Below are 1,114,909 nucleotides of genomic sequence, written 5' to 3' on the forward strand. Positions count from 1 at the left end.
CCTACTGAACCTTTCTCTGTCTGTTCAGTTGAAACATGGAGGTAATAATTGTATCGACATCATAGGATTGTTTGAGAACTAAAGGCGTAGCATACTGTAAGTACTCAATATATGTCAGCAATTATTATTATCTCATTTAAGGCATGCAGATAATTTAACGAGGCGCCCATATTCTCCCATTTTTTGGTGGCAATACGAAGCACGTAAGGTTAGGTTACTTGACCAGGGTTAACCACCTGGGTCAGGCTCCGCTCTGTTGAATTCTCAAGGCCTATACGTTTAATAACTACAATATACTATATTGCCAAATAACACTGGGCACCTCAAATCCTTTTTGCACTTGGGCAGAGTACAAACAGTTAAGTTGTATATGCCTGAAATTAGCAATGTAAGAGTCCTTGGGTTGTCATCACGGTTGCTAAATTCACTTCTGATGGACCCGTAGAGAATAAGATTCCATCCCACAAGCATTTCCAGTTCATAATCTCAATCAATCATGGGAAGAACTTAAAAAACACAGTTATGTACATTTTGAAACCTAGCAGTTAAACAACAAAACACTCAGTGTATCTCTTTATAAAAGCCAATGTCTGTAGTTAATTCCCCTTTCCCTCCTTTTTTCTTGGTAGGTGCAACTGATTCATATGGCTACAAGAGACAAATGTTGTTGGCCCTGTAAATTCATGCATGCTGTACGATCAGGTTTTGCAGTTAAGAAGTTGAGTTCATGAAGGTCAATCTGTATGGACTGGGGATATTTAGCTTATAGCCAGGATTATGTTTTTGACTACTTGGTACAATGCTGGGGTATGCTGTCAGAGCACAGAACATAATAAATAATAACCACAATAAATGTGCTAGGAAACTGGTATAGAAGTTGCCTAGATTGATGGATCTCATTTGCTACCCTCTATTATTCACCTCCAATGGAAATTACAATTTGCTTGTAAAGATCTCTCATTTATTTAACTTCAATCTTTAAAAAAAATTTTCTTTCCCTCTTAGTTATTTATATGTGTTTATCAAGTTTGTTTTTCTTTTTTAAAATAATATTCCTTTGAGGGGGAGTTAAAAGAGTCAGCTTTGCCTAGCAGCATGCCAAGTAGAAAAACCACTACCATCAATTTTCTTTCCAATAAAAGATGATGCTCAGTGGTAGACTTAAATTCCCATTCTAACCTCACTGGGAGTGGACGAGGTTCTCAAAGGCTACTAAAGGGAGCAGGGTCTACACCAGGAAGGAAGGAATTTTTATTAGTAATAAGAGTGAAAATTAAACCATCATATATGGTGATAGCCAAATAGGGAGGAAAGAGAAGTGTAAAATCAAAACAAAACGATTATTTAAGGGCACATCTCCATAAAGTGGAGGGGGGGGTGGGTGGCTCTTTTCCGAATATGTCAAGGGGAAAAGAAATAGTCCATGAACTTCTCCTCTCCCAAATGCATGTACCTGAGGAGTTTGAGAACCATTTGGAAAAGGATTAAGAAGCAACTCAAGTAGTTACCTCATTCAATTTTTCTTAAACATTCTTTTTAAATGATTGACACAGCCCTTCAAGAATCTGCTGAAAATAACAAATCTTCTGCCTATAAAAATATGTGAGCACAAAATTTCATACAATTTCAGGATCCTTGAAACACATCCGTAGATCCAGGGACCCCGAGATTAAGAACCACATGAGCCTCAGGAGAATGCTTTATGCTTTATAGGGTATAGATCAGAACGCTGGCCAAGTTAAATCAGCACTCCTACTGCAATAGAACTGTTAAAGACACTGACCACTTTATATAGCTTTATAAACTTCTAAATGCTTTCTCATATATGAGTTATTTGATATATTAGCCTAAGAGTAGACATCTAGGTACTCAGCTCAATAGATTAGGTAATAAAAAGGGTAATACTGAATACCTAATCTGTGCCCTGCTGCTTACCAATGTCTGATATTCTATTAGGATTAGATTTTGTATAAATAAAATGTTCCCTTATGAAACATAAATACCCTTGGTTGGTGAACACTGAAGTGCTGAGCTTCTAATACCTTAGAATGAATATTTATCAGGTTTTTTTCCAACAAGAAACAAAATACTTAGATTTTTGAAGGTGTTAAGATAGACACCTAGATGAACAGCTCTCAAAATTTTATCTGAGGACCCTGGGGAGGTACATGACATCCTCTCTTTGCCAATTATCAATACATATCTTTGTGAATCTGGATTTTCTTCATATACTTCAACCAACACCACATATTGTAACCGACTGGATGCAGAAGCAGATATGAGAATCCAACTGTCTTCTATTAAGCCAGACATTAAGATTTACAAAGATGAAAGCAATGCCACACATTTCACTGTTTTTTTTTTTTTGTTTTGGAAAATAGAGATAACCTGTAATGCATTTTTTTATTTTAAATAAATTTACACATATTTTAAAATTGTTTTAATTTCTAAATGATAAATATCAGTAGCTATGATTCACATAAACAAAAGCTCTTTGGAGTCCTCACCAAATTTTAAGTGTTTTTAAAGGGCCCCTGAGACCAAAAGGTTTGAGAACTCGGTAAGTCTCAGAAGACAGGTCTGGGTGGATGAGCAAGTGCAAGGGTGAGAGGGTTGTGAATACAACAGTCAAGGGACAGAGGACAGCAATGTGCCTCTTGTCTTGGGACTGGGGTTCCTTGACTGGTACTAAAAGTGGAGAGAGGAAGATGCCGTGCAGTCTCTCTTCATTTTGTTTGTGACCTGTTCTAAACACAGTGGTCATGGCAGCGCAATTTCTGGAAACAGATCTCAAGAATCAAGCAAGTAGAATCTCAAATCCTAAAATTAGTACAGACAACTGTTGATTGTTAAATGAAGTACACTGAAGCTCCTCCTTTTTCTCCAGCGAGGGTACAAAACATTTTTGGAGCTCTCGATTTTGTTTGTTTTGCCAAATGATACAAGATTTGTTATTATTGGGTTTTGCATTGTTTGTTAATAATTTTTTCACCGTTTGTAATACCATTTCCTGGGGGAAAAATCTAAAAGGGGACAAATTGGTAGCGGATAGACGGAAAGACTAAATGTACCTTCAAAGAAATTCATCTTAAATTTTAATATTTACCTACTACGCACTAAGCATTGTGCTAGAGTACACTAGAGTAGAGAGGAAACAGCCTTGAATTTGGAATAAGAAAAATTGTTTCAAACTATTCATTTGTTACACTATCTTGGGTAATTTAACTTGTCTCGTTTTCTTATCTATAAAATATGGATAATAATATTTATCTCACAAGGTTGTTAGAGATGAAAAAGAGATAACCTGTGTCAATTGGACAGCATAGTGCATTGTAGGTCTTCCTTGAATAGCCCGGAGAGTGCATGTAAAGGTCAATGATAATCTAGTAGGGGAGATGAGACGTGTCGACAAACACTTTACAAATACAAGGCGGAAGATCTGACGTGCCAGTGTCACTACAATTGTATTTAGGAAGTGCTACGGAGAGGTAAGGGAAGGAGGAATCACACTTCTTGGGATGGAGAAAGATGTTTATAGAGAAATCACGGGTCGCTGAGTGAACCCCTCTCTCACTTCCCGACCCCCGAGGTGTCTCCAGCCCCCCCGGGGGATGTCAGAGCCACCTCCACGCCAGACTGGAAGTGCTCCGCACTCCAACCTTGTCCGGCTCATCGCGGGCACCTTGAGGGTGGGCGTCCAGCCCCAGCTCCCCAGCAGGCATTCCCAGCGACCAGCGGCCGGGGTCTCGGCACTAACCTGCGCCCACCCACTCCGAGCTCCGCGCGGGTTAAGTGGAGGAAGGGAGGAAGGGGTAGGGGAGAGTAACTCCCAAGTTCCCAGCCTCCGAACACCCACTCTCCTCGCTCGCGCAGCCACTCTCCGCCACCCAACACGTCCTCATACAACCCGCAGGGGCAGCCCCGAGACCGCTGACTGCAGCGAAGCGCCGAAGCCGGCCCCCACTCCCCAGCCCGGGGTAACCCATCGACCCGCGTTCTCTCGCTCGCTCATCTATTAGCACTGCCTTGCTCCTCCGGCCTCTGTCACGGGGAAAGCGGCCCTGAGACTTAGAAAGTCCAGCGGAGCGCGGGCTGGGAACCAAGGCAGGCGGGCCAGGGGATTGCCGATCGCACGGATGGGCGCGGGTGCCGGCTAGCGCTGTCTGGCGGGTGGCGGCGCCGACTAGCCTATGCGGCGCGTGGCTGGAGCCGCGCGTCCGCCGCCCCCTCACCGCGTACCGGCGCTGGCTACCCCGGCTCCCGGGAGAGCCGTCCCGTGGAGGACTCTCGCGCCGCCCCGGGTGGGAGCCGGCGAGCTGCTGAGGGGGGTCCGGAGGGAGGCAGAAAGAGGGAGGGAGCGCGCGCGGGCGGCGGCGGCGACGGCGGCCCCTCCCCCTCCCGCCGCCGCGGAGAGCGCAGGGAGCAGCCGGGGGCTCGGTGGCGGCGGCGTCTGGCCCCAGCTCCTCCTCCGCCTCCGCCTCCACCTCCGCCTCCTCCATCTCCTTCTCGCTCGCTCCATCTGCCGTGGTTATGGCCCGTCGCTGGAGCACAAAAGAGTCTCCGCGGTGGAGGTCTGCGCTGGTCTTGCTTTTCTTCGCCGGGGTGTACGGTAAGTGTCCTGGACCTCGCGCCCCGCTGACTGAACAAAGCTGGGGCGACCCCGGGCCCCGAGGCCTCCAGGACAGGGGGCTCCCCGAGGAACCGGCAGAGACCCCGGCCGCCGGCGGGACAAAGACCCGGCGAGGGTTGGATGTAGCGGAGGGGGTGTCCACACACGAAGATGCTTTGGTCCATTCGTCTGTCTCCAGACCCTCGGGGTTTTGGTGGGTGTTTGGGCGTCCCGGACCCGGGGAGCCCCCTGGGAGCTAGAGGGTGGCGGATGGACTTCCCGACCTGGGCTGGAGGGTCACGGTGGCCGGCTGGTTCCTCGGGGACTCGTAGCCCCTTGAATAACACACACACACAAAGATGTAGGACTGTGGGAGAAAGAAAGGGAGGTCGCCCCCCGCCGCTGGCCGGGACCGTCCTGCCACCCCCAACCCCCCCACCCTGGGCCAGGAAGTTCACTCCTCAGTGGAATTCACACCGCACCGATCCCTCACCTTCCCCACTCCCTGGCAAAGCAGCCCGCTATTTTCTTCCCATCCCTGCACTTCGGGGGCTCTGCTGATCCCGGGCATGCAGGATCCTGCCCCTTGCTCTGGAGCAGCACGCGGGAGAAGGCCAGAAAATAGTTTCCAGCCCCACCTCAGTCTCTCCCTCTTAGGGCGTACATGTCTGCCCTGACTCCCAGTTCGTTTGGCATTTCATCCATCATTGTCCGCTAATGTTGTCACTGTTGCTTTATTCCAGTCTGTGGGTTGTATTACATATATTCCTTTGAGGTTAAGAGATGGCTGAGGCTATGAGTAAGGACCAAGCTTTACGTAGTACACAGGGGTCAGAACAAGAGCTAAACGGAATTAATTGGAAAGAACATTCATTGCTTGAGAGACTTTGAGTTCCACTTCTGGCTTGACTGTTTTTAGTCATCAGTTTAAAACATTGTATAGTTGTTTCAGAGAACACAGTTAACCTTTACTTTTGGGAGTGGTGCTTTGATTTCTTCAGAAGAAAATAATTAGAAGTTATCATTCTTTGGTAAATTTTACTTCTGAAAAGTCTAAGTCATTTGCCACAAACACTTAATTCCACTAATGGTGGTGGGGATGAAGTTCAGTCAACATGTAATTTACGAGCAAGTATTATCTCTTTTGAAAGCATTTATCTATGGAATTGAATGTCACGGTAACTTTTAAAACCTGAGAAATTACACGAAATGAAGAATTTAATGAACTGAGATCGACATTTACTGCCAACCAAGAAATAGTAGTTTTTCTGTGTGGTTCAGAATGTATTGCTCCCTGACCTGATTAATATATTTTTATTTTTGTTTGGGAGGAGTTGGTCCACATTTGATGTGGTAATTGCCAGTGGTGTGCTTATTTGAACAGAAAACCCAGTGCATGACTTCTGATTGTTAGTTGCATCAAGTGGCTGTGATCCCTACTTGCTTGGTGACTTGTGGGTTTGGGTCTGCACCAGAGATCAGTAAGCTATTATGTGTTTCTTCTAGCCTGAAGGTGGGTGTAGCTCTGCTCTAGGTTTGGTGTAATGGCCCAGGAGAGAGCAGAAAGCTAGAGGCATCTTTAATCTAGGGTGATTAAGAGTGTCCAGCTTTGTCCTCTACTATAATCAGAGTTGAGTCTTAGTGATGTGTGATCAGATTGGATAAATAAACAGGTTCTTTTAGCTCTGCTTTCATTAAGAGCTATGTCATTAGTGTTTGAACTAAAATTCTTTTTGCCTCTAGGGATAAGAGGCTGTGAACCCCCGAATTTGTCCTGGTGCATCCTTTTGTACTTGTACACAAAATGACTTTCTGGTAGATGTTTATCAGATATTTATGTTTTGGGAATTTGTGTTTAGTGAGGAATTGTTAGTAGGCAAAGACTGAAGCTCCTTTTTCCAACAGTGTGGGGTCACATTATAAAACTAGCAAGTGATTATGCTAAGGGTTGACATCTCAAGCCACACAGCAAGTTTTAAAGTATAAAGAAAACGGAGGTAGTGAGCCAGGCGGGACACTAAACTGTGAGCAGAGATTAAAGGAACCCTTCGCTCTGCATTTGGGGAAATTCTCTTTATTGCTGCACTTTTTGTCCTCTTCTGTCCTGTGTGGATTTATATTAGAGAAGAAGCAGCTATAATAATAGTGTGTGTGTGGCGGGGGTGTGTGTGCTTTCATAACAATAGTGGGGTTGTTTTACTTGAATATGCAGTAGTTGTGATGAGTGGATGCGTCCTGAGAAGTACCCATCACCTGTTCTGAGCCTTTAGAAAAACTATACACTGTAATTTATGAAACTGTCCCTTATACAGCAAAATGTGTGTTTTTTTCAAAGTGGCTTCAAAACTAATGAGAAACCTTTGTTAATGCAACTGAATATTCAGAGTAACCCTTAACTTAGACCCAGTGAAAAAAATGCAGGTTGATTGGCTGATATTTGGGCAGTTCCAATACCAACCCTTCACAGAGTGACTCTTTCTTATCTATTAAACTGTAATATTAAATGGCTCCAGGTTGTGCCTTGAATCTTTGAAACATTTCAAATACCTTAAAAGTAATCTTTTTATTTTGGTACTTAGTTTCTTCACATGACCATTTTAGTGGACTGTGTGACTAATAAATGTGACTGTTTTAGTGGAATAGTATGACTGTTTTACTTCCAAGTTACTTTTCTGAATGCCAAAGCCTTATTTGAAACTCTAGATTATGATATGGAATACAGTTAATGTTTTCTAGGAGTAGTTGTTCAAAGACCAACAATTATCTTTCAGGAGCTGCTGTAGCTTAACTGCACCGAATGTTCCTGAGAGTTAGGAGAAGGTAAAGGTTGACCTCTGCCATTGGAAGTTTGAAGGGATAAGAACAGTTAGTGGGGGCAGCTGTGACCTTGCTGGCATGTGTTAGGCCTGCTGTAAGAGGAGAAGGTGCTTCTTCATATCTCACACGGGGATATCTGGCTGTTAAAATGTGTGGAGGTTTTCCAAACCATCTCCTCGTCAGTAGAAGCTGTTAGTCTTGCTCACCTCCCAAGCCATAATTTGATAATTATGGCAGTTCCATTGCTTTATCCTTTTCCACTCTGTTTGTCTCCCAAATCAGTGTTTTCTAATCTTTTTTATTTTTATTTATTGATTTATTTATTTTGCGGTACGCCGGCCTCTCACTGCTGTGGCCTCTCCCGTTGCGGAGCACAGGCTCCGGACGGAAGCGCAGGCTCAGCGGCCATGGCTCACGGGCCCAGCCGCTCCGCGGCATGTGGGATCTTCCCGGACCGGGGCACGAACCCGTGTCCCCTGCATCGGCAGCCGGCCTCTCAACCACTGCGTCACCAGGGAAGCCCTCAAATCTTTTTTAGAAGATTAAAATACCTAAAATACATTTTATATTACTCCCAGTATACAGAACAAAACAAAATTCATGAAATAATCCTTGCTGGTACTACCTGTGATGTACTCTGATGTTTTTTAACCTATTTCACCTCCCTTCTCTCCTGCTTCCTTTCTTCGTGTACTGGTTTGGACTCAATAAAGTAATTTTGGACCCACTTATAGAATACAGTTGTTAGTTTGTAAAAGCACTGCCCTAGATGAAGCCTTAAAATGTAATTTTAAATGTTTGTTGTATTTGTATATCATTTTACAGCAGCCTTGAAGAGTTGTAGGTGGTAAGGTCTTCGGTTACTTGCTGCTAGAGCTTTTGGGAGCAGTAAGAACTCTCCCTGACATGTACTGACTGAACTTATGACAAAAATGTATCTTTAAAGTGGTTTTCAGCTTATTATAGTCAAAAATTCTTTCTGTACACACTGCTGTTCTAGATGTTGTGGAAGCATAGCATGTTCTTTTTACTCTTGCATCTTATGTCTAATGAGTGAGTCTTTCTCTGTGAATTTTATGGAACTTTCAGCAGGATTTTATAAATTTCCAGTTTAAGGATAGGCTAGAAGTTCCAATTTTAGAAAGGTTGTAGAAATAACTAGAACATGAGAAAAAAAATCTAAACCAGATTCCAATTACTTCTAAAAAAGTCAGCCTTGATTACATAAAATATGTTGAGTAAAACTGAATTAATTGCTTAATATAAACCCTTCCTTGGGTTTAGAATCTAAATTATATCCATATCGTAGGGAGAATATAAAGGCATGCAGCACATTCCACAAAATTCTAGGCGGTTACCAGGCAGAAAGTATTAAATGACCACTCTCAGAGGGGTACCTGTGTTCCAGGGAGAATGTGGAGGAGATCTGAATGATGTATGGTAAATGATTTAGAACGTTCCTAGAAAGTATAATCTCTGAAGAAAACATAAAAATGATGTCAGGCTGAAAAGTGAGCAGCAGTTTAAAAAAATGTTTGGGAAAAAAGGACTTAATTTTTGTGGTTAGAAAATTTAAAGCTTATCAAGAAATTAAGGCAACAATGAGAACTTTTTGTTTTTCTGATGTGAGGCGTTTTTGTATTTGGAGGGTTTTTGTTGTGTTTTTTTTACATCTTATCAATGAAATTACAGTTTAAAGAATGAAAGGTAAAAAGGAGGTAAATACCTTTAATATAGGTGAGATGTATGTAGATTTAAGCAAATAGAAAATGTTTTATTTCAGAATTTCGGAATGAGTACTAATCCTGTTCCTGCTACAGGTCTTTATAGGTAAATGAAGGTTGTTCTAAACTTAGGAATTGAGGTTGAATTAATGATTTCTAATTTCTCAGGTTATCTTTCCCTCCCATTTCTTGGTTTCTCTTCATTTTCTCCTCACTCCACCCTGTCCTTTGTGGGAGGGGTGAGTAAGATGTATACTACTTATTCTCCATTTTCTAAGGTGTAGGATTGGATTAGATCCTACAAATACAAGTTACCAATTTGTCTGTTCAGATGCATGTCATTAGTCCTTTTAAGTAGATGCAACAGTAGATGTGTATATAGATAGATAGGTCTGTCTGTCTGTCTATCTATCTCTAGTTTCAATATGAAATTAGCTTAGGGAATTCTGTCTAAACTATAGAAGGAAGGGAAGGAAACTAACATTTACTCAATTAAGTTCAGATACTGTGGTTGGTCTTCATTCATAGTCTGTTAATATTCATTAGGTCTTATTTAGAAATCCTACAAGGTATTTATTCCTTTTTTTATGGAAGAGAAAAATTGAAGCTCAGAGAAGTTGTCACTTATCTAAGATCAAAGCACTAGGAAGTAGTACAGCCAGGACCACAACCTAATCCTGTCTCTCTCTTCACTCTTTCATTCATTTAGCAAATATTTGTCGAGCGCTTGCTTACGTCTGGCACTATGTAAGGCACGACAGCCTGGTGGAGGTGGTTTCTGCCCTCGTGAAACTTCCAGTCTAGTGAATAACTTGTAGTAAGTGCTTTAACAAAAAACAAACAGGAGACAGCAAAGTGAATACCAGGCACAGAGTAGTTAGAGGAAGCCTTCCTTGTAGAGGAGAATGAAAGACCTGAAGGACAGCTAACCATGTTATGACTGGGATAAGAGGGCCTTGCACATGGGAGCAACATGTGAAAGACCCAGAATTAGGAAAAAGCTGATGTGGAAGAGCTGGTGTGTTGCAGGTAAACAAATAAAATCAGTAGCCGGAGCACAGTGGTCATAAGAGTGACAAGGTGAGGCTAGAATCTTAGGCAGGGACTCAGGGCTTTGGAAACTATGGTAAAGAGTTTGGGTTTAAGTGTAATTGTTGACACAGTTTAAATGCTGTAGTGTGATCTTTGTTTTGAAACAGTCGCTTTTGCCCCTGTGTGGATTGTTGAGAAGTAGGCAAGAGCAGAGGTGGGATGATAGGTTTCGGCTGTAATGCAGGTGAGAGACACTGAGGTGGCAGCAGTGGAGGTGGAAAGAAGAGTATGGATTGCCCCTTTGATAGGGAAGGAAGGGGTGCTTCCTCTCTCGTCACAAGAGGTTAAGGAGGAAAATATTAGTTCAAGTGGACTTAGGTCTGTAGGTTTTGTAGTAGGATGATGGAGAATTCTCAAAGTGATATGAGATCATCAGGTGAGAGTGAAGAAAAGGGCTGAGAGGTTGCGGGTGATTTCTGTTTTCATAATTCAGTAAATCAGTTTAGACCCTTAGGAAGTTAAGTTTCTGTTTATTTTAATCTAGAAAAGAGAAGCTTAAGAATACTCAGTTCAAGAAGGGATATTGTGTGTGAATAGTTGTATAGCATATGACACTAAGGAGTGGGGATTTAAGTTACAAGGGGGGAGGCTTAAGAAGGGTTCTGTGGAGAACTCAGTTCTAAGGACTGTTCATTTTTGTGGATGAAATAAGTACAGAACAAAACTTTCTACAGTGTTTTAAGAGTATTTAAGGCAAAAAGGAAAGGGTGGAATAAAAGTTAGATTTCAAGGACTTTTTGCCCAAGTTAAATGCTTTCTACTAAGTGATCAATTAAAGATTGCTCTATGTCTTAGAAGAGTCAAGAATGCATTGGCGGGGTTTCCCTGGTGGCGCAGTGGTTGAGGGTCCGCCTGCCACAGCAGTGAGAGGCCCGCGTACCGCAAAAAAAAAAAAAAAAAAAAGAATGCATTGGCAGATTAGAGAACTTCAAACATTTTTGGAAAAATAAAGTGACCTTTTACCTTTCTTCCCTGGATTGAATAGTTTATTTACAGAATATATAACTTTAGAAGGTCCCAAAACTTCAAAGTAAATGAAGCCAACTGAACAGTTTTCTAGTTCTCTCAAATACTTTATAACTCACTGCCCTGCCCTGCTAGTATCAGTTTGGTGAAGAAGTGAAATCGTTTTACATTCATGTTTTTACCATTGAATGAGAGTAACTTCATACTTACCTTTAATTCACTTGAATTTCAGTTTTTAGAGATGGGATTTGGTGTTAATCTTTTCATATCGAGGTTAAATGGAGCACAGTGGGATGTGTCGTAGTTGGAATTTACCGTTCAGATGTAATTATCTGACTTAATTTCATTGATTGTTAAAGTATCTTATAGGTTTGAATAAGTTGGAGAAGACATGAATCTTTTATCTGGCATATTCTGAAATAGAATTCAGTTTCTTGGAATTATTATTGCCTGTTCTAGTGATACTAAAATCTTTTACCAAGAGTTAGAATACAGAACTCCTTTACAAAAAGATGCTTTTCTTAAATCCTCAAAATAACTCTGAGGTAGGTATTATTAGAAGAAACTGAAGCTTTGAGAGTAGTGATTTTGCCTAAGGTTTGCGTCTCTCTGCTGCTGTTCTCTTCATGTAAAGGCTCGTTAGTTTTTAATTTGTGTTATTGTAACAGCCCCAACTTGACTCTAGTCCTTATTCACTCACATCACACAGAGGAGCAGCAGAGTGACTCTTCTAAAGTGAGGATATGATTATGTAACTTTCTTGCTTAAAACCAATAGTTCCCTATTCTTAAAATAGAAGCATCACTAGGCCCTTCACGATGTAGCTAGTTTTTCCCTTTCTTGTCTCTTGTCACTCCCTCCACCATGCCCTTCCCCTCCACCGTGTTTGTGCCATACTGAACACGTTTCTCTTGTCTCCTGGCCTTTGCACACACTGTTCTCCCTGCCTGGTTTTACCTTCCTCCACCACTTTCTTCACTAGGCTAACTCCTGCCATCCTTCAGCTTTCCTTTACATATTACCTCCTTTGGGAAGTCTTTTCTGGTTCTTCAAAACTAGGTGCCTGTCTCCTAAGCATCTCAGACTGTTCTTAGTATGCACACTTGGTATTTTCCTGTTTTACCTCTCTATATTCCCCCCGGAGCATCGCTGCCTACCAGATACATATTGTGAGCCTCAAATGTAAGTCATATACATAGTTTTAAATTTTGTAGTAGCCGAATTAAAAATTTTAAAAAAGCAGGTGAGATTAATGTTAGTAATGTATTTAACCTGATATATCTAAGATATTATCATTTTGACATGTAACCAATACAAAATTATTAATGAAATATTCTGCATTATGTTTTTCATACTAAGTCTTCAAAATCCAGTGTAAATTTTTTTTTTTTTTTTTTTGGCTGCCTTGGGTCTTTGTTGCTGTGCACGGGCTTTCTCTAGTTGCGGTGAGTGGGGGCTACTCCTCGTTGCGGTGCGCGGGCTTCTCACTGCGGTGGCTTCTCTTGTTGCAGAGCACGGGCTCTAGGCGCCCAGGCTACAGGAGTTGTGGCTCGCAGGCTCTGGAGCGCAGGCTCAGTAGTTGTGGCTCACGGGCTTAGTTGCTCTGCGGCATGTGGGATCTTCCCGGACCAGGGCTCAAACCCGTGTCCCCTGCATTGGCAGGTGGATTCCTAAACACTGCGCCACCAGGGAAGCCCTCTAGTGTAGGTTTTATTCTTACAGCTCATCTCAGTTAGACTAACCACATTTCAAATGCTTAATAGCCACTTTGAAAACAGTCAGTATCTATTAAGGCTGAGTGTAAACATGCCCTGTGATCCAGCAGTTCTGCTCCTGGTATAAACTCAACAGAAGTGGGGACGTCACGTGCGTCAGAAGACACGTACAAGGATATTCATAGCATCCTTGCTTGTTTTAATTCCAGATTAGAAAGAGCCCATATGTCCATCAGCGATAGAATAGATGAATAAATTATGGTATATGGTATATTCACATAAGGGAAAACCGTACAGCAGCAGTTCTCAAACTTTTGGGACGCAGGGCTCCACAGTTCTTGGGGGATCCAAAGAATGTTTTTTGTGTGACAGATATATATGTTTTTAAATATGGTAAATTAAAGTTGACAGATTGTTAAAATATTTATTAACCCATTTAAAATGACAAGAAACCAACCCCATTACGTGTGACCTTAAGTAGCATACGTTTTAAAAATATGTAAAATGACCACTAAAATTTCCAAAAAAAAAAGTTTCGTAAGAAGGATGGCGTTGCTATACATTTTTGCAAATCACTGTAATGTCTGGCTTAATAGAAGACAGCTGATTTCTCATGTCTGCTTCTGCAGTCAGTCTGCTGTGACATGTTTTGCTTGAAGTATAAGAAAGAAATCTGGCTTCACATAGATAATTGTAAAGGGAGAAGAATTTTAGTAGCCTTTTCAGATAAATGTGAATATTCTTTGATGCTACACCAGAACTTGACAAGTAGTTTTTTAAAGTTTAGTTGCAATGTGGAATCTGAAATCAGTGAGCTTTCTGTATTCTATTAAACTCTGAAAGGGTGTTGGGAATTCCCAAGAGCCCACTGACCACATTTTGAGAACAAGGTGCTCTCATTACAAGGTAATGGAAAAGAACAAATTTTAAAAAAATAAGGAAAAAAACCCCAAAGTACCGCTGCAGGTAGGGTGGGTAAATTTCACATGTTGATCAAAAAATGTTAGGCACACAATTATAGCTACCGTATGAGTACAGTGTTAGAAGTTAGACTAATGTAGGAGAGCAGTTGCCTCTTGGGGTTGGGCGGGGGTGGGGGTAGTGATTGAGATGGGTACCATGGAAGCTTCTGGACTGCTGGTCAAATCTATATCTTGACCTAAGCGGTGGTTTACACAGATATGGGTTTTGGGGGTGATAACTCATGGAACTATAAACTTGCAATTAGTGCATTTTTGTATGTATATTTCAAATAAAAGTTTTTAAGTAATAACTTTTGAAAAAAAAGAATAGAATAATGTTGAATAATAGTATCCATAGAAGGTTTTCTGATAACGTAGATTCTCTCTAGTGTTTGCATTTAGTTTTTGTTCTTTTTTGCTTGATTTTTTGCCATTGTGTTTGATAATTAAAAACAATTTTAAAACTTTGTACTTTGGAAATTTCAAGCATATTCAAAAGTAGAGACACTAGTACAATTAACCTGATATACCCAACATCCAGCTTCAACAAGTGATCGTTATATGGCCAGCCTTGTTTTATCCACTCCTCCACCCACTCCCTAAACGCAAATGATTTTGAAACAAATCCCAAGTACCTAATCTAATAATATTTCAGTATGTATCTCTAAGATGTGAAGACTTCAAAAAACAAACCTTAAGTCCAATACCACTATCACACTTAAAAAGTTAACAGTTCCTAATTATCATTACATATCTAGCCATATACACATTGCCCTGGCTGTCATATAAACATGAAGTTTTAGAAACTCTTTGGATCAGGATCCAGATAAGGTCCATACTCTGCAGTCGATATCTGTCAAGCCTTTAGTTTTAATGGTTCCCATCCCCTTTTTTTCAAAATTTTAAGTGTGATGTTTGCTATAGGTTTCTGATATTCTTAATCAAATTGGAGCTATTACATGAGTTCCTGTATAAAATAAGTTTTTGAGATTAGATATTTAATTTTGACACATAAGTGTTTTCATTTCTAAGATGATCGTAAGTTATCTATGAGGGCCAGAATTATGTGAGGGAATCATACCTAGCATCATGCCAGACAGTATTTGTTGAATAAATGAATTCGTTTATCCACGAATGGAGTAAATTACATTCATATGATTCCTCATGTTGAACTACTTTTGCATTTATGGGATAGACCACAACAAGTTGGTAACGATATATATATATTATCTTTTTTTCTTTTTTTTTTTTTTTTTTGTGGTAGGCGGGCCTCTCACTGTTGTGGCCTCTCCCATTGCAGAGCACAGGCTCTGGACGCACAGACTCAGCGGCCATGGCTCACGGGCCCAGCCGCTCCGCGGCATGTGGGATCCTCCCAGACCGGGGCACGAACCAGTGTCCCCTGCATCGGCAGGTGGACTCTCAACAACTGCGCCACCAGGGAAGCCCACGATATATTATCTTTTAATCTGCTGGAATACATTGACTAATTTTCTTAAGACTTTGTGTTTGTATCTATGAAATCAGTCTGTAGTTACTGCCAGCTTTCTAACTCCCTGCACCCCTTTTCTTTCTCTCTCCTGTGACCTGATTTCCTCCCTCCTCTTCCCAATTTTCATATCTGTTGATCTGTTCTTTTAGACACACTTATAATCCATACACCTTTTAAAATTGATTTCAGTGGTCAAGAACAGTGCAAAAAAATTTACTGTTCCAGTTGTGATTATTTTGCCTTTTCAGGTTAGGGAAGGAGACCTGTATAGCTACAGTTACAATAAGAAAGCAAAAATAAACAACCTTGTCCCGCTGACAGGAGAAATGTTTTCATTCCTAGTGAGGATAAATTTTGTTTCACTAAGCAAGGTAATACAGATGAGCCTGTCAGAAGTAAATCCCTTCTTATGAATGGGCCTTATAACCAAAGAAGCATATAAGATACCTTAGTGGAAATGGACTGGTTGTATGAGAAGTAGAATTCTTGTCTGAAGGAGGCATCTGTGGAGTAAAATGGAGATGCTAAATGAAGACTGAGCTCAAGTCCAGGGGAAGGACCACTGTGTTCTGCCAGATGGGCACTTCTAGTCTGTTGGGGGTGATTATACTTTAAGACCACACTTATTTGCTCAAAAGGTAGCAGCCATAGCGTTAACCAAAATATGGCCCCAGTACTATGGAAGGTATGACCTTGTGTTTCCACTGACATGATTACTTGTACGTAAGACTATTCACGCTGTTAAAGAGGGTAGGAGATAGAGGGGGAGCCTCCTATTTGTGCAGCTGGAGTGGAATCACTACACACAGTTTAGGTTCTGATGTCAGTGAGTAAGGCTAAAGTATAGTTCTTTTAAAACTCTCTGAAATCATCTTCAAGTACAGTGTACATGTTTTACAATATTCAGTGCTGAACAGCATACTTTCATTAAGTACAAAACATCCAGTTTTCTCTCTAGCGTTGGTACAGAAGTTTTTTGAGCACCAGATAAAATGGTTGTATTTAGGGGCCATATGAAAACTATGAGTGAGCACAGATAAAATTGCATAAATTCAGTATGAATAGGATTCAACTCCACATTACTTCTTCCACTGCATTACAGTAAGGAACTGAGTGCTGGATTTGATTGAAGTATGTGGGTGTTACAGAGAATTCGAATTAGGATACATGATTTATCCCCGCTTTTTATTTTGTGTATTTTTTAAAAATTTATTCTTTTGTTCCCTGACCTAAGTAGGGGGCTTGCCACAACAAAATTTAAAATAATAGAAGTTACGGTTTTTTATAGGTTTTTTAGAACTCTACCCTGCAACTATAAGGGCATGGTACTTTTGGGGAATAACTTTATCTTTTCAATTTCTACCTCTTTGAGCCAATTTTGTTAAAAATACTAAGTCATATTTTCCTAGAATATTGTAATTTCATTTCTATTTCCACATTTGCTTTAAAGTTGTAAGTAATGTGCTCTCAAAAATATTTTCTACATGTGATTATATCACGTTTGTCATTCCTAATACCTGTCTGTCATTCTTTTCTTGAACACACTTATCACAGTTTTCTCTATTTTAGGTTTTCTTAAAGAATCAGCTCTTGGTTTTATGGTCTACTAATTTTCTTGTTTTCTATTTGATTAATTTCTTTGCACTTTTTTTTGTTTATTTTGTTGTTTTTCTAGCTTTTAAGATGATTGTTTAGTTTGTTAATCTTTTAATTTTTATTTTTAAAGATATACAGTAGAATTAATTCTTTTTCCCTTTGGTGTTCAGGTCTGTGAATGTTAACACATTACAGATTTGTGTAGCTACCGTGCAAATCAGGATACATCACCCGAAAAAACTCACTCCTGCTATCTTTTATAGTCACATCCTCTCCCCACCCATAATCTCAGATAACCACCCATCTATTTTTCATTACTATAGTTTTGTCTTTTTCAAATAAATAGAAGTGTACAGTGTGTAACCTTTTGAGACTGGCTTCCCTTGCTCAGCTTAGTCTTTGCGATCATCCACACTGTTGCACAGGACAACAGTTTATTATTGCTGATCAATATGCCATTTTGTATGGATGCACCACAGTCGGTCACTTCACCTGGTGAAGGACATTTGAGTTGTTAACACCTTTTGGCTATTTAATTAATTATCTGTGAACATTCCTATATGGGTTTTTGTGGAGATATGCTTTATTTCTCTAGGATAAATAATTAGGAGTAGGGTTGCTGGGTCATAAGTTATACACATATGCTTAACTTTATAAGAAACTGCCAAACCATTTTCCACAGTGGCTGTACCAGTTTGCATTCTCACTGGCAACGTGTGCAAGTTCCAGTGGCTCTGCATCCTTGCTAGCACTTAGTGTTGTCAGTATTTTCTGTTTTTGTCATTCTGTTAGGTAAATAGCAGTATCTCATCTGATGTGAATTTGCATTTTTTAAAATGACTAATGATGACATCTTTTCATATACTTTTTTTTGCCATCTTTGTATCCCCTTGGATGAAGTATTTAAGTCCATTGCACATTTTTGGCTTGGTTGTTTATTTTTTAACTGTTAAATTTTGAGAGTTTTTATATCTATATAGATATCAATACACACACAAACACACCCACACACACCCAGCTGTATAGCTTGTCTTTTTATTCTCTTGACAGTGGCCTTGGCAAAACAGAAGTTTTTTTAATTGATAAAATTCAATTTATCAATTTTTTATTTTATAAATTATATTTTTGGTATCAAGAAAACCCCACAACCCAATCAAAATATGGGCAGAGCACCTAAATAAACATTTCTCCAAAGAAAACATACAGATGGCCAACAGGCACATGAAAAGATGCTCAGTGTTGCTAATTATTAGAGAAATGCAAATCAAAACTACAATGAGGTATCTGCCACCTTACTCCACTCAGAATGGCCATCATCAAAAAGTCTACAAACAATAAATGCTGGACAGGGTGTGAAGAAACGGGAACCCTCCTACACTGTTGGTGGGAATGTAAATTGGTGCAGCCACTGGAGGACAGCCTGGAGGTCCTTAAAAAACTAAAAACAGAGTTACCATATGATCCAGCAATCCTACTCCTGGGCATATTTCCAGAAAAGACAAAAACTCTAATTTGAAAAGATACATGCACCCCAGTATTCATAGCAGCACTATTTACAATATACACGACATGGAAACAGCCTAAATGTCCATCAACAGATGAATGGATAAAGAAGATGTGGGGTGTGTGTGTGTGTGTGTGTGTGTGTGTGTGTGTGTGTGTGCGTGCGTGTATTTATAATGGAATATTACTCGGCCATAAAAAAGAATGAAATAATGCCATTTACAGCAACATGGATGGACCTAGAGATTATCATACTAAGTGAAGCAAATCAGGCAGAGAAAGACAAATATCATATGATATCACTTATATGTGGAATCTAAAAAAATGATACAAGTGAACTTATTTACAGACCATATATACACACAGACATAGAAAACAAAAAAGATGTTAAAATACTTCCCCCAATTAATTACAGTAAAATTTGCATCCTCATTCTCAGCAATTATTTTGATTCCTTAAGTTTTATTCTCCCTCTCCCTTATCATTTTCTTTGTCCCATGACAGTTTTCTTGAAGTCTTTAATTGGATTGATATTTCTATTTTGCTGAAGTACATTCTTGTATATTATCCCCCCCTTAAGAAATATGTAGTGGTTGTATGTATTCTTAGGTGTGCACAGTTGAAATTGTTTCTTTATTTTGCCATTACACTTGAACAATGGTTTGGCTGGGTATAGAATTCCAGGTTCCAATATTTTCTGTTCAGAATTCTGTGTATGTTACTTTATCATCTTGTAACTTTAAGTTCCCATTTTGATTGTAATTCCTTTGTTCCTTTGGAAGCTTATCATGAATTTCTTTTTATCTTTGGAGTTTACCATTTTCACCCCTGTGTATCTTCAGTCATTGTTAGTATCTTCAGTCATTGTTACTGTTTGGTATTTGGTGGGCATTTTATCTGAACATATCTAGTTGTATGTTCTAAAGATACTTTTCTAAAATACATGTGCATGTACATATATGTGTGTGAATATATGCACATAGGTATATATATATATATATATCGTGTGTATGTGTGTATATGTATGTATACCTACGTATATGTATTTTAAATGCCTTTTATCCTATGTTCTCTACTTTTAAAACTCCCGTTAAGTGAATAGTAGATATCCTGGCCGTATCTTTTTTCTCTCTTAGTTTTATATCCTTGTCTTTTTATTCTAGAATTTAAAGATTCTTCAATTTGGTCTTCTAAGTTGTAATTTTCTACAATATAATTGTCTATAATATAGAATTGTCTCATTCTTCAGCTTAGTCTTATAAGTTATAATTGTTGTACATATGTAAAATAGTTGCCTTTACAAATACTTTTTCCTTTTTATAATGACAGTTTTTTTTCATTTAGCAGCGGAACTGATTTGTGTCTTTGTTACCTCTCCCACAAATTCTCTTACTCTCTACCTGCCCTTTCCCTACTTGCTCCCCCGCTCGTGAGAATATGGTAAGAACTGTACGTAGGTCCTTTCCTTAGAAACTAATCTACATATGCACAGTCACAGAAAATGTTGTATGTGATAATGTGTGATTCCAGAACTCCTTAAAACTCATTCATGATCCCTCATAGTGCTGTTCTTGAACCAGCTGCATTGGTACTACCTAAGAAGCTTGTTAGAAATGCAGACTCTCAGACCCTGCCCCAGATACTGAATTAGACTCTCCATTTTAACAAGATCCCCAGGTGATTTCTTTCATATTCAAGTTTGAGAAGGACTGCTGTGGGAGGTTAGAAACCTTTGTAGTTGTGGTGTATATGATCTATATTGATTGCTTTATTTTCTGTATCTGTGAGCTTGGAAATATATATACACACACACATATATATATATTTAGATTCCACATATGAGAGATATCATATGGTATTTGTCTTTCTCTGTCTGACCTCTCTCACTTAGCATAATGCCCCCAGGTCCATCCATGTCACAAAAGGCAAGATTTCATTTTTTATGGCTGAATATTATTCTGTCATATATATGTAATATATATACTACAATTTCTTTATCCATTTATTCATTGATAGACATTTAGTTGTTTCCATATCTTGAATATTGTAAATGCTGCAGTGAACATGGGAGTGAGTGTATCTTTTAGTGTTAGTGTTTTCATTTTCTTCAGATAAATGCCCAGAAGTGGAATTGAATAGATCATATGGTAGTTCTAATTTTAATCTTTTGAGGAACCTCCATACTGTTTTCCATAGTGGCTGCACCAATTTACATTCCCACCAACAGCACACAAGGGTTCCCTTTCTCCACATTCTCACCAACACTTATTTCTAGTCTTTTTGATGAGAGCCATTCTGACAGGTTTGAGGTGATATCTCATTGTGGTTTTTAATTTGCATTTCCCTGATGATTAATGAGGTTGAGCATCTTGTCATGTACCTGTTGGCCATCTGTATGTCTTCTTTGAAAAAATGTCTATTCAGATGCTCTGCCCATTTTGTAATCTGAGTGTTTGGTTTGTTTTGCTATTGAGTTGTTTGAGTTTTTTATATATTTTGGATATTGGCCCCTTATCAAATATATGATTTGCAAATATTTTCTCCCATTTAATAGACTGCCTTTTCATTCTATTGATGATTTCCTTTGCTGTATGGAAACTTTTTAGTTTGATATAGTCCTGCTTCTTTATTTTTGCTTTTGTTGCTTTTGCTTTTGTTGCCAAATTCAAAAATTGTCACCAAGACCTGTGTCAGGGAGCTTACTGCCTGTGTTGTCTTTTAGGAGTTTTATGGTTTCAGGTCTTATGTTCAAGTCTTTAATTCATTTTGAGTTAATTTTTGTGTATGGTGTAAAGATAGAGGTCCATTTTCATTTTTTTGCTTGTGGCTATTCAGTTTTCCAAACACCATTTATTGAGGAGACTATCCTTTACTCATTGTATATTCTTGGCTCCTTTGTTGTAAATTAATTGACCGTACATGTGTGGGTTTATTTCTGGCTATTTTGTTCCATTGATGTATGTGTCTGTTTTTATGCCAATACCACACTGTTTTAATTACTATAGCTTTGTAATATAGTTTGAAATCAAGGTGCATGATGCCTCCAGCTTTGTTGTTCTTTCTTGAGATTGCTTTATCGTTTGTTTGTTTGTTTTTAGGATATTATGTCTGGCATCAGAGGCACTTTAAAAAGAATCGTGTCATCAGAGGCACTTTAAAAAGAAGTGTCATCAGAGGCACTTTAAAAAGAATCGTACCTTGATCACCCAAATTGTGCATAGCTAATTAAAGTAGGAATATTTTGAAATAGTCACAAAACAATACAGTATTTGAATAATAAACTGTGCTTTACAAAGTAGTAGGAGACAAGGAGGGATCAACTTATAAACTCATTTTTGTAACAATAGCAAACATACAGCAGTTACTATGTATTAGGCAGTGTTCTAATCACTGTGTGTTTGTGTATGTATATATACACACACACACTCATTTACTTCTCATAGCAACCCTGTCAACTTAGATACTATTATTATTTCCACTTTACATATAAGGAATCAGAGACACAGAGAAGTTAAGTATTTTAGCAAAGGTCACATAATTAGTAAGTGGAAGAGCTTGTATTTGAACCCACAAAGAATTGGTGCTCTTAACCATTACACTATGCTGCTTTGTAGTTTTACCCTGAGACTTCCCTAAACTCAATGCAGCTTATATGCAAACTGATTAATTCCTGATATATTTGCTTTTTTAAATTCATTACTAGAACTCATCTGCTTGTGATGCTGATAGATGAGCCACAGATGCCAGATCATTAGTGTTTTCTGAATTAATTTTGGTTTGCTATTAATTGAGATTTCTAAATGGCAAGATGCTGGATTATTTGATTTTATGCTGTGTACCCTCAAGGTTTGTTGTGAGCATTTTGAATAACTTATGCAAATACTTTCTATATAGAATGTTAATTTTCTTTCTTTCTCAGTAGATAGACAAAAGATAATTTATAGAAATAGTAATTGGATAGCTAATAAAATTAGAAACAAAAATTAACTTCACAAAGAAATGCAAATAGATACCACATACTAATTTAGTAAATATGTAAAAGTCAAACTGTTCTGTTAAATGTTCAAAATGTTCAATAAAGGCATACAAATCAAAATGTGGTTAGGGCGCAATGAAATAAGCGTTCATACTTGACTAGTAGAAATGGTATCTTTGGCTGATGGGTTTATTAGTATTACTTGACATATATCTTGGGCATTTTTCCATATCACTTTTTCTTCATAAACTGTTTCCCTAATGGTGACCGTTAGATGTTTACAGTTTTGTTCACATTTATAAATACTGTAATTGACATGCTTTCGTTAATTTTTATCTTAACTTTTAAATTATTTTCCTTATGGTTAAGTCATAAAAGTGGAGTTACTGGGTCAGAGATTGGAGTATTTTCAAAGCTCTCAATAAAAATAGTACCTGATTGTTATCGAGTGCTTACCGTATGCTAATCATTGCTTTTAATGCCATATATATGTAAATTCATTTAATCTTTATATTAAAACTGTGAGATGGACGCTGTTTTAATTCCAGTTTACAGAAAACTCAGCCATAGAGGAATTTAAATAATTTCTTAAGGTCACACAGTTAGAGTTAGGGTTTGTTTTCCAGAAAGAGTATACTACTTTACTTCTGCCCATGAATTCAAGACTATATATATATATATTTTTTAATTAATTAATTAATTTTTGGCTGCTTTGGGTCTTCGTCACTGCACGCGGGCGTTCTCTAGTTGCGGCGAGCGGGGGCTACTCTTTGTTGCCGTGTGCTGGCTTCTCATTGCAGTGGCTTCTTTTGTTGCGGAGCATGGGCTCGAGGTGCATGGGCTTCAGTAGTTGTGGCTCGCGGGCTCTAGAGCTCAGGCTCAGTAGTTGTGGAGCACGGGCTTAGTTGCTCTGCAGCATGTGGGATCTTCGTGGACCAGGGCTCGATCCTGTGTCCCGTGCATAGCCAGGCGGATTCTTAACCACTCCGCCACCAGGGAAGTCCCAAGATTATATATTTTTTATACCCTCATCAGTGACATGTTGTAATAACAGCACAATAGCGTTGAGCACAGCTGGAACTCTGTCATCGTAAATACCATTTCTCATTGAAAGGATCCAAGGGTCATGGGTGAATGACTGATTTCAGTCTGGGCCAGAAAATACCAAAAGATGAGCCTGGGACATTCTGTTGTATCAAAAAGCAAGGAACTCTCAAAGATTAGTTAGTGGTGCATGCCAAAAGGACACAGGGACCAATATAAAGAGGCTCCCATTGGCCAAAGATGAGAGAACTTAAGTATCAGAAAGAGTAATAAAGATAGCTGGTTGAATATAGAAAACTCCTTGGTTCGTAACAACAGACTTGTAATAAGAAACACACACACACACACACACACATCACTTCAACAAGTTACCAGATAGCAGTGGTAACAAATAGGGCATTAACTCCTACTCTGAAAATAAACAATTATAAGGAAAGAATTAAGCATTTATCCTCCCTTTTTTCTGTATGAACTGTGTTTCAGGGTAAGTAAATAACATTTATTGAGGGAGAGTTCTTTGCAGAAGTTTAGCTAATGAATGTATAAAGAATGGCAGGATTAGAAAATTATTTTTCCACCCCTAATGAGATAATTTATTCAGGCTATGATCATCAATAAGTGAAACTATTAGACAAATGGTTGTGTGGGAAGTTACAGTAAAGGGATCAGACTGCCCTATCTGGACCTATTGATTAATCTCAGACTTATAAAAAGTAGGGCAAGCAGATAGTGAGCCTGCAGGGATACATATACAGCAGACAGCACCAGCTCTGAAGAAGAATTCCAGCCAAAAATGTTGAACCTGCATGAAATCAAGCTTCTGCAGCAGGAGCTGGCAAACTATGGCCTTTGAGCCAAATCCAGCCCACTGCATGTTTTTTGTTTTGTCTTGTTCATAATGTTTTATTGAAACACAGCCACTCCGATGCATTTAAGTCTTTTTTTAAAATTTATTTATTTAATTAATTTATTTTTGGCTGCGTTGGGTCTTCGTTGCTGTGCATGGGCTTTCTCTAGTTGCGGTGAGCGGGGGCTACTCTTCTTTGCGGTGCCCGGGCTTCTCATTGCGGTGGCTTCTCTTGTTGCAGGCTTCAGTAGTTGTGGCACGCGGGCTCTAGAGCGCAGCTCCGTAGTTGTGGCGCACGGGCTTAGTTGCTCCGCGGCATGTGGGATCTTCCTGGACCAGGGCTCTGCATTGTGTCCCCTGCATTGGCAGGTGGATTCTTAACCATTGCGCCACCAGGGAAGCCCCTGCATTTAAGTCTTGTCTATGGCTCCTTTCACGTTACAGTGACAGAGCTGAGTAGTTGTGACAGAGACCATATGGCCCACAAAGCCTAAAATATTTATTATCTGGCCTTTTACAGAAAAAGTTTGCTGACCCTTGAGCTAGATGAACAAAGTTAAGTGACACCAAAAGGAAGTGACACCACAGAATATGGGCTTCTTACAGGACAACTGATCTGGTTTCTGTAACAAGTCAGTGGCATGGAAAATAAGGGAGTATCACTGTGGGTTAAGAGAGACTTAAATACTCTCCCCAAAGGAAATGTGGAGACATTGTATCCTGCTTCAAACAAGCCAATTGTAAAAAGTCATTTATGGGATGACCAGGGAAACCTGATTATGACCTGGCTATATTAAATGATATCAAGAATTACTATTAATTTTGTTAAAATAGGAGCATTGTAGTTGGTAAGAGAATGTTTATATTTTTAGAGATGCATATTGAAGTTTATAGAGGTGAAATGACATGTGGCATGTACTTTAACATGCTTCACAAAAAGAAAAAAAGAAAGTAAGTAAATACCAAAAGCAGGAGTCAAACTCAAGACTCTGATGTCAAGGCTCATATACTTTCCACCATGTCATCATGCTGTCGTATACTATCTATAATAGATTTTAGTATGGTCTTCTGGGTTGCTTTTAACAACTACTGACCTATCTTTTTAAACTTCACTCATCTCTTGGAATCCTTGTCAATCTAAGTACAAATCTTGGTTTTCTTCTGTTCCACTGTATCTAGACATCATTAACAGAGGAGCAGCTATTAAGGTTAGCTCTGCACCTTTTGGCCTTGGTAGCAGGAGATCTGGTGTTCCATTCTTGACTGAACTCTCAATAACTGAGATTTAGTCCTATCGATTTAACTGCTGAGTCTCAACTTCCTGGGTCTTAATATGGGAATATCAATTACTCTTGGAATTGTTTTAGAATTAAAAGATACGTATTAGGAAGGTGTTTTGCAAATGATAAAATCATTATTCAAAATATGACCCATTTATATTTCGGAAAGTACAGTGAAGGAATTAAATGCATGATCTGTGTAATGATACAGACCTAAGTTTGGATACTGTTTCTTAGACGTTTCACCTTGGGCAAGTAGTTTACTATTTCTAAAGTTTAGTTTTTTCATCTGTAAACTGGAGACAATACCTACCTCAAATATTTGTTCTGATGATGAAGTAAATTAAAGTTTTTGAAAGTTCATAGTATAGCAAGCAGCAAATACACGCCAGGTAAATAAATGTTTTTCTCTTTTTTCACTTGAGGAAACATACCTATATAGCAAGGATAGGTACACTTACATTGAATAATTGTTTAAAGATATGTGAAAAGGATAATCCTCAACTTCATATATGATACTTCTATAGGAAAATGCTTAGTTGACAGGATAAACTGCAAGATACAGTTTTAAGATTCTGTGAAAGAACAGGTAAGTTATGAGATGAGCTTCAGTAGAGGTAGGTGAAAAGCTAGCTACCTGCTCAGAGAAAAAAAAGGGAATTCTTTACATATATTTATTAGATTGATGGGCTATAAGCTATTAAGAACCCAGGAGTCATTGAAGATCAAAAATGGTAAAAGCATCTTGCCTTTGGCTTGGTGTCCTCTCTTGTCCACCAGCAAGTTGCTAAAGCTAATGCAGAGTAGCGTCCCTTACAGTATAAAGACGGAAGCTACTCAAGAGCTCTGAATAGTCATTTACCAATATTTTACACTTCGAAGGACAGCGATCAGAAATAGCTCTCTAAAGCCTGTTGTCCAAGTGGACAGTTGGATCTAAAGTCTCTCTTTCCCCTCGTGGCTTTTTAACTTCATTCACTAATGAAAGAATGCCTATCTTCCTCTTTATATTTCTTCATCCTTTTCCTTCTTTCCTCTTACCCTCTGAGCAAACTATAACATGAGAACCAAATGGCTAATTGTATGGAGGATGTTCCATGCTTAATCTTAAAATCTGGTAATTTTGATTCTTTAACTCAACAGTTACTGAAGTTTCACTCTGTGTCAGAAACTGGGATGTGGTTGCTGGGCACTAGGAAGGCAGAGAGAAAGAGAGTGAAAAAGAAAGAAAAAGAGAAAAAAGGAAAGGAGGGGCAAGACTTTCTTTGCTCTTAGGACACTCAAAATTTGCTGTGGAAGATGGTCAGTTAAATTAATAACCCAAAACAGGATGATAAGGACTGTGGTAATGATGATATGCTTATAGCTCAGTACCAGTGTGATGTCCTGTGGGACCATCAAGGAGGACTCCTAACTCATCCTGAGATGGATGGAGGTCTGTTTCCTGAGCTGAGTTGAAGGAGTTCAGCGGGTAACTGGTGGCAGTGTGCTAGACTGTTCCAGGCAGAGACAACATCATGTTCAAAAACATCACAGTTTCAGAAACTGTATATACTTTAGCTGTGTTGAAACCAGAATATATGTGTTTGAGGTAAACGCAGACAAGGAGTATTAAATTTAGGGGCGAGGAGATACAGAAGAGCCAGATTATAGTGGGTCTCAGAGGCTCTTAATACGTATAAGGAGTTGAACTAGTTACAGATTTATAAGCTGAAGATTCCTATCAGATATGCCTTTTACAAAGATCTCTAGTAGCGCTATGAAGAATGGATCAGAGAGCTGCAAGACCAAAGGTACAAAGCTTGCAAGCTAATTCATTTATTCATTCATACATTCAGCAAATATTTATCAAATGTCTGCTGTGAACCAAACGTTATTCTACACTTCTGTCCTCGTGGAACTTAACGTTTAATGCAATAAAACTGAAATATCAGTGACATGAAGGAAGGAAATAGCAGGTTTGGAAGGAATCAAGAGAACTGACTATATAGTGCGAAGGGGAAGATGGGGATGGTAAAGAATGACTTCCAGGTTTCTCTATGGACAAGTGGGAGATGTTGGTGTCATTCACCCAGGTAAGGAATACCAGAGGAGGAGCAGATTGAGGGTAGATAAAAGGAGTTGCATCTCACACGTAGTGAGTTTGAGACAGCTAGGTAATGTTAAGGTAATACCGAATTCCTGTTCAGTAGGAACTTAAAAGACAACTTTTAGGATGGAAATAATAATAGCAGCTCCTTCGTAGGGTGATTATGAAGATTAAATGTGCTGAAGCGTGGAAATTGCTTAGACCATCATCTGGCACATGTTCCAAACTCATTAGTCGCTGCTCTTGTTATTTTGAGAGTAAGAACTTTGAGCTAGACAGATTTGCGTAAATCCTAGCAGTGCCACTTACCAGTTGTGTGGCTTTGAGCAGGTCTTTCAACTTTAACCTCTTTTGAGTCTAAATTTCTCTGCATGTAAAGGGGCGGTAGTATCTATTTTACAGTGATGCTGTAAAGGTCAGTAAATAGTATATGAAAAGCACCAACCACAGTGACTGGCACAAGATAAGTGCCCAGTGAATGTTGGGGGAGGTGGGTGTCAAGTAAGAATTTGCACCTCAGGAGAAAGATTCTCATTATGGGTAAAAATTTGAGAGATATCAACGCGGAGGACTCAAACCTTTAAACTCGCATATGTGCTGAAGAGTTTCTAGAAAGGGAGGGGATAATATGCCAGAAGACCTCTGAGTGGTTGGCAAGGGAGATAATTTACTAAGTATTGGTCAAGGAAGTGGTTTGGAGGCTCAAAGGACTAATGTAGTTTTTGAGGGAGTTGGAGTTAGAGCTGAATAAGGCTGTATTAAAAGGTTATACTCCAGTAATAAATATCCAGATAAGATGAAACCATGAATTTATCATGACACAGTTCCACATAGTTACATGATTTTCTCCTATATCAGGAAACTGGATTCAGAGTTGATGTTTTGGGGGACTGGGTTTGATAGGTAGGTCTTTGGTAATCTTTGCCCCATGAGTTTCAGAAATGCACTGGGGGCAAAAGTTCAGGAGCAAATGATAGGTAAGGAAGCTCCATTAGTGAGTGTAGATTCTTTCAAAGAGTTTTTGGCTGAGAAAGTAAAGACCAGGATAGGCAAGCAGAAACAGGGAGGTATACTGGCAAAAACGATTTTACTTTATGGGTGAGAAAGACCTTAATATGTCAAGAGAAAACAAAGGAACCAGAGAGAGGAAAGATCTTAAAGGGAAGGAAAGAGAGGGGCTAATGAGACTGCAGGATCCAAAGTGCTTTTAGACTTACAGTTTTTGGGTCCCATGATAGAGCCTCTGATAAACTTGAGAACAGTCTTCTCTACCAACAAAATACCTAACCATTCACAATGTCATGTTCTCTGGACATTACTAGAAGTAGAAACAAATCACCTATCTCATCCTTCATAAATAATAAAGGTAGGAAAAACACAACAGTGTGGACATTTAATGCAAAAAAAGACAACAGGGTGAATGTCAAGAAAAACATAAGTCTACAAATGGTATTGAAAATGATTTTAAGTTTAGTGATTTCTTTTAAATGTTGTTAAAAGTATACTTTAAAAATTTCGATGTTTACTGGTTTTAAAATTATGCTTTCTTTATAATTTTACCTTTAAAAAGCTCTTTTCCTTCAGTCTAATACAAATACATTAAGAATCATTTATCTTTGTTATTATTGCAGAAGCAACACTGTTTCTATTTGTGTGCTTTAGTCTGTGCCTAAATGCCATGGTGTTATTAGTGACATCAGCAAGAATACGAAAGTTGCAGCCACAAATTGGTCTTCTCATCATTGGATCTCATGATCTCATGTATACGAATATTTTTTAAAGTGACCTGCTGCTATACAAGATGGCAATGAATGTTTTAGTATTTATATTAAGTGATAGTTCTTGTACCATTTTGTCAATAATATTAAGAAAAAAGATATCATCTGTAATCACTTTTAATTATTATAAAGAAAAACTTGAAACTGTAGCTATAGAATTTTATGTTGTGTTAATTTTTTTTCAGAAGGTAACATTTTAGTTCATAATATCAATCCACGTGAGTTAATTTACAGAAGTAATACATACTTTAATAAAGTCAAACACTGTAGAAATGTATCAAGAATGAAAGCTAAGCATTTCTGTCTCCCCTTCTTCCTACCTTGAGGATGGGGTTAAGGGAGTAGGGTAAACATTTTTAGCAGGGTTTTTTGTATCCTTTCATATATTTTCCTACACATATAACTTGGACTCAGAAAGTACACCGCAGATCACAATTTCAAGTATTGACAAAGACCAGGAAAGTGGCAGAAATGAGCTAAGAGGGCGTTGGCTCAGTGCCAGAATGACCATAGAAGGTAATGGGGCTGTTGGGCACCTAAAAATATGCATACTTCTCCTAAAGGAAGCAAACTCAGTAGATGTGTGTAGACAAATACTTGTAGACAGTTACAAAAATTTTTTCAAGGGAAGTCAAGAAATTCCGTATCTTTTAATTAAAACTCAATTTTTAACATTGGAATTAGGTAGATCTGGATTTGAGCCTGTCCCTAACCGTTTACTAGCTTGCATGATTTACTTGGTCTGAGTCAGTTTCCTCATCCATATTGTGGGGATAACTATCTATTCTTAAGACTTTAGGAGGAGGATTAAATAGTATATCATGGGTTCAATGTAATGCCTAATGCTGATAAATGATGACTGCCTATGACCATTAGTTGTCTGGTTTTAGGAGTATGGGAAGGGGATTGACTGCAAAGGGACCCAGAGAGCTTGTTTGGGTGCTGGAAATGTATGTCTTGATTGTAGTAGTGATTGCAGTACCACACGTGCTTGTTAGAACCCATCAAACTGTACATTTTGGAATTAGTGAACTTTTTGCATGTAAATTATACATCAACAAAGGTAACTGCCTTTTTTTAAAGGCAGTTTTTAAAAAGGTAACTGCCTTTCCCTTCTCTCTGTACTTCAGCTTCATCAACTATTAAAACAGAGTTGAGGGCTTCCCTGGTGGCGCAGTGGTTGAGAGTCCTCCTGCTGATGCAGGGGACACGGGTTCGTGCCCCGGTCCGGGAAGATCCCACGTGCCGCCGCAGAGCGGCTGCGCCCGTGAGCCATGGCCGCTGGGCCTGCGCATCCGGAGCCTGTGCTCCACAACGGGAGAGGCCACAACAGTGAGAGGCCCGCGTACTGCAAAAATAATAATAATAATAAATAAAATAGAGTTGATATAAAAAAATCCAACATTTTTTATCATCTGGCTTCTCCTACTGTCTCTCCCAACCCCAGTCACAGACCACCCATACACTGCAAAAGATTTTGCCTGTTGGGAAACCAAGGAAGAAAGAAATGAAAACCACCTTTATTTGTTACACTTTGTTCCTGTACTAAGCTGACCATGTAGGTACTGTGCCTGATACATCATTTGAGTAAAACAGGTCACTAGTCACTTTCCAGAAATGTTATAATGTAATCAGCAAACTAATAACCTACAGTTCAGTAATAAACTATGAAATTTAATCAACCAAGAAGAAAATTAGAAGCAAAAGCAACATACTTGGTATTTCCGTAAATGAGAGTAAAATACATAAGTAGCAGCACAGTGTGTGTGTGTGTGTGTGTGTGTGTGTGTATGGATGGATATATATACTTCACAGACTCACCCCAAGTCATCCTTTGAGGCCAGTACTACCCTGATACCAGAAAAAGAAAACTACAGACCACCTTCCCTTACTTATGTAGATGCAAAAATCCTCTTAACAAAATACTGGTGAACCAAATCCAGCAGTATATAAATAGGATTGTAAACTATGACCAAATGGAATTCTTCCTAGGAATGTAAGGTTCAACATAGGACAGTCAGTGTGATACGCCATATTGATAGAATAAAGGACAAAAATCACAGGGTAGACACAAACATTTGACAATAGCCAATAACATTTCATAATAAAAACACTCAATAAAAGAGAACTTCGTCAACCTCATAAAGAGCACCTGCGAAAAACCCACAGCTAACATACTTAATGGTAAAAGACTGCAAGCTTTCTCTCTAAGACCAGTAGCAAGACAAGGATGTCCGTCTGCTCTCGCTACTTCTATTCACCATTGTATTGGAGGGTCTAGGCAGGGCAAATAGACAAGGAAAAAAGGCATCTTAATTGGAAGGGAAGAAGTAAAACTATCTCTGTTTATAAACATGACATGTATATAAAAAATCCTAAGAAATTCATAAATACCTATGAGAGCTAATAAATTCAGCAAGGTTGCAGAATACAAGAAAAAATGTATTCTTATATACTAGCAATGAACAACTGAAAATCAAGTTAAGAAAACAATTCCATTAACAATAGCATCAAAAAGAATAAAATGAATAAATATAATAAAATGTGAAACTACTACTCAGAAACTATAAAATATTGTGAGAAAATTTAAAGAATACCTAATAAATGGAAAGGCATTGCATCATATTTATGTATCTGAAGAATTAATATTGTTAAGAATTAGTATTGTTTATACCCCCCAAGTTGATCTACAGATTCATCACAATCCAAATCAGAATTTCAGCTGTCGTTGCAGAAATGGACAAGCTGATTTTAAAATTCGTTTAGAGGGAATTCCCTGGTGGTCCAGTGGTTAGGACTCCGCGCTTTCACTGCCGAGGGCCTGGGTTCAGTCCCTGGTCGGGGAACTAAGATCCTGCAAGCCGTGTGGCATGGCCAAAAAATAGATAAATAAAATAAAATAAAATTCGTTTAGAAATTGAAGTGATTCAGAATAGCCAAAATAATATCAAAAAAGAAGAACAAACTTGGAGTACTCATACTTCCCAATTTCTGAAGCTACAATATCAATATCAGTATGATATTAAGCTCTAGTAATCAAGAGTGTGTGGTACTAGCATAAGGATACACATTATAGATCAATGGTGTAGAATTGAAAGTCCAGAAAGAATACATTTATGATCAATTGATTTTCAGAAAAGTGTGAGGATAATTCAGTGGGGAAAAATAATCTTTTCATCAAATTGTGGTGAGACAACTGGTTATCCACATGTGAAGGAGTGAATTTGACCCTTATCTCACTCTGTACACAGCAATTAACTCAAAATGGCCAGAGACCAAATGTAAGTGCTAAAACTATAAAACTCTTAGAAGAAAACATAGAGGTAACTTTGTGACCTTGGATTAGGAAATGGATTCTTAGATATGACACCAAAGTATAAGCAACAACAACAAAAATAGGTTAATTGAATTGTCTCAAAATCAAACAACACCTGTATCTCAAACACTTATTTCAACATCAGAAAACACCTTTACATCAAGAAGTGAACAATTAAACTACAGAATGGGAGAAAATATTTGTGAATCATATATCTGATAAGTTTTTACAATATGTAAAAACTCACAACTCAACAACAACAAAAAGGCAATTCAACCAATTAAGAAATGGGCAAAGTATTTGAATAGATATTTCTCCAAAGAATATACATAAGTTCCCAATAAACACACGAAAGGAACCTCAACATCGTTACTCGTTAGGGGAATGTAAATAAAACCACAGTGAGATACTACTTCACACCCACTAGCTGTAATAAAAAGGTGGACAGTAACATGTTGGTGAGGATATGGGGAAATTGGAACACTTACACATGGCTGTTGGAAATGTAGAATTGTACAGCCATTTGAAAGACAGTTTGGCATTTGCTCAGAAAGATAAGCATAGCGTTATCAAAAGGCCCAGCAATTCCACTCTATGAGTATCCTCAAGAGAATTGAAAATATGTCCACACAAAAACTTGTATACACAGATATTCATAGCAGTATTCGCAAAAAAGTGGAAACAACCCAGATGTCTGTCAGCTGATGAATGGATAAACAAAAGGTGGTTTATCCATACAATGGAATACTATTTGTCCATGAAAAGGAGTGAAGTACTGATTCGTGGTACAACATGGATGAACCATGTAAACATTATGCAAGGCAAAAGAAGCCAGACACATAAGATCGGATATTGTATGATTCCATTTATATGAAATGTCCAGAATAGGAAAACCCCATAGAGACAGAAACTAGATTAGTTGTTGCTAGGGGCTGGAGGAGAACAAAAAGAGGAATAACTGCTAATAGGTACACTTTTTGGGGGCGGGTGGTGAAAGCATTCAGGCACGAGATAGTGACAATGGTTGCACAACTTTCTGAACATACTAAAAAACTGGATTGCACACTTTAAAAGGTGAGTTTTATGTGTGAAGTATATGTCAGTAAATCTCACTGGAAATATAGGAATGTAATTCTGTTTTTTTCTGGATTTCTGAATCCCTTCAAACCTTCATACTTACTCTTGTGAACCACCGAAGTCACAGGTAGGAACCTTTGAACCCAAATAGTCTTTAACTGAGCCCCTTTCTAGTTTGTTTTGTGGGTTCTTACATCAGTGATTCACACTGTTTTAGAATAAAGAAAATTATTTCCATCTGCATGAACATTGTCACTGAGATACTCACCAGTGGGATTCATAACTGTCTTGCATGTCCTTTCAGGGATATGATGCATTCTCTGAATACTGGGAACTTGTGTTTGTTTAGTATTTGTACTTTGACTAATAGTTCATTGTCATCATGCCCTTATTTGAAGACATTTCCAATGTAAAATCTTACTAACATAATTTAGGAAGTCTAAACATAAGAACATTGAACTCCCAAATGTCTTTTAAGAATGTGGTTTGGGCTTCCCTGGTGGCGCAGTGGTTGAGAGTCCACCTGCCGATGCAGGGGACACGGGTTCGTGCCCCGGTCCGGGAGGATCCCACATGCCACGGAGTGGCTGGGCCCGTGACCATGGCCACTGAGCCTGCGCGTCCAGAGCCTGTGCTCCGCAATGGGAGAGGCCACAGCGGTGAGAGGCCCGCGTACCGCAGGGGGAAAAAAAAAAAAGTAGAATGTGGTTTGAAAATTAGAATGTTTATTTCCATAAAAAGTAAGGTTGTAAATGATCATTATTATTTTAAGTGGCAGGTGGGTTCAGGCCAGTTCATAAAAGTCTATTAAATCCAAAATGAATACCTGCAGTTAAAAAGCTGTGGAAGTAATACTTTTAGAATACCAGTAATTAAATAAAGTAGAAAATAAACTCTGTCTCCAAGGGACTTCTTAACCTTTCTTTGCACGAAACGTCTCATTATAGGTATTTGTTAGACACTATGAAGCCTGTTTTCAGAAGTATGTACTGAATTTTTCATACACTCTCAAGGCATTTGCAGACATCTTATTAGTTCAGCTATGACCTGGGGAAGGTGTGTACATTAGTCTGCTTGGGCTGCCATAACAAAATACCACAGACTGGGTGGCTTAAACAACATAAATTTATTTTTTGCAGTTCTGGAGGCTAGAAGTCCAAGGTCAGGGTGCTGTCAGGGTTGGTTTCTGATGAGGTTCCTCTTCCTGGCTTGCAGTGTCCTTCTCACTGTGTCCTCACATGGCCTATTCTCTATGTGCAGATGGAGAGAGAGATATCTGATATCTCTTCTTAAGGAAACCAGTCTTATCGGATTAGGTCCTCACCCTTATGACTTCCTTTAATGTTAATTATCCCCTTGAAGGCCCTATCTTCAAGTATAGTCACATTGGGCATTTGGGCTTCAACATATTAATTTTGGGTGACAATTCAGTCCCTAACAGTGTACTACTCTATACCTTATTTGACCAGGTAGAAATAACTATATTATAATCACTTTTAAAAAAATGAGATTGGGCACAATCAGAGCTTAAGACCTATAGATTCTATGTAAGCTGATATAGCCACCATGGAGAACAGTATGGAGGTTCCTTAAAAAACTCAAAATAGAACTACCATATGACGCAGCAATCCCACTACTGGGCATATACCCTGAGAAAACCATAATCAAAAAAAAAACATGTACCACAGTGTTCATTGCTGCTCTATTTGCAATAGCCAGGACATGGAAGCAACCTAAGTGTCCATCAACAAATGAATGGATAAAGAAGATGTGGCACGTGTATACAATGGAATATTACTCAGCCATAAAAAGAAATGAAAGTTATTTGTAGTGAGGTGGATGGACCTAGAGTCTGTCATACAGAGTGAAGTAAGTCAGAAAGAAAAACAAATACTGTATGCTAACACATATATATGGAATCTAATGGTTCTGATGAGCCTAGGGGCAGGACAGGAATAAAGGTGCAGACAGATGTAGAGAATGGACTTGAGGACGTGGGGAGGGGGAAGGGTAAGCTGGGACAAAGTGAGAGAGTGGCATGGACATATATACACTCTACCAAATGTAAAATAGATGGCTAGTGGGAAGCAGCTGCATAGCACAGGGAGATCAGCTTGGTGCTTTGTGACCACCTAGAAGGGTGGGATAGGGAGGGTGGGAGGGAGGCGCAAGAGGGAGGGGATATGGGGATAGATGTATACATATAGCTGATTCACTTTGTTATACAGCAGAAACTAACACACCATTGTAAAGCAATTATACTCCAATAAAGATATTTTAAAAACCCTATAGATTCTAAAGTAATTTAGAAAAAAAATTAATATGCCTCCACAACATGAAAATTTGGAAAGTCCAGGGATGGTATTAAGTTCTCAAAAATGACTTCTGGTTATTAAAATCACAAACAATCCCAAAAAGGAATGAATGGCAAAAAAATCTAAGGAAATTAGTGGTTCCTCAATGACTTCAGACTAATTAAGAACATATCCCCAAGATAAAAAGGATATTTAACCAAGAATAAATTATAAGTATTACTAATATAGAGAAGATGCAAGATTGAGTTCAGCAAAAATACCAAGGGCAACAAAATGGTCTTATAAACATGTCTTTGTAAAATAAAGAATAACAAATGTTTATAGGGCTGTTGCTTGGGCAGATGGTGTAACACTGGTGATGTTTATGTCCCCTCTGTCAAATATGCTCTTCAAACCGAAAGGGTAAGAGTAACTATATCTGAAAACCTTCTTGAAGGCCATATGTGCAAAGATTATAGGAGTTCATTCAGGTATTCTAAATAACTTAAAGAGTTCTGACTTAGGTGCTAAGACTTCCAAGGAATGAGAGAAGGAAAGAAAGATCAGATGACTGGAAACAGGAAATGCAATTTTGATTTTCCAAACTGGGGCAGGAGGGATGAGAATCCCACAAACCAGCAATTAGTGATAATCGCTCTAGGGAAGATTATACAAAAGAGAAGAAATGGTTTATGAATACCTAGGAAAGGAAATAAATGTACAAGCCATATGAATTTGGTTAGAACAATGTTAGCAAACCTTATTTCCTTTACAGATTGATAGTAGAAATGTCAGAGGCAAATGCTTAGTAGCTTCTACAGGGGTCTAACAAATTCTCTTATACCCTTTGCACAATTTAGAAAAATTTGGTCTGCATACTAGAACAACATCTAATACAATAACCATCCTAACCAGAAATGACTACTTTTTAAAATTCCTGTGGTCAGCATTTTGCATCCTTTAATGAATAACACACACAAAAAAGGAATTTGAATGAAAAGGAATGAAGATAGTTTAAGGGACTTATGGGACAACATCAAGCGGACAGCTGTATGCATTATAATTAAATTATAAAAAGTTAAAGAGAGAATCTTAAAAGTGGCCAGAGAAAACTTGTTACATGCAAGGGAATCCCCATAAGCCTATTAGCAGATTTTTTAGCAGAAACTTTGTAGGCCAAAAGGGAGTTGCATGATACATTCAAAGTGCTGAAAGAAAAAAACTGCCAACCAAGAATAGTTTACCCAGCAAAATTGTCCTTCGGAATTGAAGGAGGGATAAAGAGTTTTCCCGACAAGCAAAAGATGAAGGAGTTCACCACCATACCGCCTCACAAGAAATGTTAAAAGGACTTCAAGTTGAAATGAAAGGGTGCTAATTAGTAACAAGAAAACATAAAGTATAAATCTCACTGGAAAAGGTAAATGTATAGTTAAATTCAGAATACTCTAATGTGTTGGGGGTGAGTAAATCACTTGTAAGTCTAGTATGAAGGTTAAAAGATAAAAGTATTAAAAGTAACTGTGACTACATTTGTTACAAATACTCAGGGTGAAAAGATATAAATTGTGACATCAAAAACATAAAATGGGGGGGCTTAAAAAGGTAGAGCTTTAGTATGCATTCAATGTTAACAGCTTAAAATAGACTGTTATAAACATAAGATATTTAAGCCTCATGAGAACCACAAAGCAAAAATTTATAGTAGATACACAAAAGAGAGAAAGAAATCTCATCAGACCACCACAGAAGATCATCAAATCACAAACGAAGAGAGCAAGAGAAGAAAAAAGGAACAAAGGAATTATAAAAAAGCCAGAAAACAATGAACAAAATGGCAACAGTAAGTCCACTGTGGATTTCTTTCTATTCTTCTTGGTTAGGACTGCCTGTTGTCCTGTGTCTGAATTTTTTTTTTTAACATGTTTTTTCCCACTTTTTCAGACACGGGACAACAGGCAGTGTAAGACTGTGATCTCTGAGAAAAGGGAAACAAATCAGAATGAGTTCTTTTATTGCACTAGCTTTCTACCTGGAGAAAGCTGGTCCATTACCCATTGTTCCCTCATGACCATCAGCAGGAGTTCTGTGTTTGAGTTTTTAAAAATCTTTTTGTTGCTACTAAGAATTGTGTCTTCTGTATCTTCTGACTGGCCATTGTTTGTATTTACAAAGGCTTTTGATTTTTTGTATGCTTATTTTATATCCTGGTACTTTACTAATTTTCATATTGTTTATAACTTTTTCTTTTGACTGTCTTGGGTTTTTTAAATAGATACACAATCATATCATCTACAGATAGATGTAGTTTTACCTCTTCTTTTTTTACCTCTTCTTTTTCAATCCTTATGCCTATAATTGTCTTTTCTTATCTAATTGCCCTGGCTAATACCATGGTGGGCACTCCCATCTTCCATTCCCATTTTTAGTAGAAAAGCCTCCTACTTGAGTAAGAAGCTTGCTAATTTTAGTTTGGTTTTATATTGTTTGCTTCTGCTCCAGATGTTTTAAATTATTTTCTCAATAGATTACCAGCTCTTTGGTGGCAGGGACTATGCCTCTTACTTATGTATCAACCTACCATTCATTCATGTGTTTGAGCAGGTATGGAGTATCTTCTCTCCTAGTCACTGGGTTACAAAACAAAACAAACCCAGCTATGTCCCAGCCCCACATCACACTTCTCCACCCCACCTTGCCCCACCAAGATTAAGATCTGGTGGGGAATATAGACTTTACACAGATAACAGAAGTGTGATAAATTTTCAAAAAGTGATAGTATTAGATACTCTAGGAACCTACAACAGAATGACGTAACCTAGTATGGGGGAATCAGGAGATGCCTTCCTAAATAAAGAATATATTAAAGAAAGGTCCAAAGGCAAGAGAGACAGCTGACCCTTTTCAGAAAGAAATCTAATATTTCTGGAGAGGAAAATAGAGTGGGAAAGTGAATCACAAAAGATGAAGCTTTTGGAGTAGTTGGGAAGACTCGAAGGGTGGAGAGTTTGGTAAGCCTTATTAGGATTTTGGACTTTTTCTTTAAGTAAAGTAAAATAGGAACGATGTTGGGGGTGTATATATGTGTGTACATATTTTGATGTTTGATACCTGTTCTTATTGCACAGTGAAAATGAGATTGTAGGATGCTGAGCATATAAGTTACTTGTAACTGCTGCTCATTAACTTTTAAACCAGGTCTTCCCCCATAACAAACTGGAATAGCTGGTGGCAGGTGGGTTTTAACTCTGAAAGTTAAGTACTGTTTCTTTTACAAGCAAGAAGTATATTCACGTCTAAATTCTTTTTTTAAAAAAAGTAAGGAACACAAATTTCTTAGTGAATTTGAATTTTTAATCCATCCAATTACTAGCTCTTTGAAAAACTTACTACGTTGCTATAAGCTGTTTTTCTCACCTGTAAAGTGAACTGTTGTTTTAAGGATGAGCTGAGGAAAGCCTTGTGAGGCACTTAGGATTTGGCTGGCACGTATCTATCACATCTTAGCTGTATTTATCAGCTCTTCTTTAAGAACTTTAGTTCTTAAATAAAAAGAACAACAATAAACAAAGAAAGATACAAAGCAACAGGGATGCAGAGACCATAGATTTAGACATCCTGTTAATGATGATGTTCTGATTATGCAGGTGAGCAAACTAAATCTTAGGAGAAATCATTCAGTTAAGACTCATGACTAACTAAACAGTAGAGCTGAGGTTTGATTCCACAGAGTCTGGTTCCAGAGCTCAAACTCACTACCCTATGGCCTCTTTTCCTAAAACAGCACATATCTCTTTTAGAAGATTCTCTCTTGTATTGCAGTAAAAAAACTACAAAACCATGTTTCAGCTTGGCAAGAAGAATAATAAATGGGGACAATTGATTACCTTTGGTATTTGGTTAGTAGGATTAAAAAAAGAGTTAAGTCGTAAAAAATTATTTCCTGATTTAGGTGATACTGAAACTTTTTCTTGTTTTCTAGGAGTGCTAGTTAATTAGCTGGTGTACTAACTAGTCAGCTGCTAATGCATAGTTATAGAAGTAATGTTTTATCAGACTATATTTTTCCAGTATATGGCATCTTTAAAGGGGGACTTCTATGAGAATGTCTAGCATGGCTGCAATGTAGTTAAAGTCAGGAGGTGATGTGTGTACGTCCTCGTATGTGTGGGGTTTTCTTCTCTCAGGAGTTCGGGGTGGGACATTAGGGAAAATATAGTGAGCTTTATATCAACAAAGCAGTTTGGGGCGGTGCTCTCTGATTATAACATAGAAATAATTGTATTTTGTAAGTGGCATTTTTGTAAAAATGGCAGAACACCTAAATTAAGTAGCCCACTTACTTCATGTGATACTTAGAATAAGAAATATCTAATAATGTAATCTCAAAGAAAGGAATAGTTATTTGATGTTATTAGAAATTATCATTGATTTCTTAACTTCTAAATCGGATTGTTTTTAAATAGAGTAAATGTGTGGGAAATTAGCAATAGTATCGTGTTTTATGTCTTAAAGTACTGTTATTTCATTTTTTTAAATCATCAATAATACTTATGAAATTATAATATTTTATTTCACACAGTATTTATCAGACCTCTTTATTTAGAATGACAGGGAATGAACTATAGTCTCTTTGCCTGTTTTTTTTGATAATATGAATAAATCTTTTAAAGAACTCTGTGCCTGTTGTAGCAAATTCGGTCGGTGCTGGAGTATACAAAGGAGGACTTCCTCTCTAATTTCAGTTTGTATACACCGTTAGACTCTTCTGTGTGTGTGTGTGTGTGTGCAAATGCATGTACATACATATATCATATGCCTATGTAACATGTGCACAGTAACTATACAGACATCACTTAAAAGTTAAAGTTAGAGCATATGCTAATGTTACTCTGAAACATACTTAACTCAATGTGCATATCTTTCCAAGTGAGTACATATAGAATTACTTAATTCAGTTTTTTGAATATTTTATTGTAAGGCTGTTTTTAGTTTATTCATTTACATGCTGACGGAGATGTAGATTAAGTTCTATTTTTTTCTATTATAAAGAATTCTACTAAGCCTTATAAGATAGGTATTATCTGCTCTGTTTTTGAGATGAAAGTAAGACACAAAGAGGTTATGTAACTTGCCCTAAATTGCACAGCAAGTAAGAAGTGAAGCTGGTGTTAGAATCCTAGCAATCTAGTCCAGAATCCACAGTCTTAGATACTGCATTATGTTATTGTTTTCCTTCTGCCTATCTTTACTCTGTTTACTGAATTAGAATAAAAATTTAATGTATAAAATATATCTAATATTAAAACTCTCCTGAGGATAATTTAATATGCTGCCTTAAGGATATTGGAAACCTTAGGGTCACAAATTACACAGCTTTAATTTGGAGTTGTATCTACTATAGAAGTAAGAAGGTTTAAGCCATTGGCTCGCAAATGTTAATGTGCATACAAATCACTGGGAGTGGGGGATGATCTTGTTAAAATGTAAATTCTGATTCAGTAATCTGGGGTAAGGCCTGAGACTCTGCATTTCTAATAAGCTCCCAGTAATGCCAGTACTACTGATATACTTGTAAGTAGCAAAGGTTTAGGCAACTTATACTGACCTTTGGCAAATCTTGTTAGTTGTTTTATTGAATCAGTTTCTTATACCATTTTGTTTAGGATACCAATTTTCATAGGTTGTACACATTAAAGAAATAATGTGGGAGCTTTCTAGTAGTTTCATTTCTATGTCTGTAGCATTTAACATTGTTAGGAAAAATAAGTTGTGGCTTCTGTGGTACTAATGCACAGTACTTAAATAAATAACTGTAATCAGATTTATTTGTGTAATAAATATAGCTTACACACCTTTGTTACCATTTCCACTGTATCATTTTTAATGGAGGGAAACATAACATTTCTTTTCATTTTGAAGGCTGTAGCTGTAGTTGAACTACGAAGGTTGTTTTATCACTTATTTTATTCTTTAGTAATAGTAAAAATATATTTTACACAGTTACAAAAATGAATTCCTCTTCAGTGCTGTCTGTCAGGCACTACATCAAGTGCTTAATTGGCATGATTTCATTTAATCATCATGAACTCCCTCATTTATTCATCATTTGTTAGCTCTTTGAGCACCTGCTCTGTTCTAGGAACCGTGCATACAGTGATGCGGCAAGTTTACACAGATTCTGCTGTCCTAGAACTTAGCGCATTGGGGGATGCTATACAGTAATCAAGCAACCATAGAAGTGTGATGGTTGTAAAAGATAAGTTATTAATTATAATATTTGCTATTGTCTCTACTCTTTGAACCATCAAGAGAATTCTGCTTTTGCCATCTAAGTTTCTCCCACCTGGCTTCCTCCTCTGCCCCACTCCAGGGAGAATTCTTTCTCTGTCAGCTGGATTCCTGAACTGTTTTGTTGCCAAATTGACCTAATGCATAGAGAGAGAGAAAACTTTAGAAGTAAAGATGAGCAGCTTTGTAGAAAGAAAAAGAACAGAGGTAGATGGAAATAATTTATAATAAAACTAAATTAAAATTTTAAAAACAGCTGAGGGACACTTTACTAATTTAAAGGAGTAAATAATCTCTACTTTAAATGGGAGTCTTTTTAAAACCACTTTTATTTTACTAGGTGACACTTAGTAACTCATTTCAGTAAGTTACTTGAATGCTTCCATTTGCCCAACTTTGTGGTAGGAGGTGTAGAAAATCAGGGGCTACCAAAATAGGGTATAATCATGTCCCTACTCTAAAGACTGTTAGAGTTGTTGATGAGAAGATGTTGAAGGATTTAGAAGGTAATGCAGAACATAGGACATGGGACACCATGTGTGACCCCAGCAGTAAGCACATTCTGGGCTAATTAAGCATGCTTTTAGAGGAATGCTGTTTTTAAAAAGTATGTGATTGTCTCTTTTCTGGTAATAGTACTAAGTTATCTTTTCACTATTAACTTGATAGAAAATTCTTTCTGGTATTAATTAGATCTATATATTTGGCCTTTATATTACACTACATTGTTGTGATTTCCAAAACATTTTGATTTCCCTACTACTATTATAATTTTGAGCTGCATAGTACTGTTTTGAAGATTATTGTAAGAGACTTTAATTTCATTTCTGGATATTACAAGTAGCTCTATGTACCTGTTTTTCTATTAGAGGGAGAATCTGAAATTTTTTTTTTAATTTTATCTTGGAAATTAGTTTATTCATTATGTTTAATTTTAGGAAATGGTGCTCTTGCAGAACATTCTGAAAATGTGCATATTTCAGGAGTGTCAACTGGTAAGTCATTTTTTGTAATGTTTAAATTTCATGCATGACTTCTGTGGTAAATATTGACAGCCACCTGGTATCTTATGAAGTGATATTTGGCTATAAAAATTATTACTGCTTTTTGCAGCATGTAATAAGGAATGAAGTAACTGGAACATGGAGAAATTCTCATAAGATAAAATTGATACTTGCATGCCCATGGATTGATTATATTTTTCCAAACGGACTGCATAATTATTTTTCCATACAAACACTGAGCCAAGAGAAAAGTTAGCTCAAGTTGAATTAGTGTTTTCTTTACATACAAAGTTATATGAAATGAAATTTATTAAAATGTAATTTTGAATGCTATTCCTAGCATTAGAGCCTTAGAAATTAAGCATTTTGCTTGATTTTTTAGATTAAAAATACTACTATGCATAAAACTGTAGTACTTGAGTGCACAATTTATATGTTATTAAAAAGCAACCCAACAACATATTTGTGTGCATGAAATTCAGAAACTTGTTGAGGTAAATGCATTTTTTCCACTCATCTAAGCTTTTATAACTTAATAATGATTTAAGGGCCCATAACTGTTAAAATGTTCATTCTTAAATATGTAAAATAAAAAACAAGGAACTACTATATAGCATGGGGAAATATATTCAATATCTTGTAATAAACTGTAATGGAAAAGAATCTGAAAAAGAATATATATACATGTATACACACACACACACACACACACACACACATAATTGAATCACTTTGCTGTGTACCTGAAACTAACAAAACATTTTAAATCAACTACACTTCAATAAAAAAAAATTTTTTTTTCATTCTTGGGCGACTTCCACAACTTTGATACCAATTTTGCATTATCAACTACAATTACTAGGAGAGCAGAATCTTGAATTTTTTGCCTATATGGAAATTGAGTTTCTTACTATTATTTTATTATTTCCCTATATTCTTGATAAGTTTTGTGTGATTAAAATAATTGTACTTGGTATATTTGTCAATTTATTGATTGATTTCTTCATGTCTTCTTGGAATTTTTTGGTTATTTTTTTCTCATGAAGGAAAACTGAATGTTTTTCTCTTTTGTTTTATGTCTCATTTTATATTCAGAAAGTGAATAGACTTAACAAGTACTCTAAGAGTTAGTCTGTGCTAGGCCAAACAGATTGACGATCCTGGTTTCCTGAAAATGAAAAGCAGGCGCTTTTGCAGCCTGCGTTAATTCTTTTACAGTGTGTTTCCCCATTTTCATATGCTTTCAAATGGCATACAGTTGTGTACGTCAAGTTAAAAAAGGTTCGTTTAGAGTTGATCTTAATTTTCTCCCTTTTTCTACTTTGGATAGCTAATGAAAATTATGATTACTTTTCCAAGTTGTAATTATGAAGTAAGAAGTTGTGTAGAAACATTTAATTTACACAGCTGAATAGTTACTGTCTAATTCAGTGATTTTCAGATTCTTTGTTCTCAGGACCCCTTTTAAGCTTTTAACAATATCAGGGACTGCTCAGGCTGCCATAACAAAATACCAAAGTCTGAGTGGCTTAAATAATAGATATTTATTTTCTCACAGTTCTAGAGGCTAGACCTCCAAGGTCAAGGCGCTGGTGGGATTGGTTTCTGGTCTGAAGACCTTTCTTCCTGACTCGCAGATGGTGCCTTCTCGCTGTGTCCTCACATGACCTTTCCTCTATGTGCACTCAGGGAGAGAGGCCTGTGGTGTCTCTTCCTCTTCTTGTAAGGACCCCAGTCCTACAGGAGTAGGGCCCCATCCTTATGAGTTACCTCCTTAAAGTCCCTAGCTTCCAAATACAGTCACATTGAGGGTTAGGCCTTCAACAAATGAGTGTGGGGAGGACACAATTCAGCTCCTAACAAGGACTTCAAAGAGTTTTTGTTTATGTAGGTTATAGCTACTGATAATTACTGTATTAGAAATTAAAACTGAGAAGTTGTTTAAAAACTTCTTAATTCATTTGCTAATGAAAGTAGTGTCTATTGCATGCGTACATCAATAACATAATTTTATTAAAAATGTATTTTCCAAAACAAAAACATCAATAAGAAGAATGGTATTGTTTTATAATTTTGCAAACCTTTTAAAGATTGGCTTAAAAGGAGATACCTGGATTCTCACATCTGTTTCTACACTCAGCCTTTTGTAACATATTGCTTTGTTTGACAATATGAAGACAATTCAGCCTCACACGGTTGTGTAATTTGAAAAGAGAGGAGTATTTCCATAGCCATTTTCAGATAATTGTGAATATTCTTCTTTGATACTGTACCAAAGCTCAGCAAGTGGTGGTTTCTTAAAGGTTAGTTGCAAGTAGGATCTGAAACCATATCAGTGAACATTTTGTTCTCTGGTTTACAAAAATCCAGTGGCCTTTCTTGCCCTTTAAATGGGTATTTTTTTCACCATGCATCATTTCATAATATGAATTAGTTATTTGAAAATATTGGTTTGCTGAATTACGTGGATTTACAGGTTTATTTTCTCATAGTTCTGGAGGCTAGGAGTCTAAGATCAGGGTGTTAGCAGGGTTGGTTTCTTCTGAGGCACCTTTCTTTGGCTTGTAGATGGCAGTCTTCTACCTGTTATCTTCACATGGTCTTCCCTCTGTGTGTATCTGCGTCCTGATCTCTCCTCATTAGGACACCAGGCGTATTGGATTAGAGCTCACCTATATGACCTCACTGTAATTTAGTTAGCTCTTTAAAGATCCTGTCTCCAAATCCAGTCACATTCTGAGGTACTGGCAGTTAGGACTTTAACATAGGAGTATTGGGGTTGACACAGTTCAGCCCGTAACAAAATGAGTGTTTTAATTAAATGTATTTATGTGTCAATAAATTACTTAATTTCAGAGCTCAGTTAAACCTTATTTATGCCTTACTGTTTTTCTGAAGGTTGGTCTTATAAAATCTTTCTTCTGTGGAGAGAGAAGAATAACATGAAGTCTATTCCAGTCGTACCATTAAAAATATAAATGAATGCTCTCTCAAAAGGTGCTTTTGGATATACAGATTCATTGCAATTTTTCTTTATTTAGTCAATGTGGAACTGTAGAAGGTGCAATGCTTGATACAGTATAAGCCTTCTGAATTCCTTGCATCCCCAGTTGAAATGAGAGAGTCCTTTCAGTGCTAGTATAAATGGAAAATTAGCTTTTGGAAGAATCTCTAAACGTAGGACTTGCTTTCTCTTGAGACCAGCGAGCAACACGAGTGCCTCTGCTACTTTATTTGACAGTGCTCAGTGCCTTAGCTCATTCATTCTTTGCATTCTGGAAATTTTAATGACATTTTAGAAAGAATTTTAACTTACATGCAGTAGTATTTTCAGATAATTTGTGGTCCAAATCAGGACATTTTGAAAGCAAAAGGGTATACTGTTTTTAGTAATGCTGATACCACAGGCAAAACCAGAGCTATCCTGGACAGTTTGGGAGGCAGAGCCACCCTATCTGTAGCAAATTAAATTCATTCAGCATGTATTAAACACCTGATGTGAACCTTGTGCCAAGAAGGGTGGGAGTTAGCAGTAAGTAAAATAGTACTGCCACAGGAACTTACCATTTAATGGAGAAAGTAGACATGTGAAAAGTGCCCCTGTAATGTGGCCTTAATGTAGTAAATCGTATGGTAAATAATGGCCACGTTAAGTTGGATCATGAATTTATTTAAAAGGCCTCGTTACAATGTCTGGTGTGTAGTAAATGACTTCGTATTTTTCTTACTTTATTTAATTGTGAGTAGTACTAAGTACTTAGTTTTGTTTATTCATGTAATTTTTATGGGAATTAACAATTTTTGCTCGATAGTATAGTTTGGGTTCTTACGCTTAGGGTAATATGTTTCTATTTCTAACGTTCTAGTCATTTTCATCCTCCTCCTCAAATCTTTGCTTAGAGATATGTTTTTGTCCTTTTGCTGGTTCTTATGCTATAGGAATTGTCATAAGACAATGTAAATTATCAAAAAGTATACATCTAGTGGTTGTATAATGGAAAAGAATGATTGGATAAAGTATTCTTTTTTATATATTTTTTCTTTAGAACTTTTCATGGTTTGGAAATTAAAATCTGCTTTCATTTATAAAATAGAGAAAGGAGAAAAGACAAATGGTATTTTTGTAAATCTAATAATATGTGAAAATCATGAAATTATATCATAGAAACTGCAAGTAATATAATTGTATATATGAGACAATAGGAAGGCTATTTTAATGTTCTTTTTAAAAATGTCTAGATTAAATGCCTCATGTTCTTTGTTAAATGTCTAAATATGTAAAATAGCTAATGTATTGCTCATCTGCTATATAGAGTGAAACTTTTTTAGATCAGACATTGAACAAATATTTTTGATTTTTAATATGTATCCACTTTAATTGAATTTTCTCTATAATCTATATTTGGGTCAGAGTAATTCTAGATGTAATAACCTATAATGGAAAAGAATCTGAAAAAGAATAGATATATTCATATATACACATGTATAACTGAATCACTCTGCTGGATACCTGAAACTAACACAACATTGTAAATCAGCTATACTTCAATTTTTTTAAAAAAGTGTAATTCTAGGGCTTCCCTGGTGGCGCAGTGGTTGAGAGTCTGCCTGCCGATGCAGGGGACACGGGTTCGTGCCTCGGTCCGGGAAGATCCCACATGCCGCGGAGCGGCTGGGTCCGTGAGCCATGGCCGCTGAGCCTGCGCGTCCGGAGCCTGTGCTCCGCAACGGGAGAGGCCACAACAGTGAGAGGCCTGTGTACCGCAAAAAAAAAAAAAAAAAGTGTAATTCTAGATATAATTTGATTATTTCCTCATTACTCTTGATTACTTCCAAATCAGTTTTTTACTTGTTTTTACAGATTCTGTTTATGCATTATACAAGTTTCATTAAATGTTTAGAAAAATTGGAAAAAGAGCAAAAAGATTACGAAAATCACCCATTAACCCTGCATTCTTAGTATAATTAATAATATTATAATTACTTCATTTGTACTTTTTCTGTGCATACCTTAAAGGTAATTGTATATGCATTTGGATTGTAACTAATTTTATCTCCTGCCTTTTCTACTTAACATTTTATAGAATATATTTTTTACATAGTTATTTTAATGCCTGTATAAAATTTCCATCCTGTGGCTATATTGTAATGTTCTTAAATGTATCAATGGATTCTTTTCCAATGGGTTCTCCCTAGTCTGGATCATGTTGCAAGGAACATATTAATATATATTTAGCCCTTTTTTAATTTCTGAGATTATAGCCCTTTTTTAATCTCTGAGATTATTTCTTTAGCATAGATTTCTAGAATTGGAATTACTGTATCAAACGTCATAAATAATGTAGTGACTCTAGAAACCTTTTGTCAAATTGCCTTCAAAAAGGATTGTATTGATCTACACAGCTATCTGCAAGGTATGAGAGCACTTACACTGCATATAATCATGTTTTTCCGGTTTAACTGTTTCCTTACTATGTTTCTATTAAAGTCCCAACCATTTATTTTCCCCAGACTGTTCAGAAATGTAACTGTTTATTTCTCTTTTTGATTCATGGCCTGGAGTTGTGACATTGCAAAGAATAAAAGAATAGGATTGGCTTTCATGGTTAGGCAAAAACTACCCTGAAATTTAAAAAAGATTTTCTGGTTGCTAGTAGGAACAGGTGTTGGGGCATGTGCTTTCTCGACTAGAAAGTGTTTATGTGTGAAGTTTAACACATTATTCCCAATTCACCAGTGATACAGCTGCTAAATGTTCGTACCTCATAACATCCGCAGCTAAAAGCTCTACCTGAGGTTAGCCTGATCTTGAGTCTACTTTACATTTGACTTCAAATCTTTTGTCAGGCAAGGCTGAAATTTCTGAGTGTGGAGAAAGAGAGTTATCTGCTTGGGAAGTTTCTTTCTTAATCCTTGTTCGTATTAACTGAATTAACAGAGTATAGAAAATAGTAGTTGTTAGGCGTTGTTCTTCCTATGTTCTGTCAGAATTTTTATTTCATCAAAATCACCCTTTCTTGCTTTTGCGTTTTTTCATTTTATAGTTCCTATTCTAGTACTCAAAGGCCTAGCACACTGCTGGTCCTATAAGCCTTTCTAAACTAATAATTTAGTTGTGGCCTTTTAAAGTAGGAGATATTATTTTCTAAATTGCAGTAGTTTGCTTACAGATTGTTTAGCAACATTTTACGGAAGTGTGGAGCACTATAGTAAAATGGCTTTTGTTTTAACCACAGTTAAATAATTGTACGGTCATTTGAACTTTCTGTGGAAGAACATCTAGTCTGGTAATACTTTTATTATCCTAGAATTTTCAGATCTTCCAAACAAAAAGTCTGAAAGGAAATGAAGCTTAAACTATAATTATTTGATAGCAGTTTACAGCTTTTTTTTAATATAGAAAAGTTGCATGAATAAAGCAGCAGGTGCAAGTGGCCCTTTGTACCTTTCCTGTTATTTTAATGTTATTTTCAATTATTCAGTTAAATACCTGGACCTCTTGCTACGCTTATGAAAAAGAATTTCACCAGTTCTTTTGTCCAATACAGTGTCTTTTATCCATGTTTCAAATGGAGAGAAAAAAAAGAAAGCTTATATGTTTTAGGGTTTTTAGGATTTTAGAATATAAAAATAGAACTTATTGTGAACCCAAGAAACTGTCCTTCAAATGAAGAAAGTGAGTGGAGAATACAAGACAGTACATTTTTTTAAGAAACCAGCAACACATTAGTTTAGGGAACTATTAACTTTTAAAGGCATTGCCTGCCTTCAGAGTTTATTTTTGAGACACTTCAGCTTTTGGAGTAAAGCATTCCCTGTAATTTTTAGAAAAGAAAGTAATGGTAGTATTATATAGTACTATAGTATATAGTATTATAATGTTTATATATTATAAATGTTTGTTATGTATTATACTTTTATATGTAACATTATATGCTATATAATTAAATATTGTTTATAACATTTTATTATACAATAATATATTTTATGTGAAGCATTTACATAGCCATAACATTTCATATGTTGTCACATATTTACTGAACAATTACATATTTATAGCAAGATTGTTATATCTTATAATTGTTTATTACTATAATAAACAATAAATAAACCCAACAGCAGAACATTAAATGTACCAGGACCATAGACAGAACAGGTTGTAATGTGACAGAAGTGTGCGATGCTTAGATGGTAGAAGTGAAGTTTATCTGCTCAAGTGAGTGGGCCAGATCCATTGAAGGTAAAAAACAAGTTGCATTCAAACATTTGACATTTTCTTTTCCATTCTTTAACTTCGAGAATAAACCTTTTTTCACTTTGAGAATAATTCTTCAGTGTGAGATCATGTTAATTTTTTGTACTTTTGCTAAGGCATAGATTTAAAGATACTATGCATCTATTGTGCAAAAGCCAGTCACTTAGCAGGTAGGCAAACTGAAGTTTGGTTTTCAAGTTGACTAACAGACCAGTACAGGTTAGGGGGTGATTTGATCTTAAGCTGCAGTGATAGAGATACAGTATCCAGAACAAAGTCCATCATAGTTCTTTACTCCTCCCTAACACAGTCTGATATTAGGTTTGTTTCTGGGTATCACTCTTGACAGAAGACACCAAGACTGGAACACTCTCAGAAGAAGATGTGAGTATACCAAAAACTATATCAAGGCTGATAGAAATGACTGAGAAAACTGTGAACTCCAAGGCCAATTTATCTTTGCTCATGTGCTGATTCTGCCTTACTATGTTTCCAGCAAGAATCACAGTAAACTTCAGAAATTAATAGTTTTTCCCATTCAGGAGATAGAAGTCGTAGTTTGCTTAGCATTTCGTTCACCTGGAGTGCTTAAATTTAGAAAATGTAAGTAACATATCAATCGTTTTTATGCTCTTCCAGGAAAAAAATTGCCCTTTTATGTCCTTTTAAAAAAAGATAGAAAAGGTTGAATCTTCTGTATTCATTTTATCTTATGCTTTGCTAGCAAAATTCAAAATTATTCTTGCCCTTAGAAATTTTAGGATAAAGCTAGTTAGCTAGTTCCACTAAGAGTACTCTTCTGATCTTACTCATATTGTGCTGTGACCCTGTTAGAACTAAAACTGTTTTTTCTATTTTTCCTTCTATCTTTTTCCATATTTTGTACCTATCTTGACTTTTTAAAATATATATTATTTTACTGCCAGGTAGCCTCTGATTATTATTTGTTTGTTCTGGACATTAGTGAGCTTTAAGAAAGCAAGGAATTACCTGCCTTGAATAGAGTTGAGGACCAAGTGAATATTTTGGTCCTTAAAAAAATCACTAAAAATAATAGGAATAAAGATATTGCTGTGTTCATTCTTAAGTATCTGTACTAATACAGAGGAATGAATATCCATTTAATATTCATTCTGGATATAGGATTTCCTGGATATAGGATATCCTGCTTGCCATAGAAATGTATGATTTCTGCAAGTCTGCAAGTAATGAAAGAGTCTGCAGAGTGTGAATGATAAATTAATATAAAGTTTTCTGCTTGCACTGATTTTTAACTTTTATTTAGTTTTTAATTTAAAAAAATTTTTTAACATATTTATTGGAGTATAATTGCTTTACAATGGTGTGTTAGTTTCTGCTGTATAACAAAGTGAATCAGCTATACATATACATACATCCCCATATCTCCTCCCTCTTGCGTCTCCCTCCCACCCTCCCTATCCCACCCCTCTAGGTGGTCACAAAGCACCGAGCTGATCTCCCTGTGCTATGCGGCTGCTTCCTACTAGCTATCTGTTTTACGTTTGGTAGTGTATATATGTCCATGTCACTCACTTCGTCCCAGCTGACCCTTCCCCTCCCCGTGTCCTCAAGTCCATTCTCTACGTCTGTGTCTTTATTCCTGTCCTGCCCCTAGGTTCTTCAGAACCATTTTTTTTTTATATTCCATATATATGTGTTAGCATATGGTATTTGTTTTTCTCTTTCTGACTAACTTCACTATGTATGACAAATTCCATCCACCTCACTACAAATAACTCAATTTCGTTTCTTTTTATGGCTGAGTAATATTCCATTGTATATATGTGCCACATCTTCTTTATCCATTCATCTGTCGATGGACACTTACCTTGCTTCCATGTCCTGGCTATTGTAAATAGAGCTGCAATGAACATTGTGGTACATGACTCTTTTTGAATTATGGTTTTCTCAAGATATATACCCGGTAGTGGGATTGCTGGGTCGTATGGTAGTTCTATTTTTAGTTTTCTGAAGAACCGCCATACTGTTCATAGTGGCTGTATCAATTTACCTTCAACACCAACAGTGCAAGAGGGTTCCCTCTTTTCCACACGCTCTCCAACATTTATTGTTTGTAGTTTTTTTTTTTTTTTTTTGCGGTATGCGGGCCTCTCACTGTTGCGGCCTCTCCCATTGCAGAGCACAGGCTCCGGACGCGCAGACTTAGTGGCCATGGCTCACGGGCCCAGCCGCTCCGTGGCATATGGGATCTTCCTGGACCGGGGCACGAACCCGTGTCCCCTGCATCGGCAGGTGGACTCTCAACCACTGCGCCACCAGGGAAGCTCTGTAGTTTCCTTGATGATGGCCATTCTGACTGATGTGAGGTGATACCTCATTGTGGTTTTGATTTGCATTTCTTTAATGATTACTGATGTTGAGCATCCTTTCATGTGTTTGCTGGCAATCTGTATATCTTTGGAGAAATGTCTGTTTAGGTCTTCTGCCCTTTTTTGGATTGGGCTGTTTGTTTTTTTGATATTGAGCTGCATGAGCTGCTTGTATATTTTGGAGATTAATCCTTTGTCACTTGCTTTGTTTGCAAATATTTTCTCCCATTCTGAGGGTTGTCTTTTTGCTTCCCTGGTGGTGCAGTGGTTAAGAATCCGCCTGCCAATGCAGGGGACACGGGTTTGAGCCCTGGTCTGGGAAGATCCCACATGCTGTGGAGCAACTAAGCCTGGGCGCCACAGCTACTGAGGCTGCGCTCTAGAGACTGCGAGCCACAATTACTGAGCCTGTGTGCCACAACTACTGAAGCCCGCGCACCTAGAACCTGTACTCTGCAACAAAGAGAAGCCACTGCCATGAGAAGCCCGCACACCTCAACGAAGAGTAAACCCTGCTCGTCACAAGTAGAGAGAGCCCACGTGCAGCCAAAAATAAAAATAAATAAAATAAATAATTTAAAAAAATACTGTATATGCTTTCCTTTGCTGTGCAAAAGCTTTGAAGTTTCATTAGGTCCCGTTTGTTTATTTTTGTTTTTATTTCCATTTCTCTAGGAGGTGGGTCAAAAAGGATCTTGCTGTGATTTATGTCATATAGTGTTCTGCGTATGTTTTCCTCTAAGAGTTCTATACTGTCTGGACTGACATTTAGGTCTTTAATCCATTTTGAGTTTATTTTTATGTATGGTGTTAGGGAGTGTTCTAATTTCATTCTTTTACATGTAGCTGTCCAGTTTTCCCAGCACCACTTATTGAAGAGGCTGTCCTTTCTCCACTGTACATTCCTGCCTCCTTTATCAAAGATAAGGTGACCATATTTGCGTGGGTTTATCTTTGGGCTTTCTGTCCTGTTCCATTGATCTATATTTCTGTTTTTGTGCCAGTACCATATTGTCTTGATTACTGTAGCTTTGTAGTATAGTCTGAAGTCAGAGAGCCTGATTCCTCCAGCTCCATTTTTCTTTCTCAAGATTGCTTTGGCTATTTGGGGGCTTTTGTGTTTCCATACAAAATGTGAAATTTTTTGTTCTAGATCTGTGAAAAATGCCATTGGTGGTTTGATAGGGATTGCATTGAATCTGTAGATCGTTTTGGGTAGTATAATGATTTTCACAGTGTTGATTCTTCCAATCCAAGAACGTGGATCTCTCCATCTGTTTGTATCATCTTTAATTTCTTTCATCAGTGTCTTATAGCTTTCTGCATACTGGTCTTTTGGCTCCTCAGGTAGGTTTATACCTAGGTATTTTATTCTTTTTGTTACAGTGGTAAATGGGAGTGTGTCCATAATTTCTCTTTCAGATTTTTCATCATTAGTGTATAGGAATGCAAGAGATTTCTGTGCATTAATTTTGTGTCCTGAAACTTTACCAAATTCATTGATTAGCTCTAGTTTTCTGGTAGCATCTTTAGGATTCTCTATGTGTAGTATCATGTCATCTGCAAACAGTGACAATTTTACTTCTTCTTTTCCGATTTGGATTCCTTTTATTTCTTTTTCTTCTCTGCTATGGCTAAAACTTCCAAAACTATGTTGAGTAATAGTGGTGAGAGTGGGCAACCTTGTCTTTTTCCTGGTCTTAGTGGAATTGCTTTCAGTTTTTCACCATTGAGAATGATGCTGGCTGTGGGTTTCTCATATATGGCCTTTATTATGTTGAGGTAAGTTCCCTCTGTGCCTACTTTCTGGAGGGTTTTTATCATAAATGGGTGTTGAATATTGTCGAAAGCTTTTTCTGCATCTTTTGAGATGATCATATGGTTTTTCTCCTTCAATTTGTTAATATGGTTTATCACATTAATTTATCACATTGATCACATTGCATATATTGAAGAATCCTTGCATTCCTGGGATAAACCCCACTTAATCATGGTATATGATCCTTTTAATATGCTGTTGAATTCTGTTTGCTAGTATTTTGTTGAGGATTTTTGCATCTATGTTCATCAGTGATATTGGCCTGTAGTTTTCTTTTTTTGTGGCATCTTTGTCTGGTTTTGGTATCAGGGTGATGGTGGCCTCATAGAATGAGTTTGGGAGTGTTCCCCCCTCTGCTATATTTTGGAAGAGTTTGAGAAGGATAGGCGTTAGCTCTTCTCTAAATGTTTGATAGAATTGGCCTGTGAGGCCATCTGTTCCTGGGCTTTTGTTTGTTGGAAGAGTTTTAATCACAGTTTCAGTTTCAGTGCTTGTGATTGGTCTGTTTATATTTTCTGTTTCTTCCTGGTTCAGTCTCGGAAGGTTGTGCTTTTCTAAGAATTTGTCCATTTCTTCCAGGTTGTCCACCATTTTATTGGCATAGAGTTGCTTGTAGTAATCTCTTATGACCCTTTGTATTTCTGCATTGTAAGTTGTTACTTCTCCTTTTTCATTTCTAATTCTATTGATTGGAGTCTTCCTTTTTTTCTTGATGAGTCTGGCTAATGGTTTATCAATTTTGTTTATCTTCTCAAAGAACCAGCTTTTAGTTTTATTGATCTTTGCTCTCATTTCCTTCATTTCTTTTTATTTCTGATCAGATCTTTATGATTTCTTTCCTTCTGCTAACTTTGGGGTTTTTTAAATTCTTTCTCTAATTGCTTTTAGTGTAAGATTAGGTTGTTTATTTGAGATATGTCTTGTTTCTTGAGGTACGATTGTATTGCTGTAAACTTCCCTCTTAGAACTGCTTTTGCTGCAATCCCATAGTTTTTTGGGTCGTCATGTTTTCATTGTCATTTGTTTCTAGTATTTTTTTATTTCCTCTTTGATATCTTCAGTGATCTCTTGGTTATTTAGTAGTGTATTGTTTAGCCTCCATGTGTTTGTATTTTTTACAGATCTTTTCCTGTAATTGATATCTAGTCTCATAGCGTTGTGGTCAGAAAAGATACTTGATACAATTTCAGTTTTCTTAAATTTACCAAGGCTTGATTTGTGACCCAAGGTATGATCTATCCTGGAGAATGTTCCATGAGCGCTTGAGAAGAAAGTGTTATCTGCTGTTTTTGGATGGAATGTCCTATAAATATCAATTAAGTCCATCTTGTTTAGTGTATCATTTAAAGCTTGTGTTTCCTTATTTATTTTCATTTTGGATGATCTGTCCATCATCCATCCATGAAAGTGGGTGTTAAAGTCCCCTACTGTGATTGTGTTGCTGTCGATTTCCCCTTTTATGTCTGTTAGCATTTGCCTTATGTATTGAGGTGCTCCTATGTTGGGTGCATAAATATTTACAATTGTTATATCTTCTTCTTGGATTGATCCCTTGATCATTACGTAGTGTCCTTCTTTGTCTCTTGTAATAGTCTTTATTTTAAAGTCTGCTTTGTCTGATATGAGAATTGAGAATTGCTATTCCTGCTTTCTTTTGATTTCCATTTGCATGGAATATCTTTTTCCATCCCCTCACTTTCAGTCCATATGTGTCCCTAGGTCTGAAGTGGGTCTCTTGTAGACACCATATGTACAGGTCTTGTTTTTTATCCATTCAGCCAGTCTGTGTCTTTTGGTGGGAGCATTTAGTCCATTTACATTAAAGGTAGTTATCGATATGTATGTACCTATTACCATTTTCTTAATTGTTCTGGGTTTGTTATTGTAAGTCTTTCCCTTCTCTAGTGTTTCCTGCCTTGAGAAGTTCCTTTAGCATTTGTTGTAGAGCTGGTTTGTTGGTGCTGAATTATCTTAGCTTTTGCATATCTGTAAAGGTTTTAATTTCTCCATCAAATCTGAATGAGATCCTTGCTGGGTAGAGTAATCTTGGTTGTAGGTTTTTCCCTTTCATCACTTTAAAATATGTCCTGCCACTCCCTTCTGGCTTGCAGAGTTTCTGCTGAAAGATCAGCTGTTAACCTTATCTGGATTCACTTGTATGTTAATTGTTGCTTTCCCTTGCTGCTTTTAATATTTTTTCTGTGTATTTAATTTTTGACAGTTTGATTAATATGTGTCTTGGCATTTCTCCTTGGATTTATCCTGTATGGGACTCTCTGTGCTTCCTGGAGTTGATTATTTCCTTTCCCATATTAGGGAAGTTTTCAACTATAATCTCTTCAAATATTTTCTCAGTCCCTTTTTTTTTCTTTTCTCCTGGGACCCCTATAATTCGAATGTTGGTGTGTTTAATGTTGTCCCAGAGGTCTCTGAGATTGTCCTCAATTCTTTTCATTCTTTTTTCTTTATTCTGCTCTGTGGTAGTTATTTCCACTATTTTATCTTCCAGGTCACTTATCTGTTCTTCTGCCTCATTTTTTCTGCTATTGATTCCTTCTAGAGAGTTTTAAATTTCATTAATTGTGTTGTTCATCATTGTTTGTTTCATCTTTAGTTCTTCTAGGTCCTTGTGAAACGTTTCTTGTATTTTCTCCATTCTATTTCAAAGATTTTGGATCATCTTTACTATCATTACTGTGAATTCTTTTTCAGGTAGACTGCCTATTTCATCTTCATTTGTTTGGTCTGGTTGGTTTTTACCTTGCTCCTTCATCTGCTGTGTATTTCTCCGACTTCTCATTTTGCTTAACTTACTGTGTTTGGGGTCTCCTTTTTGCAGGCTGCAGGTTCGTAGTTCCCATTGTTTTTGTTGTCTGTCCCCAGTGGCTAAGGTTGGTTCAGTGGGTTGTGTAGGCTTCCTGGTGGAGGGGACTGATGCCTGTGTTCTGGTGGATGAGGCTGGGTCTTGTCTTTCTGGTGGGCAGGTCCACGTCTGGTGGTGTGTTTTGGGGTGTCTGTGACCTTATTATGATTTTAGGCAGCCTCTCTGCTAAGGGTGGGGTTGCGTTCCTGTCTTGCTAGTTGTTTGGCATAGGGTGTCCAGCACTGTAGCTTGCTGGTCGTTGAGTGGAGCTGGGTCTTAGCATTGAGATGCAGATCTCTGGGAGAGCTTTTGCCATTTGATGTGGAGCCGGGAGGTCTCTGGTGGACCAATGTCCAGCACTCGGCTCTCCCACCTCAGAGGCTCAGGTCTGACACCCAGCCAGAGCATCAAGACCCTGTCAGCCACACAACTCAGAAGAAAAGGGAGAAAAAGAAAGAAAGAAAGAATAAAATACAGTTATTAAAATAGAAAAAAATTAGTAAAAAGAAAAAAGTAATTAAAAAAAGATAAAGAAGAGAGCAGCGAAACCAAAAAGCAGATCCACCAATGATAACAAATGCTAAAAACTACACTAAAAAAAAAACAACGGACAGTCAGTACCCTAGGACAAATGGCAAAAGCATAGCTGTACAGACAAAATCACACAAAGAAGTGTGCACATACACACTCACAAAAAGAGAAAAAGGAAGAAAAAGTATATAAATATAAAATTAAAAGAAGAGAGCAACCAAATCAATAAACAAATCTACCAATGCTAATAAGCTCTAAATACTAAACTAAGATAGACGTAAAACCAGAAACAAATTAGATACAGAAAGCAAACCCCAAGTCTACAGTTGCTCCCAAAGTCCACTGCCTCAATTTTGGGATGATTCGTTGTCTATTCATGTATTCCACAGATGCAGGGTACATCAAGTTGATTGTGGAGATTTTATCCACTGCTCCTGAGGCTGAGAGATTTCCCTTTCTCTTCTTTGAGATTTCCCTTTCTCTTCTTTGCTCGCACAGCTCCTGGGGTTCAGCTGTGGATTTGGACCCGCCTCTGTGTGTAGGTCGCCTGAGGGCATCTGTTCCCGCCCAGACAGGACGGGGTTACAGGAGCAGCTGATTAAGGGCCTCTGGCTCACTCAGGCCGCAGGGGAGGAAGGGGTATGGAATGCGGGGCAGAGGCTGGTGTGACGTTGCAGCAGCCTGAGTGCAGTTAGTTCTCCCAGGGAAGCTGTCCCTGGATCCCGGGACCCTGGCAGTGGCGGGCTGCACAGGCTCTCGGGAGGGGAGGTGTGGATAGTGACCTGTGCTTGCACACAGGCTTCTTGGTGGCTGCAGCAGCAGCCTTAGCGTCTCATGCCTGTCTCTGGGGTCCACGCTGAAAGCTGTGGCTTGCACCCATCTCTGGAGCTCGTTTAGGCGGTGCTCTGAATCCCCTCTCCTCGAGCACCCCAAAACAATGGTCTCTTGCCTCTTAGCCTGGTCCAGACTTTTTCCTGGACTCCCTCCCGGCTAGCCGTGGCGCAGTAACCCCCTTCAGGCTGTGTTCACGCTACCAACTCCAGTCCTCTCCCTGGGATCCAACCGAAGCCCGAGCCTCAGCTCCCAGCCCCTGCCCACCCCGGTGGGTGAGCAGACAAGCCTCTCGGGCTGGTGAGTGCCGGTCGGCACCGATCCTCTGTGCAGGAATCTCTCCACTTTGCCCTCCGCACCCCTGTTGCTGTGCTCTCCTCCGTGGCTCCAAAGTTTACGCCCCCCCGCCACCGCCCATGAAGGGGCTTCCTAGTGTGTGGAAACTTTTCCTACTTCACAGCTCCCTCTCAGAGGTGCAGGTCTCATCCCTATTCTTTTGTCTCTCTTTTTCCTTTTCTCTTTTGCCCTACCCAGGTACGTGGGGAGTTTCTTGCCTTTTGGGAGGTCTGAGGTCTTCTGTCAGTGTTCAGTAGGTTTCAGTAGGAGTTGTTCCACATGTAGGTGTAGTTTTGATGTGTTTGTGGGGAGGAAGGTGATCTCCACGTCTTACTCCTCCGCCATCTTGAAGGTGCCCCCTGATTCTTACCTTTTAAATGATAATTAAAAGCTTTCTCATCTTAGACTAGTAAATATTGCTGTTAGAGTGCTACTACTTATTTCCCTAAAAAGAAAAGTTCAGTTTGCTGACTTCTTGAAAAAATTAGAATGAAATTTGGAGTAATTCTCAGGGATAGTATCACGTCCAACCTCTCTCTCCTTCCGGCTCAGTCCATCCTTAGTGTGTTGACTGTTCTGACATTTCCATTATGACAGCTCAGCTATTAAAGGAGTCAAAGAAATCAAGATGCTAAGTGCGAGCAACAAACCCAGTCAAGGGCTTCCCTGGTGGCGCAGTGGTTGAGAGTCCGCCTGCCGATGCAGGGGACGTGGGTTCGTGCCCGGGTCCGGGAAGATCCCACATGCCGCGGAGCGGCTGGGCCCATGAGCCATGGCCGCTGAGCCTGCGCGTCCGGAGCCTGTGCTCTGCAACGGGAGAGGCCACAACAGTGAGAGGCCCGCATACCGCCAAAAAAAAAAAAAAAGCCCAGTCAAGTTGCAAGAAGGGGATTTTCAAACTGAAGAAGTTTCTTCCTGGCCAGGACTTCTTTGGTTCCCTGTTGAGTTGAGGGCTGAGCTGTGTCATACGGGGCACAGCCTGCCAAAGGACCACTCTTGTACTTCCACGTCATTCATCTTGCAGATTCTGATACTCACTTGGTACTTGCCCTGTGTTGTCAGTGACCCACGGCCTTCATACTAAGTATGCTTGCTTTGTAAACTCTGACCAATCTGTCCAGTATTAAGTATCTTTAAGAACACAACCACTTTTCATTAATCACCCAGCCTTCTGTACTTTCCTCTTCTCTGTTTCTCTTTCCTTTGAAATAGCTCCCTCAGCATTCACTGCATACCCTTATTGCTTCTATTCTGCCCCATTCCCTAATCAGCTAACCTATAGTTAATGTATATATGTACGTTTTATTATTAAAAAGTTCTAGAATCCTGTTTACAAAGTCATTTTTTTAATTCCAAAGAGACTAAGAAGCAGTTTCTTCCTGCCTGCAGTCCCCATATAGATTTGTAGCAAATAGGAATCAGTCTTTAGAAGCTTTAAATCTAAGGATACCCTCTTTCTCTGTGTTATCATAGATCCTATACCTTTTCTCTCCACATTAATATAGGACCAAGACATTTTTTACCAAAACAGACCGTTTTTATCTTTGTTGAAATTCTGTTGAGGCAGCTTTCCGCCCACCCCCTGATAATTATTCCAGGTGTCATAGGGAGCTCCCTAGTGGGCAGTAGTGTGTCTTAGTGGTTAAGAGTGCAGCTCTGAAGCCTACTGCCTGTGGTCCAATCCCAGCTGTGACACTTTTCTGACCTTAGGAACATAACTTCTCTGTGCCTCCATTTTTTCCTCATTGGTTAAATAGGACTAATAATAATAAGAATTAAATGCGAAAAGACACAAGAAAAGGAAGTGCCTGATAGGCAATAACATTATCATCAGCCATGGGACCCACAGACCTGACCACACACGCCTCATTTTGAGTATACTCATGGGCCTTGAACTTGTGAACCATAAGCTTCTGACTTGCAACAAAAATCTCATCTTCAGCACTGTGCACCATACTTAGCCATAAGTTTTCAAACTGGTGCCCTTCTAAATTGGTGTCTGCTTTCCATACTAATCATCTAACTATACATTTTAATTTTCCCATGTCTCGGTGCCTTTTATTGCTTACATAGGCACAGCATTTGCCATTTATTGCTCGATTCACTTATTACCCTCAGACTCATTCGTACTCTCATCCCACATGGCTGTCCAACAGTCACCATTTGCTCACTAATTTATTATTTTGAAGATGGTATTTTATTAATTTCATTTATTTCCGTTGGAATCAAACCCTTCTTATTCGTATTTTCAGCATGTGGAATTGCTTTTGTATTTAACAGCCAAAATGGAGTTAGTATTTATAAAACACTCTATACTCTGAAAAACGAGATGGCCAAATGATAGTGACCACGGTTGACTATAAATGCTGTCCTTCGCTTGTGAACAGGGTGAGCGTGCTTTTGTTTCATACTGAAACTGTCATAAAGTAAAATTTTACAAGTAGTGGAGCTTCTGTATTTGCTTCTTAGCTGATCTCTTTGCCTCACCAGTTTCCCTTCCCACAGGTTACAGTTCAGCAAAGTAATCTTCACAGAATATTTGTATCATATCACTTCTTTTAGCAGTAGCCTATCTTGCCTTAACTGGTATCTATAGAATTGAGTCATTAAATTCTTTTAATTTGGAATGTGCTCTTTTTACTTCTTTTCAATGAAGGAAATACTATGTTAAAAGTCGAGTAAACTTGACTTACATAATGCAGGCCCAAATGTAGGACTTATTTTTTCTGTTTAATAATACCCCATGCCCTATGATGCATTGCTTTAAATTACTTTATGCATTATATCATTTAGGATCATATTGTCTTGTATGTTCTCATACCTGTTTATGTTTCTTGGATTCAGTTAGTAAGCATAAATCATTTTTACGAAACTTCAATGTCCATGAGAGCATTAATTTTCTTCATTCTCTTCTTTTGTGCCCTTTTTTTTTTTTTTTTTTTTTTTTTGCGATACGCAGGCCTCTCACTGCTGTGGCCTCTCCCGTTGCGGAGCACAGGCTCCGGACACGCAGGCTCAGCGGCCATGGTTCACGGGCCCAGCCACTCCGCAGCATGTGGGATCTTCCTGGACCGGGGCACAAACCCGTGTCCCCTGCATCGGCAGGCGGACTCTCAACCACTGCACCACCAGGGAAGCCCCTCTTAGCCCCTCTTTTGTGCTTTTCGTATTGTATCTTATGTACTTAAGGTGGTCAGTAAACATAGCTGATTTTTACTTACATTTCAGTTTTGTGGTTTGTTAAAACCAAAGGCACAAAGATTTCAGGTCCCTTTTAGCCATAAAGTGCCAACAACCCTTGTCGGTTTTGAAAAGAAACCCAATTCTTCATGTGTGGAACAGGAAATTGTACTTTTTCTTTTAAAAGTAGCTCATTTCTAACCATAAATTTCCTTGCGTGCCTCTTTTTTTCAAGCTTTAAAAACCATGAAATCTCAAATTGAAGGGCAGTTTATTCGACGTTACTTTGAAGTTACCCTCTTCTCTCCCATGTAGCCTCTAAAGGAGAGGTCGTTGGACCAGTTTATATTTTTTAAATGGTTGCTTTAAAGATAATAGGTATGATGGACTAATCTAGTTTTAAAACCATAGTTATTTGCTTTTCTGTGGGACTATTGCACAAGTATCAGAATAAACATGAAGAAGTCTTGAGTGTTTCTCAATCAGTTTTATCCTATTTTCTAAACTATACAGTGGGATCTTTGTGTTTTAAACCCGGAAATTGTCAAAATCTTATTAAGAACTCCATCAGAGAATCTCTACCTATTTATTCTTCAGTTAATTCTCCTTTTCTTCATTGAGAACATACATGGTAAATTTAAAACTGTATATATTTAGTTTAGCTTTTTAGTGCATTTTAACCAGTAGCATTGTAATGATGGCATTTTCTTTTATTTTTCATTCCAAATGTCCTGTACACTAGATTCACTACAAATGAAATAGGCTTTTGGGGACTAATCAGATAACCTAATCACTGCATTCTCCTGTGAAGAAGTCTCTATCCAAGTTGAAAGTTGCTACCTTTTTTGAATGAATGTTTAGAACTCTTTTAATTTGGGAGCTTCTGTTTCTGGAGTTATGGGAAATTTATCAAAAGTAGAGTTACATATCATCATCATCATCCAAAATACATGAGCATTTGTTTATATCGAAAGATACTGACTAAAGTAAATTAAATAGATTTTTTTTTGGTAGATATTTGTGTTCTGAGAACAAAAAGTTGATACTGGTTATTAAGTGATATATTAAGGAAGCAAAATGAACAAAGACTAAAATATAGTCATTCCTGCCATAATGCCATGTGTGTGTTCCTGGAAAATCTCACATTCTGCAAAAGTGAACACTAAACTAACAGGGCTTATGAGAAAGGTAGTGTTGGTACAGATTGCTTCCAGCTGTGTAACTTTTTAAGTATAGCCCTACCAAGTAAAATATCGATCCAGATGGCAGCACAGATATCTTCTGACGTTTACACCTAGACCCAGTCCATACTTTGCAGCCATGTACTCTGGAGTTCATACTTCCTCCTTGAAGATATTTGCTTCTAGTGGAGACCAGTTTAATCAAAACTAAAAACATAATTCGGAGATACCCTTCATCAATTAAGGTGTTTTATTTTATTTTGATAGTGGGGAAAGGTGTTCACATCTCCGTCTATACTTGCAGCCTCCCAAGATAGCTTAATATAAAGGAAAGTCAAGTAATTCTTTAAACCAGTAAAAGTAACCACTTCTTGCAGTAAAGGAAGGTGCTTCTGTAGGGGTTTTCTCCTGCCCCTGGTTACTTCAAATCATTAATATGCTGGGAATAAGATCTTTCACAACTTTGCATTATACTGAGAAGATTCCTCTATTTGCCAATTACATATAAACTAACTCTATTGAAGAAATAACCAGACAGTAGCTATTGATAAAATAACTATGTGTAAACAATAGAGAAGATACGGCTAGAATAAATGGAGGTAAGAGAAGGTCAGGTTTGGTACATCCTAAATTGGAGTATAGTCAAAATCTAGAAAGATGAGGTTCAAACTAGCAGAACCAAATAAAAATTTTCTTTAGAGCAAAAAGAAATTCATTCCATAAAGCAATGTTTTGTGAGTATGTATCCCAACCCATGTCAGATAACCAGTTAATTGTGGCATAATTTCCCATTCTTTCAAGAGTGTAATGGTGCCCAGCACATATTAAATGAACAATCACTGCCCTCTTTCCCATTTAGCCTGAACACTGCCTTAGCAATCATCTCAGTACCTCATTCCAGGCATTACTGCCAACCAATCTGATTTGGCATATCTTGTGACGTTATTTATTAACAACTTGCTGTAATCCAAGCAGTGTGCTAATTCCTTTACCAAAATAATTGTATTTAATTCTTGCAGCACTCTATGTGGTAGGCAGTTTTTTGAGGAAGTGGATGCTTAAGTATTATCAAACTGATTGCGGGGCTTCCCTGGTGGCGCAGTGGTTGAGAGTCCCCCTGCCGATGCAGGGGACACGGGTTCGTGCCCCGGTCCAGGAAGATCCCACATGCCGCGGAGCAGCTAGGCCCGTGAGCCGTGGCCGCTGAGCCTGCGCGTCTGGAGCCTGTGCTCTGCAACGGGAGAGGCCACAACAGTGAGAGACCCATGTACCGCAAAAAAACAAAAAAAACTGATTGCAATAATAAGTCACCTCAAATCCTTTATGGAAAAGGGTATAATATGAAATGAATAATAGTATAAATATAACAAAATAAGAAAACAGTGAAATTACAGTTGATGGTAGATACTTAAGCTGAAGTGTTGTTATAAGTTGGGAATGGGAAATCATTATGAGATACTGAAATAATGGAAAAGTAGAGGACTCAGAAAGCCAGTTGGAAGATTGGGGCAGATATATAGGAGAAAAAGCAAGCCTTGATTTAAGAGGTGGTGAAGGCAGCCTCAGGTTCTGACTTCGAGATTTCTAGTTTTAGCTGCTGTGAGCTTTATTTCCTGTGCTTAAAAAATCCTTGAGATTGCTTGTGGTATTCTTAAAGTAAGTTTCCTTTTTACTTGAATTAGGTGAAATGACTATTCCTTTTGCCAAATATGATGGCTAAGATAATAACGGTTCAGAATATAGAATAAAGAGAAGGATTTGAGAAACACGCAGTTCTGATCATGTTGAATTTGAGGTTGGAATGTCCAGTGGGCCCTTGATTGTGCAAAATCTCTGGGTTAAAGATTTTTCAATTCATGAACTATAGATCATAGTGGAAATGTAGGAGTGAATGAGATCTTCCATAGAGAGTGAGAAGAGTAGAAGGCTTGGGCATGAACCATGTACACCAGTACATCAGGAGCTCTCTGAAGAAGAAGGATCTAGTGCTAGAGAACTAACACTGAGTAGTCTGAGTTAGAAGAACCAGAAGAGTGATGTCAGCAAAGTCAAGGTAGTACAGTATCAAGAGGAAAAAATTCACTGCCAGGTGCTCTGGAGAGATCAGGTACCATTGGGAGTGAGGGTACATTTGATTTGGTGGTGAGCTCAGTGATGGCCTTTGCTTGCTAACACAGTTCTTAAGGGGTAAAGGTAAGAATTGGAAGTGTGATCTCAGTGGATCAAAGAGAAAATGCAAAGTGATGAAATGCGAAAAAAATGTATCAGTGCTTCCTGATAAGTATCAGAAATCTAGTGGAAATATATTATGATGATGAGGGGGGCCATAATTTAGGGCTGAAATAGACCTTAGAGATATCCAAACAGCAACTCCTTATTTTAACACATGAGGAAACCAAGTCTTAAAAAGATTTAGTCGTTTATTCTGTGGCAAAGCTAATAGTGGCAGATAGAACAGATGGCATCTAGGTCTCCTGATTCCAAATCTGCCAGTATATGTAGGCAAACTCTAAGCTCAAAAGGGAGGGAAATTTTTTTATGATTTTTAATGTTGATCACACTGAGCATTTGGATTTATTCTTTCTCATATATAAAAGGGAATAAGTTATGGTTCTGCTAGAGTATATTAATCTACATGCCCAATGTATTAATATTGTACGTATAAAAATGTTGATAAAAAGCCACTGGCTGGATCTAAAACAAACTGCCAAACTCAGTCATGTTGCAAAATTTAAGCAAAATATGTATTCATAACCCATTAAGAGAAAATAATTTTGTTTTTGATTGGTGAGAATCATTAATATTTTTAAATAATGTTATAAAAGTACTAAGTGAATTAGAAATGTAAAATACTGAATCTTAAAATAACCACTCTTTTTTACGAGTGGTATGTCTTATCCTTTGGCAATTGTGTGAAAATATTCACAACAGTATTTTTGAGCATCCAAACCAGATCATAATTTCTTTAGTCTTTGGTATAAGAGCACCACCTATGGGTTTCTCAGATGTTTGGGGAAAAAAAATTTAAGCAAAACATAATAAAATTATTTCTAGTTTTTCCCTATAATTAGTCTCTCCATCTCCATTTATTTAAAGGTTAAGAGTTGTTTGCTTTGTCATAGATTATTCCCACCCAGTTTTTGGATGTGTCTCACTGCTGTTAGATCAGCTAATAAGTATTTCAGTACTTATATGCCATTTACAGTGTTATACTTGTAAGTTAAACAGTTTAACTCAAAATTGTATTATTCTCTTTAATGTAAATGAATCTTTTAATGAAAATGAACAGTGTTTTACATCCTGGGGGAGAGACGATAATAGTTTTTGCCAGTTTATTTGTATGTTTGTATCTTCATGAACTTAAGAATTTGTTCAGTATGCTGCTACAAAATGGCAAGAGGAGGTAAAGAAAGAAAAAAGGTCTTATAAATGATTTAGGCATCTTTTCATTAATTATTGTGATAATAACTCATTAGAACAAGGTTGGAAGCAAAACTCTGGCACTTCAGTGTTAATAAGCCCAAAATAGAATCACATTTGGATAAATTTAGTCTTTTTCTAAAGTATCAAATTACACTTTTTTGTAAGGGAAATTTTACTCTTAATGAAATTTAACAAAAAAAAAATTGGAAGCTTTGTGTGTGGGCAATAAGATGTATGCTTAGGCTCTTGATATATTATATCCTTGTGTTTTATGCCATGAATCTCTGTGTCTGAAAAGTGATTAAAATCAAGATCCCTTTGGCGGTATACCCTGATTCCAGACTAGACACATTTTAGACGTGAGCCTGCAGAGGTTTAAAACCTCGACTGCATGTTTTTTTTCAGGGAGTGGGTTATTCTATAGAAGTAAGTGTTGACTCTTTGAGCAATATAGCTTGCTTTTATTTTGATCATTACGGATACAAACTTTGTAAAATCACTTCCTAGCATAATTACCCTAAGTTGAGCAGACTGTAACCTCTATTACACGCGCGCGCGCGCGCACACACACACACACACACACACACACACACACACACACACACACAGTGGTCGTTTAGGCAGCTGCTCTCCCCACTTCTAATTTGCTCCTTCTAATCTGCTCTTACTTTAAAAATAAGCTAATCCAGTTTGTCAAAATTGTATCAGACAAGAGGTTCCAAGATTTTACATTTTCCTGAAGGTTTAAACATTCATTGCATTTTCTTGTAACCAGTGACTCTTTTACAAATTAAGGGAGAATAAATTGTCAGATTATCAGCAGAATTCTGGATTGGTAAAATGTGAACTGTGAGAGTTCAAGATAATGAAAGGAGAAGAATACAGGGAAAGTGTTGGTAGTAGTTTAAATTTATTCTCTGTTCTAGGATATTTAGATATCTAACCACATCATGCTACTTTAATCACTGACTATTTCAAGCCTTTATTTTTAAAATAATTTAGGAATCATTTATGACCCTGTAATAAAGTTTCGAAGTATTCATGGAATGAATTAAAGAACTGCTTTGAAGTAATTTTGAAGTAATGTTTTGCTGCCTTTATCCAATCATCCACTAACTTCTTAACAACCCAGCATCTTACTGTTATGTTTATATGTGCTTTCCTTTAATTATTGTGTTCAGAATACTATTTATCTGATTTTTTTAAATTTAAAGTGTCCAAAAAGTAGTTCAGTAAAGTTGAACTTTAGCTGGTTTATAATAAAATAAATTTAAAAGTGAATTTTGAAAAAAGATAGATGGATCAACTGATCTCCATGGCTAACGCTAGCAACTTAACAATTTTAATGTTATTCAGAGATCCAATTTGAAAACTTCCACACCTCCCTAAAACGTTGTATTTAATTAGAATAAGATACTTTGACTAAAAGGGAAGAAAATAAAATAATTTCATTAGAATAATAAAAGCTTTTTAAGGTCGGCAATACTATATTTTATTGTATATGATTTGATGTCTGAAGTTTTCTTTTTAAATAAATACTGATTTACTTAATGCTTTGTTTTAAAGTATAATAATTAGCTAAGATTGCTTTGACTATCTTCCAGCTTGTGGAGAAACGCCAGAACAAATTCAAGTACCAAGTGGTATAATCACGAGCCCAGGCTGGCCTTCTGAATATCCTGCCAAAATCAACTGTAGCTGGTTCATAAGGGCAAACCCAGGGGAAATTATTACTATAAGGTAATTCAGATACCTTCCTGTATTATTGTATGATATTTTATTACAAAGTATAAATTCAGTTTCCAAGTATCATTGCTCAACATGCAGTAATATAAAAAGATGATTTTTCAGAAAATATAGTAAATTATATTTATCAGTACCATCTTGAGGGTAGGAATAGCAACCCGTTCTTCCTCTTTTATTAGGGCATGTGTTTTGAATATTTTCTAATGGCGGTAATGAATTTGCACTGAGCCATCCGTATTCTTCTAGGCAATTTTTTAACAAAAGGTACACATTTGCAAAACAGCTTATTAAGATCAACAGTGTAATCTTTGGCCATGAGACAAATAAACAGGACTCAGTAATCCACTTGGAGATCTAACCCATAATCTTGGTCTTGTTAGTAGAGTCCTCTACCATAAGGAGTTAAAACATGATTGTAGGCTACGTCTGTGTATAAAACTTGAAATAAGCTGATGATGGATAAATACTGTGTCTAGAAAAATCTTTCTTTCATAGCACTGAGACAATAGAACATTTGTTAAGAATACAAAATGAAAGATACTCCTAGGGGAAATAACCATAAGTTTAAGATCCTAAGAATAAGTATGATATAAATCAGGAAAATTAAGATTATTTTACAGACATTTAAAATTGCAGAGAAAAACTGTGGGAGTAAGATGTTAAGGAGGAAACATTCAGTGGAACTAGATATTGCTTGCTTAAGGAAATTATATCAAAGCTATTAGGGAAAAAAAAAAATTTGCCTGAAGGGGAGAAAAAAAAATAGTGTACCTAAACAAAGAACCATGACACAGTTAAGAATGCCATTCCTGTCACAGACAGTGCAAAGGCATCTTTGACATTCTTTCATTAATTACATTTTTATAGGTAAGGATCATGGAATTTTAGATTTGGAAGAGACCTTGCAGATCATAGACATATCCCTTAGTTTCACAATTTTTTACAAATGAGATTGTAAATTTAGCCTATTTTTGAATCTTTCCATGCTCCTTTTTTATATTCATTAACTAATGAGAAAACCAGTCTCTTGAGGAACACAACTGTAGTCTATCCCCTTTTTTCTGTGGCAGCCGTAAAACAGGGACATATGGTATGTTTTTCTTTGGTTCCTCTCTGCCCCAGGCCACATCTTTTGGAACACTGGAGCTGAGCTTATGTGGAAGCTGTAACACTCCTCTGTGGGAAGTATGATCCCTTGCTTGATGGATGGGTAGGATGTACCATTAAGGTTATCCTTCAGCAGTACCAGTGTTGGAATCTGAACAATATGCCTATTTTCTGTTACTTATAACATGACTAAGCACAAATGTGTTTACAAAGTAATATTTTACCATAAGGATTCCAAATATTTTTTAAACATAAAACTAGACTTTTTGAAGATTTTTTTTCTTTTAACCTAAAAATCCAACCCCAAATTAAATTTGCAGCCTACCAGCTCAGTTATGTAAAACTTGGAAATTCTTGCCAGCACAAAGGAGGTGACATGGAATCCTGCCATCTGGTTCTGATCATGTGTTGGATCCTTGAGATTTCACAAAGCTACGCTAAAAACCAAGCAAAATAGTGAAATGCAGAACAATATTGGAGGTGAGCTCCACATCTAAGGGAAGAGTTCCTAAATTCTGGATGGAGTTAACAAATTTGGATTTACACAGCTAGCCTCATAAAATCAGAAAGTAATTTTAGTAATCGTCCTAGTTCTTATTGAAACCATTAACTTGGTAATACCAAATTTTAAAAAGATGACACATCCACATAATACACAAAGAAAGTCAGGTTTCACTTGTGAACATGGGTGTAATATCTTAAATATATTGTTCAAAAGAAATTTATACCATAATCAAATTCAGCTCATTTAGACACACAATTGCGTCAATATTAGGAAATATTAATTTACCATATTAACAAGTCACAGAAAAGGTATATGATTACCTAGACTAGACAGATGTTTTAAAACTTTTTGGTAAAAACAAAATCAAGATTCATTCCTGAGTTTAAAATAATGAAAATCTAGATAAAAGAGAGAAACTAAAATTACCGACTATGAACAAACAATATTTAGACCTCTCCGTATAAAACTGGTTAAAGATGGTGATATATAAACATTTTTATCCCTTCCCTTTAAATCTTCCCAAATCCACAAAGGCCACCTTATCCACAGGAGGTAGAGGATTGGATTCTGGTTCCCTGCTTGAAGCCAAGGAGTAGGGTCAGGATATTTTGCTCAAGAAAGGAGGCTGAAAAAAACTTCTACTAACCACTGCTTGAACTTTCATGGGGCTGAGAGCTTAGAAAGGTAGGAGACATACCATAATAAGTAGGAATTTAACTAAGTCCCCACTGACTCTGTAACCGGGTCTACACTACTACTCTGAACCACCATCTTAGGACTGGTTTTGGGATGGAGACCTAAGTGGAGGTAGCTACAAAACATGCCGTGGGGGAACGTAGGAGAAGATAAAATTTTAAAAACAAAACAAAAACAGCACCAAAAATCTTTCACAAAAGTGTGCAACCCAAATTTCTAGAATGTTTGAAAAACTTTAATACTAACCAAAACAGCCAACAAAATCAAGTTGGAACAGATTTACTACAGGTGTGGTACAGTTTAATATATTGGGGTTTTTTTCTTAACCTTTTTTATGCCATGAACACTTTGGTAGTTTGGTGAAACCTATAGATCCTTTCTCAGAATGTTTTCAAATTTATAAAACAAAACACATAGCATTACAAAGGGAACCAATTATTCCTGAAGTATAGCTATCAGGTATTTTTACAAATTTATAATATGATAGTACATATATGCTTATTTATTAACATATTAGTGAGCAAGCCATGCTTTTAACAATTATAATTTCAAAGTGGTTTTGAGTGTAAATATTCTAGATCTCTATTAAAACTGAAATATAAGATGAAATTATCTGTGATTTCTATTGGTGACAGTGTGAGAGGTACTATAAAAACTATTCATGGGACTTCCCTGGTGGTGCAGTGGTAAGAACCCACCTGCCAATGCAGGGGACACGGGTTCGATCCCTGGTCCAGGAAGATCCCACATGCTGCGGAGCAACTAAGCCCGTGCGCCACAACTACTGAGCCTGCGCTCTAGAGCCTGAGAACCACAACTGCTGAGCCCATGTGCCACAACTACTGAAGCCCACATGCCTAGAGCCCATTTTCTGCAACAAGAAGCCACCGCAATAAGAAGCCCGCGCACCACAATGAAGGGTAGCCCCCCCTCACCGCAAGTAGAGAAAGCCCACATGCAGCAACAAAGACCCAATGCAGCCAAAAATAAATAAATAAATTTATTAAAAAAAAAAAAACTATTCATGGTTTGTTGTTCATATTCATAAGTGAAGGAAATGTTAAATTTCAGTTACAGATGGGTGAAAATAAAGTTGTAAATTTTTCTACTGAATTTGAGAATTTGAGAGAATAGAAACACTGAATACTCTTACTTGGACTTTATTAAACCAAAGCAGAGGGAAAGAAACTTTTTTAAAAAACCTTCAAAAACCTATTAATACAGAAGAATACAGGAAAGGAGGAAAATGAGAACCCCACTCCCCACCCCAAAGAGAAAAGCTATTCAATCAAAAAAACTCACTTAACCTTTAAAAGATAGACTATCCAATCAGGTTTATTGGTTGGTTGATTGATATGATTCCTCTCCGATGGGCTTAATAAGAACATACCTAAAACAGCACCAACAGAAAGTCTAAAACATGAAGATAGGAGGGCTTCCCTGGCGGCACAGTGGTTGAGAGTCCGCCTGCCGATGCAGGGGACGCGGGTTCGTGCCCCGGTCCGGGAAGATCCCACATTCCGCGGAGCCTGCGCTTCCGGAGCCTGTGCTCTGCAACGGGAGAGGCCACAACAGTGAGAGGCCCGCATACCGCAAAAAAAAAAAAAAATGAGGATAGGAAAAGATAAGCTATGGAAGTACATATCAGGAGAGAGCTAGTGCAGGAAGGTTAACATCAGTCGTAATTAACCTTAAGACACAAAGTATTAGTAACAAATGGAATAATCCACTAGGAAGATAAAATCCTGGTTCAACATTGTGTACCTAATAACACAGCATAAAACATAAGCAAAGCAGGCTGTGGGGGGAGTTACCAAGTTTGACCAGGTTTGACTAGTGCACAATTCAGTGGAAGTTTCTAAACATATGTTTTAATCTGAAGTTAATACATTAAACAGGAAAACAGTAAAAATGGAGAAGATTTGATAAAACTAACAAACTTGATTCAGTAACGCATGTATTACATAGGTGTGTAATGTTTATACCTATTTCAGTGAATAGAGAATGCACATTCCTTTCAAAGACATATGTGACGTTTATTTAAAAATTGATTATGTATTAAATAAAGGAATTCTGAATGTATTTCCAGACTTTACATCATTCAGATTTCCTCTGATCATAATGCAGTTAAATTAGAAACCAACAATTTAAAAAACCCCGTGTGTTCAGAAACGTATTCCTAAATAACTTCTGCATTAAAGATGGAAATCACAATGAAACTCAAAATATTTTTAAGTAGCCATAATGAAAGTATTAGATATTAAAACTGTTGGAATACATTGAAAGAGTACTTAGAAAATTTTACAGCTTTAATGCATTGATTTAAAAATTAGTAAGATGGAAAATAAATAAGCTCAGCATTTTCTCAAGAGTTTAGAAGAAAAACTACAGGGTAAATCTTTAGTAGAAAAAATAAAGTTAAGATCAGAAAATAATTAAATAGAAAAAATAACCAAAAACTGGTTTTCTGAAAGAGTGAGGAAAATAGACAAAGACAGATCTCAAGGCAAGAGTGAAGAAAAAAGAGGAAAGGTACAAATAAAAATTTTTTTAAAAAGTGTCTATAGTTATAAATACAATAATAGAGACTTTAGAAGTCGTAAAGGAATATCATGAATGGTTTATACTGATACTTTTATACAATTAGAAGAAATGAATCATTTTCTACGTGTGTTACCAAAATTGATTCAAGAAGAATTAGAAAACTAATGAATGCAATAGCTATTAAAGAAATTAAATCAACACTCAAAATAAGATTCTACACCCAGATAGTTTTACAGGCAAGTTTTGCCAAATGAATAGAGAAGCAATTTCCTTAACCTGATAAGTTATCTGTTTAAAAAATTTAAAAATCAAACAATATTGAAGTTAATTTTAGCACTAAGGACCAAGACAAGGATACATGCTTTCACTGCTTGTACTTGAACCTCAGTCAATACAACGTTCCCACAAATAGAGGTTAGTGGTATAAAAAAATGAAAAGGAAGAGGTGAAACTTTCCTTATTTGCCAATACTACACTTACCTACATAGAAAATCCAAACAAATTTAAAGACCACAGATATGAAAATTTAACCAGTTGTATGAAAGTACTATGTAAAGCTTTGCAATGATAAATTTTACTTTCAAGATAAAATGATAATTTCTAAGAAAACTTAAATTATCAAAACTGACTTAATGAGTTTAGGAAAGCTGATTAAACCAAAAAGCATGAAGAAATTGAAAATCTCTACCCTAAATCATCTGTACTCTGAAGAGGCACAAGGGCACAGGTTTGTAAACAGTGTCTTTGTTACATAAACTATTCTGAAGCATAAAAAAAGAAAAACTGAAAACTACTTTCACTTGTATTTTAATGTATTTTTATGTATTTTATGTATTTTAATGTATTTTATGTATTTAATGTATTTAATGTATTTTAAACATCCTAAATGAATATTAGCAAACCAAACCCCTAGTAGTGTATATGTGAAGAGGTATTTATTGATTATTTCTTTTGTTCTGGATCAGGTCCCTGATTTCATGAATCTTAGTTGATTAAAAGTTGGGAGTTCCCTGGTGGCCTAGTGGTTAGGATTCTGGGCTTTCACTGGCATGGCCCTGTTTCAGTCCCTGGTCAGGGAACTGTGATCCCACAAAGGCAAAAGGTGCAGCGAAAAAAAAAAAAAAAAGTATATTAAAGGACACTTTGATTACTTCCATATTTTGGCTATTGTAAATAATGCTGCAGTGAAATTTGGGGTGCATGTATCTTTTCTAATTAGTGTTTTTTTCTTCCAGTAAATAGCTAGGAGTGGAATTGCTGGATCATATGGTAGTCCTATTTTTAATTTTTTGAGGAATCTCCATACTGTTTTCCATAGTGGCTACACCGGTTTACGTCTCCACCAACAGTGCACAAAGGTTCCCTTTTCTCCACATCCTTGCCAACATGGCTTTGACAATAACCATTCTGACAGATGTAAGGTGATGTCTCATTGTGGTTTTGAGTTGTATTTCCCTGATGATTAGCAATGCTGAGCATCTTTTCATGTGCCTTTTGGCATCTGTGTGTCTTCTTTGGAAGAGTGTTAGATCCTCTGTGCATGTTTTAATTGGGATGTTTGTTTTTTTGATATTGAATTGTATGAGTTCTTTATATATTTTGGATTATTAACCCCTTATTGGACCTATCATTTGCAAATATATTCTCCCGTTCAGCACAGCCACTATGGAAAACAGTATGCAAGTTCCTCAAAAAATTAAAAATAGAATTACCAGACGATCCAGCAGTTCCACTCTTCATATCCAAAGAAAATTTAAAAAAATAATTTGAAAAGATATATGCATCCCAGTGTTCATAGCAGCATTACGTATAGTAGCCAAGACATGAAAGCAACCTTAGTATCCATCAACAGATAAGTGGGTAAAGAAGCTGTGATATAATGTAATATTTCTCAGCTATAAAAGAGTGAAATTTTGCCATTTGCAACAACATGGATGGACCTACACGTTATTACGCTTAGTGAAATAAGTCAGACAGAGAAAGGCAAATACTGTATGTTTTCAGTTTATATGGAATCTGAAAAATAAAATACATTAACGAATATAACAAAACAGAAACAGACTCACAGATACAGACATCAAGGAGAGGGACAAGATAGGTGAGGGGTATTAAGAGGTACAGACTACTATGTATAAAATAAATAAGTTACAAGGATGTAATGTGCAGCACAGGGGAATGTAGCCAATATGTAATAATAACTTTATATGGTGTATAAGGTGTAAAAATATCGAATCACTGTGTTGTACACCTGAAACTAATATAATATTGTAAGTCAGCTATACTTCAAAAAAAAAAAACTCCTCAGTAAAAGATACCATTAAGAAAACTGACAGCACCAGCTGTTGGAGAGAATGAGGGTTTGAGTGGATCTACGTATATCTTGCGTAACATACATGCCCCAAATAGATACATGCTTATACTATATGAAGAGCTCTTAAATAAGAACAAATTGTAAGGTATGAAGGATATAACAAGGTGATTCACAGAAATAGAAATAGCTAATAAACATAGGAAAAAGTGTTTCAATTTCAGTAAATAAGGAAATGCAAACTAGAACAATGATAAATCTATTTTATCCACCTAGCTGGCAACAAATCTTTAGAAGTAAAATGTTTCATTTTGCCAGAGTTGTGGGGTATAAGGTGCTTTTTCATACACACTTGGTGGAATTGAGTTGGTATAAACATTTTTCTCAGTGTTGCTATCAAATTTAAAGTGGAATTGTGTCTTTTGACCTAGCAGTTCTACTTGTAGAAAAATTTGTCCTAGAGAAATACTTACTCATGTGTGTGTGGAGAGAACATGTATAAGGATTCCAGCCTTGTTCATAATAGTGAAAAACTGGAAGCAGTCAAATTGTCAGCCTTTGTTGTAGTTACCCAGAATATTTAAAGAGGAAATACCCTGGTATAATAATCCCTGGATAATTAACTTTATCATCACTTGGCGTAAGGCAGGAATCTCACTTTTTGGTGAGACGTGTTAGTAGAAAATGCTGTTTTGTTTTTTCTTCTTTCATAGCAGTGGCTAATTTTGTGTGTGGTCCTTATTTGACTTTTCTGCCCTTTATTCATGCCCGTATTTTATGAACTACAAGATAACATTTGGTTATAAACCATTTATGTAGAAAAGTATTCCCAAACTCAGGGGCTTTTCACTGAAGAAGTTTTTTGTTTGTTCATTTTTAACTTTTTTACTTGGCTCAGGTTTGTGCTGTTTGCTCTCCTGAAATGGGAGCTATAAACTCATTAAGCAAGCAGATGAACCAGTCTAATCTAGAGAAGGCAGACTTCCTCTGTGTCCTTCAGTTCATCGAATTATGGAGTCGTTCAAACAGAACAACTTAGGGTGCTAAGAATTAGAAGTGGTCCTTCCTAAACACACACAGGGAGAAGAAAAAGAAAAAAGGTGCCAACTGTCTCCTGTTTTTTAGCGTTATCTTGGAATTTTGTGTTACTTATGAAGAAGTATTGTTCTGGAATCTGGGAAAGAGATATAAATGTTAGGAACACAGAAGCAGTATTATTATTTGCTGATGATATAGTTGTGGGCCTAGAAGATCCAGGAGAATCATTGAATATATGGAGGCTTGTAATAAATTCCCCAGTTACTTTGTGTTATTAATGAAATTTTTTTCCAAAATTTCCTTTTCAGTAGGCTTTTCTGACTTTTTATTTGTAGTTTTCAGGATTTTGATATTCAAGGATCCAGAAGATGCAGTTTGGACTGGTTGACGATAGAAACATACAAGAATATTGAAAGCTACAGAGCCTGTGGTTCTACAATCCCACCACCATATATTTCTTCACAAGACCACGTCTGGATCAGGTTCCATTCCGATGACAGTATCTCTAGGAAGGGTTTCAGACTGGCATACTTTTCAGGTGTGTTTTTAAATAAGAAGAAGGATATGGAACAGAATTCTATAGTATTTACTGCTCAGTCACTTTGGGACTCGCCTTCTAAACAATGTCCATTTAATTGTGACTCAATCCTCAAGGCAGCTGAGATTGAGGAGTTAGAGGCTAAAGGTTCAGGTACCATAGATCCGGGTCTCCAAAAGGCATTTTGTATAATCCTAATAAAATGATTAATTTTACAAACTAAGGTCAGTTTTCTTTTTAAATATTTTGAATACGTTTATTTTAAAAGGAACTTTTTCCCCTCAAGTGTTTACCAGTATCCTGCAAGTTACTTCAGAATGTATTTTTGTGTGTGTGCATTACCCTTGTCTTTACACCTTCAAAGAAAAGACATAATCAATTTCACTTTCGTAGTTTGTAGTATCAGAAGTCTTCTTTTGCTAGTTCTTAAACTTTATCCAAAAAGAGTGAGCAGATCATACAAATATGAAGAACTCAGAGCATTAGAGTTATGTAAATTTTTGCTGAAAATCATTCTACATTTTCTGAAATGACGTGGTCTCCTTTAGCAACATATGCTGCTTTTTCTCTTTTTTATTAAAAGCACAGTCTTCGTAATATTCACTTAGGTTCTGAAGCACATTTTCTGTCACCTATTTGCCAGTAAATAAAAGTTGTTAATGGAGAGGTAAGCACTGGCCGACATCATCAGCGTGGACTGTAGGAATCTAATGTTTGGTTTTCTTTCCCTACGTCATTGTTATATATTTAAGATAGTCCACTAAAATAATCAGAATTCTATAAACATTTCCATTCTTTTCTCTCTTCTTCCCCTTACTGTTTTGTTGAGTAAATGTATACCTTTAGCTCAGATGCATAAAATATTTTGCAGTTGTATTAAAACAGTTATAAAATGGAAGTACCATGTTGTGGTTACATGAAATGTTAGAAATAGAATAAAGTTAACATGATAATCTTAGCAAAAATTTGAGTCTAAATAATGGGCTTGCAAAATATGCTATGATACACATAGCAAAATATTGTGTGTATGTGTTTGTATATATATATATAATATATATATAAACAAATCAAAAAGAATACTAAAACTGGATTTGAAAAAGTGATTATTATAGAGGAGTTTTTCTTCATTGCAAAATGTTTATACAATAGAGTATTTGAAATTCTTAGGCAATACATCCTACTGACTTACGTATCTTACATCACTTTACTAAATGTTCTGCAGTAAAATAGCTTCTGCAAAAACAGGATTGGTCTTTTCTCTTGTAGCTGTAGAGATCTTCATGGAACAAATCATAAATGTTTAATAAATAGTTGAGTAATCAGTAAGCCAATATTAATTTGCCATTAGAGTTTAACCTATTTTTTGATCAAGCCCAACTATCATTTGGGCTAATCAACATTTACGATAAAAATGCCACTTGCTGTTATATACCCTTTAAAGAGTATGTTGTTTTCCTCCTTATCTCTCCATCTCCGTCCTCCCAATGTCCTCCCAGGGAAATCTGAGGAACCAAACTGTGCTTGTGACCAGTTTCGTTGTGGTAATGGAAAGTGTATACCAGCAGCCTGGAAATGCAATAACATGGACGAATGTGGAGATAGTTCTGATGAAGAGATCTGTGCCAAAGAAGTGAATCCTCCAACATCTGCCTCTTTCCAACCCTGTGCTTACAACCAGTTCCAGTGTCTATCTCGGTTTACCAAAGTTTACACTTGCCTCCCCGAATCTTTAAAATGTGATGGGAACATTGACTGCCTTGACCTTGGAGATGAGATAGACTGTGATGTGCCAACCTGTGGGCAGTGGTTAAAATATTTTTATGGTACTTTTAATTCTCCCAATTATCCAGACTTTTATCCTCCCGGAAGCAATTGCACCTGGTTAATAGACACTGGTGATCATCGTAAAGTCATCTTACGCTTCACTGACTTTAAACTTGATGGTACTGGTTATGGTGATTATGTCAAAATATACGATGGATTAGAGGAGAATCCACACAAGCTTTTGCGTGTGTTAACTGCTTTTGATTCTCATGCGCCTCTCACTGTCGTGTCTTCTTCTGGACAGATAAGGGTACATTTCTGTGCCGATAAAGTCAACGCTGCCAGGGGATTTAATGCTACTTACCAAGTAGACGGCTTCTGTTTGCCATGGGAAATACCCTGCGGAGGGAACTGGGGGTGTTATACGGAGCAGCAGCGCTGTGATGGGTATTGGCATTGCCCAAACGGAAGGGATGAAATCAATTGTACCATGTGCCAAAAGGAAGAGTTCCCATGTTCCCGGAACGGCGTCTGTTACCCTCGTTCTGATCGCTGCAACTACCAGAATCATTGCCCAAATGGCTCCGATGAAAAAAACTGCTTTTTTTGCCAGCCAGGAAATTTTCATTGCAAAAACAATCGTTGTGTGTTTGAAAGCTGGGTGTGTGACTCTCAGGACGACTGTGGCGATGGCAGCGATGAGGAGAATTGCCCGGTAATCGTGCCTACCCGAGTCATAACTGCAGCCGTCATAGGGAGCCTCATCTGTGGCCTGTTACTGGTCATCGCCTTGGGATGTACTTGTAAGCTCTATTCTCTGAGAATGTTTGAACGAAGGTCAGTATCAAGACAAAACTATATTGCTTATGCTCTCTACAGTAAAAGCATGGCCCAAATATTTACAACACATTTCTTAATGAGATTAGCAATATATTTTTGTTATATTGTTGAGAAATAAATACTTCTTATGATTTATAAAATGACTGTGAAAAGCCTATGACTCAAAAGCCTAATAAGAATATTAAAAAACAAATAAATACTAAGAGTTATGAGGTGAAAAAAGCCAATCTGTGTTTATCAGTTCCTGTTTTCAGGTTAATCTGTCTTACAGGAATTTTGCAAGCTGTAATTCTCGGTTGTTGCTCTTTAACCTCGGTTTTTATAAATATTAATTCAACAATTCCAGATAATTTGAGAACCTTCTATGTTGAAAGCATTATACAGGTGAATAGAGAAATGAGTAGGAGTAATCTCATGGGCAGTTTACAGTTAGAAGGGAGGAATTGGTGGGTAGAATTAGATGGCAAAAAATATAAATGTTGTAAGAGCTATAAAATAAAGTGGTATAAAAGTCGAAGGATCTCAGTTAAGTAAGAAGTGGTTCAGCGTTAAAGAGTGGCCTTCAGGGAGAGCTGTCTTTCGTGTGGTAGAGGAGAGACTGGACCTGGGAGAAGTTGATGGCAGAGAGGCCTTCTAGAAAGCGCCTGTGGAGACCATGACCGTCAGTCCCAGGAGAATTACAAATGATAGATACAACAAAGAAGTCACATACCAGACAGCTAAGAATAGATGCACAGTATCACAATAACCAAGTGCATCTTATCTTTGGTTCAGTATAAATGGCCAGAAAATGTTTTACTACATTGCAACATAAGAGTACAATGAAGACCAGAGGCCTTGAGTTTAAGAACAAGTTATTCCAGAAAGGGTTTTGGTGACTCATTTCACTCTTTTCCTTACCTGAAAAGTAAATGTGTTGGACTTGCTGAATAAAGTGTCTTCTAAGAATTTTCAAATACTTTCACCTAAAGTCTCAAGCCCCTATGTTCTTAGGGGTTTAAAGATCTAGTACTTTTATCTTTTACGGGGATATCTAACTTATTAAAACTTAGTGATCCAGGCCCCTAGTGTAAAACCGCATGAGGCTAAACTGTCTGCTTCATCTTTGTGTTCTCAGTGTAGGAATGCTGGCTAAGTAAGCTTTATACAAATGAGCAAGTATATTAAAATTCAAATTGTTTTAATTGTTGATAATTTTAAAATTACTGTTTTGGCTTGCCTTTTTTTTTAACCCTTTTCATCCCCCTGTTTCTCTCAAAGATCATTTGAAACACAGTTGTCCAGAGTGGAAGCAGAATTGTTAAGAAGAGAAGCTCCTCCCTCTTATGGACAGTTGATTGCTCAGGGTTTAATTCCACCAGTTGAAGATTTTCCTGTTTGTCCACCTAACCAAGTATGTTACAATTTATTATTTCTCTTTCCGTACCTCTTAAAATGAAATCTATACTTGTATATAATGGTAAAGTATCCTTGACTGGGTCAGAATTTTTGCAGTCACGTTAAGAATTAAATATATGGAGGATTTGAAATTATACAGTTGACCCCTGAACAACGAGGGGGCTAGGGACACCCACCCTCTGTGCAGTTGAAAATTCACATGTAACTTTATAGTCGGGCCTCTGTGTCTGGGGCTCAACATCCATAAATTCAACCAACCATGTATCATGTAGTACTATAGAATTTGCTGTTGAAAAAAATCCACGTATAAGTGGTCCCGTGCATTTCAAGCCCATGTTGTTCAAGGGTCAACTCTGATTGTTTCATTGTATTTTAACAAATTCAGAAGTATACTTTTCACTCTTTACTTCTGATTTGGTTAGGTGATTCTTAAGCATTTTACTGTTTAGGATAATTTAATGTGTTAAAATTCAAAAGTAAAGTTTGACAACTTATTTTCTACTTGAACTATTTCAAGGATTTAAAAAGAAATACTAAAGTTGATGTGCTTAGTAATAGATTAGTAACATGCTAGATTAAAATAAAAGTTGTTGAAATTAAGTTAACATTTCTACCTGACTTGAGAGAAAACTTCTTCACAGCTGGATTTTACAGCGCTTAAAAATTCATATCATTTTCTTTAAATAGTAACTCATTCTTTATTAATGTTTCTGAATTCTTTAAATTTTTGTGAGCAATTTTCTACTTCAAGTGTACAGTAAAGTGATCCAGTTATACATATATATATATATTCTTTTTCAGATTCTTTTCCATAATAGATTATTATAAGATACTGAATATAGTTCCCTGCAATTTCTTTTTAAATTTCTTTTTCAATGCTTACAGTTGTGCCAGGGTTCTTAAGGGCATTAAGGTTTCTACATTTAGAATGTAAATTTATCCAGAAACATTTCTAAAAATTGTTCCCAGTATCAGAATTAAGAAAAATTGATGAACATTGTTTTCCCAGTAATTTAATTCTGTTCAAGATGAAAGACCATTTCCTTTTTGGTAAATAGGTTTCCAATTACAGTCGGTCATCTTATTCGAGTCTTTTAGGAAATCTTTGTGAGAATTTGATGTAATTTGCTAAGTAAGTAATTCAGAACTTCCACTGGTTGGAATTTTGTCTGCAACATAGGAAAACCCTACATTGTGGTTTTTATGTATTGTAGTCCCTGCCATGGGGAAGGGTTCTTTTTAGGTAGGAATTCAGAGGATGGTTAATTCCATCCACCCACTCCACCATCTATCACCCCACCTCTGTACCCTGAGGCTACCTTCAAGAGGTTAGTCAACTGTGAAGTTCGAGGGAGCACAGTCCACACAAGACAGCCCTTACTTCTAAAACCAATTTTAAGTTCAGGGGCTCCCAAACCATCCTCAGGTTTGATAATTCACTGGAAGGACTGAGAACTCATTGAAAGCTGTTTTACTTAATAGTATAATCTGGTGTAACTATTATTGCTGGGAAAGGATCCAGATTAAATCAGCCAAAGGAAGAGACGCGTAGGACAGGGTTCAGCAGGGTACCAAACACGACCCTTCCAATTGTCTTCTCTCCATAAAGTCAGGACAGTGTTATTCTCTCGACACGGGTGTGTGACAATATGCACAAAACATTGCCAACTAGGGACGCTCACCCAAACTCGGTGTCCAGGGTTTTTATTGGAGCTCCATCACATAGGCATGATTAATGGCACACGTGGCTGATCCCAGTCTCCAGCCTCTCCAGAGGTTGACTGATTCTGCTGACTCAGCACTCCCACGCTACATCACATTGGTGTGGCTCAGAGCCTCCACCTAAAACGCAGTGCTACTCTCTGGCTGGCCCAAGTCTCCACGCAATGACACTCCTGTCAAAGATGACATTCCAAGGTCTGAGGTCTCATCCCAGAAATAAAGGGCAAAGGTCAGACCTCACTTTGGGTAAGGTTTCAATTCTTTACTACCTAGTACAGCATTTTTGTAGGGTTATAATTTACCCTTGTGAGGGAATTCTGCTTCAACAAAGTTTTAAAATAAAGTATGTTTGTAAATGGGAAACCAGATTTTATTCAGTTAATGAGATTACACTCTTATGTTTGAAACTTTTGGTAATAAATTATCAAATTTCCTTATTTGTTTTTAAAAAGAAAAATAGGGCTTCCCTGGTGGCGCAGTGGTTGAGAGTCCGCCTTCCGATGCAGGGGACACGGGTTCGTGCCCCAGTCCGGAAAGATACCACATGCCACGGAGCTGCTGGGTCCGTGAGCCATGGCCGCTGAGCCTGCGCGTCCGGAGCTTGTGCTCCGCAATGGGACAGGCCACAGCAGTGAGAGGCCCGCGTACCGCAAAAAAAAAAAAAAAAAAAGAAAAATAACCTTCTGATTACCAACTCATTCAAAATAGCAATCCTTTCTGAAGAATGCTTTTCTTCTGCTTCATAAACTGAAGAAGTACATAAAATTATTCTTAAAACAATCATGAGATCCCCTTGTAGAATCTAATGTTAAATTGGCAATCATTTAATTAAACAGACTTTGAAGCCAGTAGAGAGCTTCATCTCACTGACAGACTGTACTGTTAAAGATGGCTTTGAAGTGTGCTGAAGGCGTGGTGGGTGGCAGCTGCATAAGAGGGGAGGATATCTGAAGAGCCTTGTATTCATTTCTGGATTTAATGACAGTGCTCACACAAAGCCTTAGAACGTGAATGCCAAATGAGGAGGACCAAATCTATGGAGTTCAAAGAGATGTGAGCCACTTTTTTTTTTTTTTTTCAGTTAGTTTATAGTTACATTCCCAATTGGTGAAAAACCTTACTCATTCATATAGTAAATTTTATGTGCTGATATTCAGATTTCTTATTGACAATCTGTTATTTACTAAGGCTAGACTATGAAAGATTCCTGTGATAGTAGCTTCTTAGCTTTCTGTGAGTTATATTCCAGGGATTGTGTTCAAAGGGTGTATATGGAAATCACAAATCTATATGGAAAACCTGAGGCTAGCTGTACGGTATCAGCTTGGATTTACTTCAATACCAGTCATAAACAGAGATGGAAAACATATGTTATCACATCTTCTTATTCTCTTCCCTTCTTTTTTTCTGTGGGGGGAAAGGCAAGAGCCATTCATTTGGCAGAGGGAAACTGTATCACCGTTTGAAAGGGAGTATATCAATTCACCATTGTTTCTTGGAAATACTGTATTTTAAATACTAAATGCCAGATTGATGAAAGCTGTGTTTGGTCCAAGTTTGATTACTCCTTTTTATAACCACTAGGTGGAGCTTAAAGACTGTTTTTGTAAATACTGTAGTGTTTTGTTTTGTTTTTTTAAATCCAGTAGTCATTCCTAGAAAAAAGAAAATCTAGATGATTTTTCTTTCAGTTGGGCAATATGGTCACTTCCCATATGCACTAATTAAAAATCACCAATTTTCAAAGAATAAGGTTATAATTTATGTTTAACATGAAGCTGTAGAAAATAAGACTTAAATCTTTAAGATTGAGAAGGAACCCAAATGTCTCAGATGCCATTGAATAGTGCTATAAACAAATTAATTTCTTTGACTTTTTGTTTCCTGTGCTGCATTACAAATACAGTAATTCCTTTGTTTATGACAATGTAAATAAATCCTCAATACCCACTCATTCAACAAATCCTTGAGAACCAACTGTGAGATATAATTTTTACATGTTTTGGAAGGTTTCAACCTTGTAGATCAAGTCTAACTTGTTCTGTGTTAAAACAAAAAAACAAACAAACAGCCTGGTTTTCACACTCCTTTAGGTCATTTGGAGAATTATTGTAGAGATTCCTCTATCCTCCGAGCTAAAGAAGTATCATATAATTTTATTTTCCGTCTTTGGTGCATTTCTAGGATTGGATTACCATGTGAAGTTTTGAAACAAAATTGCAGTTGTAATTGGCATTAAACATCATTTTAAAGTTCATATATAAAATGAGGTATCAAGAAAATCTTAAACACAGTGAACAGTGGTTCAAGTTATAGGTTAGATTCTGGAGTGAGGTGAACCTGTATCGAGAGAATTTAATTCATCCTCCATAGACCATAAAATGAGTAATAGAACTTTCATCCACAACACATGCTGAATAGAAGGGTGTTTTCCATCTTAATACCTTGTTGTTAGCTGTCTTAAGATCTTTTCTTTCTTTCTTTTTTTTTTTTTTTTTTTGCAGGCTTCTGTTTTGGAAAACCTGAGGCTAGCTGTACGGTCTCAGCTCGGATTTACTTCAATCAGACTTCCTATGGCAGGCAGATCCAGCAACATCTGGAATCGTATTTTTAATTTTGCAAGATCACGCCATTCAGGGTCATTGGCTCTGGTCTCAGCAGATGGGGATGAGGTTGCCCCTAGTCAGAGTACCAGCAGAGAACCTGAAAGAAATCATACTCACAGAAGTTTGTTTTCTGTGGAATCTGACGACACAGACACAGAAAATGAGAGAAGAGATACGGTAGGAGCATCTGGCGGGGTTGCAGCTCCTTTGCCTCAAAAAGTCCCTCCCACGACAGCTGTAGAAGCAACAGTGGGAGCAAGTGGAAGTTCCTCCACTCAGAATACCCGAGGTGGTCACACAGAGACCGGACGGGATGTGACAAGCGCGGAACCCCCAAGTGTGAGTCCGGCGCGTCACCAGCTCACGAGTGCGCTAAGTCGTATGACTCAGGGGCTACGTTGGGTACGTTTTACATTAGGGCGATCAAGCTCCATAAGTCAGAACCAGAGCCCTTTGAGACAACTTGATAATGGGGTAAGTGGAAGAGAAGAAGATGATGATGTCGAAATGCTAATTCCAGTTTCTGAAGGAGCTTCAGACTTTGATGTGAATGATTGCTCCAGACCTCTTCTTGATCTTGCCTCCGATCAAGGGCAAAGGTTCAGACAACCATATAGTGCAGCAGACCCTGGAGTAAGACCAAGTAATCGCGATGGCCCCTGTGAGCGCTGCGGTATTGTCCACACTGCCCAGATACCAGACTCTTGCTTAGAAGCAACGCTGAAAAATGAAACAAGTGATGATGAAGCTTTGTTACTTTGTTAGGTACAAGAATCCCATCAGGGAGATTGGATACAAGTTGGAGCAATATCCATTCATTGTTTTGTAACTTTACAATTAAACTAGTTTTAATTTAAAAAGAGAAAAGATGCAGGGTGATTTCTTACTATCATATGTTAGCCTGCATGGTTAAATTAAACACCTGTAACTCTATAAACGTTAGAGTTTACTATTTTAGCAGCTAAAAATGCATTATGTATTCAGATTGTTCAGTAATGTTCTTCCATTTGTTTCTAATTGTTTTCATCCCGGTACTGTAGTTCGCAGTAGAGATATGGCTGCTGAAACTCATTTGACTGTCAGTTTCTATCTATCCTATGTTAAAACGTTTCTTTGTTCAAAATAATACCTTCTTTTAATTGAACCCTTTATGCTTTTGCCAATACATCTTGTAACTTAATATACTAGATGTTAAGGTTGTTAATATAAAAAGAGAAAAAGTCCTTATTCTCACCTGTTTTTATTTGTATAACATCTGTCTAAACATTATTAGATTTCATAATATGAGCTTGTCAAAGGGAAAAAACCTTTGTCTAAAATTTTTTCTCTTATGTTTAACATGCAATGATGTGAAATTTAGATAGCGTTAGATAAATTAATGGCAAAAACAAAACTCTTTTATAAATTTTCTAATGTTGACTTTAATACTATAATATGGTACAAACCAAATGGTAAAAAGCCCAAGTCATTTCTTTTTTTATCTCTATTTAAGGACAGAATTAAGCGGATGAAGATATTCTACTATGCATTAAATCTTGAACTTTATAAAATATGTACAAAAATTGTACAAGATAAGTTTCAACTGGTAATGTCTTTCCCTAATACAGGGTTATGCTTGTATTGGACCCTAGGGATTTGCACTAAAATCATATCAAGGTCTCAGATGAGTTTAGTGCAGAAGCACTATCACTTTAAATACTATTATTTGCTATCATAATGACTATATATTTCCATAGCTTACAGGGGGAGCGTGAGGGGGCATTTTTATTACAACTTGAGGTTGCTTTGCTGGTTTTATATTTATTTGTTGTATTTAAAAACTGCATTATAGTAAGAAAGTGATTTTTTCAATATATTTTATTCATAAGGGGAGGATCATGCTACATGTTGAAAAGCAAATTAAGAAATCATTCAGATCACCTCCCTTTTTTAAGTAAAGTGAATTGCAAAACCCCGCGTATTTTTTTATTGTCAGTTCCCGTTTATTTATTCTTTAGCTGTCTGTTCAGTAGCTTAATGTTTGAGTATGAAAAATGTATTTGTGTGCGATTATTGCTATTTATTACATTTTAAATACTTTGCTGAATGTCATTTTAAAGCATGTTTGAGGTCTTGTGTATTTGTCGTGTTATGCTGTCAGGAAGAACTGACTGAAATGTTTTAATATGTATCAAATTAAAATGACTTCTTTTTTTTGTATTGCCTTGAGGTACTTTTGTATTTTTTGTATTGCCTTGAGGTACTTTTGTATTGCCTTGAGGTACTTGAAATCAAAGTTTCTCTTTATTTTTGTTCATTTGGTGCATATACAGATTCAGGCCATGAAATATGCAGTGTGTCTGGAAGAAAAATTAAAGAGGGGATGTCTTTCTTAACTCCCTTATAGTAAAGTAGTAGCTTACACCAGTTCTCAAGCGTAAAGAAATCCCTAAGGACCTGGACATTATTTTGCCTTTGAAAAACCTGCCTTTTAATTGATGTGTCTTATAAGAGTCAGTAACTCTATCAGTTCTCTTTTTATATTATTTTCAGATACATTTTAGACCCCTATACAATATTTTACTGGCAGAATTTGGGTTACCAAATTAACCTTGTTTAGATCCTACTAATTATATACTATTATGTATAGGTTTTTTGTTTTGTTTTCTGGCATATATTTTAATTTCTTTGTTTAATTAACTAATACATCTTCTTGATTCAAATGGTAAAAAAATTAAGTCTCTCTCCTATCCCTGACAGCCATCTTCTAGTTCCCTTTCAAAGAAATAGGTACCAAGACCAAATTCTTGTATACCCTCCAGAAATACCATATAGATACATAAATGTATCTATATGTATAAATGCTATATGATGTAATACAAATTGTAACATACTATGCATTCCTTTTCTGCACTTTTTTTCAAGGGAAAAAGTGTATCTGCTACTGGTTGAATGTTAAAAGTACAGTTGGGTATTTCTGTTATTTGACTTTTCACATTTAAAAATTTGATCTATCCTGAATTTAAGGCTCCAGTTTTTCTTCCTAGGTAACTACCTAGTTCCTGCAAGGCTGTTTATTAAATCTGTCCTTTCCTTGCTATTGGAAATGGCCCTTTTATCATATTGCAGATTTTCATATTATGTGGATATATTTCTAGACTCTAATTCCATTCTGTTCAATTGACTTGCCTTTCTTATTTTGTACCAGTCCTACACTGTTTTAATAACAGTAATTTTTAAATGTTCAAATATTCTTGCTTATTTTTCCATTTGAACTTTAGTATCAACCCTTTGTGTTCCACAAAACAAATCCATTGTACATTTTTTTTTTTTGGACAGTTTTACTTTTATAGGTCAACTTGGGGAAATTTGACATCATTATCATGTTAAAGCTTCTATCTAAACCATGGTGCCCTATCCAAAAATGATTCCCAATTTGTTCAAGTCTTTTTTGTTGTTTCCTTCACAGATGCTTTGCATTTTACTTTACAGAGATCTTGTACATGTTTTTCAAGAGTTCTTAGAAATTTTATTATTTTTGTTACCATTATTAAGGAAGTCCTTTCTGTTTATAATTTAGTCTGATTTTAGTATATATGAAAGCTAATGACTTATTTATGTTAGTTTTCTACCCAGCTACCAGACTCTCATTTTCTTATGGTATGTAGTAGTACTTCAGTTAATTCTTTTGTGTTTTCCAGTTATACAGTCATGTCTTCCAATTTGCATACCTCTTTATGTCTTGATTGCATTGTCTAGTACTTCTAGAATAATGTTAAAATATATTGGCTATAATGAACTGGGTTGAGATCTATACATTTAATCACGTTAAGGAGTATCCATTGATCCCTATTTTAAAATAAATTAGTCAAGAATGCATGTTGAATTTTATCACATGCCTTTTCATTTTCTATGGAGATGATCATACAATTTTTCTCCTTTGACCTTTTAATATATTTTGTCATTTTGAACCATCCTTGCGTTCCTGAAATAAACTCTACTTGACCATATGTATTATTCTTTTAATATATTTCCAGATTATGTTTCCTATTTTATTTAATATATTTGTATCTGTATTCATCAGTGCAGTTAGTCGTGTGTGTGTGTGTGTTCACGTGCACGCTATCTTTAAGAAGTTTTGTTATTAATTTTATGCTGGTAAATTGGAAATGTTTTTCCTTTTCCTGAGTTCTGGAACAGTTTGCACAGCATTGGAATTTTCTCTTCCTTAAAATTTCAGTGAAATTATCTGGTGTTGGTGGATGTTCAGCAATAGCTCTTTGACAGCTCTTTTAGTATCTGTTACGGTAATTGGTCTGTAGTTTTTATGTCTTAGCTAGGATCATCAACCATCCATTTTGTCCATGTTTTCAGGTTCATTTGCCTAGAGGTGAGCAAAGTTACCCTCCTCTTTTCTGCCTATGGCTCTTTCCCCCTTATTATGTATTATGCTTGCTCCCTTGTTTTCTTAATTAAGATAGCTAATGGTTGACCTATTTTGTTGTTGTTTGCTTGTTTCCCCCAAGTGGTATGCTTTGAACATCTCTTCTGTTATTTTTCTGTTTTCCAATTAATTGATTTCCTTAAATTTCCTACTTTTTGCTTTTTTTAGTCTATTCTGTTGTTTTTTTCTAACTCCGTGAGTTAGCATTCAGTTTAATCATTTTTATTTTTCTTAATTATTAATATGAGATTTAAGGTGTGGACTTGAGTACTGCTTAAGCTGAATCACTTAGGTGAACTAGTGTTGTCATTACTATTATATTCTAGGTGTTCTGAAGTTTCAGTTTTTATTTCCTCCTTAACCAACAAGTTGTATGAAAGAAGGCTTTTTCCCTTTTTCTTTGCTGTTTTTTTTCCCCCAGATAATGGCAGTTTGGTGTGGGTAGTGGTTTTGTTTTCCGATTCTTTTATTAGTTGTTATGTTTTAGCATCAGGATCAGAGAATGTTATGTGTATTATATTTACTGTGGGGAGTTTATTGTCTTTTCTTAATTTTAAAATCTTCCAGGATCACTTTAAAAAAGTATATTCTCTGTTTACAGGATATAGATTTTAATAGATATTACTCAGATTTATCATGTGTCATTTAGATCTTCCCTCCTGTACTTTGTCTTGTCTTATCCGTCTGTCTGTCAGACCTCCAGTGTTGGTATAAAGGAAGTGGGGGGAACCAAGGGGCTGTGTCAGATGAGCTCTGGGGGCAACAACCCTGCCTCAGCTCGTGTCACTCGCTAGGACTGAGAACATAAGCACGTGATGAGGAGAGTCTTCCAACAAGCTGTTGGGGTTTTGGCTGCCACTACTGCTTACCACCGGCATCCACCGTTAAGCTGGAAATAAATGCATACGACAGGTTAAAAGAATAAAGGAAGAACGAGCAGATTGAATTCACAAGGTGTTTATCGAGTCCCTATCACAGACCCAGTAATGCTGACAGCGGTGACCTGCCTGCTGCTCTCCATTCAAGCTGCTTGGCCATTCCCTCTCACCCTGCTGAATTCCAGGCAGAAGATGACAGCAACTTGATGGGACTCATTTTACTCAAGTGGGCCCTTGTTTAAAAATTGATAGACATCTCTGCAGAAGCTTCTTACGAGCTAGTCTCCGAAGGCCCAAAATGTCACTTATGCCACGTTCTGTTGGTCAAACGAATCACTAAGGCCAACCCAGATTCCACAGAAAGAGAAACAGACTCCACTCTCCATGGTAGATGGAGCAAAGAATTTGTGACATCTGTAATCGACCCCAGGACAGTACCTGATATATAAGAAACACCAAGTTGCCAGAATTAATATTTTAAGCAGAAAAACAGTGCTACAGTCCCAGTAAGAAGCTCATTTGCTAAAAGGTTATCAAATTAGCTCCTCTGTCACGTCACGTACATTAATTGTTCATATCTTAGTTGATTAGAAATACAATAGTGTAACAATTTGCCGTAGCATATTTGAATGAGAAATCATAGCATTGATGCAAATTTAGATAAGCATGTTTAGGCATTTGATGAATGTTAACAATTAGCAGTTATTTTTCAACTAAGTTTATTTCAACATGTTATCATAACCTGTAAATTTTTTTTTTTTTTTTCGGTACGCGGGCCTCTCACTGTTGTGGCCTCTCCCGCTGTGGAGCACAGGCTCCGGACACGCAGGCTCAGCGGCCATGGCTCACGGGTCCGGCCGCTCCGTGGCATGTGGGATCCTCCCGGACCGGGGCACGAACCTGTGTCCCCTGCATCGACAGGCGGACTCTCAACCACTGTGCCACCAGAGAAGCCCACCTGTAAAATATTTTTTAATTTATTGGAGGCAACATCGTGGATAAAAACAATGGAGCCACATTGCCTGTCCTGCTTCTTCCTATCATGCAGTCTTCAACAAGTCCCTTAATCACTTTGTACTTAAGTTCTTCATCTATAAATGGGGATAATAGGGCTGTTGGAAGATTAAATTAATGCATGTAAAGCTCTTGGAGCAGTGCCTGGCTCATTGTAAGGACTACATCTTTGCTATTATTGTCATTGTCTGAATGTTAAACAGAGAACATCTCTGAAGCTTGAATTAAATCAGATCTTGTATGTGAAAAGTCCAAAATGATTCATGGTTTCCAAAGATCATGAAGATGTGCTTCCCAGGTGCTTCTGAATGCGGCCACTTCCCCTTGGATCATCATGGAAGTGAACCGGCAGCTCAAAGCCAAAAGGGGAGCAAGAAAAGGGGGAGAAAAAACAGTAGCAGCCCACTTGTGATGAGCTGAAGGGAGCTCCAAGACCCAGGAAACAAGATCGTGCTGCGCTTGGGGCCTGAGGAAATTACCACAGTGACTGAATCTGGAGAAAGTCTTCACGGGTCTCCTAGAACCTAGTAATTTTTAGATCACTTAGTTCTTCCATTGTAGCAAATGTGCATCCTCAACATCCAGAGGGAGAGAAGCCTCATTTTAAGGGTTTGAGGAAAGGATAAAAGAAGCCTGATGTCTCTGAGCAACTGCACCAGACTTGGCCTGGCACCCTCAACTTCCCAGTTCCACGAAGCAAGGGTGGTAGGCTTCTCCGTCACCCACGGAGTAAGACATGCCTAACTCATGGGCGGGTTCTTAGGTTGGGAATAACAACAGTGGTTGGGAGGATTAAATGAGAGTTAATGAGGATTAGTGAGTTAACATAGTGACAGTTAAGTGCAGCGTGAGCGCTCGGTAAACCATAAATGTGGCTACAGTTGATGATGGTCAGGTTATCAATGCACTGCTCACCCTTCTCTCTTCCAGCAGCAACTCGGTTTATGTCTTGGGCTTTCCTATAAGATTTCATTTGAACAAAGGGTTTTGAGAGTTAGTAAAATTTAGAAACCAGTGCTAGAACATGACAAGACTAAGTTGCCCTGTGCTAATCTAGGGCACATATGGTTTACTGATCATGAAGTACCTTGAAAAGAATTCACAGGGTGATTTCAAGTAACGATACCGAGATGTCAATTGGAGTGGATTTTCCCACATGCTGGAGGGAGGCTAAAGCCCCAAGAAGCTTAATATCCTCCAGAAAAGGGACATGTAAGCTTTACTACGGAGAAATAACAGAGTGTGGTGGGAAAGCATGGACTTTGAAGTCAGACACATCACAGTTTGACTCCTGGCTCTGCTACTTTAGGAGTTTTATAACAATAAATCACTTGATCTCACTAAGCCTTGTTGTGTCATCTGAAAAATGGGCTAACATCCAGGCTTAAGGGTTACTGTAAGGATTAAACTAAAGAAAGAAAGAAGAGGTTGAAATAAATTTTAATTGTGATTATTACAGACTCATTTTCAAATAAAAATGACCTTTTTTCCGAGCTCCCCTCCGCTGAGTGTTATGCATTTTGTATATTAGTAGAGCTTTAAGAGCATATTTCTTATAGTAATCATTGTCCTGTTTTCTTGATTACAGGGCAACTTGTGGCTGTATCTCAATGAAAAGTAGATTCACTAAACCAAGGTAGAGTGGCATCTTGGCACAGACGTCTTTATTTTATTATAAAAAGGCCAAAATTGTGAACTTCCATAGCGCCCCAGACCAAGAAAGATGTGGCTACACGCTATGGACTTCGTAACGTATGTTGAGCGAGTATAAATAAAAGAAATACAGAGAAGTTATTTCTATTAAAAAATTAGAGTAACATAAACAATATTCAAAAACTTTTCTCAATTTCACTACAGTATCAAATTTCACTTGAATATCTATATTTCTCTCATCTGCTGAGCTCTGATTTCAAGAACATAGAAATTCCTTAACTAATTTGGCTTTTAGATTTAGTCTTTACTTACCTTAAATATAGACTTTGTTATTGTGCATTGTGTGAATTTCAACGTCACTGGGTTCTTATGACTTTCCTTGGGTTGGAACTTACATCATTGCTGTTTTCAATGGAGATTTCACCATACAACATAACTTCCATTTCTCTAGCTCATGAGTTGCCATGAGAGATGTTAGCCAAGTGCACAAAGCAATTCTTCGTAACCTTTTCCTAGATTTGGAGTGAAAAGAAACATCCATGTTTTGAGTACTTCCTGAGAACCGACCACAGTACTAGATATATCACACTTTGTTTACCCATTTATCAAATGATGTATGTTTGAGTTATTTCTACTTTCTGACTATTAAGAATAATGCTACTACAAACATTCATGTACAAGTTTCTGGGTATATACCTAGGAGTAGAATTTCTGGGTCATAGGGTAACTCTATTTAACTTTTGAGGCACTGCCAAACCAATTTCCACTGTAACTGCACCATTTCATTCCTACCAGCAATGTATGAGGGTTTCAATCTCTCCACATCCTTGCAATGTGAAAATATAATACAGCAAAGAGTCATACTGCTTCCAATTCCAATGAGAAAGGCACTTCCTGAAGCTTCTGCTGATGTTTGAGAGGATAAGACCTACCCCACAGATTTGTCCTGAGGATTAGAAATGAAGTACATCAGATACACAGTGACCTCTTCTTAGACGTCACCATGGCCTGTGATAGGTCTTTGAATACAAAAATAAATACCATGCAGTTTTCATTTTCCAGAAGCTCACAGATTAGTGCCCTTAAGTACAATTACACAACAGACGGGTAGTTGGAATTATCCTTGACCTTAAATCACATTTTCACTGTACTTGCCTTGTCTAATACTAAATACCTCTCACAGCAAGCAGAACAGTAAGTTTCTCCCAAGACGTATTTGTTTAAGATGAACAAAAGTTTTAATAAAGAAGGAAGATATACAAATCTAGTCCCCTCCAGTTATATTAGAGAAATAAAGTGTAAAATGAGATGGCACAGACAGTGCAGAGACAGAAAGGTTCTAATTCAGAGGGTGTGGGCCCGGGTGGGACAAGTGCAGGTAAAAGGGGCAGCACCTTGACTACTGTCTCTCTGTATCTTACGGTCTTCCTTTTACACTGATGCCTCCAACATCTGGGGCATCAGTCTCGACACTGTCCTGTCTACATAACTGTAAACAGTGTCATGAGGGCTCCAGAACAGGCACCTGCTGTCTCTGCTTCAGCCCCAACTGTGGTCACGCCCAGGACCTCCCAGGATTCCTGGAAAAGTTGAGGTAAATCCTAATAAGGTCCGCCTCTGAATCTTTTTAGCTTTAGACCTTGACAGCATCAACAGCAGGGCGTAGGAAGAGTTTTACTAAGTTGTAGAACCGAAGTTGAACTCTCCAGAAGATACCCTGCAACTTACTTTGTTTCCATGTCTCAGGTCAACAAAATACAAAAGTAGATCAGTGATTGCCAGGGGCCAGGGCTGGGGGAAGAGGACTGACTGCCAAGGGGCACCCGGAAACTTTTCAGAGTGATGGAAATATTTCCTATCTTGATTGTGGTGGTGGTCACATGACTGCATGTTTCTGTCAGAATTCATGGTACTGTGTACGCTTGAAAAGATGGATTTTGCTCTATGTGCTTTACTTTTTTTGTTGTTTGTTTTTTAAAGAAGATGTTGGGGGTAGGAGTTTATTAATTTATTTATTTTTGCTGTGTTGGGTCTTCGTTTCTGTGCGAGGGCTTTCCCGAGTTGTGGCAAGCGGGGGCCCCTCTTCATCGCAGTGCGCGGGCCTCTCACTATCGCGGCCTCTCTTGTTGCGGAGCACAGGCTCCAGACGCACAGGCTCAGTAGTTGTGGCTCACGGGCCCAGTTGCTCCGTGGCATGTGGGATCCTCCCAGACCAGGGCTCGAACCCGTGTTCCCTGCATTGGCAGGCAGATTCTCAACCACTGCGCCACCAGGGAAGCCCTATGTGCTTTACTTTTTGTTAAGAATTTAAATATATAAAATGCATATTCAAACCCTCTTTGGTCTACGTAGCAAAGTCCAAGTAATTTTTTTTAATGATTTACTCTTGACTCTTAAAAAAATAAAACTTTCTCAAAATGAAATCTCAGAGATGGTGGTTTCTGCACTCTCATGTTCATTGCAGCATTGTTTCCAATAGCCAAGACATAAAAGTGTCCATTAACACATGAATGGATAAAAATGTGGCATATATATATATATATATATATATATATATAGTGTGTGTGTGTGTGTGTGTATTAATAAACAGAAACCTCAATCAAATAGAGCTGGGAAACGAGAGGAGGAGCTCTCACCTCCTGCACCCATAGCAGAGCCCCGCAGGAATAATGACTCCCCCTCATTCCTGGCAAGGACTCAGCCAATGAAAAGCCATGGACTCTGTTTACTGTAGCCCTCGCAGCTTCTTTTTCCCTCTATTAAAGCCTGCTCCTTCCCTTGCCCTGTGGCTTGCCATGGCTGGAGACCCCAAATTGCAATCCTTTGCTGATCCCAAATAAACCCATCTTTGCTGGAGAAATATCTGGCAGTCTATTTGTTTCAGGTCAACAAATGGAATATTATTCAGAAAAAAAGAAGGAAATCCTGCCATTTGCAACAACATGGATGGACGGTGAGGATATTATTATGCTCATAGTGAAATAGGTCAGAGAAAGACAAATACCACATGATCTCACTCACATGTGGAATCTAACAAAACCAGACTCAGAAACAGAACAGATTAGTGATTGTCATGGGCAGGGCTGTAAATGAGTGAAGGTGGTCAAAAGGTACAAACTTCCAATTATAAGATGAATAAGTTCTGGGGACTTAATGTACAGCTTGGTGACTAGAGTTAACAATACTGTGTTGCGTACTTGAAAGTTGCTGAAAGAGTAAATTTTAAATATTCTCACCACACACACGTACACAAAGTTGTAACTATGCGAGGTGATGGATGTGTTAACTCACCTTATTGTGGTAAACGTTTCACAATATATGCATATATCAAATTGTTACATGTACCCCTTAAACTTACACAGTGTTATATGTCAATTACATCTCCATAAAGCTGGAAAAAATTCTTCTCAAGATCAGTAAAATAATTTCATAAGCTTGTGGATCTTACATTTTAAAAAGTGAAACTATTAATAAGAAGAAAATGCTAGAATAGAGAAATGAAACAGTTGGTTTTGCTAAAAATAATATCTAACAAGCACTATGCTATGGGCTTTACATGAATTATCTCATTTAAAGTGTACAGCTCTTAATGGGTTGCTACCACTATTCAAAAAACGAACGACAAAACAAAACAGACAAAAGAAAACAACAAACCCAAAAAAAAAAAAAAACAACTAAGAGGCTTAGAACCATTAAGAAACTTAACCAAAAATCCACAGATGTGGACTTCCCTGGTGGCGCAGAGGTTAAGAATCCGCCTGCCAATGCAGAGGACATGGGTTCAATCCCTGGGCCAGGAACATCCCACATGCTGCAGAGCAACTAAGCCCACGCACCACAACTACTGAGCCCACGCACCACAACTACTGAAGCCTGCGTGCTCTAGGGCCTGCATGCCGCAACTTCTGAGCCCGCGTGCTGCAACTACTGAAGCCCACACACCTAGAGCCCGTGCTCCACAACAAGAGAAGCCACCGCAATGAGAAGCCCATGCACTGCGACGAAGAGTAGCCCCGACTCACCGCAACTAGAGAAAGCCTGCGCACAGCAACGAAAACCCAACACAGCCAAAAAAAAAAAAAAAAAAGAATCCACAGATGATAGGTGATAAAATCTGGCTCCAAAGTACAAGCTTTTTAATTTTACTTTATTACCTTCTTTCTAATCAAGAGGGTACTTCCTCTGTTTCCTTAAGTATTACTTTACTGCTGAAATATATTTTGCTAGGAAAGTTCAAAAGAACTTGGAAACCGTGGCACAGTACGAATGAGGTCAAGGGGCAAGAGAGTTTCTGGAAGCATACGTTAGTGCTGCTGACAGGGCAGAAGAAACCTCTGAGCCGAGCCTGGTGCTCCTAGGCCATCCCTTGAGAAAGCAGCATCTTTTTGTTCAAGGGGGACAATGATAGGCACTGTCATAGGCTGAGTTACGGGGCCCGAAGATACCCAGATATTTTTCTAGTCCCTGGGACCTGGGAATGTTACCTTACATGGCAAAAGGGACTTTGCAGATGTGGCAAAGTTAAGGATTTATGAAGAGATCATCCTGGATTATCTAGGTGGCATGTCCTGAAAGTTTTCCCCCAAGGCAGGTCAGTATTGGTATGTTAGATCTGGACTCACTAAATTTGTTAATTTGTTACAGGATGGAGCACTTTTTTTAAACCCTCATGACATTAGTTATCTGAGCAAACACATAGACCAGCTCCCCAATATTTAGATAACAATCTGAAGCAGCTTTGCAGCCCCATGTCAGAAGTGCTAGAGGTATAAAGCGTGATGGATGTAGGAGCTCATTCTGGGATTATGCTCATCCATTTACGTAACCTGAGGTCCAAATGCAGCCAGGATTTGAACCTGGCTTTAGAGTTTGGACTCACATAATGCGTAAATTACAGGTTCCAGAGTGAAAGGCTTACCTCCAGCGTTTACTGTTAGGTGACCTTGAGCAGGTCATTTCACCTCAAAAGGCTCATCTGTTAAACAGGGAAATAGTATTTAGCTCAAAGCGGTGTTGTGGAGGACGAAGTAAAGTAAGGCATGTGAAGCATTTGGCCCAGTACTGACTTGATTCAAGTACTCAATAAACCTTAGCTCCCGCTGCTGGTATTGTTATTCAGGGCTATTATTTCCTCGTTCTGCCTGGGAGGTTCAGGGAAGACTGCCCTCTGGAGTTGTGCAGTGGCCAGCTTTCTCTCTCTGGTCCTACAGAGACCACTTCCGGCTGCCAGAGAGAAAGATGTTGTCCCTGCTCATGAACGAAAGGTCCCACCGAGCTTCATCCCCCAATGACCTACATCTGGATTTACACTCTGTGCTTGCCACCCTTTCCAAGCACGTCCCCTCTGCCTCAGTGGAGGGACCAGAAATAAAAGAGCCCCAAATCTAGAAGGCAAGTCCTTCTTGGTCTCCAGTCCACTTATCTAGACCTGAGAAGAGTTTAACTCTAGGACTATGCCAGGCACTCTGTGGATGGGCGTCTTGTCCCTGTTCACAGAATCACAAGACTTTTAAAAGTGCAAAGGCTGGGTCTTACAAGCTCTTGTCAACTTAGCTCCTCGTTTTTCAGTTGAGATAAGAGGCCCTAAGAGTAAGTGCCTTGCCCGGACTCACAGCAGAAGTTTTGCACCAGAGCCGGGATTAGACTCCTAATTCCCATCCATGCTGCCTACCCGCCTCTTCTATTGCTGATTCAGGTATAAACTCATCCCAGCGAGGGCCAGAGGACTGGGCCTGCCCACGGCCCCCAGCTGGGGCGTATTGGAGACGCCCGGCCCTGCCGCCTCTCTCCTTGCTCCCTCTGGCTCACACACCCTCGTTGTCTGCTCTTTCTGCCTCACGGACAGCTTTTCCTCCAGGGGAAACAATACCCTGAAATCCCCTCATAGCCACAGGGGCCTAGAGTAGGAGTAGGGGTGTGTTTGGAGAGTAGGGAAAGCAAACTCAGTGACTCCAGGGCTGCGGAGGACTTAAATACACCTGGGCCTGGTGGATTTGTTTCCCCAAAACCCTGAGCCGCTCAGTGAAGGAAGTTACCCTTTTCTGCTCTGCCTTTCTATCCCTTTACACCATCAGTCAGGGCTGGGAAGGCCTTCCTTTCGAATTGCTCTCACCTACACTTCAAAGTAGGTATGTTTCTGTGGGTTAAGCTTTCACAACCTTTGTAGGCCTCCTTTAAAAAGAGTCCTCTAGGGCTTCCCTGATGGCTCAGTGGTTGAGAGCCCGCCTGCCGATGCAGGGGACACGGGTTCATGCCCCAGTCCGGGAAGATCCTACATGCTGCAGAGCGGCTGGGCCCGTGAGCCATGGCTGCTGAGCCTGCGCGTCCGGAGCCTGTGCTCCGCAACGGGAGAGGCCACAGTAGTGAGAGGCCCTCGTACCAGAAAAAAAAAAAAAAAAAAAAAAAGAGTCCTCTAAGGAGTAATGGGTCCTCAGACACACTTTGGTATGTTAGTCAATCAAACTGATTCTTTCTCCAGCAAGAAGAAGGCAAAACAGCAGGAGTCTTGCTTCCTGCCTCCAGTGCCAAGATCATCGTGTCTGGGATTACTTGTTTCACGCCCACTGAGGGCGCGTGTGTCTAGGTACAGAGGTGGCTGAGTAGGGCAGAGTAAAGGGAGGTGAGGGGTTTCTGAGGACAAGCTTCCCCTCTGAGCACGTTTGCTCGCCTCCCACCCGGCAAGCTGGTGGATGACATCCGGCATCTAGACATGCCTGGCGTCTGGACAGTGGTGGCCAGAGAGGGGGAAGACACCTTCTGCGAAGCTGGCTTTTCTCCTTAAACTTACCCAACACTCTCTTCTGTGCGGTCAGTGAATCTCGATGAGCTATTTCCTCCTGCTTCAGTGACATTCTACAAATCCCCTTTTCTGATCAAGTTTGAGTTAAACGTGGAGAGTTTACGCTGCATTGTGTTACAGGGCTTTTTGTGATATAAAGTGTCTGAGATTAAAAAAACCTTTGAAATCATCATCTGAGCTTCAGAAAGGATGTCACAGCCACCCTGAGACCCAATCTTACTTTCCTAGAGGGCTGTTATGTGTGGAGCTCGGCGGAGTTGCATATGTATTAGTATTCTTTTCACCTTTACGCAATGGTCTTTTGACAATAATTGCATAACCTTCCTGGGCTTCTTGTTCCTGGCTTGACAGCCAAATCTATGGCACTTTATTGATGTTTCCTAATTTTTAATCATTTTGAGGTTTGTGTGATCTGAGACTTGAGGAAATTTGATAATAATAACACCTTGCATTCCACTATTAAAAATGTCATCTCTCCGAGGTCACATGTGACCACCTACTCCCCAAACTCGAAGTACCTTCCCATCCTCTGTCAGTTGACGGTTGAAAATGACAAAAGAACCAGAGTAAACCAGCTGAAGCAAACACTGGGGAGTCTGAAAGAGGGGACATCAGGCATGGTTGGTTTCAGGAGCACCAACGGTGTCATGAGAACGCAGTCCCTCTCCATCTCTCCTTCCTGTTCTCTGTGTTGGCTCTGTTCACAGGACTATTCCCTTGTTGTCTTTTACTCCCTCCAGGATTCAAGTCCAGCAGGAAGGAGAAAGCTCTTCATCTGCTCAACCTAACACAAGTTAGCATCAGCTCTCACTGAGCACGGTTAGTCTTCTTGGGACCCGTGTCATCCCTGAACACATCACCGTGGCCGTGAGGACTTCCTGCTGTGACTGGCAGTGCTTAGATAAGCAGATCGGTCCCAGAGCCGGAGGTCCCATCAGTTCCACCGAGGTGAGTGTTCTGAGAATGCACGGGGAGGATTTCCTGCCAGAGAAACTCCAGTGACTGTTGGCAGAATGAGGATGAGAATAGACGATGGAACAGCACACGTCCACCACACTCCCCACCCTTCCTATGGCATTCGATCTTGGTGCTCCTGAAACCCCGCACTGCTGTCGTCCCTCACGCAGGGCTCCCCGAGCTCCCTTCTCTCTCACTGCTCTGTCTACTCTTCATCCTTCTCTCCTGGGAGGAAAGGGGTGGTCCACAACTGTCCAACCCTATCCCCTCAGCTTAACCACGTGGAGGTCACACTCAACTTGCCATCACCTTCTCTGTGCCTTTATCCAGCCTGTTCCCTCGCCCAGAACATCATCCCTCTTCCCAGCCCTTATCTCTCCATGTCCATGTCCTCTTTGTCCTAGTTCAAATACCTCTTTGTGAATCTTCCATATCTGATTTCCTTCAAGGCAGAAATAAACTCCCCCTTTCTTCTAAACTCGTATCTTTAGCCTCTCTCGAAGGCAGAATTTTCTGGTTTATATATTGTTATCCATTGAAATATGTATGTGTGTCACTGTTGGCTCTTAGCTCCTTGAGGACGAGAATGTCATTTATCTTTGCTCCTCGCACAGTTAAGAATATTTAAAAGGAAATCCAGATCAAGTGGTTCTTCGGGGCGTGGGTGTTTTCATTGTTGCTGGTGGTGTCTGTCTGTCTGTCTCCCTCCCTTCCTCTCTCTCTCTGCCTGTCTCTCTGCGTTTTGGTACAGACACACTCTTTATAAAGGGAAGAAATGAGGTAGATTTTTTCCCCAAAGTGCCTTTTCTTAGAAAGGAAAACAAACGTCCCTCGTCTTTAAAACTACCTCCAAGACTTTTCCCTTCCAATGACTGGAAGGGAAAAATCTCGGTGTACATCTAGGGTCTGGACGTACACCTGGATTCAAGGCGGCAGAACTTTCAGGTCTGAAGCCCGCTGACCTCGGGGTCCGCCCCAGCCTTTCACGCAGGCCCAGCCCCCCGGGGGTGGAGCCTCTCCTCCCCCGCCCCCTCGCAGCGGGTCCTTGATAAACCCGGAGCCCGGCCCGGGCGTCCTCCCTGTGCCCCCGGAAGGAGGGCGGCCCGCAGCGCGTGCGACGCTCGCCATGGCGGCGCCGTCGCGACTCCTGATACGCGGGGGGCGCGTGGTCAACGACGACTCCTCGCAGGTGGCCGACGTGCTGGTGGAGGACGGCGTGGTGCGGGCGCTGGGGCGCGACCTGCTGCCGCCCGGGGGCGCGCCGGCCGGGCTGCGGGTCGTAGACGCCGCCGGCAAGCTGGTCTTGCCCGGCGGCATCGACACGCACACGCACATGCAGTTCCCCTTCATGGGCTCGCGGTCCGTGGACGACTTCTACCAGGGCACCAAGGTACACGCCTCGCTGCGCCCTGCACGCCGGGACGCCCGCCGAGCCCTCGGCCGCCTCTGAGGCTGCGCCCCCGGGGCCTGGCTGGGCGGGCTCGCGCCGCGCGGGGGTTTGAGGGGGCGTGAGCGAGCCGCGGAGGGTCAAGGCGCCCACACTGAGCTTCCTTCTTCTAGGTGGCCCTCCTCGGTGGCATCAGCCAAAGCCGCCCCCTTCTCTCTTTGGGTAATTGGCAGGTTTATGGCAGCCTATTCCCGCACCCTCGTTTCTCTGCACCCCTCCCCCAGAACCTCTCTTTTTCACTGGGTGTTCTGTGGAAGTCCACAAGGCCTCCATAAAATCGATAGACTCTTTTAAGTCGACACTCCCAGCCGTTTGTCCCCATCATCCATCCCCAGCCCAAACCGAGTGAAAAATCCACTCACCTAGAAGTTACTGGCGTCACTCACACGTTGGCAGTGCGCGGAGGGTGATAGTGAAGAGCCCACGCGTCCACAGTCTTTGCCTCCACCCCCCAGCCGAAAAAGTACGACGTGGACAAGGGTTTCCAAGAGAACTGTTGCAGAAATGGTCTCCCAGCACTCACACTTGACCTGTCCCCACCACTTCTCCGACGTGCTTGCCCCAGGGACATTAAACACAGACCCTGATTCTTGCTGTTTGAGCACCTGCATCTTTACTGATGGTGTAGGAGGATCAGATCACAGGTCCCCAGGTGAGGGAGGCTTGGGTTTCTCTAGACACAAAGGCTTGGAGGCTCAGTCTATGAACAGAACCTTAAACGGATCTTCAGAGCTCCCGAAACCAAAGGAGATGCACAGGGCAGCCTTACAGGAACATAAAGTTAAAACTGCCCGCAGCACTTTGGCTGGAGCCAAACCTACACCCTCCTTGAGGCTTGCGTTTGGGGATGTGGTGGGAGAAACGGCTCCTTGCAAAGTGGAAGTATCGATATCCTTAAGGTCTAAGCTGTCACTCACGGATGCGCGGGTTTTTCCTGGTGGGCCACGCCCTGGTGTGTGTGAAACAGATCGGTCTGTTTAGTGCAGGTACAGGCTGCAAACACTTTCAGAGCAGTTTTGAGGATATATCCGTTACCCAACCGATTTCTAACAGTTTCACTCTCCCTACACCTCTCTCCCTCCACGTTCCCCAGTCCTCTAGGATAGACCAGAATGTTTCACACAAAAAAGAACCATCTGACCCAGAGAGAGGGGTCTGGGGCAGGCTGCTGGCGCCAATATTTGCAAAGCGTCCTCCTAGTTACTAATTATCAACCTTTACCATCAGGACAATGGTCAAAGTCGTTTGTAGGAAGGATTGTTATCTGTTGTGAAGAGTATTCATTTTTCTCTCTTGCTAAAACGTGAAATTTGCTAAATTTCAATGAATTTATGTCGACATTTAAAATACGTTTTTTAGATATCCAAGCTATACACGATTATAGACAATTGGAAAAAAATAATAAGAAAGTAGAAAGAGGAAAAGTATTACCCATAATTCCCACTCAGTGACAACCAGTGTTTCGGTGTATTGTCTTTATGGTTTTCATGTGCTTTATTTTACATAATTGAGGTTGTATTGTGCATGTGTGTATGAATGTGTGTACCTGTATTATAAAAGTTTTGTAACCTGTTGTATTCAGTTATAGTACATGCACTTTCTGTTATCACAGACTCGTCATTCACTAAGTGCATTGCTGATGGCAGGGGACCTGCTGCTGTGGCTGACCATCAGTCAGCAGGCCCACTAGCATTATTCCCCCTCATTATTTCCCTTTCTCTGATCAGGGTTCTAGATCAGAAACAGCCAAGAAGCGGGGTTAGAGTGTTGCCAGGGCAGGACATTCCTTCTCATTCTCAAGCTTATCTGTGCGTGCCCCAAGACCCTGGGAGGGGATTCTTAGTTTTCTATCTGTTCTCGGCCATTCTGGGATTCCAGTGTGGAGAGATTTACGAATCCATACTTAGAAGGCAGGCTTTTGTAGCGTATTATGTATAGTCTGTTCTCACCATCTGAAAGAACTTACCAGTTGATTCTCTAGGCGTTTCTGTACTTAAAGGTTGTCAAAACATTAAAGGAAAACATGTTTTTCATGAGCTTAGGATCACAAGCAGAAAATGATATGGTCCGAGATAAGGTCAAAGATTTAGCAAAGACTAAATTCACGTGGAACATGAAACAGTACTCACAAAAGGGCAAAGTTGCAAAAGTCTACTGCAGAATTGGTTGGTTGAATCCCAGGACATCCCCATGCCACAAACAGATGAGGCTCCCTAAAATGGAACCAGCCAGGTAAATACAGATAGACATGAGCGTTAAAGTATTGGCCTGAGTTCTGAAAGAAGGGCATTGTGGAGTTCTTTTGTCCTCTTTTCTAGAGTCTTCACGATAATTCCCAAGGCAATGTTGATGGAGTTTCTGGTTTGGGGAAACAGGGACACAGAAGTGTTTTGTAAATGCTCCTCATAAGATGAAAAGCATCTTATGAATACTGTTAAGTAACATTTACTTTATCAAGTCCGTGCTATGTACTAGACACTGTGCTAAGCTGTGCATTGTCTTCCAACAATCCCAGGTGCCATTGTCTACTCTTTGCAGTTGAAGAAACTGAAACTTAAGTCACTTGCCCAAGGTCGCACACCTGGTAAGTGGCAGAGTGGCTCTTCAAATTCAGGACTGCCTGCCATCCCTAGAGCTCTTACCTACTAGGTTCTCTTCCTTTCTGAAATGATGATTGAAAAAAAGTCTAATGTTTAGATTCGTCAGAATGGCAGTAGGTAGATGAAAAAGCTGTGAATGTAAGGTGTGTGTTACTGTGAGATGTCTTTTGTCAAAGACAGAGCAAAGTCATCTTTCAGAAATACACTAGCCCTTCTTTACCTTCCCAACACTGTAGGCAGTTAAGTTTGTCAAAATAAATACACATCTCACCGTGTGGGTTTGTGAGACATTTATACATGCATTTATAGCCACATCATCCCTAAGGCTACAGAAATGGGTACCTTAAGTACGGAAAGCTATAAAGTAAGAACGATATATCATGCTTTCAGGAGATGGGCCCCAAAAGGTTAGACCAACAGCTGTGTGCTTCCTGCAAGCATAATGCTAACCATTTATAATATCTGACAAACACAAGGGATACTATTTGTGGTGTTCTATGTATTGATCACTAGATTGTGATGGACCCCAGTTTTAAAAATGAAATATAGTTCAACCAAAGGTTACATATTTTGGAAATCTAATTCATGTCAGAGGTAGGTTTAAAGCTTATAATTGATTTATTAATTACAGGTAAAAGCTTTCCATCTGATGTAAGTAATGGAAATAGCATTCTGCTTTAAAGAAATCATATTTCATTTTGTTGGTCTAGACTAGATGTACAGTGGTCTTCCAGTAATTCAGTATCCATTGTGAAAGACAATGGGATTTTTTTATTCAAATGGGTATTGGAAATGAGATAAACTTGAAGGAAATATGACTTTGCTTTTACTACATCCTGTGATAAGAGAATGAATTAAAAGAACTTGGCCAGTCTTCAAATATATGTATTTGTATTCAGACATAGATACAGCTTGGAGTGGGTGGACTCACATTAAAAATTTGACAGCATCAGTAGCTGGCAAAAGGATCTTTTTTTTTTTTTTTTAATTGAGAAAATGCAGAACACTTTTTTTGTGAAGGACAAAAAATCTTCAAAATTATCAAGAGAGAAGATTATACTTTGCTGTGGAACATTTTGGTAAAATGCCATGGAGGTGATTACTTACAATAAGTCAGTGGAAGGTATATGATTAAGCACATATTTATGGCTGTATTTATAGAGCTTCCTCACCTGGTAGAAGAGCTGTGATTCAGAGAGCTTGGTTACAAACCAAATCCCTTTTTCCGTTTCTTGCTGGAGCTCCAGGATGGTTTTCAGAAGCTGTGCTTGCTGACTGCATGACCTTGGGCAAGTCACTTCCTCTACTGGTATTGTCAGCATTTCCATATCTGTAAAACAAGGCAATAGTTAGAACATCTCGGATTAAATTTTTTTTTAAGTAATGAAAAATACATATATTTATCATTCAGGAAAATGCTGGAGCATTATATTCACTTATCATACATAGTTGAATGAAGACACTGCTTTTTTTTTTTTTTAAAAAAAGGAAAATACAGAAGAGTATAAAGAAAAATAATATCTAAATCATCTATAATTTCAACATTTTGCTTTTAACATTTTCCTTTCAGATTTTTCTTTTTGGGGGCACGTATAAACATTTTTCCTTCTACTAAATGGTGCATACACTTTGGAATCAGCCTTGTTCGTTAAACCTTTCACCCACGGCCTTCACTGCTGTCAGAGAACGTGATTTCTGTGGCCTGTTGACTTCTCCGAGGCTGAGTCCCAGATCTTTCTCTCTGGTCTTGTATCTCTTCCGCGTCAGGCTTCCATTTCTGCCCATCTGACAATGAATGTCCCACAGGCGACTCAAACTTCAGGTGCCCAAGCTTATCCTTCTCTTCAAGTGCTCGACCCATTTTTTCATCCTCTGTTTCCCCAACTGTTAACAGCTCCACTCCCATCTTGTTCGTGTTGGACATTTTGGTGGCTTCCAGCTTTTTTGGCTTGTGCATAACAATGTTGTGACGTAATTTATCACTCAGATTCCTCATGATTGACGTAGAAATCACCTCTCAGGGTGCAATGCCTGGGCCAGTGAGTGTTCGATCCATCCTAAAGGAGTCTAACGCATACATCCAGATTGCCCTTCAATTTATGCCCCCCTCCCAGCAATACATCCTAATTCCCATCTCACTGCGTCCTAGCTAATTGTGGATATTTACTTTTTAAAAATCTATGCAAATTTAGTAGGAAAAACATAGAATTTCTTAATGTTTTTAAACAAGCATTTCTTTAATTGCTTGTAAGGCTGAGCTTTGAACATTCTTGTGTTAATAAGTTCCATGTTCCAGCTGTAAGAGTGTATAATTCTGTGATTTCCTTCAGTGGCTATTTACTGATTACAAAGTTACTCTTTGCACTAATCAGAGGAAGAAAATAAAACCATCTCAAAGATTAATTTGAAACCACTTGATACTAAATAGGGCTTTGGCCCTATTGAAGGTAGTGTGTGTTAGGAATCCTTTCACTGAATTTTACAGAATCTGGGACTTGCCTTCTTTCAGTTTTCATACTTGAGTTTTGCATGCTTTCCACTTCCACTGCTTGTTTTCTCCCTCACTTATCTGGACTGCATGCCTTCAGTGTCTGACAGAGGTGGTCAGGATTCAAGGTTTCTTTGACGTTGCTGTCGGGAAAGAAAAATTTTTCCTCTAACCTCTTATGTTTAGTTTTTGGGGGCCCACAAATTAAACTGACGAAAGACAGATTCACAAGAGAAAAGACAGATTTTTAAAATTCATATACATTCAGTGCAAGTTCACAGAAAAATGTGCTTCAAGGAGGCGGTTAGAATTTGGGACTTCTATATCACCTTAACAAGGGAAGGGGAGGGGAAGAAGGGCACCTATGGAAAAACAAATGACTTTTAGGAAAGACCAGTGGGTTCTTAGGGGAATAGCTGGAGATACGATAGTTCATGACGAGGTCTATTTAGGTGCAGTGCAGGCTTCTAGTCTCAGGTGGTAAGAGTCATCTTCCTGGAGAGGCATTTATGACAATTCAGTTCTTTTGAAAAGCTCTGCTTTTAGGCAGGTAAGGGAGTTCAGGAAAAAAAGCCTATTCCCAAATGCCTGCAGCTCAAAATGATTTTTATGCCACAGTGGCACATTCTGGACCTTGTCACTGCCGTCTAATATGGAATAACCTTAAGCCAAGGAATTTTCAAGTTGATAGTTACGTTCCATGAATTCAGTCAACAAATCGTTCTTGGAAACCCACTGCGTGCCAGGCATTATGGTTGGGGTTATAGAGATGCAAACTGTGGTCTTTGCTCGCAATGGCAGACAGACTGGAGGTATATGGGGTTCTAATTTATCTTGGCTTTAATAATAAATTATATACAGTGGACTTTTGGACTTGTAGACTTAACTTGGACAATTTGTGACTATTTTTGAGTAAACAGGTTTTGACCTGGCGTTTTCCCTTGTGCTTGGTCACCATTCCTAATTGCTGGCATCGCTGGGCTGCATTTCCAATAAGTGAGCCTCTGCCACTCCCCAGAGCCTTCTCCTCAACACCGTCTTGTGCTTTTATTCAGATGTCACGTAACAGTTGAGGGAGGACACTGCAATTTTTCTGTTATGTTTCATTGCATCTAATAGAGGAATTTCACGTTATAGTGATAGTCATGAGTTCCTGAGCCCTGAGGATCTGTTCACACGTAAAAGCTTAAAATAAAACAAACCATAGTCTTTTCTTAAAAACAGGAAATTATTGGAGGCATAGATGTAGAAATAGACTGTAATTCTGTTTTGTTAAAAGTCCTGGTTAACGCTGATTAGGTAATGGGCTTGGGACAAAACTGAGCGTTCAGCTTTCAAGTGTGCTCAGAGTCTACATTCTACAGTAACATTTTCATAGAAGGATTTTAGAAACCACACAGCCAGATGAAAGTTCCCTAGACCATGCCAGTGTGCAGCCACGGTTAAGAGTCACTGGACTAGGTAGAGAGGGGACAGGGAGAGAAGAGTATGGGTGACTCGTCTCTCTGAGGTGGAAAGGAACTCAGATCGTGCAGGGCTTTATGGGCTGTGTAATAATTGTTTTCTTCATCCTGAGAGCAGAGGGAAGTCAATAACAGCTTGGAAGTGGCCCAGACTAGCTGGTCTAGTCTAGTCAGAAGATGAGGGTGGCACAGGGCAACGGAGGTGCAGATGCAGGAAGTATGGAGACTCATGGAGTATGTAGGGGAGGGGATAGGTTGCTGATGGATTGGATTTGGGGATGTAGGGAAGGGAACAGGTAGACGTCAAGGGTGCCTCTTGAGTCTGTGGTTTGCACAGTGGGATGGGTGACGGTGTGATTAATGTTTCACATTTGGGGCGGCAAGGAGTGTGGAGAGGCACTGTGGAGGACATCTTTACAAAGCTGGATATGCTTCTAGAGTTGGAGCGTAAACTGGGATCATGAAGTTTGTTTTCATAAGTCTTAGTGACTATGAGAAATCTGAAAATTCAGCCACTTGTTTTTCTCCCTAAGGCTCAAATGTACTGCTGGATTTCTTTTTGTTTTATTTGGGTCGAGCAGGTCCTCTGATAAATTTTAGTGAAACAAAGTTACTTGTTTGTTCTAGGATGAGCTTAGAAATGAAAATTCAGTGACACCATAAAAGGAAAGAAAATCTTTGGGATGCTTTCAATAATGATTTACAACCTAATACAGTCTTAAATAAAATCTTGTGTTCTGTCATATTATGACCCCACTTTTGGTTAAGAGTTTATCCCAATTTATGTTCTATCACGTTTCCACCTAAGACAGCACATGCTCTTTTCCTCTCAAGAGAAGGTTTTAGATAGATTGGAAGATTTTCAAGGGAGAACAGCCAAAGTAATTAGGAGCCGAAAGAACTGATTTATGAGCCAAGATTAGAAAAGGCAAACACATTTTGTTTGGCTGACTGACAAATAAAGGAGAAGTCAGTCAGCAATAAATACAAAGGAAACAATTAGGTTTTGTATAAGAATATGAAAGAAATTTTCACCCTTTACTGGTTCCCCCTCCCGTAAACTCTCTTCATTCTTCAGACGTTGACCCTGGTGAACATTTTGTGAAGTGGATCTAGAAGCATCTGATGTTAAAAGCAATTCAATGAATACTGAAAATATCCAAGGTGGGCTAGGAATGAGATGTTCGGATGAGTTGGTTTGCTGGGTAAAGTTAATTATCCCACGGCTAACAAGTGTGTGAAGGCCAAGAAGCACTAATATGGGCCTTTCCTTGTAATAACTCTTTTAGGGGCGCATTATTTCAATGGCAGTTGTCGCAGTGATGAACATCACGTGAGCTTAATACAGTTGTGTCTCATTTGTGAATTTACAATTTATAATTTGATGGGACTTGTTTTGTCTTGGTATGGCTTTGGGTTTCCTAAATGCTTGATTCATTTTACCAACTTATGCCTTTCTCCAAGTAATGATTCACTGATGACCCGGGGCAACAGGCTGGAAGTCAGATCACACTAAGTGGAAGATCGGATAAGGGGGAATGGCCTGCCTAGGGTTGAGGCCCAGAGTAGGCTGAATGTAAGAGCTCCTGCTCAAAGCTGTGTCCTCCTCCATGTTCCCAGTGAGAATTCACCAGCTGTGTGACCCTGGAGAGTCATTTGACCTCTCTGAGCCTCAGTATCCTCAACTGTAAAATAAGAAAAGCAATTTTACCTCTCCGGACCATAGCAAGGCTTCATTCAATGAGCTAATGTGTGTAAGATGCTTAACCCAGGACCGGGCGTTTGAACAAGCTCTTCTTTCAAGAGGCAGATACTTCCCGGGAGGGGCAGGTCTCCTTCACAAACCTCCTGGTGTCCCCTCTAAGTGGGATTACAGAACTGCAGCTCTGGCACGTGGCTCCCCGGATCCAGTGGAAAGAAGGGAACATTTCAGACCTTGAAGTAATAGTCAGGGGTTTGAGATAACTTTGGGCAGCCAAGGGACCCTGGGTAACCAGAGAGAACCGAAGAGGCAGGAGGAAGAAAGAGGTTCAAAGGAGACTGGGGCGCTGACAGTGCCCGACCACTGTTTGCCAGGTCCCAGGGTAGCAGCCAGGATCCCTGCGGCAGGTGGATGGATAAAGCCCCAGGGGTTTGGAAAAAGACAGGTTCCGTTATCAATCCACTGCCTAGGATTGGCCCAGGCTGTCCTGTCCCAGGCACTATAGTTTTTCTAGATCTGTTCCCATTTTGGGGTGAGAAGAAGGAGGAAATTAGGGAGGAGAAACAGAACGAGAAGAAACCAAAGAAGACGAGTGGCTGCTCCTTTTCTGTTCATTAGGGAGACAGAGCAGCTGGGATAAATCCTTATTTATGGGCTTTTAAATGATAGCCCCAGGAATTTCAATTTGCTGTAGTTAAAAAAAAAAGTGGCCATTTGACCGTCACATCTTCAGTCTCATAAGAGACCCATCGAAGTTGAGCTACTTAGTTTATATGACATATACATGCATACCTGGATTTGTATCACATATATGTAAAATCTTTATTTTTTCTTCTTTTGAAAGTTAGGCTTTGTTATAGAAAATGTAGCAACTATTGAAGAGAAAATGTAACTAGAGGAAAATTAAAAGGATCCGTAGTCACTCCACCCAGACACAGCCAGTGGCTCAGACCTGTTTTGTTTTCTTGCTAAGGGTTGGTATGTTCTGGAGCATGTCGCCGTGGCTTCTCTCTCTCCGGTTATTTCCCCTGACCTTGGGACCCCTCTGGCATCCTCTGCAAGGTGACTGCCACGTCCTCCTCCTGCGTTTGAGTGTTCGTCAGCATCAGGGCTGCGTTTCTCTGTCTGTAAACACACAGAGTGGACATGTGCCCGAGCACCTCATGCTCAGGGTGTCCACAGAATTCATGCTCCCTCCAAAGACCAGATCGGCTGCCCTCCTCTGGCCCCTCGTCTGCCACCTCTCAGTCACTGCAGTCAAAATCAGCTCCTGGACTCCCGTCACCCCCTTAGACAGCCAGCCACTGCCTTGCCTTCTTCTGGGAACCATTGCTTCACACATCCCAGTCATCTGTTTTTAAAGTACAGTTGGTGTACGGTAGTACGTTGGTTTCAGGTGTACAGCACAGTGAGTCAGTGTTTTTGCAGATTATACTCCATTATAGGCTATTACAAGATAATGGGTATAATTCCCTGGGCTGTACAGTGTATCCTTGTTGCTTATCTGTTCTATACATAGTTGTTTGTATCTCTTAATCCCATACTTCTAATTTGTCCCTCCCCATCTTCCTTCTCTCCTTTGATAACCACAAGTTTGTGTTCTCTACCTGTGAGTCTGTTTCTCTTTTGCGTGTACATTCTGCCCTTTACCACTCTTCTGCTGATGCTTCCTCACGGACCCTTTTCTCAGAGTTTCCCCCCTGCTGTCAACTGTTACTGAAAGCACTGGCTCTGGAGCCCAATGACCTGGGTCCAGTCTTGCCTTTGTTGTTCTCTAGCTGTGAGAGGTGGGGAGTTACTTCACGGTGCTGTTCTCAGTTTCCTCAACTCTAAAAAGGAGTTAACAGTGCGACCTGCTGCAGAGCTCATGAGATGGTGAAAGCACTTAGAACATCAGTATAGTTCCTGGCACATAATAAGCGCTCACTACAAGTTAGATACTATTACCCTTATTGGCAACTGCACATTTATGTCCTAATGCTAATTCAAATCCCAGCTTCCTCTGAATTCCCAGGAGTCTTTTCCTCTTCTAGGGAGCTTATCAATTTTAACTTCCCTTTAGCAATTCCTATATCACATTTACTATGGAAGTGTACTTGCTACCTATTAATACCATCTGATTATTTTATTATAGTTGTTTGTGCCTGTTTCTGTCTCCCCCTCTAGATGGTCTGATTATTTGTGTGTGTCTGATTATTAGTGTGTCACATGGTGGAGTGACCAGGTGAACCACTGGGGGGTCCAGTTTCTTCCATTTAGTCCCTTAGTCCTTGCTCTGTACAAGATCAAGAAATGGGCAGATCAAGAAATGGGCAGTGTCAAAACACAAGAAACTGGTGATGTTGGTTGCTTCCTGGAAGTCAGAATTGGAGGGAAGACTTTTCATTGCATTGTGTGTAACAGCCCACTCACTCCCTGTAATGGCTTACTTGGGTAGACAGTTTTTTGGTAATAATTTTATTAAGATGTAATTGATATACAATACCAGTTAGCCATTGAGAGTGTACAGTTTAACGTTCTTTCGTATGTTCACAGAGCTGTGCAACCATCACCACAATCAATTTTGGAACATTTTTATCTCCCCAGAAAGAAGCCCATACCCTTTAGATAGCACCCCAACTTTCCCCAAGCCCCCTGGCTCCAGGCAACCACTATTCTACTTACTGTCTCTATGGATTTATCTCTTCTGGACATTTCATATAAACGGAATCATATGATATGTGATCTTTTGTGACTGGATTCTTTCACTTAGCATCATGTTTTCAAGGTTCATCCAAGTTGTAGCAAGTGCATCAGAACCTCACTCTTTTGTATGGCCAAATAGTACTCCATTGTATGAATATACCACGTTTTGTTTATCCATTCGTCAGTAGATGGGCATTTGGGTTGTTGCCACTTTTTGATTATTATGGATAATGCTGCTCTGAATATTTGTGTACAAGTTTTTGTGTGGACATGTTTTCATTTCTTTTGAGTATATACTTAGGAGTGGAATTGATGGGTCATATGGTAACTCTATGAGGAACTGCCAAACTATTTTCCACAGTGGCTGCATCATTTTATTTATATTTCTACCAGCACTGTATTTAGTTTCCCCACATCCTGCATGTGATAGACATTTAATATGGAAAGAATTGCTCTTTAAGCTTGATTTTTCTAGTTCAGTAGACACTAAAAAAGTACTTTCTTCCGACACTTTAATTAACAGCACTCTTAGCAAAATGCCCTTCAGCCTCAAGGGGTACCTGTGAGAAGACATTTTAGAAGGGGGAAAGTGAGAAGGTTAATCTGCATTCAAATAAAAATATAGAGCCTAAGGAATTTTTTCTGGAATTGTCATTATACCAATAGGGATTTCTTAAGAAATGCAACTATGTATTGTTTTGCCATGCATAAGGCAATTGTTATCTAAAGATAAGGTACAGGATCCTGTATAAATAGTGAGATTTTTGAGAGCAAAAAGAGTTGGAGTGGGACCAAGTGACTTAAGGAAAAATAAAAATCCATTGCAGTAAGCAAGAACAAGGAGATAGAATGGAGCTAATGTAGCAGCTGGGACCTTGGGAGCACTCGGCATGTCTGGGGGGCCGTGAGTGGGGGGGGAGGGTGACAGGGGTGCAGACCTGGGAGGGAAGCTGGTGGCACTCCCTTCTTTGTTGTAACATGACCATGTTTCTGGTGGTGAGATGAGTCAATGTATGAAAAGCGGGGAAATGCCTGATTCTAGAGCAGTGGTGCAAAGGCTCATCACTCCTTGTGGGCTGAAGCCTATGAAGCACTTACCATGAGTCAGACACTGTATTAAGCACTTTATATACGTCACGCCAATTCAATCCTCCCAACAACCCTATGGTTCAGGTACAATTACTGTCCTCACTTTACAGGTTAGGAATCAAAGGCACACAGAGGTTAAGAAATTGCTGTCTACACTCGCATGTTCATTGCAGGATTATTCACAATAGTCTAGATATAGATAAGTTAACGTGTCCATCTGTGAATGAGTGGATAAAGGAAATATGGTGTATGTCTACACTGGAATATTATCCAGAAAGAGGGAAGTCCTGCCATTTGTGACAAAGTGGATGGACCTTGAGGACATTGTGCTAAGTGAAGTAAGTCAGACAGAGAAACACAGATATTATATGATCTCACTTATATGTGGAATCTAAAAAAGCCAGACTCAGAGAAACCAAGAGTAGAATGGTGGTTGCCAGGGGCTGGGGCGCATGGGGGGAATGGGGAGCTGTTGATCAAAGGACACAGCCTTCCAGTTATAAGATGAATAAGTTCTGGGGATCAAATGTGCAGAATGTACAGAACAGTACTGTACAAGGAAAGAAGGAAGGAACGAATTAAGGAAGGAAGGGAAGGAGGAAGGAGGGAAGGAAGGGAGGAAGGAGGGAAGGAAGCGGTTAAGGAATTGCTCAGAGTACCATAGCTGACAAGTGCTGAATCTGAGCTGTGCCCTGGAACCAATAAGCCTCTTTGGTCGGCGCCCTTAACCAGTGCACTACTATATCCCTGCCTATGTTTTTTTTTTTTTTCACCTACATTGTCTGAACACAGCAGTTAAAAACACATTTAACCATCTTTTAATCTTAGTTTAAATGAAATCAAAGTCAGTAATTAGTCAATGATTTAATAACTTAATAGTTTTTAATCCAGTTGTAATGTAACATAGTGTAATATGCCAGGGGAAATAGAAGCTTCGAGGCAGATCGTGCAAGGCCTTGTAGATCATGTTAAAAAGATTCCATGCTATTCCAGGGGCAGTGAGAAGCATTCAGTTTTAAGTCTTGGAGTCAAGGGGTCACGTCTGTGCTTTGGAATTTCCCCCTAATTGCAAAAGGGGTTTGCATTGGAGGAAGTAAGAGCAAAACTGGGGACATAAAGATCAAGCTGAGGGGTGACATTAAGACCAGAGCATTGGAGATGGATTAGAGGGGACAGTTGAGAATTAAGGAAAGATTAAGGAGTCACCAGTTGGTTGTGGGGAATGAGGGTCAGGTGGGAATCACGTGAGTCTCCCAGGATTCTGTGTGGAACACAGTGTAGTTAGAGATACAGTTCACCAAGATTGATTCTAATGAAGTGGATTGTACAATGATGTTTTCTTGAGAAGAAAAATGTTTGAATCTTCTCCGTTTTTCCATTTTGGTTTTACTTTACAGCCTTCACTATTTTCTTTGGTCAAAGCCGTTTTCATTTCATCAGACGTGTCATTCATTTTGCAGAAGCAATTCTAGCTCTTTTAATACTTCAGACTTTAATTTATGGAACATCTATTCATGTCTCTCTAGATCTTTTAAACAGGCAGCATCTTTGTGCAATTTCCCGGACCCATCAAGTTTGCCCAAGTGCTTGCGAATGCCTGTTGTTCAAGGGGATAAATGACTCAGCTAGAAAACTGATGGCTAACCTGTTGAAACTCTTTTGTGATTGCAGGCTGCCCTGGCAGGCGGCACCACCATGATCATTGATTTTGCCATTCCTCACAAAGGCCACTCCCTCATCGAGGCCTTCGAGACCTGGCGAAGCTGGGCTGATCCCAAAGTCTGCTGTGACTACAGCCTTCATGTGGCGGTGACATGGTGGAGCGAGCAGGTGAACCACTGGGGATCCAGTTTCTTCCATTTAGTCCTTTAGTCCTTGTTCTGTGCGAAGGTCAAGGAACAGGCAATGTCAAAACGTAAGAAACTGGTGATGTTGGTGGCTTCCTGGAAGTCAGAGTTGGAGGGAAGACTTTTCACTGCATACTCTTTTGTACTGTTTGAATTTTAAATCATGTGAGGTATTATCAACTTAGAAAACTAAAAAAAAATTTAAGGCGTATGAAAGTGGTAGGATAAATCCCTTATACTCATTCACAAAAGACTTTCCTAATATTTAATTCATGAATTGTAAATACTTTAAATGTAATTTTTTTTTAAGTACTGGACTTCTCAACTTAACAATACAGGACACTTTTAAGCAGTGTTTTCCCAGAGATCGAAACTTTAGTTACAAATGTTTTTAATATCTGGGAAAAAACCAAGGAAGGGACAGACTGGGAATGTGTTCAAGGCCTTCTCCTAGCTGTGCACTAACCTGGTGCTCTGCTAACATCAACACCTGGTCAAAGCATTTCAAAACAGCTTACACAACCTTCCGTATCTGCTAATGATTTAGGTCATGGCGGAAATGATAACATGATTCAGACAGAAAAGACAGTTTTGAGAGATGTTAAAATGTTTATTTTTTTCCCGTGAAAACATGTATGTGTACTTTGGAAGGAACTTTGACTTGTGGTTTAAATCAATAACATGTTTTTCCACATTGAACTTAATTCAGAACTCGTTTTGCCAGAAAGGGCTCATGGGATGGCTTTATTTGAAGTTACCATGTAACTTATGTCCCTCCTTCCTCCCAAAATTTGGACTGTAGACACCAAGTTAATATAAAACAAGTAATCAGTCTTTAACAGATAGTTCAGCAAACGTAATAGCAAGGTTTATAGTCCAGAGAAAAAGTTAATTTTTCCCCAGAAACGCCATTCTAAATGAGGCATCTGATCTCTTTCGTGCTTTTAGGGTCTTCCTACCTTCCTACCTTCCTTCTTCCCTCCCTCCCTCCCGTCCTTCCTCTCTATCTCCCTTCCTCCTTTCCCTTCTCCCTTCCTCCTTTCCTCCCTCTCTTGTTTTATAAGATAGAGCAAAGGTGAAGATGTTTGCCCTTACCAGTGTTCCTCACACTTTAATATGCAAATGATTACCTGGTGAATATTGTTAAAACACAGATTATGTTCAGTAAGTGTATTAGTTTGCTAGGGCAGCTGCAACAAAGAACTACAAACTGGGTGGCTGAAACAGCAGAAGTGTACTGTCTCACAGTTCCGGAGGCTAAAAGTCTGAGATCAAGGTGTTGGCAGTGTTGATTCCTTCCGAGGGCTGTAAGGAAGAATCTCTTTCATGCCTCTCACCAGCTTCTGGTGGTTTCCTGACAATCTCTGGTATTCTTTGATTTGAAGGAGCATCACCTGAATTTCTGCCATCATCTTTACATGATGTTCTCTGTGTGTGTGTGTGTGTGTGTGTGTGTGTGTGTCTGTGTCTAAATTTCCCCTTTTAACAAAGACACCAATCTTATTGGATTATGGTCCACCCTGCTGACCTCATCTTAATTACATCTGCAATGCCCCTATTTCCAAATGTTGACCTGAAACAAACAGACTGCTGGGTATTTCTCCAGCAAAGATGGGTTTATTTGGAATCAGCAGAGAATTGCAGTTCAGGGTCTGCAAGCTTGGCGAGCCACGTGCAAGTCCCCGCAGGGCAAGGGAAGGAGCAGGCTTTCCTCGAGGGGGAAAGGAAGCTGGGGGGGGGGGGGGGCTGTAGTAAACAAAGAGTCCGTGACGTTTCATTGGCTGAGTCCTTGCCAAGAAAGGAGTCTTTTTTTTTTTTTCCCTGTGTTGACATGCAGGTGTGAGAGCTCCCCCTTCTGGTCTCCCGACATCCGCTTAATTGAGGTTTCTATTTATTAATTTTTTACACAAGCGAGGTCACATTTGGTACTGGGGGTTAGGACTTCAACATATGAATCTGGGGGGGACACAGTCAACCCATCACAGTAGGTCTGGGGCAGGGCCTGAGGTTCTGCATTTCTAACAAGCTCCCAGGTGATGCTGATGGTGCGAGAGCGATACAGTCTAGTGAGACTTACCCGTGGATACGGATGTGGATGGCAGGGATGTTTAACGAGGCCACCTTCAGAAAGGCTCTTCTACTCAGGGAGTAATAGGTATTTCATCTGAGCAATGCAGATCATAACTCCCTTTGGGAACCCCATCGCGTGAATATTCCAACAACGTTTAAAGCAATTTTTTTCTGACTATAAAAGTAATAGACTCATGGTAGAAAATATGAACTTATAAAGAAGCTTAAAAAAATGAGGCACACTATCGCAAGTCCTGCCCTTTCTGTCGTCGCTTAATGGATCTTGGAACCCATTCCATCATTTCAGTGATGCCATTCTCAGCATTTTGGTGTTTGCCGTTCCTTTTCATGCATTTATTCATCCAACAAAAAGCTACTGAGTGGCCACTATGGACCAGGCACTATTCTAGGATATAGCAATGGACAAACTGTACAAAGGCCCTGCTCTTACGGGGTGGAAATTCTAGAGGAGGAGGCAGGCCATCAACAGATAACTATATTATATGCCAGGTGATAAAGCGCTATGGAGGAAAGTAAGGAAAATTAGTAAAGGAATAAATAGTGGTGGAAGTGAGTAACTTAACATGTGATATTGTCATTTTTAAAACTTTGCTGATTCAGTAGGGAAAAATTGCGTTGTTTTATTTTGTACTTTTTTTTAATAAATTTATTTGTTTATTTATGGTTGCGTTGGGTCTTTGTTGCTACACGCGGGCTTTCTCTACTTCTGGTGAGCGGGGGCTACTCTTCATTGCTGTGTGTGGGCTTCTCATTGCAGTGGCTTCTCCCGTTGTGGAGCACAGACTCTAGGCACGTGGGCTTCGGTAGTTGTGGCTCGCAGGCTCAGTAGTTGTGGCTCGTGGGCTCTAGAGCACAGGCTCAGCAGTTGTGGCGCACGGGCTTAGTTGCTCCGTGGCATGTGGGATCTTCCCGGATCGAGCCCATGTCCCCCGCATTGGCAGGTGGATTCCTAACCACTGTGCCACCAGGGAAGTCCCTATTTTATACTTTTTAATCAGTAGGAAAGTTAACGTTTTTTCCATGTTTATTAGTCATTTGTATTTACTGTTTGAACTGTAACATTTTTTTACCTAAAATGTTAGGGTTTTTCTTATCAAGTAGAAAAAGCAATAACTCTTCTTAAATTTTTTATTAACTAAGAGCTATAATCCTGTCTGTTATATATTTTTATGTTTTGTCATATATTTCTGTTTTATATTTTATGTTATATATATGTATGTGTTTGTGTGGTTTTTTTTTTAACATGTAGAAATTCAAGCAATTTTATTTGATCGTCTTCTGACTTTTCCTTTGAAGTTTTTAGTCTTTGTTGAGACTAGAATTGGACCTGCAAGGGCAATTACTAAGCTAGTTTTGATCTTAACTTGTCCCTTACCGTTGGTGTGATGTTGCGATTTATAATAAGAAATGCATATCTGGTCTCCGTCCCTATTTCTGGCACAGAGCTCCTAAAACCCTTGGAATTTCCTAAGTGATGACAGCAACAAAGGTGTCTTTTATTATGGTAAAGAGGTGATTTTTAGACCCCACCTAAAGATGGGGACTGATTGCCCCAGGAGCCAACTGTATTATTAGAGGGTTGAAAATTTCAGTCCCACCCAGCTGACCTGGAGGGGAGGGGAGAGGGGCTGGAGGCTGGATCAGTCGCCAGTGGCCAATGCTTTAATCAGTCATGACTGTGTAATTGAGCCTCCGCCACAACCTAAAAGGATAGGATTTGGAGAGCTTCCAGGATGCTGGGCAATTGGAGATTTGGGGAGAGTGGCGCTCTCAGAGAGGGCATTCAAGCCCCATGCCCTTTCCCCATTCCTTGCCCTAGGACATACCTCTTCCATCCAGATGTTCATCTATATCCTTTATCGTATCCTTTTATCATAAGCTGGTGATCCAGTAAGTAAAATGTTTCTCTGAGTTCTGTGAACCGCTTTAGCAAATTAATTGAATCCGAGGAGGGGGTTGTGGGAAGCTCTCACTTATAGCCAGTTGGTCAGAAGTGCAGGTGACAACCTGGACACCCCATAGCACTGAACCCTTAACTTGCGGAACACAGTGCAGTCTACCTGGTGCAGGTAGATAGTGTAAAATTGAGTTTAATTGTGGGATACCCCCCAGCTGGTGTCTGGAGAGCCGCTTGGTGAGGGTGGGGAACCTCCCCACCTCCACACATCGGAATCGGTGATCAGAACCTTTTAGTTGGCAACCCAGAAGGCTCCTGAGGCTTCTGACAGCTCCAGAGTCACTCAACTCCCAGGAGCTGCCAGTGGCTCAGTCTGCATCTTCCACTACCTGCATCTCTGAACTCATCCTGTAGGTTTCAGATTTGACCCCAAACCCTTACTTCACATTAGCTCTGATTCCTTCTAGAGACAAAATTGCCTCTGTTGCTGCCAGTGGCTTCGTTTTCATGTTCTAGAATAATTTCTTCTCATCAGGAGATAGATGCTGAGAATTTCATAAAGTTTAACAGTGAAGTATTTGGGGGAAATACTATTAACTGTTTCATGACTTAAAGTATTGTAGGGACTTACTTCCCTGGTGGTCCAATGGCTAAGACTCTGCACTCCCAATGCAGGGAGCCTGGGTTCGATCCCTGGTCAGGGAACTAGATCCCACATGCCGCAACTAAAGATCCCGCCTGCCGCAACTAAGACCCAGAGCAGCCAAAATAAATAAATAATGTTTAAAAATAAAAGTATCGTAACAACAGCAATTCATCAGATGAAATGAGGTCTAACCTAGGGGAAAGATCAAGACCTTCATTACATTTTTCTGGAGTCCAACTGATGTCCTTATTTTACTTCACTTTCTTCTGAATGCAAGAATTTGGAGAATGCTGATATCTTTAAATTAAAGAGTGACATTCTGCTGTGGGTTTTGTGCCCTTTTAGGTTAAAGAAGAAATGAAAATCCTTACCCAGGATAAAGGTGTGAACTCCTTCAAGGTGTTTATGGCCTATAGAGATCTGTACATGCTGAGAGATGTGGAGCTGTACAAGGTCTTCTCCTGGTGCAAGGAAATTGGAGCCATTGCTGAAGTTCATGCAGAAAATGGAGACCTAATTGCAGAGGTAAGTAACTGCCTTCCTAGCTTCCACAGAAATGAAAATGGCCGTAACTTAAGGTGAGGACGACTGGCCCCAGGTAGGTAAATTCCTTTAATGGATTGGAAGAAAGGAAATTCAGAAACTGATTTTATGTGGCTTGGAAACACTTGACTTGAATTACTTGCTGTCCGGCTCTGAGTTTTTTGCAGGTGGCATATGTATTGGAATGAGGAGTTCCCTTTTTCAGATCAGTTATTAGATCTCAGACAAGGTTTATTCTAAAAACACAAATATTTTTCTTTGTGTCCCCAGCATTTTTTTTTTTTTTTAGGTAGCTCAAGCTGCTGGTTCAAAATGCCAAAGTGTGGACATCGGTGAAATCTGATGACTAAAGCAGTGCATTAGGTAGCTGTTTAAAGCCCCATTCTTTTCAGAAACTGGGTATTAAAATGTGCTGCGGAGGAATCTAGATGATATTTCTCATGTTAATTCTGTTATTAATGCCCAAAGGGTACACCATCTGCAAGATTTAAAGAGCTGTCTCTTACCCTTTATATTAGCTGATCTTTCTGTCTCCCTGGGCTCAGTTCCCATTAAAGTCAGTGAGATGGAGGCCCCGTGGCCAGGATGGGGGGTGGGCGGTGGGCAGGGGGGTTGATAAGAGGAAAACGTGAGCTGTAAGCTCAAACACACCAGGTTTAAACTGGACTCTTCCGCCTCCTAGCTGTGTGACACCAGGTGAGTCATTTTGACACTCTGAGTCTTGACTTCTGGACTTTTTTGTAAGGAAGGAATAACCCTTTTGGAGAGAGGAAATACTGGTCTAATACTGGTCTAATCCACTCCGTGGATCGGGGAAGAAGGCAATGAAGAGAATGAATCAGTAAAACATAGAACTAACTACGTAATCGCATGAGTCGCTTCATCAAGGATATAATATGGGGGACTAGAATACTTTGTTTTATTATATTTTGTTCTGAACCAATAAAAAGTCTTAAATATGGACACTACTTTTCAAAGACTGTGATTAGAACAGACCTCATATCTTTGTCACCTTTTCAATCAAAATAATTTGATTGTGAAATATGTATATGAAAAATTAACATATGCTTTGAGAGTAGTAGATTATTTTTACCCAAAACACACACAGTCTACGCACACATTCACACACACCTATACCTAATAGATCTAAAATAAAAGCCTGGCAGTGCATTCGTTTCACAACAAAATTGTAGGAGTTGTCGTTAGTAAACCTTTCTCACCGGTGTGTATGTTCCTGCTGCCTTTTTTAGGGAGCAAAGAAGATGTTGGCTTTGGGGATAACGGGTCCTGAGGGCCATGAGCTGGGCCGCCCAGAAGCGGTGGAGGCAGAAGCCACGCTGAGAGCCATCACCATAGCTGGCGCCGTGAACTGCCCTCTGTGCGTCGTGCACGTGATGAGCAAGTCCGCAGCAAGGGTGATAGCAGATGCCAGGAGGGATGGTAATTCCTGAACTGTAGCCTCGCTTACAACTAGTACTGTTAGCTAAAGTGTAAGGTAAAATAATGCCAACCTCTGCTTTTGCTTATCAGAAAGTTGCCCATGAATTCCCACAACTTTTCTTTCTTTTTTATTTTGAATTTTATTTTTTTATACAGAAGGTTCCTATTATGTTTTATACATATTGGTGTATATATGTCAATCCCAATCCCAACGTTTCTTCCTCCCTTTTTATTAGCATCCTTTCTGTGTTCTCGCAGCCTTACATGTCTGTCTGTTTCTGCCCTCTTCAGCCGCAAGCCCCGCCCTTCACACCACTAACTGCCAACTCTCCAGTGAACTTTATAGAAGCTTCCCTGGCTTTTAGGCACCTCCACTAGCCCTTCCAGTACCTGAATCAGGGTCAGGCAGGGCACACAGTAGGTGCTCCACAAATTCCTTTTGAATCGAATTGATTCATCTCACAGCAACTTGATTGTTGGCGCGATTGAAGCAATTATCCAAATAGTGTTTTTATGACAATTATTATAAGATTTTTAAAGCAAAGTTATGTTTACTCCAAATTGCTTAATTGCCTCACTTCGATAGTGTAATTTTATGTGTAAACAGTCATCTTAAAAGGAGAAAATCTCCTATTTTTGATAAGAATTGAACATGGAAATAATTTTATTCATTAGCCTGTACTGGGAAAGGAAGAATGAAAGACAAATAAGGTGTGTTTTAGTCAATAGTTTAGACCCTCCTGGGATGTGGTAGTCGTTTCTATCTCTCACTTTTAGGAACCCGGATAATCAGAAGTAGTTGTGTAAATCATCCTGGCTGTTTGTTTTTTTAACCTGAAACTGGCTGCATTTTTATAACATCGATCTTAAAAACTATGAAAATAGATTTGGCATGTCTATAATTGACACTAAAATAATTTTTTTCAAAATTGCTTCTTGTTGCTTGAGTTTCAATAAGGATTTTGTGCAAGCTAAATGCATTTTTAAATGTAATATATCAGTATCATGTATTGAGTCACCTCAGTTTCACACAGGAGTTAATAAGGTCTTACTACCAGCCATTTCTGGTTGCTTTTTTCCCCCACATATAGTATAATTTCAGTATAAAAGAGCACACCACTTCAAAAAGAATCTGTACTTCAATTTTAAGTTATAGCTTCAGGTTTTGCCACCAGATGGCGCTGTTGCTAGCTCTGTGAAATTGGTTTTCTCTATTTGCTTTGCAAGTGGTGTACCGTGTCCCATAGCCTGTCAGTCAGGTCCGTAACGTCAGAATATGGTTTAACAAACAGCAAAATCAGCAGAAATGGTCAATCTTAACCCACCAGCAATCTGTGATTTTGCCAGTTCTGTCAGGAAACAGTTTCTCGATTTGAGTATTTATTTTGCATTGGGATAGAATTCCATTAGCAGCGGAGTAAGTCTAGGGAAGGTTTTAGAATGTAAATCGTAGGCAGAAAACTATTAAAATTAAATATGAATATTTTAATTTTATTTTAAATTATTTTTAAATATAATTTTATATTTTGAATATGGAAAACACTTACCTGGCCCAAAAGTCAAAGTGATATATTAAAAGATATATTCTCAAAAAAAATAAATAAAAAAATAAAAGATATATTCTCAGAGATATCTTGCTTCCTTCCCTAGCTTCTTCATCACATACCCATAAGTAATTATTTTTATTAATTTATTTCTGGCCTACCCTGTAGTGTTTCTCTTTATGAAAAAGGAACATATGTATATTCTTATTTCTCTTTCTTTCCTACTTGAAAGGTAAAATCCATAGTGTGCTGTATCTTGTTTTTTCCTACTTGAAAATATGTGCTAAAGGTCAGCTCATATTAGGTATAGAGAGCTTCCTCATTCTTGTTTACAGGTGCAGAGGATGCCACTGTATTTGTTCAACTAGTCTCTAATTATGGACATTTGGGTCGTTTCCAGTCTTTAGCTGTTACAAATAAAACCACAGTGATGTCCTTTGCCTATGCTATTTCATATTTGTGGAAGGTGTATTAGTCTCCTATTACTGCTGTAACAAATTACAGCAAACCTAATGGCTTAAAGCAACACAAATTTATTATCTTACAGCTCTGGAGGTCGGAAGTCTGCAGTCGGTCACACTGGGCTGAAACCAAGGTGTTAGCAGAGCTGTGTTCCTTCTGGAGGCTCTAGGGGGTATGCCCTTCCTTGCCTTCTCTAGCTTCTAGAGACCACCTACATTCCTTGCTTCCTGTCTCCCTTCCTCCATTTTCACAGCCAGCAATGGTGGATGGAGAACATTGCATTATCCTGATCTCTCTTCTACTTTAAGGGTCCTTGGATGACATTGAACCCACCTAATTAATTCAGGATAATCTCCCTATCTCAAGATCCTTAATTTACTCACATCGGTGAAGTCCCTTCTGCCAAGTAGGGTTAACATATTCACAGGTTATGGGGACATCTTTGGGGTGCCATTATTCTGTCTCCCACAAAAGCGTAGCCTCAGGGAAGAGTCCTAGAAATGAGAACCTGGAAATGGTTCAAAGGGCACGTGCATATCTACTTTTTGGACGTTGCTAAATCCCTTTGCAAAGGGGTTGTAAACATGAAATACTTAAAACGTCAGCCCAGATGCTCTAGTTGAGTCAGATTTACCGTAATAACACTTGTGAAAATACTCTAATGTGCAATCGTCAGAGGCAGCAGAGGTCCAGAATAAATTAGCACGAGAGATTGTTCCATCGCTGGCATGTGACCTCTCACAGGTGGTCAAGCAGTGTCAGTCCATTCACATGGTGACTGCATCAGCTAATCCAAGGGCAGGTCCACGGGGAGTACAGAGTGACAAGAGCTGGTGGACACACTGAGCTTTTACAGAAGATTACTCTGTATGCATTTATTTTTTTATTTTTATTTTTTTAAAGTTATTTTTTAAATTTATTATTTATTTATTTATTTAGGCTGCAGTGGGTCTTCGCTGCGGTGCGCAGGCTTCTCATTGTGGTGGCTTCTCATTGTGGCGCACGGGCTCTAGGCACAGGGGCTTCAGTAGTTGCAGCACTCTGGCTCAGCAGCTGTGGCATGCAGGCCCTAGAGAGTGTGGGCTTCAGTAGTTGTGGCTCGTGGGCTCTAGAGCACAGGCTCAATAGTTGTGGCACACAGGCTTAGTTGCTCCGTGGCATGTGGGATATTCCCGGACCAGGGATCGAACCTGTGTCCCCTGCATTGGCAGGTGGATTCTTAACCATTGCACCACCAAGGAAGTCCCATGTACGCATTTATTATCTAATGTAATTTCTGAACATAAAAGAGCAAGATACATCGATTCATTGTTATCTTGTTTAAAGAAGAAAAAATTCAGCCTTATAGATTTGTAATATGAACATCTGTAAATACCTTTGCCAGCCCATTCCATCATCTAGGGCCTTGCCACTCAGAGTGTGGTCCCTGGAACACAGTGCTGACATCCCATGAGAGCTCGTTAGCAATGCAGGTCCTTGGACCCCATCCCAGATGCACTGAATCAGAATGTCCCCTTATAACTAGAACCCCAGGTGATTCCTATGCGTATTGAATTTGAGGCTCACTGCCCAAGGAGGCACAAAAGATACCCAATTAGTAATTGTCTCTATTGTAGTTGCCTAGCAATTCAATGCTCTTATTACCTTGGATTTTATTGTTGAATTGCCAACTATATACCCTTCAGAGATAGCGACCTGAGGGTTAATGATTATAACAACTAACTTTGTTGAGTGCTTAATATGTGCTTGGCACATATTTTAGTATATCTTTTATCTCATTTCAAGTTTTGTTATATATTATCTCACCACTGCATTGTAATATACAATATTTTTTTAAATTGTCATAACAATGCTTCAAGCTAAATTTTATCACTGTTTTGTGACTGATGAAACTGAGGCTTGGGAAAGTTTGGTAAATTAAGCCCAAGATCACTTTACTAGTACGTCCTAAACCTGAAATTCAAGTCTATCCAACTCCAAAGCCCATATTTTTTATTACCCTCCACTCTGTTCCAGAAGAAATCAGTTTACAGAGTTGGGAAATGCAGATACCAAGTTATTTAATTGGTTTTGTTTATTGGCCTTACATTTTTAACAAATTTATTTAAAATATTGCCATCATTTTGTTATTTTTTTATCATTGTTAAAAGAAGAAAACATTCCAGAAATGGAAATGATCAAGAATGTATTAAGTGAAGAGTAAACATCTTCTATCTCTCTCAGCTCAGTCCTTGGAACTAGCAATTTTTAACCATGTCTATTTTTTTGGTGGTTTCCTTCAAATTTCTAAACCATAAATTTGTAAGCAATGACATAAATTTTTGACAGTATCACTTGACTCTGAGTGATGAAAAAAGAACAGTCTAGCCTACATAAATCTTACCTCTCACCTCCTGAGTTTTGTTAGTAGTAAATGTTCACTTCAGGTAATATTACTTAAATTTATGTGTTTTGGCTATTGTTTTGTGTGTGGTATCTCTTTATTCTCTACTAGGCTGAAAAGGAATTGAGAGGCCCAGCATCACCCTCTCTGCCCCCTCCTGACTTCTTTCAGCTGTATTATTATCTTTACATGGACAGGAGTTACAGCATTTTCAGTTGGCTCTAGGACTAGAATCAGGTCTTCCAAGCTTTGTCTATAGGTTAGGTCTAAAATTTAGAACTTATAAAGTAAGATTGTGGAAATACTCTTCTTGGTAGAAACAATTCAGGAGAAGAGAACCTCAGAGGAATTTATATCACTAACTTGAGAGTGAAAGCTAATGTCATTTATCTCTTGGAGAGGCCAGGTGTCAAGGTGAAGCGGGTTTCCTTTCCTACACTCCCATAAGATTAACGGCATGCCTTATTTTAGTTTGCCACGTATTTAGACCATTATTGTCTTGTCTTTTTTTTGGCTTGGAATTTTTCCAATTAGCTCTTCTTAATATAGGTTCAGAAAAGAAACATGTACACTTCCTTTACTATATCATGAAGATTTTCCAGCTTCTACCTCATACCTTCTATTGAATGGAATCAGCTTCTGTTGAAATGAATCAGCTCTTCTTGCAGAGATATTTTTTTCTTTTTTTTTTTTTTTGCAGTATGCGGGCCCCTCACTGTTGTGGTCTCTCCTGCTGCGGAGCACAGGCTCCAGACGCGCAGGCCCAGCGGCCATGGCCCACGGGCCCAGCCGCTCCGCGGCACGTGGGATCCTCCCGGACCGGGGCACGAACCCGCGCCCCCTGCATCGGCAGGCGGACTCCCAACCACTGCGCCACCAGGGAAGCCCCAGAGATATTTTTTTAAGAGGAGAATCTTTTGGCTTTCTGCTTTATTTTTATACTTTCCAAGCTGTAGAGATGCCATCCTTGGATTTCTTTTCACAGAATCCTAGGTTGGATATACTGTTTCTTGGTTCCCATCTCTCCCCTTTTCTTGAATCACTGTGAAGATTCTCATGTGATTTTTTAAAAAAACATTTATTTAGTTAGTTATTTCGCTGCATCAGGTCTTAGTTGCTGTGGCACACGGGCTCCAGAGTGCTCGGGCTTAGTTGCCCCGCAGCATGTGGGATCTTAGTTCCCTGTGTCCCCTGCCTTGGAAGGCAGATACTTAACCACTGGGCCACCAGGGAAGTCCCTCTCATGTGAGTTTTAAAGGAAGAGTGTTAGAAGGTAAATTTTCTGATTCTTTGTCCTCAAGCTTGTTTGCAACTTGAACGGACATAGAATTCTAGGTTCAGAATGATTTCCTTGTGAATTATAAGGGCACCATTTCATTCCCTTCTGGCGTCTAGTGTTACTGATACGTAGACAAATGCCAATAAAATTCACGTCCTTTGGTCACTCTTTTCACCATCTGGAAGATTTTTATATTTTCTCTTCATTTTAGACTTCCAGAATTTATATTAAGACTACGTTTAGCGGTAGGATTTTAAAAATTCACCTTCATGTTCAGATGTCTGTTTAATCTGAAGGCTGATCTTTGATTCTGAACATTTTTCTTCTATTATTTCCTTCATATTAATTTTCTCTGTTCCTCTCTTGGAACTCCACTAGAAGACCTCTTGAACTAAGCCTCCATGTCCTTTAACTACTTTCACCTTTAAAAAAGCCTGATTTTTGCTCTATATTTTAGGAAAGGATTTTGTTTACTTCTTCTTTCCTTCTAATAAACTTTCATTTTGGTAATCATATATTTATTTCCAAGAAAACACTTTTCCTTCAATGGATGAGATCTTTTTGACCTCATTAGAATACTAACAGAGTTTTTTTTTTTTTTAATTCTGTTTTCTGGATCTTCTTGTTTCTTGCTGAGTCAATTTTTCAGTTTTTTTTTTTAAACATCTTGGCCCTTCTTTTTATGTTGTTTGTTTTTTCTTTAAGTGTCTGGTGATCTTGGGCTGTCTGTATTCATGACTGGACAGTTCAGGTGATTAGAGGAGGGAGCTGGTGTGGATCCCCCTCTGCTGGTGAGTAGGCCCCGCCCCCAAATGAGAGCACCAACAGTGAGACTGTGAACATTGTGAATGTAAATGGGGCGTGGTTACTGGTGAGCTTCGGTTGTCAGGTGAGCTTCACTCTGTAGCATCAGCAGCACCTTAGAAAGCTTTATTCCCCAGGCAGAGGGCGGGATGAGGGCTAACTGCCCCAGCTCATCCCCTTCCCCGCAGCAGGAGGAATGTCTGTCATGACCCTTCTGCTCGTTTGAGTTCAAGCTGTAGCTGCCTCTACTTTCCTTAATAAGCATCGCCATCCCATCTGCTTTCTGTCTTCCTACAATCTATCATGACCTCTGGTCGGCCATGGTTCCTCTTTTATTCTCAGCACCGTTTTGGATTTTGTTCATCTGTTGTACATCTTCACCGGGGTTTGATGTGAACTGGAAAGCCAGAGACGGGAATGCATGTTCAGTCCATCAGCTTTCTTTCAAAGCCTGTGGTTTCCCTACCATGATATTTCCTTTTAGCGTTCAGCACCTGCAATAAAAAGTGAAAAGCAGGTTACAGGGAAAAGAAGAAAGCTTTCACGTGCAAGCCATGGAGAGCTGAGTTGCCTTTGACCGTTTGCAAGGAATTTCAATTTCATGCTTATTTCAAGTCTCAGTTAATCTAAGTTGAGTAACTAGGTTAGTTCCCATCTTTACTGTGAGAAGCCACTTTTGCAAAAATGAGGCAAGTGAATCAGAAGGCTGTCCCTAGAGTGTTATCCTTTTCTTCCAGAAGCAGAATCCCCCCTCCCTTGCTCCATACCCCCAGTATAAAGTTGGACAAACCAGCTGAAATTGTATCTCATATAGAAGTTCCCACCTACCACTCTTAGACCTCTCTCACTCACTGTACTCTAGTCTTTGTGCAAATAGTATATGTGGCCATATATGTCATTTGTTTCAGTGACAGAGGTACTTTTTACTTTGGTTTGAATAGCTTTGGGTATCGATGTGCCTTTTCTGCCGTGTATTGACATATGGAATTAATAGTGTTTAAAAAGACATATTGTTCACCTCTCCTTCCCACCTCCCAGTAAAACTTGCATGCACGTGGATTCATTATTTTTCTGGTGCTTTGCTTAGAGTGGTGGCAGTTTCTCCCAGCAGCTTACTTGCTGCTCTCTTTGGTGTATATCTGTTATAATAAATTTGTTTACCAATTAATGACTGAAATTTTCAATACTGTTTTTTAGTTCCCTGTTTAACTTGTTTTAATTTACCTTAATAAAACTCATTCTATTTTACATCCATATTCGTGTCTTCAGGGTATAAATATGACTGTCACTTGAACTTATTAATAAAATGTTTTCTTTATGCTTTTCATAAAAAACCAAGTTATTGGACACCTAATATGTGCTTGGCACTGTGCTTTTGGCATTGGATTTGCAAAAATGATTAAGATAACTGTGGTTCTCAGGTAGCTTCCAGTGAACTGGGCTACATGATGGTTGGGGTTTTTTTGTTTGCTTTGCTTTGCTTTGCTTTGCTTTTGGTTTTCCATGTTGTAGAAAGCTTTATTTTCCAGGCTTATTGCTGTAAAATATAAACTTCTCTTACAGGGAGGTTTAGATGTCCTATTTTCCATTTTATTTAAACTCTGCCCCCCGCCCCCCCAGCGTATTTCTCTTGTATTTGGGGACTAACAGGGAGAAAGGGCCACACAGAGGCCACTCTGCCCATGTGGTCACACTGCCCCCTGCTTGTTGGTGCTGAATAGAGAAAACCAAATCTCACACAAGTACGATGAGCTGATGCTTGGTAACCAGTACTTTTCCTAAGAAAGGGTTGATATGTGCCCGAGTTAAGGTGGATTTGAATCTCAGGCTTCCTTTTTCTTTCTTGTGCATGAACATCCGAACATCCCTTGTCCTTTAAATTTAGAACAAGATGATTTACCTTATGTCCAACTGCAAAGCAGTTCAAGACTGCCCATTTTAAAAGATTAAAAAAAAAAGAAGAAGAAGAATTGTGTAACCATAAGGAAACTAACATTTGTAGAATGTATTTGTTTGCTGCTCTAACAAAGTACCACAGACTGGGTGGCTTAAAACAATGGAAATTAATTTTCTCACAGTCCTGGAGGATAGAAGTTCAAGACCTAAGTGTTGGCAGCATTGGTTTACCTGTGGGCACTGAAGGAAGGATGCGTGCGCTCCAGACCTCTCTCCTTGGCTTGGAAGGGCTGTCTCCTCCTTGTGTCTTCACATTGTCTTCCCTCTGTGTGTGTGTGTGTGTGTGTGTGTGTGTGTGTGTGTGTGTCCAGATTTCCTCTCCTTATAAGGACCCCAGTTGTATTGAATGAAGGCTCACTTCTAATGACCTTATTTTAACCTAATTACCTCTTTTAAGGACCCCAGTCGTATTAAATGAGGGCTCACTTCTAATGACCTCATTTCAACCTAATTACCTCTTTAAAGCGCCCTATCTCCAAATACAATCACATTCTGAGATCCTGGGGGTTAGGACTTTAACATGTGAATTTTGACAAGGGACACAATTCAGCTCATAACATGAAGTGACTCCAGGATCCCAGGAAGATGCTAGATATTTTCATATATGTTAAGTTGTTTGATCCTCACAAAATTGCCACACTAGAGGGACGTTACGATCCCATTTCATAGATGAGAAAAACTGAGACCAAGAGCAATGACTCATCATGCACAAGGTCACCAACTAAAAGCAAAATCGGGATTTGAACCTGAATCTGTGTGATCTACTTTATTATGCTGCTTCTACGTATTTTTCTTCTCAATTATTTTCTTTCGTTGTAAGTGTAATATTTTGAACCCAGACGAAGCCCAGGAAGGTTATACTTTATCCTTCTAGCCGGGAGAAATTATTTTTATAAAAGCGTTTGGCCTTCTGTTTGGCAGCCGGTGCTTCCACTCTGGGGCACCTGTGCCAGCTTCTCTGCATCTTTCAACCTTTTCTAAAAGATCCCATGACTTGATTAAATGCTGCTCCCAAATTCAGACAAGATGTTAACATCTGCTCTATCACTTTCATCTAATAAACAATGGGCTGTCTGGTCAGGGATGGGGGGTAGTTTTGGTTGGTTGGACATGTTTCACTATTTGGAAATTGTAACAATCTCTCAGATAGCAGAACTCCTTTAACTGGGAGATTGCATCATAAGTGAAGGGTTTTTTTTGGTTTTGAGCTAAATGATGGAGAAAGAAGGAGAGAACATGTATGGGGAGACAGGATACAACATAATGTGAAACTGGCTGAGACAGCGGGAGGATATTAATGATGGATATGTACTATCTTCCAGGAGTTGCTGAAATCGTCTGGTCTCGAATGTAATCAGGAGAGTATCAGGCTAGGACAGATCTAGGACTTTTCATTACTAACCTGTTAAATGTAGTAAATCAAACCAGTAAGTGAAATTGGAAAATTGCTTAACCACATCCACAGATCTTATGGTTGACTTTTAAAAATAACATGCTCTTTACCAAGAAATGAAAAATGATACTTTTCCTACTAACATACTGCATATGTATGGTATGTTATCAGTATACTAGGATTCTAATTCTAATGTACCACTCACTACCCCTGTGTCATAGACAAATTAGTCTTATTGAGTGTCAGTTTCTTTGTCTGTCAAACCAGTGTTTGGGTTGCCATGAAGGTCAAGTAAGATATATGACCTTCAAGCTGTATTTGCAAACTCTAGAGTGCTATACATACATTAGATGTGTTTATTACTACTTTATTTCTGGCCCAAATCTAACAGAACCCACCGTTATGCTGAATTAATCTAGTTTGATTCTTCAATTTATGTATTATCCAGGCCCCTTGTTTTCTTTTTACAGTTTGCATGCTGTTTAGTCCTTTGAAAAATGTCTTAGAACCATTGTGAAATACAGGGAAGAATAGTTAGGAATTTTTACTTTTTTATTTTTTCATTTTTTTAAGTACTTACAGATAAATTAATGGGGAGACAGTTGAAAATAACCCTGTTAACAAAGAGCTTGTTGTATATACCAAAAAAGTGGCACGTCATATTGTAAAGGTGCTAAACGCTTCCAAGGAAATTACCTGTCATCTGGTTTCAGAACAGTCCTGGCAGACTCCTGGTAGATGCTGACACTTTTAATTTTTCCTGAGAGCTATTAAAATTGTAGAAATTTTGGAACTGTATTCCCATACCACCTTGATGGGCCAAATGATTGAACAGAACATGTGATAAGACTCTTTCCTGTGTAATGAAGTACCAGGAAAAATCCTGAGTTGGCAACTTGTAAAGTGATTGCAGATCAAGAATCTGAGTTTTTCATTGTCCAAGCATCTGTAAGAAGTTCTCTTGGAAAAGGAAGGTCTCTTTGTACCTGCAGATGAAATACCATGCCCGTCCTGTTATCTCTCCAGTAAATAGTGCATTACCTCTTAGTTCATGTTAAAAGTGATTGCTTCTTGTTCGGTACACCAGAAGGAGATACTCACGGCATTTCCTCTTTTCTGGGAAGAGGACAGTAAGAAATGGGGTGGGATTCATCTAGTGTGTGTATATCATGAAAGTGAAGGATATTAGCCGTGGCTCACTTCTTGGAGGATAACTTTTATTAACAATAGTTTGATGCTAGGTTACATAAGAGGCAAAGTTGGTTAGGCTTCAAGCAGCCTTGCTTTCACGGTTTTTCAAATCCCTAGGCTCACTGGAGGAAGATGGCTCATTTGGGGGAGAAATGATCTGTGAGGTAATAGGGTGCTACGTTCCAGTTCGATATGACTCAGGCAGCTGGTGGCCATCCACTGTCAGGACTCTGAGGAAATCAGTGCATTTCAGTTGTATATCAGGATTTTAACTCAAGTCTCTGGCGTCTGGTTAACCAGAGTGAAGTAATCGGGATGCCAGCTTCTCCTTTCTGTGCACTCTCCTTCATGACTGCTTGGATATGAGCAGGTGGATGCCAAAGAATCTATTATGCTGACAAATGCTAATCAGAGATAGGCTCCTGATTTTAAATTCAAATTCACTACACGCTATTAACTTTTCTAACACTGTGTGCTTTTGATGGCCTCATTTGCATGATTTTATAAATATGCAGTTCTGGCTACAGTTTTATTATCTGAGTGTTATTTTATTTAACATAAGTTTTTAGAGGAGGTTTATACCTTAAGGGTGTGCAAAGATGATCGGTCTACTTGCAACAGAGATATAGTGTGGTTGGACTCTGTATGACCATAAGATCATTGTCATCAGGATAGTAGAGTGTAGAGGTTAGGACCACTCAAGTCAAAATGCCTGGATTCAGACCCTACCTTCTCCACCTCGTCTATGCTGAGTGCGTGTAATTTAACTGTACAAAAGTTACTTAATCCTATAAGCCTTAACCTCATCTTTTATAAAAGTTTTATCTTTATTTATTTATTTTATTGAAACATAGTTGATTTATAATGCTGTGTTAGTTTCAGGTGTACCGCAAAGTGATTCAGTTATACACATATATACATATATATATATATATTCTTTTTCAGATTCTTTTCCCTTACAGATTATTACAAAATATTAAATATAGTTCCCTGTGCTATACAGTAGGTCCTCGTTGTTTATCTATTTTACATATAGTAGTGTGTATTTGTTAATCCCAGACTCCTAATTTATCCCTCCCTCCCTTCCCCTTTGGTAACCATAAGTTTGTTTTCTGTGTCTGTGGGTCTATTTCTGTTTTGTAAATAAGTTCATTTGTATCATTGTTTTTTAGATTCCACATATAAGTGATATCATGTGATATTTCTCTTTCTCTGTCTGGCTTACTTCACTTAGTATATGATAATCTCTAGGTCCATCCATGTTGCTGCAGATGGCATTATTCCATTCTTTTTTATGGCTGAGTAATATTCCATTGTATATATGTACCACATCCTCTTTATCCATTCACCTGTTGATGGATATTTAGGTTGCTTCCATGTCTTCCATTTAGGTTGCTATTGTAAATAGTGCTGCAGTGAACATCGGGGTGCATGTATCTTTTTGAATTATAGTTTTCTCTAGATATTTGCCCAGGACTCATACTTTAATGGAGATAATAATAGCTTTTCCCAGATAGGGTTTTTGAGAAGATTCCATTAGAATGGCACATATTTCAGCCAGCTTTTGCTAGGTTATGCTACAGTGACAAATTAACCGAAAATATCAGTGGCTTACAATGGCAGAGATTTATTTCTTATTCGTACTCATATCCATCATCGGTTGGCTCTGCCTCTGCTCTATAGTCTCTTCATTCTGAGACACACCTGAAGAAGCAGCTTCTACTGGTCTCATGACAGAGGGAGAACTCATTGTGGCTCTAACAGGTTCTGCTTGGAAGCAGCACATGTTACTTCTATTCATATATAATTGGCCAAAGGAAGCCATGAGGCCAAGCCTAATATCAGCGAGTGGGTACAATCATCTACCACAGCATGCAGTGCACACTGACTGGAGCATAGGAAAGGCTCGGTAAACAGTAGATTTTACTTTTCAGTCCTGATCAGAGAGGTAAATTGTAGTTTAGGTAGGACAGAGAAGACTAATATTTATGTGTTTGTCAAATGGCTCTCTTAAGAGCAAATCGAGGTGCTGAATGCCTCCCTTTGAACTTTCCAGGGAAGGTGGTCTATGGAGAAGCCATCGCAGCAGGTCTCGGCACAGATGGCACTCACTACTGGAATAGAGAATGGCCCCATGCAGCCCATCACGTTATGGGTCCACCCCTACGACCGGACCCTTCAACGCCTGACTTCCTCATGAATCTGTTGGCTAAGTAATAGTTTAGTAGATGATTGTAAGGTGTTTTGCCAAAAGAAGATGTTTTGCTGGTCCCAAATCTTGAGTGTTTTGAGTGTAGGAGATCTTGTCCTACCATCTGGACCTTCCATTGACCTCCCAGTCTTCTGTCCTACTTGACCTCACAGGCCCTGGGGAATCCTTCATCTGGAGACCCAAAAGCATTGGCTTAATTGTGTTATGATGTGGTATAAAATCTCTCCTGGCCACAGAGAAATCAGATCATTTTTACTGAAATTTTCCTCTGCTCTGATGTTTTCATTGTCTTTTCTATCTTTTGCTGCCTAGGACCTGGTCTCTTCAATATGCCCTATTTTTATCATACAGAATAGTCTTGAGTATTTTTCTATGCTGATACAACCCAGGAACCAGATGTGCTTGTTGTATAGATACAAGAGATGATGATCTAGGGCAGAGCCACTGGAGAGGTGAAAGGCAAAATCCTACCCTCTGAGCAGGTTATCCCCATGAAAGGCCATCCAAACTATTTTCAGATGCTGTTTTGGGAGACATTTTGATCATTTATTCTTGAGAAATACACCATTCATGGACATTCAGACATTCCCCATTCACAGATACTCAGATCCAAGTTAACAAAGAACTTTTCACCACAGACTGTCCAAGAGTTCACTTGCCACTTCCTTTCAGGCTCCTACCTCCTTCAGCCTTCTACATCCCCAAGGTGACTCACAGGTCAAAGCACAATTCCTGTTGCTCGTGACCTCAACATCCTCAGCCAGTGTCCCACCTCTGCTCATCACAACATTGCCATGTGGCCAGGGGTTGCCTCTGTTCATGTGGATCACCCTGGTTCACCTTTGTGTAGTTCTGTACTCACAAGAAATTTTCACTTATGTTATTGCCAGTGACCCTGAATAATTGTCATCAAGTATATATAATTACCAATTTCTAGATGAGAAACTGAGCACTGGACAAACTCATAGTCACATAGCCAGTAGGTGATGGAGCCTAGAACCCACTTTTTCTGACCCAAGCACGATCCTTCATCATACTTCATGTAAGAGTATTATTCTCCCAAAGTGTTTCCTGGAATAGAGACAGGCATGGGTGAAATATGTACTTGAAAAAGCTGCCCATTCTCCATTGCAGTTTTCTGACTGTCAGTTGAGAATGGGGTCCAGAGACCAGGGAAGGTTATGGTAGCTTCCTCCTGACATATTCTATCTACTCACCCCTATTGCTCTTGTGTGTTTCTCTTTTACAGTGGTGATCTAACCATAACAGGGTCTGACCACTGCACTTTCAACACCTGCCAGAAAGCTCTTGGGAAGGATGATTTTACTAAGATTCCCAATGGAGTGAATGGTGTTGAGGACCGGATGTTAGTAATATGGGAAAAAGGCGTGGTGAGTTTCACAGGATTCAGTCTGTTTTGCCTGATTTTTCAGCCAGAATCTGGCCCATTTTAGGACCAGAGTGGCAAAAGCCTTCATAGAGAAGTTTTTTGATTGTTTTCACTAGAGTGGAAACTGGGAATACAACAGTATCACCACCACCATGCCATCCCCCAAAATAATAATGAAAAACAATTTTCTTCTCTGCATGGTTTAGAGGATGCTTTGCACCATGATGCAGACATTAGGGTATAAATTTAGATTGGATACCTAGAGGATTATTCTTGAAATCTTTGAAATGTAATAGCACTTCTACTTGATTTCCATGTTTTTGAATCCTAGTTCCTCATGTGTCACTGATATAAATACTTGGAATGATTGAAAGGACATCAAGAATTTTTATTACGTTCATACCTCCTTTTCATATAAAAATGTAGATATCGCTTTTAAAGAACTTTTGGATATTATGTTTTAAAAACTGCTATATGAGGTTACATAAATAATAATCCAAAATATAGAAAGAGATTTTTTAATTTCATGATTTAAAAATTTCTACCTGAGGATGAAGAAGAATCAAATGGCTAAATGTTCATATGTTAGCCTATCCAGCCAGCTGGCAGGTGTAGTTGTAAAGATCAGCAGTGGAGACTTGCCTGGTAAGACCTGAGGTCCCCATTGTCATGCCATTCTCACCCATCTCTCAGAACCCCTCCCTTCAATGGCACATTAATCACATCTCACACCACAGAATCCCTTACACATACCCCTCACTTCTAGCTCTAATATTTTACCAGGTCTTGTCAATTTTGTTTCCAAAATGCCTCCTTATTTCCACCATCATGTCCACCATTCTACTTTGAGGCCCATGTCTTGTTTGGACCATTGCAGTAGTCTCACAGCTGGTGCCCCTGCCTCCACTCTCTGCCTTGCTACAATCTATCCCATACTCTAAGACCAGAGTTGCCTTTCAAACACCAGGGTCTGTTCATGCTACTTTCCTCTCTAAAATCCTTTAATTTTCAGCATTACTTATTGGATGACATTTGAACAGTTAATTTACATGCAAGGACCTTCAAAACATCTCTACAGCCCTATCTTCTACCAATTGTCCTCTCCACCCCCTGCTACCTCTACCCTAATTCTAAGCATCCCAGATGACTTTTATTTTCTCTTTGCTTAGACTTTTTTTTTTTTTTTTTTAGGAGACTCTAAACATATTTATTTGCCAAAGTTAACTTTCCTTTCTCATCTTTGTAATCTGGAAGTGTGGTCTAGAAAAGGCATGTGTTATTATTTCCATGTTTTCCATAACTAGATGAGGTTAAAATTCATTCTCTGTCTTATTTATTTATACTTTCTTTAAAACATCTTTATTGGAGTATAATTGCTTTACAATGGTATGTTAGTTTCTGCTTTACAACAAAATGAATCAGTTATATATATACATAAGTTCCCATATCTCTTCCCTCTTGCGTCTCCCTCCCTCCCACCCTCCCTATCCCACCCCTCTAGGTGGTCACAAAGCACCGAGCTGATCGCCCTGTGCTATGCGGCTGCTTCCCACTAGCTATCTACCTTACGTTTGGTAGTGTATATATGTCCATGCCTCTCTCTCTCTTTGTCACAGCTTACCCTTCCCCCTCCCCATATCCTTAAGTCCATTCTCTAGTAGGTCTGTGTCTTTATTCCTGTCTTACCCCTAGGTTCTTCATGACATTATTTTTTTCTTAAATTCCATATATATGTGTTAGCATACGGTATTTGTCTCTCTCTTTCTGACTTACTTCACTCTGTATGACAGACTCTAGGTCTATCCACCTCATTACAAATAGCTCAATTTCATTTCTTTTTATGGCTGAGTAATATTCCATTGTATATATGTGCCACATCTTCTTTATCCATTCATCCCATGATGGACATTTAGGTTGTTTCCATCTCCGGGCTATTGTAAATAGAGCTGCAATGAACAGTTTGGTACATGACTCTTTTTGAATTATGGTTTTCTCAGGGTATATGCCCAGTAGTGGGATTGCTGGGTCATATGGTAGTTCTATTTGTAGTTTTTTAAGGAACCTCCATACTGTTCTCCACAGTGGCTGTATCAATTTACATTCCCACCAACAGTGCAAGAGTGTTCCCTTTTCTCCACACCCTCTCCAGCATTTATTGTTTCTAGATTTTTTGATGATGGCCATTCTGACTGGTGTGAGATGATATCTCATTGTAGTTTTGATTTGCATTTCTCTAATGATTACTGATGTTGAGCATTCTTTCATGTGTTTGTTGGCAGTCTGTATATCTTCTTTGGAGAAATGTCTATTTAGGTCTTCTGCCCATTTTTGCATTGGGTTGTTTATTTTTTTGTTACTAAGCTGCATGAGCTGCTTATAAATTTTGGAGATTAATCCTTTGTCAGTTGCTTCATGTGCAAATATTTTCTCCCATTCTGAGGGTTGTCTTTTCGTCTTGTTTATGGTTTCCTTTGCTGTGCAAAAGCTTTGAAGTTTCTTTAGGTCCCATTTGTTTATTTTTGTTTTTATTTCCATTTCTCTAGGAGGTGGGTCAAAAAGGATCTTGCTGTGATTTATGTCATAGAGTGTTCTGCCTATGTTTTTCTCTAAGAGTTTGATAGTTTCTGGCCTTACATTTAGGTCTTTAATCCATTTTGAGTTTATTTTTGTGTATGGTGTTAGGGAGTGATCTAATCTCATACTTTTACATGTACCTGTCCAGTTTTCCCAGCACCACTTATTGAAGAGGCTGTCCTTTCTCCACTGTACATTCCTGCCTCCTTTATCAAAGATAAGGTGACCATATGTGCGTGGGTTTATCTCTGGGCTTTCTCTCCTGTTCCATTGATTTATCTTTACGTTTTTGTTCCAGTACCATACTGTCTTGATTACTGTAGCTTTGTAGCATAGCCTGAAGTCAGGGAGCCTGATTCCTCCAGCTCCATTTTTCGTTCTCAAGATTGCTTTGGCTATTTGGGGTCTTTTGTGTTTCCATACAAATTGTGAAATTTTTTGTTCTAGCTCTGTGAAAAGTGCCAGTGGTAGTTTGATAGGGATTGCATTGAATCGGTAGATTGCTTTGGGTAGTAGAGTTATTTTCACAATGTTAATTCTTCCAAGCCAAGAACATGGTATATCTCTCCATCTATTTGTATCATCTTTAATTTCTTTCATCAGTGTCTTATAATTTTCTGCATACAGGTCTTTTGTCTCCTTAGGTAGGTTTATTCCTAGGTATTTTATTCTTTTTGTTGCAGTGGTAAATGGGAGTGTTTTCTTGATTTCACTTTCAGATTTTTCATCATTAGTATATAGGAATGCCAGAGACTTCTGTGCATTAATTTTGTATCCTGCTACTTCACCAAATTCATTGATTAGCTCTAGTAGTTTTCTGGTAGCATCTTTAGGATCTCTATGTATAGTAACATGTCATCTGCAAACAGTGACAGCTTTACTTCTTCTTTTCCGATTTGGATTCCTTTTATTTCCTTTTCTTCTCTGATTGCTGTGGCTAAAACTTCCAAAACTATGTTGAATAAGGGTGGTGAGAGTGGGCAACCTTGTGTTGTTCCTGATCTTAGTGGAAATGCTTTCAGTTTTTCACCATTGAGGACGATGTTGGTTGTGGGTTTGTCATATATGGCCTTTATTATGTTGAGGAAAGTTCCCTCTATGCCTACTTTCTGGAGGGTTTTTATCATAAATGGGTGTTGAATTTTGTCAAAAGCTTTCTCTGCATCTATTGAGATGATCATATGGTTTTTCTCCTTCAGTTTGTTAATATGGTGTATCACGTTGATTGATTTGCGTATGTTGAAGAATCCTTGCATTCCTGGAATAAACCCCACTTGATCATGGTGTATGATCCTTTTAATGTGCTGTTGGATTCTGTTTGCTAGTATTTTGTTGAGGATTTTTGCATCTATGTGCATCAGTGATATTGGCCTGTAGTTTTCTTTCTTTGTGACATCCTTGTCTGGTTTTGGTATCAGGGTGATGGTGGCCTCGTAGAATGAGTTTGGGAGTGTTCCTCCCTCTGCTATATTTTGGAAGAGTTTGAGAAGGATAGGTGTTAGCTCTTCTCTAAATGTTTGATAGAATTCGCCTGTGAAGCCATCTGGTCCTACGATTTTGTTTGTTGGAAGATTTTTAATCACAGTTTCAATTTCAGTGCTTGTGATTGGTCTGTTCATATTTTCTATTTCTTTCTGATTCAGTCTTGGCATGTTGTACATTTCTAAGAATTTGTCCATTTCTCCCACGTTGTCTATTTTATTGGCATAGAGTTGCTTGTAGTAATCTCTCATGATCTTTTGTATTTCTGCAGCGTCAGTTGTTACTTCTCCTTTTTCATTTCTAATTCTATTGATTTGAGTCTTCTCCTTTTTTTTCTTGATGAGTCTGGCTAATGGTTTATCAATTTTGTTTATCTTCTCAAAGAACCAGCTTTTAGTTTTATTGATCTTTGCTATTGTTTCCTTCATTTCTTTTTCATTTATTTCTGATCTGATTTTTATGATTTCTTTCCTTCTGCTAACTTTGGGGTTTTTTTGTTCTTTCTCTAATTGATTTAGGTGCAAGTTTAGGTTGTTTATTCGAGATGTTTTCTGTTTCTTAAGGTAGGATTGTATTGCTATAACTTCCCTCTTAGAACTGCTTTTGCTGCATCCCATAGATTTTGGGTCGTCGTGTCTCCATTGTCATTTGTTTCTAGGTATTTTTTGATTTCCTCTTTGATTTTTTTAGTGATCACTTTGTTATTAAGTAGTGTATTGTTTAGCTTCCATGTGTTTGTATTTTTTACAGATCTTTTCCTGTAATTGATATCTAATCTCATAGCATGGTGGTCGGAAAAGATACTTGATACAATTTCAATTTTCTTAAATTTACCAAGGCTTGATTTGTGACCCAAGATATGATCTATCCTGGAGAATGTTCCATGAGCACTTGAGAAAAATGTGTATCCTGTTGTTTTTGGATGGAATGTCCTATAAATATCAATTAAGTCCATCTTGTTTAATGTATCATTTAAAGCTTGTGTTTCCTTATTTATTTTCATTTTGGACGATCTGTCCATTGGTGAAAGTGGGGTGTTAAAGTCCCCTACTATGAATGTGTTACTGTCGATTTCCCCTTTTATGGCTCTTAGTATTTGCCTTATGTATTGAGGTGCTTCTATGTTGGGTGCATAAATATTCACAATTGTTATATCTTCTTCTTGGATCGATCCCTTGATCATTATGTAGTGTCCTTCTTTGTCTCTTGTAATAGTCTTTATTTTAAAGTCTATTTTGTCTGATATAAGAATTGCTACTCCAGCTTTCTTTTGGTTTCATTTGCATGAAATGTCTTTTTCCATCCCCTTACTTTCAGTCTGTATGTGCCTCTAGGTCTGAAGTGGGTCTCTTGTAGACAGCAAATATATGGGTCTTATTTTTGTATCCATTCAGCCGATCTGTCTCTCTTGGTGGGAGCATTTAGTCCATTTACATTTAAGGTAATTATCAATATGTATGTTCCTATTCCCATTTTCTTAATTGTTTTGGGTTAGTTATTGTAGGTCTTTTCCTTCTCTTGTGTTTCTTGCCTAGAGAAGTTCCTTTAGCAGTTGTTGTAGAGTTGGTTCGGTGGTGCTGAACTCTCTCAGCTTTTGCTTGTCTGTAAAGGTTTTAATTTCTCCATCAAATCTGAATGATATCCTTGCTGGGTAGAGTAATCTTGGTTGCAGGTTTTTCTCCTTCATCACTTTAAATATGTCCTGTCAGTCCCTTCTGGCTTTTAGAGTTTCTGCTGAAAGATCAGCTGTTAAGCTTATGGGGATTCCCTTATGTGTTATTTGTTGTTTTTCCCTTGCTGCTTTTAATATGTTTTCTTTGTATTTAATTTTTGACAGTTTGATTAATATGTGTCTTGGCGTATTTCTCCTTGAATTTATCCTTTATGGGACTCTCTGTGCTTCCTGGACTTGACTAACTATTTCCTTTCCCATATTAGGGAAGTTTTCAACTATAATCTCTTCAAATATTTTCTCAGTCCCTTTCTTTTTCTCTTCTTCTTCTGGAACCCCTATAATTCGAATGTTGGTGCGTTTATTGTTGTCCCATAGGTCTCTGAGACTGTCCTCAGTTCTTTTCATTCTTTTTTCTTTATTCTGCTCTGCAGTAGTTATTTCCAATATCTTATCTTCCAGGTCACTTATCCGTTCTTCTGCCTCAGTTATTCTGCTATTGATCCCATCTAGAATATTTTTAATTTCATTTATTGTGTTGTTCATCGTTGTTTGTTTCATCTTTAGTTCTTCTAGGTACTTGTTAAATGTTTCTTGCATTTTGTCTATTGTATCTCCAAGATTTTGGATCATCTTTACTATCATTATTCTGAATTCTTTTTCAGGTAGACTGCCTATTTCCTCTTCATTTGTTAGGTCTGGTGGGTTTTTATCTTGCTCCTTCATCTGCTGTGTGTTTCTCTGTCTTCTCATTTTGCTTATCTTACTGTGTTTGGGGTCTCCTTTTTGCAGGCTGCAGGTTCGTAGTTCCCGTTGTTTTTGGTGTCTGTCCCCAGTGGCTAAGGTTGGTTCAGTGGGTTGTGTAGGCTTCCTGGTGGAGGGGACTAGTGCCTGTGTTCTGGTGGATGAGGCTGGATCTTGTCTTTCTGGTGGGCAGGTCCATGTCTGGTGGTGTGTTTTGGAGTGTCTGTGGACTTATTATGGTTTTAGGCAGCCTCTCTGCTAATGGGTGGGGTTATGTCCCTGTCTTGCTAGTTATTTGGCATAGGATGTCCAGCACTGTAGCTTGCTGGTCGTTGAGTGAAGCTGGGTGCTGGTGTTGAGATGGAGATCTCTGGGAGATTTTCACCGTTTGATATTACGTGGAGCTGGGAGGTCTCTTGTGGACCAGTGTCCTGAAGTTGGCTCTCCAAACTCAGAGGCACAGCACTGACTCCTGGCTGCAGCACCAAGAGCCTTTCATCCACACAGCTCAGAATAAAAGGGAGAAAAAGTAGAAAGAAAGAATTAGAAGTAGAAAGAAAGAAAGAAAGAAAGGAGGGAGGGAGGGAGGAAGGAAGGAAGGAGGGAAGGAAGGAAAAAAAGAAAGAAGATAAAGTAAAATAAAATTAAGATAAAATATAATAAAGTTAAAATAAAAAATAATTATTAAGAGGAAAAAAAAAAACGGACGGATAGAACCCTGGGACAAATGGTGGAAGCAAAGCTATACAGACAAAATCTCACACAGAAGTATACACATACACACTCACAAAAAGAGGAAAAGGGGAAAATATAAATCTTGCTCTCAAAGTTCACCTCCTTAATTTGGGATGATTCCTTGTCTATTCATGTATTCCACAGATGCAGGGTACATCAAGTTGATTGTGGAGCTTTAATCCCCTGTTTCTGAGGCTGCTGGGAGAGATTTCCCTTTCTCTTTTTTGTTCTCACAGCTCCCAGGGTCTCAGCTTTGGATTTGGCCCCGCCTCTGCTTGTAGGTCGCCGGAAGGCGTCTGTTCTTCGCTCAGACAGGACAGGGTTAAAGGAGCCGCTGATTCGTGGGCTCTGGCTCACTCAGGCCGGGGCGGGGGTGGGGGGGGGGGAGGGAGGGGCACGGAGGGCGGGGCGAGCCTGCGGCGGCAGAGGCCGGCGTGACGTTGCACCAGCGTGAGGCGCGCCGTGCGTTCTTCCGGGTAAGTTGTCCCTGGATCACGGGACCCTGGCAGCGGCTGGCTGCACAGGCTCCCCGGAAGGGGGTGTGGATAGTGACCTGTGCTCGCACACAGTTTTCTTGGTGGCGGCAGCAGCAGCCTTAGCGTCTCATGCCCGTCTCTGGGGTCCGCGCTTTTAGCCGCGGCTCGCGCCCGTCTCTGGAACTCCTTTAAGCAGCGTTCTTAATCCCCTCTCCTCGTGCATCAGGAAACAAAGAGGGAAGAAAAAGTCTCTTGCCTCTTCAGCAGCTCCAGACCTTTTCCCGGACTCCCTCCCGGCTAGCCGTGGCGCACTAACCCCCTGCAGGCTGTGTTCACGCCGCCAACCCCAGTCCTCTCCCTGTGACTGAAGCCCGAGCCTCAGCTCCCAGTCTCGTCAGCCCCGGCGGGGGGGCAGACAAGCTTCTGGGGCTGGTGAGTGCCGGTCGGCACCGATCCTCTGTGCGGGAATCTCTCTGCTTTGCCCTCCGCACCCTTGTTGCTGTGCTCTCCTCCGCGGCTCCGAAGCTTTCCCCCTCCGCCACCCGCAGTCTCCGCCCGCGAAGGGGCTTCCTAGTGTGTGAAAACCTTTCCTCCTTCACAGCTCCCTCCCACTGGTGCAGGTCCCATCCCTATCCTTTTGTCTCTGTTTATTCTTTTTTCTTTTGCCCTACCCAGGTACATGGGGGGGTTTCTTGCCTTTTGGGAGGTCTGAGGTCTTATGCCAGCGTTCAGTAGATGTTCTGTAGGCGTTGTTCCACGTGTAGATGTATTTCTGGTGTATCTGTGGGGAGGAAGGTGATCTCCGCGTCTTACTCTTACGCCATCTTCCTGGAAGCCTAGACGTTCTTGATAACAGCCCAACCTTTCACTTTGAACTTGTGTGAATTACAATGAGTACCTTCATTACAGCAGATTTTCATAATATATAAAGTGTATAAATGACTTTAAAGTGATCGGATACTTCTTCATAATATACAGGAGCCTATGTTATTTTCTGAAACATTCAGATGGTTTATTTAGGGGAAAATTACTTTCAGGACATGGTTCTTAATGTTTTTATGAGATGAGGACTCTTTGATAATTAAATAAACCTTAAGGATGCTCTTGCCATGTAAATGTACATAGGGATGAATTCTCAACATTTAAAAACAAATCATTTTAGAGGGATCACATCCCACTGAAGTTTGTCCATATTAAAATCTCTTACAGCAGACAGTCCATGCCTGTTGGTTCATGTAAATTTCAGTAGGACAGAATTGAACAAAATGGAATCTTAGTTGATTTCTAAAAGGGTAGTCACCTGAATTATAGGTCTGTCTTATTTTAACTCTGTAATATTCCACATAATGTCTACATGATCATCTCATAAATCTTAGGCCTAGATTATAAATGTAGTAGGTGGTGATAGTAAACTTTAAACAAGAATTGGAAATATTGTTACCAATATTTAGCTCTTGTCTGTGATTTTGGAAAGAATGGGAAAAATTAATGGGGCTGTTTTGTTAAGCTGGTAGGTTTCTGAAAACTTATCTTCAGGCTTCCATATATAACCCCATTCATCCCCATCATTATCATTATGATTGTTTAAGATTTATCAGTATTCACAGGTGTGTTTGGCTTCACGATATAAGAAATTAGGTGCAATTTTATTTGGTTCTAAGAGATAAAATTCTTGTACTTTGATTGACAGGAGATTTTTAGTGTTTTATCATTTATCAGAAAAAGAAATGTATTTTCTTCCTTGAATTGTTTTACAGCACAGTGGCAAAATGGATGAAAACTGGTTTGTGGCAGTTACCAGCACAAATGCAGCTAAAATCTTTAATCTGTATCCAAGAAAAGGAAAAATAGCTGTGGGCTCAGATGCTGACATTGTGATTTGGGACCCAAAAGCCACAAGGTAAGTCTAAGTTTTTGTATTGGCTTCTCCATGGAGAAAAAGCACTAACTTGCAAAGAAATTTTCATTGGCCTTAATCAGCCATTTCTTATTAGGTGATTTATTTAGCCAGGCTCAGGTATTTTGAGCCTATGCACAAGATAAAGGTTTTGATGTACAAACATTCTTTTGTTTTCCTTGGCATAGAGAATGCAAAAGTTGTGTTGCTTCCCATTCCCTGGAAATGCATGTGTGTATAAAGCCAGTATGAATTTCCCACTTTAGTGCTTGGCAAACGCCTGAGTTCACATGGAGGAAAGATGCAGAGCAATGAAGAAAAGGAAAGGCTTAGTTTGAAAAGGGCTGCATTGAAAACTCGAAATAATTACAGCCTTTTTACAGCTTCCAGATAGAAAAATTCCAGCACAAAGGATGTCACTTTTAGTTAGCCAAATTTTCCAGCTGAGTTCATCTTGAGCCTGTCATTCCCAGTAGACTCCGGCTTTTTGTTTCCAATTTCCATAATTCTATGTGAGTATCGCAGGTTTGGCTGATTCCACCAATTCAGAAAAGTATTCAATAGAAGCTGAAGCTTTGTTAATTTCTCCTTATAGGATGTTGGCACAGACAACACCTGCATCCTGATTTCTGTTTTTCATAAACTCTGCAGCTGTAATGGAGAAAATCCCACATACTTTAACGTTGCGTGTGTGTGTGTGTGCATGCACGCGTGTGTGTGCATGCACGCGTGTGTGTGCAAACAGGGATACGATAAGACCTTCTACCTTTACCGAATATGCATTTATTCAAAGTCTATTAAGGGTTATGTTGTAGTAAACAGACGTCTATGTAGGCATACCTTATTGCACTTCACAGATACCATGTTTTTAACTAACTGAGGGTTTGTGGCAAACCTGCATGGAGCAAGTCTATCAGCACCAGTTTTCCAATAGCATTTGCTCGGTTTGTGTCTCTGCATCATATTTTGGTAATTCTTGCAGTACTTGAAGCTTTTTCATTATTATTACATTGGTTGTGGTGATCAGTGATCTTTGATGTTACTACTGTAATTGTTTGGGGACGAACTGAGCCCCTGTAAGACAGTGAACTTGTGTGTGTTCTCACTACTCCACCAAACGGCTGTTCCCCCATCTCTCTCCCTCTTCTTGGGCCTCCCTGTTCCCTGAAACACAACAGTATTGAAATTCGGCCAGTTAAGAACCCTACAGTGGCCTCTAAGTGTTCAAGCGAAAGGAACAGTTTCATGTCTCTCACTTTAAATCAAAAGCTAGAAATGATTAAGGCAAATTGAAAGCCGAGATAGGCTGAAAGTTAGGCCTCTTGCACCAAACACTTAGCCAAGTTGTGAATGCAAAAGAAAAGTTACTGAAGGAAATTAAAGGTGCTACTCCAGTGAACACACGAATGAATGATGAGAAAGTGAAACAGCCTTCTTGCTGATACAGAGAAAGTTTTAGTAGTCTGGATAGAGGATCCAACCAGCCACAGCATTCCCTTAAACCAAAGCCTAATCCAGAGCTTTAACTCTCTTCCATTCTATGAAGGCTGAGAGAGGTGAGGAAACTGCAGAAGAAGAGTTTGAAGTTAGCAGAGGTTGGCTTATGAGGTTTCAGGAAAGAAGTCATCTCCGTAACATAAAAGCACAAGGCAACGCAGCAAGTGACCCAGAAGATCTAGCTAAGATCATTAATGAAGGTGGCTACACTGCACCACAGATTTTCAGTGTAGATGAAATAGCCTTATATCGGTAGAAGATGCCATCTAGGACTTGCACAGCTAGAGAGGAAAAGTCAATGCCTGGCTTCAAAGCTTCAAAGGACAGGCTGACTCTCTTGTTAGGGGCTAATGTACCTGATGACTTGAAATTGAAGCCAATGCTCATTTACCATTCTGAAAATCCTAGGGCCCTTAAGAATTATGCTAAATCTACTCTGACTGTGCTCTCTAAATGGAACAACAAAGCCTGGATGACAGCACATCTGTGGATATTGCTGAATATTTTAAGCCCCACTGATGAGAGCAACTTCTCAGAAAAAAAGATTCCTTTTGAAATATGACTGCTCAGTGACTATGCACTTGGTGACCCAAGAGCTCTGATGGAGATGCACAACAAGATTCATATTGTTTTCATGCCTGAAGATCCAACACCCATTCTACAGCTCATGAATCAGGAGTAATTGCAACTTTTAAGTCTTATTATTTAAGAAATACATTTCATAAGGCTATAGCTGCCATAGATAGTGATTCCTCTGATGGATCTGGGCAAAGTCAGTTGAAAACCTTCTGGAAATGATTCACCATTCTAGATGCCATTAAGAACATTCGTGATTCATGGGAAGAGGTCAAAATATCAACATTCACAGGAGTTTGGAAGAAGTTGGTTCCAACCCTCATGGATGACTTTGAGGGGTTCAAGACTTCAGTGGAGGAAGTAACTGCAGATGTGGTGGAAATAGCAAGAGAACTAGAAATAGAAGTGGGGCCTGAGGTTGTGAATGAATTGTTGCAATCTCATAATAAAACTTTCATGGATGAGAAGTTGCTTCTCATGTGTGAGCAAAGAAAGTAGTTTCTTGAGATGAAATCTACTCATGATGAAGGTGCTGTGAAGGTGTTGAAATGACAAAAAAGGAATTAGAATATTCTGTAAACTTAGTTGCTAAAACAGAGGCAGGGTTTGAGAGGATTACCTCCGCTTTTGAAAGAAGTTCTGCTGTAGGTAAAATGCTATCAAACAGTACTTCACGCTACAGAGAATTTTTTCATCAAAGGAAGAGTCAATCAATGTGGCAAACTTTATTGTTGTCTTATTTTAAGAAATTGCTACTGCCACCTCAATCTTCAGCAGTCACCCCTCTGATCAGTCAGCAGCCATTAACATTCAGGCAAGACCCTCCACCAGCAAAAACATTAGGACTTTGCCGAAGGCTCAGATGATGGTTAGCATTTTTTAGCAATAAAATAATTTTTCATTAAGGTATGTGTATTGTTTCTTTAGACACAATGCTACTGCACACTTAATAGACACAGTATAGTATAAACATAAGTTTTATATGCCCTGGGAAAACAAAAAATTCATGTGACTGGCTCTGTTGTCATACTCAGTTTATTACAGTGCTCTGGAACCAAACCTGCACTGTCTCCGAGGTATGCCTGTGTTCTTCCAGATTCATTATTCTAGGGAGGCTCCTCTTAACCACCCCTTCTATCCCATTTCTCACATTCTGCAGTTTTCGCACTGAAAAAGATGAAGGAGGATAGTGCAAAAAATTCTGACAGTGGCTTAGAGAAAATTCTTAAAGGGTTGCAGAAGCAAGATATAAGTCAAAGAAATCCAAAGAGGGCTAGATCATTTCAACACATGCTCCCAAGCAAAGATAATATTTCTCCGTATTTCAAAAGGACATTAAAACAAGAAAAGAAAAACAAAAAGGTCTCCAGTTTTTTAAAAGTCTCCGAGAGTCAGAGAAATAGAATCCTGTGGTTCATCTGCCTCCAGCCAAACTAGATAAATATAAAGTAACCTTAGTAATTTCTGAGATTACAAAACATTTTTGCATTTCTCATGAGATTATAACAAAAGCCTTCTGAAGTAGGCATAAAAATTATTAATATCTCATCTTACAGATGAGAGAGTGGACAGACATTCAGAGACCTTAAATGACATGCCTGGGTTCTCCAGCTTGGCACTGATGAGCTGGGAACAGGATCTACACATCAGGCTCTTGGGCTGTGCTGGTTTTCTTTATGCTTATTGCTTAGTTATACACAATAAGCAGACATCAATAGAGAAGACTCAGCACCAGTAATCACATGCCAATATGTATCATTTTCTTAAAAGACACATATAAAAATGTAAATATTTAATTTTCTGATATCATTACTGTTACAAAGTGAAGGACAGATATTATATAAGAAATACTAGAGAACCGATGAGCGAAAGTGATAGAAACTTAAAAGCACAGAGGCTTTTTAGCTTGACCTTAAGTTAGTTATTCTTAGGCTAGAAATGAAGGAAATTAAGCAGGTAATATGTAGATCTTAAAAAAGAATAAGAACTAAACATCTGGATCATTAAGGGCTATTCTGAAACAACTGACTAGGAAAAGGAGGACGAAGAATGTTATAGAAATCAGTAGCTAACACTGGTGAGAGAGTGGTCTAAATTTATATAGTCTGAAGACATGACTCAAAGAGACATAATCACAGCCTATACATATCCTCCAAGCAACAATATATGTGGTAAGTAAAGGAAGTGAATTATTCACAACCTTGAGTTCAGGTCATTTTTCTTTGTCCAGTTGTCTAAGGAAGACAATGCTTTACACCTGAGCTGGTGTTGTCCTCAGACTTTACAACAGCGGAGGAGACTAAGGCTGGTACTGCTGGAGATACCCAGATGTAGGGTTAAAAAGAAGGTCCACAGGGAATGGCCTTCCCATGGCTCTCCACCTTGCTAGGAATTAGACCGGACAGTTTGAGTGTTCTCATTTCTCCCTCACCTTTGAAAAGGAATACATATTTGAAGAAGGAGAAAGTGCATTTATCATAGTTCATATCAAAAGAGAGAATTTGACAGAAACTGAATGCTGATCCCTTATCCAGGTCGATCATAGCACCAGCCTTCTCTACTCTTGGCCCGCTTGTTAGGAGAAAGTTGCTCATCTGAGCTGGCTGTTCCTGACCAAAATTTATGCTGATGACCTCAAGGAGGACCTGTCTGGTGCGAGATAGTATTTTAAGCCTTTGCTAACTGTCCGCAAGTCACCCATAGCTTCCCCCTGTCTCCAGCCACTACCCCACCGGTCGTGACGGTCTGCCTCTCCTCGCCTCGCAGACTGCGTTCTCTGGAATGCCGCACGCCTACCGACCGTGCTGCGTCACAGCCTTTATTCGCTGTCTTTCTCCCTCGTTAACATTCTTGAAGTCTAATTCCATTTTTTTTTTTTTTTTTTGCGGTACGCGGGCCTCTCACTGTTGTGGCCTCTCCCGTTGCGGAGCACAGGCTCCGGACACGCAGGCTCCGCGGCCATGGCTCACGGGCCCAGCCGCTCTGCGGCATGTGGGATCCTCCTGGACCGGGGCACGAACCCGTGTCCCCAGATCAGCAGGCGGACTCTCAACCACTGCGCCACCAGGGAAGCCCTTTTTTTTTTTTTTAAATTCCATTTTTTAAAATAAACGTGTTGTTTCAGAATAGTTTTAGATTTACAGAAAAGTTGCAGAGTTAGCACAGAGACTCCCAAATGCCCCACAGTGGGTTGCCGTTATGATTATCTTACATTACTCTGATACATTTGCTACAATGAATGAACCAGTTTTGATATGATATTAACTGGAGTTCATACATTGAGACTTTCTTAGTTTTTGCCTAATATTCTTTTTCCATTCCAGGATCTCATCCAGGACACCATATGGCATTTAGTCATCATGTTTCCTTAGGCTCCTTTGGTCTCTGAGAATTTTTCAGACTTTATTTTCTTATTTTTATTGAAGTACAGTTGATGTACAATGTTGTGTTAATTTCTGCTGTACAGCAAAGTGATTCAGTTATACACACACACATATATATATATGTTCTTCTTCATATTGTTTTCCATTATGGTTTATCACAGGATACTGAATATAGTTCCCTGTGCTGCACAGTAGGACCTCGTTGTTTACCCATTCTGTATATAACACTTGGCATCTGCTAATCCCAGCCTCCCACTCCATCCCTCCCTCTTGACAACCACAAGTCTGTTCTATATGTTTCTGACTTTATTTTTGATGACCTTGACAGTTTTGAGGAATTCTGGTCAAGTATTTTGCAGAATGTCTATTTCCTTTTTTTTTTTTTTGATGTTATTAGCCTGGGGTTACGGGTTTGGGGAGGAAGACCGTAGAGGCAAAGTACTATTTTCATCACAACCTTTCAAGGGTACCTACTATCAACGTGACTTCTCACTGTCGTCGTTGACCTGGATCAGCTGCGACTGTTTTCTCCACTGTACAATTAGTCGTTTCTTCCCCTTTCCATATTGTACTTTTTAGAAGGAAGTCACTATGCACAGCCCACACTTAAGGAGTGGGGAATTATGCTCTAGTTTTATGTTTTAACTGATTCTACAACCCCAGAGTCTGACCCAGTTCAGCACAGAGTAGAAACACAATAAATGTTGAAGGGGTGAGTGAGAAGGATACAGGTTCCACACTGTATGGAAGATTGATGTGATTAAGACATGGCATAAACTCTATTATATACTTGAAAGTTGCTAAGAGAGTAGATCTTAAATGTTCTAACCACAAAAAAGAAATGGTAATTATGTGACATGATGGAGGTGCTTTGGCAGTAATCATTTTGCAATATGTAAGTGTGTATCAAATCAACATGTTAGGGACTTCCCTGGTGGCGCAGTGGTTAAGAGTCCACCTGCCAATGCAGTGGACACGGGTTTGATCCCACTTGCCGCGGAGCAACTAAGCCCGTGCGCCACATCTACTGAAGCCTGCACACCTAGAGCCCGTGCTCCGCAACAAGAGAAGCCACTGCAATGAGAAGCCCGCGCACCGCAACCAAGAGTAGCCCCCGCTCTCTGCAACTAGAGAAAAAGCCCGCACGCAGCAACGAAGATCCAACACAGCCATAAATAAATTATTTTTTTAAATCAACACGTTAAACTCACACAATGCTACATGTCAATTACAGTTCAATAAAGCTGAGGAAAAGTAATGACATAAAGGAAAATTGGAAAGATTTTATTCAGCAACAATTATAGTGAGAGGAAAAGTAAGAAGAATAGCATTTCCTCACTTTTTAGTTTTTTATTAATTAATTAATTTTTGCTGTGTTGCATCTTCGTTTCTGTGTGAGGGCTTTCTCTAGTTGTGGCAAGCGGGGGCCACTCTTCATCGCGTTGCGCGGGCCTCTCACTATGGCGGCCTTTCTTGTTGTCGAGCACAGGCTCCAGACGCGCAGGCTCAGTAGTTGTGGCTCACGGGCCTAGTTGCTCCGCGGCATGTGGGATCCTCCCAGACCAGGGCTCGAAGCCGTGTCCCCTGCATTAGCAGGCAGATTCTCAACCACTGCGCCACCAGGGAAGCCCTTCCTCACGCTTTTAACGTATTGCAGGTTATCAATAATTGTTGAAATGAATGAAGATGAATAAAGGAGAAAGGATTCTCTAAGGAAAGAAGAAAGAACTGCTTCACGGGTCTTCTTTTCCTTGTGTCCCCTTCATTTTTGAGGTTGGGGTGCAATTAGCTTTTTAAGCAGCTCTTGTAATAAATAAGAGAAGAAAATGAAGTTAACAGAGAGCTATCTTCCTGGTTCTTTCATTCAGTCAGCAAGGAGCATCGCTGAGAGCCAGGCATGAGGGTCAAGGTTGTACAAGAGCCAGGCCCTGCCTTTGGGAAGCTGACAGTCTATGCAGAGGAGATAAGAGATAAAGTCAAAGGGTCTCAGCCTCAGGAGGAATGTGTTAAGGATATCACGTGGGAGGCAGAAACAAGGTGCTGCGGAAGCCCAGGGAGGAAAGATCATTCTTGCACTAGTGCAGTCATTGGCATAGGACCTAGGGTCACGTTAGAGAGGAGAGGAAATGAGGCTTCTGACCCTGAGAGTCAAGGCTAAACATGGAGGTGAGGTAGACTGAGGCATTGGTCGCAGGGTCTGGGTGGAGGCAGTTAAGGCCAGGGATTACAAGCAGAAAGAACAGGTTCAGGCTGTGGAAAGGGACTGGAGGATGAAGAGGTCGTGGGCTGCCTATCTCCAGTTTTAATCTTGTTCGTTACAGACACAGGCAATTTTAAAGAGAGCTCATCTAGTGAAGAAGCATTATTTAATCAAATGAACAAATAGATATATCTGTAGGGTTTTTTTTTCTTGCAAGATACTCCTTTTGATTTGACCTATCTAATTTTAATATTAGCTAAAGGCTGGTGATGTGAAGGCTTTCTGTCTGACCACAACATTAGAGTTTGAACAGAATTTTCCTTCGAAATTTCCTGAAAGGTTTTTAGCAAAAGCAATTAATTGCCCTGCTGACTAGTTAGTATGTCAAATGACAGCAATGTGCATTTCACCCCAGAGCCTGAAGGGGGCGCCCACAGCCCACATTGAGCCAAGGGACCCAACCAGGGCATTCAGGCTTCTGGTTATGCAAGAAAAAGCCAGCCTCTGGAGGATGGATGAGTTTGCTAATGATATTTGGCTTCATGGAACACAGAAGTTTTCCCTTTTTTTTTTTTAATTCTCATTACTTATTAATGGCATGTAGAAGTATGCTTGCAACACAATCTGTAACCTTAAAAATGGACTGCATTAAAGTTGCTGAAGGAGATCAAGGGAAAGACAGGCAGTGCAGCCATGTTTCTTCTTCTTTATAGAAAGCCGATGATTCCAGGGTGAGGTATCTGACACGTGGTGCTGGATGCTGAGAGAGGATTGAGAGTGGGCGTCTGTAGAGAAGGTTTGGACACCCTGTTGAAAGGTTACCTAAGACGTTACTAGCCTGTAAAAAGTTCCTGCAGAAATCAGCTGCAATAGCTCTTCTGTGTCATTGCACAATCAAAACAAACTGCGTTTGGTGCATGTGGAGCATTCACCTGTTTTGGAAGTAAAAAGAGTCTGCCGTATTGAGTGTGACGGCCCTTTGAGCCAGTGCCTATTGCTTGTGACAGAGCTGTGTGCCCTAACACATCACTGCTTGGGTCAGAGCTTGAAATTTAAGGACACATTGCCTATGCAGATGTTTGGCCCATTTCTGTAGGATATCTTGGAGCTTAGAGCCAGGAGGACGAAATCAGGATTATGATTTTCATGTAGTGTCAAGACAGAATCTTGTGGTATCATGTGGTAAATACAGAGACCAGTCAAATTGGCCAACTTGTTAAAAACCTTATTAGAGAAGATGGCATGTGAGTTACTTGCAAGCCTATAGCAGCAGCAATAACTCATGTTCTGGCAATTTAAGACTATCCTATGAGCTTCCGCTCTTCTGCATTCATTAAATAGCAGTTAGTTACCATGGCAACTGTCCCTTTTCAGTATTTATGAGCGGTAGGGTATCTCACAGAATCTCAAGCACACTAACACACTGTGTGCACTGGAACATTTAATGAAGACTTCTAGGCTGGACTGTATTTTGCAAAGCAGGCATACTTTCCTCACAGTTATTTTCGTTTATTATTTTTAACTCAATTATGGCAGACTTTCGACCTTGAATACACCATTCTTGAAGGCATTGTGCTGTCTTTCCTGCTTAATTTCCTTCCCTTTCTCATTGAAGATAGAGATAAATGAATTTAACTATATTCAGAGAAGAGTAATGACTTGCAGCTTAATGAAAGTGCCCCCCTGAGTTCTAGAGAGGGCCTTGTGTGTGAAGAGGAGAAGAATGACTGTTTCATCCTTGGCTAGTGGGGAGTGTGGGATGTAGGGAAAAAGAAGAAATAGGGAGTAAGTTGCCCTTTGGTGAATAGTGGTGACGACTGTGGCTGATTATTGCAGCTATGTTATCAGTGACTATTTCACGGAAGCTACTAAGCATTTTCCCTTGAAGTTGCACATCGTGTATCATTTAACTAATTTGTACACTATCATCTTCCTTCTCAAAAGAAGCATTTGCACACACACATGCTAGCACGCACTCACACACAGGCACATAAACACAACTACCGTGTCTCTGCTTGTAAATGTTGGTCAGCCTGAAAACTCTGCTTTTAATGCCTGTTTCTAAGACTGTTTATAACTCACTCCTCTCCCAGTCCCCAAACCCACACCATCGCATCATGTGGGAGGAGGGGAGAGAGACCCAGGCCTTGTACCATGTGCGTGGCTGGACATGAAGACGATTTATGCCATGCTTTTTCACCGTGTTGTCTTGCAGACGTTCATGGGGGCAGCCTGGCGTCAGGTGAAGGTTGACCAAGGCTCTGCTTTTGCACAGCTATCCGGGGACCCGCCACATAGTAGTTACCATAGATTTATAGAGTAATTTTGACAATTTTCTGGCAAATGATAGCAAAGTTTCTTGAGGAATAAATGACTTTTGCTAATCCACACAAAATCCAGCCCACCTTCTCAGCTGCTGGGGGCAGGAGCAGAACCAGAGCGTAAAGAGAAAGGCTTTGGGGTTCAATTCCTACTCTGTCTGCCACATACTAACTGGATGCGACCTTGGGAATGTTATTTAATTTTTCTGAATTTCAGCCTGTTTATTTGTAAGATAGGGATGATGATGATGGTTGACGTTTATCTGATAGCATTGTTGTGTTTAAGATAGTGTACGTAAAATGCTTGGTATAATAAATGAAATAAAAAACAAAATATCCGAAATGCATGGTACATAATTAATGTTCAGTAGTGCCTGGCGTGCAGCAGGTGCTCAGTAGTAGTAGGTGGTCAATTGATCAAGTAAGTGGGAGCTCTTATTAACTATAATAGTGATTCAAAAGCAGTAATGACTTACTTCAGACCAAACAGGACTAAAATTATATTTCATGTGAAAGCTCCATCTCTTGTGTTTCTTACACACCTGCAACTTGCAGCAAGAATGACTAAAATTAAGGAGCTTAGTGGGTTCTTTAGGCTAAGATAACCTGCTTAAATCAGAACTCATGTGCCCCCAGAGCTGACTCCTTTGAAAAGTTATTTGCAGTGAAACAGTTTCAACAAACCACCTAAGATCCATTTTGTGACCTTCGGAAGACATTTGCTTTTAAAAAAAAGTTTTGGACTATGCATGAAAAAAGCTAGCTTGCTGATTACATACGGGTGAAATTTTAACCACTATTTATTCCAGGTTGTTTATTTAAACATGTTCTTATGCAGCTGAACCTTTCAAGTGAACTAGAAATGATTTCCAAGGACTTCACTACTAATAGCTGCAATTTTCTTCAAATGATACAGGAAAAGCGGCTTAGGGACAGACCACAGTAACCCATATTCTGTCGTTGATGATTTGCTTTTGCCAGAGTAAGCATAGTTTATTTTAAGCATTAGGATTTGGGTAACAAATAAGCACCAAGGGATGGTGGTTGTATGAAAGGCATAGGCTTTTCTAACCTGCTGTATTTTTCTTCCTACCTGACATATGTTATAAATTTTTCTGTCTTTGGCATTTGCCTGTCTTATTTACAGCTGTATCCCTAGGTACCAAAACAGTGCCAGGAATATATAGCAGCTCAATAATTATTTACTGAGTGACTAAACCAGATATTAATTGTCTCGGGCCAGTGTCTTGGGCCAGTGAACAAATGCGATTTTAAAATTTTGGTTGGACTTTGTTTATCTGCTTCGGAAACACGTTCAAGATCCAGGTTTTACATTTTTCCCTCTGAGTTGAAAAAAAAAAAAAGAATTCTTGGCACTTCTTCCTTCTCCTTCCCCAAAGCAGTACTTGACAAGGATACGTTCCAGAGTCAGTGGCTGGTAACATTGCCAGACCTGGCCTGGCCATGAATGTGGCTTAAGCCAGGTTGGATCCTTTTGTGGGTTAAACGACTGTGTTTTGGTCCCAGACTCATTTCTAATTCTGGCCAGTTATCTTAAAAACATGGGCCCTTGGTTATGGAGGGTTCAGAAGATGGAATGAAAATGGATGGAGGGAAATTTAGTATCAGTACCTGAAAAGAATCCCAGTGTCCTTATATTCTTTTTTTTTTTTTTTTTTGTGGTACGCGGGCCTCTCACTGTTGTGGCCCCTCCCGTTGCGGAGCACAGGCTCCGGACGCGCAGGCTCAGCGGCCATGGCTCACGGGCCCCTCCGCTCCGCGGCATGTGGGATCCTCCCGGACCGGGGCACGAACCCACGTCCCCTGCATCGGCAGGCGGACTCTCAACCACTGCGCCACCAGGGAAGCCCCGTCCTTATATTCTTAAAGCACAGCAAAGAGCATGGCTTCCTACAAAGGCCTTTGGAGAATGCATCAGTTACTATACATTGTTCTCTTTAGAAGACGATGACAATTGGAAGTCTATTTGGAGGCAGTGAGTAATTTAGGGAAGCACAGTCTTTTCTAATGGCCTGAACAAAGCTCAAAAAACAAAACAAAAAACCTTAATGTAAGCTAATTTACCTTTTTTCTTTTTTTAAGAACAGGGGTTCTTGGGACTTCCCTGGCAGTCCGGTGGTTAAGAGTCCTCACTCCCAATGCAGGGGGCACGGGTTCAATCCTTTATCGGGGAACTAAGGTCCCGCATGCTGCACAGTGCGGCCAAAAAAAAAAGAAAAGGGGGGGGTTCTCAAAGTGTGGTCCCTGGACCAGTAGCATCAGCATCAGCTGGGAATTTATTAGAAATGCTAATTCTCAGGCACCTCCCGGAGCCTGCTGTCTCAGAAACTCTGAGGGTAGAGCCCAGCAATCTGTGTTTTCACAAGCCCCCCAGGGGATTCTGTTCCTCACTCAGGCTTAAGAAGCACTGGTTCTCATAGCGTGAGAGAAGACTTTGGAACTCAAAGTCCAATTAACTCCCCAAACAGAGTTCTCTATAGCCCTGCTTGATTAGTACTAGTTTTAGGAAACTTACTACCTAACCAAACTGTTCAGTCCTTCCTGGGATGGTTGTAATTGTTAGGATGTTCTTACTTTGGTTGCATTAAAAATCCCCTCCTTCCAGCTGCTAACATGTTTGGCCTCTGAAGCTATGAAGAATGTATCTACATTCTCAGATAATAGTTCATTCATTCATTCAATCAAACATTTAAAGAAAGACACTGGCGCCAATAAGTTACCCCATCACCAGATAAGCATCCTCAGATCCCTCAGTGGATCCTTAGGTCCGTGATTAGCAGAATCCCCATGTCCTGACCACACTTCTGCTCACCATTCTCTTGACACACACTTGTCCACATCCTACAAAGATACAAGTCCCAGAACTGGATCCGATTCTGCTTGTAATACCACGAGAGCAGGAACATGTGAGGCTGATTAGTTTTATAGCTAAATGCAGAACTTTGCATTTCCCTTATGACGTTTTCTTCTGTGATGTACCTTATGAAATTGCCATTTGTAGGTTAAAAATGTGAAATGTGAGCAATTGCGTGGAGTTCTAATATCTTATCACATTTATTCAGTCAATAACATAAAAACTTATATTGGGCCTTCTCTGGTGTTTATGTTAAAATAACAGGTTTATGCTAAATGGTTTTTGTTTGTTTGTTTGTTTCACACTTTTAAGTCCATTTGAGCAGATAGTAATTTACAGTGTCCATAATTCTTCAAAGATGCAATATTTAATATAAACAAAAGTCACAAAGAATAATGCAGTTAACATTTGTGTATTAACCTTCCCAAGCCCATCTCCTCCCCTCCCCCCAATAAATACCTTGGATCCTGGATTTGATGTTTATTACTCCCATGCATTTCTTCCTATTTGTACTATATATATATATATATATATATATGCATTCCCAAGCACAATATATACACAATAAATATATTTTGTGTATTTTTGTGTATAATAGATTGTATTGTACCATATATATTATTGTGCAACTTTCTCAATGTCATGTTTATTGGCACCTAACCATGTCGAAATGTGTGTAGGTGTTTCATTCCTTTCTACTGCTGTATCGTATTCTATTTTATGAATATAGCATGATTAATTATATATCTTCCTATGCTGGTGGACATTTAGGTTGTTTCTAGTCTTTCACTGTTTCAGACAGTGTGTACATCCTTGTATACATGTGTGAGAGTTTCTGTAGGACATCTGTCTAGTCCCTGATTTGTTTTACATCAAATGCTGTCAAATTTTTGCCTGTAGAAAGATATAAAATTGCTCAATTCTTTGTAAGTAAATGCAGAACTTTCCGTTCTGGAGTCGCGTTAAACCTGTCGCCTAATTACCTCTTATCTTGTCACACATTCATTTCTTCAGTTATTAAGAACCATATATTGGACCCCTGCCATGTGTCAAAGACCACAGTAGGCAGCTGAAGACAAAAGTGAGGCATAATCTCACTCCTTACTTGGGTGGCAGGGGCAGCGTTAGTGGAGAGGTGGTGGCTTTTGCTTTTTGGCTGCAGTCATTGTTTTGTGAGCTGCGAGTCTGACATTCCAGGGATCAGCTGTCACTAACAGAGTGGGATGGAATGTGGAGATGGGGTGTGGGTGGTAGGAAGTGGGGTTAGACAACTTGGGCTTATGATCCCTTCCTGTCCCCCGAGGTTACACGGCAAATATCCACCTGTAGACCTGGCTTTGCACCTATTTTGTTATTCTAACTGCATCCCTAACCCCTGAAATACAGAATATTAGCATCAAACAAAGACACACGAACACAGACATATAGCGGTTTCGTATTCATCAGGGCCCCTGGTTACAGCCTCACGTATTTTGCATAAACATACATGTTGGCCCTGATTTCCCCACTTTATCATGTATAAACTGAGATTAAGTTCATATGTCCATATATACACATCTATATATGTGTATATATATATATAGGTTCATGCAGAGTGGAGAGCTGGGGGTGCTGAGCAGGGCACCCCTGAATCCAAGGTCAGAGCTTCCTCGCTGGGCTGCAGGGCAGCAGACTGCGTGCTCTGTCCTTGGTGACAAGTGCGCACGTGGCATATAGGTCCCTGCAAATCTGCCAGTACTCGGGGATCTCACTTCCCAGCACATCCTGCTGGCTGGGGGATTCTTTGGACACCAGAGGACAGTGGACATTTTCCATTTCAAAGATGTCCTGTGCCTGCAGAACACCTACTCGGTGCCCTCCCAGAAGAGCGGGCTGTGCAAAGCAGAGAGCTGGGGAAGGAGAGTGAAGGTACATTAAGCTGATTTTGCAGCTGCAGCTGGAGTCGCGTTAAACCTATTGCCTAATTTCCTTTGTCTAACTTGATTTATTTTTGGCTGGAAGGGAAATGGATCAGCATTGCTTTTTATGCCGAGATTATGTTGCCTGAAGGAAATTTTCCATCATTCCATGTGCCTCTGGCCTCAGTCCTGTAATTGGGGCTGGGCAGCGACCTCCCCGGCGGCCTTCTGGAGGGGGGAACACAGGCTGCCCCTTCACACAGAGCTTGGCGTTTGTGCCAGGCCTTTCTGTAGGTTTCTCTGGCCATACTCTAACATAGACAGCTTCATTTTATTTATTTATTTTCTGTGAAACCCTTTTCTCCCTACCTTTGCTCTATCTCTTTTCCTGTATTTGGAATGCTCTCTGTCTCTCCAGAATTTCTTAAAGGTGGTTTCTTTACATTTCTGATACAATATTTCCTTCCTGTCTCCCCTCCTCCCACCCCACCCCAATGTGATTCTGCCCCCCCCTTTTTTTTTTTAATCACCAAGGAGGGACGTGTTTATACTTTGCTCTTGGTTCTATTCCCCTACCCAAGCATTTAAGGAAAGCTAAGAATCTGGAGGCAGAAAAATAAAAAGGCAGTTTAGCCACACACAGAAAATAGGAGCATATATCTGTGTGGAAGGGTTGCTGAGTTCCTCGCATGGTGGGGATGGGAGGAGAAAGTATTAACCGGTTACCTACAAACACGTATTTATTGCATGCTCACTCTGTATAAGAAATAGTGTTGCTAAGTGCTGTGAGGGACATAAATGTAAGATGTAACACCTGCCATCAAAGAGGCTGCATTCTGGTTGGACAGACGAGATATAAACACGGGAAAGGATAAGATAACTCTTGGAAGGGGAAAATTAGAAGCGCTCAACACATCAGTTCAAGAAGTGGGGAGGGTCTCATGTGCTTGACTCCTACCAATGAGTGGTCCAAATAATTGTCCTGAGTTGAGGTCATCAAGCCTTCACAGAAGACTGGGTTAGGCTTGGGAAAGGGCTTTGACCTAGCTGAATCCTTGGGGACGGTTCTGGATAAGTAGGCAGGGGGCAGTAAAGCCCTCCAGATGGAGAAGTCAGGGATAAATGAGGGAAAATGGAAAAGATAATTCAGTGGGCAATCAGGAGACCCAGGAGGCTGGGCAGAGGGGTCAAGGTGGCAGGCAGCTGGAGACAAGATTAGTCCTGGCCAAACTGCCAAGGGCTTTGAATGGTAGTCTGAGTACAGAAGATTTTCTCTTAGGCAGCACGAGCTATTGAATGTCTTTGTGTGAGGATTTGAATTGATCTAAATCTGTACCTCCCTATTTTTACATGGCATAAGCAGAAAATAGTTATTTGTAGAGTACACGGCACTAAAGAGAAAGGGATTTGGAGACTGGGAGGAGAATATAGCAAAACCAACTTGTCCTGGTTTGCCTGGAACCTTCCCAGTTTTCCCATAGCACTGAAAGTCTCATGTCCAGACAAATCGTCAACCTCAGCCTACACCAGGACTGCTTGTCACCTGGGAGAATACTTTTGGTCAAAGGTGACTAGCCTATGAGCTCTGCCCACGCCTGGTCACCCTGGGATCCCAGAGTTTCAATCTTGCATCTGGGCTCATCCGTTGGGAAACCTTGATTAAATAGTATTTTAGGGTTATGAGTGGGCAGGATGGGTTGGAGTCTGGAAGAATGGTCAGGAGGCTATTGGTGGAGTCTGGCTTGAGGGGATAAGGCCTCAAACAAGATGATGGCAAGGAAAATGGGGGAAAACATTTTTGATTTAAGACATTTTTCCCCCCGGGAGGAGAAATTCTCCTGACAACCAGGAGAAAGATTGAACATTGAATGAGGTAAAGGAGTCAGAAATGACTTCAAAACAACTGCAGCTTTGTTCATTTATGACCCAAGCATTTATTGAGTGCCAACTGGGTGCAAAATATCATACTCAAAGTTGAGTGAGAAATGTGTTCCCCTTATATAACTTAGGACCTAATTAGATTAAATAAAATTTAAAAAAACTCTTCAAATAACTATAATATAAGGTAAAAGGTCAGGGTGTGTGGCACAGTAGTTAAGGGGCGTGGGATTCAGAGCAGAAGCGGGTCACTAGATTCAAATCTCAAATACTAGCTGCATGACCTTGGACAAGTTACCTTTTCAATTCTCAGTCTCCTCTCAGACGCACAGTAATGTAGATATGCTAGTCATAGTGCCAAGCTCTGGGCCTTGTTGGAAGGAGATAATACCTTCAGCATGGTGCATGGCATATAGTAAAACTTTAAGCAACATTAATATCATTATCATTATCACATACAAAGTGGTAAGACATGAGAGATTTACTACCTAGCAGGGAGGTGTCAAAGTAAATGACTTTTATAAATTGAGGGCCTATAGAAAAAAAAAAAAAGCTTAGATGAATCAACAGTAGTTCCAGAATTCCAGTTTGTTTTGTCAATCATAGTTTCACTCCTGTGTATGCATATCCACTTCCTCACATTTAGTTTGTGATTGGCGTGTCAGTGGGGTGCAGTTGCACCTGCAGTTTAGGTAAGATGCCCCTTAGATGTCACGTTGTAAAGGGCCATTAATCAGTGTTGGATGTCTGACCCTGTGGGGCAGTGGTCTCCAGAGAATCTCTATATTATTTCTTTATTTTAGTTATAACTTGGATTACTTTTTACAGTTTAAAACATTTTTTTTCTTTTGCTATTTTAAATCCAAATTTTTGATTATTTCTATTGGATGAGTTACTAAGAGCAGAATTACTATATCAAAGGGTATGTGCATTTAAGGGTTCTCTGCATATGTGGTTACATCCTCATGGTTCCTCACCAACTCTGGGTACAATCTTTTTTTTTTTTTCCCTTTGAGTTTTGTTACTTTCGCAGGTAAAAATTTTTACCTTTCAGCTACAAATTGCGTATATTTGAGCACTAAGGAAGTTGAATATTTTTCCATGTTTATTAGTCATTGGATTTTTTTCCTTATGAAGAAATATCTGTTCATGCCCTTTGTTCATTTTTCATTTGGTAACGTGTTATTATTTGTCTCTTCATTTAAAGGGGTCTGTCTTATTTCTTGCAAACTCCCCAGGTTCTTTTGAGAAATAAATGCTATAGTTACATGAAAGTGTTTTGCATAAACTGTAAGGACCTATATGCATGTTATTATTATTGAAAAATTGACCTTGTTCGTATGTTAGAGTCATATTTATAACAAAGAGGTCCTTGCAAATTCAGAAATAGGCTTGACTAGAGTGTGAGCTCAGTTCCCGTCAGGATTTTTGTCTGTTTTATTCACGGCTGCATCCCCAGTGCCTAGAACAGTGTGTGGCATGGAGTAGTGATCAATAAATACATGTTAAATGAATGGAATATGGGATAAACACATAGATGGATAGAGATTTTCTACAATGTTCCACCAAGTTGACTTCATTTCATTTGCTTTTTTGCCTCAAGCTGGAAGCAAATAGAGTTGTGTATGGCTGGTAGGTCAGAGCTGTGAAATAGTGTTCTTATCATTCTGGACTTAGGAAACTCATTTCTTAGAACCTAACTTTCTTTATGGTAACATTGTAAGCCTAATTAGTAATTCTGCCTCATTTATTTAAGTGATAAACCAGAGACAAGAAGAGTTTAGTGACCCAAGCATGGCATTCAGCAGTATGATAGAAGACCCAAGTTGTTGTTCTAGTTTCATATAAGAGCATTTCTAATTCCTAAATATATGACAAGCCTCCTAGTCTTTCCATGCCTCACTTGTGGTTTCTGGCAATTATGAGAATAAATTGTACACAAAGTCTAAAAGAAAACATGACAGTATGCCTTAAAATTGATTCATTCTTTGGTTGCCTATTTTGCGGGAAAGGTTTTGCATAGAAATTTATGCTAATGAGTTTAATCTCCTGTATAGACTTAAATTCAACTACCCACAGGTGCCTGGTACCAACTTCTTTTCTAGAGTTTCTCTGCTCTGTTTTTATCACTAATTAACCTACCTCACATTATGTTTCCCTTTTAAGGTGCTTTAGTGTTTCTGGAAGAAGATGGGGTAAAATTTCATATAAATGTGCATTTTGCTCCAGACTTGTGTTCTGGATGGATCACTTACAGTGGGAGGCAATACATGGTGGTTTGTTTGTTTTCGTTTTTTTTTTTTGTGTGTGGTACGTGGGCCTCTCACTGTTGTGGCCTCTCCCGTTGTGGAGCACAGGCTCCGGATATGCAGGCTCAGTGGCCATGGCTCACGGGCCCAGCCGCTCCGCGGCATGTGGGATCCTCCCGGACTGGGGCACGAACCCATGTCCCCTACATCGGCAGGCGGACTCTCAACCACTGCGCCACTAGGGAAGCCCATGGTGGTTTTTTGAGGCACATAGACTCTTATTTATGATCTTAGGTGAGTTACTCAGCTTCCCTGAGCCTCAATTTCTTCATTTATAAAATAGGTATTTAAAAAGCCCTGCTTCCATTGGATTGTAAGGATTAAATAAAATAATGTGTGAAAAGATGTTAGCATAGGGTTTGGCAAATAAGCAAGCAGGAAATAGAGGCTGCAACTGAATATTATTATTGTCATGTTCATCATAGATGGCTTGGCCATGGCTCTTAGCCACTGAGGTGCTATTAGCAAATGTAAGAAAAGCAAGTGAAAATGTCAAAGCAAGAGACAAGGAAAGAGAGATAGATGCCTGCAAGAAACAATCCCAGAAGCAACCCATCCAGGATATATCAGGGTTCAAACAGAGAAGTGGAACCACCTGGAGATACAGATACAGATACAGATACAGATGTGTACACACATGCACCCATGCATATATACATATGTGTGTGTGTAGATATATGTGCACATGTATATATACATAGATGTACACATACATATATGTGTATATGATTTGACCTTTCACAACTGTAGGAGCTGGTTGATCAGTGTCTGCAAGGCTGCTGTCTTTGCATCTGATGCTGGAGCTTGAAGTCCAGTGGTTAGGCCATCGGGAGGGGAAGATGGAGGTCAAGCGGGAAGTGCGGAGACAAGGTGGAACCACAAGCGCAAGCTGGGCCCCACAGGGAGGACGGAGTGACACCAGTGCCTGTTCTTGTTGCCTCTGCCCTTGCTGGTGTGGCGTGGATGTCAAACTTTGGTCATGGGGCCAAACACACACTGGGCGCAGGGGTCAGAGCCGCTGATGGAGGATCCAGAGGAAGGAGAAGCAGGCTCAGCCCCGGTGGCCTCTCACACCAGATGAGCCCACAGATAATCTGAGCTGCAGATTGGTCGCTGCTTCACTTCCCCCCTCTGAGGCCTAGATGTCATTATCAATGTGGTTGTCTGTTTCTTTTTGGTTTTTTTGTTTTTTTACATCTTTATTGGAGTATAATTGCTTTACAATGGTGTGTTAGTTTCTGCTTTATAACAAAGTGAATCAGCTGTACATATGCATATATCCCCATATCTCTTCCCTCTTGCGTCTCCCTCCCTCCCACCCTCCCTATCCCACACCTCCAGGTGGTCACAAAGCACCGAGCTGATCTCCCTGTGCTATGCGGCTGCTTCCCACTAGCTGTCTATTTTATGTTTGGTGGTGTGGTTGTCTGCTTTAAGGTGAAGACACTAATGGGTACAGAGAGGTTATTCATTTGCTTCAAATCACACAGCTGCAAAGGGCAGAGCTGGGCTTCAGAGCAGGCCTGGTTGACTTGTGTCTGACCTCTTAAACACTGCAAAGTTACAGCTGCCCAAAAAGGCAGGGAAGGAAGGCATACCTACCGCACAGAGGTTAGCGTGTGGTCTCTGGAGTTTGTAATCTGGCCTCTCCACTCACTGACAGCGTAACCTGGGGCAGGTTACTGAACCTTGGCTTGCTTCCATTTGCTCATCTGTCAAATGGGCCTGATTATAACGCCCACGTCACAGGCTGTATGTAGAGCATTAATACACGTGGATTCTCTGCCACAGTGCCGAGGGCCGTAAGCACCCCATGAGCGTTGGCGGTTACTACCCCAGGTTGCTCAAGTCAGCGGGTTTCTGCACGTCTCTCCGCAGTGGCAGGTAGCTTGTCAGGCCCTCCTCGGGTGTCGCTCCCTTTCCGTGCTTCATTACAGATGAGTTGCCCTGAGGCTGGCTCGGTGGTGTAGCAAAGTCAGTTTCACCGGCTGCATTTCCGCATCAGCACCTTGGATTTTGAGCCTCATGCCCACTCAAGGCAGACAGAGGTGATGTTGCAGTGACCCCGTTTAACCCCGGCCCTGCCTCTGTGACCCGACAGTGCTTCCTCGAGGCAGCTGCCTTTGGGTCCAGTCAAGTTTGAACTAGACAACCGTATCGCTAATTGGGACTTTGGGGCTGTGCTAACTCTGGCAGAGCCTCCAAAGTGCTCTGTTTTCCGAGGGTCGATGAAGTGCTGCAGTGCGCCAGGATGGAAATAGATGATTAGGTGTCACCAGAGCTCTTGCCCAGATGGAAAGCAGATACTCACTATTACAATTCCAAGTGTTCTGGTAACCTTTTTAATGAGTGAAGAATGTAGTGCTTTCATCGTTGGAGCAGGGGGTGCTCACGGATGGTGGAGCATGGTGAAGGAGGGTGGAATGGGGGGTCAGCCTGCCTGTGTTTATTTCCTCCCAACCGCGTACTTCCTGTGTAACTCGGACAATTTACTCAGCCCCTCTCAGTCTCCATTTCCTCGTCTGTTAAATGGAGATAATGAGTTCTTGAGAGATTAGGTGAGGCAGTGCACATGGAAGAACCTAGAATATAGCTTAATGGACATTGACCACACCTGGAACCTGCTGGGCCCCTAATTGAAGTGACTTGGAAATAGAATCATGTGATGTCCTGTTTGCCTCATCACTTTCTCGGGAATGCTGGAGGCCAGGGCTCTGTTCTTAGGATTGCAGAGCCGGAAATTGTCTCTGACTTTTGAGAGGTGCTGTAGCCCATCCTGGTGGATTTCACACAGTTCACTGGCCGCCTGTGTCCACGGATCTCTCTCCTGGCCACAGACTTTGCTCTCGTTCTTCACTAACACACCTCACTCCCAGCTGTCACGAAGTTATTTTCCAGTGTCAAACTACATTTCATCTGCCAGCGTTTCTGCTTACTACCTCTTTTTATTTTCCTCAGCAGGGATGGAGGGAAAATAGGTCATCTTTTTCCTTTCAAAAAAAAGAGTAAAGTTTAGAAGTGCCCCAGACATTTCTGTTATCCAGCGTTCTCTTTTCCATCCCTTTATTGAGAACCCCACTGACTTCCCTTTATATTCCAGGAAGTCTTCTTTCTTCCTAAAATATGGTATTAGAGCTGAACATAATCATAAATACCTGGCCAACTCTGGTGTACAAGAAGGATATTGTGTGAATTTTACCCAGTGTATTCCTGTGTAGAAAACCCACATCTTTTTCTGCCCAAGTTGTGCCCCTAGATAGTCTGTCAAACAATGTCATCTTGCCAAGGGCAAGGCATCCTCCCAGGAAGGGTGACAATGTAATTACAAGACCAAGTCCACACCCCACCCCAGAAAGTTATTTCTAACTCTTACCAATATGTTAGGCCAACAGCCTCACCTTCCAAAAGTTGATAATCATACCTCACCTATAAGCACTTACCTGTTTAATATTCATAAGACATACATCCTAGTATCATGCTAGCTTTTGCTGATTCACATTCAGCTCCTTATTTTTTTGTGTGTGGTACGCGGGCCTCTCACTGCTGTGGCCTCTCCCGTTGCGGAGCACAGGCTCCCGACGCGCAGGCTCAACGGCCATGGCTCACGGGCCCTGCCGCTCCGCGGCATGTGGGATCTTCCCGGACCAGGGCAAGAACCCGTGTCCCCTGCATCAGCAGGCGGACTCTCAACTTCTGTGCCACCAGGGAAGCCCTCAGCTCCTCTTCCTTCAAGACACTAAATTATTTTTAATTCCCCACTTTCTGAAAACTAGTATATAGAACATGAAATATTTATGTTAAGTAGTAATGTCAAAATTTGCTAATAACTTATTTTTAGATAAACAAATATGTGTCTAAAATGCCTTCTATTTGCTCAGTGCTGTGCAGGGCACAAGGGGTGAAAGATGTGGGACCTACTTCCAAGGTCAACTTTCTAGAATCTAAATCCAGTTTATCTAACCATGGTCTGCACCACCATCCATGACCTGGATGACATAACTCCAAGGACAAAATAGCCGGCTTGCCTGGTCAGTTTATTTCTTTAAGCCAATGTTTGGGCAGCATTATTATGAATCTGTATTGTTTTGTCGTCCATGTAGCACCAATAGAGTTCCAAGTTATTGTCCGATTTAGATTTAATAATGTGGCTGAAGCAATTCCCATTTTCTCTTCTGTGGGAGGTGGTGCAGAAGTCTGCAGAGAGGATGGAAGATTGATGGGTGCAGTGAGCAGCAACTTTGCTTAATAATGAGAATGTACTTGAAGTAGCACCGCTTAGCATTTCCAGAGATGTGGTTGCTTTGCTCCCCATTTATATAACTTGTCACGTCCAAGAAATTCACAGAAGAACGAGTCTGAAATAGACAGTTGGAACACACGTCAAAAAAATATTTTCCATCATGATCACGTGGAGAATGACCAATTTCAGTTTAAGGAATTTTTAATAGCATCCTAAATCCCTTGCCCCTAAACAAAAAACAGACTAAGAAACACTAGGAAGTAAGGAACGAGTTGCTTCCCATTTGTTTTCTGGTGGATGAAGAATGTTTTCACTGACTGCATGCTTTCCCAGTAGCTTCTCATAGAGCTTTCAAGGGGCAACACTGTCTAGTGGTTAAGAGCCCAACCTTTTATCTCACCTGAGCTGCATGAACTTACTAGCTGTGTAACATGGGGTGAGTTATTCACCTTTTTGTATCTCATCATCCTTGTCTATTGCACGGTGCTATTGGGAAGCTTTAAATGGTTACTATTCCTTCATGTTGAATATACAAGATGTCATATAACACATGTAGAGAGATGAGGTATATTTTTAAAGAAGCCACTAATAGACCTGATAATGATTCTTTCAAACTTTTTTTTTCTTTTTTGGTTCTCATGGCAACCTGGTAAGGATCCATCCATGCCATGGACAGAGTGGCTGAGTTGGAGGAAATATAACAAAATACCTAAACAAGTCATTTCTCTGGGGTCAGGAAGACCCACATTGTTTTAAGAAATCCTCTTCCTTTCCCCAGTGTTCTCTTTGAATGCACACGGGCAGTCTCCCGCAGGCTTTTTTGCTTCACTGATTTTCTCATCTGTAGGAGCATGCAGCTCTTTGATAGGAAGCTATTTGCAAAGGGACAGAATGTTTTTCTGCAGCTGTGATGTGAGTGGTATCAAAGTTGTAGACAAAGTTGAAAAATAGCTTAATGTTATCTTCAAGGCTTCTGCTTTCCTGTCGGCTTGAGCCTTGGAGATGTGTATAATTGGGACTCAGTAAGACAACCTTGACACCCCTCTGCAGAGAGATGTGCCCGTTTGATACAGGCTCAAAGCGAGTTTGACAAAGAGCAGCTTTTCCCTTGGGGCAGGGTGATCACGGAGAATCTGCTAATGAAGAGTTAATGGCCCAGGAACCCCAGCTTCACTTATCAGATGGGAAGGTTTTAATCATTCCTATCCTTCCTGTTACCACCAGGACGGGCCAACAGCCTAGCGATCCAGTCAGTAATTAGAGAGAAGGTATTTCTCTACTCTCCTGACCTGACTATCATATTGTTAAATTTGAAAGATATTTGATGATGAATTTTACAGCTCTTTGGTTTTACTTATGAGTGGAATCAGAGCACCGCCCCACATTTGCATCTGTTCTGTGGACAGATTTGGTGGAAAATAGTTTCTGGTTTCTTTTTGAGTCACAAACCTTTTGAACTGTGCCTCAGAGACATCCATGGGCTCTTCATTACAGGAATTACTCTCCAAAGGACAAGGTCTTTATCAGTCAGGGCCTTTGGTTGCAAACCATAGTAACTAACTTACACGCAGATGAGCAAAAACACACTCTGTGGGAAGGCCATGGGGTGCTCACAGACCAAAAGAATAGTCAGTGCTCCAGACTTTGAAAGAACAGAGTCCAAGGCAGCCCTGGACAGCCTGCAGCAGGAATTGCTCTGTGTTCAGGGATGCACCCTCCAATCACTTAAAAAAAATTTTTTTTGTCATTCTACCAAAGATTCAAATTCTTGGGAAACAATGCAGTTCCCCCTCTCTTGGCTAGGGAAGAAAAGGGCGCCATGCCTAACCATCTTGCCAGATATCTCCAATGGGGGAGAGATGTTTCTTTTTTTCTTTTGCGGTTCGCGGGCCTCTCACTGTTGTGGCCTCTCCCGTTGCGGAGCACAGGCTCCGGACGCGCAGGCTCAGCGGCCATGGCTCACGGGCCCAGCCGCTCCGCGGCACGTTGGGATCTTCCCGGACCAGGGCACGAACCTGTGTCCCCTGCATCGGCAGGCGGACTCTCAATCACTGCACCACCAGGGAAGCCCGGAGGGATGTTTCTTAAAGAAAAACTGGGGGAATGCTGAAACCAGAGGAAGGGAGAATGTATGCCAGGGGATGGGACCACAGTGCTTGCTACACTGCGTTTCTCAGAATAGGATCACGTGTGTGGCTGAAATGCACTGCAAAGCTCCATGTCACCTGCTCCAGTTTAACACAGTGTCGCTGAACCTTAGGACGATAACATGTTAGCCCATTGACTGAATCCCTTTTAGTTAGAGCCCAGACGTGTGTTTCTGCTTTCTTCTAAGATGGTTGAAAGAAAAAGGTGGATCAGGCAGGGTTTTTAGCTGCAACCGAGAGAAATGTATGCTAGGTGCTTAAACAGAAGAAGAATGTATTAAAAGAACTGGGAAATCTACGCTAGGTGCTTAAACAGAAGAAGAATGTATTCAAAGAACTGGGCGGCTCAAGAGAATCTCCAGGAGGACCAGAAGGCCAGGCTGAGAGGCTGTGTAGCCAGGACCAATGCCCCAGGCCTACCATAGGACAGTGGAGAGCCCCAGTGTTGCCCCTGGGCTCAGTTGCCATGAATCGCTTCACTGAGGCAGGGCTTGGACCCTAGTGCTAAACCCCTGTCACAACTGGCCTGAAAAACAGGATTGAGCCATCTCTCCCTTCACCAACATGGATCCTGCAGCACCTGCTTCCTGAGTCACCAGCTTGCCATGCAAAGTATGGTGCTGGGGCACCATTTTGGAGGAGGCCAGGTCACATGACTGGGCCCCAGCTGCAAAGGGGCCTGGGAAAGCATGTTCTGGCTTCTGCCTTAGAACAGAAGGCCTCTGCCTTGGAGGAAGCATGTTCAAAGGAAAAACAAGTGTCCTTAGAAAGGCAATTGTGTGACTTTGAACTTGTGTTCATTCCACTAATGGACCACGTCTCCCATACCACACTAGTAATGAATAGATTTTAAATACATTTTGTGGGCTTCCCTGGTGGCGCAGTGGTTGGGAGTCTGCCTGCCAATGCAGGGGACGTGGGTTCGCGCCCTAACTGGGCCCGTGAGCCATAATTACTGAGCCTGCGCGTCTGGAGCCTGTGCTCTGCAACAAGAGAGGCTGCGATAGTGAGAGGCCCGCGCACCACAATGAAGAGTGGACCCCGCTTGCCACAACTAGAGAAAGCCCTCGCACAGAAACGAAGACCCAACACCATAAATAAATAAATAAATAAATTTTAAAAAAAGTTTAAATACATTTTGTAATAATTTTATAAACCTTATGATGATATTGCATTCTATTTTTTGTTGAAAACAAATATTGAAAACGTACCACGATTTTTTTAATCTTCTTATGACAGGGTTACAGATACACCAGTATGCTCAAAAAGTGGCAGTGATTCCAACCTCTCAGAGGTTCCTTCAATATCAAGCTGTATGAACCTTGGGCAAACTCTTACACAGCTGTATTTCAGCATTACCATCCAGGACATGGTGTAATAGTACTTAGCTGCGGACTTAATCGTGTTGATAATATTGGTATTGCTAAGTACTTTTAGGTATCAAACAAATGTTTCATCTAACTGGATAAGATACAACTAAGAATGATAATTATAACAATGTTCCTTTATTTATTTCTTACTAATGAGCTTGTACAGTTCACCAGAAATGCTAAGTAACAACAGAACTTTAGGATTGGATGTTTACATTCCATGTAAGTCAGTGTTCTGTTATTTCCAAAACACTGTAATTATCAAGAGATCATTACAGTTGATTCAGATAATGCTGCAACACAGAGGAAAATGCAAGGTTTTGCCATGGGTTGTCAGGGTCAGCTTCTAGGAACCAGAAGCTGGTCCTTCCCTTCTCTTCCCTTCCCTTCCCTTCCCTTTTGTTTCTGTTTCCTTTCTTTTCTCTTCTATTTTCTTCTCTTCTTCTCTTTTCCAGCTTTATTGAGATATGATTGACATGGGACCAGGATTTTTGAGCAGAGTCTTGGGGCAGGGAGGGGTCAGATCTGAGCAGTGAGACGGGCACCCAGGGAAAAGGAAGACTCAGAAGTGTGGAAGTTCCTAAAAAACTGGAGACTTGCAGCTCTGGCTGGAAGGAAAAAGTTGGGTGAGGAATGACACCCTGTCAGACACCTTCCAATGTGAAAGTGGAAGCACATTCTTTTTGCTGCTGGTGATAATGCCGAGAATTTACATTTTGTGTTAATTTGACCTCATTGACATGATGCCTTATTATAGAGAATCACTTAGATGTCGCCTAATTGCCTTCTTTCTCTTGCTAACCCCAACGCTGAGAAAGTCAAAAAAATGACCTTTGTTTTGGCTGCGGCAGAGAAATCTGATTTGATATTTTGTTGTCACAGATCTTTTGCTTTCATATTTGTTTGTTTTTTCCTAGGCCACACAAGCACTTTAATTTGTATATTTCCTTTTGCATTTGTCCACATGCATATGTATTTTCCCATGCTTTCTGTAACTTGTTTTCCATTTAAATTATATAATTATCATTTTCTTTGCTTCCCCAGTGTATTCTTATTTCTAGTCTTTCACAGAAGCCCAATATTCCATTGAGTAATCATTGGAAAATTGTTATGCTTCAGTTTTTCAATAGTTTAGATATCGTAATGGCAATTTTTGTGTATAGAACTTATTTCTTCTGTTAGATTATTTTCCTAACAGCATCTGTAACTCTTAACTTCCTCCTTGGAAAAATAAAGTTTTATGTCTTAGGGTTTTCCCTTTTTTGCCTCCCATTCTTGTATATAACCATTTCATCATGAATTATTATGCATTTTACTTTCTCTGTATGGCAACCTTACTAATCCATCTGTCCAGACATGCTTATATAACATTGTACAGTATAAGCCCAAGAGCTTCTGCCGTCAGTGTAACTGTGATATGCAGGAAAGCAGTAGCCCAGACTATGGAAGTATCGCAGAGAGATTGTGATGGTCATAAAACGACACTCTAGCCTGAAGGTCTAAATCTCCTCTATGTTGTTTCCTAGATTTATTTTCTTTAAGTTTGTATCTTTCATCACCAACTCATAACTTATCATAACTCATTCTATACCTAGTAACCCTTTAACCATTTTCTTACTTTAATGACATTACTTACTATTTGATCAGTACTCTTCCCTCCTTCTTAGTGTTTGAAATTATTGTTGTTGTATTTGTACCTACCTCCTATTCATTAACCTTTTAAATGTTTCTCTCTACCAGTAAGTTGGTTCCTAAGGATACTGGAAGCTCTTTTTGTGCCGCATACACTGGCCATAGGACCCAGTGATGCCACTCATGGGCCCTTACACTAAGAAAAGCGTTCACACCTAACATGTACATGAATCTTTATAATATCTGTATTCATAATCATCAAAAACTGGAAACAACCCAAATGTCCTTCAGTAGGTGAATGGATAAACACTCTATGGGGTATTCATACATTGGAATACTACTCAGCAATTAAAAAGGAATGAACTATTGATACACACAACAACTTGGATAAATCTCAAAATAGTTATGCCAAATGAAAGAAGTCAGCTTCAAAAGGTTACATACTCTGTGATTCCATTTACATGACATTCTTGAAAAGAGACAGCTCAAGAGATAGAGAACAGATCAAGGATCTCCAGGAGTTACGCATGGGGGGAGGTTGCGACCACACAGGGATGGTATGAGTTTTGGGGGGCGATGGAACTGTTTGTGTCCTGAATGTTGTGAGGATAACAAATCTATCCAGGTGTCAACATTCATAGAACTAACACTAAAAATGTAAATTTTATTGTATGTTAACTTAAAAAATATGAAAAGATTCCCGTTTCATCAAAGTAGTCATAGGTCCTTTGACAAGTTATGTAACCTCTCTAAATCTCACTTTATTTACTCGTCAAGTGTAGACAATACTCTCTGCCTTGAAGAGGTGTTATAAAGGTGAAATAGAATGTCATAAAATATCCACCTGACATACAGGAACATCTTTTTCTTTTCCATGCTGATATTTCTCATTGGGAGCAGATTCTTTTTCATGATTATTATTATCTGGGCTTTTCTACAGTTATTTGTGTCTTGGGGAACAGACTGGAGGGTTTCAAGCAGAAAAGTGACCTGATCTGATGTTCATTTTTAAAATATGATTTGAGCATCTTTGTGGGGGGATGGTAAGGAGTGTAGGAGGGTAAGAATGGAAACATGGAGGCCAGTAAGAGGTGTTGGGGGTTGTCCAGATGAGAGATGATGGTGGCGTGGACTCGGTGGGAGCCATGGAGGGGGAGAGAAATGGGCAGGTTTGGGATTTATTCTTTTTTTTGGAGGTAGAACCAACAGGCTTGATGATGGTTTGAGGAGTGAGGAAAGGTGGCTGGGGGTGTCATTTACTGAGATGAGAAACTCAAGGGAGGAGCAAACTCCAGGGTATGGGCTGGAGTCATCATGGAAAATCAAGAATTCTGTTTGGATGTGTTAAGGAGTGGAAGCCAAACAGATAATTGGGTACAGGATTCTGGAACCCAGGACCAGGTCAGCGTCGCGTCGTTCATTTCCACTGGAGGTGGCACTGTGAGTCTCCCAGCTCCGCCCCTCCAGATTAGGGTTGCAGGGGAGCTTTTAGCTGCTATTCCTTTGACCTAGCCTTGGGAGTTTTAGCAAAGCACTTTTCTTTAATCCATTCCTGAGAGCAAGCACTTGTAGAAACTTCAGATTACCCTTGGATGATCCACTGCTGCCAGATTTTCTTTTTCCTTTTCCATTTAATGTGATTTAGGGAAAGGCGAACACCCAGTATTTCCAAATATCCAGCTTAGAAGTCATTAGTCATATTGTGTAAGATTGAAAAGTATTAATAAAATGCTGATGAATATGCAGATGCATGACAAAATATGCTGAGATTATGTTCAACATATTTTGTTATTTTTATTGTCCTCAAATTTCCAGTTTTGCCACAGACAAGGGAAAGAAATTCAAGATATAATTTTCCTTTTCAAGGTATAATTTTTTCTATGTTGAATTTTTTTAAGTTTTATTTATTTTTTTATACAGCAGGTTCTTATTAGTTATTATACATATTAGTGTATATATGTCAATCCCAATCTCCCAATTCATCCCACCACCACCACCCCTCCCACCCCCACTTTCTCCCCTTGGCGTCCACACGTTTGTTCTCTGCACCTGTGTCTCTATTTCTGCCTTGCAAACCGGTTCATCTGTACCATTTTTCTAGATTCCACATATATGCGTTAATATATGATATTTGTTTTTCTCTTTCTGACTTACTTCACTCTGTATAACAGTCTCTAGGGTCTCTACAAATGACCCAATTTCATTCCTTTTTATGGCTGAGTAATATTCCATTGTATATATGTAACACATCTTCTTTATCGTCTGTCAGTGGGCATTTAGGCTGCTTCCATGACCTGGCTATTGTAAATAGTGCTGCAGTGAACACTGGGGTGCATGTGTCTTTTTGAATTATGGTTTTCTCTGGGTATATGCCCGGTAGTGGGATAAGCGTCATAAGAGACTACTACAAGCAACTCTATGCCAATAAAATGGACACCTGGAAGAAATGGACAAATTCTTAGAAAGGTATAACCTTCCAAGACTGAACCAGGAAGAAATAGAAAATATGAACAGACCAATCACAAGTAACGAAATTGAAACTGATTAAAAATCTTCCAATAAACAAAAGTCCAGGACCAGATGACTTCACAGGTGAATTCTGTCAAACATTTAGAGAAGAGCTAACACCCATCCTTCTCAAACTCTTCCAAAAAATTGCAGAGGAAAGAACACTCCCAAACTCATTCTACAAGACCACCATCACCCTGATACCAAAACCAGACAAAGATACTACAAAAAAAAGAAAATTACAGACCAATATCACTGATGAATATACATGCAAAAATCCTCAACAAAATAGTAGCAAACAGAATCCAACAACACCTTAAAAGGATCATACACCATGATCAAGTGGGATTTATCCCAGGGATGCAAGGATTCTTCAATATATGCAAATCGGTCAATGTAATACACCACATTAACAAATTGAAGAATAAATACCATGTGATCATCTCAATAGATGAGCAGAAAAAGCTTTCGACAAAATTCAATACCTATTTATGATAAAAAACTCTCCAGAAAGTGGGCATAGAGGGAACCTACTTCAACATAATAAAGGCCATATAAGATAAATACCAATTAATGATTGCCTCTGGGAAGGGAGGGACAGGGATGGAATTTGAGGGACAGGGAGGTATTGAGGAAACCTCGACTGTGTTTGCAAAACGTTAAAATTCTGTAGAGTGGGGTATTGAGTCAGTGTGTTCATCATACTCATCTATGTTTGAAATATTTTACAATTAATATTTTGTTCTTTAAACATATACATAAAAATAACTTAAAATTATAAACACTAGAGACAATGCCCTTCTTCCACTCACTCCATCCTCATTAATCACCGCAAAGAGTGACCTACTGGGTTTTTCTCTCAGAAAATGTAATTACTTTGCAATAAAATGTTAATGCTATGTTCTATTCTTAAAGTCACTTGTTCCAGTGATAAAGCTGTGGCTTAATAGAGTTGCTAAATTTTCTTCTAAGTCATTCTTTTAATATTTCATATTTGTCATATGAGCTGGTAATGATCGGGAACATCTTTGTTTTTACATCAGGACCATTTCGGCAAAAACTCATCATCAGGCTGTTAACTTCAACATCTTCGAGGGCATGGTGTGCCATGGGGTGCCCCTGGTGACTATTTCAAGAGGCAAAGTGGTGTATGAAGCTGGAGTTTTCAATGTCACAGCAGGAGACGGGAAGTTTATTCCTCGTAAACCATTTGCTGAATATATTTACAAACGGATCAAGCAGCAGGACCAGGTGAGTTGGGGCTAAGTGGGCTGTTAACACGGGCTGGATTGTCACTTGCTCCTGGATGCTGGTGACGGCGTTGTCACATACAATTGGTTAACATATTCACGGGGTGTTAGAAGAGGTTATGAACAAATACAGCTTTCAAAGAAAAAAGTCATTATTGGATGGATGCAGTTTCTTTTGAAGATTGGTGTCTATCGGGTTTCCTAATGGACCAAGTCAGGTTTTCCCAGGCAAGTGTAGGGCCCCTGTGGGCCTTTTGACAATTGCTGTTAGTCAGGGTCCTCTGAGAAGCAGCCACCCAGATGGATAAAGGTGTGAGTTTTTTAAACACCTGGGAGAGAAAATGGGTGGGAGCCCGGGAGAGGCTGGGAGAGCCCTCAGCCTGCAATTCAAGCCTGGCCCCAGTGAAGGAGAGAGGGAGAAAAACAAGTGGTGGAAACATCCTAGACTACTATGCAGACCAAGAAAGGTTGAGCAAGGCCTGCAAGCAGCCCTTGAGCCGTCTCCTGCATCTAGCCACGTGGCGTGCCGTCATTGGCTGAGAACGGCAGTGGGAGGCATGTCCTCCGACAAACAAAAGGATGGAGTTCAAACTCAACTACTGTCCCTTGAAACATCAAGCTCCCTGTAGTTGAAGGTCTGCAAGGTGTATTCTAATGACCACCAGAGCAATGGCGAAGTTTGAGGTCAAGGTAAATATGAATTCTACCTTGGCTTCCCTTTTCCTAGCTGTGTGGCCGAGAGTAAGTGTCTCTATCATCCTTGGTCTGTTTCCTCATCTGGAAAATGACAACAGTGTTTTCTCCCCAACAGATTGCAAGAGTCAAATGAGATTTTAAAACGTAAGGCACTAGTAGGAGGTCAATAAACATTAGTTCAGTCCCTTTGCTTTCCCCCTTTGATGACCGAATTTATAATAGAGGCCTCCAAGTCTTTGTTATAATCCAGCTGTTAAAAAAGAGGTGTTTGTCCTTTTAATATGTCTTGGATTTTCCAATGTTTGTTTAGCTCATGCAGTGTTTTAAACAGTTTTAAAAATTCACTTCACTACACACAGTAATATATCAGAATTTTCAGACTAAAACCATCTAAATTGCTGGGTTTGGAGTGATGTGGGGCACCGTGTACCCCCAATCCCACATGGTAAGAGCAGGCCGGAGCTGGATGGCCAAGCCCCACAGAGGCAGCCTTTCTGATTTTCACCTACAGGCTTCACTCATTAATGTTCCCAACTTGGCCGTGTAGCCCTTAGAATTTGTAACCCTTGGGTTAGTTCTAAGGCTTCTATGTCTTCTTTCCATTTTAAAATATACTTCTCTTTTTCCAAAGTTCTCTGGCTGTTTTCCGATTCATTTCGTTTGGGTCTTGTAGTCTCTTTGATTTCTCCTCTAAAGTCTTGTGAAAATTTTTTGCTTGTGGATTCTCAGAGTTTGTTAGATAAGATTCATCCTTTTTTTTTTTTTTAACCACTTCCTAAAGCTTTGATTAAGTAAACAAGTGCTCTAGAATGCTTTAAATTCTCAGGATGCTACAATTTTTTTTTTTTAAGATCTTTATTGGGGTTTAATTGCTTTACAATGGTGTGTTAGTTTCTGCTTTATAACAAAGTGAATCAGTTATACATATACATATGTCCCCATATCTCTTCCCTCTTGCATCTCCCTCCCTCCCACCCTCCCTATCCCACCCTTCTAGCTGGTCACAAAGCACCGAGCTGATACCCCTGTGCTATGCGGCTGCTTCCCACTAGCTATCTACCTTACATTTGTTAGTGTATATATGTCCATGCCTCTCTCTCGCTTTGTCACAGCTCACCCTTCCCCCTCCCCATATCCTCAAGTCCGTTCTCCAGTAGGTCTGTGTCTTTATTCCTGTCTTACCCCTAGGTTCTTCATGACATTTCTTTATATACTGTATTTCAGTTAAAATATTTAAGGTTGCAATTTATTTTGCTGGGAGTTAATTTGTACATATTGACACTGACAGGTGACAGGTAGGTAGAGACTATAAGGTTTCCATGTATTTCTAAACATCACATGGTAAATAACAGCAATACTAACATTTACTGAGCTTTTACTGAAGGCAAGGCACAATGCTAGGGGCTCTGTCACTGTAACAACCCTGTGAGCGAGGGAGTATTATTTTCCCCACTTTATTTATTTATTTACTTTTGGCTGCATTGGGTCTTCGTTGCTGCGCGTGTGGCATCTTCCCAGACCAGGGCTCGAACCCATGTTCCCTACATTGGCAGGCGGATTCTTAACCACTGCGCCACCAGGGAAGCCCCCCCACTTTAAATATTAGGAAACTGAAGCTTCAGGAAATTAAGAAACTTGGTCATGTCACACAGCTAGTATATGGCAGGACCAAAACATAAACTCTGGTTATCTGACTACAAAAGCTATATACTTAAGCAATAAACCATATAACGTAAACCATAAAGATTGAGTTAAATGAGTTAATGGGAGATAAATTATTCTAGGTTTGGGGAAAAAATCTAAATGAGAGGCCTCGATGACAGCTAGTTCATTCATGACACTTGTAGTAGTAATCCAAGGGATGAACAGATAAACAGATAAGCGTTGACTTAGGAGAGATAGTACTGACAGCACTGGGTGATGGATCCTGTGACGCTTGAAGTGGATCCAGGACGAGCCTGCTCCTCGCTGTCAGTACCAGTTGCCCACCAGCAGGGACACTAGACTAACTGGGAAGCCCTGACAGACTGTATTTAAAGGACTGACTTTGCCTAAGTCTTCCTCTTGTAGGGAAAACATTCCGAGATCACTGAATGACTGGCTTCATCAGTTCTCCTTTTCAAATCGTTGTTGGGTATTTTATTGGCAAAATTAATGCTAACATCGTTTTTTAGGAGTTCACTCTCAATTTTGTGAGTTATTTTAGTTTCTCAATATTTTCTTCTGATACCAGCTTTTTAGGTATTCTAGTGCATTATTGTTTTTACAATAGCAGTAAGTAATAGTTGTATTATAATATATTGTTCTGAGCACTTACTATCTGCCAGGCAGTGTATTTGGTGTAATTTATATTTATTATTTTACCTAACCTGCACAACAAGCCATGTGGGAGATATTATCATCCCCATTTTACAGAATAGAAAACTGACTCTCAGCAAGATTAAGTCTTTCCCTGGGCTGAGCGGTAAGTAAACGTAAGAGCCAGGGTGTGTGATAAGGCCTTTCTGATTCCTGCTGTACATGAGACCTCTGTAGAGCAAGAAAAGAGAAGAAAATGATTGTGAAACTCAAATCATGGGGAATGCATTATTTTAAAAAGTGTTGATGTGGAAAAAGTATCAAATAAAATGAATAAAATGAGGTTTGGGGACTGTATGGAGATGTTTCAGACCTTTTTTCTCTCCATCAGGCAAAGATAATTTTATAGAAGAAAAATATTACGTTAAAGTTAAGAAAAAGAGTTGTTAGGAATCCTAGATTTTAAATTCACATGAGGTAATTAGAGCTCTTACTTTGGTTTTCATTTGAAACATTCAGATTTCTTTGTAAGTGAGGATAAGAGTTTGAAGGCAAGCAGGAAAGGCCCATACCATTTCTCCTGCTATCCTGTTATTCTTCCCAAGAAAATAATCACTTACCACTCTGGACTCCAAAGCACAGATTGTAGAGACATGCCAGTGTTTGTCAGTCCCAGAACTCAGCTGGTCTCCTGGCTAGAACGTTAGTTCTTCGAGGAACTTATTTTTTATTCCCAGTACTTCCTATGTAGTAGGCGTTTGATAAATAAACAAATTGCAAATGGAAGGAGCAAAGACTATAGTTTCAGAGGTCATAGAAAGGACTTGAAATAAATTTACACAGAAGATTGCCTCTTGCCTCGTCCCAAACAGTGGGGTTGTCTGTGAACTTGATTCTTATCCACGATTTTATTACTTAGTGAGACTTGGCATCATGCTGTGCAGCTATCACTGTTAACGAATATTGTGAGGAATTTCAAGGGAGAGAAATGACATTTTAATGCAATTTGACAGCTTCAGGGAATTGTTACTTTATTTTAATATTTAAACAGGGAATCATTAAGGGGAAAAATTTAAATCAGAAGATGAAACATCAAAATTTATTTGATATATGTTACATAATAAAATACATATTTCAATTCAATATAAAAAGTCACTTAAGGAAGCGTGTTGGGGGATTTAGGAAAGAAAAATATAAGAGGAAGGAAAAACAGTACATGGTCCCTCGGTATCCATAGGGTTAGGTGCTCAGTATGTGCAGATACCAAAATCCACAGCTGCTCAAGTCCCTTATACCGTTGGCCCTCTCTATCCGTGTGTTCACCCAACTGTGCACATGGAGGGCCACTGTAACAGCAACTTGGGTGTTCAAGTACATTTTGAAAGAAGAAAATTAACTTACATACTGTTCCTTCTTTACCAAAAACAACAAAAACAAAACCTTTTTAAACTCAAATGGTTTATTATTCCTAGAATTTTTGTGTGTTTAGAGTATTATAATTTTTAACCAAAATTTGGAAGCATAGACATTCTTCAAGTCATCCCTTTTTCTCTTTTTTCAGTAATAAGCAACCCAATCTATTTTGGGAAATTAGGGTCACATTGCATCTTCTAGAGAAGCAGGGATAGCTTCATGGAGTAATGAATGCATGGTTTCAGAATACTGCGCCAAAGCTTTTAAACTGGCTTGTGCGTTTGCAACCATAAGCATAATTTGCCTTTTAGATAAGATAAAATTAAATGGATGGCTGATCTAGTCCTTGAAATGGGTGTTCTCCATTTCCGAAATAACAGTTTATCAATGTCTTTCTCAATGTGGTAGCCCAGAGAAAATACTTTCATACCACCAGCTGCCACATAATTCTGATTTCCTCGGATTGCTTGCTAGTAATTGCAAAAGGCCATGCATATACTGGAGCCAGCTCATTTTGGCTATGAGAGACCCTTGTATGTATCCCTTCCCGACCCCTCATTCAGTGATGTCAGTAGCTTGAGATCAGCCATGGTGAGAGCATTTACACAACAGAAATAGGCAAGTGCTATAAATCAGGGCTTTAGGAGTGATGAGAAAAGGGGAAGGTGGGTTGTCAACACTTACCAGTACATCACTGTATACAGGGACTTTGTAAGTACTCTCTTTCCATGTTTTATCTAACCATTCAGGGTTCATCCAGTAAATACTTATTGATGACCAAACTATGTGCTCACATTGTTCTTGAGAAATAGCTCGCAGGGTATTTTGAGGACTAAATGGAAACATTTGGTGGATTGTAAAACATCAAAATGCAGATTTTCATTGTTATAGATCACCTCTGTTGAATCTAGTGATTCATAGTCCGCTGGAGAGCTCAGTCCCGTGAGGACCTCTAAGAACCTTGAAGTTCACCAGGTACTGAACACCTACCTGTAAATTCACCAGCCAGGCATGGATTTCGTTCTCAGGGAGTCGCTGCTCATTTGGACTGTTTGGTGTTACGTCAGTGTCTGCTGTTTGGTATTTGGAAGTTCTGTTGTCTTTATCGCTATTTTAGTATCTTAGCCTCCATGATCAACATTGTATTAGTAACTTCTTGGGGTTCAGGATTCTTGTCTATGGTCTTAAAAATCTCAGAAAAATCTAGCATCCTAGCATTTTACTCTCTGCAGACAATACAGGTAAATTTTCTATCAATTTTAAGCTTCCTCTTTTCCCTGATCAGCTAACCAAAAACATTTCTGCAATCATGTGGGTATAGTGATTGCAATTAATATTTAGTCATAGCAGTTCATATTGCGATATAATTCCCATTTTTGTCTATGAACTCATCACAGTGACAATCATCGTTAAATACTATGAACTCAAATTGAACTCCCATCTACCTAAGTAAACCACCAGCACGCTGCTGGCTGAGGTGCTATCCATGTTTCCCGTATTACTTAGGATAGCCCCTCACAGTGTTTTACCCTCAAACCTTTCTATTTGATTGTAAACCCATCAAGATGGGAAGAACTGCTGGTGGGGTGTGATCATCTAATTTTGGCCAGCCTGTACTGGGGGAAAAAAATGTCACCACCCAGATCAGTCTTCCGAAGGTGTGCGCTCAGGATCCTAGTCTCTTTTAGGTGCTCCTTAAAAAAGCTTTCAAGTGATCTTAGATAATGCTACCCTCAGGTGATTCTGTTGCCCAATATCATCTAAAAAGTTCTAAAAAGTCCTACGGTCAAGAAATCTTTCATTTAACAAATGTTTGTTAAGCACCAGATACAATTCCATATTCCCGGTGCCGGGGGTACAGGTGTAACTAAAACAGCAGTCCCTGGGCTCAAAGAGTTTTAATCCTACTTCTCTTTCAACTATAGTTTGTGGTGCTTAAGTTCTAGTTCTGTTTGAGATGCTAATTATACCTCCCTGTGAAGAGGTCAGTTAGCCACTTGGATAAAGGAGTCCGGAAATTGGGAGGCATTGGGGCTGGACATAAAATTTAAGATTCCTGGCATCTACATTTATTTAAAAACACAAGTCTGAGGCCACCAGAGAGACTGTAGACAGAGAAGAAAGGGGACTTGAGAAAGAGCTCTGGGGCTGCCAACCTTCAGAGGCTGAGGGGAGGAGCCAGCAAAGGAGCCTGAGAAAGCTGACCAGTGAGATCAGACGAAAACTAGAACACGAAGAAGAGAAGAGCCCTGCTTACTTTGTTCAACCCAGAACCCTCTGATACTTCATCCTGGTCTTTCTGTGAGCTTTATGCTGCATTAATGTCTTCTAAGAAGTAGGTATACAGGGACTTCCCTGGTGGCGCAGTGGTTAGGAATCCACCTGCCAATGCAGGGGACACGGCTTCGAGCCCTGGTCCGGGAAGATCCCACATGCTGCGGAGCAACTAAGCCCATGCGCCACAACTGCTGAACCTGCACTCTAGAGCCCATGAGCCACAACTACTGAAGCCCACGTGCCACAACTACTGAAGCCTGCGCACCTAGAGCCCGTGCTCCTCAACAAGAGAAGCCACCGCACCAAAACGAAGAACAGCCCCCGCTCGCCGCAGCTAGAGAAGCCCGCACGCAGCAACGAAGACCCAACGTAGCCAAAAATAAATAAATAAGTAAAAAAAAAAAAAAGAAATAGGTATGCATTTAGTTGGGAGACTCAGGATGGTGTCCCTGTCATCACTGTACTCATCCTGGATACCTGGGAAAGAAGCCCACTTTGGACCCAACCACTAGGATAACCTCTGAGCATTATGCACTGGTTGTACCAGATGCTGATGCCCATGTCAGGGCTGGGCACGTCACACTTGAGATGGAGATTTTCCATTTGCCACTAGAGAGAAGCCACGTGACTACTTTTCCTGAGAGCTGCAGCGTTAAGTCTGCTTAGAAAACATGTGCAGCCGAACTCTGGAATAATGCAGGGAAGGCTTAACATTCTGCGGAACGAGTGCCATCACCTTTCCATTTCGTCACAGTGAACATCTATTGAGGTTCTAAAATGTATATAGAGTACAATGCCAGGGGCAATAGACAGTACAAAGATGGACAAGACCTGGGTCTAGCGTTAAAGAACTTACGTAACCACGTCTAAGGATAAGAGAAGATTAAAAGGTTGAAAGTACTGCAAGGCTTGAGACCAGAACTTAAATTGTCTTTGATTCCTGTCAACTTGTCTATAAAGGGGAAGACTGTGAAGTGTGGGGCAGCAGAAGCCTCCCCAGAGAGGGCCAGTCTGTCTGAGGTTGCGGTGTGGGCAGGAGTGGTTGACAGCCCATAGCCATCCTGGCGGGAAATCGGTCCCTGCCTGTCCCGAGCCTCAGCAGCAGATGAAGAGGCAGGCTGTGTGCACGTGAGACCTGGCCAGTCAGGTCAGAGACATTTGACGGTCAGTGTGACCAGAGTGACCAGCCAGGCTAAGAGGGGCCTCGTGGCATTGCTAGTACAGTGACTGAGCAGCCGCAAGGGGATTCTTAGACAAAGTGCAAAGTGCAGGTATTTATTCAGGATATAATATTCCTGAATATTTCCTGAAGTGCAACCTGGGGAGCAGATCAGTGGTGATGCAGAACAAAAGAGGATGAGGGAAACTGAGCTCTGGCCAGGATAACTGACACAAAGAGGAGAGGAGCTCAACTAGGGATCTCCTTCCCACCAACATCCTTCCCTTTACACTCTCAGAAGTGTGTCAGTTTGGATGATGAATTATATGGTCACCGTAGGTTTAAGTACATACATATAGTTGGGCTTGAAAAATAAACCAGGAGAAGAAAAAACATGGAGACTAAAGACCTGAAACGGGGGATGTGGTCAGAGAGTGGGGTATTAAATTAATTTAAAGTTTCAGGTGTGGATTGGCTCCAGGTAACTACAATGTCCAGGGACTGGGTGGCAGCCACGGGAAGTTGGTGCTTCATTACCCCATGTCGGTGTTCAAGGTGATGGCAGGATCCAGGGTCAAGGAAAAGACTGAGTCGATAGCGAGCCAAGATGCAAGTCCAGCAAAGCATCCAACCAGACACAGAAAGTGGACAGAGGCTTGGACTTGTGCACAGAGGGCAGGGGTCTTCCTAGTCACTAAGTGATCAGTGTGCTTCAAATTCCACTGTAGGGACACGGTCTCTGTCTTGTTCTCTGCTTTATCCTCTGCAAAATATCTGGGGCTTGTGTGTGCTCAGTAAATATCTACTGGATGAAGGAAGGAAATGCTTTGTATCTGGGAAATCTCATGTGCCTGTGAGGTAGGTTTTATTCCTTGCATTTCATACATGAGTGAGTAGGCTCAGAGGATCTTATTAACTTGCCAGTTTCCTACAGCCAGTAAATGGCAAAGCTAGAATTCAGACTCAGACCTACCTTTCTCCAAAGCCCACACGGTTGATCACTACAATACATTAGTTTTGGTGGTCAAAATAAGACATGTACACAAACGTACACACACACATATTTATTTTTTAAGAGGTTTTATATGCTAGGCATTGTTCTAAATGCTTTACATATATTTAATCCTCACAACCCCCCTACAAATTAGGAGCTATTACGATCCCCAGTTTACAGCTGAAGCACAGTTTTAAGTAACATGCCCAGGCAAGCTGGTTCCAGAGCCCATGCCCTTAATCACTGTGGTTTACAATTACTTGACTTGCCAGTGAATTTGTGTCCACATTGACAAACAGTAGGATTTAGTTCTTATGAATCCCTTTGTTTAGAAAGTCCTGATTTCGAAAGTCTGCTCAAGCACTGAATTAACTCTAGCTGAATCCAGGGTTCTGCTACACAGTTGGCCACCAAAGGGGTATAGTCCCAGATGGGAGATTCTGTGGAAGGCTTGTTACAAGCGGGGACTATCAGGAAAATGAGGAAACACACACACAGACTGCTAGAATCTGAAGCAAAAAGCTGAAAGTCTTAGGAGACGTACAACAAAACACTCTGGGAATATAGACATCTAGAATTGAAACTACAAGAAGAGGTAGAATGTTGGAAAAGCCTGGAGGTGGTTCTAGAACAGAATGTGTGAGGATATGGCAGAGGCCCCAGTGAAAGTTGCGGTGGAAGGAATGACTCTTAGGAAGTGTTCCCTCGGCCTTTGTCTGATGCAGATCAACCCCAGTGAAAGAGTGGGGCAATGCGGGTACTCGAGGTCGCCGGGAATTTCTGTGAAAGGGCAGGGCGTGGGAGGCACGTGATAAATTCACAAGGTTCATTTTTGGTCTCACAGTTCACTTAGGGAGCAGAACTTAGCTTTGAATTCAAGAAGTCAACAAGCCACAAGAGAAAAATGAAATGTTCTGTTTCAGACTTGCACGCCTACCCCCGTGGAGCGTGAACCCTATAAGGGAGAAGTCATCACACTGAAATCCAGAGGGACAAAAGAAGACGCCACACATGGGACCAGGAAACAGGCCCACTCCTGAATCAGGTGCTGTCAGTAAGGGATAGTGGGCAGAGAAAGTTTCCCTCCCTGACAGCATATGAAATTAGCATTATCTCTTTCTTCCTTAGTGTTTAAAGAGTCCACGGTCAAGGTCAAAGACTTCAAAGTGACCTAAGACTCAAGGACAGTTCAGCCAAAGGGCAGGCTAATAAAAGACCTCTTGACGCAGAACACTTGGATGAGGCCTCCAGGTTGAAGAAGGCCTTGGGCTAGCTGGAGGTTTATTCTCTGAGACGTTAGGAAACATTGCACAGAGGCCTAGAGAATCAAATATGAGTGAGAGGCTGGTAACACAGAGAGAGGCTGTTATTGAGGAAGGCTGGCACTACTTAAAACTGAGAGTGCAAGTTTATAGTCAAAATTTATAAACCGATTAGGACTTTATCTGGAAGAAATGCATCTATGTATTGTAAAGGCAACCATATTCTAGAACTTAGAATGGAATGAAAAATGAATCATGTTGCTTTGGGTATAATTTTTCACGAAAATGATTTGATAGCTTATTTCACACAGTTTTAGAATAATATAGATGTGGTCATTTAAAAAACATTTGAGTGCTTCCTCTGTTTTCTCTTTTGACATTCAAGTCTTTCTTTTTGAAGCACGTATTATCATCATCCTTGTCAATTTTCTTTTTCTTTTTCTGGGTTTTTTTTTTTTTTTTCCCCAGTTGTTTTCTGGTCCTGCTCTGCCAGGTACCTATTTCACCATGGCTTTCCTGTGATTTAAACATTTCTCTAACATCGTTTCCACTGACTCCATGAAATCTACATGTTTTGCCAGTTTTGCAATTTCACTAGCCTCTATGGCTTTGTTTTTTCTTTTTAAGGTGTGATACATTTTCAGATGTTTCAGCAGGTAGCAATCAGCAAAAGATTACAGAGGAGGTTGACAAGATGGACAGGGAGAGATGTTTGTGTTAATTAGGGACGCTGTCTGTCAAAGGACTCGTTTTATACAAACCCAGTTAGGCATTGCAGGTTTTTACATTATGATAACCTATGCTTCCTTACGTAAACCCTGAGCCTTGTATAATGGGGCCCTGTGTACTCCCAGCTGTGTTCTCTTTCATTAGTGAATGCTGTTAAGTTTTTAGTAATGCCGGACAGCCAGCAGTTGCAGCTTGGTTGTCATTTCCTGACTATTGGAACTATTTTTCCAATCCAGGAAGGTTGTGTTAAAAATCCAGAGGAAGATTAGCAAGAGGAAGACATTTTATTGAATGCTGTAACATGCTATTACCAGCGTTTGTAGGAGCGGGATTCATGTTTACTTTGATTATAGGATTTCTTGGGGGTCAGGCTTGGGTTCTGCATCTCTTTGTGAGGGAGAATGTTACACTGGGTTCCTTTCATTCTGTTCAAAGGTAAAATCAGAGAAAAGGATGCTGCTGTTCCCATCCCAGTTAAACGTTGTCAGCCCGTGGAGAAGCGGGCCTTATTTCAACTCCCCAAGATCCTTTTGAAAAAATAATCGCTCTAGGCTTCTTTGATTTCCCTTCAGAAGCAATTGCCGTCTTTCTTACTGTGACTTTGTTGCTGTGTAAGATTGAAGATATAAGTGAATATTACTGTGATGGAAAGTCTGTGTGAAAATTCACTGATGATACTTTAAAATGTCATCTTTGCTTACACCAGATTTCTTACTTTGAATTTTTAAAAATCACTTTCTTGTTTAAAGTTTTTTAATGGCTACATTTGTTTAAAAATAGCGAACTCTGTGATTTTTACATTCTATTGTAATTTGTAAACATTTAGATCTTTATTGTAATTAATAAACATTTAGATCTTCATTTTATATCCTGTTATCTGAGTTATGTGTGTCTTCTTTTAACTAGTGGGACTGGGGAGTCTGGGAGGTTGGTTTTGATTCAGAATTTCCCGAGAGACATCTGCTTCCGCAACTCCTGGAAATCCGGTCGCTCAGCAAACCCCATGTAATCAAACTGGATACTCAACCTTAGAATAACTCCAAAGCAAATAATCCAATTACACTGATGAATGCAGGATTTGAGGGAATTCAATGGAGTCAACGTGGCTGAAAGGTGCTGCAGTGATACCTTCCGGCCCCTATGCTTCCTGGTCTGTGCTCTGATCCTTCTGTGTGTGCAGAGAAGCTGAGTTTATATTCCTTCTCCTGGGTAACTAGGCCAAGAGGGATTTTAAAAACATGCAGTAAAATCAGGGCAATTATGTTCTCACTGCAGACACATCTGCCCCAACTTACTCACTTAGATCTGGGGTGTAGTCACACTTTTGACAAAGGATGGTAGGAATCTAGTTTACTCAGTTGTGATTCGTTTTGAACACACAGTAAAAAGGATGATGAAATACATCTATGGAAGAATCACAGGTCTCTTTTCTCAGGTAAGAGATACCTTAAAATATGACTTTTCTCCTCCACTTTGGTTGATGAAAAAATTCAACAATAAGATGACTGAATCCTCTGAAAAGAAGAATGAAATTGCTTTTTTAACTAGAAGCCAATTTTCACTCAATATTTAGAATTCAGCTTAAATATCACCCTCACTCAGAGGCTTCCCCAGACCCAACACCATAGGGTTAAGTCCCACTTTCTGTTCCTCCATATCAAGGCCACCATATACCCCGTCACAGCACCACACCCCACTGTACTATATCTACCTGCTTTACTTGTTGACCTCCTCCAGGAAACTGAAAGCTCGTTCAGGGCAGGGCTGTCTGGTCCACTGTTATTTCCCCAGCATCTACCAGAGCACCAACTGATGGGCATTCAATGGATAATTATCAGAGGACATGAAGGAGTTCCTGCTAAGTTCCTGAATTGATACTGATGAACTAAGTGAGAACTTTCAACAAAATAAGGATAAATTTTGTGGAGTATTTTAGTGTAAAGGGGCTTTAAATGAAGAAACGGATTCGTTGTCTAGTATTTGGTGGATCTCTTTGGGAGAATGAAATAGCCTCAGGATTCTACATTAACAAAATCATTTGAAATGAATGTGGGGATCCCTACGTTGCTTTCCTTAGGCTTTGTCATGAAAATGTTTGTAGAAACATAGTTCTAAATAAGTGACCTAAGGCAATGGAAAAACATGATTCAAGCTATTAATATTTAATAGCTTGTTTTTCAGGATTGCCTCTGGTATACAAAGTAAGGGTCCCTTTGTCACTAAACAATTGCATTCTCAAGGTCTGTGCAAAGACTAGATGGAATTAGTAGCTTTTTTTTTTTTTTTTTTGGTAAATATTCACTCCTTACTCTGATGGGCAGTATGATGTACTGGGAAACAAAAAAGTGTGGGATCTAAACTTCTATTTCCTATTTGTGAGGCCTTAAACAATTCTTAAAATTAAAAAACAATTCTTAAAATTAAAATACATTATGAATTTATCAAAACATACCAAAAGCAAAAAAGTTAACATAATCACACTTATATACCTATTATCCTGTTTAAGAAAGAAAACTTTACCAGTACAGCTGAAGAGCCCTGTGTGCTTCTTTATTCATTTTCCTTTCCTCCCCCAAGGTAACCAGTGTCTGGAATCTGGTGTTTTATTCCCATGTACAATGCATCTTTTATATATTTGCTATATGTGTACATATCTCTAAGCATTGTTTCGTAGTGGTTAAATCTCATAAAAGCATTATATAGTATGTGTTGGTTTTTTCTTTGTTTGTTGGTATGTATTCTTTGGTTTCTGCTTTTTTGCAGTCAACATGTTTGGGAGTTATTTGTGTTGCTAGATCTAGCTCTAGTTATCCATTTTATCGCTATACAGTGTTTCCTTGTATGACCACACCATAATCTATTTACCCATGTTCCTGTTGATAGACATTTAGGTTGTTTCCATTATCATAAACAACACTGCCATAAGCGTTTTTGTACCTATTTCCTTGTGCTCACTGAGTGCTTCCCTAACATATATGCCTTGAGTGAAGGGGGGTGGAACTGACGGGTCCGAAGGTGGGCGCATTCTCCCCTTAGATACTGGCAAATTCTCCTCCAAAGTGGAAACGTACGCCCCCCCATAACAGAGTGTAAGAGTTTCTGTTGCTCCAGATTCTCACCAACATTAGATATTGTCCAACTTACTGACTTTGCTAATTTGATTCTTGTCAAAGTTATCGGAGTTTCAATTTGCATTTTCTTGAGCGCTAATGAAGTTGAGCTCCTTTTTATTATGCAGTTTAATTGATCTTACTAAGCGTCAGCATCTTCATTTATAAGATGAGAATAATGGTATCTTCCTAATGCACAAGGGTGCTGTGAGGGTTACAAAGCCCATACTGCGTGGTCAGCACGGGCTAGCTAGGATTACTACTAATAGTGTCATGATGAAATAATAAACAGCGTGCTGCCCAGAGACTGCCGAAGTCTTGACTTCTCCTTCTGTGGGAAAGCTCACCAGGCTTGGTAATGCCAGCTCCCTTGGCAGCTGGAGGAGCATGGAAGCCAAGACCGGAAGGGCGGAGTGAGAGAAGGGACAGGGTGAGGGACTAGCACAGGCCTGGGGAGGGCTCAGTGGGCATGGTGGCCCTGGGTCCTGGCACATGTGAGCAGTCAGCAGGGGCACAAGCAGAAATATGGGGGATGCGCAGAGCCTGGCTCTCAAGTGACACCTGTGGATCCAGCAGGTCCCAATGTCAGCATCTGCCGGCTACACCTGGGACCCTCTTCTCTCAGTGTTTTCTCTCCCCTCTGCCTGCCCACTGGAGAGGAGACAGCGTCTTGTGGGGGAAAGAGTGTCGGCCTGCCACTGCCTTTAAAGTCACAAGGCTGGATTTGAACCAGATGATCTAGATGCTTGACCTTCCTGAGCCTGTTTCCCCATTGCTAAGGTGGGAACAATTCATAATACTTCCTTGGCAGGGAAGAGGCGAAAGGATTAACTGAGATGGTATGGAAGGTCAGATTCATCCTCTCCTCGTGGCCCCTCCCCTACACCTGCTTTTACTCTTTTTTTAGCCTTCTTTCTCACTTACCTACTATCGAACCCCCTGAAGGCACCAATAGATTCATGAGATTTCTTTGTGTCAAACCCACTCTCTCCCTTTCCTTCTTTTTGGAGAATATCTGCGGACAAGTTAAAAGGAAATAAAGGCAGTGGATCTATCATTTATTAAACACCTACTGTTTATAGAACACAAACCAAACCCCTCAGTTTTGGCTGCCACTGTCCCTCAACAGTCCAGTGAGTAACACAAAGAAGTGCTCAATGAATTCATCTTGGGAAGAGAAGACAAGATTATGGTGATGGAGGAAGAAGAGAGAAATAATTCACGAATGAAAATCAACACTACAGCAAACCATTATTTGTGTTCAGGGGTCAGGACGGCATTTATCTCAGGAGCTATCCGTAGCGTGTCAGGGGAGTTTGTAAAAATCTAAATGGCCAGTTGTGAAATATATTTGCCCACCTTTTAACTTGGCCTATACACTAATCTAACACGATAAAATAACTCTGTTATATTTGTCATACAAAATATTTGCAACTGCATTATGATTGTAAGTTCCTTGAGGGCAGGGACAGTTTCTTAACAGCTTGTGCCCCAAACAACACCAGCACAATGATTTACACAGGGCAGACCTTCACGATGGGCTTGGTGAATTGAAATTAATGTACTGTGGCCGAGGGGATTTAAAGGAAAGCGTCTGAATTTGGAAAGGCTCGCTGAAAGAAAAGGATTTAAAATCCTATTGATGAAGACAGTCACACCTGGCAGAGGAGAGGAGGAAGTATATTCTAGGAAAAGGAACAGTGCAGCAGAAGCAGAGGTTGGCTCAGCCAGGGCCATCAGCCAATGGAGGTTCACTGGGGACTGGCCATTGTGGTTCTAGGGGCCAACAGAGTTTTCCATGACAAGCTGTTGGGGTAAGGAAGTATTCTCAGGGCTTTTTCAAGCATTGCTTTTTGCCTTAGAGTAGGATGTAGTCTCCACAAGAACATAGAACCTTTGGCATTTTCTTTCTTAAGATTTCTATAAATGTGCTCAATGGATCATTAATATAACGTTTTTTAGGCCCTTATTGAAACAGAGCAGGACCCAATGGGGCTCCTGGACACGGAAGCCTTTCAGTGTCCCCTGTTTCTTGTTTGTAGGGAATAGACTCCAGCCTCCATGACCTTCCAAAGGGCAGGTTTGAACAGTTGCTAATCAGGGAAGGGAGGGGATGCAGAGACAAGGGAGGAGACCACCTGAGGCCAGATTAAAGGAGTGCAGGCCCTGCACACACCCTGATCCTTAGCAGCAGCTCTGCCCCTGAATCATTGCTATAAAAACTCCTCACCAAATCCTCCCAGTTTGGGACACATGGTTTTTGAGGCCTGAGCCTGCGATATCCCCTTTTGCCTGGCAAAGCAGTAAAACTGTTCTTTTCTACTTCACCCAAAACTCTGTCTCCAGGATGCGCTTAGGCACCGGTGCACAGAGGCTGAGCTTTCACCCCTCTGCAGGCAGACATTTGGGAATTATTTATTCCCACTCCCCCTCCTCCCAAGGCCTGCATTCTTTTCGTAAGTGGTTTACAATACTCAGAGTTGCTTTACACCTTAGATGCAACTCGCTCTAAAGACTTCTCTTGTCTGGGGAATTCTAGTAACAAGACTTGCTTTCTCTTTTCTAAAAGAACATGGCACGGCCCCTCCAATCAATATTTACTGGCTCTAGGTCTGCTGAGAGGGAGAGAGGTTTACATTAAGAAGATGTAGACACAGCCCTCAGGGAGCTCATAATAAAAATGTTACGGGGAGAGGAGTCAAAAAATTACTAATATTCTTAGGAGTGGAACTATGCCGGCAGTGGTGGGATTTCAAGGGAGTTCCTGAAAAAAGGATTTTCTTGTTGTGGTTTTTGTGTTGTTTTTTCCTTCTCCTCCTCCCCCTCCCCCCCCCCCCCCCCCCGCTCCTCCTTCCTGTAGGCAAAGAAGGAAAAAAATGAAGGTTTCTGAATCTTAGTTGTAGGATCCTAGAATCTACCTTTATGCCATGGAGCTAATGAAAGAGGGGAAATTGAAGGCGTGAGTTGGTATTTCTCTTTACTGAAATTCTTTGGAGGACAATGGTATAACACTAAGAAGGAAAGATTCTTAGAATAAGATGGGAGGGGTGTGGGCAAAGACTCAGAGCCCCAAAAGTTATGCTTCATGCACCAGAGGACACATGACATGGGCAAGGAGCCTGGGATTTGGAATGAGAAGGTGGTTTTCATCACTTCTCAACGTGTGGCTTGGGGAAAGTCACTTAACCTCTCTGAACCTCAATTTCTTTTTTTATTTTGGGGGTAGGAGTTTATTAATTAATTTATTTATTTTTGCTGTGTTGGGTTTTCGTTTCTGTGCGAGGGCTTTCTCTAGTTGTGGCAAGCGGAGGCCACTCTTCATCACGGTGCACAGGCCTCTCACTATCGCAGCCTCTCTTGTTGTGGAGCACAGGCTCCAGACGCACAGGCTCAGTAGTTGTGGCTCACGGGCCCAGTTGCTCCCGGCATGTGGGATCCTCCCAGACCAGGGCTCGAACCCGTGTCCTCTGCATTATCAGGCAGATTCTCAACCACTGTGCCACCAGGGAAACCCCTGAACCTCAATTTCTTGATCCATGAAATGGAAATGATAATACCTGCCCTGCTGACTTTACTGCTTTGAACTGAATGAAGTTTGTGGACAATAAAACATTATGAGTGTTATGAGTATAATATGATGATAATATCAATGCCAGGCTCAAAAAGTCAGTTACTCTGGAAAGCTGGTTTGTAGTAAAAAGAAGATTCAGAATGAGAGAGATTCTAAAGGCCATGGGAGATTTTAAAATAGCCTGGTGAGATCACTGTAATTACAGAAGGACGCTTTTAAGGGGAGGGTGACAAGAAAAGGATTAAATAACTGAGAACTGAACAAGAAGTTTAACAGGGGCCACAGAGAAGGAGGAGGTGTGCTGGGTCCCACTGGAGGAAGCTGGAGGTTTTGTTCACTGATATATAGAGGAATGGGGTTGGGGAAGAGCTTATAATGTGAGCATTTACTGTGAGTCACTGTACCATCCCTATTGAGTGTCACATGTAAAAGCTAGAGCCAAGAACAGGCATGCCAAGTGAAGGCTAGGACTGCATTCAAGAACCCATGGAGAAGATGCACTGAGCTGGGAGGACCAAGATGTTGAAAGGAGTTGGACACTCCAGGCGAGTTCTGAAACAGCTCAGCAGGAGGCAGTGGGAGGAGTTCAGAACGAGCGCACGGATATCTGGGCAGAGAAGGCTGCCAGGAGGTGTAAGGACCTGCCGTGGGGTTGGGTTGGAAGCCAAGAAGGTCAGTTCAGGAGGAGCTGGAATCCTAGGCAGGGTGGCAAGGATGCTACCTCGTCAGGAAGGAGACTTGGCAGACACCCTAGATTCGGACCAGAGCTACAGGGCAGAGAGAAGCTTGATTCCCAAGAGCGGGACATGAGGCCAGTGTTTAGGTCTTGCCCATCCAGAGAGCAGTCAAGGACAGCAGGCTGCTTGTGACCTGGAACTATGTCTCATTGCTCTCCGTAGCCTCACTACCTAGCACAGTGCCTGGTGTTCAGAAAGCACTTGATCAATGTTCGTTGGAATGAACCAAAAAATGAATGACAAAAGAATAAGGCCAAGTTCAAAATACCCAATAAGCTTTGAATTTTATTCCTCCCTCTGGTGGCTTTTGACAGCCTTTGGCTTTCTTTCTAGGGCCAGATAGTTCATGTGGAACCACCCTCACGGTCCCTCCTGAGAACTCTTGGCTACCCAGTGTGTCTCCTTCCCTGCTCTTTACGTGGTAGGTGTGCTCGATACGGCCACATTCCACTTAGCGGCTTGTTTCCATGGCAACTTGCTTCTTCATTATGCCACACTCACCCTGCCTCTCATTACGAGGCATTGCCGTATCTTATTCAGATTTCTAACCCTGTCAGTTCCCAGCCGTGTTTATATCCTGTCTGATATAGAATGTCTTACATTAAGGGAACATTGTCTTCTCAGAAAATTAACTTTAAAAATTGCATTTAAACACATTATGGCATGATTTATTTTCCAACTAGAAATATCAATTTTCTCCACAACTTCCTTGCCAAGAAACAAGTTCCCTTGTCAGCCATTTTCACTGACTCTTTTCAAAACTTTTTTCTCCATGCATATTTTAAAGCCCTGGACAGAGTCTCCAGAAGAAGCATCTGGCTCCTGAAGTAATGTATGGCTCTCAAACTTACACCTACATCTGCGGACTCTGCCCCCTGGTGGTCACTGCCATGGTCAGACCACCAGCAATCTCTCCCTTGGTACTGAAGATCTATCTGAACACCATCCCAAGAAAATGTAGGCACAAGAGTCGCAGGGCACACTTCATTTCATTTTATTGTGTCACTTTTATTAGACCAGTCCATTTGTGTTTTAAGGCTCCCGACATGGTTTTCGTCACTTTAATGAAGAAAGATCTAGCTAATCTGTTCTTAGAATCCATCTTGGTCAACTTACAGAGTGTGTCTTGACCTTAGTCTCTTTCTCAGCTGTCAGCTATTTTAAGAAACACTCAGATGGGACCCACTAATGCCGGTTCAGGATCACCTCGTCTTTTCTTTTCAAGGCAGATTTTCACATCTGCTGGAAGAACTGTCTGCCACACACCTGCCACTTGTAGCCAGTGTGGATAGGCTTGTCCTTGGTCCAGCAGCTCATTCTGTTCCTCAGTTGGGGCCTTTCACCATTCCTTACCTTCCCATAAAGCACCAAATGGATTCCTACATTTGGTGTCTCTCACTTATAAGGTCCCTCATGGCTCAGCTCAGTGTATTGCTGGGATCCTTCAGTTAGGTCTTTGCCTCAATGCTCAGTGAGCCTCTATGTAGCAGAACATTTATTTATTGTGGCTAAGATATACTTCCAAGTTCCATAGAACAACTTTCCTCTGGCTGTGCAGGGGAAAAAAAAAATTCAGTTCTGAAGGACCTACTATATAGCACAAGGAACTACACTCAATATTTTGTAATAGCCAATATGAGAAGAGAATCTGAAAAAGAATATATATATAACTGAATCACTTGCTGTGTACCAGAAACTAACACAACATTGTAAATCTACTATACTTCAATTTAAAAAAAAGGAAAAAAAATTAATTCTGATTTCTCCTGCCCTTTTCACACCTGCATTTAGAGTTAGAATGCATCAGAGGATGTGTAAAGTTCATCCTAACCGTGCAGCTATGCTATAACCCAGTAGAAGATATTTTCTGAAGAGTTGGTTACGCATACCAGACATACTGTACAAGGGTGATTTTTTTTTTTTTTTTTTTGCGGTACGCGGGCCTCTCACTGTTGTGGTCTCTCCCGTTGTGGAGCACAGGCTCCGGACATGCAGGCTCAGCGGCCATGGCTCACAGGCCCAGCCACTCCGTGGCATGTGGGATCCTCCCGGACCGGGGCACGAACCCGTGTCCCCTGCATCAGCAGGCGGACTCTCAACCACTGCACCACCAGGGAAGCCCCAAGGGGTGATTCTTGTAGGGGAAAGTCTTTGCTGGTTGTTTACTGTACTGGGTTGAATTGTGTCCCCCACAAAAATACCTTCAGGTCCTAATACCCATTATCCGTGAATATGACCTTATTTGGAGACACGGTCTTTGCAAATGTAGTCAAATTAAGATGAGGTTATACTGGATTAGGTTTGGTCCGAATACGACTGCTGTTCTTAAAAGAAGAGAGAATATTGGACACAGAAGGATGAAGGTCACGTGAAGACAGAGGCAGAAATTGGACTTGTGTTGCCATAAGCCAAAGGATGTGAAGAATTTTCAATAACCACCAGAAGGCAGAAGAGACAAGGGAAGATTCTCTCCTAGAAACTTTGGAGGAAGCATGGCCCTGCCAATGCCTTGAATTCAGCTTCCAGGCTCCAGAACTATGAGCGCATACATTTCTGTTGTTTTAAGGCCTCCAATTTGTCATTTGTTACAGCACCCTAGGAAACCAATACATTCACCACTGGAAAACTAAATAAAGGTAAGGAGTTTGAGGGGCTTCCCTGGTGGCGCAGTGGTTGAGAGTCCGCCTGCTGATGCAGGGGACACGGGTTCGTGCCCCGGTTCGGGAGGATCCCACATGCCGCGGAGCGGCTAGGCCCGTGAGCCATGGCCGCTGAGCCTGCGCGTCCGGAGCCTGTGCTCCGCAACAGGAGCGGCCACAACAGTGACAGGTCCGCGTACCGCAAAAAAAAAAAAAAAAAAAAAAAGAAGTTTGAAACTTGGGAATTTTGTCCTGCCTCCAACGTTCAAATCCCCAAGGATAAATGGGAATTTGCCCAGTTTGTTTCTTGGATATGAGAAAAAAACAGAGACATTTTTTCCTCCCCTGACATTGGTATCATTGTTAGCCGTAATATATTAGACTATCATATTTGAGCTACTGCCTAAATATTTACAGCTCCTCCTGGAGTATGAATGCCTAACATCCTGATAAGAGGCTGCTTGAGAGACACACCCCTGACCATGATGCACAGCTTTGCACCCTCCCTCCATGCCCAGCTAGTGAATTAAACATGACTGCTTGAGTTGACTCCTTAATCTGCAAGGGCAGCAGGCAACTTGGGGGTTGGATGTGATAAGTAATGGGGATTACAAATGACCATTGTAAATTCTCATCCGAGGAAAAGCTCCGCACAAATTGCTTTTTAGATTATTTTTTTGTTTGTTGTTTTGGGAGAAAGAGTTCTAGAGCTGAGGCTTGATGGAGAAGCTGGAGTAGGGATGGGAGCAAATGCAATGGTTTGGTAAGGAAATGATAGTGGCAGTTAACACTGGAAAAAAAAAGGAGATTCAAGAGATGTGCAGCAAGGGAATTGGTTGGGTGCTGGATAGAAGCAGAGTTACAAATGAAACTGACTCCTAAGCTGAGAAAATCTGGAAAATATTTGGGTCACTGATTGTGATGGGGAATTGATGTTTGAGACTAAGAAGGGCAAGAAAGAGGGTGATGAGGTTGGGGATCTAGCAGCCTCATGAGCTAATAGAGCTCGTAGGGCTCTCAAAGTCATTGACTCCAGGGGTCACCCTGAGGCCCACAGAGGGGAAACTACTCAACCAAAATCCTACGGCCAGCGACAGACAGAGCCCAAGTCAGAATCCAGGACTCCTATCACCGTCCTGTATTCTTTCCAAATTAGAAGACTGGAAGAAAGTGGGAAGCTTTAGGCGGAAGCATGCAGATTTTGTAGAACCCCGCTTTATAGCTGGTAACAAACACGGTTCCCAAAAAAGAATGTATGAGCAGAGGCCGCAAACCACCAGCTCATGGATTGACCTCGACTCTATTTTTTTAAATTAATTTTTGAATTGATTACTGGGAATTCCCTGGTGGTCCAGTGGTTAGGATTTGGTGCTTTCACTGCTGTGGCCTGGGAACTAAGATCCCACAAGCTACCCGGCGCAGCCAAAAAACATTTTTTTAATCGATTACTAACAGTTAAAAAGTAAGCAATATATGTGGAATCTAGAAAATGGTACAGATGAACTTAGTGGCAAAGCAGAAACAGAGACACAGATGGAGAGAACAAACGTATGGATACCAAGGGGGGAAGGGAGGGTGGGATGAACTGGGAGATTGGGATTGATATATATACAATACTATGTATAAAATAGATAACTAATGAGAACCTACTGTACAGCACACGGAACTCTACTCAATGCTCTGTGGTGACCTAAATGGGAAGGAAATCTACAAAAGAGGGGATATATGTATACCTAGAGCTGATTCACTTTGCTGTGTAGCAGAAACAAACACAACATTGTAAAGCAACTATACTCCAATAAAAATTAATAAAAACTTAAATTAATTAATTAAAAAATAATAAAAGGCCTTAAAAAAAAAAAGAGTAAGCGAGCTCCTCTAAAACTCTGGCTGTCTAGCTATTCTGGGAAAAGCCAGTGGATCTAGGAGAAAGGAGGAAGAGCTGCCCTCTGTTTAGATGAGGCAGGCAGGCACAGGCTGGTGTGCCCATCTACCTGGCCGGCTTCGCTAACTTATATTCTCTACCTGGCCCCTGCGGGCCCTGGAGTCTGCCAGCCCTGGGAGGGGAGGAAAGGCAGAGGCCCTGAGCCCGAGGCCGAAGCCAGAGTTGGGACTGTTAATGGCAGGGGTGAAAACAACCTGGCAAAGAAACCCAGGGGCTAGAAGGACTAGAGAGCCTAGGTCACAGAAGCTAAGGTCTTGTCCAAAAAGTCAGGGACAGACAGTTCATCTATTTTTAGATAAAGCAACAGGATGTGGAAACCAAAAATGTGGTCAGTTCTCCCATACTGCGCAATGGTGATGACTTATGCAAAACATCCTCTTTTCCTATTTTTAACTAGATCACAGAAGCTGCATCAAAGGACTGGCTGCTGACTAATCCTGTTGAGACGCCTTTCTCTGAGTTGCATAAATGTCATCTACACGAGCTAGAGAACATTTGAGAAGGAAAAAAAAAACCCTGTTAAGACTCCTGCACATAGGGCATTCTTAAAAATAGTCTTCTGAGTGGTATCAAGGTGTTCTGGGCCACAGCTTTCTGGAACTTATCTAGGATTTCATGGCTGAATGGTGCAGATATTCAAAGAGAAATCATTCATTTATTAAAGATGAATTAATGATCCATGACTTTTTTGGACTCTAAAGTACAGTGATGACAGTTTTTCAGTAGATCACCTGGAGAATTATGCTGATTTTTTCAGCAAAACTATTATCTAGTTGTATAAATATCCCTGCACCAGGAACAGACATTTTATTGGAGAAAAGGAATCAGGAATGAAAGCAAAGGATTGTCAATGCATTATGGACGAGAACCACATCATGACAATGGCAGGCCTTGGACGTCAGCAGAGAGCTCAGCCATCATGGAGGGCAACCTTCTCACTTTACTGAGGGGGGAGATGGAGCTGTTACAGGTGGTGTGGAGGCCCTGCCCCTCCCCCCCGGCCCCCCCCCAGGCCTCACCACTTCTGTGTGTTCCCACTGTCCAGTGGCCAGACTCTGAAATCTCTTTGCCTGGGGGCTTTTTTCATAACTGAGGAAAGCCAGATGTGCCAGGGAATAAATACCACCGAGAAGCAGCAGCGGCCCACAATCAGGGACTGGTAGGACTTGGTGTCTAAATACCCCAGGCCCTCACCCCTCAGTGGGGCGTGAGCTCTACAAGCTGCTAACACAGAGAGAGTAGGCTGCAGGCTTTAGCAGGCAAGTATCTTGCTAGAGTTAATGTAATAATGTTGTTTTGTTTTCAATGTGTATGTCTGTGTGTGTGGTATGTATAGTTTATATATGTATATTTAAGATGTATATATTGTGTATATTAATGTATATATGTAAATATGGGTATATAATAAATAATGTATATATGATGTTTATATAAGTTACTTTCTATTTATGGAAGGTGATACTGTTTTTCCATTTACAGTGGTGTTATAAAGTTTCCTTTTATTTTTTAAAAATTTATTTTATTGAAGAATAGGTGATTTACAATGTTGTGTTAATTTCTACTGTATAGCAAATGATTCAGTTATACATATATATACATCCTTTTTCATATTCTTTTCCACTATGGTTTATCACAGGATGTCGAATATAGTTCCCTGAGCTACACAGGAGGACCTTGTTGTTTATCCATTCTGTATATAATAGTTGCCTCTGCTAGTCCCAAACTCCCAATCCTTCCCTTCCCCACACCCTGTCAGGTCATCAGCCTCTGTTTCAAGCACGGCACCTCTGTCTTTGTTGGGTTAAGAACTGGTGATATAAAGAAGGAATTAGAGATACAAACTACTAGACATAAAATAGATAAACAACAAGGATTTACTGCATAGCACAGGGAATTATATTTAATATCTTGTAATAACCTATAATGAAATATAATCTGAAAACAAAAGCTGGATCACTTTGCTGTACACCTGAAACTAACACAACATGGAAAATCAACTATACTTCTATTTAAAAAATACATTGTAGGCTTTGAACTGTACATTTAAAAATTGTTAAAATGGCAAATTTTATGTTACATATATTTTACCATAATAAAAAATACAAAATAAAAATATATAGGTTTAAAAAAAGGTGACTTAGAGGAAGGGGGCTTTACTGCTTAAAAGAATAGTAGTTGATACGTTTGCAAATTTCAAATGGAGTACAACACTCAATCGATCACGAAATTGAGGCCCAGAGAGATTAAATGACATTTCCCAGTTCCCACACAGAGTCTGTGACAAAGCCAGGACAAGGCCCCATTCCCTTAACTCCCATCCATGCTCTTTCCACAGTACTCACTTCCTGAGGAGGCGGGACTTGAAGAATGGGAGGAAGTGAATGGGGAGAGAAGATTGGAGCGTGCAATGAGGAGGTCCAAGAGAGCAAAGGTGTGAAGGGGGAATGCAGGCGACTCTCCCCAAGCCAGGTGGGAAGAGCTTTTTGACTAAAGGGAGGGTTGGGGCAGAAGCGGGGTCAGATTGGAGGGGAGTGTGAATGACCGATGGGAAGAATGTTAACTCCCCAGGACCTATGATGCAAATCTCTGAGCTGGGAAACGATAGGTCAAAACCGTGCTGTAGGAGGCAGCATGGTAGAAGGTAACTATGTTCAAATACTGTTTCCAGGACACAGTGCAGACAAGTTACTTAGCCTCTCTGTGCCTTGGTTTCTTCACCTACAAGACAACAACAGCGTCAGAACTCCCCTCATGAAATTTTGGTGAGGATTAATGGAACTAATACACCAGAAACAATATCTAGTATCTAGTAAGGGCTCAATAAATCATACCAATTATGATTTCTAAGGACTGAATTGACTCAAGAGACAGAAGTGCCTTGGCTGAGCTAGTTAATAGCAGAGCCAGAATTAGGAGTCAGCTCCTATAATTTCTAATTCAACCTTTTTCTTTCATTGTATCATATTTTAAAACAACGAATTATTTATTTTCTGGTATGTATTAGCATTTCGACTTGCAAGACATAGCACTCATTCTTTGTGTACAATCACTACAATGGTTTCCTTTTGGAAAAAGAATTTTGATCAATTTTCTTTCACTCTCTAATTAATATATCACATTTAGAGTGAGTGCACTGTGTGCTTTGAAAAAGAAAGACTTTCAATTTTCAGGTCTTCAGGCAACTGACATTGCAGCCTGACTTTCAACCATAAGAAATTACATATGACATTTAGAATATAATAACTATTCCGATTGCTTCTTTGTGTCTGTGGAGAAAACATTTATTTTTACCAAATGTTATCTTTTCCCGCTTTCATCAAATGAATCATACTTAGGACCCAAGAGCATCTGTTGTTCTTTATGATTCATTGATCAACCATGAAAGAACAAACAAATCAAATACTGAAACTTGGGTGGCACTTTATTGGTGATTATCTAAAGGAGACTGATCTCCCGAAGAATCATAGACCTTAAGAGATGGCAACTTCCTTGGAGATTCCGTATCCCTGCTCCTTCATCTTTATAGACGAGAAAATTCGGTTCAGAAAGGTGAAGTGACTTTTGCAAAGTCATCCAGCTAGTTGATGGAACAGAGGGATTTTGATCCCATTTTTTTTTCTAACTTTGAAAAAGAAAGAGGGATTTTGATCCCCCGCCCCTTTTTTTTCTGACATTGCATCATGTCCTGCATCAACTCATGGATTTCTGAAAAGTCTTCCTGCATTTCAGGTAGGCCAGATCCAGTTTGCTGCCTCTTTGTGCAAGTAAAGTTTTATTGAAACACAGCCATGCTCATTCCTTTACTGACTGTCTATGGCTGCTTTCTCACTACAGTGGCAGAGGTGAGGGGGTTGTACCAGACCCACATGACTGCAAAGCCTGAAAGACTTACTATCAGTCCCTTCACAAAAAAAGTGTGCCAGTTTCCATTGTATATCAAGCGTAGTTGAAATTCTGTTTTTTGTTTTTATTCTTTTTGTATCAGACCCTAATGTCAATGTTGAGTAAAGTGGGCTTGGGCAGGGAAGAATGGGAAAGAAGAAAGAGAAAGGAAAGAGCTAACATTTATTTGTCTCATTGGGGGAGACTTTTTATGTGTCACCCCATTTAATTCTCAAAAAGATGCTATCAGATTGCTCTTTTAAGCCCCATTTTATAAATAAGAAAACTGAGGCTAAGAGAGAGAAAAGCCGAGTTGCCTAAGTTCATGTCACTAATAATTAGCAGGACTAAGGTTTGAATCCAGCCTTCCCCATTCTAAAACTCTCTGTTCTTTCTTCTGTACCATGTGACTGTCATAGTCAAGGTTACCTTCTATTTTTAAAATGTGATATATCATCCCTTAAATTGAAAGAGTTGAATTAAAAAATAATATTGGATACCAAATCATATTTGATAAATAGTTAAATACTAGTTACAATTGTCTAATTCATGATGCCATCATGGGTTTTATTTTCCTCTGGGTGCTCATTTATACAAGTGGGTGAGTTGGACTGCAGAACATAATAGTACATTTTTTGACAATTAGCATTTTGCATTATTGGCTAAACTTGATGGATTTAATAGCTCCTGCAGCAACTTGTAGAATGGAGGTCTTGTGTGTATGTCCACACAACTAATTACATAGATACCACATAGATGTGTTTTTATTTAATCAACAATTCCTCCTCTCCAAAGTTGGCTACACTTCTCTAAAGCAGTGTTTACCAGTTTGCCTCATCATCTGAATTGCCCGTGAAGACCCTTAGAAGACAGATTCCCAGGACCCTTCCAGGTCTCTCTAGTTAGTATATCTGGGTTTAGGTTCGGGAATCCATAATTTTACATTATTTTGTAACCTCGGAAGGTAATTCTGATGATTAATCAGCTCTGGGAACCACTTCTCTGTAAGGTCATGAAGGGATGGATGTCCATATCTTTGTCTCAGTCCTTCCTGGTCTTCCCTTACATCCTCTAACCTGTCCTCTTCCTGAGTCCCATTCGGTGATCAGTGGGTACATTGTTCCTTGTCTTTGCTGAATGAGGCTGGGGGCGAGGGCATCTCACACACCACACTATGTATTTCCTCAGTGTCCAGTAAAGCAGTGCAGACACTTTCTGCCTTAATCGTAGTTACTGTGTTTAGTTATGCTTTTATTTCTCTCATTGCTTTTTTTGCTTTTCATTTGCATTTGCAAAATTTCCTCAGATACAAATCTGACTAACTTCTGCTTTTTGACTAAAAAGTGAGGTTCACAGACACCCAAAATTTAGATCATAAAAGTCTATTATCCCCTGTACCCTGTTATTCATCTCCCTGTCATTTCCAGCTTTTAAAAATGTCACTGCAACCATTAGCAATTAAAATCAAAAGGTACTTTGTACCCTGAAAGTTTGGTAGTCTCAGACACGCATTAATTTAAATCTTTCCTCCCCACTGTACAGGGTTTACATTAGCCTAATATAACAGGCTTTTAAATATACATATATAACCACACTCAACACACATTCACTTTATTAACCAGTTCCTCTACCATAGTATAAATTAAATAAAATAATTATATATAGTAGGGTGTATATGTTAATCCCAAACTCCTAATTTATCCCTCCCCCTCCCAACATTTCCCCTTTGGTAACCATAGTTTCTTTTCTATGTCTGTGAGTCTGTTTCTGTTTTGTAAATAAGTTCATTTGTGCCAGTTTTTAGATTCCACATATAAGCGATACTGTATGATATTTGTCTTTCTCTGTCTGATTTCCTTCACTTAATATTATAATCACTAGGTCCATCCATGTTACTGCAAGTGGCATTATTTCATTCTTTTTTATGGTTGAGTAGTATTCCATTGTATATATGTACCGCATCTTCTTTCTCCATTCCTTTGTCAATGGACATTTATGTTGCTTCCATGTCTTGGCTATTGCACATAGTGCTGCAATGAACATTGGGGTGCATTCTTCTTTCGAATTACGGTTTTCTCTAGATATATGCCCAGAAGTGGGATTGCTGGGTCATATGGTAGCTCTATTTTTAGTTTTTTAAGAAACCTCCAGACTGTTCTCTACAGTGGTTGTGCCAATTTACATTCCCACCAACAGTGTAGGAGGGTTCCCTTTTCTCCACACTCACTCCAGCATTTATTATATGTAGACTTCTTAATGATGGCCATTCTGACCAGTGTGAGGTGATACCTCACTGTAGTTTTGATTTTCACTTCTCTGGTAATTAGTGATGCTGAGCATCTTTTCATGTGCTTTTTGGCCATGTGTATGTCTTCTTTGGAGAAACGTCTATTTAGATCTTCTGTCCATTTTTTGATTGGGTTGTTTGTTTTTTTGATGTTGAGCTGAATGAGCTTTTTATATATTTATAGAATAAATAATCAACAAGGACCTACTGTATGGCACAGGGAACTCTACTCAATATTCTGTAATAACCTATGTGGAAAAAGAATGGACATATGTGTATACATAACTGATTCGCTTTGCTGTACACCTGAAACTAATACAACATTGTAAATCAACTATACTCCAAAAAAAAAAAAAGTCAATCAGGACTGTTAAGAAAAATAAAAGACATTTACAAGCTTCCCATTCAAGATGGGGACCTAAAAGGACACTGAACTCACCTCCTGCCACAGACACACCAAGTTTACAACTACACATGGAACAGTTTCCTCTGGAAAAAAACCTAAAAACTGGCTGAGGCACTCCTAGCATCCAGCGAACGAGAGAAGGTCTACATGGAAGCCCCCGGTAGGAGAGGCTGGGATACAGTCTCGCCAGAAACCCCACTTCCTCCTCCTTTTCCTCCTCCTCTTTGACCCCTTGACCCCTGAGAACCCGCAGCTTCTCACTGAGGAGCAAAAGCTTTAAACCCCACATTGGGCACCTCCCACTTTTAAGATCTGCACCTGAGAGACGGGCCTCCAAAACATCTAGCTTTGAAAATTAACGGGGGCTCTGTCCACAAGCACCACAAGGCTCTACGGAACGGGGCTCTTAAAGGGTTCGCACTGGGATGCACCAGCCCCAAAGCTCAGGGCAAAGCGTGGATGCAGGGTGCCAGGACTTGTAGGGGGAGAGGCCCATGTGCTGGTCTTGGAGTTGGCCTGGGCTCAGGCATCTGATCAGACAGGCATTTGCTGGCGCTCTGGGGGCGGGACGGGGGGGCGGGTGGCTGCCATCTTGGCTCTCCGTCCGCAGCCTCCAGGGGCTAGGGTCCCCTGAGCGGAGCTTTTATGTGTGTCTGGCTGCCGCCCAGGAGCCACTCCTTGATTGCCTGGCTCTGCTGGCCAATGGGGCTTGCGTCCTTAGGTCCCCTGGGAGTATGGTAATCTGCAAGATGGTTCTTAGTCTGCCACCTGGGGCAGTGCACAGACAGCCGTCTGAGGCACCCTCCCCAGGCTCTCTGCGAGTGCAGCCTCTTTGCTGGTCCTGGACCTCCGGTTGGAGGTGCAGGCCCACCTATAGGGCTCTATGGACGTGGATGTGCTCTCAGGGAAGGTAGGCTAGTGTAAGGCATCTTTGCGCTCTCCCTCTGCCTTGCTATAGCTCACAGACAGGAGTTTGTACACTCCTCTGGAGTCCCAATTTGCGGGACTGCTTCCCCAGGGGACACCTCGAGATGGTGGCCAGCGAGGCATACACTTGCAGTCCCATAGGATTTGTATATACCTGCATACTTTAAAAGCCGCTGCCTGAAGGTCTGGCTTCTTAATCACATACCACAATATAGCACATTAGAAAACTCTAAATATGAAAAATAATCTTCCACAATCTCACCAGCCACCATTGACTTTTTCATTCATGCCACCTTCTAGTCGCTGTCCAGCTCATTTTCAGAATCTGTATTGACTTTTTTCTTCCTGTATTGTGATTTTAAAATACAATATTTGTTTAACCAAAAAAAAAAAACACCTCTTAAAGAGCTATGCATAAGCTTTACCAAGCACAGCATTGATTTCTAATGTGTATGTGAGTAATAAATTTACGAATATCATGGGTTACCCTCCTTGTGTTTCTTGTGCTCTCCTGCAATAGTTCATGGACTGGCTTTGCGAATCGGTGCTGTCCAAATAGATATTTTATATTCATCTCTTCAATTCTTGCTTACTAAACTTCACAGATATAGTGGTTCCCCATGATATATTATTAAGAACAAACAATTAACTTGTCATTTTATTTAAAAGAACAAAGTTCTCATTTCAAAAGCTCTGCATGCATTTACCATAATTATATGGGAATCTTTTCAAAGCTGCTTTTTCATCTTTTGAGGTTCCCCCTCTAACTTTGCCAAATATAGTTATTAATAAATCTCTACAATAATTAATTTTAAACAAATTTGATTACAATTTAAAACAAGTTTGGAATGTTTTATTTATGTAAGCACTTTTGTAAATGCAAAAAGATGTTGGGCATCCTTGAAAGTAATATTGGGTTGGCCAAAAATTTCGTTTGGTTAATGAATACATTGTTCAATAAAGTTCTTAGTGAAAATGAAAAATGTCTTTTATTTTTACTTAAAACTGAACGAACTTTTTGGCCAACCCAATATTTAAAAAACCTGACCTTATAAATTCTCTGATGTATGAACTTTGTATTAATACTTATATAAATGCATACCACCACTTCTTCCATTACCATAAGGCTTAATGATTATGGTCTTAGGGTAATATTAAAGATTTCTTTTAAATAAGTAGTACCCAACATCTTTTTGAGAACATTTAACTTTTTTTACTTGGAGGCAGTGTGAGGGATTGGTGAATCTAATCATTTACATCAGATTCAATCTAGTGTGTATCCTCCCTTAAAGTAAATGAGTTAACCTTATCATTAAACCTTACTTTGTTTTAAATACAAGAATAATAATAGGGCTTCCCTGGTGGCATAGTGGTTGGGGGTCCGCCTGCTGATGCAGGGGACGCGGGTTCGTGCCCCGGTCCGGGAGGATCCCACGTGGCGCGGAGCGGCTGCGCCCATGGGCAGTGGCCGCTGGGCCTGCGCATCCGGAGCCTGGGCTCCACAGCAGGAGAGGCCACAGCAGTGAGAGGCCCGTGTACCGCAAAAAATAATAATGATAATAATAATAATAATAAAATAATTGACCTCAATGGTCTTTGTCAGTATTAGTGACTTTGGGTGAAAAAGTTAGTTCTTACTCACTCAGAAATAAGACATTTTGATCCACCAGAGGGCAGACAGAAGAAGCAAGAAGAACTACAATCCTGAAGCCTGTGGAACAAAAACCACATTCACAGAAAGATAGACAAGATGAAAAGGCAGAGGGCTACATACCAGATGAAGGAACAAGATAAAACCCCAGAAAAACAACTAAATGAAGTGGAGATAGGCAACCTTCCAGAAAAAGAATTCACAATAATGATGGAGAAGATGATCCAGGACCTCGGAAAAAGAATGGAGGCAAAGATCGAGAATATGCAAGAAATGTTTAACAAAGACCTAGAAGGATTAAAGAACAAACAAACAGAGATGAACAATACAATAACTGAAATGAAAACTAGACTAGAAGGAATCAATAGCAGAATAACTGACGCAGAAGAACGGATAATTGACCTGGAAGACAGAATGGTGGAATTCACTGCTGTGGAACAGAATAAAGAAAAGAGAATGCAAAGAAATGAAGACAGCCTAAGAGACCTCTGGGACAACATTAAACGCAACAACATTCGCATTATAGGGGCCCCAGAAGGAGAAGACAGAGAGAAAGGACCAGAGAAAATATTTGAAGAGGTTATAGTGGAAAACTTCCCTAACATGGGAAAGGAAATAGCCACCCAAGTCCAGGAAGCACAGCGAGTCGTATACAGGATAAACCCAAGGAGAAACATGCCAAGACACATAGTAATCAAATTAGCAAAAATTAAAGACAAAGAAAAATTATTGAAAGCAGCAAGGGAAAAATGACAAATAATATACAAGGGAACTCCCATAAGGTTAACAGCTGATTTCTCAGCAGAAACTCTAAAAGCCAGAAGGGAGTGGCATAATATACTTAAAGTGATGAAAGGGAAGAACCTACAACCAAGATTACTCTACCTGGCAAGTGTCTCATTCAGATTCGATGGAGAAATCAAAAGCTTTACAGACAAACAAAAGCTAAGAGAATTCAGCACCACCAAACCTGCTTTACAACAAATGCTAAAGGAGCTTCTCTAAGTGGGAAACACAAGAGAAGAAAAGGACCTACAAAAATAAACCCAAAACAATTAAGAAAACGGTCATAGGAACATACATATCGATAATTACCTTAAACGTGAATGGACTAAATACTCCAGCCAAAAAACACAGGCTTGCTGAATGGATACAAAAACAAGACCCATCTATCTGCTGTCTACAAGAGACCTACTTCAGACCTAGGGACACATACAGACTGAAAGTGAGGGGATGGAAAAAGATATTCCATGCAAATGGAAAACAAAAGAAAGCTGGAGTAGCAATACTCATATCAGATAAAATGGACTTTAAAATAAGGAATGTTACAAGACACAAGGAAGGACACTACATAATGATCAAGGGATCAATCCAAGAAGAAGATATAACAATTATAAATATATATGCACCCAACATAGGAGCAGCTCAATACATAAGGCAACTGCTAACAGCTATAAAAGAGGAAATTGACAGTAACACAATAATACTGGGGGACTTTAACACCTCACTTACACCAATGGACAGATCATCCAAAATGAAAATAAATAAGGAAACAGAAGCTTTAAATGACACAATAGACCGGATAGATTTAACTGATACTTATAGGACATTCCATCCAGAAACAGCAGATTACATTTTCTTCTCAAGTGCGCATAGAATATTCTCCAGGATAGATCACATCTTGGGTCACAAATCAAGCCTCAGTAAATTTAAGAAAATTGAAATCATATCAAGCATCTTTTCTGACCACAATGCTATGAGATTAGAAATGAATTACAGGGGAAAAAATGTAAAAAACACGAACACATGGAGGCTAAACAATACGTTACTAAATAAGCAAGACATCACTGAAGAAATCAAAGAGGAAATCAAAAATACCTAGAAACAAATAACAATGAAAACACGACGATCTAAAACCTATGGGATGCAGCAAAAGCTGTTCTAAGAGGGAAGTTTATAGCTATACAAGCCTACCTCAAGAAACAAGAAAAATCTCAAATAAACAATCTAACCTTACACCTAAAGGAACTAGAGAAAGAAGAACAAAAATAACCCAAAGTTAGCAGAAGGAAAGAAATCATAAAGATCAGAGAAGAAATAAATGAAATAGAAACAAAACAATAGCAAAGATCAATAAAACTAAAAGGTGGTTCTTTGAGAAGATAAACAAAATTGATAAACCATTAGCCAGACTCATCAAGAAAAAGAGGGAGATGACTCTAATCAGTAAAATTAGAAATGAAAAAGGAGAAGTTACAACAGACACCGCAGAAATACAAGGCATCCTAAGAGACTACACTCTATGCCAATAAAATGGACAACCTGGAAGAAATGGACAAATTCTTAAAAAGGTATAACCTTCCAAGACTGAACCAGGAAGAAATAGAAAATATGAACAGACCAATCACAAGTAACGAAATGGAAACTGTGATTAAAAATCTTCCAACAATCAAAAGTCCAGGACAAGATGGCTTCACAGGTAAATTCTGTCAAATATTTAGAGAAGAGCTAACACCCATCTTTCTCAAACTCTTCCAAAAAACTGCAGAGGAAGGAACACTCCCTAACTCATTTTATGAGGCCACCATCACCCTGATACCAAAACCAGACAAAGATACTACAAAAAAAGAAAATTACAGACCAATAACACTGATGAATATAGATGCAAAAATTCTCAACAAAATACTAGCTAACAGAATCCAACAACAAATTAAAAGGATCATACCCCACGATCAAGTGGGATTTATCCCAGGGATGCAAGGATTCTTTAATATATGCAAAACAATCAATGTGATACACCATATTAACAAATTGAAGAATAAATACCATATGATCATCTCAATAGATGCAGAAAAAACTTTTGACAATATTCAACACCGATTTATGATAAAAACTCTCCAGAAAGGGGGCATAGAGGCAACCTACATCAACATAATAAAGGCCATATACGACAAACCCACAGCAAACATCATTCTCAATGGTGAAACACTGAAAGCATTTTCTCTAAGATCAGGAACAAGACAAGGATGTCCACTCTCACCACTATTATTCAACATAGTTTTGGAAGTCCTAGCCACAGCAATAGGAGAAGAAAAAGAAATAAAAGGAATACAGATTGGAAAAGAAGAAGTAAAACTGTCACTGTTTGCAGTTGACATGATACTATACATAGAGAATCCTAAAACTGCCACCAGAAAACGACTAGAGCTAATCAATGAATTTGGTAAAGTTGCAGGATACAAAATTTATGCACAGAAATCTCTTGCATTCCTATACACTAATGGTGAAAAATCTGAAAGAGAAATTAGGAAACACTCCCATTTACCACTGCAACAAAAAGAATAAAATACCTAGGAATAAACCTACCTAGGGAGACAAAAGACCTGTATGCAGAAAACTGTAAGACACTGATGAAAGAAATTAAAGATGATACCAACAGATGGAAAGATATACCATGTTCTTGGATTGGAAGAATCAATATAGTGAAAATGACTACACTACCCAAAGCAATGTACAGATTCAATGCAATCCCTATCAAATTACCAATGGCGTTTTTACAGAACTAGAACAAAAAATCTTAAAATTTGTATGGAGACAGAAAAGACCTCGAATAGCCAAAGCAGTCTTGAGGGAAAAATGCAGAGCTGGAGGAATCAGACTCCCTGACTTCAGACTATGCTACAAAGCTACAGTAATCAAGATAATATGGTACTGGCACAAAAAGAGAAATATAGATCAATGGAACAGGATAGAAAGCCCAGAGATAGACGCACGCACCTATGGTCAGCTAATCTATGACAAAGGAGGCAAGGATATACAATGGAGAAAAGACAGTCTCTTCAATAAGTGCTGCTGGGAAAACTGGATAGTTACATGTAAAAGAATGAAATTGGAACATTCCCTAACACCATACACAAAAATAAACTCAAAATGAATTCGAGACCTAAATGTAACATCGGACACTATAAAACTCTTAGAGGAAAACATAAGAAGAACACTCTTTGACATAAATCACAGCAAGATCTTTTTGAATCCACCTCCTAGAGTAATGGAAATAAAAACAAAAATAAACAAATGGGACCTAATGAAACTTCAAAGCTTTTGCACAGTAAAGGAAACCATAAACAAGACAAAAAGACAACCCTTAGAATGGGAGAAAATATTTGCAAATGAATCAATGGACAACGGATTAATCTCCAAAATATATACACAGCTCATGCAGCTCAATATTAAAGAAACAAACATCCGAATCCAAAAATGGGCAGAAGACCTAGACATTTCTCCAAGAAGACATACAGATGGCCAGAAGCACATGAAAAGCTGCTCAACATCACTAATTATTAGAGAAATGCAAATCAAAACTACAATGAGGTGTCACCTCACACCGGTTAGAATGGGCGTCATCAGAAAATCTACAAACAACAAATGTTGGAGAGGGTGTGGAGAAAAGGGAACCCTCTTGCACTGTTGGTGGGAATGTAAATTGATACAGCCCCTATAGAGAACAGTATGAAGGTTCCTTAAAAAACTAAAAATAGAATTACCGTATGATCCAGCAATCCCACTACTGGGCATATACCCAGAGAAAACCATAATTCAAAAAGACACATGCACCCCAGTGTTCACGGCAGCACTATTTACAATAGCCAGGTCAGAAGCAACCTAAATGCCCATCTACAGACGAATGGATAAAGAAGATGTGGTACATATATACAATGGAATATTACACAGCCAAAAAAGGAACGAAATTGAGTCATTTGTTGAGATGTGGATGGATCTACAGACTGCCATACAGAGTGAAGTAAGTCAGAAAAAGAAGAACAAATACCGCATATTAACGCATGTATGTGGAACCTAGAAAAATGGTACAGATGAACCGGTTTGCAGGGCAGAAGTTGAGACACAGATATAGAGAACAAACGTATGGACACCAAGGGGGGAAAGCCGCGGAGGAGTGGGGATGGTGGTGTGATGAATTGGGCGATTGGGATTCACATGTATACACTGATGTATATAAAATTGATGACTAATAACCTGCTGTATAAAAAAATAAAATAAAATTCAAAAAAAAAAAATAAGTTTTTTTTTTTTTTTTTTTTTTTTGCGGTACACGGGCCTCTCACTGTTGTGGCCTCTCCTGTTGCAGAGCACAGGCTCTGGACGTGCAGGCTCAGTGGCCATGGCTCACGGGCCCAGCCGCTCCGCGGCATGTGGGATCTTCCCGGACTGGGGCATGAACCCGTGTCCCCTGCATCGGCAGGCGGACTCTCAACCACTGCGCCACCAGGGAAGCCCGAAATAAGATATTTTAATTTCTTTCTCTTAGGTTAATTAAGACAAAAATATATGATGTGTGAAGATGTCAACATATCCCATATTATAATTAGGATTGATTAGGTTCTAAAGCAGCAGATATAGGATCTAAGAGGAAGGCCAAGGTTTTACTTCCTGAGTAGAATAGTAAAAGAGATCTATTACTATGAAGGTGTTTAGAATTACTGTATCTTACTGTCAAAGAGAAACATAACTGACAACAAATATGGAGTCAATGAGGACATCATAATGACGCTTATAACAAAATACAGCCACCAAGCTGAGATTCGTTAGGTGAGAAATAGTGACTTAGACCATAATGTGATACTCTTTTATAAGCCATTAACATTAGAGATGAAAAGGAAGTTCTATTAAATTACCTGGGGCAATATCTTTCTTCCTCTACAAGATTAACAAAGCACACTTGACAATAGATGTCTCAAGAAATTTAACTAACCATTTGTTTAAATCTAACATGGATAAGCTGCAATTAAATAAGCATTTTATGCCCTACGTTAGATTGGCCCTAATGAGCAAGTCTAAATCTTGTTTTCAAGATCAAAATTGCCTTTTGTGACAGCACCTCTTTGCCAGTCTGTCCTTCCAATAGGGACAAGCACTTCAGAGTAAGGGCAAGCATGCCTAACAGATAGAGACAGCCGGTCACTCTCCAGAAGTCGCAAGAACTGTTCAAAGTCACGGTCCATTAGAAACAACAGAGACTGTGCTACTTCAGAAAGGTAGTTTGGTTTCAAGAAAATTAAGACCCTTTTCCCAACCCCTCCAGTGCCCTTGTCATAGAGAAGAGGGGTAAACTGGGCATTCGTAATAGATGAGGGCAGAGAAACTGGCCATGATTCCCTAAAGGCACTGCCTGCCCGGTGCCCTTGGCACTTACCAAAAGCTACCACATATTGTTATTTTTTGTCTAAGCATCTGTCTGTCTTCCTGACTAGATCGGAAGCATCCCAAAGGCTGGGACCAAGGAGAGCTGTCTGGGTATCACCAGCACCTTCTGTGTGCCCTGTTCAAGTGTTTGCTGTAGATATTGGTGATATTTTTAGGTAAATAAGTAAGTTAGTTAATTAGTAGAATTTCAAAAGGCCAAAGGATCCAATTTTCTCTAAAACTTGAGCAGTTGATTTAAAAAAAATTTTTATTGAAGTATAGTTGATTTATAATGTATTTCTGCTGCACAGCAAAGTGCTTCAGTTATACATATATATACACATTCTTTTTTAAAATATTCCTCTCCTTTATGGTTCATCATAGGATATTGAATATACTTCTCTGGGCTATACAATAGGACCTTGTTGTTTATCCATTCTATACATAATAGCTTACATCTGCTAACCCCAACCTCTCACTCCATCCTTCCCCCAACTCCCTCTCCCTTGGCAGCCACCAGTCTGTTCTCTACGTCCGTGAGTCTGTTTCTGTTTCACAGATAGGTAGGTTCACTTGTGTCATAATTTAGATTCCACATATAAGTGATATCAAATGATATTTGTCTTTCTCTTTCTGACTAACTTCACTTAATATGATAACCTCTAGTTGCATCCATGTTGCTGCAAATGGCATTATTTCATTCTTTTTTATGGCTGAGTAGTATTCCATTGTATATATGTACCACACCTTTATCCATTCATCTGTTGATGGACATTTAGGTTGTTTCCATGTCTTGGCTATTGTAAATAGTGCTACTATGAACACAGGGGTGCATGTATCTTTTTGAATTATAGTTTTGTCTGGATATATGCCCAGGAGTAGGATTGCTGGATCATATGGTAATTCTATTTTTAGTTTTCTGAGGAACTTCCATACTATTTTCCATAGCAGCTGCACCGACTTATATTCCCACCAACAGTGTAGGAGGGTTCCATTTTCTCCACACCCTCTCCAGCATTTGTTATTTGTAGACTTTTTAATGATGGCCATTCTGACCAGTGTGAGGTGGTACTTCATTGTAGTTTAGATTTGCATTTCTCTAAAAATTAATGATGTTGAGCATCTTTTCATGTGTCTATTGGCTATCCGTATTTCTTTGGAGAAATGTCTGTTTAGGTCTTCTGCCCATTTTTGGATTGGGTTGTTTGTTTTTTTGTTGTTGAGTTGTATGAGCTGTTTGTAAATCAAGCCCCTGTCATTTGCAAATATTTTCTCCCATTCTGTAGTTTGTGTTCTTGTTTTGTTTATGGGTTCCTGTGCTATGCAAAAGCTTGTAAGTTTGATTAGGTCCCATTTGTTTATTTTTGTTTTTATTTCTATTGCTTTGGGAGACTGACCTAAGAAAACATTGGTACAATTTATGTCAGAGAATATTTTGCCTATGATCTCTTCTAGGAGTTTTATGGTGTCACATCTTATGTTTAAGTCTTTAAGCCATTTAGAGTTTATTTTTGTGTGTGGTGAGAGTATGCATTCTAACTTGAGCAGTTGATTCTTTGCCTAGTTAATGTGGGGCAGATCCCTTCTCTGTAGGAGGAATAAATGCAAAATGAGTAAAAAAAAATCACATATTGTATTAGTTTATTAATATATAATTTTAATAAACACAGTTTTGTTTTCTTTAGAAAACACAGTAAAGCATAAAATCATCAGAATATTTAAATAAGCCAAAACTGGGGCTTCCCTGGTGGCGCAGTGGTTGAGAGTCCGCCTGCCGATGCAGGGGAAATGGGTTCGTGCCCCGGTCCGGGAAGATCCCACATGCCGCAGAGCGGCTGGGCCTGTGAGCCATGGCTGCTGAGCCTGCGTGTCCGGAGCCTGTGCTCTGCAACAGGAGAGGCCACAACAGTGAGAGGCCCGTGTACCGCAAAAAAAAAATAAAATAAATAAAAATAAAAGCCAAAACTTCAAATTCATCTTCACCTTCTCAGATCTTTTTTGGTTGAAAGTTATGCCAACTATATCAGTATCAGGGCTGTAGAACTGGTCCTATGTGCTGTTAACAGTTATTACAGGTAAAATTGTTCCATGGTTTAATAATTTGAGAAAATTTTGGGTGAAACGGGTTAAATGAGATTTCTTTATTATAGGGTTTCTCAAAGTTTTAAAATTATGCCAACATGCATTATGAATCTTCAAGGTTGGAAGGCAGATTGTGTGGATTTATTGACATCATATAACTCTTTTACGGAACAACTAAGGGATTAGTGGTCTGAGGAACACACTGGGAAATGCTGACTAAGATTTCTAATGTAGGCTCCTTCTGCTAGAGAAATTTCACCATTGAAGACCTGTGTTGAAAGACCTGCGATTCAGTACAACTTCCTGGAATGATGGTTCTCAGTGCTGGCCAACTATTAGAATCACCTGAGAGCTTTAAACATGCCAGTGCCCAGGCCCCAGCCCAGGCCAGCTAAGTCAGGGTCTTTGAGGGTGAGTTTTCCCATCTATAAAATAGAAATAATACTACCTACCTCACAGGATTGTCATGAAACATAAATGAGACCTATGTGTAAAATGCCTACTCTGGTGCCCAAAACAAAATATGGTCTTCGAAAAAATGTTTCATTCTGGGGAGAGTGTAGAATTTCAATTTTAAAGTGTAGAAGATATTATTAAAATAGAAAATCAATATTTGGCTGGCCCAGTTTTGCCTCCATGGATGCTAAAATTAGAGGGTAAATGTATGATGAGAAACAGGATGTTTGCATAGTCTGAAGGTATTTCCCACAATATACTTATTCGTTCCAAAAGTAAAATAGTAACTTCAACGGTGGAAGAATCTGCGGACCCCATCTTAACTAAGTGAAGCAAGGTAACCTCACCAGTAATGAGACATATTAACATCACACACCCCTGATCTCATGCATTGAGAAGAGCATGCCAGCGCTTCTGTACTATTGTTGCCCAAAAATACATTACCTGGGTTTACTTATAAGGAAACATCAGACAAACCCAAAGCAAAGGACATTTTACAAAATAACTGGCAGCACTCCTCAGAAATGTCAAGGTCATGAAAGAAAAAGAAAGACAGACTGAGGAACTGTCCCTGACTGGACGAGACTAAGGAACCATGACAGCCAAATGCGATGCATGAGCCTGGATTGGATCAAGCACTAGTCCTTGGGACATTAGCAGGATATTAGTGGGACAGTTGGTGACAATCCAATGAGTTTTGTAGAGTATGCATTTTTCAGTGTTATTTACCTGGTTTTGACAATTGTGCTGTGGTAATGTAAGATGTTAATGTTCGGGGATGAGGGGTGATGGGTAAATGGAACGCTGTACTTAGTATTTTGCAACTTTTTTGTAAGGCTGAAACATTTTCAAGATGAAAAGCTAAAAAGTTGTTTTAAAATTTTAATGTTTCTTCATTTCTTCCCATTCTGGCACTTTAGACATAATAGAATCAGTATTTTTCCCTCTTAGGTATTTTGAATATAGGGGAAATAGGCCCCTGTACTGCAGCGTGTACATTGATTATAGTGAAAAAGAGGCCCAAGATGCACATTGTAGGAAGCCTCTCATATGACTTTAATAAATGTGTTCTCTAAATAAATGTGGCTGGAGGCTTTGGTAGAAGAGGAAAAACAAAAGAGATCCAGGAAAGTAGAGGATAGGAGCAGAGGAGGTGGTGAGAAGAAATTAGAAGCTGCTGGAGATGGGTTTTGGAAAGAGTTCTTGAGTAAGGGGGCAGGGGGAGGACAGACAGCTGTGGGTAGGAAATAGCTATGAAGGATATTAAGAAGGGCAGAGAAGGGATAGAAGCATTTAAAGATATTTTGCTCGCATCATACATGTATGCCCTCCTTGATATTTGTTTGTGAGCCTGCAGTAGAGATTTTGATTTTTTCCAATTTTTTTCTGTTTTTTTCTATGAATACTACTCTATGCTGAGACTCTCCTCGAAGGGCCTGGTTATAGTGCTGTTACAGTGAGATACAGTCCAGATCGTGTGCCTTGTTTGCGAGACAGACAACACAACAATTTATCTGGTAGCCCTTTGGCCCTTATGGAAAAAGGGAGTTTGGCCCTGCAACCTCAAACCGCTGAAGGACCATGCAGTGTAGTTCTCTGTTGCTGGGCATGAGTAAGGGTCACGATCGGTAGACTTAAGGAGAATTGCTGGAACAGTGTGGCTGAGGAGCTGCACGGGGCCTCTCACGGGTTGTCTTCACTGGCAGTGTCCATTTGTTTCTTCCCAATCATTTTCAGGACTGGAAGCCAGAAATGAATCTGAAAAGACACGAAGCTGGATGAATGAGCATTAGGGTCATTTCAAATGCCACTGACACAAACTTTTCACAAGACTTTGAAATGGCCGGGAAAGCTTATCCTTAGGGATTATTTCGGTCTTTCATTGTCCATGAACTATTTTCCAGTTCTGTAAGCTGTAGATAGCTGATGGCAACAATGCAAATGATTCTTGTCCATGCACATGCAAATGAATTTCACCCTGCAGAGTACAATTGACCCTCCCATCCTCCCTTGTGGAAGAAGCCAGTTTTGTATCTATTAAACAAATTCATTTTGGTATTCAAGATGGCCTGTATGTATGTGTGATTTAAATTGTTCTTTGAATTGGTTGGAGTTTCTTACTGTTCTGTGTTTAATATGTTGAATGAAATCTTTGACAAGTGTTCATTTTATATGTGTATGAAAGTCATTATGTTATCATATATATGTATAAATATATACATATATATATATATCTCATCATATATATATATATATTTTTTTTTTTTTTTTTTGCGGTACGCGGGCCTCTCACTGTCGTGGCCTCTCCCGTTGCGGAGCACAGGCTCCGGACGCGCAGGCTCAGCGGCCATGGCTCACGGGCCCAGCTGCTCTGCGGCATGTGGGATCTTCCCGGACCGGGGCACGAACCCGTGTCCCCTGCGTCGGCAGGCGGACTCTCAACCACTGCGCCACCAGGGAAGCCCTCATCATATATATTTTGTAATACTGGAGAATGAGCAAATTCTTTGGAGTTTACCAAGCTGTAGTAGATACTTCCCTTCTGTTATTTATTTATCCCGGTAAAGTAACTCTGACTGGGTATTGTTCTTTAACAGCCATTAGAGAGGGCCTTCCCGGTAGCTTTTCTACAATATGACTGAATGTACTCACTTGAAATCAGTGTTTTGAAGGCTATCTGATAGAATTCTCTGGACCGGCATTGCTGCAGAGTCTTCTGGACTTAGTCATGTACATCTGTTCCCTGTCACTGTTCACCTACCCCCACCCCCACCCCGAAAGTGTCCTATCTGTTGCCGGGGATATAAGCCCTAATGTAAAGTTGAAGAGTGCTTTAAAATTCCATTTGCCCTTCAAAATCAAAATTTCCCTAATTACAGGTTATAACCCTATTTTGGCTTTACCTTTGTAAAGTACAGACTCAGCTTCCTTTTTACTTCTCCCACTGGCTGCTTTGATCTTTTCTTCAGTAGCTTTGCATGTAGGTATTGGATGCGCTCCCTCTGCACACTTGGGTAGAAGGATGCTGACACCAGGATTTTAAGTTGCATCAGGATGGAGGACAGCAGTCCTAGCATCACTAGTATCACAAGAATAAAACTGAGAGGAATCCAGGTCTCAGACAGAAGTAGCTTTGGTTTAGGGAGGCAGCTGGGTTCAAACAGAGATACATTAAATGAAGAATCATGGATGATGTCTTGAGCTTCTTGTTTCTAAAACGAAAGAATAAAATCATCAAGATCCATGCCATTTTCATACTCTGTCCTTGTCTTTCTCAATACTGCCCCGTAGCACGTAACATTTATCTTAAAATATGCAGGGAGCTTTGGCTGAAGGGGCTATCCCAGCTCCTTTTATGTGCTATGACTGGAATAAAGGAGAAGGGACGAATTTTAGTTGTAGCCATTGCAGAGTTTTCCAAAGTGGGATTGTGGAAATACAGATTTCCTTGAGAGAAGGATATCAGATAAGTTTGTTTGCTCTGTCCTTTCTTTAGAGAGTCACGATGGCCATGAGACTGTTGAGGGTGCTGAGAAGAAAGCAGAGAAATTTGCTTAAATTCAGCCAATGATTCTCCTATTAATTTTGACCGCATGACTTATTTTTATGGAACACCCGTTTCTACACTTCAGAGCATGTGGGACTAACGAAAGATGGTTTTTGCTCAACTGGGGGAGAAGTTTTTTTTGTAGCAGAGCCCCTCAAGACCCAGTCATAGCCTCTCCATCTCGACAAACACCTCGTCAGCAGACCACAAGGTCATAAAGATGTGGAGGCATTAAATTATGTTCTAAGTCATCCTTCTAGAGCTTGAGGTGGCGGGGAGGGGGGTGGGGGGTGGAATTATTCTTGATGCAAGAATACAAAGAAGAGTATATTTACTCAGAGTGTCTCTAAAATCCTATTTATAGAGGTCTCAAAATAGGACATTTTCACATCTCTCTTAGACGATAGGAGGGGTGCATTCCTCCCCGCTTGAAGGCAAGAGAATAAGCCAGTTGCCCTCAACAAACTGACCCAGAGGGCAGATGACATTGAGCCACCCAGCCAAGCCACCAGCAGGAGACGCGTGTGCTGATTCAGCTCTTACTTTTCCCTGACCTGAGAAAGCCACATAGTCTCTTGGTGGATTTGTTTTCCAGTTTGGTAAAACAGGAATTAATGGACCAGATCCTGCCCACGAATAAACGACTCCCAGTGTAAATTAAGCACCTTGGGGATGGAGCATTAACGTTACAGACTGGAGTACTTAGTAAGTTATTATCACTCTAACACCCTAGAGCCCTGGGGCGCAGAGGAGGAAAATGACTTCTGAAAAGAACCCAATCACACCCAGAGAACACCACGCACCTTCGATTTACCCCAATACCTGTGAAAAATCTGGAAACCCCCAAACCTGGGACTTCTACACAAATGTCAAGTCAGATCTGCAATTTCCCCAGCACTGTGGCTAAGCAGTAGAAAGCATTTGTGTTGCCTCTGCTTTTCTCTTATTAAAAAGACAGTTCACCTACGATTAAATAGAGAGATTTCAGTCCCCAGAGCAGAGGCATGCATTCTTTTCAATACTGTTGAAGAAACAAACACATTGATTGAGTAAGTGATGAGAAATCCTGCAATAAGAAAGCAGCGGGTGTCCGGTCTGGGAAGAAGTTATTTAGTCTAGGAATCTAACCGGGGATTTTGCAGCTGGGAGTCAGGGCTTCAGAAAGGTTGTCAACAGTCTTGTACGGGCTTGGTGGAGGGTAACAAACTCTCAAAATACCGAGCAATGTACTAAATGGTACCCCAATGTTTTAAAATGTGTTTGCCTCTCTCAAGTAAACAATTTGCCAAGGTGGTATTGAGTAACGGATGGAAGATTCACTCTGGTATCAGACAGTCCTGAAAAGTTAATGCAGACCATTGCTGGGCACATAGTAGGTGCTCAATAAGTAGCGACTGTAGCTTTATTTATTTATTATTATTATTTTTTTGAGGTACACGGGCCTCTCACTGTTGTGGCCTCTCCCGTTGCAGAGCACAGGCTCCGGACGCGCAGGCTCAGCGGCCATGGCTCACGGGCCCAGCCGCTCTGCGGCATGTGGGATCCTCCCAGACAGGGGCACGAACCCGTGTCTCCTGCATCGGCAGGTGGACTCTCAACCACTGCGCCACCAGGGAAGCCCGACTGTAGCTATTTTTACTTACAGCGTCCACCTATCCAGCCAGGTCTATTCACGTCATTTCCCACTTTTCTTCTTTATTTAAAATTGTATAAAAGTGGGAGAGGGGCTTCCCTGGTGGCGCAGTGGTTGAGAGTCTGCCTGCTAATGCAGGGGACACGGGTTCGAGCCCTGGTCTGGGAGGATCCCACATGCCGCGGAGCAACTGGGCCCGTGAGCCACAACTACTGAGCCTGCGCGTCTGGAGCCTGTGCTCCGCAACAAGAGAGGCCGCGATCGTGAGAGGCCCACGCACCGCGATGAAGAGTGGCCCCCACTTGCCACAACTAGAGAAGGCCCTCGCACAGAAACGAAGACCCAACACAGCATAAATAAATTCATAAAACTCCTATCCCAACATCTTCTAAAAAAAAAAAAGTTTAAAACAAAAAAAGTGGGAGATACCTTGAGCCAATGTTTCTTTTCTTGCTTGACTTCTCCTTTGCAAATCTGCTGCAATGGAGAGACCAGGAACCTCCAAGGTCATCGTGGGATAAGGGCAGGGCACTGCCAGTTACGTGGAAGCCAGCTGCTGGTGGCACAGCCTCCCAGGCTCGGCAGGAGAGTTTGAGACAAGCTCCCACAGCAGTCTTGTGCTCGCATCTGTTCTGCGCCCACCACCCTGCTGTCATTGTGAGTGTACGTGGTGGTCTCCCCCGCCAGGACGTGAGCCCTTCGATGGCAGCCATCACGGTCTAGACAACTTTGCATCCCAGGACCCAGCAAGACCCCAAAATGTATTTGCCAGGACATTGTCATTGGAAAGCTTCTGGGCCTTTTTTGGAAGGCAGACTTGCTTTTCTCCCCCCGTCTATCTAAAACAGTGAGAATTCACAAAACAGGCATGGGTTTTGGCTCAGAGAGAAATAGATGAGAGAGGAGCAAAAAGATGAAGGAGAGGGAAGAACTGAGAGGGGAAGATCAAAAAAGGGACTAAGGAGGGGAATGGACTATGGGGGAGAGGAGGAGAGAAGCCCTTCTACTAGCCGCCGCCCCGGATCAAGCCTGGCGGAAAACCTTGTTTGGCTTTCATTTGAAACACTGCTTCCATTATCCACCCTGCTCCAGATATGTAGAGCAACAGGGTTCTTGTAATTAACTGAAGACTTCAGAGGAAACAGAGGACTCAGAGTGATCAACTCCGAGAAGCAGCCCAGGATTAGGCGGGGCAGGGGCCAGACAGTGCCTGCTGAGCCAGGAGAAAAGGGGAGGGAGAGTGTGGATGCAGCAGGAGGAAATGGGCTTTCAAAGGAGGGTTTCCAGGCCCCTTTCTGCCCTTCCCCTCTGAGATTTCCCCAGTAGAGGCACAATCTATTGTAGCTCGATAAAGAGGAGGGAAAATCAGACATATTGGAAACAGTAGATGGTGTGTTCACCAGCCCAGGCTAGTGCACACCACCCAGCATGCATGACATTCACACACACACGCACACGTGCACATGTACACACAACTACACGCGCTACATGTGCACATGCACACAGGCACACACGTGTGCACGTTCCACGTAGCGCAGAATGCTAGGTTTAAAAACAAATAAGACAAGTATCTGACAGTATCCAGATCCTCTGAAATGTCTACATAATCATCAATTTCCACAGGGAAAAATGGAAAAGAGAAAAGATGGGATGAACAAAAAGCATGGTCTCCTCTGTTGTGGTACGGCTGCCACAGGAAACTAATACAGCGATCAAAAATGTTCAGAATGTTCTCATACTCTAACATTGGGGTTTCAACTCAATCTAACCAGCATTTTGGGTGTTCTTCCTACACGCCAGGCTCCGTGCCAGGCACTGAGGATCCAGAGGGGAATAAGACACTGCCCTGCCTTGGGAAGTTCACGATCTTTTGCAAACACACAGCAAACAGCTGGGATACACAGTGAGACGGGCCTGTGAGCACCTACCTCTCTGTGCAGCTTCAAGTGAACCTCAAGCCCTGGCAAGCTTTGGAAATGTTTGCTGATGGAGAAAATGAGCCAATATAGCAGATAATCTATGGCTGCAAACAACACCCAGATGTAGAGATGGGTAAGTACCGGGAGGAAAAACAGCCCCAGGTTTTTCCTGTCTTTAGGAGTCAGCCAGAAAGATGGGATGACGACATACTTCTTCCTTTCCTGCTTATTCAGCGGGAGGACGCAGGGCCTCTGTTCATGCCTCTCCCTCTCGTCAAACTGAACAAATTGTCTGGTGATGTAGATGTTCTCAAACTTCCAACCACAGGAGCCCAAAAATCGCCTCATGAAGAGGCCAGTGCCAAGTAGCACCAGCAGAAGCCCCGTGAGGGCAACTAGCTGCCGCCCCAGGGAAGACAGCACCTCTGTCGCTGTCACCACCTGGTACAAGACACGCAGGGCTTTGTATGTAGTGTCATTGAGCTGTGCCTCCAGGGCTTGGCTGGGACTAAAAAGAGAGACCTCCAGTGTTTGGTTCCAAGAAACAAGGTCATCAAATAGACTTAGGTGAGTGGCAAGGCCGTATATCCACTGAATGGCTTCAGTATATTTTTTCAAAAGTGGAAAATGGATGGAAAAGCTCTTTGCCCTTAGGTTGCAAGTCATACTGTCCAGGAGACCTTTAAAGTTGTGAAAAATATTTTCCACGTGTCCAAAGATGACTATCCCTGTGCCAGCAGTGATCAAAGCGTTCCTGCCTTCACGCAGGCCACACGAGAGGAAGAAGAGCAGAAGGAAACACCGTGCGTGCTTGGAACAGCACAGCAGAGCACACGTGACCATCCAGGAGGTGGTGAAGACTATGAACGAGGACAGAAACCAGTAGAAGGCCCCAGAGAGGAGGCCAACAGAAATGAAAGCAACAAAACAACAAGTGCCCAAATGTCGGGTGAAGTCCGTCCATCCAAGCCTCCTTGGAGACACATACGTCCTCCAAAGACTGAGGAAGATATTGGTGCCTGAGGTCCAGACACCCATGCTCCCTGTGTCCCTGGAAATGAAAGAGAAACAGGGTCAGATGTTGCTTTTAAATGTCCTCTTTGTAAAGGGCACTATGATAGATTGATTGCAAAAAATGGCCGTAATTTTTTACCCTTCTCAGTCTCTACACTATTACTAAACCAAACTTGGGCCCACTCGCTGCCAATCCACTGACACTGGATTGTGGTGAAGGGAAGTGCAGAGTTTATTGCAAGGTGCCCAGTGCAGGACCAAGCAAGGAGAATGGGCAGCTTGTGTTCAAAAGACCTGAACTTGATATAAATGAGTTTATTTACAAAACAGAAGTAGATTCACAGACATAGAAAACAGACTCACGGTTACCAGAGGGGATAATGGGATGGGGAGGTGCAGGGGAGCTAAATTAAAACTTTGGGATCAACTGCTATGTATAAAATAGGTAAACAACAAGGACCTACTGTACAGCACAGGGAACTATATTCAGTGTCTTGTAGTAACCTATAATGGAAAAGAATCTGAAAAAGAATATATATACAAATGTTTATGCATAACTGAATCACTTTGCTATACACCTGAAGCTAACACAACACTGTAAATTAACTATACTTCAATTAAAAAAACACGGTTTAAAAAACAGATCTGGGCTTCCCTGGTGGCGCAGTGGTTGAGAGTCTGCGTGCCGATGCAGGGGACACGGGTTCGTGCCCCGGTCCGGGAGGATCCCACATGCCATGGAGTGGCTAGGCCCGTGAGCCATGGCCGCTGAGCCTGCGCATCCGGAGCCTGTGCTCCGCAACGGGAGAGGCCACAACAGTGAGAGGCCCGCGTACCGCAGAAAAAAAAAAAAAAAAAAAAGAGAGAGAGACTTGAGCTCCGCAGTGGCTTTCGGGGAAGAGTTGTTAAAGGCAAGGTGAGGGAGAGGGTTGCAGGGTGCTTGATCAGCTTGGTACATCCTTCTAATTGTGGGTGGTGAGGTAACAGCGTGATGTTTCGGGAATTAACATCATCAACCTCTGGTTCCAACCCCTCTGGGGTCTACATGCTTATCGTCACGGGCAGGTAACTTCTGCCACCTGGTGGGGGGTTTTAATGTCTGCAAAACACCTCAAGGATATGGTTCAGGTTATTATCTACAGCCTTGAGGAAGCACTAAAAGTCCTTGACTTTGTGTTATGGCTAAACTCTTATTATTTTGTCTTACTTGACTGTTTTCCTTTGTTTCTGCATTTTCTCACTTTTCTCATTAAATTTGCTCTTTGGACTTGGGGGGAGGTCTATGAGGTTAAAGCTTTACTACAAACAAGAGGTGGGGGACACGGGGTGTGTCCCTGGGGAGGCCCTGCAGGGTCCTGCTCAGTTTCTACACCTCCTTGCAAAGTGACATTACAGCTTCTCCCATCAAGAAGTGAGAGAGGGCTTCCCTGGTGGCGCAGTGGTTGAGAGTCCGCCTGCCAATGCAGGGGACACGGGTTCGTGCCCCGGTCTGGGAGGATCCCACGTGCCGCGGAGCGGCTGGGCCCGTGAGCCATGGCCGCTGAGCCTGCGTGTACAGAGCCTGTGCTCCGCAACAGGAGAAGCCACAATGGTGAGAGGCCCACGTAACGCAAAAAAAGAAAAAAAAAAAAAAAAGAAGTGAGAGAAATAGAATTACATGGTGGGGTTTATTTCTCCAGCCCTTGACTTTGGGATGGCCTTGTGACACCATCGGCCAATGGAATGTGGCAGAAGTAATAGTATGCCTATCCCGAGTCTGTGATTCCCTCCTGCCTCTCTTGGAACCCTACTACTAACTTGTTGACAAGTCCAGGTATTTTAGCTTCTATGGCTGCTGTAGCAAATTTCCACAGACTTAGTGGCTTATAGAAACACATATTTATTCTCTCACAATTCTAGAGGTCAGAAGTCTAAAACTGGTCCAGAGGGCTGCAGAGGGCTGGAGGTTCTAGGGGAAAATCCATTTGCTTGCCTTTTCCAGCTTCTAAAGGCCACCTCTATTCCTTGGCTTGTGGACTCTCCTCCATCTCAAAGAGAGCAATGTTGCATCTTCTTTTCTTTCTGACCTCTGCTTCCATCCTTATATCTTCTCTCATGACTCTGATCCTCCTGCCTCCCTCTTCAAAGGACCCCTGTGACTATACTGGGGCCACCCAAGGAATCCAGGATAATCTCTCCATCTCAAGGTCCTTAACTCAAGCACATATATAGAGTTCCTTTTACCATGAAAGGTAACATAGTCATAGGTTCTGGGCATTAGGACATGGACATCTTTGGCTGGGGCTAGGGGGGGTGGGGTCATTCATCCTGTCATACCAGGTTGGGCTGCTGAATGACAAGAGGAACATGACCAGTCTATTCCATCAACTCAGCCAATAGCTAGTCAACTGCCATATATGTGAAATAGGGCATCCTAGACCAGCCGGTCCCCAGCCACCAGCTGATCACAGATACTTGAGCAATAAGAAACGCTTATTCACTTTGAGCCCCTGAATTATGTGCTGCTTTTTTTGCACAGTGATTGTTCACTGATAAAAGCAGCAATCCTGTGCCATGGGTCTTATTAACTGAAACAGACCTTAGGTTGATGGACAGGCTGAAATTTCAATGAACTGCATTATATAAGATCACTTTCTGACAGTCATCTATTTTCTTGTGCTCTAAGTTTACAGACAAGAAAGCAAACCAAAGGCATCCAAACTTAAACGTGGCATTGGCCTGAGGCCATTGTATTCAGCTCTGTAACCATTGTGCCTTCCCTCCCTCGTTCCTAACCTCTGAGTGCAGTTCTCTCCTGAGAATCTTACAAGGAAAATGAGAATAATCTGTCACCGAGTTAGTCATCTTTTCTTTTTTCCTGGATCTAAAATGAAGGTGCTATGGGGCTGCTACTGCCCTGTCAGTCATGCAGATTTAGGCGTGTGATGCACTCAGAGAGCCTTGGGTTCATTTGGGATGATACAAAATAAATTTGAGCTATCTTAATTGACATGAAAATATCTAATGAGCATTATACCTTATGTATGGAATTTTAACGAAGACATTGATCAGTTTTTAAACACTCAAATAAATCCCTTCTCACATCAAATATTTTGGGGCTGGATTTATGGAGTAGCTTAATACCGTTTGAGCCAGTGAATTACACTGGTAATGTGAGAAAGGTATCCAGTCACTGGCGGGAGGGCATGAACTGAGCAAGCTGAAGGGAAGAAATGGCTCTCTTTTCGGGTTCGGGCGGAATGGGGTTAATGTAGGACAGAAATGAGATGGGGAAATAGGCAGGTTAGGAACAAACCTGTGGAAATGTCTTCAGCAATAATATAGAGGGCTTGCAGCTGCTGCACGTAATCTGAATGGGAAAGTTCAGTGCAGAGAAGAGATACGAGGAGACGTCGTGTTGAAGAAGGGTCATTACCATGTGGGACTGGCCTTATAGAAGATTCAAGATCCTCCCTAAGAAGGTGGTTTTACTCCATCCGGAGGAAAGGAAATTGGAAGAAATGGACTTTAGAATGGGGACCAGCAAAAGAACAGAGTTCTTTTTTCCTGCAAGCTTGCTTCCTTTCAGAACTGGAGGTTGATTTGGAGGTTGGCAGTACTCCTGTGCACCAACTCCACTCCTGTGCCTCTCTGAGCCCCAGGAATCACTGATAGCCCCTGTGCTCCTAAACTGTCCCCAGCCTTGCCAGTGCGAGTCAGCCCTGCTTCCTTGCCTGGGTCGGAGGACTTGATCAGTCAGCGGAGAGCAGGCAGACACTGGGCAGGACAGCCAGCACCACAGCAAACTGGGAGGTGCTGCCTCTCCTCCTAGGTGTGTCCCCATTTGCTTTCTTCGGTATGGCTTTGGATTTGACCCCAAACCATTATCTGAGTAATTGGTACACTAATAGATAATAATTGTCTATTATGTCCTAGGAGCACTTTATATGTAGCATCTCCCTGCATCCTCCCTAAAGCCTCTGGAGGTTGCTTTTCACACAGTGGACACTGGGGCTCAGGGTGCTTGCTGAAATGTGTCAGCGATCACACGGGGAGTAGGTGGCGTAGCAGAATTCAGACCAGGTCTCCCTGCCCCCTGAGCCATGCCCAGATTCCACGGCTCTGCGTCATGTGACAGGGTGCTCAGCCCACTGTGTCTGCTGGAAACACATCACACTTTCTGCCAGTGACTGTTTAAGAGCTGATTTGTAGATCACAAACCCATTTCTATCTGCTCATTTCTTTTTGCATCAAAATAGTTTACCCTGTAAGAATGTTTCTCAAATCAGCAGATTTTTCTCTACAGCAAATCAAAAATCCCAGCTGTCTTATTTTTTTCTAATATCCTTTATGAGGTACCATGTTGCTTGCTTTCTAAAAAATTAATAATGCGTATTTTAGATTCATTTTTCCCTCCTTTTGCCTTCATCCTTGTACAGTGTGTTCTTTATAAAGAGATTTCTCTGCAAGTGAGAAACAGATTTATGGATACATTAAAATTTTAGCCTTCGGCAATAAAATCTAATAACAATTAAATAAGATATATTACTGCCATTTTGTCTTGTAAGAGGCACATATTTTCTTAACAAGCAAAAGATCTAATATTATTCCCCTTTGTTTTGGTGCTGAAAACAGCATGTCACCAAAAGACATCAAAACTTTCTGCAGCAAGAGGACCAAATGCCTTCTCTCCTATCTTATAGCTCAAGCCACAGAGGCGAGTTTGGACCACAAGCTCAGGGCTGGTGTTCCAGTCTGTTGAATGTGGCCTTGACTTCCTGTCGCTGTTGAATGTGGCCTTGATTTCTTCACCAATCTCTGTTCCTCATTTTCCCTACTTGAATAAAAGACCTGCCTGAGCTCCTTCCTGGTGATGTTTAAGGAGGGAAGCTTTGGCAAGCACGTTAAGATGCCCTGGAGATAAGGTGCCTAGGAAATGCAACCCATTTCTTCTTGTTTCTTTGCTGCCACAGCAAATTGAGAATGTCCCTTCTCTGAAGCTCTTTAGGCAAGGCTTCAATGTCCCAACGATGAGAGGCTCAGAGGCAGGAGGTGGATTGCACCACCTTCCCAGCACTGATATTTGACGCGTTGCCTTTAGATGTCTGTTGATTGCTATCCTCTTGCTCCTGCAGAGGTGCAGTCATTCTGCTGAACTTTCTTTCTTCAGATGGCCCCAGTTCTTTCCTTTTAGAAAAATCAGGGAATCAGGATTTGGACAAGCTGGTTACTTATTCCTTTCTCAAAGACTTTTTCGGGCAGATACCCAGATTCTTAAATTTTGCTTCTAGAGCTGGAAGAAATATTATAGGTCAGAGCTTCTTAAACTTGAGTATGTTATCACTGGGGGAGTCTTGTCAAAATGCAGATTTTGGTTTCAAAGCTCTAGACTGGCCCCTGAGAGTCTGCGTTCCTAACAAGTCCCAGGTGGTACTGAGGCTGCTCGTCTGAGAACCAGGCACTGCGTAGCAATCTCTAGAATTCAGGACTGTCTGATAGCACTTTCAGCGGTGATGGAAACGTTCTGTATCTGTGCTGTTTAACATGGTCAGCACTAGCCTGATGTGACAATTGAGCACTTAGGGCTGGTGCAACTGAGGAGTTGAATTTTTAACTTTATTTAGTTTTAATTAATTTAAATTTAAACAGTCACATGTGGCTGGTGTCTATCTACTGAACAGCACAGTTCTAGATGAGCAACACCTGGCCGGCTGGTTTCCACAGATGAGGAAACGAAAATCCAAGGGGGCTACTGGGCTGGCCGAGGCTGTCCTGGACTAGAGGCAGAAGTGGGAGGGAGACCCCAGTTTTCTCCCACAATGTGACACATTTCCCATCACATCAACATCTCATTTCTGACTTTTCATGAAACCTGTTTTAAAATTCCTACCAGAGTTCCTAAGCAACGGAGTTAAAATTTCCCACATACCAAATTTGCCTTCAGGCATCATAAAATAAATAATTAGAAAAGTGGACAAGCAAAATAGTAATAATGATAGATAATAGTTACCAAGTTGTCACCAAGCGTCTGGCCACTGTTAACGGCATCCAAAATACATTATTCCTAATTTTCACAGTAGCTCTGTATGATTATATAGTTATATTTTAGATGATGAAACTGAGGCTCAGAGAAGTTCAACTTGCCCAAAGTCACACAGCGAGTAAGTAGAAGAGCCAGGATTCTAACCCGTGTTTACGTGGCACTGAGGGTTCAGGATAGGCAAGTTTCTCAGACTCTCTTTACCATGATCCTCAAAGAGTAGCTTCTAAATTTGGTTGAAATGTATTCCCAGGATCCCAATCATACGCGAATCCTGAAATGCCATTCAACACTCTAGGTATAAACTCTCCTTGCGTTGTCATGTGCATGGGGCGTCCTCCACCTCCTCTGTCAGCACAGCCTAACTGAACCCTCCAGAGCTGACTCTAGATCTCCATCGGTGTCAGGCCCGTCCTGGTCTGAGGTCTAGGCTGCAGGGCATTCGTTCTCAACTGAACCGTCTCATCCCAGGGGATGAGAGCAGCATTCAGTGTTGGTCCCCACCTTCTCTGCTGAGCTGGGGGTTAGGGTCGGGGCTTTCCCTTTGCTGGTAAATTAGGGCAGTGTGGGCAGCACTGAGCCTTTACACGCCTGCAGGGGTCAGACAGGCACTGTAAAGAGTGAAGAAAATCAGGAGGTACAGAGACTTCCTGGGGGGCAGGGGTGTGGGCAGTGGGTCCTGGGGGGCTGGGAGCCCATGTCCCAGCTGAAGTTGCAGGAGCAGTAGCTCCAGCCCAGCAGATTTTCTTCGAGGCTGTACACAGACCCAGTGTTGCCAGATTTTCTGATTTTTTTTTTTTTAAGAAAAGCCAGAAATCTAATTTTCTTTGGGTAGCATCTCTGATTAAAAAAAAAGGTTGGCTCAAGTTATTTTTAAATAGTCTGACACTGATTTTGGCTACTGGTTGTCAGTTTGCAACCCTTGGTGTTTGGGGAAATCCTCACGTGACTTCCCCCTCTTCTCTCTGCCCGGCCGTCCTCCTCTCCTTCTCCTTCTCCAGTCATCTGAGTTACCCTCTTTTTATTCCCTGGTACCTTTTAAAATCATGCTGTAGGCCAGAGTCCAGTCTCATGCATAAAGGTTTTTCTCTATGCCTTGGGAATATTTTTTCCCCAAAGATCTCTAGCTCTATTTTATTCCCTTCTCTTGCTCTCCTGGATTGAGCCCTTCCCTCTCTCTCCATCGCTTCTTCCAGCAGCAGCTGAAAGGCTCACCTGATCGCTTTAACCTGCAGTTTCTCTTTACGGTGCCTCCATTATCAACAATGTTTATCTCAACATCAGTGTCTCTCCAGGACCGTGTACCTGCTTTTTTGCTTTTATCAACGGCAATATCCCAAGAATAATTACCACTCTTCTGCCTTTATCCCTAAACTCTAGTTCGTGCCACAACCCGGGGCCAGGAAACCACAGCTGCAGTTCACAGGAGAATATCACCAAGGACCCAAATCTCTTTCACGGGATGAAAGGGATGTTTGTGTGGCTGGGTGGGAGGGGACAAGTTAAGGAACGGGGGCAGTGATGAGAAGCTCCTGGTCCAAGTCCGGAGCCAGGCAGAACTGTGCGGTCTGTGTATCCAGCCTGAGCCCACACATCTGCTTTCACGCAGAGCTGAGCTGTTGCCATGGGAAACAGAAGCGGCCAGGCTTCTCCATCAACCTGCGCACACCAGCAAACGCCGGCTGTGAGGTGCATACGCAGTGGATTTGATTGTTTTCCCCGGGGGGTATTAAACGTCAGTGGCAGCAGCAAAAGCCCTGGCACGGAGGACACAGGCTCCCAGCCCCCAGCCCCAGCCCCAGAGCCCTGTTCGCCCACTTTGTTGGGGAGTCAGGGCGATGAGCATTCCTGTGTTGTTCTGTGATTCCTTTGAGCACAGATTAACTCTCAAGGTGCAAAGAACGCATCCTTGCTTCAGATAACAAGGCCCAGTCAGCAGCTGTGACAATAATAACTAGAGCCTCCAAAGTGGCCCACCCTGGGCGCCTTCAAGATTGAGGGGATATTGAAGAAGCACATCACCAGTGTCGCTCTGGCGCTGGCAGACAGAAACCCACAGGATCACAGCTTTTGCAGTTGCAGGAGAAACCAGTGCAGCCTTCTTTGGGGAAGGACCCAGAGGACAAGGAACTCAGTGCGGCCCTATTGCTCCCCTCCTTCCCCAAGTGGGTAGCACTCGCCTTGTCGGACATCCTGAGATTTCCAGTAAGTGAGACCAGCTCCTTCTGACCATGCTCCCCATGCAGAAGCCAATGGCTTATGCTCAACAAGCCCAGGTATAGTCTGCAGACACCCTGGGGAAAAATAAACCCGACTGCCGACGTTCTATCTCCGCTCCTCCAACCGGCTCTGCTAATCCCCTGTGGGAACCTTGTCTGAACACATCAGCCTCTCATTGACCTCAGGACTTGATGGGAATCTCATTTTAAAGGGAATTTGGAGAAAGGTCAGAGTGAGATAGAAAAAGACCACGGGGCAGGGAGACAGGAGACCTGGGGTCTGGCCTGCATGTGACCTTGGATAAGTCACTTCACCTCTGGGGACCACAGCTCCCTTGGGTCCTGCCAGCCCACAGTCTCTGAAATAAAGGCAAAGGAGAGTGGCTGAGCCCACTCTGGGCACTGGCATTTTGCAGAAGCCCAGCACCCGTAAGGGGGACAAAAGGAGGACAGAGCGTTTCTTGTCCTTTTCTCTTTTTCTTTCTTTCTTTTTTTAAAACTCTTGCAAACTTATAAATTGGTCGGGAACGCAGTGTTCTCTGAGCCTGCCAGAGTAGCTCAAGCAGCGCCAAGAGGTGAAATGAATTCCTCATAATTTTGTTTTCCTCGTTCTTGCCTTGGGAAAGCCAGTGAACGCCTTCCTCTCTGAAAGCACCCTTCACACAAGGAAGGAAAGATTAATGAAAGCTACTGGGTAAACAGAGGAGTGTCTACGGAACAATTCAGCCCAGCATGGCACTGTGTGTGAGGCCTGGCAGCCTTTCCGGGCCAGCCCTGCTCCTCTCTGTGACCCGAGGCCTGGCTAACAGATCAGTTCTTCAGAAGCCAGGGATGGCCCACGTCCACACAGCTGTTCTGTTAAGAAGATGCTCAGGCTGCAGTCCTCCCTGAGATGAGGGATTCAGATCCCTCAGACCCATGTTAACAGAGACTTTCTGAGATTTCTGTACATAGGTAAACTGTCGGGGATAGAGGCAGAGGTTTAAAGTTTCCTCTAGTCTCAACAGTTTATTCCAATTTACTAATACTTAATTTTTTCTTATTAAAAAAAAGCAATTTCAAAATCAAGATTATTCTGAAAGTTTACTTACAGGCTCCTCTCAGGTTCTTCTCTGAGTGCAAAAAGGCCCTTCCCTAGGGCTCTAAGTGTTGATATAGAACAAGGAAAAAGGAACCAGAAGTGACAAGAGGGTCACATAGCCATGAATCAACCTCTTTAATTCCCCAGAGAAGTGACTAAGTCGTTTAATATTGACAAAGGGGATAACTGGTGCAAAGAAACATGTTCCTTTCTAATATTTTTCTCGGAATAGATGTTGCAGAAATCAATCCTAGAAAATAATGAAATAGGGTATTTTCAAACGTCAGAGAGTGAGTTACGAAAACTTGGGTGGTCTCTCGCCCTCTTCCTCTTCCTTGATTCATACTCCCCACCCCCATCCCTACCCCCAGAGGTGGGACCAAACGTTCACCATCTCCACTCCCAACCTCAGATGAAGAGACAAATGGCATGAAGGAGCCACCTCTGCCTTGATGACTCAAGAGAGGCGTAGTAATCTGTGTCATGCGTCTCAATCTCTTTTTTTTTTTTTTTTTTGTAATATGTATTTATTTATTTGGCTGCACTGGGTCTTAGTTGTGGCACGCGGGATCTTTGTTGTGGCAGACGGAATCTTTAGTTGCAGCATGCAGGCTCTTAGGTGCAGCATACGGGAACCTAGTTCCCCAGCCAGAGATCAAACCCAGGCCCCCTGCATTGGGAGCATGGAGTGTTAACCACTGGACCACCAGGGAAGTCCCACGCATCTCAATCTTGCTGGGACCTTCCATCTTAGAAATTTAACTTCAAGTCAAGAGGACCAGCTTGCGTGGTGGCAGGGAATTAGGAAAGCTCAAAACCCTTCCACAAAACTGCTCTTCACCTTTTGATTGGGACTGCAAGAGCTTTTATCTTAAAAATTCACACATTCTTGTAAATTGGTGCAGCCACTATGGAGAACAGTATGGAGGTTCCTTAAGAAACTAAAAATAGAGTTGCCACATGATCCTGCAATCCTACTCTCGGATAAATTTGGAGAAAAACATGGCCCGAAAGGATACTTGTACCCCAATATTCATCACAGCACTATTTACAATAGACAAGACGTGGAGGCAACATAAATGTCCATCGACAGATGAATGGATAAAGAGATGTGGTACATATATACAATGGAATATTACACCGCCATTAAAAAGAATGGAATAATGCCATTTGCAGCAACATGGATGGACCTAGAGATTGTCATACTGAGTGAAGTAAGTCAGACGGCAAAAGAGAAATATCATAATATATTGCTTATATGTGGAATTCTGAAAGAAAATGATGGAAATGAACGTATTTATAAAACAGAATCTGACTCACAGACTTAGAGAATGAACTAAAGGTTATCAGGGGGGAGGGAAGGGGGAGGGATAGTTAGGGAGTTTGAGTTTGATATGTACACACTGCTATATTTAAAATGGATAACAAACAAGGACCTACTGTATAGCACAGGGAACTCTGCTCAATAGTCTGTAACAACCTAATTGGGAAAAGAATTTGAAAAAGAATAGGTACATGAATATGTATAACTGAATCACTTTGTTGTACACCTGAAACTAACACAATATTGTTAATCAACTATACTCCAATAAAAATAAAAAGTTAAAAAAAAATTTCACACATTCCTGCCAAAATGCAAACATCCCTGAGAAGGGTCAGTGTAAAGTAAAATCTAAAACAAGTAACTGTATAGACGAGACACTGAAAACTCATGTCAAATTGGTGAAGATACGCAAACATCTGATGTTTGGGAAACACAGCCATTCATTGATAAACAGTAGGGCTCCAGCAAATTTTGTGAGCAAATTAACATTACAAAAAAAATCAGCGAGCATCATTGGAGTGGGCTGGAGGGGAGTGAACGCAGGAACAGGGAGCCGAGTTAGGAGGTAGAACAGTGTATTAGTCAGGGTTCTCCAGAAAACCAGAAGCAATAGGGTGTGTGTGTGGAGAGAAAGAGGTTTATTTTAAGGAACTGATTCACATGATTGATTGTAGAGGCAGCTCATCTAAAATCTGCGGGGTGGGCCGGCAGCTGGAGACCCAGGGAAGGGTTCATGTTGCAGCTGGAGTCCAAAGGTGGATTGCAGGTGGAATTCCCTCTTCCTCGGAGGACCTCAGTCTTTTTTCTCTTAAGGCCTTCACCTTAAGGCCCACCCACATTTGAGAGGATAATCTGCTTTCCTCAAAGTCTGCTGACTTAAATGTTCATCTCATCTTAAATACACCTTCAGAGTAACGTCTAGGTTCATGTTTGACCAAATGGGTTCTGTGGCCTAGCCAAACTGACACAGAAAATGAACCGTCACAACCAGATTGAGTACTAGAAAGGAAAGACAAAGCATAGGGCTTGCTTTGTTTTGCTTGTTTGTCTGTTTAGGCTGTGAAGGGCGAATGGACAGAATTTGGTAGCTGGGGGAGAAAGAGGAAAGCAATCAGTGCTGATCAGAACTTTCCATCCTGCGAACAGGCAGGAACATGGGTCTGGCCTTAGGAGAGGACATGAGGTATAAAGGCAGAGAGCTGAGAATTAGCCCAACGTGTGCTTGCAGGGTAGCATCCAAGCATTTCTGCTGAATTGAGCTGCAAGCTGAAACTGTGAGATGGAAAGGATTTTCAGAGGGAGCCAGTGTGGAAGCAGAAGACTGAGGATCTCTGTTTGTTGCGTACCGGGCTGCAGGGTACCTTCCTGGCGCTCAAAGGGCTGAGGCTGCTGCCGAGTCACTAAGCGCATAGAACACATTCAGGAAAAGCATTAGGAGCACGGCTTCCCCCACTGAGGGGGAGAGGCGAGTGGTGGTGGGAAGAGAGGTATTCCAGACAGAGGAAACAGCACCTGCAAGCTTATGGAAACCAATGAGAGGGCTACAAAAATCTGGATGTGACTGAAGTATAAGGGGCTAGGGACAAGCGGTCACAAGTGATGCAGGCAAGCCTGCCGGGGCCACATCTGTGACAACCCATCATGTCAGGGGGCTGATTTAGTCCAGAAGGTAACGAGAGCCCTTGAAGCAAGATGTTTTCATTCAAACAAGAAGGTCCAGAGTGCAGTGCGGTTGGCTGATTGGGTCATCGGAAGCAATGCTGGGGGTCCAAGACAGGGAAGAGTCAGGGAAGGAGAGTCGGAAGCAGGCTGGTGACCGTGAGGGCAGGAAAAAGAACAAAGTCCTGGAAATGGCCCTAGACTTTGGTGACCAGGAGGTCACTGGTGCTCTGGGAGGAGCCATTTCAGTAGAGGGGTGGGGGAAGGAAACAGGAGGAGGCGAGGCGCAAGCCAAAGGTTACTGTGTAGCTGTGTTGAGGACGGAAACGGAGAGGGGAAGGCAAGTCCTAGAGAGGCAGTGATTTTGGTTTTCGGAAGAACAGAGAAAACTTAACATATCAAGCTCACAAAGGAGATCAGATGAGGAGAAAAGGAAGAAAGCTGGTGAGGATGGTCTCAACCCTCTTGGGGAAAGAGAAGAGGGGGCCTTCTGCTCAAAGAGAAGGGAAGGAGACAGAGGTTGCTGGGTCCAGGAGAGCAACTCTGGGAGCAGCTGCTGGAAGAAGTACTGGGATGGGGGAAGGACCCCAGACCCCAGGGCCCATCACGGGCAGCCAGGGGTTTGGAGAGCCGCCTGGCAATGCCCAAGCTGGGAGTGGGAGGAAATGGCCAATTGGGTTTAGACCTTAGAGACACCTAGAACTGGGTGCAGCTTAAGACTGGGGGGCTGGGATGCAGGTGAATGAGATTCAGCTATTGCTGCAAGATTTCTTTCCGGTGCTTCCAGTGAACTTAGAGAATAGAAAAGCTATGCCCAGCGGAGAATCTCAACCCGATTCAGCTCAAATGTTCCTTAAAGACTCTGAGTCTGCAATTAGTGGGCTGGACCCTTTAGAGAGCGTCTGTACGCCGCAGATAAACGGCTTCAGAACAGCAATGGTCCTGATATGCAGGAACCATCCTGATTCCAATGGTAGGGCCTGCTGGCCACCAGCCAACTAAGACTGGGGCCCGAACTTCCAGGGCGTCTCTGGAATTCTGCCTGGGATGGCCGGCAAGGAAGAGTCAGTCACTGCTGCAATGACTGTACAATCCTGGGGCCAGGAGCATCTCCTGTTCTTTCTCCTGCTATCAGGAATCTCTGCCCCACAGAGGTGATTTTCGATCTGATGAGCCATGAAGCATGGATAATCTGAGGCTCACTTCAGACGCACGTGATTCATCCAGCCCAAAGATACCTCTGGAGAACTGAGATCGGGAGAGGGTGTTTTGTGAGGTTGCAGGGTCTGGCATTAACAAGGGAGGTCACTTTGTCCATTTAGTAGCTTTTAACCTCTTAAAAATTGTTGTAGTCTTCCCTGAACGACCTCTTCGAGATAATAAGTTCCATATGTTGAATGAACAGAGAATTCTGTCCCATGAGGCCAGCTGTGCCACCTCTGTTCTAAAACTCTCTCCTTTTAATTTCAGAGCGATATTCCCAGGTCTATTTTTTCTGAGGTCATCCAAGTGATGTCCTTTGTCATTCTAGATCTTGATCATTTCTGCTGCTTCAGTACTGAAGTCTTCCAGTGTTTAGTACTCGCTTCTGTACTGACACCGCTCCTAGCCTACTGCCTCCCACCTCCCACCTTTGCCTTGTGTCCTCTCCGGGACCTCTTCTAGCTCCATCGGCTTTTCTTCCTATTCAAGTTCACTTTTTCAGGCATAACTGGGCTAGGTCCCGGGACACCCCTAATGAAAGAGAAGTGGTTCTAGAAGCTCATGTCTGGCCGTTAAGACATGTGCCCGCATAAGGCAGTCTAGACAGAAGGACAATGAAGTTATATAGAAAGGCCTGTGGGAACCCCAGTGAGCATCACTGAACCCTCTGGGGTAGAGGGTGGAGGAAGGGAGCGCCAGAGAGAACAGAATTTTATAGATGGAACCATACAGGGGAGACACAGCCCAAAGATGGGAAGCATCTGTGTCCTCAGTAGCATCTGTAGCACCTGAACAAACCCTTGACCCCCTCTGCCCCCAGAGCCCTGATAAGAGAGACAAAACATATTCAATGGTTCAAGCCAGTTTTTTAAAACAAAACATTACTTTTTAGAGCAGTATTAGGTTCGCAGCAAAGTTGAGCAGCCAGTACAGCGATTTCTCCTGTACACCCTGTCCCACACATGCACAAGCCACCCTCACCATCGACATCCCACACCAGAGCGGAACATTTGTCACCACTGATGAATCTACATTGACACGTCATAACCACCCAAAGTCCATAGGTTATATTACAAATCACTCTTGGTGTTGTAAATTCAATGGGTTTGGACAAATGTGTCCACCATTATAGTGGATACTCAGTCGGACAGAATAATTTCACTGCCTTAAAAATCCTCTGGGCTCTGCCTGTCGATCCTTCTCTCCCCACCAACCTTTGGCAACCACTGATCTTTTTATGGCCTCCATTGGTTTTGCCTTTTCCAGAATGTCATATAGTTGGAATAATAGAGCATGTAACCTTTTCAGATTGGCTTCTTTCACTTAGTGTTATGTATTTAAGTGTCTTCCATCTCTTTCCAAGATCAAGCCATTTTCAAGTACCACTTTATTAAGGTATAATTGACATACAACAAACTGTACATAATTTGATGAGTTTCAATGTCTGTGTACACCTGTGAGACCATCATCACAAGCAAGATAGTAAACATACCCACCCCTTCTGAAGTTTCCCTGTGCACCACTGTGACCCCTCCCTCTCTCCCCTCCCCACTCCACCCTATCCGCAGGCCACCACTGGTCTGCTTTCTGCCTCTATAGATTAGTTTGTATTTTCTAGAATTTTATAGATGGAACCATACAGTATGTAGTCTTTTTTTTTTCCTTTGGTCTGTCTTTTTTCATGCAGTGTAATTATTCTGACATCTCTCCATGTTGTTGCAGATATCAATGGTTCATTCTTTTTTACTGCTGAGTAGCATTCCACTGTATGGATATACTACAATTTGTTTATCCAGAAACCTGTTGATGAACAGGTTGTTTCCACTTCGGGGCTATTAAAAATAAAACTGCTATAAACGTTCGCATATAAGTCTTTGTATGGGCACATGCTTTCATTTCTTTGGGGACAATACCTAGGAGTGGTACGGCTGCATCATATGGTAGGTGTTTGCTTATCTTTCAAGTTTTCTAATGCGGTTGCACCCTTTTACATCCTCTCCAGCAGAGTGTGAGAGCTCCAGTGGCTTCATGTCTTCGTTAGCACTTGATATGGTCCGTCTTTTTAATTTAACCCACTCTAATAGGTGTGCAGTGGTGTATCAATGTAGTTTTAATTTGCATTTGTCTAGTGACTAATGATGTGGAGCGTCTTTTCGTACACTTATTTGCCATCCCTGTATCTTCTTTGGTGAAGTGCCCATACTTGTCTCTCATTCATTTTCAATACAACTGCCACAGTAACAATTTCTTTCTGTTGAAATATGTATCTTCTTTACAAAAAAAAAAGAAAGCACATTCATTGTAGAAAATCACCCTTAACTTTACCATTCAAGATGATTCTCTGTTCATTTTATACATTTCAAATATTTTTCCAGTTTGTAACTTGCATGATAATTTCATTTATAGGTTTATTTTTAATATATAGAGGTTTTTACAAATGCTTTCACTCTGTCTTTGAAGCCATAATTATAAGATCTACTCTCCCCACAAGTTTTGTTTGCTTGGTATTCCTATTTAAATATTTAATCTAATATTTATTTGATAAGTTATAAACTGGGAACTCATATTAGTTTTCTATAGATGTAACAAATGGTCACAAACTTAGTGGCTTAAAACAACACAGATTTATTCCCTTATTATCCTGGAGGTCAGAAGTCTGCAATGGGTCTTAAGGGATTAAAATCAAGGGGTCAGTAGGGCTGTTTCTCTTTCTGGAGGTCCCAGAGAAGAATCTGTGTCCTTGCTTTTTGCAGCTTCTAGAGGCTGCCTACATTCTTTGGCTAGTAGACCCCTGGATCTTTATCTATTCCACTGTCTCTGAAAAGATACACAAGAAACAGATTAACTGTGGTTGCTCCTGAGGAGAGGAGGGAGACCTGGGCGGCTGAAAGACAAAGGTTGAGGTGGGGGACTTTTCACTGCATTCCTCTGGTATGTTTTGAATTTTGAATTGCATGCACTACTGCCTATTCGAAAAATAAATAAAACCTCAACAGTAATAATAAAAATAGTCATTAACTATAAAATAATTTAATATATTGCATAATTTTACAAATATATTAAAGTTCTATATATAAAACAATATGTCAGTAACTTACTATAGTATTAATATTGGAAAAATAAGTAAACAATAAAGCAGATGGACTGCATTTGAAGCCAGTTACTAGCTGTGTGGTCTTGGACAAGTCACTTACCCTTTCTGAGCCTCTGTTTTGCTCTGAGCACAGTGACGTCTGTTACTGGGCAAATTAGAGTCAGGTGGATAGTGGGAGCGAGGGCTGGCACTGCGCACGCGCGGGGAGCTGGTGCCTGGGGTGTGGATCGGCTCTGGGAAGTGGGAGGTGCTGGGCAGAGGACTGGAGGGTAACAGAGCAGGGCCTTCGTGGGGAGGGTGAAGCAGCCTTGGGCCAGCAGTCCCTCCTCTGGGAAGCAGTCACTCTGGTTCCAAAGGCAACTCTAGCCCGAAAGCCTGCAGCGCTGGTCCCACAGTGGGACTTTCTTAGTCCCTGGCCTCTTCTTGGCCTCTTTCCTTTCAGCCACCAACAGGATAAACGCTTTGAGTTTATACGGCCCCAGACGCCTGCCCAGGCCGAGTCCCTGATTGCTTCCTGGCTGGGGCCGGAGGATAACTGAGAAGCCAGAAGGGCTGCCGAGGCCCCTTCCCCGCGGCCCAGTTACTCCTGAATTTCTCCTCCTTCCCGCAGTCGGGCGTCCCCCCCCTGCCGGCGCGCGGGCCGTCAGCGCCTTCCCGGCAGTTCTTTATTCTCCGGAAGGAGAGGAGTCAGGAATCAACTAGTGGGTCATGAGTTAGGGAAGTGGCTTCTTCCTTACCTCGTTTTGGTCGTGGGTAAAACTGAAGCACCAAAAGTTTGAGTCACAAGAGCAGGGCAGGGAGGCTGGGCTGCCGGGAAGTCCAGCCCCCGACCCACCGGGCTCAAGCTGCGCTGTCCTTTCACCTCCTAACCCACTTTAAAAATCAAATTAGCTCACAGAGAGAACAAGCTAGTGATTACCGGGGCGGGGGACAAACTGGGGTGGGGTAGTGAGGGTAAGGTAGGCTCAAGGATGTATTGTACAACTGTGGGAATATAGCCAATATTCTGTAATAACTGTAAGTAGAAAGTAACATTTAAAACTGTATTAAAATTTTTTTTAATTAAAAAAATTAAATTCTGTAAAGGGAAATCAAAGATGGCTTGTTTTCATCTGGTCTCTGTAGTCCCCTCCCCCCAGCCCCATACAGTTGTTCAGTTGTAACCAACAGATTTATTTGTTCATAAATAAGCAGTGGGAAAATGGAAATGTCTTAATTCTTCCTTCTCTGTAGCATCCCTGACTCACTCAGACTGGCCTCCTGTAGCGCCTTGAAGAGAGCTAGATTTAGAAGAAATATTGCTTCAGCTCCCAGGATGGCAAAAGATCTAGCCAGGAGGCAGAGACTCTGGAAAAGTGCTAATAAATTGTTACTGCCTGCTATTAAAAGGATCGATAAGGTAAGGCCAGAAATAACTGATGGGAGGGACTTGGGAAGTGGCACCTGGCGGCTCAGAACACCTCTGGCTGGGGCAGGACCCACCTTCTTCGGCAGAACCTTGGGCAGCTTCATTCATTGCTTTGGAGATCAGTAGTTACTGATGCTGGTTATGAAGAATTAAATCAGATGTCATGTGGGGCAGTTCAGGTATCAGGGAAATTGCCTAATTTATGTCTGTAGCCTTGAAAATGCACCAACATACCTCTTCTGTGATTGTATTCGGGATGCTCTCATGGGACAGAATTGGGGTATGGGGTGCTGTTTCCTTGTGAGGCTTCCCCAGGACAGGAAGGAGCCCAGGTGTGCTGCTGGCTTCTGCACGCCTGCCCAGCTCGTGCATCTTGTTCCTTGAGACTTCCCTGCCTTTCTGTATGCAGGCAGCCCCCAGGGGAGGCAGTATGGGCCCCACAGCCAGACGGACACGTGGTGGGCCGGGCTCTCCTGTGGGACTAACCTTTCTTCCAGTCAGCACACCTCCCAAGATCCAAGAGGACCAATCCATGCATCCAACAGCCTGAACTTTTTTTTTTTTTTTTTTTTTGGTGATGTGTGGGCCTCTTACTGTCGTGGCCTCTCCTGTTGCGGAGCACAGGCTCCGGACGCGCAGACTCAGCAGCCATGGCTCACAGGCCCAGCCGCTCCATGGCATGTGGGATCTTCCCAGACCGGGGCATGAACCCGTGTCCCCTGCATCGGCAGGCAGACTCTCAACCACTGCGCCACCGGGGAAGCCCTAACAGCCTGATCTTTCAGTCACACACATCTCTGTCCATCTGCTCACTTTTTTTCCTGGTCAACTGTGCCAGCAGAGAGGCCTGTGGTGGGATTCCAAAGTGCCCCAGGAGGCTTGTTAGCTGGAAGTCCTGCCTGTCCACCTCCTCCAATTCTTGCATAGAACTCCCAATCTTTAGAACCTCCAGAATGCCTTGAGCAGACCACATGTTTCTATCGACCATCCTCCCAACACAGAGAAGTGTTTGCAGTCTCAAGGATCAGCGCTGGGAATCAGCTGTCCCTGCAAAGAGCAAGACCATGAAACAACGGGATATGAATGAGGTGCAAAGTGAGGGGCTGGGTCTATGGAGGGTGGCTGGGCAGGAAACTCCAGAATCTGGAAGTTGCCTGAGGATGTACGAAAAGGCAAAATAGGCCAGTTATGTGTGGCGCCCTTGCTATCTCCTCTTCACTTTCTTTTGCACATGCCCTTCAATGCTTAGCTCTTCTGCTCAGGGAAGCTCTGGATTTTGTTGCTACCTCTTTCCGGAGGCGGCCAGGTTCAAGGCCATTCCTTTCCCTTTCTCCCAGACAAGCGCAGCCTGCTTTCAGCAGGAGCCCAAGCTCACCAGCAGCCTGGGTGTCATAGGCTTACTGGGAAACCGTTTCACAGGCATCTGAGGAACACTGAGTGTGCACAGTGGCCTGGGCTGCCCACATAATGACAGTTAGTGGAGCTACCACTCTCCTTACTGTGTGGGGAGCATTCTGAGTGCTAGAATTATCCCTTGCCCAGAGCTACTCAACATCCCAGTCCTGGAGCCCAGATCTGGCCCAAAAGCCAGGCTCTGTCCTCGACACTTCACCCCTCCTGTTCTGTAGGGGCCTCAGGAAGATGGATCTCTTAACAGGGGCAGTGAAGGCTCTAGACTGACAAGGGAATGCCTTAGGGGCCCAGATCCTTGACCTTTGCTGATAATGGTACATAAAGATCACAGGAAAGCCAGGACCTGAGGAGGTTATGGCTGGGAAGTGACCAAAGACACTGGCAGCTCCTTAGATCACCCTGGGGCTGCCTGGCCTGCTGGGAACAAAGCTGGAATACTCTTGATCTAGGGAAATACAGCCTAAAACAGCCGTTCCCCAGGTGATATAACCAGAGCCTGAACAGGGAGAGAATCACAGGCAGGCAAAGGGCCTGGCCTCTTTGAAGGGGGAGTCCAGCACGGAAGGCCCTGGGCAGGGGCGGGGGGATGGGGGTGGGGCAGGTTGCAGACATGGAGGTCTGACCACGCCAAGGCCGAGAACAGCCCTCAGGAGATCCACACTCCTGGGGTTCGCTGGACCCTGCCCGGCTTGCTGGAGGCCCAGTGCAGCCTGGAGCTCTGATGTGCCCGTGGACTTCCAGTTGGCATTTCTACACTTTGTAGCAGCCAACTTGTGCAGTTGGCAGCGTGCCACAAAACAAGTTAGGAAATTGCAGAGGGGTGGCTGACAGAGACAGCTGCCCATCCTCCTGCCCGGAAGCTCATTTGGTGGGAGCCGAGGGTTCATCCACACGTGCCCGGAAGGGAGGGCCCTTGGGCAGCAGGGAGCAGGCCCTGGTTTGATACTGGCGGCCCTTGCCAGCAGGCAGGGGCACAGATTGGTGAGGCTTTGGGTCCCATAAGGGTGGAACTGGTGGCCAGGCATTTCAGGCTCTGTCCTCCACTCGGCCTGCAGGTGACAGCTCACCCTGTGTCTGGAGAGGCTGGGCGCTTCTTTCGGTGAGGCCTTCAAAGACGGCCAGCTTCTCCCTCCTGGGGAGTCTCGAACCAGAGCCTGTCTCCAGCCTTTGGAGGCTATGAAACAGCCTCACTTCTGTTTTCAGAGATTCACTGCTGGAACCGTTCATACCACTCACCACTCCACAGCGTGGAATGACACAGAGTGGCCCCTGGCCAAAGGGTCATCACCCCAAGGGGCCTCGTAGGCAAGTGCGCCCCTGGGAGTCAAGCCAGTGTGCGTGTGAGCTCCTGCAATGCCACGTACTAGTTGAGTGGCCTTGGCCTAGGGACTGAATCCCTCTGAGGATGAGAATCAGAATTCCTGATTTCCTCCCTGCCTGCCTGTCCTCCTCAAAGAAGTCACATTCCAGGAGTCCCCAGGCCAGGTGGGTTGGAGGAATAACATGGAGGCTGTGAAGGGATGGAAGCACCCATTGATCCAGGAGAATCCAGTGTGTGAGTACCAAGCAGTTAGCATCCGGTGGACCCAGCAGGGATGGCCACCCCTTCACACCCTGCCCCGCTGAGATGCAGGGCACATCCTGCTGGGCACTCAGCTCCCGCCTCTGCAGCCAGGCCAGCCCCAGAAGGGACTAATAACAGTAATAGTGATTATAGCCACCACCCGCTGACCCTGACTCTGTGCCCGACACTCTTACAGGCAATTTATATCTATTACAAACTCATTTAATGCTAACAACAATGGTAACTCTTTTAATGCCCTGTACTGTTGGTATCCAATTTATAGATGGTGAAACTGAGAAGTTAAAGGACTTGTCCAAAGTCACATAGTTGATAAGTGGCAGTTCTTAGATTCAAACCAAAGCAATCCAGCTTGACTCAAGAGAGTGCTTTTAAGGACTAAGCTGAGGTGTCTCTAAAGGATATCGTCAGCACCGCTGTCAACAGAGGCCAAGTGCAGAATCATGGAGGAGCAGGTTCTGGGGACCCAAGTCTGTTCCATGTACAGAGCACAGGGCTCTGTCGCCTTACCACCAGTGTAGAATAGATGCTCTGGAGCCAGGTGGCAGCCAGCAGAGCTAAAGGACAGCCTCCCTCTGGGGCTGGGAAGAAAGAATCCATGGAGAGCTCCTTCCCTGGGTGTTGGGCCCCTCCTGAGCCCCTCCATTGACACTGAGCTCGGTAATTCTGCTCCGAACCCTGAAATGGAACAGCACAGGCCCTGACAAAACAGCAAACCCTGGGGAGAATAGCAGCAAAATTAGAGTAACAAATGCCTAACTCTGCGGCGGGAGCTACATAAGCATTAGAATGGAAATTAACCTGGAGAAGAGAAAGCTCGAATGGACTTTAGGGACTGGTTTTTGTTTTTTTTCCATTCCATAGATTGCCTTTCAGAGAGAAAATTAAACACTAAACAGAAAGCAAATGTTCCAGGGAAGAGGGACTCTGCTTTCCCGTTGGTAGCCCGAATGCTCAGGCTGGGCTTGCCTCTGAGGTCCCCATCAGACCCGAAGCCTGGTGCCATGGCCTACGTGTCCCGGCCACCTTCTGCATATACTGTGGATGTCGGGGGTGATGAGGGCCTATCTCTATATAACTAACCTTCAGTAAAGGGAGCTGAGGCGGGACAGCCATAACGCATCAGCTGAAACTATTAGAGCCACTACTTGCTGCCTGGGATGATCCCAGCTCTAAGGGGAGCTTTTATGAAGCTGCAGAATTCCCAGGGAGTCTGCAGGACTGGGGCATCCCAGCAGAGAAGCAGCAGCCATTACACTAGTCACAACGCCCTCAGCCTGCCGTCTCTCCCCACTCCTCCCCCACCTCCATTCAGTTCCCGGCCTCTGCACCCTAATTATTCGTGGGCTGGGGGGTGGAACACGCAGAGGCCCGACTCTCATAATTATATTAAGAGCTTTTGACAGGACCAAGATTTCTGGCTTCTATTTCTGTCTTGTTGAAATTCTACTGTGCTGAAATAAATGTGAGGGGAAGGATCCGTCAACCCTTTCTGGAAAACAGGGGAGACAGCAGAGTTTATTGTGCGCCCAGCACTCCCATCCACAGGGAGATTTATGGCTTGTCCTCTTGACTAACAGGAAGATTGCCCAGACTGAGGTCAGGTGGGAGGTGGGAATGTCTCAGAGTTAAATGTATTGCATTCAGTTTTATGCCAATATCAAATCATAGGGCTGAAAGTGACCTCCAGGGGCTCTCTGGCCTACCCCTGTTCCTATCTCATGGGCTGGCTCTCTCCTTGCACCCCTGTTCTTGTCTTGACCTGACACGTGGTAGTTTGCCTTGTCAGGTATAAAAAAGGTTAGCGCTGGCAAAGTCAAGGCCATTGGCCAGGACCTTCAACTGGCATGTTGGCCAAGGTCCTGACTGCCTTCCATCCCCAGCCACCTGCTTCTCTGACCTCAAGGGAGTTAGCAGGGTAAGAGCATAATGGCTGACACTGCAGGACTCCTGCAGGGAACAGTGGAGGTGGAGGCATGAGGGTAAAAGGTCAAGAAAAGCCCCCTGGACAAATAGTCACCTGCTCTCCCTGAAGACCCGCACAATAACCAACATTATTGATTATATACCATATGCCAAGTCCTGAGTTCAGCACATAGCATGGTGCATCTAATTTAAGCCTCATGACAATGCTATGAACTAAGCATTATTAGCCCGTTTTGGAGATGAAGAAGTAGAGGCTCAGAGAGTTTAAGTAACTCATCCAGTGTCATACGGAGAGTTTCATGATTGGAACTGTATTTATAACTCAAGTTTTGAACCCAGACAATCGCGGGTCCTCAGACCAGCTCATTTTATTATTATTTTGCTTTATTCATTAGCAAGTTTTGCACCCGTGCATGAGTAAGTCACATCATGAGAATCTGTGTCTCATTTTCTTCATCTGGGGCCACATGAGCACAGACTGTGGACTCGGACCTGCGTCTCCGCCACTACTTGCTCTGTGACCTTGGCACCTCACAGGGTCTGCTTTCTGTCATCCAAATAGAGCTAGTACCTCCCACATGATAATGTTGCCAAGCACATAATAGATGCTCAATAAATGGTGTCGTTTACCGTTATTATCAATAATAATATCTTTATTTCAGTCTTATTTAATCGTCCAGCTCCAACAAGAGGGATGACGCTCTTGTACTTTATGCATTTATTTAAATGGATCTGTTTAACCATTAGATGGTGGCTTCATTTGAATGGAAGCCTCTAGAGTCAGGGGCTCTCATAATTTTCTGTGAAGCCCACTCTCTCCCATTTCCTCATCTTCATAGCACCCGCCTTGTAATATTTATCAGTTGGGCCCAGATTAGGTCACAGAAGGGCTGCAACTACTGACAAGCATGCGTAGGAATGCAGTCAGTCCAAACAAATATCCACAAGGAAACCCACCAAAAGGTGAATTCATTCCAACAACTTTCGAGTAGGAGAAAAAAACAAAGAAAGGGTTGGAAAGACGAGGCCCACTGGCTTTGACTAAATGCTTCACTTTGGCCTGGATGTTTTGTCCTCAGGCAAAGCCCGCAAACACCTCTGGCTGAATCTCTGCACTTCCTGGGTTCTGCAGCTATGTCCTACGAAAAGGAAATGGTTTCTCCGAAAACCCAATAACCCGCCTCCCGCTGTCCTGCCTGTAGGTATCAGGCAAGCACCTATTTAGGCAGGAAGGGAGACAGCAAGCAGAAATGAAGACGTTCCTCTTTAAGTGTATGAGGTCAGGTGTAGCTCCTAGAAAATCAAAATCAGGTCTTTGGAAGAAACCTCATTCCAGCACAGATGGGCTTGACTGACAAGCCCAGCCAGCCTTTAGAGTGAGAGTTGAGACAAAGCTAAAGTAACAGGACTTTCCAGCAAGGTAAGAGGTTGTATTTCAAGGGGAAAAGATGTTTTAAACCTGCATATTCATACTCAAATCCCTGGGCTCCCTTTGCCTTTCTTTTTTTCTTCTATTAGATTCATTTTTCTAAGGTCTACAGCAATTATCTTGAAAGGGAAATTTTAAAACACTGCACCTTGCTCATGGTCAGGTGGCAGTGATTTTTTTTTTTTTTTTTTCTAAATTGGATCACCCATTTTGTATTTATTCATCCCTCTTGCCTCCACGTCTCTCTCTCCCCAGCTCTGGGACAGGCCCAGAGACATCACTCCCACGAGGAGCCATCTTTGAGTCAGCATCACTCTCTAGCTCCATCCCATTCTCATCCCTCTATGTCAGTGCTGGTGGGGAGATCTCAGGGCTGATACCCAAAGGCTGGAAGGCACAGGGTGCACTCACATGCCTGGGTTTGTATCCTGGCTCCCCGCTTAGAGCTGTTTGAGCTTGGGCAAGTTACTTAACGTCTCTGGGCTTCAGTTTCCTCATTGGTAAAATGAGGAATGAGAACTAGGGCAATTAAGACAAAGTGTGCTTCCAACAGTGCCCAGCATGTGAGAAGTACTGGGTGAGTGGCATCTATTATTAATAGCCATTATTAGCCATAGATTCATAATATAATCTCATAGATCTCTCTACTCACATCATCCCAAAGACTATCTGTGGTCATCTGGGATGATACCCTTTGGGCATAAGAGCTGGGCATTGCACACCACACCATGTGTACACACCACACAGTGTGTGCACACCACAGAGAGGGGTTTCCTGAGGCCCAGAGAGGCACCTTTGCTCAACCAAGTGAGGGCCAGGACTGGAGATCAGGTGGCCTCATCCTCGGGCTGAAAGTTACTAGTCAGCCTAAGATTTAAAAACTTTGGCAGAAGAAGAATCACTCTCGAGACTCAAATCACATGAAGCTGAGCCTGGGTACGTGTGTTGTGCTCAAATGAAGCAGCTTATGATGTGGGTATTCAATTGCTATAATCTGTTCTAAATTTAAGCATGCAAAACGTCAAGTTATCTCACTATTTTGCTTCAGTTAAAAAAAAAAAAGATTTAGATTTATGACTGGATGTTACAAGAACTGCTGCTTCATTTCAAATCCTGGCAGGTCCCTCCAAAGAAGCAATTGACTAAGAAGTCACTTCCTGAGCTGAAGGTCAGTGTGTTGGCCCTGGAATGAACATCGGTGCACCAGCGATAAGAGCCAAGTGCTCTCTCCTGCCATTTTCGGGTGAGGTTGGGGGGAGGCCTTGAGGCTCCAGCTGCTCCTGGCACCACCTATGCTCCCCATATGGCCCCCAGCCCCCTCCGCTGTGCCCCTCCCACAGAGTGCTGCCACAGAGCTCCACGGGGCATGTCTGTAAGACCTGGGATGCTGCATGCCCTTGCCCTCAGACCCTTGGCAAAAGTGTACCCATCTGAAAGGGCTCCCCTGGACTTAGTGCTGGGGCCTAAGGGACAGTGCCTGGCTTTGGGATCCCGAGTCACTTTTAAATGTCCTTTCAATGTCTGGGAATTCAAGAAGGTACCAGGGTAGGTTAAATATATTTCTCCTGGTTTATGTGTTCTTGGGTAACAACCTTTCAAAACATCCCTTTTCCTTATCAAATGTCTGATAAGAAAACTTCCAGATGGCTAAAAATCCCCTTTAAATAGACAAAGGAAATGGGACCTGGGAGCATTTTTTATTCACTTTCTAACCAGGTCTGGTTACCCCCTCTGTCTGGTATAGATAAGCAAACATTTACTTGTTTGTAACTTAGAGCCAGGAGGGCAGAACTCTGTTGTGTATCTGGTGCTTTCACAGCTCGAGTAAGAGTACTGTCGATCATAAATTGTCAACGGCTCCCCAACCCCAAGAGCTGCTCCAAAGACCACCTGATCTAAAGTCATCCCTGATCAATTGCCATTTCATCTCCCCATCTTAATTCTCAGCACGACTCCCCCAAAGTTTTCTTGTTTGTTTGTTTATCTACGGTCTCCAGAGCACAAGAATGTAAACTCCTGACGTCAACCTTGACCACAGCTATGTCCACGGAGCCCAGAACAGTGAGTTGTTCAACACTCAAGGCTCTTTACTGTGTTAACCCTTGTTATGCAGGAGAGGCCAGGAAACAAGTGGAGAACCAGAAGAGGAAGGAAAGACCCATGGGGTAGGGGAACATCTGGATATCCACCAAGTAAAGGAAGCTGTTTCCAGGAGAAATCCAAGGAAGGAAAAATCCAGAGCCTGATGACAACGTGGGGGTAGAAGAGGCTAGAAGGGCCGGCTTCCTTCCTTCTGCATTGCTGGACCTACAGGAATAAACAAGAGTTTCAAGCCTCAACGGAGCTTTTCAGTCACGCTTCTCCTTCAGCAAGCTGCCTAATGTTCACGTGATCCTCTTTCACATCCTCTGAGCCCATAAATAGTCTCAAAGCAGCTGCTGGAATCCCTCCTTCCGTCTGCTCCCATCGCCCCTCATCATAGCCACAGGGGCTGTGGCATCAAAGGTCACACTGGACAGTGTTGGGAGCGTAACCCTGTGGGTGGCCATGCCACCTACCTAAGCTGAGAAGATGGCTGCATGGACCTCACACACTGAGATGTAAGTCAAGGAAGAGCCCACAGAGTGGGGGAGGGAGTTAGGCCTGGGGACAGTGCTCAGGAGCATTGCCAGATGCAGCCAGGAGGGGCTTTGAGCAGTGGATTGGTCAGCTCAGGCTGCAGAACAAAATACCGTAGACTCGGTGGCTTAAACAACAGAAATTTATTTCTCAGCTCTGGAGGAAGGAAGTCCAAGGTCAGGTGCCAACAGGTTTGGCTTCTTCTGAGACCTCTGTCCTTGGCTCACAGATGGCCACCTTCTCACTGTGTCCTCACAAGGTCTTTCCTCTGTGCATCTCTCTGGTGTTTCTCTGTGTGTCCAAGTTTCCTTATTTTATAAGGACATCAGTCATATTGGATTATAGCCCATCCTACTGGCCTCATTTTAACTTAATCACCTCTCTAAAGGCTCTATCTCCAATCACATTCAGAAGTACTGAGGGTTAGGATTCAACATATGAATTTAGGGAGGACACAAATTAGCCCATAATAAGCAGTGTAGGAGCATGGAACCATGGGCACCACTGGCTTTGGAGGTTTGAAAGGGAGGGAGGTGGAAAAGAAAGAGGCAGTAGCAACTAGAACCAAGGGTGAAGTCCGGAGTTTAAAACCACCAGTTAGAATTGGGATTGTGTTACGGGTTGACTTGTTCCCCCTCCCTCCCCCAAATATCTTGAAATCCTATCCTCTAGAACCCAAGAATGTGGCCTTATTTGAACGTAGTGTCTTTACACAGGTAATCAAGTTAAAATGAGGTTATTAGGGTGGGTCCTAATCAAATGTGACCGATGTCCTTATAAAAAGGGGAAATTTGGACACAGAGAGACACACAGAGAAGGAAGATGACGTGAACATGGAGGACTAGAAGGAGCAATCTACGAGCCAAGGAATGCCAAAAATTGCCCGCAAACTACCAGAAGCCGTGTAGACAAGTAAGGATTTCCCTACAGTTTTCAAGGGGAGCATTGTTTTTTGACCTCATAATCTAGATATTATTTTTTTATAACATCATTGTAAGATTTTTCCAAATTCAGAATTTAAAAAAAATTTTACCTACCCTTCTTTCTTGTATCTCAGACCTATTGAGGATTCTTTTTTTTTTCCTCTTTCTCTTTCTGTCTCTCTTTATAGTATAGACTTTAGAATTTCAATTAGTAAGCGTTTGGAGATCAACGTCCTCAGTGTTTATCTGAAAATGTCTTTATTTTGCCTTTGTTCTTGAGAAGTAGTTCTGCTAAGTATTTCTGTCTAGCTTGACAACTATCTTATCTGAGCATACTGAAGATATTGTCTTACAATTTTCTGACTTCCATTGTTGCTGCTAAGTCAGCTGTCAGTCTAATTATCACTTGTTTGTGGTTATCTTTCCTTTCTCACTGGCTGTCTTAAAGATGTCATTGCCTCTGATTTCTGCAGTTTTGCTATGATGTGTCTAAGTACGTTCTTTTGTCTACCTTCCTCTTAGTTATTCTGCTTGGAAGTCATAGGGCTTCCTGACTGAAGATTTGTGTCTTTCATAGTATTTGGAAAATTTCTCTCTCTCTCTCTCTCTCTCTCTCTCTCTCTCTGGGAGAGGAGATATGCTAATCAACTTTTTATTTTAAAACAATTTTAGGTTTACAGAAGCACAAAGATAGTGTAAAGATAGAAGGTAGTACATATACCCCACACCCAATTTCCCCTATTATTAACATTTTACATTAGTAAGGGGCAGTCTCATTTGCTTTAAAATTCTGCTTCTTACCAGTTCTCTTTGTCCTCTTCTTCTATAACTCTCATTAGATGTATATTGGCATTTTTACTCTATCTTAAATGTTTGTTAACCATTCTTTCATATTTTCTATCTCTTTTGACACCTCTTCTTCCATGTAATTTATTTAGACCTATCTTCTAGTTCACCAATTCTCTCTTCAGCTGTGTCCAAACTGCTGTTTAACCCATTGATTAGTATTTTATATTTCATTTATGATAGTCTTTACTTCTATAAGTTCTACTTGGATATTTTTCAAATTTCATCTGAACATTATCACTTTGATACCTGCTGCTCCTTACTAGTGTCTTTAATTCCTACTTTGTTTCTTTCAACAGGTTGTATTCTATATTTTATAATCCCAATATCTGAAGTCTTTGTAGTTCTGGTCTTTATTTTTTATTCTGACTCTTATTCATGAAATATTGTTTCATTTTCTCTTTTGTGATTTTTTTTGTAAATGCATATTTGTTGCAACTCTATCAGTGAAAATTAAGGCCTGGCTTGAGAGCATGACTAGTGTTTGCTTATGCCAAATGGGGGAACAACAGCCAAGAGTCACCTAAGTGACAGTTCTTGGGTTGGGAGAGGGGGTTACTTGTCTAAGGTCAAGACAGACAGTTGTCCCTGTTGTTTGTCTCTGAGTGCCATAATGGTTCCTGCGTTTCTAATTTCCCTTTCCTCTGTGGGTGTAACTCTTTCTAAAACCTATAAATACTTGTGGTGGCCTTTGATCTGCCTCCCCCCTTTGAATCCATCCCCCTGGGCACTAATATTCTAGACCAGTGGGCTGCACACAATGCCCCCAGGGTTTACTTGCTTCTGTATTGTGCTGACTTACCTTCCTGGATTCCTGCAGCTGTTCTGCACCAGGTCACCACCACAATGCTCTCTAAACCACACATAATGTGTATACTTTATATTACAAAACACACCCTAAAATATATAATCATGTACATATTTAAATAACATATATTATATATACATGTTTATGAATATAAACAACTGAGCAGTTATTATTATGCTGAAGAAGACATGGAAGGAGTAGGAAAGAAGGATGAGTTCATTCATACTAGGGCAGCAACAGCAAAATAAGACAGACAAGGATTTGCCCAATATATTTACACTCATGAAGTAGGAGCATGAGTGGGATACCTGTTTTAGTATCTGACACCTTGTTAAGGTAAATAAGAAAAGTTTCATTAAGAATTCCAGGGCTTCCCTGGTGGCGCAGTTGTTGAGAGTCCGCCTGCCGATGCAGGGCCCTGGTCCGTGAGGATCCCACATGCCGCGGAGCGGCTGGGCCCGTGGGCCATGGCCACTGGGCCTGCGCGTCTGGAGCCTGTGCTCCGTGGTGGGAGAGGCCACAACAGTGAGAGGCCCGCGAACTGCAAAAAAAAAAAAAAAAAAAAGAAAGAAAAATAAGAATTCCAGACATGCCAGCAATAATTTTTGGATGTCATGGTTTCCACACAAGGGAGGGAAGAGGAAGGCTGGGAGGATGACAGGGCAGCTTCCCTGTGCTACTGACTTTGCCAGCACTTGAGCCCTGGCAGGGAGTTAGAAAAAGCTGATGTTAGCAACCTCAGGCATATGACTAACAAACATTCCCAACCCTTCTTGATCCACTTCTTAGTTCTCTTTCCAATCACACTCAGCAAAGTTGCACTTTTACCTTCATAGCTCATTATCTGAGTTACCATTGTTCCTGTTTCTCTCAAAGTCGGTTTCCAATTCTCAGAATCTCTCTTCTCAGCTCTCCTGACAGCCCTTTTCATAGGTATATAAATATATTTCTCCTAGTTCTTCTTTAGCTCTGTGTGCCCGGGTGACCAAGGCAACACACGGCTATGGAAGTGACTATCCCTGAAATGGGGTCAGATAATGAGAAAGTGAGTGTGTTTAGGCCTCTGATGCCCGGGGATACAATGGCATCCTATCTTTATGTGTGATTTGAAGTCAGCTTGCCTTTGAATGAGACAGGTCTGAACCATCACTGGTGCCAAAATAAACTCTTTGTTTACTCCAAGCCACTAAGGAGCACACTTTTAGCTCATCTCTGTTGAGAATGCTGGATCCCTGTGACAGTCAAAGAGGCTTCACTTTTGGCAATGAATAGGAGGCGCTGCCATGGTGATGATGCTCCCCGACTTTTATTTTCCATTTGTGGCTTCTCAAAGCTGAGGCCCTGGTGAACTTTTCCTCTCTTTTCTAGGTCATGAAGAGGAAACCTGGATTCTAGGTGACTGCAAAGAGGTAAAATATCTCCAAAAGATAAAATTCTTTCCAAAAGATCTTAATAACAGAATGGTGCTATATTTTGTGAAATCATATTACAAAATGAATTTCACTATGATGGAAACAAAAACAGACTAACAGCAATAAAAGCATAGCTTACCTTAAGAGACAAAAATAAAGGTATCCTGTATTGGCCATTTGTAAACTTTTATAAATTCTCTGTTTATGTCATTTTAAAATCCTTTTTTTCTTTTAGATTATCTTTTTTTAAAAAATTCACCTTTCTTACTGATCTCCATCTGTGCGGATAATAGTCTCCAACTTGGTGGCTTAAAAAAAAAAAAAGACTTTTTTCTTTCTTTACTAGAGAAGTTTTGAATTTTATAAGCTCAAATCTGTCAATCTTTTTTTTTATGCCTCCTGAATTTTTTGGGTTTTGTTTTGTCTTGTTTAGGAAGGCCTTTCTTATCTCAAGATTACAAAGAGATATTCTAATTATCTAGGTTTTCCTTTTACATCTTGATCTTTAATCTACCTGGAATTTATTTTTGTGTATGATATGGGATAAGGATCCCACTTAATTTTTTTCCTTTTATGAGTAGCCCTCATTGCTCCTTACTGGCCTGTTTGGCTGCCTTGAAAAGATAAGCCTGGAAATAATCAGCCTGCAAGGTATTCCTGAGATCAGCAGCAGGATTCTGTTCTAACTGCGTAAGTGGTAGGGTTATTTTCAAGCGGAAAAAGTGCAAGTGAAACCAACCATGAATGCTTAGTTGTAACAAACATGAATAACTTGCTGGTTTTCTTCCAGAAGATGCTCTGACCATAGGGCTCTACCACCTCAAATTCATTTCCTTTCAATTTTAAAAGGAATTATTATACATTTGCTTTATACCCTGAACACTGGGAATGATCGTACAACATACATCCCCTATGCTCAAAATGCTTAGTCTTATGGGAAAACCAATTATATATCAATATCTATATCTATGTAATATAAATATATACACATGCAGCTGAGTTGAATAAACACTCTAAGGCAGTGTATATTAATGCACTATGATGCGGTAATGAATTCCTATCTCCCCTCCAAGTCCTCGAGAGGGTAGGATGGTGTCACTGTCGTTTTCATTGGCCTGGAACAAAGTAGGAGATTGGTAAACGTAGGCTGAATGGAATTGAAATAGCAGGTAGCATCGGAACTGAGAGAAGAGAGAAATCTTCATAGTTAATAAAGGTCAGAGGATGTTTCCTAGAGGCGACACTGTGCTGGCCCTAAGGATCTGGAGAGATAGAAAAGAGGAGGGAGGGGCTGCCAGGGTCATCTGACCCTGAGTATTGTCTCCCTGGGAACCAATTTTCTCTGTTCTCACATATCAGTTCAGGTTGTCTAGGGGGGAATCGAAAATGTGCAAACATGGTGTTGATCTCTCTCAATCATCAAATGCTCCCAGAGCCCCGTAGCTTTTCAAACCCGTGGAAATAGATTCTCTGGGACCAACGTCCCTACTGACGCTCCTCTCTGCAGGAGCGACCAGCCGAGCGTGAGTCGCACGCGGGAATCCATCTGACACAGGGCTTTAGCGCTGTGAGTACACACTGTGCTCACAGAGCAGAAGATACAAAACACCCTTGGCCGTCTCGTCAGAAGCCCGAGTCTGACGTCTCCTCCCACAGCCAGTGGTAGTGTCAGTCACCAAACAGCAGCGGGTTTTTGCCCAAGAACAGGAGCGACACAGCTGGCCCTGGAGATGCTGAGCCTTCAGGTCAGCCCTGAGGAGGACAAGGAAAAGAGACTGAAGACAAAAGAATGGACCCGGGCTTCCCTGGTGGCGCAGTGGTTGAGAATCTGCCTGCTAATGCAGGGGACACGGGTTCGAGCCCTGGTCTGGGAGGATCCCGCATGGCACGGAGCAACTGGGCCCGTGAGCCACAGCTACTGAGCCTGCACGTCTGGAGCCTGTGCTCCGCAACAAGAGAGGCCGCCATAGTGAGAGGCCCGCGCACCGCAATGAAGAGTGGCCCCCGCTTGCCACAACTACAGAAAGCCCTCGCACAGAAACGAAGACCCAACACAGCAAAAATAAATAAATTACACAACATTACACCTACCCACAACATCTTCAAAAAAAAAAGAATGGACCCAAGCCCACACCCTAAGTCAGAGCCCCCTGAATTTGCCTGGCACATTTCCTGGGACCCCAGGACACTGGGAGAAGGGGGCACGTGGCTGTGACCTAGGCCAGGAGAATACAGGTTCATGCAGACCAAGCTCCTCTGCACCCTTCTCTGCTAACGAGGACCCTGTGCCCAGCCTGTTGGAGCAGAAAGGTGGAAAATCAGACACCCTCCTGGCCTCCCACGGGCGAGAGGATGCTTCACGGAAGGCCCGGGGAATGATGAGCTTTTCTCTCTCTTGAAGGGTGCTATTGACCCCGCCCAGCTCTGCAAGGAAAGGGTCTCATTTCCAAAATGACCGTTGGTGATTTTTCTGTTTTAAATTAGATTTAGCAGAGTGGCTTTGGGCATTCACTTACCCTCTTCTGTTTTCCTTCTCTCCTACTGGAAATGTGGGACTGAACCGGGATTGTGAACACAGCATGGCTACACAGGGGCTGGGGTTCTCTGACCCGCACCTTTGCTGCCCTTGCTGAGCTCTGCTTGAAGCCAACTTCCCGCCATCAACGCATGTACTGAAAGCAGAATTTGTCTTCTGAAACCTCCTGGGCCAAGATTTCCCCAAATTGCTGGCATATTAAAACGAAGCCACCATGTGAAATACCAAGCGGGGATCCAAGGCCACAGTCAAGTTTACCTGCCCCACCTGTCTCTAAGCCATGCCCCTGGCCTCCACACTCATCACTGGGGGCGACCTCCCTGTTCTGGGGTGAGTCTTCACAGCTCCGAGATCATGCTCACGACCCTTCTGTGAGTCCTTGACTACGGTGGCTCTAGCCCTTCCTCTCCAGGCCACACTAGCCACCACCAGCTCCAGGTTCAACCATCCTCCAAACTGCAGTCCCCTTGCCTACAAAATGGAGATTGCACTTATACCTGCCTCCAGGGTGGTCTTGAGACTTGGGTGACAAAATGACTGGAAAGCCCTTACACTCTGCCCCATACCCAAAGCATGTGAGGAAAAAGTACATGTGGCCTGTGGCCACGTTCCCCACCCTCTCATCCCATTTTGGCCTTTAAGATATCTTTTGGAAGTTTTGAATTTATGTAAATCAGAAGAGTACATTCTAGCCCTCTCGCCTCAGAATGCAGTAGGGACGCCTCCTCCTTGGCAATCTGCAAGAGACACCCTCTATCCCTGGTGCTCAAAGACTCAGGGAAGGTCTGATCCTGTCGCCATGACCCTGTCCTCACACCTCTGTCCCCCTTGATCTCCAGCCTGCTGTTCTGAGCAGAGGCTTTTCTCTGCATGTTGGGAGTAGGGCTTTCGAGGTGGACAGAACACCTCACTCAGGAACTTGGCTACCTTCTGGCACTAGCCCAAGAAAAACCTTCCTTCCTGCCAGGGTCCCACAACAAAGAGAAGAAACACGAATTCACCCAGTACTTACTGAGTATCTCCCCTGTGCCTGGCACTGTCTAGGAACTGAGGAAACATCAGTGCACAAAACACACAGATATTTCTGCCGTTGTAGAACTTATGTTATAGCAGGGGAGGGCAGTGGGGACAATAAACAAATATTATGAATAAACAGAAAAAAGTTAACGCAAATTAATCTTTTAGCAGATCATCCCACCACACTGGCATACCCCAATTTAAAATATATGTACTTTTTTCCAGTGGTGGTTTAATTCAGATCATAATGGCCGTGATGACTGCCCTCCTAAGACCAGTGGGGCTGGTCATAGAGCTCAGCAGAGATTTGTTTAAGCTTCTCTTTTTAAAAAATCCATGAGCAGGCCCAGGAAAACCTTCCCTATACCCACAGTCACATGTGAGAAAGGTCGACCTTATACAAACGTTTGAGTAAAATTTGCAAGACTGAAACTGGAGAGAATGCAAGTACCAATATAAAAGGCATTTTCATGAGAAGCCTGGTTCAAAAGCTTTAAAAAGAAACGTTCTGCACAATATAATACACCAAGCAAAAGAATCTGCCTCAGCAGATCTCTACCCTGCAGCAATTTTCCCCAAGCAACTGAAGTAGGTTCTGTGGTAGGTTGCCTGAAGGAGAAGGCGTGTCCTTCTAAACCAATGAATCCTGTGCATTGAGAGGCAAATTTCTTCTAGACCTTCATTTGCTGTAAGTATTTACACGCAAACACACACACACAACCAGCTAGCTAAAATGTTTCTTCTTCTTTTTTAATTTTTTTTAACAGATTTTTTTGATGTGGACCATTTTTAAAGTCTTTACTGAATTTGTTACAATATTGCTTCTGTTTTATGTTTTGGTTTTTTGGCCAGGAGGCCTGTGGGATCTTAGCTGCCTGACCGGGGATCGAATCCACACCCCCTGCATTGGAAGGCAACGTCTTCACCATTGGACCGCCAGGGAAGTCCCTTAAAATGTTTCTTCTAATCCCCATTTTTTATGAGAACTTGATCTTTCCTTCAGAGATTCTGCCTGCTGTGGAACACTGTTTCCAAATCTGTCCTTAGCTGATGTTTCTTGTCCTTTAGGAGGCAACATGCTAAAGGATGCTATCCTTTAGCATCCCCTCCTGAGATGCTACCCCTCCTCAGATGCCTTTCCTGACTAGTCTAGGACATACCCTTCAGGCCATACTCCCCACCCACCCTGTGACTCCCTTCTAGAAGGGAAGGCAGAACTAAATATAATTTATTTAGTTTTATCAGAACTAAATATAATTGGAAATGATCTCTTTCACTCATTGATTCCTTTGCTCACTTGTTTATTGTATGTCTGCTTCCACTAGAAGATAAGCTTCAGGGGAACAGAAAGCTTATCTTGCTCACTCCCCAGCTCCTAAAACAGTGTTTGGCAAGAGTAAATGTTCAATAAACATGTGCTGAATGAACACATAAAAACCTGCCAGACTTCATTTAGCAAAGCAGCTTTGATTTTGCTGCTACCTCAAGCGGGCATCTTATTTCCTTTCCTTTTTTCAGCAGTCCAGTGTTCTGTCTCCACTTTCGATCACTCCTTCCTCAGTCTGGCTTCATATCTGACCCCATCGCCTCCATGAAGCAGATCTCTTGAAGGTCAGCCATGTCTCCTTCAAGGTCAGACTCAGTGGTCTTTCCTTGGCCTTGGATGTTGTTGACTCATCTCCAGATTTGGTAGTGAGGAACCTTCCTGAGATGCTTCTTGTGAATGTGGCCCTAGTAAACTGAGCCCTTTGCTTTTCTATGCATTTTTATTTAGCCTCTGTAAGTATGTGTTCTTCCTATGTATTCCTCAAGTTTCTGTCCTTAGAGTTTTGCTTTCCACTCTCTGTCCTCTTTACATCAAAGGCGGTATCTACTGCTCTGTCTTCATCAAGGGTCTCAGTCTTAGATGATGCATATGGGAGTCAGAACAGCAGTTGCACAGATGGTAGTTCTTCTGCCCTAGGCACATATAGGATTATTTATCCACATTCTCCTGATCTCAAGGATGATCACATGACCTGCTTTTTCCAATTACATGTGAGGGGAAAAGAGGCACGTGACATTTCCGGGCAGCAGTTTTTTTTTTTTTTTTTTTTTTTTAATTGGTAATATTTGTATTTGAAAGTTCCCCATTGATACATGAGGTCTGGATTACAACTTATATACAATAAGTGATTTCCAAAAAAGTAAAGAAAGAGGAGGGAAGGAAAGAAGGAAAGAAAGGAGGGAAGGAAGGAGGGAGGGAGGGTAGAAAAGGAAACCTATATTCATAGACATCGTAATATGGGATGTTTATTTCCGAGAGAGATACTACTGCTGCTATCGTGCACGAGAAGCAGCACAAATTAACACTAGATTAAAATTTGCTCAGCTTTCTAACTGGCTCCTGGTTGTCCATGTTCCCCTTGCCCAGTCTCCATGATCACTGAGAACACACTGAAATGGATCCTCCATGAAACTGCATCCCTGATGAGCAGGGTCTCCTTGCGGAATTGCGGTGGCCACGGTGTGTGAGTTATAAATAAGCACGACTGTTTCAAGTCACTAGGATTTTTAGTGCTGCTTGTTATGGCAGCATAAGCTGGCCTATTCTGACTTTCTTTTGAAGCTCAGTCCCCACTTCTCCAGCTGCTTTTAAGATTTCCATCTGGTTTTACTTACAGAAGTATAAGCCTAACATATCTATACTTACATTTATCATTTTCTTCCCCAACTCCACAACATACCAGTCCCCCTGACTTTTCTAGTTTGGTTAATGGTACCAACACTCTTCTCAAAACCTAAACTTTATACAATCGGTTACCATATTTTGTCTCTCCTTTATTTATACCCCCCTTTTTTGTTCCCATGGGTGCCTCCTGGGTCTTGCCTGGATTAGTACACTCCTGGGTCAGTCCTATACTAATACACCTCTTGAGTCATCTCACTGCTTCCATTAACTCTTCTTCCTTTGTCATTGGCCATTCATGAATGTGATAAAGGTAAATTCCAGATCATATTATTCCTTTGTTCAAAAATGTCAATGTGCCGCCCTTGTCTACTGAATCAACTCTCAATCCTTGACCTAGCATTTACACCCCCTTTTTTCTCATCTCTAATCTCCTCTCCCACTACTCCTTTGCATGGATCTTACATGAGCAATGAACTACTTAACTCACTATAAATGGGATATACTCTGAGCTAGTTTGCCTCTGGTGCACTTAGAATTAATTCCCTGTCCTTGCTTTTCTTCCCATATGCCTGTCAAAACCCAAGTCCACCTTTGAAATCCTGCTGAGTTACCACTTTCTTCATAGAACCTTCTCTGATCACTCCAACCAAAAAGTGACTCCACTCTCTTCTGAGTCCTCAGCTACTTGCTCTGCTCCACTTCTTGCTGTCACAGTAATTTCTGCAGAAGTCTCATCTCCTCCACAGTAACCTTTTCTCCTTGAAGTCACCATATCCTGAACACCTTTGGCTTCCCCACAGAGCACAGGTCCTAACTTTTGTTGTTTTTCCATAAACATTAGTTGAGTGAAGAAGCACCAGGACGTGGACTCAATTCACAGAAAAGTTGTGTGACTAAGCAAAGTGAATGCATGTGGGAATTTCACAATTTGACAAAATGGAGAGCTATATCAAGTCTAGGCAATAATTAGTGTTATTGTTGTTTTTTTGGTTTTGCATCTATTAAAAAATGGGCCATCACTGGGCTGTGAAATTTCATTTGATGTGAATTAGAGATGTACTGCTGGTGATAATGACCACCTAAATATTAGAAACATCTGTGGCCCACCATCATTAGCTTTTCCCAGTGTAGTTTATTAAAGAAATACTGTCAGATCCCAACTGTATACTTAAGACTGTTTATTTATAGCACAGTAAGTACTGGAAAAGTAACTGGAAACCCTCAAATCTCCCTGCTATCATTTTTTTTTTCCAGGAAAAATCCTTATTACTGAAATGGCTCCGTTATAACCTCCTTGGTCTTGGATATCAGCTTCTCATCATCTAACTCTGGGAATACAGATGACATAGTGTTGTAAAGTAATGAGTGACCACAGAGCTGATGACTCTCTAAAGATGAGAAACATAAATACAGACCAACATAAACATGAACTTGCTCTGAGAACTTTCCACATCAGTAGTTCTTAAAAGTGTAGTCCACAGACCAGCAGCACCAGTAGCACCTGGACCCTTTTTGGAAATGCAAATTCTTGAGCCCTTTCTCAGACCTACCAAATCAGAAACTCTGGCAATAAGGCCTAGACATTTGCATTTTAACAAGGTCTTCTTGGTGATTCTGATGGGCGCTGAAGTTTGAGAACCACTGCTCAATATCATCTGTTAAGACAAAAGGTCAAGAGAACTGAGTAAATTCTATTGGGTGGGCCAAAAATTGCCTTCATTTTTAAAGTAAAAAAACCAAAAGACACATTTTTCATTTTCACCAAGAACTTTATTGAACAATGTATTCACTGTTTTGTTCCACTACTTTCTGCCATTTTTCAGGCAACTTCATAATTCCATCTTCCCAAAACTTTTTATCTTTTTCAGCAAAGAACTGTTCCAGGTGCCTTATATGGTCTTCCAGGGAATTGACATTTTTTCCATTAAGAGAATTTTGTAAAGACCAAAATAAATGGAAATCCGAAGGTGCAATGTCTGGTGAATACGGAGGATGAATCAGAACTTCCCAGCCCAGCTGTAACAGTTTTTGCCTGGTCGTCAAAGAAACATGTGGTCTTGTGTTATCCTGATGGAAGATCATGGGTTGACTAATTCGGGATGCTTTTCATCGAGTGCTGCTTTCAGTTGGGCTAATTGGGAGCAGTACTTGTTGGAATTAATCGTTTGGTTTTCCAGAAGGAGCTCATAATAGAGGACTCCCTTCCAATTCCACCATATACACAACATCACCTTCTTTGGATGAAGACCAGCCTTTGGTGTGGTAGGTGGTTTTTCATTTCGCTTGCCCCACGATCTCTTCTGTTCCACATTATTGTACACTATCCACTTTTCATCACCTGTCACAACTTGTTTTAAAAATGGAACATTTTCATGACGTTTAAGTAGAAGATTGCATGCGGAAAGAAAGTGTTTTTCACTTAACTTAGGTGGAACCCAAACATCAAAGTAATTAACAAACCAAGCTGGTGCAAATGATTTTCAACACTTGATTTGGGTATTTTGAGTATGTCAGCGATCTCCTGCGTGGTATAACGTTGATTGCTCTCAATTAATGCCTTGATTTGATTGCTATCAACTTCAACTGGTCTACCCGACCGTGGAGCATCGTCCAGTGAGAAATCTCCAGCATGAAACTTCGCAAACCACTTTTGACATGTTCGATCAGTCACAGCACCTTCTCCATACACTGCACAAATTTTTTTTGCATTTCTGTTGCATTTTTACCTTTTTTAAAATCATAAAGCATAATATGCCAAAAATGTTGCTTTTTTCTCCCATCTTCAATATTAAAATGGCTACACAAAAATTCACCAATTTTTATAAGTTTTTTTAAAATGCACATGGATATGACAGCTGTCACATACAATCTAACAAAATTGTTTTGAATGATGTTAAAGACAATTAAGTGCTACTAAAGCCATCTTATGGAAAAAAATGTGTCTCTAGCTTTTAGATTGCTCATCTGTTCTTAATATATTAGGCCTATTCCTGCACTGACACAGAGTGTGTGTGTGTGTGTGTGTGTGTGTATTTAATGAAAATATTGGTATGAACATTTTTGATAAAATATTGATGTCATGGCTTGACAAATATTCTGAATTATACATTATGTTACAGTTTTAGCTTTTCTCTTAGGTTAAATAGAGACTCATTCAAAGCAGCTTAAATTGCGGGGAGGGGGGGTTAATGTGAGGAATCAGGTGAAGTGATTAGGAGACCCCTTGGATATCTAAGAAGAGGAGATCTCAAAGAGGGTGGAGGCTCACACAGTCTGTAGCTGACAGATGGTTCTGAATTCAAGACTGGTCAAAGCATCCTGGCAAAGCTATAATGCTACACCATGATTGTGATGCAATTACAGTCTTATATGTCTGCTTGTTTAAAAATCCTACTATCAATTAACTTCCTCTATTTAATCATGCTTTTTGTGATCCACAATTTTGGGTTGTAGGGCTAATTCTTTCAATGTTTTTCTTTTGAGAGTAAGAGTATGATAAGTTCAACTTATCTTTTGGGTGCCACATTACTGGTTATTTTTGGTGAGAGTCAAATACTTAATAACTAATACAAGGCAGACCTCAACCAATCTGAATGGAGAATCAACCTACTAGAAGAGGGTGCCAACCAATTAGAATGGGCCCTGACTGAACACACCTGGCATGGCCTTATGAATGCATACCTGCTGAATAACAGGCTGAAAAATAGCTGTTTAGATTTGTCCCTTTTGCACAGGCCCCGGACGTGCAGGCCCAGCGGCCATGGCTCACGGGCCCAGCCACTCCGCGGCATGTGGGATCTTCCCGGACCGGGGCACGAACCCGTGTCCCCTGCATCGGCAGGCGGACTCTCAACCACTGCGCCACCAGGGAAGCCCTATTTTTATTTTTGTTTGGTTAGTTTCATTTACTGTATTACAAGCAACTTACATAAGCTTCATGGCTGTTAGCACACAGATCAAGAATGAACTAGGCAACATGCACCTTTCCCCACATTTTTTCAATAGTTCTCCAGCAAGAGCTTGAAATTTGCTCGGAAAAGCTTATGATTGCCTAACAGACAGTTTCTTGTTACCATGCTGTTCATCTTTCCCAGGTAGGGCCTGAGTCATCCATCAGTGGTTCAGGGTTTGTGTACCCCAGCATATTGTCAGGGCCAGGCCCTGCTGTCCTTGAGTGGAAACCCAAGAAGTGTGTTGTCCCTGGCAGCCTACCAGCCAGACCTATGACAGAGGGGAGCCCAGACTCTGGAGGTGAGACCCAGAAAAGAGCCTGACCTATTTCTTGCTTAGGAAACATCCGGAGAAGCTGCATGATCAGAATGCAAGGATCTGCCTACGAGGATTCTGAGGTCGCCCTGCTTCCATCTAGTGTTTTCTTCCAGGAGACGGGACTTCCCCTCCCATTTCCAATGCTCCAGGACACACAGAGCCAGCCCATATGGAGTGAACTCTCCCAGGGTATTTTTAAAGTCCTAGGTTTTGGAGAACTGCTCAGCTCTGTCTGCCCAGCTGCTCCCTTCTGAGAAGGCCCTGAGCTGCCTTCCTTCTTGAGATTCCTCACTGGGGTCTTTCTTGTATGCAGCTCTGACTGTGGGCTGCTGAATCCATTGGGGGTATCTTCATCTCCAGGGGAGATTAGGCGAGGTCTGCTATTAGGGAACTCAGCAGACCCACCTCCAAATCCAGCAGCTGGTGCCCTGAATGTACAGAGGAAACTATTTGTTTCCTTAGAAGTGCTTGTACCTTCGATGAGACAGACCAACAAAGAATGAAACCGTTTTCAGGACATTCTAATTAATTGCTTATGCTCATAATAGTTGGCATTTGCAAGCACTTATTTTATACCTTCATGATGCTGTGGGTTCTACATAATCTCATTTAATCCTCCTGAGAACCCAATGCATTGGATAGTTTTACTATTCCTATTTTGCTGCTGTAGGTAGTGAGACTCAGAATATAAATGATATTGTCAAGGCTGAACCCTAAGTGGCAGAGCCAGGGACCAGCCAATAGAGTGTAATTCTAAAACAAACAAACAAACAAAAACCCCCAAACTGGTTTGTTAAGTAGAAGTTAGTCATTTACACTCTTGGGAGTAAGTCACTATTTCATTTTATATTTATCACAGTGAGGAAAGAAGATACTGGTCATCATCAGACATGTGTCCTAGAGCTTTTACTGGCGTGTTGAAAAATGCAGAGGATATAAGGATGATTCCCTGGCGGGAGTGGTAATGGCCAAAGAGGCATGCAAAAATCTAGGGAAAACAAATCATCCTAATATTCCAACAAGAGAAAAGGGAAAGGCAGACAAAACAGAAATACATAAAGCAAACATATAAACGAAAAGTCTAATTACAGAGAGGCTCCACTGATGAGCTCTGATGAGAAAAGGAGGATATCCTCACTTTATCCCATAAGTGAGGATAAATAGCACCTACGCATGTACCTGTCGGAAGAGTGTTATGATGGGGAAGAGTTTCCATGATAAGGAAAAGAACTGCCATTGGTGAGTACCCACTTTATGCCAAGACCATATCCATGTTCTAGTCAAATCCAAATAATAACTCAGAGAAGTAGGTATGATTATAACCAGCAACTGCTTCCTCCCGCCCCACCTCCCCCTCCCCCCCCCCGCCCTGTGCTTTGTTGGCACCTTGCAGTAGGAGGAAAATATAATAAAGGTAGTAAATCTGTATTTCAGTAAGTCATTTGAGAAAGGTCCTATGGATTGCCTAAGGATAAAGAGGGAAAATGCATGGTGGATGACGTAAGGTGGAGTGGTCTCATAATTGATCGAACAACTCAGTTTGTTGTCAGAGGACCCTGGCTTGCATCTGGATATACCACTTCTCAGATGGGAGACGTTGCTCACGTTATGTAAACTCTCTGAACTACAGATTTCTTATGTGTAAAATAAAGATAATAACACTATTTACTTCATAAGGATTAAGTTAGAGTATGTATATTAAAGGCACCTTATAAACTATAATGGTATTACATGACAATAACTATTAATATCCAGCAATATTACCAGTAGAGGATTACAAAGCTTTGATCTTGACCCTATTTTAGTCAACATTTTATCAAAGACATGGATGAAGACAGGAAACACCAGAGCTGGCAATGGAAGCTGATACATTTGATGTCTTAATAATTCAGAGTTGATGCTAGAGTTAGGACAGTCATAGTGATTTTAGCAGGCTGGAATATTCGACAAACCCAATAAGAAAAAAATTTATCAAGAATGAACTTTTATATCTGTGCTTGGCCAGAAACAAAATTCCACAAGGACAGAATGAGGAAGCAGTTCACTGAACGAGGGTCAGGGAGATTTGGTTAACCTTGAGCCCAGTCTGAAAGAGCTACGTGAGGTAGCTATGTGAGGTGGCTGCAGAAAAAAGCAACGGAATTTTAGGCTGTGTTTATAGAAGTAGGGGCCGTAGTCTAGTACTCTTCATGGGCCAGTACCCGTCTGGAGTCCTTTGTTTAATTCTGGAGACGATATTAAAGTACAAGCAAGATGACCGGGTTTCTAGTAAATGACAAATGGTTGAAGGGATTAGAAGTGCAGGGGTGAGAGAAGAGTCAATAGTGGTAGTAATAAGTGTAAGGACAGCAGGTCCGGGGAAGGGCCCAGGGAGCCAGACCGAACCCCCCCGCCAAGGAGGCTGATGCAATCGACTGGTCTTCCCGCTCCCCGAGGGGCGGAACCAACGGCTCTGAGGCTGATGTAACCAACACCTGACATTGCCACAACACCCGAGAGATTACCAAAAAAGGGCTGCTTCACACAGCAAGCACCTCCCTTGCGTCCACCCCTATAAATTTTGTTCGCGGCCCGCACCCAGGCGCGACTTCTCTGGCCCCTTTCTCTCGGACCAGTGAACCTCGCCCGGGAGCGTTCCCAAATAAAGCTTGTTTAAGCTCTCCTCCGTTTTTGGTGCCTTTTCTTACAATAAGTATAATCACCATCACTACAGCAATGGTTTATACTTACTGAGTACTTACATGTCTAGAATTAATATCTGTTATCTCACTTAATCCTCTCAAAAACCTTGGGAGATAGGTACCATTGTTATCCCTCTTCCCCATTTCATAGATGATAAAGCCGACTTAGAGAGGCTAGTGGCTCACTCAAGTTTACACAGCTAGTAAATGAAGGAGCACATTTTTGAACTCAAGTATTCTTATCTAGAACTGGTACTTTTAGCTAACTTGCTCTGCTGCTTTCTTAGAGCTGGGGAAAGTAAACAGCTAACAAAATATTTGAATTACTATCATGTGGAATAGAGATCAGCCCTTTTTTATACAGTTCTAGAAGGTAGTGCTAATGTAATAGGGGAGAACTTTTGTATTCCATTACAAGTTCATCACTAAAGGGATGTTGCCTATAAGCTTAATTTATACAAAATGGCCCATCTCTGGGAACCCTGCCTCCTAGGTAATGAGCATTAAGCTAAAAAACCTTTGTTTAGCTCTTAGGAAACATCCTGACCAGGCCCACCTGTGAATGACTGCGGGCAGGAAGAAATTAACACATCCCCTCTGGAGGCGGGCTGGAACCAGGAAGTGTTTGACTTTACTCCCTCCCCTTTTAGTATAAAAGAAGCCGAAGTTCTAACTCAGGTAAGATGGCTCTTTGGGGTGTGAGTTCGCCGTCTTCTCAGTCCCCTGGCTTTCTGAGTAAAGCCGCTATTCCTTTCCCCAACAAGTTGGTCTGTCGTGTGATGAGCAGAATGAGCTTGGACTGGCGGTAACAGTCGGTAACACTGAGTCTAGGAAATGTAAAATTCCAGAAGTGAGATTTAGGCTAGGCGTTAGCAAGGAGAGTCTGTTAGAGACTATGGAATGGGCTGCATTGCCGAGTTTCTCTCTCCAGCCTCTTGCCAGGCAGAGGTTGGGTGGCCGGCCCCAGTTGGAAAATTTTCAGATAAGGCCGTAGCATCTGCCGGGACCACTTGTACCGAGGATCTTCCCTTCAGAATTCTCTGAAGTAGCAGTGCCTACCCCAGCGCTTGGCAGTTGGAACAAGGGATCGGCATTCGGGAGCTGGCGAGCTCAATACAGTAGGGTAAGTCACTCCAGTGTGAGCAGCTGGGAACTTTAGTTTCTCTCCGTTTGGGGCTTTTTCTCTGGAATAAGCCAATTTGTTTTGCATTTGAGTGGGGTACACTGTTGGAGAGAGGAAAGAGTTGTTGGACTTCTCCCCGATTTGTGAACTGATTCATTTGTGTTTGGATGCTGGCATTTGTGTGTGAAGTTTGTGTTTTGTTTGTCTTGAATTTGTCTTTAAAAATGGGGAACATTTCAACAATCCCTGAAGTCCTCTGAGGCACATTTTGGTTAAGTGATCTGATTACAACTATGAACACATGGGTGAGAGGAACATGATATTTTATTGTAAAAATGTGTGGCCAGAGTACCTATTAGGATCTCCACAAGGTGTTTAGGCAGGGTTATCTTGGGACTCTGCACCATGTACTGCTATCCTTGCTGTGTTAATTACGCTGTTTATGATCGCCTGTGTCATTGGTATATGTAAAACCCCAAGACCAAACTTGAGGGTTTATTTAGGATTTTCTGTTTGTCCTTTGGGTTTTTCATTTTGTTTTGTTCGGTACTGTTTCTCCATTTACAGCCAAATCAGTTGTGATATTTAAAACTTTTGCTGATGTCAAATGTAGGAAAGGAACAGGAAAAATAAATAAATAAATAAACCTGTCTGTTCTTCTCCAAGAGTGGGACATTCCCCGGAAGAAGAGAAAGGTTCCACTTGGTTCCTAAAATCACCAAAGGCTACGAATAGAAGTAGCCTTTTCCATAAATATTAGTAAAAAGGGTTTAGTCATCTAGACAGGTGGCCTTGATTTGTCCCATCTGCCAGAAACCCAGTTTGAATCCAACCTCTTTTGTAACTGGTAGGTTTTACATTGTTGTACCTGATTCATGGCTGAAACTTTGGAATGGGAACTATGAGGTCCCTGTGCTTTTTTGTTTTTATTTGTTACTATACTTCTTATGGTTCATAACATATAAGCAGACTAGTTCGTTGGCAAAAATAGATTAATACAACTCTTTGCGTCAATGTATCATGCCTTGCATTTCCCTTGACATTCAATGTCAAATCATAAATGAACTTCTTTTAAAAAAACTTTGCCCCCTTATATAACAAAATAACTTTTAAAATGTTTATATCTATTATGAAAATAACAATATATAGATGGCAAACAATAAAATATAGAAAAATAACAGACATGAATATATATTTATACGATATAAAATATCTTCTATTTGGTATACAGTTAGTTGTGCTGTATTAAAAAATTGCTATTAATTTATATCAGTCATATATCTCACTTTTTACAATTTGAACTTTTCTTGAACTCCAATTTTTTTTTCCAGTAGAAATGGGGAAAATATTTTTCCTAACTAATGGACTATTCTTTAAAACATTGAAGTAATCTTTATATGTTCTTAATTACGAAAGCATATTTAGTATTTCCCCTTTGACCTCCTTCCCCAGCATATTGACTAAAGCATCATCAGAATAGTAGTTTCCTATGGTGCATTTTGTGCACTGATGTTCCCCCAAGAGACTGCATTTCTGACCTCCTCATTCTAAGTCTCTTCACATCTAGAGGATACATTTTCTCAATGCAAACATGTTTAAAAAGAAAATAGTCAACGTTAGCCCATTTTATGAAGTCCAGATCCATTTGCTTTCATATTCATACAGAAATATTATGAGAACTGTCCAATACACAACTAACAAAAAGGGTAATCATAATATCAATGATCCTAGAGCACTAACAGAGCAGAAAACCTGAATTTCAACGATCGTCCTTGTCTCCATTTTGTCATCTGTAAAATGAGAGGTTATAGATCTTTCTGTCTCTCTGCTTGTCTCTCTCCCTCTAATTCTTTCTCTCTCTCTGCAGCCAACATCTTTAGAGAAACCCTTCTCACATTAACAGGTGAGCATGCTCAAAGAGGATTCCATAAACTCACTCCAGACTCCTTTGCTGTTAGGAAAAGGCCTGTCTCATAGGCTCTGTCACATATGCATAAAAGAAAAATACAGGGAAGAACCTAATAAAATTTAGACACTCGTCTTGTAGCACAACACTTGTGGCAATCAACTCACGTTTATATATTTACTACTGGTCTTATCACATTTCCAAAATGCCCAAATTTTGGTACCTTCTTGGAGGCAACCTGAAGGGCTTGGAATAAATGATCTACATCAATAAAAAGTCTATAGTGACATTTTTTCAAGAGTTAAAATGTGTGCATTTGGAAAAGAAAGTGAAGAAGTATAAATTATACCTCTATTACAACTTCTGATCCATTCATAGAATTTTTGTTCTTCATTGCAGCAGTCTGGGCTCTACTTTTTGTAGGATTTTTTTTTCTTTCTTCCCTTCTTTTTTTACCTTGGCAGTAATTGCTGTTATATATTTTTTTTAATTTTCATTTTATATTGGAGTATATTTGATTTACAATGTTGTGTTAGTTTCAGGTGTAAAGCAAAGTGATTCAGTTATACATATATCTATTTTTCAGATTCTTTTCCCATATAGGTTATTACAGAGTATTGCGTAGAATTCCCTGTGCTATATGGTAGATCCTTGTTGATTATGTATTTTATATATAGTAATGTGAATATGTTAATTCCAAATTCCTAATTTATCCTTCCCCCCACCTTTCCCCTTTAGTAACCAAAAGTTTGTATTCTAAGTCTGTGAGTCTGTTTCTGTCTTGTAAATAAGTTCATCTGTATCTTTTTTTAGATTCCACATATAAGTGATAATCATACAATATTTGTCTTTGTCTGACTTACTTCACTTAGTGTGGTAATCTCGAGGTCCATCCATGTTGCTGCAAAGGGCACTATTTCATTCTTTTTTACGGCTGAGTAGTATTCCATTGTGTATATGTACCACATCTACTTTCTCCATTCCTCTGTCAATGGACATTTAGGTTGCTTCCATGTCTTGGCTATTGTAAACAGTGCTGCAATGAACATTGGGGTGCATGTATGTTTTCAAATTATGATTTTCTCTGAACATATGCCCAGGAGTGGGATTGCTAGATCATATGGTAGCTTATTTTTTAGTTTTTTAAGGAACCTTCATACTATTCTCCATTGTGGCTCTATCAATTTACATTCCCACATATATACATTCCCACATATATTGAGGGGCTATCAATAAAGGATGTGTCAGGGTGTTCCCTTTTCTCCACACCCTCTCCAGCATTTGTTATTTGTAGACTTTTTAATGATGGCCATTCTGACCAGTGTGAGGTGTTACCTCATCCTAGTTTTTTTTTTTTTAATATTTATTTAATTTATTTATTTGGCTGCACTGGGTCTCAGTTGTGGCACATGGGATCTTTTAGTTGTGGCATGTGGGATCTAACTCCCTGACCAGGGATCAAACCCAGGCCCCCTGCATTGGGAGTGCAGAGTCTTAGCCACTAGACCACCAGGGAAGTCCCCTTCATTGTAGTTTTGATTTGCATTTCTTTAATAATTAGTTGGGCATCTTTTCATGTGCCTATTGGCCATCTGTATGTCTTCTTTGGAGAAATGTCTATTTAAGTCTTCTGCCCATTTTTTTTATTGGATTATTTGGTTTTTTGTTGTTGAGTTGTATGAGATGTTTGTATATTTTAGAAATTAAGCCCTGGTCTGTTGCATCATTTACAAATATTTTTCCCATTCTGTAGGTCTCTTCAGTTTTATAAATGGTTTCCTTTGCTGTGCAAAAGCTTGTAAGTTTGATTAGGCCTCATTTGCTTACTTTTGCTTTTATTTCTATTGCCTTGGGAGACTGACCTAAGAAACAATTAGTACGACTTATGTCAGAGAATGTTTTCCTTATGATCTCTTCTAGCTTTATGGTGTCTTGTCTTATATTTAAGTCTTTTAGCCATTTTGAGTTTATTTTTGTGCATGGTGTGAAGGCATGTTCTTCACTGATTTACATGCAGCTGTCCAACTTCCCCAGCACCACTTGCAAAACAGACTGTCTTTTCCCATTTTATATTCTTGAGTCCTTTGTCTAATATTAATTGACCATAGTTGTGTGGGTTTATTTCTGGGCTCTCTGTTCTGTTGCATTGATCCATATGTCTTTTTTTGTGTGCCAATACCACACTGCTTTGATTACTGTAGCTTTGTAGTATTGTCTGAAGTCTGGGAGCGCTATGCCTCCTGCTTTGTTCTTTTTCCTCAGGATTGCTTTGGCAATCCTGGGTCTTTTATGATTCCATATAAATTTTAGGATTATTTGTTTTAGTTCTGTGAAAAATGTCATGGGTATTTTGATAGGGATTGCATTAAATCTGTGTATTGCTTTGGGTAGTATGGTCATTTTAACAATTTTATTTCTTCTAATCCAAGAGCATGGGATATCTTTCCATTTGTTTAAATCATCTTTAGTTTCTTTAGTTAATGTTTTGTAGTTCTCAGCATATAAGTCTTTCACCGTCTTGATCAGGTTTATTCCTAATTTTTTTTTCTGGGGTGCTTTATTAAAAAATACTTTTTTTTTTTTTTTTTTACTTTCTGCTATTGCATTGTTAGAGTAAAGAAATGCAACCAATTTCTGTATGTTAACCTTGTATTCTGCTACCTTGCTAAATTCATTTATCAGTTCTAGTAGTTTTTGTGTGCCAGTCTTTAGGATTTTCTGTATACAGTATCATGTCATCTGCATATAGAGACAATTTTACCTCTTCCCTTCCAATTTGGAAACATTTTATTTCTTTTTCTTGCCTGATTTCTGTGGCTAGGACTTCCAATACTATGTTGAATAGAAATTGAGAGTGGGCATCCTTGCCTTGTGCCAGATATTAGTGGGAAGGCTTTCAGCTTTTCACTGTTGAGTATTATATTGGCTGTGGGTTGTCATAAATAGCTTTTACTATGTTGAGATGTGTTTCCTCTATACCCACTTTGGTAAGAGTTTTTATCATTAATCGCAGTTGAATTTTGTCAAATGCTTTTTCTGCATCTATCGAGATAATCATGTGAGTTTTTTCCTTTCTTTTGTTGATATGGTGTATCACATTGATTTGCATACGTTGAACCATCCTTGTGAAGAATCCCAATTGGTTGTGGTGTATGATGTTTTTTGTGTGATGTTGGACTTGGTTTGCTAGTATTTTGTTAAGAATTTTTGCATCTATATTAATCAAAGATACTGGCCTATAATTTTCTTTTTTGGTGGTATCTTTATCTGGTTTTGGTATCAACGTGATGGCAGCTTCATAGAACGTCTTTGGGAGTGTTCCCTCTTCAAACTTTTGGAAGAGTTGGAGAAGGATCAGTAAAATTCTTCGTTGTATGTTGGTAGAAGTTGCCTCTGAAGCCATCTGGTCCTAGACATTTTTTGTAGGGAGTTGTTTTTTTTGTTGTTGTTTGTTTGTTTTATTACAGATTCTATTTCACTCTCGTGATCAGTCTGTTCAAATTATTTCTTCTTGATTCAGTTTTGGTGCACTGTATGTTTCTAGAAAGTTGTCCATTTCTTCTAGGTCGTTGAATTGGTTGGCATATAATTGTTCATAGTATTCTTTTATGGCTTTGTGTATTTCTGTGGTATCAGTTGATATTTCTCCTTTTTCATTTCTTATTTTGTTTATTTGGGTGCGTTCTCTTTTCTTCTTGGTGAACCAGGCCTGAGGTTTCTCAGTTTAATTTATCTTTTCAAAGAACCAGCTCTTGTTTTTTTTTTGTTGTTGTTGTTGTTTGTTTTTTTATACTGCAGGTTCTTATTAGTGATCAATTTTATACACATCAGTGTATACATGTCAATCCCAATTGCCCAATTCAGCACATCACCATCCCCACCCCACCATGGTTTTCCCCATTTGGTGTCCATACGTTTGTTCTCTACATCTGTGTCTCAACTTCTGCCCTGCAAACCAGTCATCTGTACCATTTTTCTAGGTTCCACACACATGCGTTAATATACGATATTTGTTTTTCTCTTTCTGACTTACTTCACTCTGTATGACAGTCTCTAGATCCATCCATGTCTCAACAAATGACTCAGTTTCGTTCCTTTCTTGGCTGAGTAATATTCCATTGTATATATGTACCACATCTTCTTTATCCATTCGTCTGTCGATGGGCATTTAGGTTGCTTCCATGACCTGACTATTGTAAATAGTGCTGCCATGAACATTGGGGTGCATGTGCTTTTTGAATTATGGTTTTCTCTGGGTGTATGACGAGTGGTGGGATTGCTGGATCATATGGTAATTCTATTTTTAGTTTTTTAAGGAACCTCCATACTGTTCTCCATAGGGGCTGTATCAATTTACATTCCCACCAACAGTGCAAGAGGGTTCCCTTTTCTCCACACCCTCTCAAGCATTTGTTGTTTGTAGATTTTCTGATGATGCCCATTCTAACTGGTGTGAGGTGATACCTCATTGTAGTTTTGATTTGCATTTCTCTAATAATTAGTGATGTTGAGCAGCTTTTCATGTGCTTCTGGCCATCTGTATGTCTTCTTGGAGAAATGTCTATTTAGGTCTTCTGCCCATTTTTGGATTCGGATGTTTGTTTCTTTAATATTGAGCTGCATGAGCTGTTTACATATTTTGGAGATGAATCCTTTATCCGTTGATTCATTTGCAAACATTTTCTCCCATTCTGAAGGTTGTCTTTTCATCTTCTTTATGGTTTCCTTTGCTGTGAAAAAGCTTTGAAGTTTCATTAGGTCCCATTTGTTTATTTTTGGTTTTATTTCCATTACTCTAGCAGGTGGACCAAAAAAGATATTGCTGTGATTTATGTCAAAGAGTGTTCTTCCTATGTTTCCTTCTAAGAGTTTTATAGTGTCTGGTGTTACATTTAGGTCTCGAATCCATTTTGAGTTTATTTTTGTATATGGTGTTATGGAGTGTTCTAATTTCATTCTTTTACATGTAGCTGTCCAGTTTTCCCAGCAGCACTTATTGAAGAGACTGTCTTTTCTCCATTGTATATCTTTGCCTACTTTGTCATAGATTAGTTGACCGTGGGTGCGTGGGCTTATCTCTGGGCTTTCTATCTAGAGGCTTTCTATCTTGTTGCATTGATCTATGTTTCTGTTTTTGTGCCAGTTCCATATCATCTTGATTACTATACCTTTGTAGTATAGTCTGAAGTCAAGGAGTCTGATTCCTCCGGCTCCATTTTTTTTTCCCTCAAGAGTACTTTGGCGATTTGGGGTCTTTTGTGTCTCCATACAAATTTTAAGTTGATTTGTTCTAGTTCTGTAAAAAAATGCCATTGGTATATTTGATAGGGATTGCACTGAATCTGTAGATTGCTTTGGGTACTATTGTTATTTTCACGATATTGATTCTTCCAATCCAAGAACATGGTATATCTCTCCATCGGTTGGTATCATCTTAAATTTCTTTCATCAGTGTCTTATAGTTTTCTGCATACAGGTCTTTTGTCTCCCTAGATAGATTTATGCCTAGGTATTTTATTCTTATTGTTGCAATGGTAAATGGGAGTGTTTCCATAATTTCTCTAGATTTTTCACCATTAGTGTATAGGAATGCAAGAGATTTCTGTGCATGAATTTTGTATCCTGCAACTTTATCAAATTCATTGATTAGCTCTAGTTTTCTGGTGGCATTTTTAGTATTCTCTATGTATAGTATCAGGTCAGCTGCAAACAGTGACAGTTTTACTTCTTCTTTTCCAATCTGTATTTCTTTTATTGCTTTTTCTTCTCTGATTGCCATGGATAGGACTTCCAAAACTATGTTGAATAATAGTGGTGAGAGTGGACATCCTTGTCTCCTTTCTGATCTTAGAGGAAATGCTTTCAGTTTTTCACCATTGAGAATGATGTTGGCTGTGGATTTCTCCTATATGGCCTTTATTATGTTGAGGTAGGTTGCCTCTATGCCCCCTTTCTGGAGAGTTTTTATCATAAATCGGTGTTGAATTTTGTCAAAAGCTTTTTCTGCATCTATTGAGATGATCATATGGTTTTCACTCTTTAATTTGTTAATACGGTGTATCACATTGATTTGCATATATTGAAGAATACTTGCATCCCTGGGGTAAATCCCACTTGATTGTGGGGTATGATCCTTTTAATGTGTTGTTGGATTCTGTTTGCTAGTATTTTGTTGAGGATTTTTGCATCTATATTGATCAGTGATATTGGTCTCTAATTTTCGTTTATTGTAGTATCTTTGGTTTTGGTATCAGGGTGATTGTGGCCTCATAGAATGAGTTTGGGATTGTTCTTTCTTCTGCAATTGTTTGGAAGAGTTTGAGAAGGATAGGTGTTAGTTCTTCTCTAAATGTTTGATAGAATTCACCTGTGAAGCCATCTGGTCCTGGACTTTTGTTTGTTGGAAGATGTTTTTTTTAACATTTTTATTGGCGCATAATTGCTTTACAATTGTGTGTTAGTTTCTGCTCTACAACACAGTGAATCAGTCATACACATACACATGTTTCCATATCTCTTCCCTCTTACGTCTCCCTCCATCCCACACTCCCTATCCCACCCCTCCAGGGGGTCACAAGGCACCGAGCTGATCTCCCTGTGCTATGCAGCTGCTTCCCACTGGCTATCTATTTTACATTTGGTAGTGTATATATGTCCATGCCACTCTCTCACTTTGTCACAACGTACCCTTCCCCCCCCCCCCCGTATCCTAAGTCCATTCTCTAGTAGGTATGTGTCTTTATTCCCATCTTACCCCTAGGTACTTCATGACAATTTATTTTTTCTTAGATTCCATGTATATGTGGTAGCATACAGTATTTGTCTTTCTGTTTCTGACTTACTTCACTCTGTACGGCAGACTCTAGGTCCATCCACCTCACTACAACTAACTCAATTTCGTTTCTTTTTATGGCTGAGTAATATTCCATTGTATATATGTGCCACATCTTCTTTATCCATTCATCCGATGATGGACAGTTAGGTTGCTTCCATCTCCTGGCTATTGTAAATAGAACTGCAATGAACATTTTGGTACATGACTCTTTTTGAATTATGGTTTTCTAAGGGTATATGCCCAGCAGTGGGATTGCTGGGTCATATGGTAGTTCTATTTGTAGTATTTTAAGGAATCTCCATACTGTTCTCCATAGTGGCTGTACCAATTCACATTCCCACCAGCAGTGCAAGAGTGTTCCCTTTTCTCCACACCCTCTCCAGCATTTATTGTTTCTAGATTTTTTGATGATGGCCATTCTGACCGGTGTGAGATGATATCTCATTGTAGCTTTGACTTGCATTTCTCTAATGATTAATGATATTGAGCATTCTTTCATGTGTTTGTTGGCAATCTGTATATCTTCTTTGGAGAAATGTCTATTAGGTCTTCTGCCCATTTTTGGATTGGGTTGTTTGTTTTTTTGTTGTTCAGCTGCATGAGCTGCTTGCAAATTTTGGAGATGAATCCTTTGTCAGTTGCTTCATTTGCAAATATTTTCTCACATTCTGAGGGTTGTCTTTTTGTCTTGTTTATGGTTTCCTTTGCTGTGCAAAAGCTTTTAAATTTCATAACATCTCATTTGTTTACTTTTTTCTTTCCATTTCTCTAGGAGGCGGGTCAAAAAGTATCTTGCCGTGATTTATGTCATAGAGTATTCTGCCTATGTTTTCTGCTATGAGTTTGATAGTTTCTGGCTTTACATTTAGGTCTTTAATCCATTTTGATCTTATTTTTGTGTATGGTGTTAGGGACTGTTCTAAACTCATACTTTTACATGTACCTGTCCAGTTTTCCCAGTACCACTTATTGAAGAGGCTGTGCTTTCTCCACTGTACCTTCCTGCCTCCTTTATCAAAGATAAGGTGACCATATGTGTGTGGGTTTATCTCTGGGCTTTCTATCCTATTCCATTGATCTATATTTCTGTTTTTGTGTGAGTACCATACTGTCTTGATTACTGTAGCTTTGTAGTATAGTCTGAAGTCAGGGAGCCTGATTCCTCCAGCTGTGTTTTTCATTATCAAGATTGCTTTGGCTATTTGGGGTCTTTTGTGTTTCCATACAAATTGTGAAATATTTTCTTCTAGTTCTCTGAAAAATGCCAGTGGTAGTTTGCTTGAGATTGCATTGAATCTGTAGATTACTTTGGGTAGTAGAGTCATTTTCACAATGTTGATTCTTCCAAGCCAAGAACATGGTATATCTCTCCATCTATTTGTATCATCTTTAATTTCTTTCATCAGTGTCTTACAATTTTCTGCCTTCAGGTCTTTGGTCTCCTTAGGTAGGTTTATTCCTAGATATTTTATTCATTTTGTTGCAATGGTAAATGGGAGTGTTTTCTTGATTTCACTTTTAGATTTTTCATCATTAGTGTATAGGAATGCCAGAGACTTCTGTGCATTAGTTTTGTATCCTGCTACTTTACCAAATTCATTGATTAGCTCTAGTAGTTTTCTGGTAGCATCTTTAGCATTCTGTATGTATAGTATCATGTCAGCTGAAAGCAGTGACAGCTTTACTTCTTCTTTTCTGATTTGGATTCCTTTCACTTAGTCTTCTTCTCTGATTGCTGTGGGTAAAACTTCCAAAACTATGTTGAATAAGAGTGGTGAGTGTGGGCAACCTTGCCTTGTTCCTGATCTTAGAGGAAATGCTTTCAGTTTTTCACCATTGAGGATGATGTTGGCTGTGGGTTTGTCATATATGGCGTTTATTATGTTGAGGAAAGTTCCTTCTATGCCTACTTTCTGAAGGGTTTTAACCATAAACGGTGTTGAGTTTTGTCGATTGCTTTCTCTGCATCTATTGAGATGATCATATGGTTTTTCCACTTCAATGTGTTAATATGGTGTGTCACGTTGATTGATTTGCGTATGTTGAAGAATCCTTGCATTCCTGGAATAAACCCCACTTGATCATGGTGTATGATCCTTTTAATGTGCTGTTGGATTCTGTTTGCTAGTATTTTGTTGAGGATTTTTGCATCTATGTTCATCAGTGATATTGGCCTGCAGTTTTCTTTCTTTGTGACATCCTTGTCTGGTTTTGGTATCAGGGTGATGGTGGCCTCGTAGAATGAGTTTGGGAGTGTTCCTCCCTCTGCTATATTTTGGAAGAGTTTGAGAAGGATAGGTGTTCCCTCTTCTCTAAATGTTTGATAGAATTCGCCTGTGAAGCCATCTGGTCCTAGGCTTTTGTTTGTTGGAAAATTTTGAATCACAGTTTCAGTTTCAGTGCTTGTGATTGGTCTGTTCATATTTTCTATTTCTTCCTGATTCAGTCTTGGCAGGTTGTGCATTTCTAAGAATTTGTCCATTTCTTCCAGGTTGTACATTTTATTGGCATAGTGTTGCTTGTAGTAATCTCTCATGACCTTTTGTATTTCTGCAGTGTCAGTTGTTACTTCTCCTTTTTCATTTCTAATTCTATTGATTTAAGTCTTCTCTCTTTTTTTACTTGCTGAGTCTGGCTAATGGTTTTTCAATTTTGTTAATCTTCTCAAAGAACCAGCTTTTAGTTTTATTGATCTTTGCTATCGTTTCCTTCATTTCTTTTTCATTCATTTCTGACCTGATTTTTATGATTTCTTTCCTTCTGCTAACTTTGGGTTTTTTTGTTCTTCTTTCTCTAATTGCCTTAGGTGCAGGGTTAAGTTGTTTATTCGAGATGTTTCCTGTTTCTTAAGGTAGGATTGTATTGCTATAAACTTCCCTCTTAGAACTGCTTTTGCTGCATCCCATAGGTTTTGGGTCGTCATGTCTCCATCATCATTTGTTTCTAGGTATCTTTTGATTTCTCTCTTTGATTTCTTCAGTGAACACTTCGCTTAAGTAGTGTATAGTTTAGCCTCCATGTGTTTGTATTTTTCACAGATCATTTCCTGTAATTGATATCTAGTCTCACAGCATTGTGGTCAGAAAAGATACTTAATACAATTTCAATTTTTTTAAATTTACCAAGGCTAGATTTGTGACCCAAGATATGATCTATCCTGGAGAATGTTCCATGAGCACTTGAGAAAAATGTGTATCCTGTTGTTTTTGGATGGAATGTCCTATAAATATCAATTAAGTCCATCTTGTTTAATGTATCATTTAAAGCTTGTGTTTCCTCATTTATTTTCATTTTGGATGTTCTGTCCATTGGTGAAAGTGGGGTGTTAAAGTCCCCTACTATGAAAGTGTTACTGTTGATTTCCCCTTTTATGTCTGTTAGTATTTGCCTTATGTATTGAGGTGCTCCTATGTTGGGTGCATAAATATTTACAATTGTTATATCTTCTTCTTGGATCAATCCCTTGATCCTTATGTAGTGTCCTTTTTGTCTCTTATAATAGTCTTTATTTTAAAGTCTATTTTGTCTGATAAGAGAATTGCTACTCCAGCTTTCTTTTGGTTTCCATTTGCATGGAATATCTATTTCCATCCCCTTACTTTCAGTCTGTATGTGTCCCTAGGTCTGAAGTGGGTCTCTTGTAGACAGCATATATATGGGTCTTGGTTTTTTTTTTTTTACATCTTTATTGGGAGTATAATTGCTTTACAATGGTGTATTAGTTTCTGCTTTATTACAAAGTGATTCAGTTATACATATACATATGTTCCCATATCTCTTCCCTCTGGTGTCTCCCTCCCTCCCCCCCTCCCTATCCCACCCATCCAGGTGGTCACAAAGCACCGAGCTGATCTCCCTGTGCTATGGGGCTGCTTTCCACTAGCTATCTATTTTACGTTTGGTATTGTATATATGTCCATGGCACTCTCTCACTTTGTCACAGCTTACCTTTCCCCCTCCCCATATCCTCAAGTCCATTCTCTAATTGGTCTAATAGATGGAGAGATACACCATGTTCATAGTTTGGAGGAATCAACATTGTGAAAATGGCTCTACTACCCAGAGCAATCTACAGATTCAATGCAATCCCTATCAAACTACCACTGGCATTTTTCACAGAACTAGAACAAAAAATTTCACAATTTGTATGGAAACACAAAAGACCCTGAATAGCCAGAGCAATCTTGAGAATGAAAAATGGAGCTGGAGTAATCAGGCTCCCTGACTTCAGACTATACTACAAAGGTACAGTAATCAAGACCGTATGGTACTGGTACAAAAACAGAAAGATAGATCAATGGAACAGGATAGAAAGCCCAGAGATAGACCCAGGCTTATATGGTCACCTTATCTTTGATATAGAAGGCAGGAATATACAGCGGAGAAAGGACAGCCTCTTCAATAAGTGGTGCTGGGAAAACTGGACAGGTACATGTAAATGTATGAGATTAGATCAGTCCCTAACACCATACAAAAAAATAAGCTCAAAATGGATTAAAGACCTAAATATAAGGCCAGAAACTATCAAACTCTTAGAGGAAAACATAGGCAGAACACTCTATGACATAAATCACAGCAAGGTCCTTTTTGACCCACCTCCTAGAGAAATGGAAATAACAAATGGGACCTAATGAAACTTCAAAGCTTTTGCACAGCAAAGGAAACCATAAACAAGACCAAAAGACAACCCTCAGAATGGGAGAAAATATTTGCAAATGAAGCAACTGACAAAGGATTAATCTCCAAAATTTGCAAGCAGCTCATGCAGCTCAATAACAAAAAAATAAACAACCCAATCCCAAAATGGCCAGAAAGCCTAAATAGACATTTCTCCAAAGAAAATATAGAGACTGCCAACAAACACATGAAAGAATGCTCAACATCATTAATCATTAGAGAAATGCAAGTCAAAACTACTATGAGATATCGTCTCACACCAGTCAGAATGGTGATCATCAAAAAATCTAGAAACAATAAATGCTGGAGAGGGTGTGGAGAAAAGGGAACACTCTTGCACTGCTGGTGGGAATGTGAATTGGTACAGCCACTATGGAGAACAGTATGGAGGTTCCTTAAAATACTACAAATAGAACTACCATATGACCCAGCAATCCCACTACTGGGCATATACCCTGAGAAAACCATAATTCAAAGGAGTCATGTACCAAAATGTTCATTGCAGCTCTATTTACAATAGCCAGGAGATGGAAACAACCTAAGTGTCCATCATCAGATGAATGGATAAAGAAGATGTGGCACATATATACAATGGAATATTACTCAGCCATAAAAAGAAACGAAATTGAGTTAGTTGTAGTGAGGTGGATGGACCTAGAGTCTGCCGTACAGAGTGAAGTAAGTCAGAAAGAGAAAGACAAATACCATATGCTAACACATATACATGGAATTTAAGAAAAAAAACGTCATGAAGAACCTAGGGGTAACACAGGAATAAAGACACAGACCTACTAGAGAATGGACTTGAGGATATGGGGAGGGGGAAGGGTAAGCTGTGACAAAGCAAGAGAGAGGCATGGACATATATACACTACTAAACGTAAGGTCGATAGCTAGTGGGAAGCAGCCGCATAGCACAGGGAGATCAGATCCCTCACCTAGAGGGGTGGGACAGGGAGGGTCGGAGGGAGGGAGACGCAAGAGGGAAGAGATATGGGAACATATGTATATGTATAACTGATTCACTTTGTTATAAAGCAGAAACTAACACACCATTGTTAAGCAATTATACTCTAATAAAAATGTTTAAAAAAAAAAAGAAAAACAAGAGACCTGGATCTGATTTAGCCTCCAGATACAACCGTTAAATTTTAGGCAATACAGCGGATAGAAGAATATGTTAATTGACATATCAGGATTATAATCAGCAAATCAGGACTATGGGAAACTTGAAAGACAGCTGGGTTTCTTCAACACATATCCTGCAACAAAAGAGAAAAAGGAAAACATGGATTAAAAGGTTTAATAGATATCAACTCTTTTCTGTGTTTGGACTTTATTTGGGTGCTTGAGGTAGTTCAGGACGTTTAAACATTGATAGATATTTGATATAAAATGATTTGGGGGTTTGATGTGAGGTAGTATTGTGGTTATTTTAAAATAGCACTTATATTTTAGAGATACAGAAATATTCAAGATAAAGTGATATGATGTCTGGAATTTGCTTCAGAATAACCTGGGAAGGAAAAGTGGGTGAGAGGGGGTCTAGATGAAATCATGTTGAAGATAGGTAGAAGTTAACCAAGATGGGTAAAAATTGTGACAAATGGGGACTGGGATTAAGGACATATTGAGTGGAGACCAGAACGTTAGTTAAGACCTCTTTGAATTGGCACAGACTGTGAAGGTATTTGTGTCCCATGTGAATGCCCACCAAAGGCCATCAACTGCACAAGAGGCTCTTAATGATGAGGTGGACAAAGTACCTCGCTATGGACGTGAGTCAGCTTCTTTCCCCAGCACTGCAGTGCTAGTTCAATAGACCCCTAAACAAAGAGGCTGAGGTGGCAAGGATGGAGGTTATGTATGGATTCAACAACATGTCATTTCCCTTACTAAGGCTGGCCCGGCCAGTGCTTCTGCTGAGTGCCTAATGGACCAACAGAGAGTCCAGCCTGGAGTCTCTAATATGGCATCATTCCCAGGGGGACAAGCCAGTCACCTAGTGGCAGGCTGATTACCCTGGACTTCTATCATGGAGGGGCAGAGATCTGTTCTCATGGAAATAGACCTATATTCTGGATACAGATTTTTCTTCCCTGCCCTTAATGCTTCTGCTAGCACTACCATTCATGGACTCACAAGAATGCCTTATCCACCACCTTACATTCTAAACAGGATTGTTTCTTTTATATATGTGTGTGTATATATATATATATATATATATATATATATATATATATTTTTTTTTTTTTTGGCTGTGCTGGTTCTTAGTTGCAGCATGTGGGATCTTCATTGCCGCGTGCGGGATCTTTAGTTGTGACATGCAGGATCTAGTTCCCTGACCAGGGATTGAACCCAGGTCCCCCTGCATTGGGATCACGGAGTCTTAACTGTTGGACCACCAGGTAAGTCTCTAAACAGCATTGTTTCTGATCAAGAAACTTCATGTCACAGCGAAGAAGTGCAGCGATAGGGCTTGTCCCATGGAATTAACTCGTCTTTCCACATCCTCCATCACCTGGAAGTGACTGGCCTAAATGAGAGGGGAAATGGTTACTGAGGACTCATTGATGGTACCCGTTGGTAGACAACATCCTGAAAGAATGGGGTTCTGTCTTACAGGTGCAGTATATGCTCTGGGTCAGAAAGCATTACATGGTGTTCTTGCTCCTATAGCCAGAATACAAGTGGCAGAAGTGCAAGTGGCTTCTCTCACTATTACATCTTATAACCCATTTGCAGATTTTTGCTTCTTGTCCTGACAACTTTGAGCTCTGCTGGTTTGGATATCTAAGTATCTAATAAGGGAATGCTTCTGCCAGGGGATACAACAATGTTTCCACCGAATTGGAAGATGAGACTATGTGTTTAAAATAACAGAAATGTCTTTATCCCCTGGTTTCTGTGGGTCAAGGATCTAGGCACAGGTGAGCTGACTCCTCTGCTCAGGGTGTCACCGTGCTGAAATCAAAGTGCTGGCTGAGGCTGCAATCTCACCTGGGGCTCAGGGTCCTCTGCACAGGTCATGTGGTCGTTAGCAGAACTCGGTGCCTTGCAGCTGCCTGATTAACGTCCCTGTTCTCTTGCTGTCAGCTGGGGATGGCTCTCAGCACCTGGTGGTCGTTCTCAGGGCCTTGCCACGCGGCCCCTCCTATCTAAACATGGCTGTTTTGCTTCCAGAGTAGCAAGAGAACTCTTCTGCTTTTTTAGTGTTCTGAAACATGTTTTTATCTTTCATTTAACATTAAGAACATCTTTTTTGTTGTTGTTGTTGTTTTGTGGGATTTTTTTTGTTTTTTTGTCTTTTTTTTCCCCACTAGTGCAGCATGCAGGATCTTAGCTCCCCGACCAGGGATCAAACCCGTTCCCCTCTGCAGTGGAAGCACAGAGTCTTAACCACTGGATCACCAGGGAAGTCCCAAGAATGTCTTTTCATGTAGACAAATGTATGTTTACCTCATCCTCGTAAACAGCTGCACAGCATTCCATTGTGGTAATAGATCATCATTTATTTAGCTAGACCCTAGTGACTGACTGACTTAACATTGCTTTCTATTCCCGCTGTTTCAAACAATGCTGCAGTGAAATTTCCTTGCACACACAGTATGTCCTGGGGCATTTCTGCAAGAGTGCCTGTCGGGCAAATTATCCCTGGGTCCAAGAGGAAGCATGTTTCAAATTTTGATATATCACTGACTTACCCTCAATTATTATGACAATTTTCACTCCTGCCAATAGTGTTGGAGAATTTCTGTTCTCCCTACCCTAGCCAGCATGGGATCTTATGAAACTTTTTTTTCCTTCCAGTTTCCTTGAGATATAACTGACATACAGCACTGTATAAGTTTAAGGTGCATGGCATAATGATTTGGCTTAAGTACATCTTGAAATGATTATCACAATAAGTTTAGTGAACCTCCATCATCTCATATAGATACGAAATAAAAGAAATAGAAAAAAAAATTTTCTCCTTCTGATGAGAACTTAGAACTTACTTTCTTAACAGCCTCCACAGATAACATACAGCAGTGTCAATTACATTTATCATGTACATTACATCCCTAGTACTTATTTCTATAACTGGAAGTTTGTACCTTTTGACTATTTTCATCCACTTCCCCCTCCCCTCAGTCCCCACCTCTAGTAACCACAAATCTGATCTCTTTTTCCATAAGTTTGCCTGTTTCTTTTTGAAACCTCATTGACCTACAACGCTATGTTAGTTCCTTTTGTGCAATATAGTGATTCGATATTTCTATACATTTCAAAATAATCGCCATGATAAGTCTGGTTGGCAACCAGCTGTTTGTTTTCTGAATCTATGACTCTGTTTCTGTTTTGTTGTGCTTGTTCATTTGTTTTGTTTTTTAGATTCCACATATAAGTGAAACCACACAATATTTGTCTTTGTAAATATCTTCTTTCATTCAGTAGGTGGCCTTTTTAGTGTGTGTGTGAATAGACGTTGAATTTTGTCAAAAGATTTTTCTTCATCTATTGAGCTGATCATATGATTTCTAGTCTTCAGTTTGTTAATGTGTGTCACACTGATGGGTTGGTAGATATTGAATCTCTTTCATCCCTGGAATAAATCCCACTTGATCATGGTGTATGATCCTCTTAATGTGTTGTTGAATTCAGTTTGCTAATATTTTGTTGAGGATTTTTTCATCTGTGTTCATCAGTGATATTGGCCGTAATTTTGTTTTCTTGTGTTCTGTTTGTCTAGTTTTGGTATCAGGGTGATGCTGGCCTCGTAGAATAAGTTCGGAAGAGTTCCTTCCTCCGCAATCTTTTGAACTAGTTTGAGAAGGGTAGATGTTAACTCTTCTTTAAATGTTTGGTAGGATTCACCTGTGAAGCCATCTGGTCTGGGATTTTTTGTTTGTTGGGAGATTGTTTACTACAGACTTAATTTTATTCCTGGTCATTCATCTGTTCATATTTTATACTTCTTCCTGATTCAGTCAGGAGATTGTACCTTTATTGGAATTTGTCCTCTTCTTCTAGTTTGTCCACTTTATTGACATATAGTTGTTCATTATAATCTCTTATGATCCTTTGTATTTCTGTAGTGTTTGTTGTAACTGCCCCTTTTTGTTTCATTTTATTTTGGGGGGCCTTCTCTTTTTTTCTTGATGAGTCTGGCTAAAGGTTTATCGATTTTGTTTATCTTTTCAAAGAACCAGGTCTTAATTTCATTGATCTTTTCTATTTTTTTGTTTAGTCACTATTTCATTTATTTCTGCTCTGATCTTGGTATCTTTCCTTAACTAACTTTGGGTATTGTGTGTTGTTCCTTTAGATGTAAGGTTAGATTGTTGATTTGATATTTTTCTTGCTTTCTGAGGTAGACTTGTATCACTATAAAATTCTCTCTTAGAACAGCTTTTGCTGCATTCCATAGATTTTGGATTGTGTTTTCATTTTCATTTGTCTCCAGGTATTTTCTTATTTCCTCTTTGATGTCTTCAATGGCCGATTGGTTGTTTAGTAGCATATTGTTTAGCTTCCACGTGTTTGTGTTTTGGGTAGTTTTTTCCTTGTCGTTGATTTCTAGTCTCATAGCACTGGGTCAGAAAAGATGCTTGCTATGATGTATGGTCAGGCCCTCAAGATGGCTGTTCTCTTGCTCTCTGTACCTCCCCTCATCAACCAGTCCCTGCTTTACTCACATGACTCTCTAATCCTCTTAATTATAGGGCTTAATTAGTAACTGCCTACCTCCTTGCCCCCTGTGGCAGCTGCTGGTTTCCCTGGTAACTGATGAGCTAATCTGGCATCAATTCACCCTATAAATGGTAGCCGCCTTCTCCCGGGAGTGGTGGAGACTGCTGCCGTGTCCTGCCTGCTGTCTGCCACGCACAGTGAGCTGTTGCTCCAGGACCTTGCTTCATGTGTAAGTTTCTCTTGTCCAATAAATCCCTGATGTCTCTGTTGCTGTCTCTGGGTGAGAAAACTCCTGGGAGCTGAGATGTCAGGACATAAGGACAGGAAACAGAAAGTTGTGGAGGTGATCGGGAGGAGGCCATCTACTAGCATGTGGGGCCTTGTGGTAGCTGTGTACCATGAGAGATGTCTTTTTCTTCCATTATGTTGATGATATCCTGTTAACCTCAGTCTTTTCCCAGTTTAAAAGTAGGAGCCCAGTGCTCCTCATTCATCTGACTGCACGGGGGTGGCTGGTGAATAGAGACAAAACTCAAGGACCTGGATTATCTACAAAATACAAGCATACCCCTGACCTACCACCCCTAAACAATTAGAGACACAGGCTTTAGGGATATGAGTTCAGAGACAGACTTGTGAATTAGCATAGCCTGTTACCCGGGAGTGTTTTGTTGAGATCTGTGGCAACAGCAACATAATAAGAGTGCCCTTGGGCTTCTGGTCCCAACTATGGAAGGGGGCAGAGCAATGATAGAGTGTGATGGAACAACAGCTATATGCAGTCTGCGATACATCACAACAGGTGGAAGACATTACAAAAAACCTACCCGATCCTTTGAGCATGCAGACAACCACTATTCATTTGTATGCAACATATAGGATCCCCATGGACATCGATAGTGACCAAGGAATCTACTTTATTGGCCATGAAGTTCAGGAATGGGCCGATACAAAGGACGTACAGGGGCATTTCCACCTGCCTTACAACCCCACTGCTGCCGGGCTATGAAGAGACTACTTAAACAACAGTTGAGGTGGGAAACTCACTCTTAACACGTGGACACATCCCAGGAGCAGTTATCCCAGTGCCGATGCCATGTTAACCTGGAGGTAACTAGTCAACACTGTTCGAGTTCAACTGCTGACCACCGAAGGACTGTTGCCAACTACAGGTCAGGACAGCAACTCATTTTGCCCTTCACAGGATCTATCCCCAGGGGAACATATTATAAATAGCCCTGAGGACTGGCAGGTAAGTCCTCAGTGGTTTGGGTTTGCTGTCCCATTGGGGAATAGGATCAGAAAGGGATTTACAGATTTCACCTGTCTTCTCCCCAGCCCCACCTCAGATTACTAAGGTAATGAATCCAGGCCTCTACTGTAGAGGCACCATTATACTAACCCTGTGTACTGTTACACCACCTCTCCAGTATTCGGCACTGGCTGTGGAGACTGAGGGTGGGCAGGTGGTATGGTATTGCAGGCCAGGACAAAACACGTGGACAGGGGTGGCATTACCTCAGAATGATGTTACTGCTTGTGTTTTGCTTAATGGTCATGATCTTCCCTATATTGTGCCTGTTAGACATCTTGCAGCTTGTCCTGCTCTGAGTGAAGGGAATCTGTTTGTGGACTGGGTGACAATGGTGGCCTCACTGAGAAATGAGTTTGATTGGTGGCTGTACAGCGAAATGCCATTGTCAACCTCTGAGAGTCCATGAAAAATTGACTTGATAAGCTCCTGGTTCCAAAGCCCACCTGTTGGACTGTCTGTATCGCATTTGTGGTGTTTGGTTGCAGTTGTACTTCTACCTACCTGTCCTCGGGGATATAGCAGAAGAAGTATGGGCCAAGATTATAGAGGTCGTACAGGGTATGTGAGGGTGGAGTGTTTGACCACGCCATTCAAGATGACTGTCCTCTTGCTCTGTGTATCCCCTGTTCAGCCAGTACCTGCTTCACTCACATGACTATCCAATCTTCTTAATTATAGGGCTTAATTAGTAACTGCCTATGTGCTTGCTTCCTGCCCCAGCTGCTGGTCTCTCTGGTGATTTATGAGCCAACCTGACCGTTAATTCCCCCTATAAATGGTAGCCTCCTCCTCCCCAGGGTAGCAAAGACTGCTGCCATGTCCTGCTTGCTGTCTGCCATAAACCCGTGAGGTGTTGCTCCAGGACCTTGCTTCAGGTGTGTAAGATCCCTTGTCCAATAAGTCACTGATGTCTCTGTTGCTGTCTCTAGGCTCTTTCTTCAGTCTTGAGGCTGGCAACTACAAGCCTTGCAGGCCTGTGGGGTGCAGCCCAACATACGATTTTAATCTTCAATTTACTGTGACTTGTCTTGTGGCCTAGCATGTGATCTATCCTGGAGAATAGAACTTTTGCTTTTAAAAGACTTGCCTGATTAGATAGGTTGGACCCACCCAGGATAATCTCCCTTTGAATTATAGTCAGCTGATTAGGGACCCTAATTTCATCTGCAAAATTCCTTTTGCCATATTGTTGTATAATCATGAAGGTGATATCCAATGGTATTTACAGGTCCCTACAGTGCTCAAAGGAAATTACACTGGTATTTACCCCAGGGGGCAGGAATTGTGGGATCCATCTTAGAATTCTGCCTACCACAGACTGCCCCCTGGCCATCTTACACTCCTTATACCACTGAACCAACAGGTGAAAAAGGTTAATCTACTGGTGTTATGATCTCAGTTACTGCAGGAAATTGGTTGCCTTTATAATGGAAGCAAGGAGGATTTTTTCTGGAACCCAGGAGATTTTCTGAGGTTCCCTTCAATACTTCCATGCCAACAGTAAAGATCAATGGAAAGCTACAGGAACTGGAAAAAGGCAGGACAATTGAGGATTCAGACCATTCAGAAGGGAAGGATTGAATCTTTCTACCAGTAAAGAATCTGGATGGAGCTGTGGGTTCTGGCTGTGGGCAAGGAAAACAGGGAATAAGTGGGTGAAGGCGGAAGCTATAGACGTCAACTCTGACCTCGTGAATAACTACAGAAACCAGGGCTGGTAGCTTTGCATATTTTCTGCTATATGTATGTGTTTATTCTAACTTCTCCTTCCCATTTTAATTTTATATAACTTTAGGTGGAGGTCAACTTTACAGTGTAGTCTTTAGTGGGACCTAAGACTGAAATTGAGGCCTAATTAATATAGGCAGCAATGGATTCAATGACCGTTGGGGTTTGTGTTTTACCAGGGGGAAGGGCAAGAACTTCACTTATCAGAGGGTTAGCTGTTTCTTGCTAAAATGTAGTTTCTTTGCTGGGTAGGCGTTGAAATGTGTGTAGAATGGTGCATATGAAAGCTGAGAAGTCAAAGGGGTCGACTGAGCTGCTTATGAACTTATTGCTTCCCAGCTCCAAATTCATTCTCCAATTGCACACCCAGAGTGCTCAGTCCTTTGACTACTTTGTAGCCCCAGCCCAGGAGCCTTGGTGATCACCTTGCTGCGGTCTTAAGAGGCACACCGCGTGCTTCTGGCTTCATGCTGTAGCAGCCCACAGCCCTCACCACGCACACTCCCAAGCATGACCAGGCCTGACTTTCCTGCCCCCTGCAGGGCTGTTCCTGAGACCTTTCCAAGGTGGGCAATGTCCGCTCTGGCTTGGCTTCGCAGAAACCTCCCAGCTGTCTCAGCAACGTGCTTAGATGCCTTGGCTTGCCTTGGCTTGCCTGTGTCCTAGGTGATTGTTTCCTGTTTATCAGATGACCCTAAACCAGTTCTGGCACAGGCAACCCAGCAAACTTTCTCACCAGCCAGTGGTTGTCTGCAACCGCACCTTCTCCAAAATTCAATTAACTATGAAGTTAAGAAAAAGGGAATTCCGTTGGAGCCAAACTGAGTATTATAACGTGGGAAGCAGATTCTCAGAAAGCACTGAGAACTCTTCCACCTGTTAGAAGTTGAAGGCATAGACTTATCCTTTTTTATCTTTAATTGATTCTATTTTTTACATAAAAAGTTCAGTAAAAATTGGATAAAGTAAAGTGATTTTTTTTTTTTTTTTTTGCGGTACACGGGCCTCTCACTGTTGTGGCCTCTCCCGTTGCGGAGCACAGGCTCCGGACGCGCAGGCTCAGCGGCCATGGCTCACAGGCCCAGCCGCTCCGCAGCATGTGGGATCTTCCCGGACTGGGGCACGAACCCGCGTCCCCTGCACTGGCAGGTGGACTCTCAACCACTGCACCACCAGGGAAGCCCAAGTAAAGTGATTTTAAGCAGTAAATCAATCTTATCAACATAGCACAAGGCTGACCGAAACCACAAGGCAGCCTGCTCTGGAATATTTACATGATAACACATTAAACCTTGCAGGAGAACTTAAACCATCCTTACAAAGTCTTCTGTGATCCTAGCACACAGAGGCTTAAAAGCAAAACAAAAGCCAAAAACCAGGAAAGACAAATTATTTTCAATATATTCACATAGACATTAAAATATAATAGAGATCGTCAGGGTAAGGGGTCGTGGGTGGGGATGCGCATGAGTCTGTGCGCTGACAGCACCGCCAAGGAGGAGGCCCAGCCTTGAGAGTGGGGTCAGGCCTGGCCGGGGTCTCAGAAGGGAAGGTCTCAAGGGCCTAAACCCTTGCCTCAGATGGCCTCTACCAACAGCTCACAACCAGGGACCGCTTGTTGTAGATGGAGCTCATTTTTGTGAGCTCATTCTGCAGGTTTGAATTCCCCAGGGTGATGTGTCATCAGTAGCACAGCCCTGACAGTGGGGTGGGGAGAGAGGGCCCACGGGATTTCTGCTTCCCAGAGTCTCTCCTACCAGCTTGCCCGTCCTCCCACCCTGGCCCTGAAGGTCACTCTAATTCAGTGTCCCGTTTGGGTGTGTAAACAGCCCCAAACTTCTGCATGTGCTTCTTAATGTACTCCTTGGTTTTGTGTCTCACATTCTCATTGCACTCCAGGTCCTCGGGGTTCTTACAGTACTTCAGCTCCTTATTCGTAACGCCGTGAGTCAGCTTGCGAGCTAGGTGTTTGAAATCTTCAGTTGTGGTAATTCTTCCCACTTTGCAGTCAGGTTTCCAGTAAGGGTTCAGGCACTGGACGATGAACTGGGACATCTCTTTTCTGAATACTTGTTTGCTTTTCTTAGCCAGTTCACTGGAGGCGTCTGCTTCTGCTGTCTTAGGCTTTTTTGAGGTCTTCATGGGATTTTCATCATATGTTGGGGTTCCCAGGTCCATCTCAGCTTCATGCTCAAGGCTGGCATCATCTCCTGGGCTTTCCCAAGTAGGAGGATCCCACTGAGTCTGCCTTGTGATCACATGGGAGTAGTAAATCTTCCCTTCTGGGTCTCGGGCTGTCTTCCAGTTGGGAGGTAAGACAATGGTTTTTGGTTTGGGAGGAGATGGGGGTGGTTAGTCCAAGAGGTTATTTGTCACAACCATTTCAGGTGGCTGGAAGGGCTGAGGCTGCCCTGGTGCAACTATTGTAGTCACGGCTGTGGCTGGCTGTACCACCACTCCTCGTGGGTGAGCTGTGAGAATCTGCTGTCCCTGGATGTACTGAAGACTTGGCTGGGCATAACCCTGTACAATTGGTGGAGTTGTCTGTGAATAGGGTGACGTCACACCACAGACAGTTGGAGCAGCCTGTCCTTGATAATATAAGGTTGCTTGAGACTGTGCAGGAGAGTACTGCTGCTGTACACTCACGGACTGTTGGTTTGAATCCCAAACACCATAATTCTGTCCCTGGACTGGGCCTGGGGCTGGCAGTGGCAGGACGGTGACCCTGGAGTCTTGGTGTACCACACCATCACTTTGGGCCACATACTGTGAACTGGAAACTTCCACAGGGGCTGCCACATGTGGCACCATGGGCACAGGTGGAGGGGCAGCAAGGGGTTCTGTAGAATGTCCCACCAAGGGCTGAGAATAATCATAAGGGGAAGGAGAACACACAGGATCCATGCTGGGTGTGGGGAGGAGCACCCTTCCAGCATTAAGATTGCTGGGATCCACATAGGCCTGCCTGGGGTAACCTGGTAGGTAGCCAGCAAAGGGGTGATGAGGGGCATGGTAGCCAAGAGAGTCACAGGGCAGTGGAGACGCCATTCCCAGGTTCTGCAGCTGCTGCTGTTGTTTTTGAGCCTCCCGCTGAGCTACCTCCTGCTCAAACAACTTTCGACGCTCCTCTGTAGAAAGTTGATTGCGATCTTGAATTCGTACTTTCTTTTTAGAAGTTGGTGTAGCATATCTGCCACCTGGCCTTTTTGTTCCCTGCTCATAGGCAGAAGGTGGTGGTGAGAGGGAGCCCCTTCGTTTCATTTTCTCTTTATTATGAGTTTGTCTGGGTCTCTCTCTCTTGACCTGTTAGGAGTCTTTGGGGCAACTGTTTGATTTTTGAAGCCAACAGCATCCCTTCCTCGTTTGGTTATTGTGCTCTCCTTTTCAGTTTGCCTTTTCTTTGGAATTCGATATACCTCCTTTAGGTCTTTCCAACTGTCCAGGAGCTTGGTGGCCACATCACTTATATCTACTGTTTTATGTGGCTGTTCCTGTCTCCTCTCACTCTCCACATCAGATACACCCTCCTCTTCATCTTGGGATGGTATTTCCTCAGCAATAGGTTCGTCTAGTTTTGTGCCATTGCTCTCTTAGGCTCTATTTCAGTGTCAGCCTCTGGTTCAGATGTGGGTAGCTTAATGGCCTCCACAGCAATGTCACTATCAACTTTAGATTCAGGTAGCTGTTGTGTGAGTAGCTGTTGTTCCTCTTCTTCTATAGGGACGTTTTCTAACTGGTCGAGGTCCTCTTTGCCATCCTTGCCTTCTAGCTCGCTGGTAGCATCAGAAATCGCACTGTCCATGCCATTTTCACTTATAATTTTAAGTCTGCGAAACATTAGCTTCTTGGGGGTGTCTGTGTCAGCTTCTATGCTCAGCTTGGTGGAAGGATCAGATGTGTTGAGTGGTGTGTGAGCACGTGATGTATTCTCGCTAGAATACCCATCTCCTTCGCTCAGCTGAGGGACAGCAGTCTTGATTTGAGACCAACGTTGAATAATAGGAAGCACTTTGCTTTCCTCCAACATATTTTTAGTAGGAATGGGTAGATGTTCCAAAGTCTTTATAATCTCTTCCTGAAGCTTCTGGTTACTTTCCCGGCCATCACGTAGCTCTGCCATCCAGATCCACAACAAAGGCAGCCCCTGACATTCCAGAAAGGACTTCAGGCAAGACTGTGAATGTGTGTTCTGTATGAGCTTGAGACAGGTAAGTTTCTGTTCCAAAGTTTCAATTCTAACCGTTAGCCAGGATAAGCTGAGCACTTGGTTTTTATCAGAGAGACACTCACCATTCTCCATCAGAGCTTCTAGCTCTCCATCCACCGAATCCTTCTTCCGAGATCGTTCTTTCTTCATTTTCCCTCCTGCTGCTCTGAGGCTGACTCTGTTCTCTCCTCCCAGGTAACCCCGGCAATTAGCCGACCCACAGAAACATCTCTGTGCTTCCTTGCCATATCTCTGGAACTGATAGTCAAATGTTAACTCTGAGCCTGAAGGAACCAGTTTGGTGGTAAAAATCCCAACTCTCAGTTGTCCGTTCACAGTCCATTTTTGAGCCTCACAGTTTGGTTCACAGCTGTGATTCATGAACCGGGAGCAGTTTCCTTTCTGAGTGGCATCTATTATCTCATCATTCTTCAGGGCCATGAAATAGTAGTGGATGTTTCTGTTTTGTGCATACTCCTTTACCCGGGCCTTAAACTCTTTATGATCAGGTACCTCTCCACAATATTCCAGGACAAAGGTGTTCGAAGGAAGATCTTTAGCAGCTCTCAAGCCCCAGCCTTTCTTTTCTGTGAGTATGACTTCCACATCTGCATGCTGTTTTCTTTGGAACCGTCTATTGGAACAATAATCCCCATTTGGACAACGAGACGAACATTCAATCATGAGGAGACGATTAAGACAATCTTCCCCACATGCTATTTCACCTTGAGCTCTTTCATGTTTAGAAAGAGGTGTACACTCACACTGCATTCGCTTAAAATCCCGATGGGATTTATTCTTCTTTCTTTCTGTTAAATAAACATTTTCTTCGATCAGATCAAAATAAGAAGGCATCTTCCCTTGTTTGGCACATTCCTTCCACCGCTCTGGGTCCCTGAAGTCCTCCATGACACACGAAGGCCCAACCAATGCTGAGCCTAGAGGCACTGCTGTCTCTCCCTGCTCTACCTCCACTCTGACTTTCTTTCTGTCCTGAAGCTCACCGTCACTTTCAGAATCACTCTCCAACTCCTGTCTCCTTTTTTTAAGAGGCCCTTTATCTTTCCTATCATTTTGTTCTAAGTTTTCCGAAAGATCTTTCTTCTCATTCACAGCTAAAGAGTCCTTAATGGAATTGCTGCTTATTTCAGGTGCTTGCACTGACCCCTTGTCCTTCTGAAGGGACAGAAAAAATTTATTGGACTGGCCTGAAAAGTGAGATCCTCCACGTTGATCCCAATTTTCCTCCTCTTCACGGTCATCTGTTAAGGAATCTGGTACCTGCCCTTGAATTCGATCATACACAACCCCAGTTCCAGGCAGTCTACCTGCTGATCTTGGGTCCCAGTAGCCATTGCCTTGCCAGTAATTATGTGTCCCACTATACTGTTCTGTACTTTGCTGATACTTGTGTCCACCACAGGCTCCATAGCTGCTGTCAGGTTGCTGATATGTGGTAGTAGGCTTTTCTTGTTGAGAGAAGTCCCACCCTAGATTTCTGAGCTCTTCCGATGATGAACGGAAACCATCCACTCGGGAGATCTCACAAGAAGAAAAATTTGACTGTTTTTCCCAGTCTGCTATCTGGCCTGTTAGGGAAAGTGGTCTGTTGCCGAGACTTAACTTGAGACATCTTCAGAATCATCAGAAGAATAAACTGGCAGCTCTTCTTGCTGCCGAGAAGTTATTTTGGCTTTCGCTGCTTCCTCAGAATTTGGATGACCTAGAGGGTCAGATTTTGTGTCTGTATGACTTGTACTATCAACCCCATCTCTCTGAGGATGAGCAATTTCAGACAGGTGATTATCTATCTGTTTTCGGCTGGGCTGTGTAAGAGAGATTTCTGAATTCTTCTCTGTTGCTTTGTGAAAGAACTTCTCAGTTTGAGGACAGGCTTTACTTGCTATACTCTCAAATTTTTCCTCATATGAATGCCTCCTTGGCTCCAATCGCTCATCTTCCCAGTGGTCAGAATAGTGTCTGTAACTTTGACTGCTCCGAGAAGAAGAAGGACTTGTTTCTTCCATGGGCAAAGTAGAATTCTTTGGCACAACCACAACAGACTGAAGACGGTTTCTTGGAATACTGCTATCATCAAAATCTGTATCTTCTGAATCACTTTCATCACTTGAACTTTTGGAAGAACCAGAATAATCTTCATGGACAGTGGATACAATCTCTGAGGCATGACCACTACTGTCACATTTTAAGGTATATGTTACACCATCACTGTCCTCCATGATTAAATTCAAATCACAAGAAGAAAATACAACTTCTGAGTCATCAGAAGTATGTGTATGTCCTCTTCCACCTTCTTCACCTAAAGAGATTTCTGGTCTTCCTCTTCTATCAGGCAGTATGGAGTTCCCTTCTTCTTGAGCCTCTTGCACACATTTCCCAGATAGTCCATTATTATGCCTGTTTTCCCAGGAAGCAAATCCTCTTCCTGAATCAGGAAGGCCACCGGCTACTTCTATTATTTCTTTCTCTGCATGCTTTAAAAACTCTGAGCTTTTACTCTTCAGCACATCATCCAAAACTGGAGATGTATTCTCTCCACATTGCAAGAGAGTTAAACTGTCTACGTTTGTCCCTGCTGGAAGACTCTGAAGAGATGAAGCAATACATGAGCTCCCTGTAGGTGGATATAAATCAACAAAATGATTAACAGAAGCTGAACTAGTACTACCAACACTCTGCTTATATTCTCCACATGCAAATTTTGAGTGCTGGTCTGTCAGACTTCCATTATCACATATAACTGTTTTTGATTTCAAATGCACATTCATAAAGCTATTTGAAGAAATCTTCGTTACTAAAGGCTCAGTATTTTCAGCTCCGGAATGACACAAAGAAGGGCAGTTGTCGTTTGAAGTACAGTATATATCTGAATCTTTGGTTTTACAGCAAGAAACTCTCACATCAACTGGTTCTTTAACTATTGTTTTGGAATAATCTATAGTCATAACTGGCAAAGGTATTAGTTGATCCTGGTGTGGCGACACTGGAGGTTCTGTTTCTCTAAATGGGCTTTCTGACTTACTATGCTGCATGCGAGTATCGTCCATGTCTTTTTCTTTACATCTATTAATGTTTTGAAATCCAGTTGATGAAAGCATGCACGTTTTGACCAAAGGGGATACCTCTGATCCAGTCACACTATCATCAGAAGACATCAAAACAGTGTCACGTTTAGAAGTGCAAAATGTTGCCAAATCAGATTCTGCCCCAGGAGATCCGTTTATATTAAATTCGGTGGGACAAGAACTTCTTAATTGATCATTCTTCACTTTACATAAAGAGTCTAATTCCTTAATACTATCGTGACTATCATGTCCTATAAATTCAGACTTAAAAACAGGTGATTCATCTAGCTTTTTAAAAGTAGGTGAATCATTTAATCGATTTGATGGGGATGGAGACCCAATCTTCTCTCTTTCAGGAACTTCACTAATCACTCTTAATTCACTACCTTTAGAACAAGGAGTCTGTAAACTAAAAGAATGAGGCTGTTTGATTTCCTCATTCAATTCTGTACAACAGAAAGAATTTTTAAATTGATCAGACTTGGGTGCAGGTTTTGAAGGGGCAGCTTTATAACGGGAAGCACTCTGACCGTGCTTAGAATATGATGACCCGCGTCGGAATCCCTGGTCATTAGTGGGAGAATAACATCTTTTCATTGCTTCATTTTCTGAAGTCCTTTTGGATTCTCCTTCTAATTTTGAAGAATCCTTTCCTCTTTTTTCCATCTCTAAGTAAGAGGACTCAGTTTTACAGTATCCATCAGTCTTGCCCTGTTATTGGTATATGGCCGAGACTAGCGTGCCCTCTCTCGATAAGGGGAGCTCCTACGGTAACGACCATCATAATGAGAGTCATCATAATGGGACCGTTCTGACCGAGAATAGGATGAAGTAGTTCTAGAACCTCTGTCAGATTTAAACGAGACCTGCTCCGCCTTCGCGCGCTCTCTGATCTACAGCGAGAAGATATATAACGAGTATCGCTTTCAAGTTTTGAGTAGCTAAAATATTTATCATCTCTCTCTGTTTTAGATCGTGAAGATTTCAGGAGCTCTGCTTAATGTGTAATGCAGATGCACACTGGGCATTAGGGAGGGAGAAGGCCCAAACAGAATTCTGTGTTTATTTTTTTTGTACTGCCTTTAAATTTTATTCCATCAGAGGTATGAATGCCAGAGGGGGATCCTCTTCCAAGCTTGCCTTTCCTTGGGTACTCTCCTCTGCCCTAGGGTACTGTTAAGAGTTCTCAACACGCAGTCCTCCCTCAGCATGAGCAAGGAATTTGTCCTAAGTCTCCCCCTGCCCGCCCAGTCCCCTGTGATTGCTGAAGTCTCTTATATAAAATGGAGTAGTACAGTCTGCCCTCAGTACCCCGGGGCTCCACATTGGAGGATTCTGCATCCGAGGATTCAATCTACTGCAATTCAATTTACGGTTGGTTGAATCCGGGGTGCAGAACCCGTGGATACAGAGGGGTAATTGTATTTATTTCACTCTATTATAGCTTAACAATTCTGGTTAAATTTACCGTGTTCTGTCTCCTGGTTGGACCTAGATTGGTAGAGGTGTGATGACTTGCTTGAGTTTGGGACAAAGAAGTGAGCATGAGTAGCACTTTCTCCCCTCTCTTTGGGAATAAGCTGCTCACAGAAAGCATGTATTGGACCCCATTTCTCCATCAGTCTTACAAGGGCAGGCGGCAAAATAGTCTGGGTCCAGTGCTGTCTGTGGCTGGATGCGTATGTCTGTATCATTATGGGGCTCCGTGTAAGGAAGCCCTCTTTTACACAGATATAAGGCTGAAATTAGAGAATGAGGGTTATTAGTAATAAAGATAATACATCATGTTCCACATACCTCTTGTCTACTTATGAATTACTTTAGAACCTGGGTGGGGAAGAGGTTAACAAGCTTCACTTAAGGGAAGAAGCTTATTACTATTTCTTTTGACAAGTTGAGTGTGAATTGGATTTATCACTTTCTAGGCTTGTTCTATTCATAATTAACATATTGAAACTTACATTAATATAAACAAACAATTCTGCAATATTTGCTGTCAGAAAATAGATAAGGGACAACCTTCAAATCCAACTTTTGTGTAGTTGGGCCTTCAACTATTAGCAGGTTTTAGTTATTTTTCTAAGTCTCTTATGCTTTTCATGGTGAGTTGAATATCTTTATTATAAGAAAAAAGTTTCTCTGTAAAACTGAACGTTTTAAAGAACCTATACAACATACATAAGGGTCCCAAAATGCTCACTTTTCATAAAAATGACATCTGTTTCCATAGACGAGTTCACCAACATCCTGACAGCTGATGGAAAAGTGACACATAGGCTTTAGGGTCTAGGTCACAGATTCTGTCACCTAGGAAGCTTTCAAGTACAGCAACTAATAGAAAAACCCAACTGAGAATGGCTTACATAGAGCGAACCAATTAACTTCCTTTGAAACTACAGAGATACATGTTGCTAGGAGTGAGACTAGAAGCTCACATAATGTGACTTAGAACCTAGTTTCTTTCAGTTTTTAACTGTCACTTCCCTGGTGTTGATCGTTTTTGGACAAACTCCTCCCTCCCGCCCACCCCCCATTTGATAATCCTAAACTGACTTTGAGGAACTGTAAGAATTACATGAATCCTTTTTGTGAAACAGAGAATCTATATCATATATTCAGCGAAAGTGTCTAAGAGTCACTGATTGGACCAACTTAGGTAATCATGCCAGTTCCAAAACATTCAGAGATGGCACGTTCAGATTGGCTCTATGAGTCAGGGCCTTTCTCTGGGGCAGGTGAGGCCCATTTTCCATCTAAATCACAACGGTGAGAATGGAGGGACGGGGTAGGTGCTGAAAAGAAATTCAGGCTATTACTCCAAGAAGGAAGAAAAATAGACACTGGGCAGCCATATAACAGGTGTTCACTATAGGTACTTCCAGAGTCTATTTCCTATTTACTCAAAGAAATTCAAGACTCTAGGTAACCCCGAAATTCACATATTTTCTGCATGTTACCTAACACATTTTTAGAAAATAAAAAGGTAAAATAATATGAAACGATTTAATTTCTATAAGTGATCTTATAATCAAAGAGACCTTGCTACAAAAGTAAAACTTTATCTAGAGGATTTTATATTCAGTAAAGTGTTCACATTCAAGAGCAAATTCTCATTCTGATGATTCATGAAGTCACTTGTGATATTCCTTCTTTAGTGTGGTGTTTATATAAAAACATGCGTCTCTACAATTGCCATGGCAAAAACACATATTGAAGCTTGATAGCCTTCTTTTCACAAAGCATGGTTTCCATCATTGCCTTGGATCACACTGTACCTTATGTTCATTCTCTGGTACAGAGCTCCAGCAGCTTTTCTTTTTGTTTTTTCTCTTGCCCTGTATCTTAATCTTCAGGCATTCTCCTACAGTCATGTTCTGGTTTTCCCTTTGTCAGCCTCCGCCACTTCCACTCCCTCCTAGACTCCTAGTACTTTTTTCAAGCTAAAGTTCTTTACCTGTATCTGCTGAAATCCAAGAAAGAGCCTGTAGTGAAATGAAGACTTGCAGTTTTCCCCACCTGCTTATTTGCTTGCAATCTGTCTTCAGCAGCTACAATTTGAATCTGCCTCAAGTTATCAGTGGCATTAATCTTCATCCTACCAAAATATTTACATGGTCGATAACCCCTTTTTCTTTGATCCTCTTATCTGACTGGTCTTCCTCTGTCACTCCTAAGACATAGCCATGTCTTTCTGGTCTATTAATTTCTCTCACTGCTCTTTTATGCATCAAATAAACAGGTTAAGTAAGGCTCTGAAAGTACTCATCTTTCAGGTCTCAACCTTTCAACTTCCTCTTCCATTTCTTGTTCCATTGCCACATTGACTATTCACTGCTCAAGACATGTCATCTGGGCTTTTTTCCAAGGTTCCCTTGGAAATATCTTCCTTCAAGGCTCAGCTTAGATATTTTCCCTCCATGAACCCTGCTCTAGTTTCCTCCAAACTTGAACTACCTCTAACTCCGTTAACCAGGTCCATGCTCTATCACCAGCTCTTGACCGAATATTTGCGAAAGCTCTCTAGCTAGTATCCCTGCTTCTTGCCTGTCTTCTACTTGTTTCTCCATACTACCACTAGAACTGTCTCTCATACAATCTGAACCCCTCATCATGGCCTATAAGATCTGGCTCCTGCTAATGTCTATTGGCCCAGGAACTGTGCTAAGAACTTTACTTGAATTAATCAATTTAATCCTATGAGCTACATACACTTTTAAATTTTTACATCTTTATTGGGGTATAATTGCTTTACAATGTTGCTTTAGTTTCTGCTATATAACAAAGTGAATCAGCTATATGTATACATATATCCCCATATCCCTTCCCTCTTAAGCCTCCCTCCCCTCCCTATCCCACCCTTCTAGGTGGTCACAAAGCACTGAGCTGATCTCCCTGTGCTACGCAGCTGCATCCCACTAGCTATCTATTTTACATTTGGTAGTGTATTTATGTCCATGCCATTCTCTCACTTCGTCCCAGCTTCCCCTTCCCCCTCCCCGTGTCCTCAAGTCCATTCTCTATGTCTGCGTATTTACTCCTGTCCTGCCCCTAGGTTCATCAGAACCTTTTTTTTTTTTTTAAGATTCCATATATATGTGTTAGCATATGGTATTTGTTTTTCTCTTTCTGACTTACTTCGCTCTCTATGACAGACTCTAGGTCCATCCACCTCACTACAAATAACTCAATTTTGTTTCTTTTTATGGCTATAATATTCCATTGTATATATGTGCTACATGTTCTTTATCCATTCATCTGTCGATGGGCACTTAGGTTGCTTCCATGTCCTGGCTATAGTAAATAGTGCGGCAGTGAACATTGTGGTACATGACTCTTTTTGAATTATGGTTTCCTTAGGGTATATGCCCAGTAGTGGGATTGCTGGGTCGTATGATAGTTCTATTTTTAGATTTTTAAGGAACCTCCATACTCTTCTCCATAGTGGTTGTATCAATTTACATTGCCACCAACAGTGCAAGAAGGTTCCCTTTTCTCCACAACCCCTCCAGCATTTACTGTTTGTAGATTTTTTTGATGAGGGCCATTCTGACTGGTGTGACGTGATACCTCATTGTGGTTTCGATTGGCCTTTCTCTAGTGATTAGTGATGTTGAGTATCCTTTCATGGGTTTGTTGGCCATCTGTATGTCTTCCTTGGTGAAATGCCTATTTAAATCTTCCACCCATTTTTGGATTGGGTTGTTTGTTTTTCTGATATTGAGCTGGATGAGCTGCTTGTATATATATATTTTAACATCTTTATTGGAGTATAATTGCTTTACAATGGTGTGTTAATTTCTGATTTATAACAAAGTGAATCAGTTATACATATACATATATTTCCATATCTCTTCCCTCTTGCGTCTCCCGCCCTCCCACCCTCCCTATCCCACCCCTCTAGGTGGTCACAAAGCACCGAGCTGATCTCCCTGTGCTATGGGGCTGCTTCCCACTAGCTAGCTATTTTACGTTTGGTAGTGTATATATGTCCATGCCACTCTCTCACTTTGCCACAGCTTAGCTTTCCCCCGCCCCATATCCGCAAGTCCATTCTCTAATAGGTCCAAGTCTTTATTCCCGTCTTATCCCTAGGTTCTTCATGACATTTTTTTCCCCTCGATTTCATATATATGTGTTAGCATACGGTAGTTGTCTTTCTCTTTCTGACTTACTTCACTCTGTATGACAGACGCTATGTCCATCCACCTCACTACAAATAACTCAATGTCGTTTCTTTTTATGGCTGAGTAATATTCCATTGTCTATATGTACCACATCTTCTTTATCCATTCATCCGATGATGGACACTTAGGTTGTTTCCATGTCCTGGCTATTGTAAATAGAGCTGCAATGAATATTTTGGTACATGACTCTTTTTGAATTATGGTTTTCTCTGGGTATATGCCCAGTAGTGGGACTGCTGGGTCATATGGTAGTTCTATTTGTAGTTTTTAAGGAACTTCCATACTGTTCTCCATAGTGGCTGTACCAATTCAGATTCCCACCAGCAGTGCAAGAGTGTTCCCTTTTCTCCACACCCTCTCCAGCATTTATTGTTTCTAGATTTTTTGAGGATGGCCATTCTGACTGATGTGAGATGATATCTCATTGTAGTTTACATTTGCATTTCTCTAATGATGATGTTGAGCATTCTTTCGTGTGTTTGTTGGCAATCTGTATATCTTCTTTGGAGAAATGTCTGTTTAGGTGTTCTGCCCATTTTTGGATTGGGTTGTTTTTTTTTGTTATTGAGCTGCATGAGCTGCTTGTAAATTTTGGAGATTAATCCTTTGTCAGTTCCTTCATTTGCAAATATTTTCTCCCATTCTGAGGGTTGTCTTTTCGTCTTGTTTAAGGTTTCCTTTGCTGTGCAAAAGCTTTGAAGTTTCATTAGGTCCCATTTGTTTATTTTTGTTTTTATTTCCATTTCTCTAGGAGGTGGGTCAAAAAGGATCTTGCTGTGATTTATGTCATAGAGTGTTCTGCCTATGTTTTTCTCTAAGAGTTTGATAGTTTCTGGCCTTAGATTTAGGTCTTTAATGCATTTTGATCTAATCTTTGTGTATGGTCTTCAGGAGTGTTCTAATCTCATACTTTTACATGCACCACTCCAGTTTTCCCAGCACCACTTACTGAAGAGGCTGTCCTTTCACCACTGTACATTCCTGCCTCCTTTATCAAAGATAAGGTGACCATATGTGCATGGGTGTATCTCTGGGCTTTCTCTCCTGTTCCATTGATGTATATTCCGTTATTCTGCCAGTACCATACTGTCTTGATTACTGTAGCTTCGTAGTATAGTCTGAAGTCAGGAAGCCTGATTCCTCCAGCTCTGTTTTTCATTCTCAAGATTGCTTTGGCTATTTGGGGTCTTTTGAGTTTCCATACAAATTGTGAATTTTTTTGTACTAGTTCTGTGAAAAATGCCAGTGGTAGTTTGATAGGGATTGCATTGAATCGATAGATTGCTTTGGGTAGTAGAGTCATTTTCACAATGTTGATTCTTCCAAGCCAAGCACATGGTATATCTCTCCATCTATTTGTATCATCTTTAATTCCTTTTATCAGTGTCTTATAATTTTCTGCATACAGGTCTTTTGTCTCCTTAGGTAGGTTTATTCCTAGATATTTTATGCTTTTTGTTTCAGTGGTAAATGGGAGTGTTTTCTTGATTTCACTTTCAGATTTTTCATCATTAGTGTATAGGAATGCCAGAGATTTCTGTGCATTAATTTTGTATCCTGCTACTTTATCAAATTCATTGATTAGCTCTGGTAGTTTTCTGGTAGCATCTTTAGGATTCTCTCTGTATAGTATCATATCATCTGCAAACAGTGACAGCTTTTTCTTCCTTTCCGATTTGGATTACTTTTACTTAGTCTTCTTCTCTGATTGCTGTGTCTAAAACTTCCAAAACTATGTTGAATAAGAGTGGTGAGAGTGGGCAACCTAGTCTTGTGCCTGATCTTAGTGGAAAAGCTTTCAGTTTTTCCACCATTGAGGACGATGTTGGATGTGGGTTTGTCATATATGGCCTTTATTATGTTGAGGAGAGTTCCCTCTATGCCTACTTTTTGAAGCATTTTTCTCATAAATGGGTGTTGAATTTTGTCGGTTGCTTTCTCTGCATCTATTGAGATGATCATATGGTTTTTCCCCTTCAGTGTGTTAATATGGTGTATCACATTGATTGATTTGCTTATATTGAAGAGTCCTTGCATTCCTGGAATAAACCCCAGTTGATCATGGTGTGTGATCCGTTTAATGTGCTGTTGGATTCTGTTTGCTAGTATTTTGTTGAGGATCTTTGCATCTATGTTCATCAGTGATATTGGCCTGTAGTTTTCTTTCTTTGTGACATCCTTGTCTGGTTTTGGTATCAGGGTGATGGTGGCCTCGTAGAATGAGTTTGGGAGCGTTCTTCCCTCTGCTATATTTTGGAAGAGTTTGAGAAGGATAGGCATTAGCCCTTCTCTAAATGTTTGATAAAATTCGCCTGTGAAGCCATCTGGTCCTGGGCTTTTGTTTGTTGGAAGATTTTTAATCACAGCTTCAATTTCAGTGCTTGTGATTGGTCTGTTCATATTTTCTGTTTCTTCCTGATTCAGTCTTGGCAGGTTGTGCATTTCTAAGAATTTGTGCATTTCTTCCAGGTTGTCCATTTTATTGGCACAGAGTTGCTTGTAGTAATCTCTCATGATCCTTTGTATTTCTACAGTGTCATTTGTTACTTCTCCTTTTTCGTTTCTAATTTTATTGATTTGAGTCTTCTCTCTATTTTTCTTGATGAGTCTGGCTAACGGTTTTTCAATTTTGTTTATCTTCTCAAAGAACCAGCTTTTAGTTTTATTGATCTTTGCTATCGTTTCCTTCATTTCTTTCTCATTTGTTTCTGAACTGATCTTTATGATTTCTTTCCTTCTGCTAACTTTGGCGTTTTTTTGTTCATCTTTCTCTAATTGCTTTAGGTGCAGGGTTAAGTTGTTTATTCGAGATGTTTCCTGTTTCTTAAGGTAGTATTGTACTGCTATAAACTTCCCTCTTAGAACTGCTTTTGCTGATCCCATAGGTTTTGGGTCGTCGTGTCTCCATTGTCATTTGTTTCTAGGTATTTTTTGATTTCCTCTCTTTGATTTCTTCAGTGATCGCTTCGTTATTAAGTAGTGTATAGTTTAGCCTCTATGTGTTTGAATTTTTTACCGATCTTTTCCTGTAATTGATATCTAGTCTCATAGCGTTGTGGTCAGAAAAGATACTTGATACAATTTCAATTTTCTTAAATTTACCAAAGCTTGATTTGTGACCCAAGGTATGATCTATCCTGGAGAATGTTCCATGAGCACTTGAGATAAATTTTTATCCTGTTGTTTTTGGATGGAATGTCCTATAAATATCAATTAAGTCCATCTTGTTTAATGTATCATTTAAAGCCTGTGTTTCCTCATTTATTTTCATTTTGGATGATCTGTCCATTGGTGAAAGTGGGGTGTTAAAGTCCCCTAGTATGAAAGTGTTACTGTCTATTTCTCTTTTTATGCTTGTTAGTATTTGCCTTATGTATTGAGGTGCTCCTATGTTGGGTGCATAAATATTTACAATTGTTATGTCATCTTCTTGGATCAATCCCTTAATCCTACGTAGTGTCCTTTTTTGTCTCTTGTAATAGTCATTATTTTAAAGCCTATTTTGTCTGTTATGAGAATAGCTACTCCAGCTTTCTTTTGGTTTTCATTTGCATGGAATATCTTTTTCCATCCCCTTACTTTCAGTCTGTTTGTGTCCCTAGGTCTGAAGTGGGTCTCTTGTAGACAGCATATATATGGGTCTTGGTTTTTTTTTTGTTTGTTGGCTTTTTACATCTTTATTGGAGTATAATTGCTTTACAATGGTTTTTCAGTTTCTGCTTTATAACAAAGTGAAGCAGTTATACATATGTTCCCATATCTCTTCCCTCTTGTGTCTCCCTCCCTCCCACCCCCCCCATCCCACCCATCCAGGTGGTCACAAAGCACCGAGCTGATCTCCCTGTGCTACGGGGCTGCTTCCCACTAGCTATCTATTTTACGTTTGGTAGTGTATATATGTCCATGCCACTCTCTCACTTTTTCACAGCTTAGTTTTCCCACTTCCCATATCCTGAAGTGCATTCTCTAATAGGTCCGTGTCTTTATTCCCATCTTACCCCTGGGTTCTTCATGACATTTTTTCCCCCTAGATTTCATATATATGTGTTAGCATACGGTAGTTGTCGTTTTCTTTCTGACTTACTTCACTCTGTATGACAGACGCTAGGTCCATCCACCTCACTACAAAGAAGTCAATGTCATTTCTTTTTATGGCTGAGTAATATTCCATTGTATATATGTGCCACATCTTCTTTATCCATTCATCCCATGATGGACACTTAGGTTGTTTCCATGTCCTGGCTATTGTAAATAGAGCTGCAATGAATATTTTGGTACATGACTCTTTTTGAATTATGGTTTTCTCTGGGTATATGCCCAGTAGTGGGATTGCTGGTCATATGGTAGTTTTATCTGTAGTTTTTAAGGAACCTCCATACTGTTCTCCATAGTGGCTGTACCAATTCAGATTCCCACCAGCAGTGCAAGAGTGTTCCCTTTTCTCCACACCCTCTCCAGCATTTATTGTTTCTAGATTTTTTGAGGATGGCCATTCTGACCGGTGTGAGATGACATCTCATTGTAGTTTACATTTGTATTTCTCTAATGATTAATGATGTTGAGAATTCTTTTGTGTGTTTGTTGGCAATCTGTATATCTTCTTTGGAGAAATGTCTGTTTAGGTCTTCTGCCCATTTTTGGATTGGGTTTTTTTTTTTTTGTTATTGAGCTGCTTGTAAATTTTGGGGATTAATCCTTTGTCAGTTGCTTCATTTGCAAATATTTTCTCCCATTCTGAGGGTTGTCTTTTCGTCTTGTTTATAGTTTCCTTTGCTGTGCAAAAGCTTTGAAGTTTCATTAGGTCCCATTTGTTTATTTTTGTTTTTCTTTCCATTTTTCTAGGAGGTGGGTCAAAAAGGATCTTGCTGTGATTTATGTCATAGAGTGTTCTGCCTATGTTTTCCTCTAAGAGTTTGATAGTTTCTGGCCTTAGATTTAGGTCTTTAATGCATTTTGATCTTATTTTTGTATGTGGTCTTAGGGAGAGTTCTTATCTCATGCTTTTATATGTACCGCTCCAGTTTTCCCAGCACCACTTACTGAAGAGGCTGTCCTTTCACCACTGTACATTCCTGCCTCCTTTATCACAGATAAGGTGAACGTATGTGCGTGGGTTTATCTATGGGCTTTCTCTCCTGTTCCATTGATGTATATTCCGTTATTCTGCCAGTACCATACTGTCTTGATTACTGTAGCTTCGTAGTATAGTCTGAAGTCAGGAAGCCTGATTCCTCCAGCTCTGTTTTTCATTCTCAAGATTGCTTTGGCTATTTTGGGTCTTTTGAGTTTCCATACAAATTGTGAATTTTTTTGTACTAGTTCTGTGAAAAATGCCAGTGGTAGTTTGATAGGGATTGCATTGAATCGGTAGATTGCTTTGGGTAGTAGAGTCATTTTCACAATGTTGATTCTTCCAAGCCAAGCACATGGTATATCTCTCCATCTATTTGTATCATCTTTAATTCCTTTTATCAGTGTCTTATAATTTTCTGCATACAGGTCTTTTGTCTCCTTAGGTAGGTTTATTCCTAGATATTTTATGCTTTTTGTTGCAATGGGAAATGGGAGTGTTTTCTTGATTTCACTTTCAGATTTTTCATCATTAGTGTATAGGAATGCCAGAGATTTCTGTGCATTAAATTTGTATCCTGCTACTTTACCAAATTCATTGATTAGCTCTAGTAGTTTTCTGGTAGCATCTTTAGGATTCTCTCTGTATAGTATCATGTCATCTGCAAACAGTGACAGCTTTTTCTTCCTTTCTGATTTGGATTCCTTTTATTTAGTCTTCTTCTCTGATTGCTGTGTCTAAAACTTCCAAAACTATGTTGAATAAGAGTGGTGAGAGTGGGCAACCTAGTCTTGTGCCTGATCTTAGTGGAAATGCTTTCAATTTTTCACCATTGAGGATGATGTTGGCTGTGGTTTTGTCATATATGGCCTTTATTATGTTGAGGAGAGTTCCCTCTATGCCTACTTTCTGAAGCGTTTTTCCCATAAATGGGTGTTGAATTTTGTCGGTTGCTTTCTCTGCATCTATTGAGATGATCATATGGTTTTTCCCCTTCAATATGTTAATATGGTGTATCACGTTGATTGATTTGCTTATGTTGAAGAATCCTTGCATTCCAGGAATAAAGCCCACTTGATCATGGTGTATGATCATTTTAATGTGCTGTTGGATTCTGTTTGCTAGTATTTTGTTGAGGATTTTTTCATCTATGTTCATCAGTGATTTTGGCGTGTAGTTTTCATTCTTTGTGACATCCTTGTCTGGTTTTGGTATCAGGGTGATGGCCTCGTAGAATGAGTTTGGGAGTTTTCCTCCCTCTACTATATTTTGGAAGAGTTTGAGAAGGATAGGCGTTAGCGCTTCTCTAAATGTTTGATAGAATTCGCCTGTGAAGCCATGTGTTCCTGGGCTTTTGTTTGTTGGAAGATTTTTAATCACAGTTTCAATTTCAGTGCTTGTAATTAGTCTGTTTATATTTTCTGTTTCTTCCTGGTTCAGCCTTGGAAGGTTATACCTTTCTAAGAATTTGTCCATTTCTTCCAGGTTGTCCATTTTATTGGCATATAGTTGCTTGCAGTAATCTCTTAGGATGCTTTGTATTTCTGCAGTGTCTGTTGTAACTTCTCCTTTTCCCTTTCTAATCTTATTTATTTGAGTCCTCTCCCTCTTTTTCTTGATGAGTCTGGCTAATGGTTTATCAATTTTTTTTATCTTCTCAAAGAACCAGCTTTTAGTTTTATTGATCTTTGTTATTGTTTTCTTTTTTCTATTTCAGTTATTTCTCCTCTGATCTTTATGATTTCTTCCCTTCTGCTAACTTTGGGTTTTGTTTGTTCTTCTTTCTCTAGTTCCTTTAGGTGTAAGTTTAGATTGTTTATTTTCGATTTTTCTTGTTTCTTGAGATAGGCCTGTATAGCTCTAAACTTCCCTCTTAGAACTGCTTTTGCTGCATCCCATAGGTTTTGGATCATCGTATTTTCATTGTCATTTTTCTCTACGTATTTTTAATTTCCTCTTTGATATCTTCAGTGATCTCTTGGTTATTTAGTAACGTATTGTTTAGCCTCTACGTGTTTGTGTGTTTTACGTTTTTCCCCTGTAATTCATTTTTAATCTCATAGTGTTGTTGTCATAAAAGATGCTTGATATGATTTCAGTTTTCTTAAATTTACTGAGGCTTGATTTGTGACCCAAAATATGATCTATCCTGGAGAATGTTCCATGCGCACTTGAGAAGAAAGTGTAATCTGTTGTTTTTGGATGGAATGTCCTATAAATATCAATTAAGTCTATCTGGTATTGTGTCATTTAAAGCTTCTATTTCCTAATTAATGTTCCTTTTGGATGATCTGTCCATTGGTGTAAGTGAGGTGTTAAAGTCCTCCACTGTTATTGTGTTACTGTCAATTTCCTCTTTTATAGCTGTTGGCAATTGCCTTATGTATTGAGGTGCTCCTATCTTGGGTGCATATATATTTATAATTGTTATATCTTCTTCTTGGATTGAGCCCTTGATCGTTATGTAGTGTCCTTCCTTGTCTCTTGTAACATTCTTTAAAAGTCTATTTTATCTGATATGAGTATAGCTACTCCAGCTTTCTTTTGATTTCCATTTGCATGGAATATCTTTTTCCATCCCCTCACTTTCAGTCTGTATGTGTCCCTAGGTCTGAAGTGGGTCTCTTGTAGACAGCATATATATGGGTCTTGTTTTTGTATCCATTCAGCAAGCCTGTGTCTTCTGGTTCGAGCATTTAATCCATTCACATTTAAGGTAATTATCGATATGTATGTTCCTATGACCATTTTCTTAATTGTTTTGGGTTTGGTTTTGTAGGTCCTTTTCTTTTCCTGTGTTTCACACTTAGAGAAGTTCCTTTAACATTTTTTGTAGAGCTGGTTTGGTGGTGCTGAGGTCTCTTAGGTTTTGCTTGTCTGTAAAGCTTTTGATTTCTCCATTGAATCTGAATGAGATCCTTGCCAGGTAGAGGCATCTTGGTTGTAGGTTCTTCCCTTTCATCACTTTAAGTATATCATGCCAATTCCTTCTGGCTTTTAGAGTTTCTGCTGAGAAATCAGCTGTTAACCTTATGGGAGGTCCCTTGTATGTTATTTGTCATTTTTCCCTTGCTGCTTTCAATAATTTTTCTTTGTCTTTAATTTTTGTCAATTTGATTACTATGTGTCTTGGTGTGTTTTTCCTTGGGTTTATCCTGTATGGGACTCACTGCGCTTCCTGGACTTTGGTGGATATTTCCTTTCACATGTTAGGGAAGTTTTCCACTATAACCTCTTCAAATATTTTCTCTGGTCCTTTCTCTCTGTCTTCTCCTTCTGGGACCCCTATAATGCAAATGTTGTTGCGTTTAATGTTGTCCCAGAAGTCTCTTAGGGTCTCTTCATTTCTTTTCATTCTTTTTTCTTTATTCTGTTTCACAGCAGTGAATTCCACCATTCTGTCTTCCAGCTCACTTATCCATTCTTCTGCCTCAGTTATTCTGCTATTGATTCCTTCTATTGTATTTTTCATTTCAGTTATTGTATTGTTCATCTCTGTTTGTTTGTTCTTTAATTCTTCTAGGTTTTTGTTTAACATTTCTTGCATCTTTTCAGTCTTTGCCTCCATTGTTTTTCCAAGATCCTGGATCATCTTCACTATCATTATTCTGAATTCTTTTTCTGGAAGGTTGCCTATCTCCACTTCATTTAGTTGTTTTTCTGGGGTTTTATCTTGTTCCTTCATCTGGTATATAGCCCTCTGCCTTTTCATGTTGTCTGTGTTTCTGTGTATGTGGTTTTTGTTCCACAGTCTGCAGGATTGTAGTTCTTCTTGCTTCTGCTGTCTACCCTCTGGTGTGTGGGGCTATCTAAGAGGCTTGATGGGAGGGACTGGTGGTGGGTAGAGCTGACTGTTGCTCTTGTGGGCAGAGCTCAGTAAAACTTTAATCCACTTGACTGTTGATGGGTGGGGCTGGGTTCCCTCCCTGTTGGTTATTTGGCCTGAGGCAACCCAACACTGGAGCCTACCTGGGCTCTTTTGTGGGGCTAATGAGAGACTCTTGGAGGGCTCACGTCAAGGAGTACGTCCCAGAACTTCTGCTGCCAGTGTCCTTTTCCACATGGTGAAACAGAGCCACCCCCCCACCTCTGCAGGAGACCCTCCAACACTAGCAGGTTGGTCTGGTTCAGTCTTTTTCAGGGTCACTGCTCCTTCCCCTGGGTCCAGATGCGCACACTACTTTGTGTGTGCCCTCCAAGAGTGGAATCTCTGTTTCCCCCACTCCTGTCGAAGTCCTGCAGTCAATTCCCACTAGGCTTCAAAGTTTGATTCTCTAGGAATTCCTCCTCCCATTGCCAGACCGCCAGGTTGGGAAGCCTGACTTGGGGCTCAGAACGTTCACTCCAGTGTGTAGACTTCTGTGGTATAAGTGTTCACCAGTCTGTGGGTCACCCACCCACCAGTTATGGGCTTTGATTTTTACTGTGATTGCACCCCTCGTACCATCTCATTGTGGCTTGTCCTTTGTCTTTGGATGTGGAGTATCTTTTTTGGTGAGTTCCAGTGTCTTCCTTTCGATGATTGTCCATCAGCTAGTTGTGACTATGGTGTTCTCGCAAGAGGGCATGAGAGCACATCCTTCTATTCCGCCATCTTGGTTCCTCCTCCCCAGCTCTTGGTTTTATTGATTTTTTTTCTATTTTTTTAAAAAATCTCTATTTTATTTATTTCTTTCCTTCAGCTGTCTTTAGGTTTTGTTTGTTTGCTCTTCTTTTTGTAATTCTATTAGGTGGTAGGTTAAGATATTTATTTGAGATTTTTCTTGTTTTTTGAGGAAGGCCTGTATCACTATGAACTTCCCTCTAAGAACTGCTTTTGCTGCATCCCATAAATTTTATATGGTTGCGTTTTCATTGTCATTTGCCTCAAGATATTTTAAAATTTCTTCTTTGATTTCATCGTTGATCTATTTGATTTTTAGTAGCATGTTGTTTAGTCTCCATGTGAGTGGGGTTTTTTTCTCATTTCTTTTTCAGTGGTTGATTTCTTGTTTAATACCATTGTGATTAGAAAAGATGCTTGAAATAATTTCTACACTCTTAATTTTTTTGAGGCTTGTTTTGTGGCCTAGTATGTGGTCGATCCTAGAGAATGTTCCATGTGTACTTGAAAAGAATGTGTATTCTGTTTTTTTTGGATGTACTGTCCTGAAAATATAAAGTCTAACTATTCTATTGTATCATTTAGGATCTCTGTTGCCTTACTGATTTTTGCCTCAAAGATCTGTCCATTGATGTGAGTGGGGTGTTAAAGTCTCCTACTATTATTGTCTTCCCATCAGTTTCTCCGTTTATGTCTGTTAGTATTTGTTTTATGTATTTCAGTGCTCCTATATTAAGTGCATATATGTTGACGAGTGTAAAATTCTCTTCTTGTATTGATCCTTTTAGCATTATATAGTGTCCTTCTTTATCTTTCTTTATGCCCTTTGTTTTAAAGTCTATTTTTTCTGATGTGAGTATTGCAACCCCTGCTTTCTCCTCATTTCTGTTTGCATGAAATATCTTTTTCCATCCCCTCACTTTCAATTGATGCGTGTCCTTTGCCCTAAAGTGGGTCTCTTGGAGCAGCATATTGTCGGCTCTTGTTTTTTTAACCAATCTGTCACTGTGTGTCTTTGGATTGGAGCATTTAGTCTATTAACATTTAGGGTAATTATTGATAGATATGTATTTATTGCCATTTTAAACCTTGTTTACCCATTGATTTTGTATTTCTTCTTTTTTCCTTTTGTGGTTTGATGATTTTCTTTTGTATTATGCCTATGTTCTCTTCTTTTTGTTTTTTTGGAATCTATTATATGTTTTTGATTTATGGTTGCCTTGTTTTCTCAAGTATATTAACCCCTTTCTGTATCTACTTGCTTTAGACTGATAGTCATATAGCCTCAAACACATTATAGAAAAAAAAAATTCTACAATTTTTTTTTTTTTTTTTACTCTTCTTCCCCACATTTTGTGACTTTGTTCCCTTTATATCTTCATGTTCATCCTTTTGCTGCTCATTGTGGTTATCATCTCACAGATTTTTAAAAAAATCTCTCTACTGGCTTATTTAAGTAATTTACTTTCCAATTGTGATTTTCTGTTTCCTATAGATTCTTACTTCTTTCCTTTTTAGAGAAGACCTTTAATATTTCCTTTAGGATATGTTTTTTATTGCTGTATTCTTTTAATTTTTGCTTGTCTGAGAAATTCTTTCTGTCTCCTTCTAAATGAAGATCTTGCTGGGTAGAATATTCTAGGTTGCAGATTTTTCCCTCAGGACTTTGAATATGTCTTGCTACTCCCTTCAGGCCTGCAACGTTTCTATAGAGAGATCAGCTGATTGCCTTATAGGGGTTCCCTTGTAATTAACTCTTTGTTTTTCTCTTGCTGCCTTTAGAATCCTCTCTTTAATATTTGCCAACTTAATTATACTATGTCTTGGTGTAGGTAAAGGAACCCTCTGTGCTTCCTGTACCTGGATATCTGTTTCCTTCTTTAGGTTTGGGATGTTTTAGCCATAATTTCTTCAAATACATTTTCAATCCCCTTTTGTCTTCTCCTTCTGGGATTCCTATTATGCATAGATTGGCATGCTTTGTATTATCCCATAGGTCTCCTGTGTTCTTTCATTTTTTTTTTTCATTTGGGTATCTGTCTGCTGTTCTAATTGGGTGATTTTCATTATTCTGTCTTCCAGATCATTTATTCGTTCTGCATTATTCATCATGCTATTCATTGCCTTTAGGTCAGCTTTTGTCTCTGCGAATGAATTTTCTAATTTTTCTTGGCTCCTCTATATTGTTTCTAGTTTGTTTGTTTGTTTTTACAGTAATCTGCATTTCTGTCAATAGCCTTTCTTAATTCCTTCAGTATTTTCATTACCTCCTTTGTGAACTCGGTGTCTATTAGACTGAAGAGGTTTGTTTCACTGTTTGTTCCTTCAGGGAAATTCTCTTGATCTTTCAATTGAGAGTGGTTCCTCTGCTTCTTCATTTTTTCCCCTTATATTTCTCCTACTCTGTGAGTTTAGGAGAAATAATTAACTACTGTGGTCTTGGAGGGTTATTTTTATGTGGGAGCATCCCTGTGTAGCCTGCGTGAGTTTAATATTTTTTGGTGCGAGGGCTGTTTTTAGTATGGATGCCTGCTGCCCCTTTCCTCAGTGTATGCTGGCCATTATCCCCTTAATAGGAGGTGTGACTGGTATTTTGGTGACCAGAACCTGCACTGGATATTGAGTGGGGCCTCCTCTTTGCTCTGTGGTTGTCACTGCCCTGTCACTGTCACTGCCCTGTCAGGGGCAGGGTCTGCTCCCTAGTTGTTGGAGTAGAAGCCCCCAATCCATTTCTGAGCCGTGTTTCTGAGCTTCAGTATGAGATAGGCAGGACTGGAGTGTACCCACTGGAAAGGAGCCCCTGGGTATTCCTCCGCTGGAGCTGTTGACCAGTGAGTGTGCGCTGTTGTGTCACCGTCTTATCTGTTGTGCAGGCTCACCAAGTACATTGTTGTTTGCACTGCCCTTGGCCCCACCCTCAACCTTGGGAATGCCAGCACTCGGCCCTAGCGTCCCTCAGGCGTCGTTTTCACAAGGCCGCCAGCACAGATCCACTGAAGTCAGGCTTTAGGACCACAGCAGTTGCGCGCCTGGACCCAATGTGGAAGGCTATGGAGGCAGCCCAGACCCTGGCCAAGCCCCCATGTGCACGTGCCCGCACAGTCCAGCCCACGGCTGCTAAGGCCAGACCTGTCCCAGTGGCAGAAGCACCCGTTGTGCGTTTGGATGTCCCACAGGCGCTGAATTTACAAAGCTGGTGGCACAGGTGTAAAACTGTGGCTCACGCAGTCGCTGGGAGAGATTTCAGCCCTGTTTCCTAAGTCACGTGACCCCTGGCACTCAGCTGTGGGTGCTGCTTTTAAAGTGTTCAACAGGGAGAAACAAGAAAGATGATGCAAAACGAAATGCCATGTTTTGGCTGTGGCATTGGATTCCAGGAAAGCGAGTAACCCGAAGGGAGGTAAGCCACGACAGTAAGGAGCAAGGTACTTACTGTAAGGAGGAAGAACATTGGAAAACAGATTGCCCTAGGCTGAATCATGAGAAGAAACACAGTAAGACGAGAGCCTCTCACATGGTAGAAAGAGAGGAACACTCTGATGAATGGAGAGGCCTGGGGCTCCCTTGGACTTGGTGCCTAATTCCCCACACCCGGAGCCCTGGGTAGAATTGCCAGTGGGGAATGAGCTGCAAGTTTGCTGGGATGAAGGAGAAGACTGATCATTATTCTGGGAAAAAGCTGGAAGATGGCCCCAAATTCTTGTGATGTTGATATGGTTCCTGGCAAGTCCACTGTGTTGAGACCTTCTCTGACTACCCTGCTGTGGACCACTTTGCTGGTGGTGACATGAGACAGACGGTTGCTATAGGTGTTATCAAAGCAGTGGACAAGAAGGCAGTTGGAGCTGGCAAGGTCACCAAGTCTGCCCAGAAAGCTCAGAAGGTTAAATGAATATTATATCCGCCACCCCAGTCTTAATCAGTGGTCAAAGATGGTCTCAGAACAGTTGGTCTCAACTGGCCATTTAAGTTTCATAGTAAAAGACTAGTTAATAACAACAATTCATCATAAAACCTTCAGAAAAAGGAGAATTTTTTGTGGACCATTTGTTTTGTGTGTGGCAGTTTTAAGTTATTAGTTTTTAAAATCAGTATCTTTTAATTGGTTAAGGCCCTCCTTAAGGAAATTATCCCCTGATTTGGATTAAGGCATTGGAATTACATTCATCCTGGAGACCACAATAGGAAAAACTGAGAAAATGGATACTAATTTAACTTGAGATAAGGCCTTGCCAGTTGCCCTGCTATGAATCAGTGGCTCCCAGTAGCAGGCTTAAATTAAGTCCCTTTGAAACACTGAATGGTAGGCCATTCCAGGTGTCTGCCCAGGTGATAGAATGTATAGATGCTTTAAAAGACCTAGCAGTTGCCAATGATGTTGAAACTTTGGGCACTATACTAATCTCTGTTCATGAGTTTGCCTCCAACAGGTCTGCCTATCTAACTGAAGTAGATGGGAATTTCATTGTAGCTGGAGAAGGGTCAACCAAGTTGTTTATTTTTGTCTAAATAAATAGCACAGGAATTTAGTATATGTACTAAGAACTGGAACCAAAACACCCAAGTTCAATTACAAATTAGACAACAAAGTGCTAACGGGCTTCATCAGGTTCAGATAGTTGTAGATATATAAAAGGACAGACTAAATATTCTAAGGAATGTTTGTCACCTCCGGAAGTAGCCAGAGTGGTCCTCGTCCTTTTCGCACAAGTTGGTGGAGTGGACATTGGCAGTCAGGAATTGTAATAGGAAAGAACCTTTGTATTCTATTACAAGTTAATCACTATAAGTATGTTGCCTATAAGCTTAGGTTATACATAGTGGCCCATCTCTGGGAACCCTGTCTCCCAGGTAATGAGCATTAAGCTAAAATAAACCTTTGTTTAGCTCACAGGAAACATCCTGACCAGGCCCACCTGTGAATGCCTGCAGGCAGGAAGAAATTAACACATCCCCTATGGAGGTGGACCAGAACCAGGAAATGTTTGACTTTACTCCCTCCTCTTTTAGTATAAAAGAAGCCTGAGTTCTAACTCAGGCACGATGGTTCTTTGGGGCACAAGTTCACCATCTTCTTGGTCTGCCAGCTTTTCGCTATTCCTTGCCCCAACAACTCATCTCTTGATTTCTTGGCCTGTTGTGTGGTGAGCAGTATGAGCTTGGACTTGGTAACACTGAGCCCAGGAAGTGCAAAATTCCAGAAGGGAGATTTAGGTTAGGTGCTAGAAAGGAGAGTCTGCTAGAGACCATGGAACGAGCTATATTCCCGAATTTATCTCTCCAGCCACTTGCAAGCAGAGGTTTGATGGCCACCTTTTAGGGTTTCTCTTAACGCTATGAGATTGTCCTAGGTAACCTCAAAGGCTCCTTCAAGGTTCTATGATTCCATCAGCCTTGTCCTTGGCCAAATGTATTAATTAGGACTTGTGACTTCATATAGCAGGCACCCAACTAACCAGAGCTTGAATGTATGGGCTCTCTTGGAAGAGCAGAGATGCAGCCGATCCTCAGTCGTAACGGAACCAGGAACGTGAAACCTGCAGGACTCTCTTCAGTTCATGCCTCCACTTTGGCTTTGCTGACTTTCTTCTCTTTCTTAATCCAATTTCCATCATATATCAGAAAACATAGCCACTGACAGCTCCTGGCCTTTTTTTTTCCCCCCATCTAATAGTTTCTGTCACTGGAGATGAACTGCCTCTTTGGTATCAAGGCAAAAAATAACACATCTTCACAGGCAAGGGTACAGACTGACCCATTTTAGGAGTCTGCACCCCCTATACCACCATCAGTTGAAGCCAGAAGCATGGGACTAGTTAGAAAATGGCAGGTCTCTTGGGAACACTATGGATAGATCAGAAAAGGAAGCATACTAAACAAAATAGTCCCCTACCGCAAAGCAAAATGACAGGAAGCTGGTGCTCGGGCATTAAGAACACCACAGGTTTAAAGTGTTTCTAACTGCACCGTATACAAACTATGAACATAAATTTTAGGACTCGGGAATCTTCCAAGTTGATAACCACAATCTTTCCGAGAATATCTGAAAGGGATATTCACTGTTAGTCTGTGTATTCGGCAACTGTAATGTGCTTAGTGCTGAGCTAGGTGCTATGCTGGGTACAGAGCTATAGACCATGGTTCCTATGTTCAAAGATCTAACAATTGAATGGGATTAGGACTGAGGAGCATTCTGAGAACCATTTTAAATATAATAGAGGATTATCCCTCACCAATGACTATTTATGAATAGTTCTCGCATCAAGTTTAAGTTAAAACTATCTTCTCAAGGAAAACCTCAATGGTTCAGAAATAGCTTAGGCTACAGAAATCTGTATTGTTTATTCATTTGTTCACTCATAAACACTTCGTATGAACTCATCTTTGCTTTAGACACGCTACTAAGTGGTAGAGTTACAGTTCCCTACCCTCAAATTTCTCAGCTGCTGTTCTCTCCGCCTGGAATATTCTTCACCTAACTCCCATCTCCCATTGCCACCATCACCTTGTATTTAACTCCTGTTCATTTTTATAGATATTAGCCTTCCTCGACTCTCTTGACTGGGTTAAAACACTGCTGTATATTCCCATAGCTTTTATCCCCTTTGGAAAGTTATCTTACTTGTAATTTTTTACCCAATGTGTGTCTTCCTTAGCAGAATGAAAGTCCCATGGGGATAGGGCCATGCTTTTTCTGTTCACTACAATGCCTAAAATAGTGTCTCAAAATAGCAAGGACTAAATATTCATTAATTTGGCAGGTATTTATGGAACGTCTATGTGTCCAGCATTGTTCTTATCACTGAGGATACAAAAGGGGGGAAAAACCCATATATGGTCCCTTCCTTGAAGGAGCTTATCAGTTAGTCAAAGTGTCGATTTAATGATGGAAGAATGTTTAACTCAAACTCCTCATTTCCCAGGTGAAGAAATGATTGCCAGAGAGACTAAGTGACTTAAGTCATATGAAGAATTTGAGTGCCGTAAGTTGTTTTTTTTGTTTTTTTATTCCCTCTTACACACTGCTTCTCAATACACATTTCACAAACCAAAGGTGGATGTATGAACTTCTGTTCATTCAGTCCATGGATGCTAGAGGATATTGAGGCATCATGAGCTGTGTGAGTGGAGACAAACATGCAGAGAATGTGATTTTTATGCCAAGAATGTTAAAGGTTAAGTCAGTACAGACAGCTTTCGTGATTTCTTGGCCAGTTCGCCCACAGCCCCCATGATAGTGACCATCATGTCCTTCATCTTTGCTTGTGGACCCTGGGTGTCTGGAGTTCCTGGGAAAGTGAAGGTGTTGGTGTCGATGCAGCCATGTGGTTAGGGTTTAGTCAGGAACTGCTACAGGAGAGCTCAGTCCTGAGCCAGGAATTGCAGGAAGGGACTAACATGGATCACTTCTGAGAAAGTGGAAGGGCTTTTCAGGAGAGGGCATATAAAAAAGGCAAGGAGATTTTTAGGAGTGTATGAACAGCAAATAGCTTGCTAGAGCAGAGAGTATATATTAAATCGTGAAAATATGGGATAGATATGGGGGACTGGGCTGGAATCGAGTCCTTGGAAATGAAAGAAAGGGCTGGTTCAAGGAATGGAGAGAGAACTAGGTTTGGATTTCAGTTGGATTTCTAATTAATCAAACTCGCTCTTAAATTTAGAGCCGGGGAGGACTTCCACTGGAACTCTGCTGGGGTTCCTTCTCGCAGTTTGAGGAACCACCCTAGAAGGGTATGGAGAGACCGTCTCCTCCACTCATACTCACGCGACAGAAGCCAGTCTCTGGACAGGGTGTTATATATCAGTTGCTCCATGTCAGGTTACCACGTGTGTGTCCCCAACTGAAAATGCACCCCACCCCAGTCCCCCACAAAGTTGAACTGACACATCAGTGGAAACACATAGCATAGTGCCAACTGTCACCCTCGCCATCTCCAAACAGGGAATGGCAGAGCCTGTGCGTGATTCTCTTTGACTGCTGTCAGTGGAGGTCACACTGACTCAGAAATCTCACTCGTTTAAATCTGAGTTGCTGAGTCATTTCGTCAGAAAGCACCTCAATTCTGCAATAATCTTTTTAAAAAGCAACCAATTTTAATGATGTGAGCCGAAATCCTTTGGCATTTAAAGTGCTCTACTGAGGGCTCTCTGCTGAGACTAGCGGTTTGCTTCTGTTATGGAGAGGCGGAAAAGATGATTTCATTGTCTTTAAATCACGTGCGGGCTCAGGGAATGAGCTGTAGCAGGCTTGGGAATGTGTGGGAAGAAGTCAGAAGGCCATGCATACAACGTCTGCAAAGAAAATGTTTTATTTAAAGTGTTAAATACCATCACGAGAATGAATTTGAGTTTTACATTAGTTGGTGTTCATTACAGGACTAATCTGCCCTTTTTTTTTTCCAGCTGGAATTCCCTTTACTTTTAAAACGTACTATGTACAGGGCAGCAATGGTCACTGGAATAGTGCTATTTACATGACTAAACCACAAGTCGAGGTGCAGACATGTGAAAATTAAAAAAAAAAAATACACCAACATTAAAATAAATACTGCATAATGACAGGTATGTACAAATATTCCATACAGTCATGTCCTTCTTATTAAAATTAGAAATAATTTATATAGGAATATGCACAAAAGATTATGTGACTGCGTCTTAGTATCAGGAAAATGGTAAACGTTTATTCTAAGGGAGAGTATAGACACTATAGGTCTAGTAAGTCAATTGTTGCTGGTACACAAGTGTCTAAATTATTTCCGTAAAGTTTTATTCGTTCTTTTCAACTTTACCTGGGTCCATCGTAGGTCTCAGAATGTCAAGACACAGTCTCGGTGTATTTCGTATTGCACCACATAAAGAGAAGGCATTTTTAGTGATACTCATTTTTAACTTTTGCACCGTATCAAGCATGATAGTTTTGAATGGTCAACACTGAACTTAAAAAGGAACACAAGAGAGCAATTTTTGTGCGTGGCCTTAAACAAATGGTATGTACGTGGATTTCAAAAGTTGTTGCAAGAAGTTAAAATCCATCTATAAGAATGTGTTATCAAAGTGCACAGAAAGAAACAAAGAAATATGGGTGGTTTATTACATTACTCGGTGACTTTTCTCCTAAGTCGGGGAACTTAAGAGAAATTTGACCTTGCAGCACCACCCAATGGTAATAACTGTCTGTAAAACCAAAGGCAGGGGTTTGATTTTGGGGATTCAGGTGTAGACTTTTGGTGATGGCATCAAAGAACTGCAAATAGGCAGACTGACTTTCTTTGAGTCACCTAAAAATTGGAGCTTTAAAATTATCTGTTGCAAATTTATGTTTGCTATATTTCTTTAGAAATATAATTTGTGAAAAATTGAATTTTACTATGGATAAATGAATTAATAAACAGTCTTGTGTTTCAGGGCTTCAAATTGTTAGCGTTTCTATTCACATAGTAAATGGAAATTGGCTAAAGGAATTGCTTCATGCTTTAATTAATTAGAAAACAAAACACAAAACCTAAGACCTTCTAAAAATAATACTTTAACCCCTGTATGAATAATGCTGGTGCTAAAAACAAATTTATTAGACATTACAATGGCCACATGATTTTAGGATTTTCCTGTAAACTGAACTTTGAAGATGAAAATAAAATTACCATGCACTGTACAATAAATTGCAAAAGTTCAAATATCTTCTTTATCAAATACATGCTGACTTGCTCTAATGTACTCCCAAGTCATGTTGCAAAATCCTTTTCAACATGCTTGAAATAAAGAAAGCTCTTAGTTTTTTCCCCGCCTTGAGAAACTCAGAGATTCAGAAGCATCTACAGCTCTGAATCAAACATGGGGTATAAGAGAGTATCAGGTCAAAAACTTGTAATTTTTTAGCATAATGTTCACTCTGGTAGGGAGAAAGAAAATAAAAGCTTAAAAGAGAGAGAGGAAGAAAAGTGAGATAGAGGAAGAAAGATGTGAACAATTTGCACATATTGAACTTTAATATTTGTATATTTAACATGGAAATAAATTGAATATGTTATACTTATTTGTCACATGAATTTTAAGTATTTTCTAGAAAGTATTTTCTTCTGTAATGTCTGCCAAAACACAGACTATGATTACTTTAAAGAATAAACATGGTGTGTCTTTGTATCACCCTGTTGCATTCTCTCCCTTTTTTAAAACCATGCACTAGTGAAATTTATTTTTAAAAATAATATAAATTGTTGAAAATGGCTGATTTTTATTTTTATTTTTTGCAAGTTGCAGCCCCAAGAAAATAATTTAAGTATTCAGCTAATCTGTGTCCATGCAAAAAAAAGTTTAATTTCATTCAGTACAGTGGAGCCACAGAATTTTGTTTTTCAGAGTCCAACTCATCTTGGCATTAGTGGGTACCATGCCTGCTGGAGCTCTGAAGTCTGCCACTGTTCACGCTGTCACACGACTGGCTGCTCCCGTCCAGAGGAGCGCTGACGTTTTCGTCCTGGACCAAGTCTTTGGTCTCCTGCTTTTCACCTGATGCTTCCTAGGACTTCATGCCTTGACTTGTAACATGGCTTAATGGCTGGATAGCTCCATTTCTGTGGCATCACAGGACTTTGGGGTCAGAGAAATGAAGAAAAAGGAATGATAAAAATATAAAGGTGCCATTGAAAAGGGCTTTTGTTGCATGAAACTGACTCTTTGAGATTAATCCATGGCTTCAGATTGGACCAAAACGTGAGTGTTATTGAACTCCAAACCTGATAGTTCGTCATAGCTCCGCTCTTTCACCTGAGGGCCTTCTTTAGGGCACAATGTGTGCAACTTCCTCTGAGAACACAGGATCGCTTTGTATCCCTAGAAACAGGCTCAGAAGACACAACATTAAGCATGCAGTGTTACCAGGGTTTGCGACCTGTGGGGTTTTTTTCTTTTTTTGTAACGCTGGTTGCTATGACAACAGTTTTACAGCTGCTATGAACGAGAGTAAGAAGGTCCAGTTGAACTTTCCAGAGATGATTGGGAAGCTCTTCTTGTCAGAGGGGCCAAGGTTGGATCTACTAGGGAGGAAGTGGGGAAAAGTTTGAACCAGCCAATCACCATATTGGACAGCTCCAGTTCATCTAAAAGTATCTGGGCCACTCCCATAAAGGATTTGTGATCCATGCGGCCATAGTCTCCCCAGACTATGATCTGTTGACAAAATTAAAAGAGCAATGTCAGTATAATCATGTATGTAAAAGCTTGTCAACTAAAATACATTCAGTTAGTGTGCTGACATCAAACATCAAGTTATGCAGTTGTATTTAATTACTGGGATAGTTGTCTTTGCTAGAATCCGAAGGTACGTTAGGAAAACTTTACAGGAGTGTTCAGATCATGAGCAATCAGGGAAGATGGGAGCTTATGTGTGATGGGGGTTTACGAGTCTACAGTCACTTTAAAGGAAACAACAGTGTGTATAGCTTTTTTTTTTCTTTCTCATATTCATTTCCATTATGGTTTATTACAGGATATTGAATATATCGATAGTTCCCTAGTGTGTATAGCTTTATAGCACTGGCCACTACTTTGAAGTTTCCCAAGAATTTCAGCTGTGAGGAGTGGAAAAGGATGTGATAAGAAAAGATGTTGGATACAAAGTCTGACTCCATGAAGACACTTTCTTAGGTAAGGAATATATAATTCAGTAAATACCTGTAAAACCTTTCCTTGGGGACTTTCTTCAAAAGATAATAGTTGCTGGTAGAGGGGTTCCAGCGTCTTTCTTGCCACTTTTGTTTTCCTTTTGGCTATGCAGACTCCATTATCTAATAGATATACCTTTACATATGGTGCTTGGGAAAGAAAACACAGAGGAGAGTTGGGAAAGAAAACACAGAGGAGAGTTAAGTGATGAGCTATGGTTACGGAACACCCAGCTTACAGGTAACATCTGCCACAACTTAATCTTAGGCTGGAAGAGCCAGCGGTCAAAAATCACTGGCCTTTCCACATTACGTCAAAATCATTAGCTAAACAATAGATAACTATCAGCCATTCAGGTAGTTTTAGGCAATGTTAACATAGCATCTGAGTTGATTACTATTTTGCCATCAACTGGTTATATGGATTTGAACAACCGCGTTAAAAAAAGGAGAAATGCTTCCAGTCCCTAACAATTTCAAGAAAGAGGTCTCGCTCAGTTTTTCATGTGTCTATACTTAAATCTAATTAAACGTGCTTGAAATTAGATTGTTTTACTCACCCATCCCCACAAATCATTGATCACTCAAAAGGGTTTATTTATTGATGGTGTGGGTACACAACAGGGGTGGGGTTTGATGTAATATGTTCAAATTAGCCAGAAAGAGGCAACTAATTATGACTACCACGGGTTCAAGTTTTTCTGACAGACTCTTCATAACATCTTCGTGCATGTACAAACTGCAGGATTCTTTCTAGCAGAGTCAGTTGACTAAGCGCCAAGACGTTTATGAACACAACCGTCTTAATCACCACCGCAAGGTTGTACAATAGTTAACAACATACGTTACAATTTGGAATTTCTGCAGGGACAGGGAAGCTAGAGATTCAAAATTACAGTTCAGTCAGTGGAGGTGCTGAGGTGAGAAACCAAGTTTCAGAATTGTTCTATACGTCAGATCCAGTGTTCTCTACATCTCTGCATCAGACATCTGGAATCTGTGGCATTCCCCATGGCTCGAAGCACCTTAGATTATGACATTTCGGTATGAAATATGTGACATCACAATAAAAACTTATAATGGTGCCTCTCTATATATTACAGGAAGTAAGAATCTTAGACTGTCTTTCACATATGGGCTTATGCTACTTTGGGAACCTGTAACTATTTTTATTCTAATTCCAGGACTCTAAGGATTCTTAAGGAGAATTTAGAAGCTCCAGATAAACTGAAGAATAACACAGAACACTAGCTAACAAGAACTTCTTATGTACGTGTCATACAAAATGAATGTGATAGGTTTTGTTTTGCAGTGGTTTCTACCATATATGTGTTTATCTTAACGACTTGTCTTATCCCCATCTGGCCACTCTCACTGGGTGCTCACTCAGGACAAACACACAAACTACCACTTAACTGTCTCATTTATTAGTATCCTTGATCATTTAAGAGCAAAGCTTCCAGTATCATTTATTAGTATCCTTGATCATTTAAGAGCAAAGCTTCCAGTATCTAATCAAAAACAGTCTCTGAATTGAAAAGTGTGGATTATGAACAATAATAGAAGAATCTCTTCTGTTCTTACCTGGCAGTGTCTTGGAACCTGGTTTTACAACAAGGCCACGGGCCCGAATGATTTCCACCTCCAGCTGTCCCTTTTTGTCCATCATGCCTACCTGAATGTCACCTAATGGCGTGTGAGGAAGAAACAAACAGTGAGAGAAATGTCTGTGCCAAAGACCTTGGTTTAATTGTTTCATCATTTCCTACATCTTTTCCTAAATTCAAATATATTTAAAAATTTATCAATGATACTTTACTTTAAAAAGCATACAAATTAAAATGGAAAAATTTAGTCAAAGTTTTTTGTTTAAATCTAAGATACTCATTCCTGATAATACTGTTAAAGATCCTATGAAATTAAAGAATGTGATTTTCAATAATCTAAAAGAAAAACAATGAATCACGTGACAAATTCTTACCCATGGCAGGTGTGGCCAGAGTCTGGCGCCCCACTAGCTGGGCAGGGCCAAGGCCATCCAGAAAATCACTGAATTGGCTATCAGAGGCCAAGCGGACACCAGGGAAAATCAGACTAAAAGTAAAATAACACACAGGATTAAACCCTCCACTCCTGTTTCCATCTAGCCCCCTTTCCGTGGCAGGAGCAGCTGGTCCCACTATTTTGCCACTTACATTAATTGGATCCCAACCTCCCCACTGCACCTCCATGGCTCTCCCTCCTTATCCTCTAGCAGCCCTCGTCCTGTATTGCAAGCCTCTGTTTATGTGCCTTTCTTTTCCTTGTCTGGAGGGCATGAACTGTGATTTCTATGTATAGCACTCAGTACACTTTGAGCACTTATTCCATGACAGGCATTAGCATACTGAATCTCTTAGCTGCACTATGACAGAGGTTCTATTATTTAACCCATTTTATCGATGAAGAAAGTCTTCAGATCAGATCATTCCCATCAACACCCAAACACTGCTATTTCTTCCACCTTAAAAAAATCCCTTTCCTAACCTTCTTCCCTCCCCAGCTACCACCCCGTTTCTCTCCTTGAAATCTTCAATTCCTTTCCTCTCATTCTCCTTTGAAAATCGAATCCGTTTTTCCTTGCTCTCTTCCTCAGTTTTTCTCCACTCCACCAAAATTTCTCTGATCAAGGTTACCTAACAGCCACAGTGGTAAATCCGACCGTTAATACTCCAGACTTGTCTAATTGAACATATTAGCCTCATTTGACCCAACTGATCCCTCCCTCTTCCTTGAAATACTTTCTCCACGTTGCTTCCTGGACTCTCTAGCCTCCTGGTTTTCCTCTTTGGCTATTCTTCCTCAGTCTCCTTTGCTAATTTTGCCACTAAATATAGGAGGCGCCATCTTTTGACTTCTTCTCTTCAAGCCATCATTTTCTCTTTCTGTATTGCTGCGACAGCCTTCTGAATGATCTCCCCATTGCCACCTTTCTCTCCACTCCCACAGCAATCAGAGTGATCTGTTAAAACTGAAGCCAGATAATGTCAGGCCTCTGCTCACAATCCTCCATTGGTTTCTCATCTCGATCTGGGTAAAAGCAAAGTCCTTGCAATGATGTATAAAGACAATACAGCCTGTCCACCCCTGCCCCCCATATCTTAATTCCTAGTTTTTTACTACTCCTGCCCTCATTCCCTGGTGCCGCCATTCCCACTACTGATGCCAGGTAAGCTCCAGCCTCAGCGTTGCTTCAGCCTGAAATGCTCTTCCTTCAGACATTCATGTGTTCACTAACTTCCTTCAGATTTTAAATCAAATGTGCCCTTTTCCCTGTCTAACCTACATAAAACCCTACCCTTAACCTCTGCCATCTCTTCTCTCACCTTTTTCTCCTTAGCACTTATACCACCTAATCTATTATATATTAAATATTATATATTTTCCTAATTTTTCTTTTATTTGAACAATTTTTCAAGTTTATTGTCCATCTTATCTGTTAGACTGTAAGTTTGATGAGGGTAGGGTTTTTTTATTTGTTCACTGATATATATCCAGCACTAGAACCATGCCTGAAATACTGTAAGTACTTGTTAAAATCAATCAATTAAAATGAATCTTAAAAAAATTACATAACTTGCCCAAGTTTCTATAGCACCAAAAAACAGATTAGAATTTAAGCCTATATGATTCTAAAGCCTATGGTCTAACCACCAACTGATTTTTGCTTCCTTGTATGACATATATCCCCAACTCATAGCAAAGTGCCTAGAACACTAGAAGGTATGGAAATATCTGTCAAATGAATTTATGAGTTTTCATCCCATTTCTCCAATAAGACTATAAACACCTGGAGCACAGGGGTCATAGTTTGAACATTTTTATATCCCTAACAGTGTCTAACGCAGTGCTTTGCAGTGATGAGTGCTCACTGCACATTTCTTTTTTACTTGATTCTCCATCTCTTTTAAGACTTCCTTGATTAACGTCAACTCTATTTCGTCCCCCAAGCTTAATTAATTCCCAAATATACAGTTAATCCGAACATTTTTAATGCTTGCATAAATATCCCATATAACCTTACTTATAAATGTATGGAAACCATATATATCTCATATTCATATAATTGTGTTAGACAAATGATCCCTAGGGCAAGTCATCAGCACTCTGCCAGCTGCTCCTGTGGCCTCACGTCTGTGAACTGACGACACATGTTTGCCTAAGCATCTGATGCTGCCATGGTGATGACAGATGAGGTCAGTAAACCCCACTTTCCTCTATTAATGTCCTTTACACACCCATCTACGATCTGCAGTTGCTAATTATTGTTAATTTGTTGGTGACAGGGCTGTACAATCTTGACAAATGCTTTAAAAATATCTCAGACACAGTGGAGTCAAGGGAAAGCTACATGATAACTACATAAAGGAAAGGCTCACCAACTTTGTGGCATTTCATTTTGGCTGTTACATTTATCTGAACTGTTTGTTCCTGGATGGAACTAAGTATGTATCGATATTCTATATTTTTTAGTAATAACTCTTAGAGCAAAGATTTAAAAAATTAGCATCGTACATGTGGCATAGGCACAAGTGCTTATTATTTCTGTGCTTTTATGTATTATTTCAAGGTAGGGCAAACTTCTATTTGTGACAGTCACATTTTAGCATCTTGCCCTTAAATTGAAACACTTTATCCCCAAACCTATTTCCATTGATATACAAAGCCAGATATGTCACATTTCTCAGTGGCAGGGAAGCAAAAGTTTTCTTCACAGCAAATCAGCCAGTGAAAGTTAAAATGGTGCTATAGGGCATGTGAGTTAGCTTTGGTGAAAGCACAGAGAGTGAGGTAGAGAAGAAGGTCTCCAGCAAGGCATGGAGACCACGGCCCAGCCAGCCATCACTCACTTTCCTTCTGAGCTATAGCTGTTCATGCTGCCATCTGTAGATTCTCGGCTTGCCTGTCGAGTCATCCAGTTCCTCATTTCCACAGCCAAGCCTGTTTCTGTACTTCTCTGCACGGTGCTCCGTAGCTTTTTACCACTGGCTTCTGCACGGACAGAAAATAAAAGGGGTGATAGTTTTGTCATCATCATCTGGTAACAAAGAATAGCAGCCAATGCTTTGAGGTCCTCAGATGAAGAACCTGCATAAATACAAAATGCTTTTATGAAGGAGACAGAGAGAAAAGGTATTCCAAATCACGTCTTGTTGAGGGATGAAAACTTTCTAAAAAATCTTCAAGAAGCACAAAATACCATTGTTTTATTTTCCTTTAAAACAGTGTTCAAATTGGTAACAAAAGGAACAAAGAGGTTCAAGCTATGTAAAATAAGCTTTATTTTCATTGTAATATTTAAATCAAGATTAATTTACGCCTTTTTCTTTTTTCTTTCTTTTTGTCATAGTCAAAGAAGTAGGCCTTCACATTATTTCCAAAGAATAGGTGGTGAGTAATCCTCAATTCTAGCTTTAACTTTCACACAAAAACCTGTTTTTCCAGGGTGATCAGTATTAGAAAGCAAAGAAAGCTACACTAAGGAGATAGCCTCGCCTGGTAACACTTTCACATCTGTTCGTCACTTTCAGAGAGGTTCTCATAAGGAATGCAAAACCCAGCAATGCCATGTGAAAAAAGAGCTTTTAAATTTTTGGTCATGGATAGTCATGTTCTTAAGGATCTTCAACAGTCTGAATAGGAGGTTTGCTTATGGAAGCCAATTAGAAGACCAAACAGGAAACTGAGTCAAGTACCACGGAGGTGACAGAGGTGCGAAGTGCCATCTGCAGAGGTCAGGGAGGAAGAGCATCACAGAGGGAGCTGGGACGTGAGCTGGGCTTGAAAAATGGGCAGATGGGGATCCAAGAAACAGCCCCAGTTATCAAAGGCCTTGCATGTTGGAATGTGGAGCTGAGAGATGACTGAAGCTGCAGCAACAGGGGGATGGTTCAAATTACTTGTATTAATTTACTTCCTGTCAGGTCTAAATATTTATCCACATTGACTATTCATATCATTAGTATTCTGGGATATGGTAAGCTCTTGTAGTGTCTGGTATTAATAATTTCATTTTAGATCAATAAATATTTGGTGATATTGACAGTAACTTGTGGAAATCCTTTCCATCAAACCTCTTATAATATCTGCTCACCATTTTGAAACACTGCTTTAAATTTCATCTCTTCTCCACTTCCAACTTTAATGTACATCAAAATGCTTTAAAAAGTATATATAAAATATGTTATCACTGATCTACAACTCAGTTCCCTAATCTGAGCCTATTTTAGATAATTGATAGTAAAACATGTTGTACTGATATGAACTACTGAGAGGAGCTAAAGCATCCCCCACTGATGACGGAAGGCTCTTCCTTCCAGAGAAATGGTTAGTTAATACATGTAAAAAGTGAGAAAACTTTAAAATTACCAATTGGCAACCTCCAGTGGAATAAGTGATTCAAATAAGGCACATCAACGGATGCTAATGCCATTAGATAAAAGGATATTCATATGAGCCAAAAAAAATCATCCCACAAATTAGTTCTAATTGTTAAAGGAAAACACGTACTTTACTACTGGGAAACCTGGCTATTGCCATCTTAATCAGGTGAGCAAACTTAGCACTAATAGTGGGGCAATCACCGTAGCACCTATCAAGTTGTTCTAGACAAAAGTACACAACCTGTTTCTAATCAGGTGTTTGCAACCAACTTCTAAGTTGGTTTCTAAAAACATTTCTAACAAGTTTCTAAAACTTTTGTAAGGTTTCAAAAATAGAGAGGATAGAATAACAAGATAAAGGATACACACACACAAAATCAGACAAACCCAGAGTATGGGATTTTGTTCAAGAGAATTGACCTAGTCTCTTAAAGTTAATATCATGAAAACAAACTAACAAGGTGGGGGAATTGTTCCAGCTTTAAAAATATCACAGGGATGTAACTATTAAATGCTTTAAGTATACTTTGACTGGTTTCTTTTCAAGAAAAATAACAACAAAAAAAGAAACCCTAAAAGCAAAACACTAAAAGCAATGTTAGGACAAGTAGGGAAAACATGAATATGAATTGAGTATTAGATGGGATAAGAAAATTGTTAATTTCCTTAGGTAGATAGTGGCATATGTTATAAAAAATTTCCTTATCATTAGGAGATACATACGCTGAAGTATTTAGACAGGAAATGTTATATTGTTTGCAACTTACTTTCGAACAGTATAGCAAAAAATACACATATACTTAAAGAGGATGAAATAACAACAACAATAACAAAAAGGATGGGGATGAAGAGTAGACCTTGATAGCCATACATTCAATATTTATGATTTCATTTGAGAGTGATCCCCAAATGGCCACATTAAACTGAATGAAGTAAGTCAGACAGAGAAAAACAAATATCATATGATATCGCTTATATGTGGAATCTAAAAAAATGGTACAAATGAACTTAGTTACAAAACAGAAATAGAGTCACTGATGTAGAAAACAAACTTATGGTTACCAGGGAATAAAGGGTGGGGGAGGGATAAATTGGGAGATTGGGAATGACATATAGACACTACTATGTATAAAATGGGTAACTAATAAGAACCTACTGTATAGCACAGGGTACTCTACTCAGTACTCTAATGATCTATATGGAAAATAAATCTAAAAAAGAGTGGATATATGTATATGTATAACTGATTCACTTTGCTGTACAGCAGAAACTAACACAACATTGTAAATCAACTATACTCCAAAAAAAATTAATAAAAAAAAAAGTAGTAAAATTTTGTCCAGGTGTGAGCTGGAATCATGAAAGGTGCTGGGCTGGTGTGAGGGAGCCAGGCCAATGGCTGAGTCCAGGCCTCTCCGTGTAGCTTTACCGTTCGCTTCCTGTGAAGAGTGCCTATGAAGCATGAAAAACCACCACCAAGTGAGATACACAACTTCAGTAACGTTTGAAAATGCAGAATGAGGATAAGTACAGAAAACATGACTTCCTAAAGGTCTCAGGACATGGCCTTTGCAGTGTCAAAAATCTACTGGTTTTCATTTAATGCCTGACTCTTTATCACAGCAAAAGTGACTTGAAAATCTGCTATTACAGGCTGATGAGAACTAGTGACCATTTGGCAAAGAATAACAATACAACGAGCATGTAATCCTTTTGTTTACAGATTGCTTTTTACATGTGTCCTCTACAGAACAACTCTCCTAATCCCCATTTTACAGATCCAGTATCCAAGGGCCCCAGCGGGTTACACAATTCCCTGAAGCCAAACAAAAAATGACAGAACCAGAGTTTATACACAGTTCCCCGACTCCAAGTTCTCTGCTATTCACTATTTTGTTGTCAGAATATAACCAATGGGTAGCTTGGACAGCTGTCCATGGAGATGATACTAAGCTAACTCTATGAGTACATGTGGAAGGCCCTGCTAGAAGCAGCTGGTGGGGTGGAAAGAGCAGAGAATAGTGAAGAGGTCAGGCCCTGGTGTCCAACTGTTTCTCTTAGAATCCCTACTCTATCATGTACTAGCTGGGTGACATGAAGCACGTTACCTTCTCTGTGACTCAGCTTTCTCAGACTGTGAAATGGCAATGATAATAGTAATGCCTACCTGATATAATTTTTGTGACAGTTAAGGAAAATAATATATTTAAAGTGCTTAGGATAGTGCCTGCTATATAGAAAATCTTCAATTAATGGTACTGTTATTTCTACCAGAAAGGAAATCAGAAAACATGTATTCTAGGCCGATCTTTATCACTGACTAGCTGGCTCTATGGCCTTCTCTGAGTCATATCCCTCTCCGAGTTTCAGGTTCCTCATTTATGGAAAAAAACAAAGGAGGGGGCTTCCCTGGTGGCGCAGTGGTTGAGAGTCCTCCTGCCGATGCAGGGGACACGGGTTCGTGCCCCGGTCCGGGAAGATCCCACATGCCGCGGAGTGGCTGGGCCCGTGAGCCATGGCCGCTGAGCCTGCGCATCCGGAGCCTGTGCCCCGCAACGGGAGAGGCCACAACAGTGAGAGGCCCGCATACCGCAAAAACAAACAAACAAACAAAAGAACAAAGGAGGGGGAGGGTGCCAGAAGATCTCTGATCTCTTTTAGCTCTAAAGTCTATGAGTTTGTGTCATTAATGAATGACCAAGACCATGATTAATAGCATATATTGAGGAGATAAGGCTACTCCCTGTCATCTGATGGAATCAAAGAATTCTAGGCATATGCTGAGCATTTATAATAGATTTTTTTTTTTTTCCGGTACGCGGGCCTCTCACTGTTGTGACCTCTCCCATTGCGGAGCACAGGCTCCGGACGCGCAGGCTCAGTGGCCATGGCTCACGGGCCCAGCCGCTCCGCGGCATGTGGAATCTTCCCGGACCAGGGCACGAACCCGTGTCCCCTGCATCGGCAGGCGCACTCTCAACCACTGTGCCACCAGGGAAGCACTATAATAGCTTTTTAAAATATGTCTTTTAAATATACTTTTATCTGATATATTTATAGACTTATTTAAAAAGTATGTATTTTTCTTTTTTTTTAACATCTTTATTGGAGTACAATTGCTTTACAATGGTGTGTTAGTTTCTGCTTTATAACAAAGTGAATCAGCTCTACGTATACATACATCCCCATATCTCCTCCCTCTTGCATCTCCTTCCCACCCTCCCTATCCCACCCCTCTAGGTGGACACAAAGCACGGAGCTGATCTCCCTATGCTATGTGGCTGCTTCCCACTAGCTATCTATTTTGAAGTATGTATTTTTCAATACCACAAATCCTTTGCATCACATTCACAATAAAAGTAATTTAACCTAAACAGAATTCATTATGGTGATTCACATTTAATGTTTTGAATGCTGTCATGTTATTCAACCTAAAAACTGAATCTATATAACAGAATGCCTATATAAAGTATAGTAGGCAGAATTCTAAGATGGCCCCCATGACTATGTTACTTTACATGGCAAGAGGGATTTTGCAAACATAATTAAGGTTACTAACCAGTTGACCTAAAGAGAGAAAGATTATCTCGGTGGGCCTAACACATCCACATGAAAACTTTAAAAGCAGAGTGCTTTCTCTGGCTGGTTCCAGAAAAGTCAATCAGGGAGATCTGAAACACAAGAAGGATTTGGTGTACCTTTCCTGGCTTGAAGATGGAGGGGACCATGTGGGAAGGACCTGAGAGCAGCCGTCAGCAATGCCTAGTTGACAGGCAGCAAAAAACTGGATTCTTCCAACAGCCTGAATGATCCTGGAAGCTGACTTTCCCCCAGAGCCTCCGGACAAGAACTCAGCCCAGCCTACACCCTGATTTCAGCCATGCAATACCCTAAGGAGGATCCCAGTCATGGCCTGTCAGACATGTGTCCTACAGAACTGTGAACTAATAAATGGGTGTTGTTTTAAGCTGGTAAAAATTTGTGATAATTATCAAGCAACAACAGGTAATTCTTTAGATTATTTTTTTAATGGGAGATCTATAAAAATAACCTGTTGTGACCACAGGAGTAGAACAACTGAAATTATCTGTAAGAACTCAACAGCGATGATAAGAAAAAGTATATATTTTAAAAAGTATATATACCTATATACACTACATACATATCATATATTTATATATATGATATGTGTGTGTGTATAAAGATGTTTAAAAATACTCAGGTAGCAAACGACAAAACTAAGGCCCAGATTACGTTGTTGCAGAGTTCTTAAACCACTCATTCTGGTGTGGTATTTTAAGCCGAAGTATATTTGGAGAAGGTGCCTGTAGGTAAAAATCAACTTTTGAATTACAAAAGGTCACAAGCATAAAGCAACACAGGAGGTGTCCTTGTTATTCTGCTCTACTTAGTCTGATGACTCATTTGCTTGGCACCCTCTAAATTCAAAGAAAGCCACTTGAGTAAATAAACAACCAAAGTGTCAGTTTCCCGTAACAATGCTGAAAACCACAAAACCCTCTGAGTGACTTGACAGCAAAAATCAAAAAGTCCTCCAAATGTAAAATAGATAGCTAGTGGGAAGCAGCCGCACAGCACAGGGAGATCAGCTCGGTGCTTTGTGACCACCTAGAGGGGTGGGGTAGGGAGGGTGGGAGGGAGGGAGATGCAAGAGGGAAGAGATATGGGAACATATTTATATGTATAACTGATTCACTTTGTTATAAAGCAGAAACTAACACACCATTGTAAAGCAATTATACTCCAATAAAGAGGTTAAAAAAAAAAGGTCCTCTCTGCTACTGATTGGAAAACTCTCCTAAGCCCCAAGGTGAGACTCACAATTAAATGCCTAACTTAATGTCAGGGCGACCTCTTTCCAAATCTTGGGTCCACAGAGCCCATTCCCGCTTGCTCTCACCTGGAAAGTCTCATCCCCTTTTGCAGACAGACTCACTTTAGACTCAAGATTTTCTTGATGTTAATATGGGAAGTGATTTATGGAAACAGGCTGAAGACAGGTTGGTAGATTCTGAAAAATGACTTCCCATCAGCAGATATTACATCTGGACATAAAGAGGTTGGTTTATTTACCTATTTGGTCCTGCAAGACCTCAATATGGGGACACTCATGAGTAGATTACTGTAGTTGTGTATAAAAGCTTGTGCACTTATGTTTGTCGGGGCTTCTTACTATAATAAACATAATTCAAATCTCAGAAAGTTTAAACAAAATACGGACAAATATCTGACAATTTCTTTTGGGCTAATCCAGGATTGGCATTTACAATTAAAATAAATAGAAATTAACAGTTGATTTCCAAAATTGTTTCAGAGTTTAACACAAATCCATTCATTCCAACAGCTTTGTCACAGCTATTATGAAGTAGTAAGTGAGCTACAAGGAGAGGTCACAATTATGGTAGACATTAGGGCTGTCTAAATATATTCACATTTCCCTCATTTATGAAGTTCAGTGCGGTCATGTGACTTGCTTGGCCAATGAAATGTGAGCAAAACTGGTCTGTGTAACTTTAGGGTAGAAGCTTCAAATCCAACAATGTGTAAAAAGAATTACACACCATGATGAAATGGGATTTATCCCAGTTATACAATGCTGTTTCAACTTTCAAAAGTCAACTAATGTAATGCATCACATCAACAGGCTAGAAAAGAAAAATCACATGATGGTATCAACAGGTGCAGAAAAAGCATTCAACAAAATCCAACACCTATTCATCATATAAACGCTCAGTAAAGTAGGAATAGAGAAGGGCTTCCTCAACTTGATAAAGAATATCTACAAAAAACTTACAGCTAACATCATACTTAATAGTGAGAAACTTGAAGCTTTCCCACCAAGATCAGATACAAAGCAAGAATTTTCCTTTTTTACCACTCCTTTTAACATCATACCGAAAGTTCTAGCTAATGCAATAAAACAATAAAAGGAAATAAAAGGTATAGAGATTGAGAAGAAAGAAAGAAAACTCTCTTTGTTCACGGGCAGCATGATTGTCTATGTAGAAAATCTGAAAGAATCGACATAAAAACTCCTGGAACTAGTAAGTGATTACAGCAAGGTTGCCAAATAGAAGGTTAATATACAAAAGTCAATTGCTTTCCTATATGCCAGCATGAACAGGTGGAATTTGAAATTAAAAACACAATATCATTTACATTAGCATCCAAAATATGAACTACTTAGGTATAAATCTAACAAAATATGTACAAGACCTATATGAGGAAAACTACAAAACTCTGATGAATAAAATCAAAGAAGAACTAAATAAATGGAGAGCTATTCCATATTCATGGATAGGAAGACTCAATATTGTTGATATGTCAGGTCTTCCCAACTTGATCTATAGATTCAATGCAATCCCGATCAAAATGCCAGCAAGTTATTTTGTAGATATTGACAAACTGATTATAAAGTTTAAATGGAGAGGCAAAAGACCCAGAATCACCAACACAATATTGAAGGAGAAGAATAAAGTTGGAAGATTGATACTACCCAACTTCAAGAGTTACTATAAAGCTACAGTAATCAGGACAGTGGTACTGGTGAAAGAATAGACAAGTAGATCAATGGAACAGAAATACAGAACCCAGAAATAGACCCACATAAAAATAGTCAACTGATATTTGACAAAGGAGCAAAGGCAATACAATGGAGCAGAGACAGTCTCTTCAACAAATGGTGCTGGAACAACTGGATATTCACATGCAAAAAAAAAAAAAGAAAGAAAGAAAAAAAAGAATCTAGATACAGACCTTAAACCCTTCACAAAAATTAACTCAAAATGAATCACAGACCTAAATGTAAAATGTAAAACTATAACACTCCTGGAAAATCTAGATGACCTTGAGTATGGTGATGACTTTTTAGATACAACACCAACAGCATGATCCATGAAATACAGAATCGATAAGCTGGGCTTCATTAAAATTAAGAAGTTCTGCCCTGCAAAAAATCCTGCCAGGAGAATGAGAAGATAAGCCACAGGCTGGAAGAAAATATTTGCAAAAGACATATCCAATAATGGACTGTTATCCAAAATATACAAAGAACTCTTAAAACTCAACAATAAGAAAACAGACAACCTGATTATAAGATGGGCCAAACACCCTAACAGGTACCTCACCAAATAAGATAGTACATAGGTGGCAAATAATCATATGAAAAGGTGCTCTACATCATATGTCATCAGGGAAATGCAAATTAAAACAATGGGATACCAGTACACACCTATGAGAATGGTCAAAATTTAGAACACTGACAACACCAAATGCCGGTGAGGATGTGGAGCAACAGGAACTCTCATTCAGTGCAAACTGGTACAGCCACTCTGGAAAACAATTTGGTGGCTCCTTACAAGAGAAAGAGACTACCTCAGAGAATCAGAACACTCTGCTCCTGTTGTTATTACTTGTTACTATTGTTAATAATTATTAATCCTTATTTTAGCAAGAAATAAAACCAAGCTTATGACTCTTTTGCAGTAAGACCATTCTAATATTTTTCCATAAAAGTTGAGGCTTATCATTTTGGTGTTTTTTTGTTTTTAATAACAAACCACCCCAAACTTAGTGACTTTATTTATTTTTGGCCACACTGCATAGCATGCGGGATCTTAGTTCCCCGACCAGGGATTGAACCTACACCCCCTGCAGTGGAAGTGTGGAGTCTTAACCACTGGACCACCAGGGAAGTCCCTCATCTTGGTATTCTTAACACATTTAAATATAAGAAATTATAGCTCTCACTGTACTCTTTTGGGGGTTGTCTTTTTTATGGTACTTTTTTGTTCCTACTACCTGACGTTGCTATTATGGCAAATGAAATTATTTAGAAAATTGTTCCCCCTGCTTTTTGGCTTTTTTTTTTTTTTAACTGACATCTGTCCTTGGTCACGCACCAGCCCACTGATATTTGTGCCTGTTTCTCTCTCAAAAATGGACATGAAATATCACGAACCTCTTCTTAACTCTCAAGTTAGCTATTTTGAGGCAGTATTTTTGTGGTGAGAAGAGCATGCCATTTTAGAATCAGATGATATGAGTTCAAGTCTTTATTTGATCATTAGCAAACTCTGGGCAGGTAACTCCCTTTCCAAAGCTCAGAGTTCTTTTGTGCAAACTTGAGGTTAGACTTAGCCTATGTCATAGAATATATGAAATGTAGTGGTATTTAATGAGTAGTGATAAATAAGGACCAGATACTGTAAGCTCTGTGAAAAAGTTTTGAAAACTGTAAAATGCTATACAAATCCTTCTTTGAAAAATGATTGGAATAATGTGAAATTATCCTAAACTTGCAGGAAGAAAACTATATATAAAAAAGTGAGGGGCTTCCCTGGTGGCGCAGTGGTTGAGTCCGCCTGCCGATGCAGGGGACGCGGGTTTGTGTCCCCGTCCGGGAAGATCCCACATGCCACGGAGCGGCTGGGCCCGTGAGCCATGGCTGCTGAGCCTGCGCGTCCGGAGCCTGTGCTCCATAACGGGGGAGGCCACAAAGTGAGAGGCCCGCGTACCGCAAAAGAAAAAAAAAAAAGTGGGGCCTTGCCATAGAAATGGGGAGAGCCTGCTGGCCAAACTGGATTAAGGGGTTGCCTTCCCACACAAACCCACAGATTTCAGATGATATCAAGGTGGTTGCCACTGAGAACAAAGGGAGTAGGCAGGGCACAGAGGGTGGAAACTAAAAGAACAGAATCTCGAGGCTTAAAATCTTTGTCCAATGAGGTGTTTGGTTGGAGTCACTCACACTTGAAACTGACTGGAATCAAACAGCCTCCTGAATTTTTGAACGATCTGTATAGAAAAAAATAATTACTAGCCCATTTACAAAAGCCTGTTTAGGAATTCCCTGGCTGTCCAGTGGTTAGAACTCCAGGCTTTCATTGCTGTGGGCCTGGGTTCAATCCCTGGTTGGGGAGCTGTGCAGCATGGCCAAAAAATTAAAAATTAAAAAAAAAAGCCTGTTCAACCCCTAAGGTAACTCCTACTTTTTTCCTAATCTGCACTAGGAAGAAGTGGGCTATGAAAGCTATGAAACCCCCTCTTCTATGCAAACCTTTGTGGCCATAAAGAATAAAGGACAAAGAAACACTTTCCAGAAAACAGAACCCAGAGTCCCAGATGAGTAAACCAAGAGATGTATTCTACTCTCAATCTTCGCCATTCCCTCCAAGTGGGAAGATTCCTGTGGACGAAAATTTTTATTTTGGTTATCCTGCTGCTGCTTTACCACTTAAATTGGATGTACTGGAGGCAGATACTGTGTCTTTAGGTTTACAGGTCACTATAACCTGAAAAGCCACATGTGGATATGAAGGAGAGGACCATACATCACTCAAAGATCCTAGATTTCAACCTGCATGGTATATGGATGACATTTTAAGGTGTCTTTCTGGGGGAGGGATTGACTATGTTCTATATGCAAAATAAAAATGTCCACAGATATTTTGGGTGGCCAAATCTGCAGGAAAAGTTAAAATTAAGAGAGCCACATATACTTTACCTTATTGAGCAAAGACCAAATAGCAAGCCAGTATTTTTAAAGACTTAAAAATAGGTAATTAGGCTGAGCTTAACGTTTCCCCCCCGCAATGGTAATTATATAATTAGATGGATATTTGTTAGGGTTTTTGGGTCACCAGCATTTGAACCCTCTTCCTATGTATGAGAAATAACCCATCCTTTAACTGTAGAAGCTAAAATTGTCAGCTGTCATTTTTCCAATCTGCCTGGCAATTACGACGTGAGTAAATGGCTGAGGTTCTGCTGATCAGACACCACTGCCCCAAACTTTGAATCTAAAGCTACTGAATTTAGAGATAAAGCACAAAAAAGCTTAGTTCTACTGATTCACTGGGCTCCTAAAGGGCTTTGGAAGGTAGGGAAGCTAAACTGAATGTAAGAACCAGATTGTGAAAGACTTTGAATGTTAGGCTAAAGGTTTTATTTAGTAGGAGATGGGAATCTACTGAAATTTTTGGAGAGACAGTAATGTCAAGATCAAGATGATGGGGACTTCCCTGGTGGCGCAGTGGTTAAGAATCTGCATGCCAATGCAGGGGACACAGGTTTGATCCCTGGTCTGGGAAGATCCCACATGCTGTGGAGCAACTAAGCCCATATGGTACAACTACGGAGCCTGCGCTCTAGAGCTCACGAGCCACAACTACTGAGCCTGCGTGTTGCAACTACTGAAGCCCGCACGCCTAGATCCCATGTTCCTCAACAAGAGAAGCCACAGCAATAAGAAGCCCATGCACCGCAACGAAGAGTAGCCCCCACTCGCCGCAACTGCAGAAAGCCCGTGCACAGCAACGAAGACCGAACGCAGCCAAAAATAAAAAAATTAATAAAATTTAAAAAAATGATACTTTAAAAGTAGAACTGATAGTATCTTTTTTTTTTTTTTTTTTTTTGCAGTACGCAGGCCTCTCACTGTTGTGGCCTCTCCAATTGCGGAGCATAGGCTCCGGACGCACAGGCTCAGCGGCCATGGCTGACGGGCCCAGCCGCTCCGTGGCATGTGGGATCTTCCCGGACCGGGGCACGAACCTGTGTCCCCTGCATCGGCAGGCGGACTCTCAACCACTGCGCCACCTGGGAAGCCCTGATATTATCATTTTTGTGTTAGCTTTTTCTTCAACTGAAAATGATTTCAAAGATGGACTAATTCAGTTCTAAATTATCAAGGACTAATGATATCAAGGTGATAATGAGGATGGGAAGGAAGAAAAAGAACTGAAAAAATCTGGGAAGGAACCATTTCCTTGGCAGAAGGTGCCAACTGGTGGCACACATTTAAGCCACACTTGGTCAATAGGTATGTGGGTTCAATTAATAGTGTTTAAAGTTTTTCACTTAGGCACTAACATTTTAAAATTTAAAGGCTTTAAGTAAACATTCAGATTTATAGCTTCTCTTAGGGAAAAGAGAAGAATAAATTTGCCAACCCCGGGCTGATATTCAATTTGGCATCAATTAGCTAGAACTGAGGATTCACCATTCCTTTTTGGATGGACAAGCTTTCTCCAGATTTTCAGAGTTCCTGCATTTTCCCTTTTGTATTATATCTGGCCTACTTCACTGATGTATGTTACTTTCCTGGCCCTCGGCTTACAGGAATAATAAGAGAACAACTGATCACTGGAATAGCTAAAATAAATGACCCTTTCATTTCAGTCTCATTAGGCAAAATCTAAACCTTAAGAAATGATACTGCAGGGACCTCCCTGGTGGTGCAGTGGTTAAGAATCCGCCTGCCAATGCAGGGGACACAGGTTTGGGCCTTGGTCCGGGAAGATCCCACATGCTGTGGAGCAACTAAGCCTGTGCGCCACAACTACTGAGCCTGCGCTCTAGAACCCGTAAGTCACAACTACTGAGCTCGCATGCTGCAACTGCTGAAGCCTGGATGCCTGGAACCTGTGCTCCACAACAAGAGAAGCCACCACAACGAGAAGCCCGCGCACGGCAACAAAGAGTAGCCCCCGCTCACCGCAACTAGAGAAAGCCTGCGCACAGCAACGAGGACCTAACGCAGCCAAAAATAAATAGATTAATTAATTTAAGAAAAAAAGAACTGATACTTTAAAAGTAGAACTTATCATTTTTGTGTTAGCTTTTCTTCAAGTGGTCAAATAGTATTGTATATACATGGAATTAGGTAAATCCCCTCCTCTCCAATCAAATACCATTACAATAAGAGATAGAACAAATATACAGAACCATCTTTTCTGGTCAATAATAATGGTCTATGAAGACCAGCAGAGAGCACTTAACCATAGTCCTTGGCAGCAACTGGAAGCTGCCATTACAGCTAGTGAAACTTACTAGTGGGTTTCTTTTATGTCATTATACACAAGATGTCTTCATAGGAAAGTTTGTCCCCATTTCTAGTTTTTTGAATTTAGTGAACCTGCTGAAGGATGATAGCAAATTGGGGTTTAACTTGACTTTTGTATTAAATTTAAATTACTTTAAGGGTATATTTGGACACTTGGCAGTGAAAGATTCTGAATCTTAGATTAAAAATGTAATAACTGATAAGCATTCTGAGTGGAATTGTTCTTTGATTTATCCTTTTAAATTCCAAAATCTTTTGCTTCACTTTATCGACCTAGAATCTAATATAAAAATTGTGCTATTGTTGAATATGATGTGGACTCATATAAGAAATGATTTATTATACATAACCAATCATAATCTAGGAAAAATAATATCCCCTAAGAAAAGACACGTATTTGGACTATTATTGTCTATCCATGTCCTGTCCCCAATATTGGCATTGTGAAAATGTACAAAAACTATGATCACTGAATTTTAGTAAGTCTAGATCACATGCTATAATTTTAAAATAGTATAAATATGATGGCTAGCAGTCAGTTACATTGATATTCAGCTTGAAAAGAATGGTAGAACTATATACTGTTATTCTTTTACTGTTGTTATTAATAGACACTTACTGAATACCTACTGTGCTAGACATGATGTCTGTACTTAGGAGGATTATATTTAAGTGTATGGAGAATTTTTTATTCCAGTGGAGCATGGGCAAAGTGTTAAGCTCCATTTTAATCAAATGGGACTATTAAGAATTAAGTGCACAGGGAGCTATATTCAATATCCTGTGATAAACCATAATGGGAAAAATATAAAAAAGAATGTATATGTATAACTGAACCACTTTGCTGTACAGCAGAAATTAATACAACATTGTAAATCAACTATACTTCAATAAAAAATAAAAATTAAATTAAAAGAGAATTAAGTGTATTATTTACAAAAGGATTAGAATAAGATAACGTAGTAGCCTCTTAAGGAGTGGGGGATAGTTAACTAGGTCTTCCAGTAACAGTCTGTTTAGTTCCTTTTATATTAATTCCTCATAGCTTCACTATCACCTGTAAAGATACTTTCCTCAGTTTTTCTGGTGATTTTTAAACAATTCTTATTCCTTAGATGATTTTCCTGTAACTTAATTTTCAAGATAGTGGCACGTAAAAGAAATTAAATAAGTTAATTTATTCAGTTAAATAACCTTAAGATGATAGGATGTCTTCTTCTGTATAATTGCCAAGCCATATTTTAAACAAAGAAGGAAGGCCATCAAATCAAGCAAATCAAATTCATCACATATTATATGTACATTACTGAACAAGAATCACTAGCCCAGAAACACAAGTCACTTTAAGATAGCTTGAGAAACCAGATCTACAAATATTAGGATGTGTGCAATTTCCCTACATTATATGACCATACCATTCGCCCTTGGATCTGTCGGTGGGAGGCTTGCTCCTCCTGCTAAGAATGGTAACCATTTCAATGGTTCCTTCTCTCTTAGAATTATCTGTCATGTTTAAAAATTCTACATACAGTAATATTCTATATTAGGGAGGTGGATTCAATGTTGGGGCCAAGTACTTTATATAGTGAAGCTAATACTTATCTCAGAGGGCTCAATGATAAATAAACATAATTTATAAACAGTTAAAGAACATGTAGGTGCTATTATCCTTACTTCTACTTGAAAAAAAAAATTACCCAGAGATTTGGAGGACAGTTATCTGGAATATATCCCGAGATAAAGAACAAAAAGTAAAGTAAAATAAAAAAGAACTACAAGCAAACAAAAGAGATGCTACAAAGACCAGTCAATAATCTTAACTTATTTTGCTTATACGAATGTCCCTTTCCTCCTCGCTTAAGTCAGCCCCACTGAGATTATAACCTGTGGCCAAGTTGTTTAATTTCTCTAAATCTCAGTTTTCGCATATATAAAATGAAAATGATAATCTCCTTGAAGAATCATCATGAAATCAAAGGTATACAGCACAGAGAAGGTGCTCAATAAATGGTAACTATTATTATTGTACTTGATTTGCAAAACACAGCATATTACAAGAAAATGCAGTATAATAACGAAGAAACAATACACAGAGTAGTTGGGATTTTAAACTTTGGAGCCAGATTATGGGTTTTGATCTCAGCTCCCCCACTTACTGGCCGTGGACTCTGGGCAAATTGCTTTCAAAAGTGTGCAGGAGGCAATGAGAGCTATCACTGTTTAACCCTCACTGTCTCAGGGTACCTACCCTTCTCTAACTCCTCAATTAGGTTTTTGTATCATCTCTTATTGCGCTCTGTACTTCACCCTCCTAAGCCTTGTCACAGTTTTAATTACATAGTTATTCCTATTAATATCTATCTCCATTAGACTGTGAGCTCTAAGAAGGTAGGGAGCATATTCAGCTAATTCAGGGACTAGCATAGCGACTGACACATCTCAGAGCCTCAATAAATATTTCTGAATGAATGAATGAATGAGTGAAAAGAATATGGTCTCTCAATAAATTTCTCAGCACTTCTTGTGTAGAATGGTAATGCCTGGATGTGCTGTCCAAGAATAAAATGAGAATATGGAACTGGAAGGCAGAGTACATTTGAGATTAGTTAGCTATTGCACTATATCTGAAAAGACAAAAAAAAAAAAAAAAAAGAGAGAGAGAGAGAGTGTGTGAGAGTGAGAGAGAGAAGCTGTAAAATGAGATTGACTTACTGAACTGATCAGTTACTTCAGTCAAATCACACTGGTTGGTAGACCACTGCTCTCTTTAGAAAAGCTGTTCTCAACCAGTGTGACAATCATCTGTTGTGATGGGTTTTCTTTATAAATTAGGATGGGTTTCACAGTTACGACTATAATAACATAGTCCTGAGTAAGCTTATGAGAGTATGTTATCCACATGAACTTTATGTGTCCTGTGTGGGTGTCTCAAGAGAAAATAATTGCAGAGAAGCACTGCTCCAGGCCAGTGATTTCTAACTTTTATAACTCTGCAGGGTATGTTGAAATACCCTCAAAAATCTCAGGATTTTTGGTAGGAGTATAGCAAAATCAAAGAAGAAAGTTAGGATTTCTTCTCTTGGCTGTAAAATGACTACACCCCAGTGGAAAGACCTCTATTTTATGGGGAATGCCTCCTCTCTAGTTACTTACTTTGGCTTCATTTTGTCTTGGCGACTCAAGAAACCATATTATAGGACAGAAATCTGTTCCAATTTCCCATGTGTAGATGTAGGAATTTCCTTTGGGATTAGTCTGTATGAGCCAAGGTTAAGTCAATGTACTTTAAATTTTGAAAAAATTTCACATTTACATAAGTTTTTCTTGTCTCAAAAAGGCTTTTAGGATGGCATTTTGTAAATCCAATTAACTCTAGCTACAACTTAAGAAAGAATGATGGTAGTTCAACTGAAGCAAAGTCAGGGCTGAAGACTTGGTGTAAAAACTAAAAATTGAGAAATGAGTGTATAATAATGTGTTTTATCTAAATATGTATTTTTAGGCACACCTGGCTTTGAGTTCTAGTTTCACCACTTACTAGGTATGTGACTGTGGCCAAGTATATGCAAATAATAAATATAGCTTGGGTTGGGTGCACAGATTGTGTTGTTGACTGCCTGGGTTCATACGCTAACTCTATTACCTACTATCTTGGGGACCTTGAGCAAGTTTCTGAATTTCTCTGCCTCAGTTTCCTCCTTTGTTAACTGGAGATAATAAAAGCACTGTCTCGTAAGGTTGTTATGGGCCTAAAAGACTAAGTGCATGTCAGGTTCTTAGAATAGTGCCTGGATAATAGCTGATACTGAAAGTTTTAGCTACAATTATGATCATTCATTTACCCAATTTGATTTTCTAATATCTTGACTTGCTTACATTTCCTGAAATGTTAAACATTTAATAGTAGAAAACGAGCAAACTGTAAATGTACAAACAAGAACAGCAAAAGATTAGTATGAAAATTAAAAGTCACATTTATATAGAGAAGTACCCTACCATTAAACCTGTACTGATCTAGTGCAAACTGATATTGCAACAATAAGCTAGAAGAAACCTGGATAGCTCTAACTAGTGAATTATCTTAAAGAACACTTTTCAGACATATTATTAATCAGCCATCTTCCTCCTCCCTGCCTTCCACTGGGAAAAATAGGGGAAAAAAATATTTCTACCTCTTCTCAGAGCAGGTAGTTTCTTCTAAATCAGGGGTCACTACAGATTTCCTAGCAAGAGGTCATTGATTGTCACAGAATAAAAGCAAAATAAATCCTATTCTATACAATGATATATACAATAATAGAGGTAACATGATGATGATAACCAACCCACTCTGGATATATGTGCGTGCAAAGATGAACACAGTTTGCAACTAGCTTATCAATAAATTAATAAACAGCATTTCAAACGTTGGGATGCTATTATTTAGCAGTCAATTCTTACTTTGATTTACAAATTATGTTTTTAGCATTAGTTGTTAAATCTTATAGGAAAGTTCTTCACAAAGAAAACGTAATGTTTTGAAAACTTTATAAAGGACTTGAAGTCTCTTGGTGAAAAGTTTGAGTCCCCTTTGCCGTTTTTCTCATTAGCTTAATTATAATGACATCACTCAAACACCAGAGACAAACAACCAATGGTGAGATTCAAAGTGTGCCTGCCAACGAAGTTCCAAAGGCCCACAGCACAAACCAGCCTCCTTTAGTACTATCAACCTTTGACCTGCCCATTGTATCACTCTTTCCCCTCATTTGGACCTTAAGTGTTCACAGGCGGGGATTCCTGTTTCAAAGTTTTGCTGCTGCTTTTCCCTTTAAGTTTTGATTATTTCTGTCCTCGAAATCATATGCGAATACCAAGACTGCGGGAGTAAACGAAAACAAAACAGTTGGGTGCACCCAACGGGGCCGCCTTGCCTCCCACCTGTCTCCATCCTCATCCAACTGCCAAGCACTGTTTAACTCAACTTCATTAGGAAAGCCTCTTCCCAGTCAGCGCCTGTGGAGTTCCCCAAATCACCAATCAACAGAACTTCTCCTAGGCTCAGCTGGCGCTCTGGGGGGTCTCCTGCTCCACAGTCCCCCAGAGACGAGGGGGTAGGGACACTGCTACCTGGAGTTCTCCAACCCTGTCAACCCTCCAACCACCGACTTTCCGAGATGCGAGATGTACACAGACAGACACAATAACTACAGGCTCACCTCCTTCTTCCTCTTCCAGGGAGTTCATGCAGGGAAAGTAGCCGGCCAGCGCCTCGAAGGAGGCGGAGAGGCTGCTCCGGCTCTGGGAGCGCTGCATGGAGCGCCCCGCGGCGCCGGCGCCCCCCAAGCCCTGCCGGCCCATCTTGGACGAAGACCCGCTTTTCCCGCGGTACAAGATACGAGGCGTCTTGGCGGCTGAGGCGCGGCGACCGCAGCGCTTCGGGGGCCGGGGTGCTGCCGCGGGACCCTGGGGTACTGGCCCCTGCCTCCCTAACCCGGTCCGGACCAGTCGTGGCCTTCCTGGCTGCCGGGGCCTCCACTCTTCTGGGGAGGGGTACGAGGTGGGGATCCGGGCGGTGGCGAGCGGGGACGCGGCTGCTCGCTGTGGAAGTCCGAGGTCTCGCCAGGAGGGAGCTGAGGTGCCCGGAGGCTGCGGCTGCGAGTCGGTCTGGCCGCCCTCCCCTCGCAGGGAGATGTTGCTGATGCTGAGGTCCCCGCCAATCAGCAGCCGGACGGGGAGGCGGGCTGGCAGCTCCGGAGCGCGCTCCTCAGGCTCTGGGCAACTCTGAGCCCCGAGGAGCTCCTGCTGTTTCCGTTTTTTCCCTTTCCTCGCGTGATTAACACCAGGGAATGGTCGTTAATGAGACGCAATACGTTAGGCATCACAGATGGGAACTATCTCAGGCAAATTTTGGTAGTCACTTAGTCTCGCTTAAAATTTGTTAACGTTCCTCAAGCATAGATAGGAAATAATTTTCTCCAAATCATAAAACAAAGCCTCCCCAATTTTTAACAGGTCCCATGAAAACCTAGAATTAAAGCGTTCTCGTTTACCTTCTTTTTTAAAAAGATTAAAAAGTCAACGGAAGGTAAAAAAGATTTAAAAAATATCAAGAGCCTGAAAAAGAACCAACACTAAAAAAGTACTGTGATGTTTATCAATTTTGCTTTAATCTGGTGAATTTTTAATGCTTTTTTTTTCCTCCTGATTAGATAATCTGCTACCTATTGTTGCTAAGAATGACAATGAACACTGTAAGGCTTTAGCATCTAAATAACAGGTAACATCCTCTTAACATAAATTTGGAAGCAACACAGACATACCACAAACAAAACAGTTTATAAGTGAAATAGCATCACATTCTGCAAACTGCAAATCTCTATCCCAGAACATAAAGCAACCGTAAGTCTATTTTAGCATAAGTCAGAAGACTGTCCTACTTTTTGTAACTTTAGACAAGTCACTAGACCTCTCAATTTCCCTATCTAGGCAGGTGGGAAGGTAGGGCACAATGATTCCAGTCCTAACCATGTCATAGCTTGATTGTTGGCTGTGTGTTTTAGGGGATTTCAAAAGTGTTCTGTAAAATGTAAATTATACAATCTAAAATGGTCCTTTCATACAATAAATATTTACTGAGTACTATATATGAACAAGTTCTTTGCTTGATGTACTGGGAAATACAAATATTCATTCAATTAATAGTAATTGAGCTCCCAGTGTATGTCAGGTACCTTTGTAAACACCTAGGACATATAGTGATCAAAGCAGATAAAAATCTCTGCTCTCATGGAACTTACATTCTAGTAGGGGGAGAAAGACACAGTAAATCAGTAAATTATATAGTGTTAAAAGGGAGATAAATGAAAATGGCAAAAAATAAAGTTAAGGGGTATGGGACAGTCTGCGATTTAAACAAGAGCTGTCAGGGTAGGTATCATTGACAAGGCAACATCTGAATAGATGTATGAAGAAGTTGAGGAAGTAAGCCATTCGGATATGTGAGGAAGAGAGTTAGTTTGAGGCAAAGAGAGCCTGCAGTGCAAAGGCCCTAAGATATGATGTCCTGGTGTGTCCCTGGAACAGCAAAGAGGCCAGGGTAGCTGGAGTGGAGTGAGTAGGAAGGAAAGGAGGTCAGAGAGATAAGAGGCAGAGAAGGGGACAGATCACACAGAGCCTTCTAGGTATGTTAACAGCTTTGGCCATAGCACATCACAATTTAGGAAGTACAAAACAACGCACTCAAGTAATAATCCTCCCAAATCTTTCTAAAAATTAGGAAACTTTCGAATAAGAGTGCTCTAACATAATAACAGCTTTTGGTTGCTTAGACTTAGGATCATCCAGGTTTCTCGCTTCTGTTTTTCTGATAGGCTTTTGTCATTTCTCATTAATATTCCTACAATTCTCTCTTAGTTCAATTTCCTATTCATTATTCACCTTCCTAAAATACCCGCATTTCAATAGACACTGATAAAACCAGGAACTCTATGAGTAATTTTTCATACCATATTGCTTTTATTCAGAGAATAGAAATGTTTTCATTAAATGAAACTTTCATTCTAAGAATAAAGAGAATCATAGAATTTTGGAAACTGAAAGGACTATTGTAAGTCATCTAAGTCATCTGATGTATTTTTTATAACTGTGGGTCACAAATTTTTAGTGAGTCACGAAAATAACTTATCATTAGTATGATCAGCATTCTAAAAAATAAAATGAAATAAAATATTAGAGTGAAGCCCGTGTAGTTATTGTATCAATTGCAGTATTGTTTCATGAATATGTATGCACCCCTGCGTGTCTGTGTATGTTCACATGTGTGTACTAAGTTGTGATCAAGAGAAACGTTTCAAGGAAGAGGGACTAAGTGGGAAAATCCTAGGAAAATAAATTGGTCAAGGGTGGAAAAGTTTGATTTTGGCACCCAGGGACATCATAATGATAGTTGAAAGTCACTTAGGAAGGGAATTATCTTGGGTTTCTACTAGTGACTGCATGGGGACAGGGAATCTGAGAACTCAATCAGCGGTCACACTCAAGTTGCTTGGGCCCTGCCTTCTCTATGTTAATAACCTGACTTTATGCACCAGGAAGAGGTTAGTCTGGAATAGCCCAGATGCATCTGTTTCTTCATGAGCATCACTTCTCTCTTGCAGTTTCAGAACAAAGTTGTCCTGGGAAGCTTTTTGATATTTTTTCCTAGAGCTGGGATTTGAGAGTTATAGATAAGTGATAAAATAATGACACAAAGAGAAACAGGAAGTACTAAAGAGGAAAATCACCTTATTTCAGGGAAGAAAGCTTCAAAGAAAAAGAAGACTATTGGCACACAGGTATCAGAGAGACAAACCACAGTAATGGCCAAGAGACTTCTAGTCTTGAATGATAACCTGTGGAATATACTGAATTTACTGAGAAAACATAAAATTCCACTGTTTTTGGTCCTATGCTCAATTGTTTTCCTATATAATAAATATTATATAAATAATATTTCTGGTTTACATATATTTTAAAAGTTGATTTACTATTCCTTATCCCATTCTGATACATGAACTACCAACCCTAAAGGAATTTAAAAATTTATATAAAAAAGAAACTACTGATAAAAGATAGGAAATGTCATTTCCTCCATACCAGAAAGTACATTCAAATGGCTTTGGATGTAGTTTTCAAATGATGGGCTACTATATAGTTTCATTATATAAAACACAGTGTAATTCCAGAACAATTATAGTCTAGTATTCAAATTATTTATATTTATAACTTTCTTACTCATCCAAAATAATCAGAAAAAGTGACTCACAAATATACACACTAATCGCTTTCTAAATGCAAATTCTGGCCTTGAAACAAGATTCCACTACTGTACAGGAAAATCATATTTTTGAAGAAAAGATATATAGATTGATATAACTTGCATTAAAAAATCATAGCATTCTATTTGATGAATATGAAACATATCACACCAATTATGCCACTTAATTCTTACATCAATCCTGAGAGTGTCATCATTATTTCTTCTTTACAGATGAGCTAATAAAGACTCAATAATATTAAATGACTTGTTTAATTAGAAAGTGGCAGAGCCACTGATTTCCTGATTTCAGGTTCAGTGCCCTATACACTGTATCACAGGTGTCTCATACCATATACATAAGCACAGATGAAACACATGCAAAACATAGATGATAGATATAATATGAACTATGTAGTAAATTATTTGGTTCAAAATAAAATAAATATTGAAAAAATATATTTAAAAGCCATAATGTTTATTCTAACTATATACCAATGTTAAATCCATATTTGCCCTTTTAATCAAAACATTAATATTACATAGCCATATATGTATTTCAGTTCATCAATTCTTAACAGGGCTAGAAAGTTACATGTCATTTATGTATCAGTTTTTGTAATAGTTTCCTCGCCAAAGTAAATCACCAAAATTTTAAAGTATGTTAAATTAGTTTATTCTTGAAATAGAGGCTTGGTCACTGATGTGAATGCATAAAAAGGTTATTTTGTGAAGTAGTTACGTAGTGTCTAGACCATGGATTAGTTCAGCTGGGAACATACTCATGCCTTTGGCAGCCTTGCCCTTTTCTATGCTAGAAATGATGTAGGTGATGATGATGAGAATGCAAACTACTACTAATAAAGAGAAGGAAAGACGAAGTAAGTCCTTTTGGGAAGTATTGGAACAAACAAATAATAAGGCCTAGAAGTGGATATGCAAAAAAGAGATAGAAAAAGGACTCTTATTGCTACTCCATTGTCACTATTTAGTGTATCCAGTCAACCCAGAAATGGCTGGTTGCTAAAAGAGATAGGAATTGCTCAGGATAGGCTATAAAGCCACACTGCAAACTGAATTAACCTCTTTCTTCTTGATACACATTTGCTCTTGATAATATAGGAATTCACCTCTACCTCAGTCTTCACAATTGATGTCAATTACCTTTGCCACTTTGGATTATTCCGCCCTACAGCAAATAATTCTATACTAAATAGAAATATTTGTGGATATATTTTGGTTTGTTTTATTCAAAACCAACTCTCAAAATACTTGCAAACAATGTGACCAACAAGGGATTAATCTCCAAAATATACAAACAGCTCATGCAGTTCAATATCAAAAAACCAAACAACACAATCAAAAAATAGGCAGAAGATCTAAATAGACACTTCTCTAAAGAAGACATACAGATGGCCAAAAAGCACATGAAAAGATGATCAGCATTGCTAAATATTAGAGAAATGCAAATCAAAACTACAGTGAGGTATCACTACCTCACACCAGTCAGAATGGCCATCGTCAAAAAGTCTACAAGTAATAAATGCTGGAGAGGGTGTGGAGAAAGGGAACCCTCCAACACTGTTAGTGGCAATGTAAATTGGTGCAGCCACTACGGAGAACAGTCTGGAGGTTCCTTAAAAAACTAAAAATAGAGCTATCATATGACCCAGCAATCCCACTCCTGGGCATATATTTGGAGAAAACCATAATTCAAAGATATATGCACCCCAATGTTCATTGCAGCACTATTTACAATAGCCAAGACATAGGAGCGACCTAAATGTTCATTGACAGAGGAATGGATAGATGTGGTACATATACACAATGGAATATTGCTCAGCCATAAAAAAGAATGAAATAATGCCATTTGCAGCAGCATGGATGGACCTAGAGATTATCATACTAAGTGAAGTAAGTCAGACAGAGAAAGATAAATATCATATGATATCAGTTATATGTGGAATCTAAAAAGTGATACAAATGAACTTATTTACAAAACAGAAACAGACTCATGGACTTAGAAAACCAATTCAGTGTTACCAAAGGGGAAAGGTTGGGGGAGGGATAAATTAGGAGGTTAGGATTAACCTATACATACTATTATATAAAATAGGTAGTCAACAAGGATCTATTGTATAGCTCAGCGAACTCTAGTCAATACTCTGAAATAACCTATATGGGACAAGAATTTGAAAAGAATAGATATATATGTATATGTATAACTGAATCACTTTGCTGTACACCTGAAACTAACACAACATTGTAAATCAACTAGGCTCCAATATAAAATAAAAATAAAATAAAAATAAATAATAATAAATAAAAATTAAATTAAAAAACCCAACTCTCAGAGTCCTTTAGGACAGTGATCATGGCAAGGATGGTTTCCAAGTTTGAGAAACTTCCGGCTCCAATATTCTCTTCCACTATTCCAGCCAGTGCTCTGGCTTTGTGATAAATTTACACAGTCTTCATAGTAACATTCTCAAACATTTGAGAGAAAAGAAGAAACATCTCTTCTATTTATAAATGCCTTGGGATTCTAGATGAACATCACCTAGCAACTTCTCATATCACTATGAGATCAATAGCATCACAATTTTGTGAGTGTAAACATTCTGCCCAAATACACAGCAAGGTTTAAAAATTAGATATACATTTCAGGTACCAATGCCAGTAACTATACAATAGTTATAAAAAGTGCGTTCATTTAAACTGCTTTATTCATTCATTATTAATTTATTCATTCACTACTCATTTACTCATTACTCATTTATTCCTTACACCACAGTGTGATGAGAATAATATTAGGTTTGCATGGAAAATAGAGGGATTCTCTTAATTACAATTAAGTCTAATTCCTACTTGTCACTGTTTCTTCTTTTTCTTTACTGGCTAAAGCTTCATGTATTCACTTCAACATACACAGCATAAAAGACTTCTGATTACCATTTAGTTTAACTGAATCATATGTTTGTTGTATATAAATGGTTATACACTGTTTAAACTGCTTGATACCATGCTGATATAAAAATAGAAAACAACATTTTTCACAGAAATTTGGCTTAATTGTCTGGCTGACTTTTAAATTGCAGGCACCTTAATTATTTTTCATTATATATCAAGGCATAAAATTTATAACAAAGTTATTTAAAGTTGTTAAAAATCAAAGGCAGTAAAAAAGAATGAGGATTCTCTCAAAGCATTAAAAATTGCAGGATTTTAAATAGTATATTGAAAAAATAAAAAGCCCAGGAAAAACATTCATGGTATACAGATCCAGGTCAAACATCACCTAGATTGGGCATAAGTGAATTGCTGACTGAAGGAAGTTCTATTCAGAGCTCAGTACCTTTGGTAAACAGTTAAGATTGTGTGCAAAGTGGCCGACTTAGGAACCAAACTAAGCAACTCATTATCAGCTGACACCCACTTAAGGTACTCTGTGTTAAAGACGCCTTTAAAGTAACAGTTCATCTGTCGTGTTGATATGAAACTTCATAATAGGAAACAGCAATACAGATTAAACATGTTTCCCTCCTAAAATTCAATTCAAAATGGTTCCATCTAATATACTTTATTTATCCTCCCACAATAAGATGAGAAGCTCAGGTCTAAGAAGACAGAGGTTTATTTCCCAGAGAAAACAGTCTCAGTAAGAGGTAAATTTGTGGTGTCATACAAAAAATCTCTAAGAAACGCAAGTAATTATAAAAAGGCAAATCAGTATGTGTTCTAGTTATGGGGATATTCTGTAATGCTTCTCCCCGACCACTGCTTTATAACTTGGATTCTTCTGCTTGGCAACTCCTTCTGCAACTCAGCCTAACAGAGTAGTGTTTCAAATCCCAGCCTCCTTTCCCATACTTGACACCAAACTGGGAAAAGACATTTAGGGAGGAGCCAGAAGTCTCGATTCACAGCCTAAAAAATAACTAAATATGCAACTGTATATATATACATACTTAAATTTGGCCACACCATTCAAAAAGCTTTTCCAGAAATGTTTATTTGCAGTGTAGCCAGCATTTGGACAGAGAAAAACTGTGGTGTAGAATTTCTGAGTTCCTTTATTTTTGGTTCTGTTACTTATTTTTTTGTGATTATCTGGCATTTGATCTAACACCTAGAAGAAAGTCATTGCTTCACAACTCACTGTTATAAACTATTAATTTCATTTCAAATAATAGTGTATTTCACACTATGAAGGCAGCATTTCAGGGGTTCTCTGGGTGAGGCAAAAATACAAACTTTATATCTTAATAAATCTTGTACTGCAACTGAATAAACACTGAAAGACACTTTACAAGGACAGTGACCTTAAAAAATGTAATTGTTACATATTTTATCACAATTCAAGGTGACTGCAATTTTAAACCAATGTAACATTTTTGGTTCTATTTCTAATTTCATTTATTAAAATGAATGAAACATTTTTATTAACATTTTTATTCTCAATTTCAGATTATAGGCTAAGATCAGCTGACAAAGGGTACGTTTTCTGGTTTCTACAGCCACTTAGAAGGTGCTTGTCAGAGAGCACTAGAGTTCAGGAGTCAATGAGAAGTCATAGCACGAGTGAACAAGCCCCTTGTCAACCTTGTAAGACACAGTTTGCCCCCATCCTTGCAGAACTAGAGCTCCACTCACCTTCTTACTCTTAGATCTGAGTCCCACCTCCATCCACAGTCTTATCCCAACTTTACTCTCAACCTCGTTCATTATTACTCGGATCCCGTGATTACCCCAGATTTACCAAACCACCATGTCTCCTTTGCTTACACCACTCTGTGGTTGAACTTTTGACCTAGATGATGGGATGGAAATGTCCCCCTATAACTGAAGTTCCTCTTTGTGTCCATACATTACAGTACTCCTTTTAATACAAGTTTTTGTGAGGAAGATCATAGTTTTTTTCCATAGTGGAGTCCATTAAGAAAAATGTAAAACAGCACTGGAGACTAAATAACTCTATGAGAATCTATTATCAACATGGATTTCTCACTATAATGATCACAATAACTATAAGAAAAATTCTCCAAATTATATTTTCTATAATGTTCTGTGTGTGTGCCAGTTTTAAAAAAATAATGCCAACGAAACAAGTATTGACAGTTATGTCAACAATATTATAAGAATCTCTATAAAAACTTTTCCTGGGCTTCCCTGGTGGCGCAGTGGTTAAGAGTCCGCCTGCCAATGGAGGGGACACGGGTTCGTGCCCCGGTCTGGGAAGATCCCACATGCCGCGGAGTGGCTGGGCCCGTGAGCCATGGCCGCTGAGCCTGCGCGTCCGGAACCTGTGCTCCGCAACGGGAGAGGCCACAACAGTGAGAAGCCCGCGTACCGCAAAAAAAAAAACTTCTCCTGTAAATTTCTTATCTGTACCGGCCTCCATTCATTGTTTGTCTTGCATTTGTGGACCACTGCTTAGAATTTTAATGTTTCACGTTAAACACCTATTAGAATTCATTCTTTCAGAGTCATTCTAGAGGGAGCAAGCCCTTACACACTCCTTGAGCTTACTAACATCTTCTACTACAATTGAAAATAATTTATTCCAATTTTAAGGGACAGTCCAAGAAACAGAAAACAATTACATTGGTCTACTGAAAACTCCACATACAGTTCCAAACGCTCAGCTTCTGACATTTATTTCCCGTGGTTTAGTTTTTCCCATGTTTTTAGATATTATGTCAGTCTAATGCATAATACTTTTGTTTTATACAATGACTTTCTCTCAAGTATTTTTTCAAAATCTCTACATTCATGTCTAAAACATCTCTATGTAACCTGTCAGTGCTATTCCCCATTTCTTACGTGCTAAAGTATAAGGAAGATAAAAGGTTACACATCCATTAGTGATAGGATCTGATGAAGCCTAGACAGTTAAACTATGGGTTTAAACCTTTTTTACATTTCTGCACATTGAAAAATTGTTCACGAAAAATATATGTAAAGGGTCAATGAATATATTCCCATCAAAAGGTAATCTACTGAAAGTGTTTAACAAAGACAACTGATTGTTAGCCTAGTAGAACTAATTGACCATCCAAACATTTGTTATTGAACAATATTAAATAAATATTTACTGAATGCCACCATGTCCACGCACAGTGCTAAGCAGCAGAAGTAGTAAATTGTATCATTTACTAATTAACTGACCATCGATTAAATCTATTACTTTTACTCATTTATTACTATTTCAACTGATAAATAGAGAAAAGCTAAGGAAACAGATCAAGTAATGCTATGTAATTAAAAATAAAGAGATAATGTGCACTAGCATGTATTTGGAACATGTGTATGCAGCTCAAAAGCATTTAAAATATGAGCACCAAAGCAAAACAAAGACAGCTTAAGTATTCCTGTTTGGATTATAATAATGCCACACTTTCAAGATCATGAGACATTAATTTTAAAAATTATAGGACTAACATTTCTAAAATACAAGTTTGGAAAAGCACAGTATTCAACAGGAAAATAGAACTAAAGGGGAAATCTGAAGAAAAATTACTTTGGTTATTACACACACACTCAGAGAGGCATTAAATTGTAGAGGCATAAAATGACTCAGAAAGAATAAACCAACAAAAATATAATAAATTGAAAATAAATCTGCTCTTTAGAAGGTCCAAAATGACCACCATGTTGTCATGTCCAGTGGGACTTTCAAGTCCTCATCTTACTGGCTCCCTGAGCAGCATTCTACAGAGTTGACCACTCTCTGGTCTGAAAGCATTATCTTCTCTTGCCTTCCATTGGATCACATTCTTAGAGTTTTCCTCCCATTTCTCTGGCATCTCTTCATCAACCCCTGTGGCTGACTTCATCTCTTCTATCAAATTTCTACCTTTAACATCTTTAACACAACCTGGACCACCTTCTCTCATTATACTTTCCCCCTATATGATCAGCTCCATTTCCAGTTTTAAAAACCATTTGAATTCACTCAAATTTATTATTGAGTGCAGACCTCTTATTTGAGTTTCAGAGCTGATAACCATCTATTTGACATCACCACCAGAATATCTCACAGACCTCTCAAACTACACTCTTGATTTCTTTCCCACAGAAATCTACTTCTTTTCTTATCTTTTCTCTTAATAAATGACATCATCAGCCAAATGGTTGCTCAAACCAGGAATTTGAACAACCTCTTTTATTCCTTATTTTTCCATACTGTATGCCTCTCTCATCCAATCATCATCAGACTCTATTGATTCTACTTCTAAAATAGATCTCATATCTATCCATTTCTCTAACCCTATTCCAAGCTGCTTTCACTCTTACCCTCAAGATATTATTCATAAAGCAGCCAGAATTATCTTTTAAAAATATATATGGGATCATGTTACTACCCTGCTATCACTGCAATTACATAAAACACAAACACACAGCATGACCTCCCTCTAAGATTATATTTACTTCTTTATATTAAATGGATTTCCTTATTACCCATTAAGACTTCTGTGTGGTGTCCAGTTTCTCTTATTTACTCTAAAAATCACTGAGCATCTTTCTCCATTGTGGTTTTTCTTGTTTTGCCATAGTGATATCCACTACAGAAAGTATTCTGCAATTTTAAATAGATCCTTTCCTCCTTGCTTCTCATATTGCAGTTTAAAGAGAACTATGTAAAGGTTAGTCAATTCCTACCAAACGTGTTTTTCCAGGTCTCATGAAAGGTACTGCATCTCTGGCCAGGAATCCTTCACAGCTGTATCTCAACTTGGAGATTATTTAACACAACAATCACTTGCTACAAGAGGGCTTTAAAACTTAACACCTGCTTCCCTGAAGAACCTGTGACTCATTTATGCAGTGAGCTGCTATTACTGATGAGAAAGTATCACATTCTTACGATGAAAAACAGTGGTGGTAGGCTCAGAACCTCAGAACCATGATACAGGCTGTCAAATATTGTATATTATTATTAGTTAACATTTCATAATTTAATAATATTATTATATTATTTGATCCCATCTACATAACTATTTGCACAGTGGTTAATGGTGTGAACTCTGGAATTAGGCTTGGATATATATCCTAGCTCTTCCACTTCCTAGCTGTATGACCTTGGGCAACTACTTAAACACTCCGTGCCTCAGTTTTCTCATCTGTAAATGGGACATAATAATAGTAATGACCTTGTAGGTTGTTGTGAGAATGATCTCATTTAACAGTGAGCGTGAAGCTCAGAAATTCCAAATCATCAGCTCCATATTTCTCCTCTTCCAATTAAGACTTCTACTCTTGAAGCACTGCTACCTTCAGGCCGGTTTTAAGATTAACATGAACTGGTGAAATGGATTCATCTTTCAGACATATTTACATTTTCAAACAATATCCTTAACTAATTGGTGAAATTTCAGGCAGTGCTAAGTGATTTTTAAAAATACCTAGGCAAATTTAGGGAAGAACTGGTACATTTTCTCACATATAAACAAGGCTCTCCTGAGATTTTTCTCTGAGCTCAGTTCTCCTGAGAACCAGCTCTGTTACAGCTTTTCTCTGTCCTCTAAAAATGAACAAAGGCCAAATAATTTCTTTTAAAAATCAGGTGTTCTAGAGGTGTTCTACAGGTGGAGGTTGAGGGGTTGGGGCCCGCTTTTCAGACAGGCATTCGTATGTTAAAGAATTATCTGTGCATATATTTTTAACATATTCAAATTTCATTAATACTATATAAGAAATTTAACACCAGCCTCTGTGAAACACTCCTTTGAGGCAGAGGGAGAACACCACACACAAATATTACACATTAACCTAACAGCATTACGTTGGACAAGACAGGTTCTTGATTAAACCAAGCCTGACAAAGCAGCCACCTCAAGGTGATTCATTCCACTTTCAGGACATAAGTTTATCAGGTAGTTTGCATTACTTCATGACTATGATGTGAACATCACAAAGATTATTAAAGTGTCACATGCATTTACAGAAGTTCAGAATTTCCCCTAACATTGTATACGTACATAAACAGGTCCACAATGTGGAATACTGTACAGTACATTTATTTATATTTTAATGTAAGTCCATATGTGAATAACTGCTCACAGATTTTATTTTATTCAAGTGGCCAGATGGATTCAGGATAAATTTATGTCCCCAAATGATTTTGCTATGTTTTATCTAGCATTTTCACGTGGGTGGAGTGGAAGGCGGAGGGTCTTGCTGCATCGACTACTCCTGCCACATTGACTGTAGAACAACTTTGAAGATGTGGAAAGTGTCAATTTAAAATATTCAAACTATTGGTTTTGCCTCTTCCCTTACTCAGTGAGAAGTAGCTATAGCCATTCTCTACATAAATCATCAAAGCAAAAAGGCAAAGTTTGAACTGAATGCTTCAGAAGTAGTTCCTAGTGGATGAATTCTTTCAATCATTTCATATAGTGTAATTTTTAAAATTATAGCTTCTAGTTGCATGAAAAATAACTTTTAAAACTTGTGTTGAAAATTCAATTGGTTTTATATGGTCCTAAGTTGCTCTCTTAACTTAGAGCCCATCTGATCATTTATTTTATTTATTATTATTTTTTTTGACCACGCCTTGTGGCATGGTATCTTAGATCCCGGACCAGGGATTGAACCCGTGTCCCGTGCATTGGAAGTGCAGAGTCTTAACCACTGGACTGCCAGGGAAGTGCTGAGCCCACCTGATCATTTAAATAGGTTTCTGCATTTGGGTCATAATATATTTATGAGACATGATAACAGTTTAAGAAATTTACTATTTAAAAAAACCCTCTCACACATCTTTTCTAATGTAATTCTTTTTTGAATATAATAATAGACATACATTACATAATGAAATTTTGTGGTATTAAAAATTATATGTAACTTTCTATTCTCAAAATTAATTTGTTTCTGGTAAAAGAACTGGATAATTATATTGTGTGTTACTACCACAAATTTTTTGTAGTTTCTAGGCCTGATAAATCATTTTGTATTTGGGGGATTAGGAAGAATGACAATAACTTTAAGATCTGAAAATGTCTTGAGAATATACTGGTATAATTTCTGTCTATAAGTACAACTTTACATGAAGTCAATCAATTATACTTCTCTTCTAAATATTTGGAAAGATGCTTCCTAACCTCCTGTACTTCCAGGGTCATGGAAGTCTTAGAGACACAACCCTTTACATTTCATTCCATCCTTGGTCCTAGTAAATTGAAGAAAATGTATCGTGATTTGTATCTCTTATATATAATGCCACTTCACAGGTGTTATGGCTGAATTGTGTTCTCTCAAAATTCATGTGTCGAAGTCCCAACCCCTAGCATGTCAGCATGTGATTGCATTTGGAGATAAGGTATTTAAAGAAGTGATTAAGTTAAAATGAAGCTGTATGAAGCGTTCAAACCTAATCCAATGTGACTGGTGTTCTCATAAGAAGAAATTTGGGCACACAAACTGACACCAGGGATGTGTGTGCACCAAGAAAAAACCATGTGAACAGGCAGCAAGAGGGTGCCCTCTACAAGTCAAGGAGAAAGGACTTCCAGCCTCCAGAACTGCGAGAAAATAACGTCTGTTGTTTAAGCCATGCAGTCGGTAGTATTTTATTATGGCAGCCCTAGCTGCCTATCCTTTGGGATAGATTAAGTCCCCTATAATCTTTCTCTTTACAGTGCTTTCAAAAGCTTTCATTTTTTTCCCTAAAAGTTTAAGAAGTTTACTTAGCATATTTAGATCTATTCTAATTTTTTTTAAACACCCTGTACAATTTTGATTTCCCAATAAACCAGGTCTTTTTGTATCATAAAAGTTTAGCTGTAAAGTGAATTTCCATAAATCAAATGGTATTTTCTAATTACTTTTGCTGTTTTAACAGCTGGTGTTTCTATGCCAATGGTGGATATTATGTTTCCAGTTTAAAAAAAGGTAAATTATTTACATAGTCTCTTAAAAAAACACACGTGCCAGAAAAACCCCAGACTTTTCACTACATTTTTATATACATAAGACTAAGTTTCTTAAGTGCAGAAATTGTACTTTATTGATGATATTATTTGCATTCCCAGAGCCTACCACCATGATCGGGGCCTAGTTCACTGATTTGCTTCTAAGGACACTATTTTACCTAAATAAGTTCTGATAAAGGAGCTGTTCGTTACCAACAGGCATACTCAAATTCTCATTTCATTATTCTGCTAAAGAAAAGGGTTAAAATGAAAACTGCTCATACCAGCTTCTGTGGTGAATGTGAATGAATCATCTGACTACTATTATCGTGGATGTGGCTCTTGAAATTGATTTTTCTGCATTAGCATTCCAAAACATTACTTACAATTACATGTTTTTTGATATTTAAAAGGCTCTACCGAATGCAGTTCTAACTTACCCAATTCAGCAAAGTAAATGGATGCCCTGAACACATCTTTTATTACCTCCACTTATCAGGAAGCAAATCAAAAGTAAACATATGTTTCTTACTTTCATCATATGAAGTGTTCAGTACTAGAAGCCAAGCTAATTTTTTAAACACTGAATACATTAAAAATTAACTGTGTCATTTTCTACCTAATTAAATATAATAGAAATGTAAAATCTTGTATTTCTAGTTTGTCTTAATCCAATATCATCATTTAAACCTGTGATGCTGAATTCTTATACCCCTCAAATTGTTCATTTGCTTTCATGATCATCTCCTTCTCCTAGACATCATTAATGCCACATATCAAACTGAAGTGAGTTAAAGTTTATTTTGTGAATATTTTGAAAATTTTGTGATAGTTCTGAAAGAATATAGAAAACTGAAGTGTTGTTACTAAATTAGTGTTGGAATGCACTGATCCACCTAGCAGTTTTCAATTCCCATAAATTTAAGTATGTATTTATGATCCTAAACCTATGTCATTCACACACACACAGACACACACACACACGGACAAAGCAAATATATCTAATTATGTTCTTGAAATTATTTCAAAGATCAATTCTTATGCTAGGATTAAAACTTCGTTTCAGTGCACATTGGCATAGTTTTAAGATAAAAATAACTACTGATGCTGGTACCAACGCAGATTTACAAACTGATATGATAAATATTTCTTCTTTTCAGCTTCCAGTCCCCATGCCCTGGCCCCAGACTTCTTTATTGGTGTCTGGATTCTTTCACAACCCACTCATTGGCATTCCTGCCTCCAGTCCCTCCCTTTTAATCTATTCTGGACATTTTTGCCAGGTACATTTTCGTAGAATAGATTTATTATCAAGTCTCTTTCTAAGAAAAATAACAAACAAACCTTCAGCGAGTTGAGAGCACAAAATCTATTCCACCCATCTTGGAATTCAGGGCTTCAGACAAAAAGAACTTTCCAATGTCACTCCTACTTTTCAAACACATACAGCTTTAATCAAACTTTGCTACTCTATTCACTGCCCCCCACGCACCTTTTTGCTTCACATTTCTTATTTTCTTTCACGTGAGCCCATTATTAGGGTGGGGAATTCGTCTTCTTGTCCAAAGCCTCCTGTCTGCTGCGCCAGAGCTAAGTGCAACCCTGACTCTTCCTTTATCCTGGAGCTGGAAGCTATTGGATTCCTCATACCCTCAGCCTCTAGACCCTCAGCATCACTGACAGAGCTTCTAGTCTGACTCTGAATATTGCCACTTCTAGGCAGTTTCTCTTGTCACCTTGCCCCTCCCCACTTCCTTTCAAGTGGGTCCCAGTTTCATCACGTCTCTCTTTACAGCACACTTCAGACTGTGAGTCAGGACGCTAAGGAAGAGGGTCCTGCTCTATAGCATCTCCATCACCATCCAGTTCAACTTTCCTTCCTCCCAATCCTAGGCTTATGAATTCAAGGTCCCAGGGGCCTTGTAAATACAGAGCCTGTTACAGACACGAATGCGTGCTGGCCAGAATGCTCTCCTGCATCCCTGCTTATATACAGTGCCTGTCCTTCAAGATTCAGTTTCATCCCACCAGCTCTCTGAATCCCCTGGCCCATAGTGATGCCTTCCTACTCTGAAATCCCTTTATCTCGTTCGCTCTTTGGGTACTTATCATAGTCTACCTGCATTATTACTGAACTTTTCTTTTTCAACTGCCTACTGTACATCTTTAGTTGAAAGTTCTAGAGATATAAACCTCTCAAAATATCCCCAAATGCCTCATCCTCTGCCAAACTTGCTCCTAATTCTGTACTCCCTCTCTTAGCAAGTGACAGTACCATTCATTCACTCAGTCCCTCAGGCAGAAAACTGGGGTCATTTTTGACTTCTCCCTCTTCTTCACACCCCCATCCATATCTAATCGATCATCAAGTCCTAATTCACACCTTCTAAATATCTATGAAACTGATTCTTCTTCATCCCAAGTTCAAGGCCCCACAACCTCTCACTTCTGTTATATAAGACTCCTAATTTGTTGCTCTATCTTTAATCCAAGTACTTTTCAATCTATTTTTCATGAAGCCAGATGATCTTTTTTTTTTTTTTGCAGTACGCGGGCCACTCACTGTTGTGGCCTCTCCCGTTGCGGAGCGTGGCCCCTGCATCGGCAGGAGAACTCTCAACCATTGCGCCACCAGGGAAGCCCCAGATGATCTATTTAAATAGCAAGTTAGCCCATGTCACATTGCTATGCTTAAAAATTTTGCAGTGGTTTTCCTTCTCTTGGCCTAAAAGGCATGCCTCCTATCCTTCTTTCTCTCTTGCTTCTTCCTGCCTCTCACTCCCAGCTCTAGCAATACTGGATTGTGTGAGCTGCCATGCACCTTCCGGGCTACTACTTACCTCCCACATGTATTTGAAGGTGGGATACCTGGAATGCCTTCCTCCCTCCTTTTCTCTTTACCTAGACATTTTCTACTTATATGTTCAGGTATCTTCCAGGGAACAAGTTCTAATCTCCTGAGGAAGTAAATGCTCCTTCTCTGAGATTCCACAGTATCTGGAGTCTGTCTCTACTACACAGTATTAAAAGCTATGTCATAATTATGTTCATTCATTCATTCATTCATTCAAGTACTTATTGAATACCTATGACAGGAAACTTTTTGTGCCATGTAATAGACATTCAATAAATGATTTTTGCTAATGAATGAGTGAATATGTCCAACTGAACTTTAAGAGTAACACTGTTATATTTTATTTATTTGAATTTATTTCCATTCACCCTCATGCCCTTACTCTATGTCTAACATAGTATTTTATATGTAGTAATAGCTCAAAACACACTTTGTTTGATTTCTTTTTACATTTAGTCTTGACATTAAGATGTTTTTGAGAAAAAAATTATCATTGATTACAAAACTATGAAAATTTAAAAAATTATATGATCATACAGTATAAATAATGCACAATAACATTTGTAAACTCTGAAATCTTAAATGCTCATCATTCTGGTAAACTATTGGCAGAAAGCTTGCTTCCTCCAAAAGATGAATTTTGGAGTCACAGCATCTGAAGGTTACAGAGTAATCATATGCAACAAAGAATCAAATACAAAAGTGGAATATAGGAGCATTTTGGTAACATTGAAAAAAGAAAACTCTCATAATATTGATGTTTTCTATGGGAATTTACTCTAAGCAGTCTGGAAAATATTGCAGCTACTGTGAGAAAGACCATTTAAAGATCCTCACAGGGTCTAGGCACTATGCCTACACTACCTAATGGTTAAGAGTCTAGTTTGAGGGATTCTGGATTCTTCCAGATTTTACCCCACCACGTTCATAATGAAAAAATAACCTTCCAGATGATAGATTTGGAAACATTTTCTGTAATATCTCAAACCAAAGAATGAATTAATATCAGAAACTGTTGAAAACCAAAATGATGAAGATAGCAGTCCCCACCAAAAAAAAAATGAGCAAGTTAGAAACAGGCAATTCACATAAGAGCAAACAAAAAGATTGATGGGTATTTCTAACTTATTAGTTATTAGAGAAAAGCAAGTTAATACAACAATGAGAAATCACTCATTGCTAATATCACTCATGCTAATTATCCCTCATATGATCAGAAATACTTGTATTAGATATTAAAAATTAGGAAGTAATGCCAATTGCTGGCATGGATGCTGGGATATAGAGACTCTTACGCACTGCTGTTTGGATAGTAGACTAGAGCAGGAGATCTGGTGAAAGGCTGACAGAACTTGGCCAAATTAATTAAACACACACTGAACAGCTCGATAAATCTAGTTCTGGGTATATATAGATATATGTAAAAGAAATTCTCACCCAGGCTCATAGGGAGACATAAATGAGGATATTCATCTCAGTGTTATTTGTGGTGGCAGGAGTTGGAGTCTATCTGGATGTCCAGCATTGGAAGAACAGAGAGGAAAAATGTGGTAAATGCATACCATGGAGCATACTACACAGCAGTTAGAAATATAGGAATAAATGTACACACAGATGCTCTGAAAACAAAATGCTCAATAAGAAAAATAAAAAGGGAATGTAACTTTAAAATGCACAAACACATATATGTATACATAAAACAATAATGCACATTTTATAAGAGCACATAGATATACTGAAGGTACACATTAAACATATTAAAATAACCATCTTAACAGATGGAGGGAGGAAAATAGGGATTAAAGGGGATTCAGTAAAGAGGGAGACAGAAGCAGAGAGAAAGGAAGAGAGAGATGGAGAGAGAAACTCTTCTCTCAGTGTGGACCTGTGTGACCCCTCTTCACCCTGTTTCCCTAAGTGTTTCCTTGTGCTAACTCCTTTCAACCACTCCACAGTGTGATTATAGGTTAAATGTCTCTACAGCCAGGTCTTAATTCACATGATGATGGGTACCATGTGTCTGTCTCATTCACTGCTGTATCCTCAGTACCTGGTACTATGCTTGCACACAGTAGGTATTCAAGGAATATTTGTTGAAGGAATGAATGAATGCACAATTTTACATTGGCTGACCCATGCTAACAGAAAGAAAACGAAAAGCTGAACTTAAGATCTTGAAAAAAAATTTCACATGGATCTTTTCAGTGTAAATTCCAGGTTTCATCTCAAGAAAGGTAAGTTCTTAGGTTTCATTCAAGTGAAGCAGATAGAGCAGCAATTCTGTTTTCAATGATACTCACATGTGGCACTGGTTGAACCCCTTTTGTATTAGGTTCTACATTTAAAATGGAGAGAATAAAGATTTTTATCTTCAGCTTTTTTTTGTTAGCAAGATAAAGAGATACTACTGTTCAAATGGCAAGAAATGCTTTTCTCTTTTAAAATTTAAAGTGTGCATATTCTAATTTTCCTATCGAAATAGGATTATTATGCTCTCTTATATTGGAATGTCTGAGTCACAAAAGCTCTCAGTGAGTTTTCCTTCAGCATGTAATGTAACATTACAACATGATTCAGAATAGCATTTGACCTACAGTTTCACAAAGTATGCATTTACAACGTATTTCACTTAGAACCAAATTATGTACTGCCAAAGAGATATATACAGTATGGAACAAATGACCCTATCTATTCTTTCAGTGCAGATACTGTTGATCCTTGATTTTTCCACCAGAATTCATAAATGCCCATTCACTACTGCCTGCAATTGAAAGAACCCTTACCTATGAATAAACTTCCCAAACGAAGGATCTTTTAATTGCTTTAGCATCCTAGCTTCTCTTTTACAGTAAAACTACATTTTTTTGTTCATACATATTACAGTGAAAATTTTCATTAGACTTAATTCTTCTGGGAATGAACATTTTTCTAGGATAACTGCTCTTCTTGGGAAATGAACTTATTTTTCAGGACATAAGATAATTTACTTAAATAGAATTCTGCCATAGGGCTCTGCTGATCAGCTCTAAACTAACAAGTCTGCATTGTACCATTTGATTGCTTACTATTAACAGATTAGAAATAGTCAAATATTTTAGGGTTAAATACTAATTAATGCAAGATAATTTGCACTTAGACAATAGTTTCTTTGGAACTGCTAAAGCTTCTAAATAATCTCTTCTGGCTTTTAATCATGTGTTACTTTCAATACATTTCCTTCCAAACCTCTTTCTATATTGGTCTTGAGCTCAATTATTTCTTGGAAAAGCACAGAAGTCACTCTAGTATGCATAGTGCCTCACTTTACTAAATCAGATCTTTACTGATTTGAAAAACCAGGGTCCTGAGACACACACACACACACACACACATATATATAATAGGTAATTAGAAGTTTATTTCACCACAAAATACCTATTAGGTAGAGTGTGCTGATTCATAAAAATGGAAATTTACAAACAGCTATATTCTTTGCAGGAGCCTATTCATTTCCTAGAAGCCATGGCACAATCTTTACAAAAATAAGGCTTGAAATGATAGGCTTGATTCTCACTGTCTTGAGAAGCCCACCATAAATCCCACAGGAATACAGACTACGTTTCACTTCACAGATTAATTTTTTTTTAGTAGCCAATAATGAAAATTAGATCCTGCTAATAGAGAGACTCCAAAAAAGCAGAACACTTTAGGTAACGAACTCTTTGTCTCTTCTGGTTTTTAGAAATGATCACTAAGAACTGACTGGATATTTTTGCTTGATTCTATGTATTACCAAATTTCCCTACTCTTTCCCACCCCAGAAAAGAAGGAGATTAAAACACACTCACAAACAGAAAAGAGAAAGATTAAATGTAACATTCCTCAAATGTTTGAGAAAACATTAAAAGCACAGGCTTTTAAAATAGTTGCAACCCCTCTACAACAACGCAAAACCTGACAGCAGTTAACTGCATCTTTCTTATTTTTGATGGTTTGAAATTATCTGTGAAATGGTAGTGCTGTTAACTAGTTTTCCCAAAAGTCAGGGTGCTCTTAGGCTGCCAAAATAGATGAATACTTTCAAATCTATAGGAAAGGAGGTGACAGTCCATTTTGCGTCGATGTAGTTAGTCACTGCACACTCAGAACCTTACTCACTTTTCAGTGCCAAACTTAAGGAGAAATACAGGCAAACTTGAATACATTTGGAAGAGTAGAATAAAAGCATTTGGAGACTTGGATAGTAAAGACAAAAAGGGTAAATACTAAAAAGGAAACTCAGGCAGGACATCAGAACTGTCTTTGAAAATATGGAAAAATGTCATATGAGTTACACGAGTCCAACAAGTAGAACTAGACCAATGATTGGAAGTCATACCAAGTTAGATACAAATCATAATCAAAGCTCTTGGAAAGACGAAGTAAGTATCCTTATCTTTAAGTAGTGAGTTCCCTGTCACTGGAGGTGGTTAGCATAGGACAATGACCCTGGAAGGTGATATGACAAGATTCAAGCAACAAATGGGTAGTTGGATTAGATGGTCCCTTCCAGTTCTGGCATTCTATGATCTCTGAAGCAAAGTGATGAATGAGTTTTTATTTGTCTTCAGAGATTCATATTAAAATTGGCTTGTTTCATAAGTTAATAATGAATAAAAATATACCACCTGAAATTATAATTTTGCAGCCATTATTCAGCATTAATTGCATATATATATTATACATATATATATATATTTGAAACATATATACATGTGGAGCATATATTTCTTGCTTTCCATATTGACATTTAGCCAGGACTTTCCAGAGTTTATGCTAGATATCAAATAATGCTACTATTTCATTCTTTTGGACCTCTAGAGAAACAATAGGTTCAGTTCAACAGTAAGAGGGTATCAGAGGTAAAGGGAGCACCTAAGAGGGTGCACAGTTCTGTGCCATCCCCAGGTCTGGAAGATGGACCAATGACCTCGCGACAAAAGCCTAACGATTTGTCCTCCATCAGAGACCTAAGCATGTACCTTCTGGAATGTTTCTTTATGCCAAGAGCTTTATAAGTCTTAAGGAGATAGAAGATATTCTTTTCCAGTTCCTTCTCATTTCTTCTTTTGGAAACACACTGGAGGCTTCCTTTTCTTTCTCTGATTTTCATAGAAACAGCTATACTGTAGGATAACTTATGGAAAATTCTGGCTATTTACTGGTCTTAAAATAACTATTAAGAAGTTGACTCACAATTTATTTTTTAAAACACAAAAATATAATTTTATTTATAAAGCAATTAAAGTTAAGGAAGATTGAGCAACTTGTGGACATGGGCAAACCAATAGAGGAATACTTAGGAAAGCTCAATATTTGTAATTCTCAAGACTAGTCATGCTCACTAGCAGTGCTATACAACTGCTATTTTTATTTCTTTTAAGAATATAAAAGAATGTATAATTTTTTTTTTTTTTTTCGGTACGCGGGCCTCTCACTGTTGTGGCCTCTCCCGTTGCGGAGCACAGGCTCCGGATGCACAGGCTCAGCGGCCATGGCTCACGGGCCCAGACGCTCCGCGGCATGTGGGATCTTCCCAGACCGGGGCACGAACCCGCGTCCCCTGCATCGGCAGGCGGACTCTCAACCACTGCGCCACCAGGGAAGCCCAAGAATGTATAATTTTTAAATATGATTGGTTTATTGTAGAAAACCTGGAAAATACTGAAAAGTCTAATGAAAAAAATAAACTTTATACTTCCACTACCTGAATGAAGGAAACTATATTTTGGTGTATTTATTATCTGTAATTAAATTTAATTAAAACTGAATCATACCCTATAATTTTGTGTCCTTTTAAAAAATTTACTCATTGTGAGTCTTTTCCCATGCAAACATTGCAAATGCTCATTTGGATACCACAGTTCTCCACAATATCCACTAAAATGTTAATTATTTCACACCTCTCAGATGGGGCACACATTATATCTGACTTATTTGATAGATTTTGAGTGTTTCATGCATAGGAAATATATAAATTTTATTTATATTTGACTATCTAGGAGTTCTATAATGCCTCGCACATAATGGACACTAGATATGTTTATTATTTACTCTTTGTGAATTGAATACAAGATTATCCTGAAGTGAATACTGGGAATCTTGAGGAGTTTTTAGTTCAGGATAGCTCTAGGTAAAAAATTAGATAGATCAACTATATACTTTGATGATTTTATATATACACACAGACATATACCCTCTCTATTTAAACAACTCAAAGTCCTACTTCTTTCATAAAACCTTACGGTACCCAAGCTGAACTCCCCTTTCTGTAACTTTCATTACCAGCCAGTAAGCACTGTTCTATTGAACAGATGTGTTAGGCTCCATCAATTCCCATCTTATAAACTATCATTTTTTGATGACTCTTAGATTTCCTATTCTGTCTATGCAGCCCAACCCAATCCCCCAATTGGTGTATCAGCTGCCTCCTAGCTTTTTCCATAGGAATGTCAAAACTCATCATTCCTAAGATGGAAATAGTATTTCTCTCCTTGCCTTCATTCATTTCTTGATAAATGCTTCTACCATCACTATGGACTAAATTGTGTCCCTCTCTTAGATTCATATGTTGCAGCACCAACCCTCCAATGTGAAGGTATTTTGAGATGGGGACTTTGAGAGGTAATTAGGTTTAGATGAGAGTGGGGCCCTCATGATGGAATTAGTGCCCTCATAAGAAGAGACACCAGAAAGCTTGCTTTCTCTCTCTCTCCCAGGCATTAGAGGACATAGTGAGAAGGTAGCTGTCTGCAAGCCAGGAAGTGAGCCCTCACTGGAGAACCAAATTAGCTGGCACCTTGATCTTGGACTTCTCAGCCTCCAGAACTGTGAGAAACAAAGTCCTCTTGTTTAAGCCACCCAGTCTATGGTATTCTGTTATAGCAGCCTGAGCAAACTACAATAGCTACTAAATCAATCATATATCTCAAGTATGGAAAACTTTCTAGATTCCCTCTCACATTCATTTATCACATCTAATGTCTGTAGTTTAGTCAACATTATTGTACCGATTTAGATTTCCTGGTTTTGATATTATACTATATCTATTGAAGATATTACTACCAGGGGAAGCTGGCTGAAGGATACACGAGACACTATGCATTATTTTTGAAACTTCCATAATTATTTCACAATAAAAAAGTTATTAAAAACCCCTTTCGTATTATTTCAACCTCTAGTAACAAGAATTTACGACAAAGAAGTGTGTGATGTTTGAAGATATTCACTGTTAAGAGAAGCATGTTGGATTCAAGCCTGATAAATTTTATCAAAATTAAGACTTAAAGGGTCTGGCTGGTCTTACCCTCTACAGAATATCACGATTTCTAAGTAGTAAATAATATACTTGAAATATGATTATGTTTTACTTCCTTAATTATTCATAAAATCATTTAAAATAATTCAATAAAAATATAAGAATAAAAGAAAAACCTTCAGCCAAACAAAATGGATTTCATGCCTCAAAATAAAACTTTAAGGGCTTCCCTGGTGGCGCAGTGGTTGAGAATCTGCCTGCTAATGCAGGGGACACGGGTTCGAGCCCTGGTCTGGGAGGATCCCACATGCCACGGAGCAACTAGGCCCGTGAGCCACAGCTACTGAGCCTGCACGTCTGGAGCCTGTGCTCCGCAACAAGAGGGGCCACGATAGCGAGAGGCCCGTGCACCGCGATGAAGAGTGGCCCCCGCTTGCCACAACTAGAGAAAGCCCTCGCACAGAAATGAAGACCCAACACAGCATTAATTAATTAATTAATTAATTAACTCCTACCCCCAACATCTAAAAAAAAAATAAATAAAAGAAAATAAAACTTTAAGAAGCACACAATGTTTCGCTTTTTATGTTGAAAGCAAGAGATTTAGTTTTCAAGTAGGTACATAGCTAAATAAAAATAAAGTTACATTCCTATGGTCGATCTAAACATAGTGATAGAACAAAAGACTCTTGCTTTGAAATGTTTCAGTTTCACCTACAGATTTATTTCCTAAGGCTATTTTAACTCTGCATTGATATTTCACTAGCAGCAGGAAATTATTTGCCTGTCACATCACTATGTTCCTTGAGATTTATTCTTAAACACACTATAGATTATCATTGTTATATTGTTCACATTAGAATCACTGAATAGAAATTCTCACAGTGAAGAGGAACGACAAACCACAGAACCATGTGCCTACATTTTGAATTCTTTTGGAATTTATAAGAACATATATTTTCCACACTTAAATTTCTGTGGAGTGGGCCTCATGAAATCTATGGAGGAAAAGCAAGAGTCATATAACGACTTTTGCATGGATTATCTTTGCTCCAAAGGCAACCATTTGACTTCTTGTAACAGAAAGCATATTAAAATCACATAACTTGAGACTTAAGACTAATTGTGGCTTTGTTCTACTTCTCAGTCTGTCAGTACTGTCTCCTCATCCTTTCTTTCTTTTTCTCAGACCTCCCTGCGGAAATAGGTTCTTCCCTCTATTTTTCTTTGAATCATATTCTTTCCCGCACTTTGGAAAAACCAGTTGATTACTAGAGTCAAGCAAGGGGTATGGCCTTTTTTTGGCCAGAAGAGCTTTGGATTTTTTTGGATCCTGAGTTGGTCCTTGAATAAGTAAAAGGACAAGGAGATGGAATATCAAATATTCTCTAATACAGATGCTGGAAACTATCTGACTTTATGTGGAGAAGCTTTCTACATTGCAGCTCAGCAATCTATGAGTAGGTGAGGCCTAAAAGAACAAAAGGATGTAGCTGGTGGAAGGCATTAACACAGAAGGCCAGAGGCCTGACTATTAACATGAAAGGCCATTCTCAGCTCTTGGAGTTCTGAGAATGTAGTAACATTGGTAGTCAGCCCTATAGACAAAGAGAATTATTAATTCCCCAACTTTTTCTGCCTCCCCACTTTCTACCCTGGCAATGCTAGAAGTCAGAGCTCTGAGAGTAAAGAGTGGTAGAAATATAATTAAGGAGATCTTTAGTGAGGGAGAAAACCATGAATTTATGTTTAACCTTTAGATCTTGATTACATTTGGAGTTTTAATGATGAATCTTTTTAATGTCTATTTATATCTCTTAGCTGAAGGCTCTCTTTAAATATAATTTTACTATTTGCATTAGTGAATTTGGTCAGGATTTTGGGCTACAGATAACACTGATCAGGCAAACCTAAAAAGAATGAATGGCCTTAGGCCTTTTGGAAATAACACCTATATATTATTTAGACATGTCGAATGACATTTCCTTCTAATCAGAAAATAAAAGAACACTTAAAATGACAGCTTTGAAAGGTTACAGAGATCAGGGATACTTAAAAATTTATGTATAACCTGCTATCACCAGGAAGGAAAAACATAAAAGTTTAATAAATCATTTTTGTTTGCAATGAAATATAATTAATTACTGGCTTAAGCAAGATCTTATGCTTTATTCTCAGGGGTTACTGAGCTGAAATTAAGTTACTGGGATAAAATGTAAATGTTAACTGTAGAAATTTAAACACATTTTCATTTATTCATATGCATAAAAATAAATAAATAAATCTTCACTTATTCATATGTGTAAAAATAAATATTTAAGGCAATTATACTTCACACAAACCAGGGTTAATGCTGAAAATACTTTACAATTTACCAGTCGGAACAGATGCTAACTAGTACTATTGGTATATGCAAAACAGCAGAAGTGAAGCAAAAAACTATTCCATAGTCCATGAATTTTCTTTTTTTCTTCTCTATTATAAACTTTTGCTAGAATCTTACTTTCTTACCATGGTATGTATGTACATATATCTAAACTAAAAGGTTTCCTAAACACAGTACTTTTCAAAGGAGGTAGATGAGTCTTAAATGACTTGTTCTTGATTACTTCCAAAATCAATCTTTGTGTTACTAACAATTTCTAGGAAGTACATCACTTTATTTTATCTTAATTTTTCACTGAATATTTTAGGATTAACCAAAATAAAATAAAATAAAAAGTCATTCAATAGCAACTACAAGAACACTGAAAACTTCCTTGATCTATTTGGAAACAGTTCCAAACCTAGACATTGAAGAGAAATCATAGAGACTTAGGACCATAGTCAGTGAGCGCTTTTATCCTGATACTCTAAGAAAGAGTATTTATGACCAATCAAGAAAGACATACCTGTCACACTATCCAATAAAAATACTGGTTTAGACATCACAAGATAGGTAAAAGAGTTAGAGTAAATGGCGTTTTCTCTCTAGTAGTTTTTTAATCTAGCTGAGTGACTAGTAACTCAAATTACATAAAAAATAAAATACATAAGGTTGAGTGTAGATGCTTTAAGAATAATAGTTTCTAAAGAAGATAAAATCTTTGTGTTTGAGAAGCATATAATCTAATTCAGTATGAGCAATCTAAGGAGAGTGTAGACATGATAACCTTGAGAAAATAAATACAGGGCATCAGAAATAGCGTCTGTCTAAATTTCATGTCACAGAATTGCTATCTTTTTTGTCTCTGGTGCATAGATGACCTGTTTTTAAAAAATCACGTTATATACCGTCTTCTACATAATGAGGTAGAGTACAAGTTATGACATAGACAGCTCACAGTTTATTTCTCTTTTTCCTTTCTCCCTTCCTTCCTTCCTTCCTCCCTTCCTTCCTTCCTTCCTCCCTTCCTTCCTTCCTCCCTTCCTTCCTTCCTTCCTCCCTTCCCCCTGTCCTTCCTCCCTCCCTCCCTTCCTTCCCTCCTTCCGGGAACCTTTCCATGTTTTCATAATCTTTATAGATGAACCCATACTAAAAGCAAGATTCTTCAATGTTAACTGAAAAAAACAATAGTTTTCTCCTTGTAGATCCCCAAAACGTAAGACTACTATTGAGTGTTATAGGAAGTTTTACCAAAAGTATGTTGCTTTCATAGTTTTTAACTCTAGTGCAGAATTCAGAAGTTATCTATATCTGCAGAACTTAGACTACTTACTGCTTTCCCCAAAAGTCCTCTAATGATAAAAATATATATAATTAATGGGACTATCAAATATAGACTATAGATTTAATTCTATTACACATCATTAAACTTAGTTATGGTAAAAGCAGTGGCTCTCACCTTCAACAAAATCATATTCTTTTATATTCTGATGACTGTCCAGAATTTAATTTTTTAAAGGATTATCTATAGCATTTCCTAAATTTCAGTTCTATATTTTTTGATAACTTAGCTTTTTCTTTTTGTAAAAAAGTCAAAGTTTATTTTCAAAATCATGTTCTTTTTTTTCATGGTATTCTGGAACTTTTGCATTCTGGTGTGAATAATATTTTAGTATTCAGAATTCTCTAATTAATGTCTATCCTGTTAACTTTAAAAATCTGTAAAATTTGTATTTATTTACATTTCTGGTTTTACAAAATATACGAGTTTACTTAAGAAGGATAAGTGGAAAAAATAATGGTAAAATAAAGTAGAAAAAAAGAATGAAAAATAGCAAAATATAAACAAGTAGAAATATACTGCTATAAAGTCCCACTTAATTGTTATAATTAAACTTCATATTTAACTTTGAACTTCTTGGTAGACAAAGCAATAAGGAGTACAGAATTAAATATTTAGACAGAAAAAAAATCCAATTCTTCCATAGAAAACCAACTTTTTCCTAACTTAATTCTTTCGAAGACTAGTACGTGAAAGGGTTTATCTTGTTTAGCTGTACTCCATCAGAAAGAATAGAACACAGAGCAGCAATACAACTTTCAATATGGGGTGAAAGTTGTAGTTGCTTCTATATTTTCATGGATTCATTTTCAACACCTTTATTTATTTCATTTTTTCTGAGGCTTAAAGGAAGAATGTGCTTTTAGTTGCATCTCTGGAACAACTGCAACTGCAACATGACATACTATAAAAATCATCAATATTAGTAAACAACTGACAAAATACCTTCACATACATTTTATAATTTGATTCTTATAGTAACCCATTGAAATGGATATTATTTCCATTGTACAGATGAGGAAGCCAAAGCTCAAGAATATGCACATCTACAAAGGGGAGGAGTCTGAACTTGCGCTGTCCAAGACAGCAGGCACAAGCCACACATGGCAAATGGGCACTTGAAATGTGTCTGGTCTGAATTGAGATGTGCTATAAATATAAAATGCATACCAGGTTTCAAATACATGGTACCAAAAATTGAATGTAAAATATCTCATTAACAATTTTTATTGATTATACAATGAAACTATAGTGGGTTAAATAAAATATATTAAAATTAATGTCACTTGTTTCCTTTTACTTTTTCAATAGTGTTACTAGAAAATGTAAATTTATAGATGTAGCTGACATTCTATTTCTTTTGGACACACTTCTCTAAACTAAATCTCAGAGCCCTATTTGACACTTTCCCAATATACTCTGCCCTTAATATTCACATTAATAATTCTATTTTATAAATAAATAATCCTTTTTGTAAAAATTTCTCAATTGTTGCCTTTGGTAGTTGTAGCTTTCATCATTTGTGGTATAAATCTTACTCTATGTCCCTCAAGGTTATCCCCAGATTCTACATACACAACATTAAGGACATTTAAAAATAATTACAATATTCATAGTATGTTTTATCACCACAATGTATTTCAAAGCTACACGTCCCATTAATGCCAAAGGTACCACTTAAGATTAGACCAAATCATTTCCAGCTAGATCACTGTACCTGTATTTCACCTGATTCCTTTTCTCTATCATTGCATCCTTCTTCTTCCCACTACACCTCTCATCTCACTTATTACCAATGCTGCTCATTCTGAGTGGTCTCTTTATGATTCAGTGAAAGAATGGGGAAGAGACACATAAATCAGCTAAGAAGGCCATTTTAGTCCTTAGTCAATCCATTTAATGTAAAATGTAACTAGAGATATGCAACTAGATAATCGAAGAAAAGTTTGTCATCTACTTCTAACTCTATGTTTTCTTAAAAACATATGCTGCAGGGCTTCCCTGGTGGCGCAGTGGTTGAGAGTCCGCCTGCCGATGCAGGGGACGCCGGTTTGTGCCCCGGTCCGGGAAGATCCCACATGCCGCGGAGCGGCTAGGCCCGTGAGCCATGGCCGCTGAGCCTGCGCGTCCGGAGCCTGTGCTCCGTAACGGGAGAGGCCACAACAGTGAGAGGCCCGCGTACCGCAAAAAAAAAAACCACCCAAAGAACATATGCTGCAATTTAAATTTAAGGATGTTTAGGTGTTTTCCAAGGATATTAATTCCAAGATATGCTTCACAGACAAAGGGTTAGTCAAAGTGAGTCAGGGAGAAGTTACATATTCTAACTTTCTTTCGAAAAGTCAAAAAGTACATAAACATAGCAAAGGACTTTATTATGAAGTCCTGCAATTACAGAAAACACATGTTAAAACTGTTTAACCCACATTTTCTATACTTATTTGACCATGAGCCCTATTTTTCTGCTTAACATCTGTTGGCATCCAGAGACCTATTGTTCTGAGGTATACTTTTCAAGAAATGATACCTTAGGTGAAAACTTTTCCATTTTCACGCCTGATATTGTCCATTTTTAACGAGTAACAAATTTAAATGAGGAAAGTTAGAATGCCACAGGCATAGAAGCCTTTATTAAGCATGCTTCTTTCTGATTACTTTTGCCCTTGTTCCTGTCACTTTGTTAATTCATTTTTAAAATTTACTTTTCATGCCTTTGAAAACACTGATAGCTGGAAATAGATCTTATATTGGCAAAAGGCCCAATGTCATATCAATACATTAAATAGTGCAATGACTTTAAAAAGCAATAAATCACAGATAAAAGTTTATGCTTCCAAGAACTACACAGGATACACTACAAAGGAAAACAATTTTGCTTTCTTTTTTGACAACATGACATATAATGCAGAGTTGGGGTTGGGAAGGAAAAAATATTGCTTTTTCTACTCCCTCCCTTTTTTAAAAAGCAGAGAGTCATATTGATCCATTTTCTAGAGTAGCAGGGAACAAATGCAAAATAATTTCTGAACATATCTCAAGTCAATGCTCCAATTAATCTGTGATAGACCTGGGCGGATGCACCTTGAAAGTACACTTGGAGGAAGAGAGAAAATTATTTTCAGAAGATCTGAGGTTGTATTTGGGAAATCTAAAGAAAAAACTAGTAGAATTAAATATTAACTAAGAATTAAGTATATGAGAAAAAAGTATTAACTAATCAGAGTTCAGGTAGGTGGTACAAGATTTAAAGCACTATTTAAATCAATAATTTTAACAGATGAATACCAAAAATAACCAGTTAGAAAATGTAATAGAAAAAAAAAAACATGGTATTTACAATAGTAGTATACATTACAAAATACCTGGGAATAATATTAACAAGTTATGTTTAGAAGATATATGATGAAAATTATGTAATGTTACGGAAGGACTTAAAAGAAGGCCTGAATCAATGGAAAGACATACTATGAGTCTAAATAGGAAGAATCAACATTATAAATATGCCAATTGTCCCCAAATTAGTCTAAATTTTAATGCAATTTTAACTTTACAGTTTACCAAGTAAAGAAAATATAGGAGTTTAGACAAGAGAATTTTGAAGATGAATAATAATGGTAGTCTTGCCCGCAAGTTGGTAAACTGAATTATAAAGATAGATTAGTATTTAAAACATTATGGTACTGCTTTAACTCCTAAAATTGATAGAACAGAATAGAAAATAATCCAGGAACAATAAAAAATAAGGACAATTTGATACATATAAAGGATGGGATTTTATGAAAAAAAAGTTTGGGTTATTCAATTAATTACCTAGGGCCAGCTATCTATATGGAAAAAATAAACTTAGATTTCTAATTTTCATCATCTATAAAAGCAATTCCAGCTGCATCAAAGATCTAAACTCATAAAAACTTTATAGACACATCTGAGAATAAAATATAATAATATTTTTATAGCATTGGAGAGGAAAAGTGTTTACTAAATATGATGGCACAGAACTAGGAAAAACTATGAACTAGTATTTCACAGGAATAAAGAAATAAAAATGCTTAATAAACCAATAAGTACATTGAAATATTTGTTACCCCACCAATAATCAAAGAACGCATTGTTTGTTAAATACTGAATTAAATGAAAATTTGTGCTAAACTAGCAAAAACAGAAAAAATAAACACTAGTATGGCCAAGAGTGGGCAAAAATGAGTTCTCTCATATTCTCTTGGAGAGGATGTAAATAGTACAATGCTTCTGGACAGCAATTTGCAATATTTTTCAAAATTTAAAATGAGCACACCCTTTTACCTATTCTATTTGCAGGAATTACTCTACAAATAAGTCAGACATACACTAGGATCAGTATAAGGATGTTCACTGTAGCATTAAATAGAAAAGCCTAAATGTCGTTCAATAGAGCATTATGTTAAATCTATGAGGTAAAAGAGTAGTCAATAGAATTCCCTGAAAGATGAGATAAATCTATACATACTGACATATAAAGATGCCAAAATACATTTTGAAGTGAAAAACCCAAAGCAAATTGCGATAGAACATGTGGAGAGTGTATACTGAAAGGTGCATAGATGAAAGTTTGGATGATTAGCTTCTGCAACAAAATGTTAACAGTGGTTATCTCTGGGAGGTGATATCAAAGGGGAGGAGGTGGGTAAGTGAGGAAGCAACTTTTATTTTCTATTATAGGTGTTTGTATTATTTCGTTTCTTAAAAAAGAAAAGCAAATATTGTTTTTTTAAAATAGAAACACAGAAAAGCAAATATTTTTGATGCACGTTTTCCTGGACAGGCAAGGTGATGATTACACTTAGTAGATGCATATTCATCGGAGATTTACAATTTGAAAATAAAGTGCTATTATTTTATTACATTTTCCTTAGTCAATCCACTTACTTCAGTGGCTCAGTTTACTTAACAACAAAATAGATATACAAATTCTAAAGGAGAAAATTTGTTGTAGTAAGTAATTAGTGGTTACATAAAATTCTGAATAAAATACCATATTTTAGTTTATGAAGCAAAAACTGACTCTCCTGTGCATTATTATTAATAAAGGCTAGTCAGAGTATAGGAGAAATCAAAATTTTCAGTACAAATCCAGAAAAGATCTTCTTAGAATCCAATTCAATAAAATAATAAACATGAGCATGAAGAACTGAGTGATTACCAGAAGCTTATCATTATAGAAATCCAATTATCCCATTGCACTGATATTTCATACATAGTCACTATTACCGAACTATTACAATGTATGTCTGTTGTCCTTGAAATAAGAAGATAACCAAAAAGATTCTGATTCTTAATTAGTAGGAGACATCTACTTTGGGTTTTTATAGATTAACCTGAGCTATTCTTCTTATTATACCCAGTCTTCCTATGTCTAATGACACAAATGTCAGCAAAAACCTGAAGGCCACTAGTCATACCAGGACTATGGTCCAACAGTTAAGAAACTCAATTCAAACAACAAATAAACCAATTAAAAGGAAACTATTAAAGACTGTATTTTAAATTAAAAAAAATCAATTCAGGTAAACATCTAATAATTACCATTTATCATGGTTATTCCCTAGCAACTGCAAAGATACTCATGTCCTTAATAAAATAAAATCCCAGTTTTCTCAAGCCAGCAATATCGTAAGAATTTCTACATGGAGAAGCACATTTTGAGCACAGTTTCTCTTACTATTCAAGAAAGTCTTTGAGGTTTTCCTGCTAACTGCTGTTGCCACCACCACACTGATCCTCCTCCAATGCTGTTTTAAGTATGTGTGGTTGAGTGTCCAACTTTTTCCTTAATTTCACTGAGACATAGTAGAGAGATGATTGGAACAGTTAAATATGACTTCACAAATGCTTGTAATATCAACAACAAATAAATGTTAATTTTTAACTGAAACTAGATAATCTCATTTATAAAATATAGCTTACTGTTTCTAGGGTCCTGTGGTAGGCAGAATTCCAAAGATGTCCCACTAAGATTCCTATCCTGTGGTTACTTAATCAAATACTAATCTAGGTGCTGATGTTAAAATTAGGAGATTGTCCTGGATTATCCACATGAGCCCACTGTAATTAAGTGAGCCCTTGAAAGCAGAAGAGGAAGGCAGAAGAGTCATTTATAGAGTTGTATTAAAAGAGGAAACTGGATCCACCAGAGGGCAGACAGCAGAAGCAAGAAGAACTACAATCCTATAGCCTGTGGAACGAAAACCACATTCACAGGAAGACAGACAAACTGAAAAGGCAGAGGGCTATGTACCAGATGAGCTCTTGGCTCTGTTTCATTTGGCTTAAGAGGGAAAGCATTTTCTCAATGAATTTGACGGTAAATAAACAGATCTCAAGAAGATGATATATTAACATTATTCCTAAACTTTTTTTTTTTTAGCCCTATGGGCCTTTTTAAGTTCAAATTTTTTCAACTTGCCATTTAACCTTCATCCCCAAGAAAAGATTTCAGGAACCTATTAACAACTCTCACAAGGGCCTGCTTTAAATTTCACTTATTCGATTCCTTTTTGTCAAACATTTTTAGTAATGGCTAAAATGTTCCCTTTGACGTTACACATTATCTGTAACAGATAATGCATAACTTAAGAGTCCTAGAATCAGATTCAATTACAAAAAGTCACAAAAGCTACAGCAGTAAATATTTTAAGAAAGCAATAGCTTATACTTTTTTCTTCTGTATAAAACAGACTTTTGTTTCATAACAATATAGAAGCTCATGACTAAATTCACAGTAAAACACACTGACTATTACTTCAGTAACATAACCTGATGTTTATTAAAATAAATAGCATTCAACGTTAATTACACAATTATCCACAAAGAACAGAACTTGCTAAACTACACACATCTGGAAGAAGCATGGCTTAACTGCTATGATCGTGTCATTTTTCTCAAAGACTGCCAAAATCCAGAGATAAAAATTCTAGGTTACAGGGTAAGAAACAAGGATCTTCCAATAGCATTCTGGACAAAGTGGAGAAATGATAAGGAACACTGCAAATAATTTTTTCTTTTAACGTGTACTGAGTTTGTTATACTTGTTTAACAATCTTAAATGCTTATGCTATATTAATCCGAAAAACAAAATGAGAAGATCAAAAGTGAGAGGAAGCATTGTTCAGTGAACCAAAGGCAGAGGTGGTAAGCAGGACAGCTGTCGTTTTATGCAGAGCGTATGACAAATGTGCTAGATGGCAAATGTATGGACACTGATAAAATTTCGAGGTTATTTTAGTGGAAAACCCCACTCTCTCACAGCAAGGGAGCAACACTTCCTGACTGGATACTCCTGGAGTGATCAGCTTTGCCAGGGTAGAGAACTCCTTTTGGAGTTTGAAAGAACTAAAAATTAAGCAGGAGGTGGAAAGCTGGCTGGACTAAGTGACATTTAAAGTCTTTTTATATTTGAGATTTTTAAATTATCCAATAAAAATGTTTGGGAGTCTCTTTCTACACTTAGTCATTTCCTCTCTTATCTTCAATTAATCCCTTCCCTATAAGTGCAATCATAAAAAGATTTTTCTCATCTTGGAGGATAAAATCATGTTTGGATCCCCACCTGCAACAAACTAGACAAGGGCTTGGCCAACTTTCCCTGTAAAGGGCCAGATGATAAATACTACTGGCTTTTTGGATCACATTATTTTCTCTGGCAACCACTCAGCTGAGCTGCTATAGCACAAAAGTAACCATGGACAACATGTAAATAAATGGACTTGGTTGTTTTCCAATAAAACTTTATCAAATGAAAACATTATTTATCGAGAAAAAAGCAGCATGGCCAAATTTGACCTTTGATCCATAGGTTGCCAGCCCCTGAACTAGAGCTTCTCTACAGCAGGGACCTGCAGATTCTACCACCCATTTCCTCCTTAAAGCCCTGATGATCTGGCTTTCTTCCATCTTAAAAGCTAGTATTTATTCAGGATTAAATTAGGTAATACATTAAAGATAATTAATAGATAATGCATTGAAGACAGTGTATATGAAACTCTTAGCACAGTGCCTGGCAAATAGTAAGTACTAATACAGATTTATATTCATCAAAGTAACCTCAGTGGTTCTCATTGCCTATCTCAATAAATAGCAAAACAACTGTCTACCCAGTTGCTCAAGCCAGACTTTCAGAAATTGGCTTTGATTCCTCTCACTGCCTCACCTCTACCATCTACTCCTATTAATTCTTTCTAACCACACCCATTCACATCCTCCCTCCCCCCATTATTACCTGGTGGTCCAGGCCATTACCTCCCTTGAAAAATCACTGCAAAGCTCTCCAGCAGCTTCTCCCTACCTCTAGTCTCCCTTTAGCAAAACTGTCAATAGTTTTAGGTTAAAATTCAATTTCCTGAACATGACTTTTAAGATATTCCATGATCTGTCCTCTGCCCAGCTCTCCATCCTCACATCTCAACCCTATCTCTTGTACTCTATGCTTTGGGTACCCTGAACATAGATTAGTTCCTTGAACATGCCATACTCCCCTCTGAACACCCTTACAGATTATACTGTCTGGCTCTTCCAAATATTAAAAGGTCTCCAACTGCTTAGAAAAAAGTTTGAAAACCAACACTTGAGTCAAATTAGATCACTGATATTTCTCTGATGCATACTCTATGTTTTCCTAAACTTATAATACTAAAGTTTTCTATGCTTGACATGCACTCCTATATCATTTCATTAATCTTAAAATTCTGGCTACTTAATCTTCAAATTCTAGCTCAAATCATAAACCTTCCAAGAAGTCATCCAAAATTTCATTCCAGTCAGAAGTGATCTTTCTGAAATCTTACAGTATTTTCAGTTACTGAAATGCTATCTAACACATCTTCCCTAATAGATTTTAAGCTTTTTGAAGATGTGTCTGTGATTTGTATAATTTTTGTATAATTTGTATAATTTTTTAGTAGTCCATAGTACTTGCACAGCACTCTTACTTTATTAGAAACACAGTTAATCATATTGACTGAATATTTTAAATGTGTAATACTTTTAAAAAGTCAAAGTTCAGTGCTAGTTTAATAGTCTATTTAAAATTTTAAGCAATAGTTAAATGCAATGGAATTTTAACTGACCTTAATATATTAAAATATCTCATTGGAAACAAAATGAAACTAAATGGGGACTCTTACAAGAACAAAAATCAAATTACACCAAGAATAGATAAAGAATTAGCAACCATAAAAGACCAAAAAGATAAAACAGATTAAAACTAAATGAACTCATACAGGTCTCTTATTCAAAATGAAGCAAAGAGCCATCATAAGATTTTACTGACACACAAATATTCCATGAAAAAATCAGGATGTTTATATAACATTTGTACAATATTTTCCAGTTCAAGTTTCTACTCATTAAGATAAATGCAGAATAAATACACATCCAGGGAATACTGAATATGATTGAAAGGATTAAAAAGAGGAATAGTCCATTATAAAGTCAGTGAGGAAATTTTATTGAAGTTGAGATTATGTAACTCAGAATAAGATGGCTAATTCATATCTAAATATGTGAAATATTATTCAACTATACAGAGAATGTGAACCACTTGGCCTTCATCACTTAAAATATAAAACAAAAAACGATTTGATTGTAAGTTGGATTAAATTCTAGAATATGATTCAAAGAGAGGACCCTAAGTAGGCTTAAAATTGTGCATGTGCTGTATGATTTGGAAGAAGAAATATTATACTTCCTTGAGGAAGGAAATAAACTTCAGTTTTCCATTTCAGTTGGAAATAAGAAATGAACTTTCAAACATAGAGTTATAGGTATTTAGTTATATGGTATGCCATCTCTCTCATTGTTCAGTACATTTACTATTTTGTTTCTAAAACACAGGTATTTTCATTTGTGCAAAATAATTTTTAATGTCCTTATTTTGGGGGGAAAACTTTCAAAATGAAAGAAGTCAAATGAACGCAGATTCTTAAATAGAATTTGTATTTTTTTTTTTTTTCGGTACACGGGCCTCTCACTGTTGTGCCCTCTCCCGTTGCGGAGCACAGGCTCCGGACGCGCAGGCTCAGCGGCCATGGCTCACGGGCCCAGCCGCTCCACGGCACGTGGGATCTTCCCGGACCGGGGCACGAACCCGTGTCCCCTGCATCGGCAGGCGGACTCTCAACCACTGCGCCACCAGGGAAGCCCTCATTTGTATTTTTTAAAGGAATCTATTTTAACAATTGAAGTAGAACTAACAAATTGTCGTTTCCTGAAAGATAATTTTACAACTGACTGGTTAAAAGAAGAATTCAGCCTGGTTGCGAGGAAGTAAGAAACCTCTGGTCACACATCTTCCCTTTGACACAGATAGCTCTAATTCAGGATAAATTAGCTCTGGCAGAGGAAGGAGGAAGACACAAGAGGAGGCTGGTGGCCATTGTTCTCCTACATTTTGCTACTATCTTTCCCTTAGAAAGGAGGGTTTGGATGAAAGGTGCTGAACTAGGAATGACTCAGTTATGAGCACATACCCCTGCAGGTTCTCTGTGGTTTTCTGCAATTATTTCCCTGTCTCTACACATTTCTATTTTTTCTTACTTCTGCATTCCATGCTGCCTCACCATCAATTGCCTCATCAGTATATTCCCCCACCTCATCTCATACTTCACTATCAGCTATTGTCCCAATCTCATTTTGTAAGCCATCATGAAGCTTCAAGTAAAAAGCAATGGATTCCTCACATACTAGAACAAAATAAAAACCCAAACCCAAACCAAACCAAACTATTCTTTGGACTAAAAGGTACAGAAATTACATTCTCATGTCAGTACCAAACTTTAATGTGTAAGAGAATTATACTGGATCCACTTTCTCACTGATTCAATCAAGCACATATCTAGGTTAAACTGGTATCTATTGCCTCTCTCCCTCAGAATATACATAGTATACACATTCAGATCCTGTACAGTTGAATTTAAATCCCTTTTCAAAAGGTCATTTGGCTTTCAACTGTTTTTAACAGAAACGCACACAGATGCCACAGGGAGATTATTTGTGGACCATATTCATAAACGTGGAGATTGCTGAATAAACCATACATAAAGACAGAAGGGCACTGTACGTATGTGCATATCATTCAATAGGCATTTGTTGAAACCCAACTATGTGCAAGAGCCGGGGTGGATGTAAAGATGAGCCAGACTAAGTTAGCATCTCCTGTGATATGCTTTCATGCTACGTGGTACATTTCCATCAAGTCAAACTTTGTAATTTTGACTAATTATTACTTTATTTATTTGTTAAGGCCTGTCTTTCCCACGGGAACATAAATACCATATGAAGAGGATCCCACTTAATATATACCATGGTGTCTGCCACAGAGTAGAATTTCAATAAATATTTATTAAATAACAATATGGGGACTTCCCTGGTGGCGAAGTGGTTAAGAGTCCACCTGCCAACCCGTGCAGTAGACACAGGTTCAAGCCCTGGTCCAGGAAGATCCCACATGCCGCGGAGCAACTAAGCCCGTGCGCCACAACTACTGAGCTGGTGCTCTAGAGCCTGCCAGCCACAACTACTGAGCCCACGTGCCACGGCTACTGAAGCCCACGTACCTAGAGCCCATGCTCCTCAACAAAGAGAAGCCACCACAATGAGAAGCCCGTACACCACAACAAAGAGTAGCCCCTGTTTGCCGCAACTAGAGAAAGCCCATGCGCAGCTACAAAGACCTAATACAACCATAAATAAATAAATAAATAAATAAAAAAAACCAATATGTTAAGATGTTATAAGGTAGTGAATAGGAATGTCAGTTTTTTTAAAAAAGTCATACAATAAAAAGTTAGAAGGATTTGTCTACTTAGAGCAGCATCAGAGAGGAAAGATAGATTCTGCCTTAGTGTTTTTCATTCTATAAAGTCTGTGATACCAAAGAGGTTTCAAAGCCCAAGGGGCAATGAGCCAACACTCCTACCTTCTTCCATATGTTGAAAAAACAAATTATGATTACTCCTAGTAGAATTTTACATTGCTTAGCTAGGGCTTTATTACATTTCCAACAAATACCTGCAACTGTCTCTTTGGAAGTCTTCCTAGTGGGTAAGAGAAAAAGGACTCATCAAATAAAAAGCATCTAGTAGCTCCATATACCTATTCAGAGTATATGGGAATTTCATTAAAAATGGCCTTTAACTTAAAATTAGATTTTTATGCTCTGTTTATACTCTGTGCTCAAAAACCTTAAAGCACTTAATTTTAATAAAATTAAAAGACTTCTTTTAATATGTGCTGCTTAGCTTACAATTAAACTCATTATGGTTTAGTTATTTATTGGGCCTTTACTGATAACTAGGATGTACAATCTAATCCTCTGGCTATTTACATCTTAAAATTATGTCCAATTACATTAAATAAAACCTACATTAAATTAAAAGTAGTTCCCTGAGAAACTTTTATTTTGAAGAGAATGTTTTTTTCCTCTTAATGATATGAAAAGAACTAATTATTAAAACATTCTGTTTGCAGCAGTGGGGTCACATAAAGAGTACCAGCTTTGAGTATATCTGCCCACCATACAAATTCTAAGTCTCAGTTTTCTAATATGTGAAATGAGGATGATAAATTATATATCTCAGTTTATGAAAATTAAAATGAACAAACTCATGCTATTGTTAATTATGTCTTTTTAATGACTGACAAGTTATTTTCTTAATTTTATATTAGAATAAAAGCTTATATCTTAATAACTGGTATGTGTTCTTTGGTCAGATAGTGTAAATTGTGAAAGTTAACTTTTATTTCCATTTTGCATTGACTCCCAGGAAGCATACAGGATGTAAATGATACATTAAAAAATATATCTACAATATTTCTTGAATCTCCCCACTTTTCCATCTCTATCCACTATCATCATTTGTGATAGGCAGAATTGTCCCTAAAGATGTCCATGCACTATTCTCTGGAATCTATAAATACGTTACATTATATTGCAAAAGGCACTTTGCAGATGTAATTACGGTTAAGGAGCTTAAAACAGAGAGATACCCTGGATCATCTGAGTGGGCCCAATCTAATTACATGAGCCCTTAAAAGCAGAGAGCTTCCTCTGGCTAGAGAGATGCAGCCGAATGGGTACTCAGAGAGATTAGAAGCACAAGAAAGATTCAATGTGACATTGTCGGCTTGAAGATGAAGGGGGTCATGTGTCAAAGAAAATGGAAACCTTAGTCCTATGAAGGAAAGGAACAGAATTCTGCCAACAATCTGAATGAACTTAGAGAAAGAGTCTTCTCTTGAGCCTTCAAATAAAAGCCCAATACTGATGACACCTTGATTTTGGTCCTGTAAGACACAGAGAAGAGAAACCAGCCAAGATCACCTAGACTTCGGACAGAGTGGTAGATTTCCACTGTTTTAGGTAACTAAGTTTGTTTTTGGTAATTTCTTATGGCAGTAACAGAAAACTAATACACCATTGATTAGGCCTGCATCATCTCTGCTCTAAACTAATAAAACTGTCTCTTATTTTTGATCTCAAGCCTTTATTGACAAAATCTTTCCAGCTCTGATTGTCATGACCCTGCTCCAAATCCTGCAATAGCTCCCTACTGCCAACTCTACGGTCTGAACTATTTGGCCTGACATTAAGTTTTTTGTAATCGTGCCCCAACCTATATTGCTCGTGTCATCTCCCACTAAGTGTCAACTACTCTTTGCTCTGCTCATACAAAAACTGCATTTCCATGTCTCTGGGTCTAATATTGCCCATGTCTGAAATATCCATGCCTATTCCCGGCATCTTCACAAGTTTAAACAACATTTAAAATTCAAGGCTCAGATCAACTGTCACCTTGGCATCAGTGTTGAAAGTAATCATTTCCACTGCTATACTAATGATAATATAATAATATTAACAATAACAGTTAAACTGTTAATGATATTAACAGTCGCAGCCACCATTTATTGAGAACTGTTGGACAACGTTTTACATGCTTTCATAAGTGCGCATAACAACCTCATGAGGTAGGAAGACAGATTCCATTATTTATACAGCTGAGAATGGAGGTTTAGAGAGGTTAAGTAACATGCCCATGTAGCAGAGATGGGCTCTAGTATCTAAAACTCTAAAATCTCTTTTCTCCATTCTGTTACACTCCCTTATAGAATATTCTTTTTACCTCTTGCTTGCCCTCATCATGTTCCAATTTGCTTTATATTTACTCAAGCCTACAACTCATCTCTTCTAGTAGATTTTAAGATTGAGTATAACAGCTATGAGAGAGTGGGGACTCCATTTTGTTAAGTTTTGTCTTCCACAGCACCCACTAAGATGCCTTCCTTGCAAAGAGTGATAAAAATGTTTACTTAATGAGATGAATAAATGCATGGTAATGTCTGTGCTTTAGGGAAATTATTAAAATACCATAAGAATTCATTAGCAAATTTTTAATAATTTGATTAAGAGTATAATATTTAGGCTTGAGAAGGGATAATGAAAGATAATTTGTAGATGTAAGTGGATACTTCCATAACAATATCTTTCAAGAGCTCTGTTATTCTTTCCATAAAAAATAATAACAAAACACTAGAATATGAGATGAGAAATAAGAAATATTTGACATATATTTATATGATCATTTATAGCTTTTAAAACTCCAGTGTAGCAGTTTAACATCTGGAGGAATATAGTTTTTTTTCTTGTCTAGAACAAAGATGCACTGAATTGTTCATTCATTCATTCAAAAAAATATTGAGTATTTAGTAGATACCAGCTATCATTAGGTACCATAGATATAAAAATGAATGAGATATAGTTCTTTCCATCAAGGATTTGAAGTCCAATGGGATTCAGACAAATTCAAATAAGTTATATATAAAATGTTAATACACAGATGACCCTTAAGAATCTAAAAAACAGGTTTATATTTTTTTGCCATAAAAAATATTTTTCAACTCAACAACAACAAAATAAAGTCCAATTAGAAATTGGGTTTCTATACACTAATAATGAACTAACAGGAAGGAAAAATTAAGAAAGCAATCCCATTTACAATTGCATCAAAAAGAATAAATTACCTAGGAATAAATTTAACAAAAGAGGTTAAAGGCCTGTGCATTGAAAACTATTAGACGTTGGTGAAAGAAACTGAGGAAGACACAAATAGATGGAAAGATATTCTGTGCTCATTGACTGGAAGAATTAATATTGTTAAGATGTCCATACTACCCAAAGCAATCTACAGATTCAATGCAATCTCTATCAAAATTCCAATGGCATTTTTCACAGAAATAAACAATCCTAAAATTTGTATGGAACCACAAAAGGCCCTTCAAATAGCCAAAGCAAACTTGAGAAAGAAGAACAAAGTTGGAGGCATCACACTCTCTGACTTCAAATTATATTACAAAGCAATAGTAATCAAAATAGTATAATACTGGCATAAAGACAGACACATAGATCAGTGGCACAGAATAGAGAGCCAAGGAACAAACCCATGCATTTTTGTCAATTAATTTACAACAAAGGAGCCAAGAATATACAATGGGGAAAGCACAGTCTCTTCAATAAATAGTGTTGGGAAAACTGGACAGCCACATGCAAAAGAACGAAACTGACCACCATCTTACACCATACACAAAAATTAACTCAAAGTGGATTAAAGACTTGAAGGTAAGACCTGAAACCATAAAACTCTTAGAAGAAAACACAGTAAGCCCCTTGACATCCATATTAGCAATGATTTTTTGAATTTGATACCAAAAGCAAAGGCAATAAAAGCAAAAATACACAAGTGGGACTACATAAAACTAAAAAGCTTCTGCACAGCAGAGGAACCGTCAACAAAATGAAAAAGCAACCTATTGAATGGGAGAAAATATTTGCAAATAATATATCTGATAAGGGGTTAATATCCAAAATACATAAAGAACTCTGAGAACTAGTAATAAAAACCCCAAACAATTCAATTTAAAAATGGGTAAAGGATCCGAAGAGACATTTTTTCAAAAGGACATACAGATGGCCAACAGGTACATTAAAACATGCTCAACATCACTAATTGTCAGGGAAATGCAAATCAAACCCACAATGAGAATATCACCTCATACCTGGTAGAATGGCTATTATCAAAAAGACAAGAAATAACAAGTGTTGGTGAGGATGTGGAGGAAAGGAAACCTTCATACACTGCTGGTGGGAATGTAAATTGCTGCAGCACCTAAAGAAAACAGTATGGAGGTTGCTCAAAAAATTAAAAAGTAGAGCTACCATATAATCCAGCAATTCTACCTCTGGGTGTTTATCTGAAGAAAATGAAAACCCTAACTTGAAAAGGTATTTGTACTCCATGTTCACTGCAGCATTATTTATAATAGCCAAGATAGGGAAACAACCTAAGTTATCAACTGATGGATGAATGGATAAAGAAAATGTGATACACACACACACACACACACACACTATTCAACCATAGAAAAGAATGAAATCTTGTCATCTGTGAGAACATGGATGGACCTTCAGGCTTATGCCAAGTAAAATAAGTCAGACAGAGAAAGACAAATATCATTCTGTTTGATATACATATGGAATCTTAAAAAAAAACAGAAAGCACTAAGCTCATAGATACAGGGAACAGATTGGTGGTTGCTAGAGGCCAGGCGGGGGTATTGGTAAAATGGGTGAAGGGATTCAAAAGGTACAAACTCCCAGTTGTAAAATAAACAAGTCATGGGAATGTAATGTACAGCATGGTGACTAATAATGTTGTAATAATAATACTGTATTGCATATTTGAAAATTATTAAGAGATTAGATCTTAAAAGTTCTCATCCCAAGAAAAAAAATCCTGTAACTATATAAGGTGATAGGTGTTAACTAGACTTATTGTAGTGATCATCTCACAACATATACAAATACTGAATCATCATGTTGTGCACCTGAAACTAATATAATGTTGTATGTCAGTTATACTTCAATTAAAAAAAAAGAAAATGGGCAAAGGACTCAAATATACATTTCTACAAAGAAGATACACAAACAGCCAATAAGCTCATGAAAAGATGCTCAATATCACTAATCATTAGGGAAATACAAATCTGAACTACACTGAGCGACCACCTCCATTTCAGTAAAAAGAAAATTATAAATTATGTATTTACTTTTAGAAAACATAAAATACATACAAATATTTTAAAAGATTAAAATGCAATAAATATTTGCAAATCATTATTTCAAGTGGTAAAATAAGGCTTTATGCTCTCAAGAAAAATGTTTGAAGTAATGTACATTATAATTTTTAAAAATATTGGTTTGCTTACAAAACTGCTTCCTCTTTTTCCTGAGCACTCCCTAGACTACATTTCCCAACCTCCCATTCTCTAGCATCAGCCTTGTGACTGAGTTGTAGCCAATGAAATAAAGGCAGAAGTGACTTCATTATTTCCAAATCTTGCCCATAAAAACTTCCCATGTGCTGGCTGAATACAGAGGGCCCCAAGGCCCTAGAAGACGGTAGAGCCACGAGATGAAAAGAGCCTCAAACTCTGAATGACCAGAGGGCAGGCCACCGGCCCACTGGGAATAACTGCATTGGACTGATATTTGCTCAATGAATGAACTTCTTTTGTATTAAGTTTTCAAGGTTTATATTTTATTGCAGCTGGTACTATGTCAGCTACTAAATAGAGCAACTCGAAGGTGTGCTTCCAAATTCAGTTTTCTCATACTTAGCTTTAATAATGTCATAGTTGAAAAAGAAACTTCATAACAAAAACACCATAGATCATATAAAGTATAAATGTAGGGTAAAGTTCATTGTTAATAATAGTGGATATAAATCTGTATTTTATTAATTTTCCTGAGAACTTAGGATTTTTTAGTGACTTCTTGTCAGATCTTAGAGTGTCACTTTGTTTATTTCATCAGTGGCTAACGAAAAGCCTGACTAGGAGTAGAAGTTTCAGGACTACATTTTTGTGTAGTTGCAGTATTAGTATCACACTTAATCCAGTTTCATTGCAGGAATCTCTGTGAGCCTCTTGCCCATTTTCTTGTGGTTAAGGAAACTAACACCTCCAGAAAGGCATGCAACACCTGACTGACATCCAGACCAACTGAGAAAACTAGGGTGAAGCCATACATTAAATATGGTAGTGCTTAATTTCTTTTTTGTCTTTTAGATTAAAAGGAAAAATAAGTTCTACCATTTTCGTTCCATCCTCCAGAGAACTTCATCATGAACCCCAAAGGAGTACATGGGCCTTTCATCGGAGATCACTATATTTGATACTATACCAGACACTGAGAAGGATGTACAAAATAAGAAAAAACAGTCTAGCCAAGAGATAGACAAATACATAAATGATTACAGTTACTCAGTATTATAATTAGAGGAAGTATAAAGTACTGGGTGAGCTTAGAAATTACTACAAGATGAAAAGAGCAGAGATTCCTGAGTGGCCACAGGTTATAACAGCTGATCTCTACTTAAGCTCTGGATCCGAAGCTCTCTCACTCACTCAGTTGTCCCCACAAGTATCCCCTCTCATTAAAAAACCAAAACTCTTCTTTGATCTATTTCTTCCAAGCTATAGTCCTATTTTTTTTATTTCCCTTTTTATCAAAAATCCTAGAAATTGTTTTTATTTGCACACAGTAGTCACTAATCATATGTGCCTACTTAAAATTATATAAATTAAAAATGTAAAAAAATTTAAAATTCAGTTACTCAGTCACACAAGCCACACTTCAAGTGCTCAATAGCCACATGTTGGTTGTATGGTAGCCACATGTTGGCTACCATATTGTATTGGATAATGCAGATATAGAGCAATGCCAACACTGCTAAAAGTTCTATTGGACAGTGCTGGTCTAGACTATAACAGAATAATTAAGAACGAAGTCTCCAGATCTATACTGCCTGGATTTAAATCCCAACTTCGACCCTTAACTAGTTAAGTAAACTTGGGGAAGTTACTCCCCTTCTGCCTACTTTGATTCCCTCATCTATAAAATGAGGGTAATAGTAATTAATTCTTGCTCCATAACATTGTAAGATTTAAATGATTTACATGTAAAGTGCTTAAAACAGTGCCTAGCACATGAAAGTGCTCAATAAGTATTAGGTGTTCTAATTTTTATTCTTGAAATTATTCTCAGGGACTCTACTTCACCTCCCATTTTTGTTAACCTGCTCCAATCAGGCTTTGTCCACCATTGCAAGGTTTGTCAAGGTTTACCAAATTCCTCCATCTTGTGAAATCCAATGGTCAACTCCCAATCTTCATCTTATCTGAACTACCAGAAGCACTTGACAGAGATGATCAGCTTTCTTAAAATATTTTCTTCCTTTGGTTTCCAAGATACCATATTCTTCTTTTTCATTTTCTTTAATGGCTGCTCTCTCTTAAGTTTTCTTTAATGGACTCTCTTCCTGATATCTAAATGTTGGCATATACCAGGGCTCTGTCTTTAGTTTTCCTCTTGATTCAAGTTACACAAAGTAATATTATCTAGTGCCATGGCTTTAAATATTACCTGCTGATTACTCCCAAATTACATGCTTAGCCTTGACCTAATATGGATGCATATCCAACTAACCATATAATGACTGTCCTTAGACGTCTCATGGGCATCTCAAAATTGACATGTCTAAAATAGAATTCCTGATTCCCCATGAGGCTGAATTTGCTATTTATAGCTTACATCTATAAAATGATTTTTAAGTTCTGAAAGCATTTTCTTATACATTTAAAGTATTATCTTTATAAAAACTCTGTTAGGACAGCAGGTGTTAAATACAACTGTCAGATGAACATTCTATGACTCAGATATGTTGGGCAGGTTTTTTTTGTTTGTTTGTTTGTTTTTTTTTTTGCGGTACGCGGGCCTGTCACTGTTGTGGCCTCTCCCGTTGCGGAGCACAGGCTCCGGACGCGCTGGCTCAGTGGCCATGGCTCACGGGCCCAGCCGCTCCGCGGCATGTGGGATCCTCCCGGATCGGGGCACGAGCCCGTGTCTCCTGCATCGGCAGGCGGACTCTCAACCACTGCGCCACCAGGGAAGCCCCTGGGCAGGTTTTCTTAAGCGGCCATATTTGATATCTTATATAACCCAGAGTAAGCAATAGCATCCAAGTCTCCTTATTCACCCTATGTGCTTTCTATAAGGTTGTGATGTTTAGCAAGATATATTTAAGCTTTAAAAATGGTGAGTTTCCACTCAACAGTCAAAGAAGGATACAAAATAGCCTGGGAAAAGAAGAGAGATATGACTTAGCTACTATGTGTATTAACCAACATATCTTTATAAATGGTTTCCCCTTCATCAATTATTGTTTATGTATGATTACTGATCCTACATAATCATAATCCAGAATAATTTCGACATTCTTTAGAAAGATACCATTTTGCTGAGTTTTCTACTCTTCAGAAGTCAAGTAAGCAGTCTTTATCTGGTCTTGAAATCCATACTGGTAAAATGATATTTACTTTTACAATGAGTATCATTTTAAGAAGTTGAAGATATTATGGTATATCATTAATTAAATGATAACTATAAATTAATTACATGCAGATCTCCATGCAAAGGCCAGAAAAATCAAAACAAAGGATCTACTGTAAGATGCAACATCATAAATCCATTCATTGTTTTAGATAATGTTATCATATGATCAAAGAGTTTAGGTATTAAATTTGAAGATTTCAGTTTTAAACACTGTTAGAGCTTGTTACTGCATTTTTAAGAAAAGAAAACATAAAAACCTTACGTGAGACATATACACAGAAATACAGAATTTAGAAACCCACTGGAAGTTTGGAGTCCAGTAATTACAAAACAATCTCTGTTGGCTATTCTACAGTTAATCTCTGGCTTTAAAATGAGAGATATTCTGAATTCTATTGTCAATGTAGGTCGAAGCTATACGTTGTGTACGTAGGAATGCAACTGCACATTTTAAGAGTGATCAAAAATTTAACAATTATAATGTTACTGAATATAAATGTAGACAACAACAAAAAGGAACACGTTATTTTCTGCTATGCTATATACATAAGAAGGGGCTATATGATATAACAAAGAACTAAACTACATTTCTTAAATCTGCTAACATCACAGTGTTTTTGACAATAAAAACCAAATCAGTGTATGGTCAACAGATCTCTATTTTTAAATAAAAATATTGTCAAAGAAAGATATATGGGATATTAATGCCAAAACTATGAAGACATGAAACTGATCATTGAGAAATATTGACCATCTTCTTCAAACGTTCTATACTCTTAGCTTCTGTGATACTACTCTCTCAGAGTGTTTGTCCTTTCTTCATGATAATTTCTTCTTGGTCTTCATTGGCTCCTGTTCCTCTGTCCAATTCTAAAAGGTTAATCTTCCACAGAGCACTGCCTTCACCTACTGCTCTTTTATCTGCAGTGTTCTTCTTGGGCAGTCTCACTCATGTTCATGGTTTCAAGCAACCTCTAAACGTTATAACTCCCAGATTTATGTCTCTGGTTCTGACACGAGCTTTAGAAGAGTTTATTTAAATATGTTCTAGACATTTCTACTTGGATGTTCCATAGATATCTCAGATTCAAAGTATCCTAAATTGACACCTCTCCTTCTCCCAACCTATTCATTCTTTTATACTTCCAATATCCATTAATAGCACCACAACCATCCATCCAGGGATGTTAAGCCAGAAATATGGGGATTACCTTAGAATCTTCTCTCCTTCACCTCCCCACATCCGACCCATGAATAAATCGGGTGACTGACTACTAATTTTGCTTGTTAACAATCCCTTGAACTTATCAACCCCTCTCTATCTTTATTATAACTGACGACTCACTTAGTTCAGGATCTTATCTCTTATCTGAAATATTGTACTATTCTGCTAATTCATCCTAACATCCTCTTTACCAGATGCTGACTTAGGTTTACTTCTTTATTGCAGCTCCACTAGATATAAGCTCCAAGAGAAGGATCTCGTCTTGTCCATGTTTTCTTTAAAATACAGCATATGGTAGATGCTCAAAAAATATTTGTTAGATAAGTAAATGGCTGCCTGAATGGCCTACAAAATATATATTATGCGAATCTATCCATATCAATTCTCTACTGAAAACCCTTTAAAACTTCCTATCACCTACAAATTAATATGATCTATGAGACTCTCCATGACCTATCGACCTTGCCTCTAGCCACATTCAGTCCAAAATTTTTTGTTAAAATCACATCTATTTCCTATCATTCCTGTATATGTAATACTTCCATTCCTTTGTCATTACGGTTTCTATCTGGAACACCTTTCTAATTGTCCTTTACCTGGTTAGCAATCACTCTTTTTTCAGGCCTTGGATCAGGCAACATCTCCTCCAGGTATTCACTCCTGGAATTCAAACAATCCTCCTCTGAGCGCTCAGCACACTTTCTATGTAATTCTAGTTTTACCACTGACATAGGATCTTGAAGCAATCTGTTGAAGTATCTATCTTCTACTAGAGTATAAGCAACTCAGGTTATAAATGATTTCTTATTCATCTGTGTTCTCCATGTGCCTGGCACATAGTAAGTGCTCAAACCCCTGCATGCATAGAATTATTTATTTCATTTAACACCACATATTCTCTAACTTGTAGTTTTATCAGTGCCTATTTTAGATTCTTCATTTTTTAGATTAATAGACTTTTTTTAGAGCAGTTTTGGGTTTACAAATGTTTGTAAGTTTTAAAGAGAAAAATGCAATAAATAAAGTTGTAACTGCGAGAGAAAAAAACCTCTCAATTTCAAAAGGCCAACATCTATCATTTTAGCACAACACAGTTAATTATGTGTAAATGCTAGCAATTTAAAAAATCCTTTAAATACGATCTCTATGTCCATAAATTAAATTTCTAATTCTATATTAAAATGCAAAGTAACATTTTAAAACACCAAGTGAAAAATTACTCTAACATAATCACATGAAATATAGTAAGTTACAACCAGGATATAAGGAATGCCATCAAATAATTATTTCAAAATAATACTATTATATAAGGCTCAAATTCCAGAGTCACTGTTACAGTTTGTAAAACCAAGGTTAGCCGGGTCCAGGAATGAACATATCCTTAAATTCTTTTGTGCTGTAGATTTACGCCCTGGCTTCTCTGTACCAGAACCCTAGTATTCAGACACAAATGAGATTTAATCCATTTGCCTATAATTTATTTGCTGTAAAAGAAACACCATATTATATGCTTTCGTTTGTGTGTTAAGTAGAAGATATGCTATTATTTCCAAGATACCAGGGACTTAATGCTTAATTATCAACACCCATTTGAAAAAAGCCATTGCTTTGACTCACAAATTTCTTAATTACTAACAGTGGCTTTTCTGAGTAGGAGTGTGGTATCTAATTTATTTTTGCAGATGTGATTCGAGACTGAATTTTAAAGTAGCAAAGCTTTGAGTATCTTCCCTGTCAGCAGAAAATTCCTCCATCCCTGCTGCTGGAGAATATTGCTGCTTGAAGTGTTAACAGGGAAATAAAAACTGCAGTGAGAAAATTGATACAACTGGTAAATGCTGCTTACAGACTGAAAAAGAAGTTAGGCTGTCAGCAATAAATGAAGTATATTATTCACACAAAATACGTGGCGTCATCTTCATCACGGTAACTTGCTGGGAGTGGAAATTAACTTGGCTGGTTCCAACTTGAGGAACCTAAAGAAAAGTAAATATCTCACAGATCAGAGTACCTTTACAGAGGACCAGCAACTGACAATCAGGAGGACCACAGCTTAACTCCTCTCTGAGGAGAAAAGACGTTAAGTGCATTTCAAGAACAGTAACCAAGGTTCACTGAGAAGCAGGTTCACTGATCACTGAAAAACAAAGTCATTGTTATATTTTCGGAAAAGTTAACTAGTTTAAAATATGCCCCTTTCCTTCTGGAACATGTCATCATCTACACATTACTGAGAATAAATAAGAGAAAAGAATATGTATTTTAATTAATTACAACTCAATTAGGAAGTCAAAAGAGTAACATAAAAATGCCTACCCGTTTGGCTGAGCTGAGAAGCACTGCGGCTTTTCCGGGAGAGACCAACAATAGCTACCATTTTGGCCCCAATGCTAGAGCGCCGCTTTTTGCTGCCGGTGCCCAAGGCGCCCACTGCAGTGTCAGACTGGCTGCCATCATTCTTCTCCAGCGAGCACATGTCTCCGCTGATGCTGGTGCTTTTAGTCATGTTCTTCCCTGAGATGCCCATTTGTCTGCTTTGCATTTTGGACGTAAAGACACTGTAGGCCGACGGATCATTAAAAGTGAGGACAAGAGTAAAAAGGAAAAGACAGAAAAGGTATTTTAGATGAAATATCTGGAGTATAATTCAATTATATCATTAGTGGGACATATTTTTAGGACTCAAAAATTTTCAAATACCATGGTCTTGAATGGGTTTTACTATTCAGGGCCAACCTTAACGTAACTATCCAAGATCAGACATGATTTCCTTTCTGCTTTCAAAGAAGGCACTGGTTTGCGTGGTCACAGGAAAAAAATATTTGCGAAAAATCAGTGGGCTCATTTAAGAGAATATGCTGTCCTGCAAGAGGAATACACTTTGAGGCAGCCATATAACATATGAAAGAAGTTTCCAAAGCATTCTTCTCGAATTTGCTTTACTATAGCTTTCAAAGAGAAATTTGATGAGTGGGGAAATTTTACAAAAAATGGCAAAAATTACAGCTTCTATTGCCAAGAGTGGCTCTTTCAGTTTTCTCATTTTATTAATAAGATTTTTCTAACAGCTGTTAAATTTTCTAACAGGGATTGACGTTTTCATTAGTTTTGAATTAAAAATAATTTATTTCACTTTACACTTTCATATACTGAGATAAGTTTATATTCCAAAAATGAAGAAAAGATTTTCCTCTTGCATTCATTTGAAAGAAAGAAACATTACCAGTTTTCTAGACAATATGGTCAGAAGGCAATAATCTTTTAAACATTTTAAAATGTTTAAAATATTTTTTCCCCTCTATCCTAGAGTAAAACCTACTGAAAGGTTAGGACCAGGGATCAAACCTGGGCCCCCGGCAGTGGAAGCATGGAGTCCTAACCACTGGACCACCAGGGAATTCTCAACACATGTTACCTTTATTAACCTATGTTCGTTTCCTCAGTATGAAATTTTTAAGAAAGACAGTAAATTGTACTATTCACATTACTTCACATTAGTTTTAAGAAGAAATGAGGCATAAATAAACAAGAGAGAAAGAGAGGAGACAGTGTATAACACTTCCACAATGCCCCAAATCAATCATTTCCAAGCTTGTTTAATTTTGCTATTCTTCAATAAGCAACTATAGAGTAAAGTAGAAAGAGTTTTGGAGGCAACAGATGGGGGCTTAAATCCCAGATTTGCCGCTACTTAACTGACTTCCTTTAGAAACGTTAATTGCTCTACTTGACTCTCAGGTTCCTCATTTATAAGAGAATATCTTATTGTACTTTATTATATTAAAGAATAGGGATAATATGTCTAAAGTAAAAATTCAGTAAATAAAAATTAATATTAGGGAATATGGACAATAGATAAAATAAGGTTAAAGCCCTTCAACATGTATTATATATGTAAATACTTAACAGCATCAATAGAAGTGATATTTATAATTATAAATTTTAAAACTTCTGAGATTCAAATGTCTAAACTGGTTTTTCATATAGCCAGCACTATGTAATGGAGAGTGGACTATACTGGGAGCCAGGAAATCTGGGTTTGATCTTTGGCTTTACTGACTGATCTTGGGAGAGTTGTTTCCCTTTCTGAAACTTAACTTCCTCATTTAATAAATGAAAAAACCTAAGTAAAGCACTAAGCGGAATGGGAAACACTTAAGAGCTCCCAAAATTATTCTCTTCCTCCTTCTCCTTATTATCACCACCACCACCAGCACCATCATCACCCATTAAGCATCCATTAAACATGCTGAACTGGAATATCCATAAGGTCTCTTTTAACTACGAAACATTTTGCTCCCCAAGTATCTCTTGTTTCATGGATTCTGGGCAAATGAACATAAAAATGCAACATATGACTTTTATGGTATGCTATCGTCAGAAAAGGCATGGCATAGTCTAGGAAAGTCAAAGTCTAGTTGAGACTAAGACTTTCAAAATAATATGTTCCATAGTCTCAATAACTAGTACTCCTGTTATGTAGGAATTTTTACCCCAAACATACTTTTCTAAAAGAACCGCCTAATCTACTACCTACCAAGGAAGTCAAAGATAGACTCTCAAAATATTGTACCTTGTGATTTTTGCATTTTAATTCTCATGGTTGGATATAAGGGCATAAAGAACTTGGCCAAAATTAAGCAGGATATAATAAAATACTAACTGAATGGATAAATCAGATTATAGATAAGTATTTTAATGACCATTTGGTTTTAAAGAAGTATACTTCTCTTCAACCTAACAAGTTTGATAATGCATTATCTACAAAAAAGGTTACTAAAAGTTTTGTAAAATGGTTCTACTTCTCATCTCCTTGAAGCTTAGAGATCACCAGGGATGAGTTTACGAGTAGTTGCTCTCCAGTGCTGTGTTTTGAAGAGAGGGAGACTGAGGCTAGGCTATCACTACTGGTTTCCTTTACTTTCCTCACTTGGACATCACCTAAAACTATAAGCAAACAATACTGCAAGCAAACAAGCTATCAACCAACATTTTAATAGTTTTGTGACTCTTTATTTAAGGAATACTTTGTAGTAAAGAATCTGTAAACATGGGCGATCATTTGGAATGCTTAGTGTGGTTAAGAAAGCACAGACCCATTCATTACATTATCAATTACTTTAAAAGAGAAATTTTGTAAGGGTCTGGTAATATGGTAACTTTCCAATACTGCTGGTGGTAGTACCAATGACAGATTTCTGAAGGGCAATATGGCAATATGTATCAAAAGCATTTAAAAAACATGCCTACCCTTTAACCTATCAATACTACTTTTAGGACTTATCCTAAGGGAAAACGGCAACGTTCATAGATTTAGCAAGAATGGTATTTACTGCAGAACTGATTACAATAGTAAAACACATACATACACATGGTAAAACTCCATAAATGTCCAACAGTAGAGGGTGTTTAAGTAAGTTATGTTCATCAATAAAATAGAATGTACCTTTGAAAATGCTGTTGTAAATAAATATTTATTGACGTAAAATATGTTCTTGATATGGGAGAAAGGGTAAGAGGAAGCAGGTACCTGCAACTTAGCTTTGGCTGGCACACATACCAAATAGGGATTTACCCTACTACTAGGGGACACAGGTAAATTCAAATCCCAGAGTGACACACTGTCACAAACAAACAAACGAAAAGAAATTCATATACAAAGAAATGAACATCTCTTGATAAACTGGGTAGTTCAGGAAACCTGGATTCATAGATGATCTACTAGTTATCTGCACAAGAGGGGAATTAAGGGAATATAAAGAAAAATAAAATATGTTCAGGATGTTTATGTTCTTTGGGAAAAAAAGTGTCATAGCAAGAAATCTAAAGGATGCACTGTGAACAGCAAGCTAAAAGTAAATAGTTTTAATTTTCTCTGGTTGGTAGTTATGCTTTTTATTTCTATTTTGTTTTTTCCAAAATGAACATAAAAGGTATTGGTAACAAGAAAAAAATTAAAACAATCAGACAAATGAAAAGAGCAATCAAGGACGAAAACAGGCCAAATAATTCAATTTGCATAGTTCATTCCATGGGCTAAATGTGTACCATGGCTTTCAAGCTAATTCTAAGCGATTACTACACAATAATACTGGGCATTGATATAGGATGCTCAATTCCAGAAAGAAACACAGTGTTTCCACATTTCTAAATATTGTTTTATGCATGTTTTCTAATTTTTGGCATTAGAAAAATAATGAAGAACTTTATATATTTAGTATTCTTGAAATGTGTAAAATTGCCAATACAAGTGATTTATTCTATGACATGATTGTAGTTGTTGAAAGTTGTACCCCAAAATATTTTTTAAAGGGCAAATCTAGTATCACCTATCATTGGGAGAAAGGTAATGAAAGGCAGGTAAAATATTTGTAAATATTCTCCAAAGACTTAAATAGCATATTTACGGGATTATAGGAGCTATGTGATTAAGCTAAATGAAGTTTACAGGCCAAAAGTATTTTTAATAGGTTTGAATGAATAGAACTGAGTAGTCTAGCTGTTAAGATAAACAGCAAACACAGGACAAACTCTGAGTTTGTGAGAGTATGAGCATAAGAGTAACACTGTAAATAAAATATACAGTCATGAAAAAATATTTCATCTTATTGAGAGCTGGGAAGGTGGTTACGAGAGAACCTGCCCAAGGAATTAGAGACTAGAGTGACACAGAATTTTATGAATAAAGTATAGAGGGCCCAGCAGCTCATACAATGGAGTATGAGAACTGCAGCACAGGGGCAGAAAAGACACTTGAGTAGGACCATTTATAACATCTTAGGCTAGTAAGTGGTGCTAGAGAGGGCTTAGAGGGCTTAAAAGTTAGAAGACAATAGGAATAATGACAGAGGAGGAAAAAACCCAGTGAGACTGGCCAAGTTCACAAACATTATGCCACCTTGAAAGACTTAATTCCCTTTCCTTCCCATTCCTGTGTTTCTGGAGGCAGATGCCAAGAGCTCACTGAATACCTATCACTATGATCACTCAGATTCGATTGCACCAGTTGCCAGCATTGAGTGGAGGTCTGGATTTCGAGTGCGATTCCTTGAATTCTGGCATATTCCTTATGGGAGGGGGGAAGGGAGGGTAACAAACCCTGCTCCCATCTAAAGTTCACCTCACTAAACATTTTCTCTACATTAAATGTTATTTCTTTCCTAAAATGTGGAGTTTGAAATTATGATGATTCTATATTACAATTTAATAAGCTATATTTCCATTTACTCAAATGACCATCTACAGGTTTCGGCTAGTAAAGTAGTAACCATTTATTCAAATGTTTATTGAATATATATCCCCACAAATATAGGGATACAAAAATGGTATGACACAGTCCCTTTTAATTAATGTACTGGCAAATATATCAGCATGTAAAATGCAAATATAGCTGCATAAGAATGTGGTTTTAGCTTATAACTGAAATTCCAATGACCAGCTCTAACGTCAAGAAACCCTAATTAAGTTAAACATTCAAGAAAACATCTCTCTCTGAAGAGTATATAAAAACTGAGTTTCTCATGCTAATTCTTTGATTGCCGGAGATGACGCGAATTTGAAATTTAGTATTTTTAACATTACTGCAGGTACTGTATATAAATGCATTCTATTAACATACTATAATGTATTATCTTAGTATCTAAATGTGTTGGAGGGTATGTGCGTGTATGTCTATGTCACAAAGTTGATGTCCAGAGTTAGGGAAGAATATTCAGCTAATCAATAAATTATTTTTTGTCAAAAACATCTGCCTTGATTATAGTTATTAGTAATGAAACTGTTTAAATGTTCCTTAGTCTTGGGTCTCATGATAGGAAGCAGCGCTTTGCTGGTTACAGAGCAGGTCACTACACACTTAGGATAGTTTAAGGAGCACCAAGAAGGCTGGTCATCTCCAAAACTCCTTTCCCAACAGCTGGCTAATGCCTAAAATGCCACTATATTACAGATTTCTTTAAGAAAAAAAGTTATTTCTTATTTTTAGGTTTGCTCCCTTTAACGATCAACTCCCAGGATTTGATCGTTCATTTAAAAGATATTTGCTTTGTACCTACTATGTGGCAGGCACTGTTCTTGGAGTTAGATATACAACAGAGAAAAAAAGAGAATGTCCCTGCCTTCATGGAGCTTTCCTTCCTATTGTTGTAGGGAAAGAAAATAATTAAGTAAATAAATGCCAACTTCAGATAGTGATAAGTGATCTGAAGAAAATAAGATAGAATACAGTGGTAACAAGGGACAGGAAGTTGGGGGAGGGACAACATTAAATGGGGTGGTCAAGGAAGGCCTCTGGGCAGAGAAGACAATTGAGCTGAGTATTGAATATGAAGCCAGTCACGCTGAGAAGAGTATTCGAAACTGAAAGGGGGGCAACTGCACACACCAAGGGGTAGAAGGAAGCTTGGCTGTTGGAGGAAATTTATAAAACCAGTGTTAACTGAATGGGGTGAAGGTGAGGATACTAATATAAGGGGAGGTCAAGACAGGATAAGGCCTGAATGTGTTGGAATAAATACATGTCCAGTACTGCTTACCCTTATTTAACTGCCTATTCAGATACTATAGCAGAGCGGCCCAAGTCTGAGAACATTGCATAGTTGGTTGCACCAAGAGCCCTGGGATCCAGCCCAATATTTTACCTCTAAATATATCATTAATGGACATTTTGGAGACAACATAATTACCTTCTTTAAACAGTGACAAATTTATAAAGGCTAGATCATTAAAGGAATAGGAAGATTGCTTTATTAATTGAGCATTCATAAATCCATTTAAACTCTTAGGTCTACCTATCTATCTATCTATCTACCTACCTATCTATCTATCCATCTATCTACCTACCTACCTACCTATCTATCTATCTTTACTATCTCTTGAATTTATAAGTTCTCCATCAAATAATTGAATAACAGATCCCATCCCTGCCATGAGTTTGAAGAAACTTACTTTAAGGAAAAATTTTAAACTTTATAGATCAAAAGTGTATGTTTCTCTCTCTGCCTATCACACAGTGATTGGGTTTTTGACTTGTTGAGACAAATGAAATGTTAGTGGAAGTGAGTCCTAGCACTTCTGCGGAGAAGCATTTAATCGGTGGTGTTCAACTCCAACTTCTCTTTCCCTCTGCCCCTGGGACTGTGAAAGACAGGGCCTCTATCAGACTAAGCCCCTGAGTGACTATAATGGACAGAAATGAACTTTTGTTGATTATGTATCTAAGAATTCAGGGTTGTTTATCACAGCAGCACAATTTAATATGTCTTGAGTAACAAAGTCAGGAGAGACTGGCTATGGAAAAATCAATTAGGAGTTTATAGCAATAATACTGGGAAAGTAAATAAGAACTTAGGCTACTGTACTGCTATTACTAATAGAAAGCAAAGATTAGTGTAAAAGTTATCTGGAAGGAACCTTCTATACAGCTTAGTATCTGGACCTGGGAATAAGATATAATCATAGTTCAAATTAGTAAGCATTTACCATATTCCAGAGGCTATTTCAAGTGCTTTATATGAATTAACTCATGTAATCCTCACAACAACTCTTAAAGAAAACTGAGATCCTTAGAGAGTATAGTGTTCGCACAGGTGGTACTGATTCAGGAAATGATCAACACCGGAACCAGTGGAATTTCCTGATGGAAAGGCTGAGTAAGAGGAGGCTGTACACTCAGGCCAAGTGTTCAAGGGAATAGTCAGGGCTCAACAGATGGAGTCAATAAGTATTTGTTGAACAGGAGAGGACAGATGAAGCTAGGATGGCCTCAGTAGGCAAGCCAAGAGTGTAAAGAGAGAGAAATGAAAAAGGTTGAGAAGACAGTCCAAGAAATACTTATATTTTAAGATTAGGAAAAAGAAGAGTGACTGAGGTGAATAGAGATGCATTCTCAGAAATAAGAAAAATAGAATAGGGTTAAATTCCACAGAAGACAAGAGAAGAACGAGCTTCAAGAAAGTTGAACCTTTCAAATGATGCAGAGTTAATTAGCAGGAACATTTAAGAAAAGCTATGGATTTAGAGGTTTAGAGGGCACAATTTACCTTTAAGAAAGCAGCTATTGAAATAGAGAAATTCCTACTGAAATAGAGAAATTCCTTCGAGATGGAGAAAACGTTTTTTAAAAACTCAAGTGAAAGAGTTTGATTTAAAACATTAAATTTTTATGCTGTGAGGAATTTTATTAAAGGGGAATAGAAGGAACCCATCTGTATATCTGTTTAATAAAACTGTCTTATCACAATTTCTAGATCCAAAACTACACGGGTAATGGTTTACCAGAAAAGTTTCTTTTACTCATTGGTCCTCCTTTTCCTAACTTAGCAAATGAGGAGGTTAAAGATCATTGTTAAGGTACTTTTAACCTCCAAATTTTTATGACTATAATACCCCCGTTAACGTGGTTTTTAAAATTAATCTCTTTGAAATTTTAAGGTTTCTCCCGTTGCGGAGCATAAGCTCCAGACACGCAGGCTCAGCGGCCACGGCTCATGGGACCAGCCGCTCCGCGGCATGTGGGATCTTCCCCCACCGGGGCACGAATCCGTGTCCCCTGCATCGGCAGGCGGACTCTCAACCACTGCGCCACCATGGAAGCCCTCTTTTTCTTTTTAATTCAGCTTTGCCTATTGTTCCCCACGATTTCCCTTGATATATGTATTTTAAGCAATAACATGTCTCCCTTCACAAGTTTCCAGAATTCCATAATTCTAACCCATCAATTCAATGTGTGTATAATCTCCTTAAATTTTTCTATTGTTTCACCTGTACTTTTCAACTAACCTCACTATTTCTATATGTAAATATTTTAGGCAGAAATAGACTTCCCTCTAATTCATTTTCATGTCAGCTTTTCTGATTTTATCACATGATTACATAGTACTTTCAATAACATGAAAAAGTACATGACAAATTATCAGAAGGTATGTTCACTGGCCTATTACTTCAAGGATCAGTTTACACTTTTCACCATTCTTACTAATATCAAAGGAACACTAATTGTTAAAATTTGGTGGGAAAAAAAACCCCAAAAACTGAGAACTTGATTTATTCTTGCTAATCATCCAGCACTATAATCAGAGTACCAAGTTTTGTAGAGTATTTAACAAATAATGAATATTCTGCACTATTGAAATGATTACACTACATAAAAATTCACATTATGCTGCTAAAAATAACACTGAAAGCTAAACTATGATACGAAAATATTATTGGACTGTAACTTTAACCTAAATAAAATCACTACATGTTGAGTTTCAAAATGTATAAATGGCTATAGATTAAGGATATTAATTCCTCAGACTCTAAAGTACAAAGTACATTAGTTCCATATTTTGAAAACTAGTGGATACTCAGATTTTTTTTCAAAAACTTGATTACAAATCAAATCCAAGTTAAAAAAAAAATCTCTACTTTGTGTAATCACATTGCATCATTTGTAATCACATTGCATCAAACATACTTTAAACTTATAAATCTTGATTAAATTTAATTATTATCTATAAAACTCCCATATCTAATTAAAATCAATCTTTCAAATTCATATAGAAGGATCTACCAGAATTTCTGGAGTCCCAAAGGATTAACAAAACCAAAAACTCGTTCTAGAATTTTTTTCAAGAGGCCAAATATATATTATCCATACATTATTCCTTTATATTTAGAAACAAGGTTGCTTTATTGAAGTTGTCAATGTTTTCCTTATACTTGCCTGACAATAACTGAGCAAAAAGAAGTTGTTTCTTGCCCTTTTATCTTTCTTAGCATGTGTGGGAGTCAGGTAAAATAATTTGTAGAGAACCACAAATAACTTCCACTGTTCCAAGTTCTTAGAATTTGTGGCATCATGTCACCTGACACATTATTCTTTTAGTGAGCTTTGCATTATTGCTATAGTAAAGCCTTTGTTATCAGAAAAGATAGCCATTTTTACCATCTGTCCTCTTTAACAGATAGCAGGGCTCAGGAGACTGGGCCATAGGATGTGGAACTGTCAATGAAGAAGAGCACATTGTGCTTTCTGAGACAGTGTTGTTATCAGTTACCAGGTCCTTGTTTGCTCGGGAGAAAATGAGGGTTCTGGGCTTAGAGATAAAAAGCCAAGAAGGAGCTCTTTCATCAATAGCACATACTGACAGGCCAATGATTACAGATATTTAAAAATATCTAAACAACAAAGCTCCAAGTGAAAATTTTTTGTATTTCTTAATTCAATTTTAGTGGGTATTAAAAAATTAATGTCTAAAAGTGTGTGTGTCAAAAATAAACTCAAAATGGATTAAAGACCTAAATGTAAGGCCAGACACTATCAAACTCTTAAGGAAAACATAGGCAGAACACTCTATGACATAAATCACAGCAAGATCCTTTTTGACCCACCTCCTAAAGAAATGGAAAGAAAAACAAAAATAAACAAATGGGACCTAATGAAACTTCAAAGCTTTTGCACAGCAAAGGAAACCATAAACAAAAGACGAAAAGACAACCCTCAGAATGGGAGAAAATACTTGCAAATGAAGCAACTGACAAAGGATTAACCTCCAAAATTTACAAGCAGCCCATGCAGGTCAATATCAAAAAAACAAACAACCCAATCCAAAAATGGGCAGAAGACCTAAATAGACATTTCTCCAAAGAAGATATACAGATTGCCAACAAACACACGAAAGAATGCTCAACATCATTAATCATTAGAGAAATGCAAACCAAAACTACAATGCGGAATCATCTCACACCGGTCAGAATGGCCATCATCAAAAAATCTACAAACAATAAATGCTGGAGAGGGTGTGGAGAAAAGGAAACCCTCATACACTGTTGGTGGGAATGTAAACTGATACAGCCACTATGGAGAACAGTATGGAGGTTCCTTAAAAAACTAAAAATAGAACTACCATACCACCCAGCAATCCCACTACTGGGCATATACCCTGAGAAAACCATAATTCAAAAAGACTCATGTACCACAATGTTCACTGCAGCTCTATTTACAATAGCCAGGACATGGAAGTAACCTAAGTGTCCATCGACAGATGAATGGATAAAGAAGATGTGGCACATATATACAATGGAATATTACTCAGCCATAAAAGGGAACGAAATTGAGTTATTTGTAATGAGGTGGATGGACCCAGAGTCTGTCATACCAAATGAAGTCAGAAAGAGAAAAACAAATACCGTATGCTAACACATATATATGGAATCTAAAAAAAAAAAAAAAAAAATCATGAAGAACCTAGGGGCAAGACGGGAATAAAGACACAGACCTACTAGAAAATGGACTTGAGGACACGGGGAGGGGGAAAGGTAAGCTGGGACGAAGTGAGAGAGTGGCATGGACATATATACACTACCAAATGTAAAATAGATAGCTAGTGGGAAGCATTCGCATAGCACAGGGAGATCAGCTCCTTGCTTTGTGACCAGCTAGAAGGGTGGGATAGGGAGGGTGAGAGGGAGGGAGATGCAAGAGGGAATAGATATGGGGATATATGTATATGTATAATTGATTCCTTCGTTATAAAGCAGAAAGTAACACACCATTGTAAAGCAATTATACTCCAAAAAAAACATTTAAAATAAAGTGTGCGTGCGTGCGTGTGCATGCACGTGTATGTGTACTGATTATATTTTTTATTTTCAAGATATTATGATGTTTTGCCAATTTAAAAACCTTCCTGGCTGGGGAGAGATCACCCCTTCAGGTGCAAGCCAATTCTTAGAGACAGTAAAGGGCTCAGCCTGGAGCATGCCTTTGATATGCAAATTAGCCAAATCCAGAGACAAACCTCTTCTATCTGGCCCATTTACACCAAAACAATATTTCCCTGCCCTAAATCATTCCAGGGTCTGGTACAAAGCAACTAGAGACCACCCCTATAACCCAAAGCCCAGCCTGCAGAAATTATTCAAACTAGCTAATCTTCAACTGTTTACTCTGCCCTAGCTTGTCTTTTTTTGCCCCCCCAATAAAGGTCTGTCCTTGACTTTTCTCTCACTCCTGCCCCTTCTGCCTCCTGACCTACCCTGCTGCTTTCCCACATGGCTCTGCTTGGAGTGGCATGCCTCCTGTTTCTTGGGACAAAGTTTATTATAAACTTTGTTTTCCTGAGCCCCTTCTGTGTCTCCTCTTGTGGCCATATCTGTCCGACCATCACGGGCCCAGTAAAATAACAATACTTCTTGTCAAGAACCACGGTTACTGGTATTCAGTATTACTGAATACTGGTAATTTCTCTTTGATTAAATGCAGTGTTGATAAACCGAATGTCTTCAAATTCCCGACATTATCTCTTTGTTCACCCTAAGGAAAATGTTATTATTCTCTCATGTAAAAATGTGCAAATACATGATTTAATTTAGTATATTTGCTTAGCTTGTATTTATGCATGTAGATAATGTTCCAGTCATCATTAACCAAGTATAAGCTTGCTTTACATGTCACTCAGAAATCATCAAGAACAGAAAGATTATAATCTCCTTCACTGATTACAATGACAGTAATATGACAAGATGTCCTTGGTCATATACACTGAATCTTCCTTGGAACCATTTAGAGGAAAGCCTTCAGCTTCTTAGAAATCTAAACTTATTTTTTCCCTTTAGATTCCAAGTCAATCAGTTCTACAAAGATTGTGAATTTCTGTTCTGGAACCATGTCTCGGTACACACAATGCTAGTCTTTTAAGGTTAGAAAATCCACTGGAATTGGGGCTAACATAGAGAAGTTAGGTGGACATTTTTTAGTTTCGTGCATGGTTTTTGAAGTTTTCCTACAATTATTATAAAACTGAAAGACAAAGAACAACATGGTAAAACCATGCAGTGTAAAAAAAAAAGAAGCATTACTAAATTTTTCTGAGCTAAAGTATGCTTTCTTTAATATTTAGAATTTCTGACATAAATGTGAGGTATTAAGTATTGCATCTTTGCCCTCATTAAACAAACAAAGCAAAATATACAGTGTGAATGTCAAGAATAAATCTATGCTTCTCTAAGTGTCAGTATTTTATACACTTTCTTCAGTTGGAGTAATCAACAAAATGATTTTTTAGGTGTTTTACATTTTGCTTGCCAAAAAATAAGGTATTTTAAGAGAGTTACTGTTCAACATGCTTCAAAGAAAAGCAAATTAGATTTGAAATGGGCCTAATTCTTTATATTGGGGTAAGGAGGTAGTTCTTCTACTTTTCAGAGTCTCTTAAGCTTAGGTCATGGTCCCTCAAAGGAAAAGTTTTATATTTGATTCTTAGGTAGATATGTACTTCAACAATATCAGTGATCTATTCAAGGCAACAAAATGTGGCAATTTCATTAAGAGGTGAAATGTAAGTTTAGGTTCACAGTCAGTCAGACATGGGTTTCTATCCTATTTCTATCATTTAAGAGTTCATGACTTTGAGCATACTTCTTAACCTGTTCTGAACTTTAGTTTTCTCATCTTTTTATTTTATGCCTTTCCACCTGAAGCTGTATGGGGCAAGAACTTTATCTCTTTTGTCCACTGCTAGAGTCCAGGTTTTAAAATAATGCCTGGGGTCTCCACTGTAACCTGGGCCATTTGTGGCAAAAGTGCTCACATGAAACACTAAAGTATTATTTTCTCAAGTGTGTGTTGAAAACTAACAACAAAAATGAATTCAAGGATATTATTACCTCCACTGCACTTAGCTACTTTATGAAACGAATACACTTTCATTTTCAAATGAACTTTGAGAAGCCAAAGCCTAGAAAATAACGTAGATAATATCTATTCACCAAAATGAAATAATAAAGATAAATAGAATTTAAGCAATTTGTAAATGTCGTGTTTCAAACATACTTCTCCTGCAGTTTATTTATTGGCTACTTCTGCTTTCATGGATATTTATCTAGTATTAAGTTCTTTTCTTTAATGAACATAACCTGCCACTTCAACTCATGTTTGAATAAGTGAATAATGAATTGCACGCACAAAGGAGAATACAAAGTATTTTTTTTCACCTTGACATTTCTTACAGTATTCAGTTATAAGCATATATATATACATATATAAATATATATATATTTATATATACATATATAAAAACAGATGTGTTTATATTATATTTCATGTTACACTGAATATTTATTTTATTATAGGATTTTGAATTTATATGTTGAAACCAATAATGTTGCTAACTGTCATTAAGTGGAAACCCTAAATTTTAAATGTAAAAATATAAATTTAAAATGTAACATTTATTACATTCTACAGGATTAAATCCTTATACTTAAAAATTCTTATGTTCCATAAATGGAAATTATAAATCCTCAGAACTTTTGAATGATTACATTATAGATTAATACACCATGAAACTATTAAATTGCCCAAGATTTATCATTAGTCATTTAGAGTCAAATTTATCTAAATAAACACAATTATGCCATATATACATATTTTTGCAAGTATGCATATATAAAAAGTTTAATGAAAAAAATTATGGTAAAGAGGATTTACCAATAAAGTTGTTCTAAAAGGGACCAGAAATTTGTAGCAATTTGAAAGTCTATTTATTTAAAACAGAACTATTTTTCTTTCTTCTAACAAATATGTATCTTTCCTTACCAAGATTTCTTAAACCATGCTTTTGTCCGGAGAAATAGACACAGAGCTTGACTTTGTATTACTTTGCTTGATTATACTTTTTGAAGGCTCTAGATCTCACTGCCCAGTACTATGGGCACTAGCAACATGTGGCTTATGAACACTTGAAATGTGCCTCCTCCAAACTGAGGCGTGCTGTGTCATATACACACTGTTTAGATATATTATACACTGTAATATACACAAGGCTTAGAAGTGTTAGTAAACCCCCAAGAGAATAAAATGTGTTCATCTTTTTATATAAATTAAAATTTGAAATGAGAATATTTTGGGTATTTTAGATTAAATAAAAAATATTATTAAATTCATTTCACCTGCTCGTTTTAATTTTTTTAATGTGTCTACTCAAATATCTGAACTTACAAATTTGGCTCACATTATATTTTTATTGGATGCTGCAGCTCTAGATAACTGGTTTAAAATGGCATAGATAGATTTCAGCAAAAATATTTGATATGAAGTGTAGTTTCCTATGTAAATTATCATTTCCCTTTGATATTAATTATGAAATTACTGCTGTGCTGTGAATAAAATGGACTAGTGCAAAAACCTTATAAAGTCAATCAAATGCTATCACTGACAAAATATTAAGCTTAATACTAAAAATAACAACTATAATACGACACTCAAAAGGTAAAATAAATACATTGAAAGTGAAAATATAAAGCAGTAAAAGAATATTCAGCAAACAGTTATTACAAAGATGAGGCTGACACATGCACTAAAATGAACAATCTATTTTTCTATTTTGATACTTATTTAGACATATGTATTTCAACTCTATTAAGGGCAAGGATTCCTAGTCTTGAACAAAGAATATCTATGATTTGCATATCTAGGAAGAAAAATAATTATCTACTGGGAAGCCAATTGAATTTAACCAGGAGACTCACATTTAAGATGTAGTGTACGACTCACGCTATAACTGCGTAATCAAAGTAGTTTGTGTCTCAGCTGCCCTATTATGTAAAATGGGGAAAATAATATCCCAACTTTATTCAGAAATTTGCTATGAGGCTTTTCTATCTCCTTTCTTTCTAGCTCATTTCATCAGGTATTCTCACTTTTCAGTATTACGAGAGCTTTAATTTCTTCACTTTTTCGCCAATTATCAGCCCCCTCATCTTTACTTACATTTAACTAGCTTAGACTCTATAGCCTATCATTTCAATCACTCTTTTGCAAATTCCCTCAACTTTTTCAGTATCCCTCTTTATATGGCATCCAACCGGCAGAACCTTTTGATGAAGGCTACGATGTATTTCTTCTATGCCTACATCTCAACGCTTGAGCATTGCTGAGAAAACAAAATTCAGTAGGACACACTGGTTCCATTATAATTCACTGTCATCAGCCACAAAGGTTACTCTTCACACCTGCTCCCCACTCTCCACAATAACCACCGCACTCCTTCCTGCTACTCAAACCCTTTTGCTTTGCTCTTAGCAGAAACCTTTTCCTAACACTTCATAGAGAAAATGAAACTATCAGAAGAAATTATCTTACCTTAAAAATAATATATATACACAAATATTTACACCTATATATAAACACACATACATACACAAACATATATATGTATATATGCCAAACATCTCTAAGCTTAAGTTAGCTAACTAAGCTACTTTTCTGAACTCCAGCACTATCTACCCAATCACCTACTTGTCACACAGGATATCACAAATTTGATGTGTCCCAAACTGAACTTAATCTTTTTTATCAAATATATTCCTCCTTCAGTCTTCCCTGTTTCAGTAAAGAGTATAACTATTCACCAAGTTGCTTAAGTTGGAAAGTCAAGGGTGCACATCATTTCATGAACCAACATTACATTTGACATCATGGACTTTCGGATGCCAATTATAGTGTTTTCTCAGGGTTTTATTATATTTCCATTATATAAATTATATTGAAATTGTTTGCTCTAATGGAACTCAGATAGTTCATTTTTCAGTGTATTTCAGCAGCCCAGTACCTGATACTTGGCACTAAATAGATCTAAAGAAAGAATTCATTGAATAAGTGAATTCAATAAATTCATTATATGAATGAATGCTCCTAGTAATGTAGGGATAATTAAATCCTAATGTAGGGATAATTAAATCCTAATCCTAGTAAGTTCCATAAATCATTTTGGTGCTCAGTAAATATTTGCTGATGATAAAGAAAACAAAACTTCCTAATAAATGTTTTAGAAATAGATAGATGTCAATTAATTTATTTTTATACACACTACGTACAAGACACTGGAGTCAATACTATGCCAATTATAAAGAAATATAAGACACGGCATTTGTTCTAAAACCACTTATAACTCAGTTTGCTAAATGAAGCATAAAGACAACATATAACCCTGGGCAAAACATGGTAAGTGTCAAGTAAATGCTAAAGACACCAAATAATAAAGAATTGCAGATAATACATTAAGAATGCTACTCATCTCCTCTGTCCATCTGTACACTTCACAACAGTCCTCCATCCCATGCAGACCATGCTGTTACCGGACACTGCACTCATTTTTGCTTCTATGCTGATACTGAAAGCATTTCACTAATCTGGAGCAGATTCCTTCTTTCTTCCACTTAAACTAATCCTTTTATCTTCCATTATATTTAGCTTACATCTTCAACGATGTGCGGATAGTTAAAGCATACAGTGAGATGTCGGCAAATATTTTTATTTACTTGTTATACAATCTTGTTCTTAAGTCTCAGTTCTGTCTCTACATAAACCAGCCTAGTCTAGAATGTATCATTTTGTTGTTCAGTTGTTTTTTAAAGTAGGGATGTAAGACATAACTTAAGGAAGAAATTGTATTTGGATCTAGAATGGAGTAACATTCAGGAATTGCTACATCAGATCACATTTTAGCCCGTGTAGCCTAAGATTTTATAAAAAAAAATACATTTTTTTCTTTTACAAATTGAAGACATTTAGCCATGCTATTTAAAACAGGTGAAAACACTCTATTTTAAGATGTTTTGCCACTCTAAATTTAGCCTAGCATATCAAATAAACAAAAATTTTAATGAAATAGGGCACAGCTGACTAAATAGTACCACTTATTCTGTTATGTCAGAGAAAGATTATTTTTATATCTTAATTCCTCAAAGATTAGAAGATAAAATGACCTATTACTTGACTATTTAAAATGTAGCATTTTGGTAACATTTTGAAAAGCAATTACCCTTGGAAAGGCCCTTGGAAATTGTTTGATACTCAAATATCCAACTCACCAGCACAGAGGAACTTCTAAACACCCTCCTCAAAACTGGATAAACACATTCTTGCCCGGGTTAGCTGTATGACCTTCTGATCAGATGGTAACTGGGGAGAATGGAAATTTCGTGCTAGATCATTCCCACTCCTAAAATTGGCGCATCTGGGCATCTTCCCAGGTACAACCAATGAGCTGTCATTTCATCAGACTCAGAAGACCCTCCCTGTTTCACCTGTTTTAACTAAGCTAAATACCTTTTCAATTTGTAAGAGAGAATATTTACTGTTGCTTATGGAATCTTGGGCTAGGTGGGCTAAGATGTGATCTGATGTAGCAATGTGTGAGTGTTACTATAGACTGTATTCAGACACCCTCCCCCTTTTCCTAGGTCACCAACCTGTGAAGGAAAGGCCTGCATATGAGATATATGGGCAGAGTCAGTATCAGTTGGCTACAATTGAGTTACCAAGCTAGTCTTCATTCCTAGAAATTTTAAATTAGTAGTACATGACTTTAAAGTGTTGGCATTTCATGTATAAGTTTTACCTTTAAAATTACAGTTAATATTTCTTTTTTATTCTATTTTAGCAAATAATTACCAGTGCTTACTATGTGTCACTGTTATAAATGGTTTGTTAATTTTCATTTACATAATCCTCAAACAATCCAGTGAGGAAACCGTTAATACCATCACAATTTTACTGATGAGAAAACTGGGCACTGAGAGGCTAAGTAACTTGTCCAAGGTCTGTGCACAGACAAGATAGTACGTAGAAGAGCCAGGATTCATACCCAACTGTCTGGTCCCAGAGCCTTCACTCTTAAAATAATGCTATATCCTACACACATTACTCTTTCATTCGTTTACTCATTCATCCATTCTTTCTAACATTTAGTAAGCATTTACTATATATACCAGCATTGGGCATTGAGTAAGATACTCAGAAGATTTTTGTTGAATTAATGGTTTTACTTCAACTTTATTCCATTTTTGTAAATCCTTAGGTCACTTCTGAAGTAATTATAATTTAAATTAAAGCAAGTACAACCTTAAGAGGCAATATTTTAGAATAGCCAAGAGTAGACATATTCATGGAAATAATTAGCCTGAAAGAAGTGAATGTTCTAGACAGTTAACAGAACTGAAATTTAACATATATATGGTATATATTTTCCTACCTTTTACAAAAGCCACTGAAATCATTTAACTTTTTCTTGATGACTAGGATAATTATAAATATCATTTATTATTCTAAGTTTCAGATAATTTGGAACTTAGGGCTGAATGGGCACTAGCTTCACAGTGGCCATGATGGAAATAGGCTTGAAAACTTGTACTTTCTCTTTGACCCTTTATCTCTGGAGGCAAGTGTTGCTATATAAAATCGAAGACCAAAGCAACTTTATCAAAGGATATTTCTTGCCTTAAAAAAAATCTTATTTTCACTAATGTCATCAACATGCTTTGGATTTTCAGTTGCATTCAAAATATCTTTCTCATACTGCTTCAAAAACAACAGCTTCTAACGTTGTCAAACATATTGAATGCTCACTGCATGCTAGCCATGTGTTAACCGCCTCACATATATTTTATCTCGTTTCACATTCATAACAAACTTTAAGGTGGGTAATTATCTCCATTTTGCTGATAAAGGAACTTGACTATTTGGGAAGTAACTTGTTCACTCTGACAAGCTGACGAGTAGTTTTGATTTAAATCCAGGTTTACCTGGTTCTAGAGACCATTTGCTGAAGCACTGTACTCTACTGCACGTCTGATGCATCCACTAATAAAACCTCATGTGTTCTTTCTAAAATCAGTTTATACCCATCACTTGACTTCACTGACACTATTTGATATCTAGCCATCGAAGAGTTTTGATACCCTCAAGTGAGTTTGGAAATTATGTTTCACTGAAGTTGCAAAAAGGTAGAAGAACCAGTACAACATTATTTTCCATTTATGCATTAGCTTACCTTATTTTGGTTGGGTCAATCTTTTATTTTGCTTTTTTTTTAAAAGATTTTTTTGATGTGGACCATTTTTCAAGTCTTTATTGAGTTTGTCACAATACCACTTCTGTTTTATGTTTTGGTTTTTTGGTGCCGAGGCATCTGGGATCTTAGCTCCCCAACCAGGGATCAAACACGCACCCCCTGCATTGGAAGGCGAAGTCTTAACCACTGGAGTGCCAGGGAAGTCCCTTATTTTGCATTTTGATAGTAATTTCTCAACTTCCATACTTCTATTACTTTTCAGTAAGTAAAGTTCGAGTGGACTTGCTTTTTATCAGTCATAGTTAAGACATAAGGAAAATAGTAAAAAATTGACCAAAATTCCGATTTCTCCCTACTAGGGAGGGAGGAGTCTTTGGATCTGGGGAGTTAGGAGGATACAGAAATTTTTTTTTTTTTTTTTTGGTTGTGCCACATGGCTTGCAGGATCTTAGTTCCCCAACCAGGGATTGAACCTGGGCCATGGCAGTGAATGCACCGAGTCCTAACCACTGGACAGCCAGGGAACTCCCCACAAGTTGGTTTTTATTAGGAAAATACTAGTGTTACAGCACTGAAATAAATTTCACTAGTCTACTTCCTAATTTCAAGCACAGGAGCACTAAACCTTGCTTGTGAGGAGATGAAACTTTTCAATACCAAGAAAGACCAGCAAAGATGAGCCTATTACAACTTCATTTCTCACAAATTTGGAAGAGACCCTCAAGATCAACAGCCATTCATTTATTCATCAAATATTCTGGAGTTGTGAATGCTTTTCCCCACAGAAAATATTTACCTTGCATTTTTAAGTGGTTAAATATGTGACCTTTTGAAAGGTCTAGGATAATAATTTTCTGACACCAGATTAACATACATTTAAGAAAAGATGGTCAATTCTTGTTTGTTTTCAAACTGGAGACACCCGATTTACTGACGTGTGACATGGTGGAAGCGGGCCGTCCTTATATATTTTATTAGCTCGCTAAGATTGTTCAGGAGACTCCTGTGTCAATGGATGCCTTATTTGCAATGCCACGACATCCTTCCAGAGCTTTAGGATTGCTGTCATTCTACTCAAGTTATGTAATTTTGTCTCTTAGTTTGAATAATAATAATGATAACAGCAACCACTTATGTGCTAGGCACTGTTCTGTTTTATGTATATCAACTAATTTAAACCTCTTAAAGAATCTACGATGTTAAGTACTATTTTTATCTCAATGAAAGACAAGAAGACTTGAGGAAGGTGTAGAATCAGGGCTCAAACAAAGTCAGTATGACCCTAGAGCTCGTGCTGCCTCTCTTGAAGTGATGAAGCGCACCTTCTTAAAATACACATCTCTCAATCAATTGGCATTTAGAAGTATTTAGACTTTCAACTTGACCAGAAGTAGAGACGCTTCCTTTCCTTTCAACGTCAATCACTCAGAGGTGATTGGTCGAGATGTCTTGATTTATATGTGTTCATAACACGGTCCTCTATCACGGGGAGCACAACTCAATTCTATGGATTGTTTGGATTTCAGTCTTTCCTCTGCTGCTGATGCTCTCCTCTGAGTGTCTGCTGCTGACCCCCTCCACTGCCTCTGCACTGCTCTTCCAACTGCTCACCACTAGCTATCTTTTAATACAATCTCTTTTCCTGTCACTTCTTATTTTTCATATTCAGTGGCAAAACCTTTATAGACATGACCAGTAAGTCAAAGTGTGCCTTGTTCTCCATGGGGCAAACTGACAAATCACAGAATGCTGACTGTAATCTCTTCAGCTTCTCTTACTGCAGGTTGGACAAATCTGCTTCTCTATCGGCAAAGCTTTTGGGGATAATTCCAGAAACTTGAAGATTCCTCAAGTGAGCTGGGCAATGAGCCAAGCAGTAAATTTTGTTCTTGAATTATAAATATTGTGCAGTTGGAAGAGTATATGAAGTACACAGTTTCCGGATGAATTAGAAGAGTAGTTCTTAAGTTTTAGTGTTTGCCAGAATCACCCAAAGAGCTTTTCAAGCTTACAGTCTGCAGCCTAGTCTTGGGGATTCTAATATGCTATTTCTGGCATGAGAGCCAGAAATTTGCATTTTAAAGTTTCTCTGGTGATTCTAATGCAAGTGACCATACAAAAACCACTAAGAAACTCTGGTGTAGGAGAATAAGGAGTGACCTTATTAAAATATCTTAGTTAGTTTTGCCTTTTAGCTTAGATAGAATCTTATGGTTAAATTCCTAAGTCTATTAGCAAGCAGATATTACTGGATTTCTCCAGCCCCAGTTACACATATTTTTAGAACCATCTAACTAAAGGATGATCTGCATTATCTTTAATTAGTTCTTCATACACCTGGAGTCATGTTAGATGCTTCTTCGTGTTATTCTAATTCGCATACACTTAAGAATGATTTTGATAAAAAGTGTTTGTTTTTCCCTCATGTATAGATATGATTGTATATCATTAAATATTTTTACACTGGTTGATTTTAAATTTTGAGAAAAATAAAATAGTATTTTTGGTACAGCAGTTGGTATGATTTTACAGGTTCACTTTGGTTGATAATTCCACACATAAGAAAATCAACTTTGGGATTTTTTTCATGTATTTATATATAAAAATTTTATTTGGAAATTAGCTAATTTTACTTTATGTATTCTGTGTCTTATTAAATTTCTGACCTTACTAGTCTCTTATTTTCCTGGAGTTGAAATAATTTTTGACCACAGAAGGCTTTAAACATTTGACCATTTGTATTTTGAGCTTTGAAAATAATTTTAAATCACTATGAAGCAAACTTAGACCTATATATTAAAATTGGTTAAAAAAATACAAGTTAACCATCATTTGCAATTTTTTTTTGTAATCTACCAATGTTTTACATTTGGCTATATCCTATTCCTACATGGAATGTACTTAAGAAATAACAGAAAGATCCAGTTTGCATATCAAATATGTTATTTAAAAAAAATCATCTACTATATTATGCCTCAGCTTACTGTCCTCCTTTCATTCCCATAATAAGAAATTTAGTGTAAATAATACTTGTCATACTCTTCAATTCTTAAGTACTATTTTTATAACTAGTGTAAAACTTTATTCTTAGAGGTTTTTATTTTTTAAATGGGAGAAACGTTGCCTAAGTAGAATGATCTGGGGCATTCCATACTAAACTGAAGGATACAAATGATTTTTCTGTGACTCAGACTTTCCAGAATTATTGCTTATAATAATTAGAATAAAAACTTTTTAGAGTTGTAGAAACATCATAAGCCCTCTTCATTTCCTATGATCCTAGATTAAGTAAAATCAAGAAATATACAAATCGAATGAAGGTTAGCGTTATAAAATAAACGTATTCTATAAAAGGTAATTAAATATATTTTTTTCAGATGGCAAAAATCTAGTTACTCCCATATTCAAATGCAATATTTTCTTTGCTTAAAAATGTCATTCCACTTCACTCTCTAATTTATTGAACATTTTTTGTGAGATTACATTATACAAAAATAACATGACAACAATGCAAAGACCTTAGCAAACTGAAAATTAAGATATCAAAATATAGTGTCATTTGGTAAATCATATATTCTTTCCTTTATTCCGCAGTACAAGAAACTTTCTTTAGATTCATGTTTCTTGGCATTCTGAAAGGAAAAGAATAATTTTTTGATAGTCAAGCACTCTATTCAGGAAGTATATAGGGTAATAGGAAATTTAAATGTCTGCAGAGGAAACAGTTTAAAATAGTCTGAAAGTGGTATAATTAATGACTTATTTTTATTACCATAGCTTTAAAAACTAAAGTTAAACATGAAGTTAATATCTATTTCAGTAACAATAACATGGATGGTTTCTTGTTTCCTTTTAACAGATTATACATGTGAATCTAAACAGAAATGATGCAAATCCACTCTCCGATTAGCTTCAGGACAATTTCATGCCTTACTTTTAAAAATTCAAAAACTTGAAAATCTTTTACTCTTCATCTGCTCAAAATTACTAACCCTTTAAACTTCCCAACTTTTCTTTCAACAGTCATAGTTACCAAATATAGGAATACTGAGGTTTTCCACCTCTCCCTTTCCCTTTGCTCCCTACATTGAGGACAAGAGGGAACACCAAGCATCAGTGGCTACGTGTAAGATCACCCCTCCAACACCACAGGCTTGAGGGAAGTGGGCCCTGGAACTCTGTGTGCTCCTGCTGAGAAACCCCAACTCCAGCAAACAGCCTCACCCCTGCTATCAGGACTAATCTCACTATCGATTCCCTTCATCCCTGTTGATTTCAGTCACCACACAAAGCTCAGAATCCTCAAACCTGCACTAACTTTCTGGATTCAGATCTTCCCCTGTTCTCTGGGCAGTGAGGCAACGTTTCCATCTCCTTTACTCTAGCGCACTACTGTCCTCCTCGCCTCTCATCATCTCACATCCAGTATATTTACTTCTTTGTCAGTCTCCTCCATCAGAATACAAGCTCCATGATGGTGGGAATTTTGTCTGTTAGTTCACTACTGTATCCCAAGCATATAGGGCCTGGCACTTAATAAGCACTCAATAAATATTTGCTGAATAAATGAATGAAGTAATCCAATCAATCATCAAACCCTATTGACTAATTTTTTGTAATAGTCTTGGATTTTTCCCTTTCTTGGCCCTTCTTGCTATCTCTCCAGTCCAGCACCTTATTAAAACCAAACTAACTCCATTTTCAGATTAATTGGAATAGTAATACTCTGAGGTAATAAAGCAAATGCTGAAATATGGTAAAACTGGGAATGGGCATTTGCTCTTTAGAACTTGACTGGTGTGTCTTCCCTTTATACTTCCTTACATAAGGAAAAGGAGGAATCATTGATTATTTAATATGTGTAACTGTATAATATTTAATATATGTAACTATGAAATATTCAATTATTGAATACATCTTTATAATAGCAGTTATAATAGTGTGTTGTAGTTATTCAAGTGTCCACGTCCTCCACTAGCTTTGACTTCCTCAAATTAAGAACTGTTTTCATACATCTCAGTACGTCTCCAGGAATTATCACAATTGCCAAAATGTAGCAACTGAAAAAATGGCTGGAGAAACAAAAGGAGGGAAAGAGAGAAAGAGAGGAGGATGTGGGAAGAAAGAAGGCAAGAAAGAAGGAAGTTAATTAGTCCATTCGCCTGTCAAATACTGCTAAGGAGAGGGGCCACTTAGTTAATCTACATGTTCATCTTTCTACATTTCAGTGGTGACTAGAGGGAAAGGACTGGATCCTTCATGTTCCTATATGCAGCGATATTTCCCCCACAACGCAATGGAATTCATTATGTCTGGACACTTTAAAATGTGATATTTTTTAGGTCTTTTCCTTTTTTCCTCCTCCTCCTTTCTGTATTTTAGTTTTACAGAACTGTTGCTGCCTATTGTAAGATTAATATCCCAATGTTTTTCCCTAGAAAACTTGTTTAAAAAGTTTTAAATAAAAATCAGTGCTTAATTTGATTATACATTCTGTGTTATAAAATGAACCAAAAGAGTGAATAATAATAGCCTTTAACTTTTTTAGTTAATAAGTTATTTATTTAATCTAAGGCAATACACAGTTCTCAATGAGAATGAATTACTATTTTTGGTTGATGGATACAGTAATGACTAATACATTGTCTTCACTCTCATGAACAGCACAGTCTAGAAACACATCTCAAAATTATAAAATGGGGAAGAAAACACAGATGAAAAAGTTACTAGATACTTTTTCAAGAAATTATCAATAACTAATTGAGTTATTAAATGGCTCATTCAAATTATAATATAAATATGCTTTATATTGTTGGGTAAAAGCAAAAAATATTCATTTTTCAAAGTTATAAATTATGATCTAGCTCATATTCTTTGGAGTTTAGATTGTTAAATGCTTACATTAATTGTTACTTAAAAGTTAAAATTATGATAAAAATCTGAGTTCAGTAGGTGAAAGAGACTTGAAGATCACCTGGTTGGCTCTCTATATGACTGCAAAAACTGAGAAATGAAAATACTTGCCCCAGGTTTCACAGAGTACCAATAGCCAGATGGAATTAGAATCTATCCAATTGAATGCTGTTTTACTACAACATATGGAAATGTGCTAGGAAAATTATTGGACATTAACTCTGCTTATCACAATGTGCTCCACATTTGTTAAAAATACAAGAGCTTTACTATGCTTAAGTAAAAATAGAGTTCCAAAATAATCTTTTATTAAACATGACAGAATATTAATCTCAATCAAAATTTCTGTCCATATATGCACTTGCTTTTGCTGTTCAATCAAAAGATAAGGGTGTGCCACTTTTGCGGGCTCTAGGTCACTGCAATTTTTCAGTCACCATTGGTTTTATTTTGAGTAAGACTGCAGCAATATGACAGGCAAGAATGATTAAATTGCCCTTATTCAGCTTCAACCTGGGAGCACTTGATTCAGACACCAATCAAGTAGAAGCTGGCGGCCAGAACAGACACGCTTTATTTGTGCTGTAAATTTTGTTTCAGAGAGAACACTGGGAAATGGAATTTAGAAGTCAGCAAAAATGAATAACATACCATAATTTTTTAATTTAAAAATATTTTTTAAAAATTAACATTTAGACAATCTTACCCTAATGAATAAGTGAACACTGGGGCATTTTGAACTTATTTGAAAATTTTACTCTTCAAACTTATGGGTAAAGTATATTTTGCTAAGCATTTTTCTTTAACTGCTATATATATATATATATATATATATATATATATATATATATATATATATACATACACACACATAGCATGCCTAAAATACTATAAGCATATACAAAGTTCTGGTTCTATACAATAATTTTTAAAAATATGTTTTATGTACATTAACCATGAAACTTTAACCTAGGAATTTATAATTATCAACTGGAAATAGAGTGACTCTTCTTATCAAGTTTTTTCCTATGACATTCTCATAAACTTCTTCCTTATAAAGTTCTTTCTTCAGAGTAACACGTATCTCTCATACTACATAAAGAATTCTAAAATTTAAAAATTTCTTATCTATCATAATAAACAGATAAAATAGAGTTAAGAAAAGGAAACTCCTCTATCATTGGGATAGGTTTCTTAGTCACTGGAAGTATTTTTACTCTCTTCTCATAATTCATTTCTTCTACTGAAATCTTCAGTAGTCAATGCCAATAGAAGTTCATGGCATATTCTGTCCAGAACTGCAATCCATTTCTACTATGCTCTTCACATGATTCTAAACAATCTACGTAATCATAATATAAATGTCCCAGTAGGAAATCAATTCAAAAACTTAAGAATTCCCTTAAATTATACATTTAGATATTTAAGTGTGTACAGATATTGAGCAGCCTGAGTGGAACCAGAAATTTGATAAGGCTATGTAGAGATCTCAGAATTCAGTATAAGAGAGAAGACAAAATTTCCCAAATACTTATCTTAAGATATTGGGTTTTGTTGATTAAAGCAGAAGATAATACTCTGCATAACCAATCAATAGAAAATGTAAATATTATTTTGCACATAGTTACATTGTCTGGAAATTCTCAAAGACAAGTTTTCTTTCAAAGGTATATATTCCTACAAAAATTTAGAGTTCCATTACCCTAAAACTGTAAACCTGTTTGAATGTACTAGATTATATCCATGAAATAAAGAAAATATGCCAATATACACACTGTATGCTCATATATATCATTTATATAATTTAAATATTAACATGTACAGTGTGATGAATTTTGGACAAAGCTGTATTAAACTTGCATAAATAAATTTCTGAGTTACTAGATCAAAAAAAAAAAAAAAAAAGATGGCAAAGCTGTGACCAGATTACCAAAGCACAGTTATTGATGTTATTCAGTTACTGAATTACTCCAAATTCATGCAATATTTTATTATACTTAGAGTGATTAAGAAAAGGCCTTTATCATTTAAAAAATGAATCTGAGAAGTATATTATGAGAGATATACTGTTTATACTTGTTAGAACAATAGAAAAATTGGTCTTTTTTTTTAAAGGAATCTTATTTATCTTTATAAATAATAACAATTACTACATTGTAATATGCCATGCCTATTTGGTTTTAGACACACATTTGATCAGAGTTAAAAACAAAATGGAAACCATTCTCTTTCATGGTAAATTAAACAGTATCTCCTAAATTCCAAAACTACTAGCTAAAAGTATCAAATTCAGTTTATCTCACTGTATACCATATGAACCCTAAATCAATCAAGAATAGTTATTGAATTTTGCATTTTAAAGAGCTGCTTTTATTAAAACAATTTTTAGAATTTAACTGTTTTTATTTTCTAACAATCTCAATAAAGCTTAATTTAATTTCCCCTTAATCTAGGTAGTCATATTATAAAATATAGAAAACACAGTTTTTCACATGGGCAGCATCATTTATTTATACTTATTTAGCATTTCTATAATTAGCTCCATTCCTATACACTTAAAATCCATTACAGAACTTCCTTTTGTATCTGTTAAGGACTTTACAGTATTATACACAATAATTCCATATAACATCCTATTATTTTGCTTGTTATCAGAGAAAAATGAGTTTAATTTGTTTATAACATCTCTCTCTCTACCTACTTACCTACCTATCAACTTACCTATCTAGATAATCATTAACATGAATATTTTAGAAATGCAATATTCTGATTAATCTGTATATACATTACTAAAGAATGTTCTAAAACACATGAGCAGTTTTCTAAGAACAATATGAAGGATGTAATTTATTCCTTTTTTGACCATTTGGAACTTTTAGTAACTCATGGTCATTATTTTAACAATAATTACTATTTCAGCTGCAAACTCATGGCCCATCCAGCAGATCTGGCCCACTGATGTACACCTTCTTTGTCCAGCAGAGTGGTTTACAAAGTTAATGTAAGAATTAGGGGTCTTGGTTTCCTGAAACATGAGATCTGGCAATACCGCCTGCACGCCTGTGTGCCAACAACTGGCTGAAGCCGAGCAGCAATTTCCCCCTTCAAAGGGAGCATGCGCTTTCCAGTTGGCCAGAGTACCAACACTACCTCGTCCTTAAATCTGATTTTAATCACGCATATTACCTACTTGGTCCTGTTAAGCCTTTTGACTTTAAGATCCCCAGACTAGTATTAGAACACTATAACTGTAGGAGTCACAGAAATTACACTTAATAAGTCTGCAGAAAATTCTGTGAAGGTTGCCTTTAGAAGAAATCGCAGTTATCCTGGTGTAGGTAGTTTTTATGTTACTTTCCTATTTCTGGTAAAGCATGAGAGTAAATTGTAACTAATTACAATTCTAGGTAGTTTGTTTCTAGTTTGGCAATACCAGAAACACTGAGCAATTGTTTCTACATTGTCAGGAGGAAAAGTGAAAGACTTTGTCCCAATAAAAGTAATCTAAATTGGAAAGGAAGACGTAAAACTTGTCACTGTTCGCAGATGACATAATATTTTACACAGAAAATCCTAAAAATGCCACCAGAAAACTACTGGAGTTCATCAATGAATCTGGTAAAGTTGTAGGATAAAAAATTAATATACAGAAATCTGTTGCATTTCTATACACTAACAACGAACTATCAGAAAGAGAAATAAACAAAACAATCCCATTTGCCACTGCATCAAAAGAATAAAATACCTAGGAATAAATCTACCTATGGAGGTAAAAGACCTGTACTTGGAAAACTATGACACTGATGAAAGAAACTGAAGATGACACAAACAGATGAAAAGATATATCATGTTCTTGGATTGGAAGAATTAATATTGTTAAAATGACCATACTACCCAAGGCAATCTACAAATTCAGTGCAATCCTTATCAAAATACCAATGGCATTTTTCATAGAACTAGAGCAAATAATTTTAAAATTTGTATGGAAACACAAAAGACCTCAAATAGCCAAAACAATCTTGAGAAGAAAAACAGAGCTGGAGAAATCACGCTCCCTGACTTCAGGCTATTACTAAAAAGCTATAGTAATCAACACAATGGTACCAGCACAAAAACAGACACATAGATTAATGGGGCTGAATAGAGAGCCCAGAAATAAACCCACACATTTATGGTTAATTAATCTGTGACAAAGGAGGCAAGAATGTACAATGGAGAAAAGATAGTCTCTTCAATAGGTGGTGCTGGGAAAACTGGACAGCTACATGTAAACTAATGAAATTAGAACATTCTCTAACACCATATACAAAAATAAACTCAAAATGGATTAAAGACCTAAATGTAAGACTGGAAACCATAAAACTCCTAGAGGAAAACAAAGAACACTTTTGACAAAAATTGTAGCAATATATCTTTGGATCCATCTCCTAAAGCAACTAAAATCAAAAATAAATAAGTGAGACCTAACTAAACTTAAAAGCTTTTGCACAGCAAAGGAAACCATTGACAAAATGAAAAGACAACCTACGGAATATGGGAGAAGATATTTGCAAATGATATGACTGATAAGGGATTCATAGCCAATATACATAAACAGCTCATACAACTCAACATAAAAAAAAAAAAAACCTTGATTAAAAAATGGGCAGAAGACCCGAACAGACATTTTTACAAAGAGAAAATGCAGATGCCCAACAGGCATATGAAAAGATGTTCACCATCGCTAATCGTCAGGGAAATGTGAATCAAAACCACAATGAGATATCTCCTCACACCTGTTAGAATGGCTATCATCAAAAAGAACACAAGGGCTTCCCTGGTGACGCAGTGGTTGGGAGTCCACCTGCTGATGCAAGGAAACGGGTTCGTGCCCCGGTCCGGGAAGATCCCACATGCCGCGGAGCGGCTGGGCCCGTGAGCCATGGCCACTGAGCCTGCGCGTCCGAAGCCTGTGCTCCGCAACGGGAGAGGCCACAACAGTGAGAGGCCAGCGTACCACAAAAAAAAAAAAAAAAAAAAAATTGCAATCCTTCAATACAAACTTAAAAAGCTATCAGAGTCTAAATATTTTGCTTAGAAATTTATGTAAATGAAAAATTTAAATAAGTTAAAAAAGAAAAAAACAAAATTGAACAATAAAAGCATTGTAGGAATATTGAATTTTTAGTCTATTATTCTCCAAAGCAACTCTCCTGATGATTAAGGCATGGATATCTAATCCATCACTTCAGAAAAATGGAACTCTCAGATTTTTCAAAGTAAAGGAGTTGGTTCTGGAGTCTTACTTTGACTAACAGAAATATTAGATATTAACATTTATGAGCAGATTTCTAAAGGCTTAAATACTACTAATGACTAGATTTGACTTTACACAAAAGACTAGTTTAAACGTTTTATAGCACAATTTATATATTTCTTAAATAAAATATATTAACTAATTCTTTCAATGTCTTTCATATCAGAGATGAACACCTGTGAGTCCTCTTTCATCTTCACATTCCTGTTTTTTTTTTTAAAAATCATTGTTACAAACTTTTAATGTTTTAAAATTGTGCTAAAGAGGTAAATTTTCACATTTTGAAGTTATTTTCAACCTTTCAATACAAGATGTATGATATATTGATTTAATATTAAATTGTGCAATAACCTCAAATGGAGAAACAATTTGTTCATAGTGAATGAAATGCAGATATAAATGTAATAGAGATAAATGGAACATGGCAAACATTTATCCTGGGAAAAAAAACCATTTAAAATGCCCAAACAGAATTTCACTTAGGTATGTGCTGTTTTTGTTTTAAAGGTAAATAATAATTTTAAAACAACAGTAAGAATATTTTTAACACACTTGGAGAACATGAAAATTACTTTCCATGTAGAAATAAAATTTGACATAAACTAGGAATTCTAATATCAGAACAATGTATTTGTTAGAGACAAATTTAGGTTTATTAACTTAACTACACAAGCTGCATAACAATGTATCTACCAAACAGATCATGATTTGACATTTCCCTTATTTGTGGTTAGTTTATTTTTTTTAAATAAAGGAGCTATTATTTCATTATCCTATTTTATACTGTGGTAAAAGACTAAAAACTGTGGATTTTAAAAAAAATCAATGAATTGCTTAAACATCTTTTAGTAGCCCTCAATAAAATTTGATAGTGGGAATAGTTTGTTGTATTGAAAAAAAAAACCCACATAATTTGAGATCAGCAGTCTAGGGTTGGAGCATAAAAGATTTATAAAAAACATGAAGAACTGCACCAAAGAAGAATTATCATATGCATATATATTTATATACAACGCTGGTTGTATATATCCTACTGGTTGTAGATTATATTTATACATTCTATTATTAGATTATATTTATATATTCATATATATATATATAGTGTATCTATATATAAAACCAGTGGATTAAATATAACTTGGTTCATTTCTGAGATGATAATCCCTGACACAACTCCCTCTTCTAATCCTGTTTTCATGTTCTTAAAGTTGTGAAATACAAATACAAAGGAGTGCATAAGACATATGTTTGATTAAAGAATAATTATAAAGTAAATACTTTTATAATCACTCTCCAAATTAAGACATTGAACATTTTTTTAAAGTTAGAGGCAGGTAGGTTTTGGCTCAATTAAGGAAAGTCTTTCTGGTAGTTACAGATGTCTAAGAATATAATGCTGCCTTATAAGGTTAGATAGTTCTGAATTCTTCAGGCAGATTAGATAATCAACCATTAATGATATTGTATAGGGTTACTGGTCATCACATCTAGATATACTGGAATAGAATGCTCATGTCAAGGGTACAGAATTGTGTTTTTAAAAAGCTCTCCTAGTGATATGTTTATGAGCTTGGTTTGGGAACCACGGATACAGGAGGATTCCTTCCTAAGTTCAGAGTACTAGATAACTTCTAAAGTCTTTTCCAATAATGATGTGTGGCTTTCTGTGTATTATAGTCCAGCTATGAAAGAGAAGCTCTACATTAAGATTTTGTGAATCACTAATAAGAAAAATTGTAATTAAGCAGAGGAATATGATGATTATAATATTTCATAGTGGTTAAAGGAATAGTGGGAAAAGGCACTTAATTTTATCTAATTATTTGATATTTTAAAATATTCTTTAGAATTGTCTTTCTTATTCATTGTCTTTCAGCTGTTTTAACAAAAAACACATTTTAAAAAAATACTGAAATAATTAGGCATTCGTTGATCCATTCATCCTTCAACAAGTATTTGCTGAGGGCCTACACTAGGGACTGGGGACTGGGGATACAGCACTGCCAGAACAGATGGAGACACTGCTCCCATGAAGCTAAAATTTCAATACCGCCTAAATATCTGAGAGCAGCACGCCTAAATCAAAGTTTCCTTTCATTTTTATAGTGATAACCACTTGTACAGATTGAGCCCAAATTTTAAATTTATTTTATTAGAGCAGATCAGAACCTTAAACCAGGAGAATCCTCATCTCAAAATGTAAAGAGTAAAAACCTCTCTGTCAACCTCTCAAGTTTACTGTTAAAATCTCATCCTATATACATATGTATATATGATATATAAATAATGTGTACATAACATATAAATAATGTATACATATAATATTAAAGTATATAATGCATCAATATACTATATTATATACTTATATATATCATATTTGGATATATGTATGATATATAAAATCAGTTTTTAACCAATAAAGCACTCTACAAATATGATACTAACATTATTATTTGTTAAAACAATATAACAATAAAGTGGTGGAGACTTCGAAAGTATACTAGCACAATGAAGTAGCTATAATTAAATTAACGAGTACATAAATATGTCCCTTATAGTATTTACTGATTATTATATTGATAGACCTTGATGAATATTTTATATATCCTTAAACATAAAGAGAAGGTTGTTGTTTATTCTATATAATGTATAGGCTTAATTCTTTTAATGAAGAGTATGTATACCAATTAATGGCAGAAATACTAAAGCTTAATGACGTGCTAAAATACTGGATATGGGAATCATGCACTACATGACCATTAAATAACAATGTAAAACCAACTCTGGGAGTCTAGAAAATTAGAACTAAGAAGGCATCAAGTTAGAGTAAGATGAAGTAATTCATATAGAGGGAAATTGGGAGACTTTTACTAAGTGTGTGCTAGATTAGAGCATGGCATGTAGACACACATACACACCCACATACATATATATACACACATGCGTATATATGACATAAATAAAGCTCTACACCTGTAATCTCCTTTCCTCTCTGAAAATAATGGTTCCAAGCAAATGTGTTATTGCAAGTATAGAAAAGGATAAAAAAGATATAAAATGGGCCACTCATCAACTCCATCTCTTTACATTGCCGCTTAAGTGCTTTATTTGAAGTGATTCCCTAAACAATAGAGTGAATTAAACTTTAAAATATACATGAAAAGTCAGCAAAATGATCAATGTTCATGATATTTGCTGAAATATATAAGCTATTTCTATGTATCCCCTCTCTTATTGCCATTACTTGAAAGATAAATCTTATCCATATTCCTTGGATAGTACTTCTCCTTTTTGTTGGATTTGCTAATTCCTATTTGATTTTACAATCCTTTTCCTAGTCCCACCTGTCTGCTTCTTTAGGGACAAGATCAATCCTTATAGTAAGTTTTCGCAGCTCCAAGGATCTCTTCTGGGCAATCCCAAGTTTTGTACCATAATTCTATGCTTAAGCTCAGCAAAAATAAAAATATTTATTTCACGGAGAGAATGAAAGCCAAAGTTAGAAATGAAAAATTAAAGCATGTCATTGAGATCAAAGCACACTTCCCAAATACATTTTGAAAACATTACATTAAAATAGTCCATCATAAAGTTTGGGGAATGCTGGCTTAAACACAACTTTTTTGCAGAACTTCTCAGAATGCTGATGTATACTATGAATCTCGAAGATAAGGACAGCATGTGTAGTACAAATTTATTGACCTTAAAACCAGTTATTTTTAATCATCAGTTCATGGGAATTTCTGGAAATACACTTGGAAAGCATTGATTCAAAAGATTTGTTTTTATATTTCTAAGTATTCACACTTCATATTCGTACATTGCTGACTGATTTTAGCTAGAGACAGACCCTTTCAGATTTACATAGCAGGAAGATTAAAAAACAAACAACTAAGGAGGAGAACCTAGGAGACTCAAGTGAAAAATAATATATAATGTTTTAATTATTGTATTTTTTAAAAGATTTTTAAAAAGCCTTATGCTTGGTTTGCATCGGAGCTAAGACAACTATTTGACAAACTTCAAATATGTTCTTAAGCTATTAATTCAGAAAGACTTTGAATGGTTAGTGGCTTATAAGAAATTGTGGATTTTCTTCTGACATTGTTTTCCTATCCTGGATAATGCTGAAAGAATCACTTGTCTCTTCCTGCCTCAGTTCACTTATTCTAAATGTTTTACTAAAGGTAAGCATTATCAAATCACATATTAAAATTCTCTATCTCCCCTCTGGACTTTAAGCTCTTTGAGGGAAGGAATTAGGTCTTGTTAGCCAGTATTTTAGCACAGAATCTGGCATATAGAAGATGTTCAAAAATATTGGCTGAATAAACGAAGGCAATTTAGGAATAAAATCATTTTAACTCCAAAACCATTAAAGGTCCATCACTTCAAACTATGAAACACATCCCATAAAAATTTTCCAGAATCTCTACTATATTTATTACTTTGTAAAATGATCTTATAATAAAATCTTTTTTTGCATTTCAGAAATTATTTTCTCTTGTACAAAACATATGAAGGATCTGTCTTATTCTGAATTGTCATCTAGCAAAGTGTTATAGGAAAGTTTCTATGAAATATGCAGATCTAAAAGCTTAAAAAAGTGAGAATTTCATAAATGTATTTTCCATCTCCTCTCCTTTTCTTTCTTTATCAACCCCTATTATATATCAAATGCTTGTCATGTGCCAGGAATGATGTTAGAAGCTTTCAGGATATAATCTTATTAAATGGCAACCCTGCAAGAATATTATTATTATTACCCCCAATATATAGGTGAAGAAAGTGTTTTTTATTTGCCCAAGTTTATATTGTTAGGAACTGGCAGAACTAGGATTCAACCCAGTTTTGTCTGAATCCAGAGCTAAGTTTTAGCGGTCATGCTATATATCTCTCATGTATATTTTCGGAGGACTTAGGTATTACTTATAATACTAAAAATAAATTCTGGATGAGGATAAGTGACATTATGCTTACTATGAGTCAGTGTAACATGGCATGAAGTTCTTATTCACAACTTTGCACAGCAAGCCAGCTCAATCCCCAACGTGCCAGACTGGAAGGCTAAGTCTCTGCACATGACAGGTGCATCATGGAAGGTAGTAATTCATGCTCCATGATAAACAGAAATAGTAAAATTAAGTTGGTTAATACTTAGTGTCCTGAAAATATGCAGTTGTCTTCAGATAACTTCAGTATTAAATGCTACATATCATCTATTCAAAATATTTTGATAGAAAGTCTCAGAAGACTAATCTACAAAGTTTCTTATTTTTGCCATCCCCAAATGAAGTCATTTCTCTCATCTTTGCACCTTTCAATAGGATTTTAGAATTCATTTTACACCGTTCTTTTGGGACACATTAGACTGGTATGAGTTCGTCTAATCTTCAAATACTGTCTAATGAACCCTTTGCTATCTTTTCTTGTCTGTTTTTCTCCCATTCTTATTAGACTTTATACAGGATTTTTATCTATAAAATAATGATTATCATTCATCATATATCAAATCAGTAAACCAACCAACCAACTAAATCTTTTCTGACTGGAATACATATGTGTCATAAAACAAACTCCTCTGAAGTAAATTCCACTGACTTCTGAAATAAATAGGTTTCTTTCCATTGGGGAAAAAAGTGACCTCTTGGTCATTGTTGTCAGAGAAGATTGAGATGAGCATGTTGGGTACTGCACTATGTCAGAAGCTCTTCACACCTCTAAACTTCCACTGCTTTATTATGATCTCACTGATTCACACATTCATGCACAAACTTTTATTGAGTGCCTACTATGTGTGAGGTATTGTAGATATTGAGAGGTAAGACAACAAAAAGATAAAAATGATAAATACATATCCTCAAAAGGCTAACTAATGGTCAACAATGGAAGATTAAATGCATACATAATTAACTATATCACAGGGGAGGAAAATGAGCACCACAGGAGAAACTGTTACTGTAAAAGAATATTAGATAAATTACGGAGGAAGAGCAGAGGAGGTGTCTCTTGGATGAATTTGTATTTGACTTGAATATTGAAGGATGGGCAGATACTTTACTCATAAAGAGAAAGAAAGAAACTATGCTTTAGACACCAGAAGCAACATGAGCATATACACAAAGGAATAAAAGCAAGAGCCTGTGAGGAAAAGGGCCAGTAAATGTGAAAGACTGAAATCAAGATAAGGTTAAAAATTAAAGATTGGAATTATGTCATTACGGTTCTAAAGTCTCAGGATGGGTGTTTGTGGATTTTCTTTTTTTGACTTTTGATCACTTAAGATTAGACTCCCCCTTTCCATATGGAGAATCAGCATTTGAAAATGAAGCCACACCATACAGTACCGCACTGTACTGATATACTGGTATCTAACACAATAATACTCATGCGCGGGAATCCTTTGACTTCAAACTTGGTATTATTTTTATTATTTCTATAAAAATCAAACTTCTATATGTTAAATTTGTTCATCCTGAGGGATACCTGTAGTTCTATTAGGAGTCACTGTCAGAATATTGCATGTAGTCTAGAATAACAGTTGTGAATTAATCGTCCTTTTTGGCTTGTAAAAATAAATATTGAATATGATGGAAACTACTGCAGCAGTTTTTTCTACTGCTATTATTTTGTATGGTAGAAGTCATTCCAATTTAATTATTTCTCTACTTTCACACTAAATTTATTTTACTCTCTAACATACAGCCAGTGGGGAAAATGTTAGAAATAAACGTTAACAATGTTATAAATAAAAATGAATTGTATCCATTATAGCAGATAGGTAAATAGAAACATTATTTACCTATAGGTTAATCAGTAGTGGTAATGCTAGAAAACAAAAGTTTAATATGTAAATGAATGTTAATGGACATTTTAAATGTATATAATCCTAAATTGCTATTCTAACCAGAATGCAATTAATTAATCAGTAAAAATGAATCTGGGTAGGCATCTCTGAATAAGATTTCCTGTGTGATAACAGGATAGAATAACCAGTCACCACAGAAATACAAATTAACAGAATTGCTAATAACGATTACACTACAAAGTCAATTAAATTGAATAGGTCTCTTTCAATTATTCTTTGAATAAGTCTATTAATTTATGTAAGATGTGGGAGTAAATTTTAATTAACACTGATCTCCGATTTCATATCAAAGAATAGAGATGTGGTATTGAAGTATAAATATTATGAGTTAGCTGTAAAGACCGCTCTGAAAATGTGGTGACACCAGCAGCAAAGCAACGCCAGGTGGCGCTGTTACAAAGCTATCCCCTGACCACTCATTCCTAACCCTTTTTACTACCATCTTAACTAAGACCTGGTGCTTTCTTGAACACACTGCTTCCCCATGAACATTTTAAGGAAAGGTGGCTCTTAAGAAGTATTGGAATAGAAAAAAAAGACATGCTTGACAAACTTAACCTTAAACAAAATATCATCTGCATTTTATCACCACTACACTCATAATAGTTACTGAAGAAGCAACACCAATTACAGATTTTTTTTTTTTTTTTTTGCAGAGAACTTCTGAGCATTTTAAAAGATATATTCACATCCCATAAAATTCATCTTTTAAAAGTACACAATTCACAAAGGAACAACTTCAGAAAAACTGACTACTCATGTTTTTATGCTATTAGCATAACGAGTTCAGATTTAAGGGCTATTATTTTTAAAAGACAAGATTTTCCTACTAAACTAATCTATGAAACTAAACTACTAAACTAATCTCCATAAGAGATAATAGCTTAAATTATAGAAGTAGATATAGGGTTAGGGAGAAATGGAATACTTCAGAGATAATTAAGCATTAAGATTAATAAGACTTGATTGGAGGGAGGGAATCATGCTCAGTGGAGAAGAACTAGTCGAGTGACGCCTAGGTTCCTGGTTTGGGCAAATGGGAGGGTGCCAGTGCCACCCACCGAGAAAGAGAGCACAAAAGGAGGAGTGGGTTATTAAATGTAGTTGCCTGTTCTGTGACAGTATGATGAATTTAATTTTACATGCTGAGTTTGGTACGCCCCCAGGACAGACAAGAAGATGGCAAGGACAGGACTGGATAGATCTGGCAGATGGTTAAGGAAGAAACCTGGGCTGGAAATACAGTTTTGGAAGCCATCAATACACAGATGCTACTGGAAGCCACGGAATAGAAGGCAGCATCAAGATAGAACACGTAAAGAAAAGAAGGCCTAGTATGGGATTCTGGAAAATGTCAACATGGAAGGGGCAGAGAGAATGCTCCCAGAGAAGACAGAGGTGATCAGAGAGATGGTTAGAGAACTAAAGGAATGTACAATCACAAGAGCTCAGAGAAAAGAGCATTTCAAGAAGAGAATGTAAAGGTGTTGAATTCTAAAGGTTGGCAGGATACTATATGAAAACTGTTCCGAGTTAGCAGCATATACAATTTGAGGCAGTTTTTTAAAAAAGTTACATAACACAATTGTAATAAAATAGAGGTAAAGGAGCAAAGCCTCAGAAAAGAGGCAAAAATAAAAATATCAATTATTATATATAATATAATGATTATAATATAATGTAGTTCAAGAAATTGAATGGAATTATCATGTCTTTTGGCTATGAACTTGAACTTCCTGATAGACTAGATAAAGAGAACATACAATGGATTACATTGTTTTGTTTTCAGTGAAGTAGATACATCTATTCTTTAAGAGAGCTGCTCACAAAATTTTAAAAGAAAGTTTCATATAGACTATTCTAAAATGGATGAGTGGCACAGGAGACATCCTCAAAAATGCTTTTAGACCTAATGCAAAGTAATTCTACTAGGCTGTTTCTTTTAAGAACTTTCCATGAGCATTTCTATTTAACATTGTAGTGATGGTTTTAGCCAGGTCAATTAGGCAAGACAAAGAAATAAAAAGGCATTCAGATCAGAAAGGAGGAAGTAATCAAGTAATCTTGTTTCACAGATGACATGATCTCATATAGAATATCCTAAAGAATTAACTAAAAACTTTTAGAGCTAATAAATGAATACAGCACAGTTGCAGGTTTCAAGATCAATTTATAAAAATAAATTGTGTTTCTATATACTAGCAATGATCAGTCTCAAAATGAAATTAATAAAATAATTCCACTTAAAATAGCACCAAAAATAAAATACTTGGAATAAATTTCAAAAAAAGAAGTATATGTTCCCTGAAAACTATGAAACATCATCCAGAGAAAGTAAACATAAGTAAATGGAACACCTTGTGCTCATGGATTGGAAGACAACATTTTTTAAGATGGCAATAATCCCCAAATTGATCTAATTAAACACAATCCCAGTCAAAAAGCGCAGCTGCCTTTTTCCCCCCAAATTGACAAGCTGACCGTAGTATTCATTAGGAAATATAAGCAACCCAAAAGAGAGGAAGGACAGCGTCATAACCACTTGGGGGGGGTGGGTTGTTTTTAAAATGCAAATTCCTGGGTCCTTACATGATCAAAATTCTAAGAGTGATATTTGGTGTTTTTTTAAAAAGTCCCCTTTTTATGCACAATCATAAAACAGAGGAGGTCTATAACATAGGAGTAAATATGCGGTACGCGTCGTTATATTACATAGTCAGGAAAATGTATTATCACATTTTAACTCTGATCTGTAACTCTGATCTATAAGTTAGCAGTAATAAATATTTCATTAACAATTATTCTGCTTGCCCTTTTAAAGACTATAAGAACTTTTTGCTAGATAATTTAGATGGCTTAAGTCTTAAAAACAGCTATTCATGAACATTTGAACTGATGCCATCTTTTTCCTTTAAAACATTTTCCTATCTCAAGAACGTTTTCTTTAAAAACATAATTCCATACCGTTTATAGACATGCCTGAGAACTAAATTTTTTTTTGATTTTTGAAACTTTTTATTTATATTTTGGCCTTACAAATAATCATTTTTAAATTGACTCTTCTGTAAGAATGTAAAGCACAAAAATTTGCTAAATATCAGATCCACACAAATCCTCAAAAGGTTTTCTGTGTAGTCTTCATTAATGCAAATCTTTGTGTGAATATTTCACTCTTAGCGTAGATCTTGAACCTGTTTTACAATAATGAAGCCATAAAGTTTTTAGGCAGTGCATTCATTATAAACTGTAACATTTCCATTAAAAGGAAAGCTGGGTAATACAAAAATATGAGAGGACCTGAGAAGCAGGCAATCTGTTGAGGCTCGGTATATCTTATTTGGTTATCTATGAAAATTTATAGATAATGAGTTTCTTGAATTATTTTTTCTTTTTCTTATATGCCCAGAACAGAACCTGGGGGAATGGATGAGTAATCTGATCACAAAGCTACCAAATGTTGTTGGTTTTGACAATACTATACTGTTCAATATTTGTTTTTCTATCTTCCACTGCAGATTTACTTAAGATCTCCACTTCTTGTGCCAAATTCTTCCATCAAATATCCTTGTGAATTAGTTTAGGTTTCTTGATGAAATTTTCTGGATATGGATCTATCCTTAAACATCCATCTACACAAGTCTAAGAAACTGCTTCACCCTCAGGCTTAGAAGTTTAGAAATGCTTAATTTCACCTCTATCCCCCAGTTCATAGTATATATTGCCTGACAAATTTTCTGAATAAATATTGTTTGAACGAATGATTTCTCCTTACATCTGAACACTTTTTTTCTGGGCCAGCCTACCACATATATATGGTATGTAATCAGCAAATGTAGATAGATATAATGTAGACAGATACCTATGTACAGAGAGTGAGAAAAATATTTTTTTTTTTTTTTGAGAAAAATATTTTAAATGGTAAATATAATTTTGGATTTTCTAGAAATGATTACCAAATAATCATTAATGGTAGGGGGGCATTTAACCAGGCTAATATACATGTGTGGAAATATAAATAGCTAAATGTGAATGTATTATTTATTAATCAACTTTGAAAACATATTATATTCAAATATTTAATGGACCTTTTTTGAATTTACTTTTTGCTATTCATTTCCTACTAGTACATTCAGAAGACTTACTTTAATAGACTTACTATAACACAAACAACATAATTCTGTATCACACAATGAGATACAATTACTGTAATGAAAATAGCAACTAAAATGGATTTGGTTCATTGTAGTCACTGTGTTAATTTTAAGTATACCAGCATTGCTATAGATACTTAAACCCTGAAGTCAGAAAAAGTTTTTTCCTTTACAAAATTTGGATTACAAGTAAATGTCAATGATGCATTATAGAATAAGATTATTTCCAATAATGTTGTATAAGCACGTAAGTTGTTTTTGGCATTTAAACAATCTATGATTCTGTTCATCAACTACCAAAACGAAATGTTACTGGCAGTACTCAGACATAGCTTCTCTTGGAATAAAGACTGTTCATTTTATTCTGAGAAATGAAAGCAAATTCAAGATCCTATGCTGCAATAATTAATTAGCAACACCAGCATTTTCTCACAAATAATTGCAGTTGACACTTTTTGCCATCATATGGAATATATGTTCCCTAGAGACATCAGCCTGGCCCCCTAAGGTTTACAGTTGCGAAAGTATTATAGTTACTTAAGCAGAGTACAATGCCTTGATGACTCATTGCTAGGAATATACCATCTTTCCCTTTCCTGTGTAAAATAATGTGGTCTTTTCAAGAAGAAAATGGTGAAGAAAGTAATATTAAAAAATCGAGAACTCAAGGTTATAATCTTCTTCAAACTTTTCCCCACCAAGCCAGATATGCTAACATAGGCTTTTGGCTCCAGGCAGACACCAAGGGGCTCATGTGTTCTCCTTTACACAGTTTATAGAATGGAAAACACATTAGAGGCTCACATTTTGCTCTGCTTTTGGAAGAAAGGAAACTCTGTGTCTCTTTCCAAGGAAATCTTGGAAAGTTTTCTCTGTGAATTAATGATGAAATGACCCAATGCCAAATAAACCAGAAAAATGCTCTTCATTAATAAGGTAATGTAATTATCAAAAGTTAGATAAACAACGAAATAGACTTGAAATTACTAGTTTAGACTCGAATCACAAAATATGCCTAATTTAAGATTTACTTTTAGGTTTTGTGTCTGTTACATAGAAACCTTCATAGATCACAGATATAGTTAAATATACCAATCTGAGACAGAAGGTGAAGTGTCACAGAATTAGACCACTGAATTGTATACCCAGGGGGTAAACATTTATTCCAATTATCTTTCTCTTTAAGTCCGGGTAAAGCACAAACTGAGATTGGATTTAGATACAATAAAGCAAAATTTGGCTTACAATCGGGGTGAGTATTATGCCATGTGCATTCTAGCACAAAATCAAGGTCTGGATGGATTACTAGAAAACCAAATTCCTCCAAATTGCACATGATTTGCAATTCTCAGTCTCAGAGAAATGTAACTAGACAGGTCTCATCTCCTCAGGCAGAAGGATGGAGTCTACTGCGGACTTGTGCCGACATGACTTTCAGTACAGCACTGTAAAGATGGTTTCATATTTACTTAGTGCATTGTGTTATGAAAATGAAAACATAGTTGTTGTTATGCCTTGCTGATTATGTTTCTTCCCTTTTCCCCTGTTCAAAGCTCCTTCTCTGGCAGTTTCTCTAGCTGAATGAATTTCTAGAGGGGGCTAAGTCAACATGTCTGCCTTCTAATAAGCCCTAAGGCCTCTATCTTCTCAGAGTATCAAAGACCACTGTTCCTACTCCACAATCTTCCTCAGGAATCAGAACTGCACTAGACCCCACCAGATAACTATGACAGGCAAAGGACTTGCTTTTTTCTTTATTCAGAGACAGAATAAAGTTTACTTTTTGCTACCTATTTTGCCATTCATTTTAAAAGTTCTAGTATATAGTATTTCTTATAGTGCAGGCTACATTTTTTCAGCCCCTTCAGAACCTCATTTTAAAGGTTTGACCCTACAAATGAGGAAGATATACAGTAATTCATGCTAAAAAAACTAAAGGGAAATTTACCTTTGATCCACCTAGTCAAAAAGAACTTAAAAACCCAATTAAATCAGACTCTCAGAGCTATGGTATACAAATTAAAGACTGTTTAATAAATCAATCTGTTAGGTAATAATTTGCTAATATTAATTAGTTGCATTAGAAGCTAAATAGATAAAACACAAGAAAATAAACCAAATGTAAATGGCAAAATAGTTTTTAAGAGTAGGAGAAAGGACATTACTAATGGGAAATGTCTACGAAAATGAGCAAATTTTACCTGTCATCATCTTGCGAGAATTGCTTTTGCAAATCCTCTTTATTCCACTGTTCTTTTTCTTTCCCTTGTTCAGGTATATCTTGTGTTTTTTCCTCGTCTCCTGATTCTCTGTTTTTCTCCTTATTACATGTTTTTGTAATCTCTTTCCCTTTCTCATTCTCATTAATTCTTTCTTCCTTTACCTCTTCTTCCTCATGAACTATCTCTTCATGCTTATCCCCTTCTTTCCCTCCCTCTTCTATTCCCTTTGGCCTTTTGAAAGCAAAATAAATTGAAGGCATGCAAATAAACACAAAACAGAAAGAAAAAGTCAAGAAAAAGTGCATACAAAATTAAATAGAAAAGTAATGATAACTACTAAAACATAAATAAAAATGACATCTTTTAAGCATTGAAAACTTTTTCTCCAGTGTACACCAGAGAAGCACTGTGTAAGCAACATTTAAATCATAATTGTTTTTCAATCATATTGTCCTGTTACAAAGTTGCATGGAAAAAATTGTGGTCTCTCCATTACTGTTTTGTTTTGATCCAATAGGAGTAAAAAAAGACTAATTTAGCTCAAGTGTCCATAAAGTCTATAGGTTGGGTGACAAATGAAAATTACACTAAAAAACATACATTACATTTATAAATTTTCTTGAGAAACTGAGAATTTTTTCCATGCATTTATAAAAAGTTTCAAGAGGATGGGAGAGCACCTTACTAAAAAAGTAATGTTCTTGTGTTTTCTGAATTACTAAAATGTATTCAGCTAGGAAAAATCCCCTCTAAAATATGATTTTTCATATTCCTTAGAATATTAAAAAATTCAGGTCTTCACTTAACCATCACTTTAATTTCAGTAAAGATATAATAAAAGAATTACTTTTTAAATAACAAACATGAAAAAATACCTAATGATATTATTTCAAATAATCTAGTAAGAAGATAGCTATAAGTTCTGTAAAACTTTTCTGTGCAAGAAGTTTGAAATGGAGACCAAAATATAATTAAAAGTAATCTGTACAGAAGTTCTTATTGTCTTAATGATATATATTAACCTTTTAGAAGTAAAAGATTTTACATTTATCCAAAGAAAAATAAAGATCTTCTAAAATATATTTAGAGGAACTTCCTGCTTAAAGTCCCCTTACTCACCTGATTTTCTTATTTCCTCTTGGCCGTTCTGATTGGACAGACATGTAGCTTGTGCTGCTGAAACGAGAAGCACTACTAGTCCTTGAAACCGCAGATATATCACTTACATCACTGTCCGAAGATTTAGTGGAAATATTATCTGCCCCTCTATGAGGATCCCATCCTGATCGATACTGTTAACACAGATTGACAAACACGCAGAAGTTGTCAGTATTACCACACAAAGCAATTATTCGCTTCTCCTATTTCAGCACTTTAATTGTCCACAGAGGATACTGCAAAACCCCACTCAGTTGCATATAAAACAAAAGTGAATGGCAATTATCCTAAAAGAAAAGTTCAGTTTATATGAAACCCTTGTTTTTAGCAATGACAATTAGAGAATTTTTACCACACCCCAATGAAGACCATTAAAACAGTTTCACAACAGGAATGGCCTCAGGGAAGAACATTTAGGTAAAATCTGGGAAATAAACATTTGGCTTAATATTAGGAAGAAAAATTTTTTTTATTTCTGAATTTGAAAAAAAAGTATGATGAAGTTGCCATTGTAACTTATAAAAACCAATTTTAGTAGCATCAATTTTCTCTTTAATCCATTATGCTTCACTGAAAACCTAGAGATAATATAAAATCTAATTATTAAAACACTAACTTTTTAAAGAAAAGCCAAGAGAAAAGAGCAAGTTTAATTTCTGAATGGTTGCTGGAATTTTGATGAATCCTAGAAGTACTAGAAAAAATCATTATTATTTACAATAGTTCAAACTTTCTGGAACTGAAATAATCAGATGGTCATCTGCCAGGGTGCAGGGTGTTCTGGGTGTTCAAATATTCTGATAAATTGAAAACCTTCATAAATGCTTTATGTTAATGACATGTGGAATGTAAAAAAGAATAGGTTTTGAAGTCTGAAAAATGTGGAGTAAGGAAAACTTGCTAGCTGGGTAAACTTGAGCAAATTATTTCACCTTTAAAACACTGTTTATAAAATAATAGGGAAAATAATATCTTCCTTGCAGGGATGTTTGGAAAATTAGAAATAATACATGTGTGGTGTCTGGTATAATATAAAATAATGCAGCCAGTATTATTACTGTATGATTACTACCTGATGGCTATTACTAGGTTAAGAGACTAGTTTTTTTTTGTAAATATGCTCTTAAACATAATGGTGAAAAATCCTTACTTCGTCAATTTCACAATGGAGATCTTTTAAATCATAGATACTGGCAAATTTCATAAAGCATTAGAAAGATGATTATCTTATATAAACCATTTACTGTGACTTGAATAATCATTACCCTAATAAATAGTTCTGTATGAACAACAATTCACTGAAAATATTAGCTAGATATAAACATTTTGGTAAGACAAGTTGAATGGCAGTAGGGTGTAGCGTAAACATTAGATCAGATTCAAATGAGCTGGGGTTTTTTCCCCCAGGATCCCTCAGTATCTTGTTGTATATTTTTGAGTTAATAACTGGTCATTTTCTTTAAATGTAAAATATAAGAATTATTTTGAAGGCTACACAAAATTTTAATAATCAAATCCTTAACCTAGAAATATATATTTATATTAGGTGAGATATGGCCTTTCTTAATCCACTCTAACTTTCGACTTTGTTGGAATTCTAAATTATCAAAAAAAAATACAGTTAGGGCTTCCCTGGTGGCGCAGTGGTTGAGAGTCTGCCTGCCGATGCAGGAGACACGGGTTCGTGCCCCGGTCCGGGAGGATCCCACATGCCGCGGAGCGGCTGGGCCCGTGAGCCATGGTCGCTGAGCCTGCACGTCCGGAGCCTGTGCTCCGCAACGGGAGAGGCCACAACAGTGAGAGGCCAGCGCACCGCAAAGAAAAAAAAAAAAAAATCAAAACAATTTACTTTAAATGACAATGTCTTCAGCCATTGCCTAGAACAGCATTTCAGTGGTTGGATCCAATATTATCTATGTTAACCATTATATTTAAAAAATATATATATATAATATATACACATATATAGCCAGTATATACTGTCTAGCATAGATAACGTTGGATATATGTATATATGTATTTTTTCCATGATATTTATTAAAAGTAAATTTGATCTCAAGTTGAGACACAAATGGAAGTAATTTCCATTTTTGAACATTTCATATATATATGAAAAATGGATGTTTCAAGAAATTTTTCAAAATTATTAAATTGTTCCCAATACTACACTGCATTGGGAGAACTTTATCTTACTCATTCTTAGAATTTATAATAAAAAGGAGAAGCATATTGCTATTTATGCCTTTAAAAATAATTTATCATTGAATAGAAAAGCAGTTTTGGTATTACATTTTTTTCTTTGCTTTTGCTCATGGGATTACTACATCATCTAAATGCAAATGAAAAGCCACAACTTTTAACTTCAGGAAGTACTAAGGGTAAATGTAATCATGAAAAGCACATGCTCTGCAGTGAGACTGAATCATTGGTATGAATCTTGGCTACATAAGTTATTAGGTTTGTGATCCTGAGTTCCAGTTTTTTATCTGTTAAAATGTGGACAACAATCATACCCATCTCCTAGGTTTGCTGCAAGGATTAAATAAAACAATGTACATAAAGCACTTAGCACAATATTGGACACATAAGAAGTGTTTAATAAATGACAAATGATGACAATGATGATCATGATGATTAGATAGTAGCTGAATACTGGCTTAGTATCAATTCCAGGAATATATTTACCAAAAGAAATATTAGGTAAAATACCCAAGAGTAAATTTATTATTTTAAGACTGCTCTAAGCTATAATAAAATGTACCTATTTCTATATATATCTAAGAGACACATTTCAGAAAATATATTTATAAAGCAAAATAAAATATTAAATCAAACTTTCCCCCTAGTATGTTCTCAGGCCTCACCTGCCCGTTTGGACAGGTTCATTCATATTCCATCGCTTCATAGGGAACTACTAATTCTCAACTGCAGGATAAGGAATAGCTTTATCTCAGCAGGAAATAAATGACACTTCTTGGCTGACATAGAAGATGCCTCATTTTTAATATTTGCTTCTGGTACTTTATCCTAATATCCAAAGCCACCTGGTACCTGTGTATCCCATGTCTTCCTGATTGGTTCTTTTCTGATTTTCTTTGCCTTCATTTCTGAATCCTAACTGCTTTTTGACTTTTGTATTTCAGTAGTTGGTATTCTGACTTTGCATATTCTAGCCTTTGTCTTTTCAGGTCATCATGACTTTTGATCCTGTTGCTATGATTCACAGGTACATACAGGTTAGCCTAAGGCTTAAGAATTTTTTTTTTTTAAACACACATGGTATATATACATTGCACATATCTTTGGCTAAGACCTCTCACATAATCTAGTTTGCTGAGCTAAAATTTTGGATATGCAAAATTTAAGGAAAGATAAGATTCCACATACTATAGTTTTAAGCCTTTATATAATTCATCACATGCTACCTCTTGTTATAGGTGTGTGTGTGTGTGTGTCTGTGTGTGGGTGTGAGTGTATTCATATTTATTGGTAGTTTTCAAACCTTCTATTAGAATAAAAGCTCCAAAAAGCCAGAACAATATCTTCCTTATCTTTGTAAGTCTCTTAGCACCTAAGAGTCAAAGATTTAATTTAATTTAAACTCAGAGGTTTAGCTTTTGTACCAGTAAGATAAGGATAAATTTCATTTTAAGGATTCTTGTGAGGAGTAAGAGAAATAATATATTCAAAATACCCAATCGTGTGCTTAGCGCATAGCAGCTGCTCATTTCCAACACCGAAAGCAGCGGGTCATAAATAAAAAGACACCGAACGGAATAGTTTAAATAAAGGAAAACTACAAATTAGCTAAAAGCTCTAGTTTGATGATGATTTTGTTGTCTACCTAAGGCTTGTACCAAATGCATTTTTCTGTCTATTTCTAACATGTTTACCTTTGGGATATAGCTCAGGCTTCCATTAAAAACAGACACATGATCAACAGAATGAGAAATTTGGAAAGTGAGAAATAATGGGAAAAAGTTTTAAAAGTAAAACTTCAGAGGAACGTATTTTGGATACATTTAGATTATAGCATCTTTAAGTATATAATTCACAAAAAACCCAAATCGAAGTTATAAATGACCTACTATGGGAGTTTACTTTTAAAATGGTTCATTCTTTTTGCTTTTCCTAAAGTATGAAAAACAAAAGTTATATAATTTAAGTGAGACAGAAGCAGCTAAATTATTATTATACCAAGGTAATGAGTTACGAATGTGAATAAGTTCATTTATTTAGGAAATGGTTGGTATTGTTTTGGCACTATACAATAAATGCTTTAAACAATTAGCATCTATTAGTTTCCAGCTGACATGAACAATGGATGATGTGCTCATCATTATCTTTAATGAAACAAACAAAGAAGGTTTACTGCATAGGATTACAGGATCTCAGCTGAAAATTGTGCTGACTGGAGATCATTAAAGTCTTGGACGACAGTGAGGGAGCTTTTCCCGACAACATTTTGATGTTTTGTACATTACTATTAAGCAGATCATGAAGCAGAAAAATTTACGGGAAATTATTGTTCTCCGGGATGTTCCAGACCCTACAGTTCTTAAGTGGCCTGGAAAAGTTAATGTTCTCCCTATTTATCTAACATTAGTGGAAAGCAACAGTACATCAGCAGAGCTCTACTGCAAGGGAAGTTATTATCAAAATTTTATAATAATATTCCTGAGAAAAAAGTAAACTCAGATTTCTAAAATAAAATTTTCATTTTCTCCTATATACTCATTTCAAGTTCTTAGATTAAGTAATTTCCTAGTTTGAGTTCTCTACAGCATCTCAGCAACTCAGGTCATTTGAGCTTTGTACGTGAACCTCTACGAGACGTCCTTAAGCATTGCTTGTCTTCAATTTATTGAATCTCACCATAAAACTGCGATTTATTGTCTAAAACTCTAGTCCAAGAATTGGTTATGGCAAAATACTGGGAAGCAAGAAAGCTCACGTTTGAAGAAAAAAAATTTAGGCCATCAAGAAGTACTTGGAGGAATATTTACATCACATTCAGAGAGAAAACATGACTAGATCGAAAGTAGGAAAAAATTGAGGCAAACATAAGCTTTGGAAGATAAGAGGGGGGCTGAATTTCTGGGCAGGGCTCTTGATATCAGTCTGGCGGGTCTAGAGGAGAAAAGAACAGAGCAGAGGGAGTCCTGGCACTGTGGTAAATGAAACAATCATAAGAGCAAGAAGATGCTCTCATTTGCATCATCTTATTTTTATTCCATATAATAATTCAAAGAGAGTAGAAGTTGTGTTTTGTTAGTAGCACAACTGTAGGTACTTGCTTTTTGAGGAGCTATTTCCAGATGATTTTTTCTCTGTCCTAGCCAAAGTTCTTATCATTGTCTGATTTGAATGCTGACTGTGTAAAAATCTGCCTGTAAATAGATAATTTTCTTTAGATAGGACTCCTAAAGAAGGTATTTTGTGTTAAGTTCTCTACTTTGGAGGGAGAAGACAGTGAGAAAAGGCCACAGAAAACTGAGGGTTAGTTTAAGATTTAGTTTTGTAAACAGTATCCTGCAAATGAAATCCCAGCTAGAAAACTCTTTAATTCCTTCAAAGAGAATTAATCACTGCCTTGAGTATTCCTAAACTAATTTATGCCTTTCTTATACCTTTATCATGTCTCTCTGTCTCAGTCTCTGTCTCTCTTATCTATCTATCATCTGTCATCTATCTATCTATCTATCTATCATCTATTTATCTACCATCTATCTATCCTGCTAGATTATAAATTCCTTGAGGATAATTACTGTCATATTTATTTTAGTATTCTCATTATCTAGATCAGTAGTGCCTGACTAGAAACTCAATGGATGTTTAATGAATAGAAATGAGTGGAATGGTTGTTTTATCTGGGCTATATACTGAGGTATTATCTCCAGTATGAAGTACCAAATCAGAGTATAAACTACTGTAATGATAGCTGAATAGAGTTGAGTCACTTAATCCTTTCATTCTCTGTGATGGGTACAGATAGGAAGTGGTGTGCTTATACGTATTTAACAACCAGCTATTCAAAAGGAAAAAGTTCTGATTTACAGAGTCGGCTCATTTCTGAAGGCTAAATACTCCCACTGTGGCTGATTTCAAGTTACCAGATGGTCACTGAATGCAGAGTTGGTGCATACCACCAGGGGCGGGGGCTTAGAAATAAATGCATTATTTGTAGGACTCACAAAGACTTGTTAGGAGAAAAGATGTACGGGACAAGATATCATACCTGCAAACTACTCATCTTGTGAAAGATGGAACAATAACAGCTTAAGATAAAGAAACACAATTGCAGACAGAGTAGCCATTAGCTTGGAGGCAAAGACTTACTAAAGAGCCACTGTCCCTTGGTCTGAAGGAAATTTGTAAGTTTCCTGGAGAATTTGTAGAGGAGGAATTAATGCTAGTAGTCAATGATGACTTTCTCAAAGGTTTGGCTCTGTGGGAACTCTGTGTCTCTTAGTAATTAGCTGTTCAAGGAACCTCATCCTTTATTTACTTCCATTGATTCCTCACAATTTTCAGAGATGGGAAGGCCAGTTCTGCGATGAAATCCCAGGTTTAGAAATCTCAGGTAGCTGCAGAGCTTGTGCTTTTGCCTTTAACAAATGCATTTACTATTTTCCTTCTCAGAATCCTTAACTCTTCCCCCATTCTAATCTGTCATTTACTAGAACTGTTCTCAAAAAACAAACAAACAAATACCAAAAATGTCCTAATTTATCAGCCAGCAGTGTCTTCTTTCTTGATTTTGCTATTATATCTAATATTGTTGAAGTCCTCTCTTTTCCTGAAACTTTTCCATAATGGCTTCTCAGATAATGTCACTCATGGTTTCTCCCCTATCTCTCTAACTATTTATTCTTTTTTAAAATTTTATTTATTTAATTTATTTATTTTTGGCTGCATTGGGTCTTTGTTGCTGCGTGTGCGGGCTTTCTCCAGTTGCAGTGAGCGGGGGCTACTCTTCGTTGCAGTGCTTGGGCTTCTCGTCGCGGTGGCTTCTCTTATTGCGGAGCACAGGCTCTAGGCATGTGGTCTTCAGTAGTTGTGGCATGCGGGCTCAGTAGTTGTGGCTCGTGGGCTCTAGAGCGCAGCCTCGGTAGCTGTGGCACACGGATTTAGTTGCTCCGCGGCCTGTGGGATCTTCCCAGACCAGGGCTCGAACCCGTGTCCCCTGCATTGGCAGGCGGATTCTTAACCACCGCGCCACCAGGGAAGGCCTCTGTTTATTCTTAATCTCCTTTGCTAGCGTCACTTTCTCTAACCTGATTTTAAATTAGATTCTCCCCAAATTTCAATCTTTAGCCTTCTTTTCTTTTCACTACACGAATTCCCACAGAATGATCTAATCCATTATCTACCCATGTAATGACTAAAAAATCCTTATCTTTCCCCCTCACTTCTCTCCCAAGCTTCAGACCTGTATTTCCAGGACATCTAACAGGACATCTCCCATATGTTGTTTTGTAGGTACATCGATTTCAATGTGGTCCAAATCAAATTTATTCTCTTTCACTCCAAACCAGCTGTTCTTGTATCTCTTATATTCTCTCCGTTATTTAATAGGCTTAATAACCAACTAAAACCTAGAAAACTTGTGAGTTATCTTTGACTTCTCTCTCTCCAATATTCTCCATTCTAATCAGTTAAGAAGTATCACTCATTTTATGCAAACCAATATCTTGATAATAAGCTACTTGGGACTTATGAATGGGTCCTTGGTCTTTCACATTCATAGAGTTTGTTATACCTACTTATTTGTCTCACTTGCTGTTGACTGTCTACCAATATTCTTTCTTCCCCTTTGTTCTTTACTAAAAGAATCAGATTTATTTTGGTGGTCTAACAGCAACAACAAAAAAAGAAAAGAACTTCATTTTTTAGGATCCCTTGTAGCTAGGGTGATCCTTTCACTTGAGTCTGGCCTCTGAGGTATAAGCAGGAACTTAGGGGGCACAGTTTGGAGAGAACTATTACTTTTCTGATTACAGTGGGCTGGCTTAGCTGTTATGGTCTTTGCCCTTCCCTCTTGGCTTTTCTTTCTGATTGGAGTTTACATATGAGCCTACGTTAGTAGTCATTTTGTGACAATGGGGATGAATGCCTTCCTGTAAGAATAGGGAGCAGAAAGACAAGTTCTAAGAACAGAGAGCTTGGCTTTTGAAACAGCAGTACCAGCCCTGAACTGCTGCTTGAATTTCTTGTTTATGGAAAAAAAAGAATCCTTATTTACTCAGATGACTTTATCTATTTGTTATGAACATCTGAATGCTAACCCAAATGGTATATCACGCATCCTGTTCTGTGCCTGTTCTGACCTCATGGTAAAAAGGTACACTCTTGGGCTTCCCTGGTGGCACAGTGGTTGAGAGTCCGCCTGCCGATGCAGGGGACGCGGGTTCGTGCCCCGGTCCGGGAAGATCCCACATGCCGCGGAGCGGCTGGGCCCGTGAGCCATGGCCGCGAAGCCTGCGCGTCCGGAGCCTGTGCTCCGCAGCAGGAGAGGCCACAACAGTGAGAGGCTCACGTAGTGCAAAAAAAAAAAAAAAAAAAAAAAGGCATTGTCCTTTGACACGAGATTGGCTCATTTACTTAGGGTAGGATAACATTAAACCTGACTTGGAAACTGATGTTTTTTCATTCTTGAAACAGTTAACCTGGGTTGATTTTTTGTTTTTGTTTTTTTCGGTACACGGGCCTCTCACTGTTGGGGCCTCTCCCGTTGCGGAGCACAGGCTCCGGACGCGTAGGCTCAGTGGCCATGGCTCACGGGCCCAGCCGCTCCGCGGCATGTGGGATCTTCCCGGACCGGGGCACGAACCCGTGTCCCCTGCATCGGCAGGCGGACTCTCAACCACTGAGCCACCAGGTAAGCCCCCTGGGTTGGTTTTTATAATTATGCTTATACTTGGCATCAAGGAAAGTTAAACTAAAGAACATAACAATCCATGAACATAACACTAATAATTACTAAAATGTGAATAATTTAAATGGTTTACAAACAACTTTCATATATTTTATATATTATTTTCTTTTCCCCAACATCTGACAGCTATTACTTTTTAAATTTACAGATAATATGTATTACTACTTAGCCATTTATTATTTTAGATGTATCCACATAAGGTAAATAATTTTCTTTTTCCACAGCTTTACTGAGTCTTAGATTTATTTTTATGCCATTTATTTTTCAGTAATATCTCAAACAAATGTCATCTGAAATTTCTGCCTCAATCAAGAAGTCTGTTCTTCCCAGACCCTTAAATGTATTAATAACAATATCTCATTCTGATATATGTAACATTTCATTTACATCCAAGCTCAGAGAGAGTAGAACAGAATGCCTGCTGCTAGTGAAAAACCAATGAGTCCATTATTCTTCCACAAAAGGAGTTACTATTAAAGCAATTATACCATTATTATGATTAAATGCTTCTCCAAGTCCTCGGATTATAGACTTGTAAGATCCAGCTAGAATTAGGAAATATCATAAATAAACTCTCCTTAGTCATAAAATTCCTGACATTTAGTTCTTTGTAAACATCTTTAACTATTATCTGGCTTATTATGTAATTTTTTAGAGAATATTTATATCTTTTATTAGGACATAGGGTGGTGATATTATAGATATTAAGTAGCAGGCTAGCATCCCAAAAGTTGTAATGGAAATAAGACATGAGAACATAGCAGTAGGATCATGGTCCTGGGAATCTATAACGGGCAAAAATACAAGAAAAATTAATGGATTGAGGATATGAAGTGGTGTTCCCTTTCAAATATTAATACCTTAGAAAGTAATAAAGTAACTCAAGGTACTTGCATCTAAGAGAATCAGAGCTAAATAACAGCCTGAAAAACAACATATTATTGAAGAAACTAAAAGGGCCTGAGAATTGCCCTGATGGATCAAATTCAAGCACAGGGCAGATATAATTACATTCTGTTGAAAATCTGGAAGAGGCCCACTACCCTTACTCCTTGTGTGAGAAGGTAGGGTAGGATCGGTTGGATTTGCATGAAGACCATTTGGGGTGGAGTCAACAGTCAAACATGGCAAGGAACGACAATTATGTCTTGCTCAGACTCTAGCAGTAGCATCTGAATAGGACTCCTTGTCTTTAACATCCTTTTCAAATTCATCTGAAGTATATCATTAGAGTATCTTCTAAAAGCACAGATTTGTAGATACTGGTGACTTAAAAAAATCTTCAAAGCTTATGATTTTAAAGAAGAACATTCTGGATTTTTAACGGAGTGATCTAAAGCCCTCCACAATCTGGTCCCAGACAACTTTTCCATTCTTACCTCTTAATACGTATCCCAATTTGTTAAATGTTTCTATTCTAAAGAACTACTAGCTGTTCCTTAAAACATAGCTTGTGCTCATATGCTTTTATAACTCTGCTTAAGCTCTCCCTCTGCCTGTTATGTCCTTCACATTATGTCTTATTCTACAGTGTATTCCCAGATTTCTTCAAGCCAAATGAATATTTCTCATTTTATTTTTCCTTTGCATGATTTACTTGTATTGTACTACTTAACACGGCCTACTTTGTACGACCACTACTTTTTGTGCATGTGTTTCCCTAATTCAATTATGAATTCTTAGACTGGAAGGATTATGCCTGCCTGCTTCCTCCTTTCCTCCCTCCCTCCTCTTTCTTTTTTGCATTTCTTCCTGCCTTTATCCCTTTCTTCCTTTATTCCTTCCTCATTCACTTAGTCCTCCATTTTATTATTATTTATTTGATTGTTTATCTGGTAATTTTTCTTCTTTTAATGTTGCAGAACCAGAATCCAGACTTAAAGCTGATCAGCTTCAGAGATACCTGTGGTATGCAGTTCTGAGTAGCAGGAAAGAAAACATTACTAAATGTTCCCCGAGATAACAAAATACGTTCAGATATTTAAAAGGGAGGACTCATATAACCATCCTTTAAGAAAAAAAGCCCAGGAAAATTATTTGGCACTGAAACATACTTTTAGTTATTCACTCGTCACTGAGTCATTCAAAAAAAATCACAGTATTTTAAAGCTGAAAGTGACTTCAGAGAGGATGTAATCTACCTTCCTCATTTTATGGATGAGAAAATTGAGAGAAATGAGTTAAATGAATTAACTAAGCTTATACAACTAACTTGTCAATATTAAAGTCATTCTATTTCTTTTCATCAAAATAAATTGTGAACCATAAATTCATGTTTAATGGGATACTACGCAGCATATTTAGAACCTAAGCCATTTCTTTTTAAAATATTCACATATAGTTTTCTTCTTTAAAATAAAGATTTTCTTCCTTTTCTGAAATTTGAAAACTATATAAAATGACATGTATAATCAGAATACAAAACCAGCATGGAAATAACACTACTATACTACTTATAACTATATGTGGATGAATTTTAAACAAGTAAGATATTTAAATAATAAAAAAAATACAAACTAACCTGAATAAAAAGACATTTTATGTCATTTTGAAATAACACCTTCGTATTCCATCTAAAACTCCGATGATTTTTCTTTTTGGCAGAGAGTGAAAATGGGCTTGAGAAGTAACATGTTCTTACATGACTGACCCTGAAGACTGTTAGCCTTGAAGTGAGTATTCCTAGTCATGAAAATGACCTAAGAAGGGTCACTCATAAAATCATAGCCATTTCTTTGTTAGTCAGAAAGCTATATTGAATGGTGGGTTTTGGTTCATCTATCAGAATTGAGTTCAACTGTAAAGTTTTTGTTACTCCTACCTCACTTGTTATAATAAATAATAAAAACAGCTACCATTACCGGGCTTTCCCATGTGCCAAGCTGAGTTCTGTACTCTTTTACATACAATATTTCTACCTCCTTAAATTATCACCAGCCAAAAGTTCCTTCTCTCATAAGAGATATATTCCAAGGTTAGCTATATTATTTCCAGTCTGGAGTATTATCTTATAATTTTCAAAATTGATGATCTAGAAATAATCAAAATTCCATGTTTAGGAAGATATTAGTAAATTAATTTTGCTAATAAATAATATCTGTAATCCTTCCAACTGAAGAAAAGTTACAACTAGTTTTTGTGCTCATGAGCAAAGCTATTACATAATAAAATTGTAGATATGTTCAAATTATAATTAGCCAATAAATTGAAATTACAGATGTGGGACACTCTATGCTGCCCTCCTAGTTGACTGATTGCCTTAATTGACTAAAGGTTTTGACTTAAGTCTCAATTCAAACTTAGTTATCAACTATTTAATGTGAAGTATGAAGCAAAAACATTATACACATACATTTATTCTATAAATCATAATTATTATGCCATAAGTTAATTATAAAATCTGTAGATTCAATCATTTGTGAGAATACATTGAGTAGAGAGCCTGACACTGATCAGAGATTACTGAATCAATAATGAGACAACACTAGATAAAGGAAATGAAATACAGAAGATCTAGTTCAAACCTAATTTTAAAGATTAAGCTACAAGATTAAATGATTTGCTTAATTAATGATGAGGCTGCCTAAAACCCAAGTGTTAATATATAATGATGTTTTTCAACATGGCCTCCAAACTACCATATATTTGGGTAGCACTTTATAGATAACACAGAATTTGTACACAGAAAAAGGTTGGGTTGTGAAGAACTATTGGGCAATGTATCCAAAGTCTTATAAATGGCAGAATCAAAATTAGAACCTAAGTCTTCCAATTCTTTCTGAGTATTCTTTCTATTATGATTAACTCTAGACAGAAACCAATAATCATATGTCCATTAGAAAATTTGTTTTAGACTCTTGGGTAATAACCTACCCATACCCTCTCCATAACTTCATATCTTGTCCTTACTTGCCCCTGGAGAGACTACAAAGATGAATAAACTATATCCCCATTCTCAAGAAGTGTGAAGTTTAACAAAAAGGTAAGAAACAAGCAAATAAGCACCACATAAGACAGATTATATGTATTTTAGGAAGTGATAATGTCATGGTTAGTTCAGAGGGTTTATATGTTTTCATATCTCTGTTGTCTTGAATATTCTTATATTTGTAATTTTTTATATGGCTATACTTAATCCTTTTAAATTACATGAAATTTGAGTTGGAAAGAATGTTTCTGCATTATTTATCACATTTTCTTCCTTCCTTATTCCTCTTATCCTCCTTGATTCTATAAAGCAAGATCTCTCACCCTTCGGTGACCCATATCATTCATTCCTTGTATCCCCCCAAAGGGCACTCTAGTTGTCAGCAAACCAGCAACCCTGGAGGCTTGATGAAAGCAAAGGTGAATGCATACATTTCTATTTTTGCTGGAGGTAAAAGAAAAATGTTTCCCTTGTGTGTTCTTAGGAAATATATAGGAAGGGATTATGCTCTTGGCAATAGCAGCTATTGTCCATAGACTGACCCTTTTACCAGAGAGTAGCTAGATGCAATTTATTTAAAGATCTTTCTTTTGTTAGTTTTCAGCAACATTATATTTACTAAAAAGAGAGAAATTACAATTTCTTCCGTAATTTTATAGTGTTCTACAACATGTAAGTTGCTGTCCCAATCATTTCAAATGACTTCTTCATAATTAAAAATATCTTTTTTATATTTCCTGACCTGACATGTGGTTTTCCTGGCCTGATATGTGATTATACAGTATGAGGTAGCAATTCACAAATATAATGTAAAGAAAGAAGACACATGCTTGAATGTCTGGCTAAGAAAAACATATTTAAATTTAAATGTGGTTTTATAACTATGAAAAATAATTTTTAAAATGAACTTGCAAATACAAAAATATTTCATCTCCTAGGATGTGAGAAGGTAGTTGGAGAAATAGAGAAAGTAAACACAATTTTAAAAAATCAAAAAGTTTGAAACAAAATAGCTATAGTTAGTTGTCTAAAAATACATATTTACATTACAATCAAATATGCTTTCGTAATGCATTAAGGTGATAAACTAAAAGACCATTAACTACTTTGTATAGATATGTTATAGCTGAACTGTATATCCCCCAAATTCATATGTTGTAGTGCTAACTTCTACTACCTCAGAATGTGACTGTTTCGGAGATAAGGACTTTAAAGAAGTAATTAAGGTAAAATGAGGTCACACTGGTGGGCCTTAATCTAATATGACTGGTGTCCTTACAAGAAGAGGAAATTGGAACATAGACACACACAGACGGATGACCCTTTGAGGCCACAGCAAGAGGGTGGCCAACTCCAAGCCAAGGAGAGAGGTCTCAGAAGAAACCAAACCTGCCAACAATTGATCTTGGAATTCTAGCCTCCAGACTGTGAGAAAATTAATTTCTGTTGTTTAAGCAACCTAATCTGTGGCATTTTGTTATGACAGCCCTAGCAAATGTTAAGAAAAAAGAAACCTAAAGTTAGAAACTTTTATATTCAAAGATTAGTCACAAACTATAGAATTTCTAAAATTCCATTAAAATTATCTATTATTAAGTTTGTAACTGTGGGTCTGTTACATAAAGTGAGGTATGTTTGTACATGTGAGACAAGGAAGAAATAAATAGTTGTTGCTTCCATCAGCTAAAATATGGAGGAGAGGAATTCTCCTTTGGCTCAGAGCTTTAGGATATGTGTGTGTGCATATCATAGATTTAGATAAATTATGTGTAAATTTAATTTTCTCTCTCTCTATGTTTAAGTTAAATTTGAAGTACATTCCAGCTGGCTAAAGAGTAGAAATGGCAAGAATGATAATTTGTGGTAGATAAAAATTTGACTAACCTGATAAAAATGAGACAACCCAAATCACTTTTTAACTTTTTAGATTATCATTAGTTTTTACACTTTTCCTCCCTTTTCACCCACCTATTTTTTAGGATTACCTTAAAGATATACTAATCTGTATCTAGCAGATTGTTGCTGGCAACAGAAATAGACCTGGTAAGAGCAGGGTATCTGTTGAAAATAATTTCTCTTTTTCTCTTTCTTCCCCATCATCATCATCATCATCATCACCATCACCACCCCACCATCATCATACGACAGCTCACATTTACTTATTCCTTATTATATTCCAAACTCTGTTTGAGTTATACATAACATATAAATAGACTTAGTCTTGAAAACTATCCTATGAGGTAGGTACTATTATTAGCACACTGCTAATTTTGCTAAAGAACGTGAAGCTATCTTATTGCAGGGTTATACAGAAATGAACACAACAGAGAAAATTGACAAAGTAGAATAGACGTTTAGAGAAATGGCAGGTTTCAGTGAAGAAATCCAGGTGCAGCCATTGGCATTCTCCCTGGCATCTTCATCAGTAAGTGATTAGATTTCTTGACTAGTTTGGGATGGAAACTATGAGGAGGTGATCTTAATTCTGATTTTTAAAAAATGAAACCATTCTGCTGGATATCTGGCTAGACTTAAGCCTAGCAGGAATTTTTTTGAAAACCGGAATCCTGCTTCTGTTCATAAAGCAGTTGAACTGCTTATGCCAAGAAACGATGCTTCATTACTTCCCACAGGACTTCTTAACCTACTCCTTGAGGACCCTGCAGGGTAGAGATCGGGTTACTAAGATCACTCCTATTAGAATTCTCTTGCTCTATGTATCACATGGTTCCATCTAACACTGGCACAATGGTGTCTGTTTCATGAGAATACCAGGTTCTCTGGGTAGCTTGAGAGTCAATGATGGAGCAGCTCTTCCTCCAGCGGGCACCAGGCCCAGCTCAACTGTACTATTATTGGGCTGTGTTACATGCTACCAGAAACTCAACTTTTCTGCTTATCCAAAAAGAAAATCTCCTAGCATTTTATATCAATCACTGTTATAAAATTATACCTTGCACTTCTTCACTTTCAATAAATACATGTATTTCCACGTATCATCTTAGTGATTTGTATAAGGCCACCTAATGTACATTTTAAAATTCACTTTTTATAAATTTAGTTTTTCAGTTTTCAGATCCATTTATGTCACTGCTGTTAAAGAGTATTTCTTTTTAAATACCCATACCCATAGCCATATGCCTACCTGTTAATCAGCTTGCCAAGAGCCACGCTCATGGAATGTCAACCTTGATAACATCATTTCTTAATTTCAGTAATTTAGCTTGTAATTCTCATCATATGTTATGTTCCAGGCTCTTTTTATTTTTTTATCTCCATATTTTTTCAAGATTCATAAATTCTTTCCCCCTAAATTTGATCTCTGCTGCTTCAGTCTCTTTATTTGAGAGTAAAGGGAACATTCAATGATATTTGAGTTACACTAAAATCCTTTTCATCAGCTCAGTTATTTCTTTACCATTTCTTTTCAACCTTGTTGTATTCATTTCTGGTGCCTATGGCACATTTGCTGTTGTTATAAAAAAATAATAACAAATATCAGCCCCATTTATTAAGCATTTTACTAAATGCTAAACCATGTATATATATTATCTCATTTCCCCCTAATCATCGCTGTATGAAATAGATCTCAAAGCCCTTTTTAATAAAGAAACTGAGAGTAAGAGGTTAACCTACCGAAAGTCACCCAGGTGGAGTTTGCTTGTCTCCAGGCTGTGTTCTCATCTCCTACACTGTACTCAAGTACTGCTGCCATATTTTGGTGATATTAGAGTCTTAAAGTACTCCTGACTCACAAACACCAAACTTATAAGCAGCCCATAGATGCCACTCCTCACCAGCCCCAGCCTGTCTCCCCTCTTCTGGTCCCTATTGCTTGTGTTTTGAAAGTCAATTTAAAACACTTAAGGCTGGCCTTAAATGTGTATTCTCAGTGTTGAGAAGAGAGTAAGCTCTAATTAAGGGAACAGCCTAGTTAACAATGGTGATCTACCTGCCAAAAATACTTTGCCTTTAAAAGTCTGATTTTTTTTTATATTGATACTGCCTACAGCTCCATCGTGTGAGGTTTATTTGTATTTACAGACCTTTTTTTTTTTTTTTAAACTATCTCTGTGTTGTGTAGTTCATATTATAATGTAAGTTACTTTAGTGGGATTGCTTTCTTCCTAATATGTCTCTTTGACATCAGTGAATGGATCCTTACAAGACAAGAAGCCTGGAAGAAAAGGTGACAAATGCCCAGGATCAGGTATGTACAAAGAATGGAGAAAAACTCTTTTTTTCCCTTTCTTTTGCTGTGTTGTGCTCCACTCCCAGAACACTGACTCAGTCTATTAGATTGCAGGTTAAATGGATTAATATGAACTTCTGGTCCACATTTGAAAAGTTCTGCAAAATTTATGGGCTATCTTGCTTAATTCTAGAGTGATAAATAAGAAAACAGAAGATTATAAGTGCTACAATAGGGGTAAAATATTTTTGTGATAATTTTGTGGGAACATTACCACCAAAAAGGAACATGTTTTTCTACAGAGAAATAAGCTTTGATTTCCAAATAAACACGGTATCAATAAACTGTGTAGCTTCTCTGTTGAAATCTGATGGACTACCCTTTTAAAAAATATCCTCCAAGTTCATTTAAAAACATTAAATATGGCTAATTTAAAAAGCAAACATCATATACTTACATAAATATTATCAAATTCTCCATATTAATTTTCAGATATACCTACATTGTTTATCAATTATTGCTAATTATTGTAATTATGTAACTCATAGAAGGGTAGTTGGTCTATGCTGAATTATAATTCACATTGTTAAATGTAATAAACAAATCATGTTTTTCTGAACCAATGAAGAGCAGAGAACATTGGTTTTAAGTTGATTCTTAAATTATGTTGAGAGTAGAATAGATGAATCACATGTAAACTGGGATAAAGACAATGCAATAGGCATGAAAGGGTGCATTGGCCACATAGTTAAATTCTGTTTTGAGGGGAAAAGCCCTGAGAAATCATCCACTGGTTAAATAGGAATCATGTCTGCATGTGGTTTTGATGCTTTTATTAAATATAGGCTGTCTGCTTACAAATTTCCTCATATACTTAAAATATGTTTAGAAAGACAGTAACTTAATAGGCATTGCTCTGCAGGTACTTTCAAAGTGAATTACTAAGGAGATATTTTATAAATTAGTAAGAATTGTTTACAACTGTCAGTGCAGAATGCTTGAAAAATTCAGGGAAGCAATGCCATTTAAAATGTGGAATGTGTAGTTTAAAAAAAAAATTCGCTAACAATTATATTCCATGAAAGCTTTTAATAGCTTCACTAGAATTTCAGGAATATAGCTCATAAGTATAGCATATGCTCCACAGGCTTTGGATTTAATCTCAGTTATCTCAAAATTGAAAACCAGATTAGCTACAAATAATACTTTCCATGATTTGATGTGAACTTGGGTAGATTACTTAACCTTTCTATGGCTTAGTTCCCTTACCAATTAAATGATCTTTTCACGAATTAGAGTTAATGTATTAAAGTGCATAGCTCAATAGCAAGTATTTAATTGGCACTTGTTCTCAAACAAGGAAGAAAAGAATGGAAATATAAGGTGAATATCCCTAGTTAAAAAGAGAGGGGATGTAGTTGAAAATTTTAATCTAAATAATTGTTAGTATGGAAATGAATAATAACTAAATCTATACATGTGCTTGACTGAAAAGAATCCTCTGTAATTTTCTCTTTGATCCATGAGAGAGTTAGATCGAGGTAGGGATGATAGGCAGATAGACGACCCAGCAAAGATAGTTCCACATCAGGAAATTCGTAGTGGAACAAAATGGAGTCGTGCTTTGGATCCTTTTCAAAAGTTGTACCTTAATGACTTGATTGCATTTTTGGTTAGGCTGAGTGCACAACTCCAGCAATAGTAAACAGAATTCTATGTACTTGACATTCATAGGATTTGTTAGATACTAGGAGAGGCCTTGTAAAGGAGTCAGATCACTTATTCTCAGAAGAAAGTGTTCATTTTTAAATGACATCATCCATCATCCATCACTGGCTTCTGGCTAAAACCCTAAAAAGAGGAAGTCAACTCATTCAGTTACCTGGAAGTAAATTTTACATGCAGCCCACCTTAGAGCAGTGGTTCTCAAACTGTAGTCCACATCTCAATCACCTGGGAGGCTTTTTAAATCCAGGAACATCACCCCTAGAGTTTTGATTAAGTAGGTCTGGAGGGGGTCAGAGAATTGCATTTCCAAAAGTCCTTGGGTGATGTTGAGGCTATTGGTCTGGGTCTACACTTTGAAAACCACTGCCTTAGAGAATACCTAGGAAATTATTTGCTTAGCATAATAAGTCCTTTGCCAAGACTTAAATTTTTTCTAACCTAAAATAATTGGTGTCAAAGTTATAAAACTTTGAAGCCTCAGGCATTCTTTAGTATTCCTTTGGTCCATCCCCTTGTAATGAATTTCTGCCAGGTATCCATAACAAGAATCATTGGCATTGCTTCTAAGGAACTTGTTTTTATTGTATGAACAATGTAAATCATATGAATGACCCAGTTTCCTTTTCTGCCTTTGCTGCTTGTGAAGAAGCTCACAGTCAAAATATAAGCCCCACATGTAGCAGGTGTATAAGATCTCACACTATGCATTTTGTTCACAAGCTTTACTTCTGGCGTTACCTTGTTTTTTATTGACCTCATTTTCCCTTGATACTCATTTCTTCACTGACGATATTATTGAGAGTATTTTATGTATTTTTAAGAATCATCTACATTCCTTCCTGAAGTATAGTGGGATATAAACAAATAAAACAAATATGTGTTATCTTATGCTTATGGAAGCTTTAATATCCTATTTTATCAGGACTTCATGCCTTGGTCTTTGGATTATATAATATGAATAAATGAGAGATTAGAGCATAGCAGATGCCACAAAAGATCAGGTCTTTCTTCCTATTTAGCCCTAGGCAGAAATATTTTTAAAAGTACCTGGAAAGGCGCAGATATCATTTCTGATACCAAGTTCAAAAGGTTAGAGATGTATCTGAAATATACTATCACTGCAAATCTGTTCTCTGTGAAATTCACTGAACCTATTTGAAGTTATTCATATTTTCATTTTAGAATAAAATTTCTAGAAGTTAAAACCTGCTAAGTAAAGGCAAGGCTATTTTTTGTTTGTTTTAAATTTACCTTTCTTTTGGCATTAGGCCTGTGCCATTTCCAGGACAGCAGAACAATCCTGTATTCACCACATCAGTCAACATTCATACACTCTGGGGAAGAGATTGGTGGCTTGGAAGGTGATGCTGAGGTAAGAATATCTGCCTCCTCTAGGTTGTATAATGGAGAAACTGAAACCTATGCTACCTACAACATACGCACATCCAGGATAGCCAGTTGTGCTTTACTTCGTAAGTCTTATCTTTACTGAAGAATGGGCTATAATTGAGAGAAACTGAAGGTAAGGATAAAATAGACCTAACTGTATAAAAATCCAAATTGCTTTTCTCTAATACACAGATAACAGACCACAAATATTACATGACTGCAATGATTAGACCACATAATAATGAAATGTTAGGAATAAGTTTTGCTATTTTCATTCTTTTGTTAAATCTTAAATAGGTACCTCAGAGTAAAGTCTTTGAATGAATAATATGATGAGCCTAAAAATGTTTTGAAAATATAAAGGCAATGAAGGGCAAGAGCAATGAAATAATACTTTTTTTCCTACACTGGTAGACTTCACACCTCAATTTATTACCAAAAGGTGGTTCAAAAAGATTCTCACTAAAAAACTTTTTGAATTCTTTATAACACCTCATGAGTATGTATTTTGTTCCAATAACTTATTAATAAATCAGATTGAATTAAAATGCTATAAAGTAAAAAAATTCTATATGTAGGAAAACCATAAGATGATAATAGAAGTTCTTCCTAAACATTTTTGAGGGTGTTAGGGCCTTTATAGGTTTTATAAAATGAAAAATTCTAAAAGCTTTGTTCTTCAGATCATTTATGAGTTTCATTTCCTTAATCTCCTATATTATATAATGATTTTTCTAAATATTAAGGCAAGTCTACACCTAAAAGTTGGTATACAAACACATCATAAATTTTAGCATTTAATAATATCATGGGGCCATTGCATTATATGTTTGTGTCTGACTAATCTGCATTCAGCAGTTTGAGAATCTAACAGTTTCATATGATTAACTGATTATTTTACAACTTTTAAAAAGAAAAATGTCTTGCCTTTGATTGGTAATCTTGTTCCAGTCTGGGATCTGATCCGGCTACCTGTTTGTATTTGTTAATTTTCATTTGGCGATTTCTCTCCTCTATATCCATAGCACCTATCGAGTAGAAAAAAACCCATAAAATTAATGTTCAGTTCTTATTTCTGAGCCCAACTTACAGGATGTATAAAAGAAGAAATGCTAGGCTGATATATTACTTTCATTCAAGGTAGTATGTACAAATTAAATGTCATTTTTTAGATTTATTTAAGTATGCAAGTTGGTGAATAAAAGCATGATTATTAAATATGTGAAATAATTTAAATCTGAATAAAATGTAAACAAATGTAAATAGAAGACAACAAATCTTCATTAGATAGAAAACACCTTCTGGTACATATATGTCCAGGAGAATATATTTGACAGCACATAAATATGACAATAGTAATATTATAAGAATTTTGGCTTGTAACGAATTCATCAAGGTTCGAATTATTTACTGGAAAGAGGTTGTAAGTCTCATTGGTTTCAAATACAATTTTACAATTGCATTTAGAATTATCATAAAATCGTCCCATGTATTAAAGCAGGTTGCTCCAACATACGTGTGGATGCAGTTATCAAGATCTTTTGAACTTGAATTTTCTAGAACTAGGATGAAGAAAGAGGCACTTGGAATAATACTCCTGAAAACATACCATGCCTATAAAGGCACAAAGTATTACTGAAATCATTCTAGGGGAAGAAAAGAATGTAAGGAGGTGAGAAACTGAGATAGTAAGCCTATTATAAGATGAGATTAATGCTGTCTATAACAGGTGCTTCCTCAAAACACATCAACTATAGATATCAAGAGGGTCTTTAAGAACTTTGGTAAGAATAAGAACTAAATTCGGTAAGAAAACCTTAGCAAACATGAAAAAGTGCTTTAAAATTATATTTATGATTTTTATTAAAGAGATTTTATAGAGAAATTCCATTTCTCATTAATAGGCATAATGGAAAAACAAAATCTCAATTGTATGCTACAAACCTACAAACTGGGAAAAATAATCATAGCTTAGTAGGTTCAGTGGGTTTCTACAATAAAATGTCGTCATGTAAATCCACAAACACTGGGTCTAGGTAAGAATGTAAACATACGCACACATACCCCTGGCTTAAGATCATAACTTTAAAACTGCAGTAAAGACATATAGACAGAAGTGTGCCCACTCAAAAATAGGTATTTTAATACTCATCCTGAGAAAAACCTCACTGTATATTTGATAACTGCTAGTAAAAAAATTTTAAGTAAAATTTGATAATTAAAATAAGATACAAAGGGAAGAAAAAGTTTCAAAAAGGACTAAGAAAATCTTGACTAAAAGAATGTATAAAGAGTTTAGACTATATGACATCTAAGTAAAAGAGCAAATTTAAATCAACTAAACAGTTTGAGTCAAATTTTAATAATGATTTGATTAATTGATTCTGTGCCAAATTATAAAATGGGGAATAGAAATAAAATGTTAATACCAGTTGAATGATACACAAAATCAAGTGAGTGATTCCATGATATAAGTGTGAAATATGGTCAAGTATAAATGTCTATCACTCTATTAAAATACAATATTGGAATTGTTTGTACCTCAAGAGATATTCTCAGATAAATATGTTTATTTTCTCCAAGGGCAAGGGAACAAAAAAGCCATCCCAGCTTCAAAAAATTATGTATGCTGAAAAAAATATTAGCTAAATTAAGTGTTTGGGAAGTTTCTTTTAAAAAGTTTAATTTTGATATTATAGTAGCAAAACAGTATTTTAAATATAAATAGCACCAATAGACAAAGTTTAAACACATTTTACATATACATAAATAAATATACATATACATATAGACATATACACATACATACGTACATACATATATACATTTTCTAATGTTGAGACTATTTCCTGGACATCGACCTCCTATGACACTACATTAAATTCTTCCTGATTATTAGATAATAATGTGTAATATTCAAATTGCCTCAAATTCTTTTTGGTATAAGGTAAATTATTAATCGAGTAAACTAAGAAAATATGATTTCTTATTTCATTAATATCTTAATATGATTCCTTATTTCATTAATATCTTAATAACATAAGCCATTTAAGAGGTTTACCTGTTTTTAAACCAATAAACTAATTGTGGTTATTTTGAACCTGAAAAAGACTACTTAATATGTCCAAAAAGTTAAAAAGTCATATTTATTGTGTTGGTATGGCAATCAAGTAAAAAAAAAAAAAGTTAAGTTATAGGTAGATTTTGTAATCAGAGATGCAATTGAAAATGGCCATATTAACCAACAGTAAGACAGTGGTTGCTTAGGTTTCTACATTTACACTACGAAGATCATCAGTACACCTTCAGTGATTTCTGTAGTGCACTTCAAGCAATAGTTTTAAGTTTGCTTTTCCAAACACACACAAACACACACACTCTTGGGGTCCCAAAGCAGCTTCACACACCACACTTCTTTGAAATAGGGACATAGGTCTGGCAATAATGCAATTCATAATGAAGCTAAACAGTGATCAGAATATTGTAGGATTGCTGACTCAGTGACCCCATCTTGTGATCTTAAGCAAAATGCTCAAATCTGGGGATCTTAAGAGGGAAAAATCTCAAGTCCAACGGCAAAGCTCAAAGAAAGAACACCAAAATTCAGAAAACAAATTAGAGAATCTATGATTACAACATCAGGGAAGTTTAAGACTATTAACCTTATCTAAATCCAGAAACTGCATTGGTTAGTATCCCAAATTTTTGTGGCTAATTTAATGATTTTTCTCTTTTCTCCACCCTATCCTTTTCTTCTATCGATATATAAATATTTGGCTTCAGGTTTAAAAAAGTCTTCCTTTAATTGAGATTAAAAAGTTTCATTTCACTAAGTGGCTATCTGTTTCATGAGGGTTTCTGATGAAAATAATCACATCTGTAATTCCTTTTTTCTTTGATTATTATATGTCTTCAAAAAATTTAAGATGTGCCTTTAAATAATCTGAGATTAGAAAACAAATTACATTGTTAAAAATTTTACAAAATAATACATCAAGAATTTGTGGAGTGATCATTAAAAATTTACATTTTATAATTGGATTTCTTCTAAATTTTATCCTTGTAAAGGTACATGTTAAATTTGCTTTCCAGTTAAATTTAAGAATTAAAGACATTTGTGCAATGTCTTAACCAAATTTTTATTAATAGTGAGAGATTTCCAACAAAAACTATTCCTTGTTAAAACTATCTAAATAATTGATGACAATGTAAATAAAATGTATTTGCACAAAATACATACAGAGGTATCATAAATGTAGTCTGAACATAAATCAAAATATTATCTGAGGCCTTTTTCTGATTGAAGCTAAAGAAGTATATTACTTACCTATTAGAAATCTATTTATAAAATTAACTATATTTTGCCAAATCATCAAAGAAAGGAAAAAAATATTTTTGATAACTATCCTATTGAATCCTAGTTTACAAACTTTTCTTCTAAAAAAATACAAACACTGTGGAAGAGGCACAACAAAACAAAAGATGATTATGGACAATAATGATGACAGTGACAGAAATAACATATTCCAAATGGACAAAGTTTAAAAGGGCAAATTCATGTACTCTTTAAACGCTACAGTCACCAGTTAGGCATGTACCAAATTAAGTATAATAAAAAAGGTATAATCAGTGTATGCAGCTGTTTTCTCACTTTGAAGTAACAATTACACAAGAAAAAGCATAGCTATTTGTGTGCTTATTTTCTAGATTCAGTAGGATAGAGTATAAAACAGTTTACTGATGTCTTTCAAAAGTCAAAGGAATAGGAATAGGAATTGTTAAAATGCATCGAGATAAGAATATGTAATACTTTGTTATAATATTATTTTCAAGGGCAGTACAATTCAAAAAGAAGATACTGTCTTTGGTTTTATTTTACCTGCTCTTTCAAGAGTCTAATAACTGCAAAAACACTTTTCAGAGTGACAGTAATAAACTAGCTGTTGACAAAAAAATTAATGGTCATTTATATGAAAGTTTTCCAAAGTAACTGATGTACAAATATTAAAAGAAAATTATTTAAAAATAAAACATATTCGGTACTGTGTATTAAAAGGCTTTACAATGGTCATATTTTTGACCCTGGAATTGCACTTCCCAGGATCTTTCCTAAAGAAATAAATCAATGTGCAAAGATGTACATACATATTCATTACACCATTGTTTGATAATTGCAAACGCCAGGGAAAAGAAACTCCAAATGTCCAAAATAGGGGATTAGTTAACGGCATTTATGGTGTATCTACAGAATATTATACACTCACAAAAAATGATGAGAACAGTGTGCATGTGCATTCACATATATAAATTATATAAAATAAAGACACTGCAATTAGTAATTATAAAACACTAAATGGTGGATATGGTACTATAGTTTGTAGTTTAAAAAACCATATATATTCATAAAAACATATATGCACAAAATTGACAAAAAAGACAAAGACATGGAGTGAAAAACATTTAAGATTTACACACCAGAGTAGTTATCAGTTATCACTGGTTATTAGAAGTTAGTATAAGTGCTTTTGGTTTTTTATTTGGGTTAATACATAGTTTATAAAGTATCCACAATGATTATACATTATACAGAAAAAACATTTTAAAAACACACAAAATATAATGTTTATGTGAACAAGGACAAATTATCCAGTTTGAAAACCTTGTATTTTTGTAATGATTTGATAGAATGCTTTGGAAATAAACGTTAAATAATTTTTAAGATGCAAATATGCAATCATTCATTATTTAATTTATCTTAGGGACAAATATTTGTTAAATAAAAGCTGTGGGTGTATTGATTAAAAGTGGTACAAAATAAGAAATACTGCCAAATGCAATAAAGTGCAGATCTTTCCAATTTTTATGAATGTTAATACAAAAAATGATCTGACATGTTTTTAAATTTTCCATATTAGTTTTTTCAAGTGTAGGACTTAAGAAACTATGCAACAAAAATTAAAGAAGTTACTTTAAAATGATTTCTTCACAGTCACTTGCCTATAATGAATTTTCTCATATTTTTAGACAAAAACTTTATCATATACTAGAACCACATAAAAAGTACACTTTTGTTAGCTAAATTATTTGTTAAAAGAGATGTATTGCAGGGAATAACAAATATTGGAACACATTAAATTGAGAAAAAATATGGAAATAAATATTGTGAAAAAATTAAAAATTATGCACCAGATTATTTTGTATTACTACTAGGGCAAATAGAAGCATTTTCTTTTAAAGTGTAAATAAACTTAGTCTTAACTGTGCAACTAAGATACACGAATTTTGAGGAATAATTATTTCAAAATCAATCAACTTTGAGGATTTTTCTACTGCTGTCACTAGGAAATAACACATTTGGAATGAAAGAAAATATAATTTATTTTTCTTATAATGTGTTTACTTATTTGCTCCTAGGAATGCAGGAAAACTGAACTTCATAGTTGCCTAAGTAAAATGTGGAATTAAATGAAACATAAGAGTTCTAGAAACTTATAAACTGTGTCCTACTGTGAGGTTCATAGTTATGCACTATAGTCTTTTGAATTATGTTCTAAACCTTTATGATCTGTTTTAGATACTTAGGTTACCTGTGTATCTGTTTCTCTGTTAACTCTCTGCCATATTCATTAAATAATACTTCAAAGGAGATGTTATAGATAAATTTCAGACTCCTTTCACTATAGTCAAAAGAAACTAATATGCAAGCTACTTTAGGACATAAGTTATAAGGAGTGATCTACTGATCTCAGGAAACAGAGTATGTCTACTTTTGACATCTACATTCAGTGAACAGACTTACTGAGATTTTATTATTCAGAGGACTTGGATTTTAGCACCATTTTAGGTTTCAACATGTAAAATCAGGATGTACTTGGGATCACGGTGGAAGATCAGGGTTTTGTCCATGGAGAGTGCAGAGGAGGTAATCATCACAGAGTTGATAGGGCTTTGGAATTGCCCAGATTTAGGGTAATGAGTATATTTATGATACATAGGATTGAATAAAATCTTAAAAACAGCACTGGTTTAGAAGGTGAGAGTCAAGACTTGGGCTCAAGTCTTAATTTCATGAGCCCTATAACTGCAAGCACTTCATTTCACCCTTCTGAGCATAAAGTTCATCATCTGTAAAATGAATAATTTTGGATCAGACACTCATTATGATTCCTTCTGCTCTACAACTCTCTGGTTAGTTAATTCTGAAGGCAAATGATGTTTGTTTGTTCTTTTGTATTGTAATACCTACTTCATCAATATAGATAATGTAAAGTGTACTAGAAATTCTTGCTCTATTTGCCCTGGTATTGCATTCTTTAAAGTTTCCTTTATAGAATGTGTGTATGCATGTGTGTGTGTGTGTGTGTGTGTGTGTGTGTGTGTGTGTGTGTGTGTGTGTGTGTGTGTGTGTGTGTGTACAGAGGCAGGGAGAGGAATGGGATGAAGGAAGGGAGGGAAGGAGAAAGACAAACAAAGAGGAAGGGAGGGAAAGAGAAAATTGAAAAGCTCATTAAACCAGGAAATTTGCCCAGGAAAAAAATCATAAAGGTGATCTAATCTAGAAGCATCTTTTAGACTAGCTAAAGTGTAACTGTTTCACCTACATATTGATACATTTGTTGCAGGGTGTACAGTGACATCTTTAGAAGAAAATGTTTAGCAACCTTCTAATAACTTAATTATTTTAAACTTGTTAGTCACAATTCCTATATCTTTAAAATAACCTTTAGTTCAGAGGATAAACTAAATCCTAAAATGAAAGGCCTTAAAGAAGGAATGCAATGATTATCATTAAAATTGCTTCTAAAAAAAAAAATGCAATAACCATTGATAAAAGATAAAAACATGAGTCAGATTCATCAGGTTAATAAACTATTTCTCATATGTGTTCAGCACTTTGGAATGTTCTGACTTTTCCCTGATAGCTAAAATCTACATTAAGGAAGAGATAATCCACAGAGTAGCACGTATTATTACCATGAGTATGACTTGTCTCCTACTGTGTTTTGGTATGACACAATTATCACAGACCACTGTGTCCCACATCTGGGGCCTAATTAACATATCCTTAAGATATATTTCAACTACATCCACTCTTTACACACATCAAAAGATTGCACAGAAGATATGAAAGGAGCATAATAAAGAAATTTAAATGCATCTTTACATTTGTTTGTTTAGAAAAAAATAGAAATTTAAATATACTTAGAAATATTGACAGTTAATTTAAAAATCATGAAAAAATAAAAATATCCATCATATAAAAACTGGGATGAGACCTATGCTGGAAAAGAGACCCGTATAATTTTTCTTATGTATATTAGTGTGGTAATTAATAATAAATCTATATATACCCTTGAATGAAGGATTTAGATATATGGCTTTCAAATAGTACTTGTGCTTGGACATCAAGCTGTATTTCTTTCTCCAAGGATACTAATATTGATTACTATTGGTCAATGGTACAAGAATCAGTATATGGAGCAACTAATGTTACACAGTATACAACTCCCTCAGAATTCAAAGAAATGCATCCTAAATATTTCATGAATAGGGACATGTTACAAAACATTCCTGTTCAATACTGAGAAGAAAGAGGAATAAAATTTAGATGAGATCACTCAGAGAAAGAAGGATGAGGATTAGATGAAGAGGCATCAGGAGAGACTAACCTAAGTTAGAGACTGAAATGAATTTCATTCAACTTTCCAAATACCCACATGGTAATATCAGTTGCACTGAGGATCCTTAAATAAAACTGCAAATTGGATTGAGTGGTCTCCACTGACATTAGTGTTCCCTTTCTGAATTCCTCTCTTCCTGCTCTCCTCTTCCTAGACCTCTAGTATTGTTCTTTCATGTTGTTCGCAGTAAAATGTCCCCTCTTGCATTCTCCACCTTGTCACAGATAAAATGCCCATTTCCTGAGGTTAAGGGCATGGATTCTGGCACCAAATCTGATTCCTTCAGTTTAAATTCCAGCTTTAAATGACTGGAGTAAGTTATTTAACTGATCCGTATCTGAATTTTTCAATTTATAAACTAGAATTAAAAATAGTATTTACAAAGGGTGGGAAACTCAGTTATGGATTAAAATAATTTATACTACAGTGACTTAAAATTATCCAAAATGTTGACAGCATTTCTGAAATCTGTGATTGAGGAAATGCAAAGTTCAAGTTGGTTTTGATCACTGAGTCCTAGTTTTGCAACTACTCCAAGCCCAAACCCTCCCAATCGCCTTGTTTGAGCTAGTTCTTACACTGGGTCTCCCAAGAGTAAAATCTATAGTATGTGGAATTAACTTCCAAGTCATCAATTATTCATCACCATTCCAAGTTTGGTAAGTGGGGCCCACCGTATCTAGTATAAAAACAATGGATTTTTACATGATGTGAGCATTTGTGCCTGTATAAGTGAGCCTTATATATTTGCGCTATAAAGTTAGAATACCAAATGTAGAGAGCCTCTTACTGTATCTCCAATACTGAGTCAAGTGCAATATGTTATCTGGTTACTGCTGGTTCCCTCTTATTTCATGGTGACTTTACTCAAAGAAAAACTTTATCACTGAGTACTGTAGTTAAGTCTGATATTATGAAACTTATGTCTCAAAGGTTCCCCCAAATGTCATATTTGCCAAACCCAGTGATCCTTCCTCAGAACCATTCTACTGGCCCTCACTGCAGCATTGGATATAATTACTACACTATCCTTGACATTCTCTCCTTCAACTGTTTGGCCGTGCACTTTAATGCCACTCCTTTAGTTCACTCTTTACAGACATTGTGTTGGCCCATCTTTCTCAGTCCATCTTTCAAATACATACATTTCCTAAAGTTTTATTCTATCCCTGAGTGATTCTGTCTAAATCCACAGCTTCAACTGTCACTTCCATGATGAGGGTTCCTACCTTCACCTTTCCTCTAACCCTAAGATTCACATTTCTGGTTATCTCCTAAATGCACCTAAAATCCCCATCAGCACCTAAAACTCAGCTTGTCCCAAACAAGTTAAAGTTACTTCTCATGTCTGCTCTTCCTTTAGTTATCAGTAAATGTCTAAAATATCCAGAATCTATTTCTTTGGTAATTGCCTTGCTTGTTCTTGATCTTTCTTGGTTAACTGACCACTGCTTTAGACTCAAAGCTTTAGTCCTTTCTTGGTTTCCCAGCTCATCCGCTATAGTCATCTTTTCTCTCTGAAGCTGTAGGTCAACCCTATCCATTACCATGCTCTGTGTTGGGGTGGGACTTGGCTCTTAATTGCTTGAGTTGTGTTAGATTAAGTAAGTTTTTCTATTAGCATATATTTAGTACTGTTTGAGTAACATATTAAAATTCATTTTAACTTTGTATATTTTCAATAATTTTTAAAGTCAGATTTATTACGGCATAATTTACAAAAATTAATATTCACACTACTTAGGTACAAAGGTCTATGACATTTGATAAATATATATAGTCATGCAGCCTCGCTGCAAGCTACAGAGTATTTCTGTCACCCTAACGTGTTCCCTGGTGTAGCTTTGCTGTCAGTCCTCTCTCTGCCAGCTCGGATAACCACTGATCAGATTTTGATCTAGCTTTTAATTTTTCTTCAATAATGTTTTTACACTAAAATTTTATTTGAACAAGGCATAGCAAATGAAACGTAACAACGCTTTTAAAAATACACAGTTAAAATCTTGCATTCTAGAACTTGATACTAATGTTCTGGCACAATTAAGTTCTTAACAATGATAGTAATACTCTGTACATGCCAGGAATTGTGCTAAGAGCTTTGCATGTGTTATAATTATGTTACTCAATCAGCACAGCTGTTTGTGGTAGGACTTATTATTTTTTCAATTTTACTCATTAGAAAATTTGTAAGGTGGCTGACATTGGTCTGTTCTCCAAAACTTATAATCTGAAATATTTAGTCATGAAATGACTCTCTCTCAACACACCACTCTCAACTCTTGTTTAATTCTTTTTTCTTCCCAACGTTCTCCCTTTTAAAACTTCCCTTTTTCGTTTCTAGCTGAATCTCCTCTTTGACTAATTTTCTTTTTTGGTAATGTTTCTTCAACTTATTTCCCTATGAGCCCAATCTTAACCTGTGATATAGTCATTTTTAATCTGTAATCTTCCTTTTAGAGATTCCTTCTGATTCTCATCCCTTACTTTGAATTGGTCAATCAACTTCCTTCACACTCTGCATGACCTTATAATCTATGACTAGGTTCTTCCCATCAGTTGCATCATGTAATTAATTAATGCAATACTTCTATTTATTGTCTTTCATTTTCCGTTAAACTTTGCTTTTCCCATTATTAGTTCCCTTCCTCATCCCTACCCTCACATCCCACACCCCATCGCCTCAAGCCTTCAAGCAGGCTGATAAAAGAAACCACCATCTGTCAAGTCACATCTTTCTCTTCAGCTAAATTATAACCTAATTTACATTCCCTTGGCAATTATCTCCAATATATTCATGCCAACTTACCCTTTTTTATATTAAACCTATTTGTTGCTCATGCCAACCCATTTGTATTACAATATTTTTATAGATATTAAAATATAGACCTTTAAACAAGCAAAGAGGAAGAAAGTGATCTGAAAACAATCATGATGTGCTTTTACCATGATTTATGAATATTCAGCAAGTATTGTGTATATGTTAATACTTATTAAATAACTTGCTTACTAACTTGGCTTAACAATATGTACACTTTCCTTTCAACTGAAATAATTTAAAAAATATATTTTAACCATAACTACCATCCAGAGCTATACTTTTTTTTTGCGGTACGCGGGCCTCTCAGTGTTGTGGCCTCTCCCGTGGCGGAGCACAGGCTCCAGACGCGCAGGCTCAGCGGCCATGGCTCACGGGCCCAGCCGCTCCGCGACATGTGGGATCTTCCCGGACCGGGGCACGAACCCGTGTTCCCTACATCGGCAGGCGGACTCTCAACCACTGCGCCACCAGGGAAAGCCCACTGTAAAATATTTTTCTGAAAAGGCATTTAAGTGTCAGTGGCAGATGAGTTTTAAATATTTCAGATTTCCAGACAGATGAGTAAAGAAAGTATAGCTCTGGGGTTTCCCAGGTGGAGCAGTGGTTGAGAGTCCGCCTGCCGATGCAGGGGACACGTCTTCGTGCCCCGGTCCGGGAAGATCCCACATGCCGCGGAGCGGCTGGGCCCGTGAGCCATGGCCGCTGAGCCTGCGCGTCCGGAGCCTGTGCTCCCAACGGGAGAGGCCACAACACTGAGAGGCCCGCGTACCGCAAAAAAAAAAAAAAAAAAAAAATTTTACAGCAAAAATAATTCTTCTCCTGAAATTTAAATGCCCTTATTTTACCTTTTGTTTATTGATCTTAATTACGTATGTATCTCCTGGCTCCTTTACATAGTTGGGTTCTTCTTATTCTTCTGGTTTAGTTCAGATATTACTTCTTCAGACAAGACTTCCTGGATCACTCCATTTAAAATAACTTCTTCCTCATTCCAGTTGCAATAGGTTACATAAGTGTTTTTAATAGCACTTATAACTATCTAAACTTACCGAATTTAGTGGCCATTAACCCTCCCAAAAATATAATTTTCACAACGGGAGAGACCTTGTCTGCTGTTGTCATTGTTATATCACCAGCACCTAGAATAACACCTGACATATAATAAATATTCAGTAGATATTTGTTGAACAATGAATTTTCAGGCTGTGAAATACCTTTGTATCACTGGAATAAGAATTTCAGAAATACCTCTCTTTTAATTCAGCCAATTGTGATATATGATAGTTTAATATGCCATTATGATACCTATAGAATTATGCATCTGGCATAGTCAAACTTGCAGATTGTGTATTTCATAAAGGTATCTTAATAACCTCTGCTTTGGATATTTCTTCCTCTCTTAATAAAGACTATCATTATTTACACAGCAAACCTAGAATTAACTATAATTCTGAGTAGAAAATATATACATTGGTGTTCAAAAAACACTGAGAAGGAATTTGAATAGTTTGAACAATTCATGACATATGTATTAAAAGTAACTTTTTAGCTACCTGCCAGACACTTTATGAAAAATTTATCTAATCTTTAAAACAATCTTTCACTCCTATATAAGAAAAATGGTAGCTCACAGTTTTTTTTGTTTATTTTTCCTTTTTTGGCATTCATTTGCTTACTGTTGAAATAGAAATTTTTTCATTTTGGCTTGTCATTTGTTTTTATTCTTCTGAGGATTGAAAGTATATGCATAGGCACACACACACACACACACACAAATTATCAACTCTCTTTTACTAAAGACGAAGCTGGAACTTGGAGAGATTATGATGCCTAAGATCACAGAGGCCTTCAAATCTCACACTTTACTGCTACATCAGCATTCATGCTTCCTTAATAGGACAATAGAGGATAAAACATTACTTGTTTGACTGTCCTTTAAGTAAAGCATATTTGTTTTTTAAAAATATCTAGAATTAAGTAGTTTGTCTTGTTTTTCGTGCTACAGATGGACAACCAAACTGGTCAATAAGCACAGTCCAATGCCCAGCTCTACTATTAAAATATTTTTCTCTCCATTTTTAAACAATCCTAGAAGTGGGTATATTATCTGAACTCCTTACTCATTCATTGTTTACGTAGATTATTGATATATTAAATTTACATTCAAAACGCTATTGCAAAACCCGTGATTTTGCTAATAACAAACATAAATCATAAGTGAAGAGCTAAATAAGTATATCTTTCTGAAAAAATAACCTTTGGTATAATTTTTTTTAGTAGTAATAATTTAAAAGAACTACCATTTTTTGATTATCTAGTATGGACAAAACTCCATGACAAGTTCTTTACAAGTATTACTACTTTCAATTTTTTTCAAATTACAAAAAGTATAGAAATAATTGTTTCTCATTTCTATGTCAATAAAATTATTCAGTTAGATGGCTGGATATATATCATAATTTATTTACCCATTCCTCCATTACTTAACATTCACGGTAGCATCCTTTTTGTTGCTACAAATAATGCTTTAGTGAAACTTGTACATACAATTTTATCTGAATCTCTATTTGCACCATATCAGAATCTGCAAATATTTTTAAGGCCCTTGGTGTATATTAAAAAAATTGCTTTTTAGAAATATTAAATTATGCTGCCACTATTTTACCATACTCTCCCCAGCATTAAAATGCTGTTTTTTAACTAGGTAAAACATAGTATCTTTAAAAAAAAAAAAGTCACCTATATGGTTATGAAAAAAATAAAGTATTTTTTATATATTTACTGACCACTGAATTTCTTGTTTAGTGAAATGTCTGTATATGTCTTTTGCCATTTTTCTATTAGAGTTTTATAGAATATATAATTTGTTCAACAAAGTGATTCAGGTGTTAAGGCTTTTAATACTCTGAGTTGCTGCAAATAATGTTTCACAATTTGTTGTTTGCCTTTTAACTTGTTTATGCTGATTTTGATATTTTGAAGTTTATACCTGAGACACTGTAGTCAGATCTCTCTTTTTAAATTTACTTCACTGCTTTTATTCTTAGAAAGGCTTTCTCCCTCCAGAGAAAAGCTCTTTTATGCTTTCATTAAACATAATTAACTCAATCTCACCACAGTTCATTCTGTTTAATAGGAAGCTGCCCAAAGTCTCGTCCCTAGCGGGTGACAAAACTTGGTTTAGAATTCAGACCTAAATGGGTTCAATGTTCTTGCTGTTTCTATCCAACTCTCTTGCCTCAGAAATGATAACGTTCATTTCTGGTGTAGCAGTCCTGATGCACAACTTTGTACGACAACTAGCTCCTAAACTGGTAGCCACAAACTAGTATAAGATATGTGTAATGCATAAAACAAAATAAACTAATTTTATCTTTCTATCATATCATTGAAAGAATGCTTACACATCAAAATGCATTGGCTTCAATACAGCGGATTCAAAATAAAAACTGTTTTTTAATATGTTTTATACAATAATAAAATAATAGTTTCACTTGTATAGTGCTTACTATGTGCCAGACACTGTTTTTAGGTGCTTTACATATTAAATATTAACTGATTTCATCCTTAAAAAAGCAGTTTGACGTAGCAGTATTCAGTTGGCCAAAAAGTTCGTTTGGTTATTTCCGTAAGATGGCTCTAGTAGCACTTAGTTGTCTTTAACTTCATTCGAAACAATTTTGTTAGATTTTATTGTGACAGCTGTCATATCAACATGCATTTTTAAAAAACTTACCAAAATTGGTGAATTTTTGTGTAGCCATTTTAATATTGAAGATGGAAGAAAAAGAGCAACATTTTCCGCGTATTACGCTTTATGATTTCAAGAAAGGTAAAAACACAACAGAAACACAAAAACGATTTGTGTACTGTCCAGAATTAGTCAACAGAAAATGCATAATCTTCCATCAGTATAATGCAAGACCGCATGTTTCTTTGACGACCAGGCAATAACTGTTACAGCTTGGCTGGGAAGTTCTGATTCATCCACTGTATTCACCAGACATTGCATCTTCAGATTTCCATTTATTTAGGTCTTTACAAAATTCTCTAATGGAAAAAATGTCAATTCCCTGGAAGACTATAAAAGGCACCTGTAACAGTTCTTTGCTCAAAAAGATAAAAAGTTTTGGGAAGATGGAATTATGAAGTTGCCTGAAAAATGGCAGAAGGTAGTGGAACAAAACAGTAAATACATTGTTCAATAAAGTTCTTGGTGAAAATGAAAAATGTGTCTTTTATTTTTACTTAAAAACCGAAGGAACTGTTTGGCCAACCCAATATTATTATCTCCATTTTACAGGTGAGGAATCTGAGGCAGAGAGAGCAACTTTCTCAGAATCACACAGCAAGTAAGTGGTGAGACTGACCAGGGAGTCTAGCTGTATAGTCTGTGCTCTAATACTGCTTCTCAGACTGTTTCTTACCAGAACAATACTTCCTCCAACACAGATATTCTTATGAAAGAGAGTTAAACTGGACAATTGGCCTAGGTAAAATTGAATGTCATAGTATTAACAGGGCATGAATAATATTTTGAGAATTTAGCAGTAACATTTTACAATCAGGATTAAGTTCTTAATGCACAGTTCACTAGCAAGATTAGGGCTAAAACTAGATCTCCTGACTTCTAATAATCTTTCCAATTTCCTCCACACCACTCCACACAAGGAAGAAATGCTCAAAACCACTTTTATTTCATGTTTGGGTATTCCTATTATTTCAAGATCCATGAACTTTCTTAACTCTCTTCTCTTATATTTGAGTATTTATAGGCTTTAAAGAATTAAGTATTACACTTTATCAATAGTAGCTTTCATATATGATGTGATGTTTTTAGATATATGTACATATACATATTTCATTTGAGCCTTTTTGGTTAAAAGATCACAATATTACTTAATAAAATGTTAAGCTTAAACTTATATAAAAAATTTCTCGAATCTACTGTGTCTCTCATAACATCTAAGCTATCTAACACAGTATTGAACATAGAGTTGACATTATGTGCCTCCTTATAAACTGAGTGATTTTCATTTTCTGATAAGATTTCAGTGTACTAGGGTTATGGTTTTCATGACTGAGCAATCTTGTACCTTTTTTTTTTTTTTTGGCCATGCTGTGTGTCTTGCGGGATCTTAGGTCTCTGACCAGGGATGGAACCCTCATCCTCGGCAGTGAAAGAGCGAAGTCCTAACCACTGGACTGCCAGGGAACTCCCCATGACTGAGCAATCTTGAGTACCTGTGTCTTAGACTTTTGTTAATAATATTAAGTCCATTAAATATAGGATGTAATGAAGAACAGAGAATATCTATAAAATAAATAGAATATGTAATGAGAAGTTTGGTAGTAAATCAATAATTGAAAATTTGGAGAAATTTCGGTTAACAGTTTATATGTGCATTTATATGTATACACATATACACTTATGTTAAACTTTCCCTACAATGAATGTTACTTCTCTTTACCTTTTAGAACATAATGCAAGTAGAACAAAATGGCAAATGAAAGCTCACAGCACTCAAAATATCGTATAGATGCCAAGCAAATATAATAAGAATTGAAGTGAAAATTTGAAATACATACCAATGGACAATATTCAGAACAGTCAAAGAAACAAAACAAAAAAGGGAATCATTTTCATGCTAAAAAGAATACTGTGATTGCAATAATTTAGCCCAGACTTCTCTCCAGAGTTCCAGGCCCATACATCCAATGAATGCTATTAGATATTTACACTTAAATGTTCCAAAGGAACCTCAAACTAACCCATCCCCAAACTGAAGTCTTTATTTTGCACTTAAATATTTGTTCAACCCATATTCCCTGTAAGATAAAATATACCACCGTATATCCAAACATTTCAGTCACGCAAGATTATCTTATTCTTCCTTTTCCTTTCATCAGTAATATCCAATCGATAACTGTCTTATAGATTCTACATCTTTAAATAACTTCTCATGTATCTACTGCCTCTGTTGATTCAGCCCATTATGATCTCTTAACTGATTTATGCAATATCCTTATAAATGATCTTTCTGCTTATATAGCTCCGCTCCATTTTTCACCTAGTTTCCAAAGTAGTCTTTCTAGAAACAAATATCTGATCATGTCTCTCTCTTGCTTTACATACCTCAATAACTTACACAATCTTCAGAAACCCTCACCTGCCTTTTTTTTTTTTTTGGAAAAGAAACAACTAGGCTTTAATTTTTAAAATTCTTTTTTTTTTTTTACATCTTTATTGGAGTATAATTGCTTTACAATGGTGTGTTAGTTTCTGCTTCATACAGAAACATACATATGTTCCCATATCTCTTCCCTCTTGCGTCTCCCTCCCTCCCACCCTCCCTATCCCACCCCTCCAGGCGGTCACAAAGCACCGAGCTGATCTCCCTGTGCTATTCGGCTGCTTCCCACTAGCTATCTACCTTACGTTTGGTAGTGTATATATGTCCATGCCTCTCTCTTGCTTTGTCACAGCTTACCCTTCCCGCTCCCCATATCCTCAAGTCCATTCTCTAGTAGGTCTGTGTCTTTATTCCTGTCTTACCCCTAGGTTCTTCATGACATTTTTTTTCCTTAAATTCCATATATATGTGTTAGCATACGGTATTTGTCTTTCTCTTTCTGACTTACTTCACTCTGTATGACAGACTCTAGGTCTATCCACCTCATTGCAAATAGATTTCGTTTCTTTTTATGGTTGAGTAATATTCCATTGTATATATGTGCCAGAGTTAGCAGAAGGAAAGAAATCATAAAAATCAGATCAGAAATAAATGAAAAAGAAATGGAGGAAACAATAGCAAAGATCCCCTGCCTTCTTCTGTCTAAACTTGTTTGAAGCCATTTTACCACATTGTTCCCTCTGCCTGTCATATTCTCTACACACAAGGCCAACATATTTCTGGTTTTTAACGTTCAACTCAAGGATTATTGCTTCTGTGAAGTCTTTCTTGAACTAATATCCATACTGCTCAGGTGGAAATAATAACCCCATCCTTTGTGATTCCATTGTAGTCTATATATACATAAATCATGTATATATAGATTTCTCATAGCACCTATAATATTATTGAGTTTACTTGTTAAACTCACACTAGAAAAAGCCCATGAGGATGGGGGCCATTTTGTGTGTCCTGTTATTTCCAGCACCTGGAACAGTACCACACAGCATGTGCTTAATAAATGTGTCGAATGAATGTTCAAATTTTAGTCCAAGTGTTACTTCTTTCATGAAGCTTTGTCTGGCCATCTATTTGAAGCAAATTTTATTTGACTTTATACCTTTGTAGAATATATTGTTAGAGTCATCCACATTAGCACATGAACACAGCATGTTACCCACATACTTTAACTCCTCTGTGATACTGATAGCTTGTTTAGGGCATATATTAGGTCTTTAGTATTTTCCATAATCTAGCACATTGCTGAACTCAAGATAAAAATAAAATACTTTTAGAATTATGTATTAAAAAGCTGAAAACAAGTTTTAAGCCTAAAATAAACTGAAGTACAAGTTATGATTAATTTATTAATTTAATCTACCCGACTATATATAAATATACATATATGTGAATCTGGAGTTAGTTACCCAGTTATGGAAAAAATGCATATACACCTATGACATAAAATTAATCATTTTATTTTTATCCATCTAATTGGAGCAGTTGCTGTTAAAAGTTGAATATACAACTATCTAAAATAAAAATGCCTGCAGATTTAACATTTTGTTAATATAGGAAGAGAATGAAAAATTATAAAATAAGTAAAAAACAGTAAAAGATTTCTAAGGCAAGTTAGATAAATGAAAAATAACAAAGAAAAGCAGTAGAAGAGACAGACCTGCATGTCTTCTCCTTGTGGAGTCCACTTCTTCTGTGATCACATCGTGTAATGGACAGACATAGACAAAGGAGATGGATGTGAGTGGATGTACTCAAAAGGTAAAAAGTGACACTGAAGGAAAGGGCCTCAAATCATTTTGAGAAAAGATCCTGTGCACAGTTGTAGGGAAGATATAATCATATACATACCATATTAAAAGAAAAAAAATATGGAAGAACTGATGGTGAACTGGTTAAGCCACTATGGGTTAGCAGGATCAGAAAAATAAAGTTAGTGTAGAAATAAAGAGGATTCAAAAGTTTACAATTATTTATGGACAGCCAATCCTGAACAGTGATGCTGAAGAAAGATACCATTAGTAAAAACAACATTACTTGTATGACCATATTGTTTAAGACATTACTGAGTCCATTTAAGATCTGTGAAAATGCTTTTAGAACTTTTACTTATCATTGAAAGGAAAGAACTTAATTGAATCATCTTAAAAAGAGCAATAAAAATAGCTTGATCAGACTTCTGTGCCTTTTAAGTTTCCTAAATTGATGAGTATATACATGAAAATAAGTATGACCATTAGGCCAATAATTCATTGAGTTACTTCAGTACAGCAAAATATTATTATAAAAATATTCTAGAGAGTAACAAATATAATAAAACTCATTATAAAAAAGAGTAGCTGAAATATATGGCTTAAGTTAAATATTAAAGATTCAAGTTAATCTTCAATTTAGACAAATTTTCTTTGATCATATTCCCTTATGAGGTTTACTTATTCAGAAAATTCTTACAGACACCACATAACAGATCATTGATGTTTCCATTTAAATTTGCCCATCCAAGTCCAACATCTACTATAACAGATACAGCACATATTTTGGAAACACTTCTTTACCCATTGGTAGTGGAGAAGTTCAGAAGACATTTTATACAGTGATTAAGCAGGAAATGTCTGCTCAACTGAGCATTCTAAGAAAACTTTTTTCCAAAAGATATTAATGAGTTAGTATTAGTGTGACTGATACAGATAAACAATATAACACAAAACCAAAATGTCCTATTTTAATTACCTTCTTAGCTTCAAATTAGGTATTACAAAGTTCTTAATTCAAAACACCACATTCATTTCTGCAATACTTGTATCATAGTTTCTGAGCGATTTATAGAAAAACATGTTATACTAAAATATATTTGGAATATTGATATATTGAAATGATAACTCTTGAGAGAAATCTTTCCAATAACAAATTTATCTCTTTCTCTGAATAGTGAGAAAATGAAAATTTTCCACTAGGAAAGAAGGGCTGAGATATCCAAAACTTTTTTTCTAAGAGAAAAGAGAAATCCTATTATAGAGAACTGAAAAAAAATGACCATTTTGAAACTTAACAATGTCATTTTGATTATTATGTGAGCACACCTTTGACCTGTTCAAAATTAGACAGTAAATCTCATCACGATTATATTACAAACTAGACTTTGCCAATAGGATTGACCACTGGAAAAGTATTATCCTCCTGAAATGTACTCCTACATTAACATGTTATATGCCATATTTTCTTTTGCATCCCCAGTCCACCCATTTCTCAAAGAAGATAAAATAGAAAAATCTGAGCTATATTAACATCATAGGTTAATGCTGAATTGTATCATATTTTGCATTATGTTTTATAGGCAAAATTTCCCTATATACACATTTACCACACTACTAACGAAGTTTCCACACATGCTAAATTGAAATTGGTATGAACTGGATGAAATAACTGCTTAAGTATATTCTACCTCTAAGAAAACATTTTATTTTTTTGCAGAAAACATAAAAACAACATAAATAAATATCCTTTCACTACGTAGTATTTTCCCGTACCTTGACTATTTTATAATGGCATTGAGGTAATATTTTTCATGTTGTATGGATTCAAAACATTCAAATTTCTTTCCAACCCATTTATTAGTTTATTATAGAGAATAACTGAAGCACATAGAGTTCAAGTGACTTACCCAAGGTCATAAAACAAGTTCAATGGCAGAACCAGAAATAGAACAGAGGTCTCCTGATTACCAGGTCAAATTTCTTTCTACTAGATGCTATATGACCGAATAAAAACATGTGAAATAAAAAGTCTAGTAAGGGAAAAAAATCTTTTTATGTTGATACCTGAACTGGACATTTTATTACATAGTATTAATTAGAATGTTTTTAAAAAGAGGTACATGGTACAACTATGCAAGTAATTCACCAATACTTTTTACTCTTGTGAGGAATATGTAACTTAGCACCAACAATTTAATTGTTTTTAGAAAATAATACAAAATTTATATTTTAGAAAAGGATGAAAATGAAAGATTTTGACCAGGATCTCACTATTAACTGAAAGTGCCCATTAAATCATTTTTCCATCACTATGTGAATATGATCCATTAATAAATAGATCATAATTAATCTTACATAAAAAATCACTTAACTTTAATTAGCAGATAGAGTACTAATTTAAATCATAAAATTTCAATGTATAACTTTCAATTATACCAAATATATTTAAAAAATTTTTGACTTTCTTTTCTTCTTCGTGGCTACAGTTTTTAATATATACTATTTGTATTAAACCAGCCACATTTAAAAAGAGAAACTATATCCTTTAAATATCTAGGTCTTATTTAAATGGCAATAAACTATAAAAACTTATTTCATATATATTATTGTAATGAATTTCAGACTTCAGTGAACCTTGAAGGAGGTAAGAGTACCCCCTTCACTCTTCCTATCTCCCTAATTCTCCTTTAATTGTTACTTTGCCACAGTCAAACATTCTACTTTCAGTGCTGTTAATGGCAGTTCTAATGAGAAATCTTTCCAACACTTCATTTAACCAATAAGCAGTTAGAGTGATTAAAGATAGTAAAAGTATACCCTCTCTTAGGTCACAACTATGTCACAACTATGGCTGGATCTTAGTTTCAGATACAGAAAATATAAAAACTGTAATAAGAGTGTACAGTATTTGGGGGAGGTTCATTACATCACATGAGCTAACAAAAGAGAAATAAAATATATTCATATACTATACTAAAAGACATTAATAAAATATAATGAATAACTCATAAATACCATTTATGGTAATTATTTTGGAAAAATACTTTTAAATTTAAAGTACCATCAATGTGCAAACTGTAAAAAGAATGGTCCTTAATCAAGCAAAGTAGTAATTATATATATATATACATATATATATATATACACACACACACACACAATAAACCTGTATTGGTTGGTCCTTAAAGTTATAAAAATCTACTGAAGATAAACAGATATATAATAAAATACTCATTTTCATTAAATTATATGGTGTAAAAGTAAGTTTATGAGGATGAATATAATAGCAGCTTTTATGTAAAATTTTGTGCAAACCAAAATTTCCCTTGCCAATATAGTGTATTAACTACCATTATATTTCAAATGAACACATCTCAAGTTCAAACAGAAATAATAATCTGTAATCAACTTAATTTAAAAAGGCATAGACATGAGGCCTGTTTACGTATAAATGCAGTTTTTAACAAGGGTATATGATATTTATTTGAAAATCTGTTGACTAACAGCAGACATAATATTGGTTCTATTATCAGATTTAATTGTACTTGAGTAAATATCAATATATATTGTATAGAAGGAAGTATTCTCTTAGAAAGATTCCAGACAAAGAAACAGAAGCCTCAAGACTTTAAGTGTATATTACAACTTGCACGTAATTAAAAGTTAATCATAATTATGAGGGCTTTTTAAAGGTCATAGGAGCCTTAGAATGTTTCCTTTTAGAGAAGGCAAGATACCTTTCAAAATAAAGCCTAAAAAAGCATCTACTTAGTAGGCGCCTCAATGATACAAAGATCAAGACAGACCTAGAACATAAAAACAAAATATTTACCAAAGTTTAAAGATTTCAAACTAAAACTTCTCCACTGTGACAAAAATCTTGTAGAAAAATTCCTCAATCTAAGTTATTTGAATTTATTTTCTAAACTAATTATTACTTTCCATAATTTTGCCAACAACCATAAAATTATTGAACATTTACAAAAGCATCTACCTACCTATTGAAATGAGCAAAGTACAACCTTTTAAAATATTAAGCTATTTTTAAAGCTAACAAAAATGTTTCTTTTTTAAATGTTTTGTTTCCTAGTTCTAGCTGTGCCAGTTTTTTTTCTGATTCTATCCTTAGAGTCTGACATGTAATGCAATTTTTTTTTTGTAATGCAATTTTAAATGCAGAAGAAAGACATACTTAGAGTATTTGTTGAGGGTGTTTAAAATAATTGATTTTTAAACTATAGGATGCTATATCATAAAAAAGAAAGTCACTTAAGTACAGGCTTGGCCTTATAAACTTATCTGTATGTTTAGAGGAAACTGACCTAACTTTAAATGAGCAACTAAATTCATAAATCATGAAATCTCACTTTATTCCAGGAGAACATCCTTGTTAACAAACAATGCTGTATTTACATCTGAGGGTGTTAGTAGTACTTAATGCCAAAATTCCGTCAGTTGATTTGTGTTCTATAAGATATTTACTTAGCTTGTTTTACGTCACTTTCTTCTGCCAAAAATAAAGTACATTCATTCTACAACAATCCAGAAATAATCAGAAATTACCAACCTGCTAATATTGACCAAGAACACAACCTCGATTATTTTTACCAGATTAGATGAATTAGACTAGCATCTAATTTGAAGACTAAATTAGAATATTGAGTTAGACTGAAATAAATTGCTTCTACTTTAAAAAAAGTGTCAAATTATTCAATAATGAAAGGAAGCAAGAGTTCACAACACCAAAACAGTCAAGAAAAAATTTAAATATAAAATTTACCCACAAAGTACACCTTTAAATATTTACTTTTCCTGATGATAAATTTTATAAAGCATAATTCCAAAGGTTGAACTAAGTAAAAGAAAATCCCTACCTTCACCATAGTTACAAATACATAAAGAATACAATATGTAAATGCCCATGTTGGAAAAAATTAAAGGTTAATACATTAAATCATAACAATGCTAAAACTAGGGGCTTATGCACACAAAAGCAAGTAGTAAAACACAGCTTGTTACTTTGAATATTTTCAATTTCCAAAATACTGTATAATCATACAGTAACCCAGCAAAGTGTTTCATTGCCCTCACTTTTCCAGAAAAACACAAGGATTTATTTTCCAGATAAGATACAGGAAGGTGAGTAGCATTGTCATGATTCAGGATATTTAGGGAAAAAGTAGCTAAGTCAATTCTAGATTTTCCTAGATATAGCATACCTTCTACTTAGAAAATGACAAATCAAGGTGGGCAATCTTTTTATGAATAGTATCAAGTAATCATCAAACATATCAGAAATCATTTATAATTACATCTCAAAGTAGATTCTGAACTATTTAAGTCCAAGACTTTTTTATTTTGGAGAAACTAAGGAACTATATTAGTTCTAAAACATTCATTTAGTCTAACTGAAGTTAGCTTTCTCACCACACTACTTTTGAGTTTATGTAAAATATGAGATAAAATATTTTATGTAAAAAATATGCTCTTTTCCCAGATACTGTCCTAATTACTAGAAGAACAGATAAACTCACAAAGCGAAAATAATAAATTTCAACAGATTAAACTTTGTTTTCAATGTTTAATAACACTGCATTACTGTAGGCCATAGTGTTCTCATCTAGAATCAGATTGCTCATTGAGAAAATAAACAACAGATTTTCCATGCTCATATGTCCTTGATTTGCATTAAGAATGTTTTGTTAACTTCACAGCCTAAACAAAATCTAATCCACATTCTAAATGAGGAAGACATTTAGCGATTTACTCTGAACATCATCCATAAAATCTGGGTTTTAAAATCATTTGTAGAATTCTTATATTGTATGATCACATCAAAAATACTAATATGATAAACATCATTCTCTTTACCAGGGATTTTCATCTACATTGCTGTCAGTTAAGTTAGAAATACTGGAAAAAAAATCACCCATTTTGCTCATAATTCTCTCAGAACAGCCTAGTTCAGAGATGTATTTTTCTTAAAAGAAGCAGATACTAATGCATATTACTTAAAGTTCATCTAAGTATTTGTTAACCCATTTTCTAGACTATATAATGCCATTTAGTCCTCCAGTTCCGTAGTCATATATTTAAAATAAAAATTTCAAGTGATGCTTTGTTAGTATACATCCTTAAAATGGCAAAATTCCCAGGTATTGTTCTTGCATAGATTTTCATAAAACACCAAAAGGAAAAGATAACGATATATGTTATTGATACATAGCTAACTTTGCATCTTGGGTTTGGGTTCGAGTCCTTACAAACTTTTTCTAATGCCACAAGTTTACTACAATAATCCTCTGATGAAGAATCCTTGACTATTAATGGAAGATGATCTCAGATTTTAGTGAATAAAAATTATGTTTTAAACCCTGATTACAATTACTAAATTATTAATATGGTAGATGTATCTAAATATAAAACAAAGAATGAATCCAAACATGTCTTCTGTAAAGCCCAGGCTCATAAACATGTTACTGAAATGCAATTAGCCCCACCTGATATCCCACTATTTTCCTCCCATTCTATCACTCCAAAGTCTCAATAATTAAAAATATTCTCAACATATCCTACCTCACTTTTAGAAACAAACAAATAAAAATATTTACGAACACTAAAATTGAACAAAGCATACGGCCTTAGCATATTGCATACTTACTCACGACATTTAGGATTTGAATTTCCAGGAATTTCCCAGTATATAGGAAAATGCATAACTGCCAAGATTGAAAATCTATAAGCAATTTAAACCATGACATTAAGGCACTCTAATTACATTAATTTTCCTCTACTGCGCACATAGTTTATATTCAGTTAGAAGGCTTAAGTGATAAAAAAATGCAATATATGAGAATACACAAATTAATAATATCTAAAGGAAATTTTAAAAAATTTTGTTTGTGAGATTTAAAAATATGTTTAGCAAATATTGCATTCTTTCATGACTTTAATACTCAATGTAATTTATTTACCATAGATATATATGGCCACAAACATATTCATGTAATCAGAAATGATGGCAAACAAGACAAATAAATAATAATTTATGACCAAGGATAACCTACATCACACAACACAGCAAGGAGACACTTTGAGAGTAATAGTTTTTGTTGTATAAATCATAACATAAAACCCATTTTATACTTTGTTTACTTTTTAAAATCCTCTGAAATATATTAAGCTAATTATTATTTTCCAAATAAGCTAAGTGATTCTTAATTGAAGATTTGAAAAAACAGGTAAGATATTTTTCTTACAACTGCATGAATATGTTTAAATTTGCAATGTGAATTCCAGTTTATTTACTTATTTTCAGTATGTAACTGTTTCACTAAAAGAGAATTCACAGATTAAGCCATTTGCACTATGGCATTTTTCCTTGCTCTCCAGACTTATGTAACATAATACTTTTTCTCAAAACATCCTATTATCCTTAATAGCACTATCACAATTATAATAACTAAATCTTTAGTTATAATTATTTTTAACTTACATATTTTTGCCAGAATGTAAGCTCTATGAGGGCAATTGCGGCATCGTTCTCGTCTACCGCAGTAACTAAGTGCCTACCATAATGCCTGGCATACTACACGATAGCAATGAATACTTGTTAATAAATCAGTTTAATTTATATATTGACATATTTTAAACTACATGTTTCAGAGATTTAACATGAACCAAGTTACCACATAAAAATACATTAACCCTATTACTATAGACTCAGCCATTTAATGATGATAGTGTTATAAAAAAATCCATCTGTATTCTAAAATTTTGAATGAAATTTTCATTGTACTCTCATCCAATTACTGATTAAAAGTAGTACTGATTATTAAGTTGATTGGTTATCTCTGCATTTTGCTTCTCTTCCTTTTACTCCTGGTTCAAGTTTTTGTCCTCTGCTTAATTAATCTTATCTCCCCCAAAAAAAGAGAAGAAAGAGAGAGAAAATAAAATCACTTCATTTCAATTTATTGGTAGAATTAATGGTTTGAAGAGGCTCTTTATTGAATTAGAATACTATGCTATCATTCCATCTTGGTTTTGTTGTAATATTTTTAGCTCCAGAATTTGTAAATAAATCATTACCAATTGGTAAGATATCTCGATAGCATTTGCAATTAAAAATAAGGAACAGCCTACGAAGACAAACTTTAAAAAAAATTATATTGAGTTTTCTATAGTACTTTTTTAGGGACGTAAGCACCTCTCATGAGGGTAGTTTAATTTGGATCAAAATAACCAAATATATAAGTTAAGTTATCATTTGTGCTTAAGTGAGTCATTTTTTTTCTTAAAGAAATAATCTTAATAATAAAATAATTGTTATTTTCCCAAAAATATGTGTAATTAGTTTTCTAAACAAATCTTGAAATAAAGTTTTCACCACTTTAATCTAAACAGACTCTACACAGTCTAAAGTTCACACCAAAGTGAGAAAAATGAGGTACAACAAGCACACACATATTTAAAAAGCATGAAATGCAATGCTTATCGCCTCATGCTTTCAGGGGCTTTCCAAATCCTGACAAACCTGGCTCAGATTCGTGTTTCTTTTGCAGCAATGGTTTGTCATCACTTAATGTACCATTCACATTTTTCTGCTGGTCTTCCCATGTAACTTCTAGTATAAATCAAAAAAAATAATCAGAGTTTGTCAGAAACATTAGATAATTTGTGTAATAAGAGCCTAAAATTACTTCAGGGATATAATTATTTTTTAATATTTTTCCCCTAAATTCTCTCATAAGCTTTCAGTAGTACGTAGTTAATGTTTTAAATATAGAAATGTGACACTTAAAATTGTTTTATAGATTTCAAAATCCAAAGCATTTAAGTTTGCTTCCAGGAAATTCTAAAATCTATTTGCAATAAAAGAATTTTTGAAGATATGAAGAAAACGATGATTTAAATGATGTCAAATAAAGTTTTCTTCTTAGTTGATATTAAATAATTTTATTTTAGAAATAAACATTTTGCTAAACATTACTTTAATGTGGTGAAATGAAATGTTTATATGGAACTAAAATGCAGAGATTTTCATATATATCAAGAGAAAATCTGTAACATTTTAGTATATGATAAGATGGCTATTTATTTTACTACCATATTTGGTACTTTCGTTAAACAACAGAAAAATGTATGTGCTATGGGATATTATTTCAATAAAAACTATTAACAGTTTGGTATCACTGAATATGAGTTACCTGGCTTATCTAAAATCATTTGGAGTTATCTGTAGCATAATATAATATTCATTCATTCAACAAATATATATTCAGCACCTACTATAACCCAGGCATATCTAGGCACTGGGGATACAACAGCAAAAAAAAAAAAATAGACAAAAACCTATGCTTTCATAAAATTTATATTCTAGTGGGAGAAATAAATTATAAACAAGATAAATGAGTAAAATATTTTGTGACAGATATTGATAAGTACTAAGAAGACAAACATGAAGTAGGTAAGAAGTAAATAAAATGTGCAGGGTGTGATGAAAATTTGAATAGACTAGTCATGGAAATCCTCATTAAGAAGGAAGGTTTTGAGTGAAAAACTTAAGGAAGTAAGGGAGTTACCCTATGGTTATTTAGGGAGGGCATTACAGGTAGAAGAACAGCACATGCAAATGTCCTGAGGTGGGAGCATGTCTGACATGTTCTAGGAAAGCACGAAGGTCTCTGTGGCTGGAGCAGAGTGAACAAAAGGGAAAGTCATAGAAGACGAGGTTAAAGAGGTAATGGAATGGAAAGTGGAGGGAGTACAGATCATGTAGGTTCTTGGAGGTCATGTATCAAAAGACTCACTGGTCACCATTTGATCTTAATCTCATAGTAGCATTCATAAACACTTAAGTATACACTTGCTTTTCTTTTTACTCACATGTTTCTAAAGCAGTAAGTCAAGTAGACAGTTACTATCTATGTACATTTTAATCCCCAGGAAGTTTCACCATGCCATAAACAATTCTCTGGTACTTATTCACCTCTGGCCATAAATAGTGGAATACTAACCTATTTTATAATATTAAGCTAAGCAAAACATAAATAGGAAGATAAAAATCACTATCGAAAATGTAAAAAAGTATGCTATACTGCAACATCAAATATGGATGATTTTGGATACACCACTTTGATTACTTATACTGCTAGAAATGACGGCATTAAGTGTAAGGGTTTTTCAGTTCCTATACCTGAAATAAATGTTATTAATAAAGGACATTTGTCTGGACCAACATAAATCAGTTACTGCAAGGAAACAAACTTCTTGCTTTGGGAGTTAAATTTACACCTTGGTGTGTAGTTGACCCCCTGATTTCGTAATTGGTAAATAATCTGATAAAGATGCAATATAGTTTTCCCAAGTGGTAAACAATCTGGATAAAGATGCTATATTTGAATCAACTGCTAGTGGAAAGAAAAATCTTAAAACCTTTAAAGAATATACAAATCTTCTGGCAAATTCCAAGACTAGTTTAGCCCTCTTTAGCTAAAAGAACAAAGGAATCATCTGCTCCTTAACCAAAGTTAACCTGTAGTAACACAAAAACAACAGACTAATTTCCCCATGTTGAGGAAAATAATAAACTCATTTATAATACAGTATTTCTTGATTTTGAATAACCTGCACTTTGGGTTATCTATCAATATATAATATTTAAGATTTCACAAGCAATAAAGGGTTGTTCCTAAAATAAAATTTTCTAAAATCCTATACACTTGTCATTTAAAAAGTTGTTTCACATATCACCATTTGATAAAGTTTGTGATGTTCCAAAAAAGAAGGACACTCTACCTTCTGAAGTAAAATTGAGTGTATCGAAGTAGAAATGGCTTGTTTTGAAAATGGTTCAGCCTTTCTATATACCAGTAGAAAGCATCTTCTGAAGTGTGGAGGAAAATATCTTAACATATAACAGGGTTAATTTTTAAACACTTTCTCTGAATTGACAAACATTTTAGTTGAAGAAAATCTATTATATGGCAGTAACAACAACAACAAAAAACTCATAACCATCTATTTAAAAATAGCAGGCAATATAACAATGAAAGAAGACCTAGATCAAGGCTGTCAGTGACATAAGGGAGGTAACAGATAAATTACTGGGCTGAGGAGGCTTTTAGGAACATTTCTGCCATTAACTAGCGGTATAACCTTAGACAAATGCCACAGCCCCTCTGCCTCTAATTTGTTACATTTGAGGTAAGAAAGCTGGTCTTGAAATTTCTAAGGTTATTTCCAGCTCTAAAATTAGAGTTGCTCTGGCTTCTTACCACTGATTAGTCAGGTTTTATGGGAGAGAACCTATACCAGAGATGGTAAAATTAAGACACTGAGTCTAGAAGATTTTCCAGGAGTTCTAAATGTGTCTATTATCAAATCCTATGTTGAAACCCAAGTGTCTACTTTAAAACAGAATTAAAGTCATAAAAAGAACAGAACTGACTACCAACTCATTAATTCATCACCCAAAAAGCAATGCTAAGAACAGCTCATACCTAGCCCTATTTGAATTTATAGGTCATATAATTAAAATGAAATATTTAATGTAATTAAAAGCAAACTAGTTTTATGTCAGGAAAATGCTCAAATTGTTTGAAAAGTGTTTTAGTTACACTAAAGAAAAAATAGCAAAAAAGCTCTAAGTACGCAGCACCTTAAAGATAGTCTTTTCTATTAAAGGACTATTACGGTAATTTAAAAAATAAAAGTCTTCTTAATGTTAAATAATAAAGATCTTAAAATCAAAATTTAAGTACAAAGTGGTAGCCCATGATATTGTACATCTACTACCAAAGAGTAAAAGTGAAAAATGCATAATGTAATTGAATTGTAAGTATGACTTTGAGAGAATATGTCACATTGCTCAGATGCAAACTAGAAATCCATTCAAGTACAGAAAACATCCTAGAAGGGAGATAACTGCATCAAGTAAATAGTTGCGAATTTAATTTGTAGATAGGGAAGCTTAAAAATTGACTTAATAACTATTAGATAATTTGAAGAAACAATTTACTCATGAAGACTTAACTATGAGGTTAAGTGATACTTTAAAAACCCACATTTCTATAAACTATATTCCAGCTAGTTTTCATCACACCATGTAGCCAATCCTACATCAAGACAACAATTTAAAGAGCACAAATTCCTATATTAAAAGATTATACTTGTATAATACTATGTGTTTCAATCTGCTTTCACATACAGCATCATATTTGATCCTATAAAACACAGAAAGGACCTTCTATAAGGTGGTTTCTACAGGTAAGAAAACAAAGAGCTGATTAATAAGGATAAGAACTAAATAGGTATCTTGGTTCACAAACAATTTCACATGCGTTATCTCATTTGATTCTCAAAAAAGCATATTGGGAACAAAAGAGAGATGATAAGATTTCCTTTTCTCAGATGAACTAACTTGGGTTAAGGGCCTAGAGTCACAAAGTTGTTCCCTAGAAAAGGCAGGCCCTGAGCCAAGGTTCCAAAACCTGTGCTCTTTCTGTAGTACCATATCACCTTCCTAAGATTATGTTATTTTCAACAAACAGAAGATGGCCTTAGGTTTGTATTTAGGAAGGCACAATGACATGTTTTGAAAAATGGCTGAAGTTTGCAAAAATGTATGAGGTGGAAGGGGTTCTCTCCTAAATCTGATTAGTCAATTGAGGCTTCGGAAGTCTAGAAGAAATAAAATGAGAAAAAGGGGAAGAAAAGAAAAATAAGGAGGAATGGTCTCCAGGAAGGAAAGGAAAGATTAGGAAAAGAAATTAGAAAATACTTGTTTACAAGTTAAGTGATGGAGTCCATCATATGATTGACTACTGAAATAACCTAAATAGTCACATGTCCTCAGTCTCTTCTCTTTCAAATCCATTGTGTTCATTGTCACCAAGTTATTATTCCATAAGACAGATGTCATTGAATAAAATATATGATAAATTCCTTGCTATTTTAAAGTATCCCTGAATCTGTCCTATTTTAATTTTTGTCAAATTGTCATTTATCTAAGTTGGCAGGGAATGCTGTACTTAGGAAATATCTACCAATGCCACTATAAAATCCATTCCTGTCTAGATATCAAATTTGGAAATTAAGACATGGTATTGGTATTCTCCTCACTCTAGAAGCATTCATGAGAATACAGAGAGGCAGCAAAACAAAACCTGTCCACACCCTGTCACCCTAAATGCTATCCAATTCCTTGAATGCTTACAGAAGCAAGCATCCATTATGAAGACTGTCAAAATTATTTTATTATTTTTGGTTCCTTTGTAACCTGTATTTTTAGGTTATAATGTAGGCAACTATACACTGAGACTCAAAGGATCAAAATATTTTTCCTTCCATCTCATTGTATATCTTTAGGGACCTGACTTGTGAAGGCAGTATATTAGGGTTTAGTTTATAATCCCACAGCAAATGGCTCACTAACAGACAATAGTAGGTTATACCTGTTAAGTTTCCAAAACCAAACCAAACAAACAACAATAACAACATAAGCTATAAATTAAAAACAAAATGATTTGAGACTTTACAATTTATTAGCCACATCTCCAAAACACTTAGCTTCTGTTAAAAATCCTTATAGGATAGTTTATTATACAGAAGAGATAACTGAGGTTCAGGGAAATTAAAAGCTTTGCCAGAGAACATATGCTCAATAGTAGAACTGAGTTTAAGATGCAATTTATTAACTTCCAATGGAGTTCTCTAAACATTATGAAAAGTCCAAATGGTTTAAACAATTTTGACTTATGCTAAATATTTGCATGTTGAGTTTTACATGTGGATTGAAATGTACAAATGTTGGGCAATATGCAACAATTCATGCTGCAATCCAGTTGATTTCTTTCCTCCTTGTACTGTTTCTTATGCAAGCTACGTGATCAAGAATAGCAACAAGGTTACTATTTTCCTCAAAACTACTAAGTAATATGTATTGAATAACTGGTTCAGAGTGATGATCATAATCAGGTTTAGTTTCACTTTAAATCCAAAGTTTTCAGATTCTGTGCTGAAAATACAAAATTATAGCAAGAAATAATAGTACTTATTATGTGACAAGTATTGTTATAAGCAATTTAAATATACCAAATTATTTAAGAAAGTTAATTTATAGCATATCTACATAGCAAGGAATGTTATTTAGAGTAGACAGGGGCTAGTTCAAGGCAGATTTTATCATTATCACCCTTAGAAGGTACCCAGTGCTCTTCCACATTTTCCAGCATCTCTCTCCCTACACCTGACTTTCTCCATTCACAGGCTCTAACTTGCTTCCTATGAAATTTGTGTGTAATAATAACTCGGGTCAGTCCCTAAGGAATATTTACATTTCAGTGTTCTGGAAAGCCTACGCTTTATATTATTAAAATAATTAAGCCATTAAAGAATATCAGAATACTAAGTATTATCACAAGTAGTGGGAGAAATATTTGGGGCTGAAAAAATGCCCATAACACCTCAAAACTTACCTCCTCTATACGTATCACAATCTTAAGAGACTGTATGTAAGTGACATGTTATAAAATAATTTTACCAACTATGTTTCATTTGTTATCATTATATTATTACTGTTTTATTTTTCCCTTGGGAGCTCCCCAAAGCAGGAAATATATCTTATTGATCACTGCATCCTCAATGACTACCTAGGACAACAAACTAAAAATAGCAGCTATCAGTTGAATTGAGCTAAACTGTTAACTAATATCTAAAATAAAACAAACGGTTGAAACACATGCAAGGAGAATGCCATTCATCTGAAAAGGCATGGTATATAAATGCACAAGATTGGGAGTCAAGACTAGAGGTCTGCTCCTATGTGGACTGAAGAAAGCTAATTGTCCTCTAGAATTCTACTCCTTTATCAGTAAAGAAAAGCTGTTTTATTAAAAGATTTATAAGGTTCCTTCCAAATCTAAGTCTTGATTCTAAATCTAGGAGCAAAGCTACAGAACACTGATAAATGTCTTGGCAAACTATAGGCAGATGGCTTGGGGCCAGATGGCTCTATAGAACAAATTGGCAGATCTTGATTTAGAAGTCAGAGGATGAACATAAAGTTTCCCATATATCTTTCATGTATTCTTGTTCCCCTGACCTATCCTCTTAGTCTAGATTTCTATTTCCTTTCTTCCCTTTACAGCCAAACTCTTTAAAAGGTGCCTATATCATCTCCATTTCTTTCCTCTTCCAAATCCACTGTAATTGGACTTTTACCCCCTACAACTCCACCAAAACTACTCTTAATAAAGGTTAGCACAATGACTTGCTATTTGCTAAAGCTAGTGATCATTTCACAGTCTTGATAATTCTCTTCTGCTTCAAGCACTTTCTTTATTTCTATTCAGAGACACTACAATCCACGGTTTCCCCACTACCTCTCCTCCTACTCATGATGCTCCTCAGTCTTTCCTGCTTCATTGTTTCAACTTCTAAATGTTAGAATAGTTCGGTTCATAGTCCTTGGACCTCTTCTTTTAGCTACCTATGCTTGCTCTCTCAGTGATACCAATGGGGCTCATGGTTTTAAGTCTCTCTTTGTAAGGATGAATCCTAAACCTGTAACTACAGTCCAAATCTCTAACCTGAAATCCAGAACATATTTCAAACTGCCTGTTTGACATCCTATCCTACATGTCTAACAGCATCTCTAACTTATATCCAAACCTGAGCACCTGATATTCCCACCAAATCTATTAATAGAAACTCCATATTTTCCCAATTACTGAGGCCCAAAACATGGATTTTATCATGGGATCTCTTCTACCCTGTCAGTTAATTCTGTTGGTTCTATCTTTAATATCTATCCAGAATCCAACTACTCCTATCATTCTGGTCTAAGTCACCATCACCTCTTTCCTGGGTTATTGGGAATGCCTGCTAATAGTTCTCCTTGTTTCTAATCTTAATTATTTTGGGTTATTCTCAATGTAACAATCAAACTGATCTTTTTAAAAAAGAAATGGTATTGTGTCACCTTAATCAAAATCTTCCTACTCCACTCATGGAGGTCAAGAAATAGATAAAAATGACAAATATGTAAACAGACATTGGGAGCTCAGTTAAATTTTTGTGTTTTTTTATGGAGAATATTCATTAATTACAATACGTGATATAATTTTATTTATTTTGCTATACAATTTTCACCTTTTCATAATAACCTAGCATATTTTAAGAATTTTATGCTTGGAGAGGTATTAATGAATAATTAACACTCCAAAGTAAGAAGAATTATTTTAGTGCTAAATCAATCTTAAATGTGACATTGTAGACATTATTTATAAAAGATAAAGACAGGGAAGAAAGAGTATATTGAAAACTAAAGGACATTTCAACTAAATTACTGAAGCACAACACTATGCATTTCTTAATTTGGCTCAATAACAAGGGAAATTGTTAGGATAAGAAGATATTTTAGAAGGCTGATTTTTTTTGATGTAACCATTTTAAAATGCTGACATTCTAAATCAACATGTGTAGCTATATTTGATTATCAATTACTGCAAAACATATACAGTCCTACTGTTTTTTGGGTTTTTTTCTTGTTTTATAAAGAGCTTTAATCTTTTTGAAAACAAAGTTAGGTCAAAATGCATACAATAGGCATTTTATGTAATGTAACTTTAGCTGGCTTTAAAATCAGTCCTACTGTTTTTGACAGAACTTAGTTGTGGGGGATGACAGAATTGTCACTTATAATTATAGGAAAAACTAAATATAAGTATTAAAATCAATCATCTTTTTAAACTGCCTAGGCAATATAATAATGTATAAAACTGCAAATATTAGTTTTAGTACTGTGAAAAATCTACAAATATCACAAATGTTTGTTTAATACTGTTGAACTCATAATTAAGTTGATTTCTACTTTAAAATATTTTTAAATAGTTCAATTTTAAAATAATTTCTGGGTTGAAAAATATGCATGTTGTGTTTTTCTAAATGCATAATATCATGACCGTAACTATCTTCCTCAGAATCTTACTCCTTATGACCAAAAAAGCAAAACTTTTTAATGCCATACATTTCAATAGAATAGGGTTGTAACAGGATCCAATAATAAGGTAAGTACTTCAGAAACAAATTTTGTATTCAGAAATGTATTTTAAAAAGAGAATACACTTTAAATATTGGATAACTTAAATTGGGACTATACTTCTATTTATACTTATTTAAGAAAGCACATTACAAATGTCAAAACAGAGTGTCTAATATATAGAAAGGCACTCTTAACTTCATATTAGACTTGCCTTTTTTCCCATTATTAGGTGGGCTTGGTGTTTCTCCCTCATTGTCTTTATAACATTGAAAACAGACAACAGTGATTAATAATCATGGTCATTAACAACCCAAATAAAAACCAAGCACACCACAAAAGATGACATCACACACCAGAGAAACAAATCCATGCACTAACATGACACCTCACATTAATGAACAGAAGAGCAAAGTATACCCTTCCTAGCCCATAGAAAAGTAAAAAAAACAAAAATAAAATGAGGAATAACGAGTCATTTTATAATAAGTTAGGAAGATTGTAGTTACGGTTTTATTCTAAGAACTAATGTAATTTATCAATTTCATTTTGAGAATTAAGCATAGGTGACAAACTGGCTCAATAAATGGACTTCTTTATCTTAATAAAGTTAAAAATAAATAAAAGTGATATTAATTACTGCTGAAGTCCCCAAACTAATGATATACTTAACAATGACTTTACTGCAAAAGCCAATTCGTGAACAGTATGAAAGCCTTTTGGTATTCGTATGGACTAGTTTCAGATACATAGGAACGGGCAAGCAGGGAAACATTAACCACACAGCTAAATTAAAATGAAATTCATTCTTACAGTATTCCCTAAAAATGTTATTCCTATAGCACTTCAAGAAAATGGAAGATGTGTGACATTCCAGTAGTTAGTACACGATATGTTCAGAACAGAGATAGCTATACTTTCTTATTGATATAAATATGTGTCTAAACTTGCCTTTGTTTTCATTACCAGATGTACTCTGATGATTTTTCTCACATTTATGACTTTAAAAATAGCTACTAAAAAATTTGCAATTGCAGTTTAAGAGGTTTTCTGTCTTAAACCACAAACACTACTGCAAGAATGCATCCATGAAAATACATCTTATGCACAATATACATAATAACATTGCTTTCACACAATGGTAAAGAAGAGAACAAAAGGCACATAAAGTACATGCTACCATTCATGAATACAATACTTTCAGAAATATTCTGACAAAGAAAGTGGCAAAAATTATGGTATGTAAACATAATAGGGGCTTAAAAACACCAAAATGAAGTGTCTTCATTCCATTTAGAAGGAGGACTCTTTGGGGAGAAATTAGGATTGTCAATAAATAGCGCAATACTGAGCTGGGTTGAAGATGAAGCTACAGTTAATTGTTCTTAATTTAGAAAAAAGTTTATGGATAAATTATAATAGTTTCTAAAAGTTTCAAGAATTAAAATTTTGTAATTTATATTCTGCTCTATATTTACTTGTAATTTACCTCTAAAAAATCAAAATTGTTGAGAGAAGAGACTAGAACTTCAATGAACCTACACTCAGTGAAATACAGTGTTTTAGTAGGTACCCAAAAAACATTTTTGAGTAAATATATGAACTGAATGTAAGGCTGGGGTAAAGGATAAGTATAAATCTTAGTGAGAGGCATTGTCTATAACTTCAGTTTGATTTAAACAATAAGGAGAATGTTCAAACGGGTAAATTAAATACCCTGATGCTAGCTCATGTAATATCTTTCCACTAATAAATTTAAGTAATTATTTTAAAATTAGTACTGAACAATCTGTTCTTTATTCTGTATTTATAAATTTGGAGCCTAAAGTCTTACGTGAAATAGAAAAGTCATACTTCTAAAACATTTGATTATTTATTTTGGACACACAGTCAAACACACCTGCCTTGACCTCTTCACCCTGCTTTTCTCCCCCCTGCTCTTCCACATGCTCAGTTACTTCATTAACTTCTGTATATGCAAAAGTAAAAGTAAAGAAAAGGATAAGACCAGATATGTACATCTGTTACTCTTAAGTAAAACAAAACAACGAATTTCAAATTATTCATGATATGAGTGATAATAAGGAGACAAATAGATTATTTTTAATGAGTTTCTGACATGTTATGAAAGCACATAAGTATACTGTTAATAAATTATCTTACTGTCTCCTTTTATGATAACTTTGATTTAAAAAAGAAATTGTAGCCCGTGAGTATTTGTAATATGTAATATAACTGTAAGACAGGCAAAATACTTCATCTATAAACTTGATATACTCTTAGAAAAATAATACTATATAACTTTTCTTCTAGAGAAACAAAAAATAATATTATAAACTCGTTTTTATTTTTATAAAATGCCAGCACATCAAAGTTAGGGGTAAATTAAAAATAATAATGCCTTACGGTTGTTTAGTACATTGTACTTTCATTATATTGTTTCGATTTTCTCTGACTCTCAGACAAAAAGAAGATGACTAATACTGTACCACTGTCAAGACCAACATATATAAGGTTTTAAATTAATTAACAGACTAAAATATATCCCAGGTCAAAAGGAATTAAATTAGGACTTGTTCATTTTTCAGCTATTGAACAGGATCAGAAAATAAACATGTCATTTCTTTGATTCTAAAACAGTGTCACAAAATTATAAAGTCTGAAAACTTTTTAAGAGATAATCCAAACATAATTCAATTTAGACCATTAATCCATAGTCAATTTTGGGTTATACCTTTAACTTCAGTTAGAAGCTGAAGACTTCTAAAGGAGATATTATATATTGCCTTTAAAGCTAAAGAAAAGATACAATCATGTATCTGCTGGAGTCTTCATATCAATATTTATGAAAACACTGCTAAAATCATTCATACTTTTAAGCAAAACAAAACAACCAAAACTCCCCAAAGTCTTTTATTTCATACTGGAAGGAATAAGAGAGGTTTTTGACTCTCCTCTCTTTTATTTATAAAAATGGAAAAGTCACAATTAGAGACATTATAGGAAAACTGTGGTTTTTATAGATTCTATAGGGCAAAACCAGATAGAAAATAGAATGTTTGTTGACAAGCCCATGAAAAACTTCCCTGACCTTCAATATCAGCATTGTTTTTTAAATATCAGCTTTAATGTCAGTTTTTTTGGTATATTTATTATTACAAAGAATGGGACAACTAATATCTCAATGGACTATTGCTACAGAAGATATTAAAACTGAATTTAGAAAAAAATATGGCATGAATTATGTTTCTGACTTCATATTCCAACAAATGATGCCAAAACGCTATCTTTAAAAATTGTGGGGAGAGGAGACAAAAGATTCTGTATGTATTACAGAACTTTCCTTATGGAAAGTACTTTTAAAATTATACATTCCCATTTTTATGTAAATAATTGACAATTATAGAAATGCTAATATCTTTTTATCAGGCTGTATAACAGACCATTAGTCACGATAGCACTGAGTTGTTTACAATTATAGTTCACAGTACATAGTAAATAAAAAGGACCACAAAATAGGAGTTGATAAATCATTCAGCTACAACTAACAAGATCACAACTTGTTCTAAGTTATGTAAGGCAATAAAAGTACTGCTGCTCAAATGCAATGCACTTAAAAATAAGTTACAAATATGAATTTTACTATAAACATATATAGAATTACAAGATTATTTTAATGGTACTTTTTACACTATTTGAAGTAGCTTTTCAATTTGTAAATAAATATTTCATGCATTCATTCAACAACTCTTTACTGAAGGCCTATAATGTGCCAGGCATTATTCTATGTGCTGGAGATTCATCAGTAAATAAAACAGTTAACAATTCTTCAAAGTTACAAAGTCAATTGCAGAATTCTATAATCAGCAGAGGAATTTTTACTGTCCTGGTAAATGTATGACACTCCATATATCATGATTCAATATTTTCTCTTGAGTCATAATGTAGCACTGACAATCAAACTGTACATATTTAACTTTGTTACACTATAAACAGTCTTGCTACAACATGAAAAATGATGCAGGAAATACAAAGCACAATCACTATCTAATGCAATTACTTTCTTTTCTAGAAAGCCAAATTTAATAATTGAAAGATCATCATAAATACAAAATGAAATATATGATGATAAATATAACTAGACTAGGTGTACATCCTCAATGACATAAACACAGACTGCAATTGATATCTTTGGTTAAAGTCTTACACAAAACATCAAATTCTATTTAAAAAGCAAATTTTTTAAAAAAGAAAATTTTACCTTGTGATTTAAAAGAAGTTAAATTCTTTGCATTCTTACTTGATTGAATCAAAAAATTTAACTCCTTTGTATATTTTCCAAGTAAGACAAAAGTCAAATACTTTACTGGAATCATAAAACAAAGTAATTTTACTGTAATAAAGGTCTATACAGTGGAGGGACATCAATTGCAGTTGGGTTTATTTTTGCTCACATAACCCCTAAAAAGGCTGTCAGCACAAAACAAACCCTCCTTTATGTACAGACCTTCATAAGGTTCTATCTCCTTGACTCCATTGTCTAGGAAAAACAAAATAATAAAACAAAAAAGGGAGCCAAAGCACAGGGGTTAAAAACAACAGTAATTTCCAAAGGCACAGAATGTATCATCTATTAAAGAAAAGTTAAACGGTGACTTAAATGTGTTTGTTGGTTTGTTTGTTTTGGTAAAGCACATCCAATTACCAAATAAAGGGACCATTTTTTAAAATGACATTAAAAATTATTATATTTTATCATCCATGCTTTTACAGGCCCTTTATCCAAGAATTTACAGATGTCTGGGGAGTACGTTCATCTGTGTATAAGCAAATAGTGCTTCTTATGCAAAAATTTGAAAGTATTAAAGATATCAGTACAACACGCATCTTTCTTGTATATTCATGATTACCTTTTTCTGGTACTCCAGTTTTGAGAAGGATCACCATTGTTGTGCATCAGCTAACCAGTCCTTTGCAGTGTGTGAAAATTGATTTGGCTAGTTACTAATAAACTTTATGTAACTATCAACAATTACATAAACTTAGTTGTAGCAAAGAAACATCACCCAACTGCTTATTTAAGAGCATTAAGTTTACTTCTTAAAACGCATTTATTAAAGTTTGAAAAATGTGCAAGAGCAATAATGATAGGTTATTTTTGCCTGCAAAGATTATAAAATTTAAATGCAAAATATATAATATTTATAAATATATTTATAAATATAACTACTAGCAAATGCAGCTAAGATATTCCACTGACAAAAGAAGAAAGCTAACACAAAGGTAGTAAAAAAGAATCTTGATTCACCTTAGCTTCCATGGGTATTTCCTATATGACACAAATAGAAATAAAACTTACTTCTCTCCAATGTTCCCTTTGGTGGAAGTTGTGGGAGTTGACGGCCCCTTCGTCCTGCCACTGGAGTACTTGATGGGCTTGTTTGGACAGACCCAGTACGAGGGTGAGACCTACAAGATACATCATTAATATTCATTTTTCAATAGAATGAGTTAAAACACTTTCAACACATTTGGTTCATATGACAGCTGTATGGTGCAATTTTAAAGAGCTTTAGCTGCTGATTAAAAGGTTAGGAAAGTAGGACAAAATATGGATATTTGAATGATTATCTAAATAGCAAAAGATGTTTATACTTTTATGTAATATGCATACATACACAGATACATGCACACAAAACCCTACAGTAAAATCCATGGAATTGTTAATGTAGATCAGTATTCTATCCATATGAAAGCAAGAAGAGAATTCTGCAGCTCAAAAAAATGAAAGGTAATGCTTACATTTCTTTCTACCAGATTTCAAATTCTTAACACTAACCTCCCTCCCTTGACCCTAAGAGATTTTTGCTCAGGCTTGTATTAGATATCCCTTTATTAGAAATTATCTCACAAGACTACAAATAAAACCCTGAACAATTCAAAATTCAGCTAAAGAAGATATTGGTTAATACATGATATTAGTATTGATAGAAAGAAACTAAAAATCTAGTTTTATTTATTGTCATTATGATGATTATTCCAAAAGTGATGTCTAATGGACACAAACAATTTCTCATTCTGTAGGAGAACATGATAGTCATGAGGTGCATTATGTGGGGATTTACCCAGGACTCCTGATAAATGAGAAATCACAAAACAAATGAGGTCAGGACAGTTAATAAACAAATTACAATGGCAGTCACACACTATTATATCCGCTGAATATAAATAGTGTGCTTACACTGAAAAGGTTAGTGTCGATTGTTATTAGTGATCAGCCAAGGATGATAGAAGAGACCACTTAGCTGCTGGGAAAGTAAAATGGTGTGCTGGTGGGGCAAAGGGGAAGTTAGTCTGATTGATTTATCTTTCACCTCGATAAGGCAGGTGAAGGAGGGGCAGATCTTCCAGTCATTAATGAAGGCATCGACCTCATGAGGTTTGTATCAGGACGTTCAGTGGATCGGGAGCGGGTGGCTGTCCGCTCTAGGAGAGGCCGTTGTTCTGTTGATCTGGATCTGTGATATGGCTGTCTATCTGCTGCTTCACAATCCCTGAAACGTTAGTCAAAAAGCAGCTCAGTTGATCTTTAGTGCCCTTCTGCTATTTTGTTATGATGCATCAAACTGATTTTGAAAAAGGTAATTGTTTAAAATTATTGAGTATGGAAAAAAAATGTTCTCTTCCCCAACGTATTCTGAGTAAATTCTCACTAAACTTCGTAAGAACTTTTAAGGAACCAACATCTGCCTTTAATAGCAATTCCCAGTGAAGACAATAGGAGTTGCTCAGTTATAATCAAAACAAAACTGTTTTCCAAAATGAATTCTCTAAATAGAACGTGTGAAATATGTGAAGTATTCTAATGTTTGAAAAGAATTCTTTGACTTTTCCTAACATTTTCAAAAGAGAAAAGAAAACCATGAAAGCACTAATTCTCAAGTCCCTAAGTCTGTTTATTAGTATACCAACTAAGATGTAAAATGGCTGTCAGCACAATCATCGTGTATTGATACACCTAAACATTCAAACAGCAGTATCAAAATGTTACGAGAAAGCTGTGCAACTTTGCAGTCTGTAGCCATATTTAAACATGGTCCAAGGCTTCCCTGGTGGTGCAGTGGTTGAGAGTCCGCCTGCTGATGCAGGGGACACGGGTTCGTGCCCCGGTCCGGGAAGATCCCACGTGCCGCGGGGCGGCTGGGCCCGTGAGCCATGGCCGCTGAGCCTGCGCGTCCGGAGCCTGTACTCCGCAACGGGAGAGGCCACAGCAGTGAGAGGCCCGCGTACCGCAAAAAAAAAACCCCAAAAAACCAAAAAAACATGGTTCACAAGAAAAATCACTGTATAGAAAAGGAGTTACTCAACCAATCTATGCCATTTATCTCAGTGCAGTTTAGCGATGCCAACCAACACAATTCAGGATGGGTATTAATTGATTGAAATAATAATGGTTCTGAAACAATGTGATTTCACGCAATTTGACCACAAATAAATCTAACATCAAAACCTAATCCTGGGGCTTCCCTGGTGGCGCAGTGGTTGAGAATTTGCCTGCCAGTGCAGGGAACATGGGTTCGAGCCCTGGTCTGGGAAGATCCCACATGCCACGGAGCAACTAGGCCCGTGAGCCACAACTACTGAGCCTGTGTGTCTGGAGCCTGTGCTCCGCAACAAGAGAGGCCGCGATAGTGAGAGGCCCGTGCACTGCGATGAAGAGTGGCCCCTGCTTGCCACAACTAGAGAAAGCCCTCGCACAGAAACGAAGACCCAACACAGCCAAAAATAAATGAATAAATAAATAAATATTTATAAAAAAAAAAAAAAAAAAAAAAAACCTAATCCTTCCTGAAAGAAGCAGACTTAAATGAATAACCTATCAATACTAATTTTTGTATCTCTGGAGTCTAGCATAATGCTTTTACATCTAACATGTAATCAGTAAATGTCTCCTAACACCAGCCCCACTATCTATGGAACAACCCAAAAAACACTAGCTTTGGCTCTAGAACTCCAAAGTAACACATACTCCAAAGTATACTTCAAATGAAACTATTATCCCCGCACGTAGTTGTAACCACAGCAATGGAAATGGTTATATATTATAGACAGCAAAGAAAGCAGTAGTCTCCCTCAAGATTAATGCATTAAGGACTTCAACTTTACCTATAAATTCTCTCAATCTTATTTTTGATAATGAAAAATGCAAGCAATTAAAGAAAAATAAGAAAAGAAATGACACAATTTCCCAAATGTAAGTAATTACGTGGCATATTGGACCAGTAGGCATTAGATTAGATGACTTTAGGAACTGGATACTGGATTTACTCTACAACGTTACCTTGTGATTATCTTACACTTTCAATTCATAGGGTAACATGTAAGGCAAGTAATTTTTTAACTATTTTTAAGTCCATGTACTATAATATGATTGATTTCTTAAGAATTTAGTTTTTTTATAAGTGTACCCAGAATACGTGAAAAGAAGCTGAGATTAAATGTAAATACATATACAATATTCAATTACTAGTCAAAGAGAGAAATGAAAAGGCAACCTGATAGTGTAAGAAATCATAATTCTATTTTTGTTCCTGAAAAACTATTTTAGAAAGAACACTCCTCTTTAGAAATAAATATGCTCAGGACTTCCCTCGTGGCATAGTGGTTAAGAATCTGCCTGCCAATGTAGGGGATACAGGTTTGATCCCTGGGCCGGGAAGATCCCACATGCCGCGGAGCAAATAGGCCCATGCACCACAACTACTGAGCCTGAGCTCTAGAGCTCGCGAGGCACAACTACTGAGCCCACGTGCCACAACTACTGAAGCCCACGTGCCTAGAGTCCACACAGTGCAATGAAGAGTAGCCCCCGCTCACTGCAACTAGAGAAAGCCCATGCACAGCAACAAAGACCCAATGCAGCCCAAAATAAATAAATAAATTCATTAAAAAAAAAAAGAGCGTTTTCCTGGTGGCGCAGTGGTTGAGAGTCCGCCTGCCGATGCAAGGGACACGGGTTCGTGCCCCGGTCCGGGAAGATCCCACATGCCGTGGAGCGGCTAGGCCCATGAGCCATGGCCGCTGAGCCTGCGCGTCCGGAGCCTGTGCTCCGCAACGGGAGAGGCCACAGCAGTGAGAGGCCCGCGCACCGCAAAAAAAAAAAAAAAAAGAAAAAGAAAAATAAATAAATAAATAAATATGCTCAATATTTGTTAAATGTTTTTGGTGTACATATCTTTGAATATATTCAACACAATAGGTAACCAGAATCAAAGGGATGTATATACCTTAGACTCCTTAAAACCTATTTTTGGAAAGTACCAATCTTTAATTTATTTTCATATTTCCTATTATCTTAAATTAGTAATAAACTTATTTCATTACATAACATGTAGTAACACAACTTTCTGGAATATCTATGACTATCCCAACAGAAAATTAAGCTAATATTTCACTTGTTTATGCAAAATTTGATTTATTCTGATTCCACCAAGTAATTTTTCCGAGTGGAACGTGAAGTATCAGGATATACACTTACACTTCTTTGACACTATATTTTAATAATTGAAACATATAATCATGAGTGAAATCCAGAGAATTATTTCAAATGTGTTGCTAAGTTCTATGTCCTTGAAAGGATACTATTATTTTTACAGCAAACAGGTCACTCTTTAGGAAATATCCCTTAAAAAAACTCTTTAGTGAAAACATCGTTTGAAGATTATAATCAATGTTTTAAATTTTACTTATATTTTCTTTCCATATTCATCAATAATATGAATTATATGATTTCCATAGTGTGAAATGAAAATTGTTCAATAAGTGGAACATGACAAGAACCACAGTAGAAGGTAGAAATTTACTGAAATGTTCCACCACAGTTAAGGGGAGGGGAAAGCTATCATATTTTAAACTTTGATAACACAGTAGAAGGTCAAGATAGGCTCCTGCTCCCACAGTTGGGTAAGAAAAGGTCTTACTAGGTGAGAACTAAGATTATTGCTGAGAAAATTGAAAGCAGCAATGCCTAAGTCTCATATATAATACCCAGCTTCATAGCAGGTTCTTTAAGGGACTGAGATATAAAACTTGCCAACTTCCACCCAAATTCTTAGTGAGTTTTAATTTTAAGGTAAGAACTTATAAATAATTAATTTTGAATAGTAGCAACTGAGGCATGGGAAATAATAGATAACCGTTTGCAAGGCATAAAATATTTAAGTGTTTACCTGGGTTTCTGAATTTGGGGTCTATATTTCAATGTAAATAGTTTCCTTTGTGATCCTACTTATTTACTTTATTTTACCTTATGTATTTCAAAATATTATTCTAAAAAGGGTAAACAGATTTTACAAGACTGACAAAATCAAGCCATATACAAGTTAGGAAACACTGACCTGTATATTTAAATCTTTCTTAGGTAAATAATTTGGTTGTCTTTTAAAAGTGATTTAATATCTGTCAGAATTCTATTCTTAAATAGTTTACATTTTCTGATATGTTTATAATAGTTCAGAGTTTGTATGTGCCATTTACCTGGATAGATACAGATTATAGCTCTGCTTATTTAGTGGCTGCTATTCCAAACTGCAAGCATTTGCAGAGGATACTCCACAAATAGAGCTAATTCATATTTTTTTAAACCACAGAATTTATTTTCTTACAGCTCTGGAGCCTGGAAGTTCAAGATCAAGTAGTTGGCAGGGTTGGTTTCTCCTGAAACTTCTCTCCTCGGCTGGTACATGGCTGTCTTCTCCCTGTGTCTTCACAACATCTTTTTTTTTTTAACATCTTTACTGGAGTATAATTGCTTTACAATGGTGTGTTAGCTTCTGCTTTATAACAAAGTGAATCAGCTATACATATACATATATCTCCATATCTCCTCCCTCTTGTGTCTCCCTCCCACCCTCCGAATCCCACCCCTCTAGGTGGTCACAAAGCACTGAGCTGATCTCCCTGTGCTATGGGGCTGCTTCCCACTAGCTATCTATTTTACATTTGGTAGTGTATATATGTCCATGTCACTCTCTCACTTTGTCCCAGCTTACCCTTCTCCCTCCCCATGTCCTCAAGTTCATTCTCTATGTCTGTGTCTTTATTCCTGTCCTGCCCCTAGGTTCTTCAGAACCATTTTTTTTTCTTTTTAGATTCCATATATATGTGTTAGCATACGGTATTTGTTTTTCTCTTTCTGACTTACTTCACTGTGTATGACAGACTCTAGGTCCATCCACCTCACTACAAATAACTCAATTTCGTTTCTTTTTATGGCTGAGTAATATTCCATTGTATATATGTGCCACATCTTCTTTATCCATTCACCTGTCGATGGACACTTAGGTTGCTTCCATGTCCTGGCTATTGTAAATAGAGCTGCAATAAACATTGTGGTACATGACTCTTTTTGAATTATATTGACTGACACTATTGAAACAAGACCCAGTATTGTAACAACCCAGCTTTAAAAGCATATGATAGTACATGCAGATTTGATGAGGATTTCTAAGGGAAAAATCATTTTATAATGATCAAGTGAAGTTGTACGTTTTCAATCATTTTTCCTCTCGTATAGTCGCCTCTGAAAGATTTTTTAATTTCCAGGTATCTGGCACAGTTTCCTACTTATTTCATCACCTTTGCTACTTACTTCTCCTAGTCTCAAAGTACATGGGAGTTACGCAGTGTAACAGAAAAGAATAGGCCAGTGAGCATTTTCTTTCACTTATATACAACCATTGCAATGATACAACTCCAGATCAACATAAGCTCAATGTAGACTATCTCTCTAAATACGATAGAAGAATACTAAAAAAATGAAAAACAAACATCACAGTGCTTCAAAGTATTATTCAGATATCAATGAAAATTGTCCTAGAATGTAACTCAGACTTTAGAGTCTATGTTAAATCAGACAGACTTATTTTGCATTTATACTGTAAAGATAAGTAAATGTAATAGGGTTTTTTTTAAATAGACTTGTAAAAAGTAAAGCTACTTAGGAATTACTATTTTTTCTTTTTTATAAAGAAATTATTTCTTTATAAAGCTGAAATCTTAAAAATAAATTTGGATGTATCTCTGAAGGACAAGAAGTATAATCTCATGTTTGGGGCAAGAAATGACTTCCTACATCTATATTATGTAATATAGTAAGCTGATTAACAGCAGCAGCATTATACTTTGGATAAAACACCTTCAACGTTTAGAGATTGTCTGAGCATTAGCTGCATAATTGAAGAAATAAATATATTACAGAATTTTAAAATGAGATATTTTAGGGTAATTAATATAAAATATGTTATATATTTGTATAACATATCAAGTAATTTAAAGCAATTATATGATTCAACTCTATAATTTTCATGCTCATCATATTGTGCAAGGTACAGTTTAACTTTTTAAAAACTCTATATTATTTCAGCATTGCTTCCAAAGTTAAGAGAATTGCAAGTACACAAAATACCATGGTAATAAGTACATATTCAGAAATACTTATTTACCACGTGTATGAAGAGTAATATTTTATTATTTTGGAGGAAGATAGATTAATTTTCATTAGGCATGACAGCATTTTTTTTTTTTACAGAACATTTCTGTTCAGTTAAACATTAAATTCTGTATGTTAGTTAAAAGTAAATGATTTTATTCAAAAATAACAGCAATATCTAGGGTCAGCCAAGTTAATAACAATCTAACATGTGAAAATGGTAATAATACACATATTGATGAGAGAAACCAAACACTTTTAATGTAGAAAAACATGTTACTATTTCTCATAACCCTATTTTATCAACAAAAAGAGAAGTAAAGTGTTCCCTTATCTATAGAAGTATTTTCTAAAAAATAGTCAATGTTGGAAACAGCAAGAAGAAAAGATTATCCCAATTTTGTCCAGAACAATAAAGATATATTGTATTAGTAGACATGCACACACAGAAACATGTAAAATATAAATATCTTGAGGATATTTTGAGTATTTTATTAGTAGTTATAGCAGTTATAGTAGTTATAATTCTCAATGTTATTTCATTTTTACTTCAAAAATAGCAGAAACAAAAAAATAAGCAAGATTATTTACTCAGCAACTACAGCAAATTAATACATCTTTAAAATATGTTTTTTGGGGGCTTCCCTGGTGGCACAGTGGTTGAGAGTCCGCCTGCTGATGCAGGGGACACGGGTTCGTGCCCCGGTCCGGGAAGATCCCACATGCCGCAGAGCGGCTGGGCCGTGAGCCATGGCCACTGAGTCTGCGCGTCCAGAGCCTGTGCTCCGCAATGGGAGAGGCCACAACAGTGAGCAGCCCGCGTATCGCAAAAATATATATATATATATATGTTTTTTCAAAATCCTGAGAGATGATATAATTATCACCTATCTATAAAATTCTTATTTTACTAAATAGTTTCCATTTTCAGTGGATGTTGAAGTATAATACCATTTTGTTAACTGTAAGAAATTCAAGTTATCTCACTAAAGCATTGATAGTATGTTTTCCCTTCCCAGGTCCTCAAAGATTCCATAAAATAACAAACATCTTAAAGATGTATCTCTAAAGAACCAAATTATGCACTGCTATTGTATGACATGAGTAAATGTGATTAGGCATATTCCTCACTCTAGAATACCTGAGTGCCATGTTCAAAAGTTTCATTGGTCAACTTTGAACAATTCACTAGCATTTCTTTTGTTTGCTAGTTTTACATGGATAGTGGAAACTCCTCATATACACTGCTGCCTGCTGCCCCTAGCTGTTACTTCATAATGTCAGTTCAAATCACATAGAGGTAGTAGTCAGAGGACTGATTAATCCCCTCCTAAATACACATACATACACACAGAACAAAAGGTATGCACATTTTCAGGCACAAATACTATCTGCCTCAGTCACTAATGATGACATGATGTCTAACAGTCAAAATTACTAGAAACACCAAAAAGCAAGAAAGATAAGGCCCACTGTCAAGAGACAAAGCAATCAACAGAGTCAGACTCAGCTAGGACACATGTTGGGACTATCAGGCAGGGAATTTAAAATATTATATGATTAGCATGTTAAAGACTATCTTAGAAAGGATGGACAATATCTCCTGCATGAAAAGCTGAAGAAATATCAGCAGATAGACGGCAAACATAAAAAAGAGTCAAATGGGAGGCCAGTGATGAAGAAGGACGCCACGTGCTGTGCGGTCCTGGGCCTGGCACACAGTGGGTGGGATGAAGACGACTTCTGAGTAGCACTTGGAGGACACAGTGAAGAATCCATCCATTGATGGAGCCCTGGTCACAGATTCACAGGGACTTAACCTGGGCTGCCGTGGGACCCGGTCAGATGAGCAGGCTTGGGTGATATCTGTTCTAGCCCAGCAAGCAGCCAAGCTAACCTCTGACCCCACTGATATTCCTGTGTTGTGTCTAGAATCAGACAATGGGAACATCATGATCCAGAAACACAAAGGCGTCACAGTGGCATTGTACAAAATGGCCTTCTGACGTCTCATGTCAGTTCTCCAGAAGCCTGTGATAGGGACTACTGTCTACCTATGTTAATTATCTTAAAGAGTTATTAGAGTTTCAATAGTTAGGTCATTCATTTAATATGCATTGGACATTTTTCTATTAATTTTAGAGTAAGCACTTTTTGACATTGTATGGACTGACCTATCAAAATGTCAGTAAGAAAAGATCTTGTTTTGAAGCAACAGGTCTAGATCACTTTGTATATAGAATTGTTATGGTCAATAAATCTGGTTGGAGGCGAGAAAAAGAGTCAAATGGAAATACTAGAAATAACAGAAAGTAGAATGTGGTAAAATGTTAGAAAATTAGCTTGGAGTCAGTTTATAGAGATCTTAAACATCTAGTTAAGAGGTTAAGACAGGGTTTAATTTTCAATGAGAGTGACCAAAAAGTTCTGAACAAAGGTACTTTTTAAGTAATGAATTAAGAAGATGACTTCAGCAGTAGTGTATGGAATGAATTAGAGTAGGAAAAGGCTGACTTGTAGTAAAAGTTTGGAAACAGAAGAAGGTATGGATGACAAACATAAATCACAATGTACAAAATATACAATATACAGAATTATACAGACAGAATTTTAGGGTTAGAAGGAATCTCAGAAATTGTATAATTCAATCTCTCTCATTTTAGAAATAAGCAAACTAAGGCTCACAGAAACTTGGTCAAAGTCACACAATTAGATATTTTTTGAGCTGGAATTTGAATTGTGCTTTCTTGGTTCTAAAGCCTGTTAACTTCTTTGACCAGGGATGGTTTTTTTTTTCCTCTATATAATGTTTGGCAAATCACCATATGAATTAAATGAAAGACATGAATAAACCAAGGAAAGAGCCTGAAATTCCCAGCCTCCAAAATGAAAGGATGATCTATTAACAGAAATAGAAGGATTCTTGGGAAGAACGAGAGTAACTTCAGGTTTGGACTTAAATTTGTGAAGCGTTGCAAGAATATTCTTGTACAGATGTCAGTCAGATAATCAGACAGTTTGAGAAGTCACTGTATTATATTAATATTTCACTATTCATTAGAGAGGCTAAAAAGAGAAGTGGTTAATAATGGCAGATGCAAGGACATAACAAGGATAAATATGTGTAAAAAGATACAGCAAATAAGAACCATGGAGAAAATCATTTAAAATAAAGTGCTGGAAGCAAAGATCAGACTGTAGAGGGTTAAAGCTTAGGAGCTGAAGAAGGAGTGGAGAAAGCATATGTAAAAATACATAGTCAAGAAACATGACCTAAGTAAGAGAGAGAAATTGATCATTCTCAAGGGAGCTTGAAGGTGTGGCAGAATAGAAAGAAGGCATTATCAAGGAGATTTCAACAGTCCTCTGTAACAACAATTTGAGGAAAAACAAATTAGTAAAGTAAGAGAGATTGAAATGTAAGGGAAACAAGAAATAATGAATGGAGGAAAATTCCAGAGAAATTAAGAAAGCATACAGTCAGAAACACAAATAGATTACTTGTGATGGAGAAGAAAATGCTTCTAAGAGGAAAGTAGGTTTGTAACAATGCAAAGAAATTAAGGCAAAAAGGGGAGGGGTAGCGCAGGAAGTGTGAATTACTTAGATTTGATCCCATTCACTAAGGGCTTTCAGTATACTTCTCAGATAGGGCATCTACAGGAAAACATTCTACATTCCACACAGGAATCTCATCCTCCTGTGACTCCACTAGTTTTGTCAGAAAGCTTTCTCTAATTAGGGTCCTAGTCATGGCCCCAAATACCTTAAGAAAAGACCATTCACTGCCTCTCTTCAAACGCTATGGCATCCCTCAGCACAACTCTAGCCTCAGGTCAGACCCTTCCCAGAACCTAACTCAGTTCTGGCACCAAAACAACTTCCAATTCTGGCACCAAAACAACTTAGGATAAATTTAGGATAGTTGAGGTATAGCACTTCTATTTAAGCATCTTATCTCTGTAACTCTTAGTATCAAGTAAAGGGCAAGCCCAATTGCCCCCGATATCTTCTCTCTAAATTCTTCATTTCTTGTACTCTCTTCTGTACCACTTTAATCTTCTCTGATTCTCTTAGCTATATTTTCAAGAATCCTTATCCACTGTTAACTAACTTCCTTACGTCATCAACCATTCTGTAGAATGGTTTCTGCATATCCCTACCTTAAATAACATTTAGCTCAACGCTGCAGACTCTCCTTCCAGTGTAACTCTCACCTGCAGAAGCTACTTATTCTTTCACATTTCAAAGTCCATGGATTTAGGAGAGATTGGTTCCCTAGAGACACTCTGGCCATTACTCTCCCACTGTAATGTACATGTCCTTATTTCTATTCAGCATGCCCCTTGGCTATAAGATCCATTATTAATTCAGGTTGCTAATATCTATCCCACTTCCAATCACTATCCCTTAGTCATTGATAATTTGAGGAACTGGGTGTCTGCCGTCTTCTTTACCGTAATTCCTATGGTAATGCTAGGAGATTTAAATGCACGTGCAGAAAATTGTTCAATAATCTTGAACCACAACTCTCGGATATTCAAAACTTCAATAATTGTCACTTTTTTCCTGCATCAGCGCTCCCTCCTAGGGAAACACTGTGGATCTTAGAATCCAATGAAACTATTTAAACTCAGAAATATTAAACTCCAATATCTCAAACTGATGACAATCATTATTTCTGTCAGGTGTTTTATAATCTCACTCCCAATTTACTTAATCTCCATTTGATACTTTTTGTTCCTTGGTCCAACCAACTCCTGCCAGTATATAGCACCCTCTTTGCTTTTCTTCCATCCTTCTCATCCTAGACTCTGTGACTGATCATCTGAACCCCTCCTATAAAAACACTCAGATTCCCTTTTATACCAAATCTTCCAAACATTCATCAAAACCCTAAAATTGGTTCAATTCCATAATCTGATTCTTCAACATCTAGGCAACTGGGTATTGCTTAAGCAAAGCATACATTCATACAGGTTGGCACATTACAAATTCATGGTTTCCAACATTTGCCGTGGTTGCATCACCAAAAATCTTTTTACTTATATTTAATCAGTACCCATCAGTTTTTACCCAACAACTATTTAAACTTTCTCATTTTCAATCAAACATCGTATTCAACCTCTGGGAATCCTCAGGAATTTGTCTCAAAAACAATCATGTAATCTCTATTACAGCAACAACAAAATTGAGGTTATCAAACAAAATTACCTTCAATTTAACATCCTTTAAAAACTTACTTAGTTCCAACTCTCTCGTCTATTTTCCTCCTGTCTCAATGGTAAATAAGAGCTTGTTTATGTTTACAAACTCCACCTGTGTGGCTAGCCCTACCTACTGCTCTAAGACCTTTCTTCCAGTCATCCTCTTTTTTTCCTGTGTTTTCAACCTATCTTTTTTTCCTAAAGCATTCTTTCCTCCAAGCCTATCAACACAGGGTATATTTCTTATTCTAAAAGAAAGAAACCTACTCTGGTATCACATACCCCTATCTAATACTTCTCCTCCACACTCTTTTGGTGTATTTATTTTCTTATCTCTCAGTCATGCCTCAGGCCACTGAATTCTGCCTTTCTTCCCTCACTACCCTTCCAAAATCATCAGTGGAAGTCACCAGTGACTTCTCCCTTGACAAATCAATGGGCATTTTTCATTTATTATTTTTATTGCTGACATTATTTCTTCTTTCTTAAAACTCTCTAATTTTTTAGCTCTATTCTTCTTACTTTTCTCATTCTTCCTTCACTATGTCCTTCAGAAATTTCTCTTCCTTCATCTACCACTTAAATGATAATGTTTCCCATGGCAGAGGAAAACTCCTTGGCTGTCATTTCATGGGTAGCCTTTCTGGTTGATTTCACTTTCATTTTGTGGCTACTTCCCACTAGTAGTAAATTTACTCGCAAATTGCTCTACGTAGACTAAATTACTTTAAGCTTGAAAATTATTTATTTTACTCCTTGCTAGAGGTTTCCTCTTAGCCCCCTCAATAATTCCAAAACTGAACTTGTCTCTCACCGAAACTGATTCCTCTCCTAACAATTTCCCCCATCTTTTTAAGGTACCACAGGCACCCAGTTACCCAAGCTGTAAGACTAGGAGCGTTTCTTGACTCTTGGTTCCCCCACAACATCCAAATCCCATTGTTTACCAAGTATTATTGATTTTAATTGATTAACTCTCATCTTCTATCTCTCCATCCACTACCTTACTTAGTTCAGGCCCTCAAAGAGTTTCTGCTGTCCTAGAACAAGGCAAATACCTCGGTATGTGCTTTTCTTTTCCATACCCTTTTCTCTCAAATCAACCACCCACAAAGTCTCTAGAGTAATTATTCTAGAGTGAATAAATGTATTATAGCCATCCCCAAACTAAAAGTCTTCAAAGTACCTCTATCACATACAGTCTTAGACCTAAGTTCCTTAAGAGAGTATACAAGGTTATTCATAATCAGGACTATCTCTATCATTCCAGATTCATTTCTTGCTATTCCCTGCCTTGTGGCTAATGCTCCAACAGCACTAAAACACGGTGTTTATTACTTTAGTAACTTTGCTCATATATTTCTTGAAAATTCCACCAACATCCTACCTTACCTCCCCCTAAATAATTCTAATTCTTCCTTTAAGATAGAGCCTAGTTGTCATCTCCTCCATCGCATTTTTATGTAAAAGTTGCCACGTTGTCCACCAGCAATGTCAGTGATTCCTTAATATGCTATGTATAGCTTTAAGTAAAGATAATTACTAGGAGGAAAAGTAGGGCTGGGGGTAAATTTTAAAATATAAAAGATATATTTATTGAAATAAAGGATATATCTTAAAGGGAAATCAATAAAAGGTAACCTGATATCCATTCTAAATATGTTTGTTTAAATGTTGAATGTGTTTTAAAATACACAATGATCAGAGATAATTTTGCACTGGTCAGCATAACCTGTTCAGAAGAAAAAGAAGTTTTGATTCTTAATATTAGTTAAATATTTGTTTCCTGAAGTAATATAAAAGAAGTTTAGCAAACATTATTTAAGCTTCTCTTCATCTGTTCCAAAGAGAAAGCACTCATAATATTTCATTTTACAAACATGAAACAGAGAGACCAATTGTTCTGATTCTTCACATATTGGAGATGCCATGTTGAGTTTACTACATTTATTCTATTCAGGAAATTCCAGATTTCATACAGCCAAACTATGGTCTACTTGGAACTATTAACATATATTTATTCACAGAACGGGAATTCCCGACCATGATAGTTAATGCCACCTTGAAATCTAGACCAGGAAACTGGATACTTAGAAAGTTGGTGCCAATTTCTTTTTATTCTTTCCACAATCCTCAATAAAGAGGTCACTTTTCCTTTAAATGTTCAGTTATTTTTTCTCAAGTAGGTAGTTAGGGAGAACTTGGGTAATTTAGATAAAAAACCATTTGGCAAGAGACAGAGATTGATCCACATTTGGACTTTGTCAAATAGGTAAAAGCAGAACAATGTAGCAAGGGAACTGAGGATATTTCTGAGAATGGATTCAACCTCTGGATATGTAAGTAAGTAAAGAAAAGTGGAGACTAATTGGGAAAGGTAAATGGGTAAAGAGAGTGGAGTTGTCTATTGAGATAAAAGAACCAATGAGTTAAAAGTAACTCAATGAAAGAATAAGAAGGAACCATGTGTAGTTCTTGTCCAAGAGTGAAGTATTTTGTATTAATTGTAAATGGAAAGTAACCTTTAAAAATTATATAAAATATTAAATTTTTTAAAAAAATTAAAAAGATTTCAAAGGTAGAACAATTTCAAGTGACGATAATATTCAGAGCATGGTCATGGGAGTGACTGAGTGAAGTAGAACTGGGGGTCAAGTTCACTACCTCTAATTTGAGATGGTCAAGGAAGTGAGTGGGTGCTGAATAGATCATTCAGGTGAATGCTAACAGCACTCAGGCTCATGGCAGAAATTGTGATAAAGAGGAAAACTAAAGCCACATGCATAAAATAGCATAACCAAGAGGTCAACAGATGATATCAATGTGTAAGGGAAATGGGTGATTGTGTTCAGTTGTATTACCTACAAAGGTTCAGGGGTTAAACAAGAAAGCATGGAATGTTACAGTAATAAATAAAGAAGAAGGGATAGGTGACTAGAAGAGTTTTTATATTTTCAACAATCCCCAGAATCTCATAGTGGATTTAAGTGGGAGTCAGCGGGACTGAGTAACTCAGGAAGTTAGCAGAGTGAAATAAATGATCAAAGTCACTTTAAAAAAAAAACAAAGGAAGGAAATATTAAGCTGAATGTTCAGTACAGCATTTACTACTTCTTTGGAAGAGGCATACGAATGCAATAGGCAAGGAGCCTATAGGTAGATGCAAGGAGTATAACCAACCATATATTCTGGTTCTTGGTTCGGGTAGTAGATGCATAAATGCTTATTTTATTACTATGCTTTGAAACATGCACACATTCTTTTGTATGTGTCAAAGTAAAACGATAAAAGATAATATTTTTAAAAGCAACTAAAGACTGCATTCTCACAAAATCTATCCAACTTTTCCAGAGTAGGTATACACTAGACTCACAGATTTGAATCATTTCAGTGACAGCAAATCTTATAGTAAGTTATTTGATAACTTGTTTTCTAAAACTGATTTTTCTAACCTTGTGTTACTTTAATATAAACATCAATGATATTGTGTTTCCTGAATATAAACTAAATTATGGCACAAAAGACAATTCAGAAATCTCTCTATCAAAATAGGCCAGCTAGGCTGAGACTGAGAATTTGAGTAAGTATATGAAATTGATAACCAACCTAGAGCTGATAAAGAACTGGTTCTATCTATGTTGGGTTACTGAAAGAATAAATGATATGAAGCAGACAAGCTACTTATTGATAATTAAGAAAAATACAGAGTATAAAAAACTAATGTGGTTCATGATCTTAATTTATATTTAACTGGAAAGATACCAGTGTAAGAAGAATAAGCCTATAATCAGTAATGTCTCATTCACGCCACCCACCTTAAGAAAGGTCTTGCCCCATTATAAGGATTATAAAACTGTTTTTTGCCCAATTATAAATTATAAAACTGCTTTTCACATTTCTGTAAGATAAATGTATGATCATTGCAACCAAAAAATAGTCTGAATGTAATATACAGCAATAATAAAAATAAAAGTCATTAACAACAACAAAGTAAAAATTATTTAGTATTGAAGCAAAATAACAGAAAAAGAGACTGAGAAATGTAAAAGAAAATAAAATATAGCAATAACCACTATCATATAATAAACTGGAAGGCACTAAATTTCAATTACATTTACTGAAAGACATCACAAAATTTGAATTATTAGGAATTTATTATTGATGATATCTCTATGTTTCCTTCCACATTTGTCTAAATGAATTCAATCCTTAGGAATTTACCCATTAGTTTCAATTATTTTTTTCTAAGCTCTTTCATTATCAACTCTTAATTAACTAAACTAATAGGATAAAAGTGGTCACATATAACCCAAATCACTTTGAAACCATAGTCAGAGTGAGTACAGCACATAATTCCTTATCTATACAGCTAAATCCACAACCACATTATTATTGCCGTTTTCTCTGCCTACCAGGCCTAAAAATGTTGTCACTGAACTGGCTCAAATCCCTAAAGCTACGTTTAGCCTTGAGAAACTGCAAGCTTTACAGACCTTCTTTCCCCACTCGATTTCCTTCTAGGATTAACTAGAAAGCTAATCTTCCTTTCTGTTAAATGCCAGGTAATTTATATTTCCCTTCAGTACAAGGAGAATGGTGGTAGACTAGAAATACTGGGTCTCGGTAGACAGACTCAGTATTCTCCAGGGATCTGGGTTCATCTACCATAACCAACGAGTAGATCACAGCCACCTTTGACAAGGTAACCATAAACCTGAGCTTACCCTCATAAACCTCAGCCCAACCTAAGCACTTTCAAGGACTGACTGCAGAGGGAGGTGGGGGAAGTGGGTTGTTAAGATATGTACCAATCAACTAGTTCTGCCTAAATATCTAATTATCAACTAGTGCTGCAGAGGAAGGTGGGCTGTCAAATGCAATTAATTTTTAATAATACTATTATTCTACTTTTGTATGTAATAAGAGTCAAATGTAATTTCTGGTGAGTTAAACTTTTAGAATCATCAGAGATGATCCTAGCCCATTAAGGGAAGCTATATTTTTGACATCCTAACACAATTAAAGTGTTTATATATGCTTTATTTTCTACTATTTTATAAGGATAATACTTCTATGTTTCATCAATAACCATATATGTATATATAAAAAACAAAAATAGAAGTGAGTTATATCATATCAATAGATAGGCACATGCAATTCTACGAACAGACTCAATTGTAAGAAAAATATACCTGCCATCCCTGTGATGATGTTCAATGGTCTGACTGTATCTGGAGCGAGGTAGAGTAAGAAAATGACTGCAAGCATGGTAGAAACAAGAATATAAATGAGACTCAGGAAAGAAATGAGAAAGTACATTTTAATTTTTAAAAGTGAGATTCAAAAAAGATAAGCAGATAGTAAGCAAAGCAAATGAAAACTGTTACTGGAAAGCTTGCTCCTTCCTCCCAATGTCCATTGTAATATGGCAGTGCTAAAGGTTAAAATATGCTAAATATTCTAAAACAAAACACAAGAAAATGTAACAAATTGAGATTAAACAAATAATATTTCAAAATAAAATCTTATCAATTATCACTCAAACATCTTTAGCACCATCTATAAAATGTTATACAATACAGATGCTTTCTCATTTTTTAGGAGGAAAGGTAGAAAGAGAAAAATAATAAAATAACCAGAAAGCTTAAGAGGAAAATAATAAAAGAGGTAATTTCTAATACTTATCACACTTAGGAGATTTTATAAGGTTGCTATTTCTTTTTCAATCATTACTAATTAAAAGTAACTAAAAGAGTTTATAAAATTCCATTTAGAAAGGAGCAAACTGATTCAAATTCCTTTAATTGAATACTAATTTTATTTTGTAAATGTATCAGATGCTATCCATTTTCCATTCACTATGTTTATTATATGTTTATTACATGCTATTGGCTCTGCTACACTTCATGCCTCATGACTACCATAAGCCATCAAAGTAGCACATTGACCTTTTTACCCTTCTGTAGCTGATTCTCTTCTTTCTATAGCACTGATCTAAAATTTTTCTATTTTTTTAAGTCTTTCATGTCAAAACACTTAATTTTGGCAGAAGATCATTATGTTTCAGTAAAAAATGGAAACCAATCTTGGTCTCTCTCAACACCTCTAAATATAGAGTACATATATATTTATATCTCCACTTGTTCTCTTTTGCAGCAAACGAAGAGGCAATTCCTCTACTTGTAATCCTACTTCCCACATGACCTTGCTTCATTCATTTTTGTCTCATGCCTTCCCTTCCACAACTGCACTTAATCCTAAAAATAAAACTTCACTAACCTTGCCTTCCTCTGACTTTTTTTCATCATAAAACATCTTAGACATATCTACAATTCTTGCTACGACTTTCTCACTTCTCATGCTTAAAGCTTACTGTGATTTGATTTCTGTCTCTATCATTCTCTTGAAGCTGTGAATATTACCTGTGAAATTCTAAAAAGTCCTTTAATTTCCTCTTGATCTTCATCACACTCCACTTATCTATGGTTTTAGACAATGATTTTCAACCTCTATTTCTTGACACTCTCTTGGTTTCTGAAACACTATTCTCTCTGGCTATTAGAAGTTTAGAATGGATAACCAACAAGGCCCTATTGTATAGTCCAGGGAACTATATTCAATATCCTGTGATAAACCATAATGGAAAAGAATATTTAAAAATGTCTATATGTGTATAACTGAGTCATTTTGCTGCACAGCAGAGATTGGCATGACATTGTAAATCAACTATACTTCAATGAAAAAAAATAGTGTTTATATAACACTTAACTATGTGCCACATACTCCATTAAAGCTTTGTCTAGATCTCATTTGCTTCCCGTAACAACTCTTTGAGATAGGGTCTAGTATTCCCACAGACAGAGAAACTAGGCTGTGAGTGCTTGCGCACGGCCGTAAAGTAAGTAGCAGGACTGGCTTCAAACTCTGGGCTTTCTTCAGCCAAAATTCAGGCTCTTAACATGTACACATTGGTCTGGTCTCTGCCTATTAAGTGCTTCTTTATCCATTTCACTTACTGATTCCCTTTCTTTTTATTCCTCAGAGACAGTGGTTTCCCAAGATTTGTTCCTCGACCTTCTTTATACTCCAACACCTTCTTTCTGGATAATATTATTTGCTTTTATAGTGTAAATTCTCACTTTGGTTTAGCCTTGATTTGTCTTTGGGTTTCACATTTCCAGGGGCTTCCTGGGATCTCCACATGGCTGCTTGAGTGTCATGTAGGCATTTTAGAAAAACACATGTTAATTGTGAGACAAGCAAGACATTGGCCTATTTGGACATCTGGTGCTACATTTGTGAAATAAGGGGGCTGGAGCAGTAGTTTTCCAACTTTCTTTTTGAGCGGAAGACCAGTTGTTTTTCAAACAAAATTTTATGTAAAACCAATATTTAGGAATTCAATAAAATCAAAATGGCACTGCTACAGAGGGAGGAAGAAGCCTAGACCCTACCCATTTGGCTTCATCCTTACCTACAACAGCAATTCTTCACGTACCTCTTTAGAACATAGTACCCTATAATCTCTAAAGGCCCTTCTAGTTTCATATATAACTCTTTAATCCCCCTTTGGAATTTAATATAATACTTTAGCTATTCCTTTTCTTTTAATTCCACTTTCAACTAAGGATTTAAGTATTTACTTAATAAACCAAGCTTTAAAATCTCAAAATTTAACTCCTCCATTTTCCTTATTTTCCACATTCAATTGATTTACAAACATTGCCCATTCTAATGCCTAAATAACTCAGATTTATTCCTTCTTTTCCTTTTCTTCTGCCACTACCTTAAATCAGGCTTACCATGTCCACTGAAATAACCTTCTATTAGGTCTCCTTTCCTTCAGAATCCAACCCTCTCCTGGTCCACTCTGTCTATGGAAGTATATTTACAAAGTATGTTTCTGATCATGTAGGCACATTGCTCCAAATCCTTCAATGCCTTCCCATATCAAAAAACAAGTATATATTCTTTAAAATGGTACGCCAACTAAGTTGTAAGCTACATTCAATCTTCATCTCCTATTACTTCCCTTTTCCCATACCACAACTTTTTATCTAGGTACAACAGACTACCTAAGATTCTCTAAATATATCCCATACTCTCCTGACTTCCAGACTCTGTTCATGCTCATCACTCATCCAAGAATGCCCATCATACTCCCTGTCTCCACTTCATTGCCTTTCAAAATTCTTCTCATTTTTAAAGTCCAACTTCTCTTTGAAGGTCTTTCCAATAGATACAAGCAAGTAATTTTCTCTCCAATCTGTTCCAACACTACTATGCTTAGGCCTCCCAGTCCTCTACATTTTATAACTAGTTGGTATATTGTATAATTAGTTGGTATGAATTACTTAGTATAATCAGTTGGATCATCTGTTTATCTAGACCAGGAGGAAGCCTATTTTAAATCTTTGTGCATAATGCTTGACCCACTCAATAAATATATTTTGGGTTGAACTAAAAAGTATAACACAATTACACTGTTTTCATGGTCAATCTACTGTCCAAAGAGAGCAGTTTTTCACATAATCATAGAAACATTCTAGAACTGTAAACAAAAAATTACAAACCTATGTAGTATAAGAAAATAGGGAAAATGGTATCAAAAAGAGACTTTCTTGGCTTTACAAGAGGAGAAAGAAAATCCAGCAGTAGTGATGTTGGGATTTATTGCATTAAAAAGGAATCAACTGTCTCTGAAAATTACTTAAGAGTAACAAAAATGTGTAAAATTCAAAGCTTGTTAAAATTTTCATATCATAGAACATATATATCATCATCCAATTTCTAATATTTTCCTTGGGGAGGTTTATAATTAATTTTGTCTCTATAACACGAAAGAAAACATTGTACAGGAATCACCTTCATCAAGCAACAGTTTGTTTTATTTCCCTTTTTGTGATGGTTAATTTTATGTGTCAACTTAATTGGCCAAGGGGTGTCCACATTAAACATATTTCTGGGTATGTATGTGAAGGTGTCTCAGGATGAGATTCTCATTTGAATCAGTGGAATCAGTAGATTTCCCTCTTCATTGTGGGTGGACCTCAGGCAATCTGGTGAGAGCTTGAGTAGAACAAAAGTAAGAAGAAGGAGGAATTTTTCCCTTTTTTCCTGCCTCATTTTTGAGCTAGACATCTCATAACTCTCTGGCCCTCTGACTGAGATTTATACCATCAGCTCTCAGGTTCTCTGGCTTTTGGACTTGGTCTGAATTATACCACCATTTCATGGGTCTCCACCTTGCAGACAGCAGATGGTAGAATTTTTCAGCCTCCATATTCATGTGAGCCAATTCCTCAAAATAAATCCCTCTCTCTCTATCCAACCTACTAGTTCTGTTTCTCTGGAGAACCCTTACTATATACTTTTCTATAGATATGTTATACCTCTTAACCTAATCTGGTCATGATCCCGCCTTGAGATGGAGTGAAAAGTATAAAGACGCATCTATGAATATTACACAAATTAACCATACTGTTTTAGTAAGCCCCCTAAAATCCACTTAAGATACAGAAGTCCTTTGCTGCATCCAATTAGTACAACTTAAAAACATTTTATTTATACTTCTCTATTAAAGCATTCTTACTTTTCTCCCCAAATTAACAGATATTATAAAATCTAAGCAATAGTCATGAATATACATAATGAGTTAAAGTTGTTATATTACAAAATGCATTTAATCCAATTTGTTTGAAATTTTTAAAAAATTGAGCAGAGCTGTAATTCACTGTAAAAGAATAAAATAGAAAACTAAAAAAGTGACTAAATTTTAAAAAGAGAAAGAAATGAAGTAACAGATTCTCAAATCATGAGAAAAAAATATCACTATTCAAAGAACTGAACAAGATTACTGATCCAATTTCCTGACACACTCTGATTCTTACTAAGAAATATAATCTTTGAAGACAAAACAAAATTATATTTTTTATGAATTATCCTTCTATATATTTCATTAGCCTGAATGTTACCTTTTAGGACTAGCAGATACATAAAAAGGACTGCAAAAGGAGATAAAAATCTTATTCTTAAGTAACCTGTAGATTTTGAAAGCTAAGTTTCCAACAATCTCAACCTAATTCCAAACTTTCTGCTCTGTCTCTGATATTGTTACTGTTTTGCTACCTTATAGTTCCTAAAATATACTATGATTTAAATAAGCTAAAATATATTCCTGAAATATAATGAATAAAAAGTTGTATTGTTTTTGTACGATGAATTCTCTCTTTTCATTTACTTTCTCTATATTTTCAAACTTTCAGAGATGCATTTCTCTCATAGTTTATAACTGAAAGGACCACAAAAAGACTATAAATAGTTATAGGTATGTTTGGCACTTTCTGGTAGCTGGTTGCCTGATAAAGAGTAGAGAAATAGCATGTGTGTGAGGTATTTCAGAGATCCATATAACAGGGCATTTTTCTTTTTAGAATATAAATGCATTCATTGAATGCATAGAAGAAAAAAGTTTATGAAGTAATATATCTTCTGCCAGTGTTATGTTTTTTTTCTTTTTATGCTAAAAGTATACTCTATGGAATTAAATGCAACCAATATATTTCGGTCTCTAAGATAGACATAAAAATATGTACTGTAAGATATCTCTGACATGCTACAGAAATAGTATCTAGTACTCCACACTTATTCTAATAGTAAATTAACTCCTATAAACAAATAAGCTCTTGAAATATTTCTAATACTAAAGTCACATGGTTTGCCCCAGAAAAATGATGTTCCTTGTTGTAGTAGTTACCAGGATTTACCAGAGAAACAATGATACAAAAAGTATGGGCGATGAAAAGGAAGATGAAAGATGTCCATTACAATTAATCATTTTTAGTTAATATCCTTGTATCCAAGTTTCTGAATTACTTGTAATGAACCTACTTTCTTTTCAAAACATAATAGGAATTTGACTCATGAAAATAAAGTGAGATGTGCAAAGATCCAATCAAAATTTTATATATAATTTTTTTTATGTTACCTATAGGAAAAGGATATTGTTACACCCTTAAGTTTAACCAGGTACTACAAATTAATGCCAAATAGCATCATTTCTCACCCAATATAGCCAATGTAAAAGCCATTATCTTCATTCACACTTTCCAATATGTTTCCAAGTCCTGCATCCTTCGTACTGGGTCTTTCTGATGTACATGTGTATTCTGCCTCTGTGTCTTTGCTTTTGTTCTTGCCTGAATAAACATGCCCATTTTTTCAAGGTACAACTCATGTCCTATATTCTCTACAAACGTCTTTAAAAAACACCTGAATTGACTGATTTCTCTGCTTAATTGATAAGCACATTAAAATGTAAATTATGTGTAAGCCAAAAATCCTTTTAAAATGTTAAGAGTAAGCCACCTTTTTTGAGTACCATGCAACTGGAGGCACTATGTCACTTAATCTACCCAACAACCCTATAAAGTTGGTACTAATATTCTAATTTTATAGATAAGGAAATCAAGTGTTAAAGAGATTCGTTTTCACAAAGATACACCGCTAGCAAGTGGCAAAAAGCTTAAATTCAAACCCAATGCCATTTGGTTCCAAATCCTATGAAAAAAGTACATTCCATGAAATACTATTAAGGTCAGTGTGTCAATTCTTACTGACAAGAAAGGTTAATGCACCACTCAAAATACCTGAATTTTACCTACTCTCTCAAAGGAAATTCTCTTTTAGGCTTTTTAATCAACAGTATTATTGATTGACTCTATAAAATGCTGTTCATGAAAGTTCACTGTAAGAGGTCTAAAGTATTCTTACCTTCTAAATAGTACATAAAAATTACAATGCTTTCACATGCATTCTATTATAGAAAATCTTTTAGAATATTAGGATAAAACAGAAATTAAGAACCCATTGTTTAATAATATGATAGACTACCTACATGAATAATACGGTATTTTTATTTTTGATTCTTCATGTTAATGAATAATGATTACAAAAATAATTCAAAATTAATATATTAGAAATGGTTTTACAGTCCTATTTAAATGAAATTCTATTTTATTTATTTCAAAAAGGAATTGAAACAGCTCACAATTAAGAGTAATTATGATCTGGTGATGTACAACACAAAAGTAATGAAACCACATGGATCATCTTTCCCCAAAACTTCTGAATTACTTGAACATTTTTGCTAAACTAAAAGATTCATAAAGTTATAAAGTAAACAAGAAAATATGACATTTCAATTATGACTAATTCAAATATTAACTAATACCAAGGATTTAATAGCATTTTTCTGGTCACTAGCCTTAGGGCTATATGTCTTAAAATATTGATAAAATATTATGCATTTGATATGATAATGACTATTTTTGTTTGTAAGTATAATTCTAGAGGTTAATTTTATTCTATTCTTCTCTGCAAGATTTAGACCATACTGTATTATCTTCAGAGAAAATATCAAGTCCATTTTATATAAACTTGGAAGATTCAAAGCCATTTCAGACTTTTCTCCCTCATCATTTGTTTAACAAACATTCAATGAACAAGGAGTTTATGAATCATTACATAAATAATTTCCAAAAATTACTTAAGTTCTGTTAGGTATCAAAAAACTCATTTATTCACCCTAATATGACTCCTTCTTAATCACACTAACATATTCACTATTATTGTACTTGATAAGCATCAATTTCTATAGGTAGCATGCCTATAATTACCCCTAAAGACACAGACCACTATGAAAAAGTCAAATAAATGAAAAAGAAATAAAACATTACATTAACTTTCATTCAACACTAAGAAAGATATTAATTTAATAATTTCTTATTTCTTCTTAGATCTCAGACACAAAAGCCAACACTTGTTTGACACTATTAAAGACTAAGATATTCCCTATCTTTTCTTTTGGAAAAGTGTACTCCAACACAATGAAATTATAAGCATGAACTGAGTATAACCCTAGATTTAGATAAAACAATTAAATATATAAATATTGACAGCAAATTTTCATATCAATTGATTGAAAACCCCCAAGTGTTTTTACTAAAATTAGTTTAGGATGCATACAAAGAGACTTCTGAGTTCCTGTGTTATTTCATCATAATATTCTCTGAATAGTAATTTAAGCTTTCTATCCTAATCCTTATCTTAAATCCTTTTAATAGTTTTGGGGATATATCATAGCATTTTCTATTTTATATGTAACCAAACCATGAATTAGAGGGTTAACCAATTTGCTTAACTTAAAAAAATTAGTAGTAATTAACGTATGTATTGAAACATAGCATATTACTTCTAAGTATATCACATTTAATAGAGCAAATTCAGAGAAGTCTCTCAAGTACAGCAGCTGACAAGCATGATTCTTTAAGTTGCTTAAAAGGTTTACTGAAAGCCATGAGGAAAAACCTCTTCGTGAATCAGTTTTTGCGTCTGTTTCCTAAACAAACCAAACTTGTCTTAACACTTTTATATTAAAAAAGTCACATTTATTTCCCAGATGAATGTAAAAGACTTTAAATGTGTTGTCTCATGAAAGTATTTTTCTATATGATAATTGGTTATGATACGGTAAAAATAATAAAACATCTTGTTTTCCTCATGATTATCATTATAACCTCATGTGCAAATTCACTAACTTAACTGGTTTGATTTAACAAAGTACGAAAATTGAAAGAGCAAAATGAATTTTTTTTCTTACCAAACAAAAGGTTATTTTTGTTTCTTTAATTTTTTTTAATGATGTGGCAATCACAAGAATCAATGTAGGTATTGTAAAGGAAGCATATGGTTTTAGAAACTAAGATAAGAAATACCCAAGTTCAGGATGAAAATATTTTATGGTAATACCTTCTTCCTGAAGGCAGCAATTATAATAAGCTCTAATAGTATTTGATCATATTTACCTGTCTCTATTTGGAGAATAATGGTCATCCATGACACGATGTCTATCCATTCGGCTAATTGTATTATAATGTCCTGTAGTAGAGCGTGTCCCTCGAAGTCCCTGTTCCACATTCCGACTGAAATAGCAAGATCCATTAAATATCTTAATAGACCATAGTCACATATTATACTAAGAAACAAAGTTTATTAATAAAGATAGTAGAAAAAGACAAAAATCACTGTAATGTCAAGTCCAAGGTTTTTGTTTTGTTTTAACTAATAGGAGATTGCTGCTATAACAGAGGTATAACATAAAAGTAAGCTAAAATCAATGGGGATGGAGATAAGGATTATCAAAACTATGAATGGATGACTCCCAGGTGTATAGTAGTGATAACGATCTATGTAACACAGGAGGAGGAATAGATTTGTATGGTGAAAATGAGTTCAGCATGTTGCTTATAGACAATATATTGGTGGATCTTATTTTAGGGATATTAATTGCTATTTCTTTTAAAATCTAAACTGATGTCTTTAGAATTGATTAATGACTATTTTTTTAAGCTGCCATCCTTGGCCTGGATTGTCTACTTATATACTTCTTTTTCATGATGGAATAAACCTTTTACATAAGCTCCTGTTATTACGGGCTTTCTATTATGTGCAGGTGAATCTAATCTAAAACCCATGCCAATTTTCTATTGGCATGTTCAAATACTTTTTCCCTGGTAAAAGTCAAGCATTCTTTTTTTTTTTTTTAACAAGAAAGGACTTAATTTATTAAAGCTACAAATTCAAAATCTCTTTCTCTCTTGCACTTTAAATTTCAGATTACAAATCTTATTACTCTACTGATAGGCCTACCACATTTAAACAATTACTTTTCAGAAGACTTTTAATAATTTTAGTCCCATTTATAAATTTAGTTAATTCAACATCTTCAAACATTTTAAACTATGTTTGTTAACTTAACATATTAGATTTTCTCTTCAATTAATTGTCTAAATTAACACTTTTAAAGTCCTTAATATCCTTATAAGTTGTTAAATTTATAAATATAATAAACCTTTTCTCTTAAATAATGCAATACCATGTATAAAATTAAGATTACAATTTAAAATTCTAAGTCTAAATGCCTAAAACTAACTCAATTACTCATTTAAAATAAGTGTTATAAGGCTGTCATTCTAAGAGTTCAAATTTCCTTAAACATTGCAAGTATATAAAATGTGAAATTATGCACATACTTCCTGTTAGGAAACACATTATTTCCATGGTTCTTACTCCATTAAGGCTTTCTGTACTTAACTGGATTGATCAGAATTTTCCACTAAGCATAGGACTTGGAGTTGCAGATTTTCCAAGCAATTCTTCCCACTGCCCATGCATTCCTTTTTAGTCTTCTCATGATTGTTCTTAATTGTATAGCTCCATCAAATGTTCTTTTTTCCAATTTCTTAAATTATCAATATCTATATCATTCATGAGTATAATTAGTTGGGTCTAACTAGATCTGCTCAATATACATATGAGACTGGAAGTTGGATCTTCTTTATAACTATAGCTATAAAATTATATATAGGTCATCTAAAGTTACAAAGTAGCCCATATTTCATCTTACTCTCATTATATAAGCTATTGATAGCAGGTATGTTTTTCCCTAAGTAACTTTTTTCTACAAGAATTTATTATCTTTGAAAATTTCCAATAATATTTTATGATAAATAGGCTTATAATATCATCTTACAAATAAAATGTTATGCTGTCTTACCTCTGTGGAGGAGGGACACTGGGTGACCAAGATCTAGTCCTTCCTATAACATCCACTCGGTGAGGAGACCCTGATGGTGAACAATAGTTTGATGACATTACTTGTTCTGGCACTGACAATGTTGAGCTTTGAAGATCTCGACCATTGTGTCGATAATCTAAAGGTGGAAATATTAAGATTATAGTTATCTATACACTAAGATCTCTTATATTTTGTATTTCACTGAAAAAACATAAAATGTTAGTGAAGTTGAAAAGCTCTGAATATACTAAATGTAAAGCATAATGAATAAAGCATAACAGTAAGATAAAATAATATTTTATAAACACTTAAATTGAAAAGGAAAGACAAATATTCAAATATTTAGAGAGCTACTATGTCCAAGGCCCTATGCTAGGTAGAGTAAAACTTTTTTACACAGTTAATAATCTTCAGTAGAAGATTCAAGTTTATTCTAAAAACATTTTCATCTTTTCATTGACCTAGAAGAGCTTCAAATAATTCTCAACAATTATAAAGGAGGGAGTCTCCAATAAAGATGTTAAAAAAAAAAAAAGTGGGAGGGGATATGGGGATATATGTATGCATATGGCTGATTCACTTTGTTGTACAACAGAAACTAACACAGTATTGTGAAGCAATTATACTCCAATAAAGATCTATTTAAAAAAATAAATAAATAAAATGATTACCTTGACAAAAAGTTTCTAATTTCTATACTCTATAGTTATTTCTTTAAGAAATAAACAATATTAGAAAGCACTCTGAATACCATTTGAAGTAAATATGTAAATTCTGATATATTCCAAGCATTTGAAGTTATCTCCATATCCTTTTTATAAACATCAAAATCAGGACTATGGTACTGTAGTTTTTGAAATGTTATCTTTCAAATGCGTTATTAAAATATGGTATATGATGAAAAAACCATGTCTCAAAAATTACACTGGATTTCAAAATAACAACATATAGGATATTACAGCAGTCTTTTTTCCTCAGTGGATTATTAAATGATTCACTATATAGCAAAAAAATTAATAACAACATTGAAACAAGAAACCATGATGTTTCATGGTAGTAAAAAGTAATGAACCCAGGGTAAACACCTTGAATTGTGCAGGTTTGTGAAATACTATTCTGTAACAACAAAAATTTTTCCAGAGAGTACTAACCAAAATAATGAATGATTCCTGAAAAGTTTTTTTTCAAAAGATACAGTTCCTTTAACAGAATGGAAACATAATAACATGATCATTTTTTTGTTATCCTGGAAGTAGAAAATAAAAGAATTGAGATATGCCAAAAATGGCATCAAGATAAAGAGCTTTAATGACCTGAAGGAAAATATTTTGGGTGGAAAAAATCTGATGTGGCTAGATATTTAATAAAGAGAAGAAGTTGAACAGTCAATTAAAGGACTAGAACACAAGCAGGAAAAAACTGCTAACGATCTCCAAGCAAGAGATCATGAGAAATATGACTTTTTAAGGTTTAATTCACAAACCATAAAACATGAAAAATATTTTTGCAGTCTTAGTGAATTAATATATTGTTAACCCTTAGTGCAAAAAATAAAGACTAAAAGATAGTCATTGGGTTTTTTAAAAGTAGTACACTGGTAGCATGCAAACTGACTCATATTCTATCAAAAACTGTCCAACAAAAACTATCAGTCACTGATGCAACTGCAGCACGTCTTACATACAATAAAACATATTTTGTTCATGATAAAATTAGTTATGCTTATGAAATTTGCTGAGCTAATTAACCTTCAAGAAGAAGAGAATCAAACATTTTATAATATTTTGAGTATAATATATATAAAAATTTTGCCAGAATTTATTAAAAAATAGCTACTTACCTAAAATATTAAATCATCAGATAAATTTCTAACCATAAATGAGGCAATATTTTAAACCACAATACCATAATTTCAAAATGTAGCTGCACCTGATACTAATCCACATAACAACAATGAAAAAATTTCAAAAAGTGGATTCAGATATTTGACATACTTGGGTATGTTAGTGATGTTAGAAAGATTTTTTTCACAGTTAGTGAAGTATAAAGAAGTTTCAGTTATATAACTTCTCAAATTTATAGTGAAATCCTTATTACTTAGTAGTTTAAAAATAGAAAATTGGTATTACTTATGAGACATCTTTCAATAGAATATTCAATCTAAGAACTGGTACAGGTATTCCAGCAACTAGAATTATTCAGTTTAAACTGCCATAGGCTGTTTCGGGGGAGGGGGCATAAAGAGGCAAGTCCTTTGTACCTCATTGCATTTATCTACCTATTTACATATTTACTGGTAAATAATGATGAGTCACACTTCCTTATTATCACTATAAAATAATTCTGAAATTCTTACCTGATACTACACCAATTCCATCATCGCAGTCATAGTCAGAGACTTCACTATCACTTATTCTCTTAGACCCTATGAAGCAAACAATAGCAATAATTAAAATTGCTGATCATTTAAGGAAAAAAACCCCTCACCAACCTGAAAAACAAATGAAAGGATTTTGAATGGAATACTTGAGAATAAAAAAAAGAGAGAGAGAAGAAAAGTCATTTTGACCTTACAAACACCTGTTTTTACATATATTTCATTATGTGAGGGTATTATTTTTGAAATGTATAAGGTAAAGTTCCTAAAAGGATTAAAGCCTGAAATAATATTAAATATTAAATAATACATGTTAGTGATTTGATGCTGATTGATAAAATCTATTGGACAAAAAGCCGAGTCAAAAATAGCTCAATCAGGTCAGTTTTAGATGCTTTTAGACAAAGGCATTTAAATCTAGTAAACTTCAAAATACAAACAATGTTATATTCAAAGACATTCATGTGTCTTTTTCTAATATGCATGACTAATGAATTAAATATACCCAATTCTTTAATCTTTATTTTTCACACTCATGGAGAGGAAGCATAATTTAAGACATCTTAAATGTCCTTCCCTTACTATTACTTTAGTTGCTTTGAGAAAAATACGAGAAATAAGTCATCCACAAACTGACTTACACATTGTGAACTGTGTTATGTTTTCTAAGAAACAACATAAGACAGAACAATAATGATTACTATAATTCAAGAGCCCTGTGTCTGTTTTCCTTACAACACAAATCTATAACAAAACTTTAAAACGTTAATCATGCTATGGCAAAAATAACATTAAATTGAATTAAGTAGAGCTTTGATGGCTAAAGCAGACTGTCCTCACACTTAATGATGACACATATCACATATATAAATAAACATGTTATAATTTGTTTTTTAATCTATCTTTTCTCCTACATGGAGAAAATACCTACGTGCCTACAGGAATAGGCACACCTTACATAAGAGAAACTTTTATTTAAAGCATTTTTCCCTTCTTTGGTATCAGAAAATATTTAATGATAAATGAAGACAGTGTTGCTATTTCAAAAGAGAACTTGCTTTGTCCATCTACTTACATAATTCATTACTCATTACATAGACTAAACTCTGTTATCAGAAAATAAATACTTTCCTGTAAGGTTTATAAAACACTGAAAGCTCATGTTGCATAAAATAGCAATAATTAAAATGTTCTAGGAATGCCCTCCAACATTTGCAACCTCGCCTTAGAAATACTCTCTCTATATTTTGTTGTAATCCCTGCCTTCTTGGGAGAGGGAGTCTTTCTTTTTTGCCAGGAACTGCAGTTCTTGTTTTTCTCCTTTTAATGATTAGGTAATACCTATCATTTTTGGTCATGTCGTCCCACTGAGTGTACTCACTACTATTTTCCTTCCAAATCCATATGTCATAAAGTTTTGGACCCAATTGAATCTGAGGCTCTTATAGCACCAGTTAATATGGAAACTACATTATCTGACAACATCCCAACAGAATGCTCACAAAAGGATTTATAGAATTAGGACATACATTCTAAATGAACTTGGGAGAAAGGAGGGATAACACAGATGAGGCTATTGAGGAGACTTAAGAAGAATTGCTCAGCTTGTAACAAGATTTCACCTTGTAAATGATCAAGGACAAAGCAATGATTAGTTTAATGTGCCAGGTACAGTACAGAGCATAAAGATTACGTGCTTTTCATATTGATCAAGGATCAGATCTGCCTTTAATGTAAAATAAGAATGACACCAGCAAAAGATGAAGTTCATTTTATCAGCCTTTATGAGCCCTCTTGTGTGTGAGGGTGCGGGTGAGAGTGGGAGATGAGGTATATATGTGGTTTGTAAATGCTACTGCCTTTCAGAATCTTGATTACTTTCCTGATGGAAGTCTTGACCTATTTTGATATTAATCCTATAGAGGCTAAATATATTGCAGTTATGTTCTATGTGGATCTTGTCACATTCTGATGAAATCAAGTAATTAAGTTTAATGTCACTGAATGGATCAATCTTCTCTTTTAAAGAGAAGAAATTTTAAAATTTCTTTAAGAAATTTCCTGAGCTTTTATACAAGCACAGAGATACCCTTATTTTCTTCTGAAAGTTTAAAAATTTTGCTCTGTGCATTTATATCCTATCCATCTTGAACTAAGTTTCTGTACGGCATGAGATATGGATGCAACTTCACTTTCTATATGGATAACACGTATCTCAGCATTGTTTATTTAATCATTCTATCTTTCCACAATGATCTGCAATGTCACTTCTGCTATAAATAAATGTATTCTATCTGCTAGGATCTGTTTGGTGCTCTACTTCTTTTTCCTTGTACAGGCTGTTTATCTATAAACCAGTAACTTACTGTCTTTATTATTACAATGTTATATATTGAAAAGCAAATCGTTTACCTAATTATTCATATATTTGATATTTCTCCTTTGCTCTTCCATTTAAATTTTAGATTCAGGTTATCAAACTGCACAAAAACATCTATAGGGACTTTGATTTGAAATGCATTGAATCAATACATCAATTCAGGGGGAAATGGCATATTTTACAGCATTGTTTTACTAGCCATGAACATGGCATTCTCTTCATTTAAGTTTTCTTTAAGATCTCTCTATGAAATTTTTAACTTCAGTCACTCAAATTTTCCACATTTGTTGGATTTATCCTTTGTATCTTATCATTTCTATTGCTATTAGAAATACTGTTAAAATTATGTTTTCTAACCTAATTGCTCATAAACAGAAATGCAATTTTATTGTAAAATAATGTTAATCAACCATCTTGTTAAAGTCTCTTTTTTTCTTTACTTCTAATAAATTTATTATGGTTTAATTGGAATTTTTCTATGGAGACAATTTACTTCCCAGTCCTAATGCCTTTTTCTTTCTTTTTCCTGTCTTTCTATGCTAGTAAGCATAATACTGGAAAGAAACAGAGAAAGTTTACAGTTCTTTCTAAATTCTGATTTTAAATAGAATTTTTCTAATATTTATCCATTTAAAGTGATATCTGCTGAATTTACATTCTGTAAGATTGAGGAAAGTCTCTTATAAGTTCAGTGATATTTCATAAAGGATTTTCAATTTTTATTTACAATTCATTCTGGCCTGTTCCCTTCCTGTACTAACCTTTTGGTTTAGAAGCAAGGTTACACTAGCCCAACTAAATATTGAGAATTAGTCCTTTTTTATTCTCTGGGAGAATCTGTGTAGATTAAAAAAAAAAAATCTGTTCTTTGAAATTTTGAGAGAATTAATCTATAAAATTACCATGGTCTGGTGTTTCCTTTGTGGGTATATTTTATTTTATTATTATTATTTTTTTTGTGGTACGTGGGCCTCTCACTGTTGTGGCCTCTCCCGCTGCGGAGCACAGGCTCCAGACGCGCAGGCCCACCGGCCATGGCTCACGGGCCCAGCCGCTCCGCGGCATGCAGGATCTTCCCGGACCGGGGCACGAACCCGTGTCCCCTGCATCGGCAGGCGGACTCCCAACCACTGCGCCACCAGGGAAGCCCTGTGGGTATATTTTAAATTGCTAATTCCACTTTTTGGTAGATGTAGAATGACCTATTAATTCAAGGTTTAGTAAATTATATATTTTACAGGAATTTGTTCACTTTGTGTAAGTTTTCAAAGTGCTTGCTACAATGTTTAAATTTTATTTTATAATCTATTTTCTGATATATCAATTATACATCCATTTGAATACTAACCGTACCTTCTCTTTATTTCTTCACTACAGGTTTTTTTTGGGGGTTTTGTTTTTTTTGGTACGCGGACCTCTCACTGTTGTGGCCTCTCCCGTTGCGGAGCACAGGCTCCAGACGCGCAGGCTCAGCGGCCATGGCTCACGGGCCTAGCCGCTCCGCGGCATGTGGGATCTTCACGGACCGGGGCACAAAGCCGTGTCCCCTGCATCGGCAAGCGTACTCTCAACCACTGCGCCACCAGGGAAGCCCACTACAGGTTTATTTTGTAATTCACTTAAAGGATTAAATTTTGGGTTCCATAATCCTTAACTAGAAATTTGTTTCTTGTTTTATTTAGGTTTTTGCTCTTATTGTTAGGATTTCTTTCCTTCTATTTTTAATTTATTTCATTATTCTTTTCCTAAAAAACTGAATGAGTATGTCGTAATTTTCAACCTTCAAATGCTTTGTTAACATAAGCATTCTCCCCCAAGTACCTCTTTGCATTACACAAATATTTGTATGTAGTATATTCATTAAAGTTCAGTTCTAGGTATTTTCTTCTTGGGTCTTTAAGATATTTACCATACTTCATTAAATTTAAGACACTATTAACTGAATAATCCATGACAGTTGCAGAGATAATAGATCTTGAAAAAAATGTTCTTTAGAGTACAAGTTTATTTTTAAAATTTATCAAACGTATGGGTATAATTTATCTCTTTTTAAAAAAATTTACATAGTAACACTCTAGTTGAAGAAAATAGCCTACAGCATAACAATTCTTTGAAATTTGTCAAAAAATGAATTATTGAATAGTACATTAATAATTCTTACAAGTGTTTCATGGACATAACAGATGAATATGAATTCATCAAATGTTAGGTTCAGAGTTCTTCGACCATGAGATTAAATTTGTTAATTCTGTAGTTTGATTCTCTTCTATCATCCCTAAATTTTTGTTTGGTTGACCAATAAGTGATTGAGAGAGAATTATATTAGACTCTTCTTTAATGGTGGTACATTTGTTGATTTTTCTCTCTAGTTCTAATTTAATGCTTATTGAAGTTATTTCATTTATACATGCAAGTTTAAAATTATTTTAATAGATGTAAAAAAATCATGTGAAAAAGTTTAACCCCCATTCATGATAAAATGTATCAGCAAACCACTGAGAAGGAAACTTCCTCAAACTGATAAAGGGCATCTACAAAAAACAAATCAAAGGATTATACTATTAAAACTGTAAAAAGGGCATCACTATAATCAATATAGAATTAAAGACACTAATGTTTTCAAACTGTAGCTCTTTCTCCACAAATATTGTAAAGTACCTAATATTTTAAAATGACCTTAGAGAGTGAATATGAGTGTTTTCTGTCAAGGATATAGTTCTTTCATCTTTCTAAAATTAAAATTTCTGTTCACTATTTTAAAAATCACAATATATAAAAAGTTTTCAAGTAAGGAAATAGGTTAGTTGTTAAAATATTTCAAGATATTAATTAAAGCTTACATTTTTATTGCAGACATTTTAATAATAAATAGACAAATACAGGAAAGCCATTTCCCTCTAATTTTTTTCATCGCAGTTTGCTGCTTTCCCTAATATCTACTACATTTAACATCCTCCAATTCCAAAATACATGAATCTTCATTTATAAGCAAGATAGACATTTGTCTTTACCCTTCCAAACTTACTGTTTACTTCTCTCACCTCTATTTACTGAAATTCTACTTATTCTTTACCCTGCTAAAGGACAAGACTTGGCAGAATCTGTAAGAAGACAATGGTTAAAGAGCCTTGTAAATAATAGGAATCCAGGCTCTAGGACCTCTCCAGAGTCCAGTGATATTTTAGGATTCCAGGATAGTAGCTACATGATGCATCTGGGAAGGCGGGATGCTAAGTACCACAGCAACCAGCATTAGTAAAAATTGCCATGGGTAGACTTGGCTTCAAGTAACCATTGCACACTGGGACATATCAGTGAAGCTCAATAAGGAATAAAAATTAGTGGGTCTTTCCTGAACGTTGTCTTTTTTTAGAGTTTTCTAAGCCTAGGGTTTTTTTAGAGGTTTTCTAGAACCTCTGTTGAGTGTTGGGAATAGGTAAGGAGAAGGAATAAGACAGATATTTGACTAGGAAAATGGGTACCTAAGAGTCAGATTAAATATAATTTTTTTAAAATTGTATTTCATATACATGTTTGTAAATAAGGGTTTTGCTTGCTACCTAAGTATAATGAATCTTTGGACCAATCACAATATCAAGCACAATAAACATAACAGGCAACTAAATATTTGTTGATGTCATTAAAATAATGTAGATTTCAAAAGAAAGCAAGAAAGGAGAAAAAAGACAAACCAAAAATAAATGATGTGTAAAATATTAAGCAAAATTTATAAGAAATTACATTAAATGTAAATGTAAAATTATCCCAATAAAAGATAAATCTTATCAGAATGGATTTAAGAAGAGAAACTCTACATTGTTTTCAATAGACAAATCTTAAATATAAGGACACAAAGAGGTGGAAGATAAAAGGATTGAGAAAGATATACCATTCAAAACAAGTAACAGCAACAACAAAAAAGCAGCAAACATCAAACAAAGCAGGTCTTAAGGAAGAAGTATTCCTAGATAGAGAGACACTATGTAATGACAAAATTATCAGTCTATTAGGAAAAATATATAACAATTCTGGATTTGTATGTATGTACCTAGTAACATAACTTCAAAATATATAAAGCAAACAGTGACAAATTTAAAAGGAGAAAAGTCCACAATCACACATGGAGATTTTAACATACTTCTCTCAATAACTGATGGAGTAATCAGATGAAAAATCAGAAAAAACAACCCAGAAAATTTGAAAAACAAAGTTAATAAACCTGATAAACTTGATATATGTTGAACATGAACCACACGGTGACAAAATAAACATTCTTTTCAAGAACATTTACCAAAATTGATTACATGTAGCACCATAAAGCAAACAACTAATTTTATAGATTCCAATTATTTAAAGTATGTACTCTGATAAGAGGGCAATTATGCTCAATATCGATATTTTAAGAATCCCTAGAGTTTGGAAATTTAACAATACACTCCTAAATAGTCCACAGGTAAATGAAAGTACAATAACATTATCACACCACATTAAAAATTATCTATGTATCCTTCTGAAATGAGGAGAAACAAATTAAACTTAAAGAAAGGAAAGAAATAACAAGAATAAGAAGAAAATTTAATGGAAAAGAAAACAAACATACAGCCTAGAAGTAAACAAAACAAAAAGTTCACTGTTTGAAACACTAGTAAAATCGATAGCTCATCAGCAAGTCTGACCAAGAACAAAAAAAGGAAAAGGAACAAATTACCATATAAGGGAAAAGAGGACATGACTACACATTCAATAGACATTAAATGGATAATAAGATGCTATTATGAACAATTTAGTGCAAATAAATTTTTTAAAAATTGAAGAAATATTCAAATTCTAAGAAAAATCCAACTTAACAAAGCTGACACAAGAAAACATAAAATTTTGAATAGTTCTAAATCTAGTAGAGAAATTGGAATTGGAACTGGAATTCAACACCTACACACAGAGAAACTGCCAACCCTGGAAACATACATGGTGAATACTTCTAACCACGTATAGAAAAAAGAATACCAATAATGTACATATTCTCTCAAAAAACAGAAAATGAGGATACACTTCCAAACACTTTATGAGGCCAGAAAAACACTGAAGTCAGAGCTTGACAAGGATATTACAAAACAAGAAAATAAAAGACATCAAATAAAAAAGAAGTAAAATTTCCTAATACTTTTATGAGCACAGCAGCATAACACTGATAACAAAAGCAAATAAGATGTTACAAAAAGAAAAAAAGAAAAGACAATCCTTCTCCCTCACTCTATCTCTCATGAATACAGTTGCAAAATTTCTACACATATTAACAAATTGAATCCAGAGATACATAAAATGATAACGCATCATGAGATAGCTGGGCTTATTAAAGGAGTGCAAGATAACTTTAACATTTAAAATCAATACAATTTACATTAGTAGAATAAAAGAGAAATATCATGTTTATATCCATGTGTACAGAAAAATACTAACACAACTCAAATCCATTCATGATTAAAAATTTCCGTCAAACTAGGAATAAAATAGAACTTCCTGAATCTCACAAAGTAGCACAAAAATCTTACAAAAAATATCAAAATATAATGGGTAAATATTTAAAGCTTTTCCCAAGGAAAGGGGAACCAAACATAGATGCCAACTTTTACTCAACAATGTCACTTCCACACAGTATTTTATTATACGACCTAGTCAAGGCATTAAGAAAGAAAAAAAAGCAAGCTATAACAATTTGAAAGAAAAAAATTGTCGTTATTCACAAATGACATATATTGTTAAATCAAAATTCAAAATTTATTAAAATTAATTAAATAATTTAATTCAAAAAAATCAGACTTTAAATCAGACTTTAAAGCCAAGATAAGCAACCCCTTTGTATAGTTATTACCTCTGATCAATTCATAAGAAATTACTTAGACAAACAGCTTTCATAACCAACCTAAAAATAGGATATATTGGTGTATATTTATAGAAAGAAACTGTATATGGCAATGAAAATAAATTTCAATTACATGCAACAATACTGATAAATATTACAAAACAGTGGTAAGAAAAAAGTCACATGTAAAAGAAATATATTGTGTAATCTCATTTCTACGAAATTCACATATGTGTGCGTATTCCATTTATACGAAGTTAAAAATAAGCGAAAATATTCTATGGTATTTGTTATCTTGACGGGGTAATAATTACTGGAAGAGAGCAAGAGAGAGGCTGGAAGCATGCTGGTGATGGTTTATTTCTCGATGTGGGTGCTAGTTACATGGTATGGTTACTTGGTCAAAATTTACCCATGAGAATATTTACGATATATACATGTTTCTATATGAATTCTATACTTCTGTAAAAAGTTTACTTAAAAATGTGGAGTTCTGCCTCTGAGAATGATAGAATACCTTATATCGGACTAACTCTCCTGCCAGTAATAATCCTAAATTCTGGAAAAATATTTTAATAAAAAAACTGTTTAAAGATACCAGAGAACAAACAAATTCAGGCAGAAATTGGTAATATGACCTTTGAAATAAGAAAAGCACCTATTTAACCAGTTTTCCCCTAAGGGCCTTCCCAATTTGGTTCACTGCAGAGGAATTACTGCTCAGGAAAAAACCTCAGTCTTACAAGGCTAAGCCAAAGGTCAGAATTCAGAGTTGTGAGAGCAGATAGAATTGTAGGGAAATCCTGGAAATCCTGGAAATCCTAGAAATCCTGGAAAGGGCGAGCCAGACAAGGAGGAGACCCCAAATTTACACTCAGTGGTCCCAAAAATCCTTACCTAAATTACAAATTGCAGAGAGAAAAACAAGAAGAAACTCAGCAGAAAGCCACAGCTGAAAGACTAAAAGAGCTGCAAGAAAATTTCAGCAAATTCCTAATGTACAGGATACAGAGGTTGGAGATTAAATCCCATTAATTATAGGTTTTGGCCAATATCTTGAACTTTGCCTACAGTTCAAAACTAGACATAAGAACCACAAACTAGACTGAGGACTATACCTTAGAACTATGCAAAGAACCAAAATAGAATGAAAATAAAAACTTAACACATCTTTCATTGGTTTAGCATGTCTGCTAAAATGACATGCAGTAATTCTTCAAAATCCAGAGTCTCTAAAATGTATTAAACACAATATCCAGTACACAAAAACATTAGTAGATATATAAAACATACAGAATGTGACCCCTAATCAAAGGAAAAAAGAGAAATTTTAGTAAGCCCACAGAAGACTAAGATGTTGGAATTAGCAGACTTTGAAATAAACTATAGATATATTAAAGAATTTACAGGATTATATATATGGATAGAAATATATATTATTATTGTATTATATTTATACACATATATATTTATATCAACATATGCGTAGATATAATCTAATCCTATAAATTCTTTAATATATCTACATATACCTACACATATTTGTTTGTATACACACACACACATACAATAGAACAAGGGGAATTTCAGAAAGGATACAGAAACTTCTAAGAACACAAAATATAAAGCTTGAAATGAAAAATACAGTATATTTAATAAGACAACTCATAGTATGGTTTTAGCAGAAAATTGGACACTGTAGAAGAAACTGTCAACTTGAAGACAAGTAAATAAAAATATCAAAACTGAGGAAGAGAGAAAAAATGATTAAAATAAAAAACAACACAGACTCAATAACCTGTGGAAAAATGTCAATAGGTCTTTATACATGTAACTGCCGTCCAAGAAGGATAGAGGTGAGACAACTGGGTAGAGGAACTGAAAGAAATATTGGCCCCAAATCCCCCAAAATAGTTGAAATCCTGAGAAACCTTAATTATGAAATCATGTCTCTTTTATCTTACACCTTTCAATAGTATCATTTTAGTTTAATCTCAATGATTTGTTTCCATTCACTTTTCTTTGAAGACTTGTGGTCATGAGGGTGAATAAAAGTATAGTAGATACAATGTTTTCTATTTTAAAAAGTGAAAGGGGTGATATATTATACTTCTCCAAGTAAAGAATTAATATTTGAGATGTCAAAGAGATGAATCTGGTTAATATGAGAGAAAAAAAATGAAGGATCAAATTAAAGAAAACTCTGATTGGATCGTTATGGTTCAAATTGTGATGAGAATTGTTAATAAGATATCAAGGAGCCAGTGCCGGCAACACTGAGGCTTGTCTGCTAAGAGCTCCGGAGAGGGAGGAACCTGCTCCTACTGCTGGGGTCTTGGACAGCTCAAGTTTTTTCCAGCTCTTGTTCCAATCAGGTTTTTGAAGATGGACCAAAAGACCACAGTCACCCTCCTTGAGCTTGCTACAAAGAGTCTGCTGAATAATGAGCCTGCAGCTATCCATGCCCTGGACGAAATCCCAAGAGACCTCTTTGTTCCATTGTTCAACGCTGCCTTCTCCGGTGGGCATAAGACGATACTAAAGGCAATGAGTTGCGCCACCTCAGTTGGATTCACTGTATCTACCTTACTGTCGCCTTTCTAACAGAGATGTCACTGTCCTGTCCCAGAGCTCTCAGGCCACCCACCTCAGGGTATTGAGTCTCAGTAACAACCAGATCTTCTCAGAAGTTTATGAGCCCTTCCAGACTCTGCTGGAGAAGGTCTCAAGCACCCTGCAACATCTGGAGATAAACAATTGTATGATAACTGATTCTACTCTCTCTGTCGTCCTCCCAGCCCTGAGCCACTGTACCCACCTCCGTGTCCTTAGCTTTGCCTTCAATCTCATTACGATGCCTGTGCTCAAGAGCCTTCTGCAGCACTTGACATCCTTGATGAAGCTGAAGTATGTGATTTATCCTGTCCCTGTCCATTGCTACAAGGAATGGAATGACAGTTTGAACCGACAGAAACTTGCTGAAGTTCAGGCTCAGTTGGAGGCGATGCTGCACGGGGCACAGCAGAACCACATGAAATGGGCCACTCGTTCAGAGTGATTTCCACAGTACAGGGAGGTGTTTCAACACTGATGTGTGGCCATGAAAGCGTTCACTTTTTTTTTTTTTTTTTTTTTTGCCTGAAACCCAAGTTTGTAGAGACACATATGTAAAGTTCTACTGTTCTAGGAAACTGGGGTTAGGAACACTGGATATGTAAACTGATCTCTATAAAAGAGGAACTTTAAAAAGGAAATAGAGGAATTTGAAAAGTCTGCTGGATCTCTTGCCCACTGCCCTCTACATCTTCTGGTTACTAACCACAGTGTTGGGTATGTGACGCAAGCTGACCCAGTCATGGTACATCATTTCCTTATCCACACTGATTGGTTCACTTATCCATTTATGGGCACTTGACACAAGTCAGATCAATTGAAACTCTTCCTAGAGGTGGTAGCTGTTGAATAATTTTACCCTCTAGGGACCTGCAAACTTCTTGTGTTTCTGATTACCTCAGGTGGCTTATGAGAAACCGTATGCAACTAAAAGGAAACAAACTATGCCCACTACCTACTGGTATCTTCATCAGCATATTGCTGCCTGATTTCCCAGGTCTCAGACCCCTGGCTCAGTTATTCCTTATTCCACACACATTCACCAAGTATCTGTTATGATTTAGGTACTTTTCCAGGTGCTAAGGAAGATAAAGTCCCTGATCTCACTCAGAGTGTAGACATTCCTATGATTTATCAGTTTCTCTACTCTTTCTTAGAAGCCTTGGGAAATTATTTATTCCCCCATAACACAGTATTTTTTTCACTTTTTCCCCTTACATAGTCTGCTCAAATGATATTGGCCATTTTATGCTGTTGAGTAGCTGCTCAGGCCTCAGGTCATGGCTTAAACGTTACCTCCTCAGATAGGTTTTCTCTTACTTCCCCATTTAAGTAGATTTATTCTGCTGCTGCTTTTGCTTAAGGTACCATGTATATTTCCTTCATGGTACACATTGTTTCATATGTATTTGCTCCCTCTGCCCTTCCACTAGAGTTGCACTGCTCAGTATGGTGCACACTAACCATATGTGGCTTCTGAACTCTAGAAATTTGGCTACTCTCAAATGTGATGTACACTAGGTGTTGAATGCACACTGTGTATCCAAGAGTTAGTAAGAAACAAAGGATGTAGAATAACTAATTGATAATTTACATGTATTGTTTACATGTTGAAATAACATACTGCATAACAAAGACAGTAAAGATAAAAGAATGTACATTAAATTCTTTATATCCTTAAGTGTTAAAATGATAGCTTTGTATTTCAAAGACTTAGTAAGAAAATGTTATAATAATTACGTGTTTATATGTTTACATGTCAACATGAAAAAACATTGCATTCCAAAGACTAATTGAGAGAAAATAAAGTTAATTAATAGGTTGTACCTACTGTTTATATGTTGAAATGGTAACATAGAAAATGTCAACGATCTGATAACAGAAAAGAATGGAAAAAATAATTAGTATTTTGTGTATAGTGTTTCCTTGTTGAAGTGAAAACAGATTGCATTTTCCTTGTTGAAATGAAAACAGGTCGCAGTTTAAAGACTTAGTAAGAAAGAAGAATGTAAAAGTAATGAATGTTGTTTACATTGTTTCCTTGTTGAAATGATAACACACACATTTTAAAGACTCAGTAAAAAATTTTTTACAATTATTTTTTCTTATTGCTTACATGTTGAAGTGATAAACTGCATTTCAAAAACAGATAAAATATAAAACTTAATTAATAATTAATAAAAATAGTTAATAAAAAATATCAAGGAATAAACATATTTGTAAAGGAAGATTTTTGTCTTAAGACACTATACACTATGCCCTGAGAAAACCGTAATTCAAAAAGAGTCATGTACCAAAATGTTCATTGCAGCTCTATTTACAATAGCCCGGAGATGGAAACAACCTAAGTGTCCATCATCGGATGAATGGATAAAGAAGATGTGGCACATATATACAATGGAATATTACTCAGCCATAAAAAGAAATGAAATTGAGCTATTTGTAATGAGGTGGATAGACCTAGAGTCTGTCATACAGAGTGAAGTAAGTCAGAAAGAGAAAAACAAATACCGTATGCTAACACATATATATGGAATCTAAGAAAAAAAAATGTCATTAAGAACCTAGGGGTAAGACGGGAATAAAGACACAGACCTACTAGAGAATGGACTTGAGGATATGGGGAGGGGGAAGGGTAAGCTGTGACAAAGTGAGAGAGAGGTATGGACATATATACACTACCAAATGTAAGGTAGATAGCCAGTGGAAAGCAGTTGCATAGCACAGGGAGATCAGCTCGGTGCTTTGTGACTGCCTGGAGGGGTGGGATAGGGCGGGTGGGAGGGAGGGAGACGCAAGAGGGAAGAGATATGGGAACATATGTATATGTATAACTGATTCACTTTGCTATAAAGCAGAAACTAACACACCATTGTAAAGCATTTATACTCCAATAAAAAAAAAAAGACACTATACAACTTTAACTGAATAACAGTAAAGAATACAACAATAAAAATGTAAATATCAAAATACACTTTTCAGAACAATCTTTTTAAGTTTCAGGAAAGTAATGAATAAAGTTTCTCATCAATGAATCAAAAATAAAATTATGTGAATATGTGAGATATTTTGCCAACCTCACTTCTCTATTGATACATTTTAATTATTTGAACTCATAGCTTTAGTCTTGCATACATTTTCAAAAATGCTTAATCAATCACTCTTTGAAATATGCACTGCTCTTCCCATCCTTTGGTAATGTCAAAACAACAATGTCTGTGAAGGGAGTGGGCAAGAGCAGCCTGAAGAAAAATTGTTGGAGGAAATGTTAATTCCTCATCATCAAAATTTTGATTTCTCATAGCCTAATTTCTTTCAAAGTTTTGAACAATGAGCATGTGATCATTACTAGATTTTTTAATACATACAACCTTCTTATTTTTCCACATGCAGGAATACTGGTATAAGAGGTCATCTATTTCAAATACTTTTACCAATATCTTTATTTGGGAAATCATTTAAAGTTTATAATCAATGTTGTCTGGACTCCGTCTAGAAAAGATTTTTTTCAGAATATTTAAACTATCTACAAAATATGAAACAATTATTTTTAGAATGGTTTTTATATATTTCCTTATATGTTAGTAAATAATTTACTAATATCTGTTTAATGAAGTATTGCTTTGAATCATTTAATCTACAAATTTAAAATAGGAAATCGTCATGGGAAGAACAGAATCCCAACACCAACAACATTACCATTTATTTATTCTGAATAACAGTAAATGTCCATGTACATTTAATAAGTTCATAGACTCAGAATGTTACTCATAAGCCTCAGAGATTGAATTACCAAAACATGATGTGAATGTAGGGAATAAATAAGGGGTTACTATACATTTTTGATGGTTAACTGTTCATATATATATGTTCTATATATGATCTTTGACAGTTTCAACATACTTGTAAATAAATTTCATATAGACCTTTCCATGGAGAAAAACCCTAAAGGAGGTTCTTGTCATCAACAAAACTTTACAATAATTCATGTAGTTACTTATTAATACCCTAACTTGAACTTGTCATTGATGAGCAATATATATCAATACTTAGCCAATGGTACTGTCTTTAACTTTCTGACTATTCCTGAGTGTTATTTCCTAATCTTCTTTTATCATATCATTTTTATCTATCTTTATGCCTACATATTGCTAATAAATTATGACAACATTTTAGGCATAAAGCACCAAATTCAGTCATATATTCAAATATTGAAAATTAATTTTATTAGAGGTTAGTTGATAGTGGCAAGACTCACAGAGTACAACATGGAGCTATTATATTACCCAGGGGTAAATTTAACATTATTAATGATTAAGTAACAGAAGAGCCATTGTGAGGATGGAAAATATTAAAATCTGCAAAATTGATTAAATTAAACTAATTGCACGAAAATCCATGATTTATACAACTAACTAGAAAGTACTCTATTTTTGTTGTTCCTCACGTACAGTATTCTTAGCTAGGGCAGAAAAAAATAATGAAAATTATCGGTAGATTTAAGAGTTTCAGATAATGAGAGTCATCAAACCTACTCCTTATTGCAATAACAACTGGAGTAAATAGAGAAGAGGCCAATCCTATAAGAAAGGGCAATAATAGCCTATAAACCTAAACTATAAGAATTAGCAGAAAATGAATTATACTAGTAAACTTCATGTAGCAACCCATCATCCCACATTGTGATTTAGAGACAATGTACTGAATAGATTACAGTGGCCAGAAAGAGCAGACACTCTGAATTTAGTCCACGTAAATTTCATGGTAATGTAGATACAACAAAGGATGTTGTAATGGCAACTGCAAATAAGGGTGGGTAGGTGTTTACTCTGTGAGGAAGCTGAAAAAAGTGAGCGCTGTAAAATTAATGTTAAATTAATGCCCTCCAGGGTAAGAGACTGTATCTAATGGAAATAAAGTTCCAGTCATTAGAGACATTATTTTCAAAAGAAGTGAAGATAATTCTCTACGCTTTCCTATGACTAACTATCCCATAAGACCAATGCTTTGCTCTACTTCTCTATTCAACAAACAGCCTTCTGATATGTAATTTAGCCCTCTATTCAGCAGAAAGGGTGTGATCCATTTAGACAAGACTTATTTGTTATATGGCCAAGTATCCTTTCCATGATTGGTGCCAAGACGACGTGGCATTCATGCTTATAAATTTACACTTCTGAAATTTGGTTAATCTCAATCAGTTCTCCATTACTTGACAAAAATGTTGCTAAACCTGAACCATGATGGCTCCGTGAAGATAAAATTATCCCATGAATACTATCCAAAGCAAAAAGCACCCCCTTCACCTTTCAATAAGATTCATCAGAAAAAAACAAATAAATTTGAGCTGTAGGAGCATCAAACCAACAATGCCACTTTTCAATGTGGAAAACATTTCTGAGTTTCCTCTAAGAGTCTCTGGATTGATCTGTTTTATAGTTTGGACTGTGCATAATTCAGAGTAAAATGCAAACACTGAAAATAATAATAATGACAACAACAACAACAATAATAACATCAGTTTACATTCCAGAGATTAACTCTTAGAACCACTCTGTGATGTACGTACTATTATTTCCATTTTCTAAATGAGGAAAGTGAAACAGAGAGAGATGACCTACCTCAAATCATACAACTCTTTTTTTTTTTTTTTTTTCGCGGTATGCGGGCCTCTCAGTGTTGTGGCCTCTCCCGTTGCGGAGCACAGGCTCCGGACGCGCAGGCTCAGCGGCCATGGCTCATGGGCCCAGCTGCTCCGTGGCATGTGGGATCCTCCCGGACCGGGGCACGAACCCATGTCCCCTGAATCGGCAGGCGGACTCTCAACCACTGCGCCACCAGGGAAGCCCCCATACAACTCTTAAGTGAGAGGATTAATATTTACACTCAAGTTTGTCTGAGTAATGTTCATAGTCACGGTTTCAACCACTATGCTATACTTGTTATCCTACATATTCATAAAATACTTGGCTTAATGACAGTGGAAATCATAATTTCAGATATCTACAGGTACATCACCAAATTCTACTACGTTAGCTATCTCATTCCTATATTTTAGATTCTAAGAGGTAAAATTAAAACATAACTATGCTTCATTGTGTGTCATACTGTGATGAGTACTACATGTATACAGTTGAGTGTATCAAACAATTTAAAAGCTTCAATAAAAGCTATGAAAATACTAACAGATGACTGTTAATACCCATAATGGTATCTTCAAATTCTATGTCATATATATCATTCAAGATAATTCAATAAAGGTACAATAAATTTTACTGAAAACTTACTTTGCAACCTCCGTGTTGGGCTCTCTCCATGTAGTTGTCGTCGTGGCATATATGGAGAAGGGTGGGGAAGTGGCAATGAAGAAACATCGTGGGTCTGAAGTTTGTACCAATGTGGTTCATCATCTAATAAGGCTGTTTCTAATTCAATTAAAATCTACAAAGCCAAGAGAAAGGACTGTCTTATGACAATAATATAGAAATTCTCTTAAAAGGTTTCATTATAATAATGATAATTATAATAGTAATGCTATTAGGTCGAAAGCAAGGTTATGCTGCAGAATTGCCCACATGTTTGACAGTAACTAAATAAGAGATAAGTATATATAACTTCTTATTGAGTTAATGGCTTTGAATTTCTAAGACATTTATTTTGTAGACCCTTGAACACCTATCTGCTAGAGGCTGTTAAATATGCCATTACATAAATAGCACTTACTACTAAAAGTCTGTAATAATAACTGGTATATATATGCCATTTTACAGTTTAAAAAACATTTTCATTTACATTCATTAATTTAACCTTCACAAACTCTGAAATGGAGAGATTAAAAACAAATTAGAAGTGCTTACTGTGTGTTAAGAACCATGTCATATGTTATCTTAATTCTCAGGAAAAAACTACTAGGTTGGTCTTATTATTCAACTTTTACAAATAAGGATACCAAGGCTGAAAAAGGTTAAAAAACTTGTTTAAGCCCACATCATTGGTTAGTGAAAGAGCCGTAATATAAGTCAAAGGCTGTCTTACTTAAAATTCTGTTTAACATATCATGCTGCTAAGGATTCAAAACAGGAAAGGAAAGGAAAAAAAAAGAATGGATTTTCAATATGAACCATGTTATAATATGAATATCTAATAAATTTACAAAGGAAATCAGTCCATAGAAATAAATGATTCTTTTTATTTTCTTTTAAAGTCATGTGCAAATATGACAGTGTCTGGTTTAAGTATATGAGAACTGCTATATGATGATAAATCACTATTTAGCTATGGGAGGTAAAAATGTAAAACAACTAAGGTACTCTTCATTCTTCCTAAATTCTCCCTAGTCATTTTCAAAATTATAAGCACTGTGTTCCAAATGGTCACACACACACACACACACACACACACACACATTTAATTCTCACTCTAACCCTGAATTGCATACTACTATCATTCTCACTTGATTGAAGAGGAAACTAAAGTACAAATATATTAAATAACTTGCTGAAGGACCTAAGGCCAGGAAGTAGTAGTGTCAGGAATGCAGAACCAGGCAGCTGGCGCTAATCTCTGCTCCTAGTCATTATGTTACCCTTCTTTCCAACTGGTTTACCACTCTTTGATTCCTTAGCTAACAACATTCAGTTTAATATTTCTATGGATTGTTGCTTTTCCCATGGTATTACATTTAATTTACTCAGGAAAACCAACCACACTGAAAAAACTGAAAGCAGTTCTCTTAGTACGTTAATAGCTGGAAAACTGCCTCTCATCCGCCCCTCTCCAATTCATTCTCCACATTACAGCTAGAAATATTTTTCTCAAGTACAAATGCAATCAAGCCAGTCTCTTTAAAACCTGTCATTTGTTCCCATTATCTACAGGATAATATCCAAACTCTTAATATGATATATGAAGGTGTCATGTTTAACTCTCAAGACTCATTTCTTATCACATTCTTTTCCCATTTCAATACAGTTGTCCAAGACCCCCGCAACTCTAGTATTTTGTTATTCCCTCTGCAGGAACTTTACTTCCCTTGACTATGCTAAATTCCAGTTTCTCTGTGGATCCTTCCATGGACCACTTCCCCTTCCCTGCACAGCAATTATGTATTCCTACTGCACTTCCCTGAAAGAGCATCTGCCATACTATGTTATAGTTGTTCACTCACTTGTGTGTATCCCAGTGGATTATAAATTCCTTGAAGAAAGTAATATACCTTATTGACCTTTGATACCTCAGTCCCTAGCACATTACAGATACAGTACAGGGCTGAAAAACTGATCTATAAATAAATGATTTAATTACTAGTTGTACAATTGGTTCAGTAAACTGAAATACATGTACTATAGAGGCATCAATAAGTTTTTTCTTAAAACAGCAGCTAAATTCATTCTGTTAAATTATGTCTAGGTGTTTCAGTTATTCAAAATATAATATTTTGCTGATAGTCATATAAACAAAAGTATTCAGGATGACATGAATAGTCTAAGCTTTAAAATAGTTCCAGATACCTCTCCTAAGAATTCACTTTCTTCCTCTCGAACTCGAGCTTGATCCCAAAGGGTAATCTCCAGCATTCGTTCCCGAAATTCTCTTCGGTGGACTGGAGAATAAATGAATGTTTGGTTCCATTTGGGTTCCAATGTTTTCTTTACTGTTTTAGTTCTTCTTTTGTTTTTATCACTATGAAAAAAATAAGAATATATGAGCTTATATAAATCTTCATTTTAACTTTTGCCCTAAAATTTATTAACTTAAAATTTCTCAGGAAAGAAGTTTTCCCACAAATTTATCATACCTTAAATATACTGTAATCTTTAAAATTACTATTAAAATTTATAAGGTATATAATTATATCACCTTATAAGTATGACTTAATAATAGAAATATTTCAATAAATCTGAAAATTTTCCATGATAGATAATTAAAAACTTAACTTTTCTCAAATTCTAAATAAAACCAGACTGAAGAATCTTAACTCTAATTTTTTTTAACACATTGCCCTATTGGAAACCTTTAAATTGGAAATTAACCTGTTAGTTACATATAGTAGTACTTTTAGTATTTGTACATATGCAAATGCAAATACTGTACTTAGTATTTGTAACCAATATACTATTCACTTAAACTAACGGAAGTCCCTTGTACAGTAAGTTTGGTGAATTGCGATGTTCACAACTTTACATCCATATAGTTTAGCTAATAAGCAATTGTAATTACATCTTATCAAGTTACACACTTATGTATAATTAATACATACTTGCTCATTTGACATTTATCAAGTCTTTAAAGACATAGTAAAATTATTTCTGTGTGAGGCAGCCACTATAACCTGGGCTGGAAATGCAAGCTGGCCATCCTGATAGACAGAACTTCCAACTCAGAAGCTTTCATACATTTTTTTGACTTCATATTTCTATCAAGTGAATGCTTTTGATTATGCATTCCATTGTATACACATATTTTTATAAATTGTATGTATGTATTACTATATTGTACTAATATATTGTATTCATTGGTAAATATACAAAAATAGGAATTAAAGATAGGTGAAAATGAAAATTCAAGTATTTCTTTATGAACTCCAATGAATTGTTTCATACATCTCCTGGGTACATCCGTTCTTCTTGGAGATCACTACTCTAGCTTATTAGAGAGGATCAGTGTCTGAATAGGAATGAAGAAAATCATCTAGGACGGCAACGTTAAGCTATTAGAAGAGCCTATTTGAAGTGAGAAGTGCAACTGAACTCCAAGTGGAACCATATTAACTTCTACAAATTCTCTCAACACAGCACAGTTCTAAGAGTGTTGGGAAATAGGAAGCAGGGAGAACTAAGAAGGGACAGAGTGCCTCCAAATTAGGGAGGGTATGCAACTTCTCCCAGGTGAATACAGAGCTTAATGTTTAATACAGATTTGACTTAATCAAGAACATGTATGTTTCCAAAGCATATATATTTAATGTAGCAAAAAGCCATTTTAAAGCAATGTATCTTTATTAATTTCTAAGGCCTCCACAGGAAAATAACTTTGGAAACCCACGTAGGAAATTTTATCTCCATTCAAATTTATGAAAAAGAAGTGGTACTGCAAATAAAAATACCTAAATAAGAGAAATAATGACAAAGACTATGACTTATGACTCTTGTCACTTCCTCCTTCTAAGATTTTAACAAATATTTATAAAGCATCTACTTATATTCTATCCATTAAAGAATGAACTATGAAACCCTGTCAGAGATAAAATTCCTTCCACCAAGGTCAGGAAGAAAGCATTCAGGGGGAACCTTGCCATCTAATCCAAGATTGGTTTATACTGCAACGTGAAAGGAAACAGAAGAATAAGCTTTGACTTCCTCTTAAGGAGTGAAAAAAGTTCTCAGAGAATGACTATTTTAGGGGGAATTTCTAATTCTGGATAGGAGGGAGACTAGATTATCTCTGAAGTTCCTCACTAACCTACCTTATATGATTACAATTTAATAAGGCAATTTTGTGTGTATTGAAGCACCAATCCATGAAAATAACCATGGAAAGTTACCTTATCTTCAGCAAATTACAAAAAAAGTAAATGAGTTATTCTTTTCAAGAAGTATAACTAACGCCTTCAAAATAAGATCATTCTGTATAAGTCAAATACTGAAAAGTTGCTAAAATTATTTAAAAACTAAGGTCAGTAAGCATGTTATAGAGATATTTTTAAATAGCAGCCTAAGGATAATAAAATAGATAATTGATCTCTAACAACATCATTAAAATGTTGAGAAAGTATTTTTTAAAAAATCTAACTAAAGTTTTTTCTATTTTCATGTTACCAGTACTTTTGTTTTCCATTTGATTTAACAGCATGCAAAGACTTGATATTTTTACTCAAAATAAAGGGAAAAATATATTTTGACTCGCAACCAATATAAAAAAAGATATAAAAAAGTGTTAGAGCATACCTAGCTATTTTTTAGGGTACCTAGCATATTATATAGAAAATAAATGTTTTGAATGGCTTAACTGACATACTGACATTCTAGACTAAATTCCTTCTATGTAGCCTCACTTGTCCCTCCAGGAATTCTTATCAATAAAAAGGCATCAACTGTTTTTTCTGTTTACTTAGGCAAGTACAGTTGGCCCTCAGTATCCACAGATGCAGAGCTATGTCATTTTATATAAACAACTTGAGCATTGCACATTTTGGTATCCATGGGCTTCTTGGGACCTGTAGTTTTTCTCACAAGAAATTGTCAAGAAAAAAGAAATAACTCATACCAAAAGCACAAACAGTCCTTTATTCATGTGTAAAAACTTGTATCAACAGAAAAAAAAAAAAAAGTCGAGATGATAATGTAGCTGTTTGAGTTGACCAGAGAATTCTTTTTTCCGTTAAGGATAAAACCCTGACACAACTCTATCAATAAAGTGAGTTACAAACTTGCCTAAATATTCTTCAAATTCCTGATAACTGTCAAGAAAACTCAGCTGAGAAATAAACTGAGAAAAAAATATCCAAACGTTTCTCACATTCTTTGCTATTGAGAAAAGATAAAAACCCTACATCTGGAATATAAAGAAGTCTTTGAAGGGACTTTCCCTTCCATTTGACCTCTATCTGCTTAGAAAGTGAGGGGAGGTATAAAAAATAAAACGAAACACAAGTAGTCAACCAAAAAACAAAAATTTGAGAGACTTTTATCATCTTGAAAAGCAAGCATTTTTCTTCAAAGGTCTGAATAAGTAGAAACTTAAGTTATGTGTGTGCATAAAAGCACAGCACTTTCTGCGAGTTTTTTTTTTTTTTTTTTTTTTTTTTTTGCGGTACGCTGGCCTCTCCGTGCTGTGGCCTCTGCCGTTGCGGAGCACAGGCTCTGAATGCGCAGGCTCAACGGCCATGGCTCATGGGCCCAGCCGCTCCGCGGCATGTGGGATCTTCCCGGACCGGGGCACGAACCCATGTCCCCTGCATCGGCAGGCGGACTCTCAACCACTGCGCCACCAGGGAAGCCCTCTGCGAGTTTTTATGATGGCATTCTAAGGATGCTTAGACTAATAAACTATGCTCTGAGAAGCCAAGTGACTTGGCCTCCATCCAGGATGGTAGGTAATATGGCTGTGACATCTGTCATCCAACTGAAGTTTAAGCTGGAGTTGAGTTATTGCATATCCTCTTCTTCCCTTGCAGTTCAAAGTGTATCCCTCTCCAAAAGACAACCTAAGTTGTTAGAGAACAACTTCCTTCGAGTCAACTTTGTAAGATAAAATTATATGGCACAGCTTCTAATAGCTTAAGAGGCTATGGCACCCTTGCATATTTTCTAATTCATTTTACAAATTTTATTTCAAAATATATATCAAATAAAGTATAAGACCTTTGCTAATTGCCTACTTCCTTTCCTTTATTTTCTTTGTTGAAATTGTTCTTCAGATGATACTTTGGCACTCAACATGGATGACTTTTAACTTGAACTGAGTAATAGAGGGTCCAAACGTGTATAAATATGTTTAAGATCACATCTGTGCCCAGCTGCTTCCAACCTGAGAAAAATGAAGAGCCCAGCCCTGAAAACCAGTGTTGCAGAAGAGCTGGGGAAAGGGAAATTGGTGCATTACTTCTTTCTTTTTTTATGATGCTTATTGAATAATCTCTTCTATTTTGTATGTGTCTGAAATTAAGAATGATTATATGATTTTTGAAAAGCTATTTCTCCTATTCTGATTCCTCTATTTAAATCAGGATAGATCAATATCATGTATGTTGATTAGCATGGACACAAAGCAAAGGACACTTTAGGTAGCTGATTCTAGGCCCAGTGGTAAAGATTCCTTGGTGATATGGGTGGTGAAATATAAAGCACATTCACTAATTTTACATAATATAGAGAAATAATATCTTAGTAAAAGGAGGTAAAAATTGTAGAGGAACATGATGAGTATCCTTTAGTACCATTTCCAGCTTTCTGCCTCTGTAGTTTATGTTAAAAATGTATTGACTTAAAGGAGCATAATTTTAATGAGTTTGATTTAAAAAAAAAATACATTATTTAAGAAGTAAACCACACAATCTAAAATAAATATTTGATAAAATAATCTATATTATAAACATTTGACATAGGTTTTAAAACAATCTCGAAGTATTTACTGTCACTATTTTGATTCTTAAGAATCATTATGCTTATATTAAACTTCATAAGTATCTAACTGGCATAATATTTTAAAATAAATGATACAGAATCAAAACACCTCCTGCTATTAACATTTCTCATTTATTTTCAAGAACATTTATTTTTGCTTCATATCCCTACCTTCTGTCTGGAAGAAAGTAAATTTTAACATAAGGATTCCTTGGCCTCCCATCTTCCCTGGAAAGGAGATCTTTTGCTCCCAAAATTGTAACTATTAATTGGTGACCAACCTTGTCAAACCATAGTTTTATCTGAAAAGCAAAAATATTCATTTATCAGTTTAAACATTTACTAATATAACATAACGTTTACATTCCCAATCTTTGCCCCATTCTCTTACACTAATATTAGCACAGAATATAAACTTCACTTCGTAAATTGCAGTTAAGGTAAAAGGATATGCTATAATAACTTCAATGAACAGAGAAATTATTTCAGATATTTTAGTTTGATTGATAAATCACTTGAACTTTTTATAATCTAATTTGATAGCTTATTAACATGCACATAATAATTACACTACCATAACTAAGGACTTTATATAGGATTGCTTTGTGTCTACCTTTATGCAGGAATCACGGTAGTTCATTTTGGTTCCCCTACAATAGTGAGTTCAGAATAAGTGCTCAAAGTGAATTGAATAGATAAGTTCCTTATATGGCATTCATAGGGAATTTTTAAGCAAATGTTTTATGTTATACCACAGCAAAGACCTTTCAAAAATTATAAGTAACTGGGAATTACTAGAAGCTTTAGTAAATCTACTCCTTAAGTTTGTTTTTAAAACTGTAATAAATTCGTCTTTTAAAATTTCTTACGCAGACATAAAGTCTTTTTTTTTGCTTGTGAAGCAAATGTATTTATCCTCAGAATAATAAGCGTATATTTTATAATTCGAGATGAGAAAATTAGAATAATTTGCCTATGCCATAATTAAGGATTAGAACTTCACATTCAGCTGCTGAATTCATTTGACTTAATAATTGTCACCTCCCACACACATACCTCACACTCCCACACCTAGCTAGTTGATTTTACCATATCAGGATCTATGATGACTATGGCTCTGATCCACATTCGGTTCAGAATTCAGCACATCTCTGACCACTATCTTGAAACTGAAATTGAATTGGAAATTTGGAATTTGGGAAAAAGTTCTATTTAGGTAATATGTATTTTTCATTTTATATGTGTATATATGTGTGTGTGTGTGTGTGTGTGTGTGTGTGTGTGTGTATCCAATGGTTTGATTTTTTTCTTTTAACTTGGATTTACAATGTTTGCGGTAGTTTAAAAAACTTAAATATACATCTCATGTCAGTCCCTTCCTCTCTTCTCCAAAGCAGACAGTCAGCTCTGGGCCAGGCTCTAGGATATATAAATAAATATAGACCATCTACATAAAAATCATACAAATAAATATATGTATATATGATATATCAGTAGTTCAGTTCCAATTCTAACATGGCTTTGTTGAGTCCCTCACTTCATATCTTAGAGAATGAGAGGCCGAGCAAGACTTTTAAGTCAGAAGACTAATGGCCCAGAAGAGTATATAAAATTATTTATACACTTTTCTTTTCGGTCAAATGGAATTAGTCCTCAAGCATTTAAATTTTTTAAATGATTATTACTTCTCTTTATGTTAAGTCCTTATATTTAACGCAGGTATTACCCTGAGGCTGTGTAACAAAAAGTTTTTTGAATCCAGTTGGTAAGTACACACTCTAGACAAGTGTTTCTTAAACTGTGGTTCACAAAACTCCTGCAACAGTATTATCTGGAAAGTTACAAATTCCTGTGGCCCACCTTTCACTTACTGAATCAGAATGGGGCCCAGGGAATTTGCATTTTAACAAGTGCTCCAGGTGATTCTCATTGCCATTAAAGCTTGAGAACCACTGCCTTAGACTAGGGGACCAAGAACCTAAAAAAAAACCTCTGACATTTAAATGGGAAAAAAAGTTCAACACCTGAAACTAACACAACGTTGTAAATTTGTGTAAATATAAATTTTTTTTTAATTCCTATAAAAGAAGAAAAAAGAGTTCAAATATTTGCTTGCCTGACAATAGTAGAACAAAGATACAGATGAGGATAAATGGAAAAAAGAGACCATATGGTAAAAGATATGAGGGGAGGGAAAAAAAGTAAGAAATACTAGAGTGTCTCATGTATGAGATCAAACAGGTGTTGTCAGAGAGCACCATGGTTCCTCTAAATTTGTGACCAAAACCACATTAACTTCTAATATTCTTTATTTTCTATATCAATAAAAAACCTTATGGCTTTATTTTCCATGATATTAAAAAACTTCTTAAAGGCTAAAAAATTGTTTTACAATAAATAGTACATTTAAAAAACAAAGAAAAATGTATTACTAGACTAAGTTCATAGTTATTGGAGCAAATTATTGATTTCTGTGAGGTTTTTTTTTTTCAGGGATTGAAACTACCTTTGCTGTCATTTCCACTGGCAATATTTTTGCTTCTTTAAAATCATTACAGGTAAACATTTAAGATATAAGTTTCAAATGCCTGATAAATAGTATTATTTTTAGATTTTCTTATGCCATGGAAAACCAAAAAGATCACTTATTAATAATATTCATTTCTCACACAAACAGATATTAGGCATATGGCTTTCATATTAATACTTTAGTTTATTAAATTATACTTTACAAATATATAAATATTAAAATAATATAGATATGAAACAGGCACACTTTAATTTTACGGAGTTTTTTATCAAAATTATACCTTTTAATAAACTGTCAAACTGGGCATTTGATCAATAGCCTTAATTTTCATTTTATATTACAGGACTTGCATTGAAGTTTTTAATAGATATCCACTTTAAACTATCAAAAAAGAATTATTTTATTTGCTAGATTCTTTATCACATTCCTAAATATCTTCTCTGTTTTTTAAATGAATGATTAGAATATATCTGTTGATTCTTCAAAATAAAACAAATGTGTTTCCACAATTCTAGATATGATATACTTATTTTACCTCATTTTCGTTAATAAAAATCTTGATATCATTTTAATTGCTTTAATACAATTTCCATGTAACCACTTTTAAATTTCCCAAGCAGAACATAAGTCTAAGTAAATATTTTACACTACATAGTGTTAATTAGAACTCCAATTTTTTTTAATTTAAACTAAATTAGTATTAAAAACCAACAACAGCAACAACCAAAAAAAACCATGCAGCAAAGCAAGAATTATACTACTTTAAAAAAAAAAAACTTTGTTGACATTACTTTACCATATAAGGGTTTCCTAATGAAAAGAGGCAAACAACTTGTACCCAAGTATTACAGTAAAATTAAATGGAATTACAATTACAAAATGTAAACAAAATAAACCCAACATATTTTATTTGGATTGTGATTTTTGTTCTTTCAAAATAATATACTTTCAAAAAGTTGAACCTTATATATAATATGCAAAAAATTCATATTTTAGATAAGGTACAAATTTATTTGCCAATCTCCTCAAGGAGTTATTGCTTGGAAAATGCAAGAGAATGTAGATGTTAAGTGATATAATGAATGATTTAAAGAGACAGCAACCTTAGTGTAATAAAGGAAAATATCAACAGTATCAAATCAGCTATTTCTGTCAATATTACCAATGTAAGTGGAATCTACATTAAATGCCAACCAGAAACCAACCAGTTTCAGTATTCAGTCCATCATATAAAACCACTAACAAAGATTGTCTCTTTAAATTTTTATTGTATTTTAATCCCCATGCAGAATTTTACAAGCTGGCTCATAAAATGATTTGAAAGTCAATAATATGGTTTGGAGCAACACACCAAAAAAAGTTTTCCTACTACGCATTTTCCAAAAACATACAAATAAGGGTTAAAACACAACTTTAGTTTCTATCAGGCAGACAAGGCCTTTACCTGAACCCTAGGAACAAAAGGCGTTGTTCTTCTACTAAGGCTTTGGCTCTGGTAAGCAAAATTAAAGAAAAAAGCAATAAAACAAAACCAAAAAGGACAACACGCTGGAACTAAGAGACCAAAAGTAAAAAACACATACAACTATCCCTTAAGTACATTTTTCCATGACAATATATATCTAAATTAAGTAGTTCAATGTAATGAATAAATTAATTTTCCCAAAATGCTTAAATAGATAAAAACTATATAAAATCTTAGAAGTTTTAAATCAGATTTTTAAATGTAATCAACATAATAGGAATTAAGACTGAATGTAAAATAACAGATTTGGGCTAATATTTTCTGAAAGAATGAGTGTAAACATAATACAAAGTCAAGATATTTCAAGTTTCACCCTTGAACACACAACATAGAAAAAAAATCACAGTCCAAGATGAAGTCAGATTAAAATACATTATAGAATTATTAGTGAAAAGTCATCTGTAGAAGTAATGTTTCCAAAGGGACATACATGTAACTTTCCAAAGGGATAATATGGCTAACAAAAGTCTAAAACACATTAGCCAAGTTGGCTTTAGCATTTCTTAAAAGAATAAACACAGAAAGATAAAACGTGTGCTGGAACACACTGGAATAATTAGTTGATTCATACTTTAAGAATCTATAACAGGCTCTAGTATTTAAACATCATTTTCAGACATTTATTGTGCACCATCTGAGATAACACTGTTTAGAGCTAATCATACTTATTAATGACAATAATATCACATTTCTTTTTATTTATACAGTTCTTCATAATTTTTTAAGCCTTTACTGACAGTTACTGCAAGTTTATTGCCTCTAACAATGCTGGGAGGTAGTTGCTGTTATCTCCAATATGCAGATGAGGAAACAGAGACATTTTAAAAAGACTAGATAGACTTGCTCACACCCAACCAAAAACTAAGATAGTGTAAAGGTAGAAAATAAAACCCTGGGACTTCTCTGGTGGTCCAGTGGTTAAGAATCTGCCTTCCAATGCAGGGGACGGGTTTGATCCTTGGTCCGGGAACTAAGATTCCACATGCCGCTGGGCAACTAAGCCCGTGCACCGCAGCTACTGAGCCCGCGCGCTCTAGAGCCCACGCGTCGCAACTAGAAAGCCTGCACACTGCAACTAGAGAAGCCCATGCACTGCAACAGAGCTCGCACACTGCAACAAAGACCCAGCGCAGCCAAAATTTTTTTAAAAAGAAAGAAAATAAAGCTCAGTTCTGACTAAATCATTTTATTTCAAATTCTTAGAATAAAATCAGATTTCTTTTTTTTGCTTCTTCTAACTTATTTTGTTTTCATTTTGAAACAGTTTCCAGAGATACCACAATCATCAGAATGTTGTGCCTTTATTAAGGCATGTTAACAGCTAAAAGAGGAATAAAATCAGATGCAAGTCTCTGTGTTTGGGAATGGATTTCAGGGCATTTAATCTTTGTTCTTTCACCAAGATTCCATCCCATTCCTCGCATTTCTCATGGATGTCTCTCTTGTTTAATTAACAGCTGTAAATAGTTAAAAGGCTTCAGACTTTTCCACTGCTACATGGAAACAGATGATAGGTACTAGGAGGACTGTTGTGGAATTCAACGATCATCAGACAGACCCTGAAGATAGTTTAAGACATAAATCTAAAACCCAAAAGAAAGCAAACCTTAAAAGCAGACTATCATTCAATCATGAGTCATCTTTCTCTTCAAAAACCAAGAAGGTCTCAAGTCTAAGATGTCTTCCTTTTTGTGTGGAGACATTTCCAAAGGAAGAAAGGAATGTTTAGATATGGAGTGTTACTGATATCTGTCTGTATAACCCTAGATGGATAATTCTCTAGCCAATGGGTAAGGGATATATGAAATTCATAGAGATTAACTAGGCATGCTGAAGAAAAGGGCAAACAAGTCACTCAATTTAGAAAAAGATCTTATTTTTCTTGCCTTCTCACCTGTCCTACCTGTTTTAGACCAAAAATATCAAGGTAATGAAAGGTTTTTGCAAGTAAATATTACTTTATAACTAAAAGATTTACTTTGAAAGAAATAGTACTTTGAAATAAAGGAATCCTTTAAGGTAAACTTTTTTGCATCTTCTAAAATGACCTCAAATGAGCAACTCACAGATTTTTTGAAATCAATTGTCTAAAATCTATGCCAGTTTAAACCTAATCTTCACCCGTAAGCTTATACATTAAACTTGGCTACATAAACATAATTTGTTTTGTCAGCTTGTTTTAAATTGAGGTGACATTAAAATAACACACAATTAACCATTTTAAAGTGTACAATTCGGTGGCATTTAGTGCATCCACATGCTGTGTCACCACCACCTCCCTCTAGTTTCAAAACTTTTTTATCACACCAGAAGAATATCCTGTACCTATTAAGTAATCAGTCACTCCCCATTTCCCCATTGCCCCAATTTCTGGCAACTACTAAGCTGCTTTCTATCTCTTCAGATTCTAGATATTTCATAAAGAAATGAAGTATTATGTATCTCACTGCAATTTGTAATTAATATTAATTCATTTATTTTAAGCATGAAATAACTGATAATATTTATAACAATTCAGCCTCACACAAATGAAGAATTTGAATTTGTACACCACAATTTATTTTGTATTTTTAATGTCCTTCCTACTTTATACAGCACTAACTTCAGGGCATTCCTTTTATGCAATGCTTCTAAAATAACACGGTTGTAACAATGACATATAAAAGATAAAAGCTCAAAGAAAAACCTTTCATTTACAGAAAGTTTTTAAAAGACTATCGAGTTTCTAAGTAGATATAAAGGACACATGCCTATTCTTCAGTGACTTATTCCCTTTAAATGGGAATATAAAATGGATATGTACAATATTTACAAGCTCATCACTAAAAGTGGAGTCAGAAAAATATTAAAACAAAGTAACTTAGGGAAACATTGCAACCATAAGTCAGCCACAGACCCTGAAGTAAAATAAAATATGTCTGTCAACAAGAATTAATGTGTTCCTATAGAAAGAAAGAATTCTGAGCCATTCCTCACTTTGAAAAAAGTTAAAGGCTATATCTTATTTTAGCACTCTATCAAAATATTAGTCAAAGGCTGTAAATTAATTTTAAAATACTGAGAGAATTACAAAAGTAATCCTCCAAACAAGAAAACTGCTAAATTATGTTAGAACACAAATTTTAAAAAGAATCAAAATAAGGGAGTGCTGACAGCAAAGGAAACCATAAACAAGACCAAAAGACAACCCTCAGAATGGGAGAAAATATTTGCAAATGAAGCAACCGACAAAGGATTAATCTCCAAAATTTATAAGCAGCTCATGCAGCTCAATAACAAGAAAACAAACAACCCAATCCAAAAATGGGCAGAAGACCTAAATAGACATTTCTCCAAAGAAGATATACAGACTGCCAACAAACACATGAAAGAATGCTCAACATCATTAATGATTAGAGAAATGCAAATCAAAACTACAATGAGATATCATCTCACACCAGTCAGAATGGCCATCATCAAAAAATCTAGAAACAATAAATGCTGGAGAGGGTGTGGAGAAAAGGGAACCCTCTTGCACTGCTGGTGGGAATGTGAATTGGTTCAGCCACTATGGAGAACAGTATGGAGGTTCCTTAAAAAACTACAAATAGAACTACCATATGACCCAGCAATCCCACTACTGGGCATATACCCTGAGAAAACCGAAATTCAAAAAGAGTCATGTACCAAAATGTTCATTGCAGCTCTATTTACAATAGCCCGGAGATGGAAACAACCTAAGTGCCCATCATCGGATGAATGGATAAAGAAGATGTGGCACATATATACAATGGAATATTACTCAGCCATAAAAAGAAACGAAATTGAGCTATTTGTAATGAGGTGGATAGACCTAGAGTCTGTCATACAGAGTGAAGTAAGTCAGAAAGAAAAAGACAAATACCGTATGCTAACACATATATATAGAATTTAAGAAAAAAAAATGTCATGAAGAACCTAGGGGTAAGGCAGGAATAAAGACGCAGACCTCCTAGAGAACGGACTTGAGGTTATGGGGAGGGGGAAGGGTGAGCTGTGACAGGGCGAGAGAGAGTCATGGACATATACACTAACAAACATAGTAAGGTAGATAGCTAGTGGGAAGCAGCCGCATGGCACAGGGATATTGGCTCGGTGCTTTGTGACAGCCTGGAGGGGTGGGATAGGGCGGGTGGGAGGGAGGGAGACGCAAGAGGGAAGAGATATGGGAACATATGTATATGTATAACTGATTCACTTTGTTATAAAGCAGAAACTAACACACCATTGTAAAGCAATTATACCCCAATAAAGATGTTAAAAAAATAATAAATTGTATGGGGAACTTCCAGGAAACATAATTTTAGGAGTGGTAAATACAATGACAAAATAATCTTCAGTATTTTACTATCTCTTTATTTCCAATCACCCTGAATAATGGGAAGGAGTGATAGAAAGCCAGAAAAACTGAATTTCTTTCCAGTATTTACACAAAAGTTGTAACATGTGATTTTGGAAAAATGGCATTCTACTTTAGCTTTTCTGTGTGAAACAGATTTGATGCATTGTTTCACTGCCTAGGAAATTGATTTCCGTAAAAACCTGGTGCCCTTCCTTAGTGCTCCTCAAAATTGTTTCTATAAATCCACTCTCAACATACGTGCTCGATGCAATGAAGGTGTGTTTTCTGTTCTCTATTCCCCACTTTACCTCTCACTACTCGAGATCAAGGACTGTACCTTATTTACCATTACATCCTTTGATACTAAAAATTAATGAATAAAAGAGGAGGGAAATCCCATGTTAGATCCTGGAACTAAAGATTTTCAACTAGAACTGTGAGATAGCACACGCCCAGAGAGTGCTGGCCACACATTAGATTTCGTGGGTACAAAATCATCATTCCTGGCTGCCTGTACAAATCTTTCCTGTTAACTCGTGGTTCTGAGGGTGGTTTACTCCTCTGGATATATTCTCTGTTCATAGGCATACACAAATGTGGAAGTATTTCCCCCTTCATAATTTCAGAGATTGTATTATAACAATATTCAATCTGTAATCTTCCAAGATTTATAAAGAAACTTGTTTACAATAAAAAATAAGTAAAGCTAAAAAAAAAAAAAAAAAAATAAGGGAGTGCTGACACTGAAAGGCTAATATACAGTCCAGGTGTCATAAACGTGAGCTCATACTAATTTTCTCACCAAATACATTAATGGCACTTTCATAGTTATGCCCTAGAATAATAACAAGTAGCAGCACAATTCAAGCATGGAAAAGAAATAAATGGAATAATTTTTTTAAAGTCATCAACAGCCTTGTGCATGAAAATTTAAATAACAATTTGCATTATATGTATATTATATATTTGAGAAAATATCAGTCCATGAACTGACATAAATATATTAGGAAGGTCAGCTCACATAACATACAAATTATCTTTGTTGTCAGGCATTAGTAACGTCATGATTTTGTAAGTGAGCTAAGGGCCCAGGTAAAATCTCACCAAAAGCAAAAATACCCAAAGGTAGAATAGAAGGATATAGGAATCATAATGTTGCCTTGTGACTTCCTAGAAGTTTCCTCAAAGGATGATATTTGTGGACAAATATTTTCTCAACCTCTACATCATTAGAGCAAACCAAAATTGTCTCCAGTTGGCAGAAATGGGGTTAAATATAAAGGAAAATACTATATCCAAAAGGGTATCTTGCTTATGTCTTGCTGCATGCAAAGAATGAACATAAAATTAAGTTTCATGATGGTAAAATCCATGGTTATCTGTTCACTGTTGTATTCTCAGCTACTAGGATTATGGGGATAGATCTTAAAATACATTACTTGAATTGATAATTGTAGCTTAATTTGGTAAAAATATTTTGGAGAAAAATTTTGGTAAAAGATTTCAAGAATCTTAAAACTTTTTTTTCTTTCATATTGTTACATCTGGAAAAGTTATTCTGACAAAGGAATTTTGACCTAACAAAATATGCAAGATTTATATTCAAGGATTTCCATGGCATCATTATTTAAAATACTATAAATTAGAAACAAGCAAGATATCCTATAATAGCAAATTAAGTTAAAATGGAGTATTAAATAGCTATTAAAATCATTTTAGGAGGAATTTTTAAAGAAAAATGTTTAAAGGAAAAGTACACAATATATTACTAGTGAAAAAGCAAGTTTCAAAATAGTATACACAGATTTATTACAGTTTTGTTTCAAACTTTATATGTATGTGAATGATTATGTTTTAGTGGCAAGATTACAGGTGATTTTTATTTTTTATTTATTTATCTGTGCTTTCTAGATTTACCAAAACCCATATGTATTATATTTATAAACATTATCTTGCTGGAACATACTCCTTCTGAGTCATAAAAATTGATAAAATGGTACTCATTTTAAATTACAGTTATATGGATTTTAAACCAACATCACTTATAAATACAAATACCACATACTTTTAAGTTTATATTTCCCCCCAATATTTAACAGTCTTACCTTTCTACCATATTCACTTTGAACCATGAGGAAAAGTAGTTGAATCTGAAATCTGTCTAAATGCCTGCACTATCCTCCTCAATCTCCCCTCCTAGTCCAATTTCTAATACAGCCTTGGGATTTCAAAAGAAGCAACAAAGTGGTACTTACTTATTATGGAAGTCTAACTTCTGCTCCCTCATCCACCAACTGAAGCCAACTACATACACACACACACACACACACACACACACACACACACACACACACACACATTTATTTATATACTGGCATCATCAGCCACTCAGAGCATTATTTATAGGCGGAATATTTAAAGGGAGCCACAATTAAAAATAAAAAAGCTAACATTTATTAGCACTTTATAAAATGGTGGAAGAAAATACACATATATTCGTAACCATAAATGACAACATCTGCGCTGTCAATATATGTAAGAGAATAAATAAAAAGATGCTACTTATTGTGGAAAATGGAAAAAACACCACTGTCCTCAAATGAAAAAGCTCACTCTGTTTATGAAAGAGAAAGGAAAAGAAAATAATAAAGAGAAGAAATTCATTTTAGTAAGACATTTACAATCTACTAATAGTATCTCATCTTCTTTCTTACATAGCTCTTCTGTTATTACCACTTTTGTGATCAAAGTAGTCCCAGAACAGATGTGTCTAATGACTTTTACTATGTTAATTCAGCTTATACTTCCTGTATCTCCATTTAATTAATGAAAATTCTTCAGAAAAATCAAACGCTTCTCCTTCCTCCAGAAAATAAAAGGAGAAACTTTGTACCTGATTTAACAAAAAGCTAGAAATTACTCTTAAAATATAAGCCCAAGAATAGTTTAGTTTTTAACTATAACATTAACAATTATCCAAAATTCAATGTCTGGATTTTGAGAATCTAAGTAGTTTTTAATACTTATAAAATTTTAAGTTTAGTAACTCAACAGAATTAGTGTCAATATTAACCTGTTTGTTTCTAAAATATAGCTGGATAAATTTTAATATTTTAAATTTTAGAAATTAATAAAATGTGAGAGCCTGAATTTGCAAAGCTCTTCTAATATGGGTATATGATGGTAAACTGAATTTTAAACTTTTATTATAAAATGTTCAAATTAGGGATCACTTACTATGAAATCTACCTGATATACTCAGTAATCTATTATATATTTCCCTATTTACTTAGTTGAGCAAAAATCATGACTTTGAATTTTGGAATAATATTACTAAGGTGAAAAACGTTTTAGATAGCATCACAAATTCTAATTCTCATTAAATTCCAGAAAATCTAACTCTAATAAAGAAAGCACTCTGCTAGATAATTATAATTAAATTTAGATTAATTAAAATTACTAAGAATGAGAAAGTTGATGGTTAAAAGCACAATTATATTCTAAACAGAACTTGGTTTACAAAAAAAATACCATCATATAGTTAAAACACTACTTGATATTCCAAAAAGAGAAATTAATCTAGTGATTACATACTGAAAGTTGTCCAGATAAGAACTGCGGAACATCCCTCAACATGCCAGGACTCATGGGAGACGTAACGGAAATAGAAGGACGATCCATTTTTTGAGATTCAAATGAGCTAGAACCTGAAATGGTAATTAGACATAAAGAATAATAACAATGGCTCTTCATTAGTATTTAATAACCTTTACCATGTATCTTTTATTTTTAATGCACACAAAATGCCATTATATACATCATTTTCTTAGCCACAATGTTTCAGATATACTTAGAGAGGTTTCTTAAAGCATAAGTGCAGCTTAGGGATTCTCTCAAGACCAAGGGTAAACCATTTTCTGTGCCAATTATAGTAGAGACAGACCTCAGAACTTAGTTACTACGTCTGTTGTGTGTACTAAACTCGTATCTTACAATAACACACCTGGAAAAATTTAAAATAGAAACTTAGGGAGGAAAAACCAAAACCTAAATCAAAGCAACTCAAAGATGGTCTAAACTTGTAATGTTAAAACCATAAATACTAGAATGCTAACTGTGAAAAGTTTTCAGGAAGTGATTTTTAACCATATCTGGAAGAATATAATAAATTAGATGGGCAAAAAGGAAGTGAGGGGCTATGAAAAAAAGATACAGAAGAGCAGAAAAAGCAGAACTTCAATACCCAGAAGGTATATGTACAAATTTATTTGTATGGAGGGGAAGGAACAAATTGGAAAGTGAACAAAAATGGGGCAAATGAGATACTGACAGAATTAAATGCCTGGAATTCTGGGCTACAAATTTTGGCACTAATAAAATATCCATGCTAAACTTTTATGAGTAAGGTAATAAAAACTGCATTTGAGGAAGATGTCTTCACCATCTTTTTAAAGTGTAGACTGAATTGAGTGAGATGGAAAACAGTTAAGAACAAGTGGAATTCAATAAAATAATAACAGGAATGACTAGAAAATGGAATGGAAAGAAAGAATTGAGGCAATATTACAAAATTAGAAAATAAGGACTCAGAAACTAATTAGATATGAGAGATAAACGAAAAAGGCGGGGAAACATGAAGATTTCAAGTCCTGTAGCCAGATATGGAGACAAGAAAGTCCCCTATGTTTCTGTCTTGTCCTCTGCACAGGACAGTGCTGATATTCCCTGGGCTGTAGAACACTGGAGAAGTCCTGTGTGTTAGGGAATGGCTGGAGAAGTTAATTTGGAACCTGTCACAGTGACCCTGTGACACCTCAGAGACGTCCGAGGGGAAATGCAAAGCAGGTAACAGGATATGTGGATGGGACCAAATGTTGAGTAGATAATTAGTGTTAGAAATTAAACTGTAAAGTGTCTCCCTAATTGGAGGTCCAAATGGATAAAATTCACTTCTAGAGAGAGTATAGTGTTAAATGAAAGGGGAAACTGCAAGCCTTGGGATCAGAAGTAATGGTGAAACCTTAAATAGTATTTAGAACTGGAAAGAATGCTGCCTTTATACCAAGAAATAAGCCAAGTTTTCTATATGCTAAGCTTCAAGTAACAGGAAGACACTTAGAACATATTCTTTAAACATCCAGAGATGAAGGAACAATGATAGATAATTTTAATAATGTAAACTTAGGAGTCATATGGCAATTAAAACCATATGAAGAGAAAAATCTACTGAGGAACTAAAAACAGAAGGTTAAGAATTGGGCCTTGGAGAAAGCTATTCTTCAACTTTTAAAGCATAAATAATTGAATCTAAATTGAAAAAGGACCCCTGTCCTTACAGGAAAAATTTTGGAAATGTAGCCTAGAGGCTTTTCAAATAGCTATAGTAAGATAAAGGATTCCACACTGCTCACACAATATCTGAGTGATATAATGTAAGTGAATGAAAATTTTACCTACTTCATAGATTGCTGTGAAAAGTAAGTGGGATAGTGTAGGTACAACATCTAGCACAGTTCCAGGCGCTTATGATGATGATATTATTATACATAATAATTATTATCATTATGTTAGTACTTATAGTTTTATGTGATCATGATATTATTTTGGATAAAATGATTTAGCAACTAGCCAAAAGTACTAAATCAAATAGGTCATACAATCATATTTTAAAGTTTAGAGCTATGCCATTCTAAAAGGATTTCACCTCTCTGGTAAAGATTTTTTTTAAATGAATACTCATAATTGTAATACAATGTAAAAAAAAATAACATCTATTTTAACAGTACATTCTCAATTGTTGTGTGTATAGACAATCCAACCACTTCTCACCACCTTCACTGCACCCACCATGGTCTAAATTACCATAATCTCACCAAATACTGAAATAGTCGTCTCACTGGTCTCTCTGCTTTCGCTCCATTTAATCTATTTTCAACATAGTAACCTGATTTTAAAACGTAAGTTTCTCCTCAAAAACATCCTATGTAGCTCTTGATTTCCCTTAGAGTAAAAGTCAAAGTCTTTACAGTGCCTTATAAAACCTATGCAGTTTGGCTTCCCATTACTTCCCTGTCCTCCTTCCTGCCATTCTTCCCCTTGCTCACTCTTGCAGCCACAACAGCCTTTTTGCTTTTTCTTAAATGCAACGTAGGCTTTCCTGCCTTAGAGACATTGAACCTCTGGTCCCTGTTCCTGGAGAGCTTTTCCCTCAGACTGCCACTCTTTCAAATCTTGCTCCAATCCTTCCTTCTCAATGTCTATCCTGATCAATGTATTTCAAAGTGTGACCCTCCTCCTTCTTCTTTCACAACATGACTTACTCTCAATCAACCAACAAACTTAATTCATCAGAAAAAATTTGCTTAGTATCTGAAATAGTACTCAAACACAAGTAATAAAAAGTGTCTAAATACTTAATGTTATTTTAACTTATATTTAACTTATATTGCTCCATTACCACTCTGTTAAATCAGAACTATTACCCCATTTTCTCAAAATATAAATTAGAATATATGTAATTATTCACTAGATTGTCCCAAGCATTCCCTTCATTTACTGAGGATTAGTTTACAAAGTAGTAAATTTTAAAATTAGGTGAAATTTGGGGAGGGAGTGAAATATTGGGGAGTGATGATATGTTCATTATTTTTTATTATGATAATGGACTCACATGTATATCAAAGCTTACCTAACTGTGCACTTTAAATACATTCAGTTTATAGTAGTATATCTTGATAAGGCTATCTAAAAATACATAGTAGTTAAGACAGTGTGGTTTAAAAAAAAATCTTAAAATATTATAGACTTTTATACTTTTTTCCACAATAACATGAAATAATACTAAATTTTCCATCTTTATATGACTGCATACTTGATAACAACACTATTATATTTCTTACTTTGTATTAATAGATTAAAGACTTCATTTGACCCCTGATAATGAACAACTTTATTAATAACATTTTCTTCTAAAATAAATGAAACTTACTGGACTCCAGTTGTGCGTGTGTGCTATCAGGTATTCTAGGTATATCTCTGAAATGACAGAAAAAGAAGAAAACAAGAAATTGTTTCAACAAATAGTAGCAACTGCTATTTTGATCATTATCAAACTATATTATAATAGGACAATGTAAAATGGACAAAATTGTGTATTGTAGTGGCACTATATAAATAAGGAAAAAAATAAGTCATAGTACTTTTTGCTAATAAAAGTGTTCTGGGCTAACCCTACTACTTAAAAGGAATTAAAACTCATAAGCATTTAGAGCAGATTTGTAAAAATATATACTTTATTTCCTATGTGCTTCACTACACAATTATCCATTCTAAAAAATTTCTATATTCAACAGGGTAAGTTTTATAGATATATTTTAATTATATTCTACTCTTTTACCTGCTGTTGTTCAAATCAGAACATTGAAATTCAAATAAAATATCACCAAAAGTTAAAATATTCAGATTGTCACTGAAATTTTTTAAACATAATAATTCTACTGAGAAAAATGCAAACATGTTTCTTATTGGACTTAATATAATTACCTTGTAACTGTATTTACACCAAAAGTATGTACATTTTTGTTTGAGATTTGCCAGGAGGGGCATATATTAATGGTTAAGCTCATTCAGAAAACTGCATCAAAAATATTTAAGACATTAAACAAAAATATGATTAGAGCATCCTTTAACACTAAGAAATATATTTGATTAATACCCTAAGCTGATACAGTACAGTTTTACCACATTACAAAAGTATGAAAAGACAAAATAAAAAATAGATATAATTTCATGTGACAGATTCATTACTTTTGAAAGGAACATACTACAAAGGATTATATTTATCTGCAACTTAAAAAGTCAAAGAGTAATTGACATTTGCTTTTTTTTTTTTTTTTTTTTTTGTGGTATGCGGGCCTCTCACTGCTGTGGCCTCTCCCGTTGCGGAGCACAGGCTCCAGACGCGCAGGCTCAGCGGCCATGGCTCACGGGCCCAGCCGCTCCGCGGCATGTGGGATCTTCCCAGACTGGGGCACGAACCCGTGTCCCCTGCATTGGCAGGCGGACTCTCAACCACTGCGCCACCAGGGAAGCCCGACATTTGCTTATTTTTTATGTTACCTTAAAGATGTTGTTTTTCCTTAAACAGTTGCCACCATCTAGGAATAGAATGTCCTTAAGCCCTCTCTTTTTTATATGAAATCTCCATTTTGGAAAAAATATATAAAATTCATAGACTATAGTTGATTCTCATATTTACAATGTAGAGAACCATAGCTTATGAAACTTCTTTTGAAAGTAATTGTTACTACAGTCCCCTTCCACTAATTCTTTTATCCATTTCCTGAGCTACTAAGATAATAAAAATAATACACCTAAATATCCCTTCTTCTTTTGTAATTAACTGTATATTCTAGCATGATCAGATAAAAAGATGTCATGATTTTTGGTGAGGTATTTTTAGTAAAGGAGAAAAAAGCATTGTCCTCAAAATAATTTAGTTTTATAAAGCAATCAGACATTATTGGATTGCACATTACAAATTATTTAATAGTAGTCAACTTTATACATGTATGAAGTATTCAAACCAACTCACCCAATAGGCCTTGAAACAACAAGCTCCACTTGTGGCTCAGGTTTGGATTCCAGGATGATGTTATATACTTCTTCAAATGTGGCTCCTTGCAATAGTCTTCCATTCCATTCTAATACTTCATCACCTACAGTGTGTGTCAGTAATGATAATCTTAGAAAAACTAATCCCATAAAATGCACTCGAAACAAAAGCCGTCTCAAACTGCAATTAATTTTGTAGAACAAAATTCCTTTACGGAATAAGAAACATACTGAGAACAGCTCCAGTGGCATAAAATTTGATGACCAGGATGATTAGTGTATTTCACACAAAAGGACAAGGAAGGGTCAGAGGAAAAGATTACATAAAAGTTGTATCTGTGATTTCTATAATTTTCTCAATGATGTCTTGTCCCTGAATAGTTGTTAGTTGTGTTTCTTGCAAGGGGAAGCAAGTTGGGAACAACCTATGCCTCCAACTTGGTGACATCACTCTTGTCTCTGTGATTTCTCAATAGAAATTCCAATTCTAGAAACTATTAAGATAAGTTGCCTCTTTGAAAATTTTATAACTCTTTATTCTAGGATTCTCAATATACATGCAGCTGAGCACCTTGTCTAGACTCCTTTGCAAAAAGCTTAATACTATGCATCTTACTGAATCCTCTCCAAGGCACTCAAGGATCTCTTCAATAGTATCCATTATCAAAGAGATAAGGAGTGACACATTTCAGGAAATATGTATTTATCCATGAAGTTTGTTTCCTAAATTACATTGGAAGTTCTTCAAAAGAAATAGGAAGGCTTATGGGAAACAAATTAGGTTAATCTAATCCTAGATACAGACTAGGAATATCCATCAGCAAAAAAATAAGATCAGTAAATATAAAAATATTTTTATCTAATGTGACTCAAGAACTAGTAGTTACAACTTTCCATTAATGAATAAAGATTAATATAAGTTAAATGAACTTTTTATTATCGGTGAAGTCACTTCTAAATGAGGATAACTTTTTCATAACTACTCAAGTTTAACAGTTTAAATGTAAATAATCAAAGATTGAAACCTACCTGGTCTAAGATGTCCTACAGTATCAGCTAAACTTCCTTTTTTAACTTTGGTAATAAATGCACAGAGCCGACCTGATTCAGTCATCTTTCCTCCTACAACCTGTTTAAAAGAAGAAAATGTTAAAACAAGCATATTGTTCGATGAACACAGCTGAAGATTCAAGTAAAAAATAACTAGACAATTTGCAGGTTTTGAAACTATAGTTTAATATGCTAAAAATAATTTTTAAATAATATAGTGTTACTAATAGGAACTGAGTACATGTCCCAAGTGTGGACTCTACATATTCCAAATGTTTAACAATTTAATCAATTATTTGTTGAAAATTATTCATACCTTAGAAACAACTTAACAATTTATAATTTTTGCCTTTATTACAGAATTCTTACTTTTGTCATTTCTAAAAACTTATTACAGTACTATATAATTATATTAACATTTCTAGTTATAGATGTCAAATGTCATAATATATATTTTGTTACTTTTACTATATTATCATATCTTCTAAAATTTTTATTAGTTGGTAAGATTTGGGCATATTGATAACGTGCATGATGATCATGATGATGCATTTTTCCTGACAAAGTTACAAAATATACTTAATCTCATCAGAATTAATGTAAACTTTAGATCATCTGCATCCCAATTTTTCTGCTTTTACATTTCTATTAATACATATCTTTCAGAAAAAGAAAAAACAAAGGTTAGCAATAATGCTGTGAAGTCATATGTGTAGCTATAAGACTGGCCTCTTAAAAATTAATGCTCTGATTCTCATTAACTGCCATTCAATCAATATATCAACTTTAAGCAAATAATAGTAACCAACTTCATTGACTAGAATAGTTTTCTTCCTCTTCTAAATTGACTGAACAATACAGAATTCAAAAATCATTGATTTATCTTATTCCGTATTTAGTCCCCAGGTGCAGTGAATTACACTCAGGTGCAGTTCAGTCAATATTAACTCATTATTCCTATGTTTGGTTCTGAAAATTATATATATAGATATTATGGGCTGAAATCCCTGTGTTAATTTTGTTTCGTTTTGTTTTGTTTTTGTTTTTTTGCGGTACGCGGGCCTCTCACTGTTGTGGCCTCTCCCGTTGCGGAGCACAGGCTCCGGACGCGCAGGCCCAGCGGCCATGGCTCATAGGCACAGCCTCTCCGCGGCATGTGGGATCCTCCCAGACCGGGGCACGAACCCGTGTCCCCTGCATCAGCAGGCGGACTCCCAACCACTGCGCCACCAGGGAAGCCCCCTGTGTTAATATTTTTAAAGTTTCTTGGCTTGATAAACTTTAATAATAATAATTATACTGATTATATTATTATTGAAATCTGAGAGTGCTAGGCACTGTACTAAATGTTTGAATACTGCTTTATTTAGTCTTATTAGATAATAATTCAGTAAGTATTATTATCTCCATTGTACAGATGAGGAGTCTGAGGCTGAGAGGTTTAGCTGCCTAATGTCATGTAGCTAGTAATGCTATAACTAGAAATCAAGCCAAGACTTTTCAACCTCTATACTACACTGCTCTAACAGTATACTGGGCAGATCTGGATTTAATTCTCACCTTCATCACCATCCTTAAGACCATGGGCAAGTTATGACACCTCTCTAAGCTTATTTCTTATCTGTTGTGAGTGTTAATAAAATGATAGATATAAAGTGCTCAGATGAGTGCCAACTTCATGGCAACCAGCCAATAAGTGATGCTCAATTTTATTTACAACCAAAGTTTTCAAATATATCTCACTTACTGGAATCTACACAACTACTTCTGTAGCAATGGCTTAACTCTAAAACATTTACTCTCTTCGCATTTCAGTTTTTAATTCACCTTATAGATGCACAAAAAATAAACAGAGCTTTCTTTGGTGTACTTACCAAATAATTATCTGGTATTTTACAGTAAAATATAAATCAATATTTATATTAAATCTCCTAACGTATTTTTGAGTTTCCAGACTTCAAACAGTATTCTCTCTCTCTCTCACACACACACAAATACACACAAACGCACACACATTTTGCTACTCTAATACAAAATTACATTCCTATGTAATATGTAATACATATATGTATTTCCCAAGTTTGTACATTTAATAATTGAACGAAGCTATCATTTTAAAAGAATATAAGCACATATATAGACTTAAAGGACAAACTATAGGTAAAATAAGTTTGAAGAACTCAAGTATGTAACTCAAGTTCTATTTTCCAAAATTATATAAATAAGTATTATTGTAGAATAATGGCAACTTCTTAAATAATACTTGGAAAATGAAAAGGTTTTGGATAATGAGTGCAAATATTTAGGAATTCTTGAAAATAGAAAAAAACCCCACTAAATTGGTATAGTGTTATTATATCTTTTGCTTTTCTGATTAATCTGTAAATGAGTATAGAGCAACATCTCATATATTTCATCACATACCTTCAAGCCAAGCATTGTTCCTGAATCTCGAGGTACACTTCCATCTTTTAAACGCTTATTTAATAAAATGCGACCAATTAAACAATCTCCGTCTTTAGATGGCTGCCACGTCACAGGGTGCTGACATATTGCATCAATAAACACAAAATTAATGTTATTTTATGATAAATGACCCCTTAGTGTGCAATCTCTCTAAACTTCCAACTTCCAAAATGTTATGATTACACAAACCAGTTTTTATTCAAAACATTGATCAAAAGGGTTTACTAGATTATGTTTATAACCTCATTTTAATAACCTCAAGTTTTTTCAAAATCCAGTTACTGCAAATTCTAACAGTGCTCTGACACAATACTGAAGTTCTATAGTTCTACAAAATCTGAGAAAGCTTGAAAACACATGCAAACTCTAATTATCTACACACTGAAGATTAAAAATTCACAAGCAGAAAAGAGACTGCAATTCTATGCAATCAAACTCATTTAAAAATGAGCATTTAATCTTCAAACACTTTTGGAAGACTTTGAAAGACTTTATTACAGTAAAAGTTAAAAGGTCACACTATATTAAAACATGAATTTGAACCTCTGATGAGGGCTTTCTTGAAGTAGGTTTCTAGATTAAAATTATTAAAAATACACAAGCTCCAGTAACTTTCCAAATGAACGTTCATGGGAGAAACAGGCCTAATTCAAAGGTGATGATAGATTATATTTCTCACTTTTTGGAGGGTCCTTGATTCTTTCAGGTCTCTGATCTATTTAGCAAATTAATTTTATTTGATAATTCAATGGTATCCATTGTTAAACAACTTTGAAAATATTAGTAGTTTATCTCAGGGCAGAACCAAGCCTTTTATAAATCATGATACCATTCCATTATAAATCATATATCAAATAACAAAGTAAATGATTTGTGTAATCACAGTTTCACAGTTATCTGAAAGTAACATGCACATCTTCATGCAAAATTTAGCAGGCAAAAGACAAGTTCCAGTAAATCACATCTATATGGTAAAAAGATTTCAAAAGTCTCACTATAGTAAAAGCAAAATAATAAATACCAAAGCAGATGGCAATGGTTCTAATACTAATTAATACTACACTAAAATGCTATGACAATATAACAAAAGAGCAAAATGACAGTGAAAGGGAAAAAAGAAAAACAACTTTTTCTGTGCAAACAGACCCAATCATCTCCCTTTTGCCTGGGATTCAAACTGTTGATAATTTAATTTTCATCCCAAGGAAAATATATGCAAGCAATCAAATAAGCCAATCCAAAAAAATTCTTTATATTTGTGGTATATAATAACATTACAAAGTTCTTTCATGCGACCATAAACAAAACATTCCTTTGTTCCTAATTTTTATTTTCAATTACTTATTTTTGGTATGCCGTCAAAAAACAAAAACAGCAAAGCAAGCAAGAAGTATTTTGGTTGGTTAGTTTGTTTTGGTTTTGTTTTTCTTTTCTGCACCTTAAGAAATGCTACATTGACCCTTGAAATGCCCTGTCCTTTTATTATGTTCTGTTTGAATGAGTGACAGAGAGCAAACGAAGACCAAATGAGCAGGTTAAAAGGCAGGCTCCACAATCTCAGTACCTTATCACTATGGCTATGCTCCTCGTTAAGGGTTGTGCTACTACACGTATCTACCCCAGAGTCCTTAATCTGAGGCTCAGACCATTCCAAATCCTCTTCCAAAGAGTGGCCACCAAAGTACATCATTTTCTTTTGTCTCTCAGACCTGGTGTTAGAGTCCGACAAAACTGCCTGCTCACTAGTTTTTCTTTTTCCCTTTTGACTGTCCCCTACAGGTGTGGGATAAAAAAAAAAAAAAAAAAATACAAAAAAGAAAACATGCAAAGGTGTAAATCAAAAAGGAAAAGTGAAATGATAACGGAAATTAAAAAGTAAGGCTCCACATGTCTCACCAAAGACATTAGGGATGCCTCACTGCTATGCCAAGACGTATGGTCCAACCAGTTGTAATCCATGTCTCCTGTGAGAGTCAGACAGACAAAAGAGGGAAGTAAAGGAGACGGCAAAAGAAAGGACAGAGAAAGACATAATAAACATTTTAAACTGTGTGATCCTCTCCGGTTTTAAGAACTTTGTCTGTAGCACTCACTATATTTACCAAGAGAAAGCTAAGATTTCAAATGACTAAAATTTATAGAATACAGAATATATAGTTTATGTACTCTAGACAGACCCTACAGGACAAAAGTGCTGCAAGAAGAGAAAAGGCTAATAATAAACAGGAATAGAAACAAAAAAAATTATATATTCTAAAAAAGAAAAAGACTTTCAGCTAGGTCTGTTACTCGTGCTATTTTTTTCATGCTGGCATATAGACATGAGTTTTTTCTCCAAAGATTAAGGAACATTTAAAAAATTAAACAGTGGTTTGCTAATAAACACTACAATTAAAAGTGAAGTACTTAAAGGTTGTTTCTGGAAGGTAGTATGATATTCCTTATAATGCTGAAACCGCCTAAAAATTTTGAGTGATTAAAAAAAAAGAATTGGTTACACAAAAGATTATATGAAAAGGACAAAACAGGTTCACTCAATTTCTATTAGTAGAAATAAACTTTCCTTAAATATCTTGAATTACTTAATATTACTTTGAAACAATTTTTCAAGGTTTTTTTCAGAAATTGCATTCTCCTAAAAAATAAATTTTCTTTAAAAATAATTTTTTCAGACAATTTATGTAATTGGCAACTAAGAATGAATATCCATTTCCCAAACTTATGTGCTCCTTATTTGCCTTACCTTTGAAAAAGAATTTTTTCATCTATATGTGCACATGTCTTTTTAAGCTCTATTCATACTTTCATTTATTTAAAAATATTTAGTAAACACCTTCCATTTGCTATGCATTGTGCTAAGTCTAGCATAAGGGGTAATGAGACATGCAGCAGAATGGAGATAAATGCAATATACAAATCATCAGTGTCATACAGGAGAGTACAAAACACTGAAAGAGTACAATAACATCTAATTTAGATTTGGAGGTCAGTAAACACCTCTAAGAAAAGTGATGTTTAAGATGAGAACTGAAATATGTGACTTAAAGGACAGGTAAAGATAAAGGCAGATGAAAAGCATAGGAAAGAGCATTCCAGGAAGAAGTAACAAGATGGTACTGTAAAAAGACTGATGGAACACCAGTGTGTCTGAACCAAAAAGACTGAGGGAGAATATGGTGCTAAATGAGACTGGGGAGGCAACATAGACCAGTTTAGAGAGGGCTTCTTATACCATCTTAAACATTATGAATTTCATTCACTGAAGGATTTTAAGCAAGATACATGAACTGATTTACATTTTTTAAAGATGAATCTAAATACTAAAGAGAGGTTGGGTTGGAAGACACCATGAGTTAAAAGACAGTTGCGGGACTTCCCTGGTGGTGCAGTGGTTAAGAATCCACCTGCGAATGCAGGGGACATGGGTTCAAGCCCTGGTCTGGGAAGATCCCACGTGTCGCGAGGCAACTAAGCCCATGCGCCACAACTACTGAGACCACGCACCTAGAGCCCGTGCTCCGCGACAAGAGAAGCCACCGCAATGAGAAGCCCACGCACCGCAATGAAGAGTAGCCCCCGCTTGCTGCAACTAGAGAAAGCCCACAAACAGCAACAAAGACCCAATGCAGCCAAAAATAAATAAGTAGATCTATTTTTAAAAAAAAGTTGCAATAACTCATGCAACAGGTGATTATGGCTTGAACATAGGTGATGGTAATAGACATGGTAAGAAAGGGAACTGAGAGATGTTTTGGAGGTAGAAATAAGAGTGTTAAGAAGGACAAACAAAGAGTAAGGTAAGATATGAAGAGGACCCAGATTGAATTCTAACAGAGTTTGATTTGAGATGAGAGAGAGAGACTGAGAGCATGTAGAGATAGAAAAGAAGAAAGGAGGGAGAAAGATGGAGGTCTCCAGACCAAAGAGAAAGAGAATTTCTTAAACAGGAGGGGAAATCAACTACAGAATGATTTCTACACATCACCTAAGATAAGGAACTGAAAATTATGCATTTGATTTGGCAACATTAATATCAGGAAGGATGTTAGAAAAAGCACTCTGGGTAGAATGATGAAATTAAAATCAGACTGAAGTAACTGAAGAGTCAAAGGAAAATGAGGAAGTAGGAAAATTCTGTGTAGATGAATGGTTCACAAAATCCCTAAAATAGCATAATCAATAGCACCTGGGAACTTGTTAGAAATGCAGATTCTTGGGTACCACCTAGACTTAATCAGGAATTCTGTAGGTGATGCCTAGAAATTTGGTTTAACAAGCCCACCAGGTGATTGATCTCACTGTTTGAGAAGAACAGGAGACAATTCTTTTTTTTTTTTAACTTTATTGAGATGTAATTCACATACCATAAAACTCACCCATTTAAAGTGTACAATTCAATAGTTTTTAGTATATTCACAGAAGTTTATTTGTGTAGGATGATGAAGCTGTGCTATTAACATATGCAAAGTTCAATTTGTAGGGAAAAAAAATACATTCTTCAACCTGTTAACTAGAGAAGTGCTTCCCAATCCTTTTCACTGCACAAATGACAATTAAGATTTTATGGCTACCCAAAACCCTGAGCATATCTGTATTTCAGAAAACCTGTACCTCTTTCGAAATACACCACTGTTCCACAACAAAGTATTGATAAATCTCTGAATTGGATTAAATATAATATGGAGACTATAAATAAAAATTTTTGGCTGGTTTATGTGAAGATGTGAGACTTCAGCTTGCAATCTCTCTTCTCCCGTATGCCTACAAACTACCAAAATTGCGGAAATGTAGTTTTTCCCTCTGTACATAAATAAGAAGTCAGCTGTCTGACCATTTGAAGCTAAAGCAAAAATATCAAACAAACAAAAAAAGTCACATAAGGTAAGCCCTCAGTAAACATTTCTTACATGAGTAAATATTAGTGTTACTGTAAGAATTAAATAAGGTAATCAGAACATATACAATACATATAGAAAATATATAGAAAGTAGTCCTGAACTATCAGGACTGCTAATATTTAGATAATAATACTTATCATTTAGTATTCTTATTTTACATAGCTTCAAAGGGCAGAACTAAGATGTTTTTCCTTTAGTAGCAGTCAAGAATGTACTGCTGAACTTTCCAGTTCTAGAACAAGAAATGGAAGACAAAAAGAACAAAATGGAAATTTTAGAACTTTTTGAAAAATGACTGAAATTTTAAAAGCAAATGGATGGGTTCAAGAACAGAATGGAAAGGACAGAGGAACAACAATGTACTTGAAAATAGAGCAGAAATAACCCAATCTGAAAAACAGAGACAATAGATAAATAATAAAATAAACAGAGCCTCAGGGACTTTGGTGATTATAATATATAATTAAAATAATAGAAGATTCATGTCATTGTAGTTCCAGGAGAGGAGAAAGATGGGGTCAGAAAAAGTATTTGAAGAAATAATGACTGAAAATTTCCCAGATTTGCAAAACATGTAAGCCTACTGATTCAAGAAACTACATAAGCCCCCAAACAAGAATTACACAAAGAAATCTGTGCCAAGACACATCATAATCAACCTAAAAACTAAAGACAAACTGTTTTGAAAGAGGCAAGAAAGAAACAACAACTGATCTAAAGGGGAAAGACAATTCCAATGACAGTGATAAAATTTCTCATCAGAAACCTTGGAGGCCAGAAAGAAATGGCACAATATTTTTCAATTGCTGAAATAAAAGAAATGTCAACCCTGAATTGAAACAGAAAAAGAAGGAACCTGAAAATATCAAGAAGGAATAAAGAACATGGTAAGTAAAAATATGGGTGAATACAATAGGCTTTCCTCCTCCTCTTCAGTTTTCTAAATTATGTTGATGTTTGAAGCAAAAAGTATACATTGTCTGATATGCCTTTCAACATACATAGAAGAAATATTTAAGATAATTACCTTATAAACAGGGAAAGATAAAAGAACTTAAAGTATGTAAATTTCTACATCTGTCTAACTAGTAAAATATCAACACCAGCAGGATGTGATAAGTTATACATATGTATACACAGTACTTAGAGCAACCACTAGAAAAAAATCTTTGCAAAGAAATACACTCAAAAACACTACAGATGAATCAAAATGCAATTGTTTTAAAAAAGTTCAAATAACCTATAGAAAGGCAAGAAAAAGAAAGCAAAAATAAAAAACGGAACAGAAAACAAAAAAGAAAATGGCAAACAAGAAAAATGCAGACCAACTCCCTCATAAATACAGACACATAAATCCTTAACAGAATATTAGCAAATATAATTCAGCAATATATAAAAAGAATTATACACTCTGACCAAATGGGGTTTATTGCTAGAATGCAAGGCTGGTTGAATATTAAAAATCAATGTAGGGCTTCCCTGGTGGTGCAGTGGTTGAGAGTCCGCCTGCCAATGCAGCGGACACGGGTTCGTGCCCCGATCTGGGAAGATCCCACATGCCGCAGAGCGGCTGGGCCCGTGAGCCATGGCCGCTGAGCCTGCGCATTCGGAGCCTGTGCTCCGCAATGGGAGAGGCCACAACAGTGAGAGGCCCGCATACCGCAAAAAAAAAAAAAAAAAAAAAATCAATGTAAGCTATCACATTCACAAGTTACAAAAGAAAAAATATCATGATCCTATTCATTGATGCAGAAAAAATTCATGATTTAAAATAAAAAATACAACTCATAGAAAGCAAGGAATGAGGAGAACTTGCTCAAATAAATAAAGGACATCAACCAAAAACCTAGTTAAGATCATACTTAAGACAAAAGGCAAAATGCTTTATGTGATGAGAATTCTCACGAAAAAGGATATCTTTATTTGTAACAGCCAAAAAGTGGAAACAAACAAAATGTCCTTTAATAGGCAAATGGCTAAACAAACTGTGTTATATCCATACCATGGAATAATACTCACTAATAAAAAGGAAAAAACTATTGATACGTACAACATAGATGCACCTCAAGGGTAATATGCTGAATGAAAAAGAAAATAACAAAATATCACATACCACATGATTTCATTTATATAGTATAAATAATAAAATTATAGAAATAGAGAATAAATTAGTGGTTAGCAGAGGTTAGGGACAGGGTGGGGAGGGACGAAGGTGTTACTAAATATAAAGTGGCAGCATAAGGAAGATCTCTGTGATGGTATAGCTCTGTATCTTTGTAACAGTGGTACTTATATGAATCCATATATGTGATGTCACAAACCTAAACAAACACATTGTTCCAATGTCAATTTCCTGGTTTTGATATTGTTCTATAGTTAAACAAGATATAACCATTGGGGGAAACTAGGTAAAGGGCACATGGGATCTCTATGTACTATCTTTGCAATTTCCTGCAAATTTATAATTATTCTGAAATTAAAAGTTAAAAATAATGTGTTGCTGCCTTCATAGGTATTGATAATCCCATCACTGGAAGTGTTCAAAGAAAAGCTGGAGTACCACTTGTTAGCATGATATAGTGAACAATCAGTGTAATAAAGTTACATTAAAAGATCACTAAATCCTACCGATCTCTGATATTCAGTGATTCTATTAGTTTGAATTAAACACATTTAAATATAAAACCTGGTTAAAAATAATGAAAAGATTCACATCTTAGGCTAAGATTTTCTCCTTCACTTATCTCTACTGCAAAATATAAACTAACCCAATAGTACGTGTGTCTGTGTCATGTTGTGTTTGATGCACAGAGGAAAAAAAGTTCAGATATTCTATTTATAACATTTTCCCTACAGTCATTAAATGAATGCAAGAATTTATAAACTGTTTTATGTCACAGTTTTTCATTTGTTTAGGTTAATAAATGTTTTCAATTAAATCACATAGTATACAAAGGTATTCTTCAACATCTTTATTTTTAACTTAATCATGTTTATAAAGTCACAGCATGTTGCAACAGAAAGAGTTTTATAGCTGAAGCCACAAAACCTATGTTAAAGTATTGGCTCCACTCCTTACTAATTTTATGACTTGGGCAAATCACATAATACATTAGGCCTCATTTACATAAAAAGAGATTAATCGTGATATCACAGATTGTTGAGAGGCTTAAGTAAGATAATGGTCATGAAAGTGTTTGGCAAATTATAGAGTCATGCCAATGTTGATGGTATCATGACCATCTTCATCATTATTAAAGTAAAATAATCATAATTTCATTCTAAATAGATAGGGAAAATTTATCTATGGCCCTTTTATTTTTCCTCTCATTTTTCTTCTTGGTATTTTACTTTCTTCCTCAGCTTGTCAGGCTATTTGTGTTGGCATTTTCCAACAGGAAACACTGCTTCTGCAAAATGTTAATAGGCTTGAGTGATATAAAGGTCCTCTAGTCAAATAAGATTAGAAAACTCTGGATTAAATGCAATTAAATAGATTTCTTGAGTGCAGAATTTTTCCTATAGTAATGACAATATGCTTCTGTACAAGAATTATGTAATCTACAGTTTCCACAAACTTATTTGGAACACTAACCTTTCCCATAGGACAAGTGTTCCAAGAACTATATTTTGATACATAATGCTGAAACCTTCCTGGAGGGTCATTTTCCCTAAGAAAGCCATTAAAACTGATCATAAGGCTTAAGTCCTTCAAGGAAAATATTCAGTATTAAGGGAGACTAATAGCCCAAGTTAAAAAAAAAAAAGTTATACATTGGGAATATTATCAAAGGCAATGGTTTTCAAACTATGTTCCATGGAGTTGCTTCAGAGACAACTATTGGGGTGAGTGTGGAGAACTGAGTCTAAAATGATGCCCATAATCCCCACCTCATAGTGTTTATGCCTTTGTAAAGGATCTGTGACTTGCTCCTAATCAAGGTGGTGGAATGGCATAGTGATGGAATCTCACTCTCATGATACTGTTAAAATATCCACCCTAGCTAGTGAACTTGCTCTAAGCCTCCTTTGCCTGCTTGATGAAGTAAGCAGCCCACGTGGCAAGGAAGAGCAGGCAGTCTTCAGGAACGATGGGCACCATCTAGGAACTTCAAGTTGCATCCAATCACAAAGATATGAATTCTGCCAACAATCTGATTGAACCTGAAATTAGATTCTTCCCCCATCAAGCCTCCAGAAACACAGCCCAGGCAACAACCTAATTGTAGCTTGAGATCCTAAACAGAATACTCAGTGAAGCCATGCTGAGACTCCTGAACAACAGAAATTGTAAGGTGGTAAAATGTGTTGTTTTAAGCCACTAAGTTTGTGGTAATGTGCTCTTAATGCATTGCCAGCTCTGAAAGCAGCAGATTTTAAAGATAGGGACCAAACCATAAAAGTCAGTAGATCTAAGGGGCCAGATACGCTTCAACCAACTCTCAAGTTCCAAAACAAAACCAAAGCTAGCTAAAATGCAATATTTGAAATAGGAAGGTAAATTATTCTCCATAATTAGCTTATTTTTTAAACATCTTGCTCCTTTGGTATTACCAATGTATTCTTCTTTAATAACAAGTGACTGATTAAATGATTGTATAGATTACACACATCAGAATTCATTTTAATGATTACACAGTGTGAAACTGTTTTAGGATCTGTGGGTGCAAATAGGACCTCAAGAAACTTACATTCAAGAAAGGCAGACAGACAGGTAAAATATACGACAGCACAGCTTAGTGTAACATACCTTAATATATATCCATGCTATCCTATTTCATTACAGCTAAGTTGCTATCAATTAAAATATGCACAATTATTTTATATATCACTAGAAAGGAAAAAATGCTACCATTAAACGATGCCAAGCATTTGATGGCAAAAAGAATTTATATTTTCAAAATGTTATAATGTGAAAAAAATTTGCTTCTTAGTATGAAAAAACTATGGCATTTCATGAAAAATGTTGATTATTCAGAAAGGGGAGAGATTTTTTAAAACTTAAGAAATGCTTCGAGAGAGCAGGAAAATGGCGGAAGAGTAAGACGCGGAGATCACCTTCCTCCCCACAGATACACCAGAAATACATCTACACGTGGAACAACTCCTACCGAACACCTACTGAAGGCTGGCAGAAGACCTCAGACCTCCCAAAAGGCAAGAAACTCCCCACGTACCTGGGTAGGGCAAAAGAAAAAAAAGAATAAACAGAGACAAAAGGATAGGGACGGCACCTGCACCAGTGGGAGGGAGCTGTGAAGGAGGAAAAGTTTCCACACACTAGGAAGCCCCTTCGCGGGCGGAGACTGCGGGAGGCGGAGGGGGGAGCTTCGAAGCCGCGGAGGAGTGCACAGCAACGGGTGTGGAGGGCAAAGCGGGGAGATTCCCGCACAGAGGATCGGTGCCGACCGGCACTCACCAGCCCGAGAGGCTTGTCTGCTCACCCGCCGGGGCGGGCGGGGCTGCGAGCTGAGGCTCTGAGGCTCAGGTTTCGGTTTCGGACTGAGCGCAGGGAGAGGACTGGGGTTGGCGGCTTGAACATGGCCTGAAGGGGTTAGTGCGCCACAGCTAGCCGGGAGGGAGTCCGGGGAAAAGTCTGCACCTGCCGAAGAGGCAAGAGACTTTTTCTTCCCTCTTTGTTTCCTGGTGCGTGAGGAGAGGGGTTTAAGAACGCTGCTTAAAGGAACTCCAGAGACGGGCGCGAGCCGCGGCTAAAAGCGCGAACCCCAGAGACGGGCGCGAGCCGCGGCTGAAAGCGCGAACCCCAGAGACGGGCGCGAGCCGCGGCTGAAAGCGCGGACCCCAGAGACGGGCGCGAGCCGCGGCTGAGGGCGCGGACGCCAGAGACGGGCGCAAGCCGCGGCTGGAGGCGCGGACCCCAGAGGCGGACGGGAGACGTTGGGGCTGCTGCTCCCGCCACCAAGGGGCCTGTGTGCAAGCGCAGGTCGCTCTCCACGCCCCTCTTCCGCGGAGCCTGTGCAGCCCGCCACTACCGGGTTCCCGGGATCCGGGGACGACTTCCCCGGGAGAGCGCACGGCGGGCCTCGGGCTGGTGCAGGGTCACGCCGGACTTTGCCGCCGCAGGCCCGCCCCGCATTCCGTGCCCCTCCCTCCCCGCCGGCCTCAGTACGCCAGAACCCCCGAATCAGCGGCTCCTTTAACCCCGTCCTGTCTGAGCAAAAAACAGACGCCCTCCAGCGACCTACACGCAGAGGCAGGGCCAAATCCAAAGCTGAGCCCCTGTGAGCTGTGAGAACAAAGAAGAGAAAGGGAAATCTCTCCCAGCAGCCTCAGAAGCAGCGGATTAAAGCTCCACAATCAACCTGATGTACCCTGCATCTGTGGAATACTTGAATAGACAGCCAATCATCCCAAATTAAGGAGGTAGACTTTGGGAGCAAGATCTATGATTTTTTTCCCTATTCCTCTTTTTGTGAATGTGTATGTGTATGCTTCTGTGTGAGATCTTGTCTGTATAGTCTTGCTTCCACCATTTGTCCTAGGGTTCTATCCGTCCATGGTTTTTTCTTAAAATTTTTTTTCTTAATAATCAATTTTAATTTTAAGAACGTTATTATACTTTACCTTCGTCCTTTCTTTCTTTCTTTCTTTCTTTCCTTCCTTCCTTCCCTCCTTTAGACAACGAATCATCCCAAATTGAGGAGGTGGTCTCTGACAGCAAGATTTATGATTTTTCCCCCTTTACCTCTTTTAGTGAGGGTGTATGTGTACGCTTCTGTGTAAGATTTTGTCTGTATAGCTTTGCTTCCAACATTTGTCCTAAGGTTCTATCCGTCCCTTTTTTTTTTTTTCTAAATAAGAATTTTTTAATTCAGTAACTTTATTATACTTTATTTTATTTTTACTGTATCTTCTTTCTGTTTTTCCTTCTTTCCCTCCTTCCTTCCTTCCTCCCTCCCTCCCTCCCTCCTTTCGTTCCTTCTTGCCTTCCTTCCTTCTTTGCTTCTTTCTTTCTTTCTTCCTTCCTTCCTTCCTTCCCTCCTTCCTTCTCTCCTTTCCTTCTTTCTTTCCTCATACTTCTACTAATTCCCTCTACTTTTTCTCCCTTTTATTCTGAGCCGTGTGGATGAAAGGCTCTTGGTGCTCCAGCCAGGAGTCAGGGCTCTGCCTCTGAGGTAGGAGAGCCAACTTCAGGACACTGGTCCACAAGAGACCTCCCAGCTCCACATAATATCAAACGGCGAAAATCTCCCAGAGACCTCCATCTTAACACCAGCACCCAGCTTCACTCAACGACCAGCAAGCCACAGTGCTAGACAACCTGTGCCAAACAACTAGCAAAATAGGAACACAACCCCACCCATTAGCAGAGAGGCTGCCTAAAATCATAATAAGGGCACAGACACCCCAAAACACACCACCAGACGTGAACCTGCCCACTAGAGAGACAAGATCCAGCCTCATCCACCACAACACAGGCACTAGTCCCCTCCACCAGGAAGCCTACACAACCCACTGAACCAACCTTAGCCACTGGAGACAGACATCAAAAACAGGAGGAACTACGAACCTGCAGCCTGCAAAAAGGAGACCCCAAACACAGTAAGATAAGCAAAATGAGAAAACAGAAAAACACACAGCAGATAAAGGAGCAAGATAAAAATGCACCAGACCTAACAAATGAAGAGGAAATAGGCAGTCTACCTGAAAAAGAATTCAGAATAATGATAGTAAGGTTGATCCGAAATCTTGGAGATAGAATGGACAACAGAATGGACAAAATGCAAGAATCAGTTAACAAGGACCTAGAAGAACTAAAGATGAAACAAGCAACGATGAACAACACAATAAATGAAATTAAAAATACTCTAGATGGGATCAATAGCAGAATAACTGAGGCAGAAGAACGGATAAGTGACCTGGAAGATAAAATAGTGGAAATAACTACTGCAGAGCAGAATAAAGAAAAAAGAATGAAAAGAACTGAGGACAGTCTCAGAGACCTCTGGGACAACATTAAACGCACCAACATTCGAATTATAGGGGTTCCAGAAGAAGAAGAGAAAAAGAAAGGGACTGAGAAAATATTTGAAGAGATTATAGTTGAAAACTTCCCTAATATGGGAAAGGAAATAGTTAATCAAGTCCAGGAAGCACAGAGAGTCCCATACAGGATAAATACAAGGAGAAATACGCCAAGACACATATTAATCAAACTGTCAAAAATTAAATACAAAGAAAGCATATTAAAAGCAGCAAGGGAAAAACAACAAATAACACATAAGGGAATCCCCATAAGGTTAACAGCTGATCTCTCAGCAGAAACCCTACAAGCCAGAAGGGAGTGGCAGGACATACTGAAAGTGATGAAGGAGAAAAACCTGCAGCCAAGACTACTTTACCCAGCAAGGATCTCATTCAGATTTGATGGAGAAATTAAAACCTTTACAGACAAGCAAAAGCTGAGAGAGTTCAGCCCCACCAAACCAGCTTTACAACAAATGCTAAAGGATCTTCTCTAGGCAAGAAACACAAGAGAAGGAAAAGACCTATAATAACGAACCCAAAACAATTTAGAAAATGGGAATAGGAACATACATATCGATAATTACCTTAAATGTAAATGGACTAAATGCTCCCACCAAAAGACACAGATTAGCTGAATGGATACAAAAACAAGACTCATATATATGCTGTCTACAAGAGACCCACTTCAGACCTAGAGACACATACAGACTGAAAGTAAGGGGATGGAAAAAGATATTCCATGCAAATGGAAACCAAAAGAAAGCTGGAGTAGCAATTCTCATATCAGACAAAATAGACTTTAAAATAAGGACTATTAGAAGAAACAAAGAAGGACACTACATAATGATCAAGGGATCGATCCAAGAAGAAGATATAACAATTGTAAATATTTATGCACCCAACATAGGAGCACCTCAATACATAAGGCAAATACTAACAGCTATAAAAGGGGAAATCGACAGTAACACATTCATAGTAGGGGACTTAAACACCCCACTTTCACCCATGGACAGATCATCCAAAATGAAAATAAATAAGGAAACACAAGCTTTAAATGATACATTAAACAAGATGGACTTAATTGATATTTATAGGACACTCCATCCAAAAACAACAGAATACACATTTTTCTCAAGTGCTCATGGAACATTCTCCAGGATAGATCATATCTTGGGTCACAAATCAAGCCTTGGTAAATTTAAGAAAATTGAAATTGTATCAAGTATCTTTTCTGACCACAACGCCATGAGACTAGATATCAATTACAGGAAAAGATCTGTAAAAAATACAAACACATGGAGGCTAAACAATACACTACTTAATAATGAAGTGATCACTGAAGAAATCAAAGAGGAAATCAAAAAATACCTAGAAACAAATGACAATGGAGACACAACGACCCAAAACCTGTGGGATGCAGCAAAAGCAGTTCTAAGGGGGAAGTTTATAGCAATACAAGCCCACCTTAAGAAGCAGGAAACATCTAGAATAAACAACCTAACCTTGCACCTCAAGCAATTAGAGAAAGAAGAACAAAAAAACCCCAAAGCTAGCAGAAGGAAAGAAATTCTAAAAATCAGATCAGAAATAAATGAAAAAGAAATGAAGGAAACAATAGCAAAGATCAATAAAACTAAAAGCTGGTTCTTTGAGAAGATAAACAAAATAGATAAACCACTAGCCAGACTCATCAAGAAAAAAAGGGAGAAGACTCAAATCAATAGAATTAGAAATGAAAAAGGAGAGGTAACAACTGACACTGCAGAAATAAAAGAGATCATGAGAGATTACTACAAGCAACTCTATGCCAATAAAATGGACAATCTGGAAGAAATGGACAAATTCTTAGAAATGTACAACCTGCCAAGACTGAATCAGGAAGAAATAGAAAATATGAACAGACCAATCACAAGCACTGAAATTGAAACTGTGATTAAAAATCTTCCAACAAAGAATAGCCCAGGACCAGATGGCTTCACAGGCGAATTCTATCAAACATTTAGAGAAGAGCTAACACCTATCCTTCTCAAACTCTTCCAAAATATAGCAGAGGGAGGAACACTCCCAAACTCCTTCTACGAGGCCACCATCACCTTGATACCAAAACCAGGCAAGGATGTCACAAAGAAAGAAAACTACAGACCAATATCACTGATGAACATAGATGCAAAAATCCTCAACAAAATACTAGCAAACAGAATCCAACAGCACATTAAAAGGATCATACACCATGATCAAGTGGGGTTTGTTCCAGAAATGCAAGGATTCTTCAATATACACAAATCTATCAATGTGATAAACCATATTAACAAATTGAAGGAGAAAAACCATATGATCATCTCAATAGATGCAGAGAAAGCTTTTGACAAAATTCAACACCCATTTATGATAAAAACCCTGCAGAAAGTAGGCATAGAGGGAACTTTCCTCAACATAATAAAGGCCATATACGACAAGCCCACAGCAAACATCATCCTCAATGGTGAAAAACTGAAAGCATTTCCACTAAGATCAGGAACAAGACAAGGGTGCCCACTCTCACCACTCTTATTCAACATAGTTTTGGAAGTTTTAGCCACAGCAATCAGAGAAGAGAAGGAAATAAAAGGAATCCAAATCGGAAAAGAAGAAGTAAAGCTGTCACTGTTTGCAGATGACATGATCCTATACATAGAGAATCCTAAAGATGCTACCAGAAAACTACTAGAGCTAATCAATGAATTTGGTAAAGTGGCAGGATACAAAATTAATGCACAGAAATCTCTGGCATTCCTATATACTAATGATGAAAAATCTGAAAGTGAAATCAAGAAAACACTCCCATTTACCATTGCAACAAAAAGAATAAAATATCTAGGAATAAACCTACCTAAGGAGACAAAAGACCTGTATGCAGAAAATTATAAGACACTGATGAAAGAAATTAAAGATGATACAAATAGGTGGAGACATATACCATGTTCTTGGATTGGAAGAATCAACATTGTGAAAATGACTCTACTACCCAAAGCAATCTATAGATTCAATGCAATCCCTATCAAACTACCACTGGCATTTTTCACAGAACTAGAACAAAAAATTTCGCAATTTGTATGGAAACACAAAAGACCCCGAATAGCCAAAGCAATCTTGAGAACAAAAAAAGGAACTGGAGGAATCAGGCTCCCTGACTTCAGACTATACTACAAAGCTACAGTTATCAAGACGGTATGGTACTGGCACAAAAACAGAAAGATAGATCAATGGAACAGGATAGAAAGCCCAGAGATAAACCCATGCACATATGGACACCTTATCTTTGATAAAGGTGGCAGGAATGTACAGTGGAGAAAGGACAGCCTATTCAATAAGTGGTGCTGGGAAAACTGGACAGGTACATGTAAAAGTATGAGATTAGATCACTCCCTAACACCATACACAAAAATAAGCTCAAAATGGATTAAAGACCTAAATATAAGGCCAGAAACTATCAAACTCTTAGAGGAAAACATAGGCAGAACACTCTATGACATAAATCACAGCAAGATTCTTTCTGACCCACCTCCTAGAGTAATGGAAATAAAAACAAAAATAAACAAATGGGACCTAATGAAACTTCAAAGCTTTTGCACAGCAAAGGAAACCATAAACAAGACCAAAAGACAACCCTCAGAATGGGAGAAAATATTTGCAAATGAAGCAACCGACAAAGGATTAATCTCCAAAATTTACAAGCAGCTCATGCAGCTCAATAACAAAAAAACAAACAACCCAATCCAAAAATGGGCAGAAGACCTAAATAGACATTTCTCCAAAGAAGATATACAGACTGCCAACAAACACATGAAAGAATGCTCAACATCATTAATCATTAGAGAAATGCAAGTCAAAACTACTATGAGATATCGTCTCACACCAGTCAGAATGGTGATCATCAAAAAATCTAGAAACAATAAATGCTGGAGAGGGTGTGGAGAAAAGGGAACACTCTTGCACTGCTGGTGGGAATGTGAATTGGTTCAGCCACTATGGAGAACAGTATGGAGGTTCCTTAAAAAACTACAAATAGAACTACCATATGACCCAGCAATCCCACTACTGGGCATATACCCTGAGAAAACCGAAATTCAAAAAGAGTCATGTACCAAAATGTTCATTGCAGCTCTATTTACAGTAGCCCGGAGATGGAAACAACCTAAGTGCCCATCATCGGATGAATGGATAAAGAAGATGTGGCACATATATACAATGGAATATTACTCAGCCATAAAAAGAAACGAAATTGAGCTATTTGTAATGAGGTGGATAGACCTAGAGTCTGTCATACAGAGTGAAGTAAGTCAGAAAGAAAAAGACAAATACCGTATGCTAACACATATATATGGAATTTAAGAAAAAAAAAATGTCATGAAGAACCTAGGGGTAAGGCAGGAATAAAGACGCAGACCTCCTAGAGAACGGACTTGAGGTTATGGGGAGGGGGAAGGGTGAGCTGTGACGGGGCGAGAGAGAGTCATGGACATATACACACTAACAAACGTAGTAAGGTAGATAGCTAGTGGGAAGCAGCCGCATGGCACAGGGATATTGGCTCGGTGCTTTGTGACAGCCTGGAGGGGTGGGATAGGGAGGGAGGGAAGGAGGGAGGGAGACGCAAGAGGGAAGACATATGGGAACATATGTATATGTATAACTGATTCACTTTGTTATAAAGCAGAAACTAACACACCATTGTAAAGCAATTATACCCCAATAAAGATGTTTAAAAAAAATAAAAAAAATAAAAAAAATAAAAATAACAACATAAAAAAAAATAAAAAAATAAATAAATAAATCTTAAAAAAAAAAAAAAAGAAATGCTTCACTATAGAGGTGATATTTAAACTGTACCTTGAGAGATGCAGTAAGATTTTACTTATTGGAGGATTTTACTTTTTTAGAGGAAAACAACTGGACAATCCTGGCAGAGAAAAGAGAATATATCAAACTACTGCTGCCAATATGAATATATATAATATATTTGGGAAATGGCAGATAGTAGATTATTAACAAGTAACCTTTTCCTAGATCTGTAATTGGATATTGTTTCATGATCTGGATCAGTAGTTCTCAACCACTATGTTGTAACACAGTTGTAAAGTGTGTCACAAGTAATGCTACTACTGATAAAGTAACATAGTTTACAAACCAATTTTTAAAATAGAGTAAATCTTAAATTAGAATAATTTCAACTTTGCATCTATATTAATGTAAATCTCAGTTAATGTCTTAAGTAAGAGGGAAAGGAAAGGAGTAAAACTACCAAAAGAAATTAGAAATTGCCCATCAGTAGGAAAGCATTAAGTCCTGAGTATGAATTATGTTTCATATTGTAAAAAATGTTTGGGAATTGTTGATCTTTATTATCAATTCACATAACTAATTTCATCAGATGTAAGACAACACTGATTGCTTTATGTATTACCAAGGGAAAAAAATAAAATGCTGCAATTCTGTCCTAATTTCGGAGATGATAAAACTGTGGGGAAAATGTGTAGATTTGATGAAATACTATACTTAATCCCAAGAGCTACTCAAAGAGAATTATGAATCAGAAGACAAGAATCAAAATCCAGGCCATGAACTGGATTATGACCTGAAGCCAATCATTTTACAAAGCGAACCATTTTGCAAAGATCCTTTCCCTTCTAATACAGTGTGATTAGTGAATAAAAGACTGATTGAATAACTATACATGATAACCTGCTATGGTACCACTACCACCCTAAGGTACTTATCCAAATTGAGGCCTCATTTCAGGTTTTATTTAATAATAATAATGACACTTATTGAGTACTTACTCTGTGCCAGGAATTGGGATAAACACTTGAGTGGATTGTATTTTCCAAAGGTGGCTACACCATTACATACCCCATTCCACATGTTCTTCTTAAAATGTGACAATGACATCCCTCTACTGAGAGGACAATGTCTATATTCCCTCTCCTTGAACCCAGGAAGATCTAGGACCAACAGAGTGTGGTAGAAGTAACACTTCTGTCTTCTGAGGCTAGGTTTAGAAGGACAGCATGGTTTCTTCCTCAGTCTCTCTCAGGACACATACCTTGGGAGCTGTGAATCTATGTGTAAGAAATACACATATCTAGAGAAAAACACAAAACCACACTAACTAGTTGCCATGAAAATTTATAACCACTAATTCCAGGTCAGTTCTTATTGCTTCCAGGTAATTGTACTACATTTCCTTAATTCATTATCATCTCCATTCTCCTAGAAAAGAATTTCATATTTTTTCTATCCATAGAACTTTAACCTCCTCCCCTGATCCTGATTCTCAGATAATGGTCCTGCTACCTTTTCCATTTCCAGAAAAAAAGAAAAAAATTAGATGAGACATTCCACGCTAAATATGGTTTAGAACCAACCATATTTATCAAACAACATGTATCTGTTTTCTTATTTTCTGCCTTCCTTCCTATTATTATAAACACACTGCTCCTGTCCCTTTAGCAAGTCATCCCACCTACTAATGCACTAAATCCTATCATCTTTCATTACTTAAGGATAAGGTTCAAACAATTGTCCTCTCTCTCTCCAGCATCAACAAATTTCCCCTTGCTATCACTGCTATGAGAACACAGACATGCTGTCTTATCTCCTATCTTTTAAAAATCCCTCTCTCTAGCCATCAATTCCTTTTTTGTTGTTGTTCCTCTCTACAGCAAAACTCCCCAAAAGAGCTGTCTGTACTATTTCCGATTCCTTCCTTTCCTTTATTTCTTGAGCCCACTTCAGACTTCCAACTCCACTACTACACTAAAAGTGCTCCTGTCAAGGTGACCAACACGAGCAATCTGTTCCTGCATTGCTAAATCTAGTGGTTAATGATCAATCAATCCACATCGAATTTGACTCCTAAGCAACAACTGACACAATCAATACTTCTTTTTTTAACATCTTTATTGGAGTATAAGTGCTTTACAATGGTGTGTTAGTTCCTGCTGTATAACAAAGTGAATCAACTATATGTATACATATATCCCCATATCCCCTCCATCTTGCGTGTCCCTCCCACCCTGCCTATCCCACCCCTCTAGGTGGTCACAAAGCACCGAGCTGATCTCCCCTTGAAATCCTTTCTTTAGTTGGATTCTGGGATATCACTTTCCTTCTGGTTTTCCCCCTACTTCACTGGCCAGTTAGTCTCAATTTCTTTGGCTGGCTTTTTCTCATCCTCTTCTAATTGTGGGAGTATTCCCCAGGTTAATCCTGCAATCTCTTCTTTTTCCTAGAAACATACTCCCCTAGTAATCTCTTCCAGCTGCCTGGCTTTAAATATCATACATATATTGATGACTTCCAAATATATGTATCCAAACCTAACCATGCCAGTGAGCTCCAGATTAGTATATCTGCTAGGTTACTCACCACCTCCACTAGATATCTAATAGGAAAATTGAACAATATGTACGAAACTGAATGGCTGATCCTCCCTGCACTCTCCCAAAAATCTGTGTCTGCCACAATTTCCTTGTTAATTAATGGCGACTCTTTGCTTCAATTTGCTTAGGCAAAAATCTTTGCAGTAATCCTTAACTTACTCCTCTCTTACTGTCACACCCATCTCTAAACCATCAGAAAATTCTGCTGCCTGTACTTCCAAAATATATCCAAAATCTGACTACCTCCCTTCACTTCCACTACTACCAAGTTGGTACAAACAACCATCGTCTCTCATTAGGTATTGGATTAGCCACATAACTGGTCTCCCTGAATTCATCTTTGCCCCTCTCAAATCTGTTTTCAACACAGCATCAAGAGTACTCCTCAAAAGGTAAATGAGATGAAGTCATCTGGTTTCTCATCTCATTTAGAATGAAAGCCAAAGTTCTTGCAATGACTTACAAAGCCCTACATGATCTGGCGTCTTACTACTTCTTTGACCTCAGGAAATTTGCCTATTTTTTGTTTGTTTGTTTGTTTAACTGTTGTAGCCTCTGGCACACATAGAAGTGCCTGGAACACAAAAATTAATTGAATAAATTTGTTGATGAACTAAAATATCAAGTCGTCATTTTCACACTTCTTTATGCAGTGGAGTCTCTTTCCTAACAGAACTCCCTAATATAAAAGTGATTAAGAGCAAAATTTGGTTGAAACAAAGTGGAAGATCCCTGATAGTCACCCATGCTCTCTGACCTTCTTCAGCAGTTCCTGAAACATTACCACAGAAATCTGATGCTCTGGTTTTGGTATCAGGGTGATGGTGGCCTCATAGAATGAGTTTGGGAGTGTTCCTTCCTCTGCAATTGTTTGGAAGAGTTTGAGAAGGATTGGTGTTAGCTCTTCTGTAAATGTTTGATAGAATTCACCTGTGAAGCCATCTGGTCCTGGACTTTTGTTTGTTGGAAGATTTTTAATCACAATTTCATTACTTGTGATTGGTTTACTCATATTTTCTATTTCTTCCTGGTTCAGTCTTGGAAGGTTATACCTTTCTAAGAATTTGTCCATTTCTTCCTGGTTGTCCATTTTATTGGCACAGAGTTGCTTGTAGTAGTCTCTTATGATGCTTTGTATTTCTGCGGTGTCCATTGTAAATTACAGACCAATATCACCGATGAATATAGATGCAAAAATCCCCAACAAAATACTAGCAAACAGAATCCAACAACACATTAAAAGGATCACACACCATGATCAAGTGGGACTTATCCCAGGGATGCAAAGATTCTTCAATATACGTAAATCAATCAATGTGATACACCATATTAACAAATTGAAGAAGAAAAGCCATATGATCATCTCAATAGATTCAGAAAAAGCTTTTGACAAAATTCAACACCCATTTATGATAAAAACTCTCCAGAAAGTGGGCACAGAGGGAACCTAACTAAACATAATAAAGGCTATATATGACAAACCCACAGCAAACATCATTCTCAATGGTGAAAAACTGAAAGCATTTCCTCTAAGATCAGGAAAAGGACAAGGATGTCCACTCTTGCCACTATTATTCAACACAGTTTTGGAAGTCCTAGCCACAGAAATCGGAGAAGAAAAAGAAATAAAAGGAATATAAATTGGAAAAGAAGAAGTTAAACTGTCACTGTTTGCAGATGACATGATACTATACATAAAGAATCCTAAAGATGCCACCAGAAAACTACTAGAGATAATCAATGAATTTGGTAAAGTTGCAAGATACAAAATTAATGCACAGAAATCTCTTGCATTCCTATACACTAACAACAAAAGATCAGAAAGAGAAATTAAGGAAACAATCCCATTCACCATTGCAATAAAAAGAATAAAATACCTAGGAATAAACCTACCTAAGAAGGTAAAAGACCTGTACTCAGAAAACTGTAAGACACTGATGAAAGAAATTAAAGATGATACAAACAGATGGAGAGATATACCATGTTGTTGGATTGGAAGCACCAATATTGTGAAAATGTCTATACTACCCAAAGCAATCTACAGATTCAATGCAATCCCTATCAAATTACCAGTGGCATTTTTTACAGAACTAGAACAGAAAATCTTAAAATTTGTACGGAGACACAGAAGACACTGAATAGCCAAAGCAGTCTTGAGGGAAAAAAACAGAGCTGGAGGAATCAGACTCCCTGACTTCAGACTATACTACAAAGCTACAGTAATCAAGACAATATGGTACTGGCACAAAAACAGAAATATAGAACAATGGAACAGGATAGAAAGCTCAGAGGTAAACCCACGCAGCTATGGTCAAAACTAATCTATGACAAAGGAGGTAAGAATATACAATGGAGAAAAGACAGTCTCTGCAATAAGTGGTGCTGAGAAAACTGGACAATTACCTGTAAAAGAATGAAATTAGAACACTCCCTAACACCATACATAAAAATAAACTCAAAATGGATTAAAGACCTAAACGTTAAGACCAGACACAATAAAACTCTTAGAGAAAAACATAGGAAGAACACTCTTTGACATAAATCACAGCAAGATTTTTTTTTGATCCACCTCCTAGAGGAATAGAAATAAAAACAAAAATAAACAAATGGGACCTAATGAAACTTCAAAGCTTTGCACAGCAAAGGAAACTACAAACAAGATGAAAAGACAACGTCAGAATGGGAGAAAATATTTGCAAATGAATCAACGGACAAAGGATTAATCTCCAAAATATATAAACAGCTAATGCAGCTCAATATACAACCCAATCAAGAAATGGGCAGAAGACCTAAACAGATATTTCTCCAAAGAAGACATACAGGTGCCCAAGAAGCACATGAAAAGCTGCTCAACATCACTAATTATTAGAGAAATGCAAATCAAAACTACAATGAGGTATCACCTCACACCAGTTAGAATGGGCATCATCAGAAAATCTACAAACAACAAATGCTGGAGAGGGTGTGGAGAAAAGGGAACCCTCTTGCACTGTTGGTGAGAATGTAAATTGATACAACCACTATGGAGAACAGTATGGAGATTCCTTAAAAAACTAAAAATAGAATTACCATATGACCCAGCAATCCCACTGCTGGGCATACACCCAGAGAAAACCATAATTCAAAAAGACACATGCACCCCAATGTTCATTGCAGCACTATTTACAATAGCCAGGTCATGGAAGCAACCTAAACGCCCATAGACAGATGAATGGATAAAGAAGATGTGGTAAATATATACAATGGAATATTACTCAGCCACAAAAAGGAACAAAATTGAGTTATTTGTAGTGAGGTGGATGGATCTAGAGACTGTCATACAGAGTGAAGTCAGAAAGAGAAAAACAAATATCGTATATTAACGCATATATGTGGAACCTAGAAAAGTGGTACAGATGAACCAGTTTGCAGGGCAGAAATAGAGACACATATGTAGAGAACAAATGTATGGACACCAAGGGGGGAAAGCTGGGGGTGGGTGGTGGTGGTGGTGGTGGTGGGATGAATTGGGAGATTGGGATTGACATGTATACACTAATATGTATAAAAGATAACTAATAAGAAACTGCTGTATAAAAAATAAATAAAATAAAATTCAAAACAAAGAAAAAGAAATCTGGTGCTCCATTTGGCATAGTTTTTAACACATTGAGTCTATTTTCTTTATTTTTGAGAGGAAATTAAAGACCAGAAAGTTAAATAACCTTCCTAAGATTACAATGGGATCACTGGCAAAGCCTTGAAAAGAACCTGGTGTGTGTATTTTCAACCCATCGCTCTAATATACCATATTGCTTCTCTCTAAAAAAGGATAATTAATAAACCTATCAACCACATTAGCTCCTCAAAGGCTTACTAATTTCTTAAGGAAAGGAAATGTCTTTCTTCATCTTTGCCCCCCTCCAATGTCAAGCAGTGACTGGCAAACAGTCAGTTCTCCATAAAAACTGTTCTTACTGACATAATTGTTATACACCAATGTGTAGAATGACCACCTATCCCCATCCGATACCTGCTTTGTTCTCTTGGAAAATTCTATTCAACCTTCAAAACTCAATGCACATAGCAACTCCTCTGTAAAGTCCTTCCTGATAAGTCAAGGTAGAATTATCGATACCTTCTCTAAATTACATCGATGTCTCATATTAAATTATTTCATATCTAACATATTGTATTCCTCTTGTTTGCTTACATGCATCTCTCTCGAGCAGAGATCACGCTGTGCTCATCTTACACATAACACTTAGCACAGCATAAGGCACACAATAGGCATGAAATACATTTTTTTCCTACTGATTAAACAGAATTTGAGAGTGAGGTTTGAGAAAATATCGGTATTATAATCTGTATCTTATGGAAGTTTAAGCAGAAATATGCTTTCTTTCACATCACCATATGTTTCATGAGTTAAGCTAGATTCTTACCAAACTCATCATATCTGAAACCTAACAGTTATTTCTCTTTAATGACTTTTGCATTATTAATTAATTCTAATTTTCATTTCTCTTCTGCTAATCTTTACTTAGCATTTATAATTTGAATATCAATCATTTGATTTGGGTCTTCACTCTTACAAATATTTTTAAAATCATGTTTATACAATTTTTAACTACTGGAAACCACTACAAAATAGAATAAAATCAGGAAAAAATATTAGCAAATGGTAAGCATGCTTTCCTAAATCAATATATTTTCATAATAAGACAATGAGTTTTAATGGGCTCTATCAGTTATAATTCATAAAACTAAATAACTATGTTATACTTTTTTCTGAACAAATTTAAAAGCTTTCCAACACCTAAAGCAGTCAAGGCTACTATTAATAAATAGCATGTAAATTCAAACATAGAATGGTGGCATTATGTACTTCTAATACTAGTTACTTAATATAATTCAAATTGTGTGCGGTAATCAAGCTGATATTAAAAGTCTTGCGTCATGGGGAAATTCACACTTAAATACAATCTTAATTTCATATAAAGTCTACCAAAAGGGAATCTGCAGGGGAGGGGGTGAAGGGGAATGGGCATTTGGTTGTACAACATATTTTCCTTTTCTGTGAGTTCTCAAGGTAGCCTACTATTAAACAAAAAGTACCTACACTAGCCCTTCTAATTTTCTAGCGTTAGAAGTATTTAATTAATAGAATCTGTTCCTCGATATGTGATTTGAACAAAATAGATTTATCTTATAAAGGTAGGTTGGATTAAAAGAAAAGGATACACAATTTACGAGACTACCTGAAATATAACAAATCTTGACTGAAGGCACCACACAAAAGTGTCAAGTGCATGAAGTGGGGGTAGATAACAGAGGAGCAAAAGAGAAAGAGATGGGGAACAGGAAAGCCTCAGTGGGAAGCAGAGAGATACAGAGAAAAAGAGGAAGGACAGAGAGGGAGACAGAGCACATGGTGGGGGCATATGAACCAGCTCAGCAAAAGGGTAATAAAAGAAGCAAAGTGCAATGACAAGTAATTTTTCCAAATATAGGTAAGTATAACTGGATCACAGAAACAACTGCAGTTGTCTCAAAATAAATTAGATGAAGACTATTTAGCCAGCATTTAGTTTATTTTTGTTTACTATTTCATTCAAATAAATCTGTCAAAGTGAATGTCAAACTTCTCAATCAATAGAAGTTAACCAATGGTCAGAATATACTATTGATACCTACATTTGAATATACTTGCCTGGCCTGTAATTCAAAATCAAAGTTGTCTTATTTAAAGATGGTACACATTTTCACTACAAATAAATGTATTCCAATATAGCAGTTTGGTAATATCAACACCACAAGTGCATTCATTTCAGTTTTTAATAAATAAGCAGAAAAGGGAAAAATTTTATACAGCATACCTTAAAAAGCATTTATTATTTTATATAATATTTGCAAACGAATATGTGAATCAGAGATCTTAATTCATTAATGTTACTGATATTTTGGAGACGAAAAGTTTCCTTTTGAAATTTTTATTTTGTGCTAGTGGCCATTTTACACTATAATGCAATTCCTCTTTTGTGCAGAGTAGCATTGCATATGACAGAAAATAAAGATAAATCAACTAGGAGACTGCTTGCTATATTTTGATATCAACATTTTTAAAAAATGTTTTGCATCTATTGGATATAGTAATCACTTAAGTAGCCTGTCAAAAGTTTTCTCAAGTAATGAATTGTCCTATTAGATTCCATTAAAATGTTAGTCTTGAGAAACTTCCTGAAAGGACTGTTACAAGTTAAATGCTTATTTCCAGCTTGTAAAGATTCTGGGAGGCTATGTGATCTGGGTAAGGTATGCATATCAAACGGAGATAGTAAATGAATGACTAGTTTAATTTTATTTGAATTTTAATGCAAATATAAAGATGAAGCATAAAGCATTAAAAAAGTCAACACCCTAGAAAATTTGATGGTGTTGTGAGGAAAATGTTATGGGGAAATGAATGTTGTTATAAAGTAAATAAAGGGTTTTTTTCACATTTTTTAGGCATTAAGCATGACCTACCTAATGCATAAGATTATATTCACAATATTTTTTGATACGTACTCTGAGAGTGCATGGCGGATGATCACTAAAGATGGAATACAGTTAAGACAACTTAGTTAACCGTTTCCTTTTATCATTTTTATTACATAAACATTATGGCCATACTAATGAAATTCTACTTAAAAATTTTTTTTACAAACTGTTGCCCCCCAAACTTCTAATTTATCCTTATTTCTTTCTAGTTCCATATGCATATCTCATTTTAACATAGCAGATATAACTTTTAATTCAGCTTCTAAAATAAGTTTACATTATAGCCTGGATAATCTTCCTTGCTACCATAGCCTCCATAATTATCAAAACTTCAAATAGACTTCTCCAGTTTTGCACTATTATAACCCTTACAATGAACACTTTTGGCAGGCATAATTGGTTCTCTACCCAACAATTACTTCCTATCCCCTTAGAACTATGAACTCTAAGCCAATCTTGATAATTCTGACTCCATTGCTAGCGATTAGTTAGGAACTGGCATGAGTAACAATTATGGCCCAAAAAACACATGAAGAAGTATACAGAGGAGGCTTCTAGAAAAGTTTCTCTCAGTTTCAAATGGGTATTTGAGTACAGGATGCTTAAAATTGTTATATCCCTCTTGTAAACACAAGGGGACAATACTCAGAACAAAATCTTAGTGGATGTTGTTGTATACCACCCGTATGAACCCCTCAGAACTGCACTAATTCCTCAAGCTGCCCCCAAGTGTTGCATGCTCAGTGCTCATAGCTGAGTCCTTTACCCAAGAAGTTATGCTCCCTCCCCAGGGGGCAGCCATATGGAGCCCTCCTGGCCCCTGCCTCAGTTAGGTCATCTTTGAAGATCTACACCAGCTTCAAACTCCTGTGGGATTGGTTGAGGTATCTGTTCATAATTTAACTTCCTCTTCAAAGTCTTTCTGCCCTTATTCCCTCACAGGTGTTGTTACTAATTTATCAAGTTCTAACAGTGGTAATTACAGCAGTCCCCAAACAGACAGATTTGGCATTTGGAAGAACTAATATTCCTTGGCCTGTGGGATTAAGGACTATCATAATGGGGACTACCCTGGCGGTCCAGTGGTTAGGACTCCACACTTCCACTGCAGGGAGCACGGGTTCGATCCCTGGTCGGGGAACTAAGATCCCGCATGCCGCATGGTGCGGCCTAAAAAACAAACAAATAAACAAAAACTATCGTAATGGGCCAACTGGAAACCTCTGAAAATACCCTCCCCAACTGGTAAAGATTAAATAAAAAATAAGGATGCATCATCCTGCATCCTTATTTTTTATTTAACACATTACATCCCTGTTTTATTTCATTTTATATTTTATTGAAGTATAATTGACTTGCAATATTGTATTAGTTTCAGGTGCACAACATAGTGATTCAATATTTTTATATATTACAAAATGATCAACACAGTAAGTCTCATTACCATCTGTCACCATATAAAATTATTACAGTATTTTTGACTATACTCCACATAACACTCTATGAAGAAGAAAATTACACAACTGAACCCTGCCTGAGTTCCAGACTCACAAAATCATGACAAAGGAAGAACTTCTGGCTCAGTGGCTTGTACTGTCAACTAGTTCTTGGTACAAAAAACCAAGTAGAAGCTTGGATGAAATTGTCAAGAACAATTGCATGGCTGTGGAAATCAAACAAAGCTACATTAAAAAATTGAGAAAAATGCTAGAGTTTCAGAAAATAACAACAGAAGTCTGTTACCTTCTTACCTGGAGCTGCTCCCACAGCCCCCTTCTGGTATACATACATAAAGGATCAATAGTTTCAGCAGCACAAGGCTGGCTGGGAAAACCAGCAGCTTTGCTACTTGACTTGGGGTGGGGTGAAAACCCATGGCTCTGTCAGCTAGAAGAAGCAAACCCAATAGGAAAGAAAGAGAACCAGCAGCTTAGCTAGCCTCAGATTGCAGTCGCACATACGGTGAATAGCAGACCAGCCAGAATTTGACAGGGAAGCCCTGGAAATGATAAACCCACAGAAAGAAAACTTGATAAACTCTCCACACATATCATATTGACTAGGAAATTATACCATGTTCAGGGTAGATCCTGAGATATTCCAGTAAAAAGTAAAATCCAAGCAAGTGACTTGAAAACTAGCTGAACTCCGAATGTGTCCCCAACACTACACACAGATTGATTAGCAGAGGGTGAAAGCCTTAAAAGCTGAGAATATTTGATCACAATTTCTGTCCAAATCTCTAGCTGGCAATTAGACTATGCAGACACAGCAGCGACCCATCGGAAGGTAAGCCTCTTATCACCAGAAAAAACTGCAATGACATATGCAAAGTACTGAGAGAGGGGAAAAAACTCTGTCAACCAAGAATCCTATATCCAAAGAAATTATTCTCCAAAAATAAAGGTGAAATTTTAAAACTTTCCCAGATTAAAGCAAAACAAAAATAGGCATATGTCTTTTATACCACAGGATCCAAGTACCTAGCTTAGTGGCTGGAACTGGCTCCTTAAATTTGCTGAATCAAATATATAAAAAGATATAATGTATTGTCACTTATTATTTCTTTGAAAAAATACATAAAGTTTAAAATTAGAAACACATATTTCCTGTTTCCTCAGTAAAATTTGGAGACTTGCCCCCTCTACTATCTCAAGAATAGGATATGAGGCCCAAATTCTAGGTTAATCAAAACCTAGGTATCTTTAATAACAAAGCAAAGGGCAATGGTCCCATGGGAAATAAAGTTTTTCTTTAAAAAATTCTCAACATGTATAGAGTAGGATATGCTGATATAAAGTGGCTTTTACAATCATCTGTAAGAAAAAAATTTAAACTTGATTGAACTGCTGACTCTTTGAACATTGTGTGCACATTCACGCACGCACACACACACTTTTGAATATGTGTACTACTGTGTAAAATATAATCATATCTATTTTTTTAAATTTTTTAATTTAATTTATTTTTTTTACAGTAGGTTCTTATTAGTTATCCATTTTATACACATCAGTGTATACATGTCAATCCCAATCTCCCAATGCATCCCACTACCACCACCACCCCCGCCACTTTCCCCCCTTGGTGTCCATATGTTTGTTCTCTACATCTGTGTCTCTATTTCTGCCCTGCAAACCGGTTCATCTGTACCATTTTTCTAGGTTCTACATATATAATCATATCTAAAATGCATTTGGTTTGAAGAGACTGAAATGTATTCCATTCATACTCATTTATTCTAAACCTAGAATTTTAGCATCCTTTTGTTCTCTTTTAGTTTCCTTTTTTTGATGTCCTTCATCTTACATACAGTCTAACTTTTCTTATCATCTTGATCATTCATTAAAGTTCACAGTTTTCATGATCTTACTATTTTTTTCAACAATCCATTCCATGAATTAAGGTAATTATATATTTCAAGACTTGGACAAAAGTATCAGGAGCATCTTAGATCCCTATGAAATGAAACCTTCACTTATATTTAATTAGATCCTCTGTTGAAAGAGTTAACAACATTCTTGCACTCTAGGATTCCATGCTTATTGTGTCAGGCTGACTTTATTTGCTCCTGAAAGAGATCTTTACCAACCTAAGCCCTACAAAAAGAGGCAGATAAGCAGTACCAGGGAGAATGGGGTTAAGGATGGCAATAATTTGAGCTGCCTTTTGCTTTGAAACACATCTCCCCATATCCCAAGTAATTCCTCAAGAAGCCCTTCTCATGGATACATCCTAGAAAGGAAAACAGACAGCTCCAAGATCAAGCTAACAAAAACAAAATTCCATCCTACGTACAATTTTCTTGGATGAGTCAGCTAGCATAAATGCAGTCAAATTTTCAGCACAGTTCTTACTCCTGTTCCACAAAGCTGCAATTCTAGGGTGATAGGAAATGCTTTCATAGTTCATGTTTCATACTCTAGTACTATAATTATTGATATTTAATATCTTTTAGTTGAATGATATAAAGAATGAATGAATCTACTGTATACTTCTCAAAATACTGAAATAGACTTAGACCCAACTTTTATGCTATTTCAATGCTTTTATAAGTCAAATAAAATTGGTTTGTAAAACATTTGTAACACCATTAGGGTATTTGCTCTGATATGCCTCTTACCAATTAATAGCAATATGTCCTTCACAAAGCTTTGTATTTTTCTATACATTGAACCAATTTCATCATTAAAATTTTAAAGCTATTCTAAATAGCAATATCTAGGCATCATCTACTATATTCTAGTTCAATTTAACAGAGACTTCAATGTAAGTTAAAGGTTAACATTTCCTATTTACCATACTAACTTCAACAACTAGTCTATAATTTAACTCTGCTTTTAATTTTTCATGCAGCTAGCTAAACACCCTCTCAAATATCCCACAAACTGAAATCTGAAATATTTTTCCCTTGATATATACTAGATATGTTTCTTGGATACTAAGTTTTCCATTAAAAACAATCCTTTTTCTTTTTTATTTTTATTTTTTTATTTTTTATTTTTTTAACATCTTTATTGGGGTATAATTGCTTTACGATGGTGTGTTAGTTTCTGCTTTATAACAAAGTGAATCAGTTATACATATACATATGTTCCCATATGTCTTCCCTCTTGCATCTCCCTCCCTCCCACCCTCCCTATCCCACCCCTCCAGGCTGTCACAAAGCACCGAGCCAATATCCCTGTGCCATGCGGCTGCTTCCCACTAGCTGTCTACCTTACTACGTTTGTTAGTGTGTATATGTCCATGACTCTCTCTCAATCCTTTTTCTTTAGGCAAATGCTTAACATAGTGTTTTATCCATAATTAACAAGGAAATATTTTTGCAACTAGAAGGAATTACTATCTTAAACATTTTACATGTTGCAATTTATCAAGAAACAAAAAACTCTCCTTTATTCCTATTTGTAAATCTACCTTCTGGCTATGCACTTACAAATTAATTTTGAGTTAGTTTAGCTTCTTAATATGCTTAGATATCTATCAGGTGTATTGTGGTATTCACCAAAATAAATTACAGAAATATTATAAAGTTAAAAAAAAAAAAAAACATGAGAAGTATACAGTTAAATATTCAACTGATTTGGGGATGAATAAAGAGTTTCTAGGGTTAAAAGGAATGGGAAAAAATCACCAAATATGCAAAGACTTAGCTATACTAAATTCAGTATTTCCAAATGACCAAAGAAAATTAGTAGCTAAACATCAAAATGGGAAATACATTTGGAACAGATGACAGTTAAATGGGTTAAATTCTAACCATACAAAAATATCTTATAAACCAATAAGAGCAAAACTAATTAATACCCAATAGGACAATGGGTAGAAGAAATAAAAGCAATAAACAAGACAATTCATAGAAGAATATATCAAACACCAATAAACATACAAAACATTCATCTTCACAATAAAATTCAAATTAAAATGACAGACACTATTTTTTTTTTTTGCGGTACGCAGGCCTCTCACTGCTGTGGCCTCTCCCATTGCGGAGCACAGGCTCCAGATGCATAGGCTCAGTGGCCATGGCTCACGGGCCCAGCCGCTCTGCGGCATGTGGGATCTTCCCAGACCGGGGCACGAACCCGTGTCCCCTGCATCGGCAGGCGGACTCTCAAGCACTGTGCCACCAGGGAAGCCCGACAGATACTATTTTTTGTGGTCTATTCAAATGGCAAAAATGTGGTTTATCAAGACTGAAAACTCAAGCACATCTGACAGGAGAATGGAGTGTTATAATCTTTCTGGAGAGCAGGTTGGTAATCTGAATTAAAAGTTTAAAAGAATCAAAGCACAAATATATATTTGTGAAATACTCAGAAAACAGGCAAAAAATTATGTATAAAGATAGCCATTATAATATTATTTATACCAGCCACTGGAAGCAACTGCAATGACCCCAGATAGATGAATAGTTTGTGGTACAGCCTTATGATAGAACATCAGTGCAGCCATTTAAAACATTTCTGAAGAACATCTAAAGGCTTGGAGAAAAGTTAATGGTATGATATCAACTGAAAAAAATCAGAATACAAAATTATACAGTATGATACCAATTTTGTAGATTTGTAAAATACACATGCATTGGAAAAAGGGAAGAAAATACAACAAAATATTAGCAATAGCTATATATGGGGGAAAGGATTGTGGATAGCTTGTATTTCATTCTTTACACTGAGCAATTTTTCAGATGTTCTATAGTAAACATATTGCTCCTTTTAAACGGAAACACACAAAAAATGGTATTTTTACAACTACAGCTAATAGGTATTTTTAAATATGCCATCAAGTGATGCAAGAACATTTTCAGAAACAAAGCAAAAACCAATTCTTAAAAATGTCAGTAGACTTTTCTACTACATGAATTACCGAAAATATTCACTTTTTATAACTTGAAATTTTCTTCACATAACCAGCATCATTAAAGAACTTAAAAGTAAAAGTAGAAATGTCTAACAATTAAATGTCTACTCAGAAATACAACCTAAAAAGAAAACCCTTATCTAATGAATTACAGGAAAATGTGTGATTAGAATATAGTGCTTACCTTTTTCACTTACACTTTCACTTTCAATCTCAACATCATCGCAACTTGTATATTCCGGCGTAGAAGCTAATTCCTCCTCTGAACTGCTCAATGAAACCTGGCGCATTTTACCTCCTTTCTTTGATTTATGAGGCTTTGGTGGTGGAGGTCTCACTGACTCTGACTGGTCAGAACTGAGAGAATCGTTCCTTAACATTGTTTCCATTTTTTCACGTTTTGTTTTCCTTACAGCAGAGCTAGGATCTAAGTGCTGTTGTTTCCTTAGCGAGTCAGTACGTCTCATGTCTGGTCTATCAATGGGTATTGGACTCCTCCGGGGGGTAGGAGGACTATGGTTTGTGGTCCTTTGTGGATAAGAACTTGGTCCCTGAGCCTCTCGAGTTCTTTCCATTGAATAAGATCGCTGATTTTCCATGGCAGCTCTACGTTCAGATACAGATCTTTGCCTTGATGGTCGTTCCATCCTTAGCATAGAAATCCTGGAGTCTTCCAGTTCAGCATTTGCTAAAGAAACATCACTGTGCCTTCTCTCATGCCTGGCTCGTGACACTTCAGCATGGATACGCATTTGTTCTTCATAGGGCTGTGGCTTTACTGGATAACGGGCCAAATTCGGATCACTTCGATAGCGTGCCTGGTATTCCTCCTCTCTCCTTTGTCTTTCATATTCATCTCTGCTCTCTGCATCCTCATCATCTACAATATATTCTTTGGAATGTCTATGACTTCTCCTGTTGGAGTCCCTATAATTTATATGATCAGACTCTTCATAAAACTGAGGTTCACGTTGAGACCTCCTATCAGCATAATCTGATGGAGATCTAGGCATCGCGCTGTCCGAAGTAGCATACTGTGAATATTCTTCTCTTTCTTCCCTTTGGTCGTATCTTCTGTTCTGATCTCTGGACACTGATGGACTTCGTTTCCTAAGTAACCAAAGAAAAAGAATGAGGAAAAGAGAAGAATTTAGGCAATTTCACATTTTACTGATTCACTGGCAGGTTGATGGATAAATTCAAATACTTCTTTTGCTCCTTTTTTTAAAATTTCATTTAAAAATCAGACCATAACAAAAGTTTTACTAATATTCATTTTATTCAGTTCAAATAGGAAATTTAAAAAGTACTTTTAATATGCTTCTTAAATGCCTGGCACGCCCATATGGAATATACATTGGTCCTGAAATTAGATAATCAACATCATACTCTACTGCAGCAAAAGAACTTTTATTCTAATTTCTTTGCTTGGCTCAATACACTGAAGCTATCTCCCAATTGTTATTCAGAAGCTTAGAAAAATTCCATCTTCCTTTCTCTCCATTCCTGACACCTTGATTTCATAGTCACTTGAAAACGTGATGAAGCCAAACTGATCCAGCTCAAGAGTTGAATGCTTTCAACTGAAACTAAGGGCTGGCTCTTAAAAATCATTTTTCATTCAACATCTACCTAGATCACTCCTAGTATCAGTTCATCTAAATCTTCATCTTATCATTATATCTCCAATCCTTTACTGCTCTAACTTGAGATAATCAATTTAAATAAATACCAACTATAATGATTTGTTCATTTAAAAAAGAAGTCATAAAGATCTGCTATTTTTATTCCATCTTCATTAAATTAAGGCCAGCTCCACGACACTTCTCTGTCTTCACAGCTGACTCCTAATATGTCCTTACAGACCCAGAAGAAGAGAGTGTTTGTTAAGTTTTCAACGTGCCCCTCTAACACCAGTACAATCTGGTAGAACTTGCAATCACATATCATACTCTTTGCCAACAAAATATTCATGCTGTCCTCTTCTCTGGCACAAACTCAGATAATGGCAATCACTAGCCACAAGAAGCAATGGAACTGGAATCCTGAAGATGACAGAAAAGGTTTAGAATAACTGTTACAGAGATTTTGCCAGGACAAATGAAATAGTGGGGTCAGATGAAGTTAAAGATGACCAAGATTAGATAGCTCAGTTGAGAATTTCTTAGACAATATTTTCTTGATTCCAAAAGAAAGAGCAGAGAAAGGATACACATGGAGTGACCCAACCCAGCAGCAGCATCATTCTCCTCTCAATCCTCTTTTGTATCACCTAGTCCCTTTCCCCCATATCTGGAATGCAGTCTGCTAATGCATCAGTTAGGGTTCCTTAACAGAAACAAAAGTCACTCTAGGTTTTCCAGGGAGTCAGGGTCTCAATCTAGAAATCAAAACTACAGAACTGTTGAACCTGCTAAGGAATGAAGGTCAGAGAAGATAATGCTGTTCTTAGCCTGGAGAACCAAAGACAGGGTTCTCAAAATGTCATTAGGAAACTGCTGTGAATTCGAAAAGTCTTGAGGAATTTGCCACCAATTACCTCAGCTGCCTACAGCATTAGGGTGGTCAATTAAAAGGAGTTTCATCTAGGAGCCACTAAGACTTTCACATCTGCCTATCTGCCTGCCAACAACTCTGCTTGACAATTACGGTTTCTATAACTCTTCTACCTTTCAAATCTCACACACGTGCATTGCTAGGGTTGACTCTAACCTAGAGCCATAAAGGGAAAAGTATTGCAGTAAATGAAGGAGCTGGCCTGTTCCCTTAAATGTTTTATGATTAAGCAAGTGTATGCGCTTTTTGTTTTTACATTTACATATAAAACATTTAGGACTTAATTACAAATCTTTTAGGTTCCAATTGTTACATAATACCATAGATTCCTACAGTTTAAAATATACAATCAAAACAGAGCACTCAAAATAAATTATACAGTATTAACCTACACAATATCCTATTTATGTGTCTGTTATGCATAATTCATTTTACTTTTTGTCATTATTTTTATACATATGAATAAAGAAAAAATACTCTAGTATGGTAGCAATGTATCATGAAAAGAACACTAGAGTTAAGGGATCTGGGTTTCTTAGTCCTACTTCTGCTATTAACCAGTTACTTGAACCTATAAAGCCATTTAATCTTTGAGAGTCTGTGCTTTAAAGTGAGAGACATAGATTATACACATTAACTCAAATATTATTTTAACAAATATGTATTAGGTAAGAACTAAATGCCGCACACTATAATATAGATTAGGAATACAGGAATGATTAAGAGATGACCCTTATAAGAAGCTGAATGATTCTAAAACCTTCTTTCATTTCTTAGAGATTATGATCTTATGATATTGATACCACAACTTCATCAAGTTAATATGCCTAAATGAAAGCTTAAAGCATCGCCAAAAATAAGGATGCTCTTATCAAGATGTAATTAACTGACTAGTGCCAATTTTCAATATACTCACATCTCATTAACTAGCTACTTAGTACTAACTATACTAAAAATATATATACTAACTAAGTGAGAATTTCTCTAGGGAACTCTAAGAATAAGCAATTAAATTAGTTCCTTCTCAAACTGACCATCTAACATCCATTAGATTAGATGTAGAATTTATGTTAGGAATTCAAATTCATTTCAGTATGTTTAAAATAATATAACAAGTTTTTTCAATCTAAGTTAATAAATATATTTTCTCTAAAAATGTGTTATTCATAAATCTAATTTAATATAAACAAATTGATACTGTTTCAAGAGTAAGGCTAGTGTTTCTCAGATTTATATGGTACATAAGAAAAGGATTTTTTTAATTTCATTTAGAGATTGCTTAATAAAATAAATTTTAATTTCCTTAAAATTCAGTGTGGACTGAATAGGAAATTTTATAGCTATATATAAGCATATGAATTTTGGAAACATAATAAAAAAGGAAGTAAAATGTGATTTGCTAAATGAAAGCAGTATTATTTCATTACAATAGGCCAGTAAGAGCAGCTCATCAGCTAGAGCTCACTTTTGTGCTTTTGTGTTTCCCCAGCATATTACTACTCATCCTACAGACAATTACCTAACTAGTGTTCTGTACTGTCCACTAGACTTCAAATTTTGAACCAGAAAGGGCTATGTCTAACACACCTTTGTACCTCCAGTATTTATTCAGTCACTCAACAAATATTTATTTAGTGCTTACTATGGGCCAGGTATGATTCTGGTTGCTGGAAATGCAACAGAAAAATGACACATAAGGTCTCAGCCCTCAAGAAGTTCTTTCTAGTAGGGAAGACAGACAGTAAGCATATAAACAAATTAAGGTAATTTCATATAGTAATAAGTCCTATAGAAGAAAACTGAAACAGGGTAAAATTACAAAAAGTGACTGAGTGAAGCTACTTTCAATAAGGAAGTTCTTTCTAAAAAAGTACATTTGAACTAAGACCTGAAGAGCATAGTTACATGATATGTAGCCCATTTATATAAAACATACAGCTTTGCTGGAGAAGTTTTGGGTATTCTCATTAAGTTGCTATTCTTTTCTTTCCCTTATTATTATTTTTTTTTACTCAAAGCTGTTTTATAAAATATAAATTTACTGAATTCTTAATTGTTATTTTATTGAATCTAGGATTTTCCAGGGTAGTTCATCTCTAGAACCCATCTAAAAGCAGTCCACTAAGCCTTTTTCACATGCTCCTCCCTTTCAAAAGATTTCATGCTCCCAAATGAGTAAACTGTAATTTACCATATCTGGTAAATACTTCATTATATTTTATTTCAGTTGAAAGTCAAAAGAAAAACAAGCAGACTAAATCAGAATGAATGGACACTGGTTTTACAATATTACCAAAAATACTTACATGCCTAAGATTATTAATACAAATTAATCTCTAAAATGTGGAACTTAAAGCCATACAAGAAAGTGAAGTAAAAAATTTCAGAAAATGTTCAGGGAAAAATTGGATATTTTGAAGGACGGTCAACTTAATGATGGCCTTCTTCCTCACTGCACTTCTTCCCTAGGTAATCTGACCCATTTCTATCCAGAAATGTCTATAATACTCCTTAAATGTTAAGTTTCAAGAGAACAGGCAACCTGGGTCTAAGGAGGATGGCAGATAGTAGGTGCTCAATCTTCTGAATTAAAGAACCGACCGATTAATTCTCCCTTAGATTATCTCTACTTTTCATGGCTTGCTCTCTTTTTCTGTACTCAAACCCACTGATGTGCTAAAATAGTCTAGATCTTCTCTTTCCCCTACTACTCCCATGGCAGTAATAGGGCCTCAAGTGCAATGAAGAAACTACTTTTATTAGTAGTGTAATTTAGCTCTATTGTATGTTAATTTGGCTTTTGTTGAACTTCAGACTATTGTTTATAAAATGACTTCTTTGGCAAAAATTTATTTTGAGTGTCAATCCCTTTAGAACTAAACATTTAGAAAAAATCTCTTTGTAAATTATGGATTTCTAGTAATACATTTAACATCATGCTGGGTATGGACAGAAATGGGGAGAAAAAAAGCAACACTTCATTCCTGAGGAATTAACATAAATTTTTGAAAGTAAGTAGGGTAAAAGTGAATATAGTGAACCTTTATAACACAGGAAATATATATTCCATTGTATTGATAAATAAAAATATTCATTATACAGTTCAATTCTAAAAGAAATTCTATTATTAATTAGACCTTAGTAAGCTATTTAAGTGCTTTTTAAAGATCATACCTTAGGAAAACTGAATCCAATATTAAATCCAGCAATCACTTTGTTCTAGAGATTATAAAATTTGCCTGAAGCATGTGAATCAGACTGTAGATGCTGATTTGTACTGGATTTAAGTAAAAATAGAACACTGGTCATGATTTCTGAAATTGGGATGACTATTGTCACTGTTCCTTAACATAATTTCTGAAATTGGGATGACTATTGTCACTGTTACTTAACTCTATGCTTTCAGGTAGAGTACTTGATAGTATATTTATTAAAGCCATGTTAGAAGCAAGGCAAGATTTTATTCTAAGAATACTCTTACCAAACAATGATGAATCTGCTATCAGTTATTCTAAAATATTCAAATACTCATCAAAACAATTTTTACCAGTCATATCATTAATTATTTCATATATACTTTCTTAAACTTAAAATTGCTATATATCTTAGATACTATATTATTTCAGAAACTGAAGAAAATCCATGAAAATATAAGTACTATATCGCTAACCTTTATTTTCCCTACTGGCCTTTATAAGTAGGCTCTAGCATTTATTATTATCAAATGGAAAACATTTAATATGAAAAAGAATATAGTGATAATCTGTACACTTCTCTGGACAATCATAAAGCATTTAACAGTATTTAACCCATAAATTTTAATTCAGAAGAATGTAGCAATTCATCTAAGATGTTATATTTCACTTAATCCTTCAAAGACCCTTAGAAATTAAAAGGCAGAATCCAGAATTATGACTTTTTTAGAATAAAATGTATTTGTGACATTATGTAGTGCCTTAATTTTCACTCCTATTCATCAATCGCTAGTTCTAATATATAATAATATCAGTATTATATTCACTTTGTATTTACCTAATATCTGTTCATCTTACTTCTCTTTATTAAAACCTAGGTTGCTACAATTATTTTCTCTTTCACCATATTATAGTGGTCTTAACTGGAACTAGTTTATAGAAAAATCACATAAAGAAATGTCCTAAATCTATTATTATTATTATTATTTTTACTTTTGGCTGTGTTGGGTCTTTGTTGCTGTCCGCGAGCTTTCTTTAGTTGCAGTGAGCGGGCTTCTCATTGCGGTGGCTTCTCTTCTTGCAGAGCACAGGCTCTAGGTGCACAGGCTCCAGTAGTTGTGGCTTGCGGGCTCTAGAGCGCAGACTTAGTAGTTGTGGTGCATGGGCTTAGTGGCTTCGCCGCACGTGGGGTCTTCCCCAACCAGGGTTCGAACCTGTGTCCCCTGCGTTGGCAGGCAGATTCTTAACCACTGCCCCACCAGGGAAGCCCCTAAATCTACTTTAATCAGTAGCATTTCTTGTTCACTGCTTATAAGTTTTTTGTCATATGGACTAATTATTCAATCTATTTCTAAATATTCTAGCTGTATATTCACACCCACTCCATTATAAATGTCTGATTAGGCATAATAGGTTGAGCAAGAAACTCTACCAATTAGTCTCTTTAAAATTCCATGTCTAAAAATCATATTGACTGATAGAGAAACTCCAAATTAAAAGATTCTTTCCCAATTAAAGCCACTTTTGACAATTTCCCAAAGGCAGTCTCAATTTATATACTGTATACTAATTCATGATGTTTTTAATATTAGTTTCTATTTTAATATTTACAATCTTTAACATCCTATGTGTTTGTGTTATTATACTACCTAGAATACTGACCATATATACTATAAAATAATCATCAAGTTTCTGAAAATATAATCCAGTAAACATTTGAAAACATTTACAAGGACAGTGAAAGGTTACGTGGAAACTTAAGTTTTAATATTCATATATTTTTAACTCTTAAGACTTATGCAATTTTTAAGAATCATAATGACAATGAGAGAAGAGTGAAGAATTTGAAGATTACGAATTTCTGTAAGTTCAAATCTATGTTATTACAATTAAGCACTACCTATATGAAAATCTCTTACTCTTGTTTAATTAGTAGAGATTATTAAATAATTGTCATTTTATATATAAAAGAATAGAAATGACATTTGAAGAATCAATAATCTGAAAAAACCTCCAACTTTTTAAAAGCTTAATAAGGCATGATGTTGCTAAATAAATTGAAATACTTCATTAATTCAATTACAAAATGCTAGCCATACAGTTTAAACATAACATTGCAATCAAATTCTGAAATTTGAAGCTGTTGAGACACATTAAATCAAGGATTTAACAGAAGCATACGATCCTGTAAAACATAAAATATGTAGGTTCTATTCCTATAATTCCTACAAAAAGGAATTTTTACAAATCAAACAATTTATATTCATCATAAAACATGTAAAAAAAACAATCTTTTTTTACATTTCACAGTATTCAACACATTTTTATATTTTTACCTTTCGCTCAGCCAATGCACATCTGTCGAGCATGAAGCATCATGTTGACAAAAATACATCGGCACTATGCCGGGCAGTGCTTTCATTTAATCCTTCTAGCTCTAGCAAAATCATAGGAGCCATCCTTAATCAGATGATTTGAAAGTCTCTACTTGCTCACAATCATTTTATTTCAAAACTCAATTACCAAAAAAGTTACACATAAAACAAAACTCATTCACGGATGGAGTCATAAAATCCTCTAGTGATGGGACTGTTAAGAAAAAGGTTATTCCTTAATGCCGTTACTATGTGGCTGTATATAGCTCAGGTCAAGTAAGAATGTACCCTGTAAGAAGGATTATGGTACTTAGCTGATTAGAGCTTCACAATACTGAACACCAGATGCATCCTACATCCAAGGCATTTCTGGGCACTATACTTAAAATGGACAGATTCAAAAATTGTAAACCACATTCTCCTATATGAATTACAGTATTTCTAAAATAACAGGATTTGTTGTGTTTGCTATTGATGTCTACCACACTGCTTTCACTATAAAATGTAGAGTGATAGTAAAAGATGGTGATTGTTTAACAGGTCTACTCTATCATTTCTTTTCAATTATTCAGTAAGAAGTTTCCTAATCTTTACTAAAAAGAGAATGCTCCCCTAAAGGCGTAACGAAACATGAAGTAGCAGTTTCTGTAAAAATTTAATTGAAAATGTGTTCCATGAGCTAAGAATTTGGTTAGACACTGAGTTTAAATCAAGCTTTGCTCACTTTATTACTTCAACGCCTCTATTCAGTCATTCAAAAAACTAAAAAATAGGAAAAAAAGATAACATCATGGATTCCTTTCTACCAAAAGCCAATTACCTAGATGTTAATGTTATACTTCTGAGAATTATGTTTAAGTGATTCCAAATAAACTTATATAAAACTGAGAAAAAGTCAGTGCTTGAAGAGTAGAGAGAGATGCGGAAGTAGTGTGCTGTGTTCCGGTCTCCCAAATTTCAAGTTTAAATGAGGGTTTAGGAATATGTTGTAGCACCATTCAACTACTTACGCAGTGTTCACCTACAGAATTCTCTCCTAAAATGTAGACCTTGGAGACACTGGGCACAAGGGGCGGGCAGGGGGAGGCAGGGTGTGGGGAATAGGGACAGATAAAGTCATTTTTACCCTCTAAGATTCCTAATACAGACTTGTAGACTATTCAAACAGAAATGCAATAAAAATTAGAAATGCAAGTTAATTCATTTTTACAGAAATATTAACCAATAATAAAATTCAACCACTTAGACCCCACAGTTCATTTCAAACTGAAAAAAAAAAAATCCACATAGTATTTTGATTCTTCCAAGCTGGTAAGTCCAGAAGATTTCAGAAACAATATTACAGGTGATGCTATGATAGCAAACTGTCTTCTTTACTTTTCCTTCCATTCACTTTTACCCCTTCAGTGAGCTCTTGGCAATGTGTTCCCAATGGTAATGCACACTCTGCTGCCCTTCCTCTCTCCCATTAACCTTGCTTCTAGCTCCTCTCAGACTGTCCACCTCAGACTGTCTTTCGTATCATTTCTAGCACCACTGCTGCTTTCTCTTTACTCTCTACACATTGTTCTATGGCTCCAATTTCTTCTTCCCCACCCTTTGAGAGTTATTGAGTTGGCCAAAAACTTCGGGTTTTCCATGACATCTTAGGAAAACCCCGAACGAACTATTTGGCCAACCCAATATCTTGTCCTTTTTCAAACTCTTTACTTTGACTTTTTTTTTTTTCAATTATTCCCTAGATAAGTACTTCTTATGCATTCAAATTTATGAAGGTCCAATTTGGGGTTTAAAAAGTTTTCATGAGAATATTACAATTTTAGTATCCATTGACCACTTCAGAAATACAAAATAACAAAAAGATTCTGTGAATCAGATACCAGCTTAAATTAATTTTATTTTATTCATGATAATATTTTCAACTTATATTTGAAAGATGAAGACCTAGTACATGCAAATCTCTAGAAAATGGTGCACAAATGATGCTCCCTTATAGTAACACATTGGGCCACTCCCCTTTCCCCACTATCCCTCCCAAAATTGCTATGTCAAAAAGAGACACAAAGACTAGGAACCATTCTATACTAGAAGGTAATTTGAACCTGTAGTAATTTTATTTCCCTTCTTTAATGTGCTCTATCGAAGTCTATGGCAGCCTTAGAAACAATCCTACAATAAAGATTCACTGGAATCAATACAAAGAAGTACAATGAGCAACATAGAAGACATAAAAGAGGGAAAAAAAGAATAAATAAGTTTATCTAAGCTTCCATAATCATCAGAGAAAGGCCCTAGAGTTATTTTGTTCTATTTTCCACTGAAAAATTTATATTCTTTTAATATTACTGCCCCTCTACTGAACTTCAATTATTGGTTTCATACACTTGTTCCATTCTCTCCTCCTATTTCTATTTGCTCCAAAGAGGCAACAGATTTTTGGTTAGGGCCTGCAACTACAGTTATTCAGAGAAGAGAAATATTTTCCTGTAAAATGAAACAAACATATCTAGAAGTGTATATCGAAATTAAAAAGAGATGCTGTTTATCTGCAAATCAATCATGCATATAATTAATTTTCATCTTAAGGGTTTATTTCCTTATTGAGAAAAAGAATCATACAGTGTTTTAAAATATAGAAAATACAGGTCAGTGGTTTTAAGGAGAAGCGGCATTTTCTGTCTCAGTTAATGGTTATTCTTTCCTTCTAGTTATTCATCCAATCCATGAGGAAATTCTGCTGCGTCTACCTTCAGAATATATCCAGAACCCAAACACTTCTCACCAACTCCACCAGTACAAGCCTGATTTAACCAGTATTTCTGGTGTGAATTACTGAAAAACTTCCTAACTGGTCTCCCTGCTTCTATTCTATCCGCCTTCAGATCAGTCTCAACACAGCAGCAATAATGTACGTCAGATCGTATCATTAACACGCTTGAAACACTTCAGCAACTCCCTGTTTTGCTTACAAGGCCTATAGGATCCGGCACCCACTGCTCCCTGTACTCCTCACCAGCTACTCACTCAGATCCAGCCACGCTGGCTTCCCTGCATGTTTTCACTTAAGACCATTGCTCTGGCAGCTCCCTCTGCCTGGAATGCTGTTCCTCCAGATATCACTAGAGATACCTAGTCGGCTAGTCAGTAGAGAGCTTCCTCAATTCTTCCCTCATATCTCACTTTCTCAAAGTGAAACGTGGTCTCAAGGAGGCCTACCCTGGCCACCCTACTGAATACTTCAATCTCTGTCTCCACCGCCACCCTCCAAATCCCAATCCCATTAACCTGCCTTACTTTTTAAACTTTTTCATAACATTTATCACCTTCTAATTATGATACATTTTTTTATCCCACTTTTTATTCACTGGATTTTTTTGAAATTTTGAATTTAATTTTACTTATTTTTTTATACAGCAGGTTCTTATTAGTTATCCACTTTATACATATTAGTGTATACATGTCAATCCCAATCTCCCAATTCATCACACCACCACCACACCCCTGCCACTTTCCCCCCTTGGTGTCCATACGTTTGTTCTCTACATCTGTGTCTCTATTTCTGCCCTGCAAACTGGTTGATCTGTACAATTTTTATAGGTTCCACATATATGTGTTAATATACGATATTTGTTTTTCTCTTTCACTTACTTCACTTTGTATGACAGTCTCTAGATCCATCCACCTCACTACAAATAACTCAATTTCATTCCTCTTTATGGCTGAGTAATATTCCACTGTATATATGTACCACAACTTCTTTATCCATTCGTCTGTTGATGGGCATTTAGGTTGCTTCTATTACCTGGCTATTGTAAATAGCGTTGCAATGAACACTGGGGTAAATGTAACTTTTTGAATTATGGTTTTCTGTGGGTATATGACCAGTAGTGGGATTGCTGGGTCATATGATAATTCTATTTTTAGTTTTCTAAGGAACCTCCATACTGTTCTCCATACTGGCTGTATCAGTTTACATTCCCACCAACAGTGCAAGAGGGTTCCCTTTTCTCCACACCCTCTCCAGCATTTGTTGTTTGTAGATTTTCTGATGATTCCCATTCTAACTGGTGTGAGGTAATACCTCATTGTAGTTTTGATTTGCATTTCTCTGATAATTAGTCATGTTGAGCAGCTTTTCATGTGCTTCTTGGCCACCTGTATGTCATCTTTGGAGAAATGTCTATTTAGGTCTTCTGCCCATTTTCGGATTGGGTTGTTTGTTTATTTAATATTGAGCTGCATGAGCTGTTTATATATTTTGGAGATTAATCCTTTGTCTGTTGATTCGTTTGCAAATATTTTCTCCCATTCTGAGTGTTGTCTTTTCGTCTTGTTTGTAGTTTCCTTTGCTTGGCAAAAGCTTTTAAGTTTCATTAGGTCCCATTTGTTTATTTTTGTTTTTATTTCTATTCCTCTAGGAGGTGGATCAAAAAGATCTTGCTGTGATTTAATTCAAAGAGTGTTCTTCCTATGTTCTCCTCTAAGAGTTTTATAGTCTCCAGTCTTAAATTTAGGTCTCTAATCCATTTTGAGTTTATTTTTGTGTATGGTGTTAGGGAGTGTTCTAACTTCATTCTTTTACATGTTGCTGTCCAGTTTTCCCAGCACCACTTATTGCAGAGACTGTCTTTTCTCCATTGTATATCCTTGCCTCCTTTGTCATAGATAAGTTGACCATAGCTGTGTGGGTTTATCTCTGGGTTTTCTATCCTGTTCCATTGTTCTATATTTCTGTTTTTGTGCCAGTACCATATTGTGTTGATTACTGTAGCTTTGTAGTATAGTCGGAAGTCAGGAAGTCTGATTCCTCCAGCTCCATTTTTTCCCTCAAGACTGCTTTAGCTATTCGGGGTCTTTTGTGTCTCCATACAGATTTTAAGATTTTGTTCCGGTTCTGTGAAAAATGCCATTGGTAGTTTGATAGGGATTGCATTGGATCTGTAGATTGCTTTGGGTAGTACAGTCATTTTCACAATAGTGATTCTTCCAATCCAAGAACATGGTATATCTCTCCATCTGTTTGTATCATTTTAATTTCTTTCATCAGTGTATTACAGTTTTCTGAGTACAGGTCTTTCGTCTCCCTAGGTAGGATTATTCCTAGGTAATTCTTTTCGTAATTCTTTTTGTTGCAATGGTAAATGGAAGTGTTGCCTTAATTTCTCTTTGAGGTTTTTCATCATTAGTGTATAGGAATGCAAGAGATTTCTGTGCATTAATTTTGTATCCTGCAAACATTGCTAATCATAAAAAATGAGTATGTGCTTTAAAAAAAGTTACAAACTTCTAGTTGTAAGATAAATAAGCACCAGAGATGTAATGCACAAAATGATAAGTATAATTACCACTGCTGTGTGTTATATATGAAAGTTGTTAAGAGAGCAAATCCCAAGAGTTCTCATCACAGGAAAAATATTCTTTTCTATTTCTTTAATTTTGTATCTATATGAGTTGATGGATGTTCAGTAAATTTATTGTGATAATCATTTCATGATGTATGTAAGTCAAATCATTATGCTGTATACCTTAAACTTATACAGTGCTGTACGTCAGTTATACGTCAATAAAACTAGAAGACAAAAATAAAAATAAATAGAAAGAAAGAAATTACATCCTAAGTCACATTCTATGAGATTCAGGATCAATCCTCACCTGAAGCAACATGTACCTCCAGAGTTTTGATTCAGGTAAACCAATAAATTCCCTTTATTTCCTAAACCAGTCTCAGTTGAGTTTTCTATTACTTGCAACTAAAATCTTCCTGTCTGGCACACAATCTGTAATACAGACTCTAAAGTCTGTATATTACTTCTCATCAGCTGTCATGATTCTTATGAACTCTGTTTCTATGAAAATTGGTTTTTCCTTTGTGAAAAGCCAGCACACTGGGACTCATGTGCCCTGTAGTCATGTGGCTTCTTTAAAGTAGTTTTACACTAAAAACAGTCATTTAGTGAGATCAAAATCTTTCCTGGGATCAAAAATCGCAAGACTGAATGTTTAATATTACATTTCATTTGGTAATTATGATAGTAGACTGATTCTACTTAAGCCCAGAAAGCAATAAAAACAAATCACACCCCGACAAGTCTCAAGCAACGGTAACAAGCTGCTTTTTTTTTTTTGCGGTACTCGGGCCTCTCACTGTTGTGGCCTCTCCCGTTGCAGAGCACAGGCTCCGGACGCGCAGGCTCAGCGGCCATGACTCACGGGCCCAGGCGCTCTGCAGCATGTGGGATTTTCCTGGACCGGGGCACAAACCCGTGTCCCCTGCACCGGCAGGAGGACTCTCAACAACAACGCCACCAGGGAAACCCCTAAGACTATTTATTTTATAGCCTGTCCCTGTAAAACTCAAGGCAGGAACAGAAGAGAATGCAAGCTGTGAGCAACTTGTTCCCAAGAGAAGCAGGAAATAAACAGAAAGTGCTGCTTACACTCAATCAATTCCTTATCCCCAAGGGCAAAGTAGAATAGCAAGTGGAGGGAAGCCAGGAATAGTATTCTAGAGCAGCATTCTCCATGTAGAAGGAACCATAGGAATAAGGAAAAAGGGTATCCTATCTACTAAAACCCTGGAACATTTAAGTCTAGAACTGTGTTAAGTTAAAGCAGCTCTACTGAACATAGGACTTCATAATTTAGGGTTCCAAATACACTTTGCTTAAACTGTTAGTTGATGAGACAATAGTAGGGAATTAGCTTTATAAAGTTCATAGGGGTGAACCAGGACAAAAGGCAAAAGAGAATGTGACAGACACAGTTGGTTGTGTCTTTTCTTTCTTACAAATAGAATCATAATCTTATTCAGATCAACAATGTGCTTAGTCTAAAAAAACTATTTTCCAGGCGCTCTTGTGGCTAGGGGTGGTTATGTGACATTGTTCAGGCAAATAATATTTAGATAGACGTTTACTAAGTACAGCTTCTACAAAGCTAATTATTCCTAAGTAAGAGATAGACCCAACTGGCATATACCTTTCATACTTTGCCCTTCCTCCTTTATGACTGGAATGTTGTTCTACTTCCTATAACTCAGCCCTCTTTTAATCATAAGTTTGAAAGCCACACACTGTGGGTAGCAGGGCAAAAAGAAAGAAAAGAAAAAAACAGAGTATAGGTCTCTGTTGATTTCCTTGAGCAGTCTATCTCCAGTCTTGTTTTTACATGAGAAAAACATAAACTCCTTTATTTAAGCATTGTACTTATGATATTTGTGTTACGTATAGCTAAACACAATGCTAACTGAGGCCAGAGAGAGACTTGTCTCTAGGAAGAAGTGTAAGGCATCTGGAGTCATTAGCTACTTGGCTCTATTTCAGTGGAAAATAAACAAGTAAATAAGAGGCTACCATAGGTGAAAAGGTCTAGGAACAGAAAATAGGTGCAGGTTATCTAATGAATATAAGCCAAGGGGAAAATGATTTCAAATGACAGAGGCAGAATAGTATAGTGCAGATTTTAATTCCTTATCCAGTGGTGCACTGGAGCCAAGAGCCCACTGTAAACATTTCCTCCCAACTCTGTGTTCAGTGAAGTCACAATGGCAGCTTAAAATCAGGCATGCTGGCAATATTTACATCATGAAAATCGGCAAATGCTACAAACCGGGGTTTTTATTTTTCCCTGTGGAAAGCTGATTGTCAAATATTTACCAGCACACCACTAGTTATACCCCACTGCTCAGCTAAACAAGAACCTAGAAAAAAGTGCAATGGTTAGCCAAAGAGCTACCACTATTCATCTGAGCCTTCATTAGTGCAAAGAATATATAATAGAGAGCCTGACATTTAGCAGTTCAGTCACTGTTTGAGAAAGGAAGAGAAGAAGGGAGAATAAAAGAATTCTTTCTCAGTCATTGATAACTATAGAGTTAATTTGACTTTTCAAAAGAACTAAAAACAGGAAAACAAACTCCTCAGGTTTTAATTTAATGATACCTGAAAATCTCTGCAATTCTTTGAATATGGCATTCCACTCCCAATCCTACACTCTTTTGTTTGAATTGCATGTTGTGACAGAGTTTAAGTGTATTTATAAAATCAAAACATGTTAGAGCTTAAAAAAACCTTAGTAAGCATGATGTCCAAAGATCCAGTGGTCAGTGTAATGACAGCAGACAGGGAAAGAGGGTGTCAAAGAGCATTTAAAGTTCCCGAGTTATATAGAGAAAACTGAAAGTAGTTACCACTAGATGGCACTATATTATACAACCGAATCTACATCTTGAGATACAATAAAGAACTATTCTCATTTTTTCATTATTCTAGATTTTTACATTATGCAAAATCCCTTTACATTGTTTTATTTATTGGAGTTATGTATGTGTAATTCTTGGCACAAAAAGTTTTAAATGGCACAAAAAGTAAAATACAGAGAAAAGTTAAGTAGAAACAGAAAACCAGAATCAAACTCAGGAGTGGCACAAGAGGCCAGAAATGAAAGCTGGGTGAAGATTTAGAAGGCTCGTGTACCATGCTAAGCATTTTGAGGCTTTTATCCTGTAGGCAAAGGAGAGGTCATCAGATGTTTTGTGTTAGCAAGTTAACTCAAGCAATAATCTGGTTAAACCGAGGGACAGAAGCAAGTCTAATGGCAGGGAGATCAATTGGATTATTCCAATGATTCTGGTAAGAAATTATGAGGTCCTTAACTAAGGCAGTGGAAGGAGGAATGAAACAAAATATATTTAAGAGGCTAAATCTGTGAAAGTTTTTGACAGATTTGATGCAGGAGGTAAGAAAAAAGAAACAAAAGCTGTCTATGAATTTTATTTCTTGAGGGACTGAATAAATAAGATTTAGAGCAGAAGAAAAGGAAAAAGTTTGTAGGAAAAATACATATTCTATTGTCCAATGAGTAAATGTATTTCATAAATGACATTGCACAGTAAGAATCTGGCAGTGTTCCTCCATCACTGAACAGAGGAGAAGATATCCTAACTAGCCAACATGAGCACTTTTGTCTACTTGGTAGATTATATTTTATAATCAACCAAATTATTGATTTTATCATTATGTGGTAGTGGTGGTTGTTTAGCCAAACTGAGCACTGACTGTGTACCAGGTAATTTTATATGTATCCACTTTCAAGATAATCCTGTGAAGAAGGTATCATTATCATCATCCCCATTTTTCTGACGTGTAAACGGAGCACAGAGTAATTTACCTTGCCTAAAATCACACAGCTGGAAAATGGTACAGGAAGAATTTGAAACTAGTAAAAGAAAAAGTTTCCCTTACAGCCATCAGCTTGTAGCTGGCCTAGTTGCTATTGGTTAGGCTTGTATGCCCCCAGTAAATGTAAACAATTTCATAGAATATCACCATCAGACAAGAGCTTTCTGTGACTATTATGGAACAAGGCAAAAGCAATACCACTCCACAATCAGATCTGAACAGAGATAAAACCAAAGACATTGTGCAATCAAAATGAGCAAACATTCCCCTCTCTTAGCTGCAAAGTGACTACTGCTTCTTCTCCAGTAGTAGTGCTAGCACTGTTCTGTTCCTCCCACCTCCTAAATAAAAATTAAGATATTCAAACTGCCCCTGTTTTCTAAGAAGCATCCAATTCAACATAGATCCCCATTTCTTTGAATGCTCTCCCAAACCACCTAATACAAACCCAAATCCTGTAACAAGCTTCCCTTGACCCCTTCTGGCAAAGATACCCCACAATTTCACAAGGTGTGTGGTCTTCCTTGTGCAGCAAATAGTAAGACCCAACTTTCTTTGACTAGAGATCTGTTCCTGGTTGTCTTTGGTTAGTGGACAACACTAGCTCTTCAGGCTCTAGGGCTTCTGCATTAAACACTATGCTGTATATGAACACTCCTCACACATGAAAGATACATGGTATCAGGGAAACTGTCACTCTTGAAGCCAATTGAATAGCTGGCAAAATTAACAAATAAAATGAAAACTAAAAACTAATGGATTTGATTTAAAATAATAAGCACTTGCAGTTAAATGTTTAACCTATATGCCTAATGAATAATGATGCATGGGATGTTATATGTTGCATTAGATTTTTTTCTGTCTTATTCCACAAGGGAACTATATACTACATTCACATTCCATTGCTTATAAAAAATGAAATATGATCACAGTTTAACAAAATAATAGGCAGAGTCAGTTTTAAACCTAGCTCTTTTAAAAAAGTTAAATGAGATAATATATATTCAGTGCTTAACACAATGCCTAGCATACAGTAAGTACTCAGTGATGAAAGGCATTGTTTTTGGATGTTTCTTCTCACTGGGAATGCAGAGATTACATAGTATAAAAAGCAAATTTTCTATCTTTACTTGAACCTAAAAGAAATGTTGAATTTTTTTTAATTTGTGAAACATATTCTCTCACATCTTTTACTCTACACCTAGTTTACCCTTTCCTTAAGCTCCCAAAGGCCTAACAACAATGATGGCCATTAACATTTATTGAATACTTATCTGCTAAATTCTACGCATAGCAATTCACTATACCATCTCATTTACTTCTAACAAACAACCCTATGAAGAAAGTTCTATTATAATACCCTTTGTGCAAATAAGTAAAACTCAGAGAGATTAAGTAAAAGAAAACAATGAGGGAGTGACAGAGCCTGAATTTGAGCCCAGTTTGTTTTACTCCAGAACCTGTAGTCTTAAGACACTCCATTCCTTTATGTGTGCAATTTAGTGAGTTGTCTCAGCTTGCCAGGGAATAAATATGAAAATGTTATTATTTTTCTCCAATCAGTGCGTTCAACTATGTTCTGTTGAATCTACTTTTCTCATTCCATAATGACATCTAGAATAGCTCAAGTATAGCCACCTTCAATGATGTTGATCTGACCTACAGGAAATTCACTGTCGTAGATACTACTAGAGTCCTGTGATACCAAAGTATCCTCCCCTTCTGAGCACACAGATGACTGTACTTATCTCCCTTTCGCAACGGGAGAGGCCAAGTGATTGATCCTGTCCAATGAGCTTTGACGGAAAGTGTATCATTTCTGGGCTGAGGTGGTGTAAAAAAAAAAAAAAAAAGCCCATGCCCAATTCTCCAATGTCTCTCCTTCTGCCCAGATACTAGATAGTACAGCTGCAAGATGACGGCGTTGGTATGGCTGAACCACATGTGAAGAAATTCCTCTGGAAAGTCACCCTTATTCAGAGTACCACACTATACCATACTACACAAGACCAAGAAGTAAACATTTTTCTGTGTTAAGCATTGATATTTTAGAGTTGCTTGTTACTGCTACATAACTTTGCCCATCATGAATAATACTCTTACACATTCCCTTCTACCTCACTTGGAAATACAGGCTGTTCTCTGACCATGCACCCTACTCCCACTCCCTTTCCAATTCCCTTTTCCTCTGATGAAATAAGCACAGGTTAGATAGATCAATAACTCAACTACCTAAGTATTTAGCTAACCAGAGAATAGAATGCTATCTATCCCCTTCCTGATTAGAACCTCTAATCGCTACAAATAACTCAGAGATTCCCTTCACTTGGTTTTTGGTAGAGAGGGATAGTATATTCCTTCCCAAAGTGGTAGAAAGGGGAGGAGAAGGTCACTGCACTCCCCAACTAGGCTCCAGATTCATTATTCGAGTTGCTTTCTTCCTACTTCCCTCTTCCTGGTCTCTTTCTTATTATGCAAAGTGAAGATTCCCCTGGGGGTGATGGCTCAAGGTAGCTGCCAGTTTATCTAATATTGGAAAACCCTGAGAGAAGTGTTGGGTCCCAATTAACTGGCGGGACTTTTGTTTAATGATGGGGTATTTAATGCTTTTTTGTTCAACATTAGGTTCAGTCTCTAATTCCAAAGCAACAGGAAAAGACCCACTTTAGTGTCTTATGTTATCGCAAGCTAGCATTTTTAGTACTAATTTAAGCTTATTCAACACTGAAAATTTCTTCAAGCCACAATTATCTATTTCAACTGTATGTTATAAAGAACCACTCAGACTGAATCCATTTATACCCATGTATAAATGACAAAAATATCCATCTAAGGGGCCTCTACTTTCCCTTCTCTGTAAGATGCATGATTCAAACTAGAAAATGAAGATCCCCTCTAGTTCTACCTTACTGCAGTCCTGTAATACTGTATACTCTATTGTTGTAAGTTATGATCCTATAGTACTAACTACACTGTTATATAATTTTTACTACCCATCCAGGAGAAATACACCACGATAACTTTAGGTAATTAGGTTCTGAGTTAAGGTTAGCCCAGCTAATCTCCATGCTAATTTAATTCTCTTAATGTTACATGATAATCCAATGTTTTTCTATATACCAACATTAAAACAAATTGGAAAGTTCACTTTTTTACTTTAATATTTAAAATTGAGGAGCATTTTCCTTTATGATTGAATAAAGGCACAGAGGATCCAACGACTACTACCAAAATGAATATCAAATTTTTAAATATGTAACACAATCTAAAGAAAGTTATCTAATTAACATTAACTAATACTTCGTAAATAATAATGTCAGCAGCAATTTTCATTTGTTCGAGGGTTTCTGTACTTCCTATTATGGGTAGGAGGTTGGCATATTTATAAACTAATATTCTCCTGGCTACATTAAAGCTGGTAAATCAAACAAACAATTAATGGAAATATTTACTTAATGTCTATCATAGCTAGTAGATATATGCTGTTTTTATCATAAGTAGAATCAGTGTTTTGGTTATTTAAAAATGAATGTTTTTAGACATAGCCTGAAAACTGTAAAAGGTCTTCAACTTTCTCCTTTTCTTGTGCCCAATTTTATCCCTCTTTTCAAATTGCCAGGTGAATTTGTTCCTAACAAATTACTCAGTAACAACCGAAAATTATCATGAAGCAGACATGACAACATCTGAATAACAGATGTTTTGGAATGCCCTCCCAATGCAAAAGTCACCGATGAGATGCCGTTTTATATTACTATGTGCCACGTTAGTCAGTTAAAACTTGTATGTAAAAATGCTTTGTAAACTGCAAAATTTATATTTTACTACTGTAATATTACCTATGACCTTCCTTCAAAATTCAAATAAAGAAAAACATTTTGGTGTACTTAATTCATTGATAAACTGCTAAAATTAGTTCCAATTCCCTACATGAGTCTATTGCTAAGGCTACACCCATACTATATATATTCTGTTTGTCACTAGCTGTGTTTCTTAGTTCTATTAGTGCTGATTCCCCTCATGAAAACCAGCTGCTGTGTCATAAGAAAAAAACCAGAATCCCGGTCTTGCTGGAAGTTGCAACCATAGTTTTACCATCAAAGTAGCCTCTTCATTCTCTAATATTGTGTTTCGGGGAGAAAAAGTCATTAGTATCCGTCCTATCTTAGAGTAAGGGAAAGGATACAGAAACTACAGTAGAAGACTAAATATCCATCTGCCTCAATATCACCTGCAGCATCTACACAGGAGAGGATAGGGAGCTACAATTCACATGTCTCTGCTCTTTTCTTGGCTCTTTACAGTGATAAATCATAAAATAATTAACGATTTTTCTAAAAGTACAATTACATTTTCATGTTTTATTTACCCTTACAGTACAATCAAGAATATAAACAGAAAATGAAGTCATAATATATATTCTGTCCCATTTTTGACATCACTGTAAATAATTTCTTTGGCTTTATTTATTTAAGACCAAACTATGTCATCTTTTTAATCTTCAGCTTTTGGGCTGGACACATGTGTATGTGTGTACATATAATACACACAGGTATACACACATATACATACACAATCAGCCTGCAGCTAGCAATTTTAAGAATATTGAAGTCAAACTATTTTCTGAGCATGAAGAAAATGAAAAAAATATACACAACTGTTAGTCACATATTTGAAAGCTAATTGTTCTACCTATGTAGAATACAACTTTTTTATTTACATTCTTTTTCTTAGATTTCTTATTCCACTCATTTCAAGGACTCCTCCCTATAACATTATCAGACTTTTTTCATATTTTATGGACATTACAAATATTATTAAATTATCAAAATTATAGGGCAACTTTACAAATAACTAGCAAAACATAATAACAACTAGCCCATAATTCTTATCAAAAATATACCAATAGAAAATTCACAACCATTTTAACAATTTTCCTGGCTCTAAAAAATAACAGTAAGAAAAATGATATATAACTATTTGACTATAACTCTGAACTTTTTATTTCCCTTTTGATCTACCGTATTACTTCATAAAGAAGAAAACTTTAAATGAATATTAAAAGAGTTGTTCACTATGCAATGCTGTTCATGCCTGAATGTAAAAATTCACATCAGGTATGACAGTAAATAATTTATAATATGAAACTATAAAGTATAATGAGAGTTTAAAATTAATTTTCCAAAACTCTGACAAAGTGAATAAATGCCTAGGATGTTCTTTAACATTTATATAAAAGTTACCAGAAGCTTGCCCCACTCAAAGACATGGCAGATTTAATATAGAAAATAATATAGTTAATGCACTTTATACTCAAGAATTAGCTGTCTTATCCAGTAGCAGGTACTGGATAAGAAAGAATGCAGGATTCTAAATATACTTCCAATAAGAAGATCATGTGCAACAGGGCAGATCCAATATATTTTAATCATTCGTATTAAAAATACATGACTTACCTACTAAACCCCAAGTCTACTTTCTTAGCTCTGCTCCCTTAGTGCAAAGTAAAATTAGAAAGTCATAGTCATGCAGAAAGAATAGGCAGCTACAAAAGATAAAAAGATCAGAATGACGGTGCCTCCAGTTTCTTCACCCTCCACCAAAAACCAGAGCATTTGGTCTTTGGCATTCATTGGAGAGCTAAAGAGGCACCAAGGAGCTACACAGGAAGATGATCCTTCCTCCCAGATAGCAGTCTCTGTAACAGGACTCCAAATGGCACACACACCAGAGGAAGTTACTGAGCCATCAATGACTTAGGGACCTCGAGTGTCAGGGAATGAGAATTTGATTGACAATTTGTTATCACTACAAAGTTTATATTACATTTTAAAATTAAATATCCATTTCATTAAAATGTTTTCTTAAAATGGGATAGTGTTTTATTCTCTTCCTCTGCAAACAAGTTACAGATGCACATCTTGGAGATTTTTCATATGTAATCATGTGATTAAATAACTACATTTAAACAGTGAGTATTCCATCAGTAATATTATCTTCAAGTACAAAGAAAAATTTCTGGAAAAGTGAGTGAAAAACAATGTTAATACTTTATTAGATAAGATACTGAAAAATTTCCCAATTTTAAACTATTGCTATCTTTGCAGTATGAAATCCATTCAATATTTGAGGTTTTCTACATTCATCCTCTTTACCCAAGTTATATGTAAACACATATTTAGATCATTTTTCCTCTCAACACTTTTTCTCACTAATTACTCTATGAAATATATAGATTCCTCCTTCTCTAGCCAAAACAGCCAATTCTATATGAAAGGGTAAAACACTGAAATCAATCCTTAAGTCTCTTTATTCCAAGAAGTGCACATAATTTTTCTTTCTCCTTATGGCAGACACTGTTAGTGTCCTTCCCAGCTCCCCTTCGCCAGGCTGATGAATCCTCCCCGCAGCTGCTGTGTTGGCTGCTATAATGACATGCACTCCCCCGCTTCAGAAAACTGCCCTCCTCAACTAACACGAGTCACCTCCTCTGGAAAGTAGCATGGCCAATTTCCTCCCCAGGTATAGCCCAGAGCCAATCCCCTACTGAGATGGAGATACCAAAGTCTGCCACTCTTGCCTCAAAGGAGAAAACACTGTCTTGTGATTAACTCAAGATCCAAGCCCCCAAACATACACCTTCCCATGCATACACATAACCAGGCTAAGGAAGGCTAGGCCAAGACAAGGCTTTACCTGAGACCACAGCCCTCTTCAGCTCTTTTCCCTTCCCTAGCCTGCTTCTATCACCTCCTTAAAGGTTTTTCTGGAAGAACAGTTCCTTAATATATCATACACACAGAAATCCCTATCTCAGTCTCTGCTTCTAATGAACTTGACCTAAGACAATTAATACCAGGAGTGAACCTAGGAGAGACTCTAAGAAAGATTCTGGATTTGGCTCACTCGCTGGCTAACGGGAAATGAGTAAGCTATTATTGGTGTAAGTGCAATACTGATGGTCCCCGACATGCAATGGTAATGAAGTTGTAAAGATTTTCACCTGTAGTGAATTGGAATGGATTATAGGTAGAAGGGGATACATTGGATCGTGCAATATCTCTGTCATTTGAGGAGTATGAGAGAAAGAGTAATTGTAAGGAATGAAATTGGATGGCTAGTGCTGAATGCCAGTCAGATGCATTGAAAATAAAAAATGACAAGCTCAGGGCAGCCAGTCACCAATATAAAGCAAAGTGTGAGAGTCAGAGGGCCTCCCCAGCCTCATTTAAAGGGTCTTCTTCCATTAAAGCCAGAAGAAAGACAGAACTGAAGACTAGCTCAGAATTTAATTACAAGAGTGCAAGAATTTCAGAAAAGTCTAAATTCTCAGCCTAGGCAAATTGTCTATGTCAAAGTGAGGGCCCTGACAGGGCAGCAATGGGAACATGAGACTTGAGATGGGACTCCCTAAGTAGTTTCACAAGAGGTCGCTGAAACTCAGATTCCCTGAATCCTTTAGGCCTATGGAAGTGACCTACCCTCCCCACCTCCACTTATTGGAAGATGGAGCACCCCCTTGATTGAAGACTATGCAGAAGCCTCAAGTGAGGTAGGGGCCTTCCAGCACTGTGCTGGCTTCCCTCGGGATCTGCCACCTGATCAGAAAGGGTCAAATTTTAATAGAACCCAACTGAGAAAGTGCTGGCCTTGCTAAGGATAAAAAGAGATTATATCTCAAAACCAAACCTAGCTAACACATTCCAATAGGAACTGGGAGAGTACGACTGGCAGTGAATCCTAGAAGTGCAGAGTCAAAGAGGGTAAAATATAAAGCTAGATAAGAGAATTTAGATAAGACAGGATTTTAACTCTGGCAATGGCCACAGCAGATGGTATTAATATGCAACTAGATTGCTCCTGAAAGCTTAAAAGTGATGATTTACATTAAATGAAATAGAGATGCCAGTACTGCCCTGGAAAATTGTTGAGGGAGGGAGCAAAAAACTTAGTGAAGTGTGTATGATGGAATAGTTCTGCTATATAAGACTGGAAAATGTACTGGCTGACTATGTTCCTCAGGAGAACTTGGAGAACATTCCACTTACCAACTTGGTACAAAAATACACTGGTAAGGGGGACATGAACATAGCTGATGAGCTAGTGGTGGCCATCCTCTACAGGCCCAGGCTAAGAGTAGAAGATGCTATTAGAAAACTGGGCTCCCTAGTGTCAATGGGGATGATGGGAAAGGGGAATATCCAGACCTTTTGAGGGGTGGATACATGATCCACATGGACACTAATATCCAGGGACCTAAAGCACCATCATAACCCACCCCCAATCAATTAGAGAAGGGGCATGTAGTGTCAGATAATAAATGAAGTCCCAGCCCATGTCTGCCTCACAGTGGACCCAGCCAGGGGTTATTTACCTGATTCCCAAATGTATCATCAGAATGGATATACTCAGCAATTGGCAGAAACATAAGATTGGTTTTTTAACCTGGAGAGCACCTGTAACCTCACCACCACCGTCAAGATAGTAAGTGAAAAACAATTTGCATTCTGAGGGAAATGTCAGTGACTAGGGCCACTCTCAAAGATGTAAATGGTGATTCATTGGTGGGCCCCGTAATCTGCCCATTTAACTTACCAGTCTGGCCTTTGCTAATCCAAATGGACCATGGAAGATGATGATATACTACTGTAAACATCACCAAGCAGTAGCCCCAGATGCAACCATGCTGTGCCAACCATGGTATCTTTACCAGAATTGATGAACACAATATTGAATAAGTGATGTGTTGTTATTCATTTGGTGAAACTATTTTTCCACCATCAGAAAGAAGGATTAGATTCAATTTACATGCACATAGGCCAAACAATTGTATATATTCAGACTTACCCCAAGGTTATGTTAATTCTCCTTCTCTCTGATATAATATAGTCAGAAGGAAACTTACTAACTAAATACATGTTCCACAGAAATCACTTTGGCCAACTACTTTGATAACAGCATGTTAACTGGACCAGAACAGCAACCTGAGGGTAATGTACATACATTCCAGAAGAGGAAGTGACAGAGAAACCTCAAAAGTTTAAGTTTTTAGGATTTCAAGGGTATGGAACATTCCAGAACATCTCCAACATAAAGGAATGCTGATTGCACCTTGGACCTCCAAACACTAAGAAAAAAGTCTAAAATTTGTTAGAACCCTTTGAGTTTTGAAGGTGGCATTTTCTGTACTTGAGAATACTGCTCTGACCCTTTCTGGCAGAGAAAAAAAGGGCTGCTTAGTGTGAGTAGGGCCCAGAGCAAAAAAAAAAAAGATCTGCAGTGGATCCAGGCTGCTATACAATCCCATAGAACCCATGGTATTAGAGATATCTGTGGTCGAAAAAGAAGTCATGTGGAGTCTCTGGAAGTCCCGATAGGAGAACTGCAACACAAACACACAGGATTCTAGAACAAGGCCATGCTATCAAAGCAGAGAACCACTCAAAAAACTGCTTCTGTCATGCTACTGGGTCCCAGAGGAGATGGAACATCTGACCTTGGGGTATCAAGTGACCGTACATCCAGAAGAGCCCATCATGAGACCAGCAAACCATAAAGTCGGACAGGCTCAGCAGCATCCCATAAAAAAATGAAAGCAATTCATCCCGGATTAGGGTTGAGCAGGTCCAGAGGGAACAAGTAAGTTGCCCAAACAGGTGGCCCAGGCTACCAAGCGTCAATGCTTCCCCTGAAGTTCATATCCACTTACAATCAGCTGAAGAGGAAAGAAAAAGGCTGAGCTTGGATAACGAATGGGCCAGCTCTGTACGTGAGTATAAGCTAAAAATGGAGTGCTGCTAGACCTCAGATTCAAGGTTGCCCCGAAGAGCAGTGATGAGGGGCAATCCTCTCAATAGGCAGAGCTTATCCACTTTGTGTGATGAGAAGAAAACAGATGGACTGATGGATAGTGGTGAATAGCTTAGCTGATGGATCAGGGGCCAGAACAGAAGCAAGACTGAAAGATGTGAGACAAGGAGTTCCAATAAAGAGATATGTAGATGGAACTATGAGAGTGAGCTAAAGGTATCTGGACCTTTGTACTGCACATTACATGTACCAGAGAAAAACTGCTACAAAAGACGCATTAAATAACCAAGTAGACCGACGAATTGGCCAGCCTCTGTCCTCACCAACCCCACCCAACTCCGTAAGTGAAATAAAGCCATGGTGGCAGATATGTAAGCTATGCATGTACCCAACAGCATATTCCATTCTTACCATGATTGATAAAACTCCTTCACCTGCTGAATGTCTGACCTATCAAGGACAGAATGCCTGCAATATGATTCCATTCTTCAAAGAGAACAACTGGACGTTTGGTAATAAATTGGCCGCCCTGGACACTTTACACCCTATAAGGGCCTATAATTCGTTCAAACAGGCATTCAGGTATGGGTTTGCCTTTCCTGCCCAAAATGCCTCAGCAAGTACCACTGTACTATGAGAGTCAGTCTATGTGGCAGGCAAGTCACTTAGACCAAAAGAAGTGGGGGGAAAAGGGGAGTTGATAAGTATCAATTATGGCCATAGGGTCAACTGCAGTGGTAGGAGAGAGCCCTCCTATAAATTTTTACAGAAACTGTGAATACAGAATCCTGGAGGACTTGTGCCTGAATGGACTAAACTTAATTGTCAGAGGCAATTGTCTCCAAATGGTGAAAGGGATACAATAAAGTACACATTGTTGGTGGCTTGCCCAAATCCCCTTTGTCAGGTCAGTGCACCCATCTTCCAGCTGCTGTTGAGTGTTGGCAGCTAACTGCTCACAGCTACCATTGCTCACCAAAGAAATGCCCCCAAATGATGACAGCCATCTCACCCAGGAGGGTACCCTCATCCAAGAGATAGCACTCAACCAATGAGGGACTGAGAGAGGAGTACGTAGATAGGAGGAACAACTCTGAGGAATGATTCATGCTCAAGAGACCCCCACCCCAATGGCTAGACTTAACCTGAGACCACATCCTTGACTAGTTCTGCCCCATCCCACTTCACTCATTCCCTTATAGTTTTTTTCTTAAAGAACCTCACTCAATAAAGTCTATGCACCTGCATTCCTGTCAGGCTCTGTTTCTAGAAAACTTGCACCAAGATACCCTCTTTTTCTTTTTCTAACTCTTGGCATAAATTCTACTGAACTGGACTTTTTACATGCAAGACAGCAAGAAGAAAGTAGACTTCAAGATTAATATTAATTAAATACCAATATTCTGACTTCTAGTCCTCAAGCCCCAGATTCCATACAATCTAAAAAAGGAAGTGAGAGAGTCAGTCATCTGCAAGTGACTTTTCAGTTAGAGCAGAATCAAGGCGGAACCAAAAGCCTAGTACAAGAATGGTTCTTTTAAACATACGTTTTCCTTGTAGTGAGTTAACATGTCACAGTATAAGTTCTCCAAGGATAGAGGCCTTGGATACTGTCTTTTTCACCAACTTCCCCCCCAGTGCCTATAGGGCACTTGGAAAATTGTAGGTACTTAAGAAATATTAGTAAAATGAAGTACTTGATAGCTGCCTTTGTTTAAAACAGATGCTTTTTACCTTGTTGGAGGGAGAAAATTATGAATACCTGGTGCCCCAGAAAAGGACTTAGCAAAAGTTAATACCGATAGCAGGGTCAAGGTTCCAGATTAAAATTAAAGAATATGGCTAAGTTTTGTCTAAGGTTGTGCAAATCTCCACAAAGGTAGAAAAGCAGAGAAAAAAGAATCTGCACAGACAAGGTTGTGGAAGAAAAAAGCCAAGTAACATTTCCAAAAGTGCATAAGACACCAAATTAGGAAAAACAGGAAAAGAAGCAAATCAGTAGATGATAAACTACTGAGAAAGCATCAAAAACATAAAAACTTTGAGATGAAGGGCAGGTAACATTTATCTCACTTGATTTGATCAAATCCTTCTACTACTCCTGCTATAATGGAACCATATTTGGGGTCCAGGGATGTCTCAATCCAGTTAAAACCTGGAAAATGATTATCAAACATCCTTGCAAAGGCTATGAATTCCTTTCTATGACCTCTCTTGCTCTTTCTTGCATTTGTTTTATTCTGCAGTCTGTATATTCAGATTGGAATTATCTACCTATTCCTCTTTTACTTAACTAACCATTATGTTTCCTTCTGGCCAGAATTATTCCACTGATAACAACATGCTAGCAGCATATGAGTGTATGCCATAGTAGAAATGTCTGAATTAGGAACAGTGTCTTAATCCAATCTGACTGGAGTCTTTTTAAAAGAAATCTAGACACACCAAGAGACACCAGGAATGCATGCTCACAGAGGAAAGACAATGTGAAGTCACAGAAAGAAAGTGGCCATCTGCAAGCCCAGGAAGGAGGCCTCAGGAGAAACCAAACCTACAGACACCTTGATCTTGGACTTCTAGCCTCCAGACTGTGAGAAAAAAATGTCTGTTTTTTAAGCCACTCAGTCTGTGGTACTTTGTTATGGCAGCCCTAGCAAACTAATGTAGATGTGTACACGGGTATTTTTTAGTATTTTAAAAATCTATTTAATAACTAATGAAATTAAAAGTAGGACAATATAAAAGCAACCAAAGCCAATTATGAAAAGCAATTTTATATGTTCATTTGGAAATGTAATTAGCTTAACCTTTTAGGAAAGCAATTCAGCAGTAAGAGGAGTCTTAAGTTGATAGCTTTTGACGCAGTAATTGGACTTCAGGGAATCTTTCAGAGTGAAATCCTGAAGAGAGAAAAAGGTGTAATTAATAATAATAATTAACATGGGCTTCCCTGGTAGCACAGTGGTTAGGAATCCGCCTGCCAACGCAGGGGACACGAGTTTGAACCCTGGTCCGGGAAGATCCCACATGCCGCAGAGCAACTAAACCCATGTGCCACAACTACTGAGCCTGTGCTCTAGAGCCCACAAGCCACAACTACTGAGCCTGCTCACCACAACTACTGAAGCCCATGCACCTAGAGCCCGTGCTCTGCAACAAGAGAAGTCACCACACTAAGAAGCCCGCGCACCACAACAGAGTAGCCCCTGCTTGCTGTAACTAGAGAAAGCCCACACGCAGCAATGAAGACCCAACGCAGCCAAAAATAAATAAATAAAATAAATTTAAAAATAATAATAATTACTATTATTATTTACTTAGTGTTTATTATTTGCCAGGCCATGTTCTAAATGCTTTACATATTTTAGCTCATTTAATTTTCATAAAATTTGTCATCTTATTTTTTAGTTATATTTTAAATTATAAAACCCAAAGCATTTGCTGTTAATATTTTGGTATATTTTCTTCATTTGTTTTTTCTATGCTTTTTTCTTATTTGTAAAACAAAAACAAAAACCACATCTATATTCTTTTTTCATTTGACATGGGTGAAGTCAAAAAGCATTATTCTGTTACTAAATCACTGAAAGTATAAAGGAAGTCAACAGAAAACTGGGAGTTTGCTTTTTGTGCAAGATTTTACGAACCCACACAAAATGAAGTTAAGCTTTATTTCTTTGAATACCCTAATTTCATACATTTTTAGCTTTGTTTTTGTTTCTTTTTCACTTCAATTATAGCTGCACTAAAAGTAATGCTAGTATCGGATAAGTATCAGACATAAAGTTATTTCTTAATGCCAATCCTCAAATGTCTACAGATGTATAATCAAGTGTAACCACAAATAGGATTCAAACAAATTTGGTGAAAGCAGTTTGAGAATTTTAAACAGATGCTAAGAAACATCCGAACCATCTGTAAGATTCGATGGAGGAAGATACCAGCTGACTAGCTTAACAAGGCTCACCTGCGTTTCTGCACTAGCGACAATGAGATAGGGCACTGATAGGCTGTGAGGACTGAAAATCTTACTCTGATTCATTTGCTTGCATCTTGACATGCACACTGACAGAAAACTGACAAGTCTAGTGTTTACAGTGTTTTACAATAAACATCCAAATAAAAAAAGATAATTCATAAAGTAACATCAGGTAGGAGAGAAAGTTTTAAAATAAAACCTATTCTTCAGAGGTAATAAGAAAGAAGGCAGCAATTTCAAATGTGGAAACAAGTTTTACAGATTTAGCATTTATTGTTTCAGATAAAAATAAGATAAAAATCCAGAAGAAATCCATTTCCCAATAGAGGTGTGTGCAGAGGAGAGGGAAATTGTGATAACTAATTAATTGAGAATAAATTAAATAATTCTCAAGCGACAGCATTAAGGACCTAGATGAGCCTCATTTAATAATGCTACTGACAACACAGTTTTTCTCAGCAATCTGGAGACTTTATCCATAAAAATGCTAGACCTTTTTTTTTCTTTAAGGCCTGCTCTACACCCACTGCTGCTTCCAATTTCAAAGATCTTCTCTTACTGATGTAGGAAAGTTTTATACCTTGCTTTGGTAGAAAAAAAGAAAGAAGGAAGGGGAAGGAAGAAGGGAGGGAGGGAGGAAGGAAGAAATGGACGGGGGGAGGAAGAAAACTTCTAGTATGTGCACACTCATTTAAAATACATTAATTCTATGACTGTTTTCCTCAAATTAACAAGTGCACCTCCTGGAGATAGCTATGTTTAAAATTGTTCAACTTTTTCTATTAAAGTTTTACTCTTGAATTGTTTCGTTCCCACTTATGAATGCATTGAACTATCACTGTCTAAAAAACTTGTAAGAAAACACTTTGGTATTACCTCAAAGTTGAACATAAAAATGCAATATATCTAAGAGAAACTCCTGAGGGAGAGGGGGAAGATGGTGGAAGAGTAAGACGCGGAGATCATCTTCCTCCCCACAGATACACCAGAAATACATCTACACGTGGAACAACTCCTACAGAACACCTATTGAACGCTAGCAAAAGACCTCAGACCTCCCAAAAGGCAAGAAACTCCCCACGTACCTGGGTAGGGCAAAAGAAAAAAGAATAAACAGAGACAAAAGAATAGGGACGGGACCTGCACCAGTGGGAGGGAGCTGTGAAGGAGGAAAGGTATCCACACACTAGGAAGCCCCTTCGCGGGCGGAGACTGCGGGTGGCAGAAGGGGGAAGCTTCGGAGCCACGGAGGAGAGCACAGCAACCGGGGAGTAGAGGGCAAAGCAGAGAGATTCCCGCACAGAGGATCAGGGCCGACCGGCACTTACCAGACCTACGGCTTGTCTGCTCACCCACCGGGGCTGGCGGGGCTGGGAGCTGAGGCTCGGGCTTCGGTCGGAGCGCAGGGAGAGGACTGGGGCTGGCGGCGTGAGCACAGCCTGAAAGGGTTAGTGCGACACGGCTAGCCGGGAGGGAGTCCAGGGAAAAGTCTGGACCTGCCGAAGGGGCAAGAGACTTTTTCTTCCCTCTTTGTCTCCTGGTGCGCGAGGAGAGGGGACTAAGAGCGCTGCTTAAAGGAGCTCCAGAGACGCGCGCGAGCCGCGGCTAAAAGCGCGGACCCCAGAGACCGGCATGAGACGCTAAGGCTGCTGCTGCCGCCACCAAGAAGCCTGTGTGCAAGCACAGGTCACTATCCACACCCCTCTTCCGGGAGCCTCTGCAGCCCGCCACTGCCAGGGTCCTGGGATACAGGAACAACTTCCCCGGGAGAACGCACGGCAAGCCTCAGGTTGGTGCAACGGCAGAGCCGACGCAGGCCCACCCCGCACTCCGTGCCCCTCCCTCCCCCCGGCCTGAGTGACCTAGAGCCCCCGAGTCAGCGGCTCCTTTAACCCCGTCCTGTCTGAGCGAAGAACAGACGCCCTCAGGCGACCTACACGCAGAGGCGGGGCCAAATCCAAAGCTGAGCCCCCGGGAGCTGTGCAAACAAAGAAGAGAAAGGGAAATCTCTCCCAGCAGCATCAGAAGCAGTGGATTAAATGTCCACAATCAACTTGCTGTACCCTGCATCTGTGGAATACCTGACTAGACAACGAATCATCCCAAATTGAGGAGGTGGACTTTGAAAGCAAGATTTATGATTTTTTCCCCTTTTCCTCTTTTTGTGAGTGTGTATGTGTATGCTTCTGTGTCAGATTTTGTCTGTATAGCTTTGCTTTCACCATTTGTCCTAGAGTCCCATCCATCCGTGTTTTTTTTTCCTTAAAAAAATTTTTTTTCCTTAATAATTATTTTTTATTTTACTAACTTTATTTTTTCTTACTTTATTTTATCGTTTCTCTCTCTCTCTCTCTCTCTCTCTCTCTCTCTCTCTCTCTCTCTCTCTCTCTCCCCCCCCCCCCCCGACTTTCTTTCTACTTTTCCTCCCTTTTATTCTGAGCGGGGTGGATGAAAGGCTCTTTGTGCTGCAGCCAGGAGTCAGTGCTGTGCCTCTGACGTGGGAGAGCCAACTGCACGACACTGGTCCACAAGAGACCTCCCAGCTCTACATAATATCAAATGGCGAAAATCTCCCAGAGATCTCCATCTCAACACCAGCACCCAGCTTCACTCAACGACCAGCAAGCTACAGTGCTGGACACCCCATGCCAAACAACTAGCAAGGCAGGAACACAACCCCACCCATTAGCAGAGAGGCTGCCTAAAATCATAATAAGGCCACAGACACCCAAAAACACACCACCAGACGTGGACCTGCCCACCAGAAAGACAAAATCCAGCCTCTTCCACCAGGACACAGGCACTAGTCCCCTCCACCAGGAAGCCTACACAACCCACTGAAACAACTTTAGCCACTGGGGACAGACACCAAAAACAACGGGAACTACGAACCTGCAGCCTGCAAAAAGGAGACCCCAAACACAGTAAAATAAGCAAAATGAGAAGACAGAAAAACACACAGCAGATGAAGGAGCAAGATAAAAACCCACCAGACCTAACAAATGAAGGAAAATAGGCAGTCTACCTGAAAAAGAATTCAGAATAATGATAGTAAAGATGATCCAAAATCTTGGAAATAGAATAGACAAAATACAAGAAACATTTAACAAGGACCTAGAAGAACTAAAGATGAAACAATCAATGATGAACAACACAATAAATGAAATTAAAAATACTCTAGAAGGGATCAATAGCAGAATAACTGAGGCAGAAGAACGGATAAGTGACCTGGAAGATAAAATAGTGGAAATAACTGCTGCAGAGCAGAATAAAGAAAAAAGAATGAAAAGAACTGAGGACAGTCTCAGAGACCTCTGGGACAACATTAAACACACCAACATTCGAATTATAGGAGTCCAGAAGAAGAAGAGAAAAAGAAAGGGACTGAGAAAATATTTGAAAAGATTATAGTTGAAAACTTCCCTAATATGGGAAAGGAAATAGTTAATCAAGTCCAGGAAGAACAGAGAGGCCCATACAGGATAAATCCAAGGAGAAATATGCCAAGACACATATTAATCAAACTGTCAAAAATTAAATACAAAGAAAACATATTAAAAGCAGCAAGGGAAAAACAACAAATAACACACAAGGGAAACCCCATATGGTTAACAGCTGATCTTGCAGCAGAAACTCTGCAAGCAAGAAGGGACTGGCAGGACACATTTAAAGTGATGAAGGAGAAAAACCTACAACCAAGATTACTCTACCCAGCAAGGATCTCATTCAGATTTGATGGAGAAATTAAAACCTTTACAGATAAACAAAAGCTGAGAGAGTTCAGCACCACCAAACCAGCTTTACAACAAATGCTAAAGGAACTTCTCTAGGCAACAAACACAAGAGAAGGAAAAGACCTACAATAACAAACCCAAAACAATTAAGAACATGGGAATAGGAACATACATATCAATAATTACCTTAAATGTAAGTGGATTAAATGCTCCCACCAAAAGACACAGACTGGCTGAATGGATACAAAAACAAGACCCATATATTTGCTGTCTACAAGAGACCCACTTCACACCTAGAGACACATACAGACTGAAAGTAAGGGGATGGAAAAATATCTCATGCAAATGGAAACCAAAAGAAAGCTGGAGTAGCAATTCTCATATCAGACAAAATAGACTTAAAATAAAGAATGTTAGAATAGACATAGAAGGACACTACATAATGGTCAAGGGATCGATCCAAGAAGAAGATATAACAATTGTAAATATTTATGCACCCAACATAGGAGCACCTCAATACATAAGGAAATACTAACATCCAAAAAAGGGGAAATCGACAGCAACACATTCATAGTAGGGGACTTTAACACCCCACTTTCACCAATGGACAGATCATCCAAAATGAAAATAAATAAGGAAACACAAGCTTTAAATGATACATTAAATGAGATGGAGTTAATTGATATTTATAGGACATTCCATCCAAAAACAACAGAATACACATTTTTCTCAAGTGCTCATGGAACATTCTCCAGGATAGATCATATCTTGGGTCACAAATCAAGCCTTGGTAAATTTAAGAAAATTGAAATTGTATCAAGTATCTTTTCCGACCACAACGCTATGAGACTCGATATCAATCACAGGAGAAGATCTGTAAAAAATACAAACACATGGAGGCTAAACAATACACTACTTAATAACGAAGTGATCACTGAAGAAATCAAAGAGGAAATCAAAAATTACCTAGAAACAAATGACAATGGAGACACGACGACCCAAAACCTATGGGATGCAGCAAAAGCAGTTCTAAGAGGGAAGTTTATAACAATACAATCCTACCTTAAGAAACAGGAAACATCTCGAATAAACAACCTAACCTTGCACCTAAAGCAATTAGAGAAAGAAGAACAAAAAAACCCCCAAACTTAGCAGAAGGAAAGAAATCATAAAAATCAGATCAGAAATAAATGAAAAAGAAATGAAGGAAATGATAGCAAAGATCAATAAAACTAAAAGCTGGTTCTTTGAGAAGATAAACAAAATTGATAAACCATTAGCCAGACTCATCAAGAAAAAAAGGGAGAACACTCAAATCAATAGAATTAGAAATGAAAAAGGAGAAGTAACAACTGACACTGCAGAAATACAAAACATCATGAGAGATTACTACAAGCAACTCTATGCCAATAAAATGGAGAACCTGGAAGAAATGGACAAATTCTTAGAAATGCACAACCTGCCAAGACTGAATCAGGAAGAAATAGAAAATATGAACAGACCAATCACAAGCACTGAAATTGAAACTGTGATTAAAAATCTTCCAACAAACAAAAGCCCAGGACCAGATGGCTTCACAGGCAAATTCTATCAGACATTTAGAGAACTGCTAACATCTATCCTTCTCAAACTCTTCCAAAATATAGCAGAGGGAGGAACACTCCCAAACTCATTCTACAAGGCCACCATCACCCTGATACCAAAACCAGACAAGGATGTCACGAAGAAAGAAAACTACAGGCCAATATCACTGATGAACATAGATGCAAAAATCCTCAACAAAATACTAGCAAACCGAATCCAACAGCGCATTAAAAGGATCATACACCATGATCAAGTGGGGTTTATTCGACGAATGCAATGATTCTTCCATATACGCAAACCAATCAACGTGATACACCATATTAACAAATTGAAGGAGAAAAACCATATGATCATCTCAATACATGCAGAGAAACTTTTTGATAAAATTCAATACCCATTTATGATAAAAACCCTGCAGAAAGTAGGCATAGAGGGAACTTTCCTCAACATAATAAAGGCCATATATGACAAACCCTCAGCCAACATCATCCTCAATGGTGAAAAACTGAAAGCACTTCCACTAAGATCAGGAACAAGACAAGGTTGCCCACTCTCACCACTCTTATTCAACATAGTTTTGGAAGTTTGAGCCACAGCAATCAGAGAAGAAAAGGAAATAAAAGGAATCCAAATCAGAAAAGAAGTAAAACTGTCACTGTTTGCAGATGACATGATACTATACATAGAGAATCCTAAAGATGCTACCAGAAAACTACTAGAGCTAATCAAAGAATTTCGTAAAGTAGCAGGATACAAAATTAACGCACAGAAATCTCTGGCATCCCTATACACTAATGATGAAAAATCTGAAAGTGAAATCAAGAAAACACTCCCATTTTCCATTGCAACAAAAAGAATAAAATACCTAGGAATAAACCTACCTAAGGAGACAAAAGACCTGTATGCAGAAAATTATAAGACACTGATGAAAGAAATTAAAGATGATACAAATAGATGGAGAGATATACCATGTTCTTGGATACCCAAACCAATCTACAGATTCAATGCAATCCCTATCAAACTACCCCTGGAATTTTTCACAGAACTAGAACAAAAAATTTCACAATTTGTATGGAAACACAAAAGACCCCGAATAGCCAAAGCAATCTTGAGAACGAAAAATGGAGCTGGAGGAATCAGGCTTCCTGACTTCAGACTATACTACAAAGCTACAGTAATCAAGACAGTATGGTACTGGCACAAAAACAGAAAGATAGACCAATGGAACAGGATAGAAAGCCCAGAGATAAACCCACACACATTTGGTCACCTTATCTTTGATAAAGGAGGCAGGAATGTACAGTGGAGAAAGGAGAGCCTCTTCAATAAGTGGTGCTGGGAAAACTGGACAGGTACATGTAAAAGTATGAGATTAAAACACTCCCTAACACCATACACAAAAATAAGCTCAAAATGGATTAAAGACCTAAATGTAAGGCCAGAAACTATCACACTCTTAGAGGAAAACATAGGCAGAACACTCTATGACGTAAATCACAGCAAGATCCTTTTTGACCCACCTCCTAGAGAGATGGAAATAAAAACAAAAATAAACAAATGGGACCTAATGAAACTTCAAAGCTTTTGCACAGCAAAGGAAACCATAAACAAGACCAAAAGACAACCCTCAGAATGGGAGAAAATATTTGCAAATGAAGCAACTGACAAAGGATTACTCTCCAAAATTTACAAGCAGCTCATGCAGCTCAATAACAGAAAAACAAACAACCCAATGCAAAAATGGGCAGAAGACATAAATACACATTTCTCCAAAGAAGATATACAGATTGCCAACAAACACATGAAAGAATGCTCAACATCATTAATCATTAGAGAAATGCAAATCAAAACTACAGTGAGATATCATCTCACACCGGTCAGAGTGGCCATCATCAAAAAGTTTAGAAACAATAAATGCTGGAGAGGATGTCGAGAAAAGGGAACACTCTTGCACTGCTGGTGGGAATGTGAATTGGTACAGCTACTATGGAGAACAATATGGAGGTTCCTTAAAAAACTACAAATAGAACTACCATATGACCCAGCAATCCCACTACTGGGCATATACCGTGAGAAAACCATAATTCAAAAACAGTCATGTACCAAAATGTTCATTGCCTCTCTATTTACAATAGCCAGGACATGGAAGCAACCTAAGTGTCCATCGACAGGTGAATGGATAAAGAAGATGTGGCACATATATACAATGGACTATTACTCAGCCATAAAAAGAAAAGAAATTTAGTTATTTGTAGTGAGGTGGATGGACCTAGAAGTATAGGTCATACAGAGTGAAGTAAGTTAGAAAGAGAAAGTCAAATACCGTATGCTAACACATATATATGGAATCTAAGAGAAAAAAATGTCATGAAGAACCTAGGGGTAAGACGGGAATAAAGACACAGACCTACTAGAGAATGGACTTGAGGATATGGGGAGGGGGAAGGGTAAGCTGTGACAATGTGAGAGAGAGGCATGGACATATATACACTACCAAACGTAAAATAGATAGCTAGTGGGAAGCAGCCGCATAGCACAGGTAGATCAGTTTGGTGCTTTGTGACCACCTAGAGGGGTGGGATAGGGAGGGTGGGAGGGAGGGAGACGCAAGAGGGAAGAGATATGGGAACATATGTATATGTATAACTGATTCACTTTGCTATAAAGCAGAAACTAACACACCATTGTAAAGCAATTATACTTCAATAAAGATGTAATATATATATATAAAGAAAAAAAAGAAAAAAAGAGAAACTCCTACACACGTACTACAAGATATGTTCATAGCAGCGTTTTTCACAATAGTAAAGTTTAGAAACAATCCAAATACCCATCAGTGGAAGAGTGAGTTAAAAATTGTGATAAAATAACACTATGAAATATCATACAGCAGTCAAAATAAATGAACTACCACAACCCATATTAGTATGATGCAATGTAAAATTACATGAAAAAAAATACAATACCTTTATATAATGAAAAAAACACTAATGCTTTTTAAGAATACATACATATTAATCTATCTATAGATATATATGAAATCTATTTAAAAAGAAACCTAAGGAATGATGAACATGGGTTCTATATAATAACTGCCACAAACTGAAGGAGTCAAGGAAATGGGATGAGATAAAGATAAGGTTAGATTTAAATTATTGCCAAGGTTCCAGCTCTTGTTTGAGATGGAAGGCTCATTGGTGCTTATTAAATTATTATAAAATAATTAACAGATTCCTGAGTAGCTAGTGTAAGGTTTTCCTTCTTGCCATAAACTGTATAACTGGGCAGAATAGATTACACAATCACTTTAGGGCACTGGACATGACACAGATTGAAATTCTAAGAAAGGAAAACCATTTAAGGTAAGCTTCAGTCTAGCTTTCTGGCTGGAAACAATTCCACAACTAGAGTATGAGGAATTGAAGCCCAGGCATAGAGCACAGTACTTACTAAGTATATGAAACAATCTGGTGTTAAAAACAGAGATATCAGGCTTACTAATGCAGTGGTAATTTGTGATGTAGGTTACTAGAGAGAAGGGAGCTAAGAGAAGAAACTCTACAAACAGAGTTTTTACTCAGGTTCCTACCCAAATCCTAAACTGTACTTTAAGCAGGCTTTCAGGAGCCTGGGAGAGCACACCTATTAAGGGCTGAGAGATGAACCCAAGGCATCCAGTTGAGACACCAGAAAGTTCAGGTATTAAGAGTAAGAAACCATACCCTAGAAGTAAGAGCAGTACCCCATGACAAAGAAAAAAGGAATGAGTACTGTCCAAAGCCAAAAACCGAGCTTTGACAAGACCAAGGTGATCCTCTTTAATTTTACTCCCTGACAAGATTTTTTAAAAAAGCATTCTTTAGATGAAAACATAATGTAGAATCTCTAAAATGTATCATTTACAATGTTCAGCATACAGTGAAGTTTTAAGAGACATTCAAGGAGGCAAGAAGATGAATCCATAATCAAGAGAACAAAAAATCAACAGAAAGAGTCCTAAACATGGCCTGAATGTTGCAATTAACAGACAAGGACCTCAAAATAACTACAATGAATATGTCAAAGAATTTAATGGAGAGGTGAATACAGTAGGGAAACAGAGAGAGAATTTCAGCAGATTGATAGAGGCTTGCAAAGAAACCAAGTGTCAAATCTAGACTGAAACATGCAACAAGAGAAGTACAGAATACATTACACATGCTTAACAGTAGAATGGAATAAAAACAGCACAGAGTGAACTCAAAACAAATTACTAGAACATAAAGACTGAGCACAGGAACAGAAAAAAAATGAAAACAGAAAAGCATGTGAGATTGGTAGGACAGTATCAAACAGTAAAACACATATATTATTGGAGTCATAGAGGGAAAGGGGAAACAGATGGAGTAGAGGAAATATTTAAGGAGATAATGACCAACATTTTTAAAAATTGATGACTGAAATCATTCCATACATCCAAGCAGCTCAGTGAACCACAATGGGAATGTAAAGAAAAACACACCTAAATACTTCAAACTGTTGAAAACAAAAGACAACGTGCTATCTTAAAGCAACCAGAGAAAAAGGACACAATACCAATAGGGAAAAAAAATAATGAAATCACAGCTGACTTGTCTCCATGAACAATGAAGGCCAAAAGACAATTGAATGACAAGCCTCAAGATACATCACATGACAAGCTAAGAATGACATATGTTTAGAATGATATATCTTGAGAGAGAAAGAAAAAATTCACCTAAATCTGTATCTAATCTGTAATGAAACACCCTTCTAAAAATTGAAGGCAAAAATAAAGATTTTTTTTTTAAATCTAAAAAGGCTGAAAGAAGATCACCCATACAACATGAAATACTAACAGAAGTTCTTCAGGTAGAACAAAAATGATACCAGAAAGAGGCCCGTATCTGGAGAGAAGAATGAAGATAACCAAAAACAGTAAATATGTGGGTAATTATAAAAAAATTATTTTTTAAAATAAAAAATGTTGATAATTTAATGAAAAATTAGTAATGTATGATAAAGTTTCTAATATTTGTGTACAGTAAAATATATAATGACAATAGCAAAAGTACAATGGAGGTAAAAATGAAATTATTCTTTTATAAGGTTCATATATGGCATAAGAATGTTACAATAGTAATTCATGGTAGAATTATAAACTAAGAACGCATATTATAATTCTAAGATCAACACTTCTAAAAAGTTATAGTTAAAAACATATTAGAGGAGACAATATGGAATACCAAAAACTTATTAATAAATCAAACAAAAGGATTTTTAAAAAAGGAGGGCTTCCCTGGTGGCGCAGTGGTTGACAGTCCGCCTGCCGATGCAGGGGACATGGGTTCGTGCCCTGGTCCGGGAAGATCCCACATGCCATGGAGCGGCTGGGCCCGTGAGCCATGGCCACTGAACCTGCGTGTCCGGAGCCTGTGCTCCGCAACGGGAGAGGCCACAACAGTGAGAGGCCCGCGTACCGCAAAAAAAAAAAAAAAAAAAAAAAAAAGGAGGAAAAAAACAACAGAAGAAATACAAAGAAAATAGCAAGCTGATAAATTAAGTCCAACTACATTAGTAATTATATGAAACGTAAATAGACTAAGCAATCCAATGAAAAAAGTGCGACTGGAGAAAAATCAGGATCCACTCATATGCTGTTTCTCTCTCTGTCTCCATCTCTCTCTGTCTCACATACACACACACACACACACACACACAATATAGGAAGCCAATAGGTTAAAAGAATGGGAAAGGATATTCCACACACACACTCACCATAAAAAAGTCAATGCAGCTCAATAATATCAGACAAAATATAATCTAAGAAAAAATATTACCTGAGTTAAAGAGGAAGATTTCACAGCAATAAAGGATATATTCTTTTAAAAAAGCATAATAACTCTAAGTATTGCTATATTCAATAACAGAAAAATAAAATACATGAAGCAAGAATTATATACTACTATAAGAAATAGACAAATATGCAATCATAGTTGGAAGTTTTAACACTCTTTTCTCGGTAAATGATGGAAAGCGGACAAAAAATTAGTAAGGATATAGAAAATGTGAAGCCACAAGAAAAGAAAATAACGGGCCATACACCTGATGAACATACATGCAAAATCCTCAAAAATATTAGCAATATGACTTCAACAATATATTAGAAGAATCATATACCATGATCAATCAAAGTGATACACCATTTAACAAAATTGATGATACAGCAATTAACAAAATGAAGGGAAAAAATTACTTGATCATTCTAACAGACATGGGAAATGCACCTGACAAAATACAACATCCATTCATGAAAAAAACTCTCAACAAAGTGGGTACAGAGAAAACATACCTCAACATAATAAAGGCCATATATGACAAGCCTACAGCTAACATTATACTCTAAGATCAGAACAAGATAAGGTGCTTTTCCTTGCCACTTTTATTCAACAAAGTACTATAAGTCCTAGTCAGAGTAATTAGTCAAGAAAAAGAATGAAAAGACATCCAAAGCAGAAAGAAGAAAAACTGTCTCTATTTGCAGATGACACGATATAATATATGTGTGCGTGTGTGTATGTATGTGTGTGTGTGTGTGTGTGTATATATATATATATATATGAATCTCTACCAAAAAAATTGTTAGAATAAACAAATTCAGTAAAGTTTCAGCAAAGAAAATCAGTATACAAAAATCAATTGCACTTGTATACACTAATAACAAACTATCAGGAAGAGAAATTAAGAAATAAGAAAACAATCCCATTTACAACTGCATGAAAAAAAAAACCTAGGAACAAATTTGATCAAGGAGGTGAAAGGCCTGTACACTGAAAACTATAAAACACTGATGAAAACACTGAAGCCAAAAAAAGAGAAGAAAGAAAAAAAAAGAAATTGAAGCATACACAAATAAATGGAAAGATATTCCATGCTCATGGGATGGAAGAATTAATATAGCTAAAATGTCCATACTGCATTTTAGTATGGACATTTTAAATGTCCATACAAGCAATCTACAGATTCAATGCAATTCCTATCAAAATTCCAATGGTATTTCTCACAGAACAAGAAGAAACAATCCTAATATTTGTATGGAACCACAAAGGACCCCGAATAGCCAAAGCAATCTTGAGAAAGAAGAACAAAGCAGGAGGCATCACTCTTCCTGATTTCAAACTATATTATAAAGCTATGGTAATCAAAACAGAATACTGGCATAAACCAGACATATAGTTCAAAGGAATAGAACAGAAAGCCCAGAAACAAACCCACACATATGTGGTCAATTAATTTATGACAAAGGAGCCATGATATATATTGGAGAAATGATGGGCTCTTCAATAAATGGCACTGGGAAGACTAGACAGCCACATACAAAAGAATGAAACTGGACCACTATCTTACACAATACACAAAAATCAACTCCAAATGGACTAAACACTTGCATGTAAGATATGAAACCATAAAACTTCTGGAAAATAACACAGAGGATGGACTTCCCTGGTGACGCAGTGGTTTGGAGTCCGCCTGCCGATGCAGGACACACGGGTTCGTGCCCCGGTCCGGGAAGATCCCATATGCCGCGGAGCGGCTGGGCCCGTGAGCCATGGCCGCTGAGCCTGCGCGTCCGGAGCCTGTGCTCCACAACGGGAGAGGCGACAACAGTGAGAGGCCCGCGTACCGCAAAAAAAAAAAAAAAAAAAAAAAACAAAAACAAAAAAACCCACAGAGAATAAGCTCCTTGACATCGGTTTTGGCAACGATATTTTGAATTTGACCACAAAAGCAAAGGCAAAAAATGCAAAAGTAAACAAGTGGGGCTACATCAAACTAAAAGGTTTTTGTACAGCAAAGGAAATCATCAAGAAAATGAGAAGGCAACATGTGGAATGGGAGAAAATATTTGCAAATCATATGTCTGAAAAGAAGTTAATATCCAAAATATACAAAGAACTCAAACAACTCAATGGGGAAAAATCCAATTAAAACATGGACAGAGGATCTGAATAGATATTTTCCAAAGATGACAGCAAATGACCAACAGGTCCATGAAAATGTGCTCAACATCGCTCATCATCAGGAAATGCAAATCAAAACCACAAAGAGATATCACCTGTTAGAATGGCTATTATCAAAAAGACAAGAAATAACAAGTGGTGGCATAAATGTGGAAAAAAAGGAACCTTTCTGTGCTGTTAGCAAGAATGTCACTTGTTTCAGTCACTGCAGAAAACAGTATAGAGATGCCTCAAAAAATTAAAAATAGAGCTATCATATGAATCAGCAATTCCACTCTCCAGTACTTATGCAAAGTAAATGAAAACACTAACTTGAAAGGATATATGCACCCCCATGTTCACTGAAGCATTATTTACAGCAGCCAAAACATAGAAACAACTTAAGTGTCCATCGATGGATAGATAAGGAAAAGGTGATATATAAACACAATGGAATATTATTTAGCCATAAAAGAAGGAAATCCTGCCATTTGCAACATGGATGGACCTTGAGGGCATTATGCTAAGTGAAGTAAGTCAGACAGAGAAACATAAATACTATATAATCTCACTTATATGTGGAATCTAAAAATGAATTCATGGATTTGAGAAGAAATGGGTGGGCGCCAGTTGGGGTCGGCGGGGAGCGGGAGAGAGAATGGAAGGTAGTTAAAATGTACCAACTTCCAGTTATAAGATAAATAAGTCCTGGGGATGTAATGTACAGCATGGAGACTATAGTTAACAATACTGTATTTTATATTTGAGAGTTGCTAAGAAAGTAAATCTGAAAAGTTCTCATCACAAGATTTAAAAATTGCAACTGCGTGGTGATGGATGTTAACTAAAGAACTGGGTTCTGCCAACAAACTTAATGAACTTGGAAATAGATTCCTCCCATGATCTTCTAGATAAGAGCCCAGGCTAGCCAACATCTTCAGTCAGCCTTGTGAAACCCTAAATAGAGAAGTCAGAGCCCACCTGGACTTCCAACCTACAGAGCTGCAAATAATAAAAGGGTATTGTTTTAACCTACTAATCTTGTGGTAATATAGAGCTAATACCCATATTAAGTGTTTTATATAGTAATGAACCTTCTTTATATAAGCCAACATGAATAAAAATAACTAAAATGAGAGAATTAAAAGATTCATATGCTCATGTAGGTGATGAATTCCATATAATCTTTGGACAGTATTATCAAATTGTGGTACCATTTTTCATTAATATTGCTCATCTATATATTTGTTGTAATGTCAGTGACAAAGGATATAATGACCATTTTCTCTAGCTCTGTGGGCTTCATGGAAAATATGGTAATATTCTTTGAAACACACATTGCTCTAAGTGTATTTTCATCGTCAGATTTACATTGTGTGCAAATAGTTTTATAAAAAACTTCCATTTCTTGAGAAAAGGTAATGTATCCCATTTTTATGTTCACCAAGTTTTGTTTCAAAATTAAGATATAACTCAGCAGACCCAAAGAAGTAATGTTCAGAAAAATGTTCAATGCAAAAAATACACTGTGGCATTGGAAAAATTATTAATTTAAAAAATGGGCCATGATTACAAATAATTATCAAATTTTCAGCACACAGTTTTTATTTTTTATATTGTGACTGACACCAGTTGAAGAATCAACTGGTGACTACTCTCACAAAGAGGAGCTTCATCTTTAGCCTACTCATTGTCATCACAAACGTCATCAAATTTCCTTTAAAAATTCCCTATCGAAATTATCATTGAAATATGATGGCTTTTGTGTCTTCATTACATCTGATCATTTTCTCTTATAATTAGATCAGTTATGTCAATCTTATGCTTTCTATAAAGAAAGCCTATCCATACATTGCTCATATTTTACCACTAGCGATAGTCATTAGAATATGGATGAAGTACAGTAGTAAAGAAAGACTTTAAGCCACCAGTCATATATGCTAAGCATCTGAAACATGGCTGGTCCAAATCAAGTTGTCCTGCAAGTGTGAAATACATACCCGATTTTGAAGACCTTTTACCAAAAAAGCATAATTTAAAACATTTCATTTATCATTTTATATTGATTATGTGTTGAAATGGCAATTCTTCGGATATACTGAGTTAAATAAAATATATTATTAAAATTAATTTCCAGGGAACTCTACTCAATACTTGGTAATGACCCATATGGGAACAGAATCTAAAAATGAGTGGATATATGTATATGTATAACTGATTCACTTTGCTGTAAAGCAGAAACTAGCACAACACTGTAAATCAACTATACTCAAAGAAAAAATAATTATTAAAAAAAAATTAGTAAAATAAAATTAATTTCAAAAAAGAAAGACTATTTAAAAGTTACATATTCTCTCTATATTCTGATGATACAATGATAATTTAACTAAAACAGGTTCGTAATCAGTCACTGTCCAATGATACTTGGAAAATCACAACAAATTACAGAGAATGAAGATGAGATTACAAAAGTAGCTACAGATATAATTTCTGCCAGCATAGCGTTTAACAAATGCAATTAAAAATACTAAAGAACAGATTCCTCTTTCGATAATGGCCAAACAGCTCCCATCAAATGAACCATCCCAAAGATAATAAGTTCTGGGCAAAATATGAACAAAAAGTTATTTGAAGGCCCTAGAGAGTAACAAAAAGAAGACAGACACTGGGGTGCAATTGACATTTGGAAAAAGAGAATGACACTGGATGAGTTTCCCATTTTTATGGCTTTTAGCCAAATCCAATCAATACCTAAAGGCTAAATCCATATTAGAAAACTCAGTCTTACTATCTCAAAAAACCAAAGCAAAGAGTTTGAGCAAATATAGCAAGTAGAAAATGAGGACAGAATGACAAAAAGAAAGCTAAAGAAAGAAAAAATTAAATTCTGTGTATAATAAACACTGCCCAAATCTCATGCATGCAGAGGAAGAATTCAAACAGTTCAGTTAAAATTAAAATAATTAAACCAAAATTTCAGCTGTTGTACCTCAGGGGAAAACAAAGTATGTAGCTCAATCTCTGCCATATTAACTTCCTGCTTTAAAAATAATCAGCACTCAGAACAGATTTCAGAGTCTTTATCTATAAAGTATTGTTAATCATGTCCAAGATATAAATAAAATTTACTTGATATATTAAGAAATAGAAAATCATGATCCTTACTCAAGAGAAAAAACAATAAACAGAGACTGAGAGCAAACCTGGATGTTAAAATTAGCAGAAAAGGATGTTAAAGCTACTATAGTAACTATGTTAAAGGAAGTAAAGATAATATGCTCATATGAGTGAAAAGATGGGAAATCTCAACAGAGAAACAGTGACTATAAAAAATAACCAAATGGAAATTTTAGAACAAAAAATAAAATTTCTGAAATTAAAAATTCACTAGATGAGCTCTTCATCTGATAGAGATTATGAAAGAATCTTGAAAATTACAAAATCTGAAAAAGAGAGAAAAAAATTTTAATTATGAAATATCTGGGATGACTTCTAAATGGTCTAAAATACCAAAATTAGAAAATCAGAATGAAAAGAAAGTTAAGATAAAAACACTGACCAGCAAAATAGTAGACAAACAAGAGAGAAAATCAACAAAGCTAAAATAAAAAATAAACCGATCAAGCAAAAGGACGAATTTCATGAATTACAAAATACCAATACCAAAAATAAAAGAAGGGTTATCACTATCAATTCCATAGACATTAAAAAGATAATAAAGGAAAATTACAAAATTTGTAACTTTTTTTAAACTGTTAATAAACTAATGGACTATCACAACTTGTATTTAACATTGTACTATTTGTCCTAATAAGACAAGTAAAAGAAACAAAAAGCATAAATACTGGAAAAAAAAGTAGAACTGTATCTATTTGCAGATGACTTGAATGTTTACATAGGGTATCATAACAAATCTGTAAAACAATTATTAAACTAATAAGTAAATTTGGCAAGGTCAAAAGATACAATGTTAATATTGAAAATAAATTATTTACATAAAAGCAGAAAACAACTAGAAACTGAAATTTTTAAAATAATTCCATTTATAGTATGATCAAATACTTTATATACTTATGAAAAAAAGTCATTCAAGACCTCTACCCTTAAAACTACAAAACATTCTTAGATAAATTAAAGAAGACCTAAATAAATGAAGAAATATCCAAAGGGAAAAATCAATGTTTTTAGATGTTAATTCTCCCTAAATCAATGTACAGAAATACAACACAATCCTAGACTCAATCCTAGCAAACTTTTAAATCAAAATTAACAAATTGATTATAAAATGTATATGAAAATGCAAAGGACCTAGAATATCCAGCCTATCTTGAAAAAGAATAAAGGTGGAGAACTTACACTACCTGACTTCAAGATTACTATAAAGGTAAGACATTAGGATACTGCAGAAAGATAGACAAATGGATCAATGGAACAAAATAGATAGCCCTGAAATTGAATCATACTTATACAATTATTTAATCCTCTACAAAGGTGACAAAGCAATCCAGTAGAGAGTAGAAAGTCTTTTAAGTCTTTTCAGCAAATGGTGGTAAAATACTGGATATCAACCAGGAAAAATATGAATCTTGACCCCTACTTCACACCATACACACAAAAATTAATGTGATGCATTGTATACCTAAATTAAAAAGCGAAAACTCTATAAATCTTCTGAAAGATATATAGGAGGATAGTTTGATGACTTAGGGATTGGCAAAGAATTGTTTGACAGCACACAGAAAACAAAAACTCTAAAAGAAAAACACTGATAAATTAGATTTTATCAAAATTAAAACTTCTGCTCATCTAAAGGAATTACTAAGAAAATAAACAGGCAAACAACAGACTGCAAGATATATTCACAGAGCATATATCTGACAAATGACTGATATCTAGAATAAAGAACTTTTGCAACTCATTAATAAAAACAACCTACATTTTAAAAAACTGAGTAGACACTTCACAAAGGAAGATATTTTCTAAAATTTTGAACAGACACTTCACAAAGGAAGATATACAAATGGCCAATGAGCATATGAAAAAGTGCCTGACATTGTTAGTCATTAGGCAAACACTATCAAAGGGAGTTGCTATTATAAACTCACCAGAATGACACAAAATTAAAAAGATGTATATCATCAAATGTTGGAAAGTGTGTGAAACCACCAAAACTCTCAAACATATTTGGTGAGAGTTTAATTATTTTTAAAAAATGATCTGGCATTATAAAACTAAATATAGACCTATCCTATCACCCAAGGATTCCTCTTCTAGGTATTCATCCAAGAGAAATAAAAATATATGTCCACAAGGAGATTAATATTAGAGTGTAGAATATTCATAAAATAGAATACTACTCCTAGGGAAAGAAAAAACTACTCAATATGCAACAACATGGATGAATTTTTTTTAAATTATGCTGATTTTTTTTTAATATAGATTTTATGCTGACTTTTATAAGAGTATCACCTACATGGTTTCAATTACATGAACTTCTAGAAGAGACAAAACAATCTATACTAAGAAAAAAAAATCAGAACAATATTTGGTTCTGGAGGCTGAGGGGAGCCAGTATTGAGTGTAAAGAATCATGAGGGATATAAGTGTGGGAATTCAGAGGTTAATAAATATATAGCCCCTAATTCAAGAGGCTCACAGTATAGTGACTTCACCAATATCACATAGCCAGCAAGTAGCAGACCCAAGATGTGAACACAATTCCTGTGTTCACTGCACAATGTAAAGCTACCACGATATATGTAGAAAAGTCAGGCACAAATCAACTGCTGACTAAACATGGCAGCTCTCCTTGAGGTTTTCCTTTACCTCTATACCTGACATTTCAAAGGTCATGCAATGAAATGGAAAGTTTAAAGGAACTCAACTAAGAAGTCTTGAGTTTAAGTAAGCAGCTGAAAATCGTGATCCTTATAGCCTAATCTGGGTCCCACGTCTCACTTTCTAAACCAGAGCTGCTCCACTTTTAACTGCTTTACATATTGAGTTAGATTTTAAAGGAAGTGTTCTCTGCTAAAATCAAAAGACAAACAAAAACCATGGCTTGAAAAACACTAGACAAAATAAAGATCCCTCATAGTTTAAGATGCCACAATTTTAACGTGCAATGGCTCTTTTCATTTTGCCCCCAAAAAAGTGCTCATAAACATTTCTGAGATCCTTAAAACTTCTCAAATTCAGAACCTAAATTCTTAGATCAGCCCTAGGAATTCTTTGCTTGGGTACATGAATCTTTGTCAGTAATTCATAAATGGATATGAAGACAGATCATAGCATATATGAAGTGAATTCACTTTACTATTCAGTGCATAGTGCCAGAATTAAACAAAATAAGTTTACCAGTAATTATCTTCTTTGAGTTTTCTCAGATTCCTTACAATCATATAGAAGCTGATAATAAAAAAGTATAGCTAACTTTTACATGTCAGTCATCAACAAAAGCAGTAACTTTATAAAAAGTTCTTTGAATAGAGAAAATAGTACTTAGAGACTGCACATCAGTATCAGATTAAGTATCTATACTAATAATTGTGGTATATGGTTAAGATTCACAATAAACATTCTGGTAAAAATATTAATGGTACACATCTAGGAATCAAAAGTCACTCTGATTAGAAATATAAAGAGACAATTGTTAAAATAAACCTTTATGTCTATAATATAACTATTATCATAATAATTATATATTTAACAAGGTTTATACACGTACATATATGTGTGTGTAGGTATGTGCATGCACATGTGCGCATTCACATCAGACTCTTGGGTGCTTTATCTTTCAGAATACAGACTGTTCATGAAATATGTTCCTATAATGAAAAATCGATTGTGCTGTGATCATAACAACTCCAAACAATGCACACTGTGCAGACTGCACTCCCAGAACTATAAAAAGTAAGCATGCTGTTCTTTCAATGTCAAAGTAGTCGTTAATGTGCCATGATGAATAACAGGTGTCTGTGCCAAAAACCCTGAGCATAAATTGATGGCTTCACTATAAACCAAATCAATAGTAAATGCTATGTAAAGGACTAAATATTTCTGACCAAAAACACTACCAGATGAAATAATTATTTCCTTTGCAAAATCAAATTTTATTTAAAATAATATTAATGCTTTAGAACTGTGGGAATGTTTCAGAGGAAAAGAGCCCATTTACACTAGGTGAATTCAAGCTTTACATTTCAGTTTTGTAATTAGAGTGGCTCTGTAATTTATTGTCAAATAACAACACTTTTGAGAGAGAAAAGCAGTACTAATAATAATCAGTGGGGGACAGCAGGCATAAACTGGGACCAGTCCAGGCAAATCAGATAATATGGTTACCTTATTTGTAATTGAAAACACCAACAAATCCAAATCTTCTTTGATCTAGTAGGTTTTTTAAATCTTACTTTTAAATATTAAAGCCTGCATAACTCATTATATGTAGATGGAAAGGAGAGAAAGACTGTCTCTATTTTATTATCTATTTTGAATAAATTGCAGTCCTGTTATGCCCCTGTGTGGCCAGCAATCACAGCAAATTCACTGTCACACATTTAGCGATAGAGAAATAATTACAGGTTTGTAGGAAAATACAAGAAATGTTACTAAAAATCCGAAAATGGAAAAACTTATTAAGTACATTTTTTCCACAAATATTACCACAAAAGATAGTCATCATTATTATGTTATTTGAATACTGCTCAAAGCAATTGATTACTCAAGGCCCTGAACACTTAAAAATATACCTTCTAGCATCCCAACATTTTTGTTTGCTTCCAAAGCCAAGATCACAAAATTTAGATTTTATAATGAATTTAGTACTTGAGAACTTTTTGCTGGTAACAAAAGCAATTATCTTTGTATCCTGATTAAATAATTTAATTTGGGGAAAAATGAGTTTACAGTAAGAAAATTTGATAATAAGAATTTAAAGTGTCATTTTATCAAAACCTATCAAGTGGATTTACATTGGATGCCAACACAAATTTTTTTTTCTTGTTGGACCTTCGGTTGTTTTATTTTAGCTGTAAAAGAAGATAATATCCTTCCACTTCCTTTATGCACAAAAATGGTACTCAACAACCACAATGATAAGAGAATCAGCTAAGAACTTTCAGTTTGAAACATAAGGGTCATTATATATGGTTTCCAACAAAAAGCCCATCTAAAATATTTTGATTTTTTTCACTCATAAATAAATTTCAATTATTCATTAGATAACAAAATATTTTAACAATCTATAGTTACCTCCAGTTTAGTGACTTTTAATGCATAAATATTATTGTGTATTGAAAATCTTTGCTTCTTTGACAAGTTGAACCTGGAAATGCTTTTGAAATAATTATTATGGGAGATTTTCATTTTTAACCTTTTATTGCTTGTATGTCATAGAAGTAAACTGCCCTACCACCTGAAAATCTGATGAAAGTTGAGTTGCAAATTTAGGGACAAGATTAGTTACCTAGAAAAAGTCTCAAGAAAACTAGTTGACAGAGTTCCCTTTCGATAATAGATTGTCTACTATTAACACATAGTGCTATTCTAGTAATTTCTCCTAGAGAGCAATTCAGAATAAAATATAATGCAATTTTCCATATCTATGATGTTATGTTTCTGTCACTTTAAAGATCATACTTAATGTCACAATACAATGACTGAATATTCCATTTCAACTAATCCAATTAAACAATTATTATTAATGTAATAACAACCAACACTGCTCTTCCAGAGTGACAGTTATAGAATTGATGCTTCAACTTTAAGACCTTTATTATGTCCAGTCCACAAAGTTGAAAGGCCTGTTATTTAGAAACATTTTTAAAGTTGTTGTAAGAGCACATCATCTGATGACATACTCATATCATCTTTGTTCCATAATTTTTTCTTCAAGAATGATATTTTTAGTCGACATCTTACTTTTCTGATTCAGTGTCTAAGCAGAATAAGAATTTTAAAAGTCCACTGTATCTGATCTGAACCCAAAGTAACCAAGACATTAGAATATGTGGCAATATTAATTATAAGTTCATATAAACTTATTTTCACCTTTGATACTTCTAAAATAATAACTCTTTGTATAATTGGTTTTGCTTGATTAAAAGTAAATCAAGTAGTTCGCATTTATGAAGATCAGTAGAGCTACATGTGAAAAAATTTCATGTTTTCTGAAGACTAAGAAGTCAAAAATATATAAAGGCAGGGGATTTATTCCTCCTAAAACAGAATAAATCTTTATTGATTAACTGGTAGTTTCAGATAATTTTAGATAAAAAATCAAAAAAGTTAAATAAGACTGGCCTCACAGAAGCATTAGAAACTTCACAATTTAATGTTTAACTGCAGCAACATAAAATTCCAGGTTTTTTAATAATGAGAGCATTGCAATTATAAGCATGCCAACAATAATAGAAACTTGAGGCCAAGGAAAAGAATAGTAATAGGGATGCACACGATTCCCTCAAAAAATAGATATTCTCATATTTTAAAACTACTAACATATACTTTAAAACTAATTCCATACCATGCTGTTAATAGCACCACTTCTAAAGTGAATGTATACCCAGCCCAAATATTAATATTTTTAACACATAAATTCTTGGCATAAAAAAAAGAAACAGAAATCAAACAAGGAATAGATGTATAAAGGATGAGTACCAATCCTAAAAGTCTGATAGCTTCAGATCATGGAAATTTTAAGAAAGCCATACTGCCTCTTTTATGTAAATGTAAAATGCAATACAGATTATTTTTATCATTACAGATACTCAAGCAATGTATTACTAAACTAGAAAAAAAAATCTTAAAATATAGATAGCCTATTTTAGAATATCACAGAATTTCATAACTCACATATTTTAAATTAGTCCAAAAACTGAACGTAAAAAACAATCAAATTAGTTAATTGAAGAGAACTGTATGGGGAAAGAAGTGAAATTTTATAAAAAAAGATACGTTATTCTATATTCCATGAAAAGGTCATAGATATATTTATCATCAGTAAACATTTTAAATGTCAACAAATTCTAAAAGCCTCCTTTTCATTTGCTAAATCAAAACATATACTGTGTAATAGGTATTTTTTAAATCTCTAAAATAGGCTGCCTCACATTGTTCAGAGACCCTAAAAGGAAAAGACCAGCAAAAACCATGCAATATCCTATGCACTCTTAGTTCTCCCTCAATTTCCAGAAGGTTTCAGTGCATTATCATGTTCACAGAATTTCCTTCTCAGTCTTTCACCACATATATTTAGTTTAAATGGGGTCTTTTCTACACTAGGTATATAACATTAGAAATTCTCAAAACGCAAACAACTTAAATGAGGGGAGAACTGGGTGATAAAACAGCATTTTAAAAGCATTCTTTAATAGGCTATCTCTTTTAGTGTAAGCCAGAGAAACCATCTAAAACATATGTCCATAATTTAACAACCTTCACCACACACACACACACACACACACACACACACACACACACACACACACACACACACACACACCCCAAAAAAAGATCAGGTTGAAAAAGCAATAGGAATTTATAACAAAGCATCCTTCCAAACTAGCTGACCTAATACAAAGCGTTATTAGCAGTTCCATAATATAGCTTGTTTTAAAGTGATTATTGATCTACCCTGCACAGAGAAATGTCTTAGACCTAGAAAACATCTTCCACATGTTTTATAAAGAGCATGCATGATTGCTAATTCAGATATTCCAACAAATCACATATGATTATATATCCCCATCCTTATATATGCAATGTAATCACTGGCGTGATCACAAAGGAAAAATGTCTATCAGACATTTTAAGTTAATCATTTTATTAGAAAATGAAATCATGAAACAGCCTGTATTATGTTTCAGAGGTCAAGCTAGTTGAATTTAAGATGCTTTCTGTGCTTTGAGGTAAGCTTATTTTCCTTCTTAAAATCAATTAAGAACTACATAAAATTTTATATTTATGATTAAAAAGACAACACCCTTATACTACTAATATTTCAATACTGAACAATTTTACAGACATATAAGATTATTATTCTGAAAATATCAATAGTAGAAGAATATATAGTTTAGCTTTACCCACCTTGTATTGTTTAGTGTTTGTCCAAAAAGCTCATTTTGTAAAATATTTGGTGGGGATGAAAAAACCCCATGAAAATGAGATAAAACAGAATTGCAGACCTGGCGCAATGTCTCAAATTGCATTTTCCTTCCTTTTTTCTTCCTTCTCTTATTTTTCCTTACCACCTGTCTTTAAAGTCATCTATTTGCAGACACCATCAAATAAAAACATGCCAATCAAGTTCCATATTTCTCCTGAGCTCTGTAAAAACTGCGCTTAAATGAGCAGAGGTTGATAGTTAATTGTACAGTCATTATTCTTCTAATTCAGTCGTAGAAGATTCAGTACCCGTGCGGCTTTCGGCTTTCTCCTGACTGTAGCAAGAATTCTAAACAGCAGTAAGCTTTTTGGGCATTCCCAGCTGAAGTGCGAAGCTGAGCTGCTTTCATGTACTCTACTCATATTTCTCTCAGCCTATTAAAAACACGCAATGAATAGATGCTGTCATCAGGAGTTTCAGCACATCTGGCTACCAGCAATAAAATCTCAGAAGTAATAAAAATGGGGCAAGGTATCTTCTCAATGTTACTACAAGGTAAGAGGGAGAGAAACTATAAATTTCCCAACCCTTTTCTCTTTCCCTGAAAAATGAATAACTCCAGCAACAGAGTATATAGGTCTCATCAATGTACAGGTTGCTGCATAGGACCAGAACACTCAAAAAATAAGTAGTAGGCTTCCCTGGTGGCACAATGGCTAGGAATCCGCCTGCCAACGCAGCAGACAAGGGTTCGAGCCCTGGTCCGGGAAGATCCCACATGCTGCGGAGCAACTAAGCCCGTGTGCCATAACTACTGAGCTTGCGCTCTAGAGCCCCCGAACCACAACTACTGAAGCCTGTGTGCCTAGAGTCCATGCTCTGCAACAAGAGAAGCCACCGCAATGAGAAGCCCGTGCACCGCAACGAAGAGTAGCCCCCGCTCGCCACAACTAGAGAAAGCCCGCACACAGCAACGAAGACCCTACACAGCCAAAAATAAATAAATAAATTTTTAAAAAATACTTGAAAAAAAAGTAGTATATCCTTCTTTTGATATCATGAAGCAATAAAAATATAACAGACAATAGGGCTTTTATTGCCTGCATTTATAATGCCATAATTCTCAAGAGACATTTGGAAAACATGTACTTAGTTGTCTTAATTCTTCTTTAATTTTAAAACGTCTTCATCGGGCTTCCCTGGTGGCACAGTGGCTGAGAGTCCGCCTGCCGATTCAGGGGACAAGGGTTCGTGCCCCGGTCCAGGAGGATCCCACGTGCCGCGGAGCGGCTGGGCCCGTGAGCCATGGCCGCTGAGCCTGCGCGTCCGGAGCCTGTGCTCCGCAGCGGAAGAGGCCACAACAGTGAGAGGCCCGCGTACCGCAAAAAAAACAAAACAAAACAAAAAAGTCTTCATCTATTTATTTTTAAAGGAAAATGAACAATTAAAGGAAAGTAAACAATGTTCAATCTGGGCCCTTTCTAAAGGCCATACATAGTGACTACATGATATTTATGTAATGGTAGAAAAAAATTATACCTTATCAATTAAAACTCACTTAAACAGCACACATAAAATATGAACTTTCTCACAAATCAAAAAAACACAACGAAGGCCAGAGAGACTTTATCAACTATTATTAATTTATTTCAATAATGGTAGTCACAGTATTTTTCAGAAGGATATTTCCTGACGGCCCCAGTGGTCTTAGAGTACTCCAGATCACCATCCATTCTTAATGAGTAATTCTGGTTTAGATAAAATCTTAGGTTAATCTATATCCAGAATCATCCATCTTTCTACAACAGATGCTCTGGTGTAGCTCTGGTGAATTTAAAACCAAATTTTAAAAATCAACTCACTTATAGAGATGATTAATATATTTATTGATCTCTAATTGTTCCTAAATCATGACATTTCTTTAACAGATACATCCCTTTTAGCGCTTTTTCCCTCAACTTTTAGCCTTAACCTCCTCTATACCCTTTCACACACATACCACTATCAATAAATATGCACTTAAATACACTAAGAAGTTTTTTTAGAAGTGGTGAATTCTTTTTTGACATGAATAAACATGTCACAAAATAACAACACAAAATAAACAATAATATAAATTTTTAAATGACACAAAGTAAACATGTAATAATATAAACTTTTAAACAAATCATTTACTTCTTTTATAAACTAAGGTCTTCAATTATGGATTTGTCCTCAACTAAGAGTGTTCCTATTTTGCTTATTATTTTAGATTTTTATAGGTGCACACTAATCTATTTATGAAATATACACATAATAGTCATAAAGTATTTTTTGGCTTATAAAGTTCTTCTAAATTTTTTTAATATCTAGAAAACATTATGAGTAAGTGATAAAGTTGCTATCATTTTATAGATGAAAAGAAACTTAGGTGTTAAGGGATTAAAGATCACACAGCTTGTAAAAGATAGAGTATTTGAATGAAGGTCTTTGCTTCAGACTCCACTTCACATGCTCCTTCCCTGTCATTCTATCTTCTATATACGTGCACACGTGGGCGCACACACATACACATATACAGACATATATGCACATCTATTTGTAAACAGATCAGTCTCCATAGATGAACACGAAACCTACCTGCCAGTGACCCAGTCAAGTATATTTCAGTTAGAGCAAACATCTCAAATTTTTCAGCTCACAAGTAACTTTAAATGGGTTTCTTCCATTTAACTCAAACAGAAGCAACCTGATGTGCTTCAAATTTTTAAGCCTCTGATTACAAGGTTGATTTTCACATCTATGAAAGGTCAGTTTCCATAAGTGGAAACATGCATTTTTAAATTCTTACTTTCAAAGTTTATACCATCTGTGATATACATATATATATATATATATATATATATATAGTTTTCCCCCTTGTGGGTAGATTCAATTTTTATAAATAATCAAAAGCCATTTTAAAGCAACTCTATTAAATAAGAAGGTGATTACACTGCAAAACACTCTCTGTCGTTAAAAAAAGTTTCTTTGAAGGCAAGCTCACAGCAAGAGTTTCAAAAATGGTCTAAGCAATAGAAAGACTACTGGAATGAGCCTCAAAATGGTTTCTTTGAAGTAAACAATATAGCAACGACCTTCCTCAGAGCCTTATTTTCCAGCTGTCACTGGACAACACACACTTCTGGTTGGCTTACTCACAGTTCCTTCAATATCTCAGAGGAGATTTCTTCCACTTTCCCACCTCATTATCAACTTTCACCTTCTCCTACTCAACCTTAAGGGCTCAAATGTCACTTTCTCAAAAAAACTTTCTTTGACCTGGATTAGGTCTCCCGTTATGCACTCTCATTGTACCCTATACTTTTTCTTCATAGCATTTGATAAAAGTATAACTATATATTTACTTGAAAAAGAATGTTTAATGTCTTTCACCCTCAGTTCCATGAGATTAAGGCCCACATTTATTTGTTTACCACAGTGCCTAGTATAGAGTAGGTGCTTAATAAATAAGAAGCCTAAATTTTATGGAAAACTTAATTATTTTTTATTCACATCCCATAAGTAGGACAGGAAACTGCTCAGGGCTTAATTTGGTTCTTAGCTTCTGTGTTTGTTTGTTTGTTTGTTTTAGCCTACCACATCATGTTATAAGGCTTAATAAATAGAAGAAAGACCAATATTTGCAACCAAAAACATTGTTCATTGGATGGACTTTGTAATTTGTTATAAATATCCTAAATATTATAAAGAATGTTTATAGCTAATATTTGTTTTAAATTTTCTACATACTGAAGGCTCACAAGTAACTTAAATATCAGCGGCTTCTATAAGGACAGAAAGAACATGGCACTTGAGGTCAAATGGCCTGGATTTAAGTACTGACTCCTAATACTATCTAGCCCTAATACTTCAGGATGTTCACTTTATATATCCGAGCTACGGTTTCTTCAAATGTAAAATAAGCTACATCACTTATTTCATAAAGTTATTATTATATGAAAACATGTAATATATATAAATGTATTTTATAAACTATAAAGTATATAGTACTTGGAAGTAACCTCACTATGAACTATCTAAGGAATCAAATTATTGGAACCAGGATTCTAACAATAATGTTAGGTATCTTTTACTTATCATATTTATTCATGCAAAAAATATTTATAGAATTTCTTTGGGTAAGTTTCTATATCCCTGTTCGTTAGATGCTGAATGAAGGGATGCAATGCTTATGCTTACACCTTTCTGCAAAAATGAGATAAATTCAGAATGTCCTTCAAGTAAGGTCAGCTCCATACTTACACCTAGTCCTGCAGAGAGGCATTAACTCTCACAAATGGTGTAGCTGTTGGCAATTGTTTTCTCTATGACTGTTCTATTAGAATCTTTAGCTCCTCAATGGAAATGACAATGTCAACTAGAGTTCCCAAGGAAGAAGAGATGTTAAGAAACTTTGAGCAGCAGAGGCAATTTCATTAAAGATGATAGTAAAAAAGTCAATCAACGCTTTAAAAAGTTCAACCTAAAAGTAATCCCCAAATTTCATATAAAAATAAAAACATAATTTATTTTGCCTATTAAACTGGCAAAGTATTGCCCAGAAGGTCAGAGAATGGGCACTCTTAAACCATATTTACTGGCAGCAGTGTATACTGATAGAACCTTTTTGAGAAATATTTAGTAGTATGTAGTAAAAACTTTTAAAATGTTCAAATTCTGAGAGAACACTAGGAGCATAAACACCAAAATGTTAATATTGATGATCTCTGGGTGAAAACATCACAGAATTTTTTTCCCATTATGCTGTAGTTTTTGGTACAGTACCCACAAGAAAAGCCAAAATTTAACCTACGTAATGTGGAGACTTCTACAATTACAATGAAGTCATTCATTAACCATAATATATTAAATATGATGTTAGCCCATAAACTTTTGCTTAGCAATGCTCAAGTAAATCAAATACTAGATTATTAGTTTTCCCATGATTGGCTATACCCATTAGCACTGGTATCTATTCTCTTCTTTATCGATAAGTTCCTAAAATTCTGTAATAAGTCAAATTATTTAATTAGTACTATGAAACATCCAAATGAGATGAGAAAACAAAACTTAGTACTAACTTCTTTACATCAGGCCTGCTGTAAGAGGAGAAGGTGCTTCTTCATATCTCACACGGAGATATCTGGCTGTTAAAATGTGTGGAGGTTTTCCAAACCATCTCCTCGTCAGTAGAAGCTGTTCGTCTTGCTCACCTCCCAAGCCATAATCTGATAATTATGGCAGTTCCATTGCTTTATCCTTTTCCACTCTGTCTCCCAAATCAGTGTTTTCTAATCTTTTTTATTTTTATTTTTATTTTATTTTATTTTGCAGTACGCGGGCCTCTCACTGCTGTGGCCTCTCCCGTTGCGGAGCACAGGCTCCGGACGCGCAGGCTCAGCGGCCATGGCTCACGGGCCAGCCGCTCCGCGGCATGTGGGATCTTCCCGGACCGGGGCACGAACCCGTGTCCCCTGCATCGTCAGGCGGACTCTCAACCACTGCGCCACCAGGGAAGCCCAGTAAGTTTTTTTAAATGTGTTGATCCTCAGTTATTTTCTGATGTACCAAAAAAATTCTGTAGCATTTCCCAGGGCTTGAATCTGTATCTATCTCCCTAGTTTTGACCAGTGAGGCAGAACAGCCTCCACAGTTTCTACCATCTAATTCAGAAAGGAAAGGGAAAACAGTGAAAGCCTCCACAAATGTATGAAGTCCCACCATCATTATCATCTCCCCAACTCCTCTTTCTAGGCCAGATATATGAGGGCTAATCCTACTGTGCTTTGAATCAAGCTGCATTATTAGAAGTATTACAGAGCTGCTTCAACAGTCCAGAGCAGCTCTTACCAGAGCAGTCCCCACACCTACAAGCTGGCAGCAGGAATACCTTTCCTATCAGACTCAAGAATCAGGCTGTAGAGTGCTAATCCTAGATTTAAACTCTAGAATGAAAATATCCAGAGTGATTATATGCTCTGACACCTAGAGGTTCTTCTGTCTGTTAGAGGAAAGAGAACGAAGACCTCTGAAAATACATTCTGGTAAGTCCCTCCAGTATTAGGACTGCTAGTTCCAAGTAATTATTCCCTTGATAATTATCAAGAGAATGACTGGAAGCAACACTACAATTTCAGGGAGCAATATCCATATGAATAAGATCCAATTCCATCTCTAATAGCGCCACTGTCCAGGAACGACGGTATGGAAATATTTATAGCCTTGGGACTCCAAGCACTCAACTTAAGCTTGCAAACTGCCTCCAGAAGGCACCTCTACTACCTAGTAAATTCCAAGTATCCCTAGATTCTTCAAGAAAGAAATACTGACTGCACATTGTCATTATATGAAAATGAAAAATGATAATCATTGGCACAACTATAAATGTGTTTTAGCAAAATATGAGAACAAATGAAATACTGTGCAATAATAGTGGTCTCCAAGAGTTCCCATCCACAATCCCTTTCTTTCTTCTTTCTTTCCCTGCTTTCTTTTTTTATCCTTTTCCATTATGGTTTATTATGGGATATTGATATTGAATATACACAATTCCTTTCTTTCACGCAATTTCCTTCTACTCGTTACATCATGAAAAAAGGGAGGAGTGGAGACATCATAAATACACCAAAAAATTATCTCACCACATGTGGATGAAAGGACATCAATTAGAAAGTTGATACGATAGTCAAACCAAGATATTAGTTGGCTTGAATTAAAATGATCACAGTAAAATGGAGACAAAAAAAGACTAAAAAGCAGATGTTGAATCAACCAAGACACAATGATTGATTGGCCACAGGGGTGGGAGGTAGTATATGAAGGTCAAGAGAGGAATAAAAAATGACTCTCAGATTTCTTTCGTAAGTAATCAAGCAGATAATCTTAAAATTTGCTGAGAAAGAGAACACTAAAGGAGGAGCAGATTGAGGGAAAAGGAAGGGAAAGATGATGAGTTGTTGAATTTAAGGAGCATGTAAGATAGCTAGAAAGCCAGATAAGTAAGCAATTGGATATGTCACTTTGGAGTTCAGAAAAGAGTTCTCAGCTAAAGATATAAATTCAGGAAGCATCAGCATGTTAGTAATGATTAGATGAGATCACCCAGAGCGAAAGTTCAAAGTGGAAAAAAAAGTCTAAGACGGTATACCAGGGAATTAAGTTCCACATTGTCATCAGGTAAAGAAGAAGCATAAAGAAGAAAGAAGAGGAGAAGCCACAGAGGTAGGAGGAAATCAGGAAAGTGTGGTGGTCTCTAAGCCTTAATAAAAGACAATGTTTTAAGAAGAATGGTATGATTGGACTTCCCAGGTGGTCCAGTGGTTAAGAATCCGCCTTCCAAGACAGGGGACACGGGTTCGAGCCGTGTTCTGGGAAGACCCACATGCCACGGAGCAGCTAAGCCCGTGCACCACAACTACAGAGCCTGCACTCTTGAGTCCGCGAGCCACAACTACTGAGCCCGCGTACCACAACTACTGAAGCCCGCACGCCTAGAGTCCATGCTCCGCAACAAGAGAAGCCACCGCAATGAGAAGCCCGCACATCGCAACAAAGAGTATCCCTTGCCCACTTCAACTAAAGAAAGCCCGCGGGCAGCAAGGAAGACCCAACGCAGCCATAAATAAATAAATAAATAAATTTAAAATAAATAAAGTAAAATGTAAGCTACTTTTACAGTTTATAAGTGTTCCCAGAATGTAAAAAAGAAAGGATTATGTGAAAATATAAATAAAAAGACCAATGTAGGTCCTGGACATAAACATAACCCCCAAATCTCACATTTTTTGAGAGAATAAAACACAAAGATGCACTGAAGCACTGGATCAAAATATATTTAGGCAGGAGGGGGAAATACTGCAATGAAAAAATCAAATATTCATAATTCTCCCCATTCACATGACTCTAATTCTTATTAAGCAAACTCAACCAGAAGAAATGGGTTTCTTACCACTTTCCAGACAGAAGTATTAAATCAACCTCAAAACTTTCAACCATGTCAAATAATTTATACAAATGAATTTCAGATATATACCACTGAAGTGAAAAAGTTATTTTTACATCACAACAATTTTGAGTTCATATATTCTGTAGTCTTACAGTCTTGGCTGTTTGAAAAAATATAAACTTTTTCTGAGAGATGTAACTAAAATTTGTCAATCCTGCTCTATGAACATTTGTGTGTTCTCTTTCTCACACAGAGAAAAGGAAGATTAAAATAGTTTTAAAGATTGGATAAACGGAAAACTCAATACAAATTTGAAAATACTACTGAGAAAAAATAAGTTCAGAACTAACACATAAGAATAGACAAAAAAAAAAAATGCTCGGGTGGAAATGTAATAAAAGAAAGAACTGAAAAGAAAAAAATGGCTGGGGGTTGCATCAGTAGAGAGGGGAGGTCACCCTTAAGTTTAATTTTCCAGTTCAAGCACTGTGTAATTAGGTAAGCACAGTGCGAACTGTTTCACCAATAACCTTCAAACAAACCTTGAAAGACCTTTCCAGACAAAGAGCTCCAAATCATATCTCAGAACTTCCAACGCTGTCAAATAACATATATAAGCCTCTCTCAGGTATATATCACGGACATAGAAATAGTTGATTATAGGTAATAAAAATTTTGATTCTCTACACTATTTATTTTTGTTGCATTATTTGCTTGAAAAAACTAGAGTAGCCATAGATTACTAAAGAAGAAATCCACAAGATTCTATATTAATATTCCTAACAGCAAACTGTATCCCAAATCTTAGGACAACAGCAATTTATCATGTATTGAGCTATCTTGAGATGCATGAGACTAATTCATTCTTTAGGATTCCTAAGGATAAAAGAGATCACACAAAATTAAAACAAAAACACTTAAGAGAAATACACACTAGTACCATATTAAATACTGTACACACACACACAAGAATGGACATACATAATTAAAAATAAAAATGAGAATTTCTGTAAACTGCTTACAAATTTAAAAATACAATTTGAAAACTGCTCGTGAGTTTTAAACCAAATTTCTCAATGACTGCAGCAACTTTGCAGGTAGAGGCTACAGTCAAAAGATGCCAGGATCACTTCAAGAAAAACCCCTGTCCCAATCCACTACATATTAAACATATTCCTACCACTCCTGCTAGAAACTAAAGTCAGCAAAGATCTTTTGCACTTACTTATCAGGAGGAGCAGAGCACAGACAAACTCAAGGACAAAACCAGAGAGTTTCATATACTTTAGGTTATCTTTTATAATCCTGTCTGTATATATTTAAATACTCTATTGGTGATGAAGCAGGAGACTACTAAAAATTTAATCTCCAGTCTAGCAAATCTTGAAAGTGTAGTCTAGTGACCTTAGTGGGGTCCCCAAGACTCTTTCAGAGAATCTGCAGGGTCAAACTATATTCATAATAGTACTAAAATGTTATTTGCCTTTTGGACTTTCATTTTCTCATGGGTGTACAGTGGAGTTTTCCAGAGGCTACCTTATGTGTGACATCTCAAGATAATAAATACACAAGGAGATAAAAGAGTCCAGCTGTCTTCCACTAAATCAGACATTAAAGGGATATGCAAAAATGTAAAATAATGCCAATTTTCTCACTAAATTTTTCTTTTCTTTTTGAAATACTTGAAATGTTAGTTTTTATTTACATTTTCATTTAAAATATTGAAATATTTGTTTTATATTACTGCAGAACACATCATCACACACTTGGTGGTGGCTTAACAAAACATGTATTTATTATCTTACAGTTTCTATAGGTCAGGAACTCAAGCATGGTTTAAATGGTGTAATCAAGGGGCTGGCCAGGCCACATTTCTTTCTGAAGCTCAGGGTCCTTTTCCAAGCCCATATGATGGCAGAATTCAGTTCCTTGTGGCTCTAAGATTGAGGCCCCATTTTCTTGCTGGCTGTCAGCCAGGGGATGCTCTCAGCTCCTAGAGACTCCACCACATATGCCTGCCATGTGATCCTCTCATAGCTCTTTCACAACATAGTAGCTTACTTCTTCAAAGCAAGCAGAAGAATCTCTTACTTCAGTCTAAGACATAGTCTTGCATAATGTAATATAAGCACAGAAGTGACTATCCCATCATTTTTGCCATACTCTATTAGATAGAAACAAGTCACAAGGTCCATACGTACCCAAAGGAAGGGTAAACGCTTCACAGCTCAACTTAGAATTCTATCTACTCCATATGCAGTGGGTTTACTGTTATTTTTAAATTAATTAATAAAGATATATTTTAATTTTTTCTCAGTTTTTATTCCTAATATGATAAACATCAATAAATATAATCCATATAAACAAACGCTCTTTGAGGTCCTCAATCATTTTTAAGATTGTAAAGAGATCTCAAGACCAAAATGTTTGAGAATCATTGCTCTAATCTAAGCTGCCTCTTATATTCGCTGCCTCTTATATTTGACACATGATAAAAGATAAGAAAACAAGGGAATTCCCTGATGGTCCAGTGGTTAAGACTCTGTGCTTTCACTGCCATGGGCACAGGTTCAATCCCTGGTCGAGGAACTAAGATGCCACAAGCTGTGAGGCGCAGCCAAAAAAAAAGATATGAAAACTTACTTTCTGCAAGTAATGTTTCTATTTTAAAAGAAACAAGCAGTAGTCATGCTCCCAATATAAAACGAAATTTTAAATTGAGGAAATGACTCAAGTTATTTAGCTTTCCATATCATATTTAGCTTGAAAATCTGAACTATAATCATTTATTTTTACAAATGTTTAAATATTCCCCATCCAATCCCATACTTTCACAATTTCAGGGAATTGTAGGAGCAATCTTCTTGAGTAGATAAAAACATGTAGGTTCTAGGCATAACTGGAACAGGGATTGTTTATCTATAGTAAAATGCAAGAAGTTAGAGAATATGAGCACAGATATTTCAGTGTAAGTGAGTACAAAAGAATTCAAAGACCTCACCATGATGCTGACTACTATTATTCATGTTATTATGGATTGATGAATTTAGATGCCTGAATCCCTGAACAATTAAAGATATCAAATAGGAAAATGTATCTTTATTTTTATTTAAAGCTTGGACTCCAAATCCCTATTTTTTAACTCTAGTGAGATATGCTAGCCTTTATATGAGCCTTGAAAAGACTATTCTTGCTCCTTAAGTTTCAGTACTAGATAAGACAATTATAGTGGCTGGCTCCTTAGTCTCACTCTTCTTCCCCTTTTTCCAAAGGGTACTTCCCAATTGTTTCATCTCAGGCCTGTCTTATCACATCAGCTATAAGAGATGAAAATATACAGTGCAAAAAATGGAAGCAGGCATTTACCTCAAAGCACTTTCATTGATTACCACTTTACTCACTTTACTCAAAGATCTGAGAAACACTTCTACACTCACCAACACTCACCCTTGCCCACCTCAATATGGCAGTCCAATTTCATAGCCCTTATCTATCACAACCTTGACCAACATCAGAACTGCTTTACTTGATGTATGTCAGGAGAGCCAAAGAGTAAAGGGAGAGGTGGTGAAACCCCCTAGAAGTAAGTACATAACATTAATATTGTCATAAGCGCCAAACTAGAAGCAATATACTCCCACAGCTCACTGTGCAGATTCAAATGTACATTTCTACTGCCAATATATCTGTAAAAAAAAAAAATCTGTGTAAAAGGATTATATGAACATTTATGCTAATATTAGCTTAAAAATTGTTACAATTTATGAAATTTTATATGTTTAATGCATGAGTGACCCAAGTAATTCAAGATACATATTATTGTTGGAATGAAAAAACAGTCTCAAAAATGGTCATTTTGGTGTTAACCAATCATTTTCTCAGCAACAGCTTAAAAAAAAGTGCTGCTGCTAACAAAACCACCACCAATACCTAATAAATTACCCCCATCTTAATGTCTAACTAGCTATTCTCTCCTTCTAACTTTACTACAAAGCATTTTCCTTGATATCATTATCAAAACCAATATAGAGCTATATTTTGGAAGTGAATAAAAGGCACTCAAAAGAAACTTGTTAGGGGCTTCCCTGGTGGCGCAGTGGTTGAGAGTCCGCCTGCCAATGCAGGGGACACGGGTTCGTGCCCCGGTCCGGGAAGATCCCACATGCCGCAGAGCGGCTGGTCCCGTGAGCCATGGCCGCTGAGCCTGCGCGTCCGGAACCTGTGCTCCGCAACGGGAGAGGCCACAGCAGTGAGAGGCCCATGTACCGCAAAAAAAAAAAAAAAAAAGAAAGAAAGAAACTTGTTAAAAATGAATTTATAGACACTTTCAAGAAAGAGTAAGTAATAAGTAGCGTCTCAGTCAATTAAATGTCACTGATTAGGAGAATGGATATTGGTTTATAATATTTCAAGTATGACTGAAAAGCAACTACTTCAAAAGTGACCAGTATAGTCAAGTCATACTCTAAAGAAAGTAACAACTTCCCTAGACTTAAAATAAGAAGAACAAAACAAGTAGACAGTAGACTAAAAGGCAAAACTTCTATAAGGCAAAGTAATTATGACTGAATGTCATTACACATAAAGTAAAAAGTCACCAAATCCAGCCAGAGACACAGAGGAGTGGTCACTGAAATTATCCCAAGGATACCAGCGTATATAAAGGTGAGTTGAAATTGGAATAAATATAGTTCTAAGATGTAGATCAGTAGGGAACATGGAAAAGGTTAAAATGGAAAGAAGTATCCTACCAAAAGGTCTTATTCTGTCTACAGTATTTTAAAAGGAAGACGATAGAATGATTTTCAAATGATTAGTGAGACATTCCCATAATGAATACAGCTGCCATGGCTTATAAAACCAGACTGTAAAAATACCCATATGCTCAAGAATAAATAAGTAATCTGAACAGTTCTATACCTATTGAAGAAACTGAATTCATAGTTTTAAAAACCTAGCCACACAAAAACCCCAGGCCCTTGGCATCAGAGACAAATTCTACCAAACATTTAGAGAAAAAATAATGACAGTTCTACACAAACTCTATACAAAGTTCTTTCTACACAAATTTGCAGAAAATTGAAGACAGAAAAGCACTTCCTAACTGCTGAGGCCAGCATTCCCTTGATACCAAAACCAATGACATTACAAGGAAAAGGCACTACACACCAATATCCTTCATGAACATAAACTGAAAAATCTCTAACAAAATATTAGTAAGTCAAATCCAGCAATAAATAAATCGAGTAACACCATCATGACCAAAAGGAGTATCCCAGGAACACAAGATTGGTACAACATTTGAAAACAATGAGTGTCATTTCATTCTACAAACAAACCAAAGAAGAAAAATCATATTATCATCTCAACAGAGGCTGAAAAAAAGCAATTGACAAAATTCCACAGCCATTCATAATAAAAAAAATTCTCAGCAAACTAATAATAGTATAGAATTTCCTCAACTTCATAAAGGACATCTATGAAAAACCTATAATTAACATCATATTTGATTGTGAAAGACTCAAAGATTCACCCTAACACTGGGAATAAGACAAAGATGTCATTCTGACTACATCTATTTAACACTGAAGTGGAAGCACTAACCAAACAGTATAAGAGATGGAAAGACACAGCTTACAAATTGAAAAGTAAGAAATAAAGCTATCTTTTTTACAGGTAACATAATCATCTATGTAAAAAACACAAAAGAAAGTTTTTAGAAAAAGAGTGTGGTACTGTCACGGGATAGGTAATTAGACTAACAGGACAGAAGAGAGAACTCAAAAATGGCCCAACTGTATTCAGGAACATGTTATAAACAGAAGTGGTACCAAAAACCAGTGGTATGTGTTTTGAATCTCTACTCCTCCTTCTTCCATCTCTTCTCTTTGACCTAGTCAGGAGAGGTTCTCCATCTGATTAGACTGGACCCACCTAGACAATCCAGGATAATCTCCCCATTTTAAGGTCCATAACCTTAATCACATCTGCAAAGTCCCTTTGGCAACACAGACTAATATATTCACAGGTTCCCAGGGATCAGGACCTAGACATCTTCGGAGACCACCATTCTGTCTACCACAGAAGATAATGCAGCAGTCTGGAGCAATGAATTAACATTCCTACATGTATCAATTTTTTAAAATGCAAGATCTAAAGCACCATATCATTTATGTAATTTAAACACATACATACACAATGCAACACTTTTTATTATTCAAAGATACATATTTAGGTGAAGAAACACAACAGAAGCCTTACACAGATCACTGAAGTGCCATAAACTGATCTGTAGGATTACCAAAACTCACTACATCTGAGAACCAAAATAAAACAAAGAGTGGCAGAACTGACACTGATGATCTAGGAATAGCTACACTACACAAATTTGCTTTCCTACTATTTTTATATCATGCTGTTATCTTCTTCTGTCTTTAAAATTCCTTCATTAAAATTCTGTTGAAGTTCTAACAAATTTACAAAACTTCCCCTAAACTGCTCTATTTTGTTCCATCATTTAGATTTGTTCATTTGATTCTCTGACTACTTCCATATATTTCTAAGTTATATTTTGTTACATGTTTTTACCAGTTTCAAATAGTTATGTTTATATAACTACATCATTAATCCTGACTTACTTATTAGATAATAAATTCTTATGGCACAGTGCCTCTTTTACTGTCTTTGTATTTCTCCGTATAAACTAGTGTTATAAATAAAGTATATACTCAATAAATATTGTAGGCTAAGTACCTGCAGTAATATTTGTTACAATATAGTTCCATGGGGAACTTTCCATAAGTCTAAGTACTATGCAGTGTTTTCATTAGATATCATCTGGAAATCCTCCAAGAAGAATAGTGAGATCATGTAATTTATCCTCCACACAAGGATACTTTTGAAAGTGAAATGGGTGCTCTTAATAATTATGCTTGAAAAAAGGTATAAGCCAGAATAGGCCCTGACAAAATGGGACATAGGTCACCCTACTCAAAAATATATTGAATAACATGGAAAACAGCAATACATTAAATCAAATTCTTTAAGGTGAAGTTAAAATGTGACCGGTCAAAGCAAACAGACATAGAATTTCTTTTAAAATATATTAAAGCACTTAAAATTCCCCATCATCATTGCAGGTATCTAAGAAACAACAGAATTCTAGAGATCAATCTTACATGTAACAACCAATAGTTAGTTCTCTTATACAGGTTAACATATTTTTACAAAGATATTACCAAAAAAAAAAAAAAAAGAGTCTAAGAGACAGAAAAATGCAGTACTTGATTCCATAAGTAAATTTAATGTTTTTAAACACAGGATAATTGCAACAGGTAAAAGTTATGGGAAAGGTAGCTATCTGCTTGTCTTTTCAATGATTCAATTTATTTCACTTCATTCCAATTCAACTGATATTCAATGAGTGCCTACAATTTCTAGAACCTAAACTAGACATGCATGGATGCAAAGATACAAAAGAAAGTATGCCCTCAAGTTGTTCAAAACAAAGAGGAAAAAAAAACATTTATAACAAGTACACTAAAGGTCAGACAGTGGTAAGTGCTAAAATATACAAAGTATAGATGTATATATATATATGTGTGTGTGTGTATACATATACATATATATGTGTGTCTATGTATACACACACATATATAAAGGTACCATATATACAAAGGTTTAAGCAAAAACTATAATTCTTACTGGGAAAAAAATAAAAGAAAGCTTCATGTAAGTAGAGACGGGGCCTTGACTTTGAAGAAAAAGTAAGATTTAGGCAGACACACCAAGACAAACCCTTACTTAAGGATCTCGGCCCTTGCAGTTTTTCTGCCTGGAGTGTTCCTCCCCCAGATATCTACATGACTTACTCCTTCACCTCCCTCAAGTCTTAACTCAATGTTAAGGCCTTCCCTCACTTCTAATTAAAACTTGTTAACCATCCCCCTCAGAAATCCCCATCCCTCCTCCCCCGCCCCCGTATTATTTTCCTCCGTAGCAGGGCCTGGGAGGTGCCAGCGACAGGGTGTGCCACTCACATCTACGTGAATGGCTCCCTCTAGCGTTCTTCTCTGCACAGCCCGTGAAGTCGAATGCACAGGCCTCAAGCTGTACTGCTAGCCAGTATACTAGTTACTTCCTATTCTTTTGTCTTCCCCAACTGAAAAGCAATCTCTGTGAGATATTTTGTTCATTGCTATACCCTCAGCACCTAGAAATCTGTCTCTCACACAATCAACACTCAATAAATATTTGTTGAATTAGTGTAAATCTAGAGAGAGAACAGAATTCTAAATAAGAGGAATAGCATGAGCAAATACTTAAAATTTTAAGAATGAAGGATTTTTTTAATTTATTAGTTATCTGCTGTAGCTGTAGGTTGGTGGGGGGAGAGAAAAGTGAGTGATGAGGCCAGAAAGGACAGATGATAGTGAGCCTCAAAAAGTAGAATGAGGGCTTCCCTGGTGGCGCAGTGGTTGAGAGTCCGCCTGCCGATGCAGGGGACATGGGTTCGTGCCCCGGTCTGGGAAGATCCCGCATGATGCAGAGCGGCTGGGCCTGTGAGCCATGGCTGCTGAGCCTGCGCATCCGGAGCTTGTGCTCCGCAACGGGTGAGACCACAACAGTGAGAGGCCCGCGTACAAAAAAGTAGAAGGCTAGGGTTTTGAGTCAGAAAAACCAATGTTTCAGTTGAAATTCTACTTCTGATTTTGGAATCTTGAGAAATCATTGCAGTATAAAAAGGGGAAATCCCACCTTACAACATCATTATGGAAATTAAAATTCAATGCCTTAAATTTTTTCACAGAGCCTAGAACAGAGTAGGTACTCAATAAATGTTAATTTCCCTTAGAAAACTAAGGATTGGAACTTTAAGTACAAAATGGGAAGATATCAAAAGTGAGCAAATAAATGACTTCATCATATCTCTACTTAAAAAGCACAATTCTGGAAACAAAGTAGAATATGTAGAAAAGCAAATAAACTGAGAAGCAGGAAGTCAGAAAGAAAGCAAGACACAGTTAATGCCTAAACAGAGCAGTAACAAAAGTGGAATTGCCCAAAAACTTTATATGAAAATCAAGAGGAAGAGGATTAGGAAATAATACCTAGGTATCTTAACTTGGGCAGCAGGATGACTGGTGGTGCAACCAGCAGGGCTAGAGAATGACAAGAAAGCTGCTACTTTGGAAGGAAAGAGACACAAGATGCAGAACACTTTGATTCTGACATATTTGTGGAACAAAAGGGAAGACTGCACAACCTGCAGTTGAAAATACAAGTCTGGTACATGAAGACCTCAGAACTAGAGATAAACATTTTGGGGATAAATATCATATTTGAATATGAAAGGCAATGATACACAAAAAGTACTGTATCTCACAATCTCAAATGCCAGCTTAATCCACATATTAGTCTACAACCGACTCTGTATCTAGTTCAGGTGGAATAATCACAGAATTAACTTGTCTTGCTTTTGAGAAGTACTTTCACCACCTGGTGGCAAAAATTATAAATACAGGTTAATTTTTAATCATTCAAAAGCTGAGATGATCCCTTACTTGTCATTTGGCTTATCAATAGCATTTCCAGCAATATATTACATGGAAAGTAAGTACTTTCATTCTTCATTTCTGTCATAACTGCTATTTCTCTTCTCATTTTTACTCTGGCCACTAACATATTCAAATTATATAACTGGAAGAAGCATTGGTAAAAACATAACCTTTCAGCTCTCCAGGACTTTCCCACTGCTTCATAATTCACTCATTGCATAGTCCAATATACACCACAAGACAGTTAAATAACTATGAAATTAAGGGTATTACTAAAGCTCATGTTGCCAAGTTTCTTGCTTTCAACAACTAATAGTTTGGATTGTTTAAGGAATAAAATGGTTTTTGAAACTAGATACATGCTTTGAACAAACTGATCAATAGAACAGTACAGAACACCTATAAATATAACTCTAGCATATAATTCAATATGTGATAAAATGGCATCTCAAATCAGTGGGAAGAACAGATTGACCATTCAATAAATATAGTAGCCAAACCATTCAATAAATATAGTAGCAAAATAAAGTAAGGTTGGATCTGCATCTCACACCATACTTTAGTAAATTTCAGACAGCTCACTCTTTTACAATGTAAAAGTAAAATCATAATGGTATTAGAGGAAATCATAGCAATATTTTTTAATCTTAGGAGAGGGCCACAACAAAGGATTAGACACTTCTCCACTGAAGATAAATAAATGATCAATAAGCACAAGAAAAGATGATAAACATCATGAATCATTAGGGAAATGCAAATTAAAACCACAATGAGATAAAACTTCACACTCAGTAGGATGACTATAATCAAAAAGACAAGACAGAAGAATCTAAAACATATGTCCACACAAAAACCTGCATAACAGCATTATTCATAATAGACAAAAAAAGTGGAAACAACTCAAATGTCTATGAATTGACGAATGGATAGGCAAAATGTGGTATATCTGTACAATTAAATATTACTCAGCCATAAAATGAACAAACTACTGATGTACGCTGCAACATGCATGAACCTTGAAAACACTGTGCTAAGTGAAAGAAGCCAGACACAAAAGGCCACATATTGTATGATTCTATTTTTATGAAATGTCCAGAACAGGCAAAACCATAGAGATATAAAGTAGATCAGTGGTGTCAGGGAGCTGATGGCAGGGGAGTATGGGGAGTAACCGTTAATGGGTATAGAGTTTCTTTGGGGGGTGATGGAAATGTTCTGGAATTAGATAGTTGTAATGGTTGCACAAATTCACCCCTTTAAAGTATAAAATCCACTGAATTTTATACTTTAAAGGGGTGAAGTTTTTTGCAAATGAATTATATCTCTATTTTTTTAAAATATGGAGAGTCGTATAAGAAAAAATATTCTACTACAGTAAAAGGTGTACTTATGTTTATACATTGGAAAAAGAACAATATAAGCAAAGTCAAAAGATAATAACAAACTGGGAAAAAGTATTTGCAATCTGAGGTAAGCAGACTTCTAAAATAACCCCCGAGATTCGCACCACCCAGTGTACACACCTTGTGTTATCCCCTTCCCTGGAGTGTGGGCAGAACCTGTGGATATGATGGGATTTAACTTCCATGATCAGGTTACATTATATGACAAAAGTAAGGTGATTTTTGGATATAATTAAGATACCTACTCCGCTGACTTTAAATTAATCAAAAGGTAAATTATGGAACGTAAGCCTGATCAAGTAAGTTAAAAGATAGTTTATAGAGGTCAGAGAGAGAAGTCAGAGAGACTCAGAGCAGCACAGGGATTCTCTTGTTGGTTTTAAAGAATAACTGTCATGCTGCAGGGAGGGACACTTGGCAGGGAACTGTGGGTGGACTCTAAGAGCTGAGGCCCTCAGACATACAACTGCAAGGCACTGAATTCTGCCAACGATCAGTGAGATTGGAAAAGGACCCTGAGCATCAGATGAGATCGCAGCCCCAGCCAACTCCTTGATTTCAGTCTAGTGAGACTCTGAGCCGAGGATCCAGAATAACCTGTAGCCTGATCTTGACCCACAGAAACTGAGATAATAAATTTATGTTGTTTTAGGCCACCAGGTTTGTGGTAATTTGTTACACGGCATTAGAAAATTAATATACAATCCATTCCACAAAGGGTCATTTTCCATAATACAAATGGAGATGCTAAAAATCCATTTAGATAAAGACTAACAACTCAATAGAAAAATGGGCAAGATATACGAAGAGAGAGTTCAAAGGGAAAAAAGAAATCTATATGTTCATATACATAAATGCTCAACTTGACTTATTTATGATATAAGAAGGCAAGATTAAGAGTATAATGCAGACTGGTAAAGATTAAAAGTTTTATAACATTGCATTGGCTAAAGAATTAGAAAACAGGATTCCTAATAATTGTGGATAGAAGTATAAATTGGTACATTCTCTATAGTAAACAATTTGGCCAACAAAACAATTAAACTGCACATAATTTTTGACCAAGTGATTCCACTTCCAGAAATTTTAGTTTATCTTACAGATTTACTGTTATACAAAATTTTTTAGTATAAACATATATATGTATCCATATATATGTGAGATTATTTATTACAAGTGTTTGTAATAGCAAAAAACTTTGGCAATAACCTAAGTGTCAATCATTAGGGACTAAATAATTTTGACGCATCCATTAAAAATAATGGTGAAGAACAATCATTATGTACTGGTAAACATATGTTATTAAATGAAAAAAAAATAACAGGATACTATATATATGCTATCATTTTAAAGGAACACATATGTACATACATTTTATATATAAAATATTTATATATTTACATATGTAAATATTTATATATGTAAAAATATATTCTCATATTTGCCGAGAATAACTATAAAAATACTAACAAAAATAGTATTTGTAGAAGAAAAAGAAACTGAGTGGCTAGGGTATGGATAGGTATATAGAACAGGGAGATAATACATAGAAGAAGAAATACACTTTGAAGCATAAGACAATCCTTCCGTATGATCTCGAAACTCTTAAAATTTACTCCAAAAACAAGAATTCAAAAGAAGATGCGAATCAAAAATGTGAGTAATTATGGAATAAGATCTTAAACCATATTTCAAATTACCATAGTTATTTTTCAAGTAGCTATCAAAGCTATCTCTATAGAATAATACTAAGAATATAGAATAATACTAAGTCATTTAGGAGAAAATAACTCCTAACACTTGCTGATAAAGAAAAAATAAATTAATCTAATTTTACTAAAAATTATAGGCTATGAATGAATTCAGAAGTTGCTGCTCTTGACTTTGCACCCAGTTTAAGAGGCATGAAACATAAAATTCTATTTATATCCTTTTTTAGACCAGGTAATTTTTTTATGGTCCACTGGCAAGATCAATTTTGATATTGAATGTCACACCAAAATGCACTATATAAAATACTCCTATATAGTAAAATGGTGAGACATTTTAATAGGTTTCAAATAGCAAGAGTTTATACTTATGCTCTATGTCAACCCTAAGTAGCATAAATCCTAGTTCAACTATGTGTTATCTCAGACTTTAACTGCATTTTCATAGCAAAGTTTTGTTTCTTAACTAATCAATCTGTCTATATCGCTTTTCTTTAACTTATCATATAAATTCCCAAGCATTATGTACAATACATATGCCAATAATATACTGATTTTCAATATGAAGGCTACTACAATACTCCTTTCATTCATTTATTCAACAAATTTCTACTGGTGGTCATCTTTCCCACCATGTAGAACAGCTGAATAGTGAAAACCATTTTGGAGAGACCAAAGAATAGAATAGATAGGCTGAGAAATAGAAAAAAAGATGCTGAGATAGAGTTTGTAGTATTTGAATCCATAACTCTAATTGTTCATAAAGTCTATCCTCATTCTTTTCCTGGGGTTCTTTCTGTCAGACACCCCAATATCCTTATAATTCATCCCCCCTTTTCCTTAAGCTATTTTATTATTCCATTCATTCAGTTTTTCAACAACTGTTCACTGAGCACACTACGTATCAATTTCTATGTGAGGTGCTAGGAATACATTGATGAAGAAGATACACATGACTCTTGCATCATGAAATTTGTTTAATTTGTTCAATTCCTCCCTTACTTTTGTAGAGAAAATTTTCAATGTCTTATAGTTGTTAACCACCACTTTTAAAATGCTTTTTAAAAGGTCAACATTTACCAGTGCAATGGCGTTCTTCTGTTAATGAAGCCAATAATTTACTTCTTGAGTGCACAAAGAAACTTGGAATTCAAAATGACTAAAATTAATTTTAAAGCACAGTCATTTCATGTAAAAGAAAAGTCATGCTTCACAGCGTGACATATAAAATATACCTCTGTATCTGTATTATTCTGTCATTTTTGGTCCTTCTTAAAATAACTATACTAACTTTTGAAATAGATGTTGCTTTTTTACCAGATATTATTTTCTTTTTTGAATTCACATATTCAGTGACTATGAGCCCCCTAGTAGATGGCAAATGAAACAAAAATTTTGTACAGGTTACACATAATCAGTTAAAACACATTTTCATTTTATAGCACCTTGCTGATGAAATATTTATTGCAAAAGTTTTTTAAATTACCGAATAATAAAATACATAATTCTATGTTTACACTATGCAATAAATGACAATACCACTGTAGAAAAAACATCCAGACTACTTTCCATACATTGTACAAGATTGTTCAGCCTCTATTTCTTGCACATATTTCATATGCACCTATCTAAATTTTCTAAAGTCTCACACAAACCTTAATTTCTGCATCTCAAATGCTAAAGAATGAGCCATGACAAAGCTGGCCTATACGCCAAAGGGTAAGTGGGGCAGCAATGTCAAATACCTCTCACACCACCACCAGAGACCTTTCAATCACACTTCATTTTGTCAGCGAGCACTGTGCGTCCTGTCCTTAAAAGAGAAATGTTCGTTACCTTGTATCCGAAAAGTTGGGGGAAAGATAGATTATTGCTGGCTGTATTTCAGATGAGAACTCTATTCACTGCACATGAATCCCACACAGAATTAAGTCATGTCAGAAGCTATAAGTACCAGGTGGAGACCTATCAAACTCAACCCAGCTTATAATGCAACGCTTAATAAAATATTTCATATAAAAAATCCAGGACAAATGCCAAACTATGCAGGCTGCCAGGAGAGCAGGTGTAAACTGGACTGTCCTGGGCAAACTGGCACGCATTGCAATTCTACTTATAGGTCACTTAAATGAAAGAAACTTGACAATGGTTCAAACTTAATTCAATTGAAAATAGGAATACTCTCTTCTTTCACCTAACTATTGACATTAAAACTATTAAAATTACTTATTCCGAGTGAACAGCCTATCTGACTTCTACACAGTCAAACCAATTCTCATAATATGTTAAACATCCTTTTAAAAAAAAGTCATAGTTTGTCTTCAGGTACTCATATCATATTCTTAAAAATAAAGACATCTCTTCAGTGTTCGCTATATGAGAACATGCCATTATATATCTTCATGTGTACTGATTGATCGTTCTGCCAATAAAAGACAAAGATGCTATAGAAATGACACTGGTCACGTCAAAGGCATTAGTATTACAGTTTGCACTCATTCAGCATCTGCACCAACCATTTATTGAATGTGCATAAATTACTGGAAGTGCCACCCAATATCTAGTCATCTTTGTTGCCTTGTTGTTTCATCTGATATTCTAAAAATTATAGAAGGAATATCTAGGAATAAAGGTTATAAGGCCACTTGCTTCCATGTTATTAAGATTCTTTTTCTCCTAAGGCAACCATCGGAATTTTACCTTTTCTAGTTCCTTGGCTATTTACAGTCTAATCTCTTTCTTAACTATACGTTGTTTCCCTTTAAAAATTATTTCCCTTTACATCTCTTTATCTACCTCCTCTAATCTTCATGTTAGTTTTCCCTCGCCACATACCCCATATAACCATTTTGAATAAGATTCATAAGAATTATGTCACAGTTTCATCGGACAGCTCATAGAAACAATCCACATAGTCTGTACATCATATGTAATCCACACTTAGTAAACTCTAAATATAATTGGTTTGATTCTAGGTCTACTATCAGCATTCTATAAATATGGACATCTCTGAATCTATTAAGAAGAGCCATTGTTGAAAGATTGTGAAGAAAAATTATCCACTTCTGATGCAATTTCACAACAAATCTGAAGTATTTAATACCAATAAAATTTCAATGAAACTAGCAATCTTAAAATGTAGCAAACATAAGAGAGAAGATCTTAAAGGTTCTCAGCACAAGAAAAAAAATGTATAACCAAGTGAGGTGATGGGTGTTAACCAAACTTATTGTGGAAATCATTTTTCAGTATATACATATTTCAAATCATGTGGCACACAAATTAATGCAATGTTGTACGTCAATTATATTTCAATAAAATTGAGAAGTTTTTAATTTAAACAATTTAATGTAGCAATTATGCACATAATTCCCTTTTAATTTTTTATTGAAATATAATTTACATTCAGTAAAAAGTATACAACTCTTAAGTGTAACACTACAATAGCTATTGACAAATATATACAACTAGTAATCCATATCCCTCTCAAGACACAGAACATTTCCATCACTCCAGGAAGTCTCCCCAACAAAAGCATTGTTATGATTTCTTACACTAAAGATTTGTTTTGTCTCTTGTTGACCTTAATATACATGGAATCGTATATTATATACTCTTTAATGTCTAGATTCTCTCACTCAGCACAATGGTTTTGAGACATCCGTGTTTCTGTGCATGTAAATAGTTCTCTAGTTTTATTAATGAACAATACTTTTATTTGAATTTACCAAAATTTGTTTATCCGTTCACCTGATTGGTGGACATGTGGGAAGTTTCCATTTGGGGGCTACTAAAAACAAAGCTGCGATAAACCTTAATACACAAGTATTTTTGTACACACATGATTCCATTTTTCTTAGGTAAATACCTAAAAGTAGAATTACTGGGGCACAAGACAAGTGTATATTTAATTTTATAAGAAACTGTCAAACACTTTTCCAAAACGCCTGTACCATTTTACATGTTTTAAACTCTCACCAGCAAAGTATTAGAGATCCAGTAGCTCCAAATCTTCACAGATGTTAAGTGATATCAGGTTTTTTATTGTTTTTTTTTAAATTGTAGTTTTCCAAGTGAGTGCATCAAAGTATCTCATGGTCATCATGCTTTGCATCTCCCAAATGACTAAAGACACAGGACATTTTTCCTTTGTTTATTAGCCATTTGTGTATTTCTGTTGTGGAGAAAATACTTTTGCACTTTTTAGGGTTATTTTTATTTCTATTATTTAAATGTAAGTGCTCTTTATATTCTTTTTAAGCTACATGTATTGCAAATATTTTCTCCTGAAATTTCTTGAAGTATAATTTGGTTATACATTTTCTTAGTATCTTTGATGAACAAAGTTTTAATTTTGATGATGTCTATTTTGTCATTTTTTTGCCTTTTATAATTAGCACTTCTTGTGTTTATCTCAAAATCCTTGCCTACGTCATGAAGATAGTCTCCTCTGGCTCCTCCTAGCAGCTTTATAGTTTTAGCCCAAAGCAAGGTCACAACAATTTTCTTCTATATTTTCTTCTAGAAGTTTTATACTTTTATTTTTTATATTTATAGCTATGATCCATTTTGGGGGTTTCTTAATGGTAAAAAAGCAAGCTTCAAATTTCATTTTTTAGATGGATACTCATTGTTACAGTACAATCTGCTTTCAGTCTTCTTCTCCTTTCTGTCCTTTCTCTGTTTAATTGCCTTTGTACCTTTGTTGAAAATTAGTTGTCAGTATGAGTGGGTACATTATTACAGACTCTCCATTGTCTTCTATTATCTTCTAAGCATTTTTAAGTAACAAGAAAAAAGGATTATATATTTACCCATGTATTTATCACTGCCATTGTTCTTCATTTCTTGTGTAGATACATATATCTATCTGGTATAATTTTCCTTCTGCCTAGAGGACTCTGTTTATCATTTCCTACAATGCAGTTATGCTGGTGATGAATTTTTTCAGCATTTGTATATCTGAAAAGGTATTTTTGCCTTCATTTTTCAAAGATTTTCACTGGCTATAAAATACTGGTTGATGGCTTATTTATTGTTTTTAAATCTCTTAGTACTTTAAAGACATTTGTTTCATTCTCATCTCTCTTACATTGTTCCCAACAAGAAATCTGCTGTCATCTTTATCTTTGTAAGCATGTCTATATATATAAACATGTCTTTTTTCTCTGACTGATTTTAAGATTGCTTCTCTATTACTTATTTTATGAAACTGGATTATGATATGCCTTAGTGTAGCTTTCTTCATGTTTCTTGTATTTGGAGTTTGTAGACCTTCTCAGAGCTAAAGATTTGTAGTTTTATGAAATCTGAAAAAATTCTGGCAATCATTTCTTTACATTTTTCTTTGTACTCTGCATGCTCTCCTCCCCCTTCAAGGACATGTATATTAACTGCTTGATATTGTCCCTTAGTTGATGATTCTCTTTCACTTTTTAAATTATTTTATTCATTTTTTTATTCTGTGTTTCAATTTGGATCATTTCTATTGGTTTGTCTTCAAATCCACTAATCTTTTCTTCTTCAATACCTAAACTTCCATTATCCCCATCAAGTGCATTTTTCATTTCCAATATTATAATTCTCATCTCATTTTAGCATTAGATCATTCTAGCATTTATTTTCATATATTTCTACTTAACTTTTAAAATTATATGGAATACAATTATAGTTAACTTTTTTAACGTTCTTGCCTGCTCATTCTAATATCTGTGTCACTTATGCATTGGTGTCCAGTGTCTGATTACTTTCTAACTATTGATTGTGCTTTCGGGCTGTTTTGCCTGGTTATTTTTGACTGAATGCCAAACACTGCGACTTTTATCTTGTTGGGTGCTGGATATTTTTGTATTCCTATAAATCTTCTTGAACTTTGTTCTGGGAGGCAATTAAGTTACTTGGAAACAGGCTGATCCTTTCAGGTCTTTTTTTTATGATTTGTTATTCTGTCTGAGAGCAGTACCCAGTTTAGCATTGATTATTCCCCACTGCTGAGGCAAGACTTTCCAAAATACTCTACCCAGAGTTCCAGGAATCTTGAGGTTTTCTAGTCTGGCTGCTGGGAACAGACACTATTCTTGGTCCTGTGTGAATGCAGGCCAGTGTTTCTCTAATCATTTTGGATGATTCTTTCCCTGGCCTCAAGTAGTTTCTTCACATGCATGTCCCAAACATTCCTCCACTGAATACACAAGAATTATCATCTGTAGATCTCCAGGATATCTTGCTGTTCAGCTCTCTCCTCTCTGGTACTCTTTCTAGAAAACTCCAGCTGCCTTGGTCTCCCCATACCCTCAGAACTGTCTCCTCAACTCAGGAAGACCTCTGGGCTCTGCCTATACTCCTCTCCCTTGCAACATCCTGGAAACTCTCAAAGCAGTATGCTAAGGCAATCATAAGGCTCGCTTTATTTCCCATTTCTCAGGTATCATTCTCCTCTGTTGCCTGACGCCCAATTTCTTAAAAACCATTGTTTCAAATAGTTTGTCTATTTTTACAGATGTTTTGGGCAAAAAGGTAAATCGAGGCCCTATTATTCCATCTATACATATAGCAGAAGTCTTAAACATATATTTTAATTATTACTTTTACTTTAAAATAATCAAATGCTCACAAAGATACTTGGAAGGTCAACAGTAACCGAGAATAAAGAAATGATGGTTATTACCAAACTGTTAACTATTCATTATACAAGTTTTAACTTGCTTTAAAGCTTTACACTTCCGATCTAAGATAATCGGTTTATATTGTATTACTCTCTTGTCATCACTTACACCTGGTAGCATTTTCACCATCTAACAAAATGCACTGAGATGTAATTTAGTTATATGACTTTTTTGTTTTTCACTCTTGTCTAATTAAAATTCCAGACAAAATCATAATGTAGTCTCTCAGTACTTTCATTGTGTCATTATTTAAGCAGTAAAATGCAGAAATAAATACTTAAGAATCTGTAATGCCTATAAAATATTGTTTCTTTGTAGTGATGCTTCTTAAAAATGCTTCATAGTCCATTAACAGCAGGTAACGCTGTTACTTTTTCCTATCACTTTTAAACTTTTGTTTCACAATAGAATAAGGAAGTAGGGAAAATAGCGTAAGAAATATTACATAGTAATACAATTATAAGATCACAGTGAAAATGTTCTTAGTGAAGATTTAACCTAATATTGCCAATATATTCAATTATAAATATGAATCATGGTGAAATTATTTGGCCATGTGGTAACAAGTAATATCTATACTGAAATTCAATAAATATTTGTTGAATAAACTAATTATAATAATGAGTTTAATATGAATGAATACAATCCTCTACTAATTGAACACAAGACTATCAATTATAGGAGAGGAATTAAAAATGGAAGAGAATGCTTCCAAGTTTATACCATGGCAGAAGACCTTAAAATACAACATAAATAATTTTAGACCTGGAGGTCTTTTCAAGATCTTGGAGAACACCTTTCCTATTTCAGAGATCGAAAAGTGAACACAAAGAAAAGATATACATCTACAAATGCTAACAGTAAAGGGAAGAAGTTAGAACGGGACCTATATCTTCTAACTTCCAGTTTTTGTATCTCTTCCACCATACAAATTAGTCATAATATTTCTTACTTTTTAACTTCTTCCAACATTCCAGGAAGTGCTAAATAAATATATAGTAAAATGTTACATGAAAGAAAAAAACAATTAGCTGTTTCCTAAATTTCATTAATTTTCAACTATGGAAAATATGAGCATCCAACTTTTAAATAATTCCAAATGTATAAAACATCAACTCAATGTTGTAGAACAGTTTTACTTTGGTTTTTCTGTAATTTTTTAACAAAATAATATGGTTTTAAAAATGGCTATTTCACCCACCCTCCTCTAAATCCCATCTTAGATCCTCTAACCCAGTGGTTCACAGCCCTCTTCCAGGCCAAAGCCTCTTTGTAAAACAAATTCTTTGTAACATCCCCTTTACTACCCTGAAAAGGAAATCCAGAGGAAAAAATGTCCTAAGAATTCACATAATTTTTAAGACATATATATATTCCTAACTCTATAATAAAAGGAAAAATAAATAATTTATAAAAAATAAAATATATTTAAATAAGTAAATGCTCAGGCACAACAACCCAAGATGTCATAATAAAGGAGTCAGATACTTACACCTACATGAATGTGGTCAACCTGTGCCCCACTCAGTAAATGTGTCAAAACAGTATACTCAAATGTGGAACGATGTTGCCCCTAAGAACCACAAAGGTCCACTAAGCGTTATGCCTCTTAGTGACGGAGCTACAAAGGACAACTGCCACTGAGCTATTAAAGGACACTGGTGTTTCCCTCCCTAATATATCTCTAGATGCCTTTGTGCTTTGCTACTGGTCTCCACTAGTAAGTAGTATTGGCATCACTTGGTAGTTTGTTAAAAACACAGATTCTCGGGTACTACCTCAGACCTATCAAATTCAAATCTATATTTTAATAAGATCGTCAGGTTATATGGATGTAAATTAAAGGCTGAGAAACCACTGGGCACTCCTGGGGGACATAGTAAGGGAGAGGGTAAACGAACTGCACATAACAAAAAAAGTGGTTATTTCAATACGTATTTTGAAATTAAAAAAACATATTTGAAAATCTCTAATATTTTGTACCTAAGTTGATAATAAACATTTGTCATTTTTATGAATAAATGAATTAAGTAAATACTCATTAACTCAAAGCTAAGGTCTAGAGCCAACTTGGTATTCATTCACTCAGTAAATACTAAAGGTCTATGTGTAAAGCACTGTGCTTTACTTCTGTGAGAGAAGTAAAAAGTCATAAAACAGGTCAAAACCACTGCAGTATATAGTTAAAGATTAAACTAAAGCTCCTAAAAAGAAGGAAATGTAACACACTCTTCTCTCAAACATACTTCTAGGTTCATAGATTTAAATTTAATTAAACCAAAGTTTCTCTTTTTGAGGCCACTGGTTTCTGAATGGTATTGAAGAACAAATTACTAATAATACTTTAAACTGGAGTTATATTTTTTATGAGATGCTCCATTTTACTGTCCAAGTCAAATACTGCTGAAAGACCCATTGTGGTAAGAAAGGAGAAAAACATGGGGAGAGAGAGACAAAGACAGAGAGAGAGAAAGAGAGAGAGAGGAGAGGGAGGTAAGGCTAACAAGAAAACAGGCTTAACTGAAGTAATTTAAATAGTAACAAAAGAAAATGAGCAAAAAAGGAGAAATTTCAACACCACTAAGAGAACTAACTACTTACTCTCTTGGGCAAGAAAAGGCAAATTATTTTGTAAAGGGTCATAAAGTAAATATTTTAGGCTACGAAGACCATATAACATGGTCTCTTGCAGCTACTCAACTCTTATAACTACAATGGTAGCTGAAAGCAGCCATAGATAATATGTAAACTAATAGATGTGACTGTGTTCCAATAAAACTTTATTTACAAAAGACAGATGGTACAGATTTGGTGCCAGGGATGTAGTTTGCTGATCCCTTGCTCTAGGGGAAACAATTCAAAAGGTTCAAAGATACAGACCTAATAAATTAATATAGAATCTGCATTTAAAAAATAATAAACCATAGGCTCTTTCTTGCTGATGATAAGGGGAATTAAATTAGTCTTGAAGAGAAAGTACTTTCCAAATAAAACTTTATACAATTATAACCAGTTACATTTTCTAGGCATAACTACCAAATCTGATATTAAGCTCTAACTTCTTCCCTGACTAAAAGTAATTCTTATTAACAAAAGAAGCTATTGGTCTGACTTGTATTAGGTTCAGAAAGCAAGGAGTCATGAAAGTGTGCGTTTACTAGTTACAGCTGTCAAAGGCACAGGCAAAAGAAAAAAGGAACTACTACACCTTGCTTCCAGATTCTACTGTTTATTCAGGCTAGTAGTTTGTCATTGAAAGAACCATTAAGAGATAATACTGAAAGAAATATATTTGTTCTTATTACCACCTTCTTCAAAGATTAGAGATATGCTTCTAGCTTCCCTACAGTGACGAATTAATTACTCGAAAATTTGTTGTATTTATCTCTAACATCCGTAACCTCCTGACAATATGCACTCCAAAACTTACTAATTGATTATGTGACCCAGTGTTTTAGTATTTCCTTTTTTCTTCCCAAACTTACCTCTCTAAAGTCCAAAGGAAACTATCTCATGCAGCTATCTAGTTTTTGAAGGAGTCTGTTCCCATTATCCATTTTATTGTCATTCATTCATTTAAAATCCTATCTCCATTGGTTATCATCTATTTTTTTCACCCAAGCTCATATACTTTGACCATTTCACTTGCCATTTTACAAGTTTTCTTGATTTCTAAAGTCCCTGTGTAGCAGACACTGCTACTGTCTTAACCCACGTTGCCGTATCCTTCACTGTTCCCCACATAGCAATGTTTTCTTACTGTATTTTTAATATTCTGCCTGAGTGCTTTCTCTGGCACAGGAGTATGCTTGAGCAATGAGTTCTAGAGAGTTAACAACCCCAGGAACAGCCCTAGACCAATAGCAAAGGAAAGTTATGGATAAATATCCCCAGCCTCCTTGCCCATTATATGGGGTAACTTTGAGGTCGTGATACCGGGTCTCCCAAAAGTCCTGGTAAGATTAAGACACAGCTGCTGAAATTACCTGCTCTTGAATGCATCCAATATTGTATTATTTCTCTTAACTGGATCATTTCCCACTTCCCTACAGGTAAGTGCCTGGGATTGCCTTCCATATAAACTACCCGCTCTCAAATCTTTGTGTGCTTAAGGTGGTCCGCTAACCTTAAAATACCTGGGTTCCTGAGATTTTGCACTGAGACGAGTTCATAGCACACCAGCCATGAAATCACCAACTGTTTTGCCCAAAGGTAGGATTACATTGTTTCACTTTTGCTAGTTTTCAAAAGATCTGGCACAGCCATCATTTTATTATTCTCCCAAGACATAGCAACACACCAGAGTGATGGCTTTAGCCACCCTCTAAAGTGACTCCCAGTTACCTTACCTGTCATAACTGAGTGCTCACGTAATAGGAGCGGGTATGCCTCGCACCAAGCCGCGCACAGGAGAGGCTGGGACGCTGGTGTGGGGTGGGGCACGGACGCAGGGGCGCGGTGCAGTCGGTAGCTGGCCTCGCTCAGGTTCTTCGGGCTCAGCTGAGCCCCTCTCCCAACCCTGCGTACCTGAAGGCTCACAGCCCTCCAGTTCTTGGCCAACACTCCCCTCGTTTGGGTTTGGGGCTTGAGCTTTTCCATCCCCAGCACCTGGCAGGGTGTTGGGCCAGGGAAGCCTGATCAAGTGGCCAACAGCGGCTGGAGGGCAGCACCACCCCGCCCAGCGCCGGACCTCAGGCCAGCAGCCAGAGTCCAGGCTCCGAAGAAAGGCAGGTAAGGGCTGTCGCTGTGTGAATGGGCGGGGGTCAGTTGCCCTCAAGTTGGAGGAGAGTCTACATCACAAAACCTAACTCAACTTTTGTTACTAAGGGACTCGTGTTGAGCAAAATCTGATATTAACTTTGAAGGAGAGATTTGTTCTTCGCCTTCAAATTGTAATCGGGGCGGGGTGGGCAGGCAGCCCTTAGCATTCCACCCTTAACACCTGGCCAGCGCGTGGCCTTCACGAGGCCTTAGAACAGCGGTTAGAGGTCCCGCTCTGCCAGCAGTCAGCCTCGCAGTGATCCTCCGGGCAGAAAGTGCCGTGAGCGGTGGATTGTGGCCTCCTCCCCAGGGCTCGAGGCCCTCCAGCCTCCACACTGGTGGGTGATCTGGGGGGCCCAGACCAGGCTGAGGGCTGTGCCCTGCAAAGTTCCAGAGCCCTTGCCATGGCCGCCCCCTGGCTGGGCCCAGGCCTTGACCTAATGGCGGCGGCAGTCTCCATGGGTCCCAGTCAATGGAGGCCTCAGCACCTGGATTATATGCACACTGCCACTAAGGTAACAGCTTCAATCAGCTTCAGTCTGTCCATTCAAGTTTTGAAAATTGGTACAGTTTAGATCAGTTGTCTAACCCCCTAAGAGGTGGCCGGAGGTCAGGGGTAAGTTGCCAGAACACTGCACATCATTAGTTCAGGTCCACCTCTGTGGCTGGGGCTCTTCTCAAAGAAGGACAATTGTTGCGAGCTGGGAATTCACCTGACAGGTATTTGCTACAAGTGATTCGCTCCAGTTTAAGTGAAAAGCCTGAGAGCCAGCTGGGTCCTGGGCACTTGGCTCCCTCAGTGATGATGGCTGGGCAGGGTCTGATAACCCGGCCCTGAGGGCACCACCAGCTGAGATCTGCCTCTTCAGCCAGGCCTGGGCACTGGCAGGAGGACCCAGACTGGGTGCTGGATGAACGCTCCCAGGCAGGGTAACGGCCCGCGCAGGGACCCCCTCCTCTTAGCCAGGGCCTGGACCCTGGAGGGAGAAACTTGAGCCTTGGGACTTTGCCCTTTCTTGTCAGAACGGGAAGAACATTCATTTTGGTGGAGGTTTACAGGAACATTGTTACCTGACCATGACCTGACCTCAAGAACAAAGGTTCTGACACCAGGAAGTTTGACAACTAACTACACCCCTCCCTCACATTTCCTATAAAAGGGTTTTGCTGAAAGCTTACGGGGAGTTCGGGGTTTGGGGGGCCTGAGCCACCCGTCTCCTTGCATGACCCTGCAATATACCTTTCTCCGCTCCAAACTCTGACGTTTTGGTATTTTTTGGCCTCACTGTGCATCGGGCACACAGACTTGCGTTCGATAACGCTCAGGACCCACCATCCTATAAGTACAGTTTAGATTTGTTTTTCCACAAAATGCATGACTTTCTACTTGTTCACATGTAAATGTATCTGCCAATTCTAGATAATAAACATAGTGTAAACCAGATTTTGTTTTTAATTTAAACAGAGGAACGTGGTATAGAAAAATAATCTTCCCAAGAAAACTTTTCATTCTCCCCCTTCCAAAAGTAGGAACTCTAAGAACCATAAACACTGTTTTGAAAAGTCTAACCCTTTGAACATGGAGAAGCCCACAGAACTGAGCCAAAAGAGTAAATAACAGAGTTAGCCCATGGAAAAATCAAACTCACGAAACCCTTTCATCAATATTAACCTGCTTTGAAGACCACTTCATCAGTCAACCCAAGGTAGAACCTTTGGAGACATCCTTAATCTTCCCCATTCTCTTAATTCCTCTCCCAGTTAGTCCCATCAGTTGAACCTCTCCGAAGTGTCTTAAAAAAAACATTTCTTCATTCCCCTTGCTCTTATGCCAGTTTGTCCTTCCTGTGACCATAACCTATCTAGGTTCCCTGTTTCATTTCACTTTATTCTGGAAAAACCTGACACTCCCACATCAAACCTAAGACTGTTCAAACCTATAATAGCTCAAGTCCTGAACATCACTTTCAGCATTTCTATAAAACATATGGACATTTACATTATATTTAGACAACACATTTGTTGCCTAAACATTTCATGTATTTTTATTTCTGTTTGGAATGAAGATTAAAAATAATGTTTACCTAAAGATTAAGCAAAATGTTTACCTGTCTGAAGCTACGTCACTGGCAATTTGGTGCTTCACTCCTGACCCATTTTTAATAGAATCCTGTCTTGTGAGCCCATGAGATCGACTTTTCTCCACTGCAGGTACAGATAAGTCACCTGAGGGTCCTTGGAACGGGGCCTGCTCATGCAGTTTTGCTTTCTTCTCCTGAGGTGCCTCCTCATTCCGCAGTTCTCGGAGAACCTTTTGATCAGGTTGCTGTGGTGTATTAGATCCACTATTATAAAACCATGCTCCTGATTTAGTGAGGATTTCTTGTTGTTTTCGGCACAAATTACATACCCACATAACCTGCACACGAATATACAGGGAAAAGAAATTAGTGTTTCCAAAAGTTAAAAGCAAATAAAAATAGAGACAACAACTCAAGCTAACAAAAAAAGTACATGGTTATCCTTTCTGAAGTTAAAATGTAATCCTGATCAACTGCTATTGTTAATTAAATCACATATCTTAATTTTGTCAACAGACAAAGCTGACAATATTTACTGGCAGTAGAAACACCAAACTAGAATGTGAAATTACTAGTTGTTTATTTATATTCTTTAATTGCTTTGTATTTAAATTAGGGGCATAGTATAATACAAAGAAAATGGATTTTGAGGTTAGAAAAACTTGGGTTTAAATACCAACTGCAAGACTGGAAACTTGGCAACCTTCAACAAGGTACTGAACCTTCATAGCTATAAAACTTAGTTTCTTTAACGATAAAATAGAGAAATAGGTATAATAATATTCATCCCCTATATTGTTTTGAGGATTGAAATAATTTATATAAAACGTCTGGCACAATGCCTGGTATATGTTGGACTTCAATAGATTACCTACTAATATTAGGTTAATCTTCTACCATCAACTATATTACAGTTTCTTGAAGGGGTAGCTCCTAATTTCTTTTAGTAGCTCCTAATGACTAAAATATTTCTTTTGAGTAGCTCCTAATGACTAAAATAAAGCTAGGAACACTGCTGATCCTCAATAGAAACCTGTTAATTGCTCATAACTTTAGTAGGACACTTAACATAAAATGTACCATTTTAACCATTTTTAAGTGCATAGTTCAGTAATATTAAGTATATTCACATTGCTGTGAAACAGATCTACAAAATGTTCATCTTGCAAAATTCAAAGTCTATATCCATTAAACAGCAAATTCCCTTTTCTCCCTCCCCCCATCCCCTAGTAACCACCATTCTACACTTGATTTTTAATAGATACGTTTTTCAGACTCCAGGAATCTAAGAATATTAAAACTAACATCTGTTTGACCAGAAAACCTTCGCCTTCTTCTGAAAAATATTTTTCAATTAGAAAAAAAATCATACATTCATGAAATAAAAGGTAAGTTAATATTTCAAGTGTTTTCTATGTTTTATGTCAAATATTGAATCTTACACAGCTCTCCAGATTGCTAAACATTTCCTCATAGTTTAAATAAATTATAATATAGATAATCGCAGTAAAAGAAAACTTCAACATGGTATTTTCAACTGATACAAGAATGCTTTTGTAAAATACCATGTAAATTTTTGCTTAACTTCTCATTATTCCCAGTTCACATTGTTTGTATAGTTTATATCATACAACACTGTACTTGATCATTTTTTTATTTTGTTCTCCCTTCAAATTGTATATACATTTCTCTTTTCTCCAACTAAATTGAAAGCTCACTGGGGGCAAGGTCTATATCTTCTATTTGCATAATAAGACCTTATAAATTATAGAACAGTAAGACCCTCTAAATGTTTGCTAACTTGAATTCTTTTGAAGTCTTTCTGGGGGATGTATTATAATAAAATTTTTTATACTATTACACTAAGATTTATGTTTCATCCATTTCCAAAAGAATTAGTCAGCAATAACATCAATTTCTGTGATTATCTTATTTTTAAAAGTAAATAAGAAAGTATTTTTGATATTAAAATACCAAAATCTCACTCAAATTTTAAAAAAATACATCATAGTCCAAATTTCTTTTGGTTTGAATACATACAAAATATAAATATATCTAACTCATCAATCGTCTCAAAAATCAAATTTCAACCAAGATCTTCAGCCTTTCAATGCCATCTTGTGGCAATTATAGGTATTGCAGATATCTTTTAAAAGTGAAAGGCGCACTAAATATAGAACCAGAAAATATTGTTAAAATAAATTAAATTTGAATTTCAACTTTTCTGCTTTATTTTAAACAAATTACTCATTGTACAAAAGCATCATTTCCATATAGCACAAAATGAAAAAAAGACTTGGAAGCATTATGGGCTTAGTTTTCCTCATCTGTTAACACCTAATAGATATTAATATAAGATAAATGACTGTAAGTGTGAAGGATGATGTCTGACTCTCTGTGTATTAATACCCTTCCCATACTCTCTGAGCTATCTGCATTGGTTGCTCTTTTTCAGACTAGATCCTATGTGCCCTCCTAAACTGCTGGCTTCTAGTAATCCTTATATCCTAACAACAAATTACCCTTTTCTTACTATCTCCTCCTACTCTTGGATTAAGAGCTTATTAATCTTTAAAGCTTAGGAAGCCTAAATTCACTCACTTAAATTGCTACAGGGACTGACACTTTCAGCTGAAAACCTTTACACACATTGCACCTTGCAAATTGATGATACTGCAGGATGCCTTACAAACACATACACATGCTATGAGATGACTTTTTACTAGTTGGCTGTGAAATAATTAGCATCTATTAGAGGTAAAGTCTGTGTCCATGGAAAATAATTTAACTAATTTGGGAATATAATAGCAGGACTTTTGTTAATGGAACCCTTTAACCAATTAAGTTAACCAGCAAATGTATCTTATGATGAATGCTGTTAAAAATATCTTAGAAATATACATGCCTGTAAATCACCATGGTTAGAGCCTATTAGTGTGGCTGGTCATCATTTATCAAAAAACATCTAGGCCCCAAGAATACAAAGACATAGAGGATTCAAAATTATAAGGTATTATTATTTTCAGTTCTAAATATGCCAATATTTGGGACTTCCCTGGTGGTCCAGTGGTTAGGACTTCGCCTTCCAATGCAAGGGGTGAGGGTTTGATCCCTGGTCGAGGAGCTAAGATCCCACATGCCTCGCAGCCAAAAAACCAAAACATAAAACAGAAGCAATATTGTAACAAATTCAATAAGGACTTGAAAAAAATTGGTCCACAGGGCTTCCCTGGTGGCACAGTGGTTAAGAATCCACCTGCCAATGCAGGGAACATGGGTTCAAGCCCTCGTCCAGGAAGATCCCACATGTTGCAGAGCAACAAAGCCTGTGAGCCACAACTATTTAGCCCGCGTGCCACAACTAGTGAAGCCCGTGCGCCTAGAGCCCACGCTCCGCAAGAAGAGAAGCACTGCAATGAGACGCCTGCGCACCGCAACAAAGAGTAGCCCCAGCTTGCTGCAACTAGAGGAAGCCCGCGTGCAGCCACGAAGACACAATGCAATGCGTCTAAATGGTTTTACATTTGACTCCTACTAAACACTGAAAAAACAGATAATCCCAAACTTTTTCAAACTATTATAGAAAGGGGGGAAAAAAAAAGGTAAGGTCCCCAATGCAATTTATAAGACTAGAAAGATTTTAATGGCAAAATCAGAAAAGGGCAGTAATTAGTTTCCTATGGCTGCTGTAACAAATTACCACAAACTGGTGGTCTAAAACAACAGAAATATATTCTCTCACAATGCTGAAGACCAAAGTCTGAATTCAAATTCAGTATCAATGGGCCAAAATCAAGGTATCAACAGGGTCATGCTCATTCAAGAGGCTCTAGGGGAAATCAGTTCTTTGCCTCTTCTGGCAGTCAGCTTCTGATGGCTACAAGCATTCTTTGGCTCGTGGCCACGTCAATCCAATCTTCAGGGACAGCATCTTCAGATCTCTCTCTGCTACATCTTCACTGTGTATGTAATCTCCCTCTTATAAGGATACAAATGATTATATTAAGGGCCCAGGCAGATAATCTCCCCATCTCAAGATTCTTACATAATGACATCTGCACAGATTGTTTGTTTGTTTGTTTGTTTTTCTATATAAGGTTACTCACAGGTTCAGGGATTAGGGCATGGATATTTTTTTGAGGGGCCATTTTCAGCCTACCACAGACAATATAAAAATAGAATTATAGGTCAACAGCACAAATAAAAATGGATGCATTGATCTTAAAATCAAATGTTAAATTTCATACAGCAAATATATATGATAAAGAACAAAAAGAACCTATCATGGCAAAGGGAAGATTATAACAAGAATAGTTTAATATTAGAAAATATACCAATGTAATTCACCACATTAATAGATTAAAATAGAAAAAAAGTGGTCATATTGATACGGAAAAACCATTCAGCGTTCATAAAATGTAAGACTCATTCATGTGAAAATAAAATCTAGCAAATAGAAAAGCAATGCTTAAGCCTGATAAAGCGTATCTACAAAAACTTATATCCTATTTTATACTTAAAGATGAAAAGTAAGAGCATTTCCCTTAAAGTCAGGAATGAGCTAAGGATTCCAAGTATCATCACTTCTATTCAACACTGTCCTGAAGGCACTAGCTTATTAGTAAATCTCATACACATGAGACAAGAAGAAGGATGAAATAAAACTGTCCTTATCTAAACACTATATGATTGTGAATACCATTTGATTATGACATAAAAATCCAAGAAAATCTACAGACAACATATTAGAAGTAATAAGAGAGCTCCGTAAGTTTCCTAGATCAAAGATGGACAAAGATAAACAGCATTTCAGTACACCACTAATAACCAATCATAAACATTTAATAAAAAAAGTTTAAAGATACCTGTTTCAAAGAAAATTAGTATACAAGAGTCTAAAAGAAGACTTACATAAATGGAAAGATATACTCTGTTGCAATAAGAAGACCAAATACCACCAGGATGTCAGTCTCCCGAATTAAATCTATAACGTTCCGTGCAATTTTAATCAGACTCCTACCATGTTTTTCATAGAATTTATCAAGCTAATTCTGAAATGAATATGGAAGAGCCAAAGATAAGAAAATCTAGATAATTCTGAAGATAAGTAACAATTTAAGGTGGACTTGCTCTACTTATTATAAAGTGACAGAAATTAAGACAGTGTGGTATTAGTAGAGAAGTGCTAAATAGAACATGGAGCATACTAGAGGCTCTAGAAACAGACTCTCACATATACCAGTGATCACATTACAAATCAGTGGAGAAAGGACACACTATTAATATAGCCAAGACAACTGGTTGTCCATAATGGGGGAAAAAATAGATTCACACCTCACACCATATACAAAAATCTGTTCCAAATGGATTAAACACTGAAACATGAAAGACAAAACTTCCAAACTTTTAGAACAAATGTCAAGAAGCAAAATATTTTTAACTCAAATACAAAAAGCACAAACTAAACTTTACTATATTAAAATGTTTAAACATTTTTGAATAGTAATATAATAAGATAAAGTAAAAGAAGAAACCACAATCTGAGAGAGGTTTTACTGCAATGTATACAGTTTATACTGGATATGCATTCAGAATATATGAGGATCTTCCATAGCTCAATAAGAAAAAGACAAACATTACAGCAGAATAATAGGTCAAGAAATGAATATACAATTCCATAGAGAACCCCAACTGGCCAATAAACAAATAAAAAGGAGCTTAATCTTATCAGTGAAAAATTACAAATTTTAAAAAATTAGTTACTATTTCACTCCCATTAGTTTGACAACATTTAAAAGTCTGACAACACCAAGCATTTCAGAGGAAGTAGAGGAGCCAGTACTCAGAAACATTCCTCCCAGGACTGCAAAACAGTTTGGAGATCCATTGTGCAATATCTAGTGAAACTGAAAATGGCTACTTATATACTCTATGATCCAGAAATGTTACTTCTACCCTAGAGAAATTACAAGAAGACATGAACAGGGATGTTCATTGAGCACCACCTCTACTAGGAAAAAATATTAGATAACCTAAATCAGTGGATAAACTAACATATTCATGCAGAAGAATTATATTCAGCAAATGAGTGAATTAGATTTAGATGAACCTAAATTTTGAGATAACTCTCAAAATACAGAGTTAAAGAAAGCAAGTTTCAGAAAAATATATACAGTATGATCCATAATATAAAGTTTAAAACCTTGTAAAATAATACTATATATGGTTTAGCAGTGTTTAGATATTAAGCTAAACTACAAATAAAAACATGTAGAATGATAAGTATTCGAGATAACTGCTCTATCTCTAAAAAAAACAAAGAAAAATACTAAAAAGATGGCAAAATGTTAAGATTTGTATAACTGCTCGGCAGTCTCTAAACTTCCCGACATGTTTGAAATATTTCAAAATAAAAAAGAGAGAACCAGTTAAGGTTAATTGGACTAGTGAAAACATTTACTGATACTCATAATCACGCTAAAAGGAAATGTGTATTTACCATAAATATATTAGTTAACTGAGAACTAATTAATGAATTTGCATACAAATATAATTTTTAAAATACAATACAGCTTACTTCCAGGGTTTTGTTTTGTTTTGTTTTTTATGGAGAGGTGTGAGTGAAGGAGTCAGATTACATAAAAGGTAACCAGTTAGCTGTACATGTTTTGTAGTGTTGTTTCTAGTTTTTCTTTTCATCAAAGCACTTGATTCATTTTATAAACTCCCTGTTCTAAATTAAATTTTATCCAAAAAACTAGGGAAGTGATTGTCAAAGTAAATTAGTCATTGAGGAGAATTTAATTGTACATTGATTATTATCAGAATAAGTAGCTGCTGCCTTCATAATAAATACTTGACTTTTAAATCTTATTTTAATTAGAACTGCATTTTAAATTTAAATTTCTCTAAGTGTTTTTAAAAGAAAAGACAATTCTCAAAGCAGTAGGTATATCCAGCAATTCTAAGGGAAGTAAACATTTCTGCAGTTATTAAGTTTTCCCACTAGTCTGTGCTATAGCACTTTGTTCAATCTGGACTACTGGCTTCTTTGCATATTAGCACTACATTGTTAACCTACTTTTTTCCCTAAAAATAAATTTCAGTTAAAAATATAGTAACTTTAATAAAATTAAAATGCGAGTTGAAAGAGTATCATTATTCTACATTATAAAATGTGATGGTATGAATTAGAATAATTATTTTCCATTGCATGTTAACTTACTCAAAAATTCAATAGAGTACAAACGTACTATCAGTTGACAGTTTCCTTTTCCAACATATATAACTTAAAAGTTATGCTCATAAATTATAGAACTATAAAATCATTTCAATAAATTTAAAGTAAAATTATGGCTTAAATTGGAGGAAAGCAAGTTTAATTTTTCCTAAAATATAAAGCATATTCACCTAGGTTTCATTTAAAATGGAGAACAGGACATAATTTCTGAAGGGGACATCTTATAAAGGGAGAGGCCAGAACATAATTACATGAAGGTTAGAAAATAATGCTTTATCCAAATTGAAAAGAATCAGAGGTGTAAAACTAGAGGAAATAGTAACAAATCACTAACAAAACACGGTGGCATGGAAATCACTAGAACACTCTTGGGAAAGAGAAATTTTTAAGGAAGGGGCATTAATTCAGAGAAGAAAAGTTCTTTAAAACTTTAAGATTAATGGATAAAACTATATGAGATCCTTGCAAGTAAATTTCCAGAAGCCATGCACTACTATTTGAACTTCCTTTTGCAAATTGTGCTTCTTGCTCCTGTAACTGCTAAAAGGCAATAACATCACTAATCATACAGTCATCTGATCTACTTCAAAACACAGTTCAATGTAAGGGAAGTCAAACTTGGCCCACCCAAGGGAGATTTACTATTCTATGAAAGATAAACTGTATCATAACTCTATCACAGCACAAAATTAAAAGCACTGACTTTTATCTAGTTTCAGTGCATTTGTATTTTGATTCATCTCAAACTTAACGAAGCCAAAACTGAATTCCAGACCTTCACCCCCAAACTGCTCCATCCACAGTCTTACTCATAGCAGTTAAAGGCAATTCCCCATCCTCCCATTTTGCCTCGGGCCAAAAATCTTGGAATAATCTTTTTCTCTCATACCCCACATACATTCAACTATAAAATCGTTTTGATTCTACTTTTAAAATATATCTACAGAGATGACATCTCACCACCTTCAGCAAAACCACCCTAATCTAAGTCACCACCATTGCCTGCCTAAATTATTGCAATATCCTCATAACTGTTCTCCTAGATGCCACTCTTTTCTCACTCTCATTAATCTATCCCACAACAAAACCTTCAAAATGTTTTAAAATGTTAAGTCACGTCATGTCACTTTTTTGGTCAGAATCTTTTCATACTCCCCATTTTGCTCAGAATAAATGCCAAAGTCCTTACAGAAGGTCCTCTGCAATCTCACTTTGTGTCTCACTATTCTCACCCACTTGTTCTGCTCCAGCCACACTGACTTCCTTGCTATTCTTCCAACATGTCAAGCATGCCCCTACCACAGGACCTTTGTATTCGCTATTACCTCAGTCTAAACTGCTTTTCCCCTAAATATCGGCAATGCTAGCTCCCTCATCTTTTTCAAGTTTTTCAAGTTGCTGCTCAACTGTCATTTTTCAAGACCATCCAAATTAAAATTCCAACATCACCCAAAATTAAGTATCTAGATTTTCATTTTCTCCAGGGCACTTAAACCTTCTAATATTTATTTATCTCATTTGTTGTGTGCATCTCCTAATTAGAATACACTTCCCAGAAAGATAAGAGGTGTTTGTCTATTTTAGTTCACTGCTATATCCCAAGTACCTAGAAAACACCAAGACATGTTCAATGAATGAGTAAATTAATATATTAACAATAAGTATGTAAATACATTACTTTCTTTAAAATCTGTTTGTCTATGGGCTTCCCTGGTGGCGCAGTGGTTGAGAGTCTGCCTGCCGATGCAGGGGACACGGGTTCGTGCCCCGGTCCGGGAAGATCCCACATGCCGCAGAGCGGCTGGGCCCGTGAGCCATGGGCGCTGAGCCTGCGCGTCCAGAGCCTATGCTCCGCAACGGGAGAGGCCACAACAGTGAGAGGCCCGCGTACCGCAAAAAAAAAAATCTGTTTGCCTAGCAAACTTCTATAATCCAAATACCATGGACCTCATGAAATTGTCTTTAAGGAAAAAATAAAATAACATTTAAGAATTTCCCAAATACAAGTATTATTATGAAATATATTTTTTCTAATCAAAAGTCAAAATGCACGAAGTATTTTAAGATTATTTTACATGTATTAAAATTGTTTAAATATTTAAACGAAAGTAAAATATGTATAGCTTACCTCAGAGGTTTCCAGACTTGTTTAATCAATGTCCTACTTTTGATCTAACCCAACTGATTTCAGAATACTACTCGGGTTTTTATTGTGGGTGAGGGAGAGATCACATTTAATTATGTGTGTGTGTTTGTTTGTTTGTTTTAGAGGTGATGGATATGTTTATCACCTCAATCGAGGTGATGATTTCACGGGTGTATGCATATGTTCAAAGCCATCAAATTGTATACATTAAATATGTGCAGTTTTTTGTATAACAATTGTCCTGCAAAAAAGCTGTTACAAAAATTAAAAACAAAATTGTGGGAACTGCATCGGATAAGTTGAGAATAGCAAAATGATGTACTAGACCCATGCTTCTCAAACTGTAATGTGCATTCCAATCGCCAAGGGAAACTTGTAAAATGCAGGTTCTGATTCCTGGAGGCAGAGAGGTAAGGATTCTGAATTTTTAACAACATCCCAGGTGATGCTCCTTCTCCTGGTCTGCAGACCACACTTTGCACAGACTGGACTGTGAGTCAAACTCTAGGCTCTAGCCACAACCCTGGTACTACTACTAATAACACCACCACCACAACCACTACCACTGCCATTGCGACGCTACTAACAACAACAACAAAGAACAGAACTTTCTGAGTTCTCACTATGTTCTAGACACTCGTCCAATTCTTGCATATTTGTTATCTCATTTAATCTACACCTTAGTTATGGATGAAGAAACTGAAGATTGAAAAGGTTAAGTCACATAGAAAAGGTCTTCCAGCCGATAAGTAATACAGCCAGAATTCAAACCCCAGCCGTTTGTGACCTAGGACATTAGATTTTTTTGCATGAAGTCCATCCTAAGTCTCATGTTTCAGATTATTTTAGCACTCCTTGGTTCACATCTGATTTCAGCCATGTCTACAGTGGACAGTGGTGGTAGCAAATGAACTCAAAAGAACTTCACACACTCTGTAATAGATATAATGTTTTTTTAAAACAGAAAATAATAAGTGCTGGTGAAGGTCTAGAAATATTGTAACCTTTGTACATTCATGTTACACATAAAAAATGGTACAGTCTCTGTGGAAAAGTTTGGCAGTTCTTTAAAACTTAAAAAATAGAATTACCATATGACCTAGCAATTTCATTACTAAGTAATACCCAAGATAATTGAAAATATGTGTTCACATAATTTGTAAGTATATGGTCCTAACAGCATTATTCATAATACCCCAAAAGTATAAACAACCTAGATGTCCATCAGTTGGTGAGCAAATGTACAACATATGATAAATCCATGCCATGGGATATTATTAAAGCATAAAGAGGAATGAAGTACTAATTCTTGCTACAGCACAGATACCTTAAAGGCATCATACTAAGTGAAAGAAGCCAGACACAAAAGGCCACATATTGCATAAATCCATTTATATACAATGTCCAGAATAGGCAAATCTATAGAGGAAAAAAAGTAGATTACTGGTTTCCTGGGTGTTGGGTGAGATGGGAGTGATTGCTAATGGACGCAGGGCTTCTTTTCAGGGTGATGAAAATGTTCTGGAATTAGGTAATGGTGATAGTTGCACAACATGTGAATATACAAAAAGCCACTTGAAAATGGTGAATGTTATGTTATATGAATTATAGCTCAATTTAAAAAATTTTAATACTTCTGCAGAAAATCTCAGGCCAAAATGGTTTTTCCTGTTTTGGGTTTCTCCACAATCAGATCCTGAGCCAAAGATTTGAATGCAAAGTAGTTTGTTTACTTGAAAAATGATACCAAGAAGTACAGTGAAAGAGTGGGGAAGTAAAACATGGAAGGAAAAAAAACCAATAAACAGTCAATTAAAGAGTACATTATTTCTGGAGGCAAATGGAGCTTAGTCTTGATGGAACCCTCTTAGAATCATCCCACTAAGAGGCAAGGAGGCTGGGTATTATCTACTAGCTCATTGGCACTTCTATGCCTCTCCTTCATGTTAAGCCTATTTCTTTGGCCATAAAATGCCCTTAGGCAGAGAGATGCAGGAAGCTACTGGTATGTTCAGGAACAATTTGTAGGTGTCATCTGGGGTGGGCTGAAGGCTTATCAGAAGGTTACCTAGAGCAATTGCTACAATTTTACAGGTGAATTTTACCACACTTTTAAAGGACCATTAATTCATATCCTATATAAATTGTTTCACAAAACTAAATTTAAAGAAGAACAAAACTCATATAACTCATTTTACGAAGCAAATTAATTATGACATAAGACAAGAAAAGCACAGACCAATTTCATTCACATATAGGTAGAGTCAAAACATAAACTAAAACTTAAATGACAAAATCCAAGACAAACAAACAAACAAAAAAACATGTTATATCACTATCAACCACAATTTAACCCCAGGAATGTAAGGATAGTGCAAAAGCAGAAAATCTAGTTAAGCAATCAATATAACAGATTAAAGAAGAAAAATCATATGATTATCTCAATCAATGAAGAAAAGCATTTAATAAAATTCAATACCATTTTATGGTTTAAAGTAACTTAGAAAACTAGGAATACTAAATTAACTCCTAGGAAAACTAGTATCTCTTTACCTTGAAAATCAAAGTAGGAATAAAAGGGCATTTCCTTAAGTTGGTAAAAATTATATATCAAAAACCCTCAGCAAAGGTTACACTTAATGGAGAAGTTTTAGATCCCTCTGACCAAATAAAACTTCGTTTTCTCCCATACTTCCTTAGAGCATAAAGTAGTCTATGTTTGCAAGATAAAAGTAGCCAGAAGAATCTGAAATATAGATCCTTATTGTTTACAGGAGATGACAGAAATGAGGCTCCAGTTGTGTCATATTGTTAATGAACTTGTTAACTGGATAAGTTGTAAATAAACTATAGTGTAATGTGTTTTTTTGTCATGACAATAATCTGGAGTTACCAATTCTAAGAGAAGATTTTCAAATCAACACTAGCATCACCTCAATGGAATAGAAACTGCAGATGAGCAAATTCACCTAGCAGTCTTATTATACATGAAATCATGATTTTCTTAACTTAGTTTCTCAATATAGCAGTTATTTATTATAGATAACTGACAAATAGCTTGAGAAGAAGGAAATATGTGGCTACTTCCTGTCATATATTCATAATACAAACAATATACTTGTAGATGAGATATTGATATAAATGGAGTTGTGTCAACAGCTAATGCCAATACTTGCATATATGCGTAGAGTTTTCTTCTGTGTTCAGAGAACATTAGGGATGCTAGTTATACATCCATGACTAACGACGGTACTGGCTGAACAAACTTTGAAAAAAGCCATAGCAAGAATCTAATTCTGATTGCAATAATACTAAAAAATACAATTTAAGGATAAGAAGCAACTGACATTATCATTTTTAATTGCCACTGTTCTTTATAAAAATATTTTAATTGCTAATAAAGTAGATCATATCTTATAAAGCCTGTGATATGCTACCCAAAAATAAACTAATGCCATTTAATAACCTGCAATTTGTTAAAATCCATTCAGAGTTAAGAAGGAAGTTATGAGAATATATAAGAAAATGTCCTCGGATATATACCCCTTCTGGGAAAGTGACTCCAAACTGTGACAGAATGCACTGCTCCAGAAAGACCATAAGAGAGACTGCTTTTGATACATTATTGTAAAACAACAGCATGAAACCATCTCTCTTGCTACACAACCTTTATTTGCAAAACATTCAAACCTTAAAGAAAGCTGTTAATGTTAGAAGAAGAATACTCAAGGTATTAGAAATTTACAAGTAGAAATCAAGACTGATTTTGGAAAACTTTTACAAATTAATATTGCTCACAGTTAAAACTAGAAGGTCCCATATGACCGAAAAAAAAAAAGTTATTATTCTGCTCCACAAATGAATAGCTAAAAAGATGATAGCTGGTAAGTCCATCAGCACAATTTTATTAAACCTTTATAGATACCGCCATACTTTGTAGAGGTCATAAAATTTCAGGAGGCATTTTTCAGCAAGCAGATTGTGACAATAACTGTGCTAGACAGAAGATGTTACTTACACACTGATTAATCTATAGATGTTTCCAATCATTCCCAGTTTTACTAAAAACAACATAACTGATGAAATTATAACACACAGCAACTTGCCCAGGAATCAAATGGTGATGAGATTTCAAAACTGTGAATACCAATATTCAGGCTGTTTGGGGCTTAGTTGGCAACGTAGGATCTCCATGAATGGAGGTGATTCAGTGAGTAATCCCAAGAAATAGCATTATGGATAATACCTGTAACTTTAAACCCTTCACTGAGAACATTTCTATTCATAAAGAAACTGTCCGCCAAAAGTTGAGTTCCTATTTCAGTATCAGATGCTATTATTAAAATGGGAAATATTACTGTAATATTAATATATAACATTCAATTTTTTTTCAAGTGACACGAGTAAATGTAGTCTACTCATAAACAGCTTTTGTCACATTTAAGAAATCACATTAAAATTATTCAAGAATATTAACTTTTTTTAATTGAAAAATAAAGTGAGATTTTTCAAAAAATTTCATTTGCCTAATTGGTTTGACGACAAGGACTAGCTTTACCTAGTACCTCATATGTTACATATTTTCCATAAACTAAGCTAAATATGCAGTTCTAAGATATTTATAAAAATAATTTAAAGCAAAGGCAAAATAAATTTATCACTGTAAATTGTAATTGGTAGGTACTAAAATTAACATTTTCCAAATCATTTTTAGTATACTGGTTTAAACAAGATGCCTCTAAGTGAAAAAGTAATAAGAATAAATAGTCATTAATAAGTTTTGGTAAAGCCTTTTTAGTATAACTCCCAGAAACTGACAGACTGAATCACTAACTGGGTAACAAATCATTTTGCAAGCCTGGTGTTTTCAACTCCTTGCTTTGAACAAACTGAAGAAAAAACCTAAATGAATGGTCAGTTCTTATATAACTCAAAATAACTTTTGATGGTAGATAGCTAGATTTTTTGTCACATAATTTGGAAAGAGTTCCAAGAATTGAATGAATCATTATAACTAAACCTCTATTCACATTAATGTGAACAAATTTCTTGTCATGTACTCTAGTCGTCAATGTGAACAAATTTCTTCAGTACTTGCATCTATAAAAATAAAAGAAATAAAAATTGAATTGATGCTGCATTCTGTCTCAGTCTGTAATAAGTAATATTCACATATGGATTTATTTTAAAAGAAAACCAGTTCCATCCATTTCATTAAGAAATAAATTTCTAGTAAATTTTATTTCTATTTAATAATTTTTAATCAAACTTTATATTAATGTTATTTTAACCAACTGTGAATTAATAATAGACTAAATAAGTGGTCAGCTGACATATAACTTAAAATAATTTTTATGACAGTTTATTATTATATTTACTATTGGTAATTATCATAAACTCAATTCATTAGAAATTTTTCAAAACTTTAAGCCTTATGGTCACTGAAATATTTTAAATATTTAATTTAATATATAGTTTTTATTGGAACAAAGTATAAAAAGGTGATTTTTTAAAAAGATTTCTAGTGAAAAATATATGGGGATAAAATATTGTGAGGGAAGTGGAATGTAAATACATTTTCAAGGAAAAACAAGGAAGGAAAACTTTCAATTGTTACAAATGACTTTGTTCATTGTTTGATTTTTTAAGAATAATGGAAGCTGTCAAACTGATACATGATTTTGAAAATACTTTTAAAGAAGCTATAACTGTTTTACTATGATGTGTCGGTATTACTAATATGCTAGAAATTATACTCTGCAACCAATTAAACATACAATGAAAATGTTAGATGTCATCTTAAAAAATATGTGATGAGGTAAAAAGTTTTAAAAAATTAAGTTGGGGACTTGATATAAACACATTTCAAGATCAATGTCTGAACTACAGTCTCAGCTACTGCTTATAATATTCAGCCTCCTCCACTCCCAAACTTCAGACTAATCAAGTTCTCCAATCCATAGTTATCTTCTATTGAGCTAAAATGCACAATATTTTCTGAACAGAGTCCTGTAGACTGTAGGTGACCATCCTCTACAACAAGCCCTTATAACCCAGGCCTTGCCTATTGAGGTCTTCCTTCCCTTCCCCACCAGCTGACTACTAAGAAGCCAGCAGGAATCTAGGTTAAGTCAGCATGGCTTATGCAATAATACCCACTAAGATTCTATTTAATCACCACTTATAAAATTGTTTCTACAAGAAAATATCAATAAATTTTGAGTTCCAACTTGGTATGTAAAGAATATATATTCTTCCCCTCCTTCCCTTTACTGCCCCACAATCCTAATAGTAGTGATTATTATGAAAAGAGATGAAAAGCTACATATTCCTGAACATGTAAACTGCTCATGTAAACATATTCCTGAACATGTAAAGAGAATGTAAACTTGACATTTTTTTAAAAATTTTAATTTATTTATTTATTTTGGCTGTGCTGGGTCTTCGTTTGTGTGCGAGGGCTTTCTCTAGTTGTGGCAAGCGGGGACCACTCTTCATCGCGGTGCGCGGGGCTCTCACTATCGCGGCCTCTCTTGTTGCGGACCACAGGCTCCAGACACGCAGGCTCAGTAGTTGTGGCTCACGGGCCTAGTTGCTCCGGGGCATGTGGGATCCTCCCAGACCAGGGCTCGAACCCGTGTCCCCTGCAGGCAGATTCTCAACCACTGCGCCACCAGGGAAGCCCATAAACTTGACATTTTTGACCAAAAAAAAAAAAACCAAACAGTATCTAACTCAATCATTTCCCAGCCATTCTGAGTTAAGGTACAAAGAGCAAATAGGCTCTCCAGGCCAGGAACAAAGTTCATATTTATGAATCATTTCTTGCTTAGAGGTTTCATCCACAGGCTCTCTGTATACAATTTTATTCTTCACACATATTCTATCTTTGGAAATCTAGGATTCATGACATACTGATTTCTGAGTGTATTAATACTGAAAGAAAGGCAGTGCTTCAAGTTTTAAAAGGTATGATCTTTAGAGTCAGATAAATCAGTGTTGTCTAATCTTGACTATGCATTAGAATCATCTGAGAAATATCATAAAAATAAACATCCTGGGGATCACCCTTAGCTAGTCTAATTTGGTCAGTCCAGTGTGTGTGGAAATGTGTAATTTTTTTTAAAGCTTCCCAAGATAATTCTGATAAAACCAATCAAAGGATAAGCATTAGGGAACTCCTGAGATAAATCATCCTAGATCTGACACTTGTCTTAGTTGGGGAACTCTGGGCAAATTACTTAATCCATTTGAGGCTCTGTCTTCTAGATTTTTTTAAAAATGCAGATAATTGAGCTCATGAAAAAGAAAGACTGTGTCTTATCCAGTTGTATAATCCCTGGGCACAGTATCTGGTCATTTGTAGCTTCTAAATAAGTGTTGTTGATATATTGCATATTTCAGAATCATTAAATGCAAGAAAATTCAATCTATTCTTTCTATTAAGGAATATCTGCATACTGTTTGGGAATTTAAAATTCATGGAATATATTTTAAATACATAGCAAAAAGTTCTCAATTAAAAAAATTTGTTTCTCTGATGCTCACCTGTCAATGTTTACCAACTGGCACACAAGTACAGCAACCATGTTAATATAAACAAGAAGGCTGTGGTAGTATTGACTACAATAGCTACAGTATTTAGGAACTCTAAGAATGGAAATACATCTTTCATTTTTAATGAAAACCACTCGAAAATGATTCAATATATGTAATTTTGCTTTAGAGATAGTTTTTCAAGACTATCCTTTTTTATCTTTTCAGAGGTACATGTGGTATGCAATTTGAAAAAGTAGATTTGGTATTAATACTATTTTTAATATAATACAGAATACACTTAAATTTTCATTTTTTATCAATAATTCTAAATTGCCTCTACTAAGCAAGAATTTGTTGCCATAAAAAGACATAAAAAATCAAATTGCATCCATATGAAATGAATTTTGGTGGTAATGTTTAATGCAGAGATGAAGTCATAAGTTTATGGATAAACCAGAAAATAACATAGCTTCCTCACATCACCTTTCATTCTTGACATGTCCCAGTTCTAAGAAAAGTCTCAAGCTCAAGTGAGGCCAGGCTTTCACCTCAAGAGTTGGCTATCTATTGGGCATAATGAGTCAGTTGTGTATTTATTCTGTTTCTTAATTGTATGAGATGACTTTAATTACATTTGAATTAAAATAAGGATGAAAACATTAAACCTCTTTCCCTCACAGCTCCTACAGAGCACAATAATTTATTAAAAAGTAAGTATATACATAGAAAAGTAAGAAATTGAGAAATTAAAATGTTTTCCATAGAAGTAAAGAAAATTCTTTCTCTCAGCTTCTTCTTTTCTATTAATTTTAAAACAGTATTAGGGAAGAGTAAGAATGTCTTTTAATTATACGGGAGGGACAACAATCACTACCTAAAAAGGGGGGAAAAGGAAAAAAGCTCTTGCTCATTTCATTCACTCTAGAGGCACTGACTAAGCAGCCAGGACTAATACCCAGACAGTATATGAAAGTATGGAATAATAGCCATTGTCTATTCTGACTAGTCAGTTATATATTCTGATTGGTTCGTGTCAAAGGACCTGCTGATTTAAAATAATTTGAATATCAACTGTGTAAGTATCGCCTATCTGTTAGTAATTGTATTAAATGCTTAGGATAAAGAAATTAACAAAATTCAATCTTTGCCCTCAGGAAAACAACAGGTGAGATATATAGGTAAATGAATAAATTAGAGTACAACCTGATAAGGATGGTAATAACATTCATAAGATACTGAGCAAAGACTGATAAATCCTATTAGGGTTTAAGAAAGAAGAAATATCTAGGCTGGATTTGGAAGAATCTGTGTGAGTTTGTTAAATGGACAAAATAGAGAAGGAGACTCTAGACAGAGAAAATAATGTGTAAAAAGGAACAGAAACATTAAAGAGATTTGTGTCTCTTTAAAAAGAGAGAAAACTCAAATTATTAAAATCATAAATGAAAGAAGGGACGTTACTGATTCTACAGAAATAAATATGATTATGAGAGAGTAAAATGAATAATTGTATGTCAACAAATTGGACAACCTAGATAAAACAGACAAATCCCGAAAAATATACCTAACAAAACAAAGAAATAACAGAGAAACAGAAAATCTTGGGCTTCCCTGGTGGCGCAATGGTTGAGAGTCCCCCTGCCGATGCAGGGGACACGGGTTCATGCCCCGGTCTGGGAAGATCCCACATGCCGCGGAGCGGCTGGGCCCGTGAGCCATGGCCGCTGAGCCTGCGCGTCCAGAGCCTGTGCTCCACAACGGGAGAGGCCACAACAGGGAGAGGCCCGCGTACCACAAAAACAGAAAAACGGAGCTGGAGGAATCAGGCTCCTGAACTTCAGACTATACAACAAAGGCATAGCAATCAAGACAGTATGGCACAAAAACATAGATCAATGGAACAGGATAGAAAGCCCAAGATAAACCCCCACATATGGTCACCTTGTCTTTGACAAAGGAGGCAATAACATACAATGGAGAAAAGACAGCCTCTTCAATAAGTGGTGCTGGGAAAACTGGACAGCTACATGTAAGAGAATGAAATTAGAACACTTTCTAAAACCATACACTAAAATAAACTCAAAATGGATTAAAGACCTAAATGTAAGGCCAGACACTATAAAACTCTTAGAGGAAAACATAGGCAGAACACTCTACGACATAAATCACAACAAGATCCTTTTTGACCCACCTCCTAAAGAAATGGAAATAAAAATAAAAATAAACAAATGGGACCTAATGAAACTTCAAAGCTTTTGCACAGCAAAGGAAACCATAAACAAGATGAAAAGACAACCCACATTATGGGAGAAAATATTTGCCAGTGAAGCAACTGACAAAGGATTAATCTCCAAAATACACAAGCAGCTCATGCAGCTCAATTTCAAAAAAACAAACACCCAACCTAAAAATGGGCAGCAGACCTAAATAGACATTTCTCCAAAGAAGATATATAGATTGCCAACAAACACATGAAAGGATGGTCAACATCACTAATCATTAGAGAAATGCAAATCAAAACTACAATGAGGTATCACCTTACATGGGTCAGAATGGCCATCATCATAAAATCTACAAACAATTAATACCAGAGAGGGTGTGGAGTAAAGGGAACCCTCTTGCACTGTTGGTGGGAATGTAAATTGATACAGCCACTATGGAGAACACTATGGAGTTTCCTTTAAAAACTAAAAATAGAATTACCATATGACCCAGCAATCCCACTAGTGGGCATACCCTGAGAAAACCATAATTCAAAAAGAGAGATGTACCACAATGTTCATTGCAGCACTATTTACAACAGCCAGGACATGGAAGCAACCTAAGTGTTCATCGACAGATGAATAGATAAAGAAGATGTGGCGTATATATACAATGGAATATTACTGAGACATAAAAAAGAAATGAAATTGAGTTATTTTAGTGAGGTGGATGGACCTAGAGTCTGTCATACAGAGTGAAGTAAGTCAGAAAGAGAAAAACAAATACCATATGCTAACATATATATATGGAATCTAAAAAAAAAAAAAAGTCTGATGAACCTAGGGGCAGGATAGGAATAAAGATGCAGATGTAGAGAATGGACTTGAGGACACAGGTGAGGGGGGGAAGGGAAGCAGGGACGAAGTGAGAGAGTAACACTGACATATATATACTTCCAAATGTAAAATAGATATCTAGTGGGAAGCAGCTGCATAACACAGGGAGATCAGCTTGGTGCTTTGTGACCACCTAGAGGGGTGGGATAGGGAGGGTGGGAGCGAGGCACAAGAGGGAGGGGATATGGGGATATATGTATACATATAGCTGATTCACTTTGTTATACAGCAGAAACTAACACAACATTGTAAAGCAATTATACTCCAATAAAGATGTTAATTTTAAAAATCCCAATACTACCCAAAGAGACCTACAGAGTCAATGCAATTCCTAACAATATCCTGATGACATTTTTTGCAGAAATACAAAAACCCTTCCTAAAATTTATACAGAATCTCAAGGGACCCTAAATAGCCAGAACAATCTTGAAAAAAAACTAAATTGGAGGACTCATACTTCCTGATTTCAAAAATTACTACAAAGCACAATATGTAGTCAAACAGTACAATACTGGCATAAAGACAGACATGGACAAATGGAATAGAAGAGAGAGCCCAGAAATAATACTTTACATATATAGTCAAATGGTTCTGGACAAGGGTGCCAAGACCATTCCATGGGGGAAGTACAGGTTTTTCAACAAATAGTTCTGAGAATATTAGATATCCATATGCAAAGAATGAAGTTGGATCCTTACTCAATACCACATGCAAAAATTTACTAAAAATCAAAGACCTAAATGCTAGACCTAAAACTATAAAATTCTTAGAAGATAACATAGGACAAACCTGTACAGCATTGGATTTGACTATGATTTTTGGATATGACATCAAAAGACAAGCTATGAAAGAAAAAAAACACAAGTGCAACTTCATTAAAATTTAAAATTTTGTCCATCAAAAAACAGAGTAAAAAGGGAGCCCACAGAATGGGAGAAAATGTTTGCAAATCATATATCTGATAAGTGATTAACATCCAGAATATGTAGAGAACTCCTAAAACTCAACAACAACAACAACAACAAAAAAAATTCAAAATGGGGAAAGGACTTGAATAGACATTTCTCCAAAGAAGATATATAAATATCCAAGAAGCACATGAAAACATGCTCAGCCTCATTAATCATTAGGGAAATGTAAATCATAACTATTGTATGATACCATTCACACTCATTAGGATGGCTACTATCAACAAAACAGAAAATGACAAGTGTTGACAAGGATGTGGAGGAACTGGAAGCTTAGTACACTGTTGGTAGAAATGTAAAATGGTACAGTCACTGTGAAAAACAGTATGACATTTCCTACAAAAATTAAAAATAGAATTATCAGATGATCCAGCAATTCCACTTTTGGGTATATACCCAAAAGAATTGAAAGCAAGGCCTTGAGGAGATATTTGTACACTCATGTTCATAGCAGCCTTACTTACAATAGCTAAAATGTGGACACAACTCAAGGGTCCATTAACAAATGAGTGGATAAGCAAAATGTGGTATATACATACAAGTGAATATTATTCAGCCTTAAAAAGGAAGAAACTTCTGACATATGCTATAACATGGATGAACCTTGATGACATTATGCTAAGTGAAATAAGCCAGTCACAAAAAGACAAATACTGTATGATTCCACTTACGTGAGTTACTTAGAGAAGTCAAAATCAGAGACAGAAAGTAGAATTGTGGTTTCCAAGGGCTGGGGTGGGGGGTGGAGGGTAGTTATTGTTTAATACATACAGAATTACAGTTTTAAAAGGTAAAAGGAGTTATAGAGATGAACGATGCCTATGGTTGTACAACATTATGAGTGTGTTTAATACCACTGAACTGTACATTTTGAAATGGTTAAGATGGTAAATTTTGTTTTTGTATTTTACTACATTAAAAAAAAAAAAGTTTTGTTAAAAAGAGGGACAGAACCGGGAAAAAAATCCTATTGATGAAAGGTCTTATTGACCATTACAGCTAAATCCCATTAGCAATTATTAGCTTCCTCTTGACCCTGTCCTCTCCTCAAACTAAATATATTTAATCAAATCAGTGGTTCTTGGACTCTGTCTGGCTCTTGTATGGGCTACTTTTGGTGCATTCCTAGTGAACATTATCTAACTTTTAATTGGCCACTTCCCTGCTTTTTCAACATCACAATAAGTTCTGTATACTATTAGGTTAACACTAGCCTCACTTGGTGCCATCTTCAACTAAATAAGTGTACCCTCAATTCCAAGAGCCATAACGCGCTGGCATTTTTAAAAGGCACACACAAACAACTCAGCAAATTCTCTTCTGATAAATACCTAAAAATAAATTCTGGACAAAATGTTAAGCCAGCTACCAATGCTCATCCTCCCTAGCAGACACAAGTCCCTGAGGGATCACTGCCTATTCACTGAAAGCCCAGTTCAGTTACTCTGTGGCTGGCTAGAGCTAATGCAGAGCTATTCTTAGAGTTCGAATTTGGTCAGCTCCCAAGTTGATTACACTCTGGTGGGCTTGCAGGAAGTCTGGATCCAGAGTCTCTTGCAATGAAGTACTCGAGGGCTGCAGACCAGAACATACCTTTCTCATCTATGACTGCTTCAGTTCAGTTCCTCTATGCAATATAAAAAGTACAACCCTCAAAAGTGGAACAGACTCTAAGATACAGGACTATAGCACTTAAAAGACCTAATCTATGATTAGACTTAAGGTAAGTAGTATATTTCGTTCCTAGAGACTACCAGTCCCTGAAACACAGATTTTAAAAATTGCTTGGAATGATGACTGAACCAAAAATTAGAAAACTGGTATTAACAGAAGAAGAATCACCAGGACTGATGCAGCCAGTTTCACCTAGGCTCACTTGTTATGCCTGATCATTTTTTAAAATTTGAAATAATACTGGAGCTTAAATCAAAGTAATTGAAATTTAAAATCTTTCCACTTCAATTGGCTTTATGATGCTGTTATTTCTTAAAAATAATAAAATAATTATCTAATTTTATGTCTTTTTTATTATTTCATCTGCTCATTTTGGATTGAGGGCAGGGAAAATTTAGAGATATCAGGAAATATCTCTTTCATCCAATCACTTAATAATTCATAGATTCACAAAGTTATTGAATACTCCCTACTATGTGCCAAGCCCTATGCTGCTTATTAGAGACACAGTGATAAAGAAACAGACAAGTTCTTTTCTCATGGGGCTTACAGTCTAGTGGGGGAGACAGACAAGTAAATGAACATATAAGCAAGGTAACTTAAAAAACTACAAATAGAACTACCATACGACCCAGCAATCCCACTACTGGGCATATACCCTGAGAAAACCATAATTCAAAAAAACCCATAATTCACAATGTTCATTGCAGCTCTATTTACAATAGCCAGGACGTGGAAGCAACCTAAGTGTCCGTCGACAGATGAATGGATAAAGAAGATGTGGCACATATATACAATGGAATATTGCTCAGCCATAAAAAGAAACAAAATTGAGTTATTTGTGGTGAGGTGGATGGACCTAGAGTCTGTCATACACAGTGAAGTAAGTCAGAAAGAGAAAAACAAATACCGTATGCTAACACATATATATGGAATCTAAAAAGAAAAAAAAAAATGGTTCTGAAGAACCTAGGGGCAGGACAGGAATAAAGACGCAGACATAGAGAATGGACTTGAGGACACGGGGAGGGGGAAGGGTAAGCTGGGACGAAGTGAGAAAGTGGCATGGACATATATACACTACCAAATGTAAAACAGATAGCTAGTGGGAAGCAGCCGCATAGCACAGGGAGATCAGCTCGCTGCTTTGTGACCACCTAGAGGGGTCGGATAGGCAGGGTGGGAGGGAGACGCAAGAGGGAGGAGATAAGGGGATATATGTATATGTATAGCTGATTCACTTTGTTATAAAGCAGAAACTAACACATCATTGTAAAGCAATTATACTCCAATAAAGATGTTAATAAATAAGTAAATTAAATAAAGTAGGAAAAAATAAACAAGGTAACTATACATGTGTGCTTTGGAGAAAATTAATAGAGTGATATGATAGACAGAAAGTGGTATTGAATGGGAATAATACCCTACAAAGCATAGGTCAGAGAAGGCCTCTCTGAAGTGATGACAGGTGAACTGATACCAAAGATGAGATGAGCCTTCCATGTGAAAAGCTGGTGAAATGCATTCCATGTAGAAGAAACAACATATGTAAATGTCTATAGGTAGGAAAGAGCTTTGTGGCTTCAGGGACAGAAATGCCTGGGATAAAATGCAATGAGGGGGAGAACAGTAGGAGATGATGTTAAAGAGATAGAAGCCAGATCACAAATCACCTTCCCTGCAGGCCCCAGAAAGAAGCTGTGTGAGAAAGCACTTAAGCAGAAGAATGACATAATCTGGTTGCATTTTTGAAAAAGATCACCCAAGCAGATGTATAGAGACTGGGTTGGAGAAAGGAATCAGAGAATAATTAGGAAGCTACTGCACAAGGAAGTATATCTCTGCTTATACGATGGACTAACAAGAAAGTCTCCCTTGAGAATTGAAAAAGTTGTCTTGCACTTCACATAGCTTTGTAATTTGTAGCATGATCCAGGAACACACAAACCCAGAAATTATCAAGAAAGTTGATGCCAGGACAGAAATTTTACAATAAAACTTGGAAAAAGAAATTTAACTGCTTGAGAGCTATACGATCAACAATGGCTACAAGGTGCCCATAGATTGAGGTCCTCTGAAATCACATTCTTCTCCAGTACACATGGAGCATTCACCAAGGAACAACACATGTTGTCTCAGTAAATCCTAAAGGATCAGAACCTCACAGAGGTGTTCTCTGACTGCAATGGCACAAAACTAGAACTCAGTAAGATATCTAAAAAGTACCCAAATACTTGGAAATAAAGCAACATATTTTAAAATAACCTACAGATCAAATTAAAAAATCAGTAAGGAAAGAAATTTTAATATTTTACCTGATGACAAAATGTAAGCACACATATCAAAATGTATGTGCTAAAGCAGTTCTTTGTCAGAAATTTATAGTTTTAAATGCCTATGTTAGAAAAGAACAGAATAAAATTAATAAGGTATGATTCTACTTTAAAATCATAGAAAAAGAAACAAAATAAACCCAAAGCAAGTAGAAAAAAGGAAATAATGAAGATAAGAATAGAAAAGAACTGAATAAAAAGTAAACAAAACAACACAAAAATTAATAAGTAAAACCAAAATTGATTCACCACTACATGGCTGATTGTGGAGACAGACAGAAACAGAGAGAGAGAAAGAAAACACCAATTATCACTACCAAGCATGAAAAAGGGACATCTCTACAGATCATATCAACATTAATGGTTAACAAGAGGTTATAACAAACAGCTTAAAGGCAATAAATTCAACAACTTAGATAAAATGGACAAATTCCCTCAAAAACAAAACTTAACAGAAACATACAAGAAATAATCTGAATGGCTTTATATGTCTTTTTTTTTTTTTTTTTTTTTTTTTTTTTTGCGGTACGCGGGCCTCTCACTGTTGTGGCCTCTCCCACTGCGGAGCACAGGCTCCGGCTGCGCAGGCTCAGTGGCCATGGCTCACGGGCCCAGCCGCTCCGCGGCATGTGGGATCTTCCCGGACCGGGGCACGAACCCATGTCCCCTGCATGGGCAGGCGGACTCTCAACCACTGCGCCACCAGGGAAGCCCCTTTATATGTCTTTTAAAAAATCGAACATATAATTTTAGAAATTCTGCACAGAGAACTCTATACTCAGTCAGCCTCACTGGTGAATTCTATCATACACTTAAGGAAGAAATAATACAAACTCTTTCAGAGAAATAGAGGAGAAATAAAACCATTCATTTTATGAAATCATCATAATCTTAAAACCAAAACCAGAAAAGAACAGAGAAGAACAGAAGATTACACACCAATATCCTTCACGAACATAAACAGAGAAATCCTTAACAAACTACTAGCAAATAAAATCCAAATATTTTTTTTTAAATATTATATCATAACCAAGTGAATTTTACCCTAAGGATGCAAAGATACTTATGAAAACCAAGAATTTTAATTTCCCATATAACAGATTCAAGGAGAAAAATCATGTGAAGATATCAATAGATGAAGAAAAAAATCCTAAATAAAGACAAAATCAATAAGAAAAATATTTTATGATTTCTTTTCAGTGTCCTCCTTGGCCTTTGTATGAATTTTACATCAGGTTAAAAACAAAAATCTGCCTTTTTATCTCCATACACCCCACCCCATCTGAACCACTTCCTCAGTAAGTGGCCCAAAATTCTTACAACAAACATGTCTCAGTGAGTGTCCGTAGAATTGGAGCTGGCCAAAACTTAGCAAAAGACGAGAAAGAGAGTTGGATGGTTTATAACCCTTAGAAGACCATGAAGTAGCAAACTGGTACATCAAGAAACCTCTAAACAAAACTGGAAAAACTCTGCACTGGAAATGGAAAACATGTTTGCACAGGGGCAGTGAGTGCAGGGGGAGAACTTGAAAGTAATTATACAATTGTAAATTTTAAAAAACAACAAAATGACAACTTATATAGATTACTCTAATTACATATGTGAATATATTTTTATTTCAAATTGTTTTGAAGGCTCTGGTTAATACAATTAAAAAAGAAAGAAATGAGAAAGGAGGAGGTAAATAATTATTTTCAAGTCATATGGTTTTGTACTGTTAAAACTCAAAAGAAACAACTGAAAAACTCTAATAAACAATATAATTTAGAAAGGTGGCTGTGAACATACAAAGATCAATATATTCCTATGTAAAAATAAGTTTAAAAAAGGACTATTTCAGAGCTTCTGGGAAGATGGCGGAAGAGTAAGACGCGGAGATCACCTTCCTCCCCACAGATACACCAGAAATACATCTACACGTGGAACAACTCCTACAGAACACCTATTGAACGCTGGCAGAAGACCTCAGACCTCCCAAAAGGCAAGAAACCCCCCACGTACCTGGGTAGGGCAAAAGAAAAAAGAATAAACAGAGACAAAAGGATAGGGACGAGACCGGCACCAGTGGGAGTGAGCTGTGAAGGAGGAAAGATTTCCACACACTAGGAAGCCCCTTCGCGGGTAGAGACTGCGGGTGGCGGAGGGGGGCAAGCTTCGGAGCCGCGGAGGAGAGCACAGCAAGAGGGATGCGGAGGGCACAGCGGGGAGAGATTGCCACACAGAGGATCGGTGCCAACCAGCACTCACCAGCCCGAGAGGCTTGTCTGCTCACCTGCCGGGGTGGGCGGGGCTGGCCCTGAGGCTCCGGCTTCTGTCGGAGCGCTGGGAGAGAACTGGGGTTGGCGGCGTGAACACAGCCTGCAGGGGGTTAGTGCGCCACGGCTAGCCGGGAGGGAGTCCGGGAAAAAGTCTGGACCTGCTGAAGAGGCAAGAGACTTTTTCTTCCCTCTTTGTCTCCTGGTGCGCGAGAGGGGATTAAGAACGCTGCTTAAAGGAGCTCCAAAGGCGGGCGTGAGCCGCGGCTAAAAGCACGGACCCCAGAAACCGGCATGAGACGCTAAGGCTGCCGCTGCCGCCACCAAGAAGCCTGTGTGTGAGCACAGGTTACTATCCGCAACCCCCTTCCGGGGAGCCTGTGCAGCCCGCCACTGCCAGGGTCCCATGATCCAGGAACAACTCACCCGGGAGAACGCACGGCGCGCCTCAGGCGGATGCAACGTCATGCCGGCCTCTGCCGCCGCAGGCTCGCCCCGCATCCGCACCCCTCCCTCCCCCGCGGCCTGAGTGACCTAGAGCCCCCGAGTCAGCGGCTCCTTTAACCCCGTCCTGTCTGAGCGAGGAACAGATGCCCTCCAGCGACCTACACGCAGAGGCGGGGCCAAATCCAAGGCTGTGAGAACAAAGAAGAAAAAGGGAAATCTCTCCCAGCAGCATCAGCGGATTAAAGCTCCACAATCAACTTGATGTACTCTGCATCTGTGGAATACATGAATAGACAACGAATCATCCCAAATTGAGGAAGTGGACTTTGAGAGCAATATTTATGATTTTTTCCCCTTTTCCTCTTTTTGTGAGTGTGTATGTGTATGCTTCTGTGTGAGATTTTCTCTGTATAGCTTTGCTTCCACCATTTGTCCTAGGGTTCTATCTGTCCATTTTTTTTGTTTTGTTTTCTTTTTAATTTTTTCTTTCTCTTAATAATTATTTTTTATTTTAATAACTTTATTATATTTTATCATACTTTATTTTACTTTACTTGATCTTCTTTCTTTCTTTTTTCCTTCCTCCCCTCCTTCCTTCCTTCCTCCCTCCCTTCTTTCTTTCTTTCCTTCTTTCTTTCTTTCTTTCTTTCTACTTCTACTAATTCTTTCTTTCTACTTTTTCTCCCTTTTATTCTGAGCCGTGTGGATGAAAGGCTCTTGGTGCTGCAGCCAGGAGTCAGTGCTGTGCCTCTGACGTGGGAGAGCCAACTGCAGGACACTGGTCCACAAGAGACCTCCCAGCTCCACATAATATCAAATGGCGAATATCTCCCAGAGATCTCCATCTCAACACCAGCACCCAGCTTCACTCAACGACCAGCAAGCTACAGTGCTGGACATCCTATGCCAAACAACAAGCAAGACAGGAACACAACCCCACCTATTAGCAGAGAGGCTGCCTAAAAACATAATAAGTCCACAGACACCCCAAAACACACCACCAAACGTGGACCTGCCCACCAGAAAGACAAGATCCAACCTCATCCACCAGAACACAGGCACTAGTCCCCTCCACCAGGAAGCTTACACAACCCACTGAACCAACCTTAGCACTGGGGACAGATACCCTAAACAACGGCAACTACGAACCTGCAGCCTGCAAAAAGGAGACCCCAAACACAGTAAGATAAGCAAAATGAGAAGACAGAAAAACACACAGCAGATGAAGGAGCAAGATAAAAACCCAGCAGACCTAACAAATGAAGAGGAAATAGGCAGTCTACCTGAAAAAGAATTCAGAATACTAATAGTAAAGATGATCCAAAATCTTGGAAATAGAATAGACAAAATGCAAGAAACATTTAACAAGGACCTAGAAGAACTAAAGATGAAACAAACAACAATGAACAACACAATAAATGAAATTAAAAATACTCTAGATGGGATCAATAGCAGAATAACTGAGGCAGAAGAACGGATAAGTGACCTGGAAGATAAAATAGTGGAAATAACTACTGCAGAGCAGAATAAAGAAAAAACAATGGAAAGAACTGAGGACAGTCTCAGAGACCTCTGGGACAACATTAAATGCACCAACATTCAAATTATAGGGGTTCCAGAAGAAGAAGAGAAAAAGACAGGGACTGAGAAAATACTTGAAGAGATTATAGTTGAAAACTTCCCTAATATGGGAAAGGAGATAGTTAATCAAGTTCAGGAAGCACAGAGAGTCCCAAACCGGATAAATCCAAGGAGAAATATGCCAAGACACATATTAATGAAACTATCAAAAATTAAATACAAAGAAAGCATATTAAAAGCAGCAAGGGAAAAACAACAAATGACACACAAGGGGATCCTCATAAGGTTAACAGCTGATCTTTCAGCAGAAACTCTGCAAGCCAGAAGGGACTGGCAGGACATATTTACAGTGATGAAGGAGAAAAATCTGCAACCAAAATTACTCTATCCAGCAAGGATCTCATTTAGATTTGATGGAGAAATTAAAACCTTTACAGAGAACCAAAAGCTGCGAGAGTTCAGCACCACCAAACCAGCTTTACGACAACTGCTAAAGGAACTTCTCTAAGCAAGAAACACAAGAGAAGGAAAAGACCTACAATAACAAACCCAAAACAATTAAGAAAATGGGAATAGGAACATACAAATCGATAATTACCTTAAATGTAAATGGACTAAATGCTCCCACCAAAAGACACAGATTAGTTGAATGGATACAAAAACAAGACCCATATATTTGCTGTCTACAAGAGACCCACTTCAGACCTACAGACTGAAAGTAAGGGGATGGAAAAAGATATTTCATGCAAATGGAAACCAAAAGAAAGCTGGAGTAGCAATTCTCATATCAGAAAAATAGACTTTAAAATAAAGAATATTAGAAGAGACAAAGAAGGACACTACATAATGATCAAGGGATCGATCCAAGAAGAAGATATAACAATTGTAAATGTTTATGCACCCAACATAGGAGCACCTCAATACATAAGGCAAATACTAACAACCATAAGAGGGGAAATCGACAGTAACACATTCATAGTAGGGGACTTTAACACCCCACTTTCACCAATGGACAGATCATCCAAAATGAAAATAAATAAGGAAACACAAGCTTTAAATGATACATTAAACAAGATGGACTTAATTGATATTTATAGGATATTCCATTCAAAAACAACAGAATACATATTTTTCTCAAGTGCTCATGGAACATTCTCCAGGATAGATCATATCTTGGGTCACAAATCAAGCCTTGGTAAATTTAAGAAAATTGAAATTGTGTCAAGTATCTTTTACGACCACAATGCTATGAGACTAGATATCAATTATAGGAAGAGACCTGTAAAAAATACAAACACATGGAGGCTAAACAATACACTACTTAATAACGAAGTGATCACTGAAGAAATCAAAGAGGAAATAAAAAAATACCTAGAAACAAATGACAATGGAGACACGACGACCCAAAATCGATGGGATGCAGCAAAAGCAGTTCTAAGAGGGAAGATTATAGCAATACAACCTACCTTAAGAAACAGGAAACATCTCGAATAAACAACCTAACCTTGCACCTAAAGCAATTAGAGAAACAAGAACAAAAAATCCCCAAACTTAGCAGAAGGAAAGAAATCATAAAAATCAGATCAGAAATAAATGAACAAGAAATGAAGGAAACGATAGCAAAGATCAATAAAACTAAAAGCTGGTTCTTTGAGAAGATAAACAAAATTGATAAACCATTAGCCAGACTCATTAAGAAAAAAAGGGAGAAGACTCAAATCAATAGATTTAGAAATGAAAAAGGAGAAGTAACAACTGACACTGCAGAAATACAAAACATCATGAGAGATTACTACAAGCAACTCTATGCCAATAAAATGGAGAACCTGGAAGAAATGGACAAATTCTTAGAAATACACAACCTGCCAAGACTGAATCAGGAAGAAACAGAAAATATGAACAGACCAATCACAAGCACTGAAATTGAAACTGTGATTAAAAATCTTCCAACAAACAAAAGCCCAGGACCAGATGTCTTCACGGGCGAATTCTATCAAACATTTAGAAAAGAGCTAACACCTATCCTTCTCAACCTCTTCCAAAGTATAGCAGAGGGAGGAACACTCCCAAACTCATTCTACGAGGGCACCATCACCTTGATACCAAAACCAGACAAGGATGTCACAAAGAAAGAAAACTACAGGCCAATATCACTGATGAACATAGATGCAAAAATCCTCAACAAAATACTAGCAAACAGAATCCAACAGAACATTAAAAGGATCATACACCATGATCAAGTGGGGTTTATTCCAGGAATGTAACGATTCTTCCATATACGCAAACCAATCAACGTGATACACCATATTAACAAATTGAAGGAGAAAAACCATATGATCATCTCAATAGATGCAGAGAAAGCTTTTGACAAAATTCAACACCCATTTATGATAAAAACCCTCCAGAAAGTAGGCACAGAGGGAACTTTCCTCAACATAATAAAGGCAGTATATGACAAACCCACAGCCAACATTGTCCTCAATGGTGAAAAACTGAAAGCATTTCCACTAAGATCAGGAACAAGACAAGGTTGTCCACTCTCACCACTCTTATTCAACATAGTTTTGGAAGTTTTAGCCACAGCAATCAGGGAAGAAAAGGAGATAAAAGGAATCCAAATTGGAAAAGAAGAAGTAAAGCTGTCACTGTTTGCAGATGACATGATACTATACACAGAGAATCCTAAAGATGCTACCAGAAAACTACTAGAGCTAATCAATGAATTTGGTAAAGTAGCAGGATACAAAATTAATGCACAGAAATCTCTGGCATTCCTAGACACTAATGATGAAAAATCTGAAAGTGAAATCAGGAAAACACTCCCATTTACCAATACAAAAAAAAGAATAAAATATCTAGGAAAAAACCTACCTAAGGAGACAAAAGACCTGTATGCAGAAAATTATAAGACACTGTTTAAAGAAATTAAAGATAACACAAACAGATGGAGAGATATACCATGTTCTTGGATTGGAAGAATCAACATTGTGAAAATGACTCTACTACCCAAAGCAATCTACAGATTCAGTGCAATCCCTATCAAACTACCACTGGTATTTTTCACAGAACTAGAAAAAAAATTTCACAATTTGTATGGAAACACAAAAGACCCCGAACAGCCAAAGCAATCTTGAGAACGAAAAACGGACCTGGAGGAATCAGGGTCCCTGACTTCAGACTATGCTACAAAGCTACAGTAATCAAGACAGTATGGTACTGGCACAAAAACAAAAAGATAGATCAATGGAACAGGATAGATAGCCCATAGATAAACACACGCACATGTGGTCACCTAATCTTTGATAAAGGAGGCAGGAATGTACAGTGGAGAAAGACAGCCTCTTCAATAAGTGGTGCTGGTAAAACTGGACAGGTACATGTAAAAGTATGAGATTAGATCACTCCCTAACACCATACACAAAAATAAGCTCAAAATGGATTAAAGACCTAAATGTAAGGCCAAAACTATCAAACTCTTAGAGGAAAACATAGACAAAACAATCTATGACATAAATCACAACAAGATCCCTTTTGACCCACCTCCTAGAGAAATGGAAATAAAAACAAAAATAAACAAATGGGACCTAATGAAACTTCAAAGCTTTTGCACAGCAAAGGAAACCATAAACAAAAGACGAAAAGACAGCCCTCAGAATGGGAGAAAATATTTGCAAATGAAGCAACTGACAAAGGATTAATCTCCAAAATTTATAAGCAGCTCATGCAGCTCAATAACAAAAAAACAAACAACCCAATCCAAAAATGGGCAGAAGACCTAAATAGACATTTCTCCAAAGAAGATATACACTGCCAACAAACACATGAAAGAATGCTCAACTTCATTAATCATTAGACAAATGCAAATCAAAACTACAATGAGATATCATCTCACACCGGTCAGAATGGCCATGATCAAAAAATCTAGGAACAATAAATGCTGGAGAGGGTGTGGAGAAAAGGGAACCCTCTTGCACTGTTGGTGGGAATGTGAATTGATACAGCCACTGTGGAGAACAGTATGGAGGTTCCTTAAAAAACTACAAATAGAACTACCATATGACCCAGCAATCCCACTACTGGGCATATACCCTGAGAAAACCATAATTCAAAAAGAGTCATGTACCAAAATGTTCATTGCAGCTCTATTTACAATAGCCCATAGATGGAAACAACCTAAGTTTCCATCATCGGATGAATGGATAAAGAAGATGTGGCACATATATACAATGGAATATTACTCAGCCATAAAAGGAAACGAAATGGAGCTATTTGTAATGAGGTGGATAGACCTAGAGTCTGTCATACAGAGTGAAGTAAGTCAGAAAGAGAAAGACAAATACCATATGCTAACACATATATATGGAATTTAAGAAAAGAAAATGTCATGAAGAACATAGTTACCCCGGTAAGACAGGAATAAAGACACAGACCTACTAGAGAATGGACTTGAGCATACGGGGAGGGGGAAGGGTAAGCTGTGACAAAGCGAGAGAGAGGCATGGACATATATACACTACCAAACGTAAGGTAGATAGCTAGTGGGAAGCAGCCGCATAGCACAGGGAGATCAGCTCCGTGCTTTGTGACCGCCTGGAGGGGTGGGATAGGGAGGGGGGGAGGGAGGGAGACGCAAGAGGGCAGAGATATGGGAAAATATGTATATGTATAACTGATTCACTTTGTTATAAAGCAGAAACTAACACACCATTGTAAAGCAATTATACTCTAATAAAGATTAAAAAAAGGACTATTTCACTTATAATTCTAAAATAAACTATTGAGAAATATGCAAAATTAATATAAATAATGCTACTGAGAGATACATGGGAAGATGAATAAATCAAAAATCATATTCTAATTTTGAATATGAAGACTTAACACCATAAAAATGACAATTCTTTCCTAATTTTTCCATTATTAAATGTGGTCTCAGTAAAAAAAATACCTATATGATTTATTTAGGACTAAACAAATTAATTCTAATATATAGAAGGAAAAATAAATAAGCAAGTATAGCCAAGGGCATACCTTTGCAACTCTGGGGTAGGCAAAGATACCTTAGGCCGCAAAAAGCACTAACCATGAAAGAAAAGGTTAGTAAATTGGGCTTCACAGAAGTTAAAATTTTCTATTCTCTGAAATAATGTCATTTGCAGCAACATTGATGGATCTAGAGATTATTATACTAAGTGAAATAAATCAGACAAAGACAAATATAATATATCACTTATACATGAGATCTTAAAAAATGATACAAATGAATTTAATTACAAAACAGAAACGGACTCCCAGACATAGAAAACAAACTTATGGTTTCCAAAGGGGAAATGGGGGGAGGGGATAAATTAGGAGTTTGGGATTAACAGATACACACTACTATATATAAAAGAGATAAACAACAAGGACCTACTATATAGCACCGGGAACTATATTCAATATCTTGTAATAACCTATAATGGAAAAGAATGTGAAAAAGTATATAAAACTGAAATCACTTTGCTGTACACCTGAAACTAACACAACATTGTAAATCAACTATACTTCAATTATAAAAAATTTTCTATTCTCAAAAATATGCCATTAAGAAATGAAAAGACAAGCCATGGACTGGTAGAAACATTCTCAATACATATATCTGATACTTGTATTCAAAACATATATAAGGAGAATGCCTGCAAATCTATAATAAATAGAAAAAATGAACTTTTCAAACAGGCAAACAGTTAAGCGGACATTTCACAAGCCAAGTAATATGACTGGCCAACAGACACTAATGATGCTCAAATCATTAGTCACTAGGGAAATGGAAGTAAGAGCCAAACCACTTCATACTCACTAGAATAAATTAAATGAAAAGACTGACAACACCAAATGCTGGCAAGGTTGTAGAGAAACTAGAACTTTCTTATATTGCTGATTGAAGTGTAAAATTACACAAGAACTCTGGAAAACTGTCTGTAATAAAAGTTAAACATACATCTAACTTCTTGTCCCAGCAATTCTACTTCTAGGTGTTTATCAAAGAGAAATAAAAATATATGCCCACAAAAAGACCCGTAACACAAAAATTTATAGCAGCTTTATTAATTATAGCCAAAAAAGGTGGAGAGAAACAATCCCCATGTCCTCAGCCGGAGAGTGGTTAGACATATTGTGGTATATCCACACAATTCACACAATAAAAAGGAACAAACTATTGCTACAGGCAATGACATGCGTCGCTAGACTTTGAATTGAGAGAAAGAAGAGAGTACATACCATATGATTCTATTTATATTAAGTTCAAGAACAAGCAAAGCTATCTATGGTAATAGAAGTCAGAAAGGTGATTGCCTGTTGGGAGAGGGGGGTGAATGGTGAGGGCAATGGTTACAGAGGAATATACATACTTTTCATAACTCATCAAACTGTACTTAAATCCTGTGCATTTAATTGTAAGTTACACTTCATTTTCTTTAAAAAGAAAAAAATAATAGAGAATAGCCAAGAAATTTTTGAAAAGAAAAGAAGAGTATTGTGAAGAAACTAGCTCCAGTGGAAGGGGTTTAAGGATTTTAAGTAATCTGCCCCAGAGGGAAGGATTATTTTATTACTAAATGGTTTAGAATTGCCTGAATATGGAGATAATAATAAGCAGGCCCATTATTATTAGCTTTCTTATTTTGTTTTTAATATTCTCTACAGACAACACTCCCCCCACCTCATACTGCCTGTGGCCAGGGTGGCCCACTCCCACCACTCCCTACATGCCACTGGACAAAGGCTACAAGGTTTTAGTAACACATATTGAAAAGGTACAGTCATTAAACCATGTTGTACTTGGTACTGGCTCAAGAATAGAAAAATCAATGTGCAGATTAAAGAGACTAGAAACGGACCATAATCATATGGGAATTTCATATGTGAAAAAGGTGGCTATGTATATTAAGGGATAAAAAATGAATCACTCAATAAATAACATTATGACAAATGGGTCACAATATGAAATAAAGTTGATCTATACCATATAACCTACACCAAAATGAATTCTGAGTAAGTTGAAGTCCTCAATATTTAAAAAAATTGAATACCTCCCCCTTACAAAAAACAAGCCATGACAGAATATGGGAGAATTTGTTTTTGGAATCTTGGCATAGAGAAGGTTTTACTATGTGTGATATAAAATCCATATTCTAAAAAAAAGAAGATAAACTTGACTACAAGGCAATTAAACATTCTTACATATAAACAAACAAAAGAAAAATAAAAAGGAACAACTGGGATATTTGCAGCATATGTCATAAAGAATTACATTATTTAACATAAAAAGGACTCATTCAAAAACAAAAAACTAATACAAATGAGCAAAGAATAGTAAAGAATAAGAAAAATGCAAGCCCCTACATGATAAGAAAAATATGAAATCAGAACTAGTCTCCCTCTACTAAAGGAATAGGATTTTGATTAAAGGGACTTATTAGTAAATGCCTCCTTAGTTACAAATACCCATTATTTGAACTCCTTAGACTAAAATCAAATGTGTCAGTTCAACAGGGATTTTCGTATAACCTACCTCCCATCATGGGTTTTATCTCCCTTATGTTTCCTGACACTTAGTATCAAAGAAGAAAACAGCTTTCAGATGTACTACAGAACCTGCCTTTAATCTTTAAAAATATAAATCCCATCTCTACATTTATATATATTTTAATTTTTCAAAATATTTGAAACATTTTAAAAATAAATGCAGGAAGTCATAAAACACAGTTAAAATGGCTAATAGTAATGGTTCATAAATTGCACTTATTTAAGACATAAATTACTTTTGCAATGAGCTTGCTAGACAAATTGTTTCTCAATGGTCATGAGGGAAAAAAACATGAAAATTATCATAAAATTTTTGAAAACAGAGTGGAACTGTATTTTTTTCTACCTTATTCTAGCCCCTTTGTTCTTCAACCCTATATTTAAAAACAGGGCTTCCCTGGTGGCGCAGTGGTTGAGAGTCCGCCTGCCGATGCAGGGGACACGGGTTCGTGCCCCGGTATGGGAAGATCCCACATGCCGCGGAGCGGCTGGGCCCGTGAGCCATGGCCGCTGAGCCTGCGCGTCCGGAGCCTGCGCGTCCGGAGCCTGTGCTCCGCAACGAGAGAGGCCACAACAGTGAGAGGCCCGCGTACCGCAAAAAAAAAAAAAAAAAAAAAACATAGTGAAACATCTAGTGTTTGATAAAGCATCTTTGGGCTTCCCTGGTGGCACAGTGGTTAAGAATCTGCCTGCCAATGCAGGGGACATGGGTTCAAGCCCCGGTCAGGGAAGATCCCACATGCCGCGGAGCAACTAATTCCGTGCGCCACAGCTACTGAGCCTGCGCTCTATATCCCGCAAGCCACAACTACTGAGCCTGTGAGCCATAACTACTGAAGCCCGCACTTAGAGCCTGTGCTCTGCAACAAGAGAAGCCACCACAATGAGAAACCCGCGTACCGCAACGAAGAGTAGCCCCCACTCTCTGCAACTAGAAAAAGCCCGCGCCCAGCAATGAAGACCCAATGCAGGCTAAAATAAATAAATAAAATAAGTAAATTTTTTTAAAAAAAGCATCTTCATCCAATATGAGTACATAGTAATAATAAAGGTACTTTTGATGATTTCAAAACCTAAACACATTGCAGAGCCTTGCTCTTCTTTGAAAGCATGAACAGACAGTACAAAGAAAAGAAAACACAAATGGCTTCTAAACATGAAAAGATGCTCCATATCACTCATAGTAAAATAAATGCAAAGTAAAATTACAATAAAATTGGTGAAGATTAAAAAGCTGGATACATTGTGTTGTCAAGGTTGTGGGAACGAGCATTCTCATATGCTGTTAGTGGAAAGAGAAATTAATACAACTTTAGAGAGGGCAATTTGGAATACTGAACAAAATTCAAAATGTTCTACAATTCCACTTCAAGGAACTTATCCTACAGGTATACTTACACATAGGCAATGTGACATGTACAAAAATATGTTTATAATAGCAAAAGATTAGCTATAATCCAGTTAAATAAATTGTGGGATAGCCATACAAAGTAATAATGAATTCATTTACATAAATGTGATAATTCTATACACACCAATAGAAAAAATCCAAGATGTACAAGTAAGAGATAAAATTAAGGTGCAGAACAGTTGTGTAAAAGCCATATGTCTATATAATATCTGTCAGAATATACAGAAGACAATGATAACCGGTTGCCTATGGGGAAAAGAACTGAGGGACTGGGAAACTGGGGAATTGAGGGCCAGGGATGGAAAAGAAACTTAGTTTTCACTATATATACTTTTGTATCTTTTGAATTTTGTACCATATTCCAATATTACTTATCCAAATACAAATAATTTTCTTTAAAATAAGCATAAATATTTTGTATATACTCTAACATGGCAGTGGTGAAGAACCAGATTCTAGAGAGACATAGGAAATGGAGGATAGGATGGGACCAGAGGAAAGAATTAAGGGACTGAAAGTGCCATTCAGGTGGAGGGGCATTTGAGAGCAGAGACTGCTAAAAAGGAAGAAGAAAATGGAGAAGATCATGAAAATAAGAAATGAGTTTATTCTGCCAGGGAAGTGGACTCACAAGCAACTCCATACTAAGAAGAACTAGCCCATAACAAGTTTTCTCCTGGTTCTGTCCTGGTCAGATGAATTAAACCAAAGCCTTGGAGAAACCAAGCAGAGCCAATAGGGGAAGAATACCTCCAGGACCTGGTAGATCACCATTGGACCCAATGACTAAGAATATCACAGGACAATCACCAAGCCAATACCATATATTTGTTCTATTTCATCTTTTCTGTTAAAATATAATAAATCCTCCTATTTATTTTTGGGACATGATGGTGGGTTTTACTTTCCTTTTTGCACTTAGGAAAGAGGGTCCTCAGAGTCCTGGGGAAGAAAATAATGATCAAACACAATATCCCTACGAGTTAGGCACTGTTAATTGTTAAATTACCTCCATTTTAGAGATGAGGAAAATGAGGCTTAAAGTGATAAAGTGATTGGCCCAAATACTATAGTTAGCAAAGTGATAGAACCTGGTTTTAAATTCAGGAATTCTGAGACTAGATAGAGTCTGTGTTCTTTACTATGTTGCATCGCACCTCAGCCCCTATTAGGCCTTCTCCTACAGCTCACTGTTAGATGAAAATTGTCATGAGAATTAAATGAACTCATACATGTTAAAAAGTTTACTATAGTACTCTTTACACATGATTGTCTAATAAATGTTAGCTGTCATTATTAATAAACATCTCTTGCTTGGTTTTGTAAAAGCTCTTCAAACTCACTATCTCCATAATTAAACTCATTGTGCCTTCCCTCCCTGCCTCAAATATGCCCTCCATCCTTTATACACTTACTGGCTTCAGCACAAATATCCTCATTCAATGCAAAAAACCTGGTTGTCATCCTGGCTCTTTATTCAACCACCAATTCTCAGTTTTAACTCTCAGCTCTCAAATCCATCACATCATACAGCCACTGGCACTCTTCTGTTTCGGGAGCTCAAAAACTCTCATTCATAGCACTTAGTAGTGATGGGACTCCCACAAAGGATAAAGAAATAGGTCTCATTTTCAGTTATGGATTGGATGGAATGGTATACATGATTGAAATAACATGATCAGAGCAAAAGTTATCCAAGAGACGGAAAAGTAGCACAATACATAATCAAAACGTATGATCTATCCCTTCTCTCGAGAAGTTATCTATGCTGCAATTGTAAATACTTTGTAGTCCTCCAACATCCTCTGAACTCTATCAGAGCCAAACTGAGTGTCACTTTAGATCAGTTCTTATTAGAAACATCAACTTCTATAAGACTTCAGCATGTTATCTGTACCAGTATTTTAACTTATCATATGTTTTTTATAATTTTCTTGTGGGATATTTCATTTCACAGGATTTTCACAGTGTAAAGTTTTTAATTCCTTTTTATAAGAGACTAAGATTTTCATAGTTCACTTACACATGTAAGAATTCTGGTCTTTGTCAGGCTAACAGTAAAAGAGGCAGAATAGTAGTAGTAGTATTTAAACCGGTAATTTTAGTATAAGAGTTGGCCCTGACAGAGCTATTATATTCAATATCTAGAACAATTTTATTAAGGTCCTATACATGTTATATTGTAATTAAATAGAAATGCAGAAGCAAATAAATTAATCTACCACTGTTAAGGCAGTATTTACTGGAATGCAGCTCCTTAGCTATTGCCCAGATTGAAATGGAATAATCAAACATACTATAAGTTGAAAAGTACTTTTAAGTATATGCTAAATTGCAACTCCATATGAGAATAACAATGGGCAGCTACATAAACACATAGGGTATGGAAGCCTGAATAATGTGCTTAAATCAGAAAAAGTATCAGGTTGCAGTAAAAACAAAGAGCAACTTGCTCTGAATATCATAGTTGCAGCTGCAGCCCAACAGATAACCTTTATACTTCTGAAATGTGAGAAATACTATAGATCATACATCATCCTTCCACACCCTTCATTTCAATAACAATATAATTAATAACATTATTTTTTACAGTAAAGCTCAATAACCTGTCAATAATGTTGTCTCAAGAGATACTGATATCTTAGAACTAATAACTTGTAAAAAGAGAAAGAGGAATTATTTAAGATCCTCATTAAAATGGTCTCTATATAAACAGATAATAATGTCTCTAGACAGTGAAATGAGCACCATTTTGTTCCCAAAACTATAATTTCACTATATGCTCTTACTAGACATGAGTAGATCAGTATTTATTTAAAGATGAACAGTTAGGTATATGTCCTAACTTATGGAAAATAATTCACCATGAAAGTTTATTTCCACACATCCTAAAAAATCTGAGAAACATCTAAATTATATATTTTTTTAAAATTCAATGCCCTTTACTTTGATTCTATATATGAAATAGAATAAATTCATATTAATGAAATATTCAATATCTAAGAACAAAATATTCATACTAATTTACTGTTTGCAACCTGAGGTAAGTTCTGTGTTATATATGAGCAGATGTGTTAAGTGATCCTGCTTCTTCAAACACTTATAGAGGCAAAAGTAGATACATCTGGGCAATGATCAACACATACTTCTTTATTCTACTTCTGTATTTCTGAAGCACAACCCTAAATGTTCATATGGTTTCCCTGCTGTATACTGCATCTCCAGTAATGTTTCCTTAGAAATGCTTTTGGCTATAAGGAACAGAAAATCTGACTATTGATGGCGGAAACAAATTGGGGATGGGTATTTTTCTCACATTCGGGAAAAGTGTCTGATGGTGTTGGATCAGTCGCTCAACAATGTCATAACTTATGACTCAAATACTCTTGGCTTTTCCCTCATCTTCACAAGTTGCTGGTGAAGCTCAGAACACCACTTTTTCATTAAAAAGTAGCGCCACCTATATCTTTATTTTTTTTATGACTTCCTAGAAGCCCTCACAAATTTTCTTACAACTCATTTGCTAGAACTATGTCACATAGCCATTCCCAGTTGCAAGGAAAGTTAAACGATTTTGTATTTTTCAAGTCCCTCTATTGGGGATTTCAAGAGAGAAGGAAGTTGAAAATGTCTGTTAGGATAGTGATTGAACAGGGTCTAGAACAGTCTGCTTTCAACTACTCACAATTTCCATACATATAGTTTACATGTAACACATTCCCCCTCCCTAAGGGAGATAATTACCAACTTTCATTTAGTTATAAAACCTAGCTCTAAATCTAAGATCTGTGAAGGAGAACAAATCTTTCCATCACGGTCAAGTGCAGATTATTATAAACAACTGATATTGTAAATCACTGTAATTCACAAGTTATCTGTTCTCAACACACCCAATACAACATGATATAAATGCAATAAAAACTCTCATTCAAAAACAGGAAGAATGAGAAATATACCATGGCCAATTGTCCATAGCACACAGCAATCCCTACACAAACAACCCCTAAATTTCCTTGGTTATTCTATCTGGCAAGTCCTGATTTAGCAATCTAGGAGGTTCTCCCTTGACTGTTGTCATTCAGATTCCCTTGTTCTGCCCTTTGAAAGGATGTCCCTTGTCCATTATCCTTCTTGACTATATACGAGGTTGGCATTGACAGTGTACCCTTCTTGTGTTCTGTCCAGTTTTATCTCCACTGATAGTATACACATCATACTGCTACTATGTGTGCAGGGAATTGCCTTAGAGATTGAATAGTCATACAATGTTTGCTATCCGGACTTCGGCTTCCTTTAGCCACTAGCCACTTATGACAATTCAAATCTGATTAAAATTAAATTGAAAGTTCAATTCCTCAGTCACGCTGGCCACATTTCAAGTGTTCAATAGCTGCATGTGACTAGAGGCTACAGTATTACAGTGAAAGTATAAAACATCTTCATCACTGGTGAACAGTGCTACAGAAAGAGTATCATTGAAAGGCCTGTTAAATTTTAACCGCAATGTTCCAAATCCACATAAAATTAGTATTATCTGTTAGTCAATCCATGGCTTAAAATATAGACTGTTACATTATGAAATTGTGTCAGTACATGGAAGTCATTTCTGTAGCTTAGCTATCACTATGTCTCATTGTTGGGATAGATGTCAGAATTCATTGTGAAAACTACAGACAATAATCAAACCATCATATATCCTGTGTTAACTCTGGACACAAAAGTCGCACCAGAGATTTTAAAAGGCTTTGAATTGCCTAAATTGTACTATTTGAGAGTCAGCTAATAAAGTTGACTGGTAGAAAGCTGGCAGGTCTTCTAGAGGACCTGCTCTGGGTTGAGGATGAGGCACAGTATCTTTTCTTCTGCTCAGAGAGTTCATTCTAAACTTACATTAATATTTGCTAATGTCTACATTATCTCCAACCTAGTAACTGAAGACAGAAGAGAATGAAAAGGCTCCAACTGACAAAAAAGAAGGCACTGTTTAGAAGACCTCAGCTAAAGGATGCTCTCTTTGGGTTTTATGCCAGTTTGAATTTGGAAAGTTTGAAAAGACGTCAAGTTTTAGTCTGATTCATCGTAAAGAATCAGAATAGAAAGATTTTATCTTTGCTCGCAGGAAGTCACCAGGCTCCAGAGCAGATCCAAATTCAAATCAGACTTCTAAAGGCAGACATTAGCAAATTATTATAATCTAGTGTATTGTCAAATTTTATATTCCTATATTTAAATTTTAATTATATCTAATATTCAACATGAGGATATAAGATTTTACCAATCTTCTTACCATTTTTACCATTTTACCAATCTCTAAAACATATTGTTAAGAAAAATTAAGATATACTAAATACTTAAATCAACTATAAATATAAACTTCAGAAAACCCATGTTCAATGTTATTGTGACTCATTACAAAAATTGAATCTTTATACTAACTCAGAACCTTATTTTAAAAACTCTGACCAGTACAACGATTAGTTTAGGGAACATAATAAGATTAAAGGAATTCTTATCACAATGAGGAATGTTATAAGATCTCTTTTAAAAACATATTAAATTTTAAAAAGGCAAGCCTCTTTAAAAATCAAGTAAAATAATCAAAATTTCATCTATAATAAAATGTGTTTTTCAGTAAATTCAGATAGCATGCTTAAAATATATCTTAATGTTTAGCAATTATCATGCACTACAACTGTAACAAAACACTTAAAAGTATATATAAATTAAATGTAACTACAAAATTAAAATTAGTAATAATAACAATAAGAAAAAAAATAATATCAGACAGAAAAAAGACTCTAACCACTTTGTCCTCCTGGTGTGAATATCCACGAAAGCAAGTTAGAAAGGACAGAAAAGACAAAACAAAAAAGAAATAATTAATCCCATTCTTAAAATGAATAAGACTTTTTAAGAGTTCATTTCATAGTGAAATTAAACTTCTGAAAAAGTCTAAATTACATTTTGACTGAAATATAAATATTATAAGAGGAAAATTTTTCCATACATTTCAAGCAAGAACATGCTATATACTAGAATATATTAAGATATATAAACAGAATAATTTCTATAAAAGCAAGTAAATACCCAAACATCAGAGAAAGGAGAATGCTCTTTCGACAAATAAAATCCTAATTAAACACTCAATTAACTCAAAGAAAGAAACTGAAAAACGTTAAGGAATAAAGCTTTTATGTACAAAGACAATAAAACACAGTATCACTGTTTATCTTTAATTTCATCATATACTATCAAAAGCAGACAAAATGTAATTCTATATGAATTATGCATACTGCTTCTAAAAGTTTTTTTGTTCCATTAATTTAGGTCTTCTAAACTTTATAACTTAAAAGAATAAATAAGTAGAAACGGTCATTAAAGATAAAATATTATTGATTACAATTGGTAACTTGGGGTCATAGTTCCCCAACATCATAAATATAGAAAATAAAATAACACATAAGGTACATGACTTCTGAGAAAAGAATCTAAAAAATAAAGAATATGTGTATATGTATAACTGAATCACTTTGTATAACTGAATCACTTTGCTGTACACCTGAAACTAACACAACATTGTAAATCAACTATACTCCAATTAAAAAAAAAAAAGACATGGTACATATATACGATGGAATACTACTCAGTCATAAAAAGGCATGAAATAATGCCATTTGCAGCAACATGGATGGACCTAGAGATTATCACACTAAGTGAAGTAAGCCAGAAAGAGAAAGATATATACCATATGGTATCACTTATATGTAGAATCTAAAATATGACAGCAATGAACTTATCTACGAAACAGAAACTGACTCACAGACATAGAGAACAGACTTGTGGTTGCCAAGGGAGGGGGAGATGAAGGAGGGATGGAGTGAGAGTTTGGTATTAGCAGATGAAAACTATTATATATAGAATGGATAAACAACAAGGTCCTACTATATAGCACAAGGGACTATATTCAGTATCCTGTAATAAACCATAATGGAAAAGAATATTAAATAAATAAATAAGATACATGATTTGGTCAAGAGAACATATTTAAATATGGTAAAGTTTAAAAATGTTGCATTCCTCTTTATTTAAATATAAAATAATGATAATAATAGTAAATTAATAATGTAATAATAATGACCTGGTATATTATAAGAACTTATATAAGTTACAAATTAAAATCATATGTTTTTAGGCATCACTGTCTGAAACATTTCTAGCTGTATATCTTATGCAATTTTCTTAAGCTTTCTAGGCCTTTACTTCCTTATCTGCAAAACAGGAAATTAATATTTACTTTATATGGTTTTTTCAGAGTTAAACAACATGAAAAGCTCTCAATACAGTGTCTGACACACAGTTCTATATCTGATATTCTAGCTGATTAAAACATAGGATACTGTGTACAAAGGAATAGGATTGCATCCTTTACAATACTGTGTTCTTGACTGATTCATTTGTTACAAAAGATCACATAAAAGCTATTGTACACAGTCAAGGAAAATTATTGCTAACCATTTAGTCCAACAAAAATCATTTATGGAACACTCATATTTATGTATCAGGCACTACACTAGATTTATGAAACATTAAAAATGAGTAAGACAGTTTCTGCCATCAAGGAATTAAATGTAGTGAGAGGGAAATGAACAAATTACTGTGGAACAGAGAGATGTCTGAAAGCAAGGGAATAACAAAGCACTGTGGAAACACAAATGATTGAGGAGATAGCAAGACTTGGAAAAAGAAATAAGAGAAAGTTTCTGAGATGTAAGCAGGCCTTTAAAGTAATAAAGAGAATGTCGGCAAGACTAGTGAGGGAGAACATTTTATACAAAGAACATGGGATATGCAAGAAGCACAGAAGCACAAACATGCTTGGCATATTTGGACACAAGTAGCTGGAAATGACTAAATTATAATTGACATGTTTGAACTAAAGTCTCCATGGTTAACTATATTAATATCTGGCAAAAGCTTAGAGGCACAATACTTCACAAAATAACTCACATTGCAGAAGTTTTTTAAAAAAGAAGGGAAAAAATGAAGTCATAACTAATGAATTTGCTAATAGTCAATCCCTCTTAGCAGATAATACAGGTTCAATTTTAGTTATACACATGAAAAACTTAGCTACAATATACACATGAATATTACTCTGCCATTATATCTTTACTATCTTTCAATAAGGATAAAAAATAAATACAAAATCTACCATATGATTTATAAATAAGGCATAACATTATTTGCTACTACTTATAAAGTGTTTACTTTGCTAAAATGTGCAGACAGACTGGAAGAAGATAAGTCTGGAAGCAGAGAGACCAGTTAGGAAGTTTTTGCAATATTTGGGGTAAGAAACAAATGCGATAGCAGTATAAACTATAGTAGTAGCAAGAGGAAAGGAGAGAAGTAAACTGGTTTAGGAGATACTAAGAAGTAAGGCCCCTTAAGACTTGATTGAGGAAGAGGAAGAAGTAGAGAAGGACTCCCAGAGTCTGGTTTAAGCAACCAGGAGGATAAGAAGACAATTCCTTGAAAGAAAAAAACACATGGAAAAGCAGATTTGGGAGGAAATAATGACTTCAAGTATAGACAAGGTGAATCTGAGGTGCCCATTAATATATCCAAGCAGAGATTTTTCAGTAGGCAGCTACAGAGGTGGATCTGGAGCTCAAAAGAATAATCCAGCTAGTGAAATCATACCAATAAATCATCAGCATATATACAGAATCTGAAGCTATGAAAGTGAATAAAATCTCCCAAGGAAATTGTTAAAGGAAAAAAGAAAAATGAGGAAGATGACCCATAATCAAAATGGTTCTTCTCTTTGAACTGGCAGGCCTCCAAAGAAAAGAAATTCAAAGTGAAAGGACTAGTAATCTCTTCTAATCAGATTTTAGTAATACAATTTAAGTCAGAAGTTTCACTGTATTTGTCAAAAGTGATTTTAATCTCATCAGTAATCAAACTGGAATTGAGTTGGTTGAAAAACAAAGGTAATGTATAAATATAAAATATTATCAAGGTCCTTAAGACAAAGACTGATTAAAATCTCCTGTGAAACATAAAAAAATAACTTGCTGTGGAGGAGTAGTTTAATTTTAAACATATGGAAAACCTGGATATTTTTAAATGGTTAAAAGTGAATCTTCAGTTGAATCATTTGGATATTTACTTCAGCTTTACGCTTAGTCTGTGTTTAAAAAAAGAAAAGACTAAATGGTCAATTCAAAGATTAAAGATTAAAATAAGGTATATATATTTACATACATATTCATAATGACATACTCAGTTTAGGTATACAGTAAGGAATATACTAATCCAATCTACAAATATGATTATCTAATTGAATAAGAGTATGTGAAAGCATCTTGCATGGTACCTGATATATATGTTAGGTAAGAAGAAATCTAATAGCATAGAAATTATTGCAAAACACTTTTAAAGCACTCACTGTGTGCCAGGTACATGTTTAAGTGCTTCACAAGTATTAATTCATTTTATTCTCACAATAGCCTTGTAAGATATGTACTATTATTACTTCTATTACTTATAGATGAAGAAACTGAGGCAGAGAGACAAAGCATCTTATACAAGGTCACATAGCTGGTAAATGATAAAGCTGGGATTTACGCTTAGTCTTACTTCAGAACTTGAGCTGAAGCCACCACACAGTGTTGCCTCTATATAATGCCAGTGTCCTCTGTTGGCTTTATGTATCTTTTCTATAATTTAATTGATGAATTAATGATTCTAGGTCATAATTACTAGACATGAAAACTCTAATAATAACTTAGAGTACGTCCAAAAGCATTTATTAAAATTTTAATGGTACAAATTATATTTATTAATTTCCTTTAGTTATTAAAAATTGTATTTTATATTCTAAAAGAATTTTATACTTAGCATTTTTTCCTCATAATCAACTCTCCCTATGGCCATCCTTACTGTCTTACCACTTCTGCTGATAAGCAATCACATTGCCTCTTCCCAAGATCAATGTACTTTAAGTATTAATCTACCTTCTATCACTGGCTCTATCGTTCTCTTTCCTCTCTGATATTTCCTCTTGATAGTCACAGTACCATTTCAGACTAAATACGGCAATTTCATCTGCCAACAACTATTCTTTGTGCAACTTTTCATTAGTTCCCCAGTCACCTCGGAAACTAATGTCAGCTCCCCTCAGATTCCTTCTCTAGATATTCAGTCTTTCTCCTACTACTTGCTCATCTGTATTGCCAAAATGATATATCCCTCTCTATATATCAATGTTGTACATTCTCCAGAGTTATACCACCATCACCTGTCTCTCTCTTCTTGCCTACCTTATATAATCAATCCAAAACCACCTCTCTTTCACACCACTACAGTAATATTCCATCTTCTCTCTCAAGCCTGGACTGTTTTTTTCAAGAATTGCAAGAATTACACACTGCTGTATAGGCAGTATAAGTTTATCTTTTTATTCATCCACAAGTTTGGACCACCATCTTCAAGAAAACATCATCGCAGTGCTGAGCTGCAGCAAGAAGCTGGATCAAAAGACAAAGCTTATCCCAAAATAACATGCGCATGATAAGTACACCCAATTTCTTTCCTCCATTCATTCACTCAACAAGTATTTAATCAATCAATAATAATAAAATGTTAAGAGTAATACATTAGAAGTCTGTAGAATTCATTGAGGCACAAAAGAGTGAGTGGTTAATTCACAAGGGATACCCAAAGAAAGCATCATGGAGATGATGCTTAAATCCAGAAAGATGAGTAATTGTTCATGAAGTGGGTAAGGGTCGTGGGTGGAGTGGGGTCCGGGGGGAAGCAGAGAGATTATTTCAGATTACAGTAGCAGGGTAAGCAAAAGCAAAAGACATAAAAGACAGTGGTAATTTAAGAGAAGTACAAGTATATCCATGGTTTCTGCTTCCTTGGATTCAAGCAACCATGTATAGAAAATATTTGGGGAAAAAACGTTTCAGAAAGCTCTGATAGACGAAATTTTCACATACTGAGGTATGGGTAAGTCATTCTGGCTTACACATGATTTGACTTGAACTTTATGCTAACTAGAACAGCCTGTCTTACGGCCTGTCAAACATGCATTGTACATCTGCTTTAGCCATTAAAGAAAAGCCATTAAAAATCAAAACGAAGTGACTGGTTCAGGCATTCAAATCAGAGCTGGGTGACTATTGTGGATGTGGTTTCAGATACGTTCCTGCATCACTGAGACTCTGAATTTTCTGAATTGTATCAAACTCAAGGACACCACCAGCCATTCTCAAAGCAATATCTTCCAGCAGTTACCAGCTTCAACCTTATGGTCTCAAGGTCTCCCCTTGTAACGATGCAACCATTTCAGACCCCAATCAATCCTTGCTTAGTAAGCACTCTTACTTCTTGCCAGATCCAATCCTAATTCTTGACAAGCGATTTATGTAACTTTGCAGTTTTTCCATATATAAGCCTCCCTCATTTTTTAGTCTGACTGAACACAATTCAAGTCCTTCTTGAATCTGTGTCTCCTAGGCTATAGTCCTCAGTGTGTCTCAAAGAAAACTCTTTCCTATTCCTATTATAGACTGTTTATTGCTTATTTGTGTCAATAGTTCCAAAAAACAAAACTTGAATATGCGACACTGGTAACTATTTACATAACATTTACACTCTATTTACCACTATTTATATAGCATTTATATCGTATTAGGAATTATAAGCAATCTAGAGATGGTTTAAAGTATACGGGAGGATGTGCATAGGTTATATATGCAAATACTATGCCATTTTACATAAGGAACTTGAGCATCCATGTATTTTGCTATGCATGGGGTGGGGGGGCCAGTCCTGGAACCAATCCCCAAAGGACATGGGACATCAAGGGAGGACTGCAGTGTAGTTTAGTCGGGGTATATTGAATGCAGTGAAGCTTATTCTTTGAGTTAGGCAGGGAATAAACCATAGGGAGAGGGCTCTTTATGCCATTAGAAACTTCACTGAAGAGATGAGGCGTCACTAAATAGCTTTTAAGCAGAAGGTAAAATAATCAGATCTGCATTTTACAGATATCAGCATAGCAGCATGTGAAGGATGTGTCTGAGGAATCCAGATGGGAGCAAAGAGACCAGTTAGAAAACTAACATTAGTCCAAGTGATGGAGGATGAGAGCCCAAATAAGAGAGCAGTTAGTAGTCTATGTAGACAGAGAGGAAAGAATAAAATGCAAAATTTGTGGGGAAAGAATGGTGAAGGACAGAAACCTGAGATGATTCCTGGCCTTCTAGTTTAGGTGATATAGCATATAGTGGTGCCATTCAAAAAGCTGAAAATTACAGAAGTAGATCAGGGCGTTGTTCCAGCAATAGGAAGTGCATAGTCTGTTCTGGCCTAAGTGAGAGTCAGTGGCATTTTAATATATTTATTGAAAGGGAGTTTAAAAGACAAGACTTAAAAAGAAGAAGCTTATGTCCTTTTTTTTTAATTGAACTATTTATTTATTTATATAGATATATTAAAACTGCATATATTTTTGTATACAATTTGATGAGTTTGAACTTATGAATATATCCATGAAACCATCACCACAATCAAATAACAGACATATCTGTCACCTCCAAAATTTTCCTTGAGTCCCCTCATGTTCTTTTCATGGATCAGAATTTTTTTTTTTTTTTTTTTTTTTTGCGGTATGCGGGCCTCTCACTGTTGTGGCCTCTCCCGTTGTGGAGCACAGGCTCCGGACGCGCAGGCTCAGCGGCCATGGCTCACGGGCCCAGCTGCTCCGCGGCATGTGGGATCTTCCCAGACCGGGGCACGAACCCGCGTCCCCTGCATCGGCAGGTGGACTCTCAACCACTGCGCCACCAGGGAAGCCCCAGAATTATTTTTAACTTAAAAAAAAATTGCTTCAGATAGGACTTCATTTGTTTTTGCTTATGTTTGAAGTTAAGTATTTTTGTTGGGGATGCTTTAAAATAAATTAGATGAGATTTATTGGGTGAGGAAAGAGAAATTCATGACTATGTCTAACTGTCCTCTCACAATTACCTGCGATTCTATTTCCACTGTGCTCCACTATCTAGTGTCTGCTTTACCATCCTAAAGTTCTGGTGATATCCTGAATTCCTTTATTTATTAAACTCTATATAGTCTCCTATTATGATCAGAACTCATTTCAGATGCTATTACTAATCTTCTCCATATATACTAAGTAAAATCTATTTAACCTGGTGCTCATCTTGTCTAATGATAAGGAGCTCACTTTATCTATTGATGAGGACATTAGGTACTGAGCAGTATACTTTCCACCAAGAGTTTAGGAGCAAAGAGATACCAAAGACAACTCTCAAAAGCACGTCTGCCAATAACCAAGAATACCTTGCACCTGTTATATAGCAATAGTCTACAAATATTTTTTCTCTTCTCTCAAATCTCTAAAACCAGGTACCCCTCGCACATTTTTAAGATAGCATTTAAATTTTAAGTTTAAATAGTTGGAAAGGATACATTTTCAGATATATTGTGTATTGTAGGTGTGATTTAATTATATTTTTATCAAAGCTTGGAGCTGCAGATTTATCTCATTCAATATACAGAAAATGTCTACTTTATAACCTATTTGGCAAACTAGTCCACATTGCCAAACCATCACACAAATCTAACTTTATATCAAAAAGAGTCCAACTTCATTTTTAAATTCATATAAATGTTTTATTATGGGTCACCATGATAATCATCTCAAAATTCCAATTCTGAAAAAGAGAGATGAGGCACCAGAGTCTCGCCAAAAGTCTGTTGCCTGAATGAAATAACGTGCTGCCTCGTTCCATGTTTCTTACAAACTTCTCACTGCTTTGCCCTCATGAATCTCTCCTTCAAGACAACTCTCCTTCAGCGGCAACTCTCCTTGTCACTTTGCCTGGTGCCCCAGAGAATTTTACATCCTGAGGCAATATATTATATAAAGACCAAAATTCAGATTAGGTATGGTTGAGGAGCATGCTTTTATTTTGAAGAGTAGAAGCCACCCACTTATAAAAGTGAGTTGGAAAGAAAAATTTACAAAACAGAAAAGTGTTTTCAGGTAGATCAATTTTAAGAAAAAAATGAAAGAATACATATGGAAATATGTGCCCTTGAAGTTATTAGCACCCGTCTCCTCTCCAAAAAACCTTCCTTCCACATCAGGGTACACTTTCAAGACCACTGCCAAAGCTTAACACACAATATACTAGACATACTGACATAACAGAATTAATGAAGCTTCTCAATTCCTTTTATAAATTCTTTAAGCAGTAGAAATATCTGACTATATTCCTTTTCAAGGATTACATGAATAATCTAGAATTAATTTAAAAATCATAAAATGTTAAGCCCAGAAGAGACCTTAGAAATCATTTAAATTGATGCTGTCATTTTACAGATTTTAAAACAGAAGCAATAATACATGAAGTGATATGTCAACAAGAGTCATGTAACACCAGGGCAGGAACAAAACTTGGTTCTCCTAGTTGTCTCAACTTAAGTCACCCTGTTCCTAGAGAATGTCAAATTTTTACCAATATACTGGAATGCAGTGATTTCATAAAAATCTAACAGAAAATCCATACATGATATGTTTGATTTGGGGTATGGGAACTGATTATATATTACACAAGCACACTAACTACAGACTTGCCGGTAATTACAGTGACTTGAATTTTTTTTTAAAAGACTTACCATCTGATATACTGAACACACATATATCAATATATTTTAAGGGACTTTCTTAAGAATCACTTTCTTTTACAACCATACTAAAGGTATCATTCATTCTGCTTCAAATCTGATAATTTATAGTGAAAGAATCCGTATCTGTTACATTTGCAAATTAAACACTGTAATTCTAAAAAAAGTATATTCTTTATTTTTTCAAAATTAGATTATCCATTGAGAGATGGTAATCTATTTTTCCCAAAAAGTAAAAGAAACAAAAAATTAATGTTGCCACACTTTGAAGCTTAAAATAATTCTGATTGTAAATTACTTTTAATGTCTTTACCACTAGAGTCTCTATTCCATGATTACAAAATAATATCTCCCTTAGAAAGTCATTATTTTTCAATTTAACTAAATATATAGCTTTAATTTATTAAGGAGTATCATCTTAAGAAACTAAATGAAAGCAGTATTTCATAAAATCTTATTATACTGGTACTCCATAGTCCTGCACTTCATTTATTCTCTCTGTATCCTAAATACACCTCAGAAGAGTTAATTAATTGTTAAGGATGGCTGCACGTGAAAGACCTTAAAATTAAAACAAAAGATTATTTTATCTTGTTCTTTTAGGAGATTACTAAAATAGTTTTTAAATTGCTTTATAATTAAATTTTAAGCTATAAAATATTTATATTGTCATTATTCTACTTCATAAAAATAATCTTACCAAAATGCACTGAGCTTAATCCTTTGGAGCTATGATAAATCAAAAACTGTGTTCAGCAAATGTATGGACACCAAGGGGGGAAAGCGGGGGTGGGGGGGTGGGATGAACTGGGAGATTGGGATTGACATATATACACTAATATGTATAAAACAGATAACTAATAAGGACCTACTGTATAAAAAAATTAAATTAAATTTAAAAAAAAATGTGTTCAGTATCTATTGTGAGCAAAAGCCTTCTAGTACATAAGGCAACTGAGTATACGTAGGAAGATCCAATTTGAAAAGAGAAATTAAACTCATTATTCTTTTCATTTAGAATATAGGCCATATATATATATATATATATATATGTATATACATATAAAAGGAATGTTTTCCCAAGTAAATTATGAATGAAAATTATTTTTTATGTTTAGTCCCTAACACTTCCCTCAGATCTAAGAAAAAATATGAGAAATGTGGGGGTTACTCTCTCTGCTTCCTTTCTTCTTCCATAAATCATCCACATCAGGTTAATCCACAATATATAGAGTTTTATAGTTGATTACAATACAAAAAATGTTCAAGGGGTGTTCCAGTTTTTCACTGTACTTAACTTACTGACTAGAACTTTGCTCAGCATAAAGAGACCATATGTTAGAAACCAGAAAAAATATTTTTAAGCAAACTATATTCAGACGTCATTACAGACTTCTGCTTGTGGCCTAAATGGGGTAGCAAGGGCTAGATTCCTTCATCTGCCTGAAACAAGCAAACAAACAAAAAATAGGCAAAATGTATGAAGAATGGTATTCAAGACAATGGACATCAGGCAAAAAAGGCCAGCTGAAATATGGGAAACAAACAAGATAAGCTCTAAAATTGCCCCAGGTTACTGTTTTGAGAGGCTTTCCAGGCAGCAGAGTAATACAGAGCAGCTGAAACTCACTTTGGCAGACATCCTAAGTTGAAGAGAACAAACTAAGCCTGAGGAGGCCAGCACAGCTAGCTTTCGTTGAACAAGTTATCAGTGAAGAGAAAGGTGAACAGAGAAAGAAAACTCCAGAGATCTACAGAGAGACCCTTCAAGTGTTCAACTTAGTAATGATCAGTGAGCATGAATGTGATTAAATACCCAGGAGTGGGGGAAAAAAATCATCTGAAAGGATTAGAGAAAACAGTAGATGTTCCTACCAGCTAGAAAAGAAAAACTCATAATCATGGGGTATTGGTTAAAGTACTCAGGAAAGCCTTGCCTCTGTAGAAGAGAATAATTAGCGCTAAACTGAGCACTGTTCCAGATCCACCTAACAAATCACAAAAGCAAGATACAAAAGTTAAATTGTTTCCATGTAACTTAACTGCATTCCAGAACAAAGCTCAAGGAGTTATAGGAATGAAAAAATATATAGCACCCAACAAAGTAAAATTTTCAATGCCTGACATTCAACATAAGATACTAGGCATGTGAAGAGTCAGGAAAACACATACCATAATGAGAATAATCAATCAAAACTAAACCAACACTGACAAAGATGTTAAAATTAGCATAGGAGAACTTCAAAACAATTATTAGAGAGTGTGTATTCTACACGTTCAAAAAGTTAACCAGACTGTGGAAGATATAAAAATATCTAAAATTGAAATTCTAGACATGAAAACTATAATGTCTGAGGTGAAAAAATACACTGAATGGTATTAACAGCAGATTTGACACTGCAGAAGAAAAGATTAGTAAACCTGAGGCAGAGAAATAAAACATAAACAAAATGAAAATGGAGAAAATTAAAATTTGATTTAATAAAAAGGAACATAAGTGAGCTGTAGGACAACTTCAAGCAGCCTAGTGTATGGGTAACAGGACTCCCTGAAGGAGAAGAGAGAGAGGATGGGCCAGTAAAAATATATGAAGAAAAAATTGACAACATTCTATACAGCCTATGAAAACTATAAACACATAGATCCAAAAAGCTCAAAAACACTCCAAACACAACAAACATGAAGAAAATTAACAAAGAAACATCATAATTAAATTGCACGTAACCAGTGATCAAAAGGATATCTTAAAAGCAATCAGACAAAAAAGACACATTTTATATACAGAGAGATAAAGATGAGAATGGTATTACAATTCTAATTGGAAACAGTGAAAGGGAGAAGGCAGTGAAGCAAAAATATTTAAAATATTGAAAGCAAATAACTGTTAAACTAGAATTCTATACCAAGCAAAAATATCTTTAAAAAAAACAAGGGCAAAAATTTTAGCATAAAAAGTTGAAAGCATTCATCACTAGCAGACTCGTACTATAGCAAATATTGAAGGAAATCTTTCAGGCAGATGAAATATGATACCAGACAGAAATATAGATCTACAAAAAGAAATGAACACTACCAGAAATGGTAACAACACAAGTAAATACATAATATTTCTTTATCATTTAAAACTCCTTAAAACATAAGCCTTTTAAACAAAAAACAAACAGTGTATTGTGGGATTTATAAAACAGGTAAAAGTAAGCTATATGATACCAATAATATAAGTCCAGAAGGGTAGAAATGGAAGTACACTATTGTAAATTCTTATACTATACTATACACCAAATGGTATAATATCAGTTCAGGTTGACTGTGATCATTTAAAGATGTATATTACAAATCCTTAAGCAATTAATAAAATAATAAAACAAAGAGCCAACGAAGCTACAAAACAAAGAGTCAACAAAGCTAATGAGCTAACAAAGCAGATAAAACTGAATCAAAAAAGTACTTGATTAATCCAAAAGAAGACTAAAAAAGAAATAAAGATCAGATGGTAAAAGTAGAAAAAGAGCAAAATGATATAATCAAACATAACCATATCAGTAATCACATTAAATATAAATTATCTAAACACCCAACTGAAAAGCAGGGATTGTCAGATTGGCTAACAAAGCAATACCCAATTATATGCTGCCTATAAGAAAAGTACTTCAAATATGAAGACACAAATTAGTTTAAAGTAAAAGAACAGGAAACATAAACAATGTTACTACTACCCAATAGAAAGTTGGAATGATTATAGTAAGATTAGACAAAACAGATTTCAGAGCAAAGAATATTACCAGGAATAAAGTCACTTAATAATTATAAAGGGGCCAATTATTTAATAGGATGTAATACTGCTAAATGTTTATGCACCTAAAAATAGAACTTTAAAATACATAAAGCAACAGCCAATAAAACTGTAAAAAGAAATGGACAAATCCAAGTATAGATATATATTTCCATACCCCTCTCAATAATTGATAGAATAAATAGGTAGAAAATCAACAAGAATATAGTAGACTTGAACAACTCTATTAAACAACTTGACCTATTGGACATTTAAAAACACTGTCAAAAAATAGCAGAATATACACCCTCTTCAAGTACACACAGAACATTTGTCAAAATAAACCATATTCTGGGCCATAAAATAAGTTTCAGTACATTTCAAAGGATTCAAGGCATACAAAGTATATCTAGGACCACAACCGAATTAAATTAAAAATCATTAACAGAAAGATCTCTGGAATCCACCCCCAGTATTTAAAAAATAAATAACATACTTCTAAGTTATTCATTGGTCAAAGATGAAAAGTAAAATTAGGAAGTATTTCAACTGAATGAAAATGAAAAGACAGCATATCAGAATTTTGGGGATGTCACTGAAGCAGTACTTAGGGGAAATTGACAGCACATGATGCCTATATTAGAAAAGAAGGAACATCTCAAAGCAATGACCTCAGCTTCCACCGTAAGAAACCAGAAAAACAAGAGACAATTAATTACAGTTAGCAAAAGAAAAGAAATAATAAAGATCAAAGATGAAATCAACAATTTAAAAAATCAATAAAACAAAAAGCTGGTTCTTTGATAAGATCAATAAAATTGATAAATATCTGTCAGACTAAGCAGGGAAAAAGACAGAAGATGTAAATTACCAATATCAGGAATGAAAGAGTTAGCATCGCTACAGATTATACAGATATTAAAAGAATGAGAATGGAATACTGTGAACAAGATGCTAATAAATTCAATAACTTATGAGGAACTGAACAAATTCCTTGAAAGATACAAATTACCAAAGCTCATTCAAGAAAAAAATAGATAACCTGAATAACTCTATATCTATTAAAGAAATTAAAACTGTACTTAAAAACTTTCCCCCCAAAATAAAACTGTATGCCCAGATGGTTTCAAAATATTAAGGGATAAATTATACTAATTCTGCAGAAACTCTACTAAAACATTGGAGAGGAGGAAATACTGCCCAACTCATTCTATCCAGCCAGCATTACTCTAATACCAAAATCAAAGAAAGATACTGCAAGAAAAGAAAACTACAGATATCAACCCTCATGAACACAGAAGCAAAAATTGTAAACAAAATTTTATCTAATCAAACCCATTAATATGTAAAAGATATAATCCATCATAACCAAATGGGTTTTATTCCAGGAATACAGAGTTGGTTTAACATTTCAAAATCAATCAATGTAGTTCACCGTATTAACAAAAAACATATAATCAATCTCAATGGATGGAGAAAAAGTATTTCACAAAATCCAACATCTATTCCTGAGGTAAACAAACAAACAAACAAAAACTCTCAGCAAATTAATAATAGACAACATCTATGAAGAGCTGATAGCTAACATAATACTTAATAGTGAAAGACTGAATGCTTTCTCTCCAAGATAAGAACAAAATAGGGATAGCTTCTCTCATCATATCCAATCAGAATTACACTGGAGTTTCTAGCCAATGCAACTAGTCAAGGAAAAGAAAAATAATCAGGTAAACCAGGGAGAAAGATAAGGAAAAATAAAGAAAAGTTATTAGTTCTGGGCAAAACAAAACAATGAGAAAAGGGAAACAATGAGACAATGGAGAAATGAAATCACAAAGGGGAACAAATTCCCATAATTGTGTCTAAGTAATGTATGTAAAGACATCAGCTTCATATTTTTGAGCTACCTAAGAACTGAGTGATAAAATACTACGAAGAGGATAAATACAAATTATAAAGAACTTAGACAACAATTTAAAATACTGCTTTTACTTATTTCAACATAGCATTCTTTGGGAAATATTAATATATTCCCTAAAGTGGATGGATAAACTACAAAAATCTAGTACAGGTGTGAAACACAGCCTTAACATTTCTTCTTTAAATCCATAATCTAATGTTTATTTCATTAATGTTAAAACAAAAATAAAGAGTAAAGTAGCCTCAAAAGCTATAAAATTATGAAACACAGAATCTCAAAGCTGTAAAGAGCCTCTTTCAAAAAGAAAGAAAACAGAGGCCAAAGGAAGAGCAGATCTACCAAGTTTATAAAATTATGTGAAGTAATCGAAAAAGCTGTGACACAACCCAAACATTAATCGGTCGTGTGACTTTAAGATGAATTTTAGTGTCTCTGGATCTGAGTTTTCTACACCTATAAAATAAGGAGTTAGGCCAACTGATCTCTAAATTCACTTCATCTTTGAAAGTCTAAGACCCTATGATTCTAAACAAAATCATAAGCTAAAGAACATAAACAATGAGACAAATACCTTTTTAATTCAGAGGAAAAATTTTTTTAATTATTTTATCTGAATTGAAGACACTAGGGAAGGGTCTTATTCATTGATTAACCTGAATATTAATTTCAGCTGTCCAGTTTATTCAAGATAAGCTTAAGTATAAGAGAATTATGAAGTGTAATTTTCATTCTGTACCTTGTTTGAGCGTAATGACACTCGACCTCCGCAACGAGCACAGAACTTTGTTTGGCAATATGAACAGTTATGGCCACATCCATCAGCAAACTTTGTTTTGTGGCAGATACCACAGGTTGGAGCATCACCTTTCTGTTCTTGCTGTTGCTGTGATTCTTCTCCCATCTTCTTTACCTGCTCCTTATACATTTCAAACTGCTGATGAAGTTTTCTGCGGAGAACACAGATAAGAAAAATTTGGTTTTCTGATGTCTCAAAAAAAAAATAATTACCACAATCTGTGGACACACTTTTATACCCAAAAAAATCCATAGGAGAATACAGAATAAAAATTTAATTTTCTGTTTATAGAATAACATCTTTTATGGCACATCACATCACAAAAGTGTTGTAACTAGTTCTGCCTTCTGCCTTCTGATATACATGCTAATTTAAGAAACAATACAATTAAGATACTTCTTTGAACTGTAATTGTAGAATTTCTACCAACCATTTGCAATATATTTTCAATCATATACTGTAAAATATTTACAATGTTATTTTTCAACAGTTTAGCTTCACAAAAAGACTGATTTGACTTACACAGTGAAACCAAAACCTATGAACTTCAAATCATTGAGACAGACTCTCAATTGGAATGATCTTAAGAATCCAAACAGAGGGGAGAACATTGGATGAGTGGTCTCACTAACTGTTTAAATCTATTCAATAGTCTCGACATTAGTTGGCTGCAAAGACACTATGAAATATTAGAAGCCTACCAAATAAGGCTGTACAAATAAAAGTAAGGCCTTTATTTTTTCTAGTTAAAAATAAATAGTGATAAAACTTCTCACTTCCATTGTCTTTATAAAGGATAATTTAAAATATTTAGAACTATAATTTGGATTTATAAATCAAAGTTCCTAATCAAAACTAATGTTTAGGATTTACAAAGCTGTACATAATGTCACTCCCATCCTAGAAAGGACAAAAGGCTAAATAATCTAAAATATCATAACTTGTTTTGAGCCCTTCACAGAGTTGAGGTTATAAGGCAACCAAATAATCTAAACTCCAAAGAGCAACAAGCCCTTCCAAAGAGCAATGGGCCACACTGTTTCTCTTTTGGCAGAACACAGGGGAAAGAGGTGTTTCCTCTTACAATTAGGTAAGAGGAAATTCATTAAAACTTTAACAAATTGTAAAGGCCAAGTGTGGGCTAACATGACAGTTTGGAATAGCTAGGGGCCCAGACTCAAGGGAAGTTCACACTCACTCCCAAGCACTCTTCCACATACCTCCACTGGTTATTCATCAGGCATATTGAGAGCAGGGCATGAGAACAAAAAGAATCCTTTGGGGGTGCACATGCAGGTATAGCAGAAGTGACTAACTAGTGGCTGCTAGGACACAGGCACATTTTCCCAGACTATTTCTCCTAAAAAAGCCAAAGCTATAAGCCACAGGAAAAGGGAGTAAACTCTGTCATCCCCAGGGCAAAGGTAAAGATCCATTGCAGCTAGGGAAAAGCTTGAAAAAAAACCCTCTTCCCATGAAAGAGGGACAAAAACCATCTTCAACCAAGATCTTATCCACAAATTAAAGGCCTTTTATCACTAAGGGAGGGGTGGAAACTCCTGCCCCAAACCATTCAGAGATATAAGGCAAATTTGCTTCCACAGGAAGGAGGGAGTAAAAACCTTGAGCAAGCCTCATCCCTGAGGCCTAGGTTGACAAAGCCTGTTCAAAGATGGAAGATAGAACACACACAACAGAACACCCCGCCCCTATCACAAGCCTAGGATCAAGAAATACGCACCAGTTGTCTACCTCTGGGGAATGGGCAAGAACATGGGGAGAGACCCCCTCCCTCTGTGACATAAGTGGATAGGAATGGCTGAAGGGGTAGCAAAACAATAAAAACAAAACAAAACTTACAGTACTCCTGCATCCACCCCAAGCAAAAAGCAACAGTGGCTCACGTTAGAGGAATTTGAAGATAGTAGTGCACTAAAGATAATGATGGCAACAGCAAAATCCAAACCTGTCTGAACCCCTGACTTGATTGGTGATTTAATCCCCAATACTGACAGTCTGACAGAAAAGGCATGCCAACTTTAAGGCATAAATACAACTCAAAAGCATGAGACTCAGGAAAAAAAACACAAGGAATAAACAACCCGTTGTCAAGAGATAATCACTACAAGTAGATTCAGAGATGACAAAGATGATAAGATTATCAGACACAGACTTTAAAATGATTAAAATTATTTAGGTAAAAGATATAGAGAAAAAAGGTGGACAACAGACATGAACAAATAGGGTACTGAAGCAGAAAGATGGAAACTGTAAGAGTCAAATGGAAATACTGGAAATAAAAAGTATGTCCTCAGAGATGAAGAATTCCTTTGATGGTCTCATGAGTAGGCTTGAAAGAACTAAGGAAAATAACAGTAAGCTTGAGAATAAGTCAATAAAAATTATCCACATTAAAACAGAAAAAAAAAGTGTAGGAAAAAAAGAACATCCAAGGGACTTCCCTGGTGTTCCAGTGGTTAAGACTCCATGCTTCCATGCAGGGGGCATGGGTTCGATCCCTAGTCAGGGATCTGATCCTGCATGCTGTGTGCTGTAGCCAAAAAGAAAAAAAAAAAAAGAGAGAGAGAGCATCCAAGAGCTAAAATGATCTAACATGTAAAACTGGAGTCCCAGAAGATGAAGAAAGAGAAAACAGAACAAACAGAACAGAGGAAATACTTGAAGGGATAACGGCCATGAATTTTTCAAAACTAATGAAAGGCAGCAAATCACAAACACGTGAACTTCAGAGAATCCTTTGTAGAACAAATACCACACACACACACACACACACTTTTACACACATCATAGTCAAACTGCTAAAAACCAAACATAAAGAGAAAACTATAAAAGCAGCCAGAGAAAATAACTTATTATTTACAAAGAACCAATGATAAGAATTACAGAAGATTATTCTTCAGAAACCATGCAAGTTAGAAGACTTTGGAATGACATCTTTATAAAGCACAGACAGGAAGTAACAACAACAAAAAAAAAACCTATCAACCCAAGATCCTATATGCAGTGAAATTATGCTTAAAAAAATGAAGACAAAATAAAGGCTTTTTCAGGCAAAGAAATGTTAAAGACCTTAACTGCAAGGGATTTGAAGTAAGTTCTTCAGGAGTATGATACTCCTTGGAAGTATCTTATGGAAAACCAGACCCAGACATAGAAATAAATGCTTATGTCAAAAAGAAAAAAGTCTCAAATCAGTTTCAAAAAAAGAAAAAGGAAAGTTAAACCCAAAGAAAGTAGAAGGAAGGAAATTTTAAAAGATTAGAGAAGAAATCAATGAAACCAAAAACTGATTCTTTTTAAAATAGAAACAATAGAATTGATAAACCTCCAGCCAGAATGATCGAGAGAGAGAGAAAGAAAGAGAGAAGATGCAAATTACCTACAACAATGATAGAGGTAACATCACTACAGACTCCACAGTTAAACAAAATTAAATGTAAAAGATTATAAGAGAATATTACAAACAACTCTATGCCCAAAATTCTACAACTTACATGAGAAACAGAACATCTTCTTGAAAGACAGAAATAAGTACACCTCACTCAAGAAGAACTAGATAGCCTGACAAGTCCTAAAGCTATTAAAGAAATTTAACTCATAGTTTAAAAACCTTTCAAAAATAAAACTCCAGTTCTCCATGGCTTTATTGATGAATCCTGCAAAATATTTAAGGAAGAAACAATACCAATTCTACATAATCCCTTCCAGAAAGTAAAAGTGAAAGAAACATTTAACTAATTTCCTAAGGCCAACATTACTCTGATACCAAAACCATACAAAAATATAATAAGAAAAGAAAAGTATAGACCAATATTCCTCATGAGAAGGTGCAAAAATCCTCAACCCAACATTAGCAAGCCAAATCCAGAAATATGTTAAAGAATAATACATCACAAACAGGTGATGTTTAGCCTGGGAATGCAAGGTTGGTTCCACATTCTAAATTCAAGCAATATAATTTACCACATTAACAGATTAAGGGGAAAGAAACATATGATTATGTCAAAATATGCTGAGAAAGCAGCTGAATCAGCAAACTAGGAATAGACAGAAACTTCCTTAGTGCAATAACAGTATCCACAAAAGACTCTACAGCTAACATCATATTGTATTTGAAAAATTGAGTGCTTTCCCCCTGAAATCAGGAACAAAACAACGTCTCCTCTCTCACTACTCCTAACCAACACTGGACTGGAAATCCTGGCTAATGCATCAAAGCCAGAAAAAACAATAAAAATTAAAGCCATAGAGATTGGAAAGGAAAATTTTTAAACTGCACAGATGGCATAATTGTCTATGTATAAAATCCCAAAGAAACTATAAAAAAATCTCCTATAATAAATAAATGAGTTTAGCAAGTTCACAAGATACAAGCTCAATATACAAAAAAAAAAAAATTGTATTTTTATATACTAGCAATAGACAGTTGGAAATCAAAATTTTAAAAAGTAATCTGCAATGGCATCAAAAAAAATAAAAGACTAAGGTATAAATCTAACAAAATATGTGCAGGCTATCTTTCGTAAGAACTATAAAACACTAATAAAAAGAATCAAAAGAGAGATCTAATTAATAGTAGAAATATACTGTATTCATCAATGAGAAGTCTCAATATTGTTAAGATATCAATTCTCTACAAATTGATCTATTGATTCAATGTCATCTCAGTCACAATCTCGGAAAGAATTTTTTAAACAAATCGACAAGCTCAATCTAAAATTTGTATGGAAAAGCAAAACTCTCAGAATAGGCAGAATATTTTGAAAAACAAAAAGATTGAAGGACTCACATTACCTGATTTTAAGACTTAACTAGAAAAGTTACAGAAGTAATCAAATATTGGCAAAGGATAAACACGCATACAATAGAACAGAATCTAACAGAGTCCAGAATAGTCCAACACTTAAATGGTCATTACTTTTTTAAAAAGATACCAAGGTAATTCAATGATAAAGAATAACCCTTTAAAGCAACGGAAAATTCATGTGTAAAAAAAGTAACTGGAAATCCATGTGTAAAAAAATGAACCTCAATTCATACCTCACACCTATACAAAAATTAACTAAATGTATTACAGAACCGTAAACAATAGATTACAGAACTAAATAAAATGACAATAACTATAAAACTTCTAGATGGAAACATTGACAAAAAGTGAGGCCTTGGGTTAAACAAAGACTACTTAGCTAGATTAGACAAGCATACCTTCAATAAAATCTAAAAAGCATGAACCAGAAAGCAACCAATGGCAATATATAAATGAATGAGCATAGCTGTGTTCCAATAAAGTATTATTTATGGACACTGAAAACAGGCAGTGGGCCAGATTTGGCCTATGGGTCGCAGATTGCCCACTTTTATATGATATGATTTCATTTATATAACATTCAGAAAGAGGCAAATTATTAGGACAGAAATCAGAACAATGGTTGCTAGGAGCTGGAGTAGAGCAAGAGGATTAACTACAAATGGATACAAGGAACGTTTGGAGGTGAAGGAAATAGTCTGTCTTGATTATGGTGGTAGATATTTAACTATGTATGTTTTCCAGAATTCAGTGAAGTGTATGTCTTAAAGGTGAATTTTACTGCAAATAAACTATACCTCAAATAAGCCTGACTTTTAAAAAAGTTAGTTTCAAAGTGCTAACCTAAAGTCAGTAGGTAAATTAAAAATAGACCTATGTAAGTCCTTTTACCTACTTAACCACAAAAGCAGACTTCCTTTTTCACACCTAATATTAGTAAATTCAAATAGCCGTGCCAGTTTTCTCAATTTTTTTCTATAACTTCAGACAACATACTGTTTTTCCCTGATGATCTCCCACCAGGTTTAAGTGAATCTCTGTTAACACAAAATAAGCACCACTACAGGAAACCCAAGCTCATAAACATGTACCAGAGCAAGCATGATTTTAAGTGGACCACTGAATGAACTCTGCATCATAGCTTCTCTCAACCATTTAGAAGAACTATCTTTCTATATGTGAGGTATATTATACATTTCTACTGTATACCTGTGTACACACTTATGATCTCTGGCATATCTTTCAGCACATGGCTGAACCCCACTGGGAAACAGAGAAAGAAGAAAATTAGAGTAATGTTTTGTTTTAGTTCTAGAGGCACTGGAGTATTAGGCAAGTTACCAAGACACATTGGAACAAAAAGCAGAAATCTAGTTAAGTCAATTGTTGTACAAAATAGTGCCTCAAGGGAAGTAGAAACCTCATTTCACAAACAGGGAGAAGGCCAATCACATTAGCAGAAAAATTAGTAATTATGTATCCCAAAGTGCTAGATTAGAGCTATTTAAAACTCTTTTACATAACAACTGTAGTAATCCCAGAGACTACAGCATTATTAGGGCTGTAGGATGGGATCAAATCTTCCCAGCTGTAGGCAGCAAAGGGAGAGAGAGAAGCCGAAATTCAGATAGGACTAGACTACAACAGCTTGGGGCGATAAGAGAGGACTTATACAGAGATTTTGTGTATTCATCCTTCCAGTCCTATAAAACGAGAAACTACCATATGTAGAAGTGGTGGTGTACAGGCAGATTCGGGAGCTAAATTATATTCCTTGCCAAAAAGAGCATTTCTTCCCTTCCCATTTATAAATAGGCCAAATTCTATCTCTGCTTCCTCACCCCAGTCACTCTTCAATCAATCTAATCTAATTTCCAGTCTATTTCTTAATTCTCACAAAGTTTACCAAGGATCTCCCTGTATCTAAAACTAATGGACAAATTTTTTAGTCTCCACCTTACTGAGTTCTCAACAATACTTGAAATTATGTTCACATGCCCACTGGGCTTTTATTACACTCTCCTGGTTTTCTTCCTGTATCTGCCTTTCATTTTCTCTCTCCTTTGAAGGTCAAGACTCAGGCCCCTCTTCTCTTTTCATTCTATGTCTTCTTAGGCAATCATACCCACACCTAAGACTTCAATTTCCACCTATATATAAATTACTTATAAATGTAAATCCTCAGCTCAAACTTCTCCTCTGAGCTTCAATATTCAATTGTCTACTTGACATCTCTATTTGGAAGTCTCAGTGCCAGTTGGAATTCAGTGCGTATCAAAGCGAACTCCTAATTTTCCTATTAAACTAAATTCCCTGCCAGTGTTCCTGCCAGTGCACAATTTCAGTGAATTGTGCCACCATTTAATTATGCAGGCCTAAAATCTAGAATTATTCTAGAAATATCTCCCTCCTTCAAATGCATAATTAATCTAAGTCCTTTCAATTTTACTTCTTAAATATGTCTTGAATCCTTCCGCTTGTCTCTGAATCCATTGTCAATACCATAGGCCTTGTTACCATCAATGCCCACCTAGCCTCCTGGCTAGGCTACTCACATCCACACTTCTCCCCTTCCGCGTACTACAGAAAAATTATCTTGTCATCTCACTGCTTAAAATACGCTAATGGCTTCTGATTGTTTTTAAGAAGAAGAAAAATCTTCTTATGAAGACATACAAAGCCTCGAATGTTCTCGAACACATTCACCCCTTCAACCTCATTTTTTGCACTGCTTCTTTCCCCTCTTTCAGCTAAAGCCACTCACCCTTTAGACTCACTATGGTGCATCCATTATAGGGCATTTTTATTTTATACATGCTCTCGCTTCCTCCTAGGATAGATTACAATGCACACCTTTTTTTAAATTTTCTTTCTTTCTCTGTTTTTAAACCGTAGGTATCCAAAATAGAGTTGATCATGAGCTTGGTTGCACTGATCCATGCTTGGCTCCCTTTTTAATTAACTATTTTCCCTTCCCCGATGTGACTTCCCTTCCCTCAGGAACCAGTCTTTACATTTTTATATTAAAATCTAAATAGAATAAACAATAGCTAATGCATATGGTGCTTATTGTGTATCAGGTAGATAGGTACTATTATAAATATTCTACTATTATTCTATTCTACAGAGAAGCTATTTTTACTTACAGTCACACTGCTAGTAAGTAAAGCCAGATACAAATTCAATGTTGCTGCAGAATCCAAGCTCCAACAACTATAAGTTTACACATTTTAATGGCTGTATAATGTTCCCTATTTACATTTTATTCATCCCTTTATTTTTTAAAAGTTGGCACTTTATTCTGAAAAAGAATAGATTTATATATATAACTGAATCACTGTGCTATACACCTGAAACTAACACGATATTGTAAATCAACTATACTTCAATTTAAAAAAAATTAGTAAATAAATAAGTTGGCCCTTTATAATTCATTACTGTATATTTCCAATAAATTGTAATATTTCTGTAATGAGATATTTATAAACACACATGTTTTTCTCTGACATATGTATACAGAAATATAATAGACATACTCAAGTTCACTAAGTATTTCTGAACTTCCCTCCAAATGGCTTAACCCAGTTAGCACACCTGCAAGCAGGGTATGAAGGCTCCAGTTTCCTCTTATCCTTGCCTATACATGATATTATTCAATTTTTTAAATTTTGCAGCTTGGGTAGATATGAACTGATGTTTTATTTTTTTAAGTTCACATTTTTCTGACTCCTAATGAAGTTCAGCCAGTTGAACTGCCCTACCTGTGAACTACCTATTCCTGCCATCCTTTACCAAATCTCTATTGGTTTTCCTGGTGGGGCAGGGGCAGGGTGGGGGGGTTATGGGGTTGTTTATTTGTTTTTGCTGATTTGCAGAAGAACCCTGTAAAGCCTATATGTTAATTCTTTATAAGCTGAGCATAGCAAATGTCCTAGTCTGACAAATGATGGCTAATTCTGTTCTTTGTTCAGCAGAATTCTTTAATTTTGTTGCATTCTAATACATCAGTTTCTCCCTGCATGGTTCGTGGTTTTGGTGGCTGGCTATAATAAAAATCCTTACTTACCCCTGAGTCAGTCATAAAAAATTCTACAGTTTCTTCTAATAGCTTTATAATTTTGCCTCTCACATTTAGGCTTTTAATCGATCTAAAGTTTATTTTTATATGTGATGTGATGCAAGAACTTAATTTTAAGCTTTTGCGTATAGAGACTCTATTTTCCCAGCACCATTAAAAAGACCATCCTTTCTTCCACTGATTTGTGATAGCAATCTATCATATACTTAGTTCTCACATGTGCAAATGTCTATTTATGGACTCTGCATTCTATTTCATTGGGTTTTTTGTTTGTTCCACTTGAAAACAACATTGTCAGAACCAAACTCCAAATACAATGAAAGGTCTAAACAATCTTAAATATATAAGCTTGCATATTTAAGTTTATAAATATAAATATAAAGGTAAATACATAAGTTTCCAGTGATGTAAATCAGAGGTAAGCAAACTTTTTCTGCAAAGGTCCAGATAGTAAATATTATAAGCCTTGTGGATCATAGGGTCTCTGTCACAGCTACTCAGTTTTGCCAAAGGGATGTGAGACTAGCCATAGATAAACAAATAAATGAGCTTGACTGTGTTCCAATAAAAGTTTATTTACAAAAACTGGCAGCAGGCAGGATTGGACCCACAGGCCATATTTTGCAGATCCCTGATACAGATAAAAGAGTCAAAGATGTACTCACATTTAATTTAAAACTTTTATGACAAATAAATATTTAAAAGACATATACAATAATTTATCAATTTAGAAATATTGCTTTTTCCACTTTCTTATTTCAAAAAGCTGTTTTATCCAACTTTTTCATGTCTATTTTCTCCATCCTCACCAAAGCAACTCATTGAACTGTTTTCCAAAGTAAAATTTCTTCACTTCTGAGTTCTTTAAGAAAACAGAAATTTTTCAATCTGTTAGCTCCTAGTAATCCTGCTGTGCCTGGTAATTTTATGCCCAGCCACATAGCTTTTTGTTGCTGTTGTTGTTTTCCCATACATCTTACAAGTGTACTTTCATGATTTCCATAACACTGACTTTCATTAGATGATGAGTTTGAAGTTGTGCTTTCTACAAGTTCATGGCATGCAGTTATAAAATGTGATCATTAAATGCAGTCACACACATTATAGAGTGCTTTTCAAACTGCAGAGTACAACCCAATATAAGGACATAAAATCAATTTAGCAGGCCAAGACTCATGATTTTTAATGAAATAGAATAGATCATAGCATTGGAAAGAGTGCAAGTAAGATTTCATATAAATCTTGTTTCTATTACACATATATATGTATATTTCTATGTAGGTATGTGTATCCTGGGTTATAGTGCGAAATATATTTCTTTTTATGGATGGAAGTTTTTTTAAAAAGTATAAAAGCCACTGCTTTACTAATCCGCTGACAGAACGGACTAATGTCCTTTTATTAAAAAAAGAATAGGGCTTCCCTGGTGGTGCAGTGGTTGAGAGTCCGCCTGCCGATGCAGGGGACACAGGTTCGTGCCCCGGTCCGGGAAGATCCCACATGCCGCTGAGCGGCTGGGCCCGTGAGCCATGGCCGCTGGGCCTGCGCGTCTGGAGCCTGTGCTCCGCAACGGGAGCGGCCACAACAGTGAGAGGCCCGTGTACCGCAAAAAAAAAAAAAAGAATAAACATATGTCATATAGATGGCCACCCCAGTCACAGAGCAGGTCTCTCCTCTGAACTTCTAAATAGCTGCCTAAGTGACTATTACAACTCTACTGGTTTTCTAAAATGCAAATCTGATCATATCACCCTGTTCCTCTCCCTGGAATGCCTTTTCTCCCTTTCTTGGCCAGATGCAGACGCACCAAAACATCAAACAGTAGGGCATGCTCAAGAAACGGTATCTATAGCATTATCAAATAAATAAATGGGAAACTAGAGACATAGACACCCTGACATAGTAACTAGATTTAACGTTTGAAAATATTTTTAAATAGCTGAAGTACTTCACTTTCACAAATAACTACAAAATTTTCCAAAGTAATAAGAAAAAATAATGGCATCAGAATGTATATCACAGCACTATTCATAGCCAAAAACTGGAAACAACTGCAATGTACAGAAATAGTAAAACATAAATGAATTGTATTTTCAGATACTAGAGTACCATACAATCATGAGAATGAATGAAATACAACTATATGCAATCATATGAATGGATCTCACAAACACATTAAGCAAAATAATATAGACACAATATACCAAATGATTCTATTTGTATGAAGTCTAAATATAAGTAGGCAAAAATAATATGTGGTGCTAGAAAAAATTCAAGATAAAAGCCACCCCCTGGGGTGGTAGACAGTCCTCCCTGGAAGGAAGCATAAGGAAGAGATCCTGAAGGGCTGGTAATGTTCTGCTTCTTGCTTTCAGTGATGATTTCCAGATATATTCACTGTCTGACAATTCAGTGAGCTGTATATTTTCAAATTGTGCACTTTTCACTACATATGTTATGTTTTAATAAAAACTTTACTTGGCAATAAACACTTTGGTAATTTTATCAATTTTTCTAAATGCATTTTCTGAACAAGCAATCTATCATAATAATTTTTCTTTATTTATTGACCCCTTTTTTGAGCCAAAAGGAATTTAAGTTGGTTCTAAGATACATGACAAATGCAGTCAATTTTAGACCACTCAGGTTGAGGACTATCTATGTTGGACCTGGAAACATATTTATGTGCAGGAACTGCCTTCACTATTTCACAAGTCCATATCAACTGCTTTGACCAGTCAAGCGCCAATAAGAAGTACGTAGCTTACAAGAAAACATCTTTGTCCATATCATCCTCAAGCTTAAGAAAAAGTAGAAAAAAAACAAGTGGAATTTTTTAAGTAAAATTAACAATATTCTCTATGACCCTTCAATTTCCATTGTCATTAGCCTTCAAAACAATAAAATCAACTTTTGGGGAGATCTATTAGCTTTCCCTTATAAGTTAATAATAGGCTGCCCAGGCATTTAGTATTTCACTTCTGACCCTAGAGTTAGCGTTATTGCAAGTTAACATGATTAAGCACAGCAAAGGAATCATGTGATACACTTAGTCTTAACATCAACAGGTACAAGCAGGATTTCCAAAACATCCTTCTAAGGAACACTCTATGACCTGAAACCTACAGATTTAGTCTTCTGGAAGAGATAGGACAGAAAAACTACCTCAGGATTATGATGGAAAAGACTGTTAATAAGTCATGTTAACAATTAGCACTTCAACAAAAGCCTCAAAATGTTGATCTTTGGACTTACGTTTCACAACTAAAAAGACACAAACAATTTTGCATGGACTGTTGGAAATCTGCTCCATCAGGAGACCTTAAATAAAAGGGTCTTAAGAATCCCCAGAAACAAATGGTCTTTGGAGAGAAAGAGCTAACCAACGACTCTTGGATCAAACAGATGACAAACCAAAGTAGACAGCTTCCATCCAAGAACAGAAGAATGATTTTCTGATATCTCGCTCCTCCCTTTAAAAATTATTTTGTTTACTCTTTATCCTATTTATTATTGTACTTCGTAATCTCTAATGTTCAACTAGGGTTTCTCAGTATGCTTTCATAATATTTTCACTGTCAACCTATTTTTAATCTCCTTTCACTGCCACCTAAGAGAATACAAAGAAATCTCCCTGTAATCCCACTGACAAAATTGAATTGGTATTCCTTGAAACACTACATACAGCAAATTTCCTTCCTTTGAGAGGATACTTCTGTATTTGAATTTTCTTCATATTATTAACCTTACCCTTCAGTAAAAATCTAATTTGTAAATCTAATTTACAAATCTAATTTGTAAAAATTAGATCTTGATCTCAAGTCATTACTTACAGCAGTTTCAGAAGAACCAACAGTACCAAGAATGGGGACTAATACTGGAGTTATCTTTGCTACTACAGCTTTCTTTTGGCATTTCTTTATCTTTTGGCATCCTGAAATATCCATCTCATTGCAATAAATAAGAATCAAATGTAAACTAACTGTACTAGATGTTACTAGTGCTCACTATATAGAGTTCCCTCTCTTCATGAGGACATGGAGTTTCTAGACTTCCTTGCAGTTAGTTAAGAGCCTTGTGACAAGTTCTGGGCAATGAGCTATGAGTAAAAGTGACCTATGTCACTTCCTGTCTTACACAATTAAGAATAAATGTGTGAGGGCTTCCCTGGTGGCACAGTGGTTGAGAGTCCACCTGCCGATGCAGGGGACATGGGTTCGTGCCCCGGTCCAGGAAGATCCCACATGCAGCGGAGCGGCTGGGCCCGTGAGCCATGGCCGCTGAACCTGCGCGACCGGAGCCTGTGCTCCGCAACGGGAGAGGCCACAACAGTGAGAGTCCCGCATAGCAAAAAAAAAAAAAAAAAAAAGAATAAATGTGTGTAAGTCTTTCATCATATAAATTTCCCTATAAGTATTGCCTCAGCTTCATCTCCCAAATATTAATATGCTGTATTTTCATTTATTTCTGTTCAAAATATATACGAATTTCCTTTTTTTTTCCTTTGACCCATGGATTATATAATAGTTTCCAAACATTTGAGAAGTTTTAAGATACCTTTCTGTTATTAATAACTAATATAATTTTGGTCATAGCACATAGTTTTATGGTTGAATTCTTTTAAATTTATTGAGACATTTTATGGCTCATAGAATATGTTCTATTTTGTAAAATTTCTGTGTGTACTTTAAGAGAATGAGTATTCTGCTGTTGTTGAGTAGAAATGTTCTAAAAAAATTCATTCCATTCAGTTGGTTGATAGTATTGTTCAGGTCTTCCGTATACTTACTGATTTTTCTGTCCACTTGTTCTATCAATTATTAAGAGATAGATTTTGTAATCACTGACAATAATTTAAAATGTCTCTATTTCTTCAAAAAAAAAAAAAAGAATAAATGTGAGTTTTCCATTCTCTCTCTCTTCCTCTCATGCAGCAGTCCTGGTAGCTATGTGTTCTAATTGGCTTGCCAACAAGATGGAAGCAGCCTAGATCCCTAAACTGACACTTGGAAGAGAAGCATTCTATAATTCTATAAATAAGTCTTAGTCTTTTCATGGGCTAGTGTCCCTGGGCTGTGACTGTCACAAGTGCTTCTCAGCTTCTTTTCCTGTTTTGGAGAGACAGGAAGGTTAGGGGGACAATAATTGGGTATTTCTCTACTCTCATGTTGGTTAGGCTCTGGTAAAGTAGTTTCCTTTGAGAATGAAAATCTCTGGGAGTATGTCAAAATGGTTAATTTTCCCATCCCCCCGGTGAAAGTATGAGGGAATTTTTCACTGATCTTTACCTTGAGAACTTGGTAGAGTTCATGGAGGTAAAGCTTATAAAACTGGGGTGGGGGATCCCCTAAAGGTGGATTTCCAAGAATTTTTAACTCAAGTTAGTCCACACTCAGCCTTCAGTATTTCCTCAATTTCCTACCAGCTCCTAGCTCCGGTGGTTTCTGCTCCCAGGAAGCTGTGATTCTCTTTATTCACCTCTTCTTTCAGTTGTCAGGGCATTGATTTGTCCTGTGTCCTCAATTTTCTGGGATCTAAGAAGAGTTGTTGATTTTCAGTTTGTTCAGCATTTTTCTCATTGTAAGGATGGGAGTGACAGCTTCCAAACTCTATATGTCAAAAAGGAAACCAGAAGTCTCCACAATATTGTTTTTAATTACTTATCAGCATGTTTTCCCTCTTGAATATGAAATATTTGAGAGCAGGAACCATAGTCCTTTTATCTCTGGATGCCTAGTACCATGCACAGTGTGAGAATTTTCAGGGCTAAGTCTTGGACCTTCTTATCTGCTCTTCATCACATACTCTCTCCCTACATCATCTTGTCTCCTCTTCTAGTTTTATGCATTATACTGACAACTCTGAAAGTTATATCTGCAGCTAATCCATATCTCTCCTTCAAAGCTGGTTAACTTATTAGCATCTTAAACTTTAAAATTTTAAAACTTCAGTTTTAGTTTCTACCTCTAACCTGTTCATCCTTTCCCCTTCTTGATCATAGTTAATGGTATCACCACCCAATGAGTTCTTCCAATCAGAATTCTGGCAGTCCTCTTTGGTTCTCTCATCCTCCTTACTAACTTCTTCTAAATCTACTCCACTAACAAATCATGTCATTTCAACCTCCAAATATATCCCCAATCCACTTCCCTCCATCTTCAGTATCATCAGCCTGGTCCAAGTCATCATAATCTCTAGCCAAGTCCTTCACAAAAGCCTCCTCATTACTCTCTCAACCTCCATCCTCACTCACTCTACTCATAGAACAGCCAGATTTTTATACATAAATTAAATTATGTGACTCCCATGTTTAAAACTTTTCAGTATCTTCCCTTTATACTGACATTCAGATCCAAACTCCTTCTCACTCTCTAGAGAAACAATGTCCTGTCTGAGTCCTACCTTCAGAACCTCACTGCCTGTCGCACTCCCTCTTGTCCACTATATTACAGCCACACTAGTCTTCTTTGTGTCTCTCAAACCCTTTGCTACCTAAAAACTTTCACCTATGATTTCTCTATGCTAACACGCTTCCCCTTAGCATCGTTTTCCTATTAAAATACCTCATTATCAGAGGATTACTATATTAGTGGCCATCTCATTCCAATATTTCAAATTTTAGATTTTCCTAATATTTCAAAAGTACATTTTTTGGGGAGGGGAGGTATGCGGGCCTCTCACTGTTGTGGCCTTTCCCGTTGCGGAGCACAGGGTCCGGACACGCAGGCTTAGCGGCCATGGCTCACAGGCCCAGCCACTCTGCGGCATGTGGGATCTTCCCGGACCGGGGCACGAACCCATGTCCCCTGCATCGGCAGGTGGATTCTCAACCACTGCGCCACCAGGGAAGCCCTCAAAAGTACATTTATTATTTAACATGTCACAACATGAATAAAACAGTTATTACATGAAAATTCAAAATCAAACTAATCCAATTGATTGGTTTAATTAATCTGTATTAAAAAAACTTACCTTTGATGTTATGCTACATATTGGCAACACCAAGTTAAAATAACAGTTGCATTAAATAGCATTTATCATTTTTTCCTAATATGCCCATTTTAATTACCCAAAGACTCGTTTACACCCTACATATAACCTATATTATATTATCTTTACAGACAATTTTCCCTCATTTTAATATTAATGTGAAAAAATAGTGAAAGAAAGAAAAGAATTTAAAATTATTTAATTTGTATATTAAGCAATTTCTGCAAAGATGAATGAACTGACAACTGAAAATCGGCTCAATCCATTTTCTATGCCTCAGTACTTATGGAAAGTCAAAATGGGATACTTTGTTCTACGTATACCTATATTTTCACATAAATTACTGAAATCAAAATTACATTACATTCAAAGTTCAAAATTACATTCCTGTTACATTTAAAAAAAAACTATGAAATAAACAAATTCCAAAAATACAGACCTCAAAGAACCTACATTATTAAAGCTTTGAAAATCACAACATGGGATTTATAGAAATTCATTAAAATGAAACTACTGTTCAGGAAATATTAGATTTTTAAATACTATCTGACAGAATATTTACTTAGTTATTCTACTGTGAAAACGTTCATACAGAATATGAAAAGCATAAGTCCTACTTTTTAACATTTATAAATTAAAATGAATACCTAGAATTCAACTCTCCAAAATAATTTAATAGGTGAGTGAATAGAAAGTAAGCAGATAGGATGTTATCTTTCTCAAATGGTAGTCAAAGAGAGAAACAAATGAGGTGATTCAGAAATAAGAAGTCCTAGACTCTGATCAAAGAGAAGATGAATTAAAGGAGAAGATTCAGAAGTACCCCGACCTGTGGATCAGAAAGATAAAAGGAAAGCTCCTAGAAAATTATATATCAGAAAATCTTCAGCACAATAAGATTGTAAGATGAAGAAAGTAGCTATTAAGAGAACTTATTAGTTCTGATTTTTTTAATTGTATAAATCACAGAACAAGAAGAATGAATTAGTTGTCCAAGAAACATTAATGGAAATAATAGTTATTAATTTGGAATTAATTTTTAAAATATCGGAAAGTACTAGTCTTTTCTCCTACAATCTTCCTAGCCGAAAATCAAAGCAAACTATATTATATTTATTATTGAAATAAAGCTATTGCTTTTCAAATTTGCCTTGATCTTTGTTTATCCCAGTCAAATGTCATTTTGTTTCAATAATCAGTGATCACTTTTTAAAGTTACTAACAAAACATCTATTTTATTTAATGTCCACTGTAATCTACTAAATAACATAACAATCCTGATTATTTTCTAAAACCTACAAACAAGATACATAACTGACATCATTTAAAATTGAGACAAAGTCGCATCTAATTATATTTTGCTATTGATTTTACTACCTTATTATGTTTCAGTGCCTTAGAGAAAAATCAGCAAAACAATGACATTGTGTGCAATTTTAATACAATTTTTGCTGATTAGAGAAAGATTATTGAATTTATTTCTATTCCTTGGGACACAGTATTCTTACATCATAAAAGGGTAAAACATGTAAAATCAGTTGTGAAGACGCATTTATTGAGTTCCTACCATGGATCAGTCACTCTGCTACATGTCAAGGATAGAATGTAGACAAGACAAATATGGGTCTTGACTTCAACTGGCTTAAATACAGCAACAATTCCAACCGTAGAAATACATTATCAGCTAGTAGGAGAAGCATATCACAATACAGTTTTACTTCAGTTGAAAATGAAACACTGACCAAATTTAAAATAAAATGCATACAAGGTAACATAAAATGGATGAGGGATTACCCTCAATAATAACAAAACAAAAAGACATTATCTTCTATTTTCATTAAAGGCAAAATGTGAATGTTTTTCTGAATGTTTCATCTTAAGGTTCCTGGCAGTTATTCTTGTTCTCTCCTAGAGCTCATGTCACTTTTCAATCTACCCATTCATACAACCAAACTATCTACTCCATAGACATAATTCCTACTTTTATGAAGTGCAGAGGCTGACTGGTAAGAGCATTTCTGAGTAAGACGGCAGTTATCATGGGGAGTGTGGAATTTAAATCTATGCAATCTTTCTCACATTCTCAAAGAAACTTGCACTTTACAACATAAATAATATTTCTTGCACAAAGATAAAAAGATACAAGTATGAACAACTTCTTAAAGAGTGTATTTTAATCTACTAATAACTGAAATAAATGGAATTGACATTTTTTAATGTTTCAGACCAATGTGATAATAAATTGCTGGATTTCCCAAATTATGTTTCATAACCTAATGAAATATTCAGTGAAAACAGGATTCAATAGTCACATAAATTTAGTTAATATTGTATGTTCTAATACCTTGGAGCATATTTAGACACTCAGAAGTATAACAATAAAGAAACCGTCTTAACCTTTTTTAAAAGAACCCTTCCAAAACTACTTGACCAAAGATTGAATTGGGGGGTAAATACCTCTTAATGTCTTCTGGAATTATTTTTGAAAGAAATATACTTTGGAATATACTGCATATTGGAGAAAGATATTTTACTGGATAAATACAGTTTATATAATTTATACTAAAGTTGGGGGGAGAATTACCTCTTCGTTCTTACTACCCTATAAATTATCCTTGTTTTCTTTTAATATTTCCATGGGATATGAAGTATCAAAGGTGAAAATATCAAACTCATAACCTAACAATTTTCATTTCTGAGGAATGTTATTCCAAGGGCAGTATTTTAATACATACTCTTCAGTATGTTATGCTATTAGAGATAATATTTAGTCTGTACAGATCAGCTTACTTACGTCTGGGGCTCCTTTTCATTTTGTTGTTTTTGCTGGGGCTGGAGAACGTTATTTACCAGTTCAGTGATCCCACTAAAGGGAAACCACCTGTTTAAATAAGCAAATAATGTGACTGAATAACCAAATGAATAAAACAAATGGTCAAATGTTTTCTTATCCATACTAATAAAAATACACAGGCACAAAAGCTACAGCCAATGGAAATATGAGCTCCAATTATCATCCAGGCAGTCAGAATATAGGGAAATTAAGTTTGAATACTTAACCAGTCCACAAGCAGGCAGCAAAAAACTACATCTAGTCAGTATGTAGATGAAGTAAGAAGCTGCAGGCAGCTCTCTTACAAGCCAGAGAGTCAAAAAGCAGAAGACACACTAGCTGCAGCCTATCCAGTATTAGTGTAAGCTAATACCATCCAAGGTGCAGGAAGCAGAATGTGGCAAAGGTACAGAAGTCAAGCCTACTGAACTCTTAATACATTTACTTACTGTGTCAGTTGTGGTTTGTGCTCTTCTTTGACCCTAAAAAGATAAGTTTGCACAACTGAGTGCACTGTACTAGGAAGAAATTTCTATCTACAGATCTGTGGTCATATAAAAATGAAAAATGAGGTTTGTTACATAGAAAAGCTTAATGTTTTGCTATAAATTGGAATTATACATTTGAATTAATTTGACACAAAAAGGAAAAGTTGAATTATTTGTTCTTAATAGAGGGCTGATATTAAAATTCTACTCCTGTCCTAATGATTCCATGATTTGGTCCTCAAGTTTTCTGCATATTTGCATTAATATTGATATTGAAGCATTTAAAATAATTATTTTAAAGTATTATATTAAACACAGTTACATTTGGCCTACAGAAGATAAACAGATTTCCTCTTTATTTTTAAAATTTCTTCCTTAATATAAATTGAAGTAAAGGCATAAATATTTTAAATAAAATGTAGGGTTTTATAAATGTATTTTAAAAGCCTTACAAATGGATTCATTTACTTCACAAAGGAACAGATAAAGGAATTGGGGGATTATGCATCTAATACCTAAAAATAGCTACTAAAATAATTATGTATACTAAATTTAAAATATTCATAAGCTAAAGTAAATTATTCATATAACTATAACAGACTAAAAATGCATTTAACCTATAATCAACTCGGTGTTTCACTGAAATAGCACTGGATATTTAAAAGGTGGAGAAAGATAAAATACAAGGATAGTGATGCCTCTGAAATGTGGCTTCCCACACTTTGCCTGGGACTGGTCCTGAGAGATAAACTTATGACTCAGTGATCAGTTGATTAGCTTTTACTTTCCCAAAGAAAGACTAAGAATTGGTAACTAAAATGAGTCACCAAAATCTAGGACTTTCATTAGGGAATTATATTAACATTGTAAATTAAATTCTCTTTAGATTAAATTGATTTTTTCAGTGTGTTATTATTTTAAATGATATAAGCAATAAATGAAAATGTATACCCTTATACATTTTTGTGTCCCAATGAATATAATTGGTATTTATATTTCTCTATATTAACTAAAAAAGAATATCCCATGTTCTCTGCATAAACTTCAAAAAGTACAATAGTTTTGACCTAGAGCTAAAGCCGCATCATTTAGTATTTAAATAGAGATATAATGGATTAATAGTAAAATATTATATTTAGCACCAAATATAGAAACACACAAATACAAGCAAACTATAGTGACAATGGATTCTACCTAGAAAACTTATGTTATTTCTTTGAGAATAAGATACAAAAATCTCTTAACGTTTTAGAACAAAACAGTACCCATATAGATAATGACAAAGAAAAATTACCATACCAGCTCATCAAAATGGAGAACAATTCAAGAGTATCCTTCACCAAATAATATGCATGATAAACAAAAATATTTAAATGAATACATAAAAGAGGAGAAGATATTTGTTAAAGAAGTCCTGGATGATTCTCGACAAGGAATCATATTTGCTCTTAATTAGTGACAAAAGTTTTTACCGTAAACAAATTTATATTAATCATAAATCAGTTTCTAATTTCAAAATCTGTACTTGAAAATATTAATAGACATAAAAATTTAAATTACCAATTCAGAAATTATTTCTGGGCTTTGTAAAATATCTATATGTGAAATATACAAACATTTACATCAGCTTCCCAAATAAAATATGTGTCATAAATACGGTGGTAAAAATATTTATCTTGTCTTTAAATCAAGAGTATAAAAATTTTCTTCTTTTGTTCAATATGTTAGATAAAATCAAACCTCAAAGTATCAGACCATAATTAAAATTCATGTTGAGATAATAATTTAAGAACTGGTAAAAAAAAAAAAAAAGAACTGGTACTATTAAAAAGTAATTATATATTTTTTTGACAATACATTAACATTATTGACAATGAACTCCTACATTCCTGCATTCCAGAAAGTGTACGAGGGGCTTCCAGTTTCCAATAAGATACATAAAACGCTTGGAAATCATCACTCCCACCCTTACAAGAAAAAAGCTGAACAAACCGAAAATCAATAGCTCTTCTTAGAGTCATCAAAGAATTTAGGTCATAGAGCAGGCAAACTGTTGCCATGAAAACTAGAGAAACAAACAAGTGGATCCAGACTATCACAGTTTACCAAGAGTACAAGCCCAGGAGCAGAAGCCCACACCTGGGGCCACTGTCTGTTGGAACACTTTTAACTATAATTGGCCAATAGCTGGAGACTCACTGCGGACTAGATTGAGAGTTTAAAATTCCAAGGAGTCCCAGTTTGGGGCATACTACCACACTTCCATAAATTTTATCTCCAAAAGCCATACCAGCTGCTCACTGTGAAGATCGGAGAAAAATTTCCTCCTGCATCAAGCAGGAGGAAGGGAAAGAAACCATTTTGAAATACTCCCAGAGCCCTCTGCTCTTTTTAACAATCCTAAACTCAAGGGGAAATATTTTACCAGAGCCTAACCAACTGGCATTTTACCAAAACCAAACAAGCCTGTGGAAGGTAATTACCTATTATATCACCCTCTAGCCTTTTATGTGGGAGAAGGACAATACCAAACTACAGCTCCCTCCAGCCTTCAGCATGCGGGAAGGCAAATACCTAACTCAGGCACACTAGAAGAATAAGACCTAATTATGGGACTGTTGAATGCTTGTCCTGTAGCAACACCTTCCCACCAAATCATTAGAGTTCCTGAATAATAACAGGATTACAACTATAACAACTGCAAGCTTTAAACACTATTTAGTAAGAAGTCTCTAGGCAAACACAAAACAGAAAGGAAGACAAAAATAAAGACAATAGAAGAGAGGATTTTGGAAGATGACAAAGTAGAAAGCAACAGAAATCTGCCCCCCCAACCTACACAATCTGTCTGACATAACTAATTTGGAAATCTGGAGTCTACTGAAGGCTTTCAACTTCAGAAGAAGGCTTGGACTGTACCTTGCTGTTAATTTCAGTCAATTTGCGCTCTTAGCATAGTGGCAGCTACCCATCCCCTACCACCCTGCTCCATGGAAGGTAGCTGTTTACCTGTTCTCGGAGCAACCTATACACAGTTTGCAGGAGCAAGAGTGGGTAAAAAAGACACTGTCCTCCAAATATCGTATTTGTGCTCTGATCCCTGATTACTGCTTCTCATCTCAGAGGTCCCTACAAAGAGGTAAGTGACCATTGTTGTTGCAATCCCCCCATTGTTGCAAGCCCCTCCCCCTTTGGCTAAGGTGACTTCCAGGATATTTTTAAAGAGCCTGGGCATTTCCCCCCCACCAATCTTTGTTTTTCTATTTTTCTCCTTTTAGAAGCCAGACATTAAAGACTGAAACATTTAAAAGCAACTGCGTATATGAGAGAAAACAGAAAGTCACCATATTTGCCCAGGGAAAGGAACAGGTTCAGAAAAGAACTTAAGTTTATAACACAACCTGATCCTCAGCACAGAGACAGCCTACAACACAAAAGAATAAAATAAAATAAAAACAATAACAGAAAATAATAAAACTTAGTGAAAGGTGAGAATCTGATCTCCAGAGTTACCACATATTTAGATTCAAATGTCCAGTTTCCAACAAAAAAGTCACAAGGCATACTGAGAAACAGAAAGTATGGGCCACTCAAAGGAAAAAAAGGAACAATAAAAACTGTCCCTGAAAAACACCTGGCATATCTATTAGACAAAGACTTTAAAACAACATTGGTGGGGTTGGGGGGAGGAATTGGGAGATTGGAATTGACACATATACACTATTGATACTATATATAAAATAGGTAATTAATGAGAACATACTGTATAGCACAAGGAACTCTACTTAATGCACTATAGTGACCTAAATGGGAAGGAAATCCAAAAAAGAGGAGATATATGTATATGTATAGCTGATTCATTTTGCTGTACAGTGGAAACTAACACAACATTGTAAAGCAACTATACTCCAATAAAAATTAATTTTAAATAATTTAAAATAAAAAATAAAACTATCATCTTCAAAATGCTCAAAGAACTGACAATGTGGAGAAAGTCAAGAAAACAATGTGTGAACAAAATGGAAATACCAATAAAGAGACAGAAAACCTAAAAAGAACCCAAAAAGGATTCTGGACTGAAAGTTGTTGGGACTGAGAGTAGGCTACCCCAAGACACGCCACAATGGCATATAGATTATTTTGAATTAAAGTTACTTGAGATCAGTCGGTGAGAAAATAAAAAAACAATACTTAAAAGAAAACAACACTCTGATCCTTCTCTTTCCCCCTGAAAGCAAGAAAGAAATCTCCAGTGTGAAAGTATCCCCCCATACCCAAAGTACAGAAAGCATCCTTATCAACAGAATTAAGAAGTTCAAGGCTAAGAAAGCTGTATTAAAAAATCTGTGTGACTTCTTCATTAGTCTGTTACCACAAGTACAAGCCCCTTTGTTAAATCTTCACAAATGATTGTTTCTTTATCTAAAATTAATTTTTTTTTTATAAACAGCCTGCCTTGGTCACTTCAGGTGTTCCATTTCTATGAGACCTCTGTGCATACAAATTAATTTTTTTTTCTGTTAATCTGCCTTGTGTCAATTATTAAACCAGAAAAGTTTCCCCCTTCCCAAAAAAGTACAAAAACGGACATGAAAAATTCACTAGAAGGATGCAGAGGCAGATTTGAGGAGGGAAGAGAAATAATCAGTGAACTTGATGATGAAACAATGAAAAGTACTGAATCTGAAGAACAGAAAGAAAACAGATTGAAGAAAAGACAGTCTAAGGGACTTGTGGGACACCACTAAGCAGACATTGGTTTGATGTGGGAATTCCAGAGGAGGAGAAAGAATATTTGAAGAAATAATGGCTGAAATTTTCTGAAATTTGATGAAATACATTAATATAAACATTAAAGACAATGAACAAATTCCCCAAAAGATGAAATCAAAGAGACCCACACCAAGACACAATAAACCAACTAAGTCAAACAAACATATAGAATACAATACCCAACAAGAACAGGAAACACATTCTTCTCGAGTGGAAATGGGACATCTTCCAGGAGAGACCATATGTCAGGCCACTAATTAAGTCTCAGTAGACTTTAAAATGTAGACATCACATAAAGTACTGGAGTGGCCAAAGGTTCATTCGGGTGTTTCCATATGATGTTATGGAAAAACCCGAATGAAATTTTTGGCCACCATAATATGTTCTTCAAACACAACAGGATAATGTGAGAAATGGAAAACTAGAGAAATCACAAATTTGTAGATATTAAACAACATATACTTTAAAAACAATGGGTAAAAGAAAATACAAGGGAAATTAGAAAATACTCAGAGACAAATGAAAACAAAACAAAACAAAAAAATGTACCAAAATTTATGGGATGTGGTTAAGCAGTGCAAAGCAAGAAATTTATAGCTATAAACAATTACTGGCTTGGCCAAAAAGTTCATTTGGGGTTTTCCGTAAGGTGATACAAAAAAAACCTGAAGAAACTCTTTGGCCAATCCATACATTAAAAAACAAGAAAGACCTTAAAGCTAAAGCCTAATTTTGCACTTATGAAACTAGAAAAAGAAACACAAATTAACCCAAAGCCACCAGAAGGAAGGAATAATAAAAATTACAGCAGAGATAAATGAAATAGAAAAAATACAATAGAGAAACTCAATGAAACTAAAAGTTAGTTCTTTGAAAAGATTAACAAAACGAAAAATTTTGTTAGATGGCCTAAGAAAAAAGGAGAAAAGAACCAAATTACTAAAATCATAAATGGAAGTGATAACACTACTACTGTTCTACAGAAATAAAAAGGAATATGAGAGTACTATAACAACTTTATGCCAACAAATTGGACAGCCTAGATGAAATGAACAAATTCCTACAAACACAAAACATACCAGGAAATCACAAAGAAATAGAAAATCTGAATAGGCCTCTAACTACTAAAAAGATTGAATCATTAATCAAAAATCTCAACAAAGAAAAGCTCTAGACCTGATGCCTTCACTGGTGAATGCTACCAAACATGAACTAATACCAAAAATGAACTAATACCAATCCTTCTCTAACTTTCCCAAAAATTTAAGAGGAAGGTACACTCCCTAACACATTGTTTGAGATCACCAATACCATAATACCAAAGCTACACAAAGATGCTACATGAAAAGAAAACCACAGATCAATATCTAAATACTACGCAAAGCAATCTATAGATTCAATGCAGTCCTTATCAAAATCCCAATGATGTTTTTGCCAAAATACAAAAAGTCATCCTTAATTCATATGGAATCTCAAGGGAGCCCAAATAGCCAAAATAATCTTGAAAAGTAAGAACAAAGCTACAGGAATCACACTTCCTGATTCCAAAACTTACAACAAAGGTACAGTAATCAGTGTGGTACTGGCATTAAGACAGACATAGACCAACGGAATACAATAGAGAGCCCAGAAATAAATGCCATATATACATAAAGTCAACTGGATTTTGACAAGTGTGCCAAGACCATTCCATGAGGAAAGGACAGGCTTTTCAACAATGGTGCTGGAAAATTTGGTTATCCACATGAAGAAGAATGAAGTTAGATCCTTGCTTAATATCATATGTAAATATTAACTCAAAATCAATCAAAGACCTAAATTTAATACTTAAAACTGTAAAATTCTTAGAAGAAATCAGGGACTGTGATATCTCCAGCTTTGTTCTTCTTTCTCAACATTGTTTTGACTATTTGGAGTTTTTGGTGTTTCCATACAAAAATTAGAATTATTTATTCTAGTTCTGTTAAAAATGTCATTGGTATTTTGATGAGAACTGTACTGAATCTGTAGATTGCCTTGAGTAGTATGGTCATTTTAACAATATTCTTCCAATCCATGAGCAAGTATGTCTTTCCATTTGTTTGTGTCATCTTCAATTTTTTCCATCAATGTCATAGTTTTCTTAGTACAGGTCTTTTATGTCCTTGGTTAGACTTATTCCTAGCTATTTTATTCATTTTGATACAATTGTAAATGGGATTGTTTTCTTAATTTCTCTGATAGTTCTTTGTTAGTGTATAGAAACATGACAGATTTCTATATATTAATTTTGTACCCTGCAACATTACTGAATTCAATGATGAGTTTTAATAGTTTTCTGGTGACATCTTTAGGATTTTCTATATATAGTATCATGTCATTTGCAAACAGTGATAGTTTTACTTCTTCCTTTCCAATCTGGATTTTCTTTTATTTCTTTTTCTTGTCTGATTGTGGTGGCTAGGACTTCCAATACTATGTTGAATAAAGTAGTGAGAGTAGGCGTCCTTGTCTTGTTCTTGATCTTAGAGGAAAATGATTTCAACTTTTCATCACTGAGTATGATGTGTTAGCTGTGGGTTTGTCATATATAGCAGTTATTATCTTGCAGTATCTTCCCTCTATACCCACATGGTTGAGAGTTTTTATCATAAATGGATGTTGAATTTTGTTGAAAGCTTTTTCTGCGTCTAGTAAAATTATCATATGATTTTTATTCTTCAATTTGTTAACGTGGTGTATCACATTGATTTATGTGATCACACTGATTCACAGCTAATTGAGCCATCCTTGTATCACTGGGATAATTCCCACTTGGTCATGGTGTATGACACATTTACAACATGAAAGCATTCTTGAGATGGTTGGTAGTAATGCATTAATGCATAAATACATTATGAATGTATTTAGTGAAACTGAACTATACACTTAAAAGTGGTTAAGATGGAATATTTTATGTTTGTATACCTTACCACAAAAAAAAAATTGGAAAAAATTTAAGGACAATAGAGGAAATTTTTAGCCTCTGACATCACAGCTACACCAATTACTAAACACTGCCAGATAAATATAAAATCTGCCACACTAAAGGACTATCTACTGGGCTATCTACCTACATTCCTTTTATCCAATAAACCTTGTTTAGCTTTCAACAAAAAATACAAGGCATTCTAAAGGCAAGAAAAAACAGTCTGAAGAGACAAAGCACATATCAGAAACAGACTCAGATAAGGCAGAGAACTGGAATTGGGCAAAATAAATACAGTTAATATGTTAAAGATGCTAATGGAAAAAGTGTACAACATGCAAGAACAGATGGGTACTGTGAGCAGAGAAATAAATTGTTTAAGAAAGAATGAAAAGGAAGCTCTAGAGATAAATAACACTAACAAAAATGAAGAATGCCTGTGATGGACTCATCAGTAGACTACACTCAGCTGAGAAAGAATAGATGAACTTGAAGATATGTCAATAAAAACTTCTAAAACTGAAAGGCACAGAGAGAAAAGAAAGAAAAAGATGGAACAGAATGACCAAGAACTGTGGGATAATTACAAAAAGGTATAACATACATGCAATGGGAATGCTGGAAGGAGAAGAAAGAAAGGAACAGAAGAAACTTGAAGTAATAATGACTGAGAATTTTCCAAAATTAATGACAGACTCCAAGCCACAGATCTAGGAAGCATGAGGAACACCAAGCAGAATTAATATAAAAAAATCTTTTACACCTACGCAAATCCTATTCAAACGGCAGAAAACCAAAGACAAAGAGGAAATTCTGACAGAAGCCAGAAAGAAGACAAACACCTTACCTACAGAGAAACAAACATAAGAATTACTTTGGACTTCTCTTCAGAAACCATGCAAGCAAAAAGAAAGTGGAATAAAATATCTGAATTGTTGAAAGAAAAAAACCCCACCAACCTAGAATTCTGTGTCCAGTGCAATTATTCACTTCAAAAGTGAAGGAGAAATATACCTACTCAGACAAAGAAAAATTGAGGGAATTTGTCATCAATAGACCTGCCTTGCAAAGAGTGTAAAAAAAGGCAGAAGAAAATGATATAAGTTGGAAACATCTATATAAAAAATAGGAAGAGCATTAGTGAAGGAATAAATGAGGGCAAAATAAAATCTTTTCTTTTTCTTATTCTTAATTGATCTAAGTTTGTTCAAAATAATAGTAGTAACATTGCATTTGATGATTATAGCTTAGGGATAAGTGAAATGAATGATACCAACTTTCAAGGTACAAGAGGGGAAAATTAGGAATACTCTTTTATAAAGTACTTATACTACCCCTGAGGTGGTATAGTGTTATCTGAAAGTAGGGCTTGGATTAGTTATAAATTATTGAATCAGTTGCAAACTCTTCAGCAACCACTAAAACATACTATTTTTAAAAAAGGAAGTATAATTCATATGCAAAGTGAGGAGAGAAGATGGAATCAAATCATATAAAATGCTGAACTCTAAAGTAAACAAAGAACAAAGGCAATGATTGGAACAGTTACAACTATGATAGCTATTAATCCAATTATATCAATCATCATTTTAAATGTGAATGATCTAAATTGACCAATTAAAAGGTAGAAACTGTCAAAGTACACAAAAAAATAAAGAGAGAGAGAGCACCAACAATGTGTTTTCTACAAGAAACCACTTTAAATAGAAAGACATAGTAAAGTCATGAAGAAAGATATACCATGCTAACACTAATAAAAAGAGAGCTGGAGAATCTACATTAATTTCAGACAGTGACCTTCAGAGCAAGGAAAATTATCAAAGATAAAGAGGGGCACTCCATAATGATAAAGGGGTGAGTTTCCCAAGAACACATAATAATCCTTAATTTGCAGAGCCTAACAATAGAATATCAAAATACAAGAGGAAAAAAAGTGTCAAAATACAAGAGGCACAAGAAATATACAAATCCTTTATTACAGTTAAAGACATCACACTTCTATCAGTAACTGACAAATCCAGTAGGCAGAAAATCAGCAAGGATATAGCTGAACTGAATAGCATCATCAATAAAACAGATCTAACTGACATTCTATAGTACTTCATCCAATAACAGCAGAATACACATTATTCTCAAACTCATATGGAATATTCACCAAGACAGACCACATTCTAAGCCATAATACACTCTTCAACAAACTTAAAAGAATACAAATTATACAAAGTACGCTTTGAGTTCACAGTCAAATTAAACTAGAAATCAATTACGGAACAGTAGTAGGAAATCCAAAAATATCTGGAGATTAAACAATACATTTCTAAATAACACAAGGGTCAAAGAATTCTCAAAAGAAATTTGAAATATTATGAATATATTTCACCTGAAGTGAAAATAAAAATGTATCAAAATTTGCAAGATGCAGCTAAATATGTGCTTTGATGGAAATTTCTAGCATTGGATGCATATGTTAGGGAAAAAAGAAAGATCTAAAATCTATAAAATAAACTTCCACCTTAGGAAACTGGGGGGGAAAAGAGTAAATTAAATCTAAAACAAGCAGAAGAAAAGAAATAATAAAAATTAGAGCAATACAGTAATAGACAGTGGAGACAGTGTCACCCATGTCATCCCTGTGGCTGAAGCGTATGTAATTGACAGCTGTATTAAGCACAGCTGTAATATAACAGCTGTGTATATAACACAGGATGTAATATAACATATTTTACATGTATGTAATATAACATATTTTATTCAACAATTGCTGAGAGATGGAAAAGTAAGAATCCATCAGAGAAATCCTTGGGAACGTTAAAGGAGCACTATAGTTATGCCTGCGCAGATTTGGTCAAAGAATTTAACAAGTATGACACAGATGGAGCAAAGTGGATTAAACAGTATACTGGAATCAATGTTATCTCAAAGAAAGAATTCTCCATTGGGGTTGGTTATTGAGAGATTCTTGGGACGTGACATTTTTTTCATCTAGAGTTTGCTAATCCAGGCTTTACTCAACCTATCTCAGAAGTTGTAGATGAAGTAAATAATCACAATTGTCCTACTGATGTCATAGATCCTCTCCACAAGAATATTGTCCTCTCTGGATATTCAACCATGTTCAGGGACTTTGGATCAGGGACTTTGGACATCACTTGCAAAGAGATTTGAAAAGAACTGGAGATGCCAGGCTGAAATTAAGTGAGGAACTGAGTGGTGGTAGACTGACACAAAAACCTATTGATGTACAAGTCATCACACCCAAAATGCAGTCACATGCAATGTGGTTTGGAGGATCCATGCTGGCTTCTACGCCTGAATTCTACCATGTATGCCACTCCAAAAAGGATTATGAAGAAATTGGGCCTAGCATTTGTCATCACTATCCAGTGTTTGGAGTTAAGTCATAAAATTAACTTCACAGTCACTGGGGTTAGGGAAGTGAGGAAGAAATAATCTTTCTGATTGCCTTTTTTGTCTGGATGGCTGGTTTTGAGGTTTTAACCCTGACTTGAAATAATAAGACCAAACTAAATTACACAGGAATATTTTAGTAAGTTTATCAACATGGGAATGTAGAGGAGAGACAAAATGATTAAATGTTTTTCTTCAGATTCAATATTTGAATTGTATGTGTAACAAAAAGAAGCAGGTGTTAGTTCTTTCTGTGCCCTGATAGGTTCTATACTATTGAATTAGCCAAGATTTGAGGGTATGTAGATAGCTCTGTAATGCTTGAATTGTACACTTCTAAGTGTACAATGCAAGAGCTTGTTTGTATTTCATACTTTTTACACTTTCAGGGAAAAGTCACAGGCAAATTAGTATTTGAGGGAAAAAAGTGACCAAGTACAGGACAAATTCAAAAAGTAGCCTATGACACTTGGTGAAGACACCCGCTCAAGGGATTCCAGTTATTATGAATTGCTTTCATACCTTGTGTCCCCCCATGGTTTTCTTTGCAAGTGCTTTTGGAACTAAGAAGCTATTATCTTGGATTAACTGATGCCTGCCAGTGCTTTCTGTTTAACTCTCATTCTGTTTCTTGCTTTAAAGGAAAAGTAAAAATAAGACTGTTGGACCAGTATTGCAGTTCTAGTGTCATTTCTTATTCAAAAAAATGAATCATTTGATTACCAAAATTAGTCATTTTTAAAGCCTAACACCATTCTAATAAAGGCACAAATTTCTTTCGAATACTTGTTTCAAGTTCTTTTAAGTTAATAAGCCTATTTTCTTCAAAAAAAAAAATTAGAGCAGACATCAGTGAAATTTAAAATATGAAATCAACAGATAAAAATCAACAAAACCAAAAGCTCCCTCTTTGTAAAGACCAATAAAATGATAAACCCTTATCTAGATTAGTCAAGTAAAAGAGAGAAGCCACAAATTACTAATAACAGAAATGAAAGACAGTCCATCACTACTGATTCCATGACATTAAAACTGATTTTTAAAATGTTAAGAAGAATTCTATACCCAGAAATTTAATAACTTTGATGAAATGGACCATTTTCTTGGAAGATACAATCTACAAAAGTTCACACAGGGAGAAACAGATAATCTGAATAGGTCTACATCTACTAAAGAAATTGAATCGATAGCTAATAACCTTGCAAAGCAGAAATCACCAGGTTCCAGACAGTTCCATCTGTGAATTCTACCAAACATTTAAAGAGGAAATGATACCAATCCTCTACAATTTCCCAGAAAAGGAAGTCAAGGGAACACTTTTAAAACTCATTCTCTTAGAGAAGCATCACCTTTATATGAAAACTAGGCAAAGACATTAAAATAAATGAAAATTATGACATCTCTCATGATCAAATGCTAATATATTCAACAACATATTAGCAAATTGAATCCAACAATGTATAAAAACAATTGCATGCCATGACCAGGCTGGGTTTATCCCAGGTACACTGGTTCAATATTCGAAAATCAGTTCATGTAATCTATCACATCAACAGGCTAAAGAAGAAAAATCATATGACTACATCAACAGATGCAGAAAACGCATTTGACAAAATTCAAGAACCATTCACGATAAAAACTCTTAACACATAAGGAATTGAGGAAATGTCCTCAATTTGATAACAAAAAAACCTTCAGCTAACATCAGACTGAATGATGAGAAACTAAAAGCTTTTCCCTTAAGATCCAGGAGGAGTTAACAACAAAGAGGTACAGAAGAATTTTTAGGGAAACTGTTGAAACTATTCTGTATGATACTGTGTTGCTGTATACATGACTGCGAAACCCACAGGAAAAAGAAAACACAAAAAAAAGTTACAAAGAGTAAACCTTAATATATATAAATTTCTAAAAAGTCAATCAGAAGGACAGGAGAATCCTAGGATGGAATGCAGAATGTGACAAATGAATCTCTGTATGGAAAATTTATAACATAACCTCACTGACAGGGATGGGGGGGAAGTTGCTGTCCTAAGTAACGTTAGGAAAGGACAGTTTAGAAAACTGTAACGCTAAAGACAAAAAAAGAACTATATATAAATTCTGCAATCTAATTGGCAAAGTTGTTTCACATTGCACAGGTTAGCAATTCTGATAGTATCTACATGTTTGCCAGGGTTGAACAGTAAGTAAATGAATGGCTGATAATGAGTCCCAGATTTCTCACTATCAGAGAAAGAAGTTACAAATAACCAAAGAGAAGAGGCTAGAATGGACCCTGCCTGCAGTGCTGAGTTGAGAGTCAAAAATATTAGTCTAAAGACATGCATATGTCACCACTTTTATTCAACATAGTTTTGGAAGTCTTAGCTATGGCAATCAGAGAAGAAAAAGAATAAAAGGAATCCAAATTGGAAAAGAAGTTAAACTGTCACTGTTTGCAGATGACATGATACTATACATAGAAAGCCCTAAAAACACTACCAGAAAACTACTAAATCTACTACTAAACTACTAAATAGCTAGAGTCGGGCTTCCCTGGTGGCGCTGTGGTTGAGAGTCCGCCTGCCTTTGCAGGGGACATGGGTTTGTGCCCCGGTCTGGGAAGATCCCACATGCCGCGGAGTGGCTGGGCCCGTGAGCCATGGCTGCTGAGCCTGCGCATCTGGAGCCTGTGCTCCGCAACGGGAGAGGCCACAACAGTGAGAGGCTTGCGTACCGAAAAAAAAAAAAAAAAAATTCTTTCACAGATATTGATCTTTCACAAAATCACACATCTTTCAAAAACAGAAGAGAGAACACTTTCCGTCTTGTTTTGTAAAGCCAGCATTATTACTCTGATACCAAAACTAGGAAAAGTCAATTCAAGAAAAGAGAACTACTGACTAACATCCTCTATAAGCACAGATGCAAAAATCCTTAATCGATCAGCAAACTGAATCCAGCAAAATATAAAAAGGATAATATATCATGACTGTGGCAGGCTGAATCTACTGTGGCCTACAACTTAAAAAGCAGAACAACAAACTAGAAAACATGTACCATCTGATCGGAGTTCTGAAACAGATAAGATGTGCCAGTTATTGAGTTATTATTTCTCAGCTCCAAACCTACCCTCTACACTTGACTCTGATTCTGATGCTATGATATCACCCACCACCCACTTCTGCTTTGTCAGCTGGCCGTATAGTAGGCTCTACCATTAGGAGGTGCTAGTGCGAGACTACAAGACTGGAAGAGAAAGAACGTGTACTTTCCTGTTTTTTCACAATGTGTGCTTTCTGTTTGCTTTCCTCCTGCTTCATGTTCTTGTTAGCAACATTTTCTTCTATATATTCTGACAGATATCATATAGACATATGATTTTTACACAAATGGTCTGTACCTTAATTTTATCTTACTTATATATCTTGGATTTTTTTCTGTATTGGTGCATATAGAATTATCACATTTATATTAATGAATTCATTATTACTTTCTATGGATATGCCACAACTTATTTAACCAGATTATAGCTAAACTTCTGCTATTATAAACATATTTTTGTACATGTCACATTGCATATGTGCAAGTATAACTTTAGGATAATTTCCTTGTGGTAGAATTGAGGAACACTTCAAATTTTGTTCAATATTCCAAATTGCCCTCTCTAAAGTTGTATTAATTTCTATTTCCACTAACAGTGTATGAGAATGTCGTTCCCACAGCCTCAACAAGACAATGTATCCAACTTTTTAATCTTTATCAATTCTATTGAAATTTTAATTTGCACTTATTTTACTATGTGTTTCCTTTTCTTTGTACTGTCTGTTCATGCTTTCAAAGAAGAGCAAAGCTCTGCACTATATTTGGGTGTGTAAGTAAGCATGACTATGGGTCTCAAGATAATGGCAAACACTCTAAGAACAAAACTAGAGGTCAGCAGCACTGCATGGGCAGCTTTCCAATAAGGTCCATGGGAATCCCAACTGGCTTCTCAGTGGTGAGTTCAGCAGAGATCCCCAAGAGTGGATATCCAGTGATTTCTGAGGGTGTTCATCCAGTTTCCCATAGAATTCAATAGCACATTCCACAGGTGACTTGCTAGCAGCTTTCTAGGAAGTCAGCCAGTACCCCAGCCCACTTCCCATAAAGTTCAACAGTACTCCCCCAAAGCAGATTTTTGGTGAACTTCATCAATACCCCAGAAAGCAGTTTCACTCCCAATAGCCTCCAGTTGAGGGTTTCCTACCTACAAATGTGCTGGCCCTTGGTAACCTGCCCACCACTCTCATCCTGCCAAGCACCCAAGTGGAAAGCTTTCAACCTGCCAGCCCCAGACTGTGGTTCTCCTCCCACCATCCTTCCTACTGACAGTGGCCAGCTCTGGCCCAGGGCAACCTAACAAACCCCTCTCCACTATCCAATGGGCTACAACTCCGTCCTCTCCAACAAGTTCTGAATCCAGCCTTGAGGAGGGACCCTGGCTTCCAAGTTTATTCTTTCCTTGAGTACTCCTTCTGTCCTAGGGCATTCTCTTTTATCCCTGTTTAGCACTTAATTCCCTATAAATAGTTCACTTGTTATATGAAAACTTCCCTTTTGAAATTTTTGTATCTCCTGACTGGACCCTGACTGATAGCTGACCAAACAGTTACGGGGACAAAGAATTACTTATCTGTATCTATAAAACAAACAACAAAATAAAATATATCCATCATACTCATATATGTACCCAAATACATCAAGCAATAAACAAATCTACAGGAATAAACAGAAAAATCAGCAATTATAACTGAAAATGTAAACACAGCCATCTCAGAAACTGCTAAAACAAGTAGACAAAAATAGATGATAGAGAGATAGATAGAAGGAAAGAGGGAGGGAGAGAAGAATAAAGACAATGATGATAATAGGTAAATAGATAGAATATAATTAATAAACCAGAGTTATTATGCTCAAATTATTAGATTAACCAAGAGTGGAGTTATGAACACAAGCATTTGGTTTCATTCTCTCCCAAAAACTATCCCAAAGAAACAATAATAGTGTTTTGTTTGTTTATCAATGGAATGGGTTAGGATCTGTCAGGGAGGAGAGGAAATTTCCCCCCTACTCCTCTTGAGTTCTTTTGGATGGCCTAATAATTAAATTGACATAAGACAGATTAACAGGAGGAAAAAAAACTATTTAATTCATATGCATGAAGGTCCCATAGAAATGGTTCCTCTGAAGTAACGAAAGCAGGCTGTGTATTTATCATTTTTAGACAAAGAAACAATTATTTGCGAAGATTTAATAAAACAAAAGGACTTGTGCTTGGAGTTGCAGGCTCATGAAGACGTAATAAAATTTGTTTATACAGGTCTCTTAGCCTTGAATTCCCTAACTGTTGATAAGGATGCTTTCTTTCTACCCTCCTGGTATAGGGAGGATACCTTCACATGGGCGGTTTATTTCCTGCTTTTAGGGGGAAAGAGGCAGCTCAGAGTATTTTTTTAAACATCATTTTTTTTTCTCACCAGCTGTTTCTCAAGTCACTTTAATTCAAAATAATCAATATGCATTGAGGCATATTTTGGCGCAGCCTGCCCTGGACTCTAACAGATCCAATGGTAGCAAAATTTACTGAGCTGCAAAGCAGACAGACAAGTGGTAACTGACTTCAGCAGGCCCAACAAAGCCGAATCTTAAAGTAGCAGTGAAGAAAGCAAAGAAGCAAATTAACGTCCTGGAACCCCATTAGTCACAAAAATTGGCTACACCAGCTATCTCTAGAAGTGAAGAGTAAAAAGGGGACTAAAATCAAGTTGGAAGTCTCTTTAAGAACAAAATTAGGACCCAAATTCCTGCACTCACTCCATGCCTCTCCCCAGCCTCAGCAGAAGCTTAACAGCATCTTCTCTGGAGAGGGTAAAACAGAGAGGGATTAACTAGGGGATACCAGAAGAGATGAGGGCAAAAGCAATATACTGAACACAGAGAAAATAAGTAAAATCTTATATAATGAATGTTAAGACTCTAACTTAACAACATGGTACTAGCAGCCAAGCATATGTCCTCTAGCATAAAGTCTGGAAGATCCTGCTCTGGGAAATCTAATTCAAGGAAGCAGCCCAGCTATATCACTGACCTTAGAAGGGAACCAATGTCTAAAGAAAGAGGAGGCTAAGGATATTATGAAACGATATTAAAATAAAACTCAAGCCACCAAATATTTATAATACCAGAATTACAAAAAAGGGAGAAGGGGCAAAGAAAAGAGACCACATAGTGAAAGACTTCTACTCTCTAATATAAATGTAAACAAAATGAAATAAGACAGAATAGAGACCAAAAACTTCTTGCTGCCTCTGCCTCTACCTCTGCATCAGCACTTAAAGCTGCTACACCATCTGCCCACATCTCTCCATGATCCCCATTTAATCTGTACTTCAGTCACTCTGGCTTTCTTTCAGTTCCTAAAATGGGCCAGGCACTTTCTGCCACAAGATCTATGAAAACATCTGGACATATTCAGGGGAAAAATATGAACATTTCCATTAATAACCACATAACTTCCTATATAATGCCAAACATTTTAACATTTGTATACACCTATAAATGGGCCAATTTTTTTGCATGTTACTCACAGCAAACAAATCAGTGTTTTAGAAATGATGGTTCCAGAACCTTAGCTATTGCTACCTTTGTCTGTAAAAATGAGCCACTATGCTTATGAATAATGGAAAAGAACATTTGTCAAGCTGTTAGTCAATGAAGTGATGGTCAACGAATGCTGAAGTCCTTTCCATATTAAATTTAGTGGACAAAAGTTACATAATTAATCTGGACTATATATGTGACAACTTTTCAGTGCCAAATTGTTCTCCCCCTAACACCAAAAGATGTTCCCCCACTGCCACACAGTATTTACTCAGGGAATGCAAACGTAAATGTTTTTGTAAGTTAAATATATAGATGACAGTAAATCTATAATGGAATGTAAATTCAAGACAAAATGATTTTTATTTATTCTTTTATGTTAACACAAGCAATGAAATATTGACTGTATCATTTAAAAACTATAATCTTTTCTTCATACATTTTTTCCCAAATTTCTTTCACTAGTTACTCAAGTTTATCATTATCAGTTTAGTGTAAAAATCTATTTCCTAACCATTTTCTGAGGGAAAAACAACAACATTTTAATGTAAACTCAATTGAAATTCCAAAGCATTAATTTGTGTAAGATAGCTGATGAACAAAGAGAATGGGCTCAGGAGAATTTAGACAGAACTAGTTTCTATTTCTTAGCTATGTTACTTGATATTCATGTGATCATGAGTAACTTACTTTATTTCATTGAACCTCCATTTGTAATTAATAAAATTGTGACAAGACTAGATCGATTAATTAAGATATTTGGAAAGTGCCTGGCATATAGTGGTTACTCAATAAACGGAAGTACACTTTTCAAAATTGAATTTCCTTTTCAAAACTAAATTCAAACTTTTTCAAGTATCTCTGCCTTTAAATTATTTACATTTCATTTCTATGAATATATTCTCCTTAGCAAAGAACAACAGATAAATGGGGAAAAGTTTTGGAAAAGAAACTTTTCACAACATATTTTTATAACTTTTGTATTATATTGCATTGTATTATATTATGTATATGTACTGAAAATAAATCAATAAAATAGTAAACCAATATATCCAAAACATTTATTTTAAATAAATGTAGCACATAAAGTCCTAATGATTTTATGTAAGTGAGCCCCCTGAAAGCAGAGATTGTCTTATTCATCTTTGGGACAAGAATTTTAAACAATGCTAGGCACACAGTAAACATTCAAAAATATCAGGAGGAGTGGATGCATGGTTGAGACCTCTATGTACATTTTGGTCATATATATATGGTAGCAAAAATAAGACTGAAAATGGCTCTCTACAGTTTCTAGCTTCCTAAATTACATAATAAAATATGAGTACGACTTAATTGTGCTATCAGGGAAACCAAAAATAATTGATTCCACAAATGATACATTTAGTGTCTGTATATAGAGAAACAATCCAAAATACATGGTAATTTGCCATAGCATCAAACATTTTTTAAAAACTATCATTAATTTTTAGAGATTTATAGAGAAAAACACATTTCTCAAAAATCTAAAAATTGCTCACAATAAGGTCATTACTTTTTATAACTGAGAAAACCAAATAAATCATGAAGAATGAAAAATTGTTTTTCCATAGTAAATTATAAGAATTAATAATTCAGAGTGGACAAGGCAACAAATGAGTCCATGACACAAACATACACATTTTGAAAATCCTTGGCATCATCATTATAAATCATACAGCCTTGGGTCCAAAAGAGACGTTAAGATATTATCTGCAAGATTAGCTCTAAGTTTTTTGTTTTTTTAATGCATAAGATTTTTTTAAAGACAAGCATGAAATACATCAAAATACCATTACTGTTTTTATTAGAGCAGCAAGATTGTGGGTAGATTCCTGCCTCTGTTTTCCAAATCTTCTCTAATGTAATTCTATTTTCTCATAATAAAATATATATAATATTTTTAAGATATCACCTGGTTTAAAAAAGAAGAAACCATCCAGTGTACCCTATGCTTGTAGGCAGTTTAAAGATTAATCTTACACATAGATATGTAAAATCCATTTTCAAAGTACCCAAGAAAAGGGATTTACAATTAGCAACACCTGTTCAGCAAGGGAACCTGCTCTTTCTGTCCTCATCACGGTGACTTAGATTGCTCGAAGCATCGTACGTATATGTGCTCTGATCCTTTGAAACCCGTAAATTCTCTGTGGAGGTAGTTAGAGGAGAAATGGTGATAGGATTCAGTATACTGGTCCTGTTTAAAAATCCTAATTTGTTCTCCTACCATCTCTGCTATCAAATGAAGCACTGTCCACAGGCAGGTAGCCAAGCAGCCAGGTGAACTGCTCTAGTCACTCAGGCATTTGCACATGTCTAAAACACTTTATATCCTTTTAGGATAAAATTACTCAAAACATAAAGAAAGGAAGTAGCAGCAATAAATCATGCTGGCATAGCACAGGTTATTTATTCTGAACAGGATATGGCTGACAAAGGAACCTGCTGTCACAACATATGAGAGCAATTAAAATAATGAGGTTTTTCAGAAAAAAAAAACTTAAAAGGAATAAAGAAAGACACTAAGTGTCTGACCCTATCCACAAGATACTCTCAAAGACAATGAGGATGATGAGGACTTTGTTCTGACATATTAGAGGGTGATAACATGATCTTCCAATCTAATTTTTCAGTTTTTATATGGAAGAGTATGGGCTTTGGGGTCAAGCAGACTGAGGTTTGAATATTGGCTCCAATGTTCACTACCTGGCAAGTTACTTAACCATTTTATAATCCACTTGTAGAAATGGGAACTAAAATAGCTAGCTACCTCATAGAGTGGTAGTTAGAATTAAATAAAATAATGGATGAAAATACATGGCACATGTTTATTACTCTAAACGTTTCTATATGTTTGGAATATTATAAAAACATGTGGTTCATTGCGTGGCACATAATGGACTCTCAATAAATGTTGACTCACTTCCTTGTTACACACATAAGAATTAAACCAGAGTGCTTTTTAGTTTAAAAAAAAAAGAAATGAAAAAAAGGAAGGGACTAAAGGAGGTCACCAAGTTCAGACCTCTACCTCTAGGCAGATTTATCACATTAAATAAACATCATCTGATGACTTTCAGCACAAGGGTGTAAGAGGGACTGTTCTTAATGCCTAAGAGAAAAGGACCACAAATAGGAAAATATTGATCAATTAAATCCAGAAAAGAAAAAGTTGATGCTGATTGTAAAAAGGAACCCGCTTTTAAGGACCCCTACAGTTTAAATGGCTAAAACACAAAGCCATAGTGATTAAAGAAAACAAAATCCGTAAAATAGGCAGTATCACAAATGAATGGAAGAAAAAAATGCAATGTCTTGGTTGATAATATCATAGAAACTCACTATAAGAGGAAAAGTGAAATTATGTATACCTTTATACCAGGGGTCAGCAAATTATTCTATAGGGCCAGAGTGTAAATACTTTATGCTTTGCAGGCTTTACAGTCCCTGTTGCAACTACTCAACACTGCCATTTTAGCAGAAAAGCAGCCATAGACAATACATAAATGAAAGAACATGGCTGTGTTCCAATAAAGCTTTATTTATGAAATACCAAAAACTGAATTTCATATAATTTTCACATATCACAAAGTGTTACTATTCTTTGATTTTTTAAACATTTAAAAATATAAAACCATTCTTTACTCATGGGCTGTACAAAAATTCAGCCAGATTTGAGCCAGACTTGGACTGGGGGCTGTAGTTTGATAAGCCCTGCTTCACACCATTAAAAGAAAAAAAAATTCCAAATTGATTATAAAGTACTAAATGAGAAAGATAAAACTTTAAAACTAAAATAAGAAAATAGAGAAAACATCTTATTAACATCTTGTAGTGAATAAAGATTTCTTAATATGACAATGAAGTAAAAAATTATACATCTGACTACATAAAAATTAAAGATGTCTGTTTAATGAAGGACATCATGGGACGTCTACCGTAACAGGAAGGTAACACACTGGCAGAAAATATCTGCAACATTAAAAAGGCATTAATGTCTAGAATATTCAAAGAATTCTTACAAATCAATAAGAAAAAGAAAGGAAATCCAATTATATTTGAATACTGGTTGATGCCATTTACTCTCAGAAAACCAAGGGGAAGATCATGTTTCTGCTTTGCTGTTTAACGAGGTTCATTATCAGAATTTCTTTCCCTTACTGTCACTGTGAAAATTCTTAAAGAAATAATCTAACCTCTGGCGTATATGTGTATGTGCATAATCTGAATAGTGGAAGTTATTCACTTGTTGGGATTTTATTCTATTTTAGTACAAAAACAACTACATAGTGATTCACTATGTACCAGGCATTGTTCTAAGTAATTTACTAACATTAACTCATTTAATCCTCTTAACTCTAAAAGAAGTACTATTATTATCCTCATTTTAAAGATGAGTCTTATGAGTGGTTTTCATCTTTATACTTATCTTTATTTTCTAATTTTTAAGCAACGCATATTTATACCTACATATCCACACAAAAATTAATAAAATAGTGTACAGAAAAACGTTCCCTTTTTAGGGGGAGGAATGTGAAGGGGTCAAGGAAAGTACAGGATTCAAATGCAATACCTACAGAACTCGAGTTTATGTTTTGTCACACTTTTTTATATAATTAATGTTTCCTGCTTCCACTGGCTACCTTTCCTGTTCATTCTTCTATTAACATATACAATGTTTTTTTTTGGGGGGGGAAGGGACAGGTATGTAAAGGGCTGAGGGGTTTTGTTTGTTTCAGAGCATAATGAAACCTTCTAACTACAAAGCAAAGCTGTCCATCAACAAATATTTTTTAAGCACCTACTATATCAGGCATAGTTCTAGGCAGTAAGGATAAAGTAGTAACCAAGACAGATAAAGACTCAGAATATGTCATTATCTGTCTTGGTTACTACTCTATCCTTACTGCCTTGAACTACTTACTGCCTAGAACTACTTACTGTCTAGAACTAGAGTAGGTGCTACTCAAAGAACTCAAATTCTAGTTTGAGAGCTATATTCTAGGTCAGAGTACTGCAAAGGTAGAAATGAGAAAATGGATTTTAAATAGAACACTTTGCTTTTGTTTGGCTTTGTATTCATATACAAAGTCAAGTATAGGATTCTTTATATTAACTAACATAGTACCTTAGAGTTTATAAAATGCTCTCCCATGCATTAATTTCGTACAACAACATACAGAGGCAGAATTATTTCTAACAAAGCCTAACTTAACATATTGATAACTAAAGATCATATAGTTTAAATGATATCTTCAAGATCACAGTTTTAATAATGGGTATAATGATTTTTAAGAAAAAGCAAAATGAGTAAATATCATCTATGTTAATTCAGTTAACATTTCAAATATTTATTGAGTGTACATAGGTCTGACATTAACATTTATAGTTGTACACTGATAAAATACATAGACTGCATACCTGCTGGCCTTCTACTATGATTCTACTCATATATATATGTATGTATATATGTATATATGTACATACTTTTTTATATATATATTAATACTATTTTATAAATATATATACATTTAAATATATACATATACAAACACATACATACACACATGGATACACACTACCAGGAATATAAATATTTCTTAATATTTATATTCCTCAATAGAGTATAAACTCCTTAAGAACAGGGAACATGTCTTACTCTTTTTTGTGACTCCAAAACCTAACACAATGTCCGTCATATAATAAGTGTAAAATAAATGTTAAATGTTAAATGAATGAGTGAATTATGAATTTCCCTATATTTTAATACTTCAGATGGTACATTATCAGAAACATAGGGGATAGATTTAAATTTATGATTAACTCTCATGAGGATGTCTCTTTCAGATATTTCTATTAAGATAATTGTTAAGTTTAATACTTGAATTTTGATTCATAGATTGAGGATAATCAATTCATAATAAAGCATGATTATTAAGCTGTCACCCTCTTCTATTACTAACTGATCACAATCATTCGCTCCTGCCAATTCTTCTTTGATCTATATAGAAACTTAATAGGGCAGTCACTGAAGAAGTAATACGCTAGCAGAAGCCAAGAAAGAAAATAACAATAATAATAGTAATAATAACAAAGAAGTCCATAAGTAAAGGCAAATAAAGGACTGCAACCACAAAAATGTGGACATCAGCTAAAAATTATAACAATTAAGAAGTTCATCAAAAAAATAAAAAGTTCTCAATTTTACAGTGGAGAACAACTGAGTTCTCTCACTGTAAGATAATGATAGTCAAATCAAAATAGAAAATAGTAATGAGTTGAGATCATTTTATTCAGAGTAGAAAGTAATCATTTTTTATGCTTTACGTTTAGATAAAGCATACTTCAGTTGCTTCAAATTTATGCTAATCTAGTGCCTTTGAAAAAACTAAATGCACCTGCTTCTTTATATAACTGGGTACCTAATTTGCAACTCTTTTTATGGCTACTGGTTCTCCAAAGTTACAGAGAGCCTGGATACATATTAACTAGACCCATCTAACAATTTCATAATCCAGTATTATCTGTAACTTCTTTGTAATTAATGTAATATTATTGCCAAATTATATAAGGAATGGAAATGCACTGGGGTAAACAAATACAGTGAGAAAACAAAAGACTAGGAGAACGAAAAGTAACTATGCCTAATTCCAGACAAGACAGAGTAGACAGACACCAACCGATTTCTCTTACTAATTACAATCTTTAAACTCCCAATAAAATTCAAAAAGCAACTGACAGAAGACACTAGAAGACAAAGAAAAGAACGTGGACTGGATAAGAACCTTGAGACTCAAGGAAAACCTCTGGGAATGAGATACCTGAGGCCTTTTTTTTCCCCCCCATGTCCTATATATCCTAACATAAGCACTAAAGAGATCCACAACCCAGAAACACCAGCAGGCACAACAACAACAAAAGTCCCAAGAAAAGCCTGATATCTCTAGCCAAAGGATCAGGAAAAAAGCAGTCCAGCAGAACATTTACAGTACCTGCCCTACTCCAGGCAAACAGCATGAAAAAAGATAGATTACTTCTCTCCACTCTCCACTAAGCCCTACAACTGCAGAGATTATGAGAAGAGCCCTGTCTAGCATCTCCACAGTACCCCCTCCCCAGCTGTGGGGACTATAAGAAGAGCCCAGTCTTCTATCCTCATCCTGTAATAAGGAAATAGGTCCCTCTCCCAGCTACAGACTCTGAGCAGAGCCTGTCTTGCATCCTTGCCCTGCAATAATGAAATGGTACCCCTTTCTCCCCACTCTGGGTGCTGCAGGAAGATAAGTGCCCTGTCCTCCATCTCCATGATGTAATCATGAGGCAGAACACCATTTCCTCCCAACCGGAGAGTTGAGGGAAGATTATCAAGAGGAAGGGATTAGAGGAAAGGATTTTCTAAATCTGCATAGGAAGTCTTCAGCAGATCTATGGGCAGCCAGTGCATAAAGCTAACCAAAATTAACACAGCAAAAGGTTTGAGAACTACAGTGTGAAATACCACCCAGCTTCCACATTGGCCTCTGGATAACACATAAGTAAGGCAAACCAGAAGAACACTGGAAAGGTTTCAAAAACTAAACTGCCATTTTAACCATAACCAAAAAAAGTGGGCCACGATGTGCATATTTAACCTAAACAGGTTGAATACACACTAAAATAAAAAACAGGAAGAAGGGGCAGAATAGGGTTGGAGGGCCTTCAAAGCCTCCTTCCCAAAGAAGTGTCGTCATTTGACCTGTCTGGTGGTACCCTGGAAGAGCCCCATTTGCAAGGCTGTCTTTATTTTACCTGACTTGGAGCCCGCCCAATACAAAAAAAACCTTTTCCCTGGAGGACTTTGTCAAAAACAATTAGAGGCAGTGGATAACAACCGGAGCAAAAAATAGACTAACCAAAAAGTTTAAAAGGAATGACATGTTCATAGGGGCTTTGAAAGCTCGAACATATTCCTGGGATTCTAGAAGGCCACACACGTGCATAGGACTGTGCCTCTGCTCAGGAAAACAGGAGAAGGCTCTAAGCTCTCACCTCTGGCTGACTTTTGGGACAATGCAAGCAGGAAGTGAAGGCAAAGGCAGAGTTGTCAACCTGCCTGGCTGAATGTTGAAGGCATGCCTCAACACCCACACAGAGACGCTGGGCAAAAATTGTTGCCGGCATTTAAGGAAATCTCTGTCCAATCATTAGCTGACCACCAAGCTAATCAAGTAGAGATTTCAGTGATCATCCATGACAAAAAAAACAGACTTTACAGAATTAGTTCAGAAAAGTCATCAAACAAACAACAGTAAACAGCAAAAACAAACCCTGGGGAAGGGGGAGAATCTTATTCCAAAACTATCACAATGTATTATGTCCAGTTTTCATCAAAAAACTAGGAGATATGCAAAGAAACAAAGAAGTACGGCCCACACACAGGAAAGAAAGCAATCTATAGCAACTATGCCTGAGGAAATATAAAATCTAGAAAAATCACTCAACTGGAATACCAGATATATTATTACATATACATATAACTGTCATATGTAATATAATACTAGATGGATTAATTTAAATCTCTCCACATCTAAGGTCTCTATCATTCAGAAAAGCTCAGTGTTCTATTACAGCCAGAATCAGCACGAGAATACAATATCATCAATGCACTTGACACGAACAAAAGGAATTATGGTATCTTTTCTTTTCTAAACTGAAACCAACATTTTACATTATGTTCTTTAAGTCATTCTATCCCAAGAAAGACATTATATGTAGTTATAAAAGATCCAAGGCAAGATCAATTGATATCTCTGAGGGAATGGAGCTGAAATCAGGTCAGATTTTTAAAATTCAGTTTGAAAAAAATGAGGCTGAATGGAGATAGAACTAAAACCTAAATAAAGAATGAACATAGTAAACAGAGGACAAGGGACTTCTAATCAAGTTTAAGGAGATAAGTTGAGAATAGGCACGAAGAAGTATTACTGCCTTATATCAGAAGGTTTAAAAATAACAAATAATAGGCACTGACTGCCCTGTCACAGCATGATGATTTTTAGCAGGATTCTCCATATTACAGACGGATTTTGGGTTTTCAAGTGAGAATAAGTTTGTCAAGACAAAACACAGGTACTCCACCTTCTAAATACAATGAAAATATAAAAACAAGGAATGCCTTCTAAGAAATGTTAGTGACGGGGTACTGGGGAGCTGGGTGGGGTAACATCCCGTATATTTTGAGACTAGCATTACGAAGGATAAGTCTGAGTTCCAATGAATCATCCAAGGATATCACTGTTAAAAACAATGTTTTAGGCTCAAAAGAGATGGAACTGACTCAACACGGCAAGTCTGTTTTTCTTAAATACTAACCAACGGAGGAACGCACACACAAATGAGTATTTCCATGGTGCTTCATGTAAATTGAAAGAAATGAAGAAATTATAACACATGAGCAAGTGCGTCTAGTAACCACTCTTTCTGTAATTCTATTCTTCTAACATCGGTTAAAAAGCAGTAAGACTCTTGGCTACTACATGACCAAGCCTAATAGATACAGCTAAGCAGTAAGTTGTCTCCCTGACTGAAGCTTATTTTACCAGTGACGTCTGATTCACAGACATCTGGGTAATAGTGGAAAATTAGATTAGAGCTCCCTAGACCTCTAAATCATTGTAAGCTAATTTAAAGAACAGATATAAGCCTAGGTTTATAATATCAGCTGTATTAGGACCATCAACGTGCCACAATAATATTTTAAATTATTACTTTAAAAATCATAATAAATCTAATGATGCCTACACTCAGGGAGAAAGCACCTTAATGGAGGCAGAGTGAAATGTCTAGTACCCCATGGCCACATTTTATGCTCTTCTATACTTCACAAAAGAAAAAACCAATATTACCTTTTCCAATCAACCAAACAAGCATTCTTTAGGCACACATGAAAGTGTTTCCATATATACCTCATTTGTCTGCTCTATATGTATTAATTTACTTATGCCTCCACCTGTTTCAAAAAGGTATTGAATTGGCTTAAAATAAAAGTACTCCGAAGTGGTTTACAATAAATTTAACGAAAAGAGTATAGGATTTGGGGTCACTTAGTTCTCAGAAGCCTAGCTCCAACACTTTCTAGCTGTGTGGAAAATTTTAACTCTTTCACCTTTGAAATACAGGTAAATAATATTGTCCTTGTGAGGTGGTTGCAAAGAATAAAACATGGTTAAGTATTCTAGTATTGTGTCAAAAACATAGGATTAGGAGTCAAAAAGCTGAATTCTAAGCCAGTCTCTGCTATTTCTAGGTCACTGGGGCAAGTTACTTAACGTCTCTAAGACTCAGGGATCTTACCATCTTAAAAACAGGGGTAATACCTGAGGTTGTTGTGAGAATTAAGTTAAATAACGCATGAAAAGTATTTAGCACAGTACCTAGGATATAACAAGCCAGAGTTTTGTTACGATAGCTATTATCCAGAAAGATATAAGCAAAACAAAAGATAAAAACATAAAAGAGCTAATTAGTAATTGGAAATGAAAGAGAAATGTAATGAGATACATAGTTCTAAAAAAAAAGCCAGTTCTCCAGTAAAGTCAAAAGTTCCCAATCTCTGTTAAGAACTTGTCGCAAGCATCTTCATATAAAGAGCAGTGAACAAAATATTAAACAACATCCTCAATAACATTATTCCAAAGCATGTAGAAGTGACACAGCTGTTAATTCTGGGGGACTTGGGCCATTTTCGAAAACATAATATTGAATCAGCTTTGTAGGCAGTACAAAGATATACTTAGATATTTATACAGCTTTCTGCTGATCTTTCACATAGAGAACAATTGTGGAAGCTTGAGAAGAAAAGGGAGTGGCTGCAATCACCATAATTTTAAGAATATAAACTCTGGAGTCAGGCACACTAGGTTTATATCTTGATTTCACTGCAACCTGTGATACTTTGAACAATTCCCTTCTCTCTCTGAGCCTGAGTTTCCTCATTTGTAAAAATGGGGATTAAAAACAATATCTACTTCACAATTTGACATTTGAATAAAATACAGACGAAACATATAGAATGTCCTAGTCCACATATTAAGTGCTCGACAATTGGTAGTAGTAGTACTTGTTGAGAAAATAAAGAGGAGGAGAAGGAGAAGAAAACTTTTAATATGCTTTTTAGACAACTCTTTCATATCAGCTGTCTCTCTCTAGCCCTTGGCAAAAACTGAGAGAACAAAATATTCAAGGCTATGGTGGCTAAGAGTAGGTCTTCAAGTTAACTGAAAGAGCAATACATTTTAACTAGAAGATACACAGATGGTAAAGACAGTAATTTATTGTAAAAAAAAAAAAAAAGATCCTACATTGGACATGCTATTTCTGCATAGAAGCAGACTATAGAACTATATGTGGTCAAAGCCAGGACTTTTTTGTTGTTGTTGTTATTTTATTTTATTTTTTTAACATCTTTATTGGAGTATAATTGCTTTACCTTGTTGTGTTAGTTGCTGCTGTATAACAAAGTGAATCAGCTATACATATACATATATCCCCATATCCCCTCCCTCTTGCGTCACTGCTTCCCACTAGCTATCTATTTTACATTTGGTAGTGTATATATGTCAATGCTACTCTCTCACTTCGTCCCAGTTTACCCTTCCCCCTCCCTGTGTCCTCAAGTCCATTCTCTACGTCTGCATCTTTATTCCTGTCCTGCTCCTAGGTTCTTCAGAACCATTTTTTTTTAGATTCCATATATATGTGTTAGCATACGGCATTTGTTTTTCTCTTTCTGACTTACTTCACTCTGTGTGACAGACTCTAGGTCCATCCACCTCACTACAAATAACTCAATTTCATTTCTTTTTATGGCTGAGTAATATTCCATTGTATATATGTGCCACATCTTCTTTATCCATTCATTTGTCGATGGACACTTAGCTTGCTTCCATGCAAAGCCAGAACTTTAAAAAAAAAAAAAAAAGCAGCAGCAGTTCTATCTCAAGTTCTTTTTGTTTTGTTTTGTTTTTGGTTGCGTTGGGTCTTCGTCACTGTGCTCGGGCTTTCTCTAGTTGCGGCAAGCGGGGGGTCTACTCTTCATTGCAGTGTGTGGGCTTCTCATTGCAGTAGCTTCTCTTGTTGCAGAATACGGGCTCTAGGCATGCAGGCTTCAGTAGTTGTGGCTCGTGGGCTCAGTAGTTGTGGCTCACAGGCTCCAGAGCGCAGGCTCAGTAGTTGTGGTGCACGGGCTTAGTTGCTCCGTGGCATGTGGTATCTTCCCGGACCAGGGCTCGAACCCGTGTCCCCTGCATTGGCAGGTGGATTCTTAACCTTTGTGCCACCAGGGAAGTCCCTATCTCAAGTTTTTGAGCAAGTATTTAGCTGAAACCTCAGATTTCTGTACCTTAGACCATGGAAGAGATGCTCTTGGTCTGAAATATTTTGAAAATAGGACTTACTGCTGAAAACCATGTTCATGATAGCATAAGGTTCGAAGAACACTCCCCATTCAGGCAAGTGATAAATAATGTCCTGGTACCAGAACAGAGCATACGGACAAGGATTTGCTTCTAACACTATTTGTTCTTTTTTTTTTTTTAACATCTTTATTGGAGTATAATTGCTTACAATGGTGTGTTAGTTTCTGCTTTATAACAATGTGAATCAGTTATACATATACATATGTCCCCATATGTCTTCCCTCTTGCATCTCCCTCCCTCCCACCCTCCCTATCCCACCCCTCTAGGTGGTCACAAAGCACCGAGCTGATCTCCCTGTGCTATGTTCTTATTTGTTGGAAATTTGCTACCACTTAAGTCAGCCAAATTTCTGGTCCTAACATAGTACACAATCCCCCTACTGCATATTTTTCTGACAAAAAACTCATTATCTCAATGAATTTAATTTTGTAAGCTATGAATAGGAAGATGAATAAGGACTTCAATATCTGCACATCTTTCAGCCCACTTTTATTAACCTGGTCACTTCTAAATGTAGCACAGAATGAAAGCAGCTGCAACAGAGCTTCACATGCTGCTGAATTACTTTGCAATCCCAGTTTCCATGGTGGCTTCACCAAATTAAGTGCTGAGTCAGGCATCTCAGATACAGTAATGTTGTTCTGGGGCTCATGCAAAGCTTTGTGATAGAATTCAAGGGCTTCTACTGTAAATCTAGTTCAAACCCACTCTTTCAATATGGATTGATCTCTTTGAATAAATATCATCTGAAAGCAGCCAGACCAAAAGTAAATTTTCTACTCAATGACATTCAAACATTTTTTAACGTGACCCACAGTAAGAAATATATTTTACACATAGTATATACATTTATATAAGTGCATATAATAAAATTCCATGACAAAATACTTACTAAGTGTAATACACAATGATATTGTCTGTTCTTTTCAATTTACTGTTTCTTTTAATTGCTAGTTGTACTTCTGCTAAGTTGATTTCATGAGCCACAGTTTGAAAAACACTCCCCTACAGTAAATACATGTAGATTATACCTTATAACCTCAGGCCAAATCCATATCTTCGGAGTTCCTCATGACCTTCAGAATATTCCTAGAGTTTAGGAGAGCAGGTTAAGACTCAAAAATAGCCAAATAACACGAGGTGCCTTTATAATCACCTATTACACATGCAGATATGATAGGCTGTTGGGTCCCCCAATAGGTTTAAATCATTGTAATTCTCCATGTAAAGGAGTGCAGAGGAGGGTAAGTCACAAGAGGAGGGTTTACTAGGGCCATAAGGTAGGCATAAGCACTGAGCGGAGAAAAGGAAATAAAAATTAAGTAGGCAGAGAGGCAGGAGGTGTAGGACCCACTGGGCTGACAAAGGAAGCAGAGAATGGAAGATAAACAGAGCCAGGAAAAAAAAAGTAGAACCTGAAGCAGGAGGCTAAATGGAGCCAGAGCCAAAAGGGAAAGCAAAAGCAGGCACACAAGCAGAAACAAGGCCAACAGAAAATAATGTGCTATGCCAGAAAGGAAAAAAGGCTGATGGCATTTGGCTGCCTCATGCATGAGAGCAGAAAGGCATGGAACTGTGCTATTATGTGTGTTCTCTCAGGCTATCAGAGAACTAGAACTTTATATGCAGTTAAAACTCAGTATAGTTAAAAAATACGGTCTTGGTTTATTATGCTCTATTAATTAGCATCTCTTTCCTGTCAGTAATTTTGACCCATTTTAACTGAAATGCTCAACTGACTAAATAAACATATGTTCTTCCTCTATTTGATAATTTTTGACTGCCAGAATTTAGAATCAAATTTAATTTCTGCCACATTGTTTTACATTCTTTACAGATCCAGTTTCCCAGTTTCTTTAATACTTCATGCATATCATTATGTTACAAAAATACCTATGCTGTTTTACTGGAAAAATACTTTAAGATTTATATGACAAGGAACTAATTTTTTTATTTATCTTTTTCTTAGTCTTTACTAATAAAAAACTATTTGCAAGAGAATTCAATAAATTACTGATGCAGTTGCTACAAAGTGATCACCATTTGGCAATATTTAAGCTGTGTCTTTGAAAAATAACTGGATAGGTTTTTTGTTTTGTTTTGTTTTTTGGCTTTTTGCTTTTTTTTATTTCTTAGAAAAGAACAAGAATCAGCAATTATGTAACAAATTAAGGGAACGTTCAAACTGAGGTCAAATTTAAATTTATCAGAATCAGACATTTACATTTATGAGAAGAACTAATTCACCACCTAGTAAAATTCACCAAAACCTATTCAATCAAGTTCATCATTAGGCAAATGTGCCACAAACAAATTTTTTAAAAGGCCTATGTGATATTAGCTATCATATTAATTGATGAACACCTAAATTAATTGGCAAAGAATTATTCACAGCTAAATTTCAGTAACAAGCTAACAGAATAAAAACAAATACCAATTTTAGATAATTAAATATTATATAAAATAAAATGTATATAGCACTAGTAATATCAACAATTTTAAAATTTAGAAATTGTCCCTAATCAATTGACTTATTAAGTAGGAAATTACAAAAACTTTTACCAAAAAAAAAGTTTTTATCAAAGAAAAGTTTCAAAAGAGCAATTTAGAAAAATTTAAAGGAGCAAAAGTGCAAATACCCTACAATCCAAGAATGTACAAGCATGTTCACTGCCACATGGTTTGTAGGAAAGAAATATTAAAAATAAGCTAAAAAAAATAAAATAACCTAGTAGTAGGAGATAGTTACCAAAAATAACCATTTCACTATTTTTATTCATTTATTTGTTTTGGTTTGGGTTTTTTATTGAGATATATTTAACATATAACATTGTGAAAGTTTAAGATGTACATGTTGATTTTATACATTTATATACTGCAATATGAGTGCAACCTTAACATTAGCTAACACCTCTATCACATCACATAATTATCTTTTATGTGTGTGTGCACGCGCATGTGTGGTGAGAAAATTAAGATCCAGTCTCTTAGCAACTTTGAAGTATATGATACTGTTGACCATAATCATTATATTGTGCATTAGCTCTCCATAACTTATTCATCTTCTAGCTGTAAGTTTGTACCCTTTAACTCTTCCCCAATACCCACACCCACAGGTAATTACCATTCTATTTGAGCTTGGCTTTTTTAGATTCCACATATAAGTGATATCATATTTGTCTTTCTTATCTGTCTGACTTATCTCACTTAGCATAATGCCCTCAAGGTCCATCCATGTTGTCACAAAAGGCAGGATTTCCTACTCCATTGTGTGCGTGTGTGTGTGTGTGTGTGTCTGTGTCTGTGTATGTGTGTGTCTGTGTCTGTGTGTGTGTAATCCCATTCTTTATCCATCCATCCATTGATGGAGACATAGGATGTTTCCACATCTTGGTCGTTGTGAATAATGGTGCAATAAAATAGGGAGTGCAGACCCCAGTGTTCATTGCAGCACTACTTACTATAGCCAAGACATGGAAGCAACCTAAATGTCCATCGACAGAGGAATGGATAAAGAAGATGTGGTACATATATACAATGGACTATTACTCAGACATAAAAAAGAATGAAAAAATCCCGTTTGCAGCAACATGGGTGGACCTACAGATTACCATACTAAATGAAGTAAGTCAGACGAAGAAAGACAAATATCATATGATATCACTCATGTGTGGAATCTAATTTTTTTTTTAAATGAAACAAATGAACTTATTTACAAGACAGAATCAGATTTACAGACATCAAAAACAAACTAATGGTTACCAAAGGGGAAATGCTGCAGGGGGAGGGATAAATTAGGAGCTTGGGATGAATATACACACACTACTATATATAAGATAGATAACCAACAAGTACCTACTGTAAAGCACAGAAAACTCTACTCAGTATTCTGGGATAACCTACATAAGAAAAGAATCTTAAAAAAAAAGAATATATGTATATGTATAAGTGAATCACTTTGCTGTACACCTGAAACTAACACAACATTGTAAATCAACTATACTCCAATAAAATTAATTTTTTTAAAAAATTGGGAGTGCACATATCTCTCTGATATCCTGTTTTCATGTCCTTTGGCTATTTATCCAGAAGTAGAATTGCTGAATCATATAGTAGTTCTACTTTTAGTTTTTTTGAGGAACCTCCATACTGTTTTCCATAGTGGCTGTACCAAGTTACATTCCCACTAACAGTGCACAACGGTTCCCTTTTCTACACATCCATGCCAATGCTTGTTACCTCTTGTCTTTCTGATGATAGCTATTTTAACAGATGTGAGGTAATATCTCATTGTGGTTTTGATTTGTATTTCCCTGATGATTAGTGATGTTGAGCGTCTTTTCATCGATCTGTTGGCCATTTGTATGTCTTCTTTGGAAAAATGTCTATTCAATTCCTCTGCCCATTTTTTAACTGGATTGTTTGTACTTTTGTTATTGACTTGTATGAGTTCTTTAATATTTTGGATATTAATACCTTATCCAATAGATCATGTGCAAATATTTTCCTCCATTCCATAGGTTGCCTTTTCCTCTTATTGACTGTTTCTTTTGCTGTGCAGCTTTTTAGTTTGATACAGTGCCAGCTTGTTTATTTTTGCATTTGTTGCTTGTGCTTTTGGTGTCATATCCAAAAAAATCATTGCCAAGACCAATGTCAAGGAGCTTACCCCCTATGTTTTCTTCTAGGAGTTTTATGGTTTCAGGTCTTATGCTCAAGTATTTAAGCCATTTTGAGTTGGTTTTTGTATACAGTATGAGAGAAGACTAATTTCATTCTTTTGCATGTGGCTGTCCAGCTTTTCTAACACCATTTATTGAACAGACTATCCTTTCCCCATTGCACATTTTTGGCTCCTCTGTCATAAATTAATTGACAATATTTATGCATGGGTTTATTCTGGGCTCTCTCTTTTGTTCCACTGATCTATGTGTCTGTTTTTATGCCAATACCATAGTCTTTTGATTACTATAGCTTTGTAATATAGTTTGAAATCAGGAAATGTGATGCCTCCAATTTTGTTCTTTCTCACAATTACTTGGCTTTTTTTTTTTTTTTTTTTTTTTTTTTTTGCAGTACGTGGGCCTCTCACTGTTGTGGCTTCTTCCATTGCAGAGCACAGGCTCTGGATGCACAGGCCCAGCAGCCACGGCTCATGGGCCCAGCCGCTCCGCGGCATGCGGGATCCTCCTGGACCGGGGCACGAACCCGTGTCCCCTGCATCAGCAGGCGGACTCTCAACCACTGCGCCACCAGGGAAGCCCTACTTGGCTATTTTTATGGTTCCATACAAATTTTAGAATTGTTTGTTCTATTTCTGTGAAAAATGTCATTGGAATTTTGGTAGGGATTGCTGTGACTCTATAGATGACTCTGGGTAGTACAGACATTTAACAATATTAATGTTTCCAACACATGAGCACAGACTATCTTCCCATTTATATGTGTTGCCTTCAATTTCTTTCATCAATGTCTTATAGTTTTCAGTGTACAGATATTTCACCAGTTTGGTTAAATTTAATCCTAGGTATTTTATTATTTTTGATGCAATTGTAAGTGGGGTTGTTTTCTTAATTTCTCTTTCTAGTTCATTATTAGTGTATAGAAACACAACTGATTTTTGTGTATTGATCATGTACTGTAAATGTTTGTTAGGTTCATCTGGTCTAATGTGTAGTTTAAGTCCAGTGTTTCCTTATTAATTTTCTGTCTGGATGATTTGTTTATTATTGAAAGTGGGGAACTGAAGTCCCCTACCATTGTTGTATTGCTGTCTCTTTCTCCCTTCAGGTCTATTTATATTTGCTTTAGATACTTAGGTGCTCCTTTCACAACTTTAAGATTCTAATTCTCCCTTTCCTTCCCAAACCACAATAGAGGATATCAACATACACCCAACTTCTTCACTATACCTGATTTCTGAAATTCAGTCAGTTCCAGATCTGATATTTCCATTACATAATTTCCCTAATTTATTCCCTCTTATTGTTATATGATTCTTTTAATGCTTGTATTTCACCAGAACTGTCAAACATGCCTGTTAATCAAGCAGACCTGTACCTTTTTGTGGTGGATGCTGTGGTGAACTGTTCAGATACCCTTTCAGGATAAAGTCATGTGATATGCCAGTGCTTTCAAGAGTATTGCCTGCTGATAGCTTACAATGGAATGCCTCCCCAGAAACTTCCCTCAGCTGAAGGGAACTTCCTCATCCAAGTTTATTAGCTTCCCAAGGGCAGCTCACAACCAATGACCCAGGGATAAGGACATGCAAATGCCCGGCAACTTTGCCTCAAGTCAGGGCAACCCTGAAGGGCCATTCCACCTCCAGAACTCCCCCGGACTCAGTTAAGGGCCTTGTTATAACTGCATCACAGTTCAAATTCTCCTTCTCCTTAGTTCTGCTTCCTTCACTCCCTCCCTGGTATTACCAAGGGCACTCTCCAATAAACTTCTGGAGGCAAATCTCTATCTCAGAATCTGCTTCCTCGGTAACTCAACCTAAGATATTCTTTCACTGCTCTTCTCTAGTTATTCTGTCACTATTGCACCAAAATTGGTTTTTCTACTTGAATCATATCTATGTTTTCTTCCTGAACATCATTTTCATCTAATTTCATTTCTCTACTCTGTATAACTCACTTCCCTTGCCCCCTCATCAGTGGCATTTAACTCCATAAATTTGACTGGAAAAGAGTTGGTAATTCCCCTAATCAAACACTTATAAACTGAAGTCATAGAGTTCCTTTACTGGAGTATAATATAAAAGTGCACAAATCATATGTGTACATATCAATTAAGTTTTACAAACTGATTACACCTATGTAATCAGAACGAAAATCATTAGATTATTACCAGCACTCCAAAAGGTCTCTTTGTGCTCTCAGTCATTAAGACTTCCCAAAGTTAACCACTTTGCTGACTTCAATAGCTATAGGTTCTTTCTACCTGTTTTTGAAATTTATAGAAAGAGAATCACAAAGTATGTATTCTTTTTGTATCTGGCTTCTTTTGTAAACGTTATGTTTGTGAAAGATTTATCCACATTTCTGGGTTTAGTATTAGTTCTTTCATTTGCATTACTGTTCAGCATTCAATTGTATGAATATACCACTGTGCATTTATCCATTCTATTCTCAATGAACTTTTAAGTTGTTTCCAGTTTGGGGATTGAGGTAGGCCAAATAATGACCCTTCAAAGATGTCCACATCCTAATCTTCAGACCCTGAGAATATGTAATCTTATGTGGGAAAAAGAACTGATATGATTAAGTTAAGGATCTTTAGATGAGAACATAATCCTAGACTATCTGTGTGGGCCAGATGTAATCTTCATAAGAGAGATGCAAGAAAGTCAGAGAAGAAGGCAATGTGACAACAGGAGCAAAAAGAGAAAAGGCAGTGAAATATGGGATTACAAACCAAGGTATAAGGACAGCCTGTAGAAGCTGCAAAGGGATTCTTCTCTAGAGACTCCAAAAAGAAGAAACCTGACAACACTTTTAGCTCTGTGAGACCCATTCTGAACTTTTGACATCAAGAACTCTAAAAGAAATTTGTGTTGCTTTAAAAAGTCACTAAGTTAGTGGTAATTTGTTACAGCAACAATGGGATACTAACATAGGAACATTACAAATAATGCTGCTATGGACATTCTTGCCTTTTCTTTTAGTGTATTCATGCACTCATTTCTGTCCCATATATACCTGGGAATGAAACTGCTGGGTCATGGAGTATCACATGTCCAGTTTTAGTTGGGGTTTTTTTTTCATTTTTCAAAAGCATTTGAATTCATTTAAACTTCCAAAGCACTGTATCTGAATTACTATTATTCAATATCCTTGCAACGCTTGGTATTGTCATATTATTTCAGCCACTCTGATGCGTACGCAGTAGATTTTGTTGTGCTTTTAATCTGTATTTCCATTGTGACTAATGATGTTAAACACCTTTCTCAAGTTTATTAGCCACTTGTATAACCTCTTTTATCCACTATTTTCATAAGTACCTTACCCATATTTGAATTGGGTGGTTTGTTGTTTTGTTGATTTGTGTGAGTTGTTTATACATTCTGGATGAGTCCAATGTCACATAATTTAGAACCTTTTTAGAGTAAAAAAGGAAGCATTCTCATGGCTCTACTGGGGATTTTTCCTTATAAAAAACTGAGAAAGCTACAATGCTGACATTATGATTATTTTATCATAAACATTAAATGTAATATGGCTAACAGTCTAGATTAAAAGGTACTTCAGAGCAGGGGCTAAAAATATCTCATATCTCCTCTGTATCCTCTGAAGATCCTAGGCACTAAGTATACATTTAGTGTACACTAAGTATGCATATAAATAAAAGAGTCCCCTAAGGTAAACAATTCATTTATCTTCCAAAGTAAGGGCTTCCTGGTAACTAGCCAATTACTAAAGCTCAAGCAAGTGTACATACCAGGCCAAGTACTAGGAAGTCCCAGGAACCAGGCAGGACCAAAAAGCATATTTTTACAGGGTAATCAAAGACATCTTATAAAGAGAGAATGAAATTGCAGGGAATGCAAACATTAACAATGTTTTCAAAGTACAATAGTTACATATCAGAGGAGTAAAGTGAAGAAATAAAAAGGAAAATGAATCTCTGGAAATAGGAACAAGTCAATCATAGTAAACTGGGCCAAGAGTTCAGGATAAGGCTATGAACAACATTACATTGAGAGATACCTGTTCTTATGTGATAAAGGGTTACTGAAAAATGTACAAGGAAAGACTGGTGTAAGGAATTATGGACTGAAGGTTCACTCCTGTAAGAAAAATAACAAAAGCATTCCACACCAGAATTATTGTGGTTTTTAGAAATACCTTTGGTCCAAATATCTTTATATTTAATAAACTGGGGAAGCTTAGGACAAATATAATCTCTAATTTTTCTGTGAATAGCATCCAATAAGTGCTGTCTCTTCAATAGTCTCAAATAGATTACAATAAAAGTGAGCAGTCGACCTCACAAAAGAATGAAGTCTACATATACTAGCCAGAGGAAAGACTTTAATAAGAAAAAAAAAAAAAAGCTTACTGGAATCAATGGCCAATTGAGGAAAATCATGGGAAAGATACAGAAACCTGAAACAAGTAAACACAATATTGACATACCAGTTGAAAATAATATAAGTATCTAAAAGAAATCTGTGTAGAGGTAAAAGACAAATTCTGTGTGAATCACATGTTATTCTAGTCACTTGCTTTAACAAGCTTTGTTTTACCTACACTGGATTTCATTATTTTTTAAAGAAGTATAAATAATATTTTGAAAAGTATCTTTTGTCATTATTTTATCTGCTTCATCTTCCTTTTTTCCATCTAAAACTTAAGGTTATCATAAATCAAATTTCTTGTAAAATACAGATAGTTTTAAAGCATTTTGAAACTGTGAAAACTGATTTGTTTTAAAATTTTCAGTAGTCTAAGATTTTCATAATTTAACCACTCAAATAATGTACTACTATCAAATGGCCTCACTTAAAAAAAAAACAACATATTTAAGAAGTTTATAATCAAAACTGATAATACTGTTGGCCTCTGACAGTTGCAGTTGATCATACAATGTTTAATATGGAACTCTCTGTTGCTAAGCAGCATGGTAAATAAAATGTTTGTTTAGTGGACATATGTGGGTTTTTTTATGTGTCCCAGATCACTTTTCTTAGGGAATGACCCTGCCCCACACTACGGGGTTCTAATAAGTCTGTCAGTGGGGCCAGGTAGATAACTCAGCTCTGAGTAAATATGGGACCATTATTTCTTTACACAGAGAAACTGGGCTGAGAATGGGCATGTTACAAAAGCAAAGACAATGAGATCTTCCCTGAGCTGATACGGGGCAGAGAGTATAGCATAGTGGTAAGCACATAGAGTCTGCCTGGATTTCATGGCTCTATCACTGACTAGCTGAATGATTACACTGGTCTATCTCTTAATTTCCTAATCTTTAAAATGTAGCTACTAACAACACTTTCCTCACAGAGCTAAGATGAAGATAAACACTGTAAAACACATAAAGAACTTAGCATAGTAACTGGCATATAAAAAGAATTAAATACATTTTATTATTAACTACTAATACCATTACTATTACTATTGTTATTGGTGTTATAAACACATGGTAAGATTGCCAAGTTTGGAAAATGTGGCCTAAATATGCCAGAAGTCTCTCACTGTCAGTTGCAGAGCAGATAGAAAAAAAATTTTTTGAAGCCAACAAATAAAAGGAAGCAGAACCAAGAGAATAGAGGAGAAGAGAGTCCTAAAGACATTCTTTGAAGCCCCAGATCCGATCACTTACAGGACTTGCAATATTTTTTTTTCCTTAAGCTAACTTAAGTTTTTTGGGGGTTTTTTTGTGGTTTTTTTTTTGCGGTACGCGGGCCTCTTGCTGTTGTGGCCTCTCCCGTTGCGGAGCACGGGCTCCGGACGCGCAGGCTCAGCGGCCATGGCTCACGGGCCCAGGCGCTCCGCGGCGTGTGGGATCTTCCCAGGCTGGGGCACGAACCCGTGTCCCCTGCATCGGCAGGCAGACTCTCAACCACTGCGCCACCAGGGAAGCCCCTAACTTAAGTTTTTAATTCAAAGAAAAAAGTACTGACTATTACAACATCTTATGTCTAGAAGTCACAAAATGAATGAAAATGTACACAAACACACATATCAAATAATTGGGTTTAATTATTTGTTGCTGCAATATATATATACACACACATACAAACACACACACACACAAAAGGAAAGCAGCTTTACTCCATATACACAGATGATAAAGAGCTGAATACAATCGGGTGGTAATGTCTTGTTACCATAGAATCTTGACCAAATCTTCTAATAACCTGTTTCCATTAATATCCTCTCACAGTATTTTCAAGAAACCCCAAGCAAATTGGTGTGCATACGGTGAGAAAGGGGAATAATGCAGATAAGATTGTAAAGGTAAATTGATCAGGTTATCAGGGATGTCATATGTCATGTTAAGGAATTTAACTTTTATTCTGTCAAAAATAGGGATCCATGAAGTTTTTAAGAAGATAAGTGACATTCACTTACTCATTCAGTAAATACTTACTGAGTACCTACTATGTGCCAGGAGCTATATCAGAGCATAAATATACATGAGAGCTGCTTTAGTGGAATTTATAATAATGTGATCACATCTATGTTCTTTAAAGGTAACACTGAAAAGGATGGATTAAAAAATGGGTGAGAATAGATACAGATAGATTAAAAAAGAAAAAAAAGGAAAAATCAGAAGTAGACATTAGTCACTAGGATACTATGACAGTAGTCAAAAATGACTCCAAAATACCTATTTTGAATAATTGGCTTCAGAAAAACAGAAAAAGCAATAGGTTTTGTCAACAAATACAATGAACTTGATCTTAAAATTCTGAATCCAAGTTCTTCCTACCAGAACATAACTTCCATGAAAGTTCCAATCACTATTGAAACCCAGGATCTGCAATAGCATCTGGCCTTTAGTAGGTGCTCAATTAAATGTGTTATTTTTTTGAAAAAAACTATATAAGATTTTCAGGTAGAAGCACTGATTTAATTATGAATTTACTGATAAATATTATGTGTCAGGTACTGTGCTAACAATAAATAAAACACAATTCCTTGCCCTTAAAACACTCAGTCTGGGGCTTCCCTGGTGGCTCAGTGGTTGAGAGTCCGCCTGCCGATGCTGGGGACAGGAATTCATGCCCTGGTCCAGGAAGATCCCACATGCCGCGGAACGGCTAGGCCAGTGAGCCATGGCCGCTGAGCCTGCGCGTCTGGAGCCTGTGCTCTGCAACGGGAGAGGCCACAACAGTGAGAGGCCCGCATACCGCAAAAAAAAAACTCAGTCTGCTGGAGTATTCTTAAACTTTTCCATCTCTAAACACATTTTCACTCCCCAGTCAAAATTTTTTCCTGGAAAAAAAGTGTCCACGGAAGTAAAGCATCTGAAAATGAATGGAGTAGGAGAGACTTTTTCATAAAAACATTTGATATGCATGTGTATGCAGTAAACTCATTTAAAGAACAAAACTTGTCATTTTACCAGGGATAGATAAGCAATGACAAAAAGGAAATAAGACTGATAATTTTTTAAATCCTGAACTCTATTTTTTCAAAGCTGACCTTTTTTTCCGCAAAACTCCATTCTATAGGTATTATAAATAAAATGAGGGAATAAGTGCCATTGAAAGACAAAAAAATGAACCTTATTTTGTTGTTACAATTAGAATTCACAGAGTTTCAACATTAGCTATGATTAAGTAGTAAGTAAAGCATTCACAAATTTCAGTATTTCAAACTACTGTTAGTAAGAAATATTTGAGACAAACCTTCTCACTAACGGTGGCACACAGGTATGTTACAATAGCAGGACAGAAAGCCAATCTAATGGTTTACCTGAGAGGTCTAGAAATAAAGCTACAATAATAAAATATTATAGGTGTGTATTGTATAACGAGCGGACATGTAGGGATTAATAGCAACATAAAGAAGAGTTATGGACTAATTCACTCCAGAAGGGACTATGAAAACTTCCCAGAGATGACATTTGCAAAGAATATTAGGAACTGAGAAAATTAGAACTAATTGCAAGATACAAGACCAATATGCAAAAATCAATTGTATTTCTTTATACCAGCAATGAACATTCCAAAAATGGAAACTAGGAAAACAACGGCATTTAAAAATACCATCAAGAAGAGTAAAATATTTAGGTAAAAATTTACCAAAAGAAGTATTAGACTTGGAGACCTTCAAGATGGCAGAAGAGTAAGACGTGGAGATCACCTTCCTCCCCACACATACATCAAAAATACATCTACATGTGGAACAACTCCTACAGAACACCTACTGAATGCTGGCAGAAGACCTCAGGCTTCCCAAAAGGCAAGAAACTCCCCATGTACCTGGGTAGGGCAAAAGAAAAAAGAATAAACAGAGACAAAAGAATAGGGACGGGACCTGCACTGGTGGGAGGGAGCTGTGAAGGAGGAAAAGTTTCCACATACTAGGAAGCCCCTTCACTGGCAGAGACAGGGGTGTGGGCAGGGAGAAGCTTCAGAATCACAAGAAAAGCGCAGCAACAGGGGTGCAGAGGTCAAAGCAGAGAGATTCTAGCACAGAGGATCAGGGTCGACCAGCACTCACTAGCCTGAGAGGTTTGTCTGCTCACCTACCAGGGAGGGCGGGGGCTGGGAGCTGAGGCTCCGGCTCCAGATGTCAGATCCCAGGGAGAGGACTGGGGTTGGGTGCGTGAACACAGCCTGAAGGTGGCTAATGCACCACAGCTAGCCAGTAGAGAGTCCGGGAAAAAGGCTGGAACTGCCTAAACGGCAAGAGACCATTGTTTCATGGTGTGCAAGGAGAGAGGACGCAGAGCACCGCCTAAACAAGCTCCAGAGATGGGCACGAGCAGTGGCTATCAGCGTCGACACCAGACGTGGACATGAAATGCTAAGGCTGCTGCTGCAGCCAACAAGAAGCCTGTGTACAAGCACAGGTCACTATCCACACCTCCCCTCCCGGGAGCCTGTGCAGTCCACCACTGCCAGGGTCCCGTGATCCAGGAACAACTTCCCCAGGAGAACACACGGTGCACCTCAGTCTATTGCAATGACACGCTGGCCTCTACCACCACAGGCTTGCCCCGCATTCCGTAGCCCTCCCACCCCCAGGCCTGAGTGAGCCAGAGCCCCCAATCAGCTGCTCCTTTAACCCCGTCCTGTCTGAGCAAAGAACAGATGCCAGAGGGTAACCTACATGGAGAGGCAGCGCCAAATCCAAAGCTGAACCCCAAGAGCTGTGCGAACAAAGAAGAGAAAGGGAAATTTCCCCCAGCAGCCCCAGGAGCAGTGGATTAAATTTCCACAATCAACCTGATGTACCCTGGATGCAACCTGTATCAGATACAACCTGATGTATCTCTGGAATACCTGAAGAGACAACGAATCATCCCAAAATTGAGGTGGTGCACTTTGGGAGCAACTGTAGACTTGGGGTTTGCTTTCTGCATCAAATTTCTTTCTGGTTTTATGTTTATCTTACTTTAGTATTTAGAGTTTATCACTGGTAGATTTGTTTATTGATTTGGTTGCTCTCATTTTTTTTTCCTTTTTCTCTTTTTGTGAGTGTGTATATGTATGCTTCTTTGTGTGATTTTGTCTGTATAGCTTTCCTTTTACCATTTGTCCTAGGGTTCGGTCTGTCCATTTTTTCTTTTTTTTTCTTTTTAGTATACTTCTTAGTGTTTGTTATCATTGGTAGATTTGGTTCTGGTTTGGACGCTCCCTTCTTTCTTGCTTGCTTTTTTTTCTTTTTTAAATTACTTTTTCATTTTTCTGTTGTTAATAATTTTTTTATTTTTAATTTTAAAAACTTTATTTTCTTTTTTCTTTCTTTCTTTCTTTTTTCTCCCTTTTCTTCTGAGCTGTATTCCTGACAGGGTCTTGGTGCTCCAGCTGGGTGTCAGGCCTGTGACTCTGAGGTGGGAGAGCCAAGCTCAGGACATTGGTCCACCAGAGACCTCCCGGCTCCATGTAATATCAAACCGTGAAAGCTCTCCCAGAGATCTCCATCTCAACGCCAAGACCCAGCTGCACTCAACGACCAGCAAGCTACAGTGCTTGACACCCTATGCCAAACAACTAGCAAGACAGGAACACAACCCCACCCATTAGCAGAGAGGCTTCCAAAAATCATAATAAGGTCACAGACATCCCAAAACACACAACCAGACATGGTCCTGCTAACTTCCACAAAGACAATATCCAGCCTCACCCACCAAAACACAGGCACTAGTTCCCTCCACCACTAAGCCTACACAAAACATTGAACCAACCTTAGCCACTGGGGGAAAACACCAAAAGCAACGGGAATTACAAACCTGCAGCGTGTGAAAAGGAGACCCCAAACACAGTAAGTTAAGCTAAATGAGAAGACAGGGAAATACACAGCAGATGAAGGAGCAAGGTAAAAACCCACCAGACCAAACAAATGAAGAGGAAATAGTCAGTCTACCTGAAAAAGAATTCAGAGTAATGATACTAAATATATGCCAAAATCTTGGAAATAGAATGGAGAAAATATAAGAAATGTTTAACAAGGACCTAGAAGAACTAAACAGCAAACAAACTATGATGAACAACACAATAACTGAAATTTAAAAGTCTCTAGAAGAGATCAATACCAGAATAACTGAGGAAGAAGAACGGATAAGGGACCTGGAAGATAAAATAGTGGAAATAACTACTGAAGAGCAGAAAAAAGAAAAAAGAATGAAAAGAATAGAGGACGCTCTTAGAGACTTCTGGGAGAACATTAAAAGCACCAACATTCGAATTATAGGGGTCCCAGAAGAAGAAGAGAAAAAGAAAGGGACTGAGAAAATATTTGAAGAGATTATAGTTGACAACTTCCCTAATATGGTAAAGGAAATAGTCAATCAAGTCCAGGAAGTGCAGAGAGTCCCATACAGGATAAATCCAAGGAGAAATATGCAAAGACACATATTAATCAAACTGTCAAAAATTAAGTACAAAGAAAAAATATTAAAAACAGCAAGGGGAAAACAACAAATAACATACAAGGGAACTCCCATAAGGGTAACAGCTGATATTTCAGCAGAAACTCTGCAAGACAGAAGGAAGTGGCAGGACATATTTAAAGTGATGAAAGGGGGAAATCTATAACCAAGGTTACTCTACCCAACAAGGATCTCATTCAGATTCAACGGAGAAATTAAAACCTTTATACACAAGGGAAAGCTAAGAGAATTCAGCACCACCAAACCAGCTTTATAACAAATGCTAAAGTAACTTCTCTAGGCAGGAAACACAAGAGAAGGAAAAGACCTACAATAACGAACACGAAACAACTAAGAAAATGGTAATAGAAACATACATATCGATACTTACCTTAAATGTAAATGGATTAAATGCTCCAACCAAAAGACACAAACTGAATGAATAGATACAAAAACAAGACCCATACATATGCTGTCTACAAGAGATCCACTTCACACCTAGGGACATATACAGACTGAAAGTGAAGGGATGGAAAAAGATATTCCATGCAAATGGAAATCAAAAGAAAGCTGGAGTAGCAATTCTCATATCAGAAAAAATAGACTTTAAAATAAAGACTATGACAAGAGACAAAGAGGAACACTACATAATGATCAAGGAATCAATCCAGCAAAAAGATATAATAATTGTAAATGTTTATGCACCCATGATAGGAGCACCTCAATACTAAAGGCAAATGCTAACAGCCACAAATTGGGAAGTCGACAGTAACACAATCATAGTAGGAGACGTTAACACCCCACTTTCACCAATGGACAGATCATCCAAAATGAAAATAAACAAGGAAACACAAGCTTAAAATGATACATTAAATAAGATGGACTTGATATTTATAGAACATTCCATCCAAAAACCACAGAATACACATCATTCTCAAGTACTCATGAAACACTCTCCAGGATAGATCATATCTAGGGTCACAAATCAAGCCTTGGCAAATTTAAGAAAATTGAAATCATATCAAGTATCTTTTCTGACCACAACACTATGAAACTAGATATCAATTACAGGAAAAATTCTGTAAGAAATAAAAACACATGGAGGCTAAACTACACACTACTTAATAACCAAGAGATGACTGAAGAAATCAAAGAAGAAATCAAAAAATACCTAGAAACAAATGACAATGAAAACACAACGTCCCAAAACCTATGGGATGCAGCAAAAGCAATTCTAAGAAGGAAGCCAATAGCTATACAAGTCTACCTTAAGAAACAGGAAACATCTCAAATAAACGACCTAACCTTACACATAAAGCAATTAGAGAAAGAAGAACAAAAATAACCCAAAGTTAGCAAAAGGAAAGACACCATAAATATCAGATCAGAAATAAATGAAAAAGAAATGAAGGAAACAATAGCAAAGATCAATAAAACTAAAAGCTGGTTCTTTGAGAAGTTAAACAAAATTGATAAACCATTAGCCAGACTCATCAAGAAAAAAGGGAAGAAGACTCAAATCAATAGAATTAGTCATGAAAAAGCAGAAGTAACAACTGACACTGCAGAAATGCAAAGGATCATGAGATTACTAAAAGCAACTATATGCCAATAAAATGGACAACATGGAAGAAATGGACAAATTCTTAGAAAGGTATAACTTTCTAAGACTGAACCAGGAAGAAACAGAAAATATGAACAGACCAAACACAAGTAATGATATTGAAACTGGGATTAAAAATCTTCCAACAAACGAAAGTCCAGGACCAGATGGCTTCACAGGTGAATTCTATCAAACATTTAGAGAAGAGCTAACACCCATCCTTCTCAAACTCTTCCAAAAAATGGCAGAGGAAGGAACACTCCTAAACTCATGCTGTGAGGCCACCATGACCCTGATACCAAAACCAGACAAAGATACTACAAAAAAAGAAAATTACAGACCAATAACACGGATGAATATAGATGCAAAAATCCTCAACAACATACTAGCAAACAGAATCCAACAGCACATTAAAAGGATCATACACTATGATCAAGTGGGGTTTATCCCAGGAATGCAAGGATTCTTCAATATTCACAAATCAAGCAACGTGATATACCATATTAACAAACTGAAGGAGAAAAACCATATGCTCATCTCAATAGATGCACAGAAAGCTTTTGACAAAATTCAACACCCATTTATGATAAAAACTCTCCAGAAGGTAGGCATAGAGGGAACTTTCCTCAACATAATAAAGGCCATATATGACAAACCCACATCCAACATCATCCTCAATGGTGAAAAACTGAAACCATTTCCACTAAGATCAGGAACAAGACAAGGTTGCCCACTCTCACCACTCTTATTCAACATAGTTTTGGAAGTTCTAGCCACAGCAATCAGAGAAGAAAAAGAAATAAAAGGAATCCAAATTGGAAAAGAAGAAGTAAAGCTGTCACTGTTTTCAGATGACAGGATACTATACATAGAGAATCCTAAAGATGCTACCAGAAAACTACTAGAGCTAATCAATGAATTTGATAAAGTAGCAGGATACAAAATCAATGCACAGAAATCTCTGGCATTCCTATACACTAATGATGAAAAATCTGAAAATGGAATTAAGAAAACAGTCCAATTTACCATTGCAACAAAGGAATAGAATATCTAGGAATAAACCTACCTAAGGAGACAAAAGACCTGTATGCAGAAAATTATAAGACACTGATGAAAGAAATTAAAGATGATACAAATAAATGGAGAGATACACCATGTTCTTGGATTGGAAGAATCAACATTGTGAAAATGACTCTACTACCCAAAGCAATCTACAGATTCAATGCAATTCCTATCAAACTACCACTGGCATTTTTCACAGAACTAGAACAAAAAATTTCACAATTTCTATGGAAACACGAAAGACTCCGAATAGCCAAAGCAATTGAGAAAGAAAAACGGAGCAGGAGGAATCAGACTCCCTAACTTCAGACTATACTACAACGCTACAGTAATCAAGACAGTATGGTGCTGGAACAAGAATATAAGTATAGATCACTGGAACAGGATAGAAAGTCCAGAGATAAACCCATGCACATATGGTCACCTTATCTTTGACAAAGGAGACAAGAATATACAATGAAGAAAAGACAGCCTCCTCAATAAGTGGTGCTGGGAAAACTGGACAGCTACATGCAAAAGAATGAAATTAGAACACTTCCTAACACCATACACAAAAATAATAACTCAAAATGGATTAAAGACCTAAATGTAAGGCCAGACACTATAAAACTCTTAGAGGAAAATACAGGCAGAACACTTTATGACATAAATCACAACAAGATCCTTTTTGACCCACCTCCTAGAGTAATGGAAATAAAAACAAAAATATACAAATGGGACCTAATGAAACTTAAAAGCTTTTGCACAGCAAAGGAAAGCATAAACAAGACAGAAAGACAACTCTCGGAATGGGAGAAAACATTTGCAAACGAAGCAACTGACAAAGGATTAATCTCCAAAATATACAAGCAGTTCATGCAGCTCAATATCAAAAAAACAAACAACCCAACCCAAAAATGGGTGAAAGACCTAAATACACATTTCTCTGAAGAAGTTATACAGATTGCCAACAAACACATGAAAGGATGCTCAATATCACTAATCATTAGAGAAATGCAAATCAAAACGACAATGAGGTATCACCTCACACCAGTCACCACGGCCATCATCAAAAAACCTACAAACAATAAATGCCGGAGAGGGTGTGGAGAAAAGGGAACCTTCTTGCACTATTGGTGGGAATGTAAATGGATACAGCCACTATGGAGAACACTATGGAGGTTCCTTAAAAAATTAAAATTGAAATACCACATGACCCAGCAATTCCACTACTAGGCATATACCTTGAGAAAACGAAAATTCAAAAAGAGACATGTACCACAATGTTTACTGCAGAGCTATTTACAATAGCCAGGATATGGAAGTAACCTAAGTGTCCATCGACAGATGAGTGGATAAAGAAGATGTGGCACATATATACAATGGAATATTACTCAGCCATAAAAAGAAATGAAATTGAGTTATTTGTAGTGAGGTGGATGGATCTAAAGTCTGTCATACAGAGTGAAGTAAGTCAGAAAGAGAAAAACAATACTGTATTCTAACACACATATATGGAGTCTAAATTTTAAAAAATGGTTCTGATGAACTTAGGGGCAGGACAGGAATAAAGACGAAGATGTAGAGAATGGACTTGAGGACACAGGGGAGGGGGGAAAGGGAAGCTGGAACTAAGTGAGAGAGTAGCACTGACATATATACACTACCAAATGTAAAATAGATAGCTAGTGCGAAGCAGCTGCATAGCACAGGGAGATCAGTTCAGTGCTCTGTGACCACCTATAGGGGTGGGATATGAGGGTGGGAGGGAGGTGCAAGAGGGAGGGGATATGGGGATATATGTATACATATAGCTGATTTACTTTGCTATACAGCAGCAACTAACACAAGAATGTAAAGCAATTATACTCCAATAAAGATGTAAAATAATAATAATTGTTTGAAAAAATAAAAAATTCAAACTCAAAAAAAAGAAAAAAGAAAACTGCTGCCTATAAGATGCTTACTTCAGATCTAAAGACACATACAGACTAAAAGTGAGGGGATGGAAAAAGTTATTCCATGCAAATGGAAATGAAAATAAAACCAGGGGAATATATATATATACATATCAAAATAGACTCCAAAACAAAGAATCTAACAAAAGAAAAACATTATAAAACCCAACAAGAAGATATAATTGTAATATATACACAACCAACATAGGAACACCTAAAATCATAAAGCAAAGGGGCATAAGAGATTACTACAAACAACTATACACCAATGAATTGGACAACTTGGAATGAATGGATAAATTTCTAGAAACATACAATCACCCAAGACTGAATCAAGAAGAAATAGAAAACAGAGAGACCAATTACAAGTAATGAACTTGAATCAGTAATTTTAAAACTTCCAACAAACAAAAGCCCAGGACCAGACGGCTTCACGGGTGAATTCTACCAAACATTTGAAGGAGAGTTAACACCTATCCTTCTCAAACTATTCCAAAAAGTCAAAGAGGAAGGAACACTTCCAAAGCCATTCTACCAAGCCAGCATCACCCTGATATGAAAACCAGACAAAGACAGCACAAGAAAACAAAACTACAGGCCAATATCACTGATAAACATAAATGCAAAAATCATTAACAACATACTAGCAAACTGAATTCAACAACACAATACGAGGATCATACATCATGATCAAGTGCAATTTATCCCAGGGATGCAATGATGGTTCAATGTCTGCAAAATCAATCAATGTGATACACCTAACAAATTAACAAACTAAAGAATAAAAGAATAAAAATCACGATCATTTGAATAGATGCAGAAATAACTTTTGACAAAATTCAGCACCCATTTATGATAAAACCTCTCAACAAAATGGATATAGAGGGAACATACCTCAACACACCATACTCAATGATAACAACCTGAAAGCATTTTACTCTAAGATTAGGAACAAGACAAGGATGCCCCCTCTCATCACTTTTATTTAACATAGTATTGGAAGTCTTAGTCACAGCAGTCAGAAGAGAAAAAGAAATAAAAGGAACCCAAATTAGAAAGGAAGGAATAAAATTGTCACTGTTTGCAGATGGCATGATACCATATATAGAAAATCCTAAAGACACCACCAAAAGACTATGAAAACTCAGCAATGAGTTCAGTAAAGTGGCAGAATACAAAATCAGTACACAGAAATCTGTGGCACTTCTATACATGAACAACAAACTATCAGAAAGAGAAATTAAGAAAGCAATCCAATTTACAATTGCATCAAAAAGAATAAAACACAGATTGGTTCAAGATGGTGGAGTAGAAGGACGTGTGCTCACTCCCTCGTGTGAAAGCACCAGAATCACAACTAACTGCTGAACAATCATCAACGAGAAGACACTGGAAATCACCAAAATATATACCCCACATCAGAAGACAAAGGAGAACCTGCAATGAGACAGTAGGAGGGGCGCAATCACAATAAAATCAAATCCCATAACTGCTGGGTGGGCGACTCACAAACAGGAGAACAATTATACCACAGAAGTCCACCCACTGGAGTGAAGGTTCTGAGTCCCAAATCAGGCTTCACAACCAGGGGGTGCAGCAATGGGAGAAGGAATCCCCAGAGAATTGGACTTTGAAGGCCAGTAGGATTTGTTTGCAGGACTTCGACAGGACTGGGGTAAAGAGAGACTCCACTCTTGGAGGGAACACACAAAGTAGTGTGCGCATCAGGACCCAGGGGAAGGAGCAGTGACCCCAGGGAGAGACTGAACCAGACCTACCTGCTAGTGTTGGAGGGTCTCCTGCAGAGGCACAGGGTGGCTCTGTTTCACCATGGGGACAAGGACACTGGCAGCAGAAGTTCTGGAAGTACTCCTTGGCATGCACCCTCCCAGAATCCGTCATTAGCCCCATCAAAGAGCCCAGGTAGGCTGCAGTGTTGGGTCGCCTCAGATCAAACAACCAACAAGGAGGGAACACAGCCCCACCCATCAACAGTCAAGTGGATTAAAGTTTTACTGAGCTCTGCCCACCAGAGCAACAGCCAGCTCTGCCCACCAACAGTCCCTCCCATAAAGCCTCTTAGATAGCCTCACCCACCAGAGGGCAGACTGCAGAAGCAAGAAGAACTACAATCCTGCAGCCTGGAGAAAAAAAAAACACATTCACAGAAAGATAGACAAGCTGAAAAGGCAGAGGGATATATACCAGATGAAGGAACAAGATAAAAACCCAGAAAAACAACTAAATGAAGTGGAGATAGGCAACCTTCCAGAAAAAGAATTCAGAATAATGATAGTGAAGATGATCCAGGACCTCGGAAAAAGAATGTAGGCAAAGATCAAGAAGATGCAAGAAATGTTTAACAAAGACCTAGAAGAATTAAAGAGCAAACAAACAGAGATGAACAATAGAAAAACTGAAATAAAAACTACACTAGAAGGAATCAATAGCAGAATAACTGAGGCAGAACAGATAAGTGACCTGGAAGACAGAATGGTGGAATTCACTACTGTGGAACAGAATAAAGAAAAAGAATGAAAAGAAATGAAGACAGCCTAAGAGACCTCTGGGACAAAATTAAACGCAAAAACATTCGCATTATAGGGGTCCCAGAAGGAGAAGAGAGAGAAAAAGGACCAGAGAAAATATTTGAAGAGGTAATAGTTGAAAACTTCCCTAACATGGGAAAGGAAATAGCCACCCAAGTCCAGGAAGCGCAGCAAGTCCCATACAGGATAAACCCAAGGAGAAACATGCCAAGACACATAATAATCAAACTGACAAAACATAAAGACAAAGAAAAATTATTGAAAGCAGCAAGGGAAAAATGAAAAATAACATAGAAGGGAACTCCCATAAGGTTAACAGATGATTTCTCAGCAGAAACTCTACAAGCCAAAAGGGAGTGGCATGATATACTTAAAGTGATGAAAGGGAAGAACCTACAACCAAGATTACTCTACCCAGCAAAGATCTCGTACAGATTCGATGGAGAAATCAAAAGCTTTACAGACAAGCAAAACTAAGAGAATTCAGTACCACCAAACCAGCTCTACAACAAAGGCTGAAGGAACTTCTCTAAGTGGGAAACACAAGAGAAGAAAAGGACCTACAAAAACAAACCCAAAACAATTAAGAACAGGGTCATAGGGACATACATATCAATAATTACCTTAAATGTGAATGGACTAAAGGCTCCAACCAAAAGACACAGGCTTGCTAAATGGATACAAAACCAAGACCCATATATATGCTGTCTACAAGAGACCCACTTCAGACCTAGGGACACATACAGACTGAAACTGAGGGGATGGAAAAAGATATTCCATGCAAATGGAAATCAAAAGAAAGCTGGAGTAGCTATACTCATATCAGATATAATACACTTTAAAATAAAGAATGTTACAAGAGACAAGGAAGGACACTATGTAATTATCAAGGGATCAATCCAAGAAGAAGATATAACAATTATCAATATATATGCACCCAACATAGGAGCAGCTCAATACATAAGGCAATTGCTAACAGCTGCAAAAGAGGAAATCGACAGTAACACAATAATAGTGGGGAACTTTAACACCTCACTTACACCAACGGACAGATTATCCAAACAGAAAATTAGTAAGGAAACAGAAGCTTTAAATGACACAATAGACCAGATAGATTTAATTGATATTTATAGGACATTCCATCCAAAAACAGCAGATTACACTTTCTTCTCAAGTGCACATGGAACATTCTCCAGGATAGATCACATCTTGCATCACAAATCAAGCCTCAGTAAATTTAAGAAAATTGAAATCATATGAAGCATCTTTTCTGACCACAACATTATGAGATTAGAAATGAATTACAGGGGAAAAAACGTAAGAAACACAAACACATGGAGGCTAAACAATACGTTATTAAATAACCAAGAGATCATTGAAGAAATCAAAGAGGAAATCAAAAAATACCTAGAGACAAATGACAATGAAAACATGACGATCCAAAACCTATGGGATGCAGAAAAAGCAGTTCTAAGAGGGAAGTTTATAGCTATACAAGCCTCCCTCAAGAAACAAGAAAAATCTCAAGTAAACAATCTAAGCTTACACCTAAAGGAACTAGAGAAAGAAGAACAAACAAAACCCAAAGTTAGCAGAAGGAAAGAAATCATAAAGATCAGAACAGAAATAAATGAAATAGAAACAAAGAAAACAATAACAAAGATCAATAAAACTAAAACTTAGTCCTTGAGAAGATAAACAAAATTGATAAACCATTAACCAGACTCATCAAGAAAAAGATGGAGAGGACTCAAATCAATAAAATTAGAAATGAAAAAGGTGAAATTAAAACAGACACCGCAGAAATAAAAACCATCCTAGGAGACTAGCACAAGCAGCTCTATGCCAATAAAATGGACAACCTGGCAGAAATGGACAAATTCTTACAAAGGTATAACCTTCTAAGACTGAACCAGGAAGAAACAGAAAATATTAGCAGACCAATCACAAGGAATGAAATTGAAACTGAGACTAAAAATCTTCCAACAAACAAAAGTCCAGGACCAGATGGCTTCACAGGTGAATTCTATCAAACATTTAGAGAAGAGCTAACATCCATCCTTCTCAAACTCTTCCAAAAAATTGCAGAGGGAGGAACACTCCCAAACTCATTCTACGAGGCCACCATCACCCTGATACCAAAACCAGACAAAGATACTACAAAAAAAGAAAATTACAGACCAATATCACTGATGAATATAGATGCAGAAATCCTCAACAAAATACTAGCAAACAGAATCCAACAGCACATTAAAAGGATCATACACTATGATCAAGTGGGATTTATCCCAGAGATGCAAGGATTCTTCAATATATGCAAATCAATGTGATACACCATATTAACAAATTGAAGAAGAAAAAACATATCATCATCTCAATAGATGCAGAAAAAGCTTTTGACAAAATTCAACACCCATTTATCATAAAGAATCTCCAGAAAGTGGGCATAGAGGGAACCTACCTCAACATAATAAAGGCCATATACTAGAAACCCACAGCAAACATCATTCTCAATGGTGAAAAACTGAAACCATTTCCTCGAAGATCAGGAACGAGACAAGGATGTCCACTCTCACCACTATTATTCAACATAGTTTTGGAGGTCCTAGCCACAGCAATCAGAGAAGAAAACTAAATAAAAGGAATACAAATTGGAAAATAAGACGTAAAACTGTCACTGTTTGCACATGACATGATACTGAGAATCCTAAAAATGCCACCAGAAAACTACTAGAGCTAATCAATGAATTTGGTAAAGTTGCAGGATACAAAATTAATGCACAGAAATCTCTGGCATTCCTATACACTAATGATGAAAAATGTGAAAGAGAAATTATGGAAACACTCCCATTTACCACTGCAACAAAAAGAATAAAATACCTAGGAATAAACCTACCTAGGGAGACAAAAGACCTGTATGCAGAAAACAATAAGACACTAATGAAAGGAATTAAAGATGATACCAACAGATGGAAAGATATACCATGCTCTTGGATTGGAAGACTCAATATTGTGAAAATGACTATACTACCCAAAGCAATCTACAGATTCAATGCAACCCCTATCAAAGTACCAATGGCATTTTTTACAGAACTAGAACAAATCATCTTAAAATTCGTATGGAGACACAAAAGACCCCAAGTAGCCAAAGCAGTCTTGAGGGAAAAAAACGAGCTGGAGGAATCAGACTCCCTGACTTCAGACTATACTACAAAGCTACAGTAATCAAGACAGTATGGTGCTGGAACATAAACAGAAACACAGATCAATGAAACAAGATAGAAAGCCCAGAGATAAACCCACGCACCTATGGTCAACTAATCTATGACAAAGGAGGCAAAGATATACAATGGAGAAAAGACAGTCTCTTCAATAAGTGGTGCTGGGAAAACTGGACAGCTACATGTAAAAGAATGAAATTAGAACACTCCCTAACACCATACACAAAAATAAACTCAAAATGGGTTCGAGACCTAAATGTAAGAGCAGACACTATAACACTCTTAGAGGAAAACATACGAAGAACACTCTTTGACAAAAATCACAGCAAGATCTTTTTTGATCCACCTTCTAGATTAACGGAAATAAAAACAAAAATAAACAAATGGGACCTAATGAAAATTCAAAGCTTTTGCACAGCAAAGAAACCATAAACAAGACGAAAAGACAACCCTCAGAATGGGAGAAAATATTTGCAAATGAATCAATGGACAAAGGATTAATCTCCAAAATATATAAACACCTCATGCAGCTCAATATTAAAGAAACAAACAACCCAATCCAAAAATGGGCAAAAGACCTAAATAGACATTTCTCCAAAGAAAATATACAGATGGCCAAGAAGCACATGAAAAGTTGCTCAACATCACTAATTATTAGAGAAATGCAAATCAAAACTACAGTAAGTAGTTAGAATGGGCATCATCAGAAAATCTACAAACAACAAATGCTGGAGAGGGTGTGGAGAAAAGGGAACCCTCTTGCACTGTTGGTGGGACTGTAAATTGATACAGACTATGGAGAACAGTATGGAGGCTCCTTAAAAAACTAAAAATAGGATTACCATATGATCCAGCAATTCCATTACTGGGCATATACCCAAAGAAAACCATAATTCAAAAAGACACGTGCACCCCAATGTTCACTGCAGCACTATTTACAATAGCCAGGTCATGGAAGCCACATAAATGCCCATAGACAGATGAATGGATAATGAAGTTGTGGTACATATATACAATGGAATATTACTCAGCCTTAAAAAGGAACGAAGCTGAGTCAGTTGTTGAGACGTGGATGGATCTAAAGACTGTCATACAGAGTGAAGTAAGTCAGAAAGAGAAAAATAAATATCGTATATTAATGCATGTATGTGGAACCTAGAAAAACGGTACAGATGAACCGGTTTGCAGGGCAGAAGTTGAGACACAGATGTAGAGAACAAACGTATGAACACCAAGGGGAGAAAACCACGGTGGGGTGGGTATGGTGGTGTGCTAAACTGGGCGATTGGGATTGACATGTATACACTGATGCATATAAAATTGATGACTAATAAGAACCTGCAGTATAAAAACACAAACAAACAAAAAGAACAACTAATACTAAAAGAAAAAAAACACATTATGGTACTGGCACAAAAACAGACACATAGATCAATGGAGCAGAATAAAGATCCTAAAAATAAACCCACACTTGTATGGGCAACTAATCTATGACAAATGAGGCAAGAATATACAATGGGGAAAAAATATCCTCTTCAATAAATGGTGTTGGAAAATCTGGGAAGCTAAATGCAAAAGAATCAAACTGGAGTATTTTCGTACTTTTTCACACAGTGTACAAAAATGAGCTTAATATAGATTATGGACTTAAATCTAAGACATGAAACCATAACACTCTTAGAAGAAAACACAGTATGCTCTTTGACATCAGTCTTAGCAATTTTTTGGGGATATGTCTTCTCAAGGAAGTTAAACAAAAGAAAAAATAAACAAATGGGTCTACATCAAGCTGAAAAGCTTTTGCAGAGCCAAGAAAACTACCAACAAAATATATACACTACCAAACGTAAAACAGATAGCTAGTGGGAAGCAGCCACATAGCACAGGGAGATCAGCTCGGTGCTTTGTGACCACCTAGAGGGGGGGGATAGGGAGGGTGGGAGGGAGGGAGATGCAAGAGGGAGGAGATATGGGGACATATGTATAACTGATTCACTTTGTTATAAAGCAGAAACTAACACACCATTGTAAAGCAATTATACTCCAATAAAGATGTTAAAAAAAAAAAAGAAAACTACCAAAAAAATGAAAAGGTAGCCTAGTGAATGTGAGAAGATATTTGCAAACAATATACCAGACAAGGGGTTAATATCAAAAATATACAAAAAATTCATACAACTCAACATCAAAAAAACATACAACCTGATTTAAAAATGAGCAGAGGATGTGACTAGACATTTTCCCAAAGAAGACACACAGATGGCCAACAGGTACATGAAAAGATGCTCAACATCACTAATCATCAGGGAAATGCAAATCAAAACCACAATGAGATATCAACTCACACCTGTCAGAATTGCTATTATCAGAAAGACAACAAGTAACTAGAGTTATTGAGGATGTGCAGAAAAGGGAAACCTAGTTAACTGTTGGTGGGAATGTAAATAGGTGCATCCACTACAGAAACAGTATGGAGATTCCTCAAAAAAAATTAAAAATAGAACTATCATATAAGCTAGCAATTCCACTTCTGGTTATTTTTCCCAAAAAAACAAAGAAAAAAACAATTTGAAAAGATATATGCACCCCTATGTTCATTAGAACATTATTTACAAGAGCCAAGATATGGAAGCAATCTAAATGCTCATCAATAGATGAATGGATAAAGATGTGATATATGTATACAATGGAATATTACTCTGCCATAAAAAAGGATAAAATCTTGCCATTTGCACCAACATGGATGAACCTAGAGAGTATTATGCTAAGTGAAATAAGTCCAACAGAGAAAGACAAATACCATATGATTTCGCTTATACATGGAAAATAAAAATTGAAACAATAGAACAAATATAACAAAACAGAAACAGACTCATAGATAATGAGATCAAACCTGTGGTTGCCAGAGGGGAGGGAGGGTGGAAGGGATGAATGAAATAGGTGAGGGAGATTAAGAGGTACAAACTTCTAGTTACTAAATAAATAAGCCACATGGATGTAATGTACAGCATAGGCAATATAGTCAATAATATTGTAATAATTTTGTATGGTGACAGATAGCAACTAGACTTATCATGGCAATCATTTTGTAATGTATAAAAATACTGAATCACCATGTTATACACCTGAAACTAATATATAATACTGTAAGTCAATTATACATCAATTTTTTAATGTTAATAATAACTGATTAATGAATAAATAAAATTTAGTATATTCATTAACTGGACTATTCTCCTGTCATTTAAGGATAATGAAATAAAATAAATGTTATGACATGGGTGAACCTTGAAAACATTATGCTAAATAAAAGAAGCCAGACACATTTTGTACAGCAAAGGAAACAATAAACAAAATGAGAAGACAACCTATGGACTGGGAGAAAGTATTTGCAAATGATGCAACCAACTAGAGCTTAATTTCCAAAATATACAAACAGCTCACACAACTCAATAACAACAAAAAAAAAATCGAAAAACTGGGCAGAAGATCTAAATAGACATTTCTCTAGAGAAAACATACAGAGTGCCAACAGGCCCATGAAAAGATGCTCAACATTGTTAATTATTTGAGAAGTGGAAATCAAAACTACAATGAGGTACCACTTTACACACACAGAATAGCCATCATTAAAAAGTCTATAAATAATAAATTCTGCAGAGGGTGTGGGGGAAAAGGAACCCTCCTAAACTATTGGTGGGAATGTAAGTTGGTGCAGCCACTGTGGAAAACAGTATGAAATTTCCTCAAAAAACTAAAAGTAGAGTTGCCATATGATCCTGCAATTCCACTGCTGGGCATATATCCAGAGAAAAACATAATTCAGAAAGATACAGGCACCCCAATGTTCATTGCAACACTATTTACAAGAGCCAAGAAATGGAAACAACCTAAATGTTCATCGACAGATGAATGGATAAAGAAGATGTGGTATATATATATATACACATACAATGGAATACTAACCAGCCATAAAGAGGAATGTAATAATGCCATTTGCAGCAACTTGGATAGACCTAGAGATTATCATATGCAGTGAAGTAAATCAGAAAGAGAAAGACAAATACCATGATATTACTTGTATGTGGAATCTAAAATACGACACAAATGAATTTATCTATGAAACAGAAACAGACTCACAGACATAGAGAACAGACTTGTGATTGTCAAGGGGGGTTGGGGAAGGGATGGATTAGGAGTTTTGGATTAGCAGATACAAACTATTATACATAGAATGGATAAACAACAACGTCCTACAGTATACAGCACAGGGAACTATATTCAATATCCTATGGTAAACCATAATGGAAGAAATATGAAAAAGAATGTGTATATATATATAACTGAATCAATTTGCTGTACAGCAGAAATTAACACAACACTGTAAATCAACTATACTTCAATAAAATAAATTTAAGAAAATAAGAAACCAGACACAAAAGACTTCACCTTACATGATTTAATTTATATGAAATATCCAGAATAAGCAAATCCAAAAGCAGATTAGTGGTTGCCAAATTAGTGGCTGCCAAATTAGAGGCTGGGGGAGGGGGTGATGGGGAGTGACTTTAATAGGTACAGGGTTTCTTTTTTAGGTGATGAAAATGTTCTGGAACTAGGTAGTTGTGACAGTTACACAACATCGTGAATGTACTACATGTCACTGAATTGTACATTTAAAAATGATTAAAATGATAGATTTTGTTATGTGTATTTTATCCCAATCAGAAAAAAAAAAAGAAATGATGTACTGACACATGTTACAGCATGGATGACCTGAGTTATACTGAGTGAAAGACACCAGTCACAAAGACAACATATTGTATGATCCTATTTATACAAAATGTCCAAAACAGGCAAATGCACACAGATAAAAAGTAGGTTATGGTTGCTTAGGATGGGGAAAGGGGTTAATGAGTGCTAATGGGTACAGGGATTTTTTTAGGGAGAGAAAAACGTTCTACAATTAGATCATGGTGATGGCTCAACACTGTGAATATACTAAAAAATATTAAATTGTACACTTTGAAAGAGTGATTTGTATACATGAATTATATTTCAATAAAGCTGGAGAAAGAGAGAGTGGCAGAGAGAGAGAACCGATTAAGAATTTAGCCAAGAAAATGAAGGGTTAGTATAAAATAGGAATAATTACAACAACATATAGAACAAGGATATGGGAAAGGATATAGAACAAGATCACCACTGCTCTTGAACATTCCCTACATCTTGTTCCAGAGTAGCTACCACCTAAACTGTAAGACTAGGAGACCAGATACTGTTAGGAGGAATAGGAAAATATCCTGGGGGAAATAACAAACAAATGTTCACCACAAAATATAAATACAAGTAAATCAATATATACAAGCAAATATTAAGTAGAATGTATAAAAATGAGAGAGTTCATGTGTTACGGACTCCATTTTCCCAATGAAGTAGGAATTCAGGTCGCCAATTGAGAGTGAAGAATATGGGAAAGGAGGTGAAAATTCAAAGAGAATGATAAAGTTTGGGAGTATCCCTGAAAGAACTGGGAAAGAGAGCCCTCTTCTTGCTTTCTGGCACTCTAAGACTACAGCAGTAGTCTTGACCTTTTTTCACCCTTAGTAAAATTCTATCTTTCAGTCTTCTCAATTTTCTATTTTTTAGATTTAAGTAATCATATTAATACAATTCTATAGGAGGCAAAAATATTGGGTTGGCCAAAAAGTTCATTCGGGTTTTCCATTAACATTGCCAACGTTTGCTGAAAAACTAAATAATATCACAAAATCAGAACCAAGATTTCCTCTCTCTCCCTCCTTCACTTTAGCACCTCTACATCTTAACAAAAACCACTGGAACTAAAGAGAGCTGCTGGAAGGTAGCTTTGTGAAAATGTACCTGGAATATTCTGTCCCTAATCAACGCACTGATGCTATGTATTCTGATGCTAGGTGTAAATCTTAATCAGAGATAATCAACTTCTATACACATACATGTCTTTAGCCCATATGTCCATCAAGTCTCAGTTGAGAGTCTAAATAGGATCCAGCCGGAGTCCCCAGTACGAGGCTTCTCTAAATGTTTGGCTGAAAATATGAAGATGGACACAACAGTGGGACTCTCCTGCTGATGCTCTTGTTCCTTCAGTTCTTTTACTCTCTCTTTCATGCTTTCACTCTTACAAAAGATGCCCATGCCTAATCCCTAAGAAATGTAAACAGTAATGACAGAATAGTTGGAATAAACCTATAGTCTCCCAAGATGACTACTTTAAAGGAATAAATATCCATTCAAAGGTATAGGATCTGATATGTTTATTAAAAACCAGCTCATTTTTCCCTATAATCATATTTCAAATAAATACATGAGTTAAGAGTTGAACAGAGAAATAAACTTCAGTGCATGTGTTACAACTGTTATGTTCCTCTTCTATACAGGAGAATTAGGACCAAAAATGTGCAACAGACTTAAACATTGCAGCGCCACAGTTAAACTGTGCTTTGAGGACACGAAAACAGTCCAAGGGAAAACACCTGCCTATATAAAGATCTTATGTAACCCGGTCAGGTAGGTGCTAACTCCTCTTTATGGTTGTCAAGTAGCTAATGTTTATTGTTAAGATATACTAGGAGCACACCTTTTTGTTTTGTTGCTGTGGTTGTACTGTTGTTGCTAATGTGAGTAAGGAAGTATATATATATATTTTTTTTAAGGGAAATGGTTCTCACTGAATCAGGACTGGTGATTTGTTTATGTATGTATTGACTTCCACCACAATAATATATAAATAGTTTTAATCATTGCAAAACTAGTAAATCAGATGTCAAGACGTAGTTATTGGGTCATATGCCAAATGTTTAAGTAGCTATCTCTAAGTGTAAGGATTACTTCTTTATATGCCTGAGTTTTCTAAATTCATACAATGAGCACAGGTTTCTTATTTTAAAAATACATTGCAATTCCTATTATATTTTGTCTATCCAGATGAAAGTATCTAAAATAAAAAGTATATAAAAACTGCTCTTCGTAAAGCCAATGCTAGATTGTTATTCTTAAATATGAACAATTGATATAATCCCTTAAGATGTGTATATTTCAGATTCTGGATCACAGAGAAGAAAAAATGGCAGGAAGCTGTACTCTGTTAAATTAAGCCAGATAGTATAAAAAGCTCATGACCAATTATTTGGAACAGCTGCAACTGAGTCACTGTGCTAAATTTTAAAACCAACTTAACTTTGTCAAACAAATTCCAAAACACATATAAGAATTTAAAGATACAGGCAGTAATTTTGGTTGCTGGTTCGTTTTCATTGGTCTTTGGTTTGCGGGGTTTTATGTTGTTGTTGTTTGTTTATTGGTTTGTTTGCAAACAATACTAGTCAAGTGGCTAACCAATTCCAACTTAATGTAAGGGGTACATCTATATTCATTAACAGACCCTCAGAAGAACATAAACATAGTATCTGGGGTTTCATTTCATTAAGGTATTTGAAAAAGTGAATGAAAGTCTTGAATTAAACTTTTTTAATTTAAAACATCTTAAATGTCATGGTTGTACAATATGTTCAGCTTGTGTTTTTGAACACTCTCTAAATCCCTGGACATTGACATGCAGTCTCATTACTTTATATGTAAAGCACTTGAATTGTTATATAAGCTCCCTTTCCATCCCCCTTGATTCAAAATGTAAATATAGTCAAATGTTTGATGTGTGCATTCAACAACATTCAAGAATTTACTTAAATACTACTTTCAGAGTGTACTCTTCTCTGAAGATTTTTAAATAAATGTCACATGTTTATCAGTTTCTAGTATTTTAGTGAATAGAGATAAAGAAGATGAAATCTAAATTTGCCTTTTCATCCTTTAATATAAGAATAACTCTAGTAAAGAATTTATGTTGGGAGACAATTCTCCATGAGTCTCTCTTTTCAGCCTATCTTGTGAACAGAGGCACTGACTTCTGATTCTTTTGTAGTGTCTTCTCAAGGATGTCTGTATAGAACAGCGGCCTCCAACCTTCTGGGCGGGGGGAATGGGGGGGTGGATGGTTCAGGCAGTAATGCGAGCAATGGGGAGCGATGGGGAGCGGCAGATGAAGCTTCACTCACTCGCCCGCAGCTCACTTCCTGCTGTACTGCCTGGTTCATAACAGGCTGTGGACCGCTACCAGTCTACGTCCAAGGGGTTGGGGACCCCTGGTATAGAAAACAGACCTGGAAGATAAGATGTGCCTCTAAAGGCAAGGGCAGATATGGTTAGAGCCTTAGAAGAAAAAGATGTCTCCTTCCAGAGCAAAGGGCAAGCATGCTCATTCCACGTTATAAAAGATTTGAGGTTCTGAGGCTCAGAGCTCCTCTGCTATAACTCAACCCACTGCACGTGCAGGTATTATCTGGCCCTCTTCATGTCACCATGTGGGAATAGGTGTTCAGAGATTGGCAGAAATGATCACGCTCTGGCTACTGCTATTGCTGTGAGTAATAAACTGTCCTTCCTCTCTGATCCAGAGTCTCATATCTTCTACCAGCATCCATGAAACTGTGGCAGGCTAACTTGTAAGTAGAGTAAAATCTCAGACTTTTCACAGTTCTTGACAATCTAATGAATCAGTATCAGTAAGCACTTATCGAATATCTTCCATGTACTTAGCACTATGCTAGGGGATATGGGGTTGTTTTTTTAAATTCCTATTCACACTCCTCACCTATTCTTGAAAACATGCAACAGTGGCCAGCAACAGAGAAAGGGATTTCTTTAAACCTAAAAGCTAAAGAATGTGTAGCATCATTTAAAATTGTGCTTCTCTACCAAAAAGTATCTTTTGTTCTATATGCTTTTACCATATCTATTTAACCAATATTGAGGTTGTTGGGAATTTATCATAAAAGAGAATGTTCCATATTCAGATCTTTGGGTAAATCCTTACCCATAACCAGGATGGGAAATTTTTAAGTAGAAACGCTGAAGTATAGAAACTGCAAAGAGGTAAGGATTTTGGTTTATCAGTAGTCTTCTTACCTAGTCTCCTTGCTTCTCATTCAGTATAGTTGGTATAGGTGATACAGTTTTAACTTATAAAGAATAAGGTTTGAATTCTGGATCTGCACTGAGATAACACTATCATTAGAATAATAACACATTCTATAGAGAAGCTACTTTTTATATACCTTTTTTAAAACTTTAAAATCACAAAAATTTCTTAGAGCTGAAGGAAACTTAGAGTTCCTTCCAATTTTACACATGGTTGGAGGAGTTTATATAACCTGCCAAGCTGCACATTTAGTTAGAGGAGAGTTAGAACTAGAGCACAGATTACCCACTTTCAATACTCCTTCTACAATACCTAAATATAATATACATACAAATACATATAAAACTATTTTGTTGTGCTTAACTTACATACACTTTCAAAATTGTGGCCTGTTAGGCCTGAATTATACCTGAAAGAGTGTAGAAAAAAGCAAAAATGTATGGAGCCAGAAAATTGTTACTGTCATTACTTACGGAAATAACACTGATATACAATGTAAAGTCCACAGGGGTAGAAATTATCCATAGGTTTATTTGATGGTTTCATTCATTGCTGCGTCCCACAGTTCTAGAACAATGCCTAGAACATAGTAGGTGATAAATGCTTGCTAAGTGATATGTAAACCATGTTGCTTTAAAATTATCACCCAGGCAACGCACCAGAACCAGCGGCTTCTGGTGGTCATCATTCACCTCTGGAGGCTTCTTCCTCCCCAGAAGGAAGCTAGGCCCTTCCTCTTGGGAGCCGCTGCGGTATCCTCTCAAGCATCAAAATATATTGCAGTGTCTTGTTTTCACAAGTGCATCTCCTTTAAGACTGTGCTCCTGGGCTTCCCTGGCGGCGCAGTGGTTGAGAATCTGCCTGCCAACGCAGGGGACACGGGTTCGAGCCCTGGTCCGGGAAGATCCCACATGGTGAGGAGTAAGTAAGCCCGCGTTCCACAACTACTTAAGCTCACGTGCCTAGAGCCTGTGCTCTGCAACAAGAGAAGCCGCCGCAATAAGAAGCCCGTACACCACAACGAAGAGTGGCCCCTGCTCACTGCAACTAGAGAAAGCCCGCATGCAGCAACGAAGGCTCAACACAGCCAAAAATAAATAAATAAATAAGTTTATTTTTAAAATATCACATCTAACACCAATATATAACTATGTTTACTCTTTTCATTTTGCCTGAAGGTGGGGAAGAATAAGAAAATCAGAAGGAATACACATGGACATTTTTCCGAGAATGCCAAGAAAGAAAAATAAGGATATGACACTCTCAGGAGTTAACAGTCTATTCAAAGTGAATGAACCATTTGATGCTGGCAGTTAAGAAGAGCTTGGTGCTTTGTGACCACCTGGAGGGGTGGGATGGGGAGGGTGGGAGGGAGGGAGACGCAAGAGGGAAGAGATATGGGTACATATGTATATGTATGGCTGATTCACTTTGTTACAAAGCAGAAACTAACAGACCATTGTAAAGCAATTATACTCCAATAAAGATGTAAAAAAAAATAAAAAGAAAAAAGAAGAGCCTTGAAAGGCTTTGACAAGACACTGGCTAGCAGTCTGGTGTTAAGATAAGGTTGTTCTGTCCTAGTTCAGAGACAGAATGGAGATTATATTAAGTACTGTTGGTAATCATTGAGGATCAGTATTATGGGTGAAAGGGAAAAAGGAGCTATCATTTTTTGAGAATCTACTAGCAATTACAGAGGCAAGCACTATGTTAGGTACTTTATATAATAATATATATATAATATTATTTCATTTTATTCTCACCAATCCTATAAAGGTAAGGTTTCTATCTTGATTTGCATTTCCGGTACCACTGATCCAAACTCTATTTGTGCAAACTGTCTCCAACTTCCAAATAGATTATACTCCAGAATTATCTTTCTTAAATTGGCTGTTTGTAACCTAGAATGCATATTCCCATAGAAGTATCTTTAGGTCCCTAGGTCTACTAACAAAAACTAAACTATAGCTGAATACTATAAGGTTGCAATGAATGAGAGTAGGAAACCCTGCTAAACACGTCACATTATTTGTTAGGTAAGTTTTTGTTTTTTGTGGTTTTTTTGGTTCTCCTAACTTTTATCAATAACATTTTTTTCCTGTAGAAATATATATCTGGTATATGATGGAAACACAGAAACACTGAGAACATGTCCAAATGCCAGGTAATGTATTGTCAACAACATAAAAGAAATAAGATAACTTGCAGAATATTGAGTTTTATGGGTAACTTGAACTGGACATAGCATGTGCTGGCTGAGCTAATATATAAAATTTCCCATGAAGGAGAGGCAGATGTAAACTCAAAAAAACCTAGATCAAGTCCTGGCTCTCCCAGTATGACTCTGGATGTCACCTAACTTAAGTCTCACTTTCCTCAGCTGTAAAATAAGAATAATATTATTTTTCCTGCTTTAGGGGACTACAATAAGGCTAATTCCACATGTTCTCTATACAACAGAAATTGACCTCATTGGCCATAAACCTCTACAGTTACCTTTTTTTTTTCTTTTTTTGCAAATAACCAAAATATAACACAGAGCCAAACAGAGAGCCACAGGGTTACTTCCATATAGCTAAACAGCTCCCATCCCCATTTGACAGAAAAAAATATGCCACAGAAGACTAACACTTGCATTTCCCCATTAGTTGAAAGATTAAAGAAAAAGATGATGGCAAAAACTATAATTAACCAGAAATCAGAGACTATTAGGCTACTGCTAAGTACTACAGTATTAAAAATTATACTTTCCCTTTACTGACTGCTTACCACTTCAGACATGTAAATACTACCTTACGAAGTAAGTACCATCATGCCTATTTTATAGTGGCTAGGCCCGTGAGCCGTGGCCGCTGAGCCTGCGCGTCCGGAGCCTGTGCTCCGCAACGGGAGAGGCCACAACAGTGAGAGGCCCACGTACCGCCAAAAAAAAAAAAAAAAAATATATATATATATATATATATATATATATATATATATATATATATATCAGGACTTACCAAAACTGTCACATCCTCAAAAATACCTCTAAATAAAGTAGGACTTTTGTGAGACACTTTTTGTTGTTGCTGTTGCTGGTTTTTTTTCTTCCTTTTTTCTTAAGAATTTCAATTTTTTTTTAATATTCTTTTTCTTTTATTTATATTTTATACAGCAGGTTCTTATTAGTCATGCATTTTATACACATCAGTATATACATGACAATCCCAATCTCCAAATTCATCACACCATCACCACCACCACCACCACTTTCTCCCCTTGGTGTCCATACGTTTGTTCTCTACATCTGTCTCAATTTCTGCCCTGCAAACCGGTTCATCTGTACCATTTTTCAAGGTTGCACATACATGTGTTAATATATAATATTTGTTTTTCTCTTTCTGACTTACTTCATTCTGTATGACAGTCTCTAGATCCATCCACTTCTCTACAAATGACCCAATTTCATTCTTTTTCATGGCTGAGTAATAATCCATTGTATATACGTACCACATCTTCTTTACCCATTCATCTCTCGATGGGCATTTAGGTTGCTTCCATGACCTGGCTATTGTAAATAGTGCTGCAATGAACACTGGGGTGCATGTGTCTTTTTAAATTACGGTTTTCTTTGTGCATATGTCCAGTCATGGGATTGTTGGGTCATATGGTACTTCTACTTTTATTTTTTAAGGAACCTCCATACTGTTCTCCATAGTGGCTGTATCAATTTACATTCCCACCAACAGTGCAGGAGGGTTCCCTTTTCTCCACATCCTCTCCAGCATTTGTTGTTTGTAGATTTTCTGATGATGCCCATTCTGACTGATGTCAGGTGATACCTCATTGTAGTTTTGATTTGCATTTCTCTAAAACTTAGTGATGTTAAGCAGCTTTTCATGTGCTTCTTGGCCATCAGTATGTCTTCTTTGGAGAAAAGTCTATTTAGGTCTTCTGCCCATTTTTGGATTGGGTTGTTTGTTTTTTTAATATGGAGCTGCATGAGCTGTTTATATATTTTGGAGATTAATCCTTTGTCCGTCGATTCGTTTGTAATTTTCTCCCATTCTAAGGATTGTCCTCTCATCTTGTTTCTGGTTTCCTTTGCCGTGCAAAAGCTTTGCAGTTTCATTAGGTCCCATTTGTTTATTTTTGTTATTTCCATTACTCTAGGAGGTGGATCAAAAAAGATCTTCGGGCTTGCCTGGTGGCGCAGTGGTTGAGAGTCCACCTGCCAATGCAGGGGACATGGGTTCGTGCCCCGGTCCGGGAAGATCCCACATGCCACGGAGTGGCTGGGCCCGTGAGCCATGGCCGCTGAGCCTGCGCATCCGGAGCCTGTGCTCCACAACGGGAAAAGGCCACAACAGTGAGAGGCCCGCGTACCGCAAAACAAAAACAACAACAACAAAAAGATCTTGCTGTCATTTATATCAAAGAGTGTTCTTCCTATGTTTTCCTCTAAGAGTTTGATAGTGTCCGGTCTTACATTTAGGTATCTATTCCATTTTGCGTTTATTTTTGTGTTTGGCGTTAGGGAGTGTTCTAATTTCATTCTTTTACATGTAGCTGTCCAGTTTTCCCAGCACCACTTATTGAAGAGACTGTCTTTTCTCCATTGTATATACTTGCCTCTTTTGTCATAGATTAGTTGACCGTAGGTGCATGCGTTTATCTCTGGGCTTTCTATCCTGTTCCATTGATCTATATTTCTCTTTTTATGCCAGTACCATAATGTCTTGATTACTGTAGCTTTGTAGTATAGACTGAAGTCAGGGAGCCTGATGCCTCCAGCTCCGTTTTTTTCCCCTCAAGATTGCTTTGGCTATTCGGGGTATTTTGTGTCTCCATACAAATTTTAAGATTTTTTGTTCGAGTTCTGTAAAAAAATGTCAATAGTAATTTATAGGGATTGCATTGAATCTGTAGATTGCTTTGGGTAGTACAGTCATTTTCACAATATTGATTTTTCCTACCCAAGAACATGGTATATCTCTCCATCTGTTGGTATCATCTTTAATTTCTTTCATCAGTGTCTTACAGTTTTCTGCATACAGGTCTTTTGTCTCCCTAGGTAGGTTTATTACTAGGTATTTTATTCTTTTTGTTGCAATAGTAAGTGGGAGTATTTCCTTAATTACTTTTTCAGATTTTTCATCATTAGTGTATAGGAATGCCAGAGATTTCTGTGCATTAATTTTGTATCCTGCAACTTTACCAAATTCATTGATTAGCTCTAGTAGTTTTCTGGTGGCATCTTTAGGATTCTCTATGTATAGTATCATGTCATCTGCGAACAGTGACAGTTTTACTTCTTCTTTTCCAATTTGTTTTCCTTTTATTCCTTTTTCTTCTCTGATTGCCACGGCTAGGATGTCCAAAACTATGTTGTATACTAGTTGTGAGAGTGGACATCCTTGTCTTGTTCCTGATCTTCGAGGAAATGGTTTCAGTTTTTCACCATTGAGAATGATGTTTGCTGTGGGTTTCTAGTATATGGCCTTTATTATGTTGAGGTAGGTTCCCTCTATGCCCACTTTCTGGAGATTCTTTATGATAAATGGGTGTTGAATTCTGTCAAAAGCTTTTTCTGAACCTATTGAGATAATGATATGGTTTTTCTTCTTCAATTTATTAATATGGTGTATCACATTGATTGATTTGAGTATATTGAAGAATCCTTGCATCCCTGGGATAAATCCCACTTGATCATGGTGTATGATCCTTTTAATGTGTTGTGGGATTCTGTTTGCTAGCATTTTTGCATCTATATTCATCAGTGATATTGGTCTGTAATTTTCTTTTTTTGTAGTATCTTTGTCTGGTTTTGGTATCAGGGTGATGGTGGTCTCATAGAATGAGTTTGGGAGTGTTCCTTCCTCTGCAATTTTTTGGAAGAGTTTGAGAAGGATGGGTGTTAGTTCTTCTCTAAATGTTTGACAGAATTCACCTGTGAAGCCATCTGGTACTGGACTTTTGTTTGTTGGAAGATTTTTTTTTTTTAAACGTTTAGGATAGCATTTGGTATACGGTAAGGGTTTGTCTTTAGCCTTCCTTCTTAGGATGATATACATGTTCTTTCTTTCTTTCTTTATAAATGTATTTATTTATTATTTATTTTTGACTGTGTTGGGTCTTCATTGCTGCGCATGGGCTTTCTCTAGTTGTGGTGAGCAGGGGCTACTCTTCATTGCGGTGTGCAGGCTTCTCATTGTGGTGGCTTCTCTTGTTGTGGAGCACAGGCTCTACGTGCCCGCAAGCTTCAGTAGTTATTGCACACGGGCTCAGTAGTTGTGGCTCGAGGGCTCTAGAGCACAAGCTCAGTAGTTGTGGCGCACACGCTTAGTTGCTCCCCGGCATGCGGGATCTTCCCAGACCAGGGCTCAAACCCGTGTCCCCTGCATTAGCAGGTGGATTCTTAACCACTGTGCCACCAGGGAAGTCCCAGTTGGAAGATTTTTAATCACAGTTTCAATTTCATTACTTGTGATTGGTCTGTTCATATTTTCTATTTCTTCCTGGTTCAGTCTTGGAAGGTTATACCTTTCTAAGAATTTGTGTGTTTCTTCCAGGTTGTCCATTTTATTGGCATAGAGTTGCTTGTAGTAGTCTCTTAGGATGCTTTGTGTTTCTGCTGTGTCTGTTGTAACTTCTCCTATTTCATTTCTAATTTTATTGATTTGAGTCCTCTCCATCTTTTTCTTGATGAGTCTGGCTAATGGTTTATCAACTTTGTTTATCTTCTCAAGGACCAAGTTTTAGTTTTATTGATCTTTGCTATTGTTTTCTTTGTTTCTATTTCATTTATTTCTGTTCTGATCTTTATGATTTCTTTCCTTCTGCTAACTTTGGGTTTTGTTTGTTCTTCTTTCTCTAGTTCCTTTAGGTGTAAGCTTAGATTGTTTACTTGAGATTTTTCTTGTTTCTTGAGGGAGGCTTGTATAGCTATAAACTTCCCTCTTAGAACTGCTTTTTCTGCATCCCATAGGTTTTGGATCGTCGTGTTTTCATTGTCATTTGTCTCTAGGTATTTTTTGATTTCCTCTTTGATTTCTTCAGTGATCTCTTGGTTATTTAGTAACGTATTGTGTTACTGTTTTTTACATGTGTTTCTGTTTTTTACATTTTTTTTCCCTATAACTGATTGCTAATCTCATAGCATTGTGGTCAGAAAAGGTGCTTCATATGATTTCAATTTTCTTAAATTCACTGAGGCTTGATTTGTGATGTAAGATATGATCTACCCTGGACAATGTTCCGTGCGCACTTGAGAAGAAATTGTAATCTGTTTTTGGATGGAATGTCCTATAAATATCAATTAAATCAACTGGTCTATTGTGTCATTTAAACCTTCTGTTTCCTTACTAATTTTCTGTTTGGATGATCTGTCCATTGGTGTAAGTGAGGTGTTAAAGTCCCCCACTATTATTGTGTTACTGTCGATTTCCTCTTTTATAGCTGTTAGCAGTTGCCTTATGTATTGAGGCGCTCCTATGTTGGGTGCATATATATTGATAATCGTTACATCTTCTTCTTGGATTGATCCCTTGATCATTATGTAGTGTCCTTCCTTGTCTCTTGTAACATTCTTTCTTTTAAGATCTATTTTATCTGATATGAGTATTGCCACTCCAGCTTTCTTTTGACTTCCATTTGCATGGAATAACTTTTTCCATCTCCTCACTTTCAGTCTTTATGTGTCCCTAGGTCTGAAGTGGGTCTCTTGTAGACAACTTATATATGGGTCTTGGTTTTGTATCCAGTCAGCAAGCCTGTGTCTTTTGGTTGGAGCATTTAATCCATTCACATTTAAGGTAATTATCGATATGTATGTTCCTATGACCCTGTTCTTAATTGTTTTGGGTTTGTTTTTGTAGGTCCTTTTTTCTCTTGTGTTTCCCACTTAGAGAAGCTCCTTTATCTTTGTTGTAGAGCTGATTTGGTGGTGCTGAATTCTCTTAGCTTTTGCTTGTCTGTAAAGCTTTTGATTTCTCCATCGAATCTGCCTGAGATACTTGCTGGTTAGAGTAATCTTAGTTGTAGGTTCTTCCCTTTCATCACTTTATCATGCCACTCCCTTCTGGCTTGTAGAGTTTCTGCTGAGAAATCAGCTGTTAACCTTATGGGAGTTCCCTTGTATGTTATTTGTCATTTTTCCCTTGCTGCTTTCAATAATTTTTCTTTATCTTTAATTTTTGCTAATTTGATTACTATGTATCTTGCCGTGTTTCTCCTTGGGTTTATCCTGTATGGAACTCTCTGTGCTTCCTGGACTTGGGTGGCTATTTCCTCTCCCATGTTAGGGAAGTTTTCGACTATAATCTCTTCAAATATTTTCTTGGGTCCTTTCTCTCTCTCTTCTCCTTCTGAGACCCCTATAATGCAAATGTTGTTGCATTTAATGTTGTCCCAGAGGTCTGTTAGTCTGTCTTCATTTCTTTTCATTCTTTTTTCTTTATTCTGTTCTGCAGCAGTGAATTCCAACATTCTGTCTTCCAGGTCACTTATCCGTTCTGCCTCAGTTATTCTGCTATTGATTCCTTCTAGTGTAGTTTTCATTTCAGTTATTGTATTGTTCATCTCTGTTTGTTTGTTCTTTAATTCTTCCAGATCTTTGTTAAACATTTCTTGCATCTTCTCGATCTTTGCCTCCATTCTTTTTCCAATGTCCTGGATCATCTTCACTATCATTACTCTGAATTCTTTTTCTGGAAGATGACTTATCTCCACTTCATTTAGCTGTTTTTCTGGGGTGTTATCTTATTCCTTCATCTGGTACGTAGCCCTCTGCCTTTTCATCTTGTCTGTCTTTCTGTGAATGTGGTTTTGTTCCACAGGCTGCAGGGTTGTAGTTCTTGCTTCTGCTGTCTGCCCTCTGGTGGATGAGGCTATCTAAAAGGCTTGTGCAATTTTCCTGATGGGAGGGACTGATTGTGGGTAGAGCTGGCTGTTGCTCTGGTGGGCAGAGCTCAGTAAAACTTTAATCCACTTGTCTGCTGATGGGTGGGACTGGGTTCCCTCACTTTTGGTTGTTTGGTCTGAGGCGACCCAACACTGGAGCCTACCTGCACTCTTTGGTGGGGCTATTGGAGGACTCTGGGAGAGCTCACACCAAGAAGTACTTCCCAGAACTTCTGCTGCCGGTGTCCCTGTCCTCACAGTGAGAGAGAGCCACCCCCCGCCTCTCCTGGTGACCCTCCAACACTAGCAGGCAGGTTTGGTTCAGTATCCTATGGGGTCACTGCTCCTTCCCATGGGTCCTGATGCGCACACTACTTCGTGTGTGCCCTCCAAGAGTGGAGTCTCTGTTTCCCCCAGTCCTGTCAAAGTCCTGCAGTCAAACCCCGCTAGCCTCAAAATCTGATTCTCTAAGACTTCCTCCTCCCTTTGCCGGACTCCCAGGTTGGGAAGCCTGACATGGGGCTCAGAAACTTCACTCCAGTGGGTGAACTTCTGTGGTATAAGTGTTCTCCAGTTTGTGAGTCACCTTAAAATTTATTTATTTACTTCTTTAGGCTGCACCGGGTCTTAGTTGCAGCACTCGGGATCTTCGTTGTGCCATGTGGGATCTTTAGTTTTTGTATGCGGGATCTTTTGTTGTGGCATGCGGGATCTTTTTCAGTTGCAGCATGAGGGCTTTTAGTTGCAGCATGCGGACTCTTAGTTGTGACGTGCAGACTGTTAGTTGCAGCATGTGAACTCTTAGTTGCAGCATGCATGCAGGATCTAGTTCCCCGAACAGGGATTGAACCCAGGTCCCCTGCATTGGGAGCACAGAGTCTTACCCACTGGACCACCAAGGAAGCACATTGTGAGACACCTTTTGAACTATTATAAGTTTTCATTTCCAAAACTCAGTTTCCCAATTGTGTTCAGCCTTCTTCAGAATTCATTGCCATCTGCTCTGAGGAGTTATACCCATACCGTTTGTACATATCTCAATTACAATTACAATCATTGTTCACTTCTTGGTCTCCTTTACTAGACTATGGTATTAACTGAATCTCTATTATGTGGCCAAATGCTTTATAAAAACTTTAATATATTCTCTTATGTAAAACTCACAGAAAAATCCTTTAAAGTTAAGTATTATAAACTAATTTAATGCAAGAGAAAACCATGACTTAGACAGATTACGACAAAGACCATGTCTTGTTCATTTTTATATTCCCCAGCACCTAGCAAAGATGCTATTGCATGCTGGAGATAAAAGTTAGATGAATAGATCAGTGAATTAATCAATTGTTAGTTTGTTTTTGTTTTACAGACTATTGACAACATCTGAGGCTTTCCTTCTTCTATCTTTTCTAAACTTTACAATTCAAAAATAGACATTATTCAGTCAGTCTGACCAGTGTATATCTTGAGATTTTTTTCACTATTTCTACACACCATATTAATACTTTCTCATTAATTCATTCTTATTGCTTTTTCATAGGTCCATGGAAACTCTTTAAGCCTCCTCTATACATGTAGCACATCTACAAAAATATATGAATAAACTTAAAAATTTTTTCTTATGTAAAATCTGTCTTCAATCTCATACCCACAGAAGTGCCCTTATGTGTTTCTACTAAGGCAAAGTCAAAAGAGCTTCCTCCTAAAGTTTAACAACAAAAATAGAGATCAGAATATTCTCTGCAGTTCCATCCCCAGGAAAAAAGTTTGGATCAAACACAATTGGACTTCCCAATAAAACAAAATATGATGGGGCTTCCTTGGTGGCGCAGTGGTTGGGAGTCCACCTGCCGATGCTGGGGACACGGGTTTGTGCCCCGGTCCGGGAGGATCTCACATGCCACAGAGCGGCTGGGCCCGTGAGCCGTGGCCACTGAGCCTGCGCGTCCAGGGCCTATGCTCCACAACGGGAGAGGCCGCAGCAGTGGGAGGCCTGCGTACCGTACAAATATATATATATATATATATATTATATATATAATATATATATAATATATATATATTATATATATATATATAAAAATATATAATATATATATATATATGATGAAACTGAGGTCAGAGGTGTCCCAAACTGTTGTTTTATGTTTGGTTATTTCTCCTGCTATGGTATCTACTTGTGTCAACTGTATCATTGGAGTCAAGTACTGAAGACAGATGGACTGGGCTCTAATCTACTACATACTATTTTAAATTACTTCATCTCTGAGTTTCATCTATAAAATAAGCACGGTTGGGTTTCCCTGGTGGCGCAGTGGTTCAAAGTCCGCCTGCCGATGCAGGGGACACGGGTTCGTGCCCCGGTCTGGGAAGATCCCACATGCCACGGAGCGACTAGGCCCGTGAGCCATGGCCGCTGAGCCTGCGCGTCCAGAGCCTGTGCTCCGCAACGGGAGAGGCCACAACAGTGAGAGGCCTGCGTACCGCAAAATAAATAAATAAAAATTTAAAAAGCATGGTATTGCCTCACTCTCAGATTTTTTGCTGTAATTTAATAAAATGATACATGTAGAGCACCTAGCACAGTGTCTGCCACTCTAAATTTTTGTCCCTTCCTTAACTTTGCTCCTTATGCCTTTTCACCTTCTCTCCTTCACTCTAAGCTTATTCAGAAGATTGTCAAAGTTGAGTCCTATTCATCTTGTCACATTTAGCTACTGAAAGCCTAATTCATCACCCTTTGCTAAGCCTATCATCAACCCAATTTTTTGCCTCACCTTTCGACAAGAACTAAAAGTGCAGAAGCAGACCATATGGCCAAGGTTCACTACTGGCTCTTGGAAGCTAGTCAAAAGCTAACATAGAACTCTGACAAAGCTCTGCAGGTATTCTAAGCAGTTCTTTTGGCTGTGATCACCTCAATGATGGGGTTAAACATTATAATATTAAAATCCTGGAGATATATTTGAGGCTGATATGCCATTTATGGAATGAATAATCACATTTACGAACAAGGCTCTTGGTAGTTTCTAATATCAGAATCCAAAGCTTAGAATATGGGTGTAGATAAGGCTTTTCTAGCAGTATAGCTCATTGCTAGACTATTTAGAAGTAATTAAGGGCGAACTGATAGGCTGCATAGCAAGGGAGGAAGAAGGACTTATACTAACCCTCCATACCTACTCTACTCCCACTAGCCTAATCTCTACTAGAGCTAATTCTGACAAGGCTAGGATATAATTTCATTGGGAGAAAGGAGCTCTGACTTTCAGAGCTGATGATGAAGATAGTTGTTCTAGTTCTGTCCACAGGTAAAGTTGTTTCTGGTTAGTCCACACTTTGTAAATGATGCAAAAAAGGACATGATAATGTTGAGACCAACCATATATAATTATATTCTGAAGTTGTAAATAACAATTTATATTCAAAGTTTCCTCAAAAAAATTTCTTTTAGCAAGAAAGAGGCAACAGTAAACTGGAAATTTCAAGCTTAAGATTCCCCTTGATTACTCAAAGAAGAAAGCCAACACAGTGTACAGACTTCAGATTAGTATCTACTAGTATTTATTGGCCTAAATCAAAGGTCAACAAACTTTTTCTTTAAAGGGTCAGATAGTAAATATTTTAGGCTTTGGGGTCAAAGGACAAAATTGGGGATAATATGTACTACTAATATAACAAGAGAATAAACACATTTCCACAGAATTCCTATTGACAAAATTCAAACAACTGAGTGCAATAATATAGGTCTATTAATGAGAATATACAGAATTCTTTTGTGGGGAGAATAACACTTTACTTAGTTGGGATTCAAAGTTAGTCCTCCAAATCATCCAAATCAATTGCAAATGTTCTTCTGTTAATGCTGATCTAGAATATAATTTTACATATTTCATCTTAAAAACGTCTTTTGACACAGATAAGAAATATCAAGTACTGATATCCATATCCATGAGAATATGATTCAATTGACTATATTCTTCACTAAGAGGATGCAGGGAATTGAATTAGATTCTTCTCTTGATATTTGCCATTTAGCACATCATTACATTGCAGATTAAGTTTGAGTGGTAGCTCTTCAATTGCATAGTTAAATGAAGCTTTAAATATGTAAATTTTTTGCACTTGCATCAAAGTCTGAAAAATGCTGTTGGAATCAAAGTTTGAGCTGAGAAAATAGATCCACCGGAAACTTGTGTGGGAATGGAGAGCTTCCTACTTGTTTTAACTTTTGGCAGCATGGGAAGCATATAAACCAATTGAAATTATTTGTGATAAATATTAGTTGTCACTGATACGACTTTACAACAGTATACGTTCCACATATAAGCACAGTTCTGCCTTGTAATTATAGTTTGAACTCAGAAACTTTATCAATTCTGCAGCAAAAGCAAATTTCCAGAGCCATTCAGTGTTCAATAACAGTGGATAAGGGTGTTTTTCTCATGCAGAAACAGTTCAAATGTGAGCCCTAAGCTCAAAAAATGGTAATAAAATTTTAGCACTTCTAAGCCATTAAACTTCTATGTGATAGAGCAAGTCATGATAGTCAATTTCTATTTCTGACAAAAATGCACAGAACTAATGGTTCAAGTGGGAATGAAGTTTCACCGTTGACACTACTGCTTCAATAATCCATGATGATTCAAATATTTTCTGCAAAGTACCTACTTATAAATAGCACAGTAAATAACCACGGGCTTTAAACAGCTTATATTTTCACAGTCTTTGTAAATCTGTCCAACTTAGCCTTTTTCAACCTATACTTATTTTTATCATCACCATTTTTAACACATCTTAGCAGATTTCACTTCAGGTCATACTGAATTAGTGTTTTCTCAAATTTTTTGAAAACGTTGTTGCCTCTTGTTGTTCCACATTGACTGTTCATATAGGCTTATTCTTCAGTCACTTCAAACAGTACTGACTTTTCAAATAAACAGAGCAGTATCGGTAACAACCTGTCAACTTGGCAAGAGCCAAGAAAAAGCACTCAAAATCATTTGTCTTGTTTATCAATTCACCATAAGATGTTGCTTCTAATGCCCTCAACTCTTTGAGAATCTGTTCTCATTGAAAGCGTTAACAGTCTTAAACAAATTTATTTTCTCTGGGTACATTTTTTTCAGTTGCTGCAATCAAATGTGGTTTAATTAACTCACCATGGTAAATGGACTGGCTAATAAATTAGCCATTGAGAAACTTTTTGACTCAAGTCTCATCTTCATTTTTTAAATTTTCTAATTCTCCCTAGATGGGAATATTGTGATAGGTGCTTAGTAACGTAATATCTACATATACTGTATTCTTTTAGCACAACTATAGCATCAACACATAATAAACACAATGTTTTGTCAACTAACTTGATAACAAAATAATCCACCCACTCTACTATGCTTTAAAAGTACAACATTTGAAGTCACTTTTTTCTTCTCTTATTGTATTGACATGATGGGTATGCACTGGTCAGTAAAAAGTAAATAGAACTAAATATTACAGTACAGCAGTACACATAGCACTCAAAATACTGTTGAGTTTTAACTGCAACACTGCAATTTGGAATGGAACAACCAGGAATGCAAAGTGAAGAGAGCGCCACATACAGTCACTGTCTCAACTACTCAACTTTGACATACAAGTGCGAAACAGCCATAAACAAGACAAACAAATGAGCATGATTGTGTTCCAAAGGAACTCTATTTATAAACACTGGAATTTGAATTCCATACAGTTTTCAGGAGTCATAAAATATTCTTTTGATTTTTTTAAACACTTAAAAATGTAAAAATCATTCTCACAGGTCATACAAAATGAGAGTGAATTAGATTTGGCTCATAGGCAGTAAATTGCTAACCCCTAGCCAAAACCCATCAATGGAGTGAGAGATTTAAAAATCAGAACGTCCTAGGGAAGTTTTTCCTTCACTCTTAGGACCACATTTTAGACATAATGAATCATAATTCTGTGATGTAATTTGAGTGAAACAGAGGATCATATTTGTGGACAATAAAGACCCAAACTATGAAAGAAGACGATCTGATAGGGACCATAACAAAGCAATTTCCTTCAGCCTCACCTGGCTGAGCATTTCTCCGTAACTTAATGGGGAATAATCGGAAATTAACACTAGAAGCACACAATAGTTATATCTGCATATTATTGTACTTTACTGTACATATTTATACCTAACTTAACCTTAGTTAATTATTGAACATTGCATAGTGTGTCATTTCTAAATATTTCTCTGGTCTTTATGTAGCCTCAGGTAGCGAGCCCCTGGGGCATTGAGACTAGAACAGAAGAGAAAATAAATAATCATTAACTGTAAATACTATGGCTACCCACTGTATTTGGTACTTCGTATGTTTCATCACTTCTCCCAGCCCTGGGTAGATACTATTACCTTAAATTACAGTCCCTCCGGGTAAATAACTTATTAAAGGCCAAACTGATAGATGGCAGAAGAAATATTCCATACCAGCTTTGTCTGCTTCCAAAACCTATGCTGTTTCCTGAATCCAATAAAGCCAATCAACATTATAGTAAATGTTCTGTTGTTCAAAGCGTGACCAATTTATTTCTTAGAGTTTTTAAATAATTTTAAATAACATTAAGTATTGATACTAAATGTATCTTCTGTATCAGATACAATTTTAAAGTCATAACCATAGAACAGTGAATGTTATAAGAATTAACAGAAATTGGATATGTACTGTTCAAACTCTTAAAAGTTCTATATTTCAATAATCATAAAAAACCTAAAGTAAAATTCATTAGCTTCATAATACAATAAGTGGGTAAAAAATTAAATATTTTTCTATTGATAGAATTATAGCACATTAAAAGTGGGGAAAACATCATAGAGATAATCTAACCCAGCCTCTTAAATTTACAAATGAAAGTATGAAAGTCCACAGAACTAATGGATGGAAGAGGTAGGACTAGAGCCCAGATGACCTGATTCCTAGCACAATGCTTACTTCTATTCTTTATTTACAATCATAATTCTCAGAGGAGACTGTGTGAACGCTTCACTATTTTCTACATAAAGGTATAAAAACTGACTTTCCAGTATGTGAGTAAATTGAGTTTGGCTAACCAGAAATGGCCCTGAGTTGTGACTTTAAAATAATCATGTTTATAGTTTGCCACTAGTGGTTATCATTGCCAACCTAAATCAGTATTATTCATTTATGTATCAAACAATAATGAGTTCAAGCTAAGTAATAAATAAAACAGAGCAAATATCTTTAGTAGCTCAGGATCTAGTGAAGAGACAGACACATACAGATCATTTTATTATAGTGTCATAAGTAGAAAATAGAAAAAGGCACAGTCCCTTTGAACTAAATATATTGTTATTTAATATAATGCTTAAATAAAGTAGGTCCTTTACCAGCAAAAAAGAACTTCATAAGATCACATCTGAGCAACTGTACTAATGAATATAAGAAATAGGTCAGTAGACAAAATATCTGACATAATGTGTACTATATCTATATTTAAGAGATACTATGACTGTATTTCCAGTCATGTTATGATTTTCACCCAAATTTTCAAATACCTTTTACTCTCTGACTTGCTTTGTACTCTTTAGGAGGTATTTTCTGATGAACACAAGTTCTTATCAATATAATACAATTTACTGATCATTTGCTATATCGTTACTGTTTTCTCCTATTAAGAATTCTTTTCACATTCCAAGTCATGAAGATTATTTTCCCAAATTATCTTTTAGAAACTTTATTTTTATGCTTTCACCTTTAGATCTGGTATTGATATCTGGGAATAGTGTAAGGTATGAGGAAAATATAAATATTTTTTCCACCAGCATATCACAATTGACCTTGTACCATTCATTGAAAAGACAGTCTCTCCCCACTGCTTTGCTGTGCCTTTCTAAATCCAAGTGTCCACACATCTATGGTTTTGTTTCTGGATTCTCTATTCTGTTACATTGATGTATTTGTCAACCTTTGCACCATTAACTCAAAATCTTAATTATGGTAGCATAAGCATTCTTAATATCTAGTATAGCAACTGCTTTCACTTTATTCTTCTAAAAGAGTGTCTTTGACTGTTCTTGGTTCTTTGCATTTCCACATAAATTTTAGAATTAGCCTATCAGTTTACTTAAAAAATAAACTGCTGTAATTTTCATTGGGATTACACTGAGATCAATTGGGGGAGAATTAACATTTTAAGAACATTGAGCTTTCCAACTTAATCAACATTATTTAATCCTATTGAATTTATCTAAAGAATGTTTCATAATTTTCAGCATGAGGGCCTTGCATTATCTTTTCTTGGATTTATTTCTAGTTATTTGATGTAAATCATTATATTTTAGATTTATTTTCTGGTGCTGTGTTTATACAGAAATACACTTGATTCCTGTATATGAACTTTGTATCCAGAAATCTTACTAAAATCCTTATTAATTCTAAAAGTATATTTTTAGTTGTTTTTTTTAAAATTCTCTCCATACCAACAACTACAAGTAATAAAGGCTTTTTTTTTCTTCCCAATCCCTATACAATGTATTTCTTTTTCTTACCTTATTGTACTCATTAGGACTCAACAGAAATGGTGAGATTGGGCATCCTTTTCTCATTGTCTATCTCAAAGAGAATGTTCCAACATATTAACATAAGTAGGGTATCTGCTACAGAGTCTTGTAATATTTTTATCAGATTAATAATATTCCTAACAATTCCTAATTTGCTGACTTTTTATCAAAAATGGATAATGTGGGGCTTCCCTGGTGGTGCAGTGGTTGAGAGTCCGCCTGCCGATGCAGGGGACACGGGTTTGTGCCCCGGTCCGGGAAGATCCCACATGCCATGGAGCGGCTAGGCCCGTAAGCCATGGCTGCTGAGCCTGTGCGTCCGGAGCCTGTGCTCCGCAAAGGGAGAGGCCACAACAGTGAGAGGCCTGCATACCGAAAAAAAAAAAAAAAAAGGATAATGTATCTTATCAAATACATCTTCTACATCTAATGACATTATCACAGTTTTTTTCTCCTTTATTCTGCTAATGTTGTGAATCACATTGATTTTCAACCTTACATTCCCAGAATATACACAATTTAATCATGTTCTATTATCTTTTTTATTTCCTGATAGATTTATATTTTTTTATGCTTTTTACATCTACATTCCTGAGAAAAATTTGACCTGTACTATTCCTTTATAGTAATGTCAGGTTTGGGTATCAAAGTTTTGCTGACCTCATAAAATGAATTTTTAATTATTCTCATTTTTCCTATTGTCTGAGTTTAAGATAAGTATTATTTCCTTCTTATATGTCTAGTAAGCCATCTGGTCTTAAAGTTTTCCTTGTGAGAAAGTCCCTAAATTACAGATTCAATTTCATTAAGAGTTATAGGATAGTTCAAGTTTTCTGTTTCTTCTTGTAGTAATTTTAGTAAGCTTTTAGTAAGTTGCTTTTTCTAGGAATTTGTCCATATCGATGAATTTTAACTGTATCATCATAAGATAGATCATAATAGCCTTTAATTACTTTTCTTAATGTCTATAGGGTCTACAGTGATGTACTCTTTTTCATTCCTGGTATTAGTTAGTTCCATATTTTCTCTCTTTACTTTTTTTTAACAGTGTTATCAGTAATACTTTTTTTTAACTTTTATTAACCTTTTCTTTGTTGATATTCTCTCTTTTAGGTTTGCTTTTCCTTTCAATAATTTCTCTCTTGTCTTTATTATCTACTTCATTCTGCTTTCTTTGGGTTTAATTTGCTGGAGATTCTGTTCTTAATCTCTTGAGATAAATGCTTAGATCATAAATATTCGCCCATTCTTATTTCATGATATATGCCCTTAAAGCTATTAATTACCTTCAAAGGACCCTCACTGCATCATACAAATTTTGACAAGTTGTGGTTTCAATATCATTCATGTAAAAATATCTTTAAATGTTTCTTTTGCTTTCTTCTTTAATCCTTGGATTTTTTGGAAGTGGATTTCTTGATTTCTAAATACATGCGAATTTTCTAATTATCAATTTTTTATTGATTTCCAGCACTGTGGTCAGAGAACATACTCTGTATATTTCAATTGCCTGATTTTTGTTGGGAATTGCTTTATGATTCAGCATATAGTCAATTTTGGTATTCCATGTACATTTGAAAAGAGTATGTATTCTGCAGTTGTTGGGTGCAGTGCTCTAATATGTCATAAGGTACAGCACATTAATCATTTTGTTCACATATTCTATGTTACTATTAATCTTTTGTCTACTTGATCTATTGACTATCTTGAGAACTCCATTATTTGAATCCCTTGTGAGCCCGTTGCTATGGTCTTTGTTTCTCTTAGTTGCAGTCATATGATCTTGTCTCCTGTATGACTGGTTATTTTTGGTGTGCATGCAAAACACTTTATGTAAAAACTATAGAAATTATCTGAGGCCTAGGATGATGTTATCTTCCTCCAGAGAGGATTTATATTTGTTTTAACAATTGGTTAGAGTCACTTACAATCCTGGAAAATCATTAATCTAATCAATGATATGGATGATTCTAAACTGGGTTTTATTTTATAAGTAGATCATTCTACTTCTAATTCACCTTTACTCCTAAGGCATCCAGAAAAGCAGATAGAATCAAAGTCAATCATATCTTTTTTTAGGCAAATAATAGATGGCAAGTAAGTTGATGCTCAATCCAAAATTGAAGGTGGCAGTTTGGCAGGAAATGAAGGGGTACAGTGACAGGGAATTTTATAGTATTAGAAATACTCTGTACAGTTTGGCAGGAAATCCATTAACACAGAATGGATACTGAAGATTCAAGACCTTCACACTTACTCCTCTATGGTGAAGAGTAAACCATTTCTCATGTGCTTCCCCCATATGTATCTATGCATGTGTGTATGTCTCTGCATTTGTCTCTCTCTCTCTCTCTCTCTCTCTCTCTCACACACACACACACACACACACACGCACATACACACACACACACATACACATACACACACACACACACACACACACACACCCTACATCCTCATTAATGGCTATACCAAAATGATTAATTCAGGTTTACCTTCAGGGTCAGCTTTTAGAGTATTTCTAATGCTACTCTAAAGTTCCCTGTCACCATACCCCTTCATATCTTCTATCAGTACTGTGAAACTCTTTAAACGAGGTGTCTTTAATTCCTTCATTAACTTATTACTGAACACCTACTATGTGTCAGGCATTATGCTAACTAACCTCAAAAAGGAATACAGTGATACATCATACACAATTCTTGCCCTGTCTTCTCATACATATAACTTACTAATAACTGGCTGAACCTATAAATACATATCTGCTTAAGGTTATAACTTTATTATTAGCCACTTGGAAATTTTACTTTTTTTATTATTTTCCATTTGAGAAAATATAAATGATTGATCACTCTTTTTCTAAGTGGTAGAGATTGAGAAGATTAAAGAATAGGATGGCAGTAAATGCCCAAAGAAGTCATTTGCAAATAGGGAAAATGTATCAAATGGGAAAACTAGGAAGAATGCAAGATAGGTTCTGAGGCAGGAGATAGATGGGCCCCAGGCTGAGCATGTGGAGTTTGTCCCTGTGGACAGATTCTCCAAAATAGCAGGAGCAAGAGACAAGCTGAGCCCTGCCCAGATAACAGACAGAGACCACATATTTCTCATTCTCGAGGTCAAGGAAACCTTCCCGACTATACAAGCGCAGAGAGGCTCTTTGGAGGTCAAAAACGGAGTGATGTCAACCTACCCATAGGCCTCTTCGCTGGAATCCATCTTAGCTACGAGATGCGCACACACATGGGAGGGCCCTGAGATTAACCAAATACAGACTCAGAACCAGGCAAAGCAAGATGATTGGCCAAAGGAAACCTGGAAGAAATGCCCCATATAAGTGATTCAAACTACCACAAAGGCACGGCTCTCTCTCTGAGCCCGCCCATGTGTGCCTATTCACACGTATTCTTTTTCCTCCTAATAAACACCTTAGTTGTTTCATTGCTCTCCATCTCTTTGTGGAAATTTATTTCTACAAAGCTGATGGGCCAGGGCCTTGTCACTGGCCACTGGCCCCTGGGGGTCTAATGGTAGGATTCAGTTCTCTCACTGCCTCAGCCTGACTTCAATCGCTGGCCAGGAACTGAAATCCTGCTTCAAGCCACTGCAGGCCAAGGCCACCCGAGATCAGGTTCCAACAAGTTCTCTATCGTACCGTGGCCCAGTCCTCTTTATCATCAAACTTGGGCAGATAAATAGAAACTGCATTGTCATTAGAAACATGGTCTTTGGGTCACAAGAATCACAACAATCCTGTTTCACAAGACTAATGATTTTTTTTCTATTTTACTAAGAGCTATGTCCTCAGAGGATTTATTAATCAAGGTTATCACTCTACTCCATATAAACCTAAGGAAAATATTGGTGAAATTTAATTATAATTCATCTAGTGTTCCTTAACCTTTCTCTTAAGTAGATGCTGTAAAACTCTTACCCACATTTTAGTATTATTCAGGTCCAAGTGAACATGTAGTCTGAAGGAATCCCCTAAAAACCAACCAAGATGGGCTTCCCTGGTGGCGCAGTGGTTGAGAGTCTGCCTGCCGATGCAGGGGACACGGGTTTGTGCCCCGGTCCGGGAAGATCCCACATGCCATGGAGCAGCTGGGCCCATGAGCCATAGGCACAGAGCCTGTGCTCCGCAACGGGAGAGACCACAACAGTGAGAGGCCCCCGTACCGCAAAAAAAAAAAACAACCAAGAGCAACTAAACAGCAATTTACAGAAAAATGTTTGCAACAGAATAGAGAAAAAATAGGAAAATATCTGGATAAGCTACTTCACAGTGGAAGGGGAACTTCAAGGGAATAGACTGAAAGAAAAAAACATGGCTAACCTGGGAATTCCATGTCAGTCCAGTGGTTAAGACTCGGTGCTTTCACGGCCCAGGGCCCAGGTTAAATCCCTGGTGGGGAAATAAGATCCCACAAACAACGTGGCACGACCAAAAACAAAAAAACATAGCTAACCTGATATATATATAAATTATCAGTAATAGAAATTGGAGAGTGGGGAGGAGGTGAGTGGGCAGCAAATGGAGGAGAAAAGAAAGGGAAAGCAAAAAGAAGGAAGGGCTAACAATATGCCATAAACTGGAACCCAAATAGGCAGAAAAAGGCTCAGAGACATTTTAAGAATGGGAGAGTCTAATTCAACTTTGAATTATCCACTATGTGGAAACCCTATCATCATTATCCCTAAATCTCCAGAGAAATTCTATGAACACGGCTGTCTGATATGAGTAAAATTTTAAAATCCAGGAAATAAAGCTGTGTTCCACATTTGGCTTGACTCCAGGGCAGAGAAAAAGGCAAAACATACAGCAAAAATGAATACTGGAATGCTGAACTTTTTTTGCTGTAATTGCAATTAAATGTTCTGCAGGTATTAAAAACAAGAATGGAGGAGAATCCATTCTCCCAAAAAGAATTAATATAAATTTAGAAGTACACTATCTGGTCAATTTGAAAAAGTTATGAACATCTTTGAAATACACACTTGTCAAACTACGTATTAAGTCCATAGCAGGGCTTACATTTGGATGAGCTATTTGCAGAATTTTAAAAAACAACTGTTTTAATACTAATACTTTTGTTTGTTTGTTTTGTTTTGTTTGCGGTACGCGGGCCTCTCACTGTTGTGGCCTCTCCAGTTGCGGACGTGCAGGCTCAGCGGCCATGGCTCACGGGCCCAGCCGCTCCACGGCATGTGGGATCTTCCCGGACCGGGGCACAAATCCGTGTCCCCTGCATCGGCAGGTGGACTCTCAACCACTGCACCACCAGGTAAGCCCTTACTTTTTAATTAGTTACAAAAAAACTTTAAGATACAATTGTCAGGTTACTATTGACAAGAATAGAGCAAAGCTGAGATTCTGATTAACTATTTTCAGCATGTTGTTTATTTAAAAAATTTTAAAAAACCACCTTTCAGACTCAAGAGGGCCATCTGCTACACTCAATCTAAAGGATCTTTTAGTGAAGAAAATGTTCAAGGACAAATACCCAGATGAATTTCACCGAGGTTCTTCTCACTTCCTCTCACTCTAGTCTCATCTTCTAATCTCAAGATTGACCTTCATATAAACGAATGAATCTAACTTCATATAGGGATGGCAAGCACAAGATTGGTAGCAGAAAAAGTAACCTAAAATGCATAGCACTTATTTTTTCCTATTAATGTTTATCATAAACCTTCTGTGTACCTGGTACACAGGTACTTGCATCTCACCACAACCCTATGAAACAGGTGTTATTGTCCTCAATTTATAGTTAAAGGAACAGAGAATCCAAAAGATTAAGTGACTTGCCCAAGGTCACACAACTAGTAACTGCCAAACTAGGATATGACCCAGAGTTGACTAATGCCAAAGCCTTCCCGTTATGCTGCTTACACACTGCACTGCTTTAACTCCTTGAAACCAGCTAAGGAAATATAGAATAAGGAGGAAAATAAGAATAAAAATCAATATTTGCAATCATAAAAATCTGGCTACTTATATAAGCTATCTGAATTGACTTAGACTATATAAATTCCCCTAAATTCTAACCAGACAAAAACAGGATCCATAAGAGGGAAATTTTTACTAGAACTCCATCTTATATTGTTAAAGGAACCAGCCAGCTCTAAATTATAATGTTTCTGACTCTAATTACTTTAAACAGAGGTAAAAGACAAGTAGCAAAGCCATAAAGGACTGAGATTAGACTGCTGAACCTAGAGCAGGAATCAAGAGTGCTAGCTTAGGATAAAGCATTGCTTATGTTAATAGCCTAGAAAAGGGTCCAGGAAAAGAGAAACAGTAGAGAACTGACTCTCAACTGGAAGGCTATAACAGAGATTATTCATGAATCACAGAAATGAATGAGAACTATAGGGTAAAAGCCGGGACAGAGCTGAGAAATGTGAACTGGAAAGGGTGGGAAAGAGGAGAGTGTTTGAAAACATTGGAAATATTGAAACATATGGTAAACTGTCTCACGACAGTTTGAGCTATGGCATGGTTATATAAATTCCTGCTGCAAAATCTGGTGGCAGATTGGAAGCATGTGTTCCAAAACAATTCCATAAGATTTCCTATTGAAGTTGAAGAAAATGAGTAATGAGAGTTTTATGTCCTTAGTGGTATGTGAGTCTCTTCAAAAGATGGTTTTAGGGACTTCCCTGGTGGTCCAGCGGCTAAGACTCTGCGCTCCCAGTGCAGGGAACCTGGGTTCAATCCCCGGTCAGGGAACTAGATCCCGCATGCCACAACTAAAGATCACGCACGCTGCAACTAAACATCCCGCGTGTCGCAACTAAAGATCTCACATCTTTTTCCCTCAACTAAAAATCCCACACTCCGCAAGTGAAGATCCCGCACACAGCAACAAAGATACCACGTGCCGCAACTAAGGCCCAGTGCAGCCAAATAATTAATTAAAAAAAGAAAAAAGATAGTTTTAGCATAACTTTTTAAATGAAAGCACCACTGATTTGTTCCCAATCTCAAATATTTAAGATACATAGTATATATGATATATTAATTCACTAAATCATATATTCCATATATGCTCCCCTTATAAGAGGGTCCCTACTTCAGTGCTCCAGGAACAGTGAAAATCTTATGCCTAAAGGAAAAGATCTATGAAAGGGAAAGGTGGATGATGAGCTGGAAAGATAGTTTGGGGAGAGACTGTGAAGGAACCTGTGTACAAAAGTAAGGAGTCTGAATTTTATCCAAAGCAAGAGGAAGGCTAAAGAGGTCTTTAAGCTAGGGAATGAATGATTTAAATTTGGTTTTTAAGACAGTACTTTGAAACTATACAGAGGACAAATCCAGGATAGAAACACAAGATCTCAGAATACGAGACAGTGGCAATACTGGTGGAAACACACTGGTGAGAATTCTCACACTAGCTAGATTTTCTGACACTAAATCAATGGAATTTATGAATATACAGGCCCTAACATGCTCTTATTTCAAAATCTTTCATGGCAATCAAACATGCCAGTGATATAAATTCAAATTTCTTAACATGGCATACAAGCATAGATGGTTCTAAATATTTAACAACTGATACAACCATATAAAATTAATATACAAATAAATATATAAATTAACATTTAAAGTAAATTTCTATTGGGTGTAAGATAGGATCAAGGATGTGTTGTACAACATGGGGAATACAGTCAATATTTTGAAATGACTATAAATGGAAATTAACTTTTAAAAATTGTATAAAGTTTTTTAAAAATTATAAATAAATTTTAAAATAAATAAATAAATTTCTTTTTTCCAAATAAGCTATAGATGTTTACTGTGTACAGTAGTCCCTCCTTATCTGCGGTTTTGCTTACTGCAGCTTCAGTGATCCGCAGTCAACAGCAGTCAAAAAATATTAAATGGAAAATGTTTATTTCAGAAATAAACAATTCATAAGTTTTAAATTGCACATCATTCTGAACTGTGTGATGAAATCTTAAGCTGTCCCGCTCTGTCCCACCCAGGATGTGAATCATCCCTTTCCCAGCTCATCCTGCCTATTTGTCACCTAGTAGCCTTCTTGGTTATCAGATCAACTCTCACAGTATCACAGTGCTTCTGTTCAAATAGCCCTTATTTTACTTAATAATGGTCCCAGAGCACAAGACTAGCGACGCTGGCAATTGGTAAATGCCAAAGAGAAGCCATAATATGTTTCCTTTAAGTGAAAAGGTGAAAGTTCTCAACTTAATAATGAAAGAAAAAAAATGTATGCTGAGGTTGCTAAGATTTACTGTAAGATCAAATTCTCTGTCTGTGAAATTGTGAAGAAGGAAAAAGAAATTTGCACTCGTTTTGCTGTCGCACCTCAAACTTCAAAAGTTATGGCCACTTGAATGATAAGTTAAGATGGAAAAAGCATTAAATTTGTACAATATTTTGAGAGAGCACATTCACATAACCTTTATTACAGTATATTGTTATAATTGTTCTATGTTATTTTTAGTTATTGTTAATCTCTTACTGTGCCTAATTTATAAATTAAACTTTATCATAGGTACTTACATACAGGAAAAAACAGCACATATGGCGTTCAGTACTATCCACAGTTTCAAGCATCCCCTGGGGGCTGTGGAACATATCCCCAGCTGATTAAGGGGGACTACTGTAATAAGAGTTGTACCATAAATTATACACATAGTCACTTAAATAATTTCCAAATCATTTGTTAAGTTTTAGAAGTGTTGATTTAATCTCTTTAAAGGGGCCGTGATTTGATATTTAGAACCATACCAAGCTCTTCCCAACATCTTTCTCATTAAAATGACAGTCATTAGTCCCTGGTACCCAGTAGCACTTTGCTGCAGCTGTAAGGCAACTGGGCATGCTGCCTGCATGTCACTGTCACATAGCATATGGATGCTAGTGTTTCCCACGAAACCCCTGTGCCTCAGGACATTCCCCCAAAAAATGGTGCCACAGAAACTACCTGCACTGCAGCCTGTTCCATTACCTCCAACAACAGGAAATGCTGAAGTATTAGGCAGGCACTAAAGCTCCAGCTCCAGTCACTATGTGCCTTCCAAGGACCACATTAATCCACACCAGCAATGTTACGAGGACATGTCATTCACCGCTACAGATTGCACTGGACAACATCATTAGGTAACATTCTCCAATAAAAGTTACCAATCTGCGTTAAAGTGATTCAATATTTTAATAACTAGTATCTCTGTACTGGTACACATCAGTTGAACACCAGTCCTTCATACAACGTCCTGTACAACTGACCCCTGCCAACTAGCTTCTACCACTCCACCCCTTCCTCCCATCTTTCAGGCACCTAGCAATATAGGAATATTTTAAATGGCTGGTGACAGTTATAACATCAATGGCCACTGTGATTATGACAATTAACATGTTATAGCAATTTATAGCTCACAGGCACTTTCATTTACAGTGTCACCTTAACCCTATGAGAAAGATACTACAGACCCTAATTCCTTACCCATGATTCCAAAATCCAAAAGCTCTGAAAACAGAGCTTTTTTTGTGAGTCTGTGCCAAAATTCTTGATCTGAATGAATTAGCATGAGGCTTTATATAGTCTTTATTTAACCTACTTGTAAATATTCATGTTTCACTGGAGAAATATAAATGTGTTCGCTTAGGGGCTGCTGTCCTGACCCGCTAAGAGTTACACATCTCCGTGGCATATGCACCTTTACATTTCTAAAATCCAAAATAGCTGCATTATAAAACACAGCTGGCAAAACAAGTTTCAGTTAAGGAATTTTGGACCTGTGTTTTCGATCTCCATTTACAGAGTTTAGGGAGTTGAAGTGACTTCTTCAAGATAACATAGCTTGTAAATGATGGTGCCAGGACTCTAATCCAGATACCCAAATCTTGTTTTTTATTCCTTATCCAAGACTGACCATAAATGAAAAAACCTTTTTCTGCATAAAAAGACACATTTCATATTTCATGTAATATCATGTAAGCATAAGTTAATATAAAAATTTTAAATGCAAAATTTTAAAGTCTGTACTTAACCTTCAAAAAATATATTTCCTGCTGCTTAAATATGTTTCACCCTCACTATTTTACACAAATGAGTTAGGTCACTGTCAGATTTGAGGTCACTGACCCAGAAGTTAAGAGCACCATCAATTTTTATGTTGATACTATTTTTCACTAAAATTCCTAAAAACTACAAAGCAAATTAAACAATTTTTAAAGGCAGAATTATAAATAATTATCCTAGGGATTGACAAACTTTCTAATACCAATCCTGTCAATCCTGTGGTAGTTATATTTTTCAACAAATATTTCTGATTCTGCTTCTATCCATGGTAGGATTACACTTTTCTACACTGAGTTAGGCATGATCATGTAACTTGCTATGTATGGCCAATGAAACGTGAGCAGAAGTTATATACATATTTCTGAGAGGAAACTTTAAGAGACAACTTGCAATTCACCAGTCTCTCTCTTCATCTGCTCTCAGGGTTGACAATAGAGTGAAGACCCCAAGTGAGCCAGAAAAAACATATAGCATGAAAAAGAAATAAGCCTATATTGTTTTAAGCTACTGATATTTGAGGATAGCATAGCCTACCGTAAATTTATACATGTATTGCCTCTCAGCTCCTAATCCATCCTTCTTTGTCCCACTTGGTGATACTGGATCTAGACTCTATGACCATTTCTCCTTTACCACTTGGCACAATGTTAAGTTTTGTCAGTAGAGGGAGCCAGAGCAAAAGGAAGAAGGGGCTTTTCTTTTTGGTTCTGGGAGTTCTGTAGTGTTTCCTGCGATGCTTGGCTGCCAGGAGTTTACAGGATACCCAGTGGCACTCACTCTCCTAGCACTTTTCAACAGCACCCCAACAGGCATCGTTCCAGAAATTTCAGCAGCATCCCAGCAGGCAGTATCCCGACAAGTTTCATGGACACCCATGGGTGGCTCCCCAGTGAGGGACTTTCCTGAGCACTCCAGCCATCTTCTCAGCAGCCAACATCCCCACAGATGACTTCCTGCCTGTTTGCCTCAGCTGGTGGCAGCGCAATGGGACAGTGCCACGACCTCCAAAAAGGGCTGAATTTCAGCCTTAGTTATGGGGGAAGGGACCTCTTCCAAGTTTGTTCCTTCCTTGAGTACTCAGCCTCAGCCCTAAAGGAGGTGGCTGTTCTCTGCTACAAGTTAACAAACTTTATATTAAAATTTCCCTGTTCAAATTACTATTGTAGTTTCTGTCTCCTGACTGGACTCTGTTATCTAGTCTACTCCAACATATAAAACTATATGCTGGACTTCCCTGGTGGCGCAGTGGTTAAGAATCTGCCTGCCAATGCAGGGGACACGGGTTCAATCCCTGGTCCAGGAAGATCCTACATGCTGTGGAGCAACTAAGCCCGTGCACCACAACTACTGAGCCTGCACTCTACAGCCCATGAGCCGCAACCACAGAGCCCGTGCGTCACAACTACTGAAGCCCATGCACTCTAGGGCCCACATGCCGCAACCTCTGAGCATGTGTGCTGCAACTACTGAAGCCCACGTGCCTAGAGCCCATGCTCCGCAACAAGAGAAGCCACCACAATGAGAAGCCCGCGCACCACAACAGAGTAGACCCTGCTCGCCGCAACTAGAGAAAGCCCGCACGCAGCAACGAACACCAAACACAGCCAAAAAAAAAGATGGTAATTACTAACATATATTTAAAAAAAAAATGCTGAAACATGAATTTGTGTTAGTAGTTTTGAAGGACAGCCTTGGTTATTTTCTTTTTCTAGCTATTTCATAGCTACTTTTAATATTTTATGTACTAAAGTAAAAACAATAGATTATATTTTAACCAGACATAAAATTTAAGTCATACTACATACTATATCTTTTCATTAAATCAGACTTCTTGGCTAAAAATTATAAGAAATAAAAATAATATATGAAAGCACATTTATTGTAGGGTAAGAAATGGCTCCTCAACCAAACATGCCAAGAGAAACTGCATTCTCATCAAAAGATTAAATCCCAATCTTTATTTACTCATACTATAATATAAAGTTTATACTGAGTCTTTTAAAATGGCCATCAGATAATGAAAATGTTGCATTTGGAAAGGTTTCAGTAACTCTTCACTATGTTAGTCATATGATAAATTTATTTATTCCTCAATCTATAAAAATAAATCCAATTATTAACGGAAAAGACTACTCAGGAAGAGTACTTAAGTGTTCTTTATGTGCAGAGCTAAGAACAATTCTCACTGCTTGCCCCCAACCCCCCAAGCCCACTTCCCATTTGACCAGTATTTTAATTCGAGAGGAAACTTAAATAAATGAAAAGTGAAGAGCAGATTGGCAATAATTTGAGGGCAATAAAGTATAATAAACCTATGGAAAAGTACCTATTGTAAAATAGGTAAAAAATAGGTTAAAAAACCTATTGTAAAATATTATTTCAAAGATACCATTCTAGAATTTGTGTCTCTGAATACAAAATACATTTTTAAAAATAAGAGTAGCTCAATGTCTCCTTTATAAAAACATATATCCAAACTTAATATCTAGTGGCACTTACTACAGGAATGTAAGGAAAATAATGGTTGCCCAAAGATGTTCACGTTCTAATCCCAGGAACGTGAATATATGTATCCTTACATGGTAAAAGAGATTTTAGAGATGTGATTAAGATGGGAAGATTATTCTGCAATATCTGGGTGTGCCCAATCTAATCATATGAATCCTTAAAAGAGAAAAATCCTTCCCAGCTGTGGACAGAGAGAGAGGCAGTGACAGAAGAACGGTCAAAGAGATGGCATCTTGAGAACTGAATGCCCCGTTGATGGTTCTGAGATGTAGGAGGCTATGTGCAACACTGGATAGAGGTCTCTAGGAGGTCAAAACACAATTCAGCTGACAGCCAAGAAGGAAATGGGGATCTCAGTCCTATAACATCAAGGAACTGAATTCTTTCAACAACCCAAATGAGCAAGGAAACACCCCCTGCTAGCTTCCAGAAAGAAACACAGCCAGTTCTTTGATTTTGTCCAGTAAGACCCATGTCAGACTTCTGACTTAACAGAACCGTATGATAATACATTTGTATTGTTTTAAGCCACTAAGTTTGCTAGTAGTAGAAAACTAATTAATACAAGGGATACTACTTATAACCTTGGAAGATCTAGGTCATACTTTATTAAAGGAAGTAGCAATGTCTTTTCAACAGGTATTAAAATATTGGGGATTCATAAAAGTATTTATTGAAGATAAACTGGATTGATATTCTCCACAGTTATCAATGCTTTCCTCTTTCAGCTAATTTATTTATTTAACAAACACATGATGTTTATTATGTGCTAGGAACTCTTCTAAGAGCTTTATAAATGTAAACTCAATCCTCATAACAGCTTATAAAGTAGGTATTATTATCCCCGTTTTACAGATAAAGACACTGAGGTGCCCAACTACCAAGTAACAGAGCTGGGATTCAAACCCAAGCTTGTCTGACTCCAGAGTCCAAGTGTTTCAGCAATAGGCTCTTAACTACTTTCCATAAGACTAAACAGCAATGTGATGGAAAGAGACTGGGTTTTGGAGTTAGAAAGATCTAGGTACAGATCTGTGTTCTGTTATTCATAAGCTTTGTAACCTGGATCCTAGTACATAGTAGACACTGAAGAAATATTAATTCCCTCCTTCAATTCCTGCTACAAGTCTAGAGATATATTCAAATTCAGAGAAAACCCTATATGGAAGAGGCTTAAGATAAAAAGTGAACACTAGTCTCATACTCTTGAATTTCCACTTCTCTTTCCTCAATTTTACACATTCCTCTTCAGATCTCAGCTAAGACAACCAATGGTACCACAGCAACACATCTCTAGGAGTACTCTAAGCTCTCACTATCATATCAACAAAAATATACTGGAATTTTACCATTAAGAACATAAATACAAAGTAAGGGGGAAATTTTTTAAGAAATTAAACATGAGGTATAGGTAGGGTAAAGCCTCTTTAAGGAAATCTTAGCCATAGATTACCTCAAATGAAGCAGCTATTACACACACCTTCTGGTTCATTTCTTTGGCTCAAGTTTGTTACCATGTTACCTTATTCTTGTTAACATATTTGAAGACTGGTCACTGACCATATGCTAATATTCTTTATCATCTGGAAATCAACTTCATCACCTCATATTCTAGACATTGAACCTGGTCTTAACAAAGATGTTTTGTCCTCAAAGCTTCCTACCCCTGTAATACCACCATTATTATTGTCCAGAGAATTTTTTTTGTTGGTGGAATTCTCTAAAATGCTAACTACTATTTCAAATAGAAAAATACTCTACACTATAGCAAAAAAACAGTGTCTACTGGTGCACCAGCAAAAGGTGGCTTAATCTCTCACATCCTTGAATAAATGTTTATTAAATGAAACGTTTTTTAAATGTAAAAAATAATACTTATTAAATGTATTTTGTTCTCAACTGTTTTCATCTGCTGCCCACTACTTGATTGTTAGTTTAATACCATGCACCATAACCAATAGTTCTCATGTCCAAGAGAAGTAACAATAAACTTCTTACAAATGTGACCACTAAATCCTAAAGATAATCATTTCTTGAGGTATTAGCAGCTATCCACTCTGTCAGTTAGGTAGTGCCAGATTTAATCATTCATTCAAAAAAAATTTATATCCACTTACAATGGACCACCCACTGGGAACACTGTCCTTTTTCTACAATCTATCAGAAAATAGGAAGAAGTCAACAACTATAACATAATAAGGTGTGGTTATTAAGAGTACAAATTCTGGAATATGACTGCTTGGGCTTAAATCCTCGCTCCCTACTGAAAACTCTGAGCATATAACTGGAGTCTTCATTTTTTTTTTATCTGTAAAACTGGGGAAAATAATAACTATCTCATAAGATTGTTGTAGCGGCTGAATCAGATAATGCATATATAATAGAGCACAGCAACAGCACAGTAAGAATTCAATAAATGTTGCCTATTGAGCATTAATGTAGTATTAATGTATATAATAGAAGTATATAACAAGAGTTTGTAAGAGCACAAATGAGAGTCATCTAACCCAGTTTCCAAAACGTTGGAAACCTGAGATGAATCTCAGTTAAGACCTAGGAGGACTTAGCCAGAGTAAAGTGGCTAGGGCTTTCTAGTCATAGAGAACAGTATATGCTAAACTACAACAGAAGATGGAAAAAAAAAAAAAATAGGGAACTCACTTCAAATATTTTGATACAGTCAAAACAGGCAGTGCTCATGAAAGACTGCCAGGATATAAAGGTTGATAAAACATCATAAAGGGACTTCTATGATATACCTAGAAGTTTGGACTATATCATAAATGCAATGGGGAGGTACTGAAGAATATTAAGAACATTAAATTTGTATGTTAGAGAGTTGTACTATTATAGAGGTTGGATTACAGAAAGTGAGCCTAAAGAAAAGATCCGTGTTTAGAAATGAATAATTAAGGAAAACATAGTAAAGGCATGAAACAATGCAGTGACAATGAAGATGGAGAGAAAGAGATTTCAAAGATATTTGGGAGATGATAATGACAGGATTTGGTAACTGATTATATTTGAGGGCTGAGGAAGAGGGAGGAAATTAGAATGACTCCCATGACCTCCAGGTTTTATTAACAAATGTTTATTGACTCACAACTACGTGCCTGGTACTACCTTGGGCATAAAAAGATGATTAAAACTTGGTCCATGACATCAAAGAAACCTGTTATACTAAGAAGAACATAGAGATTAGTAACTGATATTGAAAATCTGAAACATTATAAAATAATTATTTACAAAGTGCTATGGAAATTGAAAGAAGAGATACCCAACTGGCGGAAATACATCAGAGAGATGTATCTCTTCACAGCAATGGAGCTAGGCACAAAACGGCATATCAGGTAACGTAAGAGGATGTGCATAATCAAAGAGTTAAAGAACATGACACAGAGAGGGATTTGTAAAAAGATTACTATGATTACAAAGAAGGAAGTGGGTTGTGAATACCTAAAGTCATGGTCCATTCACATTCATAATCCCAATAAATTTTTACTGAACTCTGGTGTATCAGTCTGGGTCCTGGCAGGAAACAGATGGCATATTCAAACAAAGTAACTAAAGAGAGTTTAATAAAGGGACTGTTTTACAAAGGTGTGGGCAGGGTTTAAGGAAACCAACAAGGGACAGTGCAGTATGGGGGCTAGCAACAGTGGGAAGGAATTTCCAGAACCAGAAGAAAAATAGCTATACTAAGAGGGCCACCAGACTGGTATGGAGGAAACTTGGGAACAAATAACCTGACCTCATTCTCCTTCCATCCAATCTGCCAACATCTCACATCAACAGAACCCACCTGGAGGTCAGAGAACAAGGGAGCCTGCTGGTGCAATCCACAGAGGTCAGTCTCCTATAGTACAAAGCAAAGTGGGAAAAAAATATGGAGTAGATCTGGAGCAGTGAATGGAAAAATACGTAAAATGCAGTGGTAAAGTTCAACAACATTCAACTATATCTCCCTCTGGTCTTATAAAATTCACCTCCCAGTTTTGTAAATCTTCCTAACCTTAAGAGTTTGGAGATGGAGTTTAACCATTAGCCTTCAACCTGCAAAACTTTTAACATGAAGCTTCAATTTGTTCTAAAATGGATCCTTAACGTTGTGAATTTTTCTTTCTCATCATTAAGTCTATATGCTATGTTGGCTTCCAGAGCAAGTATCTCTGTTAAGATACAGTGTAAGTACTTTCCCGAAACTTCAACGACAAATCCTCAGTTGGGACACAGCCCAATTGTCACCAGACAGGTGGAAAAGACACTTCCTGATAAATTCTGTATTCAAGAATCAATGACTGAGTTAAGACTTAGGTTAGCTTAGACCAGACAATCGTTGAAGAGAGATCAGCCTGTGATGGTAAAATTCAGTACCATGGAAGTACTTCTGGATTCGACCAGTGCAGATGTGAACTTTAAAGCTTTTCCAAAATTAAATAAATAACAGGCAGTAATCATAAGAGAATTTGTATTAGATTAGGTGATATTAGCCACAGAAAAAGATATGCCTCCAAAATCACAATGACTTAACACAGAAGTATATCTCTTATTCACGTAAAATCTAATGCAGGGTTGGGGGGCAGAGGGGGAGGATAATCATCAGCCAGAGCTCTATTACATGCACCCACCTAGACACAAGAGGAGCCGGAAAAGGTAGTCCAGGGCTAGACAGCTACTGCATAGCAACAACTCTATGAAAGAGGAATATAAATCTTTGATGAACACCTAGCTACCTCCACCACAAAGTTCATTTTCGACAAAAAAAAATGTTGTGCCAATAAAAGCATTAATTAATTATTTCAGCTTTCAGTCAAAAGGAATTATGTGTGATGTGATATGTGATTAAACAGGTTTTTCATGTATGTGCCTGAGAAGCAAACCATTACAACAATTGTAATAGACACCTTATACGCCAACAAAACAAGATGGATGTGAGCATCATCTCCATCTGTCAACTGAACAATACCAAAGCATCAAATACCAATAAACACCATTGTGGTTATTCTGCTATCTAGCTATAGTATTTAGTGTATACTTTTTTCCCAGTTTTAGCATCCCAGAAGCCTAGTTGCAGGATGTTGTATGGAAAATATAAATTAGAGCTTTTTGACATGTATATATAATATAGATATAATACATGTTCATAATATATAAACTATATAAAAGTTGTTCAATCTTAGCTTAATTTATACTATGTAGTTGCCCACCAGTTTTTTGGTAACAATTATAGAGAGAGAGTAGGTGAAACAATATTATATCACTCCTGGGTCTAAACCTGTTCTCAACTTTTCCCTTTCTATAATCCTAGCTCTAATCCTATTTCTAGAACTTCCCATCACAAAATCCAACAAAACTTATAAATTCTGCAATAATTCAGTAAGCTCATATAAAGAGGAAAAGAATCGTCATCAACTGCAACATGTCATCTCCACAGCTAATCTCCTCTCTATATTTTCCTAAAATACACCCGCATTTCCAAAATTTCCTCAGAAGTGGTATAGGAAGATATACAAAAAAAGGAAGTTTGCCCGAATTAAATCTAACATATACAACAAAGACTGCATAATAATTTTAAACACCCAAAGGATTAAACAAAACCAGTTGGTGAGAAATTCACTGAGACTAAATTGTCAATGGGAGCAAGGAATGTTCAATAAAAGGAAGACAGACCTGGAAAAGATTACACGGCGTTAGTATATCCAGCAGGAAAAAGTATTATAAGCAAAGATATTTATTAGGGTTCCTTCCTATTAGGAATGGATTCAAATAGTCCTGACCTTGTTGTCCCCTTTTTCTTTGCCTTCTTTCCTTTCTCCCTTTTTTATTACTGCTCTATTATTTCCCATCCTACCCCCACTACATTCCAAGTTGTAGTCACTTCTAGTACTCATATTCATGTTATAAGCTCTTTAAAATAACTAAAACAATAAAAGAAGCCACTTCCCCACCACCCTCTCAAGAGAACACTGGTCCTGAAACTAGATGAGTTCAGAGAGCTGACAGTCAGTGACATAAGCAGACAAAGACAAATAGGTATTATGTATACAGCAGTCAGTTGAGCAAGTCAGGCATCGTAAGAGCTTACTTCACCCTTTACACACAGTTGTCAAATCGTGGCCATTTGGCTCCTAAATTTTTCAAAATCTGTCCTGCCTCTCCACTTCGACCATGACTGCCTTATTTCATATCTTCATCATTTATCACCCAAATTACTGTAAGAGTCTCCCAACTACTGCCCTTGTCTCTAGCATTACGTATTCTCATCAACCCATTGTACTTGTAAAACTGGTAGGGGGAGGTAGTTTGACAACAAAAGTCTGATTATATTGCGCCAGTGCTTAAAATCCTTCCTGGACTCCCTACTGCCTTCAGGATTAAATCCAAATCCAAAGAATAGCATGTAAAATCTTTTCAACTCTGAACCTTGCCATCTCTCCAGTCTCTTCTACTAACACACCTCCATTTAAACCCTGTGCTCCAGACCTTCTGAACCACTTCAAGTGAGTTTCTCCACCATTCCCTGCCTCTCTTTTACAAATGAAAGGTAAAGTTTTGGGGGAGAGAGATGTGGGAGTTTTAGTATTTTTGTTCGCAACATCTTCCTCTGCCCAGCTAACATCTACTCATCCTTTGAGACTCAGCCTAGATACTATCTCCCCAAGACTGGATTAGGCACTCCTCTTGTATGAATATAGCCACGATATACTGTGCTCAGTGGTCTACTAGCACTTATTATGCAATAGTTTAATTGTGGTTTATCATGGTTCTTACAGTGAGTTCCTCAAGGATTAGCTGATAATGGTTAAAAGTGTTTTTAACACCCAGAGATGTCTGCATTTCCTTACATGACTAGAGAATACAAAAGTATTGATATCTCTAGTCTCTACTATCTTTAATATCTAGGAGTGAAATTTCTAGAAATTTTAAAAGAATAAAGTGTCTGACACCCTCAAACAATACCAAAGAGACAACAAACTACTCACTGGATTATCTAACATATTTTCTGCTATGGTTATAATGTGCTAAAAACAACTTTACAGTGTTTTTTCACGGCACTTTACATCTTTATGTGTTCATATGATTATGCTTGGCCTTGGATTGCCCGCTCCTGGAGGAAATGAATTATTTCTAACCAACACATTCTGTATGTTCCTTACCATTCAGCTCTGTTAAACATACTGGAAATTTGCAAATGCTTTAAAAGTAAAGTAATCATTTTTAAAGTAAAATATTCCTTAATTTGCAATATTCCTTAAATGGAAAATGATGTATCACAATATTCTTCTGGTTTCTAGTCAGAACAGATATGCTCTTAGTCCAAAAGAAAGATGAGCTGCAATCATACAAAAATACCGTAAGTTTGCTTCCAGTAAAATAGGCAAAACTGGACGTATGTTTAAAACTTAACATTTCATTTCAAAAACAAGGGCACTACTACCTAAGCAAACCTTTTTCTTTCAGATTACTGAATTTTACCTTGAAAGGAAGCACTATCTAAATGAACATTTAATTTCTAAATGAACATTTAATTTCTAAGTGAACATTTAATTCCCAATGTTTCATTCATTCCCCCAACTAATTTTTTTTTTTTTTTTTTTGCGGTACGCGGGCCTCTCACCGTTGTGGCCTCTCCCGTTGCGGAGCACAGGCTCCAGACGCGCAGGCTCAGTAGCCATGGCTCACGGGCCCAGCTGCTCCGCGGCATGTGGGATCTTCCCAGACCGGGGCACGAACCCGTGTCCCCTGCATCAGTAGGAGGACTCTCAACCACTGCGCCACCAGGGAAGCCCCCCAACTAATATTTTTGAGTGCTACAATGTGTAAGGCAGTGTGTTAGATTAGAAGCTGAGGCTGAAATGATAAACGAGACAGACATGATGCCTGTTCTCTGGGAATTTATAATCCAGCAGGGTACACAGATTATAAACAAAGATTCCAATGTAAATTTTGATAAGAATAATTGGGGAAATATTAAAGATGTGATGAAGGATAAAAGAAAGCGCTTTCCTGCCCATGCTTTCTAAGCATCGGCAGGAAAGTGCTCAGATAAGGAGACAAATTTGAAGCTAAGTCCAGAAGGATGAGAAAGAGGAAGGCATACAAAAATTGTGTGCATTTAAGGGGCAAAGGAAAGGAGATGAGCATTCTAAACTCTAAAAACCATGCTTCAGAATTAGATTAACCTGATAAGATTCTGAGTCCTCATATATAATATGAATAAGACAAATAAGTAAATACATATTTTTGATTTACTAATAGAGTGAAAAATTGATCCAGGCAAATCTAAGAAACACCACAATGTAATGTCCACAAATTAGTTCCCTCACATTCACCTAGGACAATCAGTATCTTGGCAATAACCAATAACATGGTGCCAGTATTATTTTCACTGCTACACCTTAGTTAGCAGACTCCTTATTAATGGTTTTTGCTGAGGAAACTGCTTCCAATTCATCACCTTCCCTCTCCTCATTCTTAGCCTTCTAGACAAATAATGAAGTCACCTAAAAGTCCTCCAGGCATATTTTGACTTCCCAGTAGACAAGGAAAAGAATCTCTCAAAAAAAGGGGAGGGGGGACAAATTTCACCCAGGAATGCTATAATATTAAGGCTTAGAGACTCCTGTCTATAATCAGTTAATAACAACTATTTATTTCACACCTATTTGTGCCAGGACACTTAACTAGTCTATATTGATTACAACAATCCTTCAAGGTAGATGTTATTACTCAGATAATACAGATGAGGAAACACAGGCTCAGAGAGTTTAATAATGTAAGCAAGAACTTACAGTTATTAATTAGTAAAATAAAGTTTCAAGTCGAAATCCATCTAGCCCAGCACACTTGCCTCCACTACCTCTCTCTTCATCACACTGTACAATCAATTTTTTATCAATATGTATTGCCAACAAGATATTATTTAATTGTCCTAGTTACTTTAAAATATAGAATATACATAAAGAATTTACTAGGTACTCTCATAAAATGCCAATCAATTTTTTAGAATGCATTTTGAATCCTTAAAATCTATAGAGTTTCAAGTTTTGGCAATGAGCATGGTTATTTACAAGTACAATAACGATTTTTATTTAAGTCTTCATGATTGTTACATCATTTATCTGACTCTTAAAATTTCATTAGGCTATAAGAAAAAATATGGTAGTATTTTAAATATTAGAATGAGGAAGATCATTCTAAGCATATCACAAAACCCAAAAGCCATAAAATAAAAAGTAATAAATTTAAATACATTTTAAAAACCCTGACTAGTAAAAAGCATAAAACAGGTGACAATAAAGAGATTCAACAAATCATTAAAAATGACAAACAGAAAAAGAAATACAAATGGTTCTCAACCTCCCTGATAGTAAGAAAACTGCAATTAAATCTAGAATGGCATATTTTTCACCAAAACATTGGCAAGGACTATCACATACTGACTGAACAAGGATGTGTGAAAATCTCCCTATTATATGTCACTTATGCATACTTCCTTTGTGAAATTTAATATTTATTATTTTTAATATTTATTAAAATTTAAAATTTTTATTTTATATAAGTTATAAAAAATATAAAAGTTATATTTTATGACCTTTTGACTAAACAATCCCATTTCTAGGAATTTATTCCAGAGACATATTCACACATGTGGGAAATGACATATGTACAAAGATATTTATCACAGCGTTATTTCTAATGGCAAAATAATTAGAAACAACTTAAATACCTAAGAATATGAAACTAGTTAAAGAAGTTACAGAACATTCATAAAATGGGATATTACACAGCCATTAAAATGAATTAGGCACATATATTCACAGGTATGGAATTGATCTCCGAAAAAGTAAACTGCAGGACACATTGTGTTTCTTTATGTTTACAAATATAAACCCATACGTGTGTGCACACACATACCTACATATACAGACACACAGTATTTGATATACACACATATCTACTCTCATGCATAGAATATTTCTGAAAGAGTATACAATACGCTGACAACAGCAGTTGCCTCTGGCTAGGGGAAATAGGTAGCTAAGAAATTTTATACATTATGTTATGTGTTACCTATTAAATAAAGGAGTTTATAAATTGACTTTGGAAAGTACTTTTAAAATTGAATTATTAAAAAGAAATTAGAACTGCTTACCTATGTTTTAAATATAAGCTAAATTATTACCTTGATCTATCATGGAAATTTTTACTTATCATCTTCTTTTATTGGGGGAGCAAATTATCCCTTTGACATTAACAGAAAATCTAAACTGAGAATGAAAAGATAATTTACAGGTCAAGAAGCATATAATTTCTAATTTGTTGCAAAAACACCTCATCTGAAAGACTATTATATGCAGATAGTAGAAACTCAATAAGTATTTACTGAATGAATACTTTTCTGTTGATTTCAGTAGGTTTGCTTTCCTCATACATTTTTTTCACAATATCACACCAAAAACAAACAACAAAAACTCCCTGAAAAATATAAACTTTTAATAAATTATGTACTTTTGTCCCAAAAATTTCATTTTCCCAACAAGTTTGGTAAACTACTTGTTAATGAACATTACTACAATTTAAATCAACATTGCTTACTAGGTACCTACCACGTGCAGGTGTTAAGGATGCTGCAAAATACAAACTCCGAAGAAAAGAAGGGTAAGTTTTTATTCTTGCCCTCAAGAAGTTTAGTCTTGAAAGACAAGGTTTAAAAACTTTAATCAATAAAAGGACATTACAGATTTTACTGATAGATTGCGTTATCCAAACTAAAACTGTTAAAGGAATTTACATAAGGATAAAAAAAGTAATTATTGATCTACTGAAATATAAAAATGCTTCCAAAGGCCTAATATCTCACTCACACGTAAAATGGTATTATTTGATGGTGATCAAAGACTTCCAGAGTATGTGGATATTCAGCTAGACTTTGAAGAAATTGCTAATGATTAAATAAATATAAATAGTTTTTAATTATTCAGGCTCCTTAGAAGAGAGATTACTGTAGTGGTCTCAATCAGTTTTGATCGCTCACCTCTCTCACTAAAAATATCTCAGGCATGAACTTCTTAAAATATGTATATTTATTTATAAATTATATGCATCTTCACACTGTCAATCTATATATTAAGTATTAGTAAAGCTTAATTTCTTTTTCAAATAGAAATGTAAATATGTTTTATTATTTTCTTCCTGTAATCCAATACATCATCTTATGATGCCCTTGGGTAGGCACACTCCACTTTGTATGAATACTTAACATGAATATTGAAACTCACAGATCATCCAAAAATATTTCCATGCAACAGTGTCAATTTTTCACACAGCAAACTTATTTTTTAACATAGTTGTTAAAAGGCAGCAGACATGAATTTGAATTTCAGTTTATTTCTCTCTGCTCATGACCTTCTCTCAGAATAAATGTTAACATGCAATTAAATGGACATCACTAAAGAGAAAGTGTAGTCATGACCAGATAAATGGCCCCTAAAACTTAATGGGAAATAGTAATCATTGAAGAATATTAGTATTATTTTTTTCTTATAAATAGCATTTGAACTTAATAAACAACATTGAAAATATATTACTTAGTAAATTGTCAAATTCTTCAAAACAATGTCTTTCACTATTATCATTCTATTATAAAGTCTATCTATTCTTTTCCTCATTTTCTTTGCCTACTCTTAGCTTATTACAAAAGCCAAAAGTATTTTTAAAGAACATTAAAAATTAAAGTTTCAAATATATTATGCTTTAACTTCCAAATAGCTTCTTGTTAAAATGAATACAGAAACAATTCCGAAACCATGTAGATCATTTTGAGGTATGACTCCTTCCAAGTCTCAGTTAGGTAAAAATGCAAATAGATATTTTAAATAAATATGAACAGATTTTTTCATCAATGAAATTTCATATACTGTACAACTATATGTGTAGAGAATGCTTGTTTCTACCTAAACTATGCAAATATGAATGCACAAACTTTATATGATTTGCACAGTATGTAGGTTTACATAGAAATGTAATATATTCACATGTACCTACCTGGAAAACCCTTTCACACTATATAACATATAGTTAATTTTGAGTAATTCTTAATTCAGTACTCAAAACTTCATTTAAATTTCTATATATTAGAACAATAAATAGATTTGGAACTATACTGAACTAGCCAGTAAGTACCATGATTTAGCATACCATAAAAAAATAAAAACACATTCTACATCTAAATATGTGAGTCAAAGAAATAAAACCACATTTAATTTGAGCATCATTTTGAAAATACTTATTTTGTAGCAATTATAGTGAAAAATACAGATTCATATATCTAAATATCAAATCTAAGTCATCAAAAAGCTTGGCATTGTTAGTATATATAGTAAAGTTGAGCAAAATTAGAAGTATGCTCAAAAAACTTTTCAAAATAATGTTTAATTCATTATTAGTTGAAATAAGCTACTGAAATTTCTTAACCTTTTTCATTTCTCGAGGCTACTAATAAATCACACTCCCAAACAAGTATTCAAACCCAGAAATCAGTTTCGAAGAAGCAATTCTTCTTTATTTCAGTTAATATGTTAGGAGCACATTTGCTCTCTTAGTGCTTCAATATTTTTGAGAACTAGTATTTTTCTTGGACATGTAAATATATTTGATACATTTGTTATTATATTATTTAAAGGAATATTTTTCATTAAAATATGCAAATAGGTATGTATAGACAGAATTGTTTCTTTGTAAGTGCTAAAGAATACTGAATGCAACAACCTGTTTTTAAAAGTTAATGATCAGAGGTCAGTGTGTTAGTTCCCTCCTAGAGGAACTCTTACACTTTCAACTATGTGTTTCTGTGGAGAATATGGGAAAAGTATATTTGATAACACAGAAAATAACTGTCGCACCTTCGGCATATAAACTGTACAAATTAATATCTTAATGAATAATGCATTTCAAGCAAAAATGAAAGAGTTGGAAAAATATCAGAAGGGTTACACATCTTCTGCGCACTCTCTTTCACGTAGTAACTGAGAAATCAAATAACCGTAAAACATTTAAAAGCAAACGTGCAGAAACAAATCTCTTTGCCAGACTGACAAGAAAAGGAGTCTCAAAGCTACAGATATCTGTCCGGACAGTTCCCTGGTGCTGAAGTTACACAGCCGCTAAACTGCGCGGGTGACTGGGTGCTGCTTTTACCGTCCCACCCTCGGCAAGACCCCGGCTGCCTAGCCTATCAGCACAAATAGTAGAACTTCACAAGGTAGGAAGCATCCCAAAGCGCAGTAATGGGAGGAACTAGGGTCTCTTCAGAGTCCCTTCAGGATTAAACAGATTTACTAGTTGCAAACAGGAAGAGCAGCAGAGTGCAGGGTGTTAGAACCCGCCGAGGGGGAGGGGGTGGAAGATGGCGGCGGCCGCACACCCACCCGAAACGCGACAGAGCTTAGGCCCCTCGCCCGCACGGCCTCCCTCCTGCCCGCTACGACAGTGGGCAGCTCTGCTCTCCGAGCCGCCCTGCGGAGGCGGCGACGAGACGGCCCCGGCGGCGCCCTCATCCCCGGCCGGCGCGCCTTTGCCGGGGTCCCGGCCGGGGAGCACCTGTGCACGGCCATATTGGATTCCTTGCCCCAGTCACTGCCTCCGCGCGGGGGCGGCGGGAAGGGAGAAGGGACGCGCGGAGCCTGGGTTCAGCCCCAACCCCTCCGGGGCCACGGAGCCGAACTGGCCCGCGGGGAAAGCCAGCAGGACGCCCGGGAAAATTACAACGCCCAAAGGCTCGCGACCCTCACCTCAGCCGGCCTCGGCGCCCTCCTTCCCCGACACACACCCCCGCGCTCTGACACCCAGAAAGCAGCCCCGGCGGCCGCCACCAGCCGCAACCCTCATGGCCCGGGCGCCGCCGGCGAGAGGGAGGGCGGCGACCCGGGGCGCGCAGGCGGCCGCAGGGCAGCGACCGAGGGGGCGGAGGGCAGGGAGGGAGGCGGGAAGATGGAGCCAGGTCCTTACTTGAGCACCGACTGCTCCTTCTCCTCTTCTTTCTTCTGCCTATCCATGACCGCCAGGATGATTTTCCTCTCCTCCTCCGTGAGGTGGCTGAGGTCGGGCATCTCGGGCTGCAGAGGCGGCTGAGAGGCCGCCGGGGTGGGAGCCGGGCGGCCCCGCGGCCCGACAGGAGCCGACATATTTGGTGGAGTCTAACCACCCTAGGGAAGAAGGGAGGCAACTCCACTGGAGGCGGCGGCGGCGGCACCGGCGCGGGCGGCTGGGGCAGCCTCCGGCGCTGGGACAAATACATACAAATCAATGGCCTTCAATCCTAGGCGACAGCCCCCCTCCTCCAAGATAGAAGAGCGGGGGAGGGGAGGGCGAGCGCGGGGGAAGGGAGAGCTGATGAGTGCGCTCCGAGAAATGTTTCTTCTTCCCGGGGGCGAAGGGCTGGCAAGTGAGCGGTTTGAGGGAGCGAGGAGCGGGAGGCCGGGCCGGGACGCGGAGTGAGCGGAGCGGCAGGGGAGGGTGGTGGAGTAAGGTGGCGGGGACGACTAAGGGTGGGGTGACTGGAGGGAGCGGGCAGGAGGGCGGCGCGCCGGCCGGGGCGCGAGTGTGTACGGCCGCGGCGGGGGCGGGGGGTGCGCGCACCGCTCGAGAGGAGAAAGAGGAGGCTGCGCGACCCAGCCCCCCGGGGGAGTCCGGGGAACTCGCTCCGAGCGCCCAGAGGCAGCGTCCCGCGAGCCGGAGGGGCGCAAGAGCGGGGAGGGAGGAAGCAGGGTCTAATTTCCCAGAGAAGCAGCTGAGCCGTACAGCCGGCTGACGCGTCACAGGGCTCCCGGCGCCGCGGAGGGAGGACCCCCCTCTAGCCACGACGAGGAGAGGGCCGCGGGGCAGGGGATGGCCGCCAGAGACCCCTCCGGGCTAGACCGGGTAAGCGAAAGCGGAGAAGAGATGACAAGGGCTAGCGGCGGAGAGTCCCGGGGCCAGGGCTACGCGGCTGCCAACGCCCGCATCCAAGCGAGCTCCGACGCGCAGCAGGGTCGGGCGCCGGTCCTTCCTCATCACGCGCCCGCCCAGGGTCCCTCAGCCGCCGCCGCCGCCCTAGGGTCCGTAGAGTGGGTGCGGTGGGCCCGCTCTCTACGCCGCTGCTGCCGCCGCCTCCGTCGCTCGATGCCGCCGCCGCACCTCCTCCGCCCCTCCGCCTCCCGGGCTCCTCCCGCGGGCCGCGTCACCTCCCGGCCGCTGAGGCCCGGGCACCGCGGACGCCCAGCGGGCGGCGGCCACCCCTCCCGAACGCGATCTGTGGACTGGGGCCGGGCGGGGAGATGTTGTGAGGCTAAGAGTGTGAGCCGGGCGGAGGCGGGGAGCGGGAGTTTCAAGGGCGGGGGTGTGGCGAATGTGAGCGTGCGAGCCTGCGTCGGGAGAGAGGAAAGAGGGAGAGCCGAGGTGGTTGGGGCGCCCTGTGGGTCAGCTGGAGAGGCAGAAGACTAGGAGTGTGGGCACTGGCGGCGGGGCGTGTCGCGTCCGGAGAGAGGGTGTGATCGGGAGTGAGGGCTCCCAGGGTTTTGGAACGGGAGGGCGGGGGGTGGGCATGGTGTCTGGCTGCAGGTGAAAGAGTGTGAGCGCGTGGAGGGACTCTCGAGATGTCGTGGGAGGGGTCCTGGAAGGAGGGAGAGTGTAAGCGTGGCGTGGGGTCCCCATGGCAAAGAATGCTCGGAGAGCTACTGAGCCGAGGGCGTAGGAGAGCCTGGAGAAGCGGGGAGGTGAGATTGGGGAAGATAGGGTTTGTCTGGGACAGGTGTGAGGATGAGGACGAGACAAGAGGCTGCGAGTGGGAGCGCGAAAGGATTAAGGATCAACCGGAGGGTGAGGATGAGCCGCTGCTGGGCCAAGGGCTTCGGTTCTATTTGGTCCTATTTGGAGGGCCTAGTCTAGAGAAAACTGGCAGGGAAGCCAGGGTATGGGGTTAGTGTCAGAGTCCGGTTTTCCGAGCACAGGGACGGGTAAGATGAAAGAGGTTGAGAGTGGACAGAAAACCCGCTCCTGGAGGATGGCCGTGGCTGCCGCTGCCTTCCGTTATTGGTGGGGCTGGGCCCGGCCCACAACCCTCTGGGTGCGGGCGGGACAGGGAGCTGGTGGAGAGGGGTGGGGTTGAGGCCTGGGGGCGGGTTGCCAGGGATCAGCCCTTCTGCCTGCTCTCGGCAAGCACTGTGCATGACTGAGTTGGGGTGTGTGTGCGCGCGTGCGCAGGTGTGTGTCTACGTATATGTACACACCCCTACCCCACGTTCCACGCTAGCTCTGTTTAGTACCGGACCAGATTATGCTCTGATGAGTTGTGTTAAGCCCTTTGGGGTTTGTATTATATGTATCTTCTTGGTGTGTAGCAAACTCTCTCCTCCCTCTGTTCCCCACGTACCACCTGACTAGCTCCCAACTTAAGAGAGCTGGGGATAGACACAGCAGCCCTATAAGTCTCTTGTGATTTCTAAACATTAATGTTTTATGTTTCTTTTCTCCCACCCCTTGTAATTGGGAAGAAGGAAAAGTTTACTTAAGTGCTTTTATGTATGTATGTATGTATGTATGTATGTATATTACCTACTTCAAATCAAACTCTCACACTCTAAATAATTCCGTTTCCATCTCTTTGGAGCTAGTTTGATGAGATCATATGAATCTCAATTTATGTAATTTTGTTGTAGAGTTAGAGAATTTTTATATATCTCTAATCCAACCTCATTATCCTATGGGAAATAGAAGACCAAGATCAGCCAGCTAGTAAATGGCAGCACTGCAACTAGAACCTAGATACTTTTACTCCTGTTTGAAATTGTAGTGGTTTTAAACGCTGGGTGCACATTAAAATTACCTGGGTCACTTTTTTCAAATATCACCTGAGTGTAACCCTAGAGCAAATGAATCAGGCTCTGGGGTTAGGACCCTGGTCATGGGTATATTTTGAAAATTCCCCAAGTGACTGATATATAGTAAAGGTTGGGAATTACACTATGTGCATTACAATAAAAGATAATGGAGGCGAAACTGGAAAGTGGAAAACAAAGAGAACACGTCTAGAGAGACTGATTTTTCTTTTTACCTAAAATTTAAATGTTTTTAAATAACATCCACACTTTCCTTTCCACTCATATGCAATGACAGGTACCAGTAAATACATGTAGCTGTGACCTTTGCCTTCGAAACCCTCACTGCCACTGAAATACACTAAAAGCTCCTTTAAAAGAAAGGAGAACAGAACTAAAAACAAAAAGGATGGGTGGAACACTCTACCTTACTCAACTGTTTCTGAGCCAGGTTTGAAGTAACACCACCTCCACTCCCCAGCCAGCTATCAACCCAAGCAGAAACAGACTACCCTAAGGCTAAAATAGCATACTTATTTTGAGTACATAAAATGTGAGCCTAAAACAGGTTGTCCAAATTGGACGATTTTGTCTTCCTTTACAGTAGGGTCACACCCTGGGCCAGGGACTGTTTTCTACCAGACACAAAGCGCGCTGGGTGCCTGCAGCTGTCTCTCAGAACCCACACTGCCTCTTACCTGCCTGGAGACAGTGCTAGCATATAAAACTCAGTGTGCATGAGCTGGTATCACTGGGACACCTGACTTCTTACAGGATTTAATAAAGCAGAAGTGTGTTTCCTTTTTACATTTCTTTACTACAAACAACTACATGTGTTTTTCCTATTAAAGGGAATCCTTAGGGCTTCCCTGGTGGCACAGTGGTTAGGAGTCTGCCTGCCAATGCCGGGGGCTTGGGTTCGAGCCCTGGTCTGGGAGGATCCCACATGCCGTGGAGCAACTAGGCCCGTGAGCCACAACTACTGAGCCTGCGCGTCTGGAGCTTGTGCTCGGCAACAAGAGAGGCCGCGACAGTGAGAGGCCCGCGCACCGCGATGAAGAGTGGCCCCCACTTGCCACAACTAGAGAAAGCCCACGCACAGAAACAAAGACCCAACACAGCCAAAAATAATTAATTAATTAATTAATTTTTTAAAAAAGGGAATCCTTAGCAGTGGAAGCATCTTAAAATCATCTTCCATCCTGACTCATACACCTTTTCAAAATAAAAATTTGTCACAGTATTTATATAACATATAGATAGAATCCTATAGAATTTCAAATGGGCTACTTTTCAAAGTAGTAGGCCCAATTTAAAGTAAGATTGCTCTGCTGAGAACTGAAATACCTTCCAAAGGTCTCTCGATTTTACTACAATATGGATCTTAGAAGTGTTTTGTTTTCTCTGTTCCAGTTTAGTGTTTTACCTAAAATGTTTTATCACATCTCATTATATCTTGTATGGCATTATGTTTTACTTGGGCATGTCCCTCAAATATATGAACACATTTGAAGTTGAGTTGAAAGTGCATTGTTCTTATTTACCTTTAGAAGTAACTAGCCATCTTCATCTTCATCCTTCACTGAGTTCTCAAGGTCTTCTTGACAGGCCACAAACTAACTCCAAAATGTAAGCCCTTTCTTCAGTTCCTATAGAAGCATAAGTTTGTGAAGACTGTAAGCCTGTGGACTTCCATTTTTACATGTGAGTAAGGGCTAATTACTTGTAATCTACTAAATAATTTATAGGAGGCATATCTAAACTAAAATCATAAACTGAAATAATCACTAGAATTTACTGAGGAGTCAGTACTCTGCGAAGAGATCTGGCTGCCTCACAATGCTTGGAATCATCTCACTTTCTCCTAGTAGATCTCCCTGCTTCTATCCTTGTGGCTTTACAGTCTTTTTTCAACACAGCATAAAGAGAAAGCCTCCTAAAATGGTACATCACTACACTGATCATAACCCTGTGGTGGCTCCCCACTTGACTGCGTCAGAACTAAACTCATTAAATGGCCTGCAAGTCCCACATAACCTCTCTGACCTCATCTACTACTCCCTTGTAGGCTTTCCTCTAGCTGTTCCTTCTGCCCAAAACACTATTCACCAAGATATCCACTTGGCTGACTCCTCTTCTCCTGCATATTTCTGCTTAGTTATCCATCCTATTTAATACTCTAGCCTGCCCAACCTGCCCCCCGGTCACTCCAGTCTCCTTTACCTTAACCTACTTTTTCTTTTTTCCATAACACTTGCCACTCTCCAACTTTACTTTTACTCTAAGTTGAATAATATCCCAGCTTATTACGTTTATCATTAACCTTTAACTTCCCCTACTAGAATATAAGCACAGGGACAGAGTAGGATTTTTACTCATGTATCTCAAGCACCTAGAACAATACATGGCATATAGTAAGTATTCCAACAAATACTTGTTGAATGAATTTCTGGGGAGAGAATTTGCCATGACTGGTTTAAGCTGGGTGGGCGAAAAGGAAAAAGCGGCCTCGAAAGAGGGAAACACAGGTGCAGAGAAGTAAGATGTAAACTCTTTGTCAAGGTAAATAGAGGTTCCTTTAGGATTCAGCTACTGCCTACCTCTGTAGCCTTATCTCCAACCCAGCCTACGAACGTGCACCCCTCTTCAGCCGTGACAACTGACTTGCACTTTACTGAATATGTACTTTCTCGTCTTTGGGACTTTCTATTCCCTCAACTAGGACCACCCTTTCTACCCCCTCTCCCATAACCTCCCTCTCTGTCAGTTAACTTCTTTGTCTTCTCCACCATGTGCTCATGCCTCCCTTTTTTCTTCCTTCCTCCTGTTTGCTCCAGGATCTCTTAGCACTGCACATACCCTGCTCACAGATAGCACTTGTCACACACTGTTGGAGCCATTTATTTCCCTGTCTGCCTCCTCAACTAGACCATGAATTCTTTAAGGGCAAGGAATATGACTTTCACTCCAGTTTCCCTAGGGCCTATCAAACTGTCTCATATATTACAAAGACTCGATGAATATATGCACAATTACATGAGCAGTCACAAAACAATGAGAAAAATCACTGTTACTGGAGTATGAAGAGAGGGAAGCAGGGAGTTGCAGCAAGAGATAAAGCTAGGAAAATAGGCTGTGGCAAGATTATGCTACAACCTTATATGCTCTGCTGAAGAATTTGAACTTGTCCTATAGGCATTCGGCAGGCAGTGGCGGTTTCTGTAGCCAGAGAACTGACATGATCAGCTTTGATTTTCAGGAGAATATCCTGCCTTCAATTCTTCATCCATTTCCAAAACACCTGCTAAGAGAATCGCTGAAAGGACACAGATGTGCAGTGGTTTAGGTTTGGAGATACAAATAGAATTTTTTACTTCCTGTCTTCAGAATTTATTTTTCTGGCTATTTTGCTCAGTAGATTATAACAGCATGATAATGAGGCCAAGGTCATGGTTTAAATTCCTGGGTGAGTCAGTCAGTGCAGTGGCCACAGCTGACTGTTAATCTTTGCCAGTTGTCAGATGACAACATGTTATTTCTTGACAAGGAGCTGGGTGGAAGGATATGACTGGTTCATCAAAAATTAATCAGCATTATTGGAAAAGTAACTCAAAGGGCTTAACTGTGACTATAGGACCATACTGTAATTTTAAATAAAAATAAGAATATTAAATTGGTGATTAACAAAAGAGCACAGCATCAGAGAAAGAATACATTGTTTGTTCCTAGAAAAGAAGCTACAGATTAGTACAGTTTAATTATTGGTATTTGAAGCCAAGAAGTAATGAAAAATTTCAAGGATGTTAGTGTAGATAAGTTTTATTAATTACTTTTTGTGTATCTAGCAATATAGGAGGTTATTACTTAATTATTATGTCATAAAACCCATAGAGCCATTTATATTAAAAAGGTCTGGGAAAATCATATTCTAATCATCTTTCACTTATAGCATTATAAAGTTATTTCTATTTTTATTCCCTCCTAGCAATCAATGAGCACATCTTTAAAGTGAAATAGGACAGTATTGGAGGTTGGGACATATAGGCGTAACTGATATAAATATTCTCTTAATTATATCTTCATCTTAATTACAATGCTGACCATTTTCAGAAGTAAAAAAAACAAATGAATTTTATAAGATCAGAAATAAATATAAAACCCTTATGAAAAAATACATCTAGGCATTTAATATCAATTAAATAGCAACAGCTGTTAACATCATAAAAGATAATCAACCAGGCATTATGTGCTTCCTGATGGAAAAACTATACAACCTGTGAAGTTGTCTGGCAAAAAAAAAAAAAAAAAATCAATCCTGAATTCACAACATCTTCTAGATCCAACTACCAATTTACAGGAAATACTGAGAACAGAGGAACGTATTAAACTACACCATGGTCCCCCACTAACTGGTGACCTGGAACAAGATAGTGACCTCCTGGAGCCTCAGACTTCTCACGCATGACCTGGTAAGAAATGTTCCCTCATAGTGTGGTTGTGAGGACTGAACAACTGGGCTTACAGCATCATGCAGAGTAGCAGGTATATAATAAAACTCTCTTCTCAGAGCTATTCCTCCATCAAGTTCCATTTTAAGTCTCAGTTTCCATGACCACTTTGACTATATTTATTTATACTTATTTAATTTTTGTATCCGTTCCATCTCCCCAACTTCATTGTAAATTCAAGGCCAAATTTTACTATCCTCATTGTAAAAAATATTTATAACACTTAAGAGCCATTCTGTGTGTCAGATAGCATGCTAAGCGCTTCACTTACCTAATCCTAACAATGACCCACTGAGATATTAACCCCATTTTAGAAACCTAAAAAGGGAGGCTTACTTCAGACAACTAGTGAGTGGTGGAACCAGAATTCACAATGAAGTGTCTCAATTCTAGTCTCTGCTCTCTTAAACACAGTGCTTCTATCCCACTCAGGCACATTGTAGGAATACCATAGGAATCTTTGAAAATTGCAAGTAGACCCAATATATGAGATACCATACAAGCCATACAAATGTGCATGTTAATGACAGAGCTTACTTGAACAAGACTTGTATTAATAGCAAATAAAATTTATTACATGATTAAACTGCACTATGGGATTGCAATCTGTGGAACACTCTATAGAATATTTTACAGGGCAAAACCCAACTGTTGTTTTTTTTGGGTTGTTTTTGTTTTTTTCGAACTGTTGTTTTTTTTCTTTTTTCTTTCTTTTTTTTTTTTTTGGCTGTGCTGCACGACCTGCGGGATCCTAGTTCCCCGACCAGGGAATCAAACCTGGGCCCCCAGCAGCGGAAGTGCAGAGTCCTAACAACTGGACCACCAGGGAATTCCCTAAAACCCAGTTTTTTCAGCAAATATATTGCAAGGAAAAAAAATTAAAAAGAGATGGAGGGGGGAATCTATATTTTAAATGGAACTTAAAAGACATCAACAAAGTGCAAGGATTTGTGGACCTCATTTGGACCTTGATTTTAAAAAAAAAAGAGTAAAAAATCTTTTATAAGAGAACTGAAAATTTGGACAGTAACTAGGTACCTGATGATAATGGGGAATTATTGTTGCTTTCTTTGGTTAATAATGATATTGTGATGATGTTTTAAAACAGTAAAGAATCCTTAGTGATACATACTAAAATACCTATAGATGAAATTATGTGATATCTGAGTTTGCTTCAAAATAATATGGATCGGGGTGTGCATGGGGCGAAATTGGCCATGGAAGATGATAGTAAAAAATTCTTTGTAATAAAAGTTTTTGGAAAGAAAAAAAGAGTCTCTAACTTCCACTCTAGCTGCCTTTCATTAAACAAGAAAATCAACAAAGTCGACATTCATTGTCAAGCATTCATTATTTGTTGGATAGATAGTATGTTAGCTGCTTTCACATTTTTTTACCACCTTCTCACACCATCCTACAAAGAATAAGTATCATTCCATTTTATAAGTAAGAAGACAGCCTGAGAGGTTTAGTGATTCGACCAAAGGAAGAGATTCAATTTCAAGGCAAATTTTCAATCTAGGTATCCTGACTTTCTATCCAGTATTCATGCCACTATACACAATTGTTTAATATAGCTATACGTATATATTCTGTTTCCCTGACTAAAATCTGAGTATACTTCACTGTAGTGTCTGGCGTGTAATAGGCATCATAAAATAGTTATATTTAACCCAACATGCTCCCTAATAACTATAATACTTAAAATGCAAAAAAAAATACTATAACAGAAACAAATGTTTTGTTAATGTTCCAGTTTGCCTGACATTATCCCAGTTTGCCTGACACTATCCCAGTTTGCCCAGGACAGTCCTTGTTTAATCTGTTGATCAGGTGTAATTATTAGTTGCAACTCCTTTCAAAGTATCCCAGTTTGCACCTCAAATTTTACAGTCATGCTATACTTAGTGTAATATGAATTAGGCTCAGGTGTACAATACGTAATGGGTATAGAAATTTCTATAAAATTCAAACAGTATTTCCCAGAAGAAAGGTCTATGTCATAACCATCCTGTAATTAACACACTATATGGTAGACATTTAATAAATTTGGTTGAAATATAGTTAGTGAGTTCTCCATTACAAAAGAGTATATTTTTAAAAAGTAAATCACTCTAATTAAGTTATATTCTCCCCTAGGACAAGATTTTTACCCCAGCTGGAATCCAGAAATAGCTAAAAGGAATACCAGGAAAACAGAGCCCATCTTTTAACAAAGAATCATGGCAAAATGAATCAAACTGCCTAGGATTTGTAAGCCAAGCATAATAAATAATTGATATACAAGTCATCAACATAGGCTGAAATACAGTGCAAGAAGATAAAGTCAAAGGAGGCTTCCCAACTAGAAGAAAAGATAATGGTTTTTATTTGATAGCACGTAGGAAGGGACTGTAGAAATCTGGCCAAAATCTAATCATGTAGGAATAGCCTGCAATCCAAGATTTCCCACAATACTGTGGCTTTCAGAGACAAGGGGTGGGTTTATCCTTTGCAATGTAAACTGACTGCTGTATACTTCAAATGTCTCCCTCTACCTATGAGGATTGCTTTGGTCTTATCAAGATGGTGCCTGATCCAACTGCTTTCGTCCATGTCCTTTACTCCGCCAGACACTGTGAAATTCAAGAAACCGCATCTTAGATCTGATGAAAGGAGATGCAAAGCTTACTATCAGCTGTGTACTGATGGTACTGTATCCCTAATTACTTCACTATCTTTCTGATTAGCATCATATAACACTAAAGAGAAGAGGAGATAGAAAAGAGTCCTGTCATTTCCCACAAGGGAAAGGTGAGGAAAAGATAAGCAGAAGAGATAGAGAATAATCCAAGTTTATTAGAGTCTTTACCTTACTTAGTCAAGGGAAATTTAGTTCATCCAAAAACCAGAGAGAGAAAAATAAGTTTATCATATTTATTGGCTGGATACTTTGTGGGGTGCCTAGTATATGCAGAGAAGAATGTCACCATGCCAATAACTTGGAGAAAGTCATTCAACTTTGGGGGCTTCAGTTTTCCTCTTGTAAAATAAAAATCCTCTATAAGGTTTCTTTCTACCTTTTGAATGTAGCCATTGTATGAAATACTGCCGTTATCTAATACTCTCTTCCGAAACATATCATTCAAACAGCAAGCATGGATCGGGAACTATTGAGAACAGCATGACTATATGAAAAATAATGTCTACATCAAAAAGTTCACAGTGTAGTATGAGAGACACACAAGTACTTAGAATCCATTTGATACATGCTGTAAGAGAGGTATCTATAAAATTCTGTAGAGTACAAAGAAGATACACCTAACTCTTATGAGAAACCATAGAAAGAAAATTTTCAAATGGGTATTGAAGATCAGGGCAAAAAAGTTTTTTAGGAAGTGGAACAAAGGTGAATACTCAGAATTACAAATTATTTTGTACAACATTGAATATGGGTTTTAAGAGATTGGAAAGGGGCAGTTGCTGGAGATGATGCCAGAAACTGAGCTAGACCAGAACCTCTATGATATGTTAAAGAGTTTGGACTTCATCCTATAACAGTGCTTCTCAAACTTGAATATGCATAAAAATCACCTTTGTATATTTCATTAAAATACAGATTCTGATTCAGTTAGTTTGGCTGGAGACTGAGATTCTGCATTTCCAATGAGCTCCAGGCAATGCCTCCTATACTGCTGATCCATGGACCACATTTTAAGTGTGAAGTGTATTCTAAAGAATGGAAGTGATATGGTGAGATTGTTTTTAGGAAAGGTTACTCTATAAAAAGGTAGGAAGTGAAATGGAGAGAAACAAGCATGGTAGTAAAAAGAAAAATTGAGAAGCTGTTAAGATAATAAAGGTCAGATAGGACCGGAACAGTGGTAATGCAGATGGAAAGGAGGTGATATCTTTAAGATATTCTGAAGATGTAGGAAGAATAGGACTTAGTGACCAATCAGCTGGGACAGGTGAGGGAGAGAGAAGAGTCCACAAAAGAATCCAGTAAACTCATTTAATTTGGTGTTTGGGTTTTTTGTTTTTGTTTTTGTTTTGTCTGTTTGTTTTGTTTTGTTTCGCTGCACTGCATGGCTTACGGGATCTTAATTTCCCAACCAGGGATCAAACCGGAGCCCATGGCAGTGAAAGCACCGAGTCCTAACCACTGGACCGCCAGGGAATTTCTATCACTTAATTTGATTTAAATGAATAAAATCTCATTAAATCAATGTTGAACTTCATCCCAAAGATAAGAAAAGACTGTAAAAGTACACTTGTTTGGGGAATTCCCTGGCAGTCCAGTGGTTAGGACTCTGTGCTTTCACTGCAGGGGGCATGGGTTCGACCCCTGGTCAGGGAACTAAGATCCCACAAGCCATGCAGCGCAGCCAAAAAAACTACACTTGTTTGGCTACAACAATCTTCTGCCATTTTTTTCTATTTAACTCTGTAATAGTCTAAGGTTGATCTAGAGCTGTGTTGTCTGATATGGTAGCCACTAGCCATAGCCACACTAGCCACAGGTGGCTAGTAAATTTAAATTTATATTAATTTATTACTAAATTACCTAAAATTAAGTAACATTAAAAATTCAATTCTTGGGGACTTCCCTGGCAGTCCAGTGGTTAAGACTCCATGCTCCCAATGCAGAGGGCATGGGTTCAATCCCTGGTTGGGGAACTAAGATCCTGCATGCCACATGGCACAACCAAAAAAGAAAAAATAAGTTCTTCATATGATCCAGCGATCCCACTCCTGGGCATATATCTGGAGAAAACTAAAATTCGAAAAGATACATGCACCCCAATGTTCACAGCAGCACTGTTTACAACAGCCAAGACATGGAAACAACCTAAATGTCCATCAACAGATGAATGGATAAAGAATATGTGGTATATATACACAATGCAATATTATTTGGCCATAAAAAAAGAATGAAATAATGCCATCTGCAGCAACATGGATGGACCTAGAGATTATCATACTAAGTGAAGTAAGTCAGACAAAGAAAGACAAATATCATATCTGCTTACACGTGGAATCTAAAAAGAATAATACAAATTAACTTATTTATAAAACAGAAACAGACTTACTGACATTGAAAACAAACTTATGGTTACCAGAGGGGAAAGGGGGGAAGGGATAAATTAGGAGTTTAGGATTAAAATATACACACTACTATATATAAAATAGCTAACCAACAAGCACCTACTATAGCACAGGGAACTATACTCAATATCTTGTAATAACCTATAATGAAAAAGAATCAAAAAAAGGATATCTGTATCTATCTGTGTATATATATATATATAAAACGGAATCACTTTGCTGTACACCTGAAACTAACACAATGTTGTAAATCAACTATATTTCAATAAAAAAATTTTTTTAATTCAGTTCTTCAGTTACACTAGTCACATTTCAAGTGCTCAATAACTGTATGTGGCTAATGGCTACCATTTTGCACAGCATCAATATAGAACATTTTCATCTCAGAAGAAATATCTATTGGACAGCACTAATAGAGGCTCATCTAGGCATCTGTATTGCAAGGAGTCAACATTAGGAAAAACATTCCATTATCTTTATTCTTTGTTTATTTGTAAGATAGTTTAGTATTTTTTTTTTAAGTGTGACAATGAATTAAGAAATGGGAACAGGACTTCCCTAGTTGCAGAATGGTTAAGAATCCGCCTGCCAATACAAGGAACACGGGTTTGATTCCTGGTCCGGGAAGATCCCACATGCCACAGAGCAACAAATCCCCTGTGCCATAACTACTGAGCCTGTGCTCTAGAGCCCGCGAGCCACAACTACTGAGCCCATCTGCCACAACTACTGAAGCCCACGCACCTAGAGAAGAGAAGCCACCACAATGAGAAGCCCACACACCACAACAGAGTAGCCCCTGCTCGCCGCAACTAGAGAAAGACTGCGTGCAGCAATGAAGACCCAACGCAGCCAAAAATAAAATATTAATTAATTTTTTTAAAGAAATTCAAATTGAAAAAAATAATAAAAATGGGCAGAAGATCTGAAAAGACACTTAAAAAGAAAGAAAGAAAGAAAGAAACAGGAATGTTTGAAGGTGAGGAGATCTTGGCAGACTCAACAACATTGTTTTCTTTTGAGAAACAACACCAAGGTTTGAAAATCCCAGAAGACGTCTCAAGATCATAACACCCTTGAGAAAATGAGCTCATTTTTAAGTAAGTCTGTGAGACTGATAAAAGATACATTATTCCCCATATGTAAGCAATAAGTAAATAAGGTTCAATTTTAAAGCCTTGTGCAATTGTCATGAGTAGTTTAGTCAAGAATAAAAAACTGAGTATAGAGGTTTAAAGAAAGAGTCTATTCCAGGACTTTTCCCCATAACAACAGTAAGCTTACCAACAGAGAAAGAATGCTTTACCTCATGGGATGCTTTCAGTGATATATACAGAAAAATTCGACACAAACTGACAAATAAGGAAAGTTATTGGCTCGTTTACCTAGAAAATCCAGAAGTGGATAAGGTTTCAGAATTGATGGGTCTAGCAGTCTAGCTATGTTTTATCAAGGACTCAGTTTCATTCTAAATCTGTACATGGTGTTGACTTTATTTTAACAATGATTACTTTCACTGACATAATATAGCTGACAAAAATAATCAGGGCCTCTTCATACCTAAGCTAGTCTGCTCCCATATCCCTTCAACAGAAGTTCTAAACTGTGCACTGATTAGAGCACTTCTCATTCATCCCTGGGGCCAGGGCAGTCCATGCTCTGCTAACTTAGCTGTGACTAACCTGAATCCATCATCGTAGCAAGAGGCTTGGCCTACCCAAACCACGTGGTTGCCACATAAAAGGGGAAGACTGAAATAGATGTTGGGGAAATAACCATAATATTTACAATGTCAGCAGAAAAAGAAGATAATTTTTTAGTTCTCATTTATATCAACTTATTTTTTTTAAATCCTTACATTCCAAGCCATTTTTTCTTGATAAAACACTGTGAAATGTGAAAATGAGCAAATGATGTTTCAGGTTCACAGATAAAAATCACATTAGAAAAAGCACGAGGAAGAAAATGGTGGCATGAAGGTAATTTTACTTTTTACTGCAGCCACAAAAAGTGAGGGAAATAGGTTCAAAAAGAATTGATGGTATAAGGATAATTGGGATATATTCAGATTTTACTCTAAAACTATAAATGAGAATCTTTCATAAAATGCAAGCAGTACCAAAAGTAAAGTGGAATGACTTTGGCCACCTACTGTTAAAATATACACACATAGGAATTAATTACCTTATAAATAGAGTTTCTAATATACAAATACGTATTGAATTGATGACCATGATAAGGTACAACCTTAAGCAAGTTATTGCTTACCTTTCTCCACTGTTGATTGGAAGATTTTTATTCAAATCCAGTAGAAACATTTCAAAAGTTTTATCAAAATAACTGAAAGTTTATTCCCCTAATGTTTTTTTCAAGTAACTAAAAGGACCCTAGGTGGATGCAGGAGATTAAAAATAATAATAATAGTAACAATAATGCCCACACTTTGTTTTACTCTCACTTGATGTTTAATGACAAAATTTTGGTTTCAACGTCTACCTCAATGAAACTAATATCTAAAACTGTCTCTCATTTCACTTCTTCATTCTCAGCTGTCTATGAAGTATTTATACTTGAGGATTCCACTACCACCTCAAACTTAATATGCCTAAAACAGAATTTATCCACTATCCCTTCCCCAGCAACAACAAAAAGTTCCTTTTCCAACTTCTATTTTTCTGCCATTGGAATCATTATTCCCACTCCCACCCCCCAGCCCCAAATCTTCTGTGGCAGGAATGTCGAAAACATCTGTAATTAGTCCTTATGTTTTTTCTTATATGTAATCAGCCCCTGCATACTATCAATTATTTCTTTATCATATCTCAGAGATATCCCATAAACTATTCTCATTGCCACCACTCTAACCTAGGTTATTATCACATCCCACTCAAATAATTGCAATATCCTAGTCGGAGAAAGATCACTGGACTTGGACTCTGTATACCACCAATTAGTTATGTCCTTCTAGGTATCACAATCTTTGAGCCCCAAACTCCTCTATAAAATGAATAGGGCTAGGACTTCCCTGGCGGTCCAGTGGTTAAGACTCTGCTCTTCCAATGCAGTGGGCGCAGGTTCCATCCCTGGTCCAGGAAATAAGATCCTGCACGGCATGTGTGTGGTATGGCCAAAAATTAAAAAGATAAAATGGACAGGACAAGGTTGTCACTATGTTCTCTTCAGTTCTAAAATTTTGTGCCAGAACTATTTCCCCTTGCTTCAGTCTCTTCTACTTTTCCCCTCCAAATCATTCAGTACACTGCTATCAGATCAACCTTTAAAAACACCCCTTTTACTATGACATGTAGGAGGCAGAGTAAAGCAACAGTTCAGAGTGCCAGCTCTAAGGTCAGAATGCAAGGATTCTAACCTCAGCTCTGCCACTTATCAACCATGTTACAAAGCATGTTCCTCATCTGTTGAACAGGGAAACAGCACCTCATTAAAGAGCTCAAAATTAAATGAGGTAATACATATATATGCCTGGCACATTGTTAAGTGCTCAATAAATGTTTATTATTCTTACATTACCCAATCAAATTCCAACAACTCATCCTGCCTACAAAACAAGTCCAAAATCTGTAGCCAGAGTTTTAACTTTTTCTGCATCTACCTCTGAACCATTTTTTTTACACTTGTCTTTACTGTTACATTCTATAGACCCTCCCTCCCAAACATGTTGGTCTACTCTTTATCTTCAAGGGCTTTCTGGCTTATTTGCATCTCTTCAATGCCACTTATGCCTGGAACACGTCAGCCTCTTTTGTCTACTTCTTTGAAATCAAAAGGCTTTCAGCTACATGTAAAACAAACGGACAAACAAAAACCTTAAACTAGGTTAAACAATAAGGAAATGTTTGGCCTGGTGGCAAGGCAGGTTTTATTTTATTTGTTTAATATTTATTTATTTGACTGTGCTGGGTCTTAGTTGCAGCACACAGGATCTTCATTGCAGCATGCTGCAGCATGCGGGATCTTTAGTTGTAGCATGCAGGATCTAGTTCCCTGACCAGGGACCAAACCCAGGCCCCCTGCATTGGGATCACGGAGCCTTAACCACTGGACCACCAGGGAAGTCCCAAGGCAGGTTTTAGATTGGCTGGATCCAGTGGCTCCACCTCTGTTTCTCTGCAGTTCTCTTGGCAGTGCCCTTGTCTGTATGTTTCCTTGACCCTCTGGCTGACTTACTACCTGGAAAACAATGGCTCTAGTTGTTCCAGGCTTCATATTCATGCACCCTGTTGTTTGAGGAAGAGAGAAATTCTTCCCAGTATTCCAAGTAAGAGTCCTGAAATTCACCTTGATTGGGTCACAGTCTCCTCTTCCCATCCCCCATCCTCAGCCCCAACCAAACAATGATGTGACCAGGGGAAATGGAATGTGCCAGTGATTATATTACACCAACCACAAATCCCCCTGAAACTTGAGGTGGGATCAGGTTCCCTCCAAATACTTGAGCTTATGGTAGAAGACATTATCCAAGCTAAAGTCTGAATGCTGTTAACAGTGAGAAAGCAAATAATGAATATTGGTTATGGAGCCAAGAATGTCCACTCCACCATCCCTAAGGCCCAATTAAAGACTATCTCTTTGACGATGTTAGTTTCTATAAACACTGCTTTGACTTGCTTTATACTATGTATATGTCTTGCCTCTCTCAGTAGATTATAAATTCCTGAAGTCAGGGACACTATATTCCTACTCAGCACTAAGCACATATAGAGAGCACTCCCTGAGGGATAAAATAGTTGAATGTTGGATTCAGTGCTATGTATTTGGAAAGTGGAACTAAGTGGTTGAAAGAAGTGGGGTGGGTAGAAAAGAGTATCACAGCTCTTAGAACAATTCTGGGGGAGAGGAACAACCTAGGTAATGGATCACTGGGTAAAATAACTCAGGAAGTGTCGCTCCCCAAAATAGGATTAGGGGAGTGATAGGAATCCTATTTCTACTTTCAGATTTGAGGCCAATATGATTTTCTAATAGCTCTGTTTGATGATTATATTTACGCCTCCACAAGCGGCTTTCTTAGCCTTGATAATCTCAATTCAAGTTTCTTATTTCCTTTGGATCTCGCAAAGTGTTTCTCCTCACGTGGTATCAGGGAAAACATATTCTGTTCATTTACTTCATAACTGCTCCCTTGACCTCTCTATTGCTCCCCTAACCATTAGAACCCAAGATGCTCTTGCAAACAGGACTAATTATTGACAGTCTTCATCTTTTGCAAATGGAAGTGATGACAGACCCACTGCTTTGTATAAAAATATTTTGCTATTTCTATACAAAATATTTTATTAATGGAAACCACACAGTATGTTATATTGAAATTTTATGACTTGAAATTTGTGTATCTAATGTCTCTAATAATAAAGGCTTCACAGTACAACTGTTGCTTGTAGATTTGCAGCTGGCTGGCATTTTAACTTTTAATTTACATTTTTAATTTAAATATGACTGATCTGAAATAATTAGAAAAATTCTCCTTGAATCATTGCATTTCAAAAGAAGAAAGCAAATCCAGCTGTCTAGTTGTGAGGCAACCTTTTATTTAGAAATTGAGATCATTAGCACATCATTAATGCTTTCTTTCTCTCTATTAAATATTCTCCTAATAATGCTAAATCAAATGAAGCCTCTTTATATAAAGTCAGATTCACCAGAACAACACAGCAAAGTATAGAGGTGAGAATTATTAACATGCTATGAAAAAAAAAACTCATTTCTAAAAACAGTTTCAATAAACAATAAGTATGCAAATAACTACTGCAGTTTCTCTTTCTCAAACCTTAAAAAATACATTTTTAGGTAATGGTTCCAATAATTGTTCTGTCTTCCCCACTGAATTTTGAACTCCTGAAGATATGTGTAATGCCTTATTCTTATTATTCACTTATCCTCTAGCATAGTGCTTTCTATACCACTGAATATTTATTAAATCTAATTAAAAATCAATAAGCCCTGCTAATAAACCAGCAATTAATAGGAAATATTTTGACTCTAAAATCCTGACACTTGAAAGAAAAACATCTAAGCATAGGAATGTGATTTTCCTCATTTAAAATGCTGAGGTTTTATTTTTTTCCTTTTGCTTTTAGCCTTTATTGTTAACCTAAGTATTGAAAAAAAGTAAATATATCTGGTTAATGATAAAACATCACTTCACATTTTCAAATCCTAGATCATCTTCATTTTAGTTTTAATTTACCTTTTAATTTAATTTTACTTTTTTAGAAAAGGAAGAAAAATGACTAAACTCTTTTTTTTTTGTGGTACGCGGGCCTCTCACTGTTGTGGCCTCTCCCATTGCAGAGCACAGGCTCCAGACGCGCAGGCTCAGCGGCCATGGCTCACAGGCCCAGCCGCTCCGCTGCATGTGGGATCTTCCCGGACCGGGCACGAACCCATGTCCCCTGCATGGGCAGGCGGACTCTCAACCACTGCACCACCAGGGAAGCCCCCTAAACTCTTTTTTAATGCTGAGTGTAGGAGGTCATAATTTTCTGCTACAGGATTGCTGATGTTTTTTCCTTCTTCATTCCCATGTGTTTCTATGAAAGGACTATTCTTTTGTTACTGTGTATGTGTTATAGGGATATGATTTAAGTCACTTTGTGATGATGATGATGATGATGATGATGACCCTTTAGATCACTTCCTCACAGAATGCTCAAGAAGTTGCCAAATCTGTTAACCTCAGCCAGAAAGGTTTAGATATTATAATAATATATTTAGATATTATAATTCTGATAATCCACTATGGATAAGGTATATACCTCAGGCTAGAAACCTGAACTGCGTAAGAACACCCCAATTAATCTGAGACATTTAAGCCAGTCTCCTAAACCTTAGTCCATGAATGAGTCAGTATGTGATGAAAACACCTCTCGTGTGATGGTACTGAGATGCCTTGTCATATAGAGGCAGGGAGATGAAAGGCAAGGAAACTGTGCTTGCAAAATTGATCTAATCCTTTAAGGTTTCTGTATGGTTATAATTATTTCATAATCAAAAGCACATCTTTTGGGCTTCCCTGGTGGCAGAGTGGTTGAGAATCTGCCTGCCGATGCAGGGGACACGGGTTCGAGCCCTGGTCTGGGAAAATCCCACATGCCACAGAGCAACTAGGCCCGTGAGCCACAACTACTGAGCCTGCGCGTCTGGGAGCCTGTGCTCTGCAACAAGAGAGGCCGCAACAGTGAGAGGCCCGCGCACCGCGATGAAGAGTGGCCCCCGCTTGCCACAACTAGAGAAAGCCCTCGCACAGAAACGAAGACCCAACACAGCCAAAAAATAAATTAAAAAAAAAAACATCTTTTATGCTTGAGGTGGGTTTTTTTTTTGCTATTTCCTTTAATTTTTTGTTCTATCTTAATATTTAGTGAAGTTTTCAAAATGACCACTTATTTATTCTGTCCTAAGGAGAACCAAGGAAGGAAATATTGTTCACATTTCGACCAGAGTTTGGTACCCAGCACAATTCAAATTGGGACAGCACAAATCTTCCCAAGGGAAGATGAAAATGGAGGTGAAATAATTAGGGTCATTTGCTTGGCTTCTCCTCCTAGAGATTTTCCTTCCAGAATTTTCACTGAAAGAACTTCAGAAGGTTTTGTGTTTCAGCTTTTACAAGAAAAGCGTTGTGACACAGCATCGTGACACATCATATTTTTACAAAGTTTATAAGATCATTCTTAAGCATGAGTTAAGCACTCTTAACTCATGTAATTTCCCTAAGAGAAGGAGGTAGAAAAATAGCGAGGAAAATCTCAGCAAAACAAGACTAAAGACATGGGGACATCATTGCCTAGTACCATCACCATCAATTTAATTATAGAGCCCCATGGTGCCTGACGATTACCTTCTACTGCACTTGATGCTGTGCTAGGCTGGTACAAAAGATAAGTCCCTAATGGCTTCAAATATGCAGTAATAATTGGGAGTATGAGATTTAATAGAGTTGAAATAATATTGAGAGATAGTAAAAGAAGATATAAAATTCAGTTAGAGGAAAGTTTAGAGGAGTTAAAACAAAAGAGAAATAGCATTGAAATCAGGGGGAATTGTGGGTTGGGTCTTTACAAATATAACTGAGAAAACAATGGCAGAAGAAATGGCTGGGGAAAAAAAAATCTTTATCTATATATATTCCTGAATTTGAAGGGAAGAAATTATACCCAGGAGGTACATAAAGGATGGAGAAATATGGTCCTCATTAGCTTCAATAAACCAATTAACATTTTAATCAATTTTTCTAGGCTTGTAGACTAGAGCCTAGAGCATTTTAATCAATTTTTCTAGGCTTGTAGACTAGAAGAAATGCGAACTACCTTTGACTCCTCCACTGAGTCCCCTATATCTATAATGTCACTAAATTCTTTCTACTTTAACCATTTTCTCTACTCTTACTTTTTTCTTTCCTTCTCAACTGCCACTTCACCAGACTTCAATCTGTCTTGTATTAAGGCCAGCAGATTAATATTCCTAATAATTATTTCCATCATGTCACCATTCATCCTCTCAAGAATCTACATTGCCTAGAGTATCAAGGCCAAGCTTCTCTTTTGGAGAAATAAGAGCCCTCCACCATCCAAATTCACCCTCCTTGTATAAATTTTAATTTCTAATACCGCCTAAAACATATACTCGTTTCAGACAGGGACATCTATCTAAGCACTTCTCCCACAATGCCAAGCCCATTCTTGCTTTACTGACTGTGCAAGTGCCAGTGTATTGCTGAAAGGACCTTGCTGCTGCCCTGTTCACTTAATTGTCTCATTTTCAAAGTTCAGTTCAAGTCCCACTGCCAGAAAGAGGCCTTTTTCAGTTACTCTGGCTGTAACAACATGGATGCGTCCTATTTCTGAAATCATTCTCTCCTTAGAGTTAGGGCAAGTAAGAAATATTTCTTTCTTTAAAGCTTTACTAGGAAGGTTATAAGCTACTTGGGGCCATGTTTTTAACTCCCTTTTTCTCCAGTGTTGTATAAAATGAGTTGGGCCTTTGTTTATTCTTAATGCTTTGACTCACAGGAAAACTAAAATTTAAATTTGAAGATTATGATTTAGGAAAAATTTTTAGGAATTTGTACAAATTTAGAAATGTATACAGTATTGGTGTGGTATAAGTTTTTAGTATTTATATTAAGTAGCTTCTTAAAAATAAACTATACTCATGGCAAAAGAAAATTCAAAAGTTTTCCTCTTTATCCCCAGTCACACTATCCCCAGTTCCACTCTAGAGAGGTAGCCAATCATTCAGAATATGTCTATGCATATGCATGTACTTAAGGCAAATGAGATCATAATTTACATACTGTTCTACCAATTTGCATTTTTAATTAAAAATATACCTTGGAACCCTTTCCATATTAGTACTGTATGATTCCATCATCCTTAATATTTTGCATAGTTTTCCATTTATAGCAGAGCTCCATAATTTATTGAACCAACCCTCTATTGATGAGCATTAAAGTTATTTCCAGTTATCTTGCTATTACAAACAAAGCTACAATTAACATTTTTTTGCACATTTTTGTGTACTCATGCAAGGGTATGTAGAAAAGAAATTCCTAGGTCAAATGGTAGATGTATGTTACTTTTTTTTTTTTCTTTGGCTGCACCTCTCAGCTTGCAGGATCTCAGTTCCCTGACCAGGGATCAAACCCAGGCCCCGGGAAGTAAAAGCACCAAGTCCTAACCACTGGACGGCCAGGGAATTCCCTGTTACATTTTTAAATAATTGCCAATGCTGTCTTCCAACAAAGGTTGCACAAACTTATTCTCCCACCAACTGTGCAGGAATGCTTGTTTCCCTACACCCTCAGCAGCACTGGGTACTACAACTCTCTTTAATCTTTGTCAGTCTAATAGATGAAAAATAATACCTTCCTGCTATTTTAATACTTATTTCTTTAATTATGAATGACAAACGTTTATTGGCCATTTGTGGAGAGTTACTGCAAAATGTCTTTGCTTCTCCTTTTTTGTCTTTTTCTTACTGATTTCTAAACTTAATTGCACATGAGGAAAATTGGTCTTTTGTTGTCGTACGTGTTGAGAACATATTTTCCAGTTTGCCTTTTTTCTTTTGAATATTTTTACGGTGCATTTTTCTCATATTGCTGTTTCAATTTTTTATGTTGTCAACTTTATTATCATTCTTTTGCTATGTAGTCTGTACTTTGTACCATACTAAAGGCCCTCTCATTTCTAAAAGTATTTTCAAAAATGTATCCATTTTCTCATTGGCATTATCGTGGTTTCATTTCTTTCTTTTTTCTTTCAATAAATTTATTTTATTTATTTATTTTTGGCTGCATTGGGTCTTCGTTGCTGCGCACGGGCTTTCTCTAGTTGTGGTGAGCAGGGGCTACTCTTCATTGCGGTGCACGGGCTTCTCATTACGGTGGCTTCTCTTGTTGCGGAGCACGGGCTCTAGGCACGCAGGCTTCAGTAGCTGTGGCACACGGGCTCGGTAGTTGTGGTTTGCGGGCTCTAGAGCACAGGCTTAGTAGTTGTGGCACACAGGCTTAGTTGCTCCTCGGTGTGTGGGATCTTCCCGGACCAGGACTCGAACCCATGTCCCCTGCATTGGCAGGCAGATTCTTAACCACTGCACCACCAGGGAAGCCCTGCTTGGTCTTTTGAGATATATACACATATTTTTATATTATATACAATCTACATAATATATATAGAATAATATATGCATTATATATTATGTATTGATATTTATATCATGTTATTATATAAATACAATACATATGTATTATAAATATTTCTTCATAAATAAATTAGGAGAAATTGATCTCTTAGGATCCCAAATAAGGTGAAATGAGGTTGTCATTGGTTGCTAGTATATGCCAACAATTTCTACCCTAGGCAAAGTAATAAAAGGCAGTGGGGTGGTAATTCCCTGGCAGTCCAGTGGTTAGGACTCAGCGCTTTCACTGCTGTGGAACTAAGATCCCACAAGCCGAGTGGCGAGCCCCCCCAAAAAAAAAAGCAGAGGAGGACAACATCCCAGCACCTCCCATCTGATTATCTCCACAGGCTTGGCTGTGGATGAAAGAAGATACCTCTATCCATTCCATAGCCAAGAAAGCCCACCCAAATGGATCCAGAACAAATCAAGAATCTCACCTTTGGTAAAAGGTTGAAAGCATTATAGGTAAAAGAATCAAAATGCAATTTAATGGAGAGAGATGGGAGGCATCCTTAATTTGGGAGGACCCAAAAACTTCATAAAAAATGCCTACTTTGTATTTTAAATTATATATTTAATCTTTTGTTTCCTTTATAAGATATGTCAGTAGTCAGTAATATGGGAAGAGTTAAATCTAGTACCAATGTAAGAGGAACATAAGAGCCTGGATTCTGTAGCCAAACTGGGTTCAAATTCCAGCTCTACCACTTAACGACTGTATGGTCTTGAGAACCTCTTCTATAAAATGGACAGAATAATAGCACTCACCGCATAAGGTTCTTCTGAGGAATATGTAAATTAACATACATGCACTTAGAAAAGTACTTGGCACAGAGTAAAGATTATACAAAACTTCTTGCTGTTATAAATGCCTTGGCATCATTTGGGAAGTGGGATGTGGTATTCTGTGTTAGCTTGCTGTCAGTTAAGATAGATTGGAATTCTATCAAATTTTAAAAACTCCCAGCAAAAGATTTATGACCCTTTCTCTTTTCCTAAAATTTTTCTGGTATCCAGTCACCTGCTATATTGCAGTTAGGTCTTGGAGGTAAATGAAGAGGGATACAAAGATTCTCCAGCAAAGACCCCCTTCTTAGGAAGAGAAAGCAAGAGAGCAAGGGTGTCATATCAGGTACGGTCTTATACATTGATGCTATTCCTGCCTCACTGCAATTGCTCCTTGTGCCACAAGCCATCAGAGGGTAACCAGTAACAGTAGTAGTAGTGGTAGTAGTAGGCATAACATCTGAGTGTGTGCCAGGCAATGGGCTAAGTGCTTTAAATACTTAATTTAATTCTCACAAGAACAAGAACGCTATGATGTAGGTACTGTTACTGAGAGGGGATACTGCATGATGATTTTGACGGTGGGCTTTAGAGGTAGATCTGCCTGGGATTGTATCCTGGCCCCATCAATTAGCTGGCTGTGTCATCTTGGGCAAATTACCTAACCTCTCTCACCCAGAGAATGAGGATAATGATAGTACTTATCTTATAGGGCTTTTGGGTGAGCATTTCATGAGTTAATACACATAATGTCCTCAGGTTTGGACTGGTTTAGAATGTGGGCTGTGAAAACAGGCTGCTTGGGTTTACATCTCAGCTCCATTACTTAGGAGCTAAGTGGCCCTGGGCAAGTTACCTAACTTATCAGTGCCTCGGATTCCTCCTCTGTAAAATGAATGTGGCCAGAAGAGTACCTACCTCATAGAGGTTTTATGAGGATTAAATTGGTTATATCTGTAAAGTGCTTAGAGAAGGGTCTGGCAATATAAACTTCTCCCCCCTTCTCTCTCACCTCCTGGGACTCCAGCTACATGTGTTAAACCTATTCACTGTGTCCCATTTATCTTTCCCTCTCTTTTCCGTCTTTTTTATCCCTTTTGGAGTTTAAGTCAGAATACTTTTTTCTGACCCTTCTTGCAGTTTGTTAAATCAAAAATAAATATTTACATATACTTTGTTGTCTAAATAAAGAATTCTATGCACTCTCAAAATAAAAAAATGAGTAGACACTGTACATAGCATATATTTGATGCATGTTTGTTATGCTTATTAACCCCTATATAACATGAGAGGAAACTGAAACTTGGGGAGGTCAAAATAACTTTTCAAGGTTACACAGCTAGCGGGTGATGCAACCAGTATTTAGACTCAGAGTCCAGAGCCTTAATTACTTTAATTATCATACTATGCTGCTATTGCCAGAAAACTAGTAGGACATTGCAGATTTTTGGTGATTTACCTTGTTCTTGAGGGTGGATACTGGCTTTGTTATCTAGTATGTGTGTATATTTTAAGGGCTTTGTTGGGGGTTTGTCATTTCAACCTAATCCACCCTACCTACATCATCCCTAATTTTGCTCAAAATACCTAACTCCCAATTAGAAAGCCTAATTCTTATCTATCATTCTGCATATGCAATCAGTGGGAACTCCCCACCCAGAAGAGAAGAGCAGTAAAACTAACAATTCTCAGGCAAGCAGCCTGTGATTCCAGAATTAACCTCATGCTGCTGCCATCATGAGCCCTTGGCAGAGGAAATGAATGAATCACCATTAGTTTTTCTTGTTAGTCTTTAGCTATTTGGAGCAGCACCATTTTAAATAATTAATGAAATTTGAAAAAAAAGAATTAGTGATTTCTTTCTTTGCTGATAAAGCCAGGATGTATCAATATTAACTAGCTGTGAAAGAAGAGAGGAAAAACTTTCAGATGATTTTCTAGGAACAGTTCTGCTTAACTAAAAGGCTCAGATAGCAGGAAACCAGATATAAAACTGGAATGGCAGACTATAAAGTATAATTATTATTTTGTTCAACCATCCATTTGCCATCAAATATACAAAACATTATTCTTTTTACAGTGAGTTCAATGATTTCATTCTGTCTCTCCAACCATTAGCTTTTTTTTCCAGTTTGTTCTTCCCCTAAAATAACATCTATTCTAGGGCTTCCCTGGTGGTGCAGTGGCTGGGAATCCGCCTGCCAATGCAGGGGACACAGATTCAAGCCCTGGTCCCAGAAGATCCCACATGCCGCAGAGCTACTGAGCCTGCAAGCCGCAACTACTGAGACCGCGAGCCACCACTACTGAGCCCGTGAGCCACAGATACTGAGGCCCACGTGCCTAGAGCCCGTGCTCTGCAACAAGAGAAGCCACCGCGATGAGAAGCCCACGCACTGCAACGAAGAGTAGCCCCCGCTTGCCACGGCTGGAGAGGGCCCACGTGCAGCAACGGGGACCAAACATAGCCAAAAATGAATAAATAAATAAATTTTTAAAAAATATCTATTCTATCAGTTCTGATGACCACATCTATAGATGACACCTGAATTATCATGTCTTATGTCTCACATTTGTAACTACTTCTTAGAAATATCTGCATGCTTATCTTGCCATCAGCCCAAATCAAATATATTTAAAAGTAAACATAATTCCACTTCTATCTAGGATGGAGAGAGCTGAAAAGAATATTGTTTCCACCTTAATAAAAAGAAAAAGCAGGTCAATCAACATAATCATACCTTTTCTTAAGCCCATCAAACAGCTGATATCACAGGGCAAAAAAAGTACATTGAAATCCAAAGAAAGACAGAAACTTCCAAGGAGAGAGAGGTCAAGAACACAGGCTCACTCGTGGCAGAGCACAAAAGGGAGAAACTCCAGGTGCAGCACAAGCAGGTAAGAAGGCTACAACTAATTTTTTAATGAATTGTTAAAGGCTGAGTGTGGGCTAGTGAGAGAGTTTAGAAACCCTGGGAGCTGCAGACACAGGGGGAGATCACACCCACCTGCAGGTTCTTCTCCATGAATATCCACTGACTGTATCAATATATGCGTAATGGAGAGTACATGGTGTCTGAACAGGGCCATTCTATAAGGACAGAAAACATTTACAGATGAACATCAGTGAAACCATGGTGGGGGGAAAAAGTCACAGAGGACTACAAACAGCTTGAATAGCATGCGCACACATGTGTTTATGTTTGGGAAGGAAATTGGAGGAGGCAGGAGGGGTACAGGAGTTCTCAATTTGCCTTGGAGATGAAAGGTTTTAGGTATCAACTATAGTGTGGCTTTTTTCCAACAATTTCCTATCATGAGGCTTGGCAGTTATTAGTACCATTATGGGAAGATGTAGAGGAAGCAGTGTGAAATCAAGACTGAGAAACGGGGGGGACTTCTCTGGTGGTGCAGTGGTTAAGACTCTGCGCTCCCAATGCAGGGGGCCCGGGTTCCATCCCTGGTCAGGAAACTAGATCCCACATGCATGCCGCAACTAAGAGTTCACATGCCGGAACTAAGGAGTCTGAGAGCCGCAACTAAGGAGCCCACTTGCAGCAGCAACTAAGACCCGACACAACCAAATAAATAAATAAACAAAATAATTTTTAAAAAGACTGAGAAACGGTTGAGATGAAAGACAAAGTGTAGCAGCTTTTCTATGTGGCTGTTCCCTTCTCAAAAACAGCCTTATCCATCACCCCTACCCACTCCACTTGCTTCCTTAGGCTTACATGTCAATTTCTGCCTGCACTTCTGCTGCCAAGGGTATGTTTACGAAGTTCTTATCTTATTACCTGCAATATGGACCATCTCTTTTTCCCTTGTCTGACTGCCCCTTGGGGTTTTCTCCCACCACAGTGAGTGAGGGCAGGGCACTAAATAAGAGCCCAGGAGAGTATCCCCAGGTTTGCCTTATCTGGCTGATGGCTGTCTCTGAACCAGATGCCATCTTTTACTGACACTGGACACGGGTATGGGTCTCCCATTTCTGAGATAGCACAGTGTCATATGCCCTGTTTTCTTTTGTTCACTTAGAGAGCTGTTTCTACCACCCAAGTCACTTCCTTTTAATAACTTCCAAACCTTTTCCACATTCTAAAGTCAAAATTTTGTGTTGCTTGTGTTAACCACTGGACTCAATCAGCAGCTTTGTTTTAAAAACAAGGCTACAAAAATCCTCTATGCTAAAACAGAATTGGTCTTTGGGGAAGAGGAGCTCTAAGAAAAATGTGTTTGGAGTTTAATCACACCGCCAACAAAATAATTTAAAAGTCATTTGAATTACAAGTAATCAAAAACATATCATTGCTCACCAAACCTAAATGGCTACATGAACCTCTGCCTGTAGGGAAGAATGGAGCAATTGCGGTAGAAAGAGAATAAAGAATTGGAACATATGTTTCTTTGGTTTAACCTCAGACATAGGGAAAATCTGATTTGAAGGAAAATGTATGTAAAACGTTTTTCACTATGCTGCAGTCACACATTGGATTTCAGTGCGTGCTGGGGAAAAAGGTACATTTTGACCCATTCCAGTTCATTCTCAGGACTAGACACGGCATGATTTGGAGGGAACTAGAAAGATCTCATACCCCAAAATAATCTTTTTTATACCTTGGGACAAAAATATATCAGAATAACCCCCAGGGAGTATCTTCCTAGAATTCCCTGACTGGTAAGTTTTGGCATCATCACCTGTCATATGGACTGTGGCTTTTCTTTTAATTAATTAATTAATTAATTTTTGTCTCTAATTTCCCCTCCTTTCTGAGTCTTGTTATCTCATCTCAGGCAGTCAGTCACTTATATTTCAGCATGGCTTTGTTCTGCAGTGCAAAAATTTCAGGATATAAATTATCCAGAGTGATAGGAGTACAGTCTGGCTACTTAAACCAGTTTGATGCTTCTTAACTCATTAAACCCAAGATTAACAGACTGTTACTCAAAATTCACTGCCTCGTCAGTTGGTGATTCAGCTCAGTTCTAGCCACTATGCACTGCCCTTGGTCCCAAATGAAAACAGCTTTCTCTCTGCAACTTCTGGATACTGCTTGAACAGTTCTCTTTGGATTCTATCTTAAACTCTTTATCAAATTTCTAATCTCAGGAGCCCTAGGCCTATTCAGGTGAAGTGATTTAAACTGCTTCTTCCTCCTTCTAAGCCTTTTCTAGACAACTTATCTGTATAAAGCTAATGTACTTCTCGCACTGGACTCTCCTAGTGTCCTTCCTGCTCTGGTTCCTCATGCCTCTGGAACTTTCCCCAAGTGTCTCTTTAAGTAACTTCTACCTTTCATTTTATCCATCTTTTCCTCTCATAGTTTTACCTCCAGGACTTCCAGAACCTTCATCCTATCCCTCTTTTTTTTCTTTTTGAAATGGATAATTATATTTTTTTACATCTTTATTGGAGTATAATTGCTTTACAATGGTGTGTTAGTTTCTGCTTTATAACAAAGTGAATCAATTATACATATACATATATTCCCATATCTCTTCCCTCTTGCATCTCCCTCCCACCCTCCCTATCCCACCCCTCTAGGTGGTCACAAAGCACTGAGCTGATCTCCCTGTGCTATGTGGCTGCTTCCCACTAGCTATCTACCTTACATTTGGTAGCGTATATATGTCCATGCCTCTCTCTCGCTTTGTCACAGCTTACCCTTCCCCCTCCCCATATCCTCAAGTCCATTCTCTAGTAGGTCTGTGTCTTTATTCCTGTCTTACCCCCATCCTATCCCTCCTGATAAAACATAAAGCCCATTTACATTTCAGTTACTCTTGCTTCCATATGAACAAGAGCACTAGATCCTTAAATCCACACATTCACTGGGGAAGGGTTATCTTTTTTTCAGTCACAAGTTTAATCATCAAAAATCTTGTTAGCCAAGACTGCTTTACATTTGGCACCTGATTAAGACAGGAAGACCCTATCATAGGGCATAGCCTAGGACCTGGATGCAGAGATGGTTAGGAAACACATGGGAGATTACAGTAATTCATTAAGGCTCCAGAAAGGATACAGCTCCAAAATTTGGGGAAGAGGTCAAGGAAAGGTTAGCTTCTGATATTCAAACTAAAAAATTTGGATAGGACTGCATCTGCAAAAATGACTCACTTTCAGTGATTTAAAAACATGTCCCGAATGGAGCCATGGTCTCTTAGTCCAATTAAGAAAGTCACTGGGTTTCTCAAAAAACTAGTCCACTCAGTGATATTGTCAAATGCCTCAGATTCTTGTTGTGCTGTCATAACAGGAGGATTGGAAGTCGGCCTCAGACCTGAGAAAAGGAAGGCAAGAGAGCAAGCTGATATTAGACTTACCCAGCATCCCCAGATGGCAGGACACTTTGGCTTCAGAGGACCAATGTCAATTATTTAGTTAGACTATACCTAGAATAGAACAGGGGCAAGGTACACTTAATTTTATAAAAATAGCCAGTAATTACATCTAACTATTTTTGTTGTTATTATTTTCACCAAGTGTTGCAGTAGGCAGAGAGAACTAGGAAGAGGAGCGGATATGAATGTCACGGATGAGGAAAATGATGTACATTTAGTGCCAGATAGGAAAATAAATTGCTAAATGGAAGTTTCACAAGAGATGCAGCTCAGGAGTGGGTGAACAGAAAGAAAGACTCAGAGAAAGGCAAGGCTGACCTACTGATAAGAGAAAGTTAGGATGAGGCATAATCACAAGGGAGTGCATTTATAGATAACACCTGAATCTAAATGCCTGCATGAAGAGGAAAACTGGGAGAAGACGTCCCATGTGGAGCTTGCTATATATAGCAAGCATTTTTTTTCCCAATGAAGTTGATACTTTGTAACGTCAAGCAATTGAGGGGTAAGCATTTAGAACCTAAGTAGAAGATAGGGAATAGCATTTGATTAGTTGGCTGTATTAAATCAGCTATGAAGACAGATTACATAAATGCTGCTAGAACTGTTACTTAATATAAGAAATAAGTTCAGGGTTTCCCCAATTTTAGTCTTTGGGAACTACCTTTATCATCTTGGCCATATCCTCATACCACTTATACTCTGTTTAATGTAATTCTTTAAAACAATTTTTTTCACACTTTAGCTTCATCCTAAACAATAGTATCTATGACCCCATGAGTTGGATAAGCTAGTTACATCTTTTTCTAACATATATTAACGTAAATGTATAACCTTAAAAGTTCTTCATCTGTGTGACAGAATAAATCAACCTGTGCATTGTACAACTGGTGATACACAGATCCCATTCTGAGAAACCCTAAGGTATATCAATATATTGTTTGTCTACAGTAATGTTGTGGTTTGGTGTGTAAGAAAGTAAGTACTAAATGCACTTAGAACTTTTTCTTCAGGTTCCTTCCCTTTTGAGAGGAAAAAGGAGGAAAAATATAGCATCATTAATTCCTTCCTACTTGGGTGGCTCAGGGACTTATTTTTAAGTTATTGAAACCACTGATTACTCAAAGTGTAAGCCAGGGTGGGTAGCCATTTGTAAGAGGGCTTTAGATTAATAGAAGGGCAAGCTCTCCCCTGGTATGGAAGGAAGTGTATGTAGAGAGGTAGATGGAGTGATTGATTGCTCCTGGATACACTGAATATGCTTTTATTCAGGCTACAACACACCATAAAGAAAAGCTGTGGATGGGAATGAACAGTGTACCTGTTGAAACACAGACCCTCTTTGGAGAAAATCAACTAACATTTATATTCAAGTACCCACATACTATGAAGAACAGGTAAAGATCCAGCCTACTTGGACCCACTGCACACATCCTTATTGAGTTTCTACCAAAATGTAGCACCAACATTTTGTCTCCCAATTGGATTTACCACTAAGAGAGAGAAGTTGAAGCAAATAGCCAATGTTGGCATCTGGATATACATAAATTCTGTAAATTCTGAAACTGGCATCCTAACTTATAAATCAGCCTCTTCTGAATTAAGTTAGAATGAATGAGTTGCCCCTAGACTTGAACAATTTTTTAAGAAGTAAAAAAATAATTTTTCAACCTGCAAGGCTAAACATCTGTGGAGGCTCTACTAAGAAAATCATTCATAGTTGGGGCCCAGGTTGATCAGAAGGCTAGCCTATCTTTCTTTGAAACCTCAGTAGGTAAACGGGTACTAAAGACAAACTTAATCTCTGGTCCAGTTTTCCAAAGGCTGGCTCTGCTCGTTGGATAGCATTCTGAGGGGTTCCTATTACTCATCTCAAAGCTACATCTAACATCTTACTAATGGAGGCTCTGCCTTGATATTCAATGAAAGATATTCACTAATCGAGTATTTTAAGAAATGAAATGAGTTTATGTGGTAGGTAGAGTATTTTGAAACATAGCAAAGATTGGTTTGTGCTAGAAGCCTTCATTTGGTGAGAAGACTGGCTTCTTGTCACCAAACCATCTGCCTGTCTTCCATGGGCTATGCTGACCTTCTTGTTAAATTGTCTTTTGCCCACTTAGTTCATCAGTTAACAAACTCTGTTAATTAGATGCTAAGAGAACAAGGTGATGTCTAGGTAGCTAGGTAGCAAACTCCAGAACTTCTATGTATACAGTACTGAAAACAAAGTCTTTATCACTAAATAAGCTCTGTCTGGAGCAGGTTAGTACACAAACTTTATTTTTACTTTTCTTTTAAGTGGTCACGCTGGGCTAACTTCACAAAAGTAGTTACTGCTATAAAAGTCTTAGAAGAAAACACAGTGGTAAATCTTCATGACCTTGGGTTTGTCAATGGCTTCTTAGCTATGACACCAAAAGCATGAGCAATAGAGGAAAAAAATAGATAAATTGAACTTCATCAAAATTTAAAACTTTTGGGGCTTCCCTGGTGGCACAGTAGTTGAGAGTCTGCCTGCCAGTGCAGGGGATGCGGGTTAGAGCCCTGGTCTGGGAGGATCCCATGTGCCGTGGAGCAGCTGGGCCCGTGAGCCACAACTACTGAGCCTGCGCATCTGGAGCCTGTGCTCCGCAGCAGGAGAGGCTGCAGCGGTGAGAGGCCCGCGCACCGCGGTGAGGGGTGGCCCTCGCTTGCCACAACTGGAGAAAGCCCTCGCACAGAAACGAAGACCCAACACAGCCAAAAATAAATAAATAAATAAATTTATTTATTTTAAAAAAAAATTTAAAACTTTTGTGCATCAAAGGACATTGTCAAAAACTGAAAAAACCCACATAACTGGAGAGAAAATGTGCAAATCACATATCCAAGAGGGGACTTGTACCCAGAAAATATAAAGAACTCTTACAACTCAATAACAGAAAAATAAATAGCCCAATTAAAAAATGGGCAAAGAGATGTACAGATGATCCCTAACTTATGGTGATTTTTCGACTTTATGATGCACATTCAATAGAAACCGTACTTTGAATTTTATTCTTTTCCTGGGGCTAGCTAGCAATATGCAATAGGATACTTTCACAATGCTGGGCACTGGCAGTGAGGTACAGCTCCCAGTCAGCCACGAGATCATGAGGGTAAACAATCGATACACTTCCAACCATTTTGTACCCATACAACCATTCTGTTTTTCATCTTCAGTAGAGTATTCAATAAGTTACATGAGATATTCAGCAGTTTATTATAAGATAGGCTTTGTGTTAGATGGTTTTGCCTAACTGTAAGCCAATGTAGTTGTTCTGAGTATGTTTAAGGTAAGCTAGGCTGAATCATGTTCAGTAGGTTAGGTATATTAAATGCATTTTTGACTTATGATATTTTCACTTTACAGTGGGTTTATTGGGACATAACCCCACCAGAAGTCGAGGAAGATCTATATAGACTTTTCTCCAAAGAAGACATTCAAATAGCCTACAAGCACATGAAAAGATGCTCAACTTCATTAATCATTAGGGAAATGCAAGTCAAAACCACAATGAGATGCCACTTTACATCCACTAGGATGGATATAATTTTTTTTTAAGTAAATTTATTTATTTATTTTTGGCTGTGTTGGGTCTTTGCTGCTGCATGCGGGCTTTTCTCTAGTTGTGGCGAGCGGGGGCTACTCTTCGTTGCGGTGCACGGGTCTTCTCATTGCGGAGGCTTCTCTTGTTGGGAGCATGGGCTCTAGGCGCGCAGGCTTCAGTAGTTGTGGCATGCAGGCTCATAGTTGTGGCACATGGGCTTAGTTGCTCCATGGCATGTGGGATCTTCCCAGACCCGGGCTCGAACCCGTGTCCCCTGCATTGGCAAGCGGATTCTTAACCACTGTGCCATCAGGGAAGTCCGTAGGATGGCTATAATTTTTAAAAAGGAAAACAAGTGTCGGTAAGGATGTGAACAAATTGGAACTCCTGTACCTTGCTGATGGATAACTAAAATGGTGCAGCTGCTGTGGAAAATCGTGTGGTGGTTCCTCAAAAAGCTAAACATAAAATTATCATATGACTAGCAGATCCACTTCAATGTATGTAGCCAAAAGAATTTAAAACAGGTACTCAAACAAACACTCTCACATAAATGTCTATGGCAGTACTATTCACAATAGCCCAAAGGTGAAAACAACCCAAATGTTCATCAATGAATAAGTGGATAAACAAAATGTAGTATATGCATACAGTGAAATACTATTCAGCCATAAAAGAAATAGAGTACCAATACCTGCTATGATGTAGATAAACCTCAAAAACATGATGCTAGTTGAAGGAAGCCAGACACAAAAGGTCACATATTGAATGATTCCATTTATATTAAATATCCAGAATAGGTAAATCCACAAAGACAAAAAGCATATCGGTGCTTGCTCCAGACTGAAGGGAGGTAATGGCGAGTGACTGCTTCATGGGTACGGGTTTTCTTTTGGGGTGATGAAAATGTTTTGGAACTTGACAGAGGTGGTGGTTGCACAACATTGTGAATATACTAAATGCCGATGAATTGTACACTTCAAACTGGTCGATTTTATGTTATGTGAATTTAACCTCAGTTTAAAACCAAAAGCAGTTGATGATTGTTACTTAATGATCTGACATGCAAGTGTGAAGCCAGAATCAACAGAATGCCCCATTGTTATAGCCATGACTTTTGATGGAGTATACAGCCCATTGATTTGGAATAATTTTCTAAAGAACCATAAGAGGCTATCTTTTCAGGGGAATCCTTTTTATGAGTGTGTATGCTCACAGTTTAGCTGATATCTGTTAAATAGCAGTATAAATTATTTAGCACTGTTTCCCCATAACTGATGGAGAATTGGTTCAGAACAAGTGACATTAATTTGAACACGACTGGCTATCCAAAGTGACTAGGAGATCCTGGGGAACTTGATAGTGTCAGGTGATGAAGCTGATAGATACATGGCACTGCAGCTGACAGCTTAGAAACTATAGAAGTACATCTACTATTCTGAGGAGTACTAATTAGGACCAGGGGAAATCAATAGGAGAAGTGCTTTAGAAGAGTTGTACATCACTCTACTAAAAGCAGGTGAATCTGCCAGGAGAGCAGGTTCTATTCCCGGGGATACAGATTTGGGGTAGAAAAACGAAGAATCCTTACAGCGAAGATGTGCTTTCTACTGTATGGAAGTCAGTTTTATTAACTTACACACAAAGAAATGCTTTGATATGAGCCACCTGAACGTCTGATTAAAAGGGATTAACTTCAAATTTGCTCTTTTCTGTAACTGGCCTCATTTCCCAAACTGGTTAAAAATTATTACCACCCTAAGGATGATTCTTGAACTGTGTTACATGCACAGCTTGATAATGTGCAAATGTTTCCATAACACTAAACTATCACCTCTCTTCCACCCTTTGGAAAAGTCGAGTTTACTTACCAAATTGAAAAAAGCTTATGATCACTACAGATGGAACAATCTCACCTAAAATAGCCAAGAAATAAAATGAAAGGTTACGTTTATCCTTTGGGGTAGGGTGGGGGGTGGTTAGACTGAAACTCAAACCAAGTCTGGTATCAGTTAAGATGTTTTCTCGGCTGTAAGTATTCAGAAAATCAAACTAACAGTGGCTTAAACCAGTAGGGATTTATTTGTCTCACAGAATTAGATGACAGGAGGTCAGATTTCCTGCTGAATGATGCCATCAATGACCCTGGCCTTTTCTATCTTTCTATTCCATCCTACTTAGCCTCATACTTTGGACTCATGGTCACAATATGGCTACCACCATACCAGATATCACGTTCACATTTAAGACATAATGAAGGATGGATAAGTGCTGGAAGGAAGAAGGTGGCATCAGCCACATCTGCCCCTTTTTAGGAAAAAAAAAGCTTTCCTGGAAGGCTCACAGTAGATCTCTGCTTATGCCATATTGACCAGAACAGGCCACAGGGCCAGACCTAACTGTAAGCCTGGTAGAAAGAAAATATTTAGCATTTCTAGCCTCCCTAGTGGAAGGTTGGGAATGGGGAAGAGGGCAGGGAATGGGTTTAGGCTGGTCTTATTTCATTGTTTGCCACACTTTTCCTTGTACAAACATTAAAAAGATTCTTAGATGGAGAAGTAAAATAACCGATTTTATGGATAATAACAAGAACATGGACAATGTATGACTCCTTTTCCAACTCTCTTAATCTAGAAAGTGTGAAGATGCTTGTTTCCACTTCATTTCAGAAAAAAGGAAAACTGATCTACTTTAAATGGTTTGTGGCCTACCTTTTCAGGTCCTAAAATATCTTCATGCATATTGACTCGTTTGGTTTTCCTACATTTAAGAGAAAGACAGTGGAGATTGGGGATGAGGGGAAGATGAGAAACGAGGCACATGATCATTTACTCACCCAAATTTAGAAATTTAAGGGGTCCTGGTTTGGAGTTCAGGCTATTTTAGCCAAGTATTTTGTCCCTACTATGCTTCCTCCCTGTAAATGCCCAATTAAACACATACACTTACACACACAGATTATAAATAGTCACCACCAGCATAAGCGAAGGAAGAAATTACCTAAACCTTGGCCTGGGCAATGGAAGGCTGTGACTGAATACCCAATGCCAGGAAAGGAGGGAAATTATTTTTTCCCTAGGGAATACAAATCTCTTTGAAGTTATCACACCTGAGAGATGGATTTATGCAGCAATATTTTAGGGCACAGTGGTCAGATTTATGATGACATAAAATACATTCAATTTCCAAAACAAATCCAGCTTCCTCTTTGTTATCCACAGAACCTATCTTACCCAACCAGGCAAAGTAAGCTTAACCTTGACAAACTGCTGCCCTGCAGGAAATGCTTGCGTCAGCTGGCAGATTTTCCCAGCTACGGATTTGTAATGACGTTCTTAATTTTGAAGAACAGACTAACTGACTACAAAAGGATCTGAATATGACCACCCACAAATCTTTCTGCTAACTGATTAGTATGAGTTATTATTAAGAGGGTTTTCCATGCTTCATAAGCATTTCCTGTGCTGGCGCATCCTTTGTGATACTACATATTGCCTCTGACAAATGATTCAAAAATAAAATATGAGCTTCAAAGGAAATGAAGCCAACTGTGTGGCAGAATAGATTTCAAGGAAGAGTTTAATAACATCTTAGGGGGGAGAACTTCAAAAATACATTTTCCGAGAAAAAAAGATAGTAGCTTTAAGGTTTGCACATTAATGGAAAAATAAGTTTTAGCAAAAGAACAAAAGTCTTCATAAAGTGCAATGTTTAGAGGTTTAGCATTTGAGCTTTAATAACTTGGTTGCAATTGTGATAGGAATAATCTGTAAATATCACTGGAAAGGCAAAATACATTCTCTTCTCCCAGGTTGAAATGGACTTCTAATCTGCTAGCCAAAGGGCGTAGTTTAACTATCTCTATGGCAACCATTTTTTTTCATTTATCTCAGCGTCTGAAGAAAGAACATGCTGTGTACAGCTTGGTAATGCAGTTGTCCCAGACTTTAATAAATTTGCTTTTACATGCTGTTTACAGACTATCGTATCTACAATCTTAGATATTAAGGTTGAGAGATACACAGGGTCTTCATAAAGTTCTTCTACAGATATCTGGTTATATTAATTCCCTTCGGCAAACTCTTATAGTACAATGTTTTATATTTTGGAAAGTACATCTTAATCATTTCCATTTATCTTCCCAATACCCATAAGGATGGAGTAAGCTCCAGACGCGGAAAGCGTTGGCTTATATTGAAGGCAGAAGAGTCTGCTGACCTTTCATAGACATTTTACAACAACGATCAGAGGCTGAGAAGACAGAAAATCATCTTGTCACAAATGCCATAATGAAGAAGGACAGCCAAAGTTGCAGACGTGAGAATCTAATATTGGAACTGAGAGAAAGAAAGAGTTAGACCGACTAGCTTCCAAACTTGGAGAATAGTAATAGCTAGCCCATAAGTGGTGAGCTAAGAGTGCTGGGCACTGGAATAAGTATTTTACATACTCAATTGTCACTGAAATCTCACAAGATTCCTGTGAAGAAGATATTACCACCATTTTCAGATATGGAGAGGAGGCTTAGGGAAATTGCTCAGTAAAAGTTAGATCCCTTCTCTGCTATTCTCCACTATGATGATGTATAACAAATGATAATCATTCACTTGGTCATACTTGATTTCATGCTGTAAGTATTTAGTGGACAACTGCTTAGTGCTAGGTACTGGGCAAGTGACTGGGAAAACCAAACTAAACAAGACCAGCATAAGCCCTCCCCTCGCAGGCCTAACTTTGTTAGTCTAATGTGGTACAGAGTCCATGGTTAAGAAGTGATAATGGCTAATACTTGCATAGCATGTGTTTTATGCCAGGCACTAAGTGTTTGACATATGTTATTTCACTTAATTCTCCCAACATCCCTACCACTTTACAGATGAAGAAACTCAGTCAGGACTAGAGGCTGAGTAATTTACCCAGGGTTATACTCCTTGTGATTGGCAAAGTCAGGATTTGAACCCAAGCAGTCTAACTTGAGGGACCACGATGTTACTACTGTGCTATTCTTTCTCTCTAAAATTACTTATTGAAATAGGTTGATTAGAGACCTCTCTCATTGACTGCCAGGCCTGTCGGTTAACTGTTGGATACCTTTCGCTTAGAGAGAGTCCGAATGAGAAAAGAATGAAAGAAATAACATCTACTCAGGATATTGGGAAGAGGGGTTTTTTCAGGGATGTGACAAAGCAGGTCAGGGAGCTGAGAATACAGCTGAGGATAGGACAAGCATGGTCTGTGTCCCCTTTGAGCTCTCAGAGAAGCACGCCCAGAGATTTCGGAATGAGGGAACTTCCTGCCCTATGCGGTCCAGAAAGTTTTCTCTGAGGAAATGGTGCTTGAGAAAATCTGAAGAATTTGGGACAAGCCCTGAGGGCAGAAGGAACACACTGTGGAAGTTTTGAGGCAGGAGAACGCACAATGTGATCAAAGAACTGAGAGAAGTTCAGTTAGGTGAACGCAGAGATGGAGGAGGAGTGTGGCACAAGGTGGAGGTGTGATGTTAATTGAGAGAGAAGACTGTGTTGAGAACCCTGGACTTCATTCTAATGGCAACAGTCAGCTATGGAAAACCTTTTCAACACAGGAGAGTCATGGTGAAATTTGCTTTTTTAAAAAGATTAATTTGGCCAAATGGTAGAAAACAAATGAGAAGAGGGAGAAATTTATGTAAAAAGACCTATTAGGAAGTCTTTGCTTCCTAATTGTACTTTGAGTGAAGTTTGGTGGAAGGCTAGATTGGTGGGGTGTTGACAGTGGGGATGGAGAGGAGAGGGAAGACTCGAAGATAATTAGAAGGTACTTAGGACTTAATTACTAATGGAAAGACAGGGAAGAGCCCGGGACATCCAAAGGTAGAAATCTAGCGTCTGGGTAATTATCAAACTAATTAGTGGAGCAATGCTAGCAAGTTGCAGGGCAGATAGAAGAAGCCGGAGGTTGCGTGTAGGATGCTGGTATGGCAGCTGGAGGAGAAGGCAGGGATTGATGCCTAGGATGACAGTAGGAAGAGGAATGTGGGTGGTTGTGGGGAGGGAGGCTCCTGAGGTTTCTTTGCCACTTTCAAAACCACTTCTTAAGTATTTTACTAAAATTCACTTTAGCTCTCTGGTGCAGATTTACTGATGAAGGTAAAATTTGAGCTGATAATTTTTTTTTTTTTTTTTTTTTTTTTTTTGCGGTACGCGGGCCTCTCACTGTTGTGGACTCTCCCGTTGCAGAGCACAGTCTCCGGATGCACAGGATCAGCGGCCGTGGCTCACGGGCCCAGCCGCTCCGCGGCATGTGGGATCTTCCCGGACCGGGGCACAAACCCGTGTCCCCTGCATCGGCAGGCGGACTCTCAACCACTGCGCCACCGGGGAAGCCCGAGCAGATAATTTTTAAATGGAGAAAAGTTATTAGCCAATTCATATATTTAGATCCTGTTAATATTTTCTTCATTAACACAAATCAATTTTGAGCTGAAGTCTCCTTTACCTACTAAATCATCACTGGCAACATTAGTACTGGAAAGGCAGTGTCTAGTCTACCCGAACTTGCCTTATAGAAGTTTATTTGTAAGACTACTATTTGACTCTTGGGATATAATTTCTAATAGAATAAGTTACAAATCATGAATGACTTCCCAAACCAGTTCATAAAAATTTATTTTAAGCCTTAATATAGCTAGAATAAGAATCTATATAAATCATGTTGAAGTGATCAATCACATTTATTCAGCAAGCTCAGTCTAGCATCTGTTAGATTCTGTTTATGTGCTGAGAAATCAACAACAAACAATACAAAGGTCTTTGCAGTCTAGTTGGAAATAAGGGGCTGAGGATAGGAGTTATGGCAACAAGGTTTTCTTTCCTCTTCTACCTTTACCCCTTTCTCATTTCTCTACCCCAAGAGTGGAAAGCAGAAACTGCCCAGGGAATGTAGGAAAGTTTACTAAAGTAGAAATGTGATAGGCTTTCCTTCCTGCCCCTTCTCCCCTTCCCAGATGCTGCCGCAGATTCCCTTCCTTTGTGCTCTTTCTCTCTATGGAATCTCTCTTCCTTGACCAACTGGGGCTAATCTGTGGATCAGTGGCAGGAATGTGGAGTAGGGCAGGGATTGAACAATGAGAAAAAAATAGTCTCTTTTTAAAAAATTAATTTCTTTTTGGCTGCATTGGGTCTTCGTTGGTGCCCGCAGGCTTTCTCTAGCTGTGGCGAGCGGGGGCTACTCTTCATTGAGGTGCGCAGGCTTCTCATTGCAGTGGCTTCTCTTGTTGCAGAGCAAAGGCTCTAGGCGCGTGGGCTTCAGTAGCTGTGGCACAGGGGCTTAGTTGCTCCGTGGCATGTAGGATCTTCCCAGACCAGGGCTCGAACCTGGGTCTCCTGCATTGGCAGGTGGATTCTTAACCACTGCACCACCAGGAAATTCCCAAAAAAATAGTCTTGAGAAAAGCAAGACAGACTTACAAATGGAAAGAGAAAGGGAAAGATACATTCCCAACAGGAACAAAAAAGAGTCCCCATTGAAATCAGAAGAGGCAGTTCATATGCAAGATACCCAAATCAATACAGGGCTTACCATTCTTTGTAGGAGTCTCACTCAACTGTTTTTCTTTTTTTAAAGAAAATTAATTCTCTGAAAGGCAAGATTTACTTAAGAAAAATTAATAGAGTTATTTCTAATGTAACTACCAAATGGTAATTTCCTAATGAATTAATTGGCTCAGAGCTATATGCTTGTTCTTAAAAAAACAGAAACTGACTATTGCTAACTTCAGCAGAAAAGGAATTTGTTGGAAAGGTAGAGGATAGGTCATAGATTGGACAGGAAGGCTAGACTCCAAGGCTGGAAATTTGAGAGGAGCCAGGGAAATTAGGGAGCAGGCCAAATTCCCACTGCAAGAATCGTCTGCTTGTGATGTCTCAATGGACATGACAGCCATGTTTGCCTTCTGCTGCTGCTGGATGCACCTCCATGTGTGAATTCAAAACGGTCCCTGTATAATAGTTTCACTAGCCCCAGATTCAAAGCGCTGGGCAGAAACATCTAATTGGCTTTTCCCATAAGGGAATGGGGAAAGGGAACGTCTGGCTCCGTCACTTCCAATAATCACACAGAATGGATTCCATCAGAGTAGATACTGGGCAGCCACAAAGAGGACAAATGCCCACTGCACCCTGCTTCTGATAATTTACTAAAGTGTTCTTTTAATGAAAGGGTAGAATTTCAGCCAAGGATTTCAAAAGCATTTGCAAGGGCAGCAAAGAAATTCTGCCTAACGGTTACTTTCACTGGCTGACTCAAATAATAAGCACCACCCAGGTCTACATTTGACTTTGATTCTTAGATCTTGAAGCACACATCTTTGTCAAGACTGCCATTTGTCTACTTGTGGCACTGTCTCATTAGAAACCCTCAGCTCTCTGAAGGTGTAGGTATATCCATTTTATATACTCATTTTACATATGACATGACTGAGTCTCAGAGAGGACAGTGTTTTGCCTATAATCATGTACTATAGGCCTAACTGGTTATTATGGAATATAAACAGATTTGGAGTAATTAATTTCTTCTACCTTATTTACTCCAATTTAAGTAAAACATGACTAGTAAAATTATTTTTTAAAATTATTTTTATTAATTAATTTATTTATTTTTGGCTGCGTTGGGTCTTCGTTGCTGCACGCGGGCTTTCTCTAGTTGCAGCAAGCGGAGGTTACTCTTCGTTGTGGTGCGCGGGCTTCTCACTGCGGTGGCTTCTCTTGTTGCGGAGCACAGGCTCTAAGCGCGCGGGCTTCAGTAGTTGTGGTGCACGGGCTTAGTTGCTCCACAGCATGTGGGATCTTCCCGCACCAGGGCTCGAACCTACGGCCCCTGCATTGGCAGGCGGATTCTTAACCACTGCGCCACCAGGGAAGCCCCTGTAAATTATTTTTAAAATATATATTTCCTCTAGGATTATTTCACATTTTTTCTTCATAAAATGAATGATAGTGATTTGAAAGTCCCTGATGGATGAATAGGAAATTTCTTCGTTACAATAGAAATTGAGTCCATTAATTATAAATCAGAATAGATAATGCTATTCAAAGCTTTGCATTTCACCTGGCAAGAATCTAATTAACAAGACTGCTTTTTATAAATTCATTTCTGACCTATTTCCTTAAAGAATTGAAACTAGACTCAGATATATTTGTTCTAGTTAGTTGCTGTGTTTGAGTTTGAAACTTTTATATTTGGGATTCTATGTACAGTGATAACACAAGTAAGTTCAAATGAATTTTTAAATTAAAATTATGGATATTGAGAACAATAGCTTTGAGGAATGTGTACTACCATCATGCCAAACTCAATATTTGGGCTTAAATTCCCTACAAATTCTAATTGTTGAAGGGAACTTTTTCACAAGTCTAACATTGTAAAGTTTTGATTAAGGAATCCTTGGGGAAACGTTTCTTCATGAGGAAGTTCAAGGTGTTAAAGCCAACAAAAAGCTTCATAAATCATGCAAAGCAAGGCTTCCTGAACGTGTTAGCAGGACAACACCACCTCTGTACAGAGTTTCTATTTTATCCCTGCTAAGGTGAAGATAAAATTCCCTTTGAGGTAATTATGAAGTCTGCAAAGTTTGTTCTCAGGTGCAAGGTATGCTGGGACCTCAGCAGCAAGAAGAAGGTCTGGCCTGGCAACACAGGGGCTGTGGATGCTGGTAATTCTCCAGTGCTCTCAGAGGTGCTGTGGTTTAGCAAGCTCGAGCAGCATTCAGGGGCTTATTAGTGGTTGGTCAGAGGGAGGGAGGGTTTCTGAGTGGTGGTTCAGTGTAGGAACCAGACAAGACACATACCAAGGCATCCATTACACCGGAAAGTAGGGCCTGGCCAGCAGGATCCAGCCACGTGGGAGGCCAATTTAGTAGGAAGTAGTTAGAGTTCCGTGCCATTACTCACCACCAGGGCTCAGGGTGACCATAGAGAGAAAGGAGGATTGGGATCTACAACCAGACGCAGGGAGACATTGAGGGTCTAGGGAGTCTAACTGAATTCCAAGCCTCCCTTGTACTTCCTACCTCAGTTAGATACAGCAGAGGCAAGACTGGGATATGTTTGGGGCGAGCATCAGGAGACCTGGAGTAGAGGAGCTAGGAAAGCAGAGGCAGTCAAAGTGAGTTAAGGTTGACATCAATCTCCTCTCTCTGTGCCCTTCTGTCAACTCAGGAGTGACCTGTCCCATACTGTGGACTCCCAAGTCCTTCCTACTTTCTTCACCTCCTTGCCCATATCGAAATACTGATGGGGTTTATTTTAATATGATTGCTGATATGATTGCAAAATACTGAGTGCTATTTGTTTTGATGGTTAAATGAACTGTACTAAGCATTTGGGGGACTTGCATCCCCAGAGCTCATTCTGAAGACGTCCCACCTCTAGCTCATGCTATGCGAGTGGTCAAGGGCAGATCTGCTGGCCAGGGCCTCTGACGTGACTCTGCCACAAAGGACTCTGCCCCCGAGTAAGTGATTCCCAACTAAGGGATTTCCCTCTCTCAGGAATTGAAGTTGAAAGACATAGAGCTAAGGAGCCAATTGATGGGTCAAGAAAGCCATGCTGAATCAGGCTGGGGCAGCCGTCTGTGGACTTGAAGAGTTGAAGTTACAAAAAAAGCAGCAATTACAAGCAAGGAGAAGAAGCCAGTTGGTAGAGAACAGGCAGAGCAGATGCAGGAGTCTCGTTTCCTTGTGGCTCTCCAACACCCAGCTCCAGAGTCCTGGCCATCTGGCTCAGCTGTACTGGGGGTCCTGTCCTTGGGTTTCTGTGAGATTCCTCCCCACAAATTTCTTGAACTGCCTTGGGGACAATACTGTTCCTTGTAACAAAATGACCCTCAATCTATACACAACAGAACAAAAAAAGATCAATGTATTAACCAATCCCTGTATTTTCAATCTTTGTGTTTAGTTGCAATAACGAGATGGTTTATTTAGTGGGGGCAGGACAGAGGGAACCACAAAATCATTCAGGCCTATTTTTGAAGCTGGCCCTAAAAGTTAACCTGCCTCCCTCCTTTGTTTGGATGAGTTATGGGCATAAAGACCGGAAGACGTCTTCCCTTTTCACTGTGGCCAGCCCTCTCCCTGCTCCTTCGCACACATGGGCACGTGTGTGTGCACCTGCCGGTGGCTGAGCTTGCCATGGGTCACCCACCGGGACCTGCAGCGCACCCTACTCTGGCTCAGCGCCTCTGCTGCTCACACCCACCTTTATATTTACCTACCACTTGCCCTAAGATCCCTCGATATAATTTTTGTGCTTTCTGATCCCTTAATCTTTAGTGCCTAGTGAAATGCCTATCCTCAACTCTCTTATCTCCCTAGAGAATATTAGCCTAAACCTTATATATTATTTGACCTAGGTAATAGGTTTCTGATAAGCATTGCTGTAACAGTTTCTTTCATTAATAGTGACACATCTGAATGAGGGATCACAGATTTATTTTGAAAACAGTCCTGCTGTGTTTCTACTCACCCAGGCAACATGCCAGAACCAGTGGCTTCGGATGGTCATCATTCACCTCTGGAGGCTTCTTTTCCTCCCCAGCAGGAAGCTAGGCCCTTTCTCTTGGGAGAAGCTGTAGTATCCTCTCAGGCATCAAAATGTACTGCAATGTCTTGTTTTCACAAGTCCATCTCCTTTAAGACTGTGCTTCTGGGCTTTCCTGGTGGCACAGTGGATAAGAATCCGCCTGCCAGTGCAGGACACGGGTTCGATCCCTGGTCCGGGAAGATCCCACATGCCGTGGAGCAACTAAGCCCATGCGCCACAACTACTGAGCCTGTGCTCTAGAGCCCGCGAGCCATAACTACTGAGCCCACACGCCACAACTACTGAAGCCTGCGCCTAGAGCCCATGCTCCCGCAACAAAAGAAGCCCCTGCAACGAGAAGCCCACACACCGCAACTGAAGAGTAGCCCTCGCTCGCCACAACTAGAGAAAGCCCACGTGCAGCAACGAAGACCCAACGCAGCCAAAAAAAAAGATGGTGCTCCTTTCAGAATCTTTCATACATTGAGCACAGAGTACAGAGACTAAATATGGATTACAAAGGGCCTTCTTTTGGCGGTTCTTAGGAGAATGGAAAGTAAATGAATTTAAATTAAGTACATGCAAAGCATTTGCAGTGTTGTGAGAATTCCATAAACATTAGCAGCTATTGTTACTATTACGATTATTATTAATAAAATCTGCTTCCTTCCACCTAGCTTTCTGTCTGGGTATCCCTGTGGGTGATGTGCCATTAAGAAATAGGGAACTAAAAAGGAGATAAAACTTGGGAGTTGGAGCAAAATAATGAGTTCATTTGGGGACATTAGCTTCAATGCTTATGAAGAGACCCAAGCATGAGGCTAACTTAAAAACACACACTCCCATTGTCGGGACTCAATAAATGTTGACTAAATGAGAGAATGCTCATTCATTCATTCGTTCAATAAACGAGTTCTTGGCCCTGATTTAACCCTAGCTGTTCAACAGCTTTAAGGAACAGGATCAAAGTAAACGTAATGCTTATTTTAAATTGTATATACCATTAGCACTATTATGAAGGTTATAGTACCAAAAAACTGAAGAACACTGATTATATGTTTTAAAATTTCTTTCACCAAATAATCAAATATTTATTTAGTACTTTCTAATATGCGGCTTTAAGGCCCTGTATAAATAATCAATGTTCACTGGGCAGCAACCAATTTTGGATTCATTGTTCAAACATCCAAACTGACCACGAATGTTCTCTAAGGACTTAACATGCCTGATTTCTTCATTATCCCTCCTTACCTATAACTAGTCCTTAAGTCTCCCTGGGATGTAGATGTCACACCATCTACATACCAGGGAGAATGAAAAATTCTCCCTAATCTGCTCTGTAACTGTAAAACATAGAAGCAAATGAAGAACGAGGAGGAGGAAGGGGAGGAGGTGGAAAAGAGAACGGAGGAAGAAGGAAGGAAAGAAGAAAAAGACAAAAAGACTGTTCTATGTTCACATCGCCAAGTGGGTGGCAGGTGAGGGGAATCGATTGTTCTTTTCCCTTTCTTTTTCCTGAAAATAAGAGGAGTGGAGATTATTTTAAAAAATAGGTTGAATAACAATCTGCTTCCTCTGGTTCTATCAGGTAAGTGTTCTGGCAGTGACTAAGTGGCAAGACTTAATAACAAGGTATTTGGGGCAACTTTTCTTTCCTGAGGAGCTACTGGAAACCCTTTGTATTTACTAACATTTCTCTATCTCCTTAAGCAACACTTTCATATCACCATCGTTCTTATTTTCTCCCTCAGCGTTCTACCCTAATAACCTCACTTCTTCAAACATCTCTGTGCATTTTATTCCAAAAGATTTTGACTGGAAAATCTACTCTTCAGAATGGTGAAAGCATGTTTCCATTTCAAGATTAGTAAAAGGCTCAAATTACAGGAAATTGCTCGTCTTTAACCAGTCAGGTTCCGTTGAGAGCAATTCACTGAGACGGTCACTATGGAAACCACAGGTGGTAGCAGGAGGTCAATCCAGTGACTCAGCAGGTGGTACTTCCCTTCAAGTCAATAGTAGCCAGTGCCCCGACAAGATGCCAAGCAAACAGCACACTGTGGGTGTAGCATTTTTTAGGTGGTATACACACTGACCTTCACTGGGCTCAGGTGTAACCAAATTTTAGATGAGCCAAAACACCAGCAGGAAAAACAGCAAGAGAGAAAGATCAGAGTCAAGTGGTGAAAGAGAGAAAGAAAAAAAAGAGTAAACTTCCATTCTACTCAGCTTTGTCAATCACTTGAAGGTTGGCCTCAGTGACTGAAACTGATTACTCAGGGGAAGCTGTAAGGGAAGGATGCGCTTTCCTGTTAGGCTCATTCTTATGACCTGCAAGGATAAGATATTGCTCGATGATCATCAGCTTTGTTGCCTGGAATCTTTTTTTTTTTTCTTAATGAAATATAAACTGTTAAAAACTTGCAGTTTTGCATTTTAATTTAAAAAAGAAGGATCCCTGGTGGCATTTTGGTAGCAGCTTGGCTAACAGGCTCTCTTGACGATGGCACTATTGACATTTTGGACCAGATAATTCTTCCTTGTGAGGGTTCTGTCTTGTGCCTTGCAGGATGTTAGCAGCATCCATCTCTGGCTTCTACTTACCAGATGCCAGTGACAGTATTACCCAGCCCAAGCTCGCTCTGCTCACCACATTACAGGCCAATAAATCGGGAGACGAGTTGTTGGGGGCAAGGAATAACGCCTTGAATCGGAAAGCCAGCAGACGGAGAAAATGGCAGACTTCAAAACACCGTCTTGCCTCAGTCCGAATTCGGGCTCCTTTTATACAGAAGAAGGGGAGGGGGAGAGGCCCACCGCGGTGCCAACCAATGGCTGAGCAGGACCACTATCGGTGGCACCTGCCCCGCCCCTATTACAACAAACTTCTACCCCTACCCAGTTGGTTGTAACAATAAAAAATGTCTCTAGACATTGTCAGATGTCCCCAGGGCAACACAACTGCCCCCAGTTGAGAACCACAGGTCCAAAGGTAAAACGCCTTGCTCCCAGGTGTCTGGGAGCTGTGAATCCAGACTCTTCTTTAACATTTTTGAGGAAAAAAGTTTTTTAAATTGAACTTTAAGCTTCAGTGCCAGAGGAATAAAGGAATAAAGTTTTCCCCCTCCCTAGACATTTGCAATATATGTGCCAAGTATAATATATATATACTATATATAATTACTTTATACTGTTTTTTAGAAAATGCTTCTGTCCATTCATTTTATCGACCTCTCTCTTTGACTTCAAGTTGAGAACTCCATCATCATACTTGAGAGTAAGCTCTGTGACCGTTCACCCTCCATCATTTCCCTCTACACTGCCCTCAAGTAAACATGAGAAAGAAAGATGGCAAACATGGAAATTTTCAAAAGTGATCAAATGGCTTGTGGATAGGCCAGAACACTGTACTAGTACTAGGGTTTCCATCACTGAATACCCTTGCCCATCACCTTCAATAAGCAAAAAAATCTGTGGTCCTCCTTTATGTTTTGTAAAATTTAAGAAAAAATATAGCACAGTTAAAAAGAAATCAAGCAAAAGGGAAAACTGGGGCTTTGTTTTTTAACTACATGACCGGATATATGCACTCTCATCCCCTGTCCCTTAAGAGTAACGGCTGGGTCCTGTTTCAGTTACTGTGATTACTCTTCAACAGAACAATAACATCAGAAAGGTATCCTGTAAACATCTATTTGGCCTAACTTTAAATATGTGATTGAATTTTGGTATATGGATATATTTTCAATAATTTTAATCAATTATTTCAATTAATTTATTCAAATTGAGGTGTGGTATGGGTGACAAAAAATACCTTGAATATTTTCATCAAAATGAGTTTAACCAGGGACTTCCCTGGTGGTCCAGTGGTAAAGAATCCACCTTCCAATGCAGGGGACATGGGTTCGATCCCTGGTCGGGGAACTAAGATCCCACATGCCACGTGGCAACTAAGCCCGCGCACCACAACTACTGAGCTTGTGCGCCACACTAGAGAGAAGCCCACGTACCGCAACGAAAGATCCTGCGTGCCGCAACTAACACACGGTGTAGCCAAAAAATAAAATAAAGAAATAAATAAAATGTTAAAACACAACTTACATTGATTAAAAAAAAGAATGTAACCAGCTATAATGCATAGTTCAATTAATTTAATCAACTTTTTGTTGTATCAAATCTAATTTTTATTATTAGAACCATCAAAAAATTGAGCCACATTTTTTTATTCATGCATGTGGACAATTTTTTTTTTTTTTTACTATTTCAGGACAAAATATATTTTAAGGCAGCATTCTCCTTACATAGGGACATTCTGCATTCCTTGGCTTATGGAGGACAAAGGCATTAAGGAAAAAGAGCTAAGTCATGAAAATACATAACTAAAATCATAAGCAAATATTCTGCCAGGGACCCAAGTCTGGGTTTTATTTTATGTCAACAAACACTTACTGAGCACCCACTATATGCCAAGTGCTAAGTGTTGAGCTTGGCTGCTTTCTCTCCCATGGTCACTCCCAATCATGTAACAGTTACTTTCACTTAAAACCAATATTAAATTAATATCACTTAAGTGAATATCACTTAAGACAAATATTTAAATAGCACCTTACAAATGAACTGCACTTTCACTTACATTAATTTCAGGATAAGTAAAAAAATTACTGTGCACTAAACAGTGATCTGAGATCTCCTATACAGAAATACGAATCGGTATGAAATCATAATGACAATGGGAATGAAAGTGGGTGGCTGTAGCAGCCACAGGAAATGTGCCACTCAGATCTCCTTCAAGAGAACTGGCAGTGGGGAGCGTCGTTTCCTAAGAACCCCAGCTGCAAAGCCTCTGGATCCACCACCAGGCTCCTGTCGAGCTACACTTTCCTGGGCTGTTCCCAGCCAGTGACTTAGCACAGCAGGGGTCTTAGTGCTGGCCTGTCATCAAGGGGCTCAGGGCTTCTCTGACAGGCAACTCTGTCTCAAGGACTCCCCACTGGCTTGGCTAAAGGCCTCCTAGAGCTGCATTGCAGTCTGAGGCGCTTCCTACTCAGACCTTCTTTCCACCTCCTGTCACAGGTGTCAAGCCTTCAACACAGGTGGAAGGCTCTTGCCGCCTACTCCTGTTCCCTCCCCTTTATCCTTCACACACAGTTCCCTCCGATAAATCTCTTGCTTGTCTAACCCTGATTGGTGTCTGTTTCTCAGAGAACCTGAACAGACCCAGGTGATACGGAGAGTGATTAAAGAAAACACATAGCCAGTAAGATGGAGTTTGGAAATAGGCTCACTCACTGCCTGGCTGATAAAAACTATCCTCTGGCCCAACTGCTGAAGATTTCAGTGGTGATGACCTAGAAAAATATCCTGACGAAGGAAACTACCATTGCAGGTGTGATGATTCAAGCATCTGAAAGATAGGAGGGGCAAAAAGCCTGTAAGGATTGCAGAGTCACTGGTAATTAAATTGCATTGGTGCCCTGCAGAGCAACAAAGAGGGCCATTAACAATTAAATGTAAGTGTGAGAGCCAGAGACTAGAGGCTTTGCTAGCTTCCAAAGAGGCCCTCAGCTGCTGCAGTAAAAGTGCAGACAAAGCTGAGAAGCAGACAAAGGATTTGCTAATGAGAGTTGTAGAGCTCCTGAGACATTTAAATGCTCAGCCAGTGTAGGTCTGTTATGCTGAGGACAGGGCTCTGGTAGAGAAAACATAGGATTTTGAAATATGGGGTGGGAGATCTCTAAGGATGTCCCAAGGATTGGGGCACTGCAAACCTCCCTGAATCCCTAGAACTTGGAGAGGTGGTCCACCCAAGGGCTAGCACTTCCCCATATGGGAAGATACTGCAGAGGCTTCTCCCTTGCAATGCAGCAGGTATGGAGCTCTCCCCATCTACACTGCATGCTGCCAGCCCAATAACTAAAGTTAAATTCCAGCATTTCTTGTCTGGGGATATGTTGGCCTTGACAAGAGAGGAAAGAGTTTACACATCAAAGGAGCCATGTGTACACTGGCAGGAGCCAGGGGAGTGCTGCTGGGATTGGATTCTAAGGGGGCTTGATCAAGGGGGCAGGAACATAACACTGAAAAAGGAAGAATGCATTGAACTGGGGGCACTTTCCTAATTCATGGGATTTACCACCCTGGCAAGGACTCAGGAGATGGGGCAAACAAGTGTGGCTCTTAGAAGCCTAGAGAAAGTGATAGCCAATGTTGAGCAAAGTGGAAACACCTGTGTTGCTTTGGTAGCCTATAAACAAAGAAATGAAGAGCTGAAGGAAGTTGGCATGCTGGATGCATATATTATTATGTTAGGCTAAAACCGATTATGTTCCATGGGAAAGCCTAGAAGACACACCATTCACCAAGGTCAACAAGAATGTGCTGGTGAGAGGAGCACTAACATCACCAAAATGTTCACTGCTGGCTCTCCTCTGCAGGCCAGAGCTGGGCTCATTAAAATCTACGGTGACCATACCTTTGCCCCCAAATATATACCAGTAATAGAGGTCAGGGAGTGGTGCTTCACCATTAGAAGCCAGGAGGCTGTAATGATCAGCAAGGCTGAGGGACAGCCAAATAGTCTTAATCTGCAGGGAACTGTGAAAACAAAGCATGGTGTCCTTTAGGCAAAACAGATGGGCATCCAATGAGGGTACTCCTTGATGCCTACAACCAGAAAAAGGCAAGACTGTAGGAGTAGGGGGGCCAAGTGTAGTCACAGTAACAAGCACAAGCACTTGCTCAGTTACCAGACCTGAGCCGGCTTTCATATCTGGAACCACTGACTAGAGAGGTGGCTGGGTCCCTAGGAGGAAGGACCTTGCAAAACCACAGCAAGTATGCGCAACAGTGGTTTCTCAAAAGGACCTATGACCGTTTACTCAGGGAACTGTGAGAAAGGGGGAATAGCTAGATATTGCAAGGACTTTTGGACCCAGAGTTTGATTCCCAAAGACCTAAAGAGTCATCATGATCCTGTTAGAATGGAAGCTCATGAGGGCCATTTAATAAATGAAGATCTATCTAAAGTCTAACTTATAGACTGGGTAAGTTATAAGTCCAAGGACTTACCCAGTTGTCGTTTCCTCAGTTCCCAAATGCATAAATGGGAATGATGTAGTTGGAGTAAACACCACATTGAATCCTTGCCCTGTAAGGTAAGAGGGTAAGGAAAAACAAGTAAAAAAACTTCTTAAATTTCACCCCATCCTCCCAACCAAGGTAAATCTAGCAAATAAAAAACAATACTGCACTGGGGGTGGGGAGGATAGGGAAGATTAGTGCCATCATTAAGGACTTAAAATATGGGGGCGGGGGGGCAGGAAGAGGAGCAGGTGTGGTTTCTTTCATATCTCTGTTTAATTTGTCAGTCTGACCCCTGCACAAATCAGGTGGATTCTGGAGAATGACTGTAATGTCAATGCAAGCAGGCCCACTCACAACTGCTGTGATGGACATAGTACCGTTGCTAGAGCAAACATGTTGCTAGGCCTCAGGTACATGGTATGCGGTTATTGATCTGGCAAATGCATTTTCTATTTCAATTTAAAAAGAGGACCAGCAACAGTTCACATTCACATGGAATGAATACTATTCATTTAATTCTGCCCTTGGGCTGTTAACTCTCCTGCACTCTCTCATAGTCCAGAGAGATCTGGACTGACTGGACATCCCACAGAACATTACATGTATCCATTACATTGATGACATTCTGCTGATTGGACAGGACAAGCCAGAAGTGACTAGTACCCTTGAAGCCTCGGTAAGACATATGCAGTCAAGAGGGTGAAAAATTAATCCTATGAAAGTTCAGCGATCTGCCACTTCAGTGACTTTTTAGAGGTCTAGCGATCAGGGGCATGCCATGGTATCGCTTCCAAAATATTGCATTGGAAGGAAGCACTGTGCCTGGCAGGCCCCTTTGAGTTGTGCAGGTAATATACTCCACACCTAGGAGTATTTATGCTCTGGCTCATATGTTGGGTAACATGGAAGCCTACCAGCTTTGCATGGGGCCCAGGGCAGGAAACAGTGCTGCAGGAGGCTGTGGTGCAAGCAACCCTGAAACTTGGGCCATAAGATCCAGCAGACCTTCCGGTATAGGAAGCATCACTGGTGGGAGAGATGCAGTGTGGAGTTTATGACAAGCCCCAGCAGCAGAATCACAACACAAGACTCTAGGATTCCAGAGCAAAGCCGTGTCATCTGCAGCGAATTAAGCCATTTGAGAAATAGCTCCTAAAATATTGCTGAGCTCTGGTAGACACAACATGCTTGACCATGAATACCAAGTAACCGTGTGTCCAGAACTGCCTGTTATGAGTTTAGTCAGACCCACCAAGATATATAAAGTTGTATGCACTCAGCAGCAGCCCCTCAGAAGACAAAAGTGGTACGTATGTGATTGAGCCCAAGCAAGACCAGAGGGTACAAGTAAGATGAATGAGCAGGTAGCTCAGACCTACACGTCAATCACAGCTGCATTAATGCTGTTTTCCCCATTTGTACCTACGGCCATATGGGGAGGTGGGGTACAACCAGCTGAAGGAGGATGATGCCCAATACCAGTGGGTTGGCTTGGCTCAAATTGTGCGTGTGAGACACAAACGGACCATGGCTGCATTAGAGACATATAAAGGGGTGGGCCTTGAAAGACAGTAGTGAAAGAAAATGTGGGAGCAAGGTACCTGCTCATAGTTTTATGTAGAAGTGGCCTTAGGTGAGATTCCTGGGCAGTGGTCAATGGCTGGCCCTCTGGTGAGGGTATGGGCATCCACCATAGAAGAGGCACTTTCATCAACAACCAAGTAGATAAACTGATCCCATCATTTGACACTGGCCACCCTAGAAGAGGCAAAATGGGCACATGGATAGAATTGCTTGTGGCAAAGATAGAGGCTATGATTGAGCCCAACAGATGAACTCCCACTTACCAAAGCTGATCTAGCTATTGTGTTTCTGACTGTCCGATCTGTCGGCAACAGAGACTAATGCTATGCCGATATGGTGCTTCACCTTTAGGAGAACAGACCACTTAGTGTCATCCAGACTACACTGGATCCTTTTGATTCTAGAAAGGCCAGCAATTCAACTTCACAGGGATACCTATTCTGATATCGCCAGATACCAGAGTTACAAAGTCTCAGCCAGCACCACTATTTGGGTGTTAATAGAATGCCTAATTCACAGGCATGAATCCCACCCCAAAACAGTTTTTATCCAGGGGATCTATTTCAGCAAAGGAGTGAGAGTGGGCCCAACCACAGAACCCACTGATCATATCACATAAACACAAGCTGCAGTCTCACAGATCACTGGAGTGGCCTACTGAAGACACAACGTAGCACCAGCTCAGAGGCAACATGCTGAAAGGATGGGGTACCACGCTTCAGGATGCAGTATATGCATCAAATCTCTCGGATACAAGTGATGGCTCCAATTACCATCACTTCCAGTGACCCACTGGAGGACTCTGCTTACCATTCCTAAAACTCTGGGCTCTTCAGGGTTGCAAGAATTGGTCACCAAAGGGGGTACACTCTTACTAGGGTACACAGCAAAAGTCCTACTGAACTACATGCCATTACTGTCACCAAGGTACTTTGGACTTCCTATGTCCAGGGACCAGCAAGCTAGAAGAGCAGTCACCCTTCTGGCAGGAGTCACTGATGTTGCTCAGCGGGAGTCAGGGGGATGGGAGAACTATGTGCAGAACACAGGTGACCCATTTGGTGCCTACTGGTATTCCCTCGCTCCACTGCAGTTGTAAATGGATATGTGTAACAACCCCAGCCTGATAAGGGTGTGATTAGCAAAGGTTGGAACCCCTCAGGAATGAAGGTTTAGGTCACACCATTAGGTAAGCCACCAAAACCTGCTAAGGTGACAACTGTGGATGAGGAACATTTAAAATGGATGATGGAAGACAGGATGAATACTAGATGTGGCCCTTCAGTGACAGGGGATACTGATGATCCAACTCAACTCCTCCTTAAGCAGAGTACATAGAAATCACGGAGTTGCTCCCCAATCCTGCAAGAAGTGGGTCTGTGGGGTGCAAGGGGTGCAGCTATAGGAATGCTCCGTTCAGAATTCCTTCAAGAGAATTGGCTGCAGGAAGCATAGCTGACTGAGTCCCCGCTGAGGGGTCCTGGCCACCACCGCTCTGGATTCACCGCCGCATTCGCTGCAAGGCCAGGCTTCCCCAGGGCTGCTCCCTGCCACTGACTGAGCGCAGAGAGGGTACCAGTGCTGGCCCGCTCTTGCACAACATGGGACTCTTCTGACAAGCAGCGTGCGCTCGAGGACACCCCAACAGCCTGGCCCAACCCTTTTCAGAACTGCACTGCAGTCTGAGGCTCTTCCTAGCCGGTGCTCCTTCCTTCCTGCTCTCCTGTCCCAGGAGTCAAGCCTACAGTACAGATGGAAGGCTCCGCCTGCCTCCTCCCGCACCTCCTCTTTATGCTTCAGAGACACTTCCCTCCAATGAATCTCTCGCGACATATCTTCCATAGGCATCTGCTTCTTGATGGAATCAAACTGATACAGAAGCTCAGATTTACAGACCAGTATTTGCATTATTTCTTTGAAACCACACCCAAACTAAGAGCAGTACAGATGCCCCAGAGAACTTTGTTCACCTTGTCAATCAAGTAATTCAAGGCCTACAATAGCTCCTAAGGATTAAAAGGGAAATGGGTGATATTATCAGCCTTGAGAAAAACATGATGAAATATTTAAGATATCCAAGAAAGCATAAAAAACAACAGAATGAACACACAGCTTAAAAAAGAAACCTTATCGGGACTTCCCTTGTGGTGCAGTGGTTAAGAATCCACCTGTCAATGTAGGGGACACGGGTTCGAGCCCTGGTCCAGGGAAGATCCCACATGTCGCGGAGCAACTAACCTGTGCGCCACAACTACTGAGCCTGTGCTCTAGAGCCCGCGTGACACAACTACTGAGCCCACGTGCCACAACCACTGAAGCCCGCGCACCTAGAGCCTGTGCTCTGCAACAAGAGAAGCCACCCCAGGGAGAAACCAGTGCACCGCAACGAAGAGTAGCCCCTGCTCAACGCCAACTAGAGAAGGCCTGCGTGCAGCCATGAAGACCCAAAACAACCAAAAATAAAATAAATTTATATATATAAAAACAAACCTTCTTAAAAGAGTTGAAATCTCCTGTGTATCTCACTCTGACTGTACCCTTCTCCCACTCTCCAGATTTTGATCTTTATCATCATTGTGCATATTATATTTTTACTACAAATATATGTTGTTTTTTTGGGGCTGTGCTATGCAGCATGCAGGATATTAGCTCCCCAACCAGGGATTGAACCCTTGCCCCCTGCATTGGGAGCAAAGAGTCTTAACCACTGGACAGCCAGGGATGTCCCTAAATATATGAATCCTTAAACAACATATTTTTGCTTTGGATTTTTAATTTCTTTTTAACTTATAATTTCCTAAAAATTAGACTTATATGTATTTATAATACAGTTTATTAAACTGATGACTAAAAAAAAACGAACCTTTGTATACAGAACTATTTACAATTCAGTGAGATTAAAGTGAAATTATTTAGCAGAAATGGATCAAAGTCACAATGCTGAGAAAAAGGATGTTTTATTATCTTGACTTGACCATATGTTATAAATTATTGTTTATAAAAGTTATATATAAGCTTCTAGACTAGGGCGGCACAAAAGCCATGTGAATGAAAGGCTCTTGGTGCTGCAGCCAGGAGTCAGTGCTGTGCCTCTGAGATGGGAGAGCCAACTTCAGGACACTGGTCCACAAGAGGCCTCAAAGCTCCACGTAATATCAAACGGCAAAAATCTCCCACAGATCTCCATCTCAAAGCCAAGACCCAGCTTCACTCAATGACCAACAAACTACAGTGCTGGACACCCTATGCCAAACAACCAGCAAGACAGGAACACAACCCAAGTCATTAGCAGAGAGGCTGCCTAAAATCATAATAAGGGCACAGACACCCCAAAACACACCACCAGAGGTGGACCTGCCCACCAGAAAGACAAGATCTAGCCTCATCCACCAGAACACAGGCACTAGTACCCTCCACCAGGAAGCCTACACAACCCACTGGACCAACCTTAGTGACTGGGGACAGACACCAAAAACAACAGGAACTACGAACCTGCAGCCCTAGAAAAGGAGACCCCAAACACAGTAAGTTAAGCAAAATGAGAAGACAGAAAAACACACAGCAAATGAAAAAGCAAGGTAAAAACCCACCAGACCTAAGAAATGAAGAGGAAATAGGCAGTCTACCTGAAAAAGAATTCAGAATAATGATAGTAAAGATGATCCAAAATCTTGGAAATAGAATAGACAAAATGCAAGAAACATTTAACAAGGACATAGAAGAACTAAAGATGAAACAAACAACGAAGAACAACACAATAAATGAAATTAAAAGTACTCTAGATGGGATCAATAGCAGAATAACTGAGGCAGAAGAACGGATAAGTGACCTGGAAGATAAAATAGTGGAAATAACTACTGCAGAGCAGAATAAAGAAAAAAGAATGAAAAGAACTGAGGACAGTCTCAGAGACCTCTGGGACAACAATAAACGCACCAACATTCGAATTATAGGGGTTCCAGAAGACGAAGAGAAAAAGAAAGGGACTGAGAAAATATTTGAAGAGATTATAGTTGAAAACTTCCCTAATATGGGAAAGGAAATAATTAGTCAAGTCCAGGAAGCACAGAGAGTCCCATACAGGATAAATTCAAGGAGAAATACGCCAAGACACATATTAATCAAACTGTCAAAAATTAAATACAAAGAAAACATATTAAAAGCAGCAAGGGAAAAACAACAAATAACACACAAGGGAATCCCCATAAGGTTCAGAGCTGATCTGTCAGCAGAAACTCTGCAAGCCAGAAGGGACTGGCAGGACACATTTAAAGGGATGAAGGAGAGAAACCTACAACCAAGATTACTCTACCCAGCGAGGATCTCATTCAGATTTGATGGAGAAATTAAAACCTTTACAGACAAGCAAAACCTGAGAGGGTTCAGCACCACCAAACCAGCTTTACAACAAATGCTAAAGGAACTTCTCTAGGCAAGAAACACAGAGAAGGAAAAGACCTACAATAACAAATCCAAAACAATTAAGAAAATGGGAATAGGAACATACATATCGATAATTACCTTAAATGTAAATGGACTAAATGCTCCCAACCAAAAGACACAGACAGGCTGAATGGATACAAAAACAAGACCCATAAATATGCTGTCTACAAGAGACCCACTTCAGACCTAGAGACACATACAGACTGAAAGTAAGGGGATGGAAAAAGATATTCCATGCAAATGGAAATCAAAAGAAAGCTAGAGTAGCAATTCTCATATCAGACAAAATAGACTTTAAAATAAAGACTATTAGAAGAGACAAAGAAGGACACTACATAACGATCAAGGGATCGATCCAAGAAGAAGATATAACAATTGTAAATATTTATGCACCTAACATAGGAGCACCTCAATACATAAGGCAAATACTAACAGGCATAAAAGGGGAAATTGAGAGAAACACTTTCATAGTAGGGAACTTTAACACCCCACTTTCACCAATGGACAGATCATCCAAAATGAAAATTAATGAGGAAACACAAGCTTTAAATGATACATTAAACAAGATGGACTTAATTGATATTTATAGGACGCTCCATCCAAAAACAACAGGATACACATTTTTCTCAAGTGCTCATGGAACATTCTCCAGGATAGATCATATCTTGGGTCACAAATCAAGCCTTGGTATATTTAAGAAAATTGAAATTGTATCAAGTATCTTTTCTGACCACAATGCTATGAGACTACATATCAATTACAGGAAAACATCTGTAAAAACTACAAACACATGGAGGCTAAACAATACACTACTTAATAATGAAGTGATCACTGAAGAAATCAAAGAGAGGAAATCAAAAAATACCTAGAAACAAATGACAATGGAGACACGACGACCCAAAACCTATGGGATGCAGAAAAAGCAGTTCTAAGAGGGAAGTTTAGAGCAATACAATCCTACCTTAAGAAACAGGAAACATCTCGAATAAACAACTTAACCTTGTACCTAAAGCAATTAGAGAAAGAACAAAAAAACCCCAAAGTTAGCAGAAGGAAAGAAATCATAAAGATCAGATCAGAAATAAATGAAAAAGAAATGCAGGAAATGATAGCAAAGATCAATAAAACTAAAAGCTGGTTCTTTAAGAAGATAAACAAAATTGATAAACCATTAGCCAGACTCATCAAGAAAAAAAGGGAGAAGACTCAAATCAATAGATTTAGAAATGAAAAAGGAGAAGTAACAACTGACACTGAAGAGATACAAAGGATCATGAGAGATTACTACAAGCAACTCTCTGCCAATAAAATGGACAACCTGGATGAAATGGACAAATTCTTAGAAATGCACAACCTGCCAAGACTGAATCAGGAAGAAACAGAAAATATGAAGAGACCAATCACAAGGAATGAAATTGAAACTGTGATTAAGAATCTTCCAACAGGGCTTCCCTGGTGGCGCAGTGGTTGGGAACCCACCTGCCAATGCAGGGAACACGGGTTCGAGCCCTGGTCTGGGAAGATCCCACATACCGCGGAGCAACTAAGCCCGTGTGCCACAACTTCTGAGCCTGCGCTCTAGAGCCTGCGAGCCACAACTACTGAGTCCATGTGCCACAACAACTGAAACCCATGCTCCTAGAGCCCGTGCTCCACAGCAAGAGAAGCCACCGCAATGAGAGGCCTACGCACCGCAACAAAGAGTAGCCCCCGCTCGCCACAACTAGAGAAAGCCCACGCTCAGCACAAGATCCAATGCAACCAAAAATAAATAATAAATAAATAAATATTAAAAAAAAAAATCTTCCAACAAACAAAAGCCCAGGACCAGATGGCTTCACAGGTGAATGTATCAAACATTTAGAAAAGAGCTAACACTTATCCTTCTCAAACTCTTCCAAAATATAGCAGAGGGAGGAACACTCCCAAACTCATTCTACAAGGCCACCATCACCCTGATACGAAAACCAGACAACGATGTCACAAAGAAAGAAAACTACAGGCCAATATCACTGATGAACACAGATGCAAAAATCCTCAACAAAATACTAGCAAACAGAATCCAACAGCACATTAAAAAGATCATACACCATGCTCAAGTGGGGTTTATTCCATGAATGCAAGGATCCTTCAATATACGCAAATCAGTCAACGTGATACACCATATTAACAACTGATGGAGAAAAACCATATGATCATCTCAATAGATACGGAGAAAGCTTTCGACTAAATTCAACACCCATTTATGATAAAAACCCTGCAGAAAGTAGGCAGAGAGGGAACTTTCCTCAACATAATAAAGGCCATATATGACAAACCAACAGCCAACATCATCCTCAATGGTGAAAATCTGAAAGCATTTCCACTAAGATCAGGAAAAAGACAAGGTTGCCCACTCTCCCCACTCTATTCAACATAGTTTTGGAAGTTTTAGCCACAGTAATCAGAGAAGAAAAAGAAATAAAAGGAATCCAAATCGGAAAAGAAGAAGTAAAGCTGTCACTGTTTGCAGATGACATGATACTATACATAGAGAATCCTAAAGATCCTACCAGAAAACTACTAGAGCTAATCAATGAATTTGGTAAAGTAGCAGGATACAAAATTAATGCACAGAAATCTCTGGCATTCCTATACACTAATGATGAAAAATCTGAAAGTGAAATCAGGAAAACACTCCCATTTACCATTGCAACAAAAAGAATAAAATATCTAGGATTAAACCTACCTAAGGAGACAAAAGACCTGTATGCAGAAAATTATAAGACACTGATGAAAGAAATTAAAGGTGATACAAATAGATGGAGAGATATACCATGTTCTTGGATTGGAAGAATCAACATTGTGAAAATGACTCTACTACCCAAAGCAATCTACTGATTTAATGCAATCCCTATCAAGCTACCACTGGCATTTTTCACAGAACTAGAACAAAAAAGTTCACAATTTGTATGGAAACACAAAAGACCCCAAATCGCCAAAGCAATCTTGAGAACGAAAAATGGAGCTGGAGGAATCAGGCTTCCTGACTTCAGACTATACTACAAAGCTACAGTAATCAAGACAGTATGGGACTGGCACAAACACAGAAAGATAGACCAATGGAACAGGATAGAAAGCCCAGAGATAAACCCACGCACATATGGTCCCCTTATCTTTGATAAAGGGGGCAAGAATATACAGTGGAGAAAAGACAGCCTCTTCAATAAGTGGTGCTGGGAAAACTGGACAGGTACATGTAAAAGTATGAGATTAGAACACTCCCTAACACCATACACAAAAATAAAGTCAAAATTGATTAAAGACCTAAATGTAAGGCCAGACAGTATCAAACTCTTAGAGGAAAACACAGGCAGAACACTTTATGACATAAATCACAGCAAGATCCTTTTTGACCCACCTCCTAGAGAAATGGAAATGAAAACAAAAATAAACAAATGGGACCTAATTTGACTTAAAAGCTTTTGCACAGCAAAGGAAACCATAAATAAGATGAAAAGACAACCCTCAGAATGGGAGAAAATATTTGCAAATGAAGCAACTGACAAAGGATTAATCTCCAAAATTTACAAGCAGCTCATGCAGCTAAATATCAAAAAAACAAACAACGCAATCCAAAAATGGGCAGAAGACCTAAACAGACATTTCTCCAAAGAAGATATACAGACTGCCAACAAACACATGAAAGAATGCTCAACATCATTAATCATTAGAGAAATGCAAATCAAAACTACAATGAGATATCATCTCACACCAGTCAGAATGGCCATCATCAAAAAATCTAGAAACAATAAATGCTGGAGAGGGTGTGGAGAAAAGGGAACACTCTTGCACTGTTCGTGGAAATATAAATTGATAGAGCCACTATGGAGAACAGTATGGAGGTTCCTTAAAAAACTAAAAACTGAACTACCATATGACCCAGCAATCCCACTACTGGGCATATATCCTGAGAAAACCATAATTCAAAAAGAGTCATGTACCAAAATGTTCATTGCAGCTCTATTTGCAATAGCCAGGACATGGAAGTAACCTAAGTGTCCAGCAACAGATGAATGGATAAAGAAGATGTGGCACGTATATACAATGGAATATTACTCAGTCATAAAAAGAAACAAAATTGAGTTATTTGTAGTGAGGTGGATGGACCTAGAGTCTGTCATACGGAGTGAAGTAAGTCAGAAAAAGAAAGACAAATACTGTATGCTAATACATATATATGGAATCTAAGAAAAAAAAAAAGGTCATGAAGAACGTAGGGGCAAGATGGGAATAAAGACACAGACCTACTAGAAAATGGACTTGAGGATATGGGGAGGGGGAAGGGTAAGCTGTGACAAAGCGAGAGAGAGGCATGGACATATATACACTACCAAATGTAAAATAGATAGCTAGTGGGAAGCAGCCACATCGCACAGGGAGATCAGCTCGGTGCCTTGTGACCACCTAGAGGGGTGGGATAGGGAGGGTGGGAGGGAGGGAGACGCAAGAGGGAAGAGATATGGGAACATATGTATATGTATGTATATAACTGATTCACTTTGTTATAAAGCAGAAACTAACACATCATTGTAAAGCAATTATAATCCAAAAAAGATGTTAAAAAAAAAGTTATATAAATGTGGGCTGATATCTTTAATGTCTCAAAAAACCAAATATAAATAAAGCACAGAAAATAAATACTAATGAAAAAAGTTGACATAATTCTTCTATGTGTTTATGAAATCCTAGGAAGAATCACTGCAATAATTATCGAAAGTAATATTAAAAGGTAACAAAAGAGATGTTTGGTCTTAAATGTAAATTCAAACGTAGAGTGTCTAAAGTAACAAATCAAAGCGAAAGTATTCTGCAATTTCTAACAGCAAAAAATAAGTTAGTTTGTAAATACTGTATTCTTTAATGCAATAAAAAAGAAGATCAGGAATAAAATGTTGGATAGTCTTATTGACCAGGTCACATTTAAAAATAATTTCTCAGGATAGCAAAAATGTGCAACGATTAAGCTCTACACATACAACTGTAACATTTGTTGTTATACTAGAGCCAGTACTTTTATTTGTAGAGTTCACGAATGAAAACATAACAAACACTTATACATCAGTATTGGTAGGAATACCAAATATTATTTCACAACTGCCACTACGCGTTTCTTCTTCTCTGACACCCTCTGCACAGATCCAGGCTTGCTATGTTTGATACGATTCAGTTCCCTAGAAATAAAACAAAATACACAAAATATAAGCAAGTTTACGAGAAATCATCTTAACCAAAGAAAACTTCCTCAGAAAAATCACAAGGCATTTTCTTTCACTGGAAAACCATCTATCTAAAAAAAAAGTTTTCACAGTGAGATTAGGTAAAAAGCAGCTAGAAATCAAGTTTTGTTAACTTATTTATTAGCTTCTTCTCTTACTATCGGCGTCCTTTACTAACTTTAAAAACCTGCTGCAGTTGTTAAAATATTTAAAAGTGACTCAACCCCAACATCTACCCAAAGACAACAAAATAATCTTTTGAATAGTCTAATTAAAAGAACAAAAGAACTCTGTCTTAGAATTTCTATAATACTTCACATGAATTCAAAGACTGCATGGAGAAGAATATTCCACAGGGGAAATGGTGGTGATGGTGGAATGCTACGCTTTAGAGCCAAAATGTTAGATTCCAAATGCTATGATGAAGCATATTAGACAAATTTTTATCTAACAAATGTTCTTCGCAGTCTTTAAGCTGGAAAATACCTCTTAGTTCCAGCTACGTTGGATATTATTTTTTACAAACATTCTCCATTTATAATAGTTTTTTAGCATGAGCAGAAGCATTTTCTTATTTTGATATAAGTCACTGACATTGTCTGCCCTTTAAACATATGCTCAAAGAGAGTTAATGAAAATTCTCACCATGTGAGATGACTATTGCCCCCCCTTTTATCAGGAAAAGGAAAAAGGCCCAGAGAAGTATTCAAAAACACCTTTGACAACCCAATCAAAAAATGGTGGAAGATCTAACTAGACATTTCTCCAAAGAGGACATACAGATGGTTAAAAAGCACAGGAAAAGATGCTCAACATCACTAATTATTAGAGAAATGGAAATCAAAACTACAATGAGATACCTCCTCACACAGTCAGAATGGCCATCATCAAAAAATCTACAAACAATGCATGCTGGAGAGGGTGTGGAGAAAAGGAAACCCTCCTACACTGTTGGTGGGAATGCAAACTGGTATATCCACTATGGAGAACAATATGGAGGTTCCTTGAAAAAACTGAAACTAGAGCTACCATATGAACCAGCAATCCCACTCCTGGACATATACCCTGAGAAAACCATAATTCAAAAAGATATATGCACCCCAATGTTCACTGCAGCACTATTTACAATAGCCAGGACATGGAAACAACCTATGTCCATCGACAGAGGAATGGATAAAGATGTGGTACATATATACAACGGAATATTGCTCAGCCATAAAAGAACAAAATAATGGCATATGCAGCAACATGGATGGACCTAGAGATTCTCATACTGAGTGAAGTAAGTCAGAGGAAGACAAATATCATGATATTGCTTGTATGTGGAATCTAAAAAAAGGCTACAAATGAACTTCTACAAATCAGAAATAGTGTTACAGATGTTAAAAATAAACTTATGGTTACCAGGGGGGTATGGGGGGTAGGGATAAACTGGAAGATTGGGATTGACACATACACACTACTATATAAAATAAATAACTAATAAGGACGAACTGTATAGCACAGGGAACTCTACTCAATACTCTGTAATGGCCTACATGGAAAAAGAAGCTAAAAAAGAGTGGAGATATAGATATAGAGATATATATATATGTGTGTGTGTGTGTGTGTGTGTGTGTGTATAACAGATTCACTTTGCTGTACACCTGAAACTAACACAACATTGTAAATCAATTATACCCCAATTAAAAACAAAAAAACACCTCTGATGCACAACAGCACATAAACTATTCCCTTGAAAGGCACGTTTTTTTGTTTGTTTTTGGTGAGATGCAAGGCGGGGAGTTAGAAAAGGGTACTGAGAGAGAGTCAAATGCTCCAAAACATACTTTCGTCGACGAGCTTCTTTCATGATGCGCTGCTCCTGAATCTGACTGTAGATAGATTTTGGTAGATGTCGGTGACGAGAAATACGTTTTATGTGAGGATGATGTTGAAATTTCTCCTTTAATCTCTGGTTATAATCTGTGGCTGCTTTTTCTCGTGATGTAAGCTGAAAAAATGCATTTTGATATTTTAATGAATGGTGTGCTTGTTTTGCTTCAGTACAACAAAGTTAGGAGCAATGTTTCCCCAAAAAACTAAATTTTCATGACGTGCGACCAATTGCTAATGTAACTATACCCTTTACAAGGTTATGTTAGTGATACCAGGTTTGCGAGCACTGAACCTCCTTTTAGGCAGCATGCCTACAATGTAGATGGATGCCACCAAGTGAAAAAGAGCAGTGCCAAGGGAGCTGGGCTCTGTGGACCACTCTAGGCATAGTAAAAGCACTTAAATGAATCACTCAAAAAAATTTTTTTCTGTAAAAGTAACTTCTGAAACAGAACAGAAAGCATCTGATGCCGTAATAACTAGCCTTCGTCTAACAACTGTTAAGGATGATATGATTTAGAGGAACATTTAATGATGAACTGAAACCTAGGCATAGTGTAGTACTTAGTAATCATTAAACCTAAAATAAAACTATCTTTAATTACTACTTATCATATCTTGATTTTCCTTCCAGAGCTAAGTAGAAAATAACCCACACTTAACCTTTCCTTCTTAAACTTAATATTTGTTTCAGTTATAAATACCCTGTATGAAAACATGAGACATTTAGAAAAACATTAAGAACAAACAAAAATCAACCATTACTTACAACCCAGAGGTAGCCTAGCCAATGGTAATATTTGTTACATTTTCACTGAGTCTTTTTAAAAAGTCTGAAGCTGTGTATTTTTTTAAAGTGTTTCACTGTCTCTTTGATATTAAAATACCTCACAGAGACTTGCAGCCTTTGACTTGCCTGATTACTATTCCTTTAACAGAAGAAATGGGCGTTCTAAGTTCTAAGCCTCTAGTCCCTACATCTTCTCTCCCCACCTCAAGGAGAATACAAAAAAACAAGAAGGCTCAAATATGATCAAACATTTTAATTAACAAAAGCCTCTGGGGGAATTCCCTGGCGGTCCAGTGGTTAGGACTCAGCGCTTTCACTACCAAGGGCCCAGGTTCAATCCCTGGTTGGCGAACTAAGACCCCAGAAGCCATGCGGCGTGGCCAACAGGAAAACAAACAAACAAACAAAAAACAAAGGCCTCTGAAGGTGCCTTTGACATGAAAAAAGTAAACCTCAATACAACCCTGTTTTTTATCACAACTAACACATTTCAAATAAATTCTCTTTATAATATAATGATATTCAATAAATCTAGAAACTAGCTTTATGACAATGAAAGAAAATGGGGTCTTACCACACCCAACTTTTCAGAAGCATTAGCTTTCCATAGACGAATGTTCATTTCATCAGATCCACACATAATGTACTTGCTGTCAGAAGTCCATTTTACACAGATAACATGTTGCATTCTCTTTGTGTGATAGACTTCCCTATAGAAGAGGAATTAAGTTAAAACTCTTAGGATTTTGGTACAGATTTTCTTTAACCACTGCCTATCAAGTATCAGGATAACATTTTTGAGTCCTAAAAGAGTATAAAAGAGAAATTAAAATTCATTTAAATGTATTTTTATGGGACCAATCTAACAAGATTCTATTCTAAGTGTTGGGGAATTAAAAATTCCTGCCCTCAGAGATGTTATAATCCAATAAGAAAAATAAGTATAAACAAACTAAGCAAAACTAGATGCCCAGAAAAGATCACAAAATAACTGAGAGCATATAACACAAATAAAATATGTTGACGCTGGAGTAATTTTGTAACAATAAGGTCAACCACCACACTTTTTTGGGGTTTCTTTTCATTGAAAAATAAATGCAATGGCACTCTAAGAGCACATCCTGATATGTCGATCCTAATGTCTGATTTCTGTTTTGGTCAAATTGTTTAAAAAGCTCAATTGGGCTTCCCTGGTGGTGCAGTGGTTGAGAGTCCGCCTGCCTATGCAGGCGACACAGGTTCGTGCCCCAGTCTGGGAGGATCCCACATGCCGCGGGGCGGCTGGGCCCGTGAGCCATGGCCGCTGAGCCTGCGCGTCCGGAGCCTGTGCTCCGCAACGGGAGAGGCCACAGCAGTGAGAGGCCCGCGTACCGCAAAAAAAAATAAATAAATAAAAATAAATAAATAAATTAAATAAATAAAAAGCTCAATTAATTGAAGCGAGAGCTGATGATTTACATATGTGAAAAGAAATGGAGGGCTATAGAAGTGATGAGATAAGGATCATTTAATAAATGGAGATGTCAAATATCATACCTATTTGGAAGGCTGTGAAACATACTAAGTGAATTCACAGAAGATACTATATCAGGAAGTGTTAAGCAGAGCATTAAAAAGCAAGTAAAAGACAAGGTCAGAAAAAATAAAAGGATGAGAGTTCTAGAGAAGTAAAGTTTCCATATCTGGATTAAGTGATTCAAAATGCAGACTACTTGAGAGAAAGGAAACTCGCTCAGCAAATTCTGCACAGTAAAAGAAAACCCGTATGTGATGATGAAATCAAATAGATTTCACATATATAAAAACATCTCTGAAGTACACTCACAAAACTAGTCTATTACACTGCTTCTAACAGATACATTTTGAGCTCTTGAATGACCATGTAGCTAGACCATAAGAAATTTATTTCTAAAAGAGAGTATGGTTAGAAAGAACATCCTATTAAAAGGAAAAGTAGATGAGACACTGACTGCTTTTTCTTCTCTCAATGCTCTGCTTTTACAAGACTCAATTCTTATAACCTCTACCTATTTAAGATGTCTTTTTTCCCAAAGCAACGTATTGAATTTAAATATTAGGAAATTCGATTAGGCTTTGGTAACCATTAAAAATAACCTAGTCATGTATTACATTAGTTCATGTATTAGACCAGACAAATCCAATGGTTAGTCACTTAACCAACTTAGAATCCTCCTTAATGGTAAACTACATAGAGTTCTTAACTTCTAGATATGTTTATGCTTGTACTTAAAATAGATACATAAAGTTCATTATAAGTTATACTATTTGGGGATAAATACATTTAAAAACTTAAATTCTTTATACACGTAGTCAAGATAAATGAATTGTTCTGTGTGAATGCAACTGAATTTACTTGTTTGCTAAATACTGAATAAAATCCCAACAGAAGCTTACCTTCAAATATTCATTTAACTGTACTTTTTGAAAACCTACTCAAAATTTACTTTTAAAATACAATTTAACTACTTTAAGATCTTTCAAAGGAAAACATTTTAAAAATACATATCGGGCTTCCCTGGTGGCGCAGTGGTTGAGAGTTCGCCTGCCGATGCAGGGGACACGGGTTTGTGCCCTGGTCCGGGAAGATCCCACATGCCACGGAGCGGCTGGGCCCGTGAGCCATGGCCGCTGAGCCTGCACATCCAGAGCCTGTGCTCCGCAATGGGAGAGGCCACAACAGTGAGAGGCCCGCGTAACCACAAAAAAACGTATCATTCAAAGTATTGCCTGTGTTATTTGATGTTTGTAATGATAGGAAACTAGAGCAGACCACAGAAACAAACCAGAAGCAGCTTTCAAGCAGACAAAGGTCATAAGGAATACCATTTATAACTAAACCCAACAGGAAGTAACACATATCAAATTGTGATTACAAAGTCTCCAAATGACATCAGGAGGCAATTCCCTGGAAACGGTGTATAAGAACTCCTCACTTCATACAGTTTTGGAATAATCTGAGCTTTTAACTAGACTTGCATTTAACTGCCCACACTGGCTGCAGAACAATTCAGCTGGAGCTCAGCTGCAGGGCTCTTGGGATCATAGGTGCCTAAACATTCCCATTTCTCATCCTCTTCCTTTGTTCTTTATGACTGTTTATACATCATGTTAGAAAAGTATTGTCCTACTTACTACCTTTGGATGTCCTGGTGCCAAAAAATGATGGAGGGCCACACTCTCTTGATTCTTAATATTTTCCAGAGAGGTGAGAAGAATGGAAACTCTCAGCCTTGCCTTGGGCCTGACTGAACAATTCCCAACAAACCATTCATGACAGTTTGGAGAATATCAAGTTAGTTGTAACAGCCATATAGGAACCAACCCCAGGAGATGAGGGAATGAAGATCAAAGTCACCAGAATACCCACTCAGTCAGTATGCTTTTGATTCCAATTCAAGCACTTTTTAAATCATACACATGACGATGCTGACAATTATTTGCTAGCAATTCATGATTATACAAAAAGGTTTAGGAATTAATATGGTTTCCTCAAATTAGAGGGGAGAAAGATGCAACTATCACAAGTAAAAAATACCAAAGAGTTAGACAAGCAGATTGGCTATGACCAAAAAAAGAGCTGTGTGACTCTAAAGAAGAGGCTCTGTGTGAGAGGCCCGCGTACCGCAAAAAAAAATTAATAAAAATAAAAAATAAATAAGAAATAACAAATGTAAGGTATTATTGTTATTAACTGCTCTTAAACTGTATTAGGGAAAAACTTATCTAAGTTCTTCATTATCAAATTAAAAAAAAATTTAAGTTTACTATATTTTAGGGCAGTGAAAATACTATGATAGTATCATGATGGACATGTCATTATACATTTATTCAAACCCATAAAATATATAATACCAAGAGTGAACCCTAGGTAAACTATGGATTTGGGATGATTATGATGTAGGCTCATCTTACATTCTGGTGAGGTAACAAAAGTACCACCCCACAAGGAATGTTGATAATGGGATAGGCTCTGCATGTGTAGGGGCTGGGAATATATGAAAAATCTCTCTACCTTCCTCTCAATTTTGTTGTAAACCTAAAACTCCTCGAAAAAAATGAAGTCTTTATTTTAAAAAATTACTATAAAACACTTAAAAATAATTCTAAAATAAAAGGTTTTGTTCTAAGGCAAACACTAAGATTTCATATAAACAAATTATATAAAGATAATATCCTGTTCAATGAAGAAACTGCCCAGTAGGCTGATGTTTTACCCATAGGTGATGCAGTGGAAGTTGGTACCCCAAGTCACAACACCTGGGTGTGAGCTCCATCATATACACACAACCAAATAACCTTTCAAAAAAGATAAATGATCAAGACAAGGAAAAAAATCAAACAAAAACAAATGTTTATCGGTAGTAACATACCTGCTTCTACTTTTGTCCACAGGAAAGATTCGAATAGACTTATCAAAACTAGCAGACACAAAGTCTTTCCCAGTAGGAGAGTAATCCACATCAAGCACCGCAGACACGTGATCCATATGTATCATTACAGGAGTGTCCAGTGCACGCATATCAAAAGTATATAAGCTGTAAAAGAATTTTTAATTATTTGATACAAATTTCTATTAAAAAAAGCGTATGTAGTACTAAGAGACACTAGTGAAAATAAGACTGCTGGCTCAATAATGCACATCTAAATAAATAGCTCAATTCTTTACACAGCAGGTAAGGGATAGGGGAAAATATCAACAGTTTTTATTATTCCTTAAGATTACACTTACACACTTTCAACCTTATAAACATAAATCTCATTGTAGAAAATGTGCAAACTTCAAAAGAGTATGAAGAGTACAAAACTTACCTTTAATTCCATCACCCAGAGAAAGTCAGTTAGCACAGTGTAATTATTTCTAATCTTTTCACTATACTATTTAACTATGTACCTTTTAATAAAATTAAGGTAATACTGTATAAAGCTCTATATCCTGATATTTCATGTAGCATATTATGAACATTTATCCATTAAATAATCTGAGAATATTTTAATATTTTCATATGTAAATATGAGTTAAAATAATTTGTTTAAATAAATCTATTTATTAATAAAGTTTCCAACATTTTACTATAATTAATTCTTAAATGAAATTTTAATTTTTCATATTTAATTTTTAATTGAATGGGGCAGATTCAATTAGATCTGAATAGATTCCTACAAGTAGAAAAGACATGAGCATTTTTAAGTCTTTTGAGTTGACAAATCATTTCCAATGAAGTTGCAATAGTTTATACTCCATCAGTGATATATCAGAGTGAGCACAGCTTTTCAAAGGGTATATTAAAATTAGAAAACTATACTTTGCGCACAATTGGCAAAAACAATGACTTCATGATTTTCGAGGTTTAAAAATTCTTAATCAACAGCTAAAAAAACAGCTTCAAATGAGCCAACATGGATGACGGAGAGTAGTAATATAGCATTACTGTGACCAAGTTCCCAACATCAAAATACTTCCAGATGTGAAGATTAAGTTTGAGGAGAAACAAGATATCCACATAATTTCAAAGTATCTCCCCAAAGACATGTATTAATTACAAAAGGAAAAAATAGTAACTTTATAGTGGAGAAACCTGGCAGACAGTACGTTAACTAAGTGATCAAGGTTAACATCACCAGTAATATAATAAGATACACTGACATTATGTACCCCTGATTTGATGCACCAAGAAGGGCATATCAATTTTGTGGTATTCTTGCTAAAGATGCATAATCTCAATGAAATAATGAGAAAACACCAGTTAAGCCCAAATTAAGGGCAGTCTACGATATAATTGACAAGAAAGTCCTTCTCAAAAGTACTAAGGCCGTGAAAGAAAGGGAAGACTGAGAAAGTCACAGAGTGAGCAGGCTAAGGAGACATGGCAATCAAATGCGATGTGGGATCCTGCACTGGATCCTAGAACAGTAAAAGAACATTAGTGGAAAGACTGGTGATGGGATAAAGTCTGTACTTATAGTAGTGTACCAATCTTAATTTCTTGGTTTTGCTAATTGAACTGTGGGGATGTAAGACATTAACATTTGGGGAAATTGGCTGACTCGTACTTTTTGTGTAACTTTTCAGTAAGCCTAAAATTATTTCAAAACAAAAATTAAAACAAAAAAGACCTAACACTTCAAAAAGAATACTTTTAAATACGATTATTATGAAAAGTCACTGATGCTAATGATACAAATTTCCAAATATCATGAAATTCTCATCAAGAGACAAGTCATTGTTCTCTTTCATAATCTTCAAACATACCACAGGATTGTCAGCCAAGGTCATACTGATCTTTGAGGTTAAATTTCTGAGTTGACAACTGCTTTACAGTCCCTATCTAAAGCAGTGTTTCTCAACCAGGTTTGTTTTAGAAAATTTTGTTTTTTAGTAAATTCTATTTTAATTTCTACATGAGAAAAAGGCTAAAAAGGGCTTCAATTAATGTGGTTTGGTATTGCTAGTTAATGAGAGCCCAACTGCGCTTCTTTTTAGTATAGGAAAGTCATAAGAGATGTTTTCAGTTGGTACCACTAAAACATCATGTAATAAGTCCTATTTCTGAGCTAACTTATGCTTTCATAAATAAGAGTAGTGGAAAGAACAAAGAACTTAAATACAGACAATCTAAAGTTCAATCTAATGACAAACTTCCACCTTCCCCAAAAAACATGTATTAAAAATCCATCATATGCATAGCACTACAATAAATGCTTGGATAAAAAAAGATGAATAAGACACTCTTTCCTCATCAGGAGATTAAATTCCCTACATCAATAGCCTCATCTGTAAAAAGGGAATAACATACATGTCCTATCCACCTTACAGGGATACTGCAAAGATAAAATAAGTTAGCTGATGACAAATGCTTCAACAAGTTTTAAAGCAGTATATAAGAAATCATAAAATTCCATCTAGGTCAAGAACATAAGGCTTCTATGTCACCTTTACATGAAGTCACAGAATAATATATCTGCAGATATTAAGGTAAAGGTTGAAACTTTATTTTTCCTTTTGTCTTACTGAAGTAATAGTGGTAGCTGATAACATGACCACATGAGTATCAACTACCTGAAGAGCTACACACTTTGTAGGCAGATATTTTTAGTTTCTTAAAACATGTCTGATTCAGCCATTATTTATATGGTCTATGTCAGGGATCAGCTAATTTTTTCTGTAAAGGGCCAAATAATAAACATTTTTGGCTTTGTGGGTCATATGGTCTCTGTTGCAACTACTCAACTCAGGCATTATAGCACAAAAGCAGCCATATTCCATACAGAAATAAATGTGGCTATACTCCAATAAAACTTTACAGAAACAGGCAGCAGACAGGATTTGGTCCACAGATCAGTTTATCATCCTTGGTCTGTATCATTTTGAAAACTGAGAATACTTGTTAAGAAGCACTTCTCTAATTTGGGAAATATTTTTTTTTTAGCAAAACAAACAGCAATTTTCTAGAGTATATGAAGGAATACTACCTAGGAAAACATATTTCATTAGTAAGGCATACAACTGAGTTATTTCTGATAGAAATTAAGTAAGTTTTAAAGAGGGAAACTTACTTGTAATCTTCGTTTGCTGCAGTAAAAATGAATGCTTCCATAGGGTTCCAGCAAATTGTATTTGTTCTCATATCTAAGATGACCTAAGAAAAGAAGCATACACTAACCCATTACTATGAAATTAAGTCCCTCTAAAATGGATAAATTCCCACTTCGTTTCCCTTCCTTCTTTTCTCATTGATTTAAGCAAGTACTTTAGTAAATACCTATTATGTGCACAGTACTTGGCTCAATGCAATAGGAAAAGAAAATCAATAATTATTTACTGAACACACAGGCAGAGTGCTAAATACTGAAAAATATAAAAATGCTTAATAAATGGTCCCTTGACCTCAAAAAGCTTATAGTTTAGTCAGGAAAATGAGATACACATTAAGAAGAGTTAAAATATAAACAGTGAAGCAGCAAATAATCAAGTATCAAATCAGGAGCAAAATTAATGGTGAGCTTAGAGTTAAAGTGGAGAAGAAAGGTTTCAAAAGATAAGCATGATTTGAGCTGATCTGTGAAGGTCCAGAAATATTATCGTGTTTCTCAAAAGGAACATTCTGGGCAGGATAATCTTTTGTTGTGTGTGACTGTCCACTGGAGGATATTTAGCCTCTCGGGAGCCGGCCCATTAAATGCAAGTAACAGTCTCTTAAATGTCGCTCCCACACTTCCAAAAATATACTTGGTGGGGTGGTACAACCCCTGAATGAGAACAGCTACATTAAGGAGAGAAAAGATAGAAGAAACATTGATAGTCTAGTAGGTAGAACAGAGAAATAACAGAAAATAGCACGTCTGCATCCATCAACGTGACATACGTGTAACAAACCCTTACTGACTAAAGCAAATAAATAAATGGAATACAATTTGGGACCAGATTTTGGAGGCGCTTGAGAGCTACAGTTCTTTTCTTCAACCTAAAAGTAATGAAGCACTATTATTAACAACTGAGAATGGAGGAGTGAAGGAGGTAGAAATTACTATTATTAAACTAGTACTTCATGTTAGCATTCTGCTAAATGCTTAAGTATCTTGTTTTATTCTTACCATTGGGCTGCAAGGTAGCTATTAATACCACCATTTCACAGGAGAAATACAGGTTAAGTTACCTGCTTAAAGTCTAACACCAAAGTTCATGCAGGATCTTCCCTCCATATCACATGAATGAGTGAAATGATTGGAGTGGTAGTATACTTTGGAAAGATTATCCTATTTATCTAGTTCAAACTTTAAGGAATATACTCTACTCCTAATATTTCTGAATTTATTACCTGTTAGGAAACAACAAAAATATTAAAAACATTTCTGTTACGTGTGGACATCGGACTTGTGGCACATGAACAAGGTCTAGCTCTTCTTGCTCTCTCTCAATTCTAGCACCTGAAATCAACTTTATACCTTTTCACTTATAATGGCACTCCCCTCTTTACCAACAATATTTCTCTCCCTCTCTAGAATCAACTTAAGGTTGTATTAACTTTGATATCTAAGTCCTGGAATGACTGCTTTAGAACTGTTGGGAAATCTGACACCTTGAACAGGACAGAGCTTGTCTAAATAAAACGTCAACCCCCTTGGCATGTAACTAAACAAATAAAGGTAGTTATGTGAATTAGTTATAAAACTTTCTGGAATAAAATACCATATGTGTCATATGATAATCACAGGGCCTGATGTAACAGGATGCAATACTTTTTTAAGAACTTCCAATTTGGGCTTCCCTGGTGGCGCAGTGGTTGAGAGTCCACCTGCCGATGCAGGGGACGCGGGTTCGTGCCCTGGTCCAGGAAGATCCCACATGCCGCGGAGCGGCTGGGCCCGTGAGCCATGGCCGCTGAGCCTGCGCGTCCGGAGCCTGTGCTCCACAACGGGAGAGGCCACAACAGTGAGAGGCCTGCGTACCACAAAAAAAAAAAAAGAACTTCCAATTCAGTAAATACAAACTAGATGCCTAAAATCTGCTGGCATTATGAAAGACACAAAGACTAGGATACAGTACCTCATGGAAACTTAAGGGTCTCTAACAAGCAACAGGAAATTGAGAGAATGCCATTATGATCATTTTGGGTTCTAAGGACACCTCTATTAAAGAGTTTTTTAATTCTGAAAAAACATTTGCTCCATATTTTCAGTCACTCCACTTACAGGGGGATGCATTAACAACTGTATAAAGCAGAAGACAAACTGAAACTCACCTTTTTCAGAGGAGTAGCTTGCCTCATATCATATAGTACTATATTCCTGTCAGAAGCACAACTTCCCAAGAGAAATGTCTAAAAATAAGTATAACAATCATCAGTTAAAAGCTAGGCTTGGCAGCAAACCATGTCCATTCAGTGAACAAATGATTTAATTACCCTCAATGTTTATGTTTAAGATACGAAGTTATAACATTAAAGTCCATTTTCAGAGGGTACAATGAATCACTCATAATCTCAGCAACCTAAGCCAAGTATTTTCATTGTTAAATCCCCACTTTAGATGCCTGTGATGATACTGTACAGATAATTCTGCATTCTATTTTAAAACAACATATTTTACTTATCCATTCTTCAACTTAGACCTGTTTCCTGTTCTTCAGTATTATAAATAACACTTCAAAAAACATTTGCATACATTTAGCTCTTCTTTTTCTAAGAGTAAGATTTTAGTAGTGGCGTTACTCAATCAAAAAGTATGAACAATTTTATCGCTTTTGATATTTAGGAGTAATTGTTTTCCAAAGAGTTGTACCAATATACATTACAGTGTGGAAATATATTAATTTTACTGCAACTGGGCAGCAATAGGTAGTGCCATTTAAAAATAATATCTGTATGGCAATATTTCCTATATACTGTCATCCTTTGGCATCTGTGGGGGACTGGTTTCAGGACCACCCACGGATACCAAAATCCACAGATGCACGAGTCCCTTGCCCTCTGTAACCGCAGACACAGAACCCACGGATATGGAGGGCCTACTATATAAATTACTGCTTTATTAGCAGTTAAACATTTCCTCATGTTTATTAACTCTCTGTATAAACTAGGTGTGTCCCTTGTCCAACTGTTCCAAGATGTTTAAAATATTTATTTGTAAGTCAGTTATAAATGTGCTAAGTGCTTACATAATCCTTGGCATAAGTGAAAATAAGCCATCTACCTACCAGCGGAGTCCCAAATCCCACCCTTTGTAGTACCATTCCTCCTCACCCATGGTTCCTGACACAACTCTTGGCTTCTGCCTCTATTATTCCTACTGCAAGCATTAACAGGAACTAGAAGAGTCATTTACTAAGCAGCTGTATGGCCTGCTAGCTCCTACTACATGGGTGTATATAGTTCAAATAAAACTCATAAAGCCAATGCTACCATCACGATCTCTTCTCAGTTCTTTCCAAAACCCTCCTTCTTAAACCACTTCTTCTCTGAGCCTTTCCCCTAGTTAGTGACTCCTCTCAACCTTTCTTAGTTTCTCATTATGTCACTCCAAAGTCTGACCAGGTTCTGTTTCTAAAAGTAAAGACTTTAATTTGAACAAAGCAAAAAATTCTACCTAGACGGAAAGCTGACTTTCATACTGTAAAATGTAGCACTGCTCAGCATAAACTTTTGGCTTTATGAGAATTCTAGGCTTCAATATTTTAACAGAAAATTAATTATTAATGATTAGGAGACAAATACACTCCATTTGTTCATAGCAACACGCCCTTTCCATTAAGTTTAATACAGGGTAAGAGACATGCACACCATTTGCTTTTACCACTAAGTCAGTTCGTAGGTTAATAAAACACGCATTCACACACAGCTGAATAAATAGAGTTTTTATACAGGCAAATTTGAAAAACATGGTTGCTAGGTCATCACTAATAATTAATTATGATTTTAGAATTGGCCATCAGCTCTTCTGACACAGGTGTTCACCAAAACAGAGAAACAAAAGATCTCATTTACCCTTTAGAGAACTAGGAATCAGTATCTGTCTGTTCCTCCTGTTTATTTTTTTTTTTAAATAGCAGTAACACCACCATCTTAAATTTGGGGAGCACCTTTTAAAAATATTCACATATAGTATCACATTTTACGCTTACAACAAACCTATGACGCACAGTGGAAGATATAATTAATCTCATTTTAAAAATAAACAAATACAGAGAAAAACTGTGACTTGCATAAGGTCAATGCAAAGGCATGCTGGCAGGAAATACAGTTCCAAACTAGGTCCACCGCAAGTAAGACATAAAATGTTCCCACAAGTTGCTTGTGTTTGTAACCTGCTTCTGCCTAGTGTCACCTTGGGCTGGCTCTGCAAAGCTGGCTTGCCCCTTCATGCCATATCTCACTTCTACAACCAAGGGGAACACAGGGAAGGCAGACAGAGGATGGAGTGAGGAAGATATAATAGGGACAGATACCCTGCACCAGCGAGCAGCAAACATTTTCTGTAAAGGGCCAGAAAGGAAGTATTTTAGGCTTTGTGGGCCATATGGTTTCTGCAGTGCTTTCTTTACTTTGTAGTGCAAATGCAGTTACAAACAATAAATGAGCAAAAGGGCATTAGCACGGCTGTGTTTCAGTAAAACTTTTTTTTTTTTTTTTTTTTAACAAAAACAGGCAGTGGGCTCATAGACCATAGCTTGGCAACCCCTGCTCTAGACCTGCAGCCTCTCCCAGAAGTGTATATGCAGGTGTGTGCTGGAGGCAGGAGGGCATCCTCTGACTGACTTCTCAGCAGCACCTCAAAGCCAAGTTCACATCACACCGCAGCACCTCAGTCTTAATACGCTGCTACTCTGACTTAACCTTTTTCCCTCCTTTTATCAGTTAGGGTCTCGAAGAGTGTAAAACTTGAAGATCAGGATTTTCTCTGATACCATCTAACAAGATAATCTCCTGATAATTTCTAAAATCAGCTTACACATGCAGTGATTTCCTTTTCTTTCTGCAGGAAAAGCCATCTTTACTGAGTCTTCTGGAAAATGAGTTCATCAATTGTTACGTATTCAGGAAAAGTTCAGGGAAAAGTCTGGAGTCCAGGGGATAGCTTTGCCTTCAGGGAAACCTCCTTTCCCAAATACGGACCTGAATAAACAATAAGTAGGAACTTCCCTGGTGGCGCAGTAGTTAAGAATCTGCCTGCCAATGCAGGGGACAAGGGTTCGAGCCCTGGTCCGGGAAGATCCCACATGCCACGGAGCAACTAAGCCCGTGTGCCACAGCTACTGAGCCTGCGTTCTAGAACCCGCGAGCCACAACTACTGAGCCCACGTGCCACAACTACTGAAGCCCATGCGCCTAGAGCCCGTGCTCCACAAGAGAAGCCAACACAATGAGAAGCCCACACACCGCAACGAAGAGTAGCCCCCGCTCGCCGCAACTAGAGAAAGCCAACATGCAGCGACAAAGACCCAATGCAGCCAAAAATAAAATAAATAAATTTATAAAAAAAAAAGTAGGCTAATCTCTAACTCTTCCCTTAGACCTGGAAGAAATTAGGAATCACAGTTCAGACTTCTGAGCAAAGAAAAATGTAACTAATTATCATGTAGTACAAAAATAACCATGCATATTATTTTGAAGCACTGGTGCCCCTGCCATGTACAAATAATTAAAGAAAACAATGCTCAACACTCCTTCTTCTGATCTCCAAGAGAGTTAAGAAAAATTAACATTTTCCTAAAGGTACAAAGATGTTAATCTGTGGAACATCGAGTGTTGAAGGCACAAATAAAACTGGAGTTTCACAGGACAGTGTGCACGTGGATTCTACCCCCACGAGCACATGCACACACCCACCTCTTAACAGTGCTGAACACTAGTATCTGGGACTATAACTGTAGGCAAACATGTCAAGACCTGACCAAAGGTATAAGAACTCAGATATAATCTGGAAAATGGACCAAATGCTAGAACACCATTAAAATTCAGAAAATTCTTGTATCATACATTCAAAAGTTTCCTAAACAGAGCTGAAATTACTAGATAATAAGAAAACAATAAGCAGAACATATTTCAAAAAGGAACATTACCTCAATTGGGTTAAATTTAACACTGCTTATACTGTCAAATCCCCAAGTCATTGAACATATAGGACTGGTTCTTTGTTCATCCCAAATGTCTACTTGCTGTCCACATGTGGCAAAAACAGCTTCTTTCCAGTGATGATCAATTCCTGTATATACTGTCTTTTAAAGCAAAGATGTTGTTATAGATGAGTCTTTTCATTAGTACTTCAAATCTACAGAATATTTTAAATATAGTTCTCTACACTCTCATTTGTTTAAGAAAATCCCAGTTCACAAAGAAGTTTCTTTGAAGCCCTCACTGAAAGGAGAAAACTCTACCATAAGAAATGATGTTTCTTATCACACATTCTGGGAACAAAGAAAAATGTTAACATGGGATGTATTTAATTAAGTTTGAATACATATCACTGAAGTAATTTTTAAATCATCATTGGGTATTGAAGGATCTTGGAACCAACTAATGAAACACAAAGGTAATTTCTAAAAAACTTAATTCCACATTTAACATATGAAGTACTGATTCCCAGGACAGAAACACAGATACAGACAACTGCATTAAAATTTATGGGGAGAAATAAAATTGGCGAGCGTGGATGCTGAGACTGTTGAAAGCAATAAAATCTCATAAATTTGGTATTATTTACTTAAAAATATGCGACTCATCTATTCAGGACCAGCTTAAAGTCTACCTTCGTACTGTATGGCAAAAAATGTTTGCAAAGCAAATTAAAGGGAACTATTTAGCCAATACTTCAAGCTTTTAAGAACTCTTATCAGCATCCACAGATTTAGACTTATTTTCTATTCATGAAGGCAAGTCCTACAAACTTTTCCATAATAAGAATTAACCCCCAATACCACAGAGAAGGGGTAACACTAAATGTTTCAAAAATCTTTGGAACTCCTAGAGAAAAGACATTTTACAAGAATGAAACCAATTTTGTTTTACGAATTACTAATTTTTTACCATCTGCAAATTATTTCCATTTCATACTAATATCCCACCTCCACGTCCCTTCAAGAACACTTAGATTGACCATTAGAACACAGGAAGGCCCTGATCATGGGCTAGACCCCTCATCTAAAGAAAGAACATTTAGAACTTCTTGAAACCTGAAAAGCAGAACCTAAATATATACTAAATATAATACTGAAATGACAAAGAGATTTTAAAGATGCGATATTTAAAGATTAATTCTAATTTCAGAATTTCACTTAGTATCAAAATGTAAGCATTAAAAAACATGGGTAGGCCAAATTATCTGAATTAATAAGCTATAACTAAACTATATCATCTGATTTGCAGAATGTTAAGAAATGTAAGTAAGATTTATACAAAAACCACACTATTGCATTTATTCATTTCCTAAAGAATTCTTTCAAGTAAGAAATTCTGAGCTTTGTGAAAGATCCATGATGATATAAATCAGAAGTTGAAGCACTTTTTTCTGACCTTTACAGATTTCCTCCCATGTTCTTGCTATAGGAAATATTTCAGTGCATCTTCTAGCTAAAAACAGAAACTGAACCCTACTACAATGAACACCGAAGAACTGTTCAAATTCTTGAACTGCAAAGGACATTCATTGCATTAAATGTTGCTTAGAACAGGTCAATTATTGCAGCCTAAAGTGTCTGATTTCTTATTTATATCTTTTTTGAAATTAAAATTATGAAATAATTGTAGGTAAAAGAGAAGAATTCTAATAGCCCAAGTATGGGTCAATTTATTTTTGTACCTTTCCTAATATTGTACGCAATGGTTCCTCCTCTTCTCCATAGCTTGGTCCATCCATTTTCCACTGCTTCACAGTTTTGTCATCACCAACCTAGAAATATTTATGATGATAATGATAATGAACAAGTTATAAACTGTACACTTGCCAACACATACATCAAATTATAAACCTCAGTTCAAAAAATAACACATACCATATTCTTTCCAGTACTGTATTTATTGATGCATTTATGTCCCACCTTGTTATAGTAAAGATTTGTGACAAACACATGAAGTACATAAAATTTAAAACAGCATGAGCAGAGCAAAAGAAGAGTAGGGTAGAAACAAAGTTAGGTCATAAACATGGCAAAAACTGCATTATTGTAATAAAGATGACTTTTCAAATTAGGGAGAAAAATGAATTACAATAAAATGGTATTGTGAGATCAGATCGGTCATTTAAGAAGTATGAACCAATCTGACATCTTATATAAAAATAAAATTCCAGGTAATTTTAAAGGTAAAAAATGCAACAAAACCCATAAAAAATACTAGAGAGAAGGCATTTTTAAATCTTGGCATGGGTAAAGTCCTTCTCTTCATGACACAAAACTCCAGAAACTATTAAGTCAGAGGTTGTCAAACTGTGAAGTGTAGACTTCTGAAGGACCCTGAGAATTTTTCAGGGGTCCAGGTGGTTGAGACTATTTTCGTGTTAGTAAAGGCATTGCTTGTCTTTTCACTAAGCTGACAGTTGCACAGATGGTGAAAGAAATGGTGAGTAGAACTGTTGGCGCCTTAGCCCAAATGAAAGCAAGGCAACAAACTATGGTAAATTAGACTTTGGTATGTGGCAGATATGTTCAAGATAGTAGGTAAACATCGATTTTACTAATTTTTTTTGGAAATGTTTCCTCAGGCAAGGGAAACAAATGGGACTCCATCAAACTTAAAAAACTTTTGTACAGCAAAGAAAACTATCAACAAGATGAAAAGGCAAACGATATTTGCAAACGATATATCCAATAACGGGTTAATATCCAAAGTATACAAAGAACTCATACAACTCAGTATCAAAAAAACAACTCAAATAAAAAATGGCAGAGGCTCTGTATAGACTTTTTTTAAAGAAGACAAACAGATGGCAAATTAGACACAGGAAAAGATGCTCAACATTACTAACCATCAGGCAAATGCAAATCAAAACCACAATCAGATATCACCTTACACCTGTGAGAATGGTTATTATCAAAGCCAACAAATAACAAGTGTTGGTGAGGATGCAGAGAAAAGGAAACCTTTGTGCACTGTTGGTGGGGATGGAAATTGGTGTAGCCACTATGGAAAACAGCATGGAGATTCCTCAAAAAATTAAAAATAGAACTACCGTATGACCCAGCAATTCAACTCCTAGGTATTTATTGGAAGATAACAAAAACACTAATCAGAAAAGATACAAGCACCCCTATGCTCAATGCAGCATTATTAACAATACAAGACAGGGAAGCAACCTAAGTGCCCATCAACAGATGAATGGATAAAGAAAATGTATTATATATATACAATGGAATATAATTCAGCCATAAAAAAAGAATGAAATCTTGTGATTTGCAAGAACATCAATGGACCTAGAGGGTATAATGCTAAGTGAAATAAGTCAGACAGAGAAAGATAAACACTGTATGATTTCACTTATATGTGAAATCTAAAAAACAAATGAACAAACATAACAAAATGGAAACAGAATTATCAATATAGAGCACAAAAAGGTGGTTGCCAGAGGGGAGGGGGTGGGGGAATGAGAGAAATAGGTGAGAGAGATTAAGAGGTATGAACTTCCAGTTGCAAAATAAGTGTACAGTGTATATAGTCAATAACTATGGGTATCTATATATATGGTGACATCATAACTAGACTTACTGTGGTGATCATTTTGAAATGCATAGAAATATTGAATCACTATATTGTACACCAAGAACTAACAGTGCTGTAGGTCAATTATACTTCAAAAACAGAAAAACAAACTTATAAAAAAGAGATGAGATTTGTGGTTACCATAGGTGGAAGGGGGAAACTGGATGAAGGCAGTGAAAGGTACAAACTTATTTATAAGATAAATATTAGAGATGTAATGTACAACATGATAAATATAATTAACATGGCTGTACAGGGGTCTAGCTGTATGTTATATATGAAAGTTGTTGAGACTAAATCCTAAGAGTTCTCATCACAAGAAAAAAAATCCTTTTTCTATTTCTTTAATTTTGTATTTATATGAGATGATGGATGTTCACTCAACTTACTGTGATAATCATTTCATGATGCATGTAAGTCAAATCATTATTGCTGTACACCTTAAACTTACACAGTACTATATGTCAATTATACCTCCATAAAACCGTTTCTAATCCCCAAAATAAAAATGTTCCTAAACCTAACAATTACTTTCAACTGTTTTCACTCCCCAGGACTATTATTGCTTATGAAGACTATTAAAACAGCCTCCAAACTGATCACTTACTGCTGTCAAAATCTCAAAGCTCAGCATAGATTCTGTCATTCCCCTATTAAAAAGCTTTCAATGAACTTGAACACGTATTTGTATATGATAGCATTATTCACAAAAGCCAAAAGTTGGAAATAACCCAAACGTCCATTGATGGATGAATGGATAAACAAAATGTGCTATATACATATAATGGAATATTATTCAGCCTTAAAAAGGAAAGAAATTCTGATACATGCTACAACATGGATGAGCCTTAAGGACATTATACTAAGTGAAATAAATGAGACACACAGAGACACAAAGTCCAACAGTGATTACTGGTAGCTCGGGGGTGGGAGGTAGGCGTGGGAGATGTGGAGTTAGTATTTAATGGGTACAGAGTTTCAGTCTGCGAAGGTGATAGTGGTGATGGTGTACAATGATGTGAATGTACTTAATGCCACTGAAATGTACACTTAAAAATGGTTAGAATGGTAAATTTTATGTTATGTGTATTTTATCATACACAAAAATCCTTCAATGATGTATTAATAACAGACAAAGGAGTACAAATTACTCATTTTGTTTTGTTTTCTTTTTTTAAAGTGGCTTTTTTTTTTTTTTTGGCTGCCTTGGGTCCTCATTGCTGCGCACAGGCTTTCTCTAGTTGCGGCGAGCAGGGGCTACTCTTGGTGCATGGGCTTCTCATTGCGGTGGCTTCTCCTGTTGTGGAGCACGGGCTCCAGAGCGCAGGCTCAGTAGCTGTGGCGCACGGGTTTAGTTGCTCCGCAGCATGTGGGATCTTCCCAGACCAGGGATCAAACCTGTGTCCCCTACATTGGCAGACGGATTCTTAACCAGTGTGCCACCAGGGAAGTCCCTACTCATCTTGTTTTAATCCCACTTCTGAGTGTCCTATAGAATATTAGTTCAGTAATATGTTAAGTAATTATGTATAAAAAGTATGGAAAAGGCTGGATTACATAAAGAAAACCAGGACTTTTCCAAGTTTTAGTAAGTTATTTTGCATTGTGAAACTCTGAAAGGGCCTTGGACCATGAAAATGAACTCAGAAAATATTCAATTACATCAGTTTATACATGTTGAAAAGAGTTAATGATTTAACTGCATTATACTTACAGTAAAAAAGGAAGTCCCACAAAAGCGAGTACATATTCCTCGTACAAAACCTTCATGTGCTTGTATCACACGAATACATTTTCGTTTAGTTAAGTTCCAAATTCTAACCTACGATAAAGCATACTAGGAAATTTCAGTGACATATAAATTAAAAACGTTCAGGCACAGGACTACATTCCAAGAAAAATAAATTCAACACTGAAAAGGCTGTAAATCACTCTACCAGACAGCTAAAGACAAAATCCTCTAGATTAAAATAATGCAATGTCTATGGATAAGAATATCAACAAGCAGAAAACTGAACCTGTTAAATACTCTGTTGATTCTAGTTTAAAGTGTTTCAAAGCTTTCTTTCTTTGCCAGAGTGGGGAAATTAAGTGTTGAACTGTTAATAACATTCTCTGTGGAAAAAAACTCACAGTTAAGTATCTGTACTGTAAACATGCCTTATTACTTACTGTCAAATAGCCTTAAGTTATACATTTTAAATATCTTAGGTTTAGATAAGAAACTACTGAAATTACCAATTCAAATAGAATTTACTATTGAGAATTAAAAGAAAACAGAACATAGAAAAATAAAATCAAAACAGTTAAAAACCACAGTAACGCACAACTAAAGGAAGAACGTTTGTAATATAACTATTTTTAGTTTAAAATATCAACGTTTAGAGTGACACTTGCCTCTCCATCACATGCCCCAGAAAGGACAGTAGCCAGACTCTTCGGATGTTTAGCCAAGCAACTGACTCCGTCTCGGTGACCATCCAGGGAAGCAAGGAACGGTTTCGCAAAAACCCGTTCCAGTTTGGTGGCATTTAAAGCTCTTACATATTCTCGTGGGACCTCAAAAGGATGTAAGGTAGGATCATAGTTTCTTGGAACTGAAATAAGAATGATTCCTCTTAATAAAATAATTCACATTAAATATTTCCTGTGGTCTTCCTCAGCTAATCATTCTATTTGTTACTCAAAAAACGTTTATCAGGGACACTGTGCCTAGCACTGTGGAGAATACAAAAGTTGAAGACCCTTTGTCCAAAACCTTTCCAAAATTACCAGAAAATCATGGAATTGTCTTCCTTATTTTATGTTTCACAGAGCTCCAATACTTCAATCTTTCCATTTTGTTATCTATTAACACTTCCATCCAGAAACTATAAAGAAATAGGAAGATGTTATAAGAAATAAGATCCCTAATAACAAGATCAGGTAACTAATAACTTCCTAACCTCAAGATTCTGTGACCAGCCAGTCATTCACTCATTCCTTCATTCAGACATTAATAATGCAACTCCTAGGTACCAGGTGATGTCTAAATACAGGATATAGAACCAAATACGATTATACCACTCTCTGCAAGCTCAGTCTGATGGGAAAGACTGATAGTCACAATAATAACGAGGCAATGTAATAAAAACTCTGATATTAGTATAAAAATATGTGACAAACATAGAAGGAGAGTGCTTAAGTGTGTACAGGTTGGGGGGAAATGTGCAGGGGATAAGTTTGGAAAGACTATTGTTCAGAGAAAGCTTCCCAGAGCTAGGAGAGAAACTGGGTAAGGGCTTGTGACACAGGATGCCTCAAAGAGAATGACTGAAATGCACTCAGACTGGCAAGAGTAAATGTAAGCTAGTTGTGGGAAAAGTAATCACTGGTGAAACTGAAGAGGAAGATGGGACCAAGTTCAAGGAATAGGGATGATGTCAAGTCCAAATGACACAACCTAATTTGCATTTTAGAAGCATTACTGTTTTGTTACTTAACCTGTAAACATTTTGTGAGCAGAGACCATATATTTACTTAGCATTGCTCATTTTATATATATATATATATATATATATATATATATATATATATTCTCCACGACTCAATGATAGTGAAATATTGTTCCAGCCTCACCTTCTACGGCTTAACCCCTTACTCAAACTCCGAAGACATGGCCTTTTTTTATGCCTTAAGTTTATTCCTGCCTTAAGGCATTGCACCTGTTATTCTCTTCGCTTAGAATAGTCTGTTCATACATGGATGGTCCCTTGTCATTTAGGTATCGAGTTATAATTCATAAGCAGTCAGCATGTTAATGGGGGAACAAGACACCCAGTAACAGAAAAATAAAGCTCATTAATTTCATTTTAGCCATTCCCACATCAAACTTCTCCACAAGTTTTTAAGAGAGAACTGATGGCTTTACGTTTCACCTTTATCTCTTCCCACATCCAGAAGGACGTAATTTTAAGGAGTAAATTACCCAAAAGTTAGAACAACGGGAAAAGTTTAAAGGTCTGCTCAATTGTTAAATCCTTCAATCCACGAGTTTGGCTCACTCAAGTTCCTCTTTTCTTCAACAGGAACCTGAGAACAATCAGGGAGCAGCAGCTGGAAAGGGGGAGGTGGAATCATTTCCCCATATAACTAACTTTCCCTCTTACCACTAGAGAAAGTTATTAGAAAAAGTACTTGAAAACAAGGGTTCTGCTACCCAGTACCAGAACGGCTTTATGCCCTGGCGAAAAGGAACAGGAAAAGAACGAGAGTGGAACACCAGGCTCCCCTCCAGCTTTATTCGGTGGAAACCGAGGCCAGATCCAAGCCTGGTGGACTCCCGACTAACTTGTCTCACCTCTCTGTAAGTCCAGTTTGGTTTCGCGGACATAGCTGTCCGGGTTCCGGCTCAACATCTTCACCTTCATCTTGCTCCTAGTTCTTCCCGACTCCACGAGCCTTCCCCTTCAATTTGCTGTTGCCGCCGCCTCCTCCTCCACGAACACACACCACTTCCGCTTCTTCTAGACTACTTCCTGTCACGTGACTTCCACGGAGCGGAAACCGGGTTTCGCTGGGCCCTGCGGTGCCCCGTAGTTTTGCGGACAAAGGTTGGCTGGGGGCGGTGTTTCAGTGGTGTTCTCCCATCCACGCCCTTCGGCCTAAGCCAGCCGCCGAGGTGGGCGAGGCGGGGCGGGAACTTGGCGGAGGCGCCCCGCCCCCTTCTCGCTCTCCTCCGGGTAGGCGTGGCGTGCGGCAGCGCACTTCTGTACCCCTAGCTCCTGGGTCTCTAGGCTTCATCCCGCGCCCAGGCGTGTGACTCCACGCGCGGGTTCCGGAAGTGGGCTCGTGCCCTGCGGTTTCTGCTCCAGCGTGGCGACCGTCGCCACGGTGGCGGCCACTGCATCTCGTCCCACTTCCACGGCATCACCGGGCCCTGAGCCCATGACGGGCCAGGGCCAGTCGGCGTCCGGGTCGTCGGCGTGGAGCACAGTATTCCGCCACGTCCGGTACGAGAATCTGGTGGCGGGCGTTACCGGCGGGGTCCTTTCCAACCTCGCGCTGCACCCGCTGGATCTCGTGAAGATCCGCTTCGCCGGTAAGAAACCGCTCAGACCCTGGGCTTCTCCTTGCTGTCACCCCGAACTGAGTGATAAAAGACGCAGTCGGAGGCATTGGCCTCTCCTGCCTCTTCCACAAGGCAGGTGAGGCGAGCGTTGAAGAAGATGCTGTTTGTCCGGGCTCGCCTGGGGCCAGATTTGAGGGAGGGGAGTTTGGTAAAGTGGTCTGGCAAACGTCGTCCCCTTTCCCTAATACTGAGGAATGAGGAATATGGATATAAAAGTCTGAGAAAAGTTCTCATTGGTATAGAACGTGGGACTCAAAGCCTGATTTATAAAATAAGAAAGGGTTTATCACATTTTAGGGCTTAACCCTCACAGGTGTAAATAATTCACCCTTGGAGGTACAGGTTTCTCCCGCTTTTCGAAAGTTCGCTTTACAGCATCAAGCCGCCATAACTTTGAACTGTGTCTGTGAGCATCTGTGCTTTATCTGGATTTATGTTGTGCATCCATTAGCAAGGTGTGTGTTACGGTAATTGCTTCTTCGCTTTATGCAGTTTTGGCTTATTAAAGCTTTCATGCTTTACTTTCGCATAGCCAGGGAAACCTGTACTTTGAAAGCTAAGGATAGTCACGTGTTTGGCCGCAGGGCTGAGAGGGAAAATGCAAGTGCTTGGAGTAGGGAGTAATCCTTAGCAGAGGGTTAGGAATGAGGTTGGGATAGAATTCTCTTGAAAGTTTGGTTTTGGTGTTTACAGTGTCCTGTGAAGGAATGTCCTGTGAAGGAATAACTAGCTAGAATTCAAATAGTATTCTTTATTTGGCTTTATTGAATTAATTTCATTGAGTTAAGTGAATTAAGTATATTGCAATTAACAAAGTACTTTAACAGATAAACTCAACGTTAAATTCTGGAAAAGATAGCTTCAAAGAAGGTCTTTGATAACTTTATTTGGAAAGTATTTTCTGTCATTTCTGTTCTCATTACTATTACTAAAAGTGGGGTCCGGCTGCTCGCCATTCAAAAGCCAATAAAGAGGCAAAGTTGGTGGAAAGGAAAGTTTGCTTTATTTCAGAGGCAGGCATCTGGGGGCGGGAGGGCCGCTCGTGTCCAAAGACTGATTCCCACACCCCCTTCCTGGACAGTCAGTCGGTAAGACCTTTTATAGGCGGAGGGAGGGGGCTACATGTAGAAACAACACAGGCAGCTCTGACAGTCATCTTGAAATTGGTCATGCAGCATAATCTTTATTGTTTTAAGTACAGCTAGTCTTCAGTTCCAGGGTCGGTTTGTTCCCATTTCCTTGAGGCCAGTTCTTGGAATTGTGGCAGCTTATGTCATGGCTAATCTAGTCATCATGTAGTTAACTTCTTCCACCTGGCGAGCATTTCAGTATCTACAAAACAGCTCAAAGTATATGGCTCAGAATATTATCTACAGCCCTTGAAGAGGAACTAAAGGTCCTTGACTTTGCTGAATGAGTAAATTATTATTATTTGGTCCTGTTTGACCGTTTTCCTTTGCTTCCGTATTTTCTCAGTTCTCTAATTAAACTTACTCTTTTTTTTGTTTGTTTGTTTGTTTGTTTGTTTTCCGGTATGCGGGCCTCTCACTGTTGTGGCCTCTCCTGTTGTGGAGCACAGGCTCCAGACGCGCAGGCTCAGCGGCCATGGCTCATGGGCCCAGCTGTTCCGTGGCATGTGGGATCTTCCCGGACCGGGGCATGAACCCGTGTCCCCTGCATCGGCAGGCGGACTCTCAACCACTGCACCACCAGGGAAGCCCTAAACTTATTCACTGACCAAAGTTTTTCTACAGGCAAAAGGCAGGCGGAGGATGTGGGGGGAAAGGACCATAGGGTCCTGCTCTATTTCATTACTACAAGTTAATTTCTACCATGAGAATTAGATCAGAAGTCGATTATCTTAAAGAGTTAGGTAATTGTATTCTGTTCACCTGGTGTATATTGGTCTTTTAACATTTGTAGACTGCTGTATGGGATACAGAAGCACCTAAAGTTCTTGCCCTCAGGAAACTTAAATTCTAATGGTAGGTTTGAGACTTAATCAAATAAAAAGTAATTGTAGACAACATAAAATTAAGGACAAAATGGAATAAATCCAAATACGAAAACATGAGTAGAGATAGACTGTTAAGAAAAGTGTAGGGCTTCCCTGGTGGCGCAGTGGTTGAGAGTCTGCCTGCCGATGCAGGGGACGCGCGTTCATGCCTGGTCTGGGAAGATCCCACATGCCGCGGAGCAGCTGGTCCCGTGAGCCATGGCCGTTGAGTCTGTGCGTCCGGAGCCTGTGCTCTGCAACGGGAGAGGCCACAACAGTAAGAGGCCCGCGTACCGCAAAAAAAAAAAAAAAAGAAAAGAAAAGTGTAGATTGGTGATGACCACGGATATATATGTGTATCTGTAAATGTTCCATTAGATCCTTTTTTTAAATTATAAATTTATTTATTTATTTATTTTTGGGTGTGTTGGGTCTTCGTTTCTGTGCGAGGGCTTTCTCTACTTGCGGCGAGCGGGGGCCACTCTTAATTGCGGTGCGCGGGCCTCTCACTGTCGCGGCCTCTCTTGTTGTGGAGCACAGGTTCAGTAGTTGTGGCTCACGGGCCTAGTTGCTCCGCGGCATGTGGGATCTTCCCAGACCAGGGCTCGAATCCGTGTCCCCTGCATTGGCAGGCAGATTCTCAACCACTGTGCCACCAGGGAAGCCCTCCGTTAGATCTTGAGGTTCCCCAGAGAAGGACTAAAATTTTTGACAGCTGGAGAGGAGGCAAGAAGCCATTGAAAATCAGTGGAAATTATGGAGTGTTCTCCCTAGAAGAAAACCCACAGAGGCATATAATTTCCATAGTTTACCATGCACACACAAATAATAATTATGACAACAGGGAACATTCATTGAGCATTTACTTGCAGCAAGAGCAATGAACTAAGAACCTTACTTGCATTATATCATTTACTACTCTGAACAACCCTGTGAATTTATTATCCCTGTTATACAGGTGAGAATAATCGAAGCTGACTAACTTGCCCAAGTCACAAGTTTGTAAAGATAGATCTGAATTTGAATCCAGGCAGGCTAACTCAAGTACCCTCTGGCACTTAACGACTTACCCCAGTACCTCTAGGAATTCCTGGTATACTGTGGCTTGAACATGAAGGCAGGAATTCTGGACTTGGGTGCAGGTGCAGGCCTATATGACTTGGTATTTCTCTTCTGCAGCATTTTATGTAAGAGCAGAAGAGGTGATGGTTGAGGTGATCATTGAGGAATAGTGTGGTTGGCCTGATGAGTTTAAGACAGTGCTGTGAAGCAAACTGTGCCTGAGAAAAGGGAATTCTTGGTACCTGAGAATATTGGTAGTCTTGGTGAAATGGTGAGAGTATTAGGAGGCCAGTAGGGCTGACGTGATTGAGATAGGATTGGGGGACAAAATTAAAGATCTAGGAGTTGAAGCAGAACTTTGTAATAACAAGCCCATAGTGTGGCTGTGAAATGGTGATAAGAAAGAAGAAAACTTAGGAAGATGAATAACTGAAATCAAAATAGTTGCCTGGCCACCAGCATTAGTACTAGAGTTTTTATGCTTTCATAAAATTAAGCCCTTATAATAAAATTATAATACCTAGTGATGGGGGTGTTAGTCTTGACCATTAAACCAAACCTGCAATATTTCAATGAGTTCAGGTACAGATTGGAACTCAGAGGTGTCCAGAGTAGTCAAAGGATTAGAAATCATTTCATACGAGAAATGACTGGAGGAACTAGTTTAACTTAGGGGGTGGGAGGGACTTAAGGTATAAGAACTGCCATGTGGGAAAGGGAGCTGCCTTATTGAAGGTGATCTGAAGGTCAGACAGAGGTTGGGTGGAAATTACAGGGAAGCAGATTTTGGCCTGGCAAAGTGCTGGTGCTCAGAAGTGAAACTGGCAATGATGGGCAGTGGTTCAGCAGTTGGATGACAGAGGTTAGAAAATATTATTGTGTTGGGTGGAAAGGTCACTTGAGGTGATTATTGAGGCCACTTATAACTTCAAGACTTAAAGTGTTCAAGATGACACTTTAAGTCATCAAGATTGATGAGAGGGAGCCCCAACAAAGAATGTGAGTGAGGTATAAAAGTAGTAATTTTCTAAAATAACCTGAAATCCTAATCTGTAGGTTAATCAAGGAACCAAAATGTAGAGCCCATAACAAGAATAGCATACAGTCAAGTTTTGTATGTATGTGGTATTGCAAGACCCAGTAGCATAAATAAAGTAATACTTACCGAATGTTTGCTATGTGCCAGGCATGCTTTTAGGAGCTTTATATGTATTAACTCACTTAATTCTCTGTAACTTTTAAAATTAGGTTCTGTTATTTTTCCCATTTTGTGGATGAGAAAACTCAGGTACAGAGTAATCTAGTAACTTACTCAGGGTCACACAGTAAGTGTTGGAATTGGGGTTCAAACCCAGGAAGTCTGATTTCATAGTATATGCTGTTAGACTGAAACCATCAGTGGGTAGTTTGGTATAACTAAGCATATGCTGTTAGACTGAAACCATAAGTGGGTAGTTTGGTATAACTAAAGGGTAAAATGCTAAAGGTTGAAATGAAAATTATTCCAGAAAGTTAAGCTTCTGGATTGACACATCTTTTATGCCATGTAAAAATGGAAGCCAGGTCTGGATGTTAGGAATGAAATCAGGACTAGAGATGTGGAAACCATAGCGCAGGGATAGAAATGGAAGCTACTTAAAGATTGAGAGACTACCCCTGTTGAGTGGTAAAACTGCCTAAAAAAATCAGCATTTAAAGGATGGGCAGAAGAGAAGGAGGCTGCAAAGGAAATTTCGTGGCCAAAGAAGTAAGAGGAAAATCAGGAGAGAGTGAAACTAGCCCAAAGAAGTGTGTTTTAGGAGGTAAACGATGTCAGGTGCTGCTCAAGGGTTAAATAGAGAGGAATCCCAAAGTGCACTTGGAGGTCTTTAACCTGCAGTAGCAGGTGGAGGCCCAAACCAGCTTGCAGTGGATTGAGAAACAATGGAGGTGAGAAAGTCCATGCTGAGATTGTAGTTATCTCTTCCAGAAGCTTAACTGACATGGAGGCACTGGGATCTGAGAGGAGACACTCAGGAGATACTTTAGTGTTTACATTTTGATGGGAAAAAACTAAAAGTGAGAAAGAGATTGGAGATGGAGACAGGAAGCTAATGAGTGAGAATTCTAAGGGGTTCTAAGCAGAATCTAGAGCGGTCTCTTTTAAACTTTTTGGCCACAGCCCTCAGTAGGAAATAAATTTTATCTTTGCTCTCTGGTGCGAGCACACATGTACACATATTACTGAAACAAGTTTCTTACGGTAATAGTTATCCTTACTACTTGTGATGTCATTTATATTGTCTTCTATTCCAGTCTGTTGTTGGTGCGGGTTTTTTGTTGTTTTGGTTTGGGGTTTTTTTTGTTTTGTTTTAATGATCTCCTCAATCAATTTCTTGACCCATCTGCAGGTTTCAAAATGCTGACATAGAGTACAGGTGGAGGGGATTGGTTTTACCAACTCTTCAGCGTAACAGAGGAAAGGAGGGGTAAAACTAATACCCAACAAATGAAACAGGTTGTAATAGGGTAGTAAAAATTAGTGTCCCCTATCTTGCCTCCCTCCTGCACAGCAAACTTTTCTATCTTCCAATTGTGTCTGTTGACATCTTTTAGTACTATTGTAGGCCATTGTAACAGTTACGCAGGAGGTATTTAGATGCACCTACTAAATCTTCGGTGGCAAGTGTTTTTAAGACAATTATGAGGCCATTTAGGCCAAAAGTATTCACTGTACAGTAAGTCCCATACATACAAACCTTCAAGTCGTGAACTTTCAAAGATGCGAATGTGTGTTCGATGTCCAATCATGTAAGTTCACGTGTCTGGCATACATCGTCACGTGCGTGCATCCTCTACAAGTGGTTGTGCTTTTGTGTACTTTACAGTGCTGTGTAGAGTACAGTAGTATAGTATCTTTATTTCAAGCCCATGATGTCCGGAAGCAGGTGTAAAAGCAGTGGTGATGTAGCTGGTACTGCTAAGAAGCGCCAAGTAATAACGATGGAAACAGAAGTGAATAATTGAGAGAGTGGAGCGAGGCAAAAAGATGGTAGACGTCGCTCGTTCTTATAACATGAATTGTTCAACCATTGGCATGATTCTGAAGAACAAGGGCAAGATCACGGAACTTGTGAAGTCTGCTGTGCCGATGATGTTGACAATAATATCAAAGAAGCGTGGAAAAGTGATGGAGGAGATGGAGAAACTTCTCGGTGTGTAGATGCAGGATCAGCATCAGCGTCGAGTCCCGCTCAGCTTAATGCTGATTCAAGAGAAAATTAAAAGCCTTTATGAAGACTTGAAGAAGAAACAGCAGAGAATCAGAGGGCTCATCTTTTAACGCCAACCATGGCTGGTTTCATCGGTTCAAGGCTAGAGCTAACCTCACAACGTAAAAGTAAGTGGTGAGGCAGCGAGTGCAGATACGGTAGCTCCCTGGGAATTTCATGAAACGCTTTGAGAAATTATTGAAGGCATGTGTTTACCTGAGCAGGTTTTTAATGTGGATGAGACAGGACTGTACTGGAAGAGGATGCCAGACTGACATTACATCAGTAAGGAGGAAAAGTTGATGCCAGGCTATAAGGCACCAAAGGATAGGATGACTCTGTCTGGTGGCAATGCTTCCGGTGATGTGAAGCTGAAGCCTCTCTTAGTTTATCATTCAGAGAACCCAAGACCCTTAAAAACATAGCCAAGGGCTTCTCTTGTATGGAAGAATAACCCCAAAGCCTGGGTTACACAGGCCATTTTCCAGGACTGGTTTTTCCACCACTTTATCCCAGAGGTAGAGAAATACTGCGTGGAGAAGGATCTCCCATTCAACATTCTTTTGCTGCTTGACAGTGCTCCGGGCCACCCTCCATTCATGGACAACTTTCATCCCAAAGTCAAAGTATCTGCCATCTGCCACCAAATAGTACATCACTTATCCAACCTATGGACCAGGGAGTTATAGTGACTTTAAAAAAATATTTTTTACATCACACTTTTCGTTAGGCAGTAAAGGCGAGTGATGAATCGGGAAGAACCTTGCAACAATTTTGGAGGGACTATAACATCTACAAGGCCATAAAAAACATTGACTTTTCTTGGCATGAGGTTACGGCTGTCACCATGAATGGGGTTTGGAAGAACCTTTGCCTGCAGTTTGTTGATGATTTTCATGGGTTTGAGAAGGTGGATGGAGTCCAAAGAGCAACGTAGTGACTCTCAGCGAAAAGCTGGAGCTAGGTCTGCAAGAGGACGACTTCACTGAACTCCTTGCTGTGTAAAACGAGGAGCTTACTAATAAAGACCTGATGGAATTGGAGGCCCAGAGAAAGGATGAAGAGACAAGAGGAAGAAAGGGTAACTGAAGAACCAAAGAGATTCACGATGCAGGAAATGGCAAGGGGATTTTCTTTTCTTTATTTGAGGAGGCACTGTTCGTTTTTGAGGCACAGGACCTGAATGTAGAACAGTACACGAAGGTTGCAGCAGGCATTCATAATGCAGTGCAGTGCTACCGTGTCATCTATGACAAGGGAAAAAGAGCTACTACCCAAACATCACTGGATCATTTTTTCAAGAGGGTAGATAGAATTGAATCCAGCAAGGAACCAGAACCTGTGCCATCAGCGTCAGGCGTGAGTGAGATTGCAGCCTGCCCTCCGTCTCCTATTGCTGAGGATCCTTCAGCTCTACCATCTCCCACCTCCTCTCCCTCCTTCAGTCAGTAACTCTTCTTGCCTGTTCACTTGATGCCAGCCCCTTTAGGCCAGCTATTGTACTGTACTACTGTACTTTTCAAGGTACGGTTAGATTAAAAATGTTTTATTTTTTGTGTTTGTTTTTTATGTATCATTTGTGTGAAAAGTATTATAAACCTATTACAGTACAGTACTGTATAGCCGATTGTGTTAGTTGGGTACCTAGGCTAACTGTGTTGGACTTAGGAACAAATTGGACTTACAAATGCGCTCTCAGAATGGACCTTGTTCGTATGTAGGGGATTTGCTGTATTTTATTTACATGGCAATTTTAATTCTACATTAGAGAGGTCCTAATTCAGATCCTCTTCATCTCAGTAACTTTGCAGTGGCCTCTTGTTTTCTTGCTTCCAGGTTTTCCACCTTCAAATTCATTCCCCCCAGGGTGCCTGGGTCTCCTTTCTAAACACATATTTGGTTATCTTAGGCACACTTGAACCCAAGTTTGAGAAATATGGGACTTTGAGATCATAGGCAGACTCTCTTTTGTGATTTTCAAGAACCTTTGCAATTAAGTCTATCTTAGTCTGCTAGGGCTACCATAACAAAATACCACAGAGTGGCTTAAACAACAGTAAATGATTTTCTCATAGTTCTGGGGGCTGGAAGTTCAAGATCAAGGGACCAGCAGGGTTGATTTCTTTCTGGGTGAGACCTTTCTCCTTGGCTTACAAATGACTTCCTTCTGGCTGTGTCCTCACGTGACCTTTTCTCTGGGCATATGCACTCCTAGTGTGTCTTCCTCTTTATAAGGACCCACCAGTCCTATTGAATTAGGCCCCACCCTTATGACCCCATTTAATCTTAATTATCTCCTTAAAGGCCCTGTCTCCAAATACAGTTACATTGGGGGTTTGGGCTTCAATATATGAACTGGAGGAAGGACACAATTCAGTCCTTAAACAGGCCCTTACCCTTCTTTAGTGGCTGATTTCCTACCAACCTTTCCCTCTAACAGCTGTTTACTTCAGCTGAACCATGCCCCCAGTATTCTCCCCAGCAGTGCCAGGCGCTGTGATACTTCATGTATTTGTACCAGCTGTTCCACTTGTCTAGAGATAAACTTTCTCTCCTTTTCCCAAAGACAAGTTTCTAATCAATCTTCAGGGCTCTACCCAGTATCTGCTCTCCCACCTTCCCTGTCACCCTCCTACATCCCCCCAGTTCCTCCATACACAAGTGTTGATCGTGTTTCCTCTATATTCCTATAGCACTTCATAGGTTTACCATGGTGCTCATAACTTTGTAATGAGATTGCTTGTCCATTTTGCCTTGCAGATTATATCTTCCTCAGGGTCAGGGTTTGTGTCCTACTTGGGTTTATATTCCTTTGCCTGGCAGTGATAGTCAATAAATCATTTTCTTAATTTTTTTAAATAAATAATTATCTGTGAACAAGCAGACATCTTTCAAAATTAAAGATTTGATCCTAACTATATGATAAAGTAGATAAGATTATAGTATTAAGGAAGTATAGGGTACAGAATGTTGTTGCCTATTACTGAGATAGTTCGTACTCTACACTTCTAGGGTTGACTTCTTAAAACAAAGAAATCATTGGTTCATATCTGTGAAAAGGAAAGATGGTGTTTTGTGGTTTGTATTTTTTTTGTTTGCTTTTTTTTAACCTCAAGAGAGAACTTGTGTTGTGAGCTTATTATTGAAAGGAAAATTTACTTAGAAGACATTTATACAGGAGAATGAGAGCCATAAAATCCAAGGGAAGCATCAGAAAGATTATAAAGAACACAGCAAAACATTTCTTGAGAACCAGTAACTCTGCTATTTGCTTTTAAACTTATCTTTTATAAACCTCACGACAACCTGCAAGGTAGGTAATATTTATCCCCACTTAAAGAGGACACTAAAGCTCAGGAAGAAAAGACCAGTAGCTAATTAGAGAAGTTAGATATCAAACCCAGTTCTTCTAACAAAGCCTAGTGTACTTTAATCTCATTTCATGGTGTAACATTGTCAGATTAATGATGAAAGAGATTGACTTTTCCCCCTTTGCCTGGCATTGGTAAACAGTCAGTGGTTCTTTGCCAGGCTGCAGTATGCACAGTAAAGTAGTGGCAAGGGGACGGTGAACTGGGCATGCCTGAGTATGACTAGTGGACTGTAATTTATATAAACTTTCTGGGGGGCAGTTTCTATGTGTATTTGAACAAATTTATACTCTTTGACCCCTTCTAATTCCCATTCTAAGGATATAAGAAAAAAAATTGTTGAACAGAATTTTCTTTAGAGACCTTTTAATAATAGCAAAGAGGAAAAAACAATTCACATGTCAACTAGAGGGCTGTTTGTACAAATGATGGGATATCTGTGAGAGGCAAAACCATCATGTCATTGTTGAAATCGTTTTTTTTTTCTTTCGAGTCTTCTGGAAACCTTATTTTACGATACACCAATTTTATAAAAAACATAATTAAGATTATAAATTTGGCATTCTCTTCCATGCCATTTCCCTGTAGGAAACAGAAGGCACATTCAAAATAGTATAGCTCTGGGCCATGGGGGGGCCTAAAAGGATTGTTTACAAAGATGTAAGCAGATCATAGGAAAACCGTAAGGAATAATGTAGTATTGGGGGCTAGAAACAGTTTGGGCTGCTGTCACCTGAAGGGCCAAAGGACAGGGAGAAAGAGTCGTTGAGAGAGAGCCACCTTGAGAGGAGCTGTGACCTTCAGTAGAGGAATGCAGCGTGCCCAAGGCAACCCCTGCAAGAATAAATATCTGCATCTGCTCTCTTCCATCCCTTTGATCTGCCAGGGCTCCCCAGTAACCCAACTCAGCTAGAAGCTAGAAGGCAAGATCAGGCTTCTGGAGCAGAACGTGGTTGAGAGAGGTGGACCCTGGATCTGGAAAGGAAACAGAAGATACTCAGGCTATATTAATTGAACACATATATATTGAGAGCCTGCAATGTACCAAGCACTATGATAGGAGTAGGCATATTGCAATGAGGAAGTAGTAGTCTCTGCCCTCACAGAGCATCTTGCTACTGAGAAGCCGTGATAATTGAACAAAAAAACTAATAATTGCAGTGAAGAGTGTTTTATTGTGGTAGGGAAAGTATGGTGTGCCATGGGAACAGAGAAACTTGACCCCATCTAGAGGGTAGGAAAGGATCCCCAAAGGAAATGATTGTTAAACTGAGACCTGAAAGAGGAATCAAAGTTAACTGTGTGAAGGAATAGGTAAGAAGAGAATGTTCATGGCAGACAGAGTAGCCTGTGCCAAAGTGTTAAGGTCAGAGACTGTATAAGAGCTGAAAGTTGTTGAACATTCTAGCAATTTTCATCACACATTTTGAAGCGCAAACTTCAATGAGCCAGGCACTATGCAGTAAGTTCCGTAAGGCAGCATCACTGAATGCAGGGAGAGAATAAAGAGGAGACTGGGGCTTGTTGCAGAAGAGTGATGGAGGGCCTTATGTACTATGTTAAGGAATATGTTCTTTATTGTTTGGGGTGTAGAATAGTTTTAAGTGGATAAATGACTTATTGAAATGCATGTTTCTAGAAAGATTACCTAACCTACAGTGCAATTAATGGGGGCGGGGCAGCAAAACTGGATATAAGAAGGCTAATTTAAATTCTGTTTCTAGTTGAGAAATGGTGTCCTGAAGTAGGGTGATGGCAGTGTGAACTGAGAGATGTGAATGGGTCCAGGAGAGACTTGTGATACAGAATCAACAGGACATCTTAATTGGTAAGAGGTTGTAAAAGGAGGAGTGTTCATGGATGGTCCCCAGGTTTCTGTCTGGAGCATCTGTGTAGATGGTAGTTCTGTTTATTGACCAATATGGATCAGCAGAATAAGAGCAGCTGCAATAGGGATAGGGAATACTAGTTCAATTTTGGATATGTTCAAACTGCAACTTTTGTTAGTTGCATTTATCTATGTAGATCTGAAAATAAGCAAAAGGTCTGGTCTAGGGATAGAGAACTGGCATTTATATCCACAGACAAAAAAAGAAAGGGAGGAAATATACCACCATAAGGGTAGTCATCTTGGAGTGGTGGCATTGTGATTTTATTTTCTTTTTTCCTTCTATATTTTGTAAATGTTCTGCAGCATACACGTTTTGCTTTTCAAAAAGCCATTTTTAATGATTGTATGCTGGTTTAATATTTATTACATGGAAAAGGTTTTAAAATTACTCTATTTCAGTTGCAGATATAAAGCATCTGAAAATGTTCTTGAGTGAAGGATAACAGAAATAAAAATTTCCCTAGGGCTGCTGTTTTATTTTATTACAAAAGGTATATGTCATCTTTGTTTACTTTTTACATTATGAAATTTGTATTGTTGAATTCTCTTTATCATTCTCCCCCTACAACCACTCACAGCCAGTCTCGTTCCCTGCAGATAGCTACTATTAACCATATGCAGTGTTTCAATCTATTAGTTTCATAGCTCTCAATTTTTCTAAATATTCAGAGTAGTCCACAGTGTACATGTATCATAATTTATTTAAACATTTCCCTATTGGTGGATGTTGAAATTACTCTCACTTTTGCTGTTGCAGAAGACGCTTCAGTGAACATCGTTCTATGTGTATCTTTGTAGATTTGGGGCTATATTTCTATAGGATATATTTTTAGAAATGGAACTGCTAAGTCAAAGAATAATTTGCATTTGAATTTTTATTAGTGTTAAACTGCTCTCAGAAAGGCCATGGAAGTGTCTATTTCCAAATACCCACACCAACACTGGGAATTAACAAACCTTAAAATTGGTTTCTGTCTGGAGGGGAAAAAAAAAAAAGCTACCTTGTCTAATTCGTATTTTATTGGTGAGGTTGAAAACTTTTTCAGTGCTTCTTTTTTGTATTGAGTAGTTGATATACAATATTACATGTTACAGTGTACAGTGTAGGGATTCACAATGTTTAGAGGTTATACTCCATTTATACTTATAAAATATTTGTTTTATTCCCCATGTTGTACAATATATTTTTTTAATATTACTATTTCTTTTACAAATTTTTTTATTTTATATTAGAGTATAGTTGATTTACAACGTTGTGTTAGTTTCAGGTGTACAGCAAAGCGATTCATTATACATATACATATATCTATTCTTTTTCCATATACGTTATTACAGAGTATTGAGTAGTTTCCTGTGCTATACAGTAGGTCCTTGTTGATTATTTTATATATAATAGTGTGTATATGTTAATCCCAACCTCCTAATTTATCCCTTGCCCCCCACCTTTCCTCTGTGGTAACCATAAGTTTGTTTTCTAAATCTCTGAGTCTGTTTCTGTTTTGTAAATAAGTTCATTGGTATCATTTTTTTTAGATTCCACATATAAGCGATATCATATGATATTTGTCTGTCTGACTTCACTTAGTATGATAGATCCATCCACATTGCTGCAAATGGTATTATTTCATTCTTTTTTATGGCTGAGTAGTATTCCTTGTGTGTGTGTGTGTGTGTGTGTGTGTGTATACCACATCTTCTTTATCCATTCATCTGTCAGTGGACGTTTAGGTTGCTTCCATGTCTTGGCTGTTGTAAATAGTGCTGCAGTGAACATTGGGGTTCATGTATCTTTTCAAATGAGAGTTTTCTCCGGATATATGCCCAGGAATGGGATTGCCGGATCATACGGTAGCTCTATTTTTATTTTTTTACAGACCCTTGATAATGTTCTCCATAGTGGCTGTACCAATTTACATTCCCACCAACAGTGTAGGAGTTTTCCCTTTTCTCTATACCCTTTCCAGCATTTATTGTTTGTAGACTTTTTGATGATGGCCTTTCTGACCGCTTTGAAGTGATACCTCATTGTAGTTTTGATTTGCATTTCTCTGATAATTAGTGATGCTGAGCATCTTTTCATGTGCCTGTCGGCCATCTGGATGTCATCTCTGAAGAAATGTCTATTTAGATCTTCTGCCCCTTTTTTGATTGGGTTGTTTGTTTTTTAATATTGAGTTGCGTGAGCTGGTATATTTTGGAGATTAATCCCTTGTCGGTTGCATCATTTGCACATATTTTCTCCCATTCTGTGGGTTATCTTTTCATTTTATTTATGTTTTCCATTTCTATACAAAAGCTTTTAAGTGTATTAAGGTCCTCTTTGTTTATTTTCTTTTTATTTTTATTTCTTTGGGAGGTTGATCCAAAAAGATGTTGCTGCGATTTATGTCAAAGAACGTTCTGCCTATGTTTCCCTCTAAGAGTTTTATAGTATCTGTTCTTACATTTAGGTCTTTAATCCATTTTGAGTTTAGTTTTGTGTATGGTGTTAGAGAGTGTTCTAATTTCATTCTTTTACATGTGGCTGTCCAGTTTTCCCAGTGCCACTTATTGAAGAGACTGTCTTTTCTCCATTGTATTTTCTTTCCTCCTTTGTCGTACATAATTGACCATAAGTGTGTTGGTTTATTTGTGGACTTTCTATCCTGTTCCATTGATCTGTAAGTCTGTCTTTGTGCCAATACCATGCTGTTTTGTTTACTGTAGCTTTATAGTATACTCTGAAGTCAGGGAGCCTGAAGCCTCCAGCTGTTTTTCTTTCTCAAGAATTTGTGTTTCCATACAAATTTTAGGATTTTTTTTTTTTTGTTCCAGATCTGCAAAAATGCCATTAGTAATTTGAGGGATTGCATTGAATCTGTAGATTGCCGTGGGTAGTATAGTTATTTTGACAATATTAATTCTTCCAGTCCAAGAACATCGTATATATTTTCATCTGTTTTGTGTCATCTTTGATGTTTCATCAATGTCTTAGTAGTTTTTGGTGTACAGGTCTTTTGCCTCCTTAGGTTTATTCCTAGACATTTTATTCTTGTTGATGTGATGGTAAATGGGATTGTTTCCTCAATTTCTGATCTTTCATTGTTAGCATAAAGAAATGCAACAGAATTCTGTGTGTTAATTTTGTGTCCTGCAACTTTACCAAATTCATCGATGAGCTCTAGTAGTTTTCTGGTGGCATCTTTAGGATTTTCTATGTATAGTATCATGGCATCTGCAAACAGTGATAGTTTTACTTCTTTTCCCATTTGGATTCCTTTTATTTCTTTTTCTTCTCTGATTGCCATGGCTAGGACTTGCAAAACTATGTTGAATAAAAGTGGCAAGAGTGGACATTCTTGTCTTGTGCATGATCTTAGAGGAAATACTTTTAGCTTTTCACACGTTAGCTGTGGGATTGTCATATATGGCCTTTATTATGTTGAGATATGGTCCCTCTATGCCCACTTTCTGGAGAGTTTTTATAATTGGGTGTTGAATTTTATCAAAAGCTTTTTCTGCATTTATTGAGATGATCATATGGTTTTTACTTTTCAGTTGGTTACGGTGGAGTATCACACTGATTAATTTGCAGATATTGAAAAATCCTTGCATCCCTGGGATAAATCCCCCTTGATCATGGTGTAGATCCTTTTAATGTGTTGTTGGACTCAGATTGCTAGTATTTTGTTGAGGATTTTTGCGTCTATGTTCATCAGTGATATTGGCCTGTAATTTTCTTTTTTTGTGGTATCTTTGGTTTTGGTATCAGGGTGATGGTGGCCTCATAGAATGAGTTTGGGAGTGTTCCTACTGCTGCAATTTTTTAAAACAGTTTCAGAAGGATAGGTGTTGACTCTTCTCTGTTTGATAGAATTCACCTGTGAAGCCATCTGGTCTTGGATTTTGTTTGTTGGGAGGTTTTTGTTTGTTTTTAAATTTTAAATATTTATTTATTTATTTTTGGCTGTGTTGGGTCTTCATTGCTCCATGCAGGCTTTCTCTAGTTGTGGCGAGCGGGGGCTACTCTTCATTGTGGTGCTCGGGCTTCTCATTGCGGTGGCTTCTCTTGTTGCAGAGCATGGGCTCTAGGCACGCGGGCTTCAATAGTTGTGGCACAGGGGCTTAGTTGCTCCGCGGCATGTGGGATATTCCCAGACCAGGGATCGAACCTGTGTCCCCTGCATTGGCAGGCAAATTCTTATCCACTGCGCCACCAGGGAAGCCCTGTTGGGAGTTTTTAAATCACAGTTTCAATTTCGGCACTTGTGATTGGTCTGTTCATATTTTCTATTTCTTCCTGGTTCAGTTTTGGGAGATTGTACCTTTCTAGGAATTTGTCCATTTCTTCTGGGTTATCTATTTTATTGGCATATAGTTGCTTGTAATAGTCTCTTATGATCCTTTGTATTTCTGTGGAGTCTGTTGTAACTTCTCCTTTTTCATTTCTAATTTTGATTTGAGCCTTCGCCCCTTTTTTCTTGATAACTCTGGCTAAAGGTTTATCAATTTTGTTTATATTTTCAAAGAACCAGCTTTAAGTTTCATTGATCTTTTGTATTCTTCATCTCTATTTCATTTATTTCTGCTCTGATCTTTATGATTTCTTTCCTTCTGCTAACTTTGGGTTTTGTTTGTTCTTTTCTCTATTTGCTTTAGGTATAAGGTTAGGTTGTTCATTTGGGAGTTTTCTTGTTTCCTGAGGTAAGATTGTATTGCTATAAACTTCTTAGAAGTGCTTTTGCTGCATCCTATAGGTTTTAGATCATCGTGTTTTTGTTTTCATTTGTATCTAGGTATTTTTTGATTTCGTCTTTGATTTCTTCAGTGATCCAGTGGTTGTTTAGTAGCATATTGTTTAGCCTCCACGTGTTTGTGGGTTTTTTACCGTTTTTTTCTTGTAGTTGATTTATAATCTCATAATGTTGTGAAATTCAATAAATTTCAATTTTTTTTAAATTTACTGAGGCTTGCTTTGTGGCCCAGCATGTGGTCAGTCCTGGAAAATGTTCTATGTGCACTTGAGAAGAATGTGTATTCTGCTACTTTCAGATGGAATGCTCTATAAATATCAAGTAACTCCATCTGGCCTAATGTGTCATTTAAACCTGTGTTTCCATATTGATTTTCTGTCTAAATGATGTGTACACTGATGTTAGTGGGGTGTTAAAACCCCCCACTATTATTGTGTTACTGTCAATTTCTCTTTTTATGGTTGTTAACATTTGTGTTATATATTGAGGTGCTCCTATGTTGGATGTGTGTGTATATATAAGTGTGTGTGTGTGTATATATATATGATATATGATATATATCTTCCTGAATTGATTCTTCGATCGTTATGTAGTGTCCTTTGTCTCTTCTAACAGTCTTTATTTTACAGTTTATTTTGTCTCATGTGACTATTGCTACTCCAGCTTTCTTTTGATTTCCATTTGCATGGAGTACCTTTTTCTATACTCTTGTGTTCATTCTGTATGTGTCCCTAGATCTGAATTGGGTCTCTTGTAGACAGCATATATACGGATCTTCTTTTTATATCCATTCAGCCAGTCTTTGTCTTTTGGTTGGAGCATTTAATCCATTTACATTTAAGGTAGTTACCAATATGTATGTTCTTATTGCCATTTTGCTAACTGTTTTGGATTTGTTTTTGTAGGTATTTTTTTCTTCCTTTCCTTTTTTGTTCCCTTCTCGTGTGATTTGAAGACTATCTTTAGTGTTGTGTTTGGATTCCTTTTTCTTTTTTTGGGTATCTGTTGTAGATTTTTGGTTTGTGCTTACCATGAGGTTTTGCTATAGCAGTCTTTATATACACAATATTGTTTGAAGTTGCTGTTATCTTTATTTCAAATGGATTTCCAGTATTTGTTCATTTGTTCTCTCCTCGCAGTTGCTGATTTTGATATCATATTTGTGTGGGGGTGATTTCCTACCTTTACTGTATGTTTTCCTCTACTAGTAAGCTTTCCATTCGTAATTTTCTTGTTTCTAGTTGTGGCCTTTTCTCTTCTGCCTAGTCAAGTTCCTTTAGCATTTTTTTTTTAACATCTTTATTGGAGTGTAGTTGCTTTACAATATTGTGTTAGTTTTTGCTGTATAACAAAGTGAACCAACTATACATATACATATATCCCCATATCTCCTCCCTCTTGCGTCTCCCTCCCACCCTCCCTATCCCACCCCTCTAGGTGGACACAAAGCACCGAGCTGATCTCCCTGTGCTATGCGGCTGCTTCCCACTAGCTATCTGTTTTACACTTGGTAGTGTATATATGTCCATGCCACTCTCTCACTTCATCCCAGTTTACCCTTACCCTTCCCCATGTCCTCAAGTCCATTCTCTATGTCTGCATCTTTATTCCTGTCCTACCCCTAGGTTCATTAGAACCTTTTTTTTTTTTTTTTAGATTCCATATATATGTGTTAGCATATGGTATTTGTTTTTCTCTTTCTGACTGACTTCACTCTGTATGACAGTCTCTAGGTCCATCCACCTCAGTACAAATAACTCCATTTCGTTTCTTTTTATGGCTGAGTAATATTGCATTGTATATATGTGTCACATCTTCTTTATCCATTCATCTGTCCATGGACATTTAGGTTGTTTCCATATCCTGGCTTTTGTAAATAGTGCTGCAGTGAACATTGTGGTACATGTCTCTTTTTGAATTATGGTATTCTCGGGGTATATGCCCAGTAGTGGGATTACTGGGTCGTATGGTAGTTCTTTTTTCAGTTTTTTAAGGAACCTCCATACTGTTCTCTGTTAGTGGCTGTATAAATTTACATTCCCACCAACAGTGTCCTTTAGCATTGTTGCAAAGGTGGTTTGATGGTGCTGAATTCTCTTAGCTTTTGCTTGTCTGTAAAGCTTTTGATTTCTTCTTCAAATCTGAACGAGATTCTTGCTGAGCAGAGTATTCTTGGTTGTAGGTTTTTCCCTTTCAGCACTTTAAATATATTGTGCCGCTCCCTTCTGGCCTGCAGAGTTTTTGCTGAAAAATCCGCCGATAACCTTATGGGGATTCCCTTGTATGTTATTTGTTGCTTTTCCCTTGTTGCTTTTAATATTTCCTCTTTGTCTTTAATTTTTGTCAATTTGATTAATGTGTCTTGGTGTTTTCCTCCTTGGGTTTATCCTGTGTGACGCTCGCTCTCTGTGCTTCTTGTAATTGGGTGACTGTTTCCTTTCCCATATTAGGGAAGTTTTTGTTTTTGTTTTTTGTTTTTTGTTTTATTTATTTATTTATTTTTGGCTGCGCTGGCCCCACCAGCCACGGCAAGCAGGAGCCACTCCCCGCCGCGGTGCCTGGGCCTCTCACTGTGGCGGCCTCTCCTGCCGCGGAGCACGGGCTCTACGGCACGCAGGCCTCAGTAGTCATGGCACGTGGGCTTCAGCAGTTGTAGCTCTCGGGCCCCAGAGCGCAGGCTTAGCAGCAGCGGCGCATGGGCCCAGTTGCTCCGCAGCACATGGGATCCTCCCAGACCAGGGCCCGAAACCGCATCCCCCCCACCGGCAGGCAGACTCCCAACTGCTGCACCACCACCGAAGCCCCTAGGGAAGTTTTCAGCTATTAGCTCTTCAAATGTTTTCTCAGATCCTTTCTCTCTTTGCCTTCTGGGACCCCTATCATGTGAATATTGGTGCATTTAAAGTTGTCCCAGAGGTCTTTTAAACTGTCTTCATACCTTTTCGTTCTTTTTTCTTTATTCTCTTCTCTGGCGATGATTTCCACCATTCTGTCTTCCAGGTCACTTATTCATTTTTCTGCCTCATTTATTCTGCTATTGATTCTTCCTACTTTATTTTTCAATTCAGTTATTGTATTGTTCAACTCTGTTCTTTATCTCTTCTGGTTCTTTGTTAAACATTTCTTGTATCTTCTTGGTTTGTACCTCCATCCTTTTTCCGAGATCTTGGATCATCTTTACTATCATAACTCTGAATTCTTTTTCAGGTAGACTGCCTATCTCCTCTTCACTTAGCTGTTCTTCTGGGGTTTTGTCTTTTTCCTTCGTCTGGAACATATTCCTCTGCCATCTCATTTTGTCTAACTTTCTCTGTTCTGCAGCCTGCAGGATTATAATTCTTCTTGCTTCTGGTGTCTGCCCCCTGGTGGGTGAAGCTGGTCTACGAGGCTTGTGCGGTCTTCCTGGTGGGAGGAACTGGAGCCTGCCCTCTGGTTGGTAGAGCTGAGTCTTGTCCCTCTGGTGGGCATGACCGTTTCTAGGGGTGTGTTTAGAGGTGCCTGTGGGCTCCAGAAGACTTTAGGCAGCCTGTCTGCTGATGGGTGGGGCTGTGTTCCCACCATGCTGGTTGTTTGCTGTGAGACATCCCAGCACAGGAGCCTACAGGTTGTTGGGTGGGGTCAGGTCTTGGTGTCAAGATGGCTGCCTCCAGGAGAGCTCACGTCAGTGAGTACTCCCTGGTACCTCCTCCACCAGTGTCCTTGTCCCCACAGTGAGCCACAACTGCCCCCTGATTCCCCTGGAGACCTCCAAGACCAGCAGGTAGGTCTGGCCCAGGCTTCTGTGAAGTCACTTCTTCCTCCCTGGGTCCCAGTGCGCATGAGACCTTCTCTGTGCTCTTCAAGAGTGGAGTTCCTGCGATGAAACCCTGCTGGTCTTTAAAGCCAAATGCTCTGGGGGGCCTCTCCCAATGCCTGACCCCCAAACTGGGGAACCTGACGTGGGGCTCAGAACTTTCATTCCTGTGGGAGAACCTCTGCGATACAGTTATTTTCCAGTTTGTGGGTCACCCACCCAGCAGGTATGGGATTTGATTGTATCATGAACGCACCCTTCCTACTGTCTCATTGTTTCTTTGTCTTTGGGTGTAGAATATCTTTTTTGATAGGTTCCAGTCTTTTTTGTCCATGGATATTCAGCAGTTAATCGTAAATTTTGTGTTTTTGTGAGAGGAGGTGAACTCAAGTCCTACTCTGCCATCTTCTATTAATATTTCTTTAACTTTCAGCGGGCTGCCTCAGAGCCCATGGTGTACTGCCTGCTGGCTGTGCCCTCAGCCCCTGCACCCATGGCAGAGAGAAGACCTCAAGACTCTTTCAGCTAATTCTTTAAAGCTTCTATAACAAGGTCCCCTGCTTCAAGCTCTCCTTTGATAATACTCAATAGTGTTAGGAGTTCCAGCTTGCTGAGGTTTTCCAGATTCATCCTGAAAGCCTGATAATTGGCAGTCACGCTTTAGTCCTTAAGCATAAATTCTTAAGGCTTTCTTCAGTTAAAATTTGGGAAAACTGACAAATATATTTAGAATGCCATCAGCATGGTAGAAAAGTGTCCAAGCTTTTCCTGGCACTCTGGGCTCCGCTTCCTACCGCCTCCACCACCCACTCCATCCAGAGTCCCCCAAGGCCCTGCCCCTCAAACTACAATATATTCTTACAACTTATACCTGATAGTTTGTACATTTTAATCCTCTACCCTTATATTGCTCCTCCTCCCTTCCCTCTACTCACTGGTAACTGCTAGTTTGTTCTCTATATCTGTGAGTCTACTGCTTTTTTGTTATAGTCACTAGTTGTATTTTTTAGATTCCACATATAAGTGATATCATACAGTATTTGTCTTTGACTTATTTCACTTAGCATGATGCCCTTCAAGTCCATCCATGTCGCTGCAAATAGCAAAATTTCAATTTTTTTTATAGCTGAGTATTCCATTTTGCAGATATATTGTATTACAGCTTCTTTATCCATTCACCTGTTGATTGACACTTAGGTTGCTTCCATGTCTTGGCAATTGCAAATAATGTTGCTATGAACATTGGGGTGCCTGTATCTTTTCAAGTTAGTGAGTGTTTTTGTTCTTATTTTTTTTCCCCTGGATATGTACCCAGGAGTGGAATTCCTGGGTCATATGGTAGCTCTGTTTTTAGTTTTGTTATTTTTTTTGAGAAACCTCCATACTGTTTTCCACAATGGCTGCACCAATTTGCTTTCCCATTGACAGTGTAAAAGGGTTCCTTTCTCTCCACAACTTTCCCAACATTTGTTGTTTGTGTTCCTTTTGATGCTTGCCATTCTGATGGGTATTAGGTAATCGCTCATTGTGACTTTGATTTGCATTTCCCAGACGATTAGCTATGTTGAGCATCTTTTCATGTGCCTGTTGGCCATCTGCATTTCCAATTTGGAAAAATGTCTGTTCAGGTCTTCTGCCCATTTTTTTAATTGGGTATTTGGTTTTTTTGTTGTTGAACTGTATGAGGTCTTTGTATATTTTGGAAATTGAGCCCTTGTTGGCTGCATAATTTGCAAATATTTTCTCCCAGTCCATAGATTATCTTTTCCTTTTGTTTATCATTTCCTTTGATGTGCAAAAACATGTAAGTTTGATTAGGACCCATTTATTTATTTTTGCTTTTATTTCTTTTGCCTTGGAGACTGACCTAAGAAAACAGTGGTATGATTTTATGTCAGAGAATGTTTTGCCTATGTTGTATTCTAGTAGTTTTATGGTGGCATGTTTTATATTTAAGATTTTAAGCCAGTTTCAGCTTACTATTGTATATGGTGTTAGTGAGTGTTTTTTTTTTTAATTTTTTTTTAATTTTTATTTATTTATTTTTTTTAAACATCTTTATTGGAGCATAATTGCTTTACAATGGCATGTTAGTTTCAGCTTCACAACAAAATGAATCAGTTATATCTATACATATGTTCCCATATCTCTTCCCGCTTGCCTCACCCTCCCTCCCACCCTCCCTATCCCACCCCTCCAGGCGGTCACACAGCACCGAGCTGATCTCCCTGTGCTATGCGGCTGCGTCCCACTAGCTATCTACCTTACGTTTGGTAGTGTATACATGTCCATGCCTCTTTATTGCTTTGTCACCGTTTACCCTTCCCCCTCCCCATAGCCTCAAGTCCATTCTCTAGTAAGTCTGTGTCTTTATTCCTGTTTCACCCCTAGGTTTTTCATGACATTTTTTTTTTCTTAAATTCCATATATATGTGTTAGCATACGGTATTTGTTTTTCTCTTTCTGACTGACTTCACTCTGTATGACAGACTCTAGGTCTATCCACCTCATTACAAATAGCTCAATTTCGTCTCTTTTTATGGCTGAGTAATATTCCATTGTATATATGTGCCACATCTTCTTTATCCATTCATCCGATGATGGACACTTAGGTTGTTTCCATCTCTGGGCTATTGTAAATAGAGCTGCAATGAACATTTTGGTACATGACTCTTTTTGAATTATGGTTTTCTCAGGGTATATGCCCAGTAGTGGGATTGCTGGGTCATATGGTAGTTCTATTTGTAGCTTTTTAAGGAACCTCCATACTGTTCTCCACAGTGGCTGTATCAATTTACATTCCCACCAACAGTGTAACCTTTTCTCCACACCCTCTCCAGCATTTATTGTTTCTAGATTTTTTGATGATGGCCATTCTGACTGGTGTGAGATGATATCTCATTGTAGTTTTGATTTGCATTTCTCTGATGATTAGTGATGTTGAGCATTCTTTCATGTGTTTGTTGGCACTCTGTATATCTTCTTTGGAGAAATGTCTATTTAGGTCTTCTGCCCATTTTTGGATTGGGTTGTTTGTTCTTTTGTTATTAAGCTGCATGAGCTGCTTATAAATTTTGGAGATTAATCCTTTGTCAGTTGCTTCATTTGCAAATATTTTCTCCCATTCTGAGGGTTGTCTTTTGGTCTTCTTTATGGTTTCCTTTGCTGTGCAAAAGCTTTTAAGTTTCATTAGGTCCCATTTGTTTACTTTTGTTTTTATTTCCATTTCTCTAGGAGGTGGGTCAAAAAGGATCTTGCTGTGATTTATGTCATAGAGTGTTCTGCCTATGTTTTCCTCTAAGAGTTTGATAGTTTCTGGCCTTACATTTAGGTCTTTAATCCATTTTGAGCTTATTTTTGTGTATGGTGTTAGGGAATGATCTAATCTCATACTTTTACATGTAGCTGTCCAGTTTTCCCAGCACCACTTATTGAATAGGCTGTCCTTTCTCCACTGTACATTTCTGCCTCCTTTGTCAAAGATAAGGTGACCATATGTGCGTGGGTTTATCTCTGGGCTTTCTATCCTGTTCCATTGATCTATATTTCTGTTTTTGTGCCAGTACCATACTGTCTTGATTACTGTAGCTTTGTAGTATAGTCTGAAGTCAGGAAGCCTGATTCCTCCAGCTCCATTTTTCGTTCTCAAGATTGCTTTGGCTATTCGGGGTCTTTTGTGTTTCCATACAAATTGTGAGATTTTTTGTTCTAGTTCTGTGAAAAATGCCAGTGGTAGTTTCATAGGGATTGCATTGAATCTCTAGATTGCTTTGGATGGTAGAGTCATTTTCACAATGTTGATTCTTCCAATCCAAGAACATGGTATATCTCTCCATCTATTTGTATCATTTTTAATTTCTTTCATCAGTGTCTTATAATTTTCTGCATAAAGGTATTTTGTCTCCTCAGGTAGGTTTCTCCCTAGGTATTTTATTCTTTTTGTTGCAATGGTAAATGGGAGTGTTTTCTTGATTTCACTTTCAGATTTTTCATCCTTAGTGTATAGGAATGCCAGAGATTTCTGTGCATTAATTTTGTATCCTGCTACTTTACCAAATTCATTGATTAGCTCTAGTAGTTTTCTGGTAGCATCTTTAGGGTTCTGTATGTATAGTATCATGTCATCTGCAAACAGTGACAGCTTTACTTCTTCTTTTCCGATTTGGATTCCTTTTATTTCCTTTTCTTCTCTGATTGCTGTGGCTAAAACTTCCAAAACTATGTTGAATAAGAGTGGTGAGAGTGGGCAACCTTGTCTTGTTCCTGATCTTAGTGGAAATGCTTTCAGTTTTTCACCATTGAGGACGATGTTGGCTGTGGGTTTGTCATATATGGCCTTTATTATGTTGAGGAAAGTTCCCTCTATGCCTACTTTCTGCAGGGTTTTTATCATAAATGGGTGTTGAATTTTGTCAAAAGCTTTCTCTGCATCTATTGAGATGATCATATGGTTTTTCTCCTTCAATTTGTTAATATGGTGTATCACGTTGGTTGATTTGCGTATATTGAAGAATCCTTGCATTCCTGGAATAAACCCCACTTGATCATGGTGTATGATCCGTTTAATGTGCTGTTGGATTCTGTTTGCTAGTATTTTGTTGAGGATCTTTGCATCTATGTTCATCAGTGATATTGGCCTGTAGTTTTCTTTCTTTGTGACATCCTTGTCTGGTTTTGGTATCAGGGTGATGGTGGCCTCGTAGAATGAGTTGGCGAGTGTTCCTCCCTCTGCTATATTTTGGAAGAGTCTGAGAAGGATAGGTGATAGCTCTTCTCTAAATGTTTGATAGAATTCGCCTGTGAAGCCATCTGGTCCTGGGCTTTTGCTTGTTGGAAGATTTTTAATCACAGTTTCAATTTCATTCCTTGTGATTGGTCTGTTCATATTTTCTATTTCTTCCTGATTCAGTCTTGGCAGGTTGTGCCTTTCTAAGAATTTGTCCATTTCTTCCAGGTTGTCCATTTTATTGGCATAGAGTTGCTTGTAGTAATCTCTCATGATCTTTTGTATTCCTGCAGTGTCAGTCGTTACTTCTCCTTTTTCATTTCTAATTCTATTGATTTGAGTCTTCTCCCTTTTTTTCTTGATGAGTCTGGCTAATGGTTTATCAATTTTGTTTATCCTTTCAAAGAACCAGCTTTTAGTTTTATTGATCTTTGCTATCGTTTCCTTCATTTCTTTTTCATTTATTTCTGATCTGATTTTTATGATTTCTTTCCTCCTGCTAACTTTGGGGTTTTTTTGTTCTTCTGTCTCTAATTGCTTGAGGTGCAAGGTTAGGTTGTTTATTCGAGATGTTTCCTGTTTCTTAAGGTAAGATTGTATTGCTATAAAATTCCCTCTTAGAACTGCTTTTGCTGCATCCCATAGATTTTGAGTCGTCGTGTCTCCATTGTCATTTGTTTCTAGGTATTTTTTGATTTCCCCTTTGATTTCTTCAGTGATCACTTCATTATTAAGTAGTGTATTGTTTAGCCTCCATGTGTTTGTATTTTTTACAGATCTTCTCCTGTGATTGATATCGAGTCTCATAGCGTTGTGGTCGGAAAAGATACTTGATACAATTTCAATTTTCTTAAATTTACCAAGGCTTGATTTGTGACCCAAGATATGATCTATCCTGGAGAATGTTCCATGAGCACTTGAGAAAAATGTGTATTCTGTTGTTTTTGGATGGAATGTCCTATAAATATCAATTAACTCCATCTCATTTAATGTATCATTTAAAGCTTGTGTTTCCTTATTTATTTTCATTTTGGATGATCTGTCCATTGGTGAAAGTGGGCTGTTAAAGTCCCCTACTATGAATGTGTTACTGTCGATTTCCCCTTTTATGGTTGTCAGTATTTGCCTTATGTATTGAGGTGCTCCTATGTTGGGTGCATAAATATTTACAATTGTTATATCTTCCTCTTGGATCGATCCCTTGATCATTATGTAGTGTCCTTCTTTGTCTCTTCTAATAGTCTTTGTTTTAAAGTGTATTTTGTCTGATATGAGAATTGCTACTCCAGCTTTCTTTTGGTTTCCATTTGCATGAAATACCTTTTTCCATCCCCTTACTTTCAGTCTGTATGTGTCTCTAGGTCTGAAGTGGGTCTCTTGTAGACAGCAAATATATGGGTCTTGTTTTTGTATCCATTCAGCCAATCTGTGTCTTTGGTGGGAGCATTTAGTCCATTTACATTTAAGGTAATTATCGATATGTGTGTTCCCATTCCCATTTTCTTAATTGTTTTGGGTTTGTTATTGTAGGTCTTTTCCTTCTTTTGTGTTTCTTGCCTAGAGAAGTTCCTTTAGCAGTTGTTGTAGAGCTGGTTTGGTGGTGCTGAACTCTCTCAGCTTTTCCTTGTCTGTAAAGGTTTTAATTTCTCCATCAAATCTGAATGAGATCCTTGCTGGGTAGAGTAATCTTGGTTGCAGGTTTTTCTCCTTCAACACTTTCAATATGTCCTGCCACTCCCTTCTGGCTTGCAGAGTTTCTGCTGAAAGATCAGCTGTTAACCTTATGGGGATTCCCTTGTGTGTTATTTGTTGTTTTTCCCTTGCTGCTTTTAATATGTTTTCTTTGTATTTAATTTTTGACAGTTTGATTAATATGTGTCTTGGCATGTTTCTCCTTGGATTTATCCTGTATGGGACTCTCTGTGCTTCCTGGACTTGATTAACTATTTCCTTTCCCATATTAGGGAAGTTTTCAACTATAATCTCTTCAAATATTTTCTCAGTCCCTTTCTTTTTCTCTTCTTCTTCTGGAACCCCTATAATTCGAATGTTGGTATGTTTAATGTTGTCCCAGAGGTCTCTGAGACTGTCCTCAGTTCTTTTCATTCTTTTTTCTTTATTCTGCTCTGTAGTAGTTATTTCCAATATTTTATCTTCCAGGTCACTTATCCATTCTTCTGCCTCAGTTATTCTGCTATTGATCCCATCTAGAGTACTTTTAATTTCATTTATTGTGTTGTTCATCGTTGCTTGTTTCATCTTTAGTTCTTCTAGGTCCTTGTTAACTGATTCTTGCATTTTGTCCATTCTGTTGTCCATTCTATCTCCAAGATTTCGGATCAACCTTACTATCATTATTCTGAATTCTTTTTCAGGTAGACTGCCTATTTCCTCTTCATTTGTTAGGTCTGATGGGTTTTTATCTTGCTCCTTCATCTGCTGTGTGTTTTTCTGTCTTTTCATTTTGCTTATCTTACTGTGTTTGGGGTCTCCTTTTTTGCAGGCTGAAGGTTCGTAGTTCCTGTTGTTTTTGGTGTCTGTCCCCAGTGGCTGAGGTTGGTTCAGTGGGTTGTGTAGGCTTCCTGGTGGAGGGTACTAGTGCCTGTGTTCTGGTGGATGAGGCTAGATCTTGTCTTTCTGGTGGGCAGGTCCACGTCTGGTGGTGTGTTTTGGGGTGTCTGTAGACTTATTATGATTTTGGGCCGCCTCTCTGCTAATGGGTGGGGTTGTGTTCCTGTCTTGCTAGTTGTTTGGCATAGGATGTCCAGCACTGTAGCTTGCTGGTCGTTGAGTGAAGCTGGGTGCTGGCGTTGAGATGGAGATCTCTCGGAAATTTTTGCTGTTTGATATTATGTGCAGCTGGGAGGTCTCTTGTGGATCAGTGTCCTGAAGTTGGCTCTCCCACCTCAGAGGCACAGCACTGACTCCTGGCTGCAGCACCAAGAGCCTTTCATCCACAGGGCTCCTTAATTTGGGATGATTGGTTGTCTATTCAGGTATTCCACAGATGAAGGGTATATCAAGTTGATTGTGGAGCTTTAATCCGCTGCTTCTGAGGCTGCTGGGAGAGATTTCCCTTTCTCTTCTTTGTTCTCACAGCTCCCAGGGGCTCAGCTTTGGATTTAGCCCCGCCTGTGCGTGTAGGTCGCTGGAGGGCGTCTGTTCTTTGCTCAGACAGGACGGGGTTAAAGGAGCCGCTGATTCGGAGGCTCTGGCTCACTCAGGCCCGGGGATAGGGAGGGGCACGGAGTGTTGGGCGGGCCTGCGGCGGCAGAGGCCGGCGAGACGTTGCAGCCTGAGGCGCGCCTGTGCGTTCTCCCGGGGGAGTTGTCCCTGGATCCCGGGACCCTGGCAGTGGCGGGCTGCACAGGCTCCCCGGAAGGGCGTGTGGCTAGTGACCTGTGTTCGCACACAGGCCTCCCGGTGGCGGCAGCAGCGGCCCTAGCGTCTCATGTCTGTCTCTGGGCTCCGCACTTTTAGCCGCGGCTCGCGCCCGTCCCTGGAGCTCTCTCAAGCAGCGTTCTTAATCCCCTCTCCTCGTGCACCAGGAAACAAAGAGGGACGTAAAAGTCTCTTGCCTCTTCGGCAGTTCCAGACTTCTCCTCGGACTCTCTCCCGGCCAGCCGGAGTGCACTAACGCCCTGCAGGCTGTGTTCACGCCGCCAACCTCAGTCCTCTCCCAGCGCTCCGACAAAAGCCGGAGCCTCAGCTCCCAGTCCCGCCCGCCCTGGCGGGCGAGCAGACAGGCCTCTCGGCTGGCGAGTTCCGGTCGGCCCGATCCTCTGCGCTGGAATCTGTCCGCTTTGCCCTCCGCACCCCTGTTGCTGTGCTCTCCTCCGCGGCTCCCAAGCTCCCCCACTCCGCCTCCCAAAGTCTCCACCCGCGAAGGGGCTTCCTAGTGTGTGGACACTTTTCCTCCTTCACAGCTCTCTCCCGCTGGTGCAGGACCCGTCCCTATCCTTTTGTCTCTGTTTAGTTTTTTCTTTTGCCCTACCCAGGTACGTGGGGGGTTTCTTGCCTTTTGGGAGGTCTGAGGTCTTCTGCCAGCGTTCAGTAGATGCTCTGTAGGAGTTGTTCCACGCGTAGATGTATTTCTGGTGTATCTGTGGGGAGGAATGTGATCTCCGCGTCTTACTCTTCTGCCATCTTCCCGGAAGTCCCAGTGAGTGTTTTAACTTCATTGATTTACATGCAGCTGTCCAGCTTTCCCAAAACCACTTGCTGAAGAGACTGTCTTTTCTCCATTGTATATTTTTGCCTCCTTTGTCAAAGGTTAAGTGACTGTAGGTGTGTGGGTTTATTTCTGGACTCTGTATTCTGTTCTGTTGACCTATCTGTCTGTTTTTGTGCCCATACCACACTGTTTTGATTACTGTAGCTTTGTAGTAGTGTCTGAAGTCTCGGAGAGTTATGCCTCCAGCTTCGTTCTTTTTCCTTGGGATTGTTTTGACAATTCTGGTTCTTTTGTGGTTCCAGGTAAATTTTAGAGTTATTTTTTCTAGTTCTGTGAAAAATGTCATGGGTAATTTGATAGGGATCTCATTAAATTTGTAGATATGGCCATTTTAACAGTATTGATTCTTCTAACCCAAGAGCATAGGATATTTTTCCATTTTTCGTCTTCAGTTTGCTTTATCAATATTTTATAGTTCTCAGTGTATAAGTCTTTCATCTCCTTGATCAGGTTTATTCCTAAATATTTTATTTATTTAAAAAATGATTCAGATACATATTTTTTTTCCACTACACATTATTACAAGACACTGAATATAGTTACCTGAGCTATACAGTAGGTCCTTGCTGTTTATCTCTTTTATACATAGTAGTGTGTATAGATTAATCCCAAACTCCCAACTTATCTCCCCACCCCCCTCCCCACTATCCCCTCTGGCAGCCTCAAGTTTGTTTCCATGTCTGTGATTCTATTTCTGTTCTGTACATAAGTTCATTGATAGCATTTTTTTGGATGCTACATATAAGTGATATCATAAGTTTGTCTTTCTCTGACTTATTTCACTTAATGTGATAATCTCTAGGTCCATCCATGTTGTTGCAGATGGCATTACTTCATTCTTTTTTATGGCTAAGTAATATTCCATTGTATATATGTACCACATCTCCTTCTTCCATTCATCTGTTGATGGATACTTAGGTTGCTTCTATGTCTTGGCTATTATAAATGGTGCTGTTATGACCATTGGGGTGCATGTATCTTTTCAAATGAGAGCTTTCTCCAGGTATATGCCCAGGAGTGGGATTGTAGTATCATAAGATAACTTTATTTTTTTAAGGAACATCCATACAGCTCTCTGTAATGGCTGTACCAATTTACATTCCTCCCACAGTGTAGGAGGGCTCCCTTTTCTCCACACCCTCTCTAGCATTTATTATTTGTAGACTTTTTAATGATGGCCATTCCGACTGGTGTGAGGTGGTACCTCACCGTAGTTTTGATTTGCATTTCTCTAATAATTAGGAGTGTTGAGCATCTTTTCATGTGCCTGTTGGCTATTTGGATGTCTTCTTTGGAAAAATGTCTCTGTAGGTCTTCTGCCCATTTTTTGATTGGGTTGTTTATTCTTTTGATATTAAGCTGTATGAGCTGTTTGTATATTTTGGAAATTAATCCCTTGTTGGTTGCATCATCTGCAAATATTTTCTCCCATTCTGTGGGTTGTCTTTTCGTTTTGTTTATGGTTTCCTTTGCTGTGCAAAAGCTTTTGAGTTTAATTAGGTCCCATTTGTTTATTTTCGTCTTTATTTTCATTACTCTAAGAGATGGACCCAAAAAAATATTGCTGCGATTTATTTTAAAGAGTGTTCTGCCCATGTTTTCCTGTAAGAGGCCTTACACTTAAGTCTTTAATACATTTTGAGTTTATTTTTGTATGTTTTGTTAGAGAATGTTCTAATTTCATTCTTTTACATGTAGCTGTCCAATTTTCCCAGCACTCCTTATTGAAGAGACTGTCTTTTCTCCATCGTATATTCTTTCCTCCTTTATCATAAATTAATTGATCATAAGTGCGTAGGTTTATTTCTGGGCTTTCTATCCTGTTCCATGGATCTATATGTTTGTTTTTGTACTAGTACCATACCGTTTTGATTACCGTAGCTTTGTAATATAGTCTGAAGTCAGGAAGTGTGATTCCTCCAGCTCTGTTCTTCTTTCTCAATTGTTTTGGCTATTTGGGGTCTTTTGTGTTTCCATACAAATTTACAAAATTTTTGTTCTAGTTCTGTGAAAAATGCCATTGGTAATTTGAGGAATTGTATTGAATCTGTAGATTGTCTTGGGTAATGTAGTTGTTTTGACAATATTGATTTTTCCAATCCAAGAAGAACTTGGTATATCTTTCCATGTGTTTGTATCATCTTCAGTTTCTTTCATCAACATCTTATAGTTTTCAAAAACAGTTCCTTTGCCTCCTTAGGTAGGTTTATTAGTAGGTATTTTTTTTCTTTTTGATGCAGTGGTAAATGGGATTGTTTTGTTAATTTCTCTTTCTGATATTTCATTATCAGTGTATAGAAATGCAACAGATTTCTGTATATTAATTTTGTATCCAGCAACTTCACCATATTCATGGATGAGCTCTAGCAGTTTTCTCGCAGCATCTTCAGGATTTTCTATGTGTAGTATTATGTCATCTGCAAACAGTGACAACTTTACTTCTTCTTTTCCAGTTTGAATTTCTTTTATTTCTTTTTTCTCTCTGATTGTCATGGCTGGGACGTCCAAAACTATGTTGGATAAAAGTGGCGAGAATGGACATCCTTGTCTTGTTTCTGATCTTAGAGGAAATGCTTTCAGCTTTTCACTATTATGATGTTAGCTGTTGGTTTGCCATATATGGTCTTTATTATGTTGAGGCATGTCTCCTCTATGTTCACTTTCTGGAGAGGTTTTTTTTTTTTATCATAAATGGGTGTTGAATTTTGTTAAAAGCTTTTTCTGCATCTATTGAGATGATCTTTTGGTTTTTACTCTTCAATTTATTCATGTTGTGTATCACATTGATCTGCAGGTATTGAAAAATCCTTGTATCCCTGGGATAAATCCCAGTTGATCATGGTGTATGATCGTTTTAATGTATTGTTGAATTCGGTTTGCTAGTATTTTGTTGAGGGTTTTCCTATCTATGTTCATCAGTGATACTCGCCTATCATTTTCCTTTTTAGCGATTTTCTTTTGTCTGCTTTTGGTATCAGGGTGTTGATGGCCTCATTTAATGAATTTGAAACTGTTACTTCCTCTGCAGTTTTTTGGAACAATTTCAGAATGATAGGTGTTAACTCTCCTCTAAATGTTTCGTAGTATTCATCTGTGAAGCCATCTGGTCCTGGACTTTTGTTTATTAAGTGTATCTTTTCTTTTGGAAGAGTTTGAGAGGGATTGGTATAAGTTCTTAGTATGTTTGATAGAATTCCCCAGTGAAGCCACCAGTCCTGGACTTCTGTTTGCTGGGAGGTTTATGGGTTTTGTTTGGTTGGTTTTTTTTCTATATAGTTTCTATTTCACTTTTAGTGATCATTCTGTTCAGAGTATTTATTATTTCTTGATTCAGTTTTTGTTGGGCTGTATGTTTCTAGAAACTTGTCCACTTCTTCTAGGTTGTCCACTTTGTTGGCATATAATTGTTCATAGTATTGTCTTATGGCCTTTTCGTATTTCTGTGGTGTTGGTTATTTCTCCTTTCATTTCTTAATTTGTTTATTTGTGTCCTCTCTCTTTTCTTCTTGGTGAGCCTGGCCAGAAGTTTGTCGATTTTGTTTATCCTTTCAAAAAAGCAGCTCTTGGTTTTATTGACTATTTCTATTGTTTTTTTAACCTCTGAATTTATTTCCTCTCTTATCTTTATTACTTCCTTCCTTTTGCCAACTTTAGGTTTTGTTTGTCCTTTTTTCTTTTAGGTGATTTGAGATTTTTCTTGCTTTTTGAGGACGACCTCTATTGCTGTGAGCTTCTCTCTTAGGACTGCTTTTGCTGCATCCCATAGATTTTGTATGGTTGTGTTTTCATTGTCATTTTTGTCAAGGTATTTTTAAATTTCCTCTTAGATTTCATCGTTGACCCATTGGGTTTTTAGTAGCATGTTACTTAATCTCTATATAATCTCTATATAATCGTGGGGTTTTTTTCTTTTTCTTTTCTCTTCTCAGTACTCTTTCTGTGGTTGATTTCTAATTTCATACCATAGTGGTCAGAAAAGATGCTTGAAATAATTTTTTTCTTTACAAATATTAAAAATGTGATTTTTAATAATGTAAGTACAAAATTTTATTTCTTTATACAACTGTAATGGGATTTGGATCAAACTGCTAGAATTTATTTAAAAGACAAAATAAAACAATGATATAAAAACTGCAAGAAGGTTTGAATCCAAAGGTTTTCCTCTAACAGTACTAAATACCACAAGGAACAGATTATACAAATGTGTACAAATTTTAAATACAAATACAATAGGGTTGGATTTTAAAGGAAAACAAACAAAAATCAGGTCCTCATCAGGACTTTATTAATGTGTACAAATGACAATGGTAGGATTGACTTCTTTCTGTACTAATCCATGTCTCTGAGGCCCTTCCTTGATACTCTATGTCAAACAGGAAACTGACATGGGTACAGAGGAGGCGTGGGACAGGTGCTAACACACAAACTCAAACCAGGATTTCTGCTCTTCGTGATTTTGGTTCTCAAACATTCCTGTTTCCTTCTGTTTCCCCAGTTAAATCTCAAAACTGCTCTGAGGTGAGAATGGCATTCAGCAGCCAGAATACCTTTAAGAAAAACAGCCCTGTGACCACACTGGTGGGAAGAAAGGAAGGAATTAAATAGGATGCAGGATGGCGGCACTTTCCTCAAAGATCTACTTTGATACTGCGGTGCTCCATCCAGGCCAAGGGAAGAAAGCAGTCACCTCAGAGTCTGGTTTTGACGTGGACTCTCAAACCAAATTTAAAAACAACCCTGAAGCCCTCAACTGTTTTCTTTGGAACTGGGAAGCAAAAATCTGGTTCTTTGGAAATAAGGGCAGCTGGGAATGGTAACCTTCCTTTTTATTTAGTTTCTTGACACTGTTCAGTTGTAAAGAACTAGAATCCCAATATGATTCCTTTCCGAGGCACAGTACCTGAACGTGTAGATGATTTGGAGTTTGCAGAGGAGACCAGAGGAAGGAGGGGAGGAAGAAATGACAAATCTGTATCTTCCACATGCTGTTGCTGGTGGAGGCTCTTGTTTTTAAATTATATATACAGAAATTTACAGGATAAATTAAAATCTAAGAGAGTTTAAAGAGTTAAATACACATAATTAAAACACATCCACACATGCACATAAACAAACCTACATGAGAATAGAGTACTTTTTTCGCAATTTGCTTAAGTGTGGAATGCAGAACACTGTGTATCTGCCCAACAGGGGAGCCAATGAGATGAACCCAGGAATCAGGCTGGGCAAAGCTCACCTTCCACACCCACCAAGCAACTAAGCAGCAGAACTGTGAGCTAAGCTGACGCTGCCAATGGAAGATAACAGCTCTTAGCTCTGCAGACCAAATGCTGTGGGTCAGCTCACAATATAGTCCATTCAGCTGGTGGCATTAACGGCCTTACCCTCTCCAGGGCTCACAAATCTCCTTGGCTCCGACTGAGGCTGCCAATGGTACCAATGATTACAATAAGTTTTGAGACATGGACACTGGTAGAGCAGGAATTCGGATGAAGCCCCCTACTAAGTTCACTTAAGCCATCGCAACAACTTTCAGATGGAATGATGTTATCATCTCCCACCTAGGTCACTTCAAGTTGAAAAGCTTTGTACTTTCAGTTAACTAACGTCTTCCCATAATCTTTCCCGTTGCATTTCAGACTGTAAGACAGGTAAGGCAAATGGTCAGTGATGGGTCTGGAGGTACAATTGAGTTTGGAAAAAAATCACATTTTGGCTGACCTTAAAGCGATGCACTTGACATCCAGAACAAGCCTTCAGCCCCCAAGTTACATTGTTTTTTAAGGTAGATTTATCCACCACGGGAGAAGAAATAATCCCAAGCCCATATTCATACCAAGGTTTCCTCTTGGCTAAACCTTTGCCATTTCATAAAATTATTAAAAGCAAAGTAGTTACAGTCCTATGTATATATTATACATTATATATATATATATACACACATTATGCATATATATAAAAATTTAAAATCTACACCCAGAGGCCAGTGAAGGGATCTGCAACAGTCACATATACACAAGCCAGCAACAGGCAAGATAAGGTTTCTGTCCCAGGAGTCTGCTGTCACGGTCCAGGCATGATGTAAGCAATGTGGTCCAGCGTGTTTGACAAGACCTGTTTGGGACAGCCATTCAACTCAGGTAGTCGTGTGGTCACACACGCTAAGGGGCCAAGCACACAGATGATGGAATCCAGAAGCACTGACAGATTGCCAGACACCGCCACCATGCCCTCGGTTTCCTGCAGGTGGTGTCCAGTGAGGCTCAGGGACTCTCCCAACAGCTGGAGATGAGCGGCCACGTCGACAGGCTCTGTCTCGGGGGCTTTGTCTGGCAAGGCGGGTAATAATAGCATGTTGGTGGGTGCGGATTTCTTCGGGGCGACAGTACTCCTGCAGAGGAAGCTTTCACTTTCATGGAACCTTCTGAGCTGGATGCTTTTCTTTTCACAGTTGTAGCTTCTGCTTTGTTCTGTTTGTGTTGCAGATGCTGAGGTTTTTGCTTCCAAATCAGTTTGTCCTTTTCTGGCAGTTGCTTCCACACCTCAGCCAGTTTTTGGGGGTTTTTTGTGGGGTTTTTTTGCGGTACGCGGGCCTCTCACTATTGTGGCCTCTCCCGTTGCGGAGCACAGGCTCCGGACGCGCAGGCTCAGCGGCCATGGCTCACGGGCCCAGCCGCTCCGCGGCATGTGGGATCTTCCCAGACCGGGGCACAAACCCGTGTCCCCTGCATCGACAGGTGGACTCTCAACCACTGCGCCACCAGGGAAGCCCCTCAGCCAGTTTTTTACTCAGTTTCCCAAAATCTATGCCTAGATGGTCAGACAAAGGTTACACGATACTCCTTAAAGAACACCTGGTAGGCCGACATGTTCTTTTTTGGCTTTTCTTCTCTCTCTCTTTGTCCTTCTCTCTTTTTTTTCTCACTGTGCCTATCCGTGTGGAGGCCAGGAAACGGTGGGGGAGGGGCGGCTGCTCCAGTGTACGGGATGCTGGGCGGAGGGCCGGGCGGCGCTGGGACCTCTCCCGCTGGTGCAGCAGGAAGTCCCGACCTTCTCTTGGACTTGGAGTGTCGCTTCTCTTTATGCTTCTCCTTGTCCTTTTTTTTGTTTTTTTTTTTGCGGTATGCGGGCCCCTCTCACTGTTGTGGCCTCTCCCGTTGCGGAGCACAGGCTCCAGACGCGCAGGCTCAGCAGCCCTGGCTCACGGGCCCAGCCGCTCCACGGCATGTGGGATCTTCCCGGACCGGGACACGAACCCGTGTCCCCTGCATCGACAGGTGGACTCTCAACCACTGCGCCACCAGGGAAGCCCTCCTTGTCCTTCTTTTTGCTCTTCTTTGACTTCTTTTTCTTCTTGATTGCCCAGTAAGAATCATCAATCACTAACTCCCCAGCCTCCAGCTCCCCGCCAGAGGAGGAGCCTGATTCTACTAGAATAGGTTCAAGCCCTGAAAGATCAAGGTTAGCACTGTGGGATTCTGGGAACTGGGAGGCATCAGACCCATAGCCTTCAGGGCCAGGAGACGAACGTGAATCTGAGAATGACTTGTACTTCCTCCAGGCTGTTTTCAGAAAGCTCCGTAACTCGTGTCCTAGGAGTAAAGCACCTTGCTCATCTCAAGCTGACGTCTTAGAGGATTTTTTCACAATTGCTTGTTGAGAGGGGTACTGAAAAGACTCCTCATCAACTGAGCTGCTTCCCTTCTCCTTTGGTGAGAGAATAAGTTTCATCTTTAACCCATCAGGCTCCCAAAGGGTCTGTGTCTCAGTGTTCACATAGAGCAGTTTCATTTTTTTGGATTTGTGGGAACCACCATCCTCCAGGGACAGCTCCCCACTGCTTCTGCTGACTTTCTTCCTGTGGTGTTCCTTTTTACTCTCTGAATGGCTTGAAGAACTGGAGGACATTTCTCCTGTCTTTTGGGGGGGGGGGGTTTGGTGCCTTTTGCCAGAGGGGAAGTGATCCCTTTCAACAGGTCCATAGTTGTGTCAGCAGATTGCGGGCTGGACTTTTTCTTCTGTGACAATTCCAAAGACAAAATATCTGGTGTATCACAAATGAAGACTGTTCTTCTATGCTGAATCTTCCAAAATGCCAGCCCTCCACCTCTCTCCTCCTTCACCCTGGTTTATCGGCACTCAGAACAAGAATCACTGTCCTCCATAGTAGTAATCATCAGAGGAGTGCTTCCTCTTCTTGTGCTTGTCCATCCCCAAGAAGTAAAGTTCACTGTCCTTTAACCTCTTCTTGGAAGAATTCCTCACCTGAGCAGTGATTTCCTCCTCTTCCCTTAAAAAATCTTTGTAAGAACGTTTCTTTTCTTCTTGGCTTTGGCCAGCAGCTAGCCCTATGTCCTCAAAGCTGTGATCACCATCAAAGCAATCTTCACGAGGCTCGCCCAGATCCTGCCTCAGTGCGCTGACTGCCAACATCTTGGAGAAGGAGCGGAAAGCGCAAGCGGCCAGGGAGCCTCAGTCGAGCCCAGAGCGCAGACCTTGAAATAATTTCTATACTCTTAAATTTGTTGAGGCTTGTTTTGTGTCCTCGTATGTGGTGTATGCTAAGGAATGTTTCATGTGTATTCCGAAATACACATGCTTGAAAAGAATGTGTATTCTGGGGTTTTTTTGCATATAATGTCCTGAAAATATCAATTAAGTCTACCTGTTCTATTGTATCATTTAGTATCTCTGTTGCCTTGTTGATTTACTATTTGGAAGATCTTGTCCATTGACGTCAGTGGGATGTTAAAGTTTCCTACTGTTATTGTATTCCCAGCAATTTCTCTCTTTGTTAGTATTTGTTTTATGTATTTAGGTGATCATATTGGTTGCATATATATTGAGTGTAATATCCTCTTCTTGTATTGATGCTTTTATCATTATATACTGTTCTTCTTTATCTTTCTTTGTGGCCTTTGTCTTAAAGTCTATTTTGTCTGATATGAGTATTCCTACACTGTTCTTGTCATTTCCATTTGCATGAATATCTTTTTCTATCCCCCTTTTTTTTTTTTTGGCTGTGTCAGGTCTTTGTTGCTGCGTGCAGGCTTTCTCTAGTTGTGGCAGGTGGGGACTACTCTTTGTTGTGGTGCGTGGGCTTCTAGTTACAGTGGCTCCTCTTGTTGCGGAGCACGGGCTCTAGGCGCGTGGGCTTCAGTAGTTGTGGTGCATGGGCTCAGTAGTTGTGGTGCACAGGTTTAGTTGCTCCGTGACATGCGGGATCTTCCCGGACCAGGGATCGAACCCATGTCCCCTGCATTGACAGGCGGATTCTTTTTTTTTTTTTTTTTTTGACAGGCGGATTCTTAACCACTGCCTCACCAGGGAAGTCCCTATCCCCTCACTTTCAATCTATGTGTGTCCTTCGCTCTAAAGTGGGCAGTATATTGGAGGTTCTTGTTGTTTTTAATCCAATCTGCCACTCTGTCATTTGATTTGAGCATTTAGTTCATAGACATTTAAGGTAAATATTGATAGATAGGGATTTATTCCAATTTTAAACCTTGTTTTCTAGTTGACTTTGTATTTCTTCTGTTTCTTTTTCTTTCTACTTTTTTGGTTTGATGGGTTTTTAAAAATTATGCACGAGTTCTTTTTGGTTTTTGTGAATCTGTTGTTTTTGATTTGTGGTTTCCCTGGTTTTCAAGTACATTAACCCATTACTATATACCTGCTTTAGACTCATAGTCATATAAGTTCAAACACATTCTTAAAAAAAATGAAATCTATGTTTTCTTACTCCCCTTCCCCACATTTTATGATTTTGATGGCCTCTTTTACATCTTCATGTTTATCTGTTTATAGTTATAATTGCTTTCACAAAAAACATTTATCTTATTTAAATGATTTACTTTCCAATTGTGATTCTCTTTCCTTTAGATTCTTGCTTTTTTTCTATTTAGAGAAGACCTTTCAATATTTCTTTTAGCATAAGTTTAGTATTGCTGTATTCTTTTAGTTTTTGCTTGTCTGGGAAATTGTTTATCTTTCCTTCTATTTTAAACAGTAATCCCACTGGGTAGAGTATCCTAGGTTGTACGTTTTTCCCTTTCAAGACTTTGAATATATCTTGCCATTCCCTTCTGGCCTGCAGCATTTCTGTAGAAAAATCAGCTGATAGCTTTACAGGAGTTCCCTTGTAATCAACTTTTTTTCTCTTTCTACCTCTAGAATTCTCTCTTTATCTTTAACTTTTGCTGTTTTAATTATAATATGTCTCGATGTAGGTCTGTTTGGGTTCATCTTGTTTGGGACCATCTGTGCTTCCTGTACCTGGATATCTATTTCCTTCTTTAGGTTTGGGAAGTTTTCAGCCATAATTTCTTCAAATACATTTTTGATCACCTTTTCTCTTTCTTCTCTTTCTGGGATCCCTATTATGCATAGATTGCCATGCTTTAAGTTATCCCATAGGTCTCATATATTGTTTTCATGTGTCTTTCTGTCTTTTGTTCTGATTGGGTGATTTTCATTATTCTGTCTTCCAGATCACTTATTTGTTTTTTGCATTATTCAGTTTGCTATTTATTGCCTTTAGTTCAGCTTTCTTCTTGGCAAATGAGTTTTCTAATTTTAATTGGCTCCTCTTTATAGTTTCTATGTCATTTTTACAGTAATCTGCATTTCTGTTGGTATCCTTTCTTAATTCCTTCAGTATTTTTATTACCTCCTTTTTGAACTCAGGGTCTAGTAGACTGGCAAGGGCTATTTCATTGTTTGTTCTTTCAGGGGAAGTCTCTTGATCTTTTAGTTGCGAGTGGTTTCTTTGTTTCTTCATTTTATTTATATTTCTCTGACTATGAGTTTAGGAAAAACAGTTATCTACTGTGGTCTTGAAAGGTTGTTTTTATGTGGGAGCATCCCTGTGTTGCCTGCGTGAGTCTAATATTTTTGGTGCAAGGGCTGTTTTTAGTATGGATGCCTGCTGCTGCTTTTTCTCAGTGTGTGCTGGCTGTTATCCCCTTGAGAGGGGGTGTGATTGTTGTGGCGGTAACCAGAGCCTGCACTGGATCATGAACGGGACCTCATGTTTGTTCTGTGGTTGTCACAGGCCTGTCAGGGGCAGGGTCTGCTCCCCAGTTGTTGGAGTAGAAGCCCCCATATTCGATTCTAAGCTACAGTGTGAGGTAGGTGGGACTGGATTGCTCCTGCTGGGATAGGAGCTGCTGAGTATTCCTCCTCAGGGGCTGTCCACCAGGAAATGCACTCTGTGGTGTCACCTGTGTGAGCTCGCAAAGTACAGTGTTGTTGGCACTGCCCTCAGCCTTGGGAATGCAGGCAATTGGCCAGGATGTCCCTCAGGTGCTGTGCTCACAAAGCCGCCAGCACAGAGCCACTGAAGTCCAGCACAGGGATCCGCCCATGGGAGCTATGGAATCAGCCCAGACCCCAGCCCCACCTCCGCATGCAGGTGCCCACAAAGCCCACCAGTGCTAACACCAGACCTGCTCCAGTGCCAGTAATATGCTCCACTGTCCCACAGGCACTACACCTTCAGAGCCCCAGCAGCATAAATCCACACAGCTGCTGGGACATGGCTCAGATTTCAGCCCCGCTTCTCAAGTCTGCAGCACTAGGGATCTGCTCAGATTTTAGTCTCATCTCTATGTGTGGGCACTTGCGCACCCCCAGAGCTCCTAGAAGCGGAGCCACACCTGCTGTGAGCACACTGAGAATGAGGCTGCTATGGCGGGGCCCCACCCCTCCGTGTGTGTGTGTGTGTGTGTGTGTGTGTTAACAATGGGGCTTTTATGGAAGATCTGGGCTGCACCCTACACACACCCTGTTGTGGCCCAGACCACACTTCAGTCCCTTTGGGCAGTCTCTGCACAGCCAACCCCAGTCCTCTCGCCCAGTTTGTTCGCTGCAGCCCGTGTTTCAGCACCCAGCCCCTGTGCCATGGGTTGTTTGTTTTTTTGATGTTGAGTGATAGGAGCTGTTTATACATGTTGGATATTAACCACTTATCGGTCATATCATTTGCAAATATTTTCTCGCATTTGGTAGGTTGTCTTTTCGTTTCATCAATGGTTTCCTTTGCTGTGCAAAAGCTTTTAAGTTTAATTAGGTCCCATTTGTTTGTTTTTGCTTTTATTTCCTTTGTTTTAGGAGAAAGATTCAAAAAAATGTTGCTACAATTTATGTCAAAGAGTGTTCTGCCTATGTTTTCCTTTAGGAGTTTTATGGTATCTGGTATTACATTTAGTTCTTTAATCCATTTTGAGTTTAGTTTTGTATATGGTGTTAGAGAATTTTCTAATTTCATTCTTTTACATGTAGCTGTCCGGTTTTCCCAGCACACTTACTGAAGGGACTGTCTTTTCTCCATTGTATATTCTTACCTCCTTTGTCATAGATTAATTGACCATAAGTGGGTGGGTTTATTTCTGGGCTCTCCATTCTGTTCCATTTCTGTTCCATCCACAGAAAATTACTATGTGTAATTACACATAGTAATTTTCTGTGAATTGATAGTTTATGTAATTAGCCTATAAGTTTTTTAGAGGCTGTTTGTCATTTTCTTATTGATTTGTGAATCCTTTTTGTAAATTAGATATATTAACCCTATACTACAAATTGTTTTCAATCTCTTATTGGCTTGTGGAGTCTTTCATGAAATAGAAGTTATTTAAAATAAGTATTATCTTTTAAACTTCCAAAACAGATTTGAATTCTCCTTATTTAAGTAACACAGAATGTGTGTAGTATCAGTTTTTGTTCTACCCTATCATGTTTTATTAATTTAGAACTTTTGAGAGTAAGAAAACAATGGGATTTTCTACTTTCTATTCTGATTTGTGTGTGTGTGTGTGTGTGTGTGTGTGTGTGTGTGTGTGTGTGTGTTGGTGGGGACTGTGGCAAGAGAATTTCCAGGAAAGTTTATCCCATTCTCTACATTTGCTTTATCGCTCCTCACATCTTTATCCAAGTTTTTATTGAGGGTATACTACACACTTAAAACTTAGATAAATATATGAATTTATTAATTTAAAAATATCAAATCCTGGAAAATAATTTTATCTACCTAAAATTTTTTTCTTTTGAATTTACCTCCTTTCTGTGATTGATTGTATGATATCTATATGTTTATATATAATTCAGAGCTAGAACTTTGCTCCCACCTAACTCTTTGTATCCTTTACTGCAGTGAGTGATGGATTGGAACTGAGACCGAAATATAAAGGAGTTTTGCATTGCTTGACCACCATTTGGAAACTTGATGGACTACGGGGACTTTACCAAGGAGTAACCCCAAATGTGTGGGGTGCAGGCTTATCCTGGGGACTCTACTTTTTCTTGTGAGTAGGTCTGGGAGATTTTACAGTAGTAAATAAAAAGGAATTTATGTTTTTAATGATTTTTTTAAAAATCAGTTGGTGAAGCAAGGTGAGTCATTTAATCAGTTTCTCTGCATTGGAAGGGCTAGAAAGAGCAGAATGGCATATTAGTCTCATTCTCTGTAAGCTATTATCAGAGGCATTTAGTTTGGAAAAAAGTTATTAATAAGAAGGTAAAAGGATGAGATGGAGAAACACTCTTCCAGAAGCCATTTCTGTGAGATGGATTCAGGAAGGTGGCTTCCCAAAATACATTGATTCATAATGAAGTTGGAAAAGCAGAAGAGGACAGATCTTGGAGTCCTCATAAGAACATGTATCACAGGATAGCCCTATGGGAACAGAAAGCCAAAGCCAGTGCATGACTGAAAGAGTCTGAGGCATGTTCTTTCTTACCTCCTATTTGACCTGCTCCTTCATCTTTGTAGCTCATTCATTTCCTCACTCCTTCACTGTCAGGTATCATTACCGTTTGTAATCACTGATATTGGATGCTTACTGAAGAAGCCACAGAAAGCACCTGTGGCAGCCATATTCAAGTTGTTGAGTGTACAAGGGCATGGACACAAAGTATTATCACACCGCAGTGGAGGAGTGCGTGCTGCTCTGAGCTTGCCTCTGATATCTGAAACTGAATCCATGAATGGGGAGGCTTTTGTTTTAATACAGCGCATTTTTAGGAAAACATCAGTACCTGGTATATTTGCCTTCTTCTCTTTTGTGTCTGACATTTTACTTGATCTCTCATAATCTTATGGCAGTATACAAACCAACCTTAAAATATTTCCTAAGTGAAATCAAAATATAAATCAGCCTTAATATTGTTTAAATATTTTTCCTATTTTCAGTTGTAAGACATTCCTAGATGGGCGAAACCGTATGTATAAAATTTATTATGTTAATAATTTCAGAGCTGTGTGGGTTCTTTAAAGAGAGTTTCTAAGGCCAAGCCATGTAAGGTTTATGTGTTGAAATTATCATAAAACAGTATACTTGTTTTATGATAGAATGGATTGGTCAAGTTTGGAAAGATTTATTTAGTTGAAGCCTTCTTCCTGGAGGAAAGTGGAAATTGGAGTTTGACAAAAAAGGTGATTTAACTCCCTTACTCAGAAGCATTTTGTGGCTGTTTTCTGCCAAGTAAAGCGTAAATGTCAGTGTGCCACTCAAGTGTAGCTCAGTTTGCCCTGTCTTCCCATCCACCCCTATAACTTTTGCTCATGCTTGTGTTTCCCTATTGAAACTGCACCCGTCTCTCCTTACCTGGCTCCGTGTTGCCTCCTACACAAAGCCTTCTCTGATCTCAGTAATAGTTCCTGAATCTCTCATGGTACTGTTTGTGTTATCTTTTGTTATGATTTCTTGTGTGCCACTATGGTCCTTGTTAATCTGTTAGGTGGGATCCGTGGAGTGTTTTATGTATCAGAATTGCCAACCACAGTATCTGAACGTAATAGTTAGCTGCCCTTTTTTTGTCTGCCCAATTGCTGCACCAGTATACCCTCCCCCTTCCAGTTTTCCTGTTTGCTGTTTTTATTAATGGTTGAACATGTGATGAAAATATTTTACATATGTATTGCCAGCCTACATATCTGGGGGGAGAGATGGTATAGTCTTACAGTAAACCATTTCCAGTAAATCCATTATTTGAAAAAGGTCTTGTTTTGTAGTTGGATTACGTATTGACTTCTACTTTTGAGGTATTTTTAAGTTACCCACACTTTAAAATAGAATTTACTGCTTTATGTCACCCATTCAAATATTTATACACCTGTTCATGTTTAATTCTTTTAGTTACAATGCCATCAAATCATATAAGACAGAAGGAAGAGCAGAAAGGTTAGAGGCAACAGAATATCTCATCTCAGCTGCTGAAGCTGGTAAGGTAGTGTGTGAAATATAAAACATCAACTTCCAACTTGATTTTCACTTTTGTTCTTTATTTGCTTTTTTTCCTATGAACACCTGAGTTTAAATATGCTCATCTAACTATACTAATCAGTTATCACATGAAATTCCTTAGAAGGCAAGTATTCTGATGGATTACTCTGGATAGATTTCAAGAATTTTACTTGTCTCAAAGGGTATAATATTTAGAAAGGTTACGACTCTCTAATTTAAGATGATTTGGTATAGTGTTTCTTCCATTAAAATATGATTTCAGTTTTCAAATTAAACAATTAAATAGTCTTGTTTAATTGCCTTATGTATGTGTAATATTCAGAAGGAAAAACAAAGTAGGACTCTTAAGTCTTTTAACTCCTACTTTGATACCTTGTTACCTTGGTGGTTTTTTTTTTTTTCTTTTTGGCCGTGCTGCACGGCTTGTGGGATCTTAGTTTCCCAACCAGGGATTGAACCCACGTCCTCGGCAGAGAAAGTGCTGAATCCACTGGACTGCCAGGGAATTCCCCACCTTGGTTTCTTAATGTTTACTGATTGTTTTTTAAGGCAAGAATTATCTTGCTCATTTTGAATACCTAGCTGCTAGCAGAGACCTGAGTCACAATAGGACTCCATAAATACTTGTTGAATAAAGGACTACTTAGGAAACTTGGCAAATGAGAAACTTAACCATTTGAATTTTTTTTAACAAAATCATCACTATCTGTAAAGAATGTAAATATTTCTTTTGATATTACATAGTTATTTAATTTTTGAGGTGTTGTGGCTACTTTGAGTGGTTTTGAGGAAGAGGGTGATAAAGTTGGGGTGGGTATACGTGTGCACATGCACAGATGATTGAGGTGCTGGATTGCTGGTCCTTTTCCCCTAATCTTCAGCCCCTCTGGGTTGTACTGTGTCCTCCTCCTAAGTATATGTATCTCCTTATCAGCATCTGCTTCCCAGGACCTCGGTCTGTTCTCCATACTAGGCCACTTTGTTTAGGAGCCAGGACATCTTTGCTACCCTCACACCTCAAAGGGAAAGTGTTTCACATTTTCATCACCTTTTAAATTTACTTCTCACTAACCACATGGGGAACTTTTTAAGACCACCAAAAACTATGTCTACCCATTAACCCTAGGTCTGTGCCTCAGGGACCACACCTTGCTGTTGCAGGTACAGCCCCATTCTTTATATAAATGGACTGTTCTTAATTCAGCTTGTCAGAAGTGAGAAAGTACCTGTATGCTGAGTAATATTATTTAAATCTGATTTCAGGAGCCATGACCCTCTGCATTACCAACCCATTATGGGTAACAAAAACTCGCCTTATGTTACAGTACGATGGTGTTGTTAATGCCTCACAGCGGCAATATAAAGGAATGTTTGATACACTTTTGAAAATATATAAGTATGAAGGTGTGCGTGGATTGTATAAGGTAATGAATTGTTATCAATATATTTTAATAGCTGACAATTGTAATTTCCCTTGGCTCTATTGTCTGAGTTCGGAATGACCTGTACTCAGTCCTGAAAAGAAACCAGACTTAGGCAAGGAACAATTTAATGACAACCGAAATCTGTATTGAAATTGTACTTTAAACTGTTTATCCTCATTACCATAAGAAGTATCATCGTGACACTGGTGGGTGTGTGAAGGACTGTCTAAAATAAAACTTTGTTGAGTAACCATTTCTCTAAGTCACACATTGAGGTCACTCATTCCTTACTCCCCTCCCCGGAAGCTGTGGTCCCTTGGAAACTCGCTTAGTTTAGCTTTTTTTTTTTTTTTTTCTTCACTTGTTCCTTTCTAGGGGTTTATTCCTGGGCTGTTTGGAACATCACATGGTGCCCTTCAGTTTATGGCATATGAATTGTTGAAATTGAAATACAACCAACATACCAATAGATTACCAGAAGCACAGTTGGTAAGGTGATACTTGAAAAAACACTGGTATTTATTTTTATGGGCATTTAATAGATGGAAATTTTGTCACGTTTACTTTGGTAGTATTGCTATGATGATAAGTACTGATTCTGCCACTAATTTAATTTATAGTTAAATACTTTACAGGATAATGGCACACAACTGTAAAAAATAGAACCCCATTGAACGACCTTGTTTCAAGAGGGGAAACAGTATTTTTCACTTGTGGATCCACTTCAGTGTTGGTTTCCCTATGTAAATTTTACTTCTATATATATATATATTTTTTTTTTTTTTACTTTTTTTTTTTTTTTTTTTACTTCTATATTTTTAAAGAAACCCTACCTAAAGAAAAACAAATGTTTTCTGTTGTCATTTTAGAGCACGGTAGAATATATATCAGTTGCAGCATTATCCAAAATATTTGCTGTGGCAGCAACATACCCATACCAAGTTGTAAGAGCTCGTCTGCAGGATCAACACATGTTTTACAATGGTGTATTGGATGTAATCACAAAGACATGGAGGTAAGAGTATGTGGTATATCAAAGTGGCTCTTAGGAGGTACCTTGTAAATCTTAAACCGTCCAGTTGACATCATTAGTTTTATAGCAAAGACCAGTGTCTGTGGTGAAAACATGGCTGATGGACCCTTCCTCCCCATATCCCATTTACTCCATAGAAAACCATGAGCCTCGACTTCTTCATCTATAAAATTTGAATATCTAGGTTGACAGAGTTGTTTATAAAAATCAAATGAGATGTGTGAAAGTACCTTGACAAATTAATTAAAATTTAGGTATTATAGAATATTTGAATGGCATTGAACATAGGAAGTCATAAAAAACCTAGTTTAATAGAATTAAGAAGGCCCCAAGGGGGGGGCGGAGTCAAGATGGCAGACTAGGAGGACGCGGAGTTCGTGACTCCTCACAACTAGGACACCTACCAGGCACTGGTGGGGGACCACAGACACCTAAGGGGATGAGAGGAGCCCCCGAGCAACCAGACCCCAGGGAATATTAATCAGGGTGCGGTCTCCCGGAGGTCCTGATCTCGGCGCCAAGACCCAGCTCTACCCAACTGCCTGCAAACTCCAGTACTAGACACCTCAGGCCAAACAACCAGTAAGGCAGGAACACGGCCCCACCCATCAAAAAAGGCAAGACAACAAAAAAATGTTACGAACGAAGGAGCAAAGTAAAAACCTACAAGACCAAATAAATGAAGAGGAAATAGGCGACCTACCTGAAAAAGAATTCAGAGTAATGAGAGTAAAGATATCCAAAATCTCCAAAATAGAATGGAGAAAGTACAAGAAATGTTTAACAAAGACCTAGAAGAACTAAAGGACAAACAAACAGTGATGAACAACACAATAACTGAAATGAAAAATACACTAGAAGGAATCAGTAGCAGAACAACTGAGACAGAAGAGCAAATAAGTGAGCTGGAAGGTAGAATGGTGGAAATAACTGCCAAGGAGCAGAATAAAGAAAAAAGAATGAAAAGAAATGAAAACAACCTAAGAGACCTCTGGGACAACATTAAATGCACCAACATTCGCATTATAGAGGTCCCAGAAGGAGAAGGGAGAGAGAAAGGACCTGAGAAAATATTTGAAGAGATTATAGTAGAAAACTTCCCTAACGTGGGAAAGGAAATAGCCACCCAAGTCCAGGAAGCACAGAGATTCCCAGGCAGGATAACCCAGGGAGAAACACGCCAAGACACAGTAATCAAACTAACAAAAATTAAATTAAAGAACAAATATTAAAAGCAGCAGAGGAAAAGCAACAAATAACATAGAAGGGAATCCCTGTAAGGTTATCAGCAGACTTTTCAGCAGAAGTTCTGCAGGCCAGAAGAGAGTGGCAGGATACATTTAAAGTGATGAAAGGGAAAAACCTACAACCCAGCAAGGATCTCATTCAGCTTCGATGGAGAAATCAAAAGCTTTACAGACAAGCAAAAGCTAAAGAAAATTCACCACCACCAAACCAGCTTTACAACAAATGTTAAAGGAACTTCTCTAGGCAGGAAACACAAAAGAAGAAGCAGACGCGCAAAAACAAACCCAAATCAATTAAGAGAATGGTAATAGGAACATACATGTCGATAATCACCTTGAATGTAAATGAATTAAATGCTCCAACCAAAAGACACAAACTGCCTGAGTGGATACAAAAAGGAGAACCATATATATACTGTTTACAAGAGACCCACTTGAGACCTAGGGACACATACAGACTGAAAGGCAGTGGATAGAAAAAATATTCCATGCAAATGGAAATCACTGGAGTAGCAATACTAGTTTCAGATAAAATAGACTTTAAAATAAAGACTCTTATAAGAGATAAGGAAGGGCACTACATAATGATCAGGGGATTAATCCAAGAAGAAGATATAACAATTATAAATATATATGCACCCAACATAGGAGCACCTCAATACATAAGGCAAATACTAACAGCCATAAAATGAGAAATCAACAGTAACACATTCATAGTAGGGGACTTTAACACCCCACTTTCACCAATGGACAGATCATCCAAAATGAAAATAAATAAGGAAACACAGCTTTAAATGACAGGATAGCCCAGATAGACTTAATTGATATTTCTAGGACATTCCATCTGAAAGCGGACGAAAACACACTCCAGGATAGATCACATCTCGTGTCACAAATCAATCCTCGGAAAATTTAAGAAAATTGAAGTTGTATCAAGCATCTTTTCCAACCACAACGCTATGAGATTAGATTATAGGAAAAAAACTGTAAAAAACACAAACACATGGAGGCTAAACAGTGCGCTGCTAAATAACCAAGAGACCACTGAAGAAATCAAAGAGTAAATTTAAAAATACCTAGAAAGAAGTGACAACGAAAACACGACGACCCAAAACCTGTGGGACACAGCAGAAGCAGTTCTAAGAGGGAAGTTTATAGCAATTCAGTCTCACATCAAGAAACAAGAAAAATCTCAATCTAACCTTATGCCCAAAGCAACTAGAAAAAGAAGAACAAAGAAAACCCAGTTAGTAGAAGGAAAGAAATCATAAAGATTAGAGCAGAAACAAATGAAATAGGAATGTAGCAAACCATAGCAAAGATCAATAACACTAAAAGTTGGTTCTTTGAGAAGATAAACAAAATTGATAAACCTTTAGCCAGACTCATCAAGAAAAGAAGGGAGAGGACTCAAACCAATAAAATTAGAAATGAAAAGGGAGAAGTTACAACAGACACCACAGAAATACAAAGGATCATAAGAAACTATTACAAGCAACTCTATGCCAATAAAATGGACAACCTGGAAGAAATGGACAAATTCTTGGAAAGGTACAACTTTCCAAGACTGAACTAGGAAGAATTAGAAAATACAAACAGATCAATCACAAGTAATGAAATTGAAACTGTGATTAAAAATCTTCCAACAAACAAAAGTCCAGGACCAGATGGCTTCACAGGCAAATTCTATCAGACATTTAGAGAAGAGCTAACACCTATCCATCTCAAACTCTTCCAAAAAACTGCAGAGGGAGGAACACTCCCAAACTCGTTCAATGAGTCCACCATCACCCTGATCCCAAAACCAGACAAAGATGTCACAAAGAAAGAAAATTACAGACCAGTATCACTGATGAACATAGATGCAGAAATCCTCAACAAAATACTAGCAATTCAAATCCAACAGTACATTAACAGGATCATACACCATAATCAAGTGGGATTTACCTCAGGGATACAAGGATTTTTCAGTATCAGCAAGTCATTGTGATACACCATATGAACAGATTAAAGAGTAGAAACCATATGATCATCTCAACAGATGCAGAAAAAGCTTCTGACAAAATTCAACACCGATTTATGATAAAAACTCTCCGGAAAGTGGGCATGGAGGGAACCTACCTCAACATAATAAAGGCCATATACAACAAACCCACAGCAGACATCATTCTCAATGGTGAAAAACAAAGCATTTCCTCTACACTCAGGAACAGGACAAGGATGTGCACTCTCACCACTATTATTCAACATAGTATTGGAAGTCCTAGCCACGGAATCAGAGAAGAAAAAGAAAGAAAAGGAATACAAATTGGAAAAGAAGTGAAATTGTCATTGTTTGCAGATGACATGATACTATACATAGATAATCCTAAAGATGCCACCAGAAAACTACTAGAACTAATCAATGAATTTGGTAAGGTTGCAGGATACAAAATTAATGCACAGAAATCTCTTGAATTTCCTATACACTAACAAAGAAAGATCAGAAAGAGAAATTAAGGAAGCAGTCTCATTTACCATTGCAACAAAAAGAATAAAATACCTAGGAATTAACCTACCTAAGGAGACAAAAAGACCTATACTCGGAAAACTAAGACACTGATGGGCATTTCCCTCTTTTCCCTTATGTTCTTCTCCTCTTACACCAAAATGACTGCTGTTGCCAAAAACACAAACACAACCCGCGAGTTAGAATCTAGTCCAGCATCATCTGTCTCTGGCAACCTGGCCTCCAGCTGCTGCCTGGTTTAGCATCTTTTAATGTAGAAACCTTCTTTTCTGTTCTCAAAATCAGTAAATGCTTTGTTTCAAAACCTTCTTATATTTCTGCTGCAGGTCAGTGGACCTGGCACAGATTTTCTTACCCTGGCCTCATCGTACCTTCCCTGACTTGAGGAAACATTTGGATAACAACAGGCAGAGAAAGAAAAACCCCAGTGGGATGTTTTCTCGTTGAATACAAGACCCTCGGTTGAAGGTTTTTAGATCTTTTCATCCAGAGGAATCCCCTTTACACCTCACATAGCGGGTAACCAAAACTGAAGTGTACCGGCTTGGGGTATCATAGGGAACAGAAGAGCATTGCTTCCAGTACAGGTCACAGACATGGGACGGGAGAAAGGCTTCGTTGTCTGTCGTCTTGTGGAAAGAGGATCTTAGCATAAAAGGCTGCCTCGCTGTGGCTGGTGCATGCCCGTGGTCACCTGCATGGTCCCCTTTGGGTTCCATAGTTTGGATGCTGAATGAGCCATTAGGAAATGCAGGCATTTCCCACACCAGCTAGAATAGCCACGCGGTACGATCCTGGGTTCCTGCCATCAGGAGGAAGTTACGAGATCTTCCCACTGCTTCCCAAGCCCTCTTCTCTTATAGGCATTTCTGGAAAGCCTATTAGAAAAGCAAAGAGAATCCGAATCCAGCTTCCCTCCCCAACCCTACCCCAAGAGTCAAAGTAGATGGTGTTGTGTGAACATTTATATATATACACACATATGTTTGCTCTGGTTTAGTTTCATATATACAAGTACACGTTTATGTATTGTGCCCTAAATAATAATAATACTAGGGAAGGTTTTTCCCAAGCTTCTTGTTCCTTGGTTCTGGCTTACACTGGGGACTGTGCCACTGACCTGGCTTAGTGTTCCGGTCGGGGTTTGGGGAGAGCAGAGTAGCCAGGCACCCTGGGGGAGGTGGGGACCGCAGGGGCAAGTGTCTCAGAAAGTGAGCAGTGCACACTCCCAACCCCAGAAAGGTGACTTAGACAAACCAGGGGAGCAGGGCTCTTGCTCAGGAACCCCAGGTTTGCTTTGCTTTCAGGCCTGTGTTTACCCCTTCCCCCCACCCCAGGTCTGTTACCACAACTCCCTGGTGTCTCTTGGTGTTTAGTATGTCTGTAGGACAGTGGAATCCTTAGTCTCTCCAGAAAGGGCCCTCAGCATGGCCTTGAAGGCCTGACCAGTGAATTAAGGGATTCTGCACCCCACTTTTCCTGGTCCGTTAAGCTTGGGGTAGAGGGCGGCAGGCGGGTCCCCAGGCGTGGTACAGAGGCCAGAGCTGTGCCAGAACGGTGCTCCTGTCCACCTCCAGGCTTCCTGCCATGAAGCCTTGTGTTTGCCTCTGTTTTTAACCTGTGGTGTTGTTATTTAATTGTGTAACTTTGTTTTTCCGTTACTGTGAAAGTAAGGTGTTGTACTTTTAATTTTTTTTAACAAATGTTACCGTTCTTATTTAAGAGAATAAATTCCAAACAGTCTTAAAAACAAACAAAAAAAAGACACTAATGAAAGAAATCAAAGATGATACAAACAGATGGGGAGATATACCATGTTCTTGGATTGGAAGAATCAACACTGTGAAAATGACCCTACTACCCAAAGCAATCTACAGATTCAATGCAATCCCTATCAAACTACCAATGGCTTTTTTTTTTTTCACAGAATTAGAACCAAAAGTTTTACAGTTTGTATAGAAACACAAAAGTCCCCTAATAGCCAAAGCAATCTTGAGAAAGAAAAACAGAGCTGGAGCAATATCAAGACAGTATGGTACTGGCACAAAAACAGAAAGATCAATGGAACAGGATAGAAAGCCCAGAGATAAACCCACGCACCTGTGGTCATCTAATCTATGACAAAGGAGGCAAGAATATACAGTGGAGAAAAGACAGCCTCTTCAGTAAGTGGTGCTGGGAAAACTGGACAGGGACATGTAGAAGAATGAAATGAGAACACTCCCTAACACCATACACAAAAACAAACTCAAAATGGATTAAAGACCTAAATGTAAGGCCAGACATTATAGAACTCTTAGAGGAAAACATAGGAAAAACACTCTTTGACATAAATCACAGCAAGATCTTTTATGACCCACCACCTAGAGTAATGAAAATAGAAATAAAATAAGCAAATGGGACCTAATGAAACTTAAAACTTTTGCACAGCAAAGGAAACCATAAAGAAGACGAAAAGACTAACCCTCAGAATGGGAGAAGATATTTGCCAACGAAACAACTGACAGAGGATTAGTCTCCAAAATACACAAACAGCTCATGTAGCTCAATATCAAAAGAACAAAAAACCCAATCAAAAAACGGGCAGCAGACCTAAATAGACATTTCTCCAAAGAAGATATACAGATTGCCAACAAACACATGAAAGGATGCTCAACATCACTAACCATTAGAGAAATGCAAATCAAAACTACAGTGAGGTATCACCTCACACCAGTCAGAATGGCCATCATCAAAAAATCTATAAACAATAAATGCTGGAGAGGGTGTGGAGAAAAGGGACCCCTCTTGCACTGTTGGTGGGAATGTGAATTGATACAGCCACTGTGAAGAAAAGTCTGGAGGTTCCCTAAAAAACTAAAAATAGAACTACCCTATGACCCAGCAATTCTACTACTGGGCATATACCCTGAGAAAACCACAATGCAAAAAGGCACATGTAACCCAATGTTCATCGTAGCACTATTTGTAAATAGCCAGCTCATGGAAACAACCTAAATGTCCATGGACAGATGCATGGATAAAGAAGATGTGGTACATATATACTATGGAATATTACTCAGCCATAAAAAGAAACAAAATTGGGTCATTTGTAGAGATGTGGATGGACCTAGAGTCTGTCATACGGAGTGAAGGAAGTCAGAGAAAAACAGATATCGTATATTAATGCGTGCATGTGGAATCATAGATGAACCTATTTCCAGGGCAGGAATAGAGACACAGATGTAGAGAACGGACGTGTGGACATGTTGGTGGGGGGAAGGGGAGGATGGAATGAATTGGGAAATTAGGTTTGACATAAATACACTACCATGTGTAAAATAGCTAGCTCATGGGACCCTGCTATATAGCTCACGGAGCTCAGCTCCTTGCTCTGTGTTGACGTAGATGGGTGGGATGGGGGGGTGGGAGGTCCAAGAGTGAGGGGTATATGTATGCATATAGCTGATTCACTTCATTGCATAGCAGAAACTAACACAACATTGTGAAGCAATTATACTCCAATTTAAAAAAAAGAAAAGGAAAAAAGGCCCCACATCTGCTACTGGTAGCAGAACTTTCGCAAACACTTGTTTCCATGTATGGAAGACATGCATGTCTTCAGTGTGGGGATGTTTAAATTGTTATAGGTATACATCCCCACGTTTCTTTTTAATTCTAAAAGGCCAGAACAGAGTATTTAAACATTTAAATTCAGTTCACTTTAGTAAATACATATATTGAGAAAGTAAGTGAAAAGTTTCAAGGCTTTATTCCAATTCTAGGCATTAAGAAAATAAAGTTTTATTTTTGTGTGCTATGTTTAGTGTTGTCTAGCATTTTTATTAGTTATGAGATGTTTAATGCCTGCATTAGATCAGCTAATACTGTTACATGTTCACACATTTAAGGGCATTTGAAAGATGTTTATGATTTTATCTTCAGGCTAGCTCTGTAGGAAATTAAGTATATATGTGTATATATGTATATATCTGTATATATCCTTTTTTTCTCTCTCTAAAGGAAAGAAGGCATCGGTGGATTTTACAAAGGAATTGCCCCCAATTTGATTAGAGTGACTCCAGCCTGCTGTATTACCTTTGTGGTATATGAAAATATCTCACATTTTTTACTTGGCCTTAGAGAAAAGAAAAAGTAAACTAAAAGAAGATAATTCCAGTACATCTGCCCAAGGCAGCCATGTGCTCCTTTGTACTTGAGACATGAAACTCAGAAGAATACTGCACAGCAACATGGCTCATAATTGAATTCGGTCTATAATCATTAGAAGTCACAGAACTGCTAAGCCTTCACAATGTTTTTCTGCTTTTGCTTTCCCCATACGTATGGGACTTGGCTTCCTCTACCTGAAATGGTTGCCAGCAACACGACAGTAAAACTGACACCAAATGGAGAGTTTCACAGATTTTCTCCATTTCATTGTCCACGTAGAAGCTGATTTGCAGCATTTGCTGAATGGATTTGAAGACCGCTCCTTTTTCTGAACTCGTTTGTCTGTATTGGCTTTAAAATCAACCTCTGTGCAATAGCAAAAAAAAAGGCTTCTTAAAAGATGTCATTGCTGTTTCGAGTGTTTGCTGGGAAAGAAGTTGCCCAAATCCTGACCATTTTTGAAACGGGAAAGTTTGGTGGGGAAAAAAAATCCACTGTAAATGTGCTTTTGTTTTAATTCATTTGGAATGCAGTTATGTACTTCTCTTAATTTGAGAAGTACCTGACATCTGTTGTCACTCCATCACTAATTTTTTTTCCCAGAAGCTCTTTCATCATTTAAAATGTAATCCTGGATCACATTATTTTTCGGCATAGGTACTTAGTGTCTTTTTATAAAATCTGAACTAGGATCCAGCTGTGTCAGCCCTTACTTAGCATATTTGTCTATAAATCACTTTACTGGTGTTGCTAATAGATCACCTTATATAGATACGAGAATGACTGGGGTACGTTTGTTGATAAACTGTATGGAAATGAGAAGCTTTAGCTTTCTACTTCAGATTTCAGATATGTGAGTCCAGATCCCACATAAGTTACCAGTCTACACTGGTTGCTCAAATTCAGGTTTAAATACAAATTACAGTAAAGGCCATTATTGATTTTACTTTTGAGTTACGGTAATTTTTCTATAAATATAAAGGCCTGCCCCAAAAAGGTGCCAGAATGATACTAACATTTTTATTTATGTAAACATGTATGAATGCTTTTTGCAGTACCATCTATTTGTTATAAATAAAATACTGTGGCTGTCAAAGCCATATTTAGATGGTTCTTTGAAAAGAGGTCTATTTTTTTTAATATTTTGAAAATGGCTTTGTTTTAAAAATAAAGATAAGTACCTAATTGTATTTACTGTATCTAGTTACATGCAGAGGAATGCATTATAAATTAAATGTGATGTATTTTCCTCTTTCTGAATAATACTATTATTCACATGAAATCCTGATAATAGTCCCTGTATGGAAAGACAAGTTGCAGTTGATATTTGGAGTTTTAGAGGTAGTGCCATTATTTGAATGCGTCCTGTGTACCCCTAAATTAATAAGCCATAATTCCTGTCCTCTGAGAGCATACAGGCTTGTGGGATGAATAAGCATTAAATAACTACAGTTCTAGATTAAGAACACGCAAGAAGATTTCTACAAGCCCTGCACGAGTTCTGAGAAGAGAATTCATTCCACTCGATCAACGGTTACAGCACTCCTTCCTGCGCTGTGCCATGTATGTTACCAAGCATTGAGGATATGGCAGTAAATGAGCTACAAAACATTCCTGCCCTCAGGGAATTTTCATTTTAGTGTGAAGTGACAAAACATAAATATGCATAATATAATTTCAAATATTAAATGCTAGAAGTAAAACTAAGGAGTTGGGAATAGTGTTGCTATGCTAGGTAGGACAGCTGGGGTCAGGAAAGGTCTCTGAGGAGGTAGTATTTGAAACATTTTGACATATGGGAGGAAGCAAGCCACTATGAGATGTTGACAAAAATCAGTCAACCTAAGGAATGGAAACTGTTATTTGAGCCAAATTTGGATATTACAACCCAGGAAGAGCATCTCAGAAAGCTCTGAGAAGTGAAGTAAAGACACAGTTATAGAAGTTTGTTGAGACAGAAGGCTATACATTTAGATGACGTGTTGTTGACAGTTTACACAATCCAAGTCTAAGCATCATCTTGGCCCCTTACAAGATCAAGAAGGAATACTATCTTTTAAGGAGTTGTCTTTCTGATGCTAGGAGAGTGTTGCTCTCTATGGTTGAGCAGGTATCTCTGCCAATGGGGAAGGTTTGGCCGATGCATAATGCAGATACACAATGCATAGTAGTGGGGAGAGAGGCCACCAAAGGGCAGAGAAAAGTTTAAGTTTTTCTTGTCTTGCCATAAAATATGACCTTTAATGATCAATGGGGGGAAATTGTGAAATAATCTTTCAGTAGAAAGTGTTAGGTGATCAAATATTCGGTCCCTCAAAACCAGGATGGCTGCTTTCCTGTCCCTTGATGCCTGGTCTTAATGGCCCGATTCTCTCCTTTCGGGGGAGTTGTACTAGCAGGATGTTTGGCAAGGACTGACATTCAATTCTAAGTTGTCCAGTAAGACTTAAGCCAATTTTCCTCACATGTGTGTGGGGTATGTCCATTATTTTATATAGAACTACAGATGTGATCTATAGTTTCAAGTCATTTAGACATTATCTTAGTACGAGTAGGTGACACAGCATGAAAGGCAGGAAAGTATCAACTTATAAGTTCCACAAACTAAATTGGTGGTAGTAGCAATATCATTAGCAAAGATTTAAGCCAAAATCCTCCTAAACAAAACCATTTTCCTAATATTTCCCCTAAACTAGGAAGAGGATTGTTCAGAGCAGAAATCTGACACTTCATGGGTCATAAGATGAGTAAACAAATATCATGGATAAATGTTCATGCCATTTGGAAAACTGGTAGTAACCAGAGTACTCACATTACAGATTGACAGGGGCTGTTTCCACGGTAGCCATAGGTGACCTTGAGCCCAAGGGAAACCAGTTTTTTATCTTCTTAACCAACCTGGGGAGAGCCAAGGTCATAAACTTGTTCAGTAAATCCATTGGGTCCTGTTAGGAGCTACCCAATATTCAACATCTAATAAAAAAGGAGTATTATGGCCAGGTTCAGAACATGCACCGTTAATTGGCCAGGTAAGAGGGTATCAGTTAGTGATATTGGTGGCAATGTTAGCTTGCATGGTGCTAGAGTTTCGTTTGAAATAAAATGTCTAAGAACCATCCAGTTAGAGCTTTGGAGAGGAGAAATCCACCAAGGCAACCTGGGAGTACTGGTAATTGGCCACAAACCCAGCAATTGGATTGATTTTTTTTTTTTTTGAAACTTGCATGGGATTGAGCCCAAGAAATACATTTGGTTCATTAGCAAAAGTCTGAGCAATTGTCAAAGTAATCAGTATACCGACCTGCTCTGGCATCTTGGGTCAGCTGTCTACTTCTGATGTAATATTCTCATCCTGGTCTGGTAGTGCTGGTCTTAGTCTAAGTCAAGTGTCAGAAATTGCAGTTGCAGTTCATTCGGTTGTAGAGGTCTGATAAGGTCCCCTCCGAAGTGGCCCAAAAGAGTCCTTTATCTGATGTCTTCTCCAGTATGCATAACCTGGTTGCAGGTCATGATGCATCTTGATCTTCTTCCAAAGTTAGATTACTGTGATAAACTTCAGAAACAGTGTCTTTTTAATGACTAAATTAACAAGGAGTTATCTGGGAAGTGAGTCTTCGCCAGTAAATACAGACATCAATTAACAAAACTAGAATTCTGTATTCACTGAAACAATCTTTTTCTCTCTAAAAGTACCCTCATTTCTACAAAATATAGCCAAATTAAGACTTATTTGTTTGCAAAATAAGTCTGGGTAATTGACCACATAGACTTTTAAATTGGCTGTGCTGGAACTTTTCATAAAGATTCTCAGATTGAACTTTAAAAACCTCAGGGCTAGGAAACCCATACCAAAGGTATGTCATACATTCAACCTGTGATATTTATAGATTTGGGTGATGGATTTAGGCGAATTCCTCTCTTCTCGAGGTCCCCAAAATACAGTGAGTTTCCTGTACCTTTTAGGAGGTGGCCTTCCTTACAGGCCTGATAAAGCTGCTGGGAACCTAAGCGTTTCCAAATTCTGGAGGCATCTGGTAGAGAGAAAAGATAAGGTTTCAGTTCTACTTACAGAGGTATATTTCAAAGGTTTCCTTATATCTGGAAAACAGATTAAAACCCAGTAATATTTCAGACAAAAACCAAAAATTATAACCATAGTCTGTTCACCCACTCCTGTGTGACTAGTCCTTGATCTTAATCTTCTGGTAACAGTTACATGAAGCCATCCAGTTGATTAGAATTCTAATTTCTTACCCAGTTCAGCAGTATGATGTGAAAATTATCAGAAATCTGTTCACGTCAAAAAGTACTCTCTGTGGATCTTCTTGAAGATGAAGCATTTTGCAAAAAGAGTACAATGATAACTGCCTATAAACGTCAAAAGACTTAAAAAGTCAAGGTTAAAGACCTGATTATAATGCAATTGGAAAACTTGGTTACTGCTGTGACACACAACAATTTAAGATAATTACTAAAATTATGACTGATATAATTTTTACCAGGACCTACCAGAATTTTAGGAGTTCCATATAATTTCTAGAATATGTATGTTGGTAACATTTACCCATAGGGTACAATCTAAGAAGTTTCATCACCACCTATTTGACAATGCTTCCCATGTAATTTAACATACCAAAGAAGCCTAAGTAGTTTAATATTCCTCTCTCTGAGATGGAGAGAAAACAAATATTTTGAGGTATTCTAGGGACCCTTTGGAAAACTTCAAAATTAGCTAGAGGTCAGATGAGCTTCATTTAGGATTTTATCTTTGGGAAGTTTGTCAAAAATATCAAGAAGTTTTACAACACTTGGTCAAATAGAATCACAGGTCACTGTAAAACAACACCCATTCACATAACTAAAGTGACAATAGAAGATCTCACTAGCAAATACAGATCACTTAAACACAAAGAAACTCACAATCTATTATCAAAAACAGTTCAGTATTTTAAGAAAACTTTGTCCTTTCAGAGAACCAAATTCAGGTTTTGTACCACTTTACTTTTAAAATTCACTTTCTTAATTAAGTTCAATCTTATCTAATTTAGGCTAATCCTGATCATGTACAAAACTCAGTGTTCCCTTTCCACAAACATTTGACAACTTTATGTATCCATTTAGACACAACCAGCTCTAGGACAAAATGACCTTTTTTTAACAAAATACATTTTCATTCCCCTTTTTTTGGCTGAAAACACACATCCTACTTTCCTTGCATACTGAAATGTTTCCCTTATAATTCTTAACCTTAGAATCTTAATCTCTAGCAAAAACCAAGAAGCAAGTAATTATAAACTGTCATACCAGCATTTCCTGATTGATAATTATGAACGTATTTTATAACCTCTAGAAACATACACCGTCTTATAGAATTTCTTTCTTCAATGTGATACAAGACATGTATCTAATAAACATCTTCAGTTTCTCATAAGACAAAAGTAGGTAAACTTAGGCCTGCCCAGCAATTAATGTTCTAGTATTTTATCCTACTTGTAATGACCCAGATAGTGAAGAAATTCTCGTAGTTTAACTTAGTTTTGTTTCCGGTTACCAAAATCTGGAGATATTGTCCTTAAAGTAGACATTCCTAAAACAGTTATTCCTAAAGAGTTTACCTAAAGCTCTTATTTACCTCTATTTTATTTACTTAAAACGTTTTCATACCATTATTTTTCTTGCTGACAAACTTTAACAGTAATAAGGTCTTATTTGATTTCTAGTAAACCTAGGTACAGTGAAAGTATTATATTTAATATTGATGACTCAGACAGGAAAGGGGCAGGGCACAACCTTTAAAAGAATGACATAGCCCAAGGATGCATCATAAACTGGTTAGAACCAACTAGGTCCAAGATGGCAGACGAGTCGACTTGAGCCTCAGTATACGCTCACTGTGACACATCAGCACGCTAAATGACACATCCGCAGGTGCCATGACAGTTCCAAGGCCAAACATAAAAGGTCAAAAAAGTGGGCAGTGGCCCAATTCCTGGAAGTCCCCACCTCTTCCCCAAAATAGCTGGAATACACCTCCCATTAATTAGCCTATGAAATTACCCACCCCTATAGAAACTGACAGCCCTATATATACCCTGGGACCTCTCACCTTCCAAGAATGCCCACACTGTTTGTGGAGTGTGTTTCTGCCATGGCCTCTTGCCTTCTGAGATGGCCCACACTGTGTCTATGGAGTGTGTATCTCCCTGAATAAACCCTTCAGTTTACCATGGCTCGCTCTTGAGTTCTTTCCTGAGCGAAGCCAAGAACCCACACTTGGTGGCCGTTCCAGAGACTCGCCCGAGACCTGGGACATGACCATCCTTTCGTGCCCCACTCTTTCCTGCAACATCTTTTCTAAAGACGTGTCCGTATTAATCAAACCAACAAGCTTAGGCTAACTTTAATACCAGATATTAATTCAATACTGAACATTTTCCAGATCACATGAACCTGAAGTTCATTCTGGCCAGTTTCTTTTATATTTCCAAGTATTTTTGTAAACACTTAATTTCCTTTAAGCCAATTAAGTAGAGCTCTTTTACAAATGAATTTTGGCAATACCACACATCTGCAACACACATCTACAACACACATATAGCTACGTACACACACTCAACAGAGACCTCATAGCTCCCATCCCAAAATTTCAGTCATGAATCAGGTACAACAATATAAAATCGATCAGTTACAAAAGAGGTTGGATACACTCTGGGTTTCCGGCAGATGGAACAAATCAAGGTCACCTGTCTATGGCTAAACACTTTTCACTACTATTTATGGAAAAGACACTTAAGATTTCTATTTGTCCTTGATAAGTTCCAAATTACCTACCCCCTTTCCTGGAATTTGCATTTTAAAAACATAGCAGAGATAAGCGTTCCTGAAAAAATCAGGTAAAACATTTGCATCTCAAAGGCATAGGAGGAGAAAGGCAAGCTCCTTCTAGGATGACTTTGTTCCCATAAGGCCAGAAAACAATTTTTTTCCCTCAACACTTACAAGCCTCTTATGATAAATAGGGGAGGTTTGGGGAGTGGTAAAAGGATTGGTAGGCTTTGGATTATTTCTGGATGCACACCTCTGGTCCTGTAAAGACTAGGCTTGTAAAACAAGGACAGTTTTTTTTCCTCAAAGAATTGGGTGGCCACCTCAATGATATCAAAGGACTGACACACCCATTCATCTATGTTAGAATGTTTTACTTTCCCTCATTTAGCTTAAGGGAGAAGTGCCCCTCCCCAAAACATCAATTCCTATCAGGCTCCACCAGTCAGACTGGTGGCCTCCCATTTTGGGAATCCACTTACAAACACTTTTGAGGATCCTCCCCTGGGTTTAACTATGAACCTAGTTTGGCCTTTGATATGAAGAGGCTTGTCTACAGCCTCATGTGGTCCCATTTCTAAAGGTAACCACTTAATAGTGTCTTCAGACTGGAAAGGCAGTTCAGAAGATTACTAGAATGAGTACTCAAAGAAGGATAGAGGGAAACAGTAGTTAAAGTTTTAGGTACCTTTTATATCATTACTTTCAGTAGCCTTCTACAACAGATCTTTCAATGAGGCTATTTTGGAATTTTGAAGCCTTTGGGGGCATCTACATACCAATTAGAATAGGTACAACAGCTTAAGATAAGAGCTCTCTAAAATTTTAACAACTTGGATGTTTCTCCAAAGGATCCATGGAGCTAGCCCTACAAATATTTTCCCCTGCTAATCTAATTTTAGAAAAATATTACCACTGTTGTTTCCGGTAAACGTTGCAGGCACAGATGCAGAAGACTGCCGGCTTTAACTTCACACTCAAAATCATTTTGGAGTGTCAAAAGGACCCCAATTTGGCCATTTCAGGGCCCGATTTCCTTTAGTGCCCAACTGAGTACTTGCAAGAATACATAAACCCAGCTGGTATTCCCACAGGTGGCTGTTTGCACGGGCACAATTTCCCAGTATTAATTTCGTAGCCTAATTCAGATATGCGATATGATCTGAACAACTTTCTGAGGACAGTGTGGTGGATCACACGTGTGCTGCTTCTGAGTCTAGCTTCCCAAGGAGTTATCCTTGGATGGGTTCGACTTCTTTTATGTGGCTTGGTTTCTCCCTATGATGGCCTAAAACCGCCATGGGTGGTTGGGGGGCAGGGTTATCAGCCTCTGTCGTGCCCCCTGGTTGAGCAGTACTTACTTTATGGTCATAGTGGGGTTCCCCTATAGGACTGCCTTGTGGCCAGAAGGAGCAATATGTCCCTTTATTCTTCCAAGGTGAATAATTCATTATTCAGTCTCTTATTTCAGTAGTAAAAGTTTTGTTCAAACCATGTATCAACTCATTCTTTAAAATTTAAGCCAAATTTAACAAAAACCCAGCCACCTATGAAAGGAGGTGGCCACAAAGGAGGTTGGAGAAGTAGTCATTACACTGGTGGGGAAGAGTGCAGGCTGGGAGCCAGACTGTCTGGCTTCAAACTTCAGCTTTCCCATTGTCTGTTTGACCTTAGGCAAATCACTTTACCCTTCTCTGTCTCAAGTTTCATCATCTGTAAAATCAGTTCCTCTGGAGCCATGCCTGAGATGGGAATTCTTGGGCAAGTATTTATTGAGGAAGTGCCCTTAGAAGAAATTTATAAGGGAGTAAAGAAAACAGCATTTGGCAGGGGAAACAGAGTTTTCAGAAGTTCAGCCTCAGCCTGACCCAGCAGGGCACTCTGCAGTATGGATGGACCACAGAGGTTGTCCTGCCCAGTGTTGAGGGGCTGGGCTATTATGTTCCCATATCAGGCAGTCCTTGACTACCCATGGTGTGGGAAGGAGGAGATGGAGGGCTGGCTGGGTGCCTCTCCTCCAAGGGCAATCCTCCAAGTAAGGTGGAGGTATGAGCTATTAACCAACACCTGCAGCATCTGGGCTGTGGGTGCACCAGTCCTGTAAAAGGGATTTGGGTGGGTGGTCAACAGTATCTACTGCAAATGAGGATATTAAAAGTATGTAGCTCGGGAGACCTTCAAGATGGCAGAGAAGTAAGACGTAGAGATCACCTTCCTCCCCACGAATACATCAAAAATACATCTGCATGTGGAACAACTCCTACAGAACACCTACTGAACGCTGGCAGAAGACCTCAGACTTCCAAAAAGGCAAGAAAATCCCCAGGTACATAGGTAGGGCAAAAGAAAAAAGAAAAAAAAAAAAAAGGGAGACAAAGGAATAGGGATGGGTCCTGCACCTCTGGGAGGGAGCTGTGAAGGAGGAAGAGTTTCCACACACTAGGAAGGCCCCTTACTGGCGGGGACAGGGGGTGGGGAGGTTCAGAGCCACAGAGGAGAGCGCAGCAACAGGGGTGCAGAGGGCAAAGTGGAGAGATTCCCACACAGAGGATCGGTGCCAACCAGCACTCACCAGCCTGAGACGCTTGTCTGCTCACCTGCTGGGATGGGCGGGGGCTGGGAGCTGAGGCTCGGGCTTTGGAGGTCAATTAAAGACCTAAATGTCAGGCCAGACACTATAGAACTCTTAGAGGAAAACATAGGCAGAACACTCTATGACATAAATCACAGCAAGATCCTTTTTGACCCACCTCCTAAAGAAATGGAAATCAAAACAAAAATAAACAAATGGGACCTAATGAAAAGCTTTTGCACAGCAAAGGAAACCATAAACAAGATGAAAAGACAACCCTCAGAATGGGAGAAAATATTTGTCAACGAGGCAATTGACAAAGGATTAATCTCCAAAATATACAAGCAGGGGGGAGGGGAAGATGGCGGAACAGTAAGACGCGGAGATCACCTTCCTCCCCACAGATACACCATAAATACATCCACACGTGGAACAACTCCTACAGAACACTTACTGAACGCTGGTAGAAGACCTCAGACCTCCCAAAAGGCAAGAAACTCCCCACGTACCCGGGTAGGGCAAAAGAAAAAAGAATAAACAGAGACAAAAGGATAGGGACAGGACCTGCACCAGTGGGAGGGAGCTGTGAAGAAGGAAATGTATCCACACACTAGGAAGCCCCTTCGCGGGCGGAGACTGCGGGTGGCGGAGGGGGAAAGCTTCGGAGCCGCGGAGGAGAGCGCAGCAACAGGGGTGCGGAGGGCAAAGCGGACAGATTCCCTCACAGAGGATCGGTGCTGACCAGCACTCACCAGCCCGAGAGGCTTGTCTGCTCACCCGCCGGGGCGGGCGGGGCTGGGAGCTGAGGCTCGGGCTTTGGTCGGAGCGCAGGGAGAGGACTGGCGGCGTGAGCACAGCCTGCAGGGGGTTAGTGCACCACGGCTAGCCGGGAGGGAGTCCGGGAAAACGTCTGGAGCTGCCTAAGAGGCAAGAGACTTTTTCTTCCCTCTTTGTTTCCGGGTTCGCGAGGAGAGGGGATTAAGAGCGCTGCTTAAAGGAGCTCCAGAGACTGGCGCCAGTCGTGGCTAAAAGCGCGGACCCCAGAGACGGGCATGAGACGTTAAGGCTGCTGCTGCCGCCACCAAGAAGTATGTGTGCAAGCACAGGTCACTATCTGCATACCCCCTCCTGGGAGGCTGTGCAGCCCGCCACTGCCAGGGTCCCGGGATCCAGGGACAACTTACCCAGGAGAACGCATGGCGCGCCTCAGGCTGGTGCAACATCACGCCGGCCTCTGCCGCCTCAGGCTCGCCCCACATCCATGCCCCTCCCTCCCCCCGGCCTGAGTGAGCCAGAGCCCCCGAATCAGCGGCTCCTTTGACCCCGTCCTGTCTGAGCGAAGAACAGACTCCCTCCGGTGACCTACACGCAGAGACAGGGCCAAATCCAAAAGTGAGCCACGGAGAGCTGTGAGAACAAAGAAGAGAAAGGGAAATCTCTCCCAGCAGCCTCAGGAGCCGCGGATTAAAGCTCCACAATCAACTTGATGTACCTGCATCTGTGGAATACCTGAATAGACAACGAATCATCCCAAATTGAGGAAGTGGACTTTGAGAGCAAGATTTATGATTTTTTCCCCTTTTCTTCCATTTGTGAGTGTGTATGTGTATGCTTCTGTGTGAGACTTTGTCTGTATAGCATTGCTTCCACCATTTGTCCTAGGGTTCTGTCCGTCTGTTTTTTTTTTGTACTCAAAAAATTTTTTTTCTTAATAATTATTTTAATAACTTTATTTTGTTTTATTTTATTTCATTTTATTTTATTTTATCCTCTTTCTTTCTACTTTTTCTCCCTTTTATTCTGAGCCGTGTGGATGAAAGGCTCTTGGCGCTGCAGCCAGGAGTCAGTGCTGTGCCTCTGACGTGGGAGAGCCAACTTCAGGACACTGGTCCACAAGAGACCTCCCAGCTCCACGTAATATCAAATGGCGAAAATCTCCCAGAGATCTCCATCTCAACACCAACACCCAGCTTCACTCAACGACCAGCAAGCTACACTGTTGGACACCCTATGCCAAACAACTAGCAAGACAGGAACACAACCCCACCCATTAGCAGAGAGGCTGCCTAAAATCATAATAAGGCCACAGACACCCCAAAACACACCACCAGAGGTGGACCTGCCCACCAGAAAGACAAGATCCAGCCTCATCCACCAGAACACAGGCACTAGTCCCCTCCACCAGGAAGCCCACACAACCCACTGAACCAACTTTAGCCACTGGGGACAGACACCAAAAACAACGGGAACTACGAACCGGCAGCCTGCAAAAAGGAGACCCCAAACACAGTAAGATAAGCAAAATGAGAAGACAGAAAAACACACAGCAGATGAAGGAGCAAGATAAAAACCCAGCAGACCTAACAAATGAAGAGGAAATAGGCAGTCTACCTGAAAAAGAATTCAGAATAATGATAGTAAAGATGATCCAAAATCTTGGAAATAGAATAGACAAAATGCAAGAAACATTTAACAAGGACCTAGAAGAACTAAAGAGGAAAGAAGCAATGGTGAACACCACAATAAATGAAATTAAAAATACTCTAGAAGGGATCAATAGCAGAATAACAGAGGCAGAAGAACGGATAAGTGACCTGGAAGGTAAAACAGTGGAGATAACTACTGCAGAGCAGAATAAAGAAAGAAGAATGAAAAGAACTGAGGACAGTCTCAGAGACCTCTGGGACAACATTAAACACACCAACATTCGAATTATAGGGGTCCCAGAAGAAGAAGAGAAAAAGGGACTGAGAAAATATTTGAAGACATGATAGTTGAAAACTTCCCTAATATCGCAAAGGAAATAGTTAATCAAGTCCAGGAAGCACAGAGAGGCCCATACAGGATAAATCCAAGGAGAAACATGCCAAGACACATGTCAATCAAACTATCAAAAATTAAATACAAAGAAAACATATTAAAAGCAGCAAGGGAAAAACAACAAATAACACACAAGGGAATCCCCATAAGGTTAACAGCTGATCTTTCAGCAGAAACTCTGCAAGCCAGAAGGGACTGGCAGGACACATTTAAAGGGATGAAGGAGAGAAACCTACAACCAAGATTACTCTACCCAGCAAGGATCTCATTCAGATTTGATGGAGAAATTAAAACTTTTACAGACAAGGAAAAGCTAAGAGAGTTCAGCACCACCAAACCAGCTTTACAACAAATGCTAAAGGAACTCCTCTAGGCAAGAAACACAAGAGAAGGAAAAGACCTACAATAACAAACCCAAAACAATTAAGAAAATGGGAATAGGAACATACAAATCAATAATTACCTTAAATGTAAATGGACTAAATGCTCCCACCAAAAGACACAGACTGGCTGAATGGATACAAAAACAAGAGCCGTATACATGCTGTTGTAGAGACCCACTTCAGACCTAGGGACACATACAGACTGAAAGTAAGGGGATGGAAAAAGATATTCCATGCAAATGGAAATCAAAAGAAAGCTGGAGTAGCAATTCTCATATCAGACAAAAGAGACTTCAAAATAAAGACTATTACAAGAGACAAAGAAGGACACTACATAATGATCAAGGGATCGATCCAAGAAGAAGATATGACAATTGTAAATATTTATGGACCCAACATAGGAGCACCTCAATACATAAGGCAAATACTAACAGGCATAAAAGGGGAAATTGACAGTAACACAATCATATTAGGGGATTTTAACACCCCACTGTCACCAATGGAGGGATCATCCAAAATGAAAATAAATAAGCAAACACAAGCTTTAAATGATACATTAAACAAGATGGATTTAATTGATATTTATAGGACATTCCATCCAAAAACAAGAGAATACACATTCTTCTCAAGTGCTCATGGAACATTCTCCAGGATAGGTCCTATCTTTGGTCACAAATCAAGCTTTGGTAAATTTAAGAAAATTGAACTCATATCAAATATCTTTTCCGACCACAACACTATGAGACTAGATATCAATTACAGGAAAAGAACTGTAAAAAATACAAACACATGGAGGCTAAACTATACACTACTTAATAACGAAGTGATCACTGAAGAAATCAAAGAGAGGAAATCAAAAAATACCTAGAAACAAATGACAATGGAAACACGACGACCCAAAACCTATGGGATGCAGTAAAAGCAGTTCTAAGAGGGAAGTTTATAGCAATACAATCCTACCTTAAGAAACAGGAAACATCTCGAATAAACAACCTAACCTTGCACCTAAAGCAATTAGAGAAAAAAGAACAACAAAACCCCCACAGTTAGCAGAAGAAAAGAAATCACAAAGATCAGATCAGAAATAAATGAAAAAGAAATGAAGGAAATGATAGCAAAGATCAATAAAACTGATAGCTGGTTCTTTGGGAAGATAAACAAAATTGAAAAGCCATTAGCCAGACTCATCAAGAAAAAAAGAGAGACGACTCAAATCAATAGATTTAGAAATGAAAAAGGAGAAGTAACAACTGACACTACAGAAATAAAAAAGATCATGAGAGATTACTACAAGCAACTCTATGCCAATAAAATGGACAACCTGGATGAAATGGACAAATTCTTAGAAATGCACAACCTGCCAAGACTGAATCAGGAAGAAATAGAAAATATGAAGACACCAATCACAAGGAATGAAATTGAAACTGTGATTAAAAATCTTCCAACAAACAAAAGCCCAGGACCAGATGGCTTCAAAGGTGAATGTATCAAACATTTAGAGAAGAGCGAACAACTATCCTTCTCAAACTCTTCCAAAATATAGCAGAAGGAAGAACACTCCCAAACTCATTCTACGAGGCCACCATCACCCTGATACCAAAACCAGACAGGGATGTCACGAAGAAAGAAAACTACAGGCCAATATCACTGGTGAACATAGATGCAAAAATCCTCAACAAAGTACTAGCAAACAGAATCCAACAGCACATTAAAAGGATTATACACCATGATCAAGTGGGGTTTATTCCAGGAATGCAAGGATTCTTCAGTATACGCAAATCAATCAACGTGACACACCATATTAACAAATTGAAGGAGAAAAACCATATGATCATCTCAATAGATGCAGAGAAAGCTTTTGACAAAATTCAACACCCATTTATGATAAAAAACCCTGCAGAAAGTAGGCATAGAGGGAACTTTCCTCAACATAATAAAGGCCGTATATGACAAACCCACAGCAAACATCATCCTCAATGGTGAAAAACTGAAAGCATTTCCACTAAGATCAGGAAAAAGACAAGGTTGCCCACTCTCACCACTCTTATTCAACATAGTTTTGGAAGTTTTAGCCACAGCAATCAGAGAAGAAAAGGAAATAAAAGGAATCCAAGTCGGAAAAGAAGAAGTAAAGCTGTCACTGTTTGCGGATGACATGATACTATACATAGAGAAACCTTAAAGATGCTACCAGAAAACTACTAGAGCTAATCAATGAATTTGGTAAAGTAGCAGGACACAAAATTAATGCACAGAGATCTCTGGCATTCCTATACACTAATGATGAAAAATCTGGAAATGAAATCAAGAAAACACTCCCATTTACCATTGCAACAAAAAGAATAAAATACCTAGGGAGAAACCTACCTGAGGAGACAAAATACCTTTATGCAGAAAATTATAAGACACTGTTAAAAGAAATTAAAGATGATACAAATAGATGGAGAGATATACCATGTTCTTGGATTGGAAGAATCAACATTGTGAAAATGACTCTACTACCCAAAGCAATCTACAGATTCAATGCAATCCCTATCAAACTACCACTGGAATTTTTCATAGAACTAGAACAAAAAATTTCGCAATTTGTATGGAAACACAAAAGACCCCGAATAGCCAAAGCAATCTTGAGGACGAAAAATGGAGCTGGAGGAATCAGGCTCCCTGACTTCAGACTATACTACAAAGCTACAGTAATCAAGAGAGTATGGTACTGGCACAAAAACAGAAAGATAGATCAATGGAACAGGTTAGAAAGCCCAGAGATAAACCCACGCACATATGGTCACTTATCTTTGATAAACGAGGTCTGAATGTACAGTGGAGAAGGGACAGCCTCTTCAATAAGTGGTGCTGGGAAAACTGGACAGGTACATGTAAAAGTATGAGATTAGAACACTCCCTAATACCATACCCAAAAATAAACTAAAAATGCATTAAAGACCTAAATGTAAGGCCAGAATCTATCAAACTCTTAGAGGAAAACAGAGGCAGAACACTCTATGACATAAATCACAGCAAGATCCTTTTTGACCCACCTCCTAGAGTAATGGAAATAAAAACAAAAATAAACAAATGGGACCTAATGAAACTTCAAAGCATTTGCACAGCAAAGGAAACTGTAAACAAGACAGAAAGACAACTCTCGGAATGGGAGAAAACATCTGCAAACGAAGCAGCTGACAAAGGATTAATCTCCAAAATATACAAGGAGCTCATGCAGCTCAATATCAAAAAAACAAACAAACAACCCAAAAATGGGTGCAAGACCTAAATACACATTTCTCTGAAGAAGTTATACAGAGTGCCAACAAACACATGAAAGCATGCTCAACATCACTAATCATTAGAGAAATGCAAATCAAAACGACAATGAGGTATCACCTCACACCAGTCACCACGGCCATCATCAAAAAACCTACAAACAATAAATGCCGGAGAGGGTGTGGAGAAAAGGGAACACTCTTGCACTGCTGGTGGGAATGTAAACTGATACAACCACTATAGAGAACAGTATGGAGGTTCCTTTAAAAAACTACAAATAGAACTACCATCCGACCCAGCAGTCCCACTACTGGGCATATACCCTGAGAAAACCATAATTCAAAAAGAGTCATGTACCAAAATGTTCATTGCAGCTCTATTTACAATAGCCAGGACATGGAACCACCCTAAGTATCCATCATCGTATGAATGGATAAAGAAGATGTGGCACATATATACAATGGAATGTTACTCAGCCATAAAAAGAAACGAAATTGAGTTATTTGTAGTGAGGTGGATGGACCTAGAGTCTGTCATACAGAGCGAAGTAAGTCAGAAAGAGAAAGACAAATACCAAATGCTAACACATATATATGGAATCTTAAAAAAAAATAAATAAAGGTTCTGATGAACCTAGGGGCAGGACAGGAGTAAATACGCAGACGTTGAGAATGGACTTGAGGACACGGGGCGGGGGAAGGCGAAGCTGGAACGAAGTGAGAGAGTGACATGGACATAAATACACTACCAAATGTAAAATAGATAGCTAGTGGGACGCAGCCGCATAGCACAGGGAGATCAGCTCGGTGCTTTGTGACCACCTAGAGTGGTGGTATAGGGAGGGGAGGGAGGCTTAAGAGGGAAGGAATATGGGGATATATGTATACATATAGCTGATTCACTTTGTTATACAGCAGAAACTAAAGCAACATTGTAAAGCAATTATACTCCAATAAAGATGTAAAAATTTAAAAGAGTATGTAGCTCATAGGATTAAATGGATTAATTCAAGCAAAGTTCTTAGCACAGTTCCTGGGCCAATAGAGATTAGCAGGAGCAAGATCTTAGAGGCCATGATGAGGGGTTCAGATTGTATGAGAGACAGTTCTAGTGGTAGTATGGAGAAACAAGTAGAAGACAGGCAAGAAGCAGGGATACTAGCTAGAGAGCTTTCGCAAATATTCGGTCAAGAGCTGGTGATAGAGCATGACCTGGTTAACTGAGTTGGAGGTAGTTCAAGTTTGGAGGAAACTAGAGCAGGGGTCATGAAGGAAAAATATTTAAGCTGAGCCTTGAAGGAAGATATTTCCAAGGGAACCTTGGAAAAAAAGCACAGATAACATGTCTTGAGCAGTGAATAGTCAATGTGGTAATGGAACAAGAAATGGAAGAGAAAGTTGAAAGATTGAGACCAGAAAGATGAGTACTTTCAGAGCCTTACTTAACCTGTCTATTTGATGCATAAAAGAGCAGTGAGAGAAATTAATAGACCAGAAAGACATGGCTATGTCTTAGGAGTGACAGAGGAAGACCAGTCAGATAAGAGGATCAAAGAAAAAGGGGTTATCGACCATGTAAATATTTTGGTAGGATGAAGATTAATGCCACTGATAACTTGAGGCAGATTCAAATTGTAGCGGCTGAAGACAGATTGCAAGCAAATAAGCAGGTGGGGAAAACTGCAAGTCTTCATTTCACTACAGGCTCTTTCTTGGATTTCAGCAGATACAGGTAAAGAACTTTAGCTTGAAAAAAGTACTAGGAGTCTAGGAGGCAGAGGCTGACAAAGGGAAAACCAGAACATGACTGTAGGAGAATGCCTGAAGATTAAGATGCAGGGCAAGAGAAAAAACAAAAAGAAAAGCTGCTGGAGCTCTGTACCAGAGAATGAACATAAGGTACAGTGTGATCCAAGGCAATGATGGAAACCATGCTTTGTGAAAAGAAGGCTATCAAGCTTCAATATGTGTTTTTGCCATGGCAATTTGAGAGACTCATGTTTTTATATAAACATCACACTGAAGAAGGAATATCACAAGTGACTTCATGAATCATCAGACTGAGAATTTGCTCTTGAATGTGAACACTTTACTGAATATAAAATCCTCTAGATAAAGTTTCACTTTTGTAGCAAGGTCTCTTTGATTATAAGATCACTTATAGAAATTAAATCGTTTCACATTATTTTACCTTTTTATTTTCTAAAAATGTGTTAGGTAACATGCAGAAAATATGTGAATTTCGGGGTTACCTAGAGTCTTGAATTTCTTTGAGTAAATAGGAAATAGACTCTGGAAGTACCTATAGTGAACACCTGTTATATGGCTGCCCAGTGTCTATTTTTCTTCCTTCTTGGAGTAATAGCCTGAATTTCTTTTCAGCACCTACCCTGTCCCTCCATTCTCACCGTTGTGATTTAGATGGAAAATGGGCCTCACCTGCCCCAGAGAAAGGCCCTGACTCATAGAGCCAATCTGAACGTGCCATCTCTGAATGTTTTGGAACATTTGGGCACGATTACCTAAGTTGGTCCAATCAGTGACTCTTAAGACACTTTTGCTGAATATATGATATAGATTCTCTGTTTCACAAAAAGGATTCATGTAATTCTTACAGTTCCTCAAAGTCAGTTTAGGATTATCAAATGGGGGGTGGGCGGGAGGGAGAAGTTTGTCCAAAAACAGTCAACACCAGGGAAGTTACAGTTAAAAACTGAAAGAAACTAGGTTCTAAGTCACATTATGTGAGCTTCTAGTCTCACTCCTAGCAACATGTATCTCTGTAGTTTCAAAGGAAGTTAATTGGTTCGCTCTATGTAAGCCATTCTCAGTTGGGTTTTTCTATTAGTTGCTGTACTTGAAAGCTTCCTAGGTGACAGAATCTGTGACCTAGACCCTAAAGCCTATGTGTCACTTTTCCATCAGCTGTCAGCATGTTGGTGAACTCGTCTATGGAAACAAATGTCATTTTTATGAAAAGTGAGCATTTTGGGACCCTTATGTATGTTGTATAGGTTCTTTAGAATGTTTAGTTTTACAGAGAAACTTTTTTTTTTATATTAAAGATATTCAGCTCACCATGAAAAGCATAAGAGACTTAGAAAAATAACTAAAACCTGCTTATAGTTGAAGGCCCAACTACACAAAAGTTGGATTTGAAGGTTGTCCCTTATCTATTTTCTGACAGCAAATATTGCAGGATTGTTTGTTTATATTAATGTAAGTTTCAATATATGTTAATTATGAATAGAACAAGCCTAGAAAGTGATAAAACCAATTCACACTCAACTTGTCAAAAGAAATAGTAATAAGCTTCTTCCCTTAAGTGAAGCATGTTAACCTCTTCCCCACCCAGGTTCTAAAGTAATTCATAAGTAGACAAGAGGTATGTGGAACATGATGTATTATCTTTATTACTAATAACCCTCATTCTCTAATTTCAGCCTTATATCTGTGTAAAAGAGGGCTTCCTTACACTGAGCCCCATAATGATACAGACATACGCATCCAGCCACAGACAGCACTGGCCCCAGACTATTTTGCCGCCTGCCCTTGTAAGACTTATGGAGAAATGGGGCCCAATGCATGCTTTCTGTGAGCAGCTTATTCCCAAAGAGAGGGGAGAAAGTGCTACTCATGCTCACTTCTTTGTCCCAAACTCAAGCAAGTCATCACACCTCTACCAATCTAGGTCCAACCAGGAGACAGAACACGGTAAATTTAACCAGAATTCTTAAGTGAATTATAGAGTGAAATAAATACAATTACCCCTCTGTATCCACGGGTTCTGCACCCCGGATTCAACCAACCGTAAATTGAATTGCAGTAGATTGAATCCTCGGATGCAGAATCCTCCAATGTGGAGCCCCGAGGTACTGAGGGCAGACTGTACTACTCCATTTTATATAAGAGACTTCAGCAATCGCAGGGGACTGGCGGGGGAGCCTTAGGGACTGGCAGGGGGAGCCTTAGGACCAATTCCTTGCTCATGCTGAGGGAGGACTGCGTGTTGAGAACTCTTAACAGTACCCTAGGGCAGAGGAGAGTACCCAAGGAAAGGCAAGCTTGGAAGAGGATCCCCCTCTGGCATTCATACCTCTGAGGGAATAAAATTTAAAGGCAGTACAAAAAAAATAAACACAGAATTCTGTTTGGGCCTTCTCCCTCCCTAATGCCCAGTGTGCATCTGCATTACACATTAAGCAGAGCTCCTGAAATCTTCACGATCTAAAACAGAGAGAGATGATAAATATTTTAGCTACTCAAAACTTGAAAGCGATACTCGTTATATATCTTCTCGCTGTAGATCAGAGAGAGCACGAAGGCGGAGCAGGTCTCGTTTAAATCTGACAGAGGTTCTAGAACTACTTCATCCTATTCTCGGTCAGAACGGTCCCATTATGATGACTCTCATTATGATGGTCGTTACCGTAGGAGCTCCCCTTATCGAGAGAGGGCACGCTAGTCTCGGCCATATACCAATAACAGGGCAAGACTGACGGATACTGTAAAACTGAGTCCTCTTACTTAGAGATGGAAAAAAGAGGAAAGGATTCTTCAAAATTAGAAGGAGAATCCAAAAGGACTTCAGAAAATGAAGCAATGAAAAGATGTTATTCTCCCACTAATGACCAGGGATTCCGACGCGGGTCATCATATTCTAAGCACGGTCAGAGTGCTTCCCGTTATAAAGCTGCCCCTTCAAAACCTGCACCCAAGTCTGATCAATTTAAAAATTCTTTCTGTTGTACAGAATTGAATGAGGAAATCAAACAGCCTCATTCTTTTAGTTTACAGACTCCTTGTTCTAAAGGTAGTGAATTAAGAGTGATTAGTGAAGTTCCTGAAAGAGAGAAGATTGGGTCTCCATCCCCATCAAATCGATTAAATGATTCACCTACTTTTAAAAAGCTAGATGAATCACCTGTTTTTAAGTCTGAATTTATAGGACATGATAGTCACGATAGTATTAAGGAATTAGACTCTTTATGTAAAGTGAAGAATGATCAATTAAGAAGTTCTTGTCCCACCGAATTTAATATAAACGGATCTCCTGGGGCAGAATCTGATTTGGCAACATTTTGCACTTCTAAACGTGACACTGTTTTGATGTCTTCTGATGATAGTGTGACTGGATCAGAGGTATCCCCTTTGGTCAAAACGTGCATGCTTTCATCAAATGGATTTCAAAACATTAATAGATGTAAAGAAAAAGACATGGACGATACTCGCATGCAGCATAGTAAGTCAGAAAGCCCATTTAGAGAAACAGAACCTCCAGTGTCGCCACACCAGGATCAACTAATACCTTTGCCAGTTATGACTATAGATTATTCCAAAACAATAGTTAAAGAACCAGTTGATGTGAGAGTTTCTTGCTGTAAAACCAAAGATTCAGATATATACTGTACTTCAAACGACAACTGCCCTTCTTTGTGTCATTCCGGAGCTGAAAATACTGAGCCTTTAGTAACGAAGATTTCTTCAAATAGCTTTATGAATGTGCATTTGAAATCAAAAACAGTTATATGTGATAATGGAAGTCTGACAGACCAGCACTCAAAATTTGCATGTGGAGAATATAAGCAGAGTGTTGGTAGTACTAGTTCAGCTTCTGTTAATCATTTTGTTGATTTATATCCACCTACAGGGAGCTCATGTATTGCTTCATCTCTTCAGAGTCTTCCAGCAGGGACAAACGTAGACAGTTTAACTCTCTTGCAATGTGGAGAGAATACATCTCCAGTTTTGGATGATGTGCTGAAGAGTAAAAGCTCAGAGTTTTTAAAGCATGCAGAGAAAGAAATAATAGAAGTAGCCGGTGGCCTTCCTGATTCAGGAAGAGGATTTGCTTCCTGGGAAAACAGGCATAATAATGGACTATCTGGGAAATGTGTGCAAGAGGCTCAAGAAGAAGGGAACTCCATACTGCCTGATAGAAGAGGAAGACCAGAAATCTCTTTAGGTGAAGAAGGTGGAAGAGGACATACACATACTTCTGATGACTCAGAAGTTGTATTTTCTTCTTGTGATTTGAATTTAATCATGGAGGACAGTGATGGTGTAACATATACCTTAAAATGTGACAGTAGTGGTCATGCCTCAGAGATTGTATCCACTGTCCATGAAGATTATTCTGGTTCTTCCAAAAGTTCAAGTGATGAAAGTGATTCAGAAGATACAGATTTTGATGATAGCAGTATTCCAAGAAACCGTCTTCAGTCTGTTGTGGTTGTGCCAAAGAATTCTACTTTGCCCATGGAAGAAACAAGTCCTTCTTCTTCTCGGAGCAGTCAAAGTTACAGACACTATTCTGACCACTGGGAAGATGAGCGATTGGAGCCAAGGAGGCATTCATATGAGGAAAAATTTGAGAGTATAGCAAGTAAAGCCTGTCCTCAAACTGAGAAGTTCTTTCACAAAGCAACAGAGAAGAATTCAGAAATCTCTCTTACACAGCCCAGCCGAAAACAGATAGATAATCACCTGTCTGAAATTGCTCATCCTCAGAGAGATGGGGTTGATAGTACAAGTCATACAGACACAAAATCTGACCCTCTAGGTCATCCAAATTCTGAGGAAGCAGCGAAAGCCAAAATAACTTCTCGGCAGCAAGAAGAGCTGCCAGTTTATTCTTCTGATGATTCTGAAGATGTCTCAAGTTAAGTCTCGGCAACAGACCACTTTCCCTAACAGGCCAGATAGCAGACTGGGAAAAACAGTCAAATTTTTCTTCTTGTGAGATCTCCCGAGTGGATGGTTTCCGTTCATCATCGGAAGAGCTCAGAAATCTAGGGTGGGACTTCTCTCAACAAGAAAAGCCTACTACCACATATCAGCAACCTGACAGCAGCTATGGAGCCTGTGGTGGACACAAGTATCAGCAAAGTACAGAACAGTATAGTGGGACACATAATTACTGGCAAGGCAATGGCTACTGGGACCCAAGATCAGCAGGTAGACTGCCTGGAACTGGGGTTGTGTATGATCGAATTCAAGGGCAGGTACCAGATTCCTTAACAGATGACCGTGAAGAGGAGGAAAATTGGGATCAACGTGGAGGATCTCACTTTTCAGGCCAGTCCAATAAATTTTTTCTGTCCCTTCAGAAGGACAAGGGGTCAGTGCAAGCACCTGAAATAAGCAGCAATTCCATTAAGGACTCTTTAGCTGTGAATGAGAAGAAAGATCTTTCGGAAAACTTAGAACAAAATGATAGGAAAGATAAAGGGCCTCTTAAAAAAAGGAGACAGGAGTTGGAGAGTGATTCTGAAAGTGACGGTGAGCTTCAGGACAGAAAGAAAGTCAGAGTGGAGGTAGAGCAGGGAGAGACAGCAGTGCCTCTAGGCTCAGCATTGGTTGGGCCTTCGTGTGTCATGGAGGACTTCAGGGACCCAGAGCGGTGGAAGGAATGTGCCAAACAAGGGAAGATGCCTTCTTATTTTGATCTGATTGAAGAAAATGTTTATTTAACAGAAAGAAAGAAGAATAAATCCCATCGGGATTTTAAGCGAATGCAGTGTGAGTGTACACCTCTTTCTAAACATGAAAGAGCTCAAGGTGAAATAGCATGTGGGGAAGATTGTCTTAATCGTCTCCTCATGATTGAATGTTCGTCTCGTTGTCCAAATGGGGATTATTGTTCCAATAGACGGTTCCAAAGAAAACAGCATGCAGATGTGGAAGTCATACTCACAGAAAAGAAAGGCTGGGGCTTGAGAGCTGCTAAAGATCTTCCTTCGAACACCTTTGTCCTGGAATATTGTGGAGAGGTACCTGATCATAAAGAGTTTAAGGCCCGGGTAAAGGAGTATGCACGAAACAGAAACATCCATGGCCCTACTATTTCATGGCCCTGAAGAATGATGAGATAATAGATGCCACTCAGAAAGGAAACTGCTCCCGGTTCATGAATCACAGCTGTGAACCAAACTGTGAGGCTCAAAAATGGACTGTGAACGGACAACTGAGAGTTGGGATTTTTACCACCAAACTGGTTCCTTCAGGTTCAGAGTTAACATTTGACTATCAGTTCCAGAGATATGGCAAGGAAGCACAGAGATGTTTCTGTGGGTCGGCTAATTGCCGGGGTTACCTGGGAGGAGAGAACAGAGTCAGCCTCAGAGCAGCAGGAGGGAAAATGAAGAAAGAACGATCTCGGAAGAAGGATTCGGTGGATGGAGAGCTAGAAGCTCTGATGGAGAATGGTGAGTGTCTCTCTGATAAAAACCAAGTGCTCAGCTTATCCTGGCTAACGGTTAGAATTGAAACTTTGGAACAGAAACTTACCTGTCTCAAGCTCATACAGAACACACATTCACAGTCTTGCCTGAAGTCCTTTCTGGAATGTCAGGGGCTGCCTTTGTTGTGGATCTGGATGGCAGAGCTACGTGATGGCCGGGAAAGTAACCAGAAGCTTCAGGAAGAGATTATAAAGACTTTGGAACATCTACCCATTCCTACTAAAAATATGTTGGAGGAAAGCAAAGTGCTTCCTATTATTCAACGTTGGTCTCAAATCAAGACTGCTGTCCCTCAGCTGAGCGAAGGAGATGGGTATTCTAGCGAGAATACATCACGTGCTCACACACCACTCAACACATCTGATCCTTCCACCAAGCTGAGCATAGAAGCTGACACAGACACCCCCAAGAAGCTAATGTTTCGCAGACTTAAAATTATAAGTGAAAATGGCATGGACAGTGCGATTTCTGATGCTACCAGCGAGCTAGAAGGCAAGGATGGCAAAGAGGACCTCGACCAGTTAGAAAACGTCCCTATAGAAGAAGAGGAACAACAGCTACTCACACAACAGCTACCTGAATCTAAAGTTGATAGTGACATTGCTGTGGAGGCCATTAAGCTACCCACATCTGAACCAGAGGCTGACACTGAAATAGAGCCTAAGAGAGCAATGGCACAAAACTAGACGAACCTATTGCTGAGGAAACACCATCCCAAGATGAAGAGGAGGGTGTGTCTGATGTGGAGAGTGAGAGGAGCCAGGAACAGCCACATAAAACAGTAGATATAAGTGATTTGGCCACCAAGCTCCTGGACAGTTGGAAAGACCTAAAGGAGGTATATCGAATTCCAAAGAAAAGGCAAACTGAAAAGGAGAGCACAATAACCGAACGAGGAAGGGATGCTTTTGGCTTCAGAGATCAAACAGTTGCCCCAAAGACTCTTAACAGGTCAAGAGAGAGAGACCCAGACAAACAAACTCAAAATAAAGAGAAAAGGAAACGAAGGGGCTCCCTCTCACCACCACCTTCTGCCTATGAGCGGGGAACAAAAAGGCCAGGTGGCAGATATGATACACCAACTTCTAAAAGGAAAGTACGAATTCAAGATCGCAATCAACTTTCTACAGAGAAGCGTTGAAAGTTGTTTGAGCAGGAGGTAGCTCAGCGGGAGGTTCAAAAACAACAGCAGCAGCTGCAGAACCTGGGAATGGCGTCTCCACTGCCCTGTGACTCTCTTGGCTACCATGCCCCTCATCACCCCTTTGCTGGCTACCCACCAGGTTACCCCAGGCAGGCCTATGTGGATCCCAGCAATCTTAATGCTGGAAAGAGTGCTCCTCCCCACACCCAGCATGGATCCTGTGTGTTCTCCTTCTCCTTATGATTATTCTCAGCCCTTGGTGGGACATTCTACAGAACCCCTTGCTGCCCCTCCACCTGTGCCCATGGTGCCACATGTGGCAGCCCCTGTGGAAGTTTCCAGTTCACAGTATGTGGCCCAAAGTGATGGTGTGGTACACCAAGACTCCAGGGTCACCGTCCTGCCACTGCCAGCCCCAGGCCCAGTCCAGGGACAGAATTATGGTGTTTGGGATTCAAACCAACAGTCCGTGAGTGTACAGCAGCAGTACTCTCCTGCACAGTCTCAAGCAACCTTATATTATCAAGGACAGGCTGCTCCAACTGTCTGTGGTGTGACGTCACCCTATTCACAGACAACTCCACCAGTTGTACAGGGTTATGCCCAGCCAAGTCTTCAGTACATCCAGGGACAGCAGATTCTCACAGCTCACCCACGAGGAGTGGTGGTACAGTCAGCCACAGCCGTGACTACAATAGTTGCACCAGGGCAGCCTCAGCCCTTCCAGCCACCTGAAATGGTTGTGACAAATAACCTCTTGGACTTACCACCCCCATCTCCTCCCAAACCAAAAACCATTGTCTTACCTCCCAACTGGAAGACAGCCCGAGACCCAGAAGGGAAGATTTACTACTCCCATGTGATCACAAGGCAGACTCAGTGGGATCCTCCTACTTGGGAAAGCCCAGGAGATGATGCCAGCCTTGAGCATGAAGCTGAGATGGACCTGGGAACCCCAACATATGATGAAAATCCCATGAAGACCTCAAAAAAGCCTAAGACAGCAGAAGCAGACGCCTCCAGTGAACTGGCTAAGAAAAGCAAACAAGTATTCAGAAAAGAGATGTCCCAGTTCATCGTCCAGTGCCTGAACCCTTACTGGAAACCTGACTGCAAAGTGGGAAGAATTACCACAACTGAAGATTTCAAACACCTAGCTCGCAAGCTGACTCACGGCGTTACGAATAAGGAGCTGAAGTACTATAAGAACCCCGAGGACCTGGAGTGCAATGAGAATGTGAGACACAAAACCAAGGAGTACATTAAGAAGTACATGCAGAAGTTTGGGGCTGTTTACACACCCAAACGGGACACTGAATTAGAGTGACCTTCAGGGCCAGGGTGGGAGGACGGGCAAGCTGGTAGGAGAGACTCTGGGGAGAAGAAATCCCGTGGGCCCTCTCTCCCCACCCCACTGTCAGGGCTGTGCTACTGATGACACATCACCCTGGGGAATTCAAACCTGCAGAATGAGCTCACAAAAATAAGCTCCATCTACAACAAGCGGTCCCTGGTTGTGAGCTGTTGGTAGAGGCCATCTGAGGCAAGTGTTTAGGCCCTTGAGACCTTCCCTTCTGAGACCCCGGCCAGGCCTGACCCCACTCTCAAGGCTGGGCCTCCTCCTTGGCGGTGCTGTCAGCGCACAGACTCATGCGCATCCCCACCCACGACCCCTTACCCTGACGATCTGTATTATATTTTAATGTCTATGTGAATATATTGAAAATAATTTGTCTTTCCTGGTTTTTGGCTTTTGTTTTGCTTTTAAGTCTCTGCGTGCTAGGATCACAGAAGACTTTGTAAGGATGGTTTAAGTTCTCCTGCAAGGTTTAATGCGTTATCATGTAAATATTCCAGAGCAGGCTGCCTTGTGGTTTCGGCCAGCCTTGTGCTATGTTGATAAGATTGATTTACTGCTTAAAATCACTTTACTTGGGGTTCCCTGGTGGCGCAGTGGTTGAGAGTCCACCTGCCAGTGCAGGGGACGCGGGTTCGTGCCCCGGTCCGGGAAGATCCCACATGCTGCAGAGCGGCTGGGCCCGTGAGCCATGGCCGCTGAGCCTGCGCATCCGGAGCCTGTGCTCCGCGACGGGAGAGGCCACAACAGTGAGAGGCCCGCGTACCACAAAACAAAACAAAAAAAACAAAAACATCACTTTATCCAATTTTTACTGAACTTTTTATGTAAAAAATAGAATCAATTAAAGAAAAAAAAAGGATAAGTCTATGCCTTCAACTTCTAACAGGTGGAAGAGTTCTCAGTGCTTTCTGAGAATCTGCTTCCCAGGTTATAATACTCAGTTTGGCTCCAACAGAATTCCCTTTTTCTTAACTTGATAGTTAATTGAATTTTGGAGAAGGTGTGGTTGCAGACAACCACTGGCTGGTGAGAAAGTTTGCTGGGTTGCCTGTGCCAGAGCTGGTTTAGGGTCATCTGATAAACAGGAAACAATCACTTAGGACACAGGCAAGCCAAGGCACCTAAGCAGGTTGCTGAGGAAGCTGGGAGGTTTCTGCTGGTGCCAAGCCAGAGCAGACATTGCCCACCTTGGAAAGGTCTCAGGAAGAGCCCTGCAGGGGGCAGGAAAGTCAGGCCTGGTCATGCTTGGGAGTGTGCGTGGTGAGGGCTGTGGGCTGCTACAGCATGAAGCCAGAAGCACATGGTGTGCCTCTTAAGACCGCAGCAAGGTGATCACCAAGGCTCCTGGGCTGGGGCTACAAGGTAGTCAAAGGACTGAGCACTCTGGGTGTGCAATTGGAGAATGAATTTGGAGCTGGGAAGCAATAAGTTCATAAGCAGCTCAGTCGACCCCTTTGACTTCTCTGCTTTCATATGCACCATTCTACACACATTTCAACGCCTGCCCAGCAAAGAAACTACATTTTAGCAAGAAACAGCTAACCCTCTGATAAGTGAAGTTCTTGCCCTTCCCCCTGGTAAAACACAAACCCCAACGGTCATTGAATCCATTGCTGCCTATATTAATTAGGCCTCAATTTCAGTCTTAGGTCCCACTAAAGACTACACTGTAAAGTTGACCTCCACCTAGTGTTATATAAAATTAAAATGGGAAGGAGAAGTTAGAATAAACACATACATATAGCAGAAAATATGCAAAGCTACCAGCCCTGGTTTCTGTAGTTATTCACGAGGTCAGAGTTGACGTCTATAGCTTCCACCTTCACCCACTTATTCCCTGTTTTCCTTGCCCACAGCCAGAACCCACAGCTCCATCCAGATTCTTTACTGGTAGAATGATTCAATCCTTTCCTTCTGAATGGTCTGAATCCTCAATTGTCCTGCCTTTTTCCAGTTCCTGTAGCTTTCCATTGATCTTTACTGTTGGCATGGAAGTACTGAAGGGAACCTCAGAAAATCTCCTGGGTTCCAGAAAAAAATCCTCCTTGCTTCCATTGTAAAGGCAACCAATTTCCTGTGGTAACTGAGATCATAACACCAGTAGATTAACATTTTTCACCTGTTGGTTCAGTGGTATAAGGAGTGTAAGATGGCCAGGGGGCAGTCTGTGGTAGGCAGAATTCTAAGATGGATCCCACAATTCCTGCCCCCCTGGGGTAAACACCAGTATAATTTCCTTTGAGCACTGTAGGGACCTGTAAATACCATTGGATATCACCTTCATGATTATACAACAATATGGCAAAAGGAATTTTGCAGATGAAATTAGGGTCCCTAATCAGCTGACTATAATTCAACGGGAGATTATCCTGGGTGGGTCCAACCTATCTAATCAGGCAAGTCTTTTAAAAGCAAAAGTTCTATTCTCCAGGATAGATCACATGCTATGCCACAAGACAAGTCGCAGTAAACTGAAGATCAAAATCATATGTTGGGCTGCAACCCACAGGCCTGCAAGGCTTGTAGTTGCCAGCCTCAAGACTGAAGAAAGAGCCTAGAGACAGCAACAGAGACATCAGTGACTTATTGGACAAGGGATCTTACACACCTGAAGCAAGGTCCTGGAGCAACACCTCACTGTTTGTGGCAGACAGCAAGCAGGACATCCAGCAGTCTTTGCTACCCCGGGGAGGAGGAGGCTACCATTTATAGGGGGAATTAATGGTCAGGTTGGCTCATAAATCACCAGAGAGACCAGCAGCTGGGGCAGGAAGCAAGCACATAGGCAGTTACTAATTAAGCCCTATAATTAAGGAGATTGGATAGTCATGTGCGTGAAGCAGGTACTGGCTGAACAGGGGATATACAGAGCAAGAGGACAGTCATCTTGAATGGCGTGGTCAAACACTCCACCCTTACATACCCTGTACGACCTTTATAATCTTGGCCCATACTTCTTCTGCTATATCCCCGAGGACAGGTAGGTAGAAGTACAACTGCAACCAAACACCACAAATGCAATACAGACAGTCCAACAGGTGGGCTTTGGAACCAGGAACTTATCAAGTCAATTTTTCATGGACTCTCAGAGGTTGACAATGGCATTTCGCTGTAGAGCCACCAATCAAACTCATTTCTCAGTGAGGCCACCATTGTCACCCAGTCCACAAACAGATTCCCTTCACTCAGAGTAGGGCAAGCTGCAAGATGTCTAACAGGCACAATATAGGGAAGATCATGACCATTAAGCAAAACACAAGCAGTAACATCATTCTGAGGTAATGCCACCCCTGTCCACGTGTTTTGTCCTGGCCTGCGATACCATACCACCTGCCCACCCTCAGTCTCCACAGCCAGTGCCGAATACTGGAGAGGTGGTGTAACAGTACACAGGGTTAGTATAATGGTGCCTCTCTACAGTAGAGGCCTGGATTCATTACCTTAGTAATCTGAGGTGGGGCTGGGGAGAAGACAGGTGAAATCTGTAAATCCCTTTCTGATCCTATTCCCCAATGGGACAGCAAACCCAAACCACTGAAGACTTACCTGCCAGTCCTCAGGGCTATTTATAATATGTTCCCCTGGGGATAGATCCTGTGAAGGGCAAAATGAGTTGCTGTCCTGACCTGTAGTTGGCAACAGTCCTTCGGTGGTCAGCAGTTGAACTCGAACAGTGTTGACTAGTTACCTCCAGGTTAACATGGCATCGGCACTGGGATAACTGCTCCTGGGATGTGTCCACGTGTTAAGAGTGAGTTTCCCACCTCAACTGTTGTTTAAGTAGTCTCTTCATAGCCCGGCAGCAGTGGGGTTGTAAGGCAGGTGGAAATGCCCCTGTACGTCCTTTGTATCGGCCCATTCCTGAACTTCATGGCCAATAAAGTAGATTCCTTGGTCACTATCGATGTCCACGGGGATCCTATATGTTGCATACAAATGAATAGTGGTTGTCTGCATGCTCAAAGAATCGGGTAGGTTTTTTGTAATGTCTTCCACCTGTTGTAATGTATCCTAGACTGCATATAGCTGTTGTTCCATCACACTCTATCATTGCTCTGCCCCCTTCCATAGTTGGGACCAGAAGCCCAAGGGCACTCTTATTATGTTGCTGTTGCCACAGATCTCAACAAAACACTCCCGGGTAACAGGCTATGTTAATTCACAAGTCTGTCTCTGAACTCATATCCCTAAAGCCTGTGTCTCTAATTGTTTAGGGGTGGTAGGTCAGGGGTATGCTTGTATTTTGTAGATAATCCAGGTCCTTGAGTTTTGTCTCTATTCACCAGCCATCCCCGTGCAGTCAGATGAATGAGGAGCACTGGGCTGCTACTTTTAAACTGGGAAAAGACAGGTTAACAGGATATCATCAACATAATGGAAGAAAAAGACATCTCTCATGGTACACAGCTACCACAAGGCCCCACATGCTAGTAGATGGCCTCCTCCCGATCACCTCCACAACTTTCTGTTTCCCATCCTTATGTCCTGACATCTCAGCTCCCAGGAGTTTTCTCACCCAGAGACAGCAACAGAGACATCAGGGATTTATTGGACAAGAGAAACTTACACATGAAGCAAGGTCCTGGAGCAACACCTCACTGTGCGTGGCAGACAGCAGGCAGGACACGGCAGCAGCCTCCACCACTCTGGGGAGAAGGCGGCTACCATTTATAGGGGGAATTGATGCCAGATTAGCTCATCAATTACCAGGGAAACCAGCAGCTGCGGCAGGGGGCAAGGAGGTAGGCAGTTACTAATTAAGCCCGATAATTAAGAGGATTAGAGAGTCATGTGATAAAGCAGGGGCTGGTTGATGAGGGGAGGTACAGAGAGCAAGAGAACAGCCATCTTGAGGGCCTGACCATACATCATAGCAAGCATCTTTTCTGACCCAGTGCTATGAGACTAGAAATCAACTACAAGGAAAAAACTACCCAAAACACAAACATGTGGAAGCTAAACAATATGCTACTAAACAACAAATTGGCCATTGAAGACATCAAAGAGGAAATAAGAAAATACCTGGAGACAAATGAAAATGAAAACACAATCCAAAATCTATGGAATGCAGCAAAAGCTGTTCTAAGAGAGAATTTTATAGTGATACAAGTCTACCTCAGAAAACAAGAAAAATATCAAATCAACAATCTAACCTTACATCTAAAGGAACAACACACAATACCCAAAGTTAGTTAAGGAAAGATACCAAGATCAGAGCAGAAATAAATGAAATAGTGACTAAACAAAAAAATAGAAAAGATCAATGAAATTAAGACCTGGTTCTTTGAAAAGATAAACAAAATCAATAAACCTTTAGCCAGACTCATCAAGAAAAAAAGAGAAGGCCCCCCAAAATAAAATCATAAACAAAAAGGGGCAGTTACAACAAACACTACAGAAGTACAAAGGATCATAAGAGATTATAATGAACAACTATATGTCAATAAAGTGGACAAACTAGAAGAAGAGGACAAATTCCAATAAAGGTACAATCTCCTGACTGAATCAGGAAGAAGTAGAAAATATGAACAGATGAATGACCAGGAATGAAATTGAGTCTGCAGTAAAAAATCTCCCAACAAACAAAAAATCCCAGACCAGATGGCTTCACAGGTGAATTCTACCAAACATTTAAAGAAGAGTTAACATCTACCCTTCTCAAAGTAGTTCAAAAGATTGCAGAGGAAGGAACTCTTCCGAACTTATTCTACGAGGCCAGCATCACCCTGATACCAAAACTAGACAAAGATAACACAAGAAAACAAAATTACAGGCCAATATCACTGATGAACACAGATGCAAAAATCCTCAACAAAATATTAGCAAACTGAATTCAACAACACATTAAGAGGATCATACACCATGATCAAGTGGGATTTATTCCAGGGATGAAAGAGATTCAATATCTACCAACCCATCAGTGTGACACACATTAACAAACTGAAGACTAGAAATCATATGATCAGCTCAATAGATGAAGAAAAATCTTTTGACAAAATTCAACATCTATTCACGAAAAATAAAAAAGGCCACCTACTGAATGAAAGAAGATATTTACAAAGACAAATATTGTTTGGTTTCACTTATATGTGGAATCTAAAAAACAAAACAAATGAACAAGCACAACAAAACAGAAACAGAGTCATAGATTCAGAAAACAAACAGCTGGTTGCCAACCAGACTTATCATGGCGATTATTTTGAAATGTATAGAAATATCGAATCACCATATTGCACAAAAGGAACTAACATAGTGTTGTAGGTCAATGAGGTTTCAAAAAGAAACAGACACTTATGGAAAAAGAGATCAGATTTGTGGTTACTAGAGGTGGGGACTGAGGGGAGGGGGAAGTGGATGAAAATAGTCAAAAGGTACAAACTTCCAGTTACAGAAATAAGTACTAGGGATGTAATGTACATGACAAATGTAATTGACACTGCTGTATGTTATCTGTGAAGGCTGTTAAGAAACTAAGTTCTAAGTTCTCATCAGAAGGAGAAAAACATTTTTTTCTCTTTTATTTTGTATCTGTATGAGATGATGGAGGTTCACTAAACTTATTGTGATAATCATTTCAAGATGTACTTAAGCCCAATCATTATGCCATGCACCTTAAACTTATACAGTGCTGTATGTCAGTTATATCTCAAGGAAACTGGAAGGAAAAAAAAGTTTCATAAGATCCCATGCTGGCTAGGGTAGGGAGAACAGAAATTCTCCAACACTATTGGCAGGAGTGAAAATTGTCATAATAATTGAGGGTAAGTCAGTGATATATCAAAATTTGAAACATGCTTCCTCTTGGACCCAGGGATAATTTGCCCGACAGGCACTCTTGCAGAAATGCCCCAGGACATACCGTGTGTGCAAGGAAATTTCACTGCAGCATTGTTTGAAACAGCGGGAATAGAAAGCAATGTTAAGTCAGTCAGTCACTAGGGTCTAGCTAAATAAATGATGATCTATTACCACAATGGAATGCTGTGCAGCTGTTTACGAGGATGAGGTAAACATACATTTGTCTACATGAAAAGACATTCTTGGGACTTCCCTGGTGATCCAGTGGTTAAGACTCTGTGCTTCCACTGCAGAGGGGAACGGGTTCGATCCCTGGTCGGGGAACTAAGATCCTGCATGCTGTACTAGCGGCCAAAAAAACCCCCAAAAAACAAAAAAAATCCCACCAAAACAAGAACAACAACAACAACAAAGATGTTCTTAATGTTAAATGAAAGATAAAAACATGTTTCAGAACACTAAAAAAGCAGAAGAGTTCTCTTGCTAGTCTGGAAGCAAAACAGCCATGTTGAGATAGGAGGGGCTGCGTGGCAAGGCCCTGAGAACGACCTCCAGGTGCTGAGAGCCATCCCCAGCTGACAGCAAGAGAACAGGGACGTTAATCATGCAGCTGCAAGGCACCGAGTTCTGCTAACGACCACATGACCTGTGCAGAGGACCCTGAGCCCCAGGTGAGATTGCAGCCTCAGCCAGCACTTTGATTTCAGCACAGTGACACCCTGAGCAGAGGACTCAGCTAACCTGCTCCTAGATCCTTGACCCACAGAAACCAGGGGATAAAGACCTTTCTGTTATTTTAAACACATAGTCTCATCTTCCAGTTCGGTGGAAACATTGTTGTATCCCCTGGCAGAAGCATTCCCTTATTGGATACTTAGATATCCAAACCAGCAGAGCTCAAAGTCGTCAGGACAGGAAGCAAAAATCTGCAAATGGGTTATAAGATGTAATAGTGAGAGAAGCCACTTGCACTTCTGCCACTTGTATTCTGGCTATAGGAGCGAGAACACCATGTAATGCTTTCTGATCCAAAGCATATACTGCACCTGTAAGACAGAACCCCATTCTTTCAGGATGTTGTCTACCAACTGGTACCATCAATGAGTCCTCAGTAACCATTTCCCCTCTCATTTAGGCCAGTCACTCCCAGGTGATGGGGGATGTGGAAAGACGAGTTAATTCCATGGGACAAGCCCTATCGCTGCACTTCTTCGCTGTGACATGAAGTTTCTTGATCAGAAACAATGCGGTTTAGAGACTTACCTGGTGGTCCAGCAGTTAAGACTCCATGATCCCAATGCAGGGGGGCCTGGGTTCAATCCCTGGTCAGGGACCTAGATCCTGCACGTCACAACTAAAGATCCCGCATGCGGCAATGAAGATCCCACATGCTGCAACTAAGAACCAGCACAGCCAAATAAATAAAAATATATATATATACATATATAAAAGAAACAATCCTGTTTAGAATGTAAGGTGGTGGATAAGGCATTCTTGTGAGTCCATGAATGGTAGTGCTAGCAGAAGCATTAAGGGCAGGGAAGACAGATCTGTATCCAGAATATAGGTCTATTTCCATGAGAACAGATCTCTGCCCCTCCATGATAGAAGTCCAGGGTAATCAGCCTGCCACTAGGTGACTAGCTTGTCCCCCTGGGAATGATGCCATATTAGAGACTCCAGGCTGGACTCTCCATTGGCCCATTAGGCACTCAGCAGAAGCACTAGCCAGGCCAGCCTTAGTAAGGGAAATGACATGTTGTCGAATCCATACATAACCTCCATCCTTGCCACCTCAGCCTCTTTGTTTAGGGGTCTATTGAACTAGCACTGCAGTGCTGGGGAAAGAAGCTGACTCACATCCATAGCGAGGTACTTTGTCCACCTCATCATTAAGAGCCTCTTGTGCAGTTGATGGCCTTTGGTGGGCATTCACATGGGACACAAATACCTTCACAGTCTGTGCCAATTCAAAGAGGTCTTAACTAACGTTCTGGTCTCCACTCAATATGTCCTTAATCCCAGTCCCCACTTGTCACAATTTTTACCCATCTTGGTTAACTTCTACCTATCTTCAACATGATTTCATCTAGACCCCCTCTCACCCACTTTTCCTTTCCAGGTTATTCTGAAGCAAATTCCAGGCATCATATCACTTTATCTTGAACATTTCTATATCTCTAAAATATAAATGCTATTTTGAAATAACCACAATACTACTTCACACCAAACCCCCAAATCATTTTATATCAAATATCTATCAATGTTTAAATGTCCTGAACTACCTCAAGCATCCAAATAAAGTCCAAACACTGAAAAGAGTTCATATGTATTAAACCTTTTAATCCATGTTTTCCTTTTTCTCTTTTGTTGCAGGATATGTGTTGAAGAAACCCAGCTGTCTTTCAAGTTTCCCATAGTCCTGATTTGCTGATTATAATCCTGATATGTCAATTAACATATTCTTCTATCCGCTGTATTGCCTAAAATTTAATGGTTGTATCTGGAGGCTAAATCAGATCCAGGTTTGATTCTTTCTTGCAAAACAACTTCTTGGGGAGTGTAATGTGCTTTCCTTAGGGGGCACATAGTCTTCTTCTCATGCTGGAATGTTATCAGTCATTGATGATCATTGCTAGAGCCCTGAAATCATGAAGGGTTGAAAAGAGGGATATCCTATCACTTTTGTTATCTATACCAATATATAGTGCTATAAAATACACACACACACACACACACACATTCTATAGAGAAATTTTCCTTCATCAACAAGTTGGTTACCCAGAAATACAGTTCATGTAGAGAAAGCAGAACAAATGCTTTGCTTTTTTCCCCAAATTTCAAAGTAACAAGTTGATTTCCTGGCATCCTCTAAGTTGACCAATGAATTTTATTTTAATATCATTATGAACTCATGCATTTAAACATATCTGATGTGTTTCAAACCATTCCAGTTGTTATCTTCATTGATGCTTAAATCGTATCATCTCTGCCAGTGAGAACCAATCCACATTGGCTCTTGGATCCTGTTGAGTTGTCTTTCATAGTTGCCAAGATGTTCCAGGCTCATCTTGTACATTTCCTGCCCCAGAGCTGAAATCACCCATTTCTTCAAGGAGCCTTAGTTCCTTTTAGTAGAAAATGGTATATAGAGATCACAATCTGGGCATTACTAGTTTGGTCATTATTTCTAGGTCTTTGCAGTAAACAAAGCTAGGAGATTCTATTGTTAATTGTTTTATAGCTTTACTTAAGACAAAGTAACTTATGAGTTCATACTGACACTTCCAAGTCAAGCCCAGGATTTACTTAACTTTATCAGTCTTACACCTGTACTTACTTCATCATGAATTCTTTCTGATCACCTCAGCCAGAAGTAATAGGTCTTTCTTTGAATTATACCATCTCTTCAACAACTTTTGTCACAATCAACATATTAATCTTTGATTTGTTATTTTTGTATCTTAGTTTCCCTTCCAAATGGTAAGCAATTTGAGACCAGAGTCCCCGTCTTTTTACTCTTTGTTAAATTAAGACAAAATTTCTAAAGTGCTAGTGCATTTCCTGACACATAAATATCACTTTCTCTTTGAATCTCTCAAAATATGGATCAGGACTATTGTACTAAATTTAAAACATGATTGTCAAAAGGATAAATACAAAGTCAGGTTTATCCTCAACTCTCCAGATATAAAGTACCAGAAACCCTGATTTTAGTGGCAATTACGTTAAAGATATTAAGGTTGTTTGAAATAAGTTTTATTTCACAGATATTAAACAATTCTGAACATTTACAACTTATACAAAGACTGGTAGCTTTTATATTTTAAAAAGTGCTACACTAAGAGAACAGGAAAGAAACGGAGACCACAATAACATTCCAAATTATAGGTTCAGGGAATGGGAATATGAAGAAAGTATTTTAATCTTCTACAAAATCCCAAAACCAGTTTTGATGGAAGGAAAATGAATACTGGATCTAAAAACAGTGTGAAATCACACTTTGGTCTGTAAACACATTTAATTTTGTTTTTTCATTCAGATGTACACATAAAAATTATATAAGGGGTCACAAAAATGCACCATTCAAAGGTATAATACAAGAGAGGTAGGGAACAAAAATGAAAGGATTTATTTTGGTAGCTCTTCAATAATGATACGAGACACTGAATTCCAACCCGTAGAGGCATCTCCTTTCGGGTAATCTGAGCAAGTTCCAACCCAGATAGCAATGTCTACTAGTCCGGCACCAATTCCTTCACAGAGTCCTTCCACTGCAAAACAAGGTGAGAATTACAAGTCTCTACAGAACAAAAAGCAAAAACCTTTAGCTCAACTGTATTACTTCAGCAAGCTAGGTTAAATCTACTTAATGTACAGGGAATTAAAAATGCTAATACTTAATAAAGGTCTCATAAAGATAAGTTCTCTTTTTCTTAGCACATAAATATTTTTTAAAGATGTATACATATCCATTCTGTGAAATAAGCTTCACGTGGAATTTTCTTAGAGGTTTTAATCATAAAGGGAGACTTTGTTTAGTTACAGAGATGACCTAAAACAAAAAAAAAGCAATTTATTTGACTAAACAAAGGAAGCCTCACTTCTGTTTTTTTCTTTTTGCGGTACGCAGGCCTCTCACTGTTGTGGCCTCTCCCGTTGCAGAGCACAGGCTCCGGACGCGCAGGCCCAGCGGCCATGGCTCACGGGCCCAGCCGCTCCGCAGCATGTGGGATCTTCCCGGACCGGGCCACGAACCCGTGTCCCCTGCATTGGCAGGGGGACTCTCAACCACTGCGCCACCAGGGAAGCCCAGGAAGCCTACACTTTTAAAAGTCAAGACTTTGACGTGATCTGTAAGTCTTTTTTAAAGAAAGCCCTTTCCAACACTTACCTGTATACACTTGATGGTATTCAACTAGAAAAAAAAGGACTTTTATAACATTAAAAGTAATTCTAACATAATCATTGTATCAGTCCTTCAATCTGGAATTTCCTCATCATGAAAAAAACAAAAAACTAAGTAAATCCTGTTTTTCCTCTGTGTTTTTATGCTTTATAAACACGTGCCTTTTCACAGGTCCTCTCGACTTTCACATACTAATATATATAAGTTGCATTCCTTATCAAGGCTCTTCTCCAACATTAAAAAATTCCCCCAGGGGCTTCCCTGGTGGTGCAGTGGTTGAGAATCTGCCTGCCAATGCAGGGGACACGGGTTCGAGCCCTGGTCTGGGATGATCCCACATGCCGCGGAGCAGCTAGGCTCGTGCGCCACAACTACTGAGCCTGCGCGTCTGAAGCCTGTGCTCCACAACAAGAGAGGCCGCGATAGTGAGAGGCCCACACACCGCGATGAAGAGTGGCCCCTGCTTGCCTCAACTAGAGAAAGCCCTCGCACAGAAATGAAGACCCAACACAGCTGAAAATAAATATAAAAATAAATTAATTAATTTTTTAAAAAAGACCTAAAGAAGAAATACATGGTTGATATCTTAAAAAAAAAATTCCCCTAGTGTTGATTTTAATAGGCAAAAGGTACAACCCCTTTGACGTCTGTGTCAGGGGGAAAAGGTTGGCAGATTGGCACATTCTCTAAGAAAACCGGTTCTTACATATAAGTAGGGTAGGGATGACCACATGTGACTGGTTAGTTTTCCTATCTGGTTAAGGTTAGTGCATTTGAACCGAGCCAGGGGTTGCAGGCCTAAAGCAATCTGCTTCCACCAGCTGTGACATCAGTGAATTGAAGGCAAGTCCCTCTGAATCCGGGGACCTGTGACTGGTTCAGGCCCCTTTCAAAGTTGGGAGAACTAAGCAGTGCGTGCCCACAATCCCATTTAATCTAGAATTCTCAGTATCATGCCAGGTGAGAAAGCCTAGAAATCCTCATGTTCTCCCAAGGTCTTGACATCCACGGTCTAAAAATTTGTTCACTTAATCCCATAGGAGGTCAGACAAGTTTGCGTTTAGTGTCAGCCTCACACGGGGAGAGTCAAGTGGTCACTTCATGGTCTTTAACAAATGAAATAATGTTTTTTAAATGAATGAACATTTTTGCTGTGATAAGGTAGTACTGCAGCTTATTAAACACCTAAACTATGTTGGATTAGGGGTTCTCAACCTGTTTTCCTCCTAGATCCAGGTAAGAAGACGACATCCTAATGTATGTCAAACTCCCATGGACATATCCAAGGCTTAACGTCATCCTCTGATGTGCAAACTGTAAGTGCATCCCTTTCCTTTCCCTCGAGAAAGAGTACCAGTGTGCAAGGGAATTTATTATAGAGGTAACCTTTAACTCATCTTAAGACAAAAACTGTTATGAATAACAAATTACTTCTGACATTCTACCCAACTGATCACACCAAATAAGTTTCCACAACATGGTTGGGAAATGCTATGTTAAATAATTTACAAAGTATATGTATGTATAGGTCACAGTTCCTAGGCCTGAGAGCTTACATTATAGCAAGATATTAACACACACATTTAAAGATACTACAATAGAAAGTAAGTTGCTTATATCAACTACTATTTAAACACATATCATTTCCTAGTCAAATTTTGTATTTTATACCCAGATTTAAAAAACTTTAGTGACTGCTTCTCAGATGGAAAGCACCTCTTCGTTTACAGCACACAACTTAGTGAAGAGGCTTTTTCATCTGATCAAACCTTGTCTTGGGAGACAAGAGAGCAGGGCTCTGTTTTCTGCTCTCCAGGACACTGAGCCTACTGTTCAGGGTAAGATACTTTATTTCCCTGGACCTCCTCTGTGTGCAGAGAGAAGGGGTTAAAGTATCTTCTTTACATCTTGAGGATATTGTGGGGATCTGAGGAAGAAAATGGAAGGGATGCCCTTGATTTCTTAGGGATAAATGTGCTCTATTAAGTTGGGGGATCAGTATCTGACTTGATCCCTAAGAATGCTGAAATATTTCTTCTGGTTAGCAGTGAGGGGATCTCTTCTCTTCCCTCTGACATTTTTAAGTACAAGATTCGTGAGAAATCCTTTCAAGAAATCAGGGAAATGAAGCTATCGCTATGGACACCTTGTGATTCTCTCGGCATGTGTTGTTACGGTGTGCCGCACTCCCAGCTCCTGCCACACAGCAGCTCAAGAAAGCAAAACAGCTGGCAGCCCAATACTCATAGTGGTGTGTCTGGGTGATGACATTAATCGGTAGTTTTTTCCCCTTCTACTTTTGGTAGCTTCTAAACTCTTTCAATGAACCTTAAAATACAGCAAAACAAACCCCAAAAAACTCAACAAAAACAAAACAAAACAAAAACCCCAATAGTTTTGGGTTTTTTTGGCCACGCACAGCATGAGGGATCTTCCCTGACCAGGGATGGAACCCGTGCCCCCTGCAGTGTGAGCGTAGAGTTTTAACCACTGGACCACCAGGGAAGTCCAAGGTGTTTTTTTTTTTAACAGCTTAAGTGACCACTGGTTTAATCGAATGTCGTTTCTTTTATAGGAGGTAGAAGCAAACAGAGAATGCAGGATCAACATAGAAATGTTCTCTTCTACAAATGCAGCAGACTGTACCTACCTTTTTGAAGAACAAGGCAGAGAAATCAGCCTTCTTATCAATCTAAGCGAGTGGTTCTCAAGCTTGGCTGAACATTGAGATAACCAGGAGAGACTTCGTTTGTTTTTGCGGTAAGCAGGCCTCTCATTGTCGTGGCCTCTCCCGTTGCGGAGCACAGGCTCCGGACACGCAGGCTCAGCGGCCATGGCTCACGGGCCCAGCCGCTCCGCGGCATGTGGGATCTTCCCGGACCGGGGCACGAACCCGCGTCCCCTGCATCGGCAGGCGGACTCTCAACCGCTGCGCCACCAGGGAAGCCCCAGGAGAGACTTTGGAAGTCCCATTGCCTGGGGTGCAACCAGACCCATTAAGTCAGCCTTCATGGAGGAGTGTTACCCAGGCACGGTGATTTTTTTAAAGTTCCCCAGTTGAACACAAGGTATAGCTAAGGTTGAAAACCACTGCTCTACGGCATTATTGGCTATTTCGCCATTTCATCTAACTCAGTGATTTTCAACCTTATGATCTTTTAAAAAATACAGCTGCTGGGGTCTTACCCCAAGATTCTGATTCAGTTGATCAGAGATGAGACCCAGGCATCCACATAGTTTTTAAAAGATCTATAAGAAATTCTGAAGTGCAACCAGGATTGAGAATTATGCACAGAAAGCTTGCTATGATCTACCATGATAGTGGACAGAAAACTAATCTTTGGTCTCTAAAGATCTGAGGCACATTCTGTAATGTCCCCATTCTACGTACCAGAAGAAGTGCGATGAATATTAATTGTCGAATTCAGTTCAGGGCTTCCTTGGTCCAAATAAATTATGGCTTCAATAGGAAGAGGTCCTGAACATTCAGCTCCATTGAACGTGAAATACCAACGCTGACAGCATGCGCTTCTGCATTTTAACCGAAGCGAGCCACTGAACAAGACTCTTAGGGCGCTGTTCGAACGCATCTTTGTGAATGTACACTCCTGTCACAAACACAGAAATAGGACTTAATTAGCATTTTCATTTTAATTAAAAAGATGCTTTCAAATTGTATTGTGCATTTTATTTAATGATCCTTTTTCCCAAACTGCATTTAAAAAGCTTAGCTTTTACAGAGGGAAAGCAGTTCTCTGCAAGATGGAAAAGAGACTCTGATATTAGAAACTCTAAGAAAATAGAATTATGGCTTTCTTAGAATTATTCACTCCATTGAGGGTATCTTTCAGTTTTTACCAAAAACAGCCAGCCTTCAGTATTTTAGACCAAAACAGTCTATGTATTTACTTTTCTTTTTATTCCAAAATTATTTCCTATGTTCTGGATACTACAGATACAACAGTAAACAACACAGAATCCCTGCCTAGCACTGCCCATATATATTACTTTGACCTGTTACTTTTTTTTTTTTTTAATATTTACTTATTTATTTGACTGCACTGGGTCTTAGTTGAGGCATGAGCAATCTTCATTGCCTTGTGCGGGATCTTTTAGTTGCGGCATGCGGGATCTAGCTACCTGACCAGAGATCGAGCCCGGGCCCCCTGCATTGGGAGCACGGAGTCTTAACCACCGGACCACCAGGGAAGTCCCTGACCTGTTTCTTTTTAAGCAACAGAAAACAGTATCAGGAGTAAAGCGTAGGTGGGGTTTTTAGTCTCTACCTACATGACACAACGATAAGACCCAGGTCTTTGCAAAATTTGTTTGTCTATTGGCTCCTGGTCCTACTATCTTTTACCCGTAGAAGGCTCCCAAACCCATTCTGACCACTGCTAAAAGGAACTTGAAAACATATTGTATTAATAATCCAGAGTCCATAGGGCAAGTTTTTAGAGAGAACTCAACCAGCAATTTTGATGAACTATAAATAAGCAGCCAGTCTATCAACGTCAGGTGTTTAAAGAAGTAGGCAACATTTTAACAAAATGCCTTCTAAGAAATCACATGTGAAAATATAACTGGTCACAGTCACCAAACTATGGAAGCTCTATGGAAATTCGACCACACAGAAATCAAATGAAGACAGTCTCAAACATTTTTATAGCTAATAGAGCAGACATTAAAGAGCTGAAAGAGGAGCAGGGATAATACACAGATTGCTACTTAGAACCTGAGAGTTTTATGAAAATAAAATCTCGTCTATTTGCCTGGTGGTAGTAGTGGTTAATATCAAGGAATAATATATTGTGGATACAGAACCATGTACAGAGTTTGTCAACAAAAGAAGAAAGAGGCTTGAAATGGCACCAGCTTCAACTCTGTGCCATCCCAGTGGATTTGCCAGTTACTTTGGAAGCAAACACTAATCAAAGTGACGGAGTCATTAATCCAAATGCATTGCCAGACAGGCTATTTTGAGTAATTTTTCTCCCTAAATATTACAGAATAATTTTAAATGGTCATTGTAGTGTATCTCTGGTCCATTCTACTTTGCTTAAGCTTAGCAATTTTAAGCTGGGTCTGCTACCCAGAATAAGGACAAATACCAATGGACTCCCCACCTCCAGATAATTCCAATCATGTGTTAATTTCTTGGATATTTCTTTCCACCTTTATATCTGGAGCCCCAGCAGAATTTCTTAGACTAATTTAAAATCACTTTAGGACAAGATTGGAAAGTTGCTTACTTGTCCAACACAGACACCTATGCTCTCCCTTTTTGTTTCCATTAAAAAAGAAAAAAGAGTAAGTTATTTTAAGTATTGTTAGGGTTAAAATAATATGGTGATATATTTATCTCAGAAATAGCTTTATAAAATTAATTCTGAAATGTTATCAATGTTTTCACTAATCCTAAGTTAGAAGTCACACGGTACCCATTCCTTAATATTTTTTGTCTTTTAGTAAAAATAAAATAAAAGCACACTTAAAATTACCACTCAACTATGAACACCTTTAAGTTTTACTTCAACTTTAAAATAATTCAGACTTTACTCACCGCAATTTTTCCAAGGTCTATGCCATAATTCAGTGAACTCCACGAACACTGCTTATAGTTAGGCGTCCACGGCTCCTCAAAGACTTCCCTCAGGCATTCCCCCTTTTCTCCTTTGAATCCATCTCGACCTGGGACCCCAGGGGTGCCAGGGATGCCATTGGTCCCAGGGCTCCCATCTCGCCCAGGCACCCCCGCGGGCCCTTGTAAGCACATGCCATTATACTGCATCAGAAAAAAGAACGGGGGGAAAAACTCCCTTCACTTAAGATTCAAAGACTCAGTCTGATCAGAACTGCATTTATTTTGAGGCCTTGGAGTCAAGAATCCCTTCATACCACTTGCCCATGTTCCAGATGAGTTATTTTTTATATATAAAGAACCAATTTTTAAAGTCATTTCTAAAATATTGGGATTTCTTTCCTATTCTTTTTTTTTTGGCAGACTTTACACACACAAAGAAGAGAAAATGATTTCATTTGCCTGCTTTTTTCTACTGCTCATTAAAAGCATACATAATTTTTAAATGGCTGTATTATAAGGTAGACATAATTTGATATACTGCTCTTTTCTTCTAACCCTACATATTGTAAAGAGACTTGGATTTCAGAATTATACTTTTACAATTTTATGCAAACATTGCACTATTTGGGGATCGTTATTTCTATTTTTTTCTATCGTTAACATTATTGTAAAGAAAGTCTTTATCCACATAGCTTTTTTCTTCTTTTCAATTATTTCCCTAAGATAAATTCTCAGAGATATAATTATAAAATGAAATCTTAACTCAATAGTTATCTTACACTGGCAATATCTCTAAGTTGGATAAGCATACCTGCTTCTCCTCCCTATTTTCATGTGGAGGAAGTGTTGGAACACTTCTGGCCTCCAACCCCACTCAGCCCTCCCCACCAAGAAGGAATAAATAATCTCATTGCAAGTGACCATTAGTCTTTAATAGGGTGGCAGTAATCTAACAAACTCTTAAGTGCTAGGATTATCTGTGTTTTCCTTGAGGGGGTGGTGCAGTAGTATCACGTAGAAGTTGAGTGATAGATTCTAGAGTCATATACTATGGATTTTAATCCTGGCTCCACCACTTATTAGCTATGTGAGATAGAGCAAGTTATTCAACATTTCAATGCCTGTTTCCTTAACTGAAATATGGGGAAAAATAATAAAGATTCTTACCTTGTAGGAGATTTAAGTGAGATAATACATAAAATGTACTAGAGCAGTACCTGGCACATAGTATAGTCAGCCATGATTATTCTCATTATTTCCTCAAGACCATGTGAGATAGTGGCCCAGAGCAAGTGTGTCCACTCCCTTGAGTGGACTAGGACTGGGGAAGAGAGCATTAGCAAACCTGCTGGCTAACACACATAGCCATAAGCCACACACAGCAATATAGTTGCATCGGTGGTAAAGCTGGATCTCCATCTGCCTAATTCTTGTGCCTATCCCTGAATTGGTCAATTATTAGACCCTTCAAACCGCACACCCAATTCATTTAAATTTTTACTTTAACAATCCCTATTTGTATAAATGATCTAACACTATCATTCTCTATAAATATACTGTCCAGTGAGAACAAAAAAAAAATCAAGATTCCTTATATATTAAAATAACTTCAAAGCTTTTTTTTTAACATCTTTATTGGAGTATAATTGCTTTACAATGTTGTGTTAGTTTCTGCTGTATGACAAAGTGAATCAGCTATATGTATACATATATCCCCATATCCCCTCGCTCTTGCATCTCCCTCCCACCTTCCCTATCCCACCCCTCTAGGTGGTCACAAAGCACGGAGCTGATCTCCCTATGCTATTCAGCTGCTTCTACTAGCTATCTATTTTACATTTGGTAGTGTATATATGTCAATGTCACTCTCTCACTTCGTCCCAACTTACCCTTCCCCCTCCCCGTGTCCTCAAGTCCATTCTCTACGTCTGCATCTTTATTCTTGTCCTGCTCCTAGGTTCATCAGAACCATTTTTTAAAATTTTTAGATTCCATATATATGTGTTAGCATACCATTATTTGTTTTTCTCTTTCTGACTTACTTCACTCTGTATGACAGACTCTAGGTCCATCCACATCACTACAAATAATTCAATTTCATTTCTTTTTATGGCTGAGTAATATTCCATTGTATATATGTGCCACATCTTCTTTATCCATTCATCTGTTGCTGGACACTTAGGTTACTTCCATGTCCTGGCTATTGTAAATAGAGCTGCAATGAACATTGTGGTACATGACTCTTTTTGAATTATGGTTTTCTCAGGGTATATGCCCAGTAGTGGGACTGCTGGGTCGGATGGTAGTTCTATTTTTAGTTTTTTAAGGAACCTCCATACTGTTCTCCGTAGTGGCTGTATCAATTTACATTCCCACCAGCAGTGCAAGAGGGCTCCCTTTTCTCCACACCCTCTCCAGCATTTATTGTTTGTAGATTTTTTGATGATGGCCATTCTGACCCGTGTGAGGTGATACCTCATTGTAATTTTGATTTGCATTTCTCTAACAAAGCTTATTTTTTAATTTCACCATCTAGGATTGGATATGGTCATATTATTAAATTCAGTAATGATACTGCCTAGGAAAGATCCTTATGTATCTAATGTTTGCCAATCAATCTTCTCACATCACCAATTTGATCTTTATTTTGCTAAATGATTTTTATGACTTTGACCAGTGCTATTTTCCTGACTTTAAGAAAAAAAAAAAAGACACTCTATTTATTTGCTGCCAGAGAAATAATAAGAAACGTATTTAACAAAATTGCAAAAGTACTCAAAGACACGCTAAAGTATAAAACATTCTAGTTGGCTTTATTTTATACTTAATTTTCATTTTGGTAGATATACTTTAATTTTACTTGGTAGATTTAAATTTAAATTTAGTAGATATACTTTAATTTTCATTTAGTAGATAGGTTACTTTCACTAACAGACATAGGCAATGTTTACACAAAGATTTCAAGTGGGAAGGGAGAAACAATAAAACTTCTGGTATTCTTTGATTTTTTTTCACTGTTATTCCCCTCAGAGCAAAGTTTTATTTTTCTATATATGAGCAGTTCTTAACAGGGACAATTTTGTCCCCCAGAGGATACCTGGCAATGTCTGGAGACATTTTTGGTTGTCACAGCTTGGGAGGGAGAGATTGCTATTGGCACCTAGTGGGTAGATGGCAGGGATGCTACTAAGCATGCTACAGGCACAGCACAGTCCCCGTAACAGAGAATCGTCTGGCCCCAAAAGTCAATTGTGCCATGGTTGAGAATTTTTATTCACCTTTTTATCTAAAAACTGCATTTCAGAGACCACATAATTTTACTGAATTCGATTCCACAGGTATTACATCTGCCTTCTTTCACTTCTTTCACTAACCCAGCACATGATTAGTATCAGGTAGGGGGTTCCATAAATGTCTGTGGGAGGAACCCCTGTTTCTTTCACTGGCCACCAGGGGGCAGAGCTTGTTGCACGCTTGAAAGGAAGGCTTTGAAAGATCCTGTACAAAGAAGCTGCTTTATACAATCTGTTGAAACCTTAATGACTGTGTGGATTCTTTTCCCCCAGCAAAACCAAATCCAATTACAGGATGCACCTGAGCCAGGCTGCACAATAAAGTTTTCCAAGTCGGGCTAGAGTTGTGGGAAACCGCAGGTACTGTAAATCCTTGGAGGGAAAGAAAAAAAGTTGCTAGCTTTATAGGGAAAGGGGGTATTTTGTGTATCATAACGACAGATTCATAAAATGCAGACTGCACATGAACCACATTCATTTGGTACAGTTTTAACAATTTAGGCACTGAAAATAGAACTGTAGCCCTGAACACACAGTCTGCTTTGTGGAGCAAAATTACATAGCACCACACCAAAAAGTGCAGTGTGGAACGGCAGGAATTTTTTTACAGAGCGTTTGAATCTGGCATAGTTCTAGTTTCCAGGGAGCTTGGCTTATTAGCTCAGTTTACAATGGCAGCTTAACAAATTCGAAACAGTTTTTTAGCAAAAAAATGCCCCCTCTTATGTCCTGCAATGCCTGTAACACTATATTTGTCTGCTTAAAGATTGAAGTTTATCATACACCAAGGAATACAGTGGTTTTGAAAGAATCACTCTTGCTTCAGGGTAGAGACCCACTCTGCCCTTCACTGGGTTTGTTGACTTTTAGAAGGGAAGAGCTTTAAGTAAACAGGCCTTCCCATAGATTACCCCTTCAGAAAGCACCTGGGCTATTTATTTGCTCTCCTGGTAACTGTCTTCTCTGCTTAGTTCGGCTGTGATGCTCCTACCTGGTGCTCACAGGCTGAAGACCCAGGGTGTCTGGAAGGGCTGCCCATCTGTCTAAACAGAACAATGAAATGGGTCCTTGGAGGGTTAGTGCTGGGCCCCTTCATTTCCCCTTCTGATCGTAAACCCTCTGAACAATTCCTGGCCCAGCTGTGGTCGTCCAACAAAGTAAACTGCAGCCCATACTCCCTAGGAGGATGACCCAACATGACTCACTGTCATCACGTTACAAAGAGTTGGACGGATGTTGGGTGAAGATTGTTATTCTCTCCCGCTGGCAGACGTGGCCACCAGCCCCAACAAAGGACACATTGCAAGTCCCTGGCCCAGGCCCACCCAGGAGATCAGATAGCCCAGGATGTCCCAGGCAGCTCCCTGGCCCACGTTCTAACCTACCCAAGCTCCCCATTCTACTCTCATTGCAGCCCTAACCCTCTCCATCCCTGCGGGGGATGGGGGTCGGGAATCGATGGGGGCTCGGAGGTCAGAAATTATTGGGCGACTCCCTGTACTCTGGGGCGTCCCACACGACCCGCGGCGCATCTCTGGTTCACGATGGCCCTCTCATACCGGTCTACCTCGCCACTTCCAAGACTCCACTACCCGCAAAGTCCAGGTCCTTCCTCCCCTGGAGACTCAGGCAAAGCGGGACCCCCAGGCGCACGCTAGACATACACCCCCTCCCCCGTCCCCGCTCGGGGCTCTGTCCCCTCCACCGGACTCACCAGGTCCACCACCTCCCTCTGCCGGAGCACAGCCTTTTGCTTCCCCTTGGGGGTCTCGGAGGCGCTCGACGGCGCCTGCAGCTGCAGCAGCAGGAGCAGCAGGAGGCCGAGGAGCCGCTGCGGGGAACCGGTGGCGGGGCCCTGGAGGCGCATGGCACGCGGCGGCCCCGGGACGCGCGGAGCAGGCGAGGAGGAGGAGGAGGAGGAGGAGACGACCCGGGAGCCGAGACGTGATCCCAGTCCGTCCCCGCCGCGCTCCGAGGCCACCGCCGGCTGCATCAATGCGCCTTTCAGCCGCACGCTTCCCTCCCGCCCCCCGGACACAGGAGTTTCCCTCCCGTCATAGGTCGGAGCCCTCACCCCGAGCCCGACGCGGGGCGGGCCGACAGCCGGGCCCGCCCCCTCCTGCGGCCGCTCTGCCCGCGCGGACCCTCGGGGGCTGTGCAGGCAGCTGGGATCAGCCCCCCTGCAGAGGCGGGGGAGGGGGTTGGGGTTGGGAGGGGTGGTGCGGATGCGGGTGGCCGTGTTTAGTGAACCACAGGTGGAGGCTTCGAGAACCGAGTGGAGACGGCACCGTTGAAGTGAGCATTGAAGAGGCCCGTGCCTTCACCTGGGTCCAGGAACACCTGGGTCAAACCCTGGCACCGTGGGCGAGCTCTTTTGAGAGATGACGTTTTTGGGGGGCGTAGGAAGGGCTGGGAAGGAGTCATAGATAGCATCAGGTTCTCCCAGGGGCCCATGACCCACATAATTACCTGCTTCACAGAGTGCTAACACAAAGCTCCAGGAACCACATAGTCTTTAACGCATACTCTCTGTCCTCTTGGCAGTACTGTGGAAGTTGATACCTCCTCTGCTTGCCCCATTTACAGACGGGGAAACTGAGGCTCGGGTGGTTAGGCAACATTCAGTGGTAAAAGTCCACTTTTGAGCAGTCATTCTTGACCTCTGATTGATAATTAGCTTTTTCTAACCCGCTCTGTCCTCCTTTGTCCATTCTGGAAGAAAGCATCCTCAGAGACCCAGGCCACCCACCAGCTAGGGTCAGGCTAGAGCAGGAGTTCCTTTATACACCACTAGCTGGAGTCAGGCAGGACAGGAGTCTTGCCACACCACAACCTCTTGGCAAACACAGAGGTTGCCAACAGAATGGTGATGATGCTGAGGTCAAATTCAGCGCAGCAGGGTTCTCTTTACAGACCCAGCAAGGTTCTGGGAAGTTATGGTGGGCCCAACAGATGGATATGAAAAAGAAGGAACAGTCTGGCAGGGGAGCAGTTAAGGGCAGTTCTAGTAATGTTCACTCCTGGGCCAGTGCCTAAATTCAGGTAAATTCCATTTCTGTTTGTCAGAAGAAACAAACATCCAAATGGGTTCTACAGCCAGGACTGGCTGCATGATATGTGGAGCCCAGTGCCCATAAAAATTCAGGGTCCTTTGTTAAAAAATTATTAGGAATTTCAAGACAGTGTTAACAGAGAAATACGACAAGCATGGGACCTGTCTTAGTGCAGCCACACGGGCTGCTCACCCATGAAACCAGCCCTGTGTAAAGCTGAACAGGGTCCCAGCTGATGCCCTTACGTAGCCAAACGAGTGTAGTGGCAGCAGTCTACAGGCTGCAGAGGAGAAGAGGGCACCACCAGAGTCTGTCTTCTATCCACAATTCTTGCTGCTGTTACCGCTGCCGCTACTACCACCCAGTGACTTCAGATGGTCCCTTTCTGTGTGAATTTGGGTCGAGATTAGCAATTAGCTAATCCTGTGTTAACATCCATGCATTTTTAATCTACACATTCACATAGTTAATTAAGTTACACTGCAAGATAAGTAAACCAGATACTGTTATCTATATTTCAAAGATAATATGTAATAATGTATAAGTGCTTTACAGCATACAGAGGGCTTTCATATACCCTGTCTCTCAGATCCTAAAATTATCATAAAAGTACTCCCACTATGGGTTTGATTAACTTCACTCTCTCTATGCTTACTTCTATACGTCTGTGGGTTTGCAAAGTCATTTTTCCTACTACCTCTGGAATTTGAGTTTTCTTGGTTTAAAACTTAGACCCATTCTACCATTATAGATTTTTAGTTTACATTGGGGATTATGGATTAAAGTCCTAGGTGCTATTTCCAGAGTGATCTTTCCTGAAGATTTCCAAATGTTCTACATATTTTCTGTTCAAATATTTAACTTTTTTTCCCATCGAACTATTTTTTTTAATCAAAAAAAAATTTTTTTTTTAATTTTTGGCTGTCTCACGTGGCATGCAGGATCTTGGTTCCTCAACTGGGGATAGAGCCTGTGCCCCCTGCAGTGGAAACACAGAGTCTTAACCACTGGACCACCAGGGAAGTCCCACTAGTGAACTATTAATGCATTTCTTATGTCATAAAAACGCCTTTTTTAATAGATTTTTTTTCATACAGTTAGTACCTTTTTAATTTAATTTCATTTTTGGCTGCATTGGGTTTTTGTTGCTGCATGTGGGCTTTCTCTAGTTGTGGCGAGCGGGGGCTACTCTTTGCTGCGGTGCGCTGGCTTCTCATTGTGGTGGCTTCTCTTGTTGCAGAGCACGGGCTTTAGGCGCACAGGCTTCAGTAGTTGTGGCTCGCGGGCTCTAGCGCGCAGGCTCAATAGTTGTGGCGCACGGCCCCAGCTGCTCCGCGGCATGTGGGATCATCCCAGACCAGGGCTCGAACCCGTGTCCCCTGCATTGGCAGGCAGATTCTCAACCACTGCGCCACCAGGGAAGCCCCCTAGGTGTATCTTTGATGCATCAGTTGATGATAAACATTTCAAAGTATCACATAATCACCGCCTGTCAGTCCAAAATTTCACTTCAGCAGCATTTCTATCTTTGTAAACAGTATCTGGGCAATTATTTGATAATTTTTTCGTATTATCTAAAAAAGTAGTGATAGTAATGATAAGAACTCTTAAACTTCGTATAGTTGAGATACATATAGAAATAAATGGGCTGAAAGTGCCAATTGTTTAGAATCAGTGGGACACTTACTAGAATTAAGGTGGAAGGACTTTTGTATTGGTCAAGGTCTAGTCAGAGTAACATAAACCATGCTAGATATTTCAACCAGAGGAGATTTAATACAGGATATTGTATTGTATTTCCAGATGTTGGAAAGCCAGGATGCTGAGGTAAATCAGACAGTTACTGAAGGAAGCAGCTGCCACACCTAGAGCTGGAATCCAAAAGAGAAGAGTCTCTGGGGGAGGTCCTAGAAGGTAGAGCTTGGAGGAAGTCCCAACCCCGACTCTAGGGTGCCTAGTTGGTCCTTAGACTTCTGGCTGGAGCGCCAAGTGCATAGTATTTGGACCACCAAGGAGGTCATGGGCAGCTGGTGCTGGTACCTCCGAGGGAGTATAACATGGCTGCTGCCAAGAGAAGCTGGAGGCGAAAGCTGTAGCTATCCTCTGCTGAGTAACTTACTCAGTACTTTTACCTGGTACTTATAAAGTGCTCAATATACATTAGCTATTATTATTTTTATTATAAAAGTAGGGGATTCTGTATAAAATTAAAGGAAGCCTTGATTTAATAGATGACAACCTACAAAACAATTTTATCATTCAGGATCCAGTTAGGACACAGAAACCACTCCGGGTATTTAAAACAGAAGGAATTTAATGTAGGAAGTTGACCACAAAGGCTAGAAGCTCAGCAGGGGACACTGAAGCAACCCCAGACTGGTCATAGCTATAAGCTGCTACCACTCCTAAGCTGGAGAGACATAGGTGACCAGTCAAAGCTGGGATCATACTGGGCCTGTCCATTGGAAGCTGGAGCCAAGGAAGAGATGAAGCCACTACTAGAGAGGGAAGATGATCAGTACTCTGGCTTCTCCCCTTTTGCCACCCTCCAATTTCTGATGGACCAAACCCAGCTAGAGGAAGAGAAAGGAAGGGAGGGAGGGAGAAGAAAGGAAAAGTAGTGATATTAATGATAAGAGCCTGGGAAACAGACAGAAGCTTGGAAACAGCCTGCAGAGGTCAGCCTCCTGGGATACAGAGCAGGGCAGGAGAAGCACAAAGAACGGTACTGAGGGCACACAGCACTGATAAGTCCTGAAACGGGGGACTGAATTCCTCCCTCCACTGGCTCGAGTTCACACATGCACACACAGTCAGCAATAAAATCCAACAGGGTAGTGGCTTCACCTACATTCCTAAATCCCTAGATTACCAGACTGTTCAAATCGGTATTAAATGGTTAATCTACCCACATCCTGCACCGACAGACATTAAATATACATTTCCCTTACCAGCTCACGAGTGACTGGAATTTTTATAGTCCTAAAAGAATAAAATTTCATGGAAAATTATAGAACCAAAATCATTGATGAAAGATGAGTAAGAGTCCCTTGCCCACAATCGTGGCAAGTACATTCTACATGCATCCTGTTTTATTTGTGCATATGTATACAGCTGGAAACTGGCATCCTTTGCAGTGCTTGAGGGCAAGCCCTGGTCTGTGTTAGACCAGAAGAGTTACACTTCGAGTTACATTTCCTTTATTCTGAGTCACAGCATGCTACATGCTTTCTACTTGGGTAGTCTTGCATTTCCTGTCAAATCTTCTTCCTTTTTCTTAAGTTACCCGAAGTTGTGCACTTTCTTTCCCTCTTCATTATGCCCTGTGTACAGAGGTTTTGAAATCAGCATCCTCTGAACAGACTCTGCATTGTAAGAATTCCTTAGAAAATTCTTCACCGTGGACATCTGTGTTTGAAAATGGTCAAGATTAAAGACGTTTCTGGACAGTTCAGATGAGTTTTTGCAGCCTGTGTCTCTTTCCAGGCACAAAACACTGTCTGTTTTATGACAAAAGAAAGCCAAAGTAAGCAGGATATTTGGAATTACATCTTAAAACATTTAGGTTTACAGAATACATCCAGGTCTCCTGTCCCCATCCACAGATATCCAACCCCATCAGCTAAAACGTGGATTCTGGTTACTTTTTTTCTCCAGCTCCCCTGATATGATTGCTTTGTTGATATAAAGTCAGACCATTGCAATGGAAATTGAAATAAGCCAGTAATATTAATCTCCTCCCTCACCTATCAGAGTTTTTATCAAATGACAAAGCAAGCTGAATGCAGTTTTACAACTCTCAAATCTGTCCAATAGAGGATGCTAAACAGTGACAAAATGGGAATTGACTGGTGACAGGTGAGAGAAAGAGATCAAGAGGTTTGGATACAAAACACGAAATGGGTAAATGTCCAAAGAAAAAACAAAAGTTAATGGAATAGGGTACTTCCGTGGTGGTGCAATGGTTAAGAATCTGCCTGCCAATGCAGGGGACACGGGTTCAAACCCTGGTCCGGGAAGATCCCACATGCCGCAGAGCAACTAATCTCGTGCGCCACAACTACTGAGCCTTCGCTCTAGAGCCGGTGCTCTGCAACAAGAGAAGCCACCACAATGAGAAGCCCGCGCACCACAACACAGAGTAGCCCCCGTTCGCCGCAACTACAGAAAGCCGGTGTGCAGCAACAGACCCAACGCAGCCAAAAATTAATTAATTAATTAATTAATTTTTTAAAAAGTTAATGAATAATTCATTGTCAATTATGGCATAAAAGTTAGTGGTCATAGGACTTGCTACCCACTGTGTAGAATTTAAGTCTAGGCAAACTCTCTTCCCATGTTCCTTACCATGATTTGAAAATAACCCTTTGGCAACATTAATAATACTTTGGCAGTATTATCAGAATCATCAGAATTACAGAATTATCAGTGTTATCAGAAACATCCTCTTACCACTTTCCCTTCTAACTCTTGGCTAGATTAATGATTCCTATTTTTATGGACATTGCCCCCCCCCATTTATTTATGGATTCTGTGGAAAGCATGTTTGAAATTTATAGGTGACCCAAAGCTAGAAGAGATAGCTCAAGTTGTCTGCACTAAAACCAGATGGGAAAGATCAGCTTTGCAACAGTTTCTGAGAAAAAGATCAGGGAGGATAGATCTGGGGGTGAGGGGAGCAGGGCGGAATTAGCCACTGGCTAAGTGAAAACCCAAAGAATTGTTATACAGAGGAAAGTCATCTGACACTGAATAATGAGAGAGAATAAAAAGTCTCACTTATTCATTAAACAGATATAAAAGTCTACTCACCCCATCCATATACAAATTTCCTTTGGATCTTAAATTCACCGATTAGATGCTGCCACTAGTTGTGTGTGACTCCCATGCCAGGGGTGATAAGAAATACCCTGGAGCTTGATCTCCTCAGGGTTTCATTGTGAAATCTCTTCATTAGGTAACTGGAGTCTTTGGCACGGACCTTAATTTTTAAGTGATTGCTCCCTCGAGCATCACAGGAAATTTGTACTCGTGTCCTAGTCCTTGCTACCGCTTCCGTTTAGGTAGAATTTTTCTGAGAGCAGGGTCACATCCTCAGCATCTGCTTGATATGTCTCCAGGAGCTTCAGCTTCTTGGTAATCCTTTATTAAGGTCTGATGACATGTCAAGGTTGTGTTTGGAATGTCAGATTCTGGGGCTACCTCCCAGTCCCCTTGCCTCCCCAGCCCATATTCATGCACGTAGACAAAGGCAAAGTCCTGAATTTCTGCTCTGATTATAACTATATGGCTCCGTATTTCACAATTATCAAGGCCAGGATGATGTAGCTACTATAAACAAAGGTAATCTTAGTGGCATTATAACCACTATAAGAAACAAATCCATTGACAGACATACACTGTCTTGCATGGCGAAGAACTTGCTGGAGTACTGTATTCTCTTCTAGGCAACATGTTTAAGAGGAACATGGGCAAATACAGCACAGGAATGTTTCTAAGTAGAATGAGCATAGGTGTAAGGGGGTTTAGAAACCATCTCAAAGAAGGAACAGTTGAAAAAATCAGAGCATGGTGGCTTAAGAGGAGACAAGATGAAAACATCTGAAAGGCTGTCACAAAAGGGAGAGAAGAGCCTTGGTCTATTGCACTAATAGGGTGGTGTAAACTTCTCTGAGAGTATTGCTACGTTCCAGGAAGTGCGAAGAGTGGAAGTGATCATTGAGGATGTTGCTTGCGTTGCAACAGACATCCCCGTGTCCTGGCTGTGGGTAGGCAGGAACAGAGGTGCTGTCAGAACGTGCAGTGGGGGAATTCCCTGGTGGTCCAGTGGATGGGACTCCCAGCTTTCACTGGTGAGGGCCCGGGTTCAATCGCTGGTCAGGAACTAAGATCCCACAAGCCTTGTAGTAGTAAAAAAAAAAAAAAAAAAAAGTACGTGCAGTGGTACCTCTGTGAGGCCTCCTCTTTGGGGATGGTTCACATAGGGCAATTTCAGTTGATTCTGGAAGACCAAGACTACATTCCGGAAATAGGCATGTGGACAAAGCATCCCCCTACCCCCCAACCTCTCCACCAAATTAGGCTTTCAGAACTGTCTAGCTAGAGACCCAGCCCTCACTTCTCCTGGTCTGCTATTTGCTTTACCTTTCCACTCTATTTTTAAAGTATAGGACTTTATTAGACTGCGGTTTTGAAACTCACCTACATTTTAAAAGCTGTTCCTTTCCAGTTCAAGGACAGATAGACTTTGGATTTCAGGACACATGCTGGGCAATACAGATTTATTAATTGAATAACTAAATATAGATTAGCATTCTTCCAGAGGCAGAAACATGAAATGACCCTGTTGTGTGTTCCCTTTCAAGGGTAAGAGCATTCTTTCCTGAGTCCTCCCTGTAGACTTCCTTCCAGTCTCACTGGCCAGGATTGTCTCACATGCTTGTTGCCTAAAACAAATCTCTTTGGCAAGAGAAATTAGCTCTGTGGGGCTAAAAAAGAGACTGTGCCTCCCCTGCAGAGCATGGCTTCTTGGAGGACAATGAACAACATTTGGGTTCTATTAGCAAAAGAAAGAAGGGTGAGTGGCAGGCATAGCCGGTTGACTATTGGGTAGGCACCTGAGTGTATCTGCCACAAGATAAGATAAACTGAAACCCTCAAAGTGACAATCTTGCCATTTCCCCCTTCCTGTCAACCTCAGGAAAGTCCTTGGTTTATTTATCCAACCAACCATCAGTCATTTCAGTTCTGGATATCTTTTGGAAATGGGAGATTCCTGGGTGACAGGCTTAGGGCAAAGCACCAGAGGAAGTAAACCCTTAAGTTCAGAGGATGTATCACCAAGTTCCATTCATAGATATTAACCCATGATACCTACTCTCTTCTTGTACTGGTACTTTCCTAGTATACAAAGGCCAATCAGAGAACGAGCTCTAATTTTAGGGGTATAGCACCATCTCAGTGTGGTTGCAATGGAATGTTCCTGAGAAGATCCATTTTTATGAGTGTCTTATGCTAAGTCCAAGAAGCTTGCACACATTTTTCTGCTTACTCAGTGTCTTGTCTGTAATGTTTGCTTCCCCCCTCCACAGTAATTCTAATCGCAAAGGAATGTGCCTTTTCCTTCTGGGGTGATCATCTGGGGGGCCCCACTTTCCAAAGAGCCTGTGTAAGCCTGGGAAATGCCACTGACAAGCGAAGGTTTTCCGGTCAGTCATTCTTCCATGGGCATTTTACTGTCTCTTGATAATGTCTCAGGTGAAACTTAGGTTCTCCCCTGATGCTCATGTTCTTTCCTAGGCTCATTACAGTCTCCACGTTCCTGAAGGATCGGTCCATTGGTAGAAACTCAGTTATTAGACACTGGTTTCCAAATTACTATTAATGATTGCTATCATGCCTCTATTATAATAATCACTATTGTACTTTAGCTCACTAGTTGGTTGTTTCCATACCAGTCTTTTTTTCCACTGATGTGGTCGTTATTTCCACGCCAAAGAAGAAAGTATGAGTCCTTGTGATGTTTTCTCCATTTACAGAGTTCTCCACCAATTTATCTATTTGAAAGAGGTATAAGATGATTGCTCCATTCCTTCTTCTGCTCTGCTTGCTGTAGTTCAGTGCATCAGTAAAAATGATATGTATATGCAGTTTATAAGTTAATAGTTCTCAGTAAAACACCTGCCTAATTGATCATCACCTTTCATAAAATATCTTTTAAATGTATGTAGATAGAAACTTTGAGTTTTAATCAGATCAAAAACTTTCATGGTAAGTACTTAGAGAGGATAACACACATATGGCAATTAACATTTTATGTCCTTCAGTGCTGTCTAATTTTTTATAGCCATATTTTTGGTTCCCCCAAAGATTTCCAAAATGGCAAGGATTGTATCTGACATGTCTTTGTATCTTTGACAATACTTAAAGCAATGTGTGGGGACACATAATAGCTGTTAAATAATGTGCATTATATTGAACTGAAATTCTAGCCTTGCCTTCCTATGATTCCAGAATAGCCAAAACAGATGGGATGAGGATCAATCTCTTTTGAAATCTGTCAACAAAATAAAGTTAAAAATTTGGCTCAACAATGAGAAAACAAATACCCCTATCAAAAAATGGGCAAAAAACCTGAGCAGATACCTCAGCAAAGAAGATTTATAGATAACAAATGAGTGTATGAAGAGATATTCACATCATATGTCATCAGAGAATTGCAGATTAAAACAACAGTAAGGTGCCACTACATACCTATTAGAATGGTCAAAATCCAGAACACTGACAACACCGAACGGGGAGCAACAGGAACTCTCATTCATTGCTGATGGGAATGCAAAACAGTACAGTCACTTTAGAAGACAATGTGGTTGTTTCTTACAAAACTAAACATATTCTTACCACATGAGCCAGCAATTATGCTCTTTTGTTTACATGAGTTTAAATGAGTTGAAAACTTACGTCCACACAAAAACCTGCACATAGATATTTATAGCACTTTATTCATAATTTCCAAACCTTAGAAGCAGCCAAAATGCTCTTCAGTACGTGACTCCAAGTAAATGACATTCTAGAAAAGGCAAAACTATGGAAACAGTAAAAAGATCAGTGGTTTCCAGGAGTGGCAGGGTCAGAGGAGGAGGGAAGGATGAATAGGCAGGGCCCAGAGGATCTGGTGGGCAGTGAAATTATTCTGTATGACAGTATAATGATGGACACACGACATTATTTATTTGTCAAAACCCATAGAATATACAACACCAAGAGTGAACCCTAATATGAGGTGTGGATTTTGGGCGACAATGGTGTGCCCATGTAGGTTCTTCTATTGTAACAGATGTACCAATCTGGTGAGTGATGGTGATAATGGGAAAGCCTATGCCTGCGTTGGGCAGGCGGTATATGGGAAACCTCTATACCTTCTGTTCAAATTTGCCGTGAACTTAAAACTGCTCTAAAAAGAAGTCTGTTGTTTTGTTTTTTTTTTAATTGGGTATGATTGTGTAGAGTAGTATCGTGTTGAATAAGGTTCCCATGAATTTATGACTCTGGGTCATTTTTTGAACAAAGTCTTCCTAGAATTGCCATTTCCCCCTTTGCAGAAATCACTTTGAATGTGCAAAGCAGATCTGTATGGAGTGGCATTTCTCTAAGTATGTACAAAACAGTACAGGAACTCAGGGCATAGCCAAAAGCTTTAAACCTGTCATCTAAAGGTTCTGTATCTGTTTCATTTTTTCTCACCAGGCCTCAGATTGGGAAAAGCTTTCAGCTTACCAGTTATTATTCTGCTCTGCCATCATTCCCCCATGTTCATAGCAGAATCTTTAAGCATTTCACACTGAAGGTTGAAGTCCCTGAAGGCATAAACCACATTTCCTCAGCCAGCTGGTTACTGCTGTCTTCCCTGCTGACTCCTGACCATCAGTGATCCCCAGATGTGCCGACTCTGCACAAACCCTACCATGTCCTCTTACTTTGCAACTCATTTTGCAGTATAAACAAGCTCAAATTCAGTCGTATTGGGTGGAATGATGTAACTCTAGTTGAGATCATCAGAGGTCTGATATATACATTCTTATAATATTTCAATAAACATTCATTGAGCATCATTTTTGTGATAGACACTTTGTGTTGGGCGTATGTATCACCCCCAAGGAGCTGATTCTTATATCAGTTAAGATGCTTTCAGCAGCAGGTAACAGAAAATTGTGTGGCGTAAACAATAAGGAAATTTCTTTTCTCTATTAACATGAAGTTCAGAGGGAAGGCTGTTCCATGTGACTCAACACATGATCAAGGATTCGGATTTTTTCCATTTTTCTGTTCTGCCACTCTTAGGGTTTTGGCTTTGTCCTCACGTCATCACCCACCCTGGGGGGAGAGTCAGTCCAAGTGTCCCTGCTGCATGCAACAATGTCGAGAGGAAGAAAAGGACCATCTCTCATGATGTCTCCTTTTTAGGAGGAAGAGAATCTTTCCCAGCAGCCCCCAGCCCTTTTACATCTCATTGGCCAGAAGGGGGTCACAAACTCAACCCTAAAATAATCCTTAACTAGGGAAAGGTGATAACCACAATAGACTTCAGCAAATCAAGAAGACTCTCCACGTAGACGAGAATTGCTACGTGAGTCAACTGGGGTAGTTGGTAATGAAAACAGATGGGGGAATGAATGTTGAGTTGGTAACCAACAGCTTCTGGTTGAGGACACAGGTATGTATAACAGGATGCTAAAGATGACTGTTCCCTTTTCCTCAGAACTTTGGATGAAGCCCGAGTAGAGGACATATCCCCGCACATTCTACGGGGAGATGCTAGAAATGCCTGTAGTACAACACTTGACCCCTCAGCAGGCCTAGCCTCATAATCACCCCCTTCAGACTATGTACCCTTTGTGTACTCATGGCTCTGGTTGCCTTTGCTCAGCATAATATTTTTGAGATCCATCTATTATTACAAAATCAGTAGTTTGTTTCTTCTTATCACTGAGCAAAATTCCATGGTTTGTTTATCCATTTATCAGAGATTATACCCCATCAGCATTTACAGTTTAGGATGAGTGAGTGAGTGCATCAGCTCCTTGCCAGAGAGCAGGATTTGGCCCCAGGGGCTAGAGCTCTGGGGTGTTCCCACTGCAGAGGGATGACCCCCAAGGCCAGGAATGTGCTGAGAGCAGATGACACTGTGCCAGCGAGCTGCTTCCACCGGTGGAGGGGGACCAGATGCAAGTCCCAGGGAACTCCTGGGGATTCCCTAAGAAGGTGAGAAAGTACAGATTTCCCTCTCCTTATAACTTGTCACCAGGGCTCATTTTGTTCTGAGATTTTTGGGCAAGAATCCAAGTTATACCATGGGCTGCTGCAATGGAATTTTCCCCCTCCTGCCTGACAAAGTCCTGGAAAACAGAAGGCAGAGGGAGACAGGGAGGTTCCCCTACCGTCTCAACCCAGCAGGATACATTATTAGCAAACTCTTGGCCTTGAAGTTAGGAGTCAAGTCCAGTATATCTATTTCAATTCCAATTTTCTGTTGGTGTTACAGTAATCCTAGACCTCAGCACGTCCAGAGCTATGAGCTAAACATTTAATTCCTTCGTATATTTAACTCATGTGGTTATGAGTCACTGTTAATACATTCAACAGATATGCTGGTCTCCAAGCTGAATATACAAAGTCAGGGTTTTAACTGTTTTTCTTAGTGATTTACTCATGTCTGCATACCAGCCGTCCAGCTTGGCTGATCAAAGCCATCTTGAAATATTTAACTTAGAATTCAGTATAGGACTAAAACATGTCAACTATTTCTAAGATCTCTATCCAGAGACACAGATCACGCATCAAAGTCAAGTTCCAAACCAAGTTACAGCAGGAAGTAAAATCAACTATGTATTTTATACATTAATATTAAACATGGAATAAATGAAAATTTACATCATGTAGGAAATTTTCATGCATATAGAAATAAGTATATTGTGTCTTTTACAAAACTGAAAAAAAAAAAGGAATATTTATCTGGTGAGCAATAATTTTCTTTCTTTCTTTCTTTCTGGCCACCACGCAGCTTGTGGGATATCTTAGTTCCCTGACCAGGGATCGAACCTGGGCCCCCGGCAGTGGAAGCTCGGAGTCCTAACCACCGGTCTGCCGGAGAATTCCGGGACTGAAGCCTTAACCTGTTTCTGTCTCCAGACAGCCGGTGTCAGAATTGAATTAACTGCTTGGTGGTGTGGAAAATACACCCACGTTGGAACAGATTTTCTATAACCTGCTTTTATTTTTCACCAGTGCTACTTCCTGGACTTCTTTTCCTATGAATATTTAGAGTTACTCCTTGTTCTTTTTTTTTAAGGGATATTACGGAACATAGGTTTTTTTAAAATTTGTTTTTAACAAAACGTGTTGGGTCTTCGTTGCTTCGCCCAGTCTTTCTCTAGTTGCCGCGAGCGGGGGCTGCTGTTCGTTGCGGTGCGTGGGCTTCTCATTTCAGTGGCTTCGCTTGTTGCAGAGCATGGGCTCTAGGCATGCAGGCTTCAGTAGTTGTGGTGCGTGGGCTCAGTAGTTGTGGCGCATGGGCTTAGTTGTTCCGCAGCATGTAGGATCTTCCCGGATGAGGGCTCGAACTCGTGTCCCCTGCATTGGCAGGCGGATTCTTAACCATTGCGCCACCAGGGAAGCCCCCTCCTTGTTCTTTTTTTTTTTTTTTGCGGTACGCGGGCCTCTCACTGCTGTGGCCTCTCCCGTTGCGGAGCACAGGCTCCAGACGCGCAGGCTCAGCAGCCGTGGCTCACGAGCCCAGCCACTCCGCGGCATATGGGATCCTCCCGGACCGGGGCACGAACCCGCGTCCCCTGCATTGGCAGGCAGACTCTCAACCACTGCGCCACCAGGGAAGCCCCCTCCTTGTTCTTTATAATATTTTCACAGTATTCCATTCAATGGAATGAACTATATAACTAGTTGCATATTTGTTTCTGTTATAAATGATGCATCAATTAATATCATTGAATAATATTCTAGTATAAAGCTTATCCCTATCTGAATTTACCTTGATGGTTTATTCAGTTACTTGCTTATAGTCTGACACCCCCTGGGATATGAGCCCCATGAAAGCAGGGGCTTGTCTCTTGTTCCTCATTATATTGCTAGCACCCAGGAGAGTTAATATTATTTGTTGTTATTACTGGGAGCACTTGGACATTTCTAGATCCCTTCCACGAGGCATGAAAGCCGAGGGGAACGTGGTGGGAGGTAGCTACTTCTGCTCTCTCCCTGCCTAGTTCCCTCACTTAGCCACTTAGAACTCTTTTCTGCCTAAGCAGTGCCCTTTTGGAGATTTGCTTCTCTGAAACCTTCAAAGTTTCCAGTCTGAAAATTAGGATCCAGTTCAGGTCTCTGGAATTCCACCCCCCGCCCAGCTCCTTTCCTTTTTACAACTTATCTGGCTGCATGGGGTAGGTGGGGAGCCAGGACACGTTCAGTCACTCACATCCCTAGACCCCTTTGCTCCTGATGGAATCCAATGGATTATTTCCCATCTGTGTATCTTCTTTGGTGACGTGTCTATTAAGGTCTTTTGCCCATTTTGTAATTTGGGTTGTTTGTTCTTTTATTTTGAGTTTTAAGGGTTCTTTATATATTTTGGATAACAGTCTTTTATCAGATGTATCTTTTGCAAATATTTTCTCCTAGTCTGTGGCTTGTCTTCTAATCCTCTTGACTGTCTTTCATGGGGCAGAAATTTTTAATTTTAATGAAATCCAGCTTATCAGTTATTTCTTTCATGGATCATGCCTTTAGTGTTATATCTAAGTCATCTCCAAACTCAAGGTCATCTAGGTTTTCTCCTATGTTATCTTCTAGGACTTTTTTGTGTTTTACATTTAGGTCTATGATCCATTTTCATTTTTGTGAAGGGCGTAAATTCTATGTCTAGGTTCCTTTTTTTTTTTTTTTTTTTTGCATGTGGATATCCAGCTGTTCCAGCACCATTTGTTGAAGTATGTGAATTTTTTCAATCTTTACTTTGACCTAGCCAACGCTGATTAGCAACACAGGGTTTCAAGAAAGCAAAACCTGTCTTTTTACATTTGATTTACCAAAATCTCTATGGCTTGTCTGAGCGGTTCCCCGTTTAGTTCTACCGCCTTAATTTTCAAGACTGCATGCTAAATTTTTGTCTTTGGAGGTCTCTAATAAATGATACCTCCGTCTGAAAGCAACTGAGAGATTGATACAGAAGTCAGACAGATGAAGATAAAAATCCTACTTTTGTTAACATTAAACACCTACCGGAGAATGTGGCTTATTGTGAGAGCCACGCGGGCTCGCGTGTGCTCCTTGCCTCCTGACCCTCCAAAGTTTAGACCTCAGAATAGGTCACCCAAGGGAAAACTGGAGCTTCCAGAACAGACTCATTTGCCTGAGTGTGCATCATGGAGGCTTGATGTGGGGTTTTCTTAGAGGTTCCCAAGCTTACACCCACTCCTATCACCCCCCAAACACCCCCCTACCTTTAATAGTTATCCATTTTAAACTGGAATGCCAAGAGCACCCTTTGCTTTCCTTCATGAATAGGCTTTTACAACCAGGAAATGATGCTGTTTCCAAATCCAAAGTGATATGGAATAAGTGTCTTAACAAAATATTAAAAAACAAAGTTGTATTGTTGTCATGGACCCCTGTTCTTTGTATGAGACACATAATGTTAACTGCTTGGTGTATCTGGAGTCCCGTTCCAGGAGGAGTTTGCCTGCAGCCTGGGGTCCGGACAATGGCTGCCTTTGGGACCTCACCTCCACCGCCTGGAAATGCTAAGGAGGGACGGTAGCACCTGCCTCTTGGGAGGAACACAATCCAACTTGGACACCAGCCTCTAGTTTTGCAGAAACCATAAAACTGAACCAAAACATACAAACAAAATAGCTACTGGGAGTTCCTGAGTTCAGGTTTACAGTGTGTACGTAATCTTGCCAAAATATAACTTACCTTTTCTTCTTGGCTTGTTTCTCGAGCTGAACGGCAGACCCAGCAGTGGGAGGCTCTCATGGCCCACAGCTGGGCCTTGTCTTTGGCTGATATACATAGTACTCCTATTGGCGCATTTAGTGAATCTTTGGTTTAAGCGTCAGGTGGTTAAGAAGGTTATTTTTGCTCCTGGCAAACACGTTAAGAGGAGAAGTTGACTCACCTGGTCTGGAGGGAAAAGACCATGTCAATTGCTAAAATCAAGACCTAATCCCTTAGCAGTTTAGGCAGCAGGAAGGTACAGACAAGAAACTTATTCCCTTCACAGTCCAGCCTAAATTTGGAACTACTAAGCCAGCTGGGAACGGTTGAGCAAAACTAGGTGGTCCCAAGAGGACCTAGCCAGGCTGCTAGGACAGAGCCAGCCATAAACAGCCAACTTCTTTCTCAGATCCGTGGGCCCCAATCGCTCAGCCCAGGACTCAGGAGCCTGGGCCAACTGCATGGCTCTAAGGGGTGGGTGACTACACGGGGGGAGTCGCTAGAGAAAAGCAGGGGTCTGTCTTCTTCAGAAAGCCACAAACGCCTTAGACTCTCCCTGACTTTCAGATCCCAGACTCTAGCATTCACTTTTGACCAGCTTCTCAACCTGAAATTCATGAACACAGAAACAAGTTGTATGTTGAATTACCTACTGCTGGAGCACTTGAGGTGGTGGTGGTCTGTGTGTAGGGGGGTGGGAGGGTGGAGGGGTGGTGGATAGAAAGGATTTGCCATTGTGGTTGTTCAGCTGAATTCAGCCTACTGCAGCCTCTCTTCCTTTCCTCGTGTCCCCCCGTATCACACTCTGTGGGGCTGGTCCTCTGGTCCTCTGTCTCCCAGTGCTGGATCAAGTCAGCAGGCCTAAGCTTTATTTGTGGGGATGGGAGTAGAGTCTGGGGAAGGGACATTCTCAAAGCCCATATGCTGATTGCCACCTAAAGGTTGTTTCAGGGGCAGAGAGAAGCACAGGAGGGAGGAAGCAAAGGGAGTTTGAACTGGATGAGCTGGTGGCCTTTCCAGATCTCACTGGTGTGGGCTGCTGCCCCTCCCTGGCCTGTAGGTGTGCACATCAGTGATGCAAGGACCCTTGAAGCCAGATGTGGGTGGACCCACTGTGTCGCCATTAGCTAGACATGTGCTTAGTAGATCTTCTATTAAAAAATTAATTCTTAATTATACCATGTGATATATTAATAGATCTTCCTTATAAACATTTAAACATTACAGATCAGGCTAAAGTCCGCTTTGATCATCACCTATGATGCTGGTCCCCTCCACAGAGATAACCCACATTACCACATTTTCCAGAGTCCCTGCTTATGTAACTAGAGAAAACATACAGCATTATTCTGCAGCCTGGGGGTTGTTCACATACGTGCTGTTACCCTGTAAGTATAATTTTGCCACTTGCTTTTTTGTGCTGAGCAATATTTTGGAAGGCTTCCATGTCAGTGCCTTTAGATTTCATGCTAATTCTTTAGATGTTCTTACCTCTTGCATGCGTGAAGTCTGCCCCTTCCGTCACGCTCTATGCTTGCTGAATGGAAGGGACATCATCTTATACTGTCTTTGGTCTCTTCAGGGCGTCCAGGGTATCCAGACTCTGCCCTGCCTCCAAAGTCCCCAAGGCACCCTGTCCCTGAGACAGGCTAAGACCTGGGACCCTTTGCTGAAGTGCTTGCACTTGGAGAAACGTCTCTTTGAGCCACGGAATACAAAGAAACTAGAAGGCAGGGGTCCCCAACAATTTTGGCACCAGGGACCAGTTTTGCGGAAGACAATTTTTCCACGGGGGCAGTGGTGGGGGACGGTTCAGGTGGTAATGAGAGCGATGGGGAGCGATGGGGAGCCCCGGATGAAGCTTCGCTCACTCACCGCTCACCTCCTGCTGTGCGGCCCGGTTCCTAACAGGCTGCAGACCGGTACCGGTCCACGGCCCGGGGGTTGGGGAGCCCTGCTCTAAGGGACTGAAAATAATTGCATGCCTGCACAGTTGGGGCAAATTATGAACAGTAAGGTACAAAACGACCAAAACCCAGCTTCCACTCACGAGGTGCCAGGAGCAAAGCAGGGGCTGCGCAGGATCCCTGCACACGGCACCACCCGGGGGCGGGCAGACCACCTAAGCCGCCCCTCTGGCCTGACCCACCAGTCCTCCCCCCCCCAATTAAGGGACCAGCCCACCCCACCTCGGGGGGCAAGCAAGGGCACCTGTTACTGGTTTTCCCTCGCTCATACTGCAGCGTGAGTCTCAGTAAAGCCTTGCCTGAATTTCTCATCTGGCCTCTTAGCAATTTCTATTGATTAAGGACACTGAGAACCCTGGTCGGTAACACCCCAGTTTTGGATGTGCTGCACGCCCCTCTCTTGGTTTTCGCTTTCATAAAGAAAACCTTTGGATCTCTCAGTGTCTGCAGGGCCAGCCTGGAAAGCCCTACCTGGAGTCTCAGAACAGTGACAAAGAGGCAGTGATGACTCAGTTGAGGAAACACAGTCCTCCTGTTTTGTTTTACTGTACTTTTTATTTGCACATAGCCTGCCAACTAGGTCAGCTCTAGAAACACAGTGTGTTATTCTTTTTCACTTGGACTCTGAACTAACAGAGGTGGCAGCTAAGAGGCTGAAAATGCCAGCAAGAGGTTTTGCCAGTGGTCAGCTTGGTTTACAGGCTCTGGAGGTTCCTGTTTTATGAAAGTTTTCATGCGGGCACTGGACTGGCCATTCAGAAGGACTGAAACCACTAGGGAGCTTGTACTCTGCTGGTGACTTTTCCCAGATAAAGTCTGGAGTCTATATATTCAGATTCATATATTTCCTGACCGTGAAACTAATTAGCTCCTAGAATAGGCCCCCAAGGAAATAAACTCACAACTAGACAGTTTTGCTTTGGTTCACACTGTGGAAGATAAAATGGAGAAGATATTAAGATATTTTATTTCCTTTTGAGTTTAGGAAAAAGTTTTTCTTAATCTCTATTGATTTCATACCTCTTTTCTCAACATATCCTAAATGTAATAGTATGCAATAGTGTATTTATAAACATAGGTATTAAACATAGGGTTTAATAAACACTTTGCACTTAGGTATGTTAAAATCCAGTATAGGGACTTCCCTGGTGGTGCAGTGGTTAAGAATCCACCTGCCAACACAGGGGACACGGGTTCAATCCCTGATCCGGGAGGATCCCACATGCCGTGGAGCAACTAAGCCTGTATGCCACAACTACTGAGTCTGCACTCTAGAGCCCGCAAGCCACAACTACCGAGCCTGCGCTCTAGAGCCCACGAGCCACAACTACAGAGCCTGTGTGCCACAACTACTGAAGCCTGCGCACCTAGAGCCCGTGCTCCACAACAAGAGAAGCCACCACAATGAGAAGCACATGCACCGCAACAAAGAGTAGCCCCACTCGCCACTAGAGAAAGCCCGCGCACAGCAACAAAGACCCAATGCAGCCAAAAATAAATAAAATTAATTAATTTTTAAAAACCCCAGTATAAGTGAAACCAAATAAGTAGGAATTATTTAAAATAGGACCACTGTAAATGAAAATGAACTATGGCATGCATTTGGAAGATAGTTTATCTGAAAAAATTTCTCCAAGATGTTTCTATGAAAACTTAAGTAGCTTAACCCACCCTCACCCCCTCCTTTTGTGGTGGAGAATTAGAAAACCTACTTAGAACATTTTCCTGGTTTTCCCTTTTTTTCTTCTCGGGATGGAAAATAAAAACCTCCAATTTGCCTGCTAAAATGTATTCAACTAGCAATCATTTTTTCATTTGTTTTCATTTCTAACTAGTGTTTACAACTTCCAGTTCCGCCTTCTTTTTCTTTTATCACCCTTCTTTCATACTGCTTTCTTTGGTTTCCACTCCTCCCGTTATGTTCCCAACAAACTTTACTATGCCACTTTCATTACTGTTTAGCTCTGCGTCCCAATGTCTTTTGATACTTTTGGATTAGCCTTTTAATCCTTTCTTCTCTTTTCTCTTTGTTGATTCATTGCTATTGTGAGTTAATGAAAGTGTGACTCTTCTGCACATGATAAATCCCAGCGGCCACTGTAAAAAGCTTTAGCATCTGGAATTTTAAGTCTTTGACCTGCGGTGCGAGCAGTGAGGTATTAAAGATTATGCTTTCCATGCAGCAAAGTAACAGCAGGGCTCCTGTGGTTATTAAAAAATTATATCTTTCATTTCCTGAGAGTACCAGTGTTTAACTGCCTTGGCAGCGTTAAAACTTTCCAGCAGTATTAACTGGAAACTCTCACCAGTGGTATAGTTCCGAGAAGTAAGGAAACACTAAAACTGTGATTTTGATGATGGGTGGCAATCACAAGCTGTTTTCCATCCAGTTTTTCAAGGAGAGTGTAGGGCAAGCTTCCTTCTGTACCACGAATAGCCCAGCAGTGATGGATCCCAATGAGGTACTGAGTTTTTTTGAAAGACGGCATTCCATAAAGTTCTGTTGAGGATTTGTGGCTGTCATAAAAAGCAGTGAAATGCTGCTTTATCACATCTTTACTGCTGTTGAGTTCAGCTGCACATTGCTCATGCCAAACTTGTCATTGTAAATGTAAACATATTACGTAATTTAGGTTAAAACGTTCTTGGTTAAAAAATGCTATGTAAATTCTTATAAAAATTAATATCGCCAGCTCTGAAATAGCAGGCTCTTTTTGCATCAAAGACTCTCGTTCCACGAAAAAGAGAAACTGCCCTTTTCTTTTGAATTAGATGATGGTTTTGAAGTTTGTAGTTAAAAATGAATACTTAAAAAAATTCAAGCTTACTGATTACAAATATTATGCCATGGTTGAGACATCATTTGGAATATAGGTGGATATAGATGAAAATTTTTATCCTAAACAAGTCACTAACAAATCAAATCCAGCAGTATATTAAATGATAAACCATGATCAATTACAGTTATTCAAGGCATGAAAGGATGACATTATACATACTAGGAAAAGCACTGACTATGTCACATTTGTAGATTGAAATATTGCTGTCCAGTTGCTCATTAAGCCTGTTTCTTCGCCCTCCCAGGCACACACCTAGACCACATTTCTTAGCCTCCCTTGCACTTAGGTATGGATCCTTGCCTGAGTTCTGTCAAATGGAATGTTAGCTGAAAATGATGTGAGCCAGTTCCGCTCCACCCATATTTGTGTGTGTGTGCAGTCGGTTACTCTTTGTCTCTCTTCCTCCACCTGCTGGCTGGGTGCAGAGAATCTGAAGCCCTAACGGATGGCAGCGTCACAAGATGGAAGAGATGGGTCCTTGAATAATCATTTGGAAGGCTACCTCAAGGACATCTGCATCTGTCGTGTGAGTGGTAACAGTTTCTTAAGCTACTAAAATTTTGAGGTTTGCTAGAGCAGTTAGCCCCCTTGACTAATACTGATAACAAAAAGGCATTTGATAAAATCCAACACCTACTGCTAATTAAAAAAATTGTCAAATGGAACAGGATTCTTTATTGTTAAAAATATCTACCTTATATCAAATGCAAACATCGTTCTTAATGATGGAGTACTATAGGCATTTTCATTAAAATAAACAAGAATGCCTGCTGCTACCACTATTAATGATTACTGGCTTCAACAGGTGAGAAATGAAATTATCATTATTTGAGATGAAAAGATCATCCACCTAGAAAATCCAGGAAAAATCAACTACAAAATTATTAGGGACTAAGGGACTTTAATAAAGTCATCTGTTACAAAATAAAAATTAAACATTCATATATTTTCTATGACCTTTAAAAAGTAAATTATATATCTTCCAATATATAAAAAAGAGTCATAAAAACAGGAAGATACTACTTAAAAAGAGAGAAAATGCTCTGTGAAATTAAAAAATGATAGCCAAAATAAAAATTCAATAGAAATTTAGAAAAGTTTGAGATATTTTCTTAGAAAGAGAACAAAAATTCAGAGATGAACAAAAGGAGAGGGAAGATAAGAAAACTGGAGCATCCATCCAGCTGATGAAAGGGAATTCCAGAGACAAAGAGCAAGCAGGAGGAGGAACTTATCACATACGTAATTCAAGAATATTCCACTGAATTGAATGACAAAACTAAAGCCCATGCTTTACTCAGATTTTGTTAGCTTTTATCTAATGTACTTTTTCTTTTCTAGGATACGTTACATTTACATCATGTCTCCTTAGGCTCTTCTTGGCTGTCACCGTTTCTCAGACTTTGTTGATCTTGATAGTTTTGAGGAGTACTGGTTTTGAGAAGTATTTTGTAAAATGTCCATCTGCCTAGATTTATGTGACTGGACAAGTCATGACTAGAATGAAGTTATAGATTTTGGGGAGGAAGATCACAGAGGTCAAGTGCCATTTTCAGCACACAGTGTCAAGGGTACATACTCTCAACATGACTTACTACTGTTGATATCGACCTTCACCTGGTGGAGGTAGTGTTTGTCAAGTTTCTCTGCTGTAACAAATACTCTTCCCCCACCCTCTTCCCATACTGTATTCTTTGGGAGGAAGTCACTGTCCAGACTGTCCAGACTGAAGGAGTTGAGGGTCTTATACTGCACCTCAAGGGTGGCATATCTTTATAACTCAGTTGGATAAACACCTAGGAGTGTGATTGCCGGATCATATGGTAAGACCTTATTTAGTTGTGTGAGAAAACGCCCAACTGTTTTTAAAGTGACTATACCATTTTGCATTTCCATCAGCAACGAATGAGCGTTCCTGTTGCTCTGTAACCTCAGCAGAAATTGATGTCAGTTTCTTGGATTTTAACCATTCTAATAGGTGTGTAGCGGTATCTCATTATTGTTTTCTTTGCTATCTTTTTAAGTTATAGGAGTTTAATGAACCTATGCCTGGTAATTTAGGAGTATCTCTGGATCTTTTTCTCTTGTCTGATGCTTGTGCCAATTCTTGTTCATGTATTGTCTTTTTGCATACCTATGTTTGATTATATGATGGACATTACATTTGAAAAAGTATTCACAGTGTATGTAAAATGACATTTTCTTCCTCCAGAGAAGATTTTCATCTGTTTCTGCCTGGTGCCTGAGGGTACTAGTCATCCAGAACTACAGTATTCTAATTCCAGGGTTAGAGATTTTTCTAGTCCACCCAGATAACAAAGTAGGGTTGCTTTCCATATAGTTCATCTTACTCCTAGATGTATCCCTTGGAGGTCAAAATTCTGACTCCCTTCTCCTTGTCCTCCAGACTTTGAGGCTGTTAATAGCACTGTTAATGTCTCAGCCAGCTTTTCCAAATCATCAAATGCTCCCTAGGCAAAAGAAGCACCAAATGTTGGGCTTGGCAGTATGAATTTCTCTTCTCCCAGATCTTAACCTGGCAATTTCACATGATCTTATTAGATTTTTCTAATGTTTTCAGGATGATCTTGTTTTATTTCCCACTGTCAGGAGTGAAAGCAGGGTCCTGGGTTCCCTTTGCTTTACCCCATATCCCAGGTCTAAAACTGGCTTAAAAAAGTTATGACAAATATAGCTCTATAATTATATTTTGGGAAGAAACTGTGACAAAGAGAAAATAACACAAGTCCTGACTGTCTTCTCCTTCTCTA

At 37.8% G+C, this 1,114,909-nt stretch overlaps 9 protein-coding genes, 3 long non-coding RNA genes and 2 pseudogenes across 45 annotated transcripts; 8 read left to right on the plus strand and 6 right to left on the minus strand.

Moving 5' to 3' along the window:
* Positions 1-3,401: 3,401 nt before the first annotated feature.
* On the plus strand, positions 3,402-88,174 carry LRP12 (LDL receptor related protein 12; the record flags this gene model as incomplete). 3 transcript variants are annotated; one of them, XM_082674703.1, is made up of 8 exons in its annotated part: positions 3,402-3,488; positions 43,407-43,463; positions 61,739-61,846; positions 68,847-68,982; positions 77,522-77,724; positions 79,221-80,325; positions 81,589-81,721; positions 85,953-88,174. In XM_082674703.1, the coding sequence occupies 6 exons, from the start codon at positions 61,822-61,824 to the stop codon at positions 86,817-86,819; spliced, it is 2,469 nt and encodes an 822-aa protein (XP_082530829.1). In that variant the 3' UTR covers positions 86,820-88,174. The 3 variants fall into 3 exon arrangements, with proteins under 3 accessions (XP_082530829.1, XP_082530830.1, XP_082530828.1); XM_082674704.1 differs by lacking the exons at positions 3,402-3,488; positions 61,739-61,846 and adding an exon at positions 4,467-4,609; XM_082674702.1 differs by lacking the exons at positions 3,402-3,488; positions 43,407-43,463; positions 61,739-61,846 and adding an exon at positions 4,531-4,609.
* A 14,697-nt stretch (positions 88,175-102,871) lies between these two features.
* DPYS (dihydropyrimidinase) lies at positions 102,872-191,645 on the plus strand. Its single transcript, XM_082675233.1, has 10 exons — positions 102,872-103,168; positions 116,924-117,082; positions 122,079-122,258; positions 123,527-123,716; positions 136,785-136,941; positions 138,190-138,331; positions 147,771-147,913; positions 179,788-179,995; positions 189,755-189,876; positions 191,258-191,645. The coding sequence occupies exons 1-9, from the start codon at positions 102,905-102,907 to the stop codon at positions 189,869-189,871; spliced, it is 1,560 nt and encodes a 519-aa protein (XP_082531359.1). The 5' UTR covers positions 102,872-102,904; the 3' UTR covers positions 189,872-189,876; positions 191,258-191,645.
* A 30,754-nt stretch (positions 191,646-222,399) lies between these two features.
* Positions 222,400-228,853, minus strand: DCSTAMP (dendrocyte expressed seven transmembrane protein; the record flags this gene model as incomplete). Of its 2 annotated transcripts, XM_082675196.1 has the most annotated exons (3): positions 222,400-222,474; positions 223,620-223,928; positions 227,825-228,853. In XM_082675196.1, 3 exons carry the CDS (start codon positions 228,851-228,853, stop codon positions 222,400-222,402), a joined length of 1,413 nt encoding a protein of 470 aa, XP_082531322.1. The 2 variants fall into 2 exon arrangements, with proteins under 2 accessions (XP_082531322.1, XP_082531323.1); XM_082675197.1 differs by lacking the exon at positions 223,620-223,928 and having other exon boundaries at positions 222,450-222,474; positions 228,027-228,853.
* Positions 228,854-264,734: 35,881 nt separating this feature from the next.
* Positions 264,735-268,854, plus strand: LOC309835381. The gene is made up of 3 exons (XR_014297990.1): positions 264,735-264,979; positions 265,761-265,853; positions 267,273-268,854. It is a non-coding gene; the product is annotated as an uncharacterized lncRNA (long non-coding RNA).
* Positions 268,855-271,196: 2,342 nt separating this feature from the next.
* LOC309835507 lies at positions 271,197-327,438 on the plus strand. The gene is made up of 4 exons (XR_014298011.1): positions 271,197-271,526; positions 273,496-273,646; positions 325,803-325,862; positions 327,286-327,438. It is a non-coding gene; the product is annotated as an uncharacterized lncRNA (long non-coding RNA).
* Positions 298,002-305,767, minus strand: LOC309835677 (histone-lysine N-methyltransferase SETD2-like; the record flags this gene model as incomplete). Its single annotated transcript, XM_082675298.1, is given in 11 exon segments — positions 298,002-298,577; positions 298,581-299,503; positions 299,506-299,820; positions 299,823-301,990; positions 301,992-302,056; positions 302,058-304,225; positions 304,228-304,255; positions 304,259-304,380; positions 304,383-304,517; positions 305,150-305,260; positions 305,722-305,767. Coding segments are annotated over 11 exon segments (6,642 nt in total). The 3' UTR covers positions 298,002-298,016.
* A 2,051-nt stretch (positions 327,439-329,489) lies between the features above and the next one.
* LOC309835506 lies at positions 329,490-332,368 on the plus strand. Its single transcript, XR_014298010.1, has 4 exons — positions 329,490-329,592; positions 330,368-330,525; positions 331,727-331,811; positions 332,134-332,368. It is a non-coding gene; the product is annotated as an uncharacterized lncRNA (long non-coding RNA).
* On the minus strand, positions 329,580-899,325 carry RIMS2 (regulating synaptic membrane exocytosis 2; the record flags this gene model as incomplete). 29 transcript variants are annotated; one of them, XM_082675021.1, is made up of 33 exons in its annotated part: positions 329,580-330,048; positions 330,553-330,692; positions 332,127-332,228; positions 332,524-332,636; positions 335,432-335,573; positions 406,380-406,621; positions 450,332-450,583; positions 451,472-451,644; positions 472,613-472,713; positions 510,074-510,142; positions 512,681-512,713; positions 513,533-513,642; positions 514,548-514,727; positions 531,063-531,128; positions 539,736-539,852; positions 541,487-541,643; positions 543,864-543,932; positions 561,025-561,178; positions 563,248-563,419; positions 568,033-568,163; positions 571,836-571,883; positions 579,871-579,983; positions 583,265-583,311; positions 584,870-584,993; positions 585,919-586,018; positions 588,364-588,483; positions 589,970-590,178; positions 621,783-622,708; positions 711,283-711,593; positions 770,673-770,883; positions 789,423-789,509; positions 789,911-789,943; positions 899,150-899,325. In XM_082675021.1, 33 exons carry the CDS (start codon positions 899,323-899,325, stop codon positions 329,830-329,832), a joined length of 5,247 nt encoding a protein of 1,748 aa, XP_082531147.1. In that variant the 3' UTR covers positions 329,580-329,829. The 29 variants fall into 29 exon arrangements, with proteins under 29 accessions (XP_082531147.1, XP_082531136.1, XP_082531159.1 ...); XM_082675010.1 differs by lacking the exons at positions 510,074-510,142; positions 512,681-512,713 and adding an exon at positions 491,036-491,068 and having other exon boundaries at positions 543,864-543,965; XM_082675033.1 differs by lacking the exons at positions 450,332-450,583; positions 510,074-510,142.
* LOC309835503 (actin-related protein 3-like) lies at positions 800,395-801,073 on the plus strand (annotated as a pseudogene). The gene has a single exon. The product of its transcript is annotated as an actin-related protein 3-like (transcript).
* Positions 899,326-962,700: 63,375 nt separating the features above from the next.
* On the minus strand, positions 962,701-987,302 carry DCAF13 (DDB1 and CUL4 associated factor 13). Its single transcript, XM_082675270.1, has 11 exons — positions 987,145-987,302; positions 985,203-985,402; positions 984,520-984,627; positions 980,911-981,000; positions 979,175-979,330; positions 975,360-975,437; positions 973,174-973,256; positions 969,990-970,154; positions 966,173-966,308; positions 964,760-964,923; positions 962,701-962,885 (listed from the first exon to the last, which is right to left on the minus strand). Exons 1-11 carry the CDS (start codon positions 987,212-987,214, stop codon positions 962,798-962,800), a joined length of 1,338 nt encoding a protein of 445 aa, XP_082531396.1. The 5' UTR covers positions 987,215-987,302; the 3' UTR covers positions 962,701-962,797.
* Positions 987,303-987,566: 264 nt separating this feature from the next.
* SLC25A32 (solute carrier family 25 member 32) lies at positions 987,567-1,043,728 on the plus strand. Its single transcript, XM_082674553.1, has 7 exons — positions 987,567-987,885; positions 1,030,123-1,030,273; positions 1,032,107-1,032,192; positions 1,033,478-1,033,638; positions 1,034,014-1,034,127; positions 1,034,508-1,034,653; positions 1,042,430-1,043,728. The coding sequence occupies exons 1-7, from the start codon at positions 987,732-987,734 to the stop codon at positions 1,042,563-1,042,565; spliced, it is 948 nt and encodes a 315-aa protein (XP_082530679.1). The 5' UTR covers positions 987,567-987,731; the 3' UTR covers positions 1,042,566-1,043,728.
* Positions 1,023,036-1,025,405, minus strand: LOC309835678 (HMG domain-containing protein 4-like; annotated as a pseudogene). The gene is made up of 4 exons: positions 1,025,128-1,025,405; positions 1,024,266-1,025,045; positions 1,023,762-1,024,069; positions 1,023,036-1,023,531 (listed from the first exon to the last, which is right to left on the minus strand). The product of its transcript is annotated as an HMG domain-containing protein 4-like (transcript).
* Positions 1,043,729-1,062,023: 18,295 nt separating the features above from the next.
* Positions 1,062,024-1,069,242, plus strand: LOC309835221 (histone-lysine N-methyltransferase SETD2-like; the record flags this gene model as incomplete). Its single annotated transcript, XM_082674644.1, is given in 11 exon segments — positions 1,062,024-1,062,156; positions 1,062,646-1,062,780; positions 1,062,783-1,062,904; positions 1,062,908-1,062,923; positions 1,062,926-1,065,096; positions 1,065,098-1,065,159; positions 1,065,161-1,066,277; positions 1,066,280-1,067,345; positions 1,067,348-1,067,823; positions 1,067,827-1,068,018; positions 1,068,020-1,069,242. Coding segments are annotated over 11 exon segments (6,627 nt in total). The 3' UTR covers positions 1,069,157-1,069,242.
* A 10,876-nt stretch (positions 1,069,243-1,080,118) lies between these two features.
* Positions 1,080,119-1,091,655, minus strand: CTHRC1 (collagen triple helix repeat containing 1; the record flags this gene model as incomplete). The annotated part of the gene is made up of 4 exons (XM_082674823.1): positions 1,091,488-1,091,655; positions 1,086,460-1,086,681; positions 1,084,288-1,084,504; positions 1,080,119-1,080,261 (listed from the first exon to the last, which is right to left on the minus strand). Exons 1-4 carry the CDS (start codon positions 1,091,638-1,091,640, stop codon positions 1,080,119-1,080,121), a joined length of 735 nt encoding a protein of 244 aa, XP_082530949.1. The 5' UTR covers positions 1,091,641-1,091,655.
* Between the last annotated feature and the right edge of the window lie 23,254 nt (positions 1,091,656-1,114,909).

The sequence above is a fragment of the Grampus griseus genome (assembly GCF_964374135.1).
Source record: "Grampus griseus genome assembly, chromosome: 17".
NCBI lineage: Eukaryota > Metazoa > Chordata > Mammalia > Artiodactyla > Delphinidae > Grampus > Grampus griseus.

Excerpts from the sequence above, each read along its gene's own strand:
- DPYS (XM_082675233.1), top strand. The coding sequence starts at position 102,905 with ATGGCGGCGCCGTCGCGACTCCTGATACGCGGGGGGCGCGTGGTCAAC. Across the intron at positions 103,169-116,923 it reads ACTTCTACCAGGGCACCAAG|GCTGCCCTGGCAGGCGGCAC; the intron begins GTACACGCCTCG and ends TTGTGATTGCAG. Across the intron at positions 179,996-189,754 it reads GGATCAAGCAGCAGGACCAG|ACTTGCACGCCTACCCCCGT; the intron begins GTGAGTTGGGGC and ends GTTCTGTTTCAG.
- DCAF13 (XM_082675270.1), bottom strand. The coding sequence starts at position 987,214 with ATGAAGGTGAAGATGTTGAGCCGGAACCCGGACAGCTATGTCCGCGAA. Across the intron at positions 970,155-973,173 it reads GCAGCAAACGAAGATTACAA|CTTATATACTTTTGATATGC; the intron begins GTAAGTTTCCCT and ends ATTCTTTTACAG. Across the intron at positions 962,886-964,759 it reads AAAGAAGCTCGTCGACGAAA|GGAACTGAATCGTATCAAAC; the intron begins GTATGTTTTGGA and ends TTTTATTTCTAG.
- SLC25A32 (XM_082674553.1), top strand. The coding sequence starts at position 987,732 with ATGACGGGCCAGGGCCAGTCGGCGTCCGGGTCGTCGGCGTGGAGCACA. Across the intron at positions 987,886-1,030,122 it reads CGTGAAGATCCGCTTCGCCG|TGAGTGATGGATTGGAACTG; the intron begins GTAAGAAACCGC and ends CCTTTACTGCAG. Across the intron at positions 1,030,274-1,032,106 it reads TGGGGACTCTACTTTTTCTT|TTACAATGCCATCAAATCAT; the intron begins GTGAGTAGGTCT and ends TAATTCTTTTAG.